The following is a 1,153,433-nucleotide window of genomic DNA, read 5'->3' as shown; positions in this document are numbered from 1 at the left end:
TCTCTTCTCTAGCAATGTCAGATTGTGGCAGTACAGACAACTGATTCTTCAGGGGGACCGGGGTAGAGGGAGCACCTGAAGAACCCATCTTTGAAAGCGTAGTACAACAGCTGAGTGTCTCGACTATTTTTATACTTGCTGAGGAGGTGAGGGAGGACATGCTGACAGATGGGCGAGGGGAGCTTGATAGGCTGATTGGAGTTACCGACTTTAGGGAGGAAATTGCTCTCTGGCTTTCCGTGCTTCTTAAAGCACTGACTCTCAGGGTGACCTTAGGTCCCACAAAAAGAGCAGAGGTGTTTAAACCTGCAAAAGGCCCCCTGTTGCATTCTTATTTGCTAAATTGCCAGCAGGCAAGTTTTTTCTCCCCAGAGCCTTAACTCGTTTGAAAGGACTGCACAGGATTAGCTACTGAAAGGATCATGGTGAACTCCAAGTCCCATACGTTACTCTCCTGTTGGTCCCATGCCATGTCTCGTCTGACCGCTTTCATCTGCCTGAACTTAATATTGTACTGGAGCCAGGCAGAACCTTCAAATTACAAGCCAGTGCTATGAATTAGTGACATGTATGAGAACAATTGGGAGCTAGAGTTGGGTACTTCTCAGTCAAGATCACCACATAAATATAAAATCCAGTCACCCAATTCTTAAGGGACCACTCCATCCAGACCTTCTTTGGCTTGTGCTATCCCTCCTTCTCTGACCTGTTCTTCCCCGGGACAAAGCATGCATTAATAGGTCAAAGACATCAACATATTCTCCTTTATTGATCTTTCCTTTTGTATCTGCTGGCACGTGCCAGGCAATTGCTGGGGGCTGCGCGAAGGTAAGGCATGTAGTACCATAAAGCACCGGACTGACCGAAAGTGGAGTCTGCACTGGAATGGTGCCATGGGGCAGGGTGGCGCCAGAGGTTGAGCGTATACCTGAGCTGCAACGTCACCCTGCACCCACATGATTTGCCTTATTAGCATACTGCACACACACTGCCCCCCCAACCTGTGCTGTAGAGACCTCGATGAAGCCATAGCTGTGCTCAGGGCCGGCAATGTGATCTGATGGGTAGTTGCTCCCCCCCAAGAGGTTGTGTTGAGAGCGGGTGCCTGCACAATAGTCTTTCTAACAACAGCTCAATCGGAAACAGTTTTGCCATCTATATGAACTATTTCAGATGTTTAATCATCTGCTTTTATGATCCTTATTGGATCATTACCTTTTCACACTGCTAATAAGTTTCCTCTATACTTCATCTCTAAAATTTTCATCATCCGCGCCACTTTGTTTACTTCATCAGGCTCCTATTCTGAGCCTTCCACTACAAATACCTCACTTTATTCTGTTGACTCTAACTCTTATTTTTCTTGTGTGACACTTTCTTCCTTTTATTCTATTGTGGGGGCAAGTGTCGTAGATTGACTCCCTCTGATCCTCTTCTCTAGTCTCCTGGGTAAGCAGTCTTTCCTTTTCATCTCTCTTATCTTTAATCTATCCTTGATTGTTGGTGTCTTTCCGTCATTCCTTGCATTGCCTATGTTTCTTAACCTTATAAAGAAACCATTTTTGAATCTCAAGGATTCTTCCAATTTTCATCCTATTTCTTTATTTCCTTATCTTTAGAAGATCTTGAATGGGTTGCCTTTGCTCAAGTCTCTTGTTTCCGCCATCTGAGATTTTGCCTACTAGACAACACACACTCTGGCCCTCATTCTGACCCTGGCGGTCGGCGGAGAGACGGCGGTCGGACCGCGAACAGACCGGCGGTATTAAAAATGGCATTCTGACCGCGGCGGTCCCCGCCGCGACCGACCGCCACTTCTCCACTCCGACCGCCACGGCGGTCATGACCGCCGGGCTGGAGTTTGCGCACTCCGGCCCGGCGGTCGTCCCAAGACCGCCAAGGGTATTATGACCCTGCCTACCGCCGCGGTTTCTTGCGGGCGGGAACCGCCGTGCGAACCATGGCGGTAAGCACTATCGGGGCCAGGGAATTCCTTCCCTGGCACTGATAGGGGTCTCCCCCAACCCCCACTACCCACCCGAGTCCTCCCCCCACACCCTCCACCCCCCTGCCACCCCCCAGAGGTGGTACGAACCCCCTCCCCACCCCCAGCCCGACATGCACATACATGCACCCCGACATGCACACACCCCCAACATGCACATATACACACCCCCTACACACACATACACAACGGGGACACATACCCGCACACATACATGCAGACATGCGCACCTGCCGAACAGCACACATTACCCATAGACACAGCAGCACCCCCCGCCCGCATACACGCACTCACACACCCCCTCTACACACTCACACGCACACCCCCATGCACGCCCACATCACACAACACCCCCCCACCCCCTCCCCTCACGGACGATCAACTTACCTTGTGCGTTGGTCCTCCGGGAGGCGACGGGAGCCATGGGGAGGTGACCGCCAACAGAAGACCGCCAACAGAAGACCGCCACACAGAAATGTGGGTCGTAATTCTGTGGGCGGTGTTCTGCTGGCGTGGCGGTGGAGGTTGACCAGTCTCCACTTTCCCGCCGACCGCCAGTGTGGCTGCTGGCGGTTTTCCGGCGGAACGCTCCCAGCGGTCAGAATGCGCACAGCGGCATACCGCCGCGGTCGGCGGTCTTCACCGCGGCGGTAACTCGGCGGTCTTGCGAAAAGACCGCCAAGGTCAGAATGAGGGCCTCTGTCTATTGCAAGGCATGTTGTTAGCTTTCATTGAGCTAACATTGACTCATTGCATACAACTGGCTTTATTTGATCTCACTTGCTTGCTTCTTATTCACTAGATTTTGAGGGCTTTCCTTCCATTTCATGTGTGTTCCCCTCCCCGGAGCAGTGCACATGTCTACAAAATGGTCAGGCTAGCTAAAAGATTTTTTTTAGATAACTTACGCCGACTCCACAGCATCCAGGATACTGTGCAGCGTGGCTAAATTATAATTGACAAATCCGACTGATACAAAGTTTACACCTACTGGTTTTGCCAATGCTTGGTAAACTTTGTGTCATGGATGTTTTCAGGGTTCCTTTCAATTTACAGACTAATTTAGACCACAGTTTAAACAGCAGGCACAAAAATACACCAGCAAACACAATATTAAGAGATGGGTATCAGTTATGTTTTGCACGCAAAGTATATGAATGGATAAAAAATGGGGAGAAGTGTATGCAGATAATTTTTGTCCCATTTTGTGTTTGTCAATTTCCAAATTGTGTGGGTACTGCCAGTTATAAACTGGTGGTAAGACTATAAGCAATTTGAGATCAGCTTGTGTTCTGAGTTCATGTGAAAACGGATGTAAATGCATCCATTACTTACGTTAATGGCATTACTCCTAGTCCTACTCCCTCGCCTTCCTTAAAACAATGAGGCTCCCTGCTTCCCCCTAGACCCCTCCCTTCCCCTTAAAAAAAAAAAACCCACCTCCACCACCTTCTGTACAAAAACAAGCCCAAGCCACAACTCAGGCGGTCCGTACCGGGAGGGCGGGAGGGGACGGAAAGGAAGGCGAGGGAGTAGGACTAGGAGTAATGCCATTAACGTAAGTAATGGACGCATTACCTCCTGTCCCTCCCTCGCCTTCCTTAAACCAATGAGACATAGCAAGAAAAAACAAGAGATGGACACTGAGTTGCAACAAGTTTAATCACAACCAACAAAGGACACCGAATAACCACCCCCCCTATTACATCATAGAGGACAAGACATGGTGACCCAATACCGACTCCAAACTGCCCAAGTCCGCCAGTCTGTAATGACGAACAAAGGTCGAAGGTGAGGCCCAAGTAGCGGCCCTGAAAATTTCCACCACAGAAGCGCCCTGAAGCTCCGCCACCGTAGCAGCCATACCCCTGGTAGAACAGCCCTGAATCCCTTTGGGTGGAACCACCCCCTTAAAAGAATAAGCCATCAAAATCAGAGAGCGAACGCACCGACTCAAGGAAGCCGTGGACGACTTTTCCCCTTTTAGAGCCGGACCGAAATTCACAAACAGAGAATCACCTTTCCGGAAAGGAGCAACCACCCGTAGATACTCCAACAAGGCCCGTCGCACATCTAAGGAATGCAACCGAACCTCCTCATCCGAGGAAGGTTCTGGACAAAAAGAAGAAAGGATAACCTCCTGGTGAGCATGGAAAGACGAATTCACTTTGGGAACAAACGAATGAACCAGGATAATCACCACCCGATCCGGAAAAACCTTACAAAAAGGAAAATAGCAGGCCAAGGCCCCCAATTCCCCCAAACGGCGGGCCGAAGTAATGGCCACCAGAAAAAAGTTTTCAAAGAAAGATGACGCAAGTCACAGGAACCCAGAGGTTCAAAGGGAGACATAGTCAAAGCATCCAATACCAATGAAAGATCCCAGGAAGGAAAGGACCGCACCGGACGAAGAAACAAGGTAAGAAGACCTTGGAAAAACCGAGGCATCAAATGACCCCCATCAGACAGATTACACCATGAACTCCTAAAAGCCTGAATTGCCGCCCAATGCACCATCAGGGAAGCCACAGACAAAACCCAACTGGGCTCCATCCTGTAAAAACTGCATCACCTCAAATATAGAAGCAGACGTAGGATCTAACCTATGCCAAAAACACCAAGAAGAAAAAACGTTCCACTGCCGACCATAAGACATCAAAGTGGAACGCCGCCGGGAAGCCAGTAAAGTAGAACTCAAAGCTATCGGAACCCCCAAACCCATCAAAACCCCTTCGTTCAACTTCCAGGCCGTCAAGTGCAACCGCCTCAACGACCCCATTGGGAGGAAAGGAAATTCCAGAGGCGACGGACAGAGAGGAAGAGTCCACGCGTGATCCGAAGCCATCAACCGAAACAACGGAAACCAATTTGCCCTCGGCCAATAGGGCGCTGAGGAACCAGGAAAGATTTGACCCCCATCCGGGGTCTCCTTCCCAGCGGTGGAGGGACACCCTTTATGTCCTCAGGGTCAGTTTAGCAGAGAGTTCACAAATCAGACGGAGTCACCAACTGGAGGAATAAAGAGAAGTTTATTACATGGATTATAGCTCGAGCTAATACAGAGTCCCAGGACAGTCAAGTGACTATCCTACGGAGGCTGCCCCTTCACTCTGGGGCACCCAACCTTATATACACAAAAACTGCTTAGTCAGAGGACAACTCCACCCCTATCGTATTCAAGGTCCTCTACGGCCTTCAGAATATTTCAGGGATACACGTGTGGTGGGAGAAGGTACAGATACAGCTGGCAGGAGGTGGCAACAACCTGTACAAACTTGTTCTGGCAGTTACTGATTAAGCACGACAATTCTCTGAACTGTAATTGGAAAAAGTAAATGGCAGCGATAAGCAGATTGCAGCCCAAGGCTGCGAGCACAAGGTCAATCATCAAAGTTCAAGAGGTTTGTCGAGCACATGGCAACATAATAAAGATAAACAGATGCCTAGCAGCTATGGTGTATGATTAACTTTATGTACATTTTCTCAATCCCTCCTTTTGCCATTGTGAGGCAAGTTTGAACGTCATTCAGTGTCTATGTTAATGGACATAAGGTCTTTTATCTCCTGCTCAAGGGACAGCATAGCCGTGTGTTGAGGAGGGCAAACAGGCCAGGGGGCAAGGGATGCCATACAGCAACTGCACAAAGCAGGTAGGCACTGTACACAAAGACAACAGGTGAGGAATACAGCAGCAAGCACAAAAAGGAATATTAGTACCTTCCAGCCCCATTGGGAAATCAAGCCCCAAAACCAGTCGGTCAAGGACCATGTTCCTTCGTCTTGGTGTATTGTGGAAGCTATCATATGCAACCTTTGAATAGCTTTATACACTGAAGGGGCACTGTCTGGGATATAAATGCAGCAGCTCGATCCGATCAAAGTACAAACTCCACCACGGTCTGCCAAGATAATGTCAAGAACCATTCTGTTTTGAAGAGTAACAAGGCGGTCAGCAGCGAGCTCTGCAGTGATGTTACTCAGAGCTCCTGCTGTTTCATTTATTGTTGCTTCCACGACTCGTGTGAGATGTCTGATATCCCTACTGTTCATCCCAAAATGGAAGGATTCCTTTAAAGTAGTCCAATGCTTCTTGTGCTGAGGTATCTTCTGCAGATATTACCCCTCTCCGAGTCCTGTGGTGTTGAGGGCCAGCTGTGTAAGTTGGTGGTAGTAACCAAGCAATGTAACACGTGCCGGTCCAGGTGGGTACCAAGGAGGTGTAGGCATTATTACCACAAACAAAATACGAGTTTCGTGATGGTATCATGGTAGGCCAATTAGTTCCATTCAATATTACTGTAGCATTACCGTTACTGGCACCTACACTTCTATTACCACTTTTCTGAAAACAAAGTGGAGCCTTGACCTGTGTTACAAACAATCTTCGGCCAATCCGGGGTGTGGTGTTAAAGGATAAAAAATATATGTCAGTAGACCTATTTCGTCGGTCAGCATATTCTGACTTTTCTTCCTTTGTTCCATAAACTCTCGTTCCAGTGGGCCAGCATAACCGGTATAGATGGGTGACCAATAGGCCGGAATTAGTAGCATCCATTGAGTTAGCCCAAATGGCTGATACTTCATACCAGGCGCTGCAGGAGCCATCAAAAGAAAAAGGGAATGAAATATATGGCAACCTTCTTTGCACGGAACTCGGTAGCAAGCCACATATCCAACAATTTGTTCTTTTTACAGCCAGCTGATGTTGATGTAACATAGATATGAAGGTATTGTTTTCATATTCCTTACGTCGCCCTTCCTCATGGGGTGGTAAGGAAACATGGCTGTGTTCTGGAGGCAGTGGCGTAGTTGGTGAGACCTATGAGTCAGAATCATGTAGTACCCACCCAATGCAAGACAGAAGTACCAAAAATAGTATTGCTTTGGTGAGACAAGCGATACCTGGGCCTAATAGTCTTTTTAAATTAGTGATTTTCTTCTTTTTCCTCTTGTCTTCTTGTATAACATCCATTTCTCTTTATTGCTTGTCCCACTAGCAGTTCAGTCCAACCTAGGTGCTGCCCGTGACTGGTGGTTGCTTCACTGTGGGGTGATTCCAGCAGTCCTATTGACACACTCTGGTCCGCCCCTACAGTCGAAATCACGGCCCTGCAGCTATCGTCAGACTTAATACAGGGGACAAGCAATCAGTTCATTGTTCATTTTCATGTTTTCGTGGGCGGAAATCGTATCTTGTGGACTGTGGTATGGTATGGTCAGGAAGCAATTGTTCAGTGTGACCTAAATCTGAGGGAACCTCCTGCAGCACACTGTCATTCTGTTTTTTATCACTCTGCGTAGTGTTGCTGAAATCGTCCTCAGTCGTCGGGTGGTCACCACTTTTTATTTCATCAGAGGGTACGAGTGGGGGTACTTTCTTACAGTGGGATGCATGTATCCAATTCTTAGCTCCCTCGACTTTAACTACTGTTCGAGTAGCAAGAAGGACCTGTCGCGGACCTTTCCATCGAGGTTCGAGACTCTTTTTCCGCTGTAAATTCTTTGTGAGGACCAAGTCTCCAGGTAGTATCTTGTGGCCTGGATCAGTGGATACAAATGGAAGTGCTTCACGCACCTGTTGGTGAATAGAAAGCAAAGAATTAGTGAGTTCATTTAAATAGTCCATCAAAACAGGATATTCTAGTTCTGAGTACTTGTGAGGTCGAGGGACCCCCCAGACATTTGCTGGCCTACCCATCACTATCTCATGGGGTGACAACCCTGATCTAGAGTGAGGCGTCATCCTGACAGACATTAAAGCCAGGGGCAATGCGTCCGGCCACCGTATACTGCGTTCTGCGCATATTTTTGACATCTTCAATTTAAGTGTGCCATTATATTTTTCAACTAGTCCTGCTGACTGGGGGTGGTTAGCTGCATGAAACCTCTGGCGGAGGCCCAACCCTTCACACACCCTTTTCATCACCTGCCCTACAAAATGACCCCCATTATCTGACCAGACACACCTTGGGACCCCAAACCGTGGGAAGAACTCCTTCAGAAGTACCTTTGCGGTGGTAAGGGCAGTATTATCTTTAGTAGGGTAAGCTTCTACCCAGTTACTAAACATACAGACCACAAATAGGACATATTTCAAGTTATTACACCTTTCCATCTCAATATAATCCATTTGTAGTACTTCAAAGGGATACGTTGGTGGGGAAAAATGCCCAGCGGGGACTGAGGCACCCTTTCCTATGTTATGTTGTAAACAAATCATGCAGGATTGAACCAGTTGGTCAGCTACTCTTCTGATATTTTTATTAGACCAAACCGGATCAAGCAAATCACAGATGCTTTTCGCACTAATGTGTGCAGGACCATGGGCCATAGTCACTACTGGCAGAACGAATGCATCGGGTAACATCCATCCTTCCCTCTGTGAGAGATCTGTCCAGCACAGTGTATTTTCATCTTGCTTGGCCTTCCCTTCTTTCCATTCCTTTCTCTCCTGTTCAGTTGCCTCATCCTGTATCTTCCTGACACTCTCTACCGTGTTCCCAAATACTTAATGGGGACGAACCTTCTCTGTACTATCTACCACATACATGTGTCCTGTCTTTGCATACGCTGTATCTTTTGCTGTTTGATCGGCTAGGGCGTTGCCCTGTCCAGTTTCATCTGCCACCTTTTTGTGTGCACTACACTTCATGATAGCCATTGTTTTGGGCAACGCCAGGGCAGAAAGTAAGTTAGTTATAAGAGTCCCATGTTGAATACGTGTCCCATGTGAATTGAGGAATCCTCGTTCTGCCCACAAGCGATCAAAATTGTGTGCTACGCCAAATGCATACTGACTGTCCGTGTAAACATTCACATTATGTCCTTTACTTAACTCACAGGCTCGTGTTAGAGCTATTAATTCTGTGGCCTGAGCAGAGTTATGTGGTATTCTAGCTGTTTCAACTACAGTGGTAGCTGTTGTAACTGCATAGGCTGCAGAGGTAGTGCCATCGGGTAGCTTGATGCATGAGCCATCTATGTATAATATGCCATCAGGGTCTCTCAGTGGAGTGTCCTGTAAGTCCACTCTCCTTTTTGTTTCATCCTCCGTCCGGAGACTGCAGTCATGTATGTCATCATAAGAATCTTCAGTTTTTTCAGTTATTGGCAATAAAGTGGCAGGATTGAGCGTGTTGCACCTTTTTAATGTTATATGACTAGCTAAAAGTGTCAGTTCATAAGTAGTTAATCGTGCATTAGTAAGATGCTGTGTTTTTGTTTTGTTTAATAGTGCGTCAACAATGTGTGGGACCAACAGGGTGAGGGGTGAATCCATGACTATCCCGGCCGACTGGTGCACTGCGACCGCTGCAGCGGCTACTGCCCGTAGGCAGCTCGGGAGTGCACAGGCCACTGGATCCAGTAGGGCCGAAAAATAAGCACAGGAGCGTTGTTTGCCGCCATGCTTTTGGGTTAACACTGATAGTGAACATCCATTCCTCTCGCTCACATATAACTGAAAATCTTTACGATAATCAGGCGTAAACAGTACAGGTGCTGTGCAGAGTGTATTTTTCAATTCATCAAAACCAGACTGAAAATCATCATTCCATTCAATTTTTTCAGGACAATCTTTGTGGGTGAGATGCAAAAACGGTTTTATCAAAAGAGAATAATTAGGAATCCATTGACGACAGAAGGAGGTAATACCTATAAAGGCCCTAACCTCTCTCTGTGTCCTTAGAACCGGTATGTCTCTTATAGCTTGTATTCTCTCAGCCGTTAACGTACGTCCCTCCTTAGACAGGAGGTGGCCTAGGTATATAACCTCCTGTCTACAATATTGCAATTTGGAAAGGGAGACCTTATGGTGATGGTGAGCAAGATGTTTCAATAAGGCTACAGTATTTGTTTTACAATTTTGTTCTGAAGTGGATGCTATTAAAAGGTCATCCCCATATTGAACCAGCGTCGAGGAGCAAGGAAAAACAAGGGCATCTAATTGACCCTTGAGGGCCTGGCTAAAAATGCTAGGTGATTCAGTATAGCCTTGTGGAGCGCGACAAAACCGGAAACTGCGACCACCCAGTGAAAACCCAAAGATGTGTCTACTATCTGGATGAATGGGAATGCTAAAGAATGCATTCTTAAGATCGATAACAGAGAACCAAGTAGCAGAGGCAGGTATCATTGTTAATAATGTCGTAATGTCAGGAACAACAGGGAACTGGGGTATTACAATCTTATTGACCGCCCGTAAATCAATAACAAATCAGAGTCCTGGAGACGCGGTGCCATCAGATAATTTTTTATGAACAGGAAGGACAGGACTGTTACAATCTTTACCACGCGTTTCTTCAATGACACCCAAATCAATCAACTGGGTCACAATATTTTTGAGTTGTTGTTCAATGTGTTGGGATAATTTGTATTGGGGAAGACGAGGCAATTTGGCATTGGCTTTCAAGCATATGACATGAGGTGGTATGCCCAAACATCAAACATCGTCCTTATGTTTGGCCCATAAAATGTCTGGCAAATCTCGAAGTTCGGGTGGAAGTGGTTTTGACAAAAATTGTGACGGGGAAATACTTGGACCTAGAGTGACATGAACTCCATCCGGAGAGCAATAAATGGTGGCGTACAATTTCTTTAATAAGTCCAAACCCAATAAATTCTCACTACAGGCCGAAGTAAGAATGAGAGGGGAGCTAATGGTGTAAGGACCTATAGCAACATGCAGCGGCTGGGAGACGGGGTTAGCCACCGGAACACCAGAAAAACCCATAGAGACGTTAATATTGCCAGACAGAGGGACCCCTTGGACCTCTTCCTGTTTAACAGAACTTTTGGTGGCCCCAGTATCTACCAGAAAATCATGTGGAGTACCGTCTAATTGTACCTCAACGTGAGGGCCATTCTGCCTAACAGGACTAGAAACTGGTCCCACCCCCCTCTGTCGAAGGCTGTCCTAGTCAAAGGAGGACCCCTGACCTTCATACGCATCATAGTTGCCATTAAAATATTGATGCTGGGATGAAGCATCAAAATAATTCGGGCGGGGGGTACTGTGGGACCGTGGAGGGGCCTGCTGGCGGGGTCTGTCTGCAGGACCAGACCTACCGCCTGGTCTGTAGTCCTGTTGCGGTGGTGGCATGGGGCGGCCTGTGGAGTTGTCCTTATTGGGGCAGTCATTCTTCCAGTGTCCCTCCTGCTTGCAATAGGCGCACTGATTGTAGGAGAGGGAAGAACGGGGAGGGCGTTGGGACTGCCTTCTGTCATTGGGAGGTCCTTGTGACCTTGATCTGGACTGCTGTTGATGGGGCTGAGGGTAGGCCTGCTGAAATAACACCTTTGTTTTCAACTCCTTCGTTTTTTTCTCCTTCTTTTCTTGTTCTTCTATCTCCCTGTTCTCATAATATTGGGCCATTGTCAGTATTCCAGTGGCAGTAGAGACTGGCCACGTACTTTCACACAATTTCAATTTTCCCTTTATGTCTGGTAATAAATTGTCCACGAATTTGTCAACAAAGAGTCTTATCCCCCCTTCAGTAGTCATGTCTTGGCCGCTGTAATCAGAAAAGACACCCTCAAACCTTGTATAAAAGTCTGAAACACCCTCGTCCTTTTTCTGTTTACAGGCGGCCAATTCATCCCAATTTATCCTGTGTGGTGCAAGTATGGTCTTCATTAAATCCAAAATACGCAGTGGGAGAGCCAATATAAGTGGGTCTGGTTTCGCTCCCCCAACCCTGTCTCTTTCTGCTGCTTGCAATTGGTCCCACGTGCCCCCTAGTTCAGCATGGTCGTGCCTCCGTACTTTTGACCATACTTCCTGCGGGACTACTGCTGCCTTTAACATGTCAATATCGGACAACGTCATAGTACATGATTCAAGAATTTGTTGCAATTCTTTATAATATCCTGCAGGGTTCTTATGGGGGTCAGGTAAGGCGGCTTATAGGGTATTTGTTTCAGATCTTTTCCATGGGGTGTGTACCCACATTTGTTGAAAATGCCCTGCGGTAATAACTTGGCCAGCGTCATCCGTCACCGGTTCTCGCCAAACCGGTGGAACCTCTCTCATGGGAAACATGGATGCCCTTATAGAAGGGCTACATGTCCACAGGCGGTCCCTATATACAAGAAGAGTAACAACATAATCATGTAGACCAGAACCAAACGGCAGCCCAGTAGAGGCGCGTTTTCGGAGGTCCACCAGTCCCGCAGGAGCTGAGGAACCATCATCCTCATATTCTTGTATTATAATGTTGCACATAAGGGTGGCTGCATGTAACTGAACTAAACTATCCCATTGTTTCATAGTGTGGACAATGTCCATGACCCCATAGTCATTCCAATTAGTCATCCACCTCCGTGTCATTTCTTCAATGACATCTTCCTCTTGTGAATTAGAGAACAAGTGTCCGCGGAGGGTGCGCTTTCGCAGGGTCATGGGACGGGGGGTATGTGTGGTGTCTAAACAGGAGTCAGGGGTGGGCCAAACGGGGGCCAGTCGAGAGGTGGGTACAGTCGGGCGGGGTGTATCCTCTATAGGTCTGGTGACAGGAGGGGTGGTGGTGGGTGGCGGAGCACTCGCCTGAGATCCAACCGGGGGTGGCACAAAAGGGTCACCTGGTGCAGGTTGAAGATGTAGTGTAGGATATATTGGTGGAGTATATAACGGAGGTTTATCTAACATATCGTTTAAAAGGGGGTCTTCCTCTTGTGGCTTATCCACTACTGTCCTGGAAGGGTAACACTTATCAGTTTGTAAGTGAAGCCTTCCGTCATGTTCTAAAATGTTCTGTTGATGTTCAGCTACGTCAGAGTCATATACCTTTTCAGTCACTGTCTTGGTCCTATGTCTCTGTAATACTTTCTCTGCCTTCCTACGTCTTTGGTCTGCTTCTTTCTGCCAAGTCCGTAGTGAATCAAACATTCCTGGTCTACTTTTTGTCACAAACAAATGTTCCTGTAAATAGTCTAATTTATCTTTATCAAATGTCCTGTGAATAGGCCATTGCAAATCAGAACTACCTTTGGTTCTTTTTCTCCATATATCAGACCAGATAATCGGACCTATGCCATATTTAACATATATATCATGATTCGGAGTCCCGGCCGGAGGAGCGGGCATGTTTCCTCCAGGTGGGAGTCCCTACTGCAAAGACAACAACACAATTTCCTGCAACAACTGAATGCTGGCATTCTTCCAGTATTTTTTACAAAAATATTCTTACACCAGTGGTTTGAATACACCAAATGAGTGGCAAATATGCCTTTTGCTTCCTATATACTTAAATGACAACTGAGGTTAGTCTTACCACTGACGTCGATCTTTGCAAAGAGCGATACAAAACGTACAATACTCACAGACCTATTTTTAGACAGGAATCTTTCAACTCCCGTCCTTACCTGACACTTCTGTTATAGTCCAACAGTTGGGGACTCCAGTAGTTTACGGAAAACAGAGACCCGAATTCAGACAGCGCCAGGAGAAGTCGAGCCGGCTGGAAGACACACAGTGGAGATCCACAGGTCCACGACAGAGAACGAAGCTCAGAATCTGGTGTGAGGCACCTCCCTTGGAAATCCAATCGTGAGTCCTCCGTCACCCGGTTGGTCCCCTGGATGCCTGACTCGGGTCCCTGTTCGGGTGCCTACTGAAGAACCAGGAAAGATTTGACCCCCACCCGGGGTCTCCTTCCCAGCGGTGGAGGGACACCCTTTATGTCCTCAGGGTCAGTTTAGCAGAGAGTTCACAAATCAGACGGAGTCACCAACTGGAGGAATAAAGAGAAGTTTATTACATGGATTATAGCTCGAGCTAATACAGAGTCCCAGGACAGTCAAGTGACTATCCAACGGAGGCTGCCCCTTCACTCTGGGGCACCCAACCTTATATACACACAAAACTGCTTAGTCACAGGACAACTCCACCCCTATCGTATTCAAGGTCCTCTACGGCCTTCAGAATATATCAGGGATACACGTGTGGTGGGAGAAGGTACAGATACAGCTGGCAGGAGGTGGCAACGACCTGTACAAACTTGTTCTGGCAGTTACTGATTAAGCACGACAATTCTTGGAACTGTAATTGGAAAAAGTAAATGGCAGCGATAAGCAGATTGCAGCCCAAGGCTGCGAGCACAAGGTCAATCATCAAAGTTCAGGAGGTTTGTCGAGCACATGACAACATAATAAAGATAAACAGATGCCTAGAAGCTATGGTGTATGATTAACTTTATGTACATTTTCTCAGCGCGATCAAGAGAACCCGGGCCTTCAGAAGACGTACCCTCACCAGAAATGCACGGAGCATCTGGAAGGGCGGGAATGTGTACAAAAGACCCTGAGGCCAAGGACACGACATCCCGTCCACCGCCCAAGCCTGAGGACAACGAAACCGGGAGCAAAAGCGACTGAGTTTTGCATTCTCTGGAGATGCAACACATCCACCACCAGAAGACCCCACAGGCGAACCAGGTGGCGAAACAGAGACAATTGGAGGGAGAAAAGCTGAGATGAAGGAATTACCCTGCTCAGAAGATCCGCCCGAACATTGACCACCCGTTGAATGTAGGTGGCACGCCGCGAAAGAACCCATTTTTGTGCCCAAACAAAAATCTTCCTTGCAATGCGGAACAGCGCCCACGACCTGGTTCCCCCTTGCCTGTTCAAGTAAGCTTTGGTCACCAAGTTGTCTGTCCGAATAAGAACCACTAAACCTTTCAGGGAGTCCTGAAAATGAAGCAGAGCTAGAAGCACCGCCTTCAACTCCAGCCAATTCGAGGAACGTCTGGCTTCCAGAGGCGACCAAAAGCTCTGGACCTGAGCCGACCCCATCCAGGCCCCCCAACCTGATTGGCTGGCATTGGTCGTTACCACCACTGGGAGAGGAGGAGATAAAGACACCCCTACACGAAGATGAGCTGGCACCAGCCACCAACCCAACACCCTGCGTACAAACCCTGACACCGGAATCCGTGCCCGAAGAGAACTCGACCCCGGAGACCAATGAACAAGGAACCAGTTCACCAGGCAAAGAAGATGGAACCATGCCCATGGCACTAGACAAATCACGGACGCCAAATGACCCTGCAGATGTAACCACTGAAGGGCTCTGGGAGCTGGCTGCGACAAGATCGACCCCACCAGAGACTGGAGGCCCACTAACCGCTTCTCCGACACAGTCATCAAGCCTTGAAGAGTCAGAAACCGGGCCCTGAGAAAACCTAGAACCTGGGAAGGAACCAAATCTGACTTCCCCCAGTTGACCAAAAAAACGTGGTTTTACACGACCAACAGAACCCGGGCCACATGCCTCCGCAACATCACCTGAGAGGGCACCTGGATTAGAATATCGTCCAGATAAGGATGTATAAACACCCCTTCGGAATGTAGAAGAGCCACCAGAGGGGCCAGCACCTTGGTGAAAATTCGGGGAGAGGACTTGAGGCCAAATGGTAGAACACAAAACTGAAAATGGTCCTGGCCACCGCAAAGCGTAGAAACCTCTGAGAAGACAGAGCCACTGGAACATGCAGGTAAGCATCCTGCAGATCCAGAGATGCCAGGAAATCCCCTGGACTGACCAGAGGAAAAAAAACGCCTGGATGGAAAGCATACGAAATGCACAGTCCTGATCCAGGAATAAACCCCCTTTAGATTGAGGACAGGACGAAAACCCCCTGACACCTTTGGAACTAGAAACAAGACGGAATAAGTGCCCAGACCTCTCTTTTCCACAGGAACCTGGGAGATGGCCCCCTTGAGAAGCAAGTCCCGGACCCCTTCCAACAACGCCTGCCTCTGGGCCCCGTCCGCAGGCAGTGGAGTGGGACTCACCCCAGAATCTGGAGGCACAACTTTGAAATCTATGGCGTAGCCATTATTCACAATGTCCAGCACCCAGCGATCACTGACATTCTCCTGCCAAACGGAAAGAAAGTGCCTCAGCCGTCCCCCAACCGGCCCTATACCAGGTCCACAATGATTGTCAGGACCCCTTCTTGAATCCTTCCCGCTCCGAAGGAGCCGACTTTTTAGGAGAAAAACGGGGCTGAAAACAACATTTCCTGAAAGAAAAAGATTTGGAATCCATTTTGGGAGAGGATCGCGAATGCTTCCGCCAACCTATGCCAGAAGAAGAACCACCTTTGTAAGGCAAGGCGTGTTTCCTCTCCTTAAAGGCCTTCAAAAGCATGGAAGGCAACTGATCTCCAAATAAATTGTGCCCTTCAAAAAGCAGTCTCAGGAGAGCAGATTTCTCCCCAAGATCCGCCTTCCACATCCTCAAACAGAGGGACCTACGAGCCGCAATCAAAGCTCCTGACGCCAGAGCCGAAGTACAGACAACATCAGAAGACATGTCCGCCAGCAACCTGGCCTGTTGCTCCATCACAGCCAGAAGTTCCGAGCACTCCGAACCTTCCTGAACAGCCACCGCCAGCTTGTCAAAATCCCACACCAAAGATTGTGCAGAATAAGCAGAAAAAGTACCCGCTCTGAGGGCCAAATTCTCCGCCGCAAATGCCCTTTTAAGACCAGAATCCACCTTACGGTCAGTGGCATCAGTAGGAACACAATCCTCCGGATTGACCGCCGTCTTGCCAATCAGAGTTGCCAAAATGGAATCCAGATTAACTGAGGGAGGCAACACATCTTCCCCTTCCAGCAAGTATAGCTTCTGAAGGAACCTTGGAACCTGAGACTTGTCCACAATCTTCCACTCTCGGAGTACCATATCCTTCAAAGGACCCTGAAAAGGCATGGCAAACCTCGAAGGCGTTTGATACTGAGGGTAGAAGTGCGAATTCGTCCCCGTAGGTTGAAAAACAGGAAAACCTAAATTGTCCTGAACATGAGACATAACCTCCTACATCTCTTCCCTGGAGACATATTTCCCCCCAGAAGAAGTAGAAGGTGCGTCATCATCAACACAAGAAGAGGACCCTTCCGCAGCCCCAGGAGGACGGGCAGTCGAAGAACGTCCAGGCCTGGCCGCACCAGCTTGGAGAGCACGAGACACAGCCACCTCAATCATGTCTTGAACCTCTTCTCTGGACATGAGAGGCGTAGGAGCCCCCACCGTTCCCTGGCGACCCCCAGGAGTGGAGAGGGGAACCTCAATATCCTCCCCTGAAGAAGAGGAAGAGGAAACAATCCGTCGTCGCTTTGCAGGAACCTTTGACATGATCCCAACAAGAAATGAAGGCCAGAGGTCCCAGTCCCCACTAAATAAGGGAGAAAGCCTCCCCCCCTAAAAAAAATAGCAGCAAATGAAAACGCGGCAACAATTAGCCCCAAATTACTAAAACGCGGGCAGAACGCCTGTCCTACCGTAAAAAAGCCGAAAAACCACAACTGGCACATCAGCTCGTCCCTGCGAGCCGAAGATCCAGATGTACAGCCCCAGCCGCAAAGAGCCGACCGACCTCGTCAGCCGACTCCCAGGATGCGTCTCCAAGGCAGCAACGCCTGCCTCCAGAAGACGCGACCGCCGGGAACTCTCCACAAGGAGCTCCGCGCTTCGAGGAGAGTGTAGCCGATGTCCCCCAGGCCCTGCCGTGGAGGAAGAAGAAGGTAAGTCTAGCGGGGCTAGACAAAAAAGAACAGGAGGTGGTGGGGTGGGGAGGGTTTAAGGGGAAGGGAGGTGTCTAGGGGGAGGCAGGGAGCCTCATTGGTTTAAGGAAGGCGAGGGAGGGACGTGAGGTAATAGGAGTTAAGTCACCCTCATAGCGTCAAATCTGCATTCATACATAAGGTAACATTTAACAATATCAACGCGGATTATTATTTTGTATACAGTGAACATAGCAGAAAAATTCAACTTGCAAAGAATTTTCCTTTCAAACTGTGAGTAAAGATTAATTTAGCTCTTTGACCTTAACACAGAAAAGCAATCACTCTTTATTTATTGTCTGAAAGCATGGCATGTTATGCAAGTATCTGCTATGAACGTTTTCAAATATAGGATAACATTGGGCACCTATTTCATCAGTTTATTCGACTATTTCGAACCATAAAAGTCACACAGAACAAAAAATACATTACAATCCACAATAAAATAGCAAACCATTTTAAAATTATTTAAAATAGATACAAGTGAGAGAACAGCAATAATAATAATCATGATTCAGTATTTAGGTTGCATCCTTAATGCAAGTAAAATATAATTTAGTACAGTATAAATAACATTTTCACTTCCCAGATGATGTCAATAAGGAAAGGTAGTAACTGGGATCTAGTTTCCAGCGCGCTCCTAATGCTGGGCAAAGACACTGCCTTCTTTCTGGGGTATTAAATGTTCAGAATGGAGCAAAGAGCATGGTGCTTTGTTCTGCTGGAGCTTCACAGTGAAATGACGGAAAGGTTGAAAACCAGGTGCCTTTTGTTGGAAAAGCAAACAACACATGTATGGTTTTAAGGTGATATCTGGTCAGCAGAAAGTTCTATCTCTCATTTGCAAGTATTTGAAAGTGAAGTGTGGGGTGTGCAGGTAATTGCCAGGGGTTTACTCTCACCCCATCGTACCTGTCCTCCATTCGGGCCAATTGAGTGTGTTGATAAAATAGCTCTTTTATTCTGCCCGGAGAGATATTAAATAACCTAGCCGGGTTAGAGAAATATACTGGGGTACCTAGCCTAGCAACGCTCATTTTAATATATTGAAGCCGTTCAATATCGAAGCTGTTTTCCAGATTCATGCAATCAGTGAGAATTGTTCTACACATTTGGGCTTCTTGATTTTTCCAAATTCTGGGCTAAAGTAACAAGGGCTGAAGTTTAATATGATCTTCTAGGCGGTTGAGCCCAACCTCATCATGATGATGGGACATTGCAGTGGATTGTGGGACTGCCAGCAACCTTCATATGGACTTATTTTCCACAATTTGGAACGATTTGCAATTAACATGACAGACAAATATATACTTTTAAAAATACAAAGCAGTTTATTAGTTGGTTTATGCCCCAGCCTTTTGGAAAATCTAAAAACTGAGCCAATCTCCCTATGGAATTGCTGGGCTCTTACATTCAATAAAAACTTCCAATTAAAATCTACATCTATTGTTACTCCCAGGTATGTAAAGTGAGGGTTTTTCCTAATTTCTTCACAGTTAAGTGGAAATGTCCTACTCTTAGATCATTTAGGGCCACATTTCATAACAAAGGACTTGGTGTGATTTTTCTGAAGTCCTAAGCTAACCATAAAACTGTCAAAAGCGTATAGCAGAGATTGGAGGCCATCTGCTGTTCCTGCTATGAGAACAGCATAATCTGGTAGAGTAACACAAGAACTTGTCATGAATCAACCTTTGGAATCTCTTTTCCTATCCTTATCAGGTACCCTCCGGGGCCATTGATATAAATTAAGAAAATAAATGGTGCCAATACACAGCCATGTCTGACCCTTGCTTCAGAGGGAAATTCTTCTGTGAGGTCCCCACCCCTACTATAAAGGACTCTTGCTGTGGTGTTTGCATGAAGCCTACAAAGCAGTGCATTGACTGCACTGTCTATACCTAGCTGTGACATTACTGACCACAGTCTGGAACGATCCACTGTATCAAAGGCACATGTTAAGTCCATAAAGGCTACATGGACACAGCGCTTTTTTGCTTTTGCAAATTGTTTTACTATTAAGGATAGATTTAGGTACTGCTCTACTGCTGCAGTATCAGGGGTCATGTTCACATTCTGTGCCTTAGGGCCAAACATTTTAGAAAAGTGGTTCACCCAATCTTTGCTTGGGAGAATACACTCGACTTTTGGCATATCCTCACCCAAAGAATTAGGAGAATATACTACCTGCCAAAAGGCGCAAGAATCTTTCATTGTACTTGCAGTTTCTAAATCTTCCCATGCCTTTCCCCATATTCCCATTGTCCTTTTTTTAATAGCTTCTTCATAGAATGTCCTGCCCATAGATAGTTTTACCTGATCTGGTAGGTGTTTGCTAAGAAGGAGTCTTAAAGATTTATGGGCCTTGAAGCAGGCTGTCTAACCACTTTGGGATGTTACTGTTTTTTCCGGCATTTTTTAGTTAATCTAGCTGCCCTATAATTATTCAAGGAGGTATAGACCTGGGTAACATCTGCTCGATTTGAATCATCTTGCAGGACCCTTTCAATGTTAGTTTGATTGTATGCAGAGAGGCCTTAACGGAAGGATTCCTCATCGATTTTCTCCCACTTAATACCTTTGTTTTTGCTGTATTCCATCCTATGTTTTATATTTTATGAGTTTTCCCAGTTAGATCTAGATTAAGCTCCAGTATTAATGGGTTATGATCACTTATGCAGCTGGCCAATTTCTATATGGTCAATAATTGAATTTGAGCCAGACCTCACATGCATCAGGATTTGTGCAGAGTTCCCAATGCCACAATGTTTAGCAAAAATCATGTTATTGGCAAAAAGCACTCTATGGAGTGTGTCCACAAATGGGGTATGCTTAAAATGAGTGAGGGGTTGATTGTGGTCATAACAGATGCCACATGATATAGAAATTTTAGGGTCGCACATTTCAATATTGAAATGTCCTACCCAGGTAATGAAAAATTCCTTACCATTATCATTCTTATGTTGGACATCCTCTAACTCACCCACTATCTTAGTTACTGAGGGATCAAATATGTAATAATAAAAAATGGATCAATACCAAATCAAAAGGTTTCTGGAGAGTGACTAAGAGTATATGGTAATAAGGTGTAACAGCAAGTTCAAGAGCCTTAATAACCACCAGAGTCACTGATATAAAAGTAGCTAGGCCCCCTTTTGCCCAGCTTGACTTTGAAGAAATAGCTGGGACTTGATACGTAATAAAACCATCTATATGGGGCGAGTCCAAAAACCATGTCTCTTGGCACCAAATGATTAACTATTGCCGCACCATGTCTACCCAATCGGAGGCCTCTGCTTGGCATGCAATCCTGTCCCATTCCACAAAATTAAACCCAAGACCCTAACCTGGGGGAACATGGCATTAATAGTCCACCAATAAGGCACTAGTGAATATAAGTAGATAGTCAATCAAGTTGCTCCAAGAACCACAGAGCCTCAAATGTATTGGAGAGAGGTAGACTTATTTGTGGATGGTGGCTTAGAGCTTTACCATTCATGGTACAAGCCTGCAGGTCCTTATTGCCAGTTCCCGGTGGCTGAGGGATGCTTAGTCAATAACAAAAGCCCAGAGGACAAACTCTGATAGCCCCTGGATAGGTATCAGCTTGGGAAAGGGAGTGTAGCAGTGCCCAAACAAAGCTCGATCTTTTAATAATTACACAATCATATTGCAAGCTTTTGGGCAATGGGCCGACCCAGGAGACCCTCCTTGTCGTGATACTTTCTTTTGATAGGTCACTAGACCAGCCAGAGTGTTTTTGCACCCAGTGTGAAACTTTATTCAACAGAGAGGTGTGAGATTCCAAGTGTGGACACTCTACTTTAGGAACATTATCCAGTACAATGGTGTATGGGGTACATTCTGGGGGAAAATGGGGTCAAAACTCATTTACCCCATTCTGAGATCTCTTATTTAAAGACCTTGACCCTTTGTCATTAAGTTCCAGCAGATCAATAGATATTTGGTTTCTTCGAAGTAGCTGGGTGGTGGATGTCACTCTCTCATCCAAGGGCCTGGGAGGAAATGATGTTCCAAATGGGCTGGCTCAATAGGGTTGGGCAATTGGGCTTTGGCATTTAAGGAACATATATCCTTCTCTGTTTCTCTCACAGGGACATTCTCTCTGACAATTTCTCCTTGGCTAACTGGATGGAATCAAGCTTTCCCACTAGAGAGGCTAATTTTGATATAACTAAGGAGCAGGTTTGGGCTATGTTGTTAAAGTGAGTGCCCAGTTAGTCTAATCTTACTGAAAAATTATGAATGCTTTTTTTTATTCAGTCTCAACACCAGAAGCCTTCATCACTTGTTTCTTGCCCACCATTCTTTTACCACCTGTGCCTTGTTTCCGTGCAGGATGAGGATCAGGCTCCAGATGGGGTAAATTAGAAAAGCCTGCATTTGACCCTTCGTGTCTAGTCCTTTTGGTGGGAGGGCTAACCGTGTCAGGTATTATTTCCATTGTGTCCAATTCCTGCACGTCCTAGGAAACACATGCATTTGAGAATCCGGCTGTAGGAGGGAGTGTCTTGTTAACTAATAATAAATCCCCAGGGTTTTGATTATCAGATATGTTCTGACTTTGGGATTTACCGTGTGTGGGTTCTTCTAAATCCACAAGAAGTGTCTCAGTCTCAATCTCAGAGGGGTCGGTTTTCCTCACAGCTGAGTCCATCCTTGCTTCCACTCACCGATCTCTGTTTTGATCGCACCCATAACAGAGGGCAGATACCTTATGATTGATTTAGATGCCTCCTCCCCCTTATTAGGACATGCAGAGAGGTAAGTCCCCTTTCACTTCCCCATCTTTACGGTGAAAAACTTACCAACTTCCACTTCCTGGTCAGGACTACATCTTTATCACTCAAGATTTGACATGCCGAGCCAAAAGTCAACGACAAGCCCAGCCTTTTCCACACTCTAAGTGGTGCCGACGAGCCTGCCCTTGTCCCAGGCTTTTCCCAGGCATGGCATCGATGTGCCAGCATGTCCAGCGCTGCAGGAGAGTCACTGCCCTTTTCAGGGAAGGAAGGGCCAATGAGCAGAACCACATCTGCCTCCTTGTGGGAAAGAGCAGAGATGGCAGCTGGAGCTTGTGGTCTCCCCTGATGGCAGCATCTCTGGAGTGCTGTATCCTGCTCTGCGGGAGAGTCACAGTCCTTTTCAGGGCAGGAAGTGCCAATGAGCAGTGCCGCACCCATCTCCTGGCAGGAAAGAGTAAAGGTGGCAGCTGGAACTAGTGGGTCAAGATTCTGGTAGATGTCACGCAGCACAATGCAGCATCCAAAAAAGCTGCACTGCACTGAGTGACAAGGAGAGAGCCATATTCACATAGAAATGGCACTCTCCTCTCCTCTCCCTAGTGCAGGAGCTGATTTCAGCTGCCATGCACAAACCTTAGCGCCATAGTGCTAGGGTGTGTGCATGAGTCTAGCATAGGTTTTGTACAGAAAGGGTATCCTTCCTGTACAAAATACTATGCCTAGACAAGTGCAAATGTTGTTCCCACTTTGTATGTGTGCTTTACAGTGCAGCACACATGCAAAGGTGGAAAAGCAGGGAGTATTTCTCCGTTTTGCACCTGCCTTTAAAAGGCATTAATTTTTGGCACTAAACCTTTCTTCTGATCTTGCAGAATAGGATTTAACGTCAAAACGCTTAGGTGGTAACACGGGTACACCCATGTACCACCCATGTAACATCTGCTTGACTCAAAGTAATGGAAAGCAGCCTTTTGCGCTGCTTTGTGTTACTTTGCCACACAAATCAACGCAAATATCTATTTGTGTTGGTTTGTGAATGCCCCAAAAGTTTCGCTTTGGTTTAACATTAAAAAAGCAATGCTAAACCGATGCTAAACCTTTAAGAATCTGGGCTGTGCTCGCCCCTGATGGTGGTGTTACTGCACCTATTTATATTAACAACTAACATTTGGTAGGATAATTAAAGAACAGAACTAGCACTACTATACCGCCCTGGCTTTGCAACACCCAACAAGTCCTAGTAGCTGATTTAGATGGTGGAGTACATTATTTACTTTGTCCGCCTGACGAAGTAACTGTAATCTGGATTTAGAGATGTCTGCTACCATCTCCTACATTGGGAGGAACCACCATTATGGCAATTCCTGTCAATGCATTGAAAGTGTGTTGTGTGGCTCCAACAACATGACGGTGCCGCATGGCGCACTTTCAATAGTTTTTTTATTAAAAAAAAAAAAGTGGGATTTTCTTTTTGAAAATAAAATAACAATGACACCTTCACCATGGTCATTTTCTCCAATGGCAGAGGGGTAATTAAAATGCTTTCAATTACTGCAACTTTTTGGATGGCTCTGTCTAAAAATAGAAACTGGCCATGCGTCTGCCCAGGATGGATGAATGGATGGAAGGATGAAAAAAGGGTGAGCCTTTTCTTGTTTATGCGTGTCCTTTTATAACTTTCTGTAAACTACATAGCCGTTAACCAATTTGTTTGAAAAGAATTCTTTAAAATGAACAATGTGCCCCTTTTTTAAAATGTTCCTAAGGAGTGATGCCTTCAAAATTTCTGACAAGAGCAGCCACAATAGGAAGCTTTTGACAAATGTTTTTATGTTTTTATTACACACGTGTCCATACAGAACTACCAGGGAAACTTCTACATCTTTGCCAAAATTCTTTAGAAAATAAAGTTAAAACGTCACCATTGGATCAAAATATTTATCAGATTCAGCTGAGGAGAGCAACAGTCCTGAATGAGTGCCAGCCTCACTTGCTTGCGTGATTCCATGTTGGATATGGTTCAAAGTGGGGAGTATTCTTTTTTGCATACTCACATTGCCCTCACCATGCCAAAATATGAACTGAGTACTTCCAACTGTTGGTTGGCATAGATAGTGGCAAGGACTTGGCTGTTTGGAATATGTCACCTTGCTGGTCTGCACTGCATGACGGGCAAAGGACAGGAATTCCCAGAATGGGCTGCCTAGTGCCAACGCAGACACCCTTGCACTACGGTGCAAGGGTTATTGCATGCAGGATTGTTTTTGTGCAGGAAAGGACAATCCTGAGAGGTATATTCCTCTTTCTATGAGTGCTGCATAATGAAAGATGAAGTAGCAAGGAGAAAGAAAATATATTTCTCCCTGTTATGCCTCCATGCGGAGGTCTATCTTTTTGATGCATTTCCAGGTTTACAAGATTTTGTAAATCTGAGAATGCACAAAAAGCCATGAGAATTGTGTGGAAACATCCACACAATGCCAATGGAATGCCTTCCCAGGGCAGAGTAACTCAATGATTTGTGCTCCAGATTTTTGAAGCCACTCAAAACCACGTAAAGTGGCTTTGGTGGCTTAAAGATTTTTAGTTAGAGGTTTGCGTCACGCATGTACCAAGTTGCATGGTGAAAACATGATGCAACCCTCTCCTAAATATGCATCCATGTTTTTCTTCCAGAATTCACTTTTTATTTTACCACTAATCCTTCTTGTGAAAACCATCCCCAGTGTTTCATTCTAAACTGCTGGCAAAGATTAACACATCATTCTAATACACAATAACCCCACGTACTTCACCCAGAAGTTTAAAAAATGACTCTTTGGAATACTGACACTGGCGACGCCAGCCAGAAAGGCATACTGCTAAATTGGAAAATTCCTATGTATGAGTTGAATGCAGTGTAATGCCTTGAACTCTGTTCTAACTCAACCTGGTGATATGAGTAAGCCAGGTCAATTTTTGAAAACCATTCAGTCCGCTCAACTTTCACAATAATTAATCTATTTTAGGGAGGGGTGGGAGTCAATCCAAATTTCCTTATTCAGACAATGGAAGACCACACACGCCCTCAAATCCTCATTACATTTCTTTGCTACTACTAATGAAGATAAGCCCAGTGTTGACTCCACTGGTTCAATAACCTTTTTCCAAGCATTGCTTTTAATTCTTTTTGTAAATCTTACATTATGCTTTATAGGTACCACACCTTCATTAACCTTAATCCTATGTTTCACACCTGCAATTTTCACAAATTCATCTGAAAAGACGTTTGAGTATTTTTTGACCAAATCCTCAAATAAAGACTGTTCCCACATGCCACTGGATTCAAGCTAGCCTGGCTGATGAGGGGTGAAACCCCGAAACCGGTCCCAGGATGCTTGTTTCCGGTCCAGTGAGGACCTGGCTTGGCAGTTCGGGCTGGACTGTTCCCATGAGGAACAGGGTCAAGACTGATTTGCATATGGCTGGGTCCAAACTGGGGTGGCATGGTGAGCAAAAAAACGATGGATTAAACCCAGATCTGTGACTGGGGGTGAGTGTCTGACAATGTTCAGCATTCCGTACATCACTTGTTGTTTTTGCTTTGTCGCCCTAAGTGGGAAGGGTATACCCAGACGTGGGTCCCGTGCTTCCCCTGCCACTGGATTCAAGCTAGCCTGGTTGATGAGGGGTGAAACCCCGAAACCGGTTCCAGGATGCTTGTTACCGGTCCAGTGTGGACCTGGCTTGGCAGTTCGGGCTGGACTGTTCCCATGAGGAACAGGGTCAAGACTGATTTGCATATGGCTGGGTCCAAACTAGGGTGGCATGGTGAGCAAAAAAACGATGGATTAAACCCAGATCTGTGACTGGGGGTGAGTGTCTGACAACGTTCAGCATTCCGTCCATCACTTGTTGTTTTTGCTTTGTTGCCCTAAGTGGGAAGGGTATACCCAGACATGGGTCCCGTGCTTCCCATGCCACTGGATTCAAGCTAGCCTGGCTGATGAGGGGTGAAACCCCGAAACCGGTCCCAGGATGCTTGTTTCCGGTCCAGTGAGGACCTGGCTTGGCAGTTCGGGCTGGACTGTTCCCATGAGGAACAGGGTCAAGACTGATTTGCATATGGCTGGGTCCAAACTGGGGTGGCATGGTGAGCAAAAAAACGATGGATTAAACCCAGATCTGTGACTGGGGGTGAGTGTCTGACAATGTTCAGCATTCCGTCCATCACTTGTTGTTTTTGCTTTGTCCCCCACATGAGTATAACCTGATCTTTCATTCCAAGCCTTAATACCATGCTAAGCAAACCTAGTATATTTAGACCTTTGTGAACTACATTCATTTTTCCCTGAATTTTCCTTCCCTTAAACTCAAGTACATCTTCAATATGTCCTTCTAAAACAACCTTTCTCCCTGCTATAGATACCTATCTGGTGGAAAATGTTTCCTACTACCCCATGTTTCATCAAAAAGATCCCATGTGATCATGGTAATCTTGGCCCATGAGTCAACCAGTAGATGTAAAATCTTACACCCAAAATGAATATCAAGGTATGTATCAACACACTGTGAGGGGTCACCACTATTCACCCTGTCCTCACTAACAACCAACACCATATCCTATAAATCCTGAAGTAAGTCTCCCTCAGCTACACTTTATACCTTCTTCTCTAAAATACATGCTACTTTAATTGCCACACTGCATGCTGCTTGACATACCTTTACATGTATTATCCTTTGCTGGACGAGGTCTGCCACATGTAAAGCAAATTTTGCACTGACTAAAGAATTTGCGTTCACGGTGCTTCAATTCTTTCATAATGGATGACGATCCTTGAACTGCTTCTACAACCTCTTTCTCACAATCACTAAGCTCCTTTATGGAAATGTGTGACAATTCAATGCTCTTACCTACTTTGGTAATATCTCCCAGTGTTGAATCACCCATCGTAAGCAACTTCTTTTGAGTATGCATGTCACTACAATGCCCAATAAACGGATCCGTAATAAGTTGATCATTAAAGTTGCCAAAGTGGCACTGGGAATGAAGGGGCCCCTGTGTGCTGCCGGAATGTCAGTTTTAGTGACGGTCTGGTGGTGCACACTGCAGGGCCATATCTACAAGGCCATGTAAAGCCATCCTGCGCAGCTTTTCATGGCCTTGTAGAAATGGACTGAGGCAACACAACACAAGTTGCTATGTTGCCTGTCACTGCTATAATGAGGAATGCCAAGGGCATTATGGTGAGGGGTTCCCACATAGCACCCATGGCATTTGACACATTCCCATATTTAACCAGATTTAGTAAACATGGGAATGCGTCAAAAGCCTACGTCTCCCCAGGAGAGGTGTAAGGGCAGTGTAATGAGAAGAAATACCTTTATTTCTCTTCATTTTTGCTTTTTCTATGTGTGCTGCATTTTGCAGCACACATAAAAAGAAGAAAACACATCTTTTGATTGTTTTTTGGCAGGAAGCTGCCCCTTCCTGCAAAAAAACAATCATCTCTGCAACACAGACACACTTGCACCATGGTGCAAGGGTGCCTGCGTTGGCGCATCAGAGCCCACTGTGTGCCAGCACAGGGGAAAAAGAAAGTAATGCACCATATTTTATAGATATTGTGAATTCCTGCCCTTTTCTTTTGACACAGGGCAGTGCTGCAAGAATCCTTGTGGCACTGTCCTGTGCCAAATCCTCATAATAGAGGCCCTAACTCAGCACAACTCACTCACATATGTGTCAAAACTTTCATCCTGCAACTGCAATCTTTAAAAAGAAAAACTTGTGTCTTAAAACCACTGTACTAGGTCATATATCATATATGTTTTCCAACTCCTTAACCACCTCCTGATATTCATCAAGTTCTTCATTTTCATGCAATGCTTGTTCTGGAAAATGCTTGAAGATTTCCCGGCCTTCAAATCCCAACTAATGTAAAGTAGATATTTATTTCATTCAGGTCTTAAATAAGAAGCACCTATGGCACCTAAATCCACCAAAAACATCTTACCATCATTTTCACTGGATGGGAGGAAAACCAAGGGGTATATTTACAATAGAGTGGTGAAGGGCAGCTCAGCAAGTGACCTTGCTGTGCTGCCCTGCGCCACAGAGAAAGGGCAGAAGGGATTACTCCATCACAAATTTGATGGATATCTTGTCTGCCGTATTACAATCTCTATAGGATACTATGGGATCATAATAAAGCAGACAGGATATCCATCATGTTTGTGATGAGTAATCCCTTCACCAGAATCTCAATCAGGCCCTTAGTCTTTTTCTTTTGTCATCAAGCAAGGCTCCTCTTCAGGCCAGCTTGCATTGCAACATTGTTGGCTAGGCTCAGTACAAGGTCCCAATCACCTCCTGGAAGTTTCATTGTCGGAGAAAAGCTCCGGAGCTTCAGAGCAACAAACCTGAAATTCAGGCCAGGTTGTGGTGTGACGTCGCTGACTTGACTCGAGTTGGTCACTTTTTTTACAAAGTTTCTCCAAATTTCTGGATCGTCTTCCAAAAGTCCTTTTTGAGGTTTTGCAGTGTCTACAAACTTGGTCCAAGCTTCCAGAAGCTCTGAGTTGCTCCTTGAGAGTTGGGATTACAATTCCTAGAATGTACCTGGACAGAATCCTCAAAAGGCCACTGGACGCTGGCCACCTGAGCTCTTCTTGTAGGACTTGATGCAGGGGACTCTTGGTAGCTCCTTTGTATCTGTTGCTTACAGGGAGTCCACTCCTGGATCTTTAGAAGCAAGGCAAAGTCCTTTCTGTGGTGAAGCCCAGAGTGTACAGCTGGTGCAGTCCTTGTGGGTGCAGTCCTTTAGGAGCAGACCAGGGGTTCAGCAGGGCAGTCCTTCTTCTTCTGATCTTCTTCCAGCCGGGATCTCGGTTGCTGGGCAGTTCTTCCATATTAATCTATGCTCCTGAGATGGCAAGCAGGGGGGCACCTTTGACCAATAGGGTGCAGTGTGCCACCCTCTGGGTTTACCACTTCATGTGAAGAGTGTCAACAATCAATCCCAGAAAGCACTGTTCTATAAAACTCCAAGATTGGAGAAAAGATCTCCTGGGAGGTTAGATCTAGCTAACCCAACTCACTGTTGTAGATAAGGTTCTCTAACACATCCCTTTCAGGCCCCTTCCTAATTTAATAACTGACGCTTCCATCTGGCTGGGGGTGCAGGAAATGGAGGAGGTCTGGTTTCTGTCTCAAGTAGCTTTCCCTCCTTTAAAGGCCACTTTAGCCACCCTACCCACTTCTTGCTCTACCTTCTGCTATAGCGGTTCTCCACCCCCCAGATGCTGCCTTTGTTTTAGCCCAGGCCATTTCACACCTCAGTGGGTAGCCTGGTTCAGCCTACCAGAGGCTGGCCAATCAGGAGAGGCCACTACAGGGCTGATTTAGGTAACTTTTAGAAAGAGTTCTAAAACTCTTTCCCTGTAAAAGTTATAATAAATCAAAATTTGGCAAGTTATTGGATTTATTCTAACTATTAATTTGATATCATACATGATATATTTAGGTCTTTCCTATATGAAATGAGACTTTATTATTTTACAATAAAGCCTCCAAATGTTAGCCTATGGAGCTAATGCAATACAATGGGGAAAAATTAGTTTGGCAGTTTTTCACTCGCCAGGGCTAATAAAAAATCTTTTATGATGTCCCTGCTTATGTTTACACGTACCCAGTCTTTGGGTTCCTAGGGTTAGCCTTTAGGGGTGACATATGTAAAAATAAGTTAGTTTAAGACTTTGGAAGTACGTTTAATTCTAAAGTAAAATTTGGGGCTACTTTTAATTTAAAAGCAGCCAGCAAGGCAGGCCTGCCTTTAAAGTGACACCAGACATCACAGCAGTGTACCCATGGGTGCCCTAACTCCACTGGGGTCCCTAAAGATACATGCCTTACCATATGCTAGGGACTTACAGGTGGGTTGTCAGAGCACCTTTAAAATTACACCAGACACCATAGAAATGTACCCATAGGTGCCCTAATGCCACTGGGATCCCTAAACCTACATGCCCTACCATATGCTAGGGACTTGCAGGTGGGTTGTCAGAGCCAATTGTCATTATGTCTAATATACATGTACCTTTAGAACAGAGCACTGGCCCTGTTTAACAGTGCCAAGGGCAAAGTCAGAGATAGCAACCACCAGTATCGGTCAACAAAATGGGGGTGATCGGGACCAACAGAATGAATTTCTCAGTGCAGCGCAGCAAAGAAAACCGATGTGCTGCACTGACTGAAAGGGACAAAGATGAGCTGTGCAATATTTATAAAGATATGGCACAGTTCAGCTCTATCCTAGCACTAACGTCTTTGTGGCTGCCTAGCGCCAACACAGGCACTCTTGCATCATGACACAAGGGTGTTGTGGGTTAATTTTAGCACTGTGCTTGGGTATATTTATTTCAGCTTATGCCTGCAGCCTGAGCCCTTTTATCCAGTTATTTTATTTATTTGTTTTAGTTTAGTTTAGCATGGCTTGCTTTTAGCAGAAATGTATTATTTTTCGATCAGATGTTTTTTCTGAGAAAGCATTGTTGTTAGTTCCTTTGCACGAAATTTCACCATGTACTTCTGATGTACATGATAGTCCATCTAGTATTATCACCACAAGATTGCGGAGTCAGCCTTCAACACTTAGACATATTAACACGTCAGGCCTGGTTTCAGAACATAACTTGTTTTGTTATAAGAACATCACACAGGCCCAAGAAGGTTAGAGAGGTCATTCTTGCCAGAGGAGCCATCTTATGCAGTATGGCACTTTTGCAGCTTTGCTGATCCAGGCCTTGTCTCTACAGCCAACCGAGGAGATGGCCAGCAGACCCCAGTTCTCAGGTAGGGGACAAGGACTCCTTCCCTGGACTAGTATGGGCAGAAAGGGCTATCGCTGCTATGCTCTCACGTAGATGCTAGGGGAGTAGTTAGGAATTCTTACACACGTTTATTCCAGGATATTGGGATTGTTCATCTGTTTTTCCCTAATGGTCACAATTCTAACTGTGATATGTTTCATCCTCCTAAAAATCGCAGCTCATTTCTTTTATCATAGATTGCAGCCTTTTCAATAACTGCATTGACACCCGTCCTGATGTCTCTGTCTGCCTTTGCATGCATGAGACTTGTGCATATGAGACAAAGGGCAGGATCTGCCACCTGTGACTTCCCTGAGGAGTCAGAGTGAGGTGCTGCTTACTAGCCAAAATGGTTAGGCTGACAGACTCCAGCCAGTGAGGGAATGACTCAGTCACCCATGCATGGTCTTGCTGCTGCCCGAAAACCTGAAGTCTTCTCCCCATGGTAAGAGTCCTACGACAAGGGTGCCTGTGTCATGGGCAAGATTGTTTTATGGATACCTTCTTGCACAAAAACAATCTTTAGAGGCATATTCCTCTTTCTATGTGTGCTGCAGAACTAATGAAGAGGAATGAAGATTTTACTCCTTGTTACGCCTTTCTCAGGCAAGTGAACCATTGCAGCGCAATACCAGGTTTATATACTTTAGTAAATTTGGGTTTGCAAAAACATCAATGAGTGGATACATGGATCGTCCATGATCCAACTATGGAATGCCTCCCCAATGCAAAGTGAAAGCAAAGTAATAAAAGGCAGCAAATGTGGGCCCATATTTATACTTTTTTTGCACCGCATTTGTGTCATTTTTTTTTTACGCAAAAGCGACACAAACTTACAAAATATAATTGTATTTTGTACGCTTGCGCCGCTTTTGTGCTACAAAATGATGCAAATGTGGCTCAAACAAAGTATAAATATGGGCCATGGTGTACTGTATTCCTGTTTTTTGAATGCCTTAGTAAATCCTGAAATACTTTGGCCTCGAAAAAGTGACGCAATCCTGGCACAAAATGTTAGTAAATTTGCCCCGGTGTTTTCATCCTGTTCTTCAGTGTTTCCTTAGAAGCTTGCTCTGACCATTTTATGGTCATTCTCTGAATTGGCCCTTTTATGAACATTCTGTAGAAAAGCCATAGCTTCTTGTGGAAATAACTTTTTTTATTCTCAAAGGGTGTACTGATATGTATAAAATAAGGACAATAACTATTTGAACGTGAAATAATGCAGTCACAGGAAACCATGAAATCTTTCCATAGGTATGCAAAGATTTAACAGTCCTACGGAACACCAAGGTAACGCCCTTGAGTCAAGGTACCATTTCCAAGTTCCATGATTCCAAAAAAGGCTGAAAACATGGACATTTTAAAATGTACCACTAGAGACTTGACTTTCAAATTCCTCTAGAAAACCACATAGCTTCAAACGATGGAAATAAGTTTATTTTCTTCATAGGTATGGGATCAATAACTTTAGTTTTGGAGTCACAGTTTGTGGAAAGGACGTACCGCTGTCCAGCTTTTATGAGATTATCACTCTGGAGCATTGTTCCTATTCGAGTCGCATAGAATTTGGAAATCTTAAGAAAACCAAAAAAAAACAGTCCTTTACAAACAAGCCCAGTCTCTAGACACAAGGGGCCTATTCATAAATGTAAACTTACCTTTTCGTGTTTTACATAGAGGTATTTTATGAGTAGTATCTTTATGATTGAGAAGTCATTGTACATAAAAAGATAGGACCGTCCTATGTTTTTATGTGTAGAGACACCACACTCGTAAATATACTACTTGCAAAATCCCTCTGTGAATAACAAGCAGTCATAAACTTATACAAAAGTGCAAGTTTACCTTTGTGAATCAGGCCCAAGGAGTCCACCCTTTTGCCTTTGTCTTTTCAGAGTGGCAGACTGCTGTGTTTCTTCTTCCATTAAATTCTCGAACCACAAGTATTGATGTATTCTTCGTTATTAAGACTCCCATAACAGGAAACAGATCTGCACAGTATCACAATATAACCACAATCCATTCCAACCTTCAATGGAATCCCTTTACGTCCTCACTCATGCAATGTCATCCGTTAGCATTCTATAATTCTGCAACCAGGACAAACTATAACACATCCCCTCTCCTACTAATAACTAAAAGAATATTACAATTTAATATACCTACCACGACTATATATAAAACAGTCACATATGATATCCACATTGAGATAACCACTCCCTAGTCCCCCACAATAAAAGAAACACCCCACCAAAAAATAATAAAACTATGATTTACTGTCATTAACCTACTACAAAATACTTTAACCATCCTGGTAGTTCTCATTTCCATCGAACATTTCCTGAACCACAGTCCTGCCTCTTTTCATAGGTTCCTGTAGATCGTCCTCTGCTCTTTTCTGCTGGCATGTTACTCACGTCACCATTTGGTACTGTTCTCTGCTCCTGTGACAAGTCAAGTTTATCCTCTGACAAGAGGGGATCCATCATAATCCTCTTTTCTATGTTTTCACTTTCACTCTGTTTTTCCACCATACACAAAGACACACGTTTCAAATTACACATTTTTCCATTTCACAGTTTCACCGCATTCCGTACAATTTTCATCACTTTTTCTGGACCAAAAAATGGACTCTCACCCGTAGGTACTGTAAATGGTTTCTAAGGGCCAGATGTAGGAAGGCAAAAAATTGCGACTCGCAATTTGCGAGTCGCAAACTGCAATGCAGGTAGAAAGTGAGCGGACAATTTGTGACTCGCACACGGAGTCGCACCGCAGATAGCGAGTCCGCTGTTTGCGAGGTCGCTTTTTGCGACCGTGCAAAAAAAGGACTCGCAATTTGCGAGTGGGTGTTGCAAATTGCGACTGTGCTGAAAATTGAAAGCAGGTGCTGCAGAACACTCTGGAAATCACTTCAGAACACTCAGGAAAACACTTCCTGGCACATGATGATGACATCACAGCCAGGAAGTTTACAAATACACCTGGGAGGAGGGAGGACCACACCCTTTTTAACTGCAGCACAGCTAACAGAGCTCCAGCAACCATGCTGACACTCCCAGGAAAAGGAAGCTCAAGTTTGCTGAGAAGGAGTTGGAGGTGCTAACAGATGAGTGCTGTCAGCACCATGACGAGCTATTTGGCAGGGCAGCCCTCACTGTGCCAGACACAGAAAAAAAACTAATTTGGCAGGAGATACAGGACAAGGTAAACTCCCTGGGGGTCAGCCACTGGAGTGTGGAAGAACTTAAGAAGAGCTGGTATGACCTGCGCTCCCGGACCAAGGAGAGGGTGGCAGAGCGGCTCCGGGAGATGATAGGCACAGGAGGGGGACCATCTACCATACCACCACCCACACCCCTGGAGGAAAGGGTTGAGGAGACCCTGGAGCCTGAGGCTGTCAGTGGAATGGGAGAACTGGACACCTCAGAGCAAGGACCATTAACCGGTGAGTACCATGTGATATGCATGTACCCCCATCAATGCCATACCCCTACCCACCTTGTACACAGGGGCATGCACAACCAAGATAGCTCCATTTCAGAGTAGCAAACACCAGAATGGTGCATTATGGGCAATGTAGTCAAGTAGGCAATTTATAGGCAATTGTTTATTAGGAGGTTTTTAACAGATAGTAGACACTGACAGTGTGTTCCCTATGTCCCACAGGTCCCCCACCAGCCCAAGCACCCAGGGACCAATGGTCAGCCAGCACAGAGAGGAGACAACAGGACCTGCCACCCCTTCCACCAGCACCACCAACACTCTGCCCTCTCTGGAAACACCTGTTGAAACAGTGGTGTTGGAGCCTGCACCAGGTACAAGCCAGAGTGCCACGTCAGACATTACAGGCCTCCTCTGCTGCGCAGGCGACGTAGGATGACAACAGCAGAGCAGCAGGCAGAGTCAGGGCTTGCCTCCACCACACCAACAGAGGCCCAACTGCTACGGGGTCAGCGCCTGCAAAACCAACAGTTAAGGAGGATTAGTGGGGTATTGCAGCGCTTTGAGAGAAACCATGCCATCAGCATGCAGCAGGTGCATTCAGAACTGCAGGTCATTGAGAACAACACGGGTGACCTTGCCCTGTCTATGCGTGAACTGGTGGCAGGACTGCTAACGCAGAGTGACAGTGCACGGCGCAGGGACCGCCAGCTGCTGCAACGCCTGGACAGGATGGCCTCCTCTATCGTTAGGCTGGCAGTTAACACAACTGGGCTCTCTAGGCGAACAGTCAGCCTCCAGTTTGACATGGGCCACTTTGCGGTGATGTGGCATGGGGACTGGGCAGGATCAACCATGCAATAGACCTAATGGAGGCACGGCAGGTGGCCAGGGGCACAGGCGACACCCCACAAGACAGTGAGGAGGGCTCCACTGTCAGCAGTGTCTCTGCCAGTGACACCAGGGTGCTACGGAGTGGGAGCACAAGGCAGAGCACTGCTGACCCACCTAGTACCAGCCAGGCTGGCCGAGCCCGCCGTAGGGTGTGAGCTCCACACTGTCCCCGGGGTTGGGGCACATGATGGCAATGTGTCCCATGCCAGGTGGACTATTGAAGCCCCTGAACTGTTTATTCATGTACATAGTTTGGTTTTTTGCACTTATTAAATAATTTGTTCATTCCACTTCACACATGGACTCTTTGTTCTATTGGTGAGTATGTTAGAAGTTGGCACGTACCTTCCAAAGTATTGGTTTGCAATGTGTTCCCGTCTCAGTCGGCCTTGATTTGCGATGCTCCTATCCCCATGATGGCGATGTGGTTGGTCTTGCTCTTCATCCTCAGAATCTGGGTCTTCAGGGGTGAGAGGTAGCCCACGTCGGGTGGCGATGTTGTGCAGGATAGCGCATGCAACAACTATTTTGAATGCCGTTATTGGTGTATACTGGAGGGAACCTCGACTTCGGTGGAGGCATCTGAACCTTGCTTTCAGCAGTCTGAAGGTTCGTTCTATCAGGTTCCTGGTCCGCTTATGTGCACTGTTGTATCGCCTCTCGCAATCATTGCTGGGTGTTAAGTATGGAGTCAGTATCCATGGACGTAGTGCATATGCACTGTCACCTGTTGGGCACAAAATGTACACTGTTAGCAATGCATGGGTGGTTTGCACATTGACCTGTGTGCATGTCTTCAATGTGTATTCAGCTGTACCTAGGAGGTATCCGTCTCCAAACTCCCCACATTCCAGGCGTTGGTGTATCCCACCGTGCCTAAAAATTTAGGAGTCATGAGTACTGCCTGGAAACTTAGCAACCATGTCAGTGATGACACAATGGGCGTCACATACCACCTGAATATTGAGTGAGTGGGTACACTTCCTATTGCGGAACAGATATTCCAGGTTTGCAGGAGGGCATATTTGAATATGTGTCCGTCTACACACCCTATGACATGGGGGAAGTTGGCAATCCGGTAAAAGTCCAACTTGGTGCTGTTGATTTCTGCCTCATTCCTGGGTAGGCATATGTATCAGGACATATGTGTGAGTAAGGCGTCTAGGAATGCCCTGAAGAACCTTGATAGTGCACTTTGGGATACCCCACCTGCCACTGCAATGACCCCATGATAGCTACCTGAGGCTAAGAGGTGCAGTGAGCACAGCACTTGCACATGCGTAGGGATGGCGCAGCCACGCACAGTCTGGCGTTCTAGCTGTGGTTTGAGTGTATCTATTAAATCTAGTATAGCTGTGCTGCTAAGTCTATATTTGTCATAGATTTCCTCCTCAGTTTGCTGGAAGAGTGTCTGCCTTGTTCTGTAAATCTTCTCCTGTCTCTGGCTCCTCCTCCTCCTCTGCCGGGCGGCGTGGGCTCTCCTCCTCACTGCTATCAGGTATATCTCCGCCATCTTGAGTAACCCAGATGCCTTCTGGGTCTCCTTTTATACTTTGGTAATGGTTACCACCTGCTCTGAGTTAGTGGTAAATTGGAAGTGCAAACTGGGCTTTTTGCGACTAGTCGCAATTTGCGAGTTGCTATTGCATATGGTTTGCGACTCCAAAATTGCAACTTCCTATTTGCGGGTCGCAAAATTTGCGAGTCGGTACTGGCTCGCAACGCATTTTGCGAGTCGGAAATTGTATTTCTGCATCCCATTTCCGATTTTGCGGGGTCGCAAATAGCGAATCAGGCCATTTGAGATTCGCAAAAGTTTGCTTCATCTGGCCCTTAATTCTTACCCAATCACCTACTTTAACCTGAATGTTTTTTACTTTATTATAGGCATCATAGTGTTCCTTGCTTTTATTATGTTTCTCCACCAGTTTTCTCTTTATCAATTCAGGTGACTACTCCTCAGCTGTACTCTTGAACAACCACCCTTGTGTAAATTTGCACCTAGGAATCCTCCCTTTCATCATTATGAATGAAGACATGCCTGTTACATCATTTCTTTTTACTCTATAAGTCCATACCACTTTTTTATTACAATCCTCCAGCCACTCCCATTACAATTCAAACCCTGAATAACTCCTTTGAACACTCGATTGAATCTCTCCACTGTGCCATTACCGCTAGGATTATAAAGAGCGATGGTCTTATGTTTTATGCCTATCCTTTCAAAATACATTTTGGCTGCACTGGAAACAAACTGCACTCCATTATCACTTAGAAGCACAGCTGGAATCCCTTATGACCAAAATGTTCTGTCAAAAAATTCTAACTGTGACAGTATCAGCTTTTTTCCAAAACCTCCACCATTGGCCATTTTGTGAATAGATCAATTAATGCAATCACATACTCCTGTGCTTCTCCCACTGGCCCTAAAAGATCCACGGCCACACATTTCCATGTTTGTTCATGAATTATGGGCAGATGTCTGAACGTTTTGCACCTTGCAAATATGTTGCAGTACTATTAGCGACAGTGCAAAAAGCGAAATGGTATGTACAACGGCCATTTGCAAATCCCTAATAGCGTTGCGACCCATTACTGAATCGCTAATTTTTGCGACTGGAATTTGTGAGTCGCAAATATGAAATCGGAATTTGCGACTCGCATACTATATGTACAAGGCAGCCACAAATTTCAACTAGTCGCAAATAGGCCATTTTGCACGGCCAGATTAGCACTGATTCAGAACAGGTGGTAAGCAGAGTCAAAGTATAAAAGCAGACCAAGAAGGCTTCAGGGTTTCGCAAAATGGCTGCACTCTACGTGATTGCATGGAGGAGACAATTCCAGGCTGCCCAGCAGAGGAGGAGGAGGAGGCAGAGACAGGAGAGGATAGACAGTACCAGGCAGACCATATTTTAACAAACAGAGGAGGAAATTTATGACAAATATAGACTGAGCAGCAGAGTAATTTCAGAGCTCATAGAACTGCTAGTATTGCGATGGAGGGCAGACAGCGACGTAATCATATTGCAACCCATTACCTTGGCAGGTAAGTGACAACTGATACTGCCCACACAAATGTCAAACACACATAGCCATATTCATGTTAACAAATATATAAGTAGAAACAGTACACTGTTCCAGTAAATGTATATGCAGGGAGAGAAAGAGTCAGTATTGGCAGGAGAGCCCTCAAGCATCCACTAGGATGCTGAGCATCATCATTGGGCTATCTCCTTCGTCAGACTGGCACTGCAATGTCTGGTGGACCATACCACACATGGTGGTGGCACTCAACCGAAGTGATGTAGCAGAGAAAATGGGGTCTGCGAAAAATACTGACAAAAAGCAAAAGGAGAGATAAATAAAGTTAAAATTGACTCTGACCCATAGGCATCATAATTTAATGAATCAGGAAAAGGATCAGGCCAAGATTAAAAGAAACAACGGGAGTTGAAACGGGGAGTAATGTCCCACTGCACTCCAGGGAAAGGAAAAAGGAAGTGTACCTAGTCCTAACACAGTGTGGTCAACATGTTTCGCGCCTCTATGGTAAAATAAAATGATCCCTTGGCGCCTCATCAGGACCAAAAATAACTACTTGTCCTAATTATATAAAACAAGTGAAATAAGTGCTAAAAAGTCACTTACCGAACGAAGACAATTTTGTTACCATCAATTGGTCAATAGGTCGCCCATCCCATAATAGCAGGCATGCGACCCTGGGTAGGTTTATCGCCACATCGGAGGGAAACTCAAATATCTTCCCTTTGACTTGAGGTTTGCGCATGCCTAGGATGTCTTTTCTCTATTATGGGATAAGTAGGCAAACTTCAAAGGAAAGTCTCTCTTGTTTGTAAGATCCTGCCTTGCCCAGGCCAGGCCCAAGACACACACTGGGGGGTTGGAGACTGCATTGTGTGAGGGCAGGCACAGCTCTTTCAGATGAGAGTGACAACCACTCCCTCCCAGCACAGATGGCTCATCAGGATATGCAGGCTACACCCCAGCTCCCTATGTGTCACTGTCTAAAGGAGAGGTGCAAGCAGCCCAACTGTCAAACTGACACAGTCACAGAATGCTTTAAGCAAGAAAATGCCTACTTTCTAAAAGTGGTATTTTCAAACACACAATCTAAAAACAAACTTTACTAAAAGATTTATTTTTAAATTGTGAGTTCAGAGACCCTAAACTCCACATTTCTAGCTGCTCCCAAAGGGAATCTGCATTGTAATACTATTTAAAGGCTTGCACAGTGACACTCAAATTTGGCAATATTTCACTGTCAGGACATATAAAACACCTTAGTATACGTCATACTGTTAGAAATGGGGTTTTTGGTCAGAAGTCAGGTTACCTCCTGTCCAAGCAAGGACCCTCACTCTAGTCAGGGTAATTCACACACAATCCAAATTGTTCTGTGCCCACCCTCTGCTAGTTTGAGCAGTCAGGCTTAACTTAGAAGGCAATGTGTAAAGTATTTGTGCAATACATCATCCAATAACACAGTATAACACCACAAAAATACACCACACAGTGTTTAAAAAAATATAGAATATGTATCTGTTTAAATGCAGGTCAATTATCACTATAGAAAATGATAAAATGAGTTTTTAGTTCTTAAAAAGCAACAAGTGTCTCTTGCAAGCACAAAGTACCTGGTTTGCGTTCAAATTCTCTGCAAGGGACTGAGCATCCTGTGTTTGGGGTTGTCTGAGTGAAATGCACAAGAGAGCTGTCAAGTAACCTAGCCAGACGTGAATTGTAAGGAACAGAAGGTTTTAAGTGCAGAGAAATGCTCACTTTCTAAAAGTGCAATTTCTAAAATAGTAATATTAAATTCAACTTCACCAGCCCACAGGATTTTGTATTACCATTCTGGCCATACTAAATATGACCTAGGGGGTTATTCTAACTTTGGAGGAGGTGTTAATCCGTCCCAAAAGTGACGGAAAAGTGACGGATTTACCACCAGCCGTATTACGAGTCCATTATATCCTATGGAACTCGTAATACGGCTGGTGGTATATCCGTCACTTTACCGTCACTTTTGAGACGGATTAACACTCCTCCAAAGTTAGAATAACCCCCCTTGTTACTCCCTTCATATCAGAATCTACCACTAAAACAGTATATGAGGGTATCCCTAATGTTAGCCTATGAAAGGAGCAAGCCTCACAGCAGTGTAAAAACGAATTTAGGAGTTTTACACTACCAGGACATGTTGGTGAGTGAGTGTGGTGTGTGTATGGTTGTCAGGTGTGTATTTCTTGTATTGGCCAATGGAGTGTTGTTTTGTCTGTGGGTGTCCATTCTGAGCGCAGTGGTATGTACCGCCAATGGTTTACCACCGTTGAATGTCCGCAGTGGTGATTCGTGGGTCAAAATGTCATAGGTGTTGTTTTGTTGGCGTAACGGTATGGGTTTTGGGGCTGCCACTTTATCACTGATCTTTGGTATGGCGGATTTGTGTATGTGGCTGTATTCTGTCAGATTGGTATGTGTCTGTCATAATATGGTGAACAGATATCCACCACAGCAACAGTAAGTTGGCAGCCGTTAGCATGGCGGTAAGCAGGATTTACCGCCGGTGTCATAATGAGGGCCAATATTTTATAAATATATTGTGCTAAATAGCATTTTCAATTTTTTACATATTTAAATATGTACTATAAATTGTACAAATTAGCTAATTACAACACTTTAAAAAAAACAGTTCATAGTACACTGCTATAAAAATATGTATAAAATTAATAATGTTAACCTTACAAAATGTTTGTGGGGCACTGCGGTACTACTGCACACTCCCTATTTTTTGTAGAAATATATAGAAAGTTATATGGGCAAAGTGTACTTAAAAACAACACAGATGACTTTAACTTTTCTAAAGTGAATGATTAGCCATTCATCTACTTACTTGCAATCACTGTACACAGTGGTATTATTGTAAAATACCCCCATATTTCTCTAAAAGAATGTGACATCAGATATCACTATGTTTAAACACCATAAAACTTAGAAATTATGTACACAACCTATCTAAACTCATAAAATATTCATCTGGGCACTACCTTATGCAATCCTGCCAGACTGTACCAAAATCCGACTGACTGTTTTAGCAGAATGAAAAATACAAAAAAAGTATGTGAATGCATTGTGTTTAAGCATGTTTTGGGATGCGCCTTTTTTCTGACAACCACCTTGACTAAACCCTGCAAAAACCATGACAGGGGGAACAATTGCTAAATTTTAAAAACATTCCGCAAACAGGTCTGTTGGAAATGGTCCTTTCTACAGGGTCACCCCCAAACTTTTTGCCTTCTTCCTCCTACCATTTACTGGATTTTTGCTTGTTGGCCTTAGGACTCTGTTTGCTTTACCGCTGCTTACCTATGCTAAAGTGCTTGTGCTCTCTCCCTAAAACATGGTTTAATTGGCATATACTTGATTGGCATATTTAATTTACATGTAAGTCCCTTGCAGAATGGTATTCCATATACCCAGGGCGTGTAAATTAAATGCTACCTGGGGCCTACAGCACTTATTGTGCCACCCACTTAAGTCCCCTTTAAATGATGTACCAGCCTGCAATTGCAGCTTGGAGGCAGTGCCACACTGCAATGTCGACTTGGCATTTAAGACTCTTTGTCAAGCCTTAACCTCCCCTTTCATTACATATAAATCACCCCTAAGTTAGGCCATAGGTAGCCCATGGGGCAGGGTGCTGTGTAATTAAAAGGTAGGACATGTACTTTATTGTTTTACATGTCCTAGTACTGACATTTCCCAAATCCATTTTTCACTTCTTTGAGGCCTACCCCTCCCACAGGACAACATTGGGCATTCCTTATTATATTCAATAAGCTGTAATCCCTAAACCAGAGGTGATAGATATATCATGTTTGGTATCTATTAGCTTGTAATGATAAACCCTCTTTAATGGTAAAGTCGGACTTATCATTACAAGTTTGAAAAAGTTTTAGAAAGTTGGCATTTTCCTGCCTTTAGCCCTCTGTTCCTGCAGCCTGCCTTAGGTCACATAACTGGTTGTAACTGCCAGTTGAGACTTTGTGAATTCACCTCAGACAGTCACACAATAGGGGGATTAGCAGTGCCTGAATGGGCCATTAACTAGCGATGGGAGGGCGGAGTCCCACGTACGCCCAGAATAGGTTGGGCTTTGCCACCACACAATAGGCTTAACAACCTTGTATTGTCAGTGCAGCTGGCTAAGAGCCAGGGCACGGGAGTCAGGAAACTACTGGAACTTTAAAGAACCCGTCTTGAAACTTCTTCCAACTTCTAGGAGTAGGGCACCAGAGTATAAAAATGGGGCTCTCAGACCTACTCCTCAGTTCACTACTGAACCTGTGGAAGGACTCTTAGGGGATTGCCTGCTGCTGTGACCTGTGTGCACTCTGTCAGACTGCTATTGTTTTTGAAAGGTCTGCTTTTCTGCCTGGATCCTGCCTTGAACCTTCAGAGGCCAGTCCTGCTCCGGAGCCCTGCATCTTCAGTTCCATTTAGGACTTTCAGAAGTGACTCCAGGGGCAGGTTTTGCAAGCCTCCTGGTCAGAGTCATTGGAACATAACAGGCTCCCACCATCTTGAACCCACACCTGAACCCAGCCAGAGTGTGTTTTGAACCCCCAAGGACTCTACATCCACTCCTGGACTCTTGGTTGTGGTGCTAAGGGTGCCGAGGTGGCCATTTTCCAAAACTGAGAATTTGCTATTTTGAACCTTAAACTTAAAAAATTCATAACTTCAGTTCTTCTAATTGGATATTGATGGCTGGGGTGTCCAATAATTTAATAAAATGATCTCCATTTTTATAAAATAGTTAGAGATCTTTATTGTGTTTTGTTTTCACTGTATTGCTGTTTGTGTGAAGCATAAATACTGAACACATTGCTGTTAAGTTTAGCCTGACTGCTTTTTGTGTGCCAAGCTAGAGAGGGTTAAGCACAGGTTAAATTAATTACTTTTTATGGTTCACCCTGCAAGGGATTGTAGCTGTTGCTTGACCAGGGCTCACACCCCAGTCAACTAACAACACAATTTCTCACAGGGTGCAAAGTAAGTAAGGGAGAAAATTTCAAAATCTCCATATGTTGATAATATTTACACATTTTTTACACAGAAAACTTTAGAGCCTGATTATGGGTCTGGGAGTCTCAAGACTGACAGACTCACAGTGGCTGTCGAACCATCACGGCTGTGGCGATCCGAATGCCACATTACAACCCTGGCAGTCCGACCACCAGGGGACTGCGGTCTCCACCAGGTTCTCTGATCCCAAAGGGATGACCGCAGTCTTGGTTGTGATCAGCCTGGGCAGCACTGAAGTCAGCACCACCCTCCTGATTACAACCTTGTTCTCCACCAGCATTTTCATGGCAATCTGACTGCCATGAAAATGCTGGCGGAGAACAAGTGCAGGGGGCCACAGCGAGTCCCTGCACTGTCCATGCCAATGGCATGGACAGTGCAAGGGTTCCCCTGCCCAGCACCCTTGAAATGCGCACTGTCTGCTGTGCTGAGCTGGGAACAATGCTGCTGCACATGTCCCACTATGCTGGCGGACAGGAAACTTGCTGTCAGCCCAGTGGGAAAGTTGTAATGGGGCCGGTGGAAAGACCACCAGCACTGTGGCAGTATCCTCGTCCGAAATTTGGCAGTCGGATGATTCTGACCACCAAACTCGTAATGACCCCCTTAATCTATTACCACTGTAACAATAGGTTGTTAATAATAATAAAACTTAATACTTAAGTATACATAACACCCTAAACCAGGCGTCAGCAAAACACTTACCGCACAATAATGGAAATTTGGGATGAAAACTACATGGCTGATTTTGACCTTTCGTAAACACAGCCATGAACCAATCATATACTCAGTTGTGAGCCCCATGTACTGTGGTAATCCGTGAACTTAACATGGTGTACCATAGCACAATATATAATTATGTTTTAAATAACTTACAAGTTTAACATTACTTAAACACTATTTATATATACAGCCAGAAGGTTTTACGTATTATATATTTTGCAGATATAAAATGGACATCTTTTCACACACTTTAACAGTAAGTTTCCTTTAATTTACACACTCCACTTTACACCACTCTACTGTATAACAGTTCACTTTATGACACTCCACTCTAGGCAATTTAAAGTATGCTACTCCACTTTATGACACTCCAGTACAATACCAGTACAATACACTATATTGTATGCTAATCTACTATATGTTAGTCCTCTCTACTCCATCGAACTCCACTGTACATCACTCTAGTTTACACTGCTAAACTCAATGTTTTTAGACAGCTTACAACTGTATTCTAGTATACTTTCGGGTATGACAGTTTCTGGACACCCCTACACTGTACCGCTTGCAACTGTATGCGATTCCCTGGGCGCAACTCTGGTTTACGCTAATCCAATGTATGGTATTTGATTATGCCCTACTTAATAGTACACTAGTGGAGTGTATGCTATTCGAGTGTACACTAGTACATTCTACGGCACTCCATTGTACTGAAATGCAGTATATGCCACTGTACTGTACTCCAATCCACTATATGCCATTACACTTTACAAGACATTCTGTGCCACTGCACTAAACAACACTTCACAGTACATTACTAGCTGCTTCGCTTCTATAATTAATCCTAATTATTTGTACAACAATCTACTATATGGTACTCCAGTATATGTCACTCCAATGTACGTTTGAAGATTTAACACCACTAAATTGAATGTTATTACACTGAAGACTACTGAATTCTGCACTACTCCACTGTATGGCACTATATTTTACTCTAGTATACGCCATTGCACTGTACCCTATTGCAGTGTACCCAACTGTAGTGTACACTGTTCTGCTCTGCACCACTTCACTATATGGCACTCCAATATATGCAACTCCACTGTATGGAATTGTAGTTTACAACACTACACTGTACTACACTCAACTTTACATAAGCCCACTGTATACCACTAAACTGTATGCCGCTCCACTGAATGGCACTCCAATGTACTCCACTCCAGTCTACGCAATTCCACTTTATGCCACTCCGTTGTACCAGATTCCATATATGCCATTCGGCTGTACTTTATTTCAGTCTACAATATCTCAGTATATGGTCCTACACTGTACAACACTCCAGTCTATAGCACTTCACTGTACACCACTAAAATGGGCATGAATACACTCAACAATATTTACAGAATGTAATTCCACTTTACCGCACTCCACTCTATGCTATCCCACAGTATACCACTGCAGTACATTCCACTACACTCTATACCACTACAATATATGCCAATGTACTGTGTCCATACTTACTCTACGCCACTCCACTGCATGCCATTACAATGTACAACACTACAGTAGACCTGATTCCACTTTAATGCACTCGACTATACCACAATATACTCTAGCATAGTAAACGTTACAACACTATTTTTAGAAATTGGGTTTCTAGTTGACAGAGGTATGCACCCTGATCAAGCAGTAACCATTATCATAGTGAGGGTAAGGCACTAGCAAACCCCACATTAACCCATGTTCACCCTCTGGTAGCTTGGCGCAAGCAGTTAGGTTTAACTTATAAGCAATGTCTAAAGTATTTGTGCAGCACTTCAAACAGTATAACAGTGAAAACACCACACAAAAAGATACCATGCCTGAATAGAAAATAGAACAACATTTAATAAATAAAACAAGACCAAAACCAAAAAAATCCAATAGGTAGAACTCGAGGTATGACATATTTATAAAAAAGGAAGTTTTGCTCCTGGGAAAAGGGTTATTTTGCCAGGTCGACATGGCAGTGTAAAACTGCACACACAGGACCTGCAATGGCAGGCCTCAGACAGGCTACTTAAGTGGGTGGCATAATCAGTGCTGCAGCCCCACAAGTAGCATTTAATTTACAGGCCCTGGGCACCTCTAGAGCACTTTACTATTACTAGGGGTGTATAAGTAAATTAACTATGCCAATTGGAGATAAGCCAATGTTACCATGTTTAGGGGAGAGAGCACCTGCACTTTAGCACTGGTTAGCAGTGGTACAATGCTCGGAGTTCTAAAGCCAGCAAAACAGAAGTCAGAAAAATGGAGGAGGTAGGCAAGAGATTAGGGGGAAGGCCACCATAAGGCTGTCAGGTCTAACAACTATCCTCCAGTATATTGTACCATACCCCACTTTATAACACACTACTTCACAAAACTAAACTGGCAGAATATTCCAGATTTGTTAGAAAAACTACAAAAACCATTGAAATTTAAAAAAACAAAGGCTATAGATGAGTTATAGTCAGGAAAACATTATTAATGTTCACTATAAAAACCCAACTTAAACTACTCAAGCATTAGGTAGTTATAGTTAGGACCTAGATTCTGTAGAAAAAAAACTTTTTGGGCTTGCCTATATCTTTGATGCCGCTTGACGAATCTTCACTAAATTTTCCAAAACAATTTGACAGTCATGTCAGCTGCTGTCTGGAAAGTGTTGGGGTGACCACATTTCCCAGAAAGGTTGCTCTTGGTCCAGAAAGCACCCTTTTTTTAATTTGGTGTAAATCTGTTCAGTAATTTGTATATATAGGGACTCCAAGGCTCTGCAAACCCTCCTGGTCTCATGCTGAGATCTAATTGGCTAACAACACCTTAACAAGGAAGTGTTGGCAGCCATGTTGGGACTTGGCTTCAGCCGAGTCCCAGAAAAAAAGATTTTAAAAAAAGAAACGGGGCTAGAGTAGGTACACCCAGACAAGAAGGCCCCCCCAGAGCAAACTAGCATTTTTCGATGCGGATCCATGAATCTGAGTGAAAATTCTAAATAACAAAAAAGAAGCACATACTCTGTGCTTGTTTAAATGGAGCACCTGGGTGGGCCAGGTCCCGGGGGCATTTGAATTTTGAATGTTGGGGTTCACCCTGCATCCCCAGGGACCGCCACCTCCTTGGGGCAGAATGTGTTTAAAGAAATGTGGAGGGGGCTGCCTGTACCCTCTGCAGCCCCAGGGACCACCACCTCACCAGGGCAGAATGTGTTTAAAAAAATCTGGGGGTCCAGTCACTTACCTCCCCGCCCCGTAGCCCTGGGCACTGCCACCTCCCCATAGCAGAATGTTTGTATGAAAAAGCAGTGGGCTGTCCACGCCCCCCAACATCCCCAGGGACCGTCACCTTCCCGGGGCTCTCTACCTACACCATAAATCACTAAGGTAGGTCTGCACAGAGAGAACCTGCACTACAGTTATTGCAACATATTGTGGAATACATACTTCTACTGCAAGTCCAATTATGCAGTGCATGGTCATGTACCCTTACATGCAAATTTTATACTGGCTGGTTGTACAGCAAGTGAGCGGATGCATCAATGTGCACTGCACCTAATTATCAGCCAGTTTGCATGTGACATATTTTCATATGTAGAGAAATAAGACCTAAAGGCAGAGTGCAGACTGGTAATTGACTACATTTATGGAAATGTCTTTGCACAGGCTGTGTCAGAATATGAAACTGTAGGAGGGTGTTCTCCATTCTAGGACCAACGCATAGCTATCCAGCTTCCAGATTCAAAAATACTCACTTATGATGCTCTGATAAACGTGTGGATGGAAAAAACTGCACTTCTTGGAAAAGCTGATGAACTATTCATTGGTCAGCAGAATCACGTAGCAGAGGTGCTGTGGCTCATGAGGCAGTATCCACAAGTAACAAACTCGCAAGATGCAATAACAGGCAGTTAAATCAATCTCCACTTTTAGACTCCTGGACAGACCTGATGTCATTATATTACTGTGCACTCACATCAACATCTCCACATTCTTCTCCCACACAAGAAGCATGTGCAGCACTGGCAGTAGCACAGTACTGGTACAGTAATAGCAGCAGCAGAGTAAATAACCCTAACATGAAACGGTGCAGCTCAGCAATAGTTTGTCTCACTCAGATATGTAGGACATGTAGCAGCTGTGAAATCTTCACACTCATCACAGCTGGAAAGCAAGCTTTAGTCTTACAGAGAAGAGAAGGAGTGTTCAGCTGAAGAGACAGTAAGTCTAAATGTGTGGAGCTGAGCATCATTGAGACGGTGGGCTAGTGAGTCACTGCAACCACTCAACATTTCATGTCACACCTAGCAAGGACGCCTAGGCTCAGTCACAGCAAAGTTGGAAACACTGTACTGGCCTCTTGGATAGTCAAATGCTATCTGATGAATAAAGTTTGTTTATGCTTCAGCTACCAGTGTTTAGAAATCCAATATTTGTTGGGAAGCTGACAAACACCCAAAAGTGCCATTACTTTATTTTACTTTTCTCTCCATCATTGAGGCCTGTGACTGTCACCTACCACTTGATGCAGCTCCTATCTGGGATTCCCCTCAAGGACCTGGAAAGGTCTGTAGGGGGAGGGTGTGGTGGTTATACTAACACTACCAGTAGAAAACGACCAATACACAGCACAAATGCAGAAGGTCATACCCTTCATACCCTTCCCTCCCTGCTCCCTACCCATAGCCAGAAAAGATGCAAAAGCTTTAAAATACAAGTTCTCTTCATGTATAGTGCATTTTATACATTAGCAACTCAAGGAGATCTACTACTCCCCCCAACACAAATCTTTCCACCACTTTAGACAAATACAATAGAACCGCACATGGTGCACAGACACAAAAAATACTGTGCATACCTATTAATAACAGTAACATAAAGCAATGTGTACAGCATCTACAGGTGCTGGTTCCAAGCACAAAGGCCTAGATTTAAGAGGCCTAGCCCCATTCCAATGCCAAATTAGTGTAATTTTTTTGACTCTGTTGTGGCATTGGCCAAAAATGCAGCACCATATTTACAAAGTGGCGCAATGCTTGCATTGCGCCACTTTGTAACCACCTGCGCCACAGTATGCCTGCGCCAGGCATAATGTATGCTAGGGGGAGTTCCAGAGCTAGGGGGGGGCAAAAAAATGGTGCAAAGAAATCTAAGAGGCTTCTTTGTGTCATTTTTGTCTGCATTTTTAACACCTGTTAAGAGCAGGCGCTAAAGGGAGGCTCCCATTGTTTTCAATGGGCTTCTGGGTGCTTTGTAGGATCAGCGTCAACACTTTTTACGCTAATCCTGCAAAGCGCCGGACTAGTGGCAAAAATAATGATGCTAGTACCCCTGACTACTGCCATGGTGCGCCATATTTTAAATACGGTGCACACATGGTGGCATTAGGGGGGGCGCTAAGGGCCACAAGAAAAGTGGTGTTGCACTGGGTGCAGCGCCGCTTCTCATAAATCTTTCCCAAAGTCCCTCCAGTAGAGGCTTCCACCCTTCACTCCAATTCAAATGTAAATACAGTGAGACACACATGTGCTACTGTTTCTTCACACAGAGCACATCTTAGCCAGAAGCAGGGTAGGTTGCTAAAAAATATGTGCCTAGCAATTTGGGAATTTGTTGAGTCTTATTAGCTGACTGGCACACTTTGAGAGCGAGCTTTTTGCCTCAGTACTACTGCAGAAACTTCAGCAACCAGATCATATGTGTCCTATTTCTGACCAAAAGCAGAGAAAGTAGTCATTGGGAATGTTGGAGCACCATGCAAGAGTGCAAGGGCCATATTTATACTCCGTTTGCGCCGGATTAGAGTCGGGTTTTTTTTACGCAAATTCGACGCAAAACGAACTCCATATTTATACTCTGCCGTTAGACGCGTCTAGCGCCAAAGTCCATGGAGCTTGCGTCATTTTTTAGCGTGGACACCTACTTTGCGTTAATGATATGCAAGGTAGGCGTTCCCGTCTAAAAAATTGACTCCGAGGCATGTGCGCCGTATTTACACTCCCGGGCAAAAATGACGCCCGGGAGTGGGCGGGTCAAAAAAAATGACATCCAGCCGCTTTTGCGTCGTTTTTTAGCGCCTTGTTAGGGCAGGTATTAAGGGACCTGTGGGCTCGGAAGGAGCCCAGAGGTGCCCTCCCATGCCCCCAGGGACCCCCCTGTCACCCTTGCCCACCCCAGGAGGACGCCTAAGGATGGAGGGACCCATCCCAGGGAACATAAGGTAAGTTCAGGTAAGCAATTATTTTTTTTTTTTGTGGCATAGGGGGGCCTGATTTGTGCCCCCCTACATGCCACTATGCCCAATGACCATGCCCAGGGGACAGAAGTCCCCTGGGCATGGCCATTGGGCAAGGGGGCATGACTCCTGTCTTTGCTAAGACAGGAGTCATTTCAATGGGGGTTGGGAGTCAAAAGAAATGGCGCAAATCGGGTTGAGGTGAAAATTTTGCCTCAGCCTGACTTGCCCCATTTTTTGGCGCCCAAGCTCCATATTCCCCTACGCCGGCGTTGCCTGGTGTAAGTAATTTTTTTTTACGCACACCAGGCAGCTCCGCCGGCTAACGCCGGCTAACGTCATTGAATAAATACGGCGCCCGCATGGCGCTTCAGAATGGCGTTAGCCGGCGTTAGATTTTTTGACGCACAACTGCGTTGGCGCAGTTGTGCGTCGAAAAGTATAAATATGGCCCTAAGTGAGCCACACACTTACACGTATGGTGGAAGCAGGTGTGTGAACCCACTGAGCTATTTTTCTTGCCCAGATGCCTTGTTTTCTGTTCCTGTAGGCACTATGGGCCAGATGTAGGTAGGAAAAATTTAGCGAGTCGGAAATTGCGAGTCGTTGCGACTCGCAATTTCCGACTCGCTAAATGGTATCCAAGAAGAAAACGCAACTTCAATTTGCGACTCGCAAATGAAGTCGCACCGCAGATTGCGAGTCCGCTGTTTGTGAGGTCGCTTTTTGCGACCGCGCTAAAAACGAACACGCAATTTACAAGTGGGTGTCGCAAATTGCGACTGTGCTGCAAATTGAATGCAGGTGCTGCAGAACACTCTGGAAAACACTTCCTGGCTCATGATGATGACATCACAGCCAGGAAGTTTACAAATACACCTGGGAGGAGGGAGGACCACACCCATTTTAACAGCAGAACTGCAAACAGAGGGAACAGCAGCTACCATGGCTGAGACACCAAGGAAGCGCAAACTTAAATTTGCAGAGAAAGAGCTGGAGGTGCTGACAGAGGAGTGCTGTCAACACCATGACCAACTATTTGGGAGGGAAGCCCTCACCGTGCCAGAGGTGGAAAAGAGAAAAATATTGATGGACATCCAAGACAAAGTGAACTCCCTGGGTGTCAGCCACCGGAGCATCGAAGAACTCAAAAAAAGGTGGTATGACCTGCGCTCCCGGACCAAGGAGAGGGTTACAGAGCGGCTCCCGGAGATGAGGGGCACTGGAGGGAGACCGTCCACAATACCACCACCCACACCCCTGGAGGAAAGAGTAGAGGAGACCCTTGAGCCTGAGGCAGTGTGCGGGATGAGAGACCTGGATACATCCGAGCCAGAACCATCAACCGGTGAGTACCATGAGACATGCATTGTACCCTCAATAATGCCATACCCCCACCCACCTTGTACACAGTAGCATGCACAACCAAAATAGCTCCATTTCAGAGTTGCAACCACCAGAATGGTGCATTATGGGCAATGTAGTCAAGTAGGCAGTGATAGACAACAGTTTATTAGGAAGTTGATAACAGATAGTAGATACTGACAGTGTGTTCCCTATGTCCCACAGGTCTCCCACAAGGCACCCGCACCAGCCAAAGCATCCAGGGGCCAATGGTCAGCCAGCATCCAACAGATGACTCAGGACCAGCCACCACTGAGACCTGCACCACCAACACACAGTCCCCTCATGATACACCAGTTGCCATACTGGTGTCTGATCCAGCACCTGGTCACAGCCACAGTGCCACTGTAGAAGACACGGAGCCTCCACTGCGTCGCATGTGACGTGTAAATGTACCATCACAGCGGCAGGCAGAGTCAGGGGACGCCTCCATGTCGCGTGCTGAGGCCGCACTCCTACGGGGTCAGCGCCAGGCAAACACAGGAGATTAGGAGAATTACAGGGGCATTGTGGCGCATGGAGCGAAACCAAGGCAGTAGCATGCAGCTTGTGCACACGGAGTTGCAACAAATGAACACACATATGGGCGAACTTGCACTCTCCATGAGAGAACTTGTGGCTGGACTCCTAACTCAGACAGAGGGTGCAAGGCGTCGTGACAGGCAGTTACTTAACCGGCTGGACCACATGTCTGCCTCCATAGTCAGACTAGCTGTGAACACTACTGGCCTTTCTAGGCGCACGGTCAGCCTCCAAGTTGACATGGGCCACTTTGCCAGTGATGTGGCACGTGGACTGGGCCGTCTCAGCCACGCTGTTGACATAATGGAGGCACGGCAGGTGGCCAGGGGCGCGGCCGACACGCCGCAAGACAGCGAGGAGGGCTCCACCATCAGCAGTGTCTCTGCCAGTGACACCAGGGTGTTGCACAGTGGAAGCGCAAGGCAGGGCACTGCTGACACCCCTGGTACCAGCCATGCTGGCCGAGGCCGGCGTAGGATCTGAGCTCCACACTGTCCTGGGGTTGGGGCACATGAGGTCAATGTGTCCTCATGCCAGGAGGACTGTTACAGCCCCTGAACTGTTGACAATGTATATAGTTTTTTTTGGTTGCACAAATTAAATCACTTGTTAGTTCCACTTAACACCTGGACTCTTTGTGTGTGACATTAGTGAGTGTGGTGACAGTTAGCACGTACCTTCCAAAGTATTGGTTTGCAATGTGTTCCCGTCTCAGTCTGCCTTGATTTGCGATGCTTCTATCACCATGATGGCGATGTGGTAGCTCTTGCTCGTCATCCTCCGAATCTGGGTCTTCAGGGGTGAGAGGTAGCCCACGTCTGGTGGCAATGTTGTACAGTATAGCACATGTGACAACAATCTTGAAAGCTGTTATTGGGGTATACTGGAGGGCACCTCCACTTCTGTGGAGGCATCTGAATCTTGCTTTCAGCAGTCCAAAGGTCCTTTTCGATGATATTTCTGGTCCTCTTATGTGCACTGTTGTATCGCCTCTCTGTCTCATTGCTGGGTGTTAAGTACGGGGTGAGTATCCATGGTCGAAGTGCATATGCACTGTCACCTGTTTGGCACAAAATGCACAATGTTAGCAGGGCATAGATGGATTCCACATTGACCTGTGTGTATGTCTGCAAGGTGTATTCAGCTATACCTAGGAGGTATCTGTCTCCAAACTCCCCACGTTCTAGGCGTTGGTGTATCCCACTGTGTCTGAAAATGTAGGAGTCATGTGTACTCCCAGGAAATTTGGCAACTATGTCAGTGATAACATAATGGGCGTCACATACCACCTGGATGTTGAGTGAGTGGGTACACTTCCTATTGCGGAACAGATATTCCAGATTTGCAGGAGGGCATATTTGTATATGTGTCCCGTCTACACACCCTATGACATGGGGGAAGTTGGCAATCCTGTAGAATTCCAACTTGGTGCTGTTGATTTCTGCCTCATTCCTGGGTAGGTATATGTATCTGGACATGTGTGTGAGTAAGGCATCTAGGAATGCCCTGAAGAACCGTGAGAGTGAACTTTGGGATACCCCACCTGCCACGGCAATGACCCCCTGATAGCTACCCGAGGCCAAGAGGTGCAGTGAGCAAAGCACTTGCACATGCGTAGGGATGGCGCAGCCGCGCACAGTCTGGCGTTGTAGCTGTGGTTTGAGTAATTCTTTTAAATCTAGTATTTCTGCACTGCTGAGTCTATATTTATCATAAACCTCCTTCTCAGTTTGTTGGAAAAGTGTCTGCCTGGTTCTGTATATCTTCTCCTGTCTCTGGCTCCTCCTCTACTGTGCGGAGTGGGGTCTCCTCCTCATTCCTATCACATATATCTCCGCCATCTTGAGTAACCCAGATGCCTTCTGGGTCTCCTTTTATACTTTGGTAATGGTTACCATCTGCTCTGAGTTAGTGGTAAATTGGAAGTGCAAAATGGGCTTTTTGCAACTAGTCGCAATTTGCAAGTGGCTATTGCATATGGTTTGCGACTCGCAAATTGCGACTTTCTATTTACGGGTTACAAAATGGGGTCGCTATTTTTGAGAGTCGCTAACGGCTCGCGTCGCATTTTGCGAGTCGGAAATGGGATTTCTGCATCCCATTTCCGATTTTGCGGGGTTGCAAATTGCGATTCGGGCCATTTGCGACTCGCAAAAGTTTCCTACATCTGGCCCTATGTTCTGCATGTTAAAGGATAAATGACGGAGAGTGCCAGGTGCTTTGACCTGCACTTAAGGGAGCACTTAAGTGAGCATAGATTTATACAGCAGGTGCAATCACAGGCGGCGCGACCCTGAGTCAAAGCACAACGTTCCTTGTTGAGGTTGGGAGAAAGACAAAGTCAGTCAGAAATGGCAGAAAGATCCTTGCACACTTGTGCATCGAGTGAATATTTGTTTTAATTGGTGCAGAAAAAAATGGGGCTGAAGGGACAGTACTAGCTGCAGCACTACGTAAATACAGTGACTGGGCCTCTGCATTGGCATTCCACATTCGTGCCAGTGTCCGATGTAGTAGGTCATTGAAAGCTGGCAGTTTATGAACTCCTTCAGCTCCCCCTGTCAAATTGACGGGGAGAGGTGTAGGCTGTGTGAAAACTTGCCTTCATGCCGCACCATACAAAGGAGCTTGTCACATGTACTTATGACCATGCAGCACTACAGAGAGTGCCTGCCGTTACAGAGATCTCTGAGCACAAGACCACATGGAGAGGAGGGAGAGGCCCGGGTGAGACATAAACTCATAAGGCCCTAAATACTAGAATGAGAAATACACCAGAGCAAAGTACAAAGGGCAGACTGAGAAATTACGGAGTGAAAGGCCCTCTCCTCCACTACTCCTACCACCACCCCAGCCACTTATACTGGAAGTGCTTTGCATGGGAGGAATGTTCTTCTGCTCCTTAGGGTGCAGCTTTTCTAGGGCATTGAGATTGCCTCCAACTCATGCCCTTGGAAATGCATGACATGCAGACATTCTTCTGTTTCTGACAAGTGCTCCTAAACTCACGCCCAGGCTGAGTTCACCTATAGTAAGCAGGTTTCTTTAAACCAATCCCATCTAAGAGTGCAGAAATAGTTTTCTGGCCAATCACATGCCATCACACATTTCATATGCTGATGAAATATATTTTAGTGATGCAGCAAGGGTGCTGCAACTCAATAAATGTTCATTTTTTAAAATGTAAGGCCCACTTGTCTAACAGACAAAAAAGAAATTAAAACTACCTGTCCTTGGAGGAAATGTTTATGTCTCGCGAACTCAGCAATAAAAATCCCACATCTGTGGACCTCACATATGACATCACTCATTACATGTTCTATGCCATACTTTAAGACATCACTGATGACATCTCAAATGACATCACTGATGACATCTAAAATGACATCATTGATGACAGCACTGATAACAGATGCGCATAGTAGTGTGTGGGAAGGGATTGGCCTCTCCTTTGTGACCATTTTCTCAGATGATGGGTGTGCTTAGCAGTGTGTGAGGAGGAACTGGCCTCTCCTTTATGACCTCTCTCTCAGATGACAGATGTGCATAGTAGTGTGTGGAGAGGGACTGGTCTCTCCTTTTAGTCCTCTCTCCTGGATAACATGTGTGCATACTGGAGTATCTAAAGAGTCTTGCCTCACCAGTGAGATCTCTCTTTAATATGATGGGTGTCAGTAATAGGGGGTGCAGAGAGACTTGCCTCTCCGCTGACACCTCTCTATTGTATGATGAGAGACTTAACTCTCTGCTTAGAACACTTCCCAAGCTCATGGACATAAATAGTAGGATCTGATAAACACCACGTCCATTAACACTACTTCCTACAGTGAGTTTACCAGAGGGTACTCAAAGATCATCTGCTCCTTCCTATTTTTCTCGATCCCATAAGAGACTTGCAAGATCATAACTTTAAAAAAAAAAAAAAAAATTACATTCTAATCATCACAGTACTTAGGTCTTACACACATCCTCTCAAGAATAAGGTGCACAATATCCATTTCTCCTAGTAGAGTGTCTTCACAACTCATCTACTTCTTTTTACTACTCACGATCCTGCGAGAGTCCTGCAAGATCATAATTGTTTTTAACAATATAGATTTACTTTCAACACGGTACTTATACCTTAGAGGCCTCTGCTCAAAATCTAGGGGTACAGGATGTCTTTCTGCTGCCCTCTTATACATCTTTTTTATTTTATTTCCACAACATCTGCAATTTGTTTACAGTAAACAGTAATGGTTGCAATTTCATTTCTAAAACTCCAACAGCCAGCCAATCAGAGCAAAACTTGTGGGAGCCTCTCACTGTTCAAGAGCATGAAGGCTCACTGGAAAAACGGTCCTCTCAACCAATCATAGTGCTCCTTTTTTAAAATTAATGTTCTCATGGGACTCTCGCAAGACTCTTGCAAGCCAAACTGTCCAAATATCAATATTTTTTTCACCCTTTATATCTCAAAAAGTACTGAACGGATTTACACCAAATAATAATCTGTGGACCAAGATCTACCATCCTGCCAAATTTTATATATATATATATATATAACTCTCTGAATTTCTATGGATTTGTATGAGTAAATGTGTCCCTGTAACCTTTTTTTTCACTGAATATATATATAGTCAGTGAAAAAAAGGTTACAGGGATGCAGGGACGTTATAGTTAGGTTCTGAATTTACTCGTACAAAACCATAGAAATTCATAGGTTTCTTTCAAGTAACTAAAACTCACGCCCTAATGTAACAATGTAACAAACTTGTGCCCTCGCCATGCACAGTTGTCTCATCAATCATTTTATTGCAAATGTTGCAGAGAGAATATGTCATCAATGATATAACATGTGGAGTAAACAGCTGTACATGGCGGCAAGTTACAGTTACCTTAGGGCTCGAGTTTTAGTTACTTGAAAGAACTGCTGAATTTCTATGGTTTTGTACGAGGAAATTCAGAACCTAACTATAATGCCCCTGTAACTTTTGTTTTTTTCCAGTGAATTTCTATGTTTTTTTTAACGTATAGCAATTTTAATGCTCCCAAGCGGGTCAGTGGTTGGCCACAGGGCATGGCCTTCGGCCAACCCCGTATAAGCACCCATCCTTGCACAGTGCATGGTCTTCTTCCATGTGCAGTAGGGGTTTCCTGAAAGGGCTGGCTGTAGCCAGTCCCTGTGGTCAACCCCGTTAACCACCCACCCAATATTGTGCAGGGCCCTTTGTGCATGCAAGGCAGAAGATGGCCGTCGCCTCTCTGAGTGTGAGACAGGTGTAAGAGGCCGTATCTGGGTGTAAGAGTGGCTGTCAGTGTATCTGTCTGGGTGTGAGAGTGCATACATCTGTGTTTTAGTAGGTGTATCAGTATGTGCACAGGTCTGTGAGTGGGTGAATCAGGGTGTCAGTGGGTGTGTGAGAGGGTGCATAACTGTCTGAGCGTGTGCGTGAGGGTCTGACTGGGGCTGTGAGTGAGTGCATGAGGGTCTAAGTCGGTATGTGAGTGGGTGCATAGGTGTTTGAGTGGGTGTGTGAGTGGCAAAGAAGGCAGCAGCCCCCCCACCCAGCAACATATGTCATAGTTAGGGTTATGTGTTGTATATTAGCCTTATTACTTGTAGGCCTAACTTAGCGGAGGTCTTGGCCTAGTTGCACGGCCTCATGTCAAACTGTATTTCTTAGGCGTTTAATAAAATGTCTGCTTAGAGAATTAAATTGTGATTTTCCACTGTGCTGACCTAATGTGCTTGTAGCTAAAAGTCTTTCTCATGAGAACTGCTTGCTAGAAGATGCTGTTCTTGCTAATGCTACATTGTTTAATGTAATGAGTGTAAGACTGACTTTCTTAGGAGAGTACAATGAAGACACTTACTGGAGTGTAAGCTGCAGCAATATTGTTACCTGATGTGCCGGATGGATGAGAACAGTACGAAAGGAGCCAATCATCGACAGGTGAACCGTGGATGAGTAGGAATGGAGATTTGAAGTTTTAGGTTTATTGTACAAAGTGTGAACATGCGATCCCTAGACCAATAGGGATTTGAGAAGTAGTTTTAGGAAATCTAACTTAGCCAGATTGCACTGAGAAGGAGAGACCAATTGCCCATTTTCTATCTTGCCGTTAAGGCTGCCATTACTTTCTTGAGCGTCTTGAGAAGAGACGTGCTTAATTTTACTGCTTAAAGACTTTGCCTTTTCTGAACTTTGATGCTGAATCCTGATGCCATGCTGACCAGACTGATGTCCTGATGGTGAAGACTGCCACAGCTTGCTGATCCAAACTGAGGATATGTATATTGACTATAATGTTGTCTGCTATGTCTATTTGCTTTTGTTTCTATGTACCAACCACTATTTGATAGCGCCCTAGTTAGATGTTTTTCCAAATTTGTGTTGACTAAATTGTTTTGCATGAAGACCAAACATGCTAATTCTAATCTGGTGTTAGTTAGGGTTCTAACTGATGAAGTTCGCTATATGTAATTACAACTGATGTCTCTTCTTTGCTGAACCTAAATGTATGTAATATTGTTTGTGCAATTGTTCCTGCTACTAATTTGCACTGTAACTTTGGAATGTGTAGAGTCTCAAGCCTTGATTAGATTGCGTTTCTTTCATCGCTTTGGACAGCCAGTGTTGTTTCTGTATGTTTATCATTTGATCTTGAGATTATCTTACGTGACATTAGCGTTGTTAATATAGGGAAATAAATATTCTAACTTTCACATAAAGGTGTGGTTATTCATGATACAAGGTCATGGTGTGTGACAATTACTGACTCCTATTGATTGCTGTTATTGTTTGTTATTGATCATTGATCTGCATGTACGGGATATATGGTGGTAACATCTTAAGCGCAGTCAAAAGGTTCATCTACCTATTCGGGTCCCCTTGTAAGTTTACTTATTAAGGTCAGACGCGCCAACAGAGCCTGGCCTACAACCATACCGTGAGAGGCCCACTAGTGGTTAAACATGCATGTGCAATACTACCCGACAGCCTTCCTGGCAAATAATGAGCCTGAGGTGCAGTGGCAGCTGGCAGTTTTAGGAGGGAGGAGGATGGGTGGGAAGCACACTCATACTTTTACACACACATGCACGGACGCATATCCATTAACAACACTCATCAACATTCAAACATGCACGCATGCACCAAATCTTCATTTAAAGAGATCACACACACACTTACCTTCAGCCTCAGAGGTCCCAGGAGGGTTGGGACTGCTGCCTTCCCTCACTGGCTGACCCTAGGTCAGCCAGTGAGGGAAGGCAGCAGTCCCAACTTCGTCATAGAGTGGGATGGGGTCAGTGAGACTGCTGACCCCACCCCAGTCTGTGATGAGGTGTCACTGATTGACACTCGCCCTGGGAGCTTCAGGGCTTAAACCTGAAGTGCTGAGGTCAAAGTCAATGGGAGATGCTTCCCTCGTCACCAGGGCGAGGGCCTCAACGCACCTTTGCTGAGCCGAGGAGATCACGCTCACAGGAGCTGTGACCTCTTCAGCCCAGCAAAGTTCAGCTCAGGCAGCCAGGACCCTGCGCAAATCGCGCATGTCTGCTCCTGGCTGCCTGACCTGAACATGAAGAGTGTCTGTCAGGCTGACCTTTGTTCAACATGACAGCCACTCTTCATGAGGAGCAAAAGGTGGGGGGGCATGGCCCCTCCGCCCTAAAGGACAGGCCGTGCCTGCTGAGGTGGCTGCAACACAACCCAGGCATGTGGAAAACAGAGCACAGTAATATTCAGAATAGCAACCTAAACTTCCACCCGTTGCACAGGACGGGGAGAGCAGTGAGTGCAGGCCCAGCAGCAATGCACCAAGGGATGCGGCCATCCGAAGTGAACAGGGGGATTACCTGCCCCGCATACCATAAAAGTGTTTATATGCTGATAGACCAGTGACTCCTCCCTCCAGCCTTGATGCTCTGATGCTTTGACACTCTGACCGCGCCACTGTGCTTGTGCCCGCCCAGAGGAGCTGCATCGCAAGGACAGTACAGGACCCCTTGGGATAGGACACTATATGATGCAGAACAGCCATTGCCACTGTATTGCCAGCACACTATTGCCCTGCCATTATGCCGCAACTGTGTAACCAGCTCATGGCAGGCTAAACCTTCGGCTCCCCCAGCCTGCATTGGCCTGAATTGGCTTGCTCCGATTCTTTAAATTCTTCTCTGTTCCCTGCTTCCCCTCTTCCCTGGGCCCATTGGCTCACTGCCACTGTGCTCTTTTCCCTGGGGAAGCCAAGGGAGTTAAGCGAGCGGCACTGGGAGCACGTTAGTTGTGTAGCGGGTGGGGGTGGTCAGGTGGGTGAAGGGGTAAGTGATTAGGCGGCCAGAGGGTGTATGGTTAAGCAATTAAGGATGGTGGGTATTATTATTGCAAATACCACGCTGTGAAAAGATCAGTGCAAACTGAACATCGTGAATAATATTCAAGAGTTGGAATTCCTTTCAGGAAATTACTAAACCTGAATTATGAGAAGTACCTTTGAGCTCTTCTGAGGAACCTACAGTAGTGGTGGCGATGGCAGAGGATTACCTTTTAAGAAGGGAAGTTTAGGTACTTCTCTGAATTGTGTTTTTTTCAAGCCTGTTGAAAGGTTTATGCTTTTTGGGAGTTACCTGGGCAATGGGTTCAATTTAGAAGCCACCAAGAAACAATTGGTATTTTTTGCATCCTTTAGTACCGGCACATGACAACTGAACTTGATAAATCGCAAAAACAATTTGGCACCTCCCTTGGTGGCAGGCCTTCAGGAAAGATATCATCATGGCTACCCATTGCATTAAGAAAATGAAGCGACAACACAAGTCTTTAAAACCTACCAACCCTTCTCAATGTAAACACCTAAGACTAAAAAAAGACCGGTCAGTGAAGCATTCAGATCCTCCTAATACCGCTCCTTTCAAATATAAAGATAAATACCCTACTTCTACATAGATCTCATCTCCAGTCCCTATAATGTGAGAGACAAACAATCAAAAATCGTGATTCCTGCAATAAGTAAAACGTCCTTTCATTCTGGCGGACTGAAAGGGAAAATATAATTACAAGCGTAAGTACACTAAGGTGCACGCAGATTAGTGATCAATCTATCATTGAGCTATTTTCTCCCTCAGCAGCACAACAGACCATAGAGAAGCAACTGCCAATAATAGCTGTCTGCCCAACTCTTTTGGACAGCTTTACTTAAGATAAATCAGAAATTGACCATTTAGATGCCTTTGTTCAATCTTCCCCCATTAACTTAGTGACTACTGAGACATCGAGTAATCATGTCTCACTCACTATTTTCTCCGATCGTCAGCCAAAAACAAGGACCAATTAATTTAGTTCTATCAACACAACACTACAGAGAGCAACTCATGCACTGAATTGGCTATCACATACAGTGGAACCTCAAGCTGACCTTCTACAATTTCTTGTCACCTGTATCTCCAATTTGGACAATAAAATTCTCTCTCTGGTAAATAAAATGGAAGATATTCAAATTCTCTTAGTATTTTCCACTACATCTTGCTCTTCCTTTTGTAGTGTATGTGCACCCCAAAAACTGACATATTAAGCTCTATGCCTAAATTATTAAAGCAACGTTTAAACACCAGGATGTTTAGAATGGTTTATGGGACATCCTTTCTGGATCACTAATCCAACAAGTGAGAAAGAGCCCAATCCCACCCCCTTGAACAATGACTCAAATAATCTCTCAAACTGTGAAAACAGATTCCTCCATTAGCACAACAGGTAATGACAGAAGAAAAAGTGTTACTGGTATTACCATACTGCCTCATTTTAGTTAGTCCAGCGGCTCACATATCATTCCAGATGATAATCTATTTACATGTCTACTCAGAAAGAAAAGTAAAAAACAGCCTCAATCACTCAGGCAGAAGATAATCACATTCAGATCAACTACTGCTAAGTAGGTCTATCCGATTTTCTAAACTAAACCTATCCAAGAAGAAGTCAAAATGTCTGTTGCATTAAGTGACTGCATTTAGTTCCTCATTTAGCACATCAGCTGAAGAATTGTCACTAATCAACCCAATAAGTACTAATATCATGCATCTTGGAAACACCCCAATGGGATGTCTACCACCAAAAACAAAATTGGGTTCTGACATTCCAGCTACTCCTCATGACAGAAAAGTAATGGTCACAACAATGCATCATCAAAGCAGGTCCTTAACTTCGGAGAGAATACATTCTGTCAACCAACCGACCTGTCCTTTCAACATTAGCAGGCAAATCAGTTCCCCGCTACAATAGGCCTCATAATGAGCCTGGCACGTCCAGGTGACAGTTTTGCACTGCAGTCTGCACTCACCGAAAAAAAACAAAATGTTACTGAAATAGGGCCAGATCGGAAAACTCAGGCATTATTGTCATAAATTATTCAGCAAAATTGAAAATGTCAGGGAACTGTAATGGGGATATTGCACAGAGACCACCCAGCACATCCATCATTGTTGATTCTCAGGGATAAGAATCAGAAGAAACATATTCCAACATTATGATTTTTCTCTCCAGAACGTTCATCCAGAGGATCTGAGGGCATTCATAGTTGATGTAACATTCTCCGCCTTCTCCATCATATTCCAACTTGGTCAGTTCTAACTTCCTAGGATATTCTTAGTATCTGGTTCATACAACATACAACCAGTCTGCAAAAGGATGCCACACAAGTAACATGGAAAACTACACCATTATCAAACTTGGTATTTAATTAAAGAAATCAACTAGCAAAACGTGGGATCAATTTGAGCAAAAATGTTAGAGAAAATTACCCTTTGGTATTTGCTCCTCAACATAAAACAGACCCAGGAAAAGCATTTGTTCAAAGCACTTTAAAGGGAACTACAGTTGACTATGATTCCATGTCAAACAAATCTGAGGTAATTAGCTCTATGTGCACTGATGGCAAACAGCGATATTGCAGATCTCTCGTCATTCCTCCAAAGCCCTAGGAAGATGATTGGAGTTCGCTCCCGCATATACTGGGGACCAACCTAAAACTGTGCACCTAACTCTGCTAAAGAACTACAGGAAGCAAGTTGTGAGTCACTACTAAATAGTCTTACAACTTTAACTTGGAATGTGGCAGGGTTATAAAAGGCCCTCCGGGATAAGAATACCTTAGCATTATTTCGAAATTGGGACTTTACTTCTCTCCAGGACACATGGAGCAAAATCCCAATACTCTGGAGTTTTTCAAGCATTTACTAGGGTGGCAGTCTCACGTGGTAGGTTTGACAGTCCATCAGGAGGGCTGTTTACATATATCTCAACCACTATAAAAGTATCCAGGAGATTGCTAAATTCAACGTTTTCGTTTTTTTTCAGGCCGTCATAATAGAGAAATTAGTTACCTCTAGTCCAGCAGTCAGGTACGTTTGACACACGTCTATCTCAACATACATAACATTGACCAAAAAGCAGCTGTGAAACTCTTTTTAGAAGAGCTAGAATCAGTAGTGTGTGGTTTCCCTAACTCTGATGTGATAATTATAGGCACTTTAACCTAACTGTTGGATATAGACAGTCTTGTGACATGCACATGCCAAAATAATGTCCCTAGAACAAGGTGACGTAAGCAAGACTCTTTGGGAAAAGAACGTGATGACCACCTTTCCAATCTATCACTGGTTTCCCTCACACTATGTTACAAATTCCTTGCAGCCAGCGGAAAGACTCAGCATACAATGGGCAGAGGGTCTATCAGTGACCATACATATACATCTCAGTCACCTTTCCCCTGACGCCAGGACATTTCAGTTCTACTGGGCCCTCAAAGCTATCAATATCCCACATTAGTAACTTTGAACCTCGCTCCTTAATGAGCTATTAAACTATTTCACCTCGAGCATAGTCAGATGGACAATACATTAGTATGACTTACGTAGCCAGTTGCAGGGAACATAAATCACATAGGCCACACAGTCACAAAAATAAAAATAAATAGTATACGCGAGAGCTTATGCTGCATAAGGCACAGCTACAGGAAATACAAATAAATCACAAGGAAAGGGACACCCAACCCAAACCTGGCCGAACAATTACAGATGCTCAAAAAAACTATTGAAGGCAGCTGTGGGAAGAAAAGACTAAACATACTGAAAGGCAATGGCTCATGATTCATAGTGATATAAACCATAAAAATCGCAGTTGTTTTTTTGGGAAATTCGTCAATGATCTGGACAATAAGGACCAATCGCCATGAGAACATGAAATAGCCTCGGACATCTGAGAAAACTTCATTTTGTTACTTTATCATAGAGATTAACTTCCTATGGAGATTGACCCCTTGTCTCAAAGTAAAGAGAAGGTAATTAAAGAATTGGTGATAACATTTTCAACTATAAAAGAATTATTAATGTTGTGAGTGGACAAAGATCGAGCGGAGCCACTGGTGTAAAGTACATCTGTGTAACTAATAGGGACCTGAAGCAGGTCTGAATCCTTGTCTCTCAATTATTCAGCCTTTACAATGCAGACATTGGGCCAGCTCTTGGAAAGGCAAGATCGTTCTCTACGAAGCTCGTGAACACCTATGTACAAATCTTACAGTATGCAGATGACATTGTCCTTCTCGATCATATTTACGTAGGGCACTTAACAAACTATGGGCCTGATTACAACTTTGGAGGAAAGGAAAGGGACACCCAACCCAAACCTGGCCGAACAATTACAGATGCTCAAAAAAACTATTGAAGGCAGCTGTGGAAAGAAAAGAGGACGGATATACCACCTACCGTATTATGAGTCCATTATATCCTATGGAACTCGTAATACGGTGGGCAGGATATCCGTCACATTTGGGACGGATTAACACTGTCCTCCAAAGTTGTAATCAGGCCCTATGTGCCGATAACTGAAAATAAGCTTGAGTTAAATCCATCTAAGTCTAGTGTTATGATGTTTGGAGAGCTCCCAAAGAAAGCACAGAAAACATGGCTATCTGGCCCATGCCAACTAAAGTATTCAGCATGGTACAAATATCTGGGCATTTGGCTGGCAGACAAAGGCTCACCAAGACATCACCAGATGACGTTAAGGCACAAAGGAACTTATGTCTCATTCGCTCTTTGTTAACTTAATATCAAACTCCAAAGCCCTTCGGTCACCTCAAGCCTACATGTCCCCAGAGCAAAATTAATTCCTGCTATGTTCTATGGTCACTAGGCCTCCATGTTAGATTTGATAGTGTGTAATACTTTTCAGATGTTTCACCTGCCACGTGTTGTACCCACTCACAAATTCGAGTATAATTTGGCCTAGTATGAAAAGATCTTGCTTGGAAGGGTAACATTTTAGCATATTACTCCATGGTTAAAAAGGCAAAGTCAGGATCACTGAAAGCAATAATCACCTCATTTCTGAAACAAGATGCTCTCTCCTCAAACTCAACGGCCACATATTTTCTGTAGTCCATGAAAGATCTGGAGGCACAATCAAGTTGGGATCATGGTATTCTGAACACTGCTTTCAAATCAGACCTGAAAACACAAGTCCGATTACTTAGCAGACTTGCTGAAGCGAGTGCCTTAGCCAACTACAAGTACTCGTGGTACATTATGAATTCTTCAGTACAATGCCTCCACAGCAATATATATTGGAGTCCTTGTCTAGAAACTCAACTAGAGTATCTATTATTCACATGCTATTTTTATTATTTTCCATCAAAGAACTGCGATGCTCCAGGAAGTACCAGCAGTAACAGGATTATAGTTACAGACTATGTGACTATGATCATGAATCTCTTGCACATATTACCTGCTGCTCTCCAGGAATGTACAAGAAAAGGAAAATCCTATTGAAACAGATACTTTAAAAAAATAATATTAGACACTTTAATGATGTTCTTAGGCATTGCTTCAATAGTCCGCAAATCACGGATCCATACCAAGGTGCTGGGTTCTTTAGCAAAGTTTCCATGAAACTTGCTTAGAGCGAAATTTTCTGTCATTTTTGTACATAATGAAATATGTTTGTTGTTTTTAACTAAGTTTTATCTAGGATTTGACATTATGGGGCAACTTGTTTACCCTATTAGAATATTAGAAATGTTAACATTTATATTTTATTTTTGTTTTTACTTTATACTTATTACCTGAATGAAACAGTGATTGTTTTAAAGTGCATTTTATGTAAGATTTTCATTAATCAAACATAATAAAATGACTTACACCCTATATCGCAATGCCTTCAGTCCTGTGGAGAGGAACGTCAGCTTTAGCCAAGTCATGCACCTGATCCTACTCAGGTTATAAACCCCCACTGCGCAGTCTTAGTTGATGGCAGAATGTTTTGTTTGGAGGGCCTGACTATTTACCCATCCCTCCGCAGGCAAGGACTCCAGCTCTGCACAACCTTTGGCTATGTATGTATGTACTTCAGTGCTTAATTTGTAAATAAAAAGGTGCCGGTGCTCAAAGCTCTCCTCTTAAACAAGCGGCTGTTGCAATTAAAAGTGCAAGCACATAATACTGAGGCAGTGTAATCCTGAAGCCACCTCGGGCCTCTTCAATCCATTTACAGCCACCCCCTGCCCTTTCAGCTCACTCTTGCAGCTTCCTGCTTTTCTCCTTTCTGACGCTTTTTTGATTTTCTCTTCCTCTGTCTTTTCCACATGACTTTTGCTCGCAGTAAATACTTGAGACAGAAAACTAAGCACCGGCCCTCAGAAATAAGTGCTGGTGCTCCACACCAGAAACAACAAGCACAAATTAAGCACTGATGTACTTATATATATATGCAGATGTGGAGTGATTAATTGTTCATTATTAACTTTGTTGCATGTGAGTAGGTTCTATGACTCCAGAGAGGAAAAGCTGTGATTGAACCATGATGACACTACGAAATCTTTACAATGCTAATAACTATATTCACACTACACACCTCAGCATATATGTCTTATGCCACTGCATTTTTAGGTCGAGCTTAGCATTGCACAATTGGTACTCTTTGACATGTTGTAATCCACTCTGTGTCCTTTAACCACGCCCATCTCACGTCAATCACTTTTATTAGTTCCTAGGCTTGCATTTCAAAATTCACTTGACTTTGTAGGTAATTGCTTTACGTTTGTCCTGCCTTGAGACTGCTTTGCTACGCCTTGCAGACTTAACTTTGTTGCATGGATTATTGCACAATTGATCGTATACTTTAGTGTGGGTGCACTACATTTTTCCTTTGCCTGGCTGCTTCGCGCTGCCTAGCCATATGTTGTTTCTTCCTTTTCTTTGTTTTAGGCATGCCGCTGTTTCTTTGTGGTGTCTGCGCACAAAGGCTGCAAACTGGAGGGTGGGTAATTTTTTGTTTAATATATTTTTTTTAAAGGTTCATAAATCCCAAACTAGATCAGAGGAGCGCTGAAGTTTCATACAGCATGAACTCGATCGGAGAAGCGCTTTACATGGCTACGTGAAGTTTCATATAGCGCAACCTTGATCTGAGAAGTGCCTTACATGAGTACCACTCACCTATATGTTTAAGTGTTGAAAAACACACACACTAAAATATTTGAAACAGAAATAAACACAGAAATCTTCAAAGCGGCTGTCCCAGCACAGCGGGAGAGCTGATATTACAATATTCTCTGCACTCTGGAAACTCGTCCCATAATGCTTTGCAGGGCATTTCTTTTTTAAAACATTTTTGCCCATACCTCAGCCTGTGGTGGTCCACCAAACCGTTTAGCATGAAGCACTCTTTCTCTCTAGGGGATCTTCAGGTCCCCTCCGTAGGTTGGGGTTAGACACCAAAAAAGTAACCTCTCCCACCTTTCAATGTCTTTTTTAAGCTCTCTCATGACTGGAACTTTTATTTTATAGCTCGTAGTCGTTTGTGTTTTAAGGGCCTTGTTTGTAATAATATTGCAGTAGGCCTGCTAGGCCTGAAAATGTGTAATGCACTATGCCCTCCAGGGAAAAACTATATGGTTACACCGCATTATGCTCTGTCGTTCTGTTTCCATGTGGTTATTCTCTCTAGGGGCTGACTATATGGCTACATGATCATGTTTCTCACAAATGTTATTTTTATAGTGGTGCCCTCTTGTGGATGTTCTGAATATTACAGTCAAGCTACTACAATATTTGCTGCACTTGAAAACTCACTCCATAATGCTTTGCGGGGCATTCCTTTTACAAAACATTTTTGCCCATAACTCACTGCACGACCTGCTCTTTCTGTCTAGGTCATCTTTGGGACCCAACACTAGGTTGGGGGGAGCCCTAAATAATAATATTAACCTTTCGGGTGCCTTGGACGAGGTCCCCTCGTTCAAGGCACGGGAACTGGGGGGAGCGCTAGCGCTCCCCCCTGTGCTCCCCACCCACCCCCTCAAGGCAGGGATGGAAGGGGAAGCCCTTCCACCCCTGACCCCCCCCCCCAGCCCCCCCGTGACGTCAGCGCGCGAGCGTGCGCTGATTTGTCACAGGGCCTCCCCCATCGCGCTGGAAGCTCAGCTTCCAGCGCGATCGAAAAAGAAATGCTCAGCATTTCTCTTTCAATCACGTGGGGGAGGCCCGGAGAGGCTTCAAAGGGAAGGAAATTTATTTGAAAATTTATTTTAGGCCATTTCTGCCCCCCCGGGGGCAGATCGGCCTATTGTTATCAGGCTGATCTGCCCCCAGGGGGGGCAGAAACCTCTAGGCGCCAGGGCAATTTTTTTGTTTGTTTGTTTTTTTAGAGATGGGGATCGACCCATTAGGCAAAGGTCACTCCCCTGGGGGGCAAATTGTATTTAGACCATTTCTGACCCCCTTGGGGGCATATTGGTGGATTTTAGGTCAGTCTGCCCCCAAGGGGGCAGAAACCACTAGGCACTGGGGATTTTTTTTTGGCGCCAATGTCACGCAGGGGGAGCGATCCAGTAGGCAAGTGTCGCTCCCGGAGGGGGGGGGGTTTGGAGGAGGTGGGGGGTCAAATTTATTTTAGGACATTTCTGCCTCCCCTGGGGCCGACTGAGCTAGAGGCCAAAATCCACAGGTAGGCACTTTGCAAAAAACACCTCTGTTTTCTGTGGAAAAATGTGATGTGTCCACGTTGTGTTTTGGGCCATTTTCTTTCGTGGGCGCTAGGCCTACCCACAAGTGAGGTACCATTATTATCGAGAGACTTAGGGGAACGCTGGGTGGAAGGAAATTTGTGGCTCCTCTCAGATTCCAGAACTTTCTGTCACCGAAATGAGAGGAAAAAGTGTTTTTTTGGCCACATTTTGATGTTTGCAAAGGATTCTGGGTAACAGAACCTGGTCCGAGCCCCACAAGTCACCCCATCTTGGATTCCCCTAGGTCTCTAGTTTTAAAAAATGCACAGGTTTGGTAGGTTTCCCTAGGTGCCGGCTGAGCTAGAGGCCAAAATCTACATGTAGGCACTTTGCCAAAAACACCTCTGTTTTCTTTCAAAAAATGTGATGTGTCCACGTTGCGTTTTGGGGCATTTCCTGTTGCGGGTGCTAGGCCTACCCACACAAGTGAGGTATCATTTTTATCGGGAGACTTGGGGGAACGCTGGGTGGAAGGAAATTTGTGGCTCCTCTCGGATTCCAGAACTTTCTGTCACCAAAATGTGAGGAAAATGAGTTTTTTTAGCCACATTTTGAGGTTTGCAAAGGATTCTGGGTAACAGAACCTGGTCAGAGCCCCACAAGTCACCCCATCTTGGATTCCCCTAGGTCTCTAGTTTTAAAAAATGCACAGGTTTGGTAGGTTTCCCTAGGTGCCGGCTGAGCTAGAGGCCAAAATCTACAGGTAGGCACTTTGCAAAAAAACACCTCTGTTTTCTTTAAAAAAATGTGATGTGTCCACGTTGCGTTTTGGGGCATTTCCTGTCACGGGCGCTAGGCCTACCCACACAAGTGAGGTATAATTTTTATCGGGAGACTTGGGGGAACATAGATTAGCTAAACAAGTGTTATTGCCCCTTGTCTTTCTCTACATTTTTTCCTTCCAAATATAAGAGAGTGTGTAAAAAATACATCTATTTGAGAAATGCCCTGTAATTCATATGCTAGTATGGTCACCCCGGAATTCAGAGATGAGCAAATAACCACTGCTCCTCAACACCTTATCTTGTGCCCATTCTGGAAATACAAAGGTTTTCTTGATAGCTATTTTTCACTCTTTATATTTCAGCAAATGAATTGCTGTATACCCGGTATAGAATGAAAACGCACTGCAGGGTGCAGCTCCAGCAGACGTAACGGTATATTGCTTTCGAAAATCTGACATTGCAGGCAGTATTTTGATATTTATTGCCATTGTTGTTTGGTCAAATCCCATGTTATGGTCAGAATTTGGCAATGATTAGCACATTTTTGAAAAAATTAAAACAATAACAAAATAACAGTGTAATTATGGAGGACAAATCGTGTGAGCACTGTGGATAGCAAGGATGGCTAAGAGCCTGGCATACACCAAGTCCTGTAAAAAGGCTGCATGGACAAGGTTATGCACAGCTGGTTCAGTGGCATGTTGGCTTGTGCAGGCCTGGCTTTAGGCTATGGTCTGTGCCTACAGCTCACTACAGTATGAAAAGGCCATTCTCTGCTGGTTTGGTGACAAAAATGCTGGAGAAGAGCTTCATCGCAGGCCAGAACTTGAACCCAGAGTGTCTTGTGCCCTGTAGAAGGTCATTTATAGTTGTTGTTTTATTTGGCATGGTGGCAGTGCTGGGGCAACACCCAGAGCCTGCTATGAATAAGCCAACAAACATGTTACACAGGGCAATGTGGGGGGGCAAGAGGTTGTGTGTATGGCCTGCGGGAACCCCCTACTGTTCACAGCCAGCTCTGCCATAAGGCATGCACAATGAAGTAGAATAAGCAGGGTGGTAGTACCATGCCAAGATCTCCAGCACATGGCCTAGGGATGTGCACAGCTGTAGTTGGGAGCATAGAAGTCAGGGATTAGAGCCTTGAAGAAGGCCGTGCACAGATTGAGTTGGTTGTATTGGAGACTAGCCTACATGTAGACAAAGGTTGTGCACTGTTGAGACTGGGCATGCATGAAGTTGGGAGCAGGGCCTGACTACAGACTGGGGCACCAGGCTCTGCATCCAATCCGGCTGTGCACAGCTAAAGGCCATGCACACTGAAATTTAGATGCAACAACGGTATATGCATTATTTCTGAAAAAAAACCTAAACATTCACTTAAAAGTCTTTGTTAATGATCAAATATGTTTTCTTCTGCACATGAGACATTAACGCCTGCTTTTAAAAAAGCTCAAAAGTTCCCTGAAAAAAACACAGTTAAGGGGTATTTATGGCTAAACCAAAGCTCACACCCAAATGCATAGCTCATGAACTCATAATAGCTGTACCAATAAATTACAAGACTTAACAGCACAACATCATTAAATGATAACATATATTGACACAAAGAAATTATACTATATCGATAGTGATGCTGATTATAATGTCAAGATTATAGGGATATGTAACACCACCATTGATTTCACCGATGTTTTTTGATGTCACATCATCAGAATGGTCATGAACACTGCATTTCCCATGTGAATTGTGGTTTCTGTAGTAGGGGGTGCAATTCTTGGTTTGCTCAGATAATCTTAGTTGACCAGCATCCAAATTAACCACCATTCATAACAAACTCTTGCCATCATACTAAAGCTATTGTGTGAGTAGCTTTTTTTAGACTCTGGGCATGATTCAGCTCTGTCTGTCAGGGTGGCAGCTGCAGAACTACCATTCGTCAGTTTTAGAGATGACCGCTGGACCAGCAGTCATCTCTATACGCTGAAAGGAACCGCCACCGTGTCGGTTCCTTTCAATGTACAAAATGTTTGGTGGACTCCCACCGTCAGTTTTGATGGCCGTTCACCAAACTTTGAACATTTTTTTTGTTTCTTCGAAACATACTTTCAAAGCAGGAACATGTTTAAGAAAAATAAAAAAACTAATGATCACCAACGCCCTAGGAGTTTTTTTCCCACAGTGTGGGGGTCATGTCATTTGATTTTTTCTCTGTCTCTCACTGTCAGGTTTTTCCTGGCGGTGACGGACAAGAAAATCAAGGCATTACACTGTCTACCCTAAATAGCAGTGCTTAATTTGTGCTTTTTGTTTCCGGTGCTGAGCACCAGCACTTATTTTTGAGGGCCGGCGCTTATTTTTCTGCCACAAGCATTTGCTGCGAGCAAAAGACACATATGGGGAAGAAGAGAAAAAGGAAAAAGCGTCACAATGGGAGAACGCAGAAAGCTGCAAAAGTGAGCCGAAGGGGCAGGGAGTGGCTGTAAATGGATTGAAGAGGACCGAGATGGCTTCAGGATTGCACTGCCTCAGTATTTCGTGTTCCCACATTTAATTGCAGAAGCCCCGGGTTTAAGAGGAGGGCTTCGAGCACCGGCACGTTTTAATTTACAAATTAAGCACTGCTAAATAGGACAGGCAATGTAATGTCCTTACTCTGATTGCCCCTACTCCTTGTTAGCTCCGTTGACAATAAACCTAAGGCCCACCCATCTCTAAATGAGGTATCGGTGAAGAGTTTAGTTGTCATGTGATTTAATCGTATTTGCGATCGAGTGCATTGTTAGAATTCGGGCCCTCTATTTCTATTTTAGTTATCATTAAGGCAGCACTTGTGCCTTATCCAAAGCCTTAATCTCAATATGGCCAACCCCCGGGTTTTAAAGTGCAAAACATAAGCAGCTGACAGTAACCGATGAACCTACTGCAAACTATGTGCACAGGGTCTGGTTTGATATTACACTGTTATTATTTCACATCGGTTCACCACGTAAACGCATCATCTACTGGTCAGTGAGAGACAGAATTCATGGAATGTGGGGATCTGGAAAATGCTAAAGCCAGTCAAAATAAATTTAAGTTTGGATAAAGATTCCCTCGTCATCTTCCCACTGTAAAGAATCCAGAAGCAGAGTATGTCTTACTAAAAATACCAAATATGGAAAAAAAGCAAGACCAACAAATTAGAGGCAGACTATGCTTCAAAAAACACACAGAACTCCATGGCAGCGAAAGAGTGTCTCAAAAGAATGTGACTGCAAAGGTCATGCTGGGAGTTTTGATCGAAATCGGAAAAAGTAAAAAAAAAAAAAGAGAAAAGAAATATCAAAATTTTGAATGACAGAGAAAATTATAAAAATCAAAAGATGAAATGGTAATTTTCAGTCAGGTACATTCGCTTGAAAGTTGATCTGCATTTCAGCTTCTGTAGTTTCTTTCAAAGCTACATAGCTACATTGCTACATTTCTTGTCAGTAATTCCATACCATTTAATAGATTTTTTCCTATGACATCACTTCTTCAGTCTTTCAACATATGGTTCAAATAGATGCTCAATAAAAACTTGTAAACTGTAAACAGATCCACACATGGATCAATTAAATGTTTAAAATGTTGTTGCTGGAATGTTTAGAAGTGAGGACTCTTCGTGTATTCAGAAATATCCTGCTCACCTCATGTTTGTGGGAAATTGAATTGGGAATATTTTATGCAGCTAGACTCATTTTACTTTAGAGATACTGACAAAAAAACACATTTATGCCTAGATTTATAATTTTTCATGTAATAGGGGAAAGAGTGCCGTCGGGGGGAGCACTAAAGGAGCTCTGCCCCTATGTGAGACAAAATCAGCATCCCTCCTTAAGGGTTCTTGCCACTGCGCCCATGTCAGTAATATGGCGCAGACGCAATCCAAAAGGGCTTCCCCATTGCATGGGGCACTCCCTCATGCAAATGAGAGAACTCCTCCTCGTAATCCCACTGGTGCACATTTTGCAACAGTACAGTCCACATTACAGACGGGGTGGTGCAAGCATCTGCTGCCCTTCTGTAATACCAAAGTGCAGTAGGAGTGCAGGAAGTGGGTGGAAGTGGCCGTCTTGCTCCCTGGACTTTTTACAGTGACGACACCAGATATTTTACTTCTTGAGTGCCCTTAGTTGTTCCCTTATATTTTGTCTTATTGAGTGAATTGAAATGTTCACAAAATTTCCATTACATTTGCAAATTACAACATACACAAAGAGTTGAGGGGCCGTCAATAAGTATATTATTTTTTTTTATTCTTGGCACGCTTAAATGAAACACGTACTTCTATTGAAAGCAAATGCATGGTCCACACTTGTAGAAACTTCTCAGATAGTTAAGCAATGTGTAAACTCTCCTCTAAGTAGAAGCGTGGCACTTTGGAGGTTGGAAGTCACTACATGGGGGAAACAATATCAACAAAAAAAGATACCACCTCTACTATATTTCCTATAACTATATTATCAATGTAAGTGTGTACTTGTTATTCTTACCTGCAGATCTACTTTCCCAGACAACATAGTAGTAATCAATTAGGTGCTACAATATTTTTGTCAAGCGATATATTGCATGCAATACAGCAACCACCTATCCAAATTGACCTAATAATGGTTGCAAAGAATACAAGTGCTACGGAATCAATGAGATGGCCCTATTTCTGCTTTCAATTAAGAGATGTTGCCTACAACTTCCTTAAACTTCCTTCAAACCATCGTATCCTGGCTGGAATATGGAGAGAATTCTGAAAAATCCAATTATGAGTTATTCCTTTTGGGCAATTGAGGGGAAAACGTCTTAAACTAAAGTTTTAACATTTGTTTCAAAAGAGCTGTTTGAAATTAAAAGGATACATGCGAACTGTACTCATAATTGTGTTTTTATAACAAATCGGAATCCCCTAAATGGAGATTTTTACAGAGAGGTTCCAGTAAATTAATTCTGAGTCAAAACAAACAGATTGAGCAAATTAAGAAGAGAGGATTAATACCAACAATTGTTAACCAAAACCATGTGGGAAATCATGTCTCTACTACTCAGATTAATGAAAAAAATTAAACTGAATACATTAAGAGAGCTGATCAGTTAGGCCTAACAGTGCATACTGATTGGTGGGGCTCAACCTTCGCAGATTCACTGCATTTAAGAGGACATTGTATGTATGGGTTCTAATTCTGAGCTCTGGTTGTTGCACTGGTGTTAGATTTGTCATCCTTGGCGTCGTTTCCTCAGACTTTTTGCATTCAAATCTCCTGTTTTTCTGCCCTCATTTTGCAGGCATTAGTACTCTGGGCACTTTACCACTGCTAACCGGTGATAAAGTGCATGTTCTCTCTGTGTGAAAACATGTAACATTGGCTTATCCACAAATGGCATATTTAGCTAACTTATAAAGCCCTAGTAAAGTGCACTACCTGTGCCCAGGGCCTGCAAACTAAATGCTACTAGTGAGCCAGCAGCACTGATTGTGCCACCCACTTAAGTAGCATTTCAAACCTGTCTCAGGCCTGCCAGTGCAGAGCCTGTGTGTGCAGTGTTTTACTCTCACATTGGCCCAAACCTTCCTTTTTAATACATATGTCACCCCTAGTGTAGTCCCTGGATAGTGCAAGGACAGAGTGCAATGTATTTAAAACATTGGACATGTCCTGTTAAGTTTTACATGTCCAGGTTGTGAAAAACTCTAAAATCAGTTTTTCTCTACTGCTAGGCCTATCACTGCCATAGGATAACTTTGAGATCACCTTATTACCTTTTATATGTGTAATTTCCAATTGGAAAGAGATGGACCCCCAGGTTTGGACTCTCTGGAATCACAATTTAAAATCACAACATATTGTGAAGTTAGGTTTTAAATTGTAATTCTGAAAAAGACACTTTTAGAAAGTTGACATCTTCTTACTTTAACCATTTGGTGCCTTCTGCCCGTCTCTGAATACACGTCTGGGGTGGGTGACAGCTGGACTTTGTGTATTCCCTCTAGATAGCCACACACAAAGGTGGCTTCAGTATGACCGATGGGCCATCTACAGTAGATGGGCCATCCTGGGCAGGATTGGAGGGAGGAGCTGACATAACTGAATGGGCTGTGCTCTGTTCCCACTCAAAGGGCTGCGGACTCCTCTCTAGTGAGCCTGAAGCCAGAGCAGGAAGGGTAGGCACTCTGTGCACTTCTAAGGCCTCTCTTTGAAGTCTTCCCCACTTTAAAGGTACAACTGGTTATAAATACTGGACCTCAGACATCACCAACTCAGTACACTTCTGGACCTGTGGATACTCTGCCAGGAAGAATGACTGCTGTGCTGCTTCAAGAACTGCCACTTTGCTGGATTGCTACTCTGCTGGATTTGTTGTGTTGACCTGCTGCCTGCTGCACTCCTTTTCTGGGAGTGAGAAGGACAAGACCTGCATCTCTCCAACCCAGAATCAAAGTGACTCCGAGGGCTTGCTGGCTTGCCTCCTGTTTTCTGAAGTCTCCTGGACACAAAAGACTTCCAATTCACCTGCTAAAGTACCTTGGCTCTGCCAACTGTGGGACTTGCCCTGCCAAGCGCTGCCAATCCAGTCATGGGCACTTGGAAGTGGATTTAAAGTGCTGCTCCAGTCAGAACCAGTGCATCGCTAACACTGCGCAGAGCAGAACTGGTGCATCACCCCTGTTGTATGGATGTGAACTAGCACATCGGCCCCATTACGTTGGTCGGAGTTGATGCATGGATCGATTTTGGTGCATTGCCTTAAGAACTGCCACATCTCGGATCCAACGTATCACTGCTGCTGCTTGGAGAAAATCAATGCATCTTCATTACTGTGAGGTAATGATAGACACATCATCTTCACTGCAGGGATCAACACTGATGCATGGCTCCAGCCTGCTACCTGCATCTTCCACATCGACTCAACCAGGATTAAGATACTTTTGTTCAGCATGCCAACTAAGGTTCCCTGAGCCAGCTCGTGCTCTATCACAGTTAGCATGAACTTTTGACTTTGTCCCAGTCCAGGGCGACCAGATATTATTGGCGCTTCCTGTTTTTAAGCACTATTTCACAGTTTATTCTTTGAAAATGTATACCTCAAACTCTTTATACCTCATACTCTACTTATTGGATTTGTGTTGTTTTAGTCTTGTTATATTTATTAAAATATGCTCTATTTTTATAACTAGGTGTGGTATCTTTTTGTGCTGAGTTTTCACAGTTTTAGTGTTTGGAGTGTGGCACAAATGCTTAACACATTGCCTCTTAAATCAAGCCTGACTGCTCTGTGCCACGCTACCAGAGGGTGAACACAAGTTAACCTAAGGTGTATTTGTGATTTACCCTGTCTTGGACTGTGGTTCCTGATTGGACAGGGTGTAACTCGGCTAACCAGACACCCAATTGCCAACAACTGGCTTAATCAGAAGACAGATTCAGAGAATGTACTCTGCAAAGACATTTGTAAAAAATCTCTTAATGCTCCCACGATGTTCTCCCATTATGTGGGGCTCTCAAACTACTTCTAGGATTGTGACTAATATCCTCACTCCTCGGGGTCAGCATCAACTGAACCCGATTCAGCGAACACCTCTTATATCTTCTTATCTCTAATTTTCAGGTCAGGCAACATCATCTCATACCCCTGAACAATAGATCCCTTCACATTGGCACTGCTCATGGTCATTCTGTTCTTTTAAATTTAATGGGCATGATTCACGAGGTATCTAAGAGATACTCAACCTTAAAGAGTGTACCTTTGTGGAAATGTTGTGATGGTGTTAGCTTGCAACATCTTCCCAGTTCGACAAAAATTATACACAGTTCTGTTTATTTCCTGGCACTTCAGAAAGTGCCAACAAGGAGCTGCCACAAACACATGATTTTGGCCTTAATGCATGCCTAAAATATTTGAACATCCTGGGAAAGTAGCAAAAAGAAACTTGGGTAGTATTGTAAATCTTATTACATCAGAAAAAGCAAGGCATATAGAGTAACAAGAGAGCAATGAAGCAGAATGGAAACCACAAAATCAAGTATACTTGTATTTAGAGATATAGGAAATTTAACTTAAGATTTGTCCTTAACCTAATACCAGTACCAGATAAATTTTAGCAAAGAGTTGTACTATTTATTCACAATTGCAGCAGGGAAGGCATAATACCTGGGAGTCCTTACACTGGAGCTTTGTCAATTGCATAACAGCATTCAGGGTTCTAAAATGTGGTCTGCTCGAATTACTCTCCTACTGAATGAGTGAAAGTATCCCAAATGTGCCAGATTCAACTTTCATTTCATCACTAAACTATTAAATTATTTTACCTTACTTCACTCCACACAGAGAAGGGGACTGAGGCTATTGGGGATTCACGTCAACTCAACTTAAACCCTCATTAGGAGTTGCCCAGTCGAATACCACTTATTCCCCTTTAATTATCAATTCCAAAGGGGTGGGGGGAGTCTCTCTAATTTCTGGTTGGGGTAGGGAATATAGGAATCCTGGGATTTGGGAGAGTAACATGCAAGAATGAGTCTTTACTGGATAATTTGTCCCTGGTATTTTGCCTGGAGACTGCCTTTTTGCAGCAAGTGAAATCTCCAAATGAAATAGCCTCAGTATGGGGTGTTCCTTCATAACTAATTCAGATGGAAATAACTCTAGTTGCTGGACCAGTCAGAATTAACAGGCCGCTCCCAAAAACTTATCAGAGTGTCATGAACCATCAAATGGAGCCTTCACTACAGAAACAAGTTACCTTCTTGGGCGAAGGGGTGAAAATAGTCTAACCACAAATCATGTTTTATCATCAAGCGCCAAAGCACCTGTTTCCTCTAGGTAGATATGCCGACTGGCGGGGCTGAGCAGACAGTTCAGCATCGATGCAGAATATACTGAAGAGCCAAAGGTATGTGGGGCCATCAATGTGTTGTGCCCCAGCTAAGCTGGATTTACACTTCAGAAGCCCAACCTAACCACTTAGAAGTAGGATTGTAAAACAAAAATGCGCATTCCCGATCAGAAGAATCAACATTGTTACACGAATCGCTAAATTGTAAACTTACAATCGACCATGCCTACAAAAACTCCCATCTGTCAATGGGAATAAATGTTTTCCCGTTAACAGTTTAAAAACATGGGTTTTCAATTAGAGAAATGTTTCGTTTTCTGCATTTTCCGTGGTGCTTATCCCACACACAGTCCATGCAGTGGGTTACGACTAGAGTCCGAAGTGTAGCTGTAAAAACAGAAACTCTCGCCGTGGAAGGTCAGGGAGCATGACACGAGCTCCAGCTGCTCCGCCGCTCTATGCCAGGCCTGCTGGGACGGCACACACATAAATACGTACACTTCCCAAACTTAAAAGCACTTGTCACAGAGACAAAGCAACCACAGGCTATGAAGTTGGGTTAAAACCAGTCACGGTCGCTTTCATCTTCAAAATGATTAAGCGCTAGGGTCTGCCAAACCCACTGTATCCGACCACCATATCAACGATCACATCTGCCATGGCACGACTGCTAAAGCAAAGCACTCTCACTGCAGCGATCTCATTGCCGAGACATCTGAACACCTCCGCCTCATGTTGGAACACCAGGCGACCAGGTGGACAGCCGAGAGAGTAGACAGGAAATTAAAATAGTCCCCACTTTGAACTGAAGCACTGATGCCACCAAGCAAGCGAAGCAAGGGAACCGAACCCTCGCTAGAACAGCTTCCTTGCCTTGTCCATCCTTGCATCTGCCTACTGATTCTTTCACCATTCCACCCACCAGCTGATGTCCACTATTTCACCTTTCATTGTCATCCATTCATTATTTTATCTATCATTCAATCCCTCTGTATTCCATTTATCTATTCACCCATCCATCCATACAATCTGCCATCCACACAATCTGCCATCCATCCATCCATTCGGCCATCCATCCACTCAGCCCCGGATCGACCCATCCACTTTGCCACTCATCCATCCATCCACTCTGCCATCCATCCATCCAGCCATTCATCCAATCTGTAATCAAACCATCTAGACATTCTGCCATCCATCCCCACACTCTGCCATCCATCCATCAACTCTGCCATCCATCCACACTGCCATCCAGACATCCATCTATCCACTCTACCATCCATCTATAATCCACCCACTTATCTATTCATCATTCCACACATCCGCTACCCATCCTTCCTGCCATCCATCCATCCACTCTGTCATCCATCAACCCATCAACTCTGCCACTCATCCATCCATCCACTCTGTCATCCATCTAACCATTCATCCAATCGGTAATCGATCCATCTAGACATTCTGCCATCCATCCCTACACTCTGCCATCCATCCACACTGCCATCCAGCCATCCATCTATCAACTCTACCATCCATCTATAAGCCATCCACTTATATACCCATCCATCCACACACCCACTATCCATCCATCCATCCTGCCATCCATTCATCCACTATGTCACCCATCAACCCTGCCACTCATCCATCCACCCACTCTGCCATCCATCCAGCCATTCATCCAATTGGTAATCAATCCATCTAGACATTCTTCCATCCATCCTTACACTCTGCCATCCAGCCATCCACTCTGTCATCCATCCACACTGCCATCCATTCATGCATCTATCCACTCTACCATCCATCTATAATCCATCCACTTATCTATCCATCAATCCACAAACCCACTATCCATCCATCCATCCATCCTGCCATCCATCCATCCACTCTGCCATCCATCAACCCATCAACTCTGCCACTCATCCATCCATTCACTCTGCCATTCATCCAGCCATTCATCCACTCGGTAATCGATCCATCCAGACATTCTGCCATCCATCCCTACACTCGGCTATCCATCCATCCACTCTGTCATCCATCCACACTGCCATCCAGTCATCCATCTACCATCCATCTATAATCCATCCACTTATCTATCCATCATTCCACATACCCAATGTCCATCCATCCATCCTGCAATCCATCCATCCACTCTGTCATCCATTAACCCATCAACTCTGCCACTCATCCATCCATCGACTTTGCCATCCATCCAGCCATTCATCCAATCGGTAATTGATCCATCTAGACATTCTGCCATCCATCCCTACACTCTGCCATCCATCCCTACACTCTGCCATCCAGCCATCCACTCTGTCATCCATCCACACTGCCATCCAGCCATCCTTCTATCCACTCTACCATCCATCTATAATCCATCCACTTATCTATCCATCATTCTACACACCCACTGTCCATCCATCCATCCATCCTGCTATTCATCCATTCACTCTGTCATCCATCAACCCATCAACTCTGCCACTCATCCGTCCATCCACTCTGCCATCCATCCAGCCATTCATCCACTCGGTAATCAATACATCTAGACATTCCGCCATCCATCCCTACACTCTCCCATCCATCCATCCACTCTGTCATCCATCCACACCGCCATCCAGCCATCCTTCTATCCACTGTACCATCCATCAAGAATCCATCCACTTATCTATCCATCATTCCACGCACCCACTGTCCATCCATCCATCCATCCTGCCATCCATCAATCCACTCTGTCATCCATCAACCCATCAATTCTGCCACTCATCTGTCCATCCACTCTGCCATCCATCCAGCCATTCATCCAATCGGTAATCGATCCATCTAGACATTCTGCCATCCATCCCTACACTCTGCCATCCATCCACTCTGTCATCCATCCACACTGCAATCCATCCATCCATCCATCTATCCATCCATCCATCCACTCTCCCATCCATTCATCCACTGATTCATCCATCCATACACTCTGCCATCCATCCACACATCCACTCTGCTATCCAGCAATCCATTCGGCCATCCATCAATCCACTTTGCCATCCATCCATCCCCATCCACTCATCCACTCTGCCATACATCCATCCATCCGCTCTGGTATCCATCCATCCGCCATGCCATCCACTCGTCCATCCATCCTCCATCTATCCACTCTACTCTCCATTTGTCAACTCTGCCATTCATCCATCCACTCTCCCATCCCCTTGTCCATCCACTTTGTGGTTCCATGCACCCTACCATCCATCCATCACCCAGCTGGCCACTCTGCCATCCATCCACTCTGTCACCCATTTACTCATCTTTTCACCAACTCATCCCTTTACTCTGCCACCCTTCCACCTGTTCATCCACCTGCCCATTCACTCATCCATCCATTCCTTTTACTCTGCCTTCCTTTCACTTGTCTATCCACCTATCTGTTCACTCACTCACTCACTCATCCATCCATCCATCCATACCTTTACCTTACCATCCTTCCCACCTACCCATCTGCCTATCATTCACTCATCCTTGCACTCACTCACTCACATTCTCATTCATCCACCCATACATCCATAATTCCTTCTTTTCACCCTTCCTTCCAATATTCCTTCTTTCTTTCCCTGTTCTATTTGCCCAGTGTTGTTTTCCTTGCTCCTGCTTGATCTTATTTTGAGGTTGTATACAAGTTGCAGACAGCCTAAACATGAACACCGTCCGCGCTGGAGCTGCTAAAGCAGAGGGTTCACAAGGCCCCTTGTTAATTTCGTGTCACAGGCACTGTGCAGCTCTGACACGTCAGTACGTTTGTTGTGGGCAGGCAGCAGGCTGAGGAACAGCACAAACCAACTACCATTACAGAGCATGGTGTTGTACTGCTGCGCAAAGGCTCTTCATGTCAGAAAGCCCACTGTCATCAAAAGCTCCTGAATAATAGCTGCAGTGGCTTAATGCTAAAAGATTTGGCCACCCGGCAGAAAGTAATGAGGGGCCCGAGTCTCCAGTATCTCACAGATATTCACTGACTTTGAGTTAAATGGGCCCTCTATTTAATGGTTAGGGCCCCCTAGAGAGGTGGGAGGCCCCCTGTGCCTCACGGACTGCAGGGGTCAGTTCTACTACCCTGAACAGCAGTCCCCATCGATCCTGGTTTTACATACAGGGCCAAACACCAGCGCTTGCACTGAGGATGGCAATGAAAGGACCTCACATTTACAAGCACCACAAAAAAGGGAAATTTGGTTCAGTCTAATGTAAGATTAATAACACTTGACAGGGATGCAGGTCTGTACTCCTATTTCTTAAGTACCCACCTTGTGTAGACAAACAGACAACAAGGTGATTGATGAAATGCCTGAATAAATCTCAGCCACTGGTGACTGCTCAGGCCACACTCCAGTTCATAATTTTTCACCCACAGTGTCTCTCTAGGGAGAGGGCCACTCTTATGCACATTAATAGCAATCCTGCTCCTCATGGAAACAGTCCATCCCAAACCCTTAGGCAAGCTTCCCCTTTAGAAGGGAACACATGCATCTCTGGATTGGTTCCCACCTAGCTGGGCTTTGTCAGAAGGGTTTAGCTTGAATTCTGTGGTACAGTTTCCACAGAACATATATCTGAGTATATCAGTTGCACTTAGGGCATCAACTACAACAAACAACAAGGTGGTGGATTGAATGCTTGAATTAATCTCTGTCTTTGGCAATCTGTCGGGCTTGAATTCCAGTAATTCTGCAGACGGTCAAGGCGATTCCCTTCTCCTGATGCCTTCAACTATCCAGGCTTCTACAGCACTAGTCTCTATTGGTCCCGATGTCCACATTGACCAGTTATCTAAGAGCTATAGATTAAGTCAGGTTGACATCAACTCCAATATGACATGTACGACCTCAAGCGTTACATGCTTGGGGGTTCGCCTTGATTCCTCAAGGTAGTGGCACTCAAATCTCTCTACTAGGCTGTGGAAATGTATCCAATCTGTTGGAGCACTTTCTAACTTGACCCCTTTGACAGGAGGTAAACCGGTAGCACCATTTTTTTAGATATTTATTAAAACTCAGTGTGTTCCTGTTGCTCCATATGGGGCAGGAGTATGGTGGTATGCACATATAGAAACTATTCAGATATATTTTCTTCTATTTCCTGCAGAACTCTATCCCAGCTAGTTAGCTGTCCAAACCTTGTTTGCCACAAGTAATTAGGGCTTACTTCATGGAGGACCTTACAAAATGCCTACTGCCGATGCTGTGGCTGTCAGCATGGTGCTGTTAAACCTGTTAGCCTTAGGGTGGTCTTCCCCCAAATTGTTTGCCTAACTCCTCCTGTTTTTACTGAATTTGTTTATATTAGCTTCAGGACTCTGCACACTTCATCACTGCGGACCAGAGTTAAAGTGCTGCTCTCCTTTAAACATGGTGAAATTGGCTTTCCCCCAAAAGGCTCTTTGATTACTTGTAAGTCACTAGTAAAGTGATACTACATGTACCCAGGGCCTGTACATTAAATGCTGCTAGTGGGCCTGCAGACCTTATTGTGCCACCCACTTAAGTAGCCCTTTAAACATGTCTTGGGTCTGCCATTGCAGCCTGTGTCAGCAGTTTTAAGCTGCCATTATGACCTAGCAGAACAAACCCTTTTGCCAAGCCTAAATCCCCTGTTTTGATACATATATGTCACCCCTAGGGTGCCCTCTTAACAGCCAATAGGGCAGGGTATAATGTATTTAAAAACTTGGGCAGGTACTTTTAAGTTGTACATGTCCTGGTAGTAAACAAAACTTGTAAATGCACTACTATGAGGCCTACCTCTCCCATAGGCTGACATTGGGTAACCTTATCACACTTAATAAGTGATAACTTTCAATTGGGAGCAGGTAGAAATGTTGAGATTGGTCTCTAAAGAATTGCACTTTAAACATTGCCTTAATGGTAAAGTCAAATACTAAGTCATAATTCTGAAAGCAACCCTTTTAACAATGTGGCATTTTCATGGCCTAACCATTTGGTGCCTGCAGCCTGTATCCTAGATTCCACGATTAGGTGTAGCTGGCAAATGGTCTTTGTTTGTGTACTGCTCCTGGACAGTGAGACAAAGGAGGAATAGGTGTTGGCAGGATGGGCCTACTTCTGATGATTTAATAAGAAGGAGGAGCTGTCACCTACAACACCTGCACATCACAAAGGCTCTGCCTCAGCACACTTACAAAGGGTTTATTGCTTCTTGTTTGTTGTTGACAAGTTGGGGGTCAGGGCAGGGAGGCAGGAAATTCAGGGGGTGGAAGCCAACAGAAACTTCTCCAATTTCAAAGCTGGAACCAGGTATAAATATTGGACCCTTAAACCTAAAACATCAGTATTCTCTGGACCTGTGCAAGACTGAGAAGGACTCCTGTGTTGCTCTGCTGAAAAAAAGAACTGCTACTCTGCTGCCCTGCTACTCTACTGCCCTGCTGCCTGAATAAGAAGGACTGTACCGGAATCTTGAGCCAAAGACCACAAGGCCTATTCGGCTGGACTCTTGATCAAAGCCTCAGGGATAGAAAAGGCTCCAACCACCTTGAACCCAGCACCTGGACTCAGTCTGCTGTGAGTCTTGCTCCTCAGGTCGTGCCACCCCAGTCCTGGACCTTTGGAAGTGGGCCTGAAGTTGCTCTGTCAGCCCAGCTGTGGCCCAAGCTGAACCAACACAGCAGGACACATTGCCTCACAGCCTCCCATTGAAACAGCTGATCTCCGGATGCATCATCTCACAGCCTCACATCTCCAACACAGGACCTCACAGCTCCTTGGAACCACCAATCCTCGATTTAGGAGCTTGCATTGGATCCCCATCGCTTCTTGGAACCACCACTGTGCAACATATCTTCAATGAAGGACCTTGCATCACAGCCCTGCCACTCCTCGGAACCACCGCTGCACAACACATCCTTGTTGCAAGACCTTAAATTGCAGCCCCAATTCACCACTGCGCAAAGCATCCTTGATGTGGAAACTTGCAATGCTCTGCAACCAGGATTTAAGGTATTTTGTTCAGTGGGCCTAACTTGGTCCCTCTGTCCAGCCCGCGCTCCATGGTGTCAGCCTGGACTTTGTCCTGGTCCGGTGTGACTAGATGCCCCAGATGGCCCTTTGTGCTTTTAAGCACTATTTTTACCTAACCCTTTAAAATTGAATATCTCCGGTTCTACTGATTGGATGTTTGTCATTTTGGTTTTAAATATTTATTTCAATGTTGCTCTATTTTTCTGAAATAGGTTTGGGAGTTTTCTTCTGCTGTGTTTTCACTTTATTACTGTTTGAAGTACTCCATACATACTTTACACATTGCCTCTAAATTAAGCCTGGCTACTTTTGTGCCAAGCTATTAGAGGGTTAAGCACAGGTTATCCTGGGGTTTGCTTGTGCTTTACCCTGACAAGTAATGTGGTTTCTGCTTGAGTAGGGTTTCACTCCCCACAAACCAATAACCTAATTGCCAACAATGCTGAACTCTCATTCACAGAGTAAATGATTTCTGTAGTCAAGGACATCAATATGTGGCTATTCTGACTCCATAGAATCCTCTTACTCCTACGCCCAGGTAGAGGTAATAAGAGAGGCACAGATGGCTTGCCTGCTGTATTCTATCATCATTTACACGAGGCTCTCAAAGAAATTCACTGACCGGAAGATGCACAGCATCATAGTAACAAGTTTTTAATAATATTCAAAGAAATCAGCACTCACGTAACAGAAAGGTACAGTCCAAACTTCTTCACTCCTTCATTCCCCAATGCTTGCTCACTTTACAAAACGTCAGCAGCATCAGCAAAACTAAAGTACAGACAATGTACTGCTGCAGGTTCATCACTGCTGCAAACCACCAAATCTCACTCACTTGTCTCTTCTAAAACAACACAATAAAAGTCATCACAGCATGGAGGTCTACTGTCTCAGCAGTTGGTTAAGGCACGCTTGAAACAACCTTATTCACTGGCAAGAAATTTCAAACATTAAAGGTAAAACATAACCCTATGAAAATAACACATGACGGAGGACCCCAGATACACAGGAAACAACATAATTCACACCATTATCACGCTATTATAAAACGCAATGCCTCATTGACCTTGGCAGATACTGTGCGTCATTCACTGCCTAATGACGTCATAATTTGGATCAGCACCACTTCACAAGAAAGGATGTCAATTTAGGCATACTGACAGCAACGTTGCCTTAAAACACGCACAAAACCAACTATTAATGCAAATGAAGAAATTCACGAAGTTTAGGACGAGTACTAAGGAGAGAATTACTCTACATGCAAATATACAACTATCTATGACTGTCAGCATTTAAATAAGGATAAAACTAGGAAGCAGGGGATCTAATTGCCTCCCTTCCGAAAATGCTGTGGATGATACACAATAATGACGTTGGGTGGACTAGGTTTCCTAAGAGGGCGTAGAGATCTAAATTATAAATAATTTAATGATGACAACAAGCCCCTTTCTGCAGATTCAACTCACCTATCTTTGGTAGTTTACTTGTCACAATATGAGGGACAGGACAACAGTATGTGGCCAGTCCCATTGCCCACACATAATACCTCCATGCAAGCTTTCAGGCTTGCATTGTTTCCATAAAAATAGCCCCACCACACTTAACTTATTTTTTAATTGTTGCCGCTCTGATTTTACAATTTTTTGTCAGATTTTTTAGAGACTGGGTTTTACGTATATTATCTGTAAAACGTTCAGCTTCTCCGCGGTGGTACTGGCGAAGGTGTGAGCGGGAGGAAACGTGTGGCTCGAAATCTCATTCACAAAAGCAGTATTTATTATTCATTACCTCCGTTGGGGAAGCACAGAGCGGCTTTTGTGACCATTGCTACTACTGGATTGTGTACTTCAGAAGCATCTGAATGGGGAATCATTTCCTCAGCGGGTCTCTGTGTTTATCTAACTGGATCTGTTACCGAGAATGGCTGGGTCTTTAGTTTTCCTTAGACTATGGCCCTCATTCTGACCTTGGCGGTCTTTTCGCAAGACCGCTGAGTTACCGCCGCGGTGAAGACCGCCGACCGCGGCGGTGTGCCGCTGTGCGCATTCTGACCGCTGGGAGCGTTCCGCCGGAAAACCGCCAGCAGCCACACTGGCGGTCGGCGGGAAAGTGGAGACTGGTCAACCTCCACCGCCACGCCAGCAGAACACCGCCCCCAGAATTACGACCCACATTTCTGTGTGGCGGTCTTCTGTTGGCGGTCTTCTGTTGGCGGTCACGTCCCTATGGCTCCCGTCGCCTCCCGGAGGACCAACGCACAAGGTAAGTTGATCGTCCGTGAGGGGAGGGGGTGGGGGGGGTGTTGTGTGATGTGGGCGTGCATGGGGGTGTGCGTGTGAGTGTGTAGAGGGGTGCTGCTGTGTCTATGGGTAATGTGTGCTGTTCGGCAGGTGCGCATGTCGGCATGTATGTGTGCGGGTATGTGTCCCCGTTGTGTATGTGTGTGTAGGGGGTGTGTATATGTGCATGTTGGGGGTGTGTGCATGTCGGGGTACATGTATGTACATGTCGGGGTGGGGGTGGGGAGGGGGTTCGTACCACCTCTGGGGGGTGGCAGGGGGGTGGAGGGTGTGGGGGGAGGACTCGGGTGGGTAGTGGGGGGTGGGGGAGACCCCTATCAGTGCCAGGGAAGGAATTCCCTGGCCCCGATAGTGCTTACCGCCATGGTTCGCACGGCGGTTCCCGCCCGCAAGAAACCGCGGCGGTAGGCAGGGTCATAATACCCTTGGCGGTCTTGGGACGACCGCGGGGCCGGAGTGCGCAAACTCCAGCCCCGCGGTCATGACCGCCGCGGCGGTCGGAGTGGAGAAGTAGCGGTCGGTCGCGGCGGGGACCGCCGCGGTCAGAATGCCATTTTTAATACCGCCGGTCTGTTCGCGGTCCGACCGCCGTCTCTCCGCCGACCGCCAGGGTCAGAATGAGGGCCTATGTGTCATGGGCAATGGATGGTTCGACTGTACTCCATGGCTGATCTTCGGTATGACTGGTCTGGAACCAGACGTGATGCAGATGGTATAGTGGTTCGTCGGTCTTGTGTGCATAGCGGTTTCTTTGTGTATCTTTTGGCACGCTTACTATTGTATCCAGGAAGCTGATAGTAGTAGTAGAAAGCTAAATGGTGCATTAAAATGAAGTGGTGGAAATTGTTAAAATCCGTCTACTATTGTTTCGCTGATTGTTCAGTTCCTGTCCAAACAACACTACGTTTTTCTTTTGTATGAATCATGCAGTTGGCTGGGGGAAAAACTTGCATGCTGTGGTTTCACATTAACAACAGGGGAACTGTCTATGACTCGAAAAACGTGAAGAAAATCGTTGCTTTGAGTGCGACTAAAATGAGTGAGCCTATTCTTGTTTTGAGCATTGCATCCTTGTGATTATTGCAAAATTGTTTACAAACCATGTTAATCACTGCCACAGTAGTGGATGGCACTATGGCACAGATTTATACTTTTTTGCAGCAAAACTGCGCAAGCACAGTTTTGCAGCAAAAAGTATAGCGCTGGCTTGCGCCATTCAACAGCGCCAGCGGGGCACCATATTAAAGGAATGATAAACTTGGGCTAGCGGCTTAAAAAAAAACGTTAGCCAGGTGGGGGTGGTGGTAGGGATGGAGGGGATTGTGCATCAGAAAATGACACTAGTCTGGCTAGAGGCAAAAAAAATGCGTCTAACCAGACTAGTGCCATTTCCTGGCGCACAACCACCAAAAACACGACTCCTGTCTTAAGAAAGACAAGAGTCATGCCCCCCACCCAAATGGCCAACACAGGGGACAAGTGTCCCATGGGCATGGTCATTGCACCCTGTGCCATGCAGGGGGACCCAAGTTACGGCCCCCAATGGCACTTAAAAAAAAAAAAATACTGACCAATACTTACCCTACTTACCTGAGATGGGGTCCCCCATCCTCTGGTGTCCCTCTGGTGTGGATGGGGGTGTTCCTGGGGTTTGGGGAGGGAACTTGTGGACCTAGTCCACGGTGTTTAACCATGGAAATGGGTCCACAGGTCCCATAACACCTGGTCTGACCCAGGCATTAAATAATGGTGGAAAGCAAGCTTTGCACCATTATTTAGTCCTCTCACTTGTACATAATTTTAGCACGGGGATAAATATGGAGCTATGGGGATAGCACCATTTTCTAGATGGGAACGCACGCAAGGTAGGTGCACGCATCCAAAAAATGGTGCAAACTCCTATATTTTGATGTTAGAAGTGTCTTGCGTCAAAATATAAATATGGAGTTAGGTTTGCGCTAAATTTGCATTAAAAAAATGAAGCAAATTTGGCACAGAGTATAAATATGCCCCTATGTGTGCTGTGGTCCACCATAATTAACTTACAGGCTGTGTGTTAACCTTGTAGCCTATAATAAGGACTTCTAGGTAAATTAAATATGCCAGTTAGGCTTATGCTAATTCAGCCATGTTTATGGGGTTGCATTGGCACTTTATAGTTAGTTAGCAGAGGTAGAGTATACAGACTTCTACAGCTAGCAAAAACAGGACAAAAGTCTGGGAGTACACCACGTCAAAGATGGCCATTGCATGCACGGTTCCCCCTCCCAGCAGAAAGCGGGGAGATCTACCCTCTCCCCTGGGAGTTCCCATCGCTAAGGCCGAAAAACTTGAAAGGGCCATCAACACTGGGGTGGTCAGACCAAGGGCGTAGTCCACCATAAAGTCCATATTCTGTTGAGAAATAGATCACCTCAACAGTTTAGAATTCTCTGCCTCCATTTACATTAGCCATGTGAAAGGCCTGCAGCCTGTTCGAACCTGGTATTGAGTCCAAAACAGATATGGTCTCAGTTCTTCGGTGCCCAGATGCTTCTCTCTTAATTGTACTCCACCTTTGCTCCCTGGGTAGCAGCCATCTGCTGATGAAGGCTACAGGTTGGGCTAGGCCCTTCTCATTCAGCTGTGAGGGAACTGCCACAATGTCATGCTCTGAAGCACCTGCACAATGAATTATATGGTGAAGCCATACACCTTGAGTACTAGTGCTGTTGACATGGCCTCCTTCAGAGAGTCAAATGTCTTTTGGCACACTTCTGTCCAAACCACATTTCGAGGCTGCATTTTGGAAGTCAGCTCAGTCGGGGGGACAACAATGATTCCTTAACTCTTTTCAAACTGTCTGTAATACCCAGTGAAGCCCGGGAATGCTCTTGCTTGGGTCTGTGTCTTGGGAACCTGCCAGGCCAGGATGGTCGGAATATTGGGTTGGGGAGGCTGTATATGTACTCCACCAACTTTTTGGTACAAGTACACCACAGTGCCCTGCCATATATCACACTTATGGGTCTTGATAGTCAGGCCTGCCTTTTGGAAGGACTGAAGCATATCTGTAAAGTGAGTCATGTGGTCTACTCAGATGAGCTGAAGATCGCAATTTCCTCTAACGAGGATGCACTGAATTACACCAACCCAGTCAGGACCTGGCTCCCTAACCTTTGGAAGATAGTAGGGGGATTCTTTAACCCAAAGGGCATTGTCCTGAATTGGAAATGCCCCTCTTGTGTGGAAAATGCTGATCTCTTTTTCTCACCCTGTGTTAGAGCAATATGCCAATACCCTGAAATCAAACCAAGGTACCAAGGTACTTGCCAGCACATCAGCTCGGGGTTTGGGGTATGCCTCAGTCTTGGTGACTTAACTGGGTCCCCTGTAGCCTACACAGACCACAGTTCTGGAGTGGTACCTGCTGGATCAACGTTTGGTATCAATACTACTGGGCAGGTCCAAGGAATACAGGAGGCCTGAATCACCCCAGCGCCAACATCTAAGATGCCTCGACTTTCTTGCTGTTTCTCACCCGAGCCAAGTGCATGGGCAGTGCAGGGGCCCCCCTTGGGGCCCCCTGCACCATGTCTGCGCCAGCAGTTACATGGCAGTGCTACCACAACCGGGACCCTGGCAGACTTAAGACCATCAGGGACGTAATGAGGCCCTCTGTCTTTTTGCTGATGGTTTCTAGAATTCTCACAAACACACTCTGAGATACTTCTCAGGATCATTCTGAGATGCTTTATCTTTATCTTTAGACTTTTTGCCTGAAATTTATTTTTGCTCTGAAACATTACTGAGTTTCTCAATGCTTTCTCATCTCTGAATTTACAAACTCTTTATGAGTTCTTCTTCTAAATTGATTGGTTATTCTATTCCCATCTTTTAGATTAGACTAAGGAAATACATTGTATGGAATGCTCTGTTTATTGAGATTTAATGGACTTTAATTATAAAATATTGCTTCTGATAATAAAGATGAAAAACTAAGAAACTTAAAAATAAAATTGCTATGCCTACATCTAATAATCATTATTGACTCCTATAAAATTGTCATTCAAACATTGTGAATTGTTAATGTTTTGGATTGCAGCTTCTACCTCCCCATTACATGCCTCCAAGATCAGTCGCCTAGGGTCTAGTAGAAAGCGCAGATACATTATTTATTCTGAGACCTCTGCTCTAACAAAGTTAACATCTTTACAACTATATCCCCCCACCCTACCTGCATGCTATCACAAACTCCTAGCCCAACCCTCACACCCATCACCCCAACACCACACAGATACCCTACTATAACAATCCACACATTCCAATACCAAGTCCTGCATGTTACACCAATACATGGACCCCATCACCAAAGCATGTCCAGTACAGATACTACTCACCCAGGCCCCAATATTAACAATTACAAAAGGCCAAAGACAATAAGCCAAGCACAGGAGTAGAGGGTAACTCACACATTGGACAAGATGGCACACACAGATACAATAACTATGCTTTTACACCCCAATAGGACCCCTACTCAATGTCACCGGACAGGAGGTACCAGACATATCCATTCCCCCCACAGAAGAGTCCCACAGTGACGACAGCAGCTCTGCACGCCTGGATCAAGATGACCACCCTGGCCCATCTGGGACCTCAGGACAGTCGGTTCCCCTGCCACTGTCACAACCAACCACTGAACCTCCCCCCTCAGGAAATACCACCACAGCACCCACCCAGTGGGCCTATCCCTCTGTCTCCAGGACACGTCAATCAGCAGTGTGTCCACCACTACAGGGACCCCAGGCAAACCCACCAACCCAAGACAATCAGGGACCTGGGGTCAGTGGCAGTGGGCACACGGTTCAGGGGACAGAGGCACAGGATAACAGGGAAGCTGGGAGGACTGCTGTGCGACAGGGGGAGGACAGGCCCAGGGAACCCACTCTCCACGAGGAACTCTCCAACATCATGGGAGCATACCATCATTCCCAGGAGACCCTGGGCACAGTACTGGCCAAGTTTCAGGAGACCCAGCAGCTGCAGGAGGAACACTACCTGGGGATCAGGGAGTACTTGAAGTCCATTGACAACACCCTGGTCACCATTGCAGGGGTGTTGGCAGACATGGCCAACACAAAGAGGGACACAGTGGCACACCAACGGGCCCCTGACACTAGCCTGAATGATGAACAGCCCTCCACCTCCACCGGCGCTAGTGGACAGGAGGTCCCGCCACAGGACCAACAGGCCACCAGCACCCCATCCCCTGCAGACGGAGAACCACCACGCAAACGGTCCCTGAGATCCAGGAACAAGACAGAGAACATTGCCAAGACCCCCGCCAGGATATAAGACTCTCCTGATTGTCACCCTTCTGTCCCACTATGTTACCCTGTCCACCTTGAAGTGCCATTACTCCACTTCTTATGCCCCCTTGGATAATGCACCTGTGATGCCAATAGACTGGACTCCACCATGGACATTCCTCCACCATCACTCCAGCCCACTGCACAGCCTCCTCCACTTATTAGCACAGAAGTAAACACCTTTTAATCACAAATCAATCTGGAGTCAGTCTGTACTTTTACAAATATGTAATTGCAACTTATCTGAAAAATAGCAATGTCAATGTTCATTTCCACATACCAATGTTAGACAGTTGTTGGGCAGCAGTAAACATAGCAGGAGGCAGAAAGTGGTAGACAGATCTGTAAAATGGAAAGCCAAAGTGAACTGTCAGGGTCCATACACAGAGGTAAAAAGGCAGAATCATGCAATGTCCTACAGTAGTATGATATGAGAGGAGCAGTGCCAGTCTCTTACCTGTGTCTCACTGGAAGTATTGCGTGATGATGTTGTTTTGGCTGTCTATATCGTCTTCTTCTGCCTCCTCTTCTTCACTGTCCATAGGCTCCACAGGTGCCACAAGACCAACATCCAGCCCATCCTCCAACATCAAAGGCACCTGGCATTGAAAAGCCAGGTTGTGCAACATACAGCATGCCACGATTATCTGGCACACCTTCTTCGGTGAGTAGTATAGGAAGCCACCTGTCAGGTGGAGGCACCGGGACCTGGCCTTTAGGAGGCCGAAAGTACGCTCAATTATCCTCCTAGTTCGCCCATGTGCCTCATTGTAGTGTTCCTCTGCCCTTGTCCTGGGATTCCTCACTAGGGTCAGTAGCCATGACAGGTTGGGGTAACCAGACTCACCTGCAAATATCGAGGGACAACTGTGAGACATGCACCAACCCTTAGGGACTGTACCATACCCAGACACCTTTGTAAACTGTGTTGGGACCTTGGGCTCAACTATTAGCCACACACAGTGCCTCAGGAGTTGCCCCATCACATAAGGGATGCTGTTATTCCTCAAAATGTAAGCGTCATGCACAGAGCTAGGATACTTGGCATTCACATGGGAGATGTACTGGTCTGCCAAGCACACCATCTGCACATTCATAGAATGGTAGCTTTTGCGGTTTCTGTACACCTGTTCATTCCTGCGGGGGGACAAATGCCACATGTATACCATCAATTGCACCAGTGATGTTGGGGATATGTCCCAGGGCATAGAAGTCACCTTTCAGTGTAGGCAAATCCTCCACCTGGGGAAAAAACGATGTAGCTGCACATGTATTTCAGCAGGGCAGACAACACTCTGGACAACACGTTAGAGAACATTGGCTGTGACATCCCTGATGGCATGGCCACTGTTGTTTGAAAGGACCCACTGGCCAGGAAATGGAATACTGACAGGACCTGCACTAGAGTGGGGATTCCTATGGGATGGGGGATAGCTGACATCAGGTCTGGCTCCAACTGGGCACACAGTTCACGGATTGTGGCACAATCAAGTCTTTGGGTGATAATGATGTGTCTGTCTTCCATTGTCAACAGGTCCACCAGGGGTCTGTATACCGGAGGATGACGCCATCTCATCATCTGCCCCAGCTGATGTCCCCCTATGAAGGAGAAGGGTGAGCAGAGGGTCATACACCACATAGGTTTCACAAGGGTGTATAGAACAAATGTGATGTAATCGGTGTTTTGCTCTCAATGTCCGTATTCCTGCCCAAAAGTGCTGTGACGCAGTTAGGTGCCCTGCCATGTGGCCCCCTGAAATGGCGGCTGCCTGACCTGTAAGGAGGGACAAGGGGAAATGAGGTAACTGCGCTGGGGTTGTGCAGCGTCGCAGTAGGCGGACGAAGACCGCGGCGCAATTCAGCATTGGTTATCATTGGGCCCTATGGGTTCCAGGAGCCAATGACGATGTACGCCGGCGGTGACGGTACGCACTGCCGCGGACTTGACCGCCATTTTCTATCTGTTCACTCACTTGATACCTGACCTTCAACAGGAGAGGACCTACACTGCAAGTGCTGCTGTAACCTGAGTCTGGAAGCGACAATGGCTGCAGTGTCTGGGGAAAGGGCCCCTGTCTTCACTGTGGAGAAACTGGTGGATGGGGTCCTTCCCAGGTACATACAACTCTACGGTCCACCAGACAAACAGGTGAGTACACTGTGAGCATAATGGATGGGCCATGAATGTATGGAGTGGCGTTGATGGAAGATACAGGTGGGGGGTTGGCAGAGGCCAGCATGTGAGGATGGTTAGTGTATGTGTTTGTGGGACAGGGTGGGAGGTTGTGGCCAATGAGTAAGAATAACCGGACGGGGGAGTAAAATCCATTCTTACTTTATTTTTCTTCTAGGTCAGCACCCACCAGAAGAAGGGTATTTGGCTTGCTATCGCCAAGGAAGTGCGGTCCCTGGGGGTCTACCATAGATAGAGCACCCACTACTGCAAAAGATGGGAGTACCTGCGCCACTGGACCAAGGCGACGGCGGAGCCCCATCTGGGGATGGCCTCCCAACTTGGAAGGGGTGCCCGTCGCACCATGACCCCCCGATATACCGGATCCTGGCGGTCGTATATTTGGAATGGGATGGGCGCTTGAGGGCATCACAGCAGCCACAAGGGGGTGAGTACAGTCTCATACAGCTGACTCTGCGTGCTTTATGAGGTTTCTGAGTGTGGGAAGTGGGCTGTGTGTTCCCCCAAGCCAGGGCAAACGTACCAGGGTAGGTCCATTGTTAGTCATGCTCAGTGCCAGTCCAATCCCAAAAGTAGTAGTGGCCCTCTACACCTAGCCAGGCTCCTGCGGGTTCCAGGTGTGCATCAAAGGGGTCTAGGCACAGTCCCCCATGGGCATGTGATTTTCCTCTGAACTGTTAGTGCATGGCCTAGGGCATAGGGCTGCTCCCTGTGTGTTGTGTCCGCCAATGGTGGTGTTGTTGCAGGCATTGACCATGTGTCTCCTCTGTATTCCCCCCCTTTTTTGTTTTGTCATCCTGTCCTTGTGTGCATTAGCATCATCTGGCAGAGGAGCAGTGGCACCGGAGCAGGAGGGAGCTGCAACCCACATGGTCCTGGAGGATGAATTTACAGAGTCTGAAGGCACCAGTGGGACGGAGAGCAAGGGGAGCTCCACGACGGGGACAGGAGGAGACACCAGCGACAGCGACTCTTCCTCTGATGGGAGCTCCCTTGCGGTGGCGGGCACCTCCGTGCCCACCGCAAAAACAGGTACAGCCTCAACCCCCCCTACCAGCACCTCTCTCCCACCAGCCCCTCATCGAGTTTCCAGTGCCCGCTCACCCAGGAGGGTGGGAATCTACTTTGCCCGAGGCACCTCAGGCCCTGCCCCATTCAGCCCTGCTGCCCTCAGTGAGGAGGCTATTGACGTCCTGAGATCCCTCACTGTTGGCCAATCAACCATTTTGAATGCCATCCAGGGTGTCGAGAGGCATTTGCAGCAAACAAATGAATACCTGGAGGGCATTCATTCTGGCGTGGCAGCCCAACAGAGAGCATTTCAGGCTCTGGACTCAGCACTGATGGCAGCCAATGTCCTGTGTCCAGCCTCCCCCCTCCAACTTCCACTACCCAGACCCAATCCCCTGTACCTCAACCTATCCCAAGCACACCATCAGACCAGCATGCACACTCATCAACACACAAGAGTGGACATGGCAACCATAAGCACAACACATCCCACAGGCACTCACACAAGCACCATCCCCATGCAGACACACCAACATCCACTGCCTCCACTGTGTCCCCCTCTTCCACGTCCTCCTCCTACCTCCCAGTCTCGTCTCCACTCACACTTGCATGTACTACATCCTCAGCCACTACCTCCATCACCAGCACGCCCATCACCAAACACCGCTCACATGCAATCACCACCCCCACTACCATGCACACATCCCCTGTGTCCTCTCCCAGTGTGTCTGTGAGCCCTCCTCCCAAAATACACAAACGCCGGCACACACCCACTCAACAGCCATCCACCTCACTACAGCCTCCAGCCCATGCACCCTCACCCAAACTTAGCTGACGTACACCTCCTACAACCACTACCTCTTCCCCCAGTCCCAAACCCCCTCCATCGTCCCATCCCAGTGTGTCTAAAAAACGTTTTCTGGCTAACATTGACTTCTTCCCTACACCTCTCACCCACATCCTTCCCCTAGGGCCAGGATATCCAGATCCCAGCCTAGCACCTCAGCCACGAAATCCTCGAGCACTGTGGTCCATGCAAGTCCAGTAACATCGCAGGCCGCACCCATCAGGGCTGCCAGTGTGCCACCTAGTGAGGCCCAGGATCACCCTATTCCGCCACCTGCCAAGGTGAAGAAGAGGACAACATGCTGTAGGGAAAAGCCGCACCAACCACCCAGCAAGGCCTCCTCCAAGGCAAAAGAGGACAGTGCCAAGGTCCCAGCAGTGACTTCCAAGGTGGGGAAGGGACACAAGGCTAAAGGGAAGTCAGCTCAGGGCATGGAGCCTCTGGGTGAGGGACTGGTGACACCCCTTCTGCAAGACAGAACAGTAACCTGTATGGCTGTGGCCACCGCCACCTGCACTGCCACCTGCACCACCACCTGCACGTCTGCTGCCTCTGCTACAGTCCCCAGCATTATCCCCAGTGGGCAACCATCCTGGTGTGTCCCTCCACAGGTGTTGACACCTGCACTGCCGCCAACATCTCCGCCGCTGACACCGCCGCAACCACCGCCACCTGTCCCGTAGCATGCTCAGCCAGTGCCACAGCTGACATGAACATCATCCCCAATGGGCAGTTTTCTGAGGCTGCAGGAGACGTCCTGGACCATGCACAGAGTACATGAGGCACCACAACCAGCACTGGCAGTACCAGCAGTTGGCAGGCTATGTCGCAGCAGGGTGGAGTTTGTCTCTGCCTCCATGGAATATCATGCTACCTGCTCCCAGGATATCTTGTGGCTCTGACACCCAGGTGCGGGAATGGAAACTGCCACACACCATGTGCAGCACTCTAGGCACAAAGCCCCCTCCAGAACCAGTGCAGAACAGCATCCACTATCCCAGTCCTTGGCAGGATGAAGCACTCTGGGCACCAAGCCCCCTCCAGAACCAGTGGAGAAAAGCATCCACAACCCCAGTCCTTGGCAGGATGAAGCACTCTGGGCACCAAGCCCCCACCAGAACCAGTGGAGAACAGCATCCACAACCCCATTCCTTGGCAGGATGAAGCACTCTGGGCACCAAGCCCCCAGAACCAGTGGAGGGATACATCCACTATCCCCGTCCCTGGCAGGATGAAGCACTCTGGGCATTAAGCCCCCTCCAGAACCAGTGGAGAACAGCATCCACTATCCCAGTCCTTGGCAGGATGAAGCACTCTGGGCACCAAGCCCCCTCCAGAGCCAGTGGAGAACAACATCCACAACCCCAGTCCTTGGCAGGATGAAGCACTCTGGTGTAGGAAAGTACCATTTTGCCTGGCATGTTACCCCCATATTTCACTGTATATATGTTGTTTTAGTCTATGTGTCACTGGGATCCAGTGCTCATAAGTGTGTGCCCTGTATGTGTTCCCTGTGTGATGCCTAACTGTCTCGCTGAGGCTCTGCTAACCAGAATCTCAGTGGTTATGCTCTCTCTGCTTTCCTAACAGGCTAGTGACTAAATTTACCAATTCACATTGGCATACTGGTACACCCATATAATTCCCTTGTATATGGTACTGAGCTACTCAGGGTATTGGGGTTCCAGGAGATCCTTATGGGCTGCCGCATTTCTTTTGCCACCCATAGGGAGCTCTGACAATTCTTACACAGGCCTGCCAGTGCAGCCTGCGTGAAATAACGTCCATGTCATTTCACAGCCATTTACCACTGCACTTAAGTAACTTATAAGTCACCTATATGTCTAACCTTCACCTGGTGAAGGTTGGGTGCAAAGTTACTTAGTGTGTGGGCACCCTGGCACTAGCCAAGGTGCCCCCACATCGTTCAGGGCAAATTCCCCGGACTTTGTGAGTGCGGGGACACCATTACACACTTGCACTATACATAGGTCACTACCTATGTATAGCGTCACAATGGTAACTCCGAACATGGCCATGTAACATGTCTAAGATCATGGAATTGTCCCCCCAATACCATACTGGTATTGGGGGGACAATTCCATGATCCCCTGGGTCTCTAGCACAGAACCCGGGTACTGCCAAACTGCCTTTCCGGGGTCTCAACTGCAGCTGCTGCTGCTGCCAACCCCTCAGACAGGTTTCTGCCCTCCTGGGGTCCAGGCAGCCCTGGCCCAGGAAGGCAGAACAAAGGATTTCCTCTGAGAGAGGGTGTTACACCCTCTCCCTTTGGAAATAGGTGTGAAGGGCTGGGGAGGAGTAACCTCCCCCAGCCTCTGGAAATGCTTTGATGGGCACAGATGGTGCCCATCTCTGCATAAGCCAGTCTACACTGGTTCAGGGATCCCCCTGCCCTGCTCTGGCGCGAAACTGGACAAAGGAAAGGGGAGTGACTACTCCCCTGACCAGTACCTCCCAGAGGAGGTGCCCTGAGCTCCTCCATTGTGTCCCAGACGTCTGCCATCTTGGAAACAGAGGTGTTGGGGGCACACTGGACTGCTCTGAGTGGCCAGTGCCAGCAGGTGACGTCAGAGGCTCTTTCTGATAGGCTCTTACCTCTCTTGGTAGCCAATCCTCCTTCCTTGGTAGCCAAACCTCCTTTTCTGGCTATTTAGGGTCTCTGCTTTGGGGAATTCTTCAGATAACGAATGCAAGAGCTCACCAGAGTTCCTCTGCATCTCCCTCTTCACCTTCTACCAAAGGATCGACCGCTGACTGTTCCAGGACGCCTGCCAAACCGCAACAAAGTAGCAAGACGACTACCAGCAACATTGTGGCGCCTAATCCTGCCGGCTTTCTCAACTGTTTCCAGGTAGTGCATGCTCTGGGGGTAGCCTGCCTTCACCCTGCACCAGAACCTCTGAAGAAATCTCCTGTGGGTCGACGGAATCTTCCCCCTGCTAACGCAGGCACAAAAAGACTGCAACACTGGTCCTCTGGGTCCCCTCTCATCCTGATGAGCGTGGTCCCTGGAACACAGCAACTCTGTCCAAGTGACTCCCACAGTCCAATGACTCTTCAGTCCAAGTTTGGTGGAGGTAAGTCCTTGCCTCCCCACGCTAGACTGCAAAGCTGTGTACCGCGTGATTTGCAGCTGCTCCGGCTTCTGTGCACTCTTCCAGGATTTCCTTTGTGCACAGCCAAGCCTGGGTCCCCAGCACTCCGTTCTGCAGTGCACAACCTTCTGAGTTGTCCTCCGGAGTCGTGGGACTCCCTTTTGTGACTTCACGTGGACTCTGATTTACTTAACTTCCAAGTGCCTGTTGGGGTACTTCTGCGGGTGCTGCCTGCTTCTGCGAGGGCTCTCTGAGTTGCTGAGCGCCCCCTCTGTCTCCTCCTCCAAGTGGTGACATCCTGGTCCCTCCTGGGCCAGAGCAGCACCCAAAACCCTTTACACAACCCTTGCAGCTAGCAAGGCTTGTTTGCAGTCTTTCTGCATCGGAACACCTCTGCAAGCTTCATCGCGATGTGGTACATCCGTATTCCAAAGGAGAAGTTCCTAGTTCTCTTCTTTCTTGCAGAACTCCAAACTTCTTCCAACCAGTGGCAGCTTCCTTTCACCTTCAGCTGGCATTTCCTGGGCTCCTGCCCCCACAGGACACTGTTGCGACTATTTGACTTGGTCCCCTTGTCTTACAGGTACTCAGGTCTGGAAATCCGTTGTCAGTGCACTGCTGGTGTTTGTTCTTCCTGCAGAATCCCCCTATCACGACTTCTGTGCTCTTTGGGGGTAGTAGGTGCACTTTACTCCTTCTTTTCAGGGTCTTGGGGTGGGGTATTTTCCTAACCCTCACTGTTTTCTTACAGTCCCAGTGACCCTCTACAAGATCACATAGGTCTGGGGTCCATTCGTGGTTCGCATTCCACTTTTGGAGTATATGGTTTGTGTTGCCCCCATACCTATGTGCTCCTATTGCAACCTATCGTGATTCTACACTGTTTGCATTACTTTTCTTGCTATTACTTACCTAATTTTGGTTTGTGTACACATAACTTGTGTATATATATTACCTTCTTACTGAGGGTACTCATTGAGATACTTTTGGAATATTGTCTTAAAAATAAAGTACCTTTATTTTTAGTAACTCTGTGTATTGTGTTTTCTTATGATATTGTGCATATGATATAAGTGGTATAGTAGGAGCTTTACATGTCTCCTAGTTCAGCCTAAGCTGCTTTGCCATAGCTACCTTCTATCAGCCTAAGCTGCTAGAAACACCTCTTTTACACTAATAAGGGATAACTGGACCTGGCACAAGGTGTAAGTACCTCTGGTACCCACTACAAGCCAGGCCAGCCTCCTACATCTGGGCATTAAGCCCCCTCCAGAACCAGTGGAGAACAGCATTCACTACCCCAGTCCTTGGTAGGATGAAGCACTCTGGGCACTAAGCCCCCTCCAGAACCAGTGGAGAACAGCATCCACTACCCCAGTCATTGACAGGATGAAGCACTCTGGGCACCAAGCCCCCTCCAGAACCAGTGGAGAGATACATCCACTGGAGATACTGTGGCCTTGCACTCCCCAGGACCTATCAGTGGGAAACCCACCCACTGAGAGACTTGTGAGACTGTGGCTTTGCACTCCCCAGGACCAAACAGTGGGCAACCCACCCACTGAGAGACTTGTGAGACTGTGGCTTTGCACTCCCCGGGACCAAACGGTGGGCAACCCACCCACCTGAGAGACTTGTGAGAATGTGGCTTTGCACTCCCCAGGACCAAACAGTGGGCATGGAGCGCCCTCGTGGAGCAGTGGCTTCATCCCATCATCCAGCTGAGGTGCCCCCCTCCTCCTTCACCTGAGGTGTCTGTTTTTTTTTTAACCTGATGCCCTTGCAGTGTTCTCTCCGTTTTGAGGCAGGTATCATGTGTGGGCTTCGCCCATGCATTTTGGGACCACTGGTCCACGGACAATGAATGGAACACTATCTGGACTTGTGTATTTGCTGTACATATTTGTATATAATGATCTGTTACAGATCTGTTTCCCTATCAGGATTTTCAATGATTACACTTGTTAAACTCATTTTATTTTGTCCTTGCGTTCTTCCAGAGGGTTACGGCGTGTATATGTAATGTTGCTGCATGTATTTTTGTGTATGGTGTTGGGGGTGAAGGGTGGGGGTGTTGCGTGTTGCGTGTGTGTGTCACTCTCTTTTTCCTCCCCCCTTCCCTGTGTACTAGGTGCAGTACTCACCGTGGTAGTCGCCGCCGTCTTTGATGTTCCTGGTAGAAAAGGAGGTAAACCAACATTTGGTAGCACCTGTAACTCGGGTTCCATGGCGTCCTAGTTCCTCGTTGGGTGTCGAGAGGTGAGTGATTTCCCTTCTGTGTACTGTTTCCGCCACGCTTTTGATGCGTTGGTACCACCCCAGAAAAGCTGGCGGATTGGTGCATTGTAATACAGTGGGCGGTACATTGTCTTCCACCTGTCTGTTGGCGGTTACCGCTGCGGTGTTTGTTTCTACCGCCGTAACGGTCGGAGTGTTGAAGTGGCTGTATCTGTTGGCAGTTTCCGCCATGGTCGTGATTCCCTTTTTTTTACCGCCGGCCTGTTGGCGGTATTACCGACACTTTAACACCGACCGCCAGGGTTGTAATGAGGGCCTATATTTGGAAATGCTAGACTCTGTATGAGGTGTGTAAATAACACATATTAGGAACAAGGGAATAGGAGGATGAACCTGTCTCATAAGAGGAGTATGTGACCAGGTGCAGGTGTGGTTAATACGGTCCTGGAGGAGCATAGTATAGGAGTTACCAGACTATGTTGAACGGTGTATAGTTAATGAGCTCGGGGATAAAACAAAGGAATAAGATCTGGTGGGATGGGCTGAGAGACTGGCAAATGTCCCAATGACCCCACATTGATTATGAATATCAATATGTGGAAAGTTACAAACATCATAGGTCCTGAAAATCTATTAGCAACCATATGGTGCTACTGATTGCATCTGTCTGACAGACACTCACTGTTGCTATCTTAGTGACTATAGAAATAATGAGAATCACAATTAAGTATGTTGGTAGCTGAATCCGAATTTGCTTGATAAACCAATTACTGTAGTTAAGAAAGTTTACAGTAAGGTGGCTTGATGTAGCGGTGAGCTGGGCTCCAATATGGAAGAGAGGTGAAAATCCCCTCAGTTGTCCTTGTGAGACATGAAGCTACCCCGCAAAAGTAACCAAGGCAAAGTGACGTCTGGGCTGTGGACTCACTTTAAATATCATACTCAGTGCGCCACATCTTGGAAGATGCCGTAGCTTGCCGAGATTTTGTGGGATCTCAGCAACACAACAAATACACTGCTAGCCGCACTTCCTTATGGCACAGTATAGAACAGTGTCCTAACCTGTATCGGAAAGGACTAGGGGGTTGATTTTAACAGTTATAAATAGCTGGGGCTGAGATTTGTAAAACATTTATGCCACCAACACCGCAGTACAACATGAAATAGTAACCACACATACCCTCAAAACTAGTATGCAGAACGATAATATTTTCCTCACATAACCTGTGAATAAAGAGTTGTGCTGGGCAGGATAGCGGGATTTGCCCAGGACCATGACAGACCAGTGTCGGTGAAGCCTGGCGCACAAAGATGAAACTACATTGATTAGGTGATTTACCACTTTTCCAGATTTCATAATTGTGGGTATAAAACTCTTTTTTATTGAAAAGTCAGAAGGTGTAAAAACCTTGAAATTCCGATTGCTGGAAGTTCTATTGTTTTTCTTTAGAAAAAGCAGACAAAGATTTTTTTTGCTTAGAATTATAAGATTGAAGCTTTGTGTGTATATGAAGAAATTGTAAAGGATGGTGAAATGCTGCAAGAAGTGGGGTGTTGCATCGTATTGTGCCACACTGGTATTGGTGGGCTGGTGCAAAGGCCGTTCTGAGATTTGTTGAGCTGTGTAGAAAGCCACACAGTCATTGGCTGATTGGTTTACTGAACTGCATTGTGATTTGTGGAAAGGGTTTCTAAGATTTGACATGTACAGAACAGAATCAAAACTTTGAAGCCTTATATTTTGATTAATTACTATTAGTTGAATTTAAATTGAACGCATGACATTTTTCAAAGCTATTAGAAGTCTTGTGAGAGGTGATGTGACTATACCTGATCAGGAAGGTGAAGAGGCACCTCCTAAGTGAATGCCTGCATATCACATGATGATTCAGGAAGGGTACTACATGGGTACTGCTTTGTCAATGGTACAAAATCACTGAAAAAGATGGTCCATTGAGCTTTCCTAAATGGAGGGCATTTAATTTGAGGATCATAGACAGGTTAACACATTTTTTGTGAAATGAAGCCACCTCAGAGACCGACACAATATGAAGCCTTAATAGGTTGGGAGAAAATGGCAAGGATAGGGATAGAGACAAGTACCAAAGACAAACAAAAAGAGCTATGCAAAAGTATGCAGATAGAGTTGAGAACAAAAATAAGCAGAGATGGAGAAAACACATAGCAGAGGAAACTAGATTCTATCCTGCCATTACAAACGAGAAAAATAAGCAGTCACAAGAAACCCAAAAGAAAAAAGATTAAATGGGACCCAGAAATAAAGACTGAACCAAAAACAGATTCTGCGTCAGACTCGTGAAATGAAATTTTGGAAGAAATATTAGCTGGACATCCACTACCATATGTGAGACATGAAGCAAGTACTGATACAATAGTAAATAAGATTGTAACAGTAGTTACAGCTCTTGTTGATCCAAATGCATATCAGATTACCCGACAATTGCAAGCAATACAAACTGTTGCTACACAACAAGTGTTGACACAAACAACAATAGCACAGTCAGTTATAACCCAGCCAATTGTGGCATAGTCTGTTACAGAATAGCCTGTTGTTCAACAAGTGATTCTCAACAATGTACAAGCTCGAGTAAGAACTGCCCAAACTGTGATGCCTACGGGAGTTACTGCTCCTGTAATTACAACTCCAGCACAAATTACCAAAATGATTACAATACAGCCAGTATCTTCCCAAATTGCTTGCGCCCCAAATACTGTATCTCAAGGAGCTGTTGGAGGTACTTGTGTGAACTGATATGTTCCGACTTCACACAATTCCCAGATTGCAGTGTGGACACCACCACAAACTATTCAAATATTAGGAGAAGGGAAACAAATTGTTTTCACAACTCAAAGAGCAACAGGAGAGATAAATTTGTTAGAAGGTGGGATTTGTCTCCCATGGTTTGAAGAAGCCACCTAAAATTGTTCAAACGTTGAAGATGCAGAAAGACCAAATGCAAGTTCGGGTTCAAGTACTAGTTCAGGTTCAAGTACTAGTTCAGATTCAGAAGCGGAAAGACCATTAAATATCCTAAGGTTAAAAATGGAATTAGAAGAAATAATGAGAGGATTTCTGGATCTTCATCATGTTAATCATCATTAAGAAAAATAATTGATTTACTTGTGCAAACACATTACAAGAGCAGCAACATACATGATAAATTAACAGAATTGGCTAATAAATATGATGTTGACATTTTAAAAAGCATTGCAGAAAAGCTTTGGGGTACATTTCGATGATGAGTCAATGGAAAAGATGTTTTTCAGGAATGCAAATGCACCTTATTGAATTAATACAACATATCTACAAATGGAGTGAATTTGATAAATTAGAAAATAAATTGACAGGAAAACACGACATAAAGAAGGAATCAGAAAAAGTTGGGACAAAACAAAGAACATCCCCGGATCCCCCAGATGATGAAGGAGCTACAGCTTACTGTGTAAGAGAGATACTAGGTGGAGGGTATGTGCATGTGTCATGGAGTAGGTGGGACCTTGCTTAATTTTAACTTTCCAAATTTTAGAGAGAACACTATGCAGTAGTTCACACAAGTTGAAAGATCTGTTAATATTTCAAAAGTGTTGTGGACTGATTTTAATATTTTATTTTACATTGTTGTTCCAAATGATTTGAGGGCTGAATGTAAGATTGATGTTCAGTGGGCAGACTTGGAGCTGACAAGAGATTCTCTAAAAATGCACTTTCACCTCTTGTGATATGTGAGATGAAATCAAAATCAGCAGAAAGTAAAGAAGTACTATTAAAGGTTATTGAAAGTATTTCAGCAACATACGGGTCAAACACATCTTGAGCCAATAGATATGGGATTCTTTAATTCACAGCTTGTGCTCAGTTTGAGACCTGAGATTAGCCAGCACATATAGCAGAATGTGATTTGTTGCCAAACCAAGGCCCTCATTACAACCTTGGCGGTCGGACGAGGCCGACCGCCATGGTTGTACCGCCATGCGGCCGCAAACTGGCCGGCTGCATTTGGACATCCCCGCTGGGCCGGCGGGCGGAAACACTGTTTCCGCCCGCCGGCCCAGCGGGGATGTCGGATGTAACATTGCAGCCGGCTCCTAATGGAGCCAGCGGCAATGTGGCAGTTCGGCAGATGCAGGCAGACAGTGAAAATCGCGACGGGGCTGTGCCTGGGGGCCCCTGCACTGCCCATGCCAAGTGCATGGGCAGTGCAGGGGCCCCCAGGGGCCCCGTGACTCCCCTTCCCGCCAGCCTTTCCATGGCGGTCTCTACTGCCATGGACAGGCTGCCGGGAAGGGGAGTCAAAATCTCCAGGGCAGCACTGCAAGCAACGCTGCCCTGGCGGATTCAAACCGCTGGGACAACCATGGCGGAAAACCGCCAGTCCCGGCGGTGTGACCGCTGTGCTGCGGCCGCAGTCCAAATATGGTGATTTGTACCGCCAGCCTGTTGGCGGTACGATCGCCACTTCAACCCTGACGGGCCCAAGTCTTTAGGTGAGGTCCTGAAGTATGAAAACTATTGCAGTGATGAGCAGGAGATGAAACAGCAGAAGCTTAAAGAGAAGTTCATGCTAGCTCAAACAAAGTTGGCACAGAGAAAGTTTCAGAATCAGTTGTTTGCAGGAAATGATGGCACGATAAAAGTTGTTTGTGTTCAAAGTGGTGTGCAGGGAGCTGGATTTCAATCAGCAATGCAAGGTGTCCAAGGGAGTATGGTTGTTTCATAGGGTAGAGGTCGAGGAGTTCTGACTGATCCAAGTACAGGTGTGGACGGGAAACACCCGGAAGAACAAGTCCGGAACCACGAGGTTGTGAAAAACGAAAGCGAAACAACGCTTTTGTTTTCCACGACTTCCTGGTTTTGGTACCTTAACCAGGCATGTCTGAACAACGTACATGCCTGGTTAAGGTACAGAAGAAGGGAGTCAGAGTGGACGCGGTGAAGGAGGAGGTAAGTTGGGCTGGGACTGGGGCTGTTTTTGTGGAGGGGCTCGGGTGATTGGGGTTTGGGGGCAGGGTTTAGGTTTTAGGGGCGGGGTGGGGACTTGGGGTATTTTTAGTTTTGGGGGTGGGGTGGGGGCTGGGGGTGATTAGGGTTTAGGGGGAAGGAGGGGAGTCAGGGTTTAGGGGTGGGGTGGGGGGCTGGGGTGAAAGTATGCTGGGTCGTGCATGCTGATTGCTAATGCCTTTACCAGGAACGCGTTTACAATGGTAAAATAGTTGTAAACGCATTCGTGGTAAAGGCATTAGTGGTTAGAACGAGGTTGTTGTTGTTCCAACCTCGTTGTTGAGCCACGGGTGGTTTAGGCACCCGTGGTTCCGAGATATAACCGGTGTGGACATGGCAACACTAAAGAAATGACTCCTTGTCATTTTTGTAACAAGGTGGGCCATTGAAAGCGTGAATGTAGGTTTAATCCAGATAGAATAAACAATAATCAAATACAGGAAGGAAATCAAATGCAAATTCAAAATGTGCATGCACAGCAAGAGCAAATGCCAATGCAAAATCAAGTTCATATGTTACCTGTCCCACAAGCCCCTATGGTGCAACAGAATATGAGTAACCAGAGAGTGAATCAAAATCAATTGGCTCGAGTAAATTGCAATGCAATCCAAATGCTGAATCCAAATGCAATACAACCATTTCCTGTGTTTGATGGTGAGAGTTTGGACTCAGGCATATCACAATGATGGTGCCTGACAGGGGAGGCAGATTGTATACTTGAAGATCCAAGTTGTAGGTGTCACAAACAGACAAATTTCAAACCCAACCTCAAAAGTAGTTCCTGTAAAAATAGGTTAATTTGAAGGAAGTCATCAATTTGTTGTTTGCAGCTCAAGTCCTGTAAATCCATTGTGAAAAGACCCACTGTGCAAACTAAATTGTACAATTTATTGTACACCAAATGGGTCGAATTTGAGACACATGATGAGGATGGTGAGTTCAAATTGGCTCAACAAGATCAATGAGGCTTTACCCAATGCTTACTAAAGAGGATTTACCACCAGGTTTAAAAGAGACAGTGAATACAGAAGTATGGGATTTCACAGGAAAGGATATCAGACTAATAAAAGGTGTGGAACCAGTGCAAATCAACGTTAAACCAAATGCCATTTTTCAAAGAACACCACCATCAAATGACTCGCGAAATAAAATAACACCAATAATTAAGGTCAAGATACGCCAAGGCATTTTGAAAGAATTAGTTGGGAGTCCATGTAACTCACAAATTATGGGATTACAAAAACCAAATGGCAAGTTTAGATTATGCAGGACCTGAGAAAGGTTAATGATTTTGTAATCCCATGATGTCCTATGGTGTTGAATCCAACCACAATACTTTATAAGATCTTGTGTACAGCAAAATGGTTCACAGTTATGGATCTTTTTCATGTTTTCTTCTTGATTCCATTACATGAGGATAGTCAATATTACTATTAATATTATAATATTATTATTACTTTTTACTATTTTGAGAGAAAGTATCAGCATGGTGTCAAGTCCCCCAAGGCTATACTGAAAGTCTCTCTATTTTTATTCAGGTTTTTAAGAAAAAAATTGAAACATTGATCATGCGCTGTGTATCAGTTCTTGTTCAGTACACTGATGACCTATTTGTGGCATCAGGGACAACAGAGTCTTGCAAACAAGACACCATTGCCTTACTGAACCATTTAGTGGAGAATGGACATAAAGAAACTCAAAGTAATTTGTAATAATGTCTCAAAAGAAGTCCCAAATTAGGGACGTGTAATTGAGAAAGGAACAAGGTAAGTGTCAAAACAGAGAGTGGAAGCCATTTTATAAAAGGGTCCTCCAAAAACACATGGAGAAGTGAGAATGTTTTTGGGAATGGTTGGCTACTGTAGACAGCAGATACCCAACTTTTCCTTGGTGGCAAAGCCTTTACTGAGGCTGACACACAGAGATGTGCCTGATCCAATTACATGCGACAACAAATGCATGAAAGCTTTCCTAAAGCTGAGAGAAACTATCTGTTGTGCCCCAGCACTGAGAATGCCTAATTATTCTAATACATTCACCTTGTTTTGCGCTACCTCAGTGCTCATGCAGATGCGAAAAAGCCAGAGGCCTATTTTTCAGTCATACTTAATCCTGTAGCTGCTGGGTTGCCTCTTTGCCTTAAAGCTGTGGTAGCCTGTGTCTCAAGAGATGCTAAAGCATAGTGATGGCATATCCTTCAACTATTATGGTCCCTCACTCGGCTGAGGTTTTGCTTACAAGAACCAAAACCAATACATGACAAACTCCCATCTTATCAAATCCTTGCTTCAGACAATATGGCACTGAAGCACTGCCACATTTTGAAACCTAACACTTTGTTATCCTTACCTAAAATTGATGTGTCTGATGAACTTGAACATGACTGTCTTGACGTCACGGATTTATGCACCAAGCGAAGACGTGACATAAAGGATGAGCCATTAGTAAGTCCTGATTATGTCCTTTTTCTGGATGGTTCATGTTTAAGAACAAATTAAGGTTTGCTGAGAGCAGCTTATGCTGTCTGTACCCTCCAACAAATAACTGATGCTTCATGGCCTCAAGGAGTTTGTGGAATTGATTGCTGTTACCAGAGCTTGCAGTTTGACAGCCCAGATGAGAGTGACTATATTTACAGATAGTCAGCATAGCTTTGGAGTGGTCCATGATTTTGGACAGTTATGGTCACAAAAAGATTTAATGGCCTTATCTGGTTCTCCCAAAGGGGGAGTATGTGAGAAAACTGTGAGAAAAAAAGGGTTTGCAGTTTCCAACTAAAATTGTCGTTGCAAAATGTGCAGCACACACAGGAGCGACAGTGGTTATGTCACTGTCAGCAATAGATATGCAGATGAAGTGGCCCGCTATTGTGCAATTGTGGCCTGTTCATTTAATGGAACATTCACAGATGGATATCCAGAAGATGCAGTCTATTCTATGCTGATGACAATAACTGGTACTTGGGATGAGTTGAAAGCCATTCAGCAAAATGTGTTTGAAGCAGAACACCAGAGTTGGATTAGTGCAGGATATGGAAAACATGAAAATTACATTTGGGTTTCAGTAGTTGGAAGTGGAAGCCTACCCAACAAGGAGAAATGAATCTCAATCAAGCAAATCTGCTGATGAAGGAATTAGTTCCAAGGTATGGTATGCCTGTTTCTTTGGAGTTAGATCAAGGAACTCACTTTAACAGTGAGATCATTAAGATGTTGTGTGCAGTATTGCAAACTGAACAAAATCTACACCGCAGTTATCGACCAGAAGTATCCAGAATCGTTGAGCAGGCCAATACAACCATTAAATCCAGATTGCAAATTTTTGTGCCTCAACTTCACTGAAATGGGCTGATGCATTGCCACTACGATTGCTGAGTATGCAAAGTACACCTGATAGAAAGACCGGTTTGTCCCCACATGAACTACTCCTAGGGAGAGGTATGAGATTACATGCTGTTTCTGCAAATGTACTTGTGAACATAACAGATGACATGGTACTTGAAACTCCAAAGGATTGGCTGATGTGGTCCATTCTGTCTCTCAACAGGTTGAAGCTGTCACTGCAAATCCACATCAAGAGTATTTCCATGACATCAGCCTCTGTGATTGGGTGCTGATAACAGGTGAATGTACCACCGCAAGATGTATAGACTGGAATAGAGAAAAGAAGAGTTCATGATCGGAGCATGCAAGAATAAAGAGGTGAAGATTTGCAGACAGGTAAAGAAATCCAATTGTCAGATATTTCAGAGTGGCACTGGAGCTCTTGACAGAGACAGTAGAGAAACAGAAACTCATACTGAAGTGAAAGTCGAGATACCTAAAGAGCAGCAATAAGAACCTGGAGAAGGAACAAGTTCTGGGTCAAGAACAACAAAAAACGCCCACAGTGCCAAATGGCCAAAGACTTCCAATTGGAAGAGCTAAAATCAAGTGTGTCAGTTGGATCCATACCACCAACAATTGAAGAAGAAGCAGAGTCAAGTGGTATAAGTGATATAGAAGAAGAACAACAGACTGTCAGAATATCCAAGAGAGCTAGAGTACCTTGTTGATGATAATCAGCACCTGAATAGACATACTACGTGAGCCAAGTACTGAAAATCCCAATTTCAGATTTTCACAACTGGAATAAAGAGCTACTTGAACCATCCTGAGCTCTTTTCTGCAAACTAATAGTTGAGACCAACATCCACTGACTCTAGGTTTAGACAATATTGATTAAATTGCTGAGAAGATAAGAAGAGTACCTAAGCCCGAGGCAGCAGAGTAGAAGAACACAAATTAGGGATAAGGAAGGCTATACGGAGGTTGCTGTAAGTAAAAGCTGCAAGAAACTAACATAAAGAAAAGAAAATAAAGAACTGTCACAAATTGACTTTAACTTTGCTGCATATTTGCATTATAAGATCTGACTCTAGATAATCATGTACCTTGACCAGAAATAGATGTAAGATTATTGTAGGCATTGTAGTTGTACTAATAGTTCTGTTAGCAGATGACATATTATTATTAATACATTTTATACCAGAGACAGAGAAATCTGTAGATATATTCACTAACACAACATCTAGACCAGGTATTAATGATGATCACTTGAAGACTTCTTTTGTAGATTACATGAAGGACAACTACATGACAAATATTTATTCTAGATTAGTGCAGGAACATACAAAATATATTGATGCAAGCAACTGCTATATATGCACACACATGTCTTCTTCAGCTGATGAATAAGTAGCTTATCATCATATTCCACTTTCCTATGCTATATCATGCAGTATATTGCTTAGTTTAGTATATAAACACAGACATTTTGAATATTATCTTTCAAACTTTGACATGGTTCTTTCAAAAGTTCCACTCATGAAGAGTATTAACTTACCTCCACAAGCAAAAGAGATGGAGACAGCATGTCATTATTTTATTTCTTTCTGTTACCACTGTTAAAGCTCATAAAAATAACCTAACCTGATTAATGAAACCACTAGAAAAGGCTTTCATTTTAACCCCTTCGCTGCCAGGCCTTTTCCCCTCCTGTGCCAAGCCTTTTTTTGGCTATTTAGGGCAGTTCACGCTTAGGCCCTAATAACGTTTTGTCCACATAAGCTATCCACACCAAATTTGCGTCCCTTTTTTCCAACATCCTAGGAATTCTAGGGGTACCCAGAGTTTGTGAGTTCCCCTGAAGGAGACCAAGAAATGAGCCAAAATACAGCAACATTTTGGTTTTTTCTAAAGAATGGGAAAAAAGGGCTGCAGAAGAAGGCTTGTGTTTTTTTTCCCTGAAAATGGCATCAACAAAAGGCTTGCGGTGCTAAAATCACCATCTTCTCAGCTTTCAGGAACAGGCAGACTTGAATCAGAAAACCAGATTTTTCAACACAATTTTGGCATTTTACTGGGACATACTGTAGGAGGCTGGCCTGGCTTGTAGTGGGTACCAGTGGTACTTACACCTTGTGCCAGGTCCAGTTATCCCTTCTTAGTAGAGTGTAGTAGTGTTCTAGCAGCTTAGGCTGATAGAGGTAGCTATAGCAGAGCAGCCAAGGCTGAACTAGGAGACATGCAAAGCTCATGAAATACAACTTATATCATATAGGTACTATGGTGGTCATTATGAAGTTGGCGGTGTGGCCCGCCATGCCATACCGCCACATAAAGAACACCATGAGGGTCACCATCAGCAGCCCTCACTCACAGCCAGGCTGCCACTGTCAGACAGCCTGGCGGCGGTCGGAATCATTATCCGACATGGCAGCGGTGCTGCACCTCGGATAATAATTCCTCAGCCTCCAGCCTTTCCCTGGCGAGTTTCCCTGCCAGGAAAAGGCTGGCTGAAGGGGTTCACCGGGGCACCCCTGGTGGCCCCTGCACTATCCATGCACTTGGCATGGGCAGTGAAGGAGCCCCTGTGCAGTGCCCCATCAGTGATCTGCGCGACGGGTGCAGGCTGCACCCGCCGCACAGAGGCAGTGGTGGCATCTCCATGTGGAGCCGCCCTCAATGTCCCGGCCAGGCATTCGTGTGGGGCAGCGGGCAGATGTTTCCGCCCGTCGGCCCCCAGGAATGTTCATAATATGGCCGGCGGGGACGCTGGTGGTCAGTGTTTTGACCGCCAGCATGAACACGCCGGTTTCGACCGCCGTGTTCATTATGACCACCTATATCATAAGAAAGACAATACTCAGCGTTACTAAAAATAAAGGTACTTTATTTTAGTGACAATGTGCCAAAAATATCTCAGAGGATATACTCCCTAAGGAGGTAAGTAACATGCACAAAATATACACAACAAACCAAATCAGGTAAGTAAAACAGTCAGAAAGTAGTGCAAACACTGTAGAATACAATAGGGTGGAATAGGCCTAGGGTCGACACAAACCATACACTAAGAAAGTGGAATGCGAACCACGAATGGACCCATAGGCTAGTGTATTGTGTAGAGGGTCGCTGGGAGTGTAAGAAAACACCAAGGGTGTCAAAGATACCCCACCCCAAGACCCTGGAAAGGAGGAGTAAAGCACTATTTTTTCCCCAGAAACAAACTAAAGTCGTGATAAAGGATTTTGCAAGTACCACAACAGACTGCAAAGCACTGAAGATGGATTCCTGGACCTGAAGACCTGCAACAGAAGGGGACCAAGTCCAAAAGTTGCTAAAGTGTCCTGGGGGCAGGAGCCCACTAAACCCCGGATGAAGTTGCAAAATGGCTGCCTCCGGTTGGAAGAAGCTGCACGTTTTGCAACAACAAAAGAAGGGAGGAAGTTCTTCTTCATGCAGAAGATGTCCCACGGCGTGGTGGAGGATGCAGAGTTCTTTCCTTGGCAAAATACTGCAACCAAGCCTTGCCAGCTGCAAGAGTCGTGGTTGAAGAAAAAGGGTGCTGCCCGGGCCCAGGAAGGATCAGGATGTCACCACTTGGGAGAGGAGACAGAGGAGGCCCTCAGAAACATAGAGAGCCCACGCACATGCAGAAAGCACGCCCAGCAGTCCTTGATCATGGGTTCAAGAAGACTGAACATGGCGGTTGTCTCAACACTGCAATAAGAGGCCCCAAGACACCGGAGATCAACTCAGGCAGCTGAGCATCGCAGGACGGAGTGCAGAGGACCTAGGCTCAGGTGTGCATGCAGGATTGCTTGGAAATGTGCACAAAAGCCCTTGTAGCTTCAGAACACGTGGTGCACAGGATTACTGTCTGGGGAGGGGAGGCAAGGACTTACCTCCTCCAAATTCAGACGGTTGGACCACTGGACAGTCTGGGGCACTTGGGTCCACCACCTGTGTTCCAGGGGCCACACTCGTCAGGATGAGAGGGATCCCAGAGTACCGGTGAAGCTGAAGTTTGGTGCCTGCTGAAGCAGGGGGAAGATTCCGTCAACCCACAGGAGATTTCTTTGTGGCTTCCAGTGCAGGGTGAAGGCAGGCAGCCCCCAGAGCATGCACCACCAGGAAACAGTCGATAAAGCCACCCGGATTAGGCGCTACAATGTCGCTGGTAGGCTTCTGGCTACTTTCTTGCAGTTTTTTAGGCGTCCTGGAGGAGTCAGCAGTCGATCCTTGGCAAAAGTCGAAGAGAGAAGTGCAGAGGAACCCTGATGAATACTTGCAAGTCATAATCTGAGGAAAAGCCCACTGGAAAGACCCTAAATAGCCCTCAGAGGAGGATTGGCCACCTAGTCAGGTATGCACCTATCAGGAGGGGTCTCTGACGTCACCTTCTGGCACTGGGCACTCAGAGGCCTCCAGGGTGCCCTCACACCTCTGGAAACAAGATGGCAGAGGTCTGGTACACAGTGGGGGAGCTCTGGGCACCACCCCTGGGATGGTGATGGACAGGGGAGTGGTCACTCCCCTTTCCTTTTCCAGTTGCGAGCCAAAGCAGGGATTGGGGGTTCCCTAAACTGGTGTAGACTGGCTTATGCAAGGGCAGCACCATCTGTGCCCTTCAAAGCATTTCCAGAGGCTGGGAGAGGCTACCCCTCCCCAGCCTTTAACACTTATTTCCAAATGGAGAGGGTGTAACACCCTTTCTCAGACGAAATTCTTTGTTCTGCCTTCCTGGGACTGGGCTGCCCAGACCCCAGGAGGGCAAAACCCTGTCTGTGGGGTGGCAGCAGCGGTAGTTGCAGAGAAAACCGCAGAAAGCTGGTTTGGCAGTACTGGGGGTCCATATTGGAGCCCCCAGGATGCATGTAATTGGCTCCCCGGTACCATATTTGGAATGGGGGGACAGTTCCATGATCTTAGACATGTTACATGTCCATATTCTAAGTTACCATTATGAAGCTGCATTTAGGTATTGACCTATATGTAGTGCACACGTGTAATCGTGTCCCCGCACTCACACAGGTCGGGGAAATGGCCCTGAACTCTGGGGGGCACCTTTGCTAGTGCAAGGGTGCCCTTGCACTTAGTAACTTTGCACCTAACCTTCAACAAGTGAAGGTTAGACATATAGGTGACTTATAAGTTAACTTAAGTGCAGTGAAAATGGCTGTGAAATGACGTGTGCGTTATTTCACTCAGGCTGCAATAGCATTCCTGTGTAAAGGTTTGTCTGAGCTCCCTATGGGTGGCAAAAGAAATGCTGCAGCACATATGGATCTCTTGGAACCCCAATACCCTGGGTACCCAGGTACTATATACTAGGGAATTATAAGGTTGTTCCAGTATGCCAACTGAAATTGGTAAAAGTGGTCACTAACCTATAGTGACAAATTTAAAGGCAGAGAGAGCATGAGCACTGAGGTTCTGATTAGCAGAGCCTCAGTGACACAGTTAGTCACTACACAGGTATACACATTCAGGCCACAAACTATGAGCATTGGGGTCCTGGCTAGCAGGATCCCAGTGAGACAGGCATAAACTAACTGACATACATGCAAAATTGGGGGTAACATGCCAAGAATTTTTTTATTTTCCTACACATACCCCATTTTTACTATTTTTGTGCTTTCAACCTCCTTTCAGTTAGTGACAGAAATGGGTGTGAAACCAATGCTGGATCCCAGAAAGCTAAACATTTCTGAAAAGAAGCTAAGATTCTGAATTCAGCAAGGGGTAAGTTGTGTAGATCGTACAAGGCTGAAATAAAAAAACATTGAAATTGAGGTAAGAATACAGACATTTTTCGCCACCTTCTGCTCTGTAACTTTTTCTTGCAATGTCATATTTTCAAAAGCAATATACCGTTACATCTGCTAGACTATTCTGGTTGCGGGGATACATTGTATACAGGGCATACAGCAATTAATTTGGTGAAATATAAAAAGTGAGAAATAGGTAAGAAGAACATCTTTGTATTTCCAAAATGGGCACAGGATAAGGTGTTGAGAAGCAGTGGTTATTTGCACATCTCTGAATTCTGGGGTGCCCATACTAGCATGTAAATTACGGGGCATTTCTCAAATAGATGTCAACAGATGTCTTTTTTACATACTGTCTTACATTTGGAAGGAAAGAATGTAGAGAAAGACAAGGGGCAATAACACTTGTTTTGCTATTCTGTGTTCCCCCAAGTCTCCCGATAAAAATGGTACCTCACTTGCGTGGGTAGGCCTAATGCTCGCGACAGGAAATGCAACATGGACACATCACATTTTTACATTGAAATCTGACGTGTTTCTTGCAAAGTGCCTAGTTGTGGATTTTGGCCTCTAGCTCAGCCGGCAGGGAAGTTCTAGGGAAACCTACCAAACCTGTGCATTTTTTAAAACTAGACACCTAGGGGAATCCAAGATGGGGCCAAAGCCACACCGCCAATGTATCACACCGACTGACTTCAGTCTCCAGCCCGGCAGCCGTCACTAGGCCACCCATGGCATTATGACTCCGCCCACCACCATAGTTTCAGTGGTTTCGGTACCGCCACTGAAACTATGGTGGTAGGCACAAATTCCTTCCCTGGCACTGATTGGGGTCTCTCCCACCCCTCTCCCACTCTCCTGAATACTCCCCCACCCTCCCCCTCACTCTCCTGACTCCCCTGTACATTATCACATATACACCACATACATACACACCCATACACACACGCATACACACACGCATACACACATTCACCCACACATTCATACATTCATTCACACTCACAGCAACACTCACAAACATACATCCAGGCACACACACAATCTCACAAGACAACATACACTCACACCCACTCATGCACACACACAATACACATGCATGCATGCATTCACACGCAGTCATACACACCCCTACTCATGCACACAACACCGCCCACCCCCCTCTCCTGTCGAAGAACCCGACTCACCTGCTTGCAGGGGGTCCTTCGGCAGGAGACAGACGCGGCGCTGCTGCCAGCAGCAGCGTCCGCAAGCAAAACACCGCCAGGCCGTATCATGGAACATGATACGGTAGGCAGTCTTTTGCTGGCGTGGCGCTGCTGCTGGCAGCAGCGCCACCTTACTGCTGTCTGCTGCAATAACCGTAGATGGAATTCCGCCAGTCTTCTGGCGGTATTCCACCTACGGTCATAATGGCATGGACGGACGGTAGCCACGGCGACAGTATGTTGGTGGCCATCGGTGTGGCGGTAGGTGGCATTTGCCGCCAAGGTCCTAATGAGGGCCTATATTAGTTTGAAAGAAGAATGAATGGGGAAAAGACACCGGTAGGGAATCGCAATTGTGAACATGTTTTTAATTGTCTGGTGGAACATGGCAAGTTTTGTAGGAGGATGATCCAAATATACCTGAGGTATATTTTACCTATGGAGTGAATGCTTATTTTAGATTACCAGCAGATTGGGAGGGACTTTTGTATTTAGGTTTGCTTTTTCCAAAAATGGTTCATGAACAGAGTTTAGTTGCACTAACAATGAAACCTGCACATAGATAGGCATGCATTGTGAATGAAGGAACGCAATTAGTAGGAGACATATTTTTAGCTATTATGCCAGCAGTAGGAGTAGTATTAAATGATGAAAAGATTAGAAAGCTTTCACCAGTGGTGGCCAAACATGCAACTAGCACATCTGCAGCTTATTAGTTGAAAACACAGAATTAGAAGTGATTAGATCATTGGTACTTCAAACCCGCTATGCTTTAGATATTTTACTAGCAGAAGTAGGCAGAGTTTGCAAGATGCTGAATATTGAAAATTCCTGTACCTTCATTCTGGACAAAAGTAAAAATATTATAGACAATGCAAAGAATATTTCTGATTTCAAACTTGATTTAGTACCTTTAGAAACTAATACTAAGCTTTACTAAGGGAATTTATTGAATGGGCAAGTGGATAAAAGCAGCAGGAGGAGGAGGAATCCTCAGAGCTATGTTAGTTCCTATATTTATAGTAGTTGTTTGTTTTCTATGTACTCTAACAATCTACAAGATAATCAAAATGCTATTAATGAAGAAGAAAACTAGAGAAATAAGTAAAAGAATGAAGAAAGATTCCAAATAAAGTGAGTATATTAATAAAGAATGCAACAGACTAAATAAAAAAGACAAAATGTGAAAAGGAAAAGGAGAGATTCAGCAAACTTTGAGAGTGACTCTGAATACATATGTGAATGTGATTTTATCATGGTTCCAAACCTTTCAGATGGGGGAATTGGGAGAGTGTTTTAATTAACAAAAATATTAAGTGTAGAATTAAACATATAGAAATAACAAAACAAAATAAAATGATGGACGGAATGTTGAAACGTTTCAAACACTCACCCCCAGTCACAGATCTGGGTTTAATCCATTGTTATTTTTTCTTGCCACGTCACCCCAGTTTGGACCCAGCCATATGCAAATCAGTTTTGACCCAGTTCTGTCTGGACTGTTCCCATGAAAATTGTCAGCACTCTGTCCATCATCCTTTTGTGTTGCTAAAGTTGCCCTAAGGGGGAAGGGTACGCCCGTACGTGGGTCTCCTGCTCACTGTGCCACTGGATTCAAGCTAGCCTGGATGATGAAGGGCGGTACCCTGAAACGGGTCCCAGGATACTTGTTTCTGGTCCAAGGAGGACCTGATCTAGCAGTTCAGGAGTGACTGTTCCCCTGGGTAACAGGGTGAAGACTGATTTACATATAGCTGTGTCCAAACTGGGGTGGCATGGTGAGCAAAAGAACAATGGATTAAACCTAGATCTGTGACTGAGGGTGAGTGTTTGAAAAGTTTCAGCACTCCGTCCATTATCCTTTTGTGTTGCTATAGTCGCCCTAAGTGAGAAGGGTATGCACAGATGTCGGTCCCGTTCTCACTGTGCCACTGGATTCAAGCTAGCCTTGCTGATGAAGGGGGATATTCTGAAACTGGTCCCAGGAAGTTTGTTTCCAGTCCAGGGAGGCCCTCGTCTGACTCTTCAGGCTGGACTGTCCCCATGGGAAACAAGGTCAAGACTGATTTGCTTATGGCTGTGTCCAAACTGGGGTGGCATGGTGAGTGTTGGACTTTTGCTCTGACAAGTGGTGCCCTATCCAGTCCCTGGGCCCTTGAAAGGAAAGCTGGTAGAAATCCAAGGGGATCGACTTCGGACGACTCCGGACCGACGCAGCTGGTGAATCCGGTGACGCCGCCTGCACCGACGCCGTGACCTTCGCTGGAACGAGACGCTCTTCGCAGGCCCAACGCCGCTGCAGCCCTGCTGAAGTCCGCGACTCCGTAGAAGTCGCCGCACCACGTCGTGACCGACGCCGCTCGAAGTGCATGGATTCAACGTTTCGCACAGACGCCGCGATCCCCGACTTCGCGCTTCGGCTTGTTTTCACTCTTCACCAAAGGTACTGTACTTGGGGGTCTACACGACTCAGTGTCCGGCGCCCCTGGTGTCGGCTTGTTGGGAACGACTTCGTCACGACGCCGTGTTAACATCTCATCAAATAATTTTTGTTTCTAAGCGCTATTTTTGGAGTTTAATCTTTAAAAATTCAAAACTTGAGTTGTGTATGTTGGATTTTTGTCGTTTTGGTCTTGTTTTGTTTAGATAAATATTTCCTATTTTTCTAAACTGGTGTTGTGTCATTTTGCAGTGATTTCATTGAGTTACTGTGTGTGTTGGTACAAATACTTTACATCTAGCACTCTGAAGTTAAGCCTACTGCTCTGCCAAGCTACCAAGGGGGTAAGCAGGGGTTAGCTGAGGGTGATTCTCTTTTACCCTGACTAGAGTGAGGGTCCTTGCTTGAACAGGGGGTAACCTGACTGTCAACCAAAGACCCCATTTCTAACATTGGTGATCAGCGGTTGGGATTTGGACTTGTATTTGTACTTGACATACAGTGATTAAGTGTTCACTACTGTTTGAGTTCAGACCACTACGTGACCACATACTACTTGTTTGGTGATCTTTTGCTTTTTCTCTTAAGGACTCCTTTTTGTTCTACTTCCATGATTTTGCTGATCCCTTGACGGATTCTTTTTACTTCATTGGGAACTTATTTTCTGCCTTTGGAACTTTGCACTTGTGACCATCATGTATCAATCTGGAGATGCAACAGCTGGAGCTGTCTTTGAAATAGAGAAACTGAAGGAGTACTCAGTTGCTCAATTGAAACAGTTCCTTAAAGATCTTGACTGTCCCACTGAAAGCTCCAACAGGGATGGGGAGCTGCAAAAGGCACAGAGGGCATGGGTGACAGTCAAGGAGGCTGGAGGGCACACAGAGGAGGAGAATGTGGGTGGGGAAGTGCAGAGGATACACAGTGGTGTAGTGAAGGTACCTGTTACGCCTGGGGGGAGGGTCCCCAGGAGGGGAAGCAGGGTGTCATCCAAGGGTCTGACTCCTGAAGAGTTACAGGACAGACAGGCAGAGAGGGCTCGCCAGTTGGAGGCAGAAAAGTTGAGGATGCAAAGGGAGTTCAACGAGTGGAAAAGGGACTTAGAGATAAAAAGGATGATTTATGCTTACGAGCTTAAATTGAAAGAGCTGGAAGTCATGAGGGCTGAGTCCAGCTGGAATGGTGGCAGCAGCAATTTTATATCCAGTACTGCTGAAGAAGTGCACATGCCCAGAGATGTGGTGCCCTACTTGAAGGAGGGAGTTAACACACACCAGGAGGTTCAGGGGTATGAGATAGCTCCAGTGGCGCACAGGGTCCCTGAGGTGGATTGGGGAACTGGCATGGGGAGTCATATTCCTATTGGTGGGAGGGACACTCGACTGACTCTAGGTGAGAGTGACAGGGAGAGGGGTTCCCCCCAAGTAGAAGTCCTGGTTATGGAGTGTGAAGACATCCCAGAAGAGTGTGGGTTGAGTGTCAGGGACAGTCAGGTACTGTCTCACCAGTCTCAGGAGGGTGATGTGGGGTGCTTTTTCAAAGCAGAGTCACTGGATGGTTGGGTGAAGGGTACTTTGGTTAATTCATGTGAGGGGCTGAGTGATGTAATTACTGGAGGGCATATGTCTAGTCCTTATTTTCCAGAGCTACGCCAACACCAGGTGGAGTGTGAATTCTCTGACCCCAGGGAGCTTACAATGGAGGCCGACTTCTGGGTGAGTACCAGAGAGTCTGAAGAGGCATTTGGGGGTGCTCCTGAGAGGAGTGGTCTAGGAAGTTCCCAACCAGGTGAGGTAGGGAAGGATTGTAGTGTCCCAGGTAGGTCCCAATGTAGTGGGATGGGTGAGGGACCCCATGTCCAGTCTCAGAGGAGAGGGAATGGGGATGGGCTGAGGCCCAAGGTGCCCAAGATCCGGTCCCAGGTCCAGGAGGGTTCCATGAGGGAACACCAGGAGGGGAGCCTAGCCTGTACCGTAGGGCCATCTGTCGAGGGAGACCCCACAGTGTCAGGAGAACTTGGGGGGGCTGCTGTAGCCAGCGTTCCACCAGTTCTTGTGTCTGGCAGTACCACTCCTAGTGAGAGGGTGCAGAAGTCCAGACAGAGGGTTTAGAGGGGGTTGCGGACCCCAGTGGAGAACCTGGAGGGTCAGGGGTCAGCTCTGAGAGCAGAGCCCCCCAGGAATGACCTTGGTGAGACCATTTCTGGGTTGGGGGGAATCCAGACTCTGTCAGATGGGCAGAGGTCAGGAGACCTGCACCAGCCAGACTCTTGTGTGGCCCTTTGGGACAGTGTGTCCCTTTAGGGGGGTAAGTGTGCCCCCCTGGAAGTCCTGGTGTGCCAGGCAGTGGTTCAACCGCAGGGTGGTGACTCTGGGTTGGATGACCAGGTTCAGAGGGTAAACTCTGACCTGGTAGGGGGTAGGTATGCCCCCCAGGAATTCCTGGGTTGCCAGGCAGTGGTCCAGTCTGTGGGTACAGACCCTGGCCTGGAGGATCAGGTGCAGGGGATGAACCCTGACCTGAAGGGGGGGCGGTTTGCCCAATAACCCCCCCTGGTGTGATTTCAAGGGGTACTCTCCCTGAGGGGTGGGTGCAGAACCCTGAGAGTAGGGGAAGGGGAGAGAAAGACTCACCCCTGACCCCAGAGCAATCTAATGGTACAGACCCTGGATTGGAAGGCCAGGTTCAGGGTGTCCCCCCTGACCTGGAGGAAGGGGCTACTGCTAACAGTGCCCCTACCATGTTGTCTTCTGGGGGGGCCACTCCTAGTTGGGTGGTTCAGGACCCCAGAAGAGAGGGCAGGGGGAGGGAAGCCTCACCCCTGGCCCTGGTCCAACCTGAAGGTACAGACCCCAGGTTGGAGGATCAGTTGCAGGTTAACATCCCTGCACTGGTGGAAGAATTGTGCAGGATTGCTTCTACAAGCACCCTGACAATTTTTTACTCTGGGGGTGCCGCTCCTGGAGGGAGGGTACAGAGCCCCACCAGAGGGGAGGACCAGGGTCAGGTTATCTTCTCTGACCTGGTGGAAGGGAGAGTGGTCAAAGGGTGTCAGGCACCTGGGGCTACTGCCCCCCACTCTCCGCAGTCACAGTGCTTGGAGAGGCCTGAGGTCGGGCTCTCATCCCTGACAGTTGTCTGGGGCCACTTTGGCTTGCTGTCCTGGTGGACAGAGTTGCCCCTGGGGGGGGACGAGAGTCACACCCCGGGGGTTGAGTGGGCAACACCACTGTGTTGGCTCTGGTGGTACTATCTGCCCATTGCAATACATCTGTGAGCAAAGTAAAGTTAGGTGCTGCACAGATGGTGTCTGCAGATGTGGAGAACGGTTCCCCATGGGTTAGCTTAGTGGGCCCTGAGAGTATGGACAGAGGGATCCAACTGGAGTCAGGAAGGCGTAGAACTGGAACATGCCCCTGCTGTTGTGGGCATGGGTCCTTGTTCTATCGCCCCAATCAGGGAAGTACATCAAGGTATTGATTGTTCTCCCCTGGCTTTAGGCTGGTAGGGGGTCGTGTTGGACTTTTGCTTATGCAGGGTCATCCCCAGTCTTTTTGCCTCCTGCCTCCTATTTTTTTCTGACCTGTTGCTGTTGGCTTTTCAACTCTGAGCACTTTACCACTGCTAACCAGTGCTAAAGTGCATATGCTCTCCGTGTAAATTGTATGTAATTGGTTTATCCATGTTTGGCATATTTGATTTACTAGTAAGTCCCTAGTAAGGTGCACTAGAGGTGCCAGGGCCTGTAAATCAAATGCTACTAGTGGGCCTGCAGCACTGGCTGTGCCACCCACATAAGTAGATCTGTAATCATGTCTCAGACCTGCCACTGCAGTGTCTGTGTGTGTATTGTTACACTGTAAATTCGACTTGGCAAGTGTACACACTTGCCAGGCCTAAACCTTCCCTTTTCTTACATGTAAGGCACCCCTAAGGTAGGCCCTAGGTAGCCCCAAGGGCAGGGTGCAGTGTAGGGATTAGGTAGGACATATAGGCCCTCATTCTGACCCTGGCGGTCGGTGATAAAGCGGCGGCCAAGCCGCCAACAGGCCGGCGGTCTAAAATATGCAATTCTGACCCTGGCGGGAACCGCCAACACAGCCCGCCAACTTAACACTCCGTCCGCCACAGCGGTACAAACAAACAGCGCGGCGGTTCCCGCCAACAGCCAGGCGGCAGACAATGTACCGCCCACCCTATTACGACCCACCAATCTGCCACCTTTTCCGGGGCGGGAGCACCGCCGATAAGAACACGGCGGAAACAGACTACGAACGGGAAAACGCTCACCTCTACGCACTCCACGCGAGATTTCGGCAGCATGGAACCAGAGTTGCAGGTCATCCCCGCACTCCTATTCCTGCTCATATACCAGGAGCACGCCCGGCGGCGCGGAAGACATCGGTGAGTACTGCACCTACGACACAGGGGAGGGAAAAGATTACCGGCACACACCCACCCACCCACACCCACTACAACACACACATCAATGCATTCCCACAGATCACTGTCACAACCCACAAACCACCCCCCTCCGAAATAATGCAAAGACCAAAAGAAGAGATCATAAACGGGCAGATATATTGAAATATGGACACCAGTAATCCCAATAAATAAATAAACTATATACAAAATATATACAGCTACTAAATGTAGTCCAACCACTGTCCGTGGATCACAGGGTTCCTGTGCAAAGGGGCAAGGCCCAGTCCCACGACAAGAACTCCACGGAGAGAACACTGCAGGGGCATCAGAAAGAAAATCGGACAGGCACCTCAGGGGGAAGGGAAGGGGGGGCACCTCAGCCACTTGAGTACACGACGCCAGATCCACGAGGGGACTCCATGACCACTGGCCCATCCTGGGGAGAGCAAAGCCACAGTCCAAACAGTCCATACAGTGGGTGGCCTGCCCACTGGGCCATCCTGGGGAGAGCAAAGCCACAGTCCATACAGTCCATACAGTGGGTGGCCTGCCCACTGGGCCATCCTGGGGAGAGCAAAGCCACAGTCCATACAGTCCATACAGTGGGTGGCCTGCCCACTGGGCCATCCTGGGGAGAGCAAAGCCACAGTCCAAACAGTCCATACAGTGGGTGGCCTGCCCACTGGGCCATCCTGGGGAGAGCAAAGCCACAGTCCATACAGTCCATACAGTGGGTGGCCTGCCCACTGGGCCATCCTGGGGAGAGCAAAGCCACAGTCCATACAGTCCATACAGTGGGTGGCCTGCCCACTGGGCCATCCTGGGGAGAGCAAAGCCACAGTCCATACAGTCCATACAGTGGGTGGCCTGCCCACTGGGCCATCCTGGGGAGAGCAAACCAACAGTCCAAACAGTCCATACAGTGGGTGGCCTGCCCACTGGGCCATCCTGGGGAGAGCAAACCAACAGTCCAAACAGTCCATACAGTGGGTGGGCTGCCCACTGGGCCATCCTGGGGAGAGCAAAGCCACAGTCCATACAGTCCATAACAGACCCCACTGTCACTGGAGGAGGCAAGTTGGCCAGAGGACATCCTGCAGCCCTGCCCGAGATAGATCCTGCCCTGCCACGTCTGCCAAAGGGCCAGCGGTTCTTGCCTTGAAGGGCCCAGTTCAGCGGTTCTTGAGACGGCGGGGCCCAGTTCAGCGGTTCTTGAGACGGCGGGGCCCAGGTCAGCGCTACTTGCCTTGAAGGGCCCAGTTCAGCGGTTCTTGAGACGGCGGGGCCCAGTTCAGCGGTTCTTGAGACGGTGGGGCCCAGGTCAGCGCTACTTGCCTTGAAGGGCCCAGTTCAGCGGTTCTTGAGACGGCGGGGCCCAGTTCAGCGGTTCTTGAGACGGCGGGGCCCAGTTCAGCGCTACTTGCCTTGAAGGGCCCAGTTCAGCGGTTCTTGAGACGGCGGGGCCCAGTTCAGCGGTTCTTGAGACGGCGGGGCCCAGTTCAGCGGTTCTTGAGACGGCGGGGCCCAGTTCAGCGGTTCTTGAGACGGCGGGGCCCAGTTCAGCGGTCCTTGCCCTGAAGGGCCCAGTTCAGCGGTTCTTGAGACGGCGGGGCCCAGTTCAGCGGTTCTTGAGACGGCGGGGCCCAGTTCAGCGGTTCTTGAGACGGCGGGGCCCAGTTCAGCGGTTCTTGAGACGGCGGGGCCCAGTTCAGCGGTTCTTGAGACGGCGGGGCCCAGTTCAGCGGTTCTTGAGACGGCGGGGCCCAGTTCAGCGGTCCTTGCCCTGAAGGGCCCAGTTCAGCGGTTCTTGAGACGGCGGGGCCCAGTTCAGCGGTTCTTGAGACGGCGGGGCCCAGTTCAGCGGTTCTTGAGACGGTGGGGCCCAGGTCAGCGCTACTTGCCTTGAAGGGCCCAGTTCAGCGGTTCTTGAGACGGCGGGGCCCAGTTCAGCGGTTCTTGAGACGGCGGGGCCCAGTTCAGCGGTTCTTGAGACGGTGGGGCCCAGTTCAGCGGTTCTTGAGACGGCGGGGCCCAGTTCAGCGGTTCTTGAGACGGCGGGGCCCAGCGGAGCGGTGCTTGAGACGGCGGGGCCCAGTTCAGCGGTTCTTGAGACGGCGGGCCCAGTTCAGCGGTCCTTGCCTTGAAGGGCCCAGTTCAGCGGTTCTTGAGACGGCGGCCGGTCTATGGCCAACTGCTAATTGCCTGGTGGTGCCCTCCTGGGCAGCGGGGATGGTGCTCCTTCACTGCCCACCTGGGCTGTGGGTGGTGGGGCCCTCCTGGCCAGCTGGGCTGGGTCCTCCCTGGGCAGCGGCTATGGGGGTGGTGGGCTCTCCCGGGGCAGCTGTGCCGGTTCCTCCCGGGGCAGCGGCTATGGGGGTTGTGGGCTCCTCCTGGGCAGCAGGCCTGCTGCCTGACCTCTCCGACTTGCTGCCCTTGCCCTCCTTAGTCGTGGGCCTGTGTCCCTTTCCTCCCTTTGGAGCTGTGGCTGGTGACTGTCTCTGGGTGGTGTCCGGGGGGGATGTAGAAGGCGGGCTCCTGCGGCGCCCCTTCCGCCTTCTGCTCCTCTTCCCAGGGGGTGGGCTGGCTGTCCCCTTGCTGCTGGGCGAAGATCCAGACATGCGGGCTGGCGGGCTCCAATACCCCTGCACCCTTGTCAAGGGGGCTGCAGGGCTGGTGGTGGCTGAGGTGCTCTTCTTACCCCGACGAGAAGGAGGGGGGGGCTCAGGGTCAGGAAAGAAGTTAGTAGTGGCGAGGAAGAGCTTCTTGGGACAATGGAGAGTGGTAGGTACAGTGGGAATGGGAGTGGAGGGAGAGGATGTGGTTGTAGGTGAGTCACGTTTGCTGTCTTTGGGTGCAGGTGCAGGAGGGATAGGCTGTCGTGAGGTGGATGGCTGTTGGGTGGGTGGGTGGCTGCGTTTGTGTGGTGTGGAAGAGGGGGTGACAGACACAGTGGGAGAGGACACAGGGGACGTGTAAATGGCAGTGGGGGTGGTGACTGCACGTGTGCGGACTGGAGTGGAGGGTGTGCTGGTGATGGAAACACTGGCTGATGGTGAGGTGAATGGAGGTGTGAGTGTAGACGTCACAGGGAGGGAGGAGGGAGACGAGGAGGTGGGGGTCACAGAGGTGGTAGTGACTGTTGGCATGTCTGCATCGGAATGTTGCGTGTGTGAATGTCTGCGTGATCTGTGGTGCTTATGTTTGGATGAGCTTCTCTTGGGTGTTGAGGTGTGTGCAGGCTGGTCTGATGGTGTGGGTGGGACAGGCAGAGGAACAGGAGACTGGGAGGAGGGAGTTAGTAGAGGCAGGCAGGAGACAGGGACAATGGCTGCCGTCAGTGCTGAGGCCAGAGCCTGGAACGATCGCTGATGGGCAGCCTGACCCGAATGAATGCCCTCCAGGTACGCATTGCTGCGATGAACCTCCCTCTCCACCCCCTGGATGGCATTCAAAAGGGTAGTCTGCCCAACAATGAGCGTTCGGAGGAGGTCAATGACCTCCTCACTGAGGGCAGCGGGGGTAACAGGGGCAGGGCCTGAGGTGCCTGGGGCGAAGGAGATGCCCGGCTTCCTGGCAGAGCGGGCACGGGGCGAACGCTGAGGGGCTGCTGGGAGGGCGGAGATGGTGCGCTGGGTGGCGGCTGTACCTGTAATGGCGGGGGGCACGGATGGTGCCACCCCCGCAAGGGAGCCCCCTTCCGAGGACGTGTCCGTGTCGCTGCAGGGTCCAGTCGTCCCCGTCGTGGAGCTCCCCTCGCCCTCCGTCTCACTGGTCCAGTCTGACTCTGTGGCATGGCCCTCCTGGGCCATGTGAGATGCAGCTCCCTCCTGCCCCGATGCCACTTCTCCTCCGCCTGATGATGCTGATGCACACAAGCACAGAAAGACAAACAAAAAGGGGGGGGAGAGAGAAATAAAGGGATATTGAGTACATGGATCTCCGGTACAGTTAGCGGACATGACAGACACAGATGCCCCCTGCACTAAGTTGCGCACTTGGGGTCCGCTACGCATTCCGTGGAACATGCCCTACACGCCTAGAGTTGACAACTGCACCCATGGATGACACGGCCTAGGGATGGCTGTACTGACACACTACTGAGGGTGGTGGCTGGGGACACAGGGGCTTACGGGGGTGCCCAGCCTACAGATATCGCCCTGGCCTAGGGGGACCCCCAGCCATCCTCCCCCAACCAGACACCTCCACTGCGCGACAACAGAGTAGATAATGCTTGTACTCACCCCCTTGTGTCTGCTGTGCTGCCCTCACGCGCCCATCCAATTCAGGGTAGGCCACCGCCAGGATCCGGAACATCAGGGGGCTCAGTTGACGGCAGGCACCCCGCCTACGTTGGGAGGCCATCCCCAGCAGAGACTCGGCGGTCTTCTTGGTCCCGCGGCGGATGTCCTCCCACCTCTTGCGGCAGTGGGTGCCCCGTTGATGGTGGACCCCCAGGGTCCGGACTTCCTTGGCGATGGCACGCCAAATCCCGATCTTCTCATGGGCGCGGACCTATGTGACACGTACAGGGAGGGAGAAATACCACGTTCAAGTTTGTCAGCATTTTCCTTTCCAGTGGCCCAACGCCCCCCATCCCCGCCAGGCCCCCCGCCAGGCCCAACATGCCCCCCATCCCCGCCAGGCCCCCCGCCAGGCCCCCCGCCAGGCCCAACATGCCCCCCATCCCCGCCATGCCCCCCGCCAGGCCCCCCGCCAGGCCCAACATGCCCCCCATCCCCGCCATGCCCCCGCCAGGCCCAACATGCCCCATCCCCGCCATGCCCCCCGCCAGGCCCCCCGCCAGGCCCAACATGCCCCCCATACCCACCATGCCCCCCGCCAGGCCCCCCGCCAGGCCCAACATGCCCCCCATCCCCGCCATGCCCCCCGCCAGGCCCAACATGCCCCCCATCCCCGCCATGCCCCCCGCCAGGCCCCCCGCCAGGCCCAACATGCCCCCCATCCCCGCCATGCCCCCCGCCAGGCCCCCCGCCAGGCCCAACATGCCCCCCATCCCCGCCATGCCCCCCGCCAGGCCCAACATGCCCCCCATCCCCGCCATGCCCGCCGCCAGGCCCAACATGCCCCCCATCCCCGCCATGCCCCCCGCCAGGCCCAACATGCCCCCCATCCCCGCCAGGCCCCCCGCCAGGCCCCCAAGCCAGCCAGTATCCCCAAATCCAGATTGAATTAAACTCACTTGTTGGTCTGGAGGACCGTAGAGTAGCGCATACTGGGGGAGGACCCCATCTACGAGTTTCTCCAACTCCTCTCCAGTGAAGGCAGGGGCCCTTTCCCCAGGTGCAGCAGCCATTGTCCCTTCCAGACCGAGGTCACAGCAACACTTGCAGTATAGGTCCTCTCCTGTGAAAGTTCAAGTCGCAAGTGGATAATTAGATAGAAAATGGTGGTCACGTCCGCGGCGGTGCGTACCGCGGCGGTGCGTCCCGCCACCGCCGGCGCCCTTCGCCATTGGCTCCTGAAACCCATAGGCTTCAATGTTAACCAATGCGGCTTTGCGCCGCGGTCTTCGCCCGCCGCCCGCCGCGGTGTGCCACGCCAGCGCATTGACCTCACATCCCATTGTCACACTTCACAGGTCAGGCAGCCGCCATTTCCAGGGCCCACATGGCTCAAATTCAACTGCGTCACACAGGCCTAGGCCTTGCATAGCCACTCAGACACGCCATTCACTGCATAGAGAATCATATACTGTGCTAGCTGTGAGTACGTACCTGTGGGTTGCTTGACTGTGTGCTCCATGTTGTCCTTCCTAGGCACCGTCCGCTGGGTTGGGCGAGGAGACGGATGAATCCTCCCGTGTACCGACCGCTGGTGGACCCGTCGACAATGGAAGAACGCCACATTATCCTGACCTACCGTCTTAACCGTGCCACTATCCATGAACTGTGTGCCCAGCTGGAGCCCGACCTGATGTCCCCCATCCGCCAACCCACAGGGATTCCCCCTCTGGTGCAGGTCATGTCAGTACTCCATTTCTTGGCAAGTGGGTCATTTCAGACAACCGTGGGAATTGCTTCTGGGATGTCTCAGCCCATGTTTTCGAAGGTGTTATCCAGAGTGTTGTCTGCCCTGATGAAATCCGTGAGGAGCTACATCATTTTCCCTGAGGTGGGCGAATTGGCTACAGTGAAGGGTGATTTCTACACCCTTGGACATATTCCCAACGTAATTGGTGCCATTGATGGGACCCATGTGGCTTTGGTTCCCCCAAGAGACAGGGAGCAGGTGTACAGGAACAGAAAAAGTTACCATTCAATGAACATCCAGGTGGTGTGTTTGGCTGACCAGTACATCTCGCATGTAAATGCCAAATTCCCAGGGTCAGTGCATGACGCCTACATCCTAAGGAATAGCAGCATCCCTTACGTGATGGAACAGCTACAGAGACACCGTGTATGGCTAGTGGGGGACTCTGGGTACCCCAACATGTCGTGGCTACTGACCCCAGTAAGGAATCCCCGGACCAGGGCAGAGGAACGGTACAATGAGGCCCATGGGCGTACTAGGAGGGTGATCGAACGCACCTTTGGCCTCCTAAAGGCCAGGTTTAGGTGCCTGCATATGACAGGTGGATCCCTAATGTACTCACCTAAGAAGGTGTGTCACATCATCGTGGCCTGCTGCATGCTTCACAACCTGGCTTTGCGCCGCCAGGTGCCTTTCCTGCAGGAGGATGGTCGAGACGGTGGTGTTGTGGCAGCGGTGGAACCTGAGGAGAGTGACGAGGAGGAAGACGACGGGGCTGAAACAGACAACAGGGACAGAATCATTGAACAGTACTTCCAATAGGACACAGGTAACATTTCAAAGATAATTTAGTAAATGCGAACTACTCTCCAGCATCTCTGCTGCCTGTCTATTTGCCCCAGTGTATGATGACTGAGTTTTGGCTTTTCCCTCCCTATTTCAGATCTGGGGTCCCCACTACGAGTCCTGTGCTTCGTTTCCCCATGGACTACAGCTTTGTGGCAGCTGTTTGTTGACTTCACCATGTACAAGGACATATTTGCACTGTCATGTCAATTACAATCTATTGAAATCACAGCCAGACTCCAGATATTTTGGTGCAAAATAGGTGTTTATTGAAGTGCTCAAAATGGGATGGGTGGTTTCAAGTGGGTGGGGGCTATGGTGAAGGAATGTCCATGGCAGAGTCCAGAGTAACAGTCACACAGGTGCATTGTCCAGAGGCCTGTGGAGAGATGGAGCATGGGCAGTTCAAGGACGGACAGGGTGACAATGTGGGACAGTGGGATGACATCAGGTGGTATCCATTGCTGGCGGGGGTCTTGACATCCTACTCTGTCTTCTTGCGAGATCTCAGGGCCTTCTTGCGGGGTGGTTCTTCTCCTGCAGGAGGTGGGGGTCTGGTGGGCTGCTGCTGTGCGGGGGCCTCCTGTCCACTAGCGCCGGCGGAGGTGGTTGGCTGTTCTTGGTCCAGGCTAGTGGCAGGGGCCCTTGGGTGTTGTTCAGTGTCCGCCCTGGTGTTTACGAGGTCCTGCAGCAGCCCTACCATGGTAACCAGGGTGGTGTTGATGGCTCTGATGTCCTCCCTGTACCCCCGATAGTGTTCCTCCTGCAGTGCCTGGATCTCCTGGAACCGGGCCAGTACCGTCGCCATCGTCTCCTGGGAGCGGTTGTATGCTCCCATGATGGTGGTGAGGACCTCGTGGAGAGTGGGTTCCCTGGGCCTCTCCTCCCCCCCCTGTCGCACAGCTGCCCTCCGAGTTCCCCTGTTTCCCTGGGCCTCTGCCCCCTGGCCGGTGTGCCCACTACCACTGCCCCCAGGTCCCTGTTGTTGTTGGGGTGGTGGGTTATCCTGGGTGCCCTGTAGTGGTAGACACACCGCAGATTGACGCGCCCTGGAGACAGAGGCATGGGCCCGCTGGGTGGGAGCTGTGCTGGTGTTCCCAGAGGGGTTAGGGTCTGTAGTGGCCTGTGCCTGTGTGAGGGGAACCGACTGTCCAGAGGTCCCCGATGGTCCGGGCTGGTCATCGGTGTCCAGATCGACAGAGCTGCTGTCATCGCTGACGGCCTCTTGGGTGGGGGGTGTGGATAATTCTGGCCCCTCCGCCGCGGTGTGTTGACGGTCGGGTCCTGCAGGGGTATAGAGGTATGGTTATAGTTTCAATGTGTGGCATATGGGTGTATCTGTGGGTTCTCGTGTTCCCAAGTGCTGGCATTCGTGTGTGGGGGCTTTGGTGAGGGTGGCTTGTGGGGGGGATGTGTATATGCATTGGGCATGCTTTGGTGATGGGTGTCCATGCTTAGTGGACGCATGCAGGCCTAGGTTTTGGGATGTGTGGGTTGTGATGGTGAGACATTGGCGGGGAATAGGTGTGCTGGGGGTGGGGGTGAGGATGGTGGTGGGGGTGAGGATGGTGGTGGGGGTGAGGGTGGGGGTGAGGATGGGGGTGGGGGTGAGGGTGGGGTTCGAGGATGGGGGTGAGGGTTGGGGTCTGATTTGGCATGCAGGTGGGGGGGAAGCAGTATTGAAGCTTCAACTTACCAGTATCCATTCCTCCGCCGACTCCTGCGAGGCCGTCAGGATGCAGGATGTTCAAGACTTCCTCCTCCCATGATGTGAATTGTGGGGGTTGAGGTGGGGGTCCTCCGCCAGTCTTCTGCACGGCGATGTTGTGCCTGGATACCATGGAACGCACCTTCCCCCGTAGGTCGTTCCATCGCTTCCTGATGTCTTCCCGATTTCTGGGGTGCTGTCCCACTGCGTTCACCCTGTCGACAATCCTCTGCCATAGCTCCGTCCTCCGGGCAATGCTAGTGTATTGTATCTGTGTGCCGAACAGCTGGGGCTCTACCCGAACGATTTCCTCCACCATGACCCTGAGTTCTTCGTCTGTGAAGCGGGGTTGTCTTTGGGGTGCCATGGGGTGGTGTGTATGATGTGTGGGGTGGAGTATGTGTATTTAAGTGAGTTGAGTGTGGTGGTGTGTGTTGTTTTGTGTGTGGATAGTGTGTGGGTGATGGTGTTGAGTGGCTGTGGATGTTATTTTTTGGATGCTGGTGTCTCGCTCTTGCCTTCTTTACGAATTTTTTAGCGTAGGGGTTTGTGGGTGATGTGGGTGTGTGTTTTATATTGTATTGTGTGTGTGGGAGTGGTGTGTGTATGTATATCAGGTGTGTGGGATTCAAATCGTCCAATGTGGCTGGGTTTTGTTCGTTTGTGTGTATTCTGACCGCGGCGGTGTGTCCCGCCAATGGAATACCGCGTTTGAATGACCGCCGCGTGGATTCGTGGGTCGTAATGGCATGGGCGTATTTCTGTTGGCGTGACGGTGGAGGTTTTGTCACCTCCACCTTTCCGCCGACCGCTGGTCTGGCGGTCTGTTGTGGCGGTCGGATTTTCGGAGGTTTGCCTTCTGCGGGTCAGAATGACCGTGGCGGGTTTCCGCGACCGCGGCGGGATTATGGAGGATTTCTGACCGGCGGTAGGCGCCTTTTACCGCCGAGGTCAGAATGACCACCATAGTAATGTGGTTTATATGTCCTGACAGTGAAATACTGCCAATTTTGTTTTTCACTGTTGCAAGGCCTGTCTCTCTCATAGGATAATATGAGGGCTACCTTTAAATATGATTAAAGTGTAGATTCCCCTAGAGAGTAGATGGACATGTGGAGTTTGGGGTCCCTGAACTCACAATTAAAAAATACATCTTTTAGTAAAGTTGATTTTAAGATTGTGCGTTTGAAAATGCAACTTTTAGAAAGTGAGCATTTTCTTGCTTAAACCATTCTGTGACTCTGCCTTGTTTGTGGATTCCCTGTCTGGGTCAGTTTGACAGCTGGGTTGTTTTTCACCTCGCACTAGACAGTGACACAAAGGGGGCTGGGGTGTAACCTGCATTTCCTGATTAGCCATCTCTGCTAGGAGGGAGGGGTGGAGTGGTCACTCTCATCTGAAAGGACTGTGCCTGCCTCTGACAATGCCGGCTCCAACCCCCTGGTGTGTGTCTGAGGCCTTGCCTGGGCAAGGCAGGATTTCACAAGTAGGTGTGAGTCCCCTTTGAAGAAAGGTGACTTCAAAGACTAAAATGGGTATAAGAAGGGCACCCAAATCTACAGACTTTAGAAACACTTCTGGAACCAAGAGGAACCTCTGCCTGGAGAAGAGCTGATAGCTGAGGAAGAAGTGCTGCCCTGCCTGTGACTGTGCTTTGTGGAGCTTTCCTTCAGTGCTGCTTCTGCCAGAGTAAGAGGGCAAAGACTGGACTTTGTGTGCCTTCCATCTTGTGAAGAAATCTCCAAGGGCTTGATTTAGAGCTTGCCTCCTGTTGTTTGAAGTCTCAGGGACAGCAAAGACTTCTCTCTGCCTGCACCTGGGGTCTCTGGGGAGACTCCTGCTCTGACAAGTGGTGCCCTATACAGTCCCTGTGCCGTTGAAAGGAAAGCTGGTAGAAATCAGAGGAAATCGACTTCGGACGACTCCGGACCGACACCGCTGCTGAATCCGGTGACGCCGCCTGCACCGACGCAGTGACCTTCGCTGGAACGCGACGCTCTTCGCAGGCCCAATGCCGCTGCAGCCCTGCTGAAGTCCGCAACTCCGTAGAAGTCGCCGCACCACGTCGTGACCGACGCCGCTCGAAGTGCACAGATTCAGCGTTTCGCACAGACGCCGCGATCCCCGATTTCGCGCATCGGCTTGTTTTCACTCTTCACCAAATGTACTGTACTTGGGTGTCTACACGACTCCGTGTCCGGCGCCGCTGGTGTCGGCTTGTTGGGAACGACTCCGTCACGACGCCGTGTTAACATCTCATCAAAGCATTTTTGTTTCTAAGCACTATTTTTGGAGTTTAATCTTTAAAAATTCATAACTTGACTTGTGTATGTTGGATTTTTGTCGTTTTGGTCTTGTTTTGTTTAGATAAATATTTCCTATTTTTCTAAACTGGTGTTGTGTCATTTTGCAGTGAGTTCATTGAGTTACTGTGTGTGTTGGTACAAATACTTTACACCTAGCACTCTGAAGTTAAGCCTACTGCTCTGCCAAGCTACCAAGGGGGTAAGCAGGGATTAGCTGAGGGTGATTCTCTTTTACCCTGACTAGAGTGAGGGTCCTTGCTTGAACAGGGGGTAACCTGACTGGCAACCAAAGACCCCATTTCTAACAGTGAGCAAAAGAACAATGGATTAAACCTAGATCTGTGACTGAGGGTGAGTGTTTGAAAAGTTTCAGCACTCCGTCCATTATCGTTTTGTGTTGCTATAGTCGCCCTAAGTGAGAAGGGTATGCGCAGATGTCGGTCCCGTTTTCACTGTGCCACTGGATTCAAGCTAGCCTTGCTGATGAAGGGGGATATTCTGAAACTGGTCCCAGGAAGTTTGTTTCCAGTCCAGGGAGGACCTCGTCTGACTCTTCAGGCTGGACTGTCCCCATGGGAAATGAGGTCAAGACTGATTTGCTTATGGCTGGGCCCAAACTGGGGTGTCATGGTGATCAAAAGAATGATGGATTAAACTCGGATCTGTGACTGGGGTGAGTGTTTGAAACGCTTCAGCACACTGTCAATCATCCTTTTGTGTTGCTTAAGTCACTCTAAGTGGAAAGGGTATGCCCAGACGTAGGTCCTTTGCTCACTGTGCCACTGGATTCAAGTTAGCCTGGCTGATGAAGGGTGATACCGTGAAACCGGTCCAGGATGCTTGTTTCTGGTCCAGGGAGGACCTGGCCTGGCAGTTTGGGCTGGACTGTTCCCCTGGGGAACAGTGTCAAGACTGAATTGCACATGGCTGGGTCCAAATTGGGGTGACATGATGAGCAAAAAGATTATGGATTAAACCCAGATCTGAGGCTGGGGGAGAGTGATTGAAAAGTTTTAGCACTGCGTCCATCATCCTTTTGTGTTGCTAAAATTGCCCTATGTGGCCAGAGTATGCCAAGACGTGGGTCCCTTCTTCACTGTGCCACTGGATTCAAGCTAGGCTGGCCGATGAGGGGTAATACCCTGAAACCGGTCACAGAATGCTTGTTTCCAGTCCAGGGAGGACCTGGCCTAGCAGTTCGGGCTGTTCTAATGGGGAACAGGGTCAAGACTGATTTGTATATGGCTGGGACCAAACTGGGGTGGCATGGTGAGCAAAGGAATGATGGATTAAACCCAGATCTGTGACTGGGGTGAGTGTTTGAAAAGTTTCGGCACTCCATCCATTATCCTTTTGTGTTGTAATGAATACATATTCAGTGACAGATACTGGTGAAATCCCAATTCCAGGTATCTGTTTAATTACTGACACCAATAAAACGTCACTGCAGAGAAGAATCTTCAGCATCTTAAAAGGTTTGTTATTAGCTGAACAAGAACAAAACAATGTGTACTGCAGGCCTAGTTGACTGACACTCAAAAAAGTAAAAGGAGCAATGAGTATATAGTTGCCAATATGAATAGTGCCATAAAAACCTTAAATTCAAAGTTTAACCTTTCAAAGATTGCAGAGTAGAGGTCAAATTCAGTACATTCCTTTATGATCCAGTCCAAATGGCTGCATAAAACAAAGCTGAAGTTCAGCTTATCTGGACATTGAAAAATACCGTGATCTGCATTTGTGTTTCAGCAAAGCTTTGCACCGGCTGACTGCCATGCACTCGGACTACTATAATGACTTCCAAATTGCCCTTCAAGGCTTCCACATTACACAGTATTAGAGAACATCACATAGTTCCACATTTAAGGTAAGATTGATTTTCTTATATGTTTGTTAATTGAGCTGCATTACAATCATTATTTCAGTGACAGCTAATAATTGAAAGGTCTTGAAACATTGTGACAAAACAAATCCAAAGTCATTCCTATAACTGTTTTAGGGGACTATAAGTATTTTGGTCAAACTACAGTATGGGCTCTGTACAATTAGACTTAAAGTCAATGAAGCTCGGTGTGTGGGCCCTCTCTGAAAAATGCGTGAGTTGCTTGGCCTTTGGTAGCTCACAACAATTTTTACTGATCAGAAGTAGCTCTCACTACAAAAAAAGTTGGCAGCTCCTGTTCTACATATTTTTGTAAAAGGTGACAGAGTACCCCTGTACCATCTAGGAAGTAGCACAGTACCTTTTGAAATAAAAAAAAAGATTTTATGACAAACAATAAAACAATAATAAACAGCAATAAATACATTGTTTTTTTGTTTATCATGAACCCTTTTTTACATTTCAATAGATACCACAGTACTGTCAAGATAGTGCTGTAGTACGCTGTTACCTTTTTTAATAATTATATAGAACAAAAAATACATTTCCCTAAGAATCCACACTTTTGTAACACACATCATGTCTTCCTAGAGGCAAAAAACACAGGTAAGAAGGTATTTCTGACATAGAAACCAAGGACTCACCCATTTTGCTGCTACCTGTCTAAAAAGTCAATGGAAAATGCGAAAGACATTCCACAACATGCCACATCACTCTGCTTTAAAACATGCCACTTCATTCTACGCCACCGCACTCTATGAAACACCACTACACTCTATACTATTTTCCTCTATAACATTTCATTCTATGCCACACCACTCCATGCCACCCCGCTCTATGCCACTAGACCCTACACCACTCCACTGTAAGCCACTGTATGGCATGCTACTCTATGACACAAAACTCCACTTTACCGTATGACACACCACTCCACTCTACTCCACTCTGCTCTACAACATGTCACTCCACTCTACACTATTTCATTCTATATCACACTGTACGACACTCTATGGCACACTACTGTATGGCATGACACTCTACTATACTCAATGACATGCCACTCCACTCAACACCACTCCACTCTACGCTACGACATGCCGCTCCACTCTACACCACTCCACTCTATGCTATTCCACTCGTCACCACAACACTCTATGGAATTCCACTCTATACTATTCCAGTGTATGCCACTCCACTGTATGTCATTCCCCTCTAAACCACATCACTCTACACCTCTAGACAGTAAGACTCTTTATGATACATCACTCTATGACATGACACTTACTCTACTCTATTATATGACACTCCTATCTACTCTACGAAACACCACTACATTCTACACCACTCCACTCAATGCTATTCCATTTCACTCTACACCACTCCACTCTACAAATCTCCACTCTACAACTCTCCACTTTATACCTCTCAGCTGTGAGACACTGTACATCACGCCACTCTATGTCATGACACTCTATGATATGCCACTCCACTCTACGCCAGCAACTCTATGACACATAACTCTACTCTAGACCACTCCACTGTACGCTATTGCCTTATACTCCACTCCACTCTACAGCACTCCATCCTATGCCACTCCATTCTACACAAGTCTACTCTACGACATGACACAGTATGCCACAATACTCTATGCCACTCTGGTGAATGTCACAACACTGTACACCATGACACTGTACTCTGTGAACCTCCACGACATGACACTGTACAACTCCACTCCACGTCACTCCACTCTATGTCACTCCACTCTTGTCTGCTCTACAACACTCTGCTCCACTGTATGACATTCCAGGCCCCTCAACTCTACCACACTCCACTCCACTCTATGGCATTCCACTTTACAACACTCTCTCCACTCTGTGCCACTCTACGACACACAGCTCAGATGACACTCTATGAAACTCCCTCAATGCCATTGTACTCCACTTTACTACACTCTACTCAATGACACACTATTCCACTCGACTCCACTATATTTAAGTACTCCACCCCACACCACTTGACTTTATGTCACTCTATACCACTCCATTCTACCACACTTTAACACTATGCTCTATGCCAGTCAACTGTATAACACTCTACTCCACTCTATGCCTCTCCACTCTATGATACTTTCCAACACTCTATGACACCCCATTTCACAACACTCTACTCCCCTGTATGACACTTTACTCCACTGTATGCTACACACCTCCACTCCACCCTACTCTACAACATGACATTCCACTCTGTGAGAGATTACTCCACTCTGTGCTACACCACTCCACTCTGCTCCACTGCACGACACTTTAACCCACTCTACAAAATTGTATGACACTCCACTTTATGCCCCTCCAAACTTTGACACTCTACTGCACTCTATGCAACTCCACTTTACAACACTATACTACCCTCTATGCCACTCTGACACTCTACTCTATGCCCCTCCACTCTACAACACTATAAAACACTCTACTCTACTCTATGCTACTGTACAACACTCTACTCCACCCTACAACACTCAGTGCAAGCCCCCATGACCCCATTCTGCTTTATGATACACTACTGTACTCTATGCCACTTGACTCTATGACACTCTATGCCACCACTCCACCACACTCTACTCTATGCTACTCCCCTCAACACTCTACTTCACTATATGCCACTCCACTCTATGACACTTTCCAACACTCTATGACATGCCACTCCACTGTAGAACATGTATTTCCATTCTGACACTTTACTCCACCCTATGCTATGCTACTCCACTCTACTCCATGCCACTTGACTCTAAGACACGCCACTCCACTCTATGATACTTTACTCTATAGTACACTATACCACCCCACTCCACTTCACTCTACTCTGGGGTACAACACTTTACCCCACTCTATGCCACTGCATGAAACTACATCATGACACTACACTCTACTCACCAACACTTCAGTGAATGACACTCCACTCTACTCTGCGACATACCACTTTACTCAACACCACTCCAGAAGGCTCTACTCCACTGTATGCCCTCCCACTCTGCACCACTCTACTCCAAACTACAACACTCCACTTCACTCTATGACACTCCCCTGTACTCTACAACAGGCCACTTCTTTCTACTCCACTCTAGAAGGCAATACTCCACGGTATGCCTCTACACTTTACTCCTCTAGGACACAACACTTTATGACACTCCACTCAATGACACCACACTGTAAAACTCTCCTCCACTCTACTGTATGACACTCCACTCAACAACACTCCACAACACTCTACTCTACTGTACTTCCCTGTATGCCACTCCACTCTACAACAATCTACTCTACTCAATGCAACTCTACAACACTCTACTAGACAACACTCCACTCCACGACCCTCCACTCCATGGCACTTTACTGCACGACACTCCACTGTATGACACTCCACTCTTTTATGCTCCACTTTACCACACTCCACTTCATTCTATGCCACTCCACTGATCTCCGACAAGCCACTCTATGCCAAGTCTCTCTAGAACACTCTATTCCACTGCTTGCCACTCCCCTGTATGCCAATCTATGACACTCAACTCTATGACACTACACTCTATGACTCCCCACTCTAAGACACTGCATGTGATGACACTACACTCGACAACACCCCACTCTATGATTTGAAACAAATTTTTATTAAAAAAACATTGAAAATCAATGGAAAAACCAAAGTTTAGGGATTAGCTATAGTTAGAAAAAATATTTGTTATCTAAACTAACTTAAACTACACAAAAATAAGAAATTTTACAGTTATAACTTATAATTATAATCTGTGCCCCGGTCAAAATGTACAATAACTCATGCACTGAGGGTACACAGTGTTGTCAACTTCACAGCTACACTACAGGAAACACACACCTTCCCTATGCACTGCTTATACCCTTTCATATTACATCACTTATAGAATGTTAAATCGTAGTCTTTATAACAACACTCATGACATCTGAAACAATATCTTTATGGGAACAGTGTGTATTGTAGCAGGGCAAGTTATAGTTCATGCAGCGTTTCTATTTGACAACACTGTGTAGGGAGGTGCGTGAGTTTCAGATTAAAATTAAAGTATGGTATAATTAGGGAATTGTAATAATATCTGACTTTAACTAAAAAAAAACCTTTAAATATTTGCAGACAAAAACAAAGGTTAAAGGGACATGATAGTTAGGTGAAAATGTCAGTTAAAACATACCATTTTAGGTGAATAACACTGGATGGTGAAGGCGCAAGCTGTAGTCACTTTAGGGCACGAGTTATAGATACGTGAGATAACTATAACTGGGGAATTTCAGTGTTTCTGTTTCTTTAAAATGGCACTTTCACCTAACTATAACATCCCTTTAACCCTTGTTCTTTCAGTGAGTATCTAAAGTATTTTTCTTTAATATAAAGTGAGACATTATTACAATTGCTAACTAAAACCTTTACCTTCTGTTTATTTCAGTGAATTTATATGTTTTTTAGCCTAATGTATGATGTCCATCATTGTGCACAGCATGGGGTTGGGTACAGGGCCTGGCCTGGACCACCCTGTGGGCACCCAACCGGCTTCTGCGCATGGCTGACTATATCATGTAACAGAATAAAGGGTGTTATTTTAAGTGAGGCAGACCTTTTGGCTTTGTGAAAGAGCCAGACCACTTCAATATATAAAAAGTGGAAAGTTAGCACATCAAATTATATAAAGCATCAAAAAGTAACCAATGGCTATTATCAAATACATATTTCAGAAATTCACACATTGTAATGCTTAATAATAGTGCTCGTAACAAAATATTTTCAATAAAACATTAAACATGTCATTGAGTCTTTTTTTTACATTTTTCAAGTAACAAACCACAACCACAGAACCACACACAAAGGGTCCCTGCATTCCAGCAGAAGAGCATACAGCTGCAGCTCAATGATCCAGGAGACTAACAGTGCTGATTTGAATGTTTCAGGGCGTGGGGGGCGGGGAGGGAGAGTGAGGTGCTGCTGCTGCGCTACCTGCAGCCCAGCCCAACATTAACAAAAAATGCTTGGAGGTACCCTTCCCCCTTCTAGAGGCAACACTGGGATCGAAAAATAACATTAAAAAAGCCCTTGCAGGACATTATACTGTAGTGTACTCCTTGCTTGGAGCAATAAATAATAAATGCTGCTCATTTATCATTCCTTTTATTCCTTTTTTTAAAAAATTGTGTGTCCTGGACACCCAAAGTTTATATTTCACATTGTGCCAGTGTGGAGGTTGGGGGGTTACAATCTCCATGGCCCCTACCAGTTCCCCAGCCAGCCCCTATAGAGGGTGCCGGTGAGAGTAAGCCATTATTTTCAAGTGGGTGCCACAGTACCCACCCAGGACACTGACAACATGCCCAGCCAGCCTCCATCATGGGTGTTGGTAGGAGTCAGCTCCATTCCGTGGCTCCTGCCCAGGTGAGAGCAGCATATTTTTCTTTTCCCTCCTTTGGGAGGAGCGCTGTATTCCCTACCCCGGAGAGTGTGGGCTAGGAAATATATTTGTATTCCCTATCCACACTCTCCGAGGTAGGGAACAGGATTGTTGGTGGTGGTCACTATCGATAATGATATTTGCATGTTAGCACATACGGATAAATAGGGATTGGTTTTTGTCTTCCTTAAAATGGTTCAGCATATTAGTAGTTTTGATCTCTTCACTTTATCTTTTCTCTACCAATTGCAACTCATCCCATGCTTTGGAATTGGATGCTTTGTACACACAAATGGATATTTTTTGTAAATTGGGCACAACGCATGCACATGACTTACTGAATGCTTTTATTGTGTTATGCTCTGGTTTTATAAAATGTTCGGGCTTCCACGTATGGCTGCACTATTTCATACTTCTGACACAGGATTGAGAAATGGAGCAAATGAAAGTTACATGTTTATAAAGTTACCATGGGAAATATGTATATTCACCTTTCAGCCCTGACGAAGTCGCAGCGATTATGTTCGGATGACGAAACACATGTTGGCTGGAATGTCAATGACAACAGTGAGGAACGTGAATTGTTTGTCAGAAGAGACCATCACAAGCTTGAAATGAACAAAAGCTGGATTTGAACTATGTACTGTTTAATGTTACTGAACTGGCTTTGATTTGGAACGTGTCTAGATTCATACAACAGTGATAAAGTCAAACACAACACAAAAAGGGAGGCGCTGAATTATACCCTATTTGCGCTTAATTTACATCATGTCTTTTTTACGCAAATTCAGCGCAAACCTAACTCCAAAGTTATCATTTGGCACTAGAACCATATAGTGCCAAAGTTTTGGAGTTAAAGTCATTTTTTGCCTGCAGGAAACTACCTTGTTTCAACGAGATGCAAGGTAGGTGTTCCCGGGCAAAAAATTATGATATGGCCTTTGCGCCATATTTATCCCCGTGCTAAAATCAAGCACGGAGGAAGGGGGCCTTAAATAATGGTGCTAAGCCTGTTTAGCGCCATTATTTAACACCCGGGTAAAGGCAGGTGTAAGGGGAGCTGTAGGCTCTTTCCATGGTCAGAGACCATGGAATGGGCCTACAGGTGCCTTTCCCTAGCCCCAGGGTCACTCCCACACACACCAAAGGAACGCCATCCTCTGGTGAGTAAGGTAAGTACAGGTAAGTGCCAAGGGGGCCTAACTTGGGCTTCCTTACATGGCACTGGACCAAATTAGCATGTGTCCCCTGAGCATGGCCATTGGTGTGGTGGGCATTACTTCTGTCTTTACCAAGACAGGAGTCATGTCCGTGGGGGTTATGCGTAAAAGGATGATGCTAGTCTGCTTAGAGGCATTATTTATGCCTCTGCCCATCCTAGTGTCATCCTTTGGCAAACAACCTCCTGTTCTCCGTATGCCTCCCCCATCCGGCTAGCATCCTTTTTTATGATGCTAGCCTGGCCTTACCGCCGGCTACCGTCATGCCATAGATATGACGCCCAGCCGGCATCTTGGAATGGCGCTAGCCGGTGGTATACTTTTCCAGGGAAAACTTTGTTAGCGCAGTTTTGTGTGAAAAAGTATAAATCAGGGCCCAAATTTTAATGAATAAAATAACACCAAAATGACAGAAATCCAATAAGGGGAACCAGAGTTATGAAAAATAGTAACAAAAAGCTTTAAGCGCCAACTGCTGCTCACTGGTTGCAGTAGACCAGATCGGTCTGAGGCTGATGGGTAAGGAGTGGGAGTTGGATACAAGGACCCGAATCAACACAGTCAGAGAAACTTTAGCGGGGCACAGCAACAGACTGTACCTGAGGAGGGAACACGAGGTCAGGATGTCATTGGATGCGGTCCCAGTGTAGACGTTGGTTTCTGGTGGAAAGCTCAGAGTGGGTGAAATTTGTATTGTGGTACCAAGGAAACGTACACCTTTGCCCAGTCAATATTTCTTTGTTTGCACTTTATCACTTTCTGGAGCTCTGATTCCTCCAACGCGGCAAGGCTGTAGCCAAACAGGGCTCCACAGTGCCAGATGCTGTCACTGCGATATCCAGCTAAAGAAGATTTGCAGTCATGAAAAAGCTTTAAGTAGTGGAAACCTAAATCTTCAACCCATTGGCAACGGACCATGGTCACATTGCATTGGCAGGTTTGTCTCAATACTCCAGAGGTCTTTAGAGCCAAAATGGTTCTACGTTTCGTGTTTTCAGGCATGGCACGAGAAGTCATACATAGCCAAGAGTTCAAGCAGCTTAGGGACATCACTTAGGAGTCAGGAATTACTCCAGTAGAGGCCAACAGCAGGGTCCAGTTCAGGTTCACTTGTAACTGGTCAGGTGGGAATCTTAAAAAAGGCCTCTTATAGCTTGTGTGATACGTTATCAGACTTTGTTTAGCCAAGTTTGTTAAAATTGTTTCTAACTTAAGAGTCAACGTGACAAGACTGGCTTCTGAGACGAGGATAGGTGATGTCAATAGGACGAGGGCCCATGAACTGCTTGAGTTCAATTCCATCTCTATGGAAGAGTCAGAGCCTGCTATTCTAACCTGCAAAATGGGATCATCAGATGACCTCTATCTTACTTGGATTCTGGCACTATTGTTGAATTGTAACAACCCAATTTTTTATCATTTATTTAATTTACCCCTTCAAATGGCAAAGGTGCTCGATCACTGGAAACAGGCCAAGATCATTCCACTGTTAAAAATAAACTTTGGTGGATAATACTCAGTTGGCTAACTTTAGACCAATCTCGCTGCCTCTGAAATGCTGGAAAAGTTCAAATTGTCAGCTTATTTGGAGCAATTCAGTCTACTGCACCTGTTAAAGTCATGTTTCTGCCTTTGGCATAGCATCGAGAAGGCACTTGTTTAGGTGATTGACTCTTTTAAAATGTCACTAGATCAAGGAAAACAGTATGCTTTTATTCTATTGGATCTATTGCCGGCATTCAATACTGCATCACACACCATACTCCTTCAACACAGAGAGGAAATTGGAGTTGTGAGGCAAGCACTGCCTGAATTTGATCATTCCTAGACCATAGGAGTCAGACAGTTTGGATGGTCCCCTACTCTTCTGACATCAAAGCTCATAAATTCAGGTTACCACAGAGTTTGTTCTTAACACCCAACCTTATTTAATATCTATTTTTCCCAAATGTTTGTTTCTGGTGGAGTCCTTTGGTGTGAGAATAGTTTCTTTTGTTGATGATACACAGTTGTTTCTTTCTTTTGAGAAAAAATTTCCCCGGTGCACTGGAAGCTTTCCAGGGTTATTTGGGAGCTGGTTTTGAGAGGATGTGGGCCAGTAATCTGAAATGCAACTCAGATAAGACCCAGATTTTATTGCTTGGACCCACCTCTCTGCTGTGGGGGATGGACTATTAGCCAAACATTATGCCCCCTCCAGCTACTGTAGTACAAAATTAGGGAGTTAAGCTACACTAGCAATTGACCTTTGAGCCACAATTGTTATATATTGACCTTTGAGCCACAATTGTTATTTTGCTATTAATACATTTCTGTTATTGCTGCCTCTTAAGTCAGAGAAAACAGTCATACATCTCATCTTGATTATGACAATGTCTTGTATCTTGGCCAAGATGATCATCTGATCAGGAGGCCTCAGGTGGTTCAGAATGCAGCAGCTCGGCTACTACTAAGGATCCCTCGTCCTTATGTGAAGGAGTTTCACTGGCTGCCGATCAAAGAAAGAATCCTGTTCACAACTTTGGTTCTGGCACACAGAGCCTTTTATAGCTTTCCCTAGGTATCGCTCAAATAGACTTATACACTACTGTTTTTTCCAGGACATTGGGTGTATTGATGAAGGGCTGCTGTTTATTCCATAAAATAAGTGCAAAAAGGGGGGCAGGTTCCTCCTTCTCCATCCTGGCAGCCCAAAACTGGAACTATCACCCTCTGCAGCTTTGTAAGACCAAAAATGAATCTCGGTTTTTTAAAAGATTTTCAAAATATGGCTTTTCCGGAAAGCTTACAGAGTAGGTTTTCTATAGTCATGTTTGGGCCGTAGCCAGCTATTAGCTCATTAAGCAATGGGATGCTGCTGAGAGCAGCTGTGCGCTTTAGAAATTTGAATTTGAATTTGCTGTGTCTATGTAGCTTGAAGAGTAGGTCAGCTCTATTAACCATGGAGTGCACAGAGTCCATTTATTTGTCCTAGGTACAAAAGGAAGCCTGTCCAGTCATGCAGGACTCCTCTTAGGTCTCAGAGAGCAGGTTAAACCCTCTTCTGATCTTCCTCAGGGCCAGTAGTGTTCTGAGGAGGGCACTGGAGATGCCACATTTGTTCCTGTAACCAGCTTGTGAGTATGGGTGGATCCTGGCTCTTCCCTTACAATGGGTCAAAGTTGCCAGGGGTCATCCTACCCACTTTTGATACATTTCCTGTGTGACCTATGGCAAATAATCCCACAATACCCCTATCTGCCTACATCCAAGATGGTAAAACCTTTCTACCCTTATGTAGAACCTGTGATCCCCCGCAGAGGTATGATCAGCCCTCTCTCCACATGAATTGGTACCTGTCTGACCAGCTGAACAAAATAAACGGCCTCTGCATGTGTCTTCTGACCTCTGCCTGTCACGAGAGGCCCCTTTGAAGTGCATTAAGTTCCTGGGCACTGCTCAAATTCTGATCCTGCCAGGGAAACAGAAAATCTCCCAACACCCATACGTTTGCATCTGCTCAGGAATCAGTTTTTACGCCTCATTCAGGGCTTGACCATTTAGAGGGCTGAAGCTAATGCAAATTAGCCTCCAGAGACTTTAGGCAGAGAAATGACAACTTTCTCAAGGTACCTTTTCCTTAATATTTATTAACAGTCCAACTTCACAACTAAATTGGGCTTTTAATAAATATTACAAAGAACCCAACAAAGATGCCTCTAACCAATTTCTAGCCAAAGATAGCATTATTACATTTAATAGTACATCCAAGTGTTTCTTTAGGGAACAGCCGGCATTGCTACCTTGAAAATAGCTTGTGTGTGCTACTCACTGTAAGGACATGTTTAACAATTAGTTTCTACACCACTTTTAAATACTATGCACCCTGCTTATAGGTGAACAATCCTAACTAGCTTTGACTTCTTATTAATATCTAAAAAGAAGGTTTAGACTTATCCAGAGGGTTTAGTTTGACAGGTGGAATTTCAGTTTTTAAACTACTGCTATCTGGCTACAAGGGTCGGCCTGAAGCCGTGTTTGCACTTCCACCACAGCGGATGGCACTATAGGTGCTGCAGTCCACTAGGGGCATTTACCTTACTGGCCCTGGCTACACCTTGTACCATATACTATGGATTTATAGGTAAATTAAATATGCCTATTAGTTATGCCAATTTAATCATATTAAAAGGGGGGTTAAAGGCACTTTACTACTGGTTAGCAGGAGTAACATTCACAGAATCCTATAGCCTGCAAAACATATGGGGCAAAACTCTGGGGGTCAATTACTACACTGGTCACCTCCGGGCACCCAGTATGGACATATGCAAGCTCCTTAAAATTTGACTCCATTTAAACCATCAGCAACTGGAGGATAGCATCTGGATCATGTTCCTATGACAGGATATATTACTCCAAATCAGCCATTAATCTCAGCCGCTTTGCTTCTGCTTGCTACATTGTCACAAGACCAGGAACTCCACACTTGCTCCATCGTTGGGGACGATCCCTTCACCTTCCCCCTTGCTTCCATTGCTTCCTGCCTACCAGATAGATCCCCTTGCACTCATGAGAGTCTTAGACATCAGCAGGTGTGTCAAACATGTGAAATGTGTTTTCATTACACACTCAGGAACATGCCAGAGCCCACAAAGCACATTTAATGTCCAGCTAACACAGTTTCACCTTGACTTTAAAAAAAAGAGCTCCTCAACTTGTGTGTGCTGGTAGTATAGTCTGGGAACAGATTGACTTAGTTTCCTTCAATTGTCCACGGCCCATGCTGGTGGGCCACTTGCAAAATTCGATCTCAGTCCCTGTAATTTTGAAGCCTGGCCACCACTGAATGAGGTGCTGGCTCCCGGAAAAGGGAATATTCCAGATAGTCAGTAAGCCCTCTTGAATACAAATTGTTCCAAATTCTGACCCTCTAATTTTTCAACGAGCCCTGAAATATGGATATTATTTCTATGGGAGCGGCTTTCAGTGTCTTCCGCTCTCTCCTGACAGTGACCCATCACTGACTTCACCTGCCTCTGCAGCTCCCAGCCCAAGGTCTCAGTGAGCACAGGGTGGATTAATTATCCATCACACTTTTTATGATCAGTGAGAAAGAGTTACACATTAGGCTTTATCTCATCAATCTTTACTTCCAATGTCCCTTTCAGATTGGATTTTGAACTGTTCAGTGTCTCCCACCAGTATAGTTCAATCTTGCAGAGAGCAAGGACCTCTTCCTCAGTCCCAGACTCCAAAGTTTCCCTAGGGTGTCTCACTGTCATGGTTACATCCGACATTGGTTTCACTGTTATACAGCACACAACTGTGACTCTGCCTTAGGAACTTGTACAGTGAAGCGTTGCTCAGTTATAACATTTTTAGGGGTTGTTTAATTGCAGCTCTTTTACTCCATATAAATAAGTGAGTGTGGGCCCTCCCCAACAGGCCACTCAAATGTCTCAACAGATTAGATAGACCAACCTTATTATAACCAGGACAACCTTTTTGAGCCAACAACAGCAACCCATCAGACACAGTATTATACAGGCATATTTTGCAGGTGTTATACCTAACCATAGATCACCAATACACTAAGGGCCAGATTTAGCAGAACATGACGGTGGGCGGGGCTGCACCAAATTTGGCAGCATCACACATCGTAATTTTAAAAACTCAGGGATGCGCTGTATTTAATAGAATACGGTGCACCCCTGTTTCCCCCTGTGCCGGCGCTAAATTTGCTGCTGTGCGCCAACGCAACAACCCTTGCACTGTAGTGCAAGGATCGCTGCATTGAAGGGGAGATTGCTTTTGTGCAGGAATGAATACCTTCCTGCACAAAAACAATCTTAAATGGCGATTTGCTTTTTCTATGTGTGCCGCAGAATGCAGCACACATAGAAAGAGCAAAAAAACAAGGAGAAATTAAAGCATTTATCCTTGTTGCGCCACGCCAATGCCACCCCTGGGGTGGCTTTAGATTTTGGCGCTACTTCAGGTTAACGAAAACTCATAAATCTGAGGCAGTGTCAAAATGCAATGAGTGTTGCTGTGGCATGCCCACAGCAGCACCCATTGCACACCCCGTCCACACAAAGTATTGTGTGAAGGGGCCATATTTACAAGTTGGCATTAAGTCACAATAAGTGGCTTAACCCCACCTTGTAAATACGGCGCAGGGCATTGCGTCACCGGAGCATCACAAAAAGTGACTCTCCGGTGGTGCTGGGAGCTCTTAAATAAGCCCCTAAGACTCTCACATGGGGAATCCCTCCAAAGGTTAACCAATGTCAAAGGCACCTTCAGGAAAATTATTTCTTTTATCATCAGTGTGCACTTCAGCCAGTTCTCTATATGCCTGCACATACTTTTACCATACTGGTGGGACATGTAATGGGTAGGTGTCCCTTTTAGTCGAGCCTATCTCCAGTTTCAGTCTTTTCACCCCCCATTCCCCTTACTACTCCCACATTCACAACTAGGTAGACACATGTTTGCTACATTGTGCAACAGGTCATCCCATGGAGGCGGCAAGGTGGAAGAGTAGGAAAGGAAAGGGTGGGACTAACAGCCCTGCCCATCTGCTGTCATGGATGCAAACAGCAAACTACATTCACGTTCGTCAGCTGACCCTTGCTTTCGCAGACCTCCTGTAGCAGTTACTATGGGCTTGCTGAGGATCCAGGGTGTAATTCTTTCATTCACAAATCAATCCATTAGGATCTGTCCTAGGCGTATGCAATCCATCGCCCAACCACCCCCCAGCCTCCACGGTGCCTCGAACAATCTAGAGCATCCTCCTTTCATGCCAAGGATGTTATGCACATTTCTAACTCCTAGTATACTGAGACTCCCTTGTACAGATCCAAACCGGTCTATCCTGTGGTCAAGTGCCCAGATAACAAATCTTGATTCTAAAAACATAATGTACTTACATGTATGATAAATATAATCAGACTTTAGGGCCCATATTTATACTTTTTGACACAAAACTGCGCAAACGCAGTTTTGCATCAAAAGGTACAGCGCCAGCTTGCGTAATTCCAGAGCACCAACTGGGCACCAAATTTTTGGAACCCCGCAAGCCGGCGCAAAGTGTGGGCTAGCGTCTGGGAAAATTACGTTAGCTGGGTGGGGGTGGCGGTATTGGGGAATGGAGTTTTGCACCAAAAAATGACGTTAGGCTGGTTAGAGACAAAAAAATGCCTTTAACCAGCCTATTGTCATTTCCTGACGCAAAGCCATCCATACCACTTGACTCCTGTCTTATAAAAGACGGGAGTCATGCCCACCACCGCAATGGCCAGCACAGGGGACAAGTGTCCCCTGCGCATGGCCATTACAACCTGTGCCATGCAGGGGGACCCAAATTGGGCCCCCGATGGCACTTTCATAAAAATAAAAAAAATGCTTACCAATACTTACCCTACTTATCTGGGATGGGGTCCCCCTTCCTCTGGTGTCCCTCTGCTGTGGGTGGAAGTGTTCCTGGGGCTTGAGGAGGGCACCTGTGGACCCATTCCATGGTGTTTAACCATGGAAATGGGTCCACAGGTCCCCTAATGCCTGGTCACATTAAATAATGGTGCAGAGCAATCTTTGCACCATTATTTAGCCCCTCCTTCCACCTGTGCATCATTTTAGCACAGGGGGATAAACATGGGGCTAAGGGTATAGCACCAGATGGGATGCCTCTCATTCACGCAAGGTAGGTTCACACATCTAAAAAATGGTGCAAACTCTAATAAATATGGAGTTCGTTTTATGCTGAATTTGCGTAAAAAATGACACAAATTCGGCACAAATGGAATATAACTATGCCCCTAGATGTCACAAAATGTTGTCAGTGCTAGCGCTGTCTGCCCTGAAAAGTGAACCAAACACCTGGTGGTTCTCCACAGAAGCTCCCCACAGTGAATCCTCCATGTTACAGCTGGTGCCTGGGGCTGTTGTGTGGAGTACAGTTCAGCTCTGTACACTACGTTCAGTGAAATATAGGTGATCTTCAGTCTGTGCATCAAAGTCTAAATGGGCGTACAAACAAAAGAAAATCTAATAGTCTACGAATCACAGGACAGTTTCCCCTAGCATTGGTAAATTGAATGTGCTCCTCGCGCAAAGCACAAGTGTATACACGGATGCTTGTAGGTTTCTAATAGGGTCATGTAATTAATTATTTAAAAAAGCAAGCATGTGTATTTTCTAATCTCGTGAGTACAAGTGAAATGACATCATGGGCTCTGAAGCCAAGTGGTATTAGCAGCCCAGCATCGGAGATACTAACTTCCTGTGAACAATTACAGTGTAATTAAAAAAAACACGTGGTTGAAGTAAATTATTTTTTATGCTCATATGGTTGTACATATTCCACACCTGAAAACTTACCTAAGGACCAGAAACTGGATCACAATCAAGCAAACTCTGCAACGGGTCGGTCAGGAAATTTTCGTCGTATAAGCATTACAAATAAGACAGGTTTTACCTTTTAAAATAGCCTGCCTGCCTTACTCTAGAGAGAGAGACTTGCCTGGAACAGATGAAGATCAGAACAATTATCCGACCACTGTGTGGAATAGATCACGTCTGCCTGTTCGGAGCATTGGCAAGTTTCCCCAGCTCTGACTTCATTCCCTGGGACCACTAATGCTAACGGTGCTAGCCTCTGCTGATCCAACAAGATCTAGGGGGTAAGCTCCTGCCTGTGAAGAACATCTCACTGGCAACTGCAAGGAGCAGATGTAAAACGCAATAGAAGATGGTTTCTAGTATGGAAGACAACCACTAGACTAATTACATCCTGGCCTGTAGTACCCCAGTCCTTCACGTAGACTTCAACCATGCTACACAAACCCATGCACTCTAACACTCAGGACAACATAAAGGGTCCCAATCATAACCAATTCCAATGGTTTAGCAGGCAGAGCTAGGAGACGTCCACTCCAATTGGGGTGTCGTTAAAAAGAAGCCTGCTACCATCATAGCTACCACTACCCATTAGTCATGCCTTGGCTTGCACCTTTGGACTGTAGTCATTCATATTAAAAGGAGTACATCATCAATGGATTCCATCTTTGGTACACATGAGTACTCTGTTTTGATGCAAATCAATTAGTCAAAAACCATGCAGAGTACCTTCCAGGGGGCTTGTTGGACCTGGCATCCTTGATATAGTTTTCCCTCTAACTTTTTGCCTTCAACACTCCTGTTTTGCTGACTTCGCTTTTGCTGGCTTTAAGACTCTATGCACTTTACTACTGCTAACTAGTTCTAAAGTGCTTCTGCTCTCTCCCTAAAACATGGTTGGCTTATTTAATTTACTAGCAAACTGGCACTGCCTGTGCCAAGGGCACATAAATTAAATGCTACTAGTGATCCTGCAGCACTGATTATATGACCCATTTAAGCACTTTATACTTGTAATAGGCCTGCCATTGAAGCCTGTGTATGCAGTTTTAAGATGGACCTCGCATTACAGCTGCTTGGAACCGACACATCACCTCTGATGTGCAAGGCATTCTCAGCGTGGGACCTCGCAACGCTTTCTTACAAAGACTTAAGGTACTCTTGTTTAGCGAGCCTGACTGGTCCCCTCTAGGTGGACCGCACTCCATCGGAGTCAGCCTGAACTTGTGACTTTGTCCAGGACCAGCACAACCAGATATTGAAATTGGCAGTTTATGCTTTTTGGTGCTGTATTTACTGAAATCTTTAAACTTGTGTATCTCCCTTTCTACTGACTGATGTTTTGTCATTTTTGGTCTTGTTTTATATGTTAAAAATTATTCTATTTTTCTAAATTGGTGTGGGATTTTTCTTGAGTTATGTTTCCACTCTATTACTGTTTCAAATGCTGCATAAATACTTTACACATTGCCTCTAAGTTAAGCCTGACTGCTCTGTGCCAAGTTACGAAAGGTTTTTTTTTAATATTTATTTTTTATTGCTTTCATTAAAGTGAAGTAGAACATATTGGAACAGTCCTGGCACAGCAGGCAGAATGCATAATGAACAAACTATGATAAGCACACCTCATGTCTATACATTACAAGCACCTTGAAGTCCAATAACCATCCAGTTCCTGTTTTTGGTGATTAAACATTTAGTACGTGTTTATGTAGTCGAAATATAAGTAGAGAGGAGACAAATAGCTCAGCTGTGCATGCCACCATCTGCACCAGGAATCAGTAAAAAAAGGAAGAAATAGCAGAAAAGAAAAGGAAGAGAAGGAAAGGGAAGGAAATAGGAGAGCCCTTGCATCTATAGATCTAACCTGAAAGGGTAAAGCATTTGCTTGTCTCATCGGGGAGGCCAACACTGTCACATCTGGCTCTATATGCCTACAGCTGTCACACACAACCACGGCTGAGATTCAAGTTAGGTCCTCAGTGGAGTCCATATATCTCATGGCGACATATAGACGGCATCAATTCCCAGTAGGCAATTAGTTGTTCCTGGCAGTACGCAGCATCACGCATCCAATCCTGACAACAGGGTGTCTGCTTCCTACCCCAACACATCGCCACTCTGCGGTTCGCCAGTACCAACAGCAGCCTCACTAATCTCCTGTGTTCGCTGGGAATCTCCTTGACACATCCCAGGAGAGCAAATTTGGGGGACCGCGGCAGCTCAAGCTCGGCTATTTCTTCCAGCACACCCAGCACATTTATCCAGTATCCCTGCAATGCCCCGCAGCTCCACACCAGATTCAGGAAACCCACCTCTGGCGCTGAACACCTATCGCATCCAGCATCCAACCGGACACCCATCCTCAAAAGGCGCCTCGGCATTTAGTATAAACAATGCATACATTTTTTATGTATTAGGTGCAGTCTATAATTGGGGGAAAGCTCACACATGTGTGCACAGCAATAGCGCCACACCTCACCCGAAAGGGTCTCCCCGATAGCCACCTCCCACTGCACTCTGGCCTTGGGTGTTGTCGAGGGCGCATTCGTCTGCATGCATACATACAGGCCTGTGATAAGGTCGCAGGGAGATGGGGACCTGTGCACAAGCTCCAGGGTGTGGCTCACTAGGGGTGCCCCAAAGAAGCCAGAGTATATAGCCCACAAAAGCGCCCTGATTCATAGTAAGGGAAACGATAAAGCGTGGTATTGTGTGGTGCATAGAGCACAGCTTCTGGAGAGATAAATGAGACCTCTGGATACCAAAACCGGAGGGTCATCATCTTTAATTTGCTCGCATATCCGTCCTCCAGCCAATGTTCACAGGTTCACAACGTCCCACACCGGTGTCGAGGGTGCAAAGGGTTCACCAGCCAAAGCCCACCACAGGAGCACCCACCAGGCCCGCGCCGTGCACGTTACTGTGTTAACATTCCGCATCCTAGACCTGGGTGGCCTGTAAAGCACCCCAGAAAGTCCATCAGGCCAAACCAAATCATGCTCCGGAGCCAGATGTGGTAAATATTTTATGGGGTGCATCCAAAGATTTGCAAAATGTGCCTGTGCGCAGTCATAATAAAGTTCCAGGTCCAGAGCAGCCAGACTGCCCAATTAAAACAGCTGTGATAGCATTTCTCTTGAGATTCTGGGCTGTTTACCGGCCCAGACCAGAGTTATAAGTGAAGACCTAAGACGCTTCAGGAAATTAGACGTGAGCGCGAGAGGAATATTGGTGAACAGATAGAGAAATCCGGGCAGGATTACCATCTTGACAATGGCTATACGGCCAGTCAGCGAGAGCAGAAGGCAGCGCCTGGCCATCACCTTGTCCTCTAGCCACATAATGGCCTTGCCATAGTTGGCCAACCACAGCACATCCACCTCTCTATTAACCCATATGGACAGGTAGCGTACCGGGCCACCAGCCCAACTCGGGGGTATTTCGAGTGGTACTGTGCCGTAGCAGCCGACAGGGGCAGAACCACTGGCTTGGACCAGTTTATTGTAATCCCAGAGAACTGACCAAGGGTACAATCTTCTCTGTTAGTATGTTGAGGTGAAGCTGTGGGTCCTGTGCGTATAGAGCAACGGTACTCAAAGTACGGCCCGCGGGCCGCCAGCGGCCCCACGGACCTAGCTTGGCGGCCCGCGAGACGCACACCAAACGCCACATCATAATGGCAGCAGTATGTAAACATAGAAGAGGGCCGCGGGAGCATGCTCCCGCGGCCCTCCTCTATGTTTACATACTGCGGCCATTGTTTATGGCGTTGCCCTGACGATCCTGGAAGCCAAAGCCCCATAAAAGTCAGCGCTTGCAGCTAACTTTTATGGGGCTTTGGTCGTCTGCTTCCTGTCACCGGCTCCACGTCTGCTGCCCGCCTGCCTGCCTGCTGTTCCACATTTGTGGCATCTTTACAGTGCTTTGAGTCAGGTAAGGCTCTTTGGTTATTTATTTATTTGTTTTTAATGTAGTGTGTGTTACTGGGGGAGGCGTGAGAGCAGATTGCGCTGTGTGTGTGCGCTGTGTGTGTGTGTTACTGGGGTAGGGGTGAGAGCAGATGGCGCTGTGTGTGTGCGCGCTGTGTGTGTTACTGGGGTAGGGGTGAGAGCAGATGGCGCTGTGTGCAGATGGCGCTGTGTGTGTTACTGGGGTAGGGGTGGGAGCAGATGGCGCTGTGTGCAGGTGGCGCAGTGTGTGTTACTGGGGTAGGGGTGAGAGCAGATGGCGCTGTGTGCAGATGGCGCAGTGTGTGTTACTGGGGTAGGGGTGGGAGCAGATGGCGCTGTGTGCAGATGGCGCAGTGTGTGTTACTGGGGTAGGGGTGAGAGCAGATGGCGCTGTGTGTGTTACTGGGGTAGGGGTGGGAGCAGATGGCGCTGTGTGCAGATGGCGCAGTGTGTGTTACTGGGATAGGGGTGAGAGCAGATGGCGCTGTGTGTGTTACTGGGGTAGGGGTGAGAGCAGATGGCGCTGTGTGTGTGCGCGCTGTGTGTGTTACTGGGGTAGGGGTGAGAGCAGATGGCGCTGTATGTGTGCGCGCTGTGTGTGTTACTGGGGTAGGGGTGAGAGCAGATGGCGCTGTATGTGTGCGCGCTGTGTGTGTTACTGGGGTAGGGGCATTGTTTTGAAAAAGAGGGTGGGGTGGTTGTTCCCCCTCTAAGCCCCGCCCCCTCTAAGCCCCGCCCCCGCTGTCACTTCAGTGCGGCCCTCGGCCGCAAACCATACTGCAATTTTGGCCCCCGAGAAAAAGTTTGTGAGTACCCATGGTATAGAGCAACATCATCAGCATACATAGAGACCACGATTGGGTGTTGTCTAAATGCCAATCCCCTGTGGTTATGATGTCGTCTCAAGTGCGCGGCAAGTGGCGGAAAGGGGCAGCCCTGTCGGGTTCTCCTAGACAGCGGTAAGGGATCAGATATCGTCCCGTTAATTCTCAATCTCGCCACTGGAGCTGAGTACAATAGACAGACTAATTTGGATGAACCTAGGGTTCAGACCCACCCTCAACAATAGGCCAAACATATACGGCCACTCAAGGTAATTGAACGGCTTTATGGCATCTAGAAACACAGTCGCAGTGCGGTCTTCAGGGTTCACCATTCGGGTCACCGCAAAAAAAGAGCTTAGGTTATACAAGGTCGAGTGACCCGGCACAAAACCAGATTGATCTGGGAGCACCAGAGACGGGAGTAGGGGCTGCAGACGAGCTGCATTTTACTTAGCCAATATCTTATTGTCCATATTTATAAGCGATAGTGGACTATCGAGTCGCAGAGGCACAGGTCTTTACCCAGCTTCAATATGGTAACAATGAGGGCTTCACGCAGCGAAGGCAGGAGAATTCCACCCTCAAGTGCCTCTGCATATACTTCTAGTCAGTGCTGCACCAATAAGTCTGCGTATTCATTATAGAAGGCTGCCGTGAGCCCATCTAGGCCAGGGGTCTTATCTCCCAGCAGGCCATGGATAACTTGTATGATGTCCTCAACCGAGAATGGTGAGTCCAAATATTTCCTGTGTGTGTTCTCAAGCCAGAGCAGGCTAATGTCATCAAAGTATTCTGTATATGCCTCCGGGTGCGGCTTCACCGACTCGGAGTAAAGGGAAGCATAGAAATCAGTTAGCACCTGCTTGACCCCCTCAGTGCCAGCATGGCGTACACCAGCAGATTCCCGCAGTTCCACAATATAATTCCCGTCACACGGCCATCGTAGCATTGCTACCAACATCCTAATGGCCCTCTTGCCTTCTTCTTACCACCTCACCTTAGCTTCCTTACCTAGAAAACAGATCTTGAGGAGTGACTCTTCCTCATACTGTGATGGTTTCTCTCTTACCTCAGCCTGTAAAGACATATCAACACATATTCATTTCTCCAGCATGGCCAGCTGGGCCTCCAAGTCTGCCAATTCATGACGTATCACTCTAAGCACACCGTGCTGCTTAGCCAGACATACACCCCGGATCACCACCTTAAATGCATCCCACAAGGTGTCCGCTGATGCTACCGTCCCTTATTAACAGTGAAGTATTCCACTATAGCAGTTTGCACCTCTTCCCTAAAGCCTTGGTCTCTAAGTGCACCGTGAGGCAGTCGCCACGAGAAGCTGCAACGCGAGCCCACAGGAATCCTCAGCTCCAAAAGAACCAGAGAATGGTCCGACAGAGTGCGAGGCATGTGCTCAATATATGTCTCCGTCCAGAGCTCCACATCTTTGGTTCTGAGCCATCTATCAATGTGTGACGAGCTGTTATGTACTGTATTGAGGCATGTGCCCTCTCTTTCAGTGCCATGTGTCACCCTCCATAAATCTGCCACTGCACCCTCCGCCATAATCAGGGATAAGGCCAGCTGCCACATGTTGATGCTGCATCTGCTCTCATGATCCGCCACAGTATTCAGCACTACGTTGAAGTCTCCTCCCCATAGTAGAGACCCTGAGCCCAAGGAGCACACCAGGTGCCACACCTCAAAGAACTCCGGGTCATCCATACACTGACACAATTCGAAATGGCCTGTCTTGTTGTGTACCCTGCAGCATAACATAGCGGCCATGCAGGTCTGTAAGCACTTTCTCAGTACGCCACTGCAGTCCCTTTCTAAGCAGGATGGTCACCCCCCTCGCATAACTCGAGTACGCTGCCACATGGCTTTCTCCAATCCATCCAGCCCTCACCCTATGTTTTGTGGCATTAGTCAGGTGGATTTCTTGAAGCATGCAGATGTCTATCGCAGGGCGCTGCATATAAGCTGACACCAATCTCATCTTGCAACCGTCATTCAACCCCCAGATATTCCAGGTCAAGCATCTCACAAGCGTCCCATCCCTGGAAGCCATCCTGCCAGATATTGCAACCACACTGCAGCCGCAAATCGAATCAGCTGTGAGGACAAGCAGGTACAGATAAGAAGAGACAGAGGGAAAACATCCATCAGGGTAACTAACAAAACATCTGCTGCCACCGCCCACTCTGGCCCCCCAATTGAGCCAGACCTCCCTATCTAAAATCATATCCCGGCACATAGCAACAAACAACCTATTTGGACTCATCCAATGGGGCGCCTGCATGGCCATCAGACTTCCCACCCGGTATGGGTGGGTGGGCAGGAGCCTCCGCATTGCCAGGATTCAATGGACCGGTCATCACCGAAGCGCAGTTCGCATGCAAGTCCCAGCAGGCTGCAGATCGCAATCAAGGACCACAGGTGCCCAGATACGGCTGTTCTCAGTCATTATCACTAAGGGTGTCCCCACCCTCTCCATTATCCTATGGGCAGCCCGGGACCACTTTGTTGGGAATTGTTTTCGTAAATTTTGCTGCCTGTTTCGGGTCTGTGAAAAAATGGAGTTTGCCCTTATGCTGCATGTTAGAAATTGGGTTTTTGGTTGGCAGTCAGGTTACCCTCTGTCCAAGCAAGAACCCTCACTCTAGTCAGGGTAAGTCACACACAATCCAAAATTAACCTGTGCCCACCCTCTAGTAGCTTGGCACGAGCAGTCAGGCTTAACTTAGAAGGCAATGTGTAAAGTATTTGTGCAATAAATCATACAATACCACCATATAGCACCACAAAAATACACCACACAGTGTTTAGAAAAATATATAATATTTATCAGGATAATTGTAGGTCAAAACAAATAAAGTTGCAATGTGAATTTGTAAAGATATCACTGAAAAGTGATATAAAGTGTCTTAAGTCTTTAAAAAGCAAACAAAGGCCCTCATTCTGAGTCTGACGGGCGGCGGAGGCCGCCCGCCAGACTTCCCCCCTCCGAAATACCGCTCCGCGGTCGAAAGACCGCGGAGGGTATTCCGAGTTTTCCCCTGGGCTGGCGGGCGGTCTTCGCAAGACCGCCCGCCAGCCCAGGGGAAAACTCCCTTCCCACGATGACGCCGGCTCGTAATAGAGCCGGCGGAGTGGGAAGGTGCGACGGGTGCAGTTGCACCCGTCGCGTATTTCAGTGTCTGCTTTGCAGACACTGAAATACTTTTAGGGGCCCTCTTACGGGGGCCCCTGCCGTGCCCATGCCATAGGCATGGGCACGGCAGGGGCCCCCAGGGGCCCCGCGACTCCCCCTCCCGCCATCCGGTTCCCGGCGGGAGAACCGCCAGGAACTGGATGGCGGGAGGGGGAGTCGGAATCCTCCATGGCTGCGGAGCGCGCTCCGCAGCCATGGAGGATTCCTACGAGCGGCGGAAAGTCAGCGGGAGACCGCTGGCTTTCCGCGTCTGACCGCGGCTAAACCGCCGCGGTCAGAATGCTCGTAGGAGCACCGCCAGCCTGTTGGCGGTGCTCCCGTGGTCGGTGGCCCTGGCGGCCACCGACCGCCAGGGTCGGAATGACCCGCAAAGTCTCTTTCAAGCACAAAGTACCTGGTTTGGAGTGGAAAATCGCCGCAGAGGGCCGCAGAAGAAGAGGTATGTGGAAAAATGGTGTGTGCATTGATTTCTCCCCAGCACACACGGACTTGCGTCGTTATTTTTCACGCTGGGAAGTCGTGCATCATTGTCCGGCGCGTGGACAGTCTCTTTCTGTGGATCGCGGGGATTGCCAGATGTCCCGGGTCTGTGCGTGGATTCTCCTGCTTGTTTTCCAGCTGCACGTCGTTCTGCGGGCTGTGAGTCGAAGTTTCACTCTCACACCAGGCGTCGCGTCGATTTCTCCTCTGGAGGTCGGGCGGCGTTGTCCTTGCAAGGCCGTGTGTCGAAGTTCCGGTCGTCCCGAATGCGTCGCATCGATCAGCGTCGGTGTGTGGCGTTTTTTTCACGTGGAACAAGCTGTGCATTGAAATTTTCGGCACACGAAGCGTCCAAGTGAAAAAGAGAAGTCTTTTTGGTCCTGAGACTTCAGGGAACAGGAGGCAAGCTCTATCCAAGCCCTTGGAGAGCATTTTCACAGCCAGACAAGAGTTCAGCAAACGCAGCAGCAGCAGTCCTTTGTAGAAAGCAGACAGGTGAGTCCTTTGAGCAGCCAGGCCGTTCTTCTTGGCAGAATGTAGTTCCTGGTTCAAGTTTCTTCTCCAGCAAGTGTCTGATGAGGTAGGGCAGAGGCCCTGTTTTATACCCAAATGTGCCTTTGAAGTGGGGGAGACTTCAAAGAGTGGCTAAGAAGTGCACCAGGTCCCCTTTCAGTTCAATCCTGTCTGCCAGGGTCCCAGTAGGGAGTGTGGCAGTCCTTTGTGTGAGAGCAGGCCCGCCACCCTCCCAGCCCAGGAAGACCCATTCAAAATGCAGATGTATGCAAGTGAGGCTGAGTACCCTGTGTTTGGGGTGTGTCTGAGTGAATGCACAAGGAGCTGTCAACCAAGCCCAGCCAGACGTGGATTGTAAGGCACAGAAAGATTTAAATGCAAAGAAATGCTCACTTTCTAAAAGTGGCATTTCTAGAATAATAATATTAAATCCGACTTCACCAGTCAGCAGGATTTTGTATTACCATTCTGGCCATACTAAATATGACCTTCCTGCTCCTTTCAGATCAGCAGCTGCCACTTCAACAATGTATGAGGGCAGCCCCAATGTTAGCCTATGAAGGGAGCAGGCCTCACAGTAGTGTAAAAACGAATTTAGGACTTTTACACTACCAGGACATATAACTACACAGGTACATGTCCTGCCTTTTACCCACATAGCACCCTGCTCTAGGGGTTATCTAGGGCACACATTAGGGGTGACTTATATGTAGGAAAAGGGGAGTTCTAGGCTTGGCAAGTACTTTTAAATGCCAAGTCGAAGTGGCAGTGAAACTGCACACACAGGCCTTGCAATGGCAGGCCTGAGACAAGGTTAAGGGGGCTACTTAAGTGGGTGGCACAACCAGTGCTGCAGGCCCACTAGTAGCATTTAATCTACAGGCCCTAGGCACATATAGTGCACATTACTAGGGACTTATAAGTAAATTAAATAGTCCAATCAGGTATGATCTAAAGTTACCATGTTTAAAAAGGGAGAGAGCATATGCACTTTAGCACTGGTTAGCAGTGGTAAAGTGCGCAGAGTCTAAAAGCCAACAAAACAGGGTCCAAAAAATGGAGGGAGGCAGGCAAAAAGTTAGGAGAGACCACCCTAAGGCATGTCCTGTCTAACATGTGTCCCCCCCAGCCAAAAGTGGAGAGAGCTACCCGACCTCCTGGGAGCTCTCGTGGCTAAGGCGGAAGTATCTGGAGAGACCATCAGCATTGGTGTGGTCAACCCCTGGGCGATGCTCCACCGTAAAGTCCATCCCCTGTAGGGAAATGGACCATCTCAAGAGTTTTGGATTCTCACCCCTCATCTGCATGAGCCATCTGAAGGGCCTGTGGTCTGTCTGAACCCAGAAGTGAGTCCCAAACAGGTACGGTCTTAGCTTCTTCAGTGCCCAGACCACAGCAAATGCTTCTCTCTCAATAGCACTCCACCTTTGTTCCCGTGGTAATAGTCTTCTGCTAATAAAGACTACTGGTTGGTCTGAGCCCTCCTCATTCAGATGTGCTAGAACAGCCCCTATGCCATGCTCTGAAGCGTCTGTCTGCACAATAAATCCCTGGGAGTAGTCAGGGGCCTTGAGCACGGGGCCGTGCACATGGCTTCCTTCAGAGAATCAAAGGCTTTCTGACAGGCCTCTGTCCAATTCACCAACCTAGGTTGTTTCTTGGAAGTGAGTTCTGTCAAGGGGGACACAATGGTACCATAGCCCTTGACGAACCTGCAGTAGTATCCAGTGAGGCCCAAAAAGGCTCTCACCTCAGTCTGTGTTCTAGGTGGTTGCCAGGCCTTGATAGTTTCAATCTTGGCCTGGAGTGGCTGCACCCTGCCACCACCTACTAGGTGTCCCAAGTACACCACGGAACCCTGCCCAATCTGTCACTTACTAGCCTTGATAGTCAGGCCTGCCTGTTGCAGAGCCTGAAGCACCTCCTTGAGGTGGAGCAGGTGTTCCTCCCAGCTGGAACTGTAGACAGCTATGTCATCCAGGTAAGCTGCACAGAAGGCATCTTTACCAGCTAGTACCCCGTTAACCAACCGTTGGAAGGTAGCGGGGGCATTTTTCAGCCCAAATGGCATCACCCGGAATTGGTAATGGCCATCAGGGGTGGAAAAAGCGGATCTTTCTTTAGCCCCCTCAGTCAGGCCAATCTGCCAGTACCCGGAAGTAAGATCGAACGTACTCAGGAACTTGGCAGCGCCTAGCCCGTCAACGAGCTCATCAGCTCGGGGGATGGGGTGAGCATCAGTCCGGGTGACTGAATTGAGACCCCGGTAGTCCACACAGAACCGGAGTTCTGGCTTCGCACCTGGGGCAGTAGCCGTGGGAACCAATACCACAGGACTGGCCCAGGGACTACTGGATTTCTCAATAACCCCCACAGTCAATATCTTGGAGACCTCCTCCTTGATGCTGGCCTTCACCTTATCTGACAACCTGTATATGTTGTTCTTTACAGGGGGACTGTCACCTGTGTCAATGTCATGCACACAGAGGTGGGTTAGTCCAGGAGTAAGGGAGAACAGGGGGGAGAACTGCTCTACCAGCTCATAGCAGTCCCCTCTCTGAGTTGGAGTCAGGGAGTCAGAGAGAATGACACCCCCTACTGACCCATCCCCTTCTTTGACAGCGAGGAGGTCGGGGAGAGGTTCACTCTCCTCTTCCATGCTATCATCTGTGACTAGGAGCATGCTGACCTCAGACCTCTCAAAGTGAGGTTTGAGCCGGTTGTGATGGAGGACCCTTAGGGGGTGCCTAGGGGTCTTGAGGTCCACTAGGTAAGTGGCCTCCCATTTACGCTCCTTGATCTCAAACGGGCCAGTCCAGCGGTCCTGGAGAGCCCTGGGCTCTACTGGCTCCATCACCCAAACTTTGTCTCCAGGTGAGAACTCAACTAGAGTGGCCTTCTGGTCATACCACTCCTTCATCACCTCTTGACTGGCCTCGAGGTTACTCTGGGCCTGCTTCCAGAAGCATTGGGTTTGTTTGTGGAGGGCCAGCATGTAGATGACCACATCCTGGGGAGGGGCCTGGGGAGCTTTCTCCCAGCGCTCCTTAACAATGCTTAGGGGTCCCCTGACAGGGTGACCATAGAGAAGCTCAAAGGGGCTGAACCCCACCCCTTTCTGGGGCACCTCTCTATAAGCAAACTACAGGCAGGGTAAGAGGACGTCCCACTTACGCCTCATGGCCTCAGTCAGGCCACCAATCATGCCTTTCAGGGTCTGGTTGAATCTCTCAACAAGCCCATTGGTTTGAGGATGATAAGGGGTGGTAAACCGGTAGGTCACCCCACACTCATCCCACAGGGTCTTCATGTATGCAGACAAGAAGTTTGTGCCCCTGTCAGACACGACCTCCTTAGGGAATCCCACATGGGTAAATATTCCCAACAGGGCTCTGGTCACCACCTGTGCAGTCACTGTTCTCAGAGGGATTGCCTCTGGATAGCGGGTGGCATGGTCCACCAAAACCAGGATAAACCTGTTGCCCAAGGCAGTTTTAGGGTACAAGGGACCAACAATGTTGATTCCCACCCTTTCAAAGGGGGTGCCAACGACTGGGAGTAGGAGCAGGGGAGCTTTAAGCCATTTCCCTGCCTTCCTACTAGCCTGGCAGGTGGGGCAAGCTCTGCAGAAGTTATCTAAGGCTCTCCTCATTCTGGGCCAATGAAAGTAGGTGTCAAGCCTGTCAAAGGTCTTGTCTTGGCCCAGGTGTCCTGCCAGGGGAATGTCGTGAGCCAGGCCTAGTAGGAATTTCCGGTAACACTGGGGGACCACCAGCACACGGTGTGCCCCAGGGCCTGGAATCTTACGCTCACGGTAAAGGAGATCATTCTCCAAGTAAATATGGTGAGCACCAGAGGTGTCACCTGCTGCGTGGTCTGTGGCCTGCTTCCTCAGACCCTCAAGGGTGGGGCATTCTTTCTGCGCCTTGCAGAATGCTTCCCTGGTTGGCCCCCCTTCTACTTGCCAGCCAGCAAGTTCAGGTAGGTTACCCAGAGCAGCTATGTCCTCCCCGGTTGGCTCAGGGGCCTCCTCCTCCTCAGGGGCCTCGCCTACCACCGTGGTTTCCCGCGCCCCAGGCCCTCCCTTTTGGCAGCTGTCTGGGCCATCTTCCCAGGCTCCAGACGCCCTTGACTCCCTTCCCGGGCAGCCATGGACCGTGTGGTCATGCAGACCCACTCAGGTAACCCTAACATCTCCAGGTGAGATCTGAGCTCTACTTCTTTCCAAGCAGTATGGTCAAGATCATTGCCTAACAGACAATCTACAGGCATGGCAGGACTCACAGCTACTTTCAGAGTACCAGAGACCCCCCCCCACTCAAAGGGAACCAGAGCCACCGGTAGGTGACTCTCACGATTGTCAGCGACTATGACGTGGTGGAATGTATTAGGGACTATCTGCTCTGTTGACATCAGCTGACTCTGGATAGTAGTCATACTGACTCCTGTGTCACGCAGAGCCTCCAACTTCTGCCCATAATGGTGACCCACTGCCTGTACTTGGAAGTATTTTGGGGCATGTGGGCTTTGGGCACCATTTCTCTTTCTCCCAGGGACACTAGGGAAATCTCTACCTGCTCCCCAAAGCTATCTGGGTCCATCTCCCCCCCAAGCGCTACACTAGTCAACCCAGGTGTCTGTCCGGTAGTGGACAGTTCCCTCTTGGAGCACTGTGGGTCGCCTTTATAGTGACCATACTGGTAACACTCCATGCATTTAGGGTTGGATTTCCCTGACCTATCATATGTCCCTGGCTTTTTCCCAAATCTGGAAAAGGAATGGTTGCCACCCCCTCCCTGGGAATTCCTTTGGGGGCCTTTTGAGAGTTCCTTATCTGTAAGTTTATCTCCCCCCTCTTTCTTCTGTTGGGAACCCTGACAATCTTTGTGGGTGTCCCCCCCAGGTACCTTTTTGGACACTCTGGTGCTAACCCAGAGGTTCGCCTCCTCAGCAAGCTTCCTGGGATCAGTCAGCTTACTATCTACCAAGTGCTGGCGCAACTCTGTATAAGTAACATTGAGTATATGCTCTCTCAGGATCAAGTCATATAGCCTTTTATAATTATCTACCTTGTTGCCCCGCACCCATCCATTCAGTGCCTTACTGGAAAAGTCAAAGAAATCTACCCATGTTTGTGTGGTTTGTTTGGTGCTGTCCCTGAACCTCTGACGGTATCCCTCAGGGGTCAGCCCAAACTTGGCAAGTAAAGTGGCTTTCTGAAGTGGGTATGTGTTTTGATCAGGTTGATCCAATGTGAGAAGTGTGTCCCTCCCCAATGGCGGCACATAACCCCACATAGCTACCCCCCCCATTGCCCTTCAGGAACCTCATGAGCCCTTAGTGCAACTTCATAAGCAGCTAACCATTTATCTATGTCATCTCCCACCACAAAACTGGGCACCACATTTTTGGGTTTACGAACCTTCTTTTCTCCAGCAGGTCCTGTCTGTATGCTGCCACCATTATTGCTGGATTCAGACTGTCTCGCCTTGACCTCCAGCTCCTTGAGACTCAGTTCATGAGCCAACAATAGTTTCTTTTCAGCCAAAGCTCTTTCAGCTTCCACCTGTTTGGCTGCTCTTTCAGCTTCAGCTTGTTTGGCTGCCCTTTCAGCTTCAGCTTGTTTGGCTTCTCTTTCAGCTTCAATCTGTTTGGCTGCTCTTTCAGATTCAATCTGTTTGGCTGCTCTTTTAGCCTCAGCTTGCTTGGCTTCTCTCCCTGGCTTTCTTTCCTCCTGTTGAGCCTCAATTTTCAGTTTTGCCATTTGCAATTGGAACTCCCTTTCCTCTCTCCTTTCCTCTGCGGTCAGGCTTTGCACAGAGACACTGCTCCCTGGTCTGGAAGGGGGCACAATTGCAGTGGTAACATCATCCACAGATAGCAACAAATCCTCCATTTTCTGGCTCCTCATCATCCTCTTCTAAATGGGCTTCTGCCCAGGCCCTCAGCGCCACTTGAAAGTCCTCCTTTTTGGAGGCCCCTTGGGTGGGTACCCTCATTGCCCTGCATAACCCTCTTAGCTGTTTGACCGTATATGTATCCAACAGGACTAGGTCAAAGTCTCCTATTTGAGACCCAGTCAGAGACATGTTGATTGAGGATTTAGTTTTTGAAAATTGTCAGGAAAAAAACGAATTTGCAAAAAGAGATAAAAATCAAGTTGACCTTCAACTGTGGGTAGGTAGTGAAATACTTAGCTACTGTATATCACTGCACAAATACAAGTCCTATCCTCACCGCTGATCACCAATGTTAGAAATTGGGTTTTTGGTTGGCAGTCAGGTTACCCTCTGTCCAAGCAAGAACCATCACTCTAGATGAGGGAGTATTTAGCGTCCATATGGCTCAGAGTATGCTTAACTGGGATGAACGCCCTGTGGGCTGTCTGTACGCCAGGGGTGTAATCAGGGAAGATGCTGAGCTCATTGTTATTATAGACTATGGGTTGGCGCTTGCGAGCAAGGCGAAGTACCGTGCCTCTGTAGTTTAGCAAGAGTGCAATAACAGGACACACCGGCGTCCCAGGTGGCGGCTGCGGGCCGAGCGATCTATGCGCCCGCTCCACAGGGGAATGCTCGTCAGGAAAAACAGCAGTTAGCATAGCCTCCACATAGTCCTCCATGCACCCCATGGCTGTCGACTCTGGGAGACCTAAAATGCGGATGTTGTTTCATCTAGAGCGGGCTTCAAGGTCTTCGTTTTTATTTTGAATTACTTCCAGCACCCAATCCATTTGAAGTAGCTGCTCGCCTTCCCCGCGCCACTGTCCTCCAAGTCTGAAGTGCGAGATTCCACCTGCTCAAAATGGGTATCCTGATTACCTTTTCTTTTAAGTGATCTATTTGCTCCGTTAGGTGATCTAGCTTTGCATCTATACCCGCCAGGCTTTTCTTAAGGTCCAGAAACATAGCCTTCCCCGTGGTCGAGTTAGAGTCTTTGTCTTGAGGCAAATCGTCTGTTGAATTGCCCGCTTGGCTGCACTTTTGTTTGCCCTCGAATGAGAGCTTAGGTTGTTTATTGTCAGCCTTCCCCATCGTAGCAGGATCTCACCTCGGGGGGGAGGGGCCTGCACAGACACACGCCGACGACGTAGGCACCCAATCCAGCACCAGTCACTCCCAAGCGCTACTGCGCTATGTGGGCAGGGGGGCACTCTGCCCCGGCACTGGATGTCCCCCAACATGTCACCTGATGAGCCACCTGCTCCTCTTTTCAGCCCTCAGGTAAATACTGACATCACGGCCCCCCGCTCTCTCATCGGGGCCCGGGGTCCCAAAATCTTCTACTCCCGTGATCAGCCCGCTCGCCCCCGCCCGCAGCAGGGGGCGTGCTCACTCTCCTTCTGTTTCAATCCCCCCCAATAGCCATGGGCAAAGCAATATGCCGCCGGGGCACACAGCTTGGTGCTCGATCAAAGGCATAGCAGCTCCTCCAAGAAAGCGGGCACGCCACCCAATGTAATCAGCGGGGCCTCTGCTAGCCGACAGCAGAGCGGAGCCAGGAAGCACGTGCCACCACCGACCTGACCCCAGGCCCCCCGTGCCGGCGCACCCACCTGCAAGGCCCGCAGCCTGATCCCTTCCACCGGTCTGGCCTCGCAGGCGCTCACCACCTGATCTACATGAAACGCTCAGGGGCTCCGTGGCTCAGGATATCCAGTGCCCGTCATCCGGGGGGGGCAGACAGTACCCCCGCACATTCCTCCACTGTCACCGGCCCACCTCAGGGTCCCGTCCGGTCGCTACGCCCTCCGGCTGCTCACAAGGCAAAGGCCTCGCCACCAGGCTTCACCGAAAGTAGCTTGAGCGGGACATCACGTGTCATCCACCACTGAGCCAGCTCCATTTACCAGCCCTCTTCTCCTTAGCAATTCTATTTAGAGAAAATTAGGCATAACCCGTAACCCTAGAACCTGGGTGGTTAAATAAGTAATTAAACAATGGTCCTACAGGGGATGCAGTCGTCCTCTGGTATGAAAAACAAACCATATGGGGAGTGGACAGACTAGGATCTGAAGTCAATGGAGGATGAGATGATTAAACAATCACCCTAAGACAGAATATGATGAGTGACTGGTGCTACCTATAGCAAACTAACAGTCGGATGATGACCCCGGATAGACTGATCTACATAAATGGGGTCAAAATGTCAACATTTTGATAGTGTGGATTTTTCTTGAGAGACTGAAAAGTGACTTCTGGACCTCTGGAGTAATTTGAGTCCGCTTATAGAAGATCGCAGAGAGTTTATGTTTTAACCACATCTTTTATATATTGTACAGAGCACATTTGCACAAAGTTTTTCACTACATTCACTTTCACTGCGCCATCACTATAAGAGCACCATAAGGATTGAATTCAAAATCAAGAATGACTGTGTTTTTTTAGTAAAGATTTAATAAAATAACAATTGTTGACAAAATTTGCACATTTTTGAAGAGTGTTTAAAAAATTGTTTACCAGGAAGACAAGGGTTTTACTTCTCCTTAGCAATTCAGCACATGGGGCACATGTTAAAGAGCGCCTTGGGAAACCGATCTGTCCGGATTATATACGGATTTATGCCCCTGCCCTGCAGAGTCTCACAGAGTGGTGGCCATCTTGCAGGACGGCATGACCACGGCGAAGCTATGAAAGGGTTCAGCACAGTTTAATTTGGAGTTTGCTTGTGCCTCACCCTGACAAGGATTGTCGTTTTGGCTTGAGTAGGGCTTTCCCCCTCAGCCAGTGGTAACCCATTTTCTCACAGGACTCAACAAATATATAAGGTATGCCAGAAACTGATTAGATCAGTAGCAGGGTGGCACAGTGAGACTGTACCAGTGGCTTCAAACCCAAAAGTGGCTAGCTCAAACATTGTGAGTAGCTAAAAAGTTACTAATATATTGGTATCTGCTTATTGACATTATAGTTCACTGGTTGCTCCTCTTACACTACACTTGGAATGTCCATTTTCTCGAACCTGTCAAACTTTATGGGAGCATAAATTACTACTACTTTCAAGAGTACCCATCTGCCTGTTCTCTTTTGTGAATCATAGGTGATATGTACATGTGTTACAATTTGTTCTGGGCATAAGTCTTGTGCAAAAATATTGAAGCCATGTCCTTTGTTTTATAGGCAATGACACATTTTTCGGTCTCACCTAAGACACAACATGTGCTGTCTCATATGTGAACTTTTGTTACCTTACAGTGAGCTTAGAGGCTGCCCATTTCTAACCATTGGTTGGCTTTATTGTCACCAACGGCAGCTGTTGCAGATCTCAAGTGGAGGGGCGGGGGGACAGGATAGGGGACAGGGGAAATAAACACAAATACTAAAAAATACTTTTTCTCCAGCCGCTGACCACATGGCTCCTCTTCTCATGGTGTTGGTGTCCCTGGGACACCAGCACAGGCTCACCATGCAACCCTAGCGCTGCGCTCATGCTTTGCCTCACATGAGAGCAGCGCCAGGGTTGGTCTGAGCGGCTTGCTCTGCTGCTCACACACTGCGTGGGTGTCTGTGCAGTTTCTCCAACCAGGCTGTTCACACCGCCGGGTTGGAGAAACCAAAGTGCGCATGTCAGTTTGGCCCCCCTGAGACGGTCGGCCAAACTGACATGCCCACTTGTGCACGGACTCCACTCCTCTCTTCCCCCCACTCCCTCACATGGACCAGCCCTGCCACTACCTGCTCTTGCTGGCTGAGCCAACAGTTGAAAATTAGAACGATCACAAAACACAGTTTAATCTTTTGGCTGCTGGCTCTTATCCAGGGAGGGCGACGCTCCTTCTCCATTGCGAAGGAGCAGTCCCTGATCTCGTTTGCATGCTTCTTATTCATAAGCCACCACTGGCTTTCCTTCCTCTTTCCTTTTCATGTGTTTGTCCTTCCCCTTGAGTATGGGCGTATTTCTGGGCCCTTCCAGTTCTCTCTTTGTCATGCACTACTTTTTTCCTTTTGTTTAAGCACTCTACGAGCATGCATGTGTTTTCCAGTTGTCTCCTTCGTGTACTTTTCCCTCCTTTGTGTTCTTCCCTCATTCCCATGCCACCCACCCTCCGTTTTCAGTGTGCTACCCAGACTGTCTTGCCACCTACTGTTGTCCATATGTTTCCTTTACCCCATTTTGTGCACTTTTCGTTGTCCATGTGCGTGTCCGTTTGTTTCCCCCAGCACCTTCCACCCACTGCCCATTTGCTTGCCCGACCCTCTGTTGTCTGAGTGCTTGCGCCAGGCTGTCTTTCCCTTTCTCCATTATACATGTGCTTCTCCCAGCTCCTCCCAGCTCCTCCCACCCACCTTCCATTATCTGTGTGCTTTCCCTAGCCCCTCCCACCCATCGCCCATTGTCTATGTGCTTACCCCACCCTATGTTGTCCGTGCGCTTTTCCCACACCCTCCCGTCCAACCTCGGTTGTCCCTGTGCGTGCCCCAGCCCCGTCTGCCCCATATTCCATTGTCCATGTAATCGCTCAAGGACCTCAATCCCACCCTCCGTTGGATGGGGGAGAACTTGACTAAAATAGTAATAAAAAATCTGCTTTAGCCTGGCTGCATACCAGCCACGCTGTTGTATAGCATGCTGCAAATCATTGCCAATGGCTCTTACAGGAGAGGCCTATTGGGTTTACCAATGATCGTTCCACACGCTTAAAAAAAAAAAAAAAAGCAAAGATATCAAAACGCGGTAACACGAGGAAAAATAGAGATATGCAGTACTTAATTAGCTTTCAAGAAACGTGTGTCAGAATGGACAAACGCACATTTTCATCAAACCTGCTTATCGTTTATTGTGCGGCAAACTTTCGCAGGCTTGTTTTATTTTGTGTCCCACGAGTAATGAGAATGTAGCGTTATTCATTTTTTCCGCATACGTTTTTGTATTCTCCAGTTTGGGCGGAATCCGTATCAAGGCTTGCTATTTAAAAATATATATATTATTGCATTGCTATATTTAAAAAATAGTTGCGTTCGGCAAATACAATTTAAATTCAAAAATGGGGAAGACTTGGAAGATTGCCTGTTTGCGGTTTCTGGAGTTCTTGCAAGCAAATACTCCCAGATTGTTTACATTAAGGAACTCTCCGAGGGAAATATTAACCACTGGTGTACCGGAAAAGCGACCCTGGAGTCTTGGAGTGTGGGAAAATCCTGCACGCTGCGTCAGTACAAGAAAAAACGTTTTTTTTTAAAAAGCTGTCGTTATTCTCCATTTCGAGAAATGTGATGAATATCTTTAGCCTACTACCTATCTGAAATTGTTCTTTAATGTTTCTCAGACGAGTTTGCTAAACACGTTTTAAAAGCAGCAGTGTCTGATACACAAATAAGGAAGATGCCTGTGTAGCAAAATGTAACCGACTAAATATAGAAAAATGTTTCATTAAAACACACGATACTCTTCAAAGAACCCTTTCATCACCTGTGAGTACTCTCATGAAATCCGAGGCTTCCATTAGGAATGAAGGTGATGGGTGAACATAGAATTAATCACTCAAATGTAATCAGTCAATAGTCCTAAGCGTAATATATAAGGGATAAAGTAACCCTTGTCGTACATTATAATGATATTGCAAGTCACCGAGGAGTTCCATAACCATCTAGAGGAATGAGGCCGAAGGCTGAGTGCTTTGATAAACTTATGGAACTCCGAGATGACGTGTAAAATCCTTATAATGTATGCCGGGGGTATTTTATCACATATAATAGATGGCCACACCTTCACCTTTCTCACAAACCACTCAAAACATTTGTGTGTGGCTCTTTCATGTGAAAGAGCAAGCATGTTTGCAGCCATGAAGAATAAAAACAAAACCTCTAGTGCAAAATAAAAGACTTCAAAAGCATGTTACATATTTGTTGTAAATAGATATTTGAAACAGTTTGATACAAGTCAGTGTTGGAAATGGCTCTTTTTTGCAGGATTATCCTCAAACCTTTTGCCTCTGGCCTCCCTTTTTTGACTGTGTGCTGCATTTTGTTTTTGCTGGCTTTAGGACTCTGGACACTTTACCACTACTGGACAGTGCTAAAGTGCAAGTACTTCCTGTCTAAACTGTATTGGTGATTGCTTTATCCATGATTGGCATATTTGATTTACTAGTAAGTCCCTAGTATAGTGCACCACGTGTGCCCAGGGCCTGTAAATCAAATGCTACTAGTGAGCCTGCAGCACTGATTGTGCCACCCACATGAGTAGCCCTGTGAACATGTCTCTGACCTACCACTGCAGTGTCTGTGTGGGCAGTTTTAAATTGCCATGTCGACCTGGCAAGTGTACCCACTTGCCTCGCCCAAATATTCCCTTTTAAAAAAGGGATACCTTTACTTGTGTGTGTTTGATTTTTTTTATTTTGGTCTTGCTTTACTCAGATACAAATTGGCTATTTTTCTAAACTGGTGTGGAGTAGTTTTGTGGTGTCGCTGTGTTACTGAGTGTGTTTGTACAAATACTCTACACATTGTCTCTGAGACAAGCCTGACTGCTTGTGCCAAGCTACCAAGAGGGTGAGCAGGGGTTATCTTAACTGTGTGACCCCCTTACCCTGACTAGAGTGAGGATGCTTTCTTGGACAGGGTGCAAACCACTACCAAATAGAGACCCTATTACTAACAGTCAGTTTAAAGAAAAGCTGCAATAGCTCAGAATGTGTAGAAACATGCATAAAGATTCTAGCTTTTCTCTATCTCCCTTGCTTTAAACAGCTGCTTCGATTATTCTTCGTAACCTGACCAGCCTTTCACCTTTGCTGATGGTTCTGGCAGCACGCATTGTGACGTCAGAACTTGACTGTAATAACTGATAATAGTTGGGTTCTGATGTCTTATTCATAATCGCCGACAGAGTGTGTCACAAATCGACAATCATATATGGGATACATTACTCCCTGCTGTATATTATATGGACATTGCAAGTCACCTAGGAGTTCCTTTATAAGGTTATAGAACTCCGGGTGACATGCAGTATCCTTATTATGTACACCAGGGAGAAATTTGTCCCATAGTAAACATGGTCACACCATCTCCTTTCCAACAAACCACTTAAAATCTTGATGCGTAGCTCTTTCATATGAAAGTGCGAGCATGTTTGCGAACATGAAGAATACAAATTAAATTTCTAGTGCAAAATAAACACATCAAAAACCTGTTAGTTACTTGTTGCTAACAGATATTATAACCAGTTCAATACTAGTCAGTTTAAAAAACAAAGTTGCACTAGCTTGAATGTCTACAACATGCAAAAATATTTTTAGTTTATCTCTATCTGAGGGCAGAACAATAAACATGTCCTCTCTGCTTGTCACAGTAAGCTAACAAATAGAGCAGCAGAAAGAAAAGCAACATTTGTTTTTGTTGCTTTAACCAATTGCTTCAATTATGCTTTGTGACGTGACCTGCCTTTTATCTAAACTGCTGGCTCATTGTGACCTATCGGAGTAAAATAACTTATAGTTCTCAAGTTCTGATGTATTTTCTTTAGAATCGTCAACTGGGTGCATCACAAGTTGTAAATTATAAAGAAATTAGAGAATGTAGTTTATACAGGCATTGTAGAATCCCATGTATTTTTAAAGAAATTAGAGACTGGCATTTATACAGTGATTACAGAATCCCAATATTATTATATTAATATAATATGATGTGTATATGTGTGGTCTACCAGAAATGTTTGTTGCATTAACTTTTATAACTAGTTATAGGAAAATTCCTTTTACCAAAAATGGGATGTCCTTTTCATAAATCTTAAAATACCAAGGTGATTGTAAAGTTAGCTCACTTGGTTGAAGCAAGACTTGGAGTATTTATGAGTTGCTTGATCTATGGAGTTGCCTCATCTGAGTGAGGTCTGGAGGATTCTGCAACACAATAGAACATACAACATTGCACTGAAGTGACATGCTTCGAGTCTTGGATTCCAGGCCTAACCAAATTTTGTGCTGTAGGCAAATAGTTTTTACATTCACATCAGCATCACTTCCCTCCTACTCTTCAATGTCACAGCCATTTCTATATAAGGTAAACCACCTTGCAGCCAGGAGACATTTCTCCCAGGGGCTCAGCTATTAGGGGTGCAGCTCATGCAGTGGCACCAGGGACTAGAGGTAAGAGATGCTTCAGTTTGCCCATGCAAAACAAAGAACCTGCCTGGGGTTTGGCTTTGTGTTTACTCTTTGAAGATGGTGGGAGGAGAAGGGGAATGGAGAGACTGCAGATTTGGGAGGATCAGAAAAGAGGAATGGGATGAAAGAAAATGAGAAGGTGAAAGAAAGGAGGAGTTAATGATCAGGGACAGTGGCGTAACAAAGGGCCCCTGCAGCCCCTGAGTTCCAGCCCGCCCCTTTCCCCCACCCCCAAGCACAGTATCCTGGCCAGAGTGTTCCTGAGTGAGTCTGGAGAGGGGACTATTCCATGTACTGGATGGGTTCAAGTTTTGTTATGCAACTGATCAGAGAGAAAGGAGAAAAAAGGGGCAAGGGAAAACATAGGTGCAAGAAATAAAGATATCGGAGAGAACGGAGAAAGTAAATTAGGAAGCATGTGAGACAGAAGACTGAAGAGAAGGGTGGTAGGGGGTTGGGAAGAAGGTGTGAACGATAGGAAGATGGAGAGGGATGAAAATAGGAAGGAGAGAAGGCACCAGATGTATAATGGGGGAACGTGGTGACCCATAAGCAGGAGTGCAGAGATTGTTGGTGCAGCAAGTGCAGTGACACTGAAGTCCTTGGTTGTGAGCAGCCCTCTGCACGTCAACTATATCTTTATTTCATGTATAACTGACGTGGGAACCCATTTTTAATGCATGCATTAAGGCCTATGACACCTAGACTACACTACACGTTACTCCCACAAAATGCAGAGCAATTAACATTAGTTTGTCCTCTATTCAAACCTATCCAACTAAGGAGATGCTTACATGCAGCACGCTGAGAGACAGTTTTTGACACTCCAATGTGGTGGTAAAAAATGTTGGCCTTTACAGGATAGCATGGAGGTTCTGTGTTAAGTCCTATTTTTATTACCATGATTACCATGATTACAAATTGGATAATACAGTTTAATTTTCTATAAATTGACAGAAGCTTTAAACCTCGGTTGTTTAACAGAGGATGTTACATTCGTCATGACTGTCATAGTTTGATATTGTTTTTTTAACCATTCTGGTTCTAGTTTCAATGAGGAGATACAGTAGGATTTTGGATGCAAAAAGAGGAATACATATGTATTGTGCTCATACCAGTTGTATGATGTTGTCATTACATTATTCTGCATGGTATACTTTACAGGGATGGAATGTGTGACAATAGACATTACAGAATGATAAAGCAAAGAGAACAAGGGAAGAGGAATAGAAAGGTACTCAAAAACAGGGGGAAAAGCAAGGAGAAGTCAGGAGCAAGAGCGATGGAGCAGCACTGGGAGAGATGAGCCTAGGACTAAAGTATGGTGTACTTGAAGATCGAGAAAAGAAACCCGAAAGGGGCATTAGAGTGGTGCTAAAAGGAAGGCACTGTCCTGGTTGAGAATAAGTACTTCATGGATACTCTCTAAAACCATGGACTCCAAAAAGCTGACTTCCACATACCAACTCGACAGCTCCGCTCCGCCGACCTTGCCCTCGCTACAGTCCCCCGCATCCAACGCACCACCTCCGGCGGCAGATGCTTCTCCCACCTCGTCGCCAAAACCTGGAACTCCCTCCCCACCAACCTATGCAATTCCCAGGTCCTCCTAACCTTCAGAAAGCACCAGAAAACATGTTTTTTCGAGCAGTAACCACCCCCTACCCTCACCCCTCCCTCCCAGAGCCTTGAGACCCTACCCGGTGAATAGTGCGCTTAAGAAATGTATTTGAGTGATTGATTGAAAAAGGAGGCCAGTAACCTGATGCAAATTGGAGCACTTCCGTCTCCTCTGAGGTAAGAAGCACCATGTAAATACTAAGGGTAATATTTACAAGCCCCTTGCACCGCTGTTGCATCACTTTTTGTGATGCCATGGCGGCGCAGACCTTTAAATCATATCTATGAGGCCACGCAAAGGCACTTTGTGTGGCTCTGAATGGCTTCATAGATATGGCGTAAGGCAAGGAAGTGCAAATTGCTGCATTGTCTTACTCTCCGTTAGGGAGTCATTACATGGCTGTTGCGATGGGTGTTCCCATGCAATACCCACGGATTTTGACGCATCCTGCTTCAAATCCTTCTGCCTCCCAGGGGGAGGCACAACAAGGAGAAATATCACTATTTCTCCTCATTTTTCCCTCTTTCTAACAGCACACATAGAAAGAGGAAAAAAGCCTCCCAGGGTTGCTTTTGTGCAGGAAGCTGTCCCTTCCTGCACAAAAACAATCCTGCATGTAACTCAGGCACCCTTGCACCATGATGCAGGGGTATCTGCTTTGGTGCTAGGCTGCCGAAACGGCGCCAGTGCTGGGGGAAAGGACAGGAATGTGCTGTATTCAATAGATACCTATGCAGGGTAGCGCATCAAAGTAACTTGCTGCTGCCCTGTGCCAAAATCCCATAAATATGGGCCTAACTGTATTCCAAGTGTTCCTTTGGTCGCAGACGGATTTCTCCCTCTCTTTGGGGCGCTAAATTTCTATCAAATATGGAGCAGAAAAGTACATAACTGAAAGAAATTGGTGCAGGTGAATTATAATCCAGTGAGTCTGTCTCATTCCGTTGGATACGACTACCCAGTGCTTAATTTGCGCTTGTTGTTTTCCGGTGCTGAGCACCGGCACTTATTTGTGAGGGCCGGGGCTTATTCTTGTGCCTCAAGCATTTGCTGCGAGCAAAAAAGACATATGGGAAAGACAGAAGAAGGAAAAACTAGAAAGCGTCATAAAGGGAGAAAGTAGAAAGTTGCAGTATGAGCTGAAGGGGCAGGGGTCGCCGTAAATGTATTGAAGAGGTCCGAGATGGCTTCAGGATTACGCTGCCTCAGTATTCAGTGCTGGTAGATTTAATTACAGCAGCCTCGTGTTGGCACCTCTTTATTTACAAATTAAGCACTGCGACTACCAGTATGATTAATCGAACTGTAAGTAAAATGTAATTTATGGTAGGGGTGTAACGCAGGCCCCTGAAGCTTCTGCGGTTCAGGGGCACACCTAACCCTTTAGGGGAGCCTCCATTCTGCCAAAGAATATCTGGGAGACATGGGAGATTCAGTTACATTCTGCAGGGGAGCATGGATGGCATTTAGGGGTTGCCAGGCAATTGCGACCCCTGGCAGTGTTCCCGTGACCGTGGGCACAGAGGCTCTTACGTGCTGGGATGAGAAGTTTAACAGGGCGCTTGTGATCTTTTAAAACTCAACTTAGCCTGCAGCGAACCTGGACGCCTGGCTGCCATGAATAACACTGCAGTGGAACAATGTTGCCTCCGATCATATTCGGGTGACTGTGACTTGCAGGGGTTGTTCAAGGCAGCATGGTGCGCTCAAACAGGAAATAAAATAAACTTTAAAGATAGTTTGTTACTTGCAGATCTGGGAAAGGCTGTAGAGGTCAATAAGGCAGAGACAAGAAACGACCAGACAAAGTGGAGAGACCAGAAGAGGGGAAGAAGTTACGTCAATCAAACAGGTAAGACACAGAGACAAAGTTGTGCCTGTGTGAGAGGGAGAAGCAAAGGAGAGAAGTAGCAGACGTGGATGAGGAGAAGGACGTTGGAAGACCGAGGTGAGAGGGAGAGAGAGACGGGTGAAAGAGGTGATAAAAATGGAGACATGTGAAAAAGAGACTGCAGAGAGCCAGGGACAAGAAAACGTGAAAAACATTTACATGAGAAACACACAGCTAAAAAATAAAAAAATAAAAAAAAAGAAAGAAAGAAAGAAAGAAAGAGCAGGAATGGGACCTGGATGATATTAGGGGTCACTAGGGGTAACGGCTGTGACCCTTGGCTTGTCACTTGCAACCCCTGGCACTGCTTATGCAACCCCTGGCTCCAGAGACAGCAAAATCAGTATAAAGAACAAAAGAGAGTTCCACCTTTTGATACGTTGGGGCTATCCCCTCCTTGTTTTATGCCCATTTTTTATTTTACGAATAATTAATAATATATTATTATTCACTATTAATGTGCTTTAAATGGAGCACCGGGAACTGGAAAGATTATTCATTGGCAGCCGAGAAGAGCAAAACAAAATGCTTTTAAGTGTATGTTTTGTTCCTGCTTGCAGGTCAGAGTGTTTTAGTGGAAACGGTGTCTGTATGAGTGAGTATGAGTCTGTGTAAGCGTTTGTGTCTGAGAGTGAAAATGAGTGAGTGACTGGAAGTGAGAGAGAATAAGTGAGAGGGAGTATCAGTTATTTGATTGTGATTGAGTCAGAGTGATTGAGAATGAGAAGTGAGCAACTGGAAATGAGTGAGAATGAATAAGAAGGATTGTGGGGAGTGTTAAGAGTGTGTAAGGGAATGAGAACGAGTGACAGTGGGTGACTGTAACTGTAAGTGATAATATGTAAGGAGTGAGAATGAGTGAGTGTAAGAGTGAGAAAGTACGAGTGAGTCAGACTAAAAGTGAGTGAGTGTGAGTGAATGAGAGTGTGAGTGAAGTACTGTAAATATGAATGCATTATGCTTGCAAGTCTGTAGTTGTCCCTGGCAAACTGAAGGTAATTCTTGGTTTATGAAAGCACCCACTGCAAAATGCTAGTACTGGCACAGTCGGTGCAGTTCTTAGCATGACGGGCACCTGTGACAAAACACTGACATAACAGATATAACACTTGGCTTATGCGAACACCCATGACAAAATACTGCTACTGACAGCCTGGTGGTACATACTGGCATAGAGGCATCTGTCATAAAATGCTGGTGCTGATAAAATGGAGGAAATTCTTGGTTTGGAGACTCCCATGGCAAAATGCTGGTGCTGGCATACTTAAGGTAATTCTTTCCATAAGAAAGGGCAACAGTAGAATCATGCCATACAGTAAGGGGGAGGGCAAATGACAAAATGCTAGCCTTGGCATACTAGAGAACATTTTTGAATTAAGGCTTATCCATGCTATATGGATGGCACTAATGACAACATTCTGGCACATCTTACGATATTTTTTAGCTGTGGTGGCACCTGTAAAAAACTGCTGGCCCTGGCACAATGAAGGTTATTTTGACAATATTAGGGCACTTTCTGCAGATTATGAAAAATATATTCTCAACTCAAACAAAGCTTCCAGTTTTATTGGCCTAGTTCACCATGAAAGAGCTGAATATTTAATGAGCGCACGTTCGGTTACTATTGTGTATTTAGTACATTTTTTGTGTGAAATTGTGCTTTAAATACACTATTTGGCTCAATTTTTAGACATTTTCTTGGGAGGAAAAACCTCCCTCCTTCTCAAACCCTTCCTGGAAAAAGTTGGGCTCACTCACAACCACCCAGGGCAAGTGTCATCATGACTAAGGAAGGACATGTGACATCACTTACTGAAATGTTTCATGGGCAACGGTCATATGATGTCACTTCTTCACCTCAAAGGGTGTGTAATGTCATTTTTACTACCCGGGCACAAAGATGAATTGACATCCATGCAAGGGGCCCCATCGTTTTGCGTTTCACCAGTGATTTAAATTGCCTTGCCGACATACAATAGCAACCCTGAAGCTGTCTAAAAATGTCTCTCTTTTTCTGCTTCTTAGAATATTAGCAACAGTTTTGCTATTTATTACCACCGTGCCGCTTGTCCCGGATTGCCTACAGCAGATATGCATCCCAGATTCCGAAAATGCACGACTCCCCTTCCAAGCAGATGTCCAGGGATGGGGAAGAATCTGTGGCAGGAAGGTGTGGCCTTGCAGGGCAGGGGGCTGCCAAGGGAAGCCCATGAGAGGCGGGATTAACTCCTGCACAGAGGTCAACCTACTCGTCAGGCCATCCACGGGCCTCTAATGCACAGCTGCACACCTAAAAAAACATAGTCGAAAGGTTTATTTCTTCTGCTGCAGCCCAAGGAGGGGGCGCTGCTGAGCGAGGTTCTTCGTGGATCTGGGAAAGGGGTCGGGCTGTACGTGTGGTGGAGACCGAAGAGGAGACGGAGGGAGGGGGCAAGGGTGAGAGGTGAGGAGAAAACGTCGGTAAATGGAAGCGAATTGGATAAAGGGGAGGAGGTGAAAGGAGGAAGAGAGGGAAAGAGGGAGGCGGACGGGAGAGAGTGGGAAGGAGGAGATTGGGAGGGAGAGGGTGAGAGCCCCGAGCTGCCGGAAGTGTCTGAGCGCAGAAACATTCAGCAACTCCGCCGAGAGTCTCAGCCCCGCAGACTTGGTGCAGCCAACATGCAGCCGGCCGACAGTGACACCCAGCATCTGCAGGCTGAGGCGCTCCCCGCCGCGGGAGAGAGACACTAGTGGGGAGCTCCGGCCCCGGCGGACAGCAGAGGGTCGCCCCTTGCGCACTTCCCTCGGAGTCTCGGCGCCCCGCTTGTGCCATGGGGCTGCCCACCTTGGAGTTCAGCGACTCGTACTTGGACAGCCCGGACTTTCGGGACCGCCTGAAGTGCCACGAGATCGAGCTGGACCGAACCAACAAGTTCATCAAGGAGTTGATCAAGGACGGCAGCATGCTGATCGGTGCTCTGCGAAGTAAGGCGCCTTGCAAGAGGGGGGTAGGGGGTTGGGGGCTGGGGGAGGGGAGAGGCGGGGCACGCCGGTGGGTGGGCTGCAGCATTCTTTTGTTTGAATGGATCCAGGGAAGTGCTTCTCTGCTGGAAACAGGCAAAACAAAAACAAAACGAGTTTTCGCGGAGCTCACCCCTCTTTGTCTGGATTCTCCCCAGGGGGTTGTGTGTTTTGGTTAGAGAGGTGCTCTCCATGAAAAACGCAAATTTGTTCTTTGCAACTTTTTAAAATAGAGCTTATATCGTGGCAAAGTTTTTCCAGTAATGTCCACCTAATGGCCATCATTTATTCTACGAACTTCGATCAATAGAGGAAAGTGAACTAATGAATTTGAGACGTGCATGAGTCCTCTGGTGGTGTTATCCACATAGCGCTCTAAATCCTGCAGCCTTGAAAGGTTCAGCCAGGGTTTAATCAGCTGCTGTGGAGCACATCTGGTTTAACGTCTGACGTCTGGGACCTGAACACCTAGCTCGTGCCATCTCGCATTCCAGGACAAAGGAAAGGGGCCCAACGCCATCCGTCGCCACAAATGGTGCCTCACTCAGGATGTGCAGTTAGGTCAGTTTGCACTGAATACTTAATCGAAGCAGACTCGCTGTTTAGGAAGCTTAGGTTGTCCCTTGTTATTTATATGCCTCAGCTTTGTACATGACGTTTTATTTTTTGGGGGTTCTTACCTAGCACGAACTCGACCCGGAGGCGGTGGAGCGCTTTACATGAGCACCAGTTACGTTACACAGGGACACATTCATCTTTTGGTAGACACGGGGGAAGAGGTGATTTGCCCAGAATCTTGAGCCCGCGCGGAGACTCGAACCGCAGCTCCAAGGTCGGCAGCTCTGGCCTTCACGCCACATCCTCTCCTCTTTACTTTAGTCATTTAAATGGCATTACTGGATATTTTCTTTTGTAAAGTGGAACTATCAGCTGACTCCTAAACTAGAATCTGTTTCCAGGTTTCAGCTCATAGGCTCTTCGTTATTATAGTGAGTATATGAAGGTCCCAGAATGCTAAATTGTCCTAATGATCAGAAGAGGTTGGGGCTGGTGACATTTGCTTCTTTGGCAGCGGTGTGATCCAACTTTTAAGAGAGTTACTTGGAATAATTAACCATGAGTTTGTGGCCTCGTTATCTGGGTGCACTGTAGCGGTACCTAGGTTCCCGCGTATCATCAGTCATTAAGCACTGAGTGGCAAGTTGGTCAGACCCACGACTGATGAATTTAAATATACGATTCTATCATGCTTAGTACTATCAGCTGAAAAAAACGGGACTATATGAACTCTGTGGGGCATTTTCAGTACAGGGAGCAATCTAGAACAGTCCTTGGGCATTACACACACTTCCCAGGCAAGGAGGACATAGCTTTGAATCTTCAGTAAAACATGCCTTTAAAATGGGGCTATGAGTTTTTTTTTTTTCTGGCTGCTTGTGGGATGCACTAATTGAAAGTACTGTCCGCAGAGCTATGCCTCTTGTTTTAAGAGTAGACGTTGCATGAAGGCCCCGAATAAAGTCCTACTTTTATGTGATGAGAGCATGAAACAGCCCAAAACTACACATATGCGAGATTCAGACTTGGAGGGGTCCCTGGGGTGAAAGTGAAAAGCACAAAGGTTTTGAACTAAAAGTGAAGACATACCTCGAAGGGAAGAGATTTATTAGCCAGCCCTTGAGCAACGTTGGCTGGTTCCAGTTAGATCTGCTTTGATCTCGGCGTTGGTGCTTTTTATACAGTGGTGAGGGAGGCCCTCCTTTCAAGTGACAAGGTGAACATTAAAAAGGGGGTCCCTCCTCTTTACGGTTAATCTACTGGTGTTTGAAGCCCACCTTGATTTATTTAGGAGGGGATTGACTGTAAAATGATGCCAGAGGCTGTTTGCTTGGAATTTGATTTACTCGTGTCAAAACATTCCTGACAATTTCAAGACCCCAGTTCGATCGATCATTAGTTCTTTAATATGCTATTCATTCAATCACCCGTCAAAAGCGTTCTTTCCTTATAATTCCTGTGGATTAATAAATAAATGAAAATGTCTATATTGCATGTTTCTGCAAACAGAGTGGCCTCAAACATTGCCCAGAAAGCAGGGATGGTCCTTAGTTTGGGTGAGTCTCACCACTTTGGGGACACATTACCAAGTGCATACTTTACAGGCTCTTTTGGCATTTGTATTTTAATGTCATCTTTTGAATGCCTACAGTGTTTTTAATAATGCACCGGAAGTGGCGTGAGTGCTACATAAAAGCAATTCATAAATAAAACGTGAGTTTGTAATCCTCTTTCCACTGGGCACGAATAGCTATTGACCAGGGTTGTCCTAGCGTTGGTCTAGGAGGGCCTAATCCATGGCAGATTTTCAAGAGAATCACTGAATATGTAAACAATGAGATTTTTAGATTTGTACAATGTTCATAGAGGCTAAACACTGCAGTTTTGCACATTCATAGTCACACATTCCATAAGGAGTCCTCTTGGTTGCTTAATTACACACAAGTGTTCAGTAAATCCTATAAACTTATTGTATATCAGAGCTGGATGAGATGTTAGAATTTATGTTGCAAAGACCATTTCTACAGCTTTGATTTTCAGATGCTCTTTGTAACATGTATATAATCTAACTGGCCGGCTCAGTGAATGCTCAGCTCATTGCTGGAAGCCCATGCAGCTTTCCATTCTTCCGAAGGTCGATCACCATTAAACTGGGAAATAGTAATGCCTACTATTTGTGATTTTTGTAAACGGCTGAGGTGTGGTATGAAGTGTTTTATAAAATATATGACTACTATTATCACTTTCACAATTAGTGCTATAGAAATATATGTTTCAATTTCTATATATCTTAGTAGAGACTTTACCCACCAAAGCGGAAGTTCATTAATCATTTGGGATGACGAATCCATGTGTTTTGAGTTCTCTGGCCAGTGGTCAAGGGTCAAGGCATGACTCAGAAACAACGTCAGAGGTCCCAGTTTAGCATCTTTTTGTGGACAAACTAGTCCCAGATTGGTGAGTTCCTATGATGTTTTTGCATCCTGAGTACCAGGAGGAAGTCTCTGCAAGAAATGATACCATTAAGAAAGATGTTCTGACTGGAAGAGTGTTTTGAGGTCCCAGCCATCACTCACATAAACCAAGCTGTTGACTTTTCAGAAACTCAGAGATAGTTCAGAATTGTACCTACTTAATTTGGGCTCTTCTCAAAACATTCATTTGGTTCCGGCCGATCTTCACCATGCAGAAGACATGAATTGTATTTATTTGTCAACTGTTCCCATATTTTGAGGGTGACGTTTCTGTCAATTCTGTTTTTTCAACCCACCGCATTAAGCTTGCAAAGACTTGTAGTTCCACTTGAGCCATAATAAATATGGACCTGCAGGTCTCTGCATGGGCAGGGGGTTGGTTAAACAGACAGGGCTCATATCGCATCACATTCATTTATGGTGACATTTTATATCTGTTATGTCATTTTATGTTGTTTGGGTAGCGTTGGAGTAACACGCGGATGCTTCCTAGAACTCCTATGACTGCAATAACGTTTCATCTGAATTTCTCCTAATATATGAGGACACTCTGCTACAGTGGAGTGCAGTCCACCTTCAGTCAACTACTTACAACACAATAAAATACCTAGGCTTTTTGGTAATGTGCAAATGGGAGACTATTTTATGTGGGACATTTTTTTTTAGATTTATATTGTCAGACTTTGACCTTAATATGATATGGGAGGCTTTGACTTTTACACAGTATGAAGATGAATTGACATTGACAGAGTATGGATCTACTTTGATTGTGATGCATATTGTGGGATTTTGATTTCAATAGATACTAGGAACCTTTGAACTTGTTTGAAAGGGTTATCTTTCTTTTGATGACTAATTTGAGTCATTCTGAAAAGGTGTTCCTGAAATCACTTCCCCTCTTATTCTTTCTAGAACCACTTGCTAAGTAGTGTAGCTTGTATTTGTTATAGTGTATGTTGAGCATTTTCAAGTTGTGGATGAGTTATACTCTTCTGGGCCTGCTATCCCTGTGCTGTCTGTTGGGCAATAATATTTAGAGAACCATGAAAGAACTGCTAGAGAGCACAAGTGAATCATCATCTATGGTATAAAATCAATTTTTGTCTGGAATGGAAAAATGGTTTGAATTTTTTTTAAGTTAATTGTGTTATCCATCACTCATTGCTGCACGGACTTTAATTCTTCCTTAGCGGGTCCGAAGAATATAAAAATCATTGTAGATGGAGGACCCAATGCATACGTTTTTGCTATGACTTACAGTTGAAGTGCCCCTGACTTATCCTGCTGATAGTAAACTCTTAGTGAATCTGCCCCGAGCATTCAAGTTTCTTAAAGAACCTTCAAAATAGCTGTTTGTTGAAAAAATTGATCTATGAATATTATTAATGATTCCATGGTACTTTGACAACGATTGTATTGTTGACATCCATGTGCGTAGACTCTACAAGGCAGTGAAGAGTTACTGCTCAGTGTAACCAATCAGCAAAGAGACCTGCATCCTATTTCGAGTTTTTGAACACATTTTATTTATCTTGCAGTTCGCACAAAGAACACAAATTGCTAATTTTAAACATATTGCTACTTGTGTAGGTCTTATAGTATTTCCTCTAAGCAACTACGTATCTTTTCTCATTGTCCGCATGGGCCTTTCCTAGCCCAGTATCAACAACATGTTAACTCAACATCTCCATCTTGTTGCTCAAATGCGCAGGACTTAATTTAATAATTTACTGATAATTAGGATGAGCTGTTATGGAAGTAAATCAGTGTACGACAGGAATACAATTGGATATAGTGTGCAGCAAATTGTATTCCTTCAAGCACGTAGTCAGTAAAGGTATTAGCATACACACCTCCAGGATGACCCACATTATATTTTTTTGTAAAATATGAAAACTCTGAAATGACCCGAGGTTTTCATCACACATCTGAATACCTGTCCTAAACTAAATGCACACTCCATGCCTATTTTATAGATATCTTCAGGTGAGCAGTTGTCACTAGTCTTCCCTGTGCTTTATCAAGTGTCTGAGCTATTAAACGGTTGGCGATGGTTACCAGAAATTGAGCCCCTCAACATTCATTTAGACCCATGCCTAGCAACAAAGAATAAGACCTGTATTGAGACCCTCAAACAGTAGTGATTAAATGTCATGTCTTAAAAGAATTTATAGGTGCACTACAGATCCTTTAGTTCACTCTGCCCAAATACTTGGTCTAAATATCAATACCCTTCTTAAAATAAAAAATCTTTTGGAAACTTAACTAACTCATTTCTGTGGACCTTCATCTCTCTCTGCCCACTCTCCATATTCATCCCCTTGCACTACGGCGCCAACCCTGGATCACAATCTCAGTCCGAGCCTGAGAAGAAAGTATGGTGCTATCTCCAGGAGGTGGAGAATAACGTACACCTCAGACCAGATGGAGACTTTGCAGCTGTGAATGCACAGATGAGTGCCATAGACTCAGCCGAGTTTCCATAAAATATTGATTTCATCTTCTCTCTTACTTCCAAAGCACAGAGACTATTCTGCACAATCAGTTCTCTCTTTTGCTCCAAGCACAATCATAACCTTACCACCAGAATTCGCTTCTTAAGTCTCCTAAAATCATTATTTTCCAGGGCACTTTCAACAACTTTTTTTACCATTGCATTGCATCGTCTCTCTTTTAAATAGGCCCCCTCTCACTCAATATCCACCCTCCATGCATACCTGGCTGTTCCCCACATGTCCTTTAGAGTTGATCCCTGTGTCAACACATCCTGGAACTCACTTGACCTTTTAATTCCTCAAATTATAAAGCTGCTTGTGAATTGACTATTGTCCTAACCTGTTTCTTAAGCACCAGGATATCTTTTAAGTTTCCTGTGTACTATTTAAGTTGCCCTTGTTCGTTCGTTTGTTCATTCCTTCATTAACTAATTCATTAGTGTGTCTCCTGACTCTTCAAGAACTCCTTCTGTAAAAACAGCTCTAGTCCCAGTCTCATTAGCTGTCTCTCAGTAACAGTTTCCCTTCTTCTCGATATAGAAAGGCTGGTATGTAATCTCTTCAGCTACCTGGACACTTTCACCATAATCACATAAATTAGCTTTTGTCAAACCAACTCCAAAGAAACACGTCTCTGACTTTCTCAGTTTGCCCAACAGGCACACCTCCCACCTATCCCTATAATGTTCAACTCTGCACCACCCACCAGGCACACCACTCACTTATCCTTATACTTTTCAGCTCTGCATGGCATTTGAAACAGCAGACCATCCCAACATGAGGGGGTGTCTCACCTCTCTTGGCAGTGCAGGAAAGGACCTTGAATGGTCTTTGTGCCTGTTACCAGCCACCCGGTCTCAAATTCAAGTTGCTCCAAGCTCTCCATGCCAACAACCCTCCTTATCGGAGCTCCCAATGACACAGCACTCTTCTCTCTCTGTAGTACTATGCAACATTGTCTTCTTTTGGACGATCTTGCCTGTGCGTTTTGAGTACATGTGTCAAAGCCATACAGGGTCCACGCCCATCACTCATTACTGACTTCATGTTGCACTCGTTTCATGCTTTCTGAACAAAAATCGCCTGGCAAAACCCAGATTACCCAGAATATTCGCCAGATAAAAATTAGTTCAGTTTTCATGGACCGCACATGTGAAATGCTCTTGCTTATTAAATCAATAATACCAACTCCTTCCTCCCTCTTAAAAGTCTACCTCATGAAACAAACTCTCAAAACCAACACCCCTCCTACATCTAGCCCTCACCCATTCATCTGTTCCCTGACCTAAACATCCAGCTGAGTGTAAATATGAATTTAGATATATGTGTATATTCCTTGTTAAATAGTCATCATACTTATGTTATACTTTGTATGTAATTGCTTGCAATATACTTTCTGCGTCTACTTCTGGCCAACCACAAACGTACACCATAATGATACCTGTTTGTCCCACAAGCTCTGATAATGTTCTGATGTGTTGCTTTAGTTGGTATGTATAGTACTTCGGATATAAAATAACTTAAATCAAGACAAATAAAAAAAATACACCTTCGTCATTGAAAAGAGTCTAAATTGGCACTTACGTAAAGGTAGGGGGCAAACAGTATACTAGTTCTGTAAATTCTACTCATTCTTTGGATTAAGTGGTCACGTTAGGGATAAAATATTCAACTGAAGACTGTTTCTGGATGTTGAACGGTTTGGCGTTGGGCAGACACATACTCAACCTCCCCAAGTGCTCAAGCATCACCCCACACCTCAGAAACCTCTACTGGCTCCCTGCCCAGATAAGATTGGCAATTGAAAAACCTCAAACTCGCACACAAGGCTGTCCACAACCTAGAGCCGTCCTATATCAACCATCGACTGAGCTTCTAAGTCCCAGCAAGATAACTACACTCTGCCTCGCTAAACCTCGAACACACCCCTCTATCTATCGCTGTCGCAGCGGAGGACACTCTTGCTCCTACACAGCAGCTAAGTCCTGGAACAGCCTGCTGACCCCCCCCCCCCCACCTTCAAACAGCTCCCTCCCTGGTTGAATTCATAAGACGTGGCTTTATGACAGAGACACAGCACCCTCAGCACCCAGATACCGTTAGGGGTGATCGTGATGTACTTTAAAAATGCTATGGTTGATTGATTGAAATATAGTTTCATGTCAAGCTGAGCTTTGTGTTATGTTACTGGCATTTGTATAGCATAGGATCTGCATTTAATATGTCACCTACTAGCTTTCAGGGAGGCAGTGCTTTGCTACATGATTCCGAGTTTCCATTGCCCACAAAACCCTGAAATGTTCAGTGATGATGTGTTTCTGGTTTTGCATTTGGGTGTGCACTTTCCTGGTGTGAGGTTGGACATTGTCTACTTAGCCAAAGCATTATCTGTGGTCCTGCTGGAAGACGTTAGGTGTGTGTTGCATTGTGTTAAGCTCTGGGTGTGTGTGATCTGTGTCAGGAAGGCATATGGCTATACTAATTTATTCCACATCACTTGCAATTATAACACACCTAGTAACACCATGTTAAAGTTAGCCTGGGAATGTAGCTCTCCACCTAATATGTTTTTGGTTGAACGTTGTATTAAATTAAAACCTCTGTATTAAGTCAACAGTTAGGTAGGTCGTGCACTTTCTCTAGAAGTTGGATGGGTAGTGTCCTGGAAGATGAGTGTCACTTCAATCAGGGCATCTGCTCTGCAATGCTCTTCTAATTAACACTGCTACTGTGAAATTCGGAACGAAGTTTCAGAAGCACTTAAAGACCCACCTTCCCCAAGACTCCCAACTAGTAAAAAGATCATTTGTAGGTCGATTCAACATTTGAATCCCCTTTTAATGAACGAGTCGTGCTTTAAACTAGATTCTCATACTGTAAGATAACAGCATATCCGCACTGTTTTTTAAGTGAATATCATTGCACAAAACAAATATTTGCACAAGTCGTATGCAATATCCTTTCTTTCCCTACCTATAGTAGAGAAAAGGAGTGCAGCAAGCTCTCTTGTGGGGAATATGTAGCTTGTGGCATTTGGGATATTTTGTCAGACAATGAAACAGGGCAGCTTCTCTTTGACAACGGGGTATCCACACCAACACTGTGTGTCCCTAACATTTACACAAGCCCATGAAAGGCACTGGGTGGAGCACGTGGCTTAACCTCAGATGACAGCACCCTGCATTCTCACGTTCCTGAGACAAAATATAAACCATGAACAAGTGAGCTGCAGAGAGCGGTTGAGGAAGAAGATTATTTATAAAAGTCTTATGGAATAGTATCCCTTTCTACACAAGGAAAAGCCTTTCCTTACCTCTCGAAACACTTTGCTCCATGTGCTCCTACTAGGCCATTGTGATCTTCTGAAGGGAGACTTCATTCCTCCCAGAAGCGCCAGGAAGAAGGCCAGTGAGTGATAGGGCTTCTGCAGAATGGAGTGTGCCACCAGCAGCATCCAGGCATGTTCAAGAACATGCTTCTTAGGAAAACATTTGAAACATTCTCTCTTACCAGTACTTAATCCTATCTAAATACCACCATCTAATGGAGATGGATCATTGGGCATTCATAGCGCTTAATGGCCAGTTGTGGCCTCTAGCGCTATATAAACCATATCACTGATTAACATATGAGTGTGCCAAGTCTTAAATCAGTTAGTAATAGTTTTAGAAACAGATACTGAAAACTGGAAACCTATGTTTTTTAAGGACGGGGACCTAAGGGAACAGTCTGATGTAAAGGCAGGCAATTATAAAAACACTTTTCACCCCCAAAGGAAAGTGAATTGCTTTCTAACTGACCTCATTTTCCACTACAATTTTGGAATCTCCAGCACCAAACACATGCTTCCAGAACCTTCCTCGATGTCAGGACATTCATGTTCAACTTTAGAAAGACTTCAATTATTCATGTTCCACTTAACAATCACAAAGGCACTCAGGAGAGCTCATTAAAAAAAGTTTGACATGTGGTCATGTGGTCAGGTGCCAAGAGTGGGGCTCCCCTCGTGCTCTGTTCGTGTGGTTGCCTCTGATGACCACACAGCTCACTCCGAAATCTGCTCTCATCCACGTATGAGCAGCTGGTCTGCCTGAGAGGAAACATGTCCAGAATTGAACTAGCCATGAGTTTTCAAACAAATGACAATCAGAGAATAAAGTCTGCATGAGAAATCTACATATTCTGAATGAATCGCATCCAGTTGCAAATTGATTTATGTTACATTAGTATATTCTGGATACAGAATTGCAATTGTCTTTGCATTGAACATCAACACTGTATACGCCGAGTGAAGTTAAATGTGAGCGCTAGCCAAGTATGTACAGCTCTGGACGTTTTCAATCATCAGAAAAAGACTCCCTTGTTTTGGGCTTGTCAGGAAGATGTACTTGTCACATTTTGAGAGACCAGCAGGTTTGGGGTGTCTGTTTCAGACAATTTCATGACAGAGGCCATAAAAGGCATGTTCTCTTCTGGGGGGTACAGGAATATTTTGTGCTAGACCCATAAAACATGTTGTGACAATCCTGTGAGTGGAGTGGATTGCAAGATGAGACATCAGAGTAAAGACTGGAGCATTGTTTAGTTAATGGTTGCATGTGGTTAGTACATTATACTCTCACATTGAGCTATTGGAATTAATGACTTAATGAATAAAATACATAGATTGTGAAAGTCAGGGAAATTAATTACTCGAAGACACTTCTGGTTGGGTATAGTTGATGCGCAGTGGATACCGAAAATGAATGACTCTGGGTATCTTTTCTCCAGATGTTAAGTTGCTGCTGTTTCATTTTTCCTCATATGCCAAACGCGATGCTCTTTGGCAAGCTCCAGTACCACCTCTTCCTACCCCAACTATGTCAAACATACAGTATTATAATCTAGGGTATTATGGCAGTGACGTAGAAATCAACCTTGTCCGGTTGCAGCACTGGGCCTCGTGTGCATATTATAAGAGGGCAAAATGGTCAGAGAGGAACCACAATAGGTCTTATTCCAGAACTGCTCCATTGATGATTTTTACATCCGAAGGTAAAGAAATGATTGTACAAGGCCAGTCCTTGTAAATATTTAGAAAGTACTCAGTTACATGGTAGTAACATTGGGTATAAGCTAGTAAAATTAGAAAATCTTACCAAAAGTTTAACGTCTAAAATACTTAACACATACCTTTGCTTGCTTGTACCATACTGGCTAGTGATTGGAGCCACACCTCCTCTTTCAATTTATGAGGTGAATTTGTCACAGGTTTTCAATGACTGCATCCTCGGTGCATGCCTCGCTATATATGGATGTCGAGCATCTGTTTTTTTCCACAATAGCTCCAACTGGGCTCAAGGTTTTATGAGTTACAAAGCAACTGACTTGTACAATCCGGCTTAAATGTCAGCGCCGAAGCAGAGTTTTCAATGTGTTTATCTTGATATTTGCTCATGCACAGGAGTAAAATTAACATTGCTGTAGTTACCACACCGACAAGTCTGCTGTGGCCCTGCATACCACCCCCTGGCTTGTTCTCCTGCATCCCTGCCAGACTGGCCCATGTCTGGGAGCGCTTGGGCCTTGCAAAGTTAATTGTGAGATTTTCCAGAACTAAGCTGATCTGTGATTTTTTTGTAACTCAGCACCTGCCTAAACATGCGAGTCGTTCGCACATGATTACCTGCTATATGTCTCCTGCCGTGTCCATTGATTCTTGCATCTATAACGATGGCACTAAGAAAACTGAAGATCTTGCACAAGAAAGAAACATTGCTTCAAGCAGACTAATGGTGATTAGCAAACAAATGCATCATTAAACCTCACTGCCCTTCATACAACAGAATGAGAATGAGGGATACAGGTGGTGTCTAGCAAACAGCAGCATTCTAACATGTTGGACACTGGCAGTTTATATCAAGAACAATTAGTGTTACTGTTCGGTTCACAAAAAAAGAGGTTGTCGAATAGTGAAGGCAGAGTTTGGAGTGCAGAGATAGATATATTTTAGAAAATGCTAGCATGAGTCGAACCAAGGTTGTTTTTATTACTTGTTTGTGTCCTGAGACTGTACTTTCCTTCTTTGCAACAAACATGTCTAAGGTTCGCTAAAGAGTAGTTCCTCTGATTCACCTTTCTAATATTACCCACTTTCTGGTTCTTAGAAAAATATATAATTTGATTGATTACTGTTCTTCCTTCTTTCAACTATAGGAGCGATTTGATATTGTCCAGTCCCATTTGGTGATTGGCTTTGTAACATAGTAGTTGCATATTCTGTTTTGTGTATGTCTAAGTTTTAGTGCTAAATTTCTTTCAGTGGTCTGGTTCCAAGCACTTTCACTATGAGTACAGACGTTCAGCTATTTGTTAACTCGATCACAGTGTTGGTGTAAAGGCTGGAAGAAGTAGATTTTCAAAGGAGAATACGGCAAGAGGAACAGTGCACATGTTATGGAGTGTAGAAACCACTAATGACTGTTATGACACCCCCTTTGCAAATTTCAAAAATACATACATGAACCTGTAATTTAGCTGTACCTTTTTTGTCTAGAGTACCTAACTAAACCAAACATCTGTCACAAATCCAAATCAAAAATATAGCTAGAGATGATGTTACAACATGTGTTTCTAAACACTATTCAAAGGTATACTTTAAAGAGCTAGAGACCTAAGCAGGAAGCCTAAAAAAGACAAAAACACACCTATTTGACTGAATCACCGGGAACCACTGAAGAAGAGACCGACCACAGCATGGAAAAACAAAAGAAAATCTCTAGATGTAAGAACACATAGCAGTGCTGTTGGCACAAGTCTACCAATGACAAATGACTTCCAGTATGGGATCACTTTGTGTTATTGTCTCCCAGTAGGAATGGTTTATGAATGGGTTTGTTGCAACACTACTCACAATCATGATAATTGCCGACGTTTTTCATCCTTCCTATATCACACCCACATCCACCAGGAAGATAAATATGCATTGCAAGAGAAAGGAAAGAGCATCATGAGTTCCATAGCTCATCCTCTCTGCAGGAGTCAGGCAGAAGCCTGCCATAAGCATAGAGTGCGGCAGGCCACATCTAGCGCCATACATCAAGCAGGTGCCTAGAAGAGCATGTCAAAGTACACCTGCTTGATAATGGCCATGACACAGTAAATGGACGCCAGTGCCACATCCATTTTAATCTGATACCAACTTTTTCAAGTGTATTATCTTACTGGCCCCAGGCTATGAGGGAATGAGCCACATTGGTATATGGCAAGTCCATGACAACGTTCTGGACAACTATTTTACTCTGGAAATTAGAATGATATAGTAAATAAACGGTGTTTATAAACTTCCACACATTATTATTTGTTATAATATAATTATAAATATTACTTTAATTTGAATGAATACACTTTTTATTTTGAAAAAAACTTTTGTTTTTTACATTGAACTGGGATCCCTTTTGTATCAATGTGTATCAAAATGACAATATATCTAGATAACACTGTCACAGTGTTACAATGTTGCATAATGTAGCTTGTCTTGCCACTTAATTTAATCACCCCGACACATAATTTGATCATCCATTACCACACTATTCCCATTGTCACATCAAGTTATACTGGAGAAAAACCTATTATGTTGTCATGGCCTACCAACCAATATTCCTGTTTTGTCAAATAAATACAATAATGAGCAAGCACTATGGGTAATGGGCATTGCTTAGGGAAGTTTAAACTTGAGGTAAGGTGCAGCGTGTATGGAAAGGGTGGGTTCGGGCTCATGGTCTTTCTGGGTGCCTGGGAAAGAGTAAGGGAGGGAGCAGAGTCCTGGGAAAGCCTGAGAGCGAAGCTGTGTTTGTGGCCCCATTTGTAGGTAGGGGAGCTATTGTGGGTCATGGGGGAGGCGCTGAGGATGAACCAACACTTTAATGGGATCATGTGTGATGCAGGTAGGACTGAAGCTATAGAGCAGCAAGGGTGATGCAGTGTAGCAAACAGTCAGACATTTGTGTGGGAGCAGGAAGGGTGGTTTCTAAGGGAGCGGGAATGGTCAGATGCCAGTGGTAAGTAGGAAGGTAGGAGCTTTTACAAGGGTGGGCGTGCACACTTGAGGCGTGCTAAATACTGAGCACAAGAAAGAGGGGGGTGTAGGAGACTGAGTACACAGATGGGGGCTTGGGTGTTGTAGAGCTGGGAGTTCACACAAGTGGGTGCGCACAATTAGGAAGTATCAAGTAAACAGATTGACCTGTTGCGTAGGCGGTCTCAAGAATAAAGTCAACCGGAGATCTCCCTTGCTCTGTATGGCGATCTTTAGTACAGAGAGCCCCAAAGAACACATAAACTCTGTTCATTGGCCCATTGAAGCCAGTATAATAGCCTTGTGAATTTGTTTTCTGGCTGTGATTGTACTGTGTGTCCACTAAGTTTTGGGTAATGTGCTTTTTCCTTGTAGTTCATTACAAAGTCCTGGGCACCCTTCACCTGGCTCGCTTCTTTGTTTTGGTGACGCCTCGTGTGCATACAGCCATCGTCTAAACATTAACCTTTTTGCAGTTGACGGGTAGAGAGAAGCGGTGACTCGGGCAAAGCACACAGCAAACAAGTCATCAATTGAGGAATGTGCGTGTTGCGTCACTCGCTCAGGGCTAGTGGATCCCTAACTCATTGCAGATGGTTTCCCTGCACTCCAGCAGGCTAATGCGGCCTGTTCAACATCAGACAGGATGCTATTAGTACTTCAAGCCCACGACTCCTGACTCCAGACCAGCAGCGTAACTACAAGGCCATCTCTCTGCCTCACAAAACATTTATTGTCGCATTTATTCGATTCCCAAAGTGACCCTCGGACCGGCGCTTTAAGAATGCCCTCCACTTCGTGGCGCTATGGAACTAGCTAAGGGTGGACAAGGCATTCTTTGTGACGGCTCGATTAACAGTTGCAACTGCGGGTCCACTCAATTGATAGGGCCCAAATCCCAGGCCCTTAAACCAGGCTTCATCCCTTGTCCAGAAAATTGTTCTAAGAAAATCACTTGCCCTGTAACTCATATTGTAAATATTTGAATACCAGCAGTGTTCTGTAGAATAATGTCCCATTTACTCTTCTGTGTATACCACTTCAGCGCCTTGGTAAGGGTAGTGAACGCTAAATAAATACCTCTTCAGCTTCCCTACACTTCTTTGAGCTAGGTCTGTCCTGTACAAAATATTGAAAACATGAAATTAGCTGCTAGTCTGCAAGGTAATCCTTGGAGGCTGAAGAGCAGGCATAATCTAATTTATGTTCCAGTGCGGACGACAGAACAGTTCAACAAAAAGGGCATTATACATTGTTTAAAAAGCTGGCACAGCTCGTAGACAAAAGTATCTCTCTCCATGGGGGCAGGCCGACTTAGTTTTCTCTAGCCAGGCTTATCCGCCACTGAGCTCCGTAGCAGTCGTTTGGTCTTTTCGTGATTTTGAGCACGAGTCATTTGCCTCTATCGCGGTTCTTTAAAAGTCTCTACTTTTAAAGCGTTCTGTATGCTCTGAATGATTAATCGGGGGAATATAACAGTAACAGCGTTTGATGTTTGAAATGTAATGACCTCATGAAAAGTGGCTCAAATACCTTTTCTCGAAAATACATTCTAATGTCCATTTAGTGGTAAACTGGACAAATGCTACAAGAAACAGTTGATTTTTTTTTAAAGTACAATGTTCAATGGCACTGTTAGATTTCCAAACATTTTTAGCATCTGAAATTCAATGTACTGAGCTGTTCAGAGTGGTAGTGTATGTCGTCATTAAATTGCGTATCTGTGGCAGTTGAATGTTCTTTAGTTTGAAGTAAATCAGTTTCCAGTACTTTGCACAGTAGTCACTGTTGTGTTCCTGGCAGACCAGTGTCAACGGTAGAGGCGATCACTCCCTCTGTGTTTGTGAAGAAGACTCATGGTCCAAAGGTCTATTGATCAGTGTTACACTCTTTGGGGTCGATGAGATTCACAAAGCCCAAGTAATAAAAGCCAGAAACGTACTCTCACATTGTAACTCCCACATTTGAAACTGATTGACTTATGTTGGATACCGAAAAGACGTCCAGGAGTACTCCTGGAAATCTGTGACAGTCACAAAATTTACAGGCGTGGAATATCCAGAAGTGTAAATGATGTTGAAAAAATACAAGTCTCTTTCTCTGTCTCGTCATACAAAAACTATATTTCTTTGTGGTAAAACCCAGTGCCCTGGACTCTAGATGGTAAGCTGTCAAATTTATTTAAAAAACTTTGTGAAGCAATCCGAAAAAGTATCATGTCTATAGCAAATCTGCCTTTTTCTGTGTAGTCACCCCATATCTTTAGCCTTTTTCTTGACCCTGTTTTTGCAGGTTTTAGCACTCTTTGCACTGTAGCAATGTTAAAGAATAGTAAAGTGCCTGTGCTTCCCCTTTAAAACATGAGCTGTACATTGGACCTTTTTGGCTTTAACATCTATATACATTCATTGCAAATTATGCCTGTGGTGCACCTATTGCATAGAAGGTAAATGTCACGTGTGGACTGCGGTGCATATTAACACCCTCCACATAATGTGACAAAAACATATTTCTGCCAGGAGCACCACTTCATTCTGGCTTGGCTTCAGTTTGAAAGTACTGCCTTGACACATACAAGGGAAAGCTGCCTTTGCCCTGTAGAAAAAAAAACCTAATTATATACATACTCAAGTCAACTTTAAGGTATGCCTTGTAATCCCATATGGGGTCATATGCGTTTAGTGTGCCATCACAGTAAAATAAAACCCAAAAGCTATTTCACGTTGTACATTAGGTTAAACATTTCTTAATAACTATAAACTTTGGCTTGCTTGTACGTGGGTGGCTGATCACTTCAGGCAGTATTTATGGGGTGCACGTTTTGTGTGAAGAACAAATCATAAACCCTTGGTAAATGTGCTATCACCAGGAGGGGACAAGAATTTAACAGCTAGGCTGGCACGACTTGCAGCTAAATTACATTCTTATCAGTATAAAATCGAGTACAGTTAAGATTTAATACATTATATTTATTATTGGCCAATGTACTAAATGCCAATAAGTTTCTAACAATTTCCACATTAGCTAAAGTATTTGGATTAACACCCAGACAAGTTTATATACAGTGCAGCGTTTTGAACATTGTCTGTTTTATGTTGTTATAATTCTAATGGAATTTTGTATTACCATGTTTACTTTAGTACACTGTTTTTCAACTCTTTCTTCACATTCTTACTGTGGTTAAGATGAACAACACAGAAACACATGTAAAACTCTCCACCAAGAATGGAATCAGAATTTACCAAGCCATGGGTCTCTTCTCTTTCTATTATCCTCTGTCACTAGCTCTTTTTACCCCCCCCCCCCCCCCCCGGACATCGAGGGCACCAACTACTACTCTTCTCTCTCAACACTGCAGCAATGTGTAGCTGGTCAATAGCTGTCCCATTTTTAAAGCTGCTACATTTCAGGGTGTACATGGCCCACATTCTAGAGACCTTGAAGGAGGCAGCACGTGTAACAGGTTCATTAGTTCACCCCTTCACTGCAGCAGAAAAAGTATTCACCACCAGGGTGACATTTCTAGTGATATGTCGTCACAGAAGTGGATGGCTATGGGTAGCTGCATGTCAACTAAAGGAGCCATATCATACAAGCCTCTTAAGAATAATGAGGTTCTGGTTAGTGCTGTTAATTTGATTTCTACTTATCACCTAATCATATTTGACATTTGTTATGTGCTTCGTTGTGTGTTACAAACAATGTAATAATTTCAGTAGATCCTCTGTTGTTTTTACTGCTGTTTAAAAAAACAAATAAGTAGATTTGAAAGATTCAGTGGCCCTTTTTAGGTCTCAGCCTTCGCTAAAGATATCTATGGGACATTTAGGAAGCTGGCCTAGAAATGCATTATGCCCGCTGCTTACTCTCGACTTTGTGGTTTGTAACTCACATTTTCTTGCTTTCCATTTGCTGACTTTGTTTTTTTAGGCTGTACAGCTTGAGTTCCTACCTTTCCTTGCCCAAACCTTATTAACACTATCCTTATTTACCTCCTTTCTGTAAACAGGCCTATAAATCTTGTTATCTTGTCACATTTGCTGTGCATTCAAAGACCAAGGTCAAATGTCAGGCACTGTCCAAGGGCGCTTGTTTACTTTTCTTTCTCTGACTTCAAAGTGAGAGGATTTATATGTCAATCATACCGGAGACTAGAGGTAGGAAAGAGGAATGTTTCTAATACATGACAACATTTAAATGAACAGTGTAAGATTTCAATATATATCAGAAGTAATAACACAAACGAAGCACATTTTTTGTTATTTCTGAAGTGTGTTGCAAAAAATGCTTTAATAGGATCAAAGCAAATTGTTACGCAAGGTGGTTCAATTTCCACACATTTTTGTCTGTTCACTGTATAGTTTTATTATTAAAACTGTATCTGTGCAAATGTAATGGCCATTAAATTGAAAATCTGTTGTTTGTAATGGCAGTGTGCTACCACACATGAAAACTCCACTGTACCCCACTCAACTCTGCACCACTCCACACCACTGCACTCTGCACCACCCCACTCTATGCCACTGCACTCTGCACCTCTTCATATAATGCCTCTATACTCTAGCTTGTACAACTATACACTTTCCCAATGCACTCTTCACCACTCTACTCTACAACACTGCACTCTTTGCAACTGACTCCAGTCTAGGCCGCACCAATCTATTCAGCACAACTCCACTCTTTGCCACTCTGCAATACTGCACTCTGTGCCACTGCACTCTATGCCACTGCAGACCACACTACTTTATTCTATGCCATTATACTCTATGCCACTGCATTCAATGCTGCTCTATTCTAAACCACTGAATCTATGCCACTGCACTCTACACAACTGCACTCTGTCACTGTACTCTACACCACTGCACTCTACTTTATATCACTGCACTCTATGCCACTGCTCTCTATGCCACTCTACTCCACTCTACACCACTGCACTCTGTCACTGTACTCTGCAACACTGTATTCTCCACCACTGAACTTTATCCCACTCTATTCTGTGCTACTGCACTCTACACTACTCAACTCTATGCCACCACACTCTACGGCACTATACTCTACTTTGCACCACTCTATGCTACTCTACTCTGCACCACTCTGCACTACTGCAACACTGCACTCTGTAACACTTGGCTCTACTCTGTACTCTATGCCACTTGACTCTACTCTATGCCACTACCCTCTGTGTCACTCAGCTCTGCTCCTCTGCACAAACCTAGTGCCACTCTACTCTGTGCCTCTCTACTCTGCACCTCTCTACTTTGTGCCACTCTATTCTGTGCCACTCCACTCTGCACCACTCTACTCTACTATGCACAACTATAATCAACGCCACTGGATTCTAAAACGCTGTATTGTACACCGCTGAATTCAATGCCACTGCATTCTATGCCACTGTACTCTGCAATACTCTATGCTAATGCATTCTACGTTAGTCCATTCTAATCTGTGCCACTCCAGTGTATGCCACTCTCTGTGACTCCACACTATGCCACTCCAATGCACAACACTCTTTGGCACTACAGAGTACAACACTCTACTCCACTCTTCGCCATTCCACTCTAAAGACACCCCGCGCCACTATCCTCTATGCCACTAAATTTTAGTCATGCTGAACAGCAGCCACATTGGAGTACAACATGGCTGAAACACATTGGCAAAGCCAGTAGCTCTTGCATAAGCAAGACCTATTGGCTTTGCTAATGCTTGTTTAATTTACTCTGTGTGTGTTTTTTAGATATATCTATTAAATATTTATTTAACAAAATAGAAATATGCAGTTATTTAAAAAAACAGGAATGAAGGATTCAGTGGTCGATTTTCGTGCGTGTGTGTGTGTATATGGGTGTTTGGTGGGAGAGGGTGGTGTATGTGTGTGTATGTGCCCACACTCACATACATATGGTGAAATATATGAATAGCCGTCAACTCCGCTTATGAACTAGTTTACTATCAGAAATTTGAATCGGAGATGGACCTGATTAGCTGTTATAAATATGTTTGCTCTAGTTTCTCTGGTTTAGGGTACCACATTGTCAAAAGATAATGTGAGCCCGTGTGTGGATATGGAGGATGCATGTCTAATGGTTGCAGGTTACTGCAATGATGGTTAGAAGGAGTAGTTGGGATATATAGAACGTGGCCATGCTCTGAAGTCAAAGCTAACAAACAGCTCCATATAAAAAACAATTTATGCATTAATACATCTGCCTTTTGACCAATAAGTAGCACATTTTGGAAAACTGTGCAATTGTCTGAATTTGATCCCACTAAATTCAGTGAAGATGGGTCAAAGGGGGTACAATTAAAAGGGGTGTCCCAAAGAAAGTGCTTTTAAATTTGATTTGGAAATTTTAATGGAAAATTCTATTTGACAATAAGAAAAATGGCTAAATGGAAATACTCCACGTTTCACATGCTGGTATTGATAAGTGCTTGTGTATTATTTCTGCCATTTATAAGTCAAAATATAAGTAGCTATTGTAAATGCTAGTGTTGTGTATGTATCGTTGTTTGTTTGCAATCAGGAAAATGTTCAAAAGCAAAAGACTCTGATTGGCAGAATGTTCCCAGTGTTTGCACACATTACAGATATCACTGAATGTGATTCTCTGGAATCCACTTGAAACTTCTTAAGAGGGCTGCCATCTTCTTTCTCTCACATTTGACTGCGAATATTAAGATATTTACAGAAAAAAAGAGTATAGCTCTCGTCAAAGACTACAACTTGCCTGAGGCTAAAACGCAACACTTATTGAAAAACAAACTCCAGATGTCTGTAAACATCAGGAGGACTAAAAATACCACTGATGGATAGTCCATTCTGTATTATGCATAAAATGGATGGGCTTTGGTCCAGCCTGCTTTTTCAGCTCCCCCCTAGGCCTTTATTAAAAGACAGGTATAGATTTTTTTTAAAACGCCCTTTACCCTCAGTGTCCCGGCCTGGGCAGGGCATGGGGGTGTTCAAACACACCCCGGACTCATCAAATGGTTGCAGTTTAAAATTATACGCATCTCAGCATTTCAATTTGGCTGTGGAGGATTGTATTAGTACCCATATTAATTGTTCTCGTCCGAGGATGGGGGTCCTGTGTTAAGAGTTCTTAGCTGGCTCTTTAAGCCTTTCCTCCTGGACTTGTGTAAAAGCTGCGAAATTACTATTTGGACCTTCTGACTTGCTCAGATTGGGGGTGGCATATTTGTAATGGGCAGGCTAACCACTCTTGTATACACTAATGGTGGGTAACCTTGTGTAAAGACCATGGTGATGTAGGCATCCTGTGATTGGCTTAGGGAGTACCGATTAGCTTGTGTTTGCATTCTTCGATCACACCTGCTTTGGGGATACAGAAAGCAGAAGGGCTCCTGACTTCAGGAGGGCCCAGCTGACTAAAGTGGCCAGGACGCTGCAGGAGACCTGGGGGGAAAGTGAGACCTGATGGCCAGAAGCCTGCCCTGAGGATATAGGTGCGTCGGGAATGACCACATGAAGCTGCAGAATAGGCCTTTCTTCAGTATGTGGAAACTTCATATACTTCCCTGAGGCTTTAAAAGTTTGATTGCTATATATTTGATACTAGTCTTCACTGTTCTAATAGTAAAGTTTACTGGACCCACATGTTTTTGACTTGACCCCGGCTAGGAAATTATTGTCAGATAAATAGTTCTTCTCCTCCACAAGTAATGTAAGAATGGTTCAGACAAATCGGCAAAATTAGTTATGCTTGGTCGAATCTTGAGCAGAAAGTCTTTTTCACCAGACTGATCGGTGGTCTGCTTATTAGCTACATTTGCAGGGGAATCCAGTCCTTCTCCCTTGCATGTACAATTATTTCTCTTATTTGGCCATGTTAACCATGTATATTAATGCTTTCTAAACATCAGTATGCTTATTATTGTCGTTTTCAAGTCCCTAATTGCATGTAATTAAATACAATTTTGTAAAAGAAGTGAGACCAGTAATGTATAGATGGGTAGGAAAGTAACAGACATCTGCACACATCAGATTTGACATTTGAACCTGGAATTTGATTGTTCGTGAAGAGCAGATAAGCTTGATCCATCTGTCTTAATCTGTGGTCCACTGGCCTTCGTGAAATTTTAAGAGATTTCTTTTGAACAAAAGTCATGGGACAAGAAAGTGGGCTGAATGTAGAAATCCCAAACTGAAAAAGGGCCGAGGATACACCCATAGAGGGGAAAATACCCTTTTACCCAAGAAACAAATCCCACATTTAACCACTAGGCCCTCAAAATCATCTTCTGGTAAACAGAGGAAATGTGTTTATTATTCAGTATCAGATGTATGGTGAAATGGAATTACCATCCATTTACCCTGTTTCTGTGTACATTACCCAAACTCTACACTGGCATTCGTTTGCACTGTGTGCAGGACATGGGCTCATGTTCTTTGTCTAAAACCACTTGAACCAGTTCATGCTAATACTGCACGCAGCAAATGTGTTTTATGGTGAATCTGCACAAACGTGAGAAAATAGAATATGTCCACTAATTCTTTTCTAGGAAAGATCCCCCAAAGATTGATTAAAGAAACAGGGGAGCCATAGGGGAATCCCATACCTCGTTGTTTCTCATCACATTATCATAGAGAAATAATGATAAGTGTCGCCTTTGGGGCATATTGGATTTGCCAATTATTTTATCTTTGCTGAACAGCTTCCCTGTGGTGTTCAGCCGGGCTAAAAAAAGGCAAAAAGAGAAGGTGCTATATCTCAGTGGTTGCATCATTTTATATGTGACCACACGACACATGCGTGCGCGTACAAATTGACATGAGCATTTTTTTGAATTACCTTTTAACTGATTTGGATAGTACATGTAAAAAAAAGTAGGGCAAAAGCATTTTTTGAAGCACGGGTGGCAGGGAGAAACATGTCCAAAGGCCAGTATCAGTGTTTACTCTGCATGGCCCCAGACCATGCCCAGTGGGAATTAGTGGATATTTAACAGGTGCTGGCATGGTTGAAGGCTATGCTCTGCACTTAAAACTTCTGCCACTACATGCTGTCACAGTTGAGAGCTCTGCCCAGTGGATACTGGTTTGGTGGTAGTGGGCATGACCTGAATCCAGTGCCCAATAGACACAGAATTCAGAGTTACAGATGAATGTCAGGCACCTGGCTAAATAGATCACAAAATCCACCAAAACTACTAAAATAACCTATTAAAAATAGTTTTTATTGCTCTCTTCTGGGATATTAGCATTATAAATACTTCAGTGGCAGTAATGTTATGGGTATGATACCAAACCACTGAAAATCCAACATCATGCTAAGGAACCACCTCCCCACCACACTACTGAAGAGAATTCTACCACACTGCTATGGTTTGCTAGACTGATGACTATAAATGTTTCAGGTTTTTTTGTTAAGTAGGAGACAAAATATAGACCATCCCTTTTCCTGTAACCTTTTTTTGTCTTTTCTATATGTGAATGCGAATGGATTTGACTTTGGTCTTTGTAACTTTGCCTGAATGTATCTAAAACTTTCCAGAAATCATAATTTGTTTTCATGTATAATAATGTAGAATCTCCAGCAAGGCATTTTTTGTAATACGTTTTACTTTTTGGAAACCTAACTTGACTGTGAACCTAATTTATGTCTCTTTTTATTTATTAAAAAAAAATCAACATAAAGGAATGTTTTACAGAAGTTTTTACACCATCACTCCAAGTTGACTAACTTTTTAAGTCCTAGATTCTCTACACATAGACTATGTGTACATTTAAGGGCTCGTAGTTCTGTGGTTTCACCCTGATAGACACATTCTATATTTAATTCCAAATAGGAAGCATGTTGCACCAGTGCTGCTGGTGGCTCTGTTGCCGATTGGGCTGACGTGTCCACAGCTTACCATTAGTCCTGTTGCTACAGCCTGCTGGGCATGGGAGCGTAACAGACTTGGCAGGCTGTTTCTGTTTTTGCTTTCAGGACAGATAGCAAATAACCCACATTTGTCTTTGTCCAGTGAGAGTAGAGTTTCAGACTTGCTCAACAGAGTGAACATCAAGAAATCGGGACATTTATTTAACGAAGGTCAGTTCGTTACGCATGCCCAGCTAAGGGATATGTGTGGGGTGCCTCTACTAGATATTTTTTTATACTACATGCTTAGGTATGGAGCTCGAGAAAACATTCTTGGTTTCCCAGTGGAGCCCCTGGAACTAGTAGTCCTTACCAATGAATTAAATCCCCAGAAGCATCAAGATGGGGTTCAAGGCTACACAGCCTAGTTTCTGAGATGAGGTTGACTGGGAAACAACATAGTAGACAGACATGGGAGACTGATTTGGGTGTTGAAATCGCCAATGTGATCTAGAAATACTGCAGACTTCAGACACAGACGGCATCCACAAATCTGAGGTGTAAACTACAACATTACAAATTCCTCTGTCATACCTATCACACACCAAAAAGACAGAACAAGATACACCCAGGGGTCTCACACCGTTTCCCTTGCTGCTGGGCTGAACACTCTGATATAGCATATATGGCTTGGATCTGGGCCCCTGTATTCAAATATGGGAAGAGAGCATTTGCTAAATTGTAGAAATGATTGACCGGAGAATTAGTCTTAATCCTTTAACTGCATTGTTCTTCTATGTTCAGCTGCTTCCTGCAACCAGTAGGAGATTCACAGCCCTAGAATTATTGCTCACCAAACATAGAATTGCCATACTCTGCAAGTAGGACAGCATTCCCAAAATAGCTAGTTGATTGCGAGATATGGCGTGAATACTGAGAGATGAAGACTACACTGTATTACAGCCTCCCACTTCCAGGCCTAGGGACACATGGGTTCTGCTATGCACCTTCTCGACAAAGAATGAGGCCTTGCTGTATGCGACCGTGGGCAGGGCCCACACACAGTCCTGTCTCTTCAAGAGCTCACGCACCTGAATGCTCATCCCAGAGGCCATGGGAGTGGAGAGTCATGCTTAATCCTACCCCATAATGGTGCACCGCTTCATTATGACTGTGTGGATATGTAGTGGATGGGGGTGTTCTGTTTCTTTGATTGTGTACCACAGATGAACTACCATGCTGCTGTGTGGTGGCCACACCGTTCTTATGTTGGGGCGCCGGGGAAGATGCAATCTGATTACATTATCTTATGGTGTGTATTGATACAGAAATTCTATGTTAGAGCACTATTGTGACCTAATATTGTGTTGCAGTAAAATGAAGAAGAAGAAAAAAAGGTAACTTGTAGTACTGATCAGAATCTTTTTCCTTGGGCATTTATTCTATGTGATGTGATATGCGATCTAGTTTGGTCTCAACATGTATTTTCGATGCCACTTTGGATGAACAAGGAAATACTGATATTGATTGCCTTGAAGACATTCTGGGGAAAGGAACAGAACGCGTTGGCAGTTTTTATGGGAGTCATGTGATTGAAGATATTTTGAATCAAATTTCTATGTTGAAGTACTAGTTAAGATTAGGAGTTAATTCTTAGCAAATGTACTGAAAAGAGACTCTTTCATGTAGCAATTACTTGTTAATTAAAAACATCTCCTCTACCTAAGGTTCATGACCTTCCCTAAATGGTTTCATCAGCAGAGCCGGGGTCCCAGGCAGTACAACATTCAGGGGGTTATTCTAACTTTGGAGGAGGTGTTAATCCGTCCCAAAAGTGACGGAAAAGTGACGGATTTACCACCAGCCGTATTACGAGTCCATTATATCCTATGGAACTCGTAATACGGCTGGTGGTATATCCGTCACTTTACCGTCACTTTTGGGCCGGATTAACACTCCTCCAAAGTTAGAATAACCCCCTCAGTATCTGTATGTAGACAGTATCTGAACTGGCATTGACTACAATCCACAGGGACGGAGAAAGTGGTGTTCCGTGTGTAGCTAGAGGTATGCTTACTTGTCTGGGTGGTTGATGCTGTGCTTGGAAGTACAAGACACTCAGAAAGCACCCGAACCTGCACGGAAGATCCCATCCTTGCTACAGGAAGCCTATAGCAGTTGCCACTCAAGCTGAACCACTCAAAACGATTCGACCGAATAATGCAAAAGGCTCCATGTGCACAGTAGGCATTTTCACTGCACACCCCCATCGCCGCTGGCCTGTGTCGGCAGGAGCAGGGCAAGTGGGGGAGACGGAAGTGGAGGTGAAGCTTGAAGAACTGCGGCTTGAGAGGCACTTGTTGCCTGTCACACGTCCGTCCACAGCCCGCGGTGATGTGGTGAACGCATATGGCAATGCCGTGCCAAGACTTTGAGGGACTGCAGAATTAGGACTTCAATAGCAGGAAACCGAGACACGAGGTAGACGGAAAGCATCGAGTGGGTTCACGTGAAAGACTTAAAGAGTCCCACTGGCCGCCTGTGGTCAGCTCTTGACTGTAAATACCAGTGCGGTTTCTCTGGAGCTCATCGTGAAAAAACCCCGTGGAGGACTGTAACAGAAATCCGTGCAACGAGCACAGAGGCAGACGTTTCCCCCGAATCTATTCAGCAGACCCATCTTGATGATGCTATAAAGAGGCGCCATTGTTCTGTTAAATGGATGGCTTTGTAATAGCGTTTAAAGCTGCTTAGCTTTTGTGAAATTGATACCTTGCTGTGTGAGAGGCGGCCTTGATAGGACTACGTCAGGGCAAAGGATTGCACTTGCCTGTATTTTACATCCAAACATCAGCATAGAGGGACCCTTTGCTGTTTTCCAAGGCAAGTTATTTCTCTACGTGAATTACTCTCCAAGTAATACATACAAGGTGCTTCTTTGTTCTGAGATTTGTTAACACAACTAAGTGAGGTTATATGTTTTCAAAATAAAATTGCTAATATAACAGTTTTATGCCTCTGCGATTAAGGTTTCCACCCCAATTCGTAGGAAATCCCATGTTTGGATCTCTAAAAACTTTGCTTACGTTGACGAATCTGCATCAAAGTCGGGATAAAAAATTCCCCGACTTTGAATGTGTCAAATTTCCTGCGCATCAGTTAAACAATTTAAGTTATAAAGGGGCCCAAACTCGTTTCCCAATCACTAATAGAAGAGAAATAGCACAGAAGTGTATAAACGGCCTTTTTTGTTTTGTTTTTAGGTTTGCAAACTTGCAAACAATTCAGAAATGTACGAACTTACATTGAGTTCACAAATACTAGACAAGGTATATTTAATACACGTAGCCGACATACTTAAAACATATGACAAGCATATAGAATCCACGTGAGAGCCACACACCCAGCAGTCACACACTGCACACAACACATACACCTCACATTTGTCTGATACCCACACATCACGATACGTACCCACTTTACGGGATTCATGTGTCCTGCAAATATGATGATTGACACAATCAACCACATTCAATACACACAGTGCTAACCATACACACATGCAGCATGATACAGCCATTTGCTCATAGCCCTGAAAGACAATCATTCTTGACTTCTGGCACACATACTCATAAACAGGAACTCTTCACCCCCAGACTGTTCTAGATCCCCAAACATCTAATAAAATAGATGATGTCCTTTATACGTATTCCATGGAACACACATACCCAAAACACACACAGAGTCCATGCAATACAGATGTCAGACTCCTGGCTAACACTGCTCCTGCTGTGCGCTCTTCAAGAATACAATTGATTGCTGGTTTACACACTTGTAAAATGCACATGTTCCTGACACCATATCTTATCAGGCTTATAGACATTCCAGACACACATAATGAATAGCCACACTGCTGGAAGCTTCATACAAACCAACCCCATACACTTATGGCTTTATATACACTCAGACCTATAACTCCACGCACTCCTGACTCAACTCTTAAAACACACACTTCTGATTTCTTGCTCAGTTTGAATTCTTACACTTTTCACCATATACACGCTTCACATAAACACACAATTCAGACTTTCACAAAAAAGACAAATACATTCTGAGAACTTTTTTTTACGAAAGTACAAGAAGCACATGTTTTAAAGAAATTACAATTGTATTATTGGACAGATATTCCTGAACTACAATGGGCATGTAGTTATTAAAACATAAATAGGTATTGTAGCATGTGGATACATTTATCTCGTAAATCAAGTAATAAGGTTAAAAAGTTACATTTCTGGTAAATAAGACCTTTAAACCCATAACACATTTTTCTAAGTTTCTAAGTGCATGTTTTTTAAAATATAAATTTACCTTGGAACACAAGTTCCAATAAAAACTAAGGTTGAAAGAGGGCTAAAGTTGACAAATATATTAATAGTACATAGGCTAGTAAACCCTCAGGCAGCATCAAGTAATTATACAAGTAGGCATAACTGAGCACCAAGTGATAGGAGGACAAGGATGGAGAAGATACGGGGGGAAACAGTGAATTGCTTATATTTATGTTAAAATGTTTACTATATGAGGTGTGTAAGCAAAAGCAATAGGAAAAGAAGTATTACATTCTCACTATGTTGATGGGAAGACCAAGAGGATTTGTGTTTAGTTGCCATTCAGCAGGGTCAGATTGGCCTAAAGAGCAATCAGTCAGTAGATTTGTGGAGCACTTCTTGTCACCAGTGAGGATACTGTTGTAATTTATCAATGGAACACGTTTTATCAATCAATAGAAACCTGTTATATATTTATATATTTCATATTTTAATTATAAGTATTATGATATATACATAATAGTAGTATGTTCCAACTCCCCACTCCCTTTAGAGTTAGTACATTCCAGGGGTTGCCAGCAGTTGACAGGAGCTCACAGTAGAATGCTGGAGTGCTGAGGGGAAACAGCTGTGTGAAGATGGAGCAGTAGAGATAGAAATAAAGATTAACACTTGAAGAAGGTACCCAGGTGCAGGCAGGGTCCGGTTGATTAGCTGAAAAGCCAGGTCTTTAGGGCCTTATATGCGTGGGTCAGGACCATGAACTGGCGTCTTTTCTGTACTGGAAGCCAGTGGAGTTCCCTTGGGCTGGAGTTGATGTGGGTTCATTTAGGGAGATCCAGGATGAGTCTGGCTGCAGTGTTCTGTATGGTCTGTTGTCATCAGAGGAGTTGAGCTGCGATCCCTGCGTAGAGGGCATTGTCATAGTCCATTTGGCTGAAGACAAGGACCTGAGTGAAGGTCTGTCTTTAGATTTGGGGTAGCCAATGTGCCTGATGGGCTGGTCTGACAGATCAATGCGTAGGCCAGTTTTTTTGCAGTGGGCCAGTGTATGGTCAGTTAAACCAGTATTTTCGGTAGGTTTCCACAAACATTACTTGCAGGAAATACAAATGTATGCAGTCTCCTATTCTTTGCAAAATACTCATACAGCGTGCCTTTACAAGTTGAGAACTGGCTTGATCTGCAAATATTGGTGACTTTTTTTTGGCTATTGGGTTTGCTAACGGGAGCCACTTTTATCCTGGTGTCCAATCCTATTTATTGTCCCAGTCAAACCCTGCCATTCAGCATCATCATGAGGCTTTTCAGGGGACATACAGTTGTGCTCCGTCCTGTATGTGCAAAGGGAGATTATATTTATATGCAGTGAGATCCCTTTATTTAAGGCTTGCTTATTTAACTTTCTTTCATTAAACTGGTGTTGGATCACTTCCATGCTCATTTTTAGCAAACTTCCTGGATTATCATATCATATTCTCAACCCCCAATTTTTAGAGTTCTGCTTTAATGTAACTCAGTGTTAGTATCTGAATGGATGAAGATTAGGCCATGAGAGCACATAGATTGAACTGAATAAGAAGTGCTGTGGGCTTAAGGCACAGTGAGGCAAAAAAACACCCTAGAGTTTAGTTAGCACTTTATTTAATTGTCTCGATTCCTTTGTTCACAAAAACAGAAAATTTTACAGTACCGCATACATGCTTAAAAAATGTAGCAGCATCTCTTTATCTGGAGTAAACCATGTTATATGTTTTTGTGTGGTTGGGATTTGTATAGTGCACAATGTGCTATTGATATGTCTTGTTGCAGGATTAGCTGTCTGGGGTGCTTGTGCTAGTAATTCCAGGGTTTCCATTATCTACCAAAGTCAGAGGGATCCGGTGATCTGCTGTGCTTCTAGTCCATCTTTTGATGAGCGGCAATTTCATGTTACTGAGTGCTGGATGTTTTAATTTGGTACCTAAAGATCTCATGTAGGCTATTTATCACTTATATATGCATTTCTTATGCAAGTAACATGGCCTTTGCTAAGAGGTAGTTTAGGTCTGGTATGCTGACTGTGTTGCTGGGCATTTGTGTGTGGTGTGTCTCGATGGCAAGCCCCGTCGAAAGTTATGTGATAGCCACCATCGGGCATATCAGCACTGTGTTGGATGCATGAAGGTGTTATGTTTAACATCTACTGTCATGTATGTTTGTGTGTTTTCATAGTGTTTGGATTTCTCCTATTGGGTTTATCTACGTATTGCACAAAAAAGGAGATGAGTAATTACCGTTGTGCATAATTGCACTTTTAAAGAGCTTAAACCCGATGGGTCTCTCTAGTCCATAGAGTCCAATGGTGGCACAATCATCAGTCAGTGCATCCTTTATGAGGCCTACTACTCTGAATGTATGCCACAAAAGCATGATCACAACTGGAACAGCGATTTTTGTTGGTGACAAGAGCAGATCCTACGGTCTTCTAATGGGGCAGATTTTTCCTGCTTCCTCTGAGCTAATGGTGGTCTGGTTTGAACAGTGATTCTCACCCTCACCCCTCTCTTGCTTCCAAAGGCAGGCAGTCTCCTGCTCCGTGAGCCCTGGTCACATACTGCCTAACTCCATAGCCAGGCTTGCACCCATCACATGTGCAGAGGAAGGCACGAAATAACTGGAACCCTTATATATTGTAAAACCATACTAAACGGCCAAACGTACCTCATGTGGAGTACTGTCCCAAGGCTACGACGTCATACCTTTTGAGGACGGCCTATACTATTTGTAAGGTCAAAGCTGTTACTTGCCTCGTATATTAGTGTCATTGTCCTGATTACAAACCGAAGCAGTAGTGCCCGTGGGAGGACTTGATTGTCTAACTTTTAACCTCACTGAACAACTAATGAATGGTAAACTCATCTGAAAGGATGAAAAAATTACACTTTTTGGACGCAGCAAAGCCCCTTTGAAAGACTTAAATCTTGTTTTGAAGGTTTGTTTTTCGAAAGGCGACTAGTAAACATTAAATGAATACAAAGAAAGAATATTAAGAAGATAGCTCAGAGAACCATGGGCCAGATGCTTGAAACCATCTAGCAGTTGCAAACCCTGTGATTTGCTAAATCACGGGGTTTGTTACAGCTAAGTGGCTTTTAGGGCCATTTTGTGATTCAGTATGTACTTACTGAAAAACAAAATGGGTTTAGAAATGCATACTGAATCATAATTTGGAAAGATCTTGTTTAGGGTGTCTCTTCCAAATTGCAGTTCAGAATACTGTGTATCAATGGTTTACAACCGCAGTTTCGGTTGAAGCCATTAATATGTTACCAGCTCATCAAAGGAAGTGGTAGCCGTTTCCCAAAATAATGTAAAAAATGTGTTTAGGAGTGGGACTTGGTTGAGGGGACCACTGCCAAGCCGCAAGCAAACCTGAACAAAAGATAAAATATTGTTTTTAAACGCAACACTGATTCCTTTAAAGAACAAGAGCTGTATAGTTGCGTTAAAAAATATAATGAAAAAGCAGTCACAAATGTGGTCTGCTGACCCCAGGAGGGCACCATCCCTGAGATGGCCAACAATCGGAGAAAGGCACAATTTACGACCTACCTCATGAATAGTAATTAGGTAGACTGGATTACCCACACCCCAAATCCTTATTTGGAAAGCAAACTATGGATACATAAGTCAGTTTGCAAAATAATTTAATGCTCACAAAAACACCGGTCTGTGTACATCTTGGCCCATATTATAAAAAAAAAACAATGTAACTTTGGCATCACATTGAACATTTAGAAATCCAGGGACCAAATGAGTATATCCAACTACTTGTTGGGTAGAGAACTTGATTTATTAGGTTATTATATCAACCCTGCATTGCTCCTTTATTTCAGTCTGCTCACTGCTCTGTTCCCTTTGTTACATTTTTATTAATTTAGTAGTGTGCTACTTTATACATCAATACGTAAGGAGGGTTAGTTCTTTGTGAAAATATGAGCAATAGACTTGGGCCCTCATTCTGACCTTGGCGGGCGGCGGAGGCCGCCCGCCAAAGTCCCGCCGTCAAGTTACCGTTCCGCGGTCGAAAGACCGCGGCGGTAATTCTGACTTTCCCGCTGGGCTGGCTGGCGGTCGCCTTCAGACCGCCAGCCAGCCCAGTGGGAAAGAGGCTTCCACGATGAAGCCGGCTCGGAATCGAGCCGGCGGAGTGGAAGCTGTGCGACGGGTGCAGTTGCACCCGTCGCGTATTTCACTGTCTGCGCAGCAGACAGTGAAATACATGTAGGGGCCCTCTTACGGGGGCCCCTGCAATGCCCATGCCAGTGGCATGGGCACTGCAGGGGCCCCCAGGGGCCCCGCGACCCCCCCTACCGCCATCCGGATCTCGGCGGTCCGACCGCCGGGATCTGGATGGCGGTAGGGGGGGTCGGAATCCCCGCGGCGGTGCAGCAAGCTGCGCCGCCGCGGAGGATTCAATGGGGCCGCGGTACACTGGCGGGACCCCGCCAGTGGTGCCGGTCCGACCGCGGCTTTACCGCCGCGGTCGGAATCCCCATTGGAGCACCGCCGGCCTGTCGGCGGTGCTCCCGCGGTCCTCCGCCCTGGCGGTCAAAGACCGCCAGGGTCAGAATGACCACCTTGGTTATTAGCATAAGCAAACACCAGCTTCCAAGACATTGCAACATGGATTAGCATATTTTGCAGCACCAAAAATGAAAGTGTTGTCACTCATAATAGTTTAGTTTTTTTGTTCAATTTGACAACACTTTGGGGGTTATTCCAACTTTGGAGGAAGTGGTAATCCGTCCCAAAAGTGACGGTAAAGTGACGGATATACCACCAGCCGTATTACAAGTCCATTATATCCTATGGAACTCGTAATACGGCTGGTGGTAAATCCGTCTCATTTGGGACGGATTACCACCTCCTCCAAAGTTGGAATAACCCCCTTTATTGTATTGCCCAGGGGTGGCTCTAGGGAGGTTGTAACAAAATATTTCCTGGGAGGCCATCTTGAGCACTAGGGGACTGTAATGCAATATTTCTTGGGAGGCCAACCTGAGCACCAACTTTGCTCTTACATCCATTTAGAATGACTCTCCCTACCCAACCAGGTGTTGACTACTTTCACATTCCCTTTTACATGTAGACTGGCGAAAATTGCTTTTATGCAGCAACTTCTTCTTTATCCCCATTCATGGTGCTATTTACTGTTTCTCTGTGTGTTTCTCTCCTCAGAGAGCTACTCTTCAGGTCCTGTCTTGTCTCCCTTCTAGGAACTACTATTTCCTGAGGTACCATCACTGTCTCTTAAGGATTCATGGTAAAAACTACATTCGGAGAAGACGGAAGTCCTGGGTATAGATGGCAGCTCTTCACCCTGAACTGAGCCCTTCTTGCCCACTGCACATATTCCAGTCCCTTCTACTTCATCTACTGTGAAATGCTTAGGTATTAAACTGGATGATAAACTATTTCTGCACAAGTATACACAGTTGCTTCAGCTTAAAAAATCCTATATTTGCCCACTATTCCCACTGGAATGGCATTAAGCAGCTGTTACAAACCTCATTGCCAGTAGGATAGACAACTGCAACCCCATTTATCTGTGTCTCGACAAAGGCAAACTTCACCAGCTTCAATGTATTCAGACCCAGGCCTCCAAACTGGATCTCTCTGCTCATTGCTTCACAAGGCCTCCCTCTTCTTTATCAGTTAGATAGGATTCCCATTTCTGCCAGAATTCAGATTAAAGTTGTTTGTGTAGTTTGTTGTTCCATTTACTCCTCCTCTCCTCATTTCTTATTGTGCATCCGACCTTAGGTTCCCATTAGAACCCTCCATTCGGCCTACATGGCCTTGCTAAAAGAGTTTTCTGTACATAGATCAAACTCCTGTGGTTACTTCTCATACCTTAACCCTATTGCATCGAACACACTCCACCGGAAGTCTCTGAGTGACAACATCTGACTTAGACTAAGGAATTAACTCACATGTAGATAATGTCATTGCCATTGTCCTTCCAACCTACCACTGAGAGAACTTAGCATGACTGTTGTGCTCTTTAAGACCTGTAAACAAGTATATTTTGCTATACATATTGGCCCTCATTCTGACCCTGGCGGTCGGTGATAAAGCGGCGGCCAAGCCGCCAACAGGCCGGCGGTCTAAAATATGCAATTCTGACCCTGGCGGGAACCGCCAACACAGCCCGCCAACTTAACACTCCGCCCGCCACAGCGGTACAAACAAACAGCGCGGCGGTTCCCGCCAACAGCCAGGCGGCAGACAATGTACCGCCCACCCTATTACGACCCACCAATCTGCCACCTTTTCCGGGGCGGGAGCACCGCCGATAAGAACACGGCGGAAACAGACTACGAACGGGAAAACGCTCACCTCTACGCACTCCACGCGAGATTTCGGCAGCATGGAACCAGAGTTGCAGGTCATCCCCGCACTCCTATTCCTGCTCATATACCAGGAGCACGCCCGGCGGCGCGGAAGACATCGGTGAGTACTGCACCTACGACACAGGGGAGGGAAAAGATTACCGGCACACACCCACCCACCCACACCCACTACAACACACACATCAATGCATTCCCACAGATCACTGTCACAACCCACAAACCACCCCCCTCCGAAATAATGCAAAGACCAAAAGAAGAGATCATAAACGGGCAGATATATTGAAATATGGACACCAGTAATCCCAATAAATAAATAAACTATATACAAAATATATACAGCTACTAAATGTAGTCCAACCACTGTCCGTGGATCACAGGGTTCCTGTGCAAAGGGGCAAGGCCCAGTCCCATGACAAGAACTCCACGGAGAGAACACTGCAGGGGCATCAGAAAGAAAATAGGACAGGCACCTCAGGGGGAAGGGAAGGGGGGGCACCTCATCCACTTGAGTACACGACGCCAGATCCACGAGGGGACTCCATGACCACTGGGCCATCCTGGGGAGAGCAAAGCCACAGTCCAAACAGTCCATACAGTGGGTGGCCTGCCCACTGGGCCATCCTGGGGAGAGCAAAGCCACAGTCCATACAGTCCATACAGTGGGTGGCCTGCCCACTGGGCCATCCTGGGGAGAGCAAAGCCACAGTCCATACAGTCCATACAGTGGGTGGCCTGCCCACTGGGCCATCCTGGGGAGAGCAAAGCCACAGTCCATACAGTCCATACAGTGGGTGGCCTGCCCACTGGGCCATCCTGGGGAGAGCAAAGCCACAGTCCAAACAGTCCATACAGTGGGTGGCCTGCCCACTGGGCCATCCTGGGGAGAGCAAAGCCACAGTCCAAACAGTCCATACAGTGGGTGGCCTGCCCACTGGGCCATCCTGGGGAGAGCAAAGCCACAGTCCAAACAGTCCATACAGTGGGTGGCCTGCCCACTGGGCCATCCTGGGGAGTGCAAAGCCACTGTCCATACAGTCCATACAGTGGGTGGCCTGCCCACTGGGCCATCCTGGGGAGAGCAAAGCCACAGTCCAAACAGTCCATACAGTGGGTGGCCTGCCCACTGGGCCATCCTGGGAAGAGCAAAGCCACAGTCCATACAGTCCATACAGTGGGTGGCCTGCCCACTGGGCCATCCTGGGGAGAGCAAAGCCACAGTCCAAACAGTCCATACAGTGGGTGGCCTGCCCACTGGGCCATCCTGGGGAGAGCAAAGCCACAGTCCATACAGTCCATAACAGACCCCAATGCCACTGGAGGAGGCAAGTTGGCCAGAGGACATCCTGCAGCCCTGCCCGAGATAGATCCTGCCCTGCCACGTCTGCCAAAGGGCCAGCGGTTCTTGCCTTGAAGGGCCCAGTTCAGCGGTTCTTGAGACGGCGGGGCCCAGCGGAGCGGTGCTTGAGACGGCGGGGCCCAGTTCAGCGGTCCTTGCCCTGAAGGGCCCAGTTCAGCGGTTCATGAGACGGCGGGGCCCAGCGGAGCGGTGCTTGAGACGGCGGGGCCCAGTTCAGCGGTTCTTGAGACGGCGGGGCCCAGTTCAGCGGTTCTTGAGACGCCGGGGCCCAGTTCAGCGGTTCTTGAGACGGTGGGGCCCAGGTCAGCGCTACTTGCCTTGAAGGGCCCAGTTCAGCGGTTCTTGAGACGGCGGGGCCCAGTTCAGCGGTTCTTGAGACGGCGGGGCCCAGTTCAGCGGTTCTTGAGACGGTGGGGCCCAGGTCAGCGCTACTTGCCTTGAAGGGCCCAGTTCAGCGGTTCTTGAGACGGCGGGGCCCAGTTCAGCGGTTCTTGAGACGGCGGGGCCCAGTTCAGCGGTTCTTGAGACGGCGGCCGGTCTATGGCCAACTGCTAATTGCCTGGTGGTGCCCTCCTGGGCAGCGGGGATGGTGCTCCTTCAATGCCCACCTGGGCTGTGGGTGGTGGGGCCCTCCTGGCCAGCTGGGCTGGGTCCTCCCTGGGCAGCGGCTATGGGGGTGGTGGGCTCTCCCAGGGCAGCTGTGCCGGTTCCTCCCGGGGCAGCGGCTATGGGGGTTGTGGGCTCCTCCTGGGCAGCAGGCCTGCTGCCTGACCTCTCCGACTTGCTGCCCTTGCCCTCCTTAGTCGTGGGCCTGTGGCCCTTTCCTCCCTTTGGAGCTGTGGCTGGTGACTGTCTCTGGGTGGTGTCCGGGGGGGATGTAGAAGGCGGGCTCCTGCGGCGCCCCTTCCGCCTTCTGCTCCTCTTCCCAGGGGGTGGGCTGCCTGTCCCCTTGCTGCTGGGCGAAGATCCAGACATGCGGGCTGGCGGGCTCCAATACCCCTGCACCCTTGTCAAGGGGGCTGCAGGGCTGGTGGTGGCTGAGGTGCTCTTCTTACCCCGACGAGAAGGAGGGGGGGTCTCAGGGTCAGGAAAGAAGTTAGTAGTGGCGAGGAAGAGCTTCTTGGGACAATGGAGAGTGGTAGGTACAGTGGGAATGGGAGTGGAGGGAGAGGATGTGGTTGTAGGTGAGTCACGTTTGCTGTCTTTGGGTGCAGGTGCAGGAGGGATAGGCTGTCGTGAGGTGGATGGCTGTTGGGTGGGTGGGTGGCTGCGTTTGTGTGGTGTGGAAGAGGGGGTGACAGACACAGTGGGAGAGGACACAGGGGACGTGTAAATGGCAGTGGGGGTGGTGACTGCACGTGTGCGGACTGGAGTGGAGGGTGTGCTGGTGATGGAAACACTGGCTGATGGTGAGGTGAATGGAGGTGTGAGTGTAGACGTCACAGGGAGGGAGGAGGGAGACGAGGAGGTGGGGGTCACAGAGGTGGTAGTGACTGTTGGCATGTCTGCATCGGAATGTTGCGTGTGTGAATGTCTGCGTGATCTGTGGTGCTTATGTTTGGATGAGCTTCTCTTGGGTGTTGAGGTGTGTGCAGGCTGGTCTGATGGTGTGGGTGGGACAGGCAGAGGAACAGGAGACTGGGAGGAGGGAGTTAGTAGAGGCAGGCAGGAGACAGGGACAATGGCTGCCGTCAGTGCTGAGGCCAGAGCCTGGAACGATCGCTGATGGGCAGCCTGACCCGAATGAATGCCCTCCAGGTACGCATTGCTGCGATGAACCTCCCTCTCCACCCCCTGGATGGCATTCAAAAGGGTAGTCTGCCCAACAATGAGCGTTCGGAGGAGGTCAATGACCTCCTCACTGAGGGCAGCGGGGGTAACAGGGGCAGGGCCTGAGGTGCCTGGGGCGAAGGAGATACCCGGCTTCCTGGCAGAGCGGGCACGGGGCGAACACTGAGGGTCTGCTGGGAGGGCGGAGATGGTGCGCTGGGTGGCGGCTGTACCTGTAATGGCGGGGGGCACGGATGGTGCCACCCCCGCAAGGGAGCCCCCTTCCGAGGACGTGTCCGTGTCGCTGCAGGCTCCAGTCGTCCCCGTCGTGGAGCTCCCCTCGCCCTCCGTCTCACTGGTCCAGTCTGACTCTGTGGCATGGCCCTCCTGGGCCATGTGAGATGCAGCTCCCTCCTGCCCCGATGCCACTTCTCCTCCGCCTGATGATGCTGATGCACACAAGCACAGAAAGACAAACAAAAAGGGGGGGGGAGAGAGAAATAAAGGGATATTGAGTACATGGATCTCCGGTACAGTTAGCGGACATGACAGACACAGATGCCCCCTGCACTAAGTTGCGCACTTGGGGTCCGCTACGCATTCCGTGGAACATGCCCTACACGCCTAGAGTTGACAACTGCACCCATGGATGACACGGCCCAGGGATGGCTGTACTGACAAACTACTGAGGGTGGTGGCTGGGGACACAGGGGCTTACGGGGGTGCCCAGCCTACAGATATCGCCCTGGCCTAGGGGGACCCCCAGCCATCCTCCCCAACCAGACACCTCCACTGCGCGACAACAGAGTAGATAATGCTTGTACTCACCCCCTTGTGTCTGCTGTGCTGCCCTCACGCGCCCATCCAATTCAGGGTAGGCCACCGCCAGGATCCGGAACATCAGGGGGCTCAGTTGACGGCAGGCACCCCGCCTACGTTGGGAGGCCATCCCCAGCAGAGACTCGGCGGTCTTCTTGGTCCCGCGGCGGATGTCCTCCCACCTCTTGCGGCAGTGGGTGCCCCGTCGATGGTGGACCCCCAGGGTCCGGACTTCCTTGGCGATGGCACGCCAAATCCCGATCTTCTCATGGGCGCGGACCTATGTGACACGTACAGGGAGGGAGAAATACCACGTTCAAGTTTGTCAGCATTTTCCTTTCCAGTGGCCCAACGCCCCCCATCCCCGCCAGGCCCCCCGCCAGGCCCAACATGCCCCCCATCCCCGCCAGGCCCCCCGCCAGGCCCCCCGCCAGGCCCAACATGCCCCCCATCCCCGCCATGCCCCCCGCCAGGCCCAACATGCCCCCATCCCCGCCAGGCCCCCCGCCATGCCCCCCGCCAGGCCCAACATGCCCCCCATCCCCGCCATGCCCCCCGCCAGGCCCAACATGCCCCCCATCCCCGCCAGGCCCCCCGCCATGCCCCCCGCCAGGCCCAACATGCCCCCCATCCCCGCCAGGCCCCCCGCCAGGCCCAACATGCCCCCCATCCCCGCCAGGCCCCCCGCCAGGCCCCCAAGCCAGCCAGTGTCCCCAAATCCAGATTGAATTAAACTCACTTGTTGGTCTGGAGGACCGTAGAGTAGCGCATACTGGGGGAGGACCCCATCCACGAGTTTCTCCAACTCCTCTCCAGTGAAGGCAGGGGCCCTTTCCCCAGGTGCAGCAGCCATTGTCCCTTCCAGACCGAGGTCACAGCAACACTTGCAGTATAGGTCCTCTCCTGTGAAAGTTCAAGTCGCAAGTGGATAAGTAGATAGAAAATGGCGGTCACGTCCGCGGCGGTGCGTACCGCGGCGGTGCGTCCCGCCACCGCCGGCACCCTTCGCCATTGGCTCCTGAAACCGATAGGCTTCAATGTTAACCAATGCGGCTTTGCGCCGCAGTCTTCGCCCGCCGCCCGCCGCGGTGTGCCACGCCAGCGCATTGACCTCACATCCCATTGTCACACTCCACAGGTCAGGCAGCCGCCATTTCCAGGGCCCACATGGCTCAATTTCAACTGCGTCACACAGGCCTAGGCCTTGCATAGCCACTCAGACACGCCATTCACTGCATAGAGAATCGTATACTGTGCTAGCTGTGAGTACTTACCTGTGGGTTGCTTGACTGTGTGCTCCATGTTGTCCTTCCTAGGCACCGTCCGCTGGGTTGGGCGAGGAGACGGATGAATCCTCCCGTGTACCGACCGCTGGTGGACCTGTCGACAATGGAAGAACGCCACATTATCCTGACCTACCGTCTTAACCGTGCCACTATCCATGAACTGTGTGCCCAGCTGGAGCCCGACCTGATGTCCCCCATCCGCCAACCCACAGGGATTCCCCCTCTGGTGCAGGTCATGTCAGTACTCCATTTCTTGGCAAGTGGGTCATTTCAGACAACCGTGGGAATTGCTTCTGGGATGTCTCAGCCCATGTTTTCGAAGGTGTTATCCAGAGTTTTGTCTGCCCTGATGAAATCCGTGAGGAGCTACATCATTTTCCCTGAGGTGGGCGAATTGGCTACAGTGAAGGGTGATTTCTACACCCTTGGACATATTCCCAACGTAATTGGTGCCATTGATGGGACCCATGTGGCTTTGGTTCCCCCAAGAGACAGGGAGCAGGTGTACAGGAACAGAAAAAGTTACCATTCAATGAACATCCAGGTGGTGTGTTTGGCTGACCAGTACATCTCGCATGTAAATGCCAAATTCCCAGGGTCAGTGCATGACGCCTACATCCTAAGGAATAGCAGCATCCCTTACGTGATGGAACAGCTACAGAGACACCGTGTATGGCTAGTGGGGGACTCTGGGTACCCCAACCTGTCGTGGCTACTGACCCCAGTAAGGAATCCCCGGACCAGGGCAGAGGAACGGTACAATGAGGCCCATGGGCGTACTAGGAGGGTGATCGAACGCACCTTTGGCCTCCTAAAGGCCAGGTTTAGGTGCCTGCATATGACAGGTGGATCCCTAATGTACTCACCTAAGAAGGTGTGTCACATCATCGTGGCCTGCTGCATGCTTCACAACCTGGATTTGCGCCGCCAGGTGCCTTTCCTGCAGGAGGATGGTCGAGACGGTGGTGTTGTGGCAGCGGTGGAACCTGAGGAGAGTGACGAGGAGGAAGACGACGGGGCTGAAACAGACAACAGGGACAGAATCATTGAACAGTACTTCCAATAGGACACAGGTAACATTTCAAAGATAATTTAGTAAATGTTAACTACTCTCCAGCATCTCTGCTGCCTGTCTATTTGCCCCAGTGTATGATGACTGAGTTTTGGCTTTTCCCTCCCTATTTCAGATCTGGGGTCCCCACTACGAGTCCTGTGCTTCGTTTCCCCATGGACTACAGCTTTGTGGCAGCTGTTTGTTGACTTCACCATGTACAAGGACATATTTGCACTGTCATGTCAATTACAATCTATTGAAATCACAGCCAGACTCCAGATATTTTGGTGCAAAATAGGTGTTTATTGAAGTGCTCAAAATGGGATGGGTGGTTTCAAGTGGGTGGGGGCTATGGTGAAGGAATGTCCATGGCAGAGTCCAGAGTAACAGTCACACAGGTGCATTGTCCAGAGGCCTGTGGAGAGATGGAGCATGGGCAGTTCAAGGATGGACAGGGTGACAATGTGGGACAGTGGGATGACATCAGGTGGTATCCATTGCTGGTGGGGGTCTTGACATCCTACTCTGTCTTCTTGCGAGATCTCAGGGCCTTCTTGCGGGGTGGTTCTTCTCCTGCAGGAGGTGGGGGTCTGGTGGGCTGCTGCTGTGCGGGGGCCTCCTGTCCACTAGCGCCGGCGGAGGTGGTTGGCTGTTCTTGGTCCAGGCTAGTGGCAGAGGCCCTTGGGTGTTGTTCAGTGTCCGCCCTGGTGTTTACGAGGTCCTGCAGCAGCCCTACCATGGTAACCAGGGTGGTGTTGATGGCTCTGATGTCCTCCCTGTACCCCCGATAGTGTTCCTCCTGCAGTGCCTGGATCTCCTGGAACCGGGCCAGTACCGTCGCCATCGTCTCCTGGGAGCGGTTGTATGCTCCCATGATGGTGGTGAGGACCTCGTGGAGAGTGGGTTCCCTGGGCCTCTCCTCCCCCCCCTGTCGCACAGCTGCCCTCCGAGTTCCCCTGTTTCCCTGGGCCTCTGCCCCCTGGCCGGTGTGCCCACTACCACTGCCCCCAGGTCCCTGTTGTTGTTGGGGTGGTGGGTTATCCTGGGTGCCCTGTAGTGGTAGACACACCGCAGATTGACGCGCCCTGGAGACAGAGGCATGGGCCCGCTGGGTGGGAGCTGTGCTGGTGTTCCCAGAGGGGTTAGGGTCTGTAGTGGCCTGTGCCTGTGTGAGGGGAACCGACTGTCCAGAGGTCCCCGATGGTCCGGGCTGGTCATCGGTGTCCAGGTCGACAGAGCTGCTGTCATCGCTGACGGCCTCTTGGGTGGGGGGTGTGGATAATTCTGGCCCCTCCGCCGCGGTGTGTTGACGGTCGGGTCCTGCAGGGGTATAGAGGTATGGTTATAGTTTCAATGTGTGGCATATGGGTGTATCTGTGGGTTCTCGTGTCCCCAAGTGCTGGCATTCGTGTGTGGGGGCTTTGGTGAGGGTGGCTTGTGGGGGGGATGTGTATATGCATTGGGCATGCTTTGGTGATGGGTGTCCATGCTTAGTGGACGCATGCAGGCCTAGGTTTTGGGATGTGTGGGTTGTGATGGTGAGACATTGGCGGGGAATAGGTGTGCTGGGGGTGGGGGTGAGGATGGTGGTGGGGGTGAGGATGGTGGTGGGGGTGAGGGTGGGGGTGAGGATGGGGGTGGGGGTGAGGGTGGGGTTCGAGGATGGGGGTGAGGGTTGGGGTCTGATTTGGCATGCAGGTGGGGGGGAAGCAGTATTGAAGCTTCAACTTACCAGTATCCATTCCTCCGCCGACTCCTGCGAGGCCGTCAGGATGCAGGATGTTCAAGACTTCCTCCTCCCATGATGTGAATTGTGGGGGTTGAGGTGGGGGTCCTCCGCCAGTCTTCTGCACGGCGATGTTGTGCCTGGATACCATGGAACGCACCTTCCCCCGTAGGTCGTTCCATCGCTTCCTGATGTCTTCCCGATTTCTGGGGTGCTGTCCCACTGCGTTCACCCTGTCGACAATCCTCTGCCATAGCTCCGTCCTCCGGGCAATGCTAGTGTATTGTATCTGTGTACCGAACAGCTGGGGCTCTACCCGAACGATTTCCTCCACCATGACCCTGAGTTCTTCGTCTGTGAAGCGGGGTTGTCTTTGGGGTGCCATGGGGTGGTGTGTATGATGTGTGGGGTTGAGTATGTGTATTTAAGTGAGTTGAGTGTGGTGGTGTGTGTTGTTTTGTGTGTGGATAGTGTGTGGGTGATGGTGTTGAGTGGCTGTGGCTGTTATTTTTTGGATGCTGGTGTCTCGCTCTTGCCTTTTTTACGAATTTTTTAGCGTAGGGGTTTGTGGGTGATGTGGGTGTGTGTTTTATATTGTATTGTGTGTGTGGGAGTGGTGTGTGTATGTGTATCAGGTGTGTGGGATTCAAATCGTCCAATGTGGCTGGGTTTTGTTCGTTTGTGTGTATTCTGACCGCGGCGGTGTGTCCCGCCAATGGAATACCGCGTTTGAATGACCGCCGCGTGGATTCGTGGGTCGTAATGGCATGGGCGTATTTCTGTTGGCGTGACGGTGGAGGTTTTGTCACCTCGACCTTTCCGCCGACCGCTGGTCTGGCGGTCTGTTGTGGCGGTCGGATTTTCGGAGGTTTGCCTTCTGCGGGTCAGAATGACCGTGGCGGGTTTCCGCGACCGCGGCGGGATTATGGAGGATTTCTGACCGGCGGTAGGCGCCTTTTACCGCCGAGGTCAGAATGACCACCATAGTTTTGATATAATTCTAGAATAATAAAATATGTTTGCAAACACAGGACCTAAAATACAGTGTATGAAACAAGGAAGACAGATGCTTCTTTGCCATAACTAAAGCCACTAGAACAACAAATAGTTAAAGGAATCCAGCCATCACCTAGGACAAAACAGAACACAGCCCAATTGACCAACTACATCAGTAGGCAGTAAAAAACTAAATAAAACATAATGGGAGAAATCCAAATCCTAGTTCTATAAAGGAAAGTCAACACATTATCACCTACAGTGTGAAATTCTGACCTCAAAGCCATAACTTATATTTTGAACAATTTGCAGCATTTGTTTAAAGCATTTACTTCACTTTAACGCTCCTGTCATTTAGGTTGTGCTTGAGTGGCAAACATCTGTTCATACTGAACATAAATTATTTACCAACAAATTATTTACATTGATAGTTATGTATAATTTTCAACTACTTCTACAGAAACATTATAACTCCAAAGTTTAGTTTGTTAACTATTACAATACTCGAACAAACAATGGCATCTATCCAACAAATTATACCAGTTATTTATAATGTTTTGCTTCGCTGTTTTAATAGAAAATCCATCCTCTAGGACAGTGGTCCCCAACCTTTTCACTTCTGTGGACCCCCATTTTATCAATACTGGAGCTCGGTGACCCCCACTGAATCATTATTGGAACCGGGGGACCCCCACTGAGTCAATACTGATAGATGGGACCTAATATTATTACATTTTTTAAGCAGCTGCGGACCCCCTGATGAGGCTTTGCGGACCCCCAGGGGTCCCCGGCCCACATCTTGGGAACCACTGCTCTAGGAAACAGTATTTTCAATGGAAATCTTATTTTTCCAGCAGGCGAAAATGGGCATAATGTTTTTTTTTTTTTTTTAAGTCTGACAGAACATTAATCCACCAGTAGGCACAACCAGATTTCAGTTGCCTTGCAATTTCATCATATGTGCCCCTTTTCACAACAGCAAAATAGGTTATAAATATAAGTTTGTGACTAAATTTACCTTTATGCCTGCGAGGATTTCAGGAAGCGATTCCTGGCAGGCATGTATGCATTCACTACTGCAGATTTCTGTGCCACAAGTTGGAGAAATACACACAGTAGATCCCACTCAGGGGTGGGCGTTCCAAAACGTGGTTTGCCTTAAAAGTTTGGGAACCTCCACAAACGTATGTTTGTGGGCATTCCCAGACGCCTCTTGAACCTCTTCTCAGTCTGGGAATGTTGAGTAATTTACTCCTGATATGTGCTGGAGCAACTCCCTTTCCAAGACTAGAAGGGGAATGGATCACCCTCAGGTTTGGTGGTACTGTAGTGGAAGGTCTTTCTTCACTGGGAAAATGTTTCCCTATGAAGGAAAAATAAAGTTAATTTGCACAGGACGCTCCTTTCCTTCTATGCCGACTTCTTTCCAATTGAGAACTCCACAAAGTGGGAATAGAAGCTGTCACCAAAAGTCACATAACATTCCCAGAGTTATGCCTGGAAACCCACGCTTTCCAGGCATACTTCAAGAAATGTTTGTGAGTGAAATCAAAAACTGAGAAGTGCACTCAGGAGGAAGCTTAAATCCCCAATCGTAATTTTCCTTTTTTCTCATGCAGAGGGTGAATTGAATTTCTCCTGGTGGTCGAACAGCATTCCACTCGAATCATTTAGTAATGACTTTGAGCAACAGAAGAGAGCTTTACTATATAACTCCATGCCACCATGGACGCCATGGTTTAGTCCTGGATTACAAATGAATGCTTTCAAGTGTGCTTGTTCATTTGACTTAATTGAGGTTTTCCAGAACTACAGCCCCCCCACAGAATGGATTACGTTGTTAAATGAAAACCCAAGACTAGAGCACAGCGTCCATTGTGATACGAATGTATCTAATAACCTTATCACCGAAGAATGCCTGAAGTGGCAGTGACATTTGTCAACCTTGACCTGATATTGTTTGCTAAGGACTTTACAACATGTTCTGATAAGGAGACCACTGAGCGGTCACGATGAATGGACTCTTTATTAACCTTTGTTAGCCATGAACAGTTTTTGAGAGTCTTCCTAGAAGCTGTTATTTCTTACAAAACTATTGTTTGGAAACCAAAACATTTCCAGTGAGTGGGGCAAAAAGATTTACAGAAATGATTTCAGTTCCTTTGCGTGGACTGGACTTGTTTTCCCATACAGTATACAACTTATCTTGAAATGCATGTCATTTAATTTAATGAAAAAAGCAGATGTTCCAGATGTGAGTTTCAACAAAAGAGTACTGCAATGTAAATGGATTGCATGGTTGTATTCAAATGTATTTTTTAATTTTTTGTTTATGAAATAACCTGGATAGCACCACACATTTTTCCAGATGTTAAATGGACCGTGTCTCTCGGGTCTCAGCCCTGGCTCCAATCATGACTTCCGCCATAAATGATTTGCATTGAGGGAGAGGCGGGTGAGGAAGAAGACTGAAGACTTTTCAGCTGCTTTGTTTTCTTCTTTGCAGCCAAATTGCTTTAATCTTGCAGTTTGATGGTAGAGAAAGAGCCAGGAACCACGCAGGCATCCCCTCCTTTATCTTCTGGCTCCTGATGTCATTACATAATAGTGACAGCAGTGTGGGGGTGGCGCAGCATCCTCCCTCCTCGTTGGACAACTCCCTCTGCTCCTCTGAGAGGCAAAGGCTGTGATTTGGAGACTTTTTGGACGTATGCTATCAGCATTTTACAGCTCGTTGCATCTCCACTACTTCAGTGAAGCGGTCAATATTCACTTGCTGTAGTAGACAAAAAGTCCTACCTGACACGGTGGTACTCAGTTTATTATGTCATAAAAATGCAGTACTTGAGGTAGCTATGGCTGGATTCAAAATCATGCCCACCTGCTTACTCTTGGGTCTTGGCAGCAGCGGGAGGATTATCCTCAGAGCCATTTTACCGAGAATGGAGCTTCTGTCTCCCAGGTTAAACGTGGAAGTGTGGTGCAAATGTTGCAGACCTTTTACCCCTTTGAGGTGTCTTATGAGGATTCAAATATGTAATATGCAAATTACAGCTATGTCTCTAAAGCAGTGGCCTAAGGTAAAATGATGTCCCCACTCCCCCTTGACTCCCACAGAATGTGTAGAGGGGCCCCTGAGTTTTCCATCTCTTAAGGACATTCATAGCCTTTCGGCTGAATAGCCTGCCCTGCTTGGGCCCCGCACCCCAGGGGCTTCAGGGTCCTGTGTTATGTTCCCTACTTAGAAGCAACCACTGCTGCAAACATCTCTGGTAGCGCCCTGCAAGGGGTTTCTTGCCCTGGTGCACACAGGAGAGTGCGGGCAAAGAATTCAAAATCGCACTTACCGCAATCCCAGTATTCCCTTTAGGAACATCTAAAGAACACATGGAAAAGCAGATAAATCATAATTTAAATGACATGAAATAACGTGTTTCATGAAAGTGTGGTACAAATCAACTAACATAAAAAAAACGTGGCAAATGAAAGAAAAAAAATGTGGCCCTGTTGTGAAGCTGAGCTGCCATTTGATATTTTTTTCTATGGCAGCCCCATATAAGGGTTTGTTGGCCCCCCATGAGTTCCATGGAGCTTGGTGAGAACTATAATTTGTGGCAAGATGGCCACCCCGTACGGCACGTCCAAAGTGGTTGAAAAATGCATTAAAACACGAACTCCCCCCCCCCCTTTTTAATGCTGACAGATTCGTGGTGTTCAAAGAACAGTTTGTGAAATAATTTTCACATTCTGCCCCGCTTCTTGAAGTCCGTTTGTAATGTCATGGTCAAATTAGGCGTCTTTAAGTTTTGGATTTTAATTTTACCTGTAACATTATTAAAGTATTTTAGAAATTTTTATACAGAGAGAGTATTGATAAATTTGGATAAAAAAGTTTTTCGTTTAGTAACAATAAATCAAAACATATCACCTAACAAAAATGAGAACATACTCGCCGAAGAGGCGGTTACTGTTATTCTGGTATGATAGTACAAGGAGATATTGATGCATCTAAGGGGGTTATTCTAACTTTGGAGGAGGTGTTAATCCGTCCCAAAAGTGACGGAAAAGTGACGGATTTACCACCAGCCGTATTACGAGTCCATTATATCCTATGGAACTCGTAATACGGCTGGTGGTATATCCGTCAGGATTAACACTCCTCCAAAGTTAGAATAACCCCCTAAGTAATTGTGCTGGCGTCTGTTGCTGGATTGGCAGGCAGTTGGCTCTTTAGTAGACATTAATTCCGATGTTTGGCACACGTGTTAGCAGCGATGACTACATTTCATGACTCGAGTCCCCACTCAGTGGTTCATCTTTCTGTCTGCAGGTTTCCTCATCCTGAGGCTCGGTCTTCCCAGGGGGTTTTCAGAGCTATGTTAACTTCCTGCTTGACCTTTCACATACCTTCCTTTCACTTGCACATGAAGGGCTTTTGTATTTGCCGTTTCGACATATTTTTATTGCCAAACATTAATTAGGCCCAGACAGAAACTGAGTGGCCAGATAGTGTTAGTCAACTCTATCAGTAACAGTCCTTATTATCCCTGCCCATCACGGATACGCTGCATTCAGCCCATCATGCTGAAAAACAGGTGACGTAGTTATTTCAGTAAACCCTTTCAAAAGGAGCAAGCCCTATGTTTTCAAGCGTTTGAATGCGTATTACGTCTTGACTGGCTTTGTCTGTCTCAATTGAACGTCGAACAACTTTGCCTACATATGCTTGAGTTTAATGGTTACTTAGGTCCGATTTAAGTTGTAACTTTAAGGCATGATGTAAAAAGCATGAGCAAAGCTGAAGGGTCTCCGATTTATAAGTCTGCACATATTGGCTTGAACTAACTCAAAATGGTCACCAGGGCCTTACAACGCATGCTGATGCATGGGTGTGTATTTTGGTGTAGGCTTCCTAATAGAGGGAAACCATTCCAAGATGGCCACTGAGGCATTTGCATACATTGTGACACATGCATATGCATAAATTGGGGCGTACAGGTTGCAATTTTGGCATTTATAATTTATTGAAGAAACATTGCTAATGGGCATTTTAGAAGAGTATATTTAATAAACATATGTATAGTGAGCAAGCGAGTGAAAAGAACGAAGCAAGCAGCTCGGCACCACTGAGAAAACAAGCATTTGCAATGCAATTGGTCTTGCACATTTCAAACAAGTTAATTGTCATCTTTTGACAACAGCGCCCACGAGCAAAAACAAAAATAAGAGGAAACTGAGAAAAGACGACTTAAAGTAAAATAAAAGTAGCTTAAACAAAAAAAACTTTGCAATTTTGTTGTGCACGTTTTTGCCAGTCACAAGCCTTCTCTTTGCGGGGCACTGGAGGTTAGAACAAAATAGTACCTTGATCTTGTCGGGAGAAGCAGATGGGCACTAATTAAGTTGAAATCAATTAGAAATAAATTAGTGCTTGATTCCTGCTCCAACAGAGAAATGGAAATGATGCTGGGCCTGCCTTGACGAATTATGAGTCTGTAAAGAAGAGTGCCATGCAAACCAACAAATGGCGAGTGACAGGTGGGCTCCAAGCCCTTTATTGAACACAACAGAGTCGGTATTCGAGACGCATGTGTAAGCGCATGCACTCGCAGGCTCAACCCTAAAAAGCCATTGGTGAAAAGTGTATTGTGTGAAGTGGAGGGGGGAGAATAACAATGGGCTGGGAGGTGAGTGGCCTGGCAGCACTGTGCACTTGCTGGGCCCTGACAGAGAAAAACAAGTAATAATTTTATAAAAAGCACCTTGCTGGGAGATGATGTTTGGGGAGCACTGAAACAAGCAGTACGAGTGGAAGGCTTCTGTGCACTTGCAAATCAACAATTAAAAAGAAAATAAGTATAAAAAAATAATGATGCCTGGGGTGTGGATGGGTAGAGGATCAATTAAAGAGCAAGGGGTGGTGTGGAGCAGACAGGAGAGAAGGAGGAAGGTGATGCGCTCCTATGGAGTGCTAACAAAAATCATCTGCTCACATCAGTAGTGGAAGGATAAAAGTTATCCAGTCAAAAATAGGGTAATGCTGCAAGGCGGGACAAACACAAGAGTAGACAGAAAGCCACTGAATAAGGATCAAAGAACTGAGATAGACAAGAAAGCCATCAAGTCATGAGCAAGGAGCTGACCAAAAGCCCACTTGTTATATCGTGTTGTAGGCCACAGGTCTTCAACAGAAAGCTGCTGGAGATGAAACTTAAGATAAAATCTATTCTGATGCAAGCTTCTGTCTCAGGGATTCTGCTTTTGCAGAACTAAGCCATGGGACAACAGAATGTCAGAATGCAGGGGATGTGCCACTTCTGCCAAATCAGTACTGTCATACCAATATACCTAGCTTACTCACAGTGCCTTACTTGCACTCCTAATCTCACAGAGTTGCAAGCAATTGTTGCAAGCCAAAAAGCACAACACTGTAGCCCCCTCTCTGGGAAACGTGTTGAAACAGGTTAGTCCTTTTTGTTTATTATCTCAGTCAAACATATCCATAGTAACAGTAAAACGACACAATGAAAGTACACAATATATTTTTTGCAACTAACGTAGTCTATTACGAAGCAAATTAGATGCGATTACAATGCTAGCAATAATTATAAAAATCAGAATAGCAGTTAGAAAACTGTGTAACCCAAATATTGGTACCATAATGCAAATCTAGTGGCTTAAGCCTATCCTGTTATGTTATGCGCAGGAAGACTCTTAATAATATTTTTAGCAATCTCTGGGAGCGGCAAACCCTATATTTCTGTTTGCATAGTTAGGTGGTCCTCTTAAAGAAGTTTAAACCCAATTTGCACAAGCTGCATGCCCCAGAGGACATCTATTCCACAGACAGGTTAGCTCTGCTACAACCCTCCTCTCTAAAACGAAACATTACGGGACCTGATTTATAGCATTAGGTTGATACAGTAAAAAGCCACTGTGTTATGTCACAAAGAGCATAGGAACGATTGCTGGATGGACAGAATACCACACCTGGCACTTGTTGTGCCCACTGAGCAGTCAGAGAATGCACAGGCAGAATCTCAGGAAATTAGCTGCACAACAAGTGGCATTACAGTGTGTTTCAAAACAATGACACTAAAGAAAAATGTGCAATGTACTCAATTGTAGAGCAGAAACATAAAAATTACTAGAGTGCTAAGAAATGAGTCATAACTATAGTGAGTCCTTGAATGGGCCTCATGACCCCATCTCCCCCTAATGTACGGAAAAGTAATATAACAAGCAAATAGAATAAAAACTAAATTATAAGCCAAGCAAACTCGGTGAAATACTAGGAGGTGTAATATACAGACATTATAAAAATGATTTACAAAAGTGCTGGTGAGAATTAAAAAATATGGGCCAAATTATTTGGGATTGGAGGTACCCAAGATCTCCTCCACCAAGTCAATGGTTAGTGACTCCAGGGCAAATTCCATCTCTGCAGATGATTGCTGAACAGCCCCATTCATTAGCTCAAGAGAACAGATATGATCCTCATTATCAACCGATACTGAGGAAATGGCCGGTTGTGCTGTCTCCATGTTTTCTAAGCTAGAGGTAAGTAATCCTGCTGCCTATGCACCTGTCTCCCCAGTGGGAAGAAACTCATACCAAGCACCTTGAAGCAAGCACAAGTTCATTGGACAACTCCGGAAATGGGTCTTTACTAGACTCGTCAACCAATTTATGTCCATAGGGCAGGAGGATGGCAGATATCTGGTGCGCATTCAAAGGGACACCATAGGCAGTGGAACACGGGTTGAATACAGGTAAACCAGTCCGGAATGACAGTGACCAGTAATGCCTGGAGTAATGGAGCTCCAAGCCGCTTTATCATGCGCCTACGGCACTGCTGGATTGTTGGCAGCTCCAGCACTGGCATTTCAAATGATATTGTTTACAGTGTTTCATTAAGGAAATTGCTGCAAGGGATATTAACTGTTTAAAATGTGAAAACACCCACAATAGTAATGTTGTGCACTGTTGCACTAGTTGCTTTATTTTAGAACTGTTTGCAAAACTCAAATTATGGAAATCATTTGATCTTTTCACATTGTCTTGTACATTTTACCTCTAAAACTTTGCATAGTTGTTGGAGATTAACTGAGCTTTAAATCACTTGTCACAGTATTTTATAACAATAGACATGTTAAATTTGAACTCATGTTTCAATCTTGACATTCTATTTTTTGTGTTCTCTGTAAATATATAGTGACAAATGTGTAAAATACACCATTCTGTTTCCATATTTTCATTGGTGGGAGATCCCTTTCAAGCCCACTATGCAGTGGACAGGCTTGCACGCTCACTTGCTATGTACCATATGGGGGCTGGTTTGTCTTATTTTTTGTGTTCTTTTTTCAGTATTCTCTGGTCTGTCTTTTCATTGTGTCCTCTGTAAGAATGTCTGTGGGTATAACTGGGTGACCTGGTGCACTATAAGGCCATCACTTACTGTGCTTTGAAAGTTAATACATTTCAATATATCCTGAAAAATTTGTTACAGAATGCACTATTTTGCCATTTACTTGAAATTCTCTTTTTAGGGAAAACATTCCTTGTGGTGGTCGTTCATTGCGCTTGCCTCGCTAGTTGCTCACCGTATGGGGCCTGCTCTGACAAAGTTTGCCAGGGCTGCTTGGGCCCTGGGAACACAGACCAGTCACACTTCAGATCAGCATCAGGTTTGCTTATTCACTTTACCCCTTCAAAGAGAAAAGAGGGTCACATACCCCTTCTTCTTTCCCCAGACAATCCACCCGCTCTTAGGTCACAACTTGTAGATGAAGTCCAAAACGAAGCCTAGTCTCCTGTTACCCACACAGTACAGGAGCACTGCATCCACCCTACAGTACTCATGTGTCCTGTACCAAATCATTACTAATTCATTCCAAACCTATCCTGTAAAGCAGAATGTAAAGACCACTCCAACAGGATTAAGGATCAGGGAAATAGCTATCATTCGCGTAGCGGGTGCAGCAGCCCTGGGCTCAGGGCATTAAAGGCCCTCCAGTTATGGCTGCCTCTTCCTACCCAACTGGTGACAAAAGGCAATATTCCTTACTTGTATCTGGAACCTTGGCAATGGTAGTGGTCTTAAATCTGTCCTGCAATGAGAACATTGAAACAAACTAGCCATTCATTTGCCACTACTAACCTTGCCGTGAGAATAACTGGGCACACAAAAATATTTTTTTTAGGATAAGGCGGTGCTGAAGGTACATACATCAAACTAACATGCATTGTAATTTTACATGAGTGCACTTTATCATATATCAACGTATTTCATTAACTTCCCTCAAAATCCATTACCTCAAATAAAACATTTAAACCAATGTGGTACGATTTGATAGCTAACCAGAAAGAATAATCATATAATGAACTTTTCAGAGAAAGTAAAAAAGTCAAAATTATTCAAATACACAGGAAAAGTGCAGTGGCCAAATGTGGAATTACTCAGGGCCTGTAAGAAATTAGGGTGTGGATGAGGCATTAAGATCTCATTGCAGCTTTCTGATTCGAAAGAGGCCCGGTTGGAGGAGCATGGAAATACTTTATGTCAGTGCAGAACTATTGGGATGGGCTCAGAGGTGAAGTGGAAGGCAGTGAACGAATTAAACAGCCGAGATCTTTCTTTGTTTTCTTTTTTCAAGATGTAAAACAAAATATTAAAGACTAAGGGGGTCATTCTGACTCCCGCCGGCCGCGGTAACCGCGGTGCTGGAGGGAGCCGCCAGAATACCGCTGCGCGGTCAGAAGACCGCCGCGGTTATTCTGTGTTTCCCGCTGGGCTGGCGGGCGACCGCCAGAAGGCCGCCTGCCAGCCCAGCGGGAAACCCCTTCCCACAAGGAAGCCGGCTCCGAATGGAGCCGGCGGAGTGGGAAGGGTGCGACGGGTGCAGTAGCACCCGTCGCGATTTTCAGTGTCTGCATGGCAGACACTGAAAATCTTTGTGGGGCCCTCTTACGGGGGCCCCACGACACCCCTCACCGCCATCCTGTTCCTGGCGGTCAAAACCGCCAGGAACAGGATGGCGGTGAGGGGGTCAGAATCCCCATGGCGGCGCAGCAAGCTGCGCCGCCATGGAGGATTCCACAGGGCAGCGGAAAACCGGCGGGAGACCGCCGGTTTTCCGTCTCTGACCGCGGCCATACCGCCACGGTCAGAATGACCTTGGGAGCACCGCCAGCCTGTTGGCGGTGCTCCCGCGGTCCCCGGCCCTGGCGGTCCATGACCGCCAGGGTCAGAATGACCGCCTAAGTCAGAGCCATGTCTTGTGCATTGCACATGACATTATTTGAAGATGTGGTTTTGAGATTTTCATCATCTTTCCATAAATGACCAGCTACTTCTGTTTTATTTACAGGTCATTCACGATTAGCAGATTTTTCAAGACCTGAATGTTCTATTTCAAGGTCATTTGGAACATGCCGATAAATTAGTGGTTATTGCCTATCACGGTAGAATAATCTTTTGCAAACCATTACCGCTGCTTATAACTAGTCAGCATTAATATGATATATTCAGCATGATCACATGTTTGCTTACTGCCATATAACGTTATTGATAGTTACTTTGAGATCTCACAGTAATACAGCAACTTTATGTTCCGATGTATATGTAGTAGATATCAAATCCTTCAGATCTAGGCTTCATTCTCACTTTCCCACTTAACCAACCTGTGTGACCCTGGACCTGTCACTGTATGTCCCCGTGGATCATTTCTCTTAGCTGCTTCAATGAACGGGTGCCTAACAGCAACTCAGTTTGTAGCTTGTGACAGAGAAGAACATTAATTCAAGAAGAAACTTTAGTTTTGAAAAATATAGATTTCACTCGTTCTCCAAAGTGCTGTACATGTTAGTAACAAATTTAGTTTTATTTCCCTAAATAAATTTGATTATCGTTATTCTGTTAAACCTCATCTCAGTTACATGCCCTTTGCATTATCAATAAGACATTACGAGTACAAGTATAAACAAGAAAACAACTTTCACATTCTCAAACCAAATCAAATTATACATATAAATTTTCAGTTAGCACCATGAATATAACTGTTTAGGTTCCGCAGCTTTACAGGAACTGTACTGGCAATCCTAGTCCACAAATCATCTATCATTTAACAATCTGAAATCACAGAAACCCATCATTATCATAGGTGAGAAAATGTTGTGGAAATACCGCAGCTTTACAGGAACTGTACTGGCAATCCTAGTCCACAAATCATCTATCATTTAACAATCTGAAATCAAAGAAACCCATCATAATCATAGGTGAGAAAATGTTGTGGAAATACCTTAATAATTTACAAAGCCTATTTCATGAACTTTTTAACCACAGGCTTCCTGGAAAGAAATTATCTCTAACAGAATGAGTCAAAACAATGACCCTTTTATCTAAGTGTATTGCATAATTTCCTCTAATCCAGATTTCCTCATTTCCAAGAGCAGCTGCCTGAAACATGTGTTCAAGAGAATCACTGACTTGAGTGTGAATTCAGAGTACACCATGCAACAAGTAATTTGTTGGGAACACGTTAAAGAGGGATCATTTCTGAGAAACATTTTCATTTGTGGAAATTCCAGTTAAAAATATTTTTCACTGGATCATCTTGTGTTGCACAGAATTGGTCATCTAGGCCTGTACTGCATAATTTGTCCGGGGGACTCAACAGGCCTCTTTTCTGTATCCATGGGGCCTTTTGGTATTACATATTGGGTCAGAGATGTTCCCTCATTTGCATGGGGATGAGGCCCTATGCAATTCAGGGAAACACTTTGCCTCTCAGAAAGCTGGGTTGTGAACAGTTAATGCATTGTGATGTAGTATTATTTAAAGAGATAAGTCTTCAACTCTTTTCTGAATTGAAACAGCATTGGGGTGGTTGTGATGGATATGGAGATGTTGTGTCAGGTCCTGGTTGCATAGACGGTAAAGTCATGCTGTCTCACTGCGGGTATGCTGAGAACCACCAGAGATGTGAGCTTGTCTGCAAAATAAGCTGGGGTGGCGGTCGTAATGGCTTTTTAAATGATGCAGCTGATTTTGAAGATGGTGTTGGCCTGCAAAGGGAGCCAATGGAGTTCCATCAGGATGGGGGTGATGTGATGACATTTCTTCAAGCTCTGGTTGAGACGTGCTGTGGTGTGAAGGATGCTCCTTAGGTGCCCATGTGGAGTCTGGGAGGACATGGTGTACGGCAAGTGAGCAAGGTTTTCCTTTTTCAGTTTATGAGCTCTGCTGTCCTAAAAAAGCATTACCTCTGAGAAATATCAAATTGAATTAATTCACTTTACACACTGCAGGCACATATAACAGGCACTGCACCAGCAAACCCCATCCTGATACAGGCCTGGAAGTCTTTAGTTATTTACGCTATGTTGACAAGAGCTGACTGGAATGAATTGCTAGAAACAAATCCAAGAGAGTACTTAATGAATAGTTTAGCTGAAGCAAAATGCGTTTAACTTAATGTATATCCTAATTATGAAACGAGCAGCTCAGTTGGAGTACTGACCGCTTACTCAACCAAATTTGAACTTGTTTGTAATATATCATTGACCACATTTTCTCAATCAACTTCCTATAATTATAGCTTCATTTGTGGTTTTGGAAATGCATTTTCAACATACATTTTGGCTAGGTTACTATAATGGTCACATAGTCATTAATTTGGAGGTGTGGTGTCGGTAACACAGCTTGGATGATTGGACTAATTCAATTTGATTAAACGAACAATTCAATGACAAAGTGTGCGAGTTCTCTGCTTTTTTCTCCTTTTAGTGCTACAGACCAAATTATCACATGCCGTCTCATCGGTGCCTTGTTATTTCTAGTGCAGTGCACTGATTGATGGGTGAGCTCCCTTCAGTTTTACTTGAATCCAGCATTGTGGGATTGCTCTTGTAATACCCTGTTCGTTCTTCAGGGGCCCAGCAGCATGTTGAGGTATAACCAGCGGTGCCATGTCGGTGCTGCTTGAAACCGGTGGCAAGACCTCCATCAACAGGACCCCTATAGTGTGAGCGTTGAACAGCTGTGACTGATCGAAGACCGCAACACAGGGCTCCCTCCAGCATTTACCTTGTCTGTGGCACAGAAGTATAGTATGAGCTTACTCCACCGGTGCTCTGTTGTTGATTGAGCTCTAAACATACATGTTTTCTCTCCACTAATGTCTTGTCTGAACCGACATTGTTGCGGTGTCCCGAATCCACTGCAAGAGCCCAAACAGTGCCTCCTCCCTCAACAGTGTGTGTGCTCCCTCTAGCACAGCCACTAGACATTAGCAGTGTGTGAAGCCTTTCCTGGCAGGAATACAGATGACTTAGAATGCTGGCTCATAAAGATCCACTTTAACAGACAAGGCCTCGAACAGGATAACGCACTGGTAAATTACTAGTCCCTTTAGATGTTATTTTAGGGTGCTCCGGAAAAGATTTATGTCATGCTAAAGCAAGTACAGTCATCCTCCGTGGCCAAGGGAATTGCCAGTATTGCCGGATAGGGACGACGTATTTGAGCAAAGCTTGATTTGGAGTTTGACAATGTTTAACATCTACATTGAGTCATTGGAAGGATTAAGGACGGCATTTCCTTCCACCGCTCTGTAGATGACAAACAACTTTAGCTGAGTGTGTCCCATTCCATTCTCACTGTTTTGTACTATGCCCTTTTATGTTTTAATTAGGTTGTTAAGTTGTTTGGTGTATGTTATTGTGTTCTGTTGTTTACTTTAGATTTCTCAAGAAATGCTGCTACATTTCCAGTCAAAAGCAGCACATGCCTTTAAAGTCCCATGGACAACAAACCGTTTACTACTGCCTAAGATGGTATATACAAATGCTTCAGCCCTTAAACTTCTTAAGACAACAGTCAGCCCGAAACTGGGGCAGAGACATGAGGCTTAATCACAAAACATTTTGAATGGTGCAATTTCATGTCATTGGTAGTAAATATAGGCAGTGCTTACACCAAACATCTTTTACCACCTTATTATGAAAACAGGGTTCTGGAGGTGATAAAGTGTAACACAAACATTTGTACACATTTGTTATGTAGCATTTCATTGTAGTGGTACTGATATGTTGTTTTTTGTGTTGCATTATTACGAGGGTTTGTTGTGTTGTATTGTGGTTGTTGTACTGCACTCTGTTTTGACTGTTTTGTTGTGCCTGTTATGATTTAATTGTGTTGTTATGCTACTCTGTGTATGTTATTCTATTATGTTCTGCTGTTTACTTTAGATAGGTCAACAAATACTGCAGCATTTCTAGCCGAAAGGAGCACGTCTTGAACTTCTTTGCGACAACAATTTACCACTGTCTAAGTTGGTAAAATAGTGCTGCTTTAGCTTTTCAACTATTTAGGGCAGTGGTTCCCAACTTTATCATTACTGGAACTCGAGGACCCCCATTGAATCATAATTTGAATCTGGGGACCCCCACTGAGTTATTACTGAGAGCAGGGGGCCTAAACTGTTAATCTTATTTAATTTTCTAAGCAGTCACAGACTCCCTGAGGAGGCTTTGCAGACCCCTAGGAGTCCCCCAACCACAGGTTGGGAACCACTGATTTAGGGGACCAGTCTGCCCAAAACTATGGCAGAGACTGTGACTTAACTTAGCACTCCCAATGCTCATTACATGTAATACGTCGACTCCCTGTAGTTTTTATTAGGCCCAAGAGCTTATTGGATTCTTCTTTCAGAGGCTAGAGCAGACGCTGAACAATCCTCCGCAGAAAAAAGTGGATTTCAGAAAGCAAAAAGAATGGATCATTTGTGTGATGATAGATTTTATTCAGGAGAAATGCATTTAACAACAATGAAAATCACTAAGTACTAATAATAAAAGCCCAGGTGAATTATTCAAGCTGAGCAATTAAACAACTGCCTAACGTTCTATTGAAGGGGTGAGAAATGTTTCATTATTTCCATGTATATTAGAAAACATACCCTAATCTCAGTGGGCAATATACATTCATCAGAAATATCTTAAAACACTAAAACATGCGCAAAATAACTAAAAAGTAAATCTAAACTAAAAATATAAAGTATAAAATAGCATTTTGCAAAAAAAATGGATACGGAGCCTAGCACCCTATGACTGCAAGGTAAGAAAGAAACACAAACGCAAACTAGTGTGTTGGCAATAGTTTAACAGTTTGCTAAAGACAAAAATCCAAGAGCACTGCAACAATTAAACTGTAGAAAATTTGAGTGGTAGGGCTGAATGTATAATCCAAGCATTTGCCACACAGTAGAGCAGTGGTTCCCAACCTTTTGACTTCTGTGGCCCCCCGCTTTATCATTACTGGAACTCGGGGACCCCCACTGACTCATTTTTGGAATCCGGGGACCCCCCACTGAGTCATTACTGAAAGCTGGACACCTAATCTGTGAATATTATTTAATTTTCTAAGCAGCCGTGGATCCCCTGACGAGTCAACACGGACCCCTCGGGTCCCAGGACCACAGGTTGGGAACCACTGCAGTAGAGAATGGCAATGTCAAAGCATGGTAACATTTTCTTATGGTTCAATATTGAGTCACTTGACATGCGTAATTGCTTGGCTAGAAAACCAAGTTGCCCTTCTACTATTTGTTGCAGACACAAGACAATCTCAATTGTTCACGAAAGTGAAAAAGATAGGACTATAAAGAACGCTATAAGAGCATCTTGTCATCTAATGTACTCATTCACAGCAGCAATCATGCAGCAGCGTTTAACCAAGATATCTGGGGAAGAAATGTAAAGGCAGGGAGGCCAACAATGGGTGTGTTCCAGCTTCCGAGATTATAAGGACTAAACAGTGGTTCACCTGCAGATGCCGGGATTCAGAAAATCTCCACGTTGTTCGGGAATACATGTATCTGGGAATCTTGATAAATGAAAGACCATTATGAAGAGCTTTTATGTCAGCTTATCAAAATGATAGCTTTGGTGGCAATAGATTGTCTTGAGTGGTTTTAACCAGAGGAACTGTAGATACACATGTATGCCTTTGAGGAAAGGGGTAAAGTGTTAACTTATTGGGCTGTGATCTAGATCCAGCTTCGAATTTTCGATTTTGATATAGTGGAGAAACCACTGTGGAGAAGGCCACTTGGGTTGCTGACTTCTATCCTGAATTCAACAGTCAGAAAAGAAGCATCCTCTGGTACATGCAGAATGTGGCATTTTAAGCTTATGCACGCTCCTGATGGCCCCATGAGTAGGCTTTCAAGTTGAGCTCAAAGTCAAGAATGAAACTTAGAGGAGACAGTAGATAGAGAAGAAGGAAAAATACCAGTCAACAAAGTGAAGAAAACCAAGTCTTTACTTAAGATGTGATCAAAGAAGATGGGAGTTAGACAGAGTCAAGCCTTCGACGAATCTGGAATTAAAGCATTTAGTGGAATTCAATCCTCTAGGTCCCTGAGACAGTCCCTCAGAGGAAGGACTCTCTCACAGGAAGTGGTCACTTTAGTGGGTGTAGCTACCCAAAGGTAGGTGACCCATTGGTCACTACCAGGTTCCCCCTAAAATGCCCACTAAATTCAGTTTAGTGGGCATCCCTAAACCTGGTAATCAGATTTGACAGACAAAAGAAGAGCAGCACCAAGAAGATCCAAGGCACAAGAACTGTGGCCCTGCTGCAACAAAGAAAAGGCACCAAACCCTGCCTGCTACACCCAGGACCTGACAATCGCTTCTGAGGAGCTGCTGGACAACTGTAAAAAAATCAAAAGAACCCCAGAGGACCTCTGGCTTTGAAAATCGCCATAGAACTCCCCCCCCGTCTGAACATCTCCAGCTGGCACAATGTTCCCACTAACATCCTTGACCAATTTGCAAAAGAAGAACTTTGTAAACCAACTGTACGATTTTATCTATTTTTAAGGTGATCTTCTATTGATTCCTATGGTGTGCACAAAATACTATTTTTATTAAACTTTAAGAATTTATATCTCAAAAAGTACTTAACCAATGTTGATGATCGTTGGTCTTAAAAATTACATAAAAATTTGAAGTATTTTTATAAATTGGTCTCGAGTTATTCCTTTGAGTGTGTGAGTTGCAAGATCGATGCTGTAAGTACAACAAATGCTTTCCACTTCTCCAAGATTGACCTAACTGCTTGACCAAGCTATCTTAAAAATTAGATCATTAGGTGATTGAGTTTTTACCCCTGTAAACCTATGTGTGGTTGCTTGAATCCCCTGCACAGTGTGCCTAGCATTGTACATTACATAGAGGGCCAGCCTCCTACAGATAGCCACTCAGAACGTCTAAAACACACTTCCTATGAATATCTACCATGACCATTCACTGAAGCTGTTCAGGTGGAGACTGGAGGCCCTTCTGATTTAAAAACATTATTCACTCCCCTCCATCACCACATATTGATTGTATCAAAATTTCCTATGTTGTACTTTTTGCAGACCTCCTTATGTGTCTGTGTTTCCATAATAATTGATTGTCTTAGGCAATGTAACCACTCGTTGTAGTAAACTTGTCAACTGTTAGGCCAGTTTTTCAGCATCGCTATACATGGTCTTCCAGCCTGCATATTCTGAGCAATGTGGCTGCATACTTTGCATCATAGCTGCAGCGTAATCCGTTGTAAGTCAGCAATGCAGTTCTCCAGTGCGCACACTACAAGCAAAGTAGACATAAATAATCATAAATATGGATTCACAAAAAATAAAGAAAGACTATGTAGTGCCTGCATGTGAAGCTGCAACGCTCTCTCAGTTTTGTGACCAATTATTTGTACATCAATTTTGGCAAAATGGAGTTCCTTATTCCCCAATTTTTTACAAGCACTGATTGATTGATTGATTGAAACCACAGAGAACGAGGAATGAGGAATGCTTAAATGTTTCAAGACCACAGCACAACAGTCGGGAAATTTAAAACAATAAACAGCTGACAAGGATCTTGGCATGGAGATGAATTACATCCCAGTATTCTGAAGGAAGTCACAGAGGAAACACTGGAGAAAACATTTAGAGGTTTTTTGATTACTTACCAAAAGCCGGAAGATGTCCCAGAAGATTAAAAGTGACCAATGAGCATCCTACCAGGCTTATATTTGTTCTTTCCAGCAAGCAAAACCCTCTAACTCTCGCAGGCTTTTATAACACACACTATGTTCTCCTCTTACTTTTCTCGAATTTATATATCTAGTCCTGTCTGTTGGTCATTCAGCTTCCTGGTCCAACAATGATCAGTTATTGGTGTTTTCAGCCCATTGTTCATTTAGTTATGAGTGCCCTGAGAACTGATCAGATGTATTTCATCAAGTAGCTTGGGTTTATAGCTCTCGTATTAAGCATCATTTTCCCTTTCTAGGTCTGACTATTGACAGTTTTAGTTTGTGGATGGCCTAATGATATAATTTCTTTATAAAGGTGAAATTAGAAGTCTTAGAGTGCTGCTACACCCCATGCTGTTTACTTTCATGCCTCCCATTGTTTAGGCGGGCTACCCATCAACGCCAAAGTATTTTGAGGATGTTACGTTATCACATTTGGATTACAATTAGGTTTCTGAGATGGGGCCATGAGTAATTTTTTGCCTAACTGCAGATGTAACCTGTTGTTTTATGGCTTTTTTGTTTAGAAAATACTTTCTTTTAGGATGTCTTTTACTCTCACTATGGCACAGTTCTATCTTCTCAACGCTCTTGCTTGTTCATTTGTTTTGTTGTCATAATAAACTTTTATGGCTTTTTTGTTCTTATAGTAAAGACGTGTTCACATTCAGGCTTTATTATCAATGCATCAAAATACTGATCCGTTGTCAAAAGTATGTCTACTATGCAATATTTTGCTTTTTATGCCTTTTACAATCCAAACCTCAACTTATGATTCCTGCTTCTAAAACTGCTCCTTGAGGAAATGGTTTACCTCTGCTAGTGCAGTCTATTCAGCATAGGGACAGTACTTCCAGCTTCCTTATCACTGTAGCTCAATATTTTGCCCCTTTTTTTATACAACCACTCGGAACAATGCACACCAAGTTGCCCAACTATTATCAAACCCTTCCCCTGACAAAAAGCCATGCCTGTTGGTGCTGCAAATGCTTGTTGATTGAGTTGTTAAGATAATACCCTTTGCAAGATATTTTTTTAACTTTATTTGGCATTTGTATAAATTTATAAATAGTTTAATTAACTACATGAATATAGTAATATATATTATGAAATCAACATCTTTGAACACTTTAGAACTAGATATATACCCAATAAAATTCATAACACGAGCTGGGACAAATTGTACTTAGAGGGACATGTCCAATATAGAGTCCCTAAGACTCTGGTTGGTCAGGCACACAACTACATTATAACAAAGCGCAGAATAGAAATAAAACACATCACAGCTTAAATGGCATTGACAACACATTTACAAATATTGCCGTGGCAGTGAATCTGTACAACGGTCTACCTACTATCTGAGGCAAAACAAAAATACACAAGTAGGAATAGTAACAATGTCGCAGATGTACTAAAAAAATTGCACAGCGACTGATTTGCGAAGAGTTCAGCATCTTGGAATAGCAGCTGCAGTACTCTCCATTCACACTGCAAAATGACCATTCGCAGGAGGTTGCAGACCCTCTTGCACCACGAATCTGAATAAGGCAGGAGGCTTTCGGCGACCCCCTGGTGCTCGTAGCAAATGCAGGGGTGGTGGCCTGGAAGGGAAAACAGACAACCCCGCTAACATCTGCGTTCCCAAGTGAAAATGTTTACTTTTTGAAAGCAGCCCTTGTGCCTTAAATTAACAGATGTTATGCGAAAAAAAGATTTCTGTTTGGGAAGACATCGGGCAGAGGGGGAGCTCGCATTAGTCTCTTGGATCAGTGTTTGTTCCTTCAAGGCCTTCCGACACAGTTCACACAGGGGGAAGCTTTCCAATAGAAAGGGCACCCCCTTTCCAAATCAGATAGCGCTGGGGTGTAGGTTTTGGTATCTGGTCAAACGTTTGCAACCATAATTGCTATTGCAGGCACTAATCTATTTCATGGCGACTCACAGATATTAGGGTGCACCCCTTTCATGCCCCCTCCAGTTGCAATTCTTAATGAGTTGCAAAACCCCTCATGTAAGGCGGAACACTTCTGAATCCCAGTGTAATTTAGTGCGTCCTAAAGAACTCTTTTGCACTAAAAAATGCTGCAGTTTTGTAACTGGTAGGCTTTGTGACTGCTAAAGTGTTTATACATAAGGAACTATGGGCCATGTGTACGAACACATTTTCCCATTGACACAGAATGGGAAAAACCCTATGCTAGATCTGGCCCTATATTCGGAGAGAAAGTTAAATAAAGACAAGACTCTCCACAAAGCTGGGTAAACCCCAGAGCGTTCTCTAAGGGGAATTATGGTGGCACTTATACTCTCGTGCAGTACGACTCAGAGAGTATACACACGAGTTTCTAGAGAAGGGTGGTATAGTTTACACCGTCTTTGTTCGTTCGGTAATTTAGTCCAGGCACCCCTTACATTCAAGAATGAAACAGCTCAATATTTTGCCAGCATAAACATGTATCTGTCCCATTGGCGGTTGGCAAGTGGGGAGATGGGGAAGGCAAATGGGTGGTGGGTGGGTGCCTGAATTCAAGGTGAGTGGGGACTGTAAATAAAAAGAAATAGCCACATACCTTATGTCCTCCCTCTGGTTCGTGTTCTGCTCTGTTCTGCTCTGTCTCCTCCAGTCTAGGTGGGGTCCAGCAAGTTCCCTTAACCAATCCTGGTGCTGCTGTCATGCTGCTAACCAGCATGAGAGCAGCGCTGGATTGGAGGGGGCTTCCTCTCTCAGCGCTTTCAAGAGCACTAGAGTCCTGTGCTTTCTCTAACCACAGGTTAGAATGGTTTAAAATTTGCATTTCTGGATGGCCATCGAAAGACAGCTGGCCAAAGAGACAGGCGCACTTTTAAGCTAGAAAACAGGCAGCCCACCACTCCTCCCTGCTGCTGCTGCCAGCCAGCAGGCCCCTGTCACGTCCTGATACCCAGTTCGGAATAGGTTTATGAAAAATAAAATGGTGATGAATTAACTTCATTATAATTTTATTTTCCATCTCTGGGGCTTTTCTGAGGGCTGTATGATGGAACAACGCACGTGAAAACCACGCATGCCTGAACAACGTGGTCGGAACAATGACCACGTTGTTACCACAAATGCCTTTACCACGCATGCCTTTACAATGATTTTTCGTTGTAAAAGCATGGCTAGTAAAGGCATGTGTGGGATGGCATGCGTGGTTCTAGCATTCCACCCCCCACCCGCCCTAAGGCCCACAAGTACACCACCCCTAATACTAAAACTACCCTGACCACCCCCACCGCGCCTCTAAAAACAAAAGTACACCAAAACTCCCCAACCACCCTGAGCCCTAAAACCTTCCCCGATAATCCCAACCGCCCTAAAAACAACCGGCCCCCACCCTTAAAACAAAACGAAACCACAAAATACAAAAATAACCCAACCCCCACCCGCTCTTAAAAACAAAACTACCCGACCTCCCATTCCTAAAAACAAAACTTTCCAGATATCCCATCCACCCAGAGCCCTAAAACCTTCCCGACTCCCCCACCCGCCCTAAAAAACAATGACCCCGCCACCCCAGCACCTTAAAACCAAACTACTCTGACCCCCCACCCCTGCCCCTAGAAACAAAACTACCCTGATCCCCGCCCCTATAAAATGAAACTACCATGACCCCGCCCCTAAAACAAAACTACCCGACACCTCCTACCCACCCTGAGCCCTAAAACCTTGCCGACGCCCCACCCTCCCTAAAAACAACCAAACCCCCACCCTGCCCCTAGAAACTAAACTACCCCGATCTCCCCACTTCTCCCATAAAAAACAGACTACCCCGACCCCCCAACCCACCCCTAAAAATCAAACTACCTGACACCACCCCTAATAACAAAACTACCCTGATGTCCCCACCCACCCTGAGCCCTAAAACCTTCCCGGACCCCCCACCTGCCCTAAAAACAACCAACCCTAACCCCGCCTATAAAAACAAAACTAAACCAACCCCACCACCCGTGCCCCTAAAAACAAAACTACTCCGACCCCCTCACCCCACCCCTAAAAAACAAAATTACCCTGATACCCCCCACCATGAGCCCTAAAACCTTCCCCGACCCCCTCACCCACCCTAAAAACAACCAAACCCCACCCATAAAAACAAAACTTCCCTGAACCCCCCACCCCAAGCCCTTAATCAACTCCCTCACCCCTAAAAACTACCCCTCAACCCTGCCCCAGGCTCACTTACCTGACCGCGTCCTCTGCCGATCCACTCTGCCTTTTTCTCTGCCTTAACCATTCATATGCGTAGTTCAGCAAATGCATGGTTAAGGCAGAGAAAAAGGCATGCGTTGTCCGGCAAGGGTCTTTACGCTTGCATTGTAAGTGTAATGATTGTTAGAGAGTCGCTGTTCAGGATGCTTCCCTTTTCTGAGGGCATTTCAGTGGAGTGGCCCTCCTCCACTCTAATGGAGGAGTTGCTCCTGATCTGTCCTCAAGAGAAAAATCAACCTGTAACGGCAATTGAAGCACTCTGAAATAAAACTCTCAAGCATAAGTGGCGAATGAGCGCTTGTCTAGTAATCATAGCAGGTCTGCAGATTTTGTTAATTTAATTTGCCATTCACAGATAAAGTCTTGCCAATGACGAATCATAAAAGGAGGTTCTAATACCTAAACCGGAGGAACAGAAAAGTCAATGGGTGGCATGTTTTAATTAATGACCTCCACTGTTTTTTACTGGACACATTCCACTCTATCATTTAAGTCTTTTATTGTTCTACATGTTACTTCTACTAGGAATTCGACCAGCCTTGGTTCTTTCTCAACAGGAAAGGCCCAGGCTTACCTGCTAGGCCATGCTTCCTTAGTCAAACAGGAACACAAGAAAGCAGGACCAATTTCAGCCTTACCAGTGAGGTGCTGCTTGAGTCTTATGTCACTGTAAGCACAGGGCCAACGTCTGTGCATAGCCGTCAACAAACCAAATAGCAAGCATTTGCAATGCAATGGGTCTCACGTTTGCTTGTGTTAGAGCTATTAGTGTTTTAAATTCCTAACAGGACTTTTCATGCCAATATAAATTGAAATGAAAAGCAAAACAGTTGACATAAGCAAGCCGATCGAATCAAACCGCCATGAGCGCGAAGGAGGAACACAAGAGGAAAAAGAAGTTCGTCAAACGTATCGTCAGTCGTGCAATTATCCATGTAACAGGGCCAGTCTGCAAGGCGGTAACTAGTCCGCCCCAAGGAGGGACAAACGTTAAGCATTTACCAATGATAAGAAAGGATTTTTGAAAGGCAAGCCAACAAACGAGTGAAAGTGATGTGCTTGAGCTGGCATGGTTAAAAACCCACAATACTTACAACAGGTCAAAGCACTTGCGAGCTCGGCCTAAAAAAGTAATGGATGGAAGTCTTGAAATATTCTAAGCCACTGGTAATTACTCTAGGCTGCATTTCAGTTCATTGCTCTTTTGCTCTTTGTGTCACTTCAGACTATCCTTTCGCTAATCAGCCTTTGACCTGGACCAGTAGCTTATTTATTTAGGTACAATTACTTCATAAGTATAATTTTCAGGTGTGTGAGTAGGGAATGGAGTGCCATGCCTGAGAAAAGGTATGCGTAAGCTATTATTGGAAGGTTTATGTAATTGCCTCTTTTGAAGCAATTTGGGTTTGTTCTTTGAATCAAGTATTTCCTGCACAGGAGTTACCTTTCAATTGAGACAAAAACTACCAATCAGAAAGATGGTGTAGGAAGGACTGGATTGTCCATCTCCATAACATCATGGTGGGTTTCTTCTGTAAGCCTGACATAGTTCACTTTCCAAAATGCACCTGGTGGTAAATTGTAAAGTTTTTTTTGAGTTTTTCAAAGTGGCACTGTGGTACTCTACAGAAATGTAGTTAGATAATTTTAGCAGTCATTAAAATATCTTGGCAGTGTACAATCAAATATGAGGAAAGACTGAACTGCAGACAGTACCCTGCTCAAGGAACAACATCCATGATAAAGGAAGAAGAAGGGAGATGGCCTTTCAATTAAAAAACTCTGATGGCCTTTTCTTTCCCTGGTCCATCCTTGCAGTGACTTACAGCTGGTTACTAATCATGCCACTGCCTTCACCTACCTTATTACAATAATGTTTGCATTCTTGGCGAGACCTGTGCTTGGTATCTGTAAAAGTGTTTTCTGTCACTTTTATAGCCTCAAAGATGCAGTGAAAAAACACATTCTTAAGGAGAATGGTGATCAGGCGTATACTGGTTTGTCATCTCTTCTAGCTCCCCCATACACCTGGTGGATGCAGTGGAATGACAGATAGTACTATCATTCCGCATCTCTCTTGCCTCTAGCTGGGCTCTAGAGTTCCACACAAGACTAAAACTCTGCAGTGCACTGCATCTGTGCTGAGTGACTGAGCCATTGCTAACTCGCGTGTAGGCACACTAGCTCTTGATAGTGAGAGAGCAGCACGAGCAGGAAAGATGGAGGAGGCAAGGCCAGAAAGGAGGTTGGGTGGGAGTGAAGTATCTTCTTTGGGATACCTGAGCGAGATGGCAGGACACTTGGTACTTTATAAGCATCCCAAGGGAAGAAGGTGGATGAGTCTTGAAGGAGGTGGGGAAAATGGCAAAACCGCTGGAGCTTTTTTATGGATTTCAAGGAAAGGAGGGTAGTTAAGGTCTGAGAGAAGTAGGTGAGAGTGATAGGAAAATGTGTATATTTTGTTTATTGGGGCATTGTGATTGGTACCAGAAGATTATGGTTACTTAAGAAAAGCCATAACGTTTAGGGTTCCCCGTTACTCCTGTGCACCTCAGTTGCTGATCAATGGAATACACTTGCAGAAGGAATAGAAAACACATAGATTGATATTCAGAGCATAACGTTTTAAGGATGGGTAGGTATCAACAAAGCTGTGGTCTCTTTGTCCAACACTCTTATTTGTACTTAACCAGTCTTACATTCTATTTATGATGGTAAAGCACAGCCTCAAATTCAGATGATTGGTTCATTAATCCTAAGGACTGAAGAAATACATTTGAAACAAACAATGTTCTTTGAAACTTAATGGTACCATAAGACTTTTGGATTAAATCCATGTTTTTTCGAGGTTCATCTAGCAGATGGAGTATGCCTAATTGTCTGCATCAATTACTGATTGGCACATTTTGGCATTATGCCTACATCTCCATCTTAAAGACAAAGTGAAGTGCGTTACTATGTTCATAAATTAAGTCATCAATGTTACGGTATATCTTGTGACCTCATAGTAGAGTGTCACTTTAGATGTCAACATAGGTCTTGAGAGCGGAATGTTTTGCATCCCACACAAAGTATCTATTGTGGGTGCAGCATAATTAGGTAGGGAGTGGCAGAGAGTTAAGGCTGTAAGGAGTTTAGGGTGGGTGGTCAGGATGCATCTGGCCCAAGAGGAACGCTAAGGTTGTTTATCTTGCTGATGACAGAGTCCTACAGTGGTACTGAGAGAAAAGTACGAAGCACGGTATCTATGCAGTCAGTGTCGTAAGGAAACTTAAGCCCCTCCCCTCCCCCCTCCAAAGTGTCTTGAGCCCCCCCCCCCCGACCCAGGCAGGAGCTTGCCGCCTGTGCACAGTGTAGTGTGCTGAGGGGCCCCTTCGCAGCGCAGGGGCTGCATGGGCCTTTGTTACATCACTGTATCTATGTAGGTAGCCTGTGTGCGTATGAAAATGGTCCCCTAGTAAAGAGTGTTAAAGTTAGCTCAGTTGACTAATTCACCCGTTGATGACATCTCACTGTAACGTGAAGATCACTGAATTGAATCTCAGCAGATCAACTCAGCCGTTCCACCTTCCTTCTGTTGTTAGCGCCTTGAGACGGGACTGACCATAATATCCGGCATATGATCATTTTAATTATTATTGGTGCTGTCATTTAGCCAGTCAGCTTCTCACGCTGAAAGTCCCCCTGGCTGAGATAAAACATGTATTTACTATGGCTGCACAGGAAGAACAAATGTTGCACTTGTGTGGTACGGCTCAGCTTTCTGGGATGGAGGAAGGCGCAGCAGATCCAGCTGTTTATGAGAAAGCAGGGACGGAGGGGGCGATCCTTCACACCAACCCCCCCCCCCCCCCCCTCGTAAAAACAGGCCTTAAAAGCACAGTTGTTATGTCAAGACGCCAGCTAAACGTTCAGTAGTTGCTTCCGTTCCAAGTCACCGCAAAGATGCTCCTGATCACGAGGCAGCAACCACAAGACCACACAGGGCAGCCTTCTTTGTTCCCCCTCCACAAAAGTGGACCATTCATTCTCAGAAAACCGTGCTGAGTTCAGTGTGTCATCATAGCAGTTATTTTGACTAAATTGATCCTCGTATGTCGGTGGCGACAGATCTCTGCAGTGTGCCTCTCTCTCCCAGTGCCCACGGGTGTCAATGCATATGACGTCACATTTCGCATTGTATTCTTGTGTTACTACATCCACTAGCCTTCGCTCCCACCAACAGAAATTACCTCTTGTTTGGTTGGGTTAGTAGAGAAGCTGGGGAGGTCTCTGGGGTATGCACTGCTGAACACTGGGGCGCAGTGGATGGAGTGGTGCATTTTTAATTGGGAACCAGTGCCTGGGGGCCATCTCTCAAGGCGCTGCCAGCAAACAGTTTGAATTCCCAGTGCACAGTTATAGAAATGCAGTAAGTACCTGTGTGAAGTGATGACAACTTGCAGGCCAAGTAGGTATAATTAATTTATTTGAAAGTAGAGACGGAAAGAACAGGTCCGTTCAGGGAACAAGCTAAGGCTCAACTGACTTCAAGAGATCGCACGTAGTAGAACGTGGAATCTCCCTAGGTCAGCATGCACGAGCTTCCAGAAAGGAACCATAACACACATACTACACTGTGCCATTCTTTTACACCATGTCTTGCTATGCTCTTTTCCCTGTGGAATAGATCCAAGCTGGGGGTGGATGTAGAGGGTGGGGGGAAGCAGTGTTAGGTATGCACTGAGTACAGTATAGGGCACATAGACGAGCAGCCGAACTGCAATAAAAACCAGCAAAAAGGGTGAAGAGTATGATCGTGCCCTAGGCTAAGGGGCACGCCAGAGCATGACACCACAGAGCCATGGCAGATTTTAATTCCTCTCTTAATAGTCAAGTACATGAGCACTGAAAGCCAGTCGCCACAAAGCCCCAAGACCTCGCAGACATGGGGAAGCCTTGGAACAAAGTGGAAAGAGATTGAGCAGTCGTGGTGCAAATACACGATCAATGCACCTCAGGGTTTGAGTGGTTGAAACCCGTTGGGCTGCTAACATCCTCCAGTCCAATCTTGCCTGAGCTCAGCCAAGCTGGCTGAGCTGTCGATCTTACTGACACTGGGGAATTGCCTGCTCCTTTCCTCAAGGACTTGAGTCTAAAATAGAGAGAACACTAAAACGAACCCCTAAGCTATTTAGAACACCGGAGGAAATAGCATCCTCCAGCTTTGGAACACACGCCTTCCATTGCAAGGAAGATTTGGAGTCTGCTGTCACTAAAGATGCACAAAACACAATTGCCAAAGTGATGATATGGCAGTCTATGAAAATAGAGTTCCAAGTAGATTTACTGCAGTTGATTGTGCCATGCCTGGTGAATTTACACATCAAGGTTGATTCCATCAAAGAGAAAATATATAGCAAACTGGCTTCTAATTTGTGCTCCTGTACCTCTGCTGCTATAATAGATTGGCAACACTGACTGATATGCTTGGCTCAATCGATTGTTGCCACACTTAGAGGCAAAGACTGCCCTTTGGCAGCTACCAGCCTGGGCTTCCATTGTGACTACACCCCCGGCTCTGCAAGTGGAAATCCTCCAGCTCAAGCTCAATTAAGCTGGATAGTCCTCTGCCCCACCCGGACTTACTGGCTTCTGTTGTATGGATTGATGCAACAGACTGTCAATCTCGCACTGGCCCTAACCATGAGCCCAAGGGGAACAATTAAGTTGAGACATCATGCAGCCCTGTAACTCAAGCGGCTTTGATGTTAAGGCGGGCCAAGAAAAAGTTGTGGAAGCAGCAGAAAAAGGCGAAATTAGGAAGTACAGTGCAGCAGCAGTCTCTCCTATCCCACACCTAGGGTATTCCCTATTTTTACTTCCACACTGGGTGATAACAAACACCCATCCAGTGTGGGTGTCTCCCAACCCCCCCAAACCTCCTTCCCCTGGAAGGAATACACAGGATTCTCACTGTTAGCCTCTCTTCCGAGATCGTAAACGAACAAGCGTCTAATACAACACAAACAAAGATGGCCACCTGTACACAGGTGCACCTAGCAGCCGAAACAAGTCCAGCCCCCCAAGAAGCAAGTCCTCCGTTTGAATCCAATTGTGTTCAAGCATCAACTAAGTTGAACACAGAGCCGAGCAATTTGATATTCCAGGCACACAAATCAAGCGTTGCATCTTCTGCACCTTTAACAGAGGCCCGCCCACACAATCTTTTTTGTCTTCTTTGCCTCACAGGCATACCACTGTTACCGTGGTGCCAGCAACTAGTCATAACGAAAGTCCAGTGTCTATCCCACTGGGCCCCGGTCCTTCTATTCCAACTCAAAATGTTTGATCAAACCCAAGAGAGTTTCCCATAGTAGATACAATTTATAATGTTTATGAGGTAGGGCTTACTCCTAGATACCGCGTTCAAGGCTCACACATCTTAAACAGGTGTAACATTTTACGGCCATTCAAATATACATCATCCTTAGCTCAAATTCAATCAGACGATTTAAGGTGGGTTAGATTTCAGAATTTGCCCAGTGACACCCATGGCGAATCAACTTTGGTGGGCTTTCGCCACTATAACCTCCAACTTGTTGCGCTTAAGGAATCACCTCAATTTCCAGAATGGGGGATAGAAATCAAGCCCCCCAGTATGGAGAAATACCCGCACGTCCTTGGCCCCCCTTCAAAAGGGAAAAGGGCAGTGTCAGTCCTGCGTGGCACAGACAGGATTAACAATAGTGTTAGATCTTTCCACACCTGCTACTCGGCCCCCGCTGACCCTTAACATGTACTGACAACAAATGGACTGCATCTATTTGAACACCATCTGCACCTTTTGCAGTAGGTCATAGCCCCATAGGCATTACTCCTAATATCAACCATAGTCAGTTGGGCAGGGGCACAAGCAGAGTGAAAGGTAGCAGTCAACAATTGACAGTTGTTTCCTGGAATACAGCAGGCCTCAAGAAGCTTTTGGTTGACGAGTCAACCCTTTCTTATCTACTCAACGGTGACATATTATACCGCCAAGAGACATGGGCTACTGATTCTATACCACTAGCCGGCTATTACGGTTTTCACCTCATGGCTACCAAATGTAGCATATTCAGACGTCTGTTGGTGGGCCTCTCAATTTATATTAAACATGCTCAAAATATAGTGGCTTTTGAACTTTCCAGCAACTCGGACTCCATTCAAGCCCCTTTCATCAGTGGCATAAAGTTCAATTCTCAAGCCTTATGACTGCTGCTAATTAACTGCTACTTCAACCCTGCCAGCTTCAAAAGAAAGAGACCTTAACTAGGCTAGTAAGCACGATTGAGGAGCTGCTGTTTACATGAGACTTACACCAAGCCATAATAGTTGAGGATTTCAACACCATGGACCTGAAGAAACCATTCAATCCCCTGGGCCACTAGGAAGGTCTGCGCCTCTTCACGCTCTTCTTCACAATCACAACTTGAGATCGTCTCACTCCTTAAAAGAAGCTTGCTTCCCCAAATGGCGCACAAACCCCACTTTAAAAACGTATCCACATTCAACTTCATCTTTGTCAGCGCAGGGCTGGCTCCCATGTTTCAAGATTTTGATAACAGGAATGAAAGTGACCACTGACCCTTGTGGACAACACGGCGGTTGGTTTCATCAGATTCCCATCCTACTCCTGCACTTGGTTAACCAACGGGTGAAGTGTGCGATAAGCTTCTCCGCAGAATCTAGAGGTCCAGCAGTCTTGGTGACAAACTACTACTCTGGGTATAGAGCAGAAAGGCTGCTAAGACAATGTTAAGCACAACAGTTTTTGTGCACTGGTAGGAGCTCCTAGCATACTTACATTAGGGGTTGGAGGACAGACAACGGTCTTCTCTGGACAAACTCCCCTTGACTTCCTCCCATGCTCTTGGACACTCCAAGGAGCTAGCGGACAGCAAACACGCTCTTCTAAGACCACTGGCCGCCAGGAGAAGATGCAATAAATCAGCAGATAGTCCAGCTATTGCTGTACTCAGGCTGGCTCACAAGCTGAATGTCTGGCCACACAAAAGAAAGCATATTGAAGCAGAAAGCAGAATAGCTTAGAATATTTACTTTAATGAAGTAGAAAAATCACTCTCACCACATTGAAAAGCTATATACAATCGATCAGCAGGTGGAAGAAGCCCTTTTTCCCACTCCAGAGGGCTCGGCTCTTTGGCTTCAGCTGAGGGCACTCATCTCTGAAGGAGCTGTAAGAGAAGCACTTAAGACAATGAGGGCTGATGGTGCTCCCGGTCCCAATGGGATTCCATCAGCAGTGTATAAAATGGCTCAAGACTTCTGGATGGCCACCCTCACGTAACGGTTTAACTACACCTATGCCTCAGCTATGATTACATTGTCCTGGAGGGGCTCCATCCTTTTCCCTATTCATAAAAAGGGCGAGCGTTCGATTCCAGCTAACTATTGACTAATAGAACTTCTGGACATCGAAGCCAAGGCCTACGCATGCATTCTTTTGAAGGACTTAGAATCATGGTTAAAGGAAAAAGGTATTCTTCCATTATTTCAATCAGGCTTTAGGCAGGAATGTTCCACAATGGATAACATCATGGCATTGGCATACCTAGCCTTCCAGGCGGTTAGGAAGAAGCGCCCCCTTTGTTTTGCTGCTTCACTGATTACAGCACAGCTTTCAATAGGGTGGATCATGGCAGGTTTTGGGGGAAGCTAACTGCGTGGGGAATTTCACCCCAGATCCTTAAGGTGATTATGTCCTTACTTCAGGGGACATTGGTCTGGGTAAAACCAAGCCCTGACACAGACACCGCCAGAGTACCAACCCACAACGGGCTCAAAAAGGGCTGTGTATTGGCTCCTCTTCTTTCCTATCTTTATGCAGCTGACTTGGGCGGTGCCCTGGAAGGAGCCAGCTTAGTAACCCCAAAGCTAGGACAGGTGTGCCTGCCCATCCCGCAATACACATACGACACCGTAGTTATGGACCACACCAAAATCGGTCTGCAGAGGGCTTTGAATGCATTACAGAGCTACAACCAAATGAACAATCTGCATGTGAATCAGAGTAAAACTAAGATCATTGTATTTGGCAAGTACCCCCATAAAAAATAATCACACTGGCAGCTAGGAGGTCTACAGATTTTGACAGCCTCCATCTATACCATTCTTGGATTTTGGTTCTCTGAAAGAGCCCTGTCGGTCGCTCATCTAAGGCATCTTAATATTAAATCTCCCAATGTTATTAATTTACTGAAGCGTCTAAGTGTCTGTTTAGACAGCCCTGCTGCTGAGCCCATGCTGACTGTGTTAAAAGCTAGATTGATCCTGGCTCTTAACTCCGGCCACTTGGCCTTCCTGGGGGCCTTCGACAAGCTTTTAACAGGTGCCCAGAGCAAGGGGTACAAGAAAGTGCTGCTTGTCCCTCTGCAAAGAGCTAGGCTGAGACTGGAACTGGGTCTGGGGAGCCCTGACCTTGCATGTTTGGGGGTCATTTTGAAGTACAATGTGAGGGTCCGTCGAGCCCCAGAGACCATGCTCAAACACTACCTTAAGCTAATTGTGAGAAGCCGGGCTCCCCATGGCAAGCTTAATTGGTAAAGGCTTGCAGCTGTTTGAAGGTCAAGGCCGATGTGCTGCATGCTCAAGAATTTACCAATTCTGTTTACAAATGTGTTGTGAACAGGCAGGTGAAAATTGTCTCCTTTGAGCGGGACAATGAAAGTCTTAATTCTAGCGCCTTCACCAAGGCCCTGGACGCATCCTAATCCCTGGGGAAAGCGCAACCTTATCTTTGCTAAGCTATCTCAGTCCAGACCCATAGTAAAATCCTTTACATTAGGTCAACCTTATTACCAATTGTGGATTTTATTCCGAATTGGGCTTGTGTGTGTGTGTGGGGTGGGGAGGTTAACAGTCATGTGCAGATTCTGTAATTATTGTAACAAATCATGGTATCACCTGTTGTGCTGCTGCCCCAATGTTGCCGAGGCGAGAGGTCGCCTGCTTGGTTCTCTGTTCCACTCCAAGTGTGTAAGGCATTGTAGAGAGGCCTCGGACCTGTGTTTTGTGGAAATATCCCCCAGCTCCCTAGCTAGACTTGGGAAATGTACGCATATTATCAGACAACCACTCCCTATAACTGTTAATATTAGCTCTTAACCTGAATATTTCATGTTATATGTGCTGCTAGCCAGTCCTGCTAACTTGAAGGGTCGCACACCGTGTATAGTTTATGTGACAACCACTCCCTAAAACTGTTAATGTTAGCTCTTGACCTGATTATTTCATGTTAGAAGTGCTGCTAAATAGTCCCACTAACTTTAAGGGTTGCACACAATGTATAGTTTGCTCAGGTGTTCTTGCCCTGTGGGCTGACACTTTATCTGATAGCTATTTTAACGACTATGATGTCTACTTCTTTTTTCAGTGTTAAGAATGATGAGCCCTTTGAAGCTGCTAAATTGTCGTATTTTAAATATTAATATGAGCTAGCTGAACTAATTATTTTATGTGTCAATGCTACGCACTGTATTTACAGGTAACTATTTTAATTAATTGAACATGAAATAAATTAATAAATAAACATTGTCCTCCTCAAGGTGATCACCAGGAAAGGACAGCTCTTCCGCAAATGTTAGGTTCCAGGGTTCACCATGTATAGTTCTAAAGTAAGAAGAATGCTGAGTAATGCTGTGACAATATTGTCAGGCAGTGATCATGGACTGTTTGAAGTCAGTGACTACATATGGCTATGAGTTGCATAAAGGGTAATCCTTGTAAATCTTCTGACCTCTGACAAGCACAAGGCCTCCTTGGAGTAGATGTGAAGATTGAACTAGACATCATGTATCAGCATAGCGTTTCATCTTGAGTCTCTGAATAGGATCTCGAAAATGCACCCCAGTCGTTATTTGAAGCCAGGTCCATTAGGAAGATATGAATCGTATTTCTAGACATGCATTCCACTGGAGAGGCGCCAGTTTTGCAGTGTAGGTGTCTCTAGAGTCGGGGAGATTTTGGCAGACTGTCTGGAGGAATTGAACAAGGGGTGATTTTTGCAATCTGAAGTGTTTTTTTTAGGGTAACCACTAGATGTTCCACTATGCCATCAATTTGAGGCCACAGCAGAGGTATTTAGTGATGTTTGTAGCCAAGTTTGGAGGAAAATTCTTTAAACTCCTAATCCATAAAAGAGCAGTAGACACTGTGTGATTTCACCTCCGTGGGAATGCCAAAAGTGACGCTGTGCTGGAAACAGCCATTGCTTTACTGACAGGTGGATATTTATCAACGGCCTCCAGCAGGAATTGGCCAGTGTTAATGAGCCTGATTATGTTGACTGCAATCCCTTTCCAAATTCTTGTTGAGAGCTGTGGCACTTGCAGTGGTCTGGTGAACTTCCTTTCCTTGTGTTCTGAGATACTTGACATTTACCCACTTTCTTGTCTATGAGTGTGTCAGGGTCTGGGAACTAGACCTTCTGTCACTGTAGTCCTCTGGTACCAATAACGCATTGACGATCCTCATGGTCTAAGCCAACCACTTGGTCTCACAGGGAAAGAGGAATAATGAGGTGGGCCACTCGCAGTATTAGGTCACTGTTTTGTGGAGCGAGTTCATTATGGACATGCCTGTATCCTTTTGGTTTTTGATGCAGTTTCATGCATGTTTTGTGTGTACTTACAAGATCTCTCCATCTCTGTCTTCAAAAGGTCAACCCCCTGCACACATGGTGGATCATTTAGTGACGCTTGGATGATGGCATCATTTCTTAAGGCACATGCTTGTGTCTATCTTGCAGCCTAATCAACGTACACTACAGCTAAAAAATACAATCATCAGGATTTTTGTCTTAGCCAGGACAGTATAGGATTTTGAACTTGTAATCTTCCAAGGGAAGTCCCCAACTCTGCTGTCTGGCATTAATGGGAGCATTGAAAAAATCCCCCTTGTGAGTTTGTGAAGAGTTAAATTGATTGATTGATCGAAAATCAGGTATGGAGGGTAAACAGTCATGGGCTAACGCTAGTTAACATTAAAACTAAAATGTTTCTGTTGGAGAAATCAGGACTGAAACTTTGTCAGAATCGTGGCTCATGCCTTCTTGAGAGAAAATGTAAATGTGTCTGTAAACTTTGAGTGAAGTGCCTCAACGTGATATTTTCCGGTCTTATTTCAGTGTGATACACACCCCAAAGAGCTTGGCAGACGTTAATCAGTGTTTTGATTGGATTTGCCAAAGTCCAGGATATCAACACTGTAGTTATAGGAGTAGGATGTCCGTTGGATAACTTGTTGTATTTGTTCCTGAAACTCCTCATTGACTGACGAAATGCATGTGCTTACATTGTGACCTCAATAAGTTGCACAAGATGGTATACAGAATGACCCTTCTTTAAGTTGAAGTTGATAGCCTTTTTTAAGTCCAAATTGGAGAAGACACAGACTCCTTTAAGCTAATGAATCAGATCTTGTGAATCAGCTAGTGAATCAGGTCTTGTATTCTTGCCGATAAATGTCTTTCAAACATATAGTCAGATTTTGTTGGTGCATTTCAATGCATGTGCATAATTCCACTTGTCTTTTAGGCACTGGAACAATGTGCAAGACCCATGTCGTTGGCCTTCTGAAGTGTTGTTAATATCTTCTTCCAAGTTTTGAAGTTTTTCCTCAACCTTTTTTTAGGACATCTCTGAAATGTTGAACAGGTTTAATAGTTTCATGTATGTGAAGGTGAAGCTGCCTGTCTTTAAGGTAGCTAGTTTTGGGAAAGGTTTTTCCACATCTGCTTGGCCTTTGGCTGATACCTCATTTATGATTCTGCACAGTACCTTCAACAGACCCTGTTTAATGGCTGACCATCAAATGCATGGGGAATATTCACAGTATTACATGCTAGCAGGTCAGGTTTGAAGGGTGGATTTGCAGATTCAGTGTCATTCATCATATTGATGGTAAAACCTGTGCCTACCAAGAAAGGGACTGCCGATGTTTCTTCCACACCAATGTTGAATTCTAATTCTGGTGGTTCATAATTATCTTTGCACTGTACTCTTCCCTGGATGGCAAACTCTTTTGGATTTTTATGATGTTCTGAGTCTGACGATGTGGACACCAATGTTGGGAATGATAAAAACTGGGGAACATAGCAACTTCTCTTACTAAGTGTCATGGACGACCCATATGCCTTGATCTTCTGTGAGGCGATGATCTTGTCTTGGTTATATGATTGGTGGAAGGCTTCCACTTACCTCAGCTTCTAAAGACACTTTAGAAGTAACCTAATTTGCCGCAGTTGAGACATGTCCTTTCTGACACTTTGGGCACACGTGTGAGTGGGAGATGAAGCATGTCCTTGGCTCCATTCATACATTTGTCTGGTACAATCCTGAGCTTGTTATCCCCTGACTTCCACCTGGAATTCAAGTGCACAAGATGTTCTGGCTGCAGAATGGATAGCCTGCAGTTTCCTTGGTTTTTGTAGTATCTGTTGGCGGAATGTATCAGACCTGCAATAATTTGAGAGTGAAGGTATTCTTCACAAATGTAGTAATCAAAACTACAGAGCTGAATGCTTCACAAATGTAGTTATCAAAACTACAGAGCTGAAAGCGTTCTTTCAGCCTTTTAACAAGAGAGTCAGTTGTTCCACCAGACTTTTGTGAAGGTGAATGAAATAGGTAGCATTCACAAGTCAAATTTTTCCTTTGGAAGGGAGTATGCCATCTGACTGTACATTAGTTCATCATACTATGTCCTTTCTTCTTCATCACATTAAAGGATCACATTAGAGGTGACCGGTGCATTAAACCAGGAGGCATACAAGGCTTTTCATTTTTAATGCCCAGTGTTTAAAGACTTTGGTCTAGCCTGGGTCCTAGATTATTTAGGCTGAAAGGGTGTGGCATGCAGAGGCACTAGTTGGAGGTGTGCGGCTAACATTTGGCACTAGGTTTTCCTTCTGATGACATGGTGCAGGCTGGCCGAGTAGAGAACACCAAGAGAAACTCACCATTCTAGCACTACACAAATAGGATGCTGGTGTCCTTCTTGCCAGTGTTATGTGGTATCGTTGCGCAAGCAAAAGATTGAACTTTACGTCAGCAGTATCTTCTTCATGGTTTTGGTTGCACGGTAGGACACGGGAATTGTATGGCGGCTTCTTAGTGCAGCAGTTCTATAGGTGTATGAATGCTCTTGGTGAATGTTTCTCTGATGTATTTGGAGATGCCTTATGATTTCTCCATTCTGTATTTTTTCTTTTCTTTATTGTTACTTCATAATTTTTGGTTTGAGTGCAGACTCTTCTCACCGTGCTTATATTCTTTTTTAGAAACAATAAGGCGAGAAACTGCAGGCCTTCCCTTCCAGAGATTTGAAAAAAAATGTATGAGAGAAAATCAAAATGTATGATATTTTCTAAAGCCGTACATTAATTATCAGTTGAATACAATAAAATATTCTACAACATTCCAAACTTACTAAAAATATAAATAATGGCATAAAATCCTAGCTTTTCAGATGAGCCTTTCTGCCCCTCAGGTCCTAGCGCATAAATAGTAAATGCACACACAGTATAATGAGCTCTCTAGTGACTATCATCTAGCACAATATCATTAGTAAAACACTTGGATACCTGGGTAAATGGTTACTGCACACAAATCCCAAAATAAGTATTAAAATAATGTAGCTCGATTTCTCTAGTTTCTTCTCTCCGTGGAATAAAATTGTGAAAAACATTGTAGAAATGAAAATGTATTTGCACTTCAGATGATATTCTGGGATGCCAGAGATGTGGTACTCACTGTGCATAGAGACTCGAGACAAACCTCACATCTATGGCCCAGTGAATATCAGTTATGCTGTTTCCATACTGAGAGGACATTGGTGAAAAGTACACAAGAAGAGGAACGAAAGTAATTGAATAAGAAGCAAACGAATGAGATTGGCATGAAAATTAACTCATGGCACTCAGTGGGGTGGCTTTCGGCCAGTGCTTAATGTGTAAATAAAAACGTGCCGGTGCCCAAAGCTCTCCTCTGAAACACGGGGATGCTGCAATTACGTGTGAGAGAGAGCACAGAATACTGAGGCAGTGTAATCATGAAGCCATCTCGGGCCTTTTTAATCTATTTACAGCCACTCCCTGCCGCTCCAGCTCACTCTTGCATCTTTCTACTTTATCCCTTTGTGACGCTTTTTCGTTTTTCCCTTCCTCCGTCTTTCCCATATGTGTCTTTTGCTCGCAGCAAATTCTGGAAGCAGAAGAATAAGCCCCAGCCCGCAAAAATAAGTGCCGGTGCTCAGCACCGGAAACAACAAGCACAAATTAAGCACTGCTTTCGGCCCACTGTAGGTTTTTGGTATTGTCCGTGAGCGCTAGAAGCTTTCAATACGCGCAAGATGTAAAAAGCAAGTTACATGAAAGTGGCAATGAAAGAGTGCTAATCTGCTGCTTACAATGTAATAGAGCGATCTATAAAAGTCATGCCCCACTTGCATGAGAATATTGTGCTTTAATTTGTGTCACAGTTCAGCACTAAAATAAACCACTTATTTAAATACATCGGTTTCCAGTACGTTTGCAAGGGTAGAAAGGAGTGGAGGTCAGGACTGTAACAAGTGCTGGCTCTCTTGTGGATGTGTTTTACACCCAAGTAAAACCATGAAAAGGCTGTGACACACCGAATATGTCTCTTGGTGACACATGAGTGGCCTCTGCCAGTTATGAGCAGAAGCCATAATTCCTTTATTGTCCCTGTATCAGATGAAAAACTGGTACATTCTGCTTTTTATTTGTCATTATGAGGAGGAAGTGAGAAATATGGGACCGAGATGGGTTTGTATTTTTATTACACATTCACAGATCACACAGAATCAATTTCTGTGATATATTCCATACACATTTATTAGCTCGAACTTTAGCATGCAAATTATGAGTGTGTGAAAACTGAATAACCCACATCTTCTTGTGCCATGAATATGGCACATAAATTTGATTAGCAGAAGATTAAATCCACAGAAAATGGTTGTGCGTGAAACAAATTCAAGCATAGGCATAATAAATTTAAAAAAAAACTGTGCCAAAGCTGGGGCATTGCAGTTCTCCATATTTAATCTGTAAACCACAATGATCGGACTGCCTAGCTTTGTAAGGCGAATTTTCACCTTAAAGATAACATTCCACGGTTTCTTCTGAGGAATACACCTGCATTGCATAAAAGTGTCCAAGTAGTTTGTTGCCTAGACGAACACGCCCACTGTACCTCCTTCCTTCTTTTGCTGCACAACGATTGTTGGTCTACGGAAGTAAAGCAGACTATGGCCTGAAATCAAGATGGGCCTAGCGCCAACTAGCGCCACATTAGTGTCATTTTTTTATGCTAATGTGGCCTTAAATATGCAAAAACGCTGCACCATATTTACAAAGTGGCGCAATGCTTGCATTGCGCCACTTTGTAAACCCTTGCACCACATTATGCCTGCACCAGGCATAATGTATGCAGGTGGGGCGTTCCTCCGTTAGGAGGCCCAGAAAAATGGTGCAGTGGAATCTGTGAGATTCCAATGTGCTATTTTCAGCGTCATGTTTATCACCTGCTCAGAGCAGGTGTTAACATGAGGCACGCCATTATTTATAATGGGCCTGAATGTACTTTGCAGGATTAGCGCCAAACTTTTTGGCGCTAATCCTTCAAAGTACCACAATAGCATCAGAAATTATGACGCTAATGTTCCTAATGTTCGTCATGGTACGCCATATATTAAATATGGCGCACACATGGTTGTGTTAGGGGTGCGCAATGGGCCACAAGAAAAGTGACGCTTCATTATATGAAGCACCGCTTTTCGTAAATTTGGGCCTAAATGTGCTAATGCTTTACTCTGCTTGGCATTATCAGAGTTTTAACCCAGCTGCAGCTAAGTGTTTTGCTACTTCCCCAAGGTACTGCACCCATCCAAACGGAATCCAGGGAGTGTCCTAAGCTTTTCTAGGCTGATAGACTTTTCGTAGGAGCATCAGTTTTCGGTGTGTCCGACCCCACGACCCCTCTTTCCGCTGTATTTAATCGCCGTCTTCATCCACCTTCCTCAGTTTACAGGCCACACCAGGGACTACTGTGCAGGGCTCCAAGTTCTCCATCATGAAGAGAGCCCTGCCCTGCAGAAGAGCAGTCCTTACAGCTTGCGGTGTTGACCCTTAAAAGTAAATATAGAGCTCTCAACTGTTGTACGAAGGCCCTTCTTCAAATACCGGGCAGGACCTGATTGTGTGGATCTTTCAAAGATGTGGCTGATCCACAGAGACCCCATCTGAATGGCTTCGGTATCTTGCCGAAATCTCAGAAAATATTTTTAACTCAATATCTATGGTGCATGTTTTTTGGAACAAGATTCACAAACTTTGTAGCACTTCTAAGTATGCCACAAAAGGGTTTGTGCACACAAATGTTAAGATCCCAGAATCAAGCTCTAGGCATTTGGATCTTGCACATGGAACCAGTATGGATACATTTTTTTAAGTGGTCACTTAGTTTAGAGGTTGTTTTAAGGGCGGCAGGGTGACGGCTATAGGGAAGGCCGTCACTTTGCGTAAAGTGTGTATGAAAAAAGTGGTACTGAACTGTTTATCAATGCGCGTAATGTTAGCAACAACGAAGAGTACTCTAGGTGTGTGTAAATTGTGTGCGAAGAACACTAAAAACTGCTGTTTCATGGTTGTTTAGAAAAAAGAGACTCTGTTTCCATGTTGAGGAAACCACCAGAGATATTGTTTTGGTTGAAGCTCGTTCTGAGGAGTTTGAAACCAGTCTGGAAGGTTAATTGACACAGTGCATTATTGAAAGGAAACAACATTAGTGGGACACTCGAATGAGTTAAGCAGTGCATGCATTCGAATAGGAAACAAGAAGCCACAAAAAGTTTCTAGTACTTACTCTGTGTTGTATCTGTTTCTTTTAAAAGGGGTTTTCCTTAAGATGAATGTGCGAAGTAATCAGCTTTGCTTACCCGGCAGAGAGTGAGCTATTTTATCATGACTAACACATTTCCCACAGTTTACAGTCCTCTCTATTTAATTCATCTTGCAACAATCCCGAGTTGGTATTTATTTGAGAAGACGTGATCGTTGTCTCCAATGTGTGTCATTATAGTGTTTTAATTAACATTCATTTCTTTAAACCCACAACAAGAGAAAGGATGCAAGGAATCGCCTCACCCCTGAACGTCTCACCAGCTTACAAAAATGTTAATGATTTTTTTCGGTCATGAATATTATCAGCGTTTTTTAAAACTGGCAGAGAATAGTTCTGAGACTCAAAATTGTGATGGTTGTCATTCAATGAAGGTGCAGTTTTAGGAGCATTCTTGCTGCATTTCCATTTTACATTCTGTTCAAATGTTGAAACCAGTCGAATTGTCATTAGTTGGGGTTCTGGCGGTCAATAATACAAGTACTTTCATCCACTTCCACTTTTTGAATCCTAAAAGCTCATCACTTATTTTTTTACTGCGGCACTTAAAGTGAATTAAACTATCTCAATGCAGAATTTCATTGCAATGCCATCACCTGTGAAACCTTGGGTGTTGTCTTGACATCCTCAGTGAGATTGACCACCTCATTGACTAGGCACTATGGGGCCTATTTACAAAGGCACTTTGGACTATCTAGATTAGTGCTCCTGTAGTATTATTTTACGTACTCTTACATTCCTTAGTGATTTGGATCAAAAGCATCTGTATTGGAGTATTCAGGGAATACTGACTTACATTTAGTACATATAGATAGGACTGTGCCCTTGTTACACTTTTACTAACGGAGTTGGATATTCTGGGGCTAATTCACAAATGCATGTAAGAGTACGTAAAAGAGTGCACCTGTAGAAGTACTTACAATACTCCTTTGGTGTCTTGGCCCCAAACTTAGTTCCCCTATCGGAAGGCTGGTTTGCTCCATACGCTTGAGTAGTACTAGACTTGCACTGGATTATAAAGCAGCATGGTCACACACTCTAACCAAGTACATTTTATTTTCTCTTATGACCCATTGTAACTGTGAATATGTCGGGAAATTACACATTTTGTTGCTCCCAGTGACTGTGATAAAACAAAACTGCAAGATCGGAAACACCGTGTACCATAATGTACTTGTCGTACTGTAATGCTGCCAGATGTGAATGGTTTTTAGGGCTGCTCTGTGGCAGTACATCTGGACACCTATTAATCTACCGCTGTCCAGCTCTTTGAAATCCTTTATTAGCATCAAAAGGAGGCAAGGCTGTGTCAGCTGACAGGAACCACAGTTTAGACATGGGCCTAATCATAGAACATCTTTGACTGGTCATATTTCATGTTCTTGTGCTAAATTAAGGCATCCCTTGGTGTAAACACCTTTTCTACCATATTATGAAAGCAGGTTTCCAGATTTGGTAATGAGTGAGTGTGACAACAATGTTTGTGCATATTTATTGTATGGCATTTGATCGTGGTGGTGATCGTTTTTTTTTTGTTCTACTATTTTTTATGCTGCATTGTACGTGGTGGTGTGTTGTTCTGTGGTTGTTGTATTGCTCTCTGGTTTGGCTGGTTTGCTGTGTGTGACAAAGCAAAAACAACAAGTGATGGACGGAATGCTGAACATTGTCAAACATTCACCCCCAGTACAGTGATCTGGGCCTAAATCCATCGTTTTTTTGCTTGCTGTGTGTGACCTACTATGTTTTAATTGTGTTGCTGTTTTGCTTTAGGCATATTCTCATCTTCTGTTCTGTTATTTAATTTAAATATGTCAACAAGTACTGCCACGTTTCAAATGGGTTTAAAAAAGTGATCAGAATGGAAGCAGCATGTCCCAAGAGAAGGGGTGGGTTTTGAAATAAGAAGAACAAGCATAGAGCTACGATTGGGAACATGGAGGCAAGTAGCTGAAAGAAGGAACCATGATGTAGAGAAGTGGTTTCAAGAATAAAGGTAGACATTAATTACTGAGGCAGTAAGAAGGGGGAGGCAATAACTTCACTTGTAAACAATGGAAAGAAAACAGATGTTGGGTCAAGTAGAGAAAGACAGCTGATTAATGAAACAATTATATGCTCTTAAACATGCAGGTGATAGGGGAATTCTGGAAAGGAGATAAGTATCCGAGGTATAGCTAGATGGTGTGACTATCCTAATGTATGTTTGTGTTTATCTAAAACACAAATCTAGTTGCTATTAAGGGTGTGCTGTAGAGGGAGGCCGCCTCAGTGGAGATTCATAGGGGAGGGGACAGATGGAGGGAATACAGCTAGGGAGGGAATACAACTGAAGGCTGACAGAGACAGGGTGCAGGGGGCCCCATGGGGGCCCCTGCACTGCCCATGCACTTGGCAGGGGGCTTGGCCTCCATGGCCAGCCCCGTCGTGCTTTTCGCTGCTTTGCACCCTACACACCGCAACATTGTCGCTGGCTCAATTATGAGCCAGAATCAATGTTGTGGGTTGTTGCCCACTGACCGAGTGGGAAACTCGTAGTAGGGGACTGCACTGGCGGTACCCTGACCGCGGGAATTCGACGGACGGCCTTTTCCATCTGCTGAAGTCCTAATTAGAGCCTTAGTGTAAAGGACATGCTAGGTGATGCAGATGGGGATAAGGCTTGATTTCTCCAACCCCTTGGTGAGGTGCACTGCTACAGGGAGGAGTGAGGGCAGTCTATGGGATGCTGTTGTGCACTGCTTTGCCGCCTTCTTGGTTGAGATTAATAGGGCTTGAACTCACATTTTGAAATCTTCTGGAAGAAACTTTTCACTTTTTCAGGAGAGTGAGCTGGATCCAGGCAGTTTGGTATACTTGGTAAATTTCTCTTTGAGTGAGAAGTTTGAAACAAGGGTGAATCTGATGGACTGTCAGTTGGGATGCTAAAGTTTAAGCTGGAGAATCTTTGACAGAATGTTTGGTAGTGTTGGAAAAGAAGAGGAATTTGGTTTTTGGCATCAGGAGCAATTTTGTGTTTAGCATCAGGTTGTTTTTTGATGTCCAGGTTTAAATGTGTGTGAGGCACATTTTGAGTCTCTGTCATTGGTTGAGGAGATATTGAGATAGAATTGGGTGTAACTTGAGGACTGGTGATTCTTGATATTGCTGTTTGGAAGGATGACTCCCAAAGGCTCGTAAGATAGGAGATCAATAAGAAGGTAATAACTGTAGATGACACATGAGATGACCAGAGTGAGAATAAGGATTCTAGTTGACTGGAAGTAAAGGATACAGTGAATCTAGCAAATGCTAAAAAGCTGGTGTCTATGGTTAATGCAATAGCAGATATGTAAGTAGGAAAGAATTCAGAGAGTTTAGACTTAATTCACATGTCATAACCAAAACTGCAGAGTGAGGGGAAAATAGATGGAATATAGAATGAAAGAAGAGGAAAGGCAGGTATAAGCATAGAATCCGTGACTCATTAGATGTAAGGTGGAGAGAGAGGGAGATGATGAAATACTAGAGTGCAGAAGAAGGTGGGAAGTAGAAAAAGAGTCATGAAGCTGAGAAGTGAAAAACGAGAAAGCAAAAAGCATCAGATAGACATCATCAAATCAATTAATTGAAAACTTTATAGTATTTCCCTGTTTTCCTCTTGTGGGAGGTTAAATCGCTGTCACTGTAGGTTATAGGACTTAGCTACCCAGCTCAGCTATAGTTCTGTACTGGAAACCATTGATGTGTGTCACTCAAGCTTCCTGTCCCAAGATTGCAGCAATTATGACTGTGGTTTCTGTTCAAACATCAGGTTGGCTTTATAATCTACATTCTGCCTCGGAAACCTATGTTTACAGCAGGTAGCTGCCAGGCACGATACAGGCACCACCCACATAAGTATTTTAAAGACTATAGAAGTATTAAAAACATTCTCGTCAAACTTAACCCATGCAACTGCTGTCTGTTTAGGTCGAGTGCGCAAGCGCTCTAACGTGTTGCAATCTCTGTGGGCTTTTAACCACGCCCACCGTACGTCCACCGCTATAACTCGTTTGTGGCCTGGCCTTTAAAAAGTCCTTTATCATCATTGGTAAATGCTTTACATTTGTCGCTCCTTGGGGCAGTTATGTTATCCCCTTGGCCATCGCCCCTGTTATATGGATAATTGCACGATTGCCGGTATGTTTGGCTGCAAGCAAACTTCTTTTTACTTTCGTGTCTCTCCTTCGCGCTCACACGCATGGTGGCCATGGCACTTTGAATCAGCTAGCTTAGGTCAACTGTTTTACTTTTCATTTTCAATTTATTGTATTGTATTGTATTGTATTTATATAGCGCTTACTACCCCTGACGAGGCGTCGAAGCGCTTTTCGATGAGTAGCACGCTACTCTGGAACCCAACAAGAATTAGTGATGGATTAGTATCGGGAAATAATGAGTACAGTTTTAGTATTATGTGGCAAGAAAAGTCCATTTAGGAATTCACAATGCTAGTAGCTCTAATTCAAGCAAACACGAGACCCATTACATTGCAATCGCTTGTTTTAATAGTTTGTATATGTTAAATTCAGTTGCTATTGGCATCCTTTACTTTAACACTTTCTCTTTCATAACCTCATGCATAACAATCCATTTTGTTGGAGATAAAAAGGAGGCACAATTCCTGTTCTTCTTTAAGAAAGGGGCGAACCTGAAAATACTGAAGCTCTCTTTCGCCAGGCCTAAAAAACAAATCAGTTTGTTGAATTCAAGTTTGTTTTTTTGCTTCTGTCTCTATCTACCCTGCTGTCTTCAGTCTGTACAAGTTTGGCAAACATCCCAGTTTTTGTGTTTCAAGGAAGCGAATGCTTTAAGCGGTGGTTTGTTTAGACTGGACTTCAATAGGCCGTGGAATCAATTAAAATCAATTTTATTCCTTGAGCGCCGACTACAGAAGTTTATAATCCCATGCAAGTTAAGGATGCAGGATCTCAACTTCAAACGGTTTTCAACTCGTCTTGTAAAAGTACTTTCTAAAATTAGAAAAGAAGGCCCTGATCTCGTGCTGCATCGTGGGAAAGAAGCTGCGTGCTCATGATGGAGCCAGTGGGCCGGTCCCAGGGATGGAGGCCTGTAGCACTTTTAAACAGAGCTTGCATCTTTTCCTAAGCATCTGGCATCAGTAACATTCAATACTCTTCCCGCAATTACACTTCCCATAGATTCTGTGGCTGGTGATTGGCTACGAGGCGGTCTCGCGTTTACCTTGGTGGATGGAGGAAGTCGGCGATTGGACTGTAGTGAAGCAGGGTAAAACAATAAATACATGTGGCAATCTGCACTCTCACGACCCTGTGCCCGTGATGGCTTGTTGCGAGACTCGAAAGTTTCCTGTTCAGCCGAGAGTTTGGGGGGAGGTTCTTGGAAAAGGTCACCGTGTCAGTATTTAAGCTTGGGAGGACGCTCTCAAACCACACTGCTCAGTATGAAGTTTGGTATGTTTCGTATGCTCTAAAAGGCCATTGACCGCCATTACATTTGCACTTCCAACTTGGTTATTCATAAAGACATTAACAATTTAGTGTTCTCTCTTCTGCACTAGCTTTTGCTGATCATCAGTAAAAAAGTGTGTATATTATAATTAAAGCTCCCTATTTTCAGTTTTTACTGATGTTTTCAGATAAATGCAGACAGAAAACAAAGTGTTTCATGTCTGTATTTATTTTTTTAAATGGAAAAATACAGAAAAATCTGTTTCTTTTGAGTGACATTTCATACTGTTTTCATCCGTTCCAAGCTAACCGCTGGGCAGATAGATGGCATGGAGAGTTAAAAACAAGATGAGATGTCCTTACATTACAACATATGTCAACATGCATTTGTAGTATAATGCGAATAGTTACCTGCAGGTGGATCGTTGTGGTAAATTTAGCTGCTTAATTTGCCAAAACACAACAGGCGTCAAAGTATAAGCGCACCTTTATTAGTTAAATAAATGAGGAAATATATCATTTTACACCTTTTTTTTTATTCACAGAGCACAAAATAAATATGGATAAATTCTGATAAGATGGCCAAAAATTAATAAGGATAAATACAGATGGAAATGTAAAAAAAAAAAAAATACCATAAAACCGGGAGCCCTAATTATAATGAGTGTTTGGGACCCATTTATGTAACATGCTATTGCACAAAATGCAGGGGTATAAAATTCCCTATTTCACAGGGAACTGTGGTTTATGGGAGGTATTTCATAGTTGGCTCTGAAATATGGAGTTTGCCTTGTCCATGACAGCCTAAAACCACCCTGCAGAGCTTTAACAGTGTCAGGTTTACTACGATTACGCAGCACAAATGACCAAATAGTGCAGCAAGGCTATCAAAATAATGCAGAAAAAATGTAAATTATGCAGCACATTCTCAGTCAGTATTATTTTACCCATTTGAGATAGAAAAAACATTTTTTGTGAAATCCTTGAATTTTGCAAATGATGTGGCAGTTGCAGAAAATATAATCTTATGCAGCAACTACTGCACCCACAGAATAATTGGATTGGGGTGGATTGGAGAGGGGTGGATTGCATGGAGGTAGGTTGGATTTGGGTCCGTGGGGTGGATGAATTAGATTGGAGTGGGGTGGACTGAACTGGGATAGGGTGGGGTGGATTGGTTTGGGTTGAGGTGGATTGTACTGTGGTGGATTGGAGTGGATTTCTGTTGGAGTGGGGCAGATTGGAGTGGGGTAGACTGGATGGATTTTACAGGAGTAGGCAGGATGGATTGGACGGGTGTGTGGTGGACTGAATGGATGGGATGGGGTGTGCTTGACTAGGGCAGAGTGTGGTGGTTTGGAGTGGAGTAGGGTGAATTGGAGTAGGGTGGATTGGAGTGGGGTGGAGTGGATTGAAATGGGGTGGGGTGGATTCAGGGGCAGCTCCTCTGCTATGGCAGAGGAGCATCACTCCCCGCCAGAAGCAGCTGCTGCAAAACTTTTTGCAACAAAAGGATAATTGTGAAAGCGACGGTGCCATGGTGGATGACAGAGACGAGGGGAGTACACTGTGCACTCCCCTATGTGCGCATGTATGTTTGGCTGGCTGTCTCGGGGTGGCCAAACATACATGCACACTGTGCTCTCTACAGCATTGCTCTGTGTTGTGGGGCTGGAGAGAGCAGGCACAGGCTCTCAGTCTGCCTGGGCGCTCCCAGACAATTCTAACGCTGCTCTGAGCAGCGTCAGGATTGGCCGCAGGGCAGGCTGGGAGCCTGCAGTGACAAGGGAAAGAGGAGCAGTGCAGCGGCAATGGAGCAGGTACGTTTTTTAAAATTAAATGTCCCCCCTCGTGCGCAGCACCCATCCCGCCCCTTTAGAGCGCAGCGAGTGCGGCTGGGTGGATTTTGGTGGGGTGGACTGGAGGAGGTGGATTGAATTGTATCGGATTGGGGAGGGAGGGTGGGGTTGGGTGGATTGGATTGAGGTGAGGTTGACCGGATCGAGGTGAGGTGGCCTGGACTTGGATGGACTGGACTGGGGTGGATTGCATTGAGGTGAGGGTGATTGGATTGGCATGGGGTGGGGTGGACTGCAGTGGGGTGGACTGCAGTGGGGTGCATCGGAGTGGAGTGAGGTGAATTGGACTAAGCGGTGGGTTAGGGTGTGGTGGGGTGGATTGGATTGGGGTTGATTGGGTGGGGTGGACTGGATTAAGGTGGGGTGGATTGGATTGGAGTGGATTGTGTGGATTAGATTGGAGTGGGGTGGTCTGGATTGGAGTGGGGTGGATTGGAGTGGGGTAGATTGATTAGAGAGTGGTGTACTGGATTGAAGTGGGGTAGATTAAGGTAGTTTGGGACGGGTGGATTTGACTGGAGTAGGGTGGATTAATGTGGACTATAATGGACTGATTGGGGTGGATTAAGTGGATTGTATTGGAGTGGTGTGGATTGTATTCGAGTGAGGTGGATTGGGTAGTGGTGCACTTGATTGGAGTGGGGTGGATTGGAGTGTAGTGGGTTGGATTGAACTGGGTGGGATTTTTGTAGTTGGTAGGGTGATTAGGGTGGGTTGGATTGCAGTGGGCTGGGTGGATTGGATTGGATTGGAGTAGGTTGGATCTGACTGCAGTGGGTGGATTGGACTGGACTGGAGGGGGTGGAATGGACTGGACCGGGTGTGGTGGATTGGGATGAGATGCATTGGAGTGGGGTAGATTGGACTGGGGTGCATTGGATTGGATTGGTGTGGGGTGGATTGGATTGGTATGTGGTGTACTGGGTTGTAGTGGGATGGATTGGAGTGGGTTGAATTGGGATAGAGTGGGTTGGATTGGGATGAGGTGGATTGGATTGGAGTGGGGCAGATTGTTTTGGATTGGAGTTGGTTGTTTGGCATCGCATTGGGGCAAATTGGATTGGAGCAGGTTAGTGTGGGGCAGATTATTTTGGATTAAAGTGGGACAGATTGGAGTGGGGCAGATTGGAGTGGATTGGAGTAGGACAGATTGTTTTGGATTGAAGTAGTGCAGATTGTTTTGGATTGGAGTGGGGCAGATTGTTTTGGATTGGAGTGGGGCAGATTGGAGTGGGATAGATAGTTTTGGATTGGAATGGGGCAGATTGGAGTAGGATGGATTGTTTTGGATTGAAGTGGGTGGATTATATTAGGATGGATTGGAGTGCGGTGGATTGGGTTGGTGTGGGGTTGATTGGATGGGAGTGGGTTGGATTGGGATGGAGTGTGGTGGATTGGATTCGGGTGAGATGGATTGGAGTAGGCCTTATTGTTTTGGATTGGAGTGGGGCAGATTCGAGTGGGGCACATTTGAGTGGGATAGCTTGTTTTGGATTGAAGTGGGGCAGGTGTTAGTGGGATGGATTAGAGGGGGCAGATTGTTTTGGGTTGCAGTGAGGCACATTGTTTTGGATTGCATTGGGGCAGAATGGAGTGGAGCAGATTGTTATGGATTGGAGTGCAGCAGATTGCAGTGCGGCTGATTGTTTTGGATTGGGGTAGATTGGAGTGGAGCAGATTGTTTTGGATTGGAGTGGGGCATATTCTTTTGGATGCACTCATAGGCTCAACCCTAAAAATTACTTAACCAGTACATTGTATAATATGGTCCAATATTACCATCACATGGTTCTGGTGACTTTGGCTTTGGGTTTTAGGATGGGATATATGATGTTATCAGAACCCCTTGATGGCAGTATTGTATCATATTACAAGGTTACCAGTTATGTATACACACAGACTGTAATGTTATATTGCATTCTATTTTTGAGGGAGGAGACTGGCATCATGACCAACACGAGATTTGGCCTCTTGTGAGTCACTTCCCCTCCCCATACTCAAGAATAGTAATAAATAGCACATCTATATATCTATCTATCTTTCTATCTATCTATCTGTCAGTCTATCTATCTAGCTATCTATCTGCCTATCCGTCTATTTCTCTATCCATTTGTGAAAACATCCATTTGTTAACATCTGTTTATGTACAATACTGTATGTTACATCAAGGACTTAAAACTCTTTCAGAATTGATTAAAGTTCACATATAAACCATTAGCTTCTGCGTTCTTTCCATGGCAAGATAACAAGATTAAGGTCAGTGGAGAGTGTACATCACTTTAAAAAATAAAATAAACTGAAGATGCTTTAAATTGTGTACATGTGTGTATAAGTGTGTATTTATTTATTTTAACATATTTACATCAGTGGTGACTGTCCATACATGTGGGTCTATGCAAGCATGTTCATTTTTAGTTGTTTCCATATCTATGCGGCTTTGTGTGTTTGTTGTGCATGTTCTGTGTGCTCCTTTCTCTGTATCTGTCCCTTTAGGTAGGTCTTTGTGTATTTATGTGAGGCTGAGTGTCTGTTTTTTGGATAGCTGCTCAGTACTGTGTACTGTTGCCTAGGTCTGTGTAAGCATAAGTGGCTGTTTGTGTTTCAGTATACACGTACTGGAGTGCCTCTGTCATTCTATGTGTGTATTTCTGTCTGCATGTCTGCTCATGGCTATGCAGGAGGAATAGTTTAAATGCACTTTCTGCATTCTTCTCACACTTCGTACTTTAGTGAAGATCACATCCTAAAAGGGAAAAAGTCGTTTTAGTGTCATGCTATTTTGAAAAACAAAAATCTCACATAAAGTTACAGTATGGGATCATTGTGGCTGTTAAATTATTGCTTTGTAATAGTGTTACATTGTGTTACATTCATTTTTAGGTTGAGCGCACAAGCGCTTTGACCTGTTGTAACCTATCTGTGGGCTTTTAACCACGCCCACTGCATGCCCATCACTATCACTCATTCTTGGGCTTGCCTTTCAAAAATCCTTTGTTATTATTGGTAAATGCTTTACGTTTGTCCCTCCTTGGGCCAGTTTTGTTACCGCCTTGGCCATCAACCCTGTTACATGGATAATTGCACTTTTGCCGATACGTTTGACTGCACGCAAAATTATTTTTCCTTTTGTGTCTCTCCGCACTCATGCTCAGGGTGGCCATGGCACTTTGAATCGGCTCGCTTATGGCAACAGTTTTGCTTTTCATTTTCAATTTATTTGGCAAGAAAAGACCAGTGAGGAATTTATAACGCTAATAGCTCTAACGCGAGCAAACGCGAGACCCATTGCATTGCAAATGCTTGTTTACTGTTTTGTTGTGCCATGCCCTGTTATAAATATGTTGTATTATTTTGCTTTGTGTTATGTTATTGGGTTCAGTTGTACTCTGCAATTACTTTAGAGATGTCACCGAACACTACTGTAATTCTAGCCAAAAGGAGCAGCATCCCTTAAATTTTCAGTGATAAACAATCATTTACCACTGTGTAAAGTGGTAAAATAGTGCTGATAAACCTCTTCAAATACTAGACATGTCAGCCTAAAACTGTGCCACATACCTTACCTAAATTACCACGTCGATGTAAGTAAATGGTTCTAGGGCTTTATCACATATAGTGAGCACTAGCTGTGCTAAGTTGAAAGATCTCTACCACAGTACTGGGCTAACTGGTTTATTAAATGGTTTATTAAATGGTGGAACAGTGGTATTTCCTAGTGACACATGGTTGTTTGTCACTGGAAATGTAAAGACATGTTATTTTTTTTATCTGAAAGTGAAGCAGAATGGGTTGCTGTCTCTAAATTAAACAATAGATTGTAAACCAAAACCATAACGTAAAGCAGCATAACAGCACAATTGATATATAACGGGCAGGGCACCACAAAACAGCTAAATAAGAAGACAACACAACCACATTACAATACAGCACAATTAATTCAGCACAGAAACACGGCAGCGCAAAACGCAACGCAGTTCATCCACACCACAACAAAATGCAACGCAACATATGGGAGTAAACTTTCTGTCGTATATCACCACTCTTAGCACTGCCTTTCTTACCACCAAGTACACGTATCGGCGCCAGTCAGAAAAGTTCAGTGATTCAGCCCCCAGCGTTCACTTGGGTGTGACGCGGCCACAGAAGCCTTGTGGACAGGCTTGAATCACGTGATTGACAATGGCGACAATTCAGTTTCAAATGAATCCATGCGTAGTACCGCTTGATGAACTTAACATTTCCGCAATTACGTGCCGGAAATTTCAAACTATGCGTGTGGTCGCCATTGAGCGCTTTTCCAGAAACTCTGACATCTTTATCATTTCTAAATGGGATTACTCCAAATAAAAAGTGAGCAAGGAAACTATTTTAACAAGACCTCTGATTACAACGCAGACCGCTTCTAGTTTTCTGTCAATAAGTGGTGACGTTTAATAATGTACACAACAGACATATGCAGAATGTTTGTGTCTCACTTCGCCGTTTTTTTATGAATAGCAGTACTGTTTTAGGGGACTTCCTTTGATCCTCGACAATTTAATGCACTCCTTGTAAAGAAAGGATGTGTGCGGTAATCCTAATGTTTATTTTGGTTTGAACTTCGCATCCTGCCTCAAAGCAGGTGAGCAGGCTGCACAGAAGGCTGAAAACACAAAGCTCTTCTAGTTTCCACATCTGCCAGATCTTATACGTGAACACGGTATCTAGAATCAAGTAGTGTAAACTCCAGAAGATCGTTGAGATGTACCCCAGCCAAAAAGGGGGCCAGGACAACTGCGCAGAAAATGCAAATACAAGTTCAAGCCACAGGCAAAAAACTATGGACAACATGGAAGCTAGCACAGCGGAACCCAACAAGACCAGACCCGCCCGTCACTGCAACACCCGATAAGGAGACCCAAAGGTAGAAGGAACTGCCCAAGTGGCAGCCTGACACAGTCCCAGCAAAGTAGCACGATGCACTTATAGCCATGGAAGCAGACATGCCCCAAGCAGACGTCCCCGGTATCCCCAGAGGAGAAGACAGACCAAACTGCTTAAACACAGGCAGAAACACAACCTCAACGCCCGGCCGAAGTCCAGACTCGAAGGGTGATTCTCCCATACAAGCAGGGCCAGGCACACAAACAAAGCGAAGGAGACCCAGAACACCCGCACAAGGCCCAGGAAGAGCAAAACTGCTGTCCGCACATCAAGCAAATGAAGTGCCACCCGTCCAGGAGACTTACGATCTGGAAAAAACACTGGAAGAAATACCACCCGGAAACAATGAAATAAAGAAGGCACCATGGGCACAAAGCTAGGGGCCAACCAAAGACCAATCTAGTCCTCAACTCCCGAAAGGCAAGACAACGAGCCAAGTTCACCCAGCCGACGGGTAGACATTACTGCCACCAGAAAGAACACCATTAAGGCCAGAATACGTAACCCCACAGACACCAAGGGCTCAGGCAGGGGACACTGGAGAGCCCGCAAAACCAGTTGCAGACCCCTAAATGGGCACATCTCCAGAGGGACAGGATGGAGATTGGAAAACCCCTAAAGACATCCAGGAGACCAGACCCTGATTGACCACCAGACCCTCCCAAGGGGAGCAGAAGCTGTAAAAGCCCATCCTGGAATAATTCCAGCACCTAAGGCAGAGAAACCAAAAGGAGAACTACATGCGTTCAACCACACCAAGCCTGAAATGACTTCCAATGCCGAGCATAAGGAGATCCATCAGAAACCTACCGGGCACCTGCACAGAAGAGGAGACAGAGGCTGAGAGACCCTGCAACATGAAGCCACCCTGCTCAATCGCCAAGGCGTCAACTAGTGAATCACCTGATAGGGCACCAGGAGACTTGGAAACCCCAGGGAAGATGGAAGCAACAGAAACCGCCACTCCAGATCCACTACCATCTCCATCAACAGAGGAGACAGATAGAACAGGGCCATGCCGGAGCCACCAGAACAACCTGAGTTCAAGCCCAGCGAACCCGAACCAGAAAACCCCTGCAGCAAGGCAACGGAGGGAAAGCAAACTTCAGGCCCACAGGCCAAAGACCCCTAAGCTGAACCTACCCCTCCTCCAGAACAACAGGGGAACTGATCAAACCTATACGTGACTGAGCCCATAGAAACAACGTAGAAGCCATAATAAGTCAGCAGACCCAGCAATGTCAGCACATTTAAGAAGTCAGGGGAAAAAGTAGCCCCCATGACCAACAGCCATCTAGAAATGGGAAGAAGGAAAATCCCCAGCAGATGAAGAACAGCCAACAGGGGAGCCAACACTATAGCAAAAACCCATGGGTCGGTACACAGGGTGAAAGGCAGGACCAGGAATCTAAAAAACTCAACCCCACAGTGAACCTCAGAAACTGCTGATGACATGGAGAAATGTGAATGTGTACACATGCAAACTGCAGAATGACTGCAGCCACAAAGGCCCCAGGAGACAACTGGTTAAGGAGCCGCTGAAAGGACATCATTCAAATGGAAGGACACCACCCATGAGATGAGGCGCCACAAACACTGGCCAGAATACGCTGGATATCCTTAGTACCAGGAAAAGGACCAAATCCACCTTTTGACTGACCTGAACCAGTGGGAGAGGAAAGAACTGCCTTGGGACTGTAGCAGGGAAGCAGTCAGCACTGGAGGAAGGAAGAAGAAGCCGATACAATAGAACCTATGAACGAAGACCTGCAGGACCATGCATGCAACCTATCCATGAAGGATAGCTGAGAAGATCATCCAGACATTCACTGAACAGCTAGGTACCCCCAACGGCAAAGAAACAAAGACAGTCAGCCAGAACGCCTACCAAGCCTACAGTCAGAGGCATCAGTAGGCCATGATAGCAGAGGAGGATGCCACAGGCATCCGTAACAAAAACAGCTGACACAACAGCCAGGAATTCAACTTGTCGATGCATCCAGACCCGGACATCTGACACACTGGCCCCTTCCTGCATAGTCTCAGGTCCAACTCACAGGGGAATCAGGAGACAGTGATCAATGCTTCACCAGTGGGGGAGAACATCCTCCAAAACAGCCAATAGCATTGCAGAGAAAAATTACACTGAAACCAGAGGCAAGGGACTGCATCCAAGAGCAATCACTCCTAGCAGCAGGACACCCAGTGCCAGTCCTACAGATTTGCACCCACACAGAATATCCACAAGAGTCCCATTCAAGAGCTCACACCTGTCATTGATGAACACAACAGTGACCCCTGCAGGACCACAGACACTAGCACCTTCCTTGGTGTCTGCCACAGACACCCAGCAGCCCAGGGGTTGCTGAAAGCTAGCCATCCCATCCTGCTGCACCACAAGCAGGAAAAGAGATGAAAAAAGTTCCTGGCCTGTGGAAGCTGCTCCGACCCACATGCACTGCAATGTAGACGACAAGCTTGAGAACCTGGAAATAACATCAATATAAGAAACCAAATGCAAAACAACCTGCCCAGATTCGCAGACAGGCCTTAATCAACTCACCTCTGCCCATGGATATGACATCCTGTGTGCCATGCCCAGGCAGCATGTCGATAAGCCAGGGCAACTAATGGCAGCGGAGGAATCTGTGGTTAAAGTGCCTACAGCAGAGCCGGACACATATATGATAGCAACCCAGAACAAAAGAATCTAGCAACATTATAGCCACTCACAGAGAATAAAGCAGAGCAGAACCCACATCTGCAATGAGAGGAAGTGCCAACACACAGACTGCTGACCGACATAGTCAACTGACTTAGTGAAACAGTCAGGAGAAGCACTGGCCCCAAGACAAGGTTACCATTCCACCAACCTCAGGGGAGACATACTGCCACAGTGACAAAGGGCACCTACAGGGACATCGAGACAGTATAACAGGGTAACTAAAAGCAACGCTGTTAAGGCATGCCCGTGTGAGACATACAAATGGAGACTTCCTCTGCACGTCCCATCCTCCATGGCCCTTGCAAAGCAGAACACAAGAAACCATGATAACGCAGGGCAAAGCCCGACCCTACATCTGTTCCAGGCATACTCCACAAGCACACGGTAGCCAGGAGAAACACTGAAAGCCATCCTCCTCAACCTGCTGCACTGCAACAGGAAGAGACAGGCACCCCACAGTAGCAACACCAGGCCCACAGAAAACTGCCTGGGGAAGTCACAAGATAGCACGTAAAGCAAATGGACAGCAAAAGCTGCAGAAGACCAGACCAGTGGAGCAACCAGGAATGTAATACAACAAGAGAAGAGGCTTAGACTGAGCGCCAACCCTGTCCGGCACCGAAACCTGCAGAAGAATTGGCAAACGGAGGTGCTAGGGAACAAACCAGACCTCCACCCTGGCGAAAGCATAGGAAATATGCCCAGAACAGCCAGAATCATTGATTGCCAAGGAGCCTTCTTCATCCGGCAACCAAGACATGCTTCCGCAGCACCAGCCGGAGGCAAACACTGCAGACCTCCGTCCCAGGCGTCCTATAAGGGCAAAGGGAAGGAGGCACAGACGCAGCCACCCACAGGCAGACACCCCTTTCTCACTCACCGTAAACCTACTGGCTCCTACTGTATTTAAAATGGTGGAGAAATCGACAAAATAACCCGGCCTCCATGCTGCAGAAAAACAGTTCTATGCAGCCTCCCAAATTTGCTGGCGTGGCAGGAAAGAAGCTGCCGAAAGTTGCTGGATCATGTGCACAGCCCCTGCCCATGGATCGTGTGGAGCACTAAAAAGGAAAAGGAAGTTGGGGGGAGGATTTTTATATGTGAGAAAGGGTTGTGATTGGAGGCACAGGGACCTCAATGAGTCATCACAGCAAGAGGGACAAAGGGTTAATGACACTTTGCTAACATAAGATTCCAAATTCTGATTCATATATTTAGGAATGACACACTTGTAATTTAGGGGAAGTTTTCATACTTCTTCCACTTAGGAAAGGCATACAGATTTCTTGCTGTGAAGTTAGGAGAAAGTGTATTTTCAGGATGTAAATGGGAAGAACATGTCCCCATGTCGAATGTGTAGTGTCTTGCTTCATTTAGAATGGAACCATTCTGACTTCAAGTGCACTCCGTATAAGTGTGACGTATTCCCTAGAATAGAATGTAATCAAAGCTTAGCTTAGAATATTGGAGTTCACAGGTACATGCAGAGGAATAAAGCTGTGTGATTTACAGCTCTGTGTGTGTGGCTTAGTCATTGGCGGCTACCCAGGCCAGGGAAGACGCTTCAACTGGCGACAAGAGAGGGGTAAGTAACCTGAAGAAGATAGTACTGTCCTGGAGAAGTTGCTAGGGTCCAAACAAACTGCTTGTGTGTGCATGTGTGCCTTCATCAAAGTGCAGAGTCGACCGTTGGCATATGTGGATTCAAAGTGCATCTCCAGCCAGTGTGAAGTGTGTGAATGGAAAGAAAGCTTCACTAAAAAGTCTATGCATCATTGGTCAAGAAGCTACGATCAAGATCATACAAAAAGGTATTGAGCTGCCATGCAAAATAAAGTTATACATTGTACAAAGCGTTAATGATGAAGGCAAATTCAGCCAGGCTTATATAGCGTAGGTAAAGACGATCATAATTTGCTATATATCATTACGAATAATAGTGCTGGCTGACAGAACAAGTAAAAAAAAGACGCATACTGCTATTACTCTTACCTGAGTCTTGATAAGTGGAGCATTACAAACTCAGCACCGGTTGGAGAGACTCAAGAAAAAGCACTGGGGTTATTCTTACTGAGCTGTCCAATACCTGAAGTGGCACACCATCAAAGTTGCCAGGTGGCTGCTCAGAGCAACTCCAGAGGTCTCCATTAACGATAGAGCTCCGATGGAGACCAAGACTGTCCTGAATAACCTGGAAGCTGAACCATCGTTGGGCCTCGGTGGTGATGCTGATTCCCAGGGTCAGCCAACAGCATATGATAGAGCTCCACCCTTAATGTCAGCCACTCCCATGGTGCTGCCTTCCTGAAACCACCACCACCTTTCAATACCTCCAAAAAGCAAAATATTGGCGATAGATGGAATGCCTGAAAAGAGACATTTGAAGATTTCATTGATGCACTTGGAGAGACTGATAACGTAAATATGATCAAATATCTCAAAAATCTTGCTGGTGATGGTGTGAAAGAAGTCATAAAGAAAATGGGGACAACTAGCAAAGAAGTAATATACTGTCAGATTAAGAATGTGTTGAATCTCCAGTACAATCCAGTGCCAAACGTTCATTATGAATGATATGTATTCAGTCAAGAATGTCAAAGAGTTGGTGAAACAATCGATGGATTTGTGGAAAGACTTTCACACTCCTCAGACATTTTAAGTTCATTGAATTTAATGATGTGGAAGCCATGTGGCTTAGAGTTATCGATGGATGCTCGGCCGGTTTATCCTGACGACGAATGCTGAGAGAAACTTTTAGTTTGGAGCGAGTGTTTATGGCTGCCAGAGCCGAGGAACGTGCTGAGAAGCAAGCTGCTGACATGGAGGCTGGATTTGCCCAGAGCGAGTCAGTGATGCGTGTGAAAAGTAATCCGAAACAAAAGACTGAAGGACACAAAGTGATGTCTACATGTAAAAAGAAGTTGTATTTTAGATGTAGATTTTTGTTTCTACACAAATAAAAATGTCCCGCAATTTGACAGCTATTGTAAGGCTGTGGTAAAGAGAACCATTTTGTGATGATTTGAAAAGCAAAGGAAAAAGTCAGTGTGTCATGGCGCAAAGACAAAATGGTGGCCAAAATGTTCCAGAAGCAACGTTGTTTGTACTCCCCCAAGGCCAAGTGGCGACATCTGTTGAGGCAAATAGATACTAAACAAAGTCGATCGTCATCTAAATCATTTTAAAACTGATTTTCCACATCAATAACAAGTGCAAGTGAAGCACGTAATTATGCCACATCAATGTTTACCTCAGAAAAACGTGCACATGTTGGACTGGTCGCATGTGAAGAAAAATCTGAGTAAAAAAAAACTCGACATGCCAAAGCAACAAAATCATGCAAACACTGTCCAAAGATTGTATTGAAAATAAATTGATGTTCAGTATCATTCATCCTCGACAGTGGTGCATCGATAAATATAATGTCTGAAGAAAAATGTCTCCATTACCGTGGCTTACGCCGTTGAAGGCCAAAGTGTATACTTAGGCTGCATTGAAGCGTATGAATAGTTAAGGTTCATTTGTAGTAACAGTAAAACATAAGAAAATGAAGTTACAAGCACCAAACCATGTGCTTCAAGCTACAGCGACCAGTGCCTGTTTGCTCAATTTCCATATGGCTGCTGACATGGGACTGATTTCTGTGAATTACAACATGAATGCTCATCAAGAAATAGTGAGTCGATTCCCTTCGTTGTTTCATGGTTTAGGAAATGTAAAGATTATGGAAGTAAAGCTGCACAATAATGAGGATGGCAGTCCTGTTGCTCAGAAACATAGACGTTTTCCTTTTCATTTACTAGAAGCTGTTGAAAAATACCATGAATCGTTACTTACTCATGGCATTAATGAGCATTCTACTGGTCCCACACCATGGGTTTCTCCCACAGTAGTAGTGCCCAAAATGGACAGTGAAGGAGCTGTGTGCATATACATTGACATGCGTCAGGCAAACAATGAGTGCAACATCCATGGTCGCACATTGCTTACATGATAACACAATTGAATGGTGCTCGACTTAATTTGAATAAAGTTTATCATCAGTTGGAGCTTGAAGAAAGCTGCAGGTACATTACGACCTTTTCTACACATGTTGGTTTGTTTAGATATAGAAGGCATGGGGGCATATTTAAACTTTCTGGTGCAAAGCTGCGCTAATGCAGTTTTTCACCAAAAGGTTTACCACCGGCGTGCACCATTCCTGAGCGCCAGATGGGTGCCATATTTATGGAATGGCGCAAGCCAGAGGTAAGTTTGAGCTAGCGTCAACAAAAATGATGCTAGCCTGGTGGGGGTGGCGGTATAGGAATAGGAGGCTGTGCGTCAAAAAATGACGTTAGGCTGGTTGAGATAAAAAAAAATGCCTCTAACCAGCCTAGCGTCATTTCCTGACGCACAACCATCCAAAACACATGACTCCTGTCTTATAAACGACAGGAGTCATGCCCACCACCCCTATGGTCAGCACAGGGGATCAGTGTCCCCTGGGAATGGCCATTGCACCCAGTGCCATGCAGGGGGCCCCAAGTCAGGGCCCCCAATGGCACTTAGAAAATATTTTTAAAAATACTTACCTTTACTTACCCTACTCACCTGGGTTGTGGTCCCCCACCCTCTGGTGTCTCTCTGGTGCGGGTGGCGGTATTCCTGGGGCTTGTGGTGGGCACCTGTGGGCCCATTCCATGGCCTTTAGCCATGGAAATGGGTCCACAGGTCCCCTGATGCCTGGTCTGACCCAGGTGTTAAATAAAGGTGCTAAGCTTGCTGAACACCATTATTTAGGTTCGCCTCCCACCTGTGTGTCATTTTATCATGGGGGGATATATATGGCGGTATGGGGATTGCACCATTTTTTGGATGGGAAAGCCTACCTTGCATCTAAATGATGCAAGGTTGGTTCACGCATCTAAAAAAAGGCTCTAACTCCAATATTTTGACATTAGACATGTCTAGCGTCAAAATATAAATATGGAGTTAAGTTTGTGCCGAATTTGCGTAAACAAAATGACGCAAATTTGGCCCAGAGTATAAATATGCCTCTTAGTTTTTGTGTGTCATCGGCTTTCCAAGACGTCTTTCAAAGCATCATATAGCCTGTTGTGAATGCATTCAATTATAGCGATGACATATTATTTTTCGATGCTACACAGAAGGAGCACCAGGGAGCTCTCTCACACGTATGTCAATTACTCAGTGATGCAGGTCGACCTTGAATGCAGACAAGTGTGAGTTCTACAAGACAAACCTGAAATTCTTTGGCCACATCTTTTCTGATGTGGGTATGACGCCTGATCCTACAAAAGTACACGCTTTGTCAAATGCTGACCCCCCCCCCCACAAGATGTTTCAATGGTACCTTTTTTTCTTGGTACGGCCAGTTACATAAAATACTTTGCCACTGTTAGTGCTCCATTTTGATGGGTTATGAAGAAAAATGTTTCTCGTCAATGATCACAAGAATGTGAGAAAAGTTTTAAGAAAGTCAACCTCGCCATTGAAAATGCTACAGAAATAGCGTACTTTAATCCAAAGCTAGTTGTGGTCAATGCTAACTCGGTTGGGTTAGGCGCCATCCTTGCACACCACAGTGGATGCCCAAATGCTCAACAGCATATTGCAGCTTATGCTAGTAGAAGTTTGCCTCAAATAGGATGTGCTTACTCACAGCCTGAGAAAGAATATTTGCCTGTAGTACAGTTGTGTGAACATTTCCATTTAGAAAGCCTTTTACGGTGATAGCTGATCATCAAACTTTGCTTACCATATTTGGCAATCCAAAAGCCAAGATGCCTCCTCGCATTGAACTATTGGGATTAAGATTGTAAAGAGTACAATTATACAATTATGCATCATCCTGGAAAGGATCAGAATCCTGCTGACTACTTTTCGAGAGTGCCTATCAAGGTCAGGCCACTCAATCCAAGACGACTGAAGCCTACATTAATTTCATTGTCAAGTCAAGCACACTAGTTCCTGTATTGTTAGCCCAGATTGTCACTGCCATGAGTCATGATAGTGACCTGCTGAAGTTAAAAGACAAAATCACACATCAGTTGTGGAGCAGCCACATTCGACTTTTCAATAATGATGGTGAATATAAAAAATACAAAAATGTCATTGATGAATTGTCCATAACTCAGGAAAGAATTATACTATGAGGGTCGAGGATCCTGACTCCAGAGACTCTGCAACAGAAAGTGATTGAAGTGGCTCATAAAGGCCATTGTGGTATTGTTGCTACAAAGAGAGCTCTGTGTGACCGAGTTTGGTTTCCATACTTAGATGAAAGAGTTGAAAAGGAACTCTACGACTGTCACATATGCAATTGTCTGTCAACCAAGGTTACTCTTCATACTCTAAACATGTAAGAACTCCCAAAACATGCCAGGTAGAGAATCGCTATTGATTTCTTTGGTCCTCTTGATAATGGACATCATATAATGGTGATTGTAGATAAATTCTCACTTTTTCCTTTCATTGAAGTAAGCGGAGAACTTAATAACATCTTTGCACCATGGGGTATACCAGCCATTGTAAAGTCTGACAATGGCCCACCCTTCAACAGTAAAGAATTAAAAGAATTTCTGGAGGATCTGAACAAAAGGCATCAAAAGATCACACCTTTGTGACCACAGGGCAATGAATATGTTGAGTATTTTATGAGTACACTAAAGAAAGCAGTGTAGTGTGCAACTGTTGAAAAGCTCAATTTGAAAACAGTATTAAATTCTTTGACGTTCAGGAGAGCAATAACTACCAAGTTACCTCAATGGACCACAGAGAGGGATAAAAGTGAAAATACGATTCGTACAAGGGACTTGGTTAAAAAACAGAAAATGAAAGTTTATACGGACAAGAGGCAACATGCAAAAGCCATATCATTCAGAAAAGGAGATTTCTGTTGGCGCAATAGATGCACCAAAGAAAATCAGATGCTCCTTATGATGCTGAACCTTTCCAAGTAGTGTCTACCAAAGGATACATGGTGACTGCTCAGCACCTCGGGAAATCTATTACCAGAGTCTCTTCTCAATGTAGGCCTGTGTTTCATCTGTCTTTAACTCAAAATGGTGAAATGAATCCTGACTCTGAAAACTCAGTGACTATTGCTGATACCTTACCATCTTTAGCAATTTCAGACTTTGAAAATGACAGTTTACAGTTTCCTATAACCAGATCTGGTCAGATGATCAAAGCACAAAGAAGACTGATTGAAGAGATATAGTTGTACATGTTTCTACATATATGTGTGTGTATGTCTGATGATTTTATAAACATTTTAATGTTTCATTTAATAGAGGGGTAGATGTAGTGTTTTGCATGATTTAGAACTGAATATTTCTGTCTCCCAGCAGACTCCGTATCAGTGTGATATAATCTCTAGAATACAATGTAATGAAAGCTTGGTTTAGAATGTTGGAGTTCACAGGTACACGTAGAGGAATAAAGACTTCTGATTTACAGTTGGAGAAAAGTAAAGGTCCATGTGAAAATACAGATTTAAGCCTCAATATTCAATGTCATGCTTACGTTAAACTAAGTGGAGTTCTGCAGAAAGTCTATGTCTGGTGATTCTTTGTGAAAAAATATATCAGAAACTTACATAGTCTTATGGTAGGAAATTTCCAATTTTTACCCACCCTAATATATTTTTCAACATACTTGTTTAAGACATGTCCTTACCCCTTTATGGATTTAACTGCTGCTTACTGTTACATATTTCACAAAGTTCTGGGTGGCATGCCCACCATCTCCATAGCAAGACACAGAACATCACTTTCTTCACCAAAAAAAATGAGTCTATGCTCTTCCTCCTCTGCCTCGTTAAGAACCACATACATTCTACTTGGAGGGCTGTGTGAAGAACATGGGCTTGTCTTTAATATTAATGGACATCTTAACCGACTTGTGTTTTTAGGTTTTCACCTTAGGCTGGCATACTAAACATGGAGCAGAGTCTGTCTCAAAATCCTATTCTTTGAGAATCTGACTTTGGCTCTGCACTTCCTGGAACAGTGGCCACATGTAGCTTCTGGTAATTTCACCTGTGACTTTAAATGTTGCCCATCAGCCTTCTTATTTCTGTATTGAGGAGACTTAAAAAGTAATCCAGTATTCCTTTTCCTTGCTCTGACTACCCGTATCTACTCAGGTGTTATTTGTGGTACATGTGTAAAGTTAACATGGTCATTATAAGCAGGAAATATAAGCCTTATTCATAAATAATGTAAATTTGGGCAGGTGTCCTTAGGAAGGCGTCCACTGCCACCTTGATCATAAGAAGTGACAACTAACATTGCCAGCTACTCCTTTATAAGTGTAATAATATCTTCCACATGAAGACATCCTGTCAAAACATGATTCTGTAAAACTGTTATCTGGAACCATTTGCTTTTCTAAACTAACATTTCGATCCCAGAATTTTAACTTCAAAGACTCCTAGAAGGTATCACAACCTCAGAATTCCGTTTGTTAGCTTGTTCAACTTGAAATGAGATTGGCCCATACATTTGTCAATTAATGTTTACAAAAATGCATGCCTCTTTTTTACCATACTCTTGTAGTGCCATTAATAATCGGCATCCTTCCTCACTCCTAGCTTGCCTAATTCTATTTTCAAGGTCTGTGTATCACATTGGACTCTGGTATACCTTTGAAGTCTGTTAATTGCAGTGAGCAAGTCTAATTAGCAGCTGACATGCCCTCTGTGCCTTGTTTAGTTTTTTTGCTAAGCCTGAACTGGTTACCGTTCATAGCATCATGCCAATCACATGGTCAGAGCAAAATATGATAACTTTCTGCCATAAAACACCACAAATCAACACACCCCACAACTACTTACATACATGCATCTATCGACCATGGAGCAAACTCAATTTTGGTGATTTAGAAACACAACTAACATTCAACACAAATCTAGATACAATTAATTCTGTTCCAAAACATTATGAGTGGCTACAGGAAGCTTTTGATATCCTAATACCACTCAGAAAAACTAAACAGGACAAAAGAAAACCAACACCTTGGAGAAACACAGAACTTAAAAAGGAAAAGCAACATATCAGAAGGTTGCAGTGGACCTGGCTGAAAACAAACAACATTCAAGACAAACTGCAGCTACACAAACTTAGCAGAATATACAAGTCATCAATCAAAAAAGCTTTAAAAATTTTACTACTCATACTAAATACAAAATGCTAAATCTGCAACCCAAGAATTTTATAAAATTCTCAATGAATTTCAAAAACCTAAATTCATGGAAGGAAGTCATCCTACTACTCAAGATTTCACAAACAAACTGGCAACTCATTACACAACCAAGGCAGACACATTGGACTCCTTTTTAAAGCAGAAGAAAACCATCAGTATCAACCCATTTCCTAAAATCCCCTTTAAGAGTAAACCAACCCAGCCTCTACAGTCCTTTGAACAAATATCACAAGGTGAATTTTGTATTTGGTCAAAGCAAACAGGCCTTCCGGTTGCCCTTCGGACCCTTGTCCACACATCTTCAAGAACATTCTTTTATCTACTTTTGCTGCCACACATGTAAGAAGAATCATCAACAACTCTTTAGCTACAGGAACTTTTCCTGAAGACTTACAAAAGGCATACATATGTCCGTTATTAATGAAAACAAACCTAGACCTGCAGGACCCCAACAACTACAGACCAATCACAAATGGACCTTTCCTGGGCAAACTGATAGAAAGAGCAGCACTGGCTCAGATATCACAATTCATTGAAGACAATTTCATACTTTCAGACTACCAAACTGGATTACATCCTACCTTCAAAACACAACTAATAATATCTATTCTCCCCCCTTCTCATCCAAACCCTATCTCACAAAAACAGGGGCCCCCCAAGGATCAATCATCTCACCTTTGCTTTTCAACATCAACATGATATCATTACCAGAACTGATCAATGATTTTCATCTCACATGCTACAACTATGCAGATGACACACAAATACTACTTAAGTTAGAATGCCCCAAAAACATTGAAAACTCAAAAATCTTCAGTTGTCTCAGAGCTGTTGATCAGTGGATGACTTGGAGCCATCTCCAACTAAATGCCTCCAAAACAGAAATACTCATATGTGGTGACTGGAAAAATGATGACTCACCGTGCGCCTGGCCTGATGATCTCGGACCACCTCCTCAATTATTAAAACAAGGAAGTTAAAATCCTCAGAATTACCATGGATTCCAAGTTAACTATAAATGCCCAAGTGGACAAATTAGCACGAACAAGCTTCATCACCTTGAAGACTCTCTCTGCGACGCATCTTCTCCCACCTCGGATTTCCACAGAAGGTGCAGGCTACTATCTCTCTTGTACTATCCAAACTGGATTATGCCAAAGGCCTCCCCCATGGATCATCTCTATCTATTATGAAAAAATTACAGTGTATTCAAAACTCCACTGCCAGGCTACTATTACATGTAAAGCCACAAGCCCACATCTCCCCTGCCTTGAGAGCACTACACTGGTTACCTGTTGCCACAAGATCCACCTTCAAGCTGCTTTGTATCACCGACAAAGCTATGTGTGGAACAGGAATGCTTTTTATCAGAAACAAAATAACCAAATGCATTCAACAAAGAAACCTCCGCTCAAGATTGGCACCCCGCCTTAGAACACCACCATACAAGAAAAAGACTATAGGTGGTACATCTTTCTCCGTTCAAGCAGCCAAACTATGGAATTCATTACCCCCAAATATAAGATCTACGGATAACTATCTTGTCTTCAGAAGACTACTCAAGAGCTCCATTCATAACCACCATATTCAAACAGCAATGGACTTGCGTATACATGTGTTGATAAATATTTTTAATCTGAATATGTGTATATTCTAGATATGTTCTGTTGGAAATATGTATCGCTACTATGTCATTACAATAAATTACACACATACTCTTTAAACCTGTTTAACAAATGCATATTTTCTCACGATTAAATATGTATATGTATGTGAATATATATATATATATATATATATATATATATATATATGTATATATATGTGTGTGTATAGATAAAAATAAATAAAATAAAATCTATAAATAAAACTCAAATTATAAACAAGTAAATTAAAATAAAACAATAATAATAATGAATGAATAAATTAAAGAAAAATAAAATACTGATTAAAAAAGTATATATATATATATATATAAATAAAATTATAAATAAACATAATATAAATGTACTCTCTTGTAAGCTTTACTGTATCTACCCATCACCATATGTCATGTCTCTATCAGTCTATCCTCCATCCCCACTCTGACTTATCGCAAACTCATTCTACTACTTTCATCTCCAAAATAACCCTGCCTAAGCTTTTCCCTCCTCTTCCACATCTAACCCATCCAAACCTCACTTTACTACCATGATCTCCCAAACAACCCTAATACATTCTCCCTCATTTATCTCACCTTAACTCATCCAAAACCCCTCCTGCTACTATGATCTCCCTAACCCTTTCCACAGACTCTTCCTCCTCCATCTCTCCTTTACTCATCCCAGGCCTCATCCTATTACTATAAGCTCCCAATTAACACTTCTGGATTCTTCCCTCCTCTATCCTTCCATTACTCTAGTCAATCCAACTAATAAACTCACATATCCTCTGCTCAAATTAACTCATAAAAATACTAAAACTGAACTCATATTTCCCTATACTAATCCACCACTAATTCCCCTTGGGTTCCAGAGTAGCGTGCTACATGCTGAAAAGTGCTTCAACGCCTTGCCAGGGGTAGTACGCGCTATATAAATACTATTACAATCTATTTTTTGCAAGGTTGGTCTGTTTAGTAACACTGAAGGCTTCCTAAAAATGAAGTGGTGGCATTGATTGTGTGTGTTACAGAAGCCTCAACAAAATAAGAACTGCCTTCGAGCCTTGGCAATCAGCTTGACATGCAAGTCACAGAGACAATCTCTCCAGCATAGGTTGTTCAGCCGTAACTGGGTGCAACACTACCTCTCTATTGGTGCTCTTGCTGCTGGTAAGCCATGGCACATTCTTCACCTCAGTTAAGGCATATGCAAGTCAGACTGGTCAAGCTCCTATTTTCTCTAGATTAATTGCAGGTTTTGTAGCACATCTGAAGGAGGAAAACTCTCTCCATAACCTATGTGGTTTGGCATCTGTTGCCTTAGTATTCCTCACCACGTTATGTGGCTTTCCTGTGTATTCATCTGATTTTTAGTCCTCTCTTAAGACAACCTTTAGCTGTCTGTCCTTGAAAGACCTATTGTGTACAAGACCAATACTTAAATTGGGTTTTGAGTCAGTCATTGGTTATCATTGGTTGGCTTTCTTGTCAAACTCATGTGCTTGGTTCTTATTCAACAGTTTTCCTACCTTTTCTATTCCTTATCTGGAAAACCCTTTTGAGTGGATGAATTGTATCTTTCCATTATTAGGGTCGAGCCTGCGTTGCATGCGCTCGCGCATGTGTATCGCAGCGAGGCGCTTTTGTATTTAGAAAAGGGCTCGGAGCCCTGTCAACTTCACGTCAGTGATTTTTATTGGTTTGTGGGCTTGCCTAATAAAATCTGCTTGCTTTCATTAGTCGAAGGCACGCATACGTCATGCCTTTTCCGGTGGCTAGCCCTCCTTGAGTGCAGCGACCAAGTACAGAAAACATGCGAGGCTCGCTGTTTTCCATCGGGCTCGTGGCTTCTTTTTCTCTAATTTACGAGCGCGATCTCGCTTGGCAGAAGTGGAGCGCTTTACATAGTCAATTTCACTTTTTCGGGTTATGTACATAAATGCACTTTTGCCCGATAGGTGAAAAGTCGGGTTAGGAGTTTACAACGTGATCAGCTCTAACATGAGCAAACACGAGACCCGTTGCATTGTAAATGCTTGTTTCCATTTAGACAGCAATTTCTTTCTTTTGCTTTCAGTGTGAATTATGAGTTTTCTAGCACGTTCTTCCGTGTGCTGCTTTTCCCTATAGTGTGTTTCTTAATCCTCTTCTTGTCTGCTGTTTTCCTCGCCCATTTCTGTCCCGCTCATCTTTTATTCATGTCTTTTTTTCATCTCTCCACCTCCAAAGCTCCTTTGCCAACCTTCTGCCTGTCTCTGCTCCTTGTTGAGTCACAAACATCCCCGCTCCTCCATTGTGCCTGCACCCCCACTCCTTTGTTGCTAATTCATCCATCCATTTACGCCTAGTTTTTTAAAAGGTTAATATATATGTGTGTGTGTATATATGTATGTGTGTGTCTATATAAATTTATATATATATATATATATATATATATATATACATATATATATGTGTATATGTCTATATATATATATATATATATATATATATATGTGTGTGTGTGTGTGTGTGTGTGTATATTTGTTTTTTACGAGGGTGTAGAACCTGCCCTGTAATTACCTTCCTTGCCCCAGTCCTTTCTTTAGAATGTGCTTTTGAGAACATTTAATTTACTGCTCCAAGATGAGCGTCTAGTATCTTCCAATGAAAAATAATAAAAAAACGGCCACAGTAGCATGTTGCTGTTATGGGAACCTAGGGATCCATGCACGCTTACTTCTACATCATCATGCTGAGGCTGGTCAAACAGTAAAACCAAACAGTAGCAAAGTCAATAGGTCTAGAGTTGTTGTCCACCTTTTGGCTTTGCCAATGCTCGTTTTGTCTCATCATTGCTTTTGCAACTATTCTTTGTTAGAGGAAATGCTAGGTCCTCACTGTATAATAGAAACTGTCAAAACAAAAATATTTTTTGTCTCCTAAGGCACACATTTCCATAGCGGCCTTTACCATTAAATTAACTACTCTGTGTGCGGATGACTTCCTTCTGAAAAGTAAACTTTTTGTAATTTAGAGGGAAGTTAGTCAATAGCTGAAGTGGGCTGACTAGTTGCCCCATGTTGTATGTTGTAGTGGGTGGAACAGTAAGTGGCACAAAAATAGACCAATGGATGAACAGGAATGGTTGAAAATGGTGCATGCACCCATATGCAGGACCAGCCATTTTCAATTAGTTTGTTTCGGTCTTTAGCCATGCATTTTGCTGATGCTAATCAACACCAATACCAGTTAATACCTTTCAAAGTCAGGACCTGTTGGTATTGCCATCACTTGTTTAAAAAGGCCAGCTATACATGAGTGGAAGTAACGTTTTGGTTCAGTAGCTAGTATCTACTTCAAAGTCTAAATTGTGTACGGTATGTGCCACACAATAAGACTAATATTGCTTAGAACAGCTAACACAGTGCTTTTGGTAACTATTTGATATCCCATCCCAGAATAATGTTGCTGGTGGGCTTCATCTATTTATGATGGTAGACATTGATTATGTTGCCTTATCTGAAATCAAACCAATGGCATAGGAAGTTGATAATTGAGAATGGGTGATTGGATGTATAAGTATATATACAGTTCATGAATATTTCAGGTATCAGGAACATACTTCTTAAGCAAATTAAGAGTATATTAGCTATGTCACTATTAGGATAGACATTTAAATAGGGATCATAAACTAATAGGGACTTTGAGATCAGGGTCAGGAGAAGAACGTGATGAGAGGGCCACATTAATGTCTCTTGTGGTAGTAAAAACGCTCAATGAAATGTCTAATTGTTGGTAAGGGGATTTCCTTGAAAGAAGGCCCTATCAAGAGTTTGTCTTGAGGAAGTCTGTCCAGTATGTACTAGGGAATGATGCAGTAGAACAAATATACATATGCACTTAAAGATTTTGCTTGACTCATATGTCTCCGGCAATAGTGGGTCAGAAGCTGTGTCTGAAGTATGTACATAGTCAGGTGATCTCACTGGGTGCTTGCGATTATGCAGCTTGATGATTTAACAAAACCGACTAGAGGAAGTAGACCCAGCAAGATTCTTGATTAGGATGTGAGGGGTATGGTTGAGATTTTTTGTTCCATCTCTCTCGGCACTTCAATGTCCGTATGCTGTAGGAGCTCGGTAAAAATACATCAAGCCACTAACTTCTATTTCCCACCTCTACCAGGCCAGTGACCTTGACAAATATAGATCATTATAGCCATTGTCATGTTATAAAAAAATGTATTGGTGTTCTCTATGTATTTCCAACTCAAATTCCTTTTCAACCACAGGAAGTCGTGACATCTGAAAATGATGGCTTGTTTTTATGGGTCTAAAATACAGTGAGATGGTACTAGCAGTTGCAAGGCCAAAACAAACCCAAAATAACCTCTACCATCACTGATTTCCTGTTCATCTTCCTTTGCATCATTTCCTGTTCATCATTCTTTGCATCATTTGTCACATTTGAAGGGAAACACTTCCTTCAGTTTGTAGGAAATAACAGAGCCACATCTGGAGGAGCCACTGAGAGCAAAACACCCTGTTATATACATGTTTTGGCTGTGGTAAGCCAAGTTCAATGTCAAATTCCTGCATGTCTTATATTGCTGTTCAGAGTGTTGATGTGTTAACACATTACTGCAGACCACCACCTCCATGAGGTAAAACCATATTAAAAAATGCATTTAAATATTGCCTCTTTTACAAATGTTAACCCACTTCTGTCTTATAGAATAATTCTGTCACTCTGACTTTCACGAGTTTCAAGCTCCGTGCCCGCCAGAATTGCCAAGGTCCATCCCTTCTCCAGTGAGTAAAGAGATAATGGGCCTGATTACAACTTTGGCGAAAAATGGGACAGATATCCCGCCCGCCATATTACGAGCCCATTTTATGCTATGGAACTCATAATACGGTGGGCAGGATATCAGTCACATTTGGGACGGATTAACCCCCTCCGCCAAAGTTGTAATCAGGCCCAATGATCGTCCCCAAAAAAGCAATACCTGGTTGAAGGTAACCAACTGTGCCCCACACTATACTGAATATAACTCTCCCCCCAACTCCACCTTACGCCTATCCCTCCTTGAAATTTCCCTCTCATATGATCTCTGCCCCTGCTACTGGTCCCCACCCTACCTCCCTCCAGGCCTGAGCTGTAAACTCTACTGTAATACCCCTTTGATAAATGTATTGCAGTACCTCTTCTGTACAGTGCTCTATCGCTTTGTAGCTAGATTTAGAATTTGTAAAACTCCACCATCTGCCTTTTTTTCATAATTAAGGAAGAAATCTTGCCCAATTTAGAACCTGTTCAAAATTTTGAATCTGATCAAAATATTAGTCTGTAAGTTGTTAATTGCTGTGCATTCAATGACTCGTAGGCTATATCCTATCGCTGAGACTGCACCATGTTCCAGAGAAGGGAGCTGATGGCGTTTTTTTTAACTGGTCTACAAAGCATCTATCTATCAATTATTCCAGAAGTTATGTTTATGTTATTAAATAAATCACTGACGCTGCCGATTCGGGTTTGTGTACCTTCATTGAAGTTCCTTTGTAAAAAATGGAGGACTGCAATATTTTCCGCTGCTACTCTTCAAATTCCAGTAATCACATTTGGGATCAATGAACTCATTAGCGTATTGTGCTATTAAAAGGCATTCCACCGAGTTAATTAGGTTGGGATATTCCCAGTTGCTCTCAAATTATGCACTAAAGTTCATATAGATTACTTAAGTGATTAGAAACCTGGCCTATACACGCTGTTATAACATGATATACAGACAAATGACTTGGGATGTGATTGCACATAAAGCATTGACAAACGTGAACAGACCCATTGCAGACGACCACCTACTGATAAGTTCTCTGCCTCCACCCTTCCCAGAGCCACAGGGCTAGAATTTCTAACCCCCTGGAGCAAGGATTCAGTCAGTGCTCCAAAGCGAATTACAAAAAATGGACTGCACCCTACAGAAAATCTTGCTGAGCAATACTATACAGGAAATGACAGTCAGTCCCACAAGATTGGTTCAGGTACACAGTGGGACACCAATCATTCTTTGTATTGAATAACACACCCAAAATAGCACTAAGAAGTAGGAGAGATACTTTTGAAAAACTAGACTAGTGCATAAAATATGCAATCACCACACAAAATGAGAAAAGCAATGAAGCAATTCATGTCATGATCAGCGAGAACATTAAGAACATTTCTAAAATGGTTTAAGATTTCCTAACTTCCTAAAGCTATTTCTAGGTGCTATGCTGAATTCTAGCAGAAGCAGCATGCCTGTGTTTTGATGTTCTTAAAATAGATCGCACAGCATACCTGTTAGTAAAATTTTCGATGTTTTTCAAAAGTTTTTATCTAAGCCCCATCTCGTTCTGAGATGGGACTTAGAAAATAATTCATCTTTTGTCAAAAGTGACATGTTTACTGATGAAGAGATCAACTTTTTTGATCCAGAAAGTAAAAAAAGTGCAAATTCATCATTTTCTTTAAAAAAGTGACCAAGTCCCATTCTGAGTGGGGACTTAGAAATAATTGCAACTTTTTTCCTCCAAAAAGTGAAAAAGTGCAAATTCATTGTTTTCTTCAAAAAAGTGACAAATTTCATTCTGAGCGGGAACTTAGAAAAAAAAGCAACTTTTTGTCATTGAGAAAGTGAAAAAGTATAATTTGACATTTTTTGTTCAAAAAAGTGGCAAATTACCATTCAGAGTGGGGACTTAGAAGAACGTCCGATGATTTTTAAAAGTTGAATATTTTTTCCATGTCCCATCTCATTCTGAGATAGGACTTAGAAAAGAATTCAACTTTTATGAAAGTTGACATGTTTTCCAGCTCCTATGTCAGAATGGGCCATTTTGACATTTTGGATGAAAAGATCAACTTTTTTCATCCAAAAAGTGAAAAAGTGCAAATTCATAATTTTCTTTAAAAAAGTGACAAAGTCCGATTTATGAGTGGGGATTGTGAAAAAATTGAAACTTTTTTGGTCCAAAAAGTGAAAAAGTGCTAATTCATCATTTTCTTTAGAAAAGTGGCAAAGCCCCATTCTGAGTGGGTACTTAGTACAAATTGCAACTTTTTTCATCCAAAAAGTGAAAAATCCAAATTCAAATGTTTTCTTCAGAAAAGTGACAAAGCTCCATTCTGAGTGGGAACTTAGAAAAAAAGTACATTTTTTGTCATCAAAAAAGTGAAAAAGTATAATTTGATTTTTTTTCATCAAAAAAGTGACAAATTACCATTCAGAGTGGGGGCCTAGAAGAACTTTCGAAGTTTTTAAAAAGTTGATTTTTTTTTTCTAAATCCCATCTCATTTTGAGATGGGACTTAGAAAAGAATTCAACTTTTATGTCTCTCATGTCAGAATGGGAGATTATTACATTTTGGATGAAAAGATCAACTTTTTTGATCCAAAAAGTGAAAAAAGTGCAAATTCATAATTTTCTTTAAAAGAGTGACAAAGTCCCATTCTGAGTTGGGGTTTAGAAACAATTTCATCTTATTCATCCAAAAAGAGATAAAGTGCAAATTCTTTGTTTTGTTCTAAAAAGTGACAAAGTCCCATTCTGAGTGGGAACATAGAAAAAAAAAGTATATTTTTTCATTAAAAAGTGAAAAAATACAATTCAAATTTTTTTTTTCAAAAAAGTTACAAATTCCCATTCTGGGTGGGGAGTTAGAAAAAAAATCAACTTTTTTCATCCAAAAAGTGAAAAAGTTCAAATTCTTCTTTTTCCTCAAAAAAGTGACAAAGTCCCATTCTGAGTGGGGACCTAGAAGAATTTTCGACGTTTTTCAAAAGTTGATTTGTTTTCTAAGTCCCATCTCAGAAAAGTCCCATCTCATTCTGAGATGGGACTTAGAAAATAATTCAACTTTTGTCAAAGTTGACATGTTTGCCGGCTCCCATGTTAGAATGGGACATTTTGACATTTTGGATGAAAAGATCAACTTTTTTGATCCAAAAAGTGCAAATTCATCATTTTCGTCAAAAAAGTGACAAATTCCCATTCTGAGTGGGGACTTGGAAAAAAAAAAAACTTTTTCATCCAAAAAGTGAAAAAGTGCAAATTTGTTTAAAAAATAAATAAAATAAAAGTGACTAAGTTCCATTGTGAGTGGATACATAGGAAAAAATCCCCTTCCCCTCAAATTACACTCCCATCATTCTTCCCCTAGCTCCTCTTTCTTAGGTTTCCTCATCTTCCTTTGAGCTCTCGCCTCTTCCATTCTGTCCTTCTGCTGCACTTAGTTCTCTGCCGTCTCCCTTTTCCCCCTCTCTTTCCCCCAATTCCCTAACCCTCCCATGCTTATTCAACATCCTCTCACCTTCTCTTAAACTGGCTCCCTCTCTGTCCTTCATCTTCCTTACTGTCCTTCTGTTACAGAGATCTCCCCCGCCCCACCCCTCCCTACCCCCCACCTATGCCTCGTAAGCTCCTTTGCTCTACTTGCGCTCCCTTACGTGTCCCTTTGGCCCCTTCTCATTCTTCTGTTCTTCCCCATCTTCAGTAATTTCTTTAGTTCTTGTGTTCTTGGTCTGTATTTGGTCCTCTGATTCTTGTTAGTTGTATGACCTGAATGTCACTGTTATATTATTCTGTGAAGTGCTCTCATATCATCACAGTGTTCAACGCTACACAAAATGGGTCAATAAATAAATATTAAATCAAAGCTAGCAAACATCATTAACAAAACCACTGTTAATTTATTTTATTCCTAATGTTATACGTTGCATGCACTTCAATGGATAGAGAGTTGCATAAACAGCCCCCCCATACTCTATGATATAATATGTTTAGTGTAGAGACCCCTTTTTATGCTGAAAATATAGGTTACAATATGATATAGAGGCTTAATTTTTACGTCCTCCTCTCCCTCTGAGTTGACACAAATACATCACAGAGGACAATTATTGCTTAAGAGCACCTATCTCTTAAGATAGGAGGCCGTGTGTGGTGTGAAGTTAGATGTTTGTGTGGGGGATAGCCGCAGGGCCTGGTCTCAGGGTTAGATGCATGCGGGGATTGGCTGCAGGACCTGGCCTTCAGCCAGGTCCTGCAGCCAACCCCCTGCTGCGTTAAAAAAAACAACATAAAAATTCACTGAAAATACAAAGGTTACAGGGACGTTGTAGTTAGGCTCACATTTTAAATGTACAAAACCATAGAAATTCACCTGTGTATAGTTAGAGTTATTTCAAGTAGCATAAAATTACTTTACGTTAAAAAAAACATAAACATTTACTGAAAAAACCTAAGGTTACAGGGATGTTATAGTTAGGAAATAGAATTTAAAAAAATAGAAATTCACATTAAAAAAACAAAGGTTACAGGGACATTATACTTAAGATCTGAATTTACTTGCACAAAACCATAGAAATTCAACAGTTATAGTTATGGTTAGCTCAAGTAACTATAATTCGTGCCCTGAGGTAACTATAATTCGCGCCCTCGCCATGCACTGTTAATTACCCCAGATATTACAACACTCACGACATCTTTGATAACATCATTGATAACACTGTAACATTTTCAGTAAAATTATTTAGCAGAAACCTGTGCATGGTGGGGATGCGAGTTATAGTTACCTTCCAGAAAATCCACTGTGCTCTTGCTAGCCAGCAGTTTAAATGTACAGCAGTGGAATGGTAGGCAAAATGCCTTTAACATGTAGGAAAACTTTAATTTCCATAGGAAAGCGCTAGAAAAATACTTAAAAGTTATTTCTTGCTTAGATTTTAGCTTAATAGTGAAATCAGATTGTTGATAACTTAAACAGAAAATTTACTTTGAAAAACTGTATTTAGGCTGCCTGAGCCAGAACTTCCTTAAAACAAGTTCTTTTACTCTTCACATCTCTGAAGATGGAATGCACATTATTGGCTGGCAAAGTTGATGACTCTAACCCAGAGGACAGTGGCTTTCCTTTGGGTCCAGGACTAGCCAGTGGCTATTAACTGCTGATCACTTAGCAGGGATTAGCTATCGGTAGTGGACAAGAACAGTTGTTAGAACAAAAGGCAGCTTTAGCACCACCCCTTTTGACTTTGAAATTCCAAAGAGGGCTTCTTCAGTTAATTCCCAGGACACTCCTAGCCCCTTAGGCTCCAGTGACAGTATTAGAGAAAAGCAGTTTTGACCTGTCACTTATAGAAGTGGCTAAGAACTTTAAGAATGGCCTATCTGGTGACACCCGGGCCCTGACATCATGAGAAAGGGGCTCCTGGCTAATTTTCCAGTAATGCACCACCTCCTCAAAGCATTACTGGACTTGAGAAGTCTCCATCTGAAGACAAGGGCCCTGCTGGAAGAAGAGTAATGACTTCTGCCTCTTGGCTTCTAACTCCCACAAGGAACTCTAATCTTGCTGGCTCCTAGGGTATCCTTTTGCTCAATACATTTTTCTCTCATTTTCTAAATTGGTTTGGGCACTTGCTGCATTCCTCACTTTGAAATTTGTTGGTGCTATTTTAACTTAGCACATCTGTAGATTACCGTCTGCTTGTGCTATGTCTACTAGGAGTTGAGCAGAGATTCTCTCAGAACTGTATTTTGACCTAACCAGAATGGGTGTAGTCAGTTGGTAGGGGTGCCCCCTTTCGCAAATTAGTTACCCCATTTCTGACAACTATCCACTGTGTAAGAATGTTCTTAGTCCAACCATCAGTTTATCTTTTGTGATGTCGACTGACATACTGTTGAGTAGCTTATTAAAGGCAATGCGAAAAGCTTCCTGCATATAAGTGTCAAACAGAAATATTACTTGTTTCAATATCTAACTGATCTACACTGGATGAAAGAAAGTGACAGACACAAGTAAACTGCATATGGTATTTGTGCTAGGTAATGGGGGAGAAGAAAAGAGGAAAGGTTTTCTCACTGCCTCTCTCATTTAGCCATACAGAAAGACAAAAACAGAGGAATAGTAGCAATGGCAGTATTTGTTTGTGTTTTGTGTACTTGTACCATGTAATGCATACAATTAAACTGACAAAGGTTCTAGTGTTGATTGTGAAATGTCTTTGTGTTATGTATTCATTTTTTGATTCTAGATTTTCTGCTTTAGAGCAACATGGAAGAGTAGGGAAGGAGGATGGCAAAAAAAAATGTCTAGTTATAGTTATGGAAGTATTATAATAATCAATAGTTCATTTTGCTAATCCAGTAAACCAGTTTCTTCTAATTTGTGACAATCTTTTATGACAGTGCCAGATCAATGAAGCAAACTGGGAATGAAGGCCCCTAGCATTCAGACAAACCACCTTTATGGTATGTGTAGTGACAAATGTAAGGTATCTGACCAGCAGGGTGAGCATTGACGGTCAGTGGAATCAATGGTATTTTGATTGATTCCAGATCATATGCTTAACTGGAGAGATTAGACTTTATCAAAATGAATTAGGTCTTTAGTATTGAAAGAGTGTGTTTTTGTTTGGTTGTGCGTGAATACTGGTCAGTTTTGGCATGGACTGTGTGGACATGATGTCTTAATTAACCTTTATTCTTTTATGCAGGTTTAATGTAAGTTTGTGAACAGAGTAGCTAACACTTATCAGGAGGGCTCTTTCACTTTGGACAAGGCATTAAAAAAACTTTTCAGCAGATCTCGAATTTTATTTTAACTGGAGTTACTGGTAGTGTTACAAGACCTGGTATTGCTAGATGCAGAAACTCCACGTGACTGGGGGAGAAATCTTGGTGGACTTTGTCTGTCGTAGAAAAAACCCTACAACTACAGAAGTAGAAATACTCAGTCCTGCATGTTTTCCCTACTGGATACGAGTCTGAGAGGGATCAGTTTTCGATCGCCAGTAAATACTGGGACTCAGTTGGTGTTATTGCTACGAGGGGTACTGGTATAACTAACCCTGAGTGTGATAGTACCGGCTCTTAAATAGGGGCTACTCATACTTAGAGCCTAACAGGAGAATACATTTTCAAATTCAACTAGCTGTCTGAAACCTGACTTCTTATCGTGTCAGTGACCATGTGTCTGTGAGGAGAATAGCCACCATTTTGGGGTTATTTCTCAAACATATTCTTACACTGGCCAAGCATGTCTGTACACTGGAACCAATGTAGTATGTACCCAGCTCTCAACAACGCGGCACCCCGCTAAACAAAGAGAGGGCTGGAAGTGTATCTGATCACTAAAGTATCCTGTGTAAAAAAATGGAGATAATGACTCTGTGATACATTGTGTATATGGCAGATCCATCAAGGTGGATACACGAGGTCTATAGACTTTTGGGAGGGTGGATTTGTGGATGTATAACACATAATGAGACTGCCATGGGGCCTCACACTTAAACCAGTATCTCAGAAGGGGAGAACAATGATAAAGACTGCCACCATTAAGGAGAGGCACAAAGGTGCAATAGTGTAGGAAGGTCCTAAACAAACGTTTTTGGTACATTAGATAGCCCTTTGCTGATGAGCGACTAGAAGCTGAAATGTAACTAATGCTTGCTTCATTGATGCCACATTCTAGCTAAGAATGGTGTTATGTAGACTACAGAAGTGAAAGGGAGTCCATGTGAAGCATTTGTATTTACTCTTTCTTGGTGTGGCCAAACTTACTGAGAGATTATGTCCGTAGCCAAAGTTGGGACATCAGTATAGTCAGTTTTTCATTTTTGTAGATCTTATGCTGCCAGATGGGCATCTCTCGCCTGGGAATTCAGAAAAATGCCCCAATGTTTATTATCCAGCCTCCCCTCTAACAGTCTGATTATTCACAGATTCTCTGAGAACCCTCAATGATATTGGTAGCTCCTCAATGACCACATATCAGACCTCTGTTCCCCATGAAGAGGCAGCTACAAGCCTCTCCTTCCCTCCCAGTGTTATGTTTAAATTCGGACTCCTCTGTCTCAGAAAAGGGGCATGTAAGGAGAAGAGGGTGCCACATTCCCCCTGCTACTCAAGGATGTCAAAGGCTCCTTAGGACCTCCCTCTTTCTATACATCATTGTATGTGGGCAAACCCTATTTGTATACCTTTCCCTTTTCTGTATCCGGAGAACACATCTTCATGACAGTGGAGCCTTGTGCATGCTGTGCAGCACCAGCAGCCAGGATCAGTGGCACAAGGAAACCTAAGTCCCCCCCCCCAGTCCTTCCTCTCCCACCTCCAGGAATGGTAAGAGGGTCCTCCACAATACCCATCCCCTCGAGCTGACAAGCTGAAAGAGGGTGGCACCCTTTACGTGGAAGACTGCCCTCTCGCCGCAGGTGCTGTGGGGGCGAATGTTACACCCCCAGGCCAGGATACCATGCAGATGTCAACATTTCCAATAGTTCATCCAATGACGCTGGAAGACTGGCATGAAAAAGTGTTGGGGTTGCATTGCAATCTCTCCCTAAACCTCAGGTCATCAGTATTTGTAAAACAAGGTGGCTGAGGTAGCTTGTATTAACAGGATTAAATAATAGGAAGATTTCGAACAAGAGGTCGAACAGGAGCAGTTGTGTACCTCACAAAGAATCCAGTTTTCACTTGTGACACGTGGACACTGTCTATTTCTACTTAATTCTGCATTTTACCAATGCGTTGCAGCAGTGGCAGAATGAAACTTAAGGGGTCCCCTTGCAAAGTACATGGAGGGCCCTCCCTCCGGACTCACTGAGGAGCTCTCAGACCAGGGTACTGTCCTGAAGGCCCCCCTGGAGCTCGGGGGCTCCCCGCACCACAGGGGCATCGGGGGCCTTTGTTACACCACTGCATTACAGTGGCAAGCAGGTAAGCTATAAAGCATACAGTAAACAAAAACAAGATGAACAGCAGAGAGCAACATTTATTGGGTTGTCAAGCCTGACACAGAGCAACACAAACACAAATGACTTCTGGCCATTCCTACATAGAGCCCTTAATCAAGTTCTTTCTGCTCTGCCATTCACAGAGGCATTCTCCTCCTTAAAGGTACAATCATCCTATGGAAGTTGTGCCCAGCAACAGCTCTTTTGCCAAAATAGAATGAATATTAATTATGACCATTTATCTAGCACATGGTATATTTTTCTCTTGGTGTAATATTATCTGACTAATTTATACTCATTTCATCAAAAACCTTAAAATTGAATGATGCCATCAAGATTCTTACTCAGGATTTGCACTTAACACAAATATAACTACAATGAGTGCTTATGTTACAGAGTCGTCTTACTGACAAATTCCCCATTTCCCGAAAATGGAACATTCCTTTAAACATTGGACCCAGTGACTCCACTGAGAGTTTAGATGGACAGTACCAGCCAACCACATGCACTGTCTGTCAGTAGCCCCCATGTCTTCTTTCCGGACAGCCCCCACCACTCCTTAGGTGCCAGGAACATGCTAGACTCTCCGTACCTTGGTCATGTTGGGTGAGAAAAATAGATCGATTGTGTCAAACCCACAGAGTATGCTGGTATGACAAGCCTCATCCTTAGCACCTTTGACTGCTGCAATACGTGCAAAACGTAAATCAGATGTATGCCAATGAGATACATTTTGTATATTGGCTACACGAACAAGATAGTTGCAGACCATTTTTGTTACTACCGTTAAGTATGTGTCTAGATTTTCTCTTGAAATCACTCCCTCTTTATCGCTTTCCCCCGTTCTCCCTTTCCACCCCCCTTTTCTCTTTATAATCCTTCTCTGGTCCCCACTTAGAGATATTTGCCTTTATTGCTATAACATTACATTGCTGGGTGGCCAGTTTGTATAATTGAAAGGTGATGCTTTATTCAGAATGCTATGTATCCTGAAATGTGGATGCCCCTAATTTTTCCGGTTTTGGATTCAACAGCTTCTAGGGGCACATTACAAGTGACTTGGTATTTATGTTACTTTGTGGTATTACTATACCTATAGAAAACCCATCGCTCGCGCTCTCTCTCTCTCTCTCTCTCTATACACACACACACACATTTAGTGCGTCATCACAAGGTTAGGGCCACGCATTGGGGAATAATGTACTCAGGGCACAAACACCGCACTCATTTCTGCCTGTTTTTTCTCAATTCTGCCGCCTTCCAGGGCATCTACATTCTCCTTGCTCGCAGCAGGTGGATATGTGCTTGGACATACCAGAACGCTTGTAATCTAGTTTTGGCTGGAAAGTAATTTTTAAGGAGAATCTCATGCACCAGTTATAAGAAACGAACTACCTCTGCTTTCTGACCAGTTGACAGCAATCCACCTATATCTGATTAACCCATAATGCATAAGGACTCCACAACTTCCCTCGCTCTTTGTGGCACAGTTCGATAGCCACGCCCCTTTCCCGTCAGAGAAGAGATGGACGTGGACCATGAAACCCGTGCTAGTCCTGCTGTGGGAGCGATGCCATCTAACAAAAGTTTGACTTGAGAGCATCTTTACAGTAAATGTCTCAGAGCGATCTGTGCCAACACAGCCAGTCGGTGCCAACTGCACGTGACTCAAAGATGAAGTGTTACATCGAAATCCTCCTTCCCGGCAAGACTTTACTGCCCCTTTTCTTTACTGCTTACAATTTTACGTTGTGGAAATTGGTGTCCAGTAACTAAAATAAGTTATCATTAAAATAGATGCAAACAAACCTTGGCCCTGGAAGTATAAAAGCGTGTTCACGTGTTACTTTGTTGCCACGTATTTAAAAGGCTTGCTTTGTATAGCGGCGCTCATGGGTGGCAGGGCCGGATGCTGCTCGGTGGATACACACAGCGGTTCCTTTCCCTGAACAGAGATAGTGCCGGGCGAGGGGGTGTGTCCGAAAGCATTTTAATGAGCCCTGCCTCAGAGCGCTAACCGTGCCAAGTGAAACCAGAAGCCTGTTTGTGCTGCGGGGCTCTCAGAGTTCATGGGAGGGTGGATTGTAATTACAAACTCCTCCAGTCTCTGGACGGCATTGCTATTGGATCGTTCCCTTGCCACTGTGATACAATGTAGGGTTTTGTCATGTCCTGTGTTTAGAAATGTATCTTCTTAATATAATTTACTGCTCCTAATGGGAAATGAAGGCTTTTGCCCGGTCCTGATTCGAGCTCACTGTAGGCTATGGCTTTACATTACTAAGAAAGTGATAATGTGTGGTGATGCTGTACACATGTTGTTCGGACAGGCCACCAATCGTGCCTTTTCTCGCTTTTAAATTTTAAACTACATTTAATTGAGACGTTCGTGTCTGAAGGAGCATGGTCTTGTTACAGAGTCGCACATGGACATTTTATGCTCACCTTCAGTACAGAACAAAACACAGGAATTGACAATCCACAGTTAATGTCCAACTTAATTAGTCACTTTGGTTTCTATCGGTCTCGGTCACAAGAAATGAGTAACTTTTTATGTCTTTGATTTCCATTCGGATAAACATTGATTTTCCACACGCAGGTAACCTGCAGATCGTCGTTATAGCTAACGCAGTGCACGCAAATCATTTTTCTACTATTAATATTCTTCCCGTAGAGAAATCCCTACGTCCATCCTTCTAGTGATTTTAGGGGATGTCTGAGAACCTTTCAAACCTAGTTCGTACATTATTTCAACCTTATGTGACAATAAAACAATGGTGCTGTGGAACACAATCAAAACGATTAGTGAATACTCACAAAGATATGACTTATTGGCGGTTAATCAGGGCCACTTGAACTATGCGGCAGGGGAGGGCCGAATTATGTGGCAAGGTTGACTAAATTATGTGACAAGAAAGGCAAATTATGTGGCATCATGGATCATATTTTGTGATAATATTACATGATTATTTGTCATTTTCACACTTGTTGATACTATCTCGGCATTGGTTGCACTGCATTAGCTCCAGTTAAACACCCAAATATAACAATAGGCAACAATTAGGTGAAAAGTCAACCTCTGGAAATGCCCTTCCACTGTTCTGCAACATGTGTTGCTGCATTTTTAGCAACGGCAGGCAATGCATGAAGAAAGTGATGGGTTATGTGGTAAATGTGTTAAATCTATAATTATGTGAAAAACACTGCAGTCGCACAGTTACAAAATTCCAGTGGCCCCAATGTTAATTCATCACCTTCCAAAGCTAAATTCTCTTCGATATTTACATAATTGTACAGATTTTTGGTGTTGGCTTGTGCTGCCTTGTGGTCGTGTGTAGTGTATATTGATGCACTTTTCGAGAGAGCCATAATGTATGACACAACGTAAATTCTTGTGGTGACGTAAATTCATGTGGTGATGAAATCACCTTAAAAATGATCAAGTGATAGAGATGTGTATTAAGTTAACATATAGAGCTTTAGCAGTACGGAAGTCCTTCCCAGGCAGAGGTGATAGTGTCCCAGAAGCTAAGCAATGTGAAATGGTGGAGACTTCTTGCAAAGTACTGTGAGGCCTCTGGCCCTTGAATTTCCAAAACACTTCGCATAACTGCCGATTATAAACATGTTCTTCCTGTCTTTAAAACACTCATTTACAGGCTTCATCTGTAGTGGCACCCAGTTTGGGACAACACTTGGCACCTGGCCAGCTACCAGTACCTGTGGGTCCTTGTGATGGAAAGCTGCTGTCAGTATCTGCTGCCAGTATCTGCTGCCAGTATCTAGGGTGCTTGATAACAGAAGCTGAGCTCTAGACCCCTAGGGATGTGGGCTACACTGCACCATGGTGGAGGTGTATGTTACTCCACTGGGCCACCACTTTCTTCTTAATGACTCAGTAACATGAGTTTTACATCACTTTCCATGGCTGTTAAACCTTGGACCTCTTGGTTAAGACTTGCGCACATTCATGATACAATTTAGACAGTAGTTTGAAACCATGATACTGCAGGTACGATCCCATTCCTTGGAAAGTTGGGAGATTCAAGAGATTACCACCATTTTACTGAGATACCCCAGGCAACAGCGTAGAGTGATCATTTTAAGAGTTCATTTTTTTAACAAAACAAAGTGATTTAAAAGCGCAGGGCAGTGTGCCAACCCACCTACCATCGTGGCTTTGCTAGAGAGCATCTGGTCGTGCACTTAGACACTGTAGACATTTGTTTTGTTACTCAGTCTTTTAAAAGGTTTACACGTTTCCGGGATTTCTTTTTTCGTTCTGGAGCAATGGTTTGGTTATGGAATGCACATATCTACTTGTGCTATTTGTTCAAAATAAAAATTACAGTATTTTTCTTAAAACATTAAGACAATTTTTAAGCCACGTGCTTATGATTACTATGTATTAATTGGTAAAGAACCGTCGATTTTTTTTCTGAAAGATAGGGTCTTTAAACTATTTCTTATAGTGCTTGGATTCTTTCTGATGTTATTCTCAGGTTTAGTGGTTGAGAGCTCAAGAGAATAGTTCCCACATATCGGTCCCAAATTAGAAATGGTTACCATCCTCATTTTATTTCCTAATCTAATCCTCTTTATAATATAACCTAATCCTTCGTTATAATACCAGTAACAATTCTTCTCCTCCTCTGCTTCCTACTGTTTCTTGGTGCTAAAGTCAGCAAAGTGAATCAGAAAAAGACAGGCGTGGGCTTATGAAATAGGCATTGTCAAGCAGATAGGTCTAGCTTCTAGTAGATGTTGACTTTGACAAAGATTTGTAGCCATGCTGCACAACAATGTAGCTAAAACAATTTTTAAAAGTAATATGATGCGGCCAGCACAAATCTGCCTTTTGAATTAAAAACATATAAACAGGGGAGTGTGTTGGTAGATGAGGTAAGATAGAGGGAGGGATGGCGGGAGGGAAGGACGTTGGTGTGGGGGAGGACAGATGAGAGACAGTGAGAAGCACACAGACAGTGGAAGTTGGGCGGCAGGGGCTGGGCAGGTAAGTGAACAATGGGTGGTGACCAGGAGGCCTGAGGATAGCAGGGTGGCAATGGATGGTGGGCAGGAGGGGATAGGGAAGCAAGTTGACAGCGATGGGTGGGCAGGAGTGGCTGGGGAAGAAAGCTGACAATGGACAGTGCGCAGGAGGGACTGGGCAAGCAAGCTGACAATAGAGGGTACCAGGCAGGGCTGGGCCACCACAAGGACAGTGGAGGACAGGAGGCAGCGTGGAAGCACATGAACATTGTGAAGTGACGGGGCCGACACACAGGAAAGATTATTTAAGGTAATCCGTAAGGTTTATTATCACGAACAAGTACGTCTCCTTCCTTCATGCCAGTCACATCCCACTGCCCCCAACCGAACTGCCGCCCTCGCTCCCACATTCCATTCCGAACCCCCACGGCGCCATGACAACATAATGCATCATAACACATTGGAAGATGGGAAAATATGGAAAATGAAGGGTGGGCTGGAGGGACTGGGGAAGCAAACAGACAACAGAGAGGGGGATGATTTATTCTGATACATTCTGAAATACCTAAACAGTTCATTTAAATGTTGTCATGTGCTAGAAAAAAAACTCTATTCTATCCCCAGAATCCAGCAAGATTATCACATAAATCCTCTCACTTTGAAGTTGGAGAAAGAAAAGTAAACAAGCACCCTTGGAAGACAGTCCCTGACACTTGACCTCGGTCTTTGAATGCACAGCTTGTTTACAGAAAGTGAGAGCTCAGCAGTAAACTATAAATAGGGTATTGGCAACAGAAAGACCAAACTCAAGCTGGACAGCCTAAAACAAAAAAACAGCAAATGGAAAGCAAGAAAATATGTTACAAACTACAAAGCCAGTGGGAAGCAACCAGCGGAATGCATTCCTAGGTCAACTTTCAAAATGTTCCCAATATATCTTTAGCAAACCAGACAGTCTGGTCTGGTAGGCTGCCACCTAAAAAAGGTATTCTAAAATCAGCGTGCACACTTTTGGTTGAAGCCCACAATTATCTGTACTTCCTATTACTGTGTTTGGAGATCAGCTTTCATTAATACTTTGTTGCAATAGGATATATGTTTATTCATTCATTTATTCTTTGTATGTATTCAAATATAGCACACATAGCTAAATAGAATAAGAGTGCTGCACAATAGTGAAGGTCTGGGCATAGAGCATTAAGAGATGGAAAGGGACAGGAGTAGCAGTGTATGGTGAGATATATCAAGGGAAGGCAGTACGATGCAATGGTGAGAGACTTGAGAAGCAGCCGCAAGTGTGGGTATAGGCCATTTTGTGGGGGGGAGTTTGTGGGGGGAGTGTAAGGTTTTAGTCAAAAGTTCTAGTGGGGAGAAAGCGCTCTAATGATGCAAACTGATAAGGTGTTTCTATTGAATAGTTTTTTTTTTTTTAAAAGCACAGAAGTTATGTATTTATTGTTTCAAGCACATTTCAAATGTTTTGGCGGTCGCTGGAAACCTGAATATCAGAAGATCATAGACTCAGTGTTTTGTAAATGTATCAGCTTGAAGTGAATTTTCAATGTTGCCGTCTAACCATGGTTCATTATTGTGGACATCCCAAGCAGTGGTCTACATACGTTTTTTTTTTTTTTTTTTTTAATGAAAGTCATGTAATACGAAATAAACACCAGAAAGGCAAGTATTTGACTTATATGACGTAGTCTTGCCAGAAATACTAGAAAGTTTTAAAGGCATTAATACATGCGGAGATCTGCCAAACTATTCTCTCGCTAGGAAACAACTTGAGTATTATTACTTAGCGGGTAAACAAAGATGTCTTACATGGCTTTCTAAGTAATCCGCAGTTATTAGGTTTTCTTTCTCTTAGACCAAATAAATGAACTGTGCAGGAAGCACTCACTATTGCAACCTCAGATCAGCAGCTGGAAGTGCTGTAGACCAAATGCATGTTAAATTAAATAAAACATGATGTCTTTGCAACAGAAACAGTTTACTTTAGAATATAAGAAATCCATCCAGTCCTCTTAAAAAAAAAAAAAACTCCTTCATCTTACTAGGACATCTTCGTGAAAACAAATTTGCTCAAAACCAAATGCAGTATTAAAAAAAAACAACACAAATATTGTGCCTACTCCGACATCATGAAATATTTAGTCTTTGTAAGTGGGCTCTTAGACTTATTTTGCATAATGTGTACATATGTACCCTTATAATGCGGTACCTCTCAATACCGAATGGGCTGGTAAAGAGAGTTGCCGACCCTATTACCGTGTCCCTCGTCATTCTACATACCTGTTCTTTTAATTAGAAGTTTATTGCACAACAGAACCAAAATCACAGCATCATATTACAGCAAGTGCGTTAGGGCGTGGATACAAGGCATTATAGAGCAAGTCAACATAGCACATGTGAGCAGAGGTCCACAGTACAGAAATAAAAAAATCCAGTACATCATGATGTCAACTCTTGTGAGCCGGGGCAATAGGGGGAAAGGTATAAGCTGACCATAGTAGGTTACAGCGGAATCGGACCCAACTGTCCTTTGGGCGGGCAGTCGGATGTATTTCTTCTACATACTGTTGTGCCATATCATGGCAGTATGATATATCTTGAAGCCAATGTTTTATTGTCAATGGCCTACTCTTTATCCAGACCATCGCCGCTGGTCTCTTGGCCAAAACCAGTAGCATGAATGCCAGGTGCCGGATCATTATAGGTAAGGTAGGTGTGTCACCCAGCAGGACAACCTGAGGAGAAAGATCTAGGGGGCCTCCAGCATTTTACTCATAATGCCAAACCTCTCTTGACACTACAATAAAACTGACATGCAGTTCCAAGATATGTGTAAGACATTTTTCTGTGACAAACTATACCCCCCAAATTAACTTGTCGCACCAACACCAAATTTAGCCATGCATCAGGTGTGTAATAGTACTGATGCTGGTATTTTAAACATATCAATGTGTGCTTGTTGTTAAGTGGTGTATACTTTACCTGTGGACGGCAGTATGCCCAAATCTTACCTGGGAGGTGGTACTCCAAGGAATCCTCCCATCTGCATTTGGCCTCTGGGAGTGTATCAACTTTACAGGACATGAGTGTGGAATATAAAAGGGATATTGAGTACCCCATATCAGCCCTGCTAATATACGCAGTGAGAAGAGACATTTCAGGTGGAGTATCAGGAAATGTGGTGAGCACTGCTCTGGCTGCAGAGCTCAGTCTAGGGAATCACAGTGTTGCCAGAGATATAGTGACATTGCTACTGCAGAAGCTTTGCATTGAGTGGAAGGTGCTATCTTTAAATGGGTCACTCATTTTTCCTTGTTGGGTGGGAGCAAAGGATTATCTGCTAGGAGTAATAAAGGAAAGTAAGGCCTATCAAGTGCCTTCAGTTTTGCTAAATCCCTCCAGACACAACATGGCAGTACAACCACATCCACATGGTTCCTCACTGCTTTTGGCTTGTGGTAGAGCACTCACTCTCCCTAGAATCGACTTATTACAGGTGATTGCTCCCTCAATGTTAATGTGTGCAGTTGTTACTTGGAATTTATCTAATAATTTTAGGAATTGTGCTTGTGAAACTAGTCAGTATGTATGAAAATCTGAGAAAGCCATAACATCCACCTTTAGCTATCACGTGAGCACCTGCCCATATACTCTAGGTTGGCCACCACCCCATATAAGACGTAGAAGGACTTGTCGGAACTGTCTGAAAAAATGTAGCAGAAGGAAGACTAGTATCTTTGTGAAATAAATACAAGAATTTAGGTATCACTACCACCTTAGTAACAAAGATCTTCCCTATCAAAGAAACTGGGGGAGAAATCCATCTATTTTCCCTGGGCTGCGTCAGAATCACCACTTATTGGCTCATTGTGGTCACGAATGACCCACACTCCCAAGTACATCACACCATTCGGACTCCACTGTAAGGAGTAGTCCATTTTGGGTGCAAAGAGAAAGTCGGTAAGTGGCAAGCACCCAGACTGGAACAAAATAATTTGAAGCCCTGAGTATCCCCCAATGCACACAATATCACGGATGATAGGAAATAGATTCTTCTCGGGTTGTTGAACATATAATATCACATCATCCATGTACAGCAATATGATCAGTGATCTGTTTTCGCGGTACAAGCCCCAGTGGGCATGCAGTTACCTTACAAAACATGGTAGCGGCTCTATTCCCAGAGCAAACAATCAAAGGTGACATGGGACATCCCAGGCAGGTTCCTCTTTCAGTACATAAGCACCCAGATTATGATTTGTTCAATCAAACTCTGGCCTTGGGGTTAGTGTGCAATAGCATAACAAGTGATAAAAAGTAGGTCCCTAAGCCCACTCAGTGGCACACTTCCATCATAAAAGGCCACTCAAGCGAATAAAATGCTTTTTCAGCATCGAGGCATACCACTGTCGAAGGGAGCAGCGGATCTACTATATGAAGATGCAGCCTTATAAGTTTAAAAGTAGTAGATCATTGGGGAAAAAATCTGGCTTGTTCCAGGAGTTCCAGGAACTGCATAAGGTGGATGAAGACATTGTGCCAGTTTTTTGGGAAAGATTTTATTGTCAGGATTTAGCAGAGATAGTGGCCTGTAGGAGGAGCATGAACTGAGAGCTCTGTTGGGTTTTAGCAGTACTGTAATAATCGCCTCCAAGGTGGTGGGTGGTAGAGTTCCCTTCACGATTGTGGCATTTTTCATCTACAAAAGGCGTAGTGCTAGCAGGTTTATGTGTTCTTTTAAAAAAAAAAAAAAAGGTAGCCCATCTTCACCTGGGGTCTCTCCAGTGGGGAGGCTCATTGTGGCCTTTTTAATGTCTACTTTAAAAGTCTACTAGTGTTATCAGATAATTTAATATTTACCTGGCCACACAAGAAAGCCAAGCAAGCACTGCTCTGTCTAGATAGCTCATCAGTTTGGCCCTGTTATGTGTACAACAGGAGTGTAGAGGCATTTGTAGAACTTTTGGCACTCAGCTAATATGTTAGCCAGGTCTGTTATAATCTCTACCCCATTGTGGCGGTTATTGGTGATCTGTTTGAATGATTGAACATCCTCAGTGAATCAAGAAAGCTGTTTGCCCCATCTGTTTCCCTACCCAAAGTGTCTGGCCCAGGCGCTGTGACACTGATAGAGGATTTTGTGTTCAGCCCCTTCCCTGTATTCCTTCAAAGTCTCCTTAATCAGGGCCATAATCACTTTATTGCTGTAGGATGCATATTTGTTTCCTAAGAATCTGAACTGGGATCAAGGTGGGTAAGCTGATTTTGAATCTACTTACCAGGACTTTTAGAGATGCACATTCCCCGTATATATGCTTTGAAAGTTTCGCACAGTGTTGTCACTTCATCAACACATTTTTTGCTCAGGCGAAAGAAGTCAAGTATGGCTTCTCTGATATCACTAAAAAAAGACTGCATCAAGTAAATGAGTGACATATAGACACCAACTGTAAAATTGTACCAACGAGATAGGACTGTCTAAGAGTACCATCACTGGAGAGCGATCAGATAAGGTGAGGGGAAATATTTTCGTGCCATTCACCATCAGAGACGGCTGGCTTATATTTACAGTGGGGGGGGGGTTACAATAATAATGAAATTTAAAAATAGGCACTTACCTTAGGATGATCTCTTCTCTTGTCATCTCTCATCACTCCGAGTGATGGGAGAAAGGCAACAGCACTAGGCAATCCTGGCTCTGCTTTCATGCTCTATTAGAGAATCAGGCTTGGTGGGAGCGGCCTCTCCCAGCACTCCCAAGAGCACTGGAGGCCTGTGCTTTCTCTAACACAGCTGTCTTAAGACAGCCTCATCCTGACACTCAGTTCAGGGCGGTGTGCTGAAAAATAAAAGGTAATAAGAAATGTTTATTACCATTTTATTTTTCCATTCTGGGGGCATTTTATTTAGTGGGCGGCGCTCCTCCGCTCTCGTGGAGGGGATGCCCCTGTTCACCATGGGCATTAGGGTTTAAGACACCAGCCACGTGTTACTTCGAGATGACATATTGTGTACAAAGGAGTAATCTGTGTGTTCAGAAACTAGTGGATGTAAATTCCTCCAGGCATGCACCAGATCACATAGCTGCATTATATGAGTAAATGCCACACAAACTTGTGATGCAGGATGAGACTGCTCAGAGGCTCTGTTATTTGTTGTGAGGAATGTCAAATTAAAATCGGCTCCTTGTATCCTTGGCTTGTCTCTGCACTTGAAACACAACTGTAAGGTATCAACAAAAAAGTCAAGGTCATCAACGTTCAGCCAAATATATTAAGAAAGTAGCAGTCGCCGCCCCTCCAGCATGCCCGCCAGCACAACCACCCTGTCTGCAGTGTCCGTAATGTGCTGCACTGGAGTGAACTTAAAGGTTTTCCTAATAAGGAACACCACCCTTGAGAGTAGGTGGAGTAGGAATAGAAATAGCGGTGTGAGCACCATGAGGAAGCAAAAGTAGCTCTTGTAACAGAGCTACATCTGTCTTGGGCCGGTCAAGGTATGTAATCACCTGGCAGGCCTTGCAGGGGTTGTTCCAGGTAATGAGTTTCACCATGGGGGCTCACATATAGGTAATCAATGATAGTTCAGGCTACATTTTTGAACCGATGAGGAGTGGCTGTAGTTTAGCTAATGTTCATTTGTTTATGCCTGTTAGAGTGCCTGTGAAAAACAATGAACAAAAAACAACACCAACTACCACTACCACTTCCCTCTGGCTACCCACACCCACCCCAATTGTTAGTTAAAATACCCTACATAGTGACCTGCAAAAGGAACACCAGCCATATGACAACCCACAACGGCATAGGTTCACTCCACCCATGGGGGGTAACCAGCAAGCATGGCATTACCCTCAACAGAATGCTCATACCTATGTTTTATTTTAAACTATTTTAACTTACACCTGTAATGTAACTGTACAACTCCCGTTTAGTTCAACCTGTAATATCTACTTCTCTTAAACGCAATCAAGTGAGAGAATTCAACAAGTAAAATATCGTAAGAGGACAATAATTCAGCACACTTTGTTTCAATGTGTGAACACTGACATAGCTTACAAGGAGAGACAATCTATATAGCTTTCACCTCGCCCTCAATTGGATCTCCAGTCAGGCAGAATTTGGCTATATTAATTTAGTCATTATCGCCGAGGGCAGAAGCACCCTGCCACTTTATGTGGAGGCTCTGCACTCTGGTCAGTGGGTGCATCTTCTCCAGTCAAGACGAGAATCCCCATGATCTGTTGATGGAGAAGTGTTACAGGTAGTAGCGCCCACCATGTATCTGGGGAGTTTGAGGTGGAGGACCCGAACAACTTGCAAATGGGGTTATCTGGTGTGGAATGAAATTCTAGATCCAAATTGGCCTGGTGGTCCAGGCGCAGGGCCCTCAAGTGAGCACTGAACCCTTGTTTATGGCGCCTCTAAGCTCCCACTACCCCCAGCTCAGGAGCGGCAGCATTGTTGGCATGCAAAGGGTCCAAGGCCCCGGTGCACATTGCCTCACAGGCGAAGGTGGCGCCAACCCAGAGAGCATAAGATAGCGGGCATACACAGTTGTGCAGATGGGCACTTAAAAAAGGCCAGGAAACATTGAACCTGCCACCTGGCAGCAGTATCAGGCCCAGAGGGGCCCCAGCCTGTATCGACCCCAAGCCCCCCCAACTCGGGAAAGGGAGCGTTGCTAGCGCAAAACAGGTCCATATGGAGAAGCATAAGTTGAAAGGGCTCCACAGTTGCAGGCAGTATTCACAGCCTGGGGAGCACAAGATGGCAGGCATACGAAGTTGGGCAGTCAGCTGCCTTACAGCTGTCTGCTGCCTAGACCGGCCACGATCAGCCAGCCTCACAAGCTCAGAGCCCGACTCCCACGTCTTGCTCAAATATCACAAAGGGACAGCAAGGCTCTGTCCACTACAGAGTGCTGCGCCAAACCACAGTCTCACCAGTTCTCTGTGGAACTGCTGTAACCCACTCGTATCCATGGGATGTACAAGTGCAGTTCCTCGCCAGTGTGCTCAGGTGTGAAGGTATGTAGCATGAGGGCTGAGGATCACAGATGTCCTTTTCATTGGTACCAGGCAGCAGGGTATCACCCCTTTTCATGACAAATTAACCAGAGAGACAGGATGTGATCCTGTTAAAAATCTTTGTTTACCATGGCCTCAGAACTACTAATATAAAAATGCCTGAGGCATTCCCTTATCCAATGTTCATTAGCTAGGGGGCATGATGATCACTTGATATGAAGAAGTTTATTCTTCCAGGTAAATTACCTGGAAATGTACGCTTTAATGTGATATGCATAACTGAGAGTGGTAATGTCATGGTTCACCGAAGAATTATGTCATTAGAACTACAATTGCACCATCCAATTGGGTGATATAGTAAGATACAGTGAAGAAGAATTAGCAAACCCTTAATATTTATTTGGTGAATGTGGCTACAGAAGTATTTCATTGACAAATTTGAAAGCTAAGGGTTAGAAAGTTTGAAAGTCTGACGAGACGATTGATATCAAACCCTTTCCAATGTTTGAATACATACATACATTTTGTTGGAGACAGTGGCTGATCTCATGGTCAGCAACACCACAAAATACAATGATTGAGGAAGTGTTGAAACTTTTCAAACACTCACCCCAATGTCACAGATCTGGGTTTAATACATTTTTATTTTGTTCTCCACATTTCCCTAGTTTTGACCCAGCCATATGGAAATCAGTCTTGACCCTGCTCCCCATGGGAATACTCCTGCCCAAACTGCCCAGGTCCGTTCTGGACCGGTTGTAAGCATCCTGGGACTGTTTTTGGGGTATCACCCCTCATTCAGGCTAGCTTAAATCCAGTGGTGCAGCGAGCAAGGGACCCATGTCTGGCTACTTAGGATGCACATAGCAACACCACAAAATACAATTATGGTTTAATCCATTGTTCTTTTGCTTGCCATGTCATCCCAGTTTAGACCAAGCAATATGCAAATCAGTCTTGACTCTGCTACCCTGTTCCCCATGGAAACAGTCCAACCCAAACTGCCAACCCAGTTCCTCCCTGGACCAGAAAAAAGAATCTTGGAACCCGTTTCGGGGGAGCTGATGGTCAGGCCATAATAAATTCAAATGATTTGATTCTACCACAAAGCAAAAAATGCTTTAGTTACATTTGGTAAAGATGGCTAGCTATTCAGTTAATGTTCTTATAAACAACCACCAATGTTTTCAAGCTATGTATAAACAAAGGTGATTCCTGGTTCACAGAGTTTCCAGAAGTTAAGCTTAGGCAGGATCTTCAACAACAGGTGGCAAAAATTACAAAGAATTTTTATAAAAAATTGTTAGTAGGTGACAGGAATGTACTCCAACAACAAAATGCTATATTGGCTGTATAAACGCAGAAAATTATTTCTCCCTTTGTGTTGCTTTTGTTTGTACGCCAATGCTTCTCTTGCAAATGACAGTATATTATTAGCACATAGAATGTACTGCTGTCTCTAATAAAGCATTTCCATTGTTTTGTCTCCAACCTGATCTTGCAGTCAAATCTTTCTAATCAAAGCAAACACTATAACTTTCCATGATGACAAATATAAGTAGGCATAGGCTTGCCACCTCAAGGGCTGAAGTACCAAAGATTTCTGGGATGCCTGTAACCACGCTGGTCTGTTAATACCATTCTGTCATCATAGTTTCAACCACAAATGGACATGGGATCTGATTGGAACTATTCAGCTCATTTATTTCCAGCACAGTATTAGTTTAAAAACTTTCAAATTATATATTACAGCTATTCCTGATAACAACGCAAGACTGGGCACAGCAACAATCATGAGCAATCAAAGAAATTGCTTTATCTTTAGGTTTTGTGCTGTGCTTGCAAAATCTCATGCAATTAAAAAAAATCTTTAAAGTGGCTTAGAGCCAGCCCCTTAGTTACCTATGCTTACCATTGGCTGGGTCCCATGTGGGCTCCTGCCTCACTTTACTTACCATTGGCTGGCTCCCACGTGGCTTCCTCCTCCCTGCACTTACCATTGGCTGGCTTCCACAAAGGCTCCAATGTCACTTGGCTGTTCAGCGCTTCCTCCAAGCCTCCGTCATCCTGCTGTGGAGCCTCAACCAAGTACTACTTCCAGTGGCCAATGTCCATGTGCATGCAAAGGTACTTTTTTTTTATTTTCAAGAGTAGCACTCCATCAAAGAGCATTGTTTTATATGTTGTCTCTGAACCCGCATTTGTTAATGCTTAATGCTTGCACTGCCCCCCAGTCACCTCCTGCCAGATGTTATTATAATTATAGACAACAATATCACCCAAAATGCATCTTTCATTTGTAACGCTCTCTGGTTATTTTTACAGACAGTTCGCACTAAATTTGCCAGTTACTCTGAAAAATATCTCTAAAAATAATCTGGTATTTTAGCAGTCGCACACCTTGGCACAATTAACAGACCGTTCATGCAATCCATTCGCAACTGGGACTCAGAAATGAAGTTGGAGGCGGCTGGTAGAGCATGCTTGCTGACTGTGCGCACATATCCTGAACATGCACGTACCAGTCTCCACTGTGCTAGAAACAATACAGCAGTTTGAGATTTTCAATAGCACTGAAATTTGAAACAATGAAAAGGACACACCCTACGGTCAGCAAAGAAAACTGACGGAATACCAGGATAAAATCAAACTAGATCAAAATTACTATAATTATTTTATTTTCGTGGTCAGGCAACATAAAAAGGAGCACAATTTTTAGCACATCATCATATTTGAAGTGATTGCTTAGGTGAAATATGTGACATCGACGTCGGGTCTCCAGTAGCTGCAGCTAGTTCCATGTGGGATCCTCTCATGCAGATAGCACCTTCCAGAGTCGCTGAGCAGGTTTTATCTTACATAGACCAGCGGTTACATAGCAACAGATTCCATCCACCGACGAGGATGTTGGAGAATCTGCTTCCCAATGCCACAGCTGTGTTACAGCAAAAAAGCTGCAGTTATTACACACAGAAGGAAATGTCACCACTCCAGGTTGCAGAGGCACTTTTTTATCTGGGAGAGAAAGGTGCAAAAACTCAATAGCAAAGCAACTCACCCTAGCCTTACACTAAAGCACCATAGAGGCCAACAGTAACCATAGGACATGTGTGTCAGGGAAGAAACTGTACTTTGTGTAAATTAAACTGAAGTTTATACGGGGATGTGCTGAAACAGATAATAGCTGCATTTTATCCCACTCACCCAACTTGCTGTGTGTTGCTCCATTCTCCTGCCCAGTGCTTCTCCCTCTTGGTCTTTCTTTAGATTTTTAGGTCGAACATAAGCATTCGACCTTGTGTATACTTTTAGTGTGCTTCTTATGGCTGAAAGCGATTTCATTTGTTGGTTGCAGTGTCCTTTAAAAATTATTGCTCGCTACTGGTCAGTTCTGCATTTCTCTCTCTCCTTTGTCTGTTTCAGAGCAGTGACCAACTGCTATATTATTCCACTTTGGTTTCTTTATCTGTTGCTATGACAGACTATTTTTGTCAGTTCTTTGGTGCTTCCCTTTCATTGTGGGTGTTTTAGGCTGGTAGCTGCCTGCGTTTTATTGCAGCATTCTGTTCCTCCTTTCTCCTCCCATGTCACTGACATTTGTTTTGGATTTATTCCAGAGCTGTCCACGTTTACCTCTGGCGCCTAAAATAAGCTTATTTTACAAAAGAAACCCCAGGCTGTTTAGCTCACTGCTCACAAAAGCCACAATATGCACTTTCTGTTAAAATGTAGCTAAACCTAGAAGCAGTGATGTGAAACCTGCTTAGCCTCACATCACATCTCCAGTCTCTCTTTTCTGGGCCCCTCCCTGCCCGCACTTTCAACATCACACACAGGGCATTGCTTATCTCCTTTACTGGTGACATAAATCTTCCTAGGCTGCTCTGCTCTTGCAAGACTTTTAATTCTATTAAAATAAAACGAAAATACTTTTGCCAGTGACCACTAAAACATGGCAGGAAAAGATGATACTATGAGACAGGGTTGACCAATTTATGTGGCAAAAAAAGTCCAGTTCTGAATTTACAAAGCCAATAGCTCTAACTCAAGAAAATCCGAGACCTATTACATTGCAAATGCTTGTTAAAAATTCTTCTCACCGCCTTCTGGTCTGTTGCTTTGTCAACTGTTGCTCTCCTCGCCTGCTAAGCATTGCTTCCCTCCCAACTGCTCCTTCACTGCTCCCCTAGGGCACAGCAGTTACGAGTTGTACACAGTTTGCTTAAATTTTAAACAAGCGTTGGCAAAGCCGATAGTTTCACCTCTGCAAAACATATTGGTTTTGACAGTGTTTTTTTTAGACATGCTACACAGCAGCTAAGCACATCAGCTCGCGCTGCTGTGTAATATGTCTGACAAAAATGGCCAAAACTAACACATTTACTGAGGCGAAACCTATTGGCTTTGCCAATGCTTTTTTATGTGTGGAGCTTATTTTTTTACCATTTGTTAGTGTAGTAGCGATGTCTTCCCTCCATAGAGATACATTACTTTACAGACCAAGCTTTGAAGATGCTTTTACAAAGGCTCAAGAATCTTAATGCAAAAAGACTGATAACAGGATATGTTGCAGAGCAGGGAGTAAGTTACTCTTTTTTAATAAGCTCTGGCTTCTAAGGTGCTAACACATGTAGTGTAAGCACTCTAACGTCAATAGGAGTGAGTAGATAAGTCTATAATTGTAAAGTAGTCTGTTGTGTAGTTCAGTTCAAGCGCTCAAGTGAAACGGAAGGATACAATCATGCAGCAGATAATATAAGGTGAGAGATGAATACTCAAGCTAAGGTGAGAGATAAAGTCTCAAGCTAGTGCCTGAAAGAGGCTGGTTGAACAAAGGCAATGGTTGAAAGAGGTGGTCCCAAAGCCCACTCTGTACATTGTAAGCAATAGTGCTGCTGACAGCTGCACTGTCAGAACCCACACCTAAAAAGGGCTGTCTTTCTGCTGCTTTGGAAGTTGTTCCAGGGACTACCAAAGATGGTTGCTCATACATAATCAAGAAGCTGCTAAGTATGCTGACTATGATGTTTCTAGCCTTTTAATTATGAGAATCTCACTGAAACCCACAAATCTATAAACTAAACTAAAACTGTGTTGAATGTAGGGAATTACACTGCATCGCCTCCTGAACAGCTTCCCACCATATGCATTTTAGGCTCCAGAGATCCAAGATTGGATGCAGGAGCTCAATCAATTTCTTTAATTAACTATATGGGAAATTCAGCTCTGTGTTTGTGGAAAGTATAACTACTTACAGCCGTGCCTTCTGGACAGAAAATTATTTACTGACCGCTGTTAACGAATAAAAATTCATGAAGATTATCACAGCAACATTTCATAATTGATAGGGAGTCTAGATTTGTCTTTTTCGAAAATATTTTAACATAGGGGTCTGAAAGCGATTGGTAGGAAGTTGTGCAGACGTTTGCGCAACAATAAACGTGGCACAATCAGTTGTAATTGCGAGTACATGAAAGGAAAATTGATCCAAGTATAATTGCAGTAGCTCTGCGACTAGTCTTTCAATTGTGGAATTTGTTACTAATTTGAGAGTTTCGAAATGGCTGATGCAGATCCATTACTGTACTTGGACCACCGGGCCCTGAGTTGTCTTGAACGCACGTGCAAACATATTGAGCCTATGTGCCCTACTCTTGAAACTGTACTGTGTAGATTAAATTGAATGGACATATGCAAGCTTCGGGCCCCCATCGAGGTGAAGAAGCGATTTTGGGCAAACAAGTAAGGAGCTATGCCATTGATTTTCTCTGGTTGGGACAGTGTGGGTTTATTTTGTAGCAAATGTTGGGAGTTGTTTTGGTTTTTGTAGGCCTGGTACATTTACACATATGTATTTTTTTTTAGAACTTGCACTTTGACCTTTTTTCTCCCTAGGGAATGTGAAACAGCTTCTAAACACGCACTTATTTTGTGAGTATTCTCTTTCCATTCCCACTGTAGAAACTCATTTACGTCTGTCCATGTCAGGGGTAAAGCTCAACAATTTCCAGAGTGTAGGTGAGCTGGATAAGGGTTTGTGGATACCCACAAACAAGTATATCTGTGACCATTCCCTAATTCATGAGGGCATTCTTGCCTCACTATGTACAATTGGTGTTTTGTCTTAACATTGTCCTATTTTGTCACATACCTTGAGTCTCAGGCAAAGTCCAAGAACTTCATATCTTTGACCCCATGGTCTACTTCTTTCCATGTGAAGTCACTGCATCCAAACTAGAGCTCAGTTGGTGATAAACCTTTTACAGTCTTCATAAAACTCTCCCTTCTGATCTGTGGGTTCAGACCCTGTTTGGCAGCAACCCAGCGCTGCCAAGATATAATCCATACTTATTCACTCTGTCTGTCTCATTGGCATTTTGTAACACTCACATACTGTATGCACCTTTCATCATACAGTATTATCACATGTATGTATGCATGTGGTATTTCTATAGCGTGAACCTACCCAAAAAGCAGTGGAGTGCTGTACATTGTCACAAATAATCTTAAAGGCAACTGGAAAGAAAGATGGATGGTGTCCATACTGGCTGCAATTTTACAGTGACGAGTGATAATCCAGCATAGTTGGCTTCCATTGAACTAACTGATACGCTATCAAACGTTGTCATGCCCTGTCACATAAGACAAGCAGTAGTGCTCCTCTACCAATACGAAAAAAAAACGCCTTCTAGTGTGATCTGGCAGCTGTTGCATTGACGCATTTTTCTTCAAGAAAGTACAATCCAGATATGCATTGTATCTGTCAGCTGGAAAAGGTCTAATTTTAACTGGGTGCCACCACTGGAGTTCAGCTTGAGTCTGACCATGTTGCCTCTTCTTCCCTGACTTCTTGTTGCACCTAGCAAGATTCTATTTTTAGGTCTTGCTTGACAGATCACTTTGTTTGCTGGGCTTATTGTTACCAATTCTTTAAATTAAGCATACAGTAGGCTTTGGCTCTGTCCAAAGGAGTATTTGCTTCTCACCTCATGCTGTTGGTTGGCAGGTTTATCATACTCCCTCCTCTGGGGTGCTTACACTGCAATGTATGAGTTGCTGCTTTTCATCTTAAAAGTACACTGTCATCACACATTGAAATCCTTTTTAACTGCATCACTAAAATATTTTAATCAGTGCTCTTTTTGCAATCCAGGCACGTTTCCTTTGTCAATTTTGTTTATAATTGTTTCAAGGATGTACTTGGCCGAGCATTAGGAATATTTGCTACCTGTGAAACAATTCCCTGTTTTGTGACTGTTAGGCTACATCTTACATAAGCGCTCTCCTCTTTTTCTTTCCTTTCCCGAGAAAAGGTTTAGCATTCCCATTCTCTTCCACATTTGCATCTTCTGTTTACTATCAACATGGATGTCCCATAGATATATTATTTATACGTTATACTAACGTATATCTTTAAAATTGCTACCTACAGGATTCCTTGGTCATTGTATTACATTACCACACACTGTATGCCAAAAAAAGTCTCAATGAAAAAGTGTCTAAAAACAAACATTTATGGCACATCTGTGTTCCTTTATATTTGTCTCTGCGTCCTTTTTCCCTTATATGTCATACACTAATGGGTTAAGGACTTGCTCAAATGAAAATGTGATGTGTCTGTATAATTATAAAATGGGCAAATATAGAAAATGGCTAGATATACACAGGGCCTCTGCTTTATTGAGGAAAGCTGGAAAATGGCTCCCTGAATAATAGTAGGATATTGTTTCCTGGGACAGTGTTGTACAATCAATATACACTACGAACATAAGAGTTCACATGTGAGCCCTGTACAACTTGCTCCCTGAGCCAGCAATAGGAATCTAAGGTCTTTCGGAAACAGTGGTAATGGGGAATAAGGTCCAGCAAATGATAAACATATCCATTTAAGTAGTGCCTTTAATTATTACATAGGGTGCATACTGGCATACTGTATTTATCTTCATCTTTTCACAGTGGCCACAACTGATGCAAATGGAATAGTTATGTTAGAGCAGTGGTTCCCAACCTGTGGTCCGGGGACCCCGGGGGGTCCGCAAAGCCTTCTCAAGGGGTCCGCGACTGCTTAGAAAATGAAAAAATATTAACAAATAATGACAAATTAGGTCCCAAGCTTCCAGTAATGACTCAGTGGGGGTCCCCAGATTCCAATGATGAATCAGAGGGGGTCACTGGGTTCCGTTAATGGTAAAGTGGGGATCTACAGAAGTCAAAAGGTTGGGAACCACTGTGTTAGAGCATGATCAGTATCTTATTTCCAGCGCAAATACAAAGGTGACTGTGCATAATTACATGTACTTCAAGAGCAAGCTCACTTTTAACCCCTCCACTGCTAACCACCCCTCTCCCAAAAAAAAGGCTTTCTTTTGGCTATTAGGTTTGTTCGCACTTAGGCCTCCATAACATTTTGTCCACATAAGCTATCCACAACGAATGTGTGTTATTTTTCCACAACATCTCTGGGATTCTTAAGGTGCCCAGGGTTTGTAGATTCTCCAGAAGGGGACTGAGAAAATAGAGAAAATATGGCAACATTTTGAGGTTTTTTTAGAAAAATAGGGAAAAACTGCTTCAGATAAAAGTGTCTGTTTTTTCCCTAAAAATGCCAACCACGAGCGATGTGCTGTACTAAAGTCATCATCTTCCCAGCTTTCAGGAACATGCAGAGCTGAATCAAAAAACCTAACTTCGTACCACAGTTTTGGGATTTTTCCAAGTGGTAGCCATTTTTCCCTACTTTTTGGGCTCTCAACCTACTTCCAGTTTATGTTGAAAACCAGTGTGAAACCCATGGGTGATCCAGAAAAGCTATAGATTTATGAACAGTAGATCAAATTCTGAATCAGCAAGGGGCCATATGTGTAGAGCCTTCCAGGTTTTCTAAAGGGAAATAACTGTTGAAGTAAAGAAATATTGAAAATGAGTAGGAAAAAATGGGCATTTGTGACAACATTTTCATCAATAACTTTTTGTTACAAAGGCCAATTGGCAAAAGCAATATACCATTACATCCACTAGACCCTTCTGGTTGTGGGGATATAGGCTTTGTAGGTTCTCCAAGAACCAAAGGTACCCAGAGCAAACAAATGAGGTGTACCATACAATGTACTGGCTATAGATGAATTATTATAGTGAAAAATTGGTATCACGGAAACTCATGTATTTCTGAAATGGGCACAAGATATAGAGGTTAGAAGAAGTTGTTATTTCTACATCTCTGAATTTGTGGGTACCTGTACTAGTGTCTGATTTGGAGGTTATTTTTCAAAATATCACCTTTCCTATACACTGGCTTACATTTCAAAGGCACAAATGCAGCAAAATCCAATTGGTAATAACAAATGTTCTACTCCCGATAAAAATAGTGCCTCACTTGTGTGTGTAGTCCTAGTACCCGTGACAGGAAATGGCCCAAAACACAACCTGGATGCAGCGCATTATTCCACTGAAAACCATGCAGCGCATTTTTCCAATGTGGGTAGCTCTAGGTTTTGTAAACCAGCTCAGCTGGCACCTCGGGAAACCTAGCCAACCTGTATATTTTTTAAAACTAGACACCTAAGGGTATCCAAGGTCAGCTGATGCGTGGCTTGTACCACATTATTTTGCCCAGAATCCCATTCAAACCTCAAACTTTGACTAACAAAACATGTTTTCCTCCCACTTCTGTGATGGAAAGTTCTGGAATCTACAGGGAGCCACAAATGTATTTACACCCAGCATTCCCTCAAGTCTCCTGATAAAAATGGTACCTCAATTGTATGGGTAGACCTGGTGTCCGTGACAAGAAATGGCCCAAAACGCCATATGGACGCAGCACATTTTTCCTCCGAAAACTGACCCTCTTTTTCTGATGTAGGTATCTCTAGATATTGGGCCCTAGCAAAGTTGGCACCTAGGGAATCCTATCCAACCTGTATATATTTGAAAACTAGACACCTAGAGGAATCCAGGATGACATCAATTCCATGGATCCAATTAGGTTTTTGCACCCACAATGTCCTGCAAACCTCAAACTTTGCCTTACTTTTCTGTGATGGAAACCTCTGGAATCTGCAGGAATCCATAAAATTCCCATCACTCAGTATTGTCCCAACTGTTGTAATAAAAATGCTGCCCCACATGTGTATCTGGGCCTAGTGCTGCGACAGGAATGGATATCAAACCCATTCTGGGCAGCCCCCATCCCAGACCTCCTAACAAAATAATCCCTGGTGCCTAGTGGGCAGATCAGGGGCTATTACCTCATCTGCCACCTGAGGGTCAGAAAGACACTGGTCCCCATTTTTTGGGGCTTGAGGGCATTGCCACACCTCTTGTGGGCAGCTCCATTCCTCTTTTATATATAAAAAAAATCCCTGGTGTCTAATGGGCTTTCTGCCCCCCCTGAGGGCATATCTGGGGTAATAACAGAAAGACTGTGCCCATTTTTGGGGGGATCGTGACATTGCTGTGCCCATTCAGCCCCCTTTCCTAATTAAAAAAATTGACCCTGGTGCCTAGTGGGGCAGATTAGGGGTTATTGCCCCATCTGCCTCCCTGGGAGGCAGAAAGACTGGCAAGGGGTTATTGCCCCCATCTGCTTCCCTGGGAGGCAGAAAGACTGGCATGTTACTTGTTGTGCCACTAAGTTTTAGCCATTCTGAACAGCAGTCACCCTGGTGAACAACATGGCTAAAAGTGAGTGGCATAGATGAGAGTGATGTGAAGTGTCATAGAGGGGAATGGCAAAGAGTGCAGTAGAGTGTTGTAGAGTAGAGTGGCACAGAGTGCTGTGTATTAAAGTGGCATAGTGTGGAGTTGCGTAGAGTGGCATACACTGTAGTGGCATAGAGTAGATTGGACTGCTGTAGAGTGCATTGGCGTAGTGTTGCAGAGTATACTTGCATAGAGTGCAGTGGCATTGAATTCAGCTGCATACAGTGCAGCATTGTAGAATGCAGTGGTGTAGATTAGAGTGTTGCATAGTACAGTGGAGTGGTGCATATTACAGTGGAGTGGTACAGAGTGGAGTGTACAGAGTACAGTGCAGTGGCATAGAGTGCAGTGGCATAGAGTAGAATGATGTAGAGTGGTGCAGAGTGGACTGGCATAGAGTTGAGTGATGCAGAGGGCAGTGATGCAGAGTAGATTTCAGTGACATAAAGTGCAGGGTGTAGACTAGATTCAACTGGCATAGAGTGCAGTGTTGCAGAGTGGCGCCAAGTAGAGTAGAGTAGCATAAAGTGGTACAGAGTAGAGTATAATGTGATAGAGTGCAGTGGAGTGGAGTAGTGCAGACTAGAGTGGAGTAGAGTTCAGTAGCAAAGAGTTCAGTGTCACAGATTAGTGTCAGAGAGCAGCGGTTTAGAGTTGAGTAGAGTGGCATAGAGCACAGTGATGCAGAGAAGAATGGCGCGGTGTAGAGTGCAGTGACATAGAGTAGAGTTGTGTAGAGTGCAGTAGTTCAGAGTAGAATGGCGTAAGTGCATGGCATAGAGTAGAGTGGTGCAGTGTGGAGTAGATTGACACAGAGTACAGTGGAATAGAGTAGATTGCTTCAGAGTAGAGTGAAGTGGCGATGAGTGGAGTGGTACAGGGTAGATTGCAGTTGCATAGAGTGGCATCAAGTGTATTGGTGTAAAGTGGTATACAATGCAGTGGCATAGAGTGAAGTGGTGCAGAGTAGATTAAAGTGGCATTCTGTGGATTGGCGTAGAGTGCAGGGGCATAGAGTTGGGTGTTACAGAGTAAAGTGCATTGGCATAGAGTGTATTGGCATAGAGTGCAGTGATGTAGATTTCAGTGTTGCAGAGTGACATAGAGTGCAGTGGTATAGAGTAGAGTTGTGCAGAGTAGATTGGTGTGGCCTAGACTGGAGTAGTGTAGAGGGCAGTGGCGAAGAGTGCAGTGGTGTAGAGTAGAGTGGGGAAGAGTGTAGTGGTGTAGATTAGAGTGGTACAGGGTAGAGTAGAAAAGCATAGTGTGAAGTGGCTTAGAATGGAGTGGCATTGAGTGGAGTGGTTCAAAGTGCAGTGACCTTGAGTAGTGCAGAGGAGAGTGCAGTGGTTCGGAGAGGTGTAGAGTTGAGTGTCGGTGAGTGGAGTATTCATGGTGTGATAGCACACAGCCATTACAGACAACACATTTTCAGTCGAAATGACCATTACATTTCCACAGACATATAGTTTTACCTATGAAACTATACAATCCACAGATGAAAATGTGTGTAAATTGCATCAACTAGCTTAATTATTTGTTATGATCACATTAAAATATTTGTTTCCAACACACTTCAGAAATAACAAAAATGTGCTTCATTTGTGTGTTCATAATTCTGATATATTCTGAAATACTTGCACAGTTCATGTAAATATTGTGCTAGAAAAAAACCTTGTTCCTACCCCCAGTATCCAGCAAGATTGTTACATAAATCCTCTCACTTTGAAGTCAGAGAATGGCAAGTAAACAAGTGCCCTTAGAAGACAGTGCCTGTCATTTGATCTCGGTCTTTGAATGCACAGCAAATGTGATGAGATAAGAATAAGATTTAAAGGCCTGTTAACAGAAAGTGAGCTTGTGGAAGAATACAGTAAACTCAGTTTAGGGAGAGATGAATTGAACCTGGAGAGCCTAAAACAAATAAAGCCAGCAAATAAGCCAGAAAGTCTGAGTTGCATTCCTAGGTCAACTTTCTGAAAGTCCCCAATATGTCTTTAGCCAATGTCTGGTAGGCTGCAACTTAAAAAAGCAGTATATGATGGCAGGAGCTGCTCCTAGTAATTGGAGAAAATCTGGCAGAGCAGAAAATCATATCGTTGACCGGAACCAGTAGGATCCGATCTGGGCAAAGTAACAATGGCCCTGGAAGCATTCATGAACAGAGGGCTCCAGAATGAGGGAGAGAGGAAGGGAGGATTTTGTGGCTACTTTATTTGTCTAATGATGCAAGGTTTTCTATACAAAACAGTGAAATGTTATTTTTGTTGCAATCTCACTAATAAAAATGTAATAAAAAACAAGCATGTACACCTTCAAGTTGTGCAGTTCTTCTCCCTTGCTGAAAATGTGTAGCTTCTCTTTGTTAGTGGATTAGGTGAAAAAAGGTGTGAGAAGTAATCCTGGGATATGTAATCCATGCATGCCAGCCCTCCGAATTCATTCGGGAGAATATCGATTTCAAGACTAGTCTCCTGCCTCTTGATTCCTGCATGTAAAAACCTGATTCCTCTGCTCAGCTAACAGGGCCTGGTCTTGTGTAACTCGGGGTATGCATTGCCAATAACCTACATCTGCGGGCCAGTGCACAACACTTGCATCACGCGCTCTCTGCCTGCCATTGCACTTTCTCCTGTCTCCTGAGAGGTAAGGAAAAAAACTGTACAGGTACGTATCTAATATCCCATCCTGCAGCAGCAGATTTTCAAATCCCTTACTAACAGTAACTCGATTCAGGCACCAATAGAAGTCAATGGGGGAAATACATTCTCCGGTTTTTTTTCTTCTAGAAATCTCCCACTTTTCACATCTAAAACCGCATGTAAATGTAATCAGGCAGACAGACTGCCGCCTAACCCCCTCAGAATCTATCGACGTCCCCTTAACTTTCACTGGTAAAATCCGGATCTGTTATTATCACGGCTATATCCAGTCAGAGCATTCCTAGCCATGTCTTGGGAGGATGTAACTCTGACAGACTGTTCTAAATACTATCACGTGCTACAGCATTTTTCTTCATTTTATGCCTGGCTGCTAATCCATGCATGCTATGATTCTGCATGCTACGCATTTTTACCAGCTGATATTCGCCAGTATTGCAGCTTATTTTGTGATGACATTTTGGGACTGTGCCTCATATTTTTTCTCCCACGTGTGCAGTGAAGACTTAATTCTGTCCGATTACAGATAGCTTTGTCAAAGGCTAGAGTAAGCAGTGCTTCTGTTTCCCATGACCCTTACTCTCATGTTTTTCCAAGGGCCCGCTACTTGGAAATGCCTCGATAACAGAGTTCATTCCTCACGTGCCCTCTCTAGCAGACAGCAGCAACTAAGTCGTGCAGCTTGTATTCCTATGGAAGCTATCCGGCCAATTGCACCTAGCGGGCGACTCGCGCTGTGAGCGTGTTATATGTGAAAACCAGTAATGGCAATCAGACCAAAGCTAACCCGAGAGGCTCTGGCGATCATTGAGTTTGTGATGTTTTAGCAGTACTTCATCCTCAATGTTTGATCAAGGACCGATCAACTTTAGCTCCTAATTTACAATACCGTATATTCCTGTTAGATATTTTTTTGTTGCTAACGCATATATTTGTCGACTACCTGGTTTTACCACCTTTGAATTTCAAAAACAATACAACTTTTGTGCAAGTGTTTTTAGGGCTGTTGTGCGAGACGCTCTTGTACCAAGATGGGGATCTGGGCAGTGAAGATCGGGTAACTTTTAACAGAATCCCTCAACATTAGGCTGACTTTTTTCTAAGCTAATGGCCATGGGATGTGACCCACCCTCACTACCTGGGCCCTACCTCCTTTGCTTCGAAGATTAAGGGACTTCCTCACTAGAGTGAGAGGAAACAGTGCTACCAAGTCAGGTATTCTGAAGACTTTCTATTGAGGCACACACTCTATAACCACTCTGACAGAGTGCTGAGCCAAATATGTTCTTCAGCATATCTCCTTTTACAAATAAGCAGTAATGGGCTAAGATGTACTAGCACATTTCATATAACTTACAAAGTTCAGTTGTGTAATGTTATTAGCAGGTGCCTTTGTTTAGGACCATAGCGATGCATTCACTCTTGTAGGGCAACATATACTTTAAATCATTGTTTTTTTAGAGAATGGTTGGTAGACAGTTTGTTAGTTTTTTTTTTTTTGCTTGATTAGAAGAACCACCTGTGTCAGCTTCTGCTTGAAAACATCACTGAGGAATTGTACTTTAACTTCTGACAGTGAGTTTTTGCACGCATTTTCTCCCTTTGACTTTATGGGCATTATCAGTGAATAGTCCATATCCCATAAATACCGCACTATCATGTGAAACGCAATATGCGCATACTGCATTTGCCATGACGCAGTGGCATTTCCATCTTCTCAGTGCACACTGTCTAGTGGTACATAATGGGGAAGGAAGACTCAATCTGTGCCTTCCCTATCGAGAGCCTATATCTCCCTATGCACTAGGATGCATTGTCTCCTCATGTAAAATGGTAATATTTATGGCAGTCTGTGGCACATCACTGCCAGGAGAAGGGAAATCCTTGCTGTTAAGATAACAAGGTTAACATGTATTTCACAACTGAGATCTACTACCTCAAAGTTGCTTCGTAAGATCCTTGTTAACAAATTAAGAGTTAGTTGGAAAGTTCTTCTACATTGATTGCAGGCAGAGGAAGAGACTTATTCAACGTGTAACGTCACTGGAGGACAATCTCAAAAACTGAAAATGTGTCTTTTTCGACATTGTTTGTAAATCTATCTACGTGGCTTTACATGCATTTCTCACTCTTGTCCTTTCCTGGTCTGTGTCTAAAGTTTATTGCTGGGAGATCTGTGTGTACAGTAAAGTGTTTTATAAAAAAAGAAATACGTGAAATTAGTGTAAATTCGGATTCTCTTAATTCAGAAATCAAGCACTTACATCAACGGTGTCATGTTCTGGGCGTGCTAAGTTTTGGCAGGTGCAAGTCCCTTAGTTGGACCGATTTTGTCCGAGTGACCTAACTCTTCTCTTTTATACAAAACTAAAGCCAGTAAGAGCCGATTTGCAGACGCCCACGCTTTTAAGACCCAGTGACAAAGGCATTAACAAAGCCAGTAGGTCTTGACTATTTTAGATGTATGCGTTGTGGTGTCTCTAAGCGGTGCTTTCGGTGTTTTTAATGTCACCAGGTTGATGATACCAACAAATATGCTTATTCAATCTTGCTAATGCCACCCCACACCTTTTTTTGTGTCACAACACTGGTAACTTGTTTTTTCTAAAGAGGAGCATACCTACATAATCTCGCTTAACTGCAAGCACTTTTGTATGGTCCACCTGCTACAACACGATGGGAGCCAGTGTTTTGTGTACCAGGTAACGTAATATATTCAAATCTAAACTTTCAATTACATAAAGTAAATAAACAATCAATACCTGTCCAGGGCGAAAAGAAGAAAGAAATCCAAAACTCTGACCATGTGATCATCTTGTGTTTCTTCCCTCCTATTTCCCTATATCATATAGAAAATTCAGTACACGATTTCAACATATCAAATATATCATTGACATATAAAAATTGTTATCTGTTCATTGATGCAAGCAATACATTTAAAAAATACACATCGGTAACACACTTGGGTTGTTAGAAGTTATTAATTATTCAGAAAAATATGATTGCTGTACTGTAGTACAAAGATTCAGGATGAGTGAACCAACATGATTTCTATGCTATTTCTTGAAAACCATTCATCAAGGACACATTATTTCTTTTAAGTCAGCTATTGGTCTTAGATTTATTTCAATTTAGTTGTAAATTGTTGAGAAATTGTGTGATTCTCAATGCTTAATGTTTGGTCGTAATTGGTGCTACATATTGGAATTATGAGTTAGCTGTATTGGCCAATGTTCATCTCTGGTCTCTTTTTCACCTTGCCAGAACCCAGACAAACCCTGCTTGTCTTGCCCCCAATACTCCCAGGGGTGGCAAAAGATGGCACAAACCAGGTCAGATTTCTTGGTTCTTCCGACTTCAGAAAACAAACAGCATAATAATGTGTATCTGATGAATACCTTCTGTAAGAAATTTGGTTATTGGTTCAGGGGGATGGAAGCCCCACCCAGGCAATAACCACATTCCTTGTTAGGATGAACTACAGAAGTCACTAAATTAACGTGTGCTTAACCCTCTGTTAGCTTGGCACAAAAGCCATCAGGCTTAACTTAGAGGCACTGTGTGTGGTACCTGTGCAGCAAACAAACAGTCATAAAGTGAAAGCACAACACAAAAAAAGTCCCAAACCAATTTAGAAAAATAGAGAACATTATAATGAATAAAATGATACCAAAACAACCAAAAATCTAATCAGTAGAACTGGAGATATGCAGTTTCAATGTTTTATGCAAGTATAGTGAGGAAAAACACAAAGCTCTACTTCCAGTCACCTGGTGATGCAGTTGAAGGTCTTAGCAGGTCCATTGCAAAAGGTCTGCTTGGCATTTGCAGGGAGGCCTCTGGAGCTTCTTGTGTCCCTGTAGTTCAGCCAACTAACCCTTGTAATCACTAGGGATAGCCTGGGTTGAAGGGAGCATGCCCAGTAATCCTCCTCAAAGAGCAGGGCAGGCCTCAAGAAGCAGGGCAGTCCTCGGGGGAACAATGCAGGCCTATAGAAGCAGGGGGATCCTCTGGTAGCACAGGTCAGTCCTCAGGGTAACTAAAAAGGCCACAAACAACAGGGCAGTCCTCTGGAAAACAAGACAGTCCTTGTTCCATAGTGTTCACACACCCAGTAGTGTATTGAGGAGGTATTTCAGGAGGTCGATTGTTTATCATGACAGGCTTTAAAGGGAGGGTGACATCCTGGCTACCCACACATCTGTTTGTGGAAGCTTCTTCCCTTCCCCTGACAATGCTCCAAGAAGTCTGGGGTGACAAAAGAGTGGTGTCAAGTTTCTTTGTGTGTGTGCTGGAGACAGCCCCTTGAAATGTAAGTGGGACCGGAAAAAAACTCTGTCTCATCCATCCTGACCCATTTTGCCAACATTTAGTCCCCCTTTTGCACTCTGTCTGGGAGTAATAAACAAAGACCAACTGCCAAGCTATTCACAATCATGTGACCTAGGACACAGGCTGCAGGCCCAAAATGGATAGGACAAGAAAATGCTAAGTTTATAAAAGTGGCATTTTCAGAATTGTGACTAAAAACGTACCATTAAGGAGAGGCTTTAAATTATAGTTCATTTGAGACCAAACTTGACATTCCTGTCGGCTGCCAATCAAAAGTTAGTGCTTAAGGGAAAAACAAATTTAGGAGTTTTTCACTACCAGGACATGTAAAACTTAAAAACATATGTCCTACATTTTAAATACAATGCACCTTGCCCTATGGGTTGTTTAGGGCCCACCTTAATGGTGACTTATATGTTTTAAAACTGATGGATTAGGACTGGCAGAAAAAGCTTTATTTTGCCAGGTCAAATTGATAGGTTTAAAACTACACTACAGGCTGCAAAGCCAGGGCTGAGACATGTCTAAAGTGCTACTTAGGTGTGAGGCACAATTAGTGCTCAAGGCCCACTAGTAGCAAGTAATTTACATGCTCTCAGCACGCGTAGTAAAATATACTAGAGATTTATGAGTAAATTAAATATGCCAATCAGGTGTAAGTCAAAGGTACCATGTTTTAAGGGGAGAGCAGAAGCACTTTAGCACTGGTTCGCAGTGGTAAAGTGTACAGAGTCCTAATGCAAAAAAAAATGAAATTCAGGAAAACAGGAGGGGTGAAGGCACAAGGTTTGGGGTGAGCCCGCAGGGAGGGCCAGGTCCAATAACTCCTAATATTGGGTGAGTTATAAATGTTTAATCAAAGATGTTCAAACATATCACTGTCCCCGGGTTCAGTGGAACATGCACCCCTGTTCATAATATTGGGATAGAAACATTTTATTATGACGACCATCTTGGAATCAACAGTGCATGTTAACATACAAAGGTTGCTCCTATGAATGATTAAATGTAGTTTTATTCATTTTTTCAAAACAATTGTGTATTAAAATAAACGTTTATAGAGGTTTTCAAGTGCCTTTTTAGGATTCAGATAAAAATTGTGAATGTTAAAGGCAGAAATTTAATGTATTTGAAACAAAATATTTGAAATATTTCAAAAATGCTCGCAGAGCTGGGAGGGACTTAACACGCTCTAGGACACTGCTTGGCTGCCCGGCAGCTGAATAAGAGAGAAGAAGTGACAGAAAGGAGTTCTAACTGCTTTGATATAGTTTGTCCCTCTCCTTTGCTTTCTTCTCTGTCATAAACGTAGTTTGCCAACCCCCTGACCTCAATGCCCTGTCCCCTTGCCTAGAGAAAGAGGAACATTATCAGCAACTTTCTTTACTCTGTTGGTTTCGCATAGAAAGGCTTGCGTTCCGCCCACCTACATGGTATATTTCAGATATCACAATGCGTAATGGCGAAAGAGACTCCCCCCCTGTAGGACTCTGTGAGCTGCGTGTTGGTCTTTTGAAACATAGAATCATGATTGGCTTTCCCCCTTTTAAAGATCGACCCCGCTCCTCTTGCCCTCAAGGCACTATACTGACATGGTCACCCGCCAACACACAGCTAGCTAACCGCTATGTCCTGCTCCCATTTTTCCATACTGGGAAACTGGAACTCATGTTAGAAAACATGCAACAAACATGACCCTAGATTCGGCTCCCTTGGCCTCCTCCTGCCACTGCTGCCCTGCCTATGGGACCGGACCATGTTTGAAGAGTCTGTCGGGGAATGTGTTCCAGCTGGTCTCTGAAAATGCTTGTGTGCAGTAGTGATTCCTTGCTGACTGGACATTGGTCTAGCATGGCTGCCAGGGAGCCAACATGTGGAAGTCGATCTGCTGGCAAGGACAATTGGAGTCACTGAAGAAACCCCTCAAAAAAGCTCAAGGGAAAGGGGTGGTGGTGCACAGCTCGCTGTTGCGTTGACCTGGAACACTGGGGACCCGCCATTGCCTATTTTTATTTTAGTTATATTTGTTCAGTGTTATGCATGGTGAGACTGCCCGCTTCCCTCCCTCCCTCAGCAGTCGTGGTGTGCATTCTGCCTACTTTTTCCTCAAAGGTCCTGTGCTGTTCTTTGCCTCTCCACTCCCACCACTGGAATAAACCTCTTAATTGTGCCCTAACTGCTGCCGTGCATTCTTCTCATGTCCTCAGCTCATATACTCTGTTTTACTAGTTGAGTTACTCACTCGTTTATATGCCTGTGAACCTGGGAAATGAGAGCTGATTGGTAAATTGGAATCTGTTGCACCGGCACAGTAAGCATGGCCGAGCACTTTTTACAGGCTGCGCGTTTTAAGATTTATTTGCCATTTAAATGTTTTCCTTCTGGTGGTGAAAAACGAAATAGGCATCTTCCTGCCAACAGCGATTTATTCGCCCAACCTTTTGTCTGACCACGGAGGTGTGTTTATCCACTAGTTTTGACTACCCAATCTGAAGGAAGAGTTATATCAAGAATATTCCACATTCCATTGCATGGTCACATATTTCTTTCAGTATGGTTGTGTTTTATTTTGAAAAGTTCCATATTATTCTAAAAGACAACAACATTGCTAAGTAGCAGTATTCTGTTTCTGCCCATCTGCTTGCTCGATAAAGTTCACCGAGATCAGTTCTCTGTGTTCTTTACGTGCACATACAAATATCATGAATGCAACGTGTGCGATGTGGGCCCTTCGCGGATGGAAAGTATCAGAGTGTATGTTTATATAATCTCCAGACAGAGTTATGGCCGAGGATATTGTAGAGTAGCTGAGAGGAGTGTAGCCTCCTCAGGGTACCAATGCTACAAAAGACACCACAAGGCTCTGCACCTATTGGGGATATCTGCTTCGTTTATTTGTTGGCATAATGAGGAAAAGTAAACAATGAATTATCAATTTGATTTGCATATATGTCATCCTATTAAATTAAAGGATTTTTAACGTGTAACAGTGAATTCCTTTCCTGGCTTGCATTCCGGAGCTTCCATTTTACGATCATAGTTTTTTTCTAGATTGAGCAATGCTGTCCAGGCCCTGTAAATCAGTTTTGGTCTGAGTGTGTTAGTTTATGAACTAATAGTGATAGAGAGCCTACTGATATTTATTTATTGGTGGCTTTGCATTTAGTAAAGATAAACCAAGGCATTTGAGCCCAGACTGTAGTTTACTGGAAACCTTTGGTGGCCAATATCGTCTCCTTGTATTATCAAAGGCAACGATCAGTGGGAAATAGTGTCACTGAGCTACTTTCCTGGGAGATGTCAGTAATCAATTATTTCATTTATATTTTATGAGTTCTGCGCCCTTCAATCAAACTTTACACACGTTTCATCGCAGCCCTTTTGGGCCTTCCTCTATGCACAAAAAAGCAGTCTGGAGAGTTTGTTTCGGTGTTTGGCGTGGATTTACAACTGCTTTGGCATTCACAAAGCTTTTCAGAAGGACTCCTTGGAACCTGTGACTGTTTTATTTTTCATGGACAGACCCCTGGAATTCTTTTGTGAATTCTGTTTTCTACAGGTTCGAACCTCAAAGCTTTCATAGGAGCATGCTGCCCACCGACACTGCAGCCAGTGCCTACTTCCTCGAGCAGTGCCCCCACTGTACAGTTCAGCATTAAGTTCTAGGTATATCTGGAAGGAAGATTGAGGTTTATTGCAGTCATTCTTTGTAGGATATGGCCAGCAGCAATGTACTACATTAGTTGTCAAATGACTGATTAATGAGAGTTCCTTGGGTTTTTTCTTGTCAGCAGTTGTATCCCATTCATACCGAGGAGTTCGGTTCGCCAAAAATGACTGCCTGTGGCCAACACCATCAACCACCGATATCAGTGAAGCGTCGATTTTCACATAAGCAAATATGCAAATGTATATTTACTCGTGAATATATCTGGGGACGTTCAGATTCACTGGATAACTTTCAAGTTGGAGGTTCATGTTAACATAACTTAGAGAACTGACCGGAGAGCAGTGAGTGCCTGAGCTTGGTTTCAAAGCTCCTGCTTGACGGGTGAAGGTGAAAACAGTATTTAATTGATTTGCAGCAGCAGGGGTTGCACGTGCATTTCTTGTATTCTTGTGCATCTCGTTTCTGGGTTTGTATTTCGTAACTTAATCCTGTTTGCGTGTTTTGTACTAAAGCCTCAGGGCAATCTGATCTGCTTGTCTATGGTACTTGTTCCCCGGTCCCTTCGCATGTGGTTTGCCTGGTCCAAGGTACAGCTCCCTCTTGTCAGTCATAACTTAGTGAAGGGGCAGAAGAGAGGTAAATTTGATTGCTTGTCTTGGAGCCACTTGCCGTTCCTGGTAGGCTACCACATGGGTCCTTAGGATTCCGCATGAGAATTATGGTGAAAAGTGTATTTAATTCAATTTCAGAGGTGATGGTTGCATCTCCGTTTTACTGTTTTCTTGTGCACCATGTCAGTGGCTCTTTGCTTCCCAAGCCTAGTCCTTTGTGTGTGTTTCCGGTTATATGTCGAAACCACGAGTGCTTCAAGCACCCATGGCTCAACAACGAGTTCGGAACAACAAACTCATTGGTATCACTAATGCATTTACCACAAATGCCTTTACAACGATTTTTCGTTGTAACGGCATTCCTGGTAAAGGCATTAGTGATCAGCATGCACGGTTCCAGCATGCTTCCCCTCTGGCCCCCCACCCCTAAAAATTACCGCAACCCCCACCCCCACAACCACCCCAACCCCCCACCCCCAAAATTACCCCAACCCCCTCCCCTAAAACCTAAAGCACCCTAACCCCCCAACCCATCCCTTAAACCTAAAACCATTCCTCCCTATCCCCCAAACTCTAATCACCCCAAACCCCCACCCCCAAAAACTAAAATACCCCGAGTCCCCACCCCTCCCCTAAAACCTAAAGCACCCCAACCCACCCCTAAAACCTAAACCCTGACCCCCCAAATGCTAATCACCCCAAGCCCCCCACCCCCAAAAACAAAAAATACCCAGAGTCCCCACCCCTACAACACAAAGCACCCCAACCCACCCCTAAAACCTAAACTCTGACCCCCGCTAAACCCTAATCATCTGAGCCCCCCACCCCATCCCCCCAAAAAAGAGCCCCAGTCCCAGCAGAACTTACCTCCTCCTTCACCGCGTCGACTCCCTTCTTCTGTGCCTTAACCACGCATCTACATGGTTCACACATGCGTGGTTAAGGCACGAAAACCAGGAAGTCGTGGAAAACGAAAACAGTTGCTTCGCTTTCGTTTTCCACGACTTCGTGGTTAAGGAGTCGTTGTTCCAGGTGTTTCCCTTGTGCCTGAGCCCTTGTCACCTGTTCCTTCGCCTTCACTTTGACTGGCACTTGGTTCACTTCTCTCGTGTTATCTATATCTTAACGTTTCCTCGGCAGTGAAGTGAGTGCAATGTCTTGGTTTGACGCCACTTATCTTTCCTGGCAACGTGGGATGGATGACATTATTGGAGATGAAAAGTGTTCAATTGAATTGCAGCAGTAATGGTTGCACTTTAACTTACTGATGTCAAATTCACCTTGTTCATAAATAAGTACTTCCCCAGCCTAGTCCTTTGACTGTGTTGTCTTCTTTCTGTCCCACACACCATCCTTACTTAACTTCCTCCTGGCCTGGGACTAAGGCAAAAGAGAACCTGCTTCAACCCTAAGGTTCTTCCTTGAACCATGCCACAGCCATAAGCTGAATGTATTCTTTCTACAGAATTGCTGACTGACTCTCCCTCTTTTCAATACCTGATGAGTTGTGCTATCGCAACACCTGTTTCTGGATGGGCCCATGTTAAAGCACTGTGTTTTGACTCTTTGTTTTGCTTGTCTTCCACTCCTGAGTGGGCCACTGAGAGCATTTATTTAAGCTGGCTGAAGAATGCCCATTCCTGTGAGTTGCTTCCTGTCACTAGGTGGGCTCCTAAGAGCATATACCCTGACTGCTTCTCTCACAGCTGTTTCCATGAGTTGCATAATGCCTTTGCCTATTGGTTTGCTGTTGGTTTCTCTTTGCCATTTCTGGGTCAGTTGTGCAGAACACGTACAGTGGCTGATTGTTTCAGCTCCCTGCCACACCTGCGTGGACTCTCCAGCATATATTGTAGCAGGTCATTTAATAGTAGCTCCTATGTCACACCATGATGGACCCTTCAATTATAGCCATGGCTGGCTGCCTATTATATATTTCTGTGGATTACTCCCTAGTGCTCCTGGGCAGACTCATCAGAGAATATATAATGGCAGGTTGAAAGACACCAGTTCGTATGGGTTTCCTCTACGTCACTTCTGTAGAACTCCAGACTACGGTTGTTGCAAGATTGCACCTGCCAAGGGTAGCAACGTCCCCTCAAGCCATTTCCACTGTCCCAGTGTGGTTTAAAGTATATAATATAGACTGTTCTAAAGATGGTAGGTATACACGACGATGCCTATTCTTTCACTTTTCTTCTGCACCCTTGTGTAAGTGGAGCTGCATGCTTGCAACGCTGACCGAACAGTATCTACCATACATGCGCTCACAATTTGTATCTACTGCTATGTGTAAGCGGAGTCACATGCGTGTAATAGTGACAACAAAATCTGCCATACAAGCACTGACCTAAAACACTTCCAAATTTGGTCACACAGCACTCACACATTTCTGTCCATTCATTCATCTCTTAATCACTCTTGCATAGGCACAGAGACAATCATAAAGAACAACTCTGGTTCTCATGCACAGCATCAAAACAATGCACGTAAATGTGCATTACAACCACACTCAATAGGATCTGTAGGATGTTACCTGTCCACAAATGCACTTCAGCACCTTATAAAATGTGCGAAAAGCTACATAACTCCAACAACAATATAATATAATTTCTTCTGCCATGAGATAGCAATGAATAACTTCTAATTACATTTTCCTGATATGAAAGGGATGTTTTGTGCTGATCGTAAATATCTTGCAGGTGGATATGTTTTAAATTGACAGTATCATGTTTCAATTTAACAAACAGACTGTCCCACACTACATGACCTCAATAGATGTTTTAGGAAAGCAATTTAGGCCATAGCTGACCTCTAAAAAATATTTTTATTTATTTAGATTCCAGGCAGAAACAAGAAAAACATTTTTTTTTAAGTTGCTGGGGTATTTAAGGCCCTCACCCACAATTATGTAGCATGCTTCATTACTGATGTGCTGATTGCTTAAGGAGCACAAAAGAACATACTAATGTTAATTAATACTATGCTTGTTTTCTTTCCCTCACAGAGTACTATTCTCCTAACAGGTATATTTTGACTGGACTAAGTGGTGACACACAAGAGCTAATAAAATAAAATATACCCACTTTAGCCAGAGTTATTTGCCCTGAAGGAGCCATTAACCCAAGATTCACAAATTGGTGTAGCCGAAACATGCTGATGTAAGTCAAATGGATAACAGGCCAATAAAAGTCTTGCACATCCTCCTATTTCCTGTTTTTAAATCCAAACTGGATTGAACACCCACTAACAAAGCACTTTCGCTGAGAGTTTTATGTTATTTTAACAGATCCCCCTTTACTCTAATTTTAATGCCCGGGCACAAAAAAAACCCTGATTTCCACATTTAGTGGTAGAGCCCAGTTGGGGCTCATACAGAGTTCTAGGTGTGGGAAGCTTGGTGATGAGGCATGCCACATAATTGTGTTTTTGTAGAACATGGTGAAAAGACATTGGCAAAACCAATAGCTCTTGCATAGGCGAGAGCTATTGGCTTTGCCAATGCTTGTTTTTAGAAGTGACACCAAATTGTACGTTTCCTTGGCTTTGTTTATTCTGCTAGTCACTGAAAAAGGGGTTACATTTGGGGGTTCTTTATGAGTGCATACCAAACCCTTGTGATGTCCATCTGGGCTTTCCATATTGTTGTGGATCAAGTCAATGAAATCTTTTTACATTATGAGAGGACTGTCAATCAGTACTTTATTGCACTGGGTGGATGGACGAGTAAATGGATGGCCTGTCTCGCCTGCAATCCGTTCCCTCAATTTGGCATTCTATCTTGTGTGAAAACTCAGTCCTTTCTCTCAAAATGTCACATTGAACGGTCAGTTTAATGACGCAAACATTGTTTTGCCAGGCCCTTCCAAATTTGTAATCCATGCTATAAATGCTCGTAGGACCTGGCCATTTCTGCAGGGTCATGCCCAGACCTTTTGCCTTTTCTTCCACTTTTTGCTGAATTTGTTTTTGTTGGCATCAGGACTCTGGGCACTTTACCACTGCTGGCCAGTGGTAAAGTGAAGGTGCTCTATACTCTTAAACATGGTAACATTGGTTTATCCAAAATTACCATATTTAATTTAGTTATAAGTCCCTAGTAAAGTGCACTACACTTACCCATGGACTGTTAAGTAAATGCTGTTAGTGAACCTGCAGCGCTGAATGTGCCAACTACTTAAGTAGCCCTTTAAACATGTCTCAGGCCTGCCACTGCTGAGCCCGTATGTGCAGTTTCACTACGATGTCGACATGCCAAGCCTTAAACTACCCTTTTATGACACAAAGGACACCCCATAAGATAGGGCCTAGGTAGCCCATAAGGCATGGTGCTTTGTAAGGAAAAGGCAGGGCATATACTGTTTTCAGTACTGTGACGCCTACCCCTCTCATAGAATGGCACTGGGGATTCCTTAATACATTTATTAAGTGTAATTCCTGATTTAATTCATATGGAATTGTAATTTGTAATCCTCTGTAATGGTGAAGTCAGATTCATCATTACAATTTTTTAAATGCCACTTTTAGAAAGTTGACATTTTTCTGTTCTTATCCCTGTGTGTCTTCTGCCTGTCTCCAAAACACGCCTGGAGTAGGTGACAGCTGGGCCTTGTGCATTCCCTCTAGACAGCCACACACAATGAGAGATTTGGTATGACTTGATGGGCCTTAAGGGGCCATTAACTGGCTTGATGGGGGGAGGAGTGGAGATTTACACTGCCTCACTTACACCCAAATAGGCATGCCCGGTCCACCCACAAAAGAGCTTAACAACCTTGCATTGTTACTTTAGACAGCTTGTAGCAAGGACAGGGGAGGAAGAGAATCTATGCAATTCAATTGTATGCCTCTAGAACAGGGGTCTTCAAATTAGGGGTGGGGGGGGGGGGCTCAGGTGATCCCAAGGGGAACTTCAGGCTCTGGTAAAAAGAAGCATTATGCAAATAACTGTGCTTTGTTCTTCAGCAGAAAACAATTTATTCCATTTTTAAAAAGGTAACATATCTGAAATGTAATGTTTAAACAAGCCTGGACATATTCAAACATTGTTATTTTATTACAATACTTGTGAGGAAATCCTGAGAGGGAGGCCGATAATGTTTATTTTTTCAGTGGGGGGGGGCAGCATTAAAAAGTTTGAAAACCACTGCTCTAGAAGCTTCTCCCACCTCCCAAAACAAGGGCACCTAAGTATTAATATTGGAAGTGAGACACCACAACTTCAGTATACTTCTGGACCAGTGGCTACTCTGCTAGGAAGGACTGCTGTGCTGCTGAAAGGACTGCCACTCTGCTGGACTGCTACTTTGCTGTACTCCTGATTTGCTTTGTGACCTGTGCCTTCTGCCATCTTGCTTGAGAGTAAGACGAACTGGACCTGCATCTCTACAACCCAGAACCCAGAGTTGCTCCAAGGGCCAGCTGACTGGCCTCCTGTTTTGTCGAGAGGTTGTTTTAGCATTTTTACATGGGCACATTATTTAGCTCTTGTCCTGGGGCATGTGACCTTTTACCCAGTTATGTTTCACTTTTATTCCTTTTATTTATTTTAGAGATGCTTCATTGAGTGGCGATGTTTTTTATACATTTTATGAGTTGTTCTTCTTTGCAGAATCTGTTATTCATTTCTTTGTACATTTCTCATCTTGTGTGGAACCTAAGGCTGCCCACGATGATTACCGGGTATTGCCAATCCAAAGGGAACACTGTCAACCTTACATGGAAAGTACGTATTTTCATGTCAGGGCAGGTTCTTAGAATAACCTACATGTTATTATAAAACATCACACTGCCCCACAACATCTCGGAGGGGACGTTCCAGCTAGTTTGCCATCCTGTGATGCACGTCATTGCAGTTTCTGCTGAAACCTTTGTGGTTCCTCTTCATCTACAAGGGACGACTCCCAACAGACTTAACAGACCTCTTCTAACCTCAGTGCAGGTATGGGGATTGGGTTTCTTTCCCACGACCAGAAGGGCTGATTAGGGATAACACTGCTACTTGCTCTCATGTAGGAACTCAGTAGTGTAGGTAGGAATACCAGGTGTACCAATGTTACAAGATTGTAATACTTTGCTTGTGTTTTACCCTTGTGATTACAGCTGTCATAACATTGTGTTTCATTATCTTTATAAGAAATGCAGCGCAGATCACACACCAGGATTTAAGGTACTGTGTTCAGCAGGCCTAAGTGGGCCCCTGTATCCGGCCCGCACTCTGTCGCGGTCGGCCTGAACTCTTGACTTTGTCCCATCCCCAGGGAATGTGTTATCCTCAACTTCCACGGCAGTGGTTGTAACAATAAAGCCCCATGACTCAATAAGGTTCATTCAGTATTATATACAATATATTAGGAAATAATATACTTAAATTGAACAGTTAAAACAGAATAATTTATATGATGCTTCTAAGTAGACACAACACAGTGCAAGTGGGTAAGGTGTCAATAAAGTGCATTGGTGCTATTTAGAAGGCAATAAAAACAAATGTGGCTAAAAGTCTTGTAGTCTCCTTTGAACACCCCTAGAATAGGTGTCCAGAATCTACTGGTGCTAAGTCCAATCCATATTTAGATATTATATCAACGTTTCTACCCCAAAAACTGAAATTCACTCAAAAGGGGCATCAAGACAAAATATTATTGTAGGAAGCACCTAAAACGAAAAAATCATGTCAGTTCTCCAACGTTGTCTTACCTTAATATATGATTACTCAGCAAAGCAATATACTATTAAATTATATGTTTAACACATATGTATTGCATTTGGCATGGAGTCAATGCCCAAAATTCAGACCCCCTTATTTTAACATAAGGTATTGTTACTCATATATGTCTTTCCTGGATTGAAACAATTATACTTATTGTGAACTTAAAATCAAATCCAAAGTGGGGCCTTCTCATTAACAAATGTCTAAAATTTGGCTAATCAATTAACAAATGGAACCAACGCCTTTTTAGTCAGGTACTCACCCCTCAATAATTTCAACAAGGTACAGCCTTTAGTCAGTTCCTTCACATTTAAAAATCAATTCAGCTCAAATCAGAGTTTCTTAAATGTCACCCCCCCAATTGGGGGAATTAGGACCCCCTCATTGAGTATCAGAGAGAGCCATTACAAACCAGAGAAACATGATATAATTACTTATTGGCTTATAAGAGTCCATCAATGAATTAAGGTGGGAAAACCACTTCGGTGCAGAATCCCTTTTAGTGGCTGAGGGATCTCATCTGAACCATTCTTACATACAGAAGCCAGTTAGCTCATGGCCAGTCTCAAACTGGTTCCACCGGACTTCTCCGTTCTAAAAAATAGAAGGGGACCAGGTAGTAAAAATAAAGACCAACAACCTAAGGAGTTGATTAATTCTCTGTAGATCTATTGTCTAAGCACACTTACTATCACAGTCCGGGGCAGTGTATCCATTAGTCACCCGCCACCCATATTAACACCATTTATAAGAGGACACCGATGCACGTAACATGCATGCGTTTGAACTAGCATGCCATCTAGTGGCTAAATAATGGATCACTGTTCTTCCATTTCATGGCAAGTAAGTAATGATCAATTTAATCCCTCAGCTCTGTAATTAACACCAAAGGATATAGGCCACAGTAAACACTTTTTTTACATGAACCAACCCTGCATCATCAGTAACTGCAGTATATTGATTGTGTGAATGTTTTAATTATCTGTATTTTGCAATAAGGCCACTCGTTTGAAGCAAATGTAAATCAACTGGGGGACCCCTTTCATCTTTTGACAGCCACAATGGGGTACCCTCTTGCTAGAAAATGATTACGGTGTTCATTTATCCTAATATACCAGTATCTTATATGGTATTATCACCCGCTAAAATGATATTAAAAAACCTGTGTGATTAAAGATAATGTTACTGGGAATTCATGACATGAATGGACCTCAGCATCATAAGTAGACTGATGGTGGCAATATTACATATGTCCATATTTTATAAATAAGTCCCCCTTGTGAAGCGAGTGTAAATCTAAGGAGGGACCTCTTTCACCTTTCGACAAACACAGCTGGGTACATTCTTCCTGGAAAATTAATGTGATATTCCTTTATCTTCATGCACCAATATGTTATGCTGTATTATCACCCACTATGCTTATGGCAAAGCTGTGTGTGATTAAAGATATAGTTACGTTAAATTTAAAACATGAACGGACCCTAGCATTATGCATCCATTAATGGTGGCAATAACACAAATGTCTGTATTTTGCAATAGAAACCTTCTTTAAGGGCGAGTACAAATCAACAGAGGGACCCCTTCCACCTTTTAACAGGCACAATGGGGTATCCTCTTGCTAAAAAATCAATGTGATGTTCATTTATCTTAATCTACTAGTATATTGTGCAGCATTATCACATCCTATGGTTGCATCAAAAACCTGTGCGATTCAAGGTAATTTAATGAGAAATTTCAACCGTTAGTTATAGCAGCCTCAATAAGCAAACTGCCCTCCAATATTCCAAGGAGGTAATGTAGTCTTTCTACTGTCGAACTAAAGAGCACAGCGAAGATTAGATTGCATTACCTTGGCTGGAATAGCCCTGGCATCATGAATAACAGGAGTATATTAGCGGTTCAGTATTTAAAGTTTTGAGTCAGAGGGCTTTAATGGTACAACCACTGCCGTGGAAGTTGAGGATTGTGGTCCTACTCGGATAGGGTGCATACCTCTGCCAACTAGAGACCCAATTTCTAACAATGCTCCATTTGCTGTTGACAAGGTTGCTTCTAGAAAAGTGGCTTCTAGCACTGCCCTTGAAGCAACATGTTTGTGAGCATCTTCTTTGATCAAATCAGAAAATCATAGAAATGTGTATACGTGTGCACAATTTCCTTCTTCTCAATTTGCTTTCTTTTCAACTTCCCTCTGCTGAGATGATAAAGCATGTTGGCTCTGCACCAGTTTGTGGGCTTGCCAAATAAACTTCACAGTCACTTACACGAGGCAGATTTTATTAACATAATGTTTGTCACATTTCATTTACTTTGAACGGAGGCACGGTTCTGCTAACTTCGTTAGCATTTTTGCCCTTGATTTGTAGGCTGTCCACTGGTGTTGGAAGTCTGTTTAATGCACAAATCGAGTTCCAGACACCTTGGAACTAGCTAAAAAGTGTCACAGTACAAGATGAAAAGTGGAAACTTTTCAAACAGAAAAAAACTATTAGGTAGAAGAAGGAAAGAAGTGCAAGGTTCCATTATTTGTAATGATGAATTGACTGTACATGAAACTTTGGCCACCTTTTTCCAGAGACTTCAACGTGCTATTTTTGTGAGTGTGATCTGGAACAATCAAATGTTGCTTGAGTCCATCCCCAACTAAAATATGTAAGAGAATGGAGTAAATCTGATGACAGCACAGCTAGCAACCATATCTGGAAACATATTTTGGTTGGGTTGGTGACTGCTGCAAACCGTGTAGCCTCTAGGGGGTAGGGTTGAATTTCAGCAAGGGTGGCCTGGCATTTTCTGCAGCAGGGTCAACCCAGCAGCTTCATCACAGATTAGATTGCTTGTGTTCCTAATTGACCAAAGTGTTGAGTAGCCCTTCTGCAACAGAAAACAGGGTCTCCAAAGTTTTCTTGACTAACCAGAGTAGATTGAATGAGGAGTCCTAGCCCAGCTCATGGGGAGGTGGTGTGAAGGATGAGATTAGATACAGTCCAAGACGTTTATCACAATAAGAATGAGATGTCCAACAAGAGTGGATACTTATTAATAGGACTTTAATAGCATATTAACATTCATAAAGCATTAAAAAGTAAAACATATTTATAAACCATGCAATGACCATGTAAACAACAATCAGTAAGAAGTAGCTTCACCAAAATATACAGTTTGTAATCAGTACAGTAGATGTTATCACTGTGAGTTTCGTAATAAAGTGTAAATAATTATACCAATCACGATCCTCTCTCACAGGACATAAAGACCAATAGTATTTGCTGGAAAAAATAGGGACTTCCACAGTGCTATTCACAGTCAGCAGCAGGTCACTGTCACTAATAAAATGGAAATAAGAAGCAACGCATAATGAAGGCACCCTGTGGCCATCTCCTACAAAACATTAATATGTTAATACGAGAGTGCTTAGTGTTCTCATTTTAAATGTTTTGCCCATAAAACCCGTCCAATCTTGTTTAGGGTTTAAGTTTTCACGTGAATTTAAAGGTGTATATTGTGTGATCTAAATATAGTATCATCATCTGAATAATGGCCTTACCTAGGAAGCATGGTTCATTATTCTAACAGGAATCGTAGAAGTTCCTGACCATCATAAATTAATTGTTTGTGATCTCACGGTCACCTACAAGAACAGCAAGACTTCACCTGAGATCTAGATCCAACTAGGAAGTAACCGTGCTGGACCTCTGAACAGCTAGATGGAGTCAGAGGACCGCAAAATTCATCTTGGAGACATCTCTTCGAGCAGAGTGTTAGGCCTTTGCTCATTGGCACACAGGGTTGAGGCTAATGGCTACTTTAAAGCAACAACTTCGGGAGTGCAAAATGATGGAGTATGCTCATCAGACAGAATGACCACTCAGCAAGCCTGCATTGTAGGTTGAGAATGGGCATTCCACCTCTGGTCTCCAGTGAAATATAGAGAAGGTTTTGTAGTATTTCAGGATTCCTGGACTCATTGTGCTGGCTGGGGGCTTCCATGCAAGAAACCTCTTCTGAGACAGGAGGATAGCAGAGCTTCAGCAGGGCATCAGTCTTAGTTCTAGCCTTGAGTAAACAGGCAGCATTATGTTAGGATGTTCTACAGCAGGGGTCACACTGGACTTTGTTGAGTTACTCCTAAATGTGTTGAAGTTGGCTCTCTACTTATTTTTCAAAGGACTTGCGAGTTGAGCATTTGGACAAAAACCACGGGCAATCTTTTCAAATGCACTGAACAAATTAACATTTTCTGGAAAGCTGTATTGCAGGTTTTTCCTGCTCTCAAAATGCATTCTGGGGGTTGGTAACTACACGATACTAGGCCTGAACACTTCTTATTGATCTACTCTTGTGGCAAAATGTTGTGTATTCTCCAGCAGACAGACTCTGGGGATAAAGATGCAAGTGGGAGGGCAAAAGAAGTGGAGAGTGGGCTGTAGGAGCTGCAGACATCCTACATCTTACATTCATCTTTCACACAGACAGATGCTTGGGATCAACCAAGCTTAACCCTAACGACCAGTGACCAATGATGCCTATTCATGCCAAGGTTTTAGATCATATTGTCATCACTGTTCCAACAATTATCACAAACATTAATTTTAATTGAAAAAATGTAAATACAAAGGGGACAGCAGTTCTGTATTGGAGGCACATTGTTGCGGAAACCATATGGCCTGTGAAACCTTGGCCACCGACAAACATATAAAGTTGGGTCATTATTGAGAGTGTGACCAACAATGGTCTTCAGGGGTATGTGGGTGGGAGGGCTAGTACTGCAAAAATCACACACTTGCGTATAAGAAGAAGAACAATAGCTCACCGTCACACTGAAGCAACGTCCGATCAGTTCACTTTGTTATCCTGGATGTAACTGGTGGGGTCTCCTTTACAAAAATATATTTAGTGGTTTCAGAGCTCAGAGGCATTTCTTGACTAGATGGTTAGCTTCTGGATGTGAATTGCATTTCGTATTAGGAAAGTAAAGATACATTTCTTCACAGAGAAGAACTAATGATTGATTGAAACAAAAGAGTACAGAAGTGAATAGGCCTTCCTCGAGTTGTACAGTGGAAGATATTGTCACCGTCCTGAGCACACAGCAGAAATATGCAGTGCGTGAGTCAGTGGAATATTGTGGCTTGTAGAAAATAACTTAAACTATGGTGTTCATGACTTGTAGTGTGATGGCTATTGTTCTTTTGAATTGCTAATGGCTCAGCTTTGCTTCTTCTCACAGTGAAAGCCTTTTTGCCTTGCTTTGGCCAACTTGAAGCGGTTAGGCGTGCAGCCAGCACAAGTTCAACTTTGCCCACAAAACAGTCTTTTCTCTGTATGAGTATGCAAAGCCCTTTGTTGCAGTAAATCCACCAGTGCTTCTGCATTATATGTAAAAAATGAGAGGAAAAACCAAATGAGGACGAAATGACCTTCCAAGCATTTAAAACTGCCAAAGAACAGGATCTGATGTGGTGCAACCCACTAAATCTGTAAAAAGTAATTAGTGAATGTCAGTCATGACTAAGCTGCACACATGAAATCATCTTAACTGACAAAGATGGTGCTCAGCGAAATGAAAAGGATGGTGAGATTTCAAAGTTTACCTACTTGTGTGACTTTGGGCCAAATGTAGGTACCTTTATCTTGTCGCAAATGGCCTGATTCTGTGAATCGGGCTGTTTGTGACAAGAAAAAACATTTTGGTATGTTCATACCCTATTTTTTGATTCGGTATTCTATTTACTGAATCACAAAATCGGTTTGAGAGTGGCAATTTGGAAGGGGTGTTCCCTTCCTAATTGTGAGATGCATTGCAATGTATGTGTCTGTGAATGCGGTCACAAAACAATCACATCATCGATTTCCATGGGACCCCTTCCCCTTTGTGAATGGAGGCGAATTTTTTTTTTCGGAGCAGGCAGTGGTCTCATGGACTACTGCCTGCTCTGAAAAAATGAAAAGAAAACATTTAATTTTTGTTTTTGAAATGCAGCCCGTTTTCCTTTAAGAAATACGGGCTGCATTAAAAAAAAAAAAAAATACAGCTTTATTTAATAGCAGTCACAGACATGGTGGTCTGCTGTCCCCAGTAGGCTACCATCCCTGTGAGGATGACCATTCCCATTGGGGTTGCAAATTGCGACCTACCTCATGAATATTTATGAGGCAGGTCATTTGCGACCCCATTGGGATCGCAAACAGTGTCATACACACTGTTGTACATCAGGTTTTGCGACTCGCAGTTTGGGAGTCGCAAAACCTAAAATTCATACATGTGGCCCACAGGCCTGTATGGACTAACACTTTATGATAGAGACACAGAATGGGAAAATCCTTTCATACATCAGGACCTTAGTTTCTTACTGTTTCTTTACTTTTTTACATCTAGCTTAACAGTGCAGCTGTTTGAATGGCCTATTTTTACCAATTCTTTTAAAATATACACAGTATGCTCTCGCTGTGCCCAGAGGAGTATTGCTCATTCGTCTCATGCAATTGGCCTTTAGGTGTACCATTCCGTTGCCTATGGAATGCTTGCTTTGCCATGCATGAGGGACTATTTTACGTCTCAAAAGTACATTAAGTCATTGCACATTCAATTATTTATCTCATGAATGGATAATATACAAAAAGCAAAGTTGTTAGTTTTATTTTTCTCAAGTGGCAGGCTTTTCAAAATGTCTTGACAAAACTCAAATTGCAAAACGGATCTCTTGGCTTTGCAAGTGCTTGTTTTTCTTGTTTAATTTTTGATAAGCACAATCGCATTACCATTGCTCCGGTTCCACTCTGCCTTGTGGTAAAAGATGTCCAACTGTGCAATGTTCTACTTGGAATCAAATTGACTGTAGCAAACGCAGCAGCCGCTCAAGTGCAGCTCTTCTCTGCGGGGTTCTCTTAATCATACACCAGTCCATTTATGCATCCTGCCTGTCTGTCGTGCCTTTTACTTTACACATTAATAAAGCCAACCCAATTCCCATCTTGCCGTGAGAAAAGACAGCCTCAAATGATGTTAACATTTAAGTAACTCATTTTTCTTATTAAAAAATTTAAAGAAACCTCTGCGGAACCCTCACTTTTTTATGAAGCTGTTCTACAGAACTGTTCACATTTATAGTTTTTATGTAAATTGGTATCTTTTTATGTCTGGCCTACAAGCAACTTTAGCTCTCTGGCACGCCGCAGGTTTTCCTAAAGAAATATACACACATGCCGGGTTTCGGTCTGCCCTTTTTGTCGATTGGTCTGTTCAGGTTTCATTCACATTTTGCATCCACCCACCACAGCATACAGCGAGGGAGAAAGAGACAGTCGTGCACTGTGACTGGCTGCATGTTTCCGGATTACAAGTGCTCAGCTGCCTGATCAGTAACGCACTGCAGTGCATGGGTTGCTGGTACACTCCTTTATTTTGATATTTTTCTTACTTGCAATTTTCTTCACATATTATATATCTTAAACAAAAAGAAATACATTAAAAAGGTAAACGCTGTCTGTCAATGCCAGACTAGTTTGTTTTGACAGGGTTAGTACATTTGTGAAAATTACAGTTCATCACTTCTTTCATTTAAGCTGTTAAACCCATCTGTCGGGCAGAGAACAAAATACTGAGGAATCAAGTCACCCATGGCATACCCAAATGTTTAGGATTTTCTGCAGTAAAACAAATTGTATTGAGTTTATCAACACAGCATCCATGTACCCCCTAAATCGCAGCGGTGCAAGGTTCTGTTCCTCGGCAGACAGTACATCATGGCCAGCTGCATTGTAAAAATCCCTTTCTCCCACAGCTGGTGCAGCAAAACAGTAGTAATGCACATTTCGGTTCCTCACCTTTACAGAATATGTGCAGCAGTCTAAGCTCTCTTTTTCTCTGAACATGGGCATCTCTAACAAAAGAGATGCAGCATGGGCATCTTCGCGCATTCACAGAGCAGGTTCAGCACTGGTACATGGTCTCTCCCTCACAAGACAAGTAGAGCAAGGGCTTCCGGAGGTCAAACAAGCATCCCTCACTGTACAGGTACAATGCAATAGCAGTTTTAGAAGATTTACTGAAGCTCATAATACACAGAGATGTTTTTAGGCATGGGCACAGTGGGCAATTGCTCAGGTCCCGATCTTCCAAAGGGCACCTTAGGCAAGTGATCTATCTCCACTCATCTCTGCCTATGTCTTTATCTCACTCCCTCTTCCTCGCTCTATCGTTATCTCCAACCCTTTGTCTGTATACCAAGTGTCATTCATAGGATTTTTCAAACCATGGCAAGACTTATTTCAGATGTTTTTATGTGACCCAATTTCTGAAAGCTTAAGCATAATGTTGTTTGACATCCCATGGGCTTCAATTAGCAGAAAATGTGTAGTAAATTCGAAATTGTCCTAAACAGGGAGGCCGAAAATACATATTGTTTTTGGTCACAAACATTTCTTAAGATGACACTGAGAACACATAGCATGAAAGCTGCAGTGCATGCTTCTCTGTATTCCAGCAGCCCAAGTGTCCCACACAGAACAGCTGCTGCTTTGTCAAAGGCAGAATGAGAGAGGAATTGGGAGCCAATCATTATGTGGAAGAGCCAGTGATTAATTTGTAAAAAACATTTGAGCGCCAGGGTCCTCGTTAGCAGGCCACTGCAACTTGTACCACCCATTGCCCCTGCAAGCACTGCCAGTGACAGTACCAGCACAACCACTAGCCATCACAGTCCTACACTTATCGGACTTCCGACTGTTTCAGGCCCCCAAAGCTATGCTACAACAATGACTTGGGCAGCAGGTATCAGTCATTTTTATATATGTTAAATTATGAGCAACTGTTGTTGCGCTTATTTGTAAATTAGACAACAATGCCACTATGTGCTGGTGTTAACAATTAAGTGCTGTTCTGAACCCTGGAAACCACTGGCTCAAATTAAGCACTGGGAGAGTCCCTTGAGTTCTGTGGGACACATACATAAAGTAGAGAGGGTACAGGGCTCAGACAGAGGGCCAACATCAGTGCATTCTTCCCTCTTTTACACTGAGTTTTAGCATGGCAGTTGCAATTTCAATTTTTTGTTCGTTCATTCTTCCAACCATCATCCTTCCATCCACATATTGATTTTTTCTTCTTTTCCCCATCTTTCCTCATTTCCTTCATTCCATTAACCTTTTTCCACCCTTCCTTTAACGTTCCAACCTCCATTCTTCTTTTCAACCTTTCAGACTTCTCCCCCTTTCTGTTCACTCATCTTTTTTATTTCCCCCTTTTTATCTGTTCTTACCTTTCTCCTACTCCCTGTTTTCCTTTGCCTAACTCTGTCTCTCATTTCTTTGTTTTTCTCAGTCTTCTTCACTGTACTTGCCTCATTTGGCAGCTTTTTACTTAACCACTCATCATAGGTGTCAATTCATCAAAATGCCAGGCGCAGCGGAAGTGACATCACACATCATGTGACCTCTACTTTGATTCACACACATGATTACATTTACACATACATTCACCCACTTTCTCTCTCACAGCAACGCGCACTCACTAGAAAGTGCTCACACAACATGCATTTAAAAGTAATTTTACTTACCTTACCTGCCAGATAGTGTCATATTCCAGCTAAGCGTGTCCCATTTATTTACACTAATAGTGAATAATACTATTCACTATTTGCGTAATAAAACAACGACGGAAAACCAGTAAAGTGGAGCCTCAATCGACGTCTATTAAGATGAGCTGTCCCTGTCTTCTAGATTCAGATTTTGCCCCCTCTGAGTTCAGGGGTCCCAAAGGCAGTGCCAGGGGCCACAAGGGGCAAGCCAGAGGTCACAGCCCCGACTCCTAAGGACCCCTAAATGATGTCAATGCCCCCATCTTTTTCATTCTGTAATTGACAAGTCTTGTCTGTAGATTGAGAGACCCATAAACTATTAACCAGTGTTACACTGGGACTCAGCATACCAAGCCATGGGGCTGCGAGGCAACCCCTGCTGAGGCAACTAGAGATGGGCCTTCACTACAAATCTGCCTGCTATGCAAGCTTCTCTCCTCCCCGACAAACATGTATAGAACACCAGCTAAAACACACATTCCCCTCTGCAGAAAAGGCACAGTCCCAGCAGCAGCAAGCGACCCTCTCAAAGAATAGGTATAGGTCAGTTCTCCCTCGATCGCACAACAGCTACCCTAGTATCCCTCCACCACAGACAGGTGAAGCACCTACAGCGGAATGAACTTCATGAGGAGGAAGCAAGACAGAGTACAGTCAGGGGGCTGATTTGTACTGGGGGTGAAAGAGGCGCAGGAGTGGAGAAACCAGAGCTGCAGAAGGGAAAAGGACAGAAGGATTGAGGTAGGAACATCTTCCCTCCTAAATTATAGAAAACGAAATCCAAACCAGTGCTTTGAATAGAAATATAGAAGTGCAGATACTCACTGTTTAGATTACCTGTTTGCTCCTGAGAAGTGGTGGTACTCTCCCAATAAATGTATTGCAGCAGTGCTGAGAAGTGCAGGTGCTGTCCCTCTCAAATTGATAGTGCAGGTACTCAGTACAAGACAGTACCTGCCCATATAAAGCACTGATCCAAACTTCAGTCGAGCAGGCTCCAATGTGCAAGACGCTTCTGCAAATTGCTAAGTGTGCAACATTTGTTCTGCAAATTATCCCGGGCTAATTATGTCTTGTGTTGTGTAACTCAGCCTGAGTGCATATTCACACACTAGCATTACTTGAGTCACCTCTAAGGGCGCATGGGCACCTCGTATATCACCAGAGCCTCTCTCATAAACTGTAACATGCATAGAGAAGGATTTCAGGATTAGGTGAGTGCATAGGGTAATACTAACTAACTGACAACGTTGTAATGGGAAGTGGTAGGCTGAGGTTGGGGAAGGCATAATCCCCCAAGCCTCCTTTACAGGACGCAGAATGATTGCACACGGATTGGAAGGGGTCCATCACATACAGTGCAATTGTAGCTGTGCTGAGAAAGCTACTGCATGGTCTGGCATCAGTAGGGGGCTGACTGGACTGCTGGCATCTGAGTACTTCCAGGAATTGCTTTTGTTAATTCTTAGTTTTTTATTCCAAGAAGGATTAATATGTCTCCACAATGCAGTTCAGATGCATTTTGGGTATTGTTACTATGTTTGATTTAGTGGTTTCATGGCAAATCTTCAATAGCTGTTGTGTGGAAGAATTTATTCAGAAGGGATGTTGGTGGTAGCCAAGTAATGAGTGCCATCTGTGAAACTGCTCTTGTCCACTTCATTTTCACAATGCCTTGGGCATGGACCAATAAAGATGTGACACCCTCGATGTGCTCCCCATATGTAGGCTATGTTTTTAGGTGGACTAGGATGCAGATTAAAGATTCTGCTGTGTGTCAGTTTCATTTATGGTATTCTGCAGCTTGAATATATGGTTAAATATTTCTGACAATTAGCAGTCCATACGTAACAATTTTCATGAAGATCTTTAAGACAGCTGTGCCAGATCACTGCCTCTGTCTGTCTCAGTGCCTATGGTACTGGAGAAGTATCACTTCACAGAATCCAATGTCATCTGCCAAAATGTTTAATAGTCTAGAACTTGGAGGTGGCAATGAGCAATAATCTTCAGACTGCCCCTCGTCACTCCCTAGTGCTAGGGTTCGGCATGCTACAAACAAGACTCTCTAAAAGTGAACCACACCGTGGGGTCTACCCTTTTCTCACAATGGCAGTGGGACTTCGTGCCCAAGGTGATGTCTGTAGGTTTTCCATAGGCATGGACAGTTGGTGTTCTTTGCTGATAAACTGAATGATTTGCTGACATTATACGGCGGGGCAAACATCGACCACAAGGAAAACACTGACACACTTGACGCCAATGTTTGCCTAGCAGATTTTGCTATTTTCCTATATATATATATATATCTTTTTATTGGGGGGGGGGTGCTACTGCTGCCATCCAATTCTGCGTTATGCATATTTTGCCACCTCCAGCGCTGTTTAATTAGGCACTGCAGTGCAGGCGGTGAAATGCCAGTGGCGGCTCCTCCTCTCTGGGGGGGGGAGCGCCGCCCCCACCAGCAGCAGCTGCAAACCTTTTACAATAAAATGATAATGAACTATCTTTATTATCATTTTATTGTAAAAGGGGCGGGCCATGGGCCGTGACCGGGATGGAGGGGGAGTGCACAGTACTCCCCTCAATGCACATGTATGTTTGGCCAGCCGTCTCGGGTTTGACAGGCACACATGTGCATTGGGCTCTCTCCAACCCGGCACTATGTTGCCAGATTGGAGACAGAAGGCAGAGGCTCCCACTTTGCCAAGGAGCGCCAAGCCAGGGCACTCCGGCCAATCCTAACGCTGCTTTCATGCTGCCAGCAGTATGAAAGCAGCGTTAGGATTGGCCGCAGGGCAGACTGGGAGCCTGTGCCTGCGTTGAGAACTGAGGAGCAGTGCGGCAGAGGTGGCGAGGAAGGTACGTTTAAAAAAAAAAATTCTTTTGTTTGTCCTCCCCCCGCCAAACGCCACCCTGCCCCTTTTGCCCTGCGCGCCACAACTGTAAATGTCCCTCTGAAAATAAATGCAGATCAAAATTTGTGTATCAGACTGAATCCCAACAACTCAAACTTTCAGACCTGTCAACATTTCTCAAGGACAATCTGCTGTTCGAGCCCTTACAACCACCTTTTGTAAAGTCGGTAAAATTGAATCAAAGCACTTAGAATATGTATTTTGAATTTGCTTAAAGTGGGACTTGTAATGTTTGCAGTTCACCTTTTCTACCCCAGTGGAGGAGGCAATAATTCCACAGGCATCAACGAGCAAAACGCGTATTTTGGCTACTGCTTTAAATAGAAATGTTTTACAGTTATTTGGGCCTGAAGGAAAATGTTAGCTGGTGAATCTTGCTGGACGGTGATGACTCAGCAGCGAGTACAGGTTGATCAATGACTAGTCAAGCCGTATGATGCTTTCATGAAACCCTCGCGGTGGCAACCATAAAATAGAAAGAGGAATGAAAACTAGGGTTCACTGAGTGACTGAGTTGACATACTAGCTCTACCATAGGTGATAAAGAATGTCCAAGTTGAAGGGCCAAATTCCCAAGACGTTTGTAAATGAGACAGAAGTGGGAGGTGCCAAAGGTGATAATCAGGATTAAATTCACCTTGATTATGAGTACTATTTCAACGCTTATGCCCTGAAGAAGCAGTAATGGTATAACACTTGCCGTGAAACACATGCTGGTTGTAGATTTTTAAATCATGAAGCACTTTTGGAAGATGAATGTGTCCTGAAGAAAATTGTTACTCTGTGACAGAAAATTAATTTGGAAATTGTGTCAATAGATGTGATAAAGAAACATTGCTTGTATAAACACAAGAAACTTAAAACAAATAATTGTGTGCTACTTTTCTGAATATAACTTTTGTATGAATTAAATAATGTAAAATGACCCACTCCCCCAAAGTATAGATTTCAATTCTTGGATCCTGTTATGCAAGACGTATCTATGACTGGCCTGCTATGTTTCTCAATGTGCATGGGATGACATTGGCTAAACAAAGATCTTTCTTTTTGGTGTACAGGGCTGTGACTGTTTGTGGTCAATCCAGGACTCTACTGAATATTTCAAATTGCTGAAGAATTCCATCACTAGACCATGACGGGATTATTTTTTTATGATTTAATTTATCATTTTCCGTTTACAAAATTGACTGTTATTTGTACAGTGCCATCAACAAAGAAGATCTAGCAGTTCAACATAAATCAACTTCAACCCAACACCGCCTCCCCCGCAATATATTTCACAACATATTCCCATAATCAATTATGTGATGTTCCATGGAGACCATCCAAAAAGAAACACTACATAAGTAAATATGCTTAGCACGGTTGAGATTCAGTCATCATTGCTGGTCAGATGAGACCTATAACATGTTGCCCACGCACTCACACTGACTCTTGTAAGTTCTCCACCTTAACATGTTTGTTGCAGTCTCAGGTATATTTCACAGGCTCAAGCCACTGTATCAGAGTGCTCAGTTAGTGAATTTATCATTTCTGTCCAACTCTCCTTCTAATTTGGCATCCATTCTGACTTCTTTCATTCTCCTTACCCCCCCACCCATTCTATAATGTCTCGCTTTCTAGAGGACATTACCAGGGTTTTTAGGGGACAACTAGTGGGTTTCAGTTCTGCCCTTTCCCACCAGCAGAGCCAATGCTTCAAGTCTGTTTTGAACCTTTTGGTTCTTGGGTTTAAAGATGACTCCTAATAAGCAGTGCATAATTGTTTCCTCCAACTTCTTGACAGGATTATTAGACTCATGTTTGGATCTCCGTATCCTAATCACTCGTGTCATATCTGTAACTGCTACAGGCATTTTTATCAAGACTTCGCTTTGCTACAAAGTCAGGCAAAGACATACAAAGTCTTGATTAAACATTTACTTTCCGGAGAAAACTATTTTTGTGCTGGAAAGTTGCCCTTTTTATAGCGCAAGTAGTGTTTTGAGCTGCTTTGTTCTACCTTGCGTCAGGGGTACGAGTAGTACTTAGGCATTACAAAGCTACAACATATAGTTTTTAATGCAAAGCCAGATCTACAAAGATTGTCAGCTCTGACTTTGCATAAAAAAATCCTCCTTGAGGCAGGTGCAAAGTTGGATAAGTGTTGTAATTTTCCTACCATCTCAAACTTTCCATGTGTGTTGCACTCTATAATACAAAGCCAACGTGGGAAATGTTAGAAACAATTGTCCAGGTATAGGATTTTGTACTGGAAGTACACTCATCCAGTACAAAACAAATGGTAGACTTTGCACACACACCTTTGCACTGTGGTGTAAAGGTGTGTGCATGTTGCTAAGTAGTCTTAGAGAGTGCCTGCTCAGGAGAAGAAAGCAGCAGTCGGCCATATTTGATAAGCATGAATGTGCACTACTCTCTCTTCCTAGTACAACACAGTGCAGCATCTTTGGTTGCTGCGCAGCACTGCACTATTTTTTGTAAATCAGCCCCTGGTGTCATGTTTGTCATCATAAATTACTATTTCATGTCAAAACATATTTTATGCGTTGTTTAGTGCTGGATAGTGTTTTATATATCCAATACCGTCCTGCTTAGAGGTGCAAACACTTGCTTAGAAATGCTGCTACTCCCCAACTAAAAACCTGGATGCCCTCCTGAGTGGTTGTTGCCCATTACTTGTATGGCTACTGTGCTCAGAAGTGCTGATACTTTTCCACTAAAAAGAATATCTGCCCTTTCTTGAAGTGCTGCTGTTACCTCATACAATATAAAGCTGCCCTGCCAAGAAGTTCGGATGCTGTTCCACTAAACTGTAGCTACCATGCTAAGAGGGCCTGACATTGCTTTATTATGACCTGTTCATAAGTTTTGGTGCTTCTCACTAAAATGTTCAAATAATCTGACTAGTGCTGGCAGTCCTTTACACCTATCTGCCCGGATGGAAAGTGCCAATACTGTACATCACCTGTATGTCTGCCCTTCTTGAAACATAATTTGTCCTTCTTGAAGCATAGTTTGTCATGTGGGTAGGTGTGGCCTCCTCTACCCAGCTACAGCCCAGTTTTGCATGGTAGGCCTGCTATTACCTGCTAGAGCCTTTGGCTGCATGTATGGGTTTTCGAGTGCCCATGCCTAAATAAGATGATTTATTGCTGCACCGTGAACTGGCCAATTTCCCTATGCATCCTTGTAATGAAGGAGAGGAGATATGGAGTTTGTAAATGTCATAGTTTCATTTTTTTCTAGAGATGGCTGGTTTGTCTTGGTTTGGTTGACTATCCCACAGTTGTGGATCTCCCCAAGCTGTAACCCCACTTGTGAAATTACCAAATATTCTGTTGATGTGGTGGAATATCTTTGTTGAGGAGGCAAAGGCAGCAACGAGGTGCTTACTGTTCCATTTTGGTGCTTGCTTAGCAGAGAAAGGAGCTTCTACAGTTATTCCCTATTTTCTGAGGCTCCTGAAAGGGTTTAGGGTATTTACTGTCATTGAGTTAACCATTTGTCCATTGGGTGCCGGTGAGAATTTAGATGCAATATATGTCTTGTTTTTTTCAGAGTTTGGAGGTGCGCATTTCTGGCGGCCATGCTGGGGTGAAATTGAATAGTTACTGTAAACTTTTATGTCAGCTTTGAGTACTTTTCTTACTTTACAGCTGGCGTTACCATTGATTATATTCTGTTCCTTATCCTTATCGGTGATTGTACTGATCTTCATGTGCTTCTTTTATATCTGCTGCACAGTTTCTAACTCCTCGAGTCCCTTATTTAAGTACATTGTATGGTAGTTAGACTGTCAAATTTATCAACAATATGATGGCAAAACATGATAAAATGTAATTTTTTTAGCCAATTTTGAACAAAGATAGAACATACCTTAAAAGTAAGGTTTCTAAAGTTCTGGGTAAACGTGGCTAGAGATGAAGCCGCTGTGAACTTACAAAGCTCATGGCTTGAGATCTTTTAGTTTGGCAAGCGACTGCAAGCTTTAATCCGCAGTGCCCTAGTTCTAATCCACTTGAGTTTAATGTGTACAGTATCTGTCTGATGTAGGTCTTTCTAGTTGATAATTATTGTTATTGCAGATGTATCGCTGCGTGACTGATGTAGGAAAGCATTGTTTTCTTGCCAGGAGAATATCGGTTCAGTCTCAGACTGCATTTGAGAACGACGCTACATCACAAGATTGCCATTCCTGATGTGGACTCTGTCGAGCCTGTGCCAAGCTGTCACTCTGTTTATGGGGTCTGATCCGCAGTCGCGAAAAAATCACCCTTTTTTAACATAAAGAGTGCTGGTATATACTCTTCTGGTCAGCACATTAGATGCAGTGTCTGGAAAGTGAATCCTTATTTGAAAATGGTAGCTATTACCTCCATTAATGATGTAGACACTTCTTCAGTGGAAATGATTTTTAAAACCGTGTTCCTGCTGTATTGCTCAGTCGAAGCACATAGAGAGGGGGGGAGGAGAAGTGGCGCGGCATGTGGTGGGGGGCAGGGGAGAAGTAAAAAAAAAATATATATAAAAAAAGTACCTTCCTCTCTGCCTCCCCAATGCCGCGCTGCTCCTCAGTTCTTACCGCAGGCACAGGCTCCCAGCAAGTGCTTAATTTGTAAATAAAACATGCAGGTGCCCAAAGCCCTCCTCTTAATCATGTGGCTGCTGCAATTAAATGTGCGAACATGGAATACTGAGGCAGCATAATCCTGTAGCCATCTCAGGCCCCTTCAATCTATCTAAAGCCATTCCCTGCCCCTTCAGCTCACTTTTGCAGCTTCCTGCTTCTCCTCTTGGCAACGCTTTTTAGTTTTTCTCTTCCTCTCTCTTTCCCATATGTGTCTTTTGCTTACAGTAAATGCTTGAGGCAGAAAAACAAGTGCTGGCCCTCAAAAATAAGTGCTGGTGCGCCGCACTGGAAAGAACAAGTTCAAATTAAGCACTGCTCCCAGCCTGCCCTGCGGCGAATCCTAAAGATGCTTTAGTGCTGCTGGCAGAGTAAAAGCAGCGCTAGGATTGGCCGGAGCACCGTGGCTTGGTGCTCCAAGGCAGAGTGGGAGCCTCTGCCTGCTGTTTCCAACCCAGCAACACAGTGCCTGGTTGCGGTGAGCTCAGTGCGCATGTGTGTTTGGCTGGCCCGATACGGCCACCAAACATACTTGTGCACTCCCCTTTCATCCCTGACACACCCCATGGCCCCACCCCTTTTACAATAAAACTATCATAAACATAGTTTATTATTTTTTTATTGTAAAAGGTTTGCAGCTGCTGGCAGGGGGGGGCAGGGGGTGCGAAGCTCCTCTGCCATAGCAGAGGAGCCACCATTGGTCTTGCTGTTATGGTAGGTTACTTCATTCATAGACCTCCATGCTACTTATGCATTATTGACCGCTGGATAGGGCACTCAATTCTGCTGATTGCCTGTTGCATCATTATGGGTCCATGCCAAAGTTGCATTATGGTAGCAAAGGGTAATTAATGGCTGTTAACATGTGACAGCATTAGGCTGTTAGCAGCCATTTCCCTAATCTAACATGACCCACTCTCCCAGTTGCTGTCTCTTTTATGCCTTTGCTTCACGCTCTCATTGAACATCACCACCCTGCCACTACTCCAGGCATTGTGATTGGTTGAGGAAATCACAGTCATCTGTAGAGGTTACTAATAATATTTAATACTGTAAGCTACATTTAAGATTCTCAGAGCGCCGAATTCTATGTTGAAAGTCAGGTTAAAATTGCCCTAGCTACTGAGACTGGTAGGTAATTATTATCCTTTCTTAGGAAACTATAGTTTGACTAACAATTATGTGTAGCTTTAGCTAGGTTTGAAGTACTCAAACCATTTTGACTATAATAGCCTTCGAGCCGGCTGTAGCCAGCTGTACTGGCCATTAGAGGCCTGCTCCAGCATTAAAGGCCCGAGCCGAAGACTCGGGCCTTTAACAAGGGAGCGGGACTTTAATGGCCGGTATAGCCCAGCTAGGAAGGGCTATAAGGATGTTAGAACATTCTGCCACTAGAGGGCAGAATGTTCTTATAAATAAAACAAAGGCCTCATCGAGCCCGAGCGGATTTGGAGTCTGAGGGGATTGAAATGCCCTCAGGTTCCGTGAGGTCTTTGTTAACAGCTGTTGCTGTGAACAACAAACATTTGAATGTTGAGGCCCCGGGCTTTTACCAGCCATTAGAAGCCCAGAGCACCCCATTGTCTCCAGTGGAGCTCCCAACATAATACATTTTCTAATTCATTTTAATACTGTCTTGGGTGTAAGTAAATTGTCACTTCTTTGATGGGGCAAATGTGCATTATATACATTTTAATTGCCCGAACCTGAAAATGGCTTATTTCAAAGGTTTAATTTGCTTTTCGTGGGCTGCAACTTTTGTGGGCACAGGAAATTTTCTTTGTTGCCACCTATTATATATTCTATATCCCTTAATGCCATCCAGTGTTATTGTTCAATCAAAATCAGAGAGGATGCAAAATAGAATAAAAATGCACGTCATTGGAAAGCAAAGCAAAATGCTGTTTTTGCAACGAATGTTTGCCAATGTGAATACCACAACTAGAAGTTTTAGAGATTGCTCTAAACGGGATCTCATTGAATAAGCAAAAAATGAAAGTACTGTGATTGGCTTTTCCCTGCTGCAGTATTATACACAATTGCTTGCTGTCCATAAATGTGTATGCTACTTAGAATGGATGCTCAACAGTCAAGGGGTACTGTTCAGTTTGGCGGAGAACAGCGTGCTGCTCCATTATGGCAGGGGACTGCTTATTATGGATGGAGTGGTATTGCTGGTCTATGATGTGCTGCTCAGTAAGCAGGTATGGCGATCTATTCTCCAGATATGCAGCTCTATTATGCTGGGGGACTGCTTCTTGTATGGGGTGGTGCTCCTCCTGCATTGGATGCTGCTCAATATGAAGGGATGTTGTTCCTTACGCCAGATAGTCTGCTCCATGTGGCAGGGGTCTGTGAGTGCTGGTGTCCATTACTTCCCTGGCTCTTAGGTCTCTTTAGCCTGGAGCTAACTCCCTGATGTGCTGGAGGGCTGATGAGGATTACATAGGTGACCATCTTCATAGAAAAGCATTTAGTCAGTTTGCTTTTATCAAATATTTAAAGCTATTCTATAACATTTTTGTAAGATGCCTAAAGGATGCTTGTAATAGAACTGCGCAGAGGCACCTGGCTTTAAGGTTATCAGATAACTCCATATCATCAGGTATCACTGCTCAGGAAAGAGAAAGTCCAGGGGTAGGTCCTTATATCATGGGAGTTTTGACCATATATATATATATATATATATATATATATATATATATATATATATATATATATATATATAATCGATTGTTATGTCAATTGCTCATTTGCTCATGCCCCATATTATCTCAATAGTCTCTCTCTGTATCATACAAAGAGAGAGGGACAGTGAGTCACATTTGTACATCATTTTCATTGCATCGATCGTGAAAAAAGACTATCTTGTTACCAGTGAGTAAGATAGTCCAATATCATTCTAGTCACAGGGTCATATGTTGTGGAATGTCCTACTTAGGTTGCGCTAAAAATACATATCTTTTTAAGATCTTACTTCTCGAGATTATGGTACAAGTCTACGATTCTGTGTCGGTCATGGCCTAGTTTCATGATAGTTGTGTCACTTTAAAATTGTGTATTCAAAAGCGATAACAATTGCAAGCACTGTTTCATACTTTATAGAGTGCGTGTTCTGTTTGGAGTTTTTTGTTAACGACATTCATTTCATAATTCAAGCATAATATTAAAAAAAAAAAAATTAAAAGCACTCTTCCGTTGCTGTCTTAACCATGGCCAGTATCCGTCACTCTAATAAAGTTTGTGATGTTGAAGTTAAAGTGTATGTTTGTAAGACCAAGCTACATATCTGTAGTATGTGACATGACCTAACAATTTGGGATTGCACTTCGTGTGGCCCTTGCACCTCAGCTCTAGAACCCTGATCAAAAGTATGCCCTAAGATGAGAAACCAGTTGCTCACAGCTACAGTAGTAGATTCAATCACTGCTGGACTATCTCACTGCCACGACATGCAATGTCCTCAGAAGATACTTTCCATCGCTTCTGCTGATACTCCACTCAGAGTAGCATCCAGCCTGTTCACTAATACGCTTCTGCACCTCATCACAGGCATAAATCACTATTTAAATGCAAATACAATACATTACATTCCACTTCAATACAGTAGTTGTTGAGACTTTATTAAAGTCGGTTGTATTAATGCTTGTTCATTGGTTGCCTTATTTGCATTTCCTTGCATTTATTTTATGCCTCTCATGGATCTCCACATGTAACCCTTTCTTGCTACGCTGAGCGCTGGAGCGTTGTTTATCGGCTGATTTATGGTTAGGTGGATTGCATGACTATTTCCCTGATCCCATTTTTCTCCTCTCTTTTGTGACACCTAATTAAATGGAAATGTCCTCGCGTTCAGCAAACATTTACACTTTAGTAATTGTGGGGCAGCTGGTAAATTCTGTCTCTCTCAATCAGGATTCCACATTTGGAAGTAGAAATTACATTTTGATGGCTGAAAAACAGCTTGTAAATTGCCCCCCCCTATATGTAGCTCCATATTAAGTAGCACCTATTGAGCTGGGCCAGAATGAAATGATGCAGTTCCTTTTGGTAAAACGTGGATGGTTTTGTTCTATCTTAGGTTATGGTCAATGAAAATGGGTCTCCTACCTCGTCTTCTGAATATAATGTAGACTGACAATTTGTTGTTTCTCAGCTTGAATTGACTCACCAACTGCAATCAGATGAATAAGTCGCCGTACACAGGCAATTTCTAGGGCTTTGCTCATGGGGGTTGAGTCAGAATATATTTGATTATTTGAATGTTCACATGCCCTGCAAAGGTTTAAGGCCTATAAATGATTATTGTGTTTCCATGCCCAAGGGGCCCACATTTAGGTGTTGAAATGTACTAGTTGTTTCACTTACAATTACTCTGTTGAAGTCCAGTTACCTTGCTTCATTTTACTGGTAGGAAAGAAAAAAAAATAATGCACTCTCCATCCCATTCCAAGAGACCCACTCCTGTGCATTCAGATTTTATTATTAGAAAAGTTAATCGTCAAAGTCGAATTGCTGAATGTATTTAACGCGTTGATCATTCCCCCCACATTTTCATAATTTTACCCTTTGACCTTTTTCATTTATGAACCTTTTCTACATTTAGGAGTCCAAAGCTCTGTTGCTTCTTTCATCTGCAAGGCAGACAGATAATTGTCAATGAAAAATAAAATTACCAACAGACCAGGTTCTGTGTTTGCCTAGAAATAGCTGACCTTGCCATTGCTTCTTAGGTGTGGCAAGTCTTCTAGCCACAGATGTTATTCCCAGAAATGTTTTTTCAAGGAGAATAAAGCTATGGACAGGTTCAAAACATGTGCCCCAAAGAGACATCACCCCAATCAAAGTGAATGCATAAATTGCAGACCTAACGAACATTTTATGTACTCATCTTGGAGTATATGCAGCTAATACCTTGTTCTGCATATCGAATTATTAAAATAATACATCTGAGAAATGTTTCAATAAATGTGATAAGATGTAGGCATTTTCAGGGCATGCTAGATTCTCCATGTCTCGGTGTGTTCCTCAAAGTCACAATGGAGCTCTAAATATGTTTGGAACAATATGAAGTTCAACATCCAACTGATCCACATTTTACATATTTAAGGCAAGAGCTTAAACCTTAATGTTTCATGTTCTCAAGATGAAATTTAAAAACATAATCCCAAAGCTGTTAGACATCTATCTTGAAACTTAACACACTTTTAAAAAACAGTTCTATTTTGGGACCAACCAAAGTTTTCAGCTACACTACAGCCACACTACAAAAACAGTGACAAGTAGCTTTCCAAATCAACCAGGGTCCAAACCACTAATATAGCTATCTCTAAAAATCAGCTATGAATCTGGAAAGGTGGTAAGGGAGACCTATGGCCTCAAACTGCTTAGAGGAGATCTAATTACCTAGGGAAAATGTAGTTCCTATGCTTCCAGCCACCCTACTCCTAACCTACATTGGCTCCTTCACATCATCTTCTTACACACAGGTGAGACCTGGCCACTCTCTGGCTCCCACGACGCTGCACTGTCCCTGCTGCAGAACTGAAGCCCACATAGGGCAACTGAGTAGTTATTTACAAACTGCTGACGCTGGTTTGACTTACCTGTCAAGGAGTTGAAGAACCAGAACCCAGAAGCATTTTCCTATAGATCCTTCTGGTGAAGTTGTCAGTCCTCATTCCTTCTTGGGCCTGATCCTGTCGTTTAAAAGTGCATCATTGAACTCCTGCTTTCATTAATACTATTGTAGAGTTGGCTACACCTCGTCGTCTTTGTGGACAAAAACTTGAATCTCCAAGCACACATTGACTCAATGGGAAAGGAGGAACATTTTCCACCACACATGATTCCAGATAGTCAAACCCTTTATCTTAGATAAGGATTTTACGTTTTTAATCCTATCATCCTATCCCTGCTACTGTTAACACTTGACTAGGGAAACTTTCTACTCACTGAAATTTCAAAAACAACATCTAGTTTTCCTCAACACAGCCTTAGGCTCAGCTGCAGGCTGGTCTCAGGCACTGTACATATATATATATATATAGCCACTTAAAAAAACAAAGGTTACAATGATGTTATAGTGAGGCTCACATTTTAATTGTGCACAACCATATACATTCACCTGTTATAGTTATCTCAAGTAACTAGAACTCGTACCCTAAGGTAACTTTAACCTGCACCCCCACCATGCACAGTTTTTTCATCAAAAATGTTACTGCAAATATTACATTGATATTAGCAATGATGTTATCAAAGATGTCATGAGTTCCGTAATTTGTGGGTAAATTAGCAGTGCATGATGAGGGCACCAGTTATAGCTACCTTAGGGCACCAGTTATAGGTACTTGAGATAACGAGATAACTCTAACTATAACAGGTGAAATTCTATGGTTTTGTACAGTTGAAAAATAAAAATCATTGGGCCCCCCTCAGAATTTTTCACAAATATTTTATAAAGATTGCAATGTTTAAATATGTCTAGACGTATTTAAACATTGCAGTTAAGAACTGTTACCTTTTTAAAAATGCAATAACATGTTTCTGCTTAAAACAAAACACTGTTATCTGTGTAATGCTTCTTTTGGCCAGAGCCTGGTGCCCCCCCTGGGATCACTTGAGGCCCCCCTGGGGGGGGGCACCCCCCGGTTTGAAGACCGCTGCCCTAAAACCTCCCAACCTTGTGCAATGCGCGCTGCCTTCGACCATGCGCGGTGGGGTTGGCTGCAGTATGTTCAGTAAGTTTTATATATATATGTATAACCTACTGGCAATCGCTAGTTAGTAGTTTATAGTTAGGACCTAGTTTCTATAGAAAAAGCATTTTTTTTACTTGCCTATATCTTTGACGCTGCTTGACAAATCTTCTCAACATTTTCAAAAATAATTCAATGCTCATGTCAGCGGGTGTCTGGAAATTTCGTATATATATAAAATATGTGTGTCTTTTGGGAACCCTAGAATACCCTGGCCAGGCCAGAAACAGACCAGTTTTAGTAGCTAATGCCTGTAGAGCACTGGCAACTTTCTTCTTGAAAAACCAAAATGTAAGAGGCATGAAATTCATAACAGTCATCAAAAAGTGCACCTAGATTGTGGAACTGTCTCACCAGAAAAGTTTACTGTGAATGAGCCCTGTGTATTTTCATCTTTTCAAAACCATCCTCTCCCTAGACAATGAAATCTCGTTTTCTATAAGCGGGACTGTATTGTTTGTTTTTTATATATTTGCATATCGAAATGTGTTCATCCTGTGTACTCTAAATAACTATGCCCTAAACAAATCTATAAATAAAACGTTAAAACTGCTAAGGATCAATAAAATGCAAGCAACATGGTAGATTGTTTTCAGGTTTCCATTGTTTCTTTTATATAGACCTCAATCAATGAGTTTGAACAATACAAATTGGAATTAATAAGGCATAGTATGATCTTCAGCTTCATCTAAAGCTAGCCAAAGATAAGTAGCAGTCCTGTCATATGAGCTGTAGTAAAGTAATTACTCTGTCTGTGATTTCTTTGAATGTGTACCATCAATGTTTCCGTGTTTGACCTAAATGCTGAAAAAGTTACAACCCTATTAAGTGTGCTGCTCATGCTGTTTCATGCTCTAACAAATTAATTTTTTTCTCCAGATCTCTCAGTAGCGGTACAGAAATTTTCCCAGTCGCTCCAAGATTTTCAGTTTGAGTGCATTGGTGATGCTGAAACAGATGATGAAATTAACATTGGTAAGTGCCAGATATAATTGTGTAACAATAATAATCAATCACTTTTCACACTGTTTTGGATGATGCATCGTTTACAAAGTTAAAATCAAATATAGTCTGTAGAGCTTCATTAAATACATGTTTTTCACTCAGTATGAAACCCGAGTTTACTGCTTAGTCTTATCTTTTGTACTATTAACATGTATCCAAAAAATCGTGGTACAGTGCTTGTTGTGTAGCTGCTCCAGCAAAAAGTTCTAGTGGTATTCACCTTCTTTACTGTGGTCGAGTTTTTTTCAATATATACTGTCCTCTTTATGCAGCCCTTTTCCTACCTTCTTGGGAAGACTGGAAATACCAAAATTCAGAGGACCACAGTGAATTACTGATGTAATGATAGACCAACAACAAATGATAACTTGATTTCTTAAGTAAATACTGTTTATGTTCATTGAATTTCCAAAGAATTACATAGATATGTGTTTCATACTATGTCTGATAACAGCCTGATATCCCAATAGTTTGGTTTGATTAAGATCTCGGTCTTTACATTGAAATCTAACTGATGACTTATAAGTTAAGATTCTACATTTAGCAAATCATCTATCCATCCCTATGGTACATATCCCAGTTTATACCCCGTCGGCATCAGATAGTAAAATATCAACAAAAGCTATGTGCTTCTGCATTTTATCATGCCACCCCTGGCCTCCACGAAATCACACAGAATATGGAATACATTTACAGGGGAAAGATCTGGAACAACGCATCCAGAAAGTTTTGTATTTTGTATTCCGGGATGGTGGGGGGTTGGGTTTTTAGGGGCAGGGTGGGTGGTTTGGGTAATTTTGTATTTAGGATGGGTGGGGGTAGGTTATTAGGGGTGGGGGGTCAGGGTAGTTTTGTATTTAGGGCGGGGCAGGTTTTTAGGGGTGGAGGGTCTGGGTAATTTTGTATTTGGGGTGCGTGGGGCTTTGGGTTTTTCGGGGCAGGGTGGGGGGGTTGGGGTAGTTTTGTATTCAGGGCAGATGGGGGTTCGGGTTTTTAAGGGGCAGGGTGGGGTAATTTTGTATTCAGGGCAGGTGGGGGTGGGAGTTTAGGGTCGGGTGGTGGTTTGGGGTAATTTTGTATTTAGGGCGGGTAGGGAGTAGGTTATTAGGAGTAGGGGTGGGGGGTTGGGGTAATTTTGTATTTAGGGTGGGTAGGGGATCGGGTTTTTAGGGGCGGGGTAATTTTGTATTCAGGGCAGGCAGGGGGGTCAGGTTTTTAGGGGCAGGGATGGGGGGTCGGGGTAATTTTGTATTTAGGGGTTGGGTAGTTTTATTTTTTGGGGTGGGGGTTGGTTTTAGGGCTCAGGGTGGGTGGGGGTATCAGGGCAGTTTTTAAAGGTGGGGTTGGGGTACTTCTGTTTTTAGGGGCGGGTTGGGGTAATTTTGCTTTCAGGGGTTGGGTTGTTTTATTTTTGAGGGTGGGGGCCGGTTTTAAGTCTCAGGTGGGTGGGGGGGTATCAGGGAAAATTTTAAGGGTGAGGGGTCGGGGTACTTCTGTTTTTAGGGTTGGGGGTTTACTAGGCTTACTAGGCATGCCTTTACAATGAAAAATGGTTGTAAAGGAATGCGTGGAAACAACGCGGTTGTTGTTCCGACCGCAGTGTTCAGCCATGCATGGTTGCCTCATGTGTGGTTCCATCATACAACCCATTTACAGTAAGCCTTGAGCACCTTTTTTGCTAGAGGAAATGTTTCCATTGAATGTGAAGTCCATGCATATATATCAATATCTCTCTCTACAGTTAAATAGGCACATTTAGAATATTATGTTCTAAAAAATTATTTTATTGCCCTTAATTTGTGTTGCGTAAACATTTTTTTATTGCATGGCCAATAACTATGGCACCCGTATAGGTTTCTGTTCAATTAAATATATTAACTCTCTTGTATAACATTCAAGAACAGGCTTTCTAAATTCACTTGCTTCCTTGACAGTGCTGTTAGTATATGCCTCTTGTACTATGTGGTATCTTTAATTCGAAAGTGCATATCCCCTGCAGAGCCTTCGGTATTTGACCACCAAATTCAACCAGACTAAAGATCCTAAGGTGCTGTGTGATGGGGAAAACCTGCTAGTTTGTCCATATTTACATCTTCATCCCACAATAACTTGGCAAAAATGATATAATTGGACAGTCATTCGGTAGACCCCGTATGACGTGCTGGGGAATTGTTCACCATTTTCCTACCACTTCTACTGTAGAGGCTTTGGTATTTCTTTACGATAATCCTTATCACAACCAAGTAGATCTGAAAAGCAGAGAACTATACTGGGAGTATGGTATGAAACCCCTATGGCTGAGTAATATATGAAACAGGGCTGTAATTCATAGGTCCAAGCCCTCCGTTATACCCTCTTAGTCATTATATCTAAATACAGGGATGTTATATTTAGGATCTGAATTTACTTGTACAAAACTATAAACAATCAGCAGCTATAGTGAGAGTTATTTCAATTAACTATAACTCATGCCCTAAGGTAATGAATAACTCGTGCTCTCGCCATGCACATTTTTTCCAATAATTTGACTGCTAATATTTCATTTATATTTTTAATGATGTTATAGAAATTGTCATAAGTGTTCTAATATCTGGGGTAATTAGCAGTGAATGGTGAGACTGTGAGTTATAGTTACCTTAGGGCACAAGTTTTAAAAACATTTTTTAGGGGACGGTGGCCACGTGGCTCCCCTCCCCAGCTTGATCTCAGCCCGAGAATCCCATCCCCCATAGCACGGCCTATTATTATATATTTTTTGGAGGTGGAGGAGTGCCTCATGACTCACCTCCACAGGGCCAATTGGCCCTGAGACCCCATCCCTCAGGGTGCATCCTAATAATTTTTTGGGGGGATGTGGCCCCCTTCCACAGGGCCAATCTCTGCCCATGGGACCCCATCCCCTGGAGCGCGGTCTAATGATTAATTTTTTTTGGGGGGAGGGCCATGTGCCCCCCTCCAGAGGCCCAATCTCAGCCCTGGGGGCACAGCACAATTATTATTTTTGGGAGGGGGGAGTGCCACATGGCCCCCCTCCACAAGGCTGATCTCGGCCCTGGGGACCCCATCCCCTAGGGTGCAGCGTCTTTTTTTATTTTTTGGGGGTTAAGGGAGCCACATGGTCCCCCTCCACAGGTACAATCTTGGTCCCAGAGACCCCATCCCTAGGGCCCAGCCATAAAGGCCCCCACGGTCCCAGTTGGCTCCCCACCTCCTGTGGGAGCCTGCATTGCGGTCACAGAAAGGGAGCTACTACAGCAGCTCCCTCTCTGTGAAAGCCTTTTTCTCTGTCAGCCTGCCTGAATCTCTGCTGGCAGACAGACAGAGGAAACCTGAGCTCCGATGAAGGGAAAGCTGATTTACAGCTCTGCCTTCATCGGAGCACAGAGTTTGCATTGATATAGCAGCAGCTTCAAAGCTGCAGCCAAGACACAGCAAACAGCTATGTCCTCAGGGTGGGCACCTTGGGACATAGCAGGAGACAGCCCTGGGGGCTGGCAGTCCCCAGGGCCATCATTGGCACCTTGAGGGGGGCCGCGAGGATCCACTCCACCATACACAGCCCGGGGAGGTGGTGGTCTCCGGGCTGCAGGGTGTCCAAAATGGACACCAATCTCTTTTTTTTTCTCAATGTGCCTTGGGGAGGTGGCCAGGGCCCCCCCACAGAATTGTTAAAGTGCCCTGGGGAGGTGGTGGTCTCCGGTGCTGAAGGAGACTGCATGGCCCCTCTGTACATCTATTTATAAATGTCCTGGGGAGATGGTAGTCCCTGGGGCTGCGGGGGAGGCTGCGTGGCCCCCCACACAACTGTTAGGTGCCCCGGGGAGATGTTGGTCCACGGGACTGCAGGGGGGCACGTGGGCCCTCCACACATCTTTACATAAATGCACCAGAAAGGTGGTGGTACCCGGGGCACCCTACAGCCCCCTGACATATTTAACTCATTGCGCTGGGGAGGTGGTGACCACCGGGGCTAAAGGAAACCCTAGGAGGGGGGCCCAGTGCACCCCTCTCCTCATTAATGTCCCCAGTGCCTCAGGGACCTGGCCCACCTGGGGGCTAACAAAAAGAAAAGGGCTGGAGACTGCCCTTTTTAAACAAAAATATTGCAAAAATCCACAGAACCGGATCGGCTCATTTTTCCAATTTTTTTTTTTAATGGTTTTAGGCCCTGCCGGTGTCCCTCAGGGACCCAAGCACCAGAGCTAAGGTTCCAGGATAGAGTCACCCCGGGACCCCGCATCACTATATTCCTATATTGTTTGGCCTTAAATTTCTCCAAAACTACTGGATGGATTTCCGCCAAAACACAAAAGGTTATCTGTGCAACAGGATCTAGTTTCCTGCCAAATGTAATTTGATGTAATTCCATTTAAGTGGTTTAGGCCGTAGGTTTGTCTAAAGGTCCTAAGGAAAAATGAATGGGAAAAGCACATTTTGGTATCTCCCTTTTTCTTGGCCCCCGCTTGACAGATCACCCTGAAACTTTCAAAACAGTAGCTGCACTGACCAAGGTATACGCTTTAAAAACGTTGTAAAAATTCATCAAGCGGCGCCAAAGTTTATAGGCAAAACAAAAAACGCTCCGTCAATGGAAACTAGGCCCTTACTATAGCTACGTAGTGGTGACCGTCACTAGGATATATATATATATATATATTATATATATATATATATATATATATAAACAGCAAAAATGCTCACAACCGGGCTCCTGGAGGCCCGAGAGGGGTGGTGCGTCACAACCGGCAGAGCACTCCGGTTAATTATTTATAAAAAATGCAAAAACTTCCACAGTAAAGACGCACACTCAGGAATTCACAAAAACTAATAGTGTTTATTAACACAACACGTTTCGGCTTTCAAGCAGCCTTAATCACATGTATAATTCAACCAATGTACACCAAGTTTAAATACCCACCAGATACAAACATAGAAACAGGACTGCATATTATATTATCTTTCAAGAATGGAAATAAATCAATAAGAAATAAATAAGGCTCATTAAATATAAATAAATAAATAAGTAAATACTTCTCCCTGAACAGTGATGTTTGCCTACTAATGGTCAATATTATAAGTATATACCGCTTGTATTGTACTGACACAATGTTTGGTTATTATGCCTCCCCCATGTGAAATCTTACTTGATAGCACACCAGCCAGCATCAACCTTACACTGATAGAAACACACAGAAGAACTCGTAAGTCGATTTACATTGAAAAACTCATTCAGAACGTGACAGGAGGCCTAATAGAGTTCTACTCAAACCATACCAACACTAAACCCGAAAACAATCCTACACTGTATTCTTTTCAGTCAGCTTTGCGAAGAGCGCATGAGTTGATTGCGGTGTCTGCTGAGTTACATTCAAAGGCGTTATTGCGGATTAGAAAAGTATTGATTGGCGGGAAAGAGATTGATGGGTTTCTGTGGAGAGCGAAAGGGATAAGGCACCTACATGATCACAAATCAGACAGCAAAAAAATATAATTTCACACATTCCTCCCAAAGGTTTGGATTGCCACAATCCCAACACTGAAGATATTTGCAATTAACAAATTTCACTAAGTCACTTTTGGGAGATCCATAATTCACCTCACCAAATGCCCGTATAATTCAGTACCTGTTAACATGGAAAGAACTTGGGGATAGAAGTTGTAGCATATACTCCAACATAAAGGGAGGCTCAGTCAGGCGAATGTAGCCAGTAGCAGCTTTGAATCATTAAAACATGGAAATATGTAAAGACCTCTCTTCACTTATCTCCTGGTGGCTGTGGGACAGCAGGTTGCAGAAGAGAGTTGGATTCAAGAAATATAACCACCTGCGAGGGTTATGTTCTGTGAGTTGCGCAATATTACGTGGAGAAGGGCGGACACCAGACAGAGAGTGGAAGGATATGGTTTTATAATTTTATATTTTTGATTCTTCTTATTGCCTTCCCTTATAAGGTGAAGGCAGAGTTGTCATATAAATAAGAAAGTGGGTGGTGATGGAATATGTTTTTGGGTATGTCCATGGGGGGTTACTATGTTCAATATAGACATGCATTGTTTTATGAGTGTTTAATGGTTGAGCAATTGGGGTACATGGAATGGTCTTATGGCAGAAAATGGTAAAATGATAACCGAGTAATTCTTGTAATACGTCTTAATTTTCAATAGTAAAGAACTAAATCACGAAAGTCTATTACCCTTTTGTGAAACTTTTCTAAATATTGTACTACTGCATGTCATGGGACCTTCCTAATTTCTGCTAGGATTAATCCTTTCTTCTAGGGGAGGAGGTGAGTCATTATGTCCGGTTTACCATACTTCTTTCCCAGCCGTGTATGAGCAAATCCAAAAAGGAAATGTGAATGAAAAACAGCATTTTGACATTATCAGCATGCATTTATGCAGCATTTCAGTGAGCCACATATATAACTGTACCTTACAATAAACATAAAATCATAAGTGTGTATAATATAGAAGATAGATCCTCAATTAATTATTTTATTCTGAAATATCTATAGGCAGAGTGTGTCCCAAAATACATTTCTTTATCCACGTGCCATGACATCAGTACAGGTGAAGGTTGCGCCATAGTTGTGAGACGAGAGGAGTGAAACTCCATTCTTCACTGCCAGTGAGAAATGGACTAGACTACTGTTTTCCTTGAAGTGCTGGGGGGGTCTGTTCATGCCCTTTTCATGGCCATTGTGGTGAACACTCCTGCAGCTTTGTTATGATATTAGCATTTGCTTAGTGTACAGCTGCTATGGGTCTGGCCTTGTAGCGCTGTCAGCTGTCTCAGGGTGCCTTGGCACATGATTCCAAGGTTTCCATTGCAGACTCCAGTCTGCCTCATTCTGTGGCGATATGTATTTCACATTGTGCTCTCTGCTCCCTCTGAGGTTGAGTGGCGGTGTCATGCTCCATGAGCTATGGTTATGTGCATGTGTGGTCATAGCTGTGCGTCGGATAGCTTATACCAGTTGCCTATCTCTTAGTATTGTATCACTCACTTTGCACTGTGATTAGATTAGATTATTGCTGGCTATGCTGGAGTGTATTTGTTCAGTCTGGTGTACTCTGAGGATCTTTGTGTGCTGTATCTTGGTTGGAAGCCATGAAGCGACGAGATAGGTGGCTCTACTGCACATCTGCGTTGTGTTGAATGTTTAACGTGTGTGTTTTTGTTAGAAAGAGGATACATAAAGGGATATTTCAAGGAGCTCTGGATTTCTCTTACTGGCTAGTTGTATTTGTAGTGGAGACTTATTCATAAGGGCAATGTAGAGCCCAAAAAGAGTAAAGTAGGCCGGACTGTGGATGTCTTCACAAAAAGCCTTATTACAGCAGGCCAGACTGCCGCTGTCTTTACAAAAAGCAGAATTGCAATATTCCAGATCTTTAATATCTATATCTAAAGATTTTTCACAATCCACAAACCAAGGCTTAGTGGAAACATGTTTCTTTAGCGTAAACTTGTGTTTTTGGCTTTTGGGTTTAAGTGAGAAATCATCAAAATTCATATGTTTTCACACTTTTTGAGACAACCTAATGATTCAGGCAGTATATATTACCTTTCTCCTCTTTCACTAAAACTATAGCAATTTTTTATATTTAAGAAGTGTTTATCACATCCTCTCTAGGTGATCAATATTATGAGACACACCTACACACTTATGGTAGCAATGCAAAGATCAAGTCTGTGCTGGTTACCATGCCACACTTAGTGGTAAGTGCTACTCTTTCAGTAGGCCTGGAGGAACACTGTGCCAACCACAATGCTATTAATGTTGCAACACAAACATGATAATTATGATGTCACTTGATATTTTGTTTCCAGAAACTTAATTTACCATTTTATTGTTATTGGTGACATTCATCAATCTTGACTCAATGTTGAAGCAAATTATACATTATCACAAGTCCCATGCTTGGTTTTATTGCATCAGAAACATATTAGAGGCCCCCTTGGAATACCTGGTGCCAGGTTTCATTTGTTGCAATCATGATGGACAGCAAGTGTGGTGAGCTTAAAACCAAGTCCAGTGGCTCAAAGATCCCATAACAAATGCTCAAAAACATTTGAAAAACCTTCTAATTTAACATTTACAAACATATGAGTACATCTATAGTAAGGGTTTACAAAGTCTGCCCAGACTCATGACAGATTTTCAGGATAGCCCTGATTTTGTAAGTTCCATTTTGATTAATTTAAATTATACTAATTGTATGGAAATGACCTTATGTGTAAAGCCTTAAAACTGGGTCTGCATTTTGATTAATTTAAACTATATTAATTTTATGGTAATGACCTTATGTGTATAGCCTTACAACTGGACCAGCATTTTGATTAATTTAAATTATACTAATGGTATGGAAATGACCTTATGTGTGAAGCCTTAAAACTGGACACGCATTTTGATTAATTTAAATTATACTGATTGTATGGAAATAACCTTATGTGTATAACCTTACAATCATCATCATCATCATTAGCTTTATTTTGGTAATGGACATACCATAAAAGTTCATCATACAATACACATATAAAAATAAGTAAGAGCCATACAAAACACTATGATATAAAACTCTCTGCCTATAAAATATTCAGAAAGAGCAATAAAATACAAAATTTAGTAAAACATGATCAGAATAAAAATCCATCAATATAAGAGCAATAACAAAGAAGCCTTCGCCCAATAGACTAAAAGAGCAACAGGAAATAAAAAACAATATGGCAATATTAGGATTGATATCAATTATTCCTTATAAAGATAATATTTCCATTTTTGCCCACAGTCATACACTTACTCATGGGGTACCTCTAAGGGCTTTGCTCCTACTTGCCAAATTGCATCTAAAAATCTAGCCAGCGCACATACCACAATACCATTGGTGTTTGTTCAGCAGATCCTAAGAGCTGAAAGCCCGTTATTAATGCCCATGGATCAGAGAGGTATAATCCATTGGGTCCGCTGTTTAGCATATGCAGGACAGTAAAATAGCACATGTGCAATGCATTCTGGTGACCCGCAGCCCATTGGGCATAGGTCCTGTTGAAGGTTTTGTAAGCCCCATCTACAAATAAAAGTACGTAATGGTAACAATCCCAGCCTGAACCTAATGTAAAGTGCACGTGCTCGAGGGGATAGGATCAAGTCCATATAATTTTCAAATTCATAGTGACATTTAACTAATGTGAACCTATCTGTCAGGCTGAGCGAAGGCGCCTCAACCAATTTACCTATTTTTTGTTTCAGCCAATATGCATCCTTGATGGTTTGCTTCACATTTTAATGGGAGACCATAAGGAGCTATCCAAAAGTGGGCCAATCCTAAGTTAATCAAGCTATTTTCAAAATAGTTACACCATGGGATTTTCCTTGTTGTATGTGTACTAAGCAGAGTATAACCTTACAACTGGACCCTCATTTAGGTTGATTTGAATTATACTAATTGTGTGGAAATGACCTTATGTGTAAAGCTTTAAAACTGGACCTGCATTTTGATTAATTTGAATTATACTAATTGTATGGAAATGACCTTATGTGTATAGCCTTACAACTGGACCTGCATCTATGTAAGACACCCCTGATGCATAACAATAATACGAAGTATTTACACGTGGAGATGAATGTGGTCTGCTCCCTCAGTAAAAATGTGTTTAGTTGGTGCATTTCAGAGGGTAAAGTAACATCAGCTATGCATTTCCTCCTGCCGTCTAAACAAATGTATTTACATAATTGAAAGCACTTATCTTCCCTCCCACATTCTGAAGGAGAAGCTGGAGAAATTGCAGACACTTACCCACGTTTTCATCTTGGCAGTAGCAGGGTCCTGGGAACATAAACAAATAGTTCTGGTCTCTGAGGCATTTTTTTCATGCCGTCATTTTCTCACAGTCTCAGCTCAATCTTGAAAGGAAGAGAGTGGGGGAAGAGCATGTACACAGCTCGCTTCTGCATCTGATTAATTCCAAAATAAAAGCAAAAATGTGTTTTTTTTCATTTTGCAATTACTCATGATATAAATATTTTTCCCTGAAATATGGGCATTCTCAGCATTGGTGCTTAGCGTGGTAAACTCTGGATAGACAAGTAGATGATGTGCACATTCAGTCATTGTAGGATCACGTTGTCAGTCAGGCAAATAATTTGGGGTCAGAGGGGGTCTGTCTAATCCTTGGAGGCCTACTGGGGCCACCGTGAAGCATTTAAACCCATCCCCGCCAAAATACTAAAGAGAGTAACATTTACATGAATTGGAGACGTACAGAACGTGCTTTGCATCCGCTCTGCGTTTGAAGTTCGTTTTGCCCCCAATTGCTTCCATAGTTGAAGTTTTATTTATAGGTATAGGATTCTGCTGTAAAAATAGCTATATCCGGAGTTAACGTGAAGCCCACTTTCTTTCCAAATGTTTTCTCATGCGACTAGTGCACCCGGGTTGTGGCCTTAGGTAGGATCACAGATGTTAACAACAAAATACTCCTGGGCCATGCCATGTGCATCATGCCTCAAGTACTGCTTGGTAATTGCATTACTCTGAATCCTAATCCTTCTCTTTCATTTCTTACAGTTTGAGGCAGTCCTGTCTCACCAGACATGAAAAACCGAGTAATTGACAGATAAAAGGCCCCCTCTCTCCGCTCCCTCTGTTTGTTAAAAGCACAGGACTCGCTGGCCTGGGAGTATTGACTCCTCTGTGTTGTGCCAGTATTTTGCCTGACTCAGCATTTAGTATGAAGCAACCATCACTAGAGGGCGCTACAGATCTGGCAGTTATACTTGGCTAATTTATAGCCCATTTATTTCTTCACACTTCTTACGTTGGTACTCTCAGGGGTAAGCGTGCATCACTTGGGTGCATATTAAGGCCATTGGTACTTTTGTTGTTGCAATGGATGGTGTTACATTTGGACATTTTTTTTTTTACCCTTGCAGGGTTGTTATCTATAGTGAGTACTCATTTTTGTCTTCATCTAATCACTGATATGCTGTTGTCCTAGGTTGTATCCGTATAGTGTTTGACCTGGTCTGTGATCATTCACGTAACAGACGCTTCCACATTCAGGATGTTGGTCTAATGTGAACCACCACTTTGCTTAATTGTATTGCAATCTCTTATTCTAGATGGCCCCATATTATATTTGTCCTGAGACCCTTGTATCTAGTATGGGTTGAAACGTCTTCGACAAGCAGAAGTAGCAAACGGACGAATATAGGAGCTATTAATTACAGGACTGAAGTGATGTTTTTGGTGTGCTTTTTGTTAACTATTAAGTAGCCCCAAAGTATTTCTCTTACTTATTTTTGTGTATTGTTGAGTGTTGGGCTTCTCATTGGGGTCACATTGCACTATTTTGACTGTTTAATTTTTGCCAAATGATATTGCATGAGATTGTTTTCGGCTAACTGGTGGTGGTATTTGTAAATTCATTCTCATTGTAATGCATTGAATGCAAATGGTTATTTTTGCGTTTTTTTTAATGATACCAGTGAGAACTATTGTTACATATAGAATACAATTTACCCAGGTTCTTATGGATTTAAGGGTTGCTCTTGTAGCCTATTGAAAACCAAAAGCCATAGAAGAGGACAGAGTGTTACTTGAGATTCATCCAAATTCTCACATGGAGTACAATATCTTACCAGTTTCTTCCATATCAACACTAGGCCGCCAATAGGAATCTTTTTTCAACACTTTGATTTATCAGTTTTGTAGCGTGAAACCAACCAGTTGCCCATAAAACATGTTCAGAGCACAACCCCAGGCATTACGTAGAACCAATAGGAATCTTTAACTCTTCTTTTACCCAGGTGACAATCTCAATAACTCTCTTGCACAGATTGCTTCATGGTACTACTCTAAATCCTCTTTATCAAAATCCCTTCATCATCCACTCCAAGCTCATCTCTCACTTATCAAAATTTCAACAATTTTGCATCCACGTATTTTTTCTTAGACTACTCTTCGTCAACACAATGAAACACAGTCTCATCTAACACATTAATGTTATACTACCATTCTTGTTTGGTTATGCGTTCTATTAGAACATTGGGATGTTGGGGGGTCAATTGAGAACAATGGAGTGATCGGGGTTTCTATTGACTGGTAGAAGTCTGGAACTCCAACGTTCCAATATTTTTGTTCACAGCTGTTGCTGTGAACAAATGCCTCATGGGGCCCGAGGGGATTTCAGTCCCCTTGAGCTCCATGAGGCCTTTGTTTTATTTATTAGAACATTCTGCCCTCATGTGGTAGAATGTTCTAATAGCTTTATAGCCCACCATAGCTTGCCCATACCAGCATTAAAGTCCTTCCCCCTTGTTATAGGCCCTTGCCTTCAGCTCAGGCCTTTAACACAGGAGTGGGCCTTTATTGGCCGTCAGGCTATAAGACTATATTGAATCTTCAGTAATGCTAGCAACTTGGTTATCATCACAAACATTCATAGGCACCTCACTTGAAGATAATGTAATTTAGCTCCAGGAATGTATTTGGCCATATATTTTTATTCTAATAGCCTCAACGACATACACACAGATCACGGTGTGGCGCTAATCATCCCTTTAGTCGTTATACCTTTGACTGATCACTTCTTAAAATCAAAGGTGTGCCTCACACATATTGCCGATAACATTCCAAACCCCTTACACAAGCCAATGTTTCTTTTTCTATCACTGAGTATTTCTCCTCAGCTGGGGTCAAAGATCATGAAGCATATGCAATTACTATGTGCCGTCGATTACTACTTGAATCAGTTATGATAATCCTGGGCAACATGTAATCACAACAATGCAAATGTAAAGCATTACAAATGTCACTTTTGATACTATCAAATACTCGTTGGTGTTCTGGTTTCCAAGCACATTTAACTTAGTTTCTTATAAATTTGTAAGTTGTTAGCATAAAATTCCACAATACCTGGGAAAGCTCTTGTATCATCAGCGGATTTCGGTGGCAAAGCATACTTCATTCCTTCCACTAGTCCATTTTTTGGTTTAATACCTCCAGCATCGATTTTTTGACCTAGATAAGTTACTTTTTGTTGTGAAAATTTGTATTTAATGAATTCTGCTACAAGGCCATTCATATTTTAATATTCACCACAGTTATCAATGTATCTTCATTTTTCTTTTTACTTTTACCAATTACAAGGAGATCAACCTGGAAAAACATGACATTGCTAACATCCATAAACAATAGAAACATTAAACTTTGAAAAAGTGCTGCAGTGGATGCAAGAACCAAATGGACTCTACCGAACTGATAATACCCAAACAGAGTAATAGACGTTGTGAACGTCCTATTTTTCTGTGTAAAGGCACCTGATGATAGCCCGCTTTTAGATCAATTGTTAAAAAATAGTTCACATCTTTTGTAATCGATAACATCTCTCGCATCCTAGGCAATAGAAATTTAACAGTAAAAATATTTTTATTCAGCTCACAATGGTCCACAGTCTCACATTACAATTTGCTTGACCTGTTGCAATTAGAGGTGGCACCCAATCCAAAGATTCCAATGGTTTAATTATACATACATCTTGTAATTACTTTAATTATCCTTCAAATCCCCCCTTATTAAAAAAGGTATATTCCTGTCCTTATGTGTGCAAGGTTGAGCATTATCTTTTACAACCATTTTATGCACAAAACTTGTTAACTTCCCTATGTTGTCTGAAAAAACAATTGTACATTCAGTTTTCATTCACAAATCCACTTGCTCACCCTCAGATACGAGTAGAACAGATTCTGGGATATTGGGAACAAGCATCATATCCAAAGCTCCTAAATCCCTCCCCCAATAAACAAGACATTTAATGGCCACGTACAGTCTCCTTTCGGCTGTTTTACCTTTGAATTCGAAATTCAAGCACCTATAACCCAGCAACTCAACATGTTTATTCTCCATTTGGTTTCTCCATTTGGTTTCTCCATTTGGTTTCCAGCCTTCCTTGATTGATGTCTGTGGGTTCCTAAACATTACCCAGTTCACTCACAAAATGTTCTTTTTTTATACATTTTTTGTTAATTATGGTGTACTGTGAGCCTGAATCTGCAACAGGAGTTAACTTCACCTTGCTAAATGGCATATAACAAAGTGGATTCTTAATGGCCTTATTATCAGTAGCACCAATCACGTACAACCAACATATGCTTGCCTCCACCCTCACTGCTTTGCCCAATAGCTGCTTCTATATTATCACGAACACATTTGTTTTGTTGCTATAAGTTTTGTTTCCTTTTTTCCACACACCCATGCATAATTTCTCATAATGCCACAAGAAGAACATTTCTGCTTTAAAGCTGGGATCAATTTACTATGGTCTGAATGATTAGAGTTCTCACAGCTGTAGCATTTGAAACATCTGTGAACAATTTTGTAGTTCCCATCACTACTATTTTTATCAGAACTCTTATCACTTTTAAGTTTCTTTCATCTCTCTCTTTTAAGCCAATCCTCACTGTTTTTAACTTTAGCAACAAAATTACTACTGTCATCCGTAGTTGCAGCCTTGGTACATCTACTTCGAAGTTCTGCTTTCATGTACCATAGTGGCTACATCTTTTATTGAAGAGTGATAATTAACCCACAAATGATCCTGTAGACTTATGTCTAAATAAAGGGACATCTTAGTTGTTGGAGGTATTTTTATCTTTATTAGTACCTCAGCATGAAAAATATCCAAAGAGCTTCTTTGACCATGGTCGAGCCCATCCCGGTTTTTAAGGACCAGGATGAGACCTGATGTTGAAGATGCCACTGCTAGAGTGGGTGAGGGTCTAACAAAAAGGAAGAAACATTTTTCCTGTGCCAGCAGCATGCTAAATTAGAAGGTAACATTTTACTGCTGAATTAATAGGATAGGTATGGGATACTGACATCACAATCTTCTAACACAAAACTACACTTACTACTTGCATGTTTATTGTTTCTTTAACTGTTGCCTAAGTTGATATTATTCAGTGCATTGATCGTAGACAGATGAACGCATGAGTTGTATTGCATTGTAGCTTCATACCATCACAAGCATGCACATTTTGGCCTGTTCAGTTCAAGTGGGTAGTCCCTCATTAGCACAGGGAAATAGGGTATGGTGTACTAATGAGGGAATATCTTGCTATAGCAGTTGTGATGTGCAGCAAATGTGGGCACAAAAGAAAATGTAGGGCTTGGGGGCACACTGACTGCGCACTGTGAGCATGACAGTTATCCTGCTGGCATGTAAGGACTACAGAAGATGTCTCATGCTAGATTTAGATATACTCAAATCCATTGTATCTCATATGAAGGGAAATTACCTTTTTAGGGTCAAGCACAAAGCGCTCCCTCCCTGGTGTAATCTCTCTAAGGGCTTGTAACCACACCCATGTCAAGCCCATCTGTTTGGTTGGTTTGTTGGCTTGCCTTTTAAAATGAGCTTGATTTAATTAGTGGAAGGCATGCATACGTCATGCCTCTTCCGGTGTTTAGTCGGCCTCGAGCGCACCAGCCAGCTACTAAAAACATGCAAGGCTCCATGTTTTCCGTATGGTTTCTGCACTATTTTACCTCTTTATTTCACAGGCAGCGCGATGTCGCTGGGTTTAAGTTGAGCGCTTTGCATGACATCGACCCTGTCACATGGATATTTGCACTTTTGCCTATACGTTTCACTGCGAGCGGACTCCTGTTCCCTATAAACAGAAAATGTTTGAGCGTTTTTCACGTGCAAATGCAATGAACATATCAGACTGAGGACCCAGCACAAAGGGTTGTATGCCACCACCCAGAATACAAAGGAGTCCATATACCGCTACATAGAATCTACTACATTGAAATGAGCCCCTCTGAGATTACCAATGCAGGGATTACCACTTGAGGTTACCACTACTGTGATTACTACCTTTGAGATTACCAGTACAGAGATTACCTCTGCTGAGATTACCACCTTTGAAATTACCACTGCAGCAACTACCACTGCTGAGATTACCACTACTTTGATTACTACCTCTGAGAGTACCACTGCAGGGATTACCACTACTGAGATTACCACTACTGTGATTACTAACTGTGAGATTACCACTGCTGATATTACCACTACTATGATTACTACCTCTGAGATTACCCGTACAGGGATTACCACTGCTGAGATTACCACTGATGTGATTACTACCTCTGAAATTACCAGTGCTGGGATTACCTCTGCTGAGATTAACACTGTTGAAATTATCACTGCTGAATTACCACTACTGTGATTACTACCGCTATACAGGGAGTGCAGAATTATTAGGCAAATGAGTATTTTGACCACATCATCCTCTTTATGCATGTTGTCTTACTCCAAGCTGTATAGGCTCGAAAGCCTACTACCAATTAAGCATATTAGGTGATGTGCATCTCTGTAATGAGAAGGGGTGTGGTCTAATGACATCAACACCTTATATCAGGTGTGCATAATTATTAGGCTCAAAATACGGGAGGGATCAGGAGGAGTTATGGTCCAGTGTATATCCTCCAAATGGAAACATCAAAAATAAGTAATACACTGTTCCAACCATGTAAAACAGAAAGTAGTGACCGGGGTCCTAAATTCTAGGAGCAAGAGGCCTCACACACCCATAGGGTGTCATGCTTCATCATAGGCACTGCTCCTCGTCAGACCGGCGCTGCAATGTCTGACGGGCACCACCCCGTGAGGGGGGGCTCTTTGCCGGAGATCTTTTTATGTGGTGGTGCCGTGACCCCAAAGGTAATTGAAGTGTCAACGGAGATCAAAAAAGAATGTGATTTAAAATTGACTACCAAAACCGCCACTGAGACAATGGATTTTATTAGACCAGATGGACGGTCAGGGCCAAGGTTAAAAATATATAGTCAGAAGAGTGAATAGAGAAATTAAGATCAATCACTCTTATAGTGAAAAAATTTATCAAAAGGAGGGGTCTGGGAATTTTCCAAAATCTACCCTCTCATGGGTCAACATGTTTCGCATCCTGGTGGTCCAAACGGATCCAGTGATGCTTCATCAGGACCTTATATGACTATGTGTATCTCCTAAGTACTAAGGGCCACATATATTTCCGAACAAGGTATACAAGTTACTATCAGCCCGCAATTAGCTGGGGGGAGTAACAATCACTTACATGAACGTGGAACCAGTCGTTCCTAACTCGTGCCCGTCCTAAACTTGAAGACGCGCATCCTAGGAATACACAGACCAATGGTCCAGCGCTAAATGACGTTTTTGTCTGCTGCTGTAACCAGGACGTAACCTACCCCGGTCCGTGGTTCCCGAAGATCACTACTTTCTGTTTTACATGGTTGGAACAGTGTATTACTTATTTTTGATGTTTCCATAATTATTAGGCAACTTCCTTTCCTTTGGCAAAATGGGTCAAAAGAAGGACTTGACAGGCTCAGAAAAGTCAAAAATAGTGAGATATCTTGCAGAGGGATGCAGCACTCTTAAAATTGCAAAGCTTCTGAAGCGTGATCATCGAACAATCAAGCGTTTCATTCAAAATAGTCAACAGGGTCGCAAGAAGCGTGTGGAAAAACCAAGGCGCAAAATAACTGCCCATGAACTGAGAAAAGTCAAGCGTGCAGCTGCCACGATGCCACTTGCCACCAGTTTGGCCATATTTCAGAGCTGCAACATCACTGGAGTGCCCAAAAGCACAAGGTGTGCAATACTCAGAGACATGGCCAAGGTAAGAAAGGCTGAAAGACGACCACCACTGAACAAGACACACAAGCTGAAACGTCAAGACTGGGCCAAGAAATATCTCAAGACTGATTTTTCTAATGTTTTATGGACTGATGAAATGAGAGTGAGTCTTGATGGGCCAGATGGATGGGCCCGTGGCTGGATTGGTAAAGGGCAGAGAGCTCCAGTCCGACTCAGACGCCAGCAAGGTGGAGGTGGAGTACTGGTTTGGGCTGGTATCATCAAAGATGAGCTTGTGGGGCCTTTTCGGGTTGAGGATGGAGTCAAGCTCAACTCCCAGTCCTACTGCCAGTTCCTGGAAGACACCTTCTTCAAGCAGTGGTACAGGAAGAAGTCTGCATCCTTCAAGAAAAACATGATTCTCATGCAGGACAATGCTCCATCACACGCGTCCAAGTACTCCACAGCGTGGCTGGCAAGAAAGGGTATAAAAGAAGGAAATCTAATGACATGGCCTCCTTGTTCACCTGATCTGAACCCCATTGAGAACCTGTGGTCCATCATCAAATGTGAGATTTACAAGGAGGGAAAACAGTACACCTCTCTGAACAGTGTCTGGGAGCCTGTGGTTGCTGCTGCACGCTATGTTGATGGTGAACAGATCAAAACACTGACAGAATCCATGGATGGCAGGCTTTTGAGTGTCCTTGCAAAGAAAGGTGGCTATATTGGTCACTGATTTGTTTTTGTTTTGTTTTTGAATGTCAGAAATGTATATTTGTGAATGTTGAGATGTTATACTGGTTTCACTGGTAATAATAAATAATTGAAATGGGTATATATTTTTTTGTTGTTAAGTTGCCTAATAATTATGCACAGTAATAGTCACCTGCACACACAGATATCCCCCTAACATAGCTAAAACTAAAAACAAACTAAAAACTACTTCCAAAAATATTCAGCTTTGATATTAATGAGTTTTTTGGGTTCATTGAGAACATGGTTGTTGTTCAATAATAAAATGAATCCTCAAAAATACAACTTGCCTAATAATTCTACACTCCCTGTAATTGCCCTGCAGGGGTTACCACTGCTGAGGTTACCACAGTTGAAAATGATCACTGCCAGGATTGCCACTGGTGAGATGACCACTAATGGGATTACTACCTCTGGATTACCACTGTGGAGATTTCCATTGCTGAGATTACCACTGATGTCATTACTACAGCTACAATTACCACTACTGTAATTACTACCTCTGAGATTACCACTGCAGGGATTACCACTGCTGAGATTGCCACTATTGTGATTACCACTACTGTGATTATTGCTGCTGAGATTAGAAACTGCAGTGATTACCACTGCAGGGATTACCACTACTGTGATTACTACCTCTGAGATTACCACTACAGGGATTACCACTGCTGAGATTACCACTACTGTGATTACCACTACTGTGATTACTACAGCTGACAATACCATTACAGGGATTGCCACTGCTGTATTACCAGTACTGTGATTACTACCTTTGAGAGTACCACTGAAGGGATTACCACACTTGAGATTACCACTACTGTGATTACTAACTCTGAGATTACCACTGATGATATTACCACTACTGTGATTACTTCCTCTGAGATTATCCCTGCAGGGGTTACCACTGCTGAGGTTACCACTACTGTGATTACTACCTCCGAGATTACCAGTGCAGGGATTACCACTGCTGAGATTACCACCACTGGGATTACTACCTCTGAGATTACCACTGCAGGGATTACCACTGCTGAGATTATCACTGATGTGGTTACTACCACTGATATTACCACTACTGATATTACCACTACTGTGATTACTACCTCTGAGATTAGCACTGCAGGGATTACCACAGCTAAGATTACCACTACCGTGATTATCACTACAGTGATTACTACAAACTACCACTGCAGGGATTAGCACTGTTGAGATTAACACTTCTGAGATTACCACTGCATTGAGTAGCATAGATTCAAGAGTGAGTGTACTGACCCTGTGCTAACCTTCACCTGAAACCTTACTTTTTTACTACCCACCACCCTATCTTTATGGCCATACAGTGCCCTCTCCTTAACCCAGTGGTTACATTGCACCGGGGGTGCCAGTGGGCCGATCAGTACATATTTTGGAGGACCAGGACTCTTCCACTCTGTCCTAAGGTGGTCGTATTGGTCTTTACAATGCATGGGCTTGCCCTGTCCATTACTCCCGCCCAAGCATAGACATGACTGTAGCATTCTCAAGTGTCAGGGACACCAAGTACTTCATTTTTCTGCATCCATTCTTCTGTTAAACCATTCTGTGCCCAGGCAAAAACATGCGTTCATTTTCATAAAATAATATTTTGTACCCTGTAACAAGTCCAGAATTTCAGGATTTTTATTGAGTATTTCCCTGTCCTTTGTCCATGTACACAGGCATGCTATCAGTTTTAGGTGGACTGGCCCCTTTGATATTTTAGTAGATGCTGCTTTGTTTCACCCTTTGCCTTTTTTTCAGCCAAACACAAAAAATGTGTTCCCATGACATCGAACCTTTTACATGGATATTTGCACTTTTGCCGGTTACATGGATAGTTGCACTTTTGCGGTTACATGGATAATTGCACCTTTGACAATAAGTTTAACTGCAAGTGGACTTCTGTTTCCTTATGTGTGTTTGCTTTGCGCTCACAGTGGCCATCGGCTCGCTTATGTGAAACTGTTTCACTTTTCAGTTTATGTGGCAAGAAAAGTCTGGTTAGGAGTTTACAACCCTAATAGCTTTAACTCGAGTAAACGTGCAATCCATTGAATTGCAATAGCATGTTTAAAATTGGATTTAACAACTGGATGTAGTAATTGGAGGGCAATTGTTCATAAATTTCAATCTCTTTGCAAGTGAAGTACACGTTCCATTACACTGTGGATACAAACGACCACCTTCTCATCCTCAAGTTGTGTACTAATTTCAGCAAACTAGTTCCAGTCAGTTATATGACCTTTGGGGTGTCCTATGTTTCCCAGGCCATTTGTTAAAGGTTTAGGCTACAGAGTAGCTGACACTAATTCAAACAATGTTGGTCTTGGGTGGATTCATTTTACCAAGCAGTTTTACTATGTTATGTTATATTATATCATGTTATCTTATGTTTTGGTGTATGTTATGCTTAGTTGCTTAGTTATGGTATGGTGTGCTATGGTATACTATGGTATAAACCAGCTGCTGAGGTAAAGACTAATTGCAACATCAATACCAATATGCATCTACTGTGAACAGAGCCAAGTTTTCAAGGCTTTCCTAAATAAAAGCATATATTTTCTTCTTTCTTTCCTTTAAACAATGCAGATTGTTCTTTCAAAATGGCAGCCAAACAACCAACATGAGTGGTTGAATTGGCTTTTATCAAACCCCACAAAAACTAAGTAAAAAATGTTGACTGCCATGACATCCACAGTCCATATAGAGAAACTTAGCTGTTCCATCAATATTATCTCAACATGCAAGCAGCCAAAACTGGCAAATTTAAAATTCTAACTCCAGACCTAGGCCTGTTGTGCAAAGGTGTTTTGTGGTCACAAAGATTGCTATTTGCAAAAACACTGGCGTTATGACTTCAAACCCCCATTTTAATGTATCCAAGCCCTTTTAAGAGTCAGAAAAGTAGTTCTGGCTCATAAATATAATTTTGTACTCCATTACAAAATGCAAATAGGAGAGACCATGATAGCTACCTTCCACCACCACATTTCGGAGTACCATTCTAATGTTTCAGTGGTTTGGGACTGCATTTGAGGTTGAACATATTGATCAATTCCTGCACCTCAAAGAGAGTGGCGATTGATTTGCAAAGGAAAAGCCATACCAGTGGGACAGTTTCCTCTTTGAAAATCATATCAGTGACATCGTAGAGCAAGCAGTGGTCCACAGAGAGGAAATATATTTAGGGACATATTTAAGAAAAGTGTCTCTGCACCCTGTGCAGTTCCACTTTCCTTGCGCACACTGTGCAGTGAACTTTTCTTGAGCCGTTTAGCTCCCCCTACCACAACCAGGTGTGCGCTGTATTTAAAATATGGCAAACCATGGCAGGGTAGGGAGCAATAGGGTATTTTTTTTCTGTTATTGATGTACTCTGCAGGAGTAGTGTCAAAATGTTGGCACTACTCCTGCAGAGTAGGTAGGGGCCCATTGAATTCAATGGCATGGCCTATTTTAACACCAGCTTACACCTTATTTTCGGCCCCCCTAATGGAGGAACACCCCCTTTGCATACATTATGCTTGGCACAGGCATAATGTAGCGCAAAGGGTTACAAAGAGGTGCAATTCATGCACTGTGCCACTTTGTAAATATGGCGCAACGTTTTTGGTCTTCTAACACCACATTAGCATTAAAAAATGACGGTAATATGGCATTAGAATGGCGCTAGTGGCTCTTAAATATGCCCCTTAGGTTGTTAAACAGTAACACAGGATTCTTTTATAGGCATGACTTGGTTTTGAAAAAAAGGTTTCCCACTTGAGAATGCAAATATAGGAATAGGGGTCTGCTGTGGTGCAGAGCTCTCTGCAAATGCAGCTTGTGACATGGTGTAGCAATCTATCACCTGCCTAATTAACATTGTTTAGGCTAGTTGTTTTGCAACTTCCTGTAACTGGAGAATTTGTCAGGTTGACCTCTTAATTCGTAAGTCACAAAGGGAACTGCATTCCCATTTCCAAAATGGTTGGTGCTCAGATTGCACATTTCTGGTTTGTGGATGGGAGTACTACATCAAAGACCAAGGGTCAGATTTATGGAAAGTGGCACTGCACTGCACCCTTTAGCACCCACCTACCACCACCATTTGAGCACCATATTTAAAATACGGTGCACCACGGCGCAGGGAGGGGGCGTGTCATTTTTACAGATGCTATTGATGTACTCTGGAGGTGTAGCGCCAAAATATTGGTGCTACTCCTGCAGAGTACATAGGGGCCATTCCAAAGAATGGAAGCCCCCTTTTAACGCCTGCTCATGTGTAGGCGTAAAAAGTGCCGTAATAAATGGTGCAAGGAAATCCCATAGATTTCCTTGCACCATTTTACTGGCTCCCCTATCTGGGGAATGCCCCCTCTGCATATATTATGCCTGCCACAGGCATAATGTAGCACAAAGTGTTACAGGGTGGCATAAAGCATGCATTGCGTCACCCTGTAAATACAGTGCAGAGATTTTGGCCTCGTTGGGCTACATTAACGTCAAAATAAATGACGTTAATATGGCACAAGGTGCCTATAAATATGCCCCCTAGTGAGTTGGGTGTGGTAAAGTCAAGGTGGTGGTAGCCTGGTTATAGCCTGCTTTAAAATAAAGGTTTTATTGCGGTCAAGGGATTTTAAAGTGATGAGTTGTACCGATCGAAAATAAGTGATTATTTAAATTTCTGGAACACTCACCTGTAATATAAATCCTGGAGTGGTTGCAAACTTTATTTACAAAGAGAGACTTTCAAAAAGAACCAGCAAAAGCTTATAAAATTGTATTTTTCATTCCAATTTGGAAATATTTAGAGTAAAGGTTGAGTATTTATCAAACTTTGGGAGACACTATTTTGGTAAGCTTGTTTTCCGGACAAATGTATTTGCCTTCATACAAGTGTCGCTCATGTCTTAGATCGAGAAGGGCTGGATGGAAGTAATTGAATTTCTGGAAAACAATCTAATCAAAAGAAAGGGAAGCCAAAAGAGCCCTGCTACCTAGTGGAAATCTGTAATCTATTCTTAGAAACAGTAACAGAGACTAATTGAAACAGAAAGGTATGCACAAAGGCCCAGACAAAGATGGAAGTGTACCGGGCTGTTCAGACAAAAATATGATCTGGTTACGTTTTCACTTTAATGCCAAGCTGCACACGAAATGGCCTCAAACGTTTTGTGCTGGCAAGTAATTAAAGGAAAAGCAGGCCGACATTTCTATATTTACAAAGTATGACAAAAGCAGCATATCATTTTCTGTCTACATTTATATTTTTGACACTGGAAGAAAACAAACAAAGGGTTATATTTTTGTTTTATGTTGTATTGTCTTTAAATGTGTTGCAAAATCTGAAGGTTGGTAAACTCTGAAATAGCAAGTCAGTAGTCCGAATGGGAATGTGCCTGTCAATTTGAAGTCAAAAGGAACCGATGATGGACAGAATGCTGCACAATGCAAACATTCACCCCCAATCACAAAGATCTGGGCTTAATACATTGTTTTTTTGGTCACCACGCCACCCCTGGCCCTTTCCATATGCAAATCAGTCTTTGACCCTGCTCCCAATAGGAACAGTCCCACCCGAACTGCCAAGCCAGGTCCTCCCTGGATTGGAAATAAGCATCCTGGGACCGGTTTCAGGGAATCACACCTCATCAGCCAGGCTAGCTTAAATCTAGAGGAGCAGTGAGCAGGGCACCCACATCTGGGCATACCCTTCCCACTTAGTGTGACAAAATAAAAAAAATAAAAAGATAATGGACGGAATGCTGAACAAAGCAAATATTCACCCCAGTCACAAAGATCTGGGTTTAATTTATTGTTTTTTTGCCTACCACGCCACCCTAGTTTGGACCCAGCCAGTTGCAAATCAGTCAGGACCCCGCTCCTAGTTGGAACGGTCCAGCCCAAACTGCCAAGCCAGGTCTTCCCTGGACCATAAACAAGCATCCCGAGACTGATTTCGGAGTATCACACCTCACCAGCTAGGCTAGCTTGAATCCAATGGTGCAGTGACCACTAGACCCACATATGGGCATACCCTTCCGATTTAGGGCAACAAAAGCAAAAAGAAAAGATGATGGGCGTAATGCTGTTCAATGCAAACATTCACCCCCGGTCACAAAGATCTGGGTTTAATCCATTGTTTTTTTGCCCACTGTGACACCCGAGTTTGTCTCTTTTCAAATGCAAATCAGACTCTGCCCTCCTCCCAGTGGGAACAGGCCAGTCCAAACTGGCATGCCAATTCTTCCCTGGATTGGAAACAATCATCCTGGGACCAGTTTGAGATATCACCCCTCATCAGCCAGTTTGTCATGAATCCAGATGCACAGTGAGCACGGGACACACATCTGGGCATACTCTTCCCACTTAAGGCGACAAAAGCAAAAAGAACAGATAATGGACGGAATGCTGAACAATGCAAACATTCACCCCAGTCACAAAGATCTGGGTTTACTCCATTGTTTTTTTGCCCACCACGTCACCCCAATTTGGACCCAGCCAAATGCTAATCAGTCTTGACCCTGCTCCTAGTGGGAACAGTCCAGCCCAAACTGCCAAGCAGTTTTTTTTTATCCCTGCTAGTACTAAACTCCCAGCTACGTGTTTCAGACATATTATTGGTACTTCTGGAGTATAGGGGACTTTTGTGAGTGTGCGCCGCAGACACTGCTCCCAGCATACTCTTATCGAATTCCATTCCAGTGGTAGTTGCTGTTGTTTCCCCCTAGGGTTCAGTAAAATATTTAGGATGTCATCCAGTCACCCATTTAGATCGTTCTGCAGATTCTGTACTGTTGTTGTATCACTAACTAACCTTGCCAGCCATTGTAATTGACCTGCCCAATAGTATATTTCCATGTCTAGAGCAGCCAATCCTCCCTCTGTGGTGGGTCTTTGAAGGGTATGCTATGCAATTCTATGCCTGCCTGTTCCCCAAATAAAACTCATTAGCATGGAGTTAATATCTTTAAACACTGATCTCGGGACAATCAGAGGCAGCGTAGAGAAATAATACAACAGTCTGGGTAGCACTATCATTTTTAACAATGCTACTCTCCCCGTGACCGTCAGGGGCAGCCTTTCCCAAAATTGTATGTTTGATCTAAGCATTCTTAGGGCCTGATTACAACTTTGGAGGACGGTGTTAATCCGTCCCAAATGTGACGGATATACCACCTACCGTATTACGAGTCCATTATATCCTATGGAACTCTTAATATGGTACGTGGTAAATCCGTCTCATTTGGGACGGATTAACACCGTCCTCCAAAGTTGTAATCAGGCCGTTAGTGTTCTATGTATATTCCCCTCTATTCAATCCTCTGATCTGTGATGTATGTTCAGCCCAAGATATTTAAATGTAATAGGTGTCCCGGGCAGCCCCTGTGTGTCATTGATCTTCGAGGACCCCATCATCAATGGGAAAATAGCAGATTTTTGCCAATTGATCTGGAAACACAAAGCCTCCCCAAAGCTCCTCATCATAATCATTGTTCCTGGCAGGTCAGTCTCTTTATTCCCAATAAAGAGCAGCATATCATCTGCGTAAAGTGCAATGTAGTGAGTCTGCTGTACCACTTGTATACTGTCAGAGTGCACGCCAGTTCTGGCCATTTGGGCCAGTGGCTCCACAGCTATTGCAAACATCAGTGGTGACTTAGGACATCCCTGTCTAGTGCCCCTACCAATTTGGAATGAGTCCGATTATAGTTCCACCCGCTCGAACCCTCGCAGTGGGGTTTGTATATAAGTGTGTGTCCAACGGACGAAGCCTTGTCCTACGCCCAATTTCAACATTAACTTCTCCAAATAGTCCCATCTGAGACTATCAAAGGCCTTTTCAATATCCACTGATATAATCGCTGCTTGCGTCAGCGTTGAAGGCACTGCGTGAAGTATTGAGATCAATTGTCTAATATTCTGTGCTGTACTACATTGAGGGATAAAACCAGACTGGTCTCGATGAATCAGTGATGGCATGTGAGGCAGTAGTCGGGTAGCTGGTAATCCATGTTAAGCATGGACAACGGTCGATAGGAGCGTACATCATTAGGAGGTCTATCTGGCTTCAGTAAAAGTAACATGATAGCCTTGTTTGAGTATTGTGGCAGACGTCCCTTTTCCCATGCTTCAGAGTATAGGGTGCATAGATGTGGGGCTAATTGCTCTTGGTACGCACTATAAAACTCTACAGGGAGTCCATCTGTTCCCGGGACCTTACCTCTTGCCATACTTTGGATTGCGGTTTTAATTTCCATTATCGAGATAGGCTCAGCGCGGGCCTGTCTGTCCTCGTCCCCCAACCGAGGGAGATCAAGCTCCTCCAAGTCCTCTATCTGGGAGGGACTAAGAGTTTCAGTTGGCATGGCATATAGTTTGAAGTAATAATTAGCAAATCTTGCATTTATTTCTCTCTGACTAAAGATATGGCTGCCATTGGCATCTTCGATTTCTACTATTACTGTTTGCTGTTTTGGTGGTGTAGCAAGCCAAGCTAGAAGTGCACTTGCTTTATCTCCCTCTGCATGTTGCCTAGTCAGATATTTCTTGTAGTCAAATCGGTTCAGCCTTGTAGTTGCTTCAGCTATTTTCACTCTAGTGTCCACCAAAAGGGGGGTCAGGTTTGGACAATCTGGTCTTCTACGTTCAATATCTCTAAGGGAGTCCTCGAGTCCCCGGATTTCTAGTTCCAATGACCGTCGGACCCCTATATTCTCTTTAATACAAATTCCCCTAAGTACTGTTTTAAATGTTTCCCATTCAAGTGCTCTGGAAGATGTTGTTCCCAAGTTAATGGTAAAGAACTCGCGAATTTTTGTTAGTATCAAGTGCCTAAAGGCTTCAAATTCTAGCATTTCAGCTCTGAAACGCCACGTAGGAATGCTTGGTCTATCGTTACCCCAGGTCAGCTATATAAGCAGGGGATTGTGATCAGATATGGTACAACATAAGTATTCAGCCGTTACTACTTCGCTTTGTATTTCAGGGTAGGCTAGGAAGGTGTCACGGCGAACGTGTAAGTCGTGTAATGTGGAGTAGAAAGAATAATCTCGGATACTTGGGTGGAGCTGTCTCCAACTATCTCTAAATCTCCATTGTTGTTGCCATTCCGCAAACAATTTGGCTGTTTTTATGGTCTGGGAGTGTGGCAGGGGAGGGTGGGATCTATCTAATACAATATTTGCAATACAGTTAAAGTCTCCTCCTATTAGGGTAGTGTAGGAAGTTGGCTCTGTATGTGCTATTTCAAAGTAAGGAATAGCATGCACAGAGTCCAAGGGTTCCCCTTAGAGGTAAAATAGTGGTAAAAAGAGATAATACTAATGCTCTATTTTGTGGTAGTGTGGTCGAGCAGTAGGCTTATCCAAGGAGTAGTGTTAAGCATTTGTTGTACATACACATAGACAATAAATGAGGTACACACACTCAGAGACAAATCCAGCCAATAGGTTTTGTATAGAAAAATATCTTTTCTTAGTTTATTTTAAGAACCACAGGTTCAAATTTAACATGTAATATCTTGTTTGAAAGGTATTGCAGGTAAGTACATTAGGAACTTTGAATCATTTCAATTGCATGTATACTTTTCAAGTTATTCACAAATAGCTATTTTAAAAGTGGACACTGTGCAATTTTCACAGTTCCTGGGGGAGGTAAGTTTTTGTTAGTTTTACCAGGTAAGTAAGACACTTACAGGGTTCAGTTCTTGTTCCAAGGTAGCCCACCGTTGGGGGTTCAGAGCCACCCCAAAGTTACCACACCAGCAGCTCAGGGCCGGTCATGTGCAGAGTTCAAAGTGGTGCCCAAAACGCATAGGCTTCAATGGAGAGAAGGGGGTGCCCCGGTTCCAGTCTGCCAGCAGGTAAGTACCCGCGTCTTCGGAGGGCAGACCAGGGGGGTTTTGTAGGGCACCGGGGGGGACACAAGCCCACACAGAAATTTCACCCTCAGCGGCGCGGGGGCGGCCGGGTGCAGTGTTAGAACAAGCGTTGGGTTCGCAATGGAAGTCAATGAGAGATCAAGGGATCTCTTCAGCGCTGCAGGCAGGCAAGGGGGGGCTTCCTCGGGGAAACCTCCACTTGGGCAAGGGAGAGGGACTCCTGGGGGTCACTTCTGCAGTGAAAGTCCGGTCCTTCAGGTCCTGGGGGCTGCGGGTGCAGGGTCTTTTCCAGGCGTCTGGACTTAGGTTTCAGAGAGTCGCGGTCAGGGGAAGCCTCGGGATTCCCTCTGCAGGCGGCGCTGTGTGGGGCTCAGGGGGGACAGGTTTTGGTACTCACAGTCGTAGAGTAGTCCAGGGGTCCTCCCTGAGGTGTTGGTTCTCCACCAGCCGAGTCGGGGTCGCCGGGTGCAGTGTTGCAAGTCTCACGCTTCTTGCGGGGAGATTGCAGGGTTCTTTAAAGCTGCTCCTTTGGATAAAGTTGCAGTCTTTTTGGAGCAGGTCCGCTGTCCTCGGGAGTTTCTTGTCGTCGTCGAAGCAGGGCAGTCCTCAGAGGATTCAGAGGTCGCTGGTCCCTTTGGAAGGCGTCGCTGGAGCAGAGTTCTTTGGAAGGCAGGAGACAGGCCGGTGAGTTTCTGGAGCCAAGGCAGTTGTTGTCTTCTGGTCGAAGCTAGGCAGTCCTTCTTCTTGTTGTTGCAGGAATCTAGTTTCTAGGTTCAGGGAGAGCCCTTAAATACTGAATTTAAGGGCGTGTTTAGGTCTGGGGGGTTAGTAGCCAATGGCTACTAGCCCTGAGGGTGAGTACACCCTCTTTGTGCCTCCTCCCAAGGGGAGGGGGTCACATCCCTAATCCTATTGGGGGAATCCTCCATCTGCAAGATGGAGGATTTCTAAAAGTTAGAGTCACCTCAGCTCAGGACACCTTAGGGGCTGTCCTGACTGGCCAGTGACTCCTCCTTGTTATTCTCATTATTTTCTCCGGCCTTGCCGCCAAAAGTGGGGGCCGGGGCCGGAGGGGGCGGGCAACTCCACTAGCTGGAGTGTCCTGCAGTGCTGTGACAAAGGGGTGAGCCTTTGAGGCTCACCGCCAGGTGTTACAGCTCCTGCCTGGGGGAGGTGTTAGCATCTCCACCCAGTGCAGGCTTTGTTACTGGCCTCAGAGTGACAAAGGCACTCTCCCCATGGGGCCAGCAACATGTCTCTAGTGTGGCAGGCTGCTGGAACCAGTCAGCCTACACAGATAGTCGGTTAAGTTTCAGGGGGCACCTCTAAGGTGCCCTCTGTGGTGTAGTTTACAATAAAATGTACACTGGCATCAGTGTGCATTTATTGTGCTGAGAAGTTTGATACCAAACTTCCCAGTTTTCAGTGTAGCCATTATGGTGCTGTGGAGTTCGTGTAAAACAGACTCCCAGACCATATACTCTTATGGCTCCCCTGCACTTACAATGTCTAAGGTTTTGCTTAGACACTGTAGGGGCACAGTGCTCATGCACTGGTACCCTCACCTATGGTATAGTGCACCCTGCCTTAGGGCTGTAAGGCCTGCTAGAGGGGTGTCTTACCTATACGGCATAGGCAGTGAGAGGCTGGCATGGCACCCTGAGGGGAGTGCCATGTCGACTTACTCATTTTGTTCTCACTAGCACACACAAGCTGGTAAGCAGTGTGTCTGTGCTGAGTGAGGGGTCTCTAGGGTGGCATAATACATGCTGCAGCCCTTAGAGACCTTCCCTGGGATCAGGGCCCTTGGTACCAGAGGTACCAGTTACAAGGGACTTATCTGGATGCCAGGGTGTGCCAATTGTGGAATCAAAAGTACAGGTTAGGGAAAGAACACTGGTGCTGGGGCCTGGTTAGCAGACCTCAGCACACTTTCAATTCAAAACATAGCATCAGCAAAGGCAAAAAGTCAGGGGGTAACCATGCCAAGGAGGCATTTCCTTACACAACCCCCTCCCCCAAACGAAAGAGGATGAGACTAACCTTTCCCAAGAGAGTCTTAATTTTCTAAGTGGAAGAACCTGGAAAGGCCATCTGCATTGGCATGGGCAGTCCCAGGTCTGTGTTCCACTACAAAGTCCATTCCCTGTAGGGAGATGGACCACCTCAACAGTTTTGGATTTTCACCTTTCATTTGCATCAGCCATCTGAGAGGTCTGTGGTCAGTCTGAACTAGGAAGTGAGTACCAAAGAGGTATGGTCTCAGCTTCTTCAGGGACCAAACCACAGCAAAGGCCTCCCTCTCAATGGCACTCCAACGCTGCTCCCTGGGGAGTAACCTCCTGCTAATGAAAGCAACAGGCTGGTCAAGGCCATCATCATTTGTTTGGGACAAAACTGCCCCTATCCCATGTTCAGAGGCATCTGTTTGCACAATGAACTGCTTGGAGTAATCAGGAGCTTTTAGAACTGGTGCTGTGCACATAGCTTGTTTCAGGGTGTCAAAGGCCTGTTGGCATTCTACAGTCCAGTTTACTTTCTTGGGCATTTTCTTGGAGGTGAGTTCTGTGAGGGCTGTCACAATGAATCCATATCCCTTCACAAACCTCCTGTAGTACCCAGTCAAGCCAAGGAATGCCCTGACTTGAGTCTGGGTTTTTGGAGCTGCCCAGTCCAGAATAGTCTGGATCTTAGGCTGGAGTGGCTGAACTTGGCCTCCACCTACAAGGTGTCCCAAGTAAACCACAGTTCCCTGCCCTATCTGGCATTTGGATGCCTTGATAGAGAGGCCTGCAGATTGCAGAGCCTTCAAAACCTTCTTCAGGTGGACCAGGTGATCCTGCCAGGTGGAGCTGAAGACAGCAATATCATCAAGATAAGCTGCACTAAAGGATTCCAGCCCAGCAAGGACTTGATTCACCAACCTTTGGAAGGTGGCAGGGGCATTCTTTAAACCAAAGGGCATAACAGTGAACTGATAATGCCCATCAGGTGTGGAGAATGCTGTCTTTTCTTTTGCTCCAGGGGCCATTTTGATTTGCCAGTACCCTGCTGTTAAGTCAAAGGTACTTAAGAATTTGGCAGCCCCTAATTTGTCTATTAGCTCATCAGCTCTAGGAATGGGATGAGCATCTGTCTTGGTGACAGAGTTGAGACCTCTGTAGTCCACACAAAACCTCATCTCTCTCTTTCCTTCTTTGGTGTGAGGTTTGGGGACTAAGACCACTGGGCTAGCCCAGGGGCTGTCAGAGTACTCAATTACTCCCAATTCCAGCATCTTGTGGACTTCCACCTTGATGCTTTCCTTAACTTGGTCAGACTGTCTAAATATTTTGTTTTTGACAGGCATGCTGTCTCCTGTGTCCACATCATGGGTACACAGGTGTGTCTGACCAGGGGTTAGGGAAAAGAGTTCAGCAAACTGCTGCAGGACCTTCCTGCAGGCAGACTGCTGCTGGCTAGAGAGGGTGTCTGAGTAGATCACTCCATCTACTGAGCCATCTTTCGGGTCTGATGAGAGGAGATCAGGGAGAGGTTCACTCTCAGCTTCCTGGTCCTCATCTGTTACCATCAACAGATTTACATCAGCCCTGTCATGGAAGAGCTTAAGGCGGTTCACATGGATCACCCTCTTGGGGCTCCTGCTTGTGCCCAGGTCTACCAGGTAGGTGACCTGACTCTTCCTTTCTAGTACTGGGTAAGGCCCACTCCATTTGTCCTGGAGTGCCCTGGGAGCCACAGGCTCCAGAACCCAGACTTTCTGCCCTGGTTGAAATTCCACCAGTGCAGCCTTTTGGTCATACCACAACTTCTGGAGTTGTTGGCTGGCCTCAAGGGTTTTACTTGCCTTTTCCATGTACTCTGTCATCCTTGAGCGAAGGCCAAGTACATAGTCCACTATGTCTTGTTTAGGCTCATGAAGAGGTCTCTCCCAGCCTTCTTTAACAAGAGCAAGTGGTCCCCTTACAGGGTGGCCAAACAGAAGTTCAAAGGGTGAGAATCCTACTCCCTTCTGAGGCACCTCTCTGTAAGCAAAAAGCAGACATGGCAAGAGGACATCCCATCTCCTTTTGAGTTTTTCTGGGAGCTCCATGATCATGCCCTTTAATGTCTTGTTGAATCTCTCAACAAGGCCATTAGTTTGTGGATGATATGGTGTAGTGAATTTGTAAGTCACTCCACACTCATTCCACATGTGTTTTAGGTATGCTGACATGAAGTTGGTACCTCTGTCAGACACCACCTCCTTAGGGAAACCCACTCTGGTAAAGATACCAATGAGGGCCTTGGCTACTGCAGGGGCAGTAGTCGACCTAAGGGGAATAGCTTCAGGATACCTAGTAGCATGATCCACTACTACTAGGATGTACATATTTCCTGAGGCTGTGGGAGGTTCTAGTGGACCAACTATGTCCACACCCACTCTTTCAAAGGGGACCCCCACCACTGGAAGTGGAATGAGGGGGGCCTTTGGGTGCCCACCTGTCTTACCACTGGATTGACAGGTGGGGCAGGAGAGGCAAAACTCCTTAACCTTCTGGGACATATTGGGCCAGTAGAAGTGGTTGACTAACCTCTCCCACGTCTTGGTTTGTCCCAAATGCCCAGCAAGGGGAATATCATGGGCTAAGGTCAGAATAAACTCTCTGAAACCCTGAGGCACTACCACTCTCCTAGTGGCACCAGGTTTGGGATCTCTTGCCTCAGTGTACAGGAGTCCATCTTCCCAATAGACCCTATGTGTTCCATTTTTCTTGCCTTTGGACTCTTCAGCAGCTTGCTGCCTAAGGCCTTCAAGAGAGGGACAGGTTTCTTGTCCCTTACACAACTCTTCCCTTGAGGGTCCCCCTGGGCCCAAGAGCTCAACCTGATAAGGTTCCAGCTCCATAGGCTCAGTTCCCTCAGAGGGCAGAACTTCTTCCTGAGAAGAGAGGTTCTCTTTTTGGTGTTGTGTTGCAGCTGGTTTCCCAGCTGACTTTCCTTTTCTCTTGGTAGGCTGGGCCATTTTTCCAGACTCCAGCTCTACTTTTTCACCCTGTGCCTTGCACTGTGCCCTAGTCTTGACACACACCAGTTCAGGGATACCCAGCATGGCTGCATGGGTTTTCAGTTCTACCTCAGCCCATGCTGAGGACTCCAGGTCATTTCCAAGCAAACAGTCTACTGGGATATTTGAGGAGACCACCACCTGTTTCAGGCCATTGACCCCTCCCCACTCTAAAGTTACCATTGCCATGGGATGTACTTTAGTCTGATTGTCAGCATTGGTGACTGGATAGGTTTGTCCAGTCAGGTATTGGCCAGGGGAAACCAGTTTCTCTGTCACCATGGTGACACTGGCACCTGTATCCCTCAGGCCCTCTACACTTGTCCCATTAATTAAGAGATGCTGCCTGTATTTTTGCATGTTAGGGGGCCAGGCAGCCAGTGTGGCTAAATCCACCCCACCCTCAGAGACTAATGTAGCTTCAGTGTGACACCTGATTTGCTCTGGGCACACTGTTGATCCCACTTGGAGACTGGCCATTCCAGTTTTAGCTGGATGGGAGTTAGAAGTGGTATCTTTCTTGGGACAGGCCTTGTCTCCAGTTTGGTGTCCAGACTGACTACAGTTTCGACACCAGGCCTTTTTGGGATCAAAGTTTTTACCCTTGTGCCCAGAATTGTTTTGTGAAGAGGCTCTGGGCCCACCCTCCTGTGCAGGTTTTTGGGGGCCTGTAGAAGACTCTTTACTATCTTTGTTTTTGGCTGTCTCACCACCTTTTCCCTGGGGAGGTTTTGTGACCCCTTTCTTTTGGTCACACCCTGTGGAAGTTTTGGACACCCTAGTCTTGACCCAATGGTCCGCCTTCTTTCCCAATTCTTGGGGAGAAATTGGTCCTAGGTCCACCAGATGCTGATGCAGTTTATCATTGAAACAATTACTTAATAGGTGTTCTTTCACAAATAAATTGTACAGCCCATCATAATCATTTACACCATTGCCTTGAATCCAACCATCTAGTGTTTTTACTGAGTAGTCTACAAAGTCAACCCAGGTCTGGCTCGAGGATTTTTGAGCCCCCCTGAATCTAATCCTATACTCCTCAGTGGAGAATCCAAAGCCCTCAATCAGGGTACCCTTCATGAGGTCATAAGATTCTGCATCTTTTTTAGAGAGTGTGAGGAGTCTATCCCTACACTTTCCTGTGAACATTTCCCAAAGGAGAGCACCCCAGTGAGATTTGTTCACTTTTCTGGTTTCACAAGCCCTCTCAAAAGCTGTGAACCATTTGGTGATATCATCACCATCTTCATATTTAGTTACAATCCCTTTGGGGATTTTCAACATGTCAGGAGAATCTCTGACCCTAGTTATGTTGCTGCCACCATTGATGGGTCCTAGGCCCATCTCTTGTCTTTCCCTTTCTATGGCTAGGATCTGTTTTTCCAAAGCCAATCTTTTGGCCATCCTGGCTAACTGGATGTCCTCTTCACTGGAGTTATCCTCAGTGATTTCAGAGAGGTTGGACCCTCCTGTGAGGGAGCCAGCATCTCTGACTATTATTTTTGGAGTCAGGGCTTGAGAAGCCCTGTTCTCCCTAGATAGGACTGGTGGAGGGGATTCTTCCTCCAGTTCACTATCATCTTCCTCTGTGTTATCCACAGAGGGGTTGGCTCTATCATACTCTGCCAACAGCTCCTGGAGCTGTGCTTTGGTAGGTCTGGAGCCCATTGTTATTTTTCTTATGTTACAGAGTGACCTTAGCTCTCTCATCTGGAGATGGAGGTAAGGTGTGGTGTCGAGTTCCACCACATTCACATCTGTGCTAGACATTATGCTTCTAAAAGTTGGAATACTTTTTAAGAAACTAAAACTGGTTCTAGAATCTAATTCAAACTTTTACAAACTTTTAAACTCTAAAAGAAATGCTAACAGGGACTAACACAAGGCCCTAGCAGGACTTTAAAGAATTTAGAAAACTTTTCAAATTGCAAAAATCAATTTCTAATGACAATTTTGGAATTTGTCGTGTGATCAGGTATTGGCTGAGTAGTCCAGCAAATGCAAAGTCTTGTACCCCACCGCTGATCCACCAATGTAGGAAGTTGGCTCTGTATGTGCTATTTCAAAGTAAGGAATAGCATGCACAGAGTCCAAGGGGTCCCCTTAGAGGTAAAATAGTGGTAAAAAGAGATAATACTAATGCTCTATTTTGTGGTAGTGTGGTCGAGCAGTAGGCTTATCCAAGGAGTAGTGTTAAGCATTTGTTGTACATACACATAGACAATAAATGAGGTACACACACTCAGAGACAAATCCAGCCAATAGGTTTTGTATAGAAAAATATATTTTCTTAGTTTATTTTAAGAACCACAGGTTCAAATTTAACATGTAATATCTTGTTTGAAAGGTATTGCAGGTAAGTACATTAGGAACTTTGAATCATTTCAATTGCATGTATACTTTTCAAGTTATTCACAAATAGCTATTTTAAAAGTGGACACAGTGCAATTTTCACAGTTCCTGGGGGAGGTAAGTTTTTGTTAGTTTTACCAGGTAAGTAAGACACTTACAGGGTTCAGTTCTTGGTCCAAGGTAGCCCACCGTTGGGGGTTCAGAGCCACCCCAAAGTTACCACACCAGCAGCTCAGGGCCGGTCAGGTGCAGAGTTCAAAGTGGTGCCCAAAACGCATAGGCTTCAATGGAGAGAAGGGGGTGCCCCGGTTCCAGTCTGCCAGCAGGTAAGTACCCGCGTCTTCGGAGGGCAGACCAGGGGGGTTTTGTAGGGCACCGGGGGGGACACAAGCCCACACAGAAATTTCACCCTCAGCGGCGCGGGGGCGGCCGGGTGCAGTGTTAGAACAAGCGTCGGGTTCGCAATGGAAGTCAATGAGAGATCAAGGGATCTCTTCAGCGCTGCAGGCAGGCAAGGGGGGGCTTCCTCGGGGAAACCTCCACTTGGGCAAGGGAGAGGGACTCCTGGGGGTCACTACTGCAGTGAAAGTCCGGTCCTTCAGGTCCTGGGGGCTGCGGGTGCAGGGTCTTTTCCAGGCGTCGGGACTTAGGTTTCAGAGAGTCGCGTTCAGGGGAAGCCTCGGGATTCCCTCTGCAGGCGACGCTGTGGGGGCTCAGGGGGGACAGGTTTTGGTACTCACAGTCGTAGAGTAGTCCGGGGGTCCTCCCTGAGGTGTTGGTTCTCCACCAGCCGAGTCGGGGTCGCCGGGTGCAGTGTTGCAAGTCTCACGCTTCTTGCGGGGAGATTGCAGGGTTCTTTAAAGCTGCTCCTTTGGATAAAGTTGCAGTCTTTTTGGAGCAGGTCCGCTGTCCTCGGGAGTTTCTTGTCGTCGTCGAAGCAGGGCAGTCCTCAGAGGATTCAGAGGTCGCTGGTCCCTTTGGAAGGCGTCACTGGAGCAGAGTTCTTTGGAAGGCAGGAGACAGGCCGGTGAGTTTCTGGAGCCAAGGCAGTTGTTGTCTTCTGGTCTTCCTCTGCAGGGGTTTTCAGCTAGGCAGTCCTTCTTCTTGTTGTTGCAGGAATCTAATTTCTAGGTTCAGGGAGAGCCCTTAAATACTAAATTTAAGGGCGTGTTTAGGTCTGGGGGGTTAGTAGCCAATGGCTACTAGCCCTGAGGGTGGGTACACCCTCTTTGTGCCTCCTCCCAAGGGGAGGGGGTCACATCCCTAATCCTATTGGGGGAATCCTCCATCTACAAGATGGAGGATTTCTAAAAGTTAGAGTCACCTCAGCTCAGGACACCTTAGGGGCTGTCCTGACTGGCCAGTGACTCCTCCTTGTTGCTTTCTTTGTTCCCTCCAGCCTTGCCGCCAAAAGTGGGGGCCGTGGCCGGAGGGGGCGGGCAACTCCACTAAGCTGGAGTGCCCTGCTGTGCTGTGACAAAGGGGTGAGCCTTTGAGGCTCACCGCCAGGTGTTACAGCTCCTGCCTGGGGGAGGTGTTAGCATCTCCACCCAGTGCAGGCTTTGTTACTGGCCTCAGAGTGACAAAGGCACTCTCCCCATGGGGCCAGCAACATGTCTCTAGTGTGGCAGGCTGCTGGAACCAGTCAGCCTACACAGATAGTCGGTTAAGTTTCAGGGGGCACCTCTAAGGTGCCCTCTGTGGTGTAGTTTACAATAAAATGTACACTGGCATCAGTGTGCATTTATTGTGCTGAGAAGTTTGATACCAAACTTCCCAGTTTTCAGTGTAGCCATTATGGTGCTGTGGAGTTCGTGTAAAACAGACTCCCAGACCATATACTCTTATGGCTACCCTGCACTTACAATGTCTAAGGTTTTGCTTAGACACTGTAGGGGCACAGTGCTCATGTACTGGTACCCTCACCTATGGTATAGTGCACCCTGCCTTAGGGCTGTAAGGCCTGCTAGAGGGCTGTCTTACCTATACGGCATAGGCAGTGAGAGGCTGGCATGGCACCCTGAGGGGAGTGCCATGTCGACTTACTCATTTTGTTCTCACTAGCACACACAAGCTGGTAAGCAGTGTGTCTGTGCTGAGTGAGGGGTCTCTAGGGTGGCATAATACATGCTGCAGCCCTTAGAGACCTTCCCTGGCATCAGGGCCCTTGGTACCAGAGGTACCAGTTACAAGGGACTTATCTGGATGCCAGGGTGTGCCAATTGTGGAATCAAAAGTACAGGTTAGGGAAAGAACACTGGTGCTGAGGCCTGGTTAGCAGGCCTCAGCACACTTTCAATTCAATACATAGCATCAGCAAAGGCAAAAAGTCAGGGGGTAACCATGCCAAGGAGGCATTTCCTTACAGGTAGGTTTTGTAAGATAGGGTCCCAGTTCCAACGATAGTTTTTTAAGGAAAGTTCCCTGTTCTTGATTCGGTGCGTATATCCCATCTATTGTGATGTCCTTACCTTCTAGTTTCCCAGCTACTAAGACATACCTCCCTTCTTTATCTACAATCTTGTGGTACTTTTGGAAGGGCACTCCGGGACGAATCCACAGCAGCACCCCTCTTGCAAATGCTGAGTAAGTTGTAGCGATTACTTGGCCTCTCCATCTCTTTGTTAGGGCTTTAACCTCCTGTTCAATGAGGTGGGTCTCCTGTATTAAGTCTATGTGAACTCCTCTTTGCTTAAGCTGGTTGTATACCTTGTACCTTTTGGCCATGCTATTTAAACCCCTGACGTTCCAAGTAGCAATTTTATAATTCAAGGAAGTACTCATGTGACTCTAGTGTAATACGTTTATTATGTATACTTTCTCCAGGGTGTTTAGGCTTGAACCTCAACATTGTTTCTTTAGTGTGAAGGACAGTTAGTGCTATGGTGGCAGGTGCAAAACATTTATAACACACATAACTAACAACCCAAAATCCCAACTCCCTTTCCCCTAGACCGGTAACTACAACTATCCCCGTCCAAACTATTAAAACTACAGCTAGCATCCTATATGTAGGGTGGCGCACCAGAAGCCAAGAGCCTATGCCCCGGTTCGCCCTCATGGATCTATCAGAATATATCAATGATCTACAGGTTTGTTACTCAATCATTTTCCGAGTTTACCCTAGTTATAGACATTATATATTTATGTAACAGCACCCTCAGCGTTAACAATTTCAACCCAAGTAATTTTCCTTTTCCCCTCATCAGGTCACTTACTATTCCGCTTAGACCCTTAGGGCCAGATGTAGCAAGTCGGCAATTTGCGACTTGCAAATTGCGAGTCCCTGCGACTCGCAATTTGCAAGTCGCAAATTGCTATGCAGTACGGTGTCTCAGACACCGACTGCGACTCGCAATGGGGTCGCAATGACCCACCTCATGAATATTCATGAGGTGGGTCGCAAATTGCGGCCCCATTGCGAGTATAGGCACTCGCAAACATGGAGGCCTGCTGTCGTCAGCAGACCTCCATGTTTGCGACCTGCTTTTCAATAAAGCAGTTTTTTTTTTTTGAAGTGTAGCCCGTTTTCCTAACAAGAAAACGAGCTGCACTTCAAAAAAACCGAAACCTTTAGTTTCGGTTTTTTTTTCAGGGCAGGGAGTGGTCCCTTGGACCACTCCCTGCCCTGAAAAAATATTTTGGGGTCCAGTCACAAACTGGAAGGGGTCCCATGGGGACCCCTTCCAATTTGCGATTGGGTTACCATCCACTTGAACTGGATGGTAACTGCGATGCCATTTGCGACCGCATATGCGGTCGCAAATGGTATTGCATCCCAATGCGACTCGCAAATAGGAAGGGAACACCCCTTCCTATTTGCGGGTCTGAAATGCATTTTGCGAGTCGGTAACGACTCGCAAAATGCATTTCTGCATTGGGATACGCGTTTAGCGAGTCGCAAACGGCAAATTTTGCCGTTTGCGACTCGCTAAACGTTTGCTACATCTGGCCCTAAGTCTCTTAAAATGTTGTAAACAGATATAACTGGCAGTTTATTTGTTCATTATTACTCACGGTCTTTAGGGTTACCAATGTTCAAATAAGATCTTCTGAGGATCTCAGGGTTACTTTGGGCATGCTGATGGAAGTGTCCCGCGAGGAGACAGAGGAGCCCCCTCAGCTCGAGTCATGGTCAGATATAGCCCCAGATGACTGAGTCAAAGGTAGGTTCCTTCCATTCAAGGCTGCTGCCGCATCCACCGCCTCTTGCATTCCTCGTAGTGTTTGTTGTCTCGGAGGTGCTGCTTCTCTTCCACGCTTATTGGATCTACTGCATTTCCTAAACGATATTCGGGTGTCACTGCTCTGTGGTTTAGAAGAAGTTGAGCTGAAGGATTCCAGCCATTCCCATACCAATTGTGGTGAAGTGAAAAAGTGAGCTTTGCCCTCATATTCTACTCTGTTTGGCCGGAAAGAGCATTGCATATTTGATTCCACGATCACGGAGCAGACGCTTGGAGTCCTTAAAGGAGGCTCTTTGCAATTGTGTTTCTTTAGTAAAGTCTGGGAAGATCCTAATTCGTTGGTTTTCCAGCATTATCTCCCCCTTTAGTCTTGCTTGTGTTATAATAAAGTCTCTGTCTTTGAAGTGAAGCAGTTTCGTAACGATCGGTCGAGGTTTTGCTCCCAGAGGGGGCGGTCTATTTGGCACCCTGTGCGCTCTCTCAATTGCAAAAAAGGGTGACAGTCCCTCTGGGGCTACTACTTCCCCTAACCAGTTCTCTAGAAAAGACTCCATATTTGCTGCTGACGATTCCACTCTCTCTGGCAGGCATACTAGTCTGAGATTTCTCCTATGGGTGCGATTTTCTGCATCTTCTGCTCTTGCTTCCAGTAATTTTATGCGAGAGGTAAGTCCAGTAAGATCCGTGGATAAGGTTTTCTGGAATGGGGTCAATTGTTCAAGTGATTTTTCATTTGACACCACTCTTTCTGTTAAATTACGATGATCATCTCTTAGTAATGATAGATCCACGGTTAGAGTGTCTATTTTCTGCTCTAGGGGTTCATGGGACTCGCTGATTGCTTGAAGGATCGTATCCAGTGTAGTCTCTTGATTCGGTACATTGTCCTGCGTTCTCAAGTTAGGAGTTTGTTCAGGAGGTGGAGTTAGGTTCCTCTCCTCTTGTTCCTGGCCTTCTCGTTTTTGTGATTTTCCCATCGCGTTGCTACTTACACTACTCTCGTAGCCCTTAAAATGCTGGTTGCCACGGCCGATCCCAAGCTTTTATTTACACAGAGAGCGTTACAGGTAGGTTTTATCCTCAGCCTCAAAGAGATTTAATAATGTTTGAGTGGAAGGTTGAATAGTTCCAGTGATCTCAACATTTCAAAATTCTACTGCCTGTTCAATTAGTATTTTTATCGGTATTCTGAGAACCCAGGGGGGTCGTACAAGGGACAAAGCTGTGTGGATCTTCTGCCCTATTGGAGTGGTCGACCACCATTCCTCTCGTAGCAGCCCACTCGAATAATGGTCTCTGGTATTAACATCTAGTTCCTCCTGCCCCTGTGATTCTCCAGCCCTCAACACGGGTCTCCCAAATCAGCAGCCTCCTACTACGGTGTATAGCGCTTTGAAATCGCGCTCTCTGCCCAAATTAATAATAAGATGGAAGGGGGTGATCCAACTAGTCTCTATCGCCCTCCGTTCCACTGCAATTGGATCAAACCCCACGAGCAACTCCCTTGGTTTTATCAGATCGGGATGGATCTCCTGTATGCTTGCCACCGTACGTTCTCCACTCCCCCTCTTTCCAACTCTGATTCACACTGAGGGGGGGAGGGTATTGCCACTTACTCCTTTGTTACTGAAGGTAGCTGCAGCAGGTGTCCAGGATCTCCGGTGGCATTCAGACTCTGCCGATCGGGGGAAACGCGGCTCCAACTCAGGGCTGGATCGCGGCCACCATTTTGATTTTCATCGGCCTGCACTCTCAGAACTTTGGGCTCCGGTCTACTGCCTTTTGTACCACCGGAGGTTTTTTTTTCCCAAGTCCCCAGTGTTCAGGGGCAGAAGGTGCTGGTTGGGGGTCCGTTCGGGGCCACTACTGATGCAGGATTTTGCGAGCCCCACTGTCGGCGCCAGCTTCACCGGCTTCATCGGCTGCTGGCCAAGCACCTTTGCCTGTATCTGTTGTAAAACATCAGTGAATCCTTTTCTCCAATGAGATGTTGTTCCTCTTGAGAAAAATGCGTAGCTTCCACCACTGGCATAATATTAAGGTACACAGTCAGTACCTTGCTTTGACAACAGTTATCTGCAATATTCTTTAACATGTTGCATCTAATAAGCTGCAGAACTGCTTGATTCACGTTTTTCCTCATTGATCGATATAACTTTTGAAAATTTAGGAGTAAGTCAAGGTGTGAGCCAGAACTACTCACAGATATGTAGTATGTGAATTGGGCTCATAGTTCTTATTAGCAGCAATTAAACGCTTCATTGGTTAAGACTTGAATAGCATCATTTTTGCAGATCAGATTAAGTTTCAAGATTACAGGCACGTCGATGTAAAAGATACATTACATGTAAAACTGTTGGGTTATTTTTGAATACACGTGAAAGTTGCTCTCGTGACTGTTTTGCATTGAAGTATTAATACACTCTGAAGCACAGGGTGAATAATGGAAAAGGCTTCATGACATGTTAAATTATAGCATCCACAAAGGACTACTCCTCCTTATTTTGAGGAGAGGCGCAAACTTTCAATGGCATGTTACTATCCCGGCAAAAGAGACAATGAGGTGGAAAAGGCACTACCAATACAAATTAATGCTATGCTGTCATGTGATAGTTGAGTGACCAAGAGGCTTCAATATTCAGTGTGATGACTACACTGAATAAATGTCATCTTGAGATTTCTTGAACACTAAAGATGACCAAATAATAAACTGCTAGACATCTTGTTCCACCTCCACATAGACCAATATGGTGGCCTTCTAAGGGGCAGACTGAAAGCCAAAAACAACCCTGACAAAAATGTTAAAACCAACTGCACTCTGCAGGGGCCACTGCTAGAATGGGACTATGGTGGCATGGATCTTGGCAGTCCATACTGCCATGAAAGTAGCCCCTTAGCCCGCAGCCTACCAAGAAAAGGCCACAGTCGCTGAATGGCTAACCCACCCACATCTGTGGCTTCCCCATGGAACTCTGAGTCACTGCACAACTAATAGTGACATCCACAGTATGCCTGTTTCTTGGAGTATCAGACAGAAGAGAACAGATGGTGGCTTGTTGTTTGGCCCAAATGGAATTAAGAATGCATGTTATAAGGACGTTGATATAAATGTTTTGGCAGAGCCACAGTTTTTCTAAGGTGGTGATGTAAGCTATCCTGAACAATCTTGAGATGTTCATGTAAACAATCTTGAACAATCTGAAATGGATTTGTTTTTAGTGTCATAAATACCCTATTATTTTAAAGGTGCTGTCTAAAGTTCCTTCTGCTGTAACACTTGTTATTTACACAATTATTACATAATTAAGTACATGAAGAGTAGAGTAATAATTTTAAAAAATTTAAATGTATTCTCAAAGGAGTACCTTAAATGTGGTATGCTGCTGATGCTGTCCCATCAACTCTTCCTCCACAGAAAGGCTTTAATGAAAGCTCTGACAGATCATTTGTACAATGACTATCGCCAGTGTAGGCCGATAAAATTAGGAGAACAATCAGGCCAGGGCATACATGTGATACTGAACAGGTCGAGAGACGGAAGAGCTTTGTGAAACACTATAAAGTTGTAAATAGTCTGGTTGACACCACTCCGGAAGACCTTGCTGTTTGCCTTGTGGCCACAAAATTTGCACTCTTCATTCAAAGATAAGTTGGAAACCAATAGACAGAGTAGGTTTCCAGCTCTTGTGTAGAAGTTGTTCATGCTTACAATGCATTGCAATTTTTGACCCCCCCCCATACCCTCTTGAAGAAATAGGAGGCAGCCTCAGATGACTGTTTTTTGGGGGATAAAGCCGTATGTTGGCCATTGGTTCACACAGTGCAAAGCTCCACACCCTCACTAGGGCCTTACCACTCTCCTCTGGAAATCCTCTCCAGGTTGGCAGCTATGGGTCATTCCACTTTCTCCTACCTGCTGTATGATTATGAGAAAGGAAGCTCCACTTTTAAAATTCGCATGTGTCCTTTTTCCTGGTGCGTATCTTCTGCCTGTCTGCGTATTTATGTACAATATATTTTGCAGTTCATAGACATTGAAGCAATAGAGTTGCAAATGGATCACAGAGGGATGAACATCTTCTAAGCCACTGCATGTTACGCTGCCAACCGCAAACCAATTTAAGAAGAGAACGTTATTTGCATCTGCTTTCTGTTAAAAACTTTCCATAATACAAATGTAATTGATTTAATAGTTTTCTACATTTAAATTGAACCACAAAGTTTTCTGGATTGTTGACAATGCAGATAATGCTTTGACACAAATACTTAATTGATTTCCCAGTTTTCTACGTTTACACTCGTTCACAGACATTTCTGGATTGTTGTCAAATAAGACACCATTTTCAGACAAATTCTGCTCTCTAAAAATAAGCAATAGCAAAGCCAGTAGGTTTTACCTAAGGGACGAGGTTTTGGCTTGACATCAAATTTCATTTATCTCATTGCCGCTGCACGAATCACTGTAACAGTGCTCCATATGGTCCTAAGCACCACAGCAAACTACAAATAAACCAACAGCATAAAGATAATCCTTTCTTTTGGTTTATTACTCATTTCAAAAGTGCTAGTCAACAATAATGGCTGCAAATAAAAGAACATTTTAGTCTTCACACAGTCTTCATTCACTCACTGGAACAGAACTTTTTAGACTCAAGTACATCTCATGCACATCAACACTGTGTAGACGAATATTGCGTTGTTCCCTTCCTCACTAACCACAAGTAGATAGCAACATTACAGACACAACATAATTAAAAGACTTAATCAAACATGTCCAACACAGACACACAATGTACCCAGCATCACCATTCACAGATTACCGCTAACACCTGAACAAGCATTCTTGCAACAAAATAAATTCATAAGCAAATAGTGAAGTCCATCAGCCAATTCTCTCCCACACTAACAGCACACACTCAACTTGTTAACTAACGTGATGCTGGAACAAAAGCATCTATCTTGAAGTTGAACTGAATGCAGAACATTTAGATCTAGTCACAACACAGTCTTAGAGATGTCCCTAAATATAATGTTCAAAACAATTCATGATATGAGGCTGATGCCGGTTTATGAGAAATCCTTGTAACCATGTGGAAACACACATCACAGACAACTCACACACTCCAAATCCACACTAATGGTAGATATGTATTACCAAAATGTTGATAATATACCATACTTATCAAATGAAAGTCTCTTCTTATATTGCACCCTGCAGCCATTGTCACTCTTAAAATGAGAAGTACTTTGTCTTTGGAGGAAGTTGATGCACTAGTTGGCAAGCATCCTCTTGTTGAAAGCTGAAGAAATAACCTTAGTGTCCCTGAGAAAGGGGATTATTATTTTGGATGGGAAAGTGTCCCCTTCAAATGATAAGGCCACCACCTGCTAGATGTCACACACAGAAAAAAATATAAACCTGTTGTCAATCCCTTATAACAGGCTTAAATCAAAGGCAATGTGTAAAGTATTTAAGCAGAGCATACATAGTATTAAAGGTTACAAAAACACAATAAAACTTCAGAACAATTTTTTAAATAATGAAAAATATATGTTAGGAGTAAATTAAGACCAAACATCCAATAAGGAGAACCATAGGTATGAACTGTTAAACATTTAAGTGAAAATAGCACAACAAAGCACCAATGACAGTCTTTTAAATTTGTAGACCGGAACCCAGGCATGATTTGAGGCCAACAGCAATGGAGCCTTGGTTGGATACAAGAGGATTGGTCCCAGTAAATGTTTGGAAGTTAAAATTTGAAAATGTTTATGACACAGCCAGCGCTGACTACAAAGGGGAGTGATATGTTATTTTAGTATGTGATTATTCTCTGCCTTCACAAAAAAGCTGTTTAATTATCTTACATCCGAGCAGAAGTTCACCATGTTGGCCCCACATGAAGACAGTGCCAAAAATGTAATGCAGAGGAGGGAGCACAGTCACATCTGCATTTTCGTAGCTTCTTGAAAACAATAGGCAGTAATTTTGGATGTTTTTTTCTGTGGGACAGGAGGAGGCAAGAAATGAAGGGGGATGGGCTGGTGAGGGCAATCAACAAAGGTGGAGGGGCGAGGGCATACAGGACAATCAAAAACCCAGGGGGAGGAAGGTTGGGGCAGGGCAAGCAACAATGCAGGAGGGCCAAGTAGGAAGGGGGTGCAAGTAAAGGAGAGAAAAGTATCTATGAAAGTGGTGAGCAGTGGAAGACTCCAGTTAAGGGAAGCAGTACTTGGACCATGCTCCAGTATATGGACAAACACACAAAGAATAAGTGAAGCTGGCACTTGCTGTCCAAAGAGAGATAGCAAGTGAGAGTGACAGTGAAGCCAACCTATGGTAAACAATAGGCGGGCTCTAAGGAAACAAAATGCCTTAATAGCAACAGTGCATTTTCTCAAGCGAGACCTAAAGTATATGTGTAGAGGGGAGGAAGGGGAAAAACTGTCAAAGAGGCAAAGGTGTCCACAAAATGTACTGAATGGCATAAAACAACTCACAGCGCCCCACAATGTTTATGGGTTTATGGATGCCATGGTGGAAGTTGGAGAGTGTTTAAGGAAGGTTCAGGGATGTGTCCTGTCTAAGTGAAATCAGCCATTTCCATGCAACTTTTACCACACAGGTAAGTATGTGCACCTTTACCACTCAGTATTTTACCACGCAGGTATTTTTTTTTAATAGCATACTTTTTATGTTATGTAAAAAAAAATGATCTTAGAGATGTGAAGATGTGGGAGGTCAGCATGACTTTAGGGTTCAGGGGTGGGTAGAGGTAAAGGGAGGTGAGGGTGACTTGAGGTTTCAGGGGTGGGTAGAGGTAAAGTAATGTGGGAATGACTTGGGGGTCAGTGGCGCATAGAGATAAATGAAGGTGAGGGTGCCCCAAGTGTTCGGTTTTGGGCATAGTTAAAGGACCAGCTTTAGGGTGGTGTGACTGGTGCAACTGCACCTGGACATGACCTCAGGGGAGGAGGGGCTGTGTATAGTAATAAGTTAAGTGTTTAGAAGCACCTGCTTCAGAGTTGTTGTGTATCCAGCAGTTTTCATTTCAGGCAACAGTACAAATGTCAATATAACTGCAGTGATTAATGTTTCTGCTTTAGAGAAATCAGAGTTTTGTCTAGTGGCAGTTTTGACTCAACATAAGGTAGCACAAAGGGTTAACGTGCCTGCTGCACAGAATATGTCCATGCACATCACAAAACTATGCTTTATGTGATTCGTTTTTGCCACAGATATCCTGTTATTACTTGCAGTTCATAATTTCCAATCCTAGTATAACTCAGTAAGCCATGTACGATCATCAAAGAGTTACATGAAAATTGCATTGTATAGGTTAGAATGTTTTTTTTTTTCACAGTCGTTCATTATCCTAATGTTGCTAAAAAGGGCTTGTTGGGGTAGAAACACATTTGTATTAGTAAAAACCAAGTCATAACACTGTGTTTTAAATCCTGAGTTTGTGCTTTTGTAGACCAAACTCTTAAAATATATTTCCTACTAGTATGGATGGCATGTGACTCCTGCACCTGATAATCCCCTTTGTGTTATGTAACATTTTCTATAGACTAATTCACACATGTATGATTGTTTGTCTCAGTATAATGTGTGTGATGTGAAGTACCCAGCCACCCTTCATTGGTATGAGTAGAGCTGTAAAAAAAATGAAATGCATGTGGTAGAAGGGCTATGGAGAGGGGTGGGTTACTATTGGAGGGTGGTAGTGAGTGAATTCATGGAGAAGTAGGTCGTGGGGGATAAAGGAAATTCTCACACCAAGCCCCACCAACGCTAAAGCCTGCCCTGTAAAAAATATACTACAGGTCGAGTTGTGCTGCCTGGTTTTTACTAAACCTGTGAGGCAGTGAAGGAGGTGAGTGACTTTTTTCGTTCTAGCGTTAGCAGTACCTCTTGCTTTTATTACAACTATATGTGTACTATACTTACTTTATGCCATTCACATTTTTCTTTTGCCCACTGCAGCGTACAGAATTGTTTCCATACACAAAGTAGATCCCTTGAGTTTCAGGAACTAGTATGGTAAAAAAAATATTTTACCAGGTGTTTTTTCTTTTTTTTTTTTGCATTGATGAGGTTTCTGCAGTTTCTCCAGTAATAAAGTTTGGAAAAACTGTGACACAACAAGCGTTGACAAATCCAAAACGATGGTGGCAAATGCCATACTTAGGGTTTTTTAACCAATGATTGTCTCGTGATAAATACCCAATAACTATTTGACTTCATGTCACTGAATGACAATTAATTCAGTGAAAAAGTTCACACATACAGAACATTTACGTCCATGTGATTTTTTTAGGCAGTATATGAGATAGGATTGCCTTTTCTTTTACTCAAAAGAAGGTTTATTGAGATTTTTTACAATGGTACAGCACATTTGCAGTTGAAAAAGCAAGAGCATTAATAGGCTTTTGCATAGCAGTGGCAAACGTACAGAAAAAATAGCAGTTAAACCTATTGAAACTGCCCTGAACCACAGGGAAGGAGGGTACCTGCGGTTTACCAGTATGGTACCAATGCACGACCAGGAGATCCTGGGGAAGGGGCCTAGTGCTTTGCTCCTGTGTCAGTGCATGCCTAGCGAAAAATACAACAGATGAACAAACAGGGACAGGGAGGGAGGGAAATTGGAGGAAGCCAAGGAAGGTCAGGGGTCTCCAGCCAGGTGTACTTGGTTGTAGAAGTGTAAGAGGAAAGGGGGGCTCTGGATGTAGTAAAATCTCTGTGCTGTAGGTCCTAATACAGGGTGAGGGAAATTCCCCCCTTCCCGACGAGTCAAACAGATAAAGGGCACGAAGTCTAGGGGGTTGAAAACAGAAGTATTCTAAGCAGGGCATGTAGTCATTAAGGGGTGTCCACAGACACAGGAATGTTTTACCTGTGAGAGACAATTTGTGTGTCATCTGCTCAATGGCAATGGTGTGCCAGAGATGTGTAAACCAGGATGCTGCCGGGGGAGCAGAAGGAGACCTCCAGGCTCGAGCTATGAGGTGTTTGGCAGCTCCAGTTATATAGCACAGGGGATACCAGTCTGTGTGGGTCATTGCAGCTAATGATTGCGTGATGGACTGCTGGGATGGGGTAACCCAAGGTGCTTTTTATATGACTCAGAATCTCCTTCCAAAAAATTGTAAGAGGGGCTGAGGGATGCTTCTATGTGTTTGTGGGATTTCCCTCCACAGCATTTCCCATTGTTTTGAAGTGATATCAGGAGTATTGTCTGGGGCCCATTTCCACTGGAATGGATGTCGGGGGAGGAGGCGTGATTGTTGTAGGACATCATACGTCTGAGACACCAGACCACAGGTGCCAACAACGCTACAAACAAGTTGTTCAAAGAGGGAAACGGGGCTGGTAGCAGCCGTTGCATTGGGGGGGAGAGCCCAGTGCCATAGCTGAAAGTATTGTTGGCGGGCAGATTCAAGGAGATGGAACTCTATTTTGCACTGGTCGAAGGGTATAATAGTCTGGATCTGGAAAAAGCTCCTGTAGGATTCTGCACTCGCCCTTAACCCAGTCTGGGAAGGAATCTCGTGGGAGGGCAGGAGAGGAGTTGTGGTTCAGTACAGTTGGAGTGCTCTGGGATGGGAATGTGGTCAGACCCTCCCAGTGGTAATTTTTCCCACATCTTCAGTACTGTATGCATCAGGGTTGCTATATAAGCACTACAAGGGCAGAGCCACCTCGAAAGCCAGGCAAGGTCCCAGAGAAGGCGACAAGTGACATCCTGCTCCATATGCACCTAATGTTTCTTGCTCTCCCACACCACCCCCTTGGAGATGTAGCATAGGTGGGCAGCTCAGTAGTAGTCGTGTAGGTTGGGACAGTCGAGCCCTCTCTGGTTTCATAAGAGTATAAGAAGTGCAGTGGAAATGAGTGGGCATTTCCCCTTCCTTATGAAGGAGCGGAGCTCCCCTTTCAGTCATTTGATGTCCTCTGAGGGGATGGGAGTGGGCAGTGATTGAAAAAGATATAGGACCCAGGGGAGGACGTTCATCCTCACCAAGTGATGTGGTCAAACCATGAAATGTCGGGTGGTCTCCAGCGCCAGGGGTCTTCAAGTATTGCCTTACGATAGTGTGGCCAATTAGCACCCATACAGGTGGTTAGGGAGTTTGTGATTGTGAGGCCTAGGTATTGAATGGAGTGTAAGGACCATTGAAAGGGAGTAAGTGCCTGCAGGTGGTGAAGATGTTGTTGCAGGAGAGTAAGGTTTAGCACTTGTGACTTGGAAAGATGAATCTTATACCGAGACACCTGCTCATAAGTCTGAAAAGCATGAACCACCACGGGGAGGGAAGTGTCTGGCTCCGTCAGGGCATGGAAGAGATCATCTGCATACAGCTACACTTTGTGTTCTTGTCCTCCAAAAGGAATGCCCCTAATATCAGAAGATTGCCACATATGAATGGAGAGTGGCTTCACAATGAGGGCAAATAACAGGGGTGACAAGAGGCAGCCCTGCCAGGTGCCCCATGACAGAGGGAAGGAATCAGTTGTCTGGCCATTAATTTGAATGAAGGTAGTGAGTCACTAGTATGAGGTCATGACTCTGCTGACCATGACTGGGCCTAGTCCTATATTCTGGAGGATCACTCTTAAGAATTACCAGCTCACTTGGTCGAAAGCCTTCTTGGCATCTAGAGAGAGGAGGAGGGTGGTGATGGCATGCCAGTGGGCCTTTTTGACTAGATGAGCGAGGCTTCGGACATTGTCCAAACCCTGCCTATGTTGTATAAAGCTAAGCTGATTGGAATCTATTAACCCGGGTAGAAGAGTTTCAAGGCGGTTTGCCAGCATCTTGGTGTAAAGCTTGCCATCAGTATTCAGTAGGGCTATTGGGCAGTAAGATAAGCAGAGTGTCCGATCCTTGCATGGCTTGGGTATGAGTGTAATTTCTGCATTGGACATAGTAGGTGTAAGGCCTGTGGCTTGGGTGAGTGAGTTGTAGAGCTTAAGCAAGTGATCTTGGAGTTGTGGCAAGAAGACCAAATAGAAGGCCTCTAATGTGCAGGTTATTGCATCATCCCCGGTTCTTCCTCCTTCGCTTGAAGTTTGATATTTTGCTCTTCCAAACAAGTTGACCCTCCTCCAAAGGTCTTTGTGATCCGCTGCATGAGTCAACAGTGGGTTCCACTTATCAGCTCAGAATTAGTTTATTAACGACCACCAGTAACACAATCTAATTAAAACTTGTGAAAACATATGCTTGAATGCTTCAGCATAAGCCAATAAAGATTAATACAGCAGCATTAATAGCAGAGTTCAGCAAATCAGTCCATCTATCATTTGTCACTGTCAAGTCACCCAAAATACCCTTAACTAACCCAGATTGGCATTAGCATGTCGGACTTCATGCAAAACAATTTAGAAAAACGTGAATTTGGAAAACATCTAGCTAAGGAAAAAACTATAAACCAGCACAGTTGGGACCCAGAAGAAAAGGCACAAAGTTAGTCAGTCACATTTTTTTCATAGCTACCTATCCACAGAATGGGTCAGCAACAAAGTCAGTCTTCATCTTCAGGTCATCAAATAGATCAGCAAGGCATCAGGCTCTCAAGAGTATGAGCCCAATGACAGAATCTCGAACCGCATCTCTTGACGTCATCAATTCTCCCCTCGCATCGCCTGCATCTCAAGTTTTAGCCCCTTGTCATGACTTTTTATTAGAGTTTTCCAGTCCATCCCCCTAATTCCTAATTGGTCAGTTAATCAGCAGGGATGACTCTAACCTATAATATTAATTTTACAAATCTATGAGTTCTAATATTTCTTCTTTCTCAGTTCACGGATTGGTTCACTGTACGATGTCTTCATCATTTGGCTCCTTATGTATCGAAAATGTTGCATGTTCCTCTTCAGTCAGTGCTCCCATTGTTCAAGTCCTGGGAAAGTACATTAAGCCTACTCTACACATAATTGTATCAGTTTGAGTTCATCATCTCCTGTCCGTCGGTACATTGCAGACAATACTAGCTAAGCAACTTTAACATGGGGTAGTTCAGGGTCAGGTTATTGCATCAGCTTCTCTGCAGTGCGCTAGAAATTCAGCTTGTTGTGTGAGGCCTGGAAAAGACTAGGCCATAACTTCAGCTGAGTTAATTCTACAAATTAATGCAAAACATAGGTTATACATCTCAATATGACATATTACTACATTATTCTTACATATTCTCATTATTTCACTCATTTTTAGTTATTTTAGTACAACTTTCGGATAGTGGCTGCCATACCCCGTAGGCACATTTTCAAACGTGCACATTATTTTCTCTACGATTAATTTCTCTACGAGCTTTTCGTTAATCAAAACACATAAAAATTAATTAATAATTTTTAATTAGCATATCAGCGTCAACACAACCAAGGCAGAGCATTCACTCATGGACAGTGAGAATGGGTCCTGTAGGAGCCACGGGGACCATCACATGCCCCAGGTCCATCAGGCCCATTGCTTACCTCTTTCAAAGCACCCGGGGGCTGAGTCCACAGCTGACGTTTCCCACGGGACACTAACAAACCGGGGTCCCCCTTAATGCCAGAGGGCAACTTAGTGGTGTGGCTGATGCTGTGGTATCACCCCACAGGGCAAGCCAGGCACCAGCGGCCTGAGCATAAGCCTCTGGAGGGACTCCCATGCTGAGTTTTGGGATTTGGGGGGGGGCCAGTCAGGAGCAGTGCTTCGTCACTCCAAAGACCCTGATCGGCTCTACTTGTCGATCAGTAGGATGGTTCCCCATTCCTGTGCCATACCAGGGGCAGCTGCCACGTGGCTGTCATGCAGGAGCGGGGATCCTTAATTAAGCTCCAATTGCAGTCACCCCAAGTAGAAGCAGCTCTGGCACCAGCGAGCTCAATTTCAGGTCATTGATGAGGCTTTTGGATGTGTTTGGACCCAAGGGAAGCAGGGGCTTGGATGATCTGCGTTCCACGCCATTCCTGGTTAGGCCACATTTCCAGGATTGCCTTTTCACCTTGCCATAAACAATAACTTCCCATATATTCTGTCATATGTTTTCCTGTGGCTGCGATGCCTGAGAGCTTGAAGGATGCTTCACTGCGACTTGCATGGTGTTAGTTCTGCTGTTTTTAAGATTGCAGATAATTTTTGAACTTCAGGGAGAATTAGGAGATCAAACAGAAATAATGACCCACACCTGTGTCTTTTCCTGATTACGAATATACTTCTGGTAAATGCTCAGGGGAACTCCAAACCTCCTCTGTGGCAAGAGTAACTCATAGGTATTCAAGACGAGTTTGCTGGAACTCTTCATGAGACAATACTCCTCCTAGTATTGCTGATAGCATGAAATAATTTCCTGGTGTTTTATTATCTTATTATTAGGATTTTTTGTGCTTAAAGCAGGAAATATCTGGAAATCATTGCTTGTACACCTGTCTGCATATTTCCCCAGAATTATGAGCTGATCATTCCATGCATATTTTGTTTACCATGTGAATTGTGATGAAGATTCTTCGACATATGTAATTACTGCAGCACTAGTGATCATAATTCAGGCAGAAACAAGTTTTAAGCAAATGTTTTGACTCAGTACTCCGGCCGGTTCTAGGACTTTTGGGGAAGGGGACTAAAAGGGAATGTGTGAGACCCCCCTAATTTGCATACAGTGTGAAATCACAGAAAATTATATCATAGGAAGCGCCATCAATTGACTATTGTTGAGCAACTTTACATAAGCAACTTTCTTGGTGCAGATATCAGTAAAACAAGAACATATATATTAACACTAATAAAATAAGCACATAGTTTAAATTTCAATTAACTGGAAATACATTAGTCAACCTGAATGGAAAGATTTGGATTAGGTCTATCTAAAACGTATAAGTTCAATCAAATTTTAATGTATATCCAAATTAGTGTATTAGTTATGTATATATGTTTGCGGAATTATATAGTGCGAACTTAGCTAAAAGGCTGCAAAGCACTTTACAGGGTCAAAGACAGAGTCAGCATGTGATAGGAGCGGATGGTTTTTTGATTGTGACTACATCATGATTTAGCTTTTTTTTAAAGTTAAGTATTTGCTGTTTCCTAAATTGGAGCTGGGCTGGAGATGTCCAGATGGATGTGGGAATAACATTCCAGATCCTTGGTGCATAGATGGGGAAAGGCTGTTTTCTTTTTTTTTCTTTTTTTTCCACCTCTTCTTCTTTTGTCTGGAGGTGTCCTTGCTGCGATTGTGTGGAGAGCCACTATAGAAGGTGAACTTGTCATTCAAGGAGACAGGGGTGTCAGTTGTATAGTGCAAACATAGATAAAAGCAGCGGAGCGCTTTATAGGGTAAATGACAAGTGTATAGTCAAGGAGTGATGGTAAAGGTAGTTGGTTTGTGGACTGTTAGCGCTTTGCAGGTGATGCAGATGAGCTTCAAGATAGTGCGGGCTGGCAAGGGGGAACCTGTGGAGTTCCATCATGGTATTATGATGTGTTCATATTTCTTCATGCCCTAGTGAGGTGTGCTGCATCTTTAAAAGGGGCCAATGTGGATTGAGATTCCAAGATACTTTCCCAGATCCCCAATGCAAGATAGGGTACGTGCAAAAAAGATATGAAAGCAAATAAACTGTTGAAAATAACATGACATATATTAAAGGCATCACCCTAGGCACTGGAAAAACATCAGAAACTACCAGAATACAATTGTATGAAGGCTAAAACTGCTTTTTGTCATGTATCATGAGCCATGAGTACAGCACCCCTATCAATGTCCTCCAAAGCCTTTAAAGATTCTGAAATTAATAATTAATATGCACTTACATAGTTTCAGAGTGCATTTTGTACATTAGCATGATGTAGATTCTGTTAACAGATCTGAAATACATCTCCTCTTATTTGATTTTGCCGCATTTTGAACAACACCTGGAAATTAAATAATGCTGCAAGCCAGGCCTGCTAACCGGCCCAGTGCTGTACTATGTCTGCAAGGCCCAAGGGAGGGAGGCCAGGCCTCTAGATTTGTGTCTGGTCAGTATTTTCCCATCATGGATAGTATTTTCATGTCTAAAACAGAGCAAAAAAGCAAACAATCTCAATAGAACTTCTAGGGCTGTAACAGTGTAGAACAAAATATCAGTACCACAACAACTAAGTATGATCTCTCAAATTGGAAGTGCACAAAATATATAGACAAATGGTGTAAAAAGAGGTGTTCAAGCTGGGACGAGGCTCCTCAGGTGAACCACAGTTGATCTTAGGGGAGCATCAGCCTCAGCAGTGTCTGGCATTAATTCAAACATTCCATCCTTCACTTTTTTGTATAGTTTAGTATGTCTTCCTAAGTGGGATGGATATGCCCAGACATGGGTACCTTGCTAACTGTGTCACTGGAACAAGCTATACCTTGATCCCTAACTATTGCAAAATCTGTCCTTTGTTGCTTGTGTTACGGTTCAGGGAGGACCTGGCCTGGCAGTTTGGTCTGGACTGTTCCCATTGGATGAGGGTCAAGACCGATTTGCATATGGCTGGATGCAAACTGAGGTGGCATTGTGTGCAAAATAACAATGGAGTAATGACCAGTTGCTGAGCTTAATTCAAGCATTCCATCCATTACTCTTTTTTAAAAAAAATATGTGTGGAGAGTAAAGTACAGCCATATTTTGGGTGTATTGGACCCATAACCCTACAAGGCCACGGTCTGACTGCACATGCTGCACTATTGATAGCCACATCATTCAGCGGGGGGCTTCTTGCCCTGGGTCTTGCAGCCATGAATCATGGCTGCAAGGCCAGAACAGCAGGCTTCCTCCCTTGGGCCTCTCAGCACTGGACCATGGCTGGTAGGCCTAGGGGAGGATGGCCCTTTCCTGGGCTTCACAGTTCTGGATCAGTGCATGAGAGAAGGCACCAGTGTCATACTAATGTGGTCATGTGTTCTGATACAAGAAAATGATGCTGGACAGTAAAACAAAGTCCATAATCTGGGTGCATTGGATCCATAACATCCATGGGGCTTGGTGCCACTGCATGTGATGCACTACTGCTAGTTACATCCCTGAAAGAGGACCCCAATGAGCCTTACAGGCATACTCCTGCTAAGCATCATGGGCCGGCACCTCCTCCCCTGAGTTTCCAACCATATGCAGTGAAAATGCTGAGGGGAGGGAGGGCCTCTCCCTGGCCTCACAGCTCTGATACATGGCTACAATGCCGATGGAAGACAGGCAAGTGCACAGCAATGGTGCCATAGGGTGCTGGTACAAATTAAAAGTGTCCCCTCACTCTTGTCCACTGGCTGCATAGTAAAATAAAACCATCATTTGAGAACATTGGGCACATAATACCCCTGGTTCTAGTGCCACTGCAACTGCTGCACTACTGATGGCTATGCCGCTGACCGATGGCTATGCCCAGGGAGGAAGGGGATGTGTTAGGCCCTTCTAATTTGCATACAGCATGAAATCACAGGAAATGGACTTCGACATCGACCCATGCACAGAGCCATGGTACAGAGATGTGAGACAGTTTCAGTGGGGTCCCATGGAGGGGCCCACATGAGGTGCCCTTCCTCCCTACTTTCTGGGCCTTTCAGACATGGTGTAGCGCTGGAATGATTAGGAGAGGGAGCCCACTAACCCATGGGGTTTGCAGCACATAAGCAGGGCTGCAAGGCCGAGGGTAGGGGAGCCCTCACCATGGCCTGGCATTGCTTCACCATGGCTACTAGGCATAGGGTAAGGTGCTGCAAGGCCCAGGAGAGGGAACCATCTGTCTCACAAAAATGGTGTAGCACTGAAAGCCTAGGGGAAGGATATTCCCTCCCATGGTCCACCCCACCATGATCCACTACTGTGAGTCCCGTGGAGTGTTGCCCCATCTTCTGGCCTCGAAGCTGTGATGCAGTGCTGCAAGGGCCAGGGGATGTGGTTCCATTTCCCTGAGCTTCACATCCATGGTCTGGTGCTGCCTCCACTTCCCTGGGCTTCACATCCATGGTCTGCTGCTGCAAGGCCCAGGAAAGGAGAGTCCCCTTCCCTTGGCCTCACAGCCATAGTCCCCAGCCATCACTGCAAGAGCAAAGTAGGGTGGCCAACTTTCTATTATCACTTCATAGGACAATTTGTGCCTTTAGAGAAACCTTCCATACATGGAGACACAATTTGTGTGCAGACGTTGGAAGATGTTTATTGAGGAGAAGGGGACGTTGATTTATACAGCAGATTTTAGGGGTTTAATCCTAAATCCTCTGTCTCAAATAGGTCATGTTAATAGATAACTCACCTGAAGTTTGAGTTTATCAGCATGATTACCTTTCATACTATATTAGAGTTCTAATCCCTTAACACCCCCTGGATTTTGAATTCTAATCCCTTAACACCCACTGGAGTAAGCCTTGACTGCTTGCTATTGCAAATTTTGAGTAGCAAGTTTAGAAAATGAATTTTGATATGTAATACGAAAGAAGGGACAGATCCTCACAGGCTTTCCCTATTTTTAGTAAGTTGTTATAGTTATCAAAAATTACAATACAAACACATTGTAACATTCTTCCCTTCTTGTTCTTCATATGCTTAACCTTAATACTTCTTTGAGACAGCTGCCAAGTTACAAGGTTGTGACTGAGTATTTTCCCTGAAAGTGGCATTTGTCAAAAACAGAATGCCGGTTGGACAACCATGTTATGTTGGCCTGCAAAGCATCACTTTTGTTTTAGAGGAACAAACTGACAAAACTGAGTTTTCTTTCTATAAAATAAACAAGCATTGGCAAGGACATTAGGTCTGATGTTAGCTCTCAGCCTTTTTATGTTTGCCTTTACGTTTTTTGTTTCGTCATTGCTTTTGTAAACCGCTATTGCTGGGGGAAAGCAGGGCCACCTGCAAGATAAAAACAGTGCCTAAAAACAAAAATATTTTTTGGTCTCTAAAAATCATGCTCTAGTATTAACATAACTACTTTGTGTGCAGATATGCTCCTTGTGAAAGAGCAAAATACTGTATCTCACAGTGAAGTTAGTCAATTGCTGAAGTCAGTGGAACAATAGCCCCATGCTGTGGAAGGCAGAATAAATTGGGAATGGAACAGTAACAGATCATTGGATAAGAGAGCTGGCCTAAAAGTCCTAAAAGTAAATGTATTACTTATCATTATAGTAAAGTCAAAAGGTCTTTGCTGGATCTAGACCTCAAAAGAATTGTCTATGACGAGGGTGGTGTTTTATTTTGGCCCTGGGGAGAAAGTGGTATAGTGCACTGATTTTACACTTCCTGCTCATTTGTTATTGATATATTATGTTAGAAATGGGGTCCTTGATGGACAGTCAGGTTACTCCCTGTTCAAGCAAGGACCCTCACTCGAGTCAGGGTAAAAGAGAATCACCCTCAGCTAACCCATGCTTACCCCCTTGGTAGCTTGGCAGAGCAGTAGGCTTAACTTCAGAGTGCTAAGTGTAAAGTATTTGCACCAACACACACAGTAACTTAATGAAAAAACTACAAAACGACACAACACAGGTTTAGAAAAATAGGAAATATTTTTCTAAACAAAACAAGACACAACTACAAAAATCCGAAATACACAAGTCAAGTTATGAATTTTTAAAGATGAAACTCAAAAATAGCCCTTAGAAACACAAAATGCTTTGATGAGGTGTTTACACAGCATCGTGACGGAGTCGTTCCCAACAAGCCGACACCAGTGGCGCCGAACACGGAGTCGCGTAGACCCCCAAGTACAGTACCTTTGGTGAAGAGTGAAAACAATTCGATGTGCGAAGTCGGCGATCGCGGCGTCTGTGGGAAACGTTGAATCCACGCACTTGGAGCTGCGCTGGTCATGACGTGGTGCGGCGACTTCCACAGAGTCGTGGACTTCACCGGGGCTGCAGCGGCGTTAGGCATGCGAAGGTCGTCGCGTTCCAGTGAAGATCACGGAGTCGGTTGTAGTTAGCGTCACCGGATTCAGCAGAGGCGTTGGTCCGAAGTCGATTTCCTTGGATTTCCACCAGCTTTCCTTCAAGGGCCCAGGGACTGGATAGGGCACCACTTGTCAGAGCAGGAGTCTCTCCAGAGAGAAGCCTTTGCTGTCCCTGAGACTTCAAACAACAGGAGGCAAGCTCTAAATCAAGCCCTTGGAGATTTCTTCACAAGATGGAAGGCACACAAAGTCCAGTCTTTGCCCTCTTACTCTGGCAGAAGCAACAACTGCAGGATAGCTCCACAAAGCACAGTCACATGCAGGGCAGCACTTCTCCTCAGCTCTTCAGCTCTTCTCCAGGCAGAGGTTCCTCTTGTTTCCAGAAGTGTTCTAAAGTCTGCAGTTTTGGGTGCCCTTGTTATACCCAATTTCTCCTTTGAAGTAGGCCTACTTCAAAGTAAAGTCTCTTTTGAATGTGAATCCTGCCTTGCCCAGGCCAGGCCCCAGACACTCACCAGGTGGTCGGAGACTGCATTGTGTGAGGACAGGCACAGCCCTTTCAGGTGTAAGTGACCACTCCTCCCCTCCCTCCTAGCACAGATGGCTCATCAGGAAATGCAGACTACACCCCAGCTCCTTTTGTGTCACTGTCTAGTGTGAGGTGCAACCAGCCCAACTGTCAAACTGACCCAGACAGGGAATCCACAAACAGGCAGAGTCACAGAAATGGTATAAGCAAGAAAATGCTCACTTTCTAAAAGTGGCATTTTCAAACACACAATCTTAAAATCAACTTTACTAAAAGATGTATTTTTAAATTGTGAGTTCAGAGACCCTAGACTCCACATGTCCATCTGCTCCCAAAGGGAACCTACACTTTAGTCAGATTTAAAGGTTGCCCCCATGTTAACCTATGAGAGGGACGGGCCTTGCACCAGTGAAAAATGAATTTAGCAATATTTCACTGTCAGGACATATAAAACACATTACTATATGTCCTACCTTAACCATACACTGCACCCTGCCCTTGGGGCTACCTAATGCCTTCCTTAGGGGTGCCTTACATGTAAGAAAAGGGAAGGTTTGGGCCTGGCACGTGGGTACACTTGCCAAGTCGAATTTACAGTTAAAACTGCACACACAGACACTGCAGTGGCAGGTCTGAGACATGATTACAGAGCTACTCGTGTGGGTGGCACAACCAGTGCTGCAGGCCCACTAGTAGCATTTGATTTACAGGCCCTGGCACCTCTACTGCACTTTACTAGAGACTTACTAGTAAATCAAATATGCCAATCATGGATAAACAAATTACATACAATTTACACAGAGAGCATATGCACTTTGGTACTGGTTAGCAGTGGTAAAGTGCTCAGAGTGCAAAAGCCAACAGCAACAGGTCAGAAAAAATAGGAGGCATCAGGCAAAAAGATTGGGGATGAGCCTGCATAAGCAAAAAAGTCCAACATATTATATTTAGCTTGCTTTTATATAACGTGCTAGACCCCATCAGGGTGGCAGAGCAATTTGAGGATAAAATAGAATAAAACTTATAGTGTTTATGCAAAATTATTAGTGCATTCATGCATTTTTGGGCAAGGTTAGAAGGTGACTCATGAGTCCACTTTTGAATTCCTACATAGAGGTAGCAAACCTGGTGGAATACCAGACCCTGGGAGCATTAGCAGAAAAGTAGTGCTTTAGGGTGCATGGTTACTCTTTACCTCATCTGCATCTGATAATTTGGTGTCCGACCATCACCCATAAATTTTAATCCAACCGTAGTACCTGTAGTTTGTTTCTAATGCTGCGCTGACTGCCAAGGCCATAGCACTGCAAACGGGATGGCCGATAGCCAGGGGCAGCAAAGCACCACATGAGCTTGTATTAGTGTGTTGTGTGATGAGGTCACCTATGCACATGCATCCACCTCTGTGCTAGCAGCACTTCCCCCAACAATCTGATCATTTGTCTAGCACTCCTCTTAGAAGGACGAGGGTTAGATCGGTAAGGACACTATTCCTTACACCCAGGGCCACTGGAATTATGCAGCTGTGCGGCTGCAGAGATTTTCGCATAATTATAGATTTTCTGCATTTGCCCCAAAATCCATCATCTGCCGCATAACCTGCGGATTTAAACAAAAACATTTTGTTTCTAGCTAAACCGTTCAAAACTTGCTAAGAATGCAGCAAGATGTGTTGATGCGTAGTGGAAGGATTGTTGCAGACCTGGACAGGTTAACTATCTATTGCTATATTTGGTGTTGAACTGGTACTAATGAGGTGAAACCAATGCCCAGACAGCGTTACTAAGTTTAAAAATGACAAAATAATGTCATACTAGTACAAAATGTGCCACATTATGCCACATAATTTGCCTTTTCTTGCTGCATAATTTACTCAACCCTGCCACATAATTTGGCCCTCTCCTACTGCGTAATTCCAGTGGCCCTGTTTTACCCAGTACTTAATTTGCACTGGTGGTTTCAGGTGCAGGACACAGGCACTCATTTTTTTAGGGTTGGCACTTATTTTTCTGCCTCAAACATTTACTGCGAGGAAAAGACACATATGGGAAAGAGGGAGGAAGAGAAAACCGTAAATGCGACACACAAGGAGAAAGGACAAAGTTGCAACAGTGAGCTGAAGGGGCAGGGAGCATGGGCGTAGATTCATCAAAAGGCCAGGGGTATCAGAAGTGACATCATAAAGTGTTACTCTCACTCACCAATACTTTCTCACTCATTGACTTTCACACACTCTCTCACATAGTAACATACATTCTCACACATACTCAAGCTCTGTCACTCATATTTTCTCTCACACACATGCACTCACACAACATAAACTGAAAAGCATTTGAATTTACTTACCTAAGATGGCAGTGGAGGTTCCGTTCCAGATCCTGCTACTCCACCTCTTTTATTACATTAATAGTAAAAGATAGGTCATTAATCACTATTATTGTAATAAATGATGAGCCGAAGAGGAGGCTGGAGCCTGCCGCTGGTAATGCGAGCAAGGACTGTGTTTTTGGCACTTATTATTCCAACCCTGGGTCAGGGGTCGCAAAGGCAGTGCCTGGGGTCGCAAAGGGCAAGCCAGGGGTCGCAGCTGCGACCCCTGGCGACCCACAAATTACATCCATGGCAGGGAGTGGCTGTAAATGGATTAAAGAGGCCCGAGATGGCTTCAGGAGTACACCGCCTCAGTATTCCGTGCTCGCACATTGAACTGAAGCAGCTGCGTGATTCAGAGGAGAGTTTTGGGCACCAGCACGTGTTTATTTGCAAATTAAGCACTGGTTTTACCACACCCTGTCAAACATATGACAGTCGAGAGTGGTGTCGGCAAGCCTTGTAGGACATAGCCCTACTTCTGCTCATAGAGGAAGGGCGGGTGCAAAGAAGGAGTAGCACCCCCAAACCTGGTTGATATGTAAAACAAGAGGTTTCTCAACATGGAAAAATATTTTCTGTGTGAGGGAAGAGTGGGGAAGTTAGTAAGTGCGGCAATGCTTTCAATACGTGTTGGTGCATGCGTAATTATATACCATGTACAAATGGTTTAGATTGTAAGCCCTCCTGGAGAGTTGCAACTGTTGAGGATTCCAGAAATGTGAAAATCTTCACCAAACGTGGGGATTATCCGTGAATGGAACACATAGTGCATCATATTTCACGCTCTACTCGTGACTCTCGCTGATATTACTCAGTGACGTAGTGAGGGGGCCAATGAACCCAGTAAACGCATAGCTGTTCTCCTCCAAGTCTCTTCGGTAGTAAATAACAGCCAGAGTTGGGGTGCAGTGCAGTGGGCCCCTTTGGGCATCATTCTCCGGTCCCTCTGCCTTTTCTGTACCATTTATAGCTGTGCGCCTGGAGGCGTCTTGGTGCTGCTTCGCAAAGGAGCTAATACCAGGATTCAGCAGCGAGCTGTCATGTTAGGGTGTCAATGCTCAGAACACCGAGCCTATCCTTTTACGAATGAACACATCCTGTGAGGCTGTTGAGTGGGGAACACTGAAGTCCAGAAGCATCCTCTGTGGTTAGCCGTCTCCCTTCAGGAGATGTAGGAACGTTTAATGTGGCCTTAGAGTTTAAACTTGTGGTCAGGCCAGATGACAGCCTACACGGCTGGTTATTTAACATCACTGGCAATATTTAATTCCTAACTCCACAATGCTAGCACCTTAACCATAATAGGCACTCTGTGCCTCCCCGAATGGAAGAGTGGTCTTCTTATCGGATTAGTTATTTTTAGGGTTGTATAACACAAACTGTGGTATAATACTTCTCTGTACGACACTTAATCGTCTTTCACCTTCAAAAATGTAAATTTAAGATTGGAAGATTTGGACAGGATCCAAACCACGCAGCTGCTGGGCTCTCCAAGTCCTATAAAAGCAAATATTAAACCAGTGGCGCACTGGCTCAGGAGTGATTTTTACTACTAAATGTGGTAAAAAAAAAGAAAAGATGTTCCTATATTTATTTACATAATGCGCAGCTCCATTATAAAAGAGTTGAGCTTGGATACTTTCCCATGACCTTTGATCCAGTAATGCATAAGATGCTTATGTTTGATCGGTACACTAAGTAATTTATTTACCACACTGGTAATTAAACCCCTTCATTATCGTTTGAGAATGGAAGTAAATAAATAGAAACAGAATAACGTTTTGCATGGCTGCTGACATGCTTTTAACTTAACTATGTCTGTTATGTTGTTTTTAAAATCTCTGGCACAGAGGTAAATCCTGGAAGTGAGTAAGGGTGTGTAGTTTTTTTCCCATCAGCAAAGATTTTGAACTCTCCTGAGGTTTGCCGGCGCTCGAGCAAGGGCACGACCATTTTCACTTCAGAGCATCATACCTTTCATTCTAATCGAAGAGTTTTTCTCTGCAAGTTACATTTTTACATCATCTGTCCTGTGTACAGTGCTACTTTTTTTTACAGAATTTGTAACTGCGGGTTACTTTTTGCAGAGTTTTTCTATGTATCAGTATTACTGTCTTTGACTCTAAGGGCCATATGTACCAAAGCATTTTCCCATTGACACAGAATGGGTAAAACCCTTTGATACATCTGGCCCCAAGTGAAATGGTTAAACACATTGTTTTTGGCGAGTAGCTAATATATGTAGCTTTCGTTTTATGAATTTGGTTGGCATCTTGCAACATTTATTATCTGACGCTACCGCAGGTGGACGTATTGTAGCCTTGTGTAACCTCAACACCCACTGCCCTCCCCCCAAACACTTACTGAGAACAAGAATTGATATCCACCCTGGTCACTGAAGGATGAGATGGATACTGTAAGGGAGTGGCCTCTGGGTAACAAGTCCAAAACTGTTTTTCAGATGGCTGAGTCATTCTGTCGTAGCAATGGTGAGCTATAAAATAAATGCAGTAGATGCATTGGTAAAGGAAGCGCCAGCCAGTGCTTTTTCATTGGCTCCCAAGAAGACAGATTGAGATCTAGAACCACCAGCTGGCTCTTGGTAACATTATTTTTAGTTGAATAGCACCAGAGAGTGAGCATGGTATCTGGTTAAGGATGGTTTCTTGTCTTTAGATAGGTAGTACTCAGTGCATCCAAAGAGACTGGCTGCTTCCCATGTATGAATCAAGGCACTGTTCTAGCAACCCTCTGCTGTGTCAGTGTGGTCCATTTTAGGAGTTTCTTCTGGGGCAAATCCAGACCACAACATTCTGAGAATGATTACAGTTTGAAGTTGAGACACTGCCTGATAATGCCTACAGTGGTTTAATGTATTTGCCCACAATTATAATGCTTTGGGCCATTGATTGACCTTCACAATTAGACCAAGCCACTGATGTCTGTAGAAACACCGAATGGATAGATGAATGTAGAGTTGTACTCCTCTCCCCACCCTCAAACAACACAGTTAGGGCAGTAGAATAAATTGATGTTTTCATGTTTTCCACCTGCTAGACCAACCTTTGCTTCTGTAGTGAGGAAGTAACTGTGGTGATTTTAGGACCAGCTCCACTTCCCAGTCAGTCTTTCTTTTGGTTATACTTTGCATAGTATCTGGAATGATCTGCCTGCAGATGAAAGAGGCATTAATTTTCTCGAGTTCTTCTTCCAAATTCACTTATTTGCACATTAGTGACAAACATTTTTACTTGTTGGAATTTGACAAGTAGCAAATGTTCCTACAATAGTTTCTCAAGGCAAGGTAACCCCTTAGTTCAGATTTCAGAAAATTGTAGTAATTCTGCTGTTTAATAATTGAAATCAAGTTATTTGTTTCTACATTTTTCTGTACCATTAATGGCACAATAAACACAAAGTCCCATTATTAGCCTATTGTCCAAAAATGTTTTCTTGCTCTCGGATTTCATCTGAGGGCTGTTCCAAATAGCTCTTGAAAAAGGGCATAGTAATGGATAGATTTGGTATTCAGCTTTTTCTAAAATAAATGTTTAACAACCAATGAAACATACCTGTTTGTGTGTGTGTGTATATTTGTGTGTGTATATACTCACAGACCCACACACCCACTCACATGCCCACACGACTCATACACCCATGCAGCCACTCCACGCCAGTCACATGCTCACAAATCCACTCACTCACAGATCCACACAGCCACTCACACACCCAATCACACACTCACTTGCACACCCACACATCCACTCACACAGCCACTCACAGACCCACAAATCCACTCAAACACTCACACAGCCACTCACATTCCTACTCACACACCCACACAGCAACTCCCACACCCACTTACAAACCCACACAGCCACTTATACACCTGCTTACACTCCCGTATAGCCACTCACATAACACTGTCCCTCACACAGCCACTCACAGACCCACAAAACCATTCAAACACCCACACAGCCACTCACACACCGACTCCCACACCCACACAACAACTCCCACACCGCTACTTAAACACCTGCTTACACTCATATGCACCCACACACAGGCAGTGGTACGCTTATACAAATTGCAAAATCCTATGTTTGTATTAAATGTCTTGTTGTTTTAGTACTAAATGTGTGCTTTTTTGGGGGGAATAGCTCTGCAGATCCATAAAATGAATGTGTGAATAAAATTTATTTTTAAACTTGCGAAAATATATATTAGCAAATTGAGCTCATGGGTCAAAATTTAGTTCAAATTGTATTAAAAAAGTGATATTCACTAAAAAAACTAAAATTACAGAAGTCATAGATAGGATATAGAATTAAAAAATCTTATTAATTCACTGTAAAAAACAAAGATTACAGGGATGTTATAGTTAAGTTCAGATTTTACACACAAATTCATAGAAAGTCAGCAGTTATAGTTACCTGAGCTAACTATAACCGTTGCCCCCACAATGTACTGCTTATGAGCTCACATATTACATTACTCATGTTATGGGCAGTGACATCACTGATGACATTTCAAATGACACCACTTCAGACATCATTGATGACATCATCCTCAAAAGTAAACTTCAATATACTTCATAAAATGCCATATACGTTTTTAAAAAAAGAAGAGGAGACAGGTGAAAACCGTACAGCAGAGAGCTCACTGTAACTTTATGAAGGACTACATTCACTTAGCACCCATGAGAAAGTTATCAGTGGACAGTCCTGTCTCTTCTAGACCATTTCTATAAACACTAACAACCAAAGTAAGACGTCTAACCATACAGGCTAGTCTATCGCAAACCACAACACCATTCTTCAACCTGGAAAGAAGTTTTAGTGCAGACGTCAGTTTTACACAAACCATTGCAACACACACTCAGTACAGAGGTCTTATCGGACAGGCCACTGTGTCACAAACCACTAATAAAATTAATCTTCACCCTGGAGAAAGGTGTCAGCAGAGAGGTCAGTCTGTTGCAAAATACTGCTATACTGAGTCATCACCCTAATCTTAATGAACAGATTAATTTATTGCAAACTACTACTACAGAAGGGTCTAAGTAAAGTGGTCAGTATGTTGTAAAACACAACTATACTTAACCATCAATGAAGAGAGAAGTTTCATTGAACAGTTTAGACTGTTTCAAAGCACTACCTTACACACGTGTCAGCATAGAGGCTAGTTCACTCATAGATAGTACACCAGCTTTAAAAATGGGATTATAGTTCAAATGATATTTGTTACAAATATTAACACTCATTAGTAGTACAGAAATAGTAGTAATTTAACATATGTAGTAGCTCAGTATATATATCTGTGTCAGAAATGTTTTATGAAACACTCACGCTAACTGGATGATTTCTTTAGTGATGTCATTTGACAGGGGGACTACCTGTCATACTTTATTTAAGTAGCAAAACTCATTGCTTCCAGATTTCTTCAAAACATTCACATCTTCACTGTCCTGTTAAAAGCTATTGCACATACTGTAGATAAGTACTAATTTACATGCACATCCTTTCCCACATTACTTACCCCATCAGTTCCATCTGTGGTGCCCAGCAATTCTGCACATCTAGTTTAATAACAAGAATTAAGGGCTCTAACGTCCTTTATTTCTAAAATGGAAAGGACAGTTTGTTCTTTGGCGGAACATACAGACCTGACAGTTAAGAGGATACTCTGTTCTTCGTATTTCGTCAATTGTTGTAGATAACAGTATTCTCACAGAAAAGATCCTAAACTATTTTTGTAAAATGTATATAAATATGATTATCACGTCATAATTTTATAACTAGCCTCATTGGCCATTTCTCAGATAGAAAAGAAAACAAAGCCTGGACATTGCAACCAATTTGGCACCTTTTTGAACTTTTTAACCATGAGTAAACGGTTCTGTTTGAATATTTGCTACCAACAAAGACATCATCTTTTATATTTGTAGAATGCACAATTTGATTAACATATGTGTATGTTTACCTGTATGTGTGTATGCTTCCAAGTCGAGTTAAGTGTCACTTACTTTTGAAAAAGACTATAAGGCTCTGTTAATAGCTGTTGATTAATTTATTGGAACTTTTTTTATGCAAGAGAGGCAACGCTAAATGGGAAGTTAAAAATAGAAGTGTTTTTCATTTTAGGTCCTATAGGAATTTTTGATTTTCACGACTGCAGAAACTGATGAACCAAACGACACCAACTGTAACATGATACTAAACCTTTACTCACAAAAAAAGTTTAATGAAAATGTCATTTTTGAAAACTTTGCAGTACAAAAAGATGTAGGGTAGATTTTCAAATATTAAGTTTGGGATTTGGCTCCATCCAGAGGAGTATTGCTGCCTCATCTCCTTCTATTGGCCATTTGGTGTATCATTCAGCCTTATATGAAGCACAAGCAAGGCATGAAGGACTATTCATCTAAAAGGTACACTAAGGCCCTCATTTCGAGTCTGGCGGTCCTTGGCCCGCCAGAATCGTGGTGGCAGTATTACCGCCACCGGAGCGGCGGTAAAGACTGCCATATTACAACTTCGGTGGTTTGGCCGAAGCCAAAGTGCTGAAACACAACCCATACTGTCAGGGCAGTGGGACCACAGGGCTGGAAGTGAGTACCTCCGGCCCGACGGTAGCTGCAATACCACCATCGGCATTGCAACTCGGCAGACCGCTAGCATTTTCGTGATGGTCGTGACGGTCACACCATCTCCATTCCTGTCACCGGCAGACTCCCCCCACTCAACCACACATACACTTACAAACACCCCCACACACTTGCTCTCAAACACTTAGTCAGATACACCCATTCACTCGCACACATGCACTCAGACATACACATTCACTCACATGCAGGCACTCAGACGTACATCCCTTCCCCCGCATTCAAACAAACATACACAATAATACACGCACTCACACACACACATACCCCTCGACATACACGCACTTACATACACACACACACAGACACCCCACTCCACGCATCCATACACATACGCAGACACCTCTCAAATTCACACAACACCCCCCGGCATACACGCATTTACACACACACACACGCACACATGCACACACGCACACACACACGCATGGACACCCCCTTACCAACCCTCCCACTTTCATACACAACGCAGACACTACTCACAATAACACAACATCCCCCCCTGTCTCCAATGTCCCCACTTTCAAACAATCAACTTATCTGCTACGGTGACGTGGTCTTCCAAGAGGGGATGGGTCCCTGCGCTTTCCACCGCAGGCACTGCACCGCCATGCAGGAAACCGCTGTACTGTATTACGGGTCGTGAAACAGCGGACAGAGTCCTGTGGGTGTGGCTGTGCCTACGGTGGAAACTGCCTGTATTACGACATTGGCCATGCTGACGGTGTTGGATTTTTTCCCAAAATCAGACGGAAATTGGTACAATGTCGTAATATGGTGGTCTTTTGGTGCCCGCAGCTTTGGCAGTCTTACAAAAAGACCGCAGAAGTTGAAATGAGCACCTAAGTCATCAAGGAAATATTTATCATTCTTATGTATTCAAAATAGAAAACTATACTTTTTTATTACTTTTTACCCAGCAGTGGCAAAGTTAACGGGGAGGTCTTAATGTGATAAAATTAATTTGTGAATACATCACATGTAAACGTCATTTATAAAGGCTTATGTATTCATGCACAGAAAGCCAGACCCAATGACTATGTTTAGAGGCCATGTGGTGCTCTATCCTTGTCGATCCCTGGTGCACCCAGTTGAAGGTGCACTCACTGCAGAGCGACAAAGAAAGTGACATTTTACAAATATAGCTACTGGTATATCCAGGTCTGTACAGATTCATAGCGGTCAGAGAATAGAGGGAGTCAAAATCTTCTTTTGCTAATAAGTGTAGCACACATTGACACATTAACATGAAATTAGGCAGAGAGGGCTGGCTTGTAATGAGTACCAAGGGGTACGTACACCTTGCACCAGGCCCAGTTATCCCTTATTAGTGTATAGGGTGTCTAGCAGATTAGGCTGATAGATAATGGTAGCTTAGCAGAGCAGCTTAGGCTGAACTAGGAGACGAGTGAAGCTCCTGCAGTACCACTAGTGTCATATGCACAATATCATAAGAAAACACAATACACAGATATACTAAAAATAAAGGTACTTTATTTTTATGACAATATGCCAAAAGTATCTCAGTGAGTACCCTCAGTATGAGGATAGCAAATATACACAAGATATATGTACACAATACCAAAATATGCAGTAATAGTATTAGAGAACAGTGCAAACAATGTATAGTTACAATAGGATGCAATGGGGACACATAGGGATAGGGGCAACACAAACCATATACTCCAAAAGTGGAATGCGAACCACGAATGGACCCCAAACCTATGTGACCTTGTAGATTGTCACTGGGACTGTAAGAAAACAGTTAGGGTTAGAAAAATAGCCCACCCCAAGACCCTGAAAAGTGAGTGCAAAGTGCACTAAAGTTCCCCAAAGGACATAGAAGTCGTGATAGGGGAATTCTGCAGGAAAGACAGAAATCAGCAATGCAACAACGATGGATTTCCAAACGAGGGTACCTGTGGAACAAAGGGACCAAGTCCAAAAGTCACAAGCAAGTCGGAGATGGGCAGATGCCCAGGAAATGCCAGCTGTGGGTGCAAAGAAGCTGCTACTGGACAGTAGAAGCTGAAGATTCTGCAGGAACGACAAGGGCTAGGAACTTCCCCTTTGGAGGACGGATCCCTCACGCCCTGGAGAGTCGTGCAAAAGTGTTTTCCTGAAGAAAGACAGCCAACAAGCCTTGCTAGCTGCAAATCGTGCAGTTAGGGTTTTTGGATGCTGCTGTGGCCCAGGAGGGACCAGGATGTCGCCAATTGCGTCTGGGGACATAGGGGGCGTCGAGCAAGACAAGGAGCCCTCTCAGAAGCAGGCAGCACCCGCAGAAGTGCCGGAACAGGCACTACGAAGTGGAGTGAAACGGTGCTCACCCGAAGTCGCACAAAGGAGTCCCACGTCGCCGGAGGACAACTTAGGAGGTCGTGCAATGCAGGTTAGAGTGCTGTGGACCCAGGCTGGACTGTGCACAAAGGATTTCCACCGGAAGTGCACAGAGGCCGGAGTAGCTGCAAAAGTCGCAGTTCCCAGCAATGCAGTCTGGCGTGGGGAGGCAAGGACTTACCTCCACCAAACTTGGACTGAACAGTCACTGGACTGTGGGAGTCACTTGGACAGAGTTGCTGGATTCAAGGGACCTCGCTCGTCGTGCTGAGAGGAGACCCAGGGTAGCGGTGATGCAGTTCTTTGGTGCCTGCGGTTGCAGGGGGACGATTCCGTCGACCCACGGGAGATTTCTTCGGAGCTTCTAGTGCAGAGAGGAGGCAGACTACCCTCACAGCAAGCACCACCAGGAAAACAGTCGAGAAGGCGGCAGGATCAGCGTTACAGAGTTGCAGTAGTCGTCTTCGCTACTTTGTTGCAGTTTTGCAGGCTTCCAGCGCGGTCAGCAGTCGATTCCTTGGCAGAAGGTGAAGAGAGAGATGCAGAGGAACTCGGATGAGCTCTTGCATTCGTTATCTAAGGAATCCCCAAAGACAGAGACCCTAAATAGCCAGAAAAGAGGGTTTGGCTACTTAGGAGAGAAGATAGGCTAGCAACACCTGAAGGAGCCTATCAGAAGGAGTCTCTGACATCACCTGCTGGTACTGGGCACTCAGAGCAGTCCAGTGTGCCAGCAGCACCTCTGTTTCCAAGATGGCAGAGGTCTGGAGCACACTGGAGGAGCTCTGGGCACCTCCCAGGGGAGGTGCAGGTCAGGGGAGTGGTCACTCCCCTTTCCTTTGTCCAGTTTCGCGCCAGAGCAGGGCTGAGGGGTCCCTGAACCGGTGTAGACTGGCTTATGCAGAAATGGGCACCATGTGTGCCCATGAAAGCATTTCCAGAGGCTGGGGGAGGCTACTCCTCCCCTGCCTTCACACCATTTTCCAAAGGGAGAGGATTTAACACCCTCTCTCAGAGGAAGTCCTTTGTTCTGACATCCTGGGCCAAGCCTGGCTGGACCCCAGGAGGGCAGAAACCTGTCTGAGGGGTTGGCAGCAGCAGCAGCTGCAGTGAAACCCCGGGAAAGGCAGTTTGGCAGTACCCAGGTCTGAGCTACAGACCTGTAGGATCATGGGATTGTGCCAACTATGCCAGGATGGCATAGAGGGGGCAATCCCATGATCATAGACATGTTACATGGCCATATTCGGAGTTACCATTGTGAAGCTACATATAGGTAGTGACCTATATGTAGTGCACACGTGTAATGGTGTCCCCGCACTCACAAAGTCCGGGGAATTGGCCCTGAACAATGTGGGGGCACCTTGGCTAGTGCCAGGGTGCCCACACTCTAAGTAACTTAGCACCCAACCTTTACCAGGTAAAGGTTAGACATATAGGTGACTTATAAGTTACTTAAGTGCAGTGTAAAATGGCTGTGAAATAACGTGGACGTTATTTCACTCAGGCTACAGTGGCAGGCCTGTGTAAGAATTGTCAGAGCTCCCTATGGGTGGCAAAAGAAATGCTGCAGCCCATAGGGATCTCCTGGAACCCCAATACCCTGGGTACCTCAGTACCATATACTAGGGAATTATAAGGGTGTTCCAGTATGCCAATGTAAATTGGTAAAATTGGTCACTAGCCTGTTAGTGACAATTTGAAAGAAATGAGAGAGCATAACCACTGAGGTTCTGGTTAGCAGAGCCTCAGTGAGACAGTTAGGCATCACACAGGGAACACATACCTATAGGTCACAAACATATGAGCACTGGGGTCCTGACTAGCAGGGTCCCAGTGACACATAACAAACATACTGAAAACATAGGGTTTTCACTATGAGCACTGGGCCCTGGCTAGCAGGATCCCAGTGAGACAGTGAAAACACCCTGACATACACTCACAAACAGGCCAAAAGTGGGGGTAACAAGGCTAGAAAGAGGCTACTTTCTCACAGCTGGTATCTCCAGTTTTATGTAGATCAGTGAAATAATGTCTATGTTAAAGTGGGTGAAAAACTTTTATTTGCTAACAACATTGGCTATCATTTAGGGGTCCTCCACAAGACCTGAGATGCTAAAATTCAATGTGTGTTTGCTTACACAGTTGCCGAATGGCACCAATGTTTTTAGCAAATAAACACTTTTTACCCCATTTTTAGGGTTGAGTCTGCAAGAGCATGTGGTGCACCTTAGTATCAAGAGAGTATTGTATTAAAAAAGGGCTAGGTGCCCGCCCATTGCTTACCATTTGCTGGCTTCATGACACTCTTCTTTGCAGCCTCTGGAATTCAGCCAGTGTAGGAGAAATTTAATTTCTGATCATTTCTGTGGAGCAGGTACCAAGCACAGATTGATTCAAGTTAATCTGTGCCTGTCCTCTGCTCCCTACATGTTTGAGTTGCTATTTCTTTCCCATTTACCCTCCTCTGCTGCTTCCTCCATAGCTCTTTCACTTTTTTTGTTGTTTTCAATATCTCTGCTTGAGTACGGTATCTTCCTTCTACTAAAAACATTTAAAATATTTGCTGTTTACATTACATTAATTAGGATGCTCTTCTTGGTTGCTGTCTTCTTTTCTACTTTATATATACACCATTTAGTTTTCATTTATAGAAATATAAGGCACACATCAAATAAAAGTCCATTTGAAGTCAGTTTTCTTGTCTTTTGTTCCTTGGATCTTGATTTCCAGCCGTGAGTCCCAGTCATCACTTGCCACTTGCCGCCAACATGCGTTTCGTCAGGGGTGTACCCCGTGACTTCATCAGAGCTGTAAATTCCTTTCAAGTATTTTCCAGTATATTTTCTTATGTTCTATAATGTCTGATTTTATTCATTCCTCTGTGTCCAAACCAGTGTGGGACTTTAAGGCCATTAAGTGTAACTCTATCGTTTGATTACGGCGTCTTGTTGTTACTGTGTTATTCACTGTGAATAGTCCAGGGAGCGCACTCCCCTTATATATATATATATATATATATATATCAATGTTGAAATCAGGGATCTAGGATCACTGAGCATAGGGAGTTTGGGGTGATCTTCTGTTAAGTGCACCATCATTATCACTGGAAATAAGGGGTACTAATAGAACGTTAGTAGACTGACAGATAGCGCCATATACTCCTCATAATCACCCACCACTATAGTACCTTTTAGTTTGCATACTGTATATAACAGTCCACATACGTTGCTTTGCAAACATTTATTTTGATTTATTCCAGTTAAGTGTAATGTGATTGCTCATCTTTGTTTTGCTATCTCCATTACTAATTTTTATATCCATCTGTTTTTTGTTCTCATATTGTTTATCACTGCACACTCACGTTGTTTTTATATGTCGAAAAAACACATTTCATTTGAATGGAGTCTGATGAAACGCTTTCTGTGTGACTATCTTTGTGTTGCTATTTACGTTCCTAGTCTTTATACCAAGTTTTTGATCTCATATTGTTTATCACCTCACATGTACATTGCCTTAAGTGGGCAAAAACAATGTTTCATGTTAATGCAGACCTATTAAGCATTTCAGGACAATTTGTTTGTTTCCCAGTTTTTGTATTTTCTTTTGTCATTTGTACTGTTTTGAACACACATTTTCTAAGATTGTTTATCCTGCCTGGGTATTTTGTCTTACTTGTACCCAAAAAAACTTTGTTAAAGCCAATATGTCTCACTTATGTAAGAGCTATTGGGTTTTCCAATGTCTTTTACTCATGTTGTAAAGCAGTGTGGCTAAAAGTTGTAAAACAAAAAAAAAAGGGAAGAAAAATGTGCTATAACTAAATAACTTTTAGCCATACTGTACAGCAGCCACATTACTCACCAACATGGCTAAATGACATTGGCAAAACCAAAAGCTCTCATGTAGACGCGACCTATTTGCTTTGCCAATGCTTGTTTAATTTTACCATGCCCTTTGCCGAAAGGCCTTTGAAAGTGGCCATAGCCTGTGTAACGATAGCATGTGCAGCTGGCTTGGTGACTACACTACTTGAGTGAAATCTGTGCACAGCTGCAATGCACTGCGCATGTCTGTACACAGTGAGTTTTGCCTACTTAAAATTTCGGGGGCAATATAGCTGTTATTTCTCTGTTTCTTCACCGCATCACTTGAACATAATGTTTGGTTTCATTTATTTACTTGGAGTAGGTGGTCTGGTATAGAGTGGGACAGTAGGTTATTACGTATTGGCATTACAGAAAGGTGCCAGGCAGACATGTACAAGTTAAATCTATGGGTACACAATTGCAGGGAGCTGTAGGGGTATGACAAAAATGAATGCCATACAAATGAGAAGAGCAGATCCTTGAAGGGCGGAAGAGGCACTTTTTTCGTCAGGAAACCAATCATTTTCATATGCTTAATTCACCTTAAAATCACAAACATAAATATGCAAATTATATGGTTAAATTGCAGTATAATTTAAAATAGCAATTTGCACTGTTTGAAGAATCTACATAGAATTATACCAGGTTTCTGGCAGATCCATCAATTGCGAGCTAATTTAGAGGGGATTTAAGAAGTTTTCATTTGCTAATAACCTTGACACCATTTGACATTTCTGCATAAATATTCAGATCCCGTTAGCATGTTAAGCTCATTGCTAGCATCTCAAGATCCGTTTGGAATTCGTTAATGGCCCTGCACTGTGCATGACCGCCCAATATGCAAACCAATTAGTAGCAAGACTTAAAAGCACAGTGTAATTAAATAACACATATTCAAATCAATATTACTACATTCACAGCTCCCTCCTTCATAGAGTTAAGGATAATTTGGTATGAACTTTCATTTGTAGGATTAATTAGCACCTCTATAATTACATCTGTCACTTCAAGGGTGAAGAGAACAAAGAAGTGATGGTTGGTTTGTTTGACTTAATTTCACTCACTGGTAATTACTGTGGGTTTCAATCCAGCCCGTCATTATTTTGGCCACCATGGAATCACAGACAGGACCCAGCTGTATTAAAATCAGCCTAGGTCCTGCTCCAGTAGGAACAGTTCATCCTGAACAGTCAGGCCAGGTTACACTGACCAGAAACACGAGCATCCCCAGACCCATTTTGGCCCAATTTGGGCTCTGCAGCTTGAGTACTGTGGCACACTGGGCACAGGACCCATGTTTGATAATTACTGTGGGCTGCAATCTAGTCCAACATGTGTCTGCCAACCATGCCATTTCTGACAGGAACAAGCAATATGCAAATCAGCCTGGTACTCCTCCAATAGAAACAGTCTGGCTTGAACTGCCAATCCAGCTTCCCTCTCAATAGAAACTCAAACAATCCCAGACCAGCATTAGTCTGTTTTTGTCCGGAAGATGCAACTTAAGCCCCATGCCACAATGAGCATGTGACCGATAAACATGCGCATATTCGAAGTGTAAGCTGCTTGAATTAACCTCAGCCAGTGGTCATTATGCCAGGCTGCAGTTCACACCATTATTTGTTTCTACCCACCAGGAGGAACAGGAACCTGCCACACAAAATTTAGCCTTGGTCCTGTTCCAGTAGGAAAAATATAGTGACAATCTGACTGGCTGGGTTGCTTCTGAATAGTAACACAAGTAATCCCAGGCTGGTTCTGACCTGTTTGGAAGTTGGCAGTAGGGTCCAGCTTGAGTCCTGTGGCACACCGAGCATGGAACCCTCTTCTGGTGAGCTTGCACATCAATACAGTGTCGGTATCAACAATACAGAGCAATAATAATGAACAATAATTGGTCCAATTCACTCCAGATCAATTAACAGTGCATGTATTTATGCATTCTTTTTTTTTGTTTATTTGTATTATGCCTATAATTACCTAAATGAACTATACGCACCCAGAAGCTTAGAAAGAGCAACAGGTTTAGAGTGGTGCATGGAGCACCATAAAGCTTTATAAGCTGTTACATTTTTAGAATGTCCCTCAGGTGCCTTGACATTCTACATGTGCAAAACGAAGGACTAAAATACATATTTTTAATAGATTGATCCTGCATTCCCAGAAGCTTCTATCTTCAATAGAAGTTCTTTTCCCATAGTTACTCTTTCTGTAACATACAAATGGTTGAGAAAACAACTGATGGCCAAGCTTATTTTCATCCAATGATAGTTTTATAGGATTCTCATAAACATCTTGACTCAGGCATTACAAGGACTCACAATGTTAAAATGTATAAGTCCACAGACATTCAGTGACCGTGCTCTCTGTCAGAACAGCATTAATGGGAGGCAGGGCCTAGCCATGGACAATCTGGCTGCTCACTACCGAGGGATTGTAACCCCACCAGTGATGATGCTCTAATGTTTGTGGAAGGCCATTCCACACTTTAGCAGCAATGGAAGAGAATGCCTGTCCTCCTAATCTGGTTCTGTGTTTGTGTGGGATGTGAGCAAGTGGGAGTTCTGTGGAGCAGAGGTGTTTGTGTGGTTGTTGAGGGATGTAGTGAGACTTCAGCCAGGTGGGGCCTGAGCTGTGTAGTGCCTTGAATGTGTATGTCAGATGTTTGAATTGAGCGTGATTGTTTATCGGAAGCCAGTGAAGCTCACTGAGGTGTGGTGGGATGTGAATTTTATGTGTGAAATTTAGTATGAGTTTTTTTATATGGTTTGTAGTCTTCTAGTAAGTTGCTTGGTGATACCAGCATAGAGGATGTTCCCATAGTTCAATTTGCTTCTGACTAGGGTGTGAGTGACAATATTTCTAGTGATGCTTAAGAGCCGTTTGAAGATCTTCCTGGGCATCTTCAGGGTGTGAAAGCAGGATGCTATGACTGCATTGAATTGTGATGTCATGTCCAGTTTGCTGTAAATGATTATTTGTAGGTTTCTGATGTGAGTTCTGGGTGTGGGTCGGGGTCTGAATTTAGTTGATCACCAGTTGGAGTTCCATGGCGAGGTGTTTTGCCAGAGATCACTAATTCTGCCTTGCCAGTGTTGAGCTTGAGACCCATTGGCTGTCATCCATTTAGGTAGTTCAGTGCAGGCAGTGAACTTGTTTCTTGTATTAGAGGTCCTGACCAAGAGGGAGGATGCACGTTGTGACCCATTGGTAAAAGAGAGGATGTTGAAGTTGTGTGCACAGATGATGTTGGCTAGAGATATTATGTATGTGTTGAAGAGGGTGGGACTGAGAGATGAACTTTGAGGCACTCCACAGATGAGTTTGTGGGCTTTCAAAGATGAATATGCAAAGTTGACAGCTTGTGTTTTATCCATAAAGAAGGAGCAGATCAAGCAGACAGCGAGTCCTTGGATGCCAATCTTGTGCAGGCACCTGATGAGGGTATGAGACCATGTCAAATGCTGCAGAGAGGCCCAGGAGGATGAAGACTGTCAGTCTCCTTTGTCAAGTATCATGCAGATGTTGTCTGTGGCATCAATGAGCGCTATTTCTGTACAGTGGTTGGGCCTGAATCTGAACTGTGTGGTGTCAAGGTGCTGGTGGTTGCTGAGGCTGTCGGTCAGACCCCAGTTGATTAGTTCCTGTAAGACGTTTACCAAGCATTGTAGGAGGGATATGGCTCTGTAGCTGGAAAGCACGGCTGAGTCAGCGAATGTTTTCTTGAACAGAGGCATAATGATGGCATGGTTCCAGGTGGCCAGGAACATGGCTGAGTTGATGGAGGCATTGAGGACAAGTGTTAATGCTTCACGGCTCAGTAGAAGCCCTTTGATAACGCTGTTGTGGGGCAAGGGTGTACTTTTTCCGGTTTGAGAGGTATACCTTCACAGCTGTTAGTTGTTTTGTCTGTTCTGGATATTATGGGTGGTTGCACTTCATCTGCTATGCTAGGGTTGTTCGCTGTGTCTTAGTGAAGCTCGAGAAACTGTTCCCACGGTAAAACAGCACAGGCTGGTTTTCTACATTTTCGTTGTTTCCATTCTGAAGATGGAAGTTCTAGATGTATTACAGGAAAACAAAGCTACAAGAAGGAGAATGCAAAACTGAAACCAGAATTTAGTATGATATTCATGCCTGGGCAAAATGAGAACTTTGCAGTGAACAAACTTAAACTGCCCGTTTTCACAGCTGTAAAGAATTCATATTTAGTTGAGTCATCTGTTGTACCTGACACCTGTGTTTTAGTAGATTTGCCTTTTGAGTGATGCATGTTTGTCAAAATGCATTTGCCATTTTGTTTTATTTGTTAGTTTTCTCCTACTTGATGCACACTTTCTACCAAATTTCTTAAATGTGCATAGTTTTCCATCTGTGTACATTCCCATTGTGGATTCTGTTTCATCATTTCATTTTTAATCATTTGTCGTTGGGTTTGTAAAGAATCTACACCCGCCCCACAAGCTATACTGAATAATGTTTTAAACCGCTCTTTAGCAGTTTGTGTTTGATTTCACAGTTGTAAAAGCTACAGTCTGAGTCGCAGCTATTGTTCTGCATGAAGGGGATTTTATTTTCGCACTAGGCACAGTTTATAATTATACCAATTACATTTACAAAGCTAGATATGTACATTCCAGTTGTCTGAATATATAGATATGTGATATTTGAAAAGATCAGGCCTGTATTTATGGAAACTATCAATTAAACAACACAGAAGGAAACTGTAAATACTAGACGCCTAAAGAAAATCAATTATGTGACTCAGATAATCATGTAAGTATATACCGTGCATCACATCAGGTAAACTGGTCTTTCCGATAGACAGGGTATGCTGCCACCTAGTGTTTCGCACATAGAATTTAGTCTGCATAATCTGAACAAGGTACCTTTGACAATTCACTACAGGGCTTCAAGCGTGTTTCAGAACATGATACGAACTTTTTATAAAAGTGAAACACAAAGAACTATCAGGTTTTTAATAGCAAAATGGCCCACTCACTGAAAGATATTCTAACTCAGTCCACAAGTGTACGAGGAACTCTGTATCCTGAACATCAGTATATCTCGCCTTCCACCTGCCTCAACCTTCTCTATCCATATATAGACTACGTCATTGTAGAGAATTAAGGGCCAGTCAAACAATGGGTTTTAGCTATCACAAAGCCTCAGAATCCATAATTCTGAGGATGTTCATAAACTAATACCTGTTTCCGTTGTATTTCCAATATTTTGTAATGCATTTAGTGATTCGGCATTTGTTTTCAAATTGCAAAATGTGCTTGATTCAGTATTTGGAAGGGACGTGTTACAGGAATCCCTTCCAAATACCGAATCGGTAGACTGTATATCAAAAAAATCCTAAATCCAGTCCCAAAACATTGATATTTTACTGACACTTCAAAGGAGATGGTAACCCAATCGGAAAAAAGGAGTACCCTTGGAACCCCCTACCATTTGTAAATGTAAAAAAAACAATTTGAGAGAAAGCAGTGGTCTACGAGACCACTACCTCCTACTAAACAAACTTAAAAATAATCCTTTTCTTTTTAAGCAGTCCAATTTCCTTTAAGAAAAACAGGGTGCATAAAAAAAATGTATTTTTCTGTTTAAAAGCAATCACAGACATGGTGGTCTGCTGTCCCCAGCAGGCCACAATCCCAGTGATGGGAGCCAATTGTAGTGGGTCTCAATTTATCTCATTAGTATTCATGTGGTAGGAAGAATTGCGACCTACTATGATTCAGTATTTTGAGTACCAACTTATTAGTACATAGGTCAGTTCACAACATACCACACTGGTCACAAAATTACTGTTGTAAATTACGACCAGTATTTTGTGAACAGTGTTAAGTACATCTGGCCCTAGGACCTTCCATGAGCTTTTAATGAAAATATCTTGCAACCAGATAACTGTAATCACTGTTCTTTGTTGTCCCTAGAATTTGCCATTTTCATTTACATATTGTACTTCCACATTTCTCATTTTAGAAGGACCTTCAATTTCTTCAACCACAAATTCATTGTTACATGTTGTTCTCTCCAACCGAAAATTGCTTTGTTCCTGGTTTGTTGTAGATATTTTACCCCATTTTATTTTAAGGTTTGCAACTCTTGCACGTCTAAATCCATATGTTTTGGTCTTAACAAGAAAGGACGTTGTCCACAGTTTTTTAAATGGCCTAGGAACCCTCCATTTTCACTAACAGCGCCCTTCTGTGCAAGTCTGTCGTCTTTAAAGTGAGATCGGCATGATGCGCCCCCGCAGTTAAGCCCTTGGACTGATGTGTTTGTTCTGTGGATGATGATATCGCCCTCCTCGTGTCTGTGGAGTTTTACAGTACGAAACAACTTCCTGCTACTTAAGTGCTTCTTATTTCCTACTTTTGCTGTTCTTGCTGAGTAAGCTTTGGATTTTGATTGAGTAAAATATTTCCTATTCATACAGGTACCTCTGTCTCCATCAGAGTTAGGTAGACTGCAGTATAAACTTTCCATGTATCAGTCTTTTTCTCCAGGCATGCATTTTATTTTTCAGAAGGATAGATTGAGTAGCACAAAATAGTAGGTTTTGAAGTTGCGATAAAATTGCACCGTAGCACTACATACTCCCCTGCATTTATTTTCGTCCCACCGACTTACTTTAAGACAGTCATTTAATATGTTTTCTTTGGCCTGTAGGATGGTGAACATCATGGAACCTAGATGTTGTCGTCTATGTAAACCAAGCAAGTACATCCAAAATAATTAATGGTGCTATTATAAGGCTCACATGACGCCAAAGTGTCTATTGCTGTTTCTGTCTCTTGCCAAAGCTCAGGTTAAGGAAACTCCTGTAGAACATAACATCATTCGTTGCACAGGTGTGGAAGAGCAATGAGGAAACTGGGACACTTTTTTTCCCAATCAGGGCAGGCACAATTGTTTACAAAGCATCTTGGATCAAACAGCTTGTTTTCATGAAGCTGCAGGCCAGAATGTACCAAATTCAATTATTTAAGAAATCATGTATGTCACATCTAGTGGATGTGTGCAAGTTGCAGTATTTAATTTGAACACTTAGAATATAATATGATTTTATATTATGTTTGATATTCATCCTTTAAAAATAACTCATTTATATATTTTTCCTCTTTTAGCCCAATCGCTCAAAGAGTTTGCACGACTATTAATTGCTGTAGAAGAAGAGCGGAGAAGACTGGTAGGTTCACTGCACGTGGCTCTTTATCACTTATAAAACAGTGGTTGCTGATGCATTGTGTCTTGTTGCTATGCAAAGAGGTTGCAGATGCACCCAAAAAAGAATGCCTGTTATTGAAAGAGTAAATCTGCTTGTGGGATTGAAACACAGTGCCTCCTATTCATTTATTTTTTGAAGACTCATGTATATTTGTGTTAGAGGGAAATCTGTTAATAAAATAAAACAAATCATTTTGACACAATAATATAAATTTAATCGATTTTCAGCTGGGAACAACAGGCAGTCTCACATAGAGGCCATGACTGAAGTTCAAAGTTCTGGTTCAAACACCAGTAGCATTTATACTGTAAAAACCACAAAAAACTGTGGTCAAGAGTTCAGCATTTACGTAAGCAACTACAAGCAGTACAGATAAGGTAATGAGGTGCCTCTGGAAAGAAGCACTTGCACTTGTTGGCCTCATGGGTGTGTAAGTTACAATGACGTCATTCACCATATCTATCTTTCTGCACAACAAGAGATTATATGTTGCGTGCTGCTCAAGGTAGCCCTCCCTTGCAAATACTTATCTGACCCTTTACACAGTTCCCCTTAACACAATATGAATGACTTATGGTTTTTAGGACCCCTGTGCTAAGGGAGGATACACCCTTCTGTTCCACCCTGTTCATGCTAAGTGAACATTATGAAAGCAACAGTTGGTGCAGCTTTAAAGAAAAACTCTCTTTTTAATGTGGCTGGGGCCTCTTGTGTGTTTCAGCACAGCTAACTTAACAATGCAGCATGTATATATGTTTCCTAACTAATAAGTGTTTGTTTGTCCTAAATATGACCTGCCTTTTCTATTGAACCCACAGTCTGTCTTTTTTAACATGTCATGTATTAAACCTTTCACTACTTACATTGGTTTACAACTATCTAGCCTAAAATGTTTGTATTGGGATTTGGGAACTTATGTTTGTTTGTATGTGATGTATTCCTATTCTTCCTACATCATTCCTCCCTCTAGTTGATTATTCAACTACTTTTCCTACCTTCCCATCTACTAATGAAACTAGGGGAATCGTCACATACCCACTACTCTGTCCCTCCCAATTTAGCTGTCATCCTTTTGCAACATGCTATTATTACCTGAAAAATAAGACACATCAAAAGCAACAACACAATCAAAGGCAACAAGGCCTTGAACAACCCCGACATCCAGGACGGCACCCATTCGATCCAGCCCTCGAACCACCCATCAGGTGCACCCCCCTCATCGATCATTTTCTTTTGTAGATCATGCAATGTCTGAATGACCTGAGTTAATGTCCCATTGTCCGCATCATTGGCCGGCACATAAAGATCCAATCTTCTTACACACCCCTCCTTCCATGGCCATCATTAAATCAAATACATATCTGTGTTGCATTAACATCAGCCTAAGGGCTCGAAGTTCTTCCTTGATAGCATTGAACCCATCTTCAATTGCATTTATGGTCTTCATCAATTCAAAGTGCGTGATCTGCAGCCAGCGTGCAGTTGCCTTCACCTGAATAAATGGTAGGATGCTACCAAAAAAGATTTGGGCATCATTAAATAGTCTAAGTTCCTGTGGAACGTCTTTCCACACTTCAGTACCAAGAAACTCAGCAGCTCGTTTTGTCCGATAATGGTGAAGCAAGGTTGTTGGATGGCTCATGGGATGGTCATGTAACTGAGAGATGTCCACACCTGGTATCACCAAGGAGGGGATGTGCAAAGTTACTAGGGAGCAGAGGCCATTCCAGTTCGGGGGTAGTTGCATGTGGAGCCGGGCCCCACACATCCAGTAGTGATCCATCAGGCTGAAGGTGCCGCCCTGCATATCAGCGTTGTAGGTGGTGATGTTGCAGTTGAGGTTACTCCCCACCTTTATTGTCCCATTCCCTCTGAAACAAAGAGAAAACTGTGTTAATTTCATTGCTATTCTAGGGTGTATGGGAGTCCCTGTCCATGTATATCTCTGTTCGCATCCCATATTTCCTGACACTGGCCTATTATCTTATTAAAGCTTAGTGGACCTTGTGTCTCTGTACCATTTATCATGGGCAAATACTGATCTTGTGATACTAATAACTGGCCTGCCTGCGCAATCAGGAAGCAGGGGTTTAGCTCGTGCAGTAGCAGGACTAACGTGAGTTGGCTGTAGCTGTGCTCTCATTCTGCATAAAAATAGGTGCAGGAGACAATGTGTAATGTTTGGGGATACCTCTTTAGGGAGATGCAAGTTATCTACTCCAGCAGCATGGGGGATGAGAGAGCATACATAACAACTGGTGTTGGACGTGGATGTGCCTATACTGTGCATGTGCTGGTACCACACATTGTCAAACAAAGCAATGTGGAGAGGGTGATGGTCAGTATCATTATCAACAGTTCTACGCATGCGTGTAGTAATTGATATAGGATCAAAAAAAGTAAAATATCCAAGGGCTAAAAGCAGCAAAATCAGTGCAACGAGGAGGAAAAACAAACATAAAATACATAACTTAAAAGAAGAATTGTGTAAGATTGAAGCTTTAGAGGGAGGCTTTACTCCGGTTGCTTCTCCTGTTCTCCCCCCTCTTTTTCCTCCTCGGTGTCCAAAGGGATGGATGGCACTGGGAAGAGTCCATTAAATTTGCAGTTCTTCCATTGTCTTGCAAAATTGCTAAAGTTCCCAAAGGTACTGGTGTTTGTTGATGCTTTACAGGAGATGCGTTGGCGCGCTTCTTGGCTGCACGTGTAACCTGTTTAGAGAAGAACTTTGCAACTTTGGTTAGCTCAGACATGTATTCATTCATTTCAGTTTGTACAACTTCAGGTGCACTCTCAGTCTCCAACTTATGTCTGGTTGGTGGCACAAATGTGCTCATTGTTCTACCTGTCACTATTTGATGAGGAGTCAAATAGTGCTCTGATCCTGGGGTATTTCTCAAAGCAAAGAGGGTTAACAGACTTGGCATTATGGTGAATACAAGGTCCTGCTTCAATCCACCTTGAGAATGGGCAGACTACAACTATAAGATAGCGATAATGATTGCATCTGTCAATCATATCAATGTAGTCAATGTGCAGTTCCTTAAAGGGACCTTGTGGGCGAGGTATTGTAGAAGCTATTACCTTAGAGGTGGGATTTGGTGAATACTGCTGGCACACTGTACAGGTGTGTGTGTACATTATAATAATCTCATGTAAGTAAGGGACAAACCAATCCTGACGTATTTGGAGGGACATATTGTGTCTAGCAGTATGTGAAGGAAGATGTAGCTGGTTTAGAGCTATCAGTAGCAATGCTTGGGGCATGACAGGCTTCCCTGTTGATATTTGTCTGTATATTAAATCTGTTCCTGTCTGTGTGCATACTCTGGCTTCCCACAACTGTTTCTCATGTTCTGGTGCATTTTCTTGTATCTCTCTTATATGCAGATGAGCTGTTTCTGTGTAATGTCTGGATGCATTCAAAGGGTCTGAAGATGTCAATGTTTCACTAACTAACAAAACTGTGGTATGTGTATCACTAAGAGGGCGTGTTGCTGCATCTTTGGCTGCCCAATCAGCCAGGACATTTCCACGGGACACAAACTTCTGAGCATTAGTGTGGGCTGCACATTTCACTACTGCAACTGCATGTGGCAGTGTTAAAGCTTGTATCAAGTCCTCTAAAAGGGGACGGTGCATGACAGGGCTTCCATCAGACTTGAGAAATCCCCGTCTATTCCACCGCATAATGCTGGAATGCACTGTTATAGTGACATAGGCTGAATCAGAGTATACTGTTATTGTTTCTCCTTCCCCTTGTTTGATAGCTGCCCCTAAAGCTACTAATTCAGCAGCCTGGGCTGAATATTGAGATGGCAAAGTTATCTGTTCAGTTATCTGCAGTGTGTCTGAAGAGTTGTGCTGCATCGCTCTGACCACTGCAGCACCTGTATGTCTTACTCCTGTGTCCTGATCTATTGTGGAAGTTTCATCCACAAAATATACAACACTACCTGGAATGGGGTCTTCTGTTGCTTGGCTACACGCATCTGGAGTATATGTGGCACAATCATGGGCATCATCATCAGTGTCTGAAATGGGGTGTGCAAAGAAGGTAGCAGGATTGATTTGTGTGGCATTTAACCACCTTCAAGGATGTTAGTGATAATATTATTTCATAGCCTGATACTCTCTGTGTTGTTAGTGTTGTTTTAGCTTTCTGAATTATTGCAAACAGCAGGTTCAGCATACAGGGTCAAGGGTGCACCCATGACAATGGGAGCACTTTTCTCTACTACAAAGGCTGTTGTGGCTAGTGCTTGTTCACAAGGGTAATTACTTTTCATGACAGAATCAAGTAGGTCACCAAAATATGAAATTGGTTTGTGGCCTAAAGGATACTTTTGGGTGAGGACAGCCGTCATCACCTGGCCATTACAGTGGCAATTCCTTCCTCTGTTTCCTTGGCTAGTTTCTGCTGGACCAATTTAGCTGCTGCTTTCTCTATTTTATCTTCCTCTCTCTTTTCTTTTTCTTGTCTCTTCTTACAAAATGTATTATGTGTGCTTGTATCTCTGTCCATGGTTTGGCCTCCAAGGCAACTATATTATCTAATTTATCCTGCACTTCAGCTGGCAGACGCTTTTTCACTACATTGAAAAATAGTATTGCATTCTGTCCAGTGACATCCCAACTCTCCCCCACTTCCTGTGTCCATTTTTCCTTCATTCTGCTAAGGAATTGGTGTGGGTCCTCATTTGGCTGCATTGCTTGTGCCAAAAAGGGACCTAATGTCTGGCCTGTCTGGATACATTTTCCTCAGTTGTTTCCAAACAATTCCCCTTACTCTATTAAAGGGTTCCCCATCACATTTTGGGTTGGTCAATGTCACATCCTTTACTCCTGCCTTTGTGAACAGTGTGTCTGTATCATCTCCTATAAGGGAACTTAGTAAACTCTTAATGTCCCCTATTGCAAGAGTAATCCCTGCAGTATGTTTCTCCAGATCTGCTATCCATTTCCCAGCACCCTCAGAATGTTGTGGCAACTATTTTTTAAGATTTTCTTTGTCCATCTGGAGCCATGGTATATATTGAGGCACTCCTGGGCCCTTGAATATCAAGGGCAGTTGTGACAGGACTGTAGTCCTATTGCCAGTATGGTGACAAGAGTCATACTTACAAGCATATCTCTGCCACACTCTTAGGCTTTTCTGCAAATAGGGATAATCCCAGTAAGGATCCCCTGTGGCCTAAAAAATGCACATTTCTGCATTAGCCATGTCTCAGGGTTCAAAGGAACCCTCTCGCGGCCATGGTGTCATCTGTGATGCCAATCCTTCTGTCCAACCTGCTAGGTTGTCAGTAAAAGGGACAACATTACACCAACTATTTTCATACTGAGCTACTATTTAATTGGGTGTCAAATTATTGCCAGGGCATACAGGGAATGCATGTGCCATGTCTTTCCTCAGTGTCATTTTTCCTGCCTTATCAAATGTTCCCTTTCTCTCATATGGGCGTGCATTCACCCCATCAAATACTAATCTCTGTAATTCTCTGGGCTTCTTTTGTAAAGTCTGTCCTGTCTTATTGTTTTCTTCTCCCTCACAGGCATATTGTGACTGTTCCTTGTTATGGTCCTCAAAAAGGGACATTCTTTTAACATGTTCAGTGATGTCATCTAATGCCCCCTCTGATCCTTTGTAAGATTTTTCTAAATCCAGATCTTTTTCACCTAAGCTGCTGTGTGTGGAGACTGTGTCATCTAGTCCTTCTTGTTCAATCATTTGTGCCCTAGTGCGGGCCCTTGACTGCCTCAGGGGCCCGTCCTCCTTTTCCCAAGTCGCTCTTTTGTCTACCCATCCATCTTCCTGCTCTGTGATCCACTTGCCTACACTATTCTCTTCTGCTCCTGGGTACATAAACCTCCAGTACTCTGTGGGAGAACTTTCTGGTGTGAAAGATAACCTTCTTGTCTTATTTTTAATATTAGTACTCGTTTTTTTTTTTTTTCAAAACACCTTCCTTTTTTCTAGCCCCATCCATTCTCTGTGCCTCTCTTGATCCCTCATTAGGTATACCTTTATTTTTTCCAGTGGGGGACATCTCATCCTCTAAATAAAGTGTAAATGTGGCATCTAGTGTCCCTATGTGTTTAGTACTGTCCCCACCTGACATTTCCTGTGGTGTACTGGCCATTTGAGGACATGGAGATGGGTAACATATTCTCTATGTTTAGAAAAAGATTCTAATGGTGGGCTATACTCTGGGTCTGTATATCCCACAGCAGGGGGATGTGAAGAGGTGGGTAAAGAGTGTGGGGCACCAGGTTGCAACGTATACATGCCCTGTACCTTTGCACTGCCTACCCTTAATGGCACATCTTGATAGGGGGGTGGAGGAGCCGAAGGGAGGGTCTGAGGCTTTGTATTTGACTCATTCATATTTGTTTCACAAAAGACCCTCCATTGGTCTAGTGTGATCTTCCTTTTCTCTAGTTTATTTCCCTTGTATTTACTCTGTAGGAAGGTGGCCATGTGTCCTTTTATTGTATTATCAAATGTGCCCACTTTGGGCCACACATGTGCAAGTTTTAATGTTGCTTTGTGCCATTCCTTACAGTGTTTTCCTATCCTGTCCCTGTCTCAAGAGAACACTTTAACCACGTGTTCTAAAGGAGACTCCATGTCTGTTTAGTGAACTTAATCTTTTGTACCATATGTTTTTCACTCTAAATGGACTTCTATTTGCTTCCTATGGTATTTCCAGACTTCACATAAACTATTATTAGGCTGTGAAGGTGAACATCAGATATATATATATATATATATATATATATATATATATATATATATATATATATATATATATATATCCCTAATCTCTGAAAGACTTTGTTCATTTATATATTGATAAATATGGTAGGTGCATTTATGTGTGGCCTAAGTGGTTTGTTTGCCTGACACAACAAACAATAATGTTATTGTGATCTATATACATGTTTATTAATTACTCATATCCTAAATTCCACACTGGCAGGTCCCCTATAAATGCATACAGTAGGAGGTCTAATACTAAATATGAGTCTGTTATTATTGCAGGGAATTCACGTGACTGTTGCCCAAGGTTCCACTGAAAAATTGCAGTAACTTCAATGTATTCACTTTCTGGCCACAATGTGGCTCCAGTGTCACACATGAGAAAATTAAAACAAAATGTATTTATTTTTAGAGGCCTTCAAATGAGTGCTTTACTCTTGGAAAGACAACTGCAACAGGTTTTGTACATTTCAAAATAAACTCTTTTATTCTAATTATGTGAAGATCCTGTTCACATCTATATGAAAGGTAGTTAAATATATTTGTATGTATAGTAGCTGATATTTCTCCTTCTATTTGTATACCTTCAATATATATGTGTATGTCCCAGTCTATACTATTTGATAATTCATCTAGCCTCCAATCTTAAGGCTCTATAGTTTCATAATGGGGATAACAGTTAGTAGTGTTAATATTTGTTATGGGGTTCATGAGGCTACTACACTACTTTTAACTTGAAGGATAATGTCCTTGTATTAGTTCTTTGAATATTTTTTTTTATAATTGTCTAATAGGCATTTCTCTTATGTCAATGTAGGTTGTTTTTAAGGCCTAGAGGTGATATACTATAAATACATAAACTTCTGACTTAAAAAAAATGATTCTATGGTATTGATATTGCTGATCTACTAAGGTCAGTTCTGTTGCAGAGGGCGACAACCTGACTGTTATAAACATTTATAATTAATTCAGGGATGTGGAATTAATTAGTTGACTTTTTGGGACCTGCCCAATCCAGTCAATTACTTTACTTTTGAGTATACTATTATAACTTAACCTTCATAAGAATAGGAGGTCTGATACTTATTCCTAAATTATACACTAAATAACAAACTTATATATTGACATTATTATGTGGCCACATTTCTGTCTATACATGCATATACATACACAGTAAATTTTAATATACATACACAGTAATTCTTAATTTCATACTAGGGCAAACAAAATACTACTGGTCACTTCCCTCTGGATTCATAGAGGGGACAACTTTTCACTATTTTCAACAAAAAAGTGACTTCCAGATTTAATATCTGGGTTAGGTTGACATGAGTGTTCTTTAAAACATACACTGATTGCTCAGCCCCCACGTCCAACACTACTCCTGACCACTTTTGACTTACTTAGTCAAGCTCCCTGTATCTTCCGGACTTACCACCGGGATCCCTTAATATTATCTCAATTCATACACAATCTTGCATGCAAACACAAAAATTACATATATTACAGTGTCAAAATTGTAAATGTCTTTATAAAATAAAAGGAACAGACCTCGTACTTTGTCCACCTCACTACCTTCCACTGAGACCCATCTGTCCCCACGAAATCAGAGATTTTTACATAAATGTAGGCATCTCCCTTACCTCTTTAAAATGTGCACAAATCACCTCGTGGAGACAGGCAGGGCCCCCAGTCCAGCAGTTGGTGAGATCAAAGTAGAGCTCCTGGCTTAGCTCGCCAATATGTTAGAGGGAAATCTGTTAATAAAATAAAACAAATCATTTTGACACAATAATATAAATTTAATCGATTTTCAGCTGGGAACAACAGGCAGTCTCACATAGAGGCCATGACTGAAGTTCAAAGTTCTGGTTCAAACACCAGTAGCATTTATACTGTAAAAACCACAAAAAACTGTGGTCAAGAGTTCAGCATTTACGTAAGCAACTACAAGCAGTACAGATAAGGTAATGAGGTGCCTCTGGAAAGAAGCACTTGCACTTGTTGGCCTCATGGGTGTGTAAGTTACAATGACGTCATTCACCATATCTATCTTTCTGCACAACAAGAGATTATATGTTGCGTGCTGCTCAAGGTAGCCCTCCCTTGCAAATACTTATCTGACCCTTTACACAGTTCCCCTTAACACAATATGAATGACTTATGGTTTTTAGGACCCCTGTGCTAAGGGAGGATACACCCTTCTGTTCCACCCTGTTCATGCTAAGTGAACATTATGAAAGCAACAGTTGGTGCAGCTTTAAAGAAAAACTCTCTTTTTAATGTGGCTGGGGCCTCTTGTGTGTTTCAGCACAGCTAACTTAACAATGCAGCATGTATATATGTTTCCTAACTAATAAGTGTTTGTTTGTCCTAAATATGACCTGCCTTTTCTATTGAACCCACAGTCTGTCTTTTTTAACATGTCATGTATTAAACCTTTCACTACTTACATTGGTTTACAACTATCTAGCCTAAAATGTTTGTATTGGGATTTGGGAACTTATGTTTGTTTGTATGTGATGTATTCCTATTCTTCCTACATCATTTGTTTCCAATTCCCATTTTTTATTTTCAGTTTTCTGATTTTTGTATAATAAATACTAGCCGGTTTTTAGTTTTCATCAAACCACTACATTAAAATCATCCTTCCCTTTGATATTACTAATAGATCTGTAAACGTGAGATGATACAAAATTGTAGTAATTAATAAAGTTGTCAAGTGCTAGCGAGCAAAGTTAAGCCAAATTTCTTTCCAACGGATCCCCTTGGATGAGGAATCGAAACGTTCTGATTTCTTTGGAAAGAAAATGTCTTCTTCTGGGAGTTTGGCTTTGAGATCTATTAAGGCAGCTTGTCTTCTTGTAAGGCACACTCATGCACTATGGGATATGACGAGCCATCTTGCCGACCGTCCTGGAGGACCGTAGCCCTCTTTAGCCCAGATGATACATGATTGTCAGGACACAGCCAAGTATGTACTTTGACCTGCACGGGATACTATGGACTGCCTTGGAAGAGCTAGTGGCACCAGTGACATGCTCAGAAGGCATACCAGGCTGAGATGAACTGGGATTTCTGAAGATTTGCAAGCGTCCTGAATGGACATTCTCTTCAGTTGTTCCATGTTGTTTGAGAAAAGGCTGATTCAGTACTAGAATTATTCAAAGGCAGTTATGCCACCGCACGATCTTTGGAGCTATTGACACCAGCTAAACAATTTCCCTATCAATACAGAAAATTCAGAATCTGTTCCAAAGTGCTAGCTAACAGACAATGCTAGCCCTTTCAATCGGGAACCGCAGCATCCAACATAGCTTTTGAGGCTGTGGCCTTCGCCTGACCTGTAGGAGGCAGGGTACTACAATTCCTCCTGGCTAGAGAACCATCACATCAGAAAGTTGGGTCTTTCTGATTACACTGTACCTTTCACCTCTTTGTTTCTTTCCTTTTTCCCACACAAGAGTGACCTTCAGAAGAACATTTCTGAAAAACATTTAGCAATCATGATGCAGGAATTTTGCCTTATGTTGTCCAAGTGTGCTATTGAGCCAGAATTGGAGAAGGGAGAAGGAGTCTGTTTGTGTTACTTTCTGACGAAGGACTGGTCTCTTGGGCCTATTTTGAACCTCTGCCAACTGAACACCTTACTGAGGATGGACGGGTCAGAATGCTTACTGAGGTCCTGCCAGCTGTGGACCCAGGAAATTGGATTGGTCCTTGGACTTGCTGGGTGTGGTTTTGCATATACCATCCTGCAATCCCACTGCATTACCTGCTGTTCAAGGTGGACCAGGAATACTTTCAATTTACTGTGCTCTTCTTCAGCCAAAAGTGATGGCTGTCGTTGCTGTCAATCTTTGGAGGTCGGGACTACAAGCATTGCTGTACTTCAGTGACTGGCTGCCAAAGGCAGGCTCACCACAGTCATTTGTAGACTACCTCAGTTCAAAGGCGGAACGCCTAACAATGTTGAGTTTTACCATCTACAAGCCGTAACAGAAACTGACTCCTTTCCATGTTGATGAGTCATTTGGGGGCAGTCCTGGAGCTGGTGACATTCAAGGCCTTTCCTCTGCTGTAGAAGAGACAATTAGGATATTACCCTGTTGTTTCTGGATCACTCTTGGGTTTCAGTGAGTCTGGCGCAAGTCTTCATAGACAGCACTAGTGACATGTGGTTTTGCAGCAAGCAGGGCAGAATGACGCCCTGGATGCAGCGCCAGATGGCTCTACACACCCTGTAAGTAGCTGGATGAGCAGAGCATCTTCCTGGTTACCAACAATCTCATGGGGCATCTTCCTAGTTGCCAGCCACCTGACTGGATCTCTGAATGCCAGAGCAGACGAATGAACAGGAGTCTTCCGGTGGACTAACAGTGGTGTCTTCATCACAAGGTGGCACAGAGTGTTATTGTGCTGTGGCTAGATCTTTTCACCACCTTTGAGAATGCGCAGTGTCAGCAATTCTGCATGCTAGAGTTTCCTCCAAAGCATTCTTTAGCAGACACTTTCTGTTTGAAATGGAAGGAAGGACTCTCCTGCCTCAGTTTCTGAAGAAGATCAAAACAGGCCTGATCCACGTGATTCTAATCCCCCGACTGAGCTTGGAGAGTGTAGTACCCAGAGCTCCTGATCCTGAGAATTTATCCTTCAAATAGGCTTCCACTTCAGTAGGGCCGCCTGTCTCAGCAATAGGGCAGGGTCTTGCATCCAAGTTTCCACAGCCTACGTCTTCATGCTTGAATATTGAGCTGCAGCAGCTAAATGCATTTGACCTGCCAGTTGATGTGTTAATACCATCCTTTCAGCAAGATGCCCGTCCATTAAGTCGATCGATGCTGGACACTAGGATAGATTTGTTGCCTGTTGTGGTGCCCGAAGCATGACCCTTTATAAGCCAAACTGGCTGATGTTCTTTTGTTTGTTGTTTCAATAGCCAAACAAGGTCTTGCAGTGTGCAAATGTAAGGGTTATTTGTTGGCCCTTTCAGCATTTCTGTGTATACCTCATCTAGCTTATTTGATTGGATCACTGGTTCTGATGCAGTTTATAAGCAGTTTATAAGAGGTTTGACTCATATATTCCCTCCCAGACCATTTGTTATGCTGCAATTGCATGTGAATCTGGTTTTGACATTTCAATGTGCACACCATTTAAGCCTATGCACAGCTGCTCTCTAAGTCTCTTAATGTTGAAAATATCTTACTTGTGATCATGTGCAAGTGAACTGCATCCACCCTGCAGAATCTTTTTCTCATAAAGATTGGTTCTGAGGACCTAGGTGGCCTCTTCCGGGCGCTTGTGGCTCCTTTCCATGTTGGCCAGTCATTCTGCCAGCATTCTTTGTCTTGTCTCACCCATCAAGTGAAGACAAGAGGCTTCATCATCTTGTCTGAGCATTGAGCTTTTACACTGATCGCACAAAGGAACATGGCGTGCGTGATCAGCTCTTTGTGACATTCTCTGGTACAAAGAAAGGTGAGGTTGTACAGAAGAGAGCTCTATCAAGATAGATGGTCCCCTACATTAAAATGTGCTACGCTCTGACCATGAAGCAGCCCCCTTGGCCCCTTTGGGCTCATTTCACCAGAGCCACTGTAATGGCATTAGCATGATGGGCACCTGTTCTCAACATCTGCAAGACCATGATGTGGACATAGGTGTACACATTCATGTATCACTACTCCCCTGACAGCCAGATCTGGTGGGAAGATCACTTAGCCCTCTTTTTTCTGTAAGACTTGTTCATTTGTGCTACTCCCAGTACTCTCCACCTTTTGGAGGTACTGGTCTCTGTTCTAAAGATGAGGAATCTGTGGTTAGAAGTATCCATCAGATGCACAAGTTCCATGCATATAGTAATGCTCTTTCTGGTGGATACTGTAACTACAGATTCCTGACTGTCTTCCCACCTCCTTAACATCTAAAAAGGTCCCAAAGTAGAAGATCAGCACACAGTCTCTGATAATGTGTTCTGTGCTCCATGTCTGAGAAAGCAGGACAAAGGTACAAGAAACTGACATTAGCATGCATGGATGGCACGTATATGCTGCCCCACTTCATCAATCCTGAGTGATACGTAGTCACCCGGGGGCCCCATGGCACTACCTAGCAATACTGAGGACTTCTCTTGATCCAGTCTGGTATAAGAGGATATTCTAAAGCTGAGAAATCTGCAGTCATTAAGAGTATCCACCAGAAAATCAATGAAGGTAAATAACTTGATCTTCTCTTTAATTCTAAATGAAATACATCAATTAGGTGTAAACGTATCATGCATATTATTTGGGTTTATTGATTTATTACTAGAGATGAAATATGTTCCTTCAACCTGTGGCACAAACCTGATTTCAAAGATCAGTTCACTTATTTGCAAGTTTTATTTATATGACCAGTAATACTAGATGATCTATACAGCCTCAATCTGGCACTTGCTATGTGCACTTCAGCTCTAACAGTAACCCCTGGAAAACGTTTGCCATTGTATTGACCTCTAGAGCCTAAACTGCTACTTGAACAGTGGAATCCAATGGAGACATTTTAAAGTTTCACAAATATTAAGAATTGTTCTGTTGTACAAATATGTTCCTTTTATTGCTGTAAATTGCATTCAAACACATGCAGTACAAGTGAAAGATAAATTGGTAATTTGTGAAAGTGCCATACAGGGTAAAACCTTAGGAGGGCTGTGAGGAAGCTTACACTAGATCACTTTGAAAAAGAAGTGGTTGACAAGTCCAATACCACAATAATCAATGTTGTTGCAATCTATTAATATTTGGTCAATTTTCATATAGATATGACTGCTCATGGCGAATGTATGAAACTGTAAATTGTTGTAGATATTGTTCTGGTCTCATTAAAAAAACAGTGATGACTCATTTCTTTAAAATAAAACTGTAGACCATATAAATCTTACATTCGAAACGCAACTAACTAACTTGCCTTGTGCCACCAAATTGATAGAGCCTGTGGTCATCTCCTGAGTTTATGACCAAGCACTCTTAACAAACGCGTACCAGTATAGATGACATGTAATTGTATTTATATAGCATTTACTACCCCAAACGAGGTGCCAAAGCGCTTTTTGGCGAGTAGCAAGCTACTCCGGAACCCAAAAGGATTAGTGGTGGATTTGTTTAGGGAAATAGGAGTACAGTATTAGTATTAATATAGGAAGGGGAAAGTTAATTTGTGCAGGGGACATGTGAGTCTGAATAGAATAATGGAGGGTTAGAGAAGGGCAGAATCCAGAAGTGTTAATTGGGAGATCATAGTAGTAAGGTGAGACTTGGGATGAGTAAAGGAGAGATGTAGGAGGGAAGAGTCTGTAGAAAACGTCCAGGAAGATCATAGTGGTAAAATGGGGTTTGGGATGAGTCATAGGAGAGAGAAATGAGGGAGAATTCAGTAGGGTTGTTTGGGAGATCATAATAGTAAACTGAGATTTGGGGTGTACCAGGAGGGATAGAGGAGGGAAAAATCCAGGAAGAGTTATTTTGGAGATCATAGTAGTAGAATGAGTTTGAGATGAGTCACAGAGTGGAGATAAAGGATAGATTGGTAGAGGTATAGGACGATGGTGAGACACAGTAAAGCTTTCAGGAGAGTAATTGTTAGGTCAAGCACACAAGGGCTGTGGCCTGTTGTACTCTATTGGTGGGCCTTTAACCACTCCTACTGCACGCTTTCAAAAATCCTTTGTTATCATTAGTAAATGATTTACGTTTGTCCCTCCAGTTTTGTTACCGCCTTGGCCATCGACCTTGTTACATGGATACATTTGACTGCGAGCAAACTTATTTTTCCTTTTGTGTCTCTCGTTCACCCTTATGCTCATGGCAGCCACTGCGCTTTGAACTGGCTCAATTAGGTCAACTCTTTTACTTTTCATTTTCAATTTATGTGGCAAGTAAAGTCCAGTTAGGGATTTACAACACTAACAGTTCTAACTCAAGCAAACATGAGACCCATTGCATTGCAAATGCTGTTTTTTTCTCTTGTACAGTAGGGCTAAATTAATAAACATATAGATACATGATTACATAGTGAGGGAGTATATATGTAAATAAAAAATATATTAAGATTTAAAGTTGTATCATATAAACACAGACTTTCAAGTGTTGCAGTATTTGAAGTAAATTTATTTGTGTTTTTTTATAACATTATTATCTTTCCTCAATATTGCAATAGTGAAATGCTTGTAGTTAAATAGTTAAGATAATATTTACCTGTTATGATAGATAAAATAAAAACAGAGACTCATACGGATCTAATCAAACAACTTATAAAGAAACTATGCAGTGATCTATGAACATGTTAAGTGTAGAATAATATACACACACATATATACATACATGTACATATTATATACATATATATACATATATATATGTAGACATACATTTACATACAAACATATATACATTTAACCGTAATTAAAATATACCTTTGTTAAAGAGGCCTACAGAGTATTGAATATTTTAAGATAAAATAGTTATTATATATATATTTGTACAAAGAGATACACATATCTAGATATACACATTTTATCAAATTATCAATGTTGACATACACAGGGATATGTGAACCCTATACTTTGTAGTCCTCTTTGTCAACATTTTCTATACACTGATTTAAACATGAATGATTCATTGTCTAAGTATGATATAAAATGCTCTAGCACCCTACATTGGTAAGCGAGGCACTACAAAACAAGCAAAATACATGTGAGAGAGAGGCTATGGAGAAATGAGAGGCACTAATATAGGATGATTGTGAAGGAATCATTGAAGAACCCAAAGAAAGATTGCTGCACCCTGGTGCACCGTACGGCCATTATTTACAATGCTTTACAAACGAATACAATTGAATATATAATAAAAAATACGTTCTAGAATACACTATTTTTGCTATTTTCTTGGGAGGGGAGAAACCCCCAAGCCCTATTGTAGGGGTCAGGCTCGTTTGCTATAAACCCTGCGGGAGCAGATCTGACAAAATTTGCCAGGGCTACTTTGGGTTCCCAGTCCAGCCCCGATCTGTAAGAACCTGCTTTCTCAGATTGGAAAAAGGTGGCACTGCTTGTTGGATGTTAGAGTGATCAAGCTGTGCCTATAAGCTTTCCCATTATGAAAGTCTCTTCACTACATATGTTTTGCATGCCTAACATTTACAGGTCAGATACTGAGTAAAGGAAGAAGCACTTGATATCCCGTTAGGAAATCTGCATTAAAAAAAAGCATATTACAACATTTTTATCTAGTTTCTATTATTTAGGGCAAGACTGTTCCACATATAACTTGTGCTTGCACATATGTGCACTAGCCATTTTAAAAGGCATATCACTAGTGACACCATGAATTTGCAAAACAATTATGTCTTGGCTTTAAAACATTGAGAGATCGGCTTAGTCAATGGGATTGTACTGTCTGCATGTGATTGTAAGCATCAAGATGGCCACCGATGTGTGCACATGCATTGTGACATGACTGTTATGATGCATGGTAGCCATTTTGTAATTTACCATTCTGACATGGCGGACAGCCATGCTAGAACAGTGAATTAAAAGAAAAAAACACAAAAACCACATCTGAATAAGTGCCAAAAATGGAAGCTAGCAGCCAAGTACAAATTCTAAGTTGCCAAACACTTATAAAATAAATAAATATTAAAAGCAGTTTGGGTGTGGAATGGGGAGCATGAAGAAACATGGTAGATGTAGGTAAGTGAAAAGAGAGTGCTCAGGATGGAGGAGCACAGGAATGGGGGATAAATGGAGAGAGAACATAGAGGCACATGCAATCCCATGGAGTGTCAATGCAAAATAAAGAGAGCTCATCAGGTCAGCAGTGAAGCAATACAACTAATCCAGTTGGAATATGGTGAGTCTGAAATGCTCCTTGGTGGGCCAAATCCAGTAATGTATTAGCAAAGTCATAAGATCAAAAGCAGACACCTGAGATAGACAACAAATCCATCTATTGATGAGCAAAGGGCTGTCCCAAAGATCACTCTAAATATATTTCCAAGCTGGCTGTAGACAAGACCTAAAAATGACCTGTAAAATATAGGATATTTTTAACAAGGAACGGCAGCCACATAGATATTTTCTTCAAATGTGTGACATTAGTGCATGTGTTTTTGATTTTCAATTTTTGAATCAATACACCTCTGCCTGGTATAAAACCTTTATGAAAGCTAAATGTCCCAAAGTCGGGAAAAAGTCCTCATGGAGGAAAATTATGTAGTCTTCCCTCAAAAAGATTGCACAGAAATTCTTTGCCCTCCATGTGTAATATTAATGGCAAAGTGATGATTCAGTCGTGCGATGCTATTTTAGCACAATTTGGCTTTCAATTTAAGACGTTCCTACAGTCACAGATTGCAATCCTTAGCACAGCATGCTTCCGTCTCTCACCCTTCTTGTTCCTCCCTGTTTTGTCACCTCAACAAAACACCAGCATCCTTTATCTACACCCCTGTCCTTCACCCCTTCTGAAACCTACCATTCACAGGACATGGTACTACACCTTCGTGGCCATAGAGGTTGATGGTTCCAGTTAAGGTCATCATGTCTTTCCACTTGCTGATAGCTACAGCCCTATTCATAGCAGCAAGTTAGGTTACCTTTATGGTGCAAGTTACCTTCTTTTGAAATGTGAATTCCTCTCCTTGATTCAGATCAGTCTCTCTCACCCATTAGACACCTATAATAATTCACTTTTCTCAGGCACTGGCTCTATTATAATACCATTACATTATAATGGGGTCACCTAAAAGACCGTAGGACCTGGGTACAGTTTGGTGACAACAACAAAATGGACCAAACGGGCGATACAATAATCAATTTTGAAAAAGGAAACAAATTCTCATCAATCGACATCCTCATAATCTAAGCATTATCCTCGAAGAGGGAATACATTGAGGAAAACATGAACATTTACCCTAAAGACTTTTGAATAGGTCATTGACCATTACTACAGACAGGCTGTATGCAGTTGCATGTACGTACTGCGATTCATATGTCTTTGATTTATTTGTAAATATCAACCACTTGTCACTGCATTAGCACTTTTTTCTAGCACTATTTTACACAATGGAGCCACCAGTATATTTTGAATTTTGTATTTAATACTAAACTTTAATATATATGATATTTGCAAATCCTATTATCATGGTGGCTCCAGTGTTGTATTTCTTTTGTTCTCTTCTTTGATATTTCATAGGTTTCTACATATGAGTAGTAAAACTTTTTGATAGATGAGAATTTGCTTCCTTTTTAAAAATTGATTATCATATCTCCTGTTTGGACCATTGTGTTGTCTTTACTGTCTCCATAATCGTTGCAGGCCACACACCTAATAGTAGTATTAACAACCCACTACCACTCATTTCTAAACTTCCTCATTAATCACTCACTCTCTAGGAGAAAATCTTGATCACTTTGTACAGAACTGAAATCCCTTCCAGCTTCTTTCTCATTCCTGAATATCACAGTTTACATGTTTAAACATAGTTGTGTCACACTTACGCCTCTTTCTCCCTAGCCCGTCACTCCAGATACATTTCTTATAACAATCAACTCTTGAAGGGCTCCTTAAATATTTCCCAATAGGTCTGTTGAGGGCCTGATCCTTTCTTACAGCACAGCTTAATTTTCTAATTTCCCCAAAGCATTTCCCAGTATCCCAAACATCTCAAGAGATAGACATTATGCACCTTGCCCAAGCAAAACTGATTCACCCTGGGTAACCTTATCTTGATCCCGATCCACATCACCTCTTCATTAAGAGTGAGAACTTGTTTCTCAGATGCCTGCTCCATAACTGCAGGTCATTGGCCAAATACAGTCTGTAAGTTACGGATGTGATTGAATTAAAAAGTCTGGATCTAATGTTCCTGACTGAAAAGTGTCTACCCAAGTCATCCAAACCTGTTCTAAACCTCCTTATGCCACCAGGGTCTGAAATCTAGGTGTGGTGGCACCTTCAAGTGTCACAAATCCTCCATATGCTGTACAAAGGCTGAAAACTGAACAACCACCTACCTTCCAGTGCCTATCAATGGAACTAAAAGCATCTGAAATATTCCACATCATTTGTCACTCACTTTCTTATGTGTGTAGTGCATTAATAGTGGAAAAAAGTCTGCTCTACCACAGTCAACATCTTGGTAAGAGTAGTTAATCAACTGCATCACAATTATGAGATCTCTGGGAACGCTGCAGATTTTTTAACTTGGCAAAGCAGTGTATAATGATCTGCTGCAGTGCAATGTGCATGCCCATGAGCATGGGGAAACACAATCGTGTATGTTTTGCTCTTCGGAATGGGGGAAACTTGCAGCACCGCCAGAAAATCCCCATTCTTATCTATGGAACACAGAATGAAGGGGCAATACTTCATCATTAGAAGAAAAAGTACAAACCCCACTAGATCATTAATTCCTCAATCAGTATCATTGCATCATTATACCATGGACTGTGGAATGTGAACCAAATTCTTTTTTAGGATGCCGGTGGTTGCAGGTAGAGTACATTTTGTTTTACCAGGAAGGCAATATGTCTTCCAGCTCTTCCACTTATTTTGGCAACTTATTCTTACCCCTCAATGGATGCTGTAAAGATGCACTCTCTCTGCAGCAGTGTCCTCCCCCCCCAATTCAGCTTAAGCCAATGCTGAGAAATCACTTTAAGAAAGAAGGATAACTTGGTTCTATGAGTACTAAATGTCTGAGCATCATCCAGCTTAGACCTGGCTCAGAAAATGTGTGACATCTTATGCTCAAATAACTTAAAAGGGGGATGTTTAGCATAAAAACAAAGGAAGCATTAGCTGACTTCAGATGACTTAATCCATCATAACATGTAAAGGAGATCTGTTCTTTATAAGACAATGAAATGTTTACCCTCTATGAGGCTCTGAGGTCCAGACTAAACTGGTGGCTTCTTCTGCCTACAGTTTTACATTGCTCTGCACAAGAAGGTTAAGACTAAGATCCGCTGATAATTCTTCCTTCCAGTACAGACACTTTGAAATCTCAAGCTCCTTGTTACAGATGGCTTGCCAAAATTCCATATACGTCTTGGGGTTTTTTCTTCATCCACAGCATAAATCACAGGTTTTCTTAGGTATCGACAAGTTTATACCCCCTTGCATTGAAGGAAGCATGACGCTAGATGTAGTGGCTGAAGGGATGTGACAGTTGCCCTAATGTAGCAGTAATGAAAAATGATATTGGAAGTCATGTCTCTTTTCTGTGACTTTACAAAGAACCTTTGACAGGGTTGTGTAAAGGATGTAAAGTATTTAGTATTTCACATAACTTCTTGGCGATTCTGAATTTCCATATACCAGATAATTGGGGTTAAATCATCCTATACATTGAACCAGACTTACTTGTGACATCAGGCTAATCACTTATACAAGTACATGAAGCCTCATACTTACTTTAGCAGCACTCTTCACATTGGGCAGGTGGTCAGGGAGAAGTACCTGTGAAAACTGTGGTACTTGTGATACAGACACTGACTGCGGAAATGTGATTAGTCACAGCACTGGTCACAATAAAGATTTTAAGCAACTAACCTGGTAATTAGTATAAAAGCTCAATCCTAGGCATTTTGTTAGAAAAGCAGTTAAATGGCATGAGCCAGTCTGCCTCTGCAGAAGTTGACAACATTCTGGTCTTGCTTGTACTCTTACAGGCAGTTACAATGTCTATAATCAGTATGGAAAGCAACATTGTATTGGAGACTGTGGGTACACAAAGGCAACTACACCACTGTTTTAGATGGGTGCAAGGACAGGCGCTCAGGATGTTGAAGGTGGTTTGCCAACCAAAAAAGATATATAGCAGGATCCCGATTATACAACATATCTTTGATCACAGGTTGGGACTCTAGAAGGGCCATTTCAATCCCTTTGTTGTGGCAAAAACCCAACAACCAGTCTCCATGGATAATGTCAGTCTCCAGCTGTCCCCTTTCCAAGATCCCCCATAATTGGGAAATTATGGATATATGTTGAAAGTTAATTTAATTTGCTCATTATTGTTTAAGGATGTTTTAATAATATTGATGTGATACATTCATGCTTCTGTGAGCCATGAATATGATCGATGTGAAACAAAGTATTAAGAGAAAAGTTAACTATGTGAAGAAGCTCATCTAAACACTCATTGATTTCAATGAAGGGATGGGGTTCCCTGAAACCTAGCCTAAGCAAATTTAGGTTGCACTTCAAGGCTCACACATTAGGTCGTTATACTGATTAGAATTCAAATAAGGGCCTGGTGGAGCCACAATGATAGCTTGTGTTGGAAATAAGAGGGGGGGGGAGAAGAGGAATAAACAACAATGGTAAACTAAGCCATTTACAAGCAATACACCCAGTCTCCTGAGGTCAGGGCTTGAGTATTTTAATAGGTGGGTTCCTGAGTCACACTCCCCTCTCACTAGCAGTAGTGGTTCTTCCAGATACACTATAGGCAACATCTACTAGTCCGAGTTGCAGGAGTCCCACCTCATATTAAAGTCAAAAGTGTTCCAGCGCTAAAGTGCTAAATGGCAGGCATGTTCTTCCAGGGCTGTCTGGTCAAAAAATCAGTCTTACCCACACCAACAGGACCTACACAACCGGAGTCTCTGATAGTCCCCCTCTTCACAGGTGCTGAAGCTGCAGCAGCTGTGTCTGATGCGTTCTTCACACACAACCCTTAAAGGGCAGCGGTTGGATGTCCTTGGCCTTGAGTTCCTCATACCTAGTCCTAGTTTCCTGGGAGCTTCTCAACAGGTGAGGTGGGGTGCAACACCCTGGTCCTCAGTCAGGGCACTCAGTAGTCCCCACAGTGTCTTCCTCATCTTGACAATGGCCTTTACCAGACCACAGTGCTTGTCTTTTCCCAGTGGCCCCCCTCATCATACGTGGTCACCTTCCTCATTCTGCACACGGGCTACTGCCTGATCGGTGCAACAGCAGTTTTCATGATGGTGCCATGTGGCATATGGGGTTGCCTGCTTCACATTACATATGGGCTACGGGCTGATCTGGGTGGCAGTAATCTTCACGGCGGCTGCACCTGGCACACTAGATCGTAGACTTTAAACCAGCACAGGGCAATGACCCAATTGGTGCAGCAGAGTTCATGACTCACTTAACGGCAGCCCTAGTCTGGCATACGCAGGTCACCAACTTTAACCTGAACATGGACAATGACCAGATCAGTATAGCAGCTATCTCCTCACAACTCACTATCAGGATCCAGTCGCCAGGATCCCCCATTTCGCTCCCTCCAACGCGCTCTTCTTTCTCACAGGGCACACTGGTCCTGGCAAGCACACACTGGTGTTCCAGGCTCCAGGGGCAGATGATTTTGGTTTCCCCGGGTGATAGCCCCTCACTCAGCTGGAAGACTTGCAGGGCTTGGTCCCCAACCCTGGCCATAAGTAGATGGTGTGCAGAGCTTCTCCCCCTTGGACAGCCCAACAGGATCCTTGTCCACTGACAATTTTGGGGGCCTCGAGCTCCCCTTCTTATTGCTCACTTCCAGACACCAAATGTGATTTACAGTCTGAGTTTTTGAAGTTTATGTTGACGGTCTGCTTCCTTTATAAGTACCCTCTTCCCTGCCCTTCCTCCAGAAAGCAGTCTGTCACAGCAGCAGCAACTCCAAATCAGATGTCCCGACACAGGCAATGGGAGTAGCTAGAAGTTCATACCTGGAAGTCAACTATGGTGATATGTGCGTCAAAGGGCCTCAGTCCTACTAGTTATGATTCTCATATCAGCCCCACCTCTTTCCTGAGATGTTCCCAAGCCCCTTCCTAGTGACCTTTCTCTGAATCAACGAGCATTCCTTGAAGTACACTGAAGAGACTAGCCTTGCTTCCTTTGGTGTGTGTCCCACCCAGCTCACAGGAATGCATCAATCAACAAATCTGCCTTTTACCTCCTCATGTTTCTCTAATTAGTCCTGGGTCTCTCAAAATGGAACCCAGAATCTTCCATGTATTGTACCATTCACAAGCACACATACACGCAGCACATGCATATCATACCCAAGCGCTGCATATCACTACATGTCCCATGTATTGCTCCATTCACAGGCACACATATGCCCAGGTCATGCATATAACACACACACACACTGCACAGTTCTGCATGATCCCTGTATTGTACCACTCACAGGCATCATACACCCAGTACATGTATAACATACATGCACTGCACAGCTGTACACATCCAACCGATTTAGGGCAGGTGTGAGTTAGTCATACAGCAGGGGAACTGTAAAGAAGCGAGCCTCAATCCAGTGGCACAGGTAACAAGCATTTGCAATGCAATCAGTCATGCATCTGTGAAAGTTCGAGCTCTTGGCACTGAAAATTGCATTTTATTTTTTACTTTTGTTTTTTTGTATGCAGTGGAGTGATGATATTTGCATACCGCTATTGCAATTCGTCTGACCTTGCGGCGCTGGAGAACCAGAAAATGGGAAAGAGGAAGGGGAGACAAGAGTAATGTGCTGGCTGAGAAATAAAATAACTAACAGCATCCTTGAAAAAGCAAACACTAATAGAGAATGCAAGATTAAGTAAAGCATGTGAAATGAAAGCAGGAGCAGCATGGTTACGTGAACACTTTTACACTACTAAAATGCTGGCTGAAAAAAGCCTGCAACATTTACTATTGTAATGTGGGCGAAGCATGGAAAGGGTGCAGTACCACAGTCTGTCCCTAGGTGTCCCTTGGGACCTCTTTTGGCCTCATTAGATACTGCACCCTGCAATGCTGAATTCGGGCGCCATGCTGAAAAATTAAGCGCAGCACCCGTTTTGAGAAAAATGTTATGCTGTGCATTCAGGTTATGAGGGAGGGGAGACAAGAGTAATATATTGTTTCTTTAAAAAGAAATAAGTACAAAGTGGTTAGGAAAAGAAAAAAATACTGCTCCACATTAAGCTATATGGCCGATCATGCAATAATCCATGAAACACTGTCAATCTGCAAGGCAGTAAGAAAACAGCCTCAAGGTGGCAAAAACGTGAAGCATTTATCTGTTGGACATCAAGCTCATTTTGAAAAGCAGGCCAAGGAACAAATTAAAGTGATGGACGTGGTTAAAGCCCACAGATGTAGATTACAACATGTTGAGAGACAGGGCTTGCGGGCTGCCTAGGCTCGACCCAAAAAGGACTGTTCACTTATACTGATCCATACGTGGTACGTTCCCATCCCTGCACTTGTGATGCTTAGCTTTTCACCACTTTGGGGGTAGCCTTTTGGGTGCCCCTCCCCGTCCAAACAGACCAAAGCATGTGAGACCGGCCTATGTCATGGCACACATGTATGATAATTTCTCGCCCATAACAACAGAAATTAGCACCAGGGGCCCAGACATTATTGCAGCAGGGCACTGAGAGCAAGGGTGCACATCCATCAGTATATGAAGGAGTTTTGTGTTCCAACAGTCTCTACAAACAGTTTATTAATTGTGGACCAGATTCACCGAAACAAAAAGTAATCTGTCAATCATCTACAAATGCAGCTATTTAGTCTTTTTGATAATTCCCAATTTGCACTGAAAGTAAGGTTGGAGTTATGCAAAACATTGTGGGCCAGATTTACTAAAACGTGACGCAGCACAGTGCTGTGTCTAAATTGGCAGAGCAGCGCTGCATCACTTTAGAAACAGTAACGTATTTATTAGAATATAGCGCAGCCCTGCGCTTCCCCCTGCGCTGGTGCCAAATTTAGCTGCCAGCACCAACGCAGGCATCCTTGCACCATCGTGCAAGGATGTCTGCGTTGAGGGGTTAGATTGTTTATGTGCGGGAAGGTGTCCTTTCCAGAACATAGAAAATCACTAATAACGATTTGGCACTCCTGTGTGTGCTGCATTTTGCAGCACACACAGAAGTGTCAAAGCTCATTTTGAAAGATTGTTTATTTGCAGGAAGGGACATCTTCAGGCACATAAACAATAATTTCTGGCATTCTGCTCTTACTATGCCTGCTGCAGAATGCAAAAAGCAAAAAAAACGAGGAGGGATAAAAGTTGTCCACTTCGTTGTGCCTTGTTAACGTCACCCCTGGGTGGCATTAGATTTTGCCGCTGCCTCAGGTTTACGAAAACTCGTGAATCTGGGGGAGCTTCAAAATGCAGTGGGTGTTGCTGTGGCACGTCCACAGCAACACCCATTGCACGCCCCTTCCTCGCAAAATGCTGCATGTGAAGGGGCTGTATTTACAAGGTGGCATTAAGCCACAAAAAGTGGCTTAAAGCCACCTTGTAAATATGGCGCATGGCGTAGCGCAACTGGAGCGTTACATATAGTGATGCTTCAGTGGCATTAAGGGCTCATAAATATGCCCCTGTATTTTTTCACTTTCCCTTCCTCTTCCTTTCTCCCTTTTCAAAGGCATTTATTTGATCTTTCTGCTTCAGTAAATTTATGTGCATTCCCATGATAGAAAATTACCTTTATTTTGTTAACCCGCACACATACAATCAGACATGCACACATTTCCCATACACACAGCACCCCCTGCACGCATACACTCACTCACTCACCCCCTCTACACTCTCACACGCACACCCCCATGCACGCACACAACACCTCCCCACCCCCTTCCCTAACGGACGATCAACTTACTTTGTCCGTTGATCCTCCGGGAGGGGACGGGATCCATGGGGGCAGATCCGCCACCAGAACACCATCACCAGAACACTGCCACACCGAATCATGGGCCGTGATTCAGTGGGCGGTGTTCTGTTGACTTAGCGGTGGAGGTTGAGCAATCTCCACTTTCCCGCCGTCCGCCAGTATGGCTGCTGGTGGCTTTCTGTAGGAAAAAGGACGGCGGCCTGCCAGCGGTCATAATACGCGGCGCGGAAGACCGCCACCACTGGCAGTCTTCAGCACGGCGGTACCTTGGCAGTCTTGCGAAAAGACCGCCGAGGTCGTAATGACCCCCTTAATCTGGTTGTTAGTCACTATGTACGCTCTCTCTGCCTCCTTTTCCTCTCTTCTAGCTTATTCAAACCCTCTGTGACTGGTGGTTTATTGTAGAGGGGAAACTTGGATTTAATCTCCTTTAAACTCCGCTGACTTGGCTCAGATTTTATGTGGACAGTTTTCAAATTTTAGAAGGTGACTTTTTAAAGTATTGTGTTATCTGACATCCAGTCATTATATAGAGTTTAAGAACGTTTTTAATCTTTGATTAAAAGATTTCCATATCAGCTTTATCAAAAATCCCTGTTGATCCTTCACTGAAATTAAAAATGGAGACGTTGTCACTGTTGCAATTGTGGTATTTGTATAGAAACCTCTATGTTAATCTGTGGTAATGTTAGTGCATCCTCCTATTCCACCTGCTAGACAAGATACACGGAGTCTATCCGGTGCATTAGATCCAACTCCGATCGCAATTTGTTCCCACCTTTCATGGGAATCCTGGAGTATTTTTATTATCACAATTTTCAAAAATATTTTGGATTCTGTTGAAGCATTCTGTGTAGTAACTTTTGTTCACCGTTGTTGTGTAATGGCTGCATATACTGTTTTATTTTACCTGGATAACCAAAGGCACTTGACTCTTCACGTGTAGCCAAGATAAGCGGTGGAGGAGTATTATATGTGGTGACAGATTTTAAGAACTCAGATCTAGCAAGGCACGCTAAATAACACTCAGGCTCAATGTGCAACCAGTGTTCTAGCTTCAAAGAAGAGTTGGGATTTTATTTATATGTATATCAAATGAGCAGTTAGAAATGTGACATAAATCTTAAACCTGAAGGCCCTACCGACCCAAAAACATTTTTATAGCATTTAAGTCGTAGGTTTGCAGGTACTATATTTTTGTAGCATTGGCAAGATGGCCTTTGTTATCCTAAGGGGCGGTATTCGGGTCTACTTAGAGGACTTTGGGACATTTCATTTTTTACTGCAATGTTTCCTAACAAATGCTTGATCAGTAAGACAGAGGAGCAAATCAAAAGATGCAATGTAGCACCTCACAATGCGATATCTGGCCACTGATTCAATTATGCTTAGGTACAGACATGTGGACAATATGGAAAGCTTAAGCCCAAGGTGCTGAGTTTTAAATTTCAAAACTGTGAAACTCTTAATCCAAAAATGTACTAGTGAAACAAGGATTCCCCGGTAAAGTCAGTGATACATTTAGGGCCCCAGGAGTCTCTGTGCCCAGGTCAGTGGAGATTGTGGATCCAGGAAGCAGAGTCCGATTGTGAAATTTTAAGAGATATGTTGTGGTCCCAAATGGCTAGTTTGTCAGCACCCACTATGATTTTTCCTGGAGTACATACCTTCAGAAGCTAATATCTCAAGGACTACTTCTTCTGGTTGAAATGTTTAAGTGGCAAAAGCACCCAAAAAATCCGAACATACCAAAAAGAGCCCTTGGATCACGAGTTACTCCTGGGAACTTACGTTTAGGTTTGGAGATGAACTGTGACGTAAAACAATAATATCTCTAGAATAATAAGGAGCCATTGGCGTGATGTCTCTTGACTCCTTTGAATAAGGAAATGCTAGCATTGTAAATGTTCTGAATATTATGAGATGATTGCTGCATTCTGTCTCCCTTGTGGGAAAAACTGATGAATCTCCATGACTACAAGTGGATATAGATCTATAGGTCCGTTCGTAGCAGTGGTATAAAGAAAGGTCACTTGAGCTTCCACTCTGGATTGGATAAAAAAAGGCATGGATATAATGTCTTAACCGTATCAGCTGTCACTAGAGCCATGCCTCACAGTCACTTTCTCCCTCTTGGTGCAGTAATAAGCTATTATTTATACCCTGGATCCAGGTACAGACTAGATTAGTTGCGTTATTGGTGGTTTGTATAATGAAGATAAGTGCAAAAATGTTGGCTGTGCAGGACAAACCATATCCACAACAGCGAATAGGAGGCCGTGAAGGTACAAGCACTCTGAACAACTTATTGGCCCCAGAAGAAGTCCATAGAAAAGGGACCTAGAAGAGCCCGTAGACAGTAGCACCATGCTTGATTCATGTATAACACACCTCATTTCTTTACATATATTTGATGGTTGTGTAACTCTATGCATTATATTGCCACCAAATAAAGTTTTAAAAAGAGGTGACCGTTATGAATCTTCTCATCAATTTAGGACTGAGAAATGCAGATACGTGCATTCTGATGTTACAGAGTGACTCAGTGGTGGCTATTAGCAAGTTACGAAAGTGTTGTTGAAGCTCCACAAACCAGACAACTTTTTATCTTCTTTGTCAGCTGGGCTACATGGATCTAATGGTCCCTGGGAGTGGAAGGTGGCAGCTCCTTTAGACTTCCACCACTGTTCCTTACCTAGAGCCAGCCAGCTCCTCCCGTCAAATGGGAGTCAAGCTTCTTCCGTATTTTACGTCGCAAAAGATTACTGGAGTCTACACTTGCCCAAGCTGAAGAGGGGTGCCCACTAGTAAATGCTCAGTTCCTCACAATGCGTCTGTCCAACACTGTTGTGAAGCTTCTATTCAATATGCAACTGCATTGGGTCACAGGCTCATGGTGGGAATTATATTTAATCTCCTTTGTGGCCCTAACAGGAGACGACAGGCAACTAAGTGTCTGTCATTTTCAAATTCAGTGTTGTTCTTCCAGTTAGGAAAAAGGGCATTTTCTTTCTTTTTGTCCAGTTTCTGTAGTCTGCTTGAGAGAGGAGTTCAAATCAGGGTCGGACAGGCCGTTAGGGCAATCTGGCAGTGTCAAATTGTTTGTCGGATAAGTCAGTGACTGGGCCCATTTTTGGTTATTTGTGGGCCTATTTTATATTATGATGTGCTGTTTTTTTGCTGTTGATTTCCCTGACATTACCACAAACGTAGCCTGCAACAAGCACACATTCTTGTGCTGTCCTGTAACTTGTAAAACACTTATACAGTAGGTCGGATTCCCTAATGGGGGCCACTTTTATTTTGGTGCCCGGGCCTGTCTTCTATCCCAGTCTGACCTTGGTCCAAATTTAAACCAGTTTTGACTAATTAATTTCCTCATTTCTAAATATTATGATTACCTTCATTAAGTTTAAATGCATTGTCTTTTATCAAAATATTTGCATTTTACACATTTTAACTTTGGTTCTAGTGAAGGTACAAATTCCACTTCCTTTATTTTCTTTTACGTGGTTTAAAACCTCTCAAAATGAGATGCCCGGAGTTATGCTTCCTACTTCCTCTAACATTTCTTTTCTGTTCAGAAATTTGGCAAACTAAGCCTGTACAATTTTTAGGCACATTGGACTTTCACAGGAAACAAAAATGGATAGACCATCGGCAGAAACAACATGTGGAACATATTTTAGTCCTGAAGTGCCTGGGAAAGTTCAAAACCTGGATGCTAGTAAACAAATCACAACTGTTGTTTGATATAAGGCAGGCGTTAGAAGGGCTCCTAATGTAAATAAATATCTCTGAGTTAAATCTTTAACATGAAACATCAGTTTTCCTTTGTTAGAGTCCCAAAATTGTACTGAATTAAAATGCACCAGGAATATTCTGCGACGTGGCTATGCACATGGCATAAGAAAGTAATTAACATACTTTTAGAAATGTTTGTTTTTGCTAATAGTAGGCATCTTATAACTTATATATGGCTTATACTAAAAATGTCTCCACTTTTTCTTTGGCTTCTGCTTCCATTACTGTTTGTTGGATCAATTTATAAAGTGTGACGTTTCCTGTATTTACAAAGGATTGATTGTTGTGTTTATGAAGTAAACAAACCAGCCTTACAGCTGGGCTTCTTTTCTTATTTGTACGCAGTTCAAATTCAGTGAATGTGTGACTTGTTCTTCTTACTGAAAACCTAAGCATTGTTAGAACATCTCTCCTCCCTCTTTATATTGTTGCTGTTTTGGCCACATTTGTTTCTTCCATGTGTCTCTTGTCCACTGTACACAGAATGCGGCATCTATTTAAAAGACATCACACGGATGCATAAAGCATTTACATGTGTGTATGTATGTGTGTGTGTGTGTGTGTGTGTGTGCGTAAATTGAAGTACAGTTTTCATAGATCTTTTTAGCTAATAAATGTATACCTATATAGAAACTATATACATTTTTACAGTGGGGATAAATGCACGGGTGCTTCTCTCTGCATTTTTCTACAGGGGAGCTCAAAATTATATTGCTGAGTTGCACCCTTTGTAAGAGATTCTCTTCTTCTGAAATGTTGTTATAATGTATCACACACTGATGCCTTTTTTGGTACAGTGCCACTTTATCAAATAAATAAATGCTCCACTCAAAGTAGTCCAAGTAGGTAGGCACAGAGAATTTATCCGGTAAGGTTTGTCCACCTATACAATAAATGGGAAAACCGGATCCAATATGGCCGAATCCAAAGCCACAATTTTTGGCTTTCCATATAAGCTACATTCAGATACACTTAATCTAAATTAAATTGCAAAATCAGTATTAATCATTAACATCTGAAATGCACCCATCCATACTAGACGTATATAGCAAACTCAAGAGTTTTAGGCGGGAAATTAGCTGTCAATGGTGTATTTGGTGCTGTGGCCCCTGGGTGTGAGGAACCCCAACATGCCTTGTATTATCTGAAATGTATCTAACCTGCACAGTCAATTTGTTTTCAAGAGCCTGCCTGTGGTGCCTGAGGCTTGTGTTTACTCTTCCCCATGACCAAAGACTGGAGGAGGGAGTTACTGCCGGTTCGGCAGTGTAGGAGGGCAAAGGGCGATCCTAGAGGAGGAAAAAATATAAAGAAGGTAGGATGGAAAAATGGAAAGAAAGAGAAGGAGTAAAATTGAAAGATCAAAAATAATCTAAAGAGATAGGAGGAGTGAGGAAGCATATATGCAGAAAGGAAGGGTGGTGATTGAGTGCAGAGAGAGAAAGGAGGCGTAGGAAAACGTCTGTAGGGATCTGGAGGTCAATGATTTATAGTAACTAAAACTGCAATGGCTGTTTGGACTAAGGTGAGTGGCTTGTTGTTCTCTCCCCCTTTACATGATTCTGAGAGAAATGCATGTTTTCACCTGCTCTGGTAATAGGGATAATCCGTCTAACGTAAAGGTGCACCCTAAGATGATAGCTGCCCACTATCATCAGAAGTATAAACAACAAAAATAAAAGATAAAGATTAAAAAACACTTAACACAAATGCTTTTAGAAGCAGAAGCAGAAGGAATCCTTATGTGACATGAAGTTGTTAAATTTGAGCCCTGCACTATCCATTAGCAACTAGATAAGCAGGTGAAGAAATTACAACCCAATTTAGGTGAAACATAACAAGGTTTAACACATGTATTAACCGCATCATAAATACAAATCACAAACAAATACGTCCACTCCATAGTAGTGGAAATACAATACATACATGTCCAGTACAGTTTTAATTGTTGCTCCCCTATATTGAAATATAAAATAGATCACTGATCACTAAACACATTCAGATCCATCCTCCATGTTTTACTCAATTTAAATATTTGCTCACCTCATTACCACAATTCTGTATACTCTCCCAATATATTAATTATTAATCCTATCCATAACAGTGAAAATTCTAAACATATTCTTCCATTGCAGTCTATACCCTATAAACAAATCAATTTCATGCCACATAAGAATTCCTTCTGCTTATAAAAGTGTTTGTGTTGTCTTTATTTTTATTTCAGCCCTGATGAAGCAAAAGGATTCCTGAAGCATGTTGGCTGGCATTATTTCTATCCTATGCTTGTGGTGACTCAACAGAGTTAAAGTCTCTATTACTAATTATTTTTACCTGTGGAATAACAGTGAAGCAATGTTTATCTATAATTGATGTTTGTGTATTGGATTAGGCTGTGTATGAATTTTGCTCTGACCAAATTGAATGTATTATGTTCTGGTGAAAACCTAATGATTGACACATACTATCCATATCATTTATTTGATTAATAAGTCTTAGATTTCGTATTCAAAGAACCTACATTGGAAGAATTATTTTGGGTGCCTCCTCCATTAAATAATTGTTGCTCTTTTAATGCATGGAAAGGGGGCACAACTGGCACAATATTGTGCAAAGACCGTAGATTCTGCCACAAAGGACATGATTTAAATATTGATGGTAGGCTTATTCCGTCACAACAGTGAAGGAGTGTGCTTCCTGCCAACATTATGGTCCACCTGCCGAATTTAAAAGTAGGCAGATCATAGGTTGACCACAGCAGGGGCTACTCCATCTCTGCTATGATGAAACTGCTCCGACGGACCGATGGAGTAAGAGCTGTCAGAGAATTGTCTATTTGTCCATCCACCCAACTAGGATGAGCATACACATAGGCAATTTGTACTGCTCATTGCCACCAGGCAAACCCTCCCATGACAAGGGGGGCATTTTCTTTTATTTTGAAAAATAAATCAGTTTGGTGCAACAAGCATTTGCAGGCAACACCGTGGCTGTGGTTCCTGGCAATGCTTTAAGAAATGACTATCAGCTTAGTTGTCATTTCTTGATTTGATGGGGTAAGGTGCAATCAGGGCGACAAACTAAATTGCTCTATCTCCCTGACTGCAAATATCCTGTCTGCCAAAACATAAATCGGCCCCCATATCAGAGTTAGTAATGTCGCATAATCTGGCCTTTAATCAATTCCAAACACCAAGGGAAACCAGGTACACGCAAGAGGCCACACTGTATCTCCTGATGCAGCTATGTGTAAAATGTATACTTTACTCTAAACATATTACATGTCTGGCCCCTGTGCAAAGATCTACACATAGGATTTTGTATTGAGTGGTGTACCTCGAGTACAGATTCTACGCTAGGTAGTGCTGGCATGCCATTTTACATCGCACTACAGCACAAGGCTGAATACCATGTTTAACATTTGTTTTAGTGCAATCAAAGACACTGGTGTCATGAGTGGGTGAGTCTTTCTGAATCTGGTACTGTGCAGTTTTTGATCCGTGTGCATCAGTTCTTCAATTTTTCATGCAGCACTCCACTGCATGAAGGAAAATGAACCTGCATCAAAGTGTACCTAAATTGAGCAATATGCTGTAAAGATGGGTAAGGTTGAGGGCTGTATCCAGTCCGACTGCCATAGCATTGGATATGCTGAGCTGGAATTGTCAAAAAAAGAAAAAACACATGCCATCAAAAGCTCCAGCTTGCGAAAGGTTCCATCGGATGGGTTGAGGCAGGATGTAAGATCCCCTAATGAAGTTGATGCCATCCTTCAATCAGTTCTGCAAAGTCCATCTGTCTCTCAATGACCTCCAGGAAACCTGTAGAGAAGTATATTCAGCTATGACTTGTTGAGAAAATTGCAGTCAAGAAGCTTGCAATTAGCTAGTTCTGCAAACCTGATTTTCCTCCAAGCCAAACTTGGGGTATACATCGTTATCAGTTGTGTCACTGGTTTCCATTGATCCTCCTACAGATTACTTCTAAAGTAACTTTTTCTCCAGCTGTACAAATACTACTTAGCAGTATTTGATCAGTAGTAGTATTGTTTACCTGAATAGATGTAAGTATCCCAATCCTCTTGGGCAGACCTTTAAAGAATCCCATCAAACTGTGCAGCTAGTCCAAAATCATTCCCACCTTCCATATTGCCATATAAGAGGCAGCCAGGAGCCTTATTCAAAGCAGATTGCATCATGGTCTTATCTGCAGTATGACGCATGGGATAAATGCTACTACACAATACAATAGAATCCAGGGTCAGAAACATTAGATGGTTTATTTATAGATTGAAGATCACCCGTCCCGTCTCCAGGATCATTCCGGAGGCAGGCTCAAAACTGCAGTTGTCAGACACCATGCAAGATGAGACTGCCCAGGTCACAGTCAATCAGTGGCTCACTTCAGTCTACAGCAAAAATGAGCCTTAACTCAAGATATAAAAACACACTTGATAGCCAAGGTACTGCATGCTCATGAAAGTGTCATAGGACTCTTACCATAGGGGTAAGACTGCTGTTTTTTAGGAGGCAGCACCACCATGTGTGGCTGACTGAGTCATTTCATTGACTGGTTGGAAGCTGTCGGCCTAGCCATTTCAGCTAGCAAGCAGCACCTCACCAAAACCTAGGAAGTAAAGGTGTGTTGTTGCAGCCTAAAAAACATGACACTGTGACTCCTCAGGAAAGTTGCGGTTGGCAAATCCAACCCCTTTCTCTCATTTGCACAATTCTCATACACTCAAAGGCAGACAAAGAGATGCAGGACAGTTTTCAGTATATTTATTGTAAAGACTGCATTTTATGATCAAAGATATGAGCTGTGATTATTAGGAGGATGAAACATAACACAGTTAAATGTGTGACCATTAGTGAAAAACAGATGAACAGTTTCAACATCCTGGAATTAAACATGTGTCAAAGAATTCCTATCTACACCCCTAGCATCTGCATGAGAGCATAGCAGTGATAGCCCTTTCTACCCGTATTGGTCCATGAAAGTAGCCCCTGCCACCGTACCTGAAAACAGGGATCTGCTGGCCACCTCCTCGATTCACTGTACAGTAGCTGCAAGGCTGGGATCAGCAAAGCTGTGGTAAAATGGCATACAGCATAGGATGGCTCCTCTGATGGAATGACCTCTGTAACCTCCTTTGCCCTGTGTGGTGCTTTTATAACAAAACGTGTTGTGTTCTGAGAACAGACCTGATGTGATAGTGTGTCTAGGTGTTGAAGGCTTGCTCTGCACTCTTGTGGCTGTAATATTAGATAAACTATCATGTATAGCCTTAAGCAGAGGCACAGGGTGAATGTTGAGCAAGGAACTAACAACAATGCTTTTGCAGAAAAGGAGCTGTTTAAAAAATAAAACATCCCTGCTAAAAGCAAGCCAGGCTAAAATGAAATGAAAAAATGAAATACTGGGTAAAAGGGCACAGGCCTAAGCTAACATAATGTGTACAAGCTAGGTGCTAAAATGAACCTACGACAGAAGAAGGCACAATGGTGGTGGATATAAGTAACAGAATTAATAACTCATAGATATGTTGTCTGTACAGTACATTATGTAAGTTTAATGGGAACTAATACCTGTCTTTTTAGCATCTACATGTGTTTATTTCGGATTGATGATTACCTCTTTTGTTTTAAATCTGTAAATCATTTTACGAGCATCATGTTACAAGATGGCTTATTTGATTAAACACTAAAACAGAACCAAATTATGTCAAGGTAGATTAACTGCGGGCTGGCTTTAGAGATGGTGGCACCCACAGTGGAAATCTTTGTTTATGGCCCCCAGTGTCCATCTTCTCCACTGATTCCCTCACTACCACCTTCCAAGGGTGCCCCTCATCGTTCCATTGTCCCTTTCTCACATTTATTTCATTTATTTTATAGCACTACTAGTACATACCAATGTAGGGTGTCAGTGTTTAGACAGAATATAAGAAACAGAAATATTGTGGGTCAAAATATTGTGTCAAGAATACTGGGGACAAAAATATCATGAAGGTATGTTTCTATAGGTAATCAAATGTTTACTAAATATAAATTCACATATATGCACCTTAACAATATATATATTTTCAAGGTACATAGATGCGCGTTGAAGAGTAGGAGATCTATACTTACCTATTTGCACTACCTTCTCAATATTTTGGCCCTCAATATTTTTGACACAATATTATGTCCACACAATATTTCTATTTCCGATATTCTCTCAGTGATTCACCATTACATAAGACAATGTGAACTACAAGGTGTAAGTGAGAGAGCGTAGCTTATATAATCAATATTAATATAAAAAATTTATGAACTAATGTAAAATGATGCCGCATAGAAACTGTATTAACAAGTTTTCCTAAAACATGCACTTGAAATGTGACCACGGGGAGTGGCCGCCAATGTATACGGGGACTAATGAAACTGACTAATAATGGTGAAATGTTTTATTAAATTGTGATTTTACATTAATATTGAAAGGCTTAATGTATTAGATTCTTGCTAATAAAGCAGTAGGCCTTAGTTAGCATGAGTCGAGGCCTAGCTGCCTGACTCTCATATTAAATGTATTTTTCTAACATGCAGTGTGCTGACTTGCTAAAGGACATGAACTCTTGTTTTTTTCCAAAGCTAGAAGCTGAATGTAACTGTAGTAGATTCGTTCTCATGAAATTCACCCTGCCTATAGTAACATTTTGTAGCTAAATGCAACAGTGTAGATTAACAAGGTCACCTAAACCGGTACGGACAATGGAGCCACTGACCGAAGATGTACAAAGGTTCACGAGACGATGAAATCATACCGGACATACCACCCGCTAAAGACGTCAATCATAAGCACCAATAAAATACATGGGAACTGTTTTGGGGTAACAAAATTGATGAAGTAATGTGATTTCCATTGGTTATAGATAGTAGGGTGCAACCCTTTGACCAATTATATTTTAGGGGAATGTACAATGAAAAAGGGATAAAAACCCTTGACACACGGAAATGAGTTAGTTAGTTAAGGAGATGCTGATGCGATTTGATATGATCCAGAGACTTTGTCACTTTGCCTAGTGACTTTAATGATTTTACTTAGAACCATCCCTGTCCTTAGATTGCCCACTTACACTTTACCTCCTTATGAGGGAAGTGCCCCCTTCCCATGAGCTGAGTTCCTTTTGATGGTGAATCAACTGATGTCCTGAAGACGAAGACAGAGCCTGAGTGCTGACCAAACTTGGAGGGTAACTATATGACAATTGAATTGTAATTGTCTGTTTGCTTTTCCTTTCTATGTACCAACTGCTTGCTTTTGACAGAGACCACAGTTAGATGTTTTTCCAAATTGGTGTTACTAAATTGTTTTGCATGAAATCCAACATGCCAATGCTAATTTGAGGTTAGTTGAGATGGGTTCACTAAACTGACGCAAAATAGACAAATGACTGAATCTATGTTTTGTTGAACAATGCGCTAATAAACTCTGCTTGGGAATAACCTATGTTTGCACCGTGTTATATTCTAATGTTTGTGATTTTTGCTTTGATGAAATCTATCAGAGTTGCCATATTGTGACTATGCTACTGTGCTTCTTGGTTTGAGATTAATGAATTTGCTAGTAGTATTTTAACCAAATAGGGAATAAAGGGCCAGATGTACCAAACGTTTTGCGACTCGCAAACGGCAAAATCTGCCGTTTGCGAGTCACAAAACGCGTATCCCAATGCAGAAATGCATTTTGCGAGTCGTTACCGACTCGCAAAATGCATTTCAGACTCGCAAATAGGAAGGGGTGTTCCCTTCCTATTTGCGAGTCGCATTGGGATGCAATACCATTTGGGACCGCATATGCGGTCGCAAATGGCATCGCAGTTACCATCCACTTCAAGTGGATGGTAACCCAATCGCAAATTGGAAGGGGTCCCCATGGGACCCCTTCCAGTTTGTGATTGCACCCCAAAATATTTTTTCAGGGCAGGGAGTGGTCCAAGGGACCACTCCCTGCCCTGAAAAATCCGAAACTAAAGGTTTCGGTTTTTTTTTGTAGTGCAGCTCGTTTTCCCTTAGGGAAAACGGGCTACACTTCAAAAAAAAAAAACCTGCTTTATTGACAAGCAGGTCGCTAACATGGAGGCCTGCTGACGTCAGCAGGCCTCCATGTTAGCGAGTGCCCATACTCGCAATGGGGCCGCAATTTGCGACCCACCTCATGAATATTCATGAGGTGGGTCATTGCGACCCCATTGCGAGATGCAGAAGGTGTCTGAGACACCTTTCTGCATAGCAAATTGCGACTTGCAATTTGCGAGTCGCACGGACTCGCAAATTGCAAGTCGCAATTTGCAAGCTACCTACATCTGGCCCAAAATCTCTAAAATTCATACTAAATTGGTGTGGTTATTCATGACTGCAAGGTCATGGTGCTGTCTTGAGATTGATTAATGTCTTTGACTAAGGTGAAATGTATTGTTGTGATAAATATTGATGACATTATTGACGTATTGATTGACATGTTGATTAGCTATCTCGTCCTAAGGTGTCTCTCAACAGGGTCAAAAGATTCATTGGCCTAAAACGAGTGCCAATGTGTAATAATTTATCATAAAGAGACGCGTTAACATAAGCATTATATTTTAAGAATGCTCTCTCTGGAGAAGCACAAACTCAAGATTTAAAATGCAACTCTAAGGTTGGGGATGGCCTTTCTAATAAGAATTCATTTCTATTTAAAAGAAGTCCTTTTTTAGTAAATTTGGGATGATGAAAGTCTAAGGAAAAAAGATAAATTTCTAACCTATGTCTTGCAGTTTGCATGCAGCTTTTGAACGCCACTTCATAGCTCACCGTGTTTTAGCTGAAGGATTGTAACCTCTGAACTGCAAGTAACAAACGGATATCTGTGAAAAAAACAGTGACCCACTGAGCTATCTATATAAAATACAATTCTGTGATCTGCATGCTATGGCACACATGCTTTGCAGCAGGCACATTAACACTTTACTCTACTTTATGGTGAGTCAAAAATGAGACTAGACAAAACTTCAGCACATACATCAATCACCAGCGTTAACTAGACATTTTTATTATTGCCTGGAAATTGCTGGGTGCACAAGGAACTCTGCAGCAAGTGATTTTTAACCCAATATGACCTTTTAAAATACAGGCCCCCCTTCCCCATGCTCGGTGTGGTGGCACCAGTCGCACTGCACTAAAGCTGGTCCTGATTAGGTGAATGCTTCAAATCACTAGTAGAGTTGTAATTAAGATGCTCTTTCCCTTTTACGCTCCCTCCCCATCTCTTACACTATCATGTGTTTTTAAAATGTACAAAGCACTAACTTATCCACATGTTGAAGTGTACAAAATCACACATCCAAAACAAGCTCAAGGACGTTACTTGCTGCATTTCATAAAGGGAACCCCTGCTGCAACTCTCAGATCACGTCAGGAGCTAACATTTAAACAGGATAGTGGCAAAAAAGTACATTCAAAATTAAAATTGAAATTCAAAGTTAGAAACGATAATGCTGCAAAGGAAATAACTACTGAGTTTTGCCTCTTTTGGAATATGCAATTATTATGCAGATAAACTACTGTGACCAGAATGCAAGTTGAGGGTGACCGAGGCAATACTGAACTAAAAGGCTCCCACTGACGATAATTTATTGCATGCCGGTTTGCCTTGTGTGCGGCCAAGTTTGGAAGATGAGCGGATTGCTCTACGAAACTAAGGTGGGGATTAGGTGCATAAACCTAAAAACCTTAAGGTTCAACCACTCAGCAAAGGCACATCTGAAATGGCAGATACACGAAAAATAATAAAAAAGCGTGACCAATAAATCACTGAGTTGTGGATTTGCATGATGACAGCCCAGAGATAGCAAAGAACAGACCTCACTGTGAGATGTTCCTCTTGTTCAACAATGTGTTATCTGACCAGTCTGTTTGAGACCTAACATCATTGTATTCTGCTTATCTAATCAAACTGCTCTCAGATGGGTCCTGTGAGAGTACAGTTAAGCTTTGCTTCCATGCCAACATATTAGATCATGAAAAGTGCTTACAGTGTGAAATTCTTTCATGTAATAAATTGATAAGGTTATAAAGTTTAAATGTTTGCTAAGGGGGCGCTAGGAGTTCAAGCGTGTGTGTGTCAAGTATGAGTCGGTGCTCTAAACAAGTTCCCTATGGCACAGCAGAAGAAGTCCAGTGTGGCAGGGTGCATCTCCTAAAGCAGCTTCAGGGATGGACACATTGCCTAGAAGTCTGCCAGTACCATAACAAGATAATATAACAGCCCCTGCCTAAGAAAATGATAATGGGTATGAGACCTCAACAACAAGAAGTAGCATAACTATATTTACATCATGGCAGTGAAAATAAATGTGGCTCAGTTACACATTATTTAGAGTAATTAAATTATTAAGTATGCATCCACACATGCACGCAAATTTGAGTTTATTACGACAGTACAGCAAAAGGGACATGAACAAGATGTTTTACTGCCCGCAAATGTGCTGGGTATAATATACTTTTTTTTAACCATTATTGAGGGTGGTGTGGGTCATTATGACTCACTTGGGGATTCGCCTCTTCTGAGTCATGGCCACTCCAACACTCAATGATAGTAATAAATAGCGTATTACACTTTGCACATATGCATGTATATCCAAATATATTCATGGACAAACCAATGGTTAAAGTGATTTTACAGTCAAGTCACTGTAACCATGAAAGACAATAAATCACTGAAATTCACCACTTGTAGTTTTAAAAAACTAACTGTAACAGCACCCCTGCCATACCCTCTTCTGACCTCATATATTACATGACTCTTAACATTTTAAGTGACATCATTGATATCTCAAATGACATCAGTGAGCACATAACTGATGGTATCATAGAGTCATTGTGACACTGTCTTATAGGATTTGTAGACTTGAATTAATTCAACAAGCTAAATCTGTGGACAATTTTCTATTCACCTGATTGAAATTGTCATGTTAAAGACTCCTTTTTACCCACAATTTTAAGTCACAAAGTTGACAGGTATACGTTTGCCAGTGTAAAGACATCTTCTATCAAGCCCAATGGACAACACTCAATAGTTTAGTAAAATACACTACACACATTCCTTAGATGGTCATAGTGGCACACAACCTTAGAGACATGCTTACAACATCATTTTGAGATAAACCACCATTAAGTGGGATACCTCTTCCTTCTACATTTTTATGGTCTCACTTGACAGTGCAGCTTGACGGTGCAGCTATTGACAGACAATTAGGTAAGCATCACTAGAAAGGGCTTTTGGCTATGCCTACATGTCCGGAGGCAGGAGTACATGTTTTGAATAGGCAGAAAATCTGTGCTTCCACATAAAAACTGCTTGCCTTCCCCATAGCTGTGATCATTTTGTTTATTTATCCAACCGCCTGAGATTGAACTTTCAGAGGCATACGCAACACTGTAATGCATTTAAAATTCCTTGACTAAATGGATAATTTGTAGTATTTTTCTCTGACAGCATCACAGATGGATAGTCATTAAACTGTATGAATGTTTAGGTCTGGTTTAACAGTGACACTGTCACCTGACCTGTTAACCTATAACAACATTCTACAGTTCTTTGCTTCCACATAAATACATATCCATTCCCATGCTATTAACTGGTAATGCTTCTCATTACCATAAAACATTCCTTTTAGGCCAGTCCTATTGGCAATGCCAATACTTGTTCAATATTTTGCAGTGCCTCAAAATGTTCAGCGAAGGTCTGGAAATAAATATACACAGCATGTAGAATTTTTCTGTATCATTGTATTACAACAATTTAACATGGTGTGCTTGCCTAGATGTATACCGGTTGTTAATATATTGTCAACATCAGCTTTGACATTTCTCACAGATTTGTTTTTACAACAGGCCCAGCCACAACTAACTTTCAAACACGCCTCTGCAACCCACATCAGGTGACTCATCATTTAGCTTGTTTTACAAGGAGGACTCCTTCAACCTCAAACTTTAATGAATTGTATACAGTACACCATATCATTCTTATAATGAACAACTACACTTGTCTTCAGGGCTTACACTAATTCCGTCCTATCAGCCCACATATGTACACTCAGTAACTCTATGCTATATGTGACCGTGGTATACTATCACTGATGTCATCAATGATGTCATGTTACATGTCATGAGTTATGTAATATGTGAGGTCATAAGCAGTGCATGGTGGTGGCAATACTTATAGTTAGCCCAGTAATCTATAAATGGTGAATGTCGGAGTTTTTTTTCTTTTTTAAATGTTAGTTTTTCCCTTATTTGAACATTTAAGTGACTGAGAAGAATGGTAGGCTGAGTAAATAGACAGGGAACTGGCATGCTCTACTTACGCAGACATCTCTGTCTTTAACAATTTTTATTTCCTAATTATAATGTTCCTGTAACTTTTGTTTTTTTTCAGTGAAAATATATATAATATATGTATGTGTGTGTGTGTGTGTGTGTGTGTATATATATATATATATATATATACGTGTATATATATATATATATATATATATCTGTATATATATATATATATATATATATATATACAGAGATATATACAATTGAAGCAGACCCTCATACCTTTTAACTGACAAAACTTTGGTTCATTGTTACTCATCTTTGAAATCTTTGAAATTTTTATATTATATAAATAAACCAGATAATCTTGTTAATCTTGTTTAACATATTTGATAATGTATTTGTTTAACTTGCAGATTCAAAATGCAAATGATGTATTAATCGCCCCACTTGAAAAGTTTCGGAAAGAGCAAATAGGTGCAGCAAAAGTAAGTAAATAATGTGGAATTGTATGCACTCATCAAATTCTGCATGTTTTACTTTAAAATCCTGTTCCTGTAGTGATTGGCCTCCCTCAAAGTGAGCATAAATGCATGTGTTTTGAGAAGAAAAGAAATGACTGGTATGATACATATACTTATATCCATCATCCTTCGTCAATCCAAGTTCTCTGAATTGGGTGAACAGGGCACATATGTTATGCTTATTGTATATACACACACACACACACACATATATATATATATATAGAGAGAGAGATACATATATGTGTGTGTGTACATGTTTGTGTGTGTGTGTATATGTGTTTACATATATATATAGTGGCGGTCGCAACTAGGTAGCTATAGTTACGACTGTGTTTCTATAGAAAAAGCATTTCCTGACTTGCCTATATCTTTGGCACCGTTTGATGACGCTTCACAAAAGTTTCACAAAAAGTGTGCCAGTGATTCTTGTTGCACACAGAAAGTTTTGGAGTGATATGTCAAGTGGGGGCTGAGAAAAAGGGGGGGGTCAAAAAAGTTGTGTTTCCCATGTTAATTCCCATGGGACCTTTAGACACAACTACAGCCCGAACCAATGGATGGAATCACACCAAATTTGGCAGAAAGCTAGCTTTCAGTACGCAGATTGTGCTTTTGCTTATTTGGTGTAAATCTGTTTAGTAGTTTTGGAGATATACAAAGGGAAAATAAATTTGTATATCTCTGGCGGTAACAACTTGGTGAATAATGACGAGCTTGTGCAGGGAAATGCAGAGCTCTGATTGGCTGCCAACACTTCAAACCAGGAAGTGATGGCAGCCATCTTGCTGATCTCCTGCACGTTTTATACTGCAGCCTCCAGGTGGGCCAGGTCCTAGGGGCTAATGTTGATAAATATATTGGGAATGCATGCAGCCTCCCTTCCTGGGCTATTTTTGAGCCCAGTGACCACCATCTACCTAGGACCAGGCCAATTTTAACAATGGGGAGGTGACCATGTGCATGTGGTCCCTCTACCGGTTGGTTTTCTGCCCCGGGGACCACCGCCTCCCTGGGGCCAGCCAATGCACTTTAAAAGGAGGGGAGCTACAGGGGGAGTGCATCCCTCTCCTGGAACCATTAATGGCCTTGTGGGCAACCACCCCTGAGGCTGGCTCCCTATGTCCTGAGGTGCCCACCCTGGGGCCATAACTATTTGCTCTCACTCAGCAGGAGCTTTTACAGCTCCGACCAAGCGAGAGCAAACAGTAATTGAGCTCCCAGCATGTGTGACCATGTAAAATGCTACCACCTGCTGGGAGCAGATTTTCATCTGTTTCTCAGATGAAAACATTGTTCCCACATGCAGGAAACAGCATTTGTAGCTGCTCCCTATGTGCGGGAGCAATGCTGGCTCCCCCTGGATGTGGAAAGCCAGCTCGGGCAACGGGGCACTTGGACTCTCTTCGCAGCCCCAACAAGGAGGAAATTGATGCTTTGGGTGAGACCAAGGCACTTAACAATTTAAGGTGAGGCCCCAGGAGAGGGGGTCCCAGAGAGCCAATATTGGCCCTGGGAAGGAGGGCTGTGTGACCCCCATCCCGATAAACAAGGTGGTAGACCACAGGGATGGAAGTTCCCAGGGCTGAAATTGTCCCCCACCCATGTTGAATGCCTTTAGGCGGTTGGCCGCACATGGCCTTTATGGGTTGGATTAACATATGGCAATTAAAAATTACTTTACATGAAAAAAGCCATATAGGTTCACTGAGAAAACAAAGGTTACAGGGATGTTATAGTTAGGAAATACTTATAAATTCACAAAAAAAAACTAAGGTTTCAGGCACGTTATAGTTTGGTTCAAAATTTAAATGCACAAAACCATAGAAATGTGGCTGTTATTTCAAGTAACTATAACTCATGCCCCAAGGTAACTATACCTTGCGCCCTCACCATGTACTGCTAATTACCCCACATATTACATCAGTCATGACATCTTCTATGATATCATTTATAATATCACTGCAACATTTGAAGTGAAATTATTGATGGGAAACTGTGTTTTTTCCTACATATTATGTTAAAAATGTATATATATATATAATATGTTGTTTTTAATACCGTCCCTCTTGGCTAATTTATAGCTAGATGTAATTTCTATTTGTTACGTTGCTTCCTAATCCTATTCATCAAAATTTATTAGTACTATATTAGATCCTTTATCTGCAGATCTAAGAATTATGGATTCTTCTGTCAAACTGTTAAATGCTTGCCATTTTGTATTGCTCAAAATTCATCTAAGGTTGGCATTTGCTAGTGTACCAGTTTCTCTCAGGACAAGTTAAAAGTACATCCACCATATTTTCAGAAAGTGAGAAGTAAAATTGAATTTTTTTATCATTCCACTTACTTTGATGAGTCCAAAATTTATGTCACGTTAGTTCCTCTAGAGCTCACCATCATGTTATCTAGCCTACGCGTTGTGCTATGATGTACCAGCTCCTCTTCCTTGCTCCATCACTTGAGGTGATTATTGCTGTTGAGAGGACAACATAATAAGTGTTAAAAAAGTAATTTTAATGCTGAGAAATAAATGTGTATATACATGTTAATATTCATGTATATCACTCAGGGAGATGATTGTATGTTACCTACCCTTCAGCAAGTGCCACTGATGCTCCTGCTTGCAGGTTGATATTTTAGAAAGAAGACGTGTTTCTGCAGAAGTTCGGGAGAAATTAAAGGTATGCACTGTAGATTTGAAACAAGAAGCTCTAAGGAAAAACTGAAACAAAATGTCTGACTATTCAGGAAACTGAGAAATAGTATTTAGATTTCAAGTGCAAAACCTAGAATACTTTTGGTGTGAAGGCAATTTTGTGTACCATTCTCTGTACATTGTGGTCCCTACACTATAATGAAATGGTACATGTGAGTGGAAAAGGCAAATTACATATGGGCTACATGGTTTTGCATCATGGATCACTACCCAGAGACACTATGTGGAGTGCAGCAGTAATATCTAGTTCAGAGTGGAAATTGAATGGGTACAGTCCATATTTCATGCAGGTGAGGAGCAAAATTGTTTTCTCAGGAGTGAAACTGTGTTCCCCAGTGACAAAAAGTACCTCAAAGAAATTTGCCTTCACACATTTCTTATGTTACTTATTATTATTTAATTTATGTTTAATATGTATTTATAACAACATGTAAACAATGCATGTAAGAAGTGGGTAGTATACATTTTTAACTACACTGCAACATTCCAACGTTTTCCCACTTGTCTGAATCTATGAAAGAGAGAAGAGCCATGTACGCTTTGGGTATGTCATCTTCATTCTCACACATCCTTGCACTAGAAGCCTATTTGTGGCGAAACCAGTATTTAAGATTAGTTTAGCAAGTTAGAGATTCCAGTACAGGTCAAGTGGTTAAATAGAACAGAAAATATAACTTTTCTTTGTTAGCATGGGAAGATTGCGTCATAAAAAGTAATGCAAAAAAGTCACGAAATAAATATTTCAGCTGAGCTATGGCACTTTGGAATTTGTTAACGTAAGCAAGTCAAGCAAGTGCTGTTTACGCAGAGTTTAGAAGGGAAAAACACATTTTAAATGCAGTTTGTTAGATTTCGTTAGATTTCTCTAATGAGCCATAACAGTGTTAACTGGAAGAAATGATCTAATATAATGCCATGCAGTCTCCATCTCTCTAGCGTGGGGGTGTCAATTCATGCTCTTCATTCATGAAACTTTTGAAAGAAATATACTACATGATACAGCATTAGAAAGTGGAATAAGATCATATGAAACCTGTTCATATCCTGTTCATCAGCTGGAGATGACATGTGTGCACAAACAACATTTTTCACATCAATGGCTCTTGTGTATTCTTGTATTGAGTAATCCTCATTCATGTAGTCTGCAAATGCTGTTTTCAAATCACCCTCATGTATACTTGGCTTAGAGGATGCATTTATAAATTCTTTTGCAGATTTTTTCTGTGTCAGGAGTAAAGTGTGTGACTAATACTATAGCTACTCCTGTACTAACTATGAGTATAAATAAAATCCCTAGGGATAGTTTGTATCAACTTCTGTTCACAGTACACATGTTTCTCGACAATCAGATCTACTACCAAAATCATTTGTAACTGAAAATTATTTTCTTATTGTTAAAGTTGAACTGCATTAATATCTACTTTATTTAGGTTAGTTTTCTTTAAGTTAGTCTTTTTCTTTCATGCCTTGTTAATGAAATCTTCATGTAGGGTTTCTTAGCCCCCACATGTTCTTCTAAAATGTTATCCCTACTCTTCTACTGCTTCCTCAGACCTGTGTAATCATATCTTCTTATATTTTGTTATTTTTTCATAGTTCAATTTGTAAAATTAATGTCTTTAGTTTTCGTTTCTTTCTTTTAAATCTTATTAGTTCTTTGGTAGCCTAATTTCTTGTTCTTTTTAATTTTCTCAAGGGAGTCCAGACAGTTCTTTGTTCCAATCCAGTATATTCAAAATTTGTAAATTTGACTGGCATAGTATGTCTATTCAGGTGCTACATATCTTTGAGAAGGTACTGTACATCTTCTTGATCTTCTGAGTGTCTGTCATTCTTTTGTGTCACTTATGTCACTCGATTCTTTATATTCTTGGATTGTCAGTGATATGGATTTATCTGACACTTGATTTCAATTTCTTTTGACTGTAATCCTTTGGCCATTTGGCAAAATGTTGTGCACGTCTTGTCTCCACTCTAGAACTTATACCTTATCCTGAATATTCAAGATCATCTGGTTAAACTGAGATTATTCCAGTAGTTACCTCCTCTACTTGGTTCCTTAATCCTTCTTCAGTGCCACGAGCTCTAATGTCACTTTGCAAGACATCCGGCAACTGGACGTCTTCACCTGTCAGAGGTTCTTCACCCCTTGCTTCCTCTTGTCATTTCTGATCACAAACTTTCCCTTTTTTGAATCTGAGTTTGTATGGCTTGTGGCGGTACTTTTATCGGTGTTCTTGGTTTTAGTTCATAGATCACTATTTCTTCTTACACATCTCTTATTTTCTGAGTGTAGGAAGCATGCACTCAGTTTGGAATTTCGGCATACTAGACTGCTGTATTCGTGACCAGAATCACTTGGTAGGAGCCTTTCCAAAGTGGCTCTAGACAGGACTTTCTCATATGTTTCTTGACTAAAACACAGTCACCAGGATTAAGGTAGTGACATTGCTCTTGGTGGATTTGCTACAACCTGTCGAGAGACCGAATGTACAACATTAGCCAATCCCTTACATTAGTTGAGTACCACGTCATCTGTTATATTTACAAGTGCATTTTCTGGAACTGCATGTAGTCTAATTGCTTTGCCATTAATATTTCATGGGGCTATAAACCAGTTTTCCTGTCAGGTGTACTTTGTAGACTCATCAACACTAGAGGCAAAGCATCAGGCCATTTCAGTGAACTGGATGCACAAACATTTGCCAGTCTTGATTTAAATGTCCCATTTAACTTCTCCACTATGCCTGAAGCCTCTGGTCGATAAAAGCAATGTAACTTCTGTTCAACTTGTAACAATAAACACAGCATCTTTACAATCTCACTACTGAAGTGAGTACCTCGATCTGACTCTAGAGAAACAGGAACCCCATACCTAGGCACTAACTCCCTCAACAGTAACTTTGCTACAGTGAGACTGACATTTCTCCTTATTTGGTAGGTTTCTACCCAACTAAAGAAAATGTATACAATCACCAGGATATATCTCAGCCCATTATATGTAGGAATTTCAATAAAATCCGCATACATCAGTTTGAAAGGACCATCTGATCTCCCTATTTGACTCAGTATGACTTGCATTTGTTTGCCTACATTCATCTGTTGACATGTCACAGATCGATGACACAATTCCTCTACTTGGCCTCTGAATCTGGGGTTAAACCAGTATTGCTTAAAAGTCTGTACCATAGCATCCCTCCCTACATATGTTGGTCCATGGAAATGTCTTGGTATTGGAGAGAGTAGACTGGTAGTACTGGTCTTCCATCTATTGAAACCCAAACATCATACTTATCTTTCTCAAATCCTGCTGTGATCCAACCCTGTTTTTTTGCTTCAGCTACATTTTCTTGCATTCATCTCAATTCATCCCAAGTTCCTGCAACTTCCATCATCATAGAAAAATCATTTTCCTCTTGAGATCCATTTGTGAATGTTCCATTAAATGTACAGACCACAATTGCACAATAGCATGCCACTTTATCAGCATATCTGTTGCCAACCATGGCATAGCTATTGTCTGTCGCTCCTGCGAACTGCACATTTTACTATGGCAGTTTCAGTTGGAAGATGTAGAGCTTCTAATAATTTCCAATAATGAACCAGAGGAGGTCATAAACCTGTGACCACAACTGCCCAAAATTATGGACAACACCAAAGCCGTACTGACTATCTGTAAATAAAGTCACTGTCTTCTATGCTGTCAAACTGCAAGCTCTGCTCAGAGGAATCAGTTCTGCAACTTGTACTGAGGAAATTCCTGAAGCCAGGAAGCTTCTATTATCTCTTGGATTGTACAGACTGCATAGGCTGCTCTCAAAGAACCCTTATTTGTTCTCAGACAGGAGTCATCCACAAATATGACATAATCTGGACTAACTAATGCCTCATCTTTTAAGTCTGGTCTAGGCTTGTTGCATAAGTCTGTGACATCAATGATGTAAGGAAATGCCTCGTTGGCATGGTTACCCCCTGACTTTTTGCCTTTGCTGATGCTAAGTTATGATTTGAAAGTGTGCTGGGACCCTGCTAACCAGGCCCCAGCACAAGTGTTCTTTCCCTAAACTGTACCTTTGTCTCCACAATTGGCACAACCCTGGCACTCAGGTAAGTCCCTTGTAACTGGTACCCTTGGTACCAAGGGCCCCGATGCCAGGGAAGGTCTCTAAGGGCTGCAGCATGTCTTATGCCACCCTAGGGACCCCTCGCTCAACACATACACACTGCTTGCCAGCTTGTGTGTGCTGGTAGGGAGAAAATGACTAAGTCGACATGGCACTCCCCTCAGAGTGCCATGCCAACCTCACACTGCCTGTGGCATAGGTAAGTCACCCCTCTAGCAGGCCTTACAGCCCTAAGGCAGGGTGCACTATACCACAGGTGAGGACATATGTGCATGAGCTCTATGCCCCTACAGTGTCTAAGCAAAACCTTAGACATTGTAAGTGCAGGGTAGCCATAAGAGTATATGGTCTGGGAGTCTGTCAGACACGAACTCCACAGCACCATAATGGCTACACTGAAAACTGGGAAGTTTGGTATCAAACTTCTCAGCACACTAAATGCACACTGATGCCAGTGTGCACTTTATTGTAAAATACACCCAGAGGGCATCTTAGAGATGCCCTCTGAAAACATACCAGACTTCCAGTGTAGGCTGACTAGTTTTTGCAACCCTGCCACACACCAGACATGTTGCTGGCCACATAAGGAGAGTGCCTTTGTCACTCTGTGGCCAGGAACAAAGCCTGTACTGGGTGGAGGTGCTTTTCACCTCCCCCTGCAGGAGCTGTAACACCTGGCGGTGAGCCTCAAAGGCTCACCCCCTTTGTTACAGCGCCACAGGGCATCCCAGCTAGTGGAGATGCTCGCCCCTCCGGCCACTGCCCCCACTTTTGGTGGCAAGGCTGGAGGAGATAATGAGAAAAACAAGGAGGAGTCACCCCCCCAGTCAGGACAGCCCCTAAGGTGTCCTGAGCTGAGGTGACTCTTACTTTTAGAAATCCTCCATCTTGTAGAAGGAGGATTCCCCCAATAGGATTAGGGGTGTGCCACCCTCCCCACAGGGAGGAGGTACAAAGAGGGTGTAGCCACCCTTAGGGCCAGTAGCCATTGGCTACTGCCCTCCCAGACCTAAACACCCCCCTAAATTCAGTACTTAGGGGCTCCCAGAACCAAGGAAGATAGATTCCTGCAACCTAAAGAAAGAGAAGGACTGCGACCTGAAGCCCTGCAGTGAAGACGGAGACAACAACTGATTTGGCCCCAGCCCCACCGGCCTGTCTCCCTACTTCGAAGAAAACTGCAACAGCGACACATCCAACAGGGTCCAGCAACCTCGAAGCCTCAGAGGACTACCCTGCATCTAAAGGAGCAAGAAGCTCCTGAGAACAGCGGCCCTGTTCAACCAACTGCAACTTTCTGCAACAAAGAAGCAACTTTTAAAGACCACACGTTTCCCGCCGGAAGCATGAGACTTTCCACTCGGCACCCGACGCCCCCGGCTCGACCTGCAGAAAACTAACACTACAGGGAGGACTCCATGGCGACTGCGAGCCCGTGAGTAGCCAGAGTTGACCCCCCTGAGCCCCCACTGCGACGCCTGCAGAGGAAATCCAGAGGCTCCCCCTGACCGAGACTGCCTGTAACAAGGAACCCGATGCCTGGAACTAGCACTGCACCCGCAGCCCCCAGTGCCTGCCTGCATCATTAAAGAGACCTCGGGTCTCCCCATTGATTCCTATCAGAAACCCGATGCCTGTTTGCACTCGGCTCCCCCTGTGCCGCTGAGGGTGTACTTTCTGTGCCCACTTGTGTCCCCCCCGGTGCCCAACAAAACCCCCCTGTTCTGCCCTCCGAGGACGCGGTTACTTACCGGCTGGTAGACTGGAACCGGGGCACCCCTATTTCCATTGAAGCCTAGGTGTTTTGGGAACCACTTTGACCTCTGCACCTGACCGGCCCTGAGCTGCTGGTGTGGTAACTATGGGGTTGCCTTGAACCCCCAACGGTGGGCTACCTTGGACCCAACTTTGAACCCTGTAAGTGTTTTACATATCTGTGAACTTAACCTGTACTTACCTCCCCCAGGAACTGTTGATTTTTGCACTGTGTTCACTTTTAAAATAGCTTATTGCCATTTATGTCAAAACTGTACATGCTATTGTGATTATTCAAAGTTCCTAGAATACTTGAGTGAAATACCTTTCATTTGAAGTATTACTTGTAAATCTTGAACCTGTGGTTCTTAAAATAAACTAAGAAAATATATTTTTCTATATAAAAACCTATTGGCCTAGAATCAGTCTTTGAGTGTGTGTTCCTCATTTATTGCCTGTGTGTGTACAACAAATGCTTAACACTACCCTCTGATAAGCCTACTGCTCGACCACACTACCACAAAGTAGAGCATTAGAATTATCTCTTTTTGCCACTATCTTACCTCTAAGGGGAACCCTTGGACTCTGTGCACACTATTTCTTACTTTGAAATAGTATATACAGAGCCAACTTCCTACATTGGTGGATCAGCGGTGGGGTCTAAGACTTTGCATTTGCTGGACTACTCAGCCAATTCCTGATCACACGACTAAATTCCAAAAATTGTCAATAGAAACTGATTTTTGAAATTTGAGCTATTTTTCTAAATTTCTAAAAGACCTGCTAGGGCCTTGTGTTAGCCCCTGTTAGCATTTCTTTTAGAGTTTAAACGTTGTTGTAAAAGTTTGGATTAAGTTCTAGAGATAGTTTTAGATTCTTAAAAAGTATCCCAACTTTTAGAGAAATAATGTCTACTGCAGAAGAGATGGTGGTGGAGCTCAACCTCACCCCTCACCTGCATCTTAGGATATCAGAGTTAAGGACTCTCTGCAAAATCAAAAAGATAAAAACTGGATCAAACCCTTCTAAAGTACAGCTCCAGGAGCTCTTGGTAGAGTTTGCTAGAGACAACCTCTCTGAAGATACCCTTACAGAGGGGGAGGCTAGTGATGGGGAGGATAATTTCCCACCTCCACTCCTAGTTAGGGAGACCAGGGTTCCTCCAACCCTGACTCCAGTGATAGTCAGAGATGCTGCTTCTCCCACAGGGGAGTCCAACAGCTCTGGAAGCATTGAGGGTGGCCTCAATGAAGATGACATCCTGTTAGCCAGGATGGCCAAAAGATTGGCTTTGGAGAGACAGCTCCTAGCCATAGAAAGTGAAAGACAGGAGATGGGTTTAGCTCCCATTAATGGTGGCAGCAACTTAAATAGAGTCAGAGAGAATACTGACATGCTAAAAATCCCCAAAGAGATTGTAACTAAATATGAAGATGGTGATGATATCACCAAATGGTTCACAGCTTTTGAGAGGGCTTTTGCAACCAGAAAAGTAAACAAATCTCACTGGGGTGCTCTCCTTTGGGAAATGTTCACTGGAATGTGTAGGGATAGACTCCTCACACTCTCTGGAAAAGATGCAGAATCCTATGACCTCATGAAGGCTACCCTGATTGAGGGCTTTGGATTCTCATCTGAGGAGTACAGGATTAGCTTCAGGGGGGCTCAAAAATCCTCGAGCCAGACCTGGTTTGATTTGGTTGACTTCTCAGTCAAAACACTGGATGGTTGGATTAATGGCAGTGGTGTAAATGATTATGATGGGCTGTATAATCTGTTTATGAAAGAACACATTTTAAGTAATTGTTTCAATGATAAACTGCATCAGCATCTGGTAGACCTAGGTCCAATTTCTCTGCAAGAATTGGGAAAGAAGGCAGACCATTGGGTCAAGACTAGGGTGACCAAGACTTCCACAGGGGGTGACCAAAAGAAAGGGGTCACAAAGACTCCACAGGGGAAGAGTGTTGAGACATCCAAGGGTAAAAGTAAAGAGTCTTCTACAGAGCCCCAAAAACCTGCTTAGGAGGGAGGGTCCAAAGGCTCTTCACAATCCACATTTGGGTACAAGGGTAAAAACTTTGATTCCAAAAAGGCCTGGTGTCGTAGCTGTAATCAGCAGGGACACCAAACTGGAGACAAGGCCTGTCCCAAGAAAGGTTCCACTTCTACTACTACTCCAGTTAGCACTGGAATAGCCAGTCTCCAGGTGGGATCAACAGTGTGCCCAGAGCAAATCGGGGTTCACACTGAAGCTACATTAGTTCCTGAGGGTGGGATGGACTTAGCCACACTAGCTGCCTGGCCCCCTAATATGCAAAAATACAGGCAGCAGCTCTTAATTAATGGGACTAGTGTAGAAGCCCTGAGGGATACAGGTGCCAGTGTCACAATGGTTCAGACAAATTGGTTTCCCAGGACAATACCTGACTGGACAAACTTATCCAGTCACCAGCGCTGACAATCAGACTAAAGTACATCCCATAGCTATGGTAACTTTAGAATGGGGAGGGGTCACTGGCCTGAAACAGGTAGTAGTCTCCTCTGCTATCCCAGTAGACTGCTTGCTTGGAAATGACCTGAAGTCCTCAGCATGGGCTGAGGTAGAACTCAAAACCCATGCAGCCATGCTGGGTATACCTGAACTGGTGTGTGTCAAGACAAGGTCACAGTGCAAGGCTCAGGGTGGGTGAAAAAGAGGTGTTGAAGCCTGGAAGAATGGCCCAACCCTCCAAGAGAAAAGGAAGAAGACTGGGGAACCAGCTTCAACACAGCAAAAGAAAAAGAACCTCTCTTCCCAGGAAGAGGTTCTGCCCTCTGAGGGAACTGAGCCCATGGAGTTGGAACCTTATCAGGTTGAACTCTTAGGCCCAGGGGGACCCACAAGGGAACAGCTGTGTAAGGGGCAAGAAACGTGTCCCTCTCTTGAAGGCCTTAGGCAGCAAGCTGCTGAGGAAACAAAAGGAAAAGTCAGTGGAACACACAGGGTCTATTGAGAAGATGGACTCCTTTACACTGAGGCAAGAGATCCCAAACCTGGTGCCACTAGAAGAGTGGTAGTGCCTCAGGAGTTTAGGAAGTTCATTCTGACCTTAGCCCATGACATTCCACTTGCTGGGCATTTGGGACAAACCAAGACATGGGAGAGGTTAGTCTACCATTTCTATTGGCCCAACATGTCCCAGAAAGTCAAGGAGTTTTGTGCCTCCTGTGCCACCTGTCAAGCCAGTGGTAAGACAGGTGGCCATCCAAAGGCCCCCCTCATTCCACTTCCAGTGGTGGGGGTCCCCTTTGAAAGAGTGGGAGTGATAGCGCGTCCAGTTTTTTTTTCAAATTACTTGTACTTGGACAAGCCGGAGGTCGGTGAACCTTTTAGCCGAGTTGGGCCCTCCTCATCCAAGAATAGTCGGATCACTCAAATCAATAATCAATAACCATTGTAATCAATACCCAATACTTAATCAATAGATCAAGCGACACATTAGAAATCAATAACAATCAGTATTTTGACACACCATGACCTTTCAGTCATGATTAACCACACCAGTTTATTAAAAGTTAATGAGTTTATTTCCCTATATTAACAAAGCTACCATGATATAAGTGAGTCTCAAAATCAAATGATATATGTATACAAACATTACTAGCTGTCCATAGCGGCGGAAGAAACGCAATCTATGCAAAATCTGGATTATAATGCACTGGGTTATGGCAATGCAAATCACTAATATAAGCAATTGAATTTGACTAATTTCATACATCGGTCAGCATAACAAGATTTCAATTTAGCATGGTGCATCAAGTGAATATCTCAACTAACCTCTAATTAGCATTGGCATGTGGGGCTTCATGCAAAACTAATTTAGTCAACACAAATTTAGAAAACTTCTAGCTTGGGCCTTATCAAAATTAGCAGTTGGTACCTAGGAAGGAAAACACAATGCATAATACAATTATCCTTTCATATTTACCAAATACAATCAGCATTCAAGAAAAGTCTTCGTCCTTCAGGTACCGGTTCGACCAGCATGGGGCAGATTTCAAGGGGGGGGGCAAAGTTAAGGGCAAGTTTCCTTGTAGCAACAAGGAGAATGGGGCAAAAGTTACTGCATGGGCAGGACGGGGCAAAATTAAAGTTAAAGTCTCTAGGATGAGAATTCTCAAAGTCTCTTTCTCTGGAATAGAGAAAAGGGCATCAAGATGTCGTCTAAGGTGGCTTCTTGAACCAGGCTTCAAAATGGCATCAAAGAAAATGGCTGACTTCTCTTTGTCCGGTGGTATTAAGTAAGAAACATTCCAAATTCTTCAGGGTCTTCCATTGGAGGGTTCATAGGGTGGCTTAAATTTGACCAATGAATAGTGTCTTTCTCCTAGTACTCATTTATGCATAAGGTGTCCTTCGAGCCTTGGAACACAAGTTGCAACAAAGTTTGCCAATTATTTCGGTATCAGTGCTTTTATTGTCCGCACCTGCAGAAACTGACCTTGCTTAAAAGGGATGAAAACAGCCTAGCACGAACCCTTGAGATAAGTGTATTAGTCATCTCTACTGGAAAAATACAACCTTAGAGTAAAATAGTATGTCTTTGTTAATACAAGTGAAAACCACGCAGTTAAAATTTGAGACCAGGCAACTAGGCCAAAGCCTCTGCTAAATTTAAGCTAAGCATATAATAGTTTCGACAAGAAATTCATAGAATACATTTGCAATTATGACGGACTACTACATTGTCAATTCTTCATGAGTAATTAAGCCTGTTTATAATAATGGCGAACTACCCCGTGGGCACAATTTCCCACGTACGTTATTTTTCTTTGCTAAAATCACACTACCTTATAGGGTTTTGGTTACATGATATATGAATATTTGTTTGTCCTTTTTTTTCTGCGTCATCAGGAGTGGACAAAGTGGGTCCACTTGAACCTCCACAGCCTCAGGGAATCAGTATATCCTAGTAGTAGTGGATCATGCTACTAGGTACCCTGAAGCAATTCCCCTTAGGTCCACTTCTGCCCCTGCAGTAGCCAAAGCACTCATTGGTATCTTTACCAGAGTGGGATTTCCTAAGGAGGTGGTTTCTGACAGAAGTACCAACTTCATGTCACCATACCTTAAACATATGTGGAATGAGAGTGGGGTGACTTACAAATTCACCACACCATACCATCCACAAACCAATGGTCTTGTTGAAAGGTTTAACAAGACATTGAAGGGCATGATCATGGGGCTCCCTGAAAAGCTCAAAAGGAGATGGGATGTCCTCTTTCCATGTCTGCTTTTTGCCTACAGAGAGGTGCCTCAGAAGGGAGTAGGGTTTTCCCCCTTTGAACTTCTGTTTGGCCATCCTGTAAGGGGACCACTAGCTCTTGTGAAAGAAGGCTGGGAGAGACCTCTTCATGAGCCTAAGCAAGATATAGTGGACTATGTACTAGGCCTACGTTCCAGGATGGCAGAGTACATGGAAAAAGCAAGTAAAAACCTTGAGGCCAGCCAACAACTCCAGAAGATGTGGTATGACAAAAAGGCTGCTATGGTTGAGTTTCAGCCAGAGCAGAAAGTCTGGGTTCTGGAGCCTGTGGCTCCCTGGACACTTCAGGACAGATCGAGTGGCCCTTACCCAGTGCTAGAGAGAAAGAGTCAGGTTACCTATCTGGTAGACCTAGGCACTAGCAGGACCCCCAAAAGGGTGATCCATGTGAACCGCCTCAAACTCTTTCATGACAGGGCAGATGTAAACATGTTAATGGTTACAGATGAGGACCAGGAAGCTGAGAGTGAACCTCTCCCTGATCTCCTCTCCACTGACCCTAAAGATGGCTCAGTAGATAGTGATCTATTCAGACACCCTCTCTGGCCAACAGCAAGCTGACTGTAGGAACGTCCTACAACAGTTTGGTGTGCTCTTTCCCATAACCCCTGGTCAGACACACCTGTGCACCCATGATGTGGACACAGGAGACAACATGCCTGTCAAAAACAAAAAATTTAGACAGTCTGACCAAGTTAAGGAAAGCATCAAAGTGGAAGTCCACAGATGCTGGAATTGGGAGTCATTGAGCACTCCGACAGTCCCTGGGCTAGCCCAGTGGTCTTAGTCCCCAAACCTCACACAAAAGATGGCAAGAGAGAGATGAGGTTTTGTGTGGACTACAGAGGACTTAATTCTGTCACCAAGACAGATGTCCATCCCATTCCAAGGGCAGATGAGTTAATTGATAAATTGGGTGCTGACAAATACTTGAGTACCTTTGACTTGACAGCAGGGTACTGGCAAATAAAAATGGCACCAGGAGAAAAAGAAAAGACAGCATTCTCTACACCTGATTGGCACTATCAGTTTACTGTGATGCCCTTTGGCTTAAAGAATGCCCCTGCCACCTTCCAAAGGTTGTTGAATCAAGTCCTTGCTGGCTTGGAGTCCTTTAGTGCAGCTTATCTTGATGATATTGCTGTCTTTAGCTCCAGCTGGCTGGATCACCTGGTCCACCTGAAGAAGGTTTTACAGGCCCTGCAAACAGCAGGCCTCTCTATCAAGGCATCCAAATGTCAGATAGGGCAGGGAACTGTGGTTTACTTGGGACACCTTGTAGGTGGAGGCCAAGTTCAGCCACTCCAACCCAAGATTCAGACTATTCTGGACTGGGTAGCTCCAAAAACCAAGACTCAAGTCAGGGCATTCCTTGGCTTGACTAGTTACTATAGGAGGTTTGTGAAGGGATATGGCTCCATAGTGACACCCCTCACTTAACTGACCTCTAAGAAAATGCCGAAGAAGGTAAACTGGATTGTAGAATGCCAACAGGCCTTTGACACCCTGAAACAAGCTATGTGCACAGCACCAGTTCTCAAAGCTCCAGATTACTCCAAGCAGTTCATTGTGCAGACTGATGCCTCTGAACATGGGATAGGGGCAGTTCTGTCCCAAACAAATGGTGAAGGCCTTAACCAGCCTGTTGCTTTCATTAGCAGGAGGATATTCCCCAGGGAGCAGCGTTGGAGTGCCATTGAGAGGGAGGCCTTTGCTGTGGTCTGGTCCCTGAAGAAGCTGAGACCATACCTCTTTGGTACTCACTTTGTAGTTCAGACTGACCACAGACCTCTCAGATGGCTAATGCAAATGAAAGGTGAAAATCCTAAACTGTTGAGGTGGTCCATATCCCTACAGGGAATGGACTTTATAGTGGAACACAGACATGGGACTGCCCATGCCAATGCAGATGGCCTTTCCAGGTTCTTCCACTTAGAAAATGAAGACTCTCTTGGGAAAGGTTAGTCTCATCCTCTTTCGTTTGGGGGGGGGGGGTTGTGTAAGGAAATGCCTCCTTGGCATGGTTACCCCCTGACTTTTGCCTTTGCTGATGCTAAGTTATGATTTGAAAGTGTGCTGGGACCCTGCTAACTAGGCCCCAGCACCAGTGTTCTTTCCCTAAACTGTACCTTTGTCTCCACAATTGCCACAACCCTGGCACTCAGGTAAGTCCCTTGTAACTGGTACCCTTGGTACCAAGGGCCCTGATGCCAGGGAAGGTCTCTAAGGGCTGCAGCATGTCTTATGCCACCCTAGAGACCCCTCACTCAACACATACACACTGCTTGCCAGCTTGTGTGTGCCGGTAGGGAGAAAATGACTAAGTCGACATGGCACTCCCCTCAGAGTGCCATGCCAACCTCACACTGCCTGTGGCATAGGTAAGTCACCCCGCTAGCAGGCCTTACAGCCCTAAGGCAGGGTGCACTATACCACAGGTGAGGGCATATGTACATGAGCACTATGCCCCTACAGTGTCTAAGCAAAACCTTAGACATTGTAAGTGCAGGGTAGCCATAAGAGTATATGGTCTGGGAGTCTGTCAGACACGAACTCCACAGCACCATAATGGCTACACTGAAAACTGGGAAGTTTGGTATCAAACTTCTCAGCACAATAAATGCACACTGATGCCAGTGTGCACTTTATTGTAAAATACAGCCAGATGGCATCTTAGAGATGCCCCCTGAAAACATACCCGACTTCCAGTGTGGGCTCACTAGTTTTTGCCAGCCTGAACACACCAGACATGTTGCTGGCCACATGGGGAGAGTGCCTTTGTCACTCTGTGGCCAGGAACAAAGCCTGTACTGGGTGGAGGTGCTTCTCACCTCCCCCTGCAGGAACTGTAACATCTGGCGGTGAGCCTCAAAGGCCCACCCCCTTTGTTACAGTGCCACAGGGCATCCCAGCTAGTGGAGATGCCCGCCCCTCCGGCCACTGCCCCCACTTTTGACGGCAAGGCTGGAGGAGATAATGAGAAAAACAAGGAGGAGTCACCCCCCAGTCAGGACAGCCCCTAAGGTGTCCTGAGCTGAGGTGACTCTTACTTTTAGAAATCCTCCATCTTGTAGAAGGACGGTTATCCCAATAGGATTAGGGATGTGCTCCCCTCCCCACAGGGAGGAGGCACAAAGAGGGTGTAGCCACCCTTAGGGCCAGTAGCCATTGGCTACTGCCCTCCCAGACCTAAACACACCCCTAAATTCAGTACTTAGGGGCTCCCAGAACCGAGGAAGATAGATTCCTGCAACCTAAAGAAGAAGAAGGACTGCGACCTAAAGCCCTGCAGTGAAGACGGAGACGACAACTAATTTGGCCCCAGCCCCACCGGCCTGTCTCCCTACTTCGAAGAAAACTGCAACAGCGGCGCATCCAACAGGGTCCAGCGACCTCTGAAGCCTCAGAGGACTACCCTGCATCTAAAGGAGCAAGAAGCTCCCGAGAACAGCGGCCCTGTTCAACAAACTGCAACTTTCTGCAACAAAGAAGCAACTTTTAAAGACCACACGTTTCCCGCCGGAAGCGTGAGAGTTTCCACTCTGCACCCGACGCCCGCGGCTCAACCTGCGGAAAATTAACACTACAGGGAGGACTCTCCGGGCACTGCGAGCCCGTGAGTAGCCAGAATTGACCCACCTGAGCCTCCACTGCGACGCCTGCAGAGGAAATCCAGAGGCTCCCCCTGACCGCAACTGCATTTAACAAGGAACCCGACACCTGGAACCAGCACTGCACCCGCAGCCCCCAGGACCTGAAGGAACCGAACTCCAGTGCAGGAGCGACCCCTAGGCAACCCTCTGCCTAGACCAGGTGGTGGCTACCCCGAGGAGCCCCCCCTGTGCCTGTCTGCATCATCAAAGAGACCCCCGGGTCTCCCCATTGATTCCTATCAGAAACCCGATGCCTGTTTGCACTCTGCACCCGGCCGCTCCTGTGCCGCTGAGGGTGTACTTTCTGTGCCTGTTTGTGTCCCCCCCCGGTGCCCTACAAACCCCCCCTGGTCTGCCCTCCGAGGACGCGGGTACTTACCTGCTGGTAGACTGGAACCGGGGCACCCCTATTTCCATTGAAGCCTATGTGTTTTGGGCACCACTTTGACCTCTGCACCTGACTGGCCCTGAGTTGCTGGTGTGGTACCTATGGGGTTGCCTTGAACCCCCAACAGTGGACTACCTTGGACCCAACTTTGAACCCTGTAAGTGTTTTACTTACCTGTGAACTTAACATTTACTTACCTCCCCAGGAACTGTTGATTTTTGCACTGTGTCCACTTTTAAAATAGCTTATTGCCATTTCTGTCAAAACTGTACATGATATTGTGATTATTCAAAGTTCCTAGAATACCTGAGTGAAATACCTTTCATTTGAAGTATTACTTATAAATCTTGAACCTGTGGTTCTTAAAATAAACTAAGAAAATATATTTTTCTATATAAAAACCTATTGGCCTGGAATCAGTCTTTGAGTGTGTGTTCCTCATTTATTGCCTGTGTGTGTACAACAAATGCTTAACACTACCCTCTGATAAGCCTACTGCTCGACCACACTACCACAAAATAGAGCATTAGAATTATCTCTTTTTGCCACTATCTTACCTCTAAGGGGAACCCTTGGACTCTGCACACTATTTCTTACTTTGAAATAGTATATACAGAGCCACCTTCCTACAAATGGGTAACAGTGTATTGGGATACAAGATTTGACATCATTTCAGCCACATTAAAACCCTGGTGGTCGGACCGCCAGGGAAACACCAGCACTGCCAGGATCTTGGATCCCGAGGGTCTGGAATTGGAGGAGATCCTAATCCACCAGGGCAGTGCTGCAAGCAGCCCTGCCCTGGGGATTACTACCTTGTTCTCCGCCAGCTTTTTCATGGCAGGTGCGAACAGGTGCAGGGGGCCCCTGCAGGGGGACCCCTTCCCCAGCATCCTCCCAATGTTCACTGTCTGCACAGCAGACAGTGATCATTGGGAGGGTGCTGGGGCACCCAGCTCACTATTGCATTGCCGCTGGCTCGAGTTGGTGACAATGCTGCTGTCAGTTTCCCGCTAAGCTGGCGGGTGGAAACTTAGGTTTCCACATGCCGACCTAGCAGGAAACTTGTAATGACTCTGGTGGGGAGGTCGTCGCATAGGCAGCGGCCACCCTGTCGGGAGTTTGTAAGACTGAGTATTCCATCCACTACCCTCATAATGACCCTCTTTGTGTCCATTCTCTGCCAAATGATTCAATAGTGCAAAAGTGTCATTTTTACAAGATTCCTTTGTCTCTGATGCCACAAGAAGATCATCAATTTACTGAACCAAGACTGAACTACAGGGCATTATCAATGATTCCAGATTCTTTTTCAAGACAGGAAAAATTAAGGGCCTCTCAGTATAGCCTTGTGGGATGCCATGCCATGCCAATACGTTCTCTCTAGACGTGAAGAAGAAAAGATACTGACTGTCTTGGTGTAATGGAATTGAAAAGAAATATTGACAAAGGTCAATCATTGTAAACCATTCAGCTGTACATGGAATTCGATAGAATGTGGTGGCTTTTTGGTACCACAGGGCAGCATTGGATCACAATACAATTCACTTTTCTCAAATCTTGTATGATCATGAATTTCCACTAGGTTTTCATAATCCCAGAATTGGTGAGTTGCATGAACTCCCAATAATTTCTATTAATATCCCCTTCTTCAACATATCCTCAGTGTTTGGTGTTATTCCTGCTATCACTTCAGGTGTCATATGATAGGGCAGTGTTCTTGGAAAAATTGCATTTCGCTTTATGTTTATTTTGACTAGTTCCACTTGTTTCATTAATCCAATATCTTTCCCTGTGAAATCCCATACTTCTGGACTTACTGTCTCTAAAATCTGTGGGTAAGTCTTTTGCTCTCATCACTGGATAGACCCCTACTGTTTCTTGTTGGGCAATTTTAAAGTCCATGTATTCATCATGAGTTTGAGGTGTGCAATAGATGGTGCAATTTAACTTGCACAACAAATCTCTTCCTAACAGGTTTACAAGACGTGAATCACAAACAACAAACTGATGATTTTCTTCAAATAAACCTATTTTTTACAGGAACTGTTTTCAAAATTGGATTAGTAATCTGTCTGTTTACAACTCCTACAACTTGGATCTATTTTCCTGAGAGGGTTTGGTCTGATACTTCTGCTGTTTTTATAGTAGAATGTTAGCTCCTGCATCAATAAGAAATGACACTTGGTGACCATTGACTTCACCTTCAACAAATGATCTACTCTGGTCTACCCTCCACCCTGTGACAAGCATGTAATGTACATCCCCTCTCAGGCACCATCATTGTGACATGCCTGAATCTGAATCTTCATTGTTAAAAATAGGAAATTGTTGAATCACATTCTGGTTTTACACCTAAATCACATTTCGATTAATTTTTGTCAATTGATTTTGATTTCATCTTCTCTGATTTACATTTGGTTGAACTACATGCACTTGTGGAACTAGCACCATCTGAATCTAATTTTATGTCATTACTTACACCTGTTGTGAAGAAGCATTTTGCATTTGAAATTGATTTCCTTCCTCTCTGATTATTTTTATCTCAATTTGGATTAAGCTTACATTAACGTTTACAATGGCCCACCCTATTACAAAAATTACTAGGAGTCATCTTTTTCAGCTGCGCAACATCATCACCTGTACTCAATCAATCAGAGCACCTCTACATGTACCTTGAGACACCATCATTCCTCCTTGAGCACCTTACATCATGCTTGAAAATCAACTGCTTGCATTCCATTTAGAGTATTTGCATCCTGTGCTGTACTACTGTTTCCAACAAATGATTGAGTTTGAAATTCTCTTTGCACCAACATAAACTTCTCTTTAAGTTTCCGCTATTTAATCTCTTGTTCATCACTGCGGTAATGTGCATATTTTGAAATCTCGTCTAAAGACTTTGGCCCTCATTACGACCCTGGCGGTCAGTGATAAAGTGGCAGTAATACCGCCAACAAACAAGCTGGCGGTAACTACCGCCAAATTATGACCATGGCGGAAGGATCTCCGAAAGACAGCCAATGTACCACACTGACCGCCAGGGCGAAAACAACAGCCACCATGGTGGTAGCCGCCTACAGCCAGGCGGAAGTCAGTGTTCCCCCCCACCATATTATGACCCTGCAATCTGCCACCTTTTCCGGGGCAGTACCAACAACATCAAAAGCCTGGCGGAAACAGAGCTCAAAAGGGAAAGGACTCACCATTGGAGACAGAGGAAACAACCATGCCTCCATGGAACCTGAACTGCATTTCTTCCCGATAATATTCTACGTTCCGCTCCACCACGAACACCAACGCCCGCGAAGACAACGTCGGTGAGTACAGCCGCCCAGCACACAAGGGAGGGGGGGAGGAAAAAGAAAGTGACACACACACGCACAACACACACCCCACACACACACACCCAGATGCATTATAAAAACAATTTTACCCCGTCACTGAATAGTGCAAGGACAAAACGATTTCGCAAAAGTTAATGTATTGAGATCAACACAGTATGAAAAATAAGTTAGGCAAGATAATAGATATATACGTATGTACAGAAAAAAGGACACAGCCCAGTCCACAATGTTCGTAGGCCACATGGCCACAGGCCAAAGTCATTGCCACACATGTCACCTGCTTCAACACGGGGAGAACACTGTAGGGGCATCAGTTGGTAAATAGGCAGGCATCTCAGAGGGACGGGGGAACACCTCAGTCGGGAGATGTAACAAGACCACTGGTTCTGGAGGGGGCAGCATGCCCTGTGCTTGATCCTGGGGAGTGATGGGCCATAGTGTCTCAGCTGGGTGTCATATCCACTGGTTCTGGAGGGGGCAACATGCCCTGTGCTCGATCCTGGGAAGTGATGGGCCACAGTCTCCAGCTGGGTGTTATACCCACTGGTTCTGGAGGGGGCAACATGCCCTATGCTTGATCCTTGGAATTGATGGGCCACAGTCTCTCAGCTGGGTGTCATATCCACTGGTTCTGGAGGGGGCAACATGCCCTGTGCTTGATCCTGGGAAGTGATGGGCTACAGTCTCCAGCTGGGTGTCATACCCACTGGTTCTGGAGGGGGCAACATGCCCTGTGCTTGATCCTTGGAAGTAATGGGCCACAGTCTCTCAGCTGGGTGTCATACCTATTGGGTCTGGAGGGGGTAACATGCCCTGTGCTTGATCCTGGGGAGTAATGGGCCATAGTCTCTCAGCTGGGTGTCATATCCACTGGTTCTGGAGGGGGCAACATGCCCTGTGCTTGATCCTGGGAAGTGATGGCCACAGTCTCTCAGGTGGATGTCATACCCACTGGCTTAGGAGGGGGCAGGCTGCACAGCAGCCTATGGAGGCAGGATTACATACCGTCCACCGGCGGTGACGACTGCACAGTGGTGGTGCTGCTGGTGGGGGGAGGCTCCTGCCCATCCCCTGCAACCTCAGACACCTGCACAGTGATGGTGCTGCTGGTGGGGGGAGGCTCCTACCCAACCTTGGGGCCCGAAGAGGGAGAAGGAATTGGAGAGGAGGATGAGGGAATGGTTGTTGAAGGTGTCTGCTGCTTTTGGGTGCAGGTGCAGGTGCATGGGCTGTATGCTGTTGCCAGGTGGATGGCTGTTGGGTGTCTGAGTGTTTGCATTTGTGTACTTTAGGAAGGGGGACAGACACAGTGGGAGAGGACACAGGGGACGTGTGCATGGCTGTTGTGGAGGTGTCTGCCAGTGAGGTGTGTGTTCTGCTTGGTGTGGTGATGCTGGTAGTGGATGATGATGTAGTGCATGCAAGTGTGAGTGTGGACGAAACTGGGTGGGAGGTGGTGGAGCAGGAGGAGAGGGAGACAGTGGAAATAGTGGATGTTGGTGTGTCTGCAACTGGATGGTGTTGGTGTGAGTACCTGTGGGATGAGGTGTGGTGCTTGTGTTTGCCTGTGACACTCTTGGGTGTTGTCTTGTGTGCATGCTCGTCTGCCTGTGTGCTTGGGATGGGTTGGGGTTGAGGAGAATGGGACTGGGCAGTGGAAGTTGGAGGGGGGAGGGTAGAAACAGGGACAATGGCTGCCATCAGAGAGGAGGCCAGAGCCTGAATTGATCTCTGTTGGGCCGCCAATCCAGTGTGAATGCCCTCCAGGGATGCATTACATTGTTGCATCTGGGCTGCCAGCCCCTGGATGGCGTTCACAATGGTTGACTGCCCTACAGAGATGGATCTCAGGAGGTCAATATCCTCCTCACTCGGGGCAGCAGGGCTAACCTGGGCAGGGCCTGAGGTGCCTGGGGCGCAGGAGATGCCCACCCTCCTGGGTGAGCGGGCATGGCCAACTCACTGAGGGTCTGCTGAGAGGGCGGTGCTTGTACAGAGGTGGTGGATGTATATGTGTCTGGGGTGGTCACAGAAGTGTCCACCACCACCAGGGAGCTTTCATCGGAGGAGGTATCTGTGTCAGAACTGTCCCCTCCAATCTCCGCCTTGGTGCTCATCTTGCCCTCAGTCCAACTGGTGCCCTCAGCGTCGGTGGACTCTGCCTCCTGGGACCTGTGGAATGCAGCTCCCTCCGTCGCCAGTGCCTCTGCTCCTCCGCCAGATGATGCTAATGCACATAAGGACAGGATGACAAAACAAAAACGGGGGGAAGAGGCAAAGGATACACTTGGTCAGTGGCTGCACCAACACCACGGTTGGCGTACACAGCACCCTCACACACCGGAAACAGGCCTACGCAATATGCCATTGCATTACCAGAGAAATAGTTAGCGGCCAAGGCATGAAGAGGGGCACAGACCGCCAAATGCAGCACACCTGGGACCCACGCAGCTCTGACCAGTAGTGGATGCCTACGAGCTAGGTAGAAAGATTTTCCCTTCTAAACCCTATCCACCAGGGGACCTACGCTGCAATGTCAGGCCTGGCCTAGGGGCACCCACTGACACACATCCCCCACCAGGATACCACCCTACCATGCATAAGTTTTAATGATGGGCACTGTACTCACCCCCTTGTGGCTGCTGTGATGCCCTCAAGCGCCCATCCAGCTATGGATAGGCCACTGCTAGTATGCAGGCCATAAGAGGGGTTAGGGTTCGACGGGCACCCCTTCCTCATTGGGAGGCCATCCCCAGGTGTGCCTCTGCCGTCTTCCGTGCCCAGCATCTCAGGTCCTCACACTGTTTGCGACAGAGGGTGCTCTGCCTGGATAGACCCCCAGGGTCCGCACACCCTTGGCGTTGGCACGCCATATACCCTTCTTTTGATGGGCGCTGACCTGCAGAGGCAATACACACAGGAAAATAGATTTAGACAAACAGTCCAGCCTGTTAAACATATGGCCCACCCCCCTGACAGGAGGCCTTCACACACACACCACTCCATGCATTCATGCCACATGCATTGTGATCACAGTGTACTCACCTGTTGGTCTGGAGGCCCATACAGCAGTCCGTACTGGGGTAGGACCCCATTCACCAGTCTCTCCAACTCCTCCTAAGTGATGGCTGGGGCCCTTTACTCAGCCACACTGGCCATGGTAGGTTCCAGACACAGGTCACAGCAGCACATGCAGTGTAGGTCCTCTCCTGTGGAAGGTCAGGTAGCAAGTGAGGAATCAGATAGAAAATGGCAGTCAAGTCCGCGTAGATCAGCATTGGCTACTGTAACCCATAGGGCCAATTATTACCAATGAGGAGTTGCACGGCCGTTCCCGACCGCCTCCCGGAACGGCGCACAACATCAGCGGAATTACCTCAATTCCACCTGTCCCTCACCACAGTACAGGCGGATGCCCTTTCGGGTGGGGGAGATAGGGCCTGGAAAAATGCTGCATCACTGGTGATATTAGGACATACTGGACAAATCACACTGACCCATTACAAGTTAACAGGATGCAAAGTTCTGTTGTAGCTCCATTGTTCAGTTTGTGACAGGCTCCTCACACGTTTGTTCCTTAGATTCCTACTGCTGCGGATGAATAGATGGAGACATACCCCCGTGTACAGACCCCTGGTGGACTTGGCAACACTGGGGGACAAGCACATTATCCTCACCTATATACTTGACAGGGCCACAGTCACAGACCTGTGTGCCCAATTGGAGCCAGACCTGATATCTGCTATCCGTCACCTCACTGGGATCTCCCCTCTTGTGCAAGTGCTATCAGTGCTCCATTTCCTGGCATCTGGTTCTTTCCAAGTGACAGTGGGCTTGGCAGCAGGAATGTCACAGCCAAGGTTCTTAGTAGTACTTCTTAATAGTGCTGACAAGAGTGTTGTCTTCCTTGATTAAACACATGTGCAGTTACATTGTGTGTTACTTCACATTTCAATTACACGTTTGAATTTCTGTGGCACTGGCATGCTGATATTTCCCACTTCTATGCCGACTTACTGTTCCCTCTGCCAATTCATTGTGCAGATGTTGGTGACCTCACTTATATTCCTGGTGTGATCACTGCAGCCAGCTACAGGTCATTAATCTATGCTCATTTTCTGTACAGTTGAATTGCAATGTTTGTACCTGTTTCAATGAATACATAATTGATATACATGACATACCCCAAACTTCATTTTTTTCCAAGGGTGTTTATTGAAGTGCTAAAATCTAGGGGGCAAGTGCAATGGGATGGGGTGATGATGGAGGAATGTCCAGGGTATTGTTCCATTCTGTTTTTAGCACAGGTGCCTTGTCCAAGGGGACATAGGAAGGGGAGCAATGGCAGTTCAAGGTGGACAGGGTGACTGTGTGGGACACAAGGGTGACAAATCGGAGGAGTCTCATTTCCTGGCGGGGGCCTTGGCAAGTATCTCTGGCTTCTATCTGGATCGCAGGGAACGTTTGCAGGGTGGTTCAACTTCTGCAGGCGGAGGGGTGCTGGTGGCCTGTGAGTCCTGTGGCGGGGCCTCCTGTCCACTAGCAGTAGCGGAGGTGGAAGGCTGTTCAGATGTCTGGCTAGTGGCAGGGGCCCTCTGTTGTGAGACTGCCTCCCTCATTATATTGGCCATGTCTGCCAGCACCCCTGCTATGGAGATCAGGGTGTTGTTGATGGCCTGCAAGTCCTCCCTGATCCCCTGGAACTGTAACTCCTGCAGCCACCTGTTCTCCTGCACATTGTCCATGATCTGGCCTGTGTCTCTGTCCCCTGAACTGTGTGCCCACTGCCACTGACCCAAGGTCCCTGATTGTCTTGGATATGAGGTGTGACCTGGGGTCCCTGTAGAGGTTGACACACTGATGATTGATGTGTCCTGGGACAGAAGTGTGGGTTCGCTGGGTGGGTGCTGTGGTGTTGTTTCCTGATGGGGGAGGCTCTGTGGTGGTGTGTCACTTGGCCTGGGTAACCGGCTGTCCAGAGGTCCCTGATGGGCCAGGTCGGTCATCCAGATCCGGAAGACCAGAGTTGCTTTCATCACTGTGGGCCTATTCAGTTGGGGGACTGGATATTGCTGGCACCTCCTCTCCGGTGACATTGGCTGGGATACCTGTGGGGATGTAAATGATGTGTTCTGGTTTCTGTGTCTGACATATTGTGCATCCGCGGCTTGCCCTCTTTGGTTGGATTTGCCCTGGCAGCTTTCACTTGTGTAAGTTGTTGTATGGTGGGATAATTAGTTCTCTATAGTGTGCATGCTTTAATGATGAGTCCCCATGCAGAGCTGTGAGTGGTGTCCATGCATTGGTACAGCATGCAGGGCTTGGCATTGGGATGAGTGAGATGTGATGGTGGGGTGTGTGGGATGGAGTGGAGTGATGGGAGTGAGGGTGGGAGTATGTGATGGCATGCAGGTAGGGGGTAGTAGTAGAGAGTTGACTTACCAGAGTCTAGTCCTTCTCCTACTCCTGCCAGGCCCTCAGGATGCAGGATTGCTAAGACTTGTTCCTCCCACACTGTTAGGAGGAGGTGGGGGTCCACTGCCAGTCCTCTGTACAGCGAGCTGGTGTCTTGCTGCAATGGAACGTACCTTCCCCCGTAGGTCATTCCACCTCTTCCTGATGTCATCCCTAGTTCTTGGGTGCTGTCCCACGGCATTGACCCTGTCAACGAATCTCCGCCATAGCTCCATCTTCCTACCTATCGATATCTGCTGCACCTGTGCTCCAAATAACTGTGGCTCTACCCTGATAATTTCCTCCACCATGACCCTTAGCTCCTCCTCTGTGAATCGGGGGTGTCTATGTGGTGCCATGGGTGTTGTGTGAGGTGTGTAGGTGAGGGTGTGTTGGGTAATGTGTTGGGGTGTGTGATGTGGGGTGCGTGAATGGTGTATTGGTGTGAATAGTGTGTGGCTCTAGTTGTGTCAGTGGTCTTGATGTCTCTCTGCTGGCAATGGTTTGAAATGGTAAAGGGTTGTGGGTACTGTGGGTGTGTGTTTTATAGTGGTGTGGGTGTGGTGTGTTTATGGGGGTCAGGTGTGTGTTGTTTGAATTGACCAATGTCGTGTTGTTTTGTTTTTGTGTGTCCATTTTGAGTGCAGCGGTGTGTACTGCCAATAGTTTACTGCAGTTGAATGTCCGCTGTGGTGATTCGTGGGTCATAATGTAATGGGTGTAGTTCTGTTGGCGTAACGGTGTGGGTTCTGAGACCACCAGTTTATCATTGACCTTTGGGCTGGCGGATTTGTGTAAGTGGCTGAATACTGATGGATATGGTCATAATATGGTGAACGGATATACGCAGCGGTAAGTTGGCGGCAGTCAGCGTGGCCTTAAGTGGGATTTACCACCAATGTCATAATGAGGGCCTTTGTCTGCCAACGAATCACCTTCTGCTCTATATGATGGCTAATCTCAGGTCACAGACCAAGCACAAACTGTGAAAGTAAAAATCCCATATCTGCTGGATTAAGATGCGTCTGTTCTGCATGCTGTTGAAATGCTTCTAGGAACCTCTCATAATTTTCTTGCCCAACCTTCTTATCTTCCTGCTGAACTCGTTTTATCCTCAAATAATTCAAATGTTTAGGTGGAACTTTGCCGTTCAAAAATGGTATTGCCTCATTATATTTGGTCATTAAAAGATGTAGAGGTGCATTTGCCATTTGCTCTCTTGCCAGTTCTGCATCTGGCCATTAAACAACAATCTTACATTCTGCCTACAAATCATTCAGAACCATACTGTCAAAAAACATGTTCAAATCAATCCACAACACCTTTGAAATTTTAACAACCTGTGTATACCATTGCATAGGACTTTCCTTCAATTTTAGAAAATTGTTTGTATCCCTTACTCCAAGAAACGTGAACATAACCTACATCTGGCATCTCTCTCAAAGGCTAAACAGTAGTTCCCTCATTGTTCTTAGAAGGTGTAGTTTGCTTTCTTTTCCCTTCAGCCTCTTCCCCGTTTCTTTTTCTTCTCATGTTTCTGTGACCATTTGTTTATAAATTTGTCAGATTCACTCCATCTGCGTATGTGATTCAGTCTGTCCAATAATCTTTAGTCAGCTTATCAAAGGCTATAACAGCACACAATAGAAATAGTTCACACATAAAAACTTCATACAATAAAAAAATTACAGACAGAGACATAAAAAGAATTCCCAAGTAGACAACAGCCATAAATCAGTAAATATAATGCATTACAGAGCTACATATCTGTTCCTCATGGCACAGTGAATGAAAATGGCTACTGCAACACAGATATCTAAGTTATCCACTTACTGCAGAACAATAAGCGCTTCTGTGTGAGATCTGATCTTGGTCAGATATAAAATCAATATTAAAAACACTTCCGAGGACATGCATATAATTGACAAAAGCGAGCAAAGTGCATAGTGCTATGCCCGGAAGAATTATTGTAGGGACATCTTGGGAGAGTTGTACTCCAGTCAGCATCCCTGGGATAAGTGTAAGTGTAATAAGTTAAAACGGAACCTAGTAAGCTAAAATCTACAGATAATATTAAAAGTTTATGTTAAATAGAACTCACAGCCCAACAAAGTTTTGGTTCAATTGTAACTGGCCCTGCTACAGATTTTGTCAAAGGTTGCCTGGTGAACACTACTCTGCCTTTCCCTTAATATCTCTTTTACCTGGGACACAGCACTTTGTGTTAAAGGAAAGCTCTGAGAAGCCTAGCTCTGTAAAGCCCTCTTCAATAAAATTAATCCAAGGGATCGCCATAGCATAATCTTGGAAGAGACAGTCCTTCAACACATCTTTTAAAAGAGAAGCTGCTGTTTCCCCCAAATTCTAATCCAGAGTAATAGGAGCTCTGATTTAATGTTGTCCTCCATAGGAAGCAGGCCCACCTCAGAGAGGTACATGAATGAGTGAGTGCATTCGGGTGACAACCAGAAGTCTCCGTGGAAATTTGTCTTCAACCCTCTTTTGTTTACTTGCACCCTTATGCTCCCAAACACTGACACCCTAAGTCGCTACAGCAATTTATTTACTTTTATATATATTAATAATTTCACTCAGGTGCTTATGCCCTAGCCATGGCGTAAAAGTAAAAACTGCCTCAACAGCTCTCTGGCACTGAGTCACCCTGTTTGTAAAGAAGCTGTGCCAATTTAATATATGGTCCATAGCTATGCCAAGATAATTAAAAGTCCTCACCCTACCAATCTCTGTGTCGCCCAAATAGAATACTAGAGTTTTAATGTTATTTTTGTGTCCAATGCTCATGACATATGATTTACTGAGATTAGTTTTGAGATCTAGCAGCCCACCATAAAACTATAAAAAGCATTTAGAAGCATTGTAATCCATTTGCAGTTCTCAAAATTAGCACCTCATCGACGTACAGTAAAACTAGGAGGGCACTCAATTTCAATGTGGGCATACATTTCCCAGCCTTACTCAGGCAGGGTTCTAGGTCATTTATATATATATATGAGGAACAATAAGGGGTCATTACACAATCCAACATTTGATAACAGGGGGAAGATCACCCTCTGTCCGTATCAAACCCTAATCAAACAATCCCAGTGCATCCTCTGTCAGAGTCCAATTATGGCCTGGTCAATTCGCATCCTCGCCTTAATGCCTTAGAGCTTGGTTCTATTGACCATGTCAAAGGCAGAGACGAGGTTCATAAATGCTAGGTAAATGGAATGGAACCTCTCTCTCCTTGCCTTGACATACTTGCCAATGACCAGCTGGCGATGCAGGCACTGCTCAACTGTGCCCAACCCGGTGCGAAACCCATACTGAACTCTTGTCAAACCCTGCCTTTCTTCCAGCCAGTCCTCAATTTGAGCTTTTATGATTTTACCTAATATTTTAAGGGCGCTGTCGAGGAGGGAGATTGGGCAGTAGCACCAAGGCGAATGTCTGTCTCCTTTCTTCGCAAGCATTTGCAATGCAATAGGTCTCGCATTTGTGAGAGTTAGAGCTATTGGTGTTGTAAGTGACAATGGGGGTCATTACGACCCTGGCGGTCGGAGACCGCCAGGGGTAATGTAGCGTCCGTACCGCCAACAGGCTGGCGGTACGGAGGCCCTCATTACGAACGCGGCGGTAGCGCCGCGGTCGCACCGCCGGGGCCGGCGGTTTCCCGCCATTTTAGCCCCGGTAGTGATAATCCGCCAGGGCAGAGCTGCAAGCAGCGCTGCCCTGGGGATTATGACATCCCTACCGCCAGCCTGTTTCTGGCGGTTTGCACCGCCAGGAAGAGGCTGACGGTAAGGGGTGTCCTGGGGCCCCTGGGTGCCCCTGCACTGCCCATGCCCCCATCGCACAGCCGCAACACCGCCGACTCCATTAGGAGCCGGCTCCTATGTTGCGGCCTCATCCCCGCAGGCCCAGCAGGAATGTCATAATGGGGGCCGCGCGAGTGCGCCCGCATTGGCAGCCGCACGGCGGTTACCGCCTGGCGTCGTAATGACCCCCAATGTCTTTTACCTATGTGTTTTGGTTTGGAGTGTAGTGGATGTATGTCATGTGCCACAGCAACCCTCCTAGGCCTGTTGCTGCAGGAGAGAGGACTCAACAAGGCCGCCATCTTGGGAGTGTTTTGCCTCATTCCTGCAGACTGGCTCTGATACCCTAGAGATGCTACCCTTTCTAGTGTGTTTACCTAAACTTTTATGGCACCCAAAAAACCACAAAGAGGCACCTTTATGACATTTAACCTGGAGAATGAGGGGGTCAAAAGAGTTAGGAACGAAGAAAAGGGGCCAGACATATATTTCTGCATTGAACTTTTAAAGAAATTATTCCTCTACTTTGGCGATACCAGCCTAACTTTTAAAAACATTGACTGCATACAAAGAGAATACAGAAGAGGTGTCAGGGAGACCAGATCCTCGGGGCCTGTGCACGTTCCCAACATGTCCACCACTAGACAGCTCCAAAGCTCTGATAGAAATATCACAGAGCCTGAGAGAGTCCAAGTGGGGGAAAAGGGGATTATGTAGGGAACAGCTGGGAAGGAGACCTGTAGGAGCCAAAAGGTTAAACAACACAACATCAAGATATAATCACATCGACTTTCAATAGACTATGGTTCTAAGAATTCTCATACTGTAACCATGGATAACCTAAGAAGTGACTATAACTAGACCTCAAGAAATCTAGGTACCTGGAAAAAATCAAGAATGGGTTAATACAATGTTTCATATGAGCTTTTCATGAAATATCACATACTGTCTAGAAATACAAGAACCTTCTAGAATAATGTTTCAGAACAAACATTGCATTTTTTACATGAGGACAAAAGGCTATCTGAAACATTCCCTGGAAGACAATAGGAATTGTACTAGGGACTTAATATGCACAAAGAATGTCACATTTTGAATTAAGCATCTTCACAGAAAATCCAAAAGCTCGAGATAAATGGGTACACCTCAACAAAGACAACACACCAAAGTTTTAATTACCATGAAATGACTGCGCACACTGTTGTCGATCTGAACATCAAGTTTTACATGCTGGAAATGAATCGCGCACACTGCTGATTCGAGCAAGAATATGCAAATGCCATGAAATGATCGCGCAAGCTGTTGCCGATCTGAACATCAAGTTTTACATGCTGGAAATGAATCGCGCACACTGCCGATTTGAACAAGAATATGCAAATGCCATGAAATGATCGCGCAAGCTGTTGCCGATCTGAACCTCAAGTTTTACATGCTGGAAAAGAATTGCGCACAGTGCCAATTCGAACAAGAATATGCAAATGCCATGAAATGATCACGCAAGCTGTTGCCAATCTGAATGCCAAGGTTTACAGGAGAGCAATGAATCACACACTCTGAAAGTTTCACAAGTAGGCCCAAAACTCGAGAGGCCCAGCCCGACCTCCACCTTACCGCCCTGCTCAAGGATCACCAATATAATGCAGGGCAGGCCTGGACATCAAGATAGGCCTCCGGAACAGGAGCTCAGGAAGTTGCTGCTGCTCTGCACCGGGACCTCTGAATAGTGAGCACGTGCAGCTGGGCTGGTTCCCTTATATAGAGTCTGGCCCAGCCCACAAACCACACCCAGTCATGCTGCAGGGAAAGCTTCTAGAAGGTCCTAGAAAGGGGGCACACCCTAACACACTCATTAGGCCTGCAGCAATACCTTACAAATGAACAGTTATTGCAACCATCATTAACGGTGTTTTTCAAGGTTAAACTCTGCAATGCAAAAGGTTAACATACTGTATATAAACACAATGCATGAATTATGCTCTTGCATAAAGGCTGGGTTTTTGTATTTTTGTCGCCCGTAGAGCGTGCACTGTCCTGATGTTGACAAGAGGCAGCTTAACTGAATAGGAGGCTTCAAAAGTGTGCAGATTGGTGAAGCAGAGCTTCATTGATAGATGGGCCGACAGGATAGGTTCCAGAGGTGTGACATCTGTGATCTTGAGTCAGTGTTTTAAATGGAAATACAGAAGGGCTGGTACTCTGTATTCATTTAAAGCACTGCCTCGCGTTAGTAGTCTCATGACAGCCCTCTGAACTCTGTAGAACCGATATGTGTACCTGACTCTCCTGGACCTTGACAATGCCTTTTCAGTGGATTCATTTGTGTACTGGGTGATGGTTTGGAAGTATGAATTATCTCTGTTGAGGTGACTTCTCAAAATTTGAAGTCTTGGCCTTGCCATCTGGACAACTCAGAGTCGAGCAAGAAGTCTGAGTTTGGCAATAGTGTTTTTTCACCTAGACCAGTGGTGCCCAGTGAGGCTTCTATAGGGCTGGTTCATTGGCATTTTGTCGGGCAATGAAAAGGATTCAAATGTATGTTTTTCTTGGGAATCCAAGGTAGGTCCAGAACCATGTCAGAGCTTTTTGATACCCACATGAGATAGATTATGTAAAATGTATTTAAATGGAACTTATTTACACAGTGTTTACCCTGCAAGCCTGGCATGGAACCTGCCTGTTTGTTGTCTTATACAAAAAAATACTTCAGTCACAACAACACATTTGGGTTATATATGTACAAGCAGTAGCTGGTCCTGGTGGCCACAGTTTGTGAAACAACAGTTCTCCTAATAAAACATCTCCTGCCCATGGAGTCTTTACTGTTACTGTCCAGGATTGACCTTGAGATGCAGTCCTTGGGGTGTGTACCCATAAAAACAAACACACGTATATTCCTATAGACACAGGGAGGCGTGGTGAAGCACTTAGAGGAACACCAGTAGAAGAAGGAGTGAGAAAGGGCCACTTGATAGGATCAGAACAACATTTTCTTGACATTGATCTTCCATGTACTTGGTAACCACGGCAATCAGAAATAATGCATAGAGTTTACATCATATGATGCATGGGAACTTAGTGGAGTAGTTATATGAAGCCTGGGGTTGGAAAAGAGGAGAGCAAGTTAAACATACTGGACTGTGACAGACTGTGGGGGTTATTCTAACTTTGGAGGAGTGTTAATCCGTCCCAAAAGTGACGGTAAAGTGACGGATATACCACCAGCCGTATTACGAGTTCCATAGGATATAATGGACTCGTAATACGGCTGGTGGTAAATCCGTCACTTTTCCGTCACTTTTGGGACGGATTAACACCTCCTCCAAAGTTAGAATAACCCCCTATGTGTGGATCATTATACACAGGAGTCCAGAGGGTGATGGGGAAGCGCTCCGTGCCTGTGACTGACTGTGGGGGGTATTTGAGGTGGGGCCTCTTCAAACAGGAAGTAGTGCTATTCAAGAGCTGTTTTAGACAGTGCTTCCGAAAGTGGCATCTACAAGGCTGCAGTAGGTGTGAGGGGATTGTCATCAAAGCTATGACACAAGTGAATTCTGAGAGGAGAAAAAGATGGAGTTTGCTCCACTTTCGTGCCCTATCATACACTGCTCCTCTCACTGTGGCACCCTTGTGTTAGGTTCCTTGCGCTAAAGAGTTAGGAAAATGGCTTCCTCTAATAACTGAACTCTATTTAATGAGGTCCAATTTACATCCAAAGGCTAGATGTTTTTTACTATCAAGCTTGAGGCTGTGAAGTGCTTGGGTTTGGAGTCCTTTTCCACCATTTTGGAGGCGACATCTGTTGGCATCTTCTTGCTAGAACTAACCTATGTGTTTGGTTGGTGACCCTCTCGAGGTTATCAAGAGCATGTGCTATCGCCTAGAGTTAAGCTCTACTCAAATCATTTGGGTAATACACCCACTGCAGAGGTCTTGACAGAATGAGAATTTCACAGATTACAATCCTGATGTAGCCTTTTCACCTCTTCAACTCTGCAAAGTGGATGCAAATGAATTATAGCAATTTTGTTATCTACCTGCTCTGCACTGCTATGAAATGGCAGAACCTGTGTTATGAAGCATTATATAAAAAAAACAAGTTATTCCCAGATGGCCCTACCACGCACCAGACAAAGAACCCTAGGGGAGAGGATGAAGTATGAGCCAGAGCTGCTGACCTTGGAGCTGGGGAACACAGTTCGAGTCTCGGCCCTGGCTCAACATCCTGTGATTCTGGGCAAATCACTTAATCTCCCCCTCCTACCAAAAATGAATGTGCTTGTGTGTAATGTAACCAGTACTCATGTAAAGCACTGTAATAGCTTTGTCTCGAGTTTGCGCTATATAAATCTGCAAAAAAAATAAACAAGTAAAGCGCTCCAAAACCTTCATGTTGAGTTTGCACCACATAAAACGAAAAAAAAAAAATAAGGACCCCGTAGATGTCAAAAAGAAACAGCAAGATGCCTAGAAACAAGGAAGAGGAAGAAGCAACATGCTGTCATTTGCGCAAAGCAGCGAGGCAAAGGAAAACAATAATGCACCACACTAAGGTACATAGCCGATTGTGCAATAATCCATGTAACAGGGTCAGTCTCCAAGGCAGTAACAAAACAGTCTCAAGGCAGGACAAACCTAAAGCATTTACCAATGACATCAAGGAATTTCTTTAAGGCAGGCCTAGGAATGAATGAAAGTGATGGGCGTGAGATGGGTATTGTTAAAGCCCACAAAATAGATCACAACTTGTCGAGAAGAGCAGCCCGTGCGCGCTGCTATGTTTGACCTTAAAATGTGGACCACAACTGCTTCTTTCCAAGATGGAATAAGTTCCCTTTTGATAGAAGCTTTGAAAACATTGGTTAAAATTGGGGCCCATAACTCAATATTATCTGTAAAAAGATCTAATGGGATGCCATCTGCTACAAGGGTTTTTCCTTCAGGACTCTGTTTAAGAGCAGCAATTACATTGTTGACTGCAATAGAGTCACATAGATTTGAGTACATCTATGGGTTGCCATATGCTACTTTTCAGTGGCTAAGTTAGTCTCTCTATTGCCTGGGTCAAATATACTACTATAGTGATCTACTGAGGCTTCCACTGGAATCATAGTTTCCAGAGATGGTTTCTCATACCCCAAAAAGAAGGACTGGTTAACAATCTTCCATAATACCACATAGTCCTTCAAGTTAGAAGCTGTTTCCAACTTGTCCCAAGCTTCCCCCCTAATATCAGGTCTCCTAGCCTCCAAAGTGAGTTTATAATTGCTTCTGACACTCAGTATATCATCTCTGGAACGTGGTTTGGTCGAAAGGGCCATATTCAACTTCTTATGAGCCAAGGTACAAGCATGGTTAAACCAGCTTGTTGGAGGCAAGTTTTTAGGGGCTTTTATCAACTAAAGTCCCCTATCCACAGCAGGAAATATGGTCCTAAAAGCATTTGAAATGTTCTCTGAGGACTCCTCCTCTTAACTAACTACTGAGATAGCTTTGCTATTCTCCTTCACAAGCTTGAGGAATGAAGCCTCCCCATCTACTTTATCCGATCTTATATGGATAGTCCTATTACACATGTAAGAAGGTGCTAAGTTCTCGTGATGCCCCTTATCCCCCGACAATTGAAGGTCAAAGACTAAAGCAAGCGGGTTGTGATTGCTCATACAGGAGACAGATACATTGTTGTTTAGAATTAGACTAGCTAGATCCTGGGACACCATTAAAAAGTCTTCCACTAGGTACCCCATTGTAACTAGGGGGTGAGGAGGATCCAAATGCCTTGTATTCTTTGGCAAAGACTAAATAAAGATCTTGTTAACATCAACCTATTCAGGGCTTCTCCAAAAGGGGTGTGATGGACGTTTACATGACCTTCCCCCTCCATTGTATAAAACCACAATAAGAGGAGTCACCTTTCCTACACAACCTCATACTGACATCCCTAGACCAGGCAATAAGTGTCTCCCTATTATAGGTTTCCAGAAAGCTCACTAAATCACTCTCAATATCATCAATTAAGGTGGTCACACGTGAATGAAAAGTTTTATTATACAAATTGACCAAACTCACATCCCAACAACATGGTGTCGCGTAGGCTCTCATTATTCTAACGAGACTACTGGATTTGAGTGGCAGAATTGACTGCGGTGTGGGGGTCTGAGTCTAACCCACTACAGGTGACACCTGTCGGCCTAATCCGGATTTTTTGTTCTGGCTAACTGGCAGTGACTCATCTCTACCTAAGAGCAGGTATGATTGTGCAGCTGAACGCATGACACAATTGACTCCTCAAGGAAATCGTGGTCACTCAGATCGCATCCGTTTCTCTCAGTTACATTAGTCTCAGATATACAAGGACAGGCAGAGGCAGTATATGTCTCAATAAGGTTTTAATGAAGCAACTGCATCTTAGATAATAAAGCATGTACTGCATTAACAAGGACGATAAAGCATGACAGGATTAAAATTGTGACAAGGAGAATGAAACATAAAAATAACGCTACTATGTTGTCTCTAGAGTCAATAGACTAATTCCTACCTAGGCTATATTAGAGAACAGCATGTTAAGCTCTACTTCTGCCCTTCAGGTTCCCATGGGAAGACATCATCCCTCATACCAGAGCTAGAGGCCTGAAGTCTGCATAAGCAGCTGTAACGAAGCGTTGAGCAATCAGTATACAGTTGTGGTCATCTGGCTGTAATCTCCCTCTAATGTGTATGGGACAGGAAAGTGTTTTTATAATAAAACAGCTGATGTTCTGAGAAAATGTCCCTACGTAAGGATGTGTATGTTTCTATGAATACCAGAGACAAAGCGTTACCAAGTTTACTGGCAACCTATCTTACTGCAGCCTTGAGAGAAGCACAGAGTGAACAAAATGTCTTGTTTAAGAACACAGTGCTGGCCTAGGCAAAGAACAGCTAGATAAAGAGAAATAAAACAAGACTGCAAATGTGGCTATTGTTAAAATAATAAACGAAGCTGAATAAAATATATCTGGGTTAAAGTGTGCAGCGGCAGGCCTAGTGTGCTAAAATAACATGCATGGAGCCATAACTAAAATGGCTACACAACAATGGAAGCTGCAATAACACCATCTGTAAAACAAATTGTTCTAATAGAGAAGCCTATTAATTTTACAGAGCACAAGATGGCTAAAGCCCCCTTCGCTCTACCCATACAAGATGGAATAGCAGCTCTATAGAATGTATAAAAAATATTTATATTAGAATCCTGAAGTTCCCAAGTCTCTTGTAATAGAACAGCATCTACATTATTGATGACAGATAGCCAGCATGGATTGGAGGTTTTTGTGTAAACGCAAGCAATATTCCAGATTACTGTTATCAGCCCTCTCTCCCAACTCTTCCCTCCCCTGAGCAGGGGTCAGGATCAACAATAGACAGTGAGAGGGGCTCATTAACTCTTTCAGGTCTTGAAGAAAGCACCTCCGGCCTATAAAAGTAACCTAAAGGTAGAACCTGAATTTAGCTGGGTGCTAGATTGTAGAAGAACCTCAAAGTGAACTGACTGTATTAGGTGGCTTGTTTCCTTACAGCCAGGTTCGACCGCGGGGGGCCTTCTACCCATTAAAATTTCAGAAGCAGAGCCCAGTGACCAACCACTACTTTTCCATAGCCAGTGGATCAGTTTATTTTTCACAGCTGAGTGATCTTCTCCTAGGGAAGATTTAAGGACTGCTAGTTCTTCGGGACCACCACATTCGACATGCACTCATGTGGAAGCTGGGGAAAGGGATTTCCCATATATACAGGAGCTATACTCGCTATACCTATACCTCTCTCTCCACCTCTTCCCACTGAATTTCCTTGTGGTCTTGAAGCTTCACACCCTTGTTCATCTCTTCACCCCTTCAGTTGCAAAACATCCCTACTGAGTGGGGCTGGAGATTCTAGAGAGAGGGGCAGAGAAGTAACATTTGTGACCTGACCAAAGAGACCACAGATAATGCTAGCATCATCTGGTGCACAGACAAAGGGAGCTATTTTTTTAGAGTGTGTGCTCAATATTCCCCAAAGGATCCAGGATGGGGTGGAGTTTGTTGCTCAGTAGTTCCAAGACTTCATTGTATTTGCCATCTCTTATGGCTGAATAATTGACCCTTTCTTCAGTTCTATCGCCCAAACAAATTGAGGAGATTGGAAAAGATAGCCTCGTAGGTAATGACCCAGCATCCACTCTCTTTCTTTTTGCTCACTTTGCCCCTTGTTTTAACTCCACATCGGTGATTGTCCACACTGGGACACAAATCAATAGCTGACACATCCCTTATTGCCGCCAGATCACTGGGCGAGGTAGCGGGAAGGGAGGAAAGTGACAGACGGTGCTTTGCCAACTATATCACCATATTGATGACATCAACTGCCTTCTGTATGAAGCCATCCAATATTATCCTAGGTGTTCTGGATGCAGGATTAGCAGGTTTAAGGGGAGTCTTGGGCACCTTTCACTTCAGCATTTTACAGAGCCAGGAGAGTACTTAAGTGAAGCGTTGGTGGAGTTCATGGGAGAAATTTAAAATTAATCAGACTGACAACCCTACTTTGCAGCAACAATGAAAGAGGGGTGGCCCAGTCCAGCCTCCCCTGGGCAATGACAGGCACATGACTGGCCAGCCCTTGGCAGAGCAGGTGTAGGAAGTGCACGCTGGAGCGCCGGCACGGAGGATAGATGGGGGCTCCTCCTCCATGACCCAACCCTCCTGGGACTCGAAGTCCCTCTGCTGCCACCAAAAGTATCCCTCTGCATACGCCTTTTATTAATTCAATTAGATGAATTTGCATTCCTGAATAAAGCATGTTTTGAATTGATTCATCATGCAATTGCACCCTAAACCTTCTCTGTAACAGAACACTTTTGAAAATGTCAACCTCTCATTTATTAGCCAACACAGTGAATCTGTCATGAGCAGTTGCAGCTTTTCTTGTGATATCTTTGGATAAATAAATTAATTATTTTTCTTGACACTGATTTATATGATCAAGATCTAAACATCCTCTAATTATTTCTTCTAATACAATTTTTAATTTGGGAACATTCAATGCTCTTTGTGTCTGTACACCTGTACTATTTCTTGATTTTTCTGTATCTCAGCTTTAGTAACTTTCCTTGCAGCTTCCTCAAACCATGGAGGAAAAATCCCTTCACCTACCAACCCCATTTCTCCTTGCAATGCTTGTGTTGTAAAGACAAGTCTTCTCCCTTCACCTATAGCTTCTACTCTCTGTGGTGGTGTCCACAAAGCATTCTGCAAACTCTAAGCCATTGGAGTACTTCCCATTACCGGAGAATCTCCAGTAGTGTCTCAAACTGCTATAGCTGATGTACAAACAATCTGTGTAGGCACTGCATGAGTTGAAATCAATTCAGTTATTTGTACTGAAGTCATTATCACAGATGCTGTAGCATCTGTGATTATTTCATTTTGAGCAGTTTCCAGTTGTGCTGGGACACTTATGATTGCTTACTGAGTTACAGGCTGTGTAATAACAGGATGTGCTGCAATCAGCTGTGTCAGTACTGGTTGTGATTCAGTCGGCTTTGTTAATATGGGTTGTGCAATTGCAGGTGGTATTGCTTGCATTGGACTAATGACCTGTGAAGCATTAGGATCTTCTAGAGCTGTAGCTATTGTCACATTAGTAATCAATTGTGCTCCATCATTGGATACGGGACCCACATTATCTGGTGTGCATGTAGCTAATACTTCATCCAAAATATCATCACCCAAGTCAGTAACAAATTTAATTTCATCTTTCATTTCTTTGTCCCCTTTTAATCTTTTTGTTTTTAGGCTTTTCAAATTCTTCAGCATTTGTATTCCTTCCATTAGTAAGTACAGGATATAATCTATCTCCCTTCACATATAATCTTTCTCCATCTTTGACTTTGATCATCCCAAATTGCATCTGCATAATTTCTCATTGCCTTTTTAGTTCATGTTTGGTACCTCTCTCTTTCTTTATTTTGAGACATTTTCTCCCAAGCACTAAGTGCTTCAAACTATGTAGGTCTAGGAGGTGGCTCCATTTCATCAAGTTTTCTTATAATTTGTCAAGAATTCTTAGATTAAATGTATCTCATCTAGAAAAACTCTACACTCATAAGGCCTAGTTTTCTCTTTTATATAAAATGGTACCCCATTATGCAGATAGGGGCTGAACTGCCTTAGAGTGTAGTTTCACTTCCCAGTGGCCTACAGAGATCATTGACGTCTTGAATTGGAGTGTAACCTGTGCGAGAAAAACAAACATTTAACCTCCAAAATGATAACTGTACATGTTATGGGTCATTCAGCATTTCCATATTTCCCTGGCTCAGCTCAGCTGAAGATCAGAGCCCAGGCCTTTTGTCACCCTGCTGTGCCCAGTAATTATGTTTTCTTCAGCAGTAGGAACAAAGTCCGCCCTCACACAAAAGGAACAATTAGCAGTATCTCTCTCAGCTCCTGAAGGATAAAGGGGTGGGTGGAATGATCACTATCAATCACCCAGCTGTCACACTGTACCAGGGATGGGCCTGCCTAAGCCTATTGAACAAAGGAGAGTACCCAGAAACCTGGAAGCAACCCACTGAGAGGCTCCCATTGAAATTCTAGTGTGCAAGTCCCTGGCAGTGATGTGAGCAAGGGTTGGATCTGAGACCCCAGGAGCTGTTTTGGCCAGTGGCTCCTTGATGGAGCCATGGATGGTCCCAACATGCTGTGCAGGAGAGTTGGAACAGGGGTGGAGAGGTGATGTAGCACCTCAGGACTGGCCAAGATTCAAGACCAATGAGCACCACCCTCTTTTTAAAATACACAAGTTAAAACATTGTTATTATTCAGCCTCAAAGGTGGCTCATCATTTTAAGTGCCCACAGCTGGCATCTGGTGTGAACTGCAGAGCACTAGTCTCAATCCCAGCAAGGCCAACTTTGGGCCTGATCTAGAACTCAGCGGATGGGTTACTCTGTCACAATAGTGATGGATATCCCATACCAGAAATCTAAATCCCATGCTATCCTAAGGGATTTAGATTCGACGGACGGGCTAATCGTCACCGTTATGATAGAGTAACCTGTCTGCTGAGTTCTAAATGAGGCTTCAGTCTTTTGCCCTTCAGAGGGTACTACATTGAATGCCACTCTACTGGGAAATGGTAACATATGTATATCACTTAGAGATGACAAAACGTGCAGCGTGTTGTGTTATATAAAATATGTTTTTAAAGTGATCATTGTTTAGTTTTCTGAACTGTACTCTTGCGACTTAAATACTATGATAGAGTTTGTAAACCTAAGTGCATCCAAACTACAGACTACAACACAAAGTTCAATAAAGCCAACTACAGATGGTATTCTCAAGCCTCTTCTTCTTCTATATGGCTTCAGTCTGAGTGGTGTGAAAAACTAGGCACAAAAAACGCCCCGGGGAAATATCATTACTGTATGCTAATTGGTCAGTTTTAGCACGGAGGTGAGTTACTGCACATAGTATAGGCGTATGTGCCCGATTTTAAAGGTCTCTTTTTCTATTTCTTCACCGTTTTGCTGGTGTAACATTCCCCTGGTGGGAATTGTGTGGTAAAAAAACTCAGCAGACCACAATTTTAAGGAACTCCATATTGTCTTTAAAGTTACTGCTGCCATCACATTGAAGCAGCTGGAAAGGAATAAATAGTCCTTGAGACATACTTAAGTGTTTTACCCGGGTTCAGCTCTGGCTCATATTCCAGCTTGGATAAGATTGTGCAACCTCCAGAGACGACCAAAACCAGAACCCTACTGGTAATTCTCCTGAAATAACGCATCGCAGCAAGAGAAATGGCCTCTGAAGTTATTGTTTAAAAATTAAAAAAAGCTCTGAGCTAACAAGGAAAGGATTTCAAACATGAAACGACTTGCCTTTTTTGGACAGAAAAGGTTTCTGCTCTCCAGCTGGTAACACTGGTGAGCTCATCGTGTGTTGTCTGCCCTCTCAGGTTTCTTTTTGTCCATCGAGACTGCTCAGCAATATTGTTTCAAACGTGCAGTGACCTCAGCTACAGACCACAACAGATCAAAGGAACCGGAAGCACACTTAAAAGCAATCCGAACGGAAGAGGTAGGAGTATAAAGTCTTGTGCATTTTAATGACCCGTTCGCACCCATAAAGAGACTATTCATTCTTGGAATGTTGACATAAATATTTCTGACCCATATTCATTGGCTAAAGAGAGAAATTCACAAATGACTGGATACATTAATTCTCTTAATAGCAGTTTGACTGGTCAGACAATAATGATTTATTTACATTGCTCTCGCCATAATAACTGTAACCTGTGTACAGAGTGCAGCAAATAATGCAGTTTTTGCAATTTTAATTTGCTGCTTTGGCCCTCCCAGGGGGAAGCTTAATTCAAGAAAAATGTCTGTTCCTAAAGATAGTAAAGTCCAGCAAAGGTGAACCTCCAACTACAGGCATTTGCAATAGAATCAGCTCTCACCTCCTGATTGTGTATCAGGCAACCCTTCATTGATGACGTTAGCCATGGGTCTGTCCACATCCCACAAACAAGTCTGCAAGCCACACCTGCTGGAATACTTTGCCGACCTATAGATTCTTGCAGACAGGAATTTCATTGTCAGAGATCGTGACTTACTCGCACTGAAAATTGATTTCGAGAATGGGTTGTCTGAATTCTGGAAAGGCAACGGGGGACAGAATAACACTGAATAACAAGAATTTTACGTTGGTTTCCAGAAATAAACTGAACATTTTGCCAGTACAGTGTGCTTTACAGTCACAAACGCTTGCACTTCCCACCAAATAAAATTAAATGTTGGACTTTAAATAGAGTCGATCCAAACCAGTCGCCAGTTAATTGATTGGAAAAGAAGCGAAAGTGCGGGTGTCCTGTCCTATAACTATTTGCAACTGTGTTGCCACCTGTATATAACATGCTGTTGCAAAAGATGTGCCACCAAATATGACTATAGTCCATGAGTGGGCATCTGAGCCACCTCCACGAATGGACCAAAATATCTGTTAAATTATACGTCATTTTTAGCAAACAATAAAATAAAGCACGATTTCATTTACAAGACAATCACAGCATTAATATCACACATTACAAAATAGTGCAAATTGTGAAAGGGCCGAAGTCAGAGGAAAAATGAAGTAAATTGATCATGAGTGACATGTTCAAATCCATTTCACCCTTAGTGCTTGTGTTCTATTTGGTCTAAGCACTACCATAACAAGCATTTGCAATGCAATGGGTCTCGCATTTGCTCGAGTTAGAGATGCTAGCGTTGTAAACTCCTAATCCGACTTTTCTTGCCACATAAATTGAAAATTAAAAGTAAAACAGTTTCACACAAGCGAGCCGATTCACAGTGCCACGCCCGCATGAGCATCAGCGTGCAGAAACACACATAGAGAAAAAGAAGTGTGCTTGCAGTCAAACTTATCAGCAAAAGTGCAATTGTCCATGTAACGGGGCGATGGCCAAGGCGATAACAAAACCTCACAAGTAGGGACAAATGTAAACCATTTACCAATATTATCTAAGGATTTTTGAAGGGCAAGCCCACGAACCAGTGGTATGATGGGCTTGAGGTGGGTGTAGTTAAAAGCCCAGATACATACCAACACGTCAGAAAAGCAGCGAGTGCACGCTGCTATGCTCGACCTAAAAATGAATCGACCACCACACCAGAGCCTTGTCTTAAGAAGCCTACCCTTAAGATGTTGACCTGGGCCACACAAACATTTCTAAAGCTTTCTAATGTCTGTCCCTTCAGTTATATTAAATGCTATATTGATTATCTTTTATCATTCACCTCGGTACTCCTCCTCCCTACCTTGTATCTCCTCACATTACTTTTTGATCTGCAGGCTTATTTGTTAGCATTTTGATTGCCTTCGTTTTATACCTTTGTGCCTTGAGATAGACTGAAATGAAGGGCCGATTTTCTAGTTCCTTGGTGACTCTTCAAGGAAGCAGGACTCCTGACTAGCACTGTTGATTTATTTGATAGCGTCTATAATTGCGTATTTGTGTCTCAAGCATGGGTGTGTTCTTGCTTAGTCTTCCTGCTCTCCTTGATAATTTGATGAACTGCTTTCTTTTGCTGGCCAACACAAAAAGCAATCATTTTCTCTTTCATACCCAAGTACTAGCATGCTTTTTCGCTCGGGTCTTCATCTCCTGTATTTTTTTTATCTCACTCTGTATACTCACAAAAGTTTTATTTCCTCCCTACCTGGACCCACTGTACCTTCTTCCAATAGCCCTGTCTTTGGAGTGCCCGTTGCCAAAAGCCCCCTTCACCTATACAGCAATTATACTTTTTTGTTTGTTCAGAAATTGTTTGCACACTTTCATACTTTCATGCTGATTTATTGGGTTAGCGGCTGTTTATGACTCTATTGTCCATAATTTTACTTCGGATTATAACCTGCCACTCTTGTTCATCACTCTGATTACCCTGATACACAGGTCCACATTCCAGTATCCTTTAAAAATATATCTAGCTTTCTCCTTTATGTGCACAGAAACATAACTCTGATTTTCAAGTATTTATGTCTGAAACTCAAATATCCATATATTTAACATATAACAAAGCTCTGAATGCAATTTAGGAAAAATCAACATTGGATGTGCATAACTGATACATTTTGGGCAACATAAAATGGGAAATAAAACGTAGCAGATTTTCTCTTACCATCTACAAAGTTGATATACATTAAAAAGTGCCATGACTCACCGTTGCCTAATGCTCCTCATGGACTCAAACCCCTAAAACGTTTTCCACCAATGGACTTTCTCTCCACATATTAGCTGTGGTACTTCATACTTATTTTTTCATACAGTTAAATGCAGACGACATTCCAAGAAACGCCAAATATAATAAGCTCTTTAAATTCTGTTAAAGCAAATTGTAAGAACGACCTCAGTTTAACTACATCAATATGAGCATATGGAACCTTAAAAGGTACTTTCCGGTTCTTTAATAGAACTCCTTCAGGCAAACGATATTGAGAAGGTGGCTACATTAAATGTGATACTTGTTTCTCTTGATGCTAAAAAGGCTTCAGAAGTGTTAGCTGGTCCTTCACTAGGGCCACCCTACCTGGGAAATTGTGTTATCACTGTTGCACGTTAGATGTAAATTCCTAAACGCCAGAATGATTGTCAAAAGCAAAGTGGCAAAACGAATGCAGCAAGGCAGTGTGATTAGAGTGAGATATTTACTTTGCTATCCTTTTTATCTTAGGAATTAAGCCAATAGCAAAACTGAGGATGAAGGGACCATGAAGTGCCTCCATTTTGCTAAATATGAACATAACATTTCCATGTTTGCATGTGATATGAGGTTTTGTCTTACTAACTCCATAATACTTCCACCTCAGCTCACAAGGCAGACTGACCTCTATAGTAGAGTTTTGTGGTTTGCAAGGAGTGACAAATCAAAGCTCCTCTCAATTCCCTCTGGCCAAACAATCAGTCCATTGTCTACCTGTGCACCAAACGATGTGGTTAATTAAACCTTACGACATGAACATCGCCAGACCTCTACATCTAATTGCACTGGCAGCAACCTGACCGTCGGGACTTTGGCGGACGGACTTTTCCCTCAGTTGAAGTCATAATCGACCCCTTAGTCTCATTAAATATGTTAATATTATTACCTGTTATTTGCAGCACTTAAAGACAATGATATTAAACACGTATTGTTATTGTTACTATTGCTATTGTTGTTATCAATATTACAAAGACATGTAAAATCTGACATTTCATCTATCTAAATTCCACAAATTTGCATATGAGTTGTGCAAATACTCATGAATTCTCATTGGAGGTGTGCAGTCGTCAACAACATTTCAGAGTCATTCTAAATAGAGGCAAATGTGTGATATGAAAAAATAGTAGAAGTTTGGAGGTCATTGCTTTGCAATGCTTGTTGTCTAGTGAAAATAATGAAATGTTAGACAGTAGTTGTACCATTTCTATGAATTACGAATGTTAACCTTGAGATGCATAGACTATTTTGCATGCATTATTAAAAATACCGACTGGACATTGTTTATTATGGCACACTAATGCGACAGTAATGGTTCCATTTTTAAACTAATAAGTCCTCAAACTTATGCTTCATTAAGTCACACATTTTTGGAAAATATAGATCCTGTAGACAAATCTGATATAAACTTAAAGGCCTAATAGGAGAAGGCTACCTCATTAGTTAAGTTGTCACAATAGCTTACTGGCCTTCCGTTATCATATCAGTGATGTACTCAATGAAGCTTGTGTGATTATAGCTCACTGATCTGTCATGTGGCAATGTGAATTGATATTTGTACACCTTTTTTCCTTGGAAGAAGCAACCGTCTGAATGTAATTTTTGAAAATGTGTGGTGTTCCACTCTTAACAATGCCTATTTTTTAATAACAGTCTTTTTTCTTCTATATTATGTTCCAGGAAGGGAAGAAGAAATTTGATAAGGAGAGTGAGAAGTACTATTCTATTTTAGAGAAGCACTTAAATTTGTCATCAAAGAAAAAAGAATCTCAATTACAGGAGGTAGGAGAAACAAATATTAATGGTTTTTACTTGTTCTGTTGTATAGGATCATAGTCTTTTAGTTTAGGGTAGAAGCACACATATTTACAGGTCTGACATCCCAGTGGCTATGATGAGGGCTTGCTTAAACAGATAGGTTTTCAACTCCTTGCAGAAACAGATAAGGTAAAGAACCTGATAGACTTTGACTGAAATGACATTCCAGATCCTTGTGGACTAGTATAGCGCTTGTATCCAAGGATAAAATCTTAAGAATACCTGTAATTTCTGGATTTCCAGCCTAGTGATGTTGCAGCATCGCACTGGTGCTGATTACAGATTCCATCTTGGTAGAGTTCTGGTTGAGATATGCCTTCAATCGAAACTAGGCAGCTATACAGGTGACCAATATCATACACGGGCGACACTTTCAGATAGTCTTGAGTGATCAGCATAGTGGTGGGTTTTGGGTACGAGTCAACAGCATTCCCAGAATGGAGCCTTTGCATATTACATGAGCTGGGGACAAAGAATACCAACAGGTCACGCAGGATGAGGAGCATCTCCGATGTTATGCAACATGTCTAAATAGGAAAACAAAGCCTATGACATGATCAGCCAGTGGTGTCACTTTGAAGGCACTTGCACCTACACTCTGTTGCATTGGCTTTTTTTTTTTTTTAATTGCCAGTCCAAGCTGGATCAGCATATAAAAAGAAAAAAATGCATGAAAGTGTTTTTTTAGGCCGGGTGGGGGAGAGCAACGCATAGGGAGCAGGTGGGTGGAACTACAGAAAAAGCATTGGTAGGGAAATTTGGAAAGAGTGTGTGGGGGAATGTGGGCGATGGGAGGAGCAGCAATGGGTGACAGAGACGGAGAGAGCGGGAGGGAAGAAGCAACATGGAGGACGGAGGGACAAAAACATTGCAGGTGTTTGCAAGGGAAAGTAGCAGGCAAGAGAGAAACGTGGAGAGGGTGTAGGAGAAGCACATGAGTGAGAAACCATGGTGGAAAAGTGATTGAAACATGGAGGGGGTCCAGAAGATAACTGCAATGGCAAATTTGAGCAAGTGGCAGGAAGGACATGAGGGAAAAAGCCAGAAAACACATGACTCTCGGGGTGTGCTTAACCAGAAATAAAAAAGTAGTGCTTGAAAAGCAAGCAGTGGAAGCATGAAAGACAGTCAATCAAAAGAGATGGTAAAGAAGCTATGGTTCATGAGAGGGACAAACACAAGATTGACAAGCTGGTATACAAATAAGAATCAAGCCAATGAGAGTGACAGAAAAGCCAATCAATAGTAAGCAATGACCGAGCTTCAAGCCACAGTATATTCTTAGTAACCCCAAAATATGTCTTTCTCAATTAAACAGCTGTGCTGTCTGGTATGCTCGACCTAAAAAGGCAGAAAACAGAGAAAGAAAGAGGAAAAGAAAACAAGCATTGGTAAATCCAATAGGTCTGGTTTTTCTTTTCAGTTAAGTCACACCTACTTGTATTGACATTGATGAAGCCTAAATAATGTATATGCACCAATGCAGGAAGGATCAGACAGGCACAGGCACAGGCACAGTCAAATAGTGGTGCAATCAAGAAACCGTACTGGGAAGTAGAGGTAAAGATCGGCAGAGATGCAAGAAAAGGGGTGTGTGGGCTGAGAAAGATGAAGGCATTGAAAGATATGGACAGGAAGGGATACAGGCAGTGAGAGGTACAGACAAGGAGAGGTGTTGAGAAGAGGAGGTGCAAACAAGAATTGGGGTAGACATGGAGCAGAGTGGCCAGAGAGAACTCTGATTGAGAGAGATACTATTTGGAAGAAGTACTTGTTGGGAAGTGTGTGGGCTTGAAGAGGTGCAGCCAGGTACAGGTGTGGGCAGAGAGAGAGAGAGCTGTTGCCTAGAAAGTTATGGGCTAGGAGAGGTGTGACTTAAGTTCAGGCCGTGATAGGTGAGTGCTTAGAAAGTATGTGCAGTGGAAAGCACAAGCAGAGAGTAGTGCAAGCAGGAAGAGTGTGATGTGGAGGGAAATTTGCAGGCTGTGACATGTATAGGGCAAGGGGGGAGTTAATGGTTATGGAGAGGTATGGTCAGGGAGAGGTAGAGTTGGAGATATGCAGTCTGGGGACAGGCTTGAAGAGATGCGTACAGGGAGAAGTTAAAGTAGGTAGAGATTTAAAAGGGTACAAGTATATGCAGGGAGAGAAATGAGGAAAGAGTGGTACATTGATGAGAAGATACATAAAAGCACAAGGACAGGCAAGAAGAGGTTGAGCCTAGGAGACGCAGGGCTGAAAGAGATTTACTCAATGGGAAGCAGGAGCAGAGAAAGGTACAGGCAAGTTGATGTTCAGTCAGGGAGAGGTGCTGGGAGTACTGCATACAGGCATAGAGAGGTGCAGACAGTGGGAGGTATTGCTAAAAAGAGGATGAAGAAGGAACAAGTGCAGGCAGAAAGATGTGGACAAAAAGAAATAAAGTGAAATGTGCAGCTAGGGAAAGTTGTGGGGATGATAGTTGAGAAATGGGAGACTTGTAGGCAGAGATAGGTGCAGCTTGGGTACAGGCTCACAGGGTACTGGCAGGGAGAAGGACTTACAGGCAAGGCAGGTAGGACGAGGTATGGCAGTTAGGCACGAGTATGTGTGCTGTTATTTTTTTTTAAAAGCTGTTTATAATGCTTTAGCTTCGTTTTGAGCGATAAAATCCCAATGGGGCAGTTTTAGTGACCCTTGGACAAAATGCAGCTTGGAGTGCATTTTTTGAGAAAGGCTTTCTGTGCAGATGTGATAGTAAAACTCCCCGTGTTATTTAGTTTTTATGAAAATGATTGTCAAAATGTTTTAAGTCAAGGAATTTCCTTTTACCCCATTATATGCCAACATAGTTGATGCTAAAAGTATGCTGTTATTTGCTTTCAATATTATGAACATCTCATCTACAGGACAAACCTATGGTAAAGATGAGTCACCCATACTTTTGCTGCTTATAAAAGCAAGGGAATCTTCACCTGTGAGTAATGAACAAAGATTGCAACAGAAACAGAGTCCAAGGATTGATTAGCAATGTTTGGGTGTCATCTTTGTAGGACCTAGTAATACCACTGTGTTTAAAGTTTAAATCCAACAAGATGTTATTATACAGCAAAGTAAAACCACATTAAGGCACAAGGGGAGTAACTGATTACTCGAACTGCATGCCTGGTTCATCTCAACCTAATGGGAAACCAAATGTGACACATGGGACAATTTAACCATTCTCAAAATGCCAAGGCCTTGAGAGACAGCCCAACAAACAATAGCAGAGCATGAAAACACACGCAAACCACTAGCTGAAGGGGGCTGACCCACAGCCTACTCTATAATTGTTCACTTTCTTCTTGTACTTTATTAAAGTATTGATACCATGAGGGTGTTTAGACAGCTAAATTTGACTGTGATAGTGAGAGCTAATAAGGAAAACCATAACACACAGAGAAAACAGGGATGATATGATAAAGTTGAGATAAAAAGATAAGAAGTATATGGTGATAAAAGACAGAGGCATGGGGAGGAATGACTGCTGTGGTATTCAGCAACCCTGGAATATGGAAGCACTAGTGGTGGTGTGGGTTACTAAGAAAAACTCATGCATTTTGAAATCTTTATTGTTAAAAGATAGGTGAAAGTGTCTGCTGTATTCTATAAAATTCCCTAAGGATGCTGCTCCTCTTAGTTGGCCTAGCTCTTTTCTCTTTCCTTTACAAACCATCCGCTGCAGCAGCGTTAGTCAGAGTCGAACAGCCACATCTTGAGACCTCTTCTGAACTCCTGAATGGAGGGAGATGCTCTAAGTTGGGGGGGATGGAGGCAGTCCCAGGCCTTTGCTGCTAAGTAAGAGAAGGAGCAACCACCATAGGTGCAGCAGCGAATACGTGGTGTGATTGCGAGGGAGTGTGAGGCAGAGCGAAAGAGTCTGGGGGGTGGAAGTTCAAGCGGTGGTTAAGGCAAGTTGGTCCTAGATCGTGCAGGGAGTTGTACGCAAACGTCAGAAGCTTGAAGTGGCATTGTTTGGTTATGGGGAGCAAGTGGAGGTTTCTTAGGTAGGCGGTGATGTGCGTTTGTTTTGGGAGGTCTAGGATGAGTCTGGCAGCTGAGTTATGGATGATCTGAAGTCTTCTTTTGAGTGCAGTGGTGAGCTCGGCGTAGAGTGAGTTGCCATAGTCTACCCGGCTAGTCATAAGGGCATGTGTGATGGTACAACTGGTGTTGAGAGGGAACCATTTGAAGATGTTGCAAAGGATTCAGAAGGTGAGGAAGCAGGTGGAAGAGACTGCATTGACCATGTACTTCATGCTCATTTTGCTGTCTATGATGATACCTAGGTTTCTGGCATGGTTTGTCGGAGTGGAGGCAGAGTCCCAACTCGGCTGGCCACCAGGAGTTGTGCCAAGGTGAGCCCGTGTTACCGAACAGTGGTGTGAGACTGTGTCAAAGGCCTCAGAGAGGTCGGGGAGGATGAGGGCACCAGAGTTTCCTTGGTCTAGGAGGTATCTGATGTCATCCGTGGCTGCGATCAGGGCATATTCTGTGCCGTGGTTAGTGTGGAAGCTGGATTGTGAAGTGTCCAGGAGATTGTTGTCGTCTAAGCAGGCCATGAACTGTTAGTTGATTGTTTTTTTGAGTACTTTTGCTGAGAACAGGAGTAGGGAGATCGGCCAGTAGTTTTTGAGATTGTTGGGATCAGCTGAGGGTTTTTTGAGCAGGGTTTGACCCCTGGATGTTTCAATTTTTCCAGGTAGGTAGCTGTGCTGATTGAAGAGTTGAGAATGTCAGTGAGTTTGCTAGCAATGGAGCTGAATCCTAGGTGGAACACGTGGTAAGGGCAAGGGTCCATGGGGGATCAAGTGGATGGATCTCATGAGGTCAGCGGTACTCTGCGTAGTGAAATGTTTCCAGTTGATGATAGTACAGTTGGTGGGGAGGTCCAAGGAGCTCATAAGATTAATGGGGTCACCAACAGAGGGTTGGGGTGTGAAGTTTTTGTAGATGGTGGCTATTTTATAATGGAAGACGGCAAGGGAGTTGTAGAGGTTCTGTGAAGGGGTGGTGCCGTTCTCCTATGCAGATAGGTTAGAAAATTCATTGACAATTTAAAAACGTTATTTGTGGTGGTAGGAGCTTGTTTGTATGCTTGTGGCTATGGCTTATTTCCTGGTATCATTGATCCTTTTATGGTATTAGCTTAGCATGATCTTGAAGGGAAATCAGTCGACGGGGTCCTTTGTGGAGTATCACCTTCTTTTGAGCTGCTTACACCTGCATTTGGTGGTACTGTGTTCTGGTGAATACCAGCTGGCTTGCTAGGTGTGGTGGGTTTGCTCCGTTTGCTGGGGGCGACAATATCTATGCTGTTTGAGCTCCACATGGTTACGTTTCAGACTGCTGTGTCTGTTGAGATGTCTGGGTCATGAGTGTTGAGGGCATCACACCATTGGCCTTATCATATCTTGTCCCAGCTTCAATGGAAGGTGTAGGGTGGCTTGGCCACGTTGTAATGTGCTGCTGTGATGGACTGGTCCATCCAGGTGAGTGCTGAGGTATGATCATAGGAAACTCTATTGCTAGAGGTAAAGACGGGTCCAGTGTGTGTCCTGCAATGTGTGTGGGGTTTGTTGACAATTTGGTTGAGTCCAACTATGTTCATACTCTCCAGGAGATTGGTGGTGTTGGTGTTGTTGGGGCTGTCGAGGTGGAAGTTCAGGTCTTGGAGGAAGATGAAGTGTTTCTTGTCGATGGCTTGGGTGGCGATGAGTTTGGGGATGATTTTGCAAAACTTTTATCTTTGACCAGGAAGTTTGTAAGCGAGGGTTCCTTTGACGGAGGATTTTCTGTCAGGGCTGATCACAAAGTGGAGGTGTTCTATAATTTGAGCATCGGTTCCTGTAGAGGTGGAGCAGCGGAGAGTGTCCATGTGAATAATAGCGATTCTGCCACCATGCCTGTCTGTGCAACCCTAGTGGATGATCTTGTAACCGTCAGGGGTAGCTGCGGTGATGGTGATTGCAGAGGAAGCATTGAGCAAGGTCTCAGCGAAGAAGGCTACATCTGAAGCGAGGAAAGTAATGGTGTCCCATAGTTCCATGGCATGTTTGCAGAGGGACGAACGTTGAGCAATATGCACTGTAGAAGGTGGGGGGTTGTCTGGGGTGCCTGGGATGCGTTTTTTGATTGTGCTGGGGTTGTGATGTTGCAGGAGAACTGCCAGTGGCGGCATGTGAAAGGACCTTCTCTGGACCGCGAAGAGGAGCGGCAGCATGAGCTGTTGAAGGTGTGGAGACTGAGTGCGAGGATCTCTGCTCTGGAGTAGTGGCAGAGGGCATGGTCCAGGTGCGGATGGGTGCAGATGGGCTTGCCTTTGGCGTGCCTCCAGCGCAACTGCGCAGCGGCCGCCACAATAAGTAGCACTGGGCGGATGGAGGGGCTGACTGGGAGGTGGGGCGGTCTGGGTGCGAGTCCCATGACCGGAAAAGAACAGCTGGAATGGGTGGGGGGTGGGGTGAGGGCCATAAAAAACAAAGGCCCAAACTAACCCAATGCAAGTAACCACTGACAAATGATTAAACCACCACAATTAGCAAAGTAACGATCAGGCAACTGAAATAATGACAACAAAATATGCAGAGTAACAAACTTCTGGGTGGCAGCAGGGTCGAACCTGGAGGTCTCTGGTGGAAGTCGAGTCAGTAGACAACAGCACTAATCAGCAGTCATTGGGGAGCGGTGCACATGCCAAGGGATCAGCTGCTACTTCTGGCATTTGACAAGGCCCATTTCCTGTCCCTTTCAGTGGATGCTACAGAGGCATGCTTAAACGACGTGGCCTGTGAGAGATGGTCCTTGTACCAATATTCTACTCTTACTTATTGGAAAGTCAGTCAAACATGTAATTTTCACCAGACTTTTATTGGCCTCCAGGCATCAAAATACCTCCTCGTCCTGGCAGTGGGGACAAGAATTTATCAAGTCAATGCTTTGACCTCTTCACTGAACCAAGTCTCCACTAAATCATTTGACAGTCACTATCCATTTGAAACTGGGCGCCTGGAAATTTTGAGAGCATATTGCCCATGATTTATTTTTGAGTTCTTCAGTATGTTCTTCCTTTTTCATATGCTAACGGAATTAAAACAGTCTGTAGATTTAAGCGAGGGTGTTCATTGCTCAGGGTTGTAATTGTTTGGTCATTGTATACTTGGCTAACTTCTATAGCTAATAATATAATTTATATTTTATTTCTGCATGCCTGCCTCTCCCTAAACTCCCTGTTAAAGGTTGGTAGGTCTGAGGAGCAGTCGTTCACATATCTGCCCATTGGCCATGTGTCAAGCGCTTAACCTGCTGCAAATTCTGGCTTGTTAGAAAGCCGCATTTTACATGGTGAGAATTGGGAGCCAGCACTTACATAAGGAAAAAGGCAAAACTACAAGTCTCAGAAGACTGAAAAGTCCAGGCACCAGTTGCTCTTCAAATCCTGTTGGACTAAAGCGTCGAATATTATGACACGTCTCTTTCACTATATTACTTTTAGGCAACAAAATTTGCAGATTCCCCCAGTGGATTTGCACAATGCAAACAAGGCCATGCAGCTAGCAGGATCATTCAGACCATTATGCTTGACTAAATTTGGTAGTAATACTTCATCAAATTTGGAGGCCATACAGATTACTGCAACAAGTGCTATTCCATTCTCCCCATTCTACTGAAGTTCATCCTGGCTCAATATAACATAAGAACACAGTATGATATACAGAGGGCATGCCTTTCACTGTGGCTAGCCTGAATATTAAAGTAGAATTTGATTCTGTTCACTTATTTTGACTATTAAAGTTACTGAATCACCTGTCTTTTTTGACGTAAGTAATTGGAATAATTGAATTACTAAAGTGTTGTCTACAGGTGCCTTTTGAGACATGGGATACTTCTAAAACCGTGCATACTGCAGACTTGGACCAACAAGGATGAACTTTGTCCCACTACTGCTTAAGCATGTGATTGAACTATGAACCCAAAACTGGATAAAACATGTTGGCAGAGGGATGAGTATGTAGGGCTGACATCAGTAATTTTCTTAAAAAACTAACAATTTCCTCATGTACTTTAACAACCAAGAGCAGGATTGGTTCACTATCACAGGAACAATTTTGAGCATTCAGATTAGCTGAAGTACTTGGTACTCCAGGCCCCTTGATGACCCAAATATCAACATTTCTAAGCAAAGAAAGGCAATTTGCAAATGTATCTCTTCAGGGTATTCAATAATGTGATTTAAGGATATGTGATTTAAGGATTAGTCAGTTTTCTGGCCTGAATGGCTGGAAAAAATAGCCCTTGTAAAGATATTTCTTTGTATATTTGTGCGCATATTTTCGAATGAAACATGCACAACCTGCTCCTTTCCTGAACATAAATGCTAGAAATGAGATTACTTCAAGGACAAAAAGGACCTTTGAAATCAGTGCTGGTGGCCTAGTTTTCTTTGATCTGCAAAAATACCATACACCAGTCAAAATAGCATGCAGTCCACTGGTTGGGTGCTAGAAATAACTTAAACTGCATGACCGAGAAAACTCAATGTGCATAATTTAGTATTTGGGGCCCTGGCACTTAAATGCAATGGTAAGCAGATGAAATTGACACTGTTACTACAGTAACATTTACCAAGCGCATGACAATGGTAGAACGTTGTGGTGCATTAAGGACGGTGCCAAGGGCATTGATTTAAAACAGCTTCGTGACGTGATGTGAGGCTGGCAAAGCAGAGTTTTATTTTTAGAGACAATGCTTTCCTGTGAAGAGGTTCGAGAACAAAGAGGCATTTTTCCGTTGAAACTGATGCAATATTCATAAAAGATCACAACACAGATTTTTGGACTTCCAGAGGAAACCTTGTTGTTTTCCTAGATCAGTGATTATAGTGTGCATGAAACATGTTTCCAAAATACAGGCTCTACAACAAGGTGGGTCGTGCATTGAAACCATCATGGCCTGTGCCAGTATTGCTTTAAATTATATTTAGGAAATAACAGAATTTTTGTGTATATTGACCAAACCTGTATCAATACATGTTTGATACCCACTAAAACCACCTTAGAAGATTCCACGTCACTTTCCAAAGAGTGCATTATGTATCCCTTGTGTTGCAAAGCTGTAGCAATATATGTAGACTGTCTGCCTTGACTTGCACTTCTCTGCTCTTATCGTGGTCTCCCATTTTGGTATTATTATTACTGTCAAAATCCCATAAGCTCTAAAAACAGGGTATTATTTTGAACCCTTTTGTAATGGAATACTGTTATGTCTCGGAAGCAGCTCTAACAGAATTTGGGCCTGATTCTAACTTTGGAGGACGGTGTTAAACCGCCCCAAAAGTGGCGGATATACCACCTACCGTATTACGAGTCCATTATATCCTATGGAACTCGTAATACGGTAGGTGGTATATCCGCCACTTTTGGGACGGTTTAACACCGTCCTCCAAAGTTAGAATCAGGCCCTTAGTGTTAGCAAAGGACGCAGCCTCCCAGCCACACAGGTGGCAGGCGTTATGCTTCCATTTCTTGTCCAAGATGGGACACAAATTACTATTAAAGTGCAGACCACAATTTATTTACATACGAATAAGTGTTACTATTGAACTCTATAAAGTTGCTCATAAAATGCTGTGGTTTCTACCAAGAAAACACATTGCCATGGACTCAGTGATGTCTGTACCACCACGGTTCTCTATGTCAATGAAGGAATTTATGCAGTTCATCAAAGTTTTTTGCCAACTATATTGCTTTAAAGAACGTCCAATTATCAGCTGCGGCAACTTGAGCAGGATGCTGTGAACCTACACTCAACCTTTACTTTGTAATTGTTTGGCATCCTCTACTTGTTTGGCTAATAAATACATTTTAAAATTGATACAAAAAGGTAGATCAAGATTAGATTTTTTTAGTTCAGAGAAAGGTGTGTATAACACTATGTGGATATTTTAAAATTTATTTCGAGTAAAAATGCAGTGTTTGATTCAGCTCTGTAGCGTGATATATTCAAAGACTGTGCAACGCTATATTTTTATTTGCCGTCCATGTTCTGTAGAATTTAATGAAAGCTTATTTTATCTCAGCTGTGCTAGTGTTATAATAGCATAACAAACTTTTGAAACCAGACAACTAATAAAAATGTATATTGCCTTATTTTGTGTTTCTATCCATCTGTAATCTCCATTGGTGAACATTAGAAGAGATAAACACAAGACTTACTTTCTATTCCTTTTGTAGTCACTAATGAAAAACGTGCTTCACAGTTAACACACATTCCCATTGTATGTAGTACTGAGTCAATATGTTGAAATGCACGTAGTCACTTCATTTGATATTTCACAAAACAAAGCAAGTACAATTTTAACTCACCCGTTAGTGAAGGAGAAGCACAATGTATTAAACCAGCAAATAGTGAACATGCTGGTGTTAAAAATTAATAACAAATAAACAGTTAAAGCATTATCTAATGAACTGAATTGTCCTCAAATTACTTTTATCTTCTTTTTAGGCAGATGCCCAGATTGACAGAGAACATCAAAATTTCTACGAGGCATCATTAGAATATGTATTTAAAGTTCAAGAAGTACAAGAAAAAAAGAAGTTTGAATTTGTAGAGCCTGTAAGTGATATTCTTTTCGTCCATGATGTGAATTATAATGTATAGTATCTGTCCCTTCACTTGCAATTTCTATTTATTATGGTCGAGCCTGCGTAGAATGCGCTTGCTCATGCATATCACTTGCGAGATGCTGAAGTAGTTAGAAAAGGGCTCGGAGCCCCTCCCATGTCACATCAGTGTCTTTCATTGGTTCTTGGGCTTGCCTTTTAAAATCTGCTTGCTTTCATTAGTGGAAGGCATGCATACGTCATGCCTTTTCCGGTGGTTAGCCCTCCGCGAGCGCAGCGACCAAGTACTGAAAACATACGTCCCTCGCTGTTTTCCATCCGGTTTGTGGACTACTTTTTCTCTTTTTTTGAAGTGTGATCTTGCTTGTTTAGCAGCGCGATCACATTAGGTTTTTTTTCTCCATTTAATGAGGCATGAAAAGCCTGATTGGGAGTATACAACTGCTGATAGCTCTAACTCGGAGAAATGCGAAACCCGTTGCATTGCCAATGGTTGTTAGTCTTCTGCTATCCCTTCGGCTCCTGTGCCTGTTTGGTGGTGCTGACCATGTTTAGGTTTTTTGTTACACTCTTTGAAGGTCCCTGGCAAGTTCCAGCCCCTCTTGTTTGGATTCTTGGTTTCTTATCCTGCTGTTTTGTGCTAAGTAGTGTCTTTGAGAGTTGGCATTGATGTAATGTTTCAGTGATTTAGCTCCAAGATAAGAAAGTGTCAGAAATCATTTGATAAGGTGACTGCAATAAGTGGCAGCTAGGTTTTATTGAATTTCAGATTACAACTGCCATGGAACGGGATTTCCACTCTTGTGTTGTCAGAATAATTTTATTTTTAAGTTATGAAAAAGAGCCTGAATGGCATCGCCTCGGCTGGACAAAAGCACCATTTGTCGGCCGCCTTAGTTTACCATCATCATTAAGAAAAATCCTCTGTACGAATCAAGTGCAAAGTGTAAAACCTGCAACTGGTTTTTCACATGCAATCTATGCCTGGTATCATGTGGCGGAATTTGCACAGGCAAAATTGTACAGTTGCTGAAATACAATGTTTGAAACAACCAAAGCCACTTTTGCACGATATTCCCCATTAGGAACCAGAAAAGGATTTATCAGGCACAAAATGCTACTCAAAACCATGTGCAAAAGACACATGAACCTAGGTGTTGTCCTAATAACGTGGATAGAAAAAACATCCCCAATAATTACTATGCGTTTGATAGAAATACCAGAGCAATATTTCAACTGATAGTGTCATTATAAAACAAAGATGTAAAATATGACAGAATGACCAAGAACTTAAAGGAAAATACAGGCTTGCTGGCAGCAGTGCTTAATTTGTGATAAAAAAAAAAGTGTGCCAGAAGCCCTGCTTAGAAGCCACGTCTGGTGCTATAAAAAGTCAAGGGTGGTGGTCTGGAGTCCACCTCATGCCTCTTTATTCTACTCCAAGGCGTCCATTTCCCTTTTATCCCACTTGCAGGTTCCTGCTTCCTCATTTTGTAACAATGTTTCCTTCTTTCCCTTCGTCCTATGAGTATTTTTCTCTCTCTCTCTTGCACTCGGGAAGTGTCCAATCAGGAAAAATAAGTCCCAGTAGCCCAAAATAAGTCCCTGTGGTCCCCACTGGCTCAAATTTAAGTGGGTCGGGTCCATCTTGTCTCAGACCCGGTAGTAAACGGGTCCCTATCAGGACCTATAGTCATGTTGTTAACTTTAATGGCAAAAACATTTATCAGTTTCTGAACAATGAACGTAAAAAACGTTATGGCAATCCAGGTCAGTGATATAGTTCCTGTTTATATTTCACGTTTTACTTAATCGTGCAGTCCCTAAGAGTGTTAGCTATTTCCAGGATGATGAGTTCGGGAATTTCTTTGTGTAGCATATTACTTCCGTATAGTGCATACTTTGAACTGGGTCGCCTCCATAAAGGGCCAGCATTAAGAGCGCTGAATTTAATGCTGAAGGCAGTTTCAGTTTCTCACAGTGCCTGTCAGTTTCTCGCAGTGCCTATCAGTGGGTCAAAAAGGTGTTCTGAATACATGGTCATGCAATCATTGGCCTCCTTCTGCAGAGCGCACAAAGCAATGGTCACGTATTGAAGTTTGGGGAGGACCCTGTCAAAAAGCAAGGTCCAACATGACCCCCCGCCAGCCTAAAGCCAGGGGAGAACAATCACTATCCTGATGTACTTCCCTGTTTGAGGCGACAGAACAAGGACCCAGGCCCACAACAGTAGGGGCATGCTCCAGTTCTTCACCTTCCTGATGCCAATTGGATCCCTCTCTCCATACTCCCAGGGCCCACTAAGCCAACTCATGGGGAACCTTTCTCCTTACCTGCGGATACCATCTGTGCAGCACCTAAGCTTACTTTGCTCACAGACGTATCCCAGGAGCAGGATAGTACCACCAGGACCAACACAGTGTTGTTGCCCACTCTACCCCCGGGGTGTGACACTTGTCCCCTCCCCAGGGATAACTCTGTCCACCCGGACAGCAAGCCACTGTGGTTACTGACAGCTGTCAGGGAGGAGAGCCAGGACCCAGGCCTCTCAAAGCTCTCCCACCACTGTGGCTGTGGAGAGTGGGGGACGGTAGCCCCAGGTGCTGGGCACCCTTTAACCACTCTCCCTTCCACCAGGTCAGGGATGACAGCCTGAACCTGGTCCTCCCCTCTGAGGCTCTGTACCCTCCCTCCTGGAGCGGTACCCCCAGAGTCCAACATGGTCAGAAGCCGCCATGCACCATTCCTCCACCAGTGCAGGGCTGTTAACCTACAACTGGCCCTCCAACCTGGGGCCTGTACCCTCAGGTTGGACTAGGGCCCGGGGTGAGGCTTCCCTCCCCCTGCCCTCCCTTCTGTGGTCCAGCACCCTCCAACCAGGAGTGGCCTCCTCAGAAGACAACATGGTAGGGGCACTGTTATCAGTAGCCCCTCCCTCTAGGTCCGAGGATACACCCTGAACCTGGTCTTCCAGCCCAGGGTCTGTACCCTCAGACTGGATCACTGCCTGGCAAACCAGGACTTTCTGGGGGGCACACCTACCCCCCACCAGGTCAGAGTTTAACCTCTGCACCTGACAATCCAACCCAGAGTCACCACCCTGAGGTTGGACAATTGCCTTGTACACCAGGACTTTCTGGGGGGCACACCTACCCCCGCCAGGTCAGAGTTTAACCCCTGAACCTGGTCATCCAACCCAGAATCACCACCCTGAGGTTGAACCATTGCCTGGCATGCCAGGACTTCCTGGGGGGCACGCTCACCCCCCCACAAGGGACACACCGTCCCCAAGGGCCACACAAGAGTCTGGTTGGCGCAGGTCTCCTGACCTCTGCCCATCCGGCAGAGTCTGTATCTCCCCCAAACCAGAAATGGTTTCACCTGGGTCATTCCTGGGGGGCTCACCCCTGACTCTCCAGGACCTCCACTGGGGTCCGCAACCCCCTCTCAACCCTCTGTCTGGACTTCTGCACCCCCTCACTAGGAGTGGTACTGCCAGACACCAGAACTGGTGGGATGCTAGCTACAGTCACCCCCCCAAGTTCTTCTGGCACTGCGGGGCCTCCCTCAACAGGTGGCCCTATGGTACAGGCTAGGCTTCCCTCCTGGTGTTCCCTCATGGAATCCTCTAGGACCTGGGACCTACCTGGGACACTACAATCCTCTCCCACCTCACTTGGATGGGAAACACCTAGACCACTCCCTTCAGGAGCACCCCCAAATGCCTCTTCAGACTCTCTGGTATTCACCCAGAAGTCTGCCTCCATTGTAAGCTCCCTGGGGTCAGAGAACTCACACTCCACCTGGTGTTGGCGTAGCTCTGGAAAATAAGGACCAGACATATGCTCTCCAGCAATTACATTACTCTGCCCTTCCCATGTATTAACCACAGTACCGTTCACCCAACCATCCAGTGACTCAGCCTTGAAAACGCACTCTACATCACCCTCCTGAGACTCTGGTGAAACAGTATCTGACTGTCCCTGACACTCAACCCATACTCTTCTGGGATGTCTCCACACTCTATATCCAGGACGTCCACCAGGGGGGAACCCTTTTCCCTGTCACTCTCTTCTAGAGCTAGTAAAGTGTCCCTCCCCCCAGTAGGAATATGACTCCCTGTGCCAGTACCCAATCCTTCTCAGGGACCCTGTGCATAATGGGAACTACCTCATACTCTTGAACAGCCTGGGGTGTGTCAACTCCCTTCTTCAAGTTGGGCACCACATCTCTGGGCTTGTGCCCTTCTTCAGTAGTACTGGATGCAAGATTTTTGCTGCCACCATCTGAACTGTACCCAGCCCTTCCGGCCTCCAGTTTCAGCTCTTCACAGCTCAGTTCCTGAGCTGCAATCCTTTCTTTTTCCAGGGCCAAGGCTCTTGCTGCCTCAGCCCTTTCAATAAAGTCATCTAGCTCCTCCAGCGACCGCTCTTGAGCTAGGAGCCATTCATCTCTCACTGGTTCTCTTTCCTCATCTGAGTAGTCTTCCTCCTCATCTGCGCAGTCCTCCTCCTCATCTGAGGAGTACTTAGTCATTTGTTTTTTTGCTGCCTCTTCCTCTGCCCATCTTTCTCCCCCCCACGTTATGTAGATACCTAGCAGTTCCATCTTAGTGGATCTCCTTGACATAGGAAGTCCCCATTTTCTGCAAAGCCTCCTTAGGTCATCCTTAGTGAGGGATTCAGTAGGCACAACTTATGACACACGGTAGATACCCATTCTCAATCTGATAAGGTATCACAGGCAAAAAACAAAATCCAAAGTCCAAAATATCAATAATATATCCAGGAGGACATCAGAGAACCAAAAGCAAAAAGATGAAAAATCAAGTTGACCTTCAACTGTGGGTAGGTAGTGAAATACTTAGCTACTGTATGTCACTGCACAAATACAAGTCCTATCCTCACCGCTGATCACCAATGTTAGAAATGGGGTTTTTGGTTGGCAGCCAGGTTACCCTCTGTCCAGGCAAGAGCCCTCACTCTAGTCAGGGTAAATCACACACAATCCAAATTATCCTGTGCCCACCCTCTGGTAGCTTGGCACGAGCAGTCAGGCTTAACTTAGAAGGCAATGTGTAAACCATTTGTGCAATAAATCATACAATAACATAATATAGCACCACAAAAATACACCACACAGTGTTTAGAAAAATATATATAGTATTTATCTGGGTATTTTCAGGTCAAAACGATCAAAGATGCAATAGGAATTTGTAAAGATATCCCTAAAAAGTGATATGAAGTGTCTTAAGTCTTTAAAAAGTAAGCAAAGTCTCTTTCAAGCACGAAGTACCTGGTTTGGAGTGGAAAATCTCCGCAGAGGGCCACAGAAGAGGAGATGGGTGGAAAAATGGTGTGTGCGTCGGTTACGCCCCTTCACACACTGACTTGCGTCGTTATTTTTCACGCGGGGAGACGTTCGTCGTTCTACGGGCGGAAAAATGGTGTGTGCGTCAGTTGCGCCCCTTCACACACGAACTTGCGTCGTTATTTTTCACTCGGGGAAGACGTGCGTCGTTTTCCGGCACGCGGACCGTCTCCTTCTATGGATCGCGGGATTACCAGATGTCCCATGGTCTGTGCGTGGATTCTTCGGCTTGTTTTCCGGCTGCGCGTCGTTCCGCGAGGCTGTGTGTGGAATTGTCTGTCTCACGGCAGGCTTCGCATCGATTTCCCCTCTGGAAGTTGGGCGGCATTGTCCATGCGAGGCCGTGCGTCGAAGTTCCGGCCGCCACGTAGGCGTTGCGTCGAGCAGCGTCGGTGTACAGCGATTTTCTCGCCGCGGAGCAAGCTGTGCGTCGAAATTTTCGGCGCACGAAGAGTCCAAATGAAAAAGAGAAGTCTTTTTGGTCCTGAGATTTCAGGGAACAGCAGGCAAGCTCTATCCAAGCCCTTGGAGAGCACTTTTACAGCCAGACAAGAGTTCAGCAAGGCAGCAGTCCTTTGTAGAAAGCAGACAGGTGAGTCCTTTGAGAAGCCAGGCAGTTCTTCTTGGCAGGATGTAGTTTCTGGTTCAGGTTTCTTCTCCAGCAAGTGTCTGATGAGGTCGGGAAGAGGCCCTGTTTTATACTAAATTGTGCCTTTGAAGTGGGGGTGACTTCAAAGAGGGGCTAAGAAATGCACCAGATCCCCTTTCAGTTCAATCCTGTCTGCCAGGGTCCCAGTTGGGGGTGTGGCAGTCCTTTGTGTGAGGGCAGGATCTCTACCCTCCCAGCCCAGGAAGACCCATTCAAAATGCAGATGTATGCAAGTGAGGCTGAGTACCCTGTGTTTGGGGTGTGTCTGAGTGAATGCACAAGGAGCTGTCAACTAAACCTAGCCAGACGTGGATTGAAAGGCACAGAAAGATTTAAGTGCAAAGAAATGCTCACTTTCTAAAAGTGGCATTTCTAGAATAGTAATATTAAATCCGACTTCACCAGTCAGCAGGATTTTGTATTACCATTCTGGCCATACTAAATATGACCTTCCTGCTCCTTTCAGATCAGCAGCTGCCACTTCAACAATGTATGAGGGCAGCCCCAATGTTAGCCTATGAAGGGAGCAGGCCTCACAGTAGTGTAAAAACGAATTTAGGAGTTTTACACTACCAGGACATATAACCACACAAGTACATGTCCTGCCTTTTACCCACACAGCACCCTGCTCTAGGGGTTACCTAGGGCACACATTAGGGGTGACTTATATGTAGAAAAAGGGGAGTTCTAGGCTTGGCAAGTACTTTTAAATGCCAAGTCGAAGTGGCAGTGAAACTGCACACACAGGCCTTGCAATGGCAGGCCTGAGACAAGGTTAAGGGGCTACTGAAGTGGGTCGCACAACCAGTGCTGCAGGCCCACTAGTAGCATTTAATCTACAGGCCCTAGGCACATATAGTGCACTCTACTAGGGACTTACAAGTAAATCAAATAGCCAATCATGGATAAACCAATCAACAGTACAGTTTACACAGAGAGCATATGCACTTTAGCACTGGTTAGCAGTGGTAAAGTGCACAGAGTTCAAAAGTCAACAACAACAGGTCAGAAAAAATAGGAGGAAGGAGGCAAAAAGTTTGGGGATGACCCTGTCAAAAAGCCAGGTCCAACAAGTGGTATTTGTGATTCTGTGTAAATGTGTGTGTAGGAGGTAGATTGTTGTCGAAATATAGACAAGGCGAAGTAAAAGAGAAACATGTACTTACAGGTTGGTGGGAACAACAACACCGTAGTTTACTTCTTTAAGCCTCGTCCTTAATTACATAGGCCACACCCATTTCAGAGACACCCACCAGCATCACTTTTTTCTTCCCGCTTAAAGGCCTGGTCCCGTTCACGTATAGTTGATAGTTAAATGGGCTACTCATGAAGGAGTCAACGTTCACTAGCTGACAAAGCAAGCTCACGGTATGGACTCCGTTTTTTTCTGAGTGTGAGGTCCTGTGACCATGGCAGGCTTCGATGCAACACTGGTGACGTGGAGGAGACACTCAATGACTTACCACACTCTCCCGAACTCGTGCAGGCTGTTCTTCTTTGGCCCATCTGTTCAGCCTCTTACAATCCTGCCCACCCCCCTGGGTGACCCGCTTTGAAGTGCCTACAGACTAGTCGCCTTTTGTGACGTATGTTGTAGTTGTTTGTTCCACACCAGAAGCAGTGGCATACCGAAACGTGTGGCGGACCCACTGCAAAGCACCTGGGGGGTGGGTCCTCACCCCTGAACCTATTGAGGGGCCTGCAGCCCATGCACAGTCCACTGTGCTGAGGGCCCACCTTGAGCTCGAGGTCCCCCCACGCTGTGGGAGCCGTTGTTACTACAGTGATCAGAATAATTATCTAGAAACTCGAATTAGATGTAGTTTGAACAAAATATCTTGCTGTCTGCCTAGGATATTATTTCCTAGTAAATCCCTCAAACCAAACGGCTAAAGTGGCCAAGAAAACTTTGGTTATGACGCTCTATGATGTCATTGGACTGGTGTGCCCAAATTTGGGCTTCAAATCTGAAACCTTTTCGAATCAGCTGAACTCATGTGCTCTATTTTCTCTGACGGATGGTTTTCGCAGCTGCAGTGTTCTTTTCTAGCTTCAAAGCTACAACCAGTGCTGGGGTGGAAGTTAAAAGAAATGAGTGGGCGCTTCTAACACTTGAGAGTTCTGCCCTCATAGAAGTAGTTAAAAAACGGAAGCAAATTATTCGGTTTGTAGCACATTTTTTACAAATGAATTTGGCATATATTTCAGGGCAGCACTGACATCAACTTTACAAACTATTCCAGTACTTCAGGGTCCAGTACGGTACTTAGCAGCAGTATTTCTCTGTAGCAGTGATTTATGTATCAGTGTGCTCCTTCTCAGAGCTGAACTCTGGATGCCCCAGGCTGTCCAGCCGTGGAAGCAGCACACAGCCCAACATCCCACCAGAGATTTTACACGGCTTTTGTTACACTGTTGTTACACGGCTTTTGTTACACTGTTGTTACAAGTAGCTGCACTATCTGGTCATGAACATGGCATGCAGAGTGAAAACCTTCAGCTTTTGGAAGTCAAGTTTAGTTTTTTTGTCTGGGCTTTGACACCTCAGCTTGCATACAGACGCGTTGCTAGCAATATATATTTATAGAGCATAGCTCTTTTAAACATTGGCTTTCTTCAACAAGACTCCTTAAGCCATTGGCTTGAGACCTTGTCTATCACATCTTGGCTCCGGCCATGATATGAAAGCCCCATCCATCTCTATTGGCTATTAGAGAGTATCCTTATGCCTCCACTCGAGTGCTTCCATTAAACTATATGAGGACCACTCTACAACTATAGTTCTCGGTCTGCTACTAATAGGTCCCGCCTATATATGCATACATTAGCAGGTTAAAACCAAACCTATTGGACCTATTGGCTTTGCTAATGTTTTTTTTTTTTTTGCAAACTCAAGTAAATTAGAACTTACAAATGGCAATCATAATCATAATGACACTTTTTATCACTCACACCACATCACTGAGCAATAGATGGTGTTGTTCCCTCATTGGCACTGAGTTATCGACCTCAGAATGATGAACGGCTGGTAAAATCTTGCTAGGCATTGCACCGGAAAATCTGTGGATGTGAGGTTAACTCACCTCGAAGTGTTAAGTGATGTAATGTGCGCACAGTGGAATTTTGGTCAAGAGGGAGAACAGGAGCTACAGAATGCTTTTTATTGATACCTGATGCAATAGCTTGACTTTCTATGGCAGTTATCAGTGGACGACTTAGCCCCAATTGTTCCACTACAAGTCTCAATAGATTTCTGTTACCCAGATACAAGGTCGACTTTAAGTCTACAACCGTCAAATACAGGGGAAGGTTTCTGAAATGGACGTGCATCATAGAAATCCTGTGTAGCCTCATTGCTTGATCTATTGTCCTGATGTCTTTCCTGAAATATTACTGGTTATCGGAGAGGATGGTTTATGAAGTGACCCAGTCTTGTATCTGACTAAGCAGCATTCGACCATAAATCTTGCCACCCTCATCTGGGGACGATATGAGTCGATATCGGGGTTAGTTTGGGTACCTTTCTTAAATATCAAGACAATTGTAGCTGAGCGCCATGAGCTAGTGAGCTAGGGGTAATGCCAGTTATTAATGCAGTGTGACAAAGTTTAGTAAGAACTTAGGCCTATGTTTTTGTTGCAGCGTTGAATAGATCAGGTGGGATGAGGACAGGGCCAGGAGAAGTGGCATAACGAAACTTGAGGGGGCCCCCCTGCAAAGCACCTGTAGGGGGGCCCTTCCCCCCTAGATCCAGTTAGGATGCCTGCCGCTCGTGCACAATGTACTGTGCTTTGAGGGGCCCCTGGAGCTCCGGGGTCCCCTGCACCGCAGGGGCTGCGGGGGCCTTTGTTACACCACTGGCCAGGAGCTTTACTTGATTTTTTACTACAATAGCAAGTTCCACCTCTGAGGTAGTAATGTTTGAATTGCTATTTGCTTCAGACTGAAAATGGGTCATAGCTAGTCTTATAGAGGGTACTGGCCCATTTGAATAGGAAGCATATAATTGCCTTAAGTACGTAACCCACATTTGAGTTCGGATATATAGGCATTGTCTATGTTTTTTTGTTTCACAATATCCCCAATCTATGAGCTACCAAAATCTCTTGGAGTTTTTCTCAGGAGCAAGCTCTAAGTTGTGGTAGACACTGTGCTGCACTGCAAACGTTTTATAACGATTAATTTTCTGTAGTCATGTTTTAGCTTAACAAAGACAGCCTTTGCATCGGCTCCTTAGGAGCACTCCCGCTAGAATGCATGATATCCAACTTTCTAGCCCGGCATTCTGCATCGACCCGCTTGAAACTTTGACTGGCCTCGTTCACAGTTTTCTCATACAATTCTATAATAAGCCTCCCTTCGTTGCTCACCTACCCTAATAATAATTCTTCCATATCACTATATATCATCATCATTAGGGTTGCTGCAAAGATGCTGTCGTTTTTTTGTACTCCACTTATATGCCCTTCTGATACCTCCTCGGTAGCGGGCAGCGTCTACTAATCGTTTCTGGGCAGCGTCTACTAATCGTTTCCCAGTCGTTATCTTGACTTAGGGTGGTAGGAGAGGAAATACTTGGGCTATCATCACTGCCAGGGCGGTTATCATGAATAAAGGCCCAAGCTGCTATTCTGATCATACTATATATGGCTTGCTGTTTTTCCCACCCTCTGGGTCATATTAGCTGTGGCGCCTGAACAAGAGCGACCCCTAAGGAATTATAGACCTTATTTTGTCATGCAGCACAAAAGACACCTCCCCAATCTCCCATTTTCCTGCTCTGCAGCTTTTGTCTGCTTCCACTGCTCTACAAAAGGAAGGTTTTACTGGGTTTCCGCTCACCTGCATGTCGATCAGGGGATATATTGAAATAACCCCAGATAAATATTCTGTGTTGAATCAAATAATTGATGTCAATGCCATTGATAGGGCAAGCTTTTCAAAGGCTACTGGGATGGAATTGCCCCATTATTCGCACATTCATTATGTATCAAAGACTCCGGAGAGTTGGGTTGGATTGGTAAAAGTGCTGGATAATATTTCCCCAATATTCCTCCAAACTTTCTTTATGGCTTTAGAACTATGGGCCTGATTTAGATATTAGTGGACAAGTTACACAATGGTGACGGAAATCTGGTCCACCGAAATGTAAACACTCTTGTCTGTCACATGCGTTGCTTCTCTTTGAGCGCTTAAGTATGAGATGCGCGTGATTTCCATTAATACAAGGGGGAGGATGCGTCGTCAGGGCCAGAACTCTTTGGAACTGGGGATCCAGGTTCGTTTCTCCGTATGGGCTCAGAATGCGAATGTGGGCAAATCACTTAATCTCCCGCTGCCAAAAAAAAACCGAAAGAAAATCAATGTGACCTTGTGTTATGTAACTGGCGCGCAGGTAAAGCGCTCCAATAACTTGGAGTTCAGTCTACGTAATCCTGCAAAAAAATCAGAAATAAAAACAAAAGTTTACGGTGAAGCCAGTGCCATTTTGTTTTAATTTAAGATTGTGCCTGCTTCTTTTTTAACCTTTGCTGCCACCTAGTGTAATGTATAGTAATTTATATTTGCTTTTCTGTAAATTAAAAATTCTAACTATGCTACATTTAATTGAGGAGGGAAGATTTCATTCCTTTAGATTGCTCAATAGGTTCTGAAAGGGCGAAGCGATGTATTTTTCAACAGTGTAGAGGTTCAAGCAAGACCTAAAATTATATACAAAGCAGTAAATTAATAAAGGATCTGTGACAAGTCATCAGTCCCTAACATGATCCCTTCACTGCCACTAGAGCAGGGCCCCATGTAGTTCAGAGGAAAGCGCAATCAAGCTAGGTAGGTCAGCTCTCATGACTGCCAAAGTGGATCTAGCCTAGCAATGTAGGCCACGGTTGTACGAGTTAGCAAATCTGCCACCGAATAGTCAGTTTATGAAACTGCTCCAATCCAATGCCATTCACATCAACCTGCGGTTCATAAATTTAAATAATTTCACAATTAGTAACAGAGATTTTATTTTTTTGTTTAATCACATAAATTGTAAACGTTTTATCCTGATTGTACAATTAATTAAAATCATAGCAACATTCCAATCTAGGAAAAAGAAACACAACACTATAAAGAGACTGTACCATGCGTAATTACATGATTAAAATACAAACATTCATTCATACAAGCTGCGGATAAAGAACAAGGGCAGGCTAAGACCAGTATGAATAGTGCAAGTGCATATAGGAGCCAATAAAAAGGAAACACGCTCGACCTAAATATACCAAAGGTAAAGTGCAAGTTGTGTCAGTGCCAATTAAGCGAAGGGATCATCAGACCTTCAATGACCAAAGCATGTGATGTCAATGCTTACTGAAGCTGATATTGCATCTTATCACATGATTAAAATAAAAACATTCATTTATACTAGGAGTGGATAAAGAACAAGGGCAGGCTAAGACAAGTATGAATAAAAGTGCAAGCACATGTCAGAGCCAATAAAAAGAAAAGACTCTTGTCCTACATATACCAAAGTTAAAGTGCAAGACGTATCAATGCCAATTAACCATATAAATAATTAAGCCTTCAATGAGGAAAGCATGCCATGCCAATGCTTACTGAAGCATCTTTCAGACTTTACTTTTAAGGCGTAACCTTTGTGAGCATTGATGAGGCCATAGGGCCACCTTTCAGACATTCAGCTGCAGCTGTATTACAGGCCCTGATAATTAGTTGTCTCAAAATCAGAAAAGCATAATAACATCTAAATGAATTCAAGAAGGAACATAAACAGGACATATAAAAGTGATTCCTGATTAAAACTACAGCCCCTGCAAGATGCATCTGAGGTGTCTCTCAGGTGACTGTACTTGTACGCTCTGAGTGGTATCAAGCCAAATCGCAAGCGCATTAGTTGCAACTTTAAAGTATATTTGTAGTGATAAGTAGGCTGGAGGAGTTATTGATTGGTATAAAAAAGTTTTCAGGTCAGCATCCTTCTTAGTACTAATAAGACCTAAGTCCTCGTGAGCTGATAAAAGCCTTACTTGCTTCATCAGTAATGTTGAAAGACATCTGGGAGGCAATGCAGAGTTCAAGAGTTCTCTAGCAGCAAGTAGGTCGGTAGCATCCTGGACAAACTTCTAAATATCTGATTTTGGGTCCTATGTACTGTCCCACAGAACTCTTTTTATCGATCCCCGTTAAGCTGATACAAATTTGGGGGCAACAGATAAAAATCTAGTGGACAAAACATAGTTGTGATGGGCCAGCTTAAACTTTAAGTGAAGCTGTACTTGTGCAGTACTAGCCGGTAGCTTGAATAGGTGCCTCTAACACTGATACTGAGCTCAATCAAACCAACTTGTAATATGATTTAAATAAACAAATACTCCATATGCTAAGGTGGGCTTCAATTTGCTGTCAATCACTTTGCGGATTGCAGTCAAATCTGGGCAACAAAGATTTTGAAGAAGGGGCTGGAAAGCAAACCTAGAAGCCTTAGCTGATGTTGCCAGAGCCTCGATGTGTGAAGTAGGAAGACCATGTTCATTGATGATCCAAACTCCAAGGTACTTAATGCTTTGTATGTGTGAAGATATCTTATGTCAATGCTATTCAACGACAGTGGAGAATTAGAATGTAGGGAGGTAAGCTATGAGGTCATATGGAATGTAGTCAGAGGTAAAGAGAGCTGAAGAGCGGAGGAGCTCTGCTGGAGATGTCACACAGAAAACCTTAATGAAAATAAAAGAAAATAAATTAACCTGATTGGAGTGATCTTTACATTGGTGATGGGGATGGGATATGACTCATGTATTGTGTTTTCAGGGTGAAATACTTACTGTAGGAAAAAGTGGAAGTGAGCATGATCTTTTGTTCAAAGAAGTTATGAGAAGACTAGAAGAACATGGATTGACCATTGAGAAAGAGAAGTGTCAGATTAAGAAACAAGAGGTGACATATTTGGGGCATTGTATAAATAGCAGTGGAATTAGGCCAAGGAAAAGTATACTGACGGTGATAGAAAATGCACATGAGCCTTGTAATAAGGATACATTGGAATTGTTCCTTGGTCTCGCAGAATATTGTTCAAAATACGTGAAAAAAATTACGAAAGTGGTAGAGCCACTAAGAAAATTAATGAAAATAAGAATACAATATGTGCGGAATGAAGATTGTAAGAATGCTTTTGAAGGGATAAAAAGGTGTATTGTGCAAGCACCTACATTGGGACATTTTGATGTAACAGCAAGGACTTAATTTACTACTGATGCTAGACGTATAGGCATTGGGGCGATTCTGACACAATTGAAAGATAATGATGAACATGTAGTTGGATTTGCATCCAGAAGATTACAAGGTGCAGAAAGATCGTATTCTGTAATAGAGAAGGAGGCTTTGGCATGCTGATGGAAAATCAATCATTTCAGATTCTGTGTGCGGGGTATACCTTTCAAATTAAGGACAGATCATAAACCCTTGACGTTCATTTTTAAAGGGGGGAGGAGTTTAGAAAGGAATATTACACCACGCATTTCTAAATGTCCGTTAACTGTAACGGATTATAACTTTGAAATAGAATTTTTGAGAGGTAGGAGGAATGTGGTAGTGGATTATTTGTCAAGGATGGCAATTGAAGTAGAGGAGGTTGAGGAAAATGTACCTGTGGGAGGAGGAGTAAATATTCAGGGAGATGTAGCAACAAATATAAAAGAATGGGATGTTGCAAAAGAATATGAACCAGTCATGAGTAAAGTGGAAGAAAATGTTGTGTGTTGATGGAAGAATGAAGATGGAGTGAGTGGTGATACATCTGATTATTTTAAGATTACAGATTAATTGAGTATACTAGATGGAAGATTAATGAGGAGAAATCAACTTGTTACTCCAGAGCACATAATTGACATCACACATGAGAGACACTTAGGACGAGGAAGTATGAAGAGGAAGGTGAGGCAATCGTTCTGGTGGCCAGGCATGGATTGTGAGGTAGAAGAGGCAGTAATAAATTGTGTAGCGTGTGCGAATAGTGATAAGACTAAAGTGTTGAGATGACCTTTATTGGCAGCAATAGAGTTTCCTGGTAAACCTTGGGAAACATTGGCTATAGATTTTATTGGTCTGGTCTCAAGACTAGGTTTGATGAAAAGTAGGTACATAATGGTGTTAGTATATCATCATAATAAGTGGTTCATGATAAAAGCAGTGGAACAAGTGAACACGTTAAATGTGACTGAGTTTTTGGAAGAGGCTTTCATGGAGGAAGGGATACCTAAAACAATTGTGTCGGATAATGGTGTGCAATTTGTGTCTAGAGAAATTAACAGTTTTCTGGCTAGGATGGCACTAACTCATCAAAGGAATGCTATTTTCTGACCACAAGCAAACAGTCTAGTGGAAAGAATAAACCGGGTTGTGATGTAGAACATTCAGCTGTCATTAGTTAATCATCTTCCATGGATGAGAGAGTTGAGGAGAATGACGGGGGAACATAGATGAACTCCTCATTCTGTGAAAGGGGTATCACCATTTGTGTCTCTGAAAGGAAGGGAACCAGGAGTGAAGGGTTGTCCCATATGGTTGAGAGAAAAGGGAAAAGTAGAAGTGGATCGAAAATTGACAAAGGAAAAAGTTAGAGATGCAGGAGAAGAATATTCAGCATTACAACAAAAGGAATGGGGTAAACAATGCTACATACAAGGTGGTGATCGGGTTGTTATCAAGAAAGGATGTATTATTCAAAAAGGGGATAGCAAATACTCTATTTCACACAAAGTAAAGGAGGTTGGACGTGATGCAGTAATTTTGGAGGATGGAGCGACATGGAGTATGGGGAATGTATGAATCGGTGATAAACCCTTGTATGTTATAAGAAATACTAGAAAGGAAAAAAATAAACTTGGAAGGAACTTGAAAAGAACTTAATGTAAACATTTTATTTGATGTGAATGTTATTATATATCTGCTAACGTTTGTGTTTTCTTCTTAGATATTGCTTGACATTGTTGAAATGTATGTTTCAGCTTATTAGTTTTCTATTTGAATAATATAAAAGGGAGATGTGTGAAGATATCTTATGTCAATGGTGTTCAATGGCAGAGGAGGATTAGAATGTGGTGAGATAAGTCATGAGATCATATGGAATGGGGTCAGAGGGAAAGAGAGCTGAAGAGCGGAGGAGTTCTGCTGGAGATGTCACTCCAAAAACCTTAATGAAAATAAAAGAAAATAAATGAAGTGATCTTTACAGTATTCTTTTGTTCTTCTGTGAGTTTATAAGGCTTCTTACCAAATATTAAGATCCTATTTCTCGATGTATTAATACCAAGTCTGTTTATCTTTCCTATTCAGCCAGGGATGTCAAAGGTCTTTGAAGACCAATTGCAGTCTGGTCCAGAGGTATTGTATCATTAGCATATTGTAGCATATTCACCTTCTTCGCGTGTGTTTCAGTGGAAAACAATTTACTCTACTAAGGTGGACATTCAGGTCCATAAGATACAAATTAAATAATAAGGAGCCAAAATGCATCCTCAATTAAGGCCCGGGTTGGTATAGATCTTATCTGAGAAGGTCCATTTGCTGGACATTCCTATCTTGACCCATATAATAGTGTGGAGACTCCTTATTGCATCCTATAAATGAGGTTATATGTCCCATGCATATAATTTGGCCCACAACAGGTTTTTATCTACTTTTTCAAAAGCCATAGGGAAATTTATGAAAACACTATAAAGCTGGCCAGCCCACCTTTTTGCCGCCTTATTGATTAGTATCAACATACATAGTAGATTAATTCTGGTGCCCTGCCCATTTTGAAATCCAGTATCAGTCTGGGAAATATTTTGTTAAGTTGTGCCCAAGCCTCCAGCTCCTTGGAGGATTTTCACATAACATTTCCCCTCTACATCCAGAAGGACTATTAGTCTAACGTTTTCTGGCTTATCACATGCACTCTTCTTGTGTATTGGGACTAAAAAGGAACCACACCAACTCTTTGGCACTGTAGCATTCTGTAAGCAGTTGTTGAACAAGGGAGCCAAATAGGTAGTCCATATGTCAGTTGCTACCTTGAAGACGCTTGCAGGAAGGCCACTGGGGCCAGGGGCATCTGCTGCATGGATTGAGGCCAAGGCATTCTAGGACATTTGATATGTAATATGAAGTGAAGGACCACCTACTGGGCTGCACATTCTATGAGAATGCAACTGCCGAGAAGCCCCTCCTGGACAGAAGATTTATCAATGTATAACATAGAAATATATGTTGTCCAGTCGGCCATGGGGATATTAAACAACTACTCTTGTTTTTGCTTCCCGGTTGCCTTGTATACCGTGGGCCAGAATTTTTTGGAATTCTTTGCTTTTATTGCTGAGAAGTCTGCAAGCCATTGGGTATTCAAGTCATGCTATCTTTTCTCACGAAGGAGTCGCCTATAGCTCTTGCGCACTGATTTGACATCTTCTCTCCGAGCCCTTTTCATTGAATCCTTACCACATCTATTGAGCTCTCTTTTAAGTTATATAAGTTCATAGATATTCTTTGCAACAAGATCTGTTTTGCAGAGCAGACCTTGCTGAGCCTGCAGTTCTACTAAAGAATTTAGTAAGCCGTAAGCGAACTCGGAGCAGGATTCGATTATGGTAAGGGACATACATACAGTTGACATAGGAAATGTTTCAAGAAATGTTATGGTTGGATATTCTAAATTAATGTCCAACCTTATTTGTTTGATTGGTTCCAAATCTGCTTGCTCTCCCAGATGAGTTTCCCTATGTAAGACAGCAGACATCAAATGCACAGAGCATGACAATATTGCACGATCACTTAATAAATTGTGGTTCATTTTAAAGTGTGAAATCCTGTAGAAGTCTTGGATCGTGATCCATAAATAATCAAGTGTTGCCAGCCTTTCTCGAGATGTACTCATGTATGCACCACCACGATCAGCGATAACCTAACATTGAGGGAGCTCAGACCCATTGTGTGCTAGCTTGTGGACAATTCAGTGGCAAGTGTTAAACGTCTCGTGGAGGAGGGGGAGATTAAGGTTGGAATTTCCCATAATTTGTCCTCCATGTCCAGCCACTCATGATCATTCCTCAGCTTTAGCAGATCTGCATTAAAATCACCGTATAATAGCCATGTATAATTTAGATGATGATTTAGTGTTCCACTGAGATATTGTGTTATAAACCTTTTTTTCTCTGGACTGGGATTGATATAAATATTTGCCAGTACTAGTTAGTTTTAGTTATTCCCCTGTGCTGCTGAGGATACAAGTTTAATAATAATAACAGCTCCCTGTAGTTCTGCCAGGGTAGAGATTGTGAAACCCAATTGATTGTGTACGTATATTGATACACCCCAGATGTTCCACCCTCCCCTTGGTGAAGTGTGAGAGAGTAGTATTCAATATAATCCAGCCAGGGCTTTGAGGATAATTGCCATATTTCTTGCAAATTAAATGTACATAGATAATCCAGTTGTACTTTTGAGGACATTACGTTGTGATATCGTCTGCAACAGTAAGTGGGGATAACACCTTGCCAGGGAGTATATTAGGGCTAATGAGGGGTCACTTTGGCTGGCGTGGCCTCACCCAAATCTGAAATGTTTGTTAGGCAACTAACTCTGCTTCCTGGCTCCAGATTTTTAGACATGATTAGATCATTATCCAGGAAGACAAGGGGCTGTTCATTTAGGGTGCCTCACAAAACTGGGGGCTTAGAGTGAATATAATTTGAAGCATTATTATTCCTATAAGGCTGATGTTGCTTCAGGGCAAACGATGGGAGATATTTTATTTCAGCATGTTTGATGATCCTTATACCTTAATCTGTCAGTCTATCCCTTTCAACATGTACCATGCAAACCTTATTTTTATTTTAAAAAATTGAAGAAAATGAACTTCTGTTCTTTGATTGCTTACATCACTCATTCCTTTTTTTTAAAGCAATATAGTTGACATCATTAGAGACAATGCTGTCTAAGTTTGTAATGGTGGCAAATAATTTTAATATGCTAGGTCTCGTCCTTGCCCTGAAACACGTATTCAGATTATAACAGAACACTTTAAACAATAGATTCCTCTGAGTGTTTTTGATTCGGCCTTGAAACTTCCAGAGACACCCCTATGTCCCTTTGACCCATTATCTGAGGTTGCCAAGAACCTGACTGGTACTGGCCTCTTCTAGCAACTTCCAGGGGCCAATGAATGTTATCCTGTGGCTGTTTTTCATTGGTGAAGCCATTGCTAGTTACATGGCGCAGAGGGGACTAAGGTGGAACTTTTTGTATCGTGATTGTCAGTGGATGTAAGGCTGGGACAGTGCCTCCATTGAGAAGCTTCAGGCCCCTTACTTGGTCAGTTTGTGTGCCCTGTGTGTAACCTGTACTTGTTAGTGTCACCTTGGTTTGTTGTGATATTAAATTTTGTGCTCTCATCAGGAGAAATAACTAAGACTTCAGAAGTATTCGAGGATGACGTTGGGGCCAGGGTCCCCAGTGTTAGACTGTGTTCCGTTAGCCCAGCAGAGCTGGAGGCAGGTGATTGACTGTTAGCTTTACCCGGCACTGATACAGACTCTGCTATGCCATGACATTGGTCAGATTTAAAGAACATCAACACCAAATTTTGTTGTGAAGACTGGCCTTTTTTGCCTTTTTATAGTGTTTTTATTGTGTTTCTTAAGCTTCTTTTGATACTTTTTTGAGGTCATTGGTGATTCTTTATTAGGTGGGCTAGCAGGAAAATCTGGCACCACATTCACTATGTTGTGAGATTGTAAGACCTTGCTAGTGTTATTGTAGTTGTCTGTTGTTGCATCATTCTCTCTTGCTGTCTGCCAATTGAGCCTTATTAGTTGCAGGCACCCATTAGTAATAGTGCCTAAGGATAGGGAGACACTATGACAACTATGCCCCCTGCTCTTTTAGCACCAAAAACAGACCTTGTTGTTGGAGGGCCCGAATGTATCGGGAACACCTCTCTTTTTTAATTCAGTGATTTGAGAGGCCATCTCCGCTGGAAGATCAGCCTATTGTTTTAGAAGATGTGAACAGAAGCACGTATCTTCATTATCCAGGGTGGAACTCTGCGCCTGCGTTATTAAATTATTTAAATTATTTAGTTTTGATCAATGTCTTTTGTATAATCCGCTATAGTTTGCAGAATCAATATTTGAACGTCAAGTTTACCAGAGTGTAGTTCTGCAGCTCTGCCAATAGGGTAGACTATCATTGATTGCCTCCAAGCGATCTCCTCGCTTACATTGGTGCCTAGAGGCAGGTTTTGAGGACACCTGTCACACGTGTGGGGCCGGACATTGGAATGTAAGGTGCTTCAGAGGGAGAAACAGCTTCCAACACCGCAAGGGAACCCTGAGATTTAATGATTTTCACTAAAGGGGACAACCAAATGTTATTTGCTGCTATAGCCTCAGAAAAAGGGTGAGTCGCAGGGTACCCAGCCTGTTTCTGTAATTATAAATCCTGGAGGTGAACCTCAGTCTCCCTGCCGATATGTGAATTAGTTGGACCCATTGTCAGCAAGGTTTTGCTATTCATTTCTGTTACTAGGATTTCCATGGAGTCTCGATGGATGACTGTGAGCTCAAGTACGATCAAACTTTCCTTGTCAGATGAGTTCATAAATGAATGAATATATCTTCTGCCCCCACAGATGATGCTTTTTTAGCTAATACGCTAACCTCCCTGATGCCTTTTACCACCACAGAAGAGACTTTAACTGCTGCAGAAAGTGAGACATCTGGTCTCGAGGACCGCATTATCATGGAGGCAGAAGGGCCCGGCAGACTTAGACTGTGGACTGTGCACTCATTGCAATCAAAGTCAGTGAGGGCTGTGGCAGCTTCAACACCCCCCTCAACCCCCCATGCACTCCTTCTTCCCCATTGTTCTTGCATTTAAAATATCTCTTGATGCCCTGACTTTGGGCATCTCATTCCAAAGAAGTGGCTTCCTTGGTAGTCTGAGGTTTCATTACTTCAGAGATGGGAAAATTCAAGTGATGTATATCCGCCTTATATGTTAAGGCTGTCTTCCTCCTTGTTGCAGAGTTTGTGCTTGTTTCAGTTTTGGTACTAAACTGTTTCCCTCTTTCCTTGATGCTGTCTAATACGATTGCGCTGCGGGTGCGCGTTGTCCAGCTGCTGACGGCAAAATTGATGTCCGATACTATTCCTGACAGAACTCATAAGCTACCAGCTCCAGACGGCTTGCTTTTCTAGTTGATGCAAAAGGAGTGGGTGGCCACCGGCAATGGCAATTTAAAACTATTTTGTGGCAACTGGTCCATAGGACGTTATAGAGAGCTTGACAGTTCTTACTATTGTTGAAAATAAATAAATGAGGGAGCAGGCACAGGGAGCAGGGGGGTAATTGGCGCACAAGCGGCAACACCAATTCTCAACCACACATCAGCCCGCGCATGGCCACTGACTCACTCCAGCCACACCAGTGACTAGCTCCAGGCCGCACACTCTCCTTACTTTGCTGATGCCGTCTGTTTGCTGGCCCCCTCACTCCTTACTGTAGGCCTGTCCACAGAATCCACAAATTGTATGAGCGACAGGTTCTATTATAATGGTGGCTGTGGCGTTCGAGGAGGTTAAAACAGCGTTTCTAAAGAGGCTGAAGAAGCCCATCGGCAGAAAGGCTGGCAGCAGCTCCACCGGCTCCCCTGGCCCACTGGCCAATCCTGTTGAGATGGCGACAGTGAGACTGCCATTCCCAATCGTCCAAGAAGCAGCCAAGGGCCCAAGCCCTAAATCCCTCAGGCATCCAAGGGCAGGAGAGGCCCGTAGTTTTAAAGGAAAAAACTGGCGCCGCCTGCTCCAAATGCCTGCAGCCACAACAACAGTAATCCCACTCCTAGTGGACCCCCTGCCCAAGATGAGAATAGGGAGCAAAGCTGGGACAGGGCCTGGGGAAAAGCCAGGGCGAAGCCAGGAGAGAGCCCCTCCGCAGTAGAAACACTGCTCAGCCCTCTGTGCACCGCAGGCACCGCCCGCACGTCACACATCAACACGTCCTCAAGCGAGCAGCTGGTGGAAACAGATCACACAAAGATTCAGAGCCAAATTAGTGCGTTCAAAGCTAATTTTGGAAACTGTTGGACCGGATCCATCATCCACATAAGGGGAAATTTCGCTATGGCTGGAACCATGAAAAGTTATTGCAGGCTGTTATCCTGGTATGTAATAAAATTATTTAAGAGTAGAGACAGAGTTCAACCCTCGCGCAACAGGGCCGGACTGGCCTTTCATCTCTTCGAGCATGTCTCCTTGATGTTGGAGCCACCAAAGGTGGATTTGTGAAGGCCCAGAGCCCATGTGTGATACCCCAACAAGGAAAATGCAACAGTGACTGAACGCCATGATTTCTAATGCAGTTCATGATCAGTTCATATGCTAGCAGACAGACAGAGCCAAAGAACGGCTATGTTGACACATTCTTTAATGCTGTTCACCCCTGTTTGTGTCTCTAGTCATGTGTCTCCTAAGTTTGGTATTCTGGTCTATTCTTTATGTTGCGTTCCCACACTGAAAAATATTCATCAGGTAAATAAGTGAAAATGGGATGTTCCTTTTCCTATTGTTTATCATAAAAAAAGGTTATGGTAGGTTTTGTGAATGTGCTAAAACGTAGCAGTCAATGTGTCCTTTGAGATCCAGTCATTATTCCAAAAAATTGATGCATGCAACACCTATAATCTGAACCTATAACTCTTCCTTACTCTTGCAGATCCGGCACTCAGCTGTAGTCGTGCTTCCATGTGAAAACATAGACTGCAAAATCATATTTGGAAAAAAAACATGAACTATTAAATAGAGAGCGGCAAAATCTATGTCAGCTATGAACAGCTTGGTAAAAATAAATTGACCAATATACAATTTTCTACAACCAGACAGACTCACACTTGTTTTAGGAGTAGGTGAATTTATTGTTCTAACTCATGTTGGACCATAATTTAGGGCAAATGCTTCATAGTGGGATTACGTACGCCTCAACATTTTTGTTGTGAGATGCCTATGTAAGTTAGATATCCTGTATTTTGAAGACTATGTTTTTGAAGGACTTGTTTTCAAGTGCTGATATAGTCATCAAATTGAAAGCAACAGTCAGTTTGTCAACACTACCTTTGGCAATGAAGGAAAACATTGCCTTTTAACACAGGCTACTTACATGCTCTTCATGAGTCTAGGTGGCTAAGGAAGAACGAGTTACATTGGAGATTCTCTGTACACCCCTCAGAGCACACTGGTCTCAAGGCCCAAGATACCTCCTCACACTAAACAATCACAACGCACCCAACAACCATGGATCAGCATCATACATCCTCGGACTAGCGGGAAAACCTTGGACTCCAGGTTCTGAAGCCTGGAAAAGACGTGTCGTGAACTTGTAGTGCATTATAGCACACACAGAAATATCACAGTGTACAGTATTTACTGCGTACGATATAACCAGAGCCGGGCATGGAATGAAGAATTGTCACAGAAATAATTTTTGCGCACCAATTTACACTGGTTTTTCCTTCTTTCCAGGCCTTTTTCTCTGGATATATTGTGCCTTTTCGTGGACAAATGTCTCTCCAGGTTCCACCGCATGACACTTTCAATGGGCAGCAATGAATTCTGAAATACCTGCATAATGTTGTTTGTGCCATGCCTTCCCAAACTAACTCCCAAAATGCCCAAGTATTTAGACCCAACTTCTTGAACAGTCACCTCGGACTAAATCTGCAGACAACTGCAAGGTAGCACATAAAACAAGAATTTGCAATGCAGTGGGTCTCGCTTTTGCTTCTAGACTTTTTTTTGCCACACAAACTGAAAATAAAAAGTAAAACAGTTGACATAAGCGAGCCGATTCAACGCGCCACTGTGAGCACGAAGAGAGAGACGAAAGAAAAAACAAGTTGCTGGTAGTCAAAGCTATCAGTAAAAGTGCAATTATCCATGTAACAGGGTCGGTGTCCAACGCGGTAACAAAACCACCCTAAGGAGGGACAAAAGTAAAGCAGTTACCAACAAAAACAAAGGATTTTTGAAAGATAAGCCCATGAACGTGTGATAGTGATGGCTGTGCAGTGGGTGTGGTTAAAAGCCCAGATACATACCAACACGTCGGAAAAGCTCAACCCAAAAAGCACCAATAAAATGTTTGAACTAGCATTATTGTAGTTCCCTACATGACTAATGTTACTGTGGGTGAATAATAAATCTATATTATAAGAGCAAATAAAATATTATTGACCACATTTATGGTACAACTATCAAGCGCCGTTTGAGATTTAGTAGATATGTCCCAAATGTAGAGGCAGTTGGCGGATTTTAAAAGTGGTGGGACGCAAATCTTAGTCCAAAGTATAATCGGCTTCCGTGCAAACTCAGAAAATGGATTCCATATGTGCATATACATGTAGATCAATACATAGAAAGTCTATAAGAGACTATTAAAAAAATACTACTACCCTTGAAGAGACCCCATGCTAATTTGTATGTACTCCAATCCTTGTGCATGCTTATTATAGAGCCATCTAGGCACACTTGAGGGGACGGAGCAAATAGTACAATCTCTCTACACACTGAATCCATTACCGTGTAGACACACACCCCTTTTTGCACATGGATAGCAATGCTATGCGGTTTAGAGTAAGTATAAAAAACGCCATGCAAATCTACAATACAGACCAAATGACTCTCAGGATATTAGATCACAATCCAGTCATGCTCATTTCGCAGATCGTGGGTACGTTCAGTATGCAGGCATCGGGCAACAACTCTTATGGGAGACTTGCAGGCACACTGAGAATACAGACCTGACTCTGTTGCATACTCTGTATAAACTGACCGCTGTCTATGTTCATTGGTGTCTTAAAAATACTTAAATATACTAGACAACAATTATCAGGAGTAATTGTTCTTATATACATATCCAGCCAACATGGAATTGAAGGTAGGACACACTTACTGTGAAGTTGAGGTTTGGGGTGTGAAGTCCCTGCACACAATGCCTTGTTGGACTCAGAGTCCTGTGGTGGCTGCTGGCTCAGGTTGGTAGAAGGGGGAGACAGTCCTGGCGGGGAGCAGGATCGGCCATGACAGCATTCCACCGCAGATTCAAAGCTTGCTTGATGTCCCAGGCTGAGCAGACAGAATAATAAATCTTACTGGTTCTCTGTGTGCGGCCATAGGCTTGGTCTTTTGAGCTCTGCACTGTCCCCTTAATCAGAAGCGCACAGCAACCCCCCCATCACCATCATCACACGGTGCTGCAGTGCTAATGAAGCTAGTAGGATCTGTCCAACTAGTAGTATAGAATCTTGCATATGAAAACCCACTAAGCCCACGAGTGTGTTGTCACTGGCTTGACTAATGCCTCTAGGTCGAGGAAGACCTCGCCCTCATCACACGTGCAATACTTAGGAGGCCTCCAGTCACATTCCCCTGACCCCTCTTCCATGGAAAAAAGAGATTCACGTCAGTTCCTCACTGAGCAGCTGTCTGTCTTTTTTTTATCTTTTTCTTTTTCCCTCAGGGTGGGAGGGTGATGCCCCTCATGCCCTTTAACACCAGCTTCCCCTGCGGGAAAAAATGGCTGCTAAGGAGCTCAACATGCATAAAGTAGACACACAGAGTCCTGTCATCCGCATTGGTTTTCTAATAACAGTCTTACTGTGGAGAAAAATGAGCTTATAAATATGCATTCAGGTTGTTTCCTGAAGGAGAAAGGTTCACACCATTAGCAGGGGGACATAGTGTTCTGTGGAGGTGTGGCACTGCATTCCGGTCTTGCTTCGAAGAGCATGTCCAGTAGTGCCTGGCTGTAGTCCATGGAGTGTGGTTCAGCAAGCAACTGCCATAACCAACACTCCTCTAAATCACAGCAACTTCAGAATGTGATTTGTTGTAAGTGTGGTTTATGCAATATAAAGCACAAGGGTGTGGACCAGGAAGAACTATGGCAATATTTTCAATGCCCCAAGCAAACTGGCATTTTGCCTGCTGGGGTGCTCCCATGCACAAAGACATTTTTCAAGTGTTTTGTTGTAAAAAGTGTGCTGCCACTGGAGGCATTCCAGGGTTGATGCCTTACCCCTGCCCATGGAAGTACCAACCATGGAGCCAAGCAGTGGATCCTGGGTCATGATGTGAGCTGTGACACCAGTCCAAGAATAAGAAGGCTGTTTTTTTCTTTTGGAAAGGGTCTGTGATAAGAGAGCTAGACACACTGTCCCAGATATTCGAACTGTAATTACTATCCTGTACACGACCCCACAGCATGGATGTCATTTATGGATCGAGTTGCGACCCCTCGTTTTGCCCCTTTGCGACCTCTGGCCTCAGAGGAGGCAAAGAGTGCCATGAACACAGCGGCAGCTCCACTTTCTTTGTTTTCTGTCAATTTTATATTACACTAATATTTTATTATTCACTATTAGTGTAATAAAGAATTAATTAAATTTTTCTGTAATGCGACCCTCTCTGGCAGATGAGGTAAGTAAAAAAATATTTTAAATGTATGTTGTTTGCGTGCTTGCAGGAGAGAGTGTGTTTAAGTGAGGGTGAGTGTTTTTGTATGTGTGAATGTGTAGGTAGGTTGAAGCGCGCATGCCTGAGTTAAAGTAAAGGTGAAATGGCGTGTGATGTCACCTCCGTTACCGCTGGCAGTTTGGTGAATTGACGTTCACGCCCCACAGGAGATTCGTATACCAAAATATTGACTTATCCAATCCGTACACAATTTACAACATACAACAAATACATCTTTATTCGGGATTGACTGTAGCTAACTGTGAGAGTCAGAAACAACACTCCTGAGTTCTACCTCAATCTTGACTGGCTATTTAATAATCCTCTAGCGTATGTTTTTCATAATCGATAAATATCATTCAGTGACACACACGGTGCTTCTGTTTTCAGGCTGGCCTTTTCAATCTGTTTTGCTGTATTATGGCCTCCACATTCACTTGTTTGTGTTACAAAAATCTTCAGAAAAGTGTAATAATGACCTGCTTAACTCATTTTGATGCAGACAGGCCCTCACAGCTTGCAGTCATATCTTGCTCAGCTGAATGTCCTTTTTGATTTAATAGCCTACTTGTGATATTTTCTTTGTATTCTACCAAAGCGGTGTGTAATTATTCTTTATACATTCTGAATCAAAGTGTGGTTTATTGCATTTATAGTGAATAATTTTAAACTGGTTTTCTCAATCCTATTTTTACAGTTATTGGCTTTTCTCCAAGGGCTATTCACCTTTTACCACGAAGGGTATGAGCTGGCACAGGAATTTACACCTTACAAACAACAGCTGCAATTCAATTTGCAAAATGTACGGTTTGGTCTTGTTATACTGCTGCATCATAAATGTAATTACTTGACAGTAATTGAAACTAGAAGAAATGGCCTCGAAACTGTTTAAGTAAATTGCAGATCAGGGAAACTTTATTCACGTACATATAAATGTATCTTTCTAACATTATTAAAATATATGTGAAATAGCATCGAAAACCTTTGGAGAAAAGTTACTTTATTTGTACTTAAATGTATGATACACAGTGAAGTTAAAAATATTCAACCGCTAATGCGGTTTTTGAGTCTAGACTAAAAATCAACAATGCCACTTTGAAGGCTCTGTGGTTGCATCCATACTTTAATCTAGTGCGACTGCCTCATTAAGGCAAAAGAAGGTGACTACCCATTACTGATTTAGCTAACTGATATTGACAGAAAAACTTTGTTATTAGGGGTTATGTTTTTTTCCACTCAGTAAGTTGTAAGAAAAAAGATTCTGAAATTCCCTTAAAATCCATGATTAAAGCAAAAGTATGGTAAGTTAAACCAAAACTGCCCTTAAGTTAGCCATTTACGGTTAGAAGAACCATAGTCTCTGGTAAGAAAACCATAACTTGTCCCCAGCTACACTGCTATCTACCTCACAAGTGATGTGACGGATGATTACTAATGTCCTTACTTAACACCTTACTATTGACATGGATGCAGTATCCTTTCTTTGTTCAATTGTGTGTTGTTATTTAATCATGCTGGGTTGTTAATTTATGGTATTTATTAGTTTACATCAGTCAGTCAAAGAGCTTTAATTCGGCACAAGGCCAGAAAAAGATAAATTCCAGAGATACATAAACATGCATAATGCTAAGATGAAACATGATAAAATAATGTATAAATAAAATCACAATCCAATCCAGCAGCTCCATTATTACTTCCTGTATAAACGACAAAAATACAGTATGATTGAGAAACATTAATTCAGACTGTTTGCCACCTACTAGTAACACTAGTAACAATCACATTGCCAAAGGAACACAAGGTTGCTGGAGACGTTTTCCCCGTGGCCCATCACGTACCCTTAGTGTACAATATAAACTGGGCGTATAAAACATGCTAGGTTACGCTTACTAACATACTCGTAGAAAATACTCTGGTTGGGTAGGCCACGATGCTCATTTTACAGAGGCTAAACCTCAAAGGAAGCACTTGCAATTATAATCGTAGCAGGTGCCGCAGTTGAAGCTCAGCTTCAGGAAAGGACAAGCCACCCTAACTCTTGGGCTTGGCAAAGATAAAGCACGGCTGTGCGCTCAGAGATCCCATAGCAGAAATGATCTAGAATCCTTCCTGGAGGTGAACTGATGATGTACTGGAGCGTAATCTGTATCTGACCGTGACGCGCGGTTTCTATCTTCCTCTCCGAGAGACACAGAGTAGAAGGTTCTCCCTTCATAAAGCACCTGTAATATCCGCCCGCTGAGCCACGCCCCGTCCACCCTCGAAGTAGGTAAAGGAATTCCCGCCTCTTACCAGGATGATGGACAGCTTTCCCAAAACGACCCCACTGCGTTTACCGCCGATTCCGGTGGTGCGTTGTTGATGCTCAGAAGCACGAGGACATCTCCACAAAGACGCACTAGTAACAATCACATTGCCAAAGGCACACAAGGTTGCTGGAGACGTTTACCCCGTGGCCCATCACGTAACCTTAGTGTACAATATAAACGGGGCGTATAAAACATGCTAGGTAACGCTTACTGACATACTCGTAGAAAATACCCCGGTTGGGTAGGCCACGATGCGCATTTTTACAGAAACTAAACCTCAAAAGAAGCACTTCCAAATATAAACGTAGCAGGTGCCGCAGTTGAAGCTCAGCTTCTGGAAAGGACAAGCCACCGTAACTCTTGGGCTGGGCAAAGATGAAGGAAGGCTCTGCGCTCAGAGATCCCATAGCAGAAAAGATCTAGAATCCTTCCTGGAGGTGAACTGATGATGTACTGGAGCGTAATCAGTATCTGACTGTGACGCGCGGGTTCTATCTTCCTCTCCTGGAGACACAGAGTAGAAGGTTCTCCCTTTATAAAACACCTGTAAGCTCCGCCCGCTGAGCCACGTCCCGTCCACCCTCGAAGTAAGTAAAGGAATTCCCGCCTCTTACCAGGATGATGGACAGCTTTTCCAAAACGACCCCAATGCGTTTACCGCCGATTCCGGTGGTGCGTTGTTGATGCGCAGAAGCATGAGGACATCTCCACAAAGACGCACTAGTAACAATCGCATTGCCAAAGGAAAACAAGGTTTCTGGAGACGTTTATCCCGTGGCCCATCACGAACCCTTAGTGTACAATATAAACGGGGCGTATAAAACATGCTAGGTAACGCTTACTGATATACTCGTAGAAAATACTCCGGTTGGGTAGGCCACGATGCTCATTTTACAGAAACTAAACCTCAAAGGAAGCACTTACAATCATAATCGTAGCAGGTGCCGCAGTCGAAGCTCAGCTTCTGGAGGTGAACTGATGATTTACTGGAGCGTAATCTGTATCTGACTGTGACGCGCGGGTTCTATCTTCCTCTCCTGGAGACACAGAGTAGAAGGATCTCCCTTTATAAAGCACCTGTAAGCTCCGCCCGCTGAGCCACGCCCGTCCACCCTCGAAGTAGGTAAAGGAATTCCCGCCTCTTACCAGGATGATGGACAGCTTTCCAAAACGACCCCAATACGTTTACCGCCGATTCCGGTGGTGCGGTGTTGATGCTCAGAAGCACGAGGACATCTCCACAAAGACGCACTAGTAACAATAACATTGCCAAAGGCACACAAGGTTGCTGGAAACGTTTACCCCATGGCCCATCACATACCCCTAGTGTACAATATAAACGTAGCAGATGCCGCAGTTGAAGCTCAGCTTCTGGAAAGGACAAGCCACCCTAACTCTTGGGCTTGGCAAAGATAAAGCAAGGCTGTGCGCTCAGAGATCCCATAGCAGAAAGATCTAGAATCCTTCCTGGAGGTGAACTGATGATATACTGGAGCGTAATCAGTATCTGACTGTGACGCGCGGGTTTCTATCTTCCTCTCCGGGAGACACAGAGTAGAAGGTTCTCCCTTTATAAAGCACCTGTAAGCTCCGCCCGCTGAACCACACCCCGTCCACCCTCGAAGTAGGTAAAGGAATTCCCGCCTTTTACCAGAATGATGGACAGCTTTCCAAAACGACCCCAATGCGTTTACCGCCGATTCCGGTGGTGTGTTGTTGATGCGCAGAAGCACGAGGACATCTCCACAAAGACGCACTAGTAACAATCACATTGCCAAAGGCACACAAGGTTACTGGAGACGTTTACCCCGTGGCCCATCACTTACCCTTAGTGTACAATATAAACGGGGCATATAAAACATGCTAGGTAACGCTTACTGACATACTCGTAGAAAATACTCCGGTTGGGTAGGCCACGATGCTCATTTTACAGAAACTAAACCTCAAAGGAAGCACTTACAATCATAATCGTAGCAGGTGCCGCAGTCGAAGCTCAGCTTCTGGAAAGGACAAGCCACCCTGGCTCTTGGGCTTGGCAAGGATGAAGCACGGCTGTGCGCTCAGAGATCCCATAGCAGAGGAAGATCTGGAGTCCTTCCTGGAGGTGAACTGATGGGGTACTGGAGCGTAATCTGTATCTGACTGTGACGCGCGGGTTCTGTCTTCCTCTCCGAGAGACACAGAGTAGAAGGTTCTCCCTTCGTGGAGCACCTGTAAGCTCCGCCCGCTGAGCCACGCCCCGTCCACCCTCGAAGTAGGTAGGGGAATTCCCGCCTCTTGCCAGGATGATGGACAGCTTTCCAAGGCGACCCCACTGCGTTTGCCGCCGACTCGCGTGGTGCGTTGTTGATGCGCAGGGGCGCGAGGACATCTCCGCGGGGACGCACTAGTGGCAATGACATTGCCAGGGGCACACAAGGTTGCTGAAGACGTTTTGCCCCCGTGGCCCATCACGTACCCTAGTGTACAATGTGGACGCGGCAGATGCCGCGGTTGAAGCTCACCTTCTGGAAAGGACGGGCCACCCTGGCTCTTGGGCTTAGCAGGGATGGGGCGGGGCGGGGCTGTGCGCTCAGAGATCCCATGGCGGAGGGGATCTGGAATCCTTCCTGGAGGTGAGCTGATGATGTGCTGGAGCGTGGTCTGTGTCTGACTGGGACGCGCGGGTTCTGTCTTCCTCTGCTGGAGACACAGAGTGGAGGGTTTCTCCCTTTGTGGAGCACCTGTGGGCTCCGCCCGCTGGGCCATGCCCCGTCCACCCTCGAGGTAGGTGGGGGAGTTCCCGCCTTTTACCAGGATGATGGATGGACGACTAAGTATTTTTTACCCATGATTCTAATTATGTATTGTATGTCCAGATGTGTGTGTATAGTCATGTGTGTGTGTGTATAAATATATATATATGTGTATGTATGTGTATATGTTGTTTCTGTGCCTGGCATGTTTCTATGAATTTCTGCTCTCTTTTTATCACACTTATGTACTCATCACTCTTATGTCATGTCTCTATCAAACTATCCTCCATTCTCACTCGGACTCATCCCAAATCCCTTCGACCACTTTCATCTCCTAAATATCTCTGCCTAAGCTCATCCCTTCACCCCCACATCTAACTCACCAAACCTCACTCTACCTCTGTGACCTCCCACACAACCCTACTAAATTCTCCTGCATTCATCTCACCCTGCTACTATGCTCTCCCTAACCCTTCCACATCCTCTTTCCCCTCCGCCCCCCTTTTATTCATCTCAAGCCTTTGGATTGAGTAAATGAAGGATAAACTCCCAATTAACACTTCTGGATTTCTTTCCTCCTCCACCCCTCCATTACTCCAGTCAATCTAACTAACAAACTCTCATATCCGCAACTCAAATTAACTCATAATAATACTAAAACTGTACTCCTTATTAAATTATACTAATCCATCACTAATTCTTGTTGGATACCGGAGTAGCGTGCTACTCATCGAAAAGCGCTTCGACGCCTCGTCAAGGGTAGTAAGCGCTATATAAATACGATTACAATTACAATTACAATTACTGCCATATGTGCAATCGATTATAAAAGAGAAATACAACTTATATGTCAGGCACGGATAGAAATCACAGCTTTTCTAATTTTGAAAGCTTGATGAACATAGCCTAAGACAGTGCGCAGTATAAGTTTGACTCTAAGAATTGAAGATGTTGCAGACAGACAGTAAAAGAGCTAGACCCAAAGATGTGCACCAGGGGATGTAACAGTGTGCCCTCAGCTTAGAATAAAAGCCACACAAAAAATAGTGTGCCAAAATGTGCTTGGAAATGCAATCACAAAGACAAGGAGGTAGTGTGGCAAACTACAGGACTACAGGCCCTGCTTGGGATGGGTCACCAAAAAGTGCAGCGTGCCTAATCTAAAGTGGGTAAAAAAAATATACATTCAGTGTTTGTAACCCATATAATGTAGGGTTTCACTCCCTCGACCTACTCTAAATCTAAGTAGCGGGAGAATGAGGACATAGATTGACATTTAAAAAGTCCAAGTTGATTTCTGGCAGAGAAGAAGAGTGATTTCACCAGAAGAAAAAATGTTGACAACCCTAGGACTGAGAAAGTCTTTTGGACATACGATAGCCAGGGAATGGACTTGGTCTTGTCTAATGCAATCTCTAAGAATCATTTGAGAGAAAGAGATATGGAGCGAAAGCCATCTCCTTAACCTTTTTTAAACAACAGGGCAAGTTGGACTTTATCCTCCAGGAAGGAGGGGTCAGCTTCCAAATGAGTAATAAAGCTGGCCTTACTCCTAGGCATGGCGAGTAACCTTCACAAAAATGTATTTTCTATTGTTTGGAGGTTACTTGGAGAGATGTAGCCACACTCACCGGCCCTGTAGGTCCTGTGAGACATACATTTGCTCTTGTAAAGAGCGATACGTCCTTTAATGGGCGCATGACCAAGTCTCTATGAAAACCTGAAAACTGCCTCCATTGGCCCTAATTTACCAACTCAATCAAAGATTGTCCCAATTCAGATCGCCTGACATCAGTGTTCAAAAAGTAACTCTTCTGCAGCATGTTGTAAATTGAACTAACCTAAGGCCGAAAAAAGTAAAGTACACTACATTGTTTTTATTGTTGGAGTCTATGCATCAGAGGATGAAAGGCTTCCTTTAAACACCCAGTGCCTTTATCTAAAAATAGTTGCATAGGCAAACTGTTGTATGTGCTTAAAATGATTTACCGACATGAAAGGCAGTTTTCATTTTTTTAAGACTCGAAATAATTTTGAAAGCACGCGACAGGAAGTGGAAAAGTTGATGCAAAGGATGAAATCTGCCAGCCAAGATTACAGACCACCCAGTCAATGGACAATGGAAGGGTATCTCTGTGTGCAGGAGAAACGTAAGTAATAAACGAAAACCAAACCCTCATGTTTGGAGACATTCTGGTTGGCGAGGTCTTTACATTCTGTAAAACATGTGAATCTTCCCTAACTACTTTCTTATTGTGGAGGGTGTGTTCTGTGGTGTCTACCTGATTGGTGTACTTCTGGAAAGGACTCAGAGGAAATTGCTTTATTCAGGAATAGTCACTTCGTAGACAGCTGTCCATATGGCACTACCACTGGGGTTCACTGCAGCGTCTGGCTTCAGTACTAGGAAAATACATTGGTACCATATGAAATGTTCTGCCCGCTCCCTCCCATAAGAACTACTTGTGAAAAGCGAAACTAGATCAAACCTTAAGACCAGACAACCTTGTTTCTTTCACAAACTACATTGGTGTTTTTTTCAGTGTGTAATGTGAGCACAGATTGAGACACCAGTATAAAGCAGTGGTGTTTTCTAAGTTAATGCTAATAAAACAATACGTGTAACCCAAATGCCATGCCATGTTTCTTTGAATGACAGGGAAGTCGGTACCTACCAGCCAACGTGTTTAGCTTTACGCCTCGCACTCCCTTCCTCTAACCAAGTTGATCTGACTTTTTCTTTAATTAAACAGCAGCATCCAGGTCTTAATCAAATGAAGATGTTGCTTCAATGGCAACCTCTCCCCCTAGGTAATCCTGAAGGGGATATTGTGTCTGATGCTCTCCTCTTCTAGATAAAGTGTCAGTTGAAATATGACTTAAGACCTTTGTCCAGAAATGGTGTGTAAATCTAATATATATTCCCTCCCTCGTTTAAAAAAAACTGATAACTTAAAAAAACAATTGGTTCAGTACTCTTGACATGTAGCAACATGTAGGAAGCCTTAGCAAGCACTTGGAAATGGGAGAGATCTTGAAATAAGATGGGTTGTGATGATGGGTGCAAGTTTATTATCCCTGTATAAAGACGAGTTGGGATTAGGAAAATGCATTCAACCTTGAAAGATCGGGAAAGATCGAGTTGATTGTTTGCTTCAGTAATACCCCAGTAATCTTTCTAAAGGTCTGCAATCTCTGTTATGGTGCTCAGTGTCCACTTGTTATCTCTGCTGCTTGTTTCATTAAACACCCCACTGTAGCCTTCCAAATATTTCAGAAGCTTTCATTAATTTGTTAACAATTATATGCCACATCGTTAGAGGTTAATTCTCGTAACAAATTGGTCACATTTTACAAAATGGTTTAATTCTAGTTTTACATAACTTATTATAACGACTGCCTAGTACCATTCTGTATCCAATGTTGGATTGGATGCAAAATCTGCCCAGCACCCTAAAAAAAAAAGTGTCCCATATTTGTGGATTGCGCCTTTTTGCAAAACACTGGTTCATTGTTTTAAGTATCATGAAAAGAAGAGGGAGACATGTTTTCTTAACTTCATTGAGAGGTAAAAATGCAATTGCTGCAGGGCTCTTTGGTAAAAGATTAGTTCACACTGGGGAACCACGCCTTAATATTAGAGAGGCCACTTCTGCTCAAGCCTGTTCAGTCTTCATACATTAATAGCCGTCCAGGAGAGAATGGGAATGACACCTCTGCCCCCTTGGCAAAAGGGAGGTAATAGAGGCCCATCTGCCTCTGATAAGGGCGCTCTGGACCCCACTAGCGGCATCTGAACAGCACTGATGCAGCCCAAATCGGGCACCACGCTGCCCAGAAAAACGTTCCACAGCTGCAACTCAGACACCGGCCCATTGCCTGCCCTACCAATCCGACCCTGTCTGTATCGGTACATGACATCACTAAAACCAATCGTCATATGCTGGTCTCCATCCTTAGAAATTCAATGTATGTGATTGCAAACTGTTTTTCCCATACAGGATTCATTCCTACATTCTATGTTCTGTTGCTTTTAGATCCATGGAATCACAAAAGAACCCTTGTAAAACAGGATAGGTGTAACTAACTCACAGGGCATTTTTAAAGTTATTTGATTGAATTTCAGGGTCTTGATACATTGCCTATTATAAAACACAGTGGCTCTCATTACAAGTTCTGACCCCTGCGCAAACCCATGTTGTCCACTGGCTGAATTTTGAGAGATATGGAGTGTATGATACCCGACAATTACTGAGTATGGTGAAGTTTAAAGCCCTCTAATAAATTTAGGGGGTCATTCAGAGTCTGTCGATCTTGAGACTGCTGGACTAGGGGTGGCCATCGGACTGCTGCAGTAGTTTCGGTCTGATCCGCCACATTCCGACTGCAGCTGAAATGCTGCGGTAATATCGGCGACACCGCCAGACTGGAGACAGCCTCCAGCCTGGCTGTCCTGGCGGTTGTAATCCGCCAAGGCAACGCTGCAAGCCGAATTACAAGTTCTATTCTGCCAGCCTTTACATGGCGGTTCATACTGCAGTGGAAAAGCTGGCAGAATAGGCTTGGCATGGGCAGTGCAGGGGCCACCATGCACAGCCCTGTTGCACATTTTACTGCCCAAATTATAGGCAGTGAAATGCACAACGGGTGCTGCTGCACCCCCTGCACCTCCACATTGGCGCTGGCTCTCTTCCAAGCCGGCTTCAATGTTAGGGCCCTCTTTGCTGCAGCCAGCCCTGCGGGATGTCGTAATAGGGCCGGCGGTGTCCTGATGGGACCAGCGCTCAGGAAGTGGGTTGGGTTTAGCGGGCAGCCTCCACCGCCCGCCCAACTTGGAATGACCCCCTTAGTCTGGTCAAACATGCTGAAATGTTACATGGGAGAGGCCCAGTAACTAAAGTACCGCGTATTTTGGAGTAGTTAACACCAAAGTTTAAATCTAATGCCCCATTTATAACTCTAAAGTTGTGATGTGTTATTTATTACACCCAATACCTGACAAACCTTGTTGTGTCAGGTTTCATTGGGTATGATAAACATCGTGCCTTGCTCCAGAGGCATTTGTAAACAGACCATCTTATTTTAGCTAGGAAAAAACCTAAAGGCAAATAAATGCTTGATTTTAGCATCTACTTCAAATTCATTTAAGAAATGTAATTCATCTGAGTTGCAATAAACACATGAATTCCTCTGATTTGAGCATAGATATCCACCAGAGATAGCGTCTCCAAGAGCTACCATAAATACTTTGTGCTAACACCTTACTTAAACGGAAAATGTGCCAGATAATCTTAACCAAAAAGTTTTAAAAAACACAGTTGTTTATTCAAGAACAGAATCTATCATTTTTTATAACTTGGGCTTCGCAGGCGGATTTACCATTTAGTGGAATTAAGATGAATAATCACATTTAACCTAGATTTCTTGTAAACTGAATACCTTTGTAACAGGCACAAACCAACTGTTTGGAATCCAATACCACCTCTGCAAAACTACTGCTAGAAGTAAGTATCTTGTCTCATAAAACACTCAAAAGCATTGGCTAATCCCCTTAATCAATAGGGTCCAGGAGCATGGTTTTTGGAAAGCACTATTATGAGCTCAATTGCAATTCTGTCATATTGCCTTTCATTGTGAAAGAATCTTCAGGCTTCTGTGTGAAAGCAAAAGGCATGTCGAGCGAATTATCCATAGGAACCTGTGATCTTCATTTGGGCAAAACGTAACGCAAATCTGGTTGCATTGAATGATGAACACGGATGTAGCTACAAGCTTCAAACCTAGGACCACATGTAGCAAAATCTCAGGTTTTGCAACTTGCAAATTGCAAGTTTTAGCAACTCGCAATTTGTGAGTCACAAAACCTGACGTACAACAGTATCAATGACACTGTTCGCGATTCACAATGGGGTCGCAATTGACCTTTTTCATAAATATTCTTGAGGCAGGTTGCAATTTACGATCCCATTGCGAATGACCGCACTCACAGGGATGGTGGTCTGCCGGGAACAGCAGGCCACCATGTCTGTGACTGCGTTTTAATAATGCAGTGTTTTTTTTTTGTTTTTTGGTTTTTTGTTAATGCAGCCCGTTTTCCGTAAAGGAAAATGGGATGCATTTTTAAAAAAAAAGAAAAGCTTTCTTTTTATTTTTTTCAGAGCTCTTATTTTCGCATCCATTCACAAAGGAGAAGAGGTCGCTTGGGGACCCCTTCCTGTTTGTGAATGGCTTAGCACTAGTTTCAAACTGGTGCTAACTGCACTTGTTTTGTGATGCATTCACGGTCTACAAAACAATCATACATAGCACTGCGACGTGCAATTAGGAAGGAAACGCGACTCACAATCCTTTTTTCGATTTGGTAAATAGACCAGAATCGCAAAATTGGGTCTGTGCATCACAAAATGCTTTTTTCTTGTCAAAAACGGCCCAGTTCTGCGAATGCGAAAATGCTCTGTACATCTACCCCTTAATTCGGTGAGGTTAGCATGCCCACTGGGAGACCCACCTGTCAGAAATTTGAATAACAGCAGAATCCCTTCACCCATGTATTTAGAAGCTAACTACGGGTTTTTATTTGTAAAGGTGAAACCTTTGGTAAACAACTTCATAGGTAGGTGGGTTCGCCTTTGCCCAAGAAGTATGTGAACAAATTAACAAAGGTTCTGTACCCTTTTAAGCAACGACTGCATGCATTATGTTTATGTAGCATGCCACCATGCTATAATAAAACATAAATGAACATTTTCTTTCTGCTTTGTAGGACCACTTGGTTTCACTTGGACAAAACACTACTGTACTTATGACAAATCCAATAAAGCATTCACTATGAGTGTCTGCGAAGCAAAGTCGGGTGGCAAAGTGGTGAGTATTCACGTTTGAGAGCATTTCACCTTTTTTGAGTGTTTTAGCCCTAGGCAATCCTAAGTGTGTTTACAGTTTTCTTTGCTTCTGCGATCACGATGTAATTTATGAGAACATATCTTTTTTCTTTTCATTTTTTGATCTGGACCCTTTATTAAACTTTCCCTTCGATGCTACAACTGAGAATTTAAACTGCTCTCCACAGGTATGGTGATGTTTTCTAACTGTATAGTATCACAATAGTTGGGTTTAACTTAGACTCAAACCTTCCAAACTATTACATGGTATTTACTCCCTCCGTACTTTTAGCAGTCACTCTGCAAATACAGGCATAAGTTATCCTGTATAAATGTCAACTGCACATTTCATGCATATTTTTTGTAGGACATCATCTTTGGTTTTTGTATCTCTAGATACATATCCCTCTTCCAGAATGAATCACCCAAAAAAAAAACATACTTTTGTATTTTTATTTTTGATAGATTATAGAGAAAATCACCAGACGCTTTCAAAAGTAGTCTAAGTAAGTTGTGATTGGTTGTGTTCGTAAAACTTGCATAGGTTTAGGATTCTTTAGATGTCTAGGAAAATTTCAACTAGCACCTGCTTAAGTATTAAAAAAGCGCCTCGCTAAAAAAAAAAGTGCCATTGGGAGAAACCTCTTCCCCTGCTTCAATGTATAATTTTGTCCACCATTCCGCAGTGAAAACAAATTTACTTAAGCCTTGTATGTTTCAACGGTGTAACTGTGCTGGGTAAACTTTTACCAATACCCACACAGTTGGGGGGTTGTGGATATGCATCAACATTTCAAGGGGGCCTCGTCTTGTAACTTCCACTCATGGTCCTGAGATCCAGTCTACTCCGTAGTGTTACATGCGAATATATCCCTGTACAAGTCAAAGTATTATACACTTGTAAAAATGGTATTTGTAAAGCTAAGTGAGGGACTGAAACAAATGTGTTTACTTTCTATGTAGAAAGAAAAAGGAATCCCTCCCCCCACACGTACTAGCACTTTAGTTGCTTGACAAGGTCTGTGTGCGTTAATAGGCTAGTTTTATCTTCTGTTACATGGAGTTCCCACCATGTTCATGCACCCGAATGGCATTGATTAATACTACCTTGTGTAGTGCCTTACGTAGGTACGACGTAGCTGTTTATTCTGAAATCAGCATTGCATTTCAGCAGAATAAGGCCGTGATGACAGTTCGGGTTCACTTTCATCCAGGATTGTGTATGGCTCAGGCAGTAATCTTTTACTGATTCCCAGATCATCATCACAGGACATACTTGATAATATTGATATATACTGAGTGGGCATATTCATGAAATGGTGGCGCAGCAGAGCGAATCACCTTGCTGCGCTGCCTCACTGGGAAAGCGCAGCAGTGCACCTCATTTAAGGCAAGAAGGAGCATTCTTGTCCTTACAATGAGTGCAAGGTCCACAGTTGTGCAAGGGTACCTGAACTGCACGCAGGATTGTTTTTGTGGAGAAAGGGACACCTTGCTGCATAAAAACATTCCTGAGAGGCTTTTACCTCTTTTTGCAGTGCACAGACAAAGAGGAAAAGACTAGGAGAAAGAAAGATATTGCTCCTTGTTACACCTCACTTGGAGAGGCGTAGGTTTTTGGCCCATTCCCAGGTCTACCACTTTTGGTAAATATGGGAATGCATGAAAATCTATGGATGTTGCATGGGAACACCAATGGAAATGCCTTCCTGGCACAGAGTAATGCAATGCAGCGATTTACCCTGCATTACATTACTTGAGATTTATGAAGCAACTCTGAGCCACACAAGGTGGCCTTGTGTGGCTTCATAAATCTCACTTAAGGTTTGTGTTGTGCATGTACCACATTGCATTGTGAAAATGCAATGCAAACCGGGTCATAAATATGGCCCACGATATTTAAATTAGATGTTAATTTCTCCATCGGTATTTCCACTGACAGTGTGGAGCCTAGCCATTACTATATAATTGATTTGGTTTTTGCACATTCAGGTTGGGCTGACAGTGGTAGGTGCTTTTTAGTTGAGCCGGATTTTCTTTCAATTTTTTCACATACCTGCGGTGCTCAGTGGTCCAATGTTAGTGTGTGACACTTCTAGCCAGTACTGACATTTTATCCAACAACATTTTGCATTATGCAACTTTTTTACTTTTCTTACACTACACATAGTAGATATACACATTTTAAACTCCTCTCATAAAAAGTGTGTTTGGAAAAAAAGCAGGACTCGTTAAAGGTGCAACATGTGACATGATATCAGCTTGGCAGCTATGTTTTTAGGGTCCAATAATGCATAAAATGAATGACGAGTCCAATATATTATGAACAACTGACAAGCTCAAATTACTCAATCCGAAGAGATGCTAAAAACTATTTTTGGGAGTGGGAACGGGCATGAGCAGATGACTTTTGAGGAAAGGTTGTGCCAGTGTTACATTTTAAAGAGCTTTGCACTATTAAAATTGGTCAAAAGTGAAAAGGATGAACTGTTACATTACTTGGTGATTTCATGTTCTCCACAGGGATGTTTGAAAAATTACTGGCAAATGAGGAATTTAACAAATACGTTGGACCAAGAAAGTTAATCTAAACTTCACAGGATAGTTTTGCAGGAGGGTTATCCTTCCTTGTTTGTGGATTAGATGGATGTAAAATGGTTAATTGTATAACAGCTTTGGTTAATAAAATTAGTTAAAACACTATAGCTTAAATAGGAAGTTAAAGACCCAAGAAATATCTTTACATCATTGTGGAAAATGGCACATTTTATAGTATATTTGGACAGCACTAATCTAAAGCAGGCTTACATTAATGTAAAAGCAACTTTACTGGAAGTGTGTTAAAGGCATGTACATTTTCACCCAGTTATCTGGGGAAACATTAGTGTGACATAGTGTATTTTGAAACATTTACGTCACTACCGAGTTGCCCTAGGTCAGTCAGCTTAAGCTATTCAGCCGACAACAGTCTGCATTCACGATGTTTTATGTTGTTACGTATGACCTAGAAATCCTTGTATAAGTTAGCCAGGACAAGCTGAATGTGTTACACATTACCTATGGCCATTAGTCTGCTATACATTCAAAATTGGATAGGATTTAAATACCAGGTTATGTAGGTCTATCGTAGTTCTCTCTTTCAAGGGATGTTTAGGATATGAAGTGATGATAAATGCATTTTGCAGTATTACAGACGAGTAACACTGGTAAAAACCAGTACAGTTTTTAAAACAACTTCAAAGGATATATACCATATCATATGGATTTTGGTGCATTAAACACCAAAATCCACGCTATTGCCCATAGACTCATAATAAGTGACACTTATTGCACCTGATAAATAATATACCCTGTGGTATCATGATTTATCAGATGTGCTAAATAGCTCCTATACTTGTAATCAGGGCCTATGAGCCTGAATCTTATTTGCACTTAAAGATGAAAGTACTCTTGTGCATCTAAGTAGATCCAGAGGGTCCATACTTTTTGTGAATCACGAACATTTACTGAGGGAACAACCTGGTTGGAAACATCATCTCTCTTTCAATGTACATCTGTAGTGTCTCACCCTCATTCCTGAGAGAGAATTCAAAATACTGGTGGTTAAAAAACATTTGAGTTTGAAGAGCAGTTTTTAAATGTACCTATAATTGAGATTTCTGCTAATCAAAGATTGTGTCCCATAGTATATTGGACAAGCTTCTGCCTCACAAGTCGAACTATAATGACCCTTTCAAGCACCGAAAAATTAATCCAACTAACACAGAGCTTGCAGCACTCCAAAGCAACGGAAAGGAGGCATGTAGACTTTAAAAAAACATATAAATATTAATTTAGAACATTGGACTGTTGGGAGCTCCATTGGAACCACTGGAGTGTTCTGGCCTTTTACTGGCTGGTAAAAGCCGGTAGTGTCAACATTCCAATTTTCTTTGTTCACAGCAACAGCTGTGAACAAAGGCCTCACGGAGCCCGAGGGGAGTTTAATCCCCTCTGGCTCCATGAGGACTTTGTTATATTTATTAGAACATTCTGCCCTCTAATGGCAGAATGTTCTAATAGCCTTATAGCCCTTCATAGGTGGGCTATACGGTCAATTAAAGTCCCACTGCCTTGTTAAAGGCCCTCACCTTCCACTCGGACCTTTAACGCTGGAGCAAGTTGGTTGAATGTAAATGTAATTCAGTGAACCTCAAATTTTATTTTATTTTCTTTCAACTGCACTAACCATGCTCTACTATGTTAAGCTACTGATGATGCTCCAGACCAGTAGCCCTAACAGCTCCTCCGTTAGGGTGGAGGAGCATTGACCACCCGCTAGCCGGGGCATCTGCAAAACCTTTAAAAGAAAACTATGATAAACTTTGTTATCTTTTTCCTTTAAAGGTGCGGCGCCACGGGGTGAGGAGCAGTGAGGTTGAGTGCAGAGCACTCCTCCTCAGAGTGCATGTGTGTTTGGCCAGCCGTCTCAGGCCGGCCAAACACACATGCGCAGTAGGCTCTCTTCAGCCAAGAAACACAGTTGCAGGGCTGGAGAGAGCATGCACAGGCTCCCAGTCTGTCTGGGAGCGCCCTGGCTGGGCACTCCCAGCCAATCCTGACGCTGCTCTGAGCAGCGCCAGGATTGGCCGCAGTGCAGGCTGGGTGAGGGATGACAGCGGAAAAGATGTGTTTATTTATTTATTTAATAAATGTAATGCTTATTTCCTCCCCTCCCCACAAAACCCCCCACGTGCCGCCCTGCCCCCCTCCGTGTCCCGCGAGCCTCTTCTTCTTCAGGCAACAGATTTCTTTTTAACAAAAACATAATTTTGAAATATAGGATTAAAATTAAGCTCAAATAGTGTTAGAAAACAAGACATTGCATTCTTGAGTCCCTTCCATATCCTCTGTGGGGTTACTTATTATCATACTATACTATTCTGAACACAGGCATTTCCCATCATTCTCAAAGGCTCTAATTGTTATTTTCTTCAGCAGTGACTCGGGCCTACATTATCTAAAACACAGCAAACACACTTTCCAATGATGCTCTAGCCCGTTTCAAAGTTTGTCTCAACATGAGAGGTTTAATCATGTTGTTAAATCGTATAGTTTCACATGTTGTTAGAAAAAAATGTATTTGAATGTTTTTGAGGTTCTGTTTTTGACTTTTCCATTGTTTTCCTCTTGTAGCAGAATGGTCTTGTTCCGTGTCCTCCTGAAGTATTCAAACTGAAAACCTGCATACGACGGAAAACTGATTCTATAGATAAACGTTTTTGTTTTGATATAGAAGTAGTTGAAAGGTCAGTTTTTAGTTCCTCAATCTTGGTTCTTTGGCTTGCATATTGATGCATGTTTGAATTCACATTCTGTGTAGTTATGTCTTTGAGCCAAAATGTAGCTAAAAATCTAACTCTTAACAAACAATAACATTTCTTGAGAGATGTGTATCTGATAGAGACTTCTAGTTGCAGATTCCTTACCTTAGAATTTTCCCCAAGGCGTCATACTGGATCCGGAGATTTTTCTTCGAGCAATACCCTGGTGCGTCGGTAGGTGGCGTCGGTTGACTCCTCAGGCGTAGTAGTACATAGACGCCACCCTCGCTCAGTGATGTCAGTTCTTTTCTTTCGGCGCCACGTGCTGATCCGGAGAGAGCTACCCTAGGCTATTTGCCCGAATTTGACTGTTTTGTCAAGCTATTTTGGTACGACTTTGGTGCGTCGAGTATGTCTCCGAAGACCGGGTTCAAGCCTTGTGAGGACTGCCATCGTACGATGTTGGTGACTGATCCTCATCGCGTTTGTCTGTGGTGCCTCAAGCGCGACCACAACCCGAAGTCGTGCTCCGAGTGTCGAGCCATGCAGCCGAAAGCTTTGAGGGAGCGGTCCCTAAAGTTAATGGCTGCCCGGCACTAGGCTCCGCGTAGGTCCCGGTCTCGCTCGAGAGGACGGTCCCGAGATCGGTCGCGGAGTCATCACCACTTGTCTTCTTCGAAGTCCCCGGGTCAAGGTAAGAAGAAGAAGAAGTTGAAGAAGTCCCATCGCTCTCCGACTTCACCCCGTTGCTCGGCCGATGCGACGTGGGACGAGCGTCCGCGCACTAGGCCTCCGTCCTCAGAGCCTACGTCTGGGTCGACTCCGCGCTGCCCTGAATTTCCTGGAGCCAGAGCAACCCCCGCCCAACTTAAAGACTTTTACGAGGCCATGCGCCTCATCTTTGGGCGTGCCGACCCCGATATGGTGTCTTCGGGCCCAAGAGGTTCGGCTGAGGGGCCTTCAAGTTCCGTGCCGACGGCTTCGGCCCCGGGCACCGAGGTCACCTCCGGATCCATGTGTGGATCCCCACCAACGCCGGTCGCACCATCGAGACCTTCCCCGGTGCCTGGTCGATTATCAACGTTCCCGACGTCGGTAGTGCCTTCTATGCTGTCTCCTCCTACTGTGGCTACGGCGGAGGGAGCTACTTATAGTATGGTGGTTAGTATTGCAGCTGGGGTCCTTGACCTCGAGCTACCTACTGTGGAAGTCAGGTCTAATCTCCTGATGGAGGTGCTTCAGCCTGGGGCTTCTACTTCGGAACCCCTTCTCCCATTCAATGAGGTCCTCACTGGTGTCCTTTTGGGTACATGGTCCAAACCCAACACAGGGGCTCCTGTGAACAGGACTACCTCTCGCCACCATTGGCCCACGCCGATCGACCCAAAGTTCCTGTCCCAACATCCTACACCTGAGAGTTTTGTAATCCAGGCTTCCTCTTCTGGCGTGTTCCCTTCCGCACCCCCGGAGAGGGAATCCAAAAGGTTGGAACAATTTTGTAAGAAGTTGTTTTCTTCCTCCAGCCTAGCACTGCGGTCTGTGAACACCGCATGTCTTCTGGGCCGTTATTCCCACTCGCTGTGGGATGCAGTTGTGCAAGTCCTGCCGCAGATACCGGAGGAGGCCCGTGCTATCGTCTCCCAAGCAGTGAAAGATGGGAGAGACACTGCAAAGTTCACTATCTGTTGTGGGCTGGATATGAGCGACTCTCTGGGCAGATCGGTTGCGACAACAGTGGCCTTATGGCGCCACGTCTGGGTACGTACTTCTGGCTTCTCGGGCGATTTCCAACAGTCACTCATGGACATGCCCTTTGATGGCACTCGTCTCTTTGGAGACAAAGCGGACTCGGCCTTGGAGAGATTCAAGGATTCCCCGGCTACGGCTCGGTCCCTTGGTCTTTTTTGCTGCCACACGCCCACCACAGTCCGCTTTTCGTCCCTTTTGTGGACACGGAAGGGGCGCCCTGTCGCATCCTCAACCCAGCCACTGTGCCATGCACACTGGACAGTCTATGCTTGGCCGTGGACGCAAAATCCCACGTGGCCGTGTGACAGGGAACCAGAGGTCTGTCCAGTCCGCCTCTGCCCCCGCTGCAGCCTCCAAACCCTTCCAGTCCGTCCCCTCACTCCTGCCCAGGTGGTGGAAGGATCTGCCACCACCTGCCCCACTGTGAACATATCACCACGGATGTGTGGGTTTTGCAGATCATTCGGAAAGGCTACTCCCTCCCTTTCGAATCTGCACCACCACACATGCCACCATTCTTCCACCACCTTCCGGAGGATCATTTGGTGCTTCTCTGCCAGGAAGTCGCGGCTCTCTTGGCCAAGGGAGCTATAGAAAGGGTCTCTGTGCCAGAAGTAGGTCGTGGTTGTTATTCCGGCTACTTTCTGATACCAAAGAAGGACAAGGGCTTACGTCCCATCCTAGATCTTCGGGACCTGAACTACTTCCTCCAAAAGGAGAAGTTCAAAATGCTCACCCTGGCTCAGGTTCTGTCTGCCTTAGACCCAGGAGACTGGATGGTCGCGTTGGACTTGCAGGACGCTTATTTCCACATCCTCACCCTGCCTGCCCACAGACGTTACCTACGATTCGTGGTAGGTCACGAGCACTTTCAGTTTACCGTGCTCCCTTTTGGCCTTACCAGCGCCCCTCGGGTGTTCATGAAAGTGATGGCAGTGGTTGCAGCTCATCTGCGCAGGTTAGGAGTCTCAGTCTTTCCCTACCTAGACGACTGGCTGTTGAAGGTGCCTTCACCCCTGACAGTTGTCTCCCACCTTCAGACTACAGCGAACCTCCTGCACCAGGTGGGGTTCACTATAAACGTGCCGAAGTCACACCTGACTTCCTCTCAGACGCTCCCTTTCATTGGAGCTTTTCTGGACACAGTGCAGGTCCGGGCTTACCCTGCCAAAAAGCGAGTCCAGGACATTCAGGCTATGATTCCGATCTTTCAGCCTTGCTCTAGGGTTTCGGTGAGACTGCCTCTGAGGCTGCTGGGCCTCATGGCCTCCTGCATCCTGCTAGTAACACATACTAGGTGGCAAATGCGGGCTCTGCTGTGGGACCTGAAGTTCCAGTGGGCGCTGCATCAGGGAAATCTCTCCGACATGGTCCAGATCTCGGAGGGGACTGCGAAAGACCTGCAGTGGTGGCTTTTGAATCCCGATTGAGTCAACGACAGATCCCTCTCCCTTCCCCAACCAGATCTCTCTATAGTGACAGATGCGTCGCTTCTGGGGTGGGGCGGCCACATGGGAGAGGCGGAGATCAGAGGCCTCTGGTCTCCGGCGGAGTTGGGACTCCACATAAATATGCTGGAGCTCCGGACGATCAGGCTTGCATTGAAAGCATTCCTTCCCTCTCACAAAGGGAAAGTGGTGCAGTTGTTCACGGACAACACTACCGCCATGTGGTACTCCAACAAACAAGGTGGGGTAGGGTCCTGGACCCTTTGTCAGGAGGCACTACGCCTCTGGACATGGCTGGAACATCAGGGCATTACCCTGATGGTTCAACATCTGGCGGGCTCTCTCAACGCCAGAGCAGACAAACTCAGCCTCCGACACACTGTCGATCACAAGTGGCGTCTCCATCCTGAGGTGGTTTAAGGTCTCGTTCTCAAGTGGGGAGAGCCTTGGTTAGATCTGTTTGCTTCCGCAGAGAACGCGCAATATCAGCTATTTTGCGTGTTGGTGTTTCCAAGGCGGCACACGGTCGGAGACGCTTTTCGTCTCAAGTGGAGCTCCGGCCTCCTTTACGCCTTCCCGCCTATCCCTCTTCTGCCCAGAGTTCTCAAGAAAACCAAGTACGACCGGGCCCAAGTTAACTTGGTGGCTCTGGACTCGGACTGGACTCGAAGAGTGTGGTATCCAGAGCTATTGAGCATGTCCATCGGTCCTCCACTCAGACTGCTTCTTTGGGCGGATCTTCTGTAGCAGCAGAAGGGGACAGCCCTCCACCCGAACCTGTCCAACCTCCTCCTTCATGCATGGAGATTGAGCGGCAACAGTTGACGGCATTTTCCCTTTCACCCGAAGTCTGTAATGTTATCTTGGCAGCCAGGCGTCCATCGACTAAAACTGAATACGCCTGTCATTGGAATACATTTGTGGCATGGTGTACCAACAAATCTGTTGACCCCCTTTCTGCCCCTCTTTCAGAGGCTCTTCTATTCATTCTTTCTTTAGCCCAGTAGGGCTCTGCATTGGGCACCCTTAAAGGGTATTTGTCTGCCATTTCCGCCTTTCTTAAACTTCCTGATCAGCCCTCACTCTTTAAATCTCCTATTGTGAGTAGGTTCTTAAAAGGGCTCACCCACTTATTTCCTCCCACTCCCTTCATCATGCCTCAGTGGGATCTTAATCTTGTACTTACTTACTTGATGTGCACCCCCTTTGACCCAATGCATAATTGTCCCTTGCGGCTCCTCACCTTCAAAACTGTCTTTCTCATTGCTATCACCTCTGCTTGCAGGGTGAGTGAGCTTCAGGTCCTTTCTTCAAAGCCTCCATACTTGTCTGTACACCGTGACAAAATGGTGTTACGCACTAGAGCTTCCTTCCTTCCTAAGGTGGTTACACCATTTCATGTAGGCCAGTCCATCACTTTGCCTACCTTCTACACACCCCCACATCCTTCCCATGAGGAGGAGAGACTCACCTCTGGACCCAAAAAGAGCATTGGCGTTCTACCTCAATCGTACTAAAGATTTCTGGGTGGACAATCAACTCTTTGTTGGCTATGTGGGTGCGAAGAAAAGGAAGGTGGTGCAAAAGCGTACCATCTCTCAATGGGTGCTTCTTTGCATCAAAATGTGCTACGCTTTGGCTAAGAAGCAAACTCCTGAAGGCTTGCAGGCTCATTCTACCAGAGCAACTGCTGCATCCACTGCGTTAGCACACGGAGTTCCTTTCCTGGATATCTGTCAGGCAGCTACGTGGGCATCCCTGCACACTTTTGCTAAGCATTACTGCCTGGATAGTCAGATCTGTTGAGATGGCTACTTTGGTCGTTCGGTCCTGCAGGACTTTCTAGAATTATCTTGGTTGGCAGCCCACCACCCAGGATGGCATTGCTTGGGTATCTATTCTAAAGTAAGGAATCTGCAACTAGAAGTCTCTATCAGATGTACAAGTTACTTACCTTCGGTAACGAAATATCTGGTAGAGACATATTCTAGTTGCAGATTCCTTACCGCTCACCCATCCTCCCCACTTGCGAAGTGATTTCTAGGGACAGGTATTCCCTCTTTCAGGTCCTTAGCTATAGCGCACCAATCCAGTGTTCTTAGCGTCTCTGAGCTCTGGCGTGGAAAGTCATTAAAAGAAACGGACTTCACTGCATGAGGGCGGCGTCTATGTACTACTCCCGACGTCATCATGGCGACCGCGACGCCTGCGACGCCTGCGGAGTAGACCAACACCACCTACCGACGCGCAAGAGTATTGCTCGAAGAAAAATCTCCGGATCCAGTCTGACGCCTGGGGGAAAATTCTAAGGTAAGGAATCTGCAACTAGAATATGTCTCTACCAGATATTTCGTTACCAAAGGTAAGTAACTTGTACAATTTGATGTTTTAGTTAAAACTGTTTTGTGAGTAGCAGGATTGTACTCTCTGTTTAGAAGTGACTTAATCCTGAATTTCTGTAACTCCCAGTTACTCACGAACAAGCATTTCGTGAAATGGGCACTGCTAGATAGAAGTCAGTTATTTTCAGTACACCAAACTGTGTTTTTACCTATGGTTGTAAGCAATTAGTGCGAAACTCTGTATTTCCTAAGGAAACTGGCATATTTGAAACAAGCTGCGAAGATACAGGAATCTGCACCAGTGGCATACAGATATGTAACGCACTGTGTAGAAAATTACCACGTTGATGAACACATGAAATCCTAGAAAATAGGGATCATAAGAAACACATTGAGGGTGACTGAGGGGGGGTGCAGGGTTAATTTTCCTTCCGAGACAAAGATAAGAAACTTGAGTGGATGTTACTTAAAGCAGAAATGAAAGTGACAAACATAATTCCCAAAACATAGCACGGTAATCCAAGTGATGCATAAGAAGTGGAAACAATTGGAGACTAAGATGCAAGCGTACTGGGGAAACCGCATTGGGATTCCTGTACCCAGACTTGTTAAACCTTTGGTTATTTGTAATTACCAGGTGCCGTGCTAGATTCCTTGTTATTCTGAGTTTTTCTCTGGAAAATGGGGAATTACTACATGAATTGCTGTTTGCATACCTCAGTCCCACTGTAGTTCTTCATTCCAGGCCTGTTCCATTCACGCATTTACCTACATTATGCTAGTGAAATGCTCAGAGACAGCATTAAGAATGCAGTTTTATTGTTGAATTTGTAATCCCATGAATTTCTTTAAACAGCTCAATCAGGATTAGTGGGGAGCTCGTAATATAGGCTAAAGTAGAGAATTTGGTGTTGCAGCAGAAACAAAAATGTCAGGCCAGATAGGCTAAATATTTTTTATTTTCCGTACCTCTAGTTAACACATATCTAAAGGAAGGAGATATGGTCTTGTGACTTTAGAAAGAGGAGATTTTGTTTAATTTCCTCCCTCCCTACTCCCTACATTGCTTTATATTAGAAATGTTCTTCATCTCCATGTGTCAGTTGCAGTCACAGAACAAAACTGAAAGTGTATAACCTCTACCAAAGGCATAGACCTACCTTTGCCCCACTAATGACTCTCATGTTGCAATGAAAGAAATCTCACACCCCGTCTCACATTACTCTGCACTCTTTATTGCGCTGTTTCTCCCACCAATACAAAACACAAAACTCTTCTTTCATTTGCTCGATTCATTGCTTAGGTTGTTTTCCCCTAGGTAGCTGCTCACGCCCACTACTGTTATTTCTATATCCATGTTTACTCTTTTGCTCTACATCATACACACTATTTTACCAGTGGTGCTGCACCCATTCTCAATTGTTCAATATCCAGGAGCGGCTTGTGGCGGTAACGGGGGCGGGGAGGCATGCCGAGGGGGGTGACATTACTTAAAAAAACAAAAACATACCTGAATCGTCGCACCCGCCTCCATCTCCACCGCTCTTCTCCTCTGCAAGCAGGCTGCAGGCACAGGCTCCAAGCCTGCCCTGTAGCCAATCCGGACGCTGCTCAAAGCAGCGTCAGGATTGGCTGGGAGCTCCCAGCCAGGGCGTGCCCAGGCAGATTGGGAGCCAGTACAGGCTCTCTCCAGCCTGGCAACAGTGTTGCTGGGCTGGACAGAGCCTACTGCGCACGTGTGTTTGGCCGGCCAAACATACATGCGCAGTGAGGGGGAGTGCAATGCGCTCCCCCTCAGTGCTCGTAAGAACCTGTGGCCCTCCCCTTTTACTAAAAACAATAATAAACATGGTTTATTATAATTTTTAGCAAAAGGTTTGCAGCAGCTGCTGCTGGCGGGGGGCGATGCTCCTCCACCCTAGCGGAGGAGCCGCGCCTGTCAACTACCATCCCCTGTTTCCTCTACCAGTGCCCTTCCTGTGCACCAATTTTGTGATTTTTAACTTTATGTTCTTACTTAAATATGATCACTGTGCTGATCTGCCTTTATACAAGACACAGTGATCCGGTTGTCTGCATTTCTGTCTCTATACCATATTTCTTAACCATTTATTTGTATTTTTTTTCCATTTTCATTAAACACTGCATTATTTTACCTATTTTTTTAAGCTAATCACTTTGGCCTTCTTTAAGTCAGATCAAGTCTATTTTACATATCTTGTCTAAAGACTACGTCAGGATAACGTCCAAAGGAATGCCAACATGCAAGTATTAGTAACTTCCAGATGGAAATTTAGTTTTCAGAAGCCAAATTAAAATTAAATCTACAAGCTTTTTTCCATTTATGTGATCTTCAAGAAATCTTCAGTACCTGTCTCCTGTGACCCTGTACAACTAAAGGAATATAATGCGGAGTGTTCTTCACAAATATCCCAGTATATAGAGGTTCAGTTCACTCCACACAACAGGGTCTGGTCCATTCTGGATTCCAGCACGTCCTGTTAACTGCATAGCTTACACAGTCTAGCAGCTCCCTCTGACTTCACAGGAACTAGTCCAGTCAGCAGATTCCTACAGCAAAAGTACTTCTTTGGGCAAGAACCCTGTTCCAGCAGGCCCAAGCAACTACTTAATAAAGGCAAAAACTGGAGACAGGCTGGTTACCACCCTGAAACAAATTATTTCCATCATAGGACTTCAGGTGGAAGGTTTTGCAAACTTCAAAGATGTTTCCTCCATAGCTGTAAGAGGAAACATTTCAAATGTGTGTCTTACTTCTGGTTTTGATTCATCAGGAAAGTGGCAAGACACAGGTGTTTAGAACAACCTCCTGCTATACCATTGGTAAAATAAATTCTAGACTGTTTAAAAATATGTCCCTCATCTACCACTTTCACTTTCACTGCCTTACTATATTATATGGAATTTACATTTAGGTAGCCAGAGAACCATTGGGAAATGTTTAAAGTGGAGGAGGGTTTGCTGTCTGAAAGAGAGCAGTATCCCAATAATGTGTCCTCCCTCAAACACCACATATTTCTCTGAAAGGTTCAAATGCAGAATCTATTTGAATGTAGAAATTATAGATTGTTGATTCTTCAATTGTACACAGCCCAGGTAGTCTAGAAACACTTTCAAGTAAATAGAACTATAAAAAAGGACCATTCATATTCCAATGGCTGAGGAGGATTAGTGCTCTGCTTCCTTATCCTATTGTTAATATGATTACACATTTCAATTGGCAGCAGTATCCAAGCTCACAGCAGGCTCAGAGCGCATGTTAATTTTATTTTGCGCTATCTAAGCAAAATAGTGTTGCTTTTTGCCGGTTATTATCCCATCTGGAAAAATATTATTCCTCATAGCAAATCAAACAATGAATCAAAAATACTTTATTTTGGCAGTTTGCCATAAAAGCATACATATAATACATCATATAAAACATTACAATTATAAATAAATATAGACATATTTATTATTAACTTTAAATCAATAAAAAGGAAGTACTCATGATAGACGACAAAATCTATACGATCACTAATCTACAGTGAACTCCATTTCTTGATTGATCTGTATTTCCTGTCGTTATATAATACTTAAACTGTCTCTATGAAGCACTTTTTAGCCCCACACGGTCAGCTATCAAATCCTTAAAACCGATTCGGCAATGAAATTAAACCACTGGTTAAAACATTTAGGTCCCGCCCAACAATGTGACCAATGTTCATCCAGAGTCTCCGTGTCAGTTCTAGAGGCAAACCAACTCTCAATCCTCATAAAGTGTCAGTGCAAACATCGAGCCTATCAAGGTCCTTACTTTTCTTGAATCCTAGGACTTACTGTAAATTATCTTCCCCAGCCTCCTCCTGAGGCAGAACCCTTTCTCTTCTAGTCCACATAACCAGGAGAAAACAGCTCATTGGGTAAATTAAGATCTTGTCTGTCCTTGTCCTAAACAGGTGCAACGCCACATGATAATCCCCAATCCCCAGGGATAGGCAAACTAGCCTAAGCCACTGCCGCCTGGAGGCTCAATGCCCAGGGCAGATAATAACAATATGGTTGAACGTTTGTGGCACTGATTTATACAGGGGGCATAAGGAGGATGACCTATCTCCTTGCCACAAACTACAGAAGGCATTCATAGGCAACCATATCTAAAGCGCAGATACAAACGTTTTGCCCTCGGGGGACTAACATCTTCATATTTAGGCACAACTTTAAACTCCAAATATATTACTTTAAGGCAGTGTTTTTCAACCTTTTTTGGACAAAGTCACACTTGTTTCATGAAAAAAATCACGAGGCACACCACCATTAGAAAATGTTAAAAAATTTAACTCTGTGCCTATATTGACTATATATAAAGTAATTCTCTTGAATAGGAATCAAATAAACACAAAGAAAGTATTTTATAATTACTTTATTATGAAATAGTAAGTAAACAGAAATATGAAAAATTATAAAATACTTTATTCAGTGCGCAACCTGGGCCTGTTTGGCTGAACACAAAGCTGATATTCTGGCTGGAATCGAAGAAAGACACACACGTAGCTCTTCATCAACAGCTCTCAGTCTCTCTCTGTATTTAGTTTTTATAGCAATCATGCTTGAAAAGCTCATCTCACACAGATATGTAGTGGAAAATGGGAGCAATGTCAAAATAGCTTTGTTTGCCAGAAGGGGGAACTCCTTGGCAGTATCCAACCAAAAACTGTCCAAAGGTAGATCAGCAAATCTTAGCTTGAAACCACGATTTTGTCTCAGTTCAGTTAGTTCCTCCTGCTCCTGTAAAGTCATGTCCTTTCCACCAACTGATGCTGAGCTATAAGTGTCCCTAACCCAGTCAAGGCATTCAGTGGAGACTGAAGAGAAATAAAATGACAACTTCTCCTCGAGAGTTTTTAAATGTTTAACTATTATCTCACACAGTGCAGCAGTGTGAACACCTTGCCATTGCTTGGTGAGTGTGAACATTTCAAGATTGCCACTTTCCACGTGTTGATGCCAGAGTTGCACCTTTGAACGGAATCCATTTATTTTATCTGTACTTGTAAGCAGGTTTTCATTTCGGCCTTGCATTCGTGTGTTCAGTTCATTCAGATGATGAAATATATCTGCCAGGTATGCCAGCCTTGCACACCACTCATCACTTGCAAGCAGCTTTGCGTAATCTGACCTCTCATTTGTCAGAAACACTTTAAGTTCCTCCCGCAGCTCATACACACGAACCAAGACCTTGCCACGCGACAACCACCGGACCTCCGTATGAAACAACAAGGTTTTATGCTTCGCTCCCATCTCCTCACACAAAGCTGCAAATATGCGAGTTTTCACGGGTCGTGACTTTACAAAGTTTACCATGCGCACAACATCATCCAACACATGAACTAGGTCTGCTGGTAAAGTCTTGGCTACGAGGGCCTCACGGTGTAAAAAACAATGCGTAACAATCACATCTGGATTTCTTTCCCTCACTCTGCTTACAAAGCCTTTGGTGCGCCCGACCATGGCTGCAGCTCCATCGGTGCAGACACTTGTGCAGTTTTCCCACTTAAGTCCTCCTTGTTCAAGGTATTCTGATGTGACCCGAAAAATTTCTTCTCCTGTTGTTTTTTCTGGCAATGCCTTGCAAAAAAAGAAGTTTTCTCTAATTGCATCACCATCAACAAAACGCACATTGGCCAAGAGTTGAGTATGTCCACTGATATCAGTAGACTCGTCAAGTTGCAATGCAAATTTCTCACTGATACGGATCTTTTCCAAAACCACACTTTCGATGTCTGCAGACATGTCATTAATACGTCTGGAAATTGTGTTATCTGAGAGAGGGACTTTGGCTATTTCCTTAGCTGCTTCAGGTCCGAGCATCTCCTCTACAATAGCTTTGCAGGCGGGAAGTATTAATGTCTCTGCCACAGTGTGCGACTTTTTTGACTTGGCTATAAGTTCAGCAACTTGATAGCTAGCTTTAAGAGCTCTTTCATTTACCTTTGTGGTTTTTCTCATGAAAGTTGCCTGTTTCTCACGCAGGCGAACAAAATAGTCCGCATTCTTGTTTTGAAGCGAAGGGTGTTTCGTTTGGAGATGGCGTTTAAGTTTGCTTGGGACCATAGCACTGTTAGCTAGCTTTTCACCACACACCACGCACAGTGGAGTTGGTTTGTTTGCATCTCCGGTGAAAGTAAATCCAAATGAAATATAGCTTTCGCTATATTGCCTTGTGCCAGAGAATTTGCTTGATCTAACCATCTGTGCTTTCTTTTGATCCCCACTCATACTTGGGCTCTCATCTGGCTCCAAATTTTGTTCAGAGTCCAGTTCTTTCCTTTTCAAAAACTTGTCCATCACTGCAGTATCTCACTGTCACTCAGTACTTACTGCACTTGTCTCCTCCAGATAGCCGCTGTCCGTCACACTCAGCACTCTTCTGCGCATGTCTCCATCCAGATCCATCAGTCAGCGCTCTTCTGCTCTTCTGCTCTTCTGCTCTTCTGCTCATGTTTCCTCCAATTCCAGATCCATTGGCGCTCTTCTGCTCATCGGTGATCTACTGCGATGTCTCCTCCTGTCCTCCTCCTGTTAGTGTAACAGTGACACCGGAGCTATTTAAAGTCCTTAACATCAGTGGTGGGATTCAAAAATTTTAGTAACCAGTTCCGACATTCAAGCATGGTTTAATATTTTTTTCTTTAATGGCAAACAAAAACGTTGCGGACCGTTCTCTGCTCAGCGGGGATCGATCCGCTGATCCCCGCTGAGCCGGCGGATGACAGCTCCGTCTCCGCACTGTGTGCGGAGAGGGAGATGTCAGAGCTCCGCTGCTCTCTATGGGGAATCGGATGAGAGCGGACCGCCTGTCCGCTCTCATCCGATCCCATCCGATCTGATCCCCACCCAGGACGGATGGAAAATAGGGTTTCCATCCATCCGGATTTCACGGACAGGATCGGATGCGGATGGCAGCGGGTGTCAGCAGACATGTCACCGCTGAGGCTGACATCCGCTGCTCCATAGGGCTGAATAGGGCATCCAATCAGATCTGACAGGCGGATCTGATCGGAACGCCCGTGTGCAAGAGGCGAGCCCTTACTTTTATTCGATGAATAATAAGTACTGAATAATAAACTTTCCAAACTACTGTATAATAAAAATCATAGTAATAGTCAGAAAAAATCACAATGGTTTGTAAAGTGTTATTGCTATTTGGATTTATTTTTTTTTTTTCATCTTAAATTGTCTCACAATATTATATGAATGAATGCGTGGTGGTGGGGACAAGGTGCCTTCCAAGGGGGAGGCTGCGCAGAGAGCATGGGGTGGCAGCATACCCCCTCCTTCTGAATCATACCCAGGCCACATCCCTTTTAACACTGCGAGGGTACCTTTCAAAATGAAGCCCCCCCCCCCCTCTTTGTAAGGCAACTTGTTCCCAGGTTGAGGAGGCAAAGATTTAATTTCTACATCTTGCTCCCAGAACGGATCATGTGACTCACGGGCATGTGCCAGGGGCCTATTAGAGTGGAAGCCCCTTTATAGTAATAGGCATTGCACAGGTGATGGTACAGGCATGGCACAGGTGATGGTATAGGCATGGCACAGATGGTACAGGTATGGCACAGGTGATGGTATAGGCATGGCACAGATGGTATAGGCATGGCACAGGTGATGGAATAGGCATGGCACAGATGATGGTATAGGCATGGCACAAGTGATGGAACAGGCATGGCACAGGTGATGGAACAGGCATGGCACAGGTGATGGTACAGGCATGGCACAAGTGATGGTACAGGCATGGCACAGGTGATGGTACAGGCATGCCACAAGTGATGGAATAGGCATGGCACAGGTGATGGTACAGGCATGGCACAGGTGATGGTACAGGCATGGCACAAGTGATGGAATAGGCATGGCACAGGTGGTGGTATAGGCATGGCACAGATGGTACAGGCATGACACAGGTGATGGTATAGGCATGGCACAGATGGTATAGGCATGGCACAGGTGATGGAATAGTCATGGCACAGATGATGGAATAGGCATGGCACAGATGATGGTATAGGCATGGCACAGGTGATGGAATAGGCATGGCACAGATGGTATAGGCATGGCACAGATGGTATAGGCATGGCACAGGTGATGGAATAGGCATGGCACAGATGGTATAGGCATGGCACAGATGGTATAGGCATCAGGAGGAGGAGGACTGACAGGAGGACTCACTTACCGGGCTGCTGCTGCTGCACAGGGCTGGACTCACTCGTCTCTCTTCCGAGACCCGACCGTGACCGACTGGTTCCACATGACCTCCTCACCTCACGCTGCACCTGGCAACATCTTGCGGCACACTAGTGTGCCGCGGAACAGTGGTTGAAAAACACTGCTTTAAGGTGACCCTGGCTGGCCCTAGTCTGTTGGCACTCCCTAATATACTTCCAATAGGCCACCCTGACTACCTGTTTATCTTCTCTGCGGATTTGGTCCAGCCGTTCCCAGCGTAAAGAAAAATATGTGGGGGCCAAAACACATCCTTGCCGTACCTCCCGTCTTATTGGAATGCTACATGTCACTTCTCTATGCCCTCCCCAGCAGACCTGGGAATAGGTCCCACTATGTAGTCTGATCAAGATGTCCACTAGACTGATGTGAGCTCCCATCTTCCTTAGGACTTTCCACAGATTGTCATATGGAATTTAATCAAAAGCAGCTAGAAGATCAACAAAGGCTACATATAACCTCTGACGTTGGAGGAAAACCTGCTTCCAGTACAATAATCAAAACGTAAATATCTGGTCAGTGGTGCTTGTCATTGGCCAGAATCCTGCCTGCAGGGGCAAAATACCTCTTCGCTTGCTGCCCAACCCAACAGTTTATCGAGTGCCTGTCTAGCAAATATTTTTTTGAGGCTATCCAGCAGGCTAATGGGGCGATAGCAGGGCAGCTCACATTGCCTTTTTTTAAACACTGGGATTATTTCAGCCCCTTTCCAGGTATCTGGCATTCTACCCCCCCTTGCTATTGAATTAGACAGAAGGTTTATGTACCCAGCCCACACTCGAGGTTCAGACTTGTACAAATCTCTAGGAATTCCATCCAGACCGGGAGCTTTTAGTGGTTTCAAACCATCTATGGCTGCCAATGTGTCTTCCAATGAAAGCATGGTTAAAAGACTATCTGCCTAGTCTCCCTCACTCAAAGCTATGCATGGATTCTCTGCCCCTATGGCTGTATTAGGGTCCACTAAGGGGCTCACTTTGTATTGATGTGGCAGACCACAAGGATCCTCCCCCTTAAAATTTGAGCTCACCGAATATAGAGCACCAAAGTGTTCCTCCCACTGGTGCGATATTACAGCGCCTCTGAGTACCTGATATACGAGTTCCATCAGATAATATTGCCCAAAATGCGTGATTATCTCTTGACTTCATGGCCTTGAGTAGCTTTTGCCAATTTTCTTCGTCCCTCTCTTTCCTTGCCACCCTTTGAGCCTTTTTATACCTTGCTCAAGCACACTTAGGGGGTTATTCTAACTTTGGAGGAGTGTTAATCCGTCCCAAAAGTGACGGTAAAGTGACGGATATACCACCAGCCGTATTACGAGTTCCATAGGATATAATGGACTCGTAATACGGCTGGTGGTAAATCCGTCACTTTACCGTCACTTTTGGGACGGATTAACACCTCCTCCAAAGTTAGAATAACCCCCTTAATGTCTGCACGGTTACACTCCCTTTTGACAATTGCCAATGTCCGCTTAGCCATCCTACATTCTCGATTAAACCAAGTGGATGTTTTGCTCCTGACCTTTAGCTGCCTTGGTGTTCTCTAAAAATAAATCGGTTTAAGTTTGTGAAACAGTAAACTATGGATTTCTAGAAAAAGATTAGGATTTACAAGCAGTCCTTCTAGTTCATCTAGATGCAGTACAAACCACTGATAGATCTCGACAAGTGTGTCCCGGTCGGCCAAGACTCTATGCCACGTTACTTGTTGCCGGTTACTAGTGACACTAGGTGCTAGCAGGAAGACCTAAGATAATTCCCTCCATTTAGCAATACAGCTAGAGGGCAATGATCACTCTCAGTGGTGCTCAGTACCTCCATATCCACCAAATCCGGCCATAACCGCACATCCATCAGAATACAGTCAATACCACTCCTCTGGTGCCCCCTTCTAAATGTGGGCACTCGTGCTTCGTCTGAGCTAGTTCTCCCATTACAGGCATGTAGCCCATGACCCCCACCATTACCACTCCCTGTAGGGCCGTGTCAGAAAGATACCATGTTGGCTTGCCAACCACCTGGGGAACACCCCATTGCTCATCCTCCTCCCTGATTACCATGTTAAGAGCAAGAGACAGTTTAAATGAAGTATTAAAATCACCAGCCACTATTATTCTTGATTTACTTTTATAGGTTTCCACTAATGTTTCAAGCATGACCAGAACAGAGGACTCACTATTTGCTGGCAATAAACGTGCATACACATTTAATATCACTAATGTCAATCTAATGCCTATTAAATCAAGGGAGTCTATCCTCAGTAATTCATGCCTGCAAGCTATATCATTTCTAACCAAGATCATAAGTCCTCCCATTGCCCGGCCCATTTTCCTTGGTGGCAGGGCCACCACACTATAAGTGGTAAATCCACAAACAAAGCCCTTGTTAACAGCCCATGTTTCTTGGAAGACAAATAAAGTCATATTTTCCTATAAGGGAGATCCACTTGAGGTCTACCGCCTTAGGGTTCACCCTCGCACACATTCCAGGAGATTAGTGATAAATTTGTCCTATATTCAGACTACATTTCAGAAGAAACGTCCCTATGTATATCGCCCACCAGTGTGCTGGAAGCCCCCCAAGGGGAGCCTCTAGGATTGATTCATTGACAGCTGATCTGAGTAGTGTAGGAATTCTCCTGTCAGACCGTAGCCCTGACAGACCTAGTCAGTCTAGCTGATCTAGCATGTACAGTGGGTAATAACGGTTACGAATTGGTACCTTGAAGGTAGTATGCTGTATACCCCTAGTTTGTGGTGGTCAGTGTATGTCAGACTGAATATTTCCAATACCCTTCACTACTGGGGATTAAAAAAACAAAAACAAAGGGTAACGCTCTAATACCCCCGTTCGCTTGGCTTTTTGAGCTAATCAAATTAAACAGGGATTGAACATAACTTGGTGTCTTAAAGTTCAAATTTATACAGTCACCCTGTAGGGTTTTTGGGAGCCACCCTTTGAGTAGTAATAGTTTCCTCACACGGGACCCGTGGCCAGCCCGACTGTTTCTGTATCCAGTATGCAATTTTATTGAGTAATGAGTTATGCGACTCATTTATTCCTCTTGGTAGCCGTGGTACATTCTCTAGAATGACAATATAAGGGGTCTACTCCGGGGAGATGCTAGGTCGTATATCAGGGGTGCCAGAATGCAAACACAAAGTCCATGATTCCTCTGTTCCACTAGCTGGGTCAATGCCCCTTCTACTTCACCCACAAGATGTTCACTACATAGGCATTGGGGAATTCACTTAGTGGGTCCACTGATTACTAGTGGTCCTCTTTCTTTAATTATTACTTGGTGGGTCAGCAATACCTCTTTGGTCCCTCTCGGGCTTGCTCTCTGAATGTCAGTAATTACACGAGTCCTGTCACCATGTCCATCCCTAAAATTAATAAAGGGGTCTCTGTTATTGTGAATAAGCTCATACTGTTTAATCTTTGCCTCTATTGAGTTGAGTCGCTTATTAGAGGCTGCAATCAAGGATACAACATAATTTTTCTTCTATCTGTTCGATTGTCAACCCCTGGGCCTGCCCGAATCCCTGCCCTACCCCATTTCCTGCCCCCATTTTTTTGGGGTTGAGTGGAATGTTGAGCTACCAGCTGGTTGCGCCACACCTTGGGTGTTTATGGTTCCTTTTAAGGTCTGGTCATATCCTCTTCTCGCCTGATGCCATCTCATCACCTAAACTATGTGTGGGAGCTATGTCCATGGCTCCAGACTCTATAGGGACATTCGCCTGCATTGAGACCTGTTCTGGCTCGCCCACACCCTCCAGGGTCCCACCTACCACAAGGTCAACAAAAGGCATTTCAGCCCTACTTCCTCCCCTCCCAACTGACTCTTCTTCATTTGTGGCGCAAAATAATGGTGCCCCTGACACACCCAGGGCAGGAGATCGTAAAGAAGATATAGAGAGCCAATGCTCCATTAGCTCAATTTCCTTATCAATTATGCCCACAGCCCTTACTATAAATGTATCCATACTCGACTTGCAGGGACCTACTTGACCTAAAAGACTAATAGGCCCTGGGTCAGCCTTGCTAGTTGTCTTATGACATTATGGCCCTCATTCTGACCCTGGCGGTCGGCGGAGAGACGGCGGTCGGACCGCGAACAGACCGGCGGTATTAAAAATGGCATTCTGACCGCGGCGATCCCCGCCGCGACCGACCGCTACTTCTCCACTCCGACCGCCGCGGCGGTCATGGCCGCGGGGTTGGAGTTTGCGCACTCCGGCCCGGCGGTCGTCCCAAGACCGCCAAGGGTATTATGACCCTGCCTACCGCCGCGGTTTCTTGCGGGCGGGAACCGCCGTGCGAACCATGGCGGTAAGCACTATCGGGGCCAGGGAATTCCTTCCCTGGCACTGATAGGGGTCTCCCCCACCCCCCACTACCCACCCGAGTCCTCCCCCCACACCCTCCACCCCCCTGCAACCCCCCAGAGGTGGTACGAACCCCCTCCCCACCCCCACCCCGACATGCACATACATGTACCCCGACATGCACACACCCCCAACATGCACATATACACACCCCCTACACACACATACACAACGGGGACACATACCCGCACACATACATGCCGACATGCGCACCTGCCGAACAGCACACATTACCCATAGACACAGCAGCACCCCCCGCCCGCATGCACGCACTCACACACCCCCTCTACACACTCACACGCACACCCCCATGCACGCCCACATCACACAACACCCCCCCACCCCCTCCCCTCACGGACGATCAACTTACCTTGTGCGTTGGTCCTCCGGGAGGCGACGGGAGCCATAGGGACGTGACCGCCAACAGAAGACCGCCAACAGAAGACCGCCACACGGAAATGTGGGTCGTAATTCTGTGGGCGGTGTTCTGCTGGCGTGGCGGTGGAGGTTGACCAGTCTCCACTTTCCCGCCGACCGCCAGTGTGGCTGCTGGCGGTTTTCCGGCGGAACGCTCCCAGCGGTCAGAATGCGCACAGCGGCACACCGCCGCGGTCGGCGGTCTTCACCGCGGCGGTAACTCAGCGGTCTTGCGAAAAGACCGCCAAGGTCAGAATGAGGGCCTATGTCTTAGCTCTAGGCATACTGCAAGAAATAAAATGAGAGTCCCAACAGGCACTAGCCAGTATTGCAGGCTCTCATCTCATAGCAAGCCTTCCCACAGCTCATGTGATTACAAATAAGGGGTCAAGAGACTAGGCCCGCTCTGGCTTCTACTGGGTGATGACGGGCGAAGACGGGCCCTGTCTTGGCCCGGTCTTAGACCAGGCACCCCCGCGCACGTCCCTTGCTGTGGGATGCGGTTTTCGTTATGTGCGCCTCTGGACGCCGAAAATAGCGGTCTGCAGCTTCCCCTGCCACCTGGACTGCTGGGGGATGTAGTGCGGCCCTCCCAGTCAACTTGCCAAGTTCCCCGCGCTGCGGGATGTGGTGTTCGTTATGTGTGCCTCCGGGCACCGAAAATGGCGGTGTGCAGCTTTCCCTGCTACCTGGACTGCTGGGGGATGTAGTGCGGCCCTCCAACCTCTAAGTCAACTAGCAAATCAAGAAGAAACACATTACCTGCTAACTTCAGTCCTGCAATAATAATTTACACAAGGGTAATATATTGAAAACAATTCAGGTTGCAGTTAAGCTTTGGATGCATTTAACCCATATCTGTGACTGGAGAGAGTGTTTGAAAAGTTTTTTTTATAGACAGAACAGTCCCTCAAGTGAGAATTGAGGATACAAATGTCAAATAGAAACTCAATGGAATCTATGTTTGCTATACAAATGCAAAAAGTAAAAACATTTATTTAAATTCAAAACAAATGTAGTGGGGAACCACAGGCACAGAAAATAAAATAATGACATACAACATACAAAAAGCAAAGGTAAAAAACACAAAGGCCCTGAATACGAGTGTGATGGTCTATGGACCCCCACACTCGTGGTGGGAGTCTGGACAGCTGCCAATGCGGCGGTCTTACTGCCACATTACAACCCTGGTGGTCGGACCGTCAGGGAACCACCAGCTTGCCAGGATCTCAGATCATGGTGGTCTGGAGGATGGTGGCGGTCCTAATCCACCGGGCTTGCAGCGCTACCCTGGGGATTACAACCCCCTCCTCCGCCAGCAATTTCATGGCAGTAGCACTGCCATGAAAAAGACTGGTGGAGAACGGGTGCAGGGGTCCCAGAGGGCCCCTGCAATTCCAATGGACTTGGCATGGGCAGTGCAGCACCCCCCCTGGCCAGCACTGTTGCAATGTTCACTGTCTGCTTTGCAAGCAGTGAACATTGTGAGGGTGCTGGAGCTCATTAAGAACCAGAGACAATGCTGTAGCCTGTTTCCCGCTAGGCTGAGTTTCCATCCGCCAACCTAGCAGGAAACTCTTAACTCCGGCGGGGAGATTGCCGTGTAGTAGGTGGAGGCCACACTGTTGGGAGTTTGGTGGATGTGCTTACCCTTCCACCAAACTCAAAATAGGACCCATTGTGCCAATAGTCAGGCATTGTATATGTGACAGAAATAATAAATCAAAGGATGACGTCACATTAATACAGTATCCTTCCTCGTATGCAACTAGAACATAATTCAGAGACCAACTGAAGGTACTTCAGTCGACGACGTTTCGATCCTTAAGTCCAGTTTTTGGGATCATCATCCTGACATAAGATCTATACCTGAGAGGAAAGCATTATAACACAGCCTGCTAAGATAAGAATCTCGAACAAGGAGTGGAAGGAACAAATTGATGACAGTGCCTCTCCACAAACCCCAATTGGGCGATGAGTGGTAGGATAGTCGAAGATGTGGTTCAACAGTGTAAGCTCCCTCCGAGGGGTCGGAGTGGCCTCCGGTGGAGGAATAAGCGGGCAAGCGAGGAGTAGAGCTGGGCGGCTGCCGGTTATCGTACATGGGTGACAACTGGAGGATCAAGTTAGGGTGTGCCTGTCAGGAAGGAGCAAGAGGACTTCCGCAATAACCGGTCTTTCTTTCACATGCTATCAGACGCACTGCCCTTGACAGACAGCACGCCTTAGACCTGACCGAGCGGGGTTATCGCTGCTGCCTCGGTTTCACCACACGCGGATTTTCTCTTGCTCCTCCCGGTCAGGCCCACCCTATCTTGATCCTCAAGATGTCGGCCATATATGATAACTGATAGCGATTTGCACTACGATGCGTTACTCTAGATTTATCAAGCCAGGCAAGGCCATGCAAGGTGACCCAGCATGGTTTGATAAAACTTACTAAAGAGATGCATCGCTCATGTGCCCATTACGTGGCTCAAGATCGACACAAGTCTTTAATAAATATGCCCCCTAGTTTCCAAAGTATCATCAAAATGTCCACCCTCAATCTATAGCTAGAAAAAAAAAACAGATAAGCAGCAACATGTTGCAGAAATATGACTTACTCTACAATTTAAATCCCCGCCTAAAAGTTAAAATAACTATGGATTTAGGTTGTAACTAAAACATCGAGGCCCCCTAATGTGTAAATTCAACACCATATGTGGACAGACCAGTCCGTTAACAATATTCACCTAACTCAGGATCGGTCCTAAATCTGCGCTTTGTCACATAGTCCGTTGTAGGGACTTGTTGAACATTTTCCAGCATTCTTTCCAAGAGAAACCTAGCCTGCTCAATTTGGACCCAGATTAGCTTGTCCAACAGCCACCATGCTGCATCGATACTTGGGCACATCACTGTTGTCCTAAATGTGATTATAGTTTCAGCGTTAAACGTTTTACTTGTTGGTGGTTTCAAAGGAACCATTCATATTCCATAGAAGCATACATGTGTTCCAGCAAGTGAAAAAAGGAATTTTATTTCTTTAGGGGGCAAGAGACAAACTTTCGATTTCTTTGCAGTGTCGTTCATACAAGCTGCTGTCAGGGACTTCTGATCTGTTTATAAATTCTCCTTTGTAAAATGGAATCCATTAACTTAAGAAATGTATTATCTATAATAGCAGCGTCTTATCCTCACGTTTATCATTGATGACAAACGAAGTCTTGACTCTGTCATGGCGATTTGCTGCAGTCATTCAGTTCTATCCTTGCCATACATAGCTTTCCATTCTTCCTATTATCTATAGCAAATACGATAAAGTGCATTTATAGGTAATGTGAGGAGAAGGTTTACACACCAAATTAGACAGGCTTAAAAAATGCAAGCACTCACGGTTTTGATACTGTATTAATTAGGGAGGGAATTAAATGCAAGATGGGACAATGCAAGGGCTGACCTTTCCTGCAGTTTATTTTAATGTACTCAAAGTGTATCACAGCCTATGTCCGTTTCACAGAAACTGCACAAGTGAAAAAACATGTACTTCCATTGCACCATTTTGCTGCTTGTTGTTATTCATGAATTAGGATTTATTTGTTGAGAACTCAGTGACTCACTTACAATGATACATAAATAAAACGTTTATATCTGATTTGATAAACTCTTTTCTTTATTTTTGCTCTGGTTTGAAAGTCTTTCTGTGATATGAAGTGGAGCGACATCTGTTAGCACCGTTATGAATGGCACAAGCAGCAAAAATGTTACAAATGGATTTATTTTGTACTAGCATAACGTTTTTGTAAATTAATTAAGGATGATGCTGCAGATAATTCTTTTACATTTTAATGATTATACAATCTTGGAACTTGTAGTCTTTTTATTAGCGGTTTAAGTGTTTTTTTATGATGTGTCATACATAATATGAAGCTTCTTTTGACTGAGTTGAAACTAGTGCTTGCTCCGATAAGGGGTAAAAATTAGCATAGTAGCAAAGTGTCCCCTTCAACCAGTTCTAGCTTTTAGCAGCGCCTTCCGTTCTGGGATCTTAGAACCCATAGTTATAATGTTAACTGTGAAACTATAAATCCCAGAATGCTTGGCATGGAGAAACTAAGGGGGTTATTCTAACTTTGGAGGAGGTGTTAATCCGTCCCAAAAGTGACGGAAAAGTGACGGATTTACCACCAGCCGTATTACGAGTCCATTATATCCTATGGAACTCGTAATATGGCTGGTGGTATATCCGTCACTTTACCGTCACTTTTGGGACGGATTAACACTCCTCCAAAGTTAGAATAACCCCCTAAGTGGCTATAACTGAAGCGATGACATGAATCCCGACTTTACCGAGACCAGAGAACAACCTCACATAAATTTAAATGGAGCAGAAAAGACTAAGTGTGAGTATATAAAAACTATATAAAAACTATGCTGGTAATATACCTTTGTGGTGGTAGCGATTCTAATGCAGGTAAGCAAGTAATTGTCACAGTGATCGTAATGCAGGTTCACTGTTAGTGGTAGTTAGTCTCAGTAATCTTTAATTTGACGGCGATGATTGCCAGATGGAAGGAGGCTATTGCACAGGCTGAGCTCAGATAAATTAATTTAGAGATATAAGGAAAAGATAGTTACTTCTTTCTGTACAAATGATTGACAATTATTTCCAGTTAAAAAAAAATCTACATTGTTCTACATCACACATTTGACAAAAAACAGATCATTTTAAAACATCTTTTACACCTAACACATTAAAATGTTAAAAAGCATCCTTGACATTGGTAGCATCTTCTTGGCTGATTGTGGAATTTATCAAGTTGTCCCTCAGGTATCCTACTGTAGGAATTATATAAGGATAAAGTACCCCTGTTGTACATTATGAGGATATTGCGTCAATGAGAAGTTTCACAGCCCTAGGCTGAGTTCCTTTATAATGCTATCAAACTCTGAGGTGACTTGAAATATCCGTATCATGCACTCCAAAGGGTACTTTATCCCATATGATACATGGTCAAGCCATCAACTTTCCCACAAACCACTTAAAACGTTGGTGCATAGCTCTCTCATTTGAAAGAATGAGCATATTTGGAAACATGAAGAGTAAAGCACATCGAAAACCTTTTAGTTATTTGTTGTAAACAGTTATTGACAGTTCGATACAATTCATTTTTTTATATACAAAAAGCTGCACTCTCTCAGAATGTGTAGAAACATGCCTAAAGATTGTAGCTTTTCTCTATCTAAGGAGTGCAAAGAATAACGTTTACTCTGCTTGTCATTGTAAGCTAAAAAACAGAGCAGCAGAAAGAAAAGCAAAGTTCAGTTTTCGTTGCTTTAAGCATCTGTGTCAATTATGGTTTGTGACCTGACCTGTCTTTCATCTTTCAGCAGGCATTGTGATGACAGAACATGACTATATTAACTTATATTAGATCATTGGAATGTTGGCATATCCATTGCAGACAATGGAGTGCTCCCGGCTTTTACTGGCTGGTAAAAGCCTGGAGCGTCAACATTCCAGTGTTCTCTTTGTTCACATCAACAGCTGTGAATAAAGACCTCATGGAGCCCGAGTGGATTTTAATCGCCCTTGGGCTCTGTGAGGATTAATCCCCTCGGGCTGCGTGAGGACTTTGGTTTATTTATTAGAACATTCTGCACTCTAATGGCAGAATGTTCTAATAGCCTTAGAGCCCGTGGTGGCGGGCTCTACCAGCAATTAAAGGCCCGCTCCCTTGTCAAAGGCCCTCGCCAATGCTGCAGGAGGCCTTTAATGGACGGTAGAGCCTGCTACGGCGGGCTCTAAGGCTATAATAGTCGAGTTCTGAAGTATTTTCTTTATAATCGCTACTGGGGCATCACAAGTTGCTGATTAAAAAGTAGTTAGAGACCAGAATCCAAAGTATTATAGTGAGGTAAGGCTTACTTCTGCACCTACAACTGAATGGAATGATGTATTGGCTTCCGGCATCATTTATATCAGGTTCAGCAGAGACACTTTAGTTTACCATGGATGACAGGCACCTGTGGAACAATTCAGAAGAAATACTCATCAATCTACACTAGTACACATATTATAAGGTACCTGACTGGAAGGAAGTCTTGGCTTGCTGCATCATTTATTTTAATTTCAGGAAGTAAGCTTTAGTTTAGAACGGACCACAAACACCTTCGGCCAAATTGCTAAAAAATATTCATAAATCCATACAAGTACATATATTCTAATCCAGGAATACATGTTTGATTTTCGGGTTTTAGAAATTTACAAACATTAACAGTAGCATGTCTGGAAAGCTGCACAAGTAGCAAGTTTCCAGGCGCATCACTCGGTGTCATGTAACATTTGCTGTTTCTCCAAATCAAACTTTTAAGCACAGTACAAATCCACATTGGGAAAAGGCAGCCTGTTCTGCTAATGCACATTTGTGTCAGATTTTTCTCCTGGGTAACATTTTTTTGGCAAATGGAGGAGTTTCCGTCTTGGGACCCTCAGGAACTTTGGTGTAGTCTGTTCCCATACCAGCCCTTGAAGTGGAGTAAATCAAGATATTTGCTGGAGTAAATCTCTGACCATTTCCGTGGTGGGAAAGGATATCAGCAGGTTTCGTAATGCCTACAATCTCACTAGTTTGTATGAGTTCACAAAATGTGAAAGCAAATCACTCCCTCAACCATCCATACTCCATCCCTTGTGTGGGATTTACTACTAAATACATTTATGCTGTAGTGTTCTAGTACTACACAGTGGTAACACAATGACCTCCTTCTCTGTAATGTTGTTTTTTTGGGGAATTAAAGACATGCAGACTTCTCTAGTTTTACTGAGATCGCTAAGGTGACTATCAGTGAAGACACTTCTGATTATACGAGTGGTTAGTTTATACATTCACTGCATACCTCTGTTTGCAGATTACAGGAAATTCCAAATCAGTGGTTTTGATCAGTGATTAAAATTATGAAGTACTCTATGCATTAGCAATTATGTCATTAGTTTGCACAACTATTTATCCTGTATGGATATCGAGAAAGTCTCTATTTAAAATTAAGTGTATTGACATCTATTTTTATTCAGTCTTAAAAGGTGTGTATTTTATATATGTGTTTTTTAACTTTAGACCAGGTATCATTACTCTGCAAGCACTGTCTGAGGCTAACAGGAAGCTCTGGCTCGAAGCAATGGATGGGAAAGAACCTGTAAGAAATGTTTTTTTATGTTTATTAGATTATTTGTCTTACATTCAAGTTGCACAAACTGGATATATTAACACCTGTTTTTATATGCTGTTACATTTTTAAAATGCTGCAACTTTAAGAATGGAATGTGATCACTTTTAGTAACGTACACATGATTATTGTGGCTGCAAGTGTGAGGACTCCTTTCCTCTTGTTGACCCCTGGAGACCTCAAAGGTGCTAGAATTCCCTTTTTAAGGTAACTTCCGCTTAAGCAGGTTAAAAAACTCTCAGAAAAATGGAGATCAGTACGAAATAATTATTTAATTTAACTTAATGTAGTACAGATGATGAAATAGTTGAAACACAGTCCCCACTATATTAAAAAACCAAAGACCTTTTTCATACACTTGCAATGGTATTACAAAAAAGCAACCAGTCTTTAACTAACACAACCAGAATGCTAGGATACCATATGAAAGGATGCCAACAAGTATGTATGTCTTTGAAATGGCTAAACAATTTTGTAATCAGTGAGCTACTATTTTCTGAGAAGGTGACAGTTTTCGCTAACTGTATTTCCTAACAAATATTTTTCATACATTGATTGATTCAGCACACTGGAAGGCTATTCTGTTAATCAGTCATGTGTATTCATGCTGCTGAGAACCAAGTATGAGTAATTGTGGATGGAGTTCTTTTCTCAAAAGTACTTTTCTACTGGTTGTTTCTGCTGCATCTGCTCTTTTAGCAGTCAGGATCCCCTACAAAGGACCTACACTTAAAAAAAAGTAAAAAAAGTTACTAGCCAGGTACAGCTGGCAGTTTTATGAGAATTTCAGAGATGCTTAGTAGAAAAAAACACTAGGTGCAACCTCGCCAGCAATTTTTGTGGTGTACTTTCGCTGACACTAACTGTCAGACTTAGGCCCTCATTCTGACCTTGGCGGGCGGCGGAGGCCGACCGCCAAAGTCCCGCCGTCAAGTTACCGTTCCGCGGTCGAAAGACCGCGGCGGTAATTCTGACTTTCCCGCTGGGCTGGCTGGCGGTCTCCTTCAGACCGCCAGCCAGCCCAGCGGGAAAGAGGCTTCCACGATGAAGCCGGCTCGGAATCGAGCCGGCGGAGTGGAAGCTGTGCGACGGGTGCAGTTGCACCCGTCGCGTATTTCACTGTCTGCGCAGCAGACAGTGAAATACTTGTAGGGGCCCTCTTACGGGGGCCCCTGCAATGCCCATGCCAGTGGCATGGGCACTGCAGGGGCCCCCAGGGGCCCCGCGCCCCCCCCTACCGCCATCCGGATCTCGGCGGTCCGACCGCCGGGATCTGGATGGCGGTAGGGGGGGTCGGAATCCCCGCGGCGGTGCAGCAAGCTGCGCCACCGCGGAGGATTCAATGGGGCCGCGGTACACTGGCGGGACCCCGCCAGTGGTGCCGGTCCGACCGCGGCTTTACCGCCGCGGTCGGAATCCCCATTGGAGCACCGCCGGCTTGTCGGCGGTGCTCCCGCGGTCCTCCGCCCTGGCGGTCAAAGACCGCCAGGGTCAGAATGAGGGCCTTAGTATTTAATACATTTATCCTGTTTTCTGCGTGTGAGGTTTAGAAGTTTAGAAGCATGGAATGCAACAACACTAAAGACGTGCAGTCTATTTTAGCCAGACAAACTTCAGGTTCTCCTCAAAATATGCTGAAGATGACTTTGGATTTCTCTCTTTGAGACAGGATGGTGACTGCTTCAATGTTTAAGCCTGTGTCCCTCACATGAGAATCTGTATATATAAAGGGTACTTACAACCCAGGAAGCCAAGAACATAGAGACCTTTTTGTGGCTTAGGAACATGTGTGTGGCACCTAAGGTCCAATCAGGACAAAGAAATTGGGTATTGGGAGAATTTCAGGGCACCAAAGAGCTCATCCAAACTTGAAATTACCACCTTGTCGTTGAACCACAGTTATTGAAAAGGCCAAGTTATAAAGACACATAGGGCCTCATTACTACCCAGACGGCCGGCGGTAATCTGGCGGTAACACCGACACTAGGCTGGCGGTGTACCGCAGTGTATTATGACCGTGGCGCATTACCGCCGGCCCCTACAACTGACCGCCAGGCTTCCGCCAGGCGGTCATAATCCCCAGGGCAGCCTGAGGATTATGAGTCACCAACCGCCAGCCTGTCCATGGCAGTAAACACCACCATGGACAGGCTGGCGGTAAATTGGATTAGGGGTGCCCCTGGGGGCCCCTGCACTGCCCATGCACTTAGCATGGGCAGTGCAGGGACCCCCAGGCACAGCCCCATCGTGCATTTCACTGCCCAAATTTTGAGCAGTAAAATGTGCGACGGGTGCTGCTGCACCCGCTGAACATCAACTTTGCTGCTGGCTCTATTATGAGCCGGCTGCAATGTTGATGTGACGTTTCCACTGGGCCAGCGGACAGAAACACTTTTTCCGTCCGCTGGCCCAATGGAAAAGTCATAATAGGGAGCCACAAATACCGCCAGCACTGGCAGTATAGTGGCTCCCGCGATCCTTCAGAAAGACCGCTGAAGTCGTAATGAGGGCCATAATCATCAAGGGTTGCCCAAGGCAACAAAAGAAGTTAAGGTATACTAATATTAACAAAACTAAGCATTAGAATAGAATGATACAGAAAGTTAACAGAAATATCTGCGACACGGAAATCACATGGTCCTCAGATTTTACAATCATTTAGTGAATTCAAATTCAATCAAATCAATAATCAGTGGCTGGGCACAGGTCAGTCCTACAGCTAACCAAACTAGGGATATATATGTGTGGGGAGTAACACATGCGGGCAAAATACAAAAATACAAAATAATTTGGAAAGTAGAATAACTCAGGCTACAGGACACTATCTAAAAATGATAATAAGTTTCAGCATAGTGGAGTTTTCAACCTAAAAGGGCATATCAAGGGGCAAGGACAAATGGCAGAGAGTAAGATATTTCTCCAAGGGAGCAGCCAAGACAAAACTGCTTCCCCATCTGCTCTACATCTGACCAAAGTTCGATCCGTAAATAATGTACGAATCCACATTAAATGTTCCAATTGGCTTTCAGAATACATTCATATTATGAAAAAGGGGCATCATCCAATCATAATTCATTAGCAAACTTCAGGTTGAAACAGTCAGACATTTTCCCAGGTCTGTCGTGAGAACATCTCCTTTTCAGTGTGACTCCAATGGGTTTGTAACAAAAGTATGCCATGTTCCTGCATTATATCCAATTCAAAGCCAAATGACTACAGTCCTTCTACGGTTAATCAAAAGACTAGTGGTGCTTTTGTTCTCATGGGAAAGAAATCTGAAAGAAGGCTTCAGTTATGCTAACACATGGAAAATAAAAAAGACATTTGAATAATACTTGTTAATAAAAATATATAAAAGGCAAGCATTAAAATTAATCAAAAATAATATTTCATCAGTATAAGTCAAAAAGTTTCATTTAAAATTGTAAAAGCTTTGTTATTGCATTACATTACATATAGCAGAGAAGTGCGTTTTTCTCATTTGCGCAAATCTTCAAAGTAATTAATCTTTCACTTAACATTAGAAATGCACATTTGTTTCAACATTGACTACTAGTTTAGAGTCTAAATTACATTTCAACACCAACTTTAACCTTCTAGCATATGATTTCATTAGAAAGGCACCTATATCAAACTTGACATACAGGCAACTGGCAAATGTAAAATGTGAGTCAGAGCAGCTTTCTACATTACTTTTTCTCTCTCCTGCGTTTATGACTGATACTTGTCACAGTCTGCTGACTTCAGTGACATAAGGAACAGAGGTAACATTTACTCTCTATCACTATGTAGCTTATATTTAAATCATGAGGACAATATATGTCCTCACAAAGAAAATCCTTCCCCTACAGTCCCACAAAATTTGAGGCTGGCCCTCTCCCCTTAACATCCTTAGTATTATAAACCACAAAGATTTTGTAATGTGTGCTGGAGTGGGTGGAACCACTCCAGCCTAACCCATCTGGCCTCTTCCTGTCTGGTCTGAAGAAACAACTTTCAGATGTGGATTCACTCAAATGTGAGCCATCTCCCCTAATCCTTAAATATGTATGTGACTCCACTGCCTAATATATTTGAAGGTCTTCACATTGACCACCACAAGTATGCAACAAAGATTCAAAGATATAGAGAGTAAAGGGGAGATCTACAGCCACAAATGAAGTGGTAAAGTTTCTTGAAGATGCCTAGACTGAGTAGGCTCAATTAGACTGCTTAAAAAAGAGAGATCTTCCTTGTGTGCCTTATGATTTCATTATCTCTTTCAGTCGTTTGGTCTGTCTTGCTGGGGACTGTTCCAACATCAGTACTGATAATGCCAAGTTTGGATATGATATTTCACAGTGACCTCAAATTCATTACTCACAAAACATGACTACCAACAGGACTCTGCACCAGCTACATCTGCTCTGAGATGCCCTTCCCTTCATGGACCCTTCTTGAAAACATACCTTAGTGTCAGCATAATAATATTAGCTAGCTAGATGACTACATTGGTGTCCTCTCTGACTGCTAAATAATAAGTCTCCACTCTCTAAAAACACATTTCAATTCAAAACCTTATGCATGCTTGAAAATAGCCTGATTGTCAGTTCTCTTAGATACTGTTCTGATGTTTTCCATTCCAGACCCTTAACCAAGCAGATGCCTGATACTGGTCTGCTTGGAAATGACTAATCGCAGACCCTGCGGTCCACAAAGCACTGCAAAAGCTCACCAGGGGTCTCTTATTTAAAATCCTCTCATCATTGTTTTATACCCTGGACAGGAATACTGAGGAATAAACATGCCACATGGCTACGATCCTTGTCTCGATTAAAACTCCAAGATCACATCATATTATAAACTTCCCTAGAAAATGCATTTCAGGTGGTTAAGCGCAAAATGCAATTTTTTTCAAACCCCAAAATAAAAAATACATTTTGTGAGAAAAAACTTGACAAGCAGAAACAATGCCTTTATTGTATAGATGGCAAATAATTCTGGAAAAACATCTTGAATTATCATCTGTTGCAAATCAGTAACTCCCCTTTGTCCTATAGTTCTAACCTCTACATGACAAGAGGATAACTTTACAAAAAATAATAAAGATATATGACTATTAGAAATGTAGATCAGAGTAAGAGAGAATACCAAAATATCATTGACTGCATACAGCAGGCAAAAACAATACTGCCTTATAACACTTGAGTGTGGGACATCTAAACAGAATATTGGCAGGGACGTCTCCAAGGTAGAATGTTACAAAGAGTACAACAATGAGAAAATATGTAGAAGGAGTTGAATTATATGCTGATTCATATTTAAAAGAAAAAATCAATTTCAATGTGATCAGTGTTACAGTTAAATGTGCAATATTTATTATATCTATTTTAGAATATATAAAACGCATGCTTCGACGCAAAACAAACACACTGACTGCCACATTATATGTAAATGTTTCACATGGGAGAAAAATGCAACTACACCAGTAGGAACTGAGGGGAACAGTAAAATTATTCAACCACTGTTAATGTGTTTTTAGAGCATTTATGTGTCGTGAATACATTCTCCAGGCCATTGCTTCTGTTAAAGTTTCTGTTAATCGCATTTAGGGTAATGAATGTAGAGTATCTGAATTAACATTTTTAATTAAGGACCTTATATTTAAATGTACGTCTATTTTGCTTTTCAGATTTATACACTACCAGCGATAATTAGTAAGAAAGAAGAAAGTAAGTGTGTTTAACAAATACAGACGTAAATGCTGTAAAAAGAGAGGTTACTTTTTTGCTTTTATCTTCCTTTGTGTTTTTTATAGTTATATATGGTTTGTTTTTCCTCGGAGTAATAAAAACAGGATAACCATCACTGATAACTGTTAGACCTGACAGCCTTAGAGTGGTCATCCCCCAACATTTTGCCTGCCTCCCTCCACTTTTCTGACACTGTTTTTGCTTGTTTCAGGACTCTGCACACTTTACCACTGCTCACCAGTGCTAAAGTGCATATGCTCTCTCCCTTAAACATGGAAACATTGGTTCATCCCCAATTGGAATATTTGATTTACTTATAAGTCCCTAGTAAATTGCACTACATGTGCCCAGGCCCTATAAATTAAAAGCTACTAGTGGGCCTGCAGCACTGATTGTGTCACCCACATACGTAGCCCCTTAACCATGTGTCAGGCCTGCCGCTGCAAGGCCTCTGTGTGCAGTTGCACTGCCACTTCGACTTGGCATTTAAAAGTACTTGCCAAGCCTTAAACTTCCTTTTTCCTACATATAAGTCACCCCTAATGTAGGCCCTAAGTAACCCATAGGGCAGGGTGCTCTGTAGGTAATAGGCAGGACATGTAAATATGTATTGTATATGTCCTGGTAGTTAAAAACTCCTAAATTAATTTTCCACTGCTGTGAGGCCTGCTGCTTTCATAGACTAGCATAAGGTCTACCCTCATATACTTTTTGAGTGATAGATTCTGATCTGAAAGGGGTAACAAGGTCATATTTAGTATGGCCAGAATGGTAATAGAAAATCCTGCTTATTGGTGAGGTTGGATTTTATATTACTATTTTAGAAATGCCACTTTTAGAAAGTGAGCATTTCCCTGCACGTAAAACCATATGTGCCTTAAAGCCTGCCTCCAATCAACCTCTGTGCTGGTTGACAACTCCCTTGTGCATTTTACCCAAACAACCACAAACACAGGATACTCAGTCACACCTGCATTCATCTGCATATTGACTGGGTCTTCCGGGGCTAGAAGGGTGGTGGGCCTGACATTTCAAATGCCAGTGGCCTGCCATCACACAATGGACTTCTAGACCCCTTACTGGGACCCTGGAAGACAGGACTAAACTGAAAAGGGGGTTTGTACACTTCAAAGTCACATTTTGAAGACTCCCCCATTTCAAATGCATTTTGGGTATAAAAACTGGGTCTCTGACCCCACCACACCATTCACTTCTTGACCTACACCTGCACCCTGTCAGAGAAGTTACCTGGCTGCCCAAAGGAATCCTCTGGACTGCTTTGCTGAGAAGGGCTGCTGTGCTGCTATTGCCTCTGACTTTACTTAGAAGGACTCTGCCTTCCCCAAAAGCGCTCTCCAATGGCTTGGATTGAGCTTGCCTCCTGTTTTCTGAAGTCTCAGGGCCAAAAAGACCTCATCTCTTCAGGAAACTCCTTGTGTGTCAAAAAATTATGCACCACCTGTCTAAATCGACACAAAGCCTTCATTGTGACTGAGAAATTGCTGCACAGCCGACAGGAAGGATGCAGCCCGACTTCCCGACTGGAAATTCAATGCAGCGCCTGCCTTACAATGGAAAATGTAATGCATTGCCTACCGGATTGACACAGCGCCCGTGCTTTCTTCCAGCGCATCAAGGATTTTCCCTGCATCGTCCCTGGGCATCAAAATATCCCCACGTCACAGTGAGGAACCAAGACTGCACACCAACAAACAATGCAAACCCCTTGCAGCGTGGGAAGAAATAACGCATCGTCTGTGCCGCATTGGAAAATTCAACACAACACCTTATTTTTCCACACATCTCCTCTTCTACGGTCTCTGTGCGTTGTTATTTTTGATGCATACCAGGTATCATGTGTAACAAAGAGACAACTGTTTATTTCTAAGGATTAGGACACTTTTAAACCTTTTGCTAGTAATATTTCAACTTGTGCTTATTGGATCTTTGTTATTTTGACCTCAGCCTAACTCGCTGTTCCCTGCAGATTAACGGTGGAGGTGCCTCTACTAGTGTTAACCTCTGAGATGATAGCACATCTACCAAGACACTGCCAGGGCACAATGACAGTCATCCCGCCCAAATTAGGGCACAGCAATCACTATTAATTTTCCCTACCCGTATCTGTCATGCCTGGAATGGTTGATACAGGCACTCTGTGTGTCAGATCATTTGTTTTTGGCTTCAGAAAACAAACCACCAATGTGGAAGGTAGTTTTTTCTGTATCGGAAAGCAAAATAGGAGACTTGGGGGGTCATTACAACCTCAGTGGTCTTTTTGCAAGACTGCTGAGGGACCGCCGTGCGGAAGACCGCCTGTGCAGGCGGTTTGCCGCTCGGCGTATTATGACTGTTGGCAGCTCTCTGTCGTTATTCCGATGGAGAGCCGGCAACAGCCATAGTGACGGGCGGCGGGGAAGTGGAGGTTGCTCAACCTCCACCGCCACGTCAACAGAACACAGCCCACCGAATCACGTCCTGTGATTCGGCGTGGCGGTGTTCTGTTGGCGGTGTGGTGTCGGCGGAGCTGCCCCCATGGCTCCCGTCCCCTCCCGGAGGATCGACGGTCCAGGTAAGTCGATCGTCCGTTAGGGGAGGGGGGTGGGGTGGTGTTGGGTGTTGTGTGCGTGCATGGGGGTGTGCATGTGTGTATGTAGGGGGGGTGAGTGCGTGTATGCTTGCGGGGTTGTTGTGTGTATGGGAATGAGTGCGTGTATGTCTGTGGGTATGTCTGTATGGATGTGTGCGTGTATGTTTGAATGTGGGTGTGCGTGTATAACTGTGTGTGTGGATGTAGGCATGTATGTCGGGGTGTGTGTGTGTGTGGGGGGAGTAGGGGAGGGAGTCGGGGTGGGGGTGGGTCATGGGGGAGACCCCTATCAGTGCCAGGGAAGGAATTCCCTGGCACTGATAGTGCTTACCGCCATGGATTTCATGGCGGTTGAAACCTCTGGAAATCCACGGCGGTAAGCCGGGTCCAAATACCGCCGGCAGTATACTGACGGCCGCCGGGCTGGAGACCCAGGTCTCCAGCCCGGCGGTCGTCTCCGCCCTGGCGGCCGGGACGGAAAACCTGCGGATAACCATGGCAGTAACCGCCATGGTCATAATACATCAAAGTAAGATCGCCAGCCTGTTGGCGGTCTTACCGCCGGTTTTACGCCATCCGCCAGGGTTGTAATGACCCCCTTGGTCTTCCTCCAGGGCTACAGAGGTAATGGCTTGTGTCCCCCCTGTTAGCCCAGTGGGCTGTCTGCCAGACTGTAACTAAGCACTTACCTTCTTGGGGTGATTCAACAACACATTTGCATACCTAAGTGTCAGTTATAGGCATACAAATGTATTTACGTTTTGTGAATGCAGCATCTTTTTTCACAGAATGCTGTTTTTTTGGAATTTTATTACTGTAAATTATGTTTACAACTTCAGAAAGCCCTTACATATAGTTGATTTGCTGTCATTGTCCATGTAGGAGTATGGGTGAAAATATATGCAATCCAGGGAAGGGGAATGGAAGTGACCCTTGGGTGTATGATTCACATCTGTAAAGTTGTAACGTTGTGGATATTCACACACATGATAATTTGTTTTTCCACCTCATTTACATATTTAAAAGTACACCCAAAATGTTGGAGTGAGCGTATAACTCCACCATACTGTCAAAGGGCGAAAAAATTAATGATTATAGAGAGGCAGATTTCTCGATCAACAGCTTATAGTGAGGTATAAGCATGAAGATCAGAGGGTTTTGGTGCCTATGCTGGTTAGTTTTTGAGAATCTTGCACAAATCGTAACTCTAGATTAAACTGTTTTGAAGTAGGCCCACAGTAACCAAGAAACATATTTTCAAATTGTGGTTTAAACTTTTAAAACGTGACTAAAATATAAGAGGAGAGCATTGGAAATCACATGACACATAAAAATAATTTAAAAAAAGTAATATATTAATTTAAGACAAGCAAATAAAAACATAAGGAGTTATTTCTAAAAATTGCAGATTATTTTCAAGCAGAACATGCCGCCATCCCATTTGCTCTTCTCCAGCTACGTGCAACAACATATCTATAGCATGTGATCCAGGGATCAGATAAGCAGGTGTGTCTGTATGATGGGTAAACAGGAGATCTATGATCCACCACTCTCCTGCATCCTACTTATACATTTAACCACCACTCTCACAGCTAAGACTCCTCTTCTACCTTTACTGTTCTCCCACAGAATATAGGCGGAATAAGTAAACCCATTTTCCCTGCAACATGAAGGGAAAGATCTACAATGCTGGTGGTAAGACCCTTTACTGACTCCTAGTAGGCGATATGATGAGATCTGAAATCTTTTGTCTATCCATAAATTAATTTCACCTCTGCACCATCACAAGAAGAAGGACTGCATCTCAGTTAACCCCCATAGGGGTGACATATGTGGAAATTGTCTATCTCAGATATTTATTTGAAGTGCACCTTGGAGTAGATTGCAAATTTCATCAATAACTATTTTCTTTAGTAAATACCACCAATACAAGACCATTTTTTCCAACATAAATGCTGTCCTGGCTTTTTCAGACCGGGTTGTGGTATTCTGAGATTGATGTCCTTATTTACACCTTCAGTTACAGTTGAATTGAATGCTCATTTATTTGATGCATGTGTAAGCTGCAAATCATAGGTTTAAGCCCCAAATGTAATGAAACACCCTTTCTTGCTTTTGAGGGTATTGTATTAAGTGTCATTGAGCTGATAGGATCCTATTTTATTTATATATATACTGGTAATATTGCCTCTTTGGTAACATACACCAAGTTAAAAATAAGTTACGGTCATGATTATTGATTAAATCCGCTATGTACCTATGATTTTCCTGGACCTGCATCCCTTTCTGCCTTTTTTTTAAATGGTGTTTATCATAGAATGGTTTCTTGTTTGTCAAGTCATTATCTTTTGATGGATGCTTAATTAATAGTGTCTCCTTTAATAGTATATGATTTTAGTTTAGTCCATCACCATTTGGCATGTGTTAGATACAATTTAAATTAATTCAAGATTAATCCTCCCTGCCAAGTGAGAGTAGTAGTTGAACAGCACCAGGTGAAAGCCAGCTCTGTGGTATGTGCACTACCTACGGTACAGCAGGCTCTCTCTTGTATGTTCATTTCAGAACACAAAATCCTACTGAGCAAGGCCTGTATGCCTTTACACCATAATAGAATCAGTTATGTATTATATGAAAGCAAAGGCGTGAACTAATATTATCCTCCTCTGTGTCTGGAAGGATGTGTTGTTAATATTTATTCAAACGTATATATATATATATATTTTTGAGCGAGTAGTTAGTGTAGCCTTAAAGCATGGCATTTTGTTGCAAAATATTTTAATGACAAACAAGAATACAAGAAAATACAGGGTAAAGGCAGTCTCCATAGCCCAGCTGCATCAATGTGAACACAAGTAATTCATGTCTCTCTCTTAACTAATAGAGGTGATTCAAACCCATTTTTTTACACTGATTAATATTTTTAATATTGTTTCTGTGTTCACTTAAGCAATAAAGCACAGCTAAAAGGAAAAGGAAATATGGTTGACCATATAACTTCGAGAGCCATTTTATAATTCTCTGTTGCATGATATTGTGACAGCCTTTATGATCTGAATGTATAAATTCAGCTTTATCAATGTTTTATCTGTATTTCTTATTAAGGGCACATTTTTGCATCTTTGCACCTGTAGGTGTAATTGCAGCATAATTACTTAATGAGTCTATTACAAATAATTACCATCAACACTCAAAATTATAAACATCCTTTTCTGTCCTTCTAATAATTCAAAAGCTGCTAATTACAAACACCTTTCATAGAAAGAAGTATATAAACATCCATCTTTTTCATTTAATGTAACAAAAAAGGAATAGGTTATATCAAAAACTTTGTCAATCCAGCCCACAGATTCTAAACGTAGCTGCATTTGGCACCCTCAAATGCATTCCATGCTAATCACACTTCTGTCCCCTAGATTAAAACAACAAAATTACTTCGGCTAAGCAAAGCGTATAACTTTTTCTGGCCAAAATACAAGAACCAAGCATCCTTGATTTCCATTTACAGACCCCAGAGTTATGTGTCTCTGTGTAATTATAGTTAGGATCTAGTTAGGGTCTAGTAACCACAGGAAGAATGTTTTTTATTTCCAAATAACTTTGGCGCCACTTTCTGAATCTTAACTACACTTTCCAAAAATCATCCACCTAAGCTGTTTTCTTTTAGGGTGATCAGTTAAGCAGGGGCGGAGAAAACAATCATTGGCAAAGCCAGTAGATTTTGCCTATGAAAGGATCAATTGTCTTTGCCAGTGTTTTTTAGACATATTATACGGCATGCCTGAAAGTAAAAAAAAAATACACACACTATGATGTGGTAAATGCTGACAGCATCACAGCACGTTTTTTTCTTTACTTTCGGTCAAATTTCACAGCAGCCAAAGATGGAGCCATAAAGGTTTCACATATGCAAGAGGTATGTGGCTATGTTAATTCATTTTTTTGTGTTTTCAACTGACTTTTACATTTCCATGGCAAGCATGACAGGCTGCTCAGAGTTATCTGGGATCAGACTTCATTTGCTCAATTGCCTATTTGTTATTAGTGAAAACCTGTTCAGTATGCATATTCTTTGTTATGTGTGTTTAATAGGTATGTGCATCTGTTGGGAGATTATTATTAGTAGTTGTGTGATATCTGTGAGTATCTGTGAGTACGTGCGGTATGTATGGCAATGTGTGTGTACTTCTTTCTGCTCATAAAACAGACAGTGTTTGTAGATGTCACTACTCTTTTTATAACCCCCTCCAGCTATTGTTTCTGGCATCTCAAATATGGGTGCCACCTTGGTCTGAGCTGCATTCCCAGGTCTCAGTTCCCTGGTGTCCTCAGCAATACCACACAGGAAAGTCCCTCCTTGCCCGTTGTAACCTTTGCCCTTTGGCCAGAGGGCAGCTGCATGTGTCCTTCTGCAAAGTAATTGGTGCTTATGTAAAGCTTCCGAATGCCTTCAGGTGGTGTTAACACTATATAAAAGTTGAATTTAAAAAAATTTGAAACGCAGGCTCAGGGTTAAGAGGGGACTTGGGGGTGAGTAAGGAATCTGTGTAACGACATTGTTGAGTCGTGGAAAGTGCTCCAATAACTTTATGTATTGTGCGCGTTATTTAAAAGTGGATAAAATGGCACAAAGAAAAAATGGGAAAAGCACGGTCGGGAATCTGTATACAACAGAGGCAAGTAGTGACAAGTGGGATGTGGGGTGGGGGCAGGATGGGCACCCAACCACAAAAGCAGGCAGATTAAGTGATTTTTATGTAATGTAAGATGTTACACATTTAAAAAAAAAAATACCTCTGTAGGAACGCCGGGGAGGAGGGTGGCTACAAGCTGGGAGAAGAGAGACAACCTGCAAGACATGTGTTGTGAGTGCTGGTCATAATTTTTTGTTAAAAAGGGTAACTGCAAAGTGAGTAGCCAGTGGAAGCACACTGGACAGTAGCCATTGGCTAGTGACCAGGATCTGGACTTGGTCCAGGCTCTACACAACAGCATGGATGGCAAAGCAGAGCAAGAAGTGAAAGCAGACAACGTGCTGGCCAATCAGAAGCATGTAATTTAGAGCAACATTGGAATAAACTAAGGGTAACTTCAGGAAAGCAAGAGGCGGGTTTTAATCTCCTTTAAAAAAAAATTTTTTTTATAGAAAAGACTCTGCAAGCACAGCACACGCACTGTGCAGGCGAAACCTAAAAAGGGGGTCCCAAAATACAGTGTCTCTATTCATTTTCTACAGGGACTTTTAAACAGCAGTAAAGCCCAAACAGCTGAATGGAACTGCACCAAATTTGGCAGACAGCAAGATCTTTACCATAAAGCGTGTATTTTGTGATTTGATGTAAACCCATTCAGTAGTTTTTGAGAAATTAAGTGTCAAAATGTATGTACATCCAGACTATTGGTTTCACAGTACTCTCATGAAAGTTCAGCAGGCATGCAACTTTGAAGAGCAATTGGCTGAGGTTTTTTTTCCTCCATCACCAATCCCACTCCCACAGGAGCGTGTCATGTTGCGACTTCTGTTGTGGGAGCCATGTAAATGGTGGCCACCTGCAGGGGGGTGGGTGCACAGTCTGACTATAGGCCCTCACTATGCACTGATTCTGACCTCACTTATTGCATCACTCACAATATGTTCTATGGCATCATTCATGACATCACTGTTCATAGTGAGGGTCCAAGTTATAGCTACTTGAAATAACTGGAGATGTTGAACTTCTGTGTATATTGTAGCCTAAAATCTTCCGTTAAACTGACATATCCATCTAAGTATAATGTCACTTTTACCTTTGAATTTTCAGTGTGCCTACATCATAATAGGGTGTTGACAGGATGCTCTTTTTATTTATATATGTGTCCATAAGGCAGTAAAGCCCCACTACACTAGTTGGTAATGTATTTCTTCTTCCCTCGATGGCACATAAACAACTTGTCATGGGGGAGGGGGTACATGGAGTAGTGCCTGATTCTTTCTGGGCAGTGACAAACTCCTGAAAGAGGTAGTCTGGTGCTCACTTTTGAATGCCTCTTTTAAATGCATGTGACAGTAGTGAACTCACACACATAACAAATGGGCCTGGGAGGAATTCCCAGCCCCTCCCAGGTCCATATAAGGATTGGGCTAGTGGGCTGGACTATGCCTAAGGAGAGATATTAGTGCACTCAGTGCCACCCTAGCCAATCCCAGCAGCTCAAGCTGCTTTTATCCAAGTGTGGATGGGTGAAAGGAGACTGGAGAGAGAGCAGAAGGGCAGAAGGGCAGACCAGCATGCAAAGGGGATGCATGAGAACTGAATCTCAGTAGAACAAAGAAGAAGCTGTATAGTGAAAACATGTTGGCAATAGTGAACTTCAGCAGGGAGCGCAGGGTGGTAAGTGGTGGTCCGTATTGACTGGCTTTGTTAGTGATGCTGTTTACTAGCTAATCTCTGACGGAAATGGACGTTGTGTGCCAACAAGTTCTAATGAATAGCAAGACAACAAGTCTCTGATAAAAAGAAAAAATAGCCAACTGATAGGCGGAAATGTATTCAGAAATTAGTAGGGATCATAACATGGTTGAAATGACAAGGTAGAAGAGGCCTCTGGCTACACAGGGCCAGTAACCAGCAAGAAGAGGACAGAAGAGTAGCACAGGTGCTGACATATAGCAACAAGTGATTGGTGAAATCACATTTCACCAATCTACAATTTCATCTACAGTGCATATACAACTGCTAATTTTACAGTTCTTAAAAAAAAAGTAATGAAACTAATGAACCTTCAGAAACCAACCTTCAACTTTATCTTAGAATATGGGCATTATTTGACATATTTATTTTGTTGTCCACAGATTTGCATACAAACAACATGTTCTGAGCCTTATGTAGAAAGTCAAAGAATACATGAAGTGGCTGTCTTTGAACATATCAACCCCAACCTGGCCACTATTATGACAAACAATTGCAAACATCATCTGCTACCATGCAGTTATCACAATGCAAGGGTACCATGAGACAGGATACAATCATGTATTTAAAGTGTCTTTAGATTCAACAAGATATGGTTTATGTATTTTACAAATGACTTAAAGGAAGTGTTACTCTTTTGGTTTCTGTAAACATCATGTATGGGTGTCATGGAAAGAGACTATGGTGACTGGTATTTGAAATACCTCAGGTCCAATCATAATTACATGACTACTACACACGTACACAAAGGGGCTTATAAAATGTATTTGTGTTCTAGAAGGTTTTTCACTCAAATTATATCTGTGTATGTGTGTGTGTGTGTGTGCTTGTGTGTGTGTCTGTGTGTAGTTTATATTGCATTTTTGGGAAATCCCATGTCAACAAAGGTTTTGCATGTGAGGTAGTTTTATCTTCAGTTGTTACATGTAACATTTCAATCACCATGGATAGCCCTCTGAAGAATTAGATTTTGGTGGAACATATTTGAGATTGATTGATACACAATATGTTCAAATTGCCTGGAGCCTAAAAATGTGTTTTGTGTATTGTTGGAGATTGTTTAAACAATGTCTTAAAATGTACCACATATTGTATTAACTGTGAAGGTAATTTTAATTTCATGTATCCGTGTGTACATTTTTGTACTGTTGAAATGTTATTTGACACACTAGAAGGTTTCTTGAAAACTAGACAATATTTGAAAAGAAATAGAAATGTTGAAGGTTGTCAGATAGATCAATAGATCAGGGAGCTGAAACACTGTCAGGTATCAGGGTCAAAAGATAACCTGAACTGTTCACTTCTTTACAGTGTTCTTAAATGAAGCAGGATTTAACTTTGTGAAGAAATGTATTCATTCAGTGGAGACACGAGGTATGCATTTGATTTTTTTTTTATTTCTATGCAGCTTTTGGCATTATTTGCTTTGTTGGTAGAACAGTTCTTAGAATGATAATTAAGAGTTGTATACAAGGGTCTTTCATTACTATTTGTGTTCTTTGATGATTTGGCGTGCATTACGGAAACTCTACCAGACAAGGTGTCTGAATTGACACTGTAATGTCTTTTCTATAAATGTTAGTTTTCAATGCTATTAATCATACCTGTTTCTATCTTGTCCTAATTAGGAATTACTATTTTGGGTCTCTACAGAATAGGAGGTGTCAATTCAAAAGTTCAAAAACTGATGACCACTACCTTTTGTAAGTTTTTACAAATTGTTTACAGTAAAATGCATGCAATAGTTTATAGCTTAATTCTATGGGCGTATTTTCTAAAAAAAAACTATCACTATTGTATGTCTCTTTTGTAATTGATATGTTTGCTAATTCATTTGATTTCTTTGTTCCCTTAACATAATATTCCCTTCTTGATGAACATGCAAAACCACCTCTAGCACTATTTTGCTAATTGATTCTGTGGGTTTTTTCACAAGTGACACCTTTCCACCTCACAGAGAAGTACACAAGGATCCATTTAATTGTTTAATTGTACCTTTGGTCACAGAGAGGCTAGATGAGTTTATGACCTCTCAGCTGGCAGTGTACATATTTGTATCAATGTCATTGCAAGTGTTGCATCAACACTAACGTCTTTCCTGTTTTTAGGGCTCTGAACGTATAGTCTTTGTGAATTCAGGTATAGTAGTCAGGATCCCCTGTTCATCTCCCTTTGTCCCTACATTATTTGGGATTTTAGAGGGAATTGATTTTTAGGATATCCTTGATGGGTCACTGTATCCAAAGAACCACTTCTATTTCCTCCTTCTCAGTCTCTTTGTTCCATGGTCAGGATATGAAGATTAATTTGAGAAAAATAGTTCAGGATCCCGTGTTTTTGTGAGCCTGTAAAGATACTATGGGCCTGATATAGAGTTTGGCAGAAGGGAATACAACATCACATATGTGATGTATATCCCATCCACCATATTACGATCCTATTACGTCCTAATGGGATCGTAATACAGTGGACGGGATATCCATCACATTTGTGACAGAGTATTCCAATGCCGCGATCTAAATCAGACCCTAAGACTGGTAAGTTTTACCATGGTTTTTGGCATTTTCTTATGAAACAGTCCTTGTGTTCAAGAAGCCCTTCATAAAGCTTTCAGAAGTATGCAGGACTATCTGCAAGATCCTCTATTTACCAACATTGATGTAGTATTTTGGGTCAATGTGCACCATATCTACATCCATATACATGTTGTTCACTTGCCTGGGTTAATCAACTCTGGGAGAAGTGTTGGCACCTCTGCAGGAAGAATCCATAGTGAAACACTAGTGACTAGTAAAGTGGTGTTGGATTTGGGAGTTAGCCTTTGCTGAAGCATGCCATATGAAGTGCGCTATTTCTGCCGTTTCCACTGTCTTTTGGGGGTGACCGTTAGAAGCCGTACAGAAAATATAAGGAACATCTCAATACATTTCCTTCATGCAACTACGGTATTTGACATCTCAAAACCAATGGGGATCCTCAAAAGAACCTGGCCTACAACTCACTTTCCCAATCTGGGTAGCACACTCATGCAGTGATCACGTGGCAATCCAGACTACAGGATTTTGCAAAATTCAGCTCTTAGCCATATACTTCTAATTGCCAACATAACAAACCTCAGAAGAGCCACTCAGTTTAGTGCACCATTGACAAACTCTATGAAAATATGTACAAACTACAGTAGATCTTAGGATCCTGGATTAAACATTTTAAGAAAGAGTCTTCTTCAGGCTCATTGCCTCTATTTATTTTCCTGAGTATGTACATCTCTTTATTCATCACTGTACTGTAGTATGTGGATCCATCTCATTCTATTCCCCGTTGATATTTGCTTGGTATGTGCAGAGGCCATCATTAAGAGGGTTTGATGAGCCTGTTGGCTTATCTGTGCCTGATTTCCGCCGCCATCTTTTTAAGAGTGAAATTGATTTCTGTGCCCCATAACCTATCTGCACAGATGACTATTGAGCAGGGCATATTGTTGAGAAAAAAGCATTATCCATTAATGGTAATAAAATATACTGTACACCCATGTTCAGATGTGTAGCGTAACTGCATATTTGAAATATAATGAGAGAGTGCTACTAAGCAACATAATAGAGAAAATGTTTGACACATTATCTTGATTAAGCTTGGAACTAGTCACATCATCTCCTGCTGGCCCACAGTTCTATCTACTATGAATTGGGAGTTTTGTATCTCTCATATTGTGGGTGCACTGGGACACATATTGTGAAGTGTTAGTAAATGTATTAATGTTCTGGGGATGTCAGAGAGACCAGAGCCTCGGGTCTGCACACGTTACCAACATGTCCACCAATAGACAGCTCCAAGACTCTGATAGATAAATCACAGAGAGCGAGAGAGTCCAAGCGGGGAAAAGGGGATTAGGATGGGAACAGCTGGGAAGGAGAACTGTAGGAAACAAAAGGTTAAAACACACAATATCAAGATTATATCACATTGACATTTACTATACTATGATTCTAAGCATTGTCATACTGTAACCATGGATAATTTAAGAAAGGACTAATAACTAGGCCTCAAGACGTCTGGTTACCTGGGAAGGAATCAAGAATGATTAATACAACTTCTCAATGAACCTTTTCATGAAATGTTACACATTGACTAGGAATATAAGAACCTGCTAGAATTATGTTTTCAAAATCAAACATGGTCTTTTTGCATGAGGACAAAAAAAATAATCTGAATGTTTCCTGGAACACAATAGGAACTGTATTAAGGACTTATTATGTCCATATAATGTAACATCTAGAATTTTAACACTTAGGGCCTCATTCTCACCGTGGCGGTAATTACCGCCAGGGCGGAGGTCGGCGGTAGCACCGCCAACAGGCTGGCGGTGCTCCGCCGGGCATTCTGACTGCGGCGGTACAGCCGCGGCCAGAAGCGGAAAGCCGGCGGGCTACCGCCGACTTTCCGCTGCCCGTCTGAATCCTCCATGGCGGCGGAGCGCGCTCCGCCGCCATGGGGATTCAGACACCCCCTACCGCCATCCTGTTCATGGCGGCTCTCCCGCCATGAACAGGATGGCAGTAGGGGGTGCCGTGGGGCCCCTGGGGGCCCCTGCCGTGCCCATGCCAAGGGCATGGGCACGGCAGGGGCCCCCGTAAGAGGGCCCCAAAAAGTATTTCAGTGTCTGCCCAGCAGACACTGAAATACGCGACGGGTGCAACTGCACCCGTCGCACCTTCCCACTCCGCCGGCTCAATTCTGAGCCGGCATCCTAGTGGGAAGGTTGATTTGCCCTGGGCTGGCGGGCGGCCTTTTGGCGGCCGCCCGCCAGCCCAGGGCAAATGTCAGAATCCCCGCCGCGGTCTTTCGACCGCGGTGCGGTGTTCTGACGGCGGTACCTTGGCGGACGGCCTCCGCCGTCCGCCAAGGTCAGAATGACCGCCTTAGTTTTCACTGTAGAAAAATGAATCGCGCACACTGCTGATTTCAACAAGAATATGCAAATGCCATGACATGATCGCGCACACTGCAAGCGATCTGAAACATCAAGTTTTAAATGCAGGAATGAATTGCGCGTCTTGCCGTTTTGAATGCCACCATGTAAATGCCAAGAAATGGTCACGCACAATGATTATCAAAGTTTTAATTGCAAGGAATGAATTGCGCATCTTGACGATTCGAATGCCACCATGTAAATGCCAAGAAATGCTTGCGCCCAATGAGTATCAAGAGTTAAATGCAAGGAAATGAATTGTGCGTCTTGCCGATTTGAATGCCACCATGTAAATGCCAAGAAATGATAGCGCACAATGAGTATCAAGAGTTAAAAGCAAGGAAATGAATCACGCGTCTTGCCGATTTGAATGCCACCATATAACTGCCAAGAAATGTTAGCGCACAATGAGTATCAAGAGTTAAACACAAGGACAGAGTCGCGCGTCTTGCCGATTCGAATGCCAATATGCAAATGTCTAGAAATGGTTGCGCACACTGTTGCTGACCCGAATCTCAAAAGTCAAATGGCAAAAATGAATCGGGCGTCTTGCCGATTTGAATATCAACATGTAAATGCCAGATACCACGAGCACATTCACACGCGCAAGGAAAAAATCTTCCAATATGAAAATTAGGCCCAAGAACTTGAATGCCTTCGAAACTGGACCGGGGCCCCACCCTGACCTCTGTCTTACCGCCCTGATCAAGGATCACCAATACAATGAAGGGCAAGGCCTGGAAGATCAAGGTAGACCTCCGGAACAGGAGCTCAGGAAATTGCTGCTGCTCTGCACCGTAACCTCTGAATAGTGAGCACGTGGAGCCTGGCCCAGCTCACAAACCACACCCAGTCATGCTGCAGAGAAAGCTTCGAGAAGGCCCTGGAAAGGGACCACACCCTGACACACTCTGAAAGCCTGCAGCAATACATTGCAAATGAACAGTATTTACAAGCACCTTGAATATAAGTCTTAAGGATTAAACTCTGCAATGCAAAAGGTTAAACAACAGCATAGCAACATAATGCATGAATTACGTTATTTCATAAGTGTTGGGTTTTTGCATTCCAGTCGCCCTTAGAGCGCGCACTGCCCTGATGTTGACAGGGGATTAGTTATATGCTTTTAAGAATTGCGATCACACTCATGGGATTAATAGTAGATAACATTTAATCAGAAAAAACTGCGACCTAACCTTTTGTTACAGACATAGGTGGATTAGTGAAATGAGATCTGCAGTAAATTCACTTTGGGCTGGTAAGGGTAGTTATTTTGAAAGTCACCTAAATCCATAGATATGACACAATGTCATTCCAGTTTCAGAAGCTGGACCACAAATGTAACGTAAAGAGTTAAAACAGTTGCTCTTGATGTATATTTTAACCTGCAGATAACAGGGTCACCTGATAATACACTTTAAACCATCTGAGGCCAACATATTAAATAATATAGGGCCAGATGTATCAAAAAATGTTGCATTCGCAAACCGCAAAATTGGCCGTTTGCGAGTGCAAAATGGTGGTCTGCAATTCATCAAAGGCATTCGCAGACCACAAAATAGAAATCGCAAAAATTGCGATTTTTTGCGTTGCGACCTGGATTTTGCGAATCGCAAATTGCGATTTTTCGCAGAATGGTATTTTGCACATGCAAAATACCATGGTCTGCAACCAGGTGGTAACCTGGTGCAAAATTTAAAAAACTGCATTTTTAAATGTAACATGTAAAGCACACATGCCCTTTTGGCATGTGTGTACTTTACATGTAAAAAATAAATAAATTGGGGTGCAGGAGAGGGTGCCTTAGGCCCCCAGCACCCTGGCCTTTTGCATTTCCAAAATTGCGATTTCTGGTTTAGAAATCGCAATTTTGGAAATGCAAAAAATTCGCAGCTATGGGCCAACAGGCCCATAGCTGCGAATGGGGCCAGTATCGCAATTTGCGATTCGGTAATTGCATTTGCGATTTTTAAGAAATCGCTATTACCGATTCGCAAATGTGATACATGGCCCTTTGCGAGTCGGTAATAGCGATTTCTTAAAATTCGCAATTACTGAATCGCAATGGGCTCAAATCATACATCTGGCCCATAGATTCTAAAATAGTATACCTGTTAATTACAGTGATGGAAATAAAACCCCTTGAGTGGTAAGTTCTCTAAAAAAAAAAATAGTACTGAATATGATTATCCAAGGAGGCCCTGGCTCACTGACATTGACTGCCTTGGAATCTCACCTTATTTTTTGTGGTATTCGAAAATGTGTTCGACTCAGTGGACTGGACCTACCTACACCTGGTGTTGAAGTGAGCCGGACTGGGTCTGCGTTTCCGTAGACTGTTACGGGCACTATATGTTAACCCAGAGTACTGCTAAATGGTATTCTGCGCAAGGCCTTTTCCATACGCCGCGGCATGCACCAGAGTTGCCCTCCTCCTATTTTCCCTGGTCATGGAACCTCTGGCGCACATAATCAGGAAGGATTCTCTGTTTAGGGGGTGGTGATGGGAAAGCGACCATGATGACTGCACTCTATGCGGATGACGTCCTCATCTATCTGGCAAACCCGATTAACAGTGGTCCACGCAGCCTACATCTACTGAAATGCTTTGAGGAGGCATCGGGCCTCCGAGGGAACCCATTGAAATCTGTTATACTGCCCTTATCACCATCTCATGACTGCTTTGCCTGGCAGGACACAGTGCCCATCAGGTGAATAAGTTTTAAGTATCTAGGTGGTGCTTCTCCCCGACCTAACTTGGCTCTGAATCTGCAACCATTAATACACGCGTGACTGCGGATTTGATGAAATGCGCTTTCTTCCTTTGAACGTTTTAGGTCGCATAGCACTCTTTAAAATGATGATCCTCCAGCGATTCTTGTATATCCTACCATTTTCACTACACATCCCTGGTTTTGTATTTTCAATACAAATATAATGTCCTTCCTCTGACAGGGAACTAGACATCGCATTGCACTGAAGCTTTATCAAAGGGGGGCATATGAAGGAGGACTGTGCATGACCAATCTTTATCTTTACTACTTGGCAACTCAACTTCTAGTCATACATGATTGGTTTGCAGGAGGGAGGTCAGATCCAGCATAACAATTGGAACTTAACACCCTGGGCTTCTCTAAAATACTTGACATTTTGTATTGCTCACCGATTCCCAAAGACTTAGCCCGAGGACCAAAATTGTGTGCTTGGCATGGTGGGTGGCCTTGAGGCACACTCAGTGGGTGACCTCTCTGACTCAGCAGACTCCTCTCTGGAGAGGCACCTGACTGCGGGAGACAGCAGCACTACAAGGGTTCACTAGATGGGACCAACTAGGAATTTCACAATTTGAGATGTATGGCAAGGAACGTGTATGTGTTCCTTCAAAGAACTTCAGAGGACCCACCAACTGCGCAATCACAATTTTATAAATATCTCCAGCTTTGCCATGTACTCTAGACACATATCATAGACACTACTCCACTACCAAAATATAGCCTGCTTGAGGCTAAATTGCTAATGGGGGTGAAGGAGAAGGGCGGAGTGTCCCACATCTATCAAATACTGATCAACAACACCCCAGGGGACTTGACTCACGTCAGGGCAGGGAGGGATGGTTGGGACCGCTGGAGGAGGAGGACTGGCGAAGCACTGTGACTTATACCCATGTTGTCCTGGCTGTGATTCATATAAACAAACAATTTATATGGGGTGTATTTCTCCCACATGAGACTGCACCAAGCCAGACTTCTAGCAAACCATACTTGTCCCAAATGTGATGCAGCCCAGGCAGACCTTTACCATACAATATGGTCATGTCCTCATATCCGTCGTTATTAGATTAAGCTGCTGGAGGAACTTTCAGAGCTCCTGGGATGGGAGGTACCACTGTCCCCATTGGTTGTGATACCGGAAGTCTTGGAAGGAATAGGTGGAAAAAGAATGAATTGGATCTTCCCGGCCACCCTTATGGTTGCCAAAAGAGACATTGCAGCGGTTTGGAAGGCTGTTATACCACCAACCCTCTTAAGATGGAGAAGAGGGGTGGACTGGTGTGCTAGGCAAGAGAAACCGGTTTATGGAGCACAGGGTTGCCCCCATAAGTATGCCAAGATCTGGGGGAAATGGCTGGCCGAAATATTGTAAATGTTACTGTGGTGGGCTCTCATAATTGCCTTTTTCATATATACTCATTACTTTTGTATATACCTGATTAACACCATTGTCTTATTACTGACTGTACTTGTTCAGAAACTTTCCTAAGGCAGGTGTGTCATTTCAAGTCATTTGTAATTAATGCCTGAAAAATTAATAAAGATTGTTTATCAAAAAAATGTTTATCCAATAAGAAGGATATTCTTTTTGTAGATGAATCAATGTTTCTATGAATGTCTTTATTTTCATTGTCCACTTTCATGATTCCATTTTCATTTAACCAAAAAATGTTATTGATACCATTTCACTTTTTTCTAACCTTGACCAGGTGGGTGGGAGGAAACTCTTTGATACAAAACCGCTGTGTAGTTCATTGACTAGCTCACAATATGCAAAATAGTGTGTTGTTTGTTGGTCCTGTGTAAGTTTTACTTTCCTTTCTTCAGCTCCAAAGTCCCCACCAGACATGGATATTGACCTTGAAATGTGGGACAATAAAACAGTAACAAGTGGGCTTAAAAACTACCTCAGGTAAGTCAAGTTATGTTGAGCAAGTATTCTCTGCCAGCTCATGAATTCACAACTGTCATAAAAAATATAAAGTATTACTTAAAAGCATTATTTTAAATATTATTTCAAATGGTATATGCAGACAAACTATTTCTTATTAAAATATCACTGGGCATCTACAACTGCAAATGTGACAATTCCCATAATATACAAATGAACGACCTGAAAATGTGAACATTATAAAAGTAAGTTTGGAAAAATGAACAAACGGTCACCAAATTACAGAGAGGTGTGTCCCAATTTTTTATTTCAACATAAGTAGCATATTGCAAGTAAAAGGTTCTATATCACCACATGTTCATTAAGCTATCTTTAAATTATTATCTTAATACAAGGTAAAGTTGTTGTAGTATATATATATATATATATATATATATATATATATATATATATATATATAGAGAGAGAGACAGAGAGAGAGAGAGAGAGAGAAAGAAAGAGAGAGAGAGGGTGGTGAGTCACACACTAGTATATGCAATTTTAAATGGTGTTAACTGTCACCATTGGCCATCAGTTTGCAAGCATAATGTAAACATTTTGGGGGGGAACTATTTATGAAACCTTTCTTTGTCTTCTGACCAGGTGTCTCTCGGAGCCACTGATGACTTTCAAGTTGCATAAAGATTTGATTCTTGCAGTTAGTAAGTAATATTAAAACACATTTGAAGTTTGCCCCACGTTTTTATTGCAGTATCTAAGTGTGTCATTGAGCAAGCCAGTCCAAATGCATAGGTTGTTTTAAAAACATATTTGCACAAACAAATTGTAAATATCAGCACTACAATTGTATGTTGTGTAAAATGGTATGGGATTTAACCTACAGATTACAGGACCGAGTGAGAAAATGTATCACCACAAATTTTGAAAATGCAGCTTCATTTCCCAAATTCTTATTCACATTTGCTGAGTTTTTAGACCATAAAGTCTACATAGTACTGTGATAAACCTGCCTAGTGGACAAAATGTACTGACAATATAAATTTGTGAAATATGGGGATATGGATGCACTCAGATCACTGTTTTGAGATCCAGTTCTTAGTGTGTAGAAGGTGATGATACATTTATTGGTTAGACACCCATCTAAAATGCGTTCTCGATATTACATCATATCAAATGGTAGCATAAAAAAGTGTTTATATTCAAGGAAAGTACTCCTTCTTTTTCCTTAAGGGAGGCGTCCTTCATTTATCTTCAGTGCAGACAGTTTTGGTGGAAAGCACCTTATATACTGCGAGTTGTTGAGTATTGCCCTCCACCTTCTGAAAAATTGTTCCTGATTGGCTACCTAAAACTGGGAATTACCTCCCCTCTTTATGATCCAATAAGAAATGTTAGGTTCGTAAAGGAGGTGGCCCTGATCTCTGTCCCTTTTTTTCTTGCTGAACGTGCCTTCTAACATCCGAACAGTCATAGTGTAGGTAATGGAATGCAGGATGGTTTGATGGAGCCTGTCCCCTTTTTTATCTCTTCAAGTAACTTCTGCACTGGCCTCCTTTTATGTCATTATGGGGGTGATAGGTTACTTTCACCAGCCCACCCTTTGCAATTTGAGCCTTGAAATGTTGGTACCCCCTTAGAAGACTAGTTGTCACTAGAGGAGATTACATTGATTCATTGAACATGATTAATCATTTTGACCATGGCAGAAGTAAGGAAGATTGCATCATCTTTAATTAGACATTTTGGGATGAGAACTATGTTGACTTCAAGTGTCATGATTGTGAGAGACAACCTAGATCCTCTCAGAGGAATGGGGTGGATAATTCATCCCCACGTTTTGGTACCAATCAGGCACACTCGTGCAGATGCAACAAGGTTTCTGCCACTTATTATTCTAATACTATGATGAACTCTACAAAGAAGCCCAATCATTCCTAGTTGAGGAAATTCAACTTTTCCTGGCTGGTACCAATTTTCCAGAGCTCCCACCTGACCTTCATGCATCCATGGAGGAACCATTCACCCCACAAGAAATAAAAGAACCCATAAACCTTTGGCCCTGGGCAAGATCCAGGGACTTGATGGACTCCTGATTGAATTTTATAAAACATATGTGACAACTCTTGCCCCAAAGTTGTCTTGGCTTTTCCAAGAGGCTTTTGACACCCAAACACTCCTTCCATCAATGTAAAACACAGCCCTGGTCACGAGACTAAAACCATGCAACATCTCTCTTGATCCTACATCATACAAGTCAATCGTACTATTGAATACAGACTATAAAATACTTACCAAAGTCTTAGCTAACTGCTTATGTGGGGTTGCCCCTCATTTAAATCACTCAGATCACAATGGCTTGATACCAACTAGGTCAACTTCCAAGGAGGAGGTTGAGTATGGGGAATCCCTGTTTCTGGTGATCTGCTGGCCATATCGCTGTAAGCCAATGATGTCCTCTTGCATTTCTGCGACATTAGGGACAGTCTCAACACAATTTCCCAAACCCTAGAGGCATTTGGTTGGCTCCCAGGTCTCCTCGTCAGTAAGTGCAAATCTTGTCTCTTCCCTTTATAACGGGGAACCGCCCACCCCCACATTCACTTTCACTGGAGGAGGATCAGGTCAGATGGGAGGACTGTACATTCCATTACCTTGGTATTAATGTATTTCATGATATAAACGATCTCTGGGATGGCATCCTTACCAGGCCAGTGACTTCTTTCCACTCCCAGATGAACTTTTGGAAATAGCTTCCACTATCATACAAAGACGAGTCACCATCTCTAAAATAGTCATTGTCCCACAACTACTATATTACTTAAGTCAGTCTCCGCCTACTCCATACCTGCCATTTCTGTAGAGAACTGGACTCACTGCTGATAGAACTCCTATGGGCAACGGGTCGCTGACTTGTAGCCCTCTCAATTTTGTGGCTTTAAACTTACTATGTGGCAGCTCAGCTGCTTTGACTCTCCAGTTGGCTGATAGGACAGGACCTGGAGGAAACTGAAACTCATCTTTTGCTGTAGACCCAGGCTGCGATATACAACCTGACACTCATGTAAGTGCGTATGCCCAGGGGTCTCTCCTGGTTGCTCAATGTGGTCTTCAATTCCCTGGTACGGCTCCGTTCCCCCTTCAAAATCTAAATCTGCATAAAACCTCAACAGCAGCTGCTCTTGGTTACTCCTTGGTATGAAGTACTACTCCCGTGAGGGAGTTGCTTGGAGGATGCCCCCTACAGCCTCCACACACAAATCATACCATCTGTGTCCCCTCCTGGCCATGTTCGATAAATATTTTATCAGTGGACTGCCTCCAGGGCCTTCTCTCTCTCTCCCTCTTGCTCATCCCCCGGGCCTCACTCTCCCCCATCGGTGCTCCACTGGCACTCCCTCAACATGATCATTCCTCTCTGAAATTATATACAGTGGCTATCTCCCTGTCAGAAATCTGTTCCCCTTGCCTGCCTGCAGACTGACTTCCCTCTCCTTTTTCATAAACCTCAGTACTGTAAAATGTAATAGTTCATGACTGTTGCAAACATGTGCAATATTGTTGATGCCAAGACCAGGATTACTCAGAAATATCAAGGCCTGAGAAATATTTGTTCTGATACTGCTCTGTTTTTTCTATGTCTTTTTGAAAGAGCAAAACAAATAAACTTTAAAAATGTTGTTTGTGATGAACAGCTTCATGACAAAGTAGTTCAAAGTACAAATAAAAAAGCAGACATTCACCAAGGTCAACATGGACATAACAGGGGTACAGCGAATAATCAATTCCCATATTTGTCAACCTTAAATTTTACTTTTCTTTCTTCACCAAATATATGACTCTGAGTAGTAGTTGGAATAATACAGTCTATATTTGATGGGGAGTATTATTGTGTGGTCTGAGCTCAATTTTAAAGTGGAACTGGTGGGGAACTATTTGACTGTATGTGAGACACTGGATTGTAGGTTGACTGGGGTGTGAGTCCTTGTCAAGCAGCAGCCACAATCCCTTGCAGGTTGGACCACAAAAAAGTCACTAAATTTACCTCTGTTTAACCGTACGTAGCCTGGCACAAAAAGCAGTCACACTTAACTTAGAGGCACAGTGTAAAGTATTATTGCAATACACCAACAGTAATTAAGTGAAAACACAACACAAGAAAAATCCCAAACCATTTTAGAAAAATAGATTAAATTTTAATAAATGATTTGACACCGCAATGACCAAAATTCAATTAGTAGAACTGAAGTTACACATTTTTAACGTTTTAAATGAAATCTAGCGCCTAAAAGATCAAAGCACCAATCACGGACATCTAGTCATGCAAGATGGGGTCAAAGTCAAACATTGAAACCGACTGTGATGGAGTGTGGTTCAGATACTAGAAGTGGAGTGGTCCCGGTCAGCTCTTACCTTCTGACATAGAAACATTTCTGAAAAAAAATGTCTGAGAATGTAAAGTTAAGTAGAGCAAGGCTGTAGGAAGCCCCAGAGGAAGGAATGTCATCGCTGGATGGCTTGGGGTGAAAGCTGCAGTGAAGATTTCTATGCTTGGACTTAGTTGCTGAAATGGAAGTCTAAAATCTCCAGCAGAACAGGGCAGAAGACTGTAGCCAAAGACAGTTCCACGAGGTTGGATACCCCCTCAGCGAAGGCCTGCTGAAGAGGATTTGTGCTGCGGAGATTAGCATAGCAGGAGAACCCACAAAATCAGTCTGACCGGTGATCCACCATGGGTGAATATGCAGGTAAGTTGGTTCCAGCCTCCTGCTGGTTCTCAAAGCACTTTTAGGCCAAATTTTGTCTAAGTCCTCAGTTTTGGATAATGGCCATCTGGGCACCTTAAGCACCACAACCAAGGGTCCAGGACTTGGGGGACATCTCCTGGGGGTTCAGGACTCACTCGGGCTGTGTCCCGGTGCAGGTTGAAGATGATGGGAGTCTGTTATGTCCCTGTGGCTCTGAACAGGAGGCCAACAGACTAGCCCTTGAAACCACTTCTGGCAGTCTGCTGGGCTCAGCAGCAGGGCTGCTGAAGGTTCTATTGGAGGTTCCAGGCAGGCTCCAGGCAGCAAAGCAGTCCTTCCAGGTTCAGCAGCAGTCTGGCAGAGTGCTCACCAGATCACAGCAGCAGTCAGTCCTCTGGGAGTCCTTCCGCAGGTCCAATAGTGAACTGAAGAGTGGGTATTATGTTTTTTACCCTGATGCCCTTCTCCTGGAAGGTTGGAGAAGCTTCTGAAGAGGTTTTTTGAAGTGCATAGAATTTCTTGACTCCCCTGTCCTGGCCCCAAGCTGGCTGTAGTGATAGTACAGAGTCATTAGGCCCTTTGTGTGGAGACATGACACAACCTATTCAGGTGTAAGTTGGGCTGTGCTCAGCTCGTCCCCCCATCCTACCAGCAGATGGCCGATTCAGGCACACAGTTAATCCCTTTTTTGAGTGACTGTTTGGGAGGAATTCACAAAGTCCTAACTGTCAGCTCTACCCATCCATGTGACCCACAACAGGATGCATACACAAACGGCTAAGGGCAGAAAAATGTCAACATACTAAAAATGGTTTTAAAAGGGTTTAAAAAAAAAAACACTTTATCATTAAAGAGGGTTTATCATTACAAATTCATAGGTCCCAAACATGACATAACCACCTCCTCTCAATTAGGAATTACATTTTATTAAGTGTAATAAGGAATTCCTAATGTTACCCTAAGGGATGGGTAGGCTTCACAGTTGTGAAAAACGAATTTAGGAGATTTTCAGTCCAAAAACATGTCAACATTAAAAGTACAAATCCAACCTTTTAATTACACAGCACCCAGCCCTATGGGCTACCTACGGGTATATTAGGGGCAGCTTATATTTAATAGAAGGCGAGTTTAAGGCTTGGCAAGGTTTTTTAAATGCCAGGTTGTCAAAGCACTTCAAAACAGGCTGCAAGGGAATGCCTGGTTTAAGGAGTTACTCAAGTTGGAGGTGCAATAAGAGCTGAAAAGCCTCTGCTAGCATTTAATTAACAGGTCCTGGGTGTGTGGTATACAACTCTACAAGGGACTTATGAGTAAATTAAATATGCCAATTATACCATGTGTTATTGAGTGAGCACAAGCACTTAAGCTCTTGTTAGCAATGTTTAAGTGCACCGAGTCCTAAGGCCAACAAAAACAAATTCTAATGAAATGTGGAGGGAAAAAGGCAAAAGGTTTGGCGGTGACCCTGCACAGAGGGCCAGGTCCAACACTGTAACTCTGAAACAAGACATATCTTCATCCCTTTGCACATAAGAGAAGAATAAAGTGTGAGGATGTGGTGTAAAGAAGAAAGAAGTTGTTTTCTCCCTTCAGTTCTTTGTTAGATTTTGAGTAGCAATGCTGCCTAAGAAGTATCCAATAGATAAGTACATTAATTGAATGATTACATTCAGATTTTCTGCCAGCTTTATACCATTATTCTTATAGCATATCATAGCATAAAAGTCACTTGTCAGAGGGCAATACCAGTCCTTAAAGTCTCTCTATGAGCACACTAGCGCTATAGGTAAGGGGCTATTATGAGAGAGATGCCTGGTGTGATAAAATGTTTAATCTAATCCTATTCTGATGGCCTTTATTCATATTTTAGCTGAGTACCTTTCTGAAGATACCATTTAGGTATTACATTGTATTGTAGTTGCCCCAGGGGCGCAAGGGGCATTTGCGCCCACTTTGCTTGCCCCTGGGGCACTTTGTTATGGCAAGAAGGGCCGTCAGCACTTGTGCGGCCCTTTCTGTAATACTAATAATGCTGGTGCACATATACCACCAGCACTATCACAAGTGGGTGTTCCCTCATTTGCATGGGGGCGTGGTCCCCATGCAAATGAGGGAATCCTTTGCCTCTGCGCCCATGCTGTACTGTAAATGTGGGGGCAGAGGAAAAGAAGCTGTCAGGAGGGGCACTAACAGTGTGCCACCTAGAAGGTGGAGCACTGTAAGTGTGCCCCCTGATGGTAGCCCTCTGGAGGGAGTAAAATGAGGTCATATCCACCCCCCAAGACATTCCCTTGCAGGCAGGTGCTACCATTCAGTGCACCTGCCTCCAAATGGATTTCTAATCCCCCTGAAAAGTGCAGGTGGGTTGCGCCTTCACAGTGAAACACCGAGCAGCTGCTTGAAAGCCCTCAGAGGTGTGTATTTCCACTCACTATAGTAGAAGTCTGCATTTGCTCAGGAGTGACAGATGAACATCCCCATGTGAATAATTGTTACACAGCTGGTTGTGGAATGTGTTATTGAGTGGCTGACCAAGGAGTGGCAGAGAGCAACCTATGTTTGAGGATTATATCAGGAACTGCACCACTTGCTTGCTGGAAGGAGTTTTCTCAGGACCAGCCCAGGGGGTACCAGCAAGTTTATGTCCTCTTGGTCTGCCCAGGAGCACCAGAGGATGTAACCATGGCAATGGGTATTATACAGTCAGCCATATCATATGCTCTTAGTAGCCACATCTGGGTCAACCCTTTTATAGGTCTTTTTGGTACCTTTGAGAATTAACTTTTCCTTTAAATCAACTAGTAAATCAAATATATAAAATGGCAGCCTTTGCACATATGACTTTAATATAAAGTCTAATTAAAGGCCCACTGGCACTCTGTGAAAAATAGTTGCCCTGTTGAGTTTTCAACTCTCTCTTTGACAAGTACATTGACATTGGAATTATTGTAATTACTTGACGTTGGAATTACTGTAATTACTTGTGTGTAAAAATGTCTACTTACAAAACAAAAATATGCTATACTATTTTGTGATTCACTGCTGCCTTTCATTAAGTCACATTGGGGGTGATTCTAAGCTTGGCGGGCGGTGGTAGCCGCCCGCCAAGCGGGAACCGCCAGAAGACCGTACCGCGGTCAAAAGACCGCGGCGGTCATTCTGGGTTTCGCACTGGGCTGGCGGGCGACCGCCGAAAGTCCGCCCGCCAGCCCAGCGGGAAACACCCTTCCCACGAGGACGCCGGCTCAGAATGGAGCCGGCGGAGTGGGAAGGTGCGACGGGTGCAGTTGCACCCGTCGCGAATTTCAGTGTCTGCAAAGCAGACACTGAAATTCTTCGTGGGGCCCTCTTACGGGGGCCCCTGCAGTGCCCATGCCATTGGCATGGGCACTGCAGGGGCCCCCAGGGGCCCGTGGCACCCCCTACCGCCATCCTGTTCCTGGCGGGAGACCCGCCAGGAACAGGATGGCGGTAGGGGGTGTCAGAATCCCCATGGCGGCGGAGCGCGCTCCGCCGCCATGGAGGATTCTCAAGGGCAGCGGGAAGTCGGCGGTACACCGCCGACTTTCCGTTTCTAGCCGCGGCTGAACCGCCGCGGTCAGAATGCCCAGCGGTGCACCGCCAGCCTGTTGGCGGTGCTACCGCCGACCTCCGCCATGGCGGTAATTACCGCCAGGGTCAGAATGACCCCCATTGTGTCTCGTTTAATTTAAAGAACACACTTGGAAAATAAAGGAAATTCATGAAAACATAACTTGGAAAACACCCCATGTAGAAATAACTTCAAAATATCTAGAAGGAAAATACAGGCAACCATTTAAAGGTTTTTTTCAGCAACTTGGTACATTAGTAACCAATAACAGTCAGTATCACTTCCAAAGTACTGAGTGTTGTTTATCCTCTGAAGGCCTCCTTTGCAGCTGACATGTTGATAATAAATGTGGGGCACGAATGTCATTCACATTGAGGTTGTGATTGTTTGCTGTAGTCAGGATTCTCATTTGCTTCCACTTATCTTTCTGTTTTCTGGTTTATGTGATAGACTGAACAAATAATAGGAACTGAAAAAATAATTAGAACGTTTGTCTAAAGTTTCAGTTGTTCTTGGTTTGATAAATGGAAATTAGTTTTTTGACTGTGTGCCAAAACATGTAGTTTCTAAGGTGAAACCTTTTCGTTTCAAAATTGCATAATGTTTTGTTATAATTCTGATGCTCAGTTTCATCGTCCATTCATGAGTGAATGAATTGTTTATTGGCTGTGGAATAATAGATATGCACGCTGCACATTATGTGAAGTTTTACCAGTTAAAATTAATATCTTTAGAAACTAGTAACCAATTCAAAGATGCAACTGTGATCCAGTGTATGTAATGCAGATATGTGCATTATCACCCAGAACGGTATCCTAGCACTGAGCAGGTGAGTCTAGACAAAACTAGGGCCTAGTGGGACTAATAGAAAAGCCAGGTCTTCAGCTTCTTGCAGAATTCAAAAAGTCAAGAGGAGGCTCCTTTGTGTATTGGTAGGACATTCCATACTTTAGGAGCAATGTAGGAGAAGGCTCGACCACTGTACATGGTTTCCTGTAAGCGAATGTGTGCAAGTAGGAGCCTGGATGAGCAAAAGTGGCAGGAAAGTTGGTGAAAGCAGATGCGATTGTTGAGGTATGCTGGGCCAGTGTTATGTAGTGCCTTGATGGTGTGGGTGAGGAGTTTGAATTGTGCTTGTTTGTTTTAAGGTGAGCCAGTCGAGTTCTTTCAGCTGTTGTGTGATGTGAGTGCAGCATGGGAGACTGAGAGTAGGCATGGGTGCTGAGTTCTGGATTTCCTCCATAACAGTATAATTAATATGAGAAAGCACATATGACGGAAATAGAATCAATTACAAACCATATGTAACAGGAACTTAAGTAAGGTCGTTAGGAAAACTTGTTGCTGCCAGTAACCTATGTTACTGTGAATACTTCTAGGGCAGCTCTGAAAAGAGGAATTAGAAGATTCAAATATAAATGCTACATAACAAGTAACATATATATTATCTGCACCGTAATTGACTAATGTTTTCAAGAAATATGTTTTGCTCATTTGGAGTAAAATAGCAACTTGCTTAAAGATAATGATGTATGCTTTGTCTTGTGTAAGTGAGGGTTTAGCACATCATGTTGTGTGCCCACTTAGATCACCCCCACGACCAGTGAAGAGAGAGTTCTCCATGACATCCGTGCTGTCACTTCCATCTGGAAACTAAAGCCCAAGTATGGATGCTATCCTGCCCTTGTGGGGCTTACCTTTTATGCTTATACATGTCACCTTTGTACTGCATCCAAGTTTAATAACTTATGAACCAGCATCCACTGTTACATGCTGATGCCAGATATGGTGCACCTGATATTTTAACCCATTTACAACTTTTTCCTGCATCGTTGGGTGTAGTCATCCATAGTTAATACATACTTACAGCTGTGAAGTAGCCACAGAAAGCAGAAGTTAATACGGGCTGTAATGGATTGTAAAGCGTTGATGAAAATAAAATACGGGACTTGGTATAATAACATTTAAAAGAACTTGCCGGACAATGTAATGCAGACAATGCTCTTTCAAATCCACCCAAAAAGTAGGAGTCCCAACTTGCCCCCTTCTTCATTGCCCCATCCTCACTAATAGGATGGGGTAATGCTGTTTTCTCAATGGCATATGCATGACGTTTCACCACGGGGACTCCTCATTTGGTAGCTGAGATGCTGGCTGAAAGGCCTTCACACCAGCTGCCAAATTTAAGATGACCCATCTGACACCATTTCCGACTATATGCCTTGTGTTTGAAACTACCATGATAACCATGGAAACTTAACACAACAAACTGAGAAAGTGGTGTGGTTGGAGAAAAAATTTATGGGGCCTGTCAGGGCCAAGAGTATTGGGTTGCATAGTGACCTGCCATGGGGCATGAACAGAGATTGTTGATCTCCATTTCATCCACGTCAGCTCTTGCCATGGTAGCACCACCTGCCTCATATGAAAAACAACTGCCAGTGCATCAGAAAAGCTGAGATTTGCTGGACTAGCTCTTGATATAGTGACTTAGCTGTCACATGTGCTATGCTGAGAGATTAGTAGTCAGTCCATCACAGTTTAAGTGAGAGTTCGTTTCTATGTATTTCTTAAAAAAAGAGAAAAACAAATTATATCCTCCTTACACGAGAACATATTTCATTAGAAGACATTCTACTGAATGGGAGAAAGAGAACAAATAACTATATAGATAAAGGGTGGAGCTGGGCCACTGAATAATGTCAATCAAAACAAATACATAAAATCATCAGTGAATTTCACAATCAATATAAAATGACATTCATCAGAATTCCAAGTGTTATGTTAACACGTTTGTAAAGCAGACTTATGTCTGAAGACAGACATCCTGGAGAGAACAATTGGAACAGCATTCAAGTTTAGACAAAGAGACATGTTTTCAGCTTTCTTTTTAATAGGTTATTACAAAATATCGTTATGATGCCAGTGGTAATTGAATTTCACATGTTAGAACAAAAAAGAGTGGCCACCAGTCCAGTAGTGCTGAAAGCAAGCAATCACAAGGATATGTTTGGATACTGAACCTAGGGGCAAGAAGGCTGAGGGATAAGGAATTTGTATTTGAAATATATCAGTCCAACATTGTTAATAGCCTTGTGGGATAATTTGAGCAATTTTAAACTAATGGGTTTGTGGTCAGAGAGCTAATGATGTTTGTAGAACATCTACCTTTTCTGCATGGTCATCCATGGACCATATTATTGCTGGCTGTAGGACTCTGCATGCTTTACCTCTACTAACCAGAAGTAAGGTGCTTGTTCTCTCACTATAAACATGGTTAAATTGGTGTGTTCCTAATTGACACATTTAACTTGCCTGTAAGTCCTTGGTATATGGTAGAGAAAGTGCACTCAGGGCCTGGAAGTAAAAGTCCACTTGTGGACTGCAGCACCTATTGTGCATTCCACTACAATGGCAGTACAAACATGATTATGGGCCTGTGTAGCATAAGTGCTGCAGTGTAAAACCTGCAGTGTGACTTTGTCAAAATAACATTTTTTGACAGGTAAAGACCTTCAATTCAAATATCATCAAGTCACCGCTATGTGGGCCTTGTAGCCCATAAGGCAGGGCACATAGTATTTAAAAGTGGGATAGGTGGAAAATTTGTATTACCGGGTCCCTAGAGTTGCAAGGCCCTAATAGCTATTTTCAATGTGTCAGACATAGCAGTATTATGTAGACAATCAGAATACAGTTTTAAATACTAATCCTGTATCTTAGGAATTTGATCAGCTGATATAATAGACCACTATTTGTAATAGTTGTTGAAATCCAATTTGATAATGAAGTTGAATGTTTAATAAATATTAAGAAAAAGTAACTTTTAAAACGTTTCCTTTTCCCTGCCTGAATTTCCTGAAGGCTAATATGCATTAACTCTCCAGCACCTACTGGTCCATGGTCTACCTAGGAAGAGGTGTGAGAGAGGTGTGAAATTCCTCCCAAGAGCACACAATAGGCAGGCCTAAATGGTCAGCAGTGACTCCTCTAAGTTCAATAGAATGTGCAGGATGGGGGCTATTGGCAGTCTAAATACTGTGTAACAGTTCTGTCACAAGCACATGTAAAAGTCTGGCACCTTTCAAAGTGTGTGTAAGAAATTGGTGTTTAATTGAAGGTTGTGGTAATCCACTTCAAAATGTTATCACAATCCTTGTCAGGGTGAACCACCAAAGTGATTAAATAAATGGGTACTTAATCCTTGGTAGCACTCAAACAGTACTAAAGTGAAAACACAACAAGAAAAATCCCGAATGAAATTAGAAAGAAATATAGTAAATGTTTGTGAATAAAATGATACCAAAATGAAAAAAAAACTAAATGTAGAACCGGAGATATGAATTTTTAAAGTTTGAATTGAAAATAGTGCCAAAAAGCACAAAGCAGAAGCTGTGGTGATCTGCTCACACTAGATCACGTTAAAGTCTAAAGTTAAGGCTGACTGTAATGGAGCGCAAGGCAGATACAGGGAGCAGGTTCATCCCAGTGGAAAGTAGAAAGTTGGCCTTCTGACTAAAATACTTTTATAAAGAAAAAGTGGTTGTCGATGAGTTGTTGGTGTGGCATGCTGCAAGCTGGACCTGAAGCGGGGTTCTATATTGTGTGCTGTTGCTGAATTAAAGGGTGGCTAATACTCAGCTGCATGCCTGCTGTTAACGGCTGCACACCACACCACTGTAGACCTGCACATAGCAGGTCTATATTTATGTGGTGTGCTTGGGGATTTTAGTAGGTATGTCTGACATCTATGTGGTTGAAATTGGAAGACTGACCCCCTTGCACCTCCTGTCCCCAGTCGTCTGGTGGACCACTTGGTAGAAATAGCTAGAAGAAAGGATTGCTAAATTTGCACTCCTATATACCCGTGCAAGGATAGATTACTTTTTGGAAGTCCCTAAGAAAAGGGATTGCCACCCTTACTGTAAACCTTAAAATCTTTTAACACAGTCCTGCTTTTCAAACCTGATAGTGACTCGGCAGTTTGATTATATATTTTATTATTTATGTATTTTCATTGTTTATGTGTATGCTCTTATCTGCACCTCAGAGTGTTTTTTGTTGTATTTCAGAATCTGATGATCAAAATTACAGAGTGGAGGCGGTACATGCACTGGTTCATAAACTACCCGATAAAAACAAAGAGATGCTGGACATATTAATTAACCATTTGGTCAAGTAATTAATCTTCTTCTTAATTATGTGTACATTGTCGTTCAAGCGCATCCTAATCCTTGCATGAATTCATTATTGATCACCATTGAATAAATGCTAGACCAAGACGTATTAAAACATGATTAAAACTGTACATTTCCTTAAACCAAAACTTAGAAACGAATTAAACTTAGGAACAAAAGCATAATTAATATTCCAGTGCCTGATAACTAAATGCAACTTCGTAGTAATTTCAAATCTGCATTTTCTTATTAAATTAGTGGTAATAGAGTGACGGCAATGCTATCAGTGGCCTTGTATGACGCAGGTAGAAAGTATCCCCATATATGCCCGTTCCTCGTCTTTTTTAGAACTGTTAAAATGTCAGCTATATTTTTCTTGCCGAATTATGTTTTTGCAATTTGGCAATATAAAGCAAGCGTGGAAATGTTCCTGTGCAGTGACGTTGAGCGAATTTGTCACAATATGGATCTTTCAAATCAACAGTGTGGTTTGAAAGTTAAGGTTTGTTCTACATCTCTTGTATGGCTCATTGACATCTTTATTTTAATTATTTTATAGGGTATCCCTTCACAGCCAACAAAATCTCATGACTGTCTCTAATCTTGGTGTAATATTTGGCCCAACACTGATGAGAGCACAAGAGGAAACAGTGGCAGCTATGATGAACATAAAATTTCAGAACATTGTTGTTGAAATTTTAATTGAACATTATGAAAAGGTAAACTGTAGTTTTTCCACTAGTTGGTTCAGACTATTTAATTGTGTTACCACTGTTGTCCTCCAAACGTCCATGTTTGAATGAGCCTTTTATATAATTGGAACTCAAAAGTGACAGGTGGATAGGTCCACGTCTGGTCTAATCTCTCTCTCTCTTTCTCTCTACCTCTACAACTCCCATACCAAGTCCTTTCTATTCACCAGTTCCTTCTGGCCATGTCCCACCTCCTCAGAGCACCATTTCAGGACTAAGCTTCACCCAATTGACAACACAATTTTTCGAGAATCAAACCCACCACTATGCTCATTGTGAACAAGACACCTCATCATATTTATGTGAAATCTGGGTTTCTCATTTGCATAAAAAAATTTCCCATGTCACTCCTATATTAGCTTAAACTTACTATACACCACCGTAATTTGTGGATGCTGCAGCACTTTGGTTTTGGGGAGAGGGGGTAGAATAGTGACCCAAAGAAAGAAGATAAGTTTCTTAGGCTGTGTTTTTTCCATTCACTCTAACCATATTTGGATGCTTTATATATTTAGAGCAAATAATATGGGGATCATGAGGCTGACAGGTTTGAAGCAGGATGTAGGCAAGTAATCTGCAGATGTAATGTCTGATATTTTTTCATAGGAATAAAATAGTCGCCTGACTCCTCGTTTGATCCTTGTTGGATATCTTTCAACCTTTGTTCCATTCAGATCTTTCATACCGCTCCAGACCCCAACATACCCCTTCCTCAGGCTCAACCACGGGCAGCTTCCAGGAGGACAAGAGCAATTTGCCTCTCAACAGGACCTAGGAAGCCAAAAGGAAGATATACACCTTGCTTAGCAGATCCAGACAGTAAGTACGATATGGCGGATCACTTCTCCTTCTCTCAGATCATGAGCTATTTGTTTCCAAGTATATTTTGCAAATTCTATAATAGATCTGACATCATGCAAATATTCAGACAGACATCATGCAAATATTCAGACACATGTATCTTTGTTTACTGCTCACCTGCGTCTCTATAAGTGATTTGTTAAGAGAAAACTGATAGCAAGCTGGTCACCGTACAACATATCTGCTTTTAACACATAAACCAGTTAAGTTATTAGTAGCTGAACTGTTTTCTCACTCATTGATTACATGGAATTGATGTGGGGTTTACTGTTTCAGTAACACTGTAGGCCCCATCATTTCTGGAAGGTATTTATAAAGTTCACGCTTCTAGAAACAGATGCCAAAATTATTTTAAAAATCGAACTAAAATCTGAATTCGTAATTTAGCTAATTTGGAATTTCCTTACCTCGTTGTTACAAATTTGTCTTAGAGCACCGAGGAATAAATGGTCTTTGAAAAGAGTAATACGCTAATGCAATTAGCAGTAGAGTGCACCTATAGTAAGCACAAATGTGTAAATTAGCGAGAATATCAACACACAAAATCCCAACTTGCACTGATAAAACGTTGTAGGACTTGAAAATACCTAACTTTGCAAAATTAATCTGAGACAGGGTGATTTCAGCACTTTATAAAATGTAAAGGAAGCATTATAAAATGAGGAAACTAAAAGCAGGATATTTGAAATTGAACATTTGTTCACTCAAAACCAAATCCAAAATACACAAATCTTTATTTTCAATATCAGATTTATATCAGTGTGGAAGCATAGCAGTAAATGTGACAGTCAGTGAATACTGCTTCAACACTCGGATGTTGCTTTGGTAGATAAAATAGTAATATAGATTGCACAGTGTAAACAGGATAGGTATAAGAAAATCTGTGACAGAGCAAATGGTGACATACCCCAGGGAGCAAAATACAGTCTGCATCGATTTCACTCTATTTTTGTGGTGCTTTAAAATAAGAAATGGATTGGAGAAATACATTTTCTCTACCATTCATATGAGAAAGATGGAATTAACTCTGAGGCAAAATCAGTAACTTCCATTTTAATAAGTACATGGCAAAATGCTTTCATTGTCTAAAAAGGCTATTAGTGAATTGGGGTTTCTTTGTTGAGACCTATTTCATATGTGAAATTATTTTTAAGAAATGCGTTATCTTTATTTATTTATACATGTATTTATTTACATTGTGCACACAACTTATTAGTTGCCGCTAAGCACCTAGCAGAGTAAATTAAAAAATCCAGACAAAATAGACGTTGCTGTCTATTCACAATGGTATTTTCAGCTATGCTCTTATATTTATGAGTGATATACCACATTTATGCTTGCAAGAAATTCACACAAATATTCCTGGCAGGTGTACATGCATTTATTACTGGGGATTTCTCTACCACAACTGTGGAGAAATCTCTAGTAGGAAAGTCTACTCAATTCTACTGCTCCCTTTTCCAGCCAAGGTAATCGAAAAAGCGATCAACACAAAGCCTATCAACTTCATCAAGACCAACCACATCCTAGACCCCTCCTAATATGGATGATATCCGCTCTCTATTGGACCTTGGTGAAACAGAAACCCTTTTCCTCTTCGACCTCTCCACTGCCTTCAACACTGTTTCCCAAAGACTACCCAAAGTTGGCACCCGCAGCAAAGCCCTGGAGTGGATCTGCTCCTTCCTCACCAGCCAAACCCAGAGAGTCAGGCTCCCACTTTTCACCTCGAAGCCAACAGAAACCAGATGCGGAATTCCCCAGGGCCCCTTCCTGAGCCCCACATTCTATAACCTCTACATGATCCCGCTAACCAAGATTGTCAGAACCATGGGCTCAACATCGTCTGACATGCCGATGACACACAGCTCATTCTCTCCCTCACTGATGATCCATCAACAACCAAGGAGAACTTTCACTACAGAATGAAGGATGAGAGACAGCTGCCTCAAGCTTAACTTGGACAAGACAGAGATCCTCGTTCTGGGCCCCACCACTACTGCATGAGATGACTCCTGGTGGCCAAGCGCCCTCGGAACTGCCCCTTCTCCTACCGACCACACACACAGCATTGGCCTCATCCTCAACTCGTCACTATCCATGACCCTCCATGTCAACACCATTTCATCCTCATGCTTCCATACTTGCAGCCTACTCTGGAAGATCTTCAAGTGGATACCCATTGATGCAAGAAGGTCAGTCACTCGCACTCTCATCAGCAGTAACCTCACCTACAGCAACGTGCTCTATGCCGAAATCAACAAGAAACTCCAAACTACACTTCAGAAAATACAGAACAGCCAGACTGATACTGGACATCCCCTGCCAACTTCACTGACTCCCCATCAACAAACGCATCACTTTCAAGCTCCTGACACACACACACAAGGCCCTTCACAACATCAGGCCTGCCTACCTCAACCACCGCCTCTCCTTCTACACACCCTCCAGGCAATTTGGCTCTGCTCAACTGGCCCTCACCACCATACCCAGGATCCAGAAGAACACGGCTGAAGGAATGTCCTTCTCCTACCTCACTACACAGACCTGGAACACAATGCCGCTGCACCTCAGGCAGCGCCTTTTGCTGGCTCAGTTCAGGAAGGACCTCGAGGCCTGGCTCTATGACTGACTCGTGTCCCCCAGCTAGTACCCTGAGACCCCCCGGGTGATAAGCCGCGCTTTATAAATGTCACTTGATTGATAGATTGAAGTAGTGGGGTGGGTGCAAAGTGGGCATTCCAAATGGTGCTTTGTCTTGGAAGTTTGAAATGTGTATTTGAGGGTATTCTTAAACTTTTATCTTATCCTTTTCATACCTTGAAATGGTAAAATATTATTCTAATTCCAGATTGAGAAGAATAATGGCTCTCACCTCAGATTTTCTATGAGTGCAGGATTAGAGTTTACTGCTCAGGAAAAAAATGCTTTCGCTTTGGAAAAAAGAGAGCATTTGCAAAGGAGGCTCCATTCAACTTGTGTAGATTTCTACCCGATAGGAATAGAAGCATATAGAAATAGTTGCACGTCTTTCCCAGTAGTATGCCTGGAAACCTTTTCCAGCTTTTCACACATACTATTGAGAATGTTTATGAACACCAAAGAAAAAGTAAAGGTACGTTCAGGGTGGCTTCTAAAACTCTGTACCTACTTTTATGTTTTTCTTGGGCAATGAACCGATATTTGCTTACTGAGCTCTGCTAATTAGAATTAGCCCTTCCTTAAGTTCATTAGTGTCATTGTATTCTTCACGTGGCAAGGCTTCCCATTCACTGGGCCCTAAAGCAGAAAAAGGCGGCTTTCCAATACAACTTTGGAAAATCTTTGGGACTGAAAGGAAGCCAAGATTGGATGATGGCATGGAAAGGACTTAATTCAACCTAATGCATTCCGTCCACCCCAGAGGCCTACTGTGTGGTCCCATGATCTTTCAAGATGCTATGCTTCACGAGGAATTGTGAATAGGACAAAGGCAGCAGGTTGATCAAGAGTTGCTCGTTGATCTCAAACTCAATGCTCTCAGTGCCACAATTTAGATATGAATCCAATCCATCTGAGTGCATACCCACCTGAGCCCTTCTTATTTGCCAGGCTGTTGCTGCCAGTAGCATTAAACCCATCGGTAATATTGTGTTGAGGGTTGCAGGGCAGTCGTTCTAACCAAGATTTAGGTTTAGCCAAACTTTGTTCCTTTTCTATGCAGTAAGGGCATGGATATGGATGGGATTTTTACTTGCTGTTAATATATTTCGTGAGGCCAAAGTCTTTATCAGACAAAGGGGGCTGTTAGGATGAGAGTTGTAACTTCAACTTTAATATGGGCTCCTGCTGAGGAGGAAGCACAATAGTGTGTTTGTTTTATACAGTTTAGCCATAAACCCACCTAGTCTAGACTATTCTCAAACATACTTTTTCATTGCACCCTTGGAAAAAATATGGATTGAAAGCAGCCTGGGATGCAAAATACCCTGTGAGGATAGGCTGCAAATTCTGCCACAGGCATGTGATGTGCCCTTGACAATGGTTTTGCATCAGGCCAATCACGTCACAGATGATGACGGCTGTAATCTCCACTCACAACCCCTCTCTTGTTAACCCTTTCCCCGCCCCACTGGCACCTTCTAAGTGGAGGCGTAGCTAGAATTTTACAGTGTGATTCATTTGCATAGTGCTATTGAGTTCTCAAACGTCCAGCATGCCCTGATTTATCAATGGAGTTGGGGTCTTGAAAACTTGTCATGTCAGGGCTATGGTCCCCGTCTCCCACGCACTGCCAGTGGATATCTGAATTTGCAAAGTCTCAGCCTTCCCTTTGTTTATAAACAACTCATATTTAACATGTAGCCACGTGTCTCAATATAGATAGTTCTCGCCTTTTGGAAACGATAGCAATCATGCCCCGTCTAACACTTAGGTTTTGACTGATGACTGGCGTTTCTGATCCGTAGATGACGTAGCCACACGCACATGAGGTTGCGCATTTTCCTGACCGAGAGATCTCGTGTTTTCATGAAACCTTCAGAGAACGGGTAAACACTGCATAGAATGATAAGCGGTCCCTGGCGGCACTTAGTACAGAACATTACTTGTCTGTGGGACAAAGTAAACAAGTGATGGTACTCTAACACGGGGTTACGTTCATTTTCATTCCAGAGATACATTTGCGGAAAAAAAGTAGCACATGCCTGTTGTATACGTACAACATAATTTAATATTTTTTTGCATAGTCATTTTTAAAAACAACGTTTTATATAATTATATGACATATTTCACTGCGTGCACTTTCTGTGCCTTTCTGAAATGGAGACATGACGTGTTACTTTGGCCTTGACTTTGTCAAGTGCAGCGCAATCAGTGATATGCTATCCTGCAGTACCTAAAACATCTCAATCTCGCTGTTCTTTTGTCTGTCTCATGCTAAGAAAAAGCAAAAGGCAGTGGCATAGCTGTCAATAGGGCAGGAGGTGCAGTGGCGCCATTTCCCATGGGTGGAAGGGCCCACTGCACCTCCATTAGTGGCTATATTTTTGATACCAAAAAAGGGCCTGGAGAGCCCAGTTCCTTTCTCGCAGTGGAGCCCGTGATACCCTGACTTCGCCACCGGCAATTGGATAATATTAGTGCAGTGTTTTTTTCTTTATTGTTTGCCACATTTTAGAGCAATACTATGACATGAACTGGGATGGCAATATCGCAAAATGCTGGGATAACTAATTTTGGGGAAACTGAATATACCTTTTCTCCAAGATGGATGAATGCTTTTGACTCCAAGGCAATCTAGGACAAGAAAGACTGTTTTCAATAGGTGAAAATTTTTAGTATGAAGAAAATGAGAAAAGTCAACTAACCCCAAATACTGGAGCATGTTCTTATGTGGTCTTCGACGTGCAACATTCATGTCTTGGAGAATGTTCAGACCCAGCATATTACAGCTCCTACTGCTGCTACTCGGCAACAACAACCTCTCTGCCCTCTTTTCTCTCGTGTACCATTGTGCACAATTTTTCTTTGCTTTCCTGGCAAAATTATGATGCCCCCTTATTAATCAGTAAAGCAACTGCATACTCCTAAGCTAGGATTGCTGTGCAGAAGTATCAACACAAACATACGTGCATGTTGGACTTTTTTGCTTACGCAGTGTCATCCCCAATCTTTTTGCCTCCTATTTATTCTGACCTGTTGCTGTTGGCTTTTGAACTGCTAACCAGTGCTAAAGTGCATATGCTCTCTGTGTAAATTGTATGTAATCGGTTTATCCATGATTGGCATTTTTGAGTTACTGGTAAGTCCCTAGTAAAGTGCATTAGAGGTGCCCAGGGCCTGTAAATCAAATGCTACTACTGGGCCTGCAGCACTGGTTGTGCCAACCACATACGTAGCTCTGTAATCATGTCTCAGACCTGCCACTGTAGTGTCTGTGAGTGCAGTTTTTAACTGTAAATTCGACTTGGCCAGTGCACCCACTTGCCAGGCCTAAATCTTCCCTTTTCTTACATGTAAGACACCCCTAAGGTAGGCCCTAGGTAGCCCCAAGGGCAGGGTGCAGTGTATGGTTAAGGTGGGACATACAGTAATGTGTTTTATATGTCCTGACAGTGAAATATTGCTAAATTCGTTTTTCACTGTTGCAAGGCCTTTCCCTCACATAGGTTAACATGGAAGCTACCTTTAAAAATTATTAAAGTGTAGATTCCCTTTGGGAGTGGATGGACATGTGGAGTTTGGGGTCTATGAGCTCACAATTTAAAAATACATCTGTTAGTAAAGTTGATTTTAAGATTGTGTGTTTGAAAATGCCACTTTTGGAAAGTGAGCATTTTCTTGCTTATACCATTTCTGTGACTCTGCCTGTTTGCTAATTCCCTGTCTGGGTCAGTTTGACAGTTGGGCTGTTTGCACCTCACACTAGACAGTGACACAAAGGGAGCTGGGGTGTAGTCTGCATTTTGCTGATGAGCCATCTGTGCTAGGAGGGAGGGGAGCAGTGGTCACTCACACCTGAAAGGGCTGTACCTACCCTCACACAATGCAGTTTCCAACCCCCTGGTGAGTGTCTGGGGCCTGGCCTGGGCAAGGCAGGATTTCACATTCAAAAGAGACTTTACTTTGAAATAGGCCTCCTTCAAAGGAGAAATTGGGTATAAGAAGGGCACACAAAACCACAGACTTTAGAAACACTTCTGGAAACAAGAGGAACCTCTGCCTGGAGAAGAGCTGAAGAGCTGCCCTGCCTGTGACTGTCCTTTGTAGAGCTAACCTGTAGTTGCTGCTTCTGCTGTGTGCCTTCCATCTTGAGAAGAACTCTCCAAGGGCTTGATTTAGAGCTTGCCTCCTGTTGTTTCAAGTCTCAGGGACAGCAAGGACGTCTCCCTTATCAGCACCTGGACTCTCTGCTGAGACTCCTGCTCTGTCAAGTGGTGCCCTATCCAGTCCCTGGGCCCTTGAAAGGAAAAGCTGGTGAAAATCCAAGGAAATCGATTTCGGATGACTCCGGACCTCTGCCGCTGCTGAATCCGGTGACGCTGCCTGCAACCGACTCCATGATCTTCGCTGGAACGCGACGACCTTCGCAGACCCGAAACCGTTGCAGCCCCGCCAAAGTCTGCGACTCAGTGGAAGTCGCCGCACCACGTCGTGACCGACGCTGCTCGAAGTGCACGGATTCAACGTTTCGCACAGACGTCGCGATCCCCGATTTCGCACATCAGAATGTTTTCATTCTTCACCAAGGTACTGTACCTGGGGGTCTGCTGACTCCGTGGCCGGCGCCGTTGTTGTCGGATTGTTGGGAACGACCCCGTCACGACACCGTGGCAACACCTCATCAAAGCATTTTGTGTTTCTAAGCGCTATTTTTGAATTTAATCTTTAAAAATTCATAACTTGACTTGTGTATTGTGGATTTTTGTCGTTTTCATCTTGTTTTGTTTATATAAATATTTCCTATTTTTCTAAACCTGTGTGGTGTCATTTTGTAGTGTTTTCATTAAGTTACTGTGTGTGTTGGTACAAATACTTTACATGTAGCACTCAGAAGGTAAGCCTACTGCTCTACCAAGCTACCAAGGGGGTAAACAGCGTTTAGCTGAGGGTGATTCTCTGTTACTCTGTATAGAGTAAGGGTCCTTGCTTGAACAGGGGGTAACCTGACTGTCAACCACAGACCCCATTTCTAACAGTGCATAAATAAGAAAATAGATACAGATATATTGTATGTAACTACAGGTATAGGCAGAACTATTTTGGAGACCTGACCCATACTGTAAACAGGCAGTTAATAGAGAAACTGAATTTTTATTGCAGTACATTTTATTTCCAGTGTATTTTTACATCCAGCCTTTCAGAACTTTAGACATTTTATAATAAATATATATATATAGGGGCTTTTTGTCAGCCCTAATCATACTTTGGTCTGTTCAGTTGTCCTTCACTCTTTGCTTACCCCCACCAGAGCATAAATCATATCACAAAGGGTCAGCGATTTTCAGTCTTTGGCTCCCTTTACTGTGAGCGATGGTATTCTACTTAAGCACAATGTGCACATAGGCCTACAAAAGAAATAGTCTACAATAGTGCTAGGAGAAATAGTCCATTCTCTTCAGACACCCTCTTGAACACTGTTCCTACAAAAACACACACACACACAATTACTTAATTTCACCCCAGCTCCAGGCCCCCTGCATGTGCTTCAGAGAGCTGAGAGGAGGGGTTACATGCCAACCACCATGGGAGCAGTATTTCTAACTTCTAATTTCCAAGAACTTTCATTAATTTTGGTCAACCTGCATTACTCTTTAATGCAGAATTCTGGCCAAATCCCAACAATCGCCACAAGCTGCAATATTTTCTGCTGCAGGGCTCTAAATTACAGAGCGAACTGCATATTTTCTGCCCAGTGGTGGAACTTTTATGTAATTGCACAAATTCATCCCACCCCTACTTTGGAGCAGACCTGTGGGTGGAGCCATATCACAAATGCTGGCCTACTTGAGCCAGGAACATCTAGTGCTCTATTTTACACAATTGTTAGACCTGACAGCCTTAGGGTGGTCACCCGTAACTCCCTCCACTTTTTAGATACTGTTTTTGCTGGTTTTAAGACTCTGCTCACTTTACCACTGCTAATCAGTGCTAAAGTGCATATGCTCTCTCCCTTTAAACATGGTAACATTGGCTCATACCCAATTGGACTATTTTATTTACTTATAAGTCCCTAGTAGAGTGCATTACATGTGCCTAGGGCCTGTAGATTAAATGCATCAAATGGGCCTGCAGCACTGATTGTGCCACCCACTTAAGTAGCCCCTTAACCTTGTCTCAGGTCTGCCATTGCAAGGCCTATGAGTGCAGTTTCACTGCCAATTCGACTTGGCATTTAAAGGTACTTGCTAAGCCCAAAACTCCCCTTTATCTACATATAAGATACCCCTAAGGTATGCCCTAAGTAACCCTTAGGGCAGGGTGCTGTGTAGGCAAAAGGTAGGACATGTACCTATGTAGTTTACATGTCCTGATAGTGTAAAACTCCTAAATTAGTTTTTACACTGCTGTGAGGCCTGCTCCCTTCATAGGGTAACAGTAGGGCTGCCCTCATACATTGTTTGAGTGGTAGCTGCTGATCTGAAAGGAGTAGGAAAGTCATATTTAGTATGGCAAGAATGGTGATACAAAATCCTGCTGACTGGTGAAGTTGGATTTAATATTACTATTTTAGAAATGCCACTTTTAGAAAGTGAGCATTTCTCTGCACTTAAATCTTTCTGTGCCTTACAATCCACGTCTGGCTGGGTTTAGTTGAGCATTCACTCAGACACACCCCAAACACAAGATACTCAGCCTCACTTGCATACATCTGCATTTTGAATGGGTCTTTCTGGGCTGGAAGGGTGGAGGGCCTGCTTTCACACAGAGGACTGCCACACCCCCTAATGGAACCCTGGCAGACAGGAGTGAAATGAAAGGGGACCCGGTGCACTTCTAAACCACTCTTTGAAGTCTCCCCCACTTCAAAGGCACACTTAAGTATGTAAACAGGGCCTCTGCCCCACCAACTCAGACACTTCCTGGAGAAGAAACTGGAACCATAACCTGCATCCTACCAAGAAGAACTGCCTGGCTGCCCAAAGGACTCACCTGTCTGCTTTCTGTGAAGGACCTCTGCCTTGCTGTTGCCCTGCTGCCTTGCTGCTCTCTGGCTGTGGTGAAGAAGTGCTCTTCAAGGGCTTGGATAGCGCTTGTTTCCTGTTCCGTGTCTCAGGACCAAAAAGACTTCATCTCTACAAGAAGGACTCCTTGTGCAGCAAAATTTGACGCATAGCCTGCCAGAAATGACGCACAGCCTGCACCGTGGTGAAAATTTCACTGCATGCTGAACTGGAACGACGCAGCCCAGCTTTGCAACAAGAAGATCGATGCAGAACCAGCGTAGCGACCAGAAATTCGACGCACAGCCGAGCTGGAACAACGCAGCCTGACTTCCAGAGAGGAATCGACGCAGCACCTGCCGTGCAATAGAAAACTAGACGCAATGCCCACTGGATCGACGCAGCTCCTGTGACTTTGTCCTGCCAGCACAGGAAATCCATGCATTGTCCCGGGGGCGTCTGAAAACCCTGCAACCCGAAGAGAATCCACAACTGAGTGCCGGAAATCGACACACAGCCATCCCTGCGTGTAAACTAAATGACGCATCGCTGTGTGCGGTCCGAGAAATCGATGCACACCCCTTTGTTTCCACACATCTCCTCCTCTGCGGTTCTTTGTGGAGATTTTTCACGTGAACCAGGTACTTTGTGCTTCAAAGATACTTTGTTTGCTTTTAAAAGACTTGACACTTTATAGCACTTTTCCGTGATAGCTCAACATATACTTATTGCATTTTAATAGTTTTGACCTGCATTTATCCAGATAAATATAATATATATTTCTAAACATTGTGTGGTGTATTTTTGTGGTGCTTTATGGTGTTATTGTATGATTTATTGCACAAATACTTTACAAATTGCCTTCTAAGTTAAGCCTGACTGCTCAGTGCCTAGCTACGATAGGGTGCGCACAGGATAATTTGGATTGTGTGTGACTTACCCTGACAAGAGTGAGGGTCCTTGCTTGGACAGGGGGTAACTTGACTGCCAACCAAAGACCCCATTTCTAACAACAATGATTTCCTTTGTCTTGCTGCTCACTGGCCAACATCTTCTCCTTTCTGAATTTCTGAATGTCTCACTTGTGATGGACACATTTGTATTCTTTTTTTCAATTCATACTTGTTCCTCGGCAGCAGTATTAGTGTGCAGGAGCTGTGATCTCAGTTAAGTTATCAGTTTACCACTCATTGGAGAGAAATCCCTGCTGTTTACTCATGGGCTGAGGGATCTTCGTCATTGGCTGAGATTAACCAGCAGATTACATTAAATTAAATTGTCAGCACAATCACAGTTCTATTCCCAGTCAATAATGAGTGTTGATGTGATCTTTTAAAGGTTTTATTGATCTATCTCTTTAGTATTTAATCTTTATTGACCCAGCATATAAATTCATCAAAATCAGTCATTAGTTTTGTCAATAATCAAAATAGGTAAGTCACATTAAATGCATTAAGCACCTTCCATTAAGGAAAGAATCCCTATTCTAGAATTGAGGATGAAAATGTGTCGGGTAGAACCCAAAAAGAGTTCTGAATTTGTGAGAGATCATTAAGCATAAAGCTTTAGCATCAAATATCAGTTTAGTAATTCAATAATCTAAGCAGAACGTCTCATAAAGAGAGGTTCAAGAAACTCAGTAGAGTGAGAAACATGAATGTGGGTAAAGTTGCTATGGAGAGAATGGAATTAGGTAATGTACTCTAGGAACATGCACTATTATAGACAGTACAATCTAAAGCCTTTGCAACATTTTACTTCCCCTTTCTTCTGTCAATGCTTTCGTGGGAACAGGATCACTACTCCTCTTTCTCACTAGGAAACCAATAGTCCACAGACAGCCATGTCGAGTGAAACCTCTCTTATAAAATATATTGTAAATCTCATACTTTTCTTACCATTCATAGGGGGTCGTTAAGACCCCGGCAGTCGGCGATATTGTGGCGGTAAGTACCGCCACATTATGACACTGGCCAGTGTACCACTCCGACCACCACGACAGTAACAGCCGCCGGGCTGGAGATATCTATCTGCAGCCCAGCGGCTGCCATTGTGCCGCCTGCGGGATTATGACCCTGCCTATCGCCATGGTTTTCATGGCATTCGTAATGCCACGGAAACCATGGCGGTAGGCCATATCAGTGACAGGGAATGCCTTCCCTGTCACTGATATGGGTCTCCCCCCCACCTCTCCAGTTACCCCTCACCCTCCAACATCCACGCCCCCTTCACGCACACACACACACGCATACCCACACTCATTCACACATACATACATGCATGCATACAGCCAAGCACACACACATCCGCACACACTTCCAAACATACATGCAGACACGCATTAACATTGCACAACATACACGCCCGTACATGCACTCACGCATTCAACACTCATCACACTCCCGCATTCTCACACACACATACATTCACACACACCCACACACAACCCCCCCAACCCCCTCCCCTGTCAGAGACCCGACTTACCTGGTTCCAGGGGGTCCTCCGGCAGGAGATGGGACGGGGCGCTGCTACTGCCAGCAGGGACCACTAGCAGAACACCGCCAGGCCGTATTATATGTCATAATATGGCTGGCGGCAGTCTACTGGTGTGGCGCTGCTGGTGGTAGCAGCACCACCTTACCGCATCCGCCGGTATGGCCACAGCCTGATTTCCGCCATTTTTGTGGCAGAAATCCATCTGTGGTCATAATATGGTGGACGGCTAGTAGCCACGGCGACGGTCTTTTGGCGGTGTTCTCACTGGCAGCAGACAAGCAATGCAGTGAAACTTTCGTTATAAGACGGATACAACATCCTTCGTGTAGATAACCCAGAGCCTGCCTGAGTCTCTTTCTTCCTTCCACGTTCCTGGGCACCATTTCAGTAAAATGATATGGCAAGCCTTGAATTGAATATTTTGTATTTTGCCATTTACGTTTCCCTGCTCTTAAATATACATCCAGTCCATTACGTTGCGACACTAATATATTTAATTTTCCATTCTTAATTTTATAAAATCAGAACACCAGGCAGATTTTCTAAAAATGTAAAACATTCCATGCACTGATGGGCTCCACGTTGGCAAATCAGACCATGTCCAATAATAATAATAATCATATTTAACACAGACAAAACTGCAAACACCAAACCTTCCAAAGTTGGAGACAGGCAGGGCAGTCAAATATTAATTAAAAAATGTCTGCCACATTTTGGAAAGCATTGTTTCACTAGAGTGATCAGACCCCCTCTGGCTGAATACCTCCTTTTTTAAAACTTTGCTTACTCCAGATGATCCGCAGCCCAGGGAGCAGGGTCTCACAGAGCTCCTCAAGACGTCACTGCTCAACTCAAAAACATACCGTTTCGAGTTGCGTTTAACCATTTGATAAATTGCCCAAAGAAGCTCGTACACCCACCTGTTACGTGCATATCAAGATCAAAAGTATAGCTATTTTACATGTGTTTCTTTCATTTTAATGTTTTCCTTTACATCAGTATTCTTTGTTTTCCTATTCATTACACATTACTCATTTGTTTCAAAGAAATCATTTCAATTGTTGGTGTTATAAATCATTAATTAAAGCACATAATGTGTCATAATTCCTTCAAAGACTGCAGTCTCGTCTTGCAGGATTCATGAATTTCCTCACAAATATGTTATTTTTTGCAGTGGCTCATTGTCTGTTATTGTTTTAGCTCAAACATATGCACGCAACCTTCTGAGGGTTGTTTATTATATTTTTATTTGTTTTACGCTTTTAATTACTATAACATATGTTTGCACACAAATAGAAAATGCAGTAAAAGCATTGCAGGCTTTCCAAGGCCAGACAGTTGGCAGTGGTTATTTATTGTCTGATTCGTAAGCAGCCCTATGATCCAACATGTTGTTTGTACTTTAAAATAAAATAATCACTGAGACTTCAGAAAGAGGCAGGTCATAACTTAGTGTCATAGTGGAATAATGAAATCAAATGTATTATTTAGAAACAGATCACAATTCAATCCCTGTCAGTAAGAAAGAACCTATAGGCATGTCCAGTGGATATTGTCAGCTGATTTAATCATATAATGTCAAATGGCACCTTTAAATGTGATAATGTTAGCAAACAAAATTTAAACATGTCCTTATTCATACCCTGTTAGACTTGGCATCCTTGGTGTGGTTTCTCCCGAACGTATTGCCTTCAGACCTCCTGTTCTGCTGACTTAAATGTTCTGCATCTCAATTGCCCCAAGCCCCACTTTAAGAGGTCTGAGTTAACCATGTTTCTGGTCACAGATGATGGGATGGAAGAGGCTAGTGAGCCTGTCCCCAACCTTCTTTCTGCCAAGGAGCAGGATTGGTCAGTGAAGGGTGACAGTCTCTCCCATACACTGACGCTGGAGCAATAGACTGCCACCAGTTGTTGGGGCAGTTTGCCTCTTTACTCTCTCTTACCCCAGAACTCAATACATGGTGTATCCCTGCTATTGACACTGGGAACAGCACACATGTGAAGAGTAAAATTATACAGAATGTCTGATAGGTGAGAGACAGTTTTAAGGAGGAGGTCTTAAGATGCTGGAGTTAGGGGTTATTGAGCACTCAAACTGTCCTTGGTCCAGCCCAGTGGTGTTGGTCCCCAAGGTTGCCCCGCCAGGTGTTACTCCAGAACTTAGATTCTTTGTAGAATACTGTGTGCTCAATGCACTCACCATGACTGACGCATACCCCATCACCAGAGCTGATGCTCTCATAGATTGGGTTGAAGCAGCCAAGTTCTTCAGTACATTTGATTGAACGCCTGGGTACTAGCAGATTTCTTTGACCGAGGGGGCCAAAGAGAGGTCAGTGTTCTGTACCCCAGAAGGGCACTGCCAGTTCTGGGTCAAGCCCTTTAGGTTGAAGAGCACCCCTGCCACTTTCCAGAGGTTGATCAAGCAGGTCCTAGCTGGGTTGAAGAACTAAAGTGCCACCTGCCTAGATGGCATTGGGGTCCTCTGTTCTAGCTGGAACGACTATCCCAGAGGAGTGTTTCAGAATCCTCAGACGGTAGGCCTGACTATTAAGGCCAGTATGTGCCAGAAGGGCAGGGGCCAGTGGCCTACTTGGGTCACCAAGTGGTAGGAGGCAAGGTGCAGCCCCTCTGGGACAAATTTAAACCATTCTGGCGTGGCAACCCCCCAAGACCCAGGCAGAGGCGAGAGCATTCTTAGGCCTCACCAGCTACTACAAGAGATTTGTCTACGGGTATGGCACCATTGTTGCATTCTTGACAGAGCTGACTTCCAGGAAGCAGTAAGCCAGAAGCAGCACATCAGGTTATCTGGACAGAGGTGAGCCAGAATGCTTTTGAAACACTAAAGAAGGCCTTGTGCACAGCACCCAAGATCAAGGTCCCTGACTTCTCCCAAGAATTAATTGTGCAGACTGGTGAATCCCCAGTGATTAGCTGCACTTTACAAATCCAGATTGACTGACTGATTGTCTGATTGACCTTTGGAAGTGGACTTAAAGTGCTTTGCCAGTCTCTGTGGACCCAGAGGAACTGATTAATCTCGTATGCTGTGCGGTGTGACCCCTAGCAGAACCAAGGCATCTCTGCTGCTGCATGGATTGGACTCATCACAAAGACTCGCATTGCATCCTCAGCCCACATCGCTTTTGGACACATCCCAGTGCAGGATCTCTCATTTCCTATCAATGGCAGCTCAACTCTGAACTTTGCAAAGCAGCCTTGCAGCTCCTCAGAACCGGCGCATCACACTCACTCCGGACTTGGCATGGCAAGCACTCATCAATGGGATACTCAACAGTGATGCAACAGGACCTCCCACTGCAAACTCATCCCATTTCGGAACCGACACATCGCTTTGGCTGTGCCACATATCTTTGAAGCAGAACCCTGCAATGCTCCAAAAGCCAGGATTTGAGGTACTCTGCTCAGCAGGCTTAACCTGGACCTTGTAGCTGGCCTGCACTCTTTCAAATCACGCTTAACTTGTGACTTTGTCCCGCCAAAGAGCAACAGATATCCACAGTTGGCGCTTTTCTTCCTTTGGGGCTATTTTCTATAAAAACTTTACAATTCAATATCTCCAGTTCTACTAACTGATTTTTTTTTCATTTTGGTCTATTTCTCTAACATAGCATGGGATCCATTTTTTGTGGTACTTTCACCTTGTTACTGTTTTAAGTGTTGCACAAACACTTTACAAATTGCCTGCAAGTTAAATCTGATTGCTCTGTGCCAAGCTACCAGTGGGTGAGTACAGGTTTGCTTCAGCCTTACCCTTACATTGTGGTTGCTCTTAGACTAAGGCTCATACCTCAGTCAAGCAGTAACCCAATTTCTCACATTCCTCAAATGATAGCATCACACTTATGGACCCTTCAAACATCAAATTTTATTTCTACATAAAATACATAGGATTGGGCAAACTCTCCACTGCTACTTGGCAAAGCCTGCAATTATTTAAAATATGTGGGCTGTTGGAGTCAGGTATTACTGAATGAGCGCTCCGCAAGGCAGTATGCGCCACTGGAAGGGTGATTGAGTGTTGGGTATACTCTGACTTAAAGGGACTGTAGCCACAAATTGGATGCACTTGTGGAATGCTAATGTTAGTCACTTACAAAGGGGAGGCAGTGTTCTAAATCAGGTGGTCACAGATTGCCATAGAAGTGCTCTGATTACTTATTGGCTAACTTCATTATACTCAGCTCTGCGGTTCCTCCTCACCATCATTACCATTATCACCAAGGGATCCTAAGCTGTGGCCTTGACTCTGTGACAATGTTTGCTCATTTAATGGATACAGCTCACCTGTCACTGTGTGTTGGTATGCCTTGATGAATGTCACTGGATTTACTGGCTACAATCATGGACGTGACCTTTGATGGAGAGCGACTCTATGGAGTGAAGATCAGCTGTTTCTTGGAACACTTCAAGAGCAATAGGACTATGTCTTGCGCCCTGAGCCTTACCTTCCCAGCACAGCAGTTTCACCAATAATATTGAATGTTCTGTGTGTATGTCTCGACAAAGGCAGCCTTTTCAGCCTTCCCAAATACTACAGCAGCTATATTACTCCTCACAAGCTCAACCAGCAGCAGCAGATCAAGGGACATATTTTCAAGTCCCTTCCCACGTCGGTGCATTACTTTTTCTGATGCCCTGGCAGTCCAGTGTGCAGCTCCATATCTGTGAGGCCATGCAAAGCTACTTTGCATGTCTTTTCATGGCCTTGTAGATATGGTGTAAGGCAACGCAGTGAAATCTGCTATATCACCTTACACTGCGTCAGGGAGGTGTGCCATGGGCGATGCAGTGGGTATTTCCATGTGACACCCTTAGGTTTTGATGCATTCCCAGATTTACAAGAATCTGTAAACCTGGGAATGGTCAAAACTATATGCCTCCCCAGGCTGGCGCAACATGGAGAAATGTCTTTATTTCTCCTCATTGTTTACTCTTTTCATGTATGCTGCATTATGAAGCACACACATAAAGAGAAAAATGCCTCTCTGGATTGTTTTTGTGCAGGAAGGTGCCTCTTTCTGCACAAAAACAATCCTGCTGACAATGCAGACACCCTTGCACCATGGTGCAAAGCCGCCTGCACTGGTGCTATGCAGCAAACTATGCACCAGCACAGCGGGAAAGGACAGAAATGCGGCACATCTTGTAAATACAGTGCATTTCTGCCCTTTCATTTTGGTGTAAGGCAGTGCAGCAGAAAGACTTGAAGCATTGCCCTACGTCAATTCATAGAAAAAATGCCCCACTGTCTCCAGAAAACTCTGCAACCTCCCAACACCTGTGATTTCTCCCCCTCATGACTTAATTTCTCTAATTTTGTCACCAATTGAAAGGAAATCACAATGAACAGCTGCTGGGTTAATCCCTCTAGATTACTCCACTTTCTTCAGAGAGTGTTCTGTGACTCACTGCCGATCCTAGAGGAAAGAAGTCCTTTTCTCGCCGACAAGCGGGTGGTACACCTTGCACTAAAGCACTTTCTCCCTTTCATCTCTGGGAGCAGTGCCCAGATTCTGTTGGGCAGCACCACTGTTGTCTGTTATATTAACAAACATGGCATGGTGGGGTCATGGATATTATGAATTGTGGGCAATTTTCCTGTTGAAAATGGCACAGTAATGGGGAATGTTCCTGTTTTAGTTCATATCAAGGGCTTCTTTAGTGTGAAAATTAATGCCCTCAGTAATCTCTTGATGAAAGACCATGGGTGGGAGCTACAACTAGCAGAGATGGAAACAGTCTTTTCCAGTGTGAGGTGTCTTGTTGTGGATCTCTTTGCCTATAATGGGAAGTGTCCTCTGTTTTGAGAAATACACTTCCCCGACTATAGTATGTGTTTGTACCAATCGCAGAAAGTGTCAGAGGATTGGGTGCAGCTGTCTCTAATCAATCTAGGCCAGGTTAGGAGGATCTAGAATGTCCATCTGTTGGTGCTTGGCCTTCAGACACCTCTTCTCCTTCTGCACAGAGTGGACCTGCTCACACAACAGCATGACTAGGTCCTTTACTTCGTAAAACAGTGCAGCTCCAGGCGCAGAGATTGAGCAAAGCAAGCTAGAATAAATTTACCTACCTGATGAAGTCATCATGGGAGCCAGGAAGCCTCCTGCAACCACATCCATCTAAGCAGTACAACTGAACAAGTTTGTTCAGAGGTGTGCGTCGGAAGGCATTGATCCTTTTGAATCTCACCTTTTCAACATCTTGAGGTTTGTATCTTGCAAAGCAAACCCTGCAGCGCCTACACTTAAAGGCTATTCAACAGCACTGTCTGAATTTGTGCCTTGCTGACACGCCATCCAAGTTTAAATCATTATGAAGTAGCAGTTTTCATTTATTGTTCCACATTGGGAGTTGAATCTTGTATTGACTTTCTTGATGGCTTCTCCATTCAAGTTGATGCACAGTTGCCATGTTCAACTTTTTACTCTAAAAAGTAGTTCTCTAGCTCACAAGTACTTCTGCATGTAGGGTCAGAGAACTATAGAGAAAGCTGTTTTTACCACACTCCCCATGTTAGGCTACATTTTGTTCTGTGGTCTTAGATGTGATCATTCATTAAAAGTCTGCTTTCAAATAAATATTTCCCCCTATTAGTCTAAAATTCCTAACTTCACACTAAAGCAAAATCATATAGTTTGAACATTGCACTTGCAGAACCAATCTCCAAGATCCTATCACTGATAGGATTTGAGTCAATTTTTGTACCCTAACCCTTAAGTACCCTATCTGCCTCTTCCTTTCTATCTTTTTGAATCCTCCTCTGTGATCTCAATGCTGTATGCCTTTCTGTCCTCCTATTTTGCTAACAAGGGAGACAGAAAATTACCTGTTCCGGACTGGTGCACTTCCTTGATAGCTCAACCATTTCATTCAATCAGATATGATCCATTACATCATTCAGCCATCTCTATTACTACAGGGAGGAATGTTATTATATTATTGATATGCTCTCTGGTGTAGTCATCCAATGGATTATAATAATTAGGTTACATTTACTAAATGAATACTGTCAAATGCAATGGCGAGTGAATCTTATTCATAGGTATGCCCATATCCGTATGCCCCAGTGTGTAAGACAAACCAAGATTCTTCCCAATGTGTTTGTCCTCTTTAAACCTCCCGATACATACAAAGCTTGTGATTCCTTTTAGGGTCCGGATGATGTGTAGTCATTGAAAATACATTCCTATTCAACCTGCCACCTTACTTTTCTATTTTTCATGCAATGGTCCACTTTGTGTGACCATAATTAAGTTTTAAACCGATCTATGATGTTTGGAAACAATCCCTAACAGAATACTGTTCTGCTTGAATTACTAGTTTGTTAGTGTTGCAGGGTTTAATACTTAATAAAGATAAATTAAAAAACACATGGTTTGAATGTACTGTGCTAAATTTGTGTTAAGACCCTAAATATCTTTTGTGCTGCAGCACCTGATACACATGATATATTCTTTTTTTTCCAGGTGATTCTTACAGCAGTAGTCCAGCCAGCACTCCAATGGGCAGTATAGAGTCATTGTCTTCCCATTCATCAGATCAAAACAGCATCACAAAACCAGTGCCAATACAACAAAGGGAAAAGAGTTCCGGGATTTCCTGGATTGCATCAACCCCTGCTTCAAATGGCCAGAAAAACTCTGGACTGTGGACTACAAGCCCAGAATCAAGTTCTAAAGAAGATGCAGCAAAGACCGATGGTGAATCGGACTCTCAGAGCGTGTCTTCTGTAACTAGTCCTATGAGCACCTCACCACCAATTGATCTGACCAAAAAAAGCCCTTATGGTTTGTCTGGATTGAAGAGATCTGCAGCATCATCAATTCGTTCTGTTTCTTCTGGGGATGGTAGGTTTAAGGATTTTATCAAGCAAGTTGTACCTCTGAATACAGCTACCTTATAAAACAATACTGTAATGCATTAAAATTAGAATATATTTGTGCAACAGAGCTACATTTTTAGCTTTAGATTTTGATAATTTCAAGAACTGTGGTCACAATTAGTTGTTAAAAACAGAGTTTTTAAAGAGACTTTTAATTATTGGTTTTTTAGCGCAAACCACTACTTCAAAGCACTGTGTTATCCCGAAGTACATTTTCCAGAAATTCTACTTGCAGCATGCGCTTTTGTAGATCTCATACTGTGCATAATCCTTCCTTTTAGTTTTAGGCTCAGGCACTGCAAGATTATTTTCTTTAGAGAATTAGTTTCTACTTCGAGGTAGTTCATGATAGCTCCCTTAAAACCTACAATGCACCAGGACAAATACTCTACATTGGATTTTTTTTCCTATCATCAGATTTATATGCATTTCCACAGCTCTGCGACCGTCGCATGTAAAATAAAATTAGTTTCAGTACCAGATTACGGGAGCATCTTTAGCTATGAGACATTGAGTTTCCAACAGAATAAATCAAGCAGGGAGTGATGTTGATCACATTAACACAGAATCATTTGACAAGCATGAGGCCAGGTTGTATAACAATGACTCATATGGGAGGATGGTGTTGATAAAACACCATTGAAATGTTTCTGTTCATACGGCAGTAAATCCTCGTGGTCAGACCAGCATCGGTCTGTAAAACCTTCATAAATGACAGTTCAGAATTGAAGAGACAGATGTTAGGCTCTACTGAGCCAGCAGTCACTGAGCCACCTAGACATCAAAAAACAGAAGGATGATGCCTGGCATTAAGGTAGAGCAGATCCACAGGATGACACATCATCAGAGGCATGCCCAGTGAAAGTCTCCTTCCCAGATGATACATCTGCTTTTCACGTAGTTATAGTATGCGTAGCACAGCATTTAAATGTGTCAGTACCTGTGGACAAAGAATATTCCCTCATTGAAACACTGTTGAAAATAGAGTGACCACACAATTTATTCAGATGTTAAAAGCAATGTTAAAGTGTTTAAACAAGAGCTTTAAGGATCCAGTGAAATCTAAAGGAATCCAATAGAGAAAAAAACATAAGTAAGGTCCTTTATTTATATTATGGCATGTTCTGCTTGATTCACACGTAGTCCACCTTGCAAGGCAGAGAGCACATGGGCAAGATTCTGGGGACTCGTCATCACCAGATAAAAAAGTGAGAACATTGATGTAGCAGGAATTTGTGTTGCGGCAGGAGCAGCTGTGCTGGGGCACACTTCAGACGCAACAGCACGCCAATCAAGACAATAAGAGGGAACAATGGCAGTAGGTAGAAGCGTAGGTGCAACAACTCCCAAAACGCAAAGAGAAAAAGTTATGTGTAGATATTGCAGGAAAGGGAAATCATCTCCAGTGTCATTACACACTGCTCTCTGCAGGCTGCATGGCGTACCTTTACATTCCATTAATTCCGAACAGATTCTAGCTTTTGTTCGGAGGTACAGCAGCATCTAAAAGCCTCCCATTTGATGACAAGCACTTGTTAAGCCCAAGAGCAGAACATTAAAATTAAAATTGAATTACACACTGCCAGTGTCAGTCAGCAGTTTCAACCACTGCAAACTTTCAGGGAAGGCAGAGAAATTCTGAGCAAGGATAATATCCAAAAAGAGGCTTTAAAGGTAACCATGCCCAATGGCAGAGTTAACAAGGAAGGCAAAGGCCCTTCTTCTTCCCAGCAATGACCTCATAACTCTTCCCTCTGATCATCCAACATCTGTTAGGGTTAAATGAGTCTATACCTCACCCAGTGGCAGGAAATAACCTAACTAGTGCGTACTTTACAGCATCACCCAAAATTTGCTACACCCAACAGTCTACTCTGTCAAGCTCTCCTAGTAAAAGGAAACATTTAATTTGTTTCCCAGAGTCAAAAGGGACAGGTCAAATATTTCCTGTGTATCGCAATTCTGATAAAAGATACCCTTTGCAGCTGGTGCTACACTCTTAACTTCTAAATCACATCTACAATCCTCAAAATGACTACCTACAAGATGTCTCTCCAGTGCTGCAAAAGTGGGACTACATGGCGACCTTTGATCTGAAGGACGCCCGGTTTCGTATAACTATTCACCCTCTCACAGCCAATGCCTCTCGTTTCTGGTTCGTGGGCTTGTTGGAAATGACTGTGTTTTCCTTGGTATTGCCCCAGATGTTTTGCTTTTACTACCTTATCTTTTTAGCCACGTGACTCAGTGAAATTTATACCTGCTAACCAGTAGTAAAGTGCTTGTGCTCTCGTTTTTTTTAAAAGGTAAAATTTTCAGTCACATGATTGGCACATTTAATTTAATTTACTTATAAGCCCACTAGTTTATGCTAATTTATGTACATAGGGCCTGTAAGTTAAATGCAAAAAGGAGGCTGCTGCACTATTTGTGCAACCCAATAAAGTAGCTCTAAAAACAGGTCTGAGTCTGCCATTGCAGCCTATACTGTAATTTTAAACTGCCATTTTGACTTCCAAGAATATACTTTTTACCAGGCCCGATCTTTCCTTTTAAATACTTATACACCTCCCCAGGACAGGAAACCTGAGGTTCAAAACATAGGACCTGTGTACCTAAGTTTTACCCTTAGAAAAGTCCTGGGTTAGATTATAACTCATTATCATGCATAACTTTAGTCTTTGGACTAGAAAAATGGTTAAAGGGCTCAATTTAAAAGTTATTAAAATGTAACTTAATGCTCCAGTCCGATTTTAAATTACTATTTTGAAAATACTTCACCGCTCCCTACTGGCCCTGGGAAAGGTGAATTATTCCATGACTGACCAGGAGCTAGGAAAAATGGCCCTGGTGCCTGCCAAGAAGAGGTAGGACAAGGGGTGTGCCAAACCTGCTCCAGAAGTTCCCATATACTGGGAAGAGGCTGATTGTGAGGGAGCCAACCTGAAACCTACAGGGGAAGGCATAATGCTCTGGAAGAATTGCCTGAGTTAGCGGGGTGGAAAACTGACGGATGCCATTCTGAACAGTAATCTTCAAAACACAGAGGTAGTTCCCTACTCTTGAGGGCCTCTTGTGGCAAGCCGAGGCCCAGACATTTGTTGACACCTCTGGTGATCACCTAATTTACTGGGAAAATGGCCTCCTGTATAGTGAGCCCCTGGTACTATAGGGCCTTTGGCCTCCAGATTTTTTAAATAATTTTGTTATTAAAGTCTACAAATATATATCGAATGTGCAGCTGATATTGTTAATCTCAGGTACACCCAATTAAGCATTTCTTTGGAGCAGAATGTTTCATAGATCTAATACTTATCTACGTTTCCTACCTGTAAAGTGTCTCCCTTGACAGTAGTTCTTAACCTTTTGACTTCTGTGGACCATTATTTAATAAATTTTGGAATCTGAGAACCTTCATTGACTCATAATTGGAATCCAGGGTATCCTCATTCAGTCACTATTGGAATCGAGGGACCCTGGCCTTTGCAACTTCAATGGGTTGAACCACAAATAATATCAAAAAATATGGAAACAAGCGTTCATCAGATGCACAAATTATGATTTTTTTTATTTAATTCGCAAATATAAAAAAATAAAAAATGTAATCTTGATGGGAAGTTTGGAGCTTTTCTAAATTCAATTGTGGCTACTCATCGTCCATATTATATTGTTTGGTGAAATTGGTGAACCCACAAATCAATCCAAATATACCAACTGAATTTGTAGCCTCCATTTTCAAATTTCTTTACATTTACAGAACGTTTTAAAATGTTTAGTTGTCAAGTTATCTTTATTTATATACACGTTAATAATCTATTAATATTATGTAATTATCTAAATAGTTCTGGACCCCCTGGGTTGGCATTGGCAACCCCCAGGGGTCCCTGGGCCACAGGTTAAGAGCCGGTGTACTACGAGAATGGGATTCAAATTTGTGTACACCACATAGCCCATACAGGTACTGAAACCATATGCCCTATTTTATTTAGAGGCAGTGTAGGCATGATATTTGCTTGAAGTCACATGTTTCTTAAAAGTATGTTAACTAAAGTCTGTAGCATTCTGTACGCACACAACACTTACCTTTATCAATGTTATCCCAAAAGCCATCTCCGATATCCCTGGTATAAATTCCACATCTCCAGATACAAAATATTTCTACAACAACTTTATTTGACAAAAACCCAGAAGACTGAGTAAAACAAACATATTTTGAAGGGACTCCATTCCCATAAATCCTTTCAGGGATTTATTGTTCATAGTATAGCCATGCCGTGTCACCAGAAACATATTTATGACATGTTACAGGCATTTGTAGTAACAATATGGAACAAATCTGCAACTATTTTTCCACTTTTGTATCAAACAGTGCAAAATATATAAGTGATGCACAGGTGATATAAGTACTGCTAGAAATTGGGTTACTGATTAACTTGGGTGTGAACCTTTGTCAAGCAGCAACAACAATCCTAGTGAGCTTAAGTTGCAGACACACCCCAAATTATCCTGTGCCCACCTTCTGGTAGCTTGGCACAAAGCAGTCAGGAGTAACTTTAGAGGCAATGTGTAAAGTATTTGTGCAACACTTCAGACAGTAAAATAGTGAAAACAACACACAAAAAAACACACCTGGTTTGAAAAATAGAAGTTACCTTAATAAATAAAACAAGTTCCAAAACAACAAAAAATCCAATAAGTAGAACTTGAGACATGAAGTTTTAAAAAATAAGCGATGGAGTGTGGGCCGGCTACAGAGACCCCACTGGGCCTCCTGAACCAAAATACCTTAATCCTGGTTGTGTCCACATTGCAGAAGGGGAAAGCAGGCTCCATCGGTGTTGATCTTCGCAGTGAAGGTGATGCGTCAATCTTCCCCACGCAGTAGCTAAGATGCCCTGATTTTCTTTAAACAACAGTGGTGATGGGTCGGGTCTGATATGTGGTGGTACTAATGGCGATGTCCCAAGGTCCATCTGCACTAGTGAGGTGATGCATTAACTCTGATGGAGTAATGGGGCCGATGTGTTAGTTCCAATCATGCAGCAGGGACTTTGGGCTGATTCTGATCCACTTAGCAACAGCAATGCATCCTTTCAGCTGCAGCAAACACCTTAAGCCCACTTTCAAGGGTCCACTTGGCAGCATCACTTGGCAAGGGCACCTCACAGATGGCGTAGTGCAAGTGTAGATGTAGGTTGGTTAGAAGTCTTTTATGTCCCAGAGTTTTCAATCAGGAAACTAGTCACCTGACCATTGGAGTCACTCTGGGTTCTGAGTTGGAGAGACACAGAGCCAGTCCTTCTCACTTCCAGACAAGAGGGCAACAAGTCAGCACATCAAAGCAGGAGTCCAACAGAGTAGCAGTTCAGCAGAGTGGCAGTCCTTGTAACAGCACAGCAGCCCATCTTCCTGGCAAAGTATCACCAGGTCTAGAAGTGTTTTGAACTAGTGGTGTCAGGGGTCCAGTACTTATACCCATTTGTGCATTTGAAGTGGGGAGACTTGAGAGAGATGCCTTTGAAGTGCACAGAGTCCCTGCCCCCCACCCTGGCTCCAGGCTCACTACAGAGTGGTATGCAGCCCTTTGTGTGTGGACAGGATACAGCCTATTTAAGTGTAAGTGAGGCTGTGCCCAGCTTCTCCCTCCCATTCTGCCCAGGATGGGCCATCAGGACACAGGTGTCCCATCAAGTCACACCTAAGCTCCCTTTGTGTGTGTGGCTGTCTAGGGGGAATACACACAGCTCAGCTGTCCCCCACCCTAGTCATGGGATCGGAGACAGGCAGCAGGCACCAAATGTCTAAGGCAAGAAAATGCCAACTTTGATGTGATTTAAGAGACACAAAACTAAAAAAATCTCTTCCTTCCAGATTGTGAATTACACTTATTAGATGTAACAAGGCAATCCCAATGTTACCCTATGGGGGAGATAGGCCTTGCAGTAGTGAAAAACAGATTTAAGAGCTTTCCACTACTCAGACAAGTAAAACTAACAAAGACACGTCCTACCTTTTAAAAACACTCCACTGTGCCCTTGGGGCTGCTTAGGGTTTACCTTAAGGGTGACGAATGTATTTATTAGGAAGGGTTTGGGCCTGGCAGTTATTAAGTGTGTACAGGTGGGTTATGTGGTTTCAATTCCTTGCATCTCTTCTTCAAGATGAGGGAAGTAAGGATAGTTGGTAATGTAAGTGCCATATGAATGACAGCTAAATGTTTATTTTATGAAGTCTACGTTCTGACTTCCTCATACTAGTGATGTCTCCCTGGGAGGAGAGATGTAACAGCCTCCAGATGTGCATGCCCTTATGTGCACTGATGGAATAAACAAGTGTCTTCAGATTTCCCTTTTACAATGTAACTTATGACAAACTGGCGTGCATATAAAATAATCAAGCATTTATCGAGAGGTAATTACATTTTCTGCTTTCTTAATGACGGACCAAAAGATAGACAAGACAGTATCTGTTTACTGTCATGTCTAGAATCATGACTCATGTGACTTGATTATTGTATATCAATATGTGATACGATTAATGTTGTACTGCAACAAAATAGCAAAGGAAAGACCCAAAGAAAATATATCATAATCTCCATAAATATTCACAGCCCCGAAGAACGTCTGCAAGTGAGTACCACAGGAGTGCCAAATGTTGCTCTCAGAATAAACCATCAAGACACCTTATTGCGACTCTTTTTAAATATACTCTAGTAAAATGTCATCAAATTCGTAATGCCATGTCCCCATTCACTGCTGTGACAATGTTTTTTAGGAATGAAAAGCCGCAGTGGATCCGCTAGAAGTTTAGCAGCCACGGATATCAAAGACGGACCTCAGATTCCTGCCAATCCTGACCTACCACCGAAAATATCTAGGAGACCAAGGTTAGACACATCATCAAGCAATGGCTACCAGAGACCAGGATCAGTGTAAGCCATTTAGATTTTTTTAAACAATTCTGAAGTTGCTGTGATTCAAACGAAAACGAATCCATTTCTGCAGGGAAAGTATTTTATTATTGTGTTTTGTCTCTAAAACGTAAAACGTACTTTGGAATCTCACTGAGTGGGCTCCAATTTTGAAACTTAAGCACATAAACGCCAAGTTGCATAAGTTAGTTTCTGAATCATAACTATCTGTTGGGTTCACAATGCCTTGTGATGAAATTTTTAGTCTATTTACTTATTTTCTAATTTTCTTATGTAGCATGCATTTTACTTTCTGGTGATTTGTATAAAAGAAAGCAACTGGTCTTTGCCTTTTTTTTTAAATCTCAAGAACCACACCCTCTAAGTCAAGTTAATAAGGTATTTTGGACCAGATTTACTAACATTTTTAGTCAGATTTGCACCGCAAAAGTGATGCAAACTGGTGAAAAATGTTTATTTGCAATTCCAGCCAAAACTAGTTTTGCACTTGAATTTTGCCTGAAAGTAACACAATTGCATTACTTTGTGTCACTGGGCTTTCCATAGGTGGTATATAACGTTTCCCATGTAACCAACCATGGTTTTTCACTCAAAGCCATACCTAATTAAAGACAAGGGTTTATGCCCAAACATAATGCCTTTATGGGGCAGGAGTAAAAAAGGAAAAGTGTCTTTTTTCCTCCAAAACCTTTCACCTTTGCATCTGTGCTCCGCAATACAGCACACATCTAATGTGGGGAAGTTTTAAAGTTTGTCTAGACTTGGTACTTTGTGTCATAAGGATACCCTTTCGTATGCTACGCCTGAAAGCACCTTTGTACTATGGAACCAAGGGTGTGTTTGTGGCACTAGGCCGTCAGATTGTGCACCAGCTCTAGGGAGAGAGCAGCACAGTGTCATATCCTAATAGATATGGTGCTGTCCTGCTCTGTCCCTCCCCCACAATGCAACAACTTTGTAAATGTGTCCCTTAGTTTACTGGCTGCAGTAGCTCTCTCCCTCCTCCACAATGCTGTGTAACAACTTTAGTAAACACAACTCTTAGTTTTCTGGCTGCAGTAGAGTTGGGGCTTTGTGTGGGTCGCAAATATGATAACAGTATAGGTATTCATCGTTCTTGTAAGTAGGCTTAAAGCAAGACAGAATGCTTCTTTTTTTTTTTTTATCACCACTGATCTATTTATCAATTGAATTTGACCCTGCAAGAAATCTCTCCTGATTACCAAAGGCATACATGGAATCTCTAGCTCTTCACTAGGCATAATTAATCCATACTCTGTAATCCATGGTGCTCACATTAAGGTTATCTTTACTGAACGTTTAATTGGAATTAGGTAGTTTTGCAAAGGAGATTGTTACTGATAATATTTCTCAAAGCCTACCAATATATGTTTTACAGGAAAACTTAAAAATACTGCTAAAAATGAATAGGTGAATTCGGTACAGAATTGCAAGTTCCTCCTCAACAAAAGCACGGTGTAGCATAACACTCCACAATCACCTCATTAACAGGAGAAAATAACCATCAAAATTGGAAGAATTATAAAAAAAGATATCAGTACTCTCCACCCCTGCACACCTCAATTGGAAGCAGAGCCTTTAACCATCTGCTTATACTAGAATCATCTGTTAAAGTTAAAGTAAGGTCCTGAGATGTCAGAGTTTGCAGATTTTGTTAGGTATGGAAGGTCTGTGATATTTTTTAGTAACTAGGTTTTGGCATCATTTTACTTGAGTGCAGTCCGTACATGTCTGATTTTGAGATGATCAGTAATGTTAATTTATTGGAGAGACATTTATGAATTGAAGTTAGAGGGGAGTGTATGTACTCCTTGACCATAGGTGGGAAATGATTCACAGAGTAGCATGTGGCCTTAGCATCAGTCACCATTCTTTTGATGATTTATTATGTGATGGTGTGAAGATGGTCCATTTTGTTGTTTGACTATTCATAGGTAAAACTAGTTCTGGGTTGTGCATTAACATATTTCTATGGTACTTTCTGGACAAACGGGTAGCCTACATACCAAACGTTGTACCTCTACAGAGCAAATGGCAATTCACAGTTCTTTATTTCCTATTCTTTATTTCCTAATTTCCTGCTAACTTCTTCGCTGACAAGATTCCCAACCAAACACCTCCACTGGTACTCCTCTTTTCCTTCAGTCCCAACAAGGCATATGGTGTTTGTTCCACTTTGATACTTCCACCAAAACCTCTTGGAAATATGAATATGAATCCTCTTTCATCAACAATTTCTCGCTCATGTTAATATCATTCTAGCGTAGCATAATCATATCCTGCAACCTTTCAACAAGTTTTACGCTTAGGCCCTCATCACGGCTTTAGCAGTCTTTTTTCAAGACCCCCGAAGCGGCTACCGCCAGCATACTGCCAGTGATGGTGGCATGCCGGCTGCCCTATTAGGAGCTTTCTGCTGGGCCAGCGGGCGAAAACAGTGTTTCCGCCCACTGACCTAGCAGAAAACTCACCACAACATTGATGCTAGCTCCTAATCGAGCTTGTGGAAATGTTGGGTGCGACAGCACCCGTCGCACATTTCACTACCCGTAATTCGGGCAGTGAAATGCACGATGGGGCTGTCAATGGGGGCCCCTGCACTGCCCATGCAAAGTACTCAGAGCCCCCGATGCCTCCTTTCCTCCAGCCTTTGCAAGGCGGTGAGACCGCCAAGTAGAGGCTGGTGGAAAGGGGACTCATAATCCCCAGGGCATCGCTGCTTGCAGCTCTGCCCTGGTGGATTGCGACTGCCGAGACTGCCAGGCTGGAGTGAGCCTACTGCACATGTGTGTTTGGCCTGCCCGAGACAGCCAGAGAAACACACATGCGTGCTGAGGGGGAGTGCTATGCACTCCCCCTCACTGCTTGTCACCCCAGCCCCTTTACAAGAAAACAATAATAAACACAGTTTATAATCGTTTTCTTTTAAAGGTTTTGCTGCTGCTGGCGTAGTGGCAACACTCCTCTGCCCTAATGTCTAGTGGAGCTGAAGTTCGATCAGAAACCACTGCTCAACAAAATGCTAACTGTTTAGGCTGTTAGTAACTGATACCCGCACTTGTTGAATGATGCCAAACATCCTACAAAAGAACGGAGCCACGTGCACTCACTCAGCTACACAATTTGATACATATATTCGTACTATCACAACACGATTCCTCTGCTGTTTATGTCCCTGATGACCTCAGAGCCTCTCTATGATCTCTTTATTGCTTTTCCCAGCCACTTTGCATATCACAGTATGCTGAGCAACTTGCTGGTTCTTTATTTTCAGCATCCCTTCTACCATAATCTTCTGACCTATTTCTCTATACAACAACTACGGATCTCAAGGTTGGTTGAAAACAAAGAGGCCCCAACTGTGGAGAACATGGCATTTAGCAGGCCTTGCCATTGTACTCATCACCTGATATTTGTGCACCCATGTTTCAGCGCTGATAATCATTAGTAAATTACTGGCCTTTATAACCCATCAAGAGGCATTGTGCCAGAAGGTTTGGCGATCTCAATTTTTGTAGCACGCAGTGGGAAATATTTCTGCCTATTCTTTGCCCATATTTTGTAATATATTTTAGGGCAGTAACAAAATACAGAAGTCAGTTATCATGAATGTTGTTTCCACTAAGTTTGGCTGCCTTACAGTATTTATCAAACCATGGATTGCCTCTTTTGCTATTAATTAAAGTATTTTTAGCCTGTCTGAATGACTTTTCTTTTAATGTGACGGGTAAAAATTGCACAATGGATGCATTGTGATATTTTGGCAATTTCCTGAATGGGCTAATTTGTGAAAAGTTTGACATTGAGCTGAGAATAAATGTTTGGTTAGCGCTTTGCTGACTTAAATTGGTTAGATGCATGGGAGATCTTCTGCACAGAAATATTTGAGTATTTGGATCTCTGCTTTCTGTAAAACTGCCAATCCTATGTATAACATGAAATGGTGACTAAACCGAACTACTAACGCACCACATAAGATTGATAACATTGTTGGACTTGCTGTGAAATGGTCATCTGCTGTTTGGACTAATAACTTTAGGACATACCATGAAGTGATGATAAATTCATGGTGCGACTTCTCTTTTTTGTCAGTGTTGCAGCCAGAGCGCAGTTGTTTGAAAATGCAACCAAGCAAGTGTCTCCTGGACGGTATGTTTTTAAAATATTTTTCTAAATAAACAAAGCTATGCCCATTGAGAACATTTATGATCTTTCTTTGTTGAGGCTAGCAAAGACCGCCCTCAGTCAAAGCATGTAAAGAATAATCCTGAGTGTTAGTGATGCCTACAGGGCCATGCTGTCACATGCAAAAACTGCATTTGGAAAGAAACACTGGTTTCCTTGACACATCGCACAAATGATGGCTTAACATTTTTATATTTTTACAACCTAAGGGTCATATTCTATACCGCTGAGTACAAAAATATATATATATTTTTATTCAAATCAACTACTAATGGTCAATAAACGTCAGTTATTACAAGGATTTTTAGAACATATATCAATCCATGATTTTGTTCAGATTCATTGTGAGGTGAAAAATAATAATTTACATAGACATTATGGACTAATCCCCTGTAAATTGCTACGTATTGTGTATAACGACGCAGTGCACATTATAAGCAAATAAACTGTTCAGAAAAACACGATCCAAGGACTAGCAGCTGCCCCTGTTTTTTGGTATGTAGGTCACTTGCAAAAATATATTTTTTAAAGTAACCATAATACAAGGGCGACTAGAGTTAAAATTAGAAAGTAATCCCACTTATTTACTATCATTTGTTCACGAAAAGAGTTGCTTTAGTCACATATAAAATGTTAATTACATTGGCTTGGCAAATACACCCGAACCAAAAAATGAACATATTTCATCCTCTGAAAGTTTGCTAATGGTTGCATAATGTTTCTGGTTGTCTTCCGATAGAAATGCTACTATAATTTCCATGAATAATATACAATATGACATAGAACATATATAAATACATCGACATAAGTGAACATACTTTAAATACATTATCACTCCCATGTACAAGTGGAAGTGATGAGTTGATTCTAATTACATTTTTCAAAATGCTGTCAAAAAACAGACTGACGCACAATAAATTAAAAAAAACAAATCTACTTGTATCTGTTCTGCCCTTTTCAATGATCCAGCGTAGTTTGAAACATGCACTTGGTCTGTGTTATTTTACTGTGTGTAGTCATCAGAGTCCCAAGTACTTACGGGTATATTTAAGAGCCCCGAGCGCCATTCCAATGCCACATTAGCGTTATTCTTTTACACTAATGTGACGTTAAAAAGTTATATTTACAAAGTAGCACAATGCATGCATTGCACCACTTTGTAACTCTTTGTGCTACATTATGCCTTCGCCAGCCATAATGTATGCAAAGGGGGTGTTACCCCGCTGGAGGGGGGCAACAAAATGGTGCAAGGAAGTCTCTGAGATTTCCTTGCACCATTCCTTTCGGCACTTTTAATGCCTGCTCAGAGCAGGTGTTAAAAGGAGGCTTCCATTGGTTACAAAGGGACTCTGAGTGTTTTGCAGGATTAGCGTCAAAATTTATTATGCTAATCCTGCAAAGCGCCACACTAGCACCAAACATTTTGCGTTTATTCCCTAACTACTGCCATGGTGTGCTGTATTTTAAATACAGCGGGCACATGGTGGCGTTTTGGGGGTCGCTAAGGGGTGCAAGAAAAGTGGTGCTGAAAGTGTTATTTTCATCTTATATTTGGTCATTATTGTAACGCTTCCTGTAATGTTGTGCTGCGCTTTGTTATTTGCCATTTATAGCACCAGTCAACACAATATTATCATTGGGGTTGCAGCTGTTAAATATATGTTTGCACCCGTCACTTGTATTTTGGGTCTGTTAATATTAGCCTGCAGTTCTTACATACATTATGGAACATCACATTGCAGGTAAGTACATCAAACGTTTTTACTTTGATGGTACGATTTCAGTATTTTACATTGCAGTATTTTACATTGGAGTAAAATTAATTTTTAATGACATTGCGTGACTTAACATTATGGAAATATAAATATTTGTGTGTGAAGGTATACATTAATAAGGATTTTCTAGGACTGAGTGTTGTATGGGGTCTGCAAGGGGTTATAGTTATCAGGGATGGGTAGTGCATAGAAGTAGCTAGGACTTTTTTAGGGGTCAGAGGTGGAAAGTTTTAATATGAAATAAATCAAATTTTATTACAGTATTATTCTATTATAATTTAAAGATGTAATCACTATAGGTAATTAGATTACATTAAAAATAATTTAGAATTTGTGTATAAACATATATAAATGAGAATGCATATAAATATGCATTCATATACATTTTAATAATACGTAATTATAAATTATTATAGTTCTAAATAATGAGATTACATTTTTGAAAAATAAATATAATTATAATGTAAATATCTACATATAAATAAATGTACACACACACACATACCACATCTTATGCAGAAATATATTCGCCACTCAAGTGGCATATTATGGAAAGCATCAAATTGTATTGAGGAACAGAGGATAGGTAACACACTTCAGCTACAATGCCTTCTTCAAACCAGGAATTGGGCTTTTACTTGAGGTAACTTCCTTAAAAAATCAAACATAAACAAAGATCTAAAATATACCAAATTGATACAAAAGCTATAATTTCTGGGTCTTGAATCCCTCTCCACATGTTTGTCGGTTAATGCATTAATTTGCATCCAAAGTCAAATCCAAGTATGTTCGATGGCATGTGTAGCTGCAGACACACATGCTATGCATATCGATTCCGACATCCAGTGTTGGGCTCAGAGTGTTACAAGTTGTTTTTGTTCGAAGAAGTCTTTTAGAGTCACAGGACTGAGTGACTCCTCCTCTTGGTTCCATTGCTCATGGTCATCAACTCCATTGTTAGATTGTTTTCTTTCCGCTGTTGGGTTCGGACATGTTTCCTCTCCCTCCAAGTGACATTTTCCATATATATATATATATATATATATATATATATATATATATATATATATATATATATATATGTTCGATGGCATGTGTAGCTGCAGATACACATGCTGTGCACATCCCGCCATCTGGTGTTGGGCTCGGAGTGTTACAAGTTATTTTTGTTCGAAGAAGTCTTTTTTCGAGTCACGAGACCGAGGGACTCCTCCCATTTCGATTCCATTGCGCATGGGCGTCGACTCCATCTTAGATTGTTTTTTTTCTGCCATCGGGTTCGGACGTGTTCCTTTTCGCTCCGTGTTTCGGGTCGGAAAGTTAGTTAGAATCTCGGAAAAATCGTCGGTATTGTTTGCGTTCGGTATCGGGTTAGTTACAACAGATCGACACCGAATTAAGAAGAGCTCCAGTGGCCCTTTGTTTTTTTTTTCCATCCCCGTCGGGGCCTAGTCGGCCCGGCCACGTGTCTCTTCAAGGCTGATGGAACGGACCCCATTCCGCTTCTGTCCAAAATGCCATAACAAGTATCCATATACAGATCAACATCTGGTCTGTAACTTGTGTTTGTCACCAGAACACAAGGAGGATACTTGTGAGGCCTGTCGAGCGTTTCGGTCCAGGAAGACACTCAGGGACCAAAGAGCAAGAAGACTGCAAATGGCATCGGCGCCGACAGGACAACAGCGTTTCGAGGAGGAGGAAGAAACATTCTCCACCCAGGAGTCGGACTCTGAGGAGATCGATCCCGAGGAAACGCCTAAAACCGTGAGTAAGACGTCGAAACCAAGAACTCACGAGAAAAGCGCTAAAGCCCAGGGGACGCCACCGCCAACAGGCCATGGCTTAACCCGAAAAGTAGGTGACCGTTCATCGGCACCAAAAAAGGGCGAGCTGGTGTCGAAGTCATCCGACTCCGGTCGAGATACCGGCACACAGCAATCTCGGGCCCGAGATAGTGGCTCAGAGAAGATTCGGCACCGAGACAGCGGCACCGAAACGGGTCGGCACCGAGAGAGCACGACGCCGAAAGTAAAAAAGGTTTCGTCGGAGCCGAAAAAAGCAGCCGAAAAGGTTTCGGTACCGAAATATCCGGCCTAGGAACCGAAAACAAGTTCCTACACTGAGGAACAAGGACTGTCCACACAAATGAAGACACATAGATTTGGACAGGAATTACAGGCAATAGAGCCAGATCACACACAAAGACGGCTCTTTATTCAAAAAGATACAGGGAAGATCAGCACTCTTCCTCCAGTCAAAATGAAACGCAAGCTTGCCTTCCAAGACAAGGACAAACAGCCATACGCAAAGGTGGCTAAACAAGTAACACTGCCACCATCCCCACATCACTCTCCGCAACCATCACCGGTAGCCACTCCACCAATGATGCAATCCCCAACTCATACAGGAATGAGTCAAGATGACCCTGACGCATGTGACCTTTATGACGCACCAGTGTCAGATAATAGTCCAGAATGATATCCAGCTAAACCATCGCCACCAGAGGATAGTACAGGCTACGCACAGGTGGTGTCAAGAGCAGCGGCATTTCATAATGTCAGCCTTCATTCAGAGCCCATTGAAGACGACTTTCTTTTTAATACACTGTCGTCCACACACAGCCAATATCAGAGTCTTCCTATGCTACCCGGAATGCTAAAACACTCCAAACAAGTGTTTGAGGAGCCTGTTAAAGGGAGAGCCATTACTCCAAGAGTATATAAAAAATATAAACCGCCACCAACAGACCCAGTGTACATTACACAACAGCTAACACCAGACTCTGTTGTAGTGGGAGCAGCGCGCAAAAGAGCCAACTCTCATACTTCAGGAGATGCACCACCTCCAGATAAAGAAAGTCGAAAATTCGATGCTGCAGGCAAAAGGGTGGCGGCACAGGCAGCAAACCAGTGGCGTATTGCAAATTCGCAAGCTTTGCTAGCCAGATATGATAGGGCCCATTGGGATGAGATGCAACACCTTATTGAACATTTACCCAAGGAGTTCCAAAAAAGAGCGCAGCAAGTAGTAGAAGAAGGACAGGGTATCTCCAATAATCAGATACGGTCAGCAATGGATGCTGCAGACACAGCTGCTAGAACTGTCAACACAGCAGTAACAATAAGGAGACATGCATGCTGCGTACATCAGGATTTAAACCAGAGATACAGCAAGCTGTGCTGAATATGCCATTCAACGGACAGCAGTTGTTTGGGCCGGAGGTGGACACTGCGATCGAAAAACTTAAGAAAGACACTGACACGGCCAAAGCCATGGGCGCACTCTACTCCCCACAGAGCAGAGGCACATTTCGAAAGACACAGTTTCGAGGGGGGTTTCGAGGGCAAACCACAGAAGCCACAACCTCACAAACAAAGCCCACTTACCAGAGCCAGTATCAGCGGGGAGGTTTTCGGGGACAATATAGAGGGGGACAATTTCAAAGGAATAGAGGAAAGTTCCAAAGTCCCAAAACTCCTCCAAACAAGCAGTGACTTCAAGGTCACAAATCCCCAACACATAACACCTGTGGGGGGGAGACTAACCAAGTTTTACAAACATTGGGAGGAAATAACAACAGACACTTGGGTCTTAGCAATTATCCAGCATGGTTATTGCATAGAATTTCTCAAATTCCCTCCAAACATCCCACCGAAAACACACAATATGTCAAAACAACATATAGATCTTCTAGGACTAGAAGTTCAGGCATTGCTACAAAAAGAAGCAATAGAGTTAGTACCAAAACAACAAATAAACACAGGAGTTTACTCCCTGTACTTTCTGATACCCAAAAAAGACAAGAGTCTGAGACCTATACTAGATCTCAGAACATTAAATACCTACATCAGATCACTTTCACATGGTTACATTACAAGACGTAATCCCACTGCTCAAACAACAAGACTACATGACAACACTAGACCTAAAGGATGCATATTTCCATATACCAATACATCCTTCACACAGAAAGTACCTAAGGTTTGTATTCCAAGGGATACATTACCAATTCAAAGTGTTGCCATTCGGAATAACAACTGCACCAAGAGTTTTTACAAAATGCTTAGCAGTAGTAGCTGCACATATCAGAAGGCAGCAAATACATGTGTTCCCGTACCTAGACGATTGGTTAATCAAAACCAACACGCTAAGACGGTGTTCACAACACACAAAATATGTCATAGAAATCCTCCACAAACTAGGTTTCTCAATCAACTACACAAAGTCACACCTTCTGCCGTGTCAAACACAGCAATACTTAGGAGCAACAATCAACACAGCAAAAGGGATTGCCACTCCAAGTCCACAAAGAGTTCACACATTTCACAATGTGATACAGACCATGTATCCAAATCAAAAGATACAAGTCAAACTGGTGATGAAACTACTAGGCATGATGTCTTCATGCATAGCCATTGTCCCAAACGCAAGGTTGCACATGCGGCCCTTACAACAGTGCCTAGCATCACAATGGTCACAAGCACAGGGTCAGCTTCTAGATCTGGTGTTGATAGACCGCCAAACATACATCTCACTTCAATGGTGGAACAGTATAAATTTAAACCAAGGGCGGCCTTTCCAAGACCCAGTGCCACAATACGTAATAACAACAGATGCTTCCATGATAGGGTGGGGAGCACACCTCAATCAACACAGCATCCAAGGACAATGGGACATACAGCAAAAACAGTTTCACATAAATCACTTAGAACTGTTAGCGGTATTTCTAGCGCTCAAAGCATTTCAACCCATAATAAGCCACAAACACATTCTTGTCAAAACAGACAACATGACAACAATGTATTACCTAAACAAACAGGGAGGCACACACTCGACACAGTTGTGTCTCCTAACACAGAAAATATGGCATTGGGCGATTCACAACCACATTCGCCTAATAGCACAATTTATTCCAGGAATTCAGAACCAGTTAGCAGACAATCTCTCTCGGGATCACCAACAGATCCACGAATGGGAGATTCACCCCCAAATACTAAACACGTACTTTCAAATGTGGGGAACACCACAAATAGATCTATTTGCAACAAAGGAAAACTCAAAATGCCAAAACTTCGCATCCAGGTACCCACAAGATCAGTCTCAGGGAAATGCGTTATGGATGAGCTGGTCAGGGATATTTGCTTACGCTTTTCCCCCTCTCCCACTCCTTCCATATCTAGTAAACAAATTGAGTCAAAACAAACTCAAACTCATACTAATAGTACCGACATGGGCAAGACAACCTTGGTACACAACACTACTAGACCTCTCAGTAGTACCTCATGTCAAACTACCAAACAGACCAGATCTGTTAACACAACACAAACAACAGATCAGACACCCAAATCCAGCATCGCTGAATCTAGCAATTTGGCTCCTGAAATCCTAGAATTCGGACACTTAGACCTCACACAAGAATGTATGGAGGTCATAAGACAAGCTAGGAAACCTACCACTAGACACTGCTATGCAAATAAGTGGAAAAGATTTGTTTATTACTGCCATAATAATCAAATTCAACCCTTACACGCATCTGCCAAAGATATAGTAGGATACTTACTACAATTGCAAAAGTCAAAGCTAGCTTTCTCTTCCATAAAGATACATCTGACCGCAATTTCAGCCTACCTGCAAATTACGCACTCAACTTCATTATTTAGGATACCAGTCATAAAAGCATTTATGGAAGGCCTAAAGAGAATTATACCACCACGAACACCACCAGTTCCTTCATGGAACCTCAACATTGTCTTAACACGACTCATGGGTCCACCTTTTGAGCCCATGCATTCTTGTGAAATGCAATACTTAACATGGAAAGTTGCATTTTTGATTGCCATCACATATCTAAGAAGAGTGAGTGAAATTCAAGCATTTACCATACAAGAACCATTTATTCAAATACACAAGCATAAAGTAGTTCTACGGACAAATCCAAATTTTTTACCAAAAGTGATCTTACCGTTCCACTTGAATCAAATGGTAGAATTACCAGTGTTCTTCCCATAGCCAGATTCTGTAGCTGAAAGAGCACTGCATACATTAGACATCAAAAGAGCACTAATGTACTACATTGACAGAACAAAACTAATTCGAAAAACAAAACAACTATTAATTGCTTTCCAAAAACCTCATACAGGGAATCCAATTTCTAAACAAGGCATTGCTAGATGGATAGTTAAGTGTATTCAAACCTGCTATCTTAAAGCAAAGAGAGAGCTGCCTATTACACCAAAGGCACACTCAACCAGAAAAAAAGGTGCTACCATGGGCTTTCTAGGAAATATTCCAATGAACGAAATATGTAAGGCAGCAACATGGTCTACGCCTCATACATTTACCAAACACTACTGTGTAGATGTGTTAACGGCACAACAAGCCACAGTAGGTCAAGCTGTACTACGAACATTATTTCAAACAACTTCAACTCCTACAGGCTGAACCACCGCTTTTGGGGAGATAACTGCTTACTTGTCTATGCACAGCATGTGTATCTTCAGCTACACATGCCATCGAACGGAAAATGTCACTTACCCAGTGTACATCTGTTCGTGGCATTAGTCGCTGCAGATTCACATGCGCCCACCCGCCTCCCCGGGAGCCTGTAGCCGTTTAGAAGTTGATCTTGAACATTTGTAAATTTGTAAATATATTACTTTAAACTTCATTATGTACATACGTATTCACTCCATTGCATGGGCACTATTACTAGCATACACAGCTCCTACCTCACCCTCTGCGGGGAAAACAAATGGGAGGAGTCCTTCGGTCTCGTGACTCGAAAAAAGACTTCTTCGAACAAAAACAACTTGTAACACTCTGAGCCCAACACCAGATGGCGGGATGTGCACAGCATGTGAATCTGCAGCGACTAATGCCACGAACAGATGTACACTGGGTGTAGGAAGTTGGCTCTGTATGTGCTATTTCAAAGTAAGGAATAGCATGAACAGAGTCCAAGGGTTCCCCTTAGAGGTAAAATAGTGGTAAAAAGAGATAATACTAATGCTCTATTTTGTGGTAGTGTGGTCGAGCAGTAGGCTTATCCAAGGAGTAGTGTTAAGCATTTGTTGTACATACACATAGACAATAAATGAGGTACACACACTCAGAGACAAATCCAGCCAATAGGTTTTTGTATAGAAAAATATCTTTTCTTAGTTTATTTTAAGAACCACAGGTTCAAATTCTACATGTAATATCTCATTCGAAAGGTATTGCAGGTAAGTACTTTAGGAACTTTAAATCATAAAAATTGCATGTATACTTTTCAAGTTATTGACAAATAGCTGTTTTAAAAGTGGACACAGTGCAATTTTCACAGTTCCTAGGGGAGGTAAGTATTTGTTAGGTTAACCAGGTAAGTAGGACACTTACAGGGCTTAGTTCTTGGTCCAAAGTAGCCCACCGTTGGGGGTTCAGAGCAACCCCAAAGTTACCACACCAGCAGCTCAGGGCCGGTCAGGTGCAGAGTTCAAAGTGGTGCCCAAAACACATAGGCTTCAATGGAGAAGGGGGTGCCCCGGTTCCAGTCTGCCAGCAGGTAAGTACCCGCGTCTTCGGAGGGCAGACCAGGGGGGTTTTGTAGGGCACCGGGGGGGACACAAGCCCACACAGGAATTTCACCCTCAGCGGCGCGGGGGCAGCCGGGTGAAGTGTTAGAACAAGCGTCGGGTTTGTAGTGTTAGTCTATGGGAGATCTAGGGATCTCTTCAGCGCTGCAGGCAGGCAAGGGGGGGGTTCCTCGGGGAAACCTCCACTTGGGCAAGGGAGAGGGACTCCTGGGGGTCACTTCTCCAGTGAAAGTCCGGTCCTTCAGGTCCTGGGGGCTGCGGGTGCAGGGTCTCTCCCAGGCGTCGGGTTTTGGATTCAAGGAGTCGCGGTCAGGGGAAGCCTCGGGATTCCCTCTGCAGGCGGCGCTGTGGGTGCTCAGGGGGGACAGGTTTTTGTACTCACAATATCAGAGTAGTCCTGGGGTCCCTCCTGAGGTGTTGGATCTCCACCAGCCGAGTCGGGGTCGCCGGGTGCAGTGTTGCAAGTCTCACGCTTCTTGCGGGGAGCTTGCAGGGTTCTTTCAAGGCTGCTGGAAACAAAGTTGCAGCCTTTCTTGGAGCAGGTCCGCTGTCCTCGGGAGTTTCTTGTCTTTTCGAAGCAGGGGCAGTCCTCAGAGGATGTCGAGGTCGCTGGTCCCTTTGGAAGGCGTCGCTGGAGCAGGATCTTTGGAAGGCAGGAGACAGGCCGGTGAGTTTCTGGAGCCAAGGTAGTTGTCGTCTTCTGGTCTTCCTCTGCAGGGGTTTTCAGCTACGCAGTCCTTCTTCTTGTAGTTGCAGGAATCTAATTTTCTAGGGTTCAGGGTAGCCCTTAAATACTAAATTTAAGGGCGTGTTTAGGTCTGGGGGGTTAGTAGCCAATGGCTACTAGCCCTGAGGGTGGGTACACCCTCTTTGGCCTCCTCCCAAGGGGAGGGGGTCACAATCCTAACCCTATTGGGGGAATCCTCCATCTGCAAGATGGAGGATTTCTAAAAGTCAGAGTCACCTCAGCTCAGGACACCTTAGGGGCTGTCCTGACTGGCCAGTGACTCCTCCTTGTTGCTTTCTTTGTTCCCTCCAGCCTTGCCGCCAAAAGTGGGGGCCGTGGCCGGAGGGGGCGGGCAACTCCACTAAGCTGGAGTGCCCTGCTGGGCTGTGACAAAGGGGTGAGCCTTTGAGGCTCACCGCCAGGTGTCACAGCTCCTGCCTGGGGGAGGTGTTAGCATCTCCACCCAGTGCAGGCTTTGTTACTGGCCTCAGAGTGACAAAGGCACTCTCCCCATGGGGCCAGCAACATGTCTCTAGTGTGGCAGGCTGCTGGAACTAGTCAGCCTACACAGACAGTCGGTTAAGTTTCAGGGGGCACCTCTAAGGTGCCCTCTGGGGTGTATTTTGCAATAAAATGTACACTGGCATCAGTGTGCATTTATTGTGCTGAGAAGTTTGATACCAAACTTCCCAGTTTTCAGTGTAGCCATTATGGTGCTGTGGAGTTCGTGTTTGACAGACTCCCAGACCATATACTCTTATGGCTACCCTGCACTTACAATGTCTAAGGTTTTGTTTAGACACTGTAGGGGTACCATGCTCATGCACTGGTACCCTCACCTATGGTATAGTGTACCCTGCCTTAGGGCTGTAAGGCCTGCTAGAGGGGTGTCTTACCTATACTGCATAGGCAGTGAGAGGCTGGCATGGCACCCTGAGGGGAGTGCCATGTCGACTTACTCGTTTTGTCCTCACTAGCACACACAAGCTGGCAAGCAGTGTGTCTGTGCTGAGTGAGAGGTCTCCAGGGTGGCATAAGACATGCTGCAGCCCTTAGAGACCTTCCTTGGCATCAGGGCCCTTGGTACCAGAAGTACCAGTTACAAGGGACTTATCTGGATGCCAGGGTCTGCCAATTGTGGATACAAAAGTACAGGTTAGGGAAAGAACACTGGTGCTGGGGCCTGGTTAGCAGGCCTCAGCACACTTTCAATTGTAAACATAGCATCAGCAAAGGCAAAAAGTCAGGGGGCAACCATGCCAAGGAGGCATTTCCTTACACAACCCCCCCCCAAACGAAAGAGGATGAGACTAACCTTTCCCAAGAGAGTCTTCATTTTCTAAGTGGAAGAACCTGGAAAGGCCATCTGCATTGGCATGGGCAGTCCCAGGTCTGTGTTCCACTATAAAGTCCATTCCCTGTAGGGAGATGGACCACCTCAACAGTTTAGGATTTTCACCTTTCATTTGCATCAGCCATTTGAGAGGTCTGTGGTCAGTTTGAACTAGGAAGTGAGTCCCAAAGAGGTATGGTCTCAGCTTCTTCAGGGACCAAACCACAGCAAAGGCCTCCCTCTCAATGGCACTCCAACGCTGCTCCCTGGGGAGTAACCTCCTGCTAATGAAAGCAACAGGCTGGTCAAGGCCATTATCATTTGTTTGGGACAAAACTGCCCCTATCCCATGTTCAGAGGCATCTGTCTGCACAATGAACTGCTTAGAATAATCTGGAGCTTTTAGAACTGGTGCTGAGCACATTGCTTGTTTCAGGGTGTCAAAGGCCTGTTGGCATTCCACAGTCCAGTTCACTTTCTTGGGCATTTTCTTGGAGGTGAGTTCAGTGAGGGCTGTCACAATGGATCCATATCCCTTCACAAACCTCCTGTAATACCCAGTCAAGCCAAGGAATGCCCTGACTTGAGTCTGGGTTTTTGGAGCTACCCAGTCCAGAATAGTCTGGATCTTGGGTTGGAGTGGCTGAACTTGGCCTCCACCTACAAGGTGGCCCAAGTAAACCACAGTTCCCTGCCCTATCTGGCATTTGGATGCCTTGATAGAGAGGCCTGCAGATTGCAGAGCCTTCAAAACCTTCTTCAGGTGGACCAGGTGATCCTGCCAGGTGGAGCTAAAGACAGCAATATCATCAAGATAAGCTGTGCTAAAGGACTCCAAGCCAGCAAGGACTTGATTCACCAACCTTTGGAAGGTGGCAGGGGCATTCTTTAAACCAAAGGGCATAACAATAAACTGATAATGCCCATCAGGTGTGGAGAATGCTGTTTTCTCTTTTGCTCCAGGTGCCATTTTTATTTGCCAGTACCCTGCTGTCAAGTCAAAGGTACTTAGGAATTTGGCAGCACCTAATTTATCTATGAGCTCATCAGCTCTAGGAATTGGATGAGCATCTGTCTTGGTGACAGAATTGAGCCCTCTGTAGTCCACACAAAACCTCATCTCTTTCTTTCCATCTTTGGTGTGAGGTTTGGGGACTAAGACCACTGGGCTAGCCCAGGGGCTGTCAGAGCGCTCAATTACTCCCAATTCCAGCATCTTGTGGACTTCCACCTTAATCCTTTCCTTAACATGGTCAGACTGTCTAAAGATTTTGTTTTTGACAGGCATGCTATCTCCTGTGTCCACATCATGGGTACACAGGTGTGTCTGACCAGGGGTTAAGGAGAAGAGTTCAGGAAACTGTTGTAGGACTCTCCTACAATCAGCTTGCTGTTGGCCAGAGAGGGTGTCTGAGTAGATCACTCCATCTACTGAGCCATCTTTTGGGTCTGATGATAGAAGATCAGGGAGAGGTTCACTCTCTGCCTCCTGATCCTCATCTGTTACCATCAACAGATTCACATCAGCCCTGTCATGGAAGAGCTTAAGGCGGTTCACATGGATCACCCTCTTGGGGCTCCTGCTTGTGCCCAGGTCCACCAGGTAGGTGACCTGACTCTTCCTTTCTAGCACTGGGTAAGGGCCACTCCATTTGTCCTGGAGTGCCCTGGGAGCCACAGGCTCCAGAACCCAGACTTTCTGCCCTGGTTGGAACTCAACCAGTGCAGCCTTTTGGTCATACCAAAACTTCTGGAGCTGTTGGCTGGCCTCAAGGTTTTTGGTTGCCTTTTCCATGTACTCTGCCATTCTAGAGCGAAGGCCAAGTACATAGTCCACTATGTCTTGTTTAGGCTCATGAAGAGGTCTCTCCCAGCCTTCTTTAACAAGAGCAAGTGGTCCCCTTACAGGGTGGCCAAACAGAAGTTCAAAGGGTGAGAATCCTACTCCCTTCTGTGGCACTTTTCTGTAAGCAAAAAGCAGACATGGCAAGAGGACATCCCATCTCCTTTTGAGTTTTTCTGGGAGCCCCATGATCATGCCTTTTAATGTCTTGTTGAATCTCTCAACTAAGCCATTAGTTTGTGGATGGTATGGTGTAGTGAATTTGAAAGTCACTCCACACTCATTCCACATGTGTTTTAGGTATGCTGACATGAAGTTGGTACCTCTGTCAGACACCACCTCCTTAGGGAAACCCACTCTGGTAAAGATACCAATGAGGGCCTTGGCTACTGCAGGGGCAGTAGTCGACCTAAGGGGAATAGCTTCAGGATACCTAGTAGCATGATCCACTACTACTAGGATGTACATATTTCCTGAGGCTGTGGGAGGTTCCAGTGGACCAACTATGTCCACACCCACTCTTTCAAAGGGGACCCCCACCACTGGAAGTGGAATGAGGGGGGCCTTTGGGTGCCCACCTGTCTTACCACTGGATTGACAGGTGGGGCAGGAGAGGCAAAACTCCTTAACCTTCTGGGACATATTGGGCCAGTAGAAGTGGTTGACTAACCTCTCCCACGTCTTGGTTTGTCCCAAATGCCCAGCAAGGGGAATATCATGGGCTAAGGTCAGAATAAACTCTCTGAACGACTGAGGCACTACCACTCTCCTAGTGGCACCAGGTTTGGGGTCTCTGGACTCAGTGTACAGGAGTCCATCTTCCCAATAGACCCTATGTGTTCCATTTTTCTTGCCCTTGGACTCTTCAGCAGCTTGCTGCCTAAGGCCTTCAAGAGAGGGACAGGTTTCTTGTCCCTTACACAGCTCCTCCCTTGAGGGTCCCCCTGGGCCTAAGAGCTCAACCTGATAAGGTTCAAGCTCCAAAGGCTCAGTTCCCTCAGAGGGCAGAACTTCTTCCTGAGAAGAGAGGTTCTCTTTTTCTGACTGTGTTGCAGTTGGTTTCCCAACTGACTTTCCTTTTCTCTTGGTAGGCTGGGCCATTTTTCCAGACTCCAGCTCTACTTTTTCACCCTGTGCCTTGCATTGTGCTCTTGTTTTTACACACACCAGTTCAGGGATACCCAGCATGGCTGCATGGGTTTTTAGTTCTACCTCAGCCCATGCTGAGGACTCCAGGTCATTTCCAAGCAGACAGTCTACTGGGATGTTTGAGGAGACCACCACCTGTTTCAGCCATTGACCCCTCCCCATTCTAAAGTTACCATTGCCATGGGATGTGCTTTAGTTTGATTGTCAGCATTGGTGACTGTATAAGTTTTTCCAGTCAGGTATTGGCCAGGGGAAACCAGTTTCTCTGTCACCATGGTGACACTGGCACCTGTATCCCTCAGGCCCTGTACATTTGTCCCATTAATAAAGAGCTGCTGCCTGTATTTTTGCATGTTAGGCGGCCAGGCAGCTAGTGTGGCTAAATCCACCCCACCCTCAGAGACTAGAGTAGCTTCAGTGTGGACCCTGATTTGCTCTGGGCACACTGTTGATCCCACTTGGAGACTAGCCATTCCAGTGTTACCTGGATTGGAGTTTGGAGTGGAACTTTTCTTGGGACAGGCCTTGTCTCCAGTTTGGTGTCCAGACTGACTACAGTTTCGACACCAGGCCTTTTTGGGATCAAAGTTTTTACCCTTGTACCCAGGATTGTTTTGTGAAGAGGCTCTGGGCCCACCCTCCTGTGCAGGTTTTTGGGGGCCTGTAGAAGACTCTTTACTATTTTTAGTTTTGGCTGTCTCACCACCTTTCCCCTGGGGAGGTTTTGTGACCCCTTTCTTTTGGTCACCCCCTGTGGAAGTTTTGGACACCCTAGTCTTGACCCAATGGTCCGCCTTCTTTCCCAATTCTTGGGGAGAAATTGGTCCTAGGTCTACCAGATGCTGATGCAGTTTATCATTGAAACAATTACTTAACAGGTGTTCTTTCACAAATAAATTGTACAGCCCATCATAATTACTTACACCACTGCCTTGAATCCAACCATCTAGTGTTTTTACTGAGTAGTCTACAAAGTCAACCCAGGTCTGGCTCGAGGATTTTTGAGCCCCCCTGAATCTAATCCTATACTCCTCAGTGGAGAATCCAAAGCCCTCAATCAGGGTACCCTTCATGAGGTCATAAGATTCTGCATCTTTTCCAGAGAGTGTGAGGAGTCTATCCCTACACTTTCCTGTGAACATTTCCCAAAGGAGAGCACCCCAGTGAGATCTGTTCACTTTTCTGGTTACATAAGCCCTCTCAAAAGCTGTGAACCATTTGGTGATGTCATCACCATCTTCATATTTAGTTACAATCCCTTTAGGGATTTTCAACATGTCAGGAGAATCTCTGACCCTATTTATGTTGCTGCCACCATTGATGGGTCCTAGGCCCATCTCTTGTCTTTCCCTCTCTATGGCTAGGATCTGTCTTTCCAAAGCCAATCTTTTGGCCATCCTGGCTAACTGGATGTCCTCTTCACTGGAGTTATCCTCAGTGATTTCAGAGGTGCTGGTCCCTCCTGTGAGGGAGCCAGCATCTCTGACTAGTATTTTTGGAGTTAGGGCTTGAGAGGCCCTGTCCTCCCTAGATAGGACTGGTAGGGGGGAATCTTCCTCCAATTCACTATCATCTTCCTCTGAGTTGCCACCCTCAGAGGGGTTGGCCTTTTCAAACTCTGCCAAAAGCTCCTGGAGCTGTACTTTGGTAGGTTTGGGGCCCATTGCTATTTTCTTTAGTTTACAGAGTGACCTTAGCTCTCTCATCTGTAGATGGAGGTAAGGTGTGGTGTCGAGTTCCACCACAGCCACATCTGTGCTAGACATTTTGCTTCTAAAAGTTGGAATACTTTTTAAGAATCTAAAACTGGTTCTAGAATCTAATTCAAACTTTTAACAAACTTTTAAACTCTAAAAGAAATGCTAACAGGGACTAACACAAGGCCCTAGCAGGACTTTAAAGAATTTAGAAAACTTTTCAAATTGCAAAAATCAATTTCTAATGACAATTTTGGAATTTGTCGTGTGATCAGGTATTGGCTGAGTAGTCCAGCAAATGCAAAGTCTTGTACCCCACCGCTGATCCACCAATGTAGGAAGTTGGCTCTGTATGTGCTATTTCAAAGTAAGGAATAGCATGCACAGAGTCCAAGGGTTCCCCTTAGAGGTAAAATAGTGGTAAAAAGAGATAATACTAATGCTCTATTTTGTGGTAGTGTGGTCGAGCAGTAGGCTTATCCAAGGAGTAGTGTTAAGCATTTGTTGTACATACACATAGACAATAAATGAGGTACACACACTCAGAGACAAATCCAGCCAATAGGTTTTTGTATAGAAAAATATATTTTCTTAGTTTATTTTAAGAACCACAGGTTCAAATTCTACATGTAATATCTCATTCGAAAGGTATTGCAGGTAAGTACTTTAGGAACTTTAAATCATAAAAATTGCATGTATACTTTTCAAGTTATTGACAAATAGCTGTTTTAAAAGTGGACACTGCAATTTTCACAGTTCCTAGGGGAGGTAAGTATTTGTTAGGTTAACCAGGTAAGTAGGACACTTACAGGGCTTAGTTCTTGGTCCAAAGTAGCCCACCGTTGGGGGTTCAGAGCAACCCCAAAGTTACCACACCAGCAGCTCAGGGCCGGTCAGGTGCAGAGTTCAAAGTGGTGCCCAAAACACATAGGCTTCAATGGAGAAGGGGGTGCCCCGGTTCCAGTCTGCCAGCAGGTAAGTACCCGCGTCTTCGGAGGGCAGACCAGGGGGGTTTTGTAGGGCACCGGGGGGGACACAAGCCCACACAGGAATTTCACCTTCAGCGGCGCGGGGGCAGCCGGGTGCAGTGTTAGAACAAGCGTCGGGTTTGTAGTGTTAGTCTATGGGAGATCTAGGGATCTCTTCAGCGCTGCAGGCAGGCAAGGGGGGGGTTCCTCGGGGAAACCTCCACTTGGGCAAGGGAGAGGGACTCCTGGGGGTCACTTCTCCAGTGAAAGTCCGGTCCTTCAGGTCCTGGGGGCTGCGGGTGCAGGGTCTCTCCCAGGCGTCGGGTTTTGGATTCAAGGAGTCGCGGTCAGGGGAAGCCTCGGGATTCCCTCTGCAGGCGGCGCTGTGGGTGCTCAGGGGGGACAGGTTTTTATACTCACAATATCAGAGTAGTCCTGGGGTCCCTCCTGAGGTGTTGGATCTCCACCAGCCGAGTCGGGGTCGCCGGGTGCAGTGTTGCAAGTCTCACGCTTCTTGCGGGGAGCTTGCAGGGTTCTTTCAAGGCTGCTGGAAACAAAGTTGCAGCCTTTCTTGGAGCAGGTCCGCTGTCCTCGGGAGTTTCTTGTCTTTTCGAAGCAGGGGCAGTCCTCAGAGGATGTCGAGGTCGCTGGTCCCTTTGGAAGGCGTCGCTGGAGCAGGATCTTTGGAAGGCAGGAGACAGGCCGGTGAGTTTCTGGAGCCAAGGCAGTTGTCGTCTTCTGGTCTTCCTCTGCAGGGGTTTTCAGCTAGGCAGTCCTTCTTCTTGTAGTTGCAGGAATCTAATTTTCTAGGGTTCAGGGTAGCCCTTAAATACTAAATTTAAGGGCGTGTTTAGGTCTGGGGGGTTAGTAGCCAATGGCTACTAGCCCTGAGGGTGGGTACACCCTCTTTGTGCCTCCTCCCAAGGGGAGGGGGTCACAATCCTAACCCTATTGGGGGAATCCTCCATCTGCAAGATGGAGGATTTCTAAAAGTCAGAGTCACCTCAGCTCAGGACACCTTAGGGGCTGTCCTGACTGGCCAGTGACTCCTCCTTGTTGCTTTCTTTGTTCCCTCCAGCCTTGCCGCCAAAAGTGGGGGCCGTGGCCGGAGGGGGCGGGCAACTCCACTAAGCTGGAGTGCCCTGCTGGGCTGTGACAAAGGGGTGAGCCTTTGAGGCTCACCGCCAGGTGTCACAGCTCCTGCCTGGGGGAGGTGTTAGCATCTCCACCCAGTGCAGGCTTTGTTACTGGCCTCAGAGTGACAAAGGCACTCTCCCCATGGGGCCAGCAACATGTCTCTAGTGTGGCAGGCTGCTGGAACTAGTCAGCCTACACAGACAGTCGGTTAAGTTTCAGGGGGCACCTCTAAGGTGCCCTCTGGGGTGTATTTTGCAATAAAATGTACACTGGCATCAGTGTGCATTTATTGTGCTGAGAAGTTTGATACCAAACTTCCCAGTTTTCAGTGTAGCCATTATGGTGCTGTGGAGTTCGTGTTTGACAGACTCCCAGACCATATACTCTTATGGCTACCCTGCACTTACAATGTCTAAGGTTTTGTTTAGACACTGTAGGGGTACCATGCTCATGCACTGGTACCCTCACCTATGGTATAGTGCACCCTGCCTTAGGGCTGTAAGGCCTGCTAGAGGGGTGTCTTACCTATACTGCATAGGCAGTGAGAGTCTGGCATGGCACCCTGAGGGGAGTGCCATGTCGACTTACTCGTTTTGTCCTCACTAGCACACACAAGCTGGCAAGCAGTGTGTCTGTGCTGAGTGAGAGGTCTCCAGGGTGGCATAAGACATGCTGCAGCCCTTAGAGACCTTCCTTGGCATCAGGGCCCTTGGTACCAGAAGTACCAGTTACAAGGGACTTATCTGGATGCCAGGGTCTGCCAATTGTGGATACAAAAGTACAGGTTAGGGAAAGAACACTGGTGCTGGGGCCTGGTTAGCAGGCCTCAGCACACTTTCAATTGTAAACATAGCATCAGCAAAGGCAAAAAGTCAGGGGGCAACCATGCCAAGGAGGCATTTCCTTACACTGGGTAAGTGACATTTTCCATATACACACACACAAACACACACAAATCTTACCTTCATACATCCTTTTGATTTTATCATTTTATCCGCTTAGTTAATCTTATTAGTTAATAAAATGCGCTGACCGCACAAGCTTTGTATTCATCCATTAATCAGTTCATAGTCAGTATTAAACCTATGGGAAAATCAAAATGTGTAATGAAGAGTAATAACTGTGCTTGTCTAGCTACATATTTCTTCTTCTGTGCTGATAATAACCACATTCTAAAGTATACAAAAAAGTGATGGATGGAATATTTGAATTATTCTTGGCCACTGGTAATTACTTGGAGCCGCATCCCAAGTCATTGTTATTTTGCACACCATGTCACCTCAGTTTGGACCAAGCTATATGCAAATCAGTCTTGACTGCGGTCCAGTGGGAACCGTCCAATATGAACTGCCAAGCCAGGTCTTCCCTGAACTGAAACTCAAGCAACCCGGGACCGGTTACACCCGAGTTATGGGATAATAACCACATGCCATATAAAACAGAAGAGAAGAAAATTAGAAATGAGTCCTACATTTACCACACAAGTATCAATTCATAAAAAGTTGAAATAATTTATTTAAAAACAGAAAATACATGACCTAACTACAGCTACATCCTCCAAGTGCCTATTGACAGTCACCAGTAGTTAGCTATAGTTAGGATCTAGTTTCCACAGGAAAGACATTTATTGACTTGTCTATAACTTGGGTGCCATTTGATGAATCTTCACAAAACTTTCCCCCAAAAAGTGTCCTACTGTTTCGTATTGTGCATGGTAAGTTTCGAGGTGATTCGATAAGTTGGGCTTGAGAAGAAAGAGGAGCTAAAAAGTGTTTTTTACCATGTTAATTTCCAAAGAGATTTTGAACACTACTACATCCCGAACCATTGGACAGAATTACACCAAAATTGACAGAAAGCTAGCTCTTGGTCCAGCAATTTGGTATAAATTTGTGCAGTAGTTTTTTAGATATTAAAGGAAGAAGAAATATAGATATCTGGGCGGAGCCTAAGCACAGATCTCACCTCACAGTTTTTTCTTAAATAATTTGACTGCTAATGTTTCATTTAAAATTTGAATGATATTATAGAAGTGGTCATGGGTGCTGTAATATCTGGGCTGATTAGCAGTGCATGCTGAGGGTGCAAGTTATACTTACCTTAGGCTGCGGGTTATAGTTATTTGATATAACTCTTACCTATAACTACTGAATGTCTATGGTTTTGTGTGAGTAAATTCACAACCTAGCTATAACATCCCTGTCACCTTTGTTTTTTCCACTGAATTTTTATGTTTTTCACCCCCTATAACCACTCAACCACGTGCCACACACAGCGTTTGCCCATGCACAGCAGGGGTTGGCTGCAGGGCCTGACCTGCTGCCCAGCCCTGCAGCCAACCTCCTATAGTTAACCCCCTATAGCCACCCATTATGGAATGGACAAGAGAGAGAAAGTGAGTGATTAACAGACAGAGAGAGAATTAGAGAAAGAGATTGCTTGAGAGAAATAGAAGGAGGGAGAAGTTTTTTTAGGTTTTATTGAATAATATACTTAAAATGAGATATTTCTGTACAAATTGAACAATAAAATATATTTGCTAAGTAAAAAGAGTGCAATCACCTTTCGGTATGTACCTTAAATATTTGAAGTTGAAAAGAAAGTAAAGGAGGGAAATGACCACTGACACATCTAAACTTGAACCTTCAACCAATGATGTAGGGGTCTGTGACCTTAACCACTAGACCACAGGTAACTGTTTCCCCTGCACTGTCAAGACATAATTTTGACATTTAAATCATTTTTGCTCTCTTTCTATTCAATCCTGTGAGAGCCGGCATTGCTCCCTCAAGGGAGCTGCTTAAAATAGCAGATCCCTGCTTGTGAGAGCAATCTTTTCATCTATTGCCCTGCACACATATTTGCGTGTAGGGAAACAGATGAAAACTCCGCTTTCTGCAAGCAGGAACTGGTTGACAGTGGAGTGGACCTGTTAGCTACCACCAATCAAAATAAACAGCTACCTGCCAAGGGTGAGCACCTCAGGAGGTAGCAGGAGCCGGCCCTGTGGGCTGGCTGTCCCCAGGGCCATCAATGCACACACCCCCCTCCAATGTTTATTTTAGCCCCGGAAAGGTGGTGGTCCTCAGGTGCTGGGGGGCCGCGAGGAACTCCTGGGGCTGTGGGATGGCCACTCGGGCCCCTCGCTTGTAATAAAGTATATTTTCCCCAGGGAGGTGGCGGTCCCAAGGGCTGCGGTGGTGCAGCTTGGGCTCACCGCATTCATTTATTAAATTTTGCCCTGAGGCTGCAGTGGTGCAGCGTGGGGCCCCTGCATTCATTTATTAAATTTTGCCCTGGGGAGGCGATGGTCCCTGGGGTGTAGGGCGGTCCCCTGTATTTGTTATATCTTAGCCCCTGGGAGGTTTTGGACAATGGGGCTACCAAAAGCCCCTAGAAGGGGGCCTGTGTGCCCTCCTCCTTTTTTCACCCCTCAATGCCCTCAGACCTGCCCTCACCAGGGGCAAAGTAAATAAAAGCGCAGGAGACCGCATTTATTTTTTTTAATCTCAGAAAAATCTGCCGATCCATCCACTGATTTTTCCAAGATTTTAATAAAATGTTTTTTTAGCCCTGGGAGGGTCCCTGAGCTAAGGGGTCCAGGATATCCCTACCTTGGCCCCTTTTCTTTTTTTAATTTTTTTTTGTAGGACTCTGCTGAACACAGGTCCCAAAATGGCTGTCAACAGTTCTTTATTGAAATGCTGGCAGCCAATCAGATATCATATCAACATGGGGACAGTTGGATCTTAGGAGTATCCGTGTCCCTAGATATCTATATATTTTTTTAACCTTTTAAATCTCCAAACCTACTGAACAGATTTACACTAAATGACAAAAAGTTCATTCTGCGGAACAGGATTTAGCTTTCTGCCAAATTTGGCGTAATTCCATTCAGTGGTTTGGGCTGTAGGCGTCTAATGACCCTATTGATTTAATCGGAAAAGTGTTTTTCTTTTTCTCAGCCTGCTTGACAGATCACCCTGAAACTTTTATGACAACAGTTGAACTGTCTAAAGTATAAGTTTTGAAAGTTTTGTGAAGATTCATCAAGCAGCTCCAGAGTTATTGGCAAAAAAAGAACGCTCTTCCAATGGAAAATAGGTCCTAACTAAAGCTATAATAATATATATAATTTTCCTAGGGCCTAAGTATAACTATAATATAATAATATATATAATTTTCCACACTGCAAACATCAGAATCTTCCACAGTTTGACAAAATGCATGTACATCCTAAATAACTAAGAACACTTCAGTTAATGCTAAGCTGGCTGCAAGTCCCGACACGTGTCAGCTTGCGTCTTGGTCACAAGACTTACAACGTTACCTGCAGAGTAAAGTAGTTCTGATGAAAAGTACTGTGAGATAAAGGTACGTCAGATGTAATGACTGCTATATAATTGCATGCAGTGTAACAACCAACATTCACATTTTGAGGTGTGTTCGAACTACTAATCACTAACTTGGCAATGGGTTTGTTGCTTTTATTTTTCATAATTTCATACTCCAGGCCCTTTATGAGCCTGAAACTCAGATGACTAAATGTGAGTGTGCTGTAATGAACTGTTCGTGATGTGCAAACTGACTGCATTTCAGTGGTACCACTGATAACGCGTCCCTTACTAGATAATTTATTCACTCTGGGACTCGTTTTAGGCCGATGAATCTTTTGACCCTGATTGAAGACACCTTAGGACAAGATAACTAATCAACATGTCAATCAATAAGTCAATAACGTCATCAATATTCACCATAACAAAACAATTCAATGTCATTAATAGGAATCGGGACACACCATGACCTTTCAGTCATGAATAACCACACCGAATTTGTAAGGTTTTGACTTTTATTCCCTATTCATTACAATCTACTTTCAAGTTTATTAGTCGCAACACAATGAAACACATCAACACCATTATAATATGGCAACTCAAATAAGATTTCATCAGAGCAAAGATCATAAACATTAGAATATAGCACGATGTCAGCATGGATTAATCTTGGCAGAGTATCAGTAGCGCATTATTCAACAAAGCATTGGTTCAGTCATTTGTCTATTTGCGTCCGTCTAGTAAATTCCTCATCTAACCTCAAATTAGCATTGGCATGTTGGGCTTCATGCAAAACGTTTTGGCAACACAAATTTAGAAAACATCTAACTAAGGTCTCTGTCAAAAGAAGCAGTTGGTACCTAGAAAGGAAAGGCAAACAGACAATTACAATTTCATCATCATATAGTTACCCTCCGTAATGGGTCAGCATACAGAGTCAATCTTCGTCCTCAGGACATCAGTTGATTCGCCATCAGCCAGGAAACACAGCAAAGTTCAGGTAAGAAGGGACACTTCCCTCATAAGGAGGAGAAATATAGAATGGGCAAGGTAAGGGTGAGGATGGTTTGAAGAATCAAACAGTGAAGGCTTTAGGCAAAATGACAAAGGGGGTTATTACAACTTTGGAGGAGGTGTTAATCCGTCCCAAAAGTGATGGTAAAGTGACGGATATACCACCAGCCGTATTACGAGTTCCATAGGATATAATGGACCCGTAATACGGCTGGTGGTATATCCGTCACTTTACCGTCACTTTTGGGACGGATTAACACCTCCTCCAAAGTTGTAATAGCCCCCAAAGTGTCTGGGTAATAGCAAAAATAATTCGCAATGGCATCTCCTAATGGCTCCTCGTCTCAAAGGGTTTTATCTCTTTTCTGTTGTACAGTCCCCTAATTTCCGAATGGTCAGGTTTGGCGCACCATTATCTCCGTCCAATAGTTTATTACTCGTCCTATCAAAATTGTCACCTCATAGCAGTTCTCATGTAGCTTATTGGTTCTTGTGATTGACGTCTCCACGGGTAGAATGTCCAGTTATGATTTCACGTTCTCGTGGTCCTCTTGCATCCCCAGTCAGTAGTTCCATTGTCTATACCGGTTTAGGCAACCTTGTACCTGTTGCAAGTCTACACTGATGCGTTTAGCACAAATTTTTCTTTGAGCAAGTCGAATTTCATGAGAACAGATCCTCTACGGTTACATACATCCTCTAGCTTTGGAAAAGTACGAGTAAATGTCCTTCAGCAAGTCAGCACACTGCACGTTAGAAAAACACATTTAATATGAAACCAGGCATCTAGGCCCTGACTCATGCTAACTAAGGTCTAGTTATTAATTAGCAAAAGATTAACATATAACTCTTAATACTAGTATAAAATTATACATTAATGCATTATTATTTCAATATTAGTCAATTTAATTAATCATCGTATACAATGGTGGCCACTCCCCGTGGGCACATTTCAGACTTACGTTTAGTAAAACAGAGCAATATATTTTCTATGCAGTATTAATATGCATTAGTTTGTAAACATTTTCATGTTAATTTTGATTATAAGAGCTACGCTCTCACAATCCCTCCTCTGATGACACTTGTCATCACACAAAACCTTTCCCTTCACAACCTTTCACTTTCTTAATTCACGCATTTCAATTTCTTCCCCTTTTTGATTTTTCATAAATTTATTTGAATATTTTCTTTTTTCTTTTCTTCTTTCCTCTTATTGAGTTGTGCCAATTTTTCTTTAATATTCTTACTAATTTTGCATGATAACCATAGTCCAAATAAACAAGCTAGAACAATTAATATCCCCCATATTATTTTTGCAAGTATCCCATTCCAAATATTACTAAACCAATTTCCCACTTTAGCAAGTCCTTTTCCAACCTTTTCCCAAACTCCAGGTTCTTTTAGCTCCTTCAAATCTGTACTATCCCTTGTTAGTTTAGAAAGCATACTCCTAGTCTTATTACTATTGTCAGGTATGAATGCACAACAGTGGCGCACATTGAGCATCTTACAGACTCTTTTCGCTAAAAGAATGTCTAAAGCAAGTCGGTTTTGAAGAGTCATAGCCCTCTCCGCAGCAAGTTCAGTATCCATCAGGAGTATAGCCCCTGTGAAGTTTGTCAACATGTCATCCACAATAGTAGACAACTTTCGAATCTTTATGGAGTTTAAGGAAGGAAGGAATTATGGCTCCAAATATATCACCTACGACAGCAGCCGCTGTCTCTCTTTTCTGTCTTTTCTTTAAGTCATCGATTTGGTAGATCTTTGGAAAAACTATTCCCAAATAACATGTCCCATACCATCCCTTAGGAAGACGGTAATAAGCATTACCGTCCACATATATAATAGATCCCAAGGATCGCTGGATCCTGTCCATTTAACATGAACGTCCACTTACTCTGAAACAAAAACACGTCTGCACTCACTCGTTCCCACAAATAAAGTGTCATGATCAGATTTTGGCCTATGTATACAAAGCTTTCCTACGTGTAATGCATCTATAGCTAACTTGCCTTGCGTCTTTATTGCACCATAAGCATAATCATTTGCAAATGTTAGTTTTTCTAGTCCCTTTTCTAGCTTTTTTTTTAACGCTTTTCTTCTATCATCAGTGTGATCTAAAAAGCTCTTTTTTACAGGCGTTAGTAAGCAGGTTAGATTATTGCGATGCGCATAAGCTGTGCCAAATGTCAATGTGGGCTCAAAGAAGCCCCTAACTATTTTTATACTATTATCTCTAGCTATCTTGCTCAAATATTCAATTATAGGCACAAAGGGAAACACTACATCTAGATTAGAATTGAAATACTGAATGTATTCTTGATTATACGACCTTGTTAATAACAAACTACAACTTATCCTGTAGGTTATTGGCAGACTATGGTAAGTAACCCCTTCTTGTACTGACAAAGGAATTTTCGTGCACACATAACAGTTCTTCGCATTCATTGTTTCAACATACTCATTCAACAAGCGATAGAAAACATTAGTAGATAATTCCCTTTTTGTGTTAGTTCCCTCATGCAAATATTTTGTATCCTGCTCGAACCTCTCCCATGGTGTTAGTGTAGCAGTCTCATGAATTGAAGCATTGTTAATCGCACTTTTATCCACCAATGGTATTCCCACAATCACACCTATAATTATTACTGCACACACAACTCCTAATATAACACTCAACCAACTACGAATCCTACCCCTATTATCATTATCTTTAAGGTTAGCCATGATCTGAGCAGAATAATATAAAGCAAACAATCAACTTGAGGAAGATCTAAAGCTCCTTTTTTTTTTTTTCATTCTTCGAGCCAAGTCTTTCTTTAGCAAGTATTTACAGCGTTTCACTCGCTCCCAGGACCCTTTGTCAAATCAGGTTAGCAGCTTGTCATAATCAGTTTTTCAGAGTCAATTCAGGATAACAGTGTCACATCCGGTAGTTTATCAGTCTCTTTTCTCAGGCTTCTCTTTCTCTATTCAATTTCAGTTTAACACAGTCTCTTACTTGTGGGCAACTTCACGTACCATAATATTGACCTGGAATTTCTCAATCAAAACAAAATGCCAAGAATTCTTGTTGCCACTCAGCTGATGTTGCATAAGCCCATTCAGGACCTGCGTACCTCCTGTTTGCAACTCTTTTTCTTTTCAGTTTGCAATCAACTTCTTCCTGTATTGTTTCGTTGATGACCACTTTCTCCTTCGCAGCTTGTGGTTCTGGCCAGTTATCTCCTTTAAGTGTTCTCCTACTGCTCGGCCTTTCAGGATGTTGACCAGTGCCCTCCTATTGTGCTGTGGTGTTTTCTCTTGTTGGATCTGCAAGCGGCTCAGGAGGAGTCAGAACGCCTTGACCTCCTGTCTCACCTCCTTCGTCTTCAGGGTCTGTCGGGGGTTCAACTTCAAACCCGCATCCATCTGCTTCTGGGAGAACCTCTCTTTGGGTCGGTCCTCCTGTCCTCCTGACGCCTCAGTTGAGATAGGCTCACCGTCACCCCTCTGGATTTTGTTTGCTGTTTGAGTGACCAAGCCGTCCTCAACGGGCTCTCCTTCAGTCTCAGTTCCCCTTTGATTACTCTCCGGCCCTGGGACTTCCTTTCCTGCAGCTGTTATTTTCGACAACTCAAGTTCCTCATCAGTTGGATATGTCACCTTCTTTGTGTGACTGGCATGAATCCAGTTTGGGAGTCCTGAACATTTCACAGCAGTAGTAGTTGTCAGTATCACCTGATATGGCCCCTTCCAACGTGGCTCCAAACACGACTTCCTCACGTGTTTCTTGACAACAACCCAGTCACTGGCTTTCAGAGTATGACCTGGATCATTTATCGGTGGCAGTGTGGTTGCTTCCACCTGGTGAGAAAAAGAGCGGATCACATCAGCCATACCCTTGCAGTAGTCCAACACCATATCATCCGTGATATTCACAAGAGCATTTGCAGGCACTGCGGGCAACCTCATAGCTCGACCCATGAGAATTTCATGTGGAGACAGTCCTGTTTTCTTGTCAGATGTATTTCTCATTGACATTAGCACTAAGGGTAATGCATCTGGCCACTTCAGATTTGTAGATGCACACATTTTTGCCATTCTCGACTTCAAGGTACCATTCATTTGCTCCACCAGTCCTGATGCTTCAGGGCAGTAACTACAGTGCAACTTCTGTTCAATGTTCAATGCAGCACATAAGAGCTTGATTACCTCATTGTTGAAGTGACTTACACTATCTGATTCTAAAGAGATCGGAAACCCGAAACGTTGTAACAACTCCCTAAGTAGCAGTTTTGCTACTGTGAGACTGTCATTTCTACGTGTAGGGTAAGCTCCAATCCAGTGACTAAAAATGCACACTATCACCAACACGTACCTCAGACCTCCACACACAGGCATCTCAATAAAATCCATCTGCATCCTGCTAAATGGACCTCCTGCTCTCCCAATGTGGCTCAAATTCACCACGGTCCCTTTCCCCGCATTCATCTGCTGACATATGATGCACCTGTGACAAATAACTTCTGCAGCTTGTCTGAATTTTGGATTGAACCAATCGACTTTGAATAACCTGAACATTGCGTCTCTCCCAACATGTGCTTGACCATGCAAATTGTGACAAAAGACTGTTTGGCAAAACCATTTTCCCCTCCTCTGAAACCCATAAATCATCAGGTCTCTGCACACATTGCATTTTGAGCCAGGAGCATTTTTCCTCTTTGCTGGCACGTCCTTGTAATGATCTTAACTCATCCAGTGTGTCAACCACCCTCAATGCATAACCTGAACATGTTTCATTTTCAGTTTCAGGTAACAATTCTCACTGGTCTTGAAAAGATATACAGTTCAATGCACAAAACCTTGCGACTTGATCTGCATATCCATTTCCCATTGACACAAAGGTGGTCATTACAACCCTGGCGGACGGTGTTAAAGCTGCGGAAATACCGCAAACAGGGCGGCGGACAAAAAAAGGGAATTATGACCCTGGCGGTAACCGCCAACAAAGACAGTCACTTTAACACACCGCCCGCCACGGCGGCACAGACAAGCACTGCGGCGGTCACCGCCAACAGACAGGCGGGAGACAATGTACCGCCCACACTATTACAACCCGCCAATCCGCCACCTTTTCCGGGGCGGATTCACCGTGGATAAAAACACGGCGGAAACAGCTTTTGCTATGGGAAAACGCTCACCTCAACATACTCCACGAGGAAGGAGGACACCATGGAGGCCGAATTACAAATCCTACCTGCCCTTGTCTTTCTGCTCCTCTACGACCACAGCTATGTCGGCGCCGAAGACACCGGTGAGTACTGTATCTAAGACACAGGGGAGGGGGGAGGCAAAAGTTAGGGGGACACCCACCAAACATCCCCACCCCCACCCTTGCATATTACAACATACACACCAATGCATTCACAAAAATCACAGTAACAACCCACAATCCCCCCGGAAGAATGAAAAGACAATGCGAAATTCGGTCAAACATTGTAATGTGCCAATATACATGTCATACAAAAATATACAGATATATATATCTCAAAATCACTCTTATTTACACATACAATCTGAGAAGTAGTGCAGATATGTACACAACAATGTCCGTGCACCAATAGTCCAAAAATGCATGGGCGAGGCCCACAAACTATACCTGACCAAAATCAGAGAGAACACTGCCGGGGCATCAGATAGAAACACTACAGGCACCTCAGGGGGAAGGGAAGGGGGGCACCTCAGCCAGATGAATGCGAAGCCAGATCCACGACAGGGCTCCATGCCCATTGATGTATCCTGGGGAGTGCAAAGCCACAGTCTCTCAAGTCTATACAGTGGGTGGGTTGCCCACTGTGCCATCCTGGGGAGTGCAAAGCCACAGTCTCTCAAGTCTCTACAGTGGGTGGGTTGCCCACTGTGCCATCCTGGGGAGGGCAAGGCCACAGTCTCTCAAGTCTCTACAGTGGGTGGGTTGCCCACTGTGCCATCCTGGGGAGTGGAATACCGCGGTTGAAAGACCGCCGCGTGGATTCGTGGGTCGTAATAGCATTGGCGTGTTTCTGTTGGCGTGGAGGATTTGTTTCCGCATGTTTATCGCTGACCTTTGGTGTGGCGGTGTTGTGTGGGTTTGCACCTCCATGGACCTGTGTCAGGACAGACAAAGAACAAGCATCACGTTCATGACAAAACAGTACAAAAGGCTTCGTGTAATCAGGCATACCTAAAGCTGGTGCCGTGCACATGCTTTCCCTCAGTTCAATGAATGCCTTCATCTCTTTCTCGGACATGGTTATAGCACCCGGGCAATCCTGAATCTCCTTGACAGTCAATCTCACCAAATGTTTGGAGATAATCGAGAAGTTGGGAATCCACTGGTGACAGTAGCCCACCATTCCCAGAAACATCCTAACGTCCCTTTTGGTTGTCGGGGGATTCATCTGCAATATGGCTGTCACCCTTTCTTTGGATATTTTCCTCAACCCCTTTTCAATCAGGTGGCCTAAGTACTTCCCCTCTTTTTGTCAGTATTGTAGCTTCTTTGTGGACACTTTATGTCCGTTCTTTCCCAAATGGTTCAGTAAGGCAATAGTATCGTACCTGCAGTCATCTTTCGTTTTGGACGCAATCAACAAGTCATCAATGTACTGTACTAGAGTTGTACTAAATGGCAATTCTAATGATTCCAAGTCCTTTTTCAATATCTGATTGAAGATGGAAGGTGATTCTGAAAACCCTTGAGGAAATCAACACCAACTATAAACCTTGTCTAGGAATTTGAAACTGAAGAGAAATTGGCTGTCCTCATAAAAAGGCACCGAAAAGAATGCTTGAGACAAGTCCACAGCTGTGAACCATTCTGCATCACACGGAACCTGAAACATGATTACGGCTGGATTTGGCACTATGGGGCAACACTTTACCACAATCCCTTAATTTTTCTCAGGTCTTGGACAATTCGATCTTTCCCACGGGGCCTTTTCAGATCCATTATTGGTGAATTACACGGGCTGCTCATCACTTCCTTTAGGACCCCTTGCTTCACAAAATCTGCGATTACCAGTGGCCTTCTTTCCCTGTGTTTCAGCTTATTGCCGGAAACAACCTAACTCCGTCTACTATTCCCCTTCTCCACATCTTGGTCTCCCTATCCCATCTAGCCTCCGCTAGAGTCTTTTCTACTTTTCTCATTCGACTCACGAATTTCTGCTGCCTCTGTTATATGGCCATCAAATCCCAAATCGCTAATGCCTCAAACTGAACTGGTCTTGGAGGCAGCTTCTGCTCACTTAACAACCTCTGCAAATTTTCCAAAATTCTTATATTAAACGTTCCGTACTCCGGAAACACCAAACATCCCTCCTTTTCTGTCAATTTGCACCATTGCTTTAGCCAAAGACAAGGCGTGACTCCCTTCTCCTCCATTACGGGATAAGCCGGAGTATCCTCTGGCGGTGTAGGCTCCCCCACACTCGCTGTAATGTATGTATCTCCCCTCAGAGCACTTTTTAGAGCCTTGAAAAACGTCTTTTTTTGCGTCTTTTATTTTGTTTTGAATCTAATCAGGAAGTGGCTTTAATTCCCAGAACACTCTTTGCCTACTGTCACAACCAATTGCCTCTCATGGACGGCTGCCAATCCGAGCGAGACCCCTCTCGGCAACTGACCTTTCCCAGCGCGGCTCCAATGACATCACACTCACACACACTGCGGCTGACAAAGTCTTGCGGCTTGTCTTCCTCACTCTGAATCCACACAAAACTAATGCAATATATTGCGAGCACTTCAACAATAAAACCCAAATTTGCCGGTTTACTACAGGAAAGGTAACACAATTGCTTCAGAACTTTACAGAGATTTCACTTGAAGCCTCGGCCGCTACTCTCTCCTTCTCAGATCTCGCACTCGCAAGCAGAATTTGAGCCACAAATCCTACTCTCGACTTGTCAATGGTTTGTTCTAGTGCACTTTAGAACTTGCCAAATCTCCATCGAAGGTTTCACTCACACACTTGACTCAACTCGACTTGTCAACCACATCCGATTGACCAATTAAACTGCACAAATTACAACATAAACCAAGTGTCTCATACACTTCTCGATATACTCCGGAGTCTAAGACCACGATGGGTCCGTACATCACCAACAACCAGGTGGACAATTTTTTAGCACAAAGCGCCACACTCACATGAAGTTCGCCGACTTCCCTACTCATACTGCGGAGTACACCCACTCCAACTAAAACATTACCTGGCCTAAATTTTCACAAACTTCACAAAACACCTGCGGTACGCGTAAGCTGAGCAAGCGCAAACTCTACACCACACATGAACGCTGAGAACATACCCAACTCACTTAGGCAAGCTCTGAGATTCCAGGAAAGTCAATGGGGACTTAAGGGAACATCATACCTCCAATTTGCATTATCTCAAAAACAAATTTAAACAATGGTCCCTCGTCCTAGGGCCCCAAAGGGCCTAAACCGTCCTCTGCTACCAGAACTGATAACGCTCCCCTTACTAGATCATTTATTCAATCTGGGACTCGTTTTAGGCCGATGAATCTTTTGACCCTGATTGAAGACACCTTAGGACGAGATAACTAATCGACATGTCAATCAATAAGACAATAACGTCATCAATATTCACCATAACAAAACAATTCAATGTCATTAATAGGAATCGGGACACACCATGACCTTTCAGTCATGAATAACCACACTGAATTTGTAAGGTTTTGACTTTTATTCCCTATTCATTACAAACTACTAGCAAGTTTATTAGTCGCAACACCATGAAACACATCAGCACTGTTATAATATGGCAACTCTGATAAGATTTCATCAGAGCAAAGATCATAAACATTAGAATATAGCACGATGTCAGCATGGATTAATCTTAGCAGAGAATCATTAGCGCATTATTCAACAAAGCATTGGTTCAGTCATTTGTCTATTTGCGTCCGTCTAGTGAATTCCCCACCTAACCTCAAATTAGCATTGGCATGTTGGGCTTCATGCAAAACGTTTTGGCAACACAAATTTTGAAAACATCTAACTAAGGTCTCTGTTAAAAGAGGCAGTTGGTACCTAGAAAGGAAAGACAAACAGACAATTACAATTTAACCATCATAAAGTTACCCTCCGTAATGGGTCAGCATACAGAGTCAATCTTCGTCCTTAGGACATCAGTTGATTCGCCGTCAGCCAGGAAACACAGCAAAGTTCAGCAAGACGGGGTAAGAAGGGACACTTCCCTTATAAGGAGGAGAAGTATAGAATGGGCAAGGTAAGGGTGAGGATGGTTTGAAGAATCAAACAGAGAAGTCTTTAAGCAAAATGACAAAATGTCTGGGTAATGGCAAGAATAATTTGCAATGGCATCTCCTAATGGCTCCTCGTCTCAAAGGGTGTTTCTCTTTTCTGTTGTACAGTCCCCTAATTTCCGGCTGGTCAGGTTTGGTGCACCATTATCTCCGTCCAATAGTTTATTACTCGTCCTATCAAAATTGTCACCTCATAGCAGTTCTCATGTAGCTTATTGGTTCTTGTGATTGACGTCTCCAATGGATAGAATGTCCGGTTATGATTTCACGTTCTCGTGGTTCTCTCGCATCCCCAGTCAGTAGTTCCATTGTCTATACCGGTTTAGGCGACCTTGTACCTGTTGCAAGTCTACACTGTTGCGTTCAGCAAGAATGTTTCTTTGAGCAAGTCGAATTTCATGAGAACGGATCCTCTACGGTTACATACATCCTCTAGCTTTGGAAAAGTACGAGTAAATGTCCTTCAGCAAGTCAGCACACTGCACGTTAGAAAAACACATTTAATATGAAACCAGGCAGCTAGGCCCGACTCATGATAACTAAGGTCTAGTGATTAATTAGCAAAACCTTAAAATATAACTCTTAATACTAGTATAAAATCATACATTAATGCATTATTATTTCAATATTAGTCAATTTCATTAGTCATCGTATACAATGGTGGCCACTCCCCGTGGGCACATTTCAGACTCACGTTTAGTAAAACAGAGCAATATCTTTTCTATGCAGTATTAATATGCATTAGTTCGGAAACATTTTCATGTTAATTTTGATTATAAGAGCTATGCTCTCACACCACCACTATTTGAACTGCTGTACAACATAGCTAAATATTTTTAAAAAGCACTTTTATTTTGTTTACTTTCAGCATGTTGCAGGGAAGCTGCACTTCTGTGCAACACAGCTAAAGAGACATTGACTAAGTCAAGAGACCTTGCATACGCGAGACCTATTGGCTTTGCCAATGCTTGTTTGAAAAGTAATGACTCCATTTATTAATATGGTTCACTACTCTTCTGTTGGCCTATGCATTTTTACAATGAGAGAACAGTTTGAGATTGTATTGGATGTGAGTAACTGAGCTGTGCCCAAGTTGTTTCTTAAATGGACACTGGTATTGAGAATTTCAGAAATATTAAAGAGTATCTGCCTGTGATATATATACTTTTAACTTTGCATTTGTCCTCTTTGTTTAAGTGGTCTACATAGTTCATTACTTTATTTAATGAAGTACTGCTAGCAGCATCAAATAAAATATGGCATGGAGGAATTTACTTGGTTCCAGCATCAAGAATCGTGAACTTTACAACTGTTCCAGCTGAGAAATTAAAACTCAGCCAATAACAATGTTTGTAATTTAGCCCATTATTATGTAAGTAAAAACCTATAGCTGAGATGTTCTGCTTACTAGCAAGTCACACCTTTTTATGAAACATCTATATCTTAAGTAACGTCTAATAAGTATGAAGTTTTGGTAAACAGTTCAGACATTTCAGCTTTGTCTAAATCTACAAGAGGTATTGTTAGAAACTGGGTTTCTGGTTGACAGAGGTATGGACCCTGATGAAGCAGAATACCAGTCCTAGTCAGGGTAAGTCACAAGTATACCTTAAATTAACCTGTGCTCAACTTCTGGTAGCTTCGCACTGAGCAGTCAGGCGTAACTTAAGAGGCAATGTGTAAGGCATTTGTGCAACACTTCAAACAGTAAAATATTGAAAACACCATAAATGATTGCCTACCAGGTTAGGATAAAACGTAAATTAAGAAATAAAACAAGACCAGAGCAACAAAAATCCAATAAGTAGAATTTGAGTTATAATGTAAAATAGCGCTTAGAAGCAAGAAGCATCATCTGGCGGATATCTGTTTGCTCTGCACTGGGGCAAAGTCAAAAGTTCAGGCCGACTGTGATAGAGTACAGGCCAGACACAGGGACCCAGTTAGGCCCATTGAACAAAAGTACCATAATTGTGGTTGTTTCGATGTTGAAGACGCTAGGTACAGCAGAAGCGATGCGTCGGTGTTGATCCTTGCAGCAGAGATGTGTCGAATTTCTCCATGCAGTAGAGGTGCTGTGCCAAACTCCATGCAGCGGCAGTGATGCATCAGTTCCGGAGGCAATGTGCTGGGTCTGTTCCAGCAACAGCGGTGATGCATCGGTGTCGAGCCTCGTTACTGAGGTGATGCACCAGGTCCAATCCATGCAACAGGAGCGATGCCCCAGATTTGATCCCCACAACAGGAGCGATGCACCGCTTCTGCTCCACACAGTGGGCCCGATGCGTCTGGATGAAATGGATGCATTAGTTCTGCTTGAGCAAGTACCTTGGGCCCACTTCCAAGGATCCAGGACTGGGGGCACTTCTTGGAAGGACACACAGCTGGAAGAGTCCAGGTGCCGAAGTGGGTGGGTTGGACGTCTTTTATGTCCCCGACACTTCAGAAATGGAGACCAGTCAATGGGCTCTTGGAGTCACTCTGGGTTCAAGTGGTGCAGGTCCAGTCCTCCACGCCCAGGCAGGGGAACAGCAGGGTAGCACAGCAAGGCAGCAATCCAGCAAAGCAGCAGTCCAGCAAAATGGCAGTCCTTCAGCCGCACAGCTTTCCTCCTACCTGGTAGAGTAATCACAGGTCCAGAAGTGTACTGAGTGGTTGTGACAGAGGTCCATTACTTATACCCAGTTTGCCCTTTGTTGTGGGGGAGAATTCAAGGACAGACCTTTGAAGTGCATTGAGGTCCTGCCCTTCCTGCCCTAGCTCCAGACTTTATATGGGGGCTATGCAACAATTTTTGTGGGGACAGGACACAGCCTATTCAGGTGTAAGTGAGGCTGTGGCCAGCTCCTCCCTCCCATCCTGCCCGGATGCTTTGTCATACCTAAGCTGCCGTTATGTGTGGCTGTCTAGGGGGAATATACAAAGTCCAGTTGTCACCCACCCAAGACAGGTGATCAGAGACAAGCAGCAGGCATCAAATGGCTAAAGTAAGAAAATGTCAACTTTCTAAAAGGGGCATTTTCATAATTACAATTTATAATCCAACTTCACCATAAATTGTATTCTAAATTGTGATCCCACAGACACCAAACTTAAAAAACCTATCTCTTCCAGATTGTGTATTAAATGTATAAGATGTGATAAGGTAACCCCAATGTTATCCTATGGGAGAGATAAGCCTTGCTGAAGGGAAAAACTACTTTAGGAGTTTTTCACTGCTAGGACATGTAAAACTTAAAAGTACATGTCCTGCCTTTAAATACATTTCACCCTGCCCTCTTAGTTGTCCAGGGCCTACCCTAAGGGTGAAATATGTGGAGGGGTAGGCAAAAAGTTGGGGGGAAGGCCACCCTAATGGTGTCAGGCCTAACAGGTATGAATAAAGTGCCAACTTTTCAAACGTTTTACATAACATTTATAGCATTTGTGAAGGTTTTGTTTAGTTGTTACGTAATTTTACTTACCTGTTTCGTAAAATGTGGAAATTGTATGTTGTGTAAAACATTTTTACAGTTATTACTCTTGTAAGTTGGTGATGTTCATGTACAGACATTCTTTGGAGACTAATTTGTTCATACTTCTTTCCAGAAAGGCTATAATTTAGTAATCCATAACGGAGACACTATAGCTGGAGGGTTACTCTGCTTCACCTCTTTTATTCATGCTCTACAGTATGTTGTAAAGCAGTGGTTCCCAACATTTTGACATCTGTGGACCGCCACTTTATCATTACTAGAACCCGTGAACCCCCACTGAATCATTATTGGAATTCAGGGACCCCCTGCTAAGTAATTACTGAAAGATAGGGACCTAATCTGTTAACATTATTTAATTTTCTAAGCAGTTGTGGACCCCCCTGAGGAGGCAGGTTGGGGACCACTGTGGTAATGTATTATATTTTTCGGTTTTCCATTTAGTGGTTTAGTAAAATGTTGTCTTCTTTTGATTTTAGCCAAGCCAAAGCGATGTATTCATGTAAAGCCGAGCACAGTCACGAGCTCTCATTCCCCCAGGGTGCAATATTTACTAATGGTAAGTCACATTGACTCATTCACATTGATTCAACCTTATAATGCAGCTGCTATGAACCAAATATTTATGTGAAACTTTTTCTAGATAAATACTCTGAAACATATACATTTTAATAACAGCTGATGTGCTTTTAGGTCAGACAAAACTATTGATATTGTTTTCATTTTTCCTGTAGTGTACTCATCAGTGGAACCAGGATGGCTGAAGGCTACGTATGATGGGAAAACAGGATTAGTTCCAGAGAATTATGTGGCTTTCCTGTAATACCATTTTCGGACAGATGTATCTTCATGGTATCCATGGTTATAAATATTAAGTGCAAAGACTTTATCTGACACAGATGGGGGAAGCCAATTACTGGAATTATTGACTCTTCCTTAGTGTCTGCACAAATTGACTTTTATACTTCTATGCAACAGGAATATGCCGTCACGTTTTAGGGGGCATTTCCTTTTAGTTAACCACTTCCGCGCCTTCATTTTGATTGCCATCCAGGACTTGGATCCCTCATTATTTCTTGCCATGGGAGTGTGATTTAGCAGAACTTGGCAGGCTTATGCCAATTTGATGAATATGAATGCTGGGTAGCCTTATAAAGCCTTACAAAGCCTTTGTGCGGTGGAAGAATGTTCTAGGTGCTGTATGTGACCCCGCCCCTTGATCCAACTACAATCGTTGCTGTCTCAAGTGGGCCTCCTCAGTGGCATGTTTTATTATGATTATATATAGAGTAAACAAATATATTTTTGACAAATGTATGTTACATTTTTTAGAACTGATCTCTCCTAGTTGTTATTGTCCTGACACATTTCAAGATGTTTTATACGCAGCGACATTAGTCAAGTCACATTGAGTGTTTTTTGTGTGTCTCTTTTGCCTGCTGTCTCACTCTTACTGCACATGTGGATTTACATATTACATGTGTAGGGGGGCAGGCGGTTTCTTAAGAGTTCACTGCTGGTGCGGATGTCGGAGTTGCTCAAATCTAATTTCCACTTCCTGCCTTTCTATTCTACCAGCCTACAATTCCTGTCTCTTTAGCTCAGGGTTGCAGGTTACTTTTCATGCCTGATTTCGCCCTTTGTTGCTGTTTTTCTGTCTTTCTCTCCCTTTTACTTTCTCTCTTCCTTGCCTTTCTCCCTGAGTCAGTGTCTGAATATGAAGAAACGTCTCAGTTCTTAAAAATGAATGCTGGTGTTGACTACTGGCGACCAGAATACTAATTAAGCACTGACGTATGGTTTTAGAGAGAAACATACATACACACGACAGTCATTATCAAAATAACAGAATAGACAGTATTCAAATTAATTACCCAGTCCGAAAATGAGTTGAGATGAGGTCACAAAGCTCCATTGAAAAATTATGTAATGTTATTGTCAATATTCATACGAAATGCCGAACACATTGGGATCCTTAAAGACTTAAATGTACTTTTCTTAATCAAATATAGGAAACATTCATTACAGCGATAACTTTCCGATAAGTATTTTCTTCTATATGGAATTATGTTGTGTGATTCCACAAACTGGGAAAACACTGGGCCGATTCACAAAGATTTGGGGAACTTTAATTACATTACTTCATAAAAGATTTGCTCCTTTGACTATTGAATGTGTATTTGCTAATTCACATTAATCTCCTGAAAATGGTGCTTAAATTATGCTTGACATCCAATGTTAAGGAAAAAGTAATCGATCCACATAATGAACAATTGTTTTGACCACAGAGTCTGAAACGGGTGTTATACACTAAACGGGCTCATGTCCAAGGGCAAAGTGAAAAATATGATTTTCCCTGGCATTAATAAGGGTGCACTTTTTATGGGATAAGAGTTCCTCCGTTACAAATTACTATTAATGAAAATCTATAGTTGGTTTGTCGGTCTTATCCAGGTAACATTCCTGACTTGCACCATGTTAGACTAAGAACCCATCATGTGCTTCTGTTTTGTGGATCGCCCAACCTGCCCAGGGATTTGCTCCTGGCTGGAGGCCCCTTAAGTCAAGAAGAGCCGTAGGTTGCCATCAGCGTATGGTACTAAATAACAGCAAAAAACAGGAAAAAAAGGAAACTTTTCCTGTATGCGATGAATGCTGCAGAAGATATTAGTACTTTACAAAATCCTCGCACCGTTCCTGCCGTACAGTAGTAGGGAATCTATGCAAACCCCATAGGAGACAGACATAGCAAGCCAAGGGTGGAGTGTTACCCGCTAGCAAAAGTACTAACCCACAGAATACCTGAAGAGGATGTGCCCTGCAGCTGCTGGAGAAACACAAAGACCACAAATTTAAACATGTAATAACATTGACATAGTTGTCAGTTGGTAAGAATGAGACCAATCTGTAAAACCATACGGACATGACGATAAAAAACATAATATACGTTACCTGAAAATGGCAGTTTAGATCAACTGAAAATTATTCGTAGTGGAAGTAACGTAAATTGTTTTTATCATATAAATAGCATGTGATTTGAAAGATATTGACATAGCAGTTTCGCACGTCTCCATTTCATCTACCTCAGAGGGGTTTCAAGCTCACTTGGCTATTCCCGTATATGGGAAGGTGCCTCTTCACCTGGCCGCGTAGTTCCCGCTAAAATAGAAATTCTATCGTTATCTCATTTGTGCCGATTATTGCATCCCTAAGTAGTAAGAAAGAAGCAATATAGGTATGGCTTATGTCGTTTGCAGCTTATAGGAGGGAGCCGCTGCAGTTGCTTTGTCCCCTGGGTTATAAGGTGCTGTAGCTCACGCGTTTACTGATTTGTGCTTTTTGAACAGACCTGTGCTATTGACTGAACAGGTTCGTATTTCTGTTGAGAAGGTATGTTTTGATCAAACAGCCTAAAAAGAATATGCACCTTTTTCACTGTTCATTAATGAGTTGGGAGACACAGCTTAAGATCTCTAGGCTGGTTTCTCACATTTCTCTTGTATGTGATTTTCATTTAGTTGAATAGTATTCAAAGTGGCATGCATACAAATCCACGTGCAAATGTGGTGTTAGAACAAAACTTTTGCGGTAAATCCCAAGCATATTGCTAGATAGTATGATTTTGCCGATAAAAATAATGGTTATTTTATAAAGATACTTGTTTGTAGTTTGAAAGGTTTATGTATTCAGTATTTTAGATCAACTAATTTTAAAAAATCATGGTACTTAGCACTACTGGCCCCGGTATCAAATGTTAATGTATTGTTTTATCACCTTGTATCCGCCTTACTGAATGTTTTCATGTTTGGGATACACATTGCCATTGACTTGACTAGACAATGAGACTTGACTATCTTGCCTTTCCACTGATCACTGAAAGATACTGTAGTTAAGATGGTTCTCTATGCTTTAGACATTACGGCAAGCACTCAGGAGGATCTTGGAGGTTTTGCAATCTTTTCCTGTTGTCAAAGCAAAAAAATGTACTTTGGTTCTAGACATTGGCGAAATAAGCTGTATTGTCCTCAACGTCTTAGCCGATGGTATCCATCAAGGCTATAGGATTAAACTGTGGGCTAGGTAATCACCACCTCTTAACCCCATTGTACAGCTTTCAGCAGGCATCTAGAATGCTCTGTGAGCCAATTCATGAGCAGAACATGACAGGTTGTAAGGGAACAACCATCTCCACTGTGCTGCGAATGGAAGGACCACACAGAGTTCATAGCTGGTGTTTCAGAGCAGATCAACAGCAAATAGCTGAAGCTCAAATATGCCCCCAGCAAGGAGGACAGGTAAGGCAGCCCCAGGAGACTTCTGACCAGAGGTTGAATAAGTATGAGTGCCCATGAGAACGAGTGTCCTTGGGGATGAGTGCCTGAGGAGGTTACTGCCTAGGGGTGAGACTCAGCACCTAAGACAAAGAGTGTTTGAAAGTGTCTCCCTGACAGATGACTTGTGCTACAACATATGTTCAAATGTCACACTATTATCGTTCCTCTAGTGGCTGAGGAAGCAGAAGTGCCAATATCATGCCTTTCTTAATGATCATGTGAGGTGCACTAATCACAGGCTCACTCGATCTAAGCAAAGCTGGCGACCTAATTCAAAGTTTTCTGCCATTTAAATATTTTCTTAATGTGTTGTTAACATGATAGTATACTCCTAATACACCTACATTTCAGATGAATACTAAAAGGAGCGATTTCCATTTTTGAAAGTTAAGCAAGCTGCATATATTTCTTACAAAGTTGCCACTTGGTACTGGGTGCTGGTATTTAATAACTGAAGAAAACAAAAGTGTAATGGGCGGTGTTAGACCAGACATCCTTAGGGATGTCTTCCCCACAACTTTAAACCTACCGCCTCCATTTTTCTGATCTTGTTTTTGCTGGCTTTAGGACTCTGAGGACATTAGCTAACACCCTATTTGCATATTTAATTTACTTTTAAGTCCCTGAGAAAGTGCACTTAGGGACTGTGAATTAAATGCTAATAGTGGGCCTGCAGCATTGACCGTGCCACCCACATAAGTAACCCCTTAACTATGTGTCAGGCCTGCCAAAGCAAAGCCTGTGTGTTCAGTTTTACTCTGTCATTTAGACCGGGCAAGGTAGCCCTCTTGCCAAGCCTAAACCTTCCCTTTTTATACACTTAAGTTAGGCCCTAGGCAACCCCGAGGGCAGGGTGCAATATACTTAAAACGTAGGACATGTACTTTTAAGTTTAACATGTCCTAGTAGTGAAAAATCTCCAGTTCGTTTTTCACTACTGCAAGGCCTATCTCTCCCATAGGTTAGCTTTGGGATGACCTTATTACAACCTATGAGAATAAATTCCAATTGGGACAAGATAGAAATTTTGAGTTTGGTCTCTCTGGACTCACAATTTAAAAACACAACTAATGGTGAAATTGGATTTTAAGTTGCAGGTTGAAAAATGACACTTTGAGAAAGTGGAAATTTTTCTTACTTCAAACATTCTGTGACTTCTGCCTGTTTCAAATACACATCTGGGGTGGACGACAGCTGGGCTTTGTGCATTCCCTTTAGACAGCCACACACAAAGGGAGCTTAGGTGTGCCTGATGGGCCATTCACTTCCTGATGGCCCATCAGCAGGCTGATGGGTCTTCCTGGACTAGATGGGAGGAGCTGATACTTGCATCTGAAAGGGCTGGGCCTCTCCCCACACAAAGAGCTGCATACCCCCCTGAAGTGTGTCTGGAACCAGGACAATATTGGCAAGGAACTTGTACACATCAGCACTTTTCTTTGAAGTCTCCTCCATTTCAAAGTCACAAATGGGTATAAGTACTAGACCCCTGACACCACCAACTCAGTACACTTCTGGACCTGTGACGACTATGTCAGGAAGAAGAACTGCTATGCTGACAGGACTGCTACTCTGCTGTGCTGCTGCTTTGCTGGGCTCTGCCTTGCTGTGCTGTTGCCTTGCTGAGCTGCCCTGCTGCCTGCTGTTCCCCTAGCTGAGTGAGAAGGACTGGACCTGCATCACTTGACCCAAGGGTGTCTCCAAGAGCTTGGTGGCTAGCCTCCTGTTGCCATATGTCTCATGGACACAAAAGACTTAAAACCCTCTTGTTCCAGGCCCTGGGTTTTCCGCTGGTGAGTCTGTCCTGCCGAGTGGTGCCACCCCAGTCCTGGACCATTGAAAGTGGACCTCGTGGTTTGCTCCAATGGAACCAACACATGCTCTGCTGTGAGAAGCAGAATCAACACCTCACTGCTGTTGTGGGAATCAGATCGGCACATTGCAATCGGAACCTCTGCATTGCACTCGGAACAACTGCTCTGGAACAGGCGTATTGCTGCCACCTCATGAAGAAGATCAATGCTTCACCTCTACAGCGTAGACAGTTTGGTGCATCACGTTCAAAACCACCACACTTCGGAACCGAAGCTACACTCACAGCACAGGATAATTTAGGGTGTGTTGTGCCTTACCCTGACTAGGATTCAGGTCTCTACTTGGACAGGTTGCATACCTTTGCCAACGGAAGCCCCAATTTCTAACAGGTGTCTTTCATAAAGTGATCTCAGCCACAGTCCAGTCAATCATTTTTTACAGCTGAGAATAACTACCCATGATAGTGATTAATTCAAGCAAGCCTCCCATCACCTTTTTTGTGCAATGCCCTATGTGCAATAGTTATGCCCAGACATGAGTCCCATGTTAACTGTGCCTTAGACCTCCAACTGCTCCCTTGTGACAATGCACAAACAGGCCAAAACCAGCCAGGGAGTTTCTTTAGATCCAACTTAGAGGGGATATGTCTTGGAGTTTTGGACTGAACTGTTCCTATTGGAGCAGGACCAATGTTCATTTGCTTATAGCTAATTCCTGTCTGAGGTGGCATCGTGAGGATGCACTGGATTGTGGCTCACAGTAATTACCAGTGGCTGAGATTCATTCAAGAAATCCTCCCATTACTATTTACCTTTGCTGAGTTATTTATATTTCTCAATCTGACTATCTAATCAGTATGATTTAATTATTGCTCATCTTCACTAGTGTGTATGAGCATGATATATACAGTTCAAATCTAGTAACGGAGCACCACTCAATAGAAGGGTTTTACTAAGAGTGCAGAACAGAGGATGAGAGAAGATAGAGGGTATTTGTGTGGGATTGCAAAGGTCAGGAGGATTGGATAGGAACAGAGCACTTCAGTGGGGATCGGGGAAAGATGAGTAACCGCTAATAGATGATGTAGGTTGCTGACAGTAATGCATTAAGTGAGCCGAAGAGCGGTAAAAAATGGTGGTTGCCACATGTATGGGCTAGAACTTGGTGTTGAGAATGGGTGTTTGAGGAACTGGAGTTCCACAGCTGATTCTGGTTCTGTGGAGTTGCACAGCAATGAGGGACCGCGGAAAGAATGTATCTGTCAATTTAATTTTTTGTACTTGCTATAGTTGTCATTTTCATTGTATTACAAAGGGGCCGGTTCTGCGTATTACAAAACATAATTACTGTAAAATGAATAATTGACCCCTTTGCATTATTTAAACAGCAGAATTATGTTGAAGATATTGAAGAAATAGTCAAGCTCTTGATTGGCTTCATATTTGCAAACGTGCTATCAAACACATATTTTTAAAAAGACATACAAAGAAGCACGAAAAATTATAGTTTATTCATGTCTATAACAATACAAGTTTTTAGTACAAAAACAAATCTATAGGTAGCACAGTAATCAAAGTGTGGGGGGACTTAGTTGTAAAATGGATTTTTACCGTTTTTTTGGGACTTTGCATCAAAATATGATCACATTAATAAATGCAAGTCCATCAGTTTTATCCGCAAGAGTCAAGGGTCACATTTTGAAACCAAGCAGCTGACTTCTACTCCGTTGTCATTCTGACACATGAAGAATAATGATTTTGGACAACAAAATACTAAAAAATAAGCAAGAGGGCAGCAAAATGTTTATTTCTATTTATTGTGCACCTTGTACGATAAAAATCACAAAAAATACTGCAGGGCCTGGCTCAGTCTATAGGTGCATCCATAAAGTCTAGCATAGGTCTGCCATGATAAAGAACAATTCACAAAGGTTAATCTATGAGCGATATCCTCAGTGCATGCAAATCTGTACCTGGGTCTAGGTGTAATCTCTGTCTAGAAGCACTTCAGCAACAGTGGTTGGAGATTTACATCTGGTAGCAGGAGCTGGTGTCCCCACCCCCTTACACATGTGGGTAGGGAGTGGACACATTAAGCTCAATATATGATCAGAATGTCACTACAAGCAACTTTGAGTGAATTTTAGATGTTAAACCACCAAATATAGTTTTCAATTACTAGAGCTCCAAATGTAGAACTATGAATTGAAATTAATCGGGAACAGGAATCACCTGAGAAAAATAATACACACTGGACAAACATTTGCACTGGGAGCTTATACGTAGATCTTAAACTTTGGCCTCTGCCCTCTCCCCCTTGTAATGTGAAATGTTATGGAGCCAGACATTAAATACAGTTGTGTTGTGTCACTTTGTATGTTTGTGAGCTTGTGTGTCTGTTTAGGACATGCAATGTGGCATGATGTGTCTTTGAGTGTGTGTAGAGTAGTGTTAGATCTGTGACTTATGCGGGATTCTTATGACCTCTTTTTTCTTCTTTATTTATATTTTAGATGTAGATCTGGCAGTGTTAATGCCTGCCTCCGTCGATTCCTACTTGATTCTCTTGCAGCAAAGAGAAGCCTGTGAGTGTCTATGTGTGGCACGTGACTTACTCCAAGGCCTGGCTGGAGGGGATTTGAGCTTTCCTAGGCAGTACCACTACTAGAGTAGATGTAGGTGCATCTTTTGTGTATTGTAATCAATTCAGCCTTTGTTGGTGTACTAATGTATTTTGCATGCCCCGTCCTATGCCCCTCCTTCTTTTTCACTTTCTTCCTCCGTCACTGTAGTAAATATTCCGCATTTTTCCACCACTTCCTCCACCCCACTCCTATATTTACACCTTCAGTGTAGGTCTAGGTGTGCTCCATACTCAGTGAAGAGCTCCCCTGTAAGAGACAGGACCGTAGTAGGTATTGATCTACACCCTTATCTGTGTGAACTGCACTATGAGTATGTGATGTAGTGCTACTAGAGTACGATTTCACCTACGATAAATGCCTTTTTGAACTGCCCAGTTGTGTGTTACAACAGTGAGGCTGCATTTTAATCAGTACAAAAAGTTATTGTATACAGCATATTGTACAGTCTTATCACATGCATTGTTATTCTATTACAGTTCAGTTGTAAGGAAATAATTGCTACACAGCCAGCTGATAAAATTGCATTTATGAACTTTACTCGCAAATCCTGGAATTCCATGCCACATTTCCGGTCTACACACCCTATATTAAATTATGTCACTCTAGTCAACAACATTCTTTTAGATTGAAAAGAATGGCTACAGAACCCGGGTTGGTAGTCGATTAACATTAATGACAAGTACATGTTATGCCATCTTTTTCTGACCATATAGTATTCAACCAAAGAGGTGCTGGCTGGTTTGCAGCATATCGTAGAGCACAGCTTGGTAAGTTGTTCCTTTGTGTCATTTGCCCAACATACGTTGTAGGAACACAATGAACAATGGCTTGTTTAGTGAAATGTTTAGGGTATTGTTAGCCATCAGTTCAGAGGCAAGAACGGGAGCCTCGTAAAAACAGTACAATTCCAAAGTATTCTTCTAAATTAGCTGTAGGACTGGTTATCTCATGGGACCATCAGTTGACTAATTACAGTGGACAGACAATATGTTTGGGATGAAAACTGATAATAACTTTCAGAGACGAAACTGATGGATTGGCCTTTGTGATTGACTGCCTCGCCACGTGTTGCTAAAGGCTTTTAAATTGTAACTATTTTTTCGGTCTTGCCTATTAGCAAATTTTTGCAAGACATACTAGCTTACAGTAGGCTTAATTCTCGCCTATTGCCTACTATTTGTTGGCTTCATTGTTAGTCTCATTTGCTTGTTTCTTATATGTTAGTCTCTGTGGGCTTGCATTCCTCTTCTCATGCCTTTGCATTGCTTACTTTTTAGGTGCTCCTTTCTTTGTTTTCCAGCTGTCTCGCCCAGTGTGCTTCTCTTCCTGTCAATGCGCTGTGCTCTCTAGCCCAAATGCTTCCCCCACTCACCTCCCTGATGTGTTCACCCTTGTGGGCGCCTCTATGCTTCTACCTCATTCCACCTCCAAATCCTTTCTCTCGCCTGTTTGCTTTTCTCCTCTGCCCTACGAGTTGCAGGTTGCTATCCCTCTTGCCCATTTGCTCGCACTCCCATTCCCTCAGTGTTGTTTCTATCTACCTGTGTTTTCTTTGTTGCTGTCATACTCTATGTTGATTCAGCCTACACATGCCCCTGTGTTGCTTCTACACCCCGCCTGCTTTACTTCTGTGTTGTTTCCTCCCATCTGTTTTCAGATGCCACATCATTTTGTGGGCATGAGTTGTGTGCATGCCTACAAAATGACACAATAGGCTTTTTCCATTTTTATAATTTAGTGTGCTGCCCATCATTAGAAATACTTTACAGCAAGGCTAAAAACCAGTGACAAAGCTAATAGGTCCCCAAATTGAGACCTGTGTCTGAATCTCCCAATGCTTGTGTACATTTATCACCAAGTGTGCCCTGCAGGTTGAGTCGTGTGTCTCCTGCACTTTTCTTTTTGCCTTTAAAACTGTCGTGCTTATCTCTCTTTAACTCCGTGTAAAGCATGTTTAATTGGCAGCAGTATGTACATTCTGAGGCACTTTATGAGCTTGACTGTTTTTCTGCTATCTTTAAAATAATTATGGAGAAATCCTGAGAGACAATTGTTCATTTTACTGTTATGATTATGTGTAAATCAGTGTGTCTGACACACATGTTCATATTATACATCTATAGATTCTGAAATGACTTGACATGTTGCTGTGCCTAGAGAGAGTGCCAGAGTAGCCATCACTATACAATTCAAATTTGGTTCACACCCTCAAGCTAGTATGTTTGGTGATTTTACAAACATTGAGTAAAGGAATATTTTGTTCATTGCCTACATTTACCTACCTGAAAGAAGAAGTGACCACATTTAATATACATATTTCAACCATAAATTCGATGCAGAGTTAAGGGAATACTGTAAACTTATCATTTTATGTGAATCTCATTTATGTATGAGTGTTATCTTACATTACTCAAGTCACACCAAAATGTATGTGAATTGGCATAAAGTTGTAGACTGCACTGGGGAACAACAATTGACCCTACTTTCCATATCTTACTCATTTTGTACCAAACCTTTGTGAATCTACTCCAGATTGATTGTAACCAAGTGACCAATTTGATGACAAGCAAATAACCAACATAGCTCAAAATATCACTACTGAGATACAAACACAAACACTTACACTCCCTTTCAAATAACACGTTAATACAAGGGGTGAAGTACTCTTTCATGTTCCACCGCTGTTCTTTCATAGACTAGAAATGCAACTAGTGCTTTGAACAATTCATTTGTTGATCCTGTGGTATGGCTTGGTGTTGTTTTACTTCATGTGCCAGGCTTGATTATTAACTTTGTTAACTAACACTGGTACAGTTTACTTACCATATGATTGTATCAATCTTTTTCATATTGCATAAATATGACCCTGAAACAAACTGTGATGTGCACTTTGGACATATCTTTTTTTAATATCACCAGCAGTTATAATTGTAATTGTTGTGCATGATAACACTGATTGCACTGTTTGTGTGTCACAAAATGTACAAGTATGGCTTGACCAGGGGTAGTTTTGAAAAAAGCTAATTTATTCTTCTATGCTTCACGATCTAGGGCTTGGTAAGTAGAGAAAGAAAAGGAAATAAGTGGAGGGTTTGGTAGTTTTGTTTCTCATTAGGCATTGCTTTGATTGGTTACTCCCATCGATAATAATCTTTCTTATCTCTTAACAAGTGGCAAGTATTGCAGTAATTTATATTACCCAATACCCTCCAAAATAGTGTAATAATACATTTGTTGGAAACACTTTTCCTCCAAATTGTTGTCATATATGTATAATATGTTGTATTACTCTATTTAACCACTATTCTATGTGCACATGTATCCTTGTACTTTCCAAATAAGTGCTGGGTTTAAAGAAGATATGGTTGAAAGTAATTATTTAATTATATGATTTTCACCTGAAATGAAAAGAGGATAAAAAATGTATGTATGTTCAATGTATGTATAAATATAACTAAGATGCACATGTTCTTATTAAATGGTACTTTTGGAAACTAAAAATGCATCAGTTAATTGGATTGGAAGATTACAGTTTTTTTACCTATGTAAATTTCGATTTGTGTGTGTTTAAAATATGTTTTGTCTTCCTCAAAACAATTAGTATGACACAATAAACAAGCAACAGTACTCCAAGTCCATAGGTGACATACCATTGCACCTGTTGTGGCTTTTAAGGCAAACCATTATTGTGCTATTGCGGTGTGTGTGCTAAAGGAATAATCAGTTTTGCTTCCCTTTTGTTTAACATTACCTTGGAAAATTTGTGATGTATATTTTTTAAATGTAGTTGATATGCCAACATGCTAAAGCTACAATGCTGGGTAATATTCCAGAGTATTAAGTGACAGTTGAGTTACTGTATGAGAATGTCAAATGGTTTCTTATTTAGCAATTGTGCATCCTCCTATATGTACTTTATTCCAAAATGTTTTAATTGACAATCTCACAGACAATGTCACAATGAAACACTAAAAATGGTTGAAGCCCAAGCCTCAGTTTTTCAGAGTACTAAGAAATATATGTTAACCATAATGCTGTGACTCAATGATTTGTATGTGGTGGCTGACATATGCTAGTTGCGTTTTTGTGTAGTTTATGATATTTAATTATTTATTGTTGTACATTTGTCAGTTATTCTCCTTATTTACAAATAACCTAAGAGCCAAATATAAAATACCTTTGGTTTAATTTGAAGTAATATCTGATGTTATATTAGTCAAATGAGACAGAGGTGAATTTACCTTTACATGTTCATTTGGTTTGTTATAGCCAAGTAGCTGTCCAATCACAGTTCTGCTGATATTAGTTGAATTTGATAACCTACATTAACCAATACACACACAAATTACACAGCCTAATATATTTCTTGGCCTTGTATATTTCAAAAACATACATCTAAATATCTGTGAATTGAATTTGTCATCGTCATTTCATACAATAAATTGCTACGTCACCCCAGTCACTTCAATTCTGCCAGGATTTCACAGTTTCAAGAAACAAATGTATAAGGAATTATTTATATGATAACATCTGAGACTGTTGTTTTTTATTTGTTTAAAACAACTCATTTTATGCATTCTTTTAACATTTATGACAGGTGAACTTTTAAAATTTTTGTTTACAAACGATACCACGTTTGGAGGTACTGCTATATCTAGTTATTTGATCTATAGGGGTTTTACTTAATCCATGTTTTTTGGGAACTGCAAAACACAAGCAATTGAGAAGTAAATGAGAAGGTCTTGTTCAAGGTAATGTTGTTTTTTAAATATGTTTTGTTTCATACCAGTATTTATCTGCACAGCATTGTGTATAAATGTAAATAAATTACCTTAAAAATAAAAACAACTGACAGTATTTACCTTAGTAGATTTTACATTGTATTTTTTTACCTTTGACAGTTAATGCACTTAATTTTGTACCTATGTGCAGATGTGTTTTCTGTCCCTGTTTCTTTATGTCAGTGATGCATAATTGAAAAGATGTATACCTCATTCATGTGTCCGTAAAAGGGTAACATGGCCACTACAGAGACTGGTATTCATCTTGACACTAAACTATCTCAAGGACCCAGGTCTGCAAAGTTGCTAGCCTCTGCAAATGAAATGAAAATCCCAGAGAAAAATAATTTATCATTGATCCTCAGTGACACATGGCAGCAGTGAATGCCTTTGTTCAGTCAAGTCTTGACTCCAGTAATGTCATTTATCTTGCTGTATTACCTAAATTATTACACCACCTTCTACGAGACCAAAAGGCAGCTATCAGATTAATTTGTGAGTTGTCCAGCTGTGAACATGTGACATCAGTACTGAGATCTCTTTACTAGATGACTGATAAAGAGACGATCCCTTCCACAGCTAAAACAGTCCTCCATAAGTCCAACAGCCCAGAGTTCTTGGCTTTCAAATTCAGTTGGTACACACCTGGTGAATTAGTACACACTTGGTCACGGTCTCTGCTCTATTTCAGCAATACCTACTTCAGGACCCACAAATATTGTCTCTTATGGAGAGAGAGAGCCTCCCCAGTTTCAGCAAAGAAATTGATTCTCTTTGTGTTGCTATTTGGGTGGAGGCATATCAGAAACCTACTTAAAACCCTTCTCTTCAATAATAGTTTATCTTGTTCTGTTTTATTACATCCATTCATTTCGTTTACTTAGGAATAGTTTTCCGACTACAGTTGTAACACCTTCTACCAGTTTTATTGGTTTGGTTTCTTTTAGTTTTTATTATATTATTTCGTTAGAGAATGTTTTGTAGAAGCAATGCTTATGTTGAGTTGAATAATTACAATTGACATAATACAGCATAATGTGGATTGTATATGTCATGCCATTAGCCTGTCACAATTATGCCATCTCAGGCTGTCAAAAGGTATGTTTTCACAAGTTTGTCCCCATGTTGAGTCTATTCAACCACACTGACCTTTGAAAAGAAAATTACAAGAAATTGAAAGTGTCTGTAACTTTGTGAGATTTTCCTAAGTAAAAGTACAATTTAGTTGTTACACATGTAAATCCTCATAAAAACAAAGAACTGTCTGTAGTTTAAATTGAAATGAATGGATCAAGTATTAATCTTCTTTCACAAGAGATGTGCTGGAACCTAGAAGTTGATCCATCTCCATTCAGTGTTATCATAAAGAATGAAGGACAAGTATATATTTCTACATAGCTTTCAGACATCCATACAATTGAGTATAGTTCTGGATTAATTCACAAACAAACATATTTGGTTTGCATTAAAATATTTTTATGGGTTGCTATTTTTAGGCCTTGGATAGAGGCTGATTTAGCAGTTTGTTATCACAGACACATTGTGAAAAATACTATACATAGGACAGGCTATGGGTCAGCTCCTTGCTAAATGACTGGATGGCTTTCTTGCCTATCTGAGGTCCCTGCTCCTGAATATATGGCTTCCTTCACTTATCTTGTATTTGCCCTGCCCAAAGAGCATATCAACCTCACTATGGTATGGGTATATATCCCTCCATTGCAGATGCCAGACCTTCCACTAAAGGACTATTTTCTCTCATTCTCTGTGCAATCCCTTGACTTTCCCCTTAACTCTTCTACTTCCCCAGCCCCCTCATTTTTCATTCAAAACTATCCCCTCAGGGGACAGAGTCAAGATGGCCACTTGAGCAGACGTGTCTCTTCACTCATGTGTGAGATAATCACCCTGCAAGACTATAGGCAGCACGTACAGGGGTCAGAATGCTGCCCTGTACATTAGGAGCCTGCTGACAGTATATCGGGTGGTGTGGATGCCTCATTGGGGCGTCTTGAGAGCACCGAAAACCACTGAAGCAAAACCAAAGTGGCTCACCAAGATGAGTAGCAATCCACCTCAAGAGTGCTGGTTTTCATGGAACCTGCAGTGCAAGGGACAGTTGGTTTGTCCCGGGAGTTGCTGCACAGCTATAGCAGTACATAGCGGAACTCTCTGCAGCCCTCACGTGTGTGTATGTCTGAAATACAAAAGATTATAAAAAGCTTTGTTTGGACCTGGCAGGAACCCTGGATGACTACGCACATAACATTACACCATACAAAAGAGGGAGGAGTGGGACTACCATGCATTTGAGACTACTATCGAGCAGCTCAGCTGTGTTATATTTTAGAATGGAATGAGCTTTCAAGCAAAAGGCACTGGTGTTTTATGGACCAGGCAGTTGCTAGGAATCATAATTGGAAGGCGATATAATTATCTAAATAACTTAGGTCATGAGATTAGCACTCAGTCACAGTGGGTAGTGCAATGTTGAAAGCTTGGAATGAAGTGTCACTATGAAAAGGTTTGTGTACTTCGCCTCATCCCCGTCCCTGATAATCAAGACTTCACCCAGTGTGTGAGAAAGGGTCAATAGGTAGTGTGGCAGAAAGTGGGTTTCAAGCGGGTAGGAGATTTTTATGATGAGGATGATCTGAAGCTCTTTGAACAACTTCAACAGGAATTGGTATCCCTGAGTCAGAAAGATTGCATTTCTATCAAATTAGAAATAAGGTGGAGTAGTAGGAAATTGAGAAGTATACAGAAAGACAAATGCCGCCTTCAGAAGTTGGGTGTTGAAGAAAGAAGATAAGACGTAGGTTCTTTCCATGATTTACCAAGTCCTCAGGACAGAAGAAGTGTTTGGAAAGAGTGCAGGGCAGAAGAGATAGAGAAGGGACTTGAGGCTTTATGTAACTAATAGAGAATACAACAGTGTTTTTGCCAAAGCTAGAACTAGTGCAACCAGCTCAGCAATCAAAGAAACCACATATTGATATAATACTCCAGTCCAGATTCACCAATGGAATACATGTCGTAGCTAGGCTTGTTGGAGGGACTCTGGGAATGCAGGTTCCTTTCTCCATCTAATGTGAAACTGCCCAAAACTATTGGAAGGAGATCCTGAATGAGATAGACATTATGCTCAATGGGACATTACTAAGATTATTAGTTTACATCAATCTAGGGGTCTTAGATAGGTTGACCTACCCAGCAAAGTCCCTACTAGGATGTTTGATTACTTTGTTATTATGTGTGATCAGGCAGGTTGTACTATGTAACAGAGGAGGATAGTGCCCGGTTATAGGACATGGTTATCTACGGTATGAGAACTCCATGGAATGGAGAAAATGGGCTACAGCAATGGTTGGGAAGCAGGAACAGAACTTAAAATATGGAATCCCTGCTTTGGATCTTGTCCACTGAATTCAAAGAGGTCACATGCCTTAGTTATCTAAGGGTATTGATACTCACAGACCCAGAACATCCATGATGGGGGTGTAGGTTTGACATTTTTAAAATGTTAACAAATTATAACTAAACAAGTAAGTAAGCTACTAATCAAGTAAGTATAAAGCAACTGGGATTTTACTTAAGATACAACGGGAAGGGAATGGGAGGTGGGAAGGGCTGTGAGGGTGAACAGAGGATGTCTGTATATTTTGAGGTTGGGTTTTGATTTTGTTGGTTAGGCCCTTGTGTCAGAATGGGGTCAATTATTTATTCTTTTTAAACATAATAAAAATATGTGAATCCAAAAACTATCCCCAATGCCTGATTACTACCATCTACCTTTGGTTCATCACTGCACGCTACTGCATCACCAGAGTCCATCTTAAAATGTTTTTTACCCTCTTCAGGCTGACCAACCAAGTGTGTGTATTCATATACATGCCCAGCATCCAAAATTAATTCAAAGATGTCCACCATGCAGCCATTGATAAATGATCTTAAAGTACACAAAAAACGATATAAAGATGCTGCACATGACATAATACAGCATAATGTGAATTGTAGAAAGATAAAATCCATTCAAAGATGATGCTAGGAGAATCCATCTTTAAATTATTAAGTATAAGAAAAATCATGCAAACATGCTTACCACTGGTGAACAAACATGGACAGTGGCCACATTAGAATGGTTTGATTTTAACAATACAAAGCACATTCAAAGAAGGGCACCATAACTCTGTACACATGCACAGTAGTAATCTAGGAAAAAAAGAATTGGCAAAGCCAGTATATTTCACTCATGATACTACTTGGTTTTGCCAGGGCTTGGGGTTTTATGCAAAGTCTTTCAGGATTCTCCAGGAGAATGTACAAATCTAAATCTATTGCAAGGCCCTTTGCTTGCCTACCCTTCAATGGTTATTCAGAATAAATCAGGACAAACACACAGGGAAACAAAACAGAAAATGGGCCTCATTTACAAGAAACTGGCGCATCGACCATCCTGCACCCCCTCTAGCGACTCCATGGTAGAGCTGTATTTACAATGCACTGCTCCATGGCTCACAGTGTCCACAGCTGAGTCAGAAATTCTGACTCAGTGGTGGCGCTAAACCTTATCATTTCTGGACTAGCATCAGGAGTGAAGTTAATTTCCCTGCATGATTTGTGAATAGCATTGGAGAGTAACACAGTAAATAAAATAAGAACACAGGGAAAATGAGCTGGGAGTCAGATGTCTAAGAACCACATCTAGTTTTTATCACTATCGGCAGTTGACAGGCTTTTTCGTCTGCTTTGTGGAAAGGTCACTTGATGAGGGAACCTCGTAGGAATGATGTTAACCAGGCAACTCACTCTAAGTGTCACAGAAGCAATGTTTGCAATTGATCTCTGTACACTAAGAGTACACACTATTGGCCTGGGCATAACCTTAAATCATCTGCTTCTCCATCTATTCTAATGAAGAACTGTATATGACTAATTCATTATGCATTTTGTTCTTGAGTATCTTTTATGTCTGCTGACGCTTAGTAGTTTAAGTAGTTAGTTGTCAGTAACTGAAGCGTTCACTGCAGGGCATAGCTAATTTTGTTTCTTCTGTTTATTTAGTTAACCTCATAAACTACCATGTTGCTAACCTTTATGTGGAGTGTTTTTCAGGTGTCAAAGCCTTCTGGTCCATACCAGGTACATCGGCATACATACATGATTGCATTTTTTGGATGTCTTTTGCACTAACCTTGTTTTTGTTTGTGTTTTTTGTCCTGTTGAGGAATCAAGTTCAGTTTATACACTGTTGCAGAAGCTAATTTCAGGTTCTGGCAGGGGAATGCGATGGTGGTCCAGAAACTAAAGGTGGGCTTAGGGTTTAGGTTCAGGAGTACACAGCATGAAAGCTGAGCAAAGTACTCACTGTTCCAGAGATCCAAGAAGATAAGTGAACAATTACAGATGTGTGTGTGTGTTTAAATACTTAGATGTCAGTAAGAAGGCCACCGCCATCTCTAGTGGACTTGGTGAACTATTGTGAGATCTTTCCTCATCTCTCACAAGATCTTGCATGAATGTTACACCCACAACAGAATGGATTAGTTACAGTTAACAACTTACTAATTTATTTGATGTCATGGGGTTTTTATTTTGCAGTTTTATATCGTGCGAACTCACTTCAAGGGCAAGTGAGTACTGTACGCGAGCTCCAGTCACATTGCACATTAGTAGTAGGAGGGGATACCTTTCCTCATCAACTGGAAAGTGACAGTTGTCCTGCTCCGGAAGTGACATCATTTCTGCTACTGGGACTTCCGGTGCCCCGTGGTTTGTGACCTGATGGTGTCACGTGTTAGCCATGTGCCAGGGTCCTAGCCCTTGGGTATTGTTCTATGGGCTGTGTAAAATGAAGGACTTGGTGTTGTGCAACCAGTTTCAGATCCTAAGAGGACAGGTCTGGACATGTCAGACATTCAGGGCCAAGTGGCTGATTGGGGGTCCCCTCAGAAGCCGGAGAAGTGGGTGGGCAGGCCAAACCTCCTCACTGTTGGCTAATCTAAAAAGAGGGGATGGTCAAATGGTGCAAAAGCTGTGACATGTGGTTACCACCACGTGTAACCCAGCAGCGTATTAGAGCTGTCAAGGTGAGCATGTGATCATTATGGGTTGTAGAGGCGTACACCCTTTTTGAGCCGTCGAATACATATAAGTATCGGTCAGAGCAGAATGTCAAACCATGATCTAGTGTTGAAATAGGGTGTCTAGGCAATATGAAGAGATACAATCCGATAGCCAGAAAAGCCACCGCCTCAGGAGCCCAGAACCCTATCAATAGATACTATCGGACCCTCTCACCGTTGGTGTTGGATGAGAATGCACAGCAGACTCCCCCTAAAGATGGAGGTTCCGACGTTACTGGGTTGCACGAGGAACTCTGCCAACGGCTTGAAAAGCTCAGCCTCAAGGATTTGCCGCAACTGGTATCCCCATCAAGGTTGATAGCAGCGACGGCGAAGCCTCGAAAGATGAACTAAGTGATGCATTCAACTTCAACGACACTGAAGATGCTGAAGAAGGTGTAGCACCACCAAATTCGCCAATCTATGAAGACATGGGTTTACAAGAGGACCCTGATCCAGAGGCCATTGTGATGCAACCAGCAACTGTAAAATCCAAAGTTAATGGGCCGGTGCGACTCGCAAGACTTCAGAGCCGCCGCTGAGTGTGGCGAAAATGTTGAGTTTAGTAAAAACTCTATAGACAATTATCGTGTATACATAGTTATCATTCTTTCAACTAATAGTATGTCTTTTGCTTTCTGTTTGAACCATAGAAAACAATTGCAGAAAGAGATGCACTAGAGGGGTCTATGCCAAAGGATAACAATGTAAATTTTTACTGTTGATGCTGTTCCAGACAGTCTGAAAGTATTACAAGCCAGAACAAAGAGCAGGGTAAAAAATGTGTCAGCACTTAGATTAGCACCGATTATGAAAAGGAAACGCCTGGCGTACCCTACAACGCCATATCGCCTGTTAAAGGTTTTGCGGCAACAGTTGTGAACACATTTGTTAAACGTGACTATCATAACCTGTTTTACGGGCATAAAATTAATGAGCCACAGCAAGAGGCTCACAACTGTCTTTACCGAGTCGTACACTGCAAGAACAATTCAGAACATATGTAGCCCTTTACAAGGTATATAGATTGTTAAGGGTGGTGTACGGGCTGTCAGCTGTGAAGAAAGGGGTCCACGTCGATATGATTAAGATCTTGGCAGAAGCTGTCAATGAGATCCGATACGCTTCTCAGCCCTGCTCAAAACTTGAACGCATGCAGGGGCTATGTACCTATTTTGACAAAAGTTTGATAGAAAGGGTCATAGAAAGACGTATGTGTGATATGTATTATAAAAATAGAAGAATTATGTCTTTAGCCCCCCTAAAGTTGTTTTAATTTTTTATTTTTTTTAAAGAGGTCTTGGATAACAGACTATAGCGGTGTTACTTAACACTCCATACTTACTCACTTTTAGGACGAGAATCAGAGTGTCACAGGGCAAGATGTCTATTAGTTACACCCAGGCTACATCTGTATCGGGAGATTGATATATGTGCTGGTTAAAGAGAGAATAGCTGAAATACAGCCTGTGACTCTGCGTTATCTGAACATTACGGAACCATCAGCTGCGCTGCAGCGCAACAGTCCTGTGTGTATTGCCAACTAGTGTATCAACACGTGGCTACCTGCAGTGGATAAATACTGGAGTGCAGCCCAAGACTGGACGTGGGAGTTAAGACTTTCGCCACTGACTGGGCTACACAGTGCGTTGGAGCTCATGACTGAAGATTATTTCACAAATAAAGGTCCTGTATTGTCCAACCTAGAACTGTATGAACTGCTTAATGCTGTAGGAATCCTGAGTGTCCAGAGTTATATGCGGGGTGAGCAGGAAGTCATGTCTAGAGCTATTGAAAGTATAGCTATAAAAATATCAAAGCTTATAACTCTGAGACCTGGTAAAAGGAACAACTCGGAGTAAAATGTGTAACATGTGTCTTGCTATGTGTACGCCGTCAAAAGGCCTCAAGGTGTCCAGCAGTCTTTTATGTTTTTTATGTTATATAAAACAAGCTTACACAAAACGCATGTCTTTCATTTCTTGGTTGCTGTGCGTGACAACATGACGGGGGTGATTTAAGGAGGCTTTATTACGATGCACATGGGGTTATAAGCTTCGGCGGCTCCGAAGATCTATTTAGAAGGGCTCGAGTTGAAAATGAGTCTTTAAACCGATCAAAGGTAAAGACATGGTTAGCGAGGGAAGAGGTGTATTCACTCCACAAACCAGTTAGGAGATGTTTTAAGAGGAGAGCCACAGTCGTTGGCGCCCAGCTAGATTAAAAGGAAAGGCATCAGAGCTAAGAGACAGGCGCTGGTCAAATGGCAGGGGTGGCCCGAGAAATTTAACAGTCGGATTTTGGACAGCTCACTGCACGGGGTGTGAGGTTGTGCTGTATGCACCGCGATGGAGAACTCACCTTTTTATATTATGCTACCGGCCAACGCTTCAAAGGGCATGTTCTCCGGCAATCAGATTTCTAATTGTATGGTGAAACTGGCAAAACCGGTGGACCTGAAAGGGTCCTGGGAGGTGGCCCTAACAGAGATACAGTACCCTAGAACGTGGAATACATTTACCAACCACAAGGCTAAATTTACTATAAAGCATGAGCAGGACCCTCTGAGCATCCACGTGGGATTTCCTCATGACTACTACCCAACCGTTTCCTCAGTGGTGGACGCCATCAACAAATCTATAGGGAGCATTGAAACATATGCAAATATACATCTGGTGTAGGATATCGTTAGAAGAAAAGTGTTTCTTAAAGCCCCGGAGCTCAGTACAGAGTTTAATTGTTCAGGTAAATTAAAAAAGGTTTTAGGGACCGTACAGCATGTGAAAAGGCAGGTGGATCCAGACCCTACGTGTCCCAATATTAACAGTGGATTTTATACACTCTACGTGTATAGCAACATCGTAGAACCTCATAGGATAGGGGATAGTTATTCGCCGTTGTTGAGATGGGTCCCGGTGAAGGGCGAAAATAACACAATGGTTAATATACAACATCACAAACCTGACTACGTGGCAATTTCCCAAAAACATTTTGATACTATAACCATCATAATCTATGATGATCAATCAGAGCCGGTGGCCTTTAAATACGGGAAAGTTATTGTTAAGCTTCATTTAAGGCTGCGCCATGACGGTGACTATTAGGCAATGGAAATGGTCATTATGAAAACGTACGGGGATCCCTCAATGTACAGGGATTATTACAGAGTTCAGGCCGGCTATGCGGGATCACCGCCCTAATTTCAAGGGGCCCGTTATGTACGGTGCTAGATTGGGGGGCTTCTTTCGGAGTTTGTTTAGAAGAGCCATGCCATTCTTGAGACGGGGATACGAAATTGGCAAACCTCACGTTAAAACGGCTGCCACGAACATAGCCCATGACGTCGTGGGTTCTGTAACGTCGGCTGTCGCCGAGTGCATGAACAAACAACCCCAGGCAGGAACAGGTTTGTTGTACAAGGCGTGCGCTTGTGTTGAAAGGAAGCAAAGGGCTTTGAGGCGTAGAGGCCTTCCAATACCCTATAAAAAATGAAGGACTTCTTCTAGAGGCCCACACAAAAGAAGAGTCGTAAGACGGAGGAGATCTTCCAAGAAGAAGAAGAGACCGCCTTCTAGTGCAAATATTTTTTAAAGCCGCTATCATGGCATTCGTACACTGTGCCTCGGGTGAATGTGCCAAATCAGAGCTAGATCTGTTTTCTCTTAACCACAGACCAGCATAGAGAACTGTTTTTTCATGGAAGTATTGCCTCTAGCCGCTCTGACACCTCTGGCACCGATAGAGTTTTATGTGTCAGTGTCAACAGATATGTATTTGGATCTCAACAACACTCTGTTACACCTCATCCAGCATCGAGGATCATGCTAAAGTGGGGCCAATCGCCTAACCCATGTTTAATCAAGTGGACATTAACTTGGGCGATCGACTTGTCACACAGAGTGATAACATGTACGCCTACAGGGCCTACATAGAGAGTATTCTAAATTACAGTCACGAAGCCCTGGACACACAGCTTTCAGCGGGACTCTTCTACAAAGATACTGAAGCACATTTTGAGGACACGCGTTGGACGCCGCCAATGCTTTAAAAAAAAGAGCCAGCTTCGGTGCTGGCAGTAGGCAATTTGATCTCCTGGGGTGCATCCATTCTGACCTTTTCTTTCAAGATAAGCTTCTAATCAACTGTATAGATCTTAAGATCAAACTCAACCGTAACAAGGACGCATTCGGTCTCATAAGCGGCGATGCGGAACAGTATAAACTGGTTATATTGTCCGCAAGTCCGTTTGTAAAGAGAGTGAAAGTGTCACCGAGTGTCAGACTGGCCCACGCTGAAGCTTTACAACTATCGAACGCAAAGTACGCCATAGAAAGAGTGGCTCTGAAGATATTCAGCATCCCCGCCGGTACTAGATTAACGCAGCAGCAGAATCTATTTCTGGGGCAGTTACCGAAACTTATCATCATAGGTTTTTTTGGCAATACAGCTTTTAGTGGACTCTATACCTCGAACCCTTTCAACTTCAAACACTACTATATCAACTACGCCGCTTTGGTCCACGAGGGCACTGTTATCCCTGCAAAACCATTCACTCCGAGTTTTGGAACATCCAATTTTGTCAGGGAATATCTCGGGCTCTCGGACTGGTCTCAATAACTGGGAAACATCTGCGGGACTCAGGAGTCATTGTTTGATATCATAGTGTTTCAAGAGAGGGGTAAGGGGCTTGCTACAAGTTATTTGCATTCGACCTGACACCTGACATGGAAAATGGTGACCACTACAACTCGATCAAAAACGAAAATCTAAAAGCTGAAATACGTTTTACACAGGAGTTGGCTACCAATGTGAATATGGTTGTATTCTCTGTATTCGACAGCGTTATCCAGGTCAATAATGCCAGACAACTTATGTTTGACTATCATTAAAAGGTTATAAAATGGACACTACTGAGATACGTGACTTCTTAAGTAGGTATAGATACGCTAAGAAACACTTTTAAGGTGTATTTCCTATCGATGGGCTACCTGAAAAGATAGGCCCGGAAAGACCTTGCACCCTAGTCTTTAACACAGACACGCATTACAAGGGTGATACACATTGGGCTGCCATGTTTCTCAATGTAGACAAGGTTATAGTGTTTGACAGTTTAGCGGAGTTCCCCGAGCGTGACATTTATACAAAACCGATATTCAAATATGTAAAAAAAGCATCACCCACTGTCTAGTATTACAAGCGGCGTGTACAAGATTCTCTAGCCATCACATGTGGGGAACATTGTATATATTTTGTAAGTAAAATGTCTGAGGCTATGACGTTTAGACATTTTTAAAAATCTGTATTCCGGTGATCTAGTAAACAACAACGGTATTGTTATGAAATATGTGAATGAAAAGACTAGGCCCATGTCAAGCATTGTTAAAACAGAATACAGTGTATGTCAAAAGTGTAAGGCCTGTAAAGCCTCTATTTGTACTGATAATTGTCCAAAATAAAAAACATTGTAACATGAAATCAGACTATGCATTTTTATTGCCCCACCACACATTTTAAAACCTTTTAAAAAAAAAAAGATGTTGGACTACTGATGAAATGTTAAAAGTGTTTATTATAAACAGTTTTCACCATAAACATGTATACGGGTAAAAAATAAATGAAGTCAAAATCTTTTGACACGCGAACCTTTTAACAAAACTGTACAATGCTTCAAATTTCGGGATTACATTCGAGCGGTAACCGTGTTTTCATTTTGAACAGTCTCTTTTTAGGCGCCAGTTGTAGAGCGTTGCCTGCTCCTAGACGGTGTTAGCTAAGGAAAGAAAGGTGACGTCGGCATGATGGGACTCCTGGTAAAAACACCAGGGGTGGGATCTTTCAAAATTTCAACCCTCCGCCATTGGTCGGCGTTACCGATGATCGTGGAGGGGATGTTGCATTCTCCCACCCTCTAGGAGCGTTTTGTGTCGATAGGGTTTCACTGTGCGTGAGACCACTGACCTTGTAAACAAATCCACCCCTGTTGTTCCAAGAGGTCAAATCTTCAGTAGCAGCCATTTTACCGAGTAACATTTGAGCAGCCCCTCTATACTTCTGACTTATATTTTTTAAAAGGTCTACGACAAAGGCGTCCATGGTGGGTGGCGCTCCCGGGTCTTGAGGCGCTACTGGGTCTACTGCTGGCTGTTCCTCGGTGGGTGCGTACAGAGTTAGTTTGTTTTTTTCAGCATTCAGCTGCTTGTAATACTGTGAAAAATTTTGAATGGCTCCTGAGTAAAGCCCCGCTTTGTCGTGTGGTTTCAAATTGGTTGGGTTCAAAATGGCTTTGATCTTGGCATCAAGATGCTGTTTCTCGTTTCTGCGTATGTCCCAGACGTCGGCGGGCGAAGGGCCCAACTGTTCCAGCTGATGATGAGGCACAAGGTAAATTTTTCGCGAGTGCTCCATCATGTCCTTGACAGGAGACCTGTTATTAAGGGTATAGCTATACCCAGCAGCGAACCTATAAAACCTCCAGACTGTTTGACGAATTTCCTTTTAGAAAGGAGCAACACCTTTTTATTGCTGATCTTCTTAATAATGTGCTGCGTCTTCTTCAGCACACGGAACTGGCTTGTTGATATTGGAACATTACCTTTTAGGGTGTTAAGGGCTATTTCTGAAATGGCCGCCACTAAATCGTCCGAAGCAGTGCATAGGATAGCTTTTCTTTTCATGGGTCTGGCTGTGACCAGCATTTTTAGGAGGTCTAAATTTCGCCGTAGACGTGCAGGCATTGTGGTGACCTAATATCACGAGGTTTAAAGTATAAATGTTATAAAAGTCTTCTTAAGGGGTCTTTTTATAAGCTTTGGGGACTGTTTTAGGCATGTAAGCGACTGGGAAGTCAGGGGGGAAAATACCTGTGCGTAGTCTGTAGTCTTCTAGAGTGTTGGATTTTAAATCTACCAGTAAGTAGCTGTGGGGTTTTATGGTGGCGTCATTAAATGCTTCCATGAAAAACTGCGTGTTTCCGGGGTACAACTGTTTAACTAAAATTGCTATCTGAAGCTTGTCGCAGGGGTTTTTAAATAAGACCCAGTATGAGGCATTGAGAGTTATAGAACGACTGCTTTTGCCCTTGTAAAACAAGTTCTGCACAATGTACCATATGCTCAGATTATGATGATGTGAATATTGAGTAAAAGCTCTCTCGATCTCTGGGTGGTCCCTTCCTTCACTCATGAGATTGTCCACAACGACCATGTTTACAAGGTGTTTAGGTAACAAGTCGTCGTCGTTGAGGTTATTGGGGATGCCTTCTATAAATCTGATGTGTGGAAACTTTAGGGAGAGTTCCGTGTAAAGATCTTGCCAGCAAGAATAAAGCCATACAATGCTGTTAGGGGTCTGAGGTAAAACACCGGGAGCATTTTCTAAAATAACTTTTACCGCTATTTGAGGGGCCGGCTAAAATGCATGAGAATGGGTGTTGCAGCCTGGTGTCGATAGCTGTTGGAGTTTGCAACTCTAATGTCTTTTAATACCCGTATGGTTGTGTTTTGTAGTCCTCAGTGAGGACCCGTTTATCAAACACTACGCGCAGTGTTTTATACAGCGGTTGTGTTGTAATTTCCCACCTCTTTTTGGACCTGACTATGCTAGGGTGGTTCACGACTATTTCTCTGCTATTTTCATGATCATTCGATGCGTAGTACTCATGCACCAGCCCCTTCGGACTGGCAAAATTTATTTTAACCATATTGTTAACGTTTAAAGTGATGCCTTTGACTTTCATGCAGACCCTGTTGTTAGAGGTTTTGTAACTTTAGGTCTTGGGCCCTGAGGAAGTGTGTTTGAGTATGTACTCATCTTTTTCGAGTTCGCTGGTCAAGCCCCCTAGATAATCACCCAACGGCGGATCTTTATCACCCTCTTTACTAACAAAAATAATGGAGTCTGTGTCATGGTACAAACATCAATCCTGAAGCTTATCCAACAGTCTGTACAGCTCTCGATGAGTGTGAGCGGTTGTGAAGCGTGCTACGAAGATGTTTATATTGTTACAAGATGTGGGGTACTCTTTGGCGTATTTCCAGCATAGAACAGCCATCTCATTGTCTATAAATTCACAACTGGACACGTCGTATGATGGGACAAATAGATACTTAAAAAGCTCTGCTGGGTCTGTGACGATGGATGTGTTTGACAAATTGGTACGCTGTGCGAATTTTCCACACAAGGAATTAAGACAGAGGTTGCCAGCTGACGTCTGGTGGGGTTAACCTTAATGAACTCTGGTCTCAACGTAATACCCTCGTGAGCATGGTAATCAGCGATATACTTTTGCTTCGAGGGTTCATCGATGCACTAGTCGGGATACGCCGATGCCTCCTGTTTGTCTCTGAGAAACAAGTTGATGTACTCAGAAAAGAGTCGAGTTGTGGTGTGTGGAAAGTGCCAAATCTCCAGTATTTTACCAAGGCAGTACCCTTTCTCGAGGGCCGTTTGTACCTCGATGGTACACCATGTCCTCTCCAGCAGCCTTTGCTCATCACTATGTCTACATGCGCTAGTCTGTTTACTTTCAGCGCATGTTCGACATAGGGGGAACTTTAGCTTGCCGTCGACTCTCTACAGAAGTACTGGGAAGTAAAGCTTCAGTGGAGGGTGAATTTGACACTTAACAAGCCCAAAGTACTAGTTGAGGGGCTTAAAGTTCCTATATATGATCCTAGGATGCCCCACTGGGTACAACTTCACTTTGTTCACAATTGGATACAGAATGGTGAAGTCGAAGTAGTATATTTTCTCACCAGCGACACGGTACAATTGTATGGCATTTGTACGACCGCCGAATAAGGCATCGTGGGGTTCCAATGGTGCTGGTAACTGTCGACTCCTCATAAAAGTGCCCAGTTCAGCATCTTTGGCTAGCTCGCCTAACCACTCGTGCTCCCAGAGGGTTCTCAAAGCAAAACCACTGTTTTCAATATACTGCGCCTTGGCCAGAGTACGAAGATGCAGATGTTCAAATGTGGTGCCCTGCAGTCTATTAAACTCATGGGGTTTGTAACAACGTGGGCAACCGTGATAAAAATAGCAGTTGAACTCAAAGGCGGTTGGCACCCCGTTAATTAACGCATACCCGTCTAGGTAGTAGCGGCCCAGATGGTATTTGCTGCCCTGCAAAGCCTGTTGAATGAAGATGTTCTCTTTCTCCAAGACGTACATGAGCCACTGAATAGACGGGGTGGGGTAACATCTCTGTTTACCGTTATAGAGGTCAGGTGGTACTAGAGTTATGGTTTCAGGTTTTAAAAACATGTTCTGATAAATAGACATGCACATTGAAGCCAGAGTAATATTCCTAAATGGGTTTAGGTATTCAGTGATTTTTTTTCTCTAGCGGGATTTGGTTTTAATAATCCTAACCCGTTTTGTCATCTCCACCACAATGTCTCTAAAAAGGTTGCACGCTTTTCGCAAGATAATGACATCTGCCTTACTGTAAGCTTTCAACTCTGTTTGAAAATGAAACCAGTTTTCACGGTTTTCATCGTACCATTGTAGAAAGCTCTCTTTTTCAGATGGCATCATGTACTCAACGCCTTAACTGTCGGGCGGAGGCATAGGACCGCTGTAATTCTGATTAGCCCACATGTTAAAAAACTGAGGGAAATAACCTTTACAGCCTTCAAAACCAAAGGCTTTTGGCAACTTTCTCAACTTCATGGGCAAAAAATTTAAGGTGTCTATGAACCTAATTTCAAAGACACAATCTTTAACAGCATCAGTTTGGAATCCTGGGTGATGAGGACCACAGCCAACTTTTCAGGAATCAGGTCGCGGAGAATAAAGAACGAGTCGTACGCTTTTGAGTTGTGCACTAGCATTGTATACTCGTAGTATTTCGGCTGCATGAACTTGTTGAGGAAATCGTTCACGCACAACCGGCCTTCAAACTCCCAGTTTTCATCAGATGTTAGATGATGGGTGTAAATGTAGTTAGGCTGGTGCACACCCGTCTCCGGCGTACACCCTATATCGAATATGATATAGGGCCTCATTCCGACCCCCGCCGGGGGCAACGGAAGCACCGCCAACAGGCTGGCGGTGCTTCATTGCCAATTCTGACTGCGGCGTTAAAGCCGCGGTCAGAAAAGGGAAGTCCGCCATGGAGATTCCGACCCCCTTCCCACCATCCTGTTCCTGGCGGTTTTTACCGCCAGGAACAGGATGGCGGGAACGGGTGTTGTGGGGCCCCTGGGGGCCCCTGCACTGCCCATGCCGCTGGCATGGGCAGTGCAGGGGCCCCCTAACAGGGCCCCAGGGAGATTTTCACTGTCTGCATTGCAGACAGTGAAAATCACGACCGGTGCAACTGCACCCGTCGCACCCCTGCAACACCGCCGGCTCCATTCGGAGCTGGCCTCTGTGTAGCAGGGCCTTTCCCGCTGGGCCGGCGGGCGCTCCCTTGGCGGGCGCCCGCCGGCCCAGCGGCCATTTGGCGGTTCCCGCCAGGCGGGCGGCGTCCGCCGCCCGCCAGGGTCAGAATGACCCTCATAGTCTTCTGTTTTTTTCTGGGGGAATCCTACGAGCATGTAACACTCGTGCGCCATCCCGGCTCTAAAATACACTTTACACCTGGGACATTGCATACCTTTACAATCGTGGTCTTCGGCCTTGTAATGACCGCAAGCCCCACAGTCTGATTTACGGACGCACTGTGCGAGGTTTATGTGTCCATTCAAGCAGGCTTGCGACAGACAAAACATCTTACACGTCGAGCAGTTCACCTTCTGAGCGTCACAGGCGACACACCAGCCCCTCTGACACATTTTACAGTGCATTTCACACTGGTGTCTGGTCCGGTTGTTGTATATGTGGTTGCAGTGTTCGCACACGTACTTTGCTCCTGTAAAACCCTTCAGGTTCAAGATACCGTAAAAGTGTTTTTCATGATGTAGCACACGAACAGTCTTGTTTTTGACACGTTCATTGGTCGTGAAGTACTTCCAAGAATCGCTGTGGTACAGAACTTTTAGCATAACGGCAAAATGGTTCTCATTGGCCCCCAAAACCAACCAGTCTGTCGGGCGGTAGTTGAAGCGCCTCATGGGCTGCAACCACCATAAAAATAGTGATGTTGTCTGGGGTGGCCCCGGTCCACCAACAACCCCACAATGCTTGCCGCCAGACACATATTGGTAGCTCCGGTGTTAAAGTCGAGCGGCCAGCGACATATTTTGCAGATGATTTTACTGTACATGACGCTCTTTAAGGTTCTGGAAGCACCGCCCTCATTACCCCTAACAACGAGGGCGATGATTCTAAAGGTCCCGTACGCCAGTAATTCAGCCTTTCTCTGTAAAAGCTTAGACAAGTTTTCTAGTAACGTCAGAGTGTCAAACACATTTCGAGACGACCGTTTGGTGAACAGAGGACTATTGAGACCCTGCCTCTGAAAAAGCATCTGAAAGAAATCATTAGGTTCCACATCGTGTAACAATCGTTCCATGAGCGTTTTCACAGCCTGGTGTATAGCTATAACACCATGATCGGAGGAGTTTAGGCAGTCAAGGTTAACAAACCTAAGCTCCTCATAGTGCTCTGTAGCATTAAACCTCTCTACAGTGTGACTATACCTTCTTACACTTTCCAAAAACACCTGTTCTGAAGCCTCAGCATGAGAACCGCCGGTGGTTGGAGGGAACCCGGGGTATCATCCGCAGGTAGTTGACTAAGGTTAGCTGCTGGTGTGTTTTTATACCTCCTTGTAACGCTTAGTCTGGCTTTATTTAATTTCCTTATTAAAAGCTTACGGTTTCTAGCGATACTAGCCCACTTCTGTTTCTTACAAACCCAACTGGTTTTTGGCAGCCCGCCACACCCTATCTGAACAACATTTGAGGTGTTTACAAGTGGTGACCCTGACATTTCACCTAATAAGGGAGGTGGTCCTTCAGAATGTTTTGAGTTGAACCTGCTCTGAACTATACCCCCTGTGGACCTGTAAATGCCCACAGTCTCTCCTAACTTTATATTTTGAGGCCTTATAGGGAGTGTTTTAGGTGTTGAGGGTTCTATTTTTATGAGTTTCAACCTGTTAGGGGTTGGCTCACGTTGGTTTTGAGTTTTGAGCGCTCGTAAAACACTTAGAGCTTTACTGAGTACATACTGGGTCTTCTTTTTATATTTAGACCTAAGGACAGCAGTATTAATAAATGCGGGTCTTACAGTCCCTAGTTCGGCCTGCATGCATAGTCACGCAGGTATGCTACCTATGTCGCAACTGTTGAATCGCAAGCTTGGACCACCTCGCTTCTACACTGGGCCAGCCGCTGTATTAAAGCCCTGATGGTAGCTCTGGAGGCCCCAGTATTGCAGCCGTTCTTACCCAGTTTTAAAGTCTTTAGACGGAGTCTGAAGTTTAGCTAACAGACTGGTGTATTTCTTTTATATAGGGGTCCAGGACTCTAGTATGGTCTGAAGGGCCGGTTTCTGGGTCATTATTTGAGACATTATATGCATGATTGACAGCTCCCTGAGCTGCCCCTGCTAAAGGACTATGGTTAACATTATGACCCCCTTTCTGAGTGGACGGACTGGCACGGGTAAAAAAACCAGGGTTCCAATGTGAACACCCCGGGATTTGAGAGGCCTGTTCGTCGCTAGATGGTGTTCCAAAACTCTGATTTTGTGATCCGCTACATCCTATACTGCTGGTGGGGTATATTGAGGAGGATGGTGAAGACCACTGTGCGCAGGCACTTGGTGTAAGGCTGGTGGGGTTGTACGCCCCCAATGGTGTAACTGGTGATATCAGACATGGGGAGGTTAAATGTTTATCGTAATAACTCATGGCCTTGGATGCACAGGAAGTGCTGTGCATGGGTGATGATGATTGTGGCCTTTTTGATTGCAACCTTGAGGGGGACACATTAGAACTGTCAAGGGGCATTGCTGTAGCTTCAGAACTCTCTACAGTACCAGATAGCGCCTTAAGAAGTCCTATACCATGGGAATGAGGACCCTCCATGTGGTGCTCATTTTCCAAGTCTGTGTCCCAAAGACTATGATGGAATGTTACAACACTTGTTAGTGGTAGATCGCTGACGGGTCCTCCCATATTAGAATCCGCCTGCATTGAACATTTAGAACGTTGGGGGCTGGGTGGTGTAGTCTGAGCCTTAACAACTTTTTTAAAAGACAGGTCTAAAAGCAAGGCTTGTAGCTCAGGGGTCTGCAACTTCTTCTTACGATTCTTTAAGGACAGCCAATTTATTTTAGGATTGCTGCAGTGCTTAGGGGCCCCTCCAGAGGTTTCAAATGGTACAAGCTGCTGTGTGTCTGGGGTTGTAAGCATGACAGTGTCAGAGTGTCCAAGCCACTGCCCAGCGGTAGTTGTTGTAGAAGTGTCTGCGTATTGGGCATACCCTTTATGACTGATGATGTGGTGTAGTTAAGAGCTGTACCTGGGCCATGACTGCTGTCTGTAGAGCCGCTGCATGGTAGGTCCTGGGGTCCTGCGCTGTTCACGAATACGGTTGGCGTCATGGGGTTTTGAACGGTCCTGTTGTTGACCTTTAAAGACAACATCAGCCGTTTAGTCTGATGGCCGACTTCTCCAGAGCTCTTATGTGATGACTCTAGGATATAAAGATAGCAAAATACATATTAGAGGTTGTTATAGCCGCTATACCGATGGGGTGAAAGAGGTTTGAGACACACTAAGGATTGTATTCATCTTGCTCTACAGTTTCTAAAAACTCAACTGGGGTTTTCCGACGTGAGGGACCATTCTTAGTAGGAGGGCCGTCCTTAGACGTTGGGGACTTCCTTTTGCAGACCATGTTTTTAATGTTCCCATCCACATTTGGGGTCGCTACCCCTGAAGTCGCTTGTCCCGCAGGGGGACCTCGGGATAAAAAAAAATTAGGCACGGGCTTCACCCCCAAAATAAGTGTAGACCCACAAAAATACAAACAAATGCACTGCACCAAAACCAACAAGTACAAATTAAGCATGGCCTCCACCCCACAAAATAAGTGCAGACCCTCAAAAATACATACAAATACACAGCCCCAGAGCCTCCAAGTACAAATTAAGCTTGGCCTACAACCCACAAAGTAAGTGTGAATCCTTAAAAATACATGCAAATACACAGCCCCAGAACCTGCAAGTACAAATTCAGCATTGCCCCACCCTATAAAATAACTGCAGACCCTCATAAATATGTGTAAATGCTCAATATCGGAACCATCATGCACAAATTAAACATTGCCTCCACCCTACAAAATAGGTGCAGACCCTGTAAAATACATACAAGAACACAGCCCCTGAACCTTCAAGTACAAATTAAGCATGCCCTCTACAGCCCAAAATAAAATACAGAACCTCAAAAATACATGTAAATGCTCAACACCAGAACCAATATGCACAAATTAAACATTGTACCCCACAGCTTGCAACCGCCCATCTCCATACATTAATATCATTTTAAAAACATGTGCATTTTACTCTGCTATGTATAGTTAAACAGGTTGGGGCTAATGTCAATGTTAAACTACAGTAGAACATATACAAACATCACATTGTTACAGACCTTAAGTAGAAGAGGTTTAGCAACACCAGTAAGTGCTCTGCCTTTCATGTTTTCAGCCTTGAGGTCCTGATGGTACCTGCTCTCCGCAAACTTCAAGTATGTAGTTCTGAAAAAAAAGAGGTCTGTGAATGTGGGGGCTTTTATACCAGACTCATTGTGCTAGTTATGCCTAGGCTTTGTGGTGGGTGTGGCCTGTAAATAGACATCTGTTTTAGGTGGGTACTGGCTATCCACTGCTTGTTTCAAACTTTTAATTGCATGGTCAGTTTATAATTCAACCTCTACTGAACCCCTTTGATGCCTGTCCTGGAAAACTCCTGGGGGGTATACATCTGTTTGAGATTTGCAATGCCTGTCATCCTTTGATGCCTGTCCTGTGAAGTCATTGGGGGGCATACATTTGTTTTAGGTTTGCATTACTGGTCCGCTGTTTTGTTTCTAACTTTTAATTGCATGGCCAGTTTATAATGTACCCTCTACTGTGTCCCTGGGAAATCCTTGGGGCATACATCTGTTTTAGATTTGCAATGCCTGTCATCCTCTGAGCCCAGTCCTGGGGGCATACATCTGTTTTAGATTTGCAATGCCTGTCACCATTTGAGGCCTGCCCTGAGAACACTTTGGGCTACATCTGTTTTAGGTTTGCAATACTTGTCCATTGTTTTGTTTCAAACAATTAATTGCATGGTCAGTTTATAATTTATCCTCTACTGTGTCCCAGGGAAATCCTGGGGGCATACATCTGTTTTAGATTTGCAATGCCTGTCACCCTTTGAGGCCTGTCCTGGGAACACTTGGGGCTACATCTGTTTTAGATATGCCTTTCTAAATTGATAGGCTGGCTCTAACAAAAGCCCCATTTGACCATCCCTTCTTTTTGGATTAGCCAACAGTGAGGAGGTTTGGCCTGCCCACCCACTTTTCCGGCTGTGAGGGGACCCCCAAGCAGCCACTTTGTCCTGAATGTCTGACATGTCCAGACTTGTCCTCTTAGGATCTGAAACTGGTTGCACAACACCAAGGCCTTCATTTTACACAGCCCATAGAACAATAACCAAAGGCTTGGACCGTGGCACATGGCTAACACGTGACACCATGAGGTCACAAACCACGTGATGCCTCTACACCTACGTCAGTTCCGGGGCGGGCTTTCTGAGGTACCGGAAGTCCCAGTAACAGAAGTGACATCACTTCTGGGGAAGCACAACGGTCACTTTCCAGTTGATGAGGAAAGGTATCCCCTCCTACTACTCACATTACTCATTTTTCGGCATGTGGAGATTAGGTAATTTGCCCAGAACCAGAGGATGCTGAGCCAGTGCAGAGACTCGAACCTGGCTCCCCAATTCCAAAGTCAGCAGCTCAGTGGTAATACCACATTCTCTTCCTCAGGGAAAAATACATTAGACTCTAACAGGAATGCTAAGAGAATTATTACCCTGTTAGTATATTGTGCTGCAAAACACCCAAACTCAAAGATGTGTCAGCATTATGGAGATTCTGTTGGAAAATACACACCTTTCTTCCACAAGGCCTTATTTCAGAATATTAACAAATAGATATGCCATCATATGAGCACTGTTTAATGTATGCAAGTATAAAGTCCCAGTGGTCAACCAAACAACATTTCTTTATTTGAACTAATAATGACAATCCTGCTAAAGACAGCAACTAAGAATACATATGTGGAACAATACCCTTTTCCTGAAAGACTTGCATTAAAATGAAAGCACAGTAGTATTTGCAATGGACCCTAGACTGCTTCAATGAGCTTCTATTTGAAACCGTTTTGTGAAAGTAAACCAGAATTCCTCCTCTTAGGACAAATGAGGAAGCAACCAATTCCACGTCTGTCTGTGCTCCAACAACATTGCAAGAAACATGTTTGTGCAGCAGTTAAATCCTAAAACATTATAGCACCAAAATGTATCTATGAATTTCCTTTGATTAACTGTTTTATAAATTAAACATTCAGCAAGCAACTTTACCATAAAAGGCCTCCGATGGGACATACTATAAAGAGCATTGGACTGAATTGTGGGCTGTCGTCTCTAAAGTGTCCACAGTGGGCAGTGTAGTTTAATACTCTCACAGTGAAAATTCACTTGTTTTTCGGAATTTGTTATTGTTTATCTAGCAGGAAATATTATGGCTTTTTTAACCTTTACCATCCTAGTAGACAGTCACATAATGTGCCTTTATGGATATGTTCTCCTATTTACGAATTTCAATGTATTACTTTATATGATATGATATTTTATTCAGTTGTGCATTACTGGTTATTATGTCTTGGTTTAAATAGTACATCAGTAGACCAGAAACAACTGTAGTGCAGTAGTTTTCAGTGGCAGCGAACACAATGTAAATTAGTAAAGAGAAATAATTGGTTGTGAGAGAGCGTAGTTTAAATATTACATATATTAGATGTGAAATACTTATATCTAACAATGCTGCATACAAAAACGATAATAAAAATTATTTGTTTAAATGTATTCTTAACATGATTATAAGTGTGAAGTTATTATCGTGCACATAGACTAATGTCAACTGTAAGAAATAATTGCTTGCAAAATGATTAATTTAATATGTTAACACCTACGAAAATTTCATTTGTATTAGAACCCATAGGCTTTAAAGTTAGCGTGAGACGAAGACTTAGCCGTGTAGCTCTCATATTAAAGCATATTTTCTGTTTTCCAGTGTGCTGACTCGTAAAGGGCCGAGACCCAGCATTTGTTCTTCTTCTTCACTTTATGTAACAATTCTAATTTTTCTCATCCGCATGCTAGCTGCTTTAGTATAAGATTTATACGTTTTGCAACAATATTTGAAACATTCAAGGACGATTTGCCATGGAAAAGACAACTTTTGACCTGAAGAACGTGCCAGAGAATGAAGTAACCCCGGATGTGCCACCTACGAAGACGTCAATTATGAAGACCAATCAAAGCGTTATAATTTATCGTGGGGTGACAATTTGTATTACCTAATGTATAATTTGATAGGTTAAATATAGTGGGGTATAACGATTATCCAATAGAATTTCGGGGGAATGTATATTGTGAAAAGGGATAAAAACTCATGACACAGAGGGGTCAGCAGAACTAGGTAGGGAATGATGTCGATTGTATCCAGAAACTCTGTCACTCTGTTTGGTGACTTGAGACTTAAATAAACTATCCTCATCCATAGACTGTCCTTTACATTTCTCCTCCCTATGAGGGAAGTGTCCCCTGTCCCTTTAGACGAAGCTGACTGTTGGCAATCTAACTGATGTCCTGAAGACGAAAACTGATCCTGTATGCTGACTTATTCCGAGGAGGGTAATTATGACAATGGCTATTGTAATTTGTCTATTTGCTTTTCCTTTCTAGGTACCAACTGCTGTATTTTGGATAGAGACCTTAGTTAGATGTTCTCTAAAATTGGTGTTCTAAATTGTTTTGCATGAAGTCCAACATGCTGATGCTAATTAGTGGTTAGATTAGGTGATCATCCTGACTGACGTAAATAGACGAGACTGACATTGTACTGTGCTGAACTGAGATCTATACGTTATTATATGTATTCTAACCTATGTTTATCTTACGTTGGTGCTTTTATGTATGTGATCTTTGCACTGTCGAAATCTTATCACAGTTGCCATATTGTGACTATGCTCTTTTGCTTCTTGGTTTTGAGATTGATACTCTTATTGCTAGATTGTAATCAATAGGGAAATAAATTCACAAAACTTCAATTAAAGGTGTGGTTATTTATGACTGAAAGGTCATGGTTGCGCCGACAGCTTAATCAATGTCTTTATCCAAAGTAAAGTATATTGTGGTAATATATGTTGATAACGTCATTGACATATTGCTTGATATATTGATCAGTTATCTCGTTCTACGGTGTCTCACCACTGGGTCAAAAGATTCATCAGCCTAAAACGAGTCCTAATGTGTATAAAATTGACATAAAAGGACGCGTTAACAGTCGAATTATGAAAATGACATGTGATTAGTATTGAATGTTACTTTTGAAACAGGAAAATCGACAGGCTATTGGTATGTGGTATTAGCATCAGTTAGAATTACGCAGTGGTAGAATTTTCAAAACAGACAACTCTAATAGACTTTTGTAAAGAACAGTTAGGTGTGTTTAACGGCTGTAACACATATCTGGCAATGTATGTTAAAAGTTTATGTTAGGAAAATAGGCATAGCTAGTTTCTTCATAGGGAGATATGAGTGCTAAATTACACTATTATATATGTGGCACTGTGTGGTATGTGTATATTCTGGGCACTGTGCCTATTTATAACATGAGAGGTACTCCGGATATAAATGGGAACTCAATAGATATGGTATCTGCTTTACTGGCTTCTATTAGGAAAAAAACAAAGCTCGATTCTGTGCAGGGAGTGATGGGTCTTAAATTGCTGCTACACATATAGGGAGATGCATTTTCATGATTCCTGTCAGGGAATGGTAACAGCTATTTTGCATATCGGGGATTATGAGGTTAAGGGTCTGAAGTGCTACTGTATTCTAATGATTCCACTTAGGAAAATTATAATAGCTAAGTTTTACATGGGGTTGCTGCGGGTGGTAAATGGCTGTTACACATTATGGGCATGGTGTTTACCCGTGTGTTCCTCCAAGGATAACGGGCATAGCACTTTTCTACATGAGGGAAGCTGGACATTCAATTTCTGGTACAAATGCCTGGCACTGTATTCTCATGAATATTCTAAGAAAACAGTAATTAGCTATTTAGACGTGGGGAATAGGCTTTAAAGGGCTGTTGAATACACAACTGCTACTATATGCTAATGTGTTCTGTTGGAACAAATGGAATATGTAATTTTTATAAAGAATATTGTGGATGTTAACTGGCTGTTATGTATCCTAGGCTCAGTGTTTTACTTATTCCTCCTGGGACAACGTGCATAATGATTTTTTTTCGGCATAATGGATGAAGGGTTTTAAATGCACATTGAACAAAACTAGTACTACATTTTACCCATTTCTGTGGGAGAATTTTCCAAATCTATATTCTGCATGGTTGGTTATGGGCATTCAATTGCCACTGAACATATTTGCTACTTTATTGTATTTATTTTAGTTAGAAAAATGTTCTGATATTTCTTTGGGGGGGGGGAGGGGTTACTGTGTTGTGTATTATTGGTATCAATCTAGTGATTTCTTGCACCATACATGGGTCGAAGCTGTTTCTGGATTGTTCAGCAAGTGGTTGTTTAATACGTATCATTTGTGTAGCACCTCATAGCCCAGACAAGGCCATACAGTCTACAATTGTATGTTGGTCTGAATGGCTATTGATTCTGAATATCTTCTCCAACATATGATATGACTGTAATATCATAGTTAAAATAGTATGACTATAAAATATGAAGAAATCAAATATTGATGACAAAGTATATATTTTTTAACAATAACAATAATATTATAGATATGTATGCATTTTTCAAGATGTAGAGTTAATATAATTCATTTACTACTAATTTTCATGCTTAAAATCTTAATTTAATGTTAATTATGTGCAAGTTTCATTGTTTTTTATTTATCTTTTTTTTTTTTCCCTTTCTGGGGACAGCTGAGGAATTGGGTGAGGAATAGTTTATTGAACATACACTTTAATGCATATAATTGATTATGATACTATTGATTTTTTAAAATTGTTTATTAATTTCGATGTGTACATTTGTAAAAAATATTCCTTATATTCGATATTTGGAATGCTTTTTGATTTTTGGGGTGCTTCTAGTTAGGTAGGGTTTTATTAAAAGTTATGATAATTTAAATTCATTTATTGATAGAAAACTAATTTGAGGTTTTGAGAATTTCTTACTTTTTTCTATAAAAAAACGTTTTCCTTATGTTTTTGGGTGATCAATGTGGTTTCATTATTAGTTTTTAGGAATATTCATCTTTATTATAAAGTGTTTCATTAATCATTTTTCTGTGTAAGTTAATGTATAAGTGTTTATTTAATTTAACAGTTAAATATTCAATAAATATGAATATATTTTAACAATTGAATCGTGCAGGGTGGGAGTGGTGCCTGGCCACTGACGAAGATGGCAACCTGATTTGGGAGCTCCATCACGCTGGGAGGCCCTGGGAGCAGGTTGTTGATGTTTGGTGGTCTCTAACTTCCCTTCTCTTGGAATGTGAGACCGCCTGAATAAGGAGTCCAGAGAGGCTACTGCAGGGGCCCCACATGCATCCTAGTGGGCACTGGTGATCCCAATACCTCTCTGCCCAGCCACGAGGAGCTCCAGCCTCTGCTGTGGGGAGGTGTCCCTAATCTGTCAGCACGGCACAGCACACTGCCAGGGCCTGCTCGTGGCCCCTATGGCATCCACTACCACAGGGCTGAGGCAAGCAGCATCAACTGCCTCAGGGGCACCAGCATCCTGGATCTGCAGCCCTTCATGACCTATAACTCTCCCCTGGGGCCTGCACCGACCTCTTTCCTGACAACTGCGGCCTCCTGGGTGCGTTATTGATTTTATAATTGAGCCACACAGAGCAGGGCATGGGAGCGGCCCACTCCTGGCCCCATGCGGCTTACAAGCACCTCCGAGCGATGTGAGCAGCCCTGGGGGCACATGAGACTCGTGCTGCTGCCCCCTCTGTAAAGCTAATCATCCAAGGTGCACGCACCATCATCTTGCTTGCTGAAAGCTGCATAGTGGAGGACAGAGTGCCGCACCTGTTCTTGTCCCGCTCAGTGACTGCCTCCCCACTTCGTGTTCCTGCACTGCAGCCCTCCACTTCCTGGGCCACTGGCTGCAGCCAAGATCTCACCACGCACTGACTGGGGATGGCATCTGAGAAGTCAAGGAGGCAGCTTCTCTTCACTGAAGTGGTCTCCTAAACAAAACCTTCATCCCCTCTGCAGGGTCCTTTGGAGAACGTGATGGACCTGATCCTCAAAGAAATAACAGCGGTAGGTCACTGTTACGCACTCACCTGGTTCCAACTGCAGAGACGATGCTGGAACTCCAGTCCCAGCTGGGGCAGCATAAGGGAAACAATAACAGCAACTTAATTTCACTCACTGCCTCCGAGGGGAAGAGGGATGGGCTAAAACAAGAAAAGATGGACTGGCACCAGTGGGCCTGCTCTGCTGCCTTACAACATTGCCTAGTAGGGTCTGAACTCCCTGAAACCTCATTAGTGTTGATGCAGGTGCAGAGCTCTAAAAACAAAAACAACAAGAAGCATAGTTTACCAACAGTTCCCATAATGTTTTAGAAATTGTTTACAAATAACGTACACTTACAGGCTTCATCATAAATATTGCATAAGAGAGCAGGAGCAATTTCAAAAGTAAACTAGAGTTTTCTGGCGCTCCCAAGAAAGTCATAACATGCAATGTTCAGATAAAAACTCAAATGCAAGTTTGTGCGCTGAAAGCTTTTCCAATACTTGATAAATTACTCAAGGAATACTGTAGAAGAAACCTTCCGTTCAGGTACAATAAAGTTTGGAATGCTCCCAAAAAAAGAGTCTGGAGCGCTGGGCCTCTTTGGGTCTGAGGGACTCATACTATGTCCGATATCCAAGAACGTAGTCATGCCTTCAAGAAACTCTGCCTTTTATTAATAAACTAAACTATAGATTAGTGTGTACTAACCTGAGGATCAAGTACTTAACCTTGTCTTAGTTCTTTAACTGGAGTCTAAAGGAAGACAGGAGGCTGTGGGGCAAGAAGCCCAAGAGGAGGTGGAATCGTAGCCATGAATGAAGTTACAGGAAGCGTTGCAGGAGTCAGGATCACAGGATCAGCATGAAGGCTTGAAAGACTAGAGCACTGCAAGTTCAGGGAGAGTCAGGAGGTGAGTGTAGAGAAGATGATTGTGCAGGACTGGAAGGAGGCCAAGCCCCAATTCAGGTTCAGATGAGGTATTTATGCTAGACAGAGAGACTGTTCCAGAAAGGCCTGTATCTCATGTGGAAGAGTGGCATTTCTATAGAACCTGGGGAAGAACATGTGTTACACACAAAAGATGTGACCCCTTGCCGGTGGCAGGTGCAAGTGGCAGTTGGCAGTTGGAAAAAATTAACCATGATTAATGTAACCCAAGAGCATTATGGTAAACTTCAACAGGTCAAGGTGAATACAGCTAATTGACCAGGAAACATGTGGTTCATCTGCAGGTGCAAGACAGAACAAACTATCAATAGTACAGGAGGTTCAGTGGTTCAGGAGCTCTCAGAAGGGGGGCAGGAATTGAATCAGACAGAAAGGTGCCACAAGGTAGGGGTTACATGAGCCCCAGGTCTAAAACCCACAGCACAGAGGACACAAGAAGGGGTTGTGACGGTGGAGTTTGTGACAGTCACAGGCTTGAGGAGATGGACGTTTAAATGACGGATCACACGACCAATACAAAGTCGATCCGTGCTGAAATCTCTGGCTTCTACAACAAAGTGGAGATGATATACCGCCATCTCTTATCACTCAAATCCAGGGTTGACCTCTTGCCAGAGAGAGATCTGTAACACCAGTCCTTGCAACAAAAATTGTGGACCTGGAGAACCAGAGCAGCAGGGACAATATGCGCTTTTTCAGGATCCCTGTGGAGGCAGCAGGCTCGCTATGCAACTCGTTCCCGAACCCCTTTGGGATCTCCTTCTAATCTCCACTTTAGATGCAGGGAGCACATAGAGTCGGTCCATGACATGCCTTGGCTTCCTCCGGCCAGAGACCCATAATGTCACGATTTCTCTGACATGAGCAGGTGCAGCAGATCAGGAGAGGCAAGAGCACATTGGCCATATGACTTTGAAGGTCACAAAATCCGGATAGCAGCAGACCTTTCCAAGGAAATGAATGAACAACAAAGGGCTTTCCTCTCTCTCCGACCACTGCTCTGCAAATGGGACATACAACTTGGCCTCTTTAAGCCTGTGCATAATATGAATCACAGTGGATGGTAAATCTAAGGACTTCTTTGATCTGGGGAGCTACAGGACTTTCTGGACAGTCTACACAAAGTGACCATGCACACCTCTTAATGTCTGCCCAGCCTCTCCACCAGGGAGGGATGCCTCCCCACCCCCAGGAGCCATGATACACAGCATTGAGGTCCCCAACACCCGGACAAGTCCCTTTGCATGCAAAGCATTAAGGAGAGGGTACTGAAAGTGGTAGTAGAACACACGCAGGATGTGGGCATGAGAATTCCAACTTGCCACTTAAGCCAGGGTGTTAGACCTGACAGCCTTGAGGGGGTGGTGGTCATCCCCCAACTTGTTGCCTGCCTGCCTCCCTCCATGTTTATGACACTGTTTCTGGTGGTTTTAAGACTGCTAACCAATACTAAAGTGCATATGCTCTCTCCCTTCAAACATGGTAACATTGGCTCATACCCTATTGGCATATTTAATGTACTTGTAAGTCCCTAGTGAAGTGCACTACATGTGCCCAGGGCCTATAAATTGAATGCTACTAGTGGGCCTGCAGCACTGTTTGTGCTATCCACATAAGTAGGCCCTTAACCATGTCTCCGGCCTACCTTTGCAAGGCCTGTCTGTGCAGTTTCACTGCCACTTCATCTTGGCATTTAAAAGTACTTGCCAAGCCCTAAACTCCTGTTTTACTACATATAAGTCACCTCTAAATTAGGCCCTAGGTAACCCAGAGGGCAGGGTGTTATGTAGGTAAAAAGCAGGACATATGTAGGTGTGTTTTATGTGTCCTGGTAGTGGAAAACTCCTAAATTCATTTTCCACTACTGTGAGGCCTGCTCCTTTCATAGGATAGCATTAGGGCTATCCTCATATACTATTTGAGTGGTAGATTCTGATCAGAAAGGGGTACGTAGTTCATATTTATTATGGCCAGAATGGAAATACAAAATCCTGCTTATTGGTGAAGTTGGATTTTATATTACTATTTTAGAAATGCCACTTTTAGAAAGTGAGCATTTCTCTGCACTTAAAATCCATCTGTACCTTACAGCCTGTCTCCAATCCACATCTGGATGGGCTGGTTGACAGCTCCCTTGTGCATTTCACCCAGACAACCAAAAACACAAGATACTGAGTCACACCTGCACTCATCTGCATACTGAATGGGTCTTCGTTGGCTGGGAGGTTGGAGGGCCTGACACTTACATTTCAAAGGCTAGTGGCCTGCCCTCACACAGTGGACTGCCAAACCCCCTGCTGGGACCCTGGCATACAGACCTGTACTGAAAGAGGGACCAGGTGCACTTCAAAACAACTCTTTGAAGTCTCCACTACTTCAAAGGCATTTTGAGGTATATAAACTGAGTCCCTGACCCCACCAAATCAGACACTTCTGGACCTGATCCTGCAACCTGTCAAGAGGAACTGCCTGGCTGCCCAAAGGACCCACCTGGACTGCTTTGCTGTGAAGGCCTGCTGCCTTGCTGTTACCCTGCTACCTTGCTGGCCTCTGACATCACTGAGAAGTACTCTCCAAGGGCTTGGATTGAGCTTGCCTTCTGTTTTCTGAAGTCTTAGGGGCAAAAAGACTTCATCTCTTCAAGGAAACTCCTTTCTGCGCCCAAAAGAGACACACAGTCTGCCCTGTGATGATGCAGCCTGACTTCCCGATGAAGATCGATACAGCGCCTGCGATGCGACTGGAAATTCGATGCACGGCCTTACCGGATCAATGCACAGCTGAGCCGGAATGATGCAGCCTGACTTCCTGAGTGAAGAATTGACGCAGCGCCTGCTGTGCGACAGAAAATTTTATGCATCGCCTACCGGATCGACGCAAAACCTGTGACTTCATCCCGCACGCCAAGGATTTTTCTCTGCATCGTCCCTGGGCATCCAAAGATCCCCACATCGCAGTGAGCAACCAAGACTGCACGCCGGAAATCAACACAAAGCCCCTTGCAGCGTGGAAAGAAACAACACATTGTCTGTGCTGCATCAGAAAATCTGACGCACACCTTATTTTTCCACGCATCTCCTCCTCTGAGGTGTCCATGCATGGTAATTTGGACGCAAACCAGGTAATTTGTGCAAACAAGAGACAACTGTTGATTTCTAAGATTTAAGACTCTTTTTAAACTTGCCAAAGTGATACCTCAGCTTGTGCTATTGAATCTTTATCATTTTGACCCTAATTTAACCATATAAATATCTTATATTTTTCTAAACCTGTGTGGTGTATTTTTGTGGTGTTTTCACTGTGTTATTGCATGAATTATTGCACAATAATTTACACATTGCCTTCTAAGGTAAGCCTGACTGCTCAGTGCCAAGCTACCAGAGGGTGGGCACAGAATAATTTGGATTGTGGGTGACTTACCCTGACTAGGATTATGGTCCCTATTTGGACAAAGTTGAATATCCTCTGCCAACTAGAGGCCCCATTTCTAACACTCCTGTTTTTCTGAAGTCTCATGGCCAAAAAGACTTCATATCTTCAAGGAAACTTGTTGTGCACTGAAAATCGATGCACCGCCTGCCGGAAATGAGAAAATTGCCACACAGCCGCACTGGAACGATGCAGCCTGACTTCCCGAGCGAAGCTCGACACAGCGCCTGCGTTGCGACTGGAAATTCAATGCACGGCCCTACCGGATCAATGCACCGCTGAGCTGGACCGATGCAGCCCGACTTCCTAAGTGAAGAATCGATGCAGTGTCTGCCATGTGACAGAAAATTCAACGCCTACCGGATCGGCGCAATGCCTGTGACTTCATCCTGCATGCCCAGGATTTCCATGCATCGTCCCTGGGCATCAAAAGAATCCTGCATCGCAGTGAGGACCCAAGACTGCATGCCAGAAATCTACACAAACCCCTTGCAGCGTGGAGAGAAACAACGCATTGTCTGTGCCACGTCTGAAAATCCTGTGCACACGCATCTCCTCCTCTGTGGTCTCTGTGCGTGTAAGTTTGATGCAAACTAGGTACTTTGTGCACACAAAAGACAACTGGTGATTTTTAAGATGTAAGACTCTTCTTCAAATTGTAAAAGTGATATTTCAACTTGTGCTTATTGAATCTTTATCGTTTTCACCTTAATTTAACTAGATAAATATCATATATTTCTCTCAACCTGTAATGTATTTTGGTGGTGTTTTCACTGCATTATTGCATGATTTATTGTACAAATACTTTACACATTGCCTTCTAAGTTAAGCCTGACTGCTCATTGCCCAGCCAACAGTGGGTGGGCACAGGATAATTTGAATTGTGTGTGACTTACCCTGAATAGCATTGTTACCCCATTTCTAAAACGGCCATCTGCAGACTGATTGCTGCTGCACCTGCCGCACAGGACTATGTTACTCTCTCACCATCCTCCGGGTCTGCAGCTGAGTATAGACTACATGTTTGTTTGCTATTGTTTGTCAATGATGCCTTTCTTTTCTCCCTGGCATTCCCCCATCTGTTTGCTCTTTACAGTTCTTTACTGTCAGGTTGCTATTCATGCTAATTCAATGTTAATATGGCACAAATGGCCTCATCCAAGAACTCTGCAGTGTAATGGCCCACATGACTACATCTCCCTTAAGGGCCCCCCCTCTCCCTTCCCCTGGAGCATCGTCTCACCTACCACCGAGGCACACTGTGTCCTGACTTCTCCCCTACTACCCTGTCTCACTGCTCATTAACATTGGAGCAGGTCTGCTTGTGACCTTTCTCTTTCACCTCACCACCCACCCCACCTCTGCCCTCTGCACCAGCCTGAACACATAGCAGGGCTTGCTTCTCACCATCCCTGTTTCATCCTTACCACTGGGCCCGAGGCCTCCCAGATGCTGCGGCCCCTCAAGTGTAAACCCACTGACAACAGTTAAGACACTGCACAGTAGTTTGATTGCATAATTGTTTTTTGTTTGTATTACATTGTTGCTGTATTTTTTGTGCATTGTTCTTTTCCTCTCTCACCTACCACTTGCCCCTCTCTTGTTTCTCCCTCCCTCTCTCATCTGCCTGCTCCCCTTCCCCTTTCCCGTCATGGGTTTGGTAAGGCGCCTCCTCTCTTTCACACATTCTTTTATTGATCGTACCCCCCCATCCTGTGACATGTGGCTCTTCCCAGGTTGTTCTTGTCTGACCTTTCTGCATTCCATGTACTGTCTGTGGGGCCCTGACGTAGACCCTTCCCGCCCAGCCAACAAAGTTTACAACCTCAGAACTCCCCTCCGGTTTCTGTGATCTTCATGTCCTCGCACTCACCCTTACCATTCTCTCCTGGAACATCATTGGCCTTATGTATTACATCAAACGCAAGAAAGTGCTCTTCTTCCTCAATTCCAAACACACTGATAGAGCCCTCATCCAGGATATGCAACTCACTGAAGATGAAGCTGAGAAGCTCTGGCAGGACTGGGCAAAGAGATACATAGCCGCTGTCCTCTGCGAGCAGCAAATGACTTGCCATTAATGTGGTGTGGCCATCCTGATTCAGCTTGCTTAAGACTGCTGTCCTCTGTGAGCAGCAAATGACTTGCCATAAATGTGGTGTGGCCATCCTGATTCAGCTTGCTTAAGACTTGGGTCAATCTGGTTCACCAGTCTAAAGATCAATGGAAAAGTACTCTGCATGAGATCAGCGTATGTGCCCACGGGTCCAAAGCACACGTTCCTTCTTTAACTCGGCCATGGGTTAACAGAGATAGAGACAGCCAATATCCTGATACGTGCAGAAGGGAATTTCACCTGGTATGCAGACTTAGACTGCACGGTTCCTATTGACACTCCCAACAATGTGGACAGAGCCCTATTAGGGGATCTCAGGATGATCCTGGCCTCTGCGATGTCTAGAGTCTCTTACATCTAACAGACCAGGAATACACATACCTGTTCCTGGTTTATGGCATGCAGTCACAGTTGAACTTTTTTCTGATGGCTCACCCTTTATTCCCCCTCCTCTGTGATACTGCCATGCTAGAAGGCATTATCTCAGACCACTCCCCTTTTGTCCTGCTGGCTGATTTGGGCATGTCATGAGCAATTTGCAAGCCCAGGCACCTTACCAGATGGGCAAGACCCAGCTTAAATCCCATGTGCATAACTACCGGGACCATAACAATGACACAGATAACTCTGCCCTGACCTTATGGGTGGTGACAAAGGCAACCATTAGGGGGCAGCTGATGCGAGACATGCCTTGTCCAACTGGCAGAGGGCACTGGAGACAGACGTAGGCCACCTCACACATGCCTATGTATCCCACCCTTAAGTTCTCACTAGCCACAGCCTTGAGTAAGCGCATATGGACCTCAATACCCTCTTTACCTTCAAGGCAAAGTATGCGCTCCAGATGCTAAAATACTGGCATCATAAACAAGGGGAGAAGGCGGCTCAGCTCTTGGTGGTGCATCTTAGGCAGAGGGAGGCCGAAATTACCATTACGGCTATCACCACTGATTCGAGTACACTTGTCACAAACAGCAAGAAATTGCAAACATGTTCACATCCTATTACAGTGTCCTCTACTTCCTGGAAGAAGTCCAGGGACTAGCACAGATGGCCACCTTCTTGGATAATGTTCACTTATTGTGTCTCATGGAGGACTACAGGCAGCTGCTTCAGGGTGCGATCAACAAGGAGGAGATAGCGCAAGCTATATGAGACCTACCCAATCACAGGACCCCCTGTGAGGACGGTTTCCTGGCAGAGTTCTAAAAGTGGACCAAACCTGATTTGGTGGACCTTCTCCATGAGGCCTTAGCTGAGGTGGATAATTCAGGATCCTTGGGTCTACTTTCCAACAGTGCATTGATATTGGTTCTCCCCAAACTGGAAAAGACTCCCCTCCTTTGCAGCAGTTATCACATATCCCTGCTTAAAAGAGATGTCCAAATACTGACCAGCATACTGGCCACCCGCTTCAAGGGAGTCCTCCCCTCTCTTATTCACCATTCTCAAGTGGGGTTTGTCCCAGGCCACACGTCGCACAACCACCTCCGGAAGCTAGTCCATATGGTTTGGCCGGCAGAGGACTTCTCGGTGGAGGCCTTGGCACTGTCATTGGACACCGGAAAGGCCTTTGACAGGATAGAATGGGGCTACCTGTCTCCTGCACTCCAGAAATTTGGCCTCAGTGATGTCTTCATCTGCAGAGCGAGGTAGCTATACGACTACCCCTCAGTGCAGGTCAACTGCAGGGGCCTTCTTTTCGATTCTGTTCCCGGTCTGCAGGGGTACCGTCAAAGTTGCCCTCTCTCGCTCTTGCTCTTTCTCCTTGTGATGGAGCCATTAGCGACGTCCCTGTGTCAATCGTAACAAATCATAGGTATTCCCACTCCCGGTGGGTCTTTGACTCTGTATTTATATGCAGAAAACATCTCACCCTATCAATCCCATCCCGGTGGTGCTGAAATGCATTACCGCCTTTGCGGCGAAATCTGGCTACACAGTGAACTAGGGGCAGAGAGAGGCCCTAGCGCTATCACGGATCACCACACATACTGCCATCACCTGTTACCCATTTCAATTGGAGAATTCCCACCTCTGATACCTGGGTGTCCTGGCTAACAAAGGCCTGAAGCCCATGGTGGAGGACAACCTGGACCCACATATGGAACAAATGCGACTGGACTTCATGGAGTCGTCCCACCTGAACTACTCCCTCTGGGGATGGATGCAAGTTGTGAAAATGGTTACTCTCCCCTGATTTACTTATGTATTCGGCATGCTTAACCAACTGGTACACCTGTTGACCCTCCCTTAAATAGATAAGACCATTAAGGCATTTACCTGGGGCCTGTGAGACATCGCCAGGTGATCCGGAAGCTTTTCACCCATTGGTCCACAGGGAGTCTGGTCCTTCCATCTGTAGAACATTACTTCCTGGCCCTACATCTGGCACAAATGGCGTACATGCACCCCTGGTTCCAGGAGCCCCTGGTGTGGGTTGCAATAGAATGTAGATTCCAGGGTGGCCCACCTGGACTGCAGGCCCTCTACCGTCCTGACCCCACCGCCACTGGGACTTCGAACCCCATGCTGACTACCATGCACACCATGCGCATGCGGGCCAACAAGCTCCTCTCAGTGAACACCCACCTCCATGACAAGGCCTCTCTTTGGAACAATGCTGGTATCCACAAAGGGGGGGCTATGCTTGACTGGGGCCCCTGGTGAAGAGCTGGTACCCTCAAAACCCTGACCTCTAACTGCGCCCTCAAGTCCTTCACAGTGCTATGGTACAAATTTGGCCTGCCTCAAACCCAACAATGGCGTTGCAGACAACTGCGTCACTGCCTGCTGAGCAAACTGGGTCCCCATCCCTGGTTCATCCCCCACTCTCCAGTGCTCTTACCTTAACACCTGGAGGCAGTTTGATGTCGGGATTCTACAGTCTCGTGATTTGCCCCCTCACCCCCTGCCACAACTGGCTAGACTCAGGGCGTCATGGCAGGCTCACCTACAGCTGGAGTATGAGGAGGAGGACTGGGTGGAACTCCTAGAGTGCCTGGACTGGGGAGTCTGGGTGGCGCAGATGAAGATCAGTCTTTTAAAGATCCTTCAGGACTGGCACTGGACCCTGGCACGGCTTTAGGCTACGAGGTTACTCCTTCACTCTGCCTGTTGATGGTACGATCACATGCCCTATAATATTGTTCCTATCCTACTATATTGTCCTGCCATTCACCCCTTCTGGACAGCAGTGGGGTCTACACTTCGGAAACTATGGATGTGCCCTTGCCACTTTTGAATCCCCTAATTCTCTTCCATGACCTGGCAGACCTCCCTCAGCTGACCTGCCAGGCCCGGTGCCATTTGGTTACTGTCCTCTTGGCTGGCAAGATCTGTATCCTCCATCACTGGCATTCCCCACAACTGCTAAAGCATGAGGAATGGCTCAGGGTGATGTACAACACCACGTTCTAGGAAAAGGTAATTTACAACGTAATTGACAAGGCAGACCTCTTTCTTCTCACATGGTTCCCCTTTCTACAGGACTGCTTCCTCCCCCTCATCGCCCTGACGCTTGATTCACTCTCACTACCGCCGATCAGCCTGTCATTGTATCCCTTCCCCTCTCCTCTCCCCAGCTTCACTGTACTAGTGCCCACCTGGCCCACATTTTTGCCCCCTTTTTCACCCTTTTCGCCCTCTGATTCCCTCCACCCCACTGCTTCATAGTTCTGGCTTCCCCCCTCTTCTCTGTTCTTCTTTCCTTCTCTTTCTCTTCCCTCCCTTTGTAACTTATTCCCTCTTCCTCTCCCCTTACCCCCCTTTTTCTTTCTTATACGATTAGTATTGTTTGGTCATGATGCATGTACCGTGATCAACCTTTGAACAATTGCTACCAAAAAAAAAAACAATTGAATCAAACATTATAAGTGGAGTCCTAAAATTTTAAATTGTGTTGATTTGTAAGAGTCTCACTAGTGTAAGCATTTTCCACAAGTACTAGTGTTAGTAAAGGGGGGCAAGTCAGAGATTGTATTGAAAGAACTGAGCCAGAGCCTAGTCAGAACTCCATTTTGGCTCTTAGAGCCAAAGCACAAGCTGAGCCCATAAAAACATTGTCATGTTGTGACATGGTAGGTTGGAGAACGGGGGATTAGAGGAGTGTAGGCACTGAGTGGCCAACTGGTCAGTTCTTGGATTTGGGCATGCTGTGCCAGGTTGTGGCCCCTGAAAGATCACTGGTAGGGGCAGCCACATTAAGGGCCTCATTACGACTTTGGTGGTCTGAGGACAGCCATGTTGGCGGTGGCAGTCCGACAGCCAACTGGCTGGCAGAAAAGAAAACCAAATTAGGATATTGGCAGTGATGCATACAGGGTCCCACCAAAGCACCGCCGGCACCACCTGTACGGGCAGACCGCTACAGTCGCGTACAGCCACCATCAGTCTGACAGATACCATGCTTAGGCTGGACTCATTACAAGGTTGCACACCACCAACATAACAGCAGCGGCCGGACCACCATGGAACACCAAGCAGAAACGAACAGAATAAAAGGAGCCACTCATCTCCAGGATGCCATACTTGTCGGGAGCCACATGGAACCACTACTAAACATCATCCTGCTGCTCCTGCTTGCCAAAAGACAACGGAATCATCGCCGATGAGGAAGACAACAAAAGTAAGCACACACACTCACCATTTGTAAAATGTATTAATTACAACTGTTACACTACATACCATAGGGAGGGGGGTGCGAGGCTATACTCACACATAGCAGTACAGTGGCACACACGCACATACACACACACATACATCAACAAACACACCCACATATACACAGCATGCACACTGCAGCCATCACCCACACCACACGTCAAGGAAACATACATATCCACCACAACACAGCACAGGGCCAGCCCCACCAATTCACATACAACAAATGAACTCGTAACAACAATATCACAACTGCACAAATATGTACACATGTCAAATACTCACAATCGTCCATACACATACTACACAATATTCAACCATTGGTGATTAAACACACACATTTGCACCATCATACAACCTAGCAATTGACATACACATCACACGTCACACACACACAGACACACAGACACACAGACACACATACACACACACAGTACACCTACCCTATTATTCCATGCAGAATACACCAGACTCAAACAGGCCAAACACACAAAGCCACACAGCACTACAACAAACACATATCAACACTAACACAATACACCACCATGACAGACAACAAATCAGCAACAAACACATACCCATCACACAAAACACACACAATCCCTGGGAGACAAAAGCACTGCACACAACCTCACAGACTGCTCAGACAATACCGGACCATCAAGCAGCACACACACACAAATAGTGACACACAACCAATATCAGCCATGAACAACTCAAACCTAGGAAAGGAAAGGCAGGACAAAAAAGAAACGTCAAACCCAACAACTGGTTGGTTTAACCTTTATATGGAATATGTTATTTAAAAACAATGTCCAAGGCCATAGGCCAGTCCACAGCTGTTGAAAAACATCACCAAGGGCAATAAATGTGCCCCTACTTGACTCCTGACTGCCTTCTAACCCCTACAGGTAGAGGCATCAAGGGGGCAGACAGGCGCCTCACGGATCCTTGGGGTGTGGTGGGGATGAGGAGGGGTTTGGGCTGGGGTGTAGGAGGGTGATCTAGGCTTGTGCTTCGAAGGGGGGTTTAGGCTTGGGCTTGGGAGGGGGTGGATCTGTTTGGGAGGGGTGGACTTCTTGGTGGGGAAGGGGCATGGGTGCTGACAGGTGGGTAGGGGAGGTCTTGGATGTGGCAGGGATGGACTTAGGGAGGGAAACATACCTTTTAGGGGTGTCACGGGGAGGAAGAGTAGGGAAAAGATCAAACTCAGAAAGAAAAAATTTCTTGGACACACAGGGACGGTCATATGAAGGGGTTTGGCTGTGGAGAGTGAGGGAGTGGTTGTATGATGTGTTGGTGTGGTTGGTTTTAAGGGAGGTGTGTTTGTGGGTGTCTGTTGGGTGGGTGAGTGTGGGCGTTTATGTTTCTTGGGCTGAGGGGGGTGGAGGTGCTGAGGGACGCCGTGGTGGGTGGGTGGCTGTCTGTCTGTTGGGATGATGACTGCAGGTATTGTGGATGTGCTGCATGTAGCTGTGTCAGTGGTTGTGGTATCTGTGGGTGTGGTGACTGGGGTGGATGTCTGAGAGTCTGCTGGGGTGATGTCGGTGGGTAGGATTGGTGTGGTTGCTGGATCACTGAATGGTGGTGTGGTGTCTGCGGATGTGCCAGGTGTTGTGTCTGTGATGCTGGGGTGTCAGGGCAGGTCATGACTATTGCTCTGTCTGCAGGTGGATGTTGTCTGTGCATCCCAGTGGTATGTCTTGTGGTGCTAATGTTTGTCTGCGCTACCCTTGGATGTTGAGGTTGATGCATGCCTGTCTGTGTACTTTGGCTGGGTCAGGGAAGGGGGTATTCAGACTGGGAAGAGTAAGGTGGAGGGGGGATGGTAGGCATAGGGTGACTGACTGCCAACAGTGTGGAGGTCAGAGCCTAAAATGATCTCTGTAGGCTAGAGATTGCACCATGAATGCCCTCCAGGAACGCATTGCTCTGTTGGATTTGAGTTGCCAGACCCTGGATGACATTCACTATGGTCGACTGACCCACAGAGATCAACCTCAGGAGGTTAATAGCTTCCTCACTTAGGGCAGCAGGGCTAACAGGGGCTGGGGCAAAGGTGCCTGCAGTGAAGGAGACACCTTCTTGGATGGTCAGGCACGGGCAACTGGGCGGGGAACTACAGAGAGGGCAGTGATAGTATGCGGGTGACGGACAGGGATGGTACTTGGGTGGTCCCCAATGGGTTCCGGCACCACTAGGGAGTGGCCACTGGAGGAGGATTCCGAAGGAGATGTACTGGATCTGGTCCCTCACCCTTCAGGCCACTGGGTCCCTCGTTGTCGGTGTTCTCATGAATGGAGGTGCCATGGCCAGACACTTCTCCACTCGGATGTGCCCTGTCTTTTTCACCTGTCAGTGCTGATGCTGAAAAACAGAAAGCCAGGTTTGGTCATCACATTCATAAGCTAACATTTCCATCACATAGTACACCTGTCGCATTTTATCATGGTCACCAATACCCCCAAGTAGTGCCAGTAAAGTGCCAACATCATGTCACTACAAATATTGATGTATATCCCTCAATATGAACATTGTCAAACACCAGCCAAGCTACCTGACACCTATAATACCATGAATGAAGTAGACCAATCACACTAACCATACCAGTACAAGGGGACTTTGCCGCAACAACATGGTCAAGCACCAATGATGCAATAGCTTAGGAAAGTGAAATTGCTCACCACTGATTTTAAACACATTCTCAACACATACAAATACTTTTAACCTGATGTCATGTTCCAGGCTATGACACATGGCAAGCAAGCCCAGTTTAGGCAAGCCAAGCTTACTTCATTTTACGTACTTAGAACCACACACAATGGACGTATGCAAACCTGTAAGACATCAAATTGCCATACATTGCTAGTAAAGGTAAAGGAATCATAACGCATGTCATGCATACATGCACCAATAATGATGTATCATGAATTAAAAAACAATGTGGACTAAGTCATCTAGGTCATTGGTCTTCAGACAACTAACATCATCTGTCAAGTAAGGGGCAAGTCGCCTCTGACCTATGTCCCACACACTACCACAAGATGTCAAACAGAGTGTACCGGAAATATGGACAACTAAACTGTGTTGCAAGATAACAATCAGACCTACTTCATCAAGCAATTAGTCCATCCTTGGCCCACTGATTGAGTAGGTACATTACTACACACACATCAGACATGCCAAGCCTTACATCTGTCTGTGGAGTATTCTGTGGGCCCAAGCACATGTGTTGCTAACATGATAGGTACACCTACCATGATGCATGCACCAAGCCCAGATAGACTTACATCACTACTCACATGTGTATGTGAACTACTACACCAGCACCACATATATATCCATGCCAGCATTAGGCTCCCAAACAACCAGGACTCATTTGCCACATCCTTCACAGCAAATGCAAGTATGCATAACTATTTGCAATGTTGATTCTTTACTGAACCTTTCAAAAGATACATGATGTTGATACATATCTGTCAAGTATGTACATGTGAATAGGATACCATTGCCTATGTGTAATGCCTACAACAGTATGCCCAAGGACAATGTTGTGTGGCCACTTTTCCAATCACAGAACATTAGCAACATTCCTAGCTTCAGATATCAACATATATATGCTCATAGTTGGAACACATCAATGTTTTGCATGTTGTCTACTCCGATGAGGCATCACAAATGCCTTTGTACATCCCTCACTTACTAAGGGGGAATACTTTGTAACAGGTGTGAAGATGTTCACCATGTAGGTCATGTGACATATCAGATGGATATCACAGCCTCACATGCTGCTGTCACTTATCAGAAAGCACTAGTAAACTAGTGATGAATAGTGTATGTCTGCCCTATGTTGCAAATAAAGAGGAATATTAAGACATTGTAGGGGACAGATTGCAAGGACCTACACACCTTACCACCATTACATTGGTAGGATTTATCTGTTGGTGGGTATCTACAATCATCAAAGCAGAACATGCAGTATACTCTTACACATATGCCACAGCCATATATGCAATTGTACTGAGGGAACAACATAGTTGAGTAACTTTGCACTTACCACATTGTCAAAGCCAACATCCAATTCCCTAACTCAATCACCTAGTAAATGGACAAACATGACTTAGGTTGATACCCTGATGGCTCCTGTGCTGCCTTCAAACGCCCACCCAACTCTGGATGGGCCACCGCCAAAATGTGGGTCATTGGGGAGGGGGGTCAGTGTCCGATGGACACCCCATCCTCATTGGGAGGACAACCCGAGCTAGGCCGCTGCTGTCTTCTGAGCCCAGCGTCTCAGGTCCTCCCACCTCTTCCAACAGTGGGCGCTCCACCAGCTGTGGACCCCCAGGGACACTTTCTTGCCGATGGCCCTCCAAATCCACTTTTTATTATGGGTATTGACTAGAATGGATGACAGATAAGAACGTACGTCATGTCCACATGGATCATATTACAACAGGTAGGGTTATAACAAGTTGGTACAACAGACTAAACATAGACTGTCATTAACATCCCCTCCACTGATAGATGAGTATATGCAGTCAGACCAGATATGTAGTGGAAACAGGCAGACAACATGCATCTCCAGCACCTACTGTCATGTCATCACATATGACCAGACAGCAAACACATTAGCAAATATTCAATCTCTGGAGGAGTCTAATATACCAATTCCACGATCCTTGTGACACAGAAACAAGGTGGGTCAGGGAACCTACATCAAACACTCTCCACAATGTCTTTGGACTCACAATCTGTCACCAAACGTCAGTACATGACCAGGTACTCTTTCCATTCTATCACAACTTTGGCACCCTACTGACATTAAGCACACATTCAGAAATGTTGCTCACCAGCCTTAGCTTAGTTTCACAAAGTATACTTGGGCTGATGAAATATTTTTGCACATGGTGCACTTACCCGCTCCTCTGATGCATCATAGAACTGTTCATACAGGGGTAGGACCTGCTCTACCAGCTTCTCAAGCTCCTCGGGTGAGCTGTAGGACGTGGCATGATTGCTCCCAGAGGCAGTACACAGCAGCTCATGTCGTGGAGGTCTTGCTGGCAGCAGTATCGGGATTCATGTGAGAGTTGAAGTATGGAATGGCGGTGACGTCCGACGGACATCGTCATTGGCCCAAGACTGCCAAAGGCAGCAATGTGTTCCAATGACAATTTCCACCACGTTAGTATCCGCCTACCGCCATGATGATTTTCGTCGGTGGGCGTTGGCCATTTCCTAATGTCCAGTATAGTAGGTTAGGCAGCTGCCATTTTAAAGTCCTTAGATGGTCTTAACCGTCCTAATATAGATGCGTCACAAGGTCACATACATATCTACACCATAGTTTTCAGTGCTGGCTGCGAGCAACCATGTATTTATTATCCGATTTAATATGTACGTTATGAGATACATGATATGTGACTCATGTAAATTTAGTGGCATGCTCTGCACCCTCATAGCAATTGAATAGATGGTATTAGTGTCTATTATGTGTGAAACATGATATGAATGTCATTATCCCTGAGACTTTCAGTGACATGAGTATCCATTTACTAGTCATAATTGAGGTAAGGAGATGACATTGCAGCAATAGGCCTTCATTTACCTAGGTGTGTCCTGTGTACCATATTCAACTATGTCATATGGCATGTCCCCACATCATGTGTGACATATGTGCATTCACACTTACATTGGACACAATGACTGATTGACATACCTTCTTGTATTCCTTCATCTAGTTACCCTGGAATGAAAAGGGTCACACAACCTCCAGTGTACCATCTACTAGCGGACCTGCAGACCATGGAGGATTGACATGTCATCCAGATCTACTGCCCTGATAGGCAGACAATCATGAATTTTGTAATCAGTTGGAGTCAGATCAGATGCGTGCCATTTGTCATCCACATTGCATACCACCCATGTCAGTGCAGCATTTCAGAGCCACAGGGTCCTTTCAGAATACCGTGGCCCTAACTGCAGGGATGTCACAGCCTATGTTCGGTCTAGTCTTGAAGGATGCTCTCTCTGCATTGTTAAAACACCATCACAGCTACATCAGATTTCTACAATGTGAGGATTTGACCCATGTGAAGGCAGATTTGTATACTTTGGCACACATTCCACATGTGATGGGAGTCATTGATGGAACCCATGTAGCCTTGGTTCCCCCAAGTGGCAATGAACAGGTGTATCAGAACAGGAAGAACTTCTATTCCATAAAAGTCCAAATAGTCTGTTTGGCGGACCTCTACATTTCCCAAGTATATGCAAAGTACCTGGGTTCAGTTCATGATGCCTTCATCATGTGGAACAGCATTATCCCACACAGATGATCACACAATAGTACACAGAGAGGGCCTGGCTGGTTGGTAAGTCATATAGGTGATAAGTGTGAGTATCTAATGTCTGCTGCCAAATGGAAGAATGTCCAAAATTAATGTCTGCACACATGTAATGGTTCCTTAAAGGGGATTCAGGCTACCCAAACTGCCCCTGGTTGTTGACACCAGAGAGGTATCCAACCACGCCAGGGGATGCTCGCTTCAATTAGGCGCCCTTAAGGACAAGGCGTGTCGTGAAGCAGACTTTCATACCAAATTTCGTTACATTGACAAGTCAGGTGGAGCCCTCCTCTACTCACCCACCAATGTCTGCCAAATCATTGTTGCCTGTTGCATGTTCCACAGCCTCATCCTGAGACGTCAGATCCCATATATACCAGATGAGGGGGAGCTAGCAGTTTCAGCGGGTGAGAATGCAGAATTGCCAAATGAGGACGACAGTGATGAGGATGAAGGTGGAGACAGCCGTACAGATCTCATACATCAGTACTTAGCTGACTGTAAGTATGTGTTCTTCTATATAATACTTCACTCAGTGGGGATTTGGGGGACTTAGAGATGTTTGTGAAGGGTCTTAGTAGGACCATCAGATAATTCATTGGTTGCTTAGCAGTATATAGCTCAGGTGGTGCATGCAAAATTGTACAAGGAGTTGTGACTATCCTTATGATCTCATTTGTTATTGTTTGTGACACTGCACAGTCAGTGTGACAATTGTATTTAGAACGTGTCTTTATGGGTCTTCATTACCATTACCTGCCTATAACGTTTGTATTAAATTTTTACTACAAAGTCATCCTCCTGTGGTCGAATCTTAATTGTGTCACAGGCTGGTGGGATTTGCAGGTCTGCCATGTGAAGTGAACATGGATAGATCCAGGTATTGTATGGCATCATATTGGTGGTGTCTAAGTTCCATGCCCACACTGTCAGGATTGTGGGATGGTAGTGTACTGTTCCACACAGTAGACCTGTGTGCCATGTTGTCTGGGTCCTATGGTGTCATATGTGTGGCCTTGTGTCTCTGACACATGTCATCCTGTGTACTCCATCACCTTTAACTTCTCATTGGTGTGAAAATGGTACTAAGTAACTTGTATGTATTTATGTACACGCATCCTTAGGGAATTGCAACAGGACATGCTAGAAGCCAAACACTTGCACATACGTGACAACAAAACAAATTTGGTCATCAGAATAATTGCTGGCCATTGGGCTCCCTTCTGTCACCTTTAACGAAGGCGACAAAGTGCCCATAGCATATAAATCACATTTATATTCCAATGCAGAACGTTTTGCACCCACAGAAAAAACTTCTAACTGCAGTTCAAATGGCTGTCATTAAAGCGAGGCCACTTGCCCAAGGGAAACCCATCATTTTCGTTACCCCGGTGCCAGCCTTAGAGGCCATCACCAAAGCAAGCATTCCTAACGCTGAAGCATTACATCCATGCTAGATTCAGTGGGCAACCTCTATGACTGCCACCAATGTTGACTACATCTTTGATCCACAATCAGTCCTACAATGATTACCTCAATCATTGGAAGCTGAATGGGTTTAGAGGCTCAAAAGGGAACATCATAAAACACAAAACACTATGGGGGAGGGTGGCTGATCTCAAGGATACGCTACCTTGTGTCCATGTAGTACAAATATTGGGCCACCAATGTGTAGAAGTACACATTATCAGCAATACTTTGGCTGATGAAACAGCCAAATCTGCAGTAGCTATGGCTTCTGTGGCTGCAGTGACTCGTTCTCAGATGAGATTGGATATTGAAATTCTGACTGCCGTGAACGCTTCAGCTGAAGGCAAGCCCCTTCCAAAAGCATACCCTACAAAATATTCCTGCCACATCAGTGCCCAGAATGTTGCTTATGCAAAACTAACTGGGGTTGGAGATCGAGCAATCCCTAATGAAGACCAGAGATTAGATCTAATAAAAGCACCGCATGAGGGTGTCGCTTCTGCTCATGCTGGTATTTCAGCCACAGTAACACTCTTACAGAAACGCTTCTGGTGACCAGGTCTATACAAACAAATAAAACAGTACGTCCTTTGTTGTGACATTTGCCAGCAGATTAAGGGCTCAAACATTAAACGCCCACCGCAGACTTAGTGTCCAGGAGGCCACTACAATGTGCGTACCTGGACCATTGCGGTCCACTCCAACCTAATGGTGCATGATCGCTGTAGATACTTGTTCTAGATTCTTGTGGGTATGGATCAGTGGTTGGCTGATGCTCAAACTGTTATAAAAGACTTGCTGATCTTTGTCGGTACATATGCGGTTGCAGCATTCCATTTGGACCAGGGCCCTGCATTTGCCTCTAAGGCATTCAGGGACACAAGGGGGACGATGGGTGTTGAACTCCATTACTCCTCACCATACCATTCTGAGGGAATTTTGGTGGTGGAGAGGCGGAACCAGGATCTAATGCAGTCCTTAACAGCAAGAGTATTAGGTTCTGGCCGCAGCTAGTTTAATCACCTTTATGGGGTCCAGAAAGCACTGAATATTCTGCCAAGACGGTCCTTGGGGGGATGCACTCCCTATGAGGTTCTCTTTGGGATACCTATGTATGTCCCAGATCTTGATGGCCCTGGTTTGGTGGCAGCAGACACACCTTTTGACATAAATGAACATCTCACTGTTTTACAAGAGCTTTAGCAATTTCATGATGATAAATCATCCACCAGTGCTGCCACCTTAGGAATAAGGGATTTACCAACAACGTCCACTGGCAGGATTCCTACAGTTGGGGATCTGGTTTGTGAGAAGATTGCTGTGAAGAAGGAATTCAATCCATCCTACAGATCAGCGGCACCAGTGCTGTGAGTACAAGGTATCAGGCTGTCATCTTGCCACCGCTGCCTGGTTCCAAAGCAAACAGATTCATTTCCATTAATGACATCAAAGTTCACCATGTGGCCGATCCTGCACAGTAGACCAAGAGGTCCCTTGGGTAGTTCCCGGTCCGCTATCACTACCCAACAGGACTTACCTCTTCAGAATAGAAATAATTACACTACTTCAGACTGCACAACAATGTCCAACAATGCTACAAATGGACTGCACAACAATGTCCAACAATGCTACAAATACCGCCTTGATCATGGGGAGGGTGGAAAATGATCTCTTGCTGATTCCAGTTACCACTTCAACGACAACACCTGTCCAAGATTTGGCCGTTTTCTACACCAACACTACACAGACTGATGATACCGTCTCATATGAGCCTCCACCCGAAGTGGATCCACCCATCAGTAATGCACCTGCTCCTGCATTTGCAGAGACTTCCTCTGGTTATTTCATCAACATTGATGGCTTTTCTTCAGACTCATCCACTCCAATAATTGGAAATGTTTCAAAACCATGTAAGCTGTATCTAAGGCTTGAGAATAACTATTTAATTCACCCTTGTAACTATTTATAGTTCTGCTTGACATTTTTTTCATTGTTTCTATGGATTGGTTTCGTGACTGTTTTCTTTTTGCTCATAGATGGTCATTACCTTCCTGACCGCTCCTCAGTTGAGCTTGTGGATGAAGTCTTAACCCCATATAATTCCTCACATAAGGTCCGAAGAGACTTGTCCCTTGCAAACATTTCAGCTGTACCAATTCCTGATGGGATTGTCTGGGACAACGTTCCATTTGATATATACGGGCCTATTGAGGTCATTCAAATGCCATATGTATTCAAAATTTCTTTTACTGATGTAATTACACTTGCTGTTGTATCTGATGATTGGGGTGTCCAGACAGTTGATTCTATGTTAACTGAAATGAAGGACTATTCAGTATTTGAAAGTAATGATGTATGTAGACATACAATGAATTATGGGGAAATGTTCTACTATAATAACTGGGGACATTACTACCTGCACCGTGCCACTAGACACCGACCAGTACTTAACTACACACAGTGTACTGTTCAACACCACCTGTGGGGAGCCAAAAACATTATACAGATACATTTACTTATTTTTCTGGGCATGACACAAAACATCCAGAATCCTATTATTTCAAATTACCTCCTTCACGAATTAGGAACATTTTGCTAACTGATACAAAGCTGATTTATTCAGATTCCTTTGTTTGCCCTCTTGCAGTTGAAGGTTGCGAATACTGGAGGAACACTGTTGATTTAAAGAGTGTATGGGGAACACAAGATTGTCAAATACAGGGTGGGGAAGCTTTATTTAAGCATGCCTGATTCCTGTGCAAATGATCTTTTTAAATAACACCCCGTCTGGGGTTAGCCAAAATAAAATAAATGAACACGCCCAGTATCCCCACACCGGCAAAGTTTAATGATTGGCAATTCTTCCTGAATGTCACTGAGGAAGAACTAGATGCAAATGTTCAGGCTTACACCTATAACTCTTCACTTTCCAGTCCAGGTGGGTGGGTGAATTGGCCAATCGACACCAATGGATGTCAGGCACATTTTTAATTCCTCAGGGGGTTTCAGGATTAGCCAGCCAGGCCCTCGTTTTGTCTCGCGTCAGCACACAGGTATAGTTACAACATACAGTGTGGGTAAACTGTGCCAACAATGGGTACAGACTAACACGTTAGCCGCAGTTAAGGAATATCTTAGCACTCCTTCTGAGGATATAGACTTGCAGGACTTTTTTTCTAGGTCCTAGGAAGCCACGCTCTAAAAGATTCATTAATGCTATGCATAATGAGATCTGGAAGCTTTCTCAGATAGCAGCTGCTGCGCGTTTAAGGCAGATAGACAAGGACAACTTAGAAAAGGATTTAGCTGCTGTCGATAATGGCATGAACACTCTGTCCAAAAGGATTTATTCCCTAACAAACATAGGCCCTCATTACAACCCTGCCGGTTGGTGTTAAAGGGGTGGTAAGACCACCAACAGGCCGGCAGTAAAAAAAAATGGAATCATGACCATGTCGGAAACCGCCAACATAGACAGCCACTTTAACACTCCGACCGCCTCGGCGGTAGAAACAAACACTGCGGCGGTCACCGCCAACAGACAGGCGGAAGACAATGTACCGCCCACACTATTATGAGAGGCCAATCTGCCACCTTTTCCGGGGCGGAACCAACGCGAACAAAAACACGGCGGAAACAGGACTTGGAAGGGAAAACACTCACATCTACACATTCCACGAGGAACCAGGACCTCTATCCTGGGGAGTACAAAGCCGCAGTCTCTCAAGTCTCTCAAGTGGGTGGGTTGCCCACTACTCTATCCTGGAGAGTGCAAAGCCACAGTCTCTCAAGTCTCAAGTGGGTGGTTTGCCCACTGCTTTATCCTGGGGAGTGCAAAGCCACAGTCTCTTAAGTCTCTCCAGTGGGGGTTTACCCACTGCTTTATCCTGGGGAGTGCAAAGCCGCAGTCTCTCAAGTCTCTCAAGTGGGTGGGTTGCCCACTGCTCCATCCTGGGGAGTGCAAAGCCACAGTCTCTCAAGTGGATAACGGTCTCCACTGGTTCTGGAGGGGGCTTTGTGCCCAGAGTGCTTCATCCTGCCAAGGACTGAGGTAGTGGATGCCTTTCTCCACTGGTTCTGGAGGGGGCTTTGTTGCCAGAGTGCTTCATCCTGCCAAGGACTGAGGTAGTGGATGCCTTTCTCCACTGGTTCTGGAGGGGACTTTGTGCCCAGAGTGCTTCATCCTGCCAAGGACAGAGGTAGTGGATGTGATACTCCACTGACGGTGGTGCAACATGCAAGCTGCCCAGGCTCCTGGAACTGACCACCAGCCTCGTATGACTGACCACTGGGGATGGCAGCAAAGTCTGCGGTGGTGCCACTGGCTCAGGATGTCGTGGGGCCGCTGGCGGTGCTGGCGGCGGTGTCAGTGGCATCAGTGCTTGCGTCTGACTCTGTGGCATCGGTGCTGGCGGCGAGCTCTGTGGCATCAGTGCTGGTGGCGGGCTCTGTGGCGGTGGTGCTGGCGGTGGTCTTTGTGGCAGCGGTGCTGGTGGCGGGCTCAGTGACTGCGGTGCTGGTGGCGGGCTCAGTGACTGCGGTGCTGGTGGCGGCCTCAGTGACTGAGGTGCTGGTGGTGGTGCTGGTGGCGGTCTTGTCCGCCGCGGAGGTTGGCGTCAACGTGGACCTGCCCTTGATTTTCTGCCCCTTCCCCACCTTGGATGTTGGCGCAGCTGTCTTGCCACTTTTGTTTTGCCTGAGACCTTGGTGGCAGGTGTTTTCACCTTCTCCCTCCCGGATGTGGGCAACTTTTTTACTTTTGGAGATGGCGGAATGTCCTTGCCCTTGCTCCGTGGAACAGGGGCAGCCCTGTTGCTTGGCGCACTCCTAAAGCGTGCAGTTGCTGGCACCACTGTGCCCGGTGATTTGGTGGCTGAGGTGCTGGGTTGGGACCTGGAAAGGTGGGCCCTAGGGGACGGACGGAGGGGGGAGATGTAGGGAAGAGGTCGCTATTAGACAGGAAAAGCTCTTTAGACACACTGGGACGGGTAGATGGAGGGGGTTTGGGAGTGGAGGAAGAGGTAGTAGTTGTAGGAGGTGTACGTTTGCTGACTTTGGGTGAAGGTGCATGGGCTGGAGGCTGTTGTGAGGTAGATGGCTGTTGGTTGTGTGTGTGGCTGTGTTTGTGTAGTTTGGGAGGAGGGCTCACAGACACACTGGTAGAGGACACAGGGGATGTGTGAATGGTAGTGGGGGTGGTGAGTGCACGTGAGCGGTGTGTAGTGATGGGTGTGCTGGTGATGGAGGTAGTGGCTGAAGATGTAGTGCATGCAGGTGTGAGTGGAGACAAGACAGGGAGGAAGGAGGGCGAAGTGGAGGAGGGGGAGGCAGTGGATGTTGGTATGTGTGCATGGGTATGATCCTTGTGTGAGTGCCTGTGGGATGTGTGGTGCCTATGTTTGCCAGAGCCACCCTTGTGTGTTGAGGTGTGTGCATGCTGGTCTGATGGTGTGCTTGGGATAGGCTGAGGTACAGGGGATTGGGTCTGGGCGGAGGAAGTTGGAGGGGGGAGGCTGGACACAGGGACAATGGCTGCCATCAGTGCTGGGGCCAGAGCCTAAAATGCTCTCTGTTGGGCTGCCTGGCCAGAATGAATGCCCTCCAGGTATGCATTTGTTTGTTGCAACTGCCTCTCTACACCCTGGGTGGCATTCAGGATGGTAAACTGCCCAACAGTGAGGGATCCCAGGAGGTCAATAGCCTGCTCACTGAGGGCAGCAGGGCTGACTGGGGAAGGGCCTGAGGTGCCTGGGGCGAAGGAGATGCCCACCCTCCTGGGTGAGCGGCCACAGGACACACGCTGAGGGGCTGCTGGGAGGGTGGTGCTGGTAGGGGGGGGTGGCAGCTGTACCTGTTGATGCGGGGGCACAGAGGGGCCCGCAAGGGAGCTCCCATCAGAAGAACAGTCGCTGTCGCTGATGTCACCTCCTGTCCCCGCCGTGGAGCTCCCCTCGCCTTCTGTCCCACTGGTGGCTTCAGACTCCGTTGTCTCGCCCTCCAGGGTCATGTGGGATGCAGCTCCCTCCTGCTCCGGTGTCACTGCTCCTCCGCCTGATGATGCTAATGCACACAAGAACAGGGAGACCACAAAAAGTGGGGAGAAAGACAGTAGAAAGACATGTTCAGTGCATGCAATACCACTACCGTTGGCGGACACTACAGACACAGCAGCCCTCTGCACTCCGCCATACACTTAGAGTTCCCTAATTAATCACAGGGACATGGGGTACAAGGCCCATGCCTGATTGCTGTACACATGGAAGTCACAGGAGCCTGACTAGGTGTAGTTGGCTCTTACCACTGGTGGGGTTGGGGTGCCACATAGCCTGCCTCACGAAGGGACCTTGCCTAAAAAAACTTGCCCTGGCCAAGCACCCATCCAACTCCGGATAGGCCACGGCCAGGATCCGGAACATCAGGGGGGTCATGGTGCGACGGGCACCCCTCCCACGTTGGGAGGCCATCCCCAGCTGGGCCTCTGCCGTCTTCTTGCTCCTTCGGCGAATGTCCTCCCATCTTTTCTGGCAGTGGGTGCTCCGTCTGTGGTGGACCCCCAGGGTCCGGACTTCCTTGGCGATGGCACGCCAAATATCCTTCTTCTGGTGGGCGCTGCCCTAGAGGAATAGTACAGGGGAAAAAGAAAAACGTTAACTGTCCAGACCGTCACAGTCATTGACCCACGTTCCCACCCTTGCCCTGACGCACATACACTTACCGTCCGCTCATGCAGGCCTCAGTCCCCCCCCCACTGTATCTTCCATCCACACCGTTCCAAAGAGGCATTGCCCATACAGCATGCTCAGTAATCACCTGTTTGTCTGGAGGACCGTGGACTAGCGTGTACTGGGGGAGGACCCCATCCACTAACTTCTCTAACTCCTCCGAAGTGAAGGCAGAGGCCCTTTCCCCAGACACATGAGCCATCGTCGCTTCCAGACTGAGGTCACCCAGTGTATGGACCCTGCCTTGTCACTTTGCCTTTCCATTTCACAGATGTGGGTCCCACTGTGTGACCTCTGCTATATTACCTCATGGACTAGAGCTGTGTGATATAGGTATGTTGACAATACAATCGACATTGCTATTTTCCTTAGTTATTGCAAATACACATTTGTGAAAGCACAGACCTACTCCAGATTGTTTTGTGATTCAAGGGTGTTTATTTCAGTGCAAATTAGTGGAGGGGGTTGTAAAATGGGCAGGGGTGAGGGTGGAGGATTGTCCATGGCAGAGTCCAGTCTATTTGTTTCACAGGTGCATTGTTCAAAGGGGCATAGGAAGTGGAGCTAGGGCAGTTGATGGATGGACAGGGTGACGAAGTGGGACAGAAGGATGACATTCAGGGTGGTCTCATCTCCTGGCGGATGTCTTGGCATTGTTCTCTGTCTTTGTCCTGGATCTCAGGGACCGTTTGCGGGGTGGTTCTCCATCTGCAGGGGGTGGGGTGCTGGTGTCGTGGTCCTGTGGCGGTGCCTCCTGTCCACTAGCGCCGGCGGAGGTGGTGGGTAGTTCATCATCCAGGCTAGTGTCAGGGACCCCTTGTTGTGCCACAGTGTCCCTCCTGGTGTTCACAAGGTCCTTCGGCACCCCTACAATGGTGACCAGGGTGGTGTTGATGGACTTGAAGTCCTCCCTGATCCCCAAATACTGTTCCTCCTGCAGCCGCTGGGTCTCCTGAAATTTGGTCAGTACTGTTGCCATCGTCTCCTGGGAATGATGGTATGCTCCCGTGATGTTGGAGAAGGCCTTGTGGAGAGTGGGTTCCCTGGGCCTGTCCTCCCCCTGTCGCACAGCAGTCCTCCCAGTTCCCCTGTTTTCCTGTTTCTCTGTCCCCTGAACCGCGTGCCCACTGCCCTCAGGTCCCTGATTTTCTTGGGTTGGTGGGTTTGCTTGGATCCCCTGTAGTGGTGTACACACTGCTGCTTGACGTGTCCTGGGGACAGAGGGATGGGCCCGCTGGGTGGGTGCTGTGCTGGTGTTTTCTGAGGGAGGAGGCTCTGTGGTGGCATGTGCCAGTGTCAGGGGAACCGACTGTCCTGAGGTCCCAGATGGGCCGGGCTGGTCATCTTGATCCAGTTGGACAGAGCTGCTGTCATCACTGTGAGTCTCTTCTGTGGGGGGAGTGGACATGTCTGGAACCTGCTGTCCGGTGACATTGGGTAGGGGTCCTGCAGGGTTGTAAAGGCATGATTATTGCATCTGTGTGTGCCATCATGTGCAATGGGTGGGTGACCCTGTACTCCAGTGCTTGCATTCTTGTGTATGACCTTGTGTGATAGTTGGTTTGGGGATCTGTGTGGGTATCTGTAGTGGACATGCTTTGGTGATGGGTGTCCATGCTTTGTTGTTGCATGCAGGGCTTGGTATTGGGATGTGTGGGTTGTGATAGTGGCATGTGAGGTGTTGGAGTGACAGGGTGAGGGTGAAGGTGGGGTATGTGATAGCATGCAGGTAGGGTGGCGTATGTAATAGTTAAGATTTGACTTACCAGAGTCCATTCCTCCTGCTACTCCTGCGAGGCCCTCAGGATGCAGTATAGCCAAGACCTGCTCCTCCCATGTTGTTAGTTGTGGGGGAGGAGGTGGGGGTCTGCCGCCAGTCCTGCAATCTGCAATCTGGTGTCTTGAGACCACGGAACACACCTTCCCCCGTAGGTCGTTCCACCTCTTCCTGATGTCATCCTGTGATCTTGGATGCTGTCCCCCGTTGACCCTGTCTACCATTCTGCGCCATAGCTCCATCTTCCTAGCTATGGAGGTGTGCTGCACCTGTGATCCGAATAGCTGTGGCTCTACCCGGATGATTTCCTCCACCATGACCCTGACATGTCCCTTTTATATCATAGACGAAGTCAACTGTGTTCCACCATGCAGTTAGGTTGGATGTTACAGACATTGAAAAATGGATAAGTTCCCTGGAAGTACATCAAAGGTAGTGAATTGTTCACCGCTTTTAATTTATTCAGGGAACAGCGGACAATGGCTAAAAGGGAAGCAAGTTTCACCATGCTTCACATGGAGAAGTTAGAAAAGTTGCCTTTCACAGTTGCAGAGAGTCCTAGATAGCATAATTAATCTGCCCATTTTCACTTTTCGTTTCTCGAAATGCCTGAAACATCTTGCTGTGGGCAGGTATGCGCAAATAGGCGATAGCTATATTGTTTGAAATGGGGTCTTTGGTTGGCAGTCAGGTTAGCCCCTGTCCAAGCAAGGACCATCACTCTAGTCAGGGTAAGTCACACACAATCCAAATTATCCTGTGCCCACCATCTGGTAGCTTGGCACTGAACAGTCAGGCTTAACTTAGAAGGCAATGTGTAAAGTATTTGTGCAATAAATCATACAATACCACAATATAGCACCACAGAAATACACCACACAGTGTTTAGAAAAATATAAAATATTCATCTGGATATTTGCACGTCAAAACGATAAAAGATGCAATAAATGATTGTAAAGATATCACTGGAAAGTGATATGAATGTCTTAAGTCTTTAAAAAGCAAACAAAGTCTCTTTCAAGCACAAAGTACCTGGTTTGGAGTGACAAACCTCTGCAAAGGGCTGCAGAGGAGGAGATGCGTGGAAAATGTGGTGTGTATTGGTTTTGCCCCTTCACACACGGACTTGCGTTATTACTTTTCACGCGGGGAAGACGTTGCGTTGATTACCGGCGCAAACAGGTCTCCTCTGTGGGTCGCAGGGTTTTCAGCCGCCCCGGGGTCTGTGCGTGGAATCCTGGGCTTGTTGTCCGGCTGCACGTTGTTCCGGTGGGCTGTGCGTGGAATTTTCTCCCACACAGCAGGCGCTGCGTCAATTTCCCCTCTGGAAGTCGGGTGCCATTGTCCAGACGGTCCGTGCGTCAAAGTTCCAGTTGCACCGCAGGCGCTGCGTCGATCTTTTCCTCACAAAGTCGAGCGGCGTCTTTCCGGTCCGGCGTGCGGTGAATTTTTCACCACGAAACAAGCTGTGCGTCTAATTTTTCGTTGCACAAGGAGTCCAGTTGCAAGAGAGAAGTCTTTTTGGTCCTGAGACTTCAGGGAACAGGAGGCAAGCTCTATCCAAGCCCTTGGAGAGCACTTCTGCAGTAAGGCAAGAGTTCAGCAAGGCAGCAGGGCAACAGCAAGGCAGCAGTCCTCTGTAGAAAGCAGTCAGGTGAGTCCTTTAGGCAGCCAGGCAGTTCTTCTTGTCAGGGTGCAGGTTCTGGTTCTGGTTTCTTCTCCAGGAAGTGTCTGAGGTGGCAGAGCAGAGGCCCTGTTTTATACCCAAATGTGCCTTTGAAGTGGGGGAGACTTCAAAGAGTGGGTTAGAAGTGCACCGGGTCCCCTTTCAGTTCAATCCTGTCTGCCAGGGTCCCAGTAAGGGGTGTGGCGGTCCTTTGGGTGAGGGCAGGCCCTCCACCCTCCCAGCACAGGAAGACCCATTCAAAATGCAGATGTATGCAAGTGAGGCCGAGTACCCTGTGTTTGGGGTATGTCTAAGCGAATGCACAAGGAGCTGTCAACTAAACCCAGCCAGACGTGGATTGTAAGGCACAGAAAGATTTAAGTGCAGAGAAATGCTCTCTTTCTAAAAGTGGCATTTCTAAAATAGTAATATTAAATCCAACTTCACCAGTCAGCAGGATTTTGTATTTCCATTCTGGCCATACTAAATATGACCTTCCTACTCCTTTCAGATCAGCAGCTACCGCTCAAACAGTATATGAGGGTAGCCCCAATGTTAGCCTATGAAGGGAGCAGGCCTCACAGTAGTTTAAAAACAAATTTGGGAGTTTTACACTACCAGGACATGTAAACTACACAGGTACATGTCCTGCCTTTTATCCACACAGCACCCTGCTCTAGGGGTTACCTAGGGCACACATTAGGGGTGACTTATGTGTAGAAAAAGGGAGGTTTTAGACTTGGCAAGTACTTTTAAATGCCAAGTCGAAGTGACAGTGAAACTGCACACACAGGCCTTGCAATGGGAGGCCTGAGACAAGGTTAAGGGGCTACTTAAGTGGGTGGCACAACCAGTGCTGCAGGCCCACTAGTAGCATTTAATTTACCGGCCCTGGGCCCATATAGTGCACTCTACTAGGGTCTTACCAGTAAATCAAATAGCCAATCATGGATAAACCAATCAACAGTACAATTTACACAGAGAGCATATGCACTTTAGCACTGGTCAGCATTGGTAAAGTGCCCAGAGTTCAAAAGCCAACAACATCAAGTCAGAAACAATAGGAGGAAGGAGGCAAAAAGTTTGGGGATGACCCTGTAAAAAGGGCCAGGTCCAACATATGTTAAAGAAGAGTGGGAGTTGCCCTTGGAATAAAAAATGTCTGAATGGCGAAACAGAGGTCTTTTTCAGCGGAAGCTGCGAGGCTATTGTTAGTTATTCAACGATCTGCAAGCAGGCATCCCTTCACAGCCTTTCCAATGTTAGGGTCACAAATTTGGCCTGTTTTCTGAAGGGTACTCCAGTCCCCTTAATTCAACCAGCATTTCATGTACTTTCGAATGGAAATTATGTGGTGCTGTGCGACCAAAGCTTTTGCAGTATGCGACCAGGAGTTGCCTAGGCAATTTCAGACTCTAAGGTCCTTACATGTTGTGGACAAATTTTATCCCCCCCCCCAAACGAGAGATAAAAGTATCAGAAATGTGGCCTCACATTGATACTGTTAATGTAAATTATGACAAGCTGAGCAGACTAAAGGCGCTACTGTTTCAAAAACAAGTTGCGTTGACATCAGCTAGAGAGAAGTATGCTCTCTAGATTGCAAGATCATCAGCCGATATACAATCCCTATTAAATACCAACCTCCCCAAGCACTTTGGAGAACTGCTAAACAGAATATTCAACGCCTCAAGCACTACTGGGTTAGTCCACTTCTTTAAGGCTGTTTGGTCTCGATTTGTGTCCATCTTTCAGACTGTCTTCGGAGTCATCCCATCGGCCATCCATTCACTCTTTTCTAGTGTGTTTGGCGGCTTTCCTATAATTTTGGCATTGATTGGTGGAATACTACTGCTATTTCTTCTGATTTACAGTGGTTGTGTCTTTCCAGCTACGCAAAGCAATGGAGCCGCTGCCACCACCTCAACTGTGCAGTGAACACATGGTGCAGGTCTCCGATGCTTCCTTGCAGGAGGAATTGGAGCATGACTGGTCATTGTCATTCTGACCACTCTTATGGTGTGTGCAACCAGTCTTTCGCTGCGTATGGTGCCTCTTCGAACACTTGCCTACAGTATGTCTTGCTGTTACGCCAGTGCCTCGTGTGGACCAAGAACTGCTGATGTCCCCGATGAATGTTCATTCACGGTTGTGCCCCTTGAGACTAAGGCTGGTTCTCGAAGCCACTTAGGAGCCACCCTTGATGAACGATTTGGCTCTATTTGGCACTATGGTGGATGCCACTCCTGCAGGTGGACCTGCTCAAGAGACTACAATGCACTACTGCCCCGTGGATCCATCTGCCTATCCTGTGATAAATCTAACATATGACAAGGTGGCCTCTTCTCTGGGGTCCTTTCCATTTGATGGCTTCAAAGATGCTCTTCAAAATCATGACTATTGTTAGAAAATGTGATGATTGGCCTATAATACCAAATTCAATATTTGCATTACTTGCCCTTACTCGGGCCTGCTGTGCTTGTCATGGTCGACATAATATCTCTTGTATGTTTTTTAGCTACTGATTTTTAACACGTTTTTAAATGTGATTTGTTATCTAATTTTTATTGTTTTAGCTTTTAGTTCAGAGCACTTTTTAGAATTTGATTAATTCACCTTCGGTGGTGTCAAGTTATGGTGTCATACTTGTTATGGCAATGGGGAGGGTGTAGTGAATCCTAGTTTGTTTTAATGGGATACAGGAGTTAGCTTAGCCTTTGGCTTGCAGACTTGTGCCCCCGTCACCTAGTGACTTTTACCCTAATTAGCTTGCTCTGTTTTAGCGTATTTAGTTAATTAAATCTTCTGAGATGGCTCCCTTGTTTTTAGTTAGGCTCATGTTTTAGTTTGCATTATCAGTGCCACCGTGCTAAGGCATCAATATCAAGCGACAAAGATAAACAAAGCTGTAGGTACTTTCCCCCTCACGCTTTCGAGGGAATTGTTTATATAAATTACCACCCCAAGCATGTCTTGTTATCTATTGTTTGGGAACCAGCCTACATCAGGGGTCCAAGCAGATCTGTATAAATACTCCTCACTTAAACAGATAGTCAGAGGGATTCCGACCAGATGCCATCGCTGCTATCGATGCTGCACGTTGCCTTGATGCTGACCCAGTCTTTCTGTCCCTACGGAGTCTGAGCTAGAGACCTCATTCCAATGTAAAAAAGGTTGAGGGGCTCTTCTCATGGACATGGCATTGGCAGATTAGGTTTAACATACCTAGCTCTCTTTTGGGTTAGAGGTTAGGCTCATTATGCTAGGGTATTAGGACATATCTCATACTTTATGTCATTACATGTTATGGCAAGATGGTGGGGGTGTTTATATTAATGACTCTTGTCTTTCCCGTTCTGTTTCTTGCACTGTTCATTATCCTAATCATTGCAGCCCATGCAACTTATCACAGATTTCAGTTTTGCTAAATAAAACCTATTGAAACTTTACTGCATCTTCTTCATTGCCTGTGTTTGATTGAGACATGGTGTTTATGTGATAAAGGGGTAACCTCTGTTTAACCATGACATTCCCTGAGATCTCACACTCTTGAGTCCATGAGTAAAGACTGCCACAAATCACCTTTTACTGTTTGGGTTTTTGGTGAGGTGCCGCTTGTGAGCCAGGAGGGTTGGGCCGACAGTTGCGACTTGTTGTGGGATAGGTATAGTCACCTCCAAACATAAGTACTGTCATCCTTAAACCAGCAGTCTTACCTAGAGCAAGAGTCCAACTACGACACCAAGACTTGGAAGATGGTGTCCTGGACAGTTGTATCCCTTGCAGCCTCAATCTGCTGGCCCACACCATCCCTCCCACGTACCCTACCCCACATGCCTGTGCCCTTGGCACAGTTTGCCCTCTCCCACTGGTGTCAGGCCCTTCATTGTCTGGATTCTGTGTTGGTGATTCAGGTAGCTCTACTGGGGGGCACATGATGGTATCAACTGTCCTTGGGACACAGGTTTGGGGGTGAATGGTTGCCTGGGATGTCGAAGCAACAAGGCTGGGAGGAGTAGTTGTAGGCAGGGGAGGCTGACAGGTGTAGACTGACCAGGTATCCCAAATGGACCAAAGTCATCCTCATTGTCCTCACATTCAGTGGTGTGGTCCTCACTGAGGGCTTCACCCAGGGGGGAAGTGGCTGCCTCAGGTGTCCTCTCCATGCTCACAATGGGTAGGTGACCTGTTGGAGAAGTGTAACAGACAGTTACAGATTGTAATGCAACATGTGGTATCATACTTTGACAGGTGGATAGGCTTTGAGCCATGTACAGGAAGGCTTTACCAGATCCCCTGATATGACAGTGACACTTGCTTTCAAATCTGGGGTACAGCTATATGGGATACAGTGACTTCCTATGTCATGCACCTTGTTACATGATATCAGATTAGCTTGGCAGTTGAAGGTCTGTTGATAGACTAATGCCTTCTCAGCTATATAGCTTGATATTGTTTGTGGTACCTCCCAGTTAGCAGTAGTTAATTGTTAAGTATTGTGTCGCCAGATAGCTACAGAATGTAAAGTTGATACTTACCTGTTGATCAACTTAGGAGTAACCATTCTACCTGGCCATATAGATCAGGTTACACGTGGTACAGCACGCTGCAGATATGTGTGTTCCCCCCAGGTGAGTATCTATCAATGGGTGATGGGAGGTAAGAGGGCAATTTTAACAGAGGACATAGCATTAGCTGTGTGTTGGTGGTATTTTACTGGCAGATGTCCATAGCATTGCTATCATTGCCCTAGACTGTAAAAATGTAGGTCCTTCCGGTGGGTTGAGTCAGTTGTATAGTTGACATGCAGGGCTATTTTCATTGAGGTACACTGTTATGGTTTTCAGTTCTTGCTGGTAGTTGTAGTGCTGTCAGTCCCTACACAACCCACACCATACACGGACACTGTGCCCCCAGGTGAGATTAGTTGACATGTGGTATGGCAGGAAGGGGTATTTGGAAAGTTGGACACAGGGGTGGTGAGTGTGTTGGCTGTTAAGATGTCAAAAGGTGATCAGTGAGCATTTAAGACATTTCTAGTGTTGTGACTTACCCAACTCCACTCCCCCAGTTATTCCTCTTAAGCCCTCAGGATGCAGCATGTCCAAGACCTTCTCCTTTCATGATGTGAATGTTGGGGGAAGAGGTGGAGCCTCCGCCAGTCTTGCAGACCGCCAGCTGGTGCCTGGTGGCCATGGAATGTACCTTCCTCCTGAGTTCGTTCCACCTCTTCCTGATGTCCTCCCTTGTGCATGGATAGCTGCCTACAGCATTCACCCTGTTAGCTATGTTTTGCAATATCTCCATTTACCTGGCAGTTGAGGTTTGCTGGACGTGGGCTCCAAAAAGTTGTGGTTCTACACTGATGATTTCATCTACCATGACCCTCAACTCACCGTCTGTGAAGCGAGGATGTTTTCATGGGGACATGGTAGTGGTGGATGACACGAAAAGGTAAAAAAATCAGGTCATGAGGTGTGGATGCTTTTTTGTGAGTGGGTGATGGGTAGTGTTTGATGTATGGAGAAAATATTGAATGATATGTATGATGTGTAGTTGAGGAATGAGTGTTATTCGGAGTGGTGGCTATCTTATGGATCCTAACGTCGATGTGTGGCCTCTGTCTAACTGTGAATGGCGTTTTTGAAGCAAAGGATTAAGGAGTGTGAAGGGGTGTGTTTTATAGTGCAGGTTGTAGGTGTGTGGATGTGTGCAGGTGTGTGGAATTCAAACCATCTAATGTGGTGTAGTGTATTAACGGGCTAACAGCTGCGGTTCGCACCACCATTGGTTTTCCACCATGGGGGAACTGGTATAGTTATTTATGGGTAGTCATTGGTTTGGAGGATTTCTGATGGGCTAGCGGTGGTGGTGGTGAAACCGCCTCTTTCCATCTCTCCAGAGTCCTTGAGGTGTTGGCATTTTGGCGGATTTTCAGTGGTCCTACCTGTGTAACTCATAATACGGTGGTCTGTATGACCACCTAAATGGTGGTCTTTTGGCGGGCGCCACTATGGCAGTCTTACCATCAGACCGCCAAAGTCGTAATGAGGCCCCAAGTCATGAGTTACTCTGACGACTCTGCCACAGCACTAGCAACTGTATCAGTATTAACCCTCTTCTACGGCATGGCGTTCCTCCCCCTGCTCTTTCTCTCCTTTTTCATTTCCAATACATTTTTCTGAAAAAAATAAGCAGCCTTTTTATAAATTCGTTTTTACATCTATTTTTGTAAAATATGAAATAATTAGTTTTTTTAATTTGTTTTTAAAAATTACAGATATACTTATTTTTTGTCTTTAGTAAAGTACTTTGTTAATAATTACTCTTTAAATCTAGTTACTACTAGTTTGATATATTTTACATTATTTTACAGTAATGTTGGAATGTTATATTTTTTAAAGCAGACTGATCTAAATTCCATTATTTAATTTACAGTACTATATTTTTTGTAGATAACGTTTTCATAGTGGTTATTTTTGCACACTGTTTAAAAGATTTACTTTTTATCAATGTAAACTCAATCTTTTGGATGTAGATATTTTGACATCAATATTTTTAGTGTTAATGTTAAGTACTACAACAATGTAAATAGCAACATTTCAGTGTACTATGTGAGGTCTTAGGGTGAGGTGGGCATATGAGCATGATGTGTTACAGTGAATGTAAGAATAGTTGTAGCCGATCATCCTGGTACACAAATTATTTGCACATGGAATTTCACAAATAGAGATTTCTGACTACATATATGAAGTTGACATTCTCACTAACCTCTTGGACTTGTGCTGAGTACGATAGAATTCTTGGGCTTAACTCATTGACATCTGTGAACCTGTTCCACCCATGAAGCACAGGGACTTTTGACTTAGTGGCTTAGGCTTAACTAATTGACATCTGTGAACCAGCTCCACCAATGAATCACTGGGACTTTTGACATAGTGGTTTTCCTAAAGCAATAAAACTACCGAAACTGAAAATCAGAATGTGTGAAATACAGTTGGGAAAAATTTACAGCCAATTAGAGAAAAAACATCCTAGATAATCTTATAGTATTGAAAGCCAAAATGCATCTCGTACTGCACCAATCAGTCTCAAAAACTCTTCAATTCCTTTGCAGAACAGTTTACTAAAAAAGTGAAAGATCTTGAGTCCCACTTCTTAACAAAGGTGTCCTTACCAACATCTCAATGGCCATCTGCCCTATTGTGTCACCATAATACACCAAAAAACCTGTTCTCTTACAAGATACTCTTTACAAAAAAAAATAGACTAATTAAAATCATCACCATTGCTTGCTCACCACAGTTCACAATTATATTCAAGAACATTCTCCAAGTTTCTTCAGTGGCCAGCATGCAGTCAGTGCAATTGCTAATGAATAACTTTCAACCCAAAAAGTCCCCAGTGAAGTATAAACATTCTATATCAAGCCAATCGTAAATAAAAAAAGACTCAACCTAGAAGACTTGAAAATTAGCCCCTTACATGCAGAAGCTTTTCTTTCTGCCCCAGTGCTGAGCCTTTATTTTTCTTTGGGGAATGGAACACTTAACCTTTCAAACTTTCTTTTACTTTGACAAGAACATGCATTTTCTTTATGTTTCTGAGGGACCTTTCTGGAATCTGCTAGGATCTACAAAATTCCTGCCACCCAGAATCCCAAAACTTCTTCCTATAAAAATGGTACTAGCTTGTGTGGCTGGGAATATTCCCCAGGACAGAAAGTGTTAAAACAAATTGGACCATATGAAATCAATGTGGTGTCAATGAGGTGTTCACATGATTATAGTCTGGTCCTTTCCAATGAACTGTGTTAGGTCCACTCATTTACAAGGCAACATTTCAATTTGAAGAGCAGGGAAGCAGGTGGTAAGACTTTGGCCATTAGCTAAAAGTGCTTGAATTTTCTGTTACATAAATATGGGAAACATACTTTTTTGACCCGTACTTTGGGCGGTCGCTGAACGTTCTTGGATGCATGTACGCCACACAACCCTGGATGCACCTGTTTCTTTAGGTTTCAGAAATTCTGTGTAGGGTTCGCTGGTTGCCAGGTGATCCAAAGCCTGAGCAGTGCAGCCATTCCGCATGGCAAGAAAAATTAAACCTAGATTGAGCCTCTCTTGGCACATATGTCAAAACTAAGCCCTAAACAGTCAAGATTTCCTCTCACTTCCATGGTCCCAGGGGAAGAGGACAGAAGGGCTCTTGGGGCTTGAGGCGCTGGTTTGGGGCCTGATGCTATGACAGGGGGCAAAGAAAAAAAAGCCATAGCATCCATTTTTCTCTCTTTGACCCTTCAGGGGCAAAATGGGGATATATCCCTTGATCTTCCCCCTGAGGGCAAGAAGACTGCTGTGGCCATTAGGGGTAGGAGGACCACACAAATAAAATAATGATCAAATCTTATATCAGGGTGTACGGGGAGCTCTTCCCACTCTTCATGAGGTGATTCACAAAAAAAGAAATTCCTTCTGTTGCTCACAAGTTCACTCCTAATGTAATGTCAGGTAAAAACAACTAATGGGGAGGATGTGAATGTCTCCTCCTCTGGCAGAGGGGGTTAATGTCTCGTTCCCCACATTTAAAGAGTTAGAGACATATCCACAAGGTCCATTTCCAGGCAAACTAATTGAAAATGCAGTATTAATTTGGATCTCAAATTTACTTGAGCGAGAGGTCCTTCTCTCCAAAGAACTTATAGATACCTGGAAGAGGCACATTATTTTTTCAATCTGGGATGATATCATGGTCGTGGTAAACTTCAGCAGAGTACTATTGTTCTTCTATGTGACCTCTCAACAGCTTTTGACAAGGTGTTCAGCCAAATACTACTACAAACTAAATGATACTGCAGTTCAGGTCAGTACCTAAAGTGACCCAGGGCCAATACATGACTTCAGGATGTGTGCAGTACAAAACCTTCTTCTGTGTTTGCTTTAATAAACTATAATGTTGTTTATGTATAATAGCAAACTTAAACACCCAATGGGAGCACATAACAACTGACTTGCTTCCTAGTTCACTATTGGTATTGTTGTTAGGGTGGGGGAGGCATGAATGTTTTGAAATTCATGTTCGAAAAGAATCACTTTAAAAAAAAATTCAGTGCCCTGATAATTTACTAAAGTGAAAACGTTCTGCATGTAAACGAAATACACTTTTTAAATTTTGAAGAGCGTGTGTCATATTTTTACAGGTTTGCTGCGTGTTGCCTTTTAAAATTATGGTATTCTTAAAGTTAAACATACAGGATACCCTACTTACTTCCTTTCTTTAACTTCAATTAGCCTTTAAAAAAATGCTTGTCTGTTTATTTAACATCTTTCCAATTTTAGTGTTGAGTCGAGGAAACTGGAGCCCAATGCTCCTGTTCAGCCATATGCGAGTCCAGGGCCATAATGTGAGTATCACTGCTATCGCCCCACCATGACCTGGCATAAAGAGATAGGTCACCCCTCAAACATTGACAGAAGTAAAGAATTTGGATGTGATTACGGACTCCAAATTCTAACTCCAAAGTCAAGTCAATAACGTGAAGAAAATAGATTTAAACTCTGAGAACATTATAACACTTCTTTCGTTACCTGGGCTACCTGCAAAGGGACCTGGCCTCAATTGCACTAGTTATTTATAATATGATGCACCATGGTGGTCGTTAGCACAGTAGCATCACATTTTTTGACGCTATTGTAGTGCTTTGCTACAGTAGCATCAAAAATGTTGACAGTAGTGTAGCAAAGTGCTAGGAGGCCCATAGGTTTCAATGGGTGTGTCATTTTAACACCTGCTCTGAGCAGGCGTTAAAAATTCTGCCAAAAATGGCACAGTGAAATCTGTTAAATTTCAGGGTGCCATTTTTGTCAGCCTCCTAGTGCTGGAACGCCCTGCTTGCATACATTATGCCTGATGCAGGCATAATATGGTGCATGGGGTTACAAATTGGAGCAATGCATGCATTGATCCACTTTGTAAACATGGTGCTGGTAAAAGGCCACCTTAGCGCTGCAGTAGCGTCAAACAAATTATGCTAAGAGGGCGCAAAGGGTTCTTAAGTATGCCCCATCAATCTAAACACTACTGCCAGATAACTGCTTAGTTCGTACTAGCAAGACCACATCCCTCCAGCTCTTATTGCCGTACACATGTTGTAGTTTAGCAGCGATTAGATTAAGCATTAGCAGAAGACATCTTGTATTTAGTAACTATTGTGAACATTTCACGGAATCCATTTTGTATTCATGGCAGGCATTTTCTCTGCCACATGCTGCCATGTGCTCACCATGTGCTCTGTCCTACCTTTCTGTTAACTACTCTTGAAAATCTGCCTAGTGACAAGTTATATTTAGCATCTCCCACTTTTGCACATGCTCAGTAAGGTCTGCAGCTGTTAGTCCTTGAAAACTGTTAGCTCCTACTACCTGTCGACTGTGCATTTCCACATGACCTTACATGTATGCAAGTCTTGCTTCTATAATTGTACCACCTCCTTTTAGCCCCTGCGTGGGTATAAAAGGACCATGCTCTCTCAGTTCAGTGTGCTACTTCAAACATTACCGAAGGGTGATGTTTGAACTGTAGTACCACCTCATGAGGTTTAATAAACTTTGTCTTTTATTTCAGTTTCTGTGCCAACTTCTTCCTACATGGTCTGAGGACTTTGTGCAGAGAAAGGTGAACCCCTTGCACTAGTAGGCCTTGCTGAGGCTTACTTCAACAAATTGGCGCCCGAACAGGGACTCATCGGTGACTCGGATGCCCAACGGATTGGTCGCGACGAAGGATTGGGATCTCGCTGCGGATGATCAATGCCTGAGGAGACCCGAGTCTTGCCAACCACGGCGTTTTTCCCTTCTTTCTGATTTGACCATCCAGGTGGCGCCGGTCCTCGGCTGAGATCCTTTATGTTCATTCGTCATGCAGTGACCATTTGGTCGATTTTAGAACTTGGCAGTTGGAACCTGGACACCCTGTGATTGGTAAGAGCCGTTTTACGGCACTTGCTGTGGGTTTTGATGCCTTTGTTTGGTAATGTAGTTTAGCACTACTTACTGTGGCTCTCATGTTTTGGCTGACTAGTCAATTTGTGTCCTTTGAATTGATATATAAATTGCAATTTATATAGGCAGGTAATGAGGAGAATTTTCTCCAATTTAATTTTGATTTGAACGGCACCTTAAGTGCTACTTTGATTATAATATTGCATATTCTGCACTATTTTTTGGCATGCCTGTTTTTAGCGCACTTCGTAGGATGTGTTGCTTTTGTAATAATTCCAATTTGAGACTGGAAGAATTGCAACCGGCACCCCCAGAGAGGACGCCAAATAGAGATATGTATGTTAAACATGGTCTTTCTTCTATAATGTACAGCACATTATGGAATAAATACACTTGTGCGGATCCTGAGTTACATTGGCCTATGCATGGGTCTTTTGATTTGTGAAAGATTGAGTATGTGGAACAATGTATGTGTAAGCGAAAGTCTAGGCAAGATATGTTTGACTGTGTACGAATGTGGGAGAAAGAAGTGCGTGGACGAGTGAAGCGTGAGCAAGCCTTGCTTGAGAAAGAGCAGCGGAAGAATGTATATGTGAAAGCATTGGAAATGAGAAAGAAAGAAATAAATGACTTAAAGGAGCTAGAAGAGAAAGAACGAAAATTACAGATAACTGGCCAATGCACCGTTAGGCAACCTCTCTATCCTATCATTAACAAACCACATGATGATTTTTTGTTACTAGATCGCCCTCCACCTCCATATGTCGTTCCTTCTGCCCCTCATGAGTTAGCTAAGGTCTCCAGTTCGGAGCAACAGAAGATGCGAGACAGTCGCTCTATGTTGCCTGCTGACCGTGCGTCTGAGCTTAGATCTATTGCTCGTAAAACAATTCGTAGCGTTGTCTCTGCTTCTGAACTTTTAGACAACATGAAAGGGTGGACGGAAAAGGAGCAGCTATATTTTACTGAGGCATTTGGCTCAGAAGTTATTGAACTATATCGGAAATATTCTGATGAGTTAGAGCCCGATGATGTAGCAGCTGATCATAAGCAAATGCGTGATGGTCTTTTTGTTTTCTCCCAGGTGGCTGATGCAATCACGCGTTTGGTGAAATTATGTGTTACGGCAGGCCGCTTGCAAGAGGAGAAAAGGGCTGTGGACGTAGTTGCACGGACATCTCATACCGGTGGGGTGCAAGCTTCCATCTTCGGAACAGATCAGACTATGATAGTTCACGCGAAACCAATGCGGGAGGCCGGGCCTTTGTATGTAACTCCTAAAGGATTGGGTACAAGTGATGATAAAACTTCTGTTGATGCTAAGGGTTATTTTATTTATAATTGGGTGTATACTCCTTGGAATAGGGCAGATGTAATGGCACTTAAAACAGCATTACCTGACCCGCGGAAAAATCCAGCCGCCTTTTATGAGGAAGTTGAGGGAGCAATTCGTTATTGTGCTATGACTTTGGCTGACATTGATTTATTTTTCGGATTGATATTACCGCCAGATATGTGGAGAACTGTTCGTAAAATTGATGATCGTGCAGTTTTTGGGGCGTCATGGAAAGAATTAGAACAGATGGACGGGGATAGGGAACCTGCGAAAAAGCCATATCAGTTGATTCTAGATCTTCCTGCAGCCATATTAGTTAAGTTAAAAACGATTATTCCCCCTAAAAAGATAGATTGGACTGTTTTAGCGTCTTGTAAGCAAAATGCAGATGAATCGGTCTCTGATTTCTTTACACACTTTGAAGAAGCATTTCATGATTTTAGCAGTCAGTTATTGTCAGAGGATACGGGCAGACATTTGTTTGTCGATAAATATGTCGCAAATCTGTTACCAGGAATAGCTAGTCGTCTAAAAGCTAGTGAAAGTTCATGGACTACCTCTACTCCGGTTTCTCTTTTGACTATGGCTCAGTATTATGAACGTCAGGAATTAGAAGCAAAAGGTAGCGAGGATAAAAAGATTAAAGAATTAAAGACGAAGGTTATGTTGGCTCAAGCTTATGGTCCACCTTTTAGAGGTAGTGATGGAGGTGGACGTGGATCTTATGGTTCTTCTTACACTCGTTCAAATTTGTCTGTTGATCAGTGTGCGTACTGTAAGAAATTTGGGCATTGGGCTGCCGATTGTCCAGCACTACGTGTTCAGCAGTGTTCACGTGGTCGGGGACAAATGAGAAATCGCTCAGGATATTCAGGACCTAGAAGAAGCATGAATGATCATGCTAGGGTTGATGTTAATGTACGAGGGCAGGATGGGTTTAACACTTTTGATAGACGGAACCAGTACCAGATGTCTAACCATGTGCAGCCTGATTTCCAAGATTCTGCTTATGCATAGTATTGCCTAGGATGGGGTAAGGAATCAGTTGAAGTTCCAGTAGATCAGAGGGGTCCCTATGTTACAGCACATGTTTTGGGTTCTACTGATCCGTTTCTGGTTGATACAGGAGCTACTCGTAGCGCCTTGTCTAAACAATTGATTCCAAGGGCTCCCCTGTCTGGCTTAACCATTAACCATTAGGTTTCGATGGAACACCTTCCCCCTGCCCATTGTCACAACCACTTGTATTCCATGTTGATAAATTTACTGCTCCATGTCCATTTTTGCTTTCTCCAAATACACCAGACAATATTGTGGGTCTTGATATGCTCAAGTATTTCAGGGCTACAATACGATGCTCTCCTGAAGGGGTGCGTGTTATTTTAAATGATAATCATCCTGTGATGGAAAGAGTTTGTCTTGTTAAAGAGGGTATTGCATTAGCTTCACTCCCTAGTACTCTGTGGGCTACCTCAGATACTGATGTGGGACAAATGATTATTCCACCGGTACATATTAGTGTCAAGGAGGGAGCTGTATTGCAACGTTTGCCTCAATACAAAATTTCACAGGAGAGCGAAGAAGCACTCACACGAATTGTGCATGATCTTATTGCAGTTGGAGTTGTTGAGGAAGTTCTGTATAATGTTTGTAACAGTCCGATTCTTCCTATTCTGAAAAAGGATACTGATACCAGGATTTACCGATTCATTATTGATTTACGAGAAGTCAATAAGATTGTGATACCACAATATCCTGTGGTATCTGACATCACAACACTTCTTACTTTGGTTCCCCCGACAGCAACTTCGTTCTCTGTGATAGACTTGAAGAATGCTTTCTTTTCGATCCCTATTCATCCTGACAGCCGATATTTGTTTGGTTTTACTTTGAATAAACGATCTTATAGATTTTGCAGAGTTCCTCAAGGCTATACGGAGAGTCCAAGTATTTATAGTCAAGCGTTAAAACGTCAACTTGATTCTTTTGTTTTGCCTGAAGGTGTGGCTTTCATACAATATGTCGATGATATTTTGTTGGCAGCTGATACCCCTGAGCAATGTGAAAAGTGCACTTTGTCCTTACTTTCTTTTCTTGCTTTACATCATCATAAAGTGTCACAAAAGAAATTGCAATATTGTAGACCAAAGGTAACCTATTTAGGTCACCTTTTGTCTAAGGAGGGCCGTGCACTTACATCAGATCGTATTCAAGCAATTTTAGACACACCAGTACCCTCTACTCAGAAAGATGTTCGTGCATTCCTTGGTCTTACTTCTTTTTGTGGGCAATGGATATTAGGGTTTTCACACATTGTCAAACCTTTGCTAGCACTTTTGACTAAAGATACTCCAATGCCCCTCCCATGGACAGATGAATGTGAGACTGCTTTCCGGCAGCTACGAAAAGCCCTTTGTTCAGCACCAGTGTTAGGTACTCCAGATTACATGAAGCCTTTTGCACTTTACGTACATGAGAAAGATGGATGTGCATTGTCAGTTTTAGTACAGATACATGGCGATAAGCAGTGTCCCTGCGCATATTTTTCAGCAGTACTTGATCCTGTCGCTCGAGCGTTGCCTGGGTGTTTTCGTTCAGTTGCTGCAACAGCTGGGTCAATACGTCAGAGTGAAGGGATAGTTTTGTCACATAAGCTGTTGGTGTTAGTACCCCATGCGGTTGATACTCTTTTAAATCAAACAAAGACACAACATTTAACTAGCGCTCGCATAACAGGATATGAGTTGACATTGCTGGCTCCTCACATTGAGGAGATGTGCAACACTAAATCCAGCCACTTTGTTACCATATCCGGTGATTCAGCCTCAGTCACAAGAAACACATGATTGTATATTCCTTACCGAAGAACAGACAAAGGGTCGTATTGATTTACAAGATATGCCCCTTCCAGATGTAGACGGGGAATTGTGGGTTGATGGGTCTTGTTTGAAGTTGCCTGATGGTACGACCTCAGCTGCATATGCAATCACCACAATACACACAGTAGTGGAGACAGCTCGTATACCACAGAAGTCAGCTCAAGCAGCTGAACTAATAGCTTTGACACGAGCATGTGAGCTTAGTACTGACTTATGTGTGAATATTTATGCAGACAGCCGCTATGCTTTTGGAGTGGCTCATGATTTTGGTTTGCTTTGGAAGGAGAGAGGCTTTCTCACATCCCACGGGATGCAGATAATGCACAGAGAATTAGTGCATAACCTCTTGACTGCATTGACATATCCAAAGAAACTAGCTATTGTGAAATGTAGTGCACATAAGAAAGTGACCGATAAGATAGGGCAAGGTAATGCTCTTGCAGACCGCGTAGCATGTGAGACTGCGATGCAGCGAAGTACTACTTCTATGTATGTAGTGAAGTCACAAGCTGAACGTTGGCATAATGCTAGACAAGACGCATTAGATATACAGAAATCTGCTTCTGTGAAAGAACGTGAACAATGGTCTGAAGATGGAGAATTGGATGATGAGGGCTGTTGGCGGAATAAGCAGATGGATAAATGGAAATTGCCTATACCTTTTGTACAACCTATGGTTCAGATGGCACATGGGCTGGCACATGTTGGAGCTTCAACAATAACGAAGTTGCTTACGCAGGTTTGGGAGCATCCAGAAATGTCCAGTACAGCTAAGAGAGTAGTACAGTCTTGTTTGATCTGTTTACAATACAATCCTGGAAAAGGGACACGTACTCCTGCGGGAGGGTTTGCTACACCAACTGCACCTTTCGAAGTTCTACAAATGGATTATATTCAGCTTGAACGCTGCAACAATTTAAAGTATGTCTTGGTGGTGGTATGTGCCTTCAGTAAATGGATAGAGGCGTACCCCACAAAGGATAATACTGCCATTACCACAGCGAAGGTGCTTTTGAAAGAATGTTTCCCTAGGTTTGGTGTTTGCAGACTTTTATGGAATGATAACGGACCTCATTTTGTTGGGGAAATTATTAAGTATGTCCTGAAAGGACTAGGGATCAAACAGAAGTTCCATGCGGTTTTCCACCCACAATCAGCAGGGTTGGTGGAAAGGTATAATGCTACTTTGAAGCTGAAGTTAGCGAAGATAAAGGCTTCCACATCCTTAACTTGGCCGGATGCATTACCATTGACATTATTGTCTATTAGGTCAGTGCAACACTCTCGACTCGGCCTTAGCCCATATGAAGTGGTTTTCGGGAGGCCAATGAATATTTGGGGAGTTCCTAAGCCAAAATCTGTATATGATGTACCTTGTGTCCTGATGAATGATTATTTGGCACAGTTAACCGACAATTTGGTTTCTATTCATCAACAGGTTCGAGAGGCACTTCCTGACAGATCTACAGGTGAAGGCCATGAACTCCGACCTGATGACCAGGTGATGATTAAGTCCTTTCAAAGATCAAGCTGCTTGGAACCAAGGTGGCGAGGCCTAGAACAGGTGCTCCTTGCGACAAGGACAGCAGTTCGAGTGACAAACCGAAAGAATAGGGTCCATAGTACTCACTGCAAGAGAGTGCTACCTACCTTGGTGGAACCTGCTGTGCAGACCGATCATCGAGAGATTTTGACTACGGAGAAAGGCCGTGCTATATCACCTGATGAATCTTCAGAAGTCTTCCCGGACCATAAGACTTCTGGAGTGTCGCAATATAATTTGAGACTGAGGAAAGAATCAGTTTTTTTTTTTTTTTTAAACTGGTTGAGCTATCGCCCTGGGTTAGTGAAACAGAGAGCCAATGTGGCAAGGGGGTGGGGGTCAGCCATGCATTAGAGTAGTGACACCCATCTTGGCCCGTGGTGAAGAAATCAGCGGCTGCCCAGGGATAAAAGCTCCAACGATTGTTTTTAATTCATTTCTGAAAGGGTTGATTATCACTGTTGCTAAAATGAATAACAAACTGATCATTAGTACTATGGGGTTTGTTATTGTTTTGGTGATTATAGCAATAATCACTTGGTTTGTTGAAAAGAAGGCTCCTGCTCGTGAGTTTTTTGTTGCCACTACTCCAGTACCAGAGGATCACTATTACTTTACGCTTCCCTATCAGGAGCAGAAGCACCGTCAATCGTACTTCAATAATACTTTCATTCAGATGTTGCATCATACTCATAATGCTACAAATACTACTAACTGTTGGGTATGTGGAATGATACCTGCACATCAAAAGAAAGGAGGAACACCTTTCATTCCTCTTCCTTTTTCACACAATGGTTCTTGTCAAGCTTGGTACACGCTTTTGTTTGCATCTGGAAAACGTACAGAGGGCGGACTTCTTTTTCGCCTTAATAAAGTATGCTACCAAGACAAAGATGGGTATCCCCAAGCCAAAGGAACTAAATGGGAATGGGAAGAGTATCAACCGGACAATGTTTCAATACCATATGTCTTCACAAATATAAGAGACTTTGACAAGAAAGAACAATTTGTGATTTCTGTTACAAAAACTAAAGCAGATTTATGTATACGAAGCATTGGACGAATTCCAGTAGGGATAAGCGATTGCACCTTGATTTAAATAATAGTAGTTTTACAGCTTCACATAATACATATTTTGTTTGTGGTAACTATGGATATTACCAACTACCTGTTGGGTGGTCAGGTGTGTGTTATGTATCTTTTCTATTACCCCCTGTGTTTTTGGCCCCTGCATCGTATCACCGAGATTTTAAACTGTTCAATGACATTGTTAAAAATAGATATAAAAGGGCAATAAGTACAAATGAGGTAGATCAAACGGATACTAGCCTGCAACAATATGTTGATTTTAAATTAGGGTTGTTCCCCTTTGTGGGTGCTGCGTTAAACAGTAGGAAAGTGAGACGATTGACTAGGGTTGTGGAAGCTGTTACCAATCAGGCACATGGGCTGGCACATGTTGGAGCTTCAACAATAACGAAGTTGCTTACGCAAGTTTGGGAGCATCCAGAAATTTCCAGTACAGCTAAGAGAGTAGTACAGTCTTGTTTGATCTGTTTACAATACAATCCTGGAAAAGGGACACGTACTCCTGCGGGAGGGTTTGCTACACCAACTGCACCTTTCGAAGTTCTACAAATGGATTATATTCAGCTTGAACGCTGCAACAATTTAAAGTATGTCTTGGTGGTGGTATGTGCCTTCAGTAAATGGATAGAGGCGTACCCCACAAAGGATAATACTGCCATTACCACAGCGAAGGTGCTTTTGAAAGAATGTTTCCCTAGGTTTGGTGTTTGCAGACTTTTATGGAATGATAACGGACCTCATTTTGTTGGGGAAGTTATTAAGTATGTCCTGAAAGGATTAGGGATCAAACAGAAGTTCCATGCGGTTTTCCAACCACAATCAGCAGGGTTGGTGGAAAGGTATAATGCTACTTTGAAGCTGAAGTTAGCGAAGATACAGGCTTCCACATCCTTAACTTGGCCGGATGCATTACCATTGGCATTATTGTCTATTAGGTCAGTGCAACACTCTCGACTCGGCCTTAGCCCATATGAAGTGGTTTTTAGGAAGGCCAATGAATATTTGGGGAGTTCCTAAGCCAAAATCTGTATATGATGTACCTTGTGTCCTGATGAATGAATATTTGGCACAGTTAACCGACAATTTGGTTTCTATTCATCAACAGGTTCGAGAAGCACTTCCTGACAGATCTACAGGTGAAGGCCATGAACTCCGACCTGGTGACCAGGTGATGATTAAGTCCTTTGAAAGATCAAGCTGCTTGGAACCAAGGTGGCGAGGCCCAGAACAGGTGCTCCTTGCGACAAGGACAGCAGTTCGAGTGACGAACCGAAAGAATTGGGTCCGTAGTACTCACTGCAAGAGAGTGCTACCTACCTTGGTGGAACCTGCTGTGCAGACTGATCATCGAGAGATTTTGACTACGGAGAAAGGCCGTGCTATATCACCTGACGAATCTGCAGAAGTCTTCCCGGACCATACGACTTCTGGAGTGTCGCGATATAATTTGAGACTGAGGAAAGAATCTGATTTTATTTTTTTAAACTGGTTGAGCTACCGCCCTGGGTTAGTGAAACGGAGAGCCAATGTGGCAAGGGGGTGGGGGTCAGCCATGCATTAGAGTAGTGACACCCGTCTTGGCCCATGGTGAAGAAATCAGCGGCTGCCCAGGGATAAAAGCTCCAACGATTGTTTTTAATTCATTTCTGAAAGGGTTGATTATCACTGTTGCTAAAATGAATAACAAACTGATCATTAGTACTATGGGGTTTGTTGTTGTTTTGGTGATTATAGCAATAATCACTTGGTTTGTTGAAAAGAAGGCTCCTGCTCGTGAGTTTTTTGTTGCCACTACTCCAGTACCAGAGGATCACTATTACTTTACGCTTCCCTATCAGGAGCAGAAGCACCGTCAATCGTACTTCAATAATACTTTCATTCAGATGTTGCATCATACTCATAATGCTACAAATAGTACTAACTGTTGGGTATGTGGAATGATACCTGCGCATCAAAAGAAAGGAGGAACACCTTTCATTCCTCTTCCTTTTTCACACAATGGTTCTTGTCAAGCTTGGTACACGCTTTTGTTTGCATCTGGAAAACGTACAGAGGGCGGACTTCTTTTTCGCCTTAATAAAGTATGCTACCAAGACAAAGATGGGTATCCCCAAGCCAAAGGAACTAAATGGGAATGGGAAGAGTATCAACCGGACAATGTTTCAATACCATATGTCTTCACAAATATAAGAGACTTTGACAAGAAAGAACAATTTGTGGTTTCTGTTACAAAAACTAAAGCAGATTTATGTATACGAAGCATTGGACGAATTCCAGTAGGGATAAGCGATTGTACCTTGATTTAAATAATAGTAGTTTTACAGCTTCACATAATACATATTTTGTTTGTGGTAACTATGGATATTACCAACTACCTGTTGGGTGGTCAGGTGTGTGTTATTTATCTTTTCTATTACCCCCTGTGTTTTTGGCCCCTGCATCGTATCACCGAGATTTTAAACTGTTCAATGACATTGTTAAAAATAGATATAAAAGGGCAATAAGTACAAATGAGGTAGACCAAACGGATACTAGCCTGCAACAATATGTTGATTTTAATTTAGGGTTGTTCCCCTTTGTCGGTGCTGCTTTAAACAGTAGGAAAGTGAGACGATTGACTAGGGTTGTGGAAGCTGTTACCAATCAGGCAGCTCTGGCACTTGGGAATATTACTGAGGAGCTCCAAATTGCGAGGATTGTAGCGCTCCAAAATCGTATGGTACTAGATGTGATATTAGCTGACCGAGGTGGTGCATGTCGCATCATCGGTAGTAGTTGCTGTGTTTTTATTCCCGATCTCTCACCTTCAGTATATGATGCAATATCTAAATTGCATAAATTGCTGCAGAAATCCACACAGAGACTGGTACTTGGACTTTTTCTGGATGGTTTTGGGCTCTTGTTTCCGCCTGGGGCTGGAAACTACTGACTATCCTGTGTGTAATGATTGCAATATTTTTCACATGCTGTATCTGTATTCAGTGTGGTCCAATGTTCTGCTCCATGTGTATTACTGCTTGTATGGCTACCAAAGGAAATATTACAGAAATTAAAGCACAACATATGTTAGATAAGGAAATAACTGAAATGATGAGCATAAATATACAAGATGAATATTTAGATTATCCTAGAAAGACGAATGTCTTCAGCTAATGCTGAAAGGGTCGTCTGTTGTAGTTTAGCAGCGATTAGATTAAGTATTAGCAGAAGACATCTTGTACTTAGTAACTATTGTGAACATTTCGCGGAATCCATTTTGTATTCATGGCAGCCATTTTCTCTGCCACATGCTGCCATGTGCTCACCATGTGCTCTTTCCTACCTTTCTGTTAACTACTCTTGAAAATCTGCCTTGTGACAAGTTATATTATGCATCTCCCACTTTCGCACATGCTCGGTAAGGTCTGCAGCTGTTAGTCCTTGAAAACTGTTAGCTCCTCCTAGTTGTCAACTGTGAATTTCCACATGACCTTACATGTATGCAAGTCTTGCTTCTATAATTGTACCACCTCCTTTTAGCCCCTGCATGGGTATACAAGGACTATGCTCTCTCAGTTCAGTGTGCTACTTCAAACATTACCGAAGGGTGCTGTTTGAACTGTAGTACCACCTCATGAGCTTTAATAAACTTTGTCTTTTATTTCAGTATCTGTGCCAACTTCTTCCTACATGGTCTGAGGACTTTGTGCAGAGAAAGGTGAACCCCTTGCACTAGTAGGCCTTGCTGAGGCTTACTTCAACACACATGCTACCTCTATCAAGAGGAATCCCCTGAAGAGCAATATATATTGCAAATATGGCGTTCCCAAAAAAATAACTGTGCCAAATAATCATTCATCAGGACACAAGGCACATTTTTCTACTTTACAGTATTTAGCTCTACACCCAAAGGAGGTAAAACATATCAAGAATATCACTGTCCTGTCGTTTAAATGAACACTCATGATTTTCAGCTATGTACCTTCTCAATACTTCCCCGCAAACTGATTAACAGCCTATCTCCAAAAATAGGGAAAATGTACAACACTCACACTGCATGAAGTGATAAATTGATCCTATTACCAGCAGTGGTGAACTTTAGACTCCTAAATAAACACAAGAAATCCCTACCAGGCAGTTTGGCCTTCAGTAGGTGTAGGCTTTATCATTCCTTGGTAGACGCATTTAAGTGCTTTCTGATTACCTCTATGGCCCTAATAGGTTATGCTTCCTACCACCACAGGTTGGATTTAGTATTACCAGTGTGTGTGTTTTTTTTGCCACAAAGTAAAATCTATCCACACTTTCAACCACACCTATGTATTCTAACACTTCTATTGATAACATAGGTGGTCATTACAACCCTGGCGGACGGTGTTAAAGCGGGGGTAAAAAATTTGGAATTATGACCGTGGCGGAAACCGCCAACAAAGACAGCCACTTTAACACTCAGACCGCCACGGCGGTACAGACAAACAGCGCGGCGGTCACCGCCAACAGACAGGCGGAGGACAATGTACCGCCCACAGTATCACAACCTACCAATCTGCCACCTTTTCCGGGGCGGGTTCACCACGGATAAAAACACGGCAGAAACAGGAATTTCGGAGGAAAAACGCTCACCTCTACACGCTCCACGAGGAAGGAGGGCACCATGGAGCCGGAACTCCATATTCTCCCTGCGATAGTCTTCCTGCTCCTATACGAGGATCATCAACACCGGCGGGAAAGACCACAGTGAGTACTGCACCTACGACACAGGAGAGGGGGAGGCAAAAACACAGGGACACACACAACCAACATCCCAACCCCCACCCCGACCCTCACCCACTACAACACACACACCAATGCATATCTATACATTACAGTAACACTCCCCAACCCCCCGGAAGAATGCAAAGACGAGGAAATGAGTCGAACCATTGCAATATATCAAAATACAGTAAGCAAATATATACATATATATATACACTATAAACAAAATATACACAACGATTATTAGTGCAGGTATTGCACCATTCATAGTCCGTGGACCACTGGGCCCAAAATGCATGGGCGAGGCCCACACAAGATACCCGATCAAAACAGAGAGAACACTGCAGGGGCATCAGATAGAAATACAACAGGCACCCCAGGGGGAAGGGAAGGGGGGGGCACCTCAGCTGGATGAGTGCACAACGCCAGATCCACGAGTTGGCTCCATGCCCATTGATGTATCCTGGGGATTGCAGAGCCACAGTCTCTCAAGTCTCTGCAGTGGGTGGTTTGCCCACTGTACCATCCTGGGGAGTGCAATGCCACAGTCTCTCAAGTCTCTGCAGTGGGTGGTTTGCCCACTGTACCATCCTGGGGAGTGCAAAGCCACAGCCTCTCAAGTCTCTGCAGTGGGTGGTTTGCCCACTGTACCATCCTGGGGAGTGCAAAGCCACAGTCTCTGCAGTGGGTGGTTTGCCCACTGTACCATCCTGGGGAGTGCAAAGCCACAGTCTCTCAAGTCTCTACAGTGGGTGGTTTGCCCACTGTACCATCCTGGGGAGTGCAGAGCCACAGTCTCTCAAGTGGATAACAGTCTCCACTGGTTCTGGAGGGGGCTTTGTGCCCAGAGTGCTTCATCCTGCCAACGACTGAGGTAGTGGATGCCTTTCTCCACTGGTTCTGGAGGGGGCTTTGTGCCCAGAGTGCTTCATCCTGCCAAGGACTGAGGTAGTGGATGTATCTCTCCACTGGTTCTGGAGGGGGCTTTGTGCCCAGAGTGCTTCATCCTGCCAAGGACTGAGGTAGTGGATGCCTTTCTCCACTGGTTTTGGAGGGGGCTTTGTGCCCAGAGTGCTTCATCCTGCCAAGGACTGAGGTAGTGGATGTATCTCTCCACTGGTTCTGGAGGGGGCTTTGTGCCCAGAGTGCTTCATCCTGTGCATGCCAGACTGAGTGGATGCCTTTCTCCACTGGTTCTGGAGGGGGACTGGTGCCCAGAGTGCAGCACACACCCCGTGACGGTCCCAGTTGCGTCACTGCCCCTGCCGCAAATGGGCTAGCAGTTCATTCCATGGCGGTCTTTGCCCTGTTCAGCGGTCCCTGGTCTGTTCAGCGGTGCTTGAGTTGCCAGTGTCAGACCTGTTCAGCGGTGCATTCCATGGCGGTCTTTGCCCTGTTCAGCGGTCCCTGACCTGATCAGCGGTGCTTGAGTTGCCAGTGTCAGACCTGTTCAGCGATGCATTCCATGGCGGTCTTTGCCCTGTTCAGCGGTCCCTGGCCTGTTCAGCGGTGCTTGAGTTGCCAGTGTCATACCTGTTCAGCAGTGCATTCCATGGCAGTCTTTGCCCTGTTCAGCGGTCCCTGGCCTGTTCAGTGGTCCTTGCCAAGGCGGTCCTTCATTGCCCAGCAGGGCTGTGGCTGGCGGTCCTTCGTGGGTCAGGTGGGCTGTGGCTTGCGGGGACCTCCTGGCCAGCTGGGCTGTGGTTGGCGGTGGCCTCCTGGCCAGTGACGATGGGGCTGGCCTGCTGGGCAGTGACTCTGGCGGTGGACTCTGGCGGTGGCCTCCTGGCCAGTGACGATGGGGCTCGCCTCCTGGGCAGTGACTCTGACGGTGGCCTCCTGGCCAGTGACGATGGGGCTGGCCTCCTGGGCAGTGACTCTGGCGGACGATGGGGCTGGCCTCTTGGGCAGTGACGATGGGGCTGTCCTCCTGGGCAGTGACCCCGCGGTGGCCTCCTGGCCAGTGACGATGGGGCTGGCGGTGGCCTCCTGGGCAGCGGGGATGATGGCGGTCTTCTCCTCCGTGCTGCTCCTCCCAGACTTTGGAGATTTCTTCTGCCCCTTCCCCACCTTGGGAGGAGTCACAGCTGAGTCGACACTCCCCCCGGGACCCTTCTGAGCGGTTTTGCTGCCTGGAATCTTCCCCCTCTCCCGCCGGGCACTGTCCAACTTCTGGTGCTTCACAGGGGGGGGTGGACTGGCTGTGCTGTGGCTCCGTGCCTCACTGGCTGTCCTGGTGGCCGGTGCACTCCACATACTTGTAACAACAGGTACCACTGGTCCCGGAGATTTTTTGGCTGAGGTGCTAGTATGGGACCTATGAGTTGGAAGGGGGGGTGGTGGGAAATAGTTTAAGGGTGGACAGGAAAAGTTTTTTGGAGACACTGGGACGGTTAGCTGGAGGGGGTTTGGGAGTGGAGGAAGAGGTGGTGGTTGTAGGAGGTGTAACGTTTGTGGATTTGGGTGTCGGTGCATGGGCTGGAGGCTGTCGTGAGGTGGATGGCTGTTGGGTGGGTGTGTGCCTGCGTTTGTGTATCTTCGGAGGGGGCGTCACAGACACACTGGGAGAGGACACAGGAGACATGGAAATGGTAGTGGGGGTGGTGACTACACGTGAGCGGGTGTGGTGGTGGGTGTGCTGGTGCAGGACGTAGTGGCTGTAGTGGTAGTGCATGCAGGTGTGAGTGTAGATGAGACTGGGAGGGAGGAGGGAGATGAGGAGGAAGGGGGCACAGTGGAAGCAGTGGATGTTGGTGTGTCTGTATGTGTGTGATGCTTGCGTGAGTGCCTGTGGGATGTGTGGTGCTTATATTTGCCTGAGCTTCCCTTGTGTGGTGAGGTGTGTGCAGGCTGGTCTGATGGTGTGCTTGGGATAGCCTGGGGTACAGGGGATTGGGTCTGGGTGAAGGAAGTTGGAGGGGGGAGGCTAGACACAGGGACAATGGCTGCCATCAGTGCTGAGGCCAAAGTTTGCATAGTTCGATGAAATGCAGCCTGACCAGAATGAATGCCCTCCAGGAATGCATTTGTGTGTTGCAATTCCCTTTCTTTACCCTGGATGGCATTCAAAATGGTAGACTGCCCAACAGTGAAGGATCTGAGGAGGTCAATGGCCTCCTCACTGAGGGCAGCAGAGGTGACAGGGGCAGGTGCTGAGGTGCCTGGGGCGAAGGTGATGCCCACCCTCCTGGGTGAGCGGGCACAGGGTGAAGGCTGAGGGGCTGCTGGGAGGGCGGTGCTGGTAGGGGGATGGTGGCTGTACCTGTAGAAGTGGGGGGCACAGATTTTGCCGCCACCACAAGGGAGCTCCCATCAGAGGACGAGTCTGTGTCGCTGGTTGCAGATCCTGTGACTGCCGTGGTGCTCCCCTCGCTCTCCGCCCCACTGGTGTATTCTGAGTCCTTGGTGTGGCCCTCCATGGCCATGTGGGATGCAGCTCCTTCATGCTCCGGTGCCACTGTACCTCCGCCTGATGATGCTGATGCACACAAGAACAGGGAGACCACAAAAAGGGGGGGGACGACAGAAGAAAGACAGGTTGAGTGCATGGCTTACCGCTACCGTTGGCGGACAATACAGACACAGCAGCCCCCTGCACTACGTCGCACTGTTGGGCTCTACAGATGCAATTCCTGGGATATGGCCTACATGGCTATGGACGACATCTGCACACATAGATGACACAGGGGCATGAATACCTGTACTTGGCACTCTACAGAGTTGGGGTGGGGTGCCACATGGCCTGCATTACGAAGGGGCCTAGCCTACGGAACTCGCCTTGGCCTAGGGAAACCCACAGCCCACCTCCACTACCCAGACACCTTCACTGCACGCAAAATCCGCTGAATGATGTTGTACTCACCCCCTTGTGTCTGCTGTGATGCACTCAAGCGCCCATCTAACTCAGGGTAGGCCACCGCCAGGATCCGGAACATCAGGGGGGTCATGGTTCGACGGGCACCCCTCCCACGTTGGGAGGCCATCCCCAGCTGAGCCTCCGCTGACTTCTTGCTCCAGCGGCGAATGTCCTCCCATCTTTTCCGGCAGTGGGTGCTCCGCCTGTGGTGGACCCCCAGGGTCCGGACGTCCTTGGGGAGGGCACGCCAAATGTCCTTCTTCTGGTGGGAGCTGACTACATGACATGTACAGGGGAAGAAGAGAAGTCATTACCAACTGCACCGTCTAAGTGAGTGGCCCACATCCCTACCGTTGCCATGTGGCACATGCATTCATTACATTCCTACAACCAGCCCTCTCCACACAGGCATAGCCCATACAACGTGCTCCCTGTGTACTTACCTGTTGGTCTGGAGGACCGCAGAGTAGCATGTACTGGGGGAGGACCCCATCGACTAGCTTCTAAAACTCCTCTGCAATTAAGGCAGGGGCCCTTTCCCCAGACGCACAAGCCATTGTCTCTTCCAGACCAAGGTCACAGCAGCACTTGCATTGTAGGTCCTCTCCTGTCGAAGATCAGGTATCGAGTGATTCAACAGATAGAAAATGGCGGTCACATCCACGGCAGTGCGTACCATCACCGCCGGCATACATCGTCATTGGCTCCTGGGACCCATAGGGTCCAATGTTAACCAATGCAGCATTGTGCCGCAGTCTTCGACCGCTTATCGCAACGGTGTACAACGCCAGTGCAGTTACCTCACATCCCATTGTCCCAGTTTAGAGGTCAGGCAGCCACCATTTCAGGGGCCCACATGGCCTAATTACCAACTGAGTCACACATACCTAGGCCTTGACTCACAACACAAATACAGGCCACATTTTGTGTATGAATGGTGTTCTGTGTAGACTGTGGGTACATACCTCTGAGTTGTTTGACTCTGTGGTCGCTGTTGTCCTTCCTAGGCACCGTCCGCTGGGACATGTGAGGAGATGGCGGAATCCTCCGGTGTACCGACCGCTGGTGGACCTGTCGACAATGGAGGAAAGAAGTTTGATCATCACCTACAGGTTTGACCGTGCCACAATCCAGGAACTGTGTGCCCAGTTGGAGCCTGACCTGATGTCAGCAATCCGCCATCCCACAGGAATCCCCCCTCAAGTGCAGGTGCTATCAGTGCTCCATTTCCTGGCAAGTGGGTCATTTCAAACAACAGTGGCCATGGCATCAGGGATGTCCCAGCCTATGTTTTCCAACGTGTTGTCCAGAGTGTTGTCTGCCCTGCTGAAACACATGCTGAGCTACATCGTTTTCCCTCAGGTGGAGGATTTGCCTACAGTGAAAGGTGACTTCTATGCCCTTGGACATATCCCCAGCATCATAGGTACCATTGATGGGACCCATGTAGCTCTGCCCCCCCCCCCCCCCCACAGGAGTGAACAGGTGTACAGGAACCGCAAGAGTTATCATTCCATGGATGTACAGATGGTATGTTTGGCAGACCAGTACATCTCCCAGGTAAATGCTATGTTCCCTGGCTCTGTGCATGATGCCTACATCCTGCAGAATAGCAGCATCCCTTATGTGATGGGTCAACTCCAGAGGCACCGGGTGTGGCTATTAAGGGACTCTGGTTACCCCAACCTGTCATGGCTACTGACCCCAGTGAGGAATCCCAGGACCAGGGCAGAGGAACGCTACAATGAGGCCCATGGGTGGGCGGACTAGGAGGGTGATCGAACGCACCTTCGGCCTCCTGAAGGCCAGGTTCAGGTGCCTCCATATGACAGGTGGTTCCCTATTCTACTCACCAAAGAAGGTGTGCCAGATCATCGTGGCCTGCTGTATGCTTCACAACTTGGTTTTGCGACAACAGGTGCCTTTTCTGCAGGAGGATGGTCCAGATGACGGTGTTGTGGCAGCTGTGGAGCCTGTGGACAGTGATGAGGAGGAAGCAGAGGAAGAAGACATTGACAACAGGGACTCAGTTATCCAGCAATATTTCCAGTGACACACAGGTGAGAAAACATTCCTGCTCACTACAAGTACTTTAACACTTCTACCTCTATCCTGTGTGTCGATTTCAACCAGTATATGGTCACTGAGTAGTACATTTCCCTTACGGTTTCACAGGTGTGGTTTCCAACGTGTGTCATCTGCTTAGATTCCTCATGGACTTGAGATGTGTGACATAGGTATGTTGACATTACATTTGAAAACGCATTTTGTCACTGTCATTGCTAATACACATTTTCGAAATCACAGACTGACTCCAGATTGTTTTGTGCTTAAAGGGTGTTTATTGAAGTGCTCAATATTGGAGGGGGGTTGTAAAATGGTGAGGGGTGATGGTGGAGGAATGTCCATGGCAGAGTCCAGTCTATTAGTCTCACAGGTGCATTGCCCATATGGGCATAGGAAGTGGAGCTGGGGCAGTTCCAATATGGACAGGGTTACAAAGTGGGGCAGTGGTTTGACAATCAGGGTGGTCTCCTTTCTTGGCGGGGGTCTTGGCATCGTGCTCTGTCTTGTTCCTGGATCTCAGGGACCGCTTGCGGGGTGGTTCTCCGTCTGCAGGGGGTGGGGTGCTGTTGTGGTGGTCCTGTGGTGGTGCCTCCTGTCCTCTAGCGCCGGCAGAGGTGGTGGGCAGTTCATCGTCCTTGGGAGTGTCAGGGTCCCCTTGGAGTGCCACAGTGTCCCTCCTGGTGTTAAGTATTTCCTTCAGCACCCCTACGATAGTGCCCAGGGCGGAGCTGATGGTTCTGAGTTCCTCCCTGAACCCCAAATACTGTTCCTCCTGCATGCGCTGGGTCTCCTGAAACTTGGCCAGGACCGTTGCCATCGTCTCCTGGGAGTGGTGGTATGCTCCCATGATGGAGGAGAGGGCCTCGTGGAGAGTGGGTTCCCTTGGCCTGTCCTCCCCCTGTCGCAAGGCAGCCCTCCCAGTTCCCCTGTGTTCCTGTGCCTCCGTCCCCTGGACCGTGTGCCCACTGCCCCAGGTCCCTGTTGTTGTTGGGGTGGTGGGTTATCCTGGGTTCCCTGTAGTGGTTGACACACAGCTGATTGACGTGTCCTGGGGACGGAGGTATGGGCCCGCTGGGTGGGTGCTGTGCTGGTGTTACCAGAGGGTGGAAGGTCTGTGGTGGGCTGTGCCTGTGTGAGGGGAACCGACTGTCCCGAGGCCCACGATGGTCCGGGCTGGTCATCTGGATCCAGTTGGACAGAGCTGCTGTCATCACTGTGGGCCTCTTCTGTGGGTGGGGTGGAGATGTCTGGACCCTCCTGTCTGGTGACGTTGGGTAGTGGTCCTGCAGGGGTGTAAAAGCATGATTATTGCATCTGTGTGTGTCATGGTGTGCAATGGGTGGGTGACCGTGTACCCCAGTGCTAGCATTCCGGTGTGGGGGCTTGTGTGATGATGGTTGAGGGGGGTGTTATGGGTATGTGCAGTGGGCATGCTATAGTAATGGGTGTCCATGCTTTGTTGTGTCATGCAGGGCTTGGTGTTTGGATGTGTGGTTTGTGTTATTAGTACATTTGTGAGGAGTTGTAGTGATAGGGGAGGGGGAAAGGGTGGGGGTATGTGATAGCATGCAGGTAGGGTGGGGGATATGATAGTTAAGATTTGACATACCAGAGTCCATTCCTCCACCGACTCCTGTGAGGCCCTCAGGATGCAGAATAGCCAAGACCTGCTCCTCCCATGTTGTTAGTTGTGGGTGAGGAGGTGGGGGTCTGCCGCCAGTCCGCTGTACCGCAATGTGGTGTCTTGAGACCACGGAACGCACCTTCCCCCATAGGTCATTCCACCTCTTCCTGATATCGTCCCGATTTCTTGGGTGCTGTCCCACTGCGTTGACCCTGTCGACTATTCTTCGCCATAGCTCCATCTTCCTAGCTATGGAGGTGTGCTGCACCTGTGCGCCAAATAGCTGTGGCTCTACCCGGACGATTTCCTCCACCATGACCCTGAGCTCCTCCTCCGAGAACCTGGGGTATCTTTGCCGTGCCATGGGGTGGTGTAGGTGATGTGTGGGGTGGTGTGTGTGGTGATAAGTGTTGTGATATGTAGTGGTGTGTGGTGTTTTGTGCGTGGAAGTTGTGTGGGTGATGGTGTTGGGTGCCTGTGGCTGCTAGTTTGTTGATGGTGGTGTCTCTCTCTGGCCTTCTCTCGGTAACTGTGGTCGTAGGGGTTTGTGGGTGATGTGGGTGTGTGTTTTACATTGTAATGGGTATGTGGGAGTGGTGTGTGTATGTGTATCAGGTATGTGTATTTCAAATTGTCCAATGTGGTGGTGTTTAGGAGATGTGTGTGTATTTTGAGCGCTCCGGTGTGTACCGCCAATGGAATACCGCGGTTGAAAGACCGCCACGTGGATTCGTGGGTCGTAATAGCATGGGCGTATTTCTGTTGGCGTGACGGTGGAGGTTTTGTTTTCGCCAGTTTATCACTGACCTTTGGTGTGGCGGACTTGTGTGGGTGTCTGGATTTTGTCGGATTTCCATATGTGGGTTGTAATAGCTGTGGCGGCTGCGGCGGTGTGTTGGCGGTCTTCTGCACGGCGGTACGCAGCTTTTACCGCCAATGTTGTAATGACCCCCATAGTGTGTGGAAACAATTTAAGTAACAGCGTGGAAGACTACACCATTTTTACATTCAAAGTAACACCACTTGCACAAGGCATAATGGGGGTTATTCTAACTTTGGAGGAGTGTTAATCCGTCCCAAAAGTGACAGTAAAGTGACGGATATACCACCAGCTGTATTACGAGTTCCATAGGATATAATGGACTCGTAATACGGCTGGTGGTAAATCCGTCACTTTTCCGTCACTTTTGGGACGGATTAACACCTCCTCCAAAGTTAGAATAACCCCCAATGTATGCAAAGAGGGGTTCCCCCATTATGGGAGCTGGAAAAATGGCATAAGGAAATCTATGAGATTTCCTTGCACCATTTTTTATGGCACATTTAACTCTTGCTCAAGAGCAGAAGTTACAAGGGGGCTTCCATTTAGGATGGGGCCCTATGTACTCTGCAGGAGTAGCACCAACATTTTGGCACTCCTCCTGCAGAGTACATCAATAGCGTCATGAAAAATAACGCTATTGCTCCCTACCCTGCGCCATGGCGCGCTGTATTTTAAATACGGGGCAACCATGGTGGCAGTCGGGAGTTGCTAAGGGGCGTAGGGAAAGTGACGCTGCACTCGGTGCACCGCACATTTCCATAAATCTACCCCTGAGTTTGCATAGATAAGTACATGACTAAAATATCAACTACAGGAATAACTACTATGAAAATACCAACTACAAAAATATCATATGTTAAATTAAATAATGGAATTTAAAAATATGTACTGCACAGATCTAGCAATATGATTGTAAATTTTAAAATACATTGAATATTACTATTTAAATGTAACTAAAGAGCAATTATAAAATACATTTAAAAATCATAATTAGTTCATATTCATAAATGTGAAAAATACTTTATAAAACACAAAGGGGCGTATTCATGAAAAGTGGCGCTGTACCTAGTGCAGCGCCACTTTTCTTGTGCTCCTTAGAGAAATCCTGACGCCACCATGGTAGCGCCGTATTCGTAATATGGCGCACCATGGCAGTAGTTAGGCTGACTAGCATCATAATTTTGTATGCTAGTCCGGCGCTTTGCAGGACTAGTATTGAAAATTGTGATGCTAATCCTGCAAAGCATCCAGAGGCCCATTGTAATCAATGGGAGCCTCTTTTAATGCCTGCACTTAACAGGCATGAATAAAATGCCCCCCAATGCAGGAACACCCTCCTTGCATACATTAAGCCTGCCACTTTGTAAATAAGGTGCACGTTTTTTCCCTTCCAACGCCACATTAGCGTAAAAAAAGACGCTGATGGGGCTTTGGAACCGTGCAAGGGCTCCAGAAATCTGGCCCCAAATATTTTTGCAAAACATGTATTGACTCATATGTAAAACACATTATAAGTACAAAAAAATAACTGTTAAAAAGACCTGCAATATAAAGATATCTAATTGATACTAAAGAAAATGCTAAACCACATCTCAACACATCTTGGATAATCATACAACTGTTGTACATGATTTGAACAGAAATTTATTATGACATTTCTACATTATTCCAAATTCTTTATTAACATAAACATGAAAACAATTAAAACATCAAAGACCAACAATCACAACAAAATACAGTTAAAATAAAAAGTTTAAAATAAAATGTATTAATGGCAATTCAACAATTAGAGTAATATAATTTTAAGTGGGTATAGGATTAGCTAAGAAAACTCAAAGGCAAAAATAAATGTAGAAAATGTATATAGTGGTAGATGTCTGGTTTACTATTCTAACTCAATTCCCACAAATATTGGGAAAATATATTTTAGGGCAGAAGATAACTATATTATTCTAATTTCAAATGACCAACATTCATGAAAGTACTCTTTTTAAGTGTGCAGGGGCAGATTTACTATTCCACTCAAATCCCCAAAAATTGGGGAAACTACATATATTTTGAGGTGTCTATTTTGTAGGGTTAAATGTACTATTTTACCTGCCTTCTGCATTTTGGAAAGTGCATATAATTAGTGGAGGTAGGTATAATATTCTGATTCCATTCCACCAACATTGGGTATATTTTGGGGGAAGATATAGTATTCGAACAACTATTGGTGGGAGAGCCTCTGAAGGCTCGAGCCAGATGCCTGGCTCTGGCTCAGCTTCTGGTCCTTTAGTTCCCTTGTGCTAAAAACAAGCCAAGCCAGGCTACGAGTGAATGATTGATTCTCCAGCTATGCAAAAAAGAACAGATGATAAACAGAATGCTGATCAATGGCAAACACTCACCCCCAGTCAAAGATCTGGGCCCAAATCCATTGCTGTTTTGCTCACCAGGCCATTATAATTTGGACCTAGCCATCTGCAAATCAGTGTTGACATTGCTTCCGTTGAGACCCATTCAGCCCAACCTGCCAGACCAGGACCTCCCTGGACCAGAAACAAACATCCTGGGACCAGTTTTGGGGTATCACCCCTCATCAGCCAGGCTAGCTTAAATCCAGTGGCATGGTTAGCATGGGACCCCTGTCTGGGTATATCCTTCCCACTTAATCAACAAATGCAAAAAGAACAGATGTCCTCATTGTAAGGACATCCCCAGTTGGGCCTTTGCAGTCTTCCTGGCCCAGCATCTCAGGTCCTCCCACCGCTTCCTACAGTGGGCGCTCCACCGGCTGTGGACCCCCAGGGTCTGCACCTTCTTGTCAATGGCTCTCCAAATTCCCTTCTTCGCATGGGCGTTGACCTGCATGGATGTAAATGACAAGACAGAATGTTATGTCCACAAGCCCCACATACATGTCAGTTCACCTAGCTAATGACACCCTGTCCTTAAAATCCTGTCCACCTGTGGTACATAGCATGGATTGGACACAGTGACATGACTGCAAATATTCCTCATTAGGGTGCCCTACACACAACCCAGCTCAGGCCTTGCACTGACCAGCTACAAAAGCAGTGACTTTAGTGGGACATGAGCTAATCAGATGACATTGACCAGAAATAGGATGTCACACATCTCCCAAAGTGGCAGGTGACAAGTAAAGTACGCAGCAAACAATGGACAAAAACATCCACCACCTCTAAATGTCACTCGCTACATACAGTGCTGTCATGTCACAGCAAGCCTACATACACACACATTGTGCTTGGACCACATTGAAGGGAGTGACATTTTGAACACACAAAGAGGCAAGCCTGTCAATGTGTGGATATGTGCAGATAAAGATACAGGCACCTGCTACTTCTGGTGGTGGTAGTCTGTGTGAAACATCATTATTAAGGTACACACATCCACACATGTGTTCCCTAAAACTTATGAATATTGACAAAAAAACTGGCCATGCATTGTACACCGAGTCCAATATCATAGCACATCATTCAACAGGACCCTGCCTGCAGATGTGCAATGTAAAACAAATGGTGCCTGCACTGGATACTTCAGAGCTGGATGAAAGAGAAAACAGGCGTATGGGATCAAGGGATCTGTCGAGGCTATGTGACATACATTGTCAGAGATGATATGAGCACATCAGTCATTGATTATGACCCTGCCCCCAATGCAATTCCCATAGTAAGCAGTGGACATGGGCTCAAGAAGCTGACTATTGGCAGTGAGGCATGGTTTGGGACAATCACATGCTGTTCAGGCATATAGAAAGTCGGCACAGTGTAAGACTTGTAGTGGAAAAAGGAATCAATACCAGCCCAGAAGTGACCATACATAGCCCCCCATCTCTGTAGGCACACAATACACCATGTCCAAAAAATCAAATGCATCACAGTACATTATGGCGGTCATTCTGACCGCGGCGGGCGCGCGGTCGCCGCCCGCCATGCGGTCACCGCCGAATGACCGCCACGCGGTCAAAAGACCACGGCGGCCATTCCAACTTTCCCGCTGGGCCGGCGGGCGACCGCCAAAAGGCCACCTGCCGGCCCAGCGGGAAAGCCCCTGCAACGAGGAAGCCGGCTCCGAATGGAGCCGGCGGAGTTGCAGGGGTGCGACGGGTGCAGTGGCACCCATCGCGATTTTCACTGTCTGCTAAGCAGACAGTGAAACTCTTTGTGGGGCCCTGTTAGGGGGCCCCATGACACCCGTTCCCGCCATCCTGGTTCTGGCGGTGAAAACCGCCAGAAACAGGCTGGCGGGAAGGGGGTCGGAATCCCCATGGCGGCGCTGCAAGCAGTGCCGCCATGAAGGATTCCCTGGGCCAGGGGAAAACCGGCGGGAAACCGCCGGTTCCCCTTTTCTGACCGCGGCTTTACCGCCGCGGTCAGAATAGCCCAGGAAGCACCGCCAGCATGTTGGCGGTGCTTCCGCTGCCCTCCGCTCTGGCGGTCAGAGACCGCCAGGGTTGGAATGAGGGCCTATGTAGCCTACAGCCAATTAACATTGGTTGCCTATGTGCAACGCTGAGGGGCATAGTGAGGCATTACCTGGCTTCAGAACAACAGTCCAACAAGGCTAGATGTGGCCAGAAATCACTGTGAAAACACAGAAAGAGCTCAAATGGTGGCCAACCAACACACACAACATACATTCAACCCTCCTGCTGTCATGCAAATACATGTGACTACACATTACAAACATTTTGTTGGAAGATTATCCTGGGGATGGCTGTCATAACACCTCACCTAGCCATATACATCAAATGCAAGTTGGTTTTGTGAACACTCGGTACACACTCATCACATTGTCTCAGGACTACAAACCTGTCACTTGATATAGAAACATGCCCATTGACTCAACCATTAATTTACATTGACAGCACCTACAGGGCTTTGCAGACACAATCACAAAAACTGTGCCTAAGCCCATGATGATTAAAGCTAATATAAGTAGAGTCACAAAGAAAAGTGTGCACATGGTGCAATTACCTGCTCCTCTGGTGCATCTTAGAGCTGTCCATACAGGTGCAGACCTCATCCACCAGCTTCTCCAGCTCTTTGGGTGAAAAGGCAGGGGCCCTATCACCTGTAGGAAGTGACATGATTGCTCACAAAGGTAGTACACAGCAACTCAAGTCCTGGAGGTCTTGCTGACAGCAGTGTCAGGAGTCATGTGAGAGTTCAGTAGAAAATGGCAGTTACGTCTGCCACATACATAACCATCACTGCCGGCAGACACTGCCATTGGCTCAAGACCACCAAAGCCAGCTATGTTATCCTATGGCAGCGTCCGCCGCGGTAACATCAGCATACCACCATGACGACTTACCCCGGCGGTCGTGTGTGATTCCTAATGTCCAGTGAAGTAGGTCTGGCAGCAGCCATTTTAGAGGCCTATAATGCAATTACACTATATGTTTTGATGTGTCACAATTATATAAATGATGCCCTAGCGAATATTGAGTGCTGGCCTTGTCCTGTCATGTAGGCCAATCATTTTCACTATCATGTACGTATGCGGTTCTGCAGATGTGACAACGTTATTAGGGGTACAACCACCACCCTCTCCCCCTCGTGTAATCCAGAATTTGGGTCATTCGATTCACAGGCAGTTTATGGAGTAATTTGGACATGAGGTTGCTGTCCAGATGGAGGTATTGTACACATATGTAGATGAGCAAGGAGTTGACATTTGTGCTGTGTCTCATGTTTACAGTGACTCACATGAAATGACACATTTCATATCTGAAATGTAGTTACCCTGAGAGGAGAAGGAACAGACACCCTCCTGTGTACCGTCCACTAGCAGACTTGCAGACTATGGAGAACAGACGTCATTCAGATCGACACTCCTGGAGAGGCAGACAATCATAGATCTATCTCGTCAGTTGGAGCCAGATCGGATGCCAGCCATACGTCATCCAAGTAGCATACCACCCATAGTACCAGTCATGTCAGTATTGCACTTCCTGGCCACGGGGTCCTTCCAAAACAAATTGGCCCTGTCTGCTAGGAAATCCCAGCCTATGTTCAGTATGGTGCTGAAGGATGTTCTCTCCGCAATGTTGAAACACCTGGACAGCTACATTTGTTTTCCTCAATGTGAGGATTTTGCCAATGTGAAAGCAGAGTTCTATGGTTTGGCACACATCCCACATGTTGTGGGAGCCATTGATGGTACCCATGTAGCCCTGGTTCCACCCCATGGCAATGCAGAGCTCTACCGGAACAGGAAGAACTTTCATTCCATCAATGTCCAAGTAGTGTGTTTGGCAGACCTCTACATTTCCCAAGTCTGTGCCCGGTACCCAGGTTCAGTCCATGATGCCTTTATAATGCCGTACAGCTCAATTCCCTATCTGATGACACAAATGCATCCAGAGAGATCCTGGCTTGTTGGCAAGTAACATATGTCATATGTGTTTATATGCTATGTCTGCTGCTAGTGAGACGTTGCTCTGGACTGATGGTTGCACGCATATTGCATTTTCTTACCCGAAATTCTGTCTACCCTAACTGTACCTGGTTGATGACATCAGTAAGGAACCCAACTACGCCAGGGGAAGTCTGCTTCAACGAGGCACATGGACAAACACACTGTGTCGTGGAGTGGGCTTTTGGGATCCTGAAGGCAAGATTCCGCACCATAGACAAATTAGGTGAAACCCTCCTCTATTCACCTGCATAGGTTTGTAAAATCTTTGTGGCCTGCTGCATGCTCCCCAACCTTGCCCTGAGGAGAAACATCCCATACATCCCTGATAAGGGGCAGCTGGCAGTGCCACCCAGTGTCCGTCTTGAAATGCCAAGTGAGGATGACAGTGATGGGGATGAAGGTGGAGACATGCGGGCAGATCTTGTCAATCAGTACTTCACTTATTTGTAAGTATGTGAAGGTCTGTGATTATTATGGCTGCATCGGGTACTGTTGGGATCAGGAACTGTGGAGAAGGGTATATCTGTCACCTTGAGACAGGGCATCTCATGCTATGCATCATACAGCCAAGATTTATTGGCTACATCTGACTTGAAGAAGTGTCTCTCCTGAGGATCTCATTAGTTTGGGGCAATCACATTGCACTGTCAGAGACACAACAGGAGTTTAAAATGACTTTTGTGCCTCATGTATGCCTTTGCCAGCCTAAACTCCTTGTATGTCACTTCATACTTCCAAGTCTCTTCATCATGCCATCCTCATATGGGAATTTCAGAGTTGTGTAATTGGCAGGTGGCTGTAGCTGATCTGACATGTGAAGAGGACATAGAATTAGTCCAGGTACTGTTTGTCACAAATTTGGGTTGTGTGAGTTCCATGTCCAGGATGCCTGGACAGTGAAGGGCAGTTATCTGAGCTACAGAATAGACCTATTTGCCTTGGTATTTTGGTCCAATGGTTCCATGTGTGTGATTGTGTGGCCTTGTAACATGTCATCCTGTGCAATCCATCCATTTTCCCTTCACATTGTGTTGATAATGGTCCTGTATGCCCTGTACGTAGTTGTCAATGTGTTTCCTCATTGCAGGCCATAGTGCTTGTGCCACAACACAAACATAGGTGTGTAACATGGCACTAGATGCCTACCCTTTGTAATAGCATGGGCCTCTGACTAGGGACTGCTGTACTGACCTCTGTCTGTGTTATGGGGTATGGAAAGTTGGACAGACCTGGTTTTGGTATGTGATAAGGGTCAAACTGATGACAACATCCACCAATCTGTTTGCCTATACTATGGGATAGGGTTTGACATAGCCCTTTCTTATGTGGCCAGGAGGATGGTACTTTGAGGTATCTAGCCAGACGCAACAATCTTTTCTCATTCTTGGCAATGACAGTCCAGACATTTTTGCAGCTTATGGGCTGTACAGTGTAAATAAGCACTGTATGTGTTATACAGTGTAAATAAACATTTTGGTGGGACTGACGACTTCTGTTGTTCTGTTGCTATTAATCCTCAGCTTGACACTGCCTATGACATATCCCTCCTTACCTTTCTATCTTAAGAGTACCTCATTTGCATCACATGAATTTCACATTGTAAATACCAAAATTAAGAAAAATCACTATTAGGCATTGATTGCGTTTATTCAAATGTGCGCTGAACTTGAAGGTGGAAATGTAGTTTAAAAAAGTCCAATAGGAAAGGGATCAGCTATGGTGGATGTAATCATTGGAGCAGCTGCCACAACTTTTGAAGACCAAAGTCCAGTGTCCTACTCTCCTGGAAAATGGATAGTGTTTGAAGAACAGTCAACAGAGTGATCCTGTGGCACACAAAGGGGCTTCATCAGAAAGAGGTCACTTCCTGTCAGTGGTTGAGGTCTTTGCATCTGCACCTCCTGGATGTTTGGGTAGATGTTCCCGCTTGCAAGGGGTTCTTCAAATGCAGAGGCAGGGGTGTCTGAGGCAGGTCCTTCTGCTGGCAGGGCCTCACTTCGACTGGCTGCCACAGAGGTCGAAGTGGCTGATGTTACTTGGCCAATGGAAGGGTTCTGGTGTTGTTCGCGATCCCTGCTCAGAGTGGTGTTCATGTTTCATAGCACCTCTGTTAGGGAGGCCAAGGTGGCATTGTGGGCCTCCCACTGTTGCAATAATTCATGGTGGTAATCCCTCTGCAGCTGCTTGAGCTCCCTGAGTACCTGGCCCATCATGCCTTGGGATTGTTGGTAGGCTCCCAAGACTTGGGTGATGGTGTCCTGGCCAGACCCATCCACAGCAACCTCATGCCACTGGCCCTCACCATCCCTCCTACACACCCTACCCCCACGTGCCTGTGCCCATGGCACAGTTTGGCACCTACCACAGGGTCCAGGTCCATCATTGTCAGAGGTATCTAGATGTAACTCAGTTACCAGGACTGGGGGGCACGAGATTGTTGATTCTGTCCTTGGGACACAGGTTTAGGGGTGACTGGTTGCCTGAGATGTTAACACAACAGGGCTGGGATGTGTCGATCTGGTCAGGGTGAGGCTGACAGGTGTCGCCTGACCAGGTTCCCCAGATGGGCCAGCGCCGTCCTCAATGTCCATACATCCAGGAGTGGTCTCCTCACGCAGGGATTCATCCATGGGGGGAGAGGCAGTCTCTTGATTGGTGTGTGTGTACCCAGTGGCAGGTAGACCTGTTGAAGTGAGAGACAGGATGTTACAGGAAGTATTGTGACATGTACCTCCAACAGTTTACAGTGACATTTGATTAAGGCCATGTACACATTGGCTTTGTATTTTTCCCTTATGTGAGATGCACACCTGCTATCAACTGTATAGACCTGACATTTGAGGAACAGACTAATTCCATGTGAAGTCAGTTTGCCACAGGATGTCAGAGTATCTTGGCACTTGGATGTCTGTTCATAGACTTGTATCTTTCCAGCACTGCAGTCAAAACAGTGGCTGGGCATGATGTGCCTTAGGTCATCTCAAGACCTAGTAGACTGTTATTCGGGCAGACCCGGAACCTTGGAGTTGTATATGTTAGTTATCATCATTTGGTCAGTGTATTGTGAATATGTGTTCTGCCACAAACAGATAGATGTTGCATCTTGGTACCTTTGAGTTGTCCTTCATTCATTGGGCACAATGGTTAGGCTGTCCTTCCTGTACACATTATTTTCATCTTGACATATCTACTCAGGATGGAACTAGTTGATTAAGCTTGGTGAGGAATTGACATCCATGTCCATACCTCCTCAAAGAGGCAGTACAAACTGAAATCACTGTAGCACTGACTCGACATTGTTTTGTTTTTTAGAGCTATATGTTATGGTGATGTATTTGAATGACATGAAATAGATAGTATGGCAATCACCACATCCCAAATATCTGTGCAGTAGCAAGTACACTTGGGGCGTTCCAGACACTGTGCTGGCCCAGCATATCCAGAGTTTCCCCAAAGAAGTGAAAAGTAACACAAAGAAAATAATAATAATGGCAAAAATAAAACTGCATGTCTCACACCCTAAGAAAGTGTTCCTAGTAGTGTGCTGTAGGTTCTCCAGAATGATATAAATTTACTGTTGAGACTCAGCATAGCTTACTGCTGCAGAAGTAAAACATTTTAACAAGCACACAAAGCTCTTTTGTGCCTGTTAGACTTTTGCCCTTTTGCAGGGTCATCCCCAATATTTTTGCCTCCTGCCTCCTATTTCTTCTGACCTATTGCTGTTGGCTTTTGAACTCTTAGCACTTTACCACTGCTAACCAGTGCTAAAGTGCATATGCTCTCTGTGTAAATTGTATTGTTGATTGGTTAATATATGATTGGCATATTTGATTTACTAGTAAGTCCCTAGTAAGGTGCACTAGAGGTGCCAGGACCTGTAAATCAAATGCTACTAGTGGGGCTACAGCACTGATTGTGCCACCCAAATTAATAGCTCTGTAATCATGTCTCAGACCTGCCACTGCAGTGTCTGTGTGTACAGTTTTAACTGTAAATTAGACTCAGCAAGTGTACTTACTTGCCAGGCCTAAACCGTCCCTTTTCTTACATGTAAGGCACCCCGAAGGGAGGCCCTACGTAGCCCCAAGGGCAGGGTGCAGTGTATGGTTAAGGTAGGACATATAGGGGGTCATTCCGACCCTGGCGGGTGGCGGGCGCTGCCCGCCGGGTGGAAACCGCCAAAAGACCGCACTGCGGTCAAATGACCGCGGTGGTCATTCTAACTTTTCCGCTGGGCCGGTGGGCGATCTCCAAAAGATCACCCGCCGGCCCAGCGGGAAAGCCCCTGCAAAGAGGAAGCCGTCTCCGAATGGAGCCGGCGGATTTGCAGGGGTGTGACGGGTGCAGTGGTACCCGTCGCGATTTTCAGTGTCTGAAAGTACACTTTCAGGGGCCCCACGACACCCGTTCCCGCCAGCCTGGTTCTGGCGGTGTAAACAGCCAGAAACAGGCTGGCGGGAAGGGGGTCGGAATCCCCATGGCGGCGCTGCAAGCAGCGCCGCCATGGCGGATTCCCTGGGCCAGGGGAAAACCGGCGGGAAACCGGCGGGAAACCGGCGGGAAACCGGCGGTTCCCCTTTTCTGACTGCGGCTTTACCGCCGCGGTCAGAATGGCCCGGGAAGCACCGCCAGCCTGTTGGCGGTGCTTCCTCTACCCTCCACCCTGGCGGTTTCAAACCGCCAGGGTCGGAATGAGGGCCATAGTAATGTGTGTTTGAAAATGCCACTTTTAGAAAGGTAGGACATATAGGTGGTCATTACAACCCTGGCGGTCAGTGTTAAAGCGGCAGTAAAACCGCCAACAGGCCGGCGGAAAAAAAATTGAAAAAAAAAATTGGAATAATGACCGTGGCGGAAACCGCCAACATAGACATCCACTTTAACACTCAGACCGCCAAGGTGGTACAAACAAACACTGCGGCGGTAACCGCCAACAGACAGTTGGAGGACAATGTACCACCCACAGAATTACAACAGTCCAATTTGCCACCTTTTCCAGGGCGGATTCACAGCGAACAAAAACACAACGGAAACAGGACTTGGAAGGGAAAACGCTCACCTCTACACTCCCCACGAGGAATCAGGACACCATGGAACCCAAGCTCCAGATACTGCCAGCCTTTATCTTCATGCTTCTCTACCAGGAACAACAAAGACGGCGGCGAAGACTACGGTGAGTACTGCACCTACGACACAGGGGAGGTGGGAGGGAAAAGAGAGTGACACACACATGCAACACCCCCACCCCCACCCTCACCCACAACAACACACACACTAATACATCATGATACATTACAGTTACACCCCCAACCCCTCCCGGAAGAATGCAAGGACAAAAGGAAATGAGTCGAATGATTGTAATATATTCAAATACATGAATCAAAAATATATACATATATAAAGATATTCACACTATAATTAAATATATACACCAAGAATACAAGTCCAAGGGATTCCACCATCATAGTCCGTGGACCACTGGGCCCAAAATGCATGGGTGAGCCCCACACTCAATACCCAAACAAGATGGAGAGAGCACTGCTGCGGCATCAGATAGAAATAAAACAGGCACCTCAGATGAAGGGAAGGGGAGCACCTCAGCTGGATGAGTGCACGACGCCAGATCCACGAGGGGGCTCCATTCCCATTGATGTATCCTGGGGAGTGCAAAGCCACAGTCTCTCAAGTCTCTCCAGTGGGTGGTTTGCCCACTGCTTTATCCTGGGGAGTGTAAAGCCACAGTCTCTCAAGTCTCTACAGTGGGTGGGTTGCCCACTGCTGCATCCTGGGGAGTGCAAAGCCACAGTCTCTCAAGTCTCTACAGTGGGTGGGTTACCCACTGCTGCATCCTGGGGAGTGCAAAGCCACAGTCTCTCAAGTTGATAACAGTCTCCACTGGTTCTGGAGGGGGCTTTGTGCCCAGAGTGCTTCGTCCTGCCAATGACTGAGGTAGTGGATGCCTTTCTCCACTGGTTCTGGAGAGGGCTTTGTGCCCTGAGTGCTTCATCCTGCCAGGGACAGAGGCAGTGGATGGATCTCTCCACTGTTTCTGGAGGGGGCTTTGTGCCCAGAGTGCTTCATCCTGCCAGGGACAGAGGCAGTGGATGGATCGCTCCACTGTTTCTGGAGGGGGCTTTGTGCCTAGAGTGCTTATTCCTGCCAAGGACTGAGGTAGTGGATGCCTTTCTCCACTGGTTCTGGAGGGGACTTTGTGCCCAGAGTGCTTCATCCTGCCAAGGACAGAGGTGGTGGATGTATCTCTCCACTGGTTCTGGAGGGGGCTTTGTGCCCAGAGTGCTTCATCCTGCCAAGGACTGAGGTGGTGGATGCCTTTCTCCACTGGTTCTGGAGGGGGCTTTGTGCCCAGAGTGCTCCATCCTGCCAAGGACTGAGGTAGTGGATGCCTTTCTCCACTGGTTCTGGAGGGGGCTTTGTGCCTAGAGTGCTTCATCCTGCCAAGGACAGAGGTAGTGGATGTATCTCTCTACTGGTTCTGGAGGGGGCTTTGTGCCCAGAGTGCTTCATCCTGCCAAGGACTGAGGTAGTGGATGCCTTTCTCCACTGTTTCTGGAGAGGGCTTTGTGCCCAGAGTTCTTCATCCTGCCAAGGACTGAGGTAGTGGATGCCTTTTTCCGCTGGTTCTGGAGGGGGCTTTGTGCCCTAAGTGCTGCATCCTGCAAAGGACTGCGGTAGTGGATGGATCTCTCCACTGGTTCTGGAGGGGGCTTTGTGCCCAGAGTGCTTCATCCTGCCAAGGACTGAGGTAGTGGATGCCTTTCTCCACTGGTTCTGGAGGGGGCTTTGTGCCCAGAGTGCTTCATCCTGCTCGTGGCGGCCTCAGTAGCGTCGGAATCTTTGGCGCTCAATGGCATGCGGTGCTTGTTGCGGCGGTTTCCTGTTCAGCAGTGCTGGTGGCGGCGGTGTCATGTTCAGCGGTGCTGGTGGCGCCGGTGTCCTGTTCTGCGGTGCTGGGGGCGGCGGTGTCCAGTTCAGTGGTGCTGGTGGCAGTGGTGTCCTGTTCAGTGGTGCTGGTGGTTGCGGTGTCCTGGTCAGCGGTGCTGGTGGCGGCAGTGTCCTGTTCAGCGGTGCTGGTGGTGGCGGTGTCCTTGGCAGCGGTGCTGGTGGCGGCGGTGTCCTTGGCAGTGGTGCTGGTGGCGGCGGTGTCCTGTTCAGCAGTGCTGGTGGCGGCGGTGTCCTTGGCAGCGGTGCTTGTTGGGGTCTTGTCTGCCGTGCAGGTTTTCCCAGACTTGCCGGTTTTACTGTGCCCCCTCCCCCACCTTGGATGGTGGCGCAGCTGTCTCCACACTCCCAACTGTACCCCTGGGAGCGGCTTTGGTGGCAGATTTTTTTCCTCTCTCCTGCCGGGCACTGGCCAACTTTTTCTGCTTTTGAGGTGGGGGACTGTCCGTGCTCTGGCTCCTTGCCACACTGGCTGCCCTGCTGCCTGGCGCACTCCAGAAGCCGGTTACTACTGGCACCACTGTTCCCGCAGGTGTTGTGGCTGAGGTGCTGGGTTGGGACTTGGAGAGGCGGGCCCTAGGAGACTGAAGGGGTGGGGGAGGTGAGGGAAAGAGGTCAAGGTTGGGCAGGAAAAGTTTTTTGGGCACACTGAGATGGGTAGATGGAAAGGTTTGGGAGTGGAGGAAGAGGTAGTGGTTGTAGGAGGTGTACATTTGCTGACTTTGGGTGAAGGTGCATGGGCTGGAGGTTGTCGTGAGGTGGATGGCTGTTGGGTGGGTGTGTGGCTGCGTTTGTGTACCTTGGGAGGTGGGCTCACAGACACACTGGGAGAGGACACAGGGGATGTGTGAATGGTAGTGGGGGTGGTGACTGCACGTGAACAGGGTGTGGTTGTGGGTGTGCTGGTGATGGAGGTAGTGGCTGACGATGTAGTGCATGTAGGTGTGAGTGGAGAAGAGACAGGGAGGAAGGAGGGAGAGGAGGAGGAGGGGGACACAGTGGAGGCATTGGATGTTGGTATGTCTGCATGTGTATGATGCTTGCGTGAGTGCCTGTGGGATGTGTGGTGTTTATTTTGCCTGAGCTTCCCTTGTGTGTTGACATGTGTGCATGCTGGTCTGATGGTGTGCTTGGGATAGGCTGAGGTACAGGGGTTTGGGTCTGGGTGGAGGAAGTTGGAGGGGGGAGGCTAGAGACAGGGACAATGGCTGCCATCAGTCCTTAGGCCAGAGTCTGAAAAGCTCGCTGTTGGGCTGCCTGACCAGAATGAATGCCCTCCAGGTATGCATTGGTTTGTTGCAACTGCCTCTCTACACCCTGGATGGCATTCAAAATGGTAGTCTGCCCAACAGTGAGGGACCTGAGGAGGTCAATGGCCTCCTCACTGAGTGCAGCAGGGGTGACAGGGGCAGGGGCTGAGGTGCCTGGGTGAGCGTCCACAGGGCAAACGCTGAGGGGCTGCTGGGAGGGTGGTGCTGGTAGGGGGGTGGCGGCTGTACTTGTAGATGCAGGGGGCACAGATGGGGCCGCCACCGCAAAGGAGCTCCCATCAGAGGAGGCGTCTGTGTCGCTGGTCTCAGCTCCTGTCCCCGCCGTGGATCTCCCCTCGCCCTCTGACCCACTGGTGAATTCAGACTCAGTTGTGTCGCCCTCCAGGGCCATGTGGGATGCAGCTCCCTCCTGCTCCGGTGCCACTGCTCCTCCGCCTGATGATGCTAATGCACACAAGAACAGGGAGACCACAAAAAGGGGGGGCAGACAGTAGAAAGACATGTTCAGTGTATGCAATACCACTACCGTTGGCGGACACCACAGACACAGCAGCCCTCTGCACTACGCCATGCACTTAGAGTTCCCTAATTAATCACAGGGACATGGGGTACAAGGCCTATGCCCGATTGCTGCACACATGGAAGTCACAGGAACCTGACTAGGTGTAATTGGCTCTTACCACTGGTGGGGTTGGGGTGCCACATAGCCTGCCTCACGAAGGGACCTTGCCTACAAAACTCGCCCTGGCCTAGGGGAACCCACAGCCCACCTCCCCCACCCAGGCACCTCGTAATGCACGCAGAGTCAGATGGATGTGACTGTACTCACCCCCTTATGGCCGCTGTGATGCCCTCAAGTGCTCATTCAACTCCGGATAGGCCACCACCAGGATCCGGAACATCAGGGGCACCCCTCCCACGTTGGAAGGCCATCCCCAGCTGGGCATCCGCCTTCTTCTTGCTCCAGCCGCCAATATCATCCCATCTTTTCCGGCAGTGGGTGCTCTGTCTGTGGTAGACCCCCAGGGTCCGGACTTCCTTGGCGATGGTACGCCAAATATCCTTCTTCTGGTGGGCGCTGACCTACAGGAATAGTACAGGGGAAAAGGAGAAGATATAACCATCCGCGCCATCACAGTCATTGGCCCGCATCCCTACCCTTGCCATGACGGACATGCACTCACCATTGTTTCATGCACACCTCATTCTCCCCCCCTATCTTTCATCCACACCACTCCAAACAGCCATTGCCCATACAGCATGCTCACAGTGTACTCACCTGTTTGTCTGGAGGACCGTAGAGTAGAGTGTTCTGGGGGAGGACCCCATCCACTAGTTTCTCCAACTCCTCCGTGCTGAAGGCGGGGCCCTTTCCCCAGACACACGAGCCATTGTCTCTACCAGACTGAGGTCACAGCAGCACTTGCATTGTAGGTCCTCTCCTGTCGAACATCAGGTATCAAGTGATTGAACAGAGAGAAAATGGCAGTCACGTCTGCGGCGGTGGGTACCGTCACCGCCGGCTTACATCGTCATTGGCTCCTCGGACACATAGGGTCCAATGTTAACCAATGCAGGATTGCGCCGTGGTCTTCGACCGCCTACCGCAATGGTGTACAACGCCAGCGCAGTTACCTCATATCACCTTGTCCCACTTTACAGGTCAGGCAACCACCATTTCAGGGGCCCACATGGCATTATTTTGGACAGCGTCACACATATCTAGGCCTTGCTTAAACACTAATACAGCCATATGTCGATTTGCAAACATTTTTCGATTAAGTTGTGTTTACGTACCTCAGAGTTGGTTGACTCTCTGCTCGCTGTTCTCCTCCATAGGCAACGTCCTCTGGGGCAGGTGAGGAAAAGGCGGCATCCTCCAGTGTACAGACCGTTGGTGGACCTGTCGACAATGGAGGAGCGACATGTGATCATCACCTAAAGACTTGATTGTACCACAATCCTGGAACTGTGTGCCCAGTTGCAGCCAGACCTGATGTCAGCTATCCACCATTCCACAGGAATCCCCTCTCAAGTGCAGGTGCTGTCAGTATTCCATTTCCTGGAAAGTGGGTCTTTTCAAACAACAGTGGCCATAGCATCAGGGATGTCCCAGCCTATGTTTTCCAACGTGTTGTCCAGAGTGTTGTCTGCCCTGCTGAAACACATGCGGAGCTACATCGTTTTCCCTCAGGTGGAGGATTTGCCTACAGTGAAAGGTGACTTCTATGCCCCGGGACATAACCCCAACATCATAGGTGCCATTGTTGGGACACGTGTGGCCTTGGTCCCCCCACGCAGGAGTCAACAGGTGTACAGAAACTGGAAGAGTTACCATTCGATGAATGTGCAGATGGTGTGTTTGGCCGACCAGTACATCTCCCATGTGAATGCCAAATTTCCTGGCTCAGTGCATGACGCTTACATTCTGAGGAATAGCAGCATCCCTTATGTGATGAGGCAACTCCAGAGGCACTGTGTGTGGCTATTAGGTGAGGACATGGACCCTATACAGTGTGAATAGGTGTCTGGGTCTGAGGATGTCCCTATGAGTTAGTGTGTGTCTAACAGTTGTCCCTCGCCATTTGCAGGTGACTCTGGTTACCCCAACCTGTCATGGCTACTGACCCCCGTTAGGAATTCCAGGACAAGGGCAGAGGAACGCTACAATGAGGCCCATGGGTGAACTAGGAGGGTTATAGGGAGGACCTTCAGCCTCCTCAAGGCCAGGTTCCGGTGCCTCCATATGACAGGTGGTTCCCTATTCTACTCACCAAAGAAGGTGTGCCAGATCATCGTGGCATGCTGTATGCTTCACAACTTGGCTTTGCGATGGCAGGTGCCTTTTCTGCAGGAGGATGGTCCGGATGGAGGTGTTGTGGGAGCTGTGGAGCCTGTGGGCAGTTAAGATGAGGAAGCAGAAGAAGAGGACATAGACAACACGGTGATCCACCAATACTTCCAATGAGACACAGCTAAGAAGACAACACTTCCTGCTACATCTGATTTAATTCTACTACCTCTCATCTGTCTGTCATTTTCACCCAGTGTATGGTCACTGAGTTGTCACTTTCCCCTACGATTTCACAGATGTGGGTCCCACTGTGTGACATCTGCTTAGTTTCCGCATGGACTAGAGTTGTGTGACATAGGTATGTTGACAATACAATGGACATTACTATTTCCCTCAGTTATTGGAAATACACAATTGTCAAAGCACAGACTGACTCCAGATTGTTTTGTGATTTAAGGGTGTTTATTTAAGTGCTAAATAGTGGAGGGGGTTGTAAAATGGTCAAGGGTGATGGTGGAGGAATGTCCATGGCAGAGTCCAGTCTATTAGTCTCATAGGTGCATTGTCCAAAGGGGCATAGGAAGTGGAGCTGGGGCAGTTTAAGTATGGACAGGGTGACAAAGTAGGACAGAAGGATGACATGCAGGGTGGTCTCATTTCTTGGCGGGGGTCTTGGCATTGTTCTCTGTCCTGGATCTCAGGGACCGCTAGCGGGGTGGTTCTCCATCTGCAGGGGGTGGGGTGCTGGTGTTGTGATTTTGTGGCGGTGCCTCCTGTCCACTAGCGCCAGCAGAAGTGGAGGTCAGTTCATCGTCCAGGCTAGTGTCAGGGGCCTCTTGTTGTTACCAAAGAGATTGCACACAATGGAAAGAACATTCGACTTACTGAAATGACCAATTGTAGATCTAAAAACTTGATTTATCTAATTTTACGCCCATGTGATTTGGGTTATGTGGGTGAGACCTCAGAGAATTCAGAATCCGTCTTTCAGAACATAAATCATTGATCAGAACCCGTAAACCGAATGCCCCACTCGTGCATTGGGCCATTGGGAATCACCGGGAGGATGAAATGAGATGGGTGATTTTAGAAAAAATTACAGCAAGGAATGTACATGATTCTGAAAAATTAAGAAGGAAAAAAGAAGTCTTTTGGATTTTTTTGCTTGATATGTATAAGAGAGGACTCAATGAGGAGGTGCCATGGCATAATGCTATGTAAGATAGAACACAGACACGATTCCAGGTATGCATTTTCATTAGTTGTGTTTCTTCTTTGTCTTTTGTGTGCTTTATTTTAAAAAGCAAATCTTTTTCTACCTTTAGGTTGCTCTTTTATCTTGGTTGTATTATGAGCACTTTTCTTTGTTTGTGTTGGCTGACAGGTCGTATTTAGGTATTTATATTGAGTGTTAGTGATTCTTCACGGTGGAAATGTTGATATGAGAGGGTTCTTGTTTGCAAGTAATTGTATTATCTTTGTAAAAAACACTTGTTGCAGTGCATTGTTGTTGTGGTAAACGAGGACTCTTTGGCCATTTCAAGATGGCTGCCGTGCTGAGTTCAGAGGACCTGGTTCGTTCCGGTCCTTCTTCTCTTTTTATCAATTCTCGCGCAAGCCACTTTTCCACGGCAGCATTTAATATTCGAGTAACGTGAAGGGCTCGTTTGATTTTGAGCCGTCCAAAATTGTATTGCTCGAACTACCCCCGTATTTGACTTAGTACAAGTAAGTTAGTTACTGATATATTGGTGGCGTCTGCTCTGCCCTTGATTTGTTCCCTCTGTGTTAAGTTTTGAATGCTGAATTATATTGCTCAGTAGGTGTTTGTTTTTGTGTTGTAGCTTTCATTTAAAGGCGTGACGGAGGATCGAGTAACCATTTGTGTTACCAGGTAACAGTTGGCCATAAAATGAAGTCGCATTTGGCATTTACGCCTTTGTAGGTTGTTTTTAATTATTTGTGCTTTCCTTGGTTCACGGTGGTGTTGGTATTTCTGGTATTCTGAGGTTTTCTTTCTACACTTTTTCACGGTGGGGGCTGTGAGTGTGAATGGAATTTGAGTTAACAAATATTTTTTGTATCATTTAGATGGTGTAACTTACACACCTATATTTTTTTGTGTATTAGATATCAAATGGCAAAGGAGACCCCATGTTTCATTGACTATTGAATGGGCTGAGGAAGATGGAGTCAATTGATTTGAATATATTGTTGGTGTATGTCCACACACAAGTGGTGAACTGGATGGGACAATTTTGAATTGGAAAAGACACCTGATGATTTTTTTATTTTTTTATTTTTATTAATTTAACAGGACATTTGATACAAGGAAAAATATCTTGGAACCCATTAGTAAATGTATCATGTTAAGTGAGAGAGAGAGCGGAAAGGTCTCTCACGTATGGAATATTTTCAATTGAATTTAATTATTGAATTATTGTTTGATTATTATATGTAAATTCAGTTATCAAATTTGTGTAACATCTTTATGAATTTATATACAATTTTGAGTGTTAATTGTGTTATAATGTGTGAAATGTCAGTTTTGTGTTAAATGGCAAAATGTCTGGTGGGGTTTATTTGTGATCTGGATTTTTCTGTTTTGTCTTGACATTTGTTTTTTGATATTGTTTGTGTTCATTTATGTGGTTTATGTTGTCTTTGTCCATGGTGTGGTCTCTTTTGTGTCTTGGTCCTGTGTTGGCTTGTTTCTTGTATATAGGGGGTGATTGTATATAGTAATGATTTATTTTTTAATACAATGTATGATATTATTGTGTTTACTATGAATAAATTTACTGATGTTTGACAATATTATTCTCTATGACAAAAAATTATTTGCGTATGACATGATGCAAGAGAGGGATGTTTTTCTACCTTTGGGGGCCCCTTGTTGTGCCACAGTGTCCCTCCTGGTGTTGACAAGTTCCTTCAGCACCCCTTCAATGGTGCCCAGGGTGGAATTGATGGATTTTAGTTCCTCCCTGAAGCCCAGATACTGTTCCTCCTGCAGCCGCTGGGTCTCCTCAAACTTGGCCAGTACCGTTGCCATCGTCTCCTGGGAATGGTGGTAGGCTCCCATGATGTTGGAGAGGGCCTCGTGGAGAGTGGGTTCCCTGGGCCTGTCCTCCCCCTGTCGCACAGCAGCCCTCCCAGATCCCCTGTGTTCCTGGGCCTCTGTCCCCTGAACCGTGTGCCCACTACCAGTGCCCCAGGTCCCTGGTGTTGTTGGGGTGGTGGGTTAGACTGGGTTCCCTGTAGTGGTGGACACACTGCTGATTGACGTGTACTGGGGACAGAGGGATGGGCCCGCTGGGTGGGTGCTGTGCTGGTGTTTCCAGAGGGGGGTAGCTCTGTAGTGGCCTGTGCCAGTGTGAGGGGAACCGACTGTCCCGAGGTCCCAGATGGGCTGGGCTGGTCATCTTGATCCAGTTGGACAGAGCTTCTGTCATCACTGTGGGCCTCTTCTGTGGGTGGAGTGGACATGTCTGGACTCTCCTGTCTGGTGACGTTGGGTAGGGGTCCTGCAGGGGTGTAAAGGCATGATTATTGCATCTGTGTGTGCCATCATGTGCAATGGGTGGGTGACCCTGTACCCCAGTGCTTGCATTCCTGTGTAGTACCTTGTGTGATAATGGTTTAGGGGTGTGTGTGGGTATGTGCAGTGGACATGCTTTGGTGATGGGTGTCCATGCTTTGGTGTTACATGCAGGGCTTGGGATGTGTGGTTTGTGATATTGGGACATACGTGAGGAGTTGGAGTGATGGGGGTGAGGGCAAGGGTGGGGGTATGTGATAGCATGCAGGTAGGTAGGGGATGAAGTAGTGAAAGAGTTGCCTTACCAGAGTCCATTCCTCCAGCTACTCCTGCGAGGCCCTCAGGATGCAGTATAGCCAAGACCTGCTCCTCCTATGTAGTGAGTTCTGGTGGAGGAGGTGGGGGTCCGCCGCCAGTCCTCTGAACCGCAAGGTGGTGTATTGAGACCATGGAACGCACCTTCCCCATAGGTCGTTCCACCTCTTCCTGATGTCATCCCATGTTCTTGGGTGCTGTCATACTGCGTTGACCCTGTCCACGATTCTTCGCCATAGCTCCATCTTCCTAACTATGGTTGTGTACTGCACCTGTGATCCGAATAGCTGTGGCTCTACCTGGATGATTTCCTCCACCACGACCCTCAGCGCCTCCTCAGAGAACCTGGGGTGTCTTTGCGGGGCCATGGGGTGGTGTGGGTGATGTGTGGGGTGGTGTGTGTTGTAATGAGTGGGGTGATATTTAGAGGTGTGTTGTGTGAGGTGCTTGGATGTTGTGTGAGTGATGGTGTAGGGTGCCTGTGGATGCTATTGTTCTTTCTGGTGGTGTCTCTCTCTGGCCTTCTGTCGCAATTGTTGACATAAGGGTTTGTGGGTGATGTGGTTGTGGGTTTTAAATTTTATTGGATGTGTGGGAGTGGTTTGTGTATGTGTATCAGGTGTGTGTATTTCGAATTGTCCAATGTGGATGTGTTTTGTAAATGTGTGTGTGTATTTTGAGCGCAGCGGTGTGTACCGCCAATGGACTACCACGGTTGAAAGACCGCCACGTGGATTCATGGGTCGTGATAGTGTGGGCGTATTCCTGTTGGCGTGACGGTGGAGGTTTTGTTATCGCCAGTTTATCACTGACCTTTGGTGTGGCGGACTTGTGTGGGTGTCTGGATTTTGGTGGATTCCGAGCTGTGGGTCATAATGACTGTGGCGGAATTCCGCAGCCGCGGCAGTGTGTTGGCAGTCTTCTGCACGGCTGTAAGCAGCGTTTACCACAAATGTTGTAATGAGCCCCATAGTAATGTGTGTTTGAAAATGCCACTTTTAGAAAGTGAGCATTTTCCTACTTATACCATTTCTGTGACTCTGCCTGTTTGTGGATTCCCTGTCTGGGTCAGTTTGACAGTTGGGCTGGTTGCACGTCACACTAGACAGTGACACAAAGGGAGCTGGGGTGTAGTCTGCATTTCCTGATGAGCCATCCGTGCTAGAAGGGAGGAGAGGAGTGGTCACTCACACCTGAAAGGGCTGGGCCCACTCTCACACAGTGCAGTCTCCAACCCCCTGGTGAGTGTATGGGGCCTGGCCTGGGCAAGGCAGGATTTCACATTCAAGAGAGACTTTGCTTTGAAGAAGGCCTACTTCAAAGAAGAAACACTTCTGGAAACTAAGAGGAAACTTTGCCTGGAGAAGAGCTGAAGAGCTGAGGAAGAAGAGCTGCCCTGCCTGTGGCTGTGCTTTGTTGAGCAATCCTGCAGTTGCTACTTATGCCAGAGTAATAGGGCAAAGACTGGACTTTGTGTGCCTTTGATCTTGTGAAGATCTCCAAGCACTTGATTTAGAGCTTGCCTCCTGTTGTTTGAAGTCTCAGGGACAGCAAAGACTTCTCTCTGCCAGCACCTGGGGTCTCTGGAGAGACTCCTACTCTGCAAGTGGTGCCCATCCAAGGTGGACATTTAGTTAAAAGAAGTCAAATAGTAAAGGGATCAGTATGGTGGATGTAATCATAGGAGTAGCTGCCACAACTTTGGAAGTCCAAAGTCCAGTGTCCTACTATCCTGGAAAATGGATAGTGTTTGAAGAACAGTCACCAGAGTGATCCTGTGGCACACAAAGGGGCCTCATCAGAAAGAGGTCACTTTCTGGCAGTGGTTGAGGTCTTTGCATCTGCACCTCCTGGATGTTTGGGTAGATGTTCCCGCTTGCAAGGGGTTCTTTCAAATACAGAGGCAAAAATGTCTGAGGCAGGTCCTTCCGATGGCAGGGCCTCACTTCGACTGGCTGCCACAGAGGTCAAAAGGGCTGATGTTACTAGGCCAATGGAAGGGTTCTGGTGTTGTTCGCGATACCTGCACGGAGTGGTGTTCATGTCCCACAGCACCCCTGTTAGGGAGGCCAAGGTGGCATTGTGGGCCTCCCACTGTTACAATAATTAATGGTGGTAATCCCTCTGTAGCTGCTTAATCTCCCTGAGTACCTGGCCCATCATGCCTTGAGATTGTTGGTCGGCTCCCAAGACTTGGGTGATGGTGTCCTGGCCAGACCCATCCCCGCAGCCTCATGCCACTGGCCCACACCATCCTTCCTACATACCCTACCCCCACGTGCCTGTGCCCTTGGCACAGTTTGGCGCCTACCACAGGGTCCAGGTCCATCATTGTCAGAGGTATCTAGATGTAACTCAGTTACCAGGACTGGGGGCACAAGATTGTTGATTCTGTCCTTAGGACACAGGTTTAGGGGTGACTGGTTTCCTGAGATGTTAACACAACAGGGCTGGGAGGTGTCAATGTGGTCAGGGTGAGGCTGACAGGTATCGCCTGACCAGGTTCCCCAGATGGGCCAGCGCCGTCCTCAATGTCCATACATCCAGGAGTGGTCTCCTCACGCAGGGATTCATCCATGGGGGGAGCGGCAGTCTCTTGACTGGTGTGTGTGTACCCAGTGGCAGGTAGACCTGTTGAAGTGAGGGACAGGATGTTACAGGCAGTATTGTGACATGTACCTCCAACAGTTTACAGTGACATTTGATTAAGGCCATGTACACATTGGCTTTGTATTTTTCCCTTATGTGAGAGGCACACCTGCTATCAACTGTTTAGACCTGACATTTGGGGAACAGACCACTTCCATGTGAAGTCACTTTGCCACAGGATGTCTGAGTATCTTGGCACTTGGATGTCTGTTCATAGACTCGTATCTTTCCAGCACTGCAGTCAAAACAGTGGCTGGGCATGATGTGGCTTAGGTCATCTCAAGACCTAGTAGACTGTTACGCGGGCAGACCCAGAACCTTGGAGTTGTATATGTTAGTTGTCATCATGTGGTCAGTGTACTGTGAATATGTGTTCTGCCACAAACATATAGATGTTGCATCTTGGTATCTTTGAGTTGTCCTTCATTCATTGGGCACAATGGTTAGGCTGTCCTTCCTGTACACATTATTTTCATCTTGGCGTATCTGCTCAAGATGGACCTAGTTGATTAAGCTTGGTGATGAATCGACATCCATGTCTATACCTCCTCAAAGAGGCAGTAGAAACTGACTCAACATTGTTTTGTTTTTTAGAGCTATATGTTATAGTGATTTATTTAAATGACAAGAAATAGATAGTATTGTAATCACCACATCCCAAATATCTGTGCAGTAGCAAGAACACTTGGGGCATTCCAGACATTGTGCCGGCCCAGCATATCCACAGTTTCCCCAAAGAAGTAAAAAGTAACAAAGAGAAAGTAATAATAATAGCAAAAATAAAACTGCATGTCTCACACCCTCAGAAAGTATTCCTAGTAGTGTGCTGTCGGTTCTCCAGAATGACATAAATGTACTCTTGAGTCTCAGCATAGCTTACTGCTGCAGATGTAAAACATTTTAACAAGCACACAAAGCTCTTTTGTGTCTGTTAGACTTTTGTCCTTTTGCAAGGTCATCTCCAATCTTTTTGCCTCCTGTCTCCTATTTTTTCTGACCTGTTGCTGTTGGCTTTTGAACTCTGAGTACTTTACCACTGCTAACCAGTGCTAAAGTGCATATGCTCTCTGTGTAAATTGTATTGTTGATTGGTTAATTCATAATTGGCATATTCGATTTACTAGTAAGTCCCTAGTAAGGTGCACTAGAGGTGTCAAGGCCTGTAAATCAAATGCTACTAGTGGGCCTGCAGCACTGGTTGTGCCACCCACATTAGTAGCTCTGTAATCATGTCTCAGACCTGCCACTGCAGTGTCTGTGTGTACAGTTTTAACTGTAAGTTTGACTTGGCAAGTGTACTCACTTGCCAGGCCTAAACCCTCCCTTTTCTTACATGTAAGGCACCCCTTAGGTATGCCCTAGGTAGCCCCAAGGGCAGGGTGTAGTGTATGGTTAAGGTAGGACATATAGGGGGTTATTAAAACTTTGGAGGAGGTGTTAATCCATCCCAAAAGTGACGGTAAAGTGACGGATATACCACCAGCTGTATTACAAGACCATTATATCCTATGGAACTCGTAATACGGCTGGTGGTATATCCGTCACTTTACCGTCACTTTTGGGACGGATTAACACCTCCTCCAAAGTTGTAATAACCCCCATAGTAATGTGTGTTTGAAAATGCCACTTTTAGAAAGTGAGCATTTTCTTACTTATACAATTTCTGTGACTCTGCCTGTTTGTGAATTCCCTGTCTGGGTCAGTTTGACAGTTGGGCTGGTTGCACCTCACACAAGACAGTGACACAAAGGGAGCTGGGCTGTAGTCTGCATTTCCTGATCAGCCATCTGTGCTAGGAGGGACAGGAGGTGTGGTCACTCACACCTGAAAGGGCTGTGCCCGCCCCCACACAATGCAGTCTCCAACCCCCTGGTGAGTGTCTGGGGCCTGGCCAGAGCAAAGGCAGGATTTCACATTCAAGAGAGACTTTGCTTTGAAGTAGGCCTACTTCAAAGAAGAAACACTTCTGGAAACTAGGAGGAAACTCTGCCTGGAGAAGAGCTGAAGAGCTGAGGAAGAAGAGCTGCCCTGTCTGTGATTGTGGTTTGTGGAAGATCTCCAAGGGCTTGATTTGGAGCTTGCCTCCTGTAGTTTGAAGTCTCAAGGACAGCAAACAGTTCTCTCTGCCAGCACCTGGAGTCTCTTGAGAGACTCCTACTCTGCCAAGTGGTGCCCATCCAGTTCCTGGAACCCTGACAGGAGAAGCTGGCAGCCTAATAAAAAGAAATCCACGCACAGAACGCCATGCGTGGAATAGATCGCCGCAACGCCAGCTTTGCTGCTGAAAAATCGACTCCCTATCGCCTTTGTGGCTGAAAATCGATGCTCGTCTACAATGCGACCCGAAGATCGACGCACGGAGCTGGAGAAACGCTGTGCAGCATCACTGACGAAGGCTGGTGAGATTGCATCCCGCGCTGCGTCGTTTTCAGATCATCGTGCGGCTGGATTTCCGATGCAAACACTGCTGGGTGTGTAAAAACAACGCAAGGCATGCCCGGACCCGAGAGTGCTGATCGGATCGACTCATCGCTCTCCTACGGAGAGAAGAAACAATGTGCCCCAACCCGAAGAAAGGAGAAACAACACACAGTCTCGCTCGTGAGTGAAATCGACGAATCGCAAGCCCTTTTTGATGCACACTCGCCCGTGCAGGGTTATTTCTGACGCACTCAAGGTACATTTTCACGCTAACAGCGTTAGTGTGTGTTTAAAACTACATGAAGACTCTTTTTGCTTTTTAATTGATAACTTGGTGTGTGTATTGTGGATTTTTGTCGTTTTGGTCTTGTTTTGTTTAGATAAATATTATCTATTTTACTAAACCTGTGTTGTGTCATTTTGTAGTGTTTTCAGTAAGTTACTGTGGGTGTTGGTACAAATACTTTACACCTAGCACTCTGAAGTTAAGCCTACTACTTGTGCCAAGCTACCAAGGGGGTAAGCAAAGGTTAGCTGAGGGTGATTCTCTTTTACCCTGACTAGAGTGAGGGGCCTTGCTTGGACGGGGGGTAACCTGACTGACAACCAAAGACCCCATTTCTAACAGTGGCCATAGCCATGGGCATCATTCAGGGGTCGCAGCTGTGACACATGGCTTGCTTCTTGCACTGCCTTTCTGCACCCTGAACTCAGAGGTGGCAAAATCAATGCCAAACTACATGGGAGACTCTTGTGCCTTACTTTTTCGTTATACTAATAGTGAGTCTGTTATTGGCCCTGGCATACTGAAGGTAATTCTTGTCTTTAAGAGACATCCATGGTAAAGTTTTTGAGCTGGCATACTTGAGATAATTCTTAGCATGACAGACACATATGAGAAAATAGTAGCACTGGCACACTAGAGGTCATTCTTATCTTAATGGACACCCATGGTAAAATACTGGTAATGACAAATGAGTCGAAAATCTTGGCATATGGGTCACCTTTGTAAAAACAATGGTACTAACATATTGGAAGTAATTCTTGATACAAGAGGACAACCTGATATATCAGTGGGGGTCAACCACGACAAAATGCTGACCCTCATATTCTGAGTTAATTTATGACATAAGGGTCACAAGTGGTATGTGGAAGGCATAAATGGAAACATTCTGGGCCTGGCATGTTGAGGGCACCCTTGGCATATGGGGGCAACCTATGACAAAATGCTAGCCTTGGCACAATAGAGATATTTGTATTTATTTATGGTGGCATCCGTAGCACATTTTGAAAAAATGAGGTCAGCTCCTGAGGAGCTTCAGGTTTCATTGCCTTGGCACACCATGAAAGCATTTGAAAATTGTAGAGAGTGCTCTTTCAGAGCCCATGGCTTTTTAGCAAACTTGGTTGAAACGTGCACTTTTAAATGCACTACTTTAACACTTTCTTTTCAAAGTTGTGTCATAGGGAGAAACACCCTTATAGAGGCCTGGCTTTCTCTCTTCTCTCACTCCCTAAAATTCAGGGCAAGTGTTACTCCCAGAAATTTCAAAGATCAAGTCAGGACCATAATATAGATGGTATCTAAAATAGACCTTTGTGTTGTGTTGTTATATGAATCATACAGTTATAATTAAACTTTAGTGATGTCAATTACTGTGATGTAATCAGGGTCTTCCTGGAAAAAATCAAGGTTGAGGCTAAGATCACATCACTTCCTGTGATGCCATTAAAATCAAAGGATATTTGATGTCAGTTCCGCTACCCCTTTGATGAATCGACATCCATGCCCAAACATACTCAAAGAGGCAGAAGCAACTGAAATAACTGTAGCACTTACTCAATATTTTTTTTGTTTTGTAGAGCTGTATGTTGTAGTGATTTATTTGAATGTCAAGAAACAGATGATACGGCAAAAGAGTCACAAGTGGTCTGTCTCAAGCAGACATCTTCGTAATGTCGCCATCTCCCGGATCAGTGTGTTCTAGTTTAATGGGTAGGGAGGTTGGGGTGCAGACTAGGGCCCTTATTTATACTTTTTGGTGCAAAACGGCACTAACTCAGTTTTGCACCAAAAGGCTTAGCACCGGCTCTCACCATTTCTGTGCACCAGCCGGGCACCATATTTATGGAATGGTGCAAGCCAGTGCAAAGGGTAGGCTAGAGTAAAAAAAAAAATGACTTTAGTCGGGTGGGGCTGGCGGTATAGAAGAAGTGGGTTTAGCACCAAAAAATGACTTTAGGCAGGGTAGAGTAAAAAAAAAAAAATGACTCACTCTAACCAGATTAGCATTATTTTATGGTGCTAAACCTACTATGCCACATAACTCCTGACTTAAAAAAGGCAGGAGTCATACCCACCACCCGAATGGCCAGCACAGGTGACCCGTGTCCATGGGCATGGCCATTGAACCCTGTGCCATGTATGGGGGCCCATTTCAGGGCCCCCTGTGGCACTTTAAAAAATAAAATGCAATACTTTCCTGTACTTATCTGTACTTACCTGGGATGGGGTCCCCCATCCTCCGCAGTTCCTCTGGTGTGGGTGAGGGTGCCCCTGGGGCCTGGGAAGGGCACATGTGGGCTTATTCCATGGTGGTCCACCATGGAAATAGGCCCACAGGTCCCCCTAATGCCTGCCCTGACCCAGGAGTTAAAAAACGGGGCAAAGCAAGCTTTGCACCATTTTTTGACCCCTCCTCCCTCCCATGCACCATTTTTGCACTGGAGTATAAATATGGCGTTAAGGCCATAGAGTAATTTTTGCACATGAATGCCTACCTTGCATCTCATTAAAGCAAGGTAGGTTTCCACTTCCAAAAAATTACTTTAACTCCCTAAATTTGGCGTTAGAAGGGTCTACCACCAAAGTATAAATATGGAGTAAGTTTTGCACCGAATTAGAGTTTTAAAAAATGACACTAATTCGGTGCAAACAGAGTATAAATATGCCCGAGGTGTGTAACTTTAGGCGAACCTTTAACCTTTGTGTCACTTGAGAAGCATGGGGGTTATGGAAAGCGGGTTAATCTGCAATGTTTATGTTATCACTAGTGGCTTTCAAAAGAAAGTTCTTGATTTGCACTCATTAAAGCAATATATGTAACCAAACCTTTGCTCTTGATGAACCGAAATTACAATACACTAAAAATGTATTTGGTGCTGCAGCAATATGCCCACTGCTCTAGAACACACCATTATAGAACTGTAAATGATGCTGTGAACCAACTTGTTATGCTGACTTGCTGTGCACGCTACTGGGGAACAAACCCGACACAAAAATGTATGGCTGATTAACGAAATTGCTTCTTCAATTATAAATGCTTACTTGCAATATACGTAATTTCCATCCAGAAATATGGAGTCAGTTGAATATATCAAGAAATGAAAGCGAACAATGTTGATTAACATTTCTGTGAAATGGTAGCATCTTGGCTCATATAATTATAGAAAAGCTCAATACTCCACTGCATTTCAGGCACTAATTTGCCCTTATTCACGGAGAAACGAACTGTAAGAAGTAGTATACTGACACTATTCAAAGGGAGCAAAATATAGTCTATCTCAACATCCCCTGAAAAACATATTCCCAAATGTGTGCAGCTAGCTATTGAAAACTAAACACACCACACCAAAAGCAAACATCTAAATTCCATCGAATCTCATAACCAGAGGTTACCAGACATAAACATCATGATAAGAAGGAGGCCTAAATGGGGAGGCAGATACCCGGAAGGGGAGGGGTTTTTGGAATGCAAAGAGAGATCGCCATCCATATAAATGGGCTATCTGCAGATGGAAGGTGCAGAGGAACATCACTGGCACTTAGACCAGAAATAAAGAATGTCTGCACACATACGGGCAAAGAAACGTCTAAATAAACGCATATGAAGGAGTGCCACTTGCACAGGGAACAAGCGTACAGAGACTGGGCAAGGTACACAAGGCACAGTCAGTTAATCTACCAACATACGAGGGGCAGTATGCAAAGAGAAGCTAGATTGGATAAAGAAATCCCCTGATTAATGAAAGGTAAATTGAATTCACCTTTGTATGTAAGGGGCAGAGAAGGTTCGGGAAGAGATCTTCTGCATAGGGAAGGGCAGGACAGAGGTGCAAAACATCAAAAGAGAAGGAGCGGGGTGAGGTTACTTGCAGAGCAATACTAAAGAGAGGCCACTTGCGCAGATGATGGTGGAGAGGAAGGGCACCTGCATCCAGTACATGGAGCGTCCTCTTGTAGAGAGAAATGGCTTAGGAAAGCTACTAGCAGGGGGAGGTAGAGAGTACAGTAAACATGGAGAGAGAGGCCACAGGCATAATAAAGACTCCGAGAGAGTCTGCGGCACTCGGATGGACAGGGAGTGTCATTCGGAGATGGATTAAAGGTTTAGTCTGCATATGGCGTGGCAGCTATGGAAGCACCTGTTCAGAGCCTTTGCTAGTACGAACAGCAGCTCATTGACGGAGGAATGTAGCAAAAACACTCGCCATTACTTTAAACTTGCCTATTTCAAATCTGATACTTTGCTGAAATAGTTTCAATTTGTGTACGGTTAAGACACATTTTGAATAAAATAAAGCACTGCAAAATGCTGCAATGAACACAATAGTGTGCCATAACATTTTCATTTTCTATGCCTCAAAATTTGCTGAACAGTGCTGCAATGTCCTGGAGGTTCCTGGGTAACACCCATCATACCCGACATAGACGATCGCTATGCCCATTATGCAAAGAGGATTAAGTAAAACGCCTTTGCCAGGATATGGTATAGCCATGTACAACTCATCATGCCGCATGTAAACATATGCTATTTCTATTTTCTCAGCAGGAAACATTAGATCCTATTGGCAAGTTTACCCAACAGCCCTTTAAAGTCCATAACTCAAAATGTACAAACAGCAAATTGTTGTCTTACAAGAGTCATGAAAATGCATCTTGCGGTATATGTAACATAAATTTAACACCCATCGTTGCCCATGCAGAAAATAGCTATGTGGATGTTCCTAACCAGTAAACTAAGTACCATATATATTGAACAGCTATTTAAAACCATAGCACCCATATATTATAAACAGTGTCTGCATATGATAGTCATTTAGCACTCATAATTCCCCATGAGGAAAACTGCTATACACATTTCCTAACTTTCTCTATACTTCCATATGTGTTACAACAATTTAACATCGCTAATTACACATTCCTAAATACTGTTTGAATTGTCTGTCATGTAAATTCTAGATGCATATACATGTAACTCTTATTAATACCACATATTGAAATAGTATGCCTATTTTCTGATTTGAAAACATAACATTCAGTTCTAATTACGTCACTGCTACACTTCAACCAGATACTTCTCTTCAATAAAATTCATTGTGTGTCCACTACCATTGAAAACTATTATATTGCAGCTATTTTGATTCTGCAACGTAATAGTTAAACCAGCACATAATCGACAGAAATGTTCAGTGGACTAAAACTGCATATTGTGAGAAACAAGGTTATTTGTTGAGGGAGGTGGCAGCTCCACTCAGACAACAACCACAGTCCTTGTGAGTGTGAGCAACAAAAGTCATGGAACTAACCTGTGCTTAACCCTCTGGTAACTTGGCACAAAAGCAGTCAATCATAACTTAGGGGCAGTGGGAAAGTACTTATGCAGCACACAAATAGTAATAAAGTAAAAACACAAAACAAGAAAAATCCCATATCAATTTAGGAAAATAGGAGCCAATTTTAATAAAGAAAATGACTCCAAAATAAATTAAATTTAGTCATTAGAACCATAGTTTTTAAAGTTTTTATTGAAACCTAGTGCCAAAATATCAAAGTGCCAACCCCTGGTAAATGGTCATGCGAGACAGTGTCAAAGTAAAAAGTGAAGGCTGAGCATCAGATCCATAGATTGGATTTGGCCTGGTCTTGGCTTACCTTTCAATGTAGAAACAGTTCTGAAGAAAAGTTCCTGAGAAGGTTGAGTTCAGCAATGCAGCAGGCAGTGTCCGAGGAGGAGGTGTCATCTTAGGGAGCCACTGGGTGAGGTTGCAGTGAACACCAACACCATTACCAATGATCCAGAACCTGGGGGCACCACTTGGTGGGGTTAAAACTCCCTCCAGCAGAGGCCAACAGCAGGGTTCATGGCCTCAGGAACTTCTTATGTCCCTGTAGTTCACAAAGGAGGCCAGCCAACTAGACTTTGAAGCTACTTCTGGTGGTCGTTGGTTCAAGGAGATTGTTCAGCTCTCCTTCAAGAGGCAAGGAAGTCCTTAAAGGTTTAGAGCAACACTTCTGGCAGCAGCACAGCCCTTCTGTATATTCCAGAGGCCAATGAGTACACTGAAGAGTTCTTCTGAAGGTCAGCATTTGTGTGGGACTACCTGTCCTACATCCCACATTTGATTATGGAAAGTTTATCCTCTTCTCCTGTCAAGACTCCAAACTGTGCAGGGCAGGCATGGTGTCAGGTTTCTTTGTGTGGAGGTTTCAAAGCCCTCTGAAGTGCATGTGGGACTGGTTACAGTTCCTCACCACTCATCCTGCCTGGATGGTCCATCCTGTTCACACCTAAGCTCCCTTTGAATTACTGTTTGGAAGGAACACACTAAACAGCAGAGCCATTCACACTCATGTGACCCAGGACACAGAGGGAACAAAAGGCCAGGACAAGAAAATGCCAACTTTCAAAAAGTACTAAAGCATAGGAAAAGTCATAGATGGAATGCCTGAATCAATCCCAGCCACTAGTAATCAATGGGCCCATCCCAGTCCATCACTATTACTGCACACCATGCCACCTCAGTTTGAACCCAGCTATATGCCAATCAGTTTTGACCCCACTTCATTGGGGCAGTCCAGCCCACACTGCCCAGCCAGGTCCTTCCTGAACTGGAACACAAGCAACCGGGAACTGATCTCACACTTGTTATGGGCTCATCAGCGGGGTATAGCTTGGTTCCAGTGACACAGTGTGCAAGAGACCCGAATCTGGGCAAACCTGGTCCTATGTTGCTTGTATTCCAGTTCAGGATGGGCCTGGCTTGGCAGTTGAGGCTGCACTGTTTCCATGAGAAGCAAGGTCAAGAATGATTTGCATATAGGTGGGTCCAATCTGCGGTGCCCTGGTGGGTGAAAAACGATGGATTGGGATGCGGCCCGATCAATTGTCAGTGGATGAGAATAATTCATGCATTCTATCCATCAACTTGTTGTTGTTGCAACTTTCTAAAAGTGACATTTTCATAACTGTGACTTTACCATTAAACGCGTTTTAAATTACAATTCATTTGACTGTAAACAACATATCTCTATTTGCTTCCAGTCCAAATGTATCACTTATTAAGTAGCCCAGTGTCAGTCAATGGGAGAGATAGGCAGTGAAAAATAACTTTAGGAGTTGTTCACTGCAAGGACATGTAAAGCTTAAACCCACATGTTCTACTTTTTAAATACAATGCACCCTGCCCTTTGTGCCTTTTGAGGCTAAGTTAGGGGTGATTTATAAGTATTAAAATGGAAGGTTTAGGTCTGGTAAAAGGATTTATTTGCTGGCTCAAAATAATAGTTTAAAAACTGCACTACAGGCTGAAGTGAGATGTCTGAGACATGTTTTAAAAGGCTACTTTAGGGGGTGGTACAATGTGTGCTGCAGGCCCACTATTTGCATTTAATTTAAAGACCCTGGTAACATGCAGTACCATGTGCTAGGGAATTACAGGTAAATTAAATGTACCAACCAGGTATATGCCAATTGTACCATGTTTTAAGGAGAAAGCAAGGGTTCTTTACCACTGGCTAGGAGGGTAAACATGCATAGAGTCCTAAAGCCAAAAAATAGGTTCACCAACAGAATGCAAAAATTTGGAGGAACCCCTGCAAAAAGAGCCAGGTCCAACAAGTCATTTAAGTGAAAACATCACATTTCATATATACGTGAAAATATCCCCAATGGCTCACTATAGACCTTATTACAACCCTGGTGGTCCCATGACCGCCAGGGTCGCGGTGGCAGTTGGACCGCTGCCAATGTGGCGGTCTGACTGCCACATTACGACCACAGCGGTAGCTCTGTGGTCTGTCCGCCAGCATCACCACTTTTCATTGAAATGACGGTGTGGCGGTGCTGACGGTCCTAATCCGCCAGAGGAACACTGCAAGCAGCGCTGCCCTGGGGATTAGGGCTCCCTTCTCCACCTGTGGTTTAATGGCGGTAGCACTGCCATGAAATGGCTGGTGGAGGCGGGGTGCAGGGTGTCCCAGGAGGCCCCTGTACTGCCCATGCACTTGGTATGGGCAGTGCAGGGGACCCTCCTGGCCAGCCCCATCGCAAAGTTCACTGTCTGCTTTGCAGACAGTGAACTTTACGAAGGGTGCTGGTGCACCCTACGTACTACAGAATTGCCACCGGGTCAATTAAGAGCCGGAGACAATGCTGTAGGTGAGAAACTCGTAATGCGACTGGCGGGGAGGCAGCTGCACTGGCCGCAACCTACCCGTTGGGACTTCAATGGATGGGCTTTTCTGTCTGCCGAAGTCGTAATGATCCCCTATGTGACTATATATCATCAAGGCAGTGTTTAACGGATAGTGTATTTTTGCAAAATGGACCATTAGGGATGTAGGCATACAAATAACACATTTCTTAAATGTTTGCCTTCATATATTTGTAAAACAGAACCATTCCTTCATTGTGTGAGGTGGGCAATTCAATGCTTAAAAAAGTGTGTGCTTCTCAGTATTGTAAATGGGGTTGTTGGCTGACTGGGGTATGAGCCCTGGTCAAGCAACAGCCACAGTCCCTTGTAGGGTGAACCACAGAAAGTCACTAAATTAACTTGTGTTTAATCTTTGGTAGCTTGCCACAAAAAACAGTCAGGTTTAAATTAGAGGCCATGTGTAAAGTATTTATGCACCACATAAAGACTAATAAAGTGAAAAAAACAACACCAGAAAAATCCCAAACAAATGTAGAGAAATAGAGTAAACTTTAATGAATTATTTGAAACAAGGACAAACCTCCAATCAGTAGTTTTTAGTAAAAACCATTGCTAAAAGTTCAAAGCGCCAACGTCGGACATCTATTTGTGCAAAACCAAGTCAAATTTGAAAAATATGGCTGACCGCAATGGAGCAAAGTTCAGATACAAGGAGTGGATTGGGTCAGTCAGCGCTTACCTTTGGACTTAGAAAAGTTATTGAAAAAAATATTATGAGAAGGTAAAATTCAGTGGGGCAATGCTGCAGGAGTTGTCCAAGGAGTGAGCGTTGTCGTTGGTTGTCCTTGGATCAAAGCCACAGTGAAGAATCTTACATTCACCGAAATGGAAGTCAGAAATCTCCAGCAGGACGAAACAGAGGGCCTTAGCCAAAGACAATTCCAGAGGGTCTGAAACCCCTTTGGTAAAGGATCGCTAAAAAGGATTTGCTGCTGTGGAGAAGAGCGTATCAGGAGAAGCCGCAAAGCCGATCCGACCATCGATGCACTTCAGGTGGATAGGTGAGCAAGTGGTCCAAGTCTCCTCCCAGTTCTCAGAGCAGTTTTTAGAAAACAAATGGTAAGTCCCCTCTTTTTAATTTTGGCTATCTGTGTATTATTAGCACTGCTTCCAATGGTTCTGAACTGGAGGCGCACCACTTGGAGGGCTAGGACTCACTCAGGCTGGATCCAGGTGTGAGTTCAAGATGAAGGAAGCCTTTTGTGTCCCTGTGGCTCTGAAATGGAGGTCAGCAAACTCTTCCTTGTGAGTCACTCTGCAGGTCCTAGGACAGTTGAAGATCCAGTCCATGTACCCAGACAGAAGTTAGCAGAACAACAGTACAACAGGACAACAATCCATCAGGGCAGCAGTTCATCAGAGCAGCATTCTAGCAGAGTGGCAGTCCTTCCAGCAGCGCAGCAGTCCTCCTTCCTGGCAGAGTATCCACAGGTCCATAAGTGCATTGAAGAGTTGGTGTCTAAGGTCCTCTTTTTATACGCTGGTGCCCTGGTTCTGGAAGGTGAAAGAAGATTCTAGACAGGGGCTTTGAAGGGCATGGAATGTCCTGCCTTCCTACCCTGGCTCCAAGCTGGCTACAGTGAAAATGTGGGGTCACTAGGACCTTTGTGTGGAGGCAGAGCACAGGTTGCAAGTGGGGCTGTAATCAGCTCTCCACCTGCAATCCTGTCAGCAGATGGCTCATTCAGGCACACCTTATCCCTCTATTGTGTGACTGTCTAGAAGGAATTCACAAAGTCAAACTGTCAGGTACACCTATTCATGTGATCAGGCCAGGCTAAAGGCACAAAGGGGCTAAGGGAAGAAAAAGTATAATTTTCTAAAAGTGTCATTTTTAAAATTGTGATAAAAACCCAACTTTACCATTACATAAAGCTTTTCAAACACACCAAATAAACCAAACATGACAGAGCTAATTGCTCCAATGTTATCTCATGGGAGGGGTATGCCTCATAGTAGTGAAAACCAAATATAACAGTTTTTCACTACCAGGATATGCAAAACATAAAAGTACATGTTCAACCGTTTTATTACACAGCACCCTGCGCTATGGGCTACCTAGGACCTACCTTAAGAGAGACATTTGTAATACAAGGGAAGCTTAATGCTTGGAAAGTAAGTTTTAAGGCCACGATGACATGTTTTATGGTGCTACTAAGTGCATGACACAATATGTGCTGCAGGCCCATTGGTAGCATTTAATTTACTGGGTATATGCAAATAACTCTCTACAAGGGACTTACAAGTAAACTAAATATGCCAATTGGGTAGAAGTCAATTTAGCTACGTTTTAGAGAAGGAAGCACAATCACTTCAGCACTGGTTAGAAGTGGTAAGTACAGAGTGCTAAGACCAACAAAAATAAATGCAGTAAAATGGAGGAGGCAAAAGATTTGGGGAGAAGGCCACCATAAGTTTGATAGGTTTAACAGTCAGACATGTAATAAAACTATAAACATACCATTTTAACTAAACATTACATACTGACAATCATGGGTACTTACTCAGTGTACATATGACCATTAAACAGCACTGTCACAGATGGACATTTAAGAGAATGCAGCTCATCATCCCCAATTATAATTTTAGGATGTCCCTGCTGTCCCTGAGCAATATTGTTTTTATCAACAAATCGAAATGGAATGACCACTTACCTTCTGAGCTGCAACACTGAAAGCAACATTAATGGAATAAAAGCATTTCTAAAATGCTTGCAAGTTCGCCTCGGACATGATATCAATGTTTTAAAAGGATCTACTTGTATCACCACAAATTGCCTTTCTTATTGTATACATACAGCTGTACTTAAAAAGGCTGAATTTCCATGTGTCACAGGCCAGGATTTAATTTATGCCAACTGGCTGCTTAATATAAGTAACAATAACATTTACTGAGTTTAAACTAGCACTAAATGCCAGCCCATCTATTAACTTAAATTCTGATATGGATGATATCATAGTTGCTCAGTCTGATATGTAAGCTCACTAAAGACAGGAAACATTCCTTCTAGTGGACAGTGGCAACTTCCATGAGAGGTTATGGTTAATATTTGTTCCTTACAAGGAAGTCAGGACTTTCTTGCTTAGTATACGAAATGGTCTTCCAGGGAAAGGAACGTACTCTGCTAATAGATTCGTCTTTTCTTAGCCCCTCGTGATTTTATCCCCTAGGGTAGGTAGAGCACTATCTATCCAAATTGTTACAGAAAGTGTCATTCTAATAATTATAAAAATACTCAGGCCCCAAATTGAGAGGGCCTAGCACCTCCTTGCACCACATTAGCATAATTGTTTATGACGCTAATGTGGCTCAACAAGGCTAAATTTGCTGCGCCATATTTACAAAGTGGCGCAATACATGCATTGCACCACTTTGTAACCCCTTGTGCCACATAATGCCTGAGCTCGGCATAATGTATGCAAGGGGGAGCGTTACCCTGTTAAGGGGACCGCAAACATGACGCAGTGGAATCTATGAGATTCCACTGTGACAATTTTTGCAACATTTTTTAACGCCTGCACAGAGCAGGGGTTAAAAGGAGGCACACTATTATTTATCATGGACCTCCATGTACTTTGCAGGATTAGCGCCAGCATTTTTGGCGCTAATCCTGCAAAGTACAACAATAGTACAAAAATGTTGACGCTATTGTCCCTAACCTGTGCCATGGTGCGCCGTATGTTTAATATGGCACACACATGGTGGCGTTAGGGGTCGATAAGGGGCACAAAAATAATGGCGCTGCATTTAATGCAGCGTCATTTTTCCTAAATTTTCCTAAATTTGGGCCTAAGGTTCTTGTATTGATTAGCAGTTTATTTTGAATCTAACAAATTCCAACCACTTTCCTAGGATCTTTAAATCCCAATTTGTCCAACCGATTTCATTTTACATGTAATTCATAGTTTCTTGGTATTTCCATTGCTTTCTACAACTTTAAACAATCTTAATGTTGTCATTTTTTTCGACTTGTTGCCATGGTAAGTTCAAAATTTAATCGAAATAATGAGAGAATAAATTCCAAAGTCCTAATTCCTGTTTATTAATGAAGTGAGAAGAGGTTTTTCAACATTTTCAAAGCGTAAGAAGGTTTTACAAATTCCCCGTCGAAATAAGCAGAGGGGAAAACACATTGCTTCACTTACCCTTGCATTGTGCATTTGTTACAGGAAAGCTGGAAATTCTGCCAGGAAGAAGAGCTGGATGCTGTAGGAGGGACTGCCACTCTACCTGCTTTGTTGTGCTGGTCTTCTGCTTGATGCTTCTGTCCTGGGAGTGAAAGGACTGGACTTGGCTTTCTACATCCTGCTTTCAAAGGTCCTCCAAGGGCTTGGACTGAGCTTGCCTCCTGGGACATCAAAGACTTCATCTGCCAGTGCGTGGGGTCTTCTGCTGGGAGTCCTAACTTGCCAAGTGGCACCAAATCCGGTCCCTGGGCCTCTGGAAATGCATGATGGTGATCTGAAGGAGAAAATCCATGCATCAATACACCACGCCGGAAGAATCAATGCAGCGTCTAAAGAATTGACACAGCATCTGCCCCGTAGCTGAAGAATTGATGTAGCACCTGACTCGCGGCTGCAGAATCAATGCAGCTCCTGTTTCATCGTGGTCCCATTAACAGAGTGCATCTGGATTTTCCACACATTGTCCCTGGCGCCAATTTTTCATCACCTCCACACCGCAGTAAGGAACCAAGGCCTCATGTCCGGAAATGGACGCATCACCTTTCCTGTGAGGAAAGAATCAATACATCACTTCCCCTGCGCTTAAGGAACCAACATTACTTTGCTTTTCCGGCCCCTCACCTTGCTTGTGATCCATCATCTTTGTTTTTGATGCATCCCGGGTACTTGGTGCTAAATAGGTACATGCTTAAACTTCTAAAAAGAGATATTTTGACTTGTGTGTGTTGGAGTTTCATTGATTTGCTCTTGTTTTACTCAGATAAATATTGGGTATTTTCTAAACTGGTGTGGGGTCCTTTTCTAGTGTTTTTACTCTGTTACTATGGGGCATATTTATACTCTGTTTGCGGCAAGTTTGCGTCAAAGTTTTTGGTGCAAATTCGGCGCAAACCTAACACCATATTTATACTTTGACGCCCGAGCCCACGAACGTCGAAATTCAGCAGTGTGCGTCATTTTCTGGATGCGGGAAACCGCCTTGCGTTAATGACATGCAAGGTTGGCGTTCCTGTCCAAAAAATGACTTAAACACCCGTGCGCCTTATTTATACTCCCGCATCATTTTGACGCACAGGAGGGGGCGGGCCTTAAAAAATGGCGCACAGCCTAATGTGTACTGTTTTTTAATGCCTGGGTCAGGGCAAGCGTTAAGGGACCTGTGGGCTCATTTCCATGGTCTCTGACCATGGAAGCAGTCCACAGGTGCCATTCCCTGCCCCCAGGGACACCCCCTGCCACCCCCACTCACCCATGGAGGACATCCATGGATGTGGGGACCCACCCCAGTTAAGTACAGGTAAGTTGAGGTAAGTATTTTTTTTTTAGTGGCATAGCGGGCCTAACTTGGGCCCCCCTACATGCCACTGTGCCCAATGGCCATGGCCAGGGGACAGATGTCCCCTGGCCATGGCCATTGGGCAGGGGGGCATGACTCCTGTCTTTGCGAAGACAGGAGTCATTTCAATGGGGGTCCTGCATCAAAAAATGGTGCAAGTACGGTTAGAGCCATGATTTTTTACTCTAACCTGACCTGCACCATCTTTTGACGCACAACCCCAATTCTTCCCTACGCTGGCGCTGCCTGGTTAGAGTCATATTATATTACTCTGACCAGCCCGCAGGGCCGGCTAACATCAATCCATAAATAAGGCGCCTGCCTGGCATGTTGGAATGGCGTTAGCCGGCTGTACATTTTTTAACGCAAACCAGTGCCGGTGCTGGTTTGAGTCAAAAAGTATAAATATGGGCCTATGTGTACAAATACTTTACACATTGCCTCTGAGGTAAGCCAGACAGCTTGTGCCAAGCTACTAACGGGCGGAGCAGTAGTTATCTTCGCTGTGACTGCCTTACTCTGACTAGAGTAGAGTGGAGGTCCCTACTTAGACAGGGTGCAAAGCACTGCCAACTAGAGACCTCACTTTTGACATTGTTGATCAGCGGTAAGGATAGAACTTGAATTTGTACTTTACATACAGTGATTGGTATACACTACTTCCATAGCACAGACCATTACACCCAAACATATATTTTGATTTTTCTCTCTTTGCAATTTCTGAGTTTTATTCCTAATCATGTCTCCGTGTGGTGAGCTATCAGTTAGAGTTGCAGGAGAGGTTGGAGTCCTATTCGGTACCTCAGCTTAAAATGTTCTGCAAGGAGCTCAATGTCCTATTAAAGCCCTCAGTAGGAAGGAAGAGCTGCAAAAGGTGCTGAGGGCCTGGTAAGCAGCACACGAGGCTGGCAAGCACATAGAAGAGGAGAATGCTATTGTAGATAGAAAAAATCAGAGCTTGCATGGGGATTTTGTGAATAAAAATCTGCCTGGGAGGAAGGAACCTACCAGGGCAAGCGGCAGTGTGTCTTTGAGAGGTCTGTCCCCAGAGGAACTGGTGTGAGACTAGGGAGCTCCAGTTGTAACTAACCAGGCTGCCATGGGGTAGAAGACAATGATTTTAGCTCAAGAGCTGAGCTTGAAGGACCTGGACTTAAAGAGCAGGTCCAGTGCAGTTGCTAGCAGCAGTTCTACAGTGCACTCTGAGGGAAAGACCCACATACTCAAGGATGTGGTGAAGGGTTCTATTCTGGGGGTGTTAGACCTGGCAACCTTGGTGTGGTCTCCCCTGTCTTTTTGCCTCTGCTTCCCATGTGATAACTGTGTGCTGGACTCTGTTTCTGCTGTTTTTGGTACTCTGGGCACTTTACCACGGTTGACCAGTGCTAAAGCGCAAATGCTCCTGTGTAAATTATATGTGTAATTGGCTTTTCCATGATTGGCGCATTTGATTTACTAGTAAGTCCCTGGTAAAGTGCACTAGAGGTGCCCAGGGTCTGTAAATCAAATGCTAAGAGTGGGCCAGCAGCACTGGTTGTGCCACCCACATTAGTAGGCCTGTAAACATGGCTCAGACCTGCCACTGCAGTGTCTGTGTGTGCGCAGCTTTAAGCTGCCAATTTGACTTGGCAAGAGTACCCACTTGCCAGGCCTCAACCTCCCCTTTTAATACAGGTAAGGCACCCCTAGGGTAGGCCCTAGGTAGCCCAGTGGTCAGGGTGCAGTTCTTATTAAAGGCTGGACATGTACTGATGTGTTTTACATGTCCTAACAGTGAAATACTGCCAAATTCAGTTTTCACTGTTGCAAGGCCTATCTCTCTCATAGGTTAAGATGGGGCTGCCTTTCAATATTCTCAAAGTGTAGATTCCCTTTGGGAGCAGATAGAAATATGGAGGTTGGTGTCTCCGAACTCACAATTTAAAAATACATCTTTTGGTAAAGTTGGTTTTTACATTGTCAGTTTGAAAATGTCACTTTTAGAAAGTGGGAATTTTCTTGTTTAAACCATTCTGTGACTGCCTGTTTGTGGATTCCGTGTCTGGTGAGATTGACAGTTGGGCTGGTGTCAATTCTCTCTAGACAGTGAGACAAAGGGAGCTGGGGAGTAGCCTGCATATCCTGATTGGCCATCTGAGCTACAGTGGGGGGAGGAGTGGGCACTTACACCTGAATGGGCTGTGCCTGCAATCACACAATGCAGTCTCCAACCCCTGGTGTGAGCCTGGAGCCTGGCCTGGGGAAGGTAGGATCTTGTGAAACAACAGAGGTTTTCCTTTGAAGACTGCCAACTTCACAGGCAGAAAGGAGTATACGTAGTGGACCCAAATGTCCACATTTTTAGATGCCTTCAAGGATTCAAGAGGAACTTCTGCCAAGGAGAAGAGCTTAATAGCGAGTACTTCTCTTTTGCCTGTGACAGTGCTTTGCTGGGTTGGCCTGCAGTTGTTGCTTCTGCCTGAAAGAGGACAAAGACTGGACTTTTTTGTGCATTCCTTTTTGAGAAGAACCTCCAAGGGCTTGAATTGAGCTTGCTCCCTGTTTTGAAGTATCAGGGCCATCAAAGACTTCCTCTGCTAGCACTTAGGCTCTCTGCTGAGACTCCTGCCCTGCCAAGTGGTGCCCTGTCCAGTCTCTGGGCCGTTGAGAGGTGAAGTTCGCAGAACAAGGGCTGAAATCCATGTACAGAACGCGGTGTGGGGACATTTTCAACGCACCACCTGCAATGCAGCTGAAAAACGATACCTCACCCCCTTCGTGGCAAAAATCAACACTACACCTGCATCGCGGCTGGGAGATCGACCCATCACGGCTAGAGACACAACGCAACACCTGCTTGTGACTGCTGATTAAGACGCAAACCCCGCGCAGCACGGTGTTCTAACGCTGTGTGATTGAATTTCTCAGGCTTTGTCCCTGGGCATCAGAGTCATTGTGAACCTGCGCGGATCTGAGGTTCCCTGTCTGGAAATTGAAACATCGCTCTCTTGCGAGGGAGAAAAACAAAGCATTGGCGACCCGACCGGAGAAGAAAACGATGCATGGCCTCACTTGCGAGCAAGGAATTGACACATTGCTGACTTTTCCGACGCACACTCTCCTATGCAGCTTGATTTTTTACGCAAACCAGGTACTTTGTGTGAAATCAACATTTCCATTGTTTTCTATGGAGTAAGACTCTTATTCTTTTGAAAATTCATATCTTGACTTGTGTATGTTGGATTGTTGTTGTTTTGGTCTTGTTTGATTTAGATAAATATTACCTATGTTTCAAAACTGGTGTGGTGTCCATTTTGATGTGTTTTCACTGTATTACTGTGTGTGTTGGTACAAATACTTTACACATTGCTTCTGAGATAAACCTGACTGCTTGTGCCAACCTACCAAGGGGTTGAGCAGGGATTATCCTAGGTGTGTATCTCCATTGCCCTAACTAGAGTGAGGGTCCCTACTTGGACAGAGTGCAAACTGACTGCCAACCTGAGACCCCATTTGTAACAGGGGGTGACAGAGAGCAGCGGTTTAGGGGTTATGAAGTGGCTTTGAGAATGAACAGGGTCCCTGAGAGAGATTGGGGGGGTCAGGTCTGTGCAAGTAATTCTCAGTAGATGGGAAGGACACCTTATTGTCATTAGATTCAGAAGATTGGATCAGGTACCCCGCCATGAAAGAAGCCTTAGAGGTATGGTCTCGCCCCAGAAAGTTTCAGGGTAAAGTGTAGGGAGAGTACTAAACTTGGTTCTCAAACTGGGATGGAGTATGTTGATTCTTTTTGCAGAGCACTGGATGGTTGGGTGAAGGGCAGAGAGGTAACAGACTGTCAGGCTGAACAATCTGATTGCATAGGAGCACTTGTCTAGTCATTTTCCAGAACTGCGCAGGCACTTGATTGACAGCAAGCTTACCGACTCCAGGAAGCTTGCCAAAGAGGCAGACCATTGGCTCAGCACCAGGGTCTAAAAGAAGTTGAATGTTGGAGACTCAACCAAGAGTGGGCAGGGTTTCCAACAGAAGAGAGGATAAAAGTAAGGAGTTCTCAAAAGGGCCCGACCTAGTTCCCAGGGAATGATTCCAAACCCCCTGTTGAAAAGAAGAGTTGGTTCCCTTCAGGAAAGCTTGCAGGGAAAGAACCCCTAAAGGGCTTTGCCAGTAATCAGTAAGGGCATTTCAGGGGGAATCCCAAGTGTCCCAAGCGGGCACAGCCCTCCACCAGTGGACAGTCACTAGCGGTGGCAAGTGTAGTGCTTAGGGAGGAGATGACCCCAGTTAGTGGTGGGGAGCCAGCTAGGTTAACCCTAGTCTCCCTGGGTGAGGGTGAGGTGGTCCAGAGAACCCTCATGCCTGACAACACCTAAGTACAGGCAGAGGGTGACCATCAATAGGAGGAGGCGTAGGCTCTGAGATACCCAGGAGCCAGCATGGCAACTGTCTGCTGTCATGGTGTCTGAGGAGCAGGTGATCCCTAATGTAGTCTACCAGGTTATAACAGTAGACAACAGTGAGCCTCAGTGTTTGGTAGCTTAGGTTCCCTTGATATGGGGGGTCTCAGGTTCCTTGAGAGTAGCTGTGAGTCCATTCTTGCCTTTTGACTGTCTACTAGGGAATTAACTGGAACACACCACCTGGAAGGAGGTGGAGTTCAGATCACACTTGGAAATGTTAGGATTGCCAGAGTTGACATGTATGACCACACGGTCCATGGCCACAAAAGAGTGTGATCAGAAGACCTGGGGCCTGAAACAGTGGCCCAGGTGCCTGCCAAGAGGAGGAGGAACAAGAGGTGCTGTAAACCTGCTCCTCAGATTCTCACGGTCCCGGAGAAGGCTGAACTTGAGAGGGATGCCCTGAGACCTACAGGGTAAGAAGTGGCTGAACTAGGGGACATACATGAGCTGACCCATTGGCAGTGGGAAGGAGGCCTCACAAGGGAGGAGTTTTTCTCATCACAGAAAGAGTGCCCCACTCTTGAGGGTCTTTCGAAACAGGCTGAGGCCCAGCCACCTATTGACACCTCTGGATCTCACCTGATTTACTGGGAAAATGATCTCCTGTATGGTGAGCCTAAGGTTGCAGAACCTGGGTCAGCCCATGTGCTGGTGGTACCTGAGTGTTTCAGAGCCTTCCTATTGGGTCTGGCTCATGATGTCCTATTGGCAAGGTATTTGGGGCAGAACAAGACCTTTGTCAGGCTTGTCACCCACTTCTATTGGCCCCAAATGAGGAAGTCCTCAGATGTGTTCTGCAGGACCTTTCAAACCTGCCAGGTGAGTGGCAAATCTGCAAAGAGGTGCAAGGTTCCTCTCCAACTGTTTCTTGTCACCAGCACCCATTTTGAGCAAGTGGGCATTGACATTGTGGGGCCTCTGGATCCCAAGACAGCCATGAGCAACAGATTTATCCTGGTCTTGGTGGACCATGCCACCTGCTATCTGGAAGCTATCCCCCTGAAAATAGTGACTGTGCCCACCATGGCCAGGGCACTTATGGGAATCTTCACCCGTGTGGGTACCCCAGTGGTATCTGACCGGAGCACCAATTTCATGTTGTTTTACATGAAAGCCATGTGGAAGGTGTGTGGTGTTACCTACATTTTCACTACACCTTACCACCCCTAAAGCAATGGGCTGGTTGAAAAGTTCAACCGTACCCTGAAGGGCATGATTATGGGTCTCTCAAAACCCATGAGGCATAGGTGGGACATCCAGTTACCATGCCTGTTGTTTGCCTATAGGGAGGTACCACAGAAGGAGGTTGGCTTCAGTCTTTTAGAACTTCTGCATGGGCACCCTGTAAGAGGGCCTCTCAGCTTGGTGAAGGAGGACTGGGAGCAAGCTCCTAAGAAGCCACACCAGGATGTATTAAGTCACATGCTGGCCTTCAGGAACAGACACCCTGCTTCCGTAAACTCAAAGTGCACACCCCGTAAAAAAAACTTCTCCTGTGCAGGTATCAAAATTGCTACCAAAACTCCACTTGGAGGTAACCGCGAACTCAGGTTATGCAGGCGTGAAAGTGAACTGATTATGAAATATCAGACCATCAACAATGGCTTAAACAAAGATGCCGCAATGCATTGCTAGCTTTATGACAAATAGATGTGGGCAGTTAACTTATTCAATACATAACTTCACATAACTTCAACTAGACTCAGAATAGTGACTTCATGAGAATTGGATACTGACCTCTCAAGCTGGACTTGCTAGGACATATAGGCCCATATTTATACTTTTTGACGCAAACCAGCGCCAGCGCTGGTTTGCTTCAAAAATGTTACAGCCCGCTAACGCCATTCCTACATGCCATGCGGGTGCCTTATTTAAGAAACGACGTTAGCCGGCGCTGCGGACTGGTCTGAGTAAAAAAAAATTACTCAAACCAGGCAGTGCCGGCCTAGGGGAAAATGGGGGTTGTGCGTCAAAAAATGGTGCAAGTCAGGTTTGAGGCAAGAATCATGCCTCAAACCGGACTTGTGCCATTTTTTGACGCAAAACCCCCATTGAAGTTACTCCGGTCTTAGCAAAGACAGGAGTCATGCCCCCATGCCCAATGGCCATGCCCAGGGGACATATGTCCCCTGAGCATGGTCATTGGGCACAGTGGCATGTAGGGGGGCCCAAATTAGGCCCCCCTATGCCATTTAAAAAAAAAAAAAAAAAAAAAAACTTACCTCCAGGGGTGGGCGAGGGTGGCAGGGGGTGTCCCTGGGGGCAGGGAGGGGCACCTCTGGACTCCTTCCATGGTCAGAGACCATGGAAGTGAGCCCACATGTCCCTTAACGCCTGCCCTGACCCAGGCATTAAAAAACGGCACACATCAGGCTGTGAGCCACTTTTTAAGGCCTACCCCCTCTTGTGCGTCAAAATTACGCTGGAGTGTAAATAAGGCGCACAGGCCTTAAAGTCATTTTTTTGGGCGGGAACGCCTACCTTGCATGTCATTAACGCAAGGCAGTTTCCCGCATCCATAAAATGACGCACACAGAGTAATTTTGACGTCCGCAGGCTCGGGCGTCAAAGTTTAAATATGGTGCACGGTTTGCGCCGAATGTGCATAAAATTTTTTGGCGCACATGCGGTGCAAACAGAGTATAAATATGCCCCATGGTTTCATAGTAATTACTGATAAGGGCGTATTGTAGGGACTGTATATTCATGTCTTAGATTCATGTACATAATTGTTTCTTGAGTCACCAATGTGAGTGCTACAATGTTACCATATCTCTTCCTTATTTTATGACCTGCATGTCTTCTTAAAGTAATTGGTTCTATGGATTGACCAATATTCTATTCTCTTCATCCACATCCTATTTTCTCGTTATGGGAGCACAATAATTCATGGTGATGTAACAACTGTGGTCTATTCACCTTTTTTTTAATTTCTTTTCCCTTTAATCTCCACCTCTAATTTAAATTTTTTGACTGTCTTAAGGTTCCCCAGCAGAATAAAACATGGCTGCCCTCTTAGTTTCATTTGGGCATGATCTCTCCAGCGCACGGGCCGAGGTTTGAATTATTCCTCAGTGAATGATTGGGAAATGACCTTGTAGACTCTCTGGTGGCCATGGACAGTGTGGTCATGCACGCCCACTCTCACAATACTAACATTTCCAAGAATACACACACACTGGACATGACTACACATAAGTATGAGTTTTTCAAACACTATAGGGTGCTCAGGAATACCCCCATGTCAATGCGTCTTCTGGGTACTAGGAATATGGTGCCTCAGTATTGCTCACTTTGGACATACTGAATGCAGTCTAGCCGTCTCCCCATCATGTGGTCCTTATACGGTACAAAATGTACTCGCCCTTCATGGTGTTTGTTAACTTGGTACGACCATGACCACATGGATATATATGGATCACCCTATTTAAGGTAGCATCATTTCTTTATACCTACTGACTATGACTATGTCAAATGGACCACAGCTAAGACTGGCAGCTACACGATATTCAATTACCCCTGATTCCCCCTTTCTTTCCTGTAGAGACTACGTATGTTATTTTATGCCTGACACACAGAGTCTTGACACAGAACTCCCACTGTCTAGGACCCCATACAGGTATGATCTCATACCTTACGCTCAGCATCATATTGTTACACTAGCCGTAACTTCCACTAACTATGCGTTTAATTTATCCCCTCATTAGATCGCGTATGTGTGATCTTATGTGCCTGATTTCTGGACTGGAATTTTCTCTGCTGGTAAGCTCACTTACACTTGTTGGTATTTTTAGGGCTTATCGTTTTGATATTTTTTGGTCTTCTTCCGTGACTGCTTGTCAGCATCTCACTACTCAGTCCTTCTGAGATTACAAATTTATTCACAACCTTCTGCTGGTCATGGACAATTAAAACAGTCCTATCTCAGACTCCACTTAGACGTTTTCGGATCTTTTGGTCTCTTTTCTTGTCCCCTGACTGCATGTCGGTATCTCACTACTCAGGTGTTCTGAGGTTTCAGATCTATTCACAACCTGTGTGGGTCACGGATAATTAAAACAGTCTTATTTCAGACTTCAATTAGACTTCTAGGGATGTTAAGCTCATGATGTACCAATTTTCCTCTCTTAGCGCATTTTTTTCAGCATATTTATTTACTTTGTGCTTCCATGGGTGTAATATTCACTGAGATTACATTCGTCTACTTACGCAAATGTATGTTCTTTTTCCCCCATCCTTTTCCCCCATTCTGCCCTTATGTTTACCCTGTGGATACTTTGACCAGTTACTTTTGTGATGAATATTTGGAATTTTTTCTGTACTCGCTATGGCATACCGGTTATGTATTGGATACACCACTATGCTTGATTCTACATTTGTGATGTATATGCAGTGCTTTATCCCTATTGACATGTCACTCTTGTGATAAAAGCTTACCTTCAATGTGGGGAAATTGATTCTATATAAATAATGATCATATTCATATTTCCGATGTCTTATTATTTATCCTTGATTATTTTACTCTCTCGATTTCTCTTTTTTACATTTGTTGGCCTTTTGATTGCTTGTTCCCTTATGCTCTATGTCACCTATGTTAGAAATTGGGTCTCTAGTTGGCAGAGGTATACACCCTTGTCCAAGTAGGGACCACAATCCTACTCTGGGTAAGTCACTACACAACCTAAATTATCCTGTGCTCACCCTCTGATAGCTTAGCACCAAGCAGGCAGGCTTAACCTAGAAGGCAATGTGTAAAGTATTTGTGCAGTAACTCATACAGTAGCACAGTGAAAACACCACAAAAAGTACTCCACACCAGTTTAGGAAAATAGATAATATCATTGTCAAGTATCCATCATACACAAGCAAAGACACACATTTTTAAAGATTAAATCCCAATAAAGCACTTAGAAACACAATAGCTACAACTGGGGCTATAACGACGTCATTGACGGAGTCGTCCTCAACAGTCCAACGCCACTCACGAGGGAGTGCGGCGCCAGTCATGGAGTCACACAGACCCCTAGGTACAGTACCTTTGAAAATGATGAAACAAAGACGTTGCATGGAGTCGGAGAGGTGAGGTATCGCAGGAGCCAGTACGGCATAGGTTCCTTATGCTAGCGAGGAGGTGAGGCATTGGTTCCTTACTGCGAGGTAGGGGAGGCGAGGCATCGGTTCCGTCCAGTTGCAGGGGAGCTGATGCAGCATCAGTGGCGAGGAGTCGGTTCCTTTTGACCTGACGGGGTCGATGAATCCAGCCAGTCAAGATGGGATGCATCAACTTTGCAGTGTTGCGATCACATTGCAGGACTTCAGCGGCATTGCGGGGACCTCAGACTTAAGTTGCAGGCCGTGTTCGTTGCGCTCAGCGTGGCACCCGGAGCTGGAGCAGGTAGAGGTGTGGCGTCAGACAGAAGCAGCCAGTTCTGGAGTTGCTGAAGTCGGTGAACTAGCTGGGAGCTAGGAGATGAAGACTTTGTTGGCCCTGAGACTTCAGAACAGGAGGCAAGCTCAATCTAAGCCCTTGGAGAGTCCTTCCAGCAGAGTCAGGGGCCAGCAGGCAGCAGGGCAACAAGCAGGGCAGCAGTTCTTCCAGCAAAGCAGTCCAGATGAGTCCTTCGGGCAGCCAGGCAGTCACTCTGACAGAGTCCAGTTGTAGATCCAGAGGTGTCTGATTTGGTGGGTTCAGAGACCCAGTTTGTATGTTCAATAGGGCTTTTGAAGTTGTGGAAACTTTAGCACTGGTCAGCAATGGTAAAGTACACATAGGGGGTCATTACAACATTGGCGGTAAAAGCCGCTTACCGCCGTGCAGAAGACTGCCAATACACCGCCGCGGCCTAGTGAGGCCAACTGGATCCAGATGAACAGCCCGGACCATCGTGGGCCTCGGGACAGTCGGTTCCCCTTGCACAGGCACAGCCCAACACTGACCATCCACCCTCTGGTAATACCAGCACAGCACCCACCCAGCTGGCCCATACCTCCGTCCCCAGGACACGTCAATCAGCTGTGTGTCCACCACTACAGGGAACCCAGGATAACCCACCACCCCAACAACAACAGGGACCTGGGGGCAGTGGTAGTGGGCACACGGTCCAGGGGACGGAGGCACAGGAACACAGGGGAACTGGGAGGGCTGCTGTGTGACAGGGGGCGGACAGGCCAAGGGAACCCACCCTCCACGAGGCCCTCTCCTCCATCATGGGAGCATACCACCACTCCCAGGAGACGATGGCTACGGTAGTGGCCAAGTTTCAGGAGACCCAGCTCCTGCAGGACGAACAGTATTTGGGCTTCAGGGAGGAGCTCAGAACCATCACCTCCGCCCTGGGCACCATCGTAGGGGTGCTGAAGGACATACAGAAGACCATGAGGGACACCGTGGCACTCCAAGGGGCCCCTGACACTAGCCTGGATGATGAACTGCCCACCACCTCCGTCGGCGCTAGTGGACAGGACGCCCCGCCACAGGACCACCACACCAGCACCCCACCACCTGCAGACAGAGAACCACCCCGCAAGAGGTCCCTGAGATCCAAGAACAGGACAAAGCAAGATGGCAAGACCCCCGCCAGGAAATGAGACCACCCTGATTGGCATCCCACTGTCCCACTTTGTTACCCTGTCCAGATTGGAACTGCCCCAGCTCCACTTCCTATGCCCATATGGGCAGTGCACCTGTGAGACTAATAGACTGGACTCTGCCATGGACATTCCTCCACCATTACCCATCACCATTTTGTCACCCCCTCCAGTAATTAGCACTTCAATAAACACCCTTGAACCACAAAACAATCTGGAGTCAGTCTGTGATTTTGAAAATGTGTATTAGCAATGACAGTGACAAAATGCATTTTCAAATGTAATGCCAACATACCTATGTCACACATCACAAGTCCATGAAGGATGCAAGCAGATGACACACGTTGGTAACCACACCTGTGAAACCGTAATGGAAATATACAACTCAGTTACCAAATACTGCTTCTAATTGACAGACAGGATAGAGGTAGAAATGTGAAAGTGAATGTAATAGTAAAAAAATTCTTCTCACCTGTGTGTCACTGGAAATATTGCTGTTTGACTGACTCCCTGTTGTCTATGTCTTCTTCCTCAGCTTCCTCCTCATCACTGTCCACAAGCTCCACAGCTGCCACAACACCGTCATCTGGACCATCCTCCTGCAGAAAAGGCACCTGGCGTCGCAAAGCAAGATTGTGAAGCATCGAGCAGGCGATGATGATCTGGCACACCTTCCTTGGCGAGTAGAATAGGGAACCACCTGTCATATGGAGGCACCTGAACCTGGCCTTCAGGAGGCCGAAGGTGCGTTCGATCACCCTCCTAGTCCGCCCATGGGCCTCATTGTAGCGTTCCTCTGCCCTGGTCCTGGGATTCCTCACTGGGGTCAATAGCCATGACAGGTTGGGGTAACCAGAGTCCCCTAAGTGCCTCTGGAGTTGACCCATCACATACAGGATACTGCTATTCCGCAGGATGTAGGCGTCATGCACTGAGCCATGGAACATAGCATTTACCTGCGAGATGTACTGGTCTGCCAAACATACCATCTGTACATTCATCGAATGATAACTCTTCCGGTTCCTGTACACCTGTTCACTCCTGCGGGGGGGACCAGAGCTACATGGGTGCCATCAATAGCACCTATGATGTTGGGGATAGAAGTCACCTTTAACTGTAGCCAAATCCTCCACCTGAGGGAAAACGATGTAGCTCCTCACGTGTTTCAGCAGGGCAGACAACACTCTGGACAACACGTTGGAAAACATAGGCTGGGACATCCCTGATGCCATGGCCACTGTTGTTTGAAATGACCCACTTGCAAGGAAATGCAGCACTGACAGCACCTGCACTTCAGGGGGGATTCCTGTGTGATGGCGGATTGGTGAGATCAGATCTGGCTCCAACTGGGTACACAGTTCCTGGATTGTGGCACAGTCAAACCTGTAGGTGATGATTAAATGTCGCTCCTCCATTGTCAACAGGTCCACCAGCGGTCGGTACACCGGAGGATTCCGCCATCTCCTCACATGTCCCAGCTGACGGTGCCTAGGAAGGACAACAGCGACCACAGAGTCAAGCAACTCAGAGGTATGTACCCACAGCTACACAGTACACGAAACATAATCCAAAAAGTTGTCTGTAAGTGTGTTGAGTCCAGGCCTAGGTATGTGTGACGCAGTTGTAAATGAAGCCATGTGGGGCCCTGAAATGGTGGCTGCCTGACCTCTAAACTGGGACAATTGGATGTGAGGTAACTGCGCTGGCGTTGTACACCGTCGCGGTAGACAGCCGTAGACCGTGGCGCAATGCTGCATTGGTTAACATTGGACTCTATGGGTCCCAGGAGCCAATGATGAAGTGCGCCGGTGGTGATGATACGCACCGCCGCGGACGTGACCGCCATTTTCTATCTGTTCAATCACTCGATACCTGATCTTCGACAGGAGAGGACCTACACTGCAAGTGCTGCTGTGACCTCGGTCTGGAAGAGACAATGGCTGCTGCGTCTGGGGAAAGGGCCCCTGCCTTCACTGCTCAGGAGTTGGAGAAGCTCGTGGACGGGGTCCTCCCCCAGTACACGCTACTCTACAGTCCTCCAGACCAACAGGTACGCAGGGAGCACGTTGTATGGGCTATGCTGGGTGGAGAGGGCTGGATGTCAGTAGGAAGGGGGCAGAGTTCTGCGACCATGAAGGAGTGTGAATGCATGTGCCACATGGCAAGGGTAGAGATGGGGGCCACTCACTTCGACGGTGCAGTTGGTAATGACTTCTCTTCTTCCCCTGTACATGTCATGTAGGTCAGCGCCCACCAGAAGAAGGACATTTGGCGTGCCATCGCCAAGGACGTCTGGACCCTGGGGGTCCACCAGAGACGGGGCACCCACTGCCATAAAAGATGGGAGGACATTCGCCGCTGGAGCAAGAAGACGGCGGAGGCTCAGCTGGGGATGGCCTCCCAATGCGGGAGGGGTGCCCGTCGCACCATGACCCCCCTGATGTTCCAGATCCTGGCGGTGGCCTACCCTGAGTTGGATGGGCGCTTGAGGGCATCACAGCAGACACAAGGGGGTGAGTACACTCTCATTCTGCGGACTTTGCACGCAGTGGAGGGGTCTGGGTGGGGGAGGAGGGCTGTGGGTTTCCCTAGGCCTGGGCGAGTTACGTATGCTAGGCCCCTTCGTAAGGCATGGCCCTGTGGCCCCCCACCCCACCTCTGTAGAGTGCCAAGTACAGGTATACATGCCCCTGTGTCATCTATGTGGACAGATGACACTCATAGCCATGTAGGCTATATCCCAGGAATTGCACCTGTAGAGGCCAAGAGCACCGCGTAGTGCAGGGGGCTTCTGTGTCTGTATTGTCCGCCAATGGTAGCAGTAAGCCATGCACTCAACCTGTCTTTCTTCTGTCGTCCCCCCCCTTTCTGTGCTCTCCCTGTTCTTTTGTGCATCAGCATCATCAGGCAGAGGTACAGTGGCACCGGAGCACGAGGGAGCTGCATCCCACATGGCCATGGAGGGCCACACCACAGACTCTGAATACACCAGTGGGACGGAGGGCGAGGGGAGCTTCACGTCGGTCACCAGATCAGCAAACAGCGACACAGACTCGACGGCCGATGGGAGCTCCCTTGTGGTGGCGGCACCATCTGTGCCCCCCACTTCTACAGGTACAGCCGCCACCCCCCCTACCAGCACCGCCCTCCCAGCAGCCCCTCAGCCTTCTCTCCATGCCCGCTCACCCAGGAGGGTGGGCATCACCTTCGCCCCAGGCACCTCAGCCCCTGCCCCTGTCACCCCTGCTGCCCTCAGTGAGGAGGCCATTGACCTCCTCAGGCCACTCACTGTTGGGCAGTCTACCATTGTGAATACCATCAAGTGTGTAGAAAGGGAGTTGCAACACACTAATTCATTCCTGGAGGGCATTAATTCTGGTCAGGCTGCCCATCATCGAACCCTGCAATCTCTGGCCTCAGCACTGATGGCAGCCATTGTCCCTGTGTCTAGCCTCCCCCCTCCAACTTCCTCCACCCAGACCCAATCCCCTGTACCCCAGCCTATCCCAACCACACCATCAGACAAGCATGCACACACCTCAACACACAAAAGTAGCTCAGGCAAACATAGGCACCACACATCCCACAGGCACTCACACAAGCATCACCCACATACAGACACATCAACATCCACTGCCTCCACTGTGTCCCCCTCCTCGTTGTCTCCCTCCTCCCTCTCAGTGTCGTCTACACTCTCACCTGCATGCACTACATCTAGAGGCACTAGGACTCGCACCAGAACACTCAGCACCACACCACGCTCACCTGCACTCACCACCCCCACTACCATTTACACGTCTCCTGTGTCCACTCCCAGTGTACTAAAGTTACACCTCCTACAACCACCTCCTCTTCCTCCACTCCCAGACCCCCTCCACCTACCCATCCCAGTGTTCGTCAGAAACTCTTCCTCAGCAACGTTGACCTCTTTCCCAACACCCCCACCCCTCCAATTCATAGGTCCCGTAGTAGCACCTCAGCCAAAAAAAGTCCGGTGCCAGTGGTACGTGTTAAAGGTCTGTGGAGTGCACCGGCCACCAGGGCAGCCAGTGTGACACGGAGCCAAAGCACTGCCAGTCCACCCCCTGTAAAGCACCTTAAGTTGGAAAGTGCCCGACGGGAGAGGGTGAAGACTCCTGCCAGCAAAACAGCTCACAAGGGTCCCGAGGGGAGCGCTGAGTCAGCTGTGACTCCTCCAAAGGTGGTGAAGGGGTAGAAGAAGTCTCCAAAGTCTGGTAAGACCAGCACGGCGGAGAAGGCCGCCATCCTCCCCGCCGGCCGGGATGCCACCGCCAGCACTATCATCACTGTTCCGGAGACCACCACCAGAGTCAGTGCCCTGGAGGGCAGCACTGTCGTCACTGGTCCGGAGACCACCGCCAGAGTCAGTGCCCTGGAGGGCAGCAGTATTGTCACTGGTCCGGACACCACCGCCAGCATCAGTGCCCTGGAGGGCCCCGGCAGCCACAGCCCCTCTGGGCACTGAGGGACCGTCATGCCACACACTGCTGCACAGGTCAGAGACAGCAAAGTCAAGCCCCGCTGAACAGGGCAAGCACCGCTGAACAGGGCAAAGACCGCCATGGTGAAGACCGCTGAACAGGGCAAAGACCGCCATGGTGAAGACCACTGAACAGGGCAAAGCACCGCTGAACAGGGCAAAGACTGTCATGGCAGAGCACCGCTGAACAGGTCAGAGACAGCAAAGGCAAGCATCACTGAACAGGGCAAAGACCGCCATGGTGAAGACCGCTGAACAGGGCAAAGACCGCCATGGTGAAGACCGCTGTACAGGTCAGAGACAGCAAAGGCAAACACCGCTGAACAGGGCAAAGACAGCCATGGTGAAGACCGCTGAACAGGACAAAGACCGCCAAATCAAGCATCGTTAGCCCATGTGCAGCTGGGACAGTGACGGAACTGGGACCGTCACGGGGAGCGTGATGCACTCTGGGCACCAGTCCCCCTCCAGAACCAGTGGAGACCTGCATCCACTCTGTCTGTCCTGCACAGGATGAAGCACTCTGGGCACCAGTCCCCCTCCAGAACCAGTGGAGACCTGCATTCACTCCGTCTGTCCTGCACAGGATGAAGCACTCTGGGCACCAGTCCCCCTCCAGAACCAGTGGAGACCTGCATCCACTCCGTCTGTCCTGCACAGGATGAAGCACTCTGGGCACCAGTCCCCCTCCAGAACCAGTGGAGACCTGCATCCACTCTGTCTGTCCTTCACAGGATGAAGCACTCTGGGCACCAGTCCGCCTCCAGAACCAGTGGAGACTGTTATCCACTCTGTCTGTCCTTCACAGGATAAAGCACTCTGGGCACCAATCCCCCTCCAGAACCAGTGGAGACCTGCATCCACTCTGTCTGTCCTTCACAGGATGAAGCACTCTGGGCACCAGTCCCCCTCCAGAACCAGTGGAGACTTTTCTCCACTTGAGAGACTGTGGCTTTGCACTCCCCAGGATAAAGCAGTGGGCAACCCACCCACTTGAGAGACTTGAGAGACTGTGGCTTTGCACTCCCCAGGATTAAGCAGTGGGCAAACCACCCACTCGAGAGACTTGAGAGACTGTGGCTTTGCACTCCCCAGGATAAAGCAATGGGCAAACCACCCACTTCAGTGACTTGAGAGACTGTGGCTTTGCACTCCCCAGGATAAAGCAGTGGGCAAACCACCCACTTGAGATACTTGAGAGACTGTGGCTTTGCACTCCCCAGGATACATCAATGGACATGGAGCCCCGTCGTGGATCTGGCGTGGTGCTGTAATCCGGCTGAGGTGCCCCCCCCTTCCTTTCCCCCTGAGGTGCCTGTTGTATTTCTATCTGATGCCCCTGCAGTGTTCTCTCCGTTTGTGGACAGGTATCTAGTGTGGGCCTCGCCCATGCATTGTGGGCCCAGTGGTCCACGGACATTGATATGTGCATACCTGCAGTACTAATCGTGATGTATGATTTTTGAATGTTTATATATATCTGTATATATTTGGTTACTGTATTTTGATACATTACAATGTTTGAACTGATTTCCTTTTGTCTTTGCATTCTTCCGGGGGGTTGTGGGTTGTTACTGTGCTGTTTGGAAATGCATTGGTGTGTGTGTTGTAGTGGGTGAGGGTCAGGTTGGGGGTGGGGGTGTTGCGTGTGTGTGTCCCTGACTTTTGCCTCCCCCCTCCCTTATGTCGTAGGTGCAGTACTCACCGTTGTCTTCGGCCCCTACGTTGCTGGTGTTCGTAGAGGAGCAGGAAGACAAGCGCAGGGAGTATTTGTAGTTCCGGCTCCATGGTGGCCTCCTTCCTCGTGGAGTGTGTGGAGGTGAGCGTTTTCCCATTGTAAGAGCTGTTTCCACTGTGTTTTTATCCACGGTGAATCAGCCCCGGAAAAGGTGGCGGATTGGCGGGTTGTGATACTGTGGGCGGTACATTGTCTTCCGCCTGTCTGTTGGCGGTGACCGCCGCGCTGCTTGCCTGTACCGCCGTGGCGGTCAGACTGTTAAAGTGGCTGTCTATGTTGGCAGTTTCCGCCAGGGTCATAATTCCCTTTTTTTGTCCGCCGGCCTGTTTGTGGTATTACTGCAGCTTTAACACCGTCCGCCAGGGTTGTAATGACCCCCATAGTCCTAAAACTAGGAGGGAGGAAGGCAAAAAGTTGGGGGAAGACCATCCTAAAGCTGTGAGGTCTAATAACCTGGAATTGTGGTGTGCTTTGGGTTTTTGACTTTTCTGTCTTTATGTTTTAAAGTTGTATTTCTGTATGAACATTACATACTCTTTGGCCACATTTGGCATCGTATATATAATCAGCCGTCAGGAAGCCCCGGGCTTGCTGGCCATCAGGGTGAGAAACACGTGTTGGATGTATGGTTATCTCACAAAAGTGGCATAGCATGACTTAGGAATGCTATCACTGCTTGCAATCAAAAATAAACATTGGTACTACTGTATGAATTGTATCCTGGTGTTGATATCATTCGATCCATCTAAGAAGAGAAGAATTTGTAATTGTTAGCTCTGTCCTGTAATGATAGAAATTTATGATTTTTGAATGGGTAGGGGTTCCCCCATTTTTTAGGACATCCTGAACTTTGGAATTTAAGGTGGGCATTGCAGTGACCTTACCCACAGATTCTCCGCAACCACTTCCGGAAACTCACAAGGGTGAATCTGGAGGCTAGCCAGGAGGACATGAAGTGCTAGTATGACCAGAATGCCACCCTGGTCGAGCTTCAGCATGGCCAAATAGTGTGGATGATGGTCCAGCTGGAGCCCCTGTGCTCTACAAGACCGCAGGTCTGGGCCATTTGAGGTAAAAGGGCACAAGAGTAATGTCACATATCTGGTGGACCTGCAGAACCCTAGGATCCTTTTGAGTGTCCTACATGTGAGTCACCTCAAGCCACAATTTGAGGGCTCTGAGTTGACCATGTCACGGATGATGGGGTGGAAGGGAGCGAACCTCTCCCTGACCTCCCATCTTCCACAGAGCAGGATGAGTTGGTGGAGGGTATGAACCTTTCTCCTACTTTGACTCTAGAACAGCAGAGGGAATGTTGCCTGTTACTGGGACGGTTTGCCTCCATGTTCTCACTCATCCCTGGAATCACTCAATGATGTACCTATGACATTGACACTGAGGACAGCCTGCCTTTTAAGCACAAGTCTTACAGGTTGGCTGCTGGAGTTAATGGTGATTGAACACTCCAATAGTCCTTGTCCAGCCCAGTGATTCTGGTCCCCAAGGCCCCTCTACCCGCTGTCACGCCTGAACTGAGGTTCTGGGTTGACTACTGTGGGCTCAATGCTATCACCATGACTGATGGGCACCCATCCCCTGAGGTGATGAGCTCATTAACCATTTGGGAGCTGTCAAGTTCCTTAGCACGTTTGATCTAACGTCTGGGTAGTGACAGATTGTCTTGACAGAGGGGGCAAAGAGAGGCATGCGTTCTCAATGCCAGAGGAGCATTAGCAGTTTTCTGTTATGCCCTTTTGGTTTGCAGAATGCCTCTACCACAGTCCAGAGGCTGGTCAACTAGGTCCTGGCTGGGCTGGAGTACTTCAGTGCCACCTACCAAGACAACATTGCTGTCTTCAGCTCTAGTTGGGAGGACCACTTGCACCACCTCCAGGAAGTGTTGAGGGCCCTGCAGAGTGCAGGCCTCACTATCAAGGCCAGTCAGTGCCAGATAGGGCAGGGGTCTGTGGTGTACTTGGGACACCAGGCAGGAAGCAACTAGGTAGTGCCTTTATAAGCCAAGATTTGACACCAATCTGGTTTGCCCCCCACCCCCAAGACCCAGACAGAGGTGAGAACCTTTTTAGGGCTCACCAGATACTACAGGAGATTTGTCAAGGGGTATGGCACCATTGTTGCCCCCTTAACAGAGCTGACATCAAGGAAGCAGCCACTTCAGGTCATCTGGACAGAGACATGCCAGACTACTTTTGACACCCTGAAGCACCGATGTGCACTGCATCCATGCTCAAGGCTCCTGACTTTTCCAAGGAATTAGTGGTACATACAGATGCATCAGAGCAGGGTGTGGGAGCTGTGCTTTCACAGCTAAATGAAGAAGGCCTAGATCAACCTGTAGCTTTCAGTAGTAGGAAGCTACTTCCCAGGAACAGAGGTGGAGCACAATAGAAAGAGAAGCTTTTGATATGGTCTGGGTGCCCAGAAGCTAGGACCCTAATTGCTTGGGACTCACTTCTGGGTTCATATAGACCACAGGCCCCTAAGATGGTTAATGCACATGATGGGTAAGAATACTAAACTGTTAAGGAAGTCCATCTCCCTACAGGGAAAGGACTTTACGGTGGAAGACTGCAGTGGAACAGAACACACCAATGTTGATGGTGTTTCCAGGTTATTCTGCCTTAGTGATGAGGACTCCCGAAAGGTTGGGTAGTTCTCCTCACTTTCAGCTGGGGGGGCACATGTTAGACCTGTCAGCTCTTGCTGTGGTTTCCCCTGTCTTTTTGCTTCTGACCTCCTGTTTTTGATCCTGTGCTGAATTTTGTTTTCACTGTCTTTAGGACTCTGGGCACTTTACTATTGATGACCAATGTTAAAGGATAAGTGTTCCCTGTCTAAATTATATTGGTGATTGGTATTTGATTTACTAGTAAATCCCTAGTAAAGTGCACTATGTGTGCCCAGGGCCTCTAAATCAAATGCTACTAGTGATCCTGCAGCACTGATTGTGCCATCCACATGAGTAGCCCTGTAAATATGTTTCAGACCTGCCACTGCAGTGTGTGTGAGTGCAGTTTTAAACTACCATTTTGGCTTGGTAAGTACACCCACTTGCCAGGCCCAAACCATCCCTTTTACTACGTATGTCACCCCTAAAGTAGGCCCAAGGAAGCCTTCTGGGCAGGCTGATGTGTATTTAAAAAGTAGCACATGTACTGTCTCTCCCATAGGGTACCATAGGGGTTGCCTTTAAATATCCTTTAAGTGTAATTTCCCATTGGGAGCAGATAGATTCATGGGGTTTGGGATCTCTGAACTAACAATTTAAAAATGCATCTTTTGGTGAAGTTGGTTTTCGAATTGTGAATTTGAAAATGCCTCTTTTAGAAAGTTGGCATTTTCTTGCTTAACCATTCTGTGCCTCTGCCTGTCTGCGGAATACACGTCTGGGTCAGAATGACAGTTGGGCTGTTTAGGCATTCACTCTAGCCAGTGTTCCTGAGCTAGAGTGGTGGGAGGATCTGACACTTGTACCTGAATAGGGCTGCACCTGTCCTCACACAATGCAGCCTCTAATCCCCTGGAGTATCTGGGGCCAGGCAGGGAAAGGCAGGGACTTGTGCCCCACAAAGACTTCTCCATGAAGTTTGCCTGCTTCAAAGACATAGGCCCTCATTACGACCTTGGTGGGCGGCTGAAGCTGGCCGGCAAGATCGGACCGCCGGGCGGCCACCAATGCAGCCGCACTCCCGCAGCGGGCATTTGAAGATCCCTGCTGGGCCGGCGAGTGGAAACCTAGTTTCCTCCCGCTGGCCCAGCGGGGATCTCGGCCGCAACACAGGGACCAACTCCAAATGAAGCCGGCAGTGTTGCGGCTGTGCGACGGGTGCAGTTGCACCTGTCGTGCTTTTCAGAAAGTGAAAAGCTGCACGGGGCCCTGTCAGGGGGCCCCTGCACTGCCCATGCCAATGGCATGGGCAGTGCAGGGGCCCCCAGGGGCCCCGTGACTCCCCGTACCACCAGCCTTTTCCTGGCGGTTCAAAGCACCAGGAAAAGGCTGGCGGTACGGGGACTTGTAATCCCCTGGGCAGCGCTGCCCTGGCGGATTACAACCGCCGGGGCCATTGTGGCAGGAAAATGCTGGCCCCGCTGGTGCGGCCGGGGCGCTTCCGCCATGGTCAAAATACACAAGATTGCACCGCCAGCCTGTTGGCGGTGCAATCGCCAAAACAGCCCTGGCGGTCTTTGACCGCCAGGGTTGTATTGACCCCCATAATTGGGTATAAGTACTGGACCTCTGACACCACATGGTTAGAATCCTTCTGGACTGAGGAAATTCTGCCGGGAAGAAGAGCTGGATGCTGTAGGAGAGACTGCCGTACTGCCTGCTGCTGTGTTATGCTGGCCTGATCCTTGATGTTTCTGTCCCAGGAGTGAAAGAACTGACCTTGACTTTCTACATCCAGCTTTCAAAGATTCTCCAAGGGCTTGGACTGAGCTTGCCTCCTGTTAAGAAGTCTCAGAGACATCAAAGACTTCATCTGTCAGTGCCTGGGCTCTTCTGCTGAGAGTCCTAACTTGCCAAGTGGTACCAACCCCAGTCCTTGGATCCATGGAAGTGCAAGCTGGTGAACTGATGGAGAAAATCCATGCATCAATGAGCAGTGCCTGAAGAATCAGTGCAGCACCTGCCCTGTGGCTCGAGAATCGATGCAGCGTCTGTCTTGTGGCTGCAGAATCGACTCACCACTGTTTCACTTCAGTCCATTCAACACAGCACATCTGGATTTTACATGGTTGGTCCCTGGGTGCCAGTTTTTCATCAACCCAACACTGCAGAAAGGAACCCAGGCCGCCTATCCGGAAATTAATGCATCGCCTTTCCTGTGAGGAAAGAATTGATGCAACACCTCCCCTGCCAGTAAGGAACCAACCCATCTTCTCACCTGCAAGGAAAGAATTGACACATCACCTCCCAGTGCAGTAAGAAACCGACACATCGCTTTGCATTTATAGTGCCTCACCTCCCTGTGGCCTGCATCATCTTTGTTTTTGACGCCTCCCAGGTACTTTAAGAGGGTCCTATGGATCATGACTTGCTTAACCTTTTAAAAAGAGATATTTTGACTTGTGTATGTTGTATTATTGTCATTTTGGTCTTGTGTTACTCAGATAAACATTGGCTATTTTTCTAAACTGGTGTGGAGTCCTTTTGTAGCGTTTTCACTGTGTTACTGTGTGTGGGTGTACAAATACTTTACTCATTACCTCTGAGATAAGCCAAATGACTCGTGCCAAGCAGGGGTTATCGTAGCTGTGTGACTCCATTACCCTGAAAAGAGTTAGGGTCCCTACTTGGACAGGGTGCAAACCAATGTTGTCTGATGTGTGCCTTACATAGCACAGGCACAAGAAAAGCAGATCTTAGGTCAGAATATAATGTACAAAACAGCATAAAGTGGCATGTGCTCTGGTTTGTTACAATGTAATAGCGGCAAGGAGGCAATTCACCCTGCCAGGCACATTGCTCTGGGAGGATAACTTTAAAATTGACATAACTTACCCTAAAATGAGTAAGGTAGGAGCAGTATATGGAATTTTAAATCCATAATAATTAATGTTCTGTCGTGCTGATGGTTGAGACTCGTAAACAGCCCTCCATCACCTGCATTTTCTGCGCTCATGCTAATCTTTCAACCATCCGGGCCTTGCGGAAGCATTGCTTCAGAATCTCCTTTGAATTTACTTCAAGATTGTGCGTGTTAAAAAACATTTCTTCTAGGTCCAGTAGTTCAAACACATTTTTGACAAATCCAAGTCAATGTAACTTCCTAACATTATCTAATTCCAGGTATTCACGGTTACATTACCTTAGCAACCCTGCCTCATGGGTCAGCCAACATTTAATCCACAAAAGGACTGGAGCCACTACAATGAAATCTTCTAGGAATGACAAGCCTAATTCTTCATGACATATAGGATTACAGTATTTTTTGGCACAGCTAAAAACCTGCAGCCAAAGCCTGTCATTACTCATCATTTATTCTCTCACCAGGAGACACTATAGAGGCAGGGATCACTCTCATAAGCATTAAGGATGTGCTCTACTAAAATCCCAGGTCTATGGTTATCCCTGTGTACTGATTCTTTTAGATTGCTCATCCGACTTTGACACTGTTGCTCAGAAGGTGCTAAGTGAAAGACTACCAATATTGATCAACGTCAGGGAACAGCTTTATCAAGGTTTCTTACCTTTCTGAATAAGTGTACTAATAAAGCCATATGAAACCCATTCCTCTCAATCATATGTGACATCAAATATGGTGTACCTCCAGGCTCTGCTCTACCTCCGCTATTTAACCTTTACATTCTCCCCCTGGCTGACATTGTTGACTCTTAGAACAGTGAATCTCATGTAGATGCATGACATACACTTCCACCTCAAGTTGAAGACATGACTGGTAAGCTGCTCAGCTTGTCTCACTACCTCATTAAGGTTCACCATAGAATGTAGACTACTTTCCTTTACCTAAATGGGAGAAAAACTGAAATTATGCTCTTGAGCATGCCAATTAAGCCTTCTTTACTTCTCCTTGGACAGAGGGAGAGAGTGCACTCCTGTCCTCAGTGGATAAAGCTAAAGTGTGAATGTAATCCTTGATAAACATCTATCATTTACACTTCAGATGAAAGTGGTCTCTTGAAGAGCATTCTACTATCTACGTCTGCTAAAAATGGGTTCTGCTTCTCCGCTGCTCTATTGCCCTAATCCTCATGGTAGCCATGTCATAGTAGGATTATTGCAACTAGTTTTCACAGCACATCTCTTTGCAAATTAGAGAACTTAAGGCCAGATGTACTAAAAATTGATTTGGTAAAAGTTAATGGAATTTGCACAATGACTTTTACCAAATCCATTCCGTTTTTGTGAACCGACCTATGTAATAATAGGTTAGCTGGACAAAATCAGATTTGCAGTGGGTCACAATTCGATACAACCCATGAACATTAATGAGGTAGTTCACAAATTGCAACTCACTATGAAATAGAGTAATCACAGCAATGGTGGCCTGCTGAGGTTAGCAGACCACCATTGAAATGGAGTAATCACAGCAATGGTGGCCTGCTGAGGTTAGCAGACCACCATGTCTGTTATTGCTTTTAATAAAGCAATTTTTTAAATGCAAACTAATTTCCCTAAAGGAAAAAGAAATAAAGGATGCATTAAAAAAAATGAAATTGTAACTAATATTTTTAGGAGCAGCCACTGCCTGCTCCTAAAAATATTTTTCCAGCACTTTCAAAGGTGAAAGGATCCAAGAGGAATCCCTTTCCTTTTGCGAATGGCTTGCCACTACCTTTGTGTAGTCAATAAGGGGGTCATTACAACATTGGCGGTAAAAGCCGCTTACTGCCGTGCAGAAGATGGCCAAAACACCGCCGCGGCTGCGGAATACCGCCACAGCTATTATGACACACATCTCGGAATCCGACGATATTCAGACACCCACACAACTCCGCCACACCAAAGGTCAGTGTTAAACTGACGAAAACAATTCCTCCACCGTCACGCCAACAGAAACACGCCCAAGCTATCACGACACACAAATCCACGCGGCGGTCTTTCAACCGCGGTATTCCATTGGCGGTACACACCGCCACGCTCAAAATACACACACATCTCCAAAACACCCCCACATTGGACAATTCCAAATACACACACCTGACACACATACAAACACCACTCCCACACACCCAACACAATATAAAACACACATCCACATCACCCACAAACCCCTACGATCATAATTCACGAACGAAGGCCAGAGAGACAGAGGGCACAGCAATTGAGAACCCCACCACACAGAGGTACACAACACCATCACCCATACAACATTCACGCACAAAACACCACACACCACTACACATCACCACACACATCAATACTTACACCACCCCACACATCACCCACACCACCCTATGTCACGCCAAAGACACCCCCGGTTTTCCGAGGAGGAGCTCAGCGTCATGGTGGAGGAAATCCTACGGGTTGAGCCACAGCTATTTGGCTCACAGGTGCAGCACACCTCCATAGCCAGGAAGATGGAGCTATGGCGCAGAATCGTGGACAGGGTCAACGCTGTGGGACAGCATCCAAGAAATCGGGAGGACATCAGGAAGAGGTGGAACGACCTACAGGGGAAGGTGCGTTCTGTGGTCTCTAGGCACAACATTGCGGTACAGCGGACTGGCGGCGGACCCCCACCAACTCCCCCACAACTAACAACATGGGAGGAGCAAGTCTTGACCATCATGCAGCCAGAGGGCCTCGGAGGAGTCGGTGGAGGAATGGACACTGGTAAGTCAAATCTTAACTATCATATCCCCCACCCTACCTGCATGCTATCACACACCCCCACCCTCACACCCTCCCCTATCACCCCAAATCCTCACTAATGTACTAATAACACAAACCACTCATCCCAACACCAAGCCCTGCATGACACAACTAAGCATGGTCACCCCTCACCCAAGCATGCTCACTGCACAGACCCAGAACAACCCCCTAACCATAATCACACAAACCCACACATAGGAATGCTTGCACTGGGGTACACGCACACCCACCCATTGCACACCATTACACACACACATGCAATAATCATGCTCTCATATCCCTGCAGGACCACTAAGGAACGTCACCACACCGGAGGGTCCAGACATCTCCACTCCACCCACAGAAGAGGGCCACAGTGATGGCAGCAGCTCTGCCCTATTGGATCCTGATGACCAGCCCGGACCATTGTGGGCCTCAGGACAGTCGGTTCCCCTTGCACAGGCACAGCCCAACCACTGACCTTCCACCCTCTGGTAATACCAGCACAGCACCCACCCAGCGGGCCCATACCTCCGTACCCAGGACACGTCAATCAGCGGTGTGTCCACCACTACAGGGAACCCAGGATGACTCACCACCCCAACAACAACAGGGACCTGGGGGCAGTGGTAGTGGGCACACGGTCCAGGGGACGGAGGCACAGGAACACAGGGGAACTGGGAGGGCTGCTGTGCGACAGGGGGCAGACAGGCCAAGGGAACCCACTCTCCACGAGGCCCTCTCCTCCATCATGGGAGCATACCACCACTCCCAGGAGACGATGGTGACGGTCCTGGCCAAGTTTCAGGAGACCCAGCGCCTGCAGGAGGAACAGTATTTGGGGTTCAGGGAGGAACTCAGAACCATCAGCTCCGCCCTGGGCACCATCGTAGGGGTGCTGAAGGACATAAAAAACACCATGCGGGACACCGTGGCACTCCAAGGGGCCCCTGACACTAGCATGGACGATGAACTGCCCACCACCTCCGCCGGCGCTAGTGGACAGGACGCCCCACCACAGGACCACCACACCAGCACCCCACCCCCTGCAGACGGACAACTACCACGCAAGCGGTCCCTGAGATCCAGGAACAGGACAGAGCAAGATGGCAAGACCCCCGACAGGAAATGAGACCACCCTGATTGTCATCCCACTGTCTCACTTTGTCACCCTGTCCATACTTTAACTGCCCCAGCTTCACTTCCTATGCCCATATGGGCAGTGCACCTGTGTGACCAATAGACTGGACTCTGCCATGGACATTCCTCCACCGTCCCCCATCACCATTTTACAACCCCCCTCCATTTTTGAGCACTTAAATAAACACCCTTGAACCACAAAACAATCTGGAGTCTGTCAGTGTTTTGGGAAATTTGTATTATCAATGACAGTGTCAAAATGCGTTTTCTATTGTAAAGCCAACATACCTATGTCACACATCACAAGTCCTTGAATGATGCAAGCAGATGACACACGTTGGTAACCACACCTGTGAAACCATAATGGAAAGGTACAACTCAGTGACCAAATAATGCTATGGAATGACAGACATGATAGAGGTAGAAGTGTGAAAGTGAATGTAATGGTAAGAAAGAAATGTTCTCACCTGTGTGTCACTGGAAATATTGCTGTATGAATGACTCCCTGTTGTCTATGTCTTCTTCCTCAGCTTCCTCCTCATCACTGTCCACAGGCTCCACAGGCTCCACAGCTGCCACAACACCGCCATCCGGACCATCCTCCTGCAGAAAATGCACCTGGCGTCGCAAAGCAAGATTGTGAAGCATCGAGCAGGCGATGATGATCTGGCACACCTTCCTTGGTGAGTATAATAGGGAACCACCTGTCATATGGAGGCACCTGAACCTGGCCTTCAGGAGTCCGAAGGTGCGGTCGATCACCCTCCTAGTCCGCCCATGGGCCTCATTGTAGCGTTCCTCTGCCCTGGTCCTGGGATTCCTCACTGGGGTCAATAGCCATGACAGGTTGGGGTAACCAGAGTCCCCTAATAGCCACACACGGTGCCTCTGGAGTTGACCCATCACATACGGGATACTGCTATTCCGCAGGATGTAGGTGTCATGCACAGAGCCAGGGAACATTGCATTTACCTGGGAGATGTACTGTACTGCCAAACATACCATCTGTACATTCATCGAATGATAACTCTTCTGGTTTCTGTACACCTATTCACTCCTGTAGGGGGGAGACCAGAGCTACATGGGTGCCATCAATAGCACCTATGACGTTGGGCATATGTCCAAGGGCATAGAAGTCACCTTTAACTGTAGCCAAATCCTCCACCTGAGGGAAAATGATGTAGCTCCTTACATGTTTCAGCAGGGCAGACAACACTCTGGACAACACGTTGGAAAATATAGGCTGGGACATCCCTGATGCCATGGCCACTGTTGTCTGAAAAGACCCACTTGCAAGGAAATGGAGCACTGACAGCACCTGCACGTCAGGGGGATTCCAGTTGGATGGCGGATTGGTGACATCAGGTCTGGCTCCAACTGGGTGCATAGTTCCTGGATAGTGGCACGGTCAAACCTGTAGGTGATGATTAAATGTCACTTCTCCATTGTCAACAGGTCCACCAGCGGTCGGTACACCGGAGGATTCCGCCATCTTCTCACATGTCCAAGCTGATGGTGCCCAGGAGGGACAACAGCGACCACAGCGTCAACAAATTTCCAGGTATGTACCCACAGATACACAGAACACGACACCAAACACAAAACTCTTCCTGTATGTGTGTTGAGTGTAGGCCTAGGTATGTGTGACACAGTAGTAAATGAAGCCATGTGGGCCCCTGAAATGGCGGCTGCCTGACCTCTAAACTGGGACAATGGGATGTGAGGTATCTGCGCTGGCATTGTACACCGTCGCTGTAGGCGGTCGTAGACCGCAGCGCAGTGTTGCATTGGTTAACATTGGATCCTATGGGTCCCAGGAGCCAATGATGAAGTGCGCCAGCGGTGATGATACGCACCGCCGCGGACGTCAACCGCCGCGGACGTGACCGCCATTTTCTATCTGTTCAATCACTCGATACCTGATCTTCGACAGGAGAGGACCTACGCTGCAAGTGCTGCTGTGACCTCGGTCTGGAAGAGACAATGGCTGCTGCGTCTGGGGAAAGGGCCCCTGCCTTCACTGCTCAGGAGTTGGAGAAGCTCGTGGACGGGGTCCTCCCCCAGTACACGCTACTCTACGATCCTCCAGACCAACAGGTAAGTACACAGGGAGCACGTTGTATGGGCTATGCCTGGGTGGAGAGGGCTGGTTGTAAGAAGGAAGGGGGCAGAGTTCAGGGAACATGAAAGACATGTGCCACATGGCAAGGGTAGGGATGTGGGCCACTCACATAGACGGGGCAGTTGGTAATGACTTCTCTTCTTCCCCTGTGCATGTCATGTAGGTCAGCACCCACCAAAAGAAGGACATTTGGCATGCCATCGCCAAGGACGTCCAGACCCTGGGGGTCCACCAGAGATGGGGCACCCACTGTCGGAAAAGATGGGAGGACATTCGCCGCTGGAGCAAGAAGACGGCGGAGGCTCAGTTGGGGATGGCCTCCCAACGTGGGAGGGGTGCCCATCGCCCCATGACCCCCCTGATGTTCTGGATCCTGGCGGTGGCCTACCCGAAGTTGGATGGGCGCTTGAGGGCATCACAGCAGACACAAGGGGGTGAGTACACTCTCATTCTGGGGACTTCACGCGCAGTGGAGGGGTCTGGGTGGGGGAGGAGGGCTGTGGGTTTTCCTAGGCCAGGGCGACTAACGTAGGCTAGGCCCCTCTGTAATGCAGGCCATGTGCCACTCCACCCCACCTCAGTAGAGGGCCAAGTACAGGTATACATGCCCCTGTGGCATCCATGAGTGCAGATGTCCACCATAGCCATGTAGGTCAGATCCCAGGAATTGCATCTGTAGTGGCCAAGAGCACGGCGTAGTGCAGGGGGCTGCTGTGTCTGTATTGTCCGCCAACGGTAGCGGTAAGCCATGCACTCAACCTGTCTTTCTTTTGTCGCCCCCCCCCCTTTTCTGCTCTCCCTGTTCTTTTGTGCATCAGCATCATCAGGCGGAGGTACAGTGGCACCGGAGCACGAGGGAGCTGCATCCCACATGGCCATGGAGGGCCACACCACAGACTCTGAATACACCAGTGGGATGGAGGGCGAGGGGAGCTTCACGTCGGGCACAGGATCACCAACCAGCGACACGGACTCGTCCGCCGATGGGAGCTCCCTTGTGGTGGCGGCACCATCTGTGCCCCCCACTTCTACAGGTACAGCCGCCACCTCCCCTACCAGCACCGCCCTCCCAGCAGCCCCTCAGCGTTCGCCCCGTGCCCGCTCACCCAGGAGGGTGGGCATCACCTTCACCCCAGGCACCTCAGCCCCTGCCACTGTCACCCCCGCTGCCCTCAGTGAGGAGGCCATTGACCTCCTCAGGTCACTCACTGTTGGGCAGTCTACCATTGTGAATGCCATCCAGGGTGTAGAAAGGGAGTTGCAACACACTAATGCATTCCTGGAGGGCATTCATTTTGGTCAGGCTGCCCATCATCGAACCCTGCAATATCTGGCCTCAGCACTGATGGCAGCCATTGTCCCTGTGTCTAGCCTCCCCCCTCCAACTTCCTCCACCCAAACCCAATCCCCTGTACCCCAGCCTATCCCAAGCACACCATCAAACAAGCATGCATGCACCTCAACACACACAAGTAGCTCAGGCAAACATAGGCACCACATAACCCACAGGCACTCACGCAAGCATCGCCCACATACAGACACAGCAACATCCACTGCCTCCACTGTGTCCCCCTCCTCGTCGTCTCCCTCCTCCCTCCCAGTGTCGTCTACACTCTCACCTGCATGCACTACATCCACAGGCACTAGGACTCGCACCAGAACACCCAGCACCACACCCCGCTCACCTGCACTCACTACCCCCACTACCATTTAGACGTCCCTTGTGTCCACTCCCAGTGTGTCTGTGTCGCCCCCGCCCAAAGTACACAAACGCGGGCACCCACACACCCAACATCCATCCACCTCACGACAGCCTCCAGTACTTGCACCCAAAACACCTAAAGTTACACCTCCTACAACCACCTCCTCTTCCTCCACTCCCAGACCCCCTCCAGCTACCCATCCCAGTCTTCGTCAGCAACTCTTCCTCAGCAACATTGACCTCTTTGCCACCACCCCCACCCCTCCAATTCATAAGTCCCGTAGTAGCACCTCAGCCAAAAAAACACCAGGACCTGTGGTGCGTGTTCAAGGTGTTTGAAGTGCTCCGGCCACCAGGGCAGCCAGTGTGACACTGAGCCAAAGCACTGCCAGTCCACAGACAGGGTGAAGACTCCTGGCGGCAAAACTGCTCACAAGGGTCTCAGGGGGATTGCAGAGTCAGTTGTGACTCCTCCAAAGGTGGTGAGGAGCCAGAAGAAGTCTGGTAAGAGCAGCACGGCGGAGAAGGGCGCCATCCTCCCCGGTGGCCGGGACGCCACCGCCAGCACCATCGTCACTGGTCAGGAGACCACTGCCAGAGTCAGTGCCCAGGAGGGCAGCAGTATCGTCACTGGTCAGAGACCACCGCCGGAGTCAGTGCCCAGGAGGGCAGCAGTATTGTCACTGGTCAGGAGACCACAGCCGGAGTCAGTGCCCAGGAGGGCAGCAGTATCGTCACTGGTCAGGAGACCACCGCCAGAGTCAGTGCCCAGGAGGGCAGCAGTATCGTCACTGGTCAGGAGACCACCGCCGGAGTCAGTGCCCAGGAGGACCCTGGCAGCCACAGCCCCGCTGGGCAATGAGGGAGCGTCATGCCACATACCAATGCACAGGTCAGAGACCGCCATGGCAAAGCACCGTTGCACAAGGGAAAGACCGCCATGGTGAAGACCGCTGAACAGGGCAAAGCACCGCTGAACAGGTCAGAGACTGCCATGGCAAAGCACCGCTGAACAGGACAAAGCACCGCTGAACAGGTCAGAGACCGCCATGGCAAAGCACCGCTGAACAGGGCAAAGCACTGCTGAACAGGTCAGAGACCGCCATGGCAAAGCACCGCTGCACAAGGAAAAGACCACCATGGTGAAGACTGCTGAACAGGGCAAAGCACCGCTGAACAGTTCAGAGACCGCCATGGCAAAACACCACTGAACAGGGCAAAGCACCTCTGAACAGGTCAGAGACCGCCATGGCAAAGCACCGCTGCACAAGGAAAAGCACTGCTGAACAGGTCAGAGACCGCCATGGCAAAGCACCGCTGCACAAGGAAAAGACCGCCATGGTGAAGACCGCTGAACAGGGCAAAGCACCGCTGAACAGGTCAGAGACTGCCATGGCAAAGCACCGCTGAACAGGGCAAAGCACCGCTGAACAAGGAAAACACCGCCACATCAAGCATCGTTATCCCATGTGCAGCTGGGACAGTGATGGAACAGGAACCGTCACAGGGAGCCTGTTGCAGTCTGGGCACCATTCCCCCTCCAGAACCAGTGGAGACATGCATCCGCTCTGTCTGTCCCTAACAGGATGAAGCACTCTGGGCACCAGTCCCCCTCCAGAACCAGTGGAGACTGTTATCCACTTGAGAGACTGTGGCTTTGCACTCCCCAGGATGTAACAGTGGGCAAACCACTCACTGTAGAGACTTGAGAGACTGTGGCTTTGCACTCCCCAGGATGTAGCAGTGGGCAAACCACCCACTGTAGAGACTTGAGAGACTGTGGCTTTGCAATTCCCAGGATGTAACAGTGGGCAAACCACCCACTGTAGAGACTTGAGAGACTGTGGCTTTGCACTCCCCAGGATGGAACAGTGGGCAACCCACCCACTGTAGAGACTTGAGAGACTGTGGCTTTGCACACCCCAGGATACATCAATGGGCATGGAGCCCCGTCGTGGATCTGGCGTGGTGCTGTAATCCGGCTGAGGTGCCCCCACCTTCCCTTCCCCCCGAGGTGCCTGTTGTATTTCTATCTGATGCCCCTGCAGTGTTCTCTCCGTTTGTGGACAGGTATCTAGTGTGGGCCTCGCCCATGCATTTTTGGACCAGTGGTGCACGGACATTGATATGTGCATACCTGCACTACTTCTCGTAATATATATAATTTTGAATGTGTATATATATCTGTATATATTTGGAACTGTATTTTGATACATTACAATGTTTGGACTGATTTCCTTTTGTCTTTGCATTCTTCCGGGGGGGTTGTGGGTTGTTACTGTGATGTTTGGAAATGCATTGGTGTGTGTGTTGTAATGTGCGAGGGTGGGGGTGGGGGTGTTGCGTGTGTCCCCCCCTGACTTTTGCCTCCCCCTTCCCCTATGTCGTAGGTGCAGTACTCACCGTTGTCTTCAGCGCCGCCATTGCTGGTGTTCGTAGATGAGCAGGAAGACAAGGGCAGGGAGTATTTGTAATTCTGGCTCCATGGTGTCCTCCTTCCTAGTGGAGTGTGTTGAGGTGAGCGTTTTCTCCATTGCAAAAGCTGTTTCCGCCGTGTTTTTATCCACGGTGAATCCGCCCCAGAAAAGGTGGCGGATTGGCGGGTTGTGATAATGTGGGCGGTACATTGTCTTCCGCCTGTCTGTTGGCGGTGAACGCCGCGCTGCTTGTCTGTACCGCTGTGGCGGGCGGTGTGTTAAAGTGGCTGTCAATGTTGGCGGTTTCCGCCACGGTCATAATTCCCTTTTTTTGTCCGCCGGCCTGTTTGCGGTATTACCGCACCTTTAACATCATCCGCCAGGGTTGTAATGACCACCTAAATCATTATTGTTTTGTGTCCAGATTTCAGTTACACAAAATTAATACATACCAGCCTGAAACAGTATTTGTAACAGATTTGGAATGAATGCCCTAAACATGCCCCTTCCAAATACTGATTCTGTATTTGGTTGCAAGCCAAACTCTGATTTGGTAACGTTACCATATCGCAATATGGATTTTATATGCCAAAAGGTCTTCTTGCTGTTGCAAATAGCCCCATTCTCCAAATTTAACCTTTTGCAAATGCAAAATGGCTTCGTACATCTGGCCCTTAGAGTTTGCAATTACACAGTTTACCTGCTGTCTGAAATTACACAATCACATCACACACTGGCACTGTATGTCTTTTGTAGGTTCCTAGTTAAAGATGAAGCAACCTCTAAAACTCCCTCTACTGAAACACAGGGTGCTCCTTTGCCACTCGCTGAGCTATCTTGCAAAACTGTTTGTCTCTTAACACCTGACCAGAAAAAAAATGATAAGTTCAGAAGTACACTGCAGATGATTTTTAAGTATCAGAGAAAGTCTGTACATAATCAATTTATATAAAAAAAAAAAAAAATCCCAACTGTTTAGTTGTGGGGCATGGTTTTGCCGAGCAGCAAGGTGGTTGCTCACTAGAGGGCTCTGCTGGCTGGACTTCACATCCATTATCAATTCGGTATATACGGCGGCCTGTACACATCAGACCGTGACAGCACAAGGTCTATCCACACCGGTGACCCAGTTTATGGTCCTGAAATTCTTCTTCTCATCTCCTGAGAAGGCGCGGAGCGTAGACATGTGGATGCCGGCATAGGCCTTGTGGAGGTGGCCCACGTGTGGCACCTCTGTGTGGGGAGGACCTCCCCAACTGGGGCAGCTTTCAAGCAGCAGAGACCGTCTTAAAGCCACAGATTGCCAAAGGCTGTTCTGGGCTCTGGAGAGTCCATCTGGAGCACGAACAGAGGACATAATGTGACTCTGGGCCTGGGGGCTGCAACGTGCTGGCCCACCGATACCCAGTGGGTATGTCGGCCAGCACTGCATGCATTTGGCGCCGGCCATATATAGGTGATAATGACATTCCGACGCCAGTGCGCTGTTGGGATTGCCAACTGGCAACTGCTGCCCCGAACCAGATGAGAGAATAGCGCAGGCCTGCTGACCGGCCCCACGGCCCTGGGGCCTGTTAGTGAACATCCCTGCATATTTAATTGTAACCCAGCAGAACCCCTGGTGGGACTGCTTCCTCGGCCAGAGGAAGGTTGGGGCAGCCTGTCAGGGCCCTGGATGTGATCTGGGCAGTGTGGAGTGCCCTATGTGCCCTAACATTGGGAGGTGCAATATTGGCCCCTTCACTTCTGGACCTGCTTTGAAGGTCAACATCCTTATTGTTTGGCTCGTCTGATTCCCAACTGAAGATTCCTTAGGGCACAACCTGACACCAGCGGCAAAGTTGCTGAGGCAAAAGAAATCCCAAAAACTGGACACTGAGGGACACAACTATTGGCAGCCATCCCTCCAATAAACTCTTCGGTGCGCATTGAAAATATACAATCCCCAATTGCCCCCCCCCAAAGACGGGCTATTCTTGAACAGAACTGCACTATTTACTTTGCCCACTGACTGAGGCGGGTACCCTTCATGCAAAGTTAGATCCATGGAACTTATGCTGCCCATGAACATCGCAAATTACCGTTACTGCACCTTTACTGTTCCACTCCAGAGCTGTCCCCCGAATGGTCAACCTGCAATCTCATATAACCTGAGGTCCACTGAATCTTCCTGACAGAACAGACTGGCTGCTGCTGGACTCATGAGATGCCTCTATCAGTTGTAAATTGTCCCACACCTACCCGCTGTGCGCAGATGTCGCCTGTGTCTGTCCATGGACTTGGAGGCTGAACCTGCTTGTGCCCCCTGGCACATCAATCCTTCCAGGATGAGGCGTGGTTCCACTGACCTCTTCCCTGGACCAAGCCTAGATACCCGCTCCTTGAAGACAAAAGCCACCAGCCCTCCACTCCCTTGTTGGTGGCTTGGTGTATGACATACTTGCTTCATGACAGGGATCCCTCTCTACGACCAAATTTTTTTACCCACGCCTGCTGACGTCGACATGGGGAAACACAAGGCTAAGCAATCCAAACTCCCCTTCAAAAGCAGATGTCTTACCCGTCAGACAGAAACGGATCAGAACCAAGAATCTCCTGCAGTCCGCCTGGAGGATGACAGGACCCAGGACTAAAAGAGATCCTCATCGATGTTGTCAAGCCTGAATCCATCTATGATAAACTAGACTTGCTAACCAACCGCTTGGATTACTTCAAGCAACGTGTGAATAAACATGTGCAAGGCTTCACCAACTGGAAAACCGCGTCTCTGATGCAGATGATCTTCAGGCAGATACTAAGGAGCATCTGCTCCACAAGGACAAGGTTCTTGACCTCATCAAAGCTAAAAATGAAGATTTAAAGGCAAAACCTCATTGTAACAATCTACAGATAACGGGTATCCCTGAATCCACTGCAATCTCCAAAATGGAGGACTTTGTTGAAACCCTGTTGAGGGACTTTTTTTTTTGATAAGGCTTGTCCACAGTCTATATAGTTGAACATGCCCCCTGGTTGATTGGCCCTAGACCACCCCCGGGGACACCTCCCCACCCCATAGTGGCTCTACTACTGAATTACTGTGACACAGTCTTGCAGCTGGCGACAGAATGAGGTACAAACCAATATCAGGGAAATACCACATCCTTCTCCCCAGACTTCACCCTGTGGGTACAAGTGACCCGCCACAAATTCCATTTCTTTACAGATGCCAAATCCACCCTAAAGTTTTCTAAACATGTTGTTAAAGATGGGTGATCCCCAAGAGGCACACGAGGCGGCACTGCTGAAACCCATCTCAGTGATAATGATTGAATCATCTCTGCCTTACGTCATCGCTGTCCTCTGCTACACCCGTATGTTAGAGGTGACAATGGCCCTTCATAAATATCACCTAACAACTGTGCAGGATGTGCATTACACTCTTTCCAAATACTGCACCAATAACTTTCACACTGTGCCTACAATCATCCTTCTACTCCAAAGCTAATTTCCCGTTGGTCTCCTTGTTCGGCCACCCTGTTGTTAACAGTGGGGATGTATGCCTGGTGTTTCCCCACCTCCTGGGATGATTCCCATTTTTGTTTTGTTCTTGGAAAGCATTATTTTGAAGGTGGGAGGGTATGAGTTTTCTCAACCTAGATCCGGCGTTGGAACAGGAGGGGGATGAAATGAGTCCAGTTACTATGGTCTGGTATTGTTACCTAGTTTTTCCCCTGCTTCTCAGGTATTGCCACAGTCTTCACATTTCCTTGCCAACAGCCGCTCAGCATGCAACATAACAAAAACACATTTCACACTTATTTCTCTACTTTGGAAAGTAGAATAGCCACTCAAACTTGTGTTGCATGGAGCAATTGAGGGCTCAATGACCTCAGAAAATCCCACCTAATCCAGGCTTACCTCACTCCACATAAAACTGATATATGCTTTCTGCAAGAGACCTACATACATGATCCTGAAACCCCTATATGCTCAATAGTACGGAGATGTCTATTCCTCTTCCTATTCCAATTGTGCTTTGAGGGGTGATGATCCTTATACGCAGAGGGCTTCCATGGCGATTATCAGACTTCTTCATAGATCCTAACAGTCGCTATGTCATACTTGCAGGCTCCCTGCACCTGAGGCCAGAAACTCTGGCGTCTGCGTATGGATCCAACTGCAATGGCCCTGAGTTTTTCTCTGGTACATGGACAAAGATTTCTGGTCTGAGTGCCTGATCCATTTTATAAGGGGGGGATTTTAATGCTGTGCTAGATGACCAGATGGATCTATCTGGCATCTCCAGATGCTTACATCCCATGCCTCATCAGCAGTTAACACAACAGCACATGATATCTATCTCCAAGATGTGTGGCACCTCTTGCATCCATAAGTGCGCGAAGGCACCTGTATCACAGTGCACCACAATGCCTGGTCCAGGCTGGACTACTGGATGAGTTCCAAGGATGTCCTAACCTGGGCGGCGAAGGTGTCCCATCCACCATGCACCCTTTCAGATCATTCTCTGGTACTGTTGATGTTTCAGATTCCCCAGACGACCCCTCACATCTTCTTGTGGCACTTACCTTTTGAAGCTCTACGCGACGCAGAGTTCCAGCATGAGATCTGTAAAGAATTCATTAATATTCTGCGCACAATTTTGACTCGGTGGACTCGGCTTCTGTGCTATGGGAGGCTTTTAAGGTGACAATCAGGGATTCTAAAGGCCATACAGGGTCCCTGTCCCAACTCAAGCAGGATATAAGGACTCATGAACAACAATACTTCTTCTCCCAGGATACTGATACTGGTTCATATTCTCGACAAGATATCAGAGTTTCAGTAGGAGGTCCTTCATGAGACCCACTTCCTGAGTTGAGATGCTCAGGCCAGAAAGTACAGACAGGGTGACAGACTGGTCAAAACTCTAGCTGGGCTGCTATGAAAACCACACGCTTCAAGGTATGTAGCCAACCTTATAGTCTCTGACTCCAACCCAGTTTCCTTTGCACTCGTGCTACTGGATGTGATGTCCTCCTTCTATTCCCAACTTTATTCCGCCACCCCAATCCTCAGTCTGTCTATACTACTCCAGTAGTTTGACACTATACAATTACTTTGGCTGAACCGTGCCCACCACCCTTACTTAGAGTCCCCCATCACATCGGAAGAGATTGAGCAGGTTATTAGAGCTATTCCCGGAGATAAAGCTCCCAGATTAGATGGGCTCACCACCTCTTTTAAAAATGAATTTGCCCCCTCACTTACTTACTATGTATCAGAACTCCTTGGATATGTGTTTGCTGCCACTTTCGTTACGAGAAGTAGTAATCGTTACACTCCTCAAACTGGACAAACCGGCTCGCTGCGACTCATAGAGAACTCTGTCCCTCATTAATGTCGATAATAAAATATTTGCTAAGGTGATGGCTAACAGATTGTTGCCACTTAGGGCCAAGATTGTACGGCTCAATCAATCTGGCTTTATTCCTGGCCGATCCATATCGCATAACGTTCGCTCCATCTTCGCGTTTATGCATCATCTTAACCCCCCACATCTCTGCTTTAGCTGCACTATTAGACACTACCAAAGCATTTGCCTCCCTCGAATTGGGTTACCTTTTTCCTCTATTAGAGCGATTGGGCCTTAGTCCACGATTTATTAAATTAATCCGCCTCCTATACCTCCTTCCAATCTTACAAGTGCGTCTCAATGGGCACGTATCTGACTCCTTCCCAATCACACGTGGCACACGCCAGGGATGCCCGCTGTCACCGTTACTCTTCACCTTTGCAATGGAGCCCTTGGTGGTGAGACTCCAACAATACTATGCAAACAGGGGTATTGGCTTCACAATCAGGGGCTTGGTTGTATGAAGGTATGCAGATGGCATTACACTATATGCCTGCAACCCAGGTTTCTGGGTGCAACTCCTGTTTTTGCACCTGATTTGTGATATATATAAACTGACTATGGGGTCATTACAAGTTTGGCGGTACCAGGACTGCCATGTCGGTGGCAGCGGTCATACCGCCAAAAGGCTGGTTTAGAAGACTGCCAAATTATGACCATTGCAGTCTTCCTAACTGAAGACAGCCAAACTACCGCCAGTATCATCAATGCAGTCATGCAACCACAGATAGCGGAAGCCACTTTCAGGCCGGTGGATCCATGTTTCTGCCAGACATATTACGAGCCTGCACACCACCAAAGTTTCTGCCTTGGTCGCACCACCACAAAAACCCTGGTGGAAACCAACTCTATAAAAGGAGACACCGTCTGGAACACATACCTGTCCGGAGCCGCCATGGAACCTGAATTGGAAGTCCTCCCACTGCTCCGGCTCACACAAAGACTCCAGAACCAGCGATGGCGATGAAGACAACTGTGAGTACACACACCTACCTGACACTGAAGGGAAAACCCAAAATACACACACACATGCAACACACTCATCAGGAACGGCCAGCAACGGTGACACAAACATGTAAGCACACACTCATATGCACACACACCTATACTACACACATGCACATCCATACCACACACAGCATGGCCAACACACACGTGCTATACACACATCAACCCGCAGAAACACAGCACCGGCACAGTCCAACACAATACACAACAGCACACATTCACACAAGGACATCAAAACCGCAACTACACAAACACTTCGGCAAGCAATTACATTACACACCTCCACATGATACTACATACATACAACACCACAGCTGACAACCAATATACACAATCACACAGCCATACAATGAAACTATCGGGGCACACAACACCACAATTACACATGTCAACACAAACAATGTACAATTCATCTACATACATGCATGTACCAAACGCAAACATATCCTACACACAATACAAAGCCATCAGAGCAGGACAAGTGGCAGGGCCACACACACACACATGCAGCCCAGACACAACAGCTTACACAACCTACACACACACACATGCCAAACACACAAACCAAAGCCACAAAATACACAACAGCCATGTGGCTAAAAAGGCAGGACAAGTATGTTACCAGCGAACCAACAACTGGTTGACCCAGATTTAATATATAGAAATATAAAAAGATGAATATAAATAAATAACTATGTACAAATATAAGGCACTTGGCCAGTCCAAAACCCAAAGTGTCGAAAGCACAAATGGCACCTTTGTGTGCCCCTACTTGACTCCTGACTGCTATGTGGCCTCCACACATAGGGGCGTCAAGGAGGCAGGCAGGCAGGCACCTCAGGGGTTGGGGGAGGAGGGGTTTTGGGCTGGGATTTGGGACGGTGATCTTTGGGCTTGGGCTTAGGAGGGGGGTCCTTAGGCTCGGGCTTGGAAGGAGTCAACTTCTAGGTAGGGGGTGGACCGTGGGTACAAGCGGGAGGCAGGGGAGGACTTGGAGGTAGAAGAGCTGGACTTGGGGAGGGACACAGATTATTTGGGGGTATCATGGGGTGGGAGAGGAGTAGGGAACAGGGAAAATTCTGAGAGCAAATGCTTTTTAGATACACAGGGTAGTCATGGCAAAAAGGTTTGGGAGTGGAGGTAGAGGGAGTGGTTGTAGGAGGTGTTTGTGAGGATGTCCTGGGTACAAGTGTGTGTGTGATGAGTGCTTGTGGGTACTAGGTGTCTGTTGGGTGGGTGAGTGTGGGCGTTTATGTGTCTTAGGAGGAGGGGGGAGAAGGTGAGGTACTAGGAGATGCCATGCTGGACAGGTGGCTGTCTGTTGCGGTGGTGTCTGCAAGTATGGTAGATGTGCTGCATATGGTGCTGTCAGTGGTTGTGGTGGTTGCGGATGTGGTGACTGGGGTAGAGGTGTGTGGATCTGCTATTGTGTTGACTGTGGGTAAGATAGGAGTTGTGGCTGGATCAGTGAATGTTGGTGTGGTGGCTGCAGGTGTGTCTGGTGTAGTGTCTGTGAAGGAGGGGGTGGTGGGGGAGTCTATGCAGGTAGTGGATATTGGTGTGTCGGGGTGCTGTTTGTGTGCATCCTAGTGGTGGGTCTTGTGGTGCTTCTGTTTGTCTGTGGTACCCTTGACTGTTGAGGTGGATGCATGTTTGTGTGTCTGTGTGCTTTGGCTGGGTTGGGAGGGGGTGTTTGGGATTAGGAAGATGTAGGTGGGGGGACTTTAGACAAAAGGTGAGTGGCTGTCATCAGTGTGGAGGCCAGAGCCTGAAAGGATCTCTGTAGGTCAGCCAGTGCACCATGAATGCCCTCCAGGAACACATTGCTCTGCTGGACGGCATTCACAATGGTCGACTGACCCACAGAGATCAACCTAAGAATGTCAATAGTCTCCTTACAAAGGGCAGCAGGGCTGACTGGGGCGGGGGCAGAGGTGGCTGTGATAAAGGAGACGCAAACCCCCTCCTGGGTGAGCAGCACGGGCAACTGGGTGGGGAGCTACAGGGAGGGCGGTGGTAGTAAGGGGCTGTTGCTGACAAGGAATGTGCTGGGGGGGTCCCAAAAGGCTCTACCAGTGCCAGGGAGTGTCTACTGGAGGTGGATTCCAAAGATGACGTGGATGATCCTGTCTCCGCCGTGGCACTCCCCTCGTCCTCTGTGCCACTGGGTCCCTCACTGTTTCTGGTAGCAGCACTCCAGGTCCTGTGGCCTGCAGCATCCCCACTCACCTCTGGCCCTTCTCCTTCACCTGCTTATGCTGATGCACAAAAATAGTGAGAGAGAAGGAGGGAGGGAGAGAGATATGGAGAGAGAGGATTAACATATACCTCACGTACACACCTGTAAACATGGACATCTGTGACAATACATTTCCTGCCTAGCCTATCTCATGTGCCGAATCACATGTCCTACATCATGTCCCAACATGTCACCACTACACACCCCTGTATACCAACCCTTACACCTACAGCTACATCCAAGTAAGCCTGCATTACTGGAGTCATCCACATGATGAACACCACAGCCATGTCTGCATGGACATCATGCCCTGGATGAATTACAAATGTCTCCCTGAATTCACATCGTACCTCTCCATACTCCGATCACCCACTGGAAGTGCAGCTGACTGAACCAAACACATCAGACCTGTACAGTTACAACAGCTAATCAGTCCATGTCCTTTGCAATATGTTCATGGCAGTGGATACTACTACACATACCCCACACAGCATCTGCCTGTCACATTACATGGCTGATATAACACTGTACAATAATGGCAATTTTGTCCTAAGAAGTGATTAAACCACTACAAGTTAGACAGCCATACAGGTGACATTTGATGTGAACAATACAAGTTATGGGTACAGGCATGTGGTTAGCCTGACCCAATCACAGAGGAAGAGCTGCAGACACTAAGCACATATGTATCACAACTATTCATACATCTAAGTACATCTACAAAGGCCCATATTTCACATAGCACACATCCATACCCAATCATTGAGTGCAGTGTCACAACTGAAGAACATCAGGAACGCACATATGCCATCATGTCCCTCATACAATACCAACACACATGCAGTATCACCTGAAGCACTTGACAACATAATACCACCCACACTCACACCATTCCAGATTTGGGAATATCTGTACCTAAGTCCAGACAATATGCATTGCAGAAGGAAAAAACATGTAAGCATAATGCATACATCGACCAATACCACTGCCTTTGCATTGACAACATATCACACTACCACATAGGGCAGCCTCAGAAGCAAAAATACAACATTTGTTTCACATCAACATCTCATAAGTCATACAACACCCAATCCTGTCCTAATCACCCACTTCAGCTAGGCCAAGGGTGGCAGACATTTTCCCACACCATCAGATGTGCCCCCAAGTAACCATTGAGACATGATGTAGGTATCTAATAAGCTATGTTGCACTGTTATTGCTAGGGCAGTGGCACACATGCCATTAACATTACATATTGTGAATGAAGAGGTCTGTCTAGGCACTTCCCACCTCCGGTACTATCCCATTGTGTTCAAGGTTTAATCCCCACAAGTCTAGCACTTAGAAATGCCTGATTATTGCAATCAGACCATATCAAAGGTACATGTAAAATGAGGCTACTTGAGCAACCTCCACATACCCAATAGCTAGGAGATTACTAAAATATGGGGATACAACTGTCAAGCCATTAATCCAGACTTACACAAGCCATATCTGTGCTGGAAATATAATTGCTGTCTTACATGGAGTCAACACCATTACCAGTACCTGATGTATAGGGTCCTAATGATAAAAGCTGAGTCACACAGTCGCATATACAGGTGTGCTATACAGATGGGAGTGGACTGACACCTTAGAGCAACAAATGCCCAAATGCAGATGTATGGAGCAGGTAATACTCAATGGGTAGGGTGACTCACAAGTTCACATCTATAGTAAAAGCAGGATGGAGTCACACATGGGTCAATGTGATTACACCCTATCCACAAAGCAGATATAGAGAAGTCTGGATATGGGAGATGTCCACCCACTGACAGAAACCATCATCACACATCTACAACTAACACTCAGGCAGGGTGTTTACTACCCATTCCCCCAAGTCTAGATACACAGTGCATTGATTATATTTTCACATAAGCTAAGGTGAGGCAGCTAATCTCAAACAACCCAATTCAAGTCCCAGGATACAGTCAGTACTCACCCCTTTGTGGCTGCTGTGCTGCCCTCAAATGCCGATCCACCTCAGGGTAGACCACCACCAAAATACGAGCCATTAGGGGGCTCAGGGTCCGATGAGCAATCTCCCTTGTTGGGAGGACATCCCCAGCTGGGCCTCCACGGTCTTCCGGGCCCAGCGTCTCAGGTCTTCCCACTGCTTGCAATAATGGGTGCTCTGCTGGCTACGGACCCCCAGGGTCCGCCCTTCCTTGGGTATTGCATGCCAGAACCCTTTCTTCTGATGGCTATTCACCCGCATGTATGAGACAGACAAAAAGAGAAAGTCATGTACACTGGCACCATTCCTACAGGAGTGGCCTATACACATCTGACTCACCAAGTGTCCACACATACCCATGCTCCCTGCCCACATGCCTTCACTTGATGCCCTCTGCATGCATCTATACTCTTTCATCGGTACACTCACCCCATTCACCATCACACACACCCCTATAACACGTGACTATAGCATTGGCTTACCTGCTCCTCTGGTGCCCCATATAGCTGTTCATACAGGGGTAGGGCCCCTTCCACAAGCTTCTCCAGCTCTTCTGGGGTTAAGGCTGGTACCACCAGGGTGGAGTTGGTGGCCGCACTGCCGCAGGTCCGACCCTGAAAGGTACCTGCAGAACACAGGGAGCATTGGGTTGGTATGTGTGTAGGTACTGGCCAAATGGTTGTGGACCTCACTGGCATATTTGCAATGGATTCTTGTTCCTACAGTGCATTTGTGTGGAGTTGGCATCAATGACTCCTAAAGTGATTGTTGTCCCTGTCTTGCTCTACTTTCAGGACAATGTTGTTGCCACATGGGTAGGGGCGTCCGGTGTGTCCAGGGTGGGTGTGCCGTTGGTGGGCTGTCCACTGGCCCCAAATGCCACATCCAGACATCGAGTGGAGCCTTCATCCTGGGGAGGGCTGTCCGTGCCTGACATTCCCTGCAGGGTGTCAGTGGTAGGGGTACCTGTGGATGGATACAGTAGGTGTAAGTTGTGTGACTGTAGTTGTTATGTCTCTGTTGTGATGCATGCAGTGGCTCGATTAGCTTCCCAGTGCTGGCATTGACAGCTGCTGCACTGCAGACATTGATTTGGTTAGGATTGTGGGTGCTGTAGTTCTTCACATTGTGGTTGACGTCCATGCATTAGGGGTGTGTATGTAGGGATGGTAGGAGTGGGGTGGGGTGACATGCAGAGGAGGGGAGTGGGGTGACCCCACCAACTCAGACACTTCTGGGCCTGAACCTGCAACCTGTCAAGAAAAACCACCTGGCTGCCCAAAGGATTCATCTGGACTGCTTTGCAGAGAAGGACTGCTGCTCTGCTGTTGCCCTGCTGACCTCTGACTTTGTTGAGTAGTGCTCTCCAATGGCTTAGATTAAGCTTGCCTACTGTTTTCTGAAGTCTCAGGGCCAAAAACACTTCATCTTTTCAGGAAACTCCTTGTGCACCGAAAATCGCTGCACAGCCTTCCGGAAACAAAGCACAGCCTGCCTTGCGACCGAGAAATTGCCACACAACCGAACCAGAATGACGCAGCCTGACTTTGCGAGTGGAAAATCGACACAACGCCTGCCTTGCGACATAAATTTGACGCAACGCCCTACCGGATCGACACACAGCCATACCGGAACGACGCAACCAATTCCCCGAGTGGAAAAGCAACGCAGCGCCTGCCGTGCGACAGACAATTTGACACATCACCCTACCGGATCGATGCCACACCTGTGACTTTTTCCAGCGCACCAAGGATTTCCCCGCATTGTCCCTGCGTATCAAAAAGATCCCCGCATCGCAGCGAGGAACCAAGACTGTGCTCCGAGAAATGACGCAAGCCCCTTGCAGAGTGGAAAAAAACAACGCATCGTCTGTGCTGCCTCAGAAAATCCGACACACACCATATTTTGTCCACGCATCTCCTCCTCTGTGGTCTCTGTGAATGTTATTTTTTACGCAAACCAGGTACTTTGTGTAATCAAGAGACAACTGTTGATTTTGAAGTTTTAAGACTCTTTTTAAACTTGCAAAAGTGATATTTCAACTTGTACTTATTGAATCTTAATGTTTTTGATCTTATTTTCTTCAGATAAATATTATTGTTGTTTCTAAACCTGTGTAGTGTATTTTTGTGGTGCTTTCACTGTGTTACTGTATGACTTATTGCACAAATACTTTACACATTGCATTCTAAGTTAAGCCTGACTGCTCAGTGCCAAGCTACCAGAGGGTGGGCACAGGATAACTTGGATTGTGTGTGACTTACCTTGACTAGGATTGTGGTCCCAACTTGGACAAGGGTGTATACCTCTGCCAGCTAGAGACCACATTTCTAACAACGTGCTTTCAGACTGCCCTATTACAAGTTACACAGGCAGGACTGCCGACCTGACTGCCAAGCAAAAAAGTCAGACAGCCAGCGGCGCAGTGGTTTGAAAAAAGGTGGGCCAACCTCCCACGCCGACAGCACCGCCACCAACCACTGATTGTATTACAAGTACACAGTCGCCTTGGCGGACACCCCAGGTGGTCAGCCAATGGCGATCTGAACCACGGCAGTAAGCAAACCAATACACAATAGCTCATTGGATGAATTGGAAAAGAATAGAACTGACACGTTGCCACACTGGATACACCTGCAAAGGACACTATAAAACACACCCTTTCACACACCATAATCCTTTGCACTCATAACACAGAAGCCATATTGAGTTTTTTTCACACAGCACAGATACTAGGCACCGCTTTTGTCACCATTCCATATAACACCAGCCCACACTTTTGTCCAGTCACACCCTATTGCACTTACCCTTCATAGTAAGTCACCGTCACCTGTTTTTTTTTTTTGTTCTACCATGTCACGCTCAAAAAATCACTGTTTTTCAGAAGAGTCCTGCTGGATGAAATCATAAGAGTAGAGTCAAAATAGTTTGGAGCACAAGTTCAGCACAATCCTCTCATTAGGAAAATGGAAATGTGGGACAGGATAGTTGACAGAATGAATGCTGTAGGCACCACCCTGCGCACAAGGGGAGGACATCAGAAAGAGGTGGAGCGACCTCGGGAGCAAGGTCTTGTCCCTGGTCTCCAGGTACCAGCAGCAGGCCAAGAAGGCTGGTGGTGGCCCTCCCAGTGTCCCATTACAACTCTTTCCTTGGGAGGAGAAGGTCTTGGCCACACTGCATCATGAGGGCTTGAAAGGAATACCTGGAGATGTGGAGTCGGTAAGTCTCAACACTAAAATGTAAACAAAATGCTGTGTCACACATGCTCACAGCTTAAACGTTTGCCACTTTTACTGTCACTCCACTCACCAGGTCAGTGTCCACTTGTCCAAAGACCCTTATTTGGTAACTCATATGTGAAGTGTACTCATTTGGGGAGATGTTATTTGTATAGTGTATGTAGTAAAGGGACTGACATGACTACAACTCACAGCAGGCACTGTTTCTATAACTCCAAACACCAGACCAGTGATCACTTCTCCAAATACCCCTGTGTGGTACCCATTAATTTAAGGGTACACACCTGGGGAGGCAACTTTTGTCATGTGTGTGTAGTACAGGCACTGACATGACTACAACTCCCAACAGTCCAGTGGTCGCTTCCCCAAATACCCTTCTATGTAACATCACAAAAGAAGTGTACTCACCTGGGGGATGACATCTATCAAGTTTATGAAGTAGAGGGAGTGACATGACTGCTAACGCCAGGAGTCTCTGTCTCTCTAACTAAAACTACAAGCCCACACTTTATTGGGAGGATAGCATTTATATGGTGGTGGGAATTAGAGGGAGTGACTGGAATGCTAAGCCCAATAGGCTCTGTGCCTCCCACTCCAAACACAAAACCAGTGTACACTTGCACAAATCCATTTATTAGTGAACTCTCAATTGAAGTGTACTCACCTGGGGAGATGACATGTGTATAGTGTGTGTAGTACAGGGACTGACATGACTCCAACTCCCAGTAGGCACTGTTTCCATAAATCCAAACACCAGACCATTGGTCACTTGTCCAAATACACCTGTTTGTCAAATAAAAATGTAAGGGTGCATACCTGAGGAGACAACATTTGTCAAGTGTGTGTACTACAGGCAGTGTCATGACTACAAATCCCAGCAGGCACTAGTCCTGAAACTACAAACAATAGCACAGTGTAGTCATGCTACAATACATCTGTAAGTGAACTCTCAATTGCACCATACTCACCTCGGGGGAGAACATTGGAAAAGGGTGTGAACAAGATGGAATAACCTGACTGTAACTCACAGGAGGCACTGTTTCAGCCAGTCAAAACACCAGAACAGTGTTCTCTTGCCCAAATGCCCCTGTGTCTTAACTCTCAATTGAAGTTCACCCACCTGGGAGGATAACATTTGTATGGCGATGGGTAATTGAGTGAGTAACTGGAATGCAAAGCTCATTAGGCCCTGTGTCTCCCACTCCAAACACAAAACCGGTGTTCACTTGCACAAATCCATCTATTTGTGAACTCACCATGAAGTGTACCCACCTGGGAGAATAACATTTGTCAAGTGTGTATAGTATGATATGACTGAAACTCCTAGAAGGCACTGTTTCAGTAACTACAAACACAAGACCAGTTGTAACTTGTCCAAATACACTTCCTTGTTAACTCTCAATTGAAGTTCATTCAACTGAGAGGGACCAAGATACTGATCATGCTCAACTCTGAAATGTGTCTGGATACCTAGCTCCATCTTGACCTGCTAACCCAAGATGAAAATATTGAGGACAGGACAGTTTTGCTTACCCAGTGTGCAAAATTGGGATCCCAAAAGCCTCAATATGCATCACCGGAATGGTATTGGCAGTAGTCACATTCACAATGCACCAACCACATGATGACTCCAGTCACATGTAGAACAAACTCATGTGTCTGCCTGCATCATAATCACCTAGGATCAAAATGGACAAAGGCATATCTTCAATAGCCACTGTTTTGCCTGCATTGGGGGCAAGATGGCCATCCCCCCTAATGGCTAATGATCTGCACATGTCAGCTGCTGCTTGACTCAAACGGAATTGGCATGCTTCACAAATGTCAGGTCACTATGACCAATACCATGGGTACCTGCCACAATAGGATTAATTGCAAATTAACTTTATACAAGGTCTATGCTTAATGTAACACTAAATTGGAGGTAGATGTCACAATACAACCGGTAACATATCTTTCACATCAATAGGTCGAACTGCCACTGGGCACACAGAGGCCACAGAAGAGACTGCCACTACACCCCTAGATGAAGCCCTCAGTGAAGAGGACACTCCTGGATGTCTGGATGTGAAGGAAGGTTCTGGACCATCTGGGCAACAAGGTCAAATAACAACAGTGAGTCTCACTATGCATACATCAACACCTCCCAGCCCAGTTGCATCTGTTGCCTCTATATCACAGGCAACCATTCCCCCCCCCCAACCTGTGTACCAAGCACAATGCCTACCATCATGTGACCCCACTCCTGGCTCCTGAGTTGCAGCGCAACACTCTGGACAATAAGGGTCCAGGAACCAGTGGGAGAGGGCACCCTGTAGCAAGGGCACAAGCCCATGGAGGTAGGGTGCATGGGTGGGATGCTGAGGGCCAGTGGGGTGAAGCCAATGGGACTGATCCTGGCCAGGACACCATCAGCTACATCCTGGGAGTCTATCAAGACTCCCAAGGAATGATGTGCCAGGTACAATTGGAACTGAGGGAAATCAAGCAGCTACAGAGGGACATCCATAGGGACATTTGAGCGCAGTGTGAGGCACACAACATCATTATGGCCTTCCTAACAGGGGTGATAAGGGGCATTAACACCATGTCCAGGGCTCTGCAACACTACTTTATCCCTTCCTTTGACTTATCAACACAAGGAACATCTACATCAGTTCCAGCCACTGGAAGGGAGGACCTGCCAGTGGAAGAACCCGCCACAAACACCCAGGCCTCTGTAGCAGCAGACCTTCCTCACCAGGCAAGCGGGAATGTCCAGCAAATAATCCAGTGCTGTGGATGGCAAGACACCCACCACTGCCAGCCACTGACCTCTTCCTTAAGAAACTTCTTTGTGCTACACATTTACTCTTTTGACTGATCCTCATCCACATACTAATTCCAATGGGAGGAGTGCTCTGGACTTTGGACTACCAATTGTGTGGCATCTACTTCAATGATTTCATTCACCATGACTGATACCTTCACTTTATTTATTCTTCTTTTCTGCCCAAATCTATTTTCTTTTTCTCTATTAGCATTGTAATAAATTCACTCATCACTAACTCATTGTCTACTTGCTTTACTTCCACGTTTTGCTATGTAAAGATGTAAGACCATGTGGACCAGACGATGAAGACATAACTTATTTGTGCCAGGAGGAATTTGTTACAGGTACACAGTGTCCTGCTCAGGATTACAACCATTACAGACAAACACATATGTACGAATCTGGTCACACCAAAAGTTTATTCCAATATACAGCACATCGGCTGTCCATATGTCTGGACTTTTTGAAACAAGATTGTGTTACTCATACTGAGTCAAATTACATATCCCATTGCACGGCCCCCCCAGACCATGGATGGAAGGGATTTGTCACACATTGTCCTGTAAAATAGACAAACATTAAGGTGGTTGATGTCAGCAGCCAGAGCCTTATCACATACCAGACCAAAGTAATCCAACATCACCATCCAATATACAGACAGATGACAGTACAACAGTCCCTGATCACCGGCCCATCTCAATCCAGTGACCATGCATCTGGTGGTATGACACAAACATATGTCAGTGATGTGGCGCAGGCACTTTGGCCTGAAATGATGAAACACATCTACAGTTACATACAGGTCTTACAATAATAGTTTTTAGCCAATGTGAAGGGGGAATGACTTGCTTGCAATCAATGACTACATATTTCATGCCCACATGATGACACACATGATGTTATCAGCCCACCACAGCACACAAAACAAGTGCAATCTGCACCTCTGACCTTCCACACAAAGACTGTACAAGCTGCCTAGGAACAGGTCTCATACACCCCAAATCTGTGACCTACAGTAACAGGAACAATCCATGCCCACTTCCTATGTCAGAATAGCATCAGGTACCTGCCAGTGTCACAACTCTGAAATGTCCCACAGGAGGATGTCATGGTGAAAGAACCTGTACAAAGGCAAAACAAGGAGTATATGCTTGAAAGCATACCTTTGACACAAATGACATGGCCAGCAATTGGAAATGTAATCATATTGCAAGGAAATTGACACAAGCAAAGCAACATCATCAAGGTGGAGATAGATCAAAGTGTAACTCTTCAAGCAGCCTTTGGCTGAATATTGCAGAATACCGGCTCCCCATTTGTTGCAGATACCCCAACTCCACACATTCCTACAACTACAGTTCATTGTACAATCACAGTCATTACATCACATGACATACTTACACTCATGAGAAGTAGCTGTTGACAAGATCTTCCTGCAGGTCATCTGCTTCCTCTTCACCACTCTCAACCTCACTTGGTATTTTAGGATTCCCACCGGGTGGCACTGCAGGCTCCCCCTCCTCTGGGATGTATGGAATATTTCTCTGCAGGGTGATGTTGTGGAGCATGCTGCAGTGATCTGACACACTTTCCCGGGTGAGTAGAGGAGGGTTCCACCAATACTGTCAAGACAGCAAAATCTGGCCTCCAAAAGCCCACTCCGCTACCCCGTGTCCTTACTTGGGCCTCAATGAAATGGACTTCAGCTGGCGTAGTTGGATTCTTTACTGGTGTCAATAACCAAGGACAGTTTGGATATGCTGATTCTCCTGTAAAGGAAAGGGACATATGTGCAACAATGAGTCACTGATTTCATGATTGTAGCACTTGACATTACACACACACACAATCAAGACAGATGTGACTTACCAACCAGCAAGGCCCTCCCTGGGTACAGTTGGGTGGTGATTGAACCCAGATAGCGGGCACAGACATGTGAAATGTAGAGACCTGCCAAACAGACAACTTGCACGTTGATGGAATGGAAGTTCTTTCTGTTGCAATACACTTGTTCTATGGCCTGCGGTGGGACCAAGCCAACATGTGTGCCATCAATGGCCACCACCACATATGGGATGCATGCAAAACCATAAAAGTCTGCCTTCACATTGGCTAAATCTTCATGTCGGGGAAACCGGATATAGCTGTCAAGATGTTTTAACATTGCTGAGAGGACATCCTTCAAACCCAGACTGGACATAGGCTGTGAAAGTCCAGCAGATATGGCCACTGTATGTTGTAATGAAACTGTGGCTAGGAAGTGCAACACTGACATGACTTGTACAATGGGTGGTGTGACGGTTGAATAACTAATAGCTGGCATTAGATCTGGCTCCAATTCACGACACAAGTCCACAATTATTTGTTTGCCCAGGCGGTAGACCATTATTATGTGGGATTGCTCAATGGTCTGAAGGTCTGGCAGGGCACGGTAGACAGGAGCTTGTCACATTCGCCCTCTCCATGGGTACCTATATAAGACAAGAAATTACTCCTGACATTAGTCAGTTTGTCTACACCAGCATACATGATGCATGTTAAGAATACTATGTGGCAAAGCATTCCTGACTGGATAGACATGGCCCCCAGTAAACATCCCAGCTGCAAATTACACAAGGGTCACATGTGACCCCAGGGCTTTCCAAATATGTCAACAACATGAATATGGACCCAACTCATGGTGGACTGTGTCCCACTGTTAAATGCCATCTGTGCTCTGTAACATGCTACAATGGTGTACTCACGTGACAAGACAGGATAAGGATGTTTGTGAGCTCAAAAACCCTTTTTTGAGGGAATGAAGCAGTTTCAAGAGCACAATACAGCATTTCAGGCTGACAAAATGGTGGATGCCTAACCCACACCACTAGACATTGGGAACCGCCCGCGACCACTGGCGGAAGTCATCATGGCTGTATGCGGTTGCAACTGTGGAGGACAAAGCCATAGGCTAACATTGTTGCCAGTGGGGGTCGCGGGACAATGGCTGTGTCCACCAGCAGTAATGACCTCATACATGGAGGACATGATCACCATGTTTTGCAGATTCACTCACTTGACTGCTGCCACCAAGACCTCCACGACCTGAGCTGCTGTGTGCCACCTCTGGTAGCAGTCATGCCACATCCTGCAGGTGATAGGGCTCCAGCCTTCTCACAGAGGAGATGGAGAGGCTGAAGTCAACCCCTGTATGGACAGCTCAATGGCTCAACAGAAGAGGAGCAGGTAAGTCACTCATGTGCACAATTTTCTCTGTACCTCACAATCCTTTCCCATTTCACAGGCTAGAATGTGTCTCTGTGTGTCAGTTAGACTTCTTGTGTGCCTACCGTTGCAGTCTGTGTTACATCAATGGGATGTAGAATGTACAGGTATTGGTGGGGAGTACCATATGTTAAGTTCAGTCACATTGTGCTGTGGGAGATATTTGGGGTCCTAGATCATCCTTGTGTTGGATGCACATAACTAGGTAAGGAGACATTACTGCAATCCACTGACATTACTTTCCTCATGATTGTTGTAAATGTCAGACAACATGTATGTGCATGACAGCATGAGCTGTGTATGCCTATTGTATGAGTCAGTCGTGCATCACTCATGTGAGCAATGTGTTTAATGCCATAGATCTTTCAACCTATATCTGCCCTTGCTAACCTTTTATGTGGAAGGCATTTCATGAATCACTCTGCCCTTCAGGTTGCCACATACATCACATGCCAAATTGCAGCTGGCTACATGATGTACTGTCATGCATGAAAGTGAAGGGAATGGAGTATCATATAGGTTCTGTCTGCTCATCCTGCAGAGACCAGGGCCTGTCACATGTATCTCCCAGTATGTGACCTAGTCTAGGCTGTGTGAGAGTCACTGTGGCTATGCAACTGTGGCACTGTGCCGACTCTCTGTACACCAGCAGATCCTGGCATGTGGCCAATAAGAGGCTCTGGTAGAAAAGCCTGCCCTGAATGTCTCGTTCCTTTGACTAGATTAGGAATGGTACAGAGGTAAATCATTAATCTAGTCCACATGTGCACTTAGCTTCATTGACAATGCCTTACACTCATGAAAGGTCCCTTTCTTCTACAGCTCTGTTGTCACTTCCACACAAGTCATAATTGTCCTGCATAGGCCTATTGCATAACTGACAGTCTCACAGTGCAGGCAGTGTGTTGATTCCTTGGAGGCCATGATATGAGTCAGTACCTTTGTAAATTAGCAGGAACTGTACAATGCATGTCTACGTATGTTGGATGCCATCTCTGTAGGATGGACACATATGTACAACAGAGTGTTCTGTGGTACAGGTATATACCACAGAACCCCACCCCCGAAAGTGGCATGAGCCTGCATTTGTTAGTACACATGTCCACACATAGACAGGCAAGACACTTTCTGTAGCCACCATCCCACCCCCTTCATTGTTACTCATGTGTAATTTTGAAGTTTGTACTCTGGCAGTTGCCTGAAGGGACTACATGCAGTGAGTCATTGTCACAGAGTGTGAATGTGTTGGTCCATTCATGCCTAAGGAGTTTACCCTTCACAAGCCACATTGCGGTGTAGTGATTCATTGCGGCTCAGATCACAGTACAGGTTGGTAGAGAAAGGGCTACATGATGTCAGTAAGCTTGCTTAGTCATTGTAGGCCATGAGCAGGATAGTAGGTTAGTCTGGAGAAGGAAATATATATGCCTGTACTCATGTCTCTGTACTTATTGGCTTGTGTGTGTCACACTTGGGGAGTTTTGTCACATAGAAAAGTTCAAGCTTGATGTTACTGATATGTATGTGACCCAACAATTTGTGATGAAACTTGTGATTGTAATCTCTGGAATTGTCTTTTGCATCCATGCAGCTTAACTCCCATCAAAAGAAGGCTCTATGAAGAGCCATCACCAGGAAGGTGCAGACCCTGGCAGTCCATAGCCGGCGGAGCACCCACTGCCTGAAAAGCTGGGAGGACCTGAGACTCTGGGCCAGGAAAATCACTGAGGTCCAGCTGGGGATGTCCTCCAAATGTGGGCGGGATGCCCTTTGGACCGTGACCCCCCTAATGGCCCACATCCTGGCGGTGGCCTACCCAGACCTTGATGGGCATTTGAGGACAGCACAGCAGCCGCAAGGGGTGAGTATAGGGCATATTCCTGACTGTCACATTGCCAAGTGAATGTGTTAGGTCCTGACATCTCCACCTGACGCTTAGAGATGAGCCATGTGTCACACAGTAGGTGATAGTTTGTGTGGATATTTCATGTGATTTATACGGATGTGACTTGCCTGTGGTCCAGGGACCTCAATCAATCAATCAGTTTTTGTAAAGCACGGCTACTTACCTGTGAGGGTCTCAAGGCATTGGGGGGCAGGGGGAGGGGAGGAGCCTCATCCGAAGAGCCACATCTTGAGGTTCTTCCTGAAGATGGTGAGCAATGGGCTTTGTCTGAGGTGCAGGGGAGGTTGTTCCAGCTCTTTGTGGTGATGCAGATGAAGGATCGGCCTCCAGCGGTGGTTTTACAGATGTGAGGGATGGTGGCCAGAGCCATCTGGGTGGAGTGGAGGGATCTGGCGGGGGTGTGGAAGGAAACGTGCAGGTTCAGGTAGGCTGGTCCTGCATTGGTTATAGCCTTGTATGTCTGGGTGAGTAGCTTGAAGGGGGTTTGTTTCTCGAATGGGAGCCAGTGGAGGGTCCTCAGGTGTTGGGAGATGGGTTATTGGCGTGGGAGGTCCAGAATTAGCCTGGCAGTGGTGTTCTGGATGAGTTGTAGTTTTTTATGTTTCTAGTCGAGGTGCCAGCGTAGAGGGCGTTGCCGTAGTTGAGCTTGTGTCAAGGAGACCAGATCCTCAGGGCTTGCGCATGTTCCCAACATGTCCACCTCTTGGCAGCTCCAACCTCCACTAGTTATATACCACAGAGTCAAAGAATGGTGTATTGCTACATGCACTATGTGCATGTAGCGGCACTACGTGCAAGGTAAACAGTGGTGCAGGGTGTGGACCATTGGCCTCTGCTTCCATTGGCCTTCGCTTCCATTTTGGTTCACGACTCCATTTTGTCGAGTCTGGTTCAGTGCGTAAGGCACTGTTCTGTGTTTTTCCACAAGCTTCGGCAAGCTGAAGGGTGGGGTGTTTGCTGCTCAACTTCGCTCCATCTGCCTGATACGAAGGGCGCTATTTACATTCCATGAGCTATCAGTTAGAACAACAGGGGGATGCGCCTGTACACAAGGAGGAATGCAAGCTTCACCTTGGAGCCCTCTACTGGGAACTTGGCCCGTTCTGAGGAGACGTCTCGAAGGGTGAACAAGGTACCGCCGATTGTACAATTTGTAAAGGAGGGGGTCTTTTTCTAGAAAAGACTCCTGGGCGTTAGTAAATACTATAAAGGTTGGGGGCCGGGATGGACTGGTTTAGGAACTCTCTTCTGGGTTGGACGCAACGCCAGGAGGACTGATTGTCCCAAAAAGAGGCTCCCTGTGCCAGCTGATTTGGGTTCCCCGGCTTTGTGTACGGCGGAGGGATGCAGACGCTCTTTTCGGTGAAGCTTTTCAATTTATTAAGTATATTGTGTGTGCGTGCGTAATATGCACTTATTCTTGCAGTCATTTTCATGCTGTTGAGCATTGAAGTATATTGTGTGTGCTTGTATTATATGCACTTACTCTTGCAGTTATTCACAGAGTGCTTATATCTTCATCATTATTCTCATGTTATTCTCCTGATGTATATATATTAGTGTGGTTTAGTTTTGCTATCTGAGAACTTGCCCCTTAAATAAACTTGATTATTCTACTTACGAAGGTGACTGAGAGTGATTGCTTTACATTGCGCCTTAAAATATCCTGAAGTGCATAGTTTTGATATTCTGAAGAGTAAAGCAACACAAATGGCCAAGTGGGGGAATGGGTTTTGGGTTGGAAACAGCGGGGAACAAGACCTGTGGAAGCAAGAGTTAAACAACACAATTGCAAGATTAATCAAAATGACTTTCAATAAGTTTTGTTTCAAATAAACACTTATGCTGAAAACATGAATGGTCTAAGGCTTCACTATAACTAGGCCGCAAGAATCTAGGTACCTGGAAATCAAGAAAGGTTATGCAAGATTTTCTTATGAACATTCCAGAATTAACATATTATATTTTGAACAATAAACTCTCTCCAAATACTTCTTAGAATAATTTCTGCATTGTAGCAAGAATCAAAGAGCACATGTTGTTTTCTCTGCATGAATGAACTGTACTAGAATCATGAATAACACTGCTATGTCACTCTCTGATTAAGAGTTTCAAGACTCAAATGCTCAGGGAATATTATGCACCTTAGTCAAACTGCACATCTAGATTTCAATGTCTAGAAATGATTGCGCACTCCTCCGATCTGTATTTCAAAAGATAAACACCCGGAATGAATCGCGCACCTTGTGGCCGATTCGAACATCAAGATTCACTTGCAATGAAAAGATTGCGCACACTGCCGATCTGTGATTCAAGAGTTTAATGCCGGAAAAGAATTGCACACACTGTTGCCGATTCTATTATCAAGAACCAAATGCCATGAAAGGATCGCGCGCACTGCCAATCTGAATGCCAAGAAGTAAATGCCTGGACTGAATCGCGCACACTGTTGCCGATTCGGAATTCACAATACAAATGCCATGAAATGATCGCGCACACTGGTGATCTGAATACCAAGAAGTAAATGCCTGGAATGAATTGCGCACACTGTTGCCGATTTGGAATTCACGATACAAATGCCATGAAATGATCGCGCACACTGCCGATCTGAATGCCAAGAAGTAAATGCCTGGAATGAATCGTGCACACTGTTGCCGATACAGAATTCACAATACAAATGCCATGAAATGATCGCACGCACTGCCGATCTGAATGCCAAAAAGAAAATTCCTGGAATTAATTGCGCACACTGTTGCTGATTCGGAATTCATAATACAAATGCCATGAAATGATCGCGCGCACTGCTGATCTGAATGCCAAGAAGTTAATGCCTGGAAGAATCGCGCACACTGTTGCCGATTCGGAATTCACAATACAAATGCCATGAAATGATCATGCGCACTGATGATCCGAATGGCAAGAAGTAAATGCCTGGAATGAATCGCGCACACTGTTGCCGATTCGTAATTCATGATACAAATGCCCTGAAAACAATTGCACAAGCGATTTTAAGTTTAGGCCCAAAACTCGAGTGTCACTGGAAAACAGAGTCAGGGGCCTAACCCGACCTCCGCCTTACCGCCCTGCTTGAAGATCACCAAATAAACGAGGGCAGGCCTGGAAATGCCTGGATAGGCCTCCGGGACAGGAGCTCTGGAAAATGCTGCTGCTCTGCACCGGGACCTCTGACTAGTGAGCACGTGAATCTGGGCTGGCTCCCTTATTTGGAGCCAAGCCCCACCCGCGAGCCACACCCAACCATGCTGCAAGAAAGGCTTCTAGAAAGTCTTAGAATAAAGGACCACACCCTGTAGTCTTGCAAACAAGCCTAGCAAATGAACAATGAATTTCAAACGGCATTAATGACTTTTCAAGGTAAAAGCTCTGCAATGCAAAAGGTTAACATACTGCATAGAAACACAATGCATGAAACATGACTTTGCATAAGGACTGGGTTTTTGCATATACATCGCCCATAAAGCGACCACTGTCCTGATGCTGACAGCTTGCTTATGATTAAGGCGTGGGTGACTGTCCTGCGACAGTCTGCTGGGATCCATCTAAAGATCTTCCAAAGTTTGCGGAGTGTGTGCCAGCAGGAGGAGGTGACAGAGTTTACCTGGTGGGTCATGGATAGGGAGGAGTCGAGGATGATGCCTAGGTGGGCCACCAGGAGTTGTCCCAAGCTGAGGTGGCATTTACAGAGATGATGAGCTCAGTCTTGTTGGAGTCGAGCTTGAGGCAGCTTTCTCTCATCCAGGTGGCGACGGCTTCCATTCCTGAGTGGAAGTTCCTTTTGGTTGTGTCCTGGTCTCTGGTGAGGGAAAGGATGACTTGTGTGTCATCGGCATATGACAAGATGTTCATACCGTGGCTTCTGACGATGGCTGAGAGAGGGGCCATGTAAACTTTGAACAGTGTGGGACTCAGTGAGGATCCTTGGGGGACACCGCAGTTGACTCCTGTGGGTCTGGATGTGTAAGGCAGGAGTCTGACCCTCTGTATCCTCCCGGAGAGGAAGGAGTGGATCCATTCCAGGGCTTTTCTGCGGATTCCTATGTCATGGAGTCTGGTGTGTAGAGTGCAGTAGGAAACCATGTCGAAGGCTGCTGAGAGGTCGAGGAGTATGAGCGCTGTGGTGTGGCCGCGGTCTAGGAGTAATCGGATGTCCTCGGTGGCTGCCAGGAAGGCTGTCTCCATGCTGTGGCTACTGTGGAAGCTGGACTGGGAGCCATGCAGGGAGTTGTTGGCCTCTATGAAATTCCATATTTGTGCGTTGACTGCTTACTACAGTACTTTAGTGTGGTAGGGTAGCAGCGAGATGGGTATGATGCTATTAATTGTGTTTGACCAATGACTTTGTGTTTCACCACTGCGCATATTAGTTGCTTAATGTTCACCAGTAGCACATTATATGTTTTGTTCAGTTTAGCCGCCTATTGGCTTTGACATGGCATTAGCCATTACTTTCTGTATTCAGTTTAGCTGCCTATTGGCTTTGACATGGCATTAGCCATTACATTCTGTATTCTGCCTATTGGCTTTGACATGCTGTATTCAGTTTAGCTGCCTATTGTCTTTGACATGATATTAGACATTACATTTTGTATTCAGTTTAGCTGCCTATTGGCTTTGACATGATATTAGACATTACACTCTGTATTCAGCTTAGCTGCCTATTGGCTATGACATGACATTAGATATTACATTTGATATTTAGGTTAGCTGCCTATTGCCTTTAACGTGGAGTTAGACATTGCAGTTGAGAATTAAAGCTGTATTTTTCCAAGCTATGTTTTTCCACAAGATGAACCAAGCTGTTTTCTTCACACCAGGCTAGACCTGATAAGAGAGAGTACATTTGGTGTTTTCCTTTCTCCTCAGGCTTGGGAAGAGGAGAAGTCTAGGAGATCTGGCCAGTCTCCAAAGGCTTGTGTAGTTTTCCCGAGTCTGAGAGGAGGGGGCACGCTTTTGTAAGGATGACTCTGGGCTACAGTGAGTTAGATTCGAATCTGCTTTACTTCAGGCTGGAACTATGCGTCAGTTGCCAGTCTCCCGTGTGGGTAGATAATCTCTTTCTCGCAGTTGACCAGAGTCATCAACTTGCAGACCCCAGAAAGATGAAGCTGAAGATAGCTCCTACTTGCTCATACGGTGATGAATTTTGATTTTTATGCTTTGCTACTATAATCATATAAAGGTATACAGTATATATATGCTGTGTACATTGCAACTGAGAAGAACTGTGATATATTTTGTTTCCTTGCTGCGACTACGTTGTTTGCTTGAAATCTATTAATTCGTCTCTCAAGAACTTGTGGGTGGGGAAGAATTAACAACAATAAAGGTCTTCTTTGAACTCAGAAGTGCATTCCAGAGAGGTTCTGTAAGCTCCGATAGGAGATAAGTAGGAAGGCAGAACATTTTGACGTAGTCAGCAGTCTTGAAAGTCGAATTATAGATTTCTACGTGAACAATTTAAAAGTGTAATTGTTTTTTGTTGTTTGGAGAATTACAGAAGCACGGCAGACCATGTTTGAAAATGCATGTGTAGTTAAACTGCCTGATGGTGCTAGGAGAGACATGTTTTCTTGTTGTGATAAAGCATATTTAGAAAATGTGCCTTTTGAAAGAAATGATGTTCATTTTGTTTTTGACAGAAGGGTTTGGATACTTTTATCTGCTTACACAAAAATGCAGGAGAGATGTAGGCAGTTAGAACATAATAAGAATTTACGTGAGCAAATTAGCCATAATACATTAATGCAAGATAATGCTGAAATGTATAAAAATGCTGTTTTAGAAGAATCTGTCTTTTCCCATTCCAGTAATGAGGGGGTTAAGACAGCTGTGAGCCAGTCTGAGCCTCCGTGTGAGCCAGGTTTTTTGGTAGTCCAAGTGCATTCCTTAACTGATAACACAGAGAACAGAGCTCAGAATGTGATTTATGAGGTCCCGTAGCAAAATGTACAAGTAAAACAAAAGATTTTAGAGTTTCTTACTGTTTGCACTAAGCAAGAGACACCGAGTTTCATTTGCTTGTTTGATTTTTGGAAACAGAATAGCCCTCATCTGAGTGAAATCCTGACACTTTGGTATAACGTCACTAAGGAGCTGCGCGCTTGTGATTTGGCAAATGAAATAATTACTTTAGGTTTCTGCGCAGTGCAAGAGGGAAACACTGATTTACATGTAAATCAGGAACAGGGGAAGACTGAACAGGTGCCACACGCCCTTTTCAGGGTGGCATTGAAAATTAGAAAAAAAAGATATTTAAAGTATTTTCATTTTGAAAGTGTGTACCATTAAATAATAATGTATTGTTAATATACTTTATTTTTCAGGGTGTGGAGAGGGTGCAGGGAGTACCACAGGTAAAAGAGTCACCAGTGAAATTGAGTGCAGCATTTGAATTCGTGTCCCCTGAGGATAAAAAGCATGTTTGTTTGACTAATGATTCATTGACTGAAATGTTGTTTCCTAGCACAAGAGAAGGAACAGTGTTGTACAATGTGTGTCAGATTTTAAAGCAAGAGCTGCTTGAGATGTGTCATTTTTACGCTGATTCTTGGTTCATTGCCAATGGTTTAGCCGTTTGGTTTTCCACATGGCTTGTGCATAACTGGTTCAATTCCTTTGCAGATGTTAATGAAAAAAATTCAGAGAGAGAAGTGTGCACCCAGAATTCTGACTTAGTGGGGATGGCTAAGTGGGTGCACCAGAAATGTGAACAGCTAGGAGAAAAAGCCACTTACAGGTGGGCAGAGATGAGAGGGATGCACATTCCCATAGATCTGATAAAAACTGTGCAGCACGCACAAGAGCAATCTGTCCCACAAGCAGTCACAGATCAGTTGGGGAGAGGAGAGTTGCCAGAACAGAAATGGCAAATTGATCCGGTTTTAGGGGGAATGATTGCTGCAAATTACCAAGGAGAAATCACAATTATGCTGATAACTAGAAAATAATCTGATTCATTCATACAAATTGGAGACAGAATGGCCCAAATTGTCAAAAATGCAGTGAATGGAGGTTTGGTAAAGAAGGAGTCTGCCCCAGCCCTTCTGACACTGCAAGAAAAGGGAAGCTGTGGTGCAGCAGATAAAAACCTCAGTGCTGAGGTGTGGGTTGAAGCCCCAAGTGACACTCCAGAACCTGCAGAAATTATAATAAAGGGCCCCAAAAACGTCCTGCTGATTATAAAACAGAGAAAGGAAGAGGAAGGGTACATTTCAAATGACAAATGTTATTTGCAAGAAAAGTCATACTTTTTTCTTTTGCAGATCCTACCACGTACCCCCACTGACCCTGAGCGTGCTGTGTGGTCCCCCTTCGGGTGTGTGCTTGTGGGGTCGGGGAAGGGACCGAACCCCCAACCTGAACCTGACTGAGTAAAGTACAAGCACCATGGATCCATTTTGCGCAAATGGCGTCTTCAGTTCAAGTTCAACTTGTTTGATTACATTCTTCCACTGGAACTAAGCAACCTTAACAGTTAACTGTCTGTGTTTTTTCGTGTGGAACTCTGACTTTCACTTACCTTCCAGCAAACCTTTCAGGTGGACCGTGCACCTTTACATGAGTAGAACTCATGCTATATCAACTTGCTGTTTTAGAGACACTATTATCTCATTCAGAGTATAAAAGTTTCAGTCTTTTCTGTGTAGATGTATCTGATGTGAAAGGTTATGAGATCAATATGTTAATCTACTTCCATTGCTTTACAGTGATTGCTTAGATCATTCAAATCTAATTTGCTGATAATGTTTTTTGTGCTGATGATTTTTTTTTTTTTTAAACAAGAGATATGTGAAACAAAAATTCATTTGTCATAGGGTGGAATGTGATGCTATTAATTGTGTTTGACCAATGACTTTGTGTTTCACCACTGCGCATATTAGTTTCTTAATGTTCACCAGTAGCACATTATGGGGGTCATTCCGACCCCGGCGGGCGGCAGGAGCCGCCCGCCAAGCGGGAACCGCCAGAAGACCGCACCGCGGTCAAATGACCGCGGGGGTCATTTCAACTTTCCCGCTGGGCCGGCAGCGATCTCCAAAAGATCGCTCGCCGGCCCAGCGAGAAAGCCCCTGCAAAGAGGAAGCCGGCTCCGAATGAAGCCGGCGGATTTGCAGGGGTGCGACGCGTGCAGTGGCACCCGTCGCGATGTTCACTGTCTGCTAAGCAGACAGTGAAAAGCTTTGTGGGGCCCTGTTAGGGGGCCCCTGCACTGCCCATGCCAGTGGCATGGGCAGTGCAGGGGCCCCCAGGGGCCCCACGACACCCGTTCCCGCCAGCCTCTTCCTGGCGGTGTAAACCGCCAGGAACAGGCTGGCGGGAAGGGGGTCGGAATCCCCATGGCGGCGCTGCAAGCAGCGCCGCCATGGAAGATTCCCTGGGCCAGGGGAAAACCGGCGGGAAACCGCTAGTTCCCCTTTTCTGACCGCGGCTTTACCGCTGCGGTCAGAATGGCCCGGGAAGCACCGCCAGCCTGTTGGCGGTGCTTCCTCTGCCCTCCACCCTGGCGGTTTGAAACCGCCAGGTTCGGAATGAGGGCCTATATGTTTTGTTCAGTTTAGCCGCCCATTGGCTTTGACATGGCATTAGCCATTACTTTCTGTATTCAGTTTAGCTGCCTATTGGCTTTGACATGGCATTAGCCATTACATTCTGTATTCTGCCTATTGGCTTTGACATGCTGTATTCAGTTTAGCTGCCTATTGTCTTTGACATGATATTAGACATTACATTTTGTATTCAGTTTAGCTGCCTATTGGCTTTGACATGATATTAGACATTACACTCTGTATTCAGCTTAGCTGCCTATTGGCTTTGATATGACATTAGATATTACATTTGATATTTAGGTTAGCTGCCTATTGCCTTTAACGTGGAGTTAGACATTGCAGTTGAGAATCCAAGCTGTATTTTTCCAAGCTATGTTTTTCCACAAGATGAACCAAGCTGTTTTCTTCACACCAGACTAGACCTGATAAGAGAGAGTACATTTGGTGTTTTCCTTTCTCCTCAGGCTTGGGAAGAGGAGAAGTCTAGGAGATCTGGCCAGTCTCCAAAGGCTTGTGTAGTTTTCCCGAGTCTGAGAGGAGGGGGCATGCTTTTGTAAGGATGACTCTGGGCTACAGTGAGTTAGATTCAAATCTGCTTGACTTCAGGCTGGAACTAAGCATCAGTTGCCAGTCTCCCGTGTGGGTAGATAATCTCTTTCTCGCAGTTGACCGGAGTCATCAACTTGCAGACCCCAGAAAGATGAAGCTGAAGATAGGTCCTACTTGCTCATACGGTGATGAATTTTGATTTTTAATCCTTTGCTACTATAATCATATAAAGGTATATATATATGCTGTGTACATTGCAACTGAGAAGTACTGTGATATATTTTGTTTTCTTACTGCGACTACGTTGTGTGCTTGAAATCTATTAATTTGTCTCTCAAGAACTTGTGGGTGGGGAAGAATTAACAACAATAAAGGTCTTCTTTGAACTCAGAAGTGCATTCCAGAGAGGTTCTGTAACCTCCGATAGGAGATAAGTAGGAAGGCAGAACAGATGGGCCAGAAATTTTTTTGTTCTGAAGGGTCGGCCAAAGGTTTCTTCAGGAGGGGGCATATTTTGGCGTGGTTCCAGTCCTCGGGGAAGGTCCAGTGTTGATGGAGCAGTTAATTGTGTTCTGGAGCTCGGGGGCGATGGATGTGCTGGCTCTGATGTATATGTGGTGTAGGCAGGGGTCAATGGGGGCTCCGGAGTGGGTGCTGCTCATGATGCTGACTGTTTCCTCCGTGGTGACCATGGACCAGCCTGGCCCATGGATCGTCTGGGTGGGTTCCGGGGGGGGGGCGGGTGAGTCAAAGGTTCTGGTGTCAGGATTTTCTAGGAGGAAGCTGTTGTAGATGTCCTGGATCTTGCAGTGGATAAAGGTGGCGAGTTTGTCACAGAGGTCCTTTGACGGGGGATACTAGTGTCTTCAGAGGGGGGATCTGTGAACTTGTTGATGACTGGTAAGAGTTCCTTAGAGTTATGGGTGGAGGAGTTGATGCACTCCCGGAGTGCGTCCTTCCTTACGTTCTTGATTTTTCAGTGGTTGCGGCTCTGAAAGAGGCGAGGTCTTCGCTGGTTTGGCTGCTCCTCCATTCTTTCTCTAAACGTCTGTGGGTATGCTTTAATTCTTGGAGTTCGCTAGTGAACTTGGCTTTCTTAAGTACGCGTCTGGCCGATGTCAGCCAGAGGGGGGCTAGAGTGTCGGCGCATTCGGTGATCCATGCATTGAGATTGCGCGCTGCTGTATTGGCATCATCAGAGGGAGGAGGGAAGGATTTGGTGAGAGTTAGTTGCTTGTTGGTGATTTCATTCCATTTCCTGTGGGGGATCTTGGGGGAGCGGGTGCCGGTGCGGCTACTGGATGCAGTGATTGTGAAGTGTATGCAGCGGTGGTCAGTCCAGTTTGGGGTGGAGATGGTCTCTAGGGTGATCCGGTTGCTTGAGGTGAAGATGGGGTCCAGTGTGTGTCCTGCGATGTGTGTGGGTACGGACACCAGCTGTCTGAGGCCGAGGGTGGTGAGGTTGTTGAGTAGAGCGGTGGATCGGTGCGGTCCTCGAGGTGGAAATTCAGGTTGCCGAGGAGGAGGTAGTCATCTGACGCCAGGGCCTGGGGGGTAGCGATGTCTACAATTTTGTCTATGAAAACTGGGTGGGGGCGGGTGGCCTGTACACCAGGGTGCCGTAGATGGAGGAGTTGCGGTTGCAGTGGATCAGGAAGTGAATGTGCATTGTTCTTCTGGGACGGCCTTGATACGTAGTGAGTACTTGTGTACAATGGTGAGTCCTCCGCCCGGGGAGGAAGGCCGGTCCCTCCTTGAGATGCTGTACCGGTCTGGAATGGCATGGCTATGTATGGTCCTGAGGTGGAGTTGGTCCAGATCTCGGTAAGGAAGGCGATGTCTGGTCGAGCAGTGCCGATCAAATCCAACAGTTTGGTGGCATATTTGTGGAGGGAGCGGATGTTTAGGAGCAGGCAGTTTATGGGGTTGTGGAGGTTGTTGGTATCTCTGTGTGTGGTACCTTCAGCTTGTTGAGGCTGGCGCTGAAGTTGCAGTTCTTGCAGGTGAAAGGTCCGTAGGTGTCCTTGGAGAAGATGATGCAGCAGTTGCTGAGACGACCTGTGTTGAGGCAAAGGAGGGTCTTGGCGTCGTAACAGATGCAGTTCAGGGGGTGGTTTAAAGGAGATTCAGGGCTCCTGGCGCTGGCCAACCGACGGGCGCAGACGGCCACCATTAAGAAGTGGATGGGGTGGGGTGAGCAGTCAGTTGGGAGACCGGAGGGTGGAAAGAGTGCTTCGCGGGAGGAGGGGGCGGGGCTGCAGGGGCCAAAGTGGCATGGGAGGGGGGAAGAGGAAAGGAGGGGAGATGAAAAAGAAAAGGAAAACTGAGTGGAAAAAGGCAGAAAAACAAGAGCAAAAGAGGGCAGAAGAAAGGAGGAGAGATGGAAAAGAAAAGGAAAAATTAGTTCAAAGAGGCAGAAAAGCAAGAGTGAAAGAGTGACAGAGAGAAAATACTTACTTGTGATGGCCACTTGACCGCCAGGGATAAGGCACAGGGACAAGCCTGTGGGTGGAGGAGGGCTTCGTACTGAGAGTTTTAGCTTTGGATTTGACGCACAAGGAGTTTCTTGAAAGGATGAAGTCTTTTTGGCCCTAAGACTTCAGAAAACAGGAGCCAAGCTCAATCCAAGCCCTTGTAGAGCACGTTTGGGGAAGGTAGAGTCCTTCTCAGCACAGTCAGATGCCAGCAGGGCAGCAGTCCTTCTCAGCAAAGCAGTCCATGTGAGTCCATTGGGCAGCCAGGCAGTTCCTCCTGACAGGTTGCAGGTATAGGTCCAGAAGTTTGGTGGGTTCAGAAACCCAGGTTATATACCCAAATATGCCTTTGAAGTGGGGGAGACTTCAAAGAGTGGTTTTCAAGTGCACAAGGTCCCCTTTCAGTTCAGTCCCGTCTGCCAGGGTCCCAGTAGGGGGTTAGGCAGACCATTGTGTGAGGGCAGGCCACTGGCCTTTGAAATGTGTCAGGCCCTCCAACCTTCCACCCCAGGAAGACCCATTCAGTATGCAGATGAATGCAGATGTGAGTGAGTGTCCTGTGTTTTTGGTTGTCTGGGTAAAATACAGAAGGGGGCTGTCAACCAGCACATACCAGTTGTTGACTGGAGACACGCTGTAAGGCACAGATGGTTTTCAGTGCAGAGAAATGCTCACTTTCTAAAAGTGGCATTTCTAAAAGAGTAATATAAAATCCAACCTCACCAATAAGCAGGATTTTCTATTACCATTCTGTCCATACTAATTATGACCTGTTTAGCCCTTTCAGATCAGAATCTACCACTCAAACATTATGTGAGGGCAGTCCTAATGCTAGTCCATGGAAGGAGCGGGCCTCACAGTAGTGGAAAACAAATTTAGGAGTTTTTCACTACCAAGACATATAAAACACATATGTACATGTCCTGCCTTTTACCTACAGAGCACCCAGCCCTATGGGTTACCTAGTGCCTACCTTAGGGGTGACATATGTAGAAAAAGGTGAGTTTACGGCTTGGCGAGTATTTTGAAATGCCAAGTCGAAGTGGCCATGAAACTGCACACAAAGGCCTTGCAATGGCAGGCCTGAGACATGGTTAAGGGGCTACGTATGTGGGTGGCACAATCAGTGCTGCAGGCCCACCAGTAGCATTTAATTTACAGGACCTGGACACATGTAATGCACTTTACTACGGACTTATAAGTAAATGAAATATTCCAACTGGGGATGAACCAATGTTACCATGTTTAAGGGAGATAGCATATGCTCTTTAGCACTGGTTAGCAGTGGTAAAATGTGTAGAGTCCTAAAACCAGCAGGAACAGTGTCAGAAAAGTGGAGGGAGGTAGGCAAAAGGTTGGGTGATGACCACGCTAAGGCTGTCATATATTAACAAGTTATAGTTTGTCATCAGGCCTTAGTGCTGAATTTCTGTTTTGCTTCCTCATCTTTCACCTTCTCTGTCTCTGCTCTTTTTCCCACTTCTCTATACAGACATCATTTAGGAGTCACCAGGGGTCACAGCTGTGACCCCTGGCTAGCCTCTTGCAACCCCAGTCACTGCCTGTGAGACCCCTGGCGTCAAATGTGGCAAATATGTGGCAAGATAACAGGTACAGCTCCAGATTACCTATTGTCTGCCCATTTCTCATTATCCCATAACTAAATAATTTATTATTCATTATTAGTGTAATAGAAAACTAGAAAATACTTAGCTAGAACAGGACCTTTGATGGCAGCTGTGGTAAGTAGTAGGTTTTGCATGTTGTGTGCGTGCTTGCGGTAAGAGTGTGTTTATGTGAGAGTGGGTATTTGCATGTGTGGGCATGTGAGTCTGCATGTGTAAGTAACTGTGTGTGTTTGAGTGAAAGCGTATGAGTCAGTGACAGGTAGTGAGTGATACTGTGTGATATTGAGTCCCAGATTTGCTGCATCAAAGTTGCTGAGCTGCCTTGTGTCAAAAGGCCAACCATCAAATTCCGTCCCAGGAAAAAAAAAAAAAATTATGGAGAAGCAGTGAAGCAACAAGAAAACATCTGAGACAATATCACTGAAGTATATCGCCACACAAGCCGCCAGCCCAGGCCCATTGTTGCAACTCAGCATCTGGTTGCGAGGCAGCAGACAAATCTGATGAGACTCGCTGGAGCTGCTGAGGCTCACTAAAGCTGCTCCCCCTGCCCTCTTCTGGTGAATGACAATGATCTGACCAGGATCTGGAGACTCCTCTACACACACCCCGGTCACATGGGTGTTCTGCTCTCAAAGTGGATGCCGCTTCCAAGGAGAAGGCTACAATGGAGGATCCCTACGGTGAGCTCTCATTCCCTGTAAATGCTGTCCCCTTGCTCCCTTGCCTACGGCTGTGTCCTGACTCAAAGCCTCACCCAGCTGGACTCTGCTAACCCACATTCTCCATTGCATCCTGCAGCAATGACTTGGGGATGAGCAGTGTCTTGCTGACTGCTGCGTCCTCTCTGCCACTCACACTGCCTGAAACCCTCTGGCCCCTGGTACTCATACCACTATCAGGGACACCTACTACTGATCCCTTGGACAATAGCACCCTCTAGGAGATGCACTAACCCTCAATCAATCAATCATAGCATTTGCAAAGCGCAGCAGTGCCACCCCTAAGGGTATCTGGGCACTGAGGGTGCTGTGTCTCTGTTGAAAAGCCACATCTTGAGTCTCCTTCTGTAGTCCACCAGGGAGGGATGGAGGTGTTTGGAGGTGTAGGGGCAGGTTGTTCGAGGACTTGGCTGCTGTGCAGTAGAAGGAACGGCGTCTGCTGTGACTGCAATGGATGCACGTTGTGTGTGCGAGGTTTAGTGAGGTGAAGCGTAGTTGTCTTGCTGGGACATAGAGGCTCAGTCGATGATTGATGTAGGACGGTCCTAGGTTGAGGAAAGCCTTGTATGTGAGTGTGAGGATTTTGAATTAGTATCTGGACAGGAGACTAGTGGAGATTCCTGGGGAGAGGGGCGATGCTTGAGTGCTTGAGGAGGTTGAGGATGAGATAGACTGTGGTGTTCTGTAGGTCTGGAGTCTTTTAAGTACCTGGGAGGATGCTCCAGTGTAGAGAGCATTGCCATAGTTGAGGTGGCTTGTGACCAGTGCATCCAAGATTGTCTTTTTGTGTTGATAGGGATCCATTTGAGGATTTGTCTGACCATACGGAGGATGTGGAAGCTGGAGGAGGCAACTGAGTTTACTTGTCGATTCATGGATAGTTAGCAGTCGACGATAATGTAGCAGTTTTATTCATGGTCCTAATGGAGCGTGCGCTGGTCCGAGTTCTGCTGGCCACCAGCTGTGGTCCCATACGGGAGGTGTGCTTCTCCTTGATCAGGACTTCTGTTTTGTTGGTATTTAGTTTGAGGCATCTGTATTTCATCCATGTTGCTACGTTGGTCATGAAGTTGCAGAGGTTGGATTTTGTGTTGTGGGGTCTTCGGTGAGTGAGCGGATTAGTTGTGTGTTGTCGGTGTAGGAGACTATATTGAGTCTGTAGGATCCAACAATGTCTGTGAGGGCTGTTATGTAGATGTTGAATAGGGTTGGTGTTGGAAAATGGGTTATTGGTAGGGCAGGTAGGTACCTACACCTAGCAACAAGCCACTAACCTCCACATAGGTACAGTTAGGTCTCAGTAAATTAATCCCAGCTCTACCCTTGGTAGCTTGGCATCGAGCGTCAAGGCTTAACTTAGGAGACAAAGTGTAAAGCATTCAAATATCACAAAACAGTAATTAAATAAAACACAGGAAACAGTTTAAAAATCCAAAACCAATTTATAAAAATAGCTTATATTTTTATCTTTAAAATGACACAAAAACGATTAAAATCGGTTCAGGGGAACCGGAGATATGAATTTTTAAAGTATTATTATTTTCTAGCGCTTAGAAACAAAAAGCGCCAATCGGGTCATCTGGTTGCACCAGGACCGGGGCAAAGTCAAACTTTCAGGCTGACCGCGATGGAGCCCTGCTCGGCTACAAGTCGCGGGAGGCCTCGGTTAAAAAGTTACCTTCTGACTTAGTCTCTTTTTTGATGTTTTTCTTCCCCGGGACGAACCTGCCAGTTGAATCCGACCTCCTGGAGCCCTTGTCCGGATACGCGAAGTCGGTTTCCTCGGTGGTGATTTTTACCTTCGGACTTAGTCGTTTTTTCGAGATGAAAATCCTTCGACCGGGGTAAACCTGGATCTTGATCCGACGTCCATGGAGCCCTTCTCGGATACGATGGCTGGGAGGTCCCGGTCAACTTTTTACGTTCGGACTTAGTCTCTTTTTTGGATGTTTTTCTTTACCGGGACGAACCACGAAGTCAGGCCGGGTCGCGGTTGAGGCAAGCCGGCTAGAATTTCCGCGTCGGGTCGGTCACTTTATGGAGCTTTTTTTTTCAAAAATTCTCCAATCTTTTCCAAACTTCTGGGGCTTCACCCAGATGTCCTTTTAAGGTTCTTTTGGGGTCCACAGCTCACCCCAAGGGTCCAGAAGTTCTGTGATGGTCCTTGGGGGGTGCGGACTTCAACTCCCAGAATGCACCTGGCGCAAACTCCTTTTTGGCCACTGGACAGTGGTCAGCTGGTCGCTTTCTTCAGGAGTTGGTGCAGGGGACTCTGGTTTAGCAATTTTTCACCTGTAGCAAACAGGGAGTCCCTCCTTGAACCAGTTGAAGCTAGGCAAAGTCCTTCTTGTGGTGAAGCCCAAGTGTGCAGCTGGTGCAGTCCTTCTGAGTGCAGGGTCCAGGTGCAGGCCAGGGGTCCAGCAGGGCAGTCCTTCTTCTTCTTTAGTTCCTTTCTTGTTGAATTCTGGAGGGGATCTGAGGCGTGGGTGCAGGTCTGCCAGTTTTATCCTTGCTCCTGGGTGAAAAGCAGGGGGGCCCTGGTTCTCCAATCAGGGACAGGGTCGTCCCCCTGTGATGACCACTTCCTGGGAAGTGTGGCAAAAATCCATCCCAGAAGGCAACAGTCTCTAAAAATCCAACATGGATGAATCTGATTTTTGGAGGTTACATCTGGCTGAGCCCACCCACTGGTGTGGCTAAAAATCATAAACACACCCCTCTCCTGCCCTCTCCTAATCTAATCAAGGGGGCACCTAATTGTCTGGGGTTGCAGGATGTGGGGGTGTTGCTGGGTGCTGCAAATGTCCTTCTCTGCCTTTGAAGACCAGTTTGGCAGCCCTCCCCCTTCCTGCCTCACCATCTGCTGAGGGGAGATTCTCTCCCCCAAGCACATTCCTTTGTGTGAAGCCTGGCCACTTCACACCTCATCAAGGCAGCCTGGAAGAAGCTGCTGCAGGCTGGCCAATCAGAGCACAGCAGCAAAAACAATGCAGAGCTGAAATTGGCAACTTTTTAGGTAAAGTCTAAACTTTTTACCTGGACAAGTTATATTAAATCCAACAACTGGAAGTTGTGGGATTTATTACAACAATCAATTTGATACCAAATTCTTGGTATGTAACATTTAAGGAGACTTTAAAATTTAAAATAAAGTCTGCCCATTCTAGCCTATGAAGGCCATTTACTTCAATGAGGGAAAAACGAATTTGGCTGTTTTTACCTCACCAGGGCTTATAAATCTATTTTTATAAAGTCCCTGCTTATAGTTACATGGCACCCAGCCCTAGGGGCACATAGGGCACACCTTAGGGGTGACTTATATGTAAAAATAAGGTAGTTTAAGACTTTGGAAGTACCTTTAATTCCAAAGTCGAATTTGCATATAACTTTAATTTAAAAGCAGCCAGCAAGGCAGGCTTGCTTTTAAAATGACACTGGGCACCTCAGCAGTGCACCTAGGTGTGCACCACCTATGCTGTGGTCCCTAAACCTACATGCCCTACCATATACTAGGGACTTATAGGTAGGTTAACTTAGCCAATTATAATTAGCCTAATTTGCATATCCATTTTACACAGAGCACAGGCCCTGGGACTGGTTAGCAGTACCCAGGGCACCATCAGAGTCAGGAAAACACCAGCATAAAGTGGAAAATGGGGGCAAAAAGTTATGGGGCCTCTGCAATCAGCCCCAGTTTCTCACACAACCCCCCCCCCCCCAGCCCACACGCCCAGGAGACTCAGCCCAACCCTGGGAGAGTCTTCCTGGCTTGTTAGGCGAGGAAGACAGTGAAGAAAACTGGCTGTCCCTTTGCAGGGCCTACTCTGCCTTATATCCTCCTGTCAGGGTCACTCCCTCTGGGTAGTGAAGCCATCCCAACAGTAAAAGGACCCAACTCAAACTGAAACTTCCCTCTAGGGGGTCTTCCTCCTCTCTCTCTGCCAACTTGGGTAGTGAGGTGCCCACCTCCCCTACTCCAAACTTTGCTAGGGCAACACCTAGCTTACCCAAAGAGGTCACCCAACACTTGAGCAACCCCACCATGACCAACAGGGTCAGGGGGCCTACTTTGCTATTGGCCTTGGGGTCTGCCTCCCAGGCCAAGTACAGTGCTGCCTGGAAGGCTAGCACCCAGCAGAGGCTACTGACAGCTGTCAGTACCCAGAACCACACCCTAAGCTCTCCACTGACAGGTGGCTGAGCTGCTTTAGGGGCATCTTTGGGGTCCTGGCACCCCTCTTGCTTTCTAGAGTGGGGGGCTACCACCTCCTGTGGCAGACACCCTCCTTCCACTCTCCCTTCTGTCAGTGCAGGGGCAACACCTTGCATCTGGACAGCTGCCTGACTACTCAGGACTTCCTTGGGGTCAGGTGAGGCCTCACCAGTGCCATCTCTGGGCTCCCCCCTTACTGGGGCAGAAGGCCCTTGGCTCCCTGGAACTCTCTTTAAGAGTGGTCTACCCTTCCTTTTCTTCTTTCCTTTTCTTGGGGACCCCTGTCTCCTAACTGTAGGGACTGACTCCCCAGGACCTTGGGTTGGGGGGGCGCCTTGGGCGACCACCCCATCTGTGACCAGACTCACCTCTGGGAGGTCATTGCCCAGGATACAATCTAGGGGAAGGTCAGCACTGACTACCACCCTAATCCAGTCAAGGATACCCTCCCTCTCTAGGGGCACTATGGCTACAGGTTTGGAGGTGACCTCCCCTGTGGCTATCCTGACTTTCTTTGTCTTTCCTGGGACATACATGTCTGGGGTCACTAACCGGTCACTCACTATAGTGTGACTGGCACAGGTGTCTCTCAGGCCAGTGGTAGGGATCCCATTCACTTGAATGTGGTGGAAGTGCCTACTCCCACCCTCAGGGATCACCAGCTTACCATCTGGTCCTGTCTCCCAGCACAATGCTAGGAGGACTTCATCATCTGAGGAATCCTCCTCTATGGCTACACTGGACAGCCCAGTGCTAACCACCTTCCTTGGACAGGCTGCATCTCCTCTGAAGTGACCTGTCTGCTGACAGTCAAAGCAAGCCCTACTGTCCAAGAGTTTTTTTAACCCTGGGTCTCCCTGTCTCTGCTTGTCAGAGTGGGAGTGGGATTTACTCTCCTCCTTCTTAGGGTTCTGGGGTACAGAGGGAGTCTCTGTGGTGGGCTTACCACCTCCCTCCTTAGGTCTTTGGGGACCTGTCCCCCCCTTCTTGGAGTCTCCCCCCTGGGACTTGACAACCACCCTGGTTCTCAACCACTCATCAGCTGCCTCCCCTAGCTCTCTAGGGTTGGTCTGCTTAGAGTCCACTAGATGCTGGCGTAACCTTTCTTGGATACAATTGGTCAAGATGTGCTCTCTCATGATCAAATTGTATAACCCCTCATAAGTATTTACTTTGTTGCCAATAATCCAGCCCTCTAGTGCCTTTAGTGAAATGTCCACAAAGTCAACCCAAGACTGGGTACTGACCTTCTGGGTGTCCCTGAACTTCATTCTATATTGCTCTGGGGTCAGACCAAACTTCTTGGCTAAGCACCTCTTCATACTAGGGTATGAATCTGCTTCCTCCCCTCTTAAGGTCAGAAGCCTATCCCTCCCTGAGTTGGGGACCAACTCCCACAAAAGGGAACCCCAGTATTGGGGCCTAACCCTTCTCATTTGGAGTGCCCTCTCAAAGGCCCCTAGCCACTTATCTATGTCATCCCCCTCTACATAAGCAGGAACTACCCCCTTGGGTAATCTGGGGCAAACTCCCCCACCCATGGACACCTCAGCTTCTTTATCGCTGCTTCCATCTCTTTTTTCTTTGTATGCCCACTTTTTCTTTTCTAGGGCCAGCTTCTCTGCTTCCAAAGCTATGTATGCTAGCTGGGCCTCCAGCTCTCTTTCTCTGATGGATGGGTTCTCTCCTCCTGAAAGGACCCCCTTCCCACCACTAGCTTTGGATCTGCCCCTAGTGACTGTGTTTATTGAGGACCGTTCTTCCTCTTCCTCACTTAGGTTCGGATGCCTTCCCTCCCCTGAGTGGTTAGAGTTAGCATCTTCCCCTTTTTCTTCCTCCTCTGGAGCTTCCTCTGTCTCTACCTCTTGGGCCTCAGCCCATGCTGTCAGGGATTTAATCAGGATTTCCTTCCTGAGATTAGTGGTTGCAGGCAACCCTCTTTCAATACACAACCCCCTAAGCTGGACTACTGTCAGTGTAGGTAGGCTAGCCAGATCAAGCTCCATGGTTCCCTAGTTTTGTGTCAACAAAAACTTTTTGCAAAAATTGGAAACAAGAATTTAGAAAAATTACAAAAATTCAATAATTGAAATTAATCCAAATTAATAAAAAAAAAAAATTAAAATTAAAAATTAAAAACAATTTTTGCACTAGGACAATTTAAAGGATTTTTAATTTGTTTTACTCAAAACTGTAACGTGATATTGAACACAAGTACAGGATCCCGTCGCTGCTTCCAATTATGTTGGAAAATGGGTTATTGGTAGGTCAGGTAGGTACCTACACCTAGCAACAAGCCACTAACCTCCACATACGTACAGTTAGGTCTCAGTAAATTAATCCCAGCTCTACCCTTGGTAGCTTGGCATCGAGCGTCAAGGCTTAACTTAGGAGACAAAGTGTAAAGCATTCAAATATCACAAAACAGTAATTAAATAAAACACAGGAAACAGTTTAAAAATCCAAAACCAATTTATAAAAATAGCTTATATTTTTATCTTTAAAATGACACAAAAACGATTAAAATCGGTTCAGGGGAACCGGAGATATGAATTTTTAAAGTATTATTATTTTCTAGCGCTTAGAAACAAAAAGCGCCAATCGAGTCATCTGGTTGCACCAGGACCGGGGCAAAGTCAAACTTTCAGGCTGACCGCGATGGAGCCCTGCTCGGCTACAAGTCGCGGGAGGCCTCGGTTAAAAAGTTACCTTCTGACTTAGTCTCTTTTTTGATGTTTTTCTTCCCCGGGACGAACCTGCCAGTTGAATCCGACCTCCTGGAGCCCTTGTCCGGATACGCGAAGTCGGTTTCCTCGGTGGTGATTTTTACCTTCGGACTTAGTCGTTTTTTCGAGATGAAAATCCTTCGATCGGGGTAAACCTGGATCTTGATCCGACGTCCATGGAGCCCTTCTCGGATACGATGGCTGGGAGGTCCCGGTCAACTTTTTACGTTCGGACTTAGTCTCTTTTTTGGATGTTTTTCTTTACCGGGACGAACCACGAAGTCAGGCCGGGTCGCGGTTGAGGCAAGCCGGCTAGAATTTCCGCGTCGGGTCGGTCACTTTATGGAGCTTTTTTTTTCAAAAATTCTCCAATCTTTTCCAAACTTCTGGGGCTTCACCCAGATGTTCTTTTAAGGTTCTTTTGGGGTCCACAGCTCACCCCAAGGGTCCAGAAGTTCTGTGATGGTCCTTGGGGGGTGCGGACTTCAACTCCCAGAATGCACCTGGCGCAAACTCCTTTTTGGCCACTGGACAGTGGTCAGCTGGTCGCTTTCTTCAGGAGTTGGTGCAGGGGACTCTGGTTTAGCAATTTTTCACCTGTAGCAAACAGGGAGTCCCTCCTTGAACCAGTTGAAGCTAGGCAAAGTCCTTCTTGTGGTGAAGCCCAAGTGTGCAGCTGGTGCAGTCCTTCTGAGTGCAGGGTCCAGGTGCAGGCCAGGGGTCCAGCAGGGCAGTCCTTCTTCTTCTTTAGTTCCTTTCTTGTTGAATTCTGGAGGGGATCTGAGGCGTGGGTGCAGGTCTGCCAGTTTTATCCTTGCTCCTGGGTGAAAAGCAGGGGGGCCCTGGTTCTCCAATCAGGGACAGGGTCGTCCCCCTGTGATGACCACTTCCTGGGAAGTGTGGCAAAAATCCATCCCAGAAGGCAACAGTCTCTAAAAATCCAACATGGATGAATCTGATTTTTGGAGGTTACATCTGGCTGAGCCCACCCACTGGTGTGGCTAAAAATCATAAACACACCCCTCTCCTGCCCTCTCCTAATCTAATCAAGGGGGCACCTAATTGTCTGGGGTTGCAGGATGTGGGGGTGTTGCTGGGTGCTGCAAATGTCCTTCTCTGGCTTTGAAGACCAGTTTGGCAGCCCTCCCCCTTCCTGCCTCACCATCTGCTGAGGGGAGATTCTCTCCCCCAAGCACATTCCTTTGTGTGAAGCCTGGCCACTTCACACCTCATCAAGGCAGCCTGGCAGAAGCTGCTGCAGGCTGGCCAATCAGAGCACAGCAGCAAAAACAATGCAGAGCTGAAATTGGCAACTTTTTAGGTAAAGTCTAAACTTTTTACCTGGACAAGTTATATTAAATCCCACAACTGGAAGTTGTGGGATTTATTACAACAATCAATTTGATACCAAATTCTTGGTATGTAACATTTAAGGAGACTTTAAAATTTAAAATAAAGTCTGCCCATTCTAGCCTATGAAGGCCATTTACTTCAATGAGGGAAAAACGAATTTGGCTGTTTTTACCTCACCAGGGCTTATAAATCTATTTTTATAAAGTCCCTGCTTATAGTTACATGGCACCCAGCCCTAGGGGCACATAGGGCACACCTTAGGAGTGACTTATATGTAAAAATAAGGTAGTTTAAGACTTTGGAAGTACCTTTAATTCCAAAGTCGAATTTGCATATAACTTTAATTTAAAAGCAGCCAGCAAGGCAGGCTTGCTTTTAAAATGACACTGGGCACCTCAGCAGGGCACCTAGGTGTGCACCACCTATGCTGTGGTCCCTAAACCTACATGCCCTACCATATACTAGGGACTTATAGGTAGGTTAACTTAGCCAATTATAATTAGCCTAATTTGCATATCCATTTTACACAGAGCACAGGCCCTGGGACTGGTTAGCAGTACCCAGGGCACCATCAGAGTCAGGAAAACACCAGCATAAAGTGGAAAATGGGGGCAAAAAGTTATGGGGCCTCTGCAATCAGCCCCAGTTTCTCACAGTTGGGCAGTGAAGGGAGTCATGTAGATGTCTGCAAGGGGGTAATGTAGATGTTGAACATGGTTGAGCAGCGAAGTCCCCAGCACGAGCAGTGCTGTTCATGCTCTTCATCAGTAAGGCTGCAGTCCTCGCTGTGTACTGTCAGGTATAGCATCTCACGGAGGAGCTCTTGAGGTGGGCGATTATCGATTCGACCTTGACCCCACGCAGCACAATGTATACTCATCACACTTGAGGGGTATTTTTGCTCCCTGCTTACATATGGATAAGTAGATTATTAGGTAAAAAAAGTGTTGCTTTGTCACCTCACCGTCTGTTGTCTTCTGAAAAGAGGGATCGCCAATTTTGGATTGTTTGCCATTTAAGATTTATGGTCAGATTTAAAAAAAGTGGTGCTGCACCCAGTACAACGCCACTTTTCTTGCGCCCCTTAGCACCCCTTAACGCCACCATGTGTGAGCCATATCTAAGATACGGCGCACCATGGTGGTAGTTAGGGAACTAGCATCAAAGTTTGGAGCTTTGCAGGATTAGCATAAAAAATTTTGACGCTAACCATGCAAAGCCCTATTAAGGCCCGTTGTGAACAATTGTGTGCCTCCTTTTAATGCCTGCTCTGGGCAGGCGTTAAAAGTGCCGAAAACAATGATGCAAAGATATCTCTTAGATTTCTTTGTGCCATTTTTTCGGACCCCCTAATGGGAGAACCCTCCCTTTGCATACATTATGCCTGGCATAGGCATAATATAGCACAAAGGGTTACAAAGGGTTACAAAGGGTTACAAAGGGTTACAAAGTGGTGCAATGCATGCATTGCACCACTTTGTAAATTTGGTGCTGCGATTTTGGCCTTGTTAGGCCACACTAGCATAAAGAAAATGATACTAATGTAGCACAAAGAGGCGGTAGGAGCTCTTAAATCTGCCCTTTATGTGACTTGAAATAGCGGCCTCCATATTGGGTTGATTTCCCCATCCCAGTCATATGTGTTTTTTCTCACATGACCGCCATCTTCCCTTTTACCCTTACAATCACCTAACAAAGAAAGCAAAAACTTACTGTAATAAAAAAAGGTCTTTGGCCCCAGACCAGCCGTGGACTCAATACTCAGGGCAACTAAAAGAGGATTATGCCTTAGCTATAGCATAGGTGCTTCACCTAGTGGCTAAACTATCAATGACAAAATTCATAGCACAAACTTTAAAAAACCACTGATTGTGGACTACAAAACTGACCTCTACAGTCGAACCCTTCATATACGTGAATGGTACCTGAGCACCCCATAGCCCAGAAATTCAATATACTGGCTAGTTCAGGCACATCTCCATTTTATTTGAGAAATGCTGAAACTGAACTCAGCCCACAAAAACAACCCAAATAAGTTACATGCTGGCTTCACTCTCAGCCCAGAAGTCCTCTCAATTTATGAATATTAGCATACATAAAAACCCCCATCTAACTCTTTTACCACCACCTAACTAACTTATCCCCTCTTGATCATGAAGTCACACCGCACCCATGTATTCTTCACACGGCAATGTCCTGGAAAGATATGGTCCCAATTCCTACCTCATAAAACTCCTGCAAAACCTCTCCAAGTATGCAGCGAAAAACTACAACTATAAACTCCTCAGAGAACACCCCAAAACACTAATAGCAGACATTTATTACAGTACGACAAATGGAGACCTTATAACTGACTTTATCTCCTAAACCAAAAAGACTGCCAAATGGAAAGAAAAGTTCCTACAGCACTTGCATGTAACCAACACAATCAACATCCCATATGGATCGAAACTCACTATGGGGGTTATTACAACTTTGGAGGAGGTGTTAATCCGTCCCAAAAGTGACGGTAAAGTGACGGATATACCACCAGCCGTATTATGAGTTCCATAGGATATAATGGACTCGTAATACGGCTGGTGGTGTATCCGTCACTTTACTGTCACTTTTGGGACGGATTAACACCTCCTCCAAAGTTGTAATAACCCCCTATATCTCCATCCCAAACGTTTGGTTGAGAATTGTCCATATCCATATACAGAAACAGAAAACTCCTAATCCAAGCCTCGGAACAGAACCTCTCCATCACTGACTGCCATTTCCCCACTCCCTGCACATCCGTGGCATCCACCCGCAACCCTCCTCTACCTCCCCCCCCATAGCAAATATCTCCACACTTCCGCCTCACAGAGGAAGACCTACCACTCCACATTCCTCATGCACCAACACCATCTACACTCCCCACATCCTTTCCCATCCCTAAACCCCATGAAGGTCATACAGCAAGAAATATCTCCCCATCCATTTAGGCTCACTTCCCCTGTACAACCAGAAAAAGCTAGCACACTAGAATCTTCACAGTCCTCCAACCAAATCAGGCTATATCGAACCATAGACCCCACCCTAGGTTACGATGACCACCAGCCAACGCCATTCTCTGTTACACATACAACAACCTCACATCAGATGCCCATACTCACCTGACATCAACTTAAAATCAATACAATACTGGAGGAAATCATCTCTTTACAAAAGGGCACTAAGAAATGCTCCAACTCGCCTTCTAACCACACAACTGCAGCAAACACTGATCCTGCCTCAAACCTGCATTCTAACACTTCACGCTCTACCCCCTGGTTGACTTTCTCCTCCAGTCAGTACCAACTCAAGGCTAGGCACAGCACTAATGGAATGTTGCAGCTGGAAGCAGAAACGCTGACCAACACATACAACAATGCTGCCAGTCAACCCTCCTATTCTAAAATTCCTTTTATTCTTGGCACAATTAGAATCCCTCCTACTAATTGCTGCCCAACTCACTACCATGCAACCAGATCAATCTCAATTGAGAACATCACCCAAGATAAACTGATGCTCTTAAACTGTAGGTCAGCAGTCAAACATGCCACTGAAATGGTGGAAACTATACTATTACATGATGCTGACATTTGTTTTCTGGCTGAATCCTAGATAAATAGAACTCATCCCGCGTTATTGATCTCCTCACTTTACTGGGCTTTTCAATTATTCGTTGGGATCATAAGGGTTGTATTCATGGTGTGATACCTACCATACACAAAACCTATCTATGTCTAAAACTCTTCTGCACTACTGAAGGGCATCACAGACGTTGTTCTAGAAGACTGTTAAACTTGGCATCCTTGGCGTGGTCTCCCCTAACTTTTTGCCTTTGCTTCCCAGGTTGTTGGTGTGTGCTGGACTCCGTTTTTTCTGTTTTTGATAATCTGGGCACATTACCACTGCTAACCAGTGCTAAAGTGCAAGTACTCCTATTTAAAATGTATGTGTAATTGGCTTATCCATGATTGGCATAATTGATTTACTGGTAAGTCCCAAGTAAAGTGCACCAGAGGCCTGTAAATCAAATGCTACTAGTGGGCCTGCAGCACTGGTTGCGCAGCCCATACTACTAGCCTGTAAACATGGCTCAGACCTGCCACTGTAGTATCTCTGTATGCAGTTTTAAACTGCCAAATCGACTTAACCCCTGTACCCACTTGCCAGGCCTAAACCTTCCCTTTTTCTACATGTAAGGCACCCCTAAAGTAGGTCCTAGGTAGCCCCATGGGCAGGGTGCAGTGTATATTAAAGGTGGGACATGTACTGATGTGTTACATGTCCTAACAGTGAAATTCTGTTAAATTCAGTGTTCACTGTTGCAAGGCCTATCTCTCTCATAGGTTAACATGGGGCCTGCCTTTAAATATTATTAAACTGCAGATAACCTTTGAGAGCAGATAGAAATGTGGTGTTTAGAGTCTCTGAATTCACAATTTAAAAATACATCTTTTAGTGAAGTTGGTTTTTAGATTGGTAGTTTGAAAATGCCACTTTTAGAAAATAGACATTTTCTTGCTTAACTCATTCGGTGACTCTGTCTGGTTGTGGATTCCCTGTCGGGGTCAGTTTGACAGCTGGGCTGTTTACACCTCTCCTCTAGACGGTGACACAGAGGGAGCTAAGCTGTAGCCTGCATATCTTGATGAGCCATTTGTACTAGAGTGGAGGGAGGGGTGGTCACTCACACCTGAAAGGGCTATGCCTGGCCTCACACAATGCAGTGACCAACCCCCTGGTGTGTGTCTGGGGCCTGGCCTTGGCAAGGCAGGATCTTGTAAACAAGAGAGACTTTGCTCCAACTTCAAAGGAAGAAAGGGGTAGCAGTATTACAACCAAAACCCCTGCAAATCAGATTACTTTCAAGAGGAAAGTAGCCTGGACAACAGCTGAAGAGAAGTGCTGCACTGGCCTGTGACTGTGCTGTGTTGGGCTATCCTGCAGTTGCTGCTTCTGCCTGTGTAAGGGGACAGAGACTGGACTTTGTGACTTTGTTTTGCATTCTTGCTTGAGAGGTATTTCCAAGGGCTTGGAGTAGAGCTTGCCTCTTGTTTTGAAGCCTCATGGACAACAAAGGCTTCACCACCCAGTTCTCAGTCTGCCTGCTGTAGACACTTGCTTGCTAGAGGGTGCTATTCCAGTTCCTGGGCACCTGGAAGTGAATTTCTGGAGAAAAACCTGTCTAACAATGACGGACGATGCTCTGTGACTTCGTAAAGGACACTGCTCCCCGGAACCACGACACCGCCTGGCCCGAGGCTGTGGATCTTGCAGATGTGGATGATCCCTGTAGGCTTCGCGTCGCTGCAGCCTCTGACCACGCTAGACTTTGCTGACTCCGGAGTGTCGTAAGTCCGACGTACATGACATTCGACACCATTGCAGTGCCTGGGGCCCTGTGACATCATTGGGACCCTGTGAGGTTGCCCCGCAGCATCGTGACTTTGTCGGACTTTGTACCTGCCGAAACCAAGGGACCAACTTCGCAACTGATGCTGCTCCACCTCCAGCACTCTGCAGTAAGGACCCATCGTCGCTACGCAACACCTTTGCCCTTCTGCCCCATTGCACTGAAACCTGCGCCACATTGGACCCAGAGACGCTACTCTCCTAGACTCCGTGCACCGGCCTGTTTTCTACTTATTTGCTAAGGTACTGTACCTGGGGGTCGAACGACTCAATTTTTGTGCTTTTAGGTGCCAAATTCATATTTTTAACTGTGTATTGTGGATTTATATCATATTTGGTTTTGTTTATTTAAATAAAATAATAACTATTTTTCTAAACCTTTGTTGAGTCAATTTGGAGTGGTTCACAGTATTACTGTGTGTGTTTGTACAAATACTTAACACATTATCTCTGAAGTTAAGCCTGCCTGCTCGTGCCAAGCTACCAAGTGAGCTGGAGTTAACTGAGTGTGATTCTCCTTTACCCTGCCTAGAGTGAGTGTCCTTCCTTGGACAGGGATAACCTGACTGCAAACCAAAGACCCCATTTCTAACATTGATGATTAGGGGTGAGGATAGGACTTGTATTTTTGCAGTGACATACAGTAGCTAAGTATTTCACTACCTACCCACAGTTGAAGGTCAACTTGATTTTTTATCTCTTTTTGCAAATTTGTTTTTTCCTGAAAATTTTCGAAACTTAAATCCTCACGCAACATGTCTCAGGCTGGGTCTCAAGCAGGAGATATTGACCTGGCCCTGTTGGAGACATACTGTCAAACAACTAAAATGGTTCTGCAAGGGGACGAGTGTACCCACCCAAGATACCTCCAGAAAGGAGGACTTTCAAGTGATGCTGAGGGCCTGGGCAGAAGCCCATTTAGAGGATGATGCTGAGGAGCCAGAAGATGTCCCCTGAGAGGATTTTTTGCCATCAGTGGATGAAGTTACCACTGCAATTGTGCCCCCTTCCAGACCAGAGAGCAGTGTTTCTGATCAAGGCCTGACCGCAGAGGAAAGGAGAGAGGAGAGGGAGTTTCAATTGCAAATGGCAAGACTGAAAATTGAGGCTCAACGGGAGGAAAGGAGAGGAGAGAGAGAAGCACAAGAAGCTGAGAGAGCCTTGGCTGAAAAGAAACTGTTGTTGGCTCATGAACTGAGACTCAAGGAGCTGGATCTTAAGGCGAAGCAGTCTGAGTCCAGCAGTAATGGTGGCAGCATAGAGGCAGGACCTGCTGGAGAAAAGAAGGTTCGTATACCCAAAAATGTGGTGCCCAGTTTTGTGGTGGGAGATTACATTGATAAATGGCTAGCTTCTCATGAAGTTGCACTAAGGGCTCATGAGGTTCCTGAAGGGCAATGGGGTACAGGTATGTGGAGTTATGTGCCAGTATTTGGGAGGGACACACTTCTCACATTGGACACAAAGGATCAAAACACATGCCCACTTATGGCAGCCATTTTACTTGCCAAGTTTGGGCTGACCCCTGAGAAATACAGTCAGAGGTTCAGGGACAGCACCAAACAGTCCACACAAACATGAGTAGATTTCTTTGACTTTTTCAGTAAGGCACTGAATGGATGGGTGTGGGCTGCAAAGTAGATGATTAAACAGGATTGTATAATTTGATTCTGAGACAGCATATGCTGAGTATTTGTTTTACAGAGTTAAGCCAGCACCTAGTAGACAGTAAGCTGACTGATCCCAGGAAGCTTGCTGAGGAGGGGGACCTCTGGACTAGCACCAGAGTGTCCAGAAAGGTATGAGGGCAGACACCTGGGTTGGCTAGTGTAGCGCTCGGGTAGGAGATGGTCCCAGGCAGTCTTGGGGAGCAGATAGGGGTAACCCTAGTGTCCCTGAGGGATGCAGAGATGGTGCCAAAAACCAACATGCCGCCAATACTTCCAAGTATAGACAGTGGGTCATCATCAATGGGCAAAGGGTGGAGGCTCTGCGTGACACAGGAGCCAGCATGACTACTGTCAAGGGTCAACTGGTGTCAGCAGAGCAGGTCCTCCCAAATACATTCCACCAAGTCATAGTCGCCGACAATCGTGAGAGCCACCTACCAGTAGCTCTGGTTCCCTTTGAGTGGGGGTGGTCTCTGGTACTCTAAAAGTAGCTGTGAGTTCTGCCATGCCTGTAGATTGTCTGTTAGGCAGCGACTTTGAGCACACTACCTGGAAGGAGGTAGAGCTAAGGTCTCACTTGGAGATGTTAGGATTGCCTGAGTGGGTCTGCATGACCACACGCTCCATGGCTGCCCGGGAGGGAAGTCAAGGGCGTCTGGAGCCTGGAACAATGGACCAGACAACTGCAAGAGGAGGGGCAAGGGACACGGGAAACTGGTCCCAGAAGTTCCTGCAGTGCTTGATGGGGTTCCTAAGGAGGAGGCCCCCGAGCCAACTGGGAAGACATTACCACCCTAGGTGACCTACCTGAGCTTGCTGGCTGGCAAGTTGAGAGTGGGCCCCCCAGGGAGGAATTCTGCAAAGCGCAGAAAGAATGTTCCACTCTGGGGGGCATGAGGAAGAAAGCCTCAGCCCAGGCAGCAGGTGAAGCCTCTGGCGATCACCACATATATTGGGAGCATGATCTCCCCTGCAGTGAGCCTAAGGTTCCGGCTATTGGGGCAGCGCGTGCGGTGGTGGTCCCCCAGTGTTACCGGACCATCCTACTGGGTCTGGCTCATGACATTCCCCTGGCAGGACATTTGGGGGAAGAAAAGACCTTTGCCAGGCTTGTCACCCACTTCTATTGGCCCGAATGAGTACAAACTCAGATACGTTCTGTAGGTCCTGTCCTTCCTGCCAGGCCAGGCCAGTGGAAAAAACAGGAAAAAGGGTTAAGGCCCCCCTGATCCCACTTCCTGTCATTGGCACCCCCTTTGAAAGGGTGGGCATCGACATTGTTGGACCATTGGACCCCAAAATTGCCTTAGGCAACAGGTTCATCCTGGTTTTGGTGGACCATGCCACCCGTTACCCAGAGGCCATCCCTCTGAGGACAGTAACTGCACCGGTGGTGACCAGAACTCTAATGGGATATTTACCCATGTGGGATTCCTGAAGGAGATAGTGTCTGACAGAGGCACTAACTTCATGTCTGCATCCATGAAGTGTATGTGGGGTGCGTGCGGTGTAACCTACAAGTTCACCACACCCTATCACCCTCAATCTAATGGTCTTGTGGAGTGATTCAACAAGACCTCGAAAGGCACGATCACAGGCCTTCCTGAGGCCCTGAGGTGTAAGTGGGACGTCCTCTCACCATGCTTTCTGTTTGCTTACAGAGAGGTACCCCGGAAGGGGGTTGGTTTCAGTCCCTTTGAGCTTCTCTATGGGTACCCTGTCAGGGGACCCTTAGGCATTGTCAAAGAGGGGTTGGAGATAGCTCCAAAGGCACCCCCTCAGGATGTGGTCAGCTACATGCTGGCCCTCTGCAACCAGATGCACCGCTTCGGGAAAACGGCCAAAAGTAACCTTGAGGCCAGTCAAGAAGTAATGAAATGCTGGAATGACCAGAAGGCCACCCTGGTAGAGTTTCAACCTGGAGACAAAGTGTAGGTAATGGAGCCAGTAGAGCCTAGAGCTCTCCAAGACTTCTGTCTGGCCCATTTGAAGTGAAGGAGCGGAAAAGGGAGGTCACTTACCTAGTGGACCTCCAATCCCCTAGGAGCCCCCTAAGGGTGCTCCATGTCAACCAACTGAAGCCTCACTTTGAGAGGACCGAAGCCAACATGCTTCTGGTGACAGTTGAAGGTATGAAGGAGGAGAGTGAACCTCTCCCCGACCTCCTTGCTGCCAAGGAAGGTGATGGGTAAGTGGAGGGTGTCATTCTCTCTGACTCCCTGACCCTAGACCAGAGAAGGGGCTGCTACCAGTTACTGGAACAGTACTCCTCCCTGTTTTCTCTCACCCCTTGACTCACACACTTGTGTGCCCATGATATTGACACAGGAGACAGACCCCCTGCAAAGAACAAAATTTACAGGTTGTCAGACAAGGTGAAGGCCAGCATCAAAGATGAAGTCTCCAAGATGTTGGCTCTAGGGGTTATTGAGAAGTCTAGTAGTCCCTGGGCCAGCCCTGTGGTGCTGGTACCCAAGGCTGCTGCACCTGGTGCCAAGCCAGAACTTCGGTTCTGCATGGACTACCGGGGTCCCATTTTAGTCACACAGACTGACGCTCACCCCATCCCCCGAGCTGATGAGCTTGCAGACAGACTATGCACTGCCAAATTCCTCAGTACTTTTGATCTCACATCAGGGTACTAGCAGATCGCCTTGACTGTTGGGGCTAAAGAGAGATCGGCATTTTCCACACCTGACGGCTATTACCAATTCTGGGTGATGCCCTTTGGGTTGAAAAATGCCCCTGCTACCTTCCATCGGTTGGTTAACGGGGTCCTAGCTGGCAAGGATGCCGTCTGCGCAGCATACCTGGCCGACATTGCCGTCTACAGTCACAGCTGGAAGTGAACACCTGCTCCAACTTAAGAATGTCCTTCAGGCTCTGCAACAGTCAGGCCTGACCATCAAGGCAGTAAGTGCCAGATTGGGCAGGGTTCCGTGGTGTACTTGGGACACCTAGTAGGTGGTGGCAAGGTGAAGCCCCTCCAGGCCAAGATTGAAACTATCAAGGCCTGGCAACCACCGAGAACCCAAACTGAGGTGAGAGCCTTCTTAGGCCGCACTGGGTATTACCACAGATTTGTCAAGGGCTATGGAACCATGGTGACACCCTTGACAGAACTCACATCCAAAAAGCAACCTAGGTTGGTGAATTGGACAGAGGCTTGTCAGAAAGCCTTTGACTCCCTGAAGGAAGCCATGTGCACGGCCCCCATGATCAAGGCTCCTGACTACTGCAAGGAATTTATCGTGCAGGCAGACGCTTCAGAGCATGGCATAGGGGCAGTCCTAGCACAGCTAAATGAGAAGGGCCTAGACCAACCAGTAGTCTTTATGAGCAGAAGACTATTACCACAGGAACAGAGGTGGAGTGCTATTGAAAGAGAAGCATTTGCTGTGGTCTGGGCACTGAAGAAGCTGAGACCATACCTGTTTGGGACTCACTTCCGGGTTCAGACAGACCATAGGCCCATCAGATGGCTCATGCAGATGAGGGGTGAGAATCCTAAACTCTTGAGGTGGTCCATGTCCCTACATGGGATGGACTTTACGTTGGAGCATCGCCCGGGGATTGACCATGCCATGCTGATGATCTCTCCAGATACTTCTGCCTTAGTGACGAGAGCTCCCAGGAGGTTGGGTAGCTCTCCCCACTTTCAGCTGGGGGGGCATATGTTGGACCTGACAGCCTTAGGGTAGTCACCCCTAACTTTTTGCCTGCCTCCCACCACTTTTGAGATACTGTTTTGCTGTATCTGCGCACTTTACCACTGCTAACCAGTGCTAAAGTGCATATGCTCTCTCCCTTTAAACATGGTAACATTGGATAACACCCAAATGGGCAATTTAATTTACTTATAAGTCCCGAGTAGAGTGCACTATATGTGCCCAGGGCCTGTAGATTAAAAGCTATCAGTGGGCCTGCAGCACTGATTGCGCCACCTACTTCAATAGCCCCTTAACCTTGTCTCAGGCCTGCCATTGCAAGGCCTGTGTGTGGAGTTTCACTGCCAATTCGACTTGGCATTTAAAAGTACTTGCCAAGCAGAAAACTCCCCTTTTTCTAAATATAAGTCACCCCTACTGTGAGTCCTAGGTAACCCCTAGGCAGGGTGCTGTGTAGGTAAAAGGCAGGACATGTACCTGTGTAGTTTACATGTCCTCGTAGTGTAAAATGCCTACATTTGTTTTTACACAACTATGAGGCCTGCTCCCTTCATAGGCTAACATTGGGGCTGCCCTCATACATTGCTTGAGTGGTAGCCGCTGATGAGAAAGGACTAGGAAGGTCATATTTAGTATTGCCAGAATGGTAATACAAAATCCTGCTGACTGGTGAAGTTGGATTTAATATTACTATGTTAGAAATGCCACTTTTAGAAAGTGAGCATTTCTCTGCACTTAAATCTTTCTGTGCCTTACAATCCATGTCTGGCTGGGTTTAGTTGACAGCTCCTTGGGCATTCATTTAGACACACCCCAAACACAGGATACTCAGCCTCACTTGCATACATCTGCATTTTGAATGGGTCTTCCTGAGCTGGGAGGGTGGAGGGCCTGCTCTCACACATAGGACTGCCACACCCCCTACTGGGACCCTGGCAGACAGGATTGAACTGAAAAGGGAGCTGGTGCACTTCTAAGCCTCTCTTTGAAGTCTCCTCCACTTCAAAGGCACATTTGGGTATAAAAACAGGGCATCTGCCCTACCAACTCAGACACTTCCTGGAGAAGAAACCTGAACCAGAACCTGCATCCTGCCAAGATGAACTGCCTGGCTGCCCAAAGGACTCACCTGACTGCTTTCTGAAGAGGACTGGTGCCTTGCTGTTGCCCTGCTGTCTTGCTGCTCTCTTGCTGTGCTGCAGACGTACTCTCCCAGGGCTTGGATAGAGCTTGCCTCCTGTTCACTGAAGTCTCAGGACCAAAAAGACTTCTCTCCTGCAGCTGAAATCCCCGTGTCGCGAAAATTCAAAGCACTGCCTGCCAAGAATGACACACAGCCTGCTTGCGATGAAAAATTCACTGCACGCCGAAACCAGAAAAACACAGCCCCGACTTTGCAACAGAAGATCGACGCAGCACCAGTGACGTGACTGGAACTTCGACAAATAGCCCTACTGGATCACACAAGCAGACTCAGAACGACGCAGCCCGACTTCCTGAGAGGAATCGATGCAGCGTCTGCCATGCGGAAGAAAATTCCACGCATCACCTACCAAAATCAACGCAGCCCCTGTGACTTCTCTCCACAAGCCCAGGGTTCCACGCATCATCCCCGGGGCATCTGAAAACCCCACAAACCGAAGAGGATCCAAGTCTGCACACCAGAAATCAACGCAACCAGTGGTCTTGGTCCCAAAAGGCTGCTGCTCCTGGTGCCACATCTGAACTGCTGTTCTGTGTGGATTACCGTGGTCTCAATGCGGTGAATAAAACTGACATGCATCTCATCCCCTGAGCTGATGAGTTTGTTGATTGGTTGGGAGCTGCCAAATTTCTGAGTACTTTTGACTTGACATCTGGGTATTGGCAGATTGCCTTGACTGAGGGGGCCAAGGAGAGGTCAGCATTTTCTACCCCAGATGGGCAGTTCCAATTTAAAGTGATGCCATTTGGGATGCAAAATTACCCTACCACCTTTCAGAGGTTGGTCAACCAGGTGTTGACTGGGCTGGATGACTTAAGCACAGCATACCTGGACCACATTGAAATGTTCAGTTCCACTTCTGAGGAACACTTGCAGCACTTCTGCAGAGTGTTGGAGGCCCTGCAAAAGGCAGGTCTCACTATTAAGGCCAGTAAGTGCCAACTAGGGCAGGGTTCAGTGGTATATTTGGGACACCAGGTAGGGAGTGGCCAGGAGGCAACCCTATCAACAAAGATTGACACCATTCGGGTTTGGGAGCCTCCAAAGACCCAGACTGAGGTGAGGGTCTTTTTGGGCCTCACTGGCTATTGTAGACGTTTTGTCAAGGGGTATGACACCATTGTTGCCCCCTTGAATGAGTTGACTTCTAAGAAGATGATATGGAAAGAGTCTTGCCAGACCGCTTTTGGTGTCCTGAAGGCAGCCTTGTGCACAGCAACTGTGCTGCAGGCAACTGATTTCTCCAAGGAGTTTGTTGTGCAAACGGATGCTTCAGATCATGGTATAGGAGCAGTGTTATCACAGCTAAATGATGAGGGCCTATATCAACCTGTAGCATTCATTAGCAGGAAGTTACTACCCAGGGAACGTAGGTGGAGTGCAATAGAGCGTGAAGCTTTTGCTGTGCTCTGGACGGTGAAGAAGCTAAGTCCCTTCTTGTTTGGGACTCACTTCCAGGTTCAGACCAACCACAGGCCCCTCAGATGGTTAATGCACATGAGGGGTGAGAATCCAAAACTGTTGACGTGGTCCATTTCCCTACAGGGGATGGACTTTACAGTGGAACACCACCCTGGCACAGAACACGCCAATGCTGATGGTCTGTCCAGATTCTTCCGCCTTAGTGATGAGAACTCCCATGAGGTTGGGTAGTTGCGCCCCACTTTCAGCTGGGGGGGACGCCTGTTCGACTTGGCATCTTTGGTGCGGTCTCCCCTTACTTTTTGCCTCTGCTTCCCAGGTTGTTGACGTGTGCTAGACTCTGTTTTTGCTGTTTTTGATACTCTGGGCACTACTAGTAACCAGTGCTAAAGTGCAAGTTCTCCTATTTAAAATGTATGTGTAATTGGCTTATCCATAATTGGCACAATTGATTTAGTGGTAAGTCCCTAGTAAAGTGCTGCAGAGGTGCCCAGGGCCCGTAAATCAAATGCTACTAGCGGGCCTGCAGCACTGGTTGTGCCGCCCACACTAGTGGTCTGTAAACATGACTCAGACCTGCCACTGCAGCGTCTCTGTGTGCAGTTTTGAACTGCCAATTTGACTTGACCAGAATACCCACTTGCCAGGCCTAAACCTTCTCTTTTTGTACATATACAGCATGCCTAAGGTAGGCCCTAGGTAGCCCCATGGGCAGGGTGCAGTGTATATTAGAGGTGGGAAATGTACTCATGTGTGTTACATTTCCTAACAGTGAAATACTGCTAAATTCAGTTTTCCCTGTTGCAGGGCCTATCTCTCTCAGAGGTTAACATGCGGGCTGACTTTAAATATTATTACATTGCAGATTCCCTTTGGGAGCAGGTAGAAATTTGGTGTTTTGGGTCTCTGAGCACACACTTTAAAAATACATCTTTTAGTGAAGTTGGTTTTTTGATTGTTAGTTTGAAAATGCTACTTTTAGAAAGTAGACATTTTCTTGCTTAAACCGTTCTGTGACTCTGCCTGTTTGTGGATTCCCTATCTGGGTCAGTTCGACAGTTGGGCTGTTTGTACCTCTCCTCTAGACAGTGACACAAAGGGAGCTGGTGTGTAGCCTACATGTCTTGATGAGCCATTTGTGCTAGAGTGGAGGGAGGAGTGGTTACTCACATCTGGAAGGGCTGTGCCTGCCCTCACATAATGCAGTCTCCATCCCCCTGGTGTGTGTCTGGGACCTGGCCCGGCCGGACCTTGCAAACAAGAGAGACTTTGCTTTGAATTTTACTAACTTCAAAGGCAGAAAGAGGTATAAGTATTGGACCCAAAACCCCTGCAAATCAGATTACTTCAAGGATTCAAGAGGAACCTCTGCCTGGAGAAAAGCTGAATAGCCGTGGAGAAGTGCTGCCCTGGCCTGTGACTGTGTGGTATTGGGCCATCCTGCAGTTGCTGCTTCTGCCTGTGCAAGGGGACAGAGACTGGACTTTGTTTTACATTCCTGCTTGAGAGGTATCTCCAAGGGATTGGAGTAGAGTTTGCCTCCTGTTTTGAAGCCTCAGGGACAGCAAAGGGTTCACTACCCAGTTCTCAGTCTGCCTGCAGTGGACCCTAGCTTGCCAGTGGGTGCCATTCCAGTTCCTCTGCCCATGGAAGGGAATTTCTGGAGAAGAACCTGTATAACGCTGCCAGACGACACTGTGCGACTTCGTAAAGGATGCCCCTGCCCGGAACCACAACGCCGCCTGCCCTGAAACCATGGACCTCACAGAAGTGCGACAACCCTGTAGGATTCGCATCGCTGCAGCCACTGATCCCACCTGACTTTGTTGAATTCGGAGTGTCATAAGTCCGACATCCGTGATATCTGATGCCATCGCAGTGCCTGCAGCCCTGTGACATCATCGTGACCCCGTGAGGTCGCACCGCAGCATTGTGACTTCGTGTTTGCCGGAACCAAGGGACCAACTTCGTAACCGATGCTGCTTCACCTCCAGCACTCTGCAGTAAGAAGCCGACGCCACTGACTGACACCTCTGCTCTTCTACCCTGTAGTACTAGAACCGACGCCACATGGGACCCAGCGATGCCGCAATCCCCGACTCCGTGCACCAGTCTGTTTTCTACTTGTTTGCTAAGGTACGGTACCTGGGGGTCAAACGACTCCGTAAACGGCACCATTAGCATCGCATTGTAGGAAACGACTCCATCACGACGCCGCTTAATGCCAACTTGCAGCATTTATGCCTCTAGGAACTATTTTTTTGTGCTTTTAGGTGTTGAATTCATATTTCTAAGTGTGCATTGTGGATTTTTATCGTATTTGGTCTTGTTTATTTAGATAAAATAATAACTATTTTTCTAAACATGATTTGTGTCATTTTGTAGTGGTTCACAGTATTACTGTGTGTGTTTGTACAAATACTTAACTCATTCTCTCTGAAGTTAAGCCTGCCTGCTCATGCCAAGCTACCAAAGGGATGAGCATGGGTTAACTGAGTGTGAACCTCCTTTATCCTGACTAGAGTGAGGGTCCTTGCTTGGACTGGGGGTAACCTGACTGCCAGCCAAAGACCCCATTTCCAACAGAGACCTAAACCTGCACTTAAATGATGCCGAAGATACAACAATACAAAAACTAGCCACCTTCTTTGAAACCAATGGTCTCATAAAACACTGCAAACAGCAAACTCACAATAAAGGCTCTACACTTGATGCAGTCGCTGCCAACCATAATGCCATATGCCTCCATTCTATCCTACCCACTGATTGGACAGATCACCACCTCATATTTTTCAAACTCAATGATAACCAAACCCTACCAAAACTAATCGTCCCAAGCACTGGGCGAGGAATATGCACCAAATACCCCAAAAGGAGTTAGTCTCCCAAATCAGTTCCCAAATTCTAGCTCCACCTGACCTTATTTCTGCAGATGGCCTTACCTCCCACTACAACACAAAAATGGCAAAATTATTGACACTGTTGCCCCACTAAAACTCAAGAAATAGAGAAGCATCCCCTCCAGATCATGGTTCAATAATGACTTTAACATGGAAAGACAACAACTTAGGTTGACTGAACGAACCTGGAGACAACAACCCTTCCTGACCCATCTCTCTCTGCTGTGAGCTGAACCTGCATATCTACAGATGCAAATCCTCATTCTTTCAAGCACAGCTTGGTCACTGTAGAAAATGACCTAAAGACCTTTTCAACACCCACAAGCAGCAAACCTCCACATTCCCACTGCATTCAACTGAAGCCTCTGTTAAACTCTGTGAAGAGTTCACCAAATTTTTCTCAGAAACAAATAACAAATATCAAACTCTCTGTTGACCCCTCCACATTCCCACCCCTTGCCAAAGCTAGCCTTTCTGTCAAAGATGGTCCCCTAACTAATACTCCTCCATCCAGCCACCAATGGTCTCCTTAAACCCATCCCCTCAGTAACCCAGAACACCAACAACAATCATGTACAACTGAAAAACAATGACAACTGCACCAAGTTTCAAAGATCTCTGAAGAAGAGATCATCAAAATATTTTCATGCATGAAACCGGCATGGCACCTCTTTAATCGTCTTCTCTCCTCTCTAGTCAAAAAACCTGACACCTCATCTCCCCAATATGAACTAAAATCATGAATTCCTCCTTATCGAGTGGCACAATGCCGGCCTCCCTTAAACTCGTCCAAGTTACTCCCTCATCAAAAAACCAAACGCTGACCCAAATAACTCCAGTCTAATAACTAACCTCCCTCTCCTTGCCAAAACTATTGAAAAATGTGTGCTATCACCACGTTAAAAAAGTCCTCCTCCATGACACCTTCCAATCTGGCTTCAGGAAAAGCTGTAGCACAGAGACTGCAATCATGAATGTTATTGATGACATACACAGATCTTTTGATGATGGTGAGGCCTGGCCCTAATCCACCTGGACCTCTCAGTGGATTTTGACACAGATAACTAAAATATTCTCCTAAACACCCTCTCAGAGCATGCAGGTATCAACAGAACTGCCCTTCAGTGGTTTGCCTCTCACTCTCACCTAATTAACTTAAACAATTCCATCTCACAAGCAGTATCTGTCCCAAAGGGGTTCCCCAAGGACCAACCTTGCCCCCTGCCTTGTTCAACCTCTACATGGAGCCCTTGCAGTAATCTTGAACCAGGCCAGGATTGCATACCAGTAACATCTCTAAACTGACCACACCTAATTCTACATCATAATATTGTCACCTGAAGACATCCATCACCTGAACAACACTCTCTCCATGGCACAATTCTGGCTGACCAACAACCACTTAAAGCTCAACCCCAGCAAAACCAAACTTCTCCCCATCCAGCCAAAAGGAAGGCTCACTCTATCCATAACTGGCTTGACAAACTAGATGCAATAAACTACAAACTATCTACCTCCAAATCTGTTAAGTCACTAGGGATTACACTTGACAAAAACCTGAGCATGAAAGACCATATTAATGCCTCAGCAAAAAGTGCCTTCTATACTCTAAAACACTTAAAAACAATCAAACCTTTCATCCCCTGAAGATCAAAGACTGTAGTGCAATCCATAGTCCTCTCTTAGCTGGACTATGGTAATGCAACTATCACTGGTACTCCAAAAACAACACCTTATCTCTATGAGGTCTAAGCTCAAAGCTGGGGCTAGACTTCTATCTGGGGACAGACGTTACGATCACATCACTCCCGCCCTTAAGAAACTCAACTGCTACCAACTGAAGCAAGGGCCATATTCTGAACGACTTGCACAACTGCTAAAGTTCTTTACACAGAGAAACAAAACTTCCTTGCAAACAAGCTATCAAAAGCTGGGCGAAAGAGACCTATGTGAAGTTCCAACACTCTACTCCTGATTCCTCCCAAATTTAGGAAAGAAAAATCACTTGCCTATTCCTTCTCTTGGAAGGAACCTAAAATGTGGAAAGCTCTACCCCAGAATCTATGTGACAATCAATCGTTCTAATGCTTCAGGAAAAGCCTCGAATTATGTCTTCTCAATAAATGCCTGAATCCACCCTCCTAAAATAATTGACTTGCTTTTGTGCTCTTTCCATCCAGCTACCAAAAAGCCAGAGCGTCACTACCTCTGAAAATAACTGAACATTTATTCCTCCAATTATTGAAAAACCTAACAACTGGACCTCTGGAAAGTATTGATCATCTATTTCACCTTTGTATGTTGCTACCCTGTATGCCAACTATTTTTCTTGTATATTCCTTGTAAAGTGCTGTCTGTTTATATGCAAAAAGATGTGGATAGTGCACCACTGCGCAAAGTCAGTAAAGTCCAGTAACACAACATTGTCTTTTAAAAATCTTCATTTTTTATTATTGCTTTTTCTTGAACAAACGAGCAATCCTCCAACGCGTTTTGTCCTACACAAAATAACTTTCTTTGCCGACCGGGACGGACATGGCTGATCCCTTATGTTATGGGTAATAATAGGTTGGACATTTAATTCCAATATTATGGAAAGACAATCAATTTAAAGACCATGCAAATATAGGCCCTGAAGAAGTCCTTTTGTGTAGGACGAAACGCATTGGCTGATTGCTCTTTTGTTCAAGAAAAAGCAATAATAAAAAATGAAGATTTTTAAAAGACAACGTTGTGTTACTGGACTTTACTGACTTTGCACAGTGGTGCACTATCCATATCTTTTTGCATGTAATCCTTTCAGGATTGCCCCTGTGGTGGCAGGTGCCGTGGTTTGTGCACAGGTATAGCCATAGATATTGGGCGACAATATAGTTCACAGAGTTTTAATATTTATGGTAGTCCAAGACAGGTGCATTTGTAAGGTTTAACCCGCCACCAATTCAGTAGCAGTTTGCTGTCTGTTTATACTTTGCAGGGCTCTCGGGTACTCTTGGTTCAAGTTCAGGCTATAAAAAACTCGAAATAATAATTAAAGGAGAGAGAAAAATGTGCCATATTTACTAAGATATTATAGGGCATATTTAAGAGCCCCTAGCGTCTCCTTGCACCACTTTAGCAGTATTTTTTTTTACGCTAATGTGGCCCAACGGGGCCAAAATCCCGTGCCATATTTACAAAGTGGCACAATGCATGCATTGCGCCACTTTGTAACCCTCTGCACTACAGTATACCTGGGCCAGGCGTAATGTATGCATAGGGGATGTCCCCTCATTAGGGGGTCGAAGAAATGGCGCAAAGTAATCTAACAGATTTCTTTGCATCGTTTTTTTTGGCACATTTTACCGCCTGTTCAGAGCAAGCGTTAAAAGGAGGCACACCATTGATCCTCAATGAGCTTTGCAGGATTAACGTCAACATTTTTTACGCTAATCCTGCAAAGCTCCGGACCAGCATAAAGAATTCTGACACTCGTCCCCTAACTACCGCCATGGTATGCTGTATTTTAAATATGGGGCACACATGGCGTTAGGGGGGCTCAAAGAGGTGCAAGAAAAGTGCTGCTGCTCTGTGTGCAGCGGCACTTTTCTTAAATATGCCCCTATGCATTTGTTCTCTCCATGTGCACTGGCACACTCTTGGCAGCTGTGCACAAATGCATGCAAGGGTTTGTGCATTCTCTGAAGCAGAAGTGTTGTAATATCTGGGGACCCTTACAGGACAAAACTATGCTTTAAGGCTGCTAACACTTTGACTGTGTGATGTTCAATGCAGCATACATGCAAAGGTGGAAAATAAGGGAAAATGAAAACATTTCTCCTCAATATGGCTGCTGCAAAGAGGCATAAGATTGTGGTACAAATTCCTGTTTACCAATGTTTGTAGCTAGGAATTTTTATGTCAAAACCCATGGGTGGTTGCATGAAAACACCTATGCACCGCTCCTGACCCCCTTGAGGCATAGTAATGCAAAGCAGTGCATAGCACATCTTGTTTTAATTTATGCTCTTGATTCGCATTCCATAGTAAATATGTAAGAAATTATGTTACTGGTTGGGGGAGTTAAACCTCTCTTAAAAGCAATCACAATTTGTTTGGGGGGTGAAATCACAAGTAAACCTTAAATTAACAGGTGCTCAACCATTGGGTAGCTTGGCACAGACTAGACAGGCTTAACACAGAGGCAATGTGTAAAGTATTTGTGTGCCACTTCAGACAGTAAAACAATTGAACAACACCAGTTGATCTCACACCAGTTGTAAAAAAATAGAGTAATTTTTTATAAATACAACAAAACCAAAATGACAAAAGTCAGTAGAACAGGAGATATGCAAGCTTAAAGATTTCAGTAAAAAATAGCTCCAAAAGATAGCACTAAAAGAGCACAACACAACAACTGTAGATATCTGGTCATGACAAACCGAGACAAAATCAAAAGTTCAGACTGACCGCAATGGAGGGTGGGCCATCTACAGAGACTCAATTATGCCTGCTGAACAGAATACCTTAAATCTGGTTTGCGGAGCATTGTGCGTGTCCGCGTCAAAGATGTGTTGCACAGCTGAAGCGATGCATCGGTTCTGAGATGTGGTGAGACTGCGGTTGAGGTCCTGCGTTGTCAAGGATTCCGTCAGGGATGGCTTGTGATGCAAAGTCTGGCATTGAGGATGCATCACACAGTCTGGGTGATGCATCGGTTCTGAGGAGCTGCAAGACTGCAGTGCGGAGTCCCCCATCATTGTTGAGGGTTGAGAGGGCCTGAGCAGAGGATGCATCCCGCAGCAGTGGTTCTGATGAGGCGACAGGCTGTGGTGTGATGCCGGTCTTTGCAATTTATCTGACCCATGCAGCAGCAGCAATGTGCCATTTAAGCATGGGTGGGGATGTTCAGCAGAGGAGATATGTTGGTTTTGCTTCATCCACAGAGGCTGGAAGGGCACCTCAGACCCACTTCCAAGAGTCCAGGTCTGAGGTGGCATCACTTGGCAGGGTTGTATTACATGTCACAGAGTCCAGGTGCTGGTTTCAAGGTTTTTGTAGCCTTCTGTCCCTAGGTTTTAGTCAGGTGGAGAGCCAACTAGGCCTTGTAGTCACTTAGGGACCTGTGTTCCACAACTGCATGTCCAGTCCTTCTGACCCAGGTAAGAGGGTAGCAGATCAGCACATCAGGGCAGCAGTTCCTTTAGCACAGCAGTCCAGCAGAGTGGTGTTCCTTTCAGCAGCAGAGCAGTCCTTCTTCCTGGCAAAGTATCAACAGCCCCAGAAGACTACTGAAGAGTTGGTGTCTGAGGTTCAATATTTATACCTGGTGCTCTTCCCCTGGAAGGGGTGAGAAGCTTCTAGAAATTCCCTTTGAAGTCCTCAGGCATCCTGTTTTCCCTGTCCTGGCTCCACACTAACCACAGGAGGTATACAGCCCCCTGTGTAGAGGCAGGACACAGTATATTCAAGTAGAAGTAAGGCTATGCCAACCTCCACCCTCCCTCCCATCCTGACAGTGATGGCCCATCTAGGCACACCTAAGCTTTCTATTGTATGTGACTGTCTAGAAGGAGTACACAAAGCTCAACTATCAGCTACACCCAGCCATGTGACACAGAGAAAGGCTGCAGGCACTAAATGGCTAAGGCAGGAAAGTGCCAACTTTCTAAAAGTGGCATTTCCAAAATTGTAATTTAAAATCCCACTTCACAAGAGGTTAGGATTTTTCATTACAATTCCAAAAACACCAAACATAACTGGTTACCTGTTCCCATTGGAAATTACAGCTTATTAAATGCTATAAGGTATATCCAATGTTATCCTATGGGAGAGGTAAGCCTTGAAGTAGTAAAAAACAATCTGTTCTTCAGTATCAAAAAAACTTAAAAGTACATGCCTTACTTTATAAATACATTGCACCCTGCCCTGTGGGATATTTAGGAGTGGTTTATATGTATTAATAAAAGAAGGTTTAGGCCTGGCAAAGGTTTATTTTGCCAGGCTGAAATGGCAGTTTAAAATTGCACGCATGGGCTGCAATGTTAGGCCTTAGATATGTTTAAATGACTACTTAGGCCGGTAGCACAATCAGTGCTGCAGGCCCACTAGTAGCATTTGATTTACAAGCCCTGGGAACAGGTAGTGCCACTTGGGACTTACAAGTAAATTAAATATGCCAACTGGTTATAAGACAATTCTACCATGTTTTAAGGAGAGAGCACAAGCACTTTAGGACTGGTTAGCAGTAGAAAAGTGTAGAGAATCCTAACTCCAGCAAAACCGTATTCAGCAAAAAGTGGGGGATAAAGGCAAAATGTTTGGAGCAACCCCTGCAGAGTGTACCAATAACACTTTGCAACAGACTTGTAGACACACAAGTGATGCAAGCCAGGTCCCAGGTGTTAGAAAACCTGGGGCCGAGTGTCTGTAAATATGTGTGAGTTAGAATAAGTGACATTAATAGTGAATGTGAGTGAGAATGAAGAAGAATTAGTGTAAAGGGGTCTAAGAGAGTGTAAGTAAGGGATGAGTGTATGTGAGTGTGAGAATGTGATGTGTTGATTGCAGGTTTGTCATTGGCCATGGCATACTGAAAGTAATTATTGTCTTCTAAAGACACCAAGGGCAAAATACTAATGTTGGCATACTGGCAACAATTCTTAGCATGTCAAGCACAGTTGACAAAACCTTGGCATTGGTACACTGGGATTAATTCTTGACATAAAGGGTACTAATGGTGCAATACTGGTGCTGGCATTCTTGAAGTAATGCAGGGCACTGTTGGAAAATGCTGGCATACTTGAGAAAATTCTTGACATTTGGACACCAGTGTGAAAAATGATAGTACTAGCACATTAAGGTAATTCTTGGCATAAATGGGAACAACCTATTATATGGGAAGGTGGCAACCATGACAGAAATTGTGTCTCTGACATATCTTGCCTATTTTTTACATAAGGGTCACCTATGGTATATGTATGGCATAAATTGCAAAATTCTGATACTGGCATATTTTATCAGATTTTTTTATCTAAGGCTTATTCGTGAAATATGGGGGTATCCATAACAAAATGCTTGGACTGGCACAATATAGGTAATTTTAGATTTTTGACATTTGGGGCAACCATGGCATATTTTGAAATAAATTAGATCAACTCCTAGGGAAGATGAGGTTTCATTGGTTTGGCACACCATGAAAGGATTTGAAAATGGAATGAGTGTCCTTTCAGAAACCTATGGCATTTTAGTAAATCTATGCTATTTTTTGCCTTAAAAAATAGTATTCAAAATGTTCTTGTGGGGGGCAGAGGAGAGGCTTTCTGAAAGACGTTTGACCTGCTTACTTTGCTTATTTATTACAATTCAGGGCAAGTATTATGTCCAGAACTTTCAAAGATCAAGTTAGCTCAATATTATAGATGGTTTCCCAAACAGACATTTGTCTGTTATGCTGTTATACTAATCTTGCAGTTATTATGGAACTTCAGTAATGTCTTCATGGAGAAAAAAATCTGAGTAAAGGCTCATATGATGTCATTTCCTGTGACATCATTGAGGTCAAACGGTGATGTGATGTTTCTTCTGCTACCCTGGCATTTTGGCGAATCGAAGCCCATGTGTGTATCTCTGGTAGCTATCTGTTATTCACCTGCTCTCTTTGTAGTCTACATGGCTCTCTCCTCTCTGGTCGCACTCTCTTTTGTCTCCGATTTGTCTCTCCCCAGTACTCACACTAAGATATTTTCTTTCCTCTCCCTCTCACTCTGTCTCTGTTCCTGGCTCTCCCTTGGCTGTCTCGTTCTCGCTTAAGCCTTTGCAGCTTCAATATCGCAATACTAAATCAAAAGATGTACAACCTTGTTACTTCTGCAAACTGCCAAACACATCCTAAAGAGCAGATTGTAGCCAGGCAGCAGAGGCTGCCCTTCTTCATTATGCCAGGTTGTACTGACCTTGCTTGAGTGCTTCAGGGGCCCATTCGAGTGAGTAGGCTGCCAAACAAGTGTTTTGCTTTTTCTACCCAACCGTGCTTAGTATCAAGGGTGAAGACAAGCCTTTTCTGTGATATTTTAAAGAATATAACTTTTGGAAAGAAAAACATTCTTAATACTAACCCACATCTTACAAACCAGGTAAAATTACTGCATGGTTTTATGCTTTAGTTTTGCCCCTTTCTATTACAAGCCATTCTGTAGGTGAATAAATCGCGTGCAGAAATACCAATCAGGAAATCTGCGTGATTCCTTCATGTGTCCATCTACCGATTTCTAAAATCACATACAGTTTTTTTTTGCATGTGGATATATCCCGAGGTAACTGGCAATATAATTGGATGTGAACATAGAAGCACGCTATAACAAGTGGAGTGGTAGCATGAGGAATAAGGAACAAAGTACTGCTCCTGGCCAGTGTAGGTGCAATTCCTGTCTAAAGAGCAAAAAACAAGTTAAACGCAAAATCCAAGTCTGAATGCATCCATAAGGGAAGTATATCAGAACTACAATAGGCAAAATAAACAAAACATGTTACTTAAGGGGAGCTAAGAAATTACTGGGCGCAGCAACACAGCAGGAAACATTTACACATAGGTAGCTCCAATTAGCCACATGCGGTATGAAACCATACCGCATCGTAACAACACTTTTAGGTTGGCTATGGAGCAGGGCAGTAAAGCAGAGCACTTTGCCACGCATGAAGCAACTCCTCGTGAAGCAGGCCCTCATTCAGGTGGGGAAGGAAGGGGTACAAAGACAAAGATGTAGGGCCACCTGAAGCTGAGAAACTACAATATGTTGGACATGCCTAAACTCCCTGAATGTGCTTTGAGTCATTTCGACTGGACATAGGGACCAGCAAGCACACCCTCAGTATATTGAAAGTAAATATGGCCTTCGGGTCTGCAGTGCCATCTGTAACAAAACTACTAGCTGTCCTACATTTATTTTTGCTCGTAGAGACCAGAAACCAGTAGGCCTTCTACATGGTATATCACAGCCAAGCTTTTCTCAGACTGGTGATGACCGGACTTCTGACATTAGTGCTCCAAAGAATCAAAACAACAAATACTGTTCTATGAAACTGGTGGATTTTTGATTATGTGAGAGGCTATTGACATCTCTTAAGCACTCCCACAGTCTCTGACACCACCAACAAGAAAACACAACAGCAAACGAATGCATGCAACCAGTGATCCTAAATAATCTAATCCCTTTGTTCGCATGTTTATGAAAAGCACAACAATGCTTTTCATAAGCTTGACAATTGTAGTACTATCTCAAAACTCACTAAATTATTCTATAACAATGCACTGATTCTGGATTTTTTCCAGAACACAGCCCGGTAATAGACTTTCTAGGTCCCCTGGCACTTACGATGTTGTCAGAGGTGCCAACCTGAGACAGACAGCCAGTTGGAATGCAATCAACACACAACCCACCCAACCATTGGCGGCTGGTGTCCATTGGAAATACTGGGGCATGGCTAGGATACTTCTTCCCCTGGTATTTACATAGCATGATCTCCATCTCTCACATTATGGGAGCGCTTAATATGAGCACTTGTTACATTTACATGTGCTCATGTTAAGCGACCCCATACTGTAAGAGATGGAGTTTGCGCTATGTAAAAACCGGGGGGAAAACGATAGACATGTAGCGGCCGCATGATGCTTCTAGTGGCCTTGTGACATCAAAAGAAGTATGCGCGTGCTATACATTTCTATTGTCCCATCCCCCCCCCCCCCCCGGGTTTTATGTAGTGCCCCTCGCAGTCTGGGAGCGCTTAACATAAGCACTACTTACATTTACGTATGTAAATGTAAATAATGCTCATGTTAAGTGCTCTCATACTGTGAGAGTTCGAGTTCGCGCTTTGTAATGTTGTTTTTCCCTTGGTGTTTACATAGCGCGAACTCGATCACTTGCCGTATGGGAGAACTTAACATGGGCATTAGTTACATTTAAATTTACAAACACTAAAAAATAAACTTACCTTGTCTGTCTGCTGCTGTGCTGATGTTGTGCATGGGGAAATTAGCACCACATGCACCTCAGCTAATGGAAGCAGTGCTCTCATCCTGTTTATATTAGGTCACAGCATAAAAGCACTGCAAGGATTGGCTGGGACGGAGGAACACAGCGCTCCATATGAGACCAATATGGTTCCCCATCTCCCAAAAGCTGATGACTGGTAAAGCCTGAACTACGCATGTCAGGCTGACCGCAAGCAAAATACCAGCCAACCTGACATGCGCAGTTCAGATAAATGTCCCCAGCTGGTCACGGCATGTAAAGCATGCCTCCAGCATTGCACCGCCTGTCTACTGGTATAATGTATGCAGTATTATTGCTGGCAGGCAGGGGGTCAACACCCCTTAGCCCTTACAGAGAAACCGCCCCTGCGCTGAACACTCTTTGAGTGATATACACTGTAGGTAATAATCAATCCAAAGAGATAGCACAGGGATAATGAATGGATAATAAATGGAATTCAAACTTTCATTTTGGAAAGGCACTCTCATGAACAGTAAGAAACCAGAGAGATTTATTCTTAAATTCAAAACCCTATCCTAAAGCATACAATATGAACAGTAACTATTTGCGTAGCTGTTGCAATTGGGTTCTGCCCACTTAGTACACCCAAAGTTTTTGCTTTTGAATCACTCAGTTTTGGGATTTATTACTTCGAGTAAATCTCATTACTTGTGTCTCACCCACGGTAATCACATGGCAAATGGACTGCACATGTTTATCAGCAGTGCCTGCCTTTTGAGATAAGGCTGCGATACAGCTAGTGTAAAGGGCACTTGGCTGATTACATGTGAGTACATGTGCGGGCTGTGCATGTGAGACTACCGTTGTTTGCTGCCCAGTGACGGCACAAAAATAGCCTGGCGCAGAAGGGGCTCTGAAAGGTTAGATATTGACCTGTGATAGGTCTGATAATTAATGTCCACTCATAGGTGAAGTCTGTAAGGCTTCCTAGTTTGTCTGCAGTATCACTGTATTATACACAAAGGGGGAATTCTCCCTCAGAGTGCAGTTGTGTTTACATTCAGTCTACAAAGTTCTGTAAGGTATGAAACTGAATGAAATTTGCACCCCGTTTGAATATGCAAGTCCCAAGATCATTAATGTACTCTTTATGGGCCATCCGGAATTTTCATGTTTCTCTGGCCCAGCTTAGAACCAGAGCCCAGGCCTTTTATCATTCTACTGGGCCAACCTAATTACACTGCTGCCCAGCAGAGGGAACAAAAGGAGTAATTAACCGTACTTCATTCACCTCCTGATGAGGAAGGGGTGAGGAAGAAAATCTGCATCTGTTAATTAGCTGTCAGACTGTACAAGGGTTGGGAAAGCCCAGGCCCAACTAAATAAAGTGGGAAGCCCAGACAACTGGAGCCAACACAGAAGGGGCCTCTTCTTTGACATTTTGGTTTGAAAGTCCCTGGCAGTGATGTCAGGTAGGGGTGGATCTGAAGTCCCCAGAGAAGATGTGAACAGTGGCTTCTTGACGGTACCATCTTGATTTGTCCCAGCATGCTGTGCAGGAGGGTTGGGACACAGGTGGAGAGGTGAAGTGGCACCCTAGGATTGTCCAGGGGTGGGGGGCTTCTGGAACATTCCACCCCAATTATAAATGTTTCCGTAGCAGAGAGCAGTTGTTGTTCGATATGGGCACTGGGACTGTGACAGCAGCCATGGACTACTGGAAGCACAGGCCTCTTGATGCCCTAATGGACTTTACCTACAGTTGACCCCAGGTCCAGTGGGTCTCTCCATAAGCAGGGAAGATGCTCCCTTTCCACTACCTAAGGACCAGTTGATGAACAATGTGGGCGTCTATTCTCCAGAAGGGGGAGGGGAGCACCAAAGACATAGAGCAGCAGAAAAGCTGGTGCAGGGACCATGATAAGGGACAATATTTTCCTCAGCTAGCCAGGGCCTTTCTGTTCACATGCTCTGCAGGCAAAGGTAATTTAATTTAATGCGGCTAACAGTGAACAGCCAATGAAGACTGCACAAGGGAACCGTGGCAAAGGGGTGAGCAGGGATCTTCAAAACCAGACAGACTGCTGGATTCTGAATAATCTGCAAGTGATTGAGCAGATAAGATATAGGCTATTCGCATAGTCAAGTTTAGATGTTATCAGAGCATGAATAAGCGAAATTCAGCTTTCCTCCGGGATTAAATGTATCATCTTCCTGACCAATTCCACATAAGATAACAGCTGGCAGACATAGCTCTAACCTGCGGTTCAAAGAAAAGATTGGAGTCAAATTTGACCCCAAGGTTTCGTACCACCGATGCAGGGGTAGGCCGGAAGGACACCAGTCGGAAGCATCTGGGTGACGGTCAATGCCAAAAAACAGTATCTCTGTTTTGTCAGAGTTTAATTTGAGGCAACTCTCACTCATCCAATCACCTGCTGCCCTCAGGCATTCCTTAAATGCAGTCAAAGTACCCATCTCCTTTTCCTGGAATGGGAGCATCAACTGAGTATCATCTGCATAACAGATGACTCTTATGCCCCATGTCTCTACAAACTTAGTCAAAGGGGCTGAGTAAATATTAAAAATTGTTGGACTCAGGACAGAGCCCTGAGGTACCCCACAGTCAAGTGGTTATCTGTGGATGTGAAGGGGGAAGAAAACCCCTTTGTGAATGGTCCTCTAGACAGGATTTCAGTCAAGCCCAGGCTGGACCTTGAATACCCACGTCCCTCAATCTGTCCAAGAGAATGTTGTGGAAAACCATATCAAAGGCAGCTGACAAGTCAAGAAGGACAATTATGGCTACCGAGCCCTAATCGAGATTGAACCTAATGGAATCAGCAACCTCCAAATGAGTGGATTCTGTGCTATAGCCTGCATGGAAACCTGACTGAGGGCCTGATTTAGATCTTGGGTGGTAACGATCCCGCGGTTGACTTTTTGACTGGAAACCTGTCTGTCGCCGTAACAGTCCGTCCAACATATTTAGATGTCGGTGGTCCCGTAGACGAAAGCCTGCATTCGAACCGCCATCTCCGCCAAGAAATGTTGCCTCCATTGACAGCAAGAGAGAGAAAAGTGTATGCCAGAAGGACCACAGCCACCCTTCCCGCAGTGCAGATTTGGATGTGCTGTACAGCCAAGAAAAAAGTGGCGGTCCGACCTCCATGTCTGAGTTGGCGGATTGGGGGAAAGGGGTGAAAACTCACCTTATTTCCCTATTCCAAACCCATCTTCCACTGAACACTACTGGACAACACCTGCTGTCACTGCTTACACCGACCCATGGAGTAAACATTACCCCCCCATAACCGGACACGAAGTTAGAGATGCTGCATTGCAAGGGAACATTGGGTGGGCACTGCACAGGAGGTTGGGACCGCTGCAGGCATACACATGTCACAGTAATTTTTCTAATTACTATGACATGCATATGTTGGGTATACAAGTGGGTCAGACACCGATGGGGACACACTGGTACACAACACATATTGCACACATACACAACTGTCATGGTGCCAGTATTCATTGGCAAATGAATGTTGGCACCACAATTATGGTACATTCACACCTGACAACTGTGTCCATGTGTGCACATTGCCAGGGGACCTGTATCTGTCATGTTGTCCTGCAAGTTGTGTATGTTGGTCAGTACGAGAATGTGTTTGTGTGTGGATTGGTTGGTTGAGGTGGAGGGAGCTGAAGTGGGTGATGTTGTATCTGTATGTGTGTCACTTGCATATGAGACTGATGTTGTTGTGTATGTTGTGTTGCCATGTGACACAGTCAGGTGAGTGGTGTTGTTGTGTGGCTAACTTTGGTGTGATGTGTGTAGTTGTGTGTGTGTGTTTTTGTAGCTGAGTGTATAGTTGTGGTGTTTGTTGTGATAGTGTCACATGTAGGTGCAGTGTCAACGGTGTGCGTATGTTGTGTCATGGATGTATGTCAATGTGTATTTTCGGCATGTACGGTTGGTGCTCTTTCAGAATAGCAATGGTTTATTGTGTGAATGTGGTGTGTTGTGTAGTGCGTAGTGTGGGGGTACATATATGACTAAGGTAGAGTGTGTGTGTGTCACTTACCTCTCTTCCATAGCCACTGGCATTGTTCAAAGTCAGTGGCATGGCATGGGCAGCAAAAAAACGATGGATTTAGGCCCAGATCACTGTACTGGGGGTGAATGTTTGACAATGTTCAGCATTCCGTCCATCACTTGTTGTTTTTGCTTTGTCGCCCTAAGTGGGAAGGGTATGCCCAGACGTGGGTCCCGTGCTTCCCATGCCACTGGATTCAAGCTAGCCTGGCTGATGAGGGGTGAAACCCCGAAACCGGTCCCAGGATGCATGTTTCCAGTCCAGGGAAGACCTGGCCTAGCAGTTCGGGCTGGACTGTTCCCATGGGGAACAGGGTCAAGACTGATTTGCATATGGCTGGGTCTAAACTGGAATGGCATGGGCAGCAAAAAAACGATGGATTTAGGCCCAGATCACTGTACTGGGGGTGAATGTTTGACAATGTTCAGCATTCCGTTCATCACTTGTTGTTTTTGCTTTGTCGCCCTAAGTGGAAAGGGTATGCCCAGATGTGGGTCCTGTGCTTCCCATGCCACTGGATTCAAGCTAGCATGGCTGATGAGGGGTGAAACCCCGAAACCGGTCCCAGGATGCTTGTTTCCAGTCCAGGGAAGACCTGGCCAAGCAGTTCGGGCTGGACTGTTCCCATGGGGAACAGGGTCAAGACTGATTTGGATATGGCTGGGTCCAAACTGGAATGGCATGGGCAGCAAAAAAACGATGGATTTAGGCCCAGATCACTGTACTGGGGGTGAATGTTTGACAATGTTCAGAATTCCGTCCATCACTTGTTGTTTTTGCTTTGTCGCCCTAAGTGGGAAGGGTATGCCCAGACGTGGGTCCCGTGCTTCCCATGCCACTGGATTCAAGCTAGCCTGGCTGATGAGGGGAGAAACCCCGAAACCGGTCCCAGGATGCTTGTTTCCAGTCCAGGGAAGACCTGGCCTAGCAGTTCGGGCTGGACTGTTCCCATGGGGAACTGGGGCAAGACTGATTTGCATATGGCTGGGTCCAAACTGGAATGGCATGGGCAGCAAAAAAACAATGGATTTAGGCCCAGATCACTGTACTGGGGGTGAATGTTTGACAATGTTCAGCATTCCGTCCATCACTTGTTGTTTTTGCTTTGTCGCCCTAAGTGGGAAGGGTATGCCCAGACGTGGGTCCCGTGTTTCCCATGCCACTGGATTCAAGCTAGCCTGGCTGATGAGGGGTGAAACCCCGAAACCGGTCCCAGGATGCTTGTTTCCAGTCCAGGGAAGACCTGGCCTCGCAGTTCGGGCTGGACTGTTCCCATGGGGAACAGGGTCAAGACTGATTTGCATATGGCTGGGTCCAAACTGGAATGGCATGGACAGCAAAAAAACAATGGATTTAGGCCCAGATCACTGTACTGGGGGTGAATGTTTGACAATGTTCAGCATTCTGTCCATCACTTGTTGTTTTTGCTTTGTCGCCCTAAGTGGGAAGGGTATGCCCAGACGTGGGTCTCGTACTTCCCATGCCACTAGATTCAAGCTAGCCTGGCTGATGAGGGATGAAACCCCGAAACCGGTCCCCGGATGCTTGTTTCCAGTCCAGGGAATACCTGGCCTCGCAGTTCGGGCTGGACTGTTCCCATGGGGAAAAGGGTCAAGACTGATTTGCATATGGCTGGGTCCAAACTGGAATGGCATGGGCAGCAAAAAAACGATGGATTTCGGCCCAGATCACTGTACTGGGGGTGAATGTTTGACAATGTTCAGCATTCCGTCCATCACTTGTTGTTTTTGCATTCAGTACTGACACCGTCTTCCTCCATCAGCAAGTTGTCTCCAGCCAATCCGCTTACAGAGCTGTAACATTTAAATATGACAGGTGGAAGACCGTCAACATGATGATCTTCTCATGTCTGCGGTCGACACAGCTTGGGGGTGCAAACACCAAGATCTAAATCAGACCCTGAGTGTCATGGAGTAAGTTGTTTTTTTCAAGAAACTGGAGATTGTCAGTTGACCCATTTCTCCAGCATTTCAACAATGGCTGGAAGCAGAGACATAGGATGGAAGTTGCTGTGCCCCATGGGCCTGCATTAGTTTTCTTCAATAGAGATAGAAGCATAGCCTGCTTCCAGCTCTGTGGCACTATTGCTGCCTCCAGCAAAGCCATCATCACATTAAGAAAATTGGGGATGATTAGTGGTGCGGACAATTTAAGGATATCCGAGAGGCACGGGTCCATTGGAGACGCAGATTTACAGCAAGGCAAAGAGGTTGACATGTCATTTAGCGAGAGGGAATCCCGAATGGGGATTCCTGTCAGCACTCGCGACTGTAGCCACTTGCAGGGGAAACTTGTCATAAATCATTTGGATTTGATTATACAAGAAATCTGAGAGTTCTTCGCACATTGTGGCTGACAGAATCAGGGAGTTTTGTGAACTGACAGAAAAGAGTTCACCACTTTAAAAAGATTGCGAGGGTTATTAGCGGCTGTGGTGATAGAAAATGAAACAAACTCTTTATGTGCCTTATGCACTGAACTATGCAGATTATTTAGCGCTTTTTTGTAGGTAGCTTTTACAACAGGGTCCTAGGATTTCCTCCACCTGATTTCAAGGCTTTTACAGTCTGATCTCTTTTTTAATGCATTCGGAAACCAGGGAGCAGATGGAGTAGATCTCAGTTGGAATACTGCTTTTAGAGGAGCAATATGGTGAAGGGCGGAGGTCAGCCAGTTATTTAGCTTGGCCAGATCAGAACATACTGTCCCTGTAAATTCAAGCTGAATTGCGTGTAGTGCCTCCGAAAAAAAAGATTCCCAGACTTGCCTCCAAGGCCTGGAAATATTCTGAAAAGGGACTTGCTGATTCTTAGAGCAAACCCTAACCATTTAAACAAGCATTTGCAATGCAATGGGTCTCGTATTACAAAGAGTTAGAGCTATTAGCGTTGTAAACGCCTAATCGGCTTTTCTTGTCACATTAAATTAAAAACAAAAAAACCGAGAGTGATAGTGCTGTGTAAAACACAGCGCGATCGCGCTGAAAAGAGAAAAAGTAGTCCAGAAACCATACGGAAAACATAGAGGCTCGTAGGTTTCCTGTAGTTTACCGGTGCTCCCGAGGAGGGCTAAACACTGGAAAAGGCATGACGTGTGCATGGCTTTCACGAATAAAAACAAGCGGATTTTAAAAGGAAAGCCCACGAACCAATGAAAGTGACTGATGTAACATGGGTGTAGTTAAAATCCCCCTAAAGGGAGATTAGAAGAGGGATGAGTGTTTTGCGCTCTCCCCCAAAAAGGCAGAAAGAAGTGATCTGACCATGTTAGTTTAAGGATCGATTCCATCTGAATATCCAGAGTGCGAGAAGGTAAAGTCAAGTGTGTGACCAGCTTTAGTGTTCTATTTGGTATGGGGAGAAGTGTGATTGTGGGAGCCATGACCCCCTGATGGGTCAAATATGATTTTATAGTGTCAATAAGGTGTTTTTAATCCGCCTGAGGTATGTGCTTGTAAATTAATGTGTAGTAGTTAGTAGTGTATGTATAATAAATGTACTCATTCTTTTCTAAAGAAAAAACACTGACTGACCATTAATTTATTGAGTGCTATTGTTCCATGTCAGTGAATCGTGACATCACCCCCCCCCCCCGATACAATGGGGAACTTGGTTCTAGTAATGGGAAAATGTGGACCTATTACTTGTGCAAGCCTCAAATCATGCACAACTAATAATCAATTTTCTTACATGGGTGCTTAGCACTGTGATCAATAGTATCCAGTTCTGGAATAAATTGCTAACATGTGATAAACTTAGTTTTGTCACACATTATCAATATATTAAATGTGCAAATATCAGAGGGCAAGGCTCAGTGAGGGGTTGGGTGAACCACAGATGTGAGGAAGAAAAGCCCCTGCACACACATATGCCATGTGAATACGTTGCCTGTTGGTTGGTGTATTAACTGTGTTTATTATGACCAGTTTATATTTTGCATGATGTGGTGACAGGGTGGGCTTTCCCAACTGTTTCCATTTAGAGTGTTCTAGGCCAAAGTATTATTTGAACCCCAGTACTACACACTAGGACTGTATGAGGAGGTTCTTCTCTATAGTTTTATGGACTACAAAAGGTACCAACACCATAGGATTGTAAGAGGTGATTGGGGGCTCCAGCAAATTTTCGATGTGGCCATGGGCAAGGCAGATTTCTCAGAAGGGAGCCCATTTTGAGTCATTCTTTTTACAGAGTTTTTCCCATCACTGTCACATGCCAGCAAATGTGGCATGAGGGTACCCAGAGGTAACGACCAAACAAGGGGTTCCCATCGGGAGGGTGGGGGTCCCTGAGAAATTTCCCAAAGGTGGTGTTTGTGATAAATGTGTGGTTCCTATTGCCCCTATAGCTTATCTGGTGGGGAGGGGAAGCTGTCCAAATATACCCCATAATGGTGGATGGCCCTTGTGAGGGGATGGTTCCAAAGGTTGTAGGTGTAGTGACTGATCCTTAGGAGATCAGAGAAGGGGAAGGGCTTCTTAGATACCTGGGACGGGTTATTGGTGGACCCTGAGATGTCAGGGTGAAGATGGTGACTCCCGAAGTACCATGAAGGATTGCATCCTAGGAATGTTTTACCTCAAACTGAGGTGATGACTGTGGCAATTCCTGACTGTATGTCATATCAGATAGGTCCGGTGGGGTCAGACCCCAGGACTAAGAGTAGAGGTCCTGTAGATTTGGGGTATGCAGGAAGCTCTGCCTTAACAAGACCCCTGCTGGTGCACTTTTGGTGCACCAGCATTGGGTTGAGGCCCTTAGGCCCTTTGAAGTCCTGGCTTTCCAGGCATTGGTTTTGCTGATGGGTACAGCCCCCAGCATGATGTTATGGTGCAAAATGCAGGTGTGCCCACAGGGGCCATTCCAGGTGGCCAGGTGGGGCCTACCTTCACTGAAGGGACACTGTGAAACATCTGGGATAGTGTCAGCTAATTCTATGCTTGGGGCTGCCAAATGGGTGGCTATCGTGGACTGTACCTGGCATTTCTGGTGGATGCACTTTAGGTGTACCGGTGGGGCGGAGGCCCATGTTGAAGGTGTGCAGAAGGTGAGTGCGCACACAGTGGCCATACAAGATGGGGCCTATCTTAAGTGAAGGGACCTGTGCTATGGTCTGGAATAGTGTTAGTCACTTCTGTCTGGGTGGTTTGCTTTGGGCTGCCAAATAGGCAGATGATGCAGACTGTACACTGCAGACTCCTGCCTGGTGCACTTAAAGTGCACCAGTCTTGGAATATGTCACTGAGGCCCATCGGGATTGCTGGTTCACCAGGTGAGGACTCAGCAGGTTAGGGTGGCCCCTCAGCTGAGTGCAGTGAAAGGAGGCAATATGGGCCTTAAAGTGATCTGTAGAATGTTTCACTGGTGGATTTTTAGTGTCTCTGGTTAGTCTTCATGTTGATATCATAAAGGCTTGGAAGTGGCCTGAAGTGGGGCATGGGGGAGGCATGTCCCCCAAAGTGGCGAGTGATACTTCCTATTGACCCAGTTGGACTTGAGAGATCCACAGGGGAGGGGTTCCTGTGGTGGGAACTGCCTGGGGGTGACTCTTGTACGGGAACATTCAGTGACTGGGATGGCATCTACTAAGGAGACACAGTAATCCCAAGAGGGTGTAGTGGCAGATTAAATCCTAGAGTAGTAACTGTGGGTGAGGTCCTGAAAAGGGCCTGTGTCTGAATCTTTAGGGTGCAGTGACCCAGTAAAGGGAGGGTCCTGGGTGGTGTATTCTCCAAAGGGGGAACAGCCCGTGACACGTGGGACAGGTTCCAGACCTGCTGTTTTGGTGTCAGTGCTGAGGGGAGGAACTCTTGCCAGGAATGACGTGGTGGACACAGTGTTGCATGAACCAGGGCAAGGGATGGGGGTAGACCTGCTCAGTACATGTAGGTGGTTAGTGTCCTGGATCCTGGATGCATCTGACCTAGAACTATAAGGGTTCTCAGTGCAGTCTGGGTTCCTTGTAGGAGGGGGTGGCCACAGGGTTGATTTAGGTGGGTGGTCTTACTGTAGGAAGGCCAATGGAAGGTTTCAATGGTGGCAGACAACTAGCAAATGGAGTATCTGGTCAGAACCCATTGCCGCTTGTTATCATTGACTTGGTAAGAGTACCCATGAGCGATGGCTATTTCTTCCTTAGTGTCAGCTGGCAGTAGCCTATGTTGCAGCCATTTAGTTCCCATGAGCGATGGCTATTTCTTCTCTAGTGTCAGCTGGCAGTGGCATATGTTGCAGCCATTTAGTACGCCCAGATGTTTTGCTTTTAGCTCACCTGGGTTTTGGATATTTCATTGTGGGTGAGTCTCATTACTTGTGCCTCACCTACAGTAATCACATGGTAAATGGATTGTGCATGTTCTTCCTCTTAAGATAAGGCCACTGCAGCTTGGGTACAGGGCACTTGGCTGGTCACATATGAACACGTGTGCAGGCTGTGTGTGTGAGATGACCTTCATGTGCAGCCCAGTAAGGGAAAACAGGTATTCTAGGGTAGAGAGGACTCTGCAAGGTTAAATGTTGACCTGACATAGGCCTCATAATATTAGTGGGCACTTTTAGGTAAATGCAGTATGGGTTACTGTTTTGTTTGCAGTGGCACTGCTGACATAAAGTCCCTAAAGCTTGACTCCATTCTGGCCGGACCCTCAACTCTATCTTGCATGACACTTCTCCTGAATTCTGCCAACTCACTGTCACATCTGTTATAAACACTAATAACATGAATGTAATAAGCCCTTATCATTTGTAGAACTGAGAGAGTGACAAGCTATTCCAATAATGACCTAGATATAACACCTAATGAGACACTCAGGAGCATATTTACGAGATGCTTGCACTGCCGTTCCACCTTTCTTTTGACGCACTGGTACGCAGTCAGTACTCCATATTTATAAGGCAACGCATTTAGGCCAATGTGCCAGTTTTTCAATCCATGCATCGAAAAATACATGCGCCAGATTCGGCTGCAGCATGCTGATCTTAAAATATGTAAGGTGGCATGTCCTCGTAAATTCTAACGCAAAACTGACACAGTGTTATTTATGGGTTTCAGAAAAAGTGATGCATCATCAGCTAGCAGCATGCAAACCTGAAGTGTGTCAAAATTACTACGCATTGGCAACCTAAGTGTTAGAAATGATGCAGTGGCTCTGTTACATAAAGACAGCACACACAAAACAGTTTGGCAAGCTTAACTACACCATGGCAGTGCTCATTCTTCAGCTGGGAGTTGTGAGGAGATCCCCGCCACCTCCACCACCACAATCATCACCACCACATAGGCAGTGCAGGAGAAGGTAGAGTGTCTACCACCAGTGGATTTCCCTCACTGACCTCAGGGAGGATGAGGTCATCACATATTATAGACTTAGGGGGTGTCTATTATACACTTGTACACTCAGGTTACACCAAAGCTGCAACCACCACCTAACAGGCCTACCAACATCCCTCCACAGGCCAAGCTAAATGGCAGTCCTCCACATGCTAGCATTTGGTTCATTCCAAACCACAGCAGCTAGAGTGGCGGGAATATCCCCACTATCCTCTGTATTCATCCCCTCTGTCCTGGATGCATCAATTAGCCTCACACCCCAGTACCTACTTTTCCCAAAGGCACAACAACAGCTGGACACCGAGCAAGGTTTCTATGCCATTGCTGGGTTTCTACATGTCTTATGGAGTGCACACATGTGCAACTGGTTCTTCCTGCAGCAACATCACATCTTTACAGGAGCCGGAAGCACACATACTCTATCAACGTGCAGGTCTTCGTGAACCATCAAGGGATCTTCACAAATGAGCTGCCAAGATACCCAGGGAGTATACATGATGCCTACATCTTCAGGCACTCCGTCATTAATGATCAGTTCCAGAATGGGCAAAATGAGAATGGACTATTTGTTGGTAAGCAAAACTGAAGTACATTGCAGACCTACTAAAAGTAACAAATGTATGATTTTATAGCCATCTCTGTGTCTGTTGACTAAGATAGGGTCATGATGGGTGTGGCTTATACATGCACTATGCCTCATGGTACACATGTAATACACATGTAATACAATCCCCTAAGTCACACGTCAAGACACGCAAATCCACTTTCCATGCCTTTGAATGATGTAAAGGAACAGAACAATGCAAAGCTGACCAAAATGCAATTTAGCATCACTGGGCGCAAGGGCCCTCCATGGGCATTCTGGGGGTGTCTCCATGCAACTACTATGGTTCAATAGGCATGTCATGTATCCCACAGCAGGTAAACTTTAGAATGTGATAAATCAATTGGGTTCCTGAGGTGATATGTAACAAGGAAACTGAACTGAAGTCAGCCAAGTCACTCCCAATTCCTATGCGTGCTGCAGCTAGTGGCAACATACATAGACAATCATGGCTTTGAGGGTACATCATGTGCAGGAAGGTGCTCCTCACCTGCAAAAAGACAATCCTGCATGCAACACAGGCACTCAAGTACTGTGGTGTAAGTGTGTCTGTGTCTGTGCTAGGAAGCACATTGGCCCACATTTATGGGGAATAGGTAGGGCAGCACCGCAAGTTTTCTTGCTGCGCTGCCATATGCCAATGTGAAAAGGCTGCAATGCACTGTATTTATGAAATACTATGCATTCCCATCCTTTCCCCTTGCACTGGTGCACAATTGGCTGCCTAGTGCCAATGCAGGCAACCATGCACCATGGTGCAAAGGTGCCTGTAATGCATGCAGGATTGTTTTGTCCACACCTTCTTGCACGAAACAATCCCAAGAGGTGTTTTCCTCTTTCTATGTGTGCTGCCGAATGTAGCATAGAAGGAAAGAGGAAAACACAAGGAGAAATGAAAATGTTTCTCCTTGTTACATCCTGCTCTTTGGAGGTGTAAGGTTATGGCGCTGCACCAGGTTTATGTGATTATGTAAGTCTGGGACAGTGTCAAAATCCATGGGTGTTGCATGGGAAAACCCACCACATTGCCCATGGAACATCTCCTTGCCTCACAGTAAGGTAACACTGTGACTTGTACTGCTTTGTCTTGCTCCATATCTATGGAATCATGCCTCATAAATATGGTTGAGAGGCTTGTGCCAATGGAGCTGCAAAAAAGTGACACCCTGGTGACACATGCCTCTCATAAATATGCCCCCTTGTGTGCCAGTGTAGTGGGAGAGGTCAGGGGTGTGCTGTATGGCCTAAATACTGTGCACTACTTACCTTTCTCTAATACACAGTACAGTGCAGACAGATGACTTGCAGCACTGCCCAAAAATCTGGGCCCTTGTGTCATATGTACAAAGTGACAACAATGCACTGCTACGTGGAGACAATGATGTGCCACTGTTGCTTGAATAAGTATTTACCGTAGGAATCAAGAGACAAGAAGCGTCTGGCAAAACATGAAATGTTTTGTTTAATTAAACATCATGGCCAGGATAGCAGTTACAGCACTGGGGTCTGAGAACTGTTACTCGTGCCTTGAAATGGAGCAAGTTTTATACATTTCTATGGGAGCAATACAGTCATAAAGTATACTTTCCCTGCTGAAAAATGTGAACAGTTGACAAGAAGTAGTAGATACAATTCCCAGAGAGGGAATGCAGGTGGGCCTCAACCTGTGCTGGGCACTATGTGGGCCTGCAAGTATGTGTCCAGATGTCCAGCCTGAGAGGCTATGCTAGGATGCACATTGGCCCACATTTATGGGGAATAGGTAGGGCAGCACCGCAAGTTTTCTTGCTGCGCTGCCATATGCCAATGTGAAAAGGCAGCAATGCACTGTATTTATGAAATACTATGCATTCCCATCCTTTCCCCTTGCACTGGTGCATAATTGGCTGCCTAGTGCCAATGCAGGCAACCATGCACCATGGTGCAAAGGTTCCTGTAATGCATGCAGGATTGTTTTGTCCACACCTTCTTGCACGAAACAATCCCAAGAGGTGTTTTCCTCTTTCTATGTGTACTGCCGAATGCAGCATAGAAGGAAAGAGGAAGAAACAAGGAGAAATGAAAATGTTTCTCCTTGTTACATCCTGCTCTTTGGAGGTGTAAGGTTATGGCGCTGCACCAGGTTTATGTGATTATGTAAGTCTGGGACAGTGTCAAAATCCATGGGTGTTGCATGGGAAAACCCACCACATTGCCCATGGAACATCTCCTTGCCTCACAGTAAGGTAACACTGTGACTTGTACTGCTTTGTCTTGCTCCATATCTATGGAATCATGCCTCATAAATATGGTTGAGAGGCTTGTGCCAATGGAGCTGCAAAGAAGTGACACCCTGGTGACACATGCCTCTCATAAATATGCCCCCTTGTGTGCCAGTGTAGTGGGAGAGGTCAGGGGTGTGCTGTATGGCCTAAATACTGTGCACTACTTACCTTTCTCTAATACACAGTACAGTGCAGACAGATGACTTGCAGCACTGCCCAAAAATCTGGGCCCTTGTGTCATATGTACAAAGTGACAACAATGCACTGCAACGTGGAGACAATGATGTGCCACTGTTGCTTGAATAAGTATTTACCGTAGGAATCAAGAGACAAGAAGCGTCTGGCAAAACATGAAGGGGGTGATTCTGACCCCGGCGGTCAAGGACCGCCGGGGCCAGGGTCGGCGGGAGCACCGCCAACAGGCTGGCGGTGCCCCGCAGGGCATTCTGACCGCGGCGGTTTGGCTGCGGTCAGAAGAGGAAAACCGGCGGTCTCCCGCCGGTTTTCCGCTGCCCTCATGAATCCTCCATGGCGGCGCAGCTTGCTGCGCCGCCATGGGGATTCAGACACCCCATACCGCCATCCTGTTGCTGGCGGTTCGCCCGCCAGGAACAGGATGGCGGTATGGGGTGTCGTGGGGCCCCTGGGGGCCCCTGCAGTGCCCATGCCAATGGCATGGGCACTGCAGGGGCCCCCGTAAGAGGGCCCCACAAAGAATTTCAGTGTCTGCTTTGCAGACACTGAAATTCGCGATGGGTGCAACTGCACCCGTCGCACCTTCCCACTCCGCCGGCTCCATTCGGAGCCGGCTTCCTCGTGGGAAGGGGGTTTCCCGCTGGGCTGGCGGGCGGCCTTCTGGCGGTCGCCCGCCAGCCCAGCGGGAAACACAGAATAACCGCAGCGGTCTTCTGACCGCAGTGCGGTATTCTGGAGGGGGGAACTCTGGCGGGCGGCCCGAAATGTTTTGTTTAATTAAACATCATGGCCAGGATAGCAGTTACAGCACTGGGGTCTGAGAACTGTTACTCGTTGTGCATTGAAATGGAGCAAGTTTTATACATTTCTATGGGAGCAATACAGTCATAAAGTATACTTTCCCTGCTGAAAAATGTGAACAGTTGACAAGAAGTAGTAGATACAATTCCCAGAGAGGGAATGCAGGTGGGCCTCAACCTGTGCTGGGCACTATGTGGGCCTGCAAGTATGTGTCCAGATGTCCAGCCTGAGAGGCACGTGGTCACTGCGTGAGCTCTGTCCTGATTAGCTAAGTGTACTTAACTAAATGTGGCATCTAACTTTATTGTGTTTTGGGAATTGTTTGGTTTCCTTCTGGCTATTTGTGCTTTATTGGTGCCAATCCCTGGGGACCATTGTAGTGTTGCTGCCTATCTGTGGGTTCTGATCTAAGCTTGTGTGTTTGGCTATCGGCTGTTACCCCACCTGTGACCTGTCATTCATTAACCTTCAGGGCTGGGTCACAGACCCTGCCTGACCACGCGCCGATATGCTGGGATTGATGGAGAGTTCATGACAGGGGAACCTAACAGAGGTAATGCAACTTTGTCCATGAAAATGTACAATTTTTGTATAATGTGTCTTGTTGTTGTGCATATTGATTAATCCAATTCCAACGTCCCCCCCAGTTGAATTATCAACTACACCATCAAACTCATAAGTGATGACAGTCACAGTATTGGCACTTTGGTGCTCCACCTCCCTTGGTACTTGTACCCTACCTAATTTGAGGACTGCGTTTTTCCAGTAGGACATCCCCAATTGTACGAAACCACACAAAAACAGTAACACAATGAAAACATTCAACAATGATGTGCACAAACTGGTCAGCCACCAGGAGAGTCAGAAGAACCAGTTTGTGTACCACCCCTCAGGGGCACCTCCCTCTTCACACATGTCCTTCTGTAGTCCATGCAAAGCTTGATTGGCAAGTGTAAAAGTTCCATTGTCCATGACTCTGCCAGGTATGAAGGTGCACCAGGATGCACTGATCATGGTACACTTCCCACCCTCCATTGTGGTTGTGAAGTCCAAGACATACTAATGTTGCATCACCATGAGGCGGATGGCTCTCAGTTCTTCCCTGATTGCATTAAGGCCAAGCTCTGTACTGTTCATCATTTTGAATATTTCCCACCTTGCCATTTGCAACCAGCAGGTGTTATAAATTGGGTCTCTATTTGGCAGAGGTATGCACCCTGTCCAAGTAGGGACCACAATCCTAGTAAGGGTAAGTCACAACACAATCTAAATTATCCTGTGCTCACCCTCTGGTAGCTTGGCACAGAGCAGGTAGGCATAATTTAGAAGGCAATGTGTAAAGTACTTGTGCAATTACTCATAAAGTAACACAGTGAAAACACCACAAAAAGTACTCCACACCAGTTTAGAAAAATAGATAATATTTATCTGAATGAGATACAATCAAAATTACAGGAATCCGGTATGTACAATTCAAGATATCACTTTTTAGAAGTTTAGGTAAGTCGTAATCAATAGGAATCAATGAGTGTATCTTTTTAGCACAAAGTACCTGGAATTCATCAAAACTACCGACACAGAGGGCCGCAGAGGAGGTGATGCAACAGAAAGTAAATCGATGAGTCGATTTTTCCAGCATGGCAGAGGTGATGCATCAATTCTTCCCTTGATTTCCAGGTGCACAGCCTTGGCTCCTTACTGCGATGCAGGGATATTTTTATGCTCAGGGACGATGAGTGGAAAATCTAAAATGTGCTGTCATGATGAAACAGGCTCTACGTCGATTTGGGAGGTACTGCAGCAATTTTTCAAACACAGAACATGCGCTGCATCGATTCTGCAGGTGATGCATCGATTTTTGCAGTTCATTGTTGCCCTTTGGTGAAGTCTTTGATGGCCCTGGGACTTCCTAACAGGAGGCAAATTCAGACCAAGCCCTTGGAGATCACTTGCGGGGGAAGGCAAAGTCCTTCCAGCAGAGTCAGGGAGCAACCGGCAGCAGGGCAGCAAGCAGGAGAGCAGTCCTTCCAGAAAAACAGTTCGGATGAGTACTTTGGGCAGCACAGGAGTCCTTCTGTCAGAGTCCAGTGGTAGGACCAGACATGTCTGATTTTAGGGGGTCACAGACCCAGTATATGTACCCAAATGTACCACTTGAAGAGAGGTTTTGAAGTGCACCTGATCCCCTTTAGCCCAGTCCTGTCTGCCAGGAGATCTGTGGGGGTTATGGGTCCTTTGTGTGGGTCAGACCATTAGCCTTTGAAGTGTAAGTTAGAGTCCCTCCACCCTTCCTGCCCAGGAAGACACATCGGTATGCAGATGAATGCTGATGCAGCTGAGTGTCCTGTGTTTATGGTTGTCTGGGTAGAATGCACAAGGGGAGCTGTCATCCTGCACAGACCAGAGGTGGATTGAAGACAGGCTGTAAGGCGCAGAGAGCGGTAAGTGCAGAGAAATGCCTACTTTCTAAAAGTGTCATTTCTAAAACAGCAATGTCAAATCCAACTTCACCAGTAAGCAGAATTTCTTACTACCATTTCAGCCATACTAAACATGATGATGCCACTTCTTTCTGATCAGAAACTAATGCTTAAAAGTATATAAAGGAATTTCCAGTGCTGGCCTATGAGAGAAGCAGGCTTCACAATCGTGAAAAATGACTTTGGGTGTTTTTCACTACCAGGACATGTAAAACTTACAAGTACATGTCTTGCCTTTTGCTTACATAGCACCCTGCCCTATGGGCTACCTAGCGCCTACCTTAACGGTGACATCTGTAATAAAAGGGGTGTTTAAGGCTTGCCAAGTAGCTTTAAATGCTTTGTCGAAGTGGCAATTAAACTGTACACAAAAGCCTTGCAATGCCAGGCCTGAGACATGGTTATGGGGTTACCTTTGTAGGTGGCACAATCAGTGCTGCAGGACCACTAGTGGCATTTCATTTACTGGCCCTGGGCACATATTGTGCACTTTACTAGGGACTTATAGGTAAATTAAATATGCCAATTGGGTATGAGACAATGTTACATATTTTTGGTAGACAGCACATGCGTTTTAGCACTGGTTAACAGTGATAAAGTGCTCACAGTCCTAAAGACAACAAAAACTAGGTCAGAAAAAGAGGAGGAGGAAGGCAAAAGGTTTGGGGTGACCCTTTAGAGAGAGCCATTTTCCAACAGTTGGCATTTGCTTTTGTCTACAGGATGAACTTGCCAAAATAATCAGCAATTCTTTTCCTTTGAATCTCATGCAAAGAGTTTTTTTCGTCCTCAGCAGTTGTAGGTAAAGTTCAGACAGATCTTCTGCAGGGATGACCAGGATTGGGGTGTGCATGGTGATGAGGGAGCAGAGACCATGCCATCCAGAGAAGAGCTGGGTGTAAGCAAACTCGCTGCTCTGCCAGTGGGTGTGGAGGTGCCCCACTGCATGTCCGGAATGTGCATTATTGTGCCACAATTTCCATTCGTGCCCAGCGGAATGGTTCCTTTGCCTCTGAAAAATAAGGAACACAATGTGATTTACTGCACAATTAGAGGTTGCTCCTTCCATTCTATCCATGTGTACCTGTCTATCTCAGTGTTCCAGCTCTCCTGACATGGGGTATCTATTCTGTTGTTTAACCCTCCCCTACAAGATCCATTTTCTCTCATGTCATCAAGGTGGCTGGGCCTGCACTTAACTTCCATGTCTGGGGTCCATTTGTTGTTAATGAAGACAGCTCCAGACATGCTAAGGGCCCACAGATGGAAGCGGGGTGGACATATTTGTGCACTGGTTAGGTGGTTTAGCTACCTCCCAGAATCTATTCTCATGAAAATTTCAAGGCAAAACATTGTCTTCCCCTATAACTCTGTTCCTGTGCATCTTGTCAAGCTCAGTTTGGATGTTGCTAAGCTTGGTAAGACAGTACAGTACTGTAGGATTGGTCTCAAAGTAGGTCAGATTTACTACTACCCTATGGGGCTTCACTTTGTTAGGTTGTAATTTGGCCATAAGTCTACACATGTACAGATGGAGGAGGCATTTTGCTTTCTCAGGGGCTACTGTGTGTGGTATCATCGAGCAGACATAACATGACCTGGCTGATGTCTTGGAGCCCACGGTGGTCATGTGCTGATACCACGTGTTGTGTAAAAGAGTACTGTGTAGTGTATGTGTGATGCTGCTGCTGGGCGCGGTGTAATTAAAGGTGACATGTATGAGGTCCCTACTCAATCGTGGTGACATTTTCCAAACAGACTCCATTAGATCAGACTGTTCTTTGGAAATACATGGATGTGGGAGCATCCCTAGCAATGACAGAATGTATGAAGGCATGATAACACATATTTAAGGCATTATTGTAGATCTTGAGGTGAAGCTGGCTGAGGTGTAAGCCATTTTCTCAGTGACAGAAGTTTCTGGGTCGAGAAAAACAGGTTGGAATGTCTCTGGGCATGGTGTGGTACGGGATTCCATTGGAGGTATGGATGTGAAAAAGTCCTTGGGGTTTGTTCTCTTGAAATTTAAGTGCAAGAGTTGCTTGGAATAGTCGGTGGCTCTTGATCCTACTGGGGATTCTGGTGTGGCCGCTGAGAAGGTGATGGTTTAATATAGAGGTGGTACACTTAATGGCTGGACTGCAGTCCTGTTGGGAAAGAGCTAGATTTGGTTGTTAAAACAAAAAATATTGCATAACTGTATGTCTCCAATTAATCTTTAAGAATGTCTGTGTTTTCTATGAATTTTGGTGGAGCACTGGATGGTGGCAGCCAATCGGGATACCTGGTTCTGGAAGAAATAGGTAATTCTTACAAACATTTCAAATTTACACATCATCTTCCCCCTCTCCGTGCCTAGCCAAATTTACGTTTGAGCAGTATGCTTTACAGGGTGATTCACGTGTATACCGGTAGTTTTTAACTTTTAGTTGGTGTCATGTTGGCGTTGCCAGCCCTTAGGTGGCCTGGTGTGTGCATGGGGAAGTGTCATTAGCATGAGGCAGTGTTTCTAACCTACAGGTGTGGGGGATGCCAGGTATCTTAACTACACCATTTTTCTCAAGGCTTCCTTTGGGCTAGATTAGGGCTTCTTTGTTTGGCTCTTGGGCTTTTCCCCAGACCTCTGAATGTTATTGTCATGTACTGGTGGGGGTCATAGTGTAGTTCCAATGCCCCTGTCTCTGATTTCTGGAGCTCGATATTGGAAGTGCTGCTCCCTTCAAGTGATGTATGTGAGACCTTGCGTGCTGCCCTATTGCCAGACCTGTTTCAGGGGTGAGCTGCTCAGGGCTGCGATGAATGTTTTGGACTGACTTCCCTGCCCCCCATCCCTCAGACCATATCTCCCTTGGGTCTACTGTTTGGGGTGACTGTTAGGGAACCCTGAGGGTAAGGAGGATGAGGTAAATGATATTACGGCTTGTAGAGTCTGGGGCAAAGCTGGGAACTCCTCCGAGTTTTTCCTGCATTTTGAGAATGGAATGGGGTGACTGGATGTCCGGTAAACCCCCTTTCTACTGACTCGATGCAGAGTGATGCCTCATTGTAACTCCTGAGTGCTGTGAGCGTTATGGTCTCTGTTACCCCAAGCGCATGGAGAATCCTGTCTCCTGACACTGGAGGCAGCTGTGTTTTGGAACAAAAATGGGGCCCCCCTCTTGACTAGGGGGCCGGTGAGGTCACTATTGCTGTTGGGGCTACACAAACAAAGACATTTCAGCCCTGGCTGGCACCTGAGAATGGGGACCTTTTAATTTGGTAATTGGAACCCATCCCATTTGGTTGTGGGTTTGAGGGCCTGGGGTGCCTGGCTCTTAAGCGGCGGGTCGGGAGCTGCCCTGCCCCACTCAATCAGTCTGCCCTCCCCCTGGGGTGTAGCCAGCTAGCCTCGCACTGGGGAACCAGCAGCAGAGCAGGGCCCAGACTCTGGTGGGCACCCTAAACGAACATAGCATGGCCAACCACTTTGTATTTTGGTAGGCAGGTCCTTCTTGAGGATGTTGTAGAAGAAAATAACTTGAGGGCCAGTATCCGTCCATGACTGTCCTGTCTCCTGTCTCCACTGTTCTTTCATCCTGTCTAGAAAGTCCACCATGATTTCCCCAAGGTTTCATGGTTTCTGCCATCAACCCACCTACATCTGGGCAGTCAGGGAATATTTCACTCAGGGCGGTCCATATCTGGTGCCTGTATGAATTAAATGTGGCCCGTCATGCTCCGATTTGGTCATCGTACCCACTATGAAGTGGGTGAGGGTAAACACCATGTTGGTCTGCTCACTGAAAATGCTACTTAGCAGACTCTTGACATTGCCTATTTCTAGGTTGATCCCCGCGGTATTCTTCTCAAAACATGAGATCCATTTCCCGGCCATATCCAATAATGGCAGCAGCTTGGCTCTTAGCCACTTTTTGTGTATCTGAGCCCAGGACACGTAGATGGTCCATGACGTGCCCTTCTGTAGTAGTGGACATATCCTTGTTTTGGACACCTCCACTGATTTTTCTTCTACATAGCATTCTCATCTCTGCAGACACTCCTGCATGTAAGGGAAGTTCCACTTAGTCTCTCCCCCTCCATGCTGGATGCAGTTTTTGGCAATCGCCATGCCCTCTCATTCAAATGATCTCTCATCTGGCCAGGGCTTATCATATTCTCTTGAGTCAGCAGGAGGCAAAAGGTTGAGAGAAGATTTTGCCTTCCTCCTGAGCAACTATATCCCTTGGGGTTAGTTTACCCATCATGTGCATTTGGGGGGGTGTAGTGGATGTCCTTGTTGCTGCTCTCCTTGTGCGCACACAGTGGTGCCATTTTGGTCCTCCTGTTTCTAAGCTGGGTCCGCACTAGGATGCGCTGGTCCCTAATTTCCTGGTCAGCCCCTCTCCGTCGCTGGCGCTTGGGTGAGAAACGGACCCCAGTCAAAAGCTTCCCTTCTGATTCTATCTCGGATTCCTCCGTGACTGGGGTTCTGTGTCTACTCCCCCTTTCCTCAGGTGGAGGGTGTGCTACTCTATTCTCTTGCTGGGCTTCCAAGGTGTCAACTCTCTCTCTCTCTCTCCTCAGTTTATGTCTTTTCTCTGACTCTCTTCGAGATTGTCTCTTTCACTTGGAGCTGTGAGCTGCCTAGGGCAGGACCTGCTCTCAAGCTCACTATCTGTGGTTTCCTGAGCTACCTGAGTGTACTCTGTGGCTCTCTCCTCACTGCCAGATCTCAGAGGACTGGGACCTCTTCCCTCACTTTTGCTAGCTGTCCTGCTGTCCAAGACTACTTGAAATCTCCCTTTCGCTCACATTCGCTGTCCAGAACAAGCAAGGGTGCAAGTTTGTCATGCTGCGAATGCTTAGTCTGTTGACTGTGATGGGCGGGGGGTCGAGATTCGGGCTGCTCTAGTACTAGACTGCAGTGGTGCAGGGGGTGTTGGAGCCAGTTGACCTGTCGGTCCGCCATGCTTAGACCTAATGGCCTCCTGTTTGGTAGGGGCCCATTGAACTCCCTCTACCGTCAGGTTAGTGAATCCTAACACGGGTATAGCAGGAATCAGGGAGAGCACCTTTATAGCTAAATGCTTGCTGATGGTGGGTCAAGGTTATCGGCCAGGACTTCCTCAACAATGGCTCAGAGCTCCAGCAATGCTTCCCTATTGTCCTTCCTTTGCCCTGTATATTTTATTTGTATGTATTGTCCTTGTGTGTGCAATTATAATAGTGTGGAAGGTTCCCTTTTTTGGCCAGAGGAACGTGTGTGTCTTGATCTGTTTCCATGGCAGAACTTGCTAAGCTTTTTAGCCTGAATCGGGAACTTACTCTGTATTTGCTCTAAAGGTGATTCCATGGTGGTATTTGGGTAGTCTTTTCAGGGGATAGTTACTCTGCTAGGCTTTTTTACGTTGCACACATTTTAACTTTCTATTTTTATAGGGTTTTCTTTTTCTAGTTGCTGCTTGTTAGACCTGACATGCCTTAGGGTGGTCACCCCTAACTTTTTGCCTGCCTCCCTCCACTTTTTGGACTCTGTTTTTGTTGGCTTTTAGACTCTGCGCACTTTACCACTGCTAACCAGTGCTAAAGTGCATATGCTCTCTCACTTTAAACATGGTAATCTTGGATCATACCTGATTGGACTATTTAATTTACTTATAAGTCCCTAGTAATGTGCACTATATGTGCCCAGGGCCTGTAGATTAAATGCTACTAGTGGGCCTGCATCACTGGTTGTGACACCCACTTCAGTAGCCCCTTTACCTTGTCTCAGGCCTGCCATTGCAGGGCCTGTGTGTGCAGTTTCACTGTCACCTCAACTTGGCATTTAAAAGTACTTGCCAAGCCTAAAACTCCCCTTTTTCTACATATAGGTCACCTCTAATGTGTGCCCTTGGTAATCCCTAGAGCAGGGTGCGTTGTAGGGAAAAGGCAGGACATGTATCTGTGTAGTTTACATGTCCTGGTAGTATAAAACTCCCAAATTCGTTTTTACACTACTGTGAGGCCTGCTCCCTTCATAGGCTAACATTGGGGCTGCCCTCATACATTATTGAAGTGGTAGCTGCTGATCTGAAAGGAGTAGGAAGGTCATATTTAGTATGGCCAGAATGGTAATATAAAGTCCTGCTGACTGGTGAAGTTGGATTTAATATTACTATTCTAGAAAGGCCAGTTTTAGAAAGTGAGCATTTCTTTGCACTTAAATCTTTCTGTGCCTTACAATCCACGTCTGGCTGGGTTCAGTTGACAGCTCCTTGTGCATTCACTCAGACACACCCCAAACACAGGGGGGTACTCAGCCTCACTTGCATACATCTGCATTTTGAATGGGTCTTCCTGGGCTGGGAGGGTGGAGGGCCTGCTCTCACACAAAGGACTGCCACACCCCCTACTGGGACCCTGGCAGACAGGATTGAACTGAAAGGGGACCTGGTGCACTTCTTAGCCACTCTTTGAAGTCTCCCCCACTTCAAAGGCACATTTGGGTATAAAACAGGGCCTCTGCCCTACCACCTCAGACACTTGCTGGAGAAGAAACCTGAACCAGAACCTGCATCCTGCCAAGAAGAACTGCCTGGCTGATCAAAGGACTCACCTGTCTGCTTTCTACAAAGTACTGCTGCCTTGCTGTTGGCCTGTAACCTTGCTGAACTCTTGTCTGGCTGCAAAAGTGCTCTCCAAGGGCTTGGATAGAGCTTGCCTCCTGTTCCCTGAAGTCTCAGGACCAAAAAGACTTCTCTTTTTCATTTGGACTCCTCACGCGCCGAAAAATTAGACGCACAGCTTGCTCCGCAGTGAGAAATTCACCGCACGCCGATCCAGAAAGACGCCGCTCAACGACGCACGTCTCCCCACGTGAAAAATAACAACGCAAGTCGACTGTGAAGGGGTGAAACCGACGCACACACCATTTATTTACCCATCTCCTCCTCTGCGGCCCTCTGTTGAGATTTTCCACTCCAAACCAAGTACTTTGTGCTTGAAAGAGACTTTGTTTGCTTTTTAAAGACTTAAGACACTTTGGGGGTCATTCTGACCCTGGCGGTAAATACCGCCATAGCGGAGGTTGGCGGTAGTACCGCCAACAGGCTGGCGGTGCTCCGCCGCGCATTCTGACCGCGGCGGTACAGCCGCGGCCAGAAGCGGAAAGCCGGCGGTGTACCGCTGACTTTCCGCTGCCCATGGGAATCCGCCATGGGGATTCTGACACCCCATACCGCCATCCTGTTCCTGGCGGTTCGCCCGCCGTATTACGAGTCCATAGGATATAATGGACTCGTAATACGGATGGTGGTATATCCGTCACTTTACCGTCACTTTTGGGACGGATTAACACCTCCTCCAAAGTTGTAATCAGGCCCTTTATATCACTTTTCAGTGATATCTCTACAAATTCTTATTGCATCTTTTATTGTGTTGATCTACAATTATCCAGATAAATATTATATATTTTTCTAAACCCTGTGTGATGTATTTTTGTGGTGCTATATTGTGTTATTGTATGATTTATTACACAAATACTTTACACATTGCCTTCTAAGTTAAGCCTGACTGCTCGTGCCACGCTACCAGAGGGTGGGCACAGGATAATTTGGATTGTGTGTGACTTACCCTGACTAGAGTGAGGGTTCTCGGTTGGACAGAGGGTAACCTGGCTGCCTACCAAAAACTCCATTTCTAACATTGGTGATCAGCGGTGAGGATAGGACTTGTATTTGTGCAGTGACATACAGTAGCTAAGTATTTCACTACCTACCCACAGTTGAAGGTCAACTTGATTTTTATTTCTTTTTGCAAATTCATTTTTCCTGACAATTTTCAAAAACTAAATCCTCACTCAACATGTCTCTGGCTGGGTCTCAAGCAGGAGATTTGGACCTAGCCCTGTTGGAGACATATACTGTCAAACAGCTAAAAGGGTTCTGCAGGGTGATGATAGTACCCACCCAAGGGCCTCCAAAAAGGAGGACTTTCAAGTGGCGCTGAGGGCCTGGGCAGAAGCCCATTCAGAGGAGGATGATGAGGAAAAGGAGTCAGAAAGTGGAATCTCAGAGGATTTATTGCCAGCAGTGGGTGATGTTACCTCTGCAATTGTGCCCCCTTCCAGACCAGGGAGCAGTGTATCTGAGCAAAGCCTGACCGCAGAGGAAAGGAGAGAAGAAAGGGAGTTCCAATTAGAAATGGCAAAACTGAAAATTGAGGCTCAACAGGAGTAAAGGAGGGCAGAGAGGGAAGCCAAGGAAGCTGAAAGAGCAGCCAAACAGATGGAGGCTGAAAGAGCAGCCCAACAGATGGAAGCTGAAAGGTCTTTGGCTGAAAAGAAACTGTTGTTGGCTCATGAACTGAGTCTCAAGGAGCTGGAGATCAAGGCGAGACAGTCTGAATCCAGCAGTAATGGTGGCAGCATACAGACAGGACCTGCTGGAGAAAAGAAGGTTCGTATACCCAAAAATGTGGTGCCCAGTTTTGTGGTGGGAGATGACATAGATAAATGGTTAGCTGCTTATGAAGTTGCACTAAGGGCTCATGAGGTTCCTGAACGGCAATGGGGTACAGCTATGTGGGGTTATGTGCCGCCATTGGGGAGGGACACACTTCTCACATTGGATCAACTAGATCAAAACACATACCCACTTCAGAAAGCCATTTTACTTGCCAAGTTTGGGCTGACTCCTGAGGGATACCATCAGAGGTTCAGGGACAGCACCAAACAATCCACACAAACATGGGTAGATTTCTTTGACTTTTCCAGTAAGGCACTGAATGGATGGGTGCGGGGGAACAAAGTAGATGATTATAAAGGGTTATATGACTTGATTCTGAGAGAGCATATGCTCAATACTACTTTTACAGAGTTGTGCCAGCACTTGGTAGATAGCAAGTTGACTGATCCCAGGAAGCTTGCTGAGGAGGCGGACCTCTGGGTTAGCACCAGAGTGTCCAAAAAGGTATCTGGGGGGAACACCCACAAAGGTGGTCAGGGTTCCCAACAGAATTAAGAGGGGGGAGATAAACTTACAGATAAGGAACTCTCAAAAGGCCCCCAAAAGAATTCCCAGGGAGGGGGTGGCAACCATTCCTCTTCCAGATTTGGGAAAAAGCCAGGGACTTATGATAAATCAGGGACATTCAACCCCAAATGCTTAGAGTGCTACCAGTATGGTCACTATAAGGGCGAACCCCAGTGTTCGAAGAGAACACCGTCCACACCTGGACAGACACCTGGGTTGACTAGTGTAGCGCTCGGGGGGGGGAGACAGACCCAGATAGCTTTGGGGAGCAGGTAGAGATTTCCCTAGTGTCCCTGGGAGAAAGAGAAATGGTGCCCAAAACCCACATGCCTCAAAATACTTCCAAGTACAGGCAGTGGGTTACCATTGATGGGCAAAAGGTGGAGGCTCTGCGTGACACAGGAGCCAGTATGACTACTGTCAAGAGTCAGCTGATGTCAACAGAGCAGATAGTCCCTGATACATTCCACCGGGTCATAGTCGCTGACAATCGTGAGAGTCACCTACCGGTGGCTCTGGTTCCCTTTGAGTGGGGGGGGGGGTCTCTGGTACTCTGAAAGTAGCTGTGAGTCCTGCCATGCCTATAGATTGTCTGTTAGGCAATGATCTTGAGCATGCTACTTGGAAAGAGGTAGAGCTCAGATCCCACCTGGAGATGTTAGGGTTGCCTGAGTGGGTTTGCATGACCACACAGTCCATGGCTGCCCGGGAAGGGAGTCAAGGGAGTCTGGAGCCTGGAAAAATGGCCCAGACAACGGCAAAGAGGAAGGGCAAGAGGCGCGGGAAACCCGCCTCAAATGTTCCCACAGTGGTGGATGGGGCTCCTGAGAAGGAGGAGGCCCCTGAGCCAACCGGGGAGCACATAGCTGACATGGGTAACCTACCTGAACTTGCTGGCTGGCGAGTAGAGGGAGGCCAACCAGGGCAGAATTCTGCAAGGCGCAGAAGGAATGCCCCGCCCTAGAGGGTCTGAGGCAACAGGCCACAGCCCAAGCAGCAGGTGACGCCTCTGGCACTCACCATATTTACTGGGAGAATGATCTCCTTTACAGTGAGCGTAAGGTTCCAGGTCCTGGGGCAGCCCATGTGCTGGTGGTCCCCCAGTGTTACCGGAACTTCCCACTGGGTCTGGCTCACGACATCCCCCTGGCAGGACACCTGGGCCAAGACAAGACCTTTAACAGGCTTGACACCCACTTCCATTGGCCCAAAATGAGGACAGCCTCAGATAACTTCTGCAGAGCTTGCCCCACCTGCCAGGCTAGTGGGAAGACAGGGAAACGGCTTAAGGCTCCCCTGCTCCCACTCCCAGCCGTTGGCACCCCCTTTGAAAGGGTGGGCATCGACATTGTTGGTCCCTTGGACCCCAAAACTGCCTTGGGCAACAGGTTTATCCTGGTTTTGGTGGACCATGCCACCCGCTATCCAGAGGCCATCCTTCTGAGAACATTTACTGCACCGGTGGTGACCAGAGCCCTGTTGGGAATATTTACCCATGTGGGATTCCCTAAGGAGGTTGTGTCTGACAGGGGCACAAACTTCATGTCTGCATACATGAAGTCCATGTGGGATGAGTGTGGGGTGACCTCCCGGTTTACCAGCCTGATCATCCTCAATCCAATGGGCTTGTTGAGAGATTCAAAAAGACCCTGAAAGGCATGATTAGTGGCCTGAGTGATGCCATGAGGCGTAGGTGGGACGTCCTCTTACCCTGCCTGTTGTTTGCTTACCGAGAGGTGCCCCAGAAAGGGGTGGGGTTCAGACCCTTTGAGCTTCTCTATGGTCACCCTGTCAGGGGACCCCTAAGCATTGTTAAGGAGGGCTGGGAGAAAGCTCCCAAGTCACCTCCCCAGGATGTGGTCAGCTACATGCTGGCCCTCCGCAACCAAACCCAACACTTCTGGAAGCAGGCCCAGAGTAACCTCGAGGCCAGTCAAGAGGTGATGGAGTGGTATGACCGGAAGACCACTCTGGTTGAGTTCTCACCTGGAGACAAAGTTTGGGTGATGGAGCCAGTAGAGCCCAGGGCTCTCCAGGACCACTGGACTGGCCCCTTTGAGATCAAGGAGCGTAAAGGGGAGGCCACTTACCTAGTGGACCTCAAGACCCCTAGGCAACCCCTAAGGGTCCTCCATCACAACCGGCTCAAACCTCACTTTGAGAGGTCTGAGGTTAGTATGCTCCTGGTCACAGATGAGGGCATGGAAGAGGAGAGTGAACCTCTCCCCGACCTCCTCTCTGTTAAAGAAGGGAATGGGTCAGTGGAGGGCGTCATTCTCTCTGACTCCCTGACTCTAACCCAGAGAGGAGACTGCTATGAGCTGCTAGAGCAGTTCTCCCCCCTGTTCTCCCTTACTCCAGGACTGACCCACCTCTGTGTTCATGACATTGACACAGGTGACAGTCCCCCTGTGAAGAACAAAATTTACAGGTTGTCGGATAAAGTGAAGGCCAGCATCAAGGATGAGGTCTCCAAGATGTTGACTTTAGGGGTTATTGAGAAATCCAGTAGTCCCTGGGCTAGCCCTGTGGTATTGGTTCCTAAGGCTACTGCCCCAGGTGCGAAGCCAGAACTCCGGTTCTGTGTGGACTACCGGGGTCTCAACTCAGTCACCCGGACTGATGCTCACCCCATCCCCTGAGCTGATGAGCTCATTGACAGACTAGGCGCTGCCAAATTCCTAAGTACGTTCGACCTTACTTCAAGGTACTGGCAGATCGGCCTGACTGAGGGGGCTAAAGTAAGATCAGCATTTTCCACCCATGATGGCCATTACCAATTCCGGGTGATGCCATTTGGATTGAAAAATGCCCCCGCTACCTTCCAGCGGTTGGTTAACATGGTCCTAGCTGGTAAAGATGCCTACTGTGCAGCTTACCTGGACGACATGGCTGCCTACAGTTCCAGCTGGGAGGAACACCTGCTCCACCTCAAGGAGGTGCTTCAGGCTCTGCAACAGGCAGGCCTGACTATCAAGGCTAGTAAGTGCCAGATTGGGCAGGGTTCTGTGGTGTACTTGGGACACCTAGTATATGGTGGCAAGGTGCAGCCACTCCAGGCCAAGATTGAAACTATCAAGGCCTGGCAACCACCTAGAACACAGACTGAGGTGAGAGCCTTTTTGGGCCTCACTGGATACTACCGCAGATTCGTCAAGGGCTATGGTACCATTGTGTCCCCCTTGACAGAACTCACTTCCAAGAAACAACCTAGGTTGGTGAATTGGACAGAGGATTGTCAGAAAGCCTTTGATTCTCTGAAGGAAACCATGTGCAGGGCCCCCGAGCTCAAGGCCTCTGACTACTCCCAGGAATTTATTGTGCAGACAGACGCTTCAGAGTTTGGCATAGGGGCTGTTCTAGCACAGCTAAATGAGGAGGGCTCAGACCAACCAGTAGTCTTTATTAGCAGAAGACTATTACCATGGGAACAGAGGTGGAGTGCTATTGAGAGAGAAGCATTTGCTGTGGTCTGGGCACTGAAGAAGCTAAGACCCTACCTGTTTGGGACTCACTTCCGGGTTCAGACAGACCACAGGCCCCTCAGATGGCTCATGCAGATGAGGGGTGAGAATACAAAACTCTTGAGGTGGTCTATTTCCCTACAGGGGATGGACTTTACGGTGAAGCATTGCCCAGGGGTTGACCACGCCAATGCTGATGGTCTCTCCAGTTACTTCCGCCTTAGCGATGAGAGCTCCCAGGAGGTCGGGTAGCTCTCCCCACTTTCAGCTGGGGGGGAAAACATGTTAGACCTGACATGCCTTAGGGTGGTCACCCCTAACTTTTTGCTTGCCTCCCTCCACTTTTTGGACTCTGTTTTTGCTGACTTTTAGACTCTGCACACTTTACCACTGCTAATCAGTGCTAAAGTGCATATGCTCTCTCCCTTTAAACATGGTAATCTTGGATCATACCTGATTGGACTATTTAATTTACTTATAAGTCCCTAGTTATGTGCACTATATGTGCCCAGGGCCTGTAGATTAAATGCTACTAGTGGGCCTGCAGCACAGGTTGTGCCACCCACTTCAGTAGCCCCTTTACCTTGTCTCAGGCCTGCCATTGCAAGGCCTGTGTGTGCAGTTTCACTTATACCTCGACTTGGCATTTAAAAGTACTTGCCAAGCCTAAAACTCCCCTTTTTCTACATATAAGTCACCTCTAATGTGTGCCCTAGGTAACCCCTAGAGCAGGGTGCTGTGTAGTTAAAAGGCAGGACATGTACCTGTGTAGTTTACATGTCCTGGTAGTATAAAACTCCTAAACTCGTTTTTACACTACTGTGAGGCCTGCTCCCTTCATAGGCTAACATTGGGGCTGCCCTCATACATTATTGAAGTGGTAGCTGCTGATCTGAAAGGAGTAGCAAGGTCATATTTAGTATGGCCAGAATGGTAATACAAAGTCCTGCTGAATGGTGAAGTTGGATTTAATATTACTATTCTAGAAATGCCACTTTTAGAAAGTGAGCATTTCTTTGCACTTAAATCTTTCTATGCCTTACAATCCACGTCTGGCTGGGTTTAGTTGACAGCTCCTTGTGCATTCACTCAGACACACCCCAAACACAGGGTACTCAGCCTCACTTGCATACATCTGCATTTTGAATGGGTCTTCCTGGGCTGGGAGGGTGGAGGGCCTGCTCTCACACAAAGGACTACCACACCCCCTACTGGGACCCTGGCAGACAGGATTGAACTGAAAGGGGACCTGGTGCACTTCTTAGCCACTGTTTGAAGTCTCCCCCACTTCAAAGGCACATTTGGGTATAAAACAGGGCCTCTGCCCTATCACCTCAGACACTTGCTGGAGAAGAAACCTGAACCAGAACCTGCATCCTGCCAAGAAGAACTGCCTGGCTGATCAAAGGACTCACCTGTCTGCTTTCTACAAAGGACTGCTGCCTTGCTGTTGGGCTGTTGCCTTGTTGAACTCTTGTCTGGCTGCAAAAGTGCTCTCCAAGGGCTTGGATAGAGCTTGCCTCCTGTTCCATGAAGTCTCAGGACCAAAGAGACTTCTCATTTTCATTTGGACTCCTCGTGCACTGAAAAATTAGCCGCACAGCTTGCTCTGCGGTGAGAAATTCACCGCACGCCGATCCAGAATGACGCCGCTCGACGCCTGCAGTGCGACCGGAACTTCGACGCACGGCCTCGCATGGATACCGCCGCCCGACTTCCAGAGAGGAAATCGAGGAGACACCTGCCGTGAGAAAGAAAATTCCACGCACAGCCTCCCGGAATGATGCACAGCCGGACATCAAGCCGAGAAATCCACGCACAGACCCTGGGACATCTGGGAATCCCGCACTCCATAGAAGGAGACGGTCCGCTGGCCGAAAAACGACGCACGTCTTCCCTGAGTGAAAATTAACGACGCAAGTCTGTGTGTGAAGGGGTGAAACCGACGCACACACCATTTTTTTTCCTGTAGAACGACGCTACCCGCGTGAAAAATAACGACGCAAGTCCATGTGTGAAGGGGCGAAACCGACGCACACACCATTTTTTCACGCATCTCCTCCTCTGCGGCCCTCTGCAGAGATTTTCCATTCCAAACCAGGTACTTTGTGCTTGAAAGAGACTTTGTTTTCTTTTTAAAGACTTAAGACACTTTATATCACTTTTCAGTGATATCTCTACAAATTCTTATTGCATCTTTTATTGTGTTGATCTACAAATATCCAGATAAATATTATATATTTTTCTAAACCCTGTGTGGTGTACTTGTGTGGTGCTATATTGTGTTATTGTATGATTTATTGCACAAATACTTTACACATTGAATTCTAAGTTAAGCCTGACTGCTCGTGCCAAGCTACCAGAGGGTGGGCACGGGATAATTTGGATTGTGTGTGACTTGCCCTGACTAGAGTGAGGGTTCTTGCTTGGACAGAGGGTAACCTGACTGCCAACCAAAAAACCCTTTTCTAACACTGCTTTTCTGTTTTTCCTAAATTTTTACTCTGGTGACGGGAAGTCTGTACAAGGGAACTACTGGATCACTCTGGTAGATGGAAATATATATACGCAAAGGGTTTACCAAATCTAATCATGTGAGGGAGGATATACACAAAGGGAAATGAGCTCCATATTATTGACAGATGCATCAAAATGAACATTCAACGAACAAATGCATGAAGATTCATGATCCTAAGAAAAATGCAGTTGTTAGTTCCCAGCAGCCTGCAATCTTGCAACAAAATTGCAAGCCTTACTTTGGCATCAAACAACAATTAGTGTTACTCAACAATATCTTTATTTATACATTAAACATTGTCAAAGAACACAACATTCAACATTTAAGACAAACACAATCACACTGGCCTACCAGCATCATAGACTAAGGCTCTGATGTAGTTTCTTACCCTTGTGACGGCGGGTTCAGGACAGACCTCCGCCCCATGAATTCTGCAGAATTTTCAATCAATTGCGGCATTTGCTCACCTTTCTTGTTTGCACAAATGTGAATTCGACTGGGCAGGGTCCCCTTCCTTTGGTCGCTTTCGAGTTTGATGAACCAATCAGTTCCTATCTGGTTCGTCAAAATATTGCACAAATGAGGATTTACCCAAAAAAAACAAGAGGTGTCTGGCAAAAAGGGGACTGTTTGTTTAATTAAACAGTACAGCCTTGAGAGCAGTTACAGCACCAGAGTCTGAGGGCTGTCTCTCGTAGGACATTGAAATGGAGCATGTTTTATACATTTCTCTGGGAGCAGTAAAGTCATAAGGCTTTCTTTCCCTGGTGAAAAATGGCAACAGTTGACAAGGAGTTGTAGAAACAATTTCCATATAGGGAATACAGGCCTTGACCTGGCATGGACAGTACGTGGGTCAGTGAGTACGTGTCCAGATGTCCAGCCAGAGAGGTGCTTGCTTGATTAATCTGATACCAACATTCCCCCTTCTAGTTGAATTTTCAACTACATCATTAAAACCATAAGTCATGATAGTCACAGTGTTGGCACTTTGTTGCGCCACCTCCCTCGTTAAAGCTGTCTTGTCGTGCACATTGATTAATCCAATATCAACACCACATTGACATGCATTTACTAATCTATTGATGGCAGTAGCAACAGCATGTCAGTCAATATCAATGTGTCATTTCACTGTGTGTGAATGGATGGAACTACCTCATATGCATAGGGTTAAGAATCCTGAATGAAATCATGTGCCATCACAGACACAATTCTTAGTACAAAGGCAACGCAAGGTCAAAAACTGAGGAGAGTGTTTCCTCAATGGTGTACAAACACCTGCTATCAGTCAAAGTTCCATAAGTTCAGTGTTGTGAGACCAAGTACTGTGGAAATGAGTAACTGTGTCACACTTGACTGTAAACTTGTATGTTGCCAAAGTGCCAAGACCACACAGGATGAAGTATGTTGAAAGGCCATGTGTGACATACTATGTGAGTGTTGGCCCCAGAGATGAATAAATGTCAATATTGAATAACACTGTGACACCAACAGTACAAAACACACATGTTTCAGCAATACGGACAGTATGCGTACACACATACATGAAGCTTGATGGCTGCATTGACTGTTGTAACCAATGTGATGGCTCACTTGTTATGTGGAGTAAGTAGGTCAAATGTAAAGCACATATGTCCAGCAATGTGGAATTCACTAAGGCAAACACAATGCTGTCAAACATCATACATCAGTCACCCCCTTAATTTAAATTTTAACCTGGATAAGGCACTACAGTGTGCTCAGGATACCATTCTCAACATACATTTGCCACAGCAATGAGGCCAAAATCAAGGCATAGAACTTCAAAATCTCCTACAAGTCAATGTCATACACGTACACATGAAAATATCAATGTGTCTAAATATGGATTACACACCTCCTTGTAACAACACCAGTGTGTCCTACATAAAGATCGATCACACCCTACATATCGAGGAACAACTAACCACATCATTTCTGATCAACAATCTGTCACTTCTCACATATTGTGAGTGGGGAGAACATAGAGAAATCTGGAATATTTTAAAATACTTATCACAGCAAGCTACTGTATACACATGAAAATCTGGATGCAGAAGTGTACAATGTCATCAGGCCACGCTTATCATTTGATATTACACAGAGAAATGGAACAGACATTTGTAAACCTACAACCTGACATACCATGAGAAAAGTGTATGAGTCATTCAGTACACATGGCACACATGGACAGTAACGTAGCTGTAACAGACAGGAAAAGCATTGACTGTTTTAATTTCTGTTTAACGTTCAGCTAACAAAAGATATGGGCCCGTATTTATACTTTTTGACGCTAAACTGCGCTAACGCAGTTTAGCGTCAAAAAGTTTAGCGCCGGCTAACGCCATTCTGAAGCGCCATGCGGGCGCCGTATTTATTGAATGGCGTTAGCCGGCGCTAGCAGACCGGCGCTGCCTGGTGTGCGTGGAAAAAAAACACGTACACCAGGCAGCGCCGGCGTTGGGGAAAATGGCGTTAGGGCGTCTTAAAATGGGGCAAGTCAGGTTGAGGCAAAAAAATCGCCTCAACCCGATTTGCGCCATTTTTAACGACGCCCAGACGCCATTTACATGACTCCTGTCTTAGTAAAGACAGGAGTCATGCCCCCTTGCCCAATGGCCATGCCCAGGGGACTTATGTCCCCTGGGCATGCTCAATGGGCATTGTGGCATGTAGGGGGGCACAAATCAGGCCCCCCTATGCCAAAAAAAAATATTAAAAAATAAAAAAATTATACTTACCTGAACTTACCTGAATGTCCCTGGGATGGGTCCCTCCATCCTTGGGTGTCCTCCTGGGGTGGGCAAGGGTGGCAGGGGGGGTCCCTGGGGGCATGGGAGGGCAGCTGTGGGCTCATTTTGAGCCCACAGGTCCCTTAACGCCTGCCCTGACCCAGGCGTTAAAAAGAGGCGCAAATGCGGGGTTTTTTGCCCCGCCCACTCCCGGGCGTGATTTTTGCCGGGAGTATAAATACGACGCATTTGCGTCGCAGTCATTTTTTTAGACGGGAACGCCTACCTTGCATCTCATTAACGCAAGGAAGGCGTTCACGCAAAAAAATGACGCTCATTCCTCATACTTTGGCGCTAGACGCGTCTAACGCCAAAGTATAAATATGGCGTTAGTTTTGCGCCAAATTTGCGTAAAAAAAAACGACGCAAATTCGGCGCAAACGGAGTATAAATATGCCCCATGGTCTCCAACCATGGGTCATGATCCCATTAGTGCATCTGACTGACCTGAAACAAAAGCACAACCAGGCATTGGTCAAGACCCGCAACATTGTGGCGAGAAGCTTTGGTGTAATTAAGTACAGGTTCACAAGCCAGGACATCTCAGGAGTTAGATCGCTCTACTCCCCCACAATGGTATGGAAGATCATACTAGCATGTGCCACTCCTCACAACATCTGTGTAAGGACAAATGTCCTGTGGGACATGAACTATGATGACCAGGACACAATGGAGGATGAGGATGAGGTATGGAGGAGAGATCCCTGTGGCTGGGAATAGGTGACACACCCACATTGTGCAATTTGTTTTTCATGAGTTACATGCACTTTGACTGACTAAACATCAACCCCCTCCCCATATTTTGTCAACTAGAAGTAGGCCTCAAAATGTAACTATCATGTCATCATACCTGTTGACCAACATTGTGCAATGCCTCACATCTATTATTTGCACATATACAGAAATTCTATGTGAACCAGTACTGAATTAAAGGGACAGGTCTGCCATGCCATATTTCAAGATCCTGATTTATCATTTTTCTACCCTTGCACTTGAGCAGTGAAGAGCTGCACAGCTAGCAGTCTTGCTAGCAGTCTTGCTCAGTTGTGCATCACCGAGATGTACAACATATGGTACTCAGTAAAGGCGGGAATACAAACCCCCATACCTGAGAATAACCTCACATTGCAATGTGTCTCACCAATGTGTTCCCTTGCAGATTAACTGCTTTTTGATATAACTCATACTGCTGTATACAATCAAAGATCATAAGTGATAGTCGTCATGGACAAAAGTCTACTGCCCTACAAACATGTAAAAACAGTAACTTGGAAGGAATGCATACATGCATGTGTTGCTTACCCCAAAACAAAGCACATGTCAGCCAGTTCCTGGCTCCAGTGTTACATATACCTCATCATGTTACAGAAGATAATATACACTTTTGCCATGCATTGCTCAGCAATGCAATGTGGACCAAAGTGCTGTAAAAATACAACATCAGAAAACTTTGTACAGTGCGTAAATAGCCAGAGCACTATGAAATTGGATAGGTAATATGTCAAGATATCAAGAGTGTGATTGCACTTGGACCAAAGGTCAGACAAAAATGCATGTACATACACAGAAATCATTACACATGGCCAGATGGAGTGATTAAGCTGTGAACTTACCGTGGCATGGCAAAAGTTGTGCACCTCTGACCTGAGTGCAGAAGGGCATAGTTGAGCTGGCCAGAAATATATTATTCACACAAAGGTGACATGCAGGTTAAATGTGTGCCAGTATGGCTGTGTCCGAAAATGCAGTCTCCTTTGACCAGGAGGCACACACTGGAAAGAGGAAAAAATAGGAGAAATTAACATATTTCTACCCGTTACGCCTCACCTCTCAAGGCATATGGATTTGACGCTTCCCCAGGTTTACCTCACTTTGTAAATTTGGGGCTATGTCAAATTCCATGGGGCTGTGTTAAAATTCCATGGGTGTTACGTGGGAAAACACACCTCAATGTCCATGGAATGCCACACAGAGTAAGTTGACGCAGCGATTTGCCTTACTCATGCTTTATGAGGCCACTCAAAGCCACCCAGGGTAGCTTTGCATGGCTTCATAAATCAATATGAGAGCCTCCTTGTGGCCTGACACAGGGCTTTCATAACTAAGCCCTAATGTGTGCTACAGAATGCAGCACACTTGGAAAGAGTACAAAATGAGGAGAAATCAAGGCATTACTCCTTGGTGTGTCTCCCCTGGGGAGCCATAAGGTATTTGAATGTTCCCATTCCCCAATCAATCACATCCCTGATGCATGCTCCAGGCATGTCAGGATGGTAACATGTGAACTCCACTATCCGTACTGCTCAGGGCTACAAACTGACTAGATAGGTACAATGAGGTGGGCATTTTGCCACATGAATGTTAGTGTGGTTGTGTACTTCTGAAATACAAGGATATTATAGTTTAGTCAATAAAAAAGTTACCATGTGTAAAAGAAACAAATCTATGTCATCCTTCATGTCTCCTTGGTGGACATCTTTCCTTGTCATGGGAAGAGGTGCAAGTATTCAAGTACCCCAATGCTACCAGTAAGTGTGATGAGTACATGTATGTACCGTTTTGCTGTTGTGTATAATCTATGAGGAACTGACCAATTGTGATGTGTGGTGGGAGGTAACACTCAGCTACCATCATTGAGCTATGAGTCTGTGAATATGTACAGAACCAGTCCAAAGTTTGTTTAGCACTGATCCTGGTCAAAGAATTTTGAGACTGTAAGGTATATATAAACAGGCCCATAGAAAGTACTAGTCTTTTAAGATGTACTTAGAGTGGCATATGTATAGTCATGTTGGCCATTGACCTCCTCAGGTCCCTCACTGTTGGGCAGTCTACCATTGTGAATGCCATCCAGGGTGTAGAAAGGGAGTTGCAACACACTAATGCATTCCTGGAGGGCATTCATTCTGGTCAGGCTGCCCATCATCGAACCCTGCAATCTCTGGCCTCAGCACTGATGGCAGCCATTGTCCCTGTGTCTAGCCTCCCCCTCCAACTTCCTCCACCCAGACCCAATCCCCTGTACCTCAGCCTATCCCAAGCACACCATCAGACCAGCCTGCACACACCTCAACACACCAGGGCAGCTCAGGCAAACATAGGCACCACACATCCCACAGGCACTCACACAAGCATCACCCACATACAGACACAGCAACATCCACTGCCTCCACTGTGTCCCCCTCCTCATCGTCTCCCTCCTCCCTCCCAGTCTCGTCTACACTCTCACCTGCATGCACTACCACTACAGCCACAAGGACTCGCACCAGAACACCCAGCACCACACCCCGCTCACCTGCACTCACCACCCCCACTACCATTTACGCGTCCCCTGTGTCCTCTCCCAGTGTGTCTGTGACACCCCCTCCCAAAGTACACAAACGCGGGCACACACACACCGAACATCCATCCACCTCATGACAGCCTCCAGAACATGCACCTGCACCCAAATCATCAAAAGTTACACCTCCTACAACCACCTCCTCTTCCTCCACTCCCAGACCCCCTCCAGCTACCCGTCCCAGTGTTCCTAAGAAACTTTTCCTGAGCAACGTTGACATCTTTCCCACCACCCCCCCCCTCCAATTCATAGGTCCCGTAGTAGCACCTCAGCCAAAAAATGTCCGGTACCAGTGGTGCCTGTTAGAGGTATGTGGAGTGCACCGGGCACCAGGGCAGGCAGTGTGACACGGAGCCAAAGCACAGCCAGTCCCCCCTCTGTGAAGCACCAGATGTTGGACAGTGCCCGACGGGAGAGGGTGAAGACTCCTGCCGGCAAAGCCGCTCACAAGGGTCCCGCGGGGGAGTGTCGAGTCAGCTGTGACTCCTCCCAAGGTGGGGAAGGGACAGTAGAAAGCACCTAGGAGGGCAGGAGACCACCGCCAGAGTAAGTGCCCAGGAGGGCAGCGCAATCGTCACCGGTCAGGAGACCACCGCCAGAGTCAGTGCCCAGGAGGGCCCCAGCAGCCACAGCCCCGCTGGGCAATGAGGGACCGCCATGGCACACACCGCTGCACAGGTCAGAGACAGCAAAGTCAAGCACCGCTGAACAGGGCAAAGACCGCCATGGCAAGCACCGCTGAACAGGGCAAGCACCGCTGAACAGGGCAAAGACCGCCATGGCAAGCACCGCTGAACAGGTCAGAAACTGCAAAGTCAAGCACCGCTGAACAGGGCAAAGACCGCCATGGCAAGCACCGCTGAACAGGGCAAAGACCGCCATGGCAAGCACCGCTGAACAGGGCAAGCACCGCCAACTCAAGCATCGCTAGCCCATGTGCGGCAGGGGCAGTGACGGAACTGGGACCGTCACGGGGAGAGTGATGCACTCTGGGCACCAGTGCCTCTCCAGAACCAGTGGAGAACAGCATCCACTACCTCAGTCCTTAACAGGAGGAAGCACTCTTGGCACCAGTCCCCTTCCAGAACCAGTGGAGAACAGCATCCACTACCTGAGTCCTTAACAGGATGAAGTACTCTGGGCACCAGTCCCCCTCCAGAACCAGTGGAGACTGTTATCCACTTGAGAGTCTGTGGCTTTGCACTCCCCAGGATGGTACAGTGGGCAAACCACCCACTGCAAAGACTTGTGAGACTGTGGCTTTGCACTCCCCAGGATGGTACAGTGGGCAAACCATCCACTGCAAAGACTTGTGAGACTGTGGCTTTGCACTCCCCAGGATGGTACAGTGGGCAAACCACCCACTGCAAAGACTTGTGAGACTGTGGCTTTGCACTCCCCAGGATGGTACAGTGGGCAAACCACCCACTGCAAAGACTTGTGAGACTGTGACTTTGCACTCCCCAGGATACATCAATGGGCATGGAGCCCCGTCGTGGATCTGGCGTGGTGCTGTCATCCGGCTGAGGTGCCCCCCCCTTCCCTTCCCCCTGAGGTGCCTGTTGTATTTCTATCTGATGCCCCTGCAGTGTTCTCTCCGTTTCTGGACAGGTTTCGTGTGTGGGCCTCGCCCATGCATTTTGGGCCCAGTGGTCCACGGACATTGAATGGTGCATACCTGCACTACTAATCGTGATGTATATTTTTGGAATGTGTATATATTTCTGTATATTTTAGCTTACTGTATTTTTATACATTACAATGGTTGTACTCATTTCCTTTTGTCTTTGCATTCTTCCGGGGGGGTTGGGGGTTGTTACTGTGATGTTTGGAAATGCATTGGTGTGTGTGTTGTAGTGTGCGAGGGTCAGGGTGGGGGTGGGGGTGTTGCGTGTGTGTGTCCCTGACTTTTGCCTCCCCTCTCCCCTATGTCGTAGGTGCAGTAATCACGTTGTCTTTGGCGCCAGCGTTGCTGATGTTCGTTGAGGAGCAGGAACACTATCGCATGGAGTATTTGGAGTTCCGGCTCCATGGTGCCCTCCTTCCTCGTGGAGTGTGTTAAGGTGAGCGTTTTCCCATTGAAATGGCTGTTTCTGGCGTGTTTTTATCCACGGTGAATCCTCCCCGGAAAAGGTGGCGGATTGGCCTGTTGTAATACTGTGGGTGGTACTTTGTCTTCCGCCTGTCTGTTTGCAGTGACCGCTGCGCTGCTTGTCTGTACCGCCGTGGCGGTCGGAGTGTTAAAGTGGCTGTCTATGTTGGCGGTTTCCACCACAGTCATAATTCCCTTTTTTTTCCGCTGGCCTGTTTGCGGTATTACCGCTGCTTTAACACCGTCCGCCAGGGTTGTAATGACCCCCTAAGTGTGAAAACAGTGCTTAGAAGTCTGTAGCAATAGAAAGGTTACTTGAGGTCGCGGGGACCAATGCAAATCCCAAATCCAGGCCAAATGTGATGGTGGGGAGGCCGGATACAGAACACATGCAGGGTCCACTGAACAGTACCTTTGTTGGAGCAATGCGTCAATGGTGAGGAGACAATGCATTGATATTACCGCCGTACTCTGGTGATGAGTCGTCTTCAGGCTCTGTGGAAGTGGATGTGTTGTTACTGGGCCATGCAGAGCGTCATTGTCGGGTTGTGCAGTGGTGAAGCTGCTGTTGTTGGGTAGCTGCTGTGCCATCGACAGGGATGAGATGCATCGATTTTTCTGCTGCACTCAGGAAGATGCATTGCTTCTTGAGGTCTGTAAGTGTAGATGTGATGCATCATTAACTTGAGGTGAAGCATCAATTTTTCTGCCACATTCAGGCGATGCATCACTTTTTGAGGGTTGCAGCTGCAGAACCCCACTTCTGAGGAATAGGACTGGAGGGGTGGCACCTCAGGCAATGGTAGGACTCATAGGTGGCAGAGACCAGCAGCACCAGGAGAGTTGATGTCCCTGAGACTGCAGGAGAACAGGGGGCATGCCAGAAAGCTCTTGGAGACTCTTGGGTCAAGGACGTAGAGAGCAAGTCCAGTCCTTCTCACTGCAGGATAGAAGCAGCAGGCCAACACAGCAAAGCAAGTAGAAAAGTGACAGTCCCTCCTACAGCACAGCAAGAAGTAGGCCAGCAGAGTAATGCAGTTGCAAAGTGGCAGAGCCTCCTGGCAGCACAGCTGTCCTTCTTCCTGGCAGAGTGTCCTTGGTTCCCGTAGAGATCTTATTTGCTAGGGTTTGGCATCCAGTATTTATACTTTGGTGCCCTGGTTCCGGAAAGTGGCAGAAACTTCCAGGCCTGTCTTTGAAGTCCACAAGATCACTGTCCTGGCCTCCCTGGCTCCAGACACACCACAGGGCGGGTATGCAGCCCTTTGTGTGAGGAGAGGCACAACCCTATTGAAGAGTCAGTGTTAGCTCCTCCCTCCCTTCAAGCCCAGGAAGACCAATCAGCCTGGTGATGGGCCATCAATATGCAAATGCCACATGCAAGCTCCCTTTGTGTGTGACTGTTTAGTGTGAATGGACAAAGCCCAGCTTTCATCTACCCCAGACGCATATTCAAAGACAGGCAGAGACACAGACTGGCTAAAGTAAGAAAATCTCAAGTTTCTTAAATTTCAGACTTACAATTTAAAATCCAACTTCACCATAAGTTGTGATTTTAACTTGTGAGTCCAGGGACACCAAACATCAAATTTTTATCTTTTCCTAATTGAAAATTACACTTAAGGCCTGATTTAGAACTTGGTCGAGAATAATACTTGGGTGAACGTGACGGCTATCCTGTCCACCGTATTACGATCCCATTATATCCACTGGAGATCGTAATAGGGCAGACAGGATATCCAACACATTTGTGATGGAGTATTCCTCTCCGCCAAGTTCTAAATCAGGCCCTTAAAAGATTTTTTAAGGTAATGTCAATGTTATTGTATGGGTAAACTCAAAAGTACATGTCCAACCTTTTTAAATATACTGCACCCTGCCCTTAGGGCTAACTGGGTCCTACTTTAGGGGTGACTTACATTTAATAAAAAGGAAGGTTTGCGCCTGGCAAATGGCAGTTTAAAGCTGCACACACAGACTTTGCAGTGGCAGGCCTAAGACATGTTTAAAATACTACTTTAGTGGGTGGCACAGTCAGTACTGCAGGCCCACTAGTATCATTTAATTTACAGGCCTTGGCATAAATAGTGCACTTTATTATAGTTACAAGTAAATTAAATATGCCAATTGTGGAGAAGCCAATCTTATCATGTTTAGATTACAAAGCAATCCTAAAAGACAGCAAAAATGAGTCAGAAAAACAAGAGGTCAAAACGTTAGGAGAAACCGCACCCCGGATGCCAGGTCTAACACTACCCTTTCACTTTGGTGTAGGGTAGTGCAGCAAGGTGTCTTCCTGCACTTTTGTACACCAAAATCCCATAAATGAGGGCCTATGTGTTCAGAGAAAACAGATCTGTCTCTGTAGCAGTGTGACAAAATGTATGCTGGAATATGTCAACATGTTGTAAACACAATAGAGTACGGTAGCATATGTTTCATCTGAGGGACCAATGTATTTAGGCCATGACAACCAATTACATGCCTGCATGTCTGTCTGTGCATGTGTTTATGAATCATAGGATGGAGTTAAGATACCTACATCTTCATTAGTAATGAATTTGGGCCATGACAGCCAATTACATGCCTACATATCTGTCTGTTCATGTGTTTGTGAATCATACAATAGACATTAAGATATTGGATGTGTTAGTGTATTGGATCTGTTGTGATATAGTCTCCGGGGTACTTGTGCCTTCGTCATAGTTATAGAGCAAGGGTCCATGCCTCTTAGCAAATACATGGTTCTGCAAGATGATTAGTCCTCCAAGTAGCCACATGCTTCTGAGATGCTATTTCAGGTAATGATGTCTGGCTCCAAATGCAGCCTCGGGATGATGTGTGTACATGAGCATGTTGAAGTATGGCTCATGTTTTATCCACAGGTCTGCAGCTAGAGATAATGTTGACATATCTGTACTATTGCCTGTGGGTAAATGTTATTTATGTCCCCCAAACATGTTATAAATGCGGTGCTTTACAACCCCATATCCACGTTTTTTTATTATCTTCCACCATGTGAGTTAGTGCAGCTATATGTGTAGCCTCATGATGTTAAATTCATATTAAATTTGAATTTTGTGCTCCCGCAGAGATGGCACCTGACTTACTTTGCCAGATTCCAGTAGGGGATGTCTATGTAGTTACAACATACTGGCCATGTATCTTTCCCCGTTGCGGTTTTAGTTTTAGTTTGGTTTAGCAAGATTTGATATGTGTTACAATGTTCAAAGTCATTTGCAACCTAGTGCCATGACAGGAATGGTCCATGATGTTTGGCTTTTTTGTCTTATAAGAGATAGTGATAGGGACTATAGCACAATTTCCTAGAGATGGTAGGAAGTGCCTTTTGTGTTTACGCATTCCCCATGTCTATTTAGTCCTTTCTGTAACATTGATACAACACACAGCTTCAAAGAAGTGCATTTATTTACAAGTGTGTTCATAGGCTGATTCGCTGAAGCAGTTCTTGCGGCAACAACCCCAACATTGTTTGAGAGCCAAAGGATATCCAGACAGAGTCCACTGGGGATACATGTCATGTGACATATGGAGGGGAGAGGAGTATTCCAGTGAGGAGGAGGTCCAAATTGCCATTAGAGAAGGTGGGCCTCCTTAACAGGTCACAAATTGATCAGATTAACAGGTGGGCATACAAAAGCGAGACCAGATTACAAGGGCAATGGCATGATAATTAACACAGGTCCAATGGGAAACTGGCCAAGAGCCACAGAAAAATGTTACTGGCTAGTTCTCAGCTAGAAAATGGTAAAGTCCACATCTTCCTCCTCTGTTGTGTGTTGAACCTCCCCTGAGGGTGGTGGTGTTTGTGCAGGAGGCACATCTAAGGCACACACATATCAGGGACTAAAGATGTGGCTCCCCTATCCCCAGCAGCATTTGCCTGTGCCAAGAAAGGAAGGCAGCATAGTGCTGAGAAGGGCCTGCTGGTTTGTTAGCACATCAACAACACTGCGGTGAAATGCACCAATTGTTGCAATATAGGAGTCCTGCTTCTGCTCCATAGATTCACGGATGGTGCGTATAGCCCCCAACCGGGTGGCAGCCTGACTGGAGTCACATCAGCAGGGCGCCAGAAATGTCAGCCCAGGACTGTTGCAATTGATGGAGTGGGGGAGAGGAGCCTCTTATTGCCTCAGAGGTGTCCTTATTGGGACTGAGGCACCTACAGACTCCTTCTAGAATATCAGTGACAGTGTCCATCCCCCCCATACCTCATCTACCATCAGATGCTGAACTCATACCACTAGCTGTTGGAAGAAACACTTGGGGGTCCTCAGAGTGCAAGGCTAGCAGATGAGGTATTTCACATGGTAGACGGTTCCCCTGCAGACCCATTGATGCTGTCAGCCCATTCCACAACCGGAGAAGGTGTTCCAATGGAGTCCAGAAGTTGCCGAAAGATGTAATCCTCCATGGGGGACAGGATGTCACTGCCAGCAGGTTGGTCATCCAGCACAGGCAGCTGGTCAGTTCAACCTTGATGTGTAGGACCTATGTGATGTGTAGGAATTGAGGCAAAGTTGCACTGTAGCTGCCTTTCAGATAGCAGTATCTCTGCACTGTTCATATGCAACTTTGTGACAAGGGTGACTGTTCGGGTCATACCACACATCAGAACACAGTTGCACAGTTTGTTGGCCTGCCCTGCCAGTACAGGTAAGTTGAGGTATGGTCCTCATCTGCCTTGGAGATTAGCATTCTTTTTCATTATGGCTACACTGGATGTGGTTTCATGTATTGACAGCACTACTGTGCACATTGCATCAAGTCACTAGGGTTCCTGCATTCCTTCTGGCCACTACTCAACCCACATCTCCAGGGAAAGTGATGTGCATTTGGTCATGCATTTGATTTAATCCATCAGTCTACCTTTCACACAGTGCACCACAGCAGTCTACCTTGTTGTGCTGTCTTGCATGCACAATGTGCATTCATGGGGCCAAGGGCTCATATTTGACCCACATCTACACAACTCTACACAGCTAACAAGCTTGCTACACTGCAGAAATCTGTTGTCATAATTGTGTATACTCATGGGATTTCATTACACACACACTTTGTTACATAATTCCAAACAGGGGCACTGTGTACCACCTTTTAGGGGATAGACTCAGTCAAACTGGGTAGATTGCTAGCACTGATGCTCATCCCATTTCATCATGGCCACATGTAGGTGACTCCTCTGGCAAACCTCATTTAGGGCCAGGGACTCCACTTACTGTCACATACTGATGGAACCCAGATCAAACATTGACTCTCATCTGATGCCAACCCCAACAATATGAGTCACCACATCCAATTGCCCAGCATGGCTTCCTGTTATTGAGAGCTATTGATCAAGCTGTACCTCACATGCTAGTAGTGATGATAATCAGTGACAAGTATCTACCCTGGTTTGCCACACAGCTAGGCCCCCACACCTCAACCTCCAACCATCCATGAATCCTGATCTTAGTTGTGGCAAACTAGCTCATCCTGTCACTTCACAATTCCCTGTTTAAGATCCTCCTGCTTTGACACATATGTAAGATATTTCTTCTTCCGGCTCCCTCCTGACACCTGCTACATTTTCACCAGGTCCACATCACACGTAGGATTTACTACACATATGCCCTCTTCTATGTTGTCCCTTCCTAGCTGCAACACAAGTGTGACACTATCAGGCACACAGTGCATGTGTGTTGTCAAGCTACCTTACGGTACACATGTCACTTCTCACCTCCTTGCTATGTAATGTATACCCATTCAGACACAGTGCCAGTTCAATGTGCTCAGCCAAATCTACATTGCACTGCACTACCAGGTACCCACCGGGCTCACACACCATCTATTGTTTGAACAAACACATATGGTCCTCTGGTGTGCATCAGTTGCATTCCCCCCCACCCCCAGTATGAACGTGTACATGACAAGAGTCAGGGTGGTCTCTCCCATGGCAGGCAACACCTGTGTGTTCTCACTCTGCACATAGGGACAACTGTGTACAATGTATTTTCATACTAGTGACTATACACATGGCTCTTCACATGTTCCCATGTGGTGATACTTCACTTGCCCCACTCCTGACCCCTCTCTCAGGTAAGGATTTTATCCCCTGACAACCTCATTCCATTGCTTTGCAGTCAAGATTTGGCTGCATGTTCCCATGACAGACACACTAGCCTCATGGTGCAAGGGGGCATGCGTTATCCAAGTGAGGGTAAGCAGGGTTCCAGTGTCCAAGAATAATGTGGTGTTCCAGTCCCATTTTTTTTTCTTGCTTTGTATTGTGGGACTTGTAATCCTGATTGCTAATGTTGTACCTTACACAACACGTCCCATGATACAAAGGTGAATCTGGACTAGTGTTGCACATCACACATGGACTGGACAAACTTGAAGGAGCTGGACTGGCCTGTGCAACATGTGACTGGGCAGTCTGACTTACATTTCTATGATGTATGACTGGACATGTGAGCATTTCCATCCCTTTCCCTTACACTCAGCGTAATCCAGAACAGGAACTTAGCGGCATATTTATGAGAGCCTTTTGTCACGTTTGCACCACGCAAAGTGATACATGCATGAAGGAAGGCTCTGAGTCAGATTTATGAAGCCACGCAAAGTCACATTGTGTGGTTTTGAGTAGCCTCATAAATCTTAAGTAAGGCAAAAAAGTGCAAATTGCTGCATTGCCTTACTTTGCACAAGGGAGGCATTCCATGGGCATTGCAGATGGTGCTCCTATGCAACTCCCATGGGTTTTTGACCCATTCCCAGATTTAAAAGAACTTGTTAAACATGTCATATTCTTCCGCCTCCCCAGCGCAGGCATAACAAGGAGACATATCTTTATTTCTCCTTTTTTATTTTATCTTTCTATGTGTGCTGTATTGTGCAGCACACATAGAAAGATGAAACGCCACTATGGATTTTTTCTGTGCAGAAAGGTGCCCCTCCTGCACTTAAACAATCCTACTGACAACAGAGGCACCCTTGCACCATAACACAAGGGTACTTGTGTTGGAGCTAATCTGCCAGAACAGTGCCAGTGCAGGGGGAAAGGACAGGAAAGCACTGTTAGATAAATATAGTGCATTCCTGCCCTTTCTGTTTGACGTAGGGCAGCACAGCAAGGTGACTTGCTGAGTTGTCCTACGCCAACTCCCCATACATGAGGGACTTAGCATGCTGCACTGCAGAGCATAACATATTTGGTCATATGGTCCCTTATTGCCACTTACCTTGTTGGTCTTCATAGGCTGCATTGTCAGGTCCTTCCACTCCTGCCATGAACTCTGCTGGGATGATTGATGCCACCTGCTCCTCCAAGGAGTCAGCTCCTTCGGGTCCTCAGGTCCTCCTCCTCCAATCCGCCTGGCTGCCTTCAGGTACTTTCTCTTTGGTCCTATGCTTATGATCATGAAAGCGTTTCTTGCACTCATACTGTCCTTTTAGCTTGCCCAACACTGTTAACCTTATCTACTATGTACTGCTAAATGGCTGCTTTCTTCTCTGATACCAATGTGGAGGTGACAAAGAGTTGGTATCCATATTTTGTCACCTCTGAAATGAGGATTTGATTCTCCTCTTCACTAAAATTACTCATGCCCTCCCCCTGGGGTGGGGGTCTGTCTGGAAATACTGTCTGGTGCTGGGGTTGTTGGCCTGACTGTTGCTGCCACCTGTTGCTTGCTCCATCTCTCCCTTTTGAGCTATGGGGAAATGTTCTTCATTCAAATGCATCACTTTGATGTTTTTTGGACACATGACGCACACCAATGTGATGCATGGCTGATTTGCGTTGCTTTATGTGCCGCAAAACAGCCTTGCAACACTTTTGCTGCACACGTGTCAGTTTTCTCTGTGACAGCCATCCCATGGATACGTAATTTTTTTGCTCATACCATAAAAATACTGAACATTCATGGCATTGGAAACTGTTGTACCACAGCACAACTTTTTCTGACGCATCGCTGCCTTGCGGCAGTGATACATCAGTTTTCATAAATATGCCCCTCAGTCTGCAACAAGTGTTATCTTATCAGTATGTCAGGTTCATTCAGAAACAAGGCTAAATAAATCATCAAAGATATGTCTTAAAGATATATCTAGACCTTTTTTCTAGCATCCGTAATCTATGTACCACATTTTTGAAATTATGTCAGAGGTTTTCATCTCTGATATTTATTGTCTGATTCACAAAGGTAAACTTACACTTTTGGTAAGTTTATGATTATTTGCTATTCACAAAGGGCCAGATGTAGCAAAGGATTTGCGCCTCGCAAACGGCGAAAATCGCCGTTTGCGAGGCGCAAATGCCTCTTTGCTATGCAGAAATGCATTTTGCGAGTCGGAACCGACTCGCAAAATGCATTTCCGACTCGCAAATAGGAAGGGATGTTCCCTTCCTATTTGAGACTCGCAGTGGGATGCAATTCCATTTGCGACCGCGTACGCGGTCGCAAATGGACTCGCAATTACCATCCACTTCAAGTGGATGGTAACCCACTCGCAAATTGGAAGGGGTCCCGATGGGACCCCTTCCATTTTGTGACTGGACCCCAAAATATTTTTTCAGGGCAGGGAGTGGTCCAAGGGACCACTCCCTGCCCTGAAAAAATACCGAAACTAAAGGTTTCGTTTTTTTTTTTAAGTGCAGCTCGTTTTCCTTTAAGGAAAACGGGCTACACTTTAAAAAAAAAAAACTGCTTTATTTAAAAGCAGTCACGAACATGGAGGTCTGCTGACTACAGCAGGCCTCCATGTTTGCGAGTGCCTAGACTTGCTATGGGGCCGCAATTTGCGACCCACCTCATGAATATTAATGAGGTGGGTCATTGAGACCCCATAGCGAGTCGCAGACGGTGTCTGAGACACCGTTCTGCATTGGAAATTGCGACTTGCAATTTGCGAGTCGCTCCGACTCGCAAATTGCAAGTCGCAATTCCCAACTTTGCTACATCTGGCCCTCAGTTGTCACTCAGCACAGATAGCCAAACATGTGCCTTATGACAAGCATGGATTTCTCAGCCTCTTTGGACAACTGGATACATGTGCATCATGATGTTGGTTTCCTTGTCAGAATAGAAAACAATGATGCCACAGCCAATTATCAGTAAAATGGTGTGCACATCTCCAATATTGCTGGAGAACAGAGAGTGAAAAAATGATAGAATAAATTCAAACACTGCTTTGAATCCAGTCAGCAGAGTAGATCCGATTTTATTGATGAATTGAATACCATCTTTATGATATCGGCAAAGTGTATGGGGTATTGCTGCTGTAATTCTGAAGTCGTTCTGGATGTTTGATGATTACATACCTTGGCTGCTGAAGTCAAAGGGACTTCTTTTTGTCATAAGCTGACAATAGTTTATTTAGGTTTCAAAAGCACATTTCCTCTATACTAATACGAGGCCAAGGAACATTTCAGATTACAAGTTTAGGAGGGGGATACACGGTTCTTCCACAACACTGTATTGTTTATTAAACTATCAGGTTAGGCTGGCCTGGTTCCAAGCCACAGCAAGTAACATTGGTTAAAAATAAATAAGAACCAGTGTCCAGTAGTTCATGATGTGTACGGATGGACATTGTTGGGTTTACAGGTAAAATACAGTTCAATCCAGGGAAAGAGGTGCTGCACATGCTGTACAAGGTTATAGCATCACACAAATGGGAATATCACAGAGGTTAAAAAACGGCTGTTTCTTTTAGAAGTTGCAAAGGCACAAAACCTGATCTGAGTGTTTGCAATGCGCAATTCAAATGTATATTTTGGTTTGCAATGGAACGTTTCCATGTTGTAACAAACCCAGGTCTCCTCTCATGAGGTCTAGGGCTAAGGGCAATAAATGATTTCATGACTACACCCTTTTGGAAAGTGTATAAATTCCATTGTTGATAACTTTAAAAACTGCTTGAAAATGTTCTCGGCCTGTCTACCCAATGCAATCTACATCCTCTTTCTGTGAGTATTTGTTTAACTCATGATATACCACAGATATTCTTGTTGTCAGGCATTGTTTATTTCTGCTAGGACGTGGCCCCATGCGGAAGTCAGAAAAATACATGTTTTCTTTAATCACTGAAAAGTGTTCTTTCACAGCTAACAGACTCGAATGTTCCAGCCAACTTTGGCACAATTTTCTTGCACTGTATGTGGTAATTACTACAGGTGCTTGAATGGTGAAAAAAGGTTCTGGGCAATTAACTTTAGGTCTAGAAATGTCGGAGAAAACAAAGCATGCAGGTATCTGAATCATAAGGCCAAACCCTCAATATGATATTTAGTGGAATTATAGGTTCCCCTTTGAGCTATTTCATTTATGAGAGTCGCTGGCTCTTTTAATTGATGTTTCCAGTTAAATTTCAAGGTTAGGGTAACCTTTGGTGTTGATAGCTTCAAGTATTTCACTGTTCCAAATCCCAGACAGGTAGTCTGTTGGAGAGTTGTGTTAAGAAATAGTATTTCTTTTCAAATTATTCATGAACAAAACAAGGCTTCCTTGCCTTGGATTTGCCAAAATTTAGTTCCCCAAATACTTTTCTCATCATTATTGTTTTTCCAATACTCATATCCCTGGATGGTCAGATTCCGACGAAACTGAGTGGAATACATGTGTTTGTTGGTGGTAATTAATTACATATTTTTGGAATTGTTGTGGCTCATGTGAAAAATAGATAGCAGAGGAGTGTGATTGGTCCTTACTTTGGAAGTAGGCGAATTTATTTAAGAAATTAGGGTGACTATCCGGAGGAAGTGCCTCCCAACGTTACCAATGTGTGTAGTTGTAAATCTCTCTAGGATGGCTAGTCCTATGCGATAATACACATACGTGTAATTACAATACATTTTTTGGTCATCAGCTGAATGCAACAAAGGATCTTTATTAGTCAGAGTAACTAGGGCTCCAAGTTTTCCATTTTTACTAATTTTTACAGATAAATACAGGCAGATAACAATGTTTTTCCTGTCTGTATTTATTTTTAAAAGTGGAAACACACTGAAGATTGTAACTCCAAGAAAACAAATGGGCAGATAAAAGCATGGGGAGTTAAAAAACAGGTTACGATATCTCTAAATACAGTCATATGTTAAAATGTATTGTTGTTTTGCTATAATCGGCTGCTGAATTTGCTAAAACACAATGGACATCAAAATATGAAGGCATGTTTATCCATTAAATAAATGTGGAACTGTACAATTTTTTGCTCCACTTCTTCACAAACCACAAAATAAATATAGATGAATACTAATAATATGGCTAAAAAATAAATATGGATGAATACAGACATAAATGTTAAAAAAATAAATACCATAAAACCGGGAACTTTTAAAGTAGCATATGCCTGTAAGTCAGACATCATTCATTCAAAGGTCTCTGTCCCCCAGTCATCTGAAATAGAACCAGGAGTCACAATGTCATTAATTGAAACCTTAATTACAATGTCTCATTGGGACCTATAATCTGACATGGGATCTACTCCCAAGCTGTGCCTTCATGCACAGGATAAGCTGTGATGCTGGCTGAGTAGAGGTCTCTGAGAGCTCTGTGGAAGGAACAATGTGGCTGTAGTTAACAAACCACAGGGGATACAACTATTCTTCCTGGAACAAAATGTCCATTTAGAAGCAGTACCATGATGATCATCGTTGTTAGCCGTAAGAAGAAAGGAAATGTTCCCAGGGTGATCTAAACATATGACCACAATGGTATCAGGAACCTGTCATGAAGTCGCTGATAAGCGGAAGCAGACTATGGCAGGGAGAGACTCAAGATTGAGTTGAAAAATCTTCTGAGGCATAACCAGAATCATTTACAAGGTCAATTGGCTCTCGAATCTTTCAAAAGGGCACCATTTCAAGTGATGTTGCAGCATACGGGAGTTCATAGTAGGCCATGGAGTTGCAATGAAATGTAGCAACACTGGTGATGGCAGTGTCAGGTTCAGTTGAGGAATTGAGGGGCAGATTTATGTAAAGTGGTGCTGCAGCGAGTGCAGCGTCACTTTCCTGCACCCCTTAGCACCCCCCTATCGCCACCATGTGTGCACCCTATTTAAAATATGGCACACCATGGCACAGGGTAGGGGACAATAACGTCATTTTTAATGATGCTATTGATGTACTCTGCAGGAGTAGTGCCAAATTGTTGGCGCTACTCCTGCAGAGTACCTAGGGGCCCATTTTAGATAATGGAAGCCCCCTTTTAATGCCTGCTCTGAGCAGGCTAAAAGTGCAGTGAAAAATGGAGCAAGGAAATCTCATAGATTTCCTTGCACCATTGTTTCGGCCCCCGCTAATGGGGGAATGCCCCTTTGCATTTATTATGCCTGGGGCAGGCGTAATGTAGCGCAAAGGGTTACAGTGTGGCGCAATGCATGCATTGTGTCATTCTGTAAGTATGGCATGGGGAGTTTGGCCTCATTGGGCCTCATTAATGTAAAAAATAATGATGTTAATGTGGCGCAAGGTGGCGCTGTGGGATTATAAATATGTCCCTTAATGTTCTGCGTGTATAGCTGTGCTCAGCAATCCCCAGCTAGGAACTCTGGCTAGTGGTGCTGCTTTGTTCAAGGGATGTTGTGTGCAGAGTAAGGAGAGTTTCAGAGGTGCTAAACTGAATCATTCTTAGTATCTGGGCTGGTCGGCTGTAGAGGACTGCCACATAGTGCTTTTTCATATGGTCGATGGACACCTGTTTTTTTCTCATTGAGTCAGGCAAATGAGGCAGAATGACAATTTTATTGCCTTTTATCCAAGAATAGTCACAGGTTGTCTGTATGTTGGTTCCAAGGCGTGTTTGTCATGGATTTTCTACTGAACTAAGGGCCAGATGTAGCAAAGTATTTGCACGTCGCAAACGGCGAAAATCGCCGTTTGCGAGGTGCAAATGCCTCTTTGCTATGCAGAAATGCATATTGCGAGTCGGTACCGACTCGCAATATGCATTTCCGACTCGCAAATAGGAAGGGGTGTTCCCTTCCTATTTGCGAGTCTGAGTGGTATGCAATACCATTTGCGACCGCGTACGCGGTCGCAAATGGCATCGCAGTTACCATCCACTTCAAGTGGATGGTAACCCACTCGCAAATTGGAAGGGGTCCCCATGGGACCCCTTCCAGTTTGTGACTGGACCCACAAATATTTTTTCAGGGCAGGGAGTGGTCCAAGGGACCACTCCCTGCCCTGAAAAAATACCGAAACTAAAGGTTTTTTTTTTTTTTTAAGTGCAGCTCGTTTTCCTGGAAGGAAAACGGGCTACACTTAAAAAAAAAAAAAACTGCTTTATTTAAAAGCAGTCACGAACATGGAGGTCTGCTGACGACAGCAGGCCTGCATGTTTGCGAGTGCCTATACTCGCTATGGGGCCGCAATTTGCGACCCACCTCATGAATATTCATGAGGTGGGTCATTGCGACTCCATAGCGAGTTGCAGTCGGTGTCTGAGACACCGTACTGCATACCAATTTGCGAGGTGCAAAGTGCGAGTCGCATGGACTCGCACTTTGCACCTCGCAAATTTTAAATTTTCTACATCTGGCCCTTAGTCCCCAGCTTTGGATCACCTTCTCTTCACAGGTGAAGGGGTCAGAGTGGTTCACAATGGATAGCTTATCTCTTACTATTCAGTATTCCGTAAAACATTTGAAGTTCACCAAGTCAATTTTTTTCATCTTCCACCTTCCCAGGATTATCTAAGCCAGGCACATACATAGGAACTCTGAAGAGAGCCTCTTATAAAGTGTGTCCTAGCAGTACTCGTCTACACTAGTTATTTAGTGTTCTCTGGACCCCAAACAGGGTATAGTACCAACTAAGACCTGAACTTATCACCCTAGCAGTCAAGGCTTGTTTAATCATGTTGTTGGCTTATTCAACAATGCTGTTAGACTCAGCCCTAACTGTATTGCTGAATTGCAGACAGGCACACAGAGCAGACATTGAATCCATGTAAACCTTGGAGGCAAAAAGCAGGACAGTTATCTCAGTGAAATAAATGAACTGCCCCAATTGCCACCAGACACCGCAATTCCTTTACTACTGCTGAAGCACATGCATTTCTTTGTGGCCACACCTATAGGAACTGAGAACATGAATCCATTACCACCAATGTGTATCGATATCGGTTGTTCGAATGGATAGGATAGACATGGTCCAAATAAATCACCTGTAAGGGGATGTTAGAGACTGTGAAAGGGGCTGGTGGGATTGTTTGACAGGGGAAGGCTTGATCTGTTGACAAATGTCACACTACCTGACAAATTCCCTAGTCAGGGCCGGATTTAGAGTTTGGCGGAGTGATGTCCCATCTGCTGTATTGCAATTCCATTATCTCCTATGAAAATTGTAATATGGCAGACAGGATATCCACCTCATATGTGACGGAGTACCCATTCCACCAAACTCTAAATCAGGCCTTTTGCTTGTATAAACCAGGCCATCCGTAGCATTGATATAGCATTGCTATGGTTAAATTGAGCATTGCATGAGCACATACCAGGCCCTCATAAGCCCCCCCCCCAATTAAATCTATGTGAGATAGATTGTTAGATATTTCCTGTCTTCTACTCTGGGAAGAGTAACTACAGGAACATTGTCTGAACTAAGGGCTTAAGAGTATTTAGGGGGAAAAGCCTGAAGGAGATTTCCTACCTTGCTTGATTATGGTTATTTCTGTTAAGCTACCTCAGTCGATTTTCGTTTGAGATCTGGTCAACTCTGTTACTCAAACAGTTTGAATTGTAGCCTTTGCAGCTAGATTTGCCACACAGTTCTCTTTGGTGTGAACACCATCATGCTGATGGCTCACAGTGTGCCTCACATGGATCAGTGGCCGCTTTGCTTCTAAGTTAGTTACCTTTCAGCAAAGCTGTTTATATTGAATAGGTTTTCCCTTTGAATCATTTAATCTATTCAAACACAATTTTGCAAGTGAACATTGTAGCCTTTTACACAGAAGAATGAGTCGGACACTATTAGTGTGGGAACTGACCAGTCAGCCTTCTGTAATACCAGTAACAGGCCATGATGTTCTATGTATTGTGCAGTGCTCTCACCTTAGATTTTAGTGCGAGTGCGCTCTGGATGGAACTCACAATTTTTCACAGCCCCTTGGACCACTGCGCAAGTATTTGATTTTGTTCCTACTGCAGAGCCATCCATGTAGAATATGCTCTGGTAAGATTCAATGGGTAAAGCAGATGGAGCAGGAGTGACATATTCACACAGGGAAAAGGTTGTGTATGAAGAGAAAAATCATACTGAAACTTTAAAAGTAGGATCATACTAGAACTTTACATCCACTGCACTAAAGGGAGAGGTCCACTGCACCCACTGCTGGTATAGGGCGTGAGCATTTGGAATGCTTGTTTGGTGGCTGCCTCTACACCAGTATGGGAAAAACAACAATCTTGTGTTTTCCCTGCGTGAAAGGGCGCTCCTTCATGATAGCTGTCTGCAAAGCTGCAAGGACTTTTCAATGGCAGCAATATGTGCTTTGGCCGAGGAACATAAGTGAGACTTGTGAGCAATAGGAACAGTCCGTCCTTAGTTGTAGGTCACATATGTATAACCGTAGCGACGGAGAATGACTCTAATAACTAGATTGGTCTTATGATCCCACTTTATAAATATTTAGGAGGCAGATTGAAGGAAAGTGGCGCTGCACCCACTGCAGCGTCACTTGCCTTGCGTCCCTTAGCCCCCCTTACCGCCACCAGTTGTACGCCGTAATTAAAACACTGTGCACCATGCCACAGAGTAGGGGCAATAGCGTACTTTTTTTTACGCTATTGTTTTACTCTGCAGGAGTAGCACCAGAGGTTTAGCGCTACTCCTGCAAAGTACATAGGGACCCATTATAAATAATGGTATACCCTCTTTTAACATGCATTGTACCACTTTGTAAATATGGTGCGGGGAAAATGTCACTTTAGCACCGCATTGGCATCAAACAAATTATGTTATGGCTGCGCTAAGATGGCACTAGGGGCTCTTAAATATGCCCCTTAGTCTCAAACATGTCTGCCTGCAGATCACACAAGATAGCAACGTACGGATTTGTCCATTGTTTAGCTGAAAGCGAAGGAGAAAGTAGGTCATACAGGGGCTTCACTCACTCAGCATAATGATCCAAGTAAGGAGGCCTAAAGTTGAGAAATCCCAGCTGGAGTTGCAATTCCTTCACTGTGTCTGGAGGCTGCAAGGTAGCACACTTCTGCAAAAAATCAGGAGCTAGACCCTTGCCTTGTCTGAAAATTCATATCCTAGGAAGGTCACAGTCAGGTAGGCAATCTTTGATTCCTTGAAATTAATTTTATAACCATGAGATGTTAACAAGATCACATCTCTGTCCACTCTGGTCAGGTGCAAGTTCAAATCATCATCCATGAGATACATATCATCAATATATGATATTATCTAAGATCTCCATAATGGTGCTGAGAACTAGCCAGGACTTTTCTTATAGCCCATATGCAAATGTCAAAGTGAAAATGGTACCCCGTTGAAATGGTTAGATATTCACTTTCAGGGGCTATATTTTGCCTAAATACAACATTGGGAATATCTACATTGTATGGTATATTTTCCTCACCAGTTTAGTCATCTAACCTGTGCAATGCGCATATTGCACCATGTATGTTCACAAATTCAAGTTCCTATAGGCTTAGACTAACCTAAAAGAGCTGCCAGGTTTGAAGACAAGAAAAAGGGGCATCCTTATGGATGAGAGGCACAGTGTTAATATGCCCTGATATTGTGGTTGATCCAGTATTGCTTTCTTGCTGACTTGGCTTCTGGCTTTTAAGCCTGTGCTTGTGGCTCAATGTGTAAGGGTTTAACATTAGGAATAGATTCTCTATCCAACCTGCTTGGTGGCTGTATCAGGCCAGGGCCTGTTTTACCGTCTATTCACTGGTGTATATTTCCCTAGTATCTTCTAGCACTATGGGACAGCAGGCTACCTTGATGACTTTTCCCCCCCCAAGCAGGCTTACCTAACATAGACTGGAAGCCAGTCTTGTTCTGCTCATATGATATTATAGTCATCCGATAAATGTGACAGAAGATTGTTTGTATTGTATGTGATATGCCCTATCGGGAGGATTTAAATGCTTGTCTGGAGTTTCAACTCATACATATTCATCAGTTGGATTTATGTCCAGAGCTTTCAAAAGCGTCTGATGCACTATTGTGACTTCTGCCATGCTGTCTAGACGCGCTCTTGCCCAAATCCTGGTCTGCAGGGGAAAATCATAGCTGTAGCAGCATGTTTTTTTTAGAAAGTCCTGTTACTTTCCTCTTTTTTATTGGAGATTTGGAGTCTCCTCCATTTTCCTCCCTCTCTACACTGACACTCAGTCTTGCATCTGTCTTCACCTTTCCTGTTATACTCTTCCTTTCTTTTGATACTTGGATCAGCTCCCTCTCTTGGTTTGTTTGCCAACAGTATCCAGAAAAGAATGTGAAGAGCGGCTATGAGATTGCTGATACAATTCAGGCCTTTTCATTTTCTTGCAGTCCCTCAACTTGTAACCAGCCCTACAAGATTCCTGGGATGCAGACGATCCAGTTCGTCTTTTTTCTTTCGCCCTCTGTTTCTTCTTTCATTCCATTGCTGATTTCTCTTTAACAAACTCTCAGTGTCACTTTTTTTGTTTTAAATGTGATTTAACGACACTGGTGCGTAAGGTATCATGACCCACAGTGGTACCATGTACCCCGAGTGCTTGTGCTGACTGACTGACCGGAATCCTCCTTTCTTCCCGTGTATCCCGTGCGTGTCCCCCTGAGTGCCGTGTGCCCCCTCCTGCCGTTCTCCCTCATTTTCAGCCCCTCCCTTTAGAGTTTTACCTGGCCTCTCGCCGTTTTTTGCCGCCGTTCTTTTTGCCGCCTTTTTCGCTGCTTTTTCTTTTTCCCGCCTCCAGATTCCCCCGCCCGCCCGCCTCCCCCGCCTGACCCACAACTCCGCCTTCCTCACTGCTCTCAACCCCGGCCGCACGCCGGCCTGCTGCCGCGCCACCCCGAAGCGGACCCACGGACCCTTCACCTGCCGCAACTGCCATTTCACCTGCCTACGAACTCACACCACACCCAACAGGAACGACTCGCCCAGAAACAACCTCAACTGCATCCTGGTCAACACCAGATCAGTCCACAGGCACGCCATCGAACTGTGGAACCTCATCGACTCTACAAACCCGGACATCGCCTTCCTCACCGAGACCTGGATGAACCCCTCCTCGGCACCCGACATCGCCATAGCCATCCCCGACGGCTACAAAATCATCAGGAAAGACCGCACCAACCGCACCGGAGGAGGCATCGCCATCGCCCACAAGAGCTCCATCCGCATCTCAACCTACACCGACAACTCACTGCCCGACGCCGAGCACCTCCACTTCTCAATCAACAGCGACCCCAAGACCACCCTCAGAGGCACCCTGATATACAGACCACCAGGACCACGCACAAAGTTCAGCGAAGACATCGCAGACTTCATCAGCCCACACGCACTCCCGTCCACCAACTACATCCTCCTAGGGGACCTCAACTTCCACCTGGAGAATCGCACCGACAACAACACCACCGCCTTATTGGACAACCTCGCCAACCTGGGACTGAAACAACTAGTCAACACCCCCACCCACTACGCCGGACACACGCTGGACCCCATCTTCTCCTCCAGCAAACACATCTCTTTCAGCCACACCACTGTACTCTCTTGGACAGACCACAGCTGTGTCCACTTCAGCTTCAAGAAAACCAACGTACACCACCACGCCCAACAACCACCAAGAAGACAGTGGAACCGAATCTCCTCGGAACAACTCATATCGACCCTCTCTCAGAACCCACCCACCAGCACTACAGACCCCAACGAAGCCGCCAACAACCTCACGAGCTGGATCTCAGACTGCGCCAACCTCCTGGCCCCCCTGAAGACCCAAGCAAACAGAAACAGCCACAAGAAAAATTCCTGGTTTACCCCCGAGCCTCAAGGACTCCAAAAAAGAATGCCGCACCCTCGAGAAGACTTGGCGCCTCAACCAGACCGACGAAAACATGTCTGCTCTCAAAAACGTCACCCGCAAACACCACCAACTCCTCCGCGCAGCACGAAAATCAGCCTTCCAGAACAGACTAGACAGCAACGCCCACAACAGCAAGGAACTATTTGGCATCGTCAAAGAGCTCTCCAACCCCGACGCCGAAAACAACTCCATCCCTCCCTCACAGGACCTCTGCGACTCCCTTGCAGCTTTCTTCCACCACAAGATCACCGACATCTACAACAGCTTCACCACAACCAACTCGAACCCTCCACCGGAACCCGCCACCGACAACACCACCATCCACACCTGGAACTCAACCTCCACTGAGGAAACCACCCGCGTCATGAACTCCATCCACTCAGGATCACCATCCGACCCCTGTCCGCACCACATCTTCAACAAAGCCGACAACATCATCGCACCCCACCTCCGAGACGTCATCAACACATCTTTTTCCACCGCCACCTTCCCGGAGAACTGGAAGCACGCTGAACTGAACGCCCTCCTAAAGAAACCAACAGCAGACCCCACCGAACTCAAAAACTTCCGGCCCATCTCGCTCCTACCGTTCCCCGCCAAAGTGATCGAGAAAATCGTCAACGCTCAACTCACCACCGCCCTGGAAACCAACGACTCACTCGACCCCTCACAGTTCGGCTTCAGAGCTAACCACAGCACCGAGACCGCCCTCATCGCAGCCACGGACGACATCAGATCCCTGACCGACAAAGGAGAAACCGTGGCCCTCATACTCCTGGACCTCTCTGCAACATTCGACACGGTCTGCCACCGCACCCTGATACGTCGCCTAAGCAACGCCGGCATCAGAGGCAAGGCCCTGGAATGGATCACCTCCTTCCTCTCCGGAAGAACTCAGAGAGTCCACCTCCCCCCCTTCAGATCCACGGCTACGGAGATCATCTGCGGCGTCCCCCAGGGATCCTCCCTCAGCCCCACCCTCTTCAACATCTACATGACCCCCCTGGCGAACATCGCACGCAAACACGGACTCAACCTCATATCCTACGCAGACGACACCCAGCTCATCCTATCCCTCACCAACGACCCCACCTCAGCAAGAACCAGACTACACGAAGGCATGAAGGAAGTAGCGAACTGGATGACAGACAGCCGGCTTAAACTGAATACAGAGAAAACGGAGGTCCTCATCCTCGGCCCTACACCTACCGCCTGGGACGACTCCTGGTGGCCTCCTGCCCTAGGCAGCACTCCCCAACCCACCGACCACGCACGCAACCTCGGTTTCATCCTGGACTCTTCCCTCTCCATGACCAGACAGGTCAACTCGGTGACCTCAGCATGCTTCAACACCCTCCGCATGCTCCGCAAGATCTTCCGCTGGATCCCCACCGACACCAGGAAGACCGTCACCCACGCCCTCGTCACCAGTCGCTTGGACTATGGGAACGCTCTGTACGCCGGCATCACCATCAAGCTACAGAGGAAACTACAACGAATCCAGAACGCTGCTGCACGACTTATCCTGAACATACCCCGCCACAACCACATCTCCGGACACCTGAGGAAACTCCACTGGCTCCCAGTCAACAAGAGGATAACCTTCAGACTCCTCACCCACGCACACAAAGCCCTGCACAACCGCGGACCAGAACTCATCAACCACCGCATCTCCTTCTACACTCCTCCTCGCACCCTACGCTCGACCGGACAAGCCCTGGCAGCCGTACCACGCATTCGCAAAGCCACTGCCGGAGGCAGGTCCTTCTCTTACCTAGCAGCGAAGACCTGGAACTCCCTTCCCAGCCACCTTCGCGCCATACAAGACCACCTTCACTTCAGACGGCAGCTCAAGACCTGGCTCTTCGAGCATTGAACCCCCCCCCCCACAGCGCCTTGAGACCCTTACGGGTGAGTAGCGCGCTTTATAAATGCGACTGATTGATTGATTGATTGATTATAGACATCTGCAATTATTTTAGGTAGTTTCCGTTTGCAATCTTGAACTAGAATGCTTTAGAGCTTCAGACAAATAGCCAGAACTGAAGCATCTCCCTTAATGTTACCTAGGACAATAGAGGCTGTAGAGACATTTCCGATTAGTTCTCAAGAGGAACACACATGGTCAATATCCTTTATTTGCCCTGGGGGTGGTGTATGGATACACTGCTTCCAACTGATTGGTCTTGTGAGAAATTCAGTAGGCCACCTCATCTTGTTTCACGGGAGCCTTTCCCATGATAGCATTAACAGTCAGATGGCTAATAGTTTGTACTTGTGTTGGTGTTAGTGGCCCTGCTGTGAGAGTAGGACAAGAGCTCAAAATGCATTGTACAAACGGAACCAGACTCCTGTAGAAGGTGACTGTGTACTTCGGCACCTTGACCACCTCAGCAGGCGCTAAGGTATCAGTGTGAGAAACAGGCATATAGCCAACTAAGATTGGCCACATAACCCATTCATTGCTCAGGGGTCCAAGGTAGACAGTCCTGCGCATGTTTTGTAACTGGTAATCTCATTTACTTCATTGGTTATTTTGAAATGGATATTGAGATTCATGGCAATCATACCGTGGGCAAAATTTAGGTTTTGGTCAAGGATGATACAGTTTGAGATGGCCACATCAGAAGCTTTTAGAAATTGATCTTAATCCAAATTCTGATCCATAGGTTCAAATCAGAAAGGGTGATCCCATTTAAAAATTAGTTTTTCAGGAGTTTCCTCAAGTGTTTTCTAGTAGTGTGGGATGTGTAAAGGGTTACGTTCATCGCAATGAGTTGAAAGATGGTGCCAAACCTATTACATTTAAAGTTCAGGATATTCCTGTTAGCCTACAGGAAGCAGTTGGAAATTAATTGAATCAATTTAGAACAAGGGTGTTACTGAAGCTGTTGAAGCCACACAAAGGGCTGCTCCTGTTGTGGTGGTCACTAAACTTTCCGATGGAATACAGTTATGTGTGTACCAAAGGCATTTAAACAAAGAGGTAGCAGAGGATAGGTTTCCATGTTTCCTCATCTCAACATTACGGAGATGGCAAGGCTGATGGGTGTTAATTTTTTTACTACCTTTGATTTGGCATCCACCAGTTGTCAAGTTCAGTTAAGTGAGAATTCAAAAGATCTTACTAGTTTCATAACACCTTTTAGTGCATTTCAATTCAACAGGATGCCTTTTGGCCTTTATTCAGTGGTGTCCATGTTTCAAAGACTTATGCCTGGAATTTTGAAAGATGTCAAGGGGGCGCAGCTCTTTCAGGACGATGTTTTGATTTTTTATCATACTTTGCATGATCACGTAGTTAAGGTCAGGGAAGGTTTGACAATCTTCAACTTCAATGGCATAACCCTTAAAATTAGTAAATGCAAGTTGTGTCAGCCTGGGATCACATATTTAGGACATTTCATTTCTGACGAGAGGGGGTAATATCCAAAGAGGTTTTGACTAAAAGTATTTTGGACTTGCCTCATCCCACTAAAAAAGAAGAAGTACAGGTCTTCCATGGAATGCTGAGTTCCATTCCGTGGCTGTTCATAATTTTGCAAGCCACACTGCTACCATTAGGAATTCTCTAAAGAAAGTATTCAATTTGTGTGGACTGATGATTGTCAAAAATAATTTTAAGATCTGAAAAATGCTTTGTCATCAGCTAAGTGCTTGAAGACATTCATTCCTGGCCCACATTGTAGTTTTGTCACAGACTCTAGTAAAAAGAGGGTTGGTGATGTCTTGAAGGAAAATCAAGATGGTGAAAAAGTCACTGTAGTGTGTGCCACAAGATCATTGAGTGGAGATTCAATATTCCACCATCGAAAAGAAAGCCTTAACAGTTTACTGTGCAATAAAAAAAACTGTAGGGAGCTTGTGTGGGGCATCGAGTTTATGATGCAAGCTGATCCTAAGACTCTGCAGGAGGTCTTTGGCAGGAAAGGGAGGGATTGCATTTCATCTCACATTTGTAAATGGCTACTGGCACTGCAGGAATTTCATTTAGTGGTTATGTATCTACCTAGCACAGATACTAAAGCAGCGGATTGTCTTTTAAAGTTAGAAGTGGATTCTTATGATAAAGTGGTAGAGGAAGATACATGATGAAAAGATGATGAATTTAAGGTTTGCATTATTATATTCAGCTGCGTATTGGAGAGTGAGTGGTTGCTTAAACTGGAGAAATATGACTTGTGAAACATGTTTGTCAATCTATTCTCATTTTTCAATAATAATTGAAAAGGAAATGAAAGATATGCTGGATTTGAGGAGGTGTTTAGTGAGCTTTCTGTACGTAATAATATTATTTTAAGGGAAAGTAGATTGTTCCCGTCCCTTGGTGTCAAGGAATGATTAATATATTTTGCACATGAGGGTCATCAAGCGATTTGTAAGATGAAGGAGGGACTTGTGAGTGCATATTGGGGCCTGGTGTGGCCATTACCATTGAGAGGTTGGTGAGGGTGTGTTGTGAGTGCATAATGAGTGATAAGAGTCTGAAAGTCAGAACACCTCCTAGGATTAGTCGAGCGTGCCCAAGAAGGTTTGGGAGGAGATTGCTTTGGATATTATTGGACCTTTTGTGGTAGAAAACTCCTCCAAAAGTTTGCTGGTGGTTATGGACATGCTCTCTAGATGACCTGTGTTAGGTATTATTAATGAGCTCAGTACCACTGCCATCATCAAATTTGTGACTGAAATTTTGGGTAGTGAGGGAAATACAGAATGAATTCTCACTGATAAAGAAGTGCATTTAACCTCTAAGGAAATTAAGAGGTTCCTGGTGGATGGAGATATTGCACATAAGAAGAGTGCCTTGTACCACCCAGACACCAATGGCATGGTTAAGAGATTTAACAGGACACTCACAAAGACCATACAAGTTGCCAAGTATTGTGGTGACAGTTGGATTCAATCAGTAAAGAAAAGAGTGAAGGAATATAGCTTTACTACTCATTCTGCAACAGGGATGAGTCATTTTATGTTATTCAAGAAACGTGAACCCGGCACAAGGTGTGTCATCCATGAGTGGAGAATTATTGTAAGAAACAATTGGGGTCAGAAGATTTGAATGAGGATTGCAAGTTGAAACGATCTCATCTTCAGATGAAAAGAAAATAATGTTTTGATCTTCACAAAGATGGTAAACCTTTTTCTAGAAATGTTGGTGACATGGTAAAACTCCAATTACCTGGGAAAACTAATTACATTTTTATTTCAGTAAACTTCAAAGAGTAAAAAAGGCATTTTGGGGGGGCTGCCAAATGGAAAATGATTGCATTTTGAATTTCAATAGGATTGCAGTTCTAAATTGAGAGGGATTTTTGTTGTTTTTTGTGAGTTTGTTAAGGGGGAGGGTACATGGTATTGTCACTGTATTGTATTTCCATTTTGCATATGTTTGCCCTTGTGGTTTGCTCCTAATGTTCACCTGTGTTTCCCTTCAGTAGAATGTTCTATTTGGAATGTTTATTATTGAAGAATGTACTGTGAAGACAGTTAGTGGGAGAGGGGCAACCTATCTTGGGTGGCTGGAGTTTCTTCATCTTAATAAAGGATTCACTTTTTCTAAATAGGTTTGGTGGACATCCCTTTGTTCTTCGGACTTCACAGTGATGTGGCTGGCGAACAAGATGCTCTGTGTTTTTTTTATTAGAAGCGCAACAAACACTCTAAGCTTGATGCCTCCCACCTATTTACTGTACAGTATTGGTATTTTAAATGTATTTGGCAATTTGCCCAGTCGATTTCAGGGTTATGTTTTGGAGCCATAGAATTCCCGGAAGGACTTTGAATTGTAGAGGACTGATGATGTCAAATTGCACAACTTCCCTATGAGAGCCCTGAAATTCTAATGTTAAACTTTTTGTCAAACTGACTATAGGCCCAGATATCAGTTCATTGCCGTCAGTGGTCTTCACAGATTCTGGCACATCTTTAAGAACTGTGGGTATTCCTAATGTTTTGACACATGCATATCTAGGAATTTTCCAGTTGCTACTGAATCTAGCAGCATTTCAGCTTCCACTGTCTATCAATGCTTCCTGCTCCATTTCACTGGAGTATAGAAATGTTTAAGACCTTGGTCAGAACTTGTTAGGGCTAATATTTTAGAGACTTCATGAACCACCTTACACAGAAGACTAGTCTCCTGAGCAATGAGGCACATTAGCTTCCCACCTCAGTTTTTCAGGCTTACCTCTTCTTTCCTTCTGGGTTTTACTGTACATTTCTTTAGGAAATGCCTTATCTTTCTACATTACAAGCAAAGCTTTGGATCTCATTGTCATTGTCATTCTTCCCTGCTAAGAGGGACCATCAAAACATCAATTTGCATAGGTTCAGAATCATATGCAGGTTTTGGTTTTCTACCTCTGCTTTTCTTTCTCTTGTTACTAATATCATTTCTGGATTTACCTTGGTTGTTTTGTCTTTCTCCAAACTCAGCTCCAATCAGCTCCTCACATTACTTTGGTGGATTTACTACTTGAGCTAAGAGACCTTTGAGCTCATCTTCCAATCCATGAAAGAGTGATCTCTTCTTCGTCTCTGGCCATTTGGGCTCATCCCTGAGTTTAAATAATGAAGTTATGTAAGTAGTTAGACCTGTCATCCTTAGGGTGGTCTTCCCCCAAACATTTTACCATATTCTTCGTGTTTTTGCTGAATTAATTTATGTTGGCCTTAGGACTTAGCACACTTTACCACTTCTAACAAGTGCTATATTACTTGTGCTCTCTCCTTTAAACATGGTGAAATTGGTTTACACAAAATTGCCACATTTATTTTGCATGTAAGTCCCTGGTAAGGTGGTAATACCTGTACACAGGGCCGATAAATTAAATGCTACTAGCGGGTCTGCAGCAATGATTGTGCCACTCACTTAAGTAGTCCTATAAGCATGTCTCAGGCCTGTCATTGCAGCCTATGTGTGCAATTTTAAACTGCCATTCTGGGATGCAAAATAAACCTGCTTCCACACCTAAACCGTCCTTTTTAATACATACTTTTACCCCTAGGGTAAGACCTAAACAGCATATTGGACAGAGTGCAGTGTATTTAAAAATCGGGACATGTACTTTTAACTGCCCTAAACAGCCCATAGTGTAGAGTGCAGTGTATTTAAAAAGTGAGACATGTTTTTTTAACTCTTACATGTCCTCTTTATTTGTTTTTCACTACTGCAAGGTCTGATTTTTCTATAGGATAACGTTGGGTTTCCTTACAACATTTAATAAGCGATAAGTTTCAAGTAGGAGCAGATAGGAAAGTCGACTTTGTTCTCTAAAGAACTGAAATTTAAAACCCTCAGTAATGCTAAATTTGGATTTTAAGTCACAATTCTGAAAGTGACAATGTCAGAAAATTGGCATTTTCTTGTTCTAACCACTTGGTTCCCGTAGTCTTTATCTTGGCTCACATGAGGAAGTGTAGCTAGAAGTTGGTCTGTGTGTATTGCTCCCAGACAGTGAGACACAGGGGAAAAAAGTGTTGATAGGTGGGGCCATCTCTGACTTGATGGGGGGCAACTGTCGCCTACCACACGTGTACATCACTAAGACTCTGCCTCAGCATACTCACAAAGGATTCCCTGCTAGTCTTGTGTGCCTGTAGACAAGCAGGGGCCAGGGCAGGGAGCCATGAACTTCCAGGGCAGGGAGGCAGGAGCTTCCAGACACCTCTGTAGGGGCAGAACTCTAAAAGCTTCTCCTACTTCAAAGTGGGAACGAGATATAAATAGTGGCCTCTCAGACCCTACTCTTCAGTGCACTTCCGGACCTGTGGAAGACTCAGAAGGACTGCTGTGCTGCTTGGCTGCAAGGAGGACTGCTCTGCTGCCCTGCTACTCTGCTGCCTGAGAGAGAAGGACAAGACCTGCATCTTGAACCCAGGACCATCATAGTGACGCCAAGGGCTTGTTGTCTGGCCTCCTGATCAGCATCTATCTTAAGGACAGAAAAGATTGCAACCATCTTGAACCTGCACCTGGAATCTTCCTGCATTGAGTCCTAACCAACCATGTGGTGCCCCTCCAGTTCTGGACCCTTAGAGGTGAGGTTAAAGGTGTTCTACAGAACCGACAGAGTGCAACACAAACCTGATGCAGTTGTTCACAGCGCCTCAATGGAACTGATGCAGCCTCGCCACAAACCAATATCACAGCCCTTGCAGCTCATTGGATCCATCGCTGTACAACACATACTCAACACAAGCCCGCATTGCAGTACTCACAGCTCACCAGAACCATCACTGCGCAAAGCATTTTTGACGCAGACCTCCCATCGCTTATCTGGACCATTGCTATGCAGCACAATGCTCTGCAACCAGGATTTAAGGTACAGTTCTCAGCAAGACTAATTTGTTATCTGTATCTAGCCCGTCCTCCATTGCAGTCAGCTTAAACCTATGACTTTGCCACAGTACGGCATGACTAGATAACCACAGTTTGTACTTTGTGCTTTTGAGCACTACTTTTCCCTAAACCTTTAAAATAGGGTATCTCCAGTTCTACTAATTGAATTTTTGTTGTTTTGGTGTCAAATAATTTATTACATTTTACTCTTTTTCTTTGGTGTGGGATTTTTCTTGTGTTTTGTTTACACTTTATTGTTTACACCATCGAAGAGACAGGAGACCACACCACCTTCATGACTGTATATAACCAGTACCACCACCTTGTGAAAAAACTGTTAAATGCCCTAGCGGACTGCATAGAAGCCAGCACAAACCATAGCAAGGAGCTATTTTCCATTGTGAAGGAATTCTCCAACCCGCAGCCACTTGAAGCAAAATTACCCCCTCCCAAGAACTGTGTGACACATTAGCAGACTTTTTCCACAAGATCTCAACCATCTCGAAAACTTCGTACCCCATCTCTCTGGTGCCGATATCATCCACCTGATCACACCCACAAACACAAACCCCGAACACTTAGGCCCTCATTACAACCCTGGCAGTAAATGCTGCTTACCGCCTTGCAGAAGACTGCGAACATACCACAGCGGCCGCGGAATTCCGCTACAGGTATTACGAACCGCAGCTCGGAATCCGCCATAATACAGACACCCACACAAGTCCGCCACACCAAAGGTCAGTGATAAACTGGCGATAACAAAACTGACACCGTCACGCCAACAGGAATACGCCCACACTATCACAACTCACAAATCAACGCGGCGGTCTTTCAACCACGGTAATCCATTGGCGGTACACACCGCCACGCTCAAAATACACACACTTACAAAACACAACCACATTGGACAAATCGAAATACACACACCTGATACACATACACACACCACTCCCACACACCCAATCCAATATAAAGCACACACCCAGATCACCCACAAACCCTTACTACCAGAATTTTGAAACCACGCCAGAGAGAGACACTACCTTAAATAACGCCAGCATCCACAGACACACAACACCATCACTTACACAACATCCACGCACCTCAAACAACACACAACACATCCACTCACACATCACAACACACACCACCTCACACATCACCCACAACACATCATGGCACCTCAAAGACACCCCAGGTTCTCTGAGGAGGAGCTCAGTGTCATGGTGGAGGAAATCGTCACAGCTATTCTTATCACAGGTGCAGCACACCTCCATTGCAAGGAAGATGAAGCGATGGCGCAGAATTGTCGACAGAGTTAATACAGTGGGACAACATACAAGAACATGGGATGACATCAGGAAGAGGTGGAATGACCTACGGGGGAAGGTGCATTCTGTGGTCTCCAGGCACCAGATTGCTGTACAGAGGACTGGCGGTGGACCCTCACCTCCTCCCCCACAACTAACAACATGGGAGGAGCAAGACTTGGCAATACTGCATCCTGAGGGCTTTGCAGGAGTAGCAGGAGGACTGGACCCTGGTAAGTCATATCTTAATTACCATATCCCCCACCCCACCTGCATGCCAACACACATACCCACACCCTCACCCCATCACTCCAACACTTCACACATGCCCCACTATCACAACCCAGCGATCCCAATACCAAGCCCTGCATGCAACACCAAAGCATGGACACATATCACCAAAGCATGTCCATTACAGATACCCACACAGACCCCAAACCAACTATCACACAAGGACCAAGCCAAGAATGCAAGAACTGGAGTACTGGGTCACTCACCCACTGCACACAATGGCACACACAGATGCAATAATCATGCCTTTACACCTCTGCAGGACCCCCACCCAACGTTACTGGACAGGAGGTTCCAGACATATCCAGTCCCCCCACAGAAGAGACCCACAGTGATGACAGCAGCTCTGCACAACTGGATCAAGGTGACCAGCCCGGCCCATCAGGGACCTCGGGACAGTCGGTTCCCCTGACACTGGCACAAGCCACCACAGAGCCTCCCCCCTCAGGAAACACCACCACAGCACCCACCCAGCGGGCCCATCCCTGTGTCCCCAGGACACGTCAATCAGCAGTGTGCCCACCACTACAGGGAACCCAGGCAACCCCAAAAACACAGGACGATCAGAGACCTGGGGGCAGTGGCAGTGGGCACAAGGTTCAGGGGACAGAGGCACAGGAAAACATGGAAGCTGGGAGGACTGCTGTGCGTTAGGGGGAGGACAGGCCCAGGGAACCCACTCTCCACGAGGCACACTCCAACATCATGGGAGCTTACCATCATTCCCAGGAGACGATGGCAACGGTACTGGGCAAGTTTCAGGAGACCCAGCGGCTGCAAGAGGAACACTATCTGGGGATCAGGGAGGACCTGAAGTCCATTAACAACACCCTGGTCACCATTGCAGGGGTGCTGCAAGACCTTGTCAACACCAGGAGGGACACAGTGGCACAACAAGGAGCCCCTGACACTAGCCTAGATGATGAACAGCCCTCCACCTCCGCTGGTGCTAGTGGACAGGAGGCACCGCCACGGGACCAACAGGACACCAGCACCCCACCCCCTGCTGATGGAGAACGGTCCCTGAGATCCAGGAACAAGACAGAGAACATTGCCAAGACCCCCACCAGGAAATGACACCCCCCTGAATGTCACCCTTTTATCCCACTTTGTCACCCTGTCCATCCTTCAACTGCCAATGCTCCACTTCCTATGCCACTTTGGAAAATGCACCTGTGAAACAAATAGACTAGACTCTGCCATGGACATTTCTCCACCAATCCCCCCAGCCCATTGTACAACCCCCTCCACTTATTTGCACAGAAATAAACACACTTCAATCACAAAACAATCTGGATTCAGTCTGTGCTTTCACAAACGTGTAACTGCAATAACCATGGAATATAGCAATGTCAATTTACTTGAGCACATACCGATGTAACACAGCTGTAGGCCTGGAGGAAATATAGCAGAGGGCACAAAGTGGGACCCACATCTGTGAAATGGAAAGGCAAAGTGACAAGTCAGGGTCCATACACTGAGTGAAAATGACAGACATATGCTAGCTCCAACAATAGTTTGAGATGTGGGAGGCAGTGACACCTTCTTAACTGTGTCTCACTGGAAGTATTGCATGATTATGTTGTTTTGGTTGTTGATATCCTCTTCTTCTGCCTCCTCTTCTTCACTGTCCACAGGCTTCACAGCTCCCACAAGAACACTAGCTGGACCATCCTCCTGCAGAAAAGGCACCTGCCGTCGTAATGCAAGGTTGTGCAGCATACAGCAGGCCACGATTATCTGGCACACCTTCTTTGGTGAGTAGTAGAGGGAACCACCTGTCATATGGAGGCACCGGAATCTGGCCTTCAGGAGGCCGAAGGTTCATTCGATCACCCTCCTAGTTCGCCCATGTGCCTCATTGTAGTTTTCCTCTGCCCTTGTCTTGGGATTCCTCACTGGGGTCAGTAGCCATGACAGGTTGTGGTAACCAGAGTCACCTGAAAATATCGAGGGACAACTGTTAGACACACACTAACCCTTAACGACAACCCCATACCCAGACACCTATTCACACTGTATAGGGTCCTTGTCCTCACCTATTAGCCACACACGGTGCCTCTTGAGTTGCCCCATCACATAAGGGATGCTGCTATTCCTCAAAATGTAAGCGTCATGCACTGATCCAGGAAACTTGGCATTCACATGGGAGATGTACTGGTCTACCAAACACACCATCTGCACATTCATCGAATGGTAGCTCTTCCGGTTTCTGTACACCTGTTCACTCCTGCTAGGGGGGGTACCAATGCCACATGTGTCCCATTAATGGCACCAATGATGTTGGGGATATGTCCCAGGGCATAGAAGTCCCCTTTCACTGTGGACAAATCCTCCACCTGAGGGAACACGATGTAGCTGCACATGTGTTTCAGCAGGGCAGATAACACTCTGGACAACATGTTAGAGAACATTGGTTGGGACATCCCTGATGCAGTGGCCACTGTTGTTTGAAAGGAACCACTTGCCAGGAAATGGAGTACTGACAGAACCTGCACTAGAGGGGGTATTCCTGTGGGATGGCGTATAGATGACATCAGGTCTGGCTCCAATTGGGCATACAGTTCCTGGATTGTTGCACGTTCAAGACTGTATGTGACTAATATGTGTCTCTCTTCCATTGTCGACAGGTCCACCAGCGGTCTGTACACCGGAGAATGCCGCCATATCATCACCTGCCCCAGCAGACGTGCCCTATGGAGGAGAACAGCGAGCAGAGAGTCAGCCAACACCAAGGTATCACAAAATGTCATTTGCACACATTTATTAATCTGCAATATGCCTGTAACTGTGTGTATTCCAGGCCTACATTGGTGTGACACAGTTAATATTAATGCCATGTGGCCCCCTGAAATGGCGGCTGCCTGACCTGTAAGGTGGGACAAGGGGATATGAGGTAACTGCGCTGGCGTTGTACACCGTTGCAGTGGGCGGTCGAAGACTGTGGCGCAATTCTGCATTGGTTAACATTGGGCCCTATGGGTCCGAGGAGCCAATGACGATGTACGCCGGCGGTGACGGTACGCACTTCCGCGGACGTGACCGCCATTTTCTGTCTGTTCACTCACTTGATACCTGACCTTCAACAGGAGAGGACCTACACTGCAAGTGCTGCTGTGACCTGTGTCTGGAAGCGACGATGGCTCATGTGTCTGGGGAAAGGGCCTCTGCCTTCACTTCGGAGGAGTTGGAGAAACTAGTGGATGGAGTCCTCCCCCAGTACACACAACTGTACGGTCCTCCAGACAAAGAGGTGAGTACACTGTGAGCATGCTGCATGGTTAATGCCTATTTTTAGTGGTGTGGATGGAAGATACATGGGGGGGGGGCTGAGGCCTGCATGTGCGGATGGTGAGGGCAAGGGTGGGAACGGGGGGCAATGAGTATGACAGTCCAGACGGGTAAAAGATTTTTCTTTCACCCTGTACTATTCCTCTAGGTCAGCGCCCACCAGAAGAAGGCTATTTGGCGTGCCATCGCCAAGGACGTCCGGACCGTGGGGGTCCACCACAGAGGGAGCACCCACTGCCGTAAAAGATGGGAGGACCTGCACTGCTGGAGCAAGAAGACGGCGGAGGCCCAGCTGGGGATGGTCTCCCAACGTGGGAGGGGTGCCCGTCGCACCATGACCCCCCTGATGTTCTGGATCCTGGCGGGGCATATCCGGAGTTGGATGGGCGCTTGAGGGCATCACAGCTGCCACAAGGGGGTGAGTACACTCTCATTAAGCTGACTCTGGGCGCATTATGAGGTGTCTTGGTGGGGAGGTGGGCAGTGGGTTCCCCTAGGCCAGGGCGATCTTGGTAGGCAAGGTCCCTTGTGAGGCAGACTATGTGGCACCCCAACCTCACTAGTGGTTAGAGCCATCTACACCTAGTCAGGCTCCTGTGACTTCCAGGTGTGCAGCAATCGGGCTTAGGCCTTGTACCCCATGGGCATGTGATTAATCTAGGAACTATAAGTGCATGGTGCAGTGCAGAGGGCTGCTGTGTCTGTTGTGTCCGCCAAAGGTAGTGGTGTTGCATGCACTGAACATGTCTTTCTTCTGTCTCCCCCCACCCTTTTTGTGGTCTCCCTGTTCTTGTGTACAATAGCATCATCAAGCGGAGGAGCATTGGCACCGGAGCAGGAGGGAGCTGCATCCCACTTGGCCCTGGAGGGTGAAGCAACGGAGTCTGAAGCCACCAGTGGGACGGAGGGCGAGGGGAGCTCCACGGCAGGGACAGGAGCAGAGGCCAGCGACAGTGACTCCTCCTCTGATGGGAGCTCCCTTGTGGTGGCAGGCCCCTCTGTGCCCACCACATCAACAGGTACAGCCGCCACCCCCCCCCCCACCAGCACCACCCTCCCAGCAGCCCCTCAGCATGTGTCCCGTGCCCGCTCACCGAGGAGGGTGGGCATCTCCTTCGCCCCAGGCACCTCATGCCCTGCCCCTGTCAGCCCTGCTGCCCTCAGTGAGGAGGTTATTGACCTCCTGAGATCCCTCACTGTTGGACAGTATACCATTCTGAATGCCATCCAGGTTGTTGAAAGGCATTTTCAACAAACAAATGCATACCTGGAGGGCATTCATTCTGTCCAGGCAGCCCAACAGAGAGCATTTCAAGCTCTGGCCTCAGCACTGATGGCAGCCATTGTCCTAGTGTCCTGCCTCCCCCCTCCAACCTCCTCCACCCAGACCCAATACCCAGTACCTCAGCCTATCCCATGCACACCATCAGACCAGCATGCACACACATGAACACACAAGAGTGGCTCAGGCAAACATAAGCACCACACATCCCACAGGCACTCACACAAGCATCATAACCATGCACACATACCAACATCCACTTCCTCCACTGTGTACCCCACCTCCATGTCTCCCTCCTCCCTCCCAGTCTCGTCTCCACTCACACCTGCATGCACTACATCCTCATCCACTACCTCCATCACCAGCACGCCCATCACCACACACCACTCAAGTGCAATCACCACCCCCACTACCATTCACACATGCCCAGTGTCCTCTCTCAGTGTGTCAGTGAGCCCTCCTTCCAAAGTACACAAACGCAGGCACACACCCATCCAACAGCCATCCACCTCACCACAGCCTCCAGCCCATGCACCTTCACCCAAATTCAGCAGACATACACCTCCTACAACCACTACCTCTTCCTCCACTCCCAAACCCCCTCCATCTACCCGTCCCAGTGTGTCTAAAAAACTTTTCCTGTCAAACCTTGACCTCTTCCCTTCACCTCCCCCCGTCCTTCCCCTAGGACCGGGTTTTCCAGGTCCCAGCCCAGCACCTCAGCCACCACATCCCCAGGCACAGTGGTGCCAGCAACTGCGGGGTCATGGAGTGCGCCAACCATCAGGGCTGCCAGTGTGCCACGGAGCGAGGGCAAGGACATTTCGCCACCTGCCAAGGTTAAAAAGGTGCCCACATCCCAGAGGGAGAAGCCGAAACCACCTGCCACCAAGGGGTCAGCGAAAACAAAAGGGGATAGTGGCAAGACAACTGCACCACCATCAAAGATGGGGAAGGGCAAAAAACTGAAGAGCAGGTCAGGAGAGGGCATGGTGGCACCTACTGAGGGACCAGTGTCACACCTTCTGTCCATGTCCACGCCAACCTGTATGGCGGCGAACACCGCCACCTGCACTGCCACCTGCACCGCCTCCGGCACGTCTACAGCCGCTACAACAGTCCCCAGCCTCTTCCCCGGTTGGCAGCCTTCCGAGGCTGCAGGAGACATCCTGCTTTCTCCCTCAGCAGGTGCTGACACATGCTCTGCCGCTACAGACCCCGCCGCCAGCACCGCCGCCACAGACCCCGCCGCCAGCACCTCCGCCAGAGACCCCGCAGACAGCACTGCCGCCACAGACCCCGCAACCAGCACCGCTGCCACAGACCCCGCAACCAGCACCGCCACGACGGACCCCACAGCCAGCACCGCAACGACGGACCCCGCAGCCAGCACTGCAACGACTGACACCGCCGCAAGCACCGCCATGACTGACACCACGGCAAGCACAGCCAGCGGCCCCGCGACGTCCTCAGACAGTGGCACCACCGCAGACATGCCTACCATCCCTAGTGGTCAGTCGTCTGAGGCTGGTGGTGAGTTCCAGGACCCTGGGCAGCTTCTATGAAGCATTACTGTCATCACAGTTGTCACCTGCATATGGAATGCGAAGCCGCAGCAATGTGGGGTATGTCTCTGCCTCCATGGCGTATCATGCTACCTGTACCTCGGCAATCTCGTGGCACACACACCCAGGCGAGTGTATTGTACCGGCCACACTGCACATGGAGCACTTTGGGCACAAAGCCCCCTCCAGAACCAGTGGAGAAAGACATCCACTACCTCATTCCTTGGTAGGATGAAGCACTCTGGGCACAAAGCCCCCTCCAGAACCAGTGGAGAAAGGCATCCACTACCTCAGTCCTTGGCAGGATGAAGCACTCTGGGCACAAAGTCCCCTCCAGAACCAGTGGAGAAAGGCATCCACTACCTCAGTCCTTGGCAGGAGGTAGCAATCTGGGCACAAAGCCCCCTCCAGAACCAGTGGAGACTGTTATCCACTTGAGAGACTGTGGCTTTGCACTCCCCAGGGTAAAGCAGTGGGAAAACCACCCACTGGAAAGACTTGAGAGACTGTGGCTTTGCACTCCCCAGGATAAAGCAGTGGGCAAACCACCCACTGGAAAGACTTGAGAGACTGTGGCTTTGCACTCCCCAGGATAAAGCAGTAGGCAAGCCACCAACTGGAAAGACTTGAAATACTGTGGCTTTGCTCTCCTCAGGATACATCAATGGGCATGGAGCCCCCTCGTGCAGCAGTGGCGTCGTGCGTTTATCTGGCTGAGGTGCCCTCCCTCCCCCCTCCCCCTGAGGTGCCTGTTTCATTTTGATCTGATGCCCCTGCAATGTTCTCTCCGTTTGGAGTCAGGTGTTTAGTGTGGGCTTCGCCCATGCATTTTGGGCCCATGCATTTTGGGTCCACGGACAATGATTGGTGCACTATCCGGACTTATGTAGTTGGTGTACATAATTGCGTTTACTGGATTTTGAACTTTGATAATGAGATTTCACATGAATACATTCATTCAAATCAATTCCTTTTGTCCTTGCGTTCTTCCAGGGGGTGACGGGGTGTATATGTAATGTTGCTGCATGTATTTGTGTGTATGTTGTTGTGGGTGAGGGTGGAGGTGTTGCGTGTTGCGTGTGTGTCACTCTTTTCCCTCCCCCTCCCCTGTGTTGTAGGTGCAGTACTCTCTGTGGTCGTCGGCGCCGTCGTTGGAGCTCCTGATAGAAGAGAAGGAAGACCATCATCGGCAGTATCTACAATTCAGGCTCCATGGCGTCCTGGTTCCTCGTGGGGTGTGGAGAGGTGAGTGTTTGTCAACATTAGGACAGTGCGTGCTCTACAGGTGACAAAAATGCAAAAACCCAGCCTTTATGCAACAGCATAATTCATGCATTGTGTTTATATGCAGTTTGTCAACTTTTTGTATTGCAGACTTTAACCTTGAAAAAACACTATTAATGATGTTTGCAATAACTGTTCAATTGCAAGGTATTGCTGCATACTTATTAAGTGTGTTAGGGTGTGATCCCTTTCTAGGACCTTCTAGAAGTTTTCTCTGCAGCATGAATGGGTGTGGTTTGTGGGCTGGGCCAGACTCTATATAAGGGAGCCAGCACAGCTTCACGTGCTCACTATTCAGAGGTCCCGGTACAGAGCAGCAGCAATTTCCAGAGCTCCTGTTCCGGAGGCCTACCTTGAAGTTCCAGGCCTGCATGGCATTATGTTGGTGATCCTAGAGCAGGGTGGTAAGATGGTGGTCGGGCTGGCCCCCGACCCCGCTCTAAAAAGACTCTTGAATTTTGGGGCCTATTCTTGAAACATTCAGAGTACGCAAAGCATTGCTCTGATGGTAATCTTGGTGTTCGGATCGGCAAAGGTTTGCGCAATCATTTCATGGCATTTGCATGCTCTTGTTAGAATCGGCTGTGTGCGCAATTCATTTCCTGCATGACAATCTTGGTGTTCGGATCGGCAAAGGTTTGCGCGATTATTTCATGGCATTTGCATATTGCTGTTGGAATTGATAGTGTGCGCCATTCATTTCCCACATGTTAATCTTGGTGTTCAGATCGGCAAAGGTTTGCGCGATCATTTCATGACATTTACATATTCCTGTTGGAATCGGCTGTGTGCGTGATTCATTTCCTGCATGACAATCTTGCTGTTCAGATTAGCAAAGGTTTGCGCGATCATTTCATGGCATTTACACATTCCTGTTGGAACCGGCTGTGTGCGCGATTCATTTCCTGCATGACAATCTTGGTGTTTGGATCGGCAAAGGTTAGCTCCATCGTTTCATGGCATTTGCATACTCTTGTTAGAATCGGCTGTGTGCGCGATTCATTTCCGGCATGACAAACTTGGTGCTCAGATCGGCAAAGGCTTGCACGATCATTTCATGGTATTTACATATTCCTGTTGGAATTGACAGTGTGCGCGATTCATTTCCCACACGTTAGACTTGGTGTTCAGATCGGCAAAGGCTTGCGCGATCATTTCAAGACATTTACATATTCCTGTTGGAATCGGCAGAGTGCACGATTCATTTCCCTCTTGTAAAACTTGATTCCCAGTTCGGTAACAGTGAGTGCAATCATTTCATGGCCATACAAAAAAACTTTGAAGTGTAATGTTATTTAATGTGCACATATTTATTTTGTGAAGATGACAAATCCTAAATGTGACGTTCTTTGTGCATATTAAGTTCCTAGTACAATTCCAATTGTTTTCCAGGGATGGTTTTCAGACAGCCTTTAGTCCTCATGTTAAAAAGTGCAGTGTTTTGTTCCGAAACAGTATTCTAGAAGGTTCTTGTATTTCTAGATATTATGTGACGTGTTATGAAAAGCTCATATGAAACATTGCATTAACCGTTCTTGATTCCTTTCCAGGTACCTAGATTTCTTGAGGCCTAGTTAAAGTCTAGTGCTAGGCCATTCATGCTCTTTCAGTCTAAGTGTTATTTCATGTTCCGAGTATCACAGAACTCTAGATTCAACAGAGTGTTATTTCATGTTCCGAGTATCATTGAACTCTAGACTCAGCAGAGTGTTATTTCATGTTCCGAGTATCATAGAACTCTAGACTCAACAGAGTGTTTTTTTTCATGTTCCGAGTATCATTGAACCCTAGATTCAGCAGAGTGTTATTTCATGTTCTGAGTATCGTAGAACTCTAGATTCAACAGAGTGTTACTTCATGTTCCGAGTATCATAGCACTCTAGATTCAACAGTGTTATTTCATATTCCGAGTATCATTGAACTCTAGATTCAGCAGAGTGTTATTTCATGTTCTGAGTATCATAGAACTCTAGACTCAACAGAGTGTTTTTTTCATGTTCCGAGTATCATTGAACTCTAGATTCAACAGAGTGTTACTTCATGTTCCGAGTATCATAGAACTCTAGATTCAACAGAGTGTTACTTCATGTTACGAGTATCATTGAACTCTAGACTCAACAGAGTGTTATTTCATGTTCTGAGTATCATTGAACCCTAGATTCAACAGAGAGTTTTTATGAACCTAAATGTGATTTTATTCTGATGTTGTGTTGTTTAACCTTTTGCTTCCTACAGGTCTCCTTCCTAGCTGTTCCCTACCTAATCCCCTTTACCCCACTTGGACTCATTTAGACTCTGTGACATTCTAATCAGAGTATTGGAGCTGTCTTGTGGTGGACATGTTGGGAACGTGCGCAGACCCCAAGGATCTGGTGACTCTGACAGTGTTTTCCCTTCTGTGCACTGTTTCCGCTGTCTTTTTATTTGCGTTGATTCCGCCCCGGAAAAGGTGGCGGATAGGCATCTTGTGATAGGGTGGGCGGTACATTGTGTTCCGCCTGTCTGTTGGCTGTGTCCGCTGCACTGTTTGTTTGTACCGCCATTTCGGTCCGAGTGTTAAAGTGGCTGTCTATGTTGGTGGTTTCTGCCACGGTCGTAATCCCATTTTTGTTTCCGCCGGCCTGTTTGCGGTATTACCACCGCTTTAACACCGACCGCCAGAGTTGTAATGAGGGCCTTAGTCACTCATTGGGACCCTCTCATGACTCAAGCCACAATCTCCACTGTGAACTCTGTACCCACGGAATCCTGTCCCCACAACGCCTTCATCCTCAAAACTAGACCATTGGTGACAAGCTCAAGAAAGTTATGAACACTTCCATCGCCTCAGTCTCCTTCCCTGAGGACTGGAAATACATTGAAGTTAGGCTGCTCCTGAAGAAACCATCCGCCGACCCAACAGAACCAAAAAAACTACTGCCAATCTCCCTGCTCCCCTTTCTTGCAAAGGTTCTTGAGAAGGCAATCAACCAGGACCTCAACAAACACCTGAAACACAACAGCCTCCTAGACCCCTCTCAATCACAGAGCCAATCACAGCAGCACTGAGACAACCCTGATCGCAGCCACAATGTAGTAGAGCCCTCCTGGACTGCGGCAAGAGGGCAGCCTTTATCCCCCTAAACCTGTCAGCTGCCATTACATCCTGATCAACAGACTCCACCACATCGGAATCCAGGGAAACACCCACAATGGATAGCCTCATACCACACCAGAAGAATCCAGGGAATCCGCCTTCTGCTATCCACCTCGGAACCCAAGAAAATCATCTGAGGCTTCCCCCAAGGATCTTCCCTCTGCCCCACCCTCTTCAACACGTACATGATCCCCCCGGCCAGCACTGCCAGACCGCACTGACTTAAACAACATCTCCTACGCCAATGACACCCAGCTCATCCTCTTGCCGTCAGAAGACCCCTTCACTTCCAGAGCCAGCTTCCAGAGATGCATGATGAGCGTCACTGACTGGATGACGGACAACTGTCTGAAACTCAACACGGACCAGATGGAAGTCCTCATCTTTGAGAACAATTCCTCGACATAGAATGAAACATGGTGGTGGGCTGAACTAGACCCATCCCCCCCCCAACAGACCATGCCCACAACCTCAGCATCATCTTAGACAGCAAACTATCCATGAAGAAACAGTTAAGGCAGTCTCCTCCACCACCTGCTCCCACAACCTATGCATGCTTCACAAGATCTTCAGGTGGCTCCTAGTCTAGACCAGAAGGACCGTCACACAGGCCGTCATCACCAGCAGGCTAGACTACAGGAACACACTCTACATAGGAATCGCCACTCACCTCCTGAAGAGACTACAGACGATACAAAACTGAGCAGCAAGATTCATCCATAACCTCCCCAGATGAACATACATCACACCTCACCTCAATAAGCTACACTAGCTCTCGATTCAAAAGAGATGCCAGTTCAAAATGTTGACCCTTGCATAAAAAGCCCTGCACAATGAAGGATCAGAATACATTAACAAACCCATGACCTTCCACCAACCAACCAGACACCTCCGATATGCTTTTCTCTTCCTCACAGACATCCTTGGATCTGCTTATGTAACGGCAGAGGATGCTCCTTCACACCGCTGGCAGCCAAAGCTTGGAACAGCTTTCCTGTGCACCTCAGAGCTGCCTCATCACTCCAGCGATTCAGGGAGGAACTCAAGACCTGGCTGTTCGAATGAACAGATCTTCACATAGAAGGAAGCAACTATAGCGCCTTTAGACTCTCACTGGTGATTTGCATGCTCTACAAATCCCTGATCGACTGATATGAATTGTCCTCTTTTACCTTTGAAGTAAGGGTTTCTCTCAGAGATATGTTGGAGCAAAGTTATGAGAATTGACTTTTACCCCAAGGATGTGGGGAAGATAAGCAGCTCATGCAGTACTATAATTCTGCATGGAAAATGTGGGAGTTTGATGGGCCTGTCCAGTGCTTTTTACACACTCCATCTGTGCACCAAATTGCTAGCTGAAAAATTACAGAGGTAATTAAAAAGTAATTAAAAAGTGACTGAATGAAAGTAATGCAGTAACATGAAAACAACTTAAATATTTACACTTATTTAATGCCAGCTAAAGAGAAATGAGGCAACAATTTACCTATGCAAAAGTGACATGGCCTCAAATCTTGCAAGAAATTCCCCTATCTTTAATTACACTGCAATCTGCTTAAAGCTCCAAAACCTTTGTAGCTGACAACTTCTCAGATATGGAAGGACTGTAGCACTTTTGTACCTATGCATGTGTGTAACACAATCAGGAAAAGAATAATCAAGGTTTGTTCTTTCAGTGTTTTTGTCAAAAAGGTTGGGCGTTAGAACAACATTCACAAAACCTGACCTCAACTACTGTTCAGTGCAGAAAAAAAACTTAAATGACAATTGTAAACATTTTAAAGGCAGAAAAGGGACTGACAACATCAATGTCTTCATTAAAACAGTTTGAAAACATTGATTTGCCATTTGGAGGAAGTTGAATCATAAATTATAATTAGAATGCAGTCAATACCAACTGCATCTAAACTGAGGCAACTAGCAATTAAATGAAATGAAGACTGTAGCAATGTGGAGGAAACCTGCTTTTTCTTCATGGTCATTCCTGATTTTTCACCTTTTCCTGGACCCTATTTTTGGCTGATATGCAGTGCCACAGTGCATGTGCTTTGGCCCTAAAATGGTATTGCTTAAATTGGTTTCACCTAATTGGTCTGTTCAACTGTAATGTAAAGCCCTCGGAGATAGTGCAGAAATTGAACCAATGGTGTGGATGTTAAATGTCATATGTGGGCTGCAGTATTTTTACTTCGCCAACATAAATGACAAAAATATGACTGCCAGGAGCACTGTGCTCTGTCTGGGCTGAGAACTTGAAGGTACTACAGGAACACAAACAAAGAGAAAAGTGCTTTTGCCATGGACGAAAAACCTTTTTTTATATGTGTGCCTTTAAAGCCCACAAGTCAGAATGTGTAATATAGAGAATATTGGTGAACTACATATTTGAAATAAATTTCCAAGCAGTGACTGAAAGCTATTTTCATTGTGGTTGGCTATGGTACATGTTCCACAGAAAGGCCTAGAGATATTTATAATATTTACTTCAAATCTTTTCTTGGGAAAATGCTAGAACAATAATTTTAATTTACTTCCCACCTAGTTTTCAAAATACTATTTAATGGTGAAATCAGATTTTTGATAACTTTAGTGGAGAAGTAACTTTACAGAAATGTGCTTTGGACTGCTGGAAATAGAACTAATTAAAACTAGTTCTGTCTCTCATCCACCTTCAGAAGTCAATTCACATTCCTAGCTGGAGTTCATGATGCTGCCTGCCAGTAAACAGGAATGGGTAGGAACAATTCTCCAGTCATTGACTAGTGCACAGGAAATAACTGGCACTCCACTCCACCTCCTCAGAGTATTCCTCTACCTGGGAAGAACACTCATGAAGAAGAAGGCCCTGTTCAAAGAAAGATGACCTCTGACTTCTGTCTGGTTTGTAGAGACTGGAACTTCTCTCCAATGGCCAAGTGGCTAATCTCCAGTTAGCCTGCACCTAGGACACAAAAAGCAGACAGCTTCATGCGATCAGTGAGGACCAGCTACTCACAGATGACTTGGTGCTGCAGGAAACCTGTCTGATGGCAGACCTGATGAGAAGCCTGTTCTGAGGCTCTGAAGGGTATAGGAGTGACTGAAAAGAGCTTTTCCGGCTGCTGGAGAAAGAGTGACTCAAGAGGTTTTTTCGGCCTCTAGAGGACTGAGACATGATGTTGAGGCATGCCCAGGAAGTTCACACGCTAGCAGGCAAGAAAGCCAGGTTTGTCTCACACAGAGTGCTTCATGTGCTGAAAACTGGTTCGGTAGAACCTCATGTTGAAGGTATCCCAGCTAGTGGAGCTTTATCTAGCTACAGGTTATAGCCTTGTCCTTTTAAAGAACGAATAACTAAGTCTGAAGTTGAAACCTTGGAGCAGTGCAAGTCGACAAACCCATCCTGGTCACAAAGCAATCTCGTAGTTATTGAATCCAGCTTTGACAGGAGCCTGACAATTACATATGTGACACTGGCCTCAGCCTTAAACCTAGCCCTAGTGTAGGATTTTGACTTCATTTTCAGAGACCAATGCCTAAGGTAAATACTTTGATCAGTGCAACTTGCCTTGTATACTCAATCTGGGTTACATCATGGTCAACCTAAAATTGCACCTAACTCCCAGTCACCATGAACACCTACTATTGGTTGGCACATTTTTCTATGTGCTTTTTGCCTTTAAAAAAGTGTTTTACAGCTTGAAAGTAACAGACATTTCTCTGGGGAATTGCCTTTCCTGCCCTTGCTACCAGGGGTTGAGCAGAGTGTCTTTGAAAGTTGCATTGAGGCCTAACCAAGGTGTGTTTGTTCAATTGGTAGGATTCTCTCCTGTCTAAATTAATAAAGCACTCTCTGACAACAATTAATGCATGAATTACCAGCATTCACTATTCACGCGGCAGCTCCCTTTTATATGAAATAATATAGCCAATAAGGGAAGATGGTATTTGCACCTCACCAGTTATCCCATTTGGTTCTTCTTCCAGGTGGCCACTGCCTACTATGTCTGCATTTGAAATCCTGTCCAATGGTGGCATGCAGGCATGAAAGCACTTATATGCCATATTGCTCCATTTATAATTAGTATTGGTGAGTCATTACTTAGTTTAAATCAGTAGGCATTGTTCTTGCTGAGGTTGACACTGGTTACACTACAGCGGCGCAACACAGGCCCCTGCAGCCCCTGCGGAGCTGGGGGCCCCACAATTATTCCAGGGGGGGCATGAATAGCTATGAGATATAGGAGACTGGTGCCTCTTTTCACATTCTGCACGAGGGGCCGCATCAGTTTGTGCTAGGCCACTGTTACCATATGTTACCTCTATACTATGCTATACTGAGGTGAGGTGCAAAATGTAATGAGAATATTGGACGTAAATGATTAGAGTCATGTAACCATTTTTAATTTCCTAGATGAGCAAATGTGTTTTATTAAAAAAATAGCTTCAACAGAAACTAAGGCCCTCATTACAGCTTTGGCGGTACTGCCGCCTACCGCCATGGCAACGGCCGCCAACATACCGTCGCCAGGGCTACCAGCCACCCACCCGCATTATGACCCTTGATGGGATTCCGCCAGAAGGCTGGCGGAATACCGGCGACGGTCATGGCGGTAGACGGTGGTAAGGTGGTAAGCAGTGCCACGTCAGCAAAACACCATGAGCATCATGAGCAATAATACAGCCTGGCCATGTTTTGCTGGCGGATGCTGATGCTGACAGCAGCGCCGTGTCCCATCTCCTGCCAGAGGACCCCCTGCAAGCAGGGGAGGGGTGTGGGGGGTGGTGTTTGCGTGTGTGAGGGTGTTGTGTGTGTGGGGGTGTCTGTTTTTGTATGCGTGCATGCAGGTGTGAGTCACGTTGAATGCGTGCGTGAATGACTGAATGTGAGTGTACATATATGTTGTGTGTTGTGAATGCGTGTGTGCGACAATGTATGTTGGTGTGTGTTGCTGTGTGTGGGTGTGTATGAGTGCATGCGTGGGTGAATGTGGGTATGCATGTGTGTATGATTGTGTATGTGTGCACGTGTGTAAATGTGGGGGGAAGGAGAGGAGGGGGAATGTGGGGGAGGACTCTGGGGAGGGGGAGGGGGAGGTGGCCGTGAGACCCCTATCAGTGCCAGGGAAGGAATTCCCTGGCTCTGATAGTGCCTACCACCATGGTTTTCGTGGCGGTATGCTTGCCACGAAAACCATGGCGGTAGGCGGGGTCATAATCCCGAGGGTGGGATTGTGACGGCCGCCAGGCTGTAGATTGAAGTCTCCAGCCAAGCGGCCGTTACCACCCTGGCAGCCGGAGAGGTACATTGGCGGCTTGGTTTGAGCCAAATCGCCAATGTCATAATTTGGGAAAAGGTACCGCCAGCCTGTTGGCAGTATCTTTCCCCAAATTACCACCGACTGCCAGAGTCGTAATGAGGGCCACAATGTTAACCCAACATCAGTGTTTTCTTTATGCTTCATTCAATGTATTACGAATGTACTGAATTTAATTTTCAATTCAAAATAATAGGTGACGCGGTAATTTCATATTAAATCATTGTACACGGAAGTTAAAAAAGAGCATGAAATAAAACAGCTAACAACACTCCAACAACTTGTGGATGTTTTTTGTTGCCACCTGAAAGACAGTGCCAGGTCAAGCCAATGTTAGTTGAACTCCTTTCTCTTCTGCGCATTCTAAGCACACTAGGGCCCATATTTATACTTTTTGATGCAAAACTGCGCCAACGCAGTTTTGCGTCAAAAAAATTAGCGCCGGCTAACGCCATTCCGAAGCGCCATGCGGGCGCCGTATTTATTGAATGACGTTAGCCGGCGTTAGCCGCCGGCGCTGTCTGGTGTGCGTTAAAAAAAACGACGTACACCAGGCAGCGCCGGCGTAGGGGGAAAATGGCGTATGGGCGTCCAGAAATGGTGCAAGTCAGGCTGAGGCAAAAAAATCGCCACAACCTGATTTGCGCCATTTGTTTACGACGCCCATCCCCCATTGAAATGACTCCTGTCTTAGCAAAGACAGGAGTCATGCCCCCTTGCCCAATGGCCATGCCCAGGGGACTTCTGTCCCCTGGGCATGGTCATTGGGCATAGTGGCATGTAGGGGGGCACAAATCAGGCCCCCCTATGCCACAAAAAAAAAAAAAAAAAAACTTACCTGGACTTACCTCAATGTCCCTGATGTGGGTCCCTCCATCCTTGGGTGTCCTCCTGGGGTGGGCAAGGGTGGCAGGGGGTGTCCCTGGGGGCAGGGGAGGGCACCTCTGGGCTCATTCTGAGCCCACAGGTCCCTTAACGCCTGCCCTGACCCAGGCGCTAAAATCCGGCGCAAATGCGGGTTTTTTAGTCCCGCCCACTCTCGGGCGTCATTTTTGCCCGGGAGTATAAATACGACGCATATGCATCGCAGTCATTTTTTAAGACGGGAACGCCTACCTTGCATATCATTAACGCAAGGAAGGTGTTCACGCAAAAAAATTACGCTAACTCCATGAACTTTGGCGCTAGACGCGTCTAACGCCAAAGTATAAATATGGAGTTAGTTTTGCGTCGAATTTGCGTCGAAAAAAACTACGCAAATTCGGCGCAAACGGAGTATAAATATGCCCCTAGTTTTCCTGGCTAATTAAATCTCACGGGCTTAGATCCAAACCTTCTAATGTATTTTAAGAACTATTTTAGATGGCTATTTCAGATGAATAGAAACTGCCTATTAATATCTGTGGTAGGAAGCAGATGATAGGATCTCGCCCATGTTATTCTTCCACCAAATTTTGTTCAAAATAGTCAAGGAATTCGCCAAAATGTTTTTAAGAAAGAAGCACTAAAAGTTAGCGAACCATTTCGCTGGGACTCCAATATCACGATGAGCTTCAGTAAGCTTGAAACAAAGGAAGAGAATAGTGACCTCTTTATAAAGAAATGGGTCACGAACAGTAGTGGATTGGATTTTTAGATTTCCACTCCACCCGAGAATTACTTACAAACTCTTTTTAGTAGTATAAAGTAAAGTAAAATGAAGTTAAAGGACGTGAAAGTGAAGTAATGTGAGGTGCACAGCAGGAAATGTGATTGAAATATGGTCTGCAATATCATATAAACCGGTAGACAATTAATCTGGTGTAGGTCATTGTCATTTAAAAAATTCTGATACTATCATTAAGAACTACAGTGTACATTATCGACCCGTTCTGACTTTTTCATCCCACTCCCGTGTATAAATCTGCGTTCTTCAGTCTCCCAGACCTTCCCTGAGTTCCCTGCAAACATCATTATAAATCCATGCATTTGTTGCTTTATTGTTTTGCATAAATCTCTTTATTGAAGTTTCACGTACCTAGGGGCATATGTACAAGCCCCTTGTGCCGCCCTAGCATCACTTTTTTACGCTAAGGAAGAGTTAAGGAGGCCCCCACGGTGCGCATATTTATAAAGTGGCATATTCGTGCACTGCACCACTTTGTATCCCCTTGTGCCACATTATATCTGCGCCAGGTATAATGTATGCAAAGGGGGGCGTTCCCACGCAGGTAGGCCCATATAAATGGTGCAGTGAAATTTACAAGTTTTCACTGCACCATTTGTTTGTCATTTTTAATGCCTGCTCAGACCAGGTGTTAAAGTGACGCTCTGATAATTACCTTGGGATTCCTGTAGGAGACTGGCCCTCTATGTAGTGTGCAAACCTAGGCACACTATGCAGGGGTTCCAGGCAACCAAACATTGGGTTAGAGGAGTAAAAACTAGATCACTTAATGCTCTAATTATTAAGGTAACTTGGCCAAGTAGTTAGGCCAATCTTGGAGAAGTGCAAAGTATTTGTTGTACTCACAGCATCAATCTTGCAACTCACACACTCAAAGGCAGTGCTTAATTTGTGCTTGTTGTTTCCGGGGCTGAGCACCGGCACTTTTTTTTCAGGGCCCACGCTTACTCTTCTGCTCCCAAGCATTTGCTGTGAGCAAAAGACACATATGGGAAAGACAGAAGAAGAGAAAAACAAAACAGCGTCACAATGGGAGAGAGCAGAAAGCTGCAAGAGTGAGCTGAAGGGGCAGGGAGTGGCTTTAAATGGATTGAAGAGGCCTGAGAAGGCTTCAGGATTACGCTGCCTCAGTATTCTGTGTTCCCAAATTTAATTGCAACAGACTCGTGTTTAAGAGGAGCTGTGAGGATGTGATGCGAATCCAGCATTGTTGTCTAGGCTGGTCAGTGAAGTGACCCTCACTGGTTTGTTGGTTTCTTGTAGTTTTAGAGTGGTACCTCCACTCTGGAGGACGTTCTCTTGTGATGTCTGAAGCCTAGAGGTCCTCTGGTGTTTTTGCAGAGTTTCCCAGTTGTCCAGCAGCACCTCAGCGGCAATTGTCAGTTTCTGGGTCCAGCAGGCAGGGTTTGGCACCTTTTCTTTAGGGCAGTAGGTCCACAGTTCTCGTGATTCAGATCTTCTTGGTGCTGGTCCTTTGTCCATTGAATCTGATTTCTTGTTTCAGGGATGCCCACTAAGTACTGTATTAGGGGGAACCTTATAGTGACCAATGGGTATTCTACCTTAGGGTGGCTACACCACTAACTGACCACTTTCTATGGGCAGAGGCCACTTCCCTACACCTGATTGGCTATTTTCCTTCCATCTAAGATAGAGGAAAATGAAATGGAGGATCCACCTCGCAGGCATCACCTTAAGGGTGGTGCATGCCAGGTGGGGCCACTCCTCCTAACTTTTGTATGTTTTCCTGCCGTTGTACCCTCCAAAAGTGGGGGTTTGCAATGAGGGTGGCAATCTGCTGCCAGTAGCATGCCTGGGGGGTGAGTTTCAAAGGCGGTAAGCCCTTTGAAGCTCGCTGCCAGGCAGTGCACATTTCTGAGGGAGGGGGTGTTAGCACCTCCACCCAGAAAGAGCTTTGTTCTGCAACCCAGAGAGACGAATCTCCAGCCTCGAGATTGTAGAATTTTTGTCTGGTGGTGGCAGGCTGGATAGAACCCGTCAGCAACCATGCCAGGGTAGTTAGCTTTTGCAGGGGGCACCTCTAAGGTGACCCCTAGGTATATTTAGTGATAAATCCAATACTGGTCCCAGATTGGATTTATCATTCTGAGTTGGTTATCAGCATCCCAGTGAACTCCAGTCCAAGTTGCATCCAGAAACCAGGCAACAAATTGTTTTGGGGGGAATAGTGCAACAAAGTGCCAGCTTCCCACAACCTCCTGTGCTTTGCTGGACTGGCGGCATACTTTATGGCGCTAATCCAGCAAAGCACCACAAAAGCATCATAAATTATGACGCTATTGTACTAACGTGCCCCATGGGGCACTGTATAATAAATACAGCGCTACCATTGTGACGTTAGGGGGGCACATGGCGACACAAGAAAAGTTGTGCTTAAGAACTAATGTGCCACTTTCTTGTAAATCGGCCCCTGAGTACTCAAAAATCAGCCACCAAGCCAAATCATTTAAAGTCAACGCAATTCAACTAAGAGGTTTAGGCAATTATAGATTAACAATAAACCCATAAATTGGGCGGTACAAAGTACACATCAGATTATAATAAGCCAAGCCCTCCTTTTACCCCCACTGACCCAACCCCACCCCTTCAGCAGACCCCAACCTCAGAAAGGGTAACATCCCATCATTTGTGTCTACCACCACAAGTACCCCTGAGGAAATGCACTGTGACTCGACTTATCTCTAAAATCATATCAACTGAAAAGGCCCATGGAAAACCATAGCTATTTACGCCTATCTAGCAGATATCCAGAGGCATATTCACAAGAAGCTTGCGCTGCTGAGTCATTGTTTTTGATGCAGCAGCAGCGCATTCAGTGTTCATATTTATAAAGTCACACTAGAGGCCTCTACCAACACTTTCCTCACTCCTGCGCCAATTTTTCCTAGCATCAGATCTGGCTGTGTCAGATAATGACAATGATATACAAGGTAGGCGTATTCCCTTAAAAAACAACGCAGGCGTATGTACAAGGAAATTGCTTATTTGGCAAAAGACACACAGTATCAAAAGTGACAAAGCATTTACGCTTCATCATACCAGGCATAAAAATAATGCATTTGCACTGGTACTTAAGGAGAACACACACAAAGTCATTCTGGCAAGCTCTATGACACCATGGACCTACTTCTACTGCAGCTTGGAGTACCAAGAAGACCACCACCATCACCATCATCACCACTATCACCACCTCCACCGTCACCACCGTCTGCACCACGGAGGCAGTGCACGAGAAGAGAGTGGACATACTGGCAGATGATTAACCTCAGGGAGGAGAAGGTCATCGCCCATTACAGGTCCAGGAGAAAGTCCATTGTCTAGCTCTTATACCAGATTTCACCGAGGCTGCAGACAACATTGCAGCGGAGCACCAACATCCCTCTGCAGACCAAGCTACTTGCTGTACTACACATGCTAGACCACCTATACTGCAAACGTAAGCACATGCATTCCATGAACGTGAAGACAACTGTGCACCATCAGGATCTCTTCATAAATAGCCTTGCAGAGTACCCAGGGAGTGTTCATGATTCCTTCATCTTCCAAAATCCCATCATCAATGAGCACTTCCAGAATGGGAGATGTGGTAATGGCCTACTGGTGGGTAAGTACATGACGGCCCTAATAGCAGTAAATAATGTATAACAAAATAGCCTTCTCTGTGTTTGGTGACTGAGAGCAGTCATACAAAACATGCGTTGACCTACATACTTGCACCATACTACATGGCACATGTGCAACACAACCCAACACGTCACACATGTTGAGACCCCTATGCCACTGTGGGCCACATGTACAAGTGGACCACGTTGCTGGAGCATCAATGTGCATTACACTCTGGTGGAGCAGGTCCCCAATTCATTTCTATGAGTCAATGCAAAGTCAACCTGTGTGCCCTTGCATGGCCTCTTCGATATGGAGTAAGGCAAGCCAGACCAGCGCAGCGTTGCCTCACCCTATGTCAAGGATGTGTTCCATGGTCCTTGCAGTGGGTTTTGTCATGCGAAACCAATGATGATCTTACGCATTTCCACAGATCCAAAGATCTGGGACTCTGGGACTGTTTGAAATTAGTGTGCATCCTAAGGGGAGGTGTAATGAGGAGAAATAACAATATGTCTCCTTGTCATTACCAATTTCAATGAGTGCTGCATTCCGCAAGACACAGAACAAGGAAAACTGCATATCTTGTTAGTTTTTGGTGCAGGAATCTGACCTTATAGCTAAAATTATTTAAGGGCACACACTGACACACATGTACCATGGTACAGGGATGTGTGTGTTGCAGATAGTCACCAATATGTGATTGTGCGTATGCTTTCGGACCATGGATATTCTGTATGTTATAAAGTAGCACTTTCCAGTCCTTCCCTCTGTATGCAGGTCAGTGCAGCCAAGTGACATCCTGTGCTGCCCTGTGGCAACAACTAGTACATAAAGCCCTGTGTGTGCATCCAAATGTTTGAAAGATCTTCTAAAATTGTGTGTCAAAACACCTTGTTGAAGAAAGAGACTCTCTTTCTGTTGTCTGTGTGTCCACAGGTAGATCCCATGGCCATGAGGCATGTGATGTATCTATGACCTGTGAAACTGAGAAATATAGTCCTATTGTAACCTCTCAAGATCATGTGTATCATGCAAAATTACATTGGTCATCATATGCACACATCCGATCCAATGTGCCCACCATTTTGAGGCACACAACCCACTCTATCAGTCCCACAAGGATCCATGCTGTACAGCAAGGTATAGCCTCATACACTAAGTACATCTCACAGGACAGGCAGCTACACAGTCACCTTGGTGTGCCTGTCTTGAAGCAATGCTGCACATTGTCTGCCAGCACAGGCAGCAAATTCGGGACAATGACTCATGTGGAAAATATGTCCTACACTGTCCACAAGCAGTGTGATAGAGTAGTGTGGTTAGTGTACTAGTTGCACTGTACAGCATAAGACTCCCACATATCTCAAACCCCTTGTATACTGTCAACATCGTGGACATAGTGTACTGCCATGTGTACACTATCATGCCCCACATTGATATCCACTCACTACCCTCCCCATGGCATTAGCTATTGAACAACAGCATGTCCAGTTCTCACTGCCAAATATGTGTGAGTCAAGTATGCAACAACACCAGTCCTAGCTACAGGTAGATAATTCTGACATGTATCAGTCCAGAAATATCAATAGTAGTCATAAACAGGGACAATAGATGAGTGTGAGAGATTTGTCTCATCAATGGCTAATTCACTCTTCTTATGGGTGACAAATCACCATCTTCATGGCATTGGCACAAGTACGACAAAAAGTAAGTGAATCACAGAGGACACTACACCTGTGTGTGTAGAGCAGTGTCAGTAAAGTCAACTTGCTTGTATGCCAAACAATGTCATAGCATGTCCCATACTTTTGGCAAAGTGTCTGAGTCAATCAGGACACATAACAGAATGTATATGAACGAGGGGCCATCACCTGTCCTCACTATTTACTAATTTTACCCCTCCTTTCTTTGCAGCTGACCAACAACATTGTCTGCAACAATGGGTCATGACTCCTTATAAACACCCCCATACAGAAGCCCAGCAGAAATGTAATCATGCCCTAAGCAGGACCCGGTCCATAGTAGAGAGGACTTTCGGACTCCTCAAGTTCCGCTTCAGGAGTCTGGATATGTCTAGGGCCAATTGCTCTACATGCCACCAATGGTATGCAAAATCATAGTCATGTGCTGCATATTGCACAATATTTGTATGCAGACAAAGGTACCATGGGCTGATGGCAGTGAGGAGCAGAAATTGCAGGACTATGAGAATGAGGAAAATGAGGGGCAACCTCAAAATAACCCATCAGTAGCAGTGATATTGCGGAAGGACCACGTAGTGCAAAATTATGACCAAATGAAATGATGTACATATATGTAAATATACATATGAGCACTACTACAGTGTAATCAATTTAACTTCATAGTCACAATAAACATCTGAACACTCCATCACACCTGCTAGTGATTGCCACATAGAAAATGTATGTATCTATGTGTGACAAACAGTGCTGAACCACATCTGATACATCCAAAACAGTGTGCATGACAACAACCTGTACCAAATAGTCCTCTATTGGCAACCACAATGAACACAGTGTGCTAAAGCCGATAGTGTGCTATGACTGTGTGTGTCTCTTGTACAGCTAGCCATTTGTACGGCCTCATAGTTGTGGAGGATAGTAGAGTTTACACATAGTATGATGACTGTGAAGTGATCCACATAGTATGGGCATGGGAACACAGTCCAACCTCTGCAGTCTACCTATGCAACATACAAATATGCAATCATATATCATATCCATTATGAGATCTCATTTCACATATACAAATGCTAAATACTGTACTTTGCCAGTGCAAGAATGTCTACCTAGTAACAATGTGCCCACATTTGTCCCACTAGGCCGAGATGTCTATGGGAAAAGCAGTAATGCAGCCTGCCATGTTGGTGTGTTGCACTCAGATGCAAACAATGTCTTCACTCCTTTGAGTACAGTCTTATTGTGAATGTTAAGACACAACACCAAAATTCTGAATATGAAACAATTATCCATCAGAAATCACAAAAAGCAAGGGTCATCCACCCAAGGTACCAGGCACTGATGCATCCCACGATATAGTAGTCGAATGTGGCAGGAAATGTGCAGGTGAACATTGTGTCTGAATCCATACTGATCACCGAACTTCAAGTAATCACACATTATAGACACATATGGTGATGGTTGCCAATGTCAAACATATTTATGATTGGATTACACCTGACTAGTTGTGGCTAGAGAAGCTGGCCTTGTGATCCATAAGGCTAAGCTTGTCGGTAAAGACAAGGACCCATTGCAATGTGAATATGTAACATATCTCCTCCAAAAGGCCATACAGACGATGTTTGTGTAGCACAACATGTTATGGTGTATGTTTCTGAAAGCTCTCTGGTAACGGTTGGTATGTACATGTCAACATGGGTCATTAATGACACCACACATACATAGAAAATGTAGAGAGCTAGTTTGTCCTGTGCATGCCACTTACACTTTTATACTGCACTTCCTGAGTGGTTATTCTGCAACCACAAGGCATCCTAGGATAGCAAGTTATACAGATATGGGCCTAGGTACTACAGGTTGGTGACGCTGGTGTCACACCACTCTTGGCCCATCTGGTGGCACAAGCCTCTCAACAATATCCATGAGGCCATGCAAAGTCCAGCCGTGTGGCTCATCCTGGACTCATAGCTATGGAGTAAATTAAGGCACCCCAAGAGGTTCCCTAACGTCACTTTATGGGTGCATTTCAGGAACCTTGTTGGTGCATTATTGCCGGACAACCCCCAAGGATAATCAGGATGAGTCATGTAAACATGTGAATGCCAACATGGGCTATAGAAAAGGTCCATATCTCCACCCAATCTGCTGTCAACTTGCATTACAGTTCTCTCAACACTTTTCTGCACATAAATCAATCATGAAGTGGTCTCACATGACCAATGTGAGCAATAGAATGCAGGTCACATGGAAATAAATGAACCAAGGTCACATAAATTTATATATCATTGTACAGGCTCTACTGGGGATGTCTGACAAATGTGGGCCTGTGCCAGGTCCACATGAGTCTCATTACCTATCACACAGTGTCAAACTACAGGGGTGTTGCATGTGAACACTCATTGCTACCCACAAGCCTTGATGCAGAGTGTAGTAATGGTGTGATGTATGCTGCCTTGCTGTCCTCAATATTTTGGAGGTCATGCCAAGGCATTCATGGTGGTCTAGCATTGCATCATCAGTATGAGTGAGAATCATGTGCCCCTCAAATGATGAAAATTGACTATACTGTGGGTTGGGACCCTCAAATATGAGTGGCCTATACTCAATCACTCCAAAGCACTTACTTCTATATTTCATACAAAAATATGTAATGTTTCCAGCACTGTTGTTGCTCATTCCTGACACATATTTTCATTTGTGAAATCAAAAGCCAAGAAAGGGATATTCTGCACTGCCCTGTGTGGGATCGAAACAAAGGTTATGTAAAACATTGGGGCATATTTACAAGGAGCTAGTGCCATCGCAGAGTCATTTTTTTTATGCAGTTGTGGCACAGTCAGTGCTCCACACTGCTACATATTTACAACTTGATGCATTTGGTCCAATGTGTCATTTTTTTGAGGCCTGCGTCACATCACACCTGGGCCAGGTATAATGTATGAAGGGTAGGTGTTCCCATGTTAAAACCCATGTAGAACTGACGCAGTGAAATTTACACGTTTTCACTGCCTCACTCTATGACTGAACTGCATCAAAATCCCTATGCCTTCTCAAACCAGGCATAAGTATTGTTGCAGGGCTTTTAACATGGGACTGGCCTCTGTGTTCTGATGCATTGCTGGAGTTGTCTCAGTCTTACGATCAACTCCACTTTAGCAGGAACAGATGCGTCAGATTTCTGACACATCTGTGAATCCTTGCATCATGGAGCCCTGTATTCTAAATACAGTGCATCCATGGTGTTGTAGGGCATTTTGAGCAGGCGAAAGAAATCTGACACATCTATGCTGGAGCGTCTGTACTTATAAATGTGGCCCATTGTCTTGTGCTACGTTTGCCAACACTTGAATGAAAACTGGTCCTGTGGACATGGGCGTTCCCATTCATCCACCGAAGGACTGCCTGCAATCCCAGAGTCCTCAAGGTTTTTAACCAAGGGATATGACTGTTTTCACCACCCAACACTGAGCATGCCAGAGTGATGACATCAAATGTCAGTGAGCTTGTCATTTCAACGACCAATGTGTGCTGCAATCTACGGCACTCATACTAAGTGGGAAACACTGTGAGAGTTTGCTAATGTGTTGGAATGTAGTTATAATGGCAAAAAAACAGTCTCCTTGTGATGCTGCTGCACAAGCACCATAGTGCTGGGGGGGGCAGGGTTGCTGCTAGGCTGCATGAAGTGCATCAGGGCAAGGAAAGTGAATGAGAACTCCACATTATCGTGTATGGCCCATTCCTCTCCTTGCCCTTCAACACAACATAGCACATATACTTGTCTGGTTGTCCTGCATTGTCTCCAAGATCACTCAATGGAGACATTCACATGCTAGCCAATTTGAAAATGGCACTTTAAGTGCCACAGTATACACACCAGATGCTGGTTGTTGAAGGGCTGCAGGTGTACAATGGGCTTTTTGCACACACTTTGTGGCTTCCCGGGGTCCCTGGAAATGCCTGTAGGTGCTGAACATGCTTGTGCAGACAATCATGACAAAGCTGTGGCGTAGGTACACTTATACTGGCTGTAGCATCAACAGTGGGTGCACCCTCTCGTGCAGGGGTGCATGGGCCCATGATAATGTGAAAATCACTTTTATTTGGACTGTAAGCCATATGTAAGATGTGGGGCTAGAGGCAAAGTCAATCTCTGGAGGTACTTATCCCCTACCATGTTGCCCAACAGCCTGCTACCTGCACTGGCTGGCCCTGATTGACAGAAGGCTGTGATGTCTTAGATGTAGGTACGCTAACTCCATGCCAGTGTACGTTTGTGTAATTCCTGGGGATATCTCAAGCAGTGTAATTGGGTGCTGTTGGACCTGGCCCTTTTACAGGGTCATTCCCCAGACTTTTTGCTTTTTGCCTCCTTTTTTTCTGACCTTTGTTGGCTGACGTTTTGACTCTGAGCACTTTTTCACTGCTAACCAGTGCTAAAGTGCATGTGCTCTCTCTTACAAATTTGGTATGATTGGATTATACCTGATTGGCATATTTAATTTACCTATATGTCCCTTGTAAAGTGGTATCCCTATACCCAGGGCCTGTAAATTAAAAGCTACTAGTGGGCCTGCAGCGCTGCTTGCGCCACCCACTGAAGTAGCCTGTCAAACCTATATAAGGCCTGCTAGCGCAGGGCCTGTGTGCGCAGTTTCCTGCTACAGGGACCTGGCATCTAAATTTACTTGCCAGGCCCAGAACTCCCCTTTTACTACATGTAAGCCACCCCTAAGGTACGCGCTAACTAGCCCTTTGGGCAGGGTGCCATGTATGTAGAAGGAAGGACATGTGGCATGTCCTGTTAGTGACAAACAGCCTAACTTGGTGTCTCACTGCTGTAAGTGCTGCCTCCTCATAGGATTGCATTGGAGATGTCCTGCCTTATGTGTAAGGGGTATTGTCTGATTTATGAGGGGTAGCGTAGGCATGTTTGGTATGGTTGTGATGGTGGTGAGAAATGCTGCTTACTGGGGTAGGTGTATTTTGTATTACTATCACAGAAATGCCACTTCTAGAAAGTGCGCATTTATCTGTGCTTATAACTTGGGTGTTTTGCAGCTGTCTCCAATCAACGTCTGGGCAGACTGACAGTTGGGGCTTTGGGCATACCTCTCAGACAGCCTGAACACAGGGAGGGTGGAGGTGACACAGAGGTGCACCTACATATTGTAAAGCCTTCCTGGGCTGAGAGAAGGGAGAGGCGGGCACACCTGCATTTGTAAAGTCTGTGCCCTGGCCTCACACAATAGGGTCGTTAACCCCCCACTGATGTTTGGAGCCTGTGCTGAAAGGAGAGAGGGGGCACTCCCAGAACCAGCTGTAACTGGCTGGAACCTCTCTCCCTACCATTGTAAAACACTGTAAGAACTGACTATAAGTACAGGGGAATTTTCCCCACAATTTGAACACTCTGGGAACTTGAAACTGGACACAGAACGCTAATGAATGGACTCACCAGGAAACCACCTTGGACTGCTGCTGCTGTGCTGATCTGTGACCCGCCTGGTCACTAGAGGAAACTGCCACCATCTGCAACCCTTGTGTTGGCCTGTAGCTGGGCCCACCAGCCCTGTGCTCCCTTGTCTCCTGGTTGCTCCCAGGGGCAGGGTGCTGTGCCCCTGACCCCTGCACCGATCACTGTAGGTCCTAACCAAGCGCTGGAAAGAGCGCACTCTTGGAACTGCAGAAAAAGATCACTGCCGCAGCCCGGGCTTTAGCTTTGCTCTAAGCGATCTGAAAAGCGCTTTACTTCTGCCCAAGGACACCGCCGCAGCCCGGGTCGCAAAACTTGCTTTAGCGCTTTGAAAGCGCTTGATTTCCTCCCCCGGATCACCGCCGCAGCCGGGTTTGATAAATTACTCAAAGCGCGGGGATCGCGCTTCTCTCAGTGCCCCCGGGGCACACAAACAAAGGATCCGGAGCAAGCGTGCTCCTCGCGGTGCCCCCGAGGCACCTCCTGCATCTGGGAGCGCCCCCAGGGCACCAGCCGCCTTCTGTCCTGCAGGAAGACTCCCGGTGGCTCGGGAGCAGCTTCCCTCACTCGCGCACCACATCGGGTGCGGGCGAGTGTTTCTCTCGGGCCCCCGGAGGGGTCCGAGTTTTCTTCCACCCCAATCAGGACTCGGGGAAGGCGCGGGGAGCGCCCCCCTTCCCCGGTCGCTGTACAAGGAGCGGGACGCTCCTGTTTTTGGGCAATTTGTTCTCTCGAGGCAATCGGGAAGGGAGACCTCGACGAAGGTCCCTTCCCGGCTTTCTTTTGCCCACTTAATTGTCGCTGAGCCACACCTGGCCCCCACCCCACGGACAGGGGGTGAGGTGGCCGAGGCAGGCCTGCCACCAGGATCACGGGTCCCTGGAGGGGCCCGTTCTAACCACAAGAGAGCGAGGGTGCTGAACGCCCCTCGCCCCCCCAAAGAGCACCGCGTGGCCCCCGTTTTTGCGCATTGGAGCACCGGGGGCCCCCATGCTCAACTTCTAGGCACTGGGAGTGCCTCTACTACAGAAACAGGTACTTTTCAGGGAATTTAGGCTCTAGAAGCCTAGTACAGACTTATAGATGTTTTAGGTTTCCTACCTGTTTACTGTTTCGACATATGTGTGCTAATATTCCTTTTATGGGCAGGTCTAGCTGATATGTAATTGTATGACTTGTGATATATTCTCTAGTGTTCCTTTTATTTAGGGATTGTTCATGATAAGTGCATATACCTTTTACTATAATTCCTGACTACTGCTTATGTTGCAGAATCCTGAGTACTTACGTGTTCTAATGTGACAACTGCATATTCTTGCAGAGTATTAGTAACTTGTGTAACATTCTGACAACTGCTAAGGTAGCAGGGTATTACTTACGTTTAATGTTGGTCTAATTATGTTTTGTGCAATACAGATTATTTTTACATAGCTCAGTGTTGTGTTTACTTTGTAGTGTACATTTTGCGTCATGTGTGTTTTGTGTGTTGTGCAAACGCTTTACACATTGCCTCCGGGTTAAGCCTGACTGCTCGTGCCAAGCTACCAAGTGGGTGAGCAGGGGTTATCTTGGACGTGTAACTCCCTAGCCCTGACTAGAGTGGGTAGGTTCTGCCTGGCTGAGGTGCATACCCTAGCCAACAAGAAACCCCATTTCTAACAGGTGCTAATACTTATTTAACACACGGGGCATCTCTTGTAAGGTGTGCCGTAGCGCTAACAGAGAGATTGGGCCCTATGCGTAGTATGATCCCAGTATTTCATGCACTCTCACATATATACACTTTCAACACACATATTACACACATGCAAAGACAGTAAGCAGGACATTTCAACTATTCACAGGCAACACAGCTATCCCTATAATGTTTACATACATTGCACATCACACTACACAGATAAACATCCTTTTGCACCATTGTATTAAAATAATGCACAGTAGCCTAATGTGTGATTTTTGCAACCATCGCGTCAGCCAGACGTGACACTTCCCATCCGATGCATCTGAATTACTACATGCTGCCTTGTCAGGCTCTGGGTGAAATCGACGCATTGGCTTGAAGCATAAAAAAAATCAACGCATCAGCTGAAAACATAACGCATCCACACAGGATCAGACATGCTGCAAAACAGGAACTTTCATTTACACTTTTACTCCCAGTTTATTTGTTTGCGCTTGTGGGAGGGTGTGTTTTGGTTGTTCTGGAGAGAGAAGTGTTTTTGGAGACTGTTATACTGTCTGCTGTCCCTGTAGTGTCCCTAAACTTTAAATTGTCCTTTGTAATTGTCTATTGTATTGTTTTGTGTTGTGTTTTGTTGGGTGTTTGTCTTTAGTGGTATCAGTGTTGTTAGGAGTAGTTGTGGGTATTTTTTGATTTTTTGTTTTGTTTTGTCTCAGATTGTGTTTGGAGAGGGACATGTTGAGGAAGGGAAGGGCAGGTCATATGAATGCCTAGGAGTTCGGTGGGGTCCTGTGTTTTATTGCACACTACCTGCCCAACATGGTAGCCAGTGGTGGGTGGGTTATCCAGGGCTACAAGACAGAGGCACAGAGGCTCATGTGGGAGAAGGACAAGCACCACATGCTGAGGCTCTTTGGCATAGACCCAACAACCCACCAATTGAAACATAGCTGGGCCGATGTGATCAGTTGTGAATGTGACCTCCTGGACTTCATTGGAATACAAATTGGTGAACATGTTGACAAGTGCACATAGTTTGTGAATTCCTCCCTGGGACTCATTTGCCTATGGATGATTTCTGCTCATAGTGTCTGTGGCTCATACATGTTTTAAAGAAAAAGTACCATGCCCTTACAAAACATTGTTTAAAAGACCAAGCATGCCACAGAGGCATTCAAACACAGGGCTGTCATGAACCCACACTGACCAGTGACCCTATTATACCTAGTGAACACTTTCTCTGTTTGAATCACGATGCACTTGTAAGCAGGCGTGCTCTATGCATACTGAGAAAGAATGCACATTTCCTTTTCATGGCCTACGATCAGGGCATCTGCAAACTAGCTTTACCCTGGTATATGTTCTCTTTCTGGAGAAGATAGAGCATTTTCAAATCAGCACCTCTGTGTTTCACTGTGCTTCGAAGGGTGTTAAGACAACCCCCTTTAGGATGGGTGCAGTGAGCTACTTCACCTGCCTACAAGGGGATATCAAGGTTGTCCTGATTACCCCCCCCTTAACCCTACTAAGGGCTGCCATCAGGGGGTACACTGACAGTGCAATCCCTATCAGGGTATGCACTGTCACTGTGCATCCTGACAGCTTTTTAGCATCAGCGCATTGATCTAAAATACGGCCCTAACAGAGTCACAGAGATTTCCTCTTTTTCATGTGGCAGCACCCACATACAAATGAAGGAGCATGCTGTGGCAATAGCACTAACACTATGGGGGTCATTCTGACCTCGGCGGTAAAATGCCCTTACCGCCGGTCATAAGACCGCCATAACACCGCCGCGGCCGCGGTCAACCGCCACGGTCATTCTGACCCACAACGGCCAAACCTCCAAAAATCCGTCCTCCACTGCAGCCCGCCACATCGGCGGGCAGCGATAAACTGGAGATGACCAAACCTCCACCGTCACGCCAACAGAAATACGCCCATGCCATTACGACCCACGAATCCACACGGCGGTCATTCAAACGCGGTATTCCATTGGCGGTACACACCGCCGCGGTCAGAATACACACACATCACCAAAACACAGCCACATTGGACAATTTGAAATACACACACCTGATACACATACACACACCACTCCCACACAATCAACCAACTATAAAACACACACCCACATCACCCACAAACCCCTGCGACCATAATTACTGAGAGAAGGAGAGAGAGACACAGCAGACAATCCATAGCAAGACACACTGAGGCACACTACACCATCACACACACCACATAGTAGCACAAAGGACCACACACCAACATACTCATCATCACATACACCACCCCACACCTCACCCACACCACCCCATGGCACCCCAAAGGCACCCACGCTTTTCGGACCAAGAACTCCGGGTCATGGTGGAGGAAATCCTAAGAGTGGAACCCCAGCTCTTCGGCTCGCAGGTGCAGCACACCAGTATAGCCAGGAAGGCGGAGCTATGGCAGCGGATCGTGGACAGGGTCAACGCGGTGGGACAGCATCCCAGGAATAGGGAGTACATCCGCAAAAGATGGAACGACCTACGGGGGAAGGTCCGATCGATGGTCTCCAGGCACAACATCGCGGTCCAGAAGACTGGCGGCGGACCCCCACCCACCCCTCCCGAATTTACATCGTGGGATCAAGAGGTCTTGACCATCCTGCATCCTCAGGGCCTCGCTGGAGTAGCCGGAGGAATGGACTCTGGTAAGTCCCATCTCAACTACTATATCCCCCCCACCCCACCAGCATGCCAACCCACACCCCCACCCTCACCCCCAACCCCCAGCACATATCCTCCCTGACAATGTCTCACCAGCACAACCCACCCATCCCAACACCAACTCCTGCATGCCAACACAAATCATGGGCACCCATCACCTATGCATGACCACTGCACTAACCCCTCCCCCCCACTAAATACCCTCACAACACCTCCCTCAAGGGAATGCCTGCACTGGGGAACAAGGGCACCCATAACACGCACGCTATTGCACACACAGAAACAATAACCAAACTCTCTTACCCCATGCAGGACCTGAACGACAACACACCAGCCAGGAGGGTCCAGAAGTGTCCATCCCACCACCGGAACAGGCCCACACTGAGGATAGCAGCTCTGTCGACAGTGAACCTGATGACCAGCCCGGACCATCAGGGACCTCTGGGCAGTCGGTTCCCCTCAGGCAGCTACAGGCCACACCAGACCCGACCCCCTCTGCCGACACCAGCACAGCTCCCACCCAGCGGGCCCATGCCTCTGTCTCTAGGACAGCTCAATCAGCGGTGTGTCCGCCACTACAGGGCACCCAGGCTAACCCAACACCCCAACAACAACAGGGACCTGGGGGCAGTGGGAGCGGGCACACCGGCCAGGGGACAGAGGCCGGGGGAAACCGGGCAGCTCGGAGGGCTGCTGTGCGACAGGGGGGGGAGGAGAGGCCCAGGGAACCCACTCTCCAAGAGGCCCTCACCACCATCATGGCAGCCTACCACCACTCCCAAGAAACGATGGCGACGGTACTGGCCAGGTTCACTGAGATCCAGGCACAGCAGGAAGAACGCTACATGGGGTTCAGGGAGGAGCTGAGAATCATCGGGACCGCAATGGAGACCATCGTCCTGGCCCTCCACAGGATAGAGGACGCGTTGCGGGACCATGGTGCACCACACAGGGCCCCTGTCACTAGGCCGGACCAGGAACAGCCTACCACCTCCGCCGGCGCTAGTGGACAGGAGGTCCCAACACCTCGACAGCCCCCCAGAACCCCACCTCCTGCTGAAGAACAACCACCCCGTAAGAGGAGCCTGAGACCAAAGAAAAAGACAGAGTAGGATGTCAAGACCCCCGCCAGCAGGACATACCCCCTGAACTCTTCCCACTGTCCCACATTGCCACCCTGTCCAACCATGAACTGCCTATGCTCCATCCTTCCCCAGGCAAAAGAACAATGCACCTGTGAGACTGAGAACTGGACTCTGCCATGGATATTCCTCCACCCCCACCCATCACCCTTAGAATCACATGTACCGATATCTAGCACTGTAAATAAATCACATTTTGCACAATAATCTGTTTTGAGTCATGCTGTCTTATTAACAAATGTATTACATATTACTGTTCAATTTCTGTTCTGTCAATTAGTCATGACAACATACCAATGTCAATACGCTGTATTTCATGGGCGAACCAAGCAGAAGTCAGGTACTGAGTCAGACAGCACTGAGAAGGGAAGGGAAAGGCAAAAATTACTGAAAAACATCTGTGGGGAACTACAGAAAGTACAGATGCAGGAGGCTAGAAGCAATTGGGAAATGGCATGGGTGATTCTTACCTGGGTGTCACTGGAAATACTGTTGTATCACTCTATCCCTATTGTCTGTGTCGTCCTCTGAGTCTTCCTCCTCTTCACTCTCCACAGGCTCCACGGCTTCTACAACACCACCATCTGGACCATCCTCCTGCAGGAAAGGCACCTGGCGTCGCAAAGCCAGGTTGTGAAGCATACAGCAGGCCACGATGATATGGCACACCTTCTTTGGTGAGTACATTAGGGATCCACCAGTCATATGCAGGCACCTAAACCTGGCCTTCAGGAGTCCAAAGGTTCGCTCAATCACCCTCCTAGTACGCCCATGGGCCTCATTGTAGCGTTCCTCTGCCCTTGTCCGGGGATTCCTTACTGGGGTCAGTAGCCACGGCAGGTTGGGGTAACCAGAGTCACCTATTAGCCACACACGTTGTCTCTGTAGCTGCTCCATCACATAGGGGATGCTGCTATTTCGCATCACATACGCGTCATGCACTGACCCTGGGAACTTGGCATTTACATGGGAGATGTACTGGTCAGCCAAACAGACCACCTGGACATTCATCGAATGATAATTTTTTCTGTTTCGGAACACCTGCTCATCGTCTTTTGGGAGTACCAAAGCCACATGGGTCCCATCAATGGCACCAATGATGTTGGGGATGTGTCCAAGGGCATAGAAATCACCCTTCACTGTAGGCAAGTCACCCTCCTCGGGGAAAATGATGTAGCTCCGCATGAGTTTCATCAGGGCAGACAACACTCTGCTCAAAATCTTAGAAAACATAGACTGAGACATTCCAGATGACATGGCCACTGTGGTCTGGAATGACCCACTGGCCAAAAAATGGAGGACTGACAAAACCTGCACCAGAGGGGGAATCCCTGTGGGTTGGCGGATGGGGACATCAGGGCTGGCTCCAGCTGGGCACACAGTTCATGGATAGTGGCACGGTCAAGTCTGTATCGAAGTATTATATGGCGTTCTTCCATTGTCGACAGGTCCACCAGCGGTCGGTACACGCGAGGATTCCTCCTTCTCATCGCAAGTCCCAGCGGACGGTGCCTAGGAAGGACAACATGGAGCACAGAGTCAGCCAAAACACAGGTACGTACAGACAGCTTGCACAGTTAAAGAATGGCAATGGGTTGAAAGGCGTGTATGTGTGGCAATGCAAGGCCTAGGCCTGTGTGTCGCAGTCAAAATTAAGCCAAGTGGGCCCTTGAAATGGCGGCTGCCTGACCTGTGAAGTGGGACAATGGGATGTGAGGTCAATGCGCTGGCGGGGCACACCGTGGCGGTAGGCGGTCGCAGACCGCGGCGCAAAGCTGCATTGGTTAACATTGAAGCCTATGGGTTTCAGGAGCCAATAACGAAGTGCGCTGGCGGTCGCGGTACGCACCGCCGCGGTACGCACCGCCGCGGACGTGACCGTCATTTTCTATCTGCTTAATCACTCGAGACCTGATCATCCACAGGAGAGGACCTATACTGCAAGTGCTGCTGTGACCTCGGTCTGGAAGATACAATGGCTGCTGCGACTGGGGAAAGGGCCCCTGCCTTCACGTCTGAAGAGTTGGACAAGCTCGTGGATGGGGTCCTCCCCCAGTATGCGCTACTCTACGGTCCTCCAGACCAACAAGTGAGTACACCGGGTGCTAATGGAATGGGCTATGCCTGTGTGGATTGGGGTGGATGTAAGTTGGTGGGGTGGGGGGCGAATGAGGAGTGCAACGCCCGACAGATGAGAGCATGTGCCATATGGCAAAGTGGGAGGGGGGGGGCCAATTACATCTAACATGCAGGTCATTGATGAGTTCCTCCTTTCCACCCTGTACATGTCTAATAGGTCAGCGCCCATCAGAAGATCGACATTTGGCGTGCCATCGCCAAGGAAGTCCGGACCTTGGGGGTCCACAACAGACAGGGCACCCACTGCCGCAAGAGGTGGGAGGACATCCGCCGCGGAACAAGGAAGACCGCAGAAACACTGCTGGGGATGGCCTCCCAACCTAGGAGGGGTGCCAGTCGCACCATGACCCCCCTGATGTCCCGGATCCTGGCGGTGGCCTACCCTGAATTGGATGGGCGCTTTAAGACATCACAGCAGACACAAGGGGGTGAGTATCAGCACATTCTCCTATCTTTCTGCGCAGTGGAGGCGTCTGGGTGGGGGAGGAGGGCTGTGGGTGACATTAGGCCAGGGCGCTTTCTGTAGTGTAGTCCTCTCCCTTAGGCATGGCCCTGTGCCCCCGGCCCCCACCTCGGTAGGGTGACAAGTACAGCCATTGAAGGTCCAGCATCTCCCATGTGCACGTTTGACGTCTCTTGGCCTGTTGTCTTAGTCAGTAGTACTGAGTAGTGTACCCCGAATGCGCGGCTTAGTGCATTAGGCACCTGTGTCTGTCCTCTCCGCCAACGGTGTTGACATTGCATGCACTCAACCTGGTCTTCTTTTTTCTCCCCCCACCCTTTCTCTTCATCTTCTTGTGCATGTGTGCATTAGCATCATCAGGCGGAGGAGATATGGCATCGGAGCATGAGGGAGCTGCAGGACACAAGGCCCCGGTGGGCCCAGGAACAGACACCGAGGGCACCAGTGATCCGGAGGGCGAGGGGAGCACCACGACGGGGACCCTTGGTGAGAGCAGTGAAAGCGACACGTCCTCGGATGGGAGCTCCCTAGGGGTGGCGGCAACATCCGTGCCCCCCGCCTCTACAGGTACAGCCGCCACCCAGCGCACCAGCCCCACCCTCCCAGCAGCCCCTCAGTCTTCGCTCCGTGCCGGTTCGCCCAGGAAGGCGCGCGTCTCCTTCGCCCCAGGCACCTCAGCCCCTGCCCCTGTTGCCCCTGCTGCCCTCAGTGCGGAGCTCATTGACCTGGTAAGGACGCTCATTGTTGGGCAGACGACCCTTTTGAATGCCATCCAGGGTGTGCAAAGGGAGGTGCAACAGAGCAATGCGTACCTGGAGGGCATTCATTCGGGTCAGGCTGCCCATCAACGAGCGTTCACTGCTCTGGCCTCAGCACTGACGGCAGCCATTGTCCCTGTTTCCAGCCTCCCTCTTCTGACTGCCTCCAGCCTGTCTCTGTCTCCTGTTCCTCAGCCTATCCCATCCACACCATCAGACCAGCCTGCACACACCTCAACACCCAAGAGCAGCTCATCCAAACACAAGCACCACAGATCCCGCAAACACTCACCCGAGCAACACCCAGATGCAGACATGCCAACAGCCACTGCCACCCCTGTGTCCCCCTCCTCCTCGTCTCCCTCCTCCCTCCCTGTGACGTCTACACTCACACCTGCATGCACCCCAACATCAGCCAGTGCTTCCATCACCACCTCACCCTCCAGTACAGTCCACACTCGTGCAGTCACCACCCCCACTGCCATGTACACGTCCCCTGTGTCCTCTCCCACTGTGTCTGTCACCCCCTCTTCCAAGACACACAAACGCAGGCAGCCACCCACCCAACAGCCATCCACCTCACGACAGCCTACAGCACCAGCACCTTCACCCAATGACAGCACACCTGACTCTCCTACAACCACCTCCTCTACCTCCACTTCCATCTCCACTTCTCCTACCCTTTACCTTGGCCCTAAAAAACTTTTCCTGGCTAACCTTAACCTCTTTCCCCCCGATGACCTCCCCCATCCATCTTCAAAGAGTCCCAAGAGCACCGCAGCCACCACCCGCCCAGCTTCGGGTGTCACTGTTGTGCCTGGGTTCTGGAGCCCACCCTTTGCCAGCAGTGACACATCGAGCTGCAGCAAGGACACGTCCAGCCCCCCCCCCGGCAAGAGGACCCGCAAAACCAAGGACCGCCGTGCGAGGACCGACAGGGCTGCCCCCAAGGAGCAATGTGCGGCCACTTCACCACCCACACCATCTGGGGGAGGCAAGGGCCCGAGAGCCCCATCAAAGGAGTGGAAGGGCAGCAGGAGCGCGGAGAAGGTGGACCCCACATGCCACATCCCAGCTGGGAAGGAGGACACTAAGGAGGCCAGGAGTCCGTCCCCGAAGGGTCCAGAAACGTCACGGTCCGAGGGCGACTGAGCAGGGAGTCGAGGCCAGGTCTGGCTCCCTTGACCTGCTGGATGAGCACCGCTGAACAGGGCCCGCGGTGCAGAAGAGCACCGCTGAACAGGGCCCCGCCGTGGAGAAGAGCACCGCTGAACAGGGCCCGCGGTACAGAAGAGCACCGCTGAACAGGGCCCCGCCGTGGAGATAGGCACCGCTGAACAGGGCCCGCGGTGCAGAAGAGCACCGCTGAACAGGGCCCCGCCGTGGAGAAGAGCACCGCTGAACAGGGCCCGCTGTGGAGAAGAGCACCGCTGAACAGGGCCCGCCGTGGAGAAGAGCACCGCTGAACAGGGCCCGCGGTGCAGAAGAGCACCGCTGAACAGGGCCCCGCCGTGGAGAAGAGCACCGCTGAACAGGGCCCGCGGTGCAGAAGAGCACCGCTGAACAGGGCCCCGCCGTGGAGATAGGCACCGCTGAACAGGGCCCGCGGTGCAGAAGAGCACCGCTGAACAGGGCCCCGCCGTGGAGAAGAGCACCGCTGAACAGGGCCCGCCGTGGAGAAGAGCACCGCTGAACAGGGCCCGCCGTGGAGAAGAGCACCGCTGAACAGGGCCTGCGGTGCAGAAGAGCACCGCTGAACAGGGCCCCGCCGTGGAGATAGGCACCGCTGAACAGGGCCCGCGGTGGAGAAGAGCACCGCTGAACAGGGCCCCGCCGTGGAGATAGGCACCGCTGAACAGGGCCCGCCGTGGAGAAGAGCACCGCTGAACAGGGCCCGCCGTGGAGAAGAGCACCGCTGAACAGGGCCCCGCCGTCTCAAGCACCGCTCCGCTGGGCCCCGCCGTCTCAAGCACCGCTCCGCTGGGCCCTTCTTCTCAAGCACCGCTCCGCTGGGCCCCGCCGTCTCAAGCACCGCTCCGCTGGGCCCTTCTTCTCAAGCACCGCTCCGCTGGGCCCCGCCGTCTCAAGCACCGCTCCGCTGGGCCCTTCTTCTCAAGCACTGCTCCGCTGGGCCCTTCTTCTCAAGCACCGCTCCGCTGGGCCCCGCCGTCTCAAGCACCGCTCCGCTGGGCCCCGCCGTCTCAAGCACCGCTCCGCTGGGCCCCGCCGTCTCAAGCACCGCTCCCCTGGGCCCTTCTTCTCAAGCACCGCTCCGCTGGGCCCCGCCGACTCAAGCACCGCTCCGCTGGGCCCCGCCGTCTCAAGCACCGCTCCGCTGGGCCCTTCTTCTCCAGCACCGCTCCGCTGGGCCCTTCCTCTCAAGCACCGCTCCGCTGGGCACCGCCGTCGCAAGCACCGTTTATGGTTCACTGTGCCCACCATGCCTCCTCCTTGACCAGTGGAGACTGTCATCCACCTGATGGACTGTGGCTTTGCACTCCCCAGGATGGTCCAGTGGGCAGCCCACCCACTGTAGAGACATTGAGAGACTGTGGCTTTGCACTCCCCAGGATGGCCCAGTGGGCAGCCCACCCACTGTAGAGACATTGAGAGACTGTGGCTTTGCACTCCCCAGGATGGCCCAGTGGGCAGCCCACCCACTGTAGAGACATTGAGAGACTGTGGCTTTGCACTCCCCAGGATGGCCCAGTGGGCAGCCCACCCACTGTAGAGACATTGAGAGACTGTGGCTTTGCACTCCCCAGGATGGCCCAGTGGGCAGCCCACCCACTGTAGAGACATTGAGAGACTGTGGCTTTGCACTCCCCAGGATGGTCCAGTGGGCAATCCACCCACTGCAGAGACTTGAGAGACTGTGGCTTTGCACTCCCCAGGATGGTCCAGTGGGCATGGTGGCTCCTCGTGGATCTGGCGTCGTGGACTCATGTGGCTGTGGTGCCCCCCCTTTCCCTTCCCCCTGAGGTGCCTGTAGTTTTTACATCTGATGCCCCTGCAGTGTTCTCTCCAAAGGACTCAGGTCTCCTGTGTGGGCTTTGCCCTTGTTTCTCAAGACTTTGGCCCACGGACATGCTGAAATCGTAGGTTGTGCAGGACTTGGTACTTCAGTTATACACTGATGTGTGTGTCATTAGTTTTGTTGTGGATATCTTTCATGGTTGTACGCTAATTTTCTGGAGCTTTTTGGTACATAAATATTTATTCAAAATATTATTATGTCCTAGCATTTTTCAGGGGTGTTTGGGTGGTGTCACTGTGACTTGGTGTGCTGCATTGGTGAGTACATAGTTGGGGGGGGGGGGTCGCTTATGTGTGTGGCCGTAACCTTTCGTCCTCCCCCTCCCGTGTGTCGTAGGTACAGTACTCAGTGCTCCGGACTTCGTACTCGTGGTAGATGAGAAGGTAGACGAGAGCAGGTAGGATGTTTAATTCAGGTTCCATGCTGTCCTCCTTCCTCCTGAAGTGCGTAGTGGTGAGCGTTTTCCCGTCCGTAGTCTGTTTCCGCCGTGTTTTTATCGGCGGTGCTCCCGCCCCGGAAAAGGTGGCGGATTGGTGAGTTGGAATAGTGTGGGCGGTACATTGTCTGCCGCCTGTCTGTTGGCGGTGACCGCCGCGCTGTTTGTTTGTACCGCCGTGGCGGTCGGAGTGTTAAGGTGGCTGTCTGTGTTGGCGGTTCCCGCCAGGCTCAGAATCCCATATTTTTTACCGCCAGCCTGTTGGCGGGTTGGCCGCCGCTTTAACACCGACCGCCAGGGTTAGAATCACCCCCTATATGTTCGCCAGTGGTATCTGTGTCACAGAAAGGGCCGTACAAGTGTCTGCAGTAGTTTTGGTAATATTAAAGTGTCTCAGGGAAGCATGAAGCATCTGCACATGCCTGTAAAATTTCCAGCCAACATATCTGATAGTGAATCAGGTAGTGCAGGGAAGCTCGAGGGTGCTTCTTGCACCGCAAGCATTTGTCAGGTACTGTTGTTACCGGCCATTAGAGGACATAACTTACACAAAAAGGTTTCAGCAAAACTATGTGGGAGTGCAATTCATATGTTGGGGTGCAGGACAGTTCAACAAGGATTCTGGCTGGGCTGGGCACCATGAGAATCAAATTGTAGGATCAGACTGAAGTCTTTAATAATGGGCCATTCCGTTGTGTTCTGCCTGCACAGCTGCCCTAGTTGGTATCTTTAGATTACACAGGCACCCTTGCCCCATGGTACAGGTGAGTCTGCATAGTTGACACAATTGTTCTTGTAATTTGAAAGGACAGCTTCCTGCCTAAAAAGATTCAATGTAGGTATTCTTCATTTCTATGTGTGCAGTGGAATACAGCACATATACAATACTATAAAACACAAAGATATGTGCAGATGATCCTCATTGTTCTCCCTCCCCTGGGTAGCCACACAGTAATGAGGCCTTCCATGGTTTGCATGCTTTAGCTATTATGGGATGGTGTCAAAACACAATTATCTTGTTTGAGCAGCAATTACCATGGAAAAGGAATGCCTTCTTGATGTAGAGTATTGCTACGCTGTTCTTTGCACTAGCTTGCCTAACTCCATACCTCATAATGCATGCAAAGTCATGCATGGTGGCTTTGCATGGCCTAATATTAATGATTGAGGGGACTGAGCCATTAGAGCTGTTCTTATTCATTACACTCAAGTTGTTCATGTGTCATGTAAATGAGGCCCGATATATGTTACAGGAGACCCCAATCACGTTACTTTACTCAAAGGTCTGACAGGTGGAATTTCACACATCTGAACATATCTCAAAAATGTTGGTGTTCTTTGTCCAAATAATAACCTTTGGAGTTGCACAGGACATGTATGGTCAATGTCTAGAACTATGTAGCACTGACAGATACTGATCTTGGCTAAATGAACAAGGATGGCTAATGTGTGATGTATTTAGCATAGTCATGTACATGTAAAGAAAAGGGTAAGGCACGGGTATTGCTATACCTTGCTGAGTGTGGTGTGTGAGCTATTTAGGTGTGAAGAGCCATGAAACTCTGCTACCCTTGAGAAATTTTGTAGTAGTGAGTTATTTCAACTGGTTCTGCAATGTGCCCACTTGATGCATGATTTGGCTCTTCATATGTGTGTACACATCAGCCTGCCTCACCAATGTGTATTACTGAGGCATGTCACATGAGCCATTTAATTTGTTACAACCAGAAGGATTACATAGCCAATTGCTATTCATATGTACTGGGCTACACTTGACCACAGTGTATGTGTTCTAGAATCACAGTGCATTGTATTATGTTATGTTTTGTAGGTGGACCTTAGCCCTACACAGCCGGAGAGCTCCTAGGATTCAGATGTAACTAGTGAGTGCCATCCTGAATGCCTATTGTGTAGTGGAAGGATCGCGTGCGATGTTGGATGCTTTGTGCAATACCATGTTCAATGTGCATTCCTTGCACAAAAAAACATAAGTAAGATAAATATTTGGACCAAAGTGTAGATGTTAATTTGTGGAAGTGCAGTCTCCACTGATTAATGTCAAAGTGGATATATTTGCTATCTCTGATGGACCCCATGATCGTTGGTCTGACCGAGGAGCAATAGCCACAATGCCATAGTCTGCGAACATATGTGGTGGTGGATTCATAGTGGAACATGGCTGGGGATGGGAAACCTAACAAATGCATTTCAGATACACAGATCAACTCTAGTTGCTCACATTGCAATCTCTGTTCAATGTGTATGGCTACTTCACACAGGAGGGGGGATTAAACCACAGTAATGACAAGAACACTATGGCCCTCATTATAACTATGGTGGTAAATCCCGCATACCACCACGGTGACGGCCGCCAACATACCGCCGCGGTGGCAGATATCCGTTCGCCATATTATGACACACACACACCAAACCAACAGAATACATCCACATACACGAATCCGCCAGCCCAAAGGTCAGTGGTAAACTGTCAGTACCAACACCCATACCTTTACGCCAACAAAACAATGCCCACCAGAAAATGACCCACGAATCACCACAGGAGACATTCAATGGCGGTAAACCATTGGCGGTACACACTGCCGTGCTCAGAATGGACACCCAAATACTAAACCACACAACATTGGCCAATTCAAAAAGCACACAGCTGACACCCATATACACACCACACCCACCCACTCACACCACTATCAAACACACACTCACATTATCCACAACCCCTTACGAATACAAATCATGGCCACCAGACAGACATCAAGACCACTGTGACAACTACACACACACCCATACATCCCTCACACACTGTACTACACATACCCAATCACACTGGCCAACACCCACACACTTACACACACAATACCCATAGCCTCACAAAGGCACCCCTGTTTCACAGATGAGGAGTTGCGGGTCATATTGGAGGAAATAGTCAGGGTAGAGCCATAGATTTTTGGAGCACAGGTACAGCAGATATCCATTGCAAGGAAGATGGAGCTATGGCGAAGAATCGTGGACAGGGTGAACGCCGTGGGACAGCATCCAAGAACAAGGGACAACATCAGGAGGAGGTGGAACAACCTACAGGGAAAGGTATGTTACGTGGCAGCAATGCACCAGCTCGCTATACAGAGGACTGGTGGTGGACCCCCACCTCCTCCCCCACAACTCACAGCATGGGAGGAGCAAGTCTTGGCATTACTGCATCCAGAGATACTCACTGGAGTAGACAGAGGACTGGACACTGGTAACAACAGTTACCACTTATCACCCCCATACCTGCATGCCATCTCACACCCTCACTTCCCATCACTCCACTCCATTCCACACACTGCACCAATGCAGATGACTAACCCCAATGCCAAGCCCTGCGCGCCATACCAATGCATGTACAGCCCTCCCAGCCCTGCATGGACACCCATCACCAAAGCATGCACAGCATAGGGGTACTAACAATCCCACAATACATCAGCATACACATTCAAAGGTGGCAGGGCAACAGCTACAATAGAGGGGAAGATAGGGATGTACAATATGTCACAGGCATGAAGCATAATACATCACTTATATCCCCACAGGTGCCCCAGCCAATCTCAGCAGAGAGGAGGTGCCACGACTATCCAGTCCCCCAACAGAAGATGCCCCCAGTGATGACAATAATTCTGGACTTCAGAATCTGGATCAACAACCTGGCCCATCAAGGACCACTGGTCAGTCGGTGACCCCAGCCCACACACAGTCCACCACAGAGCCTCTCCCATCAGTACCCAACACCACAGCACCCACCCAGCATCCCCACACCTCTGTCCCCAGGACACACCAATCAGCAGTGTGCTCACCTATAAGGGGACCCAGTCCACACCTCGCCCCCAAGACAATCCGGGACCAGGGGGCAGTGGCAGTGGGCACACCATTCAGGGGACAGGGGCACAGGGCAACAGGGACACTGGGAGCACCGCCGTGTGCCAGGGGGTGACTCTCCACGAGGCACTCACTAATGTTCTGGGGGTCTACCAATAATCCCAGGACACGATGGGCCAGATCCTGAACAACAAGCAGGCGAACAAGTGGCTGCAGGAGGAACACCATCAGGAGATCAGGGAGGACCTGCAGGCCCTCATCACCACCACGATCTCCATTGCAAGGGTGCTGGTAGACATGTCCAACATCATGAGGGAATGGACTGCACAGCAGTGGGCCCCTACCACTAGCCAGTCTATTGACCAGCTCACCACATTCGTTGCAGGTAGTGGCCAGGAGGCCCGCCACAAGACCCAAAGGCCACCAGCATCCCTTCCCTGGCAAAAGGTGAACCACCCCACAAATGTTCCCTGCGAACCAGACAGAAGCCTAAGACACTTGCAAAGACTAAGACCACCACTAGGAAATGAGACCCTTCTGTTTGTCCCCCTTGTGTCCCACCCTGTCACCTTGTTCACTTTGAACTGCCTTTGCTCCCCTTCCTATGGCCCCTTGGACACTGGACCTGTGCTACAAACAGACTGGAACACCCTGGACTTTCCTCCACCATCACCCCATTCCTTTGCACTTTTCAGTCACTTATTTGCACCACAATAAACACCGTTGAACACAATTTGAGTGACACTGTTTTATGTGTTAAAAATGTGCATTTATGGGAACAGTCACATCTAGCGCAAATGATCTGAAAACTGTGATTGCATACAAATAATGACCTGTAACTGGCTGAGTGATCACATCAGGACATTGTTGTCATATCACCAACATCTGGAAAATGAGAAGCCATAGGTGACAGTAAGTTGAGATGCAAAGGAAGTGAATGCCATCATGCTACAGCCACACAGATAAATCAATAGTCAGAGTACTGGACAGTTCCACTGTCTCACCTGTGTGACATTGGAAGTATTGACGTATAACTGATGGTCTGTTGTCCTCCTCCTCTGCCTCCTCATCCTCACTGTGCTCAGGGTCCACTGCTGCCACAGGGTAATTTCCATTCCCCTCCTCCTGCAGAAAAGGCACATGTCGTCTGAGGGCCAGATTGTACAACATGCAGCATGCCACAACTACCTGGCAGACCTTTCTAGGTGAGTAGCACAGGGATCCACCTGTCAGATGGAGGCACCTGATCCTCGCCTTTAGGAGGCCGAAGGTCCACTCGATTATTCTTCTGGTTTGCCATGTGCCTCATTATAACGGTCCTCAGCCCCTGTCCTGGCATTCCTCACAGAGGTCAGGAGCCACGATAGGTATGGGTAGCCAGAGTCACCTGCAAGTATTGAGGTACAACATTAAGCCTTACACAATCCTGAAGGCATACACTGACATACAGTGGGTGGGGGCTCTGGTTCACCTATTAGCCACACCCTGTGCCTCTGCAGTTGGGCCATCACATTTGGGATGCTGCTATTCCTCAGGACGAAGGTGTCATGCACCGACCCAGTATACTTGGCAGTATCGGGGAGATGTACTGGTCCGCCAGGCACACCGTTTGCAGATTCAGTGAGTGGAAACTCTAACGATTCCTGAAACCCTGTTCATTCTGGCTGGGGGGACAAACGCAGCATGTATACCATCAATTGCCCCATTAATATTGGGGATATGCCCCATTGCATAGAATCCTGCCTTCACAGTGGCGAAATCTTCTACCTGGGGGAAAGCAATGTAGCTGCACATGTGTTTTACTAGGGCAGACAAAACCCTTGCCAAAACGATTGAAAACGTAGGCTGTGACATTCCAGCTGCCAAGCCCACTGTCACTTGGAAAGAATCAGTTGCCAGGAAATGGAGCAATGATAGCACTTGCACAAGAGGGGGGACCCCAGTGGGATGACGGATAGTTGATATCAGGTCAGACTTCAATTGGGCACACACCTCTGTCCAGTCTATAAGTCAGTATAATGTGCCTATCCTCCCGGGTGTCGACAAGTCCACAAGTCTGTACACGGGGTTTGTCTTCTCCTCCCATTCATCCACAGCAGTAGGTATCTAAGGGACACAAGAGTGAGTAGGCTGTCACAATTTGAACAATGGAACCACCTCCTCAGTGTGCATAGTGCATTCATGTGATGGTACAGTGGGAATGGAAAGGTATGTTCAAATCTAGGCAATGACATAGTCAAAATTAATCTGATCGTTGTCCGCCACCATGAAATGGCAACCGCCTGTCCTGTATGTAGGGACAGGTGGAAGTGAGGTAACTCTGCTGACATTGGGCGTCGTGGGCGGTCTTGCACCGCCGTGAAATTCTTCATTGGATAACATAGGGCTCTATGGAGTACAGTGGCCAATGGGGATCTGCACCAGCAGTAACGGTGTACACCTCCGCGGACGTGACAGCCATTTTCTATCAGATTCCTCACATGTTTCCTGACCTTCAACAGGAGAACACCTACACTGCATGTGCTACTGTGACCTGTTGGACTTTTTTTCATATGCAGGATCATCCCAAGTCTTTTTGCCTCCTGCCTCCTATTTTTTCTGACCTGTCGCTGTTGGCTCTAGGGCTCTGAGCACTTTATCACTGCTGACCGGTGCTAAAGTGCAGGTGCTCTCCCATCTAAAGTTGGTATGATTGGCTTATACCTAATTGGCATATTTAATTTACCTGTAAGTCCCTTGTACAGTGGTATCTCTATACCCAGGGCCTGTAAATTAAATGCTACTAGTGGGCCTGCAGCGCTGCTTGCTCACCCACTGAAGTAAACTTTCAAACCTGTCTCAGGCCTGCTAGCACAGGGCCTGTGCACGCAGTTTTCTGCCACAGGGACCTGGCATCTAAATTTACTTGCCGGGCTCAGAACTCCCCTTTTACTACATGTAAGTCGCTCCTAAGGTCAGTGGCTGGTGGAGGCCCTGGGGGCCCCTAGTGATCGCAGGCCCCAGGTGGGGCCCATCCTGAAACCTAAGGGGATGCATAGTGCCCCCCTCCTTTTACCAAAAGTATTCACCAACTTTTGCCCCCCGCGTGAGGGCCGATGGAGGCCCAGGGGGGGGCCCAGCGATTGCGGGCCCCTGGAGGGGACCATCAGGAGTACAGAGAGGGTGCGTGCTGCCCCCCTCTACCCCCAGAGTTTTAAGGAGGCCCCCACATTGTGCAGAGGAGAGCCCGGGGCCCTTCTTCATTCTTTGGCACTGGAGGTGCCTCATCAGAAATCCAGGTACTACCAAAAGACAATATATATACCATAAGTTCTTGTTAAAGTATTTCATTACTTGTATGTTACCTACTTGTTTTAAGGATGTTTCATGTGTGTATGCACATGTTCCTTTTATGGGCATAACATGCTAATATGTTTTTCTGACTTGCCATTCGTTTTATAATGTTCCTAATATGGGTGTTTATGATATTCTTATGATAAGTGCTTTAGTGTAATTATGTGTTTCCTGACTTGGTGTTGTTTCCTTTGTGGTGGGGATAGTGCGTCACGTGTGTTGTGTGTGTTATGGAAACACTTTACACATTGCCTCTGAGATAGGCCTGACTGCTTGTGCCAAGCTACCAAGGGGGCGAGCAGGGGTTATCTTGGACGTGTAACTCCCTTGCCCTGACTAGAGTGGGTGGGTTCTGCCTGGATTAGGTGCATACCCTAGCCAATCAGAAACCCCATTTCTAACATGACCTGTGTCTGGAACCTACCATGTACCGTGTGACCGGGGAAAGGGCCCCTGCCTTCACTGCGGAGGAGTTGGAGCAATTGGTGGATGGGGTCCTACCCCAGTACAGACTGCTGTATGGGCCTCCCGGCCAACAGGTGAGTACACCTTGGGCACGATGCATGTGGGAAGGGTGCATGGAGATGTGTGTGCAAGCATCGTGTCATCGGGGTGATGACATGTGGTGGTGTACATGGTGTGCGCCCGGTGATGTGTCTGCCAATGGTGATGGAAACGGGATTGGTGGGCAATATGTGTGACAGGCTGGATTGTATGTGCAATGGTGTCCTCCCCCTGTATCGTCTCTGCAGGTCAGTGCTCATCAAAAGAAGGGATTATGGCGTGGCATTGCCAACGACGTGCAGACCCTGGGGGGCTATGGCAGGCAGAGTACCCACTGTCGGAAACGGTAGGAGGACCTGAGACGCTGAGCATGGAAGACCGCGGAGGCCCAGCTGGGGATGGCCTCCCAACAGGGAAGGGGTGGCCGTCGGAACCTGACCCCCCTGATGGCCCGCATACTGGAGGTGGCCTACCCCGAGCTGGATGGGCACTTAAAAGTATCACAGAAGCCACAAGGGAGTGAGTAGAGTTGCCATTACAACAATAAATTGTAGGTGGCATGGGATCCGGGTGGTAGGTGTCAGTTAGTGGGTGCCCCTTAATGCCAAGCCAGACATTGCAGCGTAATCCAGCTCAAGGATAATGGTTGAAAGGGAAAACAAGGTAACCTAGCTAGGTTGCATTTCATGTCAGACAGGGCTTAGTTGGTCCCATGAGGGGTGCACTTAGCGGTGGTTGGCCCTCATCTTGCTGTGGCATATAGCCCATTGTTTGGCACTGCAATGCATAGTGCTACATCAAGATCCCTATGTGTGACAATTATGTGTATTCCTTCTGTGGTGTTGGTGCAGTAATTCACCTAATGCTCCCTTTCTCTCTCTTCCCCTTTTTAGTTCTGTCATCCTCTCTATGTGTGCATTAGCATCATCTGACATAGGAGCTGGGGAACCGGCGACAGAGGGAGCTGCATCCCACAGGACCCAGGAGGCAGAGTCCACTGACGCTGAGGGAACCAGTGGGACGAAGGGCGAGGGGAGCACCACAGCGAAGACAGGAGTTGACAACAGTGACTCAGATACCTCCTCTGATGGAAGATCCCTGGTGGTGGCAGACACCTCTGTGACCACCCCAGCTGCAGCACCGCCCTCCCAGTAGCCCCTCAGCGAGTTGCCCGTGCGACCGCTCACCCAGGAGGGTGGGCATCTCCTTCGCCCCGGCACATCAGATCCGGCCCCAGTGAGCCCTGCTGCCCTGAGTGAGGAGGCTATTGACCTGCTGAGATTCATCTCTGTAGAGCAGTCAACCATTGTGAATGCCATCCAGGGGCTGGCATCCCTGGTGCATCAATGCAATGCATTCCTGGAGGGCATCCACGGTGGATTGGCAGCACAATAGAGATCGATTCAAGCTCTTGCTTCCTCTCTGATGGCAGCCAATGTCCCAGTTCCTACCAGCCCCCCTCCAACTACCACTTCCCAGTCCCAGTCTCCTCACCCCCATCTCATCCCATGCATACATACAGACGAGTACGCACACAAGACATGACACAAGAGTGGCACAGTCAAACACATGCACCACACTTCAGCCTACAAGCACCCATGCAAACACCAGACAGTAGCACACACAACCACATCCACTGCCTCCACTGTCTCCCCCTCCTCCTCCACCTTCCTCACAGTCACGTCCACACTCACACCTGTATGCACTGCATCAACAACCACCACCAGCATCACCACATCAAGCAGCACACACACCTCACTAGCAGACACCTCCACAACATCCAGGCATGCGTATCCTGTGTCCTATCCCACCCTGTCTGTCCCCCCTCCTAAAGGACACAAATGCAAGAACTCATACACCCAACAGCCATCCACCTCACACACACACACTGCACACAAGTTCAGCAGACATACACCTCCAACAACCACTCCCTCAACCTCAACCTCCACTCCCATCCCTCCTCCCTCTTCCTGCCCCACGTCCCTAAGAAGCTTTTCCTTGCCCAACTTGACCTCTTCCCTCACCCTCCCCCCGTCCTGCCTGTAAGAGCAGAGTCCCAAAGACTCAGTCCAGCACCTCAGCCAAACAGTCCATGCAGACAGTGGAGGCACCTCCTAGTCGTGGAGGCAAGACAGTGATGGATCCCACTCCACCAGCCAGGAAGTGTAAGGATCCCACACCTCCTGCCATGAAGGGGAAGAAGCCTTTAACTCCTGCCATGAAGGGAAAGAAGCCCTTGACTCCTGCCATGAAGGGGAAGGAGGCCGCACCTCCTGCCATGAAGGGGAAGAAGCTCTCGACTCCTGCCATGAAGGGGAAGAAGCTCTCGACTCATGCCATTAAGGGGAAGAAGCCCTTGACTCCAGCAGAGGCTGGCAGGGTGACACCACCACCAGTGGTCACGGAGCCCTCACCTCCAGCTGAGGCAGTGCAGCCCACTCCTTCTGCAGAGGCTGAACCTTCACCTGCTGAGACAGTGCAGCCCTCACCTCCAGCAGAGGCTGCCCAGGAAGCACCTTCACCTGCTAACACAGTGCAGCCCTCACCTCCAGCAGAGGCTGGCAGGATGACACCACCACCAGTGATCACTGAGCCCTCACCTCCAGCTGAGGCAGTGCAGCCCACTCCTCCTGCAGAGGCTGCACCTTCACCTGCGGAGACAGTGCAGCCCTCACCTCCAGCAGAGGCCATGTAGGCCACCCTCCTGGGACTGCTGTACAAGAAGCCCCCTCCAGAACCAGTGGGCAAGTCACCCACCTGAGAGAATGTGACCTTGCACTCCCCAGCAGAGAGTGATGGGCATGGAGCCCCCTCCAGAACAAGTGGGAAAGTCACCCACCTGGGAGACTGTGACCTTGCACTCCCCAGCACAGATAAATGGGCCAGGAGCCCCCTCCAGAACCAGTGGACAAGTCACCCACCTGAGAGACTGTGGCCTTGCACTCCCCAGCACAGAGAAATGGGCTGGAGCTGCCTCCAGATTCAGTGGGAAAGTCACCCACCTGAGAGACTGTGACCTTGCACTCCCCAGCACAAAGAAATGGGCAGGAGCCGCCTCCAGAACCAGTGGGCAAGTCTGTCACCAGTGGGCAAGTCACCAACCTGAGAGACTGTGACCTTGAACTCCCCAACACAGAGAAATGGGCCAGGAGCCCCCTCCAGAACCAGTGGACAAGTCACCCAACTGAAAGACTATGACCTTGCACTCCCCAGAATTTAGAAATGGGCCAGGATCCCCCTCCAGAATCAGTAGGCAAGTCACCCACCTGGGAGACTGTGACCTTGCACTCCCCAGCACAGAATAATGGGCATGGAGCCCCCTCCAGAACCAGTGGGCAAGTCACCCACCTGAGAGACTGTGACCTTGCACTCCCCAGCACAGAGAAATGGCAGGGAGCCCCCTCCAGAACCAGTGGGCAAGTTCTGGACTTCGGCTGAGGTGTCGCCCACCCCCATACCCCTGAGGTGCCTGCCCACTTGCAAAATGATGCCCCTGCAGAGTTCTGTGCGGATGATGTCAGGAAACAAGTTGGGCCTTGGACTGTGCCCTGTGGCCATTTGGGCCTTTTGTACTTTGGACTGGGCATTGGCCCTTTCTGGACATTTGTACATATCTCTTTTTTATCCAACTGGTTCATTTGGTGTCTCTTCCTATTGAAAACATTCTCATTACTGCCTTCTTGATGTCCTTGCATTATTATGCCGTTGCTTAATGGGCATTGCTTTTCGTCTGCAGCTGGTTGTGTGTATGGTGTGTGTGAATGGTGTGTGTTGTGCGTGTGTGTGTGTCACTCTCCTTTTCCTTCCTCCCTCCCTTGTGTGCTAGGTGACTGTACTCACCGTCGTCGTCTTTGTCGGCGTTGGTGTTTCAGGTCGAGCACGGCTTAGAAGAGCATCATGAAGGCTTGCAGTTCCGGTTCAATGGCGGCATTAGTCTTCTTTGTGTCTCTGTAGGTGAGTCTTTCGTCTTCTGTGTTCTGTTTCCGCCAGGCTTTTGATGGCGTTAGTTCCGCCCCAGAAATCATGGCAGTGTACTGTGCCCGCCTGATCCTCGACATACCCCGCCGATGTCACATCTCCCACCACCTGAAGGACCTCCACTGGCTCCCCGTGGACAAGAGGATCACCTTTAAACTCCTCACCCACGCACACAAAGCTCTACACGACACCGGACCCACCTACCTGAACACCAGACTCAACTTCTACGTTCCCTCACGCCAACTACGCTCTGCCAACCTTGCCCTCGCCATCGTCCCCCGAATCCAGCGCAAGACCTCTGGCGGCAGATCCTTCTCCTACCTCGCCGCCAAGACCTGGAACTCTCTCCCGACCTCACTACGCCAGACCCAGGACCTCCTCACCTTCAGGAGACTCCTCAAGACATGGCTCTTCGAATGATAAGCAGCTACCCCCCTATCCCCCTAGCGCTTCGAAACCCTTACGGGTACATAGCGCGCTTTATAAATCTAATGATTGATTGATTGATTGATTGTGTCGTGATATGGTGGGCAGTACTTTGTCTCCCGCCTGGCTGTTGATGGCGACCACTGGCGTGCGTGGTGTTAACGCACTGGCAGATGGTCTGGTACATTGGCTGTCTATGGGAGTTCTTACCGCCATGGTCATAATTTGGCAGTAATTACCGTCGGCCTGTTGGCGATATTTCCGCCACTTTATCACTCACCACCAATGTCATGATGAGGGCCTATGTGCCTTACTTATTTCAATTGTCATGGCAAGCTATGCAGGGTGGCTTTATGTGGTCTTTTGAATATGACCCTCTTGTGAGCGTCACATGACCCTCACAAAAAGTGAGACACTGTCAGGACTGAGGGGCTTGTGAATGAGTCCCTGAGTGTAGCAAGGACAGATATGAACATTACATACATGGTAATACATTTGAAGGGCCCATTCATGTTGTATAATGCCCCATACTCCATGGTCAATATATCAACATTCCTATCCCCTGTCATCTTCACAGATATGGCAGGGTATGTTAGACTGGAGAAATGTCTGCACATCATAGTCATCCAACATGACAATTCCCAATCCATCTTCAGATTGTGTTGACCATGATAGTCTCCAAAATATATCACAATCAGGATCACGCTTTGGAGAGCAATAGCTATTTACATCTCAAGATACCTGTGCAGATGAGATGTAAGGCATGCATGTACATAACCAGCAAATGGATGTGCTGAGTGCTGGTATGCAGAAAGGTGACATTAATATCTGACACGTAGGTACAGACAGTGGGCTGTGTAGTGGGGCACATTGGAAGTATGTAAAGAGCTGTGGCATGGTCCACCATGAACTTACAGGAGTTCATAAAGGAGATGTTTCATACTTCTCTGTGTGATGTGAGTGAGCTATCCACCCTCCATTCCTACATCTAATACAAGGGACATGTTAAGTTTAGTTAGCAATGTGTCCAGATGTGTTCTTGCCATATTAGGCACCCAATGTTGTGACACAATACATGTACTTTGCAGACCATGCTCATCTTACTTTGGGTAATGCCAATATAATCAAGGCCATTGCAGGATGCAGAAGGGACACTAATGGTCAGTAAAACAGGAAATGTGTACCAAATCATGGGTATAAAACAGCATTGTTCCTAAGCATATCCAGTACTGACATGGTCATCCCTAGACGTGCCAATATGGTGCATTTGCATTTAGCAACATTTGCTTAGCCTTGGTACTGTGGCAGTGGTAAATTAATAGAGATATATATTAGGCAGATGTATGCTCACTTTGACCTTTGAGATAATTTTGGGGTATAGGAAGTGCAACCTGTGATGTTTGAAGACATAATTAACATATCATGGTTATTGTACTAGTTTCAGTTTCTTGTAACCCTTGGTACAACAGCTTTTCTCACTGATTAAACAGACAATATGAACCCGGAGCAGAAGAGGCAGCACTTTATCTGTGGGGAAAGATACTGCCACATCCATCTTATCAGCAAAACATATCAGGCAATGGGCAGGAAATTTGAAGAGGAGAAGGCATCCAGTAAATGGGGCATTTTCCCACAGGGACCACCTATAGTGGACAGGTCTACCAAAGGCAAGGCAGTTGGAGTACATTAGGGTGGTTCTGCAGGACTTTGTTCCCAGTACATGCACCGGTAAGCACACAGGACTACATATATTCCACTCTCTGCACACAGAACAGGTAGGCACCTTTGAGCAGGATATGTGGAGTAACATCTCCCTTAAATTTAGAGTGGTAGGGCTGGGATATAAGACAGACAGTGTAATTCGGCTCCTCAATGGAACTAAGCAGGATGTGGAGATTTAATCACACCCCTAGTGAGCCACAGGGACCCTTTCTGCCCTTCCCCTTGTATATAGTTGGTTTTAGTATAAAATGTTTTATAGCTTAATTTAGGTGTTGTGGAATAGGGTAGGTCTAATAGTTTATAGGTTTTAGTAGGGGTGGGTATAATTGTACAGGCTTGGGATATTTAGGTTTTTTGTGGGTGAGGGGTTGATGTGTAGTATATGTGTTGATTAACAAATACAAAAAAAAATTATAAATTTTAAAAAATATATTAATAAAATATATATTGGTCTAGGACTATGGGGGTCATTCCAACCCTGGCGGTCGGTGATAAAGCGGCGGCCAACCCACCAACAGGCAGGCGGTAAAAAAAATGGAATTCTGACCCTGGCGGGAACCGCCAACACATGCCGCCACTTTAACACTCCGACCGCCACGGCGGGACAGACAAACAGCGCGGTGGTCACCGCCAACAGGCAGGCGGCAGACAATGTACCACCCACCCTATCACAACTCACCAATCCGCCACCTTTTCCGGGGCGGGAGCCCCGCCGATAAAAACACGGCGGAAACAGACTACGAACGGGAAAACGCTCACCTCTACACACTCCACGAGGAAGGAGGACAGCATGGAACCCGAATTAAACATCCTACCAGCTATTGTCTACCTGCTCATCTACCAGGAGTACGAACGCCGGCGCAGACGACAACGGTGAGTACTGCACCTACGACACAGGGGAGGGGGGAGGAGGAAAGCTTACGGGCACACACATATGCCATACACCCACCCCCCCACCCCAAATACCTACACCCCAATGCAGAGCAACAAGTCAGAGTGACACCCCCCAAACCCACCGGAATAATGCAAAGACACAATTAAAATGATCTATAAAATATATGTATAATATAGCTCCATTGAAGTTATGGGAAATATGCAATATGAAAGATACAAAATAAGGAATGAACATAGTTAAAATTATATACATAGGCAATAAGTCCTGCCCATTCTGTCAAAGTTCCATAGTCCGTGGGCCAATGTGCACAAACACATGGGCAAAGCCCACACAGGAGACCAGATACCATTGGAGAGAACACTGCTGGGGCATCAGATGATAAAACTACAGGCACCTCAGGGGGAAGGGAAGGGGGGGCACCTCAGCCACATGAGTCCACGACGCCAGATCCACGAGGGGCCTCCATGCCCACTGTCCCATCCTGGGGAGTGCAAAGCCACAGTCTCACAAGTCTCTACAGTGGGTGGCTTGCCCACTGTGCCATCCTGGGGAGTGCAAAGCCACAGTCTCTCAAGTCTCTACAGTGGGCGGCTTGCCCACTGTTCCATCCTGGGAAGTGCCAAGCCACAGTCCATCAGATGGATTACCGACTCCACTGTTAATGGAGGAGGCATGGTGCCCAGAGTGCTTTGTGAAGCCCTGCTCGACACAGAACTGGCACTGTCAATGGGCCAGCGGTGCTTGCGACGGCGTTGCCCAGCGGAGCGGTGCTTAAGATTAAGGGCCCAGCGGAGCGGTGCTTGAGACGGCGGTGGCCAGCGGAGCGGTGCTTGAGATGAAGGGCCCAGCGGAGCGGTGCATGACAGGAAGGGCCCAGCGGAGCGGTGCTTGACAGGAAGGGCCCAGCGGAGCGGTGCTTCTCACTGCGGGCCCTGTTCAGCGGTTCTTGTCACGGCGGGGCCCTGTTCAGCGGTTCAAAATATTATTATGTCCTAGCATTTTTCAGGGGTGTTTGGGTGGTGTCACTGTGACTTGGTGTGCTGCATTGGTGAGTACATAGTTGGGGGGGGGGTCGCTTATGTGTGTGGCCGTAACCTTTCGTCCTCCCCCTCCCGTGTGTCGTAGGTGCAGTACTCAGTGCTCCGGACTTCGTACTCGTGGTAGATGAGAAGGTAGACGAGAGCAGGTAGGATGTTTAATTCAGGTTCCATGCTGTCCTCCTTCCTCCTGGAGTGCGTAGTGGTGAGCGTTTTCCCGTCCGTAGTCTGTTTCCGCCGTGTTTTTATCGGCGGTGCTCCCGCCCCGGAAAAGGTGGCGGATTGGTGAGTTGGAATAGTGTGGGCGGTACATTGTCTGCCGCCTGTCTGTTGGCGGTGACCGCCGCGCTGTTTGTTTGTACCGCCGTGGCGGTCGGAGTGTTAAGGTGGCTGTCTGTGTTGGCGGTTCCCGCCAGGCTCAGAATCCCATATTTTTTACCGCCAGCCTGTTGGCGGGTTGGCCGCCGCTTTAACACCGACCGCCAGGGTTAGAATCACCCCCTATATGTGAGCCAGTGGTATCTGTGTCACAGAAAGGGCCGTACAAGTGTCTGCAGTAGTTTTGGTAATATTAAAGTGTCTCAGGGAAGCATGAAGCATCTGCACATGCCTGTAAAAGTTCCAGCCAACATATCTGATAGTGAATCAGGTAGTGCAGGGAAGCTCGAGGGTGCTTCTTGCACCGCAAGCATTTGTCAGGTACTGTTGTTACCGGCCATTAGAGGACATAACTTACACAAAAAGGTTTCAGCAAAACTATGTGGGAGTGCAATTCATATGTTGGGGTGCAGGACAGTTCAACAAGGATTCTGGCTGGGCTGGGCACCATGAGAATCAAATTGTAGGATCAGACTGAAGTCTTTAATAATGGGCCATTCCGTTGTGTTCTGCCTGCACAGCTGCCCTAGTTGGTATCTTTAGATTACACAGGCACCCTTGCCCCATGGTACAGGTGAGTCTGCATAGTTGACACAATTGTTCTTGTAATTTGAAAGGACAGCTTCCTGCCTAAAAAGATTCAATGTAGGTATTCTTCATTTCTATGTGTGCAGTGGAATACAGCACATATACAATACTATAAAACACAAAGATATGTGCAGATGATCCTCATTGTTCTCCCTCCCCTGGGTAGCCACACAGTAATGAGGCCTTCCATGGTTTGCATGCTTTAGCTATTATGGGATGGTGTCAAAACACAATTATCTTGTTTGAGCAGCAATTACCATGGAAAAGGAATGCCTTCTTGATGTAGAGTATTGCTACGCTGTTCTTTGCAGTAGCTTGCCTAACTCCATACCTCATAATGCATGCAAAGTCATGCATGGTGGCTTTGCATGGCCTAATATTAATGATTGAGGGGACTGAGCCATTAGAGCTGTTCTTATTCATTACACTCAAGTTGTTCATGTGTCATGTAAATGAGGCCCGATATATGTTACAGGAGACCCCAATCACGTTACTTTACTCAAAGGTCTGACAGGTGGAATTTCACACATCTGAACATATCTCAAAAATGTTGGTGTTCTTTGTCCAAATAATAACCTTTGGAGTTGCACAGGACATGTATGGTCAATGTCTAGAACTATGTAGCACTGACAGATACTGATCTTGGCTAAATGAACAAGGATGGCTAATGTGTGATGTATTTAGCATAGTCATGTACATGTAAAGAAAAGGGTAAGGCACGGGTATTGCTATACCTTGCTGAGTGTGGTGTGTGAGCTATTTAGGTGTGAAGAGCCATGAAACTCTGCTACCCTTGAGAAATTTTGTAGTAGTGAGTTATTTCAACTGGTTCTGCAATGTGCCCACTTGATGCATGATTTGGCTCTTCATATGTGTGTACACATCAGCCTGCCTCACCAATGTGTATTACTGAGGCATGTCACATGAGCCATTTAATTTGTTACAACCAGAAGGATTACATAGCCAATTGCTATTCATATGTACTGGGCTACACTTGACCACAGTGTATGTGTTCTAGAATCACAGTGCATTGTATTATGTTATGTTTTGTAGGTGGACCTTAGCCCTACACAGCCGGAGAGCTCCTAGGATTCAGATGTAACTAGTGAGTGCCATCCTGAATGCCTATTGTGTAGTGGAAGGATCGCGTGCGATGTTGGATGCTTTGTGCAATACCATGTTCAATGTGCATTCCTTGCACAAAAAAACATAAGTAAGATAAATATTTGGACCAAAGTGTAGATGTTAATTTGTGGAAGTGCAGTCTCCACTGATTAATGTCAAAGTGGATATATTTGCTATCTCTGATGGACCCCATGATCGTTGGTCTGACCGAGGAGCAATAGCCACAATGCCATAGTCTGCGAACATATGTGGTGGTGGATTCATAGTGGAACATGGCTGGGGATGGGAAACCTAACAAATGCATTTCAGATACACAGATCAACTCTAGTTGCTCACATTGCAATCTCTGTTCAATGTGTATGGCTACTTCACACAGGAGGGGGGATTAAACCACAGTAATGACAAGAACACTATGGCCCTCATTATGACATTGGTGGTAAATCCCGCTTACCACCACGGTGACGGCCGCCAACATTCCGCCGCGGTGGCAGATATCCGTTCGCCATATTATGACACACACACACCAAACCAACAGAATACATCCACATACACGAATCCGCCAGCCCAAAGGTCAGTGGTAAACTGTCAGTACCAACACCCATACCTTTACGCCAACAAAACAATGCCCACCAGAAAATGACCCACGAATCACCACAGGAGACATTCAATGGCGGTAAACCATTGGCGGTACACACTGCCGTGCTCAAAATGGACACCCAAATACTAAACCACACAACATTGGCCAATTCAAAAAGCACACAGCTGACACCCATATACACACCACACCCACCCACTCACACCACTATCAAACACACACTCACATTATCCACAACCCCTTACGAATACAAATCATGGCCACCAGACAGACATCAAGACCACTGTGACAACTACACACACACCCATACATCCCTCACACACTGTACTACACATACCCAATCACACTGGCCAACACCCACACACTTACACACACAATACCCATAGCCTCACAAAGGCACCCCTGTTTCACAGATGAGGAGTTGCGGGTCATATTGGAGGAAATAGTCAGGGTAGAGCCATAGCTTTTTGGAGCACAGGTACAGCAGATATCCATTGCAAGGAAGATGGAGCTATGGCGAAGAATCGTGGACAGGGTGAACGCCGTGGGACAGCATCCAAGAACAAGGGACAACATCAGGAGGAGGTGGAACAACCTACAGGGAAAGGTATGTTACGTGGCAGCAATGCACCAGCTCGCTATACAGAGGACTGGTGGTGGACCCCCACCTCCTCCCCCACAACTCACAGCATGGGAGGAGCAAGTCTTGGCATTACTGCATCCAGAGATACTCACTGGAGTAGACAGAGGACTGGACACTGGTAACAACAGTTACCACTTATCACCCCCATACCTGCATGCCATCTCACACCCTCACTTCCCATCACTCCACTCCATTCCACACACTGCACCAATGCAGATGACTAACCCCAATGCCAAGCCCTGCGCGCCATACCAATGCATGTACAGCCCTCCCAGCCCTGCATGGACACCCATCACCAAAGCATGCACAGCATAGGGGTACTAACAATCCCACAATACATCAGCATACACATTCAAAGGTGGCAGGGCAACAGCTACAATAGAGGGGAAGATAGGGATGTACAATATGTCACAGGCATGAAGCATAATACATCACTTATATCCCCACAGGTGCCCCAGCCAATCTCAGCAGAGAGGAGGTGCCACGACTATCCAGTCCCCCAACAGAAGATGCCCCCAGTGATGACAATAATTCTGGACTTCAGGATCTGGATCAACAACCTGGCCCATCAAGGACCACTGGTCAGTCGGTGACCCCAGCCCACACACAGTCCACCACAGAGCCTCTCCCATCAGTACCCAACACCACAGCACCCACCCAGCATCCCCACACCTCTGTCCCCAGGACACACCAATCAGCAGTGTGCTCACCTATAAGGGGACCCAGTCCACACCTCGCCCCCAAGACAATCCGGGACCAGGGGGCAGTGGCAGTGGGCACACCATTCAGGGGACAGGGGCACAGGGCAACAGGGACACTGGGAGCACCGCCGTGTGCCAGGGGGTGACTCTCCACGAGGCACTCACTAATGTTCTGGGGGTCTACCAATAATCCCAGGACACGATGGGCCAGATCCTGAACAACAAGCAGGCGAACAAGTGGCTGCAGGAGGAACACCATCAGGAGATCAGGGAGGACCTGCAGGCCCTCATCACCACCACGATCTCCATTGCAAGGGTGCTGGTAGACATGTCCAACATCATGAGGGAATGGACTGCACAGCAGTGGGCCCCTACCACTAGCCAGTCTATTGACCAGCTCACCACATTCGTTGCAGGTAGTGGCCAGGAGGCCCGCCACAAGACCCAAAGGCCACCAGCATCCCTTCCCTGGCAAAAGGTGAACCACCCCACAAATGTTCCCTGCGAACCAGACAGAAGCCTAAGACACTTGCAAAGACTAAGACCACCACTAGGAAATGAGACCCTTCTGTTTGTCCCCCTTGTGTCCCACCCTGTCACCTTGTTCACTTTGAACTGCCTTTGCTCCCCTTCCTATGGCCCCTTGGACACTGGACCTGTGCTACAAACAGACTGGAACACCCTGGACTTTCCTCCACCATCACCCCATTCCTTTGCACTTTTCAGTCACTTATTTGCACCACAATAAACACCGTTGAACACAATTTGAGTGACACTGTTTTATGTGTTAAAAATGTGCATTTATGGGAACAGTCACATCTAGCGCAAATGATCTGAAAACTGTGATTGCATACAAATAATGACCTGTAACTGGCTGAGTGATCACATCAGGACATTGTTGTCATATCACCAACATCTGGAAAATGAGAAGCCATAGGTGACAGTAAGTTGAGATGCAAAGGAAGTGAATGCCATCATGCTACAGCCACACAGATAAATCAATAGTCAGAGTACTGGACAGTTCCACTGTCTCACCTGTGTGACATTGGAAGTATTGACGTATAACTGATGGTCTGTTGTCCTCCTCCTCTGCCTCCTCATCCTCACTGTGCTCAGGGTCCACTGCTGCCACAGGGTAATTTCCATTCCCCTCCTCCTGCAGAAAAGGCACATGTCGTCTGAGGGCCAGATTGTACAACATGCAGCATGCCACAACTACCTGGCAGACCTTTCTGGGTGAGTAGCACAGGGATGTCAGATGGAGGCACCTGATCCTCGCCTTTAGGAGGCCGAAGGTCCACTCGATTATTCTTCTGGTTTGCCATGTGCCTCATTATAACGGTCCTCAGCCCCTGTCCTGGCATTCCTCACAGAGGTCAGGAGCCACGATAGGTATGGGTAGCCAGAGTCACCTGCAAGTATTGAGGTACAACATTAAGCCTTACACAATCCTGAAGGCATACACTGACATACAGTGGGTGGGGGCTCTGGTTCACCTATTAGCCACACCCTGTGCCTCTGCAGTTGGGCCATCACATTTGGGATGCTGCTATTCCTCAGGACGAAGGTGTCATGCACCGACCCAGTATACTTGGCAGTATCGGGGAGATGTACTGGTCCGCCAGGCACACCGTTTGCAGATTCAGTGAGTGGAAACTCTAACGATTCCTGAAACCCTGTTCATTCTGGCTGGGGGGACAAACGCAGCATGTATACCATCAATTGCCCCATTAATATTGGGGATATGCCCCATTGCATAGAATCCTGCCTTCACAGTGGCCAAATCTTCTACCTGGGGGAAAGCAATGTAGCTGCACATGTGTTTTACTAGGGCAGACAAAACCCTTGCCAAAACGATTGAAAACGTCGGCTGTGACATTCCAGCTGCCAAGCCCACTGTCACTTGGAAAGAATCAGTTGCCAGGAAATGGAGCAATGATAGCACTTGCACAAGAGGGGGGACCCCAGTGGGATGACGGATAGTTGATATCAGGTCAGACTTCAATTGGGCACACACCTCTGTCCAGTCTATAAGTCAGTATAATGTGCCTATCCTCCCGGGTGTCGACAAGTCCACAAGTCTGTACACGGGGTTTGTCTTCTCCTCCCATTCATCCACAGCAGTAGGTATCTAAGGGACACAAGAGTGAGTAGGCTGTCACAATTTGAACAATGGAACCACCTCCTCAGTGTGCATAGTGCATTCATGTGATGGTACAGTGGGAATGGAAAGGTATGTGCAAATCTAGGCAATGACATAGTCAAAATTAATCTGATCGTTGTCCGCCACCATGAAATGGCAACCGCCTGTCCTGTATGTAGGGACAGGTGGAAGTGAGGTAACTCTGCTGACATTGGGCGTCGTGGGCGGTCTTGCACCGCCGTGAAATTCTTCATTGGATAACATAGGGCTCTATGGAGTACAGTGGCCAATGGGGATCTGCACCAGCAGTAACGGTGTACACCTCCGCGGACGTGACAGCCATTTTCTATCAGATTCCTCACATGTTTCCTGACCTTCAACAGGAGAACACCTACACTGCATGTGCTACTGTGACCTGTTGGACTTTTTTTCATATGCAGGATCATCCCAAGTCTTTTTGCCTCCTGCCTCCTATTTTTTCTGACCTGTCGCTGTTGGCTCTAGGGCTCTGAGCACTTTATCACTGCTGACCGGTGCTAAAGTGCAGGTGCTCTCCCATCTAAAGTTGGTATGATTGGCTTATACCTAATTGGCATATTTAATTTACCTGTAAGTCCCTTGTACAGTGGTATCTCTATACCCAGGGCCTGTAAATTAAATGCTACTAGTGGGCCTGCAGCGCTGCTTGCTCACCCACTGAAGTAAACTTTCAAACCTGTCTCAGGCCTGCTAGCACAGGGCCTGTGCACGCAGTTTTCTGCCACAGGGACCTGGCATCTAAATTTACTTGCCGGGCTCAGAACTCCCCTTTTACTACATGTAAGTCGCTCCTAAGGTCAGTGGCTGGTGGAGGCCCTGGGGGCCCCTAGTGATCGCAGGCCCCAGGTGGGGCCCATCCTGAAACCTAAGGGGATGCATAGTGCCCCCCTCCTTTTACCAAAAGTATTCACCAACTTTTGCCCCCCGCGTGAGGGCCGATGGAGGCCCAGGGGGGGCCCCAGCGATTGCGGGCCCCTGGAGGGGACCATCAGGAGTACAGAGAGGGTGCGTGCTGCCCCCCTCTACCCCCAGAGTTTTAAGGAGGCCCCCACATTGTGCAGAGGAGAGCCCGGGGCCCTTCTTCATTCTTTGGCACTGGAGGTGCCTCATCAGAAATCCAGGTACTACCAAAAGACAATATATATACCATAAGTTCTTGTTAAAGTATTTCATTACTTGTATGTTACCTACTTGTTTTAAGGATGTTTCATGTGTGTATGCACATGTTCCTTTTATGGGCATAACATGCTAATATGTTTTTCTGACTTGCCATTCGTTTTATAATGTTCCTAATATGGGTGTTTATGATATTCTTATGATAAGTGCTTTAGTGTAATTATGTGTTTCCTGACTTGGTGTTGTTTCCTTTGTGGTGGGGATAGTGCGTCACGTGTGTTGTGTGTGTTATGGAAACACTTTACACATTGCCTCTGAGATAGGCCTGACTGCTTGTGCCAAGCTACCAAGGGGGCGAGCAGGGGTTATCTTGGACGTGTAACTCCCTTGCCCTGACTAGAGTGGGTGGGTTCTGCCTGGATTAGGTGCATACCCTAGCCAATCAGAAACCCCATTTCTAACATGACCTGTGTCTGGAACCTACCATGTACCGTGTGACCGGGGAAAGGGCCCCTGCCTTCACTGCGGAGGAGTTGGAGCAATTGGTGGATGGGGTCCTACCCCAGTACAGACTGCTGTATGGGCCTCCCGGCCAACAGGTGAGTACACCTTGGGCACGATGCATGTGGGAAGGGTGCATGGAGATGTGTGTGCAAGCATCGTGTCATCGGGGTGATGACATGTGGTGGTGTACATGGTGTGCGCCGGGTGATGTGTCTGCCAATGGTGATGGAAACGGGATTGGTGGGCAATATGTGTGACAGGCTGGATTGTATGTGCAATGGTGTCCTCCCCCTGTATCGTCTCTGCAGGTCAGTGCTCATCAAAAGAAGGGATTATGGCGTGGCATTGCCAACGACGTGCAGACCCTGGGGGGCTATGGCAGGCAGAGTACCCACTGTCGGAAACGGTAGGAGGACCTGAGACGCTGAGCATGGAAGACCGCGGAGGCCCAGCTGGGGATGGCCTCCCAACAGGGAAGGGGTGGCCGTCGGAACCTGACCCCCCTGATGGCCCGCATACTGGAGGTGGCCTACCCCGAGCTGGATGGGCACTTAAAAGTATCACAGAAGCCACAAGGGAGTGAGTAGAGTTGCCATTACAACAATAAATTGTAGGTGGCATGGGATCCGGGTGGTAGGTGTCAGTTAGTGGGTGCCCCTTAATGCCAAGCCAGACATTGCAGCGTAATCCAGCTCAAGGATAATGGTTGAAAGGGAAAACAAGGTAACCTAGCTAGGTTGCATTTCATGTCAGACAGGGCTTAGTTGGTCCCATGAGGGGTGCACTTAGCGGTGGTTGGCCCTCATCTTGCTGTGGCATATAGCCCATTGTTTGGCACTGCAATGCATAGTGCTACATCAAGATCCCTATGTGTGACAATTATGTGTATTCCTTCTGTGGTGTTGGTGCAGTAATTCACCTAATGCTCCCTTTCTCTCTCTTCCCCTTTTTAGTTCTGTCATCCTCTCTATGTGTGCATTAGCATCATCTGACATAGGAGCTGGGGCACCGGCGACAGAGGGAGCTGCATCCCACAGGACCCAGGAGGCAGAGTCCACTGACGCTGAGGGAACCAGTGGGACGAAGGGCGAGGGGAGCACCACAGCGAAGACAGGAGTTGACAACAGTGACTCAGATACCTCCTCTGATGGAAGATCCCTGGGGGTGGCAGACACCTCTGTGACCACCCCAGCTGCAGCACCGCCCTCCCAGTAGCCCCTCAGCGAGTTGCCCGTGCCCGCTCACCCAGGAGGGTGGGCATCTCCTTTGCCCCGGCACATCAGATCCGGCCCCAGTGAGCCCTGCTGCCCTGAGTGAGGAGGCTATTGACCTGCTGAGATTCATCTCTGTAGAGCAGTCAACCATTGTGAATGCCATCCAGGGGCTGGCATCCCTGGTGCATCAATGCAATGCATTCCTGGAGGGCATCCACGGTGGATTGGCAGCACAATAGAGATCGATTCAAGCTCTTGCTTCCTCTCTGATGGCAGCCAATGTCCCAGTTCCTACCAGCCCCCCTCCAACTACCACTTCCCAGTCCCAGTCTCCTCACCCCCATCTCATCCCATGCATACATACAGACGAGTACGCACACAAGACATGACACAAGAGTGGCACAGTCAAACACATGCACCACACTTCAGCCTACAAGCACTCATGCAAACACCAGACAGTAGCACACACAACCACATCCACTGCCTCCACTGTCTCCCCCTCCTCCTCCACCTTCCTCACAGTCACGTCCACACTCACACCTGTATGCACTGCATCAACAACCACCACCAGCATCACCACATCAAGCAGCACACACACCTCACTAGCAGACACCTCCACAACATCCAGGCATGCGTATCCTGTGTCCTATCCCACCCTGTCTGTCCCCCCTCCTAAAGGACACAAATGCAAGAACTCATACACCCAACAGCCATCCACCTCACACACGCACACTGCACACAAGTTCAGCAGACATACACCTCCAACAACCACTCCCTCAACCTCAACCTCCACTCCCATCCCTCCTCCCTCTTCCTGCCCCACGTCCCTAAGAAGCTTTTCCTTGCCCAACTTGACCTCTTCCCTCACCCTCCCCCCGTCCTGCCTGTAAGAGCAGAGTCCCAAAGACTCAGTCCAGCACCTCAGCCAAACAGTCCATGCAGACAGTGGAGGCACCTCCTAGTCGTGGAGGCAAGACAGTGATGGATCCCACTCCACCAGCCAGGAAGTGTAAGGATCCCACACCTCCTGCCATGAAGGGGAAGAAGCCTTTAACTCCTGCCATGAAGGGAAAGAAGCCCTTGACTCCTGCCATGAAGGGGAAGGAGGCCGCACCTCCTGCCATGAAGGGGAAGAAGCTCTCGACTCCTGCCATGAAGGGGAAGAAGCTCTCGACTCATGCCATTAAGGGGAAGAAGCCCTTGACTCCAGCAGAGGCTGGCAGGGTGACACCACCACCAGTGGTCACGGAGCCCTCACCTCCAGCTGAGGCAGTGCAGCCCACTCCTTCTGCAGAGGCTGAACCTTCACCTGCTGAGACAGTGCAGCCCTCACCTCCAGCAGAGGCTGCCCAGAAAGCACCTTCACCTGCTAACACAGTGCAGCCCTCACCTCCAGCAGAGGCTGGCAGGATGACACCACCACCAGTGATCACTGAGCCCTCACCTCCAGCTGAGGCAGTGCAGCCCACTCCTCCTGCAGAGGCTGCACCTTCACCTGCGGAGACAGTGCAGCCCTCACCTCCAGCAGAGGCCATGTAGGGCACCCTCCTGGGACTGCTGTACAAGAAGCCCCCTCCAGAACCAGTGGGCAAGTCACCCACCTGAGAGAATGTGACCTTGCACTCCCCAGCAGAGAGTGATGGGCATGGAGCCCCCTCCAGAACAAGTGGGAAAGTCACCCACCTGGGAGACTGTGACCTTGCACTCCCCAGCACAGATAAATGGGCCAGGAGCCCCCTCCAGAACCAGTGGACAAGTCACCCACCTGAGAGACTGTGGCCTTGCACTCCCCAGCACAGAGAAATGGGCTGGAGCTGCCTCCAGATTCAGTGGGAAAGTCACCCACCTGAGAGACTGTGACCTTGCACTCCCCAGCACAAAGAAATGGGCAGGAGCCGCCTCCAGAACCAGTGGGCAAGTCTGTCACCAGTGGGCAAGTCACCAACCTGAGAGACTGTGACCTTGAACTCCCCAACACAGAGAAATGGGCCAGGAGCCCCCTCCAGAACCAGTGGACAAGTCACCCAACTGAAAGACTATGACCTTGCACTCCCCAGAATTTAGAAATGGGCCAGGATCCCCCTCCAGAATCAGTAGGCAAGTCACCCACCTGGGAGACTGTGACCTTGCACTCCCCAGCACAGAATAATGGGCATGGAGCCCCCTCCAGAACCAGTGGGCAAGTCACCCACCTGAGAGACTGTGACCTTGCACTCCCCAGCACAGAGAAATGGCAGGGAGCCCCCTCCAGAACCAGTGGGCAAGTTCTGGACTTCGGCTGAGGTGTCGCCCACCCCCATACCCCTGAGGTGCCTGCCCACTTGCAAAATGATGCCCCTGCAGAGTTCTGTGCGGATGATGTCAGGAAACAAGTTGGGCCTTGGACTGTGCCCTGTGGCCATTTGGGCCTTTTGTACTTTGGACTGGGCATTGGCCCTTTCTGGACATTTGTACATATCTCTTTTTTATCCAACTGGTTCATTTGGTGTCTCTTCCTATTCAAAAATTCTCATTACTGCCTTCTTGATGTCCTTGCATTATTATGCCGTTGCTTAATGGGCATTGCTTTTCGTCTGCAGCTGGTTGTGTGTATGGTGTGTGTGTGAATGGTGTGTGTTGTGCGTGTGTGTGTGTCACTCTCCTTTTCCTTCCTCCCTCCCTTGTGTGCTAGGTGACTGTACTCACCGTCGTCGTCTTTGTCGGCGTTGGTGTTTCAGGTCGAGCACGGCATAGAAGAGCATCATGAAGGCTTGCAGTTCCGGTTCAATGGCGGCATTAGTCTTCTTTGTGTCTCTGTAGGTGAGTCTTTCGTCTTCTGTGTTCTGTTTCCGCCAGGCTTTTGATGGCGTTAGTTCCGCCCCAGAAATCATGGCAGTGTACTGTGCCCGCCTGATCCTCGACATACCCCGCCGATGTCACATCTCCCACCACCTGAAGGACCTCCACTGGCTCCCCGTGGACAAGAGGATCACCTTTAAACTCCTCACCCACGCACACAAAGCTCTACACGACACCGGACCCACCTACCTGAACACCAGACTCAACTTCTACGTTCCCTCACGCCAACTACGCTCTGCCAACCTTGCCCTCGCCATCGTCCCCCGAATCCAGCGCAAGACCTCTGGCGGCAGATCCTTCTCCTACCTCGCCGCCAAGACCTGGAACTCTCTCCCGACCTCACTACGCCAGACCCAGGACCTCCTCACCTTCAGGAGACTCCTCAAGACATGGCTCTTCGAATGATAAGCAGCTACCCCCCTATCCCCCTAGCGCTTCGAAACCCTTACGGGTACATAGCGCGCTTTATAAATCTAATGATTGATTGATTGATTGATTGTGTCGTGATATGGTGGGCAGTACTTTGTCTCCCGCCTGGCTGTTGATGGCGACCACTGGCGTGCGTGGTGTTAACGCACTGGCAGATGGTCTGGTACATTGGCTGTCTATGGGAGTTCTTACCGCCATGGTCATAATTTGGCAGTAATTACCGTCGGCCTGTTGGCGATATTTCCGCCACTTTATCACTCACCACCAATGTCATGATGAGGGCCTATGTGCCTTACTTATTTCAATTGTCATGGCAAGCTATGCAGGGTGGCTTTATGTGGTCTTTTGAATATGACCCTCTTGTGAGCGTCACATGACCCTCACAAAAAGTGAGACACTGTCAGGACTGAGGGGCTTGTGAATGAGTCCCTGAGTGTAGCAAGGACAGATATGAACATTACATACATGGTAATACATTTGAAGGGCCCATTCATGTTGTATAATGCCCCATACTCCATGGTCAATATATCAACATTCCTATCCCCTGTCATCTTCACAGATATGGCAGGGTATGTTAGACTGGAGAAATGTCTGCACATCATAGTCATCCAACATGACAATTCCCAATCCATCTTCAGATTGTGTTGACCATGATAGTCTCCAAAATATATCACAATCAGGATCACGCTTTGGAGAGCAATAGCTATTTACATCTCAAGATACCTGTGCAGATGAGATGTAAGGCATGCATGTACATAACCAGCAAATGGATGTGCTGAGTGCTGGTATGCAGAAAGGTGACATTAATATCTGACACGTAGGTACAGACAGTGGGCTGTGTAGTGGGGCACATTGGAAGTATGTAAAGAGCTGTGGCATGGTCCACCATGAACTTACAGGAGTTCATAAAGGAGATGTTTCATACTTCTCTGTGTGATGTGAGTGAGCTATCCACCCTCCATTCCTACATCTAATACAAGGGACATGTTAAGTTTAGTTAGCAATGTGTCCAGATGTGTTCTTGCCATATTAGGCACCCAATGTTGTGACACAATACATGTACTTTGCAGACCATGCTCATCTTACTTTGGGTAATGCCAATATAATCAAGGCCATTGCAGGATGCAGAAGGGACACTAATGGTCAGTAAAACAGGAAATGTGTACCAAATCATGGGTATAAAACAGCATTGTTCCTAAGCATATCCAGTACTGACATGGTCATCCCTAGACGTGCCAATATGGTGCATTTGCATTTAGCAACATTTGCTTAGCCTTGGTACTGTGGCAGTGGTAAATTAATAGAGATATATATTAGGCAGATGTATGCTCACTTTGACCTTTGAGATAATTTTGGGGTATAGGAAGTGCAACCTGTGATGTTTGAAGACATAATTAACATATCATGGTTATTGTACTAGTTTCAGTTTCTTGTAACCCTTGGTACAACAGCTTTTCTCACTGATTAAACAGACAATATGAACCCGGAGCAGAAGAGGCAGCACTTTATCTGTGGGGAAAGATACTGCCACATCCATCTTATCAGCAAAACATATCAGGCAATGGGCAGGAAATTTGAAGAGGAGAAGGCATCCAGTAAATGGGGCATTTTCCCACAGGGACCACCTATAGTGGACAGGTCTACCAAAGGCAAGGCAGTTGGAGTACATTAGGGTGGTTCTGCAGGACTTTGTTCCCAGTACATGCACCGGTAAGCACACAGGACTACATATATTCCACTCTCTGCACACAGAACAGGTAGGCACCTTTGAGCAGGATATGTGGAGTAACATCTCCCTTAAATTTAGAGTGGTAGGGCTGGGATATAAGACAGACAGTGTAATTCGGCTCCTCAATGGAACTAAGCAGGATGTGGAGATTTAATCACACCCCTAGTGAGCCACAGGGACCCTTTCTGCCCTTCCCCTTGTATATAGTTGGTTTTAGTATAAAATGTTTTATAGCTTAATTTAGGTGTTGTGGAATAGGGTAGGTCTAATAGTTTATAGGTTTTAGTAGGGGTGGGTATAATTGTACAGGCTTGGGATATTTAGGTTTTTTGTGGGTGAGGGGTTGATGTGTAGTATATGTGTTGATTAACAAATACAAAAAAAAATTATAAATTTTAAAAAATATATTAATAAAATATATATTGGTCTAGGACTATGGGGGTCATTCCAACCCTGGCGGTCGGTGATAAAGCGGCGGCCAACCCACCAACAGGCAGGCGGTAAAAAAAATGGAATTCTGACCCTGGCGGGAACCGCCAACACATGCCGCCACTTTAACACTCCGACCGCCACGGCGGGACAGACAAACAGCGCGGTGGTCACCGCCAACAGGCAGGCGGCAGACAATGTACCACCCACCCTATCACAACTCACCAATCCGCCACCTTTTCCGGGGCGGGAGCCCCGCCGATAAAAACACGGCGGAAACAGACTACGAACGGGAAAACGCTCACCTCTACACACTCCACGAGGAAGGAGGACAGCATGGAACCCGAATTAAACATCCTACCAGCTATTGTCTACCTGCTCATCTACCAGGAGTACGAACGCCGGCGCAGACGACAACGGTGAGTACTGCACCTACGACACAGGGGAGGGGGGAGGAGGAAAGCTTACGGGCACACACATATGCCATACACCCACCCCCCCACCCCAAATACCTACACCCCAATGCAGAGCAACAAGTCAGAGTGACACCCCCCAAACCCACCGGAATAATGCAAAGACACAATTAAAATGATCTATAAAATATATGTATAATATAGCTCCATTGAAGTTATGGGAAATATGCAATATGAAAGATACAAAATAAGGAATGAACATAGTTAAAATTATATACATAGGCAATAAGTCCTGCCCATTCTGTCAAAGTTCCATAGTCCGTGGGCCAATGTGCACAAACACATGGGCAAAGCCCACACAGGAGACCAGATACCATTGGAGAGAACACTGCTGGGGCATCAGATGATAAAACTACAGGCACCTCAGGGGGAAGGGAAGGGGGGGCACCTCAGCCACATGAGTCCACGACGCCAGATCCACGAGGGGCCTCCATGCCCACTGTCCCATCCTGGGGAGTGCAAAGCCACAGTCTCACAAGTCTCTACAGTGGGTGGCTTGCCCACTGTGCCATCCTGGGGAGTGCAAAGCCACAGTCTCTCAAGTCTCTACAGTGGGCGGCTTGCCCACTGTTCCATCCTGGGAAGTGCCAAGCCACAGTCCATCAGATGGATTACCGACTCCACTGTTAATGGAGGAGGCATGGTGCCCAGAGTGCTTTGTGAAGCCCTGCTCGACACAGAACTGGCACTGTCAATGGGCCAGCGGTGCTTGCGACGGCGTTGCCCAGCGGAGCGGTGCTTAAGATTAAGGGCCCAGCGGAGCGGTGCTTGAGACGGCGGTGGCCAGCGGAGCGGTGCTTGAGATGAAGGGCCCAGCGGAGCGGTGCATGACAGGAAGGGCCCAGCGGAGCGGTGCTTGACAGGAAGGGCCCAGCGGAGCGGTGCTTCTCACTGCGGGCCCTGTTCAGCGGTTCTTGTCACGGCGGGGCCCTGTTCAGCGGTTCAAAATATTATTATGTCCTAGCATTTTTCAGGGGTGTTTGGGTGGTGTCACTGTGACTTGGTGTGCTGCATTGGTGAGTACATAGTTGGGGGGGGGGTCGCTTATGTGTGTGGCCGTAACCTTTCGTCCTCCCCCTCCCGTGTGTCGTAGGTGCAGTACTCAGTGCTCCGGACTTCGTACTCGTGGTAGATGAGAAGGTAGACGAGAGCAGGTAGGATGTTTAATTCAGGTTCCATGCTGTCCTCCTTCCTCCTGGAGTGCGTAGTGGTGAGCGTTTTCCCGTCCGTAGTCTGTTTCCGCCGTGTTTTTATCGGCGGTGCTCCCGCCCCGGAAAAGGTGGCGGATTGGTGAGTTGGAATAGTGTGGGCGGTACATTGTCTGCCGCCTGTCTGTTGGCGGTGACCGCCGCGCTGTTTGTTTGTACCGCCGTGGCGGTCGGAGTGTTAAGGTGGCTGTCTGTGTTGGCGGTTCCCGCCAGGCTCAGAATCCCATATTTTTTACCGCCAGCCTGTTGGCGGGTTGGCCGCCGCTTTAACACCGACCGCCAGGGTTAGAATCACCCCCTATATGTGAGCCAGTGGTATCTGTGTCACAGAAAGGGCCGTACAAGTGTCTGCAGTAGTTTTGGTAATATTAAAGTGTCTCAGGGAAGCATGAAGCATCTGCACATGCCTGTAAAAGTTCCAGCCAACATATCTGATAGTGAATCAGGTAGTGCAGGGAAGCTCGAGGGTGCTTCTTGCACCGCAAGCATTTGTCAGGTACTGTTGTTACCGGCCATTAGAGGACATAACTTACACAAAAAGGTTTCAGCAAAACTATGTGGGAGTGCAATTCATATGTTGGGGTGCAGGACAGTTCAACAAGGATTCTGGCTGGGCTGGGCACCATGAGAATCAAATTGTAGGATCAGACTGAAGTCTTTAATAATGGGCCATTCCGTTGTGTTCTGCCTGCACAGCTGCCCTAGTTGGTATCTTTAGATTACACAGGCACCCTTGCCCCATGGTACAGGTGAGTCTGCATAGTTGACACAATTGTTCTTGTAATTTGAAAGGACAGCTTCCTGCCTAAAAAGATTCAATGTAGGTATTCTTCATTTCTATGTGTGCAGTGGAATACAGCACATATACAATACTATAAAACACAAAGATATGTGCAGATGATCCTCATTGTTCTCCCTCCCCTGGGTAGCCACACAGTAATGAGGCCTTCCATGGTTTGCATGCTTTAGCTATTATGGGATGGTGTCAAAACACAATTATCTTGTTTGAGCAGCAATTACCATGGAAAAGGAATGCCTTCTTGATGTAGAGTATTGCTACGCTGTTCTTTGCAGTAGCTTGCCTAACTCCATACCTCATAATGCATGCAAAGTCATGCATGGTGGCTTTGCATGGCCTAATATTAATGATTGAGGGGACTGAGCCATTAGAGCTGTTCTTATTCATTACACTCAAGTTGTTCATGTGTCATGTAAATGAGGCCCGATATATGTTACAGGAGACCCCAATCACGTTACTTTACTCAAAGGTCTGACAGGTGGAATTTCACACATCTGAACATATCTCAAAAATGTTGGTGTTCTTTGTCCAAATAATAACCTTTGGAGTTGCACAGGACATGTATGGTCAATGTCTAGAACTATGTAGCACTGACAGATACTGATCTTGGCTAAATGAACAAGGATGGCTAATGTGTGATGTATTTAGCATAGTCATGTACATGTAAAGAAAAGGGTAAGGCACGGGTATTGCTATACCTTGCTGAGTGTGGTGTGTGAGCTATTTAGGTGTGAAGAGCCATGAAACTCTGCTACCCTTGAGAAATTTTGTAGTAGTGAGTTATTTCAACTGGTTCTGCAATGTGCCCACTTGATGCATGATTTGGCTCTTCATATGTGTGTACACATCAGCCTGCCTCACCAATGTGTATTACTGAGGCATGTCACATGAGCCATTTAATTTGTTACAACCAGAAGGATTACATAGCCAATTGCTATTCATATGTACTGGGCTACACTTGACCACAGTGTATGTGTTCTAGAATCACAGTGCATTGTATTATGTTATGTTTTGTAGGTGGACCTTAGCCCTACACAGCCGGAGAGCTCCTAGGATTCAGATGTAACTAGTGAGTGCCATCCTGAATGCCTATTGTGTAGTGGAAGGATCGCGTGCGATGTTGGATGCTTTGTGCAATACCATGTTCAATGTGCATTCCTTGCACAAAAAAACATAAGTAAGATAAATATTTGGACCAAAGTGTAGATGTTAATTTGTGGAAGTGCAGTCTCCACTGATTAATGTCAAAGTGGATATATTTGCTATCTCTGATGGACCCCATGATCGTTGGTCTGACCGAGGAGCAATAGCCACAATGCCATAGTCTGCGAACATATGTGGTGGTGGATTCATAGTGGAACATGGCTGGGGATGGGAAACCTAACAAATGCATTTCAGATACACAGATCAACTCTAGTTGCTCACATTGCAATCTCTGTTCAATGTGTATGGCTACTTCACACAGGAGGGGGGATTAAACCACAGTAATGACAAGAACACTATGGCCCTCATTATGACATTGGTGGTAAATCCCGCTTACCACCACGGTGACGGCCGCCAACATTCCGCCGCGGTGGCAGATATCCGTTCGCCATATTATGACACACACACACCAAACCAACAGAATACATCCACATACACGAATCCGCCAGCCCAAAGGTCAGTGGTAAACTGTCAGTACCAACACCCATACCTTTACGCCAACAAAACAATGCCCACCAGAAAATGACCCACGAATCACCACAGGAGACATTCAATGGCGGTAAACCATTGGCGGTACACACTGCCGTGCTCAAAATGGACACCCAAATACTAAACCACACAACATTGGCCAATTCAAAAAGCACACAGCTGACACCCATATACACACCACACCCACCCACTCACACCACTATCAAACACACACTCACATTATCCACAACCCCTTACGAATACAAATCATGGCCACCAGACAGACATCAAGACCACTGTGACAACTACACACACACCCATACATCCCTCACACACTGTACTACACATACCCAATCACACTGGCCAACACCCACACACTTACACACACAATACCCATAGCCTCACAAAGGCACCCCTGTTTCACAGATGAGGAGTTGCGGGTCATATTGGAGGAAATAGTCAGGGTAGAGCCATAGCTTTTTGGAGCACAGGTACAGCAGATATCCATTGCAAGGAAGATGGAGCTATGGCGAAGAATCGTGGACAGGGTGAACGCCGTGGGACAGCATCCAAGAACAAGGGACAACATCAGGAGGAGGTGGAACAACCTACAGGGAAAGGTATGTTACGTGGCAGCAATGCACCAGCTCGCTATACAGAGGACTGGTGGTGGACCCCCACCTCCTCCCCCACAACTCACAGCATGGGAGGAGCAAGTCTTGGCATTACTGCATCCAGAGATACTCACTGGAGTAGACAGAGGACTGGACACTGGTAACAACAGTTACCACTTATCACCCCCATACCTGCATGCCATCTCACACCCTCACTTCCCATCACTCCACTCCATTCCACACACTGCACCAATGCAGATGACTAACCCCAATGCCAAGCCCTGCGCGCCATACCAATGCATGTACAGCCCTCCCAGCCCTGCATGGACACCCATCACCAAAGCATGCACAGCATAGGGGTACTAACAATCCCACAATACATCAGCATACACATTCAAAGGTGGCAGGGCAACAGCTACAATAGAGGGGAAGATAGGGATGTACAATATGTCACAGGCATGAAGCATAATACATCACTTATATCCCCACAGGTGCCCCAGCCAATCTCAGCAGAGAGGAGGTGCCACGACTATCCAGTCCCCCAACAGAAGATGCCCCCAGTGATGACAATAATTCTGGACTTCAGGATCTGGATCAACAACCTGGCCCATCAAGGACCACTGGTCAGTCGGTGACCCCAGCCCACACACAGTCCACCACAGAGCCTCTCCCATCAGTACCCAACACCACAGCACCCACCCAGCATCCCCACACCTCTGTCCCCAGGACACACCAATCAGCAGTGTGCTCACCTATAAGGGGACCCAGTCCACACCTCGCCCCCAAGACAATCCGGGACCAGGGGGCAGTGGCAGTGGGCACACCATTCAGGGGACAGGGGCACAGGGCAACAGGGACACTGGGAGCACCGCCGTGTGCCAGGGGGTGACTCTCCACGAGGCACTCACTAATGTTCTGGGGGTCTACCAATAATCCCAGGACACGATGGGCCAGATCCTGAACAACAAGCAGGCGAACAAGTGGCTGCAGGAGGAACACCATCAGGAGATCAGGGAGGACCTGCAGGCCCTCATCACCACCACGATCTCCATTGCAAGGGTGCTGGTAGACATGTCCAACATCATGAGGGAATGGACTGCACAGCAGTGGGCCCCTACCACTAGCCAGTCTATTGACCAGCTCACCACATTCGTTGCAGGTAGTGGCCAGGAGGCCCGCCACAAGACCCAAAGGCCACCAGCATCCCTTCCCTGGCAAAAGGTGAACCACCCCACAAATGTTCCCTGCGAACCAGACAGAAGCCTAAGACACTTGCAAAGACTAAGACCACCACTAGGAAATGAGACCCTTCTGTTTGTCCCCCTTGTGTCCCACCCTGTCACCTTGTTCACTTTGAACTGCCTTTGCTCCCCTTCCTATGGCCCCTTGGACACTGGACCTGTGCTACAAACAGACTGGAACACCCTGGACTTTCCTCCACCATCACCCCATTCCTTTGCACTTTTCAGTCACTTATTTGCACCACAATAAACACCGTTGAACACAATTTGAGTGACACTGTTTTATGTGTTAAAAATGTGCATTTATGGGAACAGTCACATCTAGCGCAAATGATCTGAAAACTGTGATTGCATACAAATAATGACCTGTAACTGGCTGAGTGATCACATCAGGACATTGTTGTCATATCACCAACATCTGGAAAATGAGAAGCCATAGGTGACAGTAAGTTGAGATGCAAAGGAAGTGAATGCCATCATGCTACAGCCACACAGATAAATCAATAGTCAGAGTACTGGACAGTTCCACTGTCTCACCTGTGTGACATTGGAAGTATTGACGTATAACTGATGGTCTGTTGTCCTCCTCCTCTGCCTCCTCATCCTCACTGTGCTCAGGGTCCACTGCTGCCACAGGGTAATTTCCATTCCCCTCCTCCTGCAGAAAAGGCACATGTCGTCTGAGGGCCAGATTGTACAACATGCAGCATGCCACAACTACCTGGCAGACCTTTCTGGGTGAGTAGCACAGGGATGTCAGATGGAGGCACCTGATCCTCGCCTTTAGGAGGCCGAAGGTCCACTCGATTATTCTTCTGGTTTGCCATGTGCCTCATTATAACGGTCCTCAGCCCCTGTCCTGGCATTCCTCACAGAGGTCAGGAGCCACGATAGGTATGGGTAGCCAGAGTCACCTGCAAGTATTGAGGTACAACATTAAGCCTTACACAATCCTGAAGGCATACACTGACATACAGTGGGTGGGGGCTCTGGTTCACCTATTAGCCACACCCTGTGCCTCTGCAGTTGGGCCATCACATTTGGGATGCTGCTATTCCTCAGGACGAAGGTGTCATGCACCGACCCAGTATACTTGGCAGTATCGGGGAGATGTACTGGTCCGCCAGGCACACCGTTTGCAGATTCAGTGAGTGGAAACTCTAACGATTCCTGAAACCCTGTTCATTCTGGCTGGGGGGACAAACGCAGCATGTATACCATCAATTGCCCCATTAATATTGGGGATATGCCCCATTGCATAGAATCCTGCCTTCACAGTGGCCAAATCTTCTACCTGGGGGAAAGCAATGTAGCTGCACATGTGTTTTACTAGGGCAGACAAAACCCTTGCCAAAACGATTGAAAACGTCGGCTGTGACATTCCAGCTGCCAAGCCCACTGTCACTTGGAAAGAATCAGTTGCCAGGAAATGGAGCAATGATAGCACTTGCACAAGAGGGGGGACCCCAGTGGGATGACGGATAGTTGATATCAGGTCAGACTTCAATTGGGCACACACCTCTGTCCAGTCTATAAGTCAGTATAATGTGCCTATCCTCCCGGGTGTCGACAAGTCCACAAGTCTGTACACGGGGTTTGTCTTCTCCTCCCATTCATCCACAGCAGTAGGTATCTAAGGGACACAAGAGTGAGTAGGCTGTCACAATTTGAACAATGGAACCACCTCCTCAGTGTGCATAGTGCATTCATGTGATGGTACAGTGGGAATGGAAAGGTATGTGCAAATCTAGGCAATGACATAGTCAAAATTAATCTGATCGTTGTCCGCCACCATGAAATGGCAACCGCCTGTCCTGTATGTAGGGACAGGTGGAAGTGAGGTAACTCTGCTGACATTGGGCGTCGTGGGCGGTCTTGCACCGCCGTGAAATTCTTCATTGGATAACATAGGGCTCTATGGAGTACAGTGGCCAATGGGGATCTGCACCAGCAGTAACGGTGTACACCTCCGCGGACGTGACAGCCATTTTCTATCAGATTCCTCACATGTTTCCTGACCTTCAACAGGAGAACACCTACACTGCATGTGCTACTGTGACCTGTTGGACTTTTTTTCATATGCAGGATCATCCCAAGTCTTTTTGCCTCCTGCCTCCTATTTTTTCTGACCTGTCGCTGTTGGCTCTAGGGCTCTGAGCACTTTATCACTGCTGACCGGTGCTAAAGTGCAGGTGCTCTCCCATCTAAAGTTGGTATGATTGGCTTATACCTAATTGGCATATTTAATTTACCTGTAAGTCCCTTGTACAGTGGTATCTCTATACCCAGGGCCTGTAAATTAAATGCTACTAGTGGGCCTGCAGCGCTGCTTGCTCACCCACTGAAGTAAACTTTCAAACCTGTCTCAGGCCTGCTAGCACAGGGCCTGTGCACGCAGTTTTCTGCCACAGGGACCTGGCATCTAAATTTACTTGCCGGGCTCAGAACTCCCCTTTTACTACATGTAAGTCGCTCCTAAGGTCAGTGGCTGGTGGAGGCCCTGGGGGCCCCTAGTGATCGCAGGCCCCAGGTGGGGCCCATCCTGAAACCTAAGGGGATGCATAGTGCCCCCCTCCTTTTACCAAAAGTATTCACCAACTTTTGCCCCCCGCGTGAGGGCCGATGGAGGCCCAGGGGGGGCCCCAGCGATTGCGGGCCCCTGGAGGGGACCATCAGGAGTACAGAGAGGGTGCGTGCTGCCCCCCTCTACCCCCAGAGTTTTAAGGAGGCCCCCACATTGTGCAGAGGAGAGCCCGGGGCCCTTCTTCATTCTTTGGCACTGGAGGTGCCTCATCAGAAATCCAGGTACTACCAAAAGACAATATATATACCATAAGTTCTTGTTAAAGTATTTCATTACTTGTATGTTACCTACTTGTTTTAAGGATGTTTCATGTGTGTATGCACATGTTCCTTTTATGGGCATAACATGCTAATATGTTTTTCTGACTTGCCATTCGTTTTATAATGTTCCTAATATGGGTGTTTATGATATTCTTATGATAAGTGCTTTAGTGTAATTATGTGTTTCCTGACTTGGTGTTGTTTCCTTTGTGGTGGGGATAGTGCGTCACGTGTGTTGTGTGTGTTATGGAAACACTTTACACATTGCCTCTGAGATAGGCCTGACTGCTTGTGCCAAGCTACCAAGGGGGCGAGCAGGGGTTATCTTGGACGTGTAACTCCCTTGCCCTGACTAGAGTGGGTGGGTTCTGCCTGGATTAGGTGCATACCCTAGCCAATCAGAAACCCCATTTCTAACATGACCTGTGTCTGGAACCTACCATGTACCGTGTGACCGGGGAAAGGGCCCCTGCCTTCACTGCGGAGGAGTTGGAGCAATTGGTGGATGGGGTCCTACCCCAGTACAGACTGCTGTATGGGCCTCCCGGCCAACAGGTGAGTACACCTTGGGCACGATGCATGTGGGAAGGGTGCATGGAGATGTGTGTGCAAGCATCGTGTCATCGGGGTGATGACATGTGGTGGTGTACATGGTGTGCGCCGGGTGATGTGTCTGCCAATGGTGATGGAAACGGGATTGGTGGGCAATATGTGTGACAGGCTGGATTGTATGTGCAATGGTGTCCTCCCCCTGTATCGTCTCTGCAGGTCAGTGCTCATCAAAAGAAGGGATTATGGCGTGGCATTGCCAACGACGTGCAGACCCTGGGGGGCTATGGCAGGCAGAGTACCCACTGTCGGAAACGGTAGGAGGACCTGAGACGCTGAGCATGGAAGACCGCGGAGGCCCAGCTGGGGATGGCCTCCCAACAGGGAAGGGGTGGCCGTCGGAACCTGACCCCCCTGATGGCCCGCATACTGGAGGTGGCCTACCCCGAGCTGGATGGGCACTTAAAAGTATCACAGAAGCCACAAGGGAGTGAGTAGAGTTGCCATTACAACAATAAATTGTAGGTGGCATGGGATCCGGGTGGTAGGTGTCAGTTAGTGGGTGCCCCTTAATGCCAAGCCAGACATTGCAGCGTAATCCAGCTCAAGGATAATGGTTGAAAGGGAAAACAAGGTAACCTAGCTAGGTTGCATTTCATGTCAGACAGGGCTTAGTTGGTCCCATGAGGGGTGCACTTAGCGGTGGTTGGCCCTCATCTTGCTGTGGCATATAGCCCATTGTTTGGCACTGCAATGCATAGTGCTACATCAAGATCCCTATGTGTGACAATTATGTGTATTCCTTCTGTGGTGTTGGTGCAGTAATTCACCTAATGCTCCCTTTCTCTCTCTTCCCCTTTTTAGTTCTGTCATCCTCTCTATGTGTGCATTAGCATCATCTGACATAGGAGCTGGGGCACCGGCGACAGAGGGAGCTGCATCCCACAGGACCCAGGAGGCAGAGTCCACTGACGCTGAGGGAACCAGTGGGACGAAGGGCGAGGGGAGCACCACAGCGAAGACAGGAGTTGACAACAGTGACTCAGATACCTCCTCTGATGGAAGATCCCTGGGGGTGGCAGACACCTCTGTGACCACCCCAGCTGCAGCACCGCCCTCCCAGTAGCCCCTCAGCGAGTTGCCCGTGCCCGCTCACCCAGGAGGGTGGGCATCTCCTTTGCCCCGGCACATCAGATCCGGCCCCAGTGAGCCCTGCTGCCCTGAGTGAGGAGGCTATTGACCTGCTGAGATTCATCTCTGTAGAGCAGTCAACCATTGTGAATGCCATCCAGGGGCTGGCATCCCTGGTGCATCAATGCAATGCATTCCTGGAGGGCATCCACGGTGGATTGGCAGCACAATAGAGATCGATTCAAGCTCTTGCTTCCTCTCTGATGGCAGCCAATGTCCCAGTTCCTACCAGCCCCCCTCCAACTACCACTTCCCAGTCCCAGTCTCCTCACCCCCATCTCATCCCATGCATACATACAGACGAGTACGCACACAAGACATGACACAAGAGTGGCACAGTCAAACACATGCACCACACTTCAGCCTACAAGCACTCATGCAAACACCAGACAGTAGCACACACAACCACATCCACTGCCTCCACTGTCTCCCCCTCCTCCTCCACCTTCCTCACAGTCACGTCCACACTCACACCTGTATGCACTGCATCAACAACCACCACCAGCATCACCACATCAAGCAGCACACACACCTCACTAGCAGACACCTCCACAACATCCAGGCATGCGTATCCTGTGTCCTATCCCACCCTGTCTGTCCCCCCTCCTAAAGGACACAAATGCAAGAACTCATACACCCAACAGCCATCCACCTCACACACGCACACTGCACACAAGTTCAGCAGACATACACCTCCAACAACCACTCCCTCAACCTCAACCTCCACTCCCATCCCTCCTCCCTCTTCCTGCCCCACGTCCCTAAGAAGCTTTTCCTTGCCCAACTTGACCTCTTCCCTCACCCTCCCCCCGTCCTGCCTGTAAGAGCAGAGTCCCAAAGACTCAGTCCAGCACCTCAGCCAAACAGTCCATGCAGACAGTGGAGGCACCTCCTAGTCGTGGAGGCAAGACAGTGATGGATCCCACTCCACCAGCCAGGAAGTGTAAGGATCCCACACCTCCTGCCATGAAGGGGAAGAAGCCTTTAACTCCTGCCATGAAGGGAAAGAAGCCCTTGACTCCTGCCATGAAGGGGAAGGAGGCCGCACCTCCTGCCATGAAGGGGAAGAAGCTCTCGACTCCTGCCATGAAGGGGAAGAAGCTCTCGACTCATGCCATTAAGGGGAAGAAGCCCTTGACTCCAGCAGAGGCTGGCAGGGTGACACCACCACCAGTGGTCACGGAGCCCTCACCTCCAGCTGAGGCAGTGCAGCCCACTCCTTCTGCAGAGGCTGAACCTTCACCTGCTGAGACAGTGCAGCCCTCACCTCCAGCAGAGGCTGCCCAGAAAGCACCTTCACCTGCTAACACAGTGCAGCCCTCACCTCCAGCAGAGGCTGGCAGGATGACACCACCACCAGTGATCACTGAGCCCTCACCTCCAGCTGAGGCAGTGCAGCCCACTCCTCCTGCAGAGGCTGCACCTTCACCTGCGGAGACAGTGCAGCCCTCACCTCCAGCAGAGGCCATGTAGGGCACCCTCCTGGGACTGCTGTACAAGAAGCCCCCTCCAGAACCAGTGGGCAAGTCACCCACCTGAGAGAATGTGACCTTGCACTCCCCAGCAGAGAGTGATGGGCATGGAGCCCCCTCCAGAACAAGTGGGAAAGTCACCCACCTGGGAGACTGTGACCTTGCACTCCCCAGCACAGATAAATGGGCCAGGAGCCCCCTCCAGAACCAGTGGACAAGTCACCCACCTGAGAGACTGTGGCCTTGCACTCCCCAGCACAGAGAAATGGGCTGGAGCTGCCTCCAGATTCAGTGGGAAAGTCACCCACCTGAGAGACTGTGACCTTGCACTCCCCAGCACAAAGAAATGGGCAGGAGCCGCCTCCAGAACCAGTGGGCAAGTCTGTCACCAGTGGGCAAGTCACCAACCTGAGAGACTGTGACCTTGAACTCCCCAACACAGAGAAATGGGCCAGGAGCCCCCTCCAGAACCAGTGGACAAGTCACCCAACTGAAAGACTATGACCTTGCACTCCCCAGAATTTAGAAATGGGCCAGGATCCCCCTCCAGAATCAGTAGGCAAGTCACCCACCTGGGAGACTGTGACCTTGCACTCCCCAGCACAGAATAATGGGCATGGAGCCCCCTCCAGAACCAGTGGGCAAGTCACCCACCTGAGAGACTGTGACCTTGCACTCCCCAGCACAGAGAAATGGCAGGGAGCCCCCTCCAGAACCAGTGGGCAAGTTCTGGACTTCGGCTGAGGTGTCGCCCACCCCCATACCCCTGAGGTGCCTGCCCACTTGCAAAATGATGCCCCTGCAGAGTTCTGTGCGGATGATGTCAGGAAACAAGTTGGGCCTTGGACTGTGCCCTGTGGCCATTTGGGCCTTTTGTACTTTGGACTGGGCATTGGCCCTTTCTGGACATTTGTACATATCTCTTTTTTATCCAACTGGTTCATTTGGTGTCTCTTCCTATTCAAAAATTCTCATTACTGCCTTCTTGATGTCCTTGCATTATTATGCCGTTGCTTAATGGGCATTGCTTTTCGTCTGCAGCTGGTTGTGTGTATGGTGTGTGTGTGAATGGTGTGTGTTGTGCGTGTGTGTGTGTCACTCTCCTTTTCCTTCCTCCCTCCCTTGTGTGCTAGGTGACTGTACTCACCGTCGTCGTCTTTGTCGGCGTTGGTGTTTCAGGTCGAGCACGGCATAGAAGAGCATCATGAAGGCTTGCAGTTCCGGTTCAATGGCGGCATTAGTCTTCTTTGTGTCTCTGTAGGTGAGTCTTTCGTCTTCTGTGTTCTGTTTCCGCCAGGCTTTTGATGGCGTTAGTTCCGCCCCAGAAATCATGGCAGTGTACTGTGCCCGCCTGATCCTCGACATACCCCGCCGATGTCACATCTCCCACCACCTGAAGGACCTCCACTGGCTCCCCGTGGACAAGAGGATCACCTTTAAACTCCTCACCCACGCACACAAAGCTCTACACGACACCGGACCCACCTACCTGAACACCAGACTCAACTTCTACGTTCCCTCACGCCAACTACGCTCTGCCAACCTTGCCCTCGCCATCGTCCCCCGAATCCAGCGCAAGACCTCTGGCGGCAGATCCTTCTCCTACCTCGCCGCCAAGACCTGGAACTCTCTCCCGACCTCACTACGCCAGACCCAGGACCTCCTCACCTTCAGGAGACTCCTCAAGACATGGCTCTTCGAATGATAAGCAGCTACCCCCCTATCCCCCTAGCGCTTCGAAACCCTTACGGGTACATAGCGCGCTTTATAAATCTAATGATTGATTGATTGATTGATTGTGTCGTGATATGGTGGGCAGTACTTTGTCTCCCGCCTGGCTGTTGATGGCGACCACTGGCGTGCGTGGTGTTAACGCACTGGCAGATGGTCTGGTACATTGGCTGTCTATGGGAGTTCTTACCGCCATGGTCATAATTTGGCAGTAATTACCGTCGGCCTGTTGGCGATATTTCCGCCACTTTATCACTCACCACCAATGTCATGATGAGGGCCTATGTGCCTTACTTATTTCAATTGTCATGGCAAGCTATGCAGGGTGGCTTTATGTGGTCTTTTGAATATGACCCTCTTGTGAGCGTCACATGACCCTCACAAAAAGTGAGACACTGTCAGGACTGAGGGGCTTGTGAATGAGTCCCTGAGTGTAGCAAGGACAGATATGAACATTACATACATGGTAATACATTTGAAGGGCCCATTCATGTTGTATAATGCCCCATACTCCATGGTCAATATATCAACATTCCTATCCCCTGTCATCTTCACAGATATGGCAGGGTATGTTAGACTGGAGAAATGTCTGCACATCATAGTCATCCAACATGACAATTCCCAATCCATCTTCAGATTGTGTTGACCATGATAGTCTCCAAAATATATCACAATCAGGATCACGCTTTGGAGAGCAATAGCTATTTACATCTCAAGATACCTGTGCAGATGAGATGTAAGGCATGCATGTACATAACCAGCAAATGGATGTGCTGAGTGCTGGTATGCAGAAAGGTGACATTAATATCTGACACGTAGGTACAGACAGTGGGCTGTGTAGTGGGGCACATTGGAAGTATGTAAAGAGCTGTGGCATGGTCCACCATGAACTTACAGGAGTTCATAAAGGAGATGTTTCATACTTCTCTGTGTGATGTGAGTGAGCTATCCACCCTCCATTCCTACATCTAATACAAGGGACATGTTAAGTTTAGTTAGCAATGTGTCCAGATGTGTTCTTGCCATATTAGGCACCCAATGTTGTGACACAATACATGTACTTTGCAGACCATGCTCATCTTACTTTGGGTAATGCCAATATAATCAAGGCCATTGCAGGATGCAGAAGGGACACTAATGGTCAGTAAAACAGGAAATGTGTACCAAATCATGGGTATAAAACAGCATTGTTCCTAAGCATATCCAGTACTGACATGGTCATCCCTAGACGTGCCAATATGGTGCATTTGCATTTAGCAACATTTGCTTAGCCTTGGTACTGTGGCAGTGGTAAATTAATAGAGATATATATTAGGCAGATGTATGCTCACTTTGACCTTTGAGATAATTTTGGGGTATAGGAAGTGCAACCTGTGATGTTTGAAGACATAATTAACATATCATGGTTATTGTACTAGTTTCAGTTTCTTGTAACCCTTGGTACAACAGCTTTTCTCACTGATTAAACAGACAATATGAACCCGGAGCAGAAGAGGCAGCACTTTATCTGTGGGGAAAGATACTGCCACATCCATCTTATCAGCAAAACATATCAGGCAATGGGCAGGAAATTTGAAGAGGAGAAGGCATCCAGTAAATGGGGCATTTTCCCACAGGGACCACCTATAGTGGACAGGTCTACCAAAGGCAAGGCAGTTGGAGTACATTAGGGTGGTTCTGCAGGACTTTGTTCCCAGTACATGCACCGGTAAGCACACAGGACTACATATATTCCACTCTCTGCACACAGAACAGGTAGGCACCTTTGAGCAGGATATGTGGAGTAACATCTCCCTTAAATTTAGAGTGGTAGGGCTGGGATATAAGACAGACAGTGTAATTCGGCTCCTCAATGGAACTAAGCAGGATGTGGAGATTTAATCACACCCCTAGTGAGCCACAGGGACCCTTTCTGCCCTTCCCCTTGTATATAGTTGGTTTTAGTATAAAATGTTTTATAGCTTAATTTAGGTGTTGTGGAATAGGGTAGGTCTAATAGTTTATAGGTTTTAGTAGGGGTGGGTATAATTGTACAGGCTTGGGATATTTAGGTTTTTTGTGGGTGAGGGGTTGATGTGTAGTATATGTGTTGATTAACAAATACAAAAAAAAATTAAAAATGTTAAAAAATATATTAATAAAATATATATTGGTCTAGGACTATGGGGGTCATTCCAACCCTGGCGGTCGGTGATAAAGCGGCGGCCAACCCACCAACAGGCAGGCGGTAAAAAAAATGGAATTCTGACCCTGGCGGGAACCGCCAACACATGCCGCCACTTTAACACTCCGACCGCCACGGCGGGACAGACAAACAGCGCGGTGGTCACCGCCAACAGGCAGGCGGCAGACAATGTACCACCCACCCTATCACAACTCACCAATCCGCCACCTTTTCCGGGGCGGGAGCCCCGCCGATAAAAACACGGCGGAAACAGACTACGAACGGGAAAACGCTCACCTCTACACACTCCACGAGGAAGGAGGACAGCATGGAACCCGAATTAAACATCCTACCAGCTATTGTCTACCTGCTCATCTACCAGGAGTACGAACGCCGGCGCAGACGACAACGGTGAGTACTGCACCTACGACACAGGGGAGGGGGGAGGAGGAAAGCTTACGGGCACACACATATGCCATACACCCACCCCCCCACCCCAAATACCTACACCCCAATGCAGAGCAACAAGTCAGAGTGACACCCCCCAAACCCACCGGAATAATGCAAAGACACAATTAAAATGATCTATAAAATATATGTATAATATAGCTCCATTGAAGTTATGGGAAATATGCAATATGAAAGATACAAGAGTGCAAAGCCACAGTCTCACAAGTCTCTACAGTGGGTGGCTTGCCCACTGTGCCATCCTGGGGAGTGCAAAGCCACAGTCTCTCAAGTCTCTACAGTGGGCGGCTTGCCCACTGTTCCATCCTGGGAAGTGCCAAGCCACAGTCCATCAGATGGATTACCGACTCCACTGTTAATGGAGGAGGCATGGTGCCCAGAGTGCTTTGTGAAGCCCTGCTCGACACAGAACTGGCACTGTCAATGGGCCAGCGGTGCTTGCGACGGCGTTGCCCAGCGGAGCGGTGCTTAAGATTAAGGGCCCAGCGGAGCGGTGCTTGAGACGGCGGTGGCCAGCGGAGCGGTGCTTGAGATGAAGGACCCAGCGGAGCGGTGCATGACAGGAAGGGCCCAGCGGAGCGGTGCTTGACAGGAAGGGCCCAGCGGAGCGGTGCTTGACAGGAAGGGCCCAGCGGAGCGGTGCTTGAGACGGCGGTGGCCAGCGGAGCGGTGCTTGAGATGAAGGGCCCAGCGGAGCGGTGCTTGACAGGAAGGGCCCAGCGGAGCGGTGCGTGACAGGAAGGGCCCAGCGGAGCGGTGCTTGAGATGAAGGGCCCAGCGGAGCAGTGCTTGAGATGAAGGGCCCAGCGGAGCGGTGCTTGACAGGAAGGGCCCAGCGGAGCGGTGCTTGAGATGAAGGGCCCAGCGGAGCGGTGCTTGAGACGGCGGTGGCCAGCGGAGCGGTGCTTGAGATGAAGGGCCCAGCGGAGCGGTGCGTGACAGGAAGGGCCCAGTGGAGCGGTGCTTGAGATGAAGGGCCCAGCGGAGCGGTGCTTGAGACGGCGGTGGCCAGCGGAGCGGTGCTTGAGATGAAGGGCCCAGCGGAGCGGTGCTTGACAGGAAGGGCCCAGCGGAGCGGTGATTGACAGGAAGGGCCCAGCGGAGCAGTGCTTGAGATGAAGGGCCCAGCGGAGCGGTGCTTGAGGCGGCGGTGGCCAGCGGAGCGGTGCTTGAGATGAAGGGCCCAGCGGAGCGGTGCGTGACAGGAAGGGCCCAGCGGAGCGGTGCTCGAGATGAAGGGCTCAGCGGAGCGGTTCTTGTCACGGCGGGCCCCTGTTCAGCGGTGCTTCTCACGGCGGGGCCCTGTTCAGCGGTTCTTGTCACGGCGGGCCCCTGTTCAGCGGTTCTTGTCACGGCGGGCCCCTGTTCAGCGGGGCTTCTCACAGAGGGGCCCTGTTCAGCAGTTCATGTCACGGCGGGCCCCTGTTCAGCGGTGCTTCTCACGGCGGGGCCCTGTTCAGCGGTTCTTGTCACGGCGGGCCCCTGTTCAGCGGTGCTTCTCACTGCGGGCCCTGTTCAGCGGTTCTTGTCACGGCGGGGCCCTGTTCAGCGGTGCTTGTCCTGTGTTTCTAGGGAGCCAGACCTGGCCAAGACTTCCCGCTCAGTCGCCATCCGACCTTGCGGTCAAGGGCCCCTCCTGTGATCGAGTCCTGGGCCCGTGGGTGTCATCCGTCACAGCCGGAATGGGGCTGGTGGGGCCCTCCTGGGCAGCTCGCCTGCTGCCTGACTTCTCCGCCCTGCTGCCCTTGCCCTCCTTCGCTGAAGTTCTGTGGCCCTTGCCTCCCTTTGATGATGTGGCAGGTGACGGGGCAAGGCTACTGTCCTTGGTGGCAGCCGTTTCAGGTTTGTCGCGCCGGCCCTTAGTTTTTTTTGTCCTCTTCCCAGGGGGTGGGCTGGCTGTCCCCTTGCTGCTGGCCGATGTTCCTGCCCTAGGAGCTGGTGGACTCCAATAGCCCTGCACTATGGTCATAGTAGATGCAGGGCTGGTGGTGGCTGAGGTGCTTTTTTGACTCTTACCAGATGGAGGGGGTGGGTCAGTGGTTGGAAAGGAAAAGCACTTTGGAAGGACAGGGACGGGTAGGTGTAGTGGGTATGGGAGTGGAGGAAGAGGATGTGGTTGTAGGAGAGTCAAGTGTGCTGTCTTTGGGTGCAGGTGCTTGTGATGGAGGCTGTCGTGAGGTGGATGGCTGTTGGGTGGGTGGCTGCCTGCGTTTGTGTGGTTTGGAAGAGGGGGTGACAGACACACTGGGAGAGAACACAGGGGACGTGTAAATGGCAGTGGGGGTGGTGACTGCACGTGTGCGGACTGTAATGGAGGGTGTGCTGGTGATGGAAGTACTGGCTGATGGTGGTGTGCATGCAGGTGTGAGTGGAGACGTCACAGGGAGGGAGGAGGGAGATGAGGAGGTGGGGGACACAGAGGTGGTAGTGACTGTTGGCATGTCTGCATCTGGATGTTGCTTGGGTGATTGCTTGTGGGATCTGTGGTGCTTATGTCTGGATGAGCTGCCCTTGGGTGTAGAGGTGTGTGCAGGCTGGTCTGATGGTGTGGATGGGATAGGCAGAGGAACAGGAGACTGGGACTGGGTGGAGGGAGTCAGGAGAGGGAGGCTGGAGACAGGGACAATGGCTGCCGTCAGTGCTGAGGCCAGAGCGTTGAACGATCGCTGATGGGCAGCCTGACCCGAATGAATGCCCTCCAGGTATGCATTGCTCTGATGCACCTCCCTTTCTACACCCTGGATGGCATTCAAAAGGGTAGACTGCCCAACAATGATGGTCCTGAGTAGGTCAATGACCTCCTCACTGAGGGCAGCAGGGGTAACTGGGGCAGGGCCTGAGGTGCCTGGGGCGAAGGAGATGCCCGCCTTCCTGGGTGAGCGGGCACAGAGCGAAGGCTGAGGGGCTGCTGGGAGGGCAGGGCTGGTGCGCTGGGTGGCGGCTGTACCTGTTGTGGCGGTGGTCACGGATGTTGCCGCCACCTCAAGGGAGCTCCCTTCCGAGGACGTGTCGGTGTCGCTGACGTCTCCACGGGTCCCCGTTGTGGAGCTCCACTCGCCCTCCGTCTCACTGGTGTACTCGGAGTCTGTTGCATGGCCCTCCGGGGCCATGTGAGATGCAGCTCCCTCGTGCGCCGATGCCACTTCTCCTCCGCCTGATGATGCTAATGCACACATGAACAGGAAGACAAAGAAAATGGGGGGGGGAGAAATGAAGACAGGTTGAGTGCATGCATTGGCCACACCATTGTCGGAGAGGACAGACACAGAAGCCCCCTGCACTAGGCCGCGCAATCGGGGTACACTACTCAGTTATTGTGACTAGGCCTACAGGTCTATGGACGACAAATGCACACATGGGTGAGGCCGGACCATGGATAGCTGTACTTGGCACCCTACAGAGGTGGGGGGCGGGGGCACAGGGCCATGCCTAACGGAGGGGCCTAGCCTACAGAATGCGCCCTGGCCTAGAGATAGCCACAGCCCTCCTCCCCCACCCAGACACCTTCACTGAGCGCAAAGATAGCAGAATGTGCTGATACTCACCCCTTTGTGTCTGCTGTGATGTCCTCACGCGCCCATCCAAATCGGGGTAGGCCACCGCCAGGATCCGGGACATCAGGGGGGTCAATTGGCGGCTGGCACCCCTCCTACGTTGGGAGGCCATCCCCAGCAGAGACTCGGGGGTCTTTCTGGTCCTGCAGCGGATGTCCTCCCACCTCTTTCGGCAGTGGGTGCCCCGTCTGTTGTGGACCCCCAGGGCCCGGACGTCCTTGGCGATGGCACGCCAAATGTCGATCTTCTGATGGGCGCTGACCTATGTGACATGTACAGGGTGGTAAAGGAAATATCATCACTTTTCTGCCTGGTCAATGTGAGTGGCCCCCCCCTCCCCAACTTTGCCATGTGGCACATGCTCTCATCTTTCGTGCGTTGCACTCCTCATTCGCTCCCCTCCCCACCATCTTACATACACCCCACTCAACACAGGCATAGCCCATTCAACGTGCACCCTGTGTACTAACCTGTTGGTCTGGAGGACCGTAGAGTAGAGCATACTGGGGGAGGACCCCATCAACAAGTTTCTCCAATTCTTCGGAAGTGAAGGCAGGGGCCCTTTCCCCAGTCGCAGCAGCCATTGTATCTCCCAGACCGAGGTCACAGCAGCACTTGCAGTATCGGTCCTCTCCTGTGGATGATCAGGTCTCGAGTGATTAATCAGATAGAAAATGGCGGTCACGCCCGCGGCGGTGCGTACCGCCGCGGTGCGTACCGCGACCGCAGGCGCCCATCCTCATTGGCTACTGAAACCCATAGGGTGCAATGTTAACCAATGCGGCTTAGCACTGCGGTCTTCGACCGCCTACCGCCACGGTGTGCCACGCCAGAGCATTGACCTCACATCCCACTGTCACACTTCACAGGTCAGGCAGCCACCATTTCAAGGGCCACATGGCATAATTTCTACTGCGTCACACAGGCCTAGGCCTTGCATTGCCACTCATACAAGCCTTTCAATGCATAGCGATTCGTGTACTGTGCAAGCTATGTGAACGAACCTGTGGGTTGCTTGACTCTGTGCTCCATGTTGTCCTTCCTAGGCACCGTCCGCTGGGACTTGCGAGGAGAAGGATGAATCCTCCCGTGTACCGACCGCTGGTAGACCTGTCGACAATGGACGAACGACATATCATACTTACATACAGGCTTGACAGAGCAACTATACATGAACTATGTGCCCAGCTGGAGCCAGACCTGATGTCCCCCATCCGCCAACCCACAGGGATTCCCCCTCAGGTTCTGTCAGTACTCAATTTTTTGGCAAGTGGGTCTTTTCAGACAACAGTGGCCATATCATCTGGAATGTCTCAGCCTATGTTTTCTAAGGTTTTGTCCAGAGTGTTGTCTGCCCTGATGAAATACATGCGGAGCTACATTATTTTCCCTGAGGTGGGCAATTTGGCTACAGTGAAGGGTGATTTCTATGCCCTTGGACATATCCCCAACATCATTGGTGCCATTGATGGGACCCATGTGGCTTTGGTTCCCCCCAAAGAAAGTGAGCAGGTGTACAGAAACAGAAAAAGTTATCATTCGATGAATGTCCAGGTGGTCTGTTTGGCTGACCAGTACATCTCCCATGTAAATGCCAAGTTCCCTGGGTCAGTGCATGACGCGCATGTCATGCGAAATAGCAGCATCCCTTATGTGATGGAACAGCTACAGAGACACCGTGTGTGGCTAATTGGTGACTCTGGTTACCCCAACCTGTCGTGGCTACTGACCCCAGTGAGGAATCCCCGGACCAGGGCAGAGGAACGGTACAATGAGGCCCATGGGCGAACTAGGAGGATCATAGAAAGGACCTTCGGGGTCCTGAAGGCCAGGTTTAGGTGCCTGCATATGACAGGGGGACCCCTAATGTACTCACCAAAGAAGGTGTGCCATATCATCGTGGCCTGCTGTATGCTTCACAATCTTGCTTTGCGACGCCAGGTGCCTTTTCTGCAGGAGGATGGTCCAGATGGTGGTGTTGTAGCAGCTGTGGAGCCTGTGGAGAGTGAAGAGGAGGAAGACGACGGGGACGACACGGACAACAGGGATACAGTCATACAACAATATTTTCAGTAGCACACAGGTAAGAATCACCCACGTCATTTTACATTTACTTAAGGCCTCATGCGTCTCCACTGTCTGTGTTTCCCCCCAGTTCCTGTTAACTGATTAGTGACTTTCCCTTCCCTTTTCAGAGCTGTATGACCCACTGCGTGACTTCTGCTTTGTTTGCCCATGGACTAAAGCTTATTGAAATTGGTATGTTGTCATCACAAAGTAACTGGACATTATTGCACCGTTATGTGTAATACATTTGTTAAGAATACAAGCAGACTCCTGTTATTTTAAGTGCAATAAGTGATTTATTTTAAGTGCTAAATATAGGTACATGATTGTAAAAAGGTGATGGGTGGGGGCGGAGTAATGTCCATGGCAGAGTCCAGTTCTCAGTCGCACAGGTGCATTGTCCATATGCCTGTGGAAGGATGGAGCAGGGGCAGTTAAAGGTTGGACAGGGTGACAATGTGGGACAGTGGGATGACATCAGGGGGTATCTTATGCTGGCGGGGGTCTTGCAATCCTACTCTGTCTTCTTGTGAGATCTCAGGTTCCGCTTTCGGGGTGGTTCTTCTTCTGCAGGAGGTGGGGTTCTGGTGGCCTGTTGTTGTGTGGGGGCCTCCTGTCCACTAGCGCCGGCGGAGGTGGTAGGCTGTTCCTGGCCTGGGCTAGTGACAGGGGCCCTTTGGGGTGCCACATGGTCCCGCAATGTGGTGACTATCTGGTTAAGGGCCACGACGATGGTCCCCATTGCGGAACCGATGTTCCTCAGTTCCTCTCTGAACCCCATGTACCGTTCCTCCTGCAGTGCCTGGATCTCCTGGAACCTGGCCAGTTCCGTCGCCATCGTCTCTTGGGAGTGGTGGTAAGCTCCCATGATGGAGGAGAGGGCCTCTTGGAGAGTCGGTTCCCTGGGCCTGTCCCCCCCCTGTCGCACAGCAGCCCTCCCAGTTCCCCTGTGTTCCTGGGCCTCTGTCCCCTGGACGGTGTGCCCACTACCACTGCCCCCAGGTCCCTGTTGTTGTTGGGGTGGTGGGTCAACCTGGGTGCCCTGTAGTGGTGGACACACCGCTGATTGACGTGTCCTGGAGACAGAGGCATGGGCCTGCTGGGTGGGAGCTGTGCTGGTGTTCCCAGAGGGGGTTGGGTCTGGTGTAGCCTGTGGCTGTCTGTGGGGAACCGACTGTCCAGAGGTCCCCGATGGGACGGGCTGGTCATTGGGGTCCAGCGAGACAGAGCTGCTGTCATCGCTGGGGGCCTCTTCTGGGGGTGGGATGGACATCTCTGTACCCTCTGTGGCGGTGTGGTGGCGTTCGGGTCCTGTAGGGGTATAAAGGTATGGTTATTGCTTCTGTGTGTGGCATTTCATGTGATGGGTGGGTGTCCGTGTACCCAAGTGCAGGCATTCCCTTTTGGGGGCTTTTGTGAGGGTGGCTTTTGGGGGTGATGTGTGTGTGCAGTGGGCATGCTTTGGTGATGGGTGTCCATGCTTTGTGGTCACATGCAGGGCTTGGTGTTGGGATGGGTGGGTTGTGATGGTGAGCCATTTGCAAGGAGTTGGTGTGATGGGGGTGGGGGTGAGGGTGGGGGTATGATTTGGCATGCAGGTGGGGTGGGGGTGGGAAGCAGTAGTGAAGAATTGACTTACCAGATTCCATTCCTCCGCCTACTCCTGCGAGGCCCTCAGGATGCAGGATGTGCAAGACTTCCTCCTCCCATGCTGTAAATTCTGGGGGAGTAGGTGGGGGTCCGCCGCCAGTCTTCTGCACTGCAATGTTGTGCCTTGATACCATGGAACGCACCTTCCCCCGTAGGTCGTTCCAGCGCTTCCTTATGTCATCCCGATTGCGTGGATGCTGTCCCACCTCGTTGACCCTGTCCACTATCCTTTGCCATAGCTCCATCTTCCTGGCAATTGTGGTGTGCTGCACCTGTGCCCCGAAGAGCTGGGGCTCTACACGGACTATTTCCTCCACCATGACCCTGAGTTCTGCGTCAGTGAACCTGGGGTGTCTTTGGGGTGCCATGGGGTGGTGTGGATGAGGTGTGGGTTGCCGTTTGTGGTGATGAGTGTGGTGCGTGTGGTGGTGTGTGGTGTTTGGTGCGTGGATTCTGTGTGGGTGATGGTGTTGTGTGCCTCTGTGTTGTGGGATTGTCTATTCTGTGCTCTCTCTCTAGCCTTCGTCAATAATTTTGGGTCGTAGGGGTTTGTGGGTGATGTGGGTGTGTGTTTTATATTGTGTTGGGTGTGTGGGAGTGGTGTTAGTATGTGTATCAGGTGTGTGTGTTTCAAAATGACCAATGTGGCTGAGTTTTCTATGTGTGTGTATATTTTGACAGCGGCGGTGTGTACCGCCAATGGAATACCGCGTTTGAAAGACCGCCGCGTGGATTTGTGGGTCGGAATGGTATGGGCGTATTTCTGTTGGCGTGACGGTGGAGGTTTGGTCATTGCCATTTTTCGCTGACCTTTGGTGTGGCGGACTTTTGTGGATGTCGGGTTTTTGCCGGTTTGCAAGTTGCGGGTCAGAATGACCGTGGCGGTTTACCGCGGCAGTGTTATGGCGGTTTTCTGACCGGCGGTAAGCGCCTTTTACCGCCGAGTTCAGAATGATCCCCTATATGTGTAGGTAGTTGATTTACAAATGTAGTTTCTGTTGTATTTGTCTGAAGATGTGTTTTAAGATGGCTGGGGCCTGATGTTTATCATGTTTTGTTAAATGTGCAGAGTAAGGTAGGTTACGTTAAGGTGGTTTTAGGTAGTATTTAGGATAAGGTTCTGTAAGTTAGGTAAGAATAGTTAGGTTTTGTAGGTTAGGATCTTTTAGTCAGAGATCGTTTTAAGCTCTCATTAAATATCATTGTTTGCTACATACAAGTCTACATCATGATTTACTGTGTAAGAGTTAGCATGTCTGCACAGGTAATGTGAAGTACATATCTTTGGCTTTGCTGGCAGTGTTTGGCAACAAGTGTGACTAGGTGATTTACCTATAGACAGGTACCTGTCAGGTTGGCCATGGAATCACATGAGCCATCTACAAACTTTGTTGAGCACTGTACGTGACAATCTGGATATGACTGGATACACAGCCCAACACAGGTAGGCACATACAGTTACTCTGTTGTTAAAGCATTCTCCCTAATCCAATGGTTTGTAGCTCACAAACTGATGCCTGCCCCTTATACACTCACACTTGCATCATTTGCTCATCACAGCAATGTGGTTTGGTTGCTACCATCCATGGGTAGACTAGTCATCTGTAGTGTGACTTAAATCACCTTTAACATTGACTCCATGATACCTGTTGCACTTCATGCATGCAGGCTTGAGTAACTGCTTGCTAATAAACATACATATTGTGTTAACCAAATATGTTTCACTCTATCTGTGTAGTTTTGTCCCTGGCTCCAACCCACACATGTCCCTTTGGCAAGTAGTTGCTGTATTTGCCTCACACAATGCACCATGTTCAACTTAATCTTGACTCAACACACATACAACACACAGGTTATACTAAGTGCTTTTATTTACATGTGGAAATATTTATGAGGTTCACAGGAACAGTTTATAGGACAACAACCCCAAAAGATGTATAGAGCCAGTGGATGTCCAGACAGAGTCCATGGGGAGAACATGTCATGGGACATGTGGAGGAAAGGAGTGCTTCAGTGAGGAGGAGGACCACATCACCATTATTGTAGAGTGGCTACATTGACAGTCCACAAATGTGTGGGTTCAACAGGAGGAGAATGAAATTGAGGACAGTGCCAGTTGATTGTACAATGGCATGTTCATCAGCACAGGGAAAATGAGAAATGGGGTATGTGGCACAGAGAAATGCTACCGGGCACTTTTGCAGGTAAAAGTGGTGCAGTTCACATCTTCATCTACTGATGTGTGCGGTGCCTCCTGTGGGAGGGGTGTTGTAGTTGCCAGACGAGAGGGAGACGCACTCATATCAGGGGATGAAGATGTGGATCCCATGCCCACATCAGCATTTCTCTGTAGCAACACATAAGGCAGCACAGCAGCAAGGATGATCTGCTGGTTTTGCAACACAGCAGCAACGTCACATGGTAGGCAGCCATGGTAGCAATGAAGGAGTCCTGCTTCTGCTCCATGAACTCCAAGATGGTTCTGATTGCCCCCAGCTGGTCGACAACTTTGCTGGTGCCACTTTGGAAGGGCACTTGCTCATGCCTCTGCCTCATGACACCAGTGATGTGATCCAGGGACTGCTGGAGGCTATGGAGTGGAGAGTAAGTGCCTTTTATGGCCGCAGAGTTGTCCTTATTGAGTCCGAGGCACCTATGGACTCCCTCTAGGGTGCCTGCTGTGGTCTCCATACCCACTGTGGAGAAGTGTGGCACAATGGTTAGAGCGGCAGACCCTCATGCAGAGATCTGGCCCGGGACCAGGGTTCAATTTCTGCCTCAGCGGGTCTTGGGCTCAATTCCCTTGGACCAGATAATTCATGCCTTGGTGCCTAATCTAATTAATGGGTCCCACTCTGTAACTCTGGGCAATAGTTTGCTTAATCTCCACAATGGCCCTGACAGCGCTTGGATGCCTGGTTTCACCCTGGGGCTGTCCAAGAGTGGGTGCCTCACAGGGAAAAGCCAGGAGGTGTTCCACAGCGGTATGCGTACAGCGCCTTGAGACCCTAATGGGTGAGTAGTGTGCTATACAAGTGCAAAGTTTACAAGTGCAAGTCGAGCAGGAGCTGGCACCTGATCTGCCAGCTCCTGCTGGACTCCTACTGCAGCATGTTGGAATAGTATTTTTGGGCCCTGGGAGTCCAAAGATCGGGGATGGATGGCAGGTGGTGTCTGTTGGATGGTAGGTGGATCATTTGGAGACCCCGTTATACTGTCAACCCTCCTGCGACTGGAGATGGTGTCTGTGTAGAGCCCAGGATTTGTTAGGGTGTCTGTGTTTAGGGTTTGCAGCTCGTCATCCACACCATTGCTAAACTCTGGGACAGTCTGCTAGGCAGGAGGTATGGATTAATTCTCTGCAATGAGATAGAGAAATAGTAATGATGATCTCTGTTAGATGTTGACATTAGTAATCAGGTTGACAATCAAAGTTTCAGATTTAGCACTTTCAGTCCAACAGTGATGCGCAGGACACCTGTTACTCATGGGTATTGATGGAAAATTGCACTGTAGCTCCCTTACAGATGGCAGTATCTCTGCATTGTTCTTGTAAGCACAGGGTGCCTACTTGGAGGGGTTGGCCCTGTCCTACCAGGTAGATTGTGATCACTGACATTCACCCCATTTCATCATGGTCAGAGTTGGTTATCTGCAGAGTGCCACGCATCATTTGACTCAGGCCCACACCATTGTATGTGTATATGCCTCCTCTGGTTACCCAATTTTGGATCCTGGGACACGAGTTAATGTCGCACAGTGATGCTACCCAGATCATACATTCATTCTCAGGTGCCTACAACAGGTAGATTTGGCATGCCATATCCTATGGAGCTACCTGTTGGTTTGTTATTGAGGGCTATGGGTCAGACATCACTCCACATGGAAGTAGTGCTGGAAATAGTGCCAAGTACCTACCTATGTTTCCCACATCACTAGGCCCACTGACTTCAGCCTGGGACCTGGGCCTGGGCCTGGGACCTTCCATGACTCCTGTCATTTGGGGTGGCTAAGTAGCTCTTACTATCCCTTTTCAGGTCCCTGTTTGACATCCTCCAACTTATACATGTGGCCCCCTGAGACAATATTGCATCAGACTCCTTCATGGTGAGTACTACATTTTCCCCTGGGTCCACATGACATGTAGGATGTAGTACCCCAATGGGCTATTCTCTGCCATCCTTACCCAGCTGTGACACAAGTGTGGCACAGTCAGACACAGCAGTGCATGTGTATTGGTGAGGCTACCTTGCGGTACACGTATCCATTCTCACTTCCCTGGTATGCACAGTCTCCCCATTCAGACCAACTAGCAGTTTTAGGTGCACTAGCAGCACCTACAATACATACCACTAGCTAGTTTGGTAACACATGGTCTGCTGGTTTGCATCTTGTGCATTCCCCCCCACACCCAGTCCAATTTAGTAGATGAGAGGAGTTCAGGTGGTCCCTTCCATGTTAGCTGACACCTGTGTGTTCTCACCCTGCACACCAGTCAGCTGGGTGCAATATAGTTATGTGCAGGGTACGTGTCTCTTGGCATGTCCCTATGTATAGATACTTCTCATGGCCCACACCTGACCCCCCTCTAAGATGAGTGGTTTCTCATCTAACAGGCCCATTTCATTCTGAGGATTTACAGTCTAGATTAGTATGTATGGGCCCAAGTGAGTAGCTTCATGGTGCAAGGTAGCCTTTAATTGACACAGTAAGGTTGTGTAGGGTAGCAGTGTGCATGTATGATTTATTGTTCCAGTCCATGTTTTTTGCTTTGTATTCTGGGAGCTGTAGTTGTAGTGAGTGATGTTGTATATTCCACTGCAAGTGCCAGTATAGAAAGAAAGGTGAACATGGCTGCACTTCACACATTGAAGGGGGGAAGGTGACGGAGCTAGCCTGAGCTGTACAAATTGTAACTGGTCAGGGCAAACTACATTCATTTGATGTTCAACTATAGATGAGCCAGCATACTACCCTTTGGCCCGCAGACAAATTGCTCCTTGTTACAACTTACCACGAGGATCCTGTTGTTCATCATAGGCAGCACTGTTATGTCCCGGGACCCCTGCCACCAACTCCTCTGGGAAGACGGCTGCCACCATCTCCTCCAATGCATCCAGCCTGCTCCTGGGGCGATGGACTGCCACCTCCAGTCTGCAATGCTTCCTTGAGGTTGCTGGACAGTTTCTCCTTTTTCTTGCACTTGCAATCATGCCAGCACTTTTTACAGTTAGTGACTGTTTTCTTTGACTTCTGCCAGACTGTTGAGCTTGTCCACAATGGACTGCTATATGGTCTCTTTCCTCCCTAATGGCAATTTTGAGGTGACAAAGAACTGATGTTGGTGCTCCACCACCTCAGTGATCACAATGTTTTCTCCTCATCACTAAACTTGTACTTCCTCTTCCCCTGGGAGTCTATCTGGACACCCTGGCTGGTACTGGGGTCGCTGGGGTTGTTGTCCTGGCCTCTGCAGTCTGCTCTATTCTCGATGGCTGCTTCAGGACAGTTTTCCTTTTTTTAGCTCAATGCAGCTTTTTAAAACCTTTTTGACACATTTGGCACTCAGAAGTGACACTAGGACAGCTTGCATTTCTTTATGTGATGCTAATCAACTTAGCGTCACTTTTGCAGCAGTAGCGTCGGATTTCCTAAAGATGCAGCAGCAGATTTGTGTCACTCTTTTGTATGCTGACTGTCGCCTTACACCATGGTGCGCCATTGTAAATACGATGCTTCCATGGGGTAATAATCTGTCGTACCATGGCGTTAAATGTTTTGACATATCACTGCGTTGCGGCAGTGGTGCATCATTTCTTGTAAATATGCCCCCTAATTTTTAGAAAGTCCAGACCCTAGATATTCAAGAGAAATATTTTAAGTTCCCAAGTTCCAATCCACAGTGCTCTGAAATATAAATCAAGTGTTGAAGTAGACACATTGTATACAACAGTAAACCTGCTGTAAAGAAACCATATGTGTGTGTCTCACAGCTAACCTGCTGTAAAGTTGTTGTGTGTGTGCATGAATAAGTCACTCATGAAGCACCTTCCCAATACATACATATTCCAGATTCATTTACAAGACAGACACTACCACACCTTACCCTATTGTTGGGTGTTCAGAAATCATGCGTGTCTGGTGGGGGTGCTGTCCTGAGGTCAAACACTTGAAAATAATGCAATATAACAAGTGGAATCAATGATGTCTATTTCTCTCACTGCCTCTAATTCAGAATTAGTCACATTCTTGAATGTATGAGCAGTGTTAGTCCTCAATGTGTCAATGTCTGGTGCAACCACTTTTTCAAAAGCCAACACTTTTGTGGACATTGCACTGGTAGGTGGAAAGAAAAGGGATTTATTTCGAAGGCTCGTATTGGTAACTTCCTTAGTAGTAGTGATGGGTTGTCTTTTCAAAAAGACAGTTAAGTGGATTTGGTGAAGGAATTCCTCCAATTCCTGTCTTAAGCTGAATACATCAGCTTTTGGGCTAGGTACAAACCCCAAACCTTTCTGAAAGATGTTCATTTGGATTTCTATGAAAGTATGTTTACTCAAATTGACTACTCCCGTGAGGCCTTGCTGGTTCCTGGTTGGGGGTCGTGATCTTGGTCCCTTAGAGGTTGTGATGGCCACTGTACCCTTTGTCCTTTTTTTCTTCCCCTTCCTCAATTTTAGCCTCTCACTAAACCCTCCTCCACCCCAAAATTAAGAGGGTTGCCCCCTGAACATAAGATTATTACCCACGTATCTGAGTATGACTACAATCTCTGAGTATGCAAAATTGCTAATGTTTATGTACACATGTATATCTTGCATTATTTTTAAATGTTTGACTACAGGATGCCCCCCGCCAGACAAGCATGGTTTCTGAACCACCTAACAATAAGGTAAGGTGTGGTAGTGTCTTTCTTGTGAATGAGTCTGGTATACGTATGTATTGGGAAGGTGCTTCACAAGTGACTTATGCATGCACAAGCACACTTGACGACTTTACAGCAGTTTAGTCGTGATACACTCACATGTGGCTTTACAGCAGGTTTACTGCGGTACACAATATGACTACTTCAATACTAGGTTCACATTTTAGAGCACTGTTGATGGGAACTTGGGATCTTAGAATACTTTTCATGAATATCTAGGGTCTGGACTCTATAAAATTTGGTGTGTGTTAGATAGGCATAAATAGCCATGGTTTTCCTTTTCATTCTTAGTAGTTAAAAAAACATGTTGGCCCTCATTATGACTTTGCCGGTCTTTTCAGAAGACATCCATGGTGATGGCTTCCAACAGACCGCCGTGGAGGCAGCAATCCACCCCTCAGATAATGACACACAAACACAAACCCGTCAGAAAGCAGCCAAAACAGCAATTCCGCCAGACCAAACAACGGCGTAAACAGTCTGTCTCACCACCCTGCCCGCCACACTTGCAACATACCTCCCTCCAAATAATGACCCATAAATCACCACAGTGGTCACTCAATGGCGGTTACCCATTGGCAATGCGTACCGCCACGGTTGATTTGGCCACTCCACATCAACAGAAGCCAACATTGGGCATATTGAAAAACACACACCTGACACATATACACACACTGTACACACCCACCAACAGCACTATAAAACACCCCCCACATAACCCACAAGTCTTTGCAAATGCAAAAACCTAGTGACACGTTGCCAGCCCAAACATTTACAAAACTGCACACACAAACCACAACAACCCATACACCCGTCACGCATCACACACCGCACACCATACCTCAACACTTAACATACAACAACACAGGACACAATCACTACTCCACAGCATCCCACATACACACACCCTGCATCTCGACAAAACATTCCACCCTCTGCACAACAAACACACTACACCCACTACACAATAGGCATGTCCCCACAAAAGAACCCCCGTTACACTGATAAGGATTTGCGCGTCATGGTAGACAAAATCGTAAGGCTCGAGCCACAGCTGTTCGGTGCACATGTCCAGCAGATATCCATTGCCAGGATGATGGAGTTATGGCAGAGGATCTTAGAAAAGGTGAACTCTGTTGGAACCTACGGGGGAAGGTGCGTGCAATAGCATCCAAGCACCACATTGCCGTCATGAAAACTGGGGGTGAACCCCCCCCTTGTCCCCCACAGTTGTCAACATGGGAGGAGAAAGTCTTGGCTATCCTGCATCCAGAGGGCCTCACTGGAATCACTGGAGGACTGGAAGTCACCATTACTACCCCACCATCACCTACACCTGCATACCATATCACCTGTCGTCACCCTGACTCCCTTCACCCCACTCCATCTCAAACACAGAACCACCCCCATAACCACCCTCAACTGTGTACCCCTGCATGCCCTACTCACTGCAAGCACACACCCCCAAGCTCAGCATGCACACACATCAGTAATGCATGGGCAGTATGTAGCACTTCCTATCCCACAATCCATCACCATACACAAACCAAAGGTGGAAGAACAACACCCATCCCATAGGGAAAGTCAGAAATGATGAATATGTAACTGACAAAGATTGTAACAAATCTCATAATTGTCCACAGGTACCCCAACCAATGTCAGTGGCCAGCATGTGCCACGTCTACCCAGTCCTCCACCAGAAGAAGGCTGCAGTGATAACAGCAAATCTGGATGTCTGGATGATCTTTCTGGCCCATCTGGGGCCACTGGTCAGTTGGACACCACAGCCAACACCTAGTCTACCACAGGGCACCCCACATCGGACTCCAATGCCGAAACAGCCACCCAATGTCCCCAAACCTCTGTCCCCAGGACACGTCAATCAACAGGGTGCCCACCTGTACAAGGACCCGAGTCGACACCACACAGGCAAGACGATGAAGGTCCTGGTGTCAGTGGGAGTGGGCACACAGTTCAGGGGACACAGGCACAGGGGGCCAGGGCCAGTGGGAGGATAGCAGTGAGCCAAAGGGTGGCCCAACCCAGGGAACTGACTGCTCAGGAGGCACTCGCACATATCCTGGGAACATACCAGAAATCCCAGGACAGGATGGGCCAGGTACTTACCATCTTGCAGGAGAACCAGAGGCTCCTGGGGGAACACCACCAGGAGGTCATGCAGCAGTTGCAGGCCTTAAATGCCAACATGGCTATCATTGCAGGGGTGCTGAGTAGCATGGCTACCATCATGCATGAGTACACAACACACCAACGGGCCCCCTCCACTAGCCAGTGCACTGACTAGCCCTCCACATTTTCTGCCGCTAGTGGACAGGAGGACCTGCCACAGGACTCACAGGCCACCAGCACCACTTCCTCTGCAGCAGGAGAACCACCCCGCAAACTTTCCCTGTGACCCAGACAGACACCAGAGACTGTAGCAATGACCAAAACCACTGCCAAGAAGTAAGCCCCTCCTAAATGTCTCCCTTGTGTGCCACTGAGACACCTTGTTTACTTTGGACTGCCATTGCTCCTTTCCCTATGGCCCCAGGGATACTGGACCTGTGCTACAAACAAACTGGGCCACTACACTGAAGATTTTGTCCACCGTCACCCCACTCTATTACACTATCCCTTCATTTGTGTCAATTCAATGAACACACTTGAACACAACTGAAGGTTTTGTATTTCAATTACAACAAAATGCAATGTCTTGACCTGTATTATACTGTGCACATAAAGGGGGTTATTCTAACTTTGGAGGAGTGTTAATCCGTCCCAAAAGTGACGGTAAAGTGACGGATATACCACCAGCCGTATTACGAGTTCCATAGGATATAATGGACTCGTAATACGGCTGGTGGTAAATCCGTCACTTTTCCGTCACTTTTGGGACGGATTAACACCTCCTCCAAAGTTAGAATAACCCCCAAAGTGTGAATCCATCCAATTAACATTCAGTTTGGGGTACACAGTGTAAGATCATACCACAAGTCACCATCCACCAAACTGTGTGAAACCAGTCTGTACACATCACATGAGTTCACAGTCGTGACCACACCAACATCTGCAAATAGGGAAACCATTAATGACATTCAAAGGAAAAGTAAAGGAAGTAGAGCAACATGAGCCCCTGTAACATAATAGCCTACATTCAGCTGGTCACTTCAACTTAGAAATTTGAGCAATTGACTCCCAACACCATAAATGAGGAGAAACAATTCATCTAAGGCCCCCACAGTATTAGCAATGCCATGTAGTCAGTGTGCCAATCCCTCTTCTAGACCACCTAGTCTGGGCCACACTGTCGGGGAAAATGAAGTCATAGAGCGGTTGTGTAGGCACATTGTAACTCACATAACATTCCCAGGAGCAAATGCTATGTACTGTATGGAATGAGGACACCATTTGCAGAGGGCATGTATTTGAAGATGATAAACTACTGATACATTGCATGGGCTGAATAAGCTTAATCACTATCACCATGACACTGGCACAACTGACCACAGATGGAACAGTGTCATGTCAAATAATGCACACATTTGTGCTTGGCACAACAAAGCAGCCACACAGCACTATGTTGTAATGCAGGAATGAACAGAAGTACAGTCTTACCTGAGTGTCATTGGAAGTACTGGTGTATCAGATGTGTCCTGTTGTCCACATCCTCCTCATCCTCATCACTGTCTTCAGTGTCCTCTGCTGCCACATTGTCACCCCCCTCCTCCTGCAGGAATAGCACATGATGTCTGAGGGCCAAATTGTACAGCATGCAACAGGCCACCACTATTTGGCAGACCTTCCCAGGGGCGTAGAGAAACAATCCACCAGAAATATGGAGGAACCTGAACCTGGTTTTCAATAGGCCAAAAGTCCTTTTGATTACTCTTCTGATCTAACCATGTGCTTCATTGTCACAATTCTCTGGCCCTGTCCTCGGATTCCTCACTGGTGTCAACAGCCAACACCTGGAAGTAGTGAGACATACATTACTCATGTACAACAGCACAGAGTAAAACTCCAGGTGGCATACAGTGACATTCATTGGGTGAAACCTTAAATTCACCTCTGAGCCACACTTTCTGTCTCTGTAGTTGTGCCATCATCTGTGGGATGCTGCTATTCCTCAATACATGGGCATCATGCACAGATCCTGGAAACTTGGCAATAACGTGGGAAATGTACTGATCAGTAAGGCACACCATCTGGGCATTTATTGAATGGTAATTCTTCCTAATTCTGTAGACTTGCTCATTTGTCCTGGGAGGGATCAAGGCAATATGGATCCCATCAGTGGCCCCTATCACATGTGGTATGTGTCCCATGGTGTAGAATGAAGCCTTCACAGTAGGCAAATCATCACTGTGGGGGAATGAGATATAGCTGCTCATGTGTTTCAGCAAGGCAGCCAAAACTCTATTCAGCACATTTGAAAACATTGGCTGTGACATACCTGTAGCCAAGCCCACAGTCATCTGGAAAGAACCACTGGCCAGGAAGTGGAGCACTGACAGCACCTGTACTGCAGGGTTATTGCTGTAGTACTATGATTAGCAGTAATTAGATCTGGCTCCAATTGTTGACCCAGTTCAGTGATTGTGGCCCTGTCCAGACGATAGGTGAGTCTAATGGGGCATTCCTCTAGTGTAGCCAAGTCGACTAGGGTTCTGTACACGGATACATGCCTCCTCCTCCGCAGTGGTTGGTATCTAATTGAACCAAACATCAGAAGTGTGTGACAACAGGAAGGATGGGCACACAACATCACAGTACACAGAGCAGTCACATCCAATTCATGCAAACAATGATCGTAATTTGCACCAGAGTCCTCTACATGTAAACTGACTACTTTACTGATATATACTACACATTTGCAATTGTGTCTCACAGATGTAGTCGGAGTGGTGTGTTGTGATTTGTAGCATCCCTTTCTACATGTTTTGTCAACTACTCATCTGAAAGCAGTGTACTGGTATGAGATCTAATGTGAGTGCCAGAGCCTACAACCAAACCAAAAGCAGCGGGTTTGAATTGCCTTGATGTGTAGCATCGTTACCCATGATGCACATTGAATTGACCACCATGAGTACCAGCATCAGGAAATGGTAACCGCCTGTCCTGCATGCAAGGACAGGTGAAAGTGACCTCACTGCGCCAGCGTTTGGTGTCATGGCGGGGGTCGGTCTGCACCGCCGTGCAACTCCTCATTGGTTAACATGGAAGTCTATGGAGCACAGGGGACAATGATGATCATCGCTGGTGGTGACGGTGTTCACCAACACGGACGTGACTGCCATTCTCTGTATCCCACTTTACTTGACTCTCACCATAACAACACCTCCACTGCATGTGCTGCTGTGTCCTGTGTCTGGAACCCACAATGGCCCATGCTACAGGGGATAGGGCCCCAGCCTTCACATCTGGGGAACTTGAAGAGCTTGTGGATGGGGTCCTACCCTTGTATGGACAGTTGTATGGGCCTCCAGATCAACAGGTGAGCACCTTTTGGGCACTTTGAATGTGACATGGCTGTATGTACAGTAGATGTATGTGTGTGCAGGCAGTGTGTCATTTGGGGAATGTATTAATGCTGCATGCAATGTGTACGCAGAGATACGAGTAATGTGTAAGGTTAATGTGAGAGCTATGCAGTATGTAAATCTTGCTGTAATAGAATGTAGTGTGGAGTTCAAGGTGTCCTTCCTTCTGTGTTCCCTATGCAGGTCAGCGCCCATCAGAAGAAAGGGTTATGGCGTGCCATTACCAAGGACATGTGGCCCTGGGGATACATATCCAGCAGAGCACCCACTGCAGAAAGAGGTGGGAGGAACTGCGATGGTGGGAAAGAAAGACCGCGGAGGCCACACTGGGGACATCCTCCCAACTAGGAGGGGTGCCCGTCAGACCCTGACCCCCCCTAGTGGCCTGCATACTGGCAGTGGCCAATCCAGAGTTTGATGGGCTCTTGAAGGCAGCACAGCAGCCACAAGGGGGTGAGTACACACTGTGGTGAATTCTTTCCTGCTGCCTGCTATGGTGTTTGGGTGCAAGGTTGTAGTCAG

The 1,153,433-nt window shown here is 45.3% G+C and overlaps 1 protein-coding gene across 3 annotated transcripts; it reads left to right on the top strand.

The window, feature by feature from the left end:
* Nucleotides 1–182,141: 182,141 nt before the first annotated feature.
* On the top strand, nt 182,142–744,447 carry ARHGAP42 (Rho GTPase activating protein 42). 3 transcript variants are annotated; one of them, XM_069202384.1, is made up of 24 exons: nt 182,142–182,769; nt 372,276–372,371; nt 454,090–454,151; nt 496,188–496,259; nt 543,328–543,429; nt 553,987–554,097; nt 581,368–581,472; nt 587,735–587,864; nt 592,478–592,578; nt 597,774–597,883; nt 623,628–623,706; nt 629,408–629,447; nt 639,819–639,881; nt 640,136–640,210; nt 648,072–648,156; nt 648,778–648,836; nt 661,545–661,650; nt 662,209–662,368; nt 663,076–663,220; nt 682,901–683,281; nt 690,091–690,247; nt 694,361–694,417; nt 731,268–731,347; nt 731,523–744,447. In XM_069202384.1, the coding sequence occupies exons 1-24, from the start codon at nt 182,616–182,618 to the stop codon at nt 731,609–731,611; spliced, it is 2,619 nt and encodes an 872-aa protein (XP_069058485.1). In that variant the 5' UTR covers nt 182,142–182,615; the 3' UTR covers nt 731,612–744,447. The 3 variants fall into 3 exon arrangements, with proteins under 3 accessions (XP_069058485.1, XP_069058486.1, XP_069058484.1); XM_069202385.1 differs by having other exon boundaries at nt 597,771–597,883; nt 690,091–690,202; XM_069202383.1 differs by having other exon boundaries at nt 597,771–597,883.
* The last annotated feature ends 408,986 nt before the right edge of the window (nt 744,448–1,153,433 follow it).

The sequence above is a fragment of the Pleurodeles waltl genome, chromosome 8 (assembly GCF_031143425.1).
Source record: "Pleurodeles waltl isolate 20211129_DDA chromosome 8, aPleWal1.hap1.20221129, whole genome shotgun sequence".
In the NCBI taxonomy this organism is placed as follows: domain Eukaryota; kingdom Metazoa; phylum Chordata; class Amphibia; order Caudata; family Salamandridae; genus Pleurodeles; species Pleurodeles waltl.
The sequence above is the reverse complement of the archived record's forward strand: the minus strand, read 5'-3'. Positions and strand labels throughout refer to the sequence as shown.

Bases quoted from the DNA above. Each gene is read 5' to 3' on its own strand.
- ARHGAP42 (XM_069202383.1), top strand. From the start codon at position 182,616: ATGGGGCTGCCCACCTTGGAGTTCAGCGACTCGTACTTGGACAGCCCG. The intron at 592,579-597,770 runs GTGAGTATTCAC...TTCCTCTTGTAG, and splicing joins CAAAGTCGGGTGGCAAAGTG to CAGAATGGTCTTGTTCCGTG. The intron at 662,369-663,075 runs GTAAACTGTAGT...TGTTCCATTCAG, and splicing joins TAATTGAACATTATGAAAAG to ATCTTTCATACCGCTCCAGA.